Source organism: Zalophus californianus, chromosome 9, assembly GCF_009762305.2.
Source record: "Zalophus californianus isolate mZalCal1 chromosome 9, mZalCal1.pri.v2, whole genome shotgun sequence".
Classification (NCBI taxonomy): Eukaryota; Metazoa; Chordata; class Mammalia; order Carnivora; family Otariidae; genus Zalophus; species Zalophus californianus.
The window spans coordinates 102,794,399-103,858,116 of record NC_045603.1 but is presented as its reverse complement, the minus strand read 5'-3'; the positions used below and the strand labels follow the sequence as shown (position 1 = coordinate 103,858,116).

Below are 1,063,718 nucleotides of genomic sequence, written 5' to 3'. Positions count from 1 at the left end.
TGACTTTCCCCCAAAAGATTACAAAGGGAAATCAGCGGGTGCCTGGGTGGCTCAGTTGGTTAAGCGACTGCCTTCGGCTCAGGTCATGATCCTGGAGTCCCTGGATCGAGTCCCTCGTCGGGCTCCCTGCTCGGCAGGGAGTCTGCTTCTCCGTCTGACCCTTCCACCCCTCATGTGCTTTCTCTCTCTCTCATTCTCTCTCTCTCAAATAAATAAATAAAAATCTTTGAAGAAAAAAAAAAAAAAAAAAACAAAGGGAAATCAGCTTCATTACTACAACATACTTAAAGGCCCCTAAACTCTTCTTTTCTCTGCCAATATCTATAAGCTTTTGAGGGGCGCCTGGGTGGCTCAGTTGTTAAGCATCAGCCTTCAGATTATGAAGGTCATGATCCCAGGGTCCTGGGATCAAGCCCCGTGTCGAGCCCCACATCAGGCTCCCTGATCAGCGGGGAGCCTGCTCTCCCTCTACTGTTCCACCTACTTGTGCTCCTCTCTCATTGTCAAATAAATAAAATCTTAAAAAAAAAAACGTTTGAAATATAAACATTAGAACTGAAGGAAAAATCTGGACAATATAGAAGTCGGACCATAAAAAAAGATAAAGCAAAAGAAAAAGCAAGGAATCTTTCTCATATATATGTTGTAGGAGAGGAGAAACTCTTATCCCCGTATGTTCCATGGCTGGCCTATGAATTAAACTGACAGAAGACAGATTAAGAGGAGAAAAGCATGCAAATGTATTTAATATTTTTATGTGTATTCAAGTATCTTCAGAAAGAAAATGAAGACCTGAGGAAGACTTTATTGTTTTTTGAAGATTTTATTTATTTATTTGTCAGAGAGAGAGAGAGAGTGCAAGCAAGGGGAGCAGCAGGAGAGAGGGAGAAGCAGACTCCCCGCTGACCAAGGACCCATACATGGACTCAGTCACAGGATCCCGGGATCATGACCTGAGCTGAAGGCAGATGCTTGACTGACTGAGCCACCCAGGGGTCCCTGAGGAAGACTGTAGACAGAAAAGCTTATAAACTTTTTATACAAAAAATGAAAAACTGTAGTTATGTGACAAGACAAAGGGACTTCTGCTAAGAACAGTAAATTGTGGGGCAATGACTAGGAACTATACTGGGGAAACTAAGAGTTACTTTAGTAGGTTTGTTTGTACATGTCTATTTTAGCATTGAATCCCAATCTCTGATAATATGAATGTTCATCTCAAGGGATGGATGTCAACTAAACTTATTGTGGTGATCATTTAGCAACATATACATATATCCCATCATTATGTTGTACACCTTAAACTCATACAATATTAAATGTCAATTATATCACAATAAAACTGGGAGGGAAAAAAAAATAATGTTCTCTTCCTGGCACAGAAAGGGTACCTTTCTCATGGGAAATTTTATGACCTGTTTTTAGATAGAAAGGGGAAGGGTAGAGAGCCCTTCATGCATCTGCTGTTTCTCAAGTGCTCTCAGTTCAAAATAATCAACATGCGAAAGTGTCATATTTTGGGATGGCACGTTCTGAACCCCTTCAATGTAAAACAGTCAAATGCAGCCAGCTAACTGGATTTTGAAGCATAGGGATTCAAAGGTATTAGTTGCTTTAAAAATAATCTAGTAATCTATATAGCACAGTGAAAAACATAAATATCTCTATTCTGGCTTAATTGCAATTACAATGATATCAAATATATATTGATAGATATCACATTAGTCTTAGATTTGAAAGTTTTCGAGGAGGCCATTTTAAACACTTAGAGAGAGGGGCCTGGGTGCTTCAGTCGTTAAGCATCTGCCTTCAGCTCAGGTCCTGATCCCGTGGTCCTGGGACCCAGCCCCACATCGAGCCCCACATTGAGCCCCACATTGGGCTCCCTGCTCAGTGGGAAGCCTGCTTCTCCCTCTCCCGTTCCCCCTGCTTGTGTTCCCTCTCTTGCTGTGTCTCTCTGTCAAATAAATAAATAAAATCTTAAAAAAAAAAACCACTTAGAGAAACATCATGACACACTAAATTTCCATTTGGTCCACATTTCAGTAATGTTTAAAACTGAGGATGGGGCACCTGGGTGGCTCAGTCGGTTAAGTGTCTGCCTTAGGCGCAGGTAATTATCTCAGGGTCCTGGGATCGAGTTCCACATCTGACTCCCTCCTCAACAAGGAGCCTGTTTCTCCCTCTCCTCCATGCTCTTGCTCTCTCTTACTATCTCTGTCTCTCTCTCTCTCAAATAAATGGATGGAATCTTTGAAAAATAAATAAAACTGAGGATAAAGAACAGTATAAACATTCTCATAATTGCATAAATTAGAATACCAGTTCCACAAACACAGGTTAAGTAACATAGCCCTGGGGAATGAGCAGAAGACAAACATCCTGGCTGTGCTGCTAACGGACTCACTGTACAACTGTGACCGATGCACAGTTCCTGTAAAGCTTTGGTATCTTCATCAATGAAATGAAGATGTCTATTAATACATTTTTTTGAAAGGACAGAGAAAAGAAACACATAACGTTATGAATGTACTTGAAGTGGGAAGGGGTGGAAAATAGGTCTGGGAACTAAGAATTCACCTTCATTGGTAATAGTTCATTTCCACTCTATGAAGACAGATAAAGCAAATGACAAATGCTTGACATTTATTAATCCTGGGTGATGTGTACATGGATGTGTGTTAGAGTCTTCTCCAAACATTTTTTTTAAACACACTTTTGAGTTAAGAGGCATTTTATTTTATTTTATTTTATTTTATTTTATTTTATTTTATTTTATTTTATCTTTTTAGACAGGGGATGGGGTAGGGAAGGGCAGAGGGAAAGAAAGAACCTTAAGAATCTTAAGCAGGCTCCACGCCCAGCGCAAAGCCTGATGCAGGGCCCAATCTCACGACTCTGACCTGAGCCAAAGTCAAGAATCAGACACTTAATGGACTGAGCCACCTAGGGGTCCGTTCTCTAAACATTTTTTTTTTTTTTTTGTGGTTTGTAAAAATCAACTTCATTGAAGTACACGATTTTTTGTGCACAGTTCAAATAACAGGTTTTTCTCAGCTATATTGATGTATAACAAACAAAATTGTAAGACATTTAAAGTTTACAACATGAAGATTTGATATACATGTACATTGTGAAAGGATTGCCTCCACCAGAAAGTTAATTAATACATATGTCACCTCACATATTTACTTTTGTGTGTGTTGGTGAAAACATTTAAGTCCTACTCTTTTAGCAAGTTTCAATGATAAAATACAGTGTTATCAAACATGGTCACCATTTTATAACTTAGATCCTCAGAGCTTACTCATCATATAACTGAAAGTTTGTACCCTTTTACCAACTTCTCCCTCTTTCCCCTACCCTGTAGTCCTTGGCAACCTCTTTTCCACACTATGGTTCTACAAGTTCAACTTTTTTTTTTTTTAGATTGCACATGTAAGTGATACCATGCAGTAGTATTTGTATTTCTCTGTCTAGCTTATTTCATTTAGCATAATGAACGCCAGCTTCGTCCATGTTGTAGCAAATAAAAAGATCTTCTTCTTCGTTTTTTAAAATATTTTTATTTATTTATTTGTCAGAGAGAGAGAGTACAAGCACGGGGAGTGGCAGGCAGAGGGAGAAGCAGGCTCCTCACTGAGCAGGGAGCCTGGTGGGTAACTCGATCCCAGGACTCCAGGATCATGACCTGAGCTGAAGTCAGATGCTTAACACACCAAGCCACCCAGGAATCCCAAGATTTTCTTCTTTTTAAGGATGATAATATTCCATTATATATATATGGCACATTTCCTTGATCCATTCAGGCATTGATGGACACTTAAGCTGTTTCTACACCTTGGCTGTTGTGAATAATTCTTCAGTGAACACAGGAGTGTAAATATCTCTTCAAAACAATGGTTTTGTTTCCTTTGGATACATATCCAGAAGTGGGATAGCTGGATCATATGGTAGTTCTACTTTTTTTTTTTAAAGTAAACTTTACACCCAGTGTGGGGCTCAAACTCATGACCCTAAGATTAAGAGATACATGCTCTACCAACTAGGCCAGCCAGGTGCCCCAGTAGTTCTACTTTTAATTTCTTGATGAACATCTATCCTGATTTATATTGCTACCAGCAGCATATACGGGTTCCCTTTTCTCCACCTTCTCTCTCTCTTTTTTTTTTCAGCGTGGAGCCCGGTGCCTAGTGTGGAACCCAAACCGGGGTTTGAACTCACGACCCTGAGATCAAGACCCAAGGTGAGATCAAGTTGGACACTTAACCAATTGCCTCCTTTTCTCCACATTCTTTTTTTTTTTTTAAGACTTTATTTATTTGACGGAGAGAGCAAGAAAGCACAAGCAGGGAGAACAGGAGAGGGAGAGGGAGAAGTAGGCTCCCCGCCAAGCAGGGAGCCCGATGTGGAGCTCGATACCAGGACCCTGGGATCATGACCCGAGCCGAAGACAGATGCTTAACGATCTGAGCCACACGGGCACCCCTTTTCTCCACATTCTTGATAAAATTTGTTAGCTCCTGTATTTTTTATAATAACCATCCTAACAGGTGTGAGGTTAAATAAGTTTTTATTTACATTTCCCTGAAGATTAGTGATGTTGAGATTTTTATGTATTTGTTGGATATTTGTATGTTTTCTTTGGAAAAATGTATATTTGGGTCCTTTGGCCATTTTGAAATTGAGTTACTTTTTTTTAGGAGTTCCTTCTATATTTTGGATATTAACCACTTATCAGATATGTGGTTTCCAATATTTTATGCCATTTCATAGGTTTCCTTTTCATTTTGTTGTTGATGGTTTCATTTGCTGAGCAGAAGCTTTTTAATTTGAGGTAGTGGACTTGCTTATTTTTGCTTTTGGTGTCAAATCCAAACATTCATTGCCAAGACCAATGTCAAGGAGCTTATTCTCTATGTTTTCTTCCTAGGAATTCTATGATTTCAGGTCTTATGGTCAAGTCTTTAATACATTTGGAGTTGATTTTTGTATATCATATGAGATAATGGTCCAGTTTCCTTCCTTTGCATATTGATATCCAATTTTTCCAACACCATTTATTAAAGAGACTATCCTTTTCTCATTGTATATTCTTGGCTTCTTTGTCAAAAATTAATTTACCATATGCATGGGGTTTTTTCTCTGCTTTCTATTCTGTTCTTTTGATTATTGTGTCTCTTTTTATGCCAAAACTATACAATACTGTATAGCTTTATAATATAGTTTGAAATCAGGAAGCATGATCCCTCCAGCTTTGTTTTTCTTCCTCAAGGTTGTTTGGCTATTCAGTGTCTTTTGTGATTTCTTATAAACTTTAAGATTGTTTTTCTAATCCTGTGAAAAATGTCATTGAAAATTTGATAGAGGGGTGCCTGGGTGGCTCAGTCGATTAAGCGTCTGCCTTCAGCTCAGTTGATGATCCCAGGGTCCTGGGTTTGAGCTCCACATCGGGCTCCTTGCTCATTGGGGAGCCTGTTTCTCCCTCTCCCTCTGCCTCTCCCTCTGCCTCTCCTTCTCTCTCAAATAAATAAATAAAATCTTAAAAAATTTTTGATAGAGATTACATTTAATCTGCCGATCACTTTGGATAGTATGCACATTTTAACAATATTAATTCTTCCAATCCATAAACATGAAACATCTTTCCATTTATTTGTGTCTTCTTCCATTTTTTTCAGCAATGACATAGTTTTCAACATACAGAACTTTTACCTCCTTAGTTAAATTTATTCCTAAGTGGGGATGCCTGGGTGGCTCAGTTCGTTAAGCATCTGCCTTTGGCTCGGGTCATGATCCCGGGGTCCTAGGATCAAGTCTCATGTCAGCTCCTTGCTCAGTGGGGAGCCTGCTTCTTCCTCTCCCTCTGCCTGCCACTCCCCTTGCTTGTGTTGTCTCTCTCCTTCTCTTTCTGACAAGTAAATAAATAAAATCTTTTAAAAAATTTATTCCTAAGTATTTTATTATTTTTGATGCTATAGTAAATGAGATTTTTTTTTAAAGATTTTATTTATTTATTTGAGAGAGAGAATGAGATAGAGAGAGAGAGAGTATGAGACGGGGGAGGGTCAGAGGGAGAAGCAGACTCCCCGCTGAGCAGGGAGCCCGATGTGGGACTCGATCCCAGGACTCCAGGATCACCACCCGAGCCGAAGGCAGTCGCCCAACCAACTGAACCACCCAGGCGCCGTAAATGAGATTTTTTTATTCCTCTCCCAGATAGTTTATCATTAATGTATAAAAATGCAATTGATTTTTGTATACTGATTTTTTTATCCTGTAAATTTGCTGAATTCATTAATTAGTTCTAGCAGATTTTGTCTGATCTTAGAGGAAAAGCTTTCAGCTTTTTTACCATTGAGTGTGATGTTAGCTGTGGGCTTGATACAATGGTCTTTATTATGATGAAGTACATACCTTCTATACCAAGTTTATTGAGAGTTTTGTCAAATGTTTTTCCTGCATCTATTGAGATGATCATATGATTTTTATCCTTCCTTTTATTAATGTAGTATATCACATTGATTGATTTATGGATGTTGAACCATTCTTGTATCTCTAGAATAAATCCCACTTGATCATGGAGTTTGATCCTTTCAATGTACTGTCAAATTTGGTTTGCTAGTATTTGTTCAGGATTTTTGCATCTATGTTCTTTAGTGATATTGGCCTCTAATTTTCTTTTCTTTCTTTTTTTTTAAGGACTTTATTTATTTATTTGACAGAGAAAGAGAGAGAGAACAAGTAGGCAGAGTGGCAGGCAGAGGGAGGAGAACCAGGCTCCCCACCGAGCAGGGAGCCCAATGCAGGGCTCAGTCTCAGGACCCTGGGATCATGACCTGAGCCTAAGGCAGACGCTTAACCAACTTAGCCACCCGGGTGCCCCATGCCTCTAATTTTCTTTTCATGCAGTGCCCTTGTCTGGTTTTGGTATCAAAGTAATGCTAGCTGCCTCAAATGAGGGAAGTGTTTCCTCCTGTATTTTTTGGAAGACTTTGAGAAGGATTGGTATTATTCTTCTTTAAATGTTTGGTAGAATGCACCAGTAAAGCCATTTCACCCTGGACTTTTGTTTATTGTCAGGTATTTGGTTTTTTTTATTTTTTTTAAGATTTTTTATCTTTATTTATTTATTTGAGAGAGAGAGAGAAACAGCATGAGAGGGGAGAGGGCCAGAGGGAGAAGCAGGCTCCCCGCTGAGCCGGGAGCCCGATGCGGGACTCGATCCCAGGACTCCGGGATCATGACCTGAGCTGAAGGCAGTCGCCCAACCAACTGAGCCACCCAGGTACCCCAGGTATTTGATTACAGATTCGATCTCCTTACTAATAATTGATCTCTTCAGATTTTTCTATTTCTTTATGATTCAGTCTCGGTAGGTTGTATATTTCTAGGAATTTATCCATTTCTTCTAGGTTGTCTAATTTGTTGACATATAATTGTTCATACCAGTCTTTTATGATCCTTCATATTTGTTTGGTATCAGTTGTAACTTCTCCACTTTTATTTGTAATTTTATTTGTTTGCATTCTCTTTCTGGTTTTTTTTGGTAAATCTAGCTAAAAGTTTGTGTATCTTGGGGCGCCTGGGTGCTTCAGTTGGTTAAGCGACTGCCTTCGGCTCAAGTCATGATCCCAGGGTCCTGGGATCAAGCCCCACATTGGGCTCCCTGCTCAGCAGGAAGCCTGCTTCTCCCTCTCCCACTCCCCCCGCTTGTGTTCCCTCTCTCTCTGTCTCTCTCTCTCTCTCTGTGTCAATTAAATAAAATCTTTAAAAAATAAAAATAAAAAAATAAAAGTTTGTGTATCTTGTTTATCTTTTCCAAAAAAAAAAAACGCTCTCAGTTTCATTTACATTTTCTATTGTCTTTTCAGTCTCTATTTATTTTCACTGTGATCTTTATTGTTTTCTTCCTTCTACTAGCTTTGATCTTCATTTGTGCTTCCTTTTCTAATGCCTTAAAGTGTAAAGTTAGATTGTTTAATTGAGACCTTTCTTTTTCTTAATGTAGGCATTTATCACTATGAACTTCCTTCTTTTTTTTTTTTTAAAGATTTTATTTATTTATTTGAGAGAGAAAGAGAGAATGAGAGATAGAGAGCACGAGTGGGAAGAGGGTCAGAGGGAGAAGCAGACTCCCTGCCGAGCAGGGAGCCTGATGTGGGACTCGATCCCGGGACTCCAGGATCATGACCTGAGCCGAAGGCAGTTGCTTAACCAACTGAGCCACCCAGGCGCCCCTATGAACTTCCTTCTTAGAACTGCTTTTGCTGCATCCCATAAGTTTTAGTAAGTTTATTTCCATTTTCATTTGTCTCAAGATATTTTTTTCTCTTTGGGTTTATTTGACCCATGGATTATTCAGTAGCATATAGTTTAATCTCCACATATTAGGTTAATTATTCAGTTTTCTTCTTGTAATTGATTTGCAGTTTTATACCATTATTATCAAAAAAGATGTTTGACATCATTTAAATCTTCTTGAAGTTATTAAGGCTTTTTTTGTGGGGGCACCTGGGTGGCTCAGTTGTTAGTCATCTGCCTTTGGTTCAGGTCATGATCCCAGGGTCCTGGGATTGAGCCCCACATCGGGCTCCCTGCTCGGCAGGGAGCCTGCTTCTCCCTCTCCCACTCCCCCTGCTTGTATTCCTTCTCTTGCTGTCTCTCTCTGTCAAATAAGTAAATAAAATCTTTAAAAAAATAAAAAAATAAATACTTGTTTTGTGGCCTAAAACAAAATCTATCCTGGAGAATGTTCCATGTGTGCTGGAGAAGACTGTATATTCCGCTGCTATTCAATGGAATGTTTTATAAAATGCCTGTTAGATCCATCTGATCAAATATGTAGTTTAAATCCAATGTTTCCATATTGATTTTCTGTCTGGATGCTCTATCCATTGTTAAAAATGGGGTTTTGAAGTTCCCTACTATTATTGTATTGCTGTCTATTTTTCCCTATCAATCTGTTAACATTTGCTTTATATATTTAAGTTCTCCTATGTTGGGAGCATAAATATTCCTTATGTTATATCATCTTGATGAATTGACTCCTTTATATAATGGCTTTTGTCTCTTGTTACTGTCTTTGCCTTAAAGTCTGTTTTCTGTCGTAAGTATAGTTAACTCTGCTTTCTTTAGGTTTTCATTTGCATGGACTATCTTTTTCCATCTCTTCACTTTCAGGCTGTGTGTCTTTAAAGCTGAAATGAGGGGCACCTGGGTGGCTAAGTTGGTTGAGCATCCAACTCTTGATTTCTGCTCAGGTCATGATCTCAAGGTCCTGAAATCAAGCACTTAGTTGGGCTCTGCACTCGGCAGGGAGTCTGCTTGAGATTCTCTCTCTCTCTCTCTTGCTCTGCCCCTCCTCCTGCTCCTGTTCTCTCTCTCTCTTTCAAATAAATAAATAAACAAATAAAATCTTTTTTTCTTTAAAGTTGAAATGAGTCTCTTGTAGGCAGGACATAGCTGGGTCTTGTTTTTATCCATTCAGCCATTCTGTCTTTTGATTGGAGAATCTAATCCATTTACATTTAAAGTAACTGTTGAAAGATATGAACTTACTATTACCATTTTGTCCATTGTTTTCTGGTTGTTTTGTATTTCTTTTATTTTGTTTGTCCCTTCCTTCATGTTTTAATGAATTTCTTTTTTTCTTTTTTTATTGAAATATAGTTGACACACAATGTTATGTGAGTTTTCAGGTGTACATGTGGTATAATTATTTTCTATGGTAGTATGCTCTGAGTCATTTCTCTTTATCTTTTGTGTATTTACTGTAGGTTTTTGCTTTGTGGTTATCATGTGGCTTACATAAAACTCTTATCTTTATAAAAGTCTATTTTATAGCTGATAACAACTTCAAACACATGCAAAAGCTCTACATTATTATACACTCCCCCCATTTTGTGAAACCCATGCTGTGTCACAATTTACATCTTTATCCATTTGCAAATTATTGTAGTACAGTTATTTTTAATACTTTTGTCTTTTAATAATCCAACTAGAGTATAAGAAATTTATCCACAACAATTATAACATTAGAGTATTCTGAATTTAACTCTACAGTTGATCTTTGAACAACATGGGAGTTAGAGGCACCAAGTCCTCATGCAGGAAAATATCCATGTATAATTTTTGACTCCAACAAATGAACTACTAATAGCATACTATTAACTGAAAGCCTTTCCAGTAACATAGTCAATTAACACATGTATTTGTATGTTATATGTATTATATAATCTATTATAATAACTAAGCTAGAGAAAGGAAATGCTTTTAAGAAAATCATGAGGAACAGAAAATACATTTATGGTACTGTACTGTATTTATTGAAAAAATCCACTTATAAGTGGATCTGTACAATTCAACCCATGTTGTTCAAGGGTCAACTGTATATTTACTTTTACCAGTGAGTGTTATACTTTTGTATGTTTTCCTGTTAGTAGTTAGGGTCCTTTTAATTCAGCTTAAAGAGCTCCTTTTAACATTTCTTATAAGGCTGGCCTAGTGGTGATGAACTCCTTCAGTTTTTCTTTGTCTGGAAAACTTTATAACTACTTTGATTCTGAAGGACAACTTTGCTAGGTAAAGTATCCTTGGTTGGCAGTTTTTTTCTTTCAGCCCTTTGAATGTATCATGCCACTGTCTTCTGACTTGCAAAGTTTCTGCTGAAAAATCTACTGATAGTCACATGGGGGCTCCATTGTTCCTAAAAACTTGTTTTTCTCTTGCTGTCTTTAAGATTCTCTCCTTGTCTTTAACTTTAGACAGTTTCCTTACAATGTCAGTTGGTGTGGGTCTCTTTGGTTTATCTTTTTGGAATGCTCTGGATCTGGATGTCTGTGTCTTTCTCCAGATTAAAGAAGTTTTTAGCCATTATTTCTTTGAATAAGCTTTCTGCCTTTTTCTGTGTCTCTTCTCCTGGGAGACCTATAATGTATATATAGATCTGCTTGATGCTATCTATTAAGTTCTTTAAAGAATATTTACTTTTTTTCATTCCTTTTTCTTTTTGCTTTTCTGACTGGATGAATTCCACTGCCCTGCCTTCTAGTTTGCTGATACTTTTCTTCTGTTCGATGTAGTCTTCTGTCAAACCCCTCCACTGAAATTTCCAGTTCAGTTATTGTATTCTTCAGCTCTATATTTTTTTAAGTTTATTTTTTTAGTAATCTCTACACCCATCATGGGGCTTGAACTCATGACCCCAAGATCAAGAATCACATGCTCTTCTGACTAAGCCAGCCAGGCACCCATGTTTGGTACTTTTTAATATTTTCAAACTCTTTGTTAAAATTCTCACTTTGATCATGCATTACTCTCCTGACCTTGACGAGCATCTTTATCACCATTATTTTGAACTCTCAACCAGATAAAACACTTATCTCTGTGCCATTTACATATTTTTCTGGAAATTTGTCTCTTTTTTAAAACAAATTTCTTTGTTTCTTCATTTTCCTTGACTCTGTGTTGGTTTCTGCATCTTAGATAAAACAGCGACCTCTTCCAGTTTTGACAGAGTGGTCCCATGTAGGACGTCAAACTTGTCAATCAGCCCAGCCTGAGCTCCTGGTTGTCTCCCAAACCTTTGTGATTATTCAAGCCACCTTCTTTGTTCTTAGTGGCTTCCAGTAGTTGAGAGTGTGCCAAGACCCATCAGTGTCCCAAAGGGAAGGATCTCATTCAGCACCTAGATAAGGGCTGATTGGAAGCCAGACCCTCAGGCAGCAGTTAGAAATGTATGCAGTTAATCCCCTTCCAGGAAGAAACTAGGAGATGGATGTTTTTGTTTGCTCCTTCTGCCCTGGGCCCAGGTCTAAAGTTACAAGGACATGCTCTTGTACCCATTAAGAACTACTTCTTGTTTGCTGTAGTCCTATGGGACTCATGAATGGAAGTCCCATTGTCTAAGAGAGACAGGTGATCCAGAAACCTTTCCTTTGGGCAACAGCTGCAAAAGCTGGAGCACAGTGTGTACACAGTCACTCAAAGGAGATACTGGCAACTTGGAGTAATCTGGAGAGAGATAGTGGGGGAGGCGTCCACCAGTTTCCTTTGTCCCTAAGGAAGTCACAGCCAGCCCCTAGATGTGTGCTAAATTAGAAGCCTGACCCTCAGGAAGAGGCTTTCAAAGTAAACAAATGGACCCCTTTCAGGGAAAGATTGATATATGAACATTTCTGCCAACTCTCTCTGCTCTGAGCCTAGGGGGATAGCCATTTTGTGAGTACTGAATGCCAGTTAACAACTGCTTCTTTGTTTGCTATACTCTTGTGGGTCTTGTGGATGCAAACCTCATTCGCTTTCAGAGCTACGTGTTTTGGGATCCCATCCCTTAGGTGGGAATCTTAAAAGTTGGGGTACTAAATGTGAAGTCCAAATCCTTTGCTCCTCATGGAGAGGCTGGGAGTTGGGAGTTCCCTCCCAATTGTATGATGCCCTGCTGGGGGTGGGATTTATGGTGAGTGTGTTTCACCCTTTCCTACACATTCTAATATGGATATATTCTCATTTATCCAATGTGTAGGTAGTCTCTGGATTTCTTTCTGAGGTATTGCTCTGTGTGTAGCTATGTATTTAGTGTGTCCATGAGAGGAGGGGAGTTCAGGAGCCTTCCAGTTCAAATGAGTTTTGACAAAGGTATACACTCATGGAAGCATCACTTCAATCAAAATATAGAATGTTTCCAGGGGCGCCTGAATGGCTCAGTTGGTTAAGCATCTGCCTTCAGCTTAGGTCATAATGCCAGCGTCCTGGGATTGAGCCCCATATTGGGCTCCCTGCTCAGCAGGAAGCTTGCTTCTCCCTCTCCCTACTGCTCATGCTCTCTCTCTCTCTCTCTCTCAAATAATTAAATAAATAAAAATTTAAAAAATATTTAAAAAAATTTTTTTAAATATTGAAAGTTCCCAACACCCCCCCCAAAATTCCCTCATGCCCTTTTGGAGTTCAATAGCCCCCTCCCAAGCCTGGCCCCAGGCAAGCACTGATCTTCTGTCACTGCAGATTAGTTTTGCCTCTTCTAGAATCCAAATCAATGGAATTATTGCAATATGTATTACTTTGAGTCTGGCTTCTTTCTCTCAGCATAATGTTTCTGTTTTGTTTTGTTTAATTTAAAGATTTTATTTATTTATTTGACAAAGAGACAGAGAGAGAGCCCAAGCAAGGGGGAGCGGCAGGTAGAGGGAGATCTGGGATCATGATCTGAACCAAAGGTAGACACTTAACTGACTGAGCCACCCAGATGCCCCTCAGCATAATATTTTTCAGATTCATTCATGTTACTGCACATATCAGTAGTTCATTCCTTTCTATTGCTAAGTAGTGTGCATATATCACAGTTTCATCTATTCACTCATTGATGAATTTATGGGTAATTTCCAATTCTTGATTGCTGTGAATAAAGCTGCTATGAACATTCATGTATAAATCTTTGAGAAGACATATATTTTCATTTCTTTTGGGTTAATACCTAGGAATGAAATAGTTGGGTTATATGGTAACTTTATATTTAAACTCATGTTTATGAGAAACTGCCAAATTGTTTCTCAACATAACTGAATCATTTTACACTCTCACCAGCAATGTATGAGATTCCTAGTTGCTCCACATCCTTGACAACACTTGGTTTGGTCAGATATTTTTATTTTAGCTGTTCTAGTGGCTATGTTAGTATTAGCTTATTGTAATTTGCCTTTCTCTGATGACAAATGACATTGAAACTTTTTCATGTGCTTCTTGGCCATTCTTATATTTTCTTTTTTTTTAAATTTTTTTATAAACATATAATGTATTATTTGTTTCAAGGGTACAGGTCTATGATTCATCAGTCTTACACAATTCACAGTGCTCACCATAGTACTTACCCTCCGCAATATCCATCATCCAGCCACCCCATCCCTCTCACCCCCCTCCACTCCAGCAACCCTCAATTTGTTTCCTGAGATGAAGAGTCTCTTATGGTTTGTCTCCCTCTCTGGTTTTATCTTGTTTCATTTTTCCCTCCCTTCCCCTAAGAGCCTCTGTCTTGTTTCTCAAATTCCTCATATCAGTGAGATCACATGATACTGTCTTTCTCTGATTGACTTATTTTGCTCAGCATAATACCTTCTAGTTCCATCCATGTTGTTGCAAATGGCAAGATTTCATTTTTTTGATGGCTGCATAATATCCCATTGTATATATATACCACATCTTCTTTATCCATTCATCTGTTGATGGACATCTTGGTTCTTTCCACAGTTTGACTATCGTGGACATTGCTGCTATAAACACTGGGGTGCATATGCCCCTTCAGATCACTATATTTGTATCCTTGGGGTAAATACCCAGTAGTGCAATTGCTGGGTCATACAGTAGCTCTATTTTCAACTTTTTGAGGAACCTCCATACTGTTTTCCAGAGTGGCTGCACCAGCGTGCATTCCCACCAACAGTGTGGGAGGGTTCCCTTTTCTCTGCACCCCCACCAACATCTGTCGTTTCCTGACTTGTTAATTTTAGCCATTCTAACTGGTGTGAGGTGGTATCTCATTGAGGTTTTGATTTGGATTTCCCTGATGCCGAGCGATGTTGAGCACTTTTTCGTGTGTCTGTTGGCCATTTGGATGTCTTCTTTGCAGAAATGTCTGTTCATGTCTTCTGCCCATTTCTTGATTGGATCATTTGTTCTTTGGGTGTTGAGTTTGACAAGTTCTTATAGATTTTGGATACTAGCCCTTTATCTGATATGTCATTTGCAAATATCTTCTCCCATTTTGTCAGTTGTCTTTTGGTTTTGTGGACTGTTTCCTTTGCTGTGCAAAAGCCTTTTATATTGATGAAGTACCAATAGTTCATTTTTGCCCTTGCTTCCCCTGCCTTCACCGATGTTTCTAGGAAGAAGTTGCTGCAGCTGAGGTTGAAGAGATTGCTGCCTGTGTTCTCCTCAAGGATTTTGATGGATTCCTGTCTCACCTTTAGGTCTTTCATCCATTTTGAGTCTATTTTTATGTGTGGTGTAAGGAAATGGTCCAGTTTCGTTCTTCTGCATGTGGCTGTCCAATTTTCCCAACATCATTTGTTGAAGAGACTGTCTTTTTTCCATTGGACATTCTTTTCCTGCTTTGTCAAAGATTAGTTGACCATAGAGCTCAGAGTCCATTTCTGGGTTCTCTATTCTGTTCCATTGATCTATATGTCTGTTTTTGTGCCAGTACCATACTGTCTTGATGATTACAACTTTGTAATAGAGCTTGAAGTCCGGAATTGTGATGCCACCAGCTTTGCTTTTCTTTTTCAACATTCCTCTGGCTATTCGGGGTCTCTTCTGGTTCCATACAAATTTTAGGATTATTTGTTCCATTTCTTTGAAAAAAGTGGATGGTATTTGGATAGGGATTGCATTAAATGTGTAGATTGCCCTAGGTAGCATAGACATTTTCACAATATTTGTTCTTCCAATCCATGAGCATGGAACGTGTTTCCATTTCTTTGTGTCTTCCTCAATTTCTTTCATGAGTATTCTATAGTTTTCTGAGTACAGATCTTTTGCCTTTTTGGTTAGATTTATTCCTAGGTATCTTATGGTTTTGGGTGCAATTGTAAATGGGATCAATCCCTTAATTTCTCTTTCTTCTGTCTTGTTATTGATGTACAGCATTCTTATATTTTCTTTTGTAATATGTCTATTCCAATTTTTTGCCTATTTTTTAAAGTGAATTGTTTCCCTTCTTATTGATTTGTAAGAGTTCTTTACATATTCTTGCATAGAAGTCCTTTGTGAGAATAAAAAACAAGCAGGAAATATTTTTTAAGAACTTCAGTGTTATAGGGGGAACCTGGATGGCTCAGTCGGTTAAGTGTCTGACTCTTGGTTTTGGCTTAGGTCATGATCTCGTGGGTCATGAGATCAAGCCCCAATTCGGGCTCCACATTCAGTGGGATCTGCTTGAGATTCTCTCCCTTTGCCCCTTCTCCCACTCATGTGTGCTTGCTCTCTCTCTCTCTCTCTCTAAAATAAATAATCTTTAAAAAAAGAACATCAGGGTTACATAATATTTCAAAGTTATGAAGAGTTGTTTTCTTTAATATTTTTTTTAAAGATTTTATTTATTTATTTGAGAGAGAGAGGCAATGAGATATAGAAAGCACGAGAGGGAAGAGGGTCAGAGGGAGAAGCAGACTCCCCACCGAGCAGGAAGCCCGATGCGGGACTCGATCCCGGGACTCCAGGATCATGACCTGAGCCGAAGGCAGTCGCTTAACCAACTGAGCCACCCAGGCGCCCCATGAAGAGTTGTTTTCATTTAGTCTCTCATTTGCTTTGAGAATAGAAATAGAAACACAAAAGTTTACATTACTTTAAAAACGGAGAGTAATAAAGCTCTGTGTTAAAAAACTACAAGTGTTAAGAAAAAAACAGGAAATAGAGGTGAAAATCAATAAAGAAGAAAGTATTTTCAAAAGGACTTTAGAAGCACCTGTTAGTAAAAATCTGTCAGCTTTTTATTAAGCAAAAATTCAAGACAGCATCTGTTCTGCTTAGTGACTACTTAAGCAGTCACCCACACAGAGAAAACTGTGAGCCAAAAAGAAAAAAAAAGAGCATTTGTTGTGCTAAACATTGAGGTCCATAATATAAAGAGGTTTATTAAACTTGAGTTATTCTGATGATGTACAGTTAAACTCAGAACTTAAAACAAAGTATTCAAGATAATTTGATAAGAATTCTCTCATGAAGTTACCCAGGATGAATTCCTGAGCCCTTGGGGTTACAATTTAGTGAAGAGACAGTTTGTAGAAATAAATTCCAAGAACTGACAGGCATTTACTGTGGAGCAAATGGACTGATCTCAAATCGAACTACAATGAATGTGACCAAATAGGGAGGGGGGTGTGGGAATGGGGTGCTCTCACATTGTTTCTCTGATTTTTTCCCTTTTCTGTTTTTTTTAGAAATAAAAGCAAACTTGGCTCTGGCAAAAACAAAATAAAACACACCATAATCCCTACAGAAAAAGTGCCTAGACCACTGAAAGTCTTATCACCTCCTCTCAAATTTTCTTTGTTTAATATTTTCGTATGCCTTGGGTGTCATCAGCCAACTTTAGCCAAGTCTGGCATACTACTGACAGGTCACAAACAAATGTAGACTAGAAGAGGAAAGGGAAGAAAAAGAATAAAGAAAGAAAGAAAGAAAAAAGAAAAGCTGAATGTGGTACAAGGTAGCTGCCTCAGGTAGCTATCAAGGGAGGCAAGCCACACACTTTTAAAAGATAGAATTGCATTTTCTGGGCACCTGGGTGGCTCAGTCATTAAGCATCTGCCTTCGGCTCAGGTCATGATCCCAGCGTCCTGGGATCGAATCCCACATCAGGCTCCTTGCTCAGCGGGAAGCCTGCTTCTCCCTCTCCCACTCCCCCTGCTTGTGTTCCCACTCTCGCTCTCTCGCTCTCTCTCTCTCTGTCAAATAAATAAAATCTTTTTTAAAAAATTGCTTTTTCTTCCCAAGCAAATGAAAGAAATAGGTGAGAGGTTATCAACTGTACAAAATTAACATTGGAGAGCTTGTTAAGAATAATGATTCACAAACACTATCTCCAGAGATTCTAATTCATTAACTCTCTGGAAGTCCCCAGATACAGATTTACCAGTCAGATTCCACACACGCTTGGCCTCATGGACCTAAGTCCTGTGCCTTGACACAGGGCTGTGTGCTCAAAAGGACTCTTCACTTGGGTTTAATGCTCTCTTGCAGCTGTTGAAATTCTTACCTTTTGAACAAGAGACCCTCCTCCCAGCAGTGTTCATTTTATGATATGTCTTGAAAATTATGTAACTGGTCCTGTCCCCATGGACCACACTTTGGAAAACAATACAATAGGGGTTAGATCTTAGGCTTCAAGCTTTCACTACTGAAACTATCCAGGCAATTATCTATAGATATATTAGATTTTACATATGATAGATACCCAGCATCTGAATAAAACCACTTTACACAATTTCTACTTGGCAGTTTTGGATCCAGGGTTCCTAAGCGGGATTGTTTCAAGAGGTAGAGCCCAGGGAGAGAAGGAGCCATCATGACAGGAAGCAAATTCTTGGGGGCAGTTTTTTTTTTTTAAAGATTTTATTTATTTATTTGAGAGAGAGAGAATGAGAGATAGAGAGCACGAGAGGGAAGAGGGTCAGAGGGAGAAGCAGACTTCCCGCTGAGCAGGGAGCCCGATGCGGGACTCGATTCCGGGACTCCAGGACCATGACCTGAGCCGAAGGCAGTTGCCCAACCAACTGAGCCACCCAGGCGCCCTCTTGGGGGCAGTTGTTAGGAATTGGAAATTATTTGTGCAAGGAAGGGAGAAAAAAATAGAGACCTCAAAAACAATACACGGGGAAAAAATCACTCTCAGGCATTTGAAGGGAGACAAAATTGACTCAACAAAGGTAAAAAGATAACCCTGAAATTCAATTATTTAAAGAAAACTTTGGTCATTATAAGCTAGAAATAGTTGAAGACCTAATTTGACTAACCCTTTCAGCAGTAGAGGTCAGTGGGTGGAGATGGGGACTTCAAGAAAATGTTTGCCAGTTTGTAACAGTATTTTGTGGGAGAACTGGGACCAAAAAGCTTTAGGACAGCTACTCAAAGGTTCCCATTTCCCTATGCATTGTTTGTCATTGGTAAAGCATCACCATTGCACATTCCATGGGGTAAAACACAGAACCATAGCAATGAGTCAGTTCCATCCCAAGCTAAAAAATAGAATCAGTATAGGGGCGCCTGGGTGGCTCAGTCGGTTAAGCATCTGCCTTTAGTTCAGGTCATGAACCCAGGGTCCTGGAATCGATCCCTGTGTGAAGGCTCCACGCTCAGCAGGGAGCCTGCTTCTCCCTCTTTTCTGCCCCTCTCCCCAAATAAATAAATAAAATCTTAAAAAAAAAAAAAAGAACCAGTATACATGCTGGTTAAATCTAAGAGGCAAACTGCTTTTGCCACTGTAATTCAACTTGAATATACTCATCTCAACATTTGAAACAGATTACCCAGGCTTAAGAGGCTGGCTATCCTTACAGTAGAACAAGAAGAGAAAAGCTGTTCTTAGCTTTACCCAGAATGGCAGCTGGTTATGCAACATTTCTTATGATTGCTTATTTTCATTCACTCTTAAGTGGTTTCGGGAAGGTATAAGTCATCATGATTTTCACCATCATTATCACCAATGCCACATCTATGTAATAATTATAATAATAGTAGCTAATATATATAGAATATATACTATGTGCTAAACATTTTTGAGTTATTTATACATATATTAACTTATGACATAGTACTATCGTTATCTCCGCTTTACTGATGAGGAAACTGATGCACAAAGAGGTTAAGTGACTTGTCTGTGGTCACACAGCTATTACGTAACAGAGCGAAGATTCAAACACAGAGACTATGACTACATTACCCAAGCACTTAACCTCTAGACAATGTAGAAAAGAGAGCGTAATGAAGCAAGGTAAACAGAAATGCTCTTAACATTTTTGGGGTTATGAAGTCCTCTGAGAATCTATATCCCTCAGAAAAATAAATATATACACCACATCTTTACAAACTGCCACAGGACTGCCTTTGTTCCTCCAAGACCATACGTTTACCTTTATGACTCAATCTCAGGCTACAAATGCCTACTCCAGACACTAATCACTTAAAATTGTAAAATAGTTGTCATTACCAAAGACAAAAAAAATTTTTAAATCTAATGGCTCTGTGAAGTGAAGACCCAGAACAATAGTAAAACTGTAAGCCTTACACTTGTACCTGTACCATGTCATCAAATCCAAGAACTGGCTATTTTTAAATAACAAACTTTTTTTTTCAAAGATTTTATTTATTTTTAATAGTTTTTTTTTAAGATTTTATTTATATATTTGACAGAGAGATACACAGCAAGAGAGGGAACAAAGCAAGGGGAGTGGGAGAGGGAGAAGGAGGCTTCCCGCTGAACAGGGAGCCTGATGCAGGGCTTGATCCCAGGACCTGGGATCATGACCTGAGCCGAAGGCAGACGTTTAACAACTGAGCCACCCAGGCGCCCGATTTTATTTATTTATTTGTCAGAGAGAGAGAGGGAGAAAAAAAACACAAGCAGGGGGGAGGGGCAGAGAGAGAGAAGCAGACTACTCGCCGATCAAGAACCCCGACCTGGGACTCAGTCTCAGGACCCCGGGATCATGACCCGAGCCGAAGGCAGACGCTTAACCGACTGAGTCACCCAGATGCCCCTTTAAATAACAAACTTTAAAGCTTTTCATCAACTGCCAAACTATTTCAAGATGAAAGAACAAATCACTGTAATTTCCAGCATGTAACATGGTGCTTACCTGTACTGAGTGCTCAACAAATGTTGATAGAAGTTCAAAAGGCAGAAAAGGAATGTAAAGGTATCCTGATGTTCTTTAGTAGTGTAGTAACTGTGATTCCAAAATATCATTCAACTTCTGTTTTTTAATTTTTTTTAATTTTTTTATCTTTTAAGTACTCTCTACACCCAGTGTGGGGCTGGAACTCACAACCCAGAGATCGAGAGTCACATGCTCTACCAGCTGAGCGAACCAAGTGCCCCTCAACTTCTTTTTAATAGCATTCACCCATTCAATCATTTATATAACAAGATTTGTTGAATATTTGTTATGTAATAAAACCATGGTAGGCATCAAGGGCATGAATTCAAAAGGCACTGTGGAACAAACACACCAAAACGTGAAATACGTGAAATGCAAGTTGTCACATGATGAAAAAAAACTAGCAATTAGAGAAACACATAAAGGAATATATAAAGGTTGAAAGCAAAATCTATATAGATGTTGCAAATTTGGTGAGGGAGCATCAATATTTGCCTTTACTTCCCAGGTTCTTTCTTTCCTCTGTCCACACCCACACCTTAACAACTCATTCTCAAAATTAAGTTATTTGAGTTCCTCTCCAATAAACTTCTTAGCTTCATAATTTTATTGCTTTTCATCAGTTTATTCATTCATTAAATATTAAATGTGGCATTTCTAAATAGCTGGTGTTCATTAAAATTTAGCCAATTAAGAAACAAGTTAGAAAACAACCCACAACAGTTTGGGAAAGTGAGACTCCCACTCAGGACATATAAGAAAATCACCTTAGAACATACCAGAGTAATAAGAAAACAAGCTCAGGGGCGCCTGGGTGGCTCAGTTGGTTAAGCGACTGTCTTCGGCTCAGGTCATGATCCCAGAGTCATGGGATCGAGTCCCACATTGGGCTCCCTGCTCAACTGGGAGTCTGCTTCTCCCTATGACCCTACCCCCTCTTGTGCTCTCTCTCTCTCTCTCAAGTAAATAAAATAAAACCTTTATTTAAAAAAAAAAGAAAACAAGCTCAAATGAAGACAGTTTGGGTTGCCATCATGCCAACTGGACATATGTCCCAGTAGAAACAGGTGATCAATTTGGCCTGTTAAGACATTTGGTGATAGAAAGTCCAGATCAATGATTTCAGAAGATCTTGTTAACACCAGAAGCAAACAATGAGAGACCACTTATAACTCTTACTGATGATGCTAAGAACAGTTGTTTATACTATGTAGAGCTATGGATCATTCTGTTTTACTTGACACTCCCTGTCTTAAAACCATTTTTAAAACTATACTGATGCATGCTTTTCAAGCCTGGGTTCAATCACAGGAAAGCCCTAACTAGCACAACAGACTAATGAGCAGACATTTTATAAATAGCATCTCTAAGAGTTCATAATGCTACTCCATTCAGAAGCAACTTAGCTCTAGAGAATGCTGTCATATGGCTATATCAGTATCTTTTCTCTACCCCAATTTGGTTAATAACTACAATTATGCTTTGGTCATTTCAACAACTCTGAGCCTTTGTCAGGCCTTACCCTATTATGTGTCTTCATAACTTCTTGGGCTACTGCAATAAGTTCCTAATTGGTCTCTGACATCAATCTCACCACCCTCTAAATCATTCTATATACTGCTACCAACACTAACCTTCAAATTGAACTAAGTTCGAGGGGTGCCTGGGTGGCTCAGTCAGTTAAGCGCTTAACTTTTTATTTTGGCTCAGGTCATGATCTCAGAGTCATGAGATTGAGCCCAGTGTCGGGCTCTGTGCTCCACACGGAGTCTGCTTGTCCCTCTCCCTCTTCTCTGCCCCCTGGTCTCCTCTCTCTCTCTCAAATAAATAAGTAAATAAAATCTTAAAAAAAAAACAACTAATTTTGAAAACTTCAGAATTTCAAAGTCCAAATTCCCTTAAGCAGAAAGCCAAGGCCCTCCACAGTCTGTCCCTAATTTACTATTCCAGAAAATTGTTCACATCATTCCAGATACCATATACTACCACCCAGCCAAACCAATTATTTACCATTCCCAGAATATGTCCTCCAATCTCTGCCTCTCTGTCTCTCATGCCCTTGGAAAACCTTCACTTCCTACTAATGTACTAAGAAGTCCTTTCTAATACTGCAACTAAAAATGGGGATTCTTTTTGCAGTTTTATTCACCCTATTAAAAGCTAATTAATAAATTGTATGGTCTGTGTTTTACCACAATTTAAAAATCCTTTAAATTAAAACACATACACACACACACAAAGTTAATTAATAACCTTCAAGTTTGGCAAGTTGACAGACCAGATAACCTGAAAATTCTCTTGTGATAAACACCTAGAACTGCTGAATAAATTCAAAAGCTTTGTTTTAAATGTAAAGCTGAATACTCAAGAAAGAAAGTTAAATTGTCAGGTTTCAGAAATACAAAGGGAATGAAAACCACTGTAGGGGCGCCTGAGTGGCTCAGTTGTTAAGCGTCTGCCTTGGGCTCAGGTTATGATCCCAGGGTCCTGGGATCAAGTACCACGTCAGGCTCCCTGCTCAACATGGGGTCTGCTTCTCCCTCTCCCTCTGCCACTCCCCCTGATTGTGCTCTCTCTCTCTCTCTCTCTCTCTCTCAAATAAATAAATAAATAATTTAGAAATCTTAAAAAAAGACAGAGAGAGAAAGAAAGAAAGAAAAAGAAAACCACTGTAGTAAATGTGAATTAAAGCTTCATTTGCCCCTGAAGATAGGGAAGAGGGGAAAGAAAAAAGCAGTCACTGAAGAATTAATAACCTTGCAATAACCCTATAAGCCTAGGATTTAAATGTAGAACAATATTATTGAGGTGAAAAAATAGGTATTTTAAAATTATAAACTCTTGGGGTGCCTGGGTGGCTCAGTTGGTTAAGCAACTGCCTTCAGCTCCGGTCATGGTCTCAGGGTCCTGGGATCGAGCCCCGCATCGGGCTCCCTGCTCGGCGGGAAGCCTGCTTCTCCCTCTCCCACTCCCCCTGCTTGTGTTCCTTCTCTCTCTGTCTCTCTCTGTCAATTAAATAAATAAAATCTTTAAAAAAAATTAAAAAAAATTTCATTAAAATTATAAACTCTCTAAAAGAACAAGAATAAATGAAACAAGAACAAGTAGAAATGCAAAACAAAATTCTAAAAATTATAAATAAAAATTTAATGAATAAATTGAACAGTAGATTAGCTATAACTAAAGAGAAAAATCAAGAGACCGACTGGATTAACCCAGAAGGCATCACAGAATGAAAGAGAAAAAATAGAGATTTAGAGAAAAGAGGAAAATATGTTCACTCTAACTCTAATAATAGGTGATCTAGGAGAAAAGGGAGAAGGGAAGATAGGAGTAGAGTAGGAGGATCCCAGGCTCACCTCATCCCATGAATACAACTAGATAACTACCAAGTCATCTTAAGTACTCCAGAAATTGACCTGCAGACAGGCAGAACAAAATCCACAACTAAAGGTAGTTAAGAGATGGAATATTACTCAGCCATTAAAAAGAATGAAATCTTGCCATGTGCAATGATGTGGATGGAACTAGAGGGTATTATGCTAAACAAAATAAGTCAGTCAGAGGAAGACAAATACCATATGATTTCACTTATATGTGGAATTTAAGAAACACAACAGATGAACATAGGGGAAGGGAAGGAAAAATAAAATAAGATGAAAATAGAGGGAGGCAAACCATAAGAGACACTGAACTCCAAGAAACAGAGGGTTGCTGGAGGGGAGGTAGGTGGTGGGGGGTAGGGGTAATTGGGTGATGGGGCATTAAGGAGGGCATTTGATGTAATGAGAACTGGGTGTTATATGCAACTGATGAATCACTAAATTCTAATAATACAGAATATGTTAACTAAATTGAATTTAAATAAAGAACTAAGGGGTGCCTGAGTGGCTCAGTCGTTTAAGCATCTGCCTTCGGCTTGGGCCATGATCCCGGGGTCCTGAGATTGAGTCCCACATCAGGTTCCCTGCTCGGCGGGGATCCTGCTTCTCCCTCTCCCTCTACCCCACCTCCTTGCTTGTGGTCTCTCTCTCTCACTCTCTCTCTCAAATAAATAAAGTATTTTTTTAAAAATAAAGAAAGAGGGGCGCCTGGGTGGCTCAGTTGTTAAGCATCTACCTTCGGCTCAGGTCATGATCCCAGAGTCCTGGGATCGAGCCCCACATTGGACTCCCTGCTCCGCAGGAAGCTTGCTTCTCGCTCTCCCACTCCCCCTGCTTGTGTTCCCTCTCTCACTGTGTCTCTCTCTGTCAAATAAATAAATAAGATCTTTTTAAAATTTTTAAAAAAGAAAGAAAGAACTAAAAAATAAATAAATAAAGGTAATGAAGAGGCCACATTGAAGAAGGTAGGAAGTGCAGAGACATGATTTGGGAGAGAAACAGATTGTGGCCACTGCAGTAGGGAGGGGGCTGTGGCCTCAGAAAACGGTGAGAAACAAACTAGCATACAGGGGAGCACATGGGAAAACAAATCCCCATAGCAATTGTCTTGTAAAATAAAAGGGCCCAAATGTTGTGAGTCCTTACAGCCAGTGGGACTTAAAGCCTGGAGTTTTAAAGGTCAGTATGCTTGATTCTAGGAGAGCTCAGAGGCCATTGGGACTGCTCTTGGAGAGAAGACAAGCAAACAACTCATGGACATACAGCATGGAAACTGATCTGAAGAATGCCTGGGGCACACAGTAATGAGGTTAGTTGCTCATCTTGGAGCATGTCCCAGAGAGGCATCATACATGGAGAGACCTCTTCAGAAACAAAGGAGCTAGCTGGTGCCATTTCCCTCCCCCACCACTCAGCATAAGCACAGAACCACCTGTGGGAACCAGCACAGCGCCCACATTCACCATCTAACTTGCTTACCCCAAACCCCACCCCACACACACACACTTCAGAAGAACCACCCTTCTCAGTCACACTTACCTCAGTCACAATGCAGTGGGCCCCTCCCCCAGAAGACCAGCCTAGACCGTTCCCAACACCGTGTATCCTGACCCAAGAGTTATTTGAGGCCTTGGTTCTGGTGGTGGTGGTGATGGGTCTCATTTCACAAGCAGACCAGAGCACACATAGTTAAAACTCACCACATGCAGGCCAGGGACCAAACACTGCCCACAACAGGCAAAGAGAGCCTCGGCAGACAACTGGCCTAAAGGTTAAAGTGACCAAGACACAACAGCAGAGCACATGCAGCACACATTGGAGACATTCCTGGAAGTGCCAGGCCCTGGAGAACAAAGGACACTATGCTGCAGGCACTACAGGACCGCTTCTTCATAAAGCCATTACCCTCAAGAACAGGAAACATAGCTGACTTTCCTAACACAGAGAAACAGGCACAGAGACTTAGACAAAAAGAGAAGACAGAAGAATTTGTCCACAAAGAAAGAACAAGACAAGGCCATGGCCAGACATCTAGGCAAAACAGATATAAAGAACATGCCTGATGGAAAATTTAAAGCAATCATCCCAAGGATACTCACTGGAATTGAGAAGATTGGAGGACATGAGTGAGACCTTTAACACAGAAATAAGGAATAACATAGCAGACACAAAGGACTCAATAAATGAAATGAGAAACACACTTGATGGAATGAACTACAGGCTGGAAGAAGCAGAGGAACAAATTAATGACTTAGAAGACAGAGTGGAGGAAAGTAATCAAGTGGACAAAAGAGAAAAAAAGGAATTATGCAAAACGAAATTAGACTTATCTAATAACATTTGTATTACAGGAGTCCCAGAAGAAGAGAGAGAAAAGCAGTCAGAGAATTTATTTGAAGAAATAATAGCTGTAAACTTTCCTAATCTGGAGTAAGAAATAGATATCCAGATCAAAGAGTCACAGAGGACCCCCAACAAAATCAACCAAAACAGATCCACACCCACATATATTGTAATTAAAATGGCAAAATATGATTTTTAAAAGTATTAAAAGCTACAATAAAAAGAAAGTTACATACAAAGGAAACCCCATGAGGCTATCAGTGGATTTTTCAGCAGAAACTTTCCAAGCCAGAAAGGACTGGCCCGATATATTCAAAGTGCTGAAAGGGAAAAACCTGCAGCCAAGAATACTCTATCCAGCAAGGCTATCATTCAGAAAAGGAGAGATAAAGAATTTCCCAGACAAACAAAAACTAAAGGAGTTTATGAACACTAAACTAGCCTTGCAAGAAATACCAACGGGGGGTTGGGGGAGGTGTGCGCCTGGGTGGCTCAGTCATTAAGCATCTGCCTTCAGCTCAGGTCATGAGGGATCGAGCCCCGCATCAGGAAAGCCTGCTTCTCCCTCTCCCACTCCCCCTACTTGTGTTCTCTCTCTCACTGTGAAATGAATGAATAAAATCTTAAAAAAAAAAAAAAAGACCTTCCTCTTAAAGAAAAGAAAAAAGAAATACTAACGGGGATTCTTGAGTGTAAAGGAAAGACCAAAAATGACCATATGAAGATAAGAAACACAAAAGCAGTAAAAATTAATATTTCTGTGAAAAATCAGTCAAAGAAATCACAAAATAAAAGGATGTACAATATGACACCATATACCTAAAACATGGGGAGGAGAGGAGTAAAGAATGACCATCAACTTGGGCGCCTGGGTGGCTCAGTCGTTAACCGTCTGCCTTTGGCTCAGGTCATGATCCCATGGTCCTAGGATTGAGCCCTGCATCAGGCTTCCTGCTCAGTGGGGGAGCCTGCCTCTCCCTCTCCCACTCCCCCTGCTTGTGTTCCCTCTCTCTCTGTGTATCTCTCTGTCAAATAAATAAATAAAATCTTTAAAAAAATGACCATCAACTTAATATAGACTGCTATATGCAGAAGATGTTATATACAAACTAAATTGTAACCACAAATCAAAAACCACTAATAAATATGCAAAGAATAAAGAGAAAAAATCCAAATATATCACTAAAGAAAACCGGCAAACCATGAAGAAAAGACAAGAAAGGATCAGGGAAAACCTTGAGAAACAACCACAAAACAAGGAATAAAACAGCAATAAATACATATTTATCATCACTTTGAATGTAAATGGACTAGATGCTCTGATCAAAAGACGTAAGATGACAGAATGGCTAAAAAACAAGACCCATCTATATGCTACCTACTAAAGACACCTGCAGATTGAAAGGGAGGGAATAGAGAAAATTGATCATGCAAATGGATGTCACAAGAAAGCCAGAATAGCAATACTTTTATCAAGATAGACTTTAAAACAAAAGCTGTAACAAGAGACAAAGAAGGACACTATATAATAATAAAGGGGACAATCCAACAAGATATAACAATTGTAAATATTTATGCACCCAACATAGGAGCACCCAAATACATAAAACAGTTAATAACAAACTAATCAATAACAATATAATAGTAGTAGGAGTCATTAACGCCCCACCTATAGATCATCCAAACAGAAAATCAACAAGGAAACAATGGTTTTGAATGACGCAGTAGACCAGATGGATTTAACAGATACATTCAGAACATTCTATCCTAAAACAGCAGAATACACATTCTTTTCAAGTGCACGTGGAACATTCTCCAGAAGAGATCCCATATAAGGCCACAAGATAAGCCTCAACAAATTTATTTATTTATTTATTTATTTATTTATTTATTTATTTATTTATCAATCAGAGAGAGAAAGAGCAAACAAGCACAAGCAGGGAGAGTGGTAGGCAGAGGAAGAAGCAGGCTCCTTGCTGAGCAAGAAGTCTGATGTGGGGCTCTATCCCAGGATGCTGGAATCATTACCTGAGCTGAAGGCAGATGCTTAACTGAATGAGCCACCCAGGTGTCCCAAGCCTCAACAAATTTAAAGAGATTAAAGTCATACCATGCATCTTTTCTGACCACAGTGCTATGAAACTAGAAATCAACCATAAGAAAATATCTAGAAACGTTAAATAACATGCTACTAAACAACGAATGAGTCAACCAGGAAATAAAAGAAGAAATGAAAAAATACATGGAAACAAATGAAAATGAAAACACAACAGTTTGAAACCTTTGGGATGCAGCAAAAGTGGTTCTAACAGGGAAGATTATAACAATGTAGGCCTACCTTAAGAAGCAAGAAAAATTTCAAATAAAAAATCTAAACTTACACCTAAAGGAGTTAGAACAACAAACAAAACCCAAAACCAGCAGAAGGAAGGAAATAATAAAGACTAGAGCAAAAATGAATGATATAGAAACTAAAAACACAATAGAACAGATCAATGAAACCAGGAGCTGGTTCTTTAAAAAAAAAAAAAAGTGAATAAAATTGATAAACCACTAGCCAGACTTATCAAGAAAAAAAGAGGGCCCTGGGTGGCTCAGTCGTTGAGTGTCTGCCTTCGGCTCAGGTCATGATCCCAGGGTCCTGGGATCGAGTCCTGCATCGGGCTCCCTGCTCTGCAGGAAGCCTGCTTCTCCCTCTCCCACTCCCCCTGCTTGTGTTCCTGCTCTCGCTATGTCTCTCTCTGTCAAATAAATAAATAAAATCTTTAAAAAAAAAAAAAAGAGAGAAAAGACCCAAGTAAATAAAATCACAAATGAGAGAGGAGAGAAAACAACCAACACCACAGAAATACAAACAATTGTAAGAGAATATTATGAAAAACTGTATGCTAACAAATTGGACAACCTAGAAGAAATGGATAAATTCCTTGAAACATATACACTATCAAAATGAAAAGGAATAAATAAAAATTTTGAACAGACCAATTACTAGCAAAGAAATTAAGAAATCAGTAATTTAAAAATTCCCAACAAACAAAAGTCTAGGATCAGATGACTTCACAGGTGAATTCTACCAAACATGTAAAGAAGAGTTAATCCTTATTCTTCTCAAACTATTCCAAAAAAAATAGATTAAAAAAAAAAAAGGAAAACTTCCAAATTCATTCTGAGTCCAGCATTACCCTGATACCAAAGCCAGATAAAGACACCACAAAAAAAGAACAATACAGGCCAATATCTCTGATGAACATAGATGCAAAATTCCTCAACAAAATGCTAGCAAACCAAATCCAACAATACATTAAAAAAATCATTCATCACAGTCAAGTGGATTTATCCCTGGATTGCAAGGGTGGTTCAATATTTGCAAATCAAACAATGTGATACATCACATCAATAAGAGAAAGGATAAGAATCATATGAATGTTTCAATAGATGCAGGAAAAACATTTGACAAAATACAATATCCATTCATGGTAAAAACCCTCAATAAAGTAGGTTTAGAGGTAACACACCTCAACATAATAAAGACCATCTAGGAAAAACCCACAGCTAACATCATCCTCAGTGGGGAAAAACTGAGAGCCTTTCCCCTAAAGTCAGGAACAAGACAAGGATGTCCACTCTCACCACAGTTACTCCACACAGTACCAGAAGCCACAGCAATCAGACAACAAAAAAGAAATAAAAGGCATCCAAATTGGTAAGGAAGAAGTAAAAGTTTCACTATTTGCAAATGGCATGATACTATATATAGAAAACCCCAGGGTGCCTGGGTGGCTCAGTCGTTAAGCGTCTGCCTTCGGCTCAGGTCATGATCACAGGGTCCTGGGATTGAGCCCCACATCGGGCTCCCTGCTCCGTGGGGAAGCCTGCTTCTCCCTCTCCTACTCCCCCTACTTGTGTTTCTTCTCTCACTATGTCTCTCTCTGTCAAACAAATAAATAAAATCTTAAAGAAAAGAAAAAAGAAAGTAAACCCCAAAGACTCCACCAAACTGCTAGAACTGATAAACAAATTCGGTAAATTCACAGGGTACAAAATCAATCTACAGAAATCTGTTGCATTTCTATACACCAGTAATGAAGAAGTAGAAAGAGAAATTAAGAAAACAATCCCAAGAGGCAACTGGGTGGCTCAGTTGGTTAAGTGTCCGACTCTTGGCTCAGATCATATCTCGGGATCATGAGCTCAAGCTCAATGTGCAGTCGGCTTGAGATTCTTTCTCCCTCTTCCTCTGCCCTTTCCCCTGCTCACACTCTCTAAATAAATAAATAAATCTTTTCTAAAATCGCCTTTATAAAAAAAAAATAGAAAGAAAACAATCCCATTTATAATTGCACCAAAAAAATAATAAGATATCTAGGAATAAGCCTAACCAAAGGCCTGACCTCTGAAAACTATAAAGCACTGATGAAAGAAATTGAAGATGGCACAAAGAAATGGAAAGACATTGCATGTTCATGGAATGGAAGAACAAATATTGTTAAAATGTCTGTATTACCCAAAGCAATCTACACATTTAATGCAATCCCTATCAAAATATCAACAGCATTTTTCACAGAACTAGAACAAACAATCCTAAACTTTATATGGAACCATAAAAGGCCCTGAATAGCCAAAGCAATCTTGGAAAAGAAAAACAAAGCTGAAGGCATCACAATTCTGAATTTCAAGTTATATTACAAAGCAGAAGTAATCAAAATATTATGGTACTGGCACAAACACAGACACATAGCTTAATGGAACAGAATAGAAAACCCAGAAATGAAGCCACAATTATATGGTCAATTAATCTTCAACAAGGCAGGAAAGAATATCCAATGGGAAAAAGAATGTCTCTTCAACAAATGGTATTGGGAAAACTGGACAGCAACATGCAAAAGAATGAAACTGAACCATTTTCTTATACCATACACAAAAAGAAATTCAAAATGGATTAAACACCTCAATGTGAAGACCTGAAACCACAAAAATCCTCGAAGAGAGCACAGACTGTGCTGGCCTTAGCAACTTTTTTCTAGATAGGTCCCCTGAGGCAAAGGAAACAAAAGCAGTAACAAACTATTGAGATGATAGCAAAACTATAAAGCTTCTGCACAGGGAAGGAAACAATCAACAAAACTAAAAGACAACCTTTTAAACGGGAGAAGATACTTGCAAATGACATATCCAAAAAAGGGTTAGTATCCAAAATATATAAAGAATATGTAAAATGCAACACCCAAAAAACAAATAATCCAATTAAAAAATGAGCAGAAGACGTGAATAGACATTTCTCCAAAGAAGACATACAAATGGCCAACAGACACATGAAAAGATGCTCATCATCACTTATGATCAGGGAAATGCAAATCAAAACTATAATGAGGAGCTGCCTGGTTGGCTCAGTTGGGGGAGCATGTGACTCTTGGTCTCAGGGTTGTGAGTTTGAGGCCCACCTTGGGTGTAGAGACTACTTAAAAATAAAACCTTAAAAAAAAAACTTCAGTGAGATATCACCACACACCTGTTAGAATGGCTAAAATTCAACAACACCAAACAACAGGTGTTGACAAGGATGTTGTACTGTTGGTGGGAATGCAAACTGGTACAGCCATTGTGGAAAACAGTATGGAGTTTCCACAAAAAGTTAAGAATAGAACTACCTTATGATCCCGCAATCACATACTGGGTATGTATCCAAAAAATACAAAAACACTAATTCAAAGGGATACATGCACCCTTATGTTTATTGCAGTGTTATGTACAATAGCCAAACTATAGAAGCAGCCCAGGTATCTATGGATAGATGAATAGATGAAGATGTGGTATAGATACAATGGAATATTATTCAGCCATAAAAAAGAATGAAATCTTGGGGCGCCTGGGTGGCTCAGTTGGTTAAGCGACTGCTTTCGGCTCAGGTCATGATCCTGGAGTCCCGGGATCGGGTCCCGCATCGGGCTCCCTGCTCGGCAGGGAGTCTGCTTCTCCCTCTGACCCTCTCCCCTCTCATGCTCTCTCTCTATCTCATTCTCTCTCTCAAATAAATAAATAAAATCTTAAAAAAAAAAAAAAGAATGAAATCTTGCCATTTGCAGTGACATGGATGGAGATAGAGAGTATAAAGCTAAGAGAAATAAGTCAGTCAGAGAAGCACAAATACCATATGATTTCACTCATATGTGAAATTTAAGAAAGAAAACAGGGGTCCCTCTCTCTCTCTCTCTCCCACTCTCCCAGCTCGTGCTCTCTCTCTCAAATAAATAAATAAATTCTTAAAAAAAAAAAGAAAGAAAATAAAAGATCATAGGGGAAAAAAAGAGAGAGACAAATCAAGAAACAGACTCTTAACTATACAGAACAAACTGATAGTTACCAGAGGGGAAGTAGGTGGGTTTGGGTGAAATCCGGAATGTGGATTAAGGAGAGCACTTGTTGTGATGAGCCCTGGTAAATTAAAATTAAAACTTTTAGAAAATAAATAAAATAAGATTAAAATTTAAATTTAAAAAAAAGGAGAAAAGGGAGAAAATGGGGGAGCGTCAAAACTCAAAGAGATAACCACTGATAATTTCTCAGAACTGATGAAAGCTATGAATCCTCTGATTCAGGGATCAAAATAAGTGCCAAGTAGAATAAACAAACAAGAAATGCACACCTAGACACATCATGGCAAAACTGTAGGTAGCACAAAGATCTTAAAATCTACCAGAGACAGAAGACAGGAATTGCAAATAGATGGAACAACAAAGGCCCAAAGATGATGAGCAAAAAACAAAAACCATTGTCTATATAGAATTTTATGTTCAGATAAATTCTCATTCAACAGTGCAGATAAAACAGAAACATTTTCAATAAAATAAATACCAGGAGAGCTTAACATTTGCAGAATTTCTATTAGAAAAAACACAAACAACTGGGCGCCTGGGTGGCTCAGTTGGTTAAGCAACTGCCTTCTGCTCAGGTCATGATCCTGGAGTCCCGGGATCGAGTCCCACGTCGGGCTCCCTGCTCAGCAGTGAGTCTGCTTCTCCCTCTGACCCTCTTCCCTCTCGTGCTCTCTCTCTCTCTCTCTCTATCTCATTCTCTCTCTCAAATAAATAAATAAAATCTTAAAAAAAAAAGAAAAAACACAAACAACTAAAATGTATTCTTCAAGGAGAAGGATACTGAACCCAGAGGGAAGGAATAAAATGTAAAAGACAGTGGTGAGAATTCTCACCTACTTCAGGTGACAGTGTCAAGTTGTATAACCACTTTGGAGAACTGCTTGGATTACTAAGTAAAGTTTAATATTCAAATATCCTATGACCCAGAAATTCCATTGCTAGGTATAGTAACACTTAATACGTGTGTACTAGAAGACATACAGGAATATATAGCATCATGTGTTATTATAACAAAAACATGGGAACAACCCAAATGGATAAATAAGGTCCTGTATATTTGCATAATAGAACAAACTGTGAAAAATTAATTAATAAACAAGAGCTACAAGAAGGAGGCAGTTCAAGATGGTGGGCTAGGAAGATCCTGAACTTAATTCTTCACCTGGACACAGAAATCTACAGCTACATATAAAATAACTCCCTCTGATAAAGACCTGAAAGATAGCTGAGCACCTCCTCCACAACAGACAAAAAGGCCACATGGAGATAGGTAGGAGGGGCAGAGATATGGTCTCTGCAGTGACCCACAATCAGGAGGGATCTCACAAATACAGAGTTTCTCCCTGAGGAGTGAGGAGTTTATGCACCACGTCAGGCACCTCATGCCTTGGGATCTGCATGGAGAGATGAGCCCCCAAAATGTCTGGCTTTGAAAACCAACAGGGCTGGGCGCCTGGGTGGCTCACCTGGTTAAGTGACTGCCTTCAGCTCAGATCATGATCCTGGAGTCCTGGGATCGAGTCCCACATTGGGCTCCCTGCTCAGTGGAGAGTCTGCTTCTCCCTCTGACCCTCTTCCCTCTTGTGCTCCCTCTCTCTCATTCTCTCTCTCTCAAATAAATAAATAAATAAAATCTTTAAAAAAAAAAAAAGAAAAGAAAACCAACAGGGCTTATATCCAAGAGAAGCATAGGGCTATAGGGAACAGAGCTACTCTTAAAAGGCTTGTATGCAGACTCACTCACCTTGGGACCCAGCACAAAAGTAGCAGTTCGAAAAGTTCCAAGATATGTGTACTAGATTTATTTGCTCATCTTCAAGCATATGTTGGATGGACCGGAGCCTCTTAGGACTCTCTCTGCAGGGATGCAGGCACAGGCAGGCAACATCTTTGCACTGTCCCTCTAACCAGCTAGTACTGGTGGGTACACCCCACCCCACACCACCTGTGTGGCCTTGCCAGAGCAGGGTTGCTGAGTGCTGCGCACTGGCTCTACCAGAGCCAGCAGATGTGTTCAGCCTCATAGGGGAAGCCCCTTGATTGCCTGGCTCTGGTGGCCAGGGAGGACTGTGTTTCTGAGCCTCACAGGCCTGAAATAATTGAAGACACAGTTCTTAGCAGGCTACCACACCCAGGGCACTTCACAGACATCAGACCAAAACACATCTCCAGTCTTTCTGTGAAAAAGGCCTATTTACTTGTACTGGAGCTTCAACCTGAGGGGCACATTTTGGGTTTACTACATCCAGAGGCTACAGAGATGCTCTCAGGAAATGAATATAGCCTAGGGGATGGCAACTTTGTACTTTCCCTTGGCCTTGCTAAAACTTTCTGTGCCTCGCAGAAAGGACTTATCTGGAGCCCCAATTTTTGCAACTGTCTCCAAGGAGACACCTCCAGATTGCCTGGTCTGGAGGCCAGCAGGGTTTACAATTATGGTACCACAGGACTGTACATACCTTAAAAGCTGCTGCCTGAGGGTCTACTTTCCAATCAGCCTGAATCTAGGGGCTGAGACCCTTCCCTCTGGAACTGGACGTCTCTCAATAACTGGGACCTATCAGGAATAAATCAGGTTACTTAGACAATCACTAAAGTTTGAGAAACAACCAAGAGCTAAGGCAAGGTTAAATGATAAGCTCTCTCTCCTACAGAAGGCCACTCCTTCAAGACTGGAGGAGATAGCTATTTCACTTAATGTGTAGAAACAGAGAGTCAAGCAAAATAAGGAGATGGGGTATGTCACAAACAAAAGAACAAGATAAAACCCAAGGGAGGAAAAACTTTAATGAAACAAAGATAAGGGGGCACCTGGGTGGCTAAGTTGGTTAAGCGTCTGCCTTCAGCTCAGGTCATGATCCAAGGGTCCTGGGATCAAGCCCTGCATCAGGATCCTTGCTCAGCGGGGAGTCTGCTTCTCCCTCTGCCTGCTGCTCCCCCTGCTTGTGCTCTCTCTATATATATATCACATAAATAAAAATAAAATCTTAAAAAAAAAGAAAGAAAGAAAAGAAACAAAGATAAGAGATACACCTGATAAAGAGTTCAGGATAATGGTCATAAAGATGCTCACTGAACTCGGGAGAAGAATGGAGGAACACAGCGAGAACTTCAACACAGAGATAGAAAATATAAAAAGTACTAAACAGAAGTTAAAGAACTAAAGAATACAATAATTGCACTGAAAAAATACCTTAGTGGGGTTCAACAGCAGACTCAATGAAGCAGAAGAAAGAATCAGTGAGCTGGAAAAGAGGGAAGTGGAGCTCACCCAATCAGAGCAGCAAAAAGAAAAAATAATTTTTAAAAGTGAGATAACATCACACAGAATAACATCTACATTAGAGGGGTCCCAAAAGGAGAAGAGAGAGATGAAAGGAGCAGAAAATTTATTTGAGAAAATAATGGCTGAAAACTACCCTAATGTGGGAAAGGAAACAGACATTCAGATTCAGGAAGGCCAAAGAATTCTGAAAAAAATAAACCCAGAGAGACCCACACCAAGACACATTATAATTAAAATATCAAGAGTTAAAGATGAAGAGAAAGTCTTAAAAGCAGCAAGAGTAAAACAAATCATTATGTAAAAGAGAAACATTTCAGACCAGAATAAAGTGTCATGATATATTCAAAGTGCTGAAGAGGAAAAATTTCCAACCTGGAGCACTCTATTTGTCAAGGTTATCATTCAGAATTAAAGAAGAGATAAAGAGATTTCCAGACAAACAAAACCTAAAGGATTAGTTCGTCACCACTAAATTGGCCCTACAAGAAATGTTAAAGGAATTTCTTTAAGCTAAAAAAAAAAAAAAGAAAAGAAAAGGAGGGCACAAATTAGTAAGAAGAAAACATATGGAGAGTAAAAATCTCAATGGTAAACATATAGTAAATGTAGTGGGTTAATCATTTGTAAAGCTAGTATGAAGGTTAAAAGGCAAAAGTAGCAAAAATAACTATAACCACAATGATTAGTTAAGGGATGTACAAAATAAAAAGATGTAAATTGTGACATCAAATGCAGTCTATTTTAAGTTGATAACAAATTTGAATGCATTCTAACACTCTACATTTTTACACCTCCCCATAACTTTTCACATTTCGCATCTGATATAAAAGAAATACAAGGTATCATAAGAGACTACTATGAACAATTATATGCCAACAAATTTGACAGCCTAGAAAAAAATAGGTAAGTTGCTAGAAACATATAGTCTTCCAATACTGATCCATGCAGGAAAAAAAAAATCTGAATATACCAATTACTGCAAAAGATTTTTTGGCAGATGGTAACTAGACATTGTGGCGATCATTTTGCAATGTACACAAATTTCAAATCATGTTGTACACCTGAAAACTAATATGCTGTCGTGTGTCAACTATACTTCAATTTTAAAAAGCTACATTAGCATAAGTGAATTGCAAAACATAATGTATTTTGAAATAAGCAAGTCACAGTAAAGTACATACAATATGATTTCACTTATACAAAAGTTTAAAAATAGGCAAAACTAACTAATGTACTGTTTTGGGATAGATAAACAGTCCGCTCTAAAAAAAAAAGAGACAGCAAAGAAATGATGAGAAAATTTGATCAAGGAGTGGCATACAAGTGGCTTTTGAAGTATAATAATGTTCTATATCATGGCTTAGGTACACTTTATAGCTTTCTTTTTTTTGAAGATTTGTATTTATTGGGGCGCCTGGGTGGCTCAGTCATTAAGCATCTGCCTTTGCTCAGGTTGTGATCCCTGGGTCCTGGAATCGAGCCCTACATTGGGCTCCCTGCTCAGCAGGAAGCCTGCTTCTCTCTCTCCCACTCCCCCTGCTTGTGTTCCCTCTCTCGCTGTGTCTCTCCCTGTCAAATAAATAAATAAAATCTTTTTAAAAAATGGTGAATTGCAAAAATGAACTATTGGGACTTCATCAAGATAAAAAGCTTTTGCATAGCAAAGGAAACAGTCAACAAAACCAAAAGACAACCGACAGAATGGGAGAAGGTATTTGCAAATGACATATCAGATAAAGGGCTAGTATCCAAAATCTATAAAGAACTTATCCAACTCAACACCCAAAGAACAAATAATCCAATCAAGAAATAGGTAGAAGACATGAACAGACATTTTTCCAAAGAAGACATCCAAATGGCCAACAGACACACGAAAAAGTGTTCAACATCGCTCGGCATCAGGGAAATCCAAATCAAAACCTCAATGAGATACCACCTCACACCAATCAGAATGGGTAAAATTAACAAGTCAGGAAACAACAGATGTTGGCGGGGATGCAGAGAAAGGGGAACCCTCCTACACTGTTGGTGGGAATGCAAGCTGGTGCAGCCACTCTGGAAAACAGTATGGAGGTTCCTCAAACAGTTGAAAATAGATCCAGCCATTGCACTACTGGGTATTTACCCCAAAGATACAAATGTAGGGACCCGAAGGGGTACGTGCACCCCAATATTTATAGCAGCAATGTCCACAATAGCCAAACTGTGGAAAGAGCCAAGATGTCCATCGACAGATGAATGGATAAAGCAGATGAGGTATATATATACCATGGAATATTATGCAGCCATCAAAAAGAATGACATCTTGCCATTTGCAATGACGTGGATGGAACTAGAGGGTATTATGCTGAGCTAAATAAGTCAATCCCAGAGAAAGACATGTATCATATGATCTCACTGATAGAGGAATTATTAATCTCAGGAAACAAACTGAGGGTTGCTGGAGTGGGGGGGGCTGGGAGGGATGCAGTGGCTGGGTGATAGACATTGGGGAGGGTGTGCGGTATGGTGAGCGCTGTGAATTGTGTAAGACTATTGAATCACAGACCTGTACCTCTGAAACAAATAATACATTGTATGTTAAAAAAAAAAAAAGAAGAAGAAGAAGAAGAGGAAGATAGCAGGAAGGGAAAAGTAAAGGGGGGGAATCGGAGGGGGAGATGAACCATAAGAGACTGTGGACTCTGAGAAACAAACTGAGGGTTCTAGAGGAGAGGAGGGTAGGGAGATGGGTTAGCCTGGTGATGGGTATTAAGGAGGGCACGTATTGAATGGAGCACTGGGTGTTAGATGCAAACAATGAATCATGGAACACTACATCAAAAAAAAAATGTTTTTAATGGTGAATTGTATGGTATGGGAATTATATCTCAATAAAAATACAAAAAATAGCAAAATGAAAAAGATTTATGGTGTCTTTTACCATATCCAAGCAGGAAGGGATTTTAAATATCATCTGGTTTAACTCTTATTTTAGAAAGAAGAAACTTGAGGCCCAGAGGAGGGAAGGGAATTATAAAAAGTGACACAGCTAGTCAGCTGCAGAATGAGTTTGGGAGCCCAGGACCTTTGCTGCCAGCATAGTGCTTTTTCTATTTTCTAAATGCTTTAACATAGGGGTGCCTGGGTGGCTCAGTCGTTAAGCATCTGCCTTCGGCTCAGGTCATGATCCCAGGGTCCTGGGATTGAGCCCCGCGTCGGGCTCCCTGCCCAGCGGGAAACTTGCTTCTCCCTCTCCCACTCCCCCTGCTTGTGCTCTCTCTCTCGCTGTGTCTCTCTGTCAAACAAATAAATAAAATCTTAAAAAAAAATTTTTAGCTCTTTAACATATATGAAAATTTTCAGTTATACACAAAAATAGAGCAAATAGCATAATCTCCCTATATCCATAACCCAACTTTAATAATCTTCAGTACACAACCAATCTTACTTCATCTACAGCATCACCAACTTTCTCCCCTCCCAGGTTATTTTGAAGGGTATCTCACATATATTATTCATACATAAAGGCTGTAGTACTTGCACATTTTTGTATAGTTTTATTTGCATGATCTATTTCTCACACACATACATATGCATACAAAAGAAAAAATAAATGACCTCTCCAAAGGAAAAAAAATGGTGAGCAAAGAAACTGATAAAGCTTTAGATAAATCTAAATATGCATTCATTGTCTAAGTGTATATTATACTGATGATGAATATATAAAGAAAGTGGAACTAAAGTGCCTCAAAAAATGGCATGTAAGATAGGACAGTGCTGTGGGCACCTGGGTGGCTCAGTTGGTTAAGCATCTGCCTTCAACTCAGGTCATGATCCCAGAGTCCTGGGATCGAGTCCCACATCGGGCTCCCTGCTCAGCAGAGAGCCTGCTTCTCCCTCTCCCACTCCACCTGCTTGTGCTCTCTCTCTCTGTCAAATAAATAAATAAAATCTTTTTTAAAGAAAGATAGGATGGTGCTGTATAGAATTAAAGGGTGCTAAGGTTCTCGTATTTTTCAAAAGGGGGTGGGAGATCCTGAGTAACATGCTCAACTCCTATGGGGTGCACTAGAAAACATGTACAGGAATGGTTTTGGAACATTCTCTGGAATAACAAGAGAACTGGAAACAAACTAAATACACATCAGTAGATGAATGGATATAAATATGGCATATGCATACAGTGTAATACAGTGGTGTCATTAAAAGGAATAAACTAGATACATGCAGTTCAGTAGTGTGTAGAGATCTCAAAAATGCATGGACTAAAGACAAGTTTGTAAAACAACTTGAACGGTAAATGGCATTGATTTGAAAAAAAGAACTTATATGTTCATGGGATGGGGAGGGAGAGGGAAAAGAACTAAGATGGTAAAGAGATTTTTATCTACATTCATAATTTTATTTCTTCAGAAGAAAAAAGATAAAGCACATAGGACAAAAGTATAACAGTTACAAATCTTAGATTGTGAGAAGAGAGGGGTTTGTTGTATTATTTGTGTTTTCTATATTGTTATCCGTGCTTAAATTTTAAAAATATCTTACAAATGTCTGAAAATTATATACATTTTTTGAAAGAAGAATTAAGGAGTCCAAAAGCAATCTGAAATTTTGGCCTAATGTCATCTATGCTGTTTAAATAATCCCTGCTAAGATGTGGATTTTCTTGGAGCTAGGCACCTGCTCCATGGAAGGATATCCACCAGTTTTGCTCTCCATCCACCCGTTTCTAGATCATGACAAAGTTGATCTACATTTTCAGATTTCCTCTCCTCACGAACTTAACTCCAGAATAGAATTTAGGGTAAGTTAGGAAAAAACATTCTATTTGCAATACAAAGATAATACCATGAATTAAGGAGAAATGTTTATCTTGCATTTATTTTTTATGTTTTTTTTTTTAAAGATTTTTTATTTATTTATTAGAGCGAGAGCAGGAACAGAAGCAGGGGGAGTGAGAGAGGGAGAAGCAGGCTTCCCGCTGAGCAGGGAGCCCGATGCGGGGCTCGATCCCAGGACGCTGGGACCATGACCTGAGCCGAAGGCAGACGCTTAACGACTGAGCCACCCAGATGCCCCTTATTTTTTATGTTTACCATATTTACACTGTCATAGTAAAACTAGATTTTGTTTCAGATATGTAGGTTTGTGGGCAAGGGTACAGTGCAATGCTAAGGAGACCGAAGGAACAGAAAAAACAGACCCAGCAGCAGAAGCTGGGTCTAAAAAGGGCAGCATCCGAGGATTAGGACCAGTTCAGCTATAGTGCGGGCAGGTATCAGCCCTAAGGATAAGAGACAGCTGATTATTTGGCAACCGGGATACAGTCGCCCTGTTCAAAGTGTTGGATGTTGGGTGAGATTAAAGGTCAGGCTGTGGCAAAAGTGCAATTGCTGTGCTCATCTGACCACTTATGTCAAGATCCCAGCAGATATACAGAACCAATATTCTGGGAAAGGGATTTGGTAATGACTGGTCAAGATTATAAGACTACATTGTAGGAGTTTAAGAAGGGTTTTTGCATCGGTTCAGACCTGTTTAGTTCCTAATAATAGAAACTCAACTCACATAATTGGATGGCATTGACTTCAGATACAATGTGATCAGATATACTCAGAACTCTTTTTCACTGGCCATCTACGTTAGTCACGTTTAGTATAATCATGCTTTGTAGCAAGTAGCCTCAAATCTCAAATGCTACATAACAATTAACATCAAAATTTCAATGGCCTACAACAGCAAACGTTTATTTATTTCATGCTCACAGGTCTGCAGATTGGCTATATGTAAGCTAATAGTGGCTGGGCATGGCTGGGCTCAGGTGGACTCCAGGCTTCAGGTTGGCTACAGATCTGCTCCTTGTCTTCATCCTGGGACCAAAGCGGAAGGATGAACAGCTATCTGTTCTTTTCATGGGAGAGAGCAAAAGATCCAAAATTGTTGGTGGAAACTCTTAAGGCCTCAGCTTAGGATGGGCACACATGATTTTCATCCATAGTCTACTGGTCAAAGCAAGTCATATGGCCAAGTCCAAAGTCAATGAGCACAGATGTAAATTCCATTTACTCTAGAGGGAGGCACTGCAAAGTCAAATTGCAAAAGATTAGACAGAGATTGAGAGAGAGAGAGAGATGAATAGATAGATGATAGATGATAGATTGATAGATAAATCTCTCTATTTGGATAATGTCAAATTAAGCATAAAGAGTTGGAAGCAATAACCCAAACTTCCACACTATTTCTAAACTTTCCTTGCCCCTGCTTGTCTTCCCCTGCCTGTAGCTCTGCTGCCAAAGGCAAGACAGCTGTTAGCTGCTCCTGTCTCACTTTCCCAAGCTTGGCAGTCCTCATGGATAGAGAACATCTTTCCAGGTAACTTTAGTTGAGAAAAAACAAAAAAGTATAATAAGGGCTCTGTTTGGGCTGGCGTGGGTTCTACCTATTCCTGAACCAACCACTACAGCCAAGGAAGATAGACTCCTCTGACTGGCCAGCATAGGCCATACACCCACACTTTATTGTCTGGGGATTAGGAGGGAGACGGTGTCAGCCTTCATAGCTTCACCAGAATCACATAAACTTTAGAGGGGTGCCTAAAAGAACCAATACTGGGAAGACATAGACACTTCGGTCTTTGATCTCAATAGGAAACTAGAAGCCTACACAGGGAAACCAAGTACAAACAGAGCCCTGTGGCATCAATGTGAAAAAACTAGGTAGGGAACAGCAGAGCCCTGGGCTGTAACCAGAGTTACAATAATGGGACTGAGGCCGAAGCTTCTGTGTACTTCCCATCCCTATGGTGGATGGGGAATGGGCCTGGGAGAGACATGAAGCTCCAGGAACATCCAGCTTTAGGAGCTAATGGGAGGAAAAACAATACGTGTTTAGCTGTATTGGTGAACTTAAAATGCTGGTTTTTAAATTTTTATTTATTTATTTATTTTAAAGATTTTATTTTTGTATTTATTTGAGAGAGAGAGAGAACAAGCAGGGAGAGGGATAGAGGCAGAGGGAGAAGCAGGCTCCCCGCGGAGCAGGGTGCCCGACGTGGGGCTCGGTCCCAGGACCCTGGGATCATGACCTGAGCCGAAGGCAGACGCTTAACGACTGAGCCATGCAGGTGCCCCAAAATGCTGGGGTTTTTTTAAAGGTGAAAAAGTAAGTACCTCTGAATCTTAGGGGAAAGTTCTACTGCTCCAGCTTCAAGATTAAGACATTGGTACTAGTGAGAACCACAGGGTAAAATGAGCACTGTAATTACAGGTGTAAATACACTGGCAGACCTTTGACCAGATGTCAGGTGTGTAGACACGTGACTCACAACATTGCACTGGACGGCGTCTGGTAACACCCCCACAACTTCATATTGAAAAAATATATATAACTTAGTTGAAGTGAGAAATGTAACAAGTTTCAAATGAGTTGTAAATCATCTCATTTCTTTTTTTTTTAAATTAGCTTCTTTTTTTTTAAGATTTATTTATTTATTTTGAGAGAGTGAGAATGAGAGAGAGAGAGAGAGCACATGAGATGGGGGAGGGCCAGAGGGAGAAGCAGGCTCCTCGCTGAGCAGGGAGCCTGATGCGGGACTCGATCCCCGGACTCCAGGATCATGACCTGAGCCGAAGGCAGTCACCTAACCAACTGAGCCACCCAGGCGCCCCAACTTCTTTTTTTTTAAGATTTTATTTATTTATTTGAGAGAGAGAATGAGATAGAGAGAGAGCACATGAGAGGGGGGAGGGTCAGAGGGAGAAGCAGACTCCCTGCTGAGCAGAGAGCCGGATGTGGGACTCGATCCCGGGACTCCAGGATCATGACCTGAGCCGAAGGCAGTCGCTCACCAACTGAGCCACCCAGGCGCCCAAATCATCTCATTTCTTAAATTAACAGAATGAAGTCTAAACCTTTAGTGCTTTGTAAATTGTGTGCTCAGTAAATGAAAGGTGAATGAAGGAACAAACCATTGGGATTTCCTCTGTTAACCAGTTTTGTGGCAGACCTGTACCACCAGTGTGAAAAAGGTGGGGATAAAATGTGAAAAAGTTGGGGATACAAACAGAGAAGAGTAAGGGGGGAGAGAGTGGCCGCCTGAAGGGCACTGTAGAGAATTGCACACAGTGGAAACATAAAGGCAGGCAGTTAATATTAAAGTTGAAAGTGAGTGAAGAGAGGGTGACAGCATGAAGAAGCTTTTGTCTCCAGGCAAGATCTTCAAGGAAAGCTTTAAAGGGCCCAAGCAGTCCCATGCACCCCCTTCCTGGTTTGGTTTATTCTCCCTCCTTCAGGAGCTGATCCTCCTCCGCCCTCAAATGCTCAGCCCTCATAAAAGGATGTGGTATTAGCACTTGCCTCTCCATGTTTTTCCAGAAAGAGAGTCAGATTGGAGTGTGGAAGAAGCCAAGTATCACCTGCGGCCTGAGTGTTTGGAAGTATGTGAGACTGAAGAATGAGCCCTGTTTTTTCTCACACCAGAAAAAATAAGATATACTGAGGGGTTCTTCAGTCTGTGAGAGCAAAAGCTTGTGATGTTTCTGACAATTAATTAGAGATTATTTGAGCATGGTACAAACAAAACTAATGTGTCAGGGTTTCAAATTGCACCCAGTTGCTGTAATCATCTATTTCTCCCCAATCCTGCTCCCTGTGCCAGAGCTCCTATTTGCCAGACAAATAAATTCCAACTGAAATAAAAGTTCTTAAAGTTCTTTTTAGGTAAGGGTCAAGGCAGATTAGGAATATTTTCGCTAGATTTAGCTAGATTTGCCAATCAACGATGGATGGTTCAACTTCTCCCTGGTCTGAGTCTCGGTTATGGTGGTTATGTTTTCATGCACTGATCGCGTGGTGCTGAGTGGGAGGTTCAGGGTCCAGAGCACAGGCCTGTGCTGGGCACACTGGATGGGTCCCCTCTATAGGGTGACATGCCACCAGACACCCTGTTTCTCCTCGGGCTGTTATTTCAAAAGCAGAATAAAGTGGGTTTTAGGGTAAATAAAGATTGGGTCATGGCTGCACAAAGTTACAAAACCAGCATTTGGCTAGCATAAGTGGACAGCAATATCTCTTCCAGAAACCAGACTCCCTCTGCCCTAGTTCTTTTCAAAGTCCAGAGACCAGGACTCTCCCTAAAGCCGAGAGCTGGAGATATGCTGGCTCACTCAGATTATGACACTGTCTTTGGAAAGAAATTCAGTTAGGACACTGGTGAAAAAGTCAAAAAGCCGTGAAATCTCATCCACCTGAACATTAGCAAGGGGTGGCTTTGTGTGGAAGGAGTGGGGCGGGGGTGGGGGGTGCTCTCACAATTGCAACTTTTCTCCTCTCTTGGCCATCACAGAAAACAGAAATGGATTTATTGGATGTTTCCTCCTTATGTGAAGGAAATCTAAGTAAGCCTCAACTGCCTTCATCACTTAAGAGCTGTTTGTTTAGTTTGGTTTTGCTCTTGGCGGTGGTTATATATACATTGTTATGTTAGTAGCGCACGCGTGTTTATGTATGAGTGTCAAAGTTGTATCTCACACCCTCGTCAGAAAATTTATAGGGAAAAAATAAAGGAGGGTTTGGTTAAAGATCACGAGGCAATAATAAGACTGGTTAAGCATTGCACCTTTAAATGAGTAGTTAAAGGTTTTAGGCTTGTCAGGATTGTCAGTCAGCTGGGTAGGCAACTTTTTTTTCTTAATTGTGGTAAAATAGGCACTGACACTAAAATTTATCATTTTATTTATTTTTAAGCATACAGTTCAGTGCAGTAAGCACATTCACATTGCAGTGCCTCCATCACCACCAACCACATCCAGAACTTTTTCATCTCCAGCTGAAACTCTGTGTCCATTAAATGTGAATTCCCCATCCCCCACCCCCAACCCAACCCTGGCCACCCCCACTCTACTCTCTGTCTCTCCGAATCCGGCTACTCTAGGTCCCTCATAGCAGTGGAATCACACAGTGTCTGTCCTTTCGTGACTGGTCTATTTCACTTAGCATAATGGCTTCAAGCTTCATCAACATTTGTCATTAGATTTGTATGGCTTGTTTTCTATCGATTGGACTCTTTGTTTTTGTTTTCTTGCTTTGGACTCTGACTTGAAAACAGGATAACCATCTGAAAGTTTGCCTGGCCACAGGGCTTCCTTCTCACCACCCTAAAATATACTTATCTTTGCCATATTGGACATTTTTCAGTGTGTTTTGCCTGCCTTGTCCACTACATAACTGCTGTGTTAACGGCAGCCCCCAGCTTCAGCGTGGCTCTGCAGGGAGGTAAGAGGGTGTGCACCTCTGGCTCTCTCCTCTGTCCCCTCAGGCAAAGACTTCAGAGAACCCAGAGAAGCCCTTCCTTCCCTTGGTAATGCAAGGTGACTCTAGACCTGGAGGGCAGGCCGTACTTATCTTCCTAAGTACAGCTGGTTCTTAACACATGCTTTTTGTTTGTTTGCTCTTTATAATTATTAAGTAGGACATTCACGTGGTTAAATACATACACAGTCGGAATGTGCCATGAAAAATAAATCTCCCTCCCACCCCAGAAGGGCTTCCTCGTTCCCCTTGCCTGCGGTCAACCACCCTCACCTTGTCCAGCTTGTCTTTTTCCAGAGACAATTCCATGTAAACAAGCCACTGGCGCCTCTTTTACACAAAAGATATCACCTTCTACCCACTACTCTGTATCCTGCCTCATGGAAAAACACAGAAAAGTAAAAGTATAATACACAAAGTTTCAGAGCTGATGAGAATGTTTAGACATAACTTTTTTTCTTACATAAATGAAATAAAATGTTACAGACAAAATTCAAATAGTTTATGACCAAAAAAAAAAAAAAAAATTCTATGACCTTCACAGCCAATCCTGGCCCGCTTGTCTCTATCCCCAGGGGTAAGCACTATCATGAATTTGTTATATCCTTTCAATAAGCTTGTATGTTTTCTTTTTTTTTTTTAAGATTTTATTTATTTATTTGAGAGAGAGAGAATGAGCAGTGGGAAGGGTCAGAAGGAGAGAGAGAGAAAAGCAGACTCCCCCGCTGAGCAGGGAGCCCAACACGGGGCTCAATCCCAGGACCCAGAGACCACGACCTGAGCCAAAGGCAGATGCCAAACCGACAGAACCACCCAGGCGCCCTGAGCTTGTATATTTTCACATGCATACATATATATGTCTATGAACCATTTTGTGTAAGTTTTCAATTTACATAACAGCCATGTGTAATATTCATTCCCTCTACAGACAGGCATTTAAGTTCTTTCAGACTTTTCCTCCCCAAATAATGATGCAGGAAGGATTTTGTGCATACATCTTTGTACACACATGTAAGGATATGCTTAGGATAATTCTGTAGAGGTGGGTTCTCTGGAGCAAAGGATATGTGCATTTTTAATTTTGATAGATTGTTCCAAAGAAGTGGGACCAATTTTTACCCCCCCCAACAACACATGGAGTACCTGTTTCTCCACACCCTCTCTCACACAGTCATTTATCAAAATCATTCATCTTTACTCATCTATTAGGCGAAAAATTATCTCTTCTAATTCAAATTTACATTTCTTTTGCTGAAAATGAGGCTGATGACTTTTTCATGGTTTGAAAGCCACGCATATTTCTTCTTTTATGATTTTTTTAAGGTCCTTTGCCCACTTTTCTTTTGGGTTAAATGGTCTTACTGATTTCCAAGTGTTCTTTGCATGTACAAATGAAAATTAGCTCTTTCTCATGATGTACACTATCAAGATTTTCCCAGTCTACTGCTAATGTTCTGATTTGCCTTATTATTTTTGCCCCACGGGAATTTTGTATGCGGTCAACTTTATCCATCTTTATGAATGCTTTGAAGCAATGATACATTTATTGCTTTCTCTTCCTTCTCTTTCTCTCTCCTCTCTTCCCGTTTTCTCCAAATACCAAAATTAATCATACCTCATATTCCTGGGTCTAGGCTGAGATCAACAGCTGAAGTCACCCAGAGATAATCAGGGTGAACTCTGGAATTTTGACATAAGCACAGAGGCTCCAGCTGGCTTTGACTCAACTCTGCCCTGGTGTGTATTTATAGAGGGTATTTATAGGGTGTCCTAAATCAGTCCAAGGCACTGACACTTTTGGGACTTCTTACAATCTGGGGGTGCCCCACAGCCAAGCTGGTCTTCTTACACTGCCTCTGACCTCCACCCTTGGAGGTGTTGCAAGGAGGCTGGCACGTGGGAACCTAAGATCATGGTGACCTATTGCTTCTTTTTTCTTCTTTTCAGCTCCTTAAAAGACTCCTCCTTGGAGCCAGGTTTCTCACTGTCAGAGAAAATAAGAATGAGCTTTATGGTGTCCACTGGAGTTGGAAATCTGGTTATCAGTGTGAAGTCATGATTTCCAGTCCCTAGAGAAAGTTATAGAGATAAATACAGATGTATAGCTGTGTGCACAGTTGTGAATTTCCTTTTGTGTATTCTTCACAGGTTTCACACACACAGACTTTTCATCTTCTTGAATCTTTCTCCCCTTGTTTGTGAAGACAGGGGTATGGTCGGCCCTTTCCTGTGCTCTCCCATATCTCTTCTATTACAAATAGAAACTGCTGCACAAAATGGCATTATTTAAGCATTGGGGGATTTAAAAATAAGACTGAAGGAAAAAAAACAAAACAGGGTGGAGGGATGGAGTAATGGAGTGACGGGCATTAAGGAGGGCACCTGATGGAATGAGCACGGGGTGTTGTATGCAACTGATGAATCACTGAACTCTACCTCAGAAATACACTATATACTAATTCCTTGAATTTAAATAAAATTTAATTTAGTTTAAAACTAAATAAATAAGGGGCGCCTGGGTGGCTCAGTCGGTTAAGCGTCTGCCCTCCGCTCAGGTCATGATTTCAGGGTCCTGGGACTGAGCCCAAATCAGGCTCCCTGCTCAGCGGGCGGCTGCTTCTCCCTCTCCCTCTGCTCCTCCCCCCTGCTTGGGCTCGCTCTTTCTCTTAAATACATAAATAAAATCCTAAATAAATAAATAAACAAATAATTAAATGTAAAAAAACCAAAAACCTAAAAAGCTCATTAGTTGTTCTGGACTGAGTGGTGCATTCCTTCAGCCTTTTGGCTTTCCACGGCCCTTCTCAGGCAGTTGACCTTCTGCACCTTCTGCACCTTCTACCGGCCCTTAGCGTGGCTGCGTCCTCCCTAGAAGCATTTATCCCTAAGTTCTTTCCTCCCTCCCTTCCACAAATGTTTACAGAGCTCTTAACATGTGTCAGTCACACGTGCCCGGTACAGGCAATCGGGCAGCGAACGGGTGCTGTATCCGGGGACACAGGTGCTGCCTTCAGCAAGTGTACGACCAAAGAACATAATAATGAATCACTAAATAAACCAGGGCCCTTCCTTCCAGAAGCTGACCCTCACCGGAAAGGTGGCTATTAGCAGGTCCTCCCTGTAGCCTCAAGAAAAGCGCTTTTCTCTCTCCCACTGGAGGAGAGAGCTTTGAAGTACTCTGATCCCCTTCCTTCCAGAAGATTAATAAAAACGGAGATTTTGCGGTTTCGCACGCTGGCTCGCTGGCTCGCTGTCTCCTCACAGGGGCAGAGGGAAGACCTCCGGATCTGCGTCGTATAGATGAGAAGCGGGCTCTGGCCCAAGGGCACCGAGCAGGGGGCGCCAACCTGGTGCTGGGAGGTGGGGGGAAGCGCATCAGGGCGTGCCGACTTTAAAGGCCGCCGGGTCCAGCCCCGCGTTCGCCGCCTCACTTCCTTCCCCAGGAATCCAGACTCCTGTTCTGCTCTCCTAGACGAGACAGCAGGCTGGGGGTGCCCCTGCTTCCACGGAGGGTCCTGCTCATATGTACGGCATTCATTGCTTTAGCCCCGCAATCCTCTTCTGTATTTTGCTCTCTTAACTTCAGCAGGTCCTTCCCGTTCTTTATCTTCATCACTAGGCTCGTAGGCCCGCGAACCTACGGGGCCACCGCCACAGGCCAGGTCGCGGACCAGGCACAGTAAGACACAGTCCCTACCCTTAGAGAGTTCGTGATTGAAGAGGGGAAACAGATATGCAGACAACCGCTCTGCCTGTGACGAGGGCATCTCGCGGGTGTACGAGCAAAACCACAGGGGGAACTTCCTCGAACTCTCTCTCTCCACGATGAAGGCTGTCGGGATGGAAGCGTGAAGTTACGAACAAGTTTGGAGGGAGAGGGGGAGAGAAGCGGCAGAAATTCATGACACTTCTAGTCTCTAAGCGGGGGCGGAGCAGGGTCAGCGGGGGAGGACCCCCGTGCGTGCGGGGGGGGGGGGGTCTGTCTAAGCGCGAACTGGCCCAGTTTTCTTCAGCAAACTCCACAGCAGGAGAAATGAACAGAGAGAAATTAGACAGTGGTAGGGCAAGGTGGAGAAGGTCATGCCCAGGGAAGCGCTTTGAATATATGAAAGCTACATGTATACAGATGCCAGAGATTCTCATTACCCTGCGGGGGTCAGGAATCAGATTGCTTAATGGCTCTGAGAAGGCTCTTTCCCCCAGTGGGAGAGAAAGTGAAGTGTATTTCCTCCGTGGCTGGATGCCGCCTGACTCACCCTTGCAACTCATGCTGTTGAGCGCGGCTCTCAACAAGGCGGCCGGTGCGGGCGCCTGGGTGGCTCAGATGGTTAAGCGTCTGCCTTCGGCTCAGGTCATGATCCCAGAATCCTGGGATCGAGTCCCGCATCGGGCTCCCTGCTCCTTGGGAGCCTGCTTCTCCCTCTGCCATTCTTTCTCTCTCTCTGTCTGTCTCTCATGAATAAATAAATAAATAAAAAAAAAAAAAAAAAAAAAAAAAAAACCAAGGCGGCCGGTGCAAGATGGAAGCTGGTGGGAAGGCCGGGTCCCAAGAGGAGAAAATATGAAAGCAGGGGAGGGCAGACACCCCGGGAAGTGTAGTAATGAGAGCACAGGGCAGGTTTGGAAACCCTGAGGGCCTGGCAGGGGAGAGCCTGGGAATGGGGTTTGGGAAGGGGATCTAGACTTTGGAGCTAACAATACAGGGAAGGAGGGAAGGAGTTCCACAGCTGTGGCCAGCTTGCTGTCAGAGACTGTCAGGAGGAAGGGGTAGCCCTGTGCCCCAATCCCACTGCCTTTGCAGGGGAGCCCCCACATGGGCAGAGGGGAAGTTCTGGCCGCAAGGTTTGCTGAGCAAGCTCTGTAACAGTGGAGTGTGCAGGCAGCAACCCCTGCCCCTTCAAGACCACAGCATGGGGACATAGAAGGAAGAGCCTTTACCCCAGAGAGTTTTTCAACTTTTCAACAGAAGATATTGTCAGGGGAAATCCAGAATTCAGTTAAGGCAAGAGGGAGCGAGAATGTAATTAATTTAAGGCTCTGTAAGATTTTCATGGAATCTTCTGGATACTTTTCCTAGAACCAGATTTGACTTTTACATAAGGTGAATGAAGATTAAGCTTCAGGGCCTCTCTTTTGCTTTGTAAGGTTCTATTCATTATTTTGTATTCATATTTTTTTATTGCCCCCCCCCCCCCCCATTGTATAGCCTTTAAGCTCCACAAAATCTTCATCTACCTCCACCTAGAACTCTACAAATTGTGGGTTTGGAAGAAGTCTGGTTTCTATAAATAAGTACTGGGGATGTAATGTACAGTGTGATGACTACGGTTAACATTGCTCTATGGTACTTTTGATAGTTGTTAATGATGTAGATTTGGAATGGTGGTGAGGTCTGGTGGGGTGAGGTCCAGAGCTGATGGCCAAGAAAGAATTCTTGAGATGACTTTGGTGTAAAGTGGTGGTTTTATTAAAGCACGGGTGAAGAGGGAAATTACCCAGAGCAGGCCCAGGCGAGCAAGCCCCAGAAGATGGAAAGTTACTAGCTCAGTCAGTAGAGAAGAGAAAACTCGCTGTTTCTGCCTCTACAGGCTTCTCCCCACAAGCTCCCTGTCTGCCCTAACCGCTGCCCTAATCGCTGTTCCCGCCTAAAGCACCCCCCCCCCAGTGTAAACCCACCTACCAGCCGTCAGCACAGCCCGTGGAACCTGACCACCTGCACTCTTCTATGAAAAGCTCTATAACCCCTCTGCCCAGGGCCCAGAATTTCATGTGCGAGCTCGTCTGGGTCCGCCGGCGTAAGATAAACCTGAGTTCTCCTGCTTCTCCAAGAGCCACTTGGTTTCTCGCCTGTCTGATTCTTTTCCACAACACGGGGACAGGGAGCCATGGGCTGCTGCCCCAGGGTTGTGAGGAGTGGCCGGTTGTATACTTGGGAGTTGGGGTTGGTAAGGAAAAAGGGAGGTGTCCAAAAGCACTTTGATATGCTAAAGAAGACCCTCAGGATACCGGAGGACTTGCTATTATTAAGCTAAGGATGTCTTTTCCCTCTAGCAAAGCATTAACATTAAGATAGTTCTAAGTTTCTTGGAGGAATGTCACACCTATCCCACCCAGGAGTGTGTGTGTGTGTGGGGGGGTGCTTTGTCCTCAGCTTGCCTTCTGATCCCTCATCAATAAAAGGGTAGATCCTAAAAGTTCTCAGGAAGAAAAAAGCTTTTTTTGGGGGGGTTCTATCTGAGATGGTGGGTGTTAACTAAACTTACTATGGCAATTATTATGTAATATATGTAAGCCAGGTCATTATACTGTACACCTTAAACTTGTACAGTATTTATGTCAATGATATCTCAAAAAAACTGAAATAGAAATAAATATAACTATGCAATGCAAAAAAAAAACCCAAAACCAAAAAACAAACAAACAAAAAAAACCCCAACAACCAGAAAACCAAAAACAACCTCAGTGTTTTGATTTCCAAATAATTTCTCTAGTCCCCTATTGTTAAAAGATAGGCAGGAAAGGGGCACCTGGTGGGCTCCATCGGTGAGCATGTGACTCTTGATCTTGGGGTCCTGAGTTCCAGGCCCACACTGGGCATAGAGATGACTTAAAAATAAAATCTTAAAAAAGAAAAAAAGATAAGCAGGAAAAATGAGAAGCGTGCTACCTGGGAGTTCCTTTCTTCTTAGCATTGTTGCCCTGGATCATACCCGAGGGTGTGTTACTTTGCCCTCAGTGGAAGTCACAATCACCCCATATTCTTCAGCTCTGAGTAAAGGTTAGGTGACATGCTGTTAGGACCTTGTGACTGTCACATGCACAGGGTGTGATTGTCTGGGCAAGTTTGGACCCATCACCTCAGTGTGCTTCTGTGTCCCTAACAAACACTGGGAGTTGAGTTTCTAAGCACACCCTAGTCTTGTACGGGTAACACCCTCCCCACCTCCCTCTCCTGAGAACTGTGACCGATGACCAGCAATTGTTTGCACAGAATGTCCCCGACTCATGAATGGGCATTGTTCTCAGAAAGGGAATTTGTAAATCTATTGTTTAGAACTGGAAGGCATTTCCCCTGGATAAACAAGGCTATGTGTAATCTTTATTATTCAGGGCAGCCCAAAAGAACTCCGTGGTGTGTCCCTGAAATCCTAGTCTGGACAATGGTAACAGAAACCCCACCCTATGTAAACATGTATCCTTCAGAAAATGCCTTCCGATTTCTAACCCAAGATCCTGGGAATCTTTTTCCCTTTCACAGACTTTTTGGGGGACTGAGCGGGACTTCCCCAATTCTCAGCCCTCGGTGTGACTGCCCTGGCGTGGTGTGGAAGCCGGAGAGGAAAGAGAGCTATGAGCAGGGTAGCCAGACTCGGAGGAAGGCAGAGCAAATTCCAGAATTCCTTTGAGCCTCTGGCTCCTCATCCACATCTTCTGAGGGCCCCGGGATAAGCCTAATTCCGTTCTGCCTCTAGTCCAGGTTCCTTGGCCCTTTTGAAGTTTCCTAAGGTCTTGGACCCCAGAAACAATGGTAAATAGACTGCAGCTCTAAAAAGTGGCTCCCTTTTAAAAAGGAGTGGAATTTTTCACTGAATTTTTAATTTTCACTTTTTTGAAAACTTTAATTTATAAATTTTCACTTATTTTTCAGTTAAGGACCCTCTCAGGAAAGACCACAGCTGACATAGGAAAGAATGGTGGATTTCGAGGTATACCAAAGACCAAACTAGATCCAGGTTAAATTCCTTGCATTTGTAGTTGGCTTCAACTAAGAGATGATTCCTGTACTTTTTAAAAAATCATGTTTTCTTTGCTCTTGCCTTGATACAGGCTCAACACATCTTCTTTTTTTTTTAAATTTTATTCTATTTATTTATTTGACAGAGAGAGCAGCAGAGGGAGAGGGAGAAGCAGACTCCCTGCTGAGCAGGGAGCCTGATGTGGGGCCCAATCCCAGAACCCTGTGATCATGACCTGAGCCAAAGGCAGACACTTAACCGACTGAGCCACCCAGATGTCCCAAGGCTCAACACATTTATACCAGTATCTCACTCTTTCAAAGGATTATAGGGCACTTGGGTAGCTCAGTGGGCTAAGCGTCTGTCTTCGGCTCAGGTCATGATCCCAGGGTCATTGGATCGAGTCCCACATCGGGCTCCCTGTTCAGCGGGGAGCCTGCTTCTCCCTCTCCCTCTGCCCCTCTCCCCTGCGCTCTCTCTCTCTCTCAAATAAATAAAATCTTTAAAAAGGGGACTGTATTTTGCAAAAAACTTTCACATCCATTATCTTATTTGAGGTTAAAGATATTATTATCCCTGTTTTATTGCTAGGGAAACTGCGAGAGATCACTTAGCTTTTTGCTTGGGAAGCCAGGTCTTGGGCACCATATCTGTGTCCTTGATAATGTTTTTTAGAGGTTGGTTAATTCCCCAAGGGAGGCAGGACTCACAGAGTCCTGTACCTGAACTGAGTCTCTGGAGTATGTCCGGTTTTCTCCCTGTCCCCAGACTTTACTAAATTCTCCCAAAACATCTAAATGCCTCTTCTAAAATTTCTCTAGGGAATGAAATCTATAATTCTCAGTTACCTGTCCTGGTGAACAAAAAGCCTCTGTCTGGTTAGAGAGACATCCTTGATACCCACTTTGATTGTTTTTGTTACCAAAAAAAAAAAAAAGTTTGGCCGAGAAAGTGTTTTTTACTACTTTGTTGGGAAAACACAATAGGGGGCTGAGAAAACACGGGACTGGCCTGAGATGATTGGGTCTGTTCACCACTGTCGACAGCACAACTGAAATGATAACTAACACAAGAATGGACTGTGTACCTTTTCTTTTTTTTTTTTAAAGATTTTATTTATTTATTTGGCAGAGAGATACAGAGAGAGAACAAGTAGGCAGAGAGGCAGGCAGAGGGAGAGGGAGAAGCAGGCTCCCTGCCAAGTAGGGAGCCGGATGCGGGGCTCGATCCCAGGACCCTGGGATTATGACCTGAGCCGAAGGCAGCTGCTTAACCGACTGAGCCACCCAGGCGCCCCCTGGACTGTGTACATTTTCAACTGTGTACATTTTCCATGTTACTTCCTCACCTTCTGTGGCAGCTAAGCCTTACAGAACCCCCAGGGGTGGGTAGAGCTGGCCAGGAGCCTGGAAGCAAGCTCCCAGCTGGAAGCCTGATGTATTCTTGTTGAAGCTTCCAATACCAATCCACCACAGAGCTGACTAGAATACTGGTCTCTGGCCCTAAGACTAAAACGCCAGGTCTCCGTGCCCATCAAAAAGTCATACTGACTTTCCAGGTTACCCGGGTTTTTATGGGGGTGAGTTCTTAATTTAGTGCCAAGCCCAAATTCAGAACTGCGGAAGGCAGAAACAGAGATGCTCCCTGGGGACTTTAGTTAGAGAACATGAAGCCCCAGTTGGCTTCTGCCCGCGGGTCCTGGAGCAAATCCAGCGACTGTGTGCAATGGGGCAACTGCAGGCTTTGCCCTGCTCTGGCCTGCGTGGGAACCGGCAGCGTTCAGAGGCTTGTCCTGAGCCATTCTCTCTCAGGCCTGCCCAGATCCCCACAGAAGCCGCAGGGGCTGGGGCAAGGCTGCTGGAAGCACGCTGTGTCTTGTGCATCTCTCCAATGCCAGAGGAGCTGGCTGACCGCAGTAGAGATTAGAAATGGGTTCAGGAGGTTACACTCGCACATCTTATTATGTAGGAGGATTTGGGGACAGACTGTACCATTCTTAGTCTCTTGGGAGATTCTAATCCAGGATGGTTTGCCAGTCCCTCTCCCAGTTTGCTCTTGAGTGTGTAGACATTGATGATTTACTCCAGATTCCCAACCTCAGACCTCTAACACCCTGAGGACTTGGTCACACTTCTAAGCCCACCTGTTCCTGCAAACAGCCATCTCACTGCATGGACCGCTTGGTGTAGTTGGACACAGTAACCTATCAGCAATTCTCAAACCTTACTGCGGAACAAAATCACCTAAGGTGTCTTTTTAAAACACAGGTTCCCACCTCCTACACTGTTGGTGGGAATGCAAGCTGGGGCAACCACTCTGGAAAACAGTATGGATGTTCCTCAAACAGTTGAAAATAGAGCTATCATACGGTCCAGCAATTGCACTACTGGGTATTTACCCCAAAGATACAAATGTAGGGATCCGAAGGGGTACGTGCACCCCAATGTTTATAGCAGCAATGTCCACAATAGCCAAACTGTGGAAAGAGCCAAGATGTCCATCGACAGATGAATGGCTAAAGAAGAGGTGGTATATATACACAATGGAATATTATGCAGCCATCAAAAGGAATGAGATCTTGCCGTTTGCAATGACGTGGATGGAACTGGAGGGTGTTATGCTGAGTGAAATAAGTCAATCAGAGAAAGACATGTATCATATGACCTCACTGATACGAGGAATTCTTTTTTTTTTTTTAAAGATTTTATTTATCCATTCATGAGAGACAGAGGGAGAGAGAGAGAGAGAAGCAGAGGGAGAAGCAGGCTCCCAAGGAGCAGGGAGCCTGATGCGGGACTCGATCCCAGGACCCTGGGATAATGACCTGAGCCGAAGGCAGACGCTTAACCATCTGAGCCACCCAGGCGCCCACGAGGAATTCTTAATCTCAGAAAATAAACTGAGGGTTGCTGGAGTGGTGGGGGGTGGGAGGGGTGGGGTGGCTGGGTGATAGACATTGGGGAGGGTATGTGCTATGGTGAGCGCTATGAATTTTGCAAGACTGTTGAATCACAGATCTGTACTTCTGAAGAATGAAGGAGAGTAAGTCGGAGGGGGAGACGAACCATGAGAGATGATGGACTCTGAAAAACAAACTGAGGGTTCTAGAGAGGAGGGGGGTGGGGGGATGGGTTAGCCTGGTGATGGGTATTAAAGAGGGCACGTTCTACGTGGAGCACTGGGTGTTATGCACAAACAATGGATCATGGAACACTACATCAAAAACTAATGATGTAATGTATGGTGATTAACATAACAATAAAAAATAAAATAAATAAAATAAAACACAGGTTCCCAGACCCCACCCCAGATTCACTCAGAAGCATCTCTAGGTCTGGGTCCTGAGAGTCCGAATTTTCAATTCCGTCAGATTGAGGGCAAGCAAGCAATGAGGAAGTAGTGCCTAGCATGCCCTCCTTAGCAGCACCACCGAAAGGGGAACACAACCACTCATGTCACCAATTCCATACCCTAGATAGAGAGCGCGTTGCCTCACCCCGGACTCAAAGTAACCAGCTGTATTCCAAGCTCTGCTCAATGTCCACTTCAAGCTCCCTCCCCCGCCTTGCTCTGACCTGGGCTCCTGTCTCTCAGCAGCTGGAGGATGGCTAGTCCCAAGGGCTGCTCCCTCCACAGCACTCCCCCACTCTTGCTCTGAGCCCAGAACTCCAGGGGGGCCTCTCCCCAGGGCACACCTGGGAAGTGTGAGTGAGAAGAGCTCCATGTTCTCACTTGGCATCAAAACACCAGACCGCGCGTCCTGCTCTCTGTCCCCATAGTGTGTCTGACCCCATGCAGGCGCCACGCCTTGACTGGTCTGGCTGTACCAGCCACACAGCCAAGTGCCAAGGCTGTACTGAGTTTGGGGAGGGGGCCTTCCAGTAGCTGAATATGTCGTGTAATTCAAAAGTATTCTTAAAAAAGGGGGGGGTGGCTAGGTGGCTCAGTTGGTTAAGCATCTGCCTTCAGCTCAGGTCATGATCCCGGGGTCCTGGGATTGAGCTCCGCCTCAGGCTCCCTGCTCGGCAGGAAGCCTGCTTCTCCCTCTCCCTCTGCTGCTCCCCCTGCTTGTGCTCTCTCTCTCTCTGTCAAATAAACAAATAAAATCTTAAAGAAAAAAAGTATTTTAGGTTGTCTCTTCTTGCAGTAGAAATTATTTTTTGTGATGAAGATTTAAGTCCTGGTGCGGAGACTAACGGGCTGGAAGAGCACATTAGGAGAGGAAGTTCAGAAGCTCAGTTCATGGTTTTGTCTGTTCGCTAGCAGACATTTCCAGAGCACTTGTGAATTATGAAGAGCACTATTATTCAAAACCTCAGACTCCTAATACCTAGGAGAGGCGATAGAAAGGGAGTTCGCCTGTGTGTAAATTCAGGGGAAGCAGCACAGTAGAGAGTGACCATTCTCTGCGCTGAGCCTGGGGCAGGGGGGCCTTCCTGAGGGCTGGCCAGATTTCCACCCTCCTGGTACAGAAAGGACATTTCTGCCAGGAGACTTGGCCGCTTATTGACTGGAAAGGAAATTCCTGGAGAGAGACTTCACTGCTTCAAGGCTTTTGAGACACAAGGGAATCCCAATAACGAAGGATCCTGGGGAAGGCTTGAAAGCTGATGTTCCCAGTCCCGCTAGCTCAAGCCATCTCCTCAGAAGGAAGAGATGTTGCTCTGGCCCTGAGGGATGAAGGCCAAGCCCGGGGTTTGATTCATCAACCCAGGGAACTGTGGGACTCCCCTTTCCCACTCTTGGTCTCCCACCAACCCAATCCCATTGTTTCCTCTGCTCACAGATGCTGTAGGTCCAGGGAGGGGCAAGCCATGAGCAACTTGCCCCCTTCCCCTCAGACCTCTCCCTGATAATTGAAAGGAAGGGTATTTTTTCTTTTTAAGCGCCACATTAAGGCTGGGACAGTTCATCCTCTCCCTCTTAGGGCTTGGGCCTTGATACCTGAAACTTACTCATCATTCATCTGTGCGGCTCATCCCTTTTCCATGTGGCATCCATCTTACTGCGTCCTGCTAGCTTGGTGCTTTCTCCAAGGGCCATAATGTCTTGCCTAGCATGAGGGCTTAGTTACATTGCCAGAACAAATTAAGATTTTCAGAGGGAAAAAAAAAAAAAAAAAAAAGCCAGGGCACCTTGGCTGGCTCAGTTGGTAGAGCATGCCACTCTTGATCTCAGAGTCATAAGTTCAAGCCCCACGTTGGGTGTGGAGTTTACTTTAAAAAAAAAGAAAAGAAAAAGCCAACTCTTGTGTATAATGACCCCACCAGGAGGCAGCTCTATAATTCATACCAACTGTGAGCTGCCTAGTTGGTTGCATTGTCCTAGGCATGTAACTTCCCAAGTCAGCAATACACAGTTTTCTCTTTGCTTCAACATGTATGTCAATATACTAGGGTCATTTTGTGCCTGATTTTCTGTCATTAGCCCTGTGTGCCTTGTCCTTTTACTTTATTTTTCTTTTTCAGATTTTATTTATGGGGTGCCTGGGTGGCTCAGTCATTAAGCGTCTGCCTTCGGCTCAGATCATGATCCCAGGGTCCTGGGATCGAGCCCCGCATCGGGCTCCCTGCTCGGCGGGGAGCCTGCTTCTCCCTCTCCCACTCCCCCTGCTTGTGTTCCCTTTCTCGCTGTGTCTTTCTCTGTCAAATAAATAAATAAAATCTTAAAAAAAAGATTTTATTTTTTAACTAAACTCTACATCCAGCGTGGGGCTCGAACTCACAACCCCAAGATCAACAGTCACACGCTCCACCTGCAGAGCCAGCCAGGCGCCCCTGTCCTGTTACTTTAGATTCGCGATCACGAAGTTCCCTCCACCATGTGCCCCATCAAAAGAAATTTCCTCAGTCGCTCTTCTCATTTAAAATTCATGGTGGCCAGATGGGGAAGATTACTGAAAACACCTTGAGACTTGGAAGGAAATGGGCAGGGGCGCCTGGGTGGCTCAGTCCTTAAGCGTCTGCCTTCGGCTAGGGTCGTGATCCCAGGGTCCTGGGATCAAGCCCCACATCGGGCTCCCTGCTCCGCGGGAGGCCTGCTTCTCCCTCTGCCACTCCCCCTGCTTGTGTTCCCTCTCTCGCCGTGTCTTTCTCTGTCAAGTAAATAAATAAAATCTTTAAAAAAAAAAAAAGAAGGAAATGGGCACCTCTTGATTCAGGTGAGTAGATGCTATAATTACCTAGAATTCCACTGAGGAACCGGAAAGAGCTCTGGTGTCAGCATCAATTATTAGCTGTGTGAGTCAAATGATGATACTTAACCTCTCTGAGTCTTGGTTTTCCCATCTGTCACGTGTGGATAAGAATGCCTAGCCTACAGAGGTCCTGAGAGGATTGTATACAATGTATGTAAAGCAGCTGGTATAAAACAAGCATTCGATAATTGGTAGCTATAGTTATTCCCCACCTCTATGATGATAACCTTCAAGCATGCAAAGTATTTGGCCGCATGGAAACTAGTTAGGATCAGGGAATAAACCACGGCTAAACACATGCCCGGGATGCAGCCACTTCCCTGGCCCACACTCCATTGTCATCGGTCATGTTCAGTGGCCCAGCCGAGCAAGACTAGCCACCATTCTCACGGTTTCCTTTTGTTCTCCCGCACCCCCCTGGCCCCCCATGGTTGCTTGATTTTTGTAATCTCATGGTTTCCTTGACTGCATTACCTTCCACACTCCATCTTTAAAAAAATAAGTAAAACAACACCTAACCCTTCCCAAATCCGTCCAAACGAAAACTCTACAACTCAGCTTTGCTGCTGTTCAGATTTTGTTTCTGTCATCTGCACCAGGACCCCATGGCCCAAATGTTTTTTTTTTTAAAGATTTTATTTATTTATTTGAGAGATAGAGAGCACGAGAGGGAAGAGGGTCAGAGGGAGAGGCAGACTCCCCGCAGAGCGGGGAGCCCGACATGGGACTCGATCCTGGGACTCGATTCTGGGACTCGATTCTGGGACTCCAGGATCATGACCCCAGCCGAAGGCAGCCGCTCAACCAACTGAGCCACCCAGGCGCCCCCCAAGGCCCAAATGTTGAGCGAAGGTGTGAGCCCCGAAGACGTGTGGCCAGAACTGATAGAACAGCGACACCGTGTGGCCGGCAGGACGGCAGCGCAGCCCGGCGCGGGGGAGCCCTTCCATCAGCCAGTTAGAGCCCAAAACAAGGAAGGAAACACAGCACCTTGCAAGTGTGAGAGAGGAACTGCTTCCTACCTTACAAATGTGTCCTCCCTGCCCACAGCTTAAGATCTGAAGGCTGGATGGCTCGTGCTCTCGGAGCAAAAAGGACAAGACAAGGCTGGCCATATGTGGGACCCGTGTCCAGTTTCAGACGTTTGCTGTGTCACTCCTCTCGGGAGCTGTGGAAGATTTACAGAAAAATCTTGTAGTCCTTATCCCTCTCGGGTATTTCTTTTTGGCGTGTACTCAGACCTCGAAGAACTGGGAAAAGGATGAAGGAAGCGATTGACATTGTAGATTTACCCCGTCAAAGGGAAGATATCTCTAAATCATGAACAGGAATGAGAGTATAAAATAACAGTATACAAAATTGCTACATCTGGGGCATGGCATGTCAGCCAGGGGTCGTCACTGAGTCTAGTCTAGTTCGTCTGCTTCTTAGCAACTTCACTCCCTCAACTCCATCAGACACGGCAGTGGGTGTCCTCCCGGAAGTGATTTGGGGAACAGGAGCCTTCCCCTTCACACCGTTGGGCTCATGTTTTTGTCTCTTTGAGAAGAGTTTCAGGACTTGTCCCATAATTAGGCATTTCCACAATAAAAGACTCTTCATGAGCATTTCCAGGGTAAAAACTTAGGTATTTGCATGCACAACAGCAAGCTAGATTACGTGTTGTCTGATCTAACCATCAGCACAGAAACTGATGAGGACGGAGCAGCTTCTCCTGTTTCGATGAATTTTTAAACCCTTCCACTTCATTGACTTGAACCCCCATAAGGCCACGGGATGGTGGAGGGAAGCCCTGGCCCAGGAGCCCCTTGCCCGGAAATTTGGCACAAGGGTCAGAAGAGATTTGGAATCAATTTCCCGTGGCTGGAGCCAGAGCCTGTTATTTCGGATGCTGTTGGCTGCCATGTTTCCTGCCATGAGGAGCAGAGGAAGCTGGTCTGCAGAGGCACAGAGGGAAGCGGACTGCAGAGAAGAAGGAGGAGGAGGGAGAGAGGGCCAGGGGTGTCTGCCTTCAGCTCCCGAAGACCCTGGAGTCACTAAGACTTTCCTGAACCCTTATACTGCCTCCCTCCCTTGAAGCTGATTCAAGTTGGTTTCTGTTGCTTACAGCTTTGAGAGAACAAACTACACAGTGGCCTGGGCAGTTAATCTTATCCCTGAATTTCCTCTTCTGTTTAGTAAAAATCATCTTTTATTCGTTCATTCAGCAAGTGTTTCTTGAATGCTTTCTCTGTGCGAGGCAATTTTTAAGGTTCTAGGAGACACAGCTGGAAACAAAAGAGATTTTATTTTATTATTTTTTTTAAAGATTTATTTATTTGAGAGAACGAGAATGAGAGAGAGAGAGAGTACATGAGAGGGGAGAGGGTCAGAGGGAGAAGCAGGCTCCTCGCCGAGCAGGAAGCCGGATGCGGGACTCGATCCCAGGACTCCAGGATCATGACCTGAGCCAAAGGCAGTCATTTAACCAACTGAGCCACCCAGGCGCCCAACAAAAGTGATTTTTAAAAATCCTTTATGGGGGCGCCTGGGTGGCTCAGTTGTTAAGCATCTGCCTTCGGCTCAGGTCATGATCTCAAGGTCCTGGGATCGAGCCCCACATCAGGCTCCCTGCTCAATTGGTGAGTCTTCTTCTCCCTCTCCCACTCCCCCTGCTTGTGCTCCCTCTCTCGCTGTCTCTCTCTGTCAAATAAATAAATAAAATCTTTTTAAAAAATCCTCTATGAAACTTCCTTTCTACTCAAACGGTCTCTGGAAATAATGTAAGTACATGAGAAAAGGACATAAACTTCTAATCGAGTATCAGCCGAAGGGCTGGTTGACCGGACACCCCAAGTCTTAGAAGATTTACTGGAGGTACAGGGCCACTTAAAACAATACCTCTTCCTTTTGACTTTATAATAAAATTGGATTAAAAAGGTTTACCCTGGGGCACCTGGGTGGCTCAGTCAGTTGGACCTCGGACTCTTGGTTTCTGCTCAGATCTCAGGGTCACAGGATCGAGCCCCACCCCCCCAACTGGGCTCCCTCCTCAGCCAGGGAGTCGGCTTCCCCTCTTTCTCTCTCTCTGCCCCTCCCCTTGTTTGTGCTCTCTCTCTTTCTCTAAGGTAGATAAATAAATCTTAAAAAAAAAAAATTCACCCTTCCTATAGCGTATTTCTTTTGCAGGCCCCTTCTGATGCTTTGTTGATAGGCCCCACACGGAGGCAAACTGTCTTCACAGACACGGTGGTTTCCTACCTACTTTGGCTGCAGACAGCTGCCGTCTATTTTCAGTTATCACGGGGAGCAGTAGATAATACACGTAAGTGACATATTGAATTCACAGATAATTTTAAAATCTAATTTTAGCCCCTCCTTTTCCCACTCAGTTATTTATCAAAACTACTTAGGAGGCCCAAATGAACTGATTTGGTTCTATCTTCTGTCGCTGCCTCTGGTAGAGTTGCAAATGAACAGATTGAAGACCAAAAGGCAGACAGCAGGAGGGAGAAAGCAAAGAATGTGGATAATCTATAGGATGAATGCCCAAAGAATCTAGAAAATTAGCTGTGCGAGAGAGCTGAGAGCTCAGTCTTGCTGTTGCTTAAGGTCTGACCCTCACATCTATGCAAAACCTTCCTCCTTATGGACAAATTACCCACAAATCTTCTGTAAAACCGGAATTAAAGCATCCTTTACTTATTGTTTTGGTATAAATACAGTGCAGGGATTCCAGAATAATAAAGGACTACCAAGAATATTTAGCAAGCGAGAGTGGCTCAGGTGGCCTTTCTCAGCTTCCCAACATTCCTTCCAGAGTTAGGAAGCTTGTCATCATTCGCCAATCAGAGCTCAAGGACTTCCAGTAATGACGGACCATCCATATTCCGCAGCATTTCGGCCAGAAGGGGTGACAGTGATTTTTACTTTTTTCTTACAGCTTCCTTGCCTCAAGTGCCTCCCCATCTCCCCTCCAAAACTGATGAGAAACATCCATTCCTGCGTGCATGGGTGTGCATGAGCACATGGGTGCATGCACACCCCCACACACCCACCCACAGACACACATGTACACACTGAAGTTCTCCCGAGATACATGTGACCAGTGTCAGTGGGGTCTGGTTATGCGTCAGAGCCCGTTTTAAGATGGAAATGACTATTTTCTTCCACCTTCTTGGGATCGTGTGGCTCTCTGCCCAAGCAGTAGATTTCTTTTTTGATGAACGACTGCAGCTGGGAGAGCGATGTGTCGTGGAGCCCTCTGAGCCACAGATGACAAAGCGAGGCAGCAAGCAAGGAGGAGTAAACGTAGCAAGTTTTGTTTCTCACCTCCTGGGATAGAGAGCAGCCGACCAGGAACTGAGTTCTCCAAATTAGGGTTTCGAATCCAAATTCTTGAGCCACTAATCAGAATGCCTTTGTGAACAGAGGCCTGCCCTCACCTTAAGCCTAGCTGTGACTGCCTTCTGACCCTCCTGTCGACTTTTAAATGGAGGCAGGCAGACATACCACTCTCCTAATTTTATCTCAAAGACAAGATGGATACATGCAAACAAATAGCTAAGCGAGTATTACCTTACTATATTTATAATAGATCTGTAGGCTTCCCCCTACCGCTCCTAGGCAGAGGAGGGAGGTAAAACATCCCAGGGCAAACCAGTTCTGCTCTGTGCCGGAACGCTTTTTCCCCTCAATAGAAAGGATCCTTGGGACGGCTAGGACTTCTTTGCATCCAGGCGTTACATCCATGATCCATCACATCCGTGATCCTTCAGTCAGACTACGTGTTAATCATAATACATTTCAGGTGCTAGAAAAATCCTACACAGGGTAGCCGAGAGGACCTAGATGCCTCTCTCCCTGCGGATCGTGGGCCAGCTCATCCTGACCATAGGTCCAGGGCAGGCTCTGGACCACCAGCAGAGGAGCCCTCAGGGCCTTGTTAAAGATTCAGACAGTTGTCCCAGCTCTATCCCAGACGAACTGGATACAAATCTCTGAGGCTGGAGGCCTGGGACTCTGCATTTTTACAGCACACTGACGTTTGGGACCTGCTCAAGATTTGGAGGTCCTCATCTGGAAGAGCAGGAGCTCTGACTGCCACATTCTGTCCATGCTCTAACAGTGTGTGGTTTCTTCTTTCTAAGATTTTATGTATTTGTTTGTCAGAGACAGAGAGAGAACACAAGCTGGGGGATAAGCAAGCAGAGGGGAAGCAGGCTCCCTGCTGAGCAAGAAACCCGATGCGGGGACTCGATCCCAGGATCATCACCTGAGCTGAAGGCAGCCACTTAACCAACTGAGCCACCCAGGCGTCCCCAGTGTGTGGTTTCTGAGCAGAAGCTCACGGTCTTAGGTTGGTTTTCAGATTTTCCAGCCACATTGCTACAGATTTCTGGTCACATCACAGAAAACTGCCAGCTCATCAGGGCTTAACACATATGCAATCATAACTTCATCACGATCTATTTGGACAATTCAATCTTTCCTAACCTTGGTGGTCAGTGGCTGCAACAATCGCATTGGTATTTGAACATATGACTTGCTCCCTAGGTCAGAAAGAAAATATTTAATATTTACTCAATCCCCTTGCCATGACTCTGCGAGAAGACCTCAAAAGAATACAGGGATGATGCCTCTCCTTTCGTGAACATGGAAGTCACTTTCTCTGGACTAGTCTCTCACGGCTAATTTCCTGAAGTTTCTAAAGATAAACTGGATTTCAGCTCTTAAACACTTGGAGCACCTGACATAAGGTAACCCTCCAGGAGTTACGATGGTGATGTAGGGAAGAGCCATAGTGCCAGCCTGCGTCCCAAACCCTTATTATCATGGTTGATCTGTGTGACCAAGTTCGTTTGGCTAAATGCCAGCTAATGAAGCCAAGGACATGGTTTGGATCTTTTGTAGGCCAGTCAACTTCAATCACTTTCTTTCATGGACTATTCGTCTTGAAAATGTCAACCAAAGGAACCTGAGTAATAGCTTGAGGAATAGGGTGAAATAACCCGAGGTCTAATGTTCTTTGATGACAAGTCAGGAGGTTCTTCTTTAGGCCCTAAAGACACAAGTTGTATACATGGCCATGATTCTGATTCTGACAGAATCTCTTCTAGATTGTTTTGCAATATAATTTGCTCATTATAACCCAGGTGGACTCCCTAATTCCACTATTTCCCCAGAAGTAAACTTTTCTAGAATAAAACCGGTGTCTTTATGGGGTGGCTTACTGGGTCACTTGCAGGCTGGTCACTCCAGTGCACCTGGATCAGTGTGTCCCAGGAACTACTGCCTCCCTTTCTAGAATATAACATCTCCCTTCGTGGATCATCCCTGAGCTCTGCCTTCCTCTCTCTCTCCTGGCTCCAGATCCTGGAGTCCAAGACTGGACATGGCAACATAGAGAAGCCTGGAGAGAGTGTCCCCATCACCTGTGCTTTACCAAGAACCCAGTGAATAAACCAGAGGTGACCGGGTGGGCTGTAGGATGGGAGAAGAAGGGAAGGTCAACATGAGTTTTAAACTGAAATCTCTGAATTTTTTTGTTCCTAATAGTAAGAGTAATAGCTAGCATTTACGAGATTTAACTTTGTGTTGGCCCTTGGGGAGAGTGCTTAAATGCTTTACCTTATTCAGTTCTCATAATATTCTGTCTCTGTCTCCAACCACCAGACTAGAGCCCTAAAAAGTGTCCATTTCCTTACCCTCTCCCACACGCACACGCCTCGTAGCAGGGTTCTAAGGATCAGATCAAAAAGAAAAGGAGACTCATGAAAGATAATCATGTGTCCAAAGAAGGAAAGGGAGAGAGACTCCAGTGAAGGGTATTTAATGTCAGAGAGACACTGTACATCCGGGGCAGAGATGGAAAGAGTGTGCCAGGCCAGCCGAGCCTGAGCTGGTCGCACATCCTGTCGCTCAGGGGGGCCCGGTGGTGGAGGAAGTGACAGCAGCAGCACCCTGTTTCCTCTCCCTGTGGGAGCACAGTGCAACGTTCACTCGCTCCAGGGATGCTCGTGGCTCTCGACGACGGCTCTGGCACAAACATTCAGTTCATCTCTCTCCTAACATGTCAGGCCAGTTGACCCCCTTTCCCCTCGGGGCAGGGAACCGTTGGCAGGACCTAGTGAACTGTGGAGGGACAGTAATTCTCGCTGGACAGACAGGCCTGGGAGTCTGGGGAGGCGCGGGTCCCTCTGTGGTCACCTGTCAGAGATGACACCGGGCCTCTGCTCATTCCTGTAACTGTGGGTTCTGCCGGGATGCACACGAGTGAAAGGGGAAGAAAGCACCGGGCCTCTTCCGGAACCAATCCGTATTCTGGACAAGACCCTGAAGACGGGATGGTGTAAGCGCAGTTTCTGCCACCTTGCACAGGGCCTCCTGGCCTAATGACGGGGGTCACAGGGCGGTCTTCCAGCCGGCAGACTCCAGACTTCCAGACAAAATCATCTTCTCCATCTACCCGCCACTTGTCTCCTCAAGGCCACGGTGGATAGACAGCGACTAGCCCCAAGTCCCGACGTCCTGAAGGAGGGGGGGTAAAGCCCCTGCCCCCCCCCCCTCCGGGGAGCAGAGAACGAGCACAGTGCAATCCTCAAACATCTCCAGCAGCGTCTCTTAAATAAGCTTTTCCTTTCCATTCTTCTTTTAATTATTTATCATCCATCCCTTTATTTATACAAATATAAAATAGATTTATATAGATTTATATAATATAAACTTTGTGAGGCAGTGGAGAAGCGGCCGGAAGAGCGCCCCCCGCTGGCTATTTACAGACGTACTGGTCGACGATCTCCGTGCACTTTCTGCACTTGACGTAGCAGCACCAGTGGAACTTGCAGTGGCAGCGCTCCACCTGCACGCTCTTGAACTGGTCGTAGCCGCGGCCGCAGCACATGAGCTCGCAGCCATCCATGCCCTCCGACGTCTTGTTGCACAGGCGGCCCTGCGTGCCCAGCGAGCCCGTGGTCTCGTTGCGCAGGCAGTAGTCCGGGCTGGGGTCCACGTAGACCAGGTCCTCCGGGGTGGGCTGGTTGAAGCGGCTGTTGACCAGCTCCAGCTTGCCCTTGCGGGTGATGCGCATGGCGGCCGCACTGTCGTACTTCTCCTTCAGCTGGTCCCCCACCTTGCGGAACTCGGCCAGCTGCAGCCAGCACGTCTTGAGGCTGCAGGACCCCGAGACGCCGTGGCATTTGCAGGCCACGTCCGCCATCTTGTACACAGCCTGAGGGGAGGAGAAAGAAGGCGGTCAGAAGGAGGACCCCCGGGGGAAGATGTCAGGAGGGGGCCTGGGGGGCGCCAGGAGCCAAATACGGAAGAGGGCTGGCGGGAGGGTGGTGGGGGGGGAGAGTGGTCTTCAAATGTACAGAAAGATCTTTCCAGGAAGCTCGGTTACCCAGATTGAAAGCAGATAAAAGAAAGGAGCACCACGTAGAAAAACACTGGGGAGGCAATGCTCCAGGGATGATGGCATTTGGTGCCCTTGCCCTTCCTACTTTGTCCATTTCTTATTGCTTCAAACTTGTTATGATACATGTATCATATTTACGATCAGGGGGAAAAAAGGATATTTCTACCTTGACCAAAGTCTCAAACAAACAAATACAAACCCAACAAACCGCGTCTGGCTTTTGCATGAGATGGAGTACAGTCGGAAAAAAAAATCCAGCCATATTACCAGCCTGCGACAGAAACTGCAGGCATGGCGGGAGTTTGCAAAAGCTCTCCATGACTTTCCGCCAAATCCCCTAAGAACTCAACAGTCCCTTTTTCTGTGTTATAACACATTTGGTCATTAACTCCACGGAGTCATAGGGGCCTCACCACAAATCACGCTGTACTTGTGAACAAGACCATTTTCTTGCACCCCGGCACGGGCAGACACCCCCTGAAGAGGCCGAGTGGGGAGGTAGAGGGTGGGGCCCTGGGCCAGGCAAGAGCGGGTCGCTGGGCCCACCAACAGGGGTGATTCATCTAAAAACAAATCCATCCCAAAGCCACTGAACCACAACAATGTGGAGTGGATTTGAACTTGGGTTATCCCAAATCAAAATTTTAAAAAGCAAGAGTCGACCAGAATGCTGCTTACAAAGTGCTTTTCAATGAAAGCATCCTGATGCATTGTGTCCAACGGCCCTGGCAGCAGGCCCGGGCGTACAGATGGCAGGATAAAAATGCAAGCCCGCTGCAGAACATTTTCTTATGCCACAGCCATTGTCATCAAATGAGTCGGGACTCATTTTTCAAGGATTTCTCTCAGATTTCTTTTCAAGAGTCCCCAGATTGTGTCTTTATTCAGCGCTGTGCCGACACCCCTGCAGGTGCAAGAAATAGCTTCAGCATCATCAGCTCATATTACTATTGTCAAAACTCTTCCTGATTTTTTTCTTTTCTGGTGTGGAATTATTCCTACTATTTTGTGTTGGAGAAACTGAAGCTCTAGAGAGGCTCAGTAATCTGTTCAGGGCCACCCAGAAGGGAGTCAGAATGCCTAGCTCTATTGCACTCCAATCTTGGGGCTTAAAAACGGCTTAGGGTGGAGAAGGAAGGAGGCTCCTCCCCAAGGTTAAAGGCACCAGCACTGGGCTAGCAGCTCCAGGCTCAGGGCATAAAGAAACCCAACACCCCATTCCAACAGGCACTTCAAAGATGGGGTCTGCAATTACTCTCTTCTGGCACATATTCCCCCCCACCCCCACCCCGGTCTGAGCTGGGGCCTGACATTCCTCCGGAAGTGGCCCTTGGTTTAGAGAAGGAGGTCAGGCATCTGGCGCTGCTGGAAGCAGGAAACATTAAGGGCCTGAAACTGTGTACCCTGCCACTAAGTGACCGAGGGGATGGGATAAGCATCTCTACTGGAAGCCAACACTTAGGGAGATTGGAGGAAGGAGAGTTGAAGGAGACTCCACAGAGTAAGACCGGGAGCTTTCGTAAAACAAATCCCGGAGGAAAGTGTCACTGATCTTCACTAAGGAGACATTCATTCCAGCCCTCCTCTATGAAGAAAGACACTGTAATACAATAGTTGTATTCTTAAGTATTTCACTATTGATAATACATAGAAGCTCCTCCGACAGGAGAAGGCCAAAAAAAAAAAAAAAAAACAAACCCAATTTTTAGCCTTTCCTGCTAACTGAAAAAGCAATAAAAGCTGATTTTTAAAACATTTCCTTAGTTCTACATCTTGCCTCCTGGCAAAGCCCTAAGTCCCTCTTCTGCACTGTCTAATGGTATGACTGAGCTTGGTAACTAACTGATAGTAATGTCATGAGGATTAGGCAGCTTTTATCTGGAAAGTGCTTAAGCCCTTGAGTGACAAGGCAGTATCAACCCACCGCTCTGGCCATCAATGTCTAAAATGGGGTTACTAGAGACTCTCAAAGGCCAAGAGAAATTTCCTGCAAAGTATGCCCCAGATCTACTCTGTGGCCAAGATGTCAGATCCTAGATAGTCCATTAAAAAAAAATTTTGGGTTGAGATGCCTGGCTGGCTCATTCGGTGGAGCCTGCGACTCTTGATCTTGGGGTTGGGAGTTAGAGCCTCATGTTGGGTGTAGAGATGACTTAAAAAAAATAAAATTAACTGGTTGTAAAATACAATCCAGGGAATTTTCCATTCCTGCCACCATTTTAGTCTTTCCTACGGAATTTTTTTGTGTAGGTGTGAGGAGGTGGGAGGTGAATACCTTTGGCCTCAGATGGTGATTGATGGCGGAGGCCTGCTCCTGGGAGAGAGGATAAAAAATAGAGAGGGACAGGAATTCCCAACCTGGTGCAGACAGAAGCAAAGGGAGAGATAAAGACTGTGGAAGAGGTGTGGAGACTGGGGGAAGGGGGCCCAAAGGCAGGGAGACAGACAGAGGAAGACGGGGAAGGTGTGTAAGTGAGAAACAAGGCAGATGGAAGGAAGGTTGGCCAAGATAAGGGCCAGAACAAACAAACAAACAATTAAGGGCAATAAAACGAGGAGCCAGCAGAAGTGGGGTCAAGACTGTGACTGCAGTGGAGCCCAGATTAGGATGAATGCCGTCACCTCGGCATCTGCCGCAACGCCCCAAGGATAGCTCAGAGTAGAGACAGGAAACAGCCCTCCATGAATTTGACCTCTTCCTAGGCGGCAATATGGGAACTTTGCTCGGATTCACATGCGCCCACCCACCCGTGTAAAGCACGGGGAGCTATGGACAGAATCCCTGGGCTGAGAAAGTTCCAGCCAGAGGGAGGAGGTGAAGTAGGCCAGACCTCAAAAATGTAGCACATGACCTACCGCAGTTCAGAGGCAGAGAGCCTACTAATGATGGAGGATGGGAAAGATTTTTAGGAATAGGTGGTACCTGAACTGAGATCTTTTTTTTTTTTTTTAAAGATTTTATTTATTTATTAGAGAGAGAGAATGAGAGATAGAGAGCACAAGAGGGAAGAGGGTCAGAGGGAGAAGCAGACTCCCCGCCAAGCAGGGAGCCCGATGTGGGACTCGATCCCGGGACTCCAGGATCATGACCTGAGCCGAAGGCAGTCGCTTAACCAACTGAGCCACCCAGGCGCCCCTGAACTGAGATCTTAAAAAATGGATAGAATTTGGGCATTCGGGAGATAAAGTGAAGATCTTAACCTTTTTTCCCAGTCCTCTCGTGGTTAGAGCCCCAAAGACTGACAAGCAGAGTGCCAGAGAGGAAGTTGTGGGGGACAGAGGTGGCCCCACAGATGCCCTCAGAGTGGATAGTCATCTAAGACCGTGCTGTTCTCTGTGCCCTGGTTTGAACCAGAGCAACAGCCAGAACTCCTAATATTGCCCCGGATTAACACAACCCCTCACACCCACATCTAGCCTCGGATAGGGGCTCCGAAAGGAAGACACGGGGCAAATGACCAACACTGATTTCAACTTGACATCACACTACTGACGGGACTAAGTTTACACAAGCCTACCTCATTCTACCAAGCCAACATCACAGGTCCCGATTCACAGAAAAGCCATTTCAGTTCTATTTATTTGATACGTGCTCCTATGAAACATGAGTCGATCTTTTAAACTGGTAATTACTTTTAGAAATATATCCACATCCTGTTCCTGAATCACCAATGAACCAACATAAACTTTCTGAATTGATTTCTCCTCAGGAAACTGCTAGTCTCATTGTTTCATTACTTCATCTTTGGTCTCACGACAGTACCTTGCCTGGGCCCGAGCCAGGGGCTCTACACAGACCTGAATGCAGAAAACACGCCCAGAAAGAAGTCTGTGTAGTTTCCTGAGAGGTCTGTGGTCCGCCCTGGCCCTGTGCCGGGAGCGACTCCTACCACCCAGCCCTCAGATCTCACGCCTCTCTATAAGGGAGACCCTGATGCACCCCCACCCTCCCCTCCACACGGGATAACTCCGAACCAGCGGCAAGCAGAGCTGCTGCCTGCGCGAGCCCTCCGGGATCCTGCGGCGGAGGCGGACCATGTCAGGAGCAGCAAAGGGAAGTAGAGACCGAGCATGTGCCCAGGGGTGAGGTCCTCACGAGCGAGGTGCAGGCAGAGAAGGCGCATGCCCTCCGCCTGGCCATCAGGGAAGCCTAGAGCCGATGCCCAGCTATGCTCCACACGTGCGGGAAACCACGCTCGCCTCAAAGCCCACATTTGAGTTTCTACTGAAACTGAGACTCAAAAACAGTCACGTCTCACATGTGATTGGTGAGACAGCCTTCAAAAGATGGTTCTGTCTCCCACTCGGCTCCCGCAAGGCACTCTGGGTGTAGAAGTGTGTCTGCCATTAGCGCCGACCCCGGCTTTTGGATCGGGCCTCCGGATGTGCGTGATAGCAGCTCTTAAAAGTCAGCTGTGCTTCCGCCTGCACCTCTCACAAATCATAAACCCTAGGCTGGGTCTAACGGCCTTAACTGGCGGCTGTCCTATCTGCTCCCATTGCAGAGGAGGGGCAGTGAAGACAAGAACTCTACTTCGAGGGCCTGGAATCCTGATGACGAGGCTGCTCCTAAGTGCTCTAGGGACAGCTGTCCTGGGGAGAAATAAACAAGGTTCATAAAAATGACAATTGCACGTGCCCTGCTGGGGAATGGAGCCTTGTGAAATGGATCAGGTCGGCAACGCGGGCATCTATGTCGGCGGCTGCAGGTCAGCATCACCGCAGTCAGCACGACCCCCTTCCTCACGGCCAGGCTACGGCTCCCAGCTCCGCCCAGGAGCAGCTGGTTAGCCGGCGGCGCGCGCGTGCGTGGAGGTGGGGGAGCTCCGCTTACCCTCCGCCCCGCCTCGTTGTTCTGCAGGTTCATGAGCACTCGGCCCTGCTCCTCCGACCCCTTGGCGAAGTTCTTCTCCCGCTCGCGGGCATCCACGAACTCCTTGGCAAAGCGGTAGCCGTACTCCACGTTGTCCCCGCAGCCGCCCCACAGCCAGTCCCGGGGAAGGTCCTTGGGCCGCGCTGTCCGGCTGCAGCCGCACGTGGAGAGCTCACCCTCCCTGCAGGCCCGGCTGATGGCGTTCACCACCCCCGCGGCGCTCACTGCGTACGTGAAGGCTGTCTCCCGGCTCCCTGCAAGAGAAGGCGGGAGACGGGGGAGGGATGCCAGTCTCCTACGGAGGCCCTTTCCTTCTTTCTGCCTCTCCTGGACACAACACCATCGCCTGGCCGGTAACACTCCCAGGAGGCGAAACGATGTCAGGAGAAGCGTCTTTCACTTCCCATGGCTCTAAGGGTTGGAAACTGCTCTTCATAACGAGCAGAAATTTGCCTCCCCTACCCTGTGAACACACAGACTAGAATGAATCCCTCCAGCCCTGGCCCACGCTAACATCCATTCCAGGGAAGGGTACATGGCCAGTAGATTCCGAGGAGGCAGACCTAAATGGAGGGAAGGGTGGGCATTAAGGAATTTATGGGACATGTGGGATGAACAGAATGAGCCAGAGTAGAAATCATGGGACCAATAGTAGGACTCTGTATCCTAGCAAAAACCTCTCCCTCACAGCTGCCAATTTCTCACTCCTCGATGGGCCGCACATCTGTCTTTTTTATTGTTGCCATTAGCTAGACAGTGGCAGAGACGAGAAGGAGAAGTGAGCCAGAATTACAATGTCCAGAATCATCCATGCTGTTTCCCTCTGTCTTGCACGGGATCCACGCTGCCTCCCAACTTGAGAGCACTGGGGAACCACATCCACAGGATACTCAGCACCATCTCACCAAATGTCCAGATCGCTTCCGGTAGAAACTCTGAACTGTGCTCCTCTCTATTGCTGCAGTGAACCACTTAAAAACTCCTATGATGCACGTTCCACTTCAATAAAAATGTTTATAATTAATAATACTCAGCCACCAGGGAAATGCAAATCAAAATCACCATGAGGGGATGCCTGGGTGGCTCAGTCAGTTAAGCGTCTGCCTTCGGCTCAGGTCATGATCCTAGGGTCCTGGGATCGAGTCCCGCATTGGGCTCCTTGCTCAGTGGAGAGCCTGCTTCTCCCTCTGCCTGGTGCTCCCCCTGCTTGTGCTCCCTTTCTCTCTCTGACAAATAAATAAAATCTTAAAAAAATCACCATGAGATACCACTGTACACTCACGAGGATGGCTAGAATCAAAAAGGCAGGTAGTAGGGCGCTTGGCTGCTTCAGTCGGTAGAGCATGTGACTCCTGATCTTGGGGTGGTAAATTCAAGCCCCACGATGGGTATAGAGATTACATAAAAAACAAAATCTTAAAGATAAAATAAAATAGGGGCGCCTGGGTGGCTCAGTCAGTTAAGCATTTGCCTTTGGCTCAGGTCATGATCCCAGGGTCCTGGGTCCCACATCAGGCTCCTTGCTCAGCAGGGAGTTTGCTCCTCCCTCTACCCCTCCCCCCTACTTGTGCACTCTCTCTCTCAAATAAATAAATAAAATCTTAAAAAAGAAAAAGTAGACCTCCCATAATCCTGTCTTGGCAGGTCGAGACAGAAGCAGTCTACAATCCTCAACTGGTCTCTCACTTTGCCCTCCTTCTTGATTGTCTAGGTAGGACACAGTCAAGCTTGCAACCAGACCAGACTGGCCAAGTCAGTTTTTCTCAAGGAACCAGGGGTCAGCTTCTGGTCAGACGTAGACTAGGAGCAGGACAAGAAAAACCCAGATGAGGTGGGAAGTCACACTCATGATTCAGCCATCAGGACTGACATCTGAGTCAGTGCTAATCCACTGCCAGAGACCAGGGCTCTATCTAATCTAGGGTAGTCAGACTAGGAGAATGAGCAACCAGGATGCTAGGGTGACCGACTGGCTTGTCGGGAGGAGGGCCTATTCCCCCTCGGTGGGGGAGCCATGCCTGAGAAGTCTTCCTGAGATGGAGTCGCAAGCCCCTGACCTGGCATCCTGGGACAGGGAGGAGCCCCGATCTGCAGCCCGACCGACATCCCTCCCACTGCGACTCTTCCTTTTCACAGCATTCCTCAGGGAAGCGGGCTGGGTTTTCAAGACAACCCAGCCCGTCATCTCTTAATGACTTTAATCACCAGAACATTCTTTCTTATAGTCATTTGAAAAATGCCTCCCTGTAACTTCCGCCCGCTGGAGCTACGCTGTCTAATCCCTTCCCATTTGACAACCTTTCAGCATTTGAAAAGAACTGATAGGCCTTTTATGTTTTGTCGTTTCCAGCTACATAAGTCTGATTTCTTCCTCAGTTCTTTAGCAAACATGATTTTCCGAGCTGAATCATGCCTCTCAGAATTGCCTTTCAAAATAATGTGCCCGCATCTGAACATAATACTGCAGACACTCTGTGCTCTGACCGTCCTGGCCTATCCTGATGGGTTCGGATCCCCCTCTGTCCTCAGGTGGATTAGCTGTCCTTGCAGGTGCTCTGCCTCTTTTGGTTGGAGCACCTAGGATGGGCAGCTCTGCATTCCTGGAGAGAAACTGGGTCCTCTGCTAAGTGCAGACTACTAGTGTTGCTCTCAGCCAGCAAGACATAATGCAGGGCTTCAGAATGGACAAGCAAGCTGGGGGGCTTCTCTATACGTGCAACAACTCAGAGTGGAAACAAACCATCTCAAGGATAAAGACTAATAAACCCGCAGCCATGATGCTGCTAGAGAGACATGGCATCTTCCCCCTACAAGGAGACAGCAGGACAGGAGCACGCCCTCCCACTCTGTCCCTCAGTAGTGCCACCCAACTACCAGGAAGGTGCCCCCCATGCGCCCCTGACCAAGGCTGAGCCATGCACCACGGCTCCCTCCAAGGTGCTCTGCTGCCCTCTGGTGGTGGACTCTGGCAGCAGCTTCAAAGAAGGGAGGACTTTCTTGGAAGTCATATATATATACGAGAGAGAGAGAGAGAGAGAGAGAGAGAGAGAGAGAGAGAGAGAGAGAGAGGATTCCCCAGGAGCCACCCTGGGATCAAGGGCATGAATGGAGGATAGCTCCCCAGGTAGCATAAGTCTGCAGGGAAGCTACAAAAAGAAACTGTGAAAATAAGGCAAGCAGGGGGTTCCGTTCGTAACAGAACAGGGTCCGGGGAGAATGGGAGGTCCGGCTGGCACAAGTCATTCCCCCAAGCCAGTCCGCACCCAGTGGCGTTTCCATTCCTGCTAACTCCTTCTTTTCCTCAAGTAAAGCTCACTTTTTGGCTGTCACTCAAACAAAATTACACATGAAAAGGATCTAGGGGATGTCAGGCATGCATTAGGTCCCTGAAAGTGATTTGTGGATGCCTCTCCCTACACCTGGGGTCCTCCTGCTCTCCTGCTCTCCTCATCCAGAACCCAGCGCAGGGAGTGCTGCTAAGACTTCACCAGATACTAAGTGTATTTGAGGAGAATCAATAAATTATGAACAAGTCCCACTTAGGGGGCTTTTCTTTTAGGAAAGCTGCCCAGTAAGACTGTGGCAGGAACACGTGAGCCCTCCTTGTCTAGACCTTGAGTTGATACTCAAGGAAGGACGAAGGCAGCAAGGTTCAAAGCATCCTTTCCCCTGGTCCTCACTTGTCAACATGGGTAGGGGAGAGAGGTCAGGAGGGAGGGGCCTTCCTCATACCCTGCTTGCTGCTAAAATCGTTCTTTGGGAAAAACTCAGCCTCAGGTAACTCCCAAATGCCCTCCTTCCTTGGAGGGGAAACTCTTTTGGAGAATGTGAGACAGGAGAATACAGTGCCCTGACACCTTCCTTCTATGGCCCTGCCGATCAGACCCAGTAGAATAGGGCCGGATTTCTCAATTTCTTGCCAGGGAGGGGAGGATTGCATTTCAAAAGGACCTCAAACAATTAGACCCCAAATCACACCTCCATCTAAGCAATAGGGCAGACGGAGAGTGGGGGGGGGGGGGGGGGAGGGACAGGAATCCAGGAAGAGGTGGCCTCTCATCTTTCTTCTGGGTCTGTCCCCTTCCCCCACATTCACACACATCCCTTTGGAATGAAAAAGCCAGGACTGGATCTGGGTCAGGTTAATGATGGCTATCACCAATTTGGCCCAAAGTTTCTATCTCTCTCTCAGGGTCCAAGTGGCAGAGGTAAAAGTCATCTAGACTTTCAGAGCTGCAATTTTCAGTTCTCTACCCAATGCTGTCAAAGCATGCCCCCCCCCCCAGCCCCCGTCCCCTGTGCTGAGACAAAGAGCAGTGCTAATCCACTCTGACTCAACTCCGCTGTTCTGCCACCCTCCCAGAGCGAGCGGCCGCTGACCGCTGCAGACAGGGTGAAGCTGGGAGCGGAGGGCTCGCCGGAGCGCTCGCTGGGTGGCCAACACGGCATCTGAGACTCCGCTTCCTGTGTGCGTCTCCCTCTCCCCTTGCACACCACTTCCAAACCTTGAAGAACTCATTTAGACACTGGTGAGGGCTCCCTGTGCCAGGCCTGGGGGGTGAGCCCGGCTCCTCTAGCCAGCCATGTGTCAGTGGCTCTTACCTGTCTGCATGACTCTGCCAAAGACGGATGCGTTGTCCACCGTGCTACAGTTCCACCGCCGCTGGCGAAACTGGTACTGGCACTCCTTGATGCCCGTCTTGGCTCCCTCCCCGATGTAGGCCATGTGTTCCTGGTACAGCTGGCACAGCTTCCTCTGGCCAGGGGAAAGCCCAGGAAGCTGGCTGCACACGGGCTGGGCACCGATGATAAACATCTCGGGTCTCTGCACCGGGCTCATAGCTAAGGACCTACAGTGGAGAGCCAGAGAGAGGACAGAAGGCCAAGGGGTGAGAGTGTGCCGTGTGCAGCATGAAGTCATTCATTCGACACATGTAGCAAGGGCTTTCCTTCTGTGTGCAAGGCCCTGTACAAAGGGTTTGGAAAGGAAGCTTCCTCAAACAGAGGCCCTGCCTTCAAAGGGCACTGTAGGAAACTGAAGCACAAAAACAGATGACACGGGAGGTGTCAAGGGCCAAAGCCAGCCTTGAGCTTCTCGATCCACAGCGATCAGACAGAGAAAGAGCTCTTACAGCCAGAGAAAAGATTTTATAAGGCAATGGCCAGAGTGTGAAGTGGGTCTTAAGGGATGGGGGCAGGCAGAGAAGGGCAACAGAGAGGGCAGAGGACATTCATTCCAGGCGGAGGACAGAAACAGCCAAACCTTAACAGGAGAGCACATGACTCATTCAGGGGCTGCAGATGATTCGTTCACTTTAGCCTGTACGCAGGGTATGTGATGGAAAGCAATAAATTCCTTCAAATAGCACTGCCCTTATGCCTTGCAGACAGAAGCCAATTTACATACATCACAACACAGTCTAAAGGTTTTCACTTCCATATCCCACCCACAAATCCCCTAACCCACTCTATCTGTTCAGGGGCTCTCGCTTTGGCTCCTCCTCTACCAGACAGAGTAAAGTGTTCAGTTAGGTGAGAGGACTGGAGATGTGCCATCTGAGTACAAATGTGAGCAGGGCCCAGACCAGGCAAGATAGGAGGGGAGGGCCGGCCATTTCCAGGTTGACTTGGCCATGACAATAGTCTTGAAAACACAAAAGAAGGCCACACAAGGGTCCTGCAAATCTCTCAACCTCTCATCTGGTCTTCAGACTTATGAAATAGGAATTCTCCTCTCCTTGCCCCCACCGGAATAAAAGAAATCAGTGTTCTCATTGATCCAATAGCAACGCAAGAGCTATTTCTAACAACCCATGGGGACGGAGGAAGGTCCCCAGAAAGGGGAAAACAGACAGGATCAGAGGAAAAGCCCAAATGAACTAATCCTTTATCCTCGCTGACCCTTTACCTCTGGGGCTTGTGCGAGAAGAGGGTGTCCTAGTTTTCTTAGGATGAAAGCGGTCCTTAGGGTTCCTACCAATAAAGGAATGATCACAACACACGGTGACCCTTCTCCACATTTAATTACCAAAGGAGGTGTAGGTTGTAGAGAAGGGCCTCAGCCGCTCTCACTCACCACCAGGAGCTGGCTTCGGCCGGAAGCTGGGCCCAGCTGGACAGCAGAGCGGCGGCTAGCAGCAGGAGGCTGGCCATGGTGGGCCTCGGCCTCGGCCCCCCCCAGTGCCCTGGGAAGACCCCGGGGGCGGTCGGCTTCCGAAATGGGGCTCCCTGGAGAAGACAGAATGGAGGGAGCATCAATGTGGAGATGCAGCCGATGAGGCAGGACCTGGGAACAGGAGGTGGGGGGCGGGTAGCACCAAGGATGAGGTGCTGGGGGGCGGCTAATGTCAAGTTCTGCTCCCCCCACAAAGAGATTCAGCCTCTTTCCACCCTCCATCTCCTACTGCTACTCTTCTCCCCAGGGGACCGCTTTTGTGTCTCTTACCCCAAACTGTGGGAACCCTACCCAGGACCAAATTCCAAAGGAAACAATGAGCTGAGAAACTAGAAAAGAGAAATGAAAACAAGTCATTTCCAGAACAGAATGTGCTCCAGGTAGCATCAAGGAAGATGCTGTGGTTGCTGCAGCTCACACCTGCCCTTCTTCCAGAACCTCCAAAGAAGCCAGGGCACCATCCACTCCTCCCTGTACGTCTCACTCCGGTCAGAGCGCTCCTTCCTGGGCTAAGAACAGCTGGTGAGTTGGATTTGCCTGCAGCCAAATAGGAGTCTTCCCTCCCAATCTGTACCCTTCTCACTCCAAGGAAGTTTCCACATCCCAGCTCTTGTTTACCAGGAATAGAGCAGACAGAAGGGCGAGGACTTTGCACTTTCTCAGGGCAGCTTCTCTGAGAAATGCCATGTGCCCCTAAAGCTCCCTTGGGTGAAGTGGTCTCTTCCTAGGTGGCCTCCTCCCCCTCCTCTGCGCTGTGGCCCTCGAGGGGCGGCCAGGAGCGGAGCACTGACGGCAACAGCGAGCTCTTGGTCTGCAACGCCGGCCTCAACGGTCTGCGCTGAGGACGCATCTTCCAGAAGCAAAGACCCCTTCCCTTGTAGCTCAAGAGCTTCCCACATCTTTGCCTATGCTTTTTGTAACTCACGCCTGTGCCTGTATCCCCTGAAAGAGCACCCTTCCTCCAGCCCTTGGAAACAAGTGGAAAATCCTTGCTTCTGGATCCTAGAGCAAGTCTATAAAAACACGCCCCCCTCCCACTCACCCCCACCTCGTTTCCCCCTTAGGTTTCATCCAGGGCGTGACCCCACATCTCCAATGAGTCTTCTTCCCAGGACCCCTTAACACCTCCAACTCTACACACGCACACACACACTGGCGCGCGCGCTCCCAGCCGCCCCCACCCCATCTCACCGCGCGGCTCCCGCGGCCCTGGGTCTCCAGGCTCTCCGGGAGGGGGCGGCAGGTGCTTCGGGTCATCAGCCTAGGAGATATTTTTGTCCTGGGGCCACCAAGAGAGGAAGGTGGCCTGAACAGGATCCAGGGAAACTGGGCTACAGCCTGGTCCCCACCCCCTTTTGGTTTTTCTTCTTGAGGTCTCAGCTGGGGCGGGAGCACCAACAGGCAGGTGTGTGGGGCCGGCAGGGGGCAGATCAAAGAAGAAACTTGCTCTTTCCCCTTTGTCATGCAGAGCCCGCTCGGAAATGATCCGGCCTCTAGCGCCGCCAACTAACAGCTCCCCACACCCTACTTTCCTAACAGACCTCGCCTCCTCTAAAGGATGCCCCCTCCCCCTCTACCTTCTACCCCCCATAAATCCTCCCCGTCCCTCAGGGCAGGAGGTCTGTGAATGCACCGACTGGAACCAAGAGAGATGGAGCAGAGATAGGGCCGGCACCAGAAGCTAATGGCTTTATGGAGGGGAGGGAACCAGGTCCAGAGAGGGGAGGACGAGAGAAGAGCTTCAAAGGGTTTCCTTGTGCAAACATCCTCAACTCCACCTACCAGTCCTTCTTGGGGACCGAGGAGTCTGAGCTGCCCCCATTCCCCTGTGGTCCTCCTCCCTCCCCCACAGCTACCCTCCCGCCACCGCGCCTCCCGCCGGCCCCACACATCCTCACACGTTCCTACCGCCCGAGAGCTGAGTTCTGTCTCCCAACGGGTGACACGTCTTATCCCCAGGGATGGCCCCCTCACACCAGCGTCTCTCACTTCTGCCACACCTTTTCGTCAAGCTCCTGTGAAATCTTTCTGGCTCTGCAACTCCTTGGTTCAACCGAGGCCACATTGTGGGAGGGGGGGGCACCGTTTCTGAGCCAAGGACAGGAGTCCGTGCCTGCTAACGGTCACTGTGGCTTTGACTTCCCAGCGACAGGCCAGCTAGGGCCAAACTTCCCAAGAGCTGCTAATCCCACCCCTCGGTGCCTCACGAGCATAAACAGAGACAGGGCTCACGGCCCAGCTGTTCCTACCATGCTGTGCTTTCCATCAAACTGGCCGTGCATTAAAAATATATATATTTTAAAAACTTTCAAAAGAAAAAACAGACTGCCGCACGTGTGGTGACTTCTTTCTCTGCCTTCCAGATGTGTGGCACCCGAAATTGCACGCCATCCCCCCACCACCACCTCCACGACAACCCCTCAGGATGTTCTCTGTCAGGATGTAGGCAGATGTGAGCCACCCTCAGCATGTCACAGAGCCCGACGGCCCAGCTCTCGGCCCTGGCTTACATTCTTGGCTTTCCTGGTGCCGAGCTGGGAGGAGGAAAGTGAAGACTGGTGATTGGTTTCCTCAGCATGGGCAGCATGGAAACATTTCTGGCCTCAGCCCAGCCGGGGTGGAGGGAGGCTGGGTGGAGCCGGATAGTTTGGGCTTTGATGGGTGGGACACATGGAAAGCCCTGTTTGTGCTCACAGGTGAGGTTTACAGCAGGACTCAACCAGGGGAGGCTCTTCTTTGCATAGGAAGAAAGATCTAGTAAATACGGAAAAGACAGGGGAGGGAATTCCTTGTTCTGCCTTTTGTCATAACCACGGATTTCCTCAGAGAACGAAAGCCTCTCCCCTTGCTGGGGGGTGAATGCCACTAGCAAACACAGCAAACGCAGTGAAACACGGGGGTCTCCAGGGTCTCTGTCCTTTAGTGGTAGAGGGCCAGGGAAGGGGAAGATGCCTCCAGAGGGCCAGAAGGAGCTGGTCAGACCATCTGCTCTGCCCTACTTCTTCAGTCAGTTATTTGTTTATTCATTAAAGTCATTAATCAAAGGTGCACTGGGGGCCTCGTCTGTGCCAGTTACTGCTCTAAGGGCCAGAGACACGGCAGTGAGCAAGTAAACGCCTCCTGGGTTAGGTCCAGTGAATACTGCAAGGAGAAGGAAAGCCGGGACGAGAATCAAGAACGGTAAAGGGTGATAGTGTACATTCTTCGGGGTCATGTAGGGAAAGCCAGACTCTGAAATATCTGCCCAGCCCACCTCTCTTCAAACTGCTGTGGAGATAGGGAGGTGGCTGGGCTGTGACCCCACATCCCGGACCCCACTGTGCCATGTCCCTTACTGAGACTGCGATGCCCGGCTTTACCATCACAACCAAAGGGGTGCATATCTGAAGACAGGGCTCCAGGTCCTCTTGCTTTTTTGGATTCGGTCATCATTTTTCATTCCGTTAAGTAGTTAGCCCAGAGGTAGGAGCCCAAGGAGAAAGACGCGGACAAGCGGGGCTGACCTGTGCTTCCACACACACCTCAGAGCAGTGCCACCATGAAACACAACCCCCCACCCCCCACCCCCACGGCAAGGGCTTTGACAAGGTCATTAGCTGTTCACAAAAGCCACCCCTGGGTGCTCAGGACTGACCTCCGCCAGAGCCCAAGAACTCAAGTAAGGTATGAGTCACATATGAAATGGTGTCACATCCCACACCTGCCCCGTTGTCCCAGACAGGCACCCTCACACCTAAAAACCTACCCAGAAATAACCAACAGCCTTCATGGGAGCCTTTTCCTGGTTGCCACTGACTAATTCTTTCTGTGTGACCCAAGGAGGAGCTATGGAACGTGTGATTAAAAAATACATCTGCAGTCCACCTGGCTGGCTCAGTCGGTAGAGCACACGACTCCTGATCTTGGGGTTGTGAGTTCGAACTGGGATGTGGGACCTCCTTAAAAAAAATACCTTTGCAATTTTGTCAGCGTTCCTGACAGACACTCTTAGCAGTCTTTGGGAAGGGAGTGTCTCCCTTTGTGAACTCCGGCCACACTCCCAGTGCCTCCAGTGATTCCATGATTTCTGTGGGGGCAGGTAGGGCAGGAGCAGTCTGATGGAGACCTCTCCCCTCTGCCACTTCATTTCCACCATTGTAGAGAAAGATTCTTTTTTTTTTTTTTTTTTTTTAGTAGGCTCCACACCCTGCATGGAGTCCAACGCGGGGCTTGAACTCACGACCCCGAGATCAAGACTCAGACACTTAACTGACTGAACCACCAAGGTGCCCCAAGAAATATTCTTTACAGATCTCAAAAACACTTGACAAACACCTCCTAAAATGCACTCAGGTTCAGTAATCTCCTTCTCTATTTTCAGGTAAATACACCTGAATACCAAAGCAGTCCTCTGTGGTCTAACCCAATGGCGCCCACACCAGTTTTCCTGAAACACAAATCTTGCATCATAATATTCCCATTTGAAGACTTATAGTGGTTCCCAGCTCTTCAACCATTCTAAACTTCCCAGCCTGGCCCATTTTACATCTCATTCTTCTCCGGAAGTTCCCGCTTTGGGGTCTCTTTTCCAATCTCCCCCTGCTCCTATAACAAGCCCTGCCCCTCCCGCCCCCTGCAAGCCCCCATTCTGCTCCTCTTCCCAGGGATGCTTTCTCATCTCCAATAATACTTCCAAGTCCATGCTCAAGATTCATCTCCTCCGTAAAATTGTCTTTGATTAATTCCACGCCATGGAAATCTTTCCATTGACTTGGGATTTCCTTAGCACTGTGAAGACACCATTCCATACAGGCTGCCTTGGAACTGTGCATATTTCTTCCAGTAGATGCAAAGTTTCCCGAACGTACAAACTTACCTCCCCTACTTCCTCTGTATGCACCACTGTGCCTAGTATAGTTTTACTAGACAATAGTAAATGGCTCTTGGTTGATAACTGGTGACAATACTTGATACTAGAGGACACTTATTGAGCACCTTCTACATGCACTGAGACAAATATTTTATATCCAGTTTTCTCATTTAAGCTTCGCTAAAATTCTATGTGATCTATGTCATTATTATCCTCGCTTTGAATATAGGGAAAAAAATCCTTTATGGGGACTCCTGGGTGGCTCAGTCGGTTAAGTATCTGCCTTCGGCTTGGATCAGGGTGCTGGGATCGAGGCCCGCTGGGCTCCCTGCTCAGTGGGGAGTCTGCTTCTCCCTCTCCTTCTGCCCCTCTCCCCAGCTCAGGCTTAGCTCGGGCTCTCTCTCTCAAAAAAATAAATACAATCTTTAAGAAAAAAAAAAGAGAGAGAGAGAAAATAGAAGGCAGGCTATGGAGGCCAGTCTCATGGAGACAAAGGAGTCCTTTTAGCTTCCATATGGCCCAGCCCACAGAAAAAGCTGCTTCTACTAATGTATCCCTATTTGGGAATCTACTGTTAGCTGCTAATTGAGATTCTGGAGATTCCAGGTCTCAGCTTTGTTTCTGCCTTTTCCTCAAAGATATGAGTAGCAGGCAGCCTCTAAAGCTGTTTATTATAAGATAACCTGAAAAAGTCTAAGACGGTGCTCTTTGCAGTGCTTTGTCTAGCTGTGGGAAACATGAAAAACCTACTCTGAAAGGCAGGACACACGAAGTGCCTGAAGAGTCCAAGGGATGCTTCATAGTCAGGATGTGGGAATGGAGTAGGACCTTGAAGAATGTGCCAGCTTTAAGTAGGAGAAAAGGGGAAGAAGGATTTCCCATAAAGATGGGGTTTGGTCAGACAGAAAATTTCAAGGTGCTTTGGGAAAGGTAGGAGAGAGATTGCAATAAAGAAGGACTTCAATAATTTCCAATGTCCTCAGATTCATTCTTGTTCATTAAATTTATGGAGTCCCTCTGAACCCCGATACTGAATTCCCATCGAGCATTCAGCCATCTGTCGCCCAGGTAAACTTGCGTGATCTGCAGTAACGGGACCTGAAATGGTGGCTGGGTAAATCTTCCCAGAGAGCTGAGTACAGGAGTTGAGATACTGATTGGTCACACTCTCCCTCACAATCTTGCTTGTTCTTTGTCCTCCAAGTCTCTTCCTGGATCCAGGCCTAAAATCTTGCTGCTCATCTTGACTCCTCCCTCTCCTTTACCCTCCACGCCCAACCAATTGTCAAGTCCTCTTGACTGGGCCTCCGTAGTATTTACAAAGCATATTCCCCTCCCTCTGCTCCCGCGGCCCCACCCCGAGCTACAAGAGCCTGAGAATGGCCTCCTTTGCCTCCGACAATTTGTAAGTGTCTTTTGTCTAATTCTTATCTTTGGAATGATTGAATGAATTCCTTCCACGCTCAGTTCTCTGATTTCCAAGGTAATAGCCAGCTACCAGGTTGCTCAAAGTACCGTCCCCAGACTCACAGTATCAGTATGGCTTGGAAGCTGATTAGATATACAAATTCTCGAGCCCCACCCAGACCTGCTGAATCTGAACTCTGCAGATGGTGCCGAGCAATCTGTTTACACAAGCCTTCCAGGTGCTTCTGGTGCACACCCAAATCTGAGAACCTCTGCCATAAAGCAGCTGATAGGAATTAATGCGCTAAATCTTTCAGGGAACATGTATCTATGTTAATGGCAAATTTCTACCTGTCAGTGCCTTAAACCAGTGGCTCCTTACCTGGGGGCCCCCAAACCAAAGAACATATGCAAGCCAAGCACTGTCTCTGGAAGGAATACATATGCGTACCTACTTCCACTGTGATGATCTCCATGTACGTAGACCCTGATAATTAATAAAACCCTAATCCATTTGGAAGTGTTACTGATGATTGTAGTGGTGGTGGTTGCACAACCCCAGGAATAGATTAAAAACCACTGAATTGTACACTTTATTTATTTTTTAAGATTTTTTTTTAATTCATTTGAGAGAGAGAGCACAAGCAGGAGAGAGGCAGAGGCAGAGGGAGAAGCAGACTCCCTGCTGAGCAGAGAGCCCGACGTGGGGCTCGATCTCAGGACCTGGAGATCATGACCTGAGCAGAAGGCAGATGCTCAACCATCTGAGCCACCCAGGCACCCCAGAACTGTGCACTTTAAACAGGCGAATTGTATGGTATTGGAGTTATGTCTCAACAAAGCTGTTACTTTTTTTTTTTTTAAGTGTTCCTGATAATGCAGCAATTCCATTTTCCTGGAGACGTCTGCCCACGTGCACACCAGGATGCATGTCAAGAATAGCAGTGCTATTAAAAGTCTTAAACTGGAGGGGCTTCTGGGTGGCTCAGTTGGTTAGTTGTCTGACTCTTGGTTTCGGCTCGGGTCATGATCTCAGGGTCGTGGGATCGAGCCCCATGTGGGGCTCAGCGCAGAGTCTGCCCCTTCCTCTCCCTCTGTTCGTCCCTCTGCTCTTTCTCTCTCATAAATAAATACAATCTTAAAAAAAAAAAAAAGATTCTCTCTCCCTCTCCCTCTGCTCCTCTCTGCCCGGCTTGCATACTCACACTCTCTCTCTCTCTCAAAAAAAAAAAAAAAAAAAAAAAGAGCCTCAAACTAGAAACAACACACATATCCATCAACAATGGATGGACCAGTTAATTGTGATATATTAATGCAATGAAATATTAGGCAGTGATGAAAGTGAATGAAGTACAGTTACACGCAACAACACGCGTGCATCTTACAAACATGACGTTGAGAAGAAGCAAGTCACAAAAGAATATATAAACTATGATTCCATAGGGATCCATACACAGTACATGGGGAAGGCAGGGAAACAATGACTGTGTCCATCAGGAGAGTGGTTTCCTCAGGGGTGGAAAGGGGACTGTGACGAGGATAGGACATAAGAGAATTAATTTGTGGAGTGCCAGCAATGTTCTATTTCCCAACCTCAGTAATGGGTACGTGGCGGTCCCCTTTATAACAATGTATTAAGTTGTGTATATATGCTCTATGCATTGTTCTATATATGTTATATCACACAACAAAAAAACATTTTTTAAAAGATTTTATTTATTTACTTGACAGAGAGAGAGAGAGCACAAGCGGGGAAGCAGGGAGAGGGAGAAGCAGACTCCCCGCTGAGCAAGGAGCCCGATGTGGGACTGGATCCCAGGACCCCAGGATCATGACCTGAGCCGAAGGCAGACGCCCAAACGACTGAGCCACCCAGATGCTCCCAAAAAATTTTTTTTTAAAAAAGATTTTATTTATTTACTTGAGAGAGAGAGCACAAGCTGGGGGAAGGAGAGGGTGAGGGAGAAGCAGACGCCCTACTGAGCAGGGAGCTGAAAGGAGGGAGCAGGGAGGATGCTTGGATCATGACCTGAGCCGAAGGCAGACGCTTAACCCGCTGAGCCACGCAGGTGCCCCTCAAAAAACATTTTAAAATGAGGACAAGTCCGGACATCTGGCTGGCTCAGTCAGCAGAGCACATGACTTGATTTCAGGGTCGTGAGTTCAAGCCCCATGTTGGGCCTAGAGCTTTTTTTTTTTAAATAAATGAATAAATAAAATGAGAAAAAGTCTCATTAACACCCAGTGGTTTGAGAGGATCTTCATATATTTCCTCAGTGGAAAGTACAACTATAGTCTCGGGGGCACGTGACCTTCTGTGGGGAGGAGCTTAAAAAAGGGTCCTCATACTCAAAAAGAAACCTATGCCTTAAATGCAGATTGAAAAACTTAGGCACAGAGACAACCACTTGGGATAACTATTTGAGGGCGGGCGGGTGGGCTTGCTGGGGAGGGAGGGTGGTCAGCGCAAACCACATGGGTACCATTCGTGGAGTGCAAGGTCTGCATTGACTATACACGTAGGACCAGCTGCCATGACCACGCCAGGGGCCAGCTCAGCATTTTGTTTCCTCTCTTCTCACTCCAGGAAATGAGGATCTGACCAAAACCGCCTTCTGGCAAAACCACCTCTGCCGGCCGCAAACCCCCCTCCTTTTTTTTTTCCCCAATCTTTACCATTTAGTCCTATAGCTAGTTGTTTTCTTAGATGGATTTTTTTGTATACTTTTCTCCCTTAAAAAATATTTTTAAAGTAGTGACCAAAGATGAATGCAATTATGTACCCAAGACTTGATCAGAAAATCCCGTAACCTCTTGAAAGAATCCCCAGATGCTCATCTTTCTTCGCAGCTCAATTAACATAGCCTTTCCCTGCCAGCCTTAATTATTTCTCCCAAGGGCCTCTCTGTCTCTAGGTCTCTCTAGCTGTTCCTTCTAAGCTTTTCTCAATGAATCCTCTCAGCCCTAAGGCAGAGCATTCTTTTGTGTGATCTACTTTCCCGATGGTTGGTGGAAATAAAATTAAAGTTTTTTTTGGAGCAGGTATTCCCAGCTAGAATATTACTCATCTCCCATATAGTGTCTTTTCTCTTTGTTTCTCTCATTTGCAGGAGAAATAATGCTCTGGGGATGGGCGTGGGGGCGAAGGGATTAGACGGGGTAAGAGCAGTGAGATTTTAATCTGGCCCCTCAAGAAAAACGCAAAACTGCCCTTCTTCGACAAACTGTTTACCATTCACTATGAAAAATTTCTCACAATCTGGGAAGTATGGGAGCAAAATGGACATAATCACAGCACAGGGTGACAGGCACACAGAAATAGATCCTGATGCCTCCACACTAAAATCTAGTTCTTGGTGTTTCAGAGAAAAGCGATTCCCAGGTCTCCAGCTCCTAGTGCCTGGAGAAGTGTGAAAGTGGCCACTCACACCTGGCCAGAATGATCCCACACACCAGGCAGAGCAAATCCCTGAGACTCCAGGCCCTGCACAGTTCCCAAAAGTGGTACATCCCAGCTGACCCCTCCTTGTCTGTCACACTTGAGGGGGGAAAAAAAGCAGTCCCCCCCAGAAGTCTTATTCTTTTATTTTTTTAAAGATTTATTTATTTATTTATTTGAGAGAGCCAGAGACAGAGAGAGCATGAGGGAGGGGGGCAGAAGGAGAAGCAGGCTTCTCCTTCCTGAGCAGAGTGCCCGATGAGGGGCTTGATCCCAGGACCCTGAGATCATGACTCAAGCTGAAGGCAGACATTTAACCCACTGAGCCACCCAGGTGGCCCGGAAGTCTCATTCCATGCAGAAGGTAAGAAAGGAATTTTTCCTTCTCCTAAATCCTGATAAATTAATTTCAAAAGATGCTCTAGCCAAGAAAACAGAGAGGTATGGCCACCGACCAGTGTGGTATAGGAAATTGTTTTAGAAGCATGCAGCCGTGGTTTTGGACGTTGTTTCAAGAGAGTTGAGGAGTTGACGGGAAAGCGGTCTCATCTTTCTCCAAGTAACCTTATTTCCACTGAGTCTGGTTCTATGGGAAAAAATATTTTCCTGGGAAACTGCCACCCACTTCTGCAAATTCCCTGGCTTGGATAGGGTGAATGAAGCAAAGAAATGGAATTCTGGATCCCCATTCTGGGCAGGGGGATGACCTCTCTCTGTCACGGGCTAATTAGAATAAAAATGTATCTTGTGCGATCAAGGAAATGTGTTCCTGTTTTTGCCAACTGAAGCATATTGTAAAAAGACCTGGGGAAATCTTTTTTTTTTTTAAGATTTTATTTATTTATTTGACAGAGAGAGACACAGCGAGAGAAGGAACACAAGCAGGGGGAGTGGGAGAGGGAGAAGCAGGCTTTCTGAGGAGCAGGGAGCCCAATGCAGGGCTCCATCCCAGGACCCTGGGACCATGACCTGAGCCGAAGGCAGATGCTTAACAACTGAGCCACCCAGGCCCCCTGGGGAAATCTTACTATTTTAAAAAAGCAGGCTCACCAACTGGCAGACAATGAAATAAATCTCTTTGGTTGGATTAGGAATGTCTTGGTGAGTGGGAGAGGGGTGCACAGGCTCCCTAATTCCACCAAATCCCACTCTTCTCCATTGCATTTCTCCTGGCTGCTTCACACATTCATTTTGCTTGTCAGGTGCCCAAAGGCTTTTAAGTATGCCACTGTTATTTAAAGGAACCATAATATGTGTATTATATATGTTACATATACACTAGCCATTTTACTATATGAATAATCACTCTGAACTATTTATAAATCTGGATTTGCACATACGGAATTTTCTCAACACAGTTATGCTAACGCTTCTTTTTTTTCTAAACAATTCTGTCATTCCATCCCAGGAACTCAGTTTGGGTGAGAATTTATTGCCTCCCCTTTTCTAGTCTTCTTGCTGTCTTGGAATCTTACTGAAGCTGCCAACCTTAGGCTTCAAACATTGGCAATTTCCACTTGGAAAAACAGGATGGTTGTTTCGTTTTTATCAACAAGTGCGAGGTGAATGTTGCCGTGGAAAGAGTAGCAGAAACAGCCGCTCTGGACCCAGAGGCCTTGAGTGGTGGGTGCAGCGACCGTCCCCCAGCTGTCACCCAGCTGTCCCCCAGCAGGGACAAGGGCAGAGGAAAAGTCTGGCTGGCTGGGCTCCAGCGGCAGTGTGGGAAAGGACAGACTGCCAGCGAACCCCCCCCACAGCCGACTGCTCATGCAGAAATGACACTTGGCTTTTTATGTGGGGGGAAACCAGTCCCTCTAAGTTACGTTACTCCCCCGAGCTGTTGCCCCTATGTTTCAAGCTGACCCTTAGATGGGGCTATGGAAGAGCTCCTAAATCCTCATGGGGAAGAAGTGCCAAGCAGCTTTCTAATGAAAAGCATCAACAGAAAGCGTTCGGCGCCTCCCTTCCTTCCTCGCGGGTGAGAAGCCAAGCTGGCCGCCTTGCTCGTCTCCCCCCAGGGCTAAGACCCCCATCACCACGGGGCTCACTGCCAGCCGGCTTCAGACCTGGTCTGTGGGTCTCACAGGTTCTGATTTGGGGAATTCAATACAATTGAACTCTGTGGCTGCTTCAGGAAAAAGCAAGATCACCAAATTCAGGCAGGCCGGGGCACGTTAAAGGGGTTTCTGGTTCACCGCTGAGATTCTTTCCTTGCTTTGATGGCTCTGCTGGGCCTCCTTCACAGAGCTCCAGCCCTCTTGCTCAGTTGCTCCCGTGGCTACCTGCTCGCTTCCCCGGTGAAGGCTGCAGTGATGGAGGCCAGGCTCGTGGTCTGCGCTGCCTCAGCGAGGGGCTCTGTGCAAAATGAAGACAACAAACAAACAAGCCCTGGCAAGCACCTAGCATTTGGCAGCCATTCGATGAATGTCAAATGTTCATCATTGAAGGGCACCTGGGTGGCTCAGTCATTAGGCGTCTGCCTTCGGCTCAGGTCATGGTCCCGGCATCCTGGTATCGAGTCCCGCATTGGGCTCCTTGCTCAGTGGGGAGCCTGCTTCTCCCTCTGCCCCGACCCCGCTTATTCTCTCTTAAATAAATAAATAAATAAATAAATAAATAAATAAATAAATAAAATCTTTAAAAATGTTCATCATTTAACAAATATCTGTCTGGGCCTATCGACCACCTAGCACTATATGGGAGATTATAATAAAGTAATAAGATGTTACTCTCCCAGGAACTCGGTATCACTGCCCTGTCCCGTATGATACCTACTGGTCACATGAAAATGCCAGAAAGTAATATAAATGGAATTCTTTCTGTGACTCCAGTTCGAATCAATAAATATTATTGAGCATCTACTAGGTCTTACTCAAAGAGTAAGAGAAATTCTTATAATCTTATAGGGGTGAGGCAAACATGCACAAGATTACAATATTTAGCAGAGTGACATGCTATAATGGAGGTACCAACTGCTTTCTGATTGTTATCCTTTAAATCCAAGTCCTAAGATAGCGTAATTAATTCCAAAGGAGGACATGCTTCATTACAGAGTGGTATTTGAACTTGTCCCTAAAAGGACAGGCAGAATTCCCACAAGTGGAGATGGGAGAGTGAGACCCTCCCACTGGGCAAAAGTGCAGAGGCCTGCAAACACAGGACACATTCTGAGAATAAGAACATCACACAACAATATCATGCCTCAAATCCAACTATAAAAAACAGAGAGGGGCACCTGGGTGGCTCAGTCGGTTGAGCGTCCGACTGTTGATCTCAACTCAGGTCTTAATCTCAGGGTCATGGGTTTGGGCCCCGAGTTGGGCTCTGCCCTGGGAGTGGAGCTTACTTAAAAATAAATTAAAAAATAGGGGCACCTGGGTGGCTCAGTTGGTTAAGTGTCTGCCTTCTGCTCAGGTCATGATCTCAGGGTCCTGGGATCGAGCCTTGCATCGGGCTCCCTGCTCAGCAGACAGCCTGCTTCTCCCTCTGCCACTGCCCCTACCCCCTCCTAGTCTCATGTGTGCGCTCTCTCTCTCAAATAAATAAATAAATCTAAATAAATAAATAAATAAATTATAAATACATAAAAACAGACGGGTGCCTGGGTGGTTCAGTGGGTTGGGCGTCAGACTCTTGGTTTCGGCTCAGGTGGTGATCTCATGGGTCGTGTGACTGGGCCCTGCACTAGTCTCCCTGCTCCAAGGGGAGGTCTCCCTGAAGATTCTCTCCCTCTGTCCCTCTCCCCCTTGTGCTCGTGAGCACATGCTCTTTCTCTCTCAAAGAAATAAATGACTCTTTAAAGAATAAAATAAAAACAGAGAGAGAACCAAAGCCAAAATTCAAAGTGAAACGAGTCATCAATTGTTGATGAAGCAGGACCTTCGTACTGGGACTTGCCCATGGAAGACCTGAGTCCCCACGCCTAAGTGTGGGCTTCATTCTGTAATCTGTAGAAACTATCCAAAGCATTTAAAACCTATTTTATTTAAAGATTTTATTTATTTATTCATGAGAGACACAGAGAGAGAGAGAGAGAGAGAGAGAGAGAGGCAGAGGGAGAAGCAGGCTCCCAAGGAGCAGGGAGCCTGATGCGGGACTCGATCCCAGGACCCCGGGATCATGACCTGAGCCGAAGGCAGACGCTCAACCATCTGAGCCACCCAGGTGCCCACTCTCCAAAGCATTTAAATAGGAGAGAGGCATCATTGGGTCTGTATTTGGGAAAACTGCTGATAGTTTGCCAGCAATCACGATTGATGGAGTATAGAGAGTCAGAGTCTAGGGGCCAGGAGCCCAGCTGGGAGGACTAATCCAGCAGAAACACGATAAGGGGCAGAAAAAGAGCACTGGCAGCCTGAGTGGAAGGAGGGGGAGGAGGTGTGTTCTGTGCATTATGCAGCCATGAGAACGACAAATGTCAGTGATGGGAACCAACCACCAGCATGGGCCCTCAGATCACTCGCCTTTGATCACTACTGAATTGAAATAAAGAATACTGATGATAGTATATCTTCGTGTAGCTTTGGGGAGAGCCCACACTATTTTTATGCTCATCTCCAAGGTTCCGTTAGGTGCTTGGAACAGGTTTGATATCCGTGGGATCCAGCCATCTTGCAAATACATGTCATTGATCAAAAAGAGTCACCACTATTGAAGAAACAAAGAGCTTGAAGTACATTTACCACCTAGAATGAGTCAGTAGAAATACATGCATTAAAATTATCAAAAAATATATAGTTAATAGTAGAAATAGGAGCGCCTGGCTGGCTCAGTCAGTGGAACATGTGACTCTTGATCTCAGGGTTGTAAGTTTGAGCCCCACGTTCGGTATAGAGATTACTTAAAAATAAAATCTTTAAAAAAGAGTAGAAATAATTAGCAATAACTTCTGCATTCCTGGGTTTGTATGTATGTACACATATATACATATGTTTGCCCATGAAGTAACTTCACCCCCATATGCTGTCTTTCCACTTTGGACCCTCAGAGCTATTCGTGGTGGAGCTCACTTGATAGTCGCTGAAACCACACACAGCTTGACTATGTCCTCCAGCCTCCACTGCACTAAGATATCATCATGTGACTGAGTTCTTTCTAATGGAATGTTAGAAGAAATGATGTCTACCACTTCCATGCCTGACCCATAAAATCCACCAACAAGCAGTCCTCCATGCTCACTTTCCTTCTTTCACCTTGATGCAGATAAGCATGGTGGCTTTCAAAGTGAAGGCTGAGGACAGAGTCATTAAGACAGAAAACACCCAGGTCCCAAAATTACCCCTTGGAGAACTGCCTGCCAATAAGGAACATGCATTTTGCCTTCTACTTGGGCTAGAAACAAACTTTGATGGCTTTAGAGCCAGCCCACATTTGGGTGTGTGCTCATTACAGAAGCTAACATTAGCTTAACTAACACAAACTCTTACAATCCTCTCATTCTACCTTGTATTATGTACTTTTAAAGAAAATCCCCTTTGCGGCGGCACCTGGGTGGCTCAGTTGGTTAAGCATCCAACTCTTGGTTTCAGTTCAGGTCGTGATCTCAGGGTTGTGGGATTGAGCCCAGCATCAGGCTCTACGCCCATCAGAAAGAAAATCCCCTTTTTGGACTGTAAACATCCCATTTTTATTTATAGTTGCTCAAGTGGTTTCTAAGACTATCAAAGAGACTTCAGTTGTAGGGGTGCCTGGGTAGCTCAGTCGGTTAAGCATCTGCCTTTGGCTCAGGTCATAATCCCAGAGTCCTGGGATCGAGTCCCATATCGGGCTTCCTGCTCAGTGGGGAGTCTGCTTCTCCCTCTCCATTTGCCTCTCCCCCTCCTGGTGCTCTCTCTCTCTCAAATAAATAAATAAAATCTTTTTTAAAAAAGGACTTCAATTGTAGATAAATTGCTATTCTTTTTTTTAAATTGCTATTCTAATTAAAAATATATAGAGGTATCCAGCCACTCAGTCATATGAGGACAGATTGAGCGAGGGTAACAATGCCTGAATTCCTGTTCTTTGAGGTCTAAGACATTTTGTCTGTCTAGAAAGACGGTAAAGCACAACATCCTTGAGGTATTAAAAAAGGAAAAAAGTTTAATCCTATGTTAAGCTATTTTACCTACAAGAAGATCTAAATAACAACCCACCATATTTTACTAATGCAGTCCCAGCTCTTCCTAACTGTGTGACTCTAGACAGGTCACACAGCTGCTCTGGGTCCTTGATTTCTCAATGATGTAATGAAAGGCTGAACTATGTAGTCCCTAACGTCTTGTGCTGCCCTAACATCTCTGACGTCTACTGACCAGTCAACCAACCCAGTGAAATTGGCTCATTAAGTAGTACATTGGGCAATTGATTGCTCTTTCAAAATACATTATTTTTAAGAAAGTAAAGCCTAATAAAACATTACACTAGGTTTTAATTTTAAGTGACAAAAGTTAAGATATTTGGATAGTGCCACTTAAAAGAATCTTTTCTCATAATAGGTAAAAATGGGCATCCGATTTTAAACTACATTTCTTTGATTATTAGTGAGGGTACACTTGTATTTCCTCTTTCATCAGTCATTTAGTTTTAAGATTAGAACACTTGCAGGAGGATCACGTTATTGCCCGCATCTCTCCACCAGTGGGCAACTAAAGGGGCCTAAATTATCTTCCCCACAACCGTCACCAGCTCAACGGACTGAATTGGAGGACTCTTAGCACTGGTTCGTTTCTGTGCCTCCCCGAGTCAGCCTGCCTTTCATTATGTGTTCAATTCAATGGAAGAAAAGTGGTTGCAAGCATAGCATTGTGGGGTTTCATATTTATTCTCTTTCTGTGACAGCCGCATCCAATTTTCTCAGTTGAGAAGTCAAAGGGGTTACAAATTCCGCTCAGGACCTGGAAATCCAGCTGGGCTGTTTGAGCTTCTTTCTGCTTCTCCGTGAATTAAAGATTCTACGGAGAGGCCCTACACCAACAATGCTGCTAATGACATAAGAGGCAGATGGGTCTTCAAACCCAACTGGCCAAGGAGACCCTGGGCTTTGCCTGGCTAACTCTCACGCAAAAATTTGTTTTTGTCAAAAGAAACCCGGTAACGTGATATGTGCTGAAGTGACACAGAGAACGAAGCGTTGAATCAGAAGGCATGTTTTGGCTCTGCTGCTTCTCCGAACCTCACCACGCTCTGTGGCCCGGCACCGTCCCCACATCAGCCTTCTAGTGATCTGCGTCCAAGTGACGCAGTGCGTGTGCCCGAATGACCGAAGAAACCAACTCTCTCCCGCCATCTGGGTTCTAGCAGCAAAATAGAACAAGACTGTTGGTTTCAAAAGCATTTAGAAATTCCGTTTCAATAAAATAGTTTAAAAAACTGACAGAGAGGGAAATTCCTTTTTTTTTTTTTGAAGGTTTTACTTATTTATTTGTCAGAGAGAGAGAGCTCCAGAGATCGCACAAGCAGGGGGAGTGGCAGAGGGAGAGGGAGAAGCAGGCTCCCCGCTAAGCAGGGAGCCCGATGCAGGGCTCGATCCCAGTACCCTGGGATCATGACCTGAGCCAAAGGCAGACACTTAACAGACTGAGCCACCCAGGCGCCCCTGGAGAAGGAAATTCTAATGAGGATTCTCTGTAAAAACTGCCCAGTAGCCAGTGCGCTGAGTTGAAAGCAAGGAAACATTATCAGCAGGAGGGCTGTTGGATCGCTGCCCTGGAGCACAAATAAGGGAGGCGTGTCCTTGCTCTTCTGCGCAAAGGGCCTTGCCATTGCGGATGTCCCTGTCTGGGATGGCAGTAACAGGCAGACAGCCGGGTCTGAAGCTCGGCTAGGCCACAGACAAATGTGCGTTAATGGCACATGGCATCACCATGGTTTGCGTGACTTCCTGGCCGCATCAGAGAGGCTGCATTTTTCTACTCCTATGTAGCACATCCACCATACCATGGAAAGCCACGGGAGGGCACCCATGGATGGAAGCAAAACAGGAATGTAAAAACGCATCCCAAGGACAACATCCAGCTGAAGATGACCAGGCCCCTAGGAATGTTTCGGTGGTAAACATGTTCATGTTTGCATCAAGAGATACCACACACCCAACCCTAAAAGGCCAATATCAACCACCAAAAAGTCAATGGAAAACAGCACAGTGTAACATAGCAAGTATAATGTGACCTGATTTGGTTCAGTAGGGAACAGCATGGAACGGCGCGCAGCAAATGATAGAACTCTTGCATTTTTCCAGCATTAAGAAAACAATTCTCGAACACTGAGGCAAACCCAGAAATGTCTGTGTGCTCTCTATTCCCGCTCCTTCCTTGCCCCCAGGTTGTTTCCCCCAACACGGATTCATTCACTGATCCATTCTTTAGAGAAACAGTTTCCTCTGCCCCTCTCTCTCCCACTCTACCCCCCACCCCCAACATATATTAGCCAAAGACAAATGGTCAGACTTAGAGGCAATCTCTGTTGAATGCTGACTGCATCCACTGTACCAGGGGCTGCAGGACAGGCAGGAGTGGAGGCTTGCAGGTGAGGCGTAACAAAACGGACACAATCCTCGTCCTTGTTCTGCACTGAGAGCAGCCGGGCAGGGAAGGTCCAGGGACTGAGTGACAGTTACAAGCAAGACAGCGCTGTGCAGTTGAGGGGTAGCGCCAAATTCCCATCCCTGTTAAATTCTAGGCAGCAGCTGCTGCAGAATCTCTACCTGTTTGGTTAGCCTGGTGAACAAACAGAACTTGTGATAATTTGTATGCAGAGAAGTAAACTTTCCTTGACCCATTAAACCCCCTCTGACTTAAACAAACAGCTTTTTTTAAATTGAAACAAAACATAGAGAAAAATGCACAAATCTTAAATATACAGCTTGATGAATTTTTACATCCGTATACACCCACGAAACCATCACCCAGATCAAGAACCATTTAGTCATGAAGCACATCAAATTGATATGCTACAGAAAAATGCAGGAATAGAATCCAGTTGGATCTCTAATGTATCTTTTATTTTTTTTTTAAGATTTTTTTATTTATTTGCGAGAGAGAGAATGAGAGACAGGGAGCATGAGAGGGAGGAGGGTCAGAGGGAGAAGCAGACTCCCTGCCGAGCAGGGAGCCCGATGTGGGACTCGATCCCGGGACTCCAGGATCATGACCTGAGCCAAAGGCAGTTGCTTAACCAACTGAGCCACCCAGGCGCCCCTCTAATGTATCTTTTAAAAGCTGTGTTGTTGTTGGTTTTATTTCGATGTTTAGAGAGAGTTTATTCTTTTTTTGTGAGCAGGAGGGGGGCAAAAGGAGGTCCACTCAAGCAGGAGCTAGGCACACAGACACTCATTCAGAATAGAATTTTCTACTTGTTTCGGAGTCTTTCAGGATCCCTAACATTTATGAAAAGTTTAAGAAAACATTCAGGCTCCCACCTACTGCGACACATATTTGCATCCCCTATGTTTAGGAACAGGGTGTGAAAGCAGTTTAACTTTTATTTGTAATCTGGGTGCCTTCTCTTGCATAACACCACAAACTTAATTCCCGCCAACTTTCTTTTTTTGCAAGTCATTTCTTTTCCATGGTAGAACAGCAACGGCAGACAGTGTTATTTTCAGGTCTTCAATGCTCCCTTTCCAGTTTTGTCTTAGAATTCATTTCTTTTTTTTTAAAGATTTTATTTATTTATTTGTCAGAGAGAGAGACAGCACAAGCAGGGAGAGTGGCAGGCAGAGGGAGAAGCAGGCTTCCCGTTGGGCAGGGAGCCAGACGGGGGACTCGATCCCAGGACCCTGGGATCATGACCTGAGCTGTAGGCACACGCTTAACCGACTGAGCCACCTAGGTGTCCCTAGTCTTAGAATTCAAATGAACAGAATAAAAAATAAAACTTGAGGGGTGCCTGGCTGGCTGAGTCGGAGGAGCATACGACTCTTGATCTTGTCATGAGTTCCAGCCCTGCGACGGGTGTAGAGATTAGATAAATGAATAAAACTTAAAAAAAAAAAAAAAGTATGGGATGCCTGGGTGGCTCAGTCGGTTAAGCGTCTGCCTTCTGCTCAGGTCATGATCCCAGGGTCCTGGGATTGAGCTCCACATCTGCTTCCCCTCTGTCCTTCTCCCTGCTCATTCTCTCTCCCTTTCTCTCAAATAAATAAGTAAAATCTTAAAAAAAAGTAAAAACTTAAAAAAATAAAAATAAAACTTGATTTTTTAAAAGGTTTTATTTATTTATTTGACAGAGAGACAGCGCGAGAGAGGGAACACAAGTACGGGGAGGGGCAGAGGGAGAGGGAGAAGCAGGCTCCCCGCTGAAGAGGGAGCATGATGTGGGGCTCGATCCCAGGACCCCAGGATCATGACCTGAGCCCAAGGAGACGCTTAACGACTGAGCCACCCAGGCGCCCTAAAACTTGATATTTTTAAAAAAGCAAAACCAACCAACCAACCAACCAACCAAACAAACAAACAAAACCCTCAGTTTGGAACATGATTCCCACATCAGACCTGAACAGCCAGCCTTCTCCCAAAGCTGTGGATAATTTAAGATGATTTAATGTTAACCATATGATTCTTTACATTGATCAAGGATTAAGAAGTGCTCAAATTTTAAGCATTTAGAATCTTACGCTATAGAACACAGAAAAACTTTAGTTAGCATATTAATCATGTAGTAGCTACAACTTTTTGCCAGTTTAGGACACCTTACAGACTTTTTTTTTTAAGTTTATTTATTTATTTATTTAAGATTTTACTTATTTGTCAGAGAGACAGAGAGTGCGCATGCACACAAGCAGGGGGCGCGGCAGGCAGAGGGAGAAGTAGGCTCGCTGCTGAGCAAGGAATCATGACCTGAGCAGGGGGCTGAAGCTTAACCTACTGAGCCACCCAGGTGTCCCTATTTATTTATTTACTTACTTATTTTTAATAATCTCTACACCTAACATGGGACTTGAACTCACGACCCCAAGATCAAGAGTTGCATGCTCTTCCGACTGAGCCGCCAGGCACCCCCAGAATGTGGTTAATAAATGCTACGCTTGTATTGAAAATTATGATAATCAGGATATTAAATGTAGCATACTAAAGCAAATATGCAGTCTCTATAGTGATGCATTACAGACTAAGACCTGTTGATGATGAAATCATAATGCAAGCTAATTCAATTTTAGCTCTGTCAGCTACATTTCTTAGTTTATACATTTTTTTCGAACTGTGCCAAACTTTTAAAATTTATAGGTTTAAAATCAGAAAAATGGAGGACTAGGCTGAAAAAGGATCCCAAAGACTGTTTTCCATTTTCCCATAGAACTTTGTCACTAACATGCTTGGGTGACACACATAATCACTCTATCTAAAATAAAATGTTCTCTAGTCCTCCCTTATTGCAGTTAAACCAATTAGCAATCCTAACCACTTAGTAGCATAAGTGATCAAATTTCTACGTACTTCTGCCAATGTCTAATTATCCTTCCCACTGTACACATCGAGTACAAAGGCAATCCTGAGCATGCACCTGAGTGGAGAATTCAAAGATGCTCTGCAGGTCCTAGGAAAGATGCACTCAACCTCAATTGTCCCCGGGACCCTGAGAAAATCATTTTTTTTTTAAGATTTTATTTATGTATTTGACAGAGAGAGACACAGCGAGAGAGGGAACACAAGTGGGGGGCGGGGAGAGGGAGAAGCAGGCTTCCCGCGGAGCAGGGAGCCCGACGATGTGGGGCTCAATCCCAGGACCCTGGGATCATGACCTGAGCCAAAGGCAGACGCTTAACAACTGAGCCGTCCAGACGCCCTGAGAAAATCATTTCTTTATTTTACGCTTTATTTTCTCCATTTGCAAAACAAACAAACAAGTGCTGCCATGAAATGTCCACACAGTGCTCTCAGAGCTGTAAAGTGAAGGTGTCATCTAATTACTAAGTTTTGTCATTGTGCCAAAATGTTGACAACTCCAATTTCAGTTTGTGCCCTCACCCAGCTAAATCAAAGAATTCTCAATAGTTACAACAGTAGCCACTGATTATTTGAGTTAAGTTACTTCAACACTTTGGCCTTAAATGGTAAGTGAAATTTAAAAATAAAAAGTAAACAACAAATAAAAAACCTCACTGAATTCTAGGCCTGGAAACTGAGAGTTGTTCCAAATTTAGAAAAATTTGGACAAGGTTTTTGTGCTGTTTTCATGTCCCTCCCAGAAGAGGGAAAAGCAGTGCTTGGTATTACTGACATCTTTAGGAATGACTGGTATTCAGGAAAACAGCAGTATCACATGATGTAAAGATCTGATTTTTATCTCCTAACCATCTTTCTTCTAGGGTGTGAAGAGTTAATTCTGGCTATTTTCTAAACCTTTAACCCTACCGTCTTGGCAGAAAAGGGAACTGTGAGCTCTGCAACAGGGCCAGGGCCGGTCCCTCAGACTCCACTGGGTCTGGCATTATGTAAGAAATGTAAATGCTCTGGTTCATCCACATAGAATTTTCCAGAAAAGCCTGGCCCCAGTACCTTTTCAAAATAGGAATCACTTTCAAACTCCGGGTCAATAAGGCTTTAGACAGCAGAGTCCCAGGCCCAATGTGGAGTAACAAACCAGTTCTGAGTGAGATTGATGTTGATCCCTCCTTGCCTTTTGAAATATTTATCAAGATATGACAAACCTATGAGGATGACCTTCACCAGCAGAAAGAACCACAGCCTCAGGCTATGGAGAGGCAGGAAAGTTAGCCTTCCATTCCAGGGTGGTGAAAGCCTGGAATGTAGCCAGCCTTTGTTAGCCCCACCGTCTGTGCTTACTTCCCTTGGAAAAGAGAATTGAAACTGGCCAAGAATATTCCTTCTCCACTCCCACTTCAGCCCTCAGTCCTGAAGCTCTGGAAAGAGCTCTAGATGCGGTAACTGTCCCGTCCCACAAATACAAAATAGTACTTGATGAAAACTGGTATGTAGGAGGCTCACTTGAAAGCAACAACCTTCCATCCTCCCTTCTGTCTGAATGTTCGGCTTTTCCTGCCTCCCCTTCCTCCCAGCCAGGAGCAGACTAGTCGTTATTTCTGGTAGCGCGTTTTCCTTCCTCCACACCCTCCCACTCTCTTCTTGCCCTGGGCCATGCCCCTCTTCTCTCAGCCCTGCCCCTCCGTGCCCAAGTCTTCCCCGGGTTCTGCTCCCTTGAGTCTCATTTGGAAGAAGCACTGAGTGGGCTGTTCCATGGAGAAAGGGATAATGGGGAAGTAGCCACTAGAGGGTGACATAATTACACACAAGTGCATTCCTTGGGGACCATAGGAGGCTAGAGCCAGCCAGGCGTCCACCTCTGGGCCTGGAGGTGTAAAATGGATGGTCAGTGTGTCTACCCAAAGCATGCACACTCACACATGCTCTTGCTCTCTCTCCCTCTCACACACACACATGCATGATCACAAATACTGACCTACCTTGGCTAGCAAATCAACCAGGGTCTTCCAGTGTTTTGCATGAAAGTCACACCTAGTGACAGTCCAGTCACTATCTCACTCACGACTAACCATTGTTTTCCCGGACCCCTCCTTCTTTGGTGTCATATAGAAACTGCATCCTAGCAAGGTAGAACAATTAACATACACTGTGAAGGCAGCAAAGCACAGTGATTTAGAATGTGGTCTCCAGATCTAGACTAAGTTCAAATTCCAGTTCCGCTAGCTGTTTGGTCTTGAGCAAGTCACTTCTCTGTGCCATAGTTTCTTCGTCTGTAAAATGGAACTTTCTTCATAGGGGGTACAGGTTAGCTGTTGTGAAGGACAGATAAGTCCGTATATGTAAAGACCTTAAAAGAAAGTCTAATGCACAATAAATGCTCCATAAATATTAGATATTTTCATTATGGTCAGGAAGTGTACTAGGAGGTTACATGCATTATTCCATTCAACTCTCCCCAAACTCCCAAGACACAAAAATCACTAGTCCTATTGCACAGACAAAAAAACCAAGGCTCCAACTGGTTAAATAACTTGTCCAAAGTCACAGAGCTTTTAAGTAATAGAGTCAAGATTTTAAACCAGAACCTGTCTGACTACAAAACCTATGTTTTTTTCACGGTATCACTGGGGGAAAAACGCAGTCATCATGAGCTTATGATCTAAAAGATAAAAGATGAGTGGGGGAAACATAGCTTTTTTTCCTATATTTTTTTATTCTACTAAAAAGGGAGAGCCTTTAGGAAGTATAACTTAATAGAAGTTTTATTTATTTTTTAAAGATTTTATTTATTCATTTGAGAGAGAGACAGAGAAAGTGCAAGCAGGGGGAGAGGGAGAGGGAGAGGGAGAAGCAGGCTCCCCGCTGAGTGGGGAGCCCAACGTGGGGCTCCATCCCAGGACCTGGAGATCATGACCTGAACTGAAGGCAGATGCTTAACTGACTGAGCTACCCAGGTGCCCCCTAATAGAAGTTTTAAAGCAGGAGAAAGAGAACTGGGTAGTAGGAAGTTGCTCACCAGGGGTTGTGGGTGCAGTGATCCGGGGTCAGCAGCATCAACATCACCTGGGAACTTGTTAGAAATGCCAGTTCTCGGCCCCACCCCAGACCTTCTGACTGAGAAGGCTTCAAAGGCCTTCGATGCATGCTCAGGTTTGAGAACCACTGCTCTAAGCAAAAGGGTGAGAGTTGGTCGTGAAAACACGTTGAAGGCAACAAGTTGGACGTTCCTCCGGCAGAAGAAGAGTGTGGGACTACTGGTGACTGAAGGAAAGGTGCTTCTCTCCCTGACTTTTGGAGGAGGCAATGAGTGCAGAGGGATGGATGGTTTGCTCTAACTGAAAGATCATTTTATTATGCACTGGCACTTTTGCTGTTTCCGCTCCTTTAACCTGCACATTTCTTAAAAACAGGAAATAACATTAAAAAAAATGTTTTAACTGTTAGCAAACGTATATCTATACAATTTGGGGGCACACCTGTGTGGGTTTTTTTTTTTCCCCCGCAGTGCATTTATCAAAGAAAAACCAAAATAGCATTCATTAGATCCCTCCTATGTGCCAGGTTCTACACTAGGCCCTTCCTTTCCTGTGGATTCCACCCCCCCTCAGGGAATTTGCACAACGTTTCTGTAAACAGGAATTACTTTCATTTTATAGATGAGGAAATTGAAGCTCAAAGAATCTCAGTCACTTTGCCAGAGGCCATGTGTCTATAATGTCAGAGCTAGGATTCCAATGCCCAACTTCAGACTCCGAGTCTGGTGGAGATTGAGCTCATGGGAACAGAGGTGATCTAAGGAGCCCCCATGTCCCAGGCATTCAAGGGAGACACACGGGGAAGCCACCCTCGCCCCTGGGCCTTTTTTCTGGGGCCAGACAGAACATTGACTGGCTCCTCTTCTCCATCCCTGACTGGATGTGTGCCATCAGCCTCTACTGTCTGAGAGCAGAGAATTGGGCAAATGAGGAGAAAGACTGCCAATTAAGAACATTTTTTTTTCCGTTTTCTTTTCTTTTTTTTTTAAGCATTTATTTATTTATTTATTTGAGAAAGAGAGAAAATGAGCGGCGGGGAGGGGCAGAGAGAGAGAGAGAGGGAGAGAGAGAAACAAACTCCCTACTGAGCAGGAAACCTAATGCGGGGCTCCATCCCAGGACCTGGAGATCATGACCAGAGCCAAAGGCAGGCGCTTAACGACTGAGCCACCCAGGCGCCCAAGAACATTTTTGTTCAAGGCAATCTGGTTTGTAAAAACAGTAGCAAACTCCAAGCCATGAACTTAAATTTCCTGACTTCAGATACTGAATTCCAATTCCAGATAAATAAGAGTTAAAGTTTCCTTGTTCTTGAAGAGAAAAAAAAAGCCAAAAATTCTTTGAAAAGGTGATTTTTAAAATTAACCTAACTGATGCCTCAAGATGAAAGAACCATAACAAAGTATGACAATGCAAAGTATTACTGCTAGTAATGTTTTTATTTTTTTCTAAACAAGCAAGGAAAAACTTCAGCCTGTTCTCTGAATAAGTTTCCACCCTATGTAATGACCTTCCTCCATCAACACCTGCTCATCAATTCTAGGCTTCCCTATGGTGACCCTCTAAATTGAAACATTTTATTTCCATCACTCTGGTGGCACTGGAACACCAGCAAAGAGCCACTAGGAGCAGGTGACCTGGAGCTCATTGCCTGGTCCTCAATCCTTAAAGGCAGAAACACCACTTCCACATCTTTGTCTACTTCAAAGCACAGAGCCAAGCACAAAAATTGTTTTAACGTTTCCTAAACTACTGACTGACTGAAAATCTACCTTGTTAGGTGTTCCCTGCCCTGGAAACAGCTGTATTTACAACACAACTTATTATTATTATGTTTTTAGAGTTGTTATATCTATCTGCTTTATAACAAGTACCTAAAGTTTGGTTTTTTTTTTTAACAAGTACCTAAGGTTTTTGTTAATATTAACAAACGACAGCTGATATTTGAGATTATTCTATCAAAGTATTTCTAATCCTTTGGTTAGGTGCCTGAAAATATGAAAACATACATTAGAGTTAATGCTCGGGGTGCCTGGGTGGCTCAGTGGGTTAAGTGTCTGCCTTTGGCTCAGGTCATGATCCCAGAGTCCTGGGATCAAGTCCAGCGTCTGGCTCCCTGCTCAGTGGGGAGTCTGCTTCTCCCTCTCCCTCTGCTACTTCCCCTGCTTGTGCTCTCTCTGTCAAACCTTTTTTAAGGATTTTACTTATTTATTTGAGACACAGAGAGAGAGAACACAAGCAGGAGGAGAGGCAGAGGGAGAGGGAGAAGCAGACTCCCCACTGAGCAGGGAGCCCCATGCAGGGGGCACCCTCTCTGGGTCAAATCTTTAAAAAATAAAATAACTAGAGTTAATGCTCAGAAGTTGCAAATTACAAATGGCAACTCGTTTCCAGAGAGGGAGGGAGTGACCATTCATGCGGGCGGGGGTGTAATCATTAGTAGCACCCCTTTCGCTCTCATGAGTTTTTCCAGTTTGGACAACAAATTGCACAGTCGCCTTTCGTGGGTGACGGCGAGAGCAGGGACGGCACCCTGAAGGCCTGGGCGCGCTGCCTGCCCACCCCAGACGCCGCACTGCGCCCCTCTATCGCGTGCGAATCTTTGCACTTCGTCATGGGGTCGCCAAGTCCCCCTTCTGGTGCTTCGTGTCTCAGCGGAAGAAGACGAAAAAGTCTTCAGGGTAGGGGCGGCTCAGTCGTTAAGCGTCTGCCTTCGGCTCAGGTCATGATCCCAGGGTCCTGGGATCGAGCCCCACATCGGGTTCCCCGGTCTTTGGGAAGCCTGCTTCTCCCTCTCTCCCACTCCCCCTGCTTGCGTTCCCTCTCTCGCTGTGTCTCTGTCAAATAAACGAAAATCTGAAAGAAAAAAGGAGTCTTCAGGGGAACTGTCCAGTGTGGACAGATGTTGGAGAAATCCCCCCTGGCGGGTTTGGAACTTCGGGGCCTGGCTGCGCTGCGACTTCCAGAGCGGCGCCCGCACACGGCCTGTACCGGGAGTCCCGGCACCTGACCACTGGGGGCGCTGTCACCAGGGCTACCCGGACATGGGCGCCCACTGGCTCCCCCATCATGAAGGTGGAGGAGCCTGCAGCCAGCAAGTGCCCCCATCATGAAGGTGGAGGAGCCTGCAGCCAGATCAAGTCCCCGCTGCCCCACCGGGGCCTGTGGCGCCAGCACAAGCCACACTTCACCACCAAGAGGCCCAACACCTTCTTTTAGATGCAGAGCCTCCCTGTCCCCAGGTCAGCCCAAATAAATTCCTTGGGAAGCCCCCTCCCCCCCAAATAATAAAAATAAAAAATAAAGTGCACAGTCACCCTAATGAGAGGGCTCTAGCTACCCAGACCCCAAGCCCTGATTTTTATTGTGGTGGTTAAAGCCCATGTTTATAGAATATAGCAAACTAATAATTTGGGAAGAGTAAACAAATAGTTCAGGGTATTCCTTGCAGTTTGTTGACAGAACAATTTTCACCTATTTTTTCCCTTTTATTTACATCTTTATTTCAAAATGTTCTATTTAAATATTTTTTTAAAAAGATTTTATTTATTTATTTGAGAGAGAGAGAATGAGAGATAGAGAGCACCAGAGGGAAGAGGGTCAGAGCGAGAAGTCGACTCCCCGCTGAGCAGGGAGCCCGATGTGGGACTCGATCCCGGGACTCCAGGATCATGACCTGAGCCAAAGGCAGTTGCTTAACCAACTGAGCCACCCACGCACCCTATTTAAACATTTTTAAAAAAGATTTTATTTATTTATTTGACGGAGACACAGCGAGAGAGGGAAAACAAGCAGGGAGAGTGGGAGAGGGAGAGGGAGAAGCAGGCTTCCCGCTGAGCAGGGAGCCTGAAGCGAGACTTGATTCCCGGACCCTGGGATCATGACCTGAGCCGAAGGCAGACGCTTAACGACTGAGCCACCCAGGCGCCCCTATTTAAACATTTATAATTACAGTGAAATACATATAATGTAAAATTCACCATCTTCACTGTTTTTGAGTATATAATTCAGTAGTGTTAAGTATATTCACGTTGCGCAACAAATCTCTGGAACTTTCCATCTTGCAAAAATGAAACCCTATATCCAATAAACAATTCCCCATTTCTTCCTCCTCCAAGCCTCTGGCAAACACCATTCTACTTTCTGTTTCTTTGATTATTCTACATACCTCATATAAGTGAAATCATACAGTATTTGTCTTTTTGTGACTGGCTTATTTCACTCAGCATTATGTCCTCAAGATTCCTCCACGATGTAGCTGTGCCAGAATTTCCCTCCTTTTTAAAGCTGCATGTAGATACCACATTTTGCTTATCCAGTCATCATGATGGACACTTGCGTTGCTTCCACATTTTGGCTATTGTAAATAATGCTATGAAGATGGGTGTACAAATATCTCTTTCAGACCCTGCTTTCATTTTGGGCGTTATAAACCCAGAAGTGGAATTGCTGGATCATACCTATGGTAGTTCTGTTCTTAAGTTTTTGAAGACCCATCATACTGTTTTCCACAGGGGCTCATCCTACATTCCCACCAACAGTATGTCAGGGTTCCAATTTCTCTACGTTGTCACCAACACTTGTTTATTTTCTGTTTTATTAATAGCAGCTATCCTCATAGGTGTGAGGTGCTATCTTATTGTGCTTTTAATTTGCATTTCCCTAACAATTACTGGTGTTTAGCATCTTTCCATATGCTCGTTGTCCATTTATATATCTTCTTTGAAGAAATGTCTATTCAAGTCCTTTGCCCATTTTAAAATCAGACTATTTGGGGCGCCTGGGTGGCTCGGTCGTTAAGCATCTGCCTTTGGCTCAGGTCATGATCCCAGGGTCCTGGGATAGAGCCCCGCATCCGGCTCCTTGCTCCGCAGAGAGCCTGCTTCTCCCTCTCCCTCTGTCTGCTGCTCTGCCTGCTTGTGCTCTCTCTGTCAAATAAATGAATAAAATATTTAAAAAATAAAAATAAAAAAATAAAACCAGGCTATTTGTTCCTTTGCTGCTGCTTAAATCTTTTATTTGCAATCAGTGAATCAAGTCCTCGCCCTCTATTATCTTTAATATTCTCTAACCAAGAGGTGCCCCAAGGTATTCTCTTGTTTAGTAATACTAGAAATGAAAAGAATGTTGCTGTCAAGAAATCTTGAAGTTGGAAAGTAGTTGGAAAGGTACCATTTTATAAATCTCAGATATCCATTGCTATTGGTTGTCCAGACTCTTGGAGAAGTTTTGATATGCCTGAAGTCTTTCATAAAGATATTATGTTATTACTGCTCTCATTCATTTCAGCTCAACAAATTTACAGGGTGCCCGCTACTACGCTACTACGTAATGGACATTGTGCCATGGATACTTTAGAGTTAATATAAAACACACACAAGGGGTGCTAGGGTGGCTCAGATGGATAAAGGACTGACTTGATTTCAGCTCAGGTCATGATCTCGGGGCCCTGCGATCAAGGCCCAAGTTGGGCTCACCATTCACTGGGAGTCTGCGTCTCTCCCTCTTCCTCTGGGCCGCCCCCCCACCCCCCACCCCCCTCTCACACACTCTCTTTCAAATAAATAAATAAATCTTTAAAAAAACAAATAAAGCACACACAAAATATTTTAACTCCTTTGGTCTAATAATACCTACCAGCTAGATTCTGGGTCACTAGTTTTGGATCTACATTTTTTTGAATGAGTTTAAAAAGCTACAGATCTCTTCTGATCTTTCCTGCCAGATCTTCCCTCTCTGAATGAGGAAGTATACACGCCCTTAAGTAAGCTTGATATTTGGGTTGGGCCTCTCAGTTTTCCCAGGCCTCACCCAGGTGAAAAACACACCCTATCTGAAAATCTAGTTCCTTAAAAATATCTTGGTAAAGTTTTGGAGAGACTTCCTATATAAGGCTGTCATTTCTGCTTCTATACAGAAGCACATTCAGAAAAAACTTCTTTCCGGTTGCAACTTGTTGAAAGATCTCAACAAGTCCTTAAAACATGAACAGCCATCCAGCGCTGCCAGTACTTGAGCTGCCTGCCCCTCCTTGCCTCCCCTCTCCCCGGAGAAGCCCAGGGAACTAGGGCAAGAAGGAGGGACCATGTTCCAAGGCAGGCTGATGGCCCTCGACTACCATAACCCTGCTGGCTTCAACTGCAAAGATGAACCAGAATTTAGAAACTTTATTGTTTGGCTTGAAGACCAGAAAATCAGACACTACAAGATTGAAGGCAGAGGTAATTTAGGAAACATCCACAGTAGTGACCAGCCCAAGTTCTTTGAAAAGTATCTCAGAGATGTTAACTGTCCTTTCAGGATTCAAGACGGGCAAGAAACAATTGACTGGCTTCTTGGTTTAGCTGTAGGACTTGAGTCTGGAGATAATGCTGAAAAAATTCAAGGACTTGGTACATGATAATACAAAAATTGCCAGCAATGTAGAGGCATTGATCCATCTGGATGTAAATAATCCTGATTTTTAAGGCTGGTGTAATGGCTTTGGCTAACCTTCTTCAGATTCAGCTGTCAGGATGACTACCTGGTAATGCTTAAGGTAATTCGCATTTTGGTCCAGGATGCAGCTGCTACAGCAAATCAAACAAAACAGGGCTTGCCTGTTACTTTAGGCAAACAACTCTTGGGTTTTTTTTTTTTTTAATTTTTATTTATTGATTTTGTCAGAGAGAGAGAGAGAGAGAGAGCACAAGCAGGGGGAGCAGCAGAGGGAGAGGGAGAAGCAGGCTCCTCACTGAGCAAGGAGCCCGATGTGGGACTCGATCCCAGGACCCCGGGATCATGACCTGAGCCGAAGGCAGACGCTTAACGACTGAGCCACCCAGGCATCCCCAACTCTTGGTTTTAACACAAGATATGTGGTTCTTAATGAAGCTGCTCAAATTCTGTGATTGCTGCACATAGAAGAGCTCGGAGAGCTACAGACAAAAATTCATGAAGCCACACATAGTAGCTGTTCAGGCAATTACTGCCAATCCAAAGACAGACCACAGACTGGGGAACAGTTTAGGATTTTAGCTTCTCACCTACTTAGTACAATTGGGAACCATGTACACTCTGGCATGTGTTTGGAAATCCAATGTCACATTTTCAAGGGAAGATGCCCAGAAAATCGACTACACTCTAGAGATTTACCATCATTGCTTTTTCTTTAATAAAATTCAGGAAAGTGGGGGAAAAAATGAACAGCTATCCAGAGGATTTTCTACATTGGTATCCATCTTTTTCAGATTATCAGGGTCTCTGCTCCACGATACCCTCCATCCACTTTTGTGCCCCAAATCTGAACCGAAACCAAAATCCCCAAGAAGCTACTGCATGTGAAAATATTCTTAATCTTGGCCTGCCTTAGGCACAATCCATAAATTCTAGGGTTGAGAAGACAACAGGACTAATGTAGGCTCATGGTCTCCTAGAGTGTTACTACTGGAAAGGCCTCTGAAGGTTATCCAGTCAAATCACCCTCGTGTCACATGAGGAAACTGAGAGCCAAAAAGGGACACATTTTCTCAAAGCCATACAAAGTCACTATGTCTCCAGACAGCATAGGGCTCTTTGATGCCACACCTCTTTTTGTTCACTAATGTTCATTTCCTGAGATGCCTCTTGATGTTTATTTTCCTATTTATTGAACATGAAAACAATTGTATTACTGAAAATCCTTGAAATATGTTTGAATGTATTAAACAAAATGCTCTGTATTAATAAAATTCCAGAGTTCCCCTCAAGAAAAAGTTTTGCTAAAATTAGGATCAGGTGGCCAACTTCTAGAGAAAGTGCTCTGGGCACCTCTGAATGACTCTTCAGACTTGAGAACAATGGCCTGTCTAGAGGAGAACCACTAAGCTCCTTTTCTTCAGGTCATGCTCCCAGTCTACAAATACACTCCCCTGGACCCATGTGTGGTCTAGCACTTTGTTTTGTGTACAGTAGGATTAAGGTGTTTGGGATTCATACTTTGACATCAATACAAACACATCTACATCCTCAGCACAACAACAAAAAAGTGACTTTCATGTAGAGTTTAAGGTAAAAATTTAGGCATAAGTGACTGAGACAAATATAAGGCCAGATATACTCTAGGAGAAGAGTATTAGCTCGGGTATGGCGCAGAATCGTGACATCTTATTGTCACAGTGCATCTGGATCATCTAGGTGACTAACAGTACAGTCTATTATTTCAGAAAGGTTATAAAAATCTATGGGCCTCACACCATGTGTAACGTGGGTGAGGAAGCAAACTTGTAATCTGCATTTCCTGATTTAGGAACAGGGGAGGTGGGGGGTGGGTGTCTAAAATATCTTCTATTAGTGAATCTGTATGTACTTGGTCTAGTATTGGTCTCCCCGGCAAAGAGAGGTGGCCAAAAGTTAATCTCACATACTGAATAGGGAACCCATTCAATATCTTGTTTGGGCCCTCAAAGAATCAATGAAACCATTTTCCTTTTCCGATAAATATACCAGGTTGTCCTGTATGAGGTTGTATGGACCCATGAGTTCATTAAAAGTACAGAGGGTCATTTTCTCTGATCCAAAGATTCTTGGTTTGGGGATAGTTAGTTGGGAACGCTGAAATCCTATCGTCTGTGCCGGCATTTAAGACCCAAGAGCCACATTCCAAAAGAGAGCACTGCCCTGGTTCCATAAAACCCAATTTCTAAACCAGCAGACATTTGCTTGCAGCACCTTAAACGAAGTTCAATAGTCGCTGTGTTTTATTTAAAAAGTATCTTTGTGTTAGTACATACAAATATACTCTCAGCACAACTGTCCGTACAATTTATATTTAGTCCAAGAGGCTGGTGAGAAGGAAAAAGATCATAAAGCAAGGCTTAGGGACGGCTGCTCTCTTCTAAGTGCAAAGCAGGCTGGCGCGATGCGAGGGCATCCGTGGCGCTCCCGGCAGTCCACAGTTCAGCAACAAAGTGCGGAAGTGGAAGGAAGTTTTTATGTATAAAGTACCACAGCGGTGTCCAGAAACAAACAGAAGATGCTAGAAGGCAGCAGGAATGGGTAATGCTAGAATGAGGGCTGCGGAGGGTCAGGGTCAAGCTAAGGTGGTCATGAATAAAGCCGAATTTCTCCGTAATTTGAGGCACAAGACCGGAGAGAAAGGAATCGTAGGAAGCAGCCCCGTTGGGGAAGACTGGGGGTGTGATAACAGGGACATGTTAAGAGGCATTAGGAACAGTAAAAAAAGGAAGGAGAGTTGGAGTGATAATTATTGAGTACTACCACTGGGAGGAGGGTCTTGCAGGGATAATAAAGGGAGAAGGGTGTAAAGGAAGGGTCAGGAATGGTAGGGGTAAACTATGGGAAAAGACTGCGCAGACGTCAGCAGCAAAGAAAAAGAGAAGGAATGGGGTTGGGGCGTGGCCCAGAAAGGGAATGGCTCAATAGCGGGCTACGGGGTGAAAAGGAGAAGGGTGGGGAAGAGCCCGGCTGACAGCTGCTCTCAAATGGCGCCTACAGGGTTAAAAATCAGGGCAACCAGACTAGGAAGAACTCGGTTTCCAGGGTAACGGCCCCGACAGTTCCGGCAGCGCAGGCTCGTACCATTGCGCGGGCGCGCGCGGGGGGAGCACGGCGGGAGGGGACGCGCGAAGGAGCAGTCGGGCAGAGGGGTCCGGCCCGGACTCTACCAAACGCGCGGCCCGCCTGCTCGCCCCGGGCCCGGCGCCGAGCCGCGCTCCGGCCGCGCCGGCCGCGGCGTCCTCCGTGCCCGGGCCCGCAGCTCCCAACTGGCCGCGGACGGCGGGGGGTGGGGGTGAAGGAACGTGCGCCCGGTGGCCCGGATTGGCCTCCAGGTCCCCCCGCCTGGGCGGCGGAGTGCGGGCGGCCCGGGCTGGGAGGTTTGAAAAGCGGGCGAGAGACAAAGGCAGCAGGAAGCCTCCTCGGCGCCCGGAGCCCGTGCTCTCAGCCCCCGGGACCCCCCGGCCGGCCCGCCGGCCCGGAGCAGCAGCGTCGGCGGCCGGCGGCGGCAGTGGCAAGAGGCAGAGGATGCGGCAGGGGGCGTGGGAGCGGCGGCGGAGCGGGCGGAGCGGGCGGAGCGGCGCGGCCCGAGCGCGGCGTGGTTAGACCCGAGGCGGCGGAGGCGGCGGAGGCGGCGGCCCGGCCGGGCTCGGGAGTGAGTGAGAGGGCGCTTTCCCCGCCCGGGATGTGAACACCGAGCGGAGCCCGGGGCGGGGGGAGGGAAGGGAAGGGAGGAGAAGCCGGCAGGAAGGAAGGAAGGACGGACGGACCAGGAGGAGGAGCGGCGGCGGCGGCCGGAGCCGGAAGGCGGGGAGGGGCCGTCCGTTGGGCCCGAGGCGGCGGCGGTAGCGGCCGGGGCGAACCGCTCTTGTCGCCTCTCGGGACAGGAGCGGCGGGGCCCGCGCCTCCTCCCCCCGGCGCCGCGGAGGGGGGAGGAGGAAGATGGAGACCCACATCTCGTGCTTGTTCCCCGAGCTGCTGGCCATGATCTTCGGCTACCTGGACGTCCGGGATAAGGGGCGCGCGGCGCAGGTGTGCACGGCCTGGCGGGACGCCGCCTACCACAAGTCGGTGTGGCGGGGGGTGGAGGCCAAGCTGCACCTGCGCCGGGCCAACCCGTCGCTGTTCCCCAGCCTGCAGGCCCGGGGTATCCGCCGTGTGCAGATCCTGAGCCTCCGCCGCAGCCTCAGCTACGTGATCCAGGGCATGGCCAACATCGAGAGCCTCAACCTAAGCGGCTGCTACAACCTCACTGACAACGGGCTGGGCCACGCGTTTGTGCAGGAGATCGGCTCCCTGCGTGCCCTCAACCTGAGCCTCTGCAAGCAGATCACCGACAGCAGCCTGGGCCGCATAGCGCAGTACCTCAAGGGCCTGGAGGTGCTGGAGCTGGGGGGTTGCAGCAACATCACCAACACCGGCCTCCTGCTCATCGCCTGGGGCCTGCAGCGCCTCAAGAGCCTTAATCTCCGCAGCTGCCGCCACCTCTCGGACGTGGGCATCGGGCACCTGGCCGGCATGACGCGCAGCGCGGCCGAAGGCTGCCTGGGCCTGGAGCAGCTCACGCTGCAGGACTGCCAGAAGCTCACTGACCTTTCTCTAAAGCACATCTCCCGGGGGCTGACGGGCCTGAGGCTCCTCAACCTCAGCTTCTGCGGGGGCATCTCGGACGCGGGCCTCCTGCACCTGTCGCACATGGGCAGCCTACGCAGCCTTAACCTGCGCTCCTGCGATAACATCAGTGACACGGGCATCATGCACCTGGCCATGGGCAGTCTGCGCCTCTCAGGGCTGGATGTGTCGTTCTGTGACAAGGTGGGGGACCAGAGTCTGGCTTACATAGCCCAGGGCCTGGACGGCCTCAAATCCCTCTCCCTCTGCTCCTGCCACATCAGCGATGATGGCATCAACCGCATGGTGCGGCAGATGCACGGGCTGCGCACGCTCAACATCGGACAGTGTGTGCGCATCACAGACAAGGGCCTGGAGCTGATCGCTGAGCACCTGAGTCAGCTCACTGGCATAGACCTGTACGGCTGTACCCGAATCACCAAGCGCGGCCTGGAGCGCATCACGCAGCTGCCCTGCCTCAAGGTACTCAACCTGGGACTCTGGCAGATGACGGACAGTGAGAAGGTCAGGTGAGGGCAGCAGCACCTGCTCCCCTTGTCCCGCCCTGTTCTTCCTCCGGTCACCACCACGCCCCCGCCCCCCGCCCCCCACTCGACATGCACACTTACACATAGATCATTGTAGCGGATGAGATGGGGGCAGTGACACGAAGCCTCAGGCTCATTTTCTCCCTCCTCCAGCACCTCGGCCCACTACACACCCATTCCCATTGCATCTGGGGTTCCTCTGCTACCCCTACCTTACTCACCTCTCGTTTCCCCTGACGATGGAGAGCCGGATTCAGCTACTTACCCACCCACTCCTCTCTGCAGGGGGATGGAGGACTGTTTGAGCTACTGTATCCCCACTGCTTTACATTTGGAAATGGGGGAGGGGTGGGGATGGCCTAGTCCTTAAAACCCTGGGGGAGTTGAGGAAAATGTCTGCCTTCCTTAAGCTTTTATTTGAATACTGTGATCTGGTTTTTATTTTGAAATGTATAAAGAGCAAACCCAACTACCACGGCCTTTTCACCCTCCTTCCTTCCAGATTGTAACTAATCCCAGGCTCTTCTCATCACTTCTCCTACAGTACTCTGCTGTTCACGCTCATTTCCTTTTAATTGTCTTTCTTTTTCATGTTTTTATTTTTTGAAGAAATTCGAAATCACGGTCCTTTTTTTTTCTGCTGAATATAGTCTATATATTATATATATATAAATTATATATATATACATATATATATGTCTGGCTACCTCGTTTTAGTTTACTTTTTTCTCTGAAGCCCTGGAATTCTACAAGAGAGATATTTTGAGACAAACATTTTTGTGCCTAGACTGGAAAGATGCCCATTGGGTTTGTACGTCTTTTTTGTTTTGGCTTCTTCCCAAACTCCATCCATCCAGTGTGTCCCACTTCCACATTCTGGCTATAATTTTTTTTTTCCCTTGCGCATTGGGATTTGAGGGCCCAACGGTGTTCGTAAATCTTGACTTAATTTATAGCACAAATGTGTGGAAGAAATGAGAGTTGAACTTTTGTTTGTTTGAGATGCAGATTGTGTCTTGAAAATGATTATTATATATGCAAATTTTGCCCTACCCTCACCCTCTTCCAAGTGTCCCCACAAAAAAGGTCACATGGTGAGGCTTCCTGTTGGAAGCAGAGGAGCAGAGTTGGCCTACGGAGCCCCTGGGGCTGTAACGTGAAGGGGAGGAGACTAAAACTCACGTCTTATCTATGTTCTGTTAATAAAATGGGAATTTGTGGGTTTTAACAAAAATCTGTTTCTAAATGGAGGCATAGATGGCTTTCTTTATTTTGGTGGGGGTTGGAACTTGTGGCTTTAAAAAAAATCGCTTTTGAGTAGGATGTATATTTTTGTTGGAGTTTTTGTTTATTTTTTTAGAATCCTCCACAGCAACATGCGAGACCATGGAGTTAAAGAAACCCAGAGACCTTTATCAATTAATTGTACTGTTTGTGAATTTGTATAAATAATAACAAAGATCCTCTTAAAACATTTATATTCTTACAGTAAAAGGTTAAACTGATATTTATATAATAAAAGAGGAAATATGAAGTATGTTTTTGAAAAAAAAAAAAACAAAACAAAAACAAAAAACCTTGTATCTGTGAATTATTTTGAAGGCAGTGTGTGTTTGGGTACATGCCAAAGTAGGAGGTGCTGTTTGTGTACTTACTCTAGGAGGATTTAAGGTATAGAGTTCGGTGCATCCTATGTGGTGTGAGTAAGCTCATGGTTACACATTTATTCTGTATAAGGTTTACTACTGACATCTAAATGTTTTGTTGCTAGAAATGTGACTGGACTGGAGATTTATATAATTTTTGGTTTTAAACTGTCAACAACATGGAAATTGAAAGAAACTGAACAAAATGGAACTTTTTAAAAACTAGATCTGTAAGAGTCACAATTTCCCCGGGGTGGAAATGAGATCCAGGGGTCCTGTTGAAAAATGGGTCATGAGATGTGGAAGTGGGGAAGAAAAGACGGGCTTCTTTCCACTTTGAGTGGGTGTGGGGAGGATGTGAAATGGTGAAGGGTGGAGGGAACTGAAGCCATTGTTCAGAAAAGTTAAAAGAGCGCTGTCCTTGCTTGCTCGCTCACTTGCTCAGTCATGCATGCTGAATCTCACAGTGTGAGTGAGGGTCCTGGTGGAAAGGAGGAAGGCAGTTCAGCCCCTCTTTTTAACATTCTCCTCCAGGCCCCACTGTATTTAAGCACTTTCCTGGGGGATGGGGAGGTTGGCCAGGAGTTCTTGCACATTTGCATTTTAAGCACTTCCAGCGCTGAAGCTCGCCACTCCACTCGGATCCACTGTGGTGAGGGCTCTTAGGCTGAATTTGGGGCAGATCAATGAATACCAACAATCTAGCAAAGAGTTCCCTCTGGTAGACAGTAACTAATCAACACCCCTGTGGCTGGGCTGCGGAAGTGGCAGGGTATAAATGTTCCCAACAGCGGAGTAATTCACATTCCTGGTTTCACATAGGTCTTAGTTGTTTCTGAGATTTTTTTTTTAAACAACAAAAAAAATACAGATCCCAGCAAGAGCTAATAAGAGCGGTATAAAACTTTCCTGCAAAGACACCTCTTTCCAGGAAGAGAGCTAGAACCCAAGTTTCTCTTGGGGTGAGATTGTTTTGTAAAATTTCCAAGCTTTCTGCTTGAGCATATCACAAAAGCGGCATTGTTCCTTTTTGGAGAGCCATCACAATTGGGTCTAATTGAGCCTGACACTAGATCCATCTTCCTTTTCTTTGGGGAAGGTGTGGATCTCTTCCTTCCCTCTTAGGTTACAGTGCTTATTGCCTGGAAAAAAAAATGTGTGAACCCTAGTAAGAAGTCGGGACGTGGATTTAGGGTCAACTTTCTAATTTAGCATTTGGCACTATACCGCATGAAGGTTCCACAAGCTGTAAGTTCTCGGGCTGTTTTTCTTTCAAGAGACTGCATGACTGTATGGATTCAGTCAAAAATTTGGGCACCTCCTAAGTCTTAGACTCTGTGCTCACATTCTTCATTTTAATACACAAGATAATCCTACCAACTAACGGGAAGGGTTTTCCACTTTTCTGTTTGGTTTTGTTTTTTACTTGAAAGGCTAAAGATAAGCCTGACTAAAGGTCGGTAAATTAATGTTTGAAAGTTAAGATCATGGACCTGCTGTCCTCAACCTGAACTGGGTATACTTACGAATATATCTGGAGTGTCTCTGGAAACGATGAATAAACCATTTACTTTCATCAGCCAAGGTTAACTGTTTATCTCTCAACCTTCGTGGATGGAAAGAAATGAATATGTGTTGAGAACCGGGGGTATGCTTTGCATGGTCCCTGTAAATTTCTCCTTTCAGTCCTCAAAGCAACCTGTTGAAACAGGTATCCTGATTTCCAGATAGGGCGTAGTACTCGCCTGAAGTCACCCAGCCACTAACGGAGGGAAACCGGGACGCACACCAGGGCCAGCTCCAAAGTCTAGCTCCCTTCTGTCCTCTGAGAAGGTTCAGTTACTGATCATACCTTGAGTTCCAGTGAGGTGACCTCACAGAAATGAGTGGTAGCTGTCTGATCACCGTGTGGACAAGCCCAGGCCCCAGGGCACAACTTAAAAGGGGATATGGGTGGATCCAATCTCCACCATAACTACTGGAATGGAAAGAAATGCTTTTAAAGACCAAAGCACTAAAGAAAAGGACATGATGATATTTTGCGGGTGCTACAAAAGTTAAAAGGCACATCAGGGCAGTTTTTAGAATAGCAGAAAAAAACCTGGTTTGGGTATTTGCTGCAACTTCAGAAGTGAAAAACCAAAATGGGAACTTCGTGCAAACTTTATCACCTAGAAGTAATAAACCTCATAGAAACTGGGTGGTGGTGGGGAAAGGGCTCCGTATACCTTTCTTTGGGTAGTAGCCCTTGAAGTCTGGAAGAGATGATAAATGCAACAGTGGGGTTCGGTTTCTGCAGTCCCTAAGGGCCGTGATAGGCCTCCAGCTAGAAGTGTGGTGCTGCATGATGCTCCCTGCTGTGGACTCCCTCCTGCGGGATTCCCCAGTCCTAAGGCAGGGGAGGGCCCGCCCGATTTATCCCACATTTGGCAACAGGGAAAGGGATGCTTGCCTAACTTATAGTATGTCTTTAGTTAAGAAAATTCACAAATTGATCATACTCTTTAATGATTCACATCAACAACAAAGATCTGAAAAAGCAAATGTTTCCTTTTATTGGAGTTTCCTTTTAAAGGTAAGAACTTTCTCTGAAAAAAGGACACTTGATATGTAAATTGAAGCATGGCCTCCCCCCTAAATCCTGGTGCTTTCCTGCCGCGCCTACTAGAGAGACGCTGGTCTTGACATAAGCAAAACCTTTTTCCGCTTCTGAGTTAGAAAATGTGAACTCAAGTTCTCAAAGGGGAACGGTAGTGGCCCCCAGGAACCACTGTGTTTCCAGAGAACAAGAACCTCTGGAATAAAGGATCGGATTTGTAAAACAAAACCGAGGCCTCCTTGCAGATTCTGGCAACCGTCTCTTGCTGGTGCCCTGCAAGGGAGGGCCCCTGGTCTCCGCTCCGCGCTGCCCTGCTGGACAGAGGGCCGCTCCAGTAAGACACACGGGCAGGGTCCTCTCGGCTCCCTTGTCTTCCCTGCAGCTCACCTCACTCCCTCTTCAGGTTGTTCTGTCCATTTCGTAGAGGGCAAGACCTAAATTTCGTGCCCCTCGGAACCCCTTGGGAGGCCGAGGTGAGGCTTTCTGATGAACTACTGCAGAGCACAGGATCAGACACCGGAAAGCTATATTCGGACGCAGGCCTATGCTTAGGCCACATCTCTCATTTTTGTTCAAACGTGATGTAGCAAGTTAAAATATTGTGCAAAGTGAATGGTATCAAGCAGATAAGACATTCATATTTGGATCACTGCCAACTATTAATAATTGAGAACTTAGCAAAGGTAAGTGCACAGCCAGAATAAAATTATGTACTCTCAGGGCTCGGAGAGAAAGTGAATCATTTCTAGACAATGAGTACATTTAAATGTCCACAAATGATCAGTTCCAGTCTTTTTCTCTTTTCCAGGGATTGCTCTGACTTTGCCAGGTGGAGTTGCCTGTACCAACCCAGAACATTCGGTACCATGTAAAGTCGAATCTTTCAGTTAAGGTGCCAGAGAAAGTAAGCTTGAGATCTTAACTGTGCAGCACAGCAGACTGTGCGTGGGCTATCCTGAGCAGCCCCGCAAATAAAACAAAATAGAAGTGGAATTCCTCTGCTTGCTGTTTGTTAATCCAGAAAAGGGCACATCATTTTCTTAAAAAAAAAAAAGACTTAATGTTTTTATTTTCTCATTCCTCTTCGACTTTAATTGTTTAAAGGACAAATGCCACATATCCTTGTAAGTTCGCTTTTATTTGTGATGGTGGAAAATAGTGTCTGTTACAAAGAAGAGAAGAATGAGGTCCTTCTGCAGACTGTGTTAGGGACGTGAATGCAATCTACTGGAAGAACTGAGTCACGACGTAGTGTTCAATTTCTGTCTCAAAATGTTTGTTTTCACAAATCTGGTTGATAGTGTACATTTAATTTTATAAATGGGGAAAAAGGCTTGACAAGGCTGGAAAGGTTTTGCCTCCTGAGGTGAGGCGCGCATATCAGAAAGAGGACTGCTTCAGCCTTTAAGGACCACATCAGAGGGGGATAAACACGCAGGTAGCTCTTTGATCTTTCCCAGACCCTGCAAAACATCACCCTGACCCCTTGGCTTTAGAAGGGTGCTAAACCGGAGCCTATTTTCACTAGGAGCAACCCCCCCCCCACCGCCGACAAAAACAAAACAAACCCAAGTGCTGAAAGTTACTACTACTTAATATGCATTACATTATGCAAACTTAGATATGTTTTGCAAGCATTATGTATAGGGTTATTCAAGAAGCAATTTGGTAAATGGGCGATAGGGTACTGAAGTAGCTAGCTGTGTCAGACCTGTCACCTGTTGTCCTCAGAGAACTTGAGCCAGTTTCCCAGGCACTGCTTTGTCACAAGTAGCGATACGAAGTACGAATGCTGTTAAGTCTGTGCTTGCAGTAGTCTTGAAGCTAAGGACTTAAGTGTGTTTAGCGCACTGCAAATATCTGTCACCCAATCCTCATAAAGTAGAACTGAGTTGCAGGATCACCAGCTATTCCTCTCCATTCAAAGGTAAAAAGGCTTGACTGAACAGATGTTTTAGTTACAAATCCCTCTTGTCCAGAAAGAGTACAAGGGTCTAATTTGTTAATATCAGGCATGCTGTTAATGTTTATTACTCCTCAGTTTATGTAATCCACACTCCAGAAGGATGGGGCCTACCAGACAGCTGTCTGTTCAATAATTACTACTGCTATCATGGATTCAAGTCCCTGGAATTGGACTGTGGGAAAATCATTCTTTGAGACCAGATTAGCTTTTTATAAATAGCACGGGATAACTCAACATGGCTTGGAAAGAACTGTCTTCTTCATTTGAAAAGAATATGAAAATATTTACAAACACCCATAAAAATATTTCTCCTTAGGAAATCCTTACCCTAAACTGGCAATTTTATGTACACATTTGTGTAGGAATAAGCTACCTGCTACCATTTTGCTTTTGAGAAATGGTCTCTAAATAGGGAGGAACCGTAAAAATGAGTCATAATACTCCTAGAATCTTTAGCAAAATCACCGAGCCTAAAATTGGACAGATGGATAAAATAAGGGAGGAATCACAACAGTTCAGCCCTCAAACTCTTAATGTTCTCAGATGGAAGACAACTAATTTGTACCTTCCATTTTTACTTCAGTGTTTTAAACCTTAGCTTCATAGCTCAAAAGCTCATAGCCGTGAACCAAAAAAAAAAAAAAAAAAAGGACAAGTAGGTGTTTCCTAAACAATACAGAAATGACAAAGTGACAGTTTCTAGCTCTTCTACATCATTTCAAATGCACACAATTTAGTGAGTTTCAGGAATCTGCAAAGAGGGTAGGGACAGGTTCTGGGTCCTCCAAAGCTTTATCGGGCTCACAGCTTGCCATTGTAGGAAGCAGGGAAGGTCTCCACATTCTCTTGAGTCTGGAACAGATAGACGACTGGCTCTTCCCACCCCCGCTGACGTCTGTGCACTTGAGCCAGATGCTCTGCCATTGTGCTCAGAGTCAACTGGCGACAGAACAGTGTGGTCCAAAGGAAGACAGCTGCCCTATCTTTTTCCCACACACAAGGGTCTAAATTTCAGTGGAATCACAAGAAGAACTGCAGAAATTCACTGGAGTAAGCACCACACAGTGATTTAGCAGCAAAGAGCCTCATTGCTGCTTACTTTAGAAATAAAATTGTGTAGGGGTGCCTGGCTGGCTTAGTTGGTAGAGCATGCAACTTTTGATCTCAGGGTCGTGAGTTCATGCCCCATACTGGGTGTGGGGATTAGTTAAATAAAACTTAAAAGAAATAAAAATGTATATATACAAGTTAGGAGACAGAAGTCGAGCACTACACTTTATCGAAAAGCAGGAGTGGAAAATCAATTTTGACTTCTTCTAGATTGTTCCTTGACCTTTTCCATCCCCACTCCACAAAAACCAAAAACAACAAACCTTTCCCACTCACGCAAGATCGACCCTCCCTACTGTGAGGCAGCTATGAATCAGGTCTAGCTGGGAGTCCAACCTTGTGTTTTTCTTTCCCCCAAGCTTACTGAGATGATTTTTAAGATCCACTATAAGACAGAAAAACAAAGTATGGTTAATGCAAACGAATGGAAATTTGTTTTCCAGTGTGGAAGATGGAAAGTGGAAAGATGAAATTTATTCTTCCACAAAGTCTGCAAGCCCTGTGTTTTGTCAGCAGGCGGCAGCATTGTCTGCGAATTGGAGGCTATTTCCAGTGGGGCGCCCAGACCTCCTCCCCTCAGACAAATGCCCTCTGGTCACCTCCCTCACCACCTTCTGCCGAACCAAAGAATTTCCCCGGGGTCTAAGAGTTGACAAAGGAGGAATCTTGTGTTGCCAAAAAGATGAAATTGATTTTTAAAACATCAGAGAAGCTGTTTGAAGGAGCGCAGGTGAGCAGCACTTTGTTTTCCAAGCAAGATGACAGATGTAACCTCATAAAGGTTCCCTGATTTTAGTTCACAGTGAGTGCTTTGCTTTTGGAGGCTGTGGGAATCAAACATCAATTTCTAATTTTTTTTTTGGAATTGTTATTTATTTATTCGACAGCAAGAGAGAGAGCACAAGCCAGAGTAGCAGGTAGAGGGAGAGGGAGAAGCAGTCTCCCCGTGAGCAAGGAGCCAGACGTGGGGCTCGATCCCAGGACCCCGGGATCATGACCTGAGCTGAAGGCAGTAACTTAACCAACTGAGCCACCCAGGCCCCCAATTACTAACTTTTCTTAAAGACCATCTCGTACAAATCCTGTTACATTGCCATACTTGGGAAGTTTGGGAGAACAAATGGGGTGAAATTTTACAATCCTACATGGAGATAATTTTAACAGCAAGAGTAAAAGTGCTGGCTTTTTTTTTATTGCAAAAAAATAGAAAGCATATCATCTGTAATGAAAAATTCTAGAGAGCCTTTCAGGAAAAACTAAAATATTTTTAAAATTTTAGGAGTACCTATTTTTATTAAGTTATTATAAAATTAGCATCTTTATTGCCCAGATGAAGACATCTTCATAAAATCTATGACATTGAAAATATTTAAGAGCCTGATAGAGAAGTAAGGTTGCTCACATGTCTAAATTCCTCTTATGGAAAACAGGCATTAGGAAAAGGTAGGGGAAATTAAAACAAAGCGAAAGAACTTCTAAGCCAACTTGGCCAGATTCCATAAAATGACACAATCAGGGACGGGCTGAGGACTGGCCAGGTGAGGCCTCGGGGCTCTTGCCCTCTTGGTGCTCAGCAGCCTGGCCTTGGGGAATCCATGCCTGGATCTGAGGAGCAGTGGTGCCGGCGCGGAATAAAAATGCAGAAGGTAGAAGGTGGATATCCCCTATGGCTACTTCTACTAAGCTGTCGTCACTGGACGGGGCACTGCTTTATTAGCTCAGTAATACAAAGGTCATTTTGGGTTAGAGAACGAGAGAAAAGAAAGGAAAACCTTCTGGAACTCAGGGCCCAGCCGGGAAGCAAATCACCATTCGCAGCACCATTCATGAAGGTCTTATAAAAGCAGAAAATCTTCCCAGGCAGCTTTATGGGCATCGTAGCTCAAATATGCCACTATTAGTGACCATACCAAATGCAGATTCAGGGACGGCAACCCAAGTAAGGAAAAGAGATCGCAGCAGCAGGAATAGAGAGCCTGTATCCCTCCAAACGGAGCCAAGGAGGAGAAAACGCAGGGCAGGCGGAGGAGCCAGATCAAGGCAGGTGACATCACATCGAGGGCAAGCATAAACTATATAACGACCAACAGCTCCAACAGATGGTGGTTAGAAGGAACGACTGGCAGCCTCCAAGACCAGCTCTCCTGAACCAGCACATATCTCCAAGAAGACAGGCCCTCTTTCTCTGGTTGTTGGAGTCTGACCTGAGACAAAACTTCCAACTCACAGGCCACCGGGCTGGCCTGTGGTGAACTGTGACTGAGGACGTGATGGAAGGTGACAGCACCGGATGCCTGACCCCGTCCTGCTCAGACAGGTCGCTGTTTGGCTGCCCCACCCCTCACAGCCATCCTCCTCTCCAGCCATATGCTTCTGCTGTATGTATGCTCCAGCTGTATGCTCCTGCTATATGTATGCTCCAGCTTCATGCTCCTGCTGTACGCTCCAGCTGTATGCTCCTGCTGTATGTATGCTCCAGCTGTATGCTCCCGCTATGTGTTTGCTCCAGCTGCATACTCCTGCTGTATGCTCCTGCTGTTATGTATGCTCCAGCTGTATGCTCCCGCTATATGTATGCTCCAGCTGCATGCTCCTGCTGTATGCTCCTGCTGTATGTACGCTCCAGCTGTATGCTCCCGCTATATGTATGCTCCAGCTGTATGCTCCTGCTGTATGTATGCTCCAGCTGTATGCTCCCGCTATATGTATGCTCTAGCTGCATGCTCCTGCTGTATGTATGCTCCAGCTGTATGCTCCCGCTATATGTATGCTCCAGCTTTATGCTCCTGCTGTATGCTCCAGCTGTATGCTCCTGCTGTATGTATGCTCCAGCTGTATGCTCCTGCTGTATGTATGCTCCAGCTGTATGCTCCCGCTATATGTATGCTCTAGCTGCATGCTCCTGCTGTATGTATGCTCCAGCTGTATGCTCCCGCTATATGTATGCTCCAGCTGCATGCTCCTGGCACCATCCTGGTTGCACAGGGAAAACAAGCTAGGACGACAATGCACCCTGGGAGACACACAAAACAGGCGTTTCCAGGGCCGCTGGGGGGGTGACATCCCTCACACAGGCCCTTGAGACAGCAGTTGGCTCCAGTGGCCAATGCCCACCAGCTGCACTCGGTTCAGCCTTCTGGGCTCCATTTTGGCAAAGAAGGTGTAGCCCACAGCTCTAGTGATCCCCAGAAGGCACTTTTAGAGAACCCCCGAAACCCTGCCTGTAGAGGGCTTCCGGGGCAGAGCTCACCGGCCCACACAGCCTGGCGACTCATCTGCCCACAGGACAGCCACGGCTGCTGCTTTCCTTACGTCCCCTCAGTCCCAGCCCCACAAAAGTAGAGGTGTCCACGCAGACATCCAAGTTAATCCAGCACAGACATGTCCCGGTTCTCGAGTTCCGAGAGCAGAGGGGCACAGGGAGTGCAATCCTCCTGGATTTGGGGTGCCTTGCACTTGATGCCCCATGGACCCCTCCAAGCCCCCCTATGGACAATTCCCAAGCCTATGAGCTCCCACTCCTGTACCCGTTCCTGCCTCTGCACCTGCCAGGAACTCGCAGAGAAACTACAGCCCTTGTGTGCAGGGATGCAAACACCTTCCCACCCTTTCCACCAGTGGCCCAAAACAAGCCTGCTAATGCTAATCTACCCCCTCACTTGCAGCTCAACAGCTTTTCTTCTTAAGCCCCTGATAATGGTTTTACTAAAATCCCCTTTTGATGGAAAAAAATCCCAGCTGGACATTTCAGGCCTCAGCACAATGTACAAGGCTGCAGGTCCCTTTCCCTACCTCACAAAGGCCTCTAATCAAGTGGAAAATGTGCTGGAGGCCAGAGGTTTGGGTCTGCAATTATTTTTTAAGGGATTACTAGAGAAGAATAGGGGGCAGCAAGGATCCCCCCCCCGGCTTTGTTTTCCATTGGGTCCTGCTTTTAGACATATGGAACCGGTAGCAGTGTCCAGTTCCCCAAGCATGAGAGCCTCACATCTCCCTTCCCTGGTGGAAGGGTGTCATCTCTGAACACCATCACTTCAAAAAGATTTAGAGAGCTTGGAAGCAATATGCAGGTCCTATTCTGACCCCATTTAAGCCCTTATTTATAAAACCACCATCGAACAGGATCTCGTGTGTGAGGAGAGCACTCATTCATTAACCTCTAACCCCCACTCTGTATGCAGAGGGGAGAGTTCACACCATGTCCATACACTGCTAAGATTGGGAGCATTCACTAGGGCTTCCCAGGCTTTGGAGGGCAAGAGGTCATGTTCCCAATCTTGCCAGATATCCTTCTTCTTATTTATATACATTGACCCTTCCCCTCAACACAGAGCCCTAATGCAAACCATGGATAAAAATATAAAACTCTAACCATTCTTATTAGCCTATTTGAAAATGTACACTATGGAAGGGAATTTGTCTTCTCTGCACATTGTCATTTACACATAAATGCTCATTAAGGACTAACTGATAAATGAACATTTCAGGTTGGCCCTAAATTCTCATCATTCTATTTCAGCACAGAGGAACTGCTCATCCTTCTCAACCGAGCTGGTTAGTGATGTATGCAAATACCCAGTAAAAAGGAAATGATTACAAATTCCTAAACTCATTCTGGGATGATCAAGGATTAGGCTGTTCAGCTCTGAAAGCTAGAAGTCAGCACATATTGTTTTTTTTTAAAGATTTTATTTATTTATTTGACAGAGAGAGACACAGCAAGAGAGGGAACACAAGCAGGGGGAGTGGGAGAGGGAGAAGCGGGCTTATTGCATGCAGAGCAGGGAGCCCGATGCGGGGTTTGATCCCAGGACCTGGGATCATGACCTGAGCCGAAGGCAGGCGCTTGATGACTGAGCCATCCAGGCGCCCCGAAGTCAGCACATATTGTAAAATAAATGCCAGGCTGAGTAACAATTTTTAGGTCCTTTCTTCAAAGTCCCTAAAACACCTTTGGTCAAAAACAAACAAACAAAAAAACCCAAAAAACCACTCTGGTCTGTTTTTGTCAGTATAAATCCCTTTTTTTTTTTTAAGGTTTTATTTATTTATTTGACAGAGAGAGACAGCAAGAGAGGGAACACAAGTAGGGGGAGTGGAGGAGGGAGAAGCAGACTCCCCATTGAGCTGGAAGCCTGACGTGGGACTCGATCCCAAGACCCTGGGATCATGACCTGAGCCGAACGCAGATGCTTAACGACTGAGCCACCCAGGTGCCCCAGTATAAATGCCTTCTTGATTTATTTTGCCTTACTGATTTTTCAGTTTTCCAGTAGAAAAACCCTAAACAAGTGAGAACCGGATGGATAAAAGCACAATTATTACACTGAATACATTAGATACTTCATACTAACACCATCCTAGTATTCTACGTTGGCCTTCACACTTTTTTTGGTGGGTAATTGCAGGAGGAGGGGGCCATACAGTTTCCCTAAAGACAGCAAGTAAGGGTGGCCCCTCTGGGGTCCTCTCCCCAAATAATGACAGACAGGCTTGCAGAATTACTTCTGCTGGATATCAAAATATTGTGACAGCTTTCTCCAGGAGTGAATAATTTTCAGCCTACTTTAGATGAAGATGAACTTGTTTTAGCAAGGTGAAGTGGTACATTCAAGCACGTCAGCGGGGACAGTGGACTCGCTCTAAAAAGTCTAAGGGGGCCTGACTCCTTAAATAAGGAGCAAACCATGACATAAGTCTGACTCAAAGGGAGAGTTGTTCCAAATCTTCCTCTCCCGGATACACTTCCTGAATCATTACCCAGAATGTCTGTTTGCTTCTTTCCTCGGCTTATCAGCATTATTTTATTTTGTTTTATTTTTATTTTATTTTTTTGAGAGAGGGAGGAGGGAGGGGCAGAGAAAGAATCTTAAGCAGGTTCTTGCCCAGCGCAGAGCCCGACGTGGGGCTCGATCCCACGACCCTGAGATCATGACCTGAGCCGAAATCAAGAGCCGGACGCTTAATCGACTGAGCCACCCAGGCGCCCCAACATTAGTTTAATACTCATCATTATTCTTATACTTCTCCACTCTTTTAACATACTGTATCCAACAAAGTATCGGTTGTTTTATTAGAAGTCGCTCTTCCTACCAAAGCCAGTTTGGGGAAGAGTAAAACAGCAATTTTAAAACAATAATTTGATAAAACAGTGACAACACATCTCAATTTTTCAGGGCGGTTGAAGATTTTAGTACATTGGGATGTGAACATCTTTCAGACTCTCATTAGATCAGAAAGGTATGGGGCGCCTGGGTGGCTCAGTCGTTAAACGTCTGCCTTTGGCTCAGGTCATGATCCCAGGCTCCTGGGACCGAGCCCCGCATCAGGCTCCCTGCTCCGCAGGAAGTCTGCTTCTCCCTCTCCCACTCAGCCTGCTTATGTTCCCTCTCTCGCTGTGTCTCTCTCTGTCAAATAAATAAAATCTTAAAAAATAATAGATCAGAAAGGTATGTAAAAAACAACGTTAAGACCAACTTTCTTAATTTTCCACTCAAAAAACAAGATTACCATAATTAGAATTAAGAAGTACAAAGTATGGGCTTTCAAATTAACGAAAAGAAAATTTTGTTTAAGGCCTAAAGAGAGAAGGAAATTACATCTTGAGGTTGAAATGCTATTGGTCCAAAGTTCATTATGTCTAGCTGGCATTCCTAAAATCATTGGGAAGTGCTCTTGAATCCATGGAGAAGAGAAGAAATATTCCCCAGATCGCACCAGGCAGGGTAACCTACAGGGAGAAATGGAGCCTTCCTTCTCTACGGTGTCTTCTCTAGCTCCTTCTCTCATGCTCTTAATAACTGAAGTCTACACCTGACTCCTGCTCAGCTCACCTGGGTTGTGTTGCTTCATATTTCTAAAATTCTCCCTCTTCACTCATTTTCCATTATTATGGGCACACTTATCATCTGGCTCACCCAACTCCCTAAATCACCACTTCCCTGCCTAACAATCTTGACTCGGCAATCACAGACCCTGACTGGGATCGCTGTGCACCTGACTCTGGCTTCCCCTGCTTGCCCTGCTCTGTCTGCCCCGGCACCTCTCAACAGCTATGGAACTTACCAGAATCGTCTAGACTGGTGGTGGCAATCTCTACACCACAGTTTTAAGTATTATTTTAACTAAAGTATGCCTGCCTACTTAAGGCTGTTCTTCAAAGGGATACATAAATCCTTATCTCAAAAAATCCTTACAAAAAATCATCCAGAATAGAAACATTTGGATGACAAGTCAAAATCAGCCTTCGGTCCCTCATCTAATGCCATTTCCCTCTCCTGAGACATCCCAGGGGACAGAGTGGGCTGTATTCTTCTGGACCCAACTCCAGCTTTCAGAGTTGCCAACAGCAGTGAGGTGACAAATGCCCCAAATTTGAATCTGATACAGAATCTTATCCTGGATTTGTGTAAGATCTTGAAATTAACCTTATGCCAGCATATGTTGGTGATCTGGCAACATTAAGAGTATCTCTCCCCTGGTCTCCCGCTTAAGAATCTCTTAAGTTCCTCTCTGGGAACTATTATGAGTTTATCTACATGGTGCTGAAAGGCAAGTGGCAGGACTGATAAAGCTTGTGCTTGGTTTTATCAGTTGTATAGCTAAAACTACTTTAAGAGCCTATAAAAATGCTAACAAATATTCCTTCTGACCAACCCACATAACAGTTGTTCACAATCACAAGATCCTGCTGGTTTATTGGGATTAACTTAATTGGGATTAATTCCTAATAGTTAAAATGCTAGAATTTATGAATGACTTTTCAAAAATACAAATTAGTGTGGATTCAAGGCTATCTTTCACTTAGTAAATATTTATTTGGCAGCTACTATTGGCCAGAATCCTGCACCCAGGGCTCAGGACACAGAGTAACGTCTTACATTCACTTGTATGGAGGTCTGCTTTGTTGAGTGGGAGAAAAAGAAGCGGAGTTTCACTGGGAACCGCTCCCAACCCACAGCCTGATTTATCTGTGCCGCGGCCTGTAATCTGGATATGCCCATGGGAGTGCGCCTCATGTGTGTTTTAGGAAGAAGAAAAAAAAAGAAAGAAAGTTGGTGGTTGTGGCTCTAAGAGTCAGCCAGTGGCAGATAAGGAGGCCAAAATGAGGTTTGTGAACAGATGACACCGAATTCCTTCCAACTTCCCCCAGAGAGTGACCGCCAGGAACTGCTCTCCTCCTGGTCTCCCCCCACCTCCCGGAGGAAGCCCTCCATGTCAGTTTCAGCTTGATTTCACTGGGACAAAAATACTGAGGGAGGGGCTACAGGAGCCCCAATGGCCTACACTCCTCCTCCCCCGCCCCCCCAAGTCTCTGGGACTGCCTCCCACCTTCCGCTCAGGTCAGCTTAGCCTGCCTGGCCTTTATTAGCACAAGCTAAAAAGTCTCCAAGGGAGGCCAAGCCAAACCAGGTCCTTGATTTAAATGACTATTTGAATTATTCTCTGCTTCATCTCCAGTAATTTTGTTTTATTAGAGAAAGCGTTTGTGAGAAGAAAGGAAATATTTAAGGTTTCCTCCTGCTGTTCAAAGCTAGTTAAATGTAAACAGAAAAAACCTGTTGGGCTGTGCTGAGGCACTGTGTGCAGTTTGTCATGTGCGTCTCGGTGTGGACACAAATACACACACCCGTGGGCTCCACAAGCAAGGGGATATTCCCCTGAGCTGCTTTCTTAGGATGGGACCTTCTCTCCAGAAGACCCTAAGAAGGGAGGAAGTCCAGAGTTCCTGCCCAACCTGCAGATCACTTTATTTACTTATTTATTATTAAAAAAAATTTTTTTAAGATTTCATTTATTTATTTGAGAGAGAGTGCACAAGCACAAGGAGGGGGAGTGGCAGAGGGAGAGGGAGAAGCAGGCTCCCCGCTGAGCAGGGAGCCTGATGCGGGGCTTAATCCCAGGACCCTGGGATCGTGACCTGAGACGAAGGCAGACGCTTAATGACAGAGCCACCCAGGTGCCCCTATTTATTTATTTTAAGATTTATTTATTTGAGAGAGAGTGAGATCACGAGCGGGGGGAGGGGCAGAGGGAGAGGGAGAGAGAATCCTAAAGAGAGTCCCCACTGAGGGCAGAGCCTAACCCAGGGCTTGATCCTACAACCCTGAGATCATGACCTGAGCTGAAACCAAGAGTTGGATGCTCAACTGACTGAGCCACCCAGGCACCCCTCTTACTACTTTTTATTAAAAAAAAATTTTTTTTTAAGGTAATCTCCATGCCCAACGTGGGGCTCGAACTCACAACCTGGAGATCAAGAGTCACATGCTCTATTGACTGAGCCTGTCAGGCACCCCGCCCACCTGCATACCACTTCATAATAATTCCCCAGGATCGAAGCACAGTTCCCAGAGATACTGCCACAGAGACAGTAACCCTGTCTGTGCTCTTCCTCCAATATGCACGTAAAAACTGACCGCACTCTCCACTCACTGTGTTCCTGCTGACCAACGCCAGGTGCCTCCGCAGGCTCCCACGACTGTCAGCTCCAGATGCTGACACAGAGCATGGACAGCAGCCAAAAGCAACTCCAGGAGCAAGGATCACAGTGTGCCAGGCGGCGTGTGTGTATGTGTGTGTGTGTGTGTGTGTGTGTGTGTGTGTGAGAGAGAGAGAGAGAGAGAGAGAGAGAGAGAGATTCGGATCCCAGAGAGCCTTCCATGAGCTTCAGATAGGGGCTTTTCAATGGGGTAGAAGCCCTGAGCACAGTATTCTCACTGACCAGAGAGGAGGAGGGCTTTCTCCCCAGGGATCCCGAGCAGTAGTGTTAGTGTTTACTCAAAGTACCATAACCCCAGCCACGCAGAAAGGTCTACGCTTATGGCTGGAAGATTCAGGGCCAGAGATAGGTAAGTAGGAAGGTAGACAGATAGAGATATGTAGAGAGATTAAAATACTTTTTGTTCCACTCATAATCAGCATCTCCTGAGAAACTGAAGTACTTTTATCTCAAAATGGAAGAAAGAAACCCCAGTGAGCAAAGGATAAAGCTGTGGGGGATCTTTATTTTTATTTTAATAGAAGTTTTTTCTCCCGTGAGGTTTTGCTTATCTGTCCATATATATCCACAGAAAATATTATTCTTAGAGTCCAGAGTCTGTTCATATTTCTTTGAACAGATTTTTAAGGGCAAATAAAGACAAGCAGAGATACTTTTGACACTTGTGCTTAGAGGATGTGTTTAGATCGTTCCCATCTAGTTCAGAAGCAATTTGTTTGTCATTACTGGCCAAAAAGTACTTTTGAAATACACTATTAAGTTAATCAAAGATGACTTGTAAAGAAGGCCCCTGGTTTTTCCAATGAATTCCTACCAAAACCTTTCCAATAGGCATAATAATGCTCACGTTAGGACTAAAATGGTCATCAGGACACCAGGGGTGATCAGATTACATCTGAAGTAAGGTAGGATCCTGCTGGCCATGTCCCCAAAGTTTTCTGCCCACATCCAACCACAAAAGCATCCATGTGGCTGGACTGCAAAGCTTCATGTGGCTTATTATCACTGATGCTCTAGGGCCTCTGAGGTTATGAGTTTTGGATGCCTCAGAAGAGGGTTCTTTTTTTTTTTCTTTTTTTAAAGATTTTATTTATTTGCGAGAGAGAGAGAGAGAGAGCAAGCACACAAGTGGGGAGGAGGCGCAGAGAGAGAGGGAGACAAGCAAACTGCCTGCTCAGCAGGGAGCCCAACACCGGGTTCGATTCCAAGACCCTGAAATCATGACCTGAGCCGAAGGCAGATGCCCAACAGACTGAGCCCCCCAGATGCTCTGCAGAAGAAGGTTCTGAAGACTCCTTTGTCTGACTAGCTGGGATGGCCTCATTAGCTCCCAGTGGACCCGCTGTGCCTCCCTGCCAAGGCACCTCTTCTACCACCAGCCTTAACTTGCTCCAGCTTCTCTTTCACGCCACTGTTTCTTCAGGTGTGGTCTCAGGATGACCTGTGGAAGAATTACCTGGGCGCTTGCCAAAAATGCATTTTTCAGGGGGAGGAGTTCTTTTTTTTTTTTTTTTTTAAAGATTTTATTTATTTATTTGAGAGAGCGAGAATGAGAGAGAGAGAGCACATGAGAGGGGGGAGGGTCAGAGGGAGAAGCAAACTCCCTGCTGAGCAGGGAGCCCAATGTGGGACTCGATCCCGGGACTCCAGGATCATGACCTGAGCTGAAGGCAGTCGCTTAACCAACTGAGCCACCCAGGCACCCCAGGGGGAGGAGTTCTTAATCTCTCTACTCTATCCCAGAGATTTCTCCCTAAAGCTGTAATCTGACCATAGTGTTATCCTGCTTAGAAACCTCCACTAGCTTCCTGTTGCTTAAAGAGTCGAGTCCCAACTCCTTGCTATAGAACCATAAGCCTTCAGGGTCTCCAGTGACTCTTCAAGACCCATCACCTGCCAGTCCTCACCCTTCCAAGTCCCAGCCTCTTATGCTGGTCACATGCAAACTTTCCACTCCTTTTGTGCCCTTACATATTTTATACCCGCAGGCCGAGAATGTGCTTCCCACCCAGCTTGATTGGAGGACCCTTCCTCACCCTTCAAGGCCTGGCTCAAATGAACTTTGTAGAGCCTTCCATTACTTTCTCCTGTGTGTCCCCACAACATGTTGTACGAGGCTCCAGTCTTAGCACTTCTGGCTCTGTCTTGCCTTGCTCCCTCTCCCTAGAAGGATCTCCTAGTCGTGGGTGGTTGGGGTGGCATTCAATTGACAGGCATGAAAGTATGTGTTGAGTTTCTACTAGCTGCCCAGCTCTGTAAGAGGTGCTGAGGACACAGCAAAGAAACAAGCTTGGTGCCAGTCTCACAAGCTTACAGCCTTGTGGGGAAAAGAAACAATTAGTAAGTACCACGATGGGGGAAGAATGTTCTGATAGGAAAAGTACTTAGTACAGGTTGGGGGGTGAGGGACCCAAATCAAAAGGACGTAACCTGGCCTAGGAGTCAGAGACTGTCTCCCAAACAAAGCCAGGGCTTACCCTTGCTATCTTAGCTATTGCCTGCACACTGGGATGTTCCAAACACATTTTCTTTTTTTTTTTTAAGATTTTATTTATTTATTTGACAGAGAGAGACACAGCCAGAGAGGGAACACAAGCAGGGGGAGTGGCAGAGGGAGAAGCAGGCTTCCCGCCAAGCGGGGAGCCCGATGTGGGGCTCGATCCCAGGACCCCGGGACCGTGACCTGAGCTGAAGGCAGACGCTTAAGGACTGAGCCACCCAGGCGCCCCCCAAACACATTTTCTTAAGTGTCGCTTGAATGAGGATGATCCTGAAATAGTCAGCCCAGACCTCTGGACCCACAGGCCCGACTATTAGACATCTCTACTTAGCAGAAATCTCAACCCAGCACATCTAAAACTAAACATCTTTCCAAACCTACTCTACCTGCCCAAATAATCTAGTTTCCCTAAAAGGTAACCCCTGGTTGGCCAAACAATAAGCCTGGGAGTTATGTATGATTCTTCTCGCTCTCTTATTGAACGCTATGCCCAACCGGAGCCTCCCAGCCTGTCAGTCCGGCTTTCTAGATTCCACGTGTTTGCCCCTCTCTCCTCCCACCACCTCCGCCTTAAAACTGTCCTTCGTATTTGTAACTTTGACCCAGTTTCCAAGAGTGATTTTTCTAATGCACAAATCTGATTCTATCACTTCCTCAGTCACAATTCTCCAGTGACTCTTGCCTATAGGTTAAAATCTAAACTGTGCCACACACCATCCGTGGCCCTTAGTGATCTGGCCCCCACCTTTCCTCTCCGCTGCCGCCTGTCCCCAACCTTTATATGCCAGCATCCCTGCGCCCCTGAGGTGGAGGTTCTTCTAACCTCTCGCACCCTGGCACCTTCGTCTGGATTTGGTGGTCCAGTGCAAGGGACTTTTTGAAGTACCAGATGGGCTGAGGCTTAAGGACAGTGCACAGGGCCTGGTGCCAGAAAAGCCAAAAGTATAATAAATACTCTTTTGATCAGATGAAAGTGTTCCTGAATTTTAAAAGGCACATTATTCGCATTAAAACGTTCCCTGTGTCCAATTGCAAAGGTGCAGGAGGAAACTTTTTGGGATGAAGAAAAGCTCTGTATCTTGACTGTGGTGGTGATTTCGTGGGATATACATCTGTCAAAACTCACCATATTGTATACTTTAAATGAGTGCAATTTGTTCTACATTAATTACATTTCAGTATAGTTGTTATAAAAAATGTCCCCTCCACCAAAACTAACTTTTGCCGACGTGGGTGTCATTTCCCTTGTCCCCTACAGTTTGGGTCATCCCTCCCCATCCTTGACGGTGAGGTCTCTGAAATCCCCTTGGTAGAAGAATGTCCAGCTCTGGAACTTAAGACTCTGTAGAAATACCAGGCTCAGGGTGGTGAGGCCTCAAGTGACCACAGTACAGGAACTGTCTTCACGTTGGTGACCCCTACACTCAGGGAAGCACCTGGTGTGTAGCAGGGGTTCAGTAAATGTCTGAGAAACAAGTGCAGTAGAAGGTACATACTTTGCACACTAGGCTCAAGTGAATCTGACTTGAAGGAGACAGACGAAGCTCTTAGTAATGACGACAAACGGAATAGGGACAATCTTGCACGAACCTTGCTAGTGAGAAATCTATGAAAAGCCCAGATTTATTAATAAGTCACTCTTTGATAACTGCTGTGTCCCTACTCCAAGGTAACCCTTTCAAAGTCAAAGCAACAGCACAATGATTAGAATATCTCAGGTGTCTTTTTTATTTTTTTTAAAATGCTAGTCTTTTTTTTTTTTAAGGTTTTATTTATTTATTTGACAGAGAGAGACACAGCGAGAGAGGGAACACAAGCAGGGGGAGTGAGCGGGAGAAGCAGGCTTCCCGCTGAGCAGGGAGCCCGATGTGGGGCTCGGTCTCAGGACCCTGGGATCATGACCTGAGCTGAAGGCAGATGCTCAATGACTGAGCCACCCAGGCGCCCCTCAAGTATCTTTTTTAAAGCATTATTTCGGTTTATGCAATTGAGGGGCTACGTTGTTAAGCTTTGCTGATTAAAAAAGCAAGTGTTTCACAACTACTGCCATACAAAAACATGCTTGTGGAGATATACACAAGTATGTCTAAAATCTAAGACAGTCACAAGATTCAAAAACAGTGACTGAAGGACTGCCCAGTCAAATGGCCATCACAATGACTGATTATTAGTCATAAACGAACGCCACGTGGAACGAGGACTGTTGACAATAATGGCACATTTAATTTGCCACTGTCTCTCAGGGACCTCTCTCTGGAGACTCGGCAGATGGGACAAGGCGCCGCTGTGACGACGCTGCGTCTGTACTTGGCCGTGGCGCCACCCCCACCCGCATTACCACAACTGCTCGGGAGACCGCCCAAGTAAACATCAAGAGAGACGGCGGAGAATTAATACCATTTGGTCTCCATGATCATATCATCAAAGATTGATCGAATATTTAGTGTATGCTCCGACCAAAACAGGCAAAATAATAAAGAACCTCCTATTCCACTTTGCTCATTTAGTCCCTGGCTTAGCTTGATTGACCTTCCCTTGCCTCATCTTTTTCACTTGTTAAATCAGACAAAATAGTGTACGTAATCCTTGCCATTAGATCCAGGAAAGACCACAGGGAATCACCAAGAGTGAAATACAGTGCAATTCAGCAAAGACGCATTGCACGGGCGCCTGGGTGGCTCAGTAATTTAAGCATCTGCCTTCGGCTCAAGTCATGATCTCATGGTCCTGGGATCAAGCCCCGCGTTGGGCTCCCTGCTCAGCAGGAAGTCTGCTTCTCCCTCTCCCTCTGCTCCTCCCTCCCCTCATGCTCACGCTCTCTCTCTCAAATAAATAAATAAAATCTTAAAAAAAAAAAAAAAGACGCATTGCAGGTCTAGATCATGCAGCCCGCGCCACCCCCCCCCCCCAACGCCCCTCCGCTTCACCACTTCAGGACAGAGGAGCCCACCTTTTCCAGTTAAAAGAGGGCAAAGCCCTCTTTGCCCATCCTGTTAGGAATTAAGCACTGGGAAGTAAGGCTCCCTGGGACGGCTCTCAGCCAGTGACTGACAGCAATTGGTGCATAACCATTCCAGCCCCCCATGCCGCTGCCTACTCCAGAGGGCTCAGGCTCAAAGGCCCCCAGTGGTAACCAGTCATCAGCCCACCTGTTACTGGCCGCCTTCCCTTCCCTGCCTCATTCTCCCACTCCCTGACCGGTGGCTCCCTCACCACGCAAATAATCTACACAAACCACCACTACCTTTCCTCAACTTAGAAAGAAAAATGAAAAGGAGGGCGCCTGGGTGGCTCAGATGGTTAAACGTCTGCCTTCAGCTCAGGTCGTGATCCCAGGGCCCTGGGATCGAGCCCCGCATCGGGCTCCCTGCTCCGTGGGGAACCTGCTTCTCCCTCTCCCTCTACTGTTCCCCCTGCTTGTGCTCTCTCGCTCTATCAAATAAATAAATAAAATCTTTAAAAAAAAAGAAAAAGAAAAATGAAAAGGAGAAAAATGATAAGGCAAGACAAAGAGACAGGATGAGTTCAGGCTATTTCATTGCTTCAACTTACAGACACGTTCTTCATAAATACATACACATAGGCACATAAAGATGATATTGATTCTGTTACCACATATAAAGATGCACCCGTCTTTTCCTTTTCTCTTCCATAGTTCTGTAAGAATTTTACTGTGTTCTTTACTCTTCACCCTTATGAAGATATTTTTAAGATTATTATGATTATAGTATTAAAGGTAATTATTCTAGGTCATTCTTTTTTTAAGATTTTATTTATTTATTAGAGAGAGAGAGCGCGCGCACAGAGGGAGAGTGAGAGGGAGAAGCAGGCTTCCCACTGAGCAGGGAGCCCGACTCAGGGCTTGATCCCAGGACCCTGAGATCATGACCTGAGCCGAAGGCCGATGCTTAACTGACTGACCCACCCAGGCATCGCTACTCTAGGTTATTCTTAATGTCTTGGGACTATACTTTGCATTGCCCAGCCCCAAGAGACCTCAAAGAAGCACACTTGAATTATATATACATGTATATGTTTATATATACTTGCGTATGTATATGTGTGTATGTGTGTGTGTGTGTGTGTGTGTGTGTGTGTATAAAATGATATATATAATGATTGCGTATAGTTCTGAGAGAACAAACTAAGGTTCTACAGTGATGGCCGGACACACAAGGAATTCACAACCCCCCAAAGTAAAGGCATCTGGATGGCCTGCCTAGCAATTCCCCACTGAGATATAAGAATGTCTCCATTTTTCCTTCCCTGTTCCTTCCCTGAAACACTTTCAGTCACTTGACAAATCATTATCATTCATTAATAATGTTTCCTGAATGCCCATATGTGAAAGAAATCCACTGCACATCTCACAGTTGCAATTCCCTTCCCCATGGGGCTTTTGTTTTAATGGAAACTATAGAATATGTATGTCTTCCTCTCACATATTCCATTTGGGTTTGTTGTGTTTCCTGTTTTTCTCTCTTCTCTCTGGTCCAGAGGAATAATTTCCTGGTTTACAATCTAAGCGGGATCATTTCACTTCCATGAGTTGGGAAATCTTTCATGAACATTTAAGAGGACTGGGCATAAGGGCTGGAAGGAAGCAGAGTGGAGGCAAATGGAACCAGCAGAGCAGTGATGGCTGCCCCTCCTCAGCATGGAGGAAGTTTCCCAGTGGCTGGTCATCATAAGCAGGGGTCAAGAAAGAATGACTGGGGGCAGAAAGAGCATATGTCAAGAGGAGGCCAAGCTGATAACAAGAAACAATTGTCCCATCATCACACCTCCCATTGCCTTTTCTCAAATTACCTTGTCAATTTGATGGGACCCAATTCTCCTGGTCCCCATTTCAGAGCCACAGAGATTGACTTCTGTACTATGCAGCTTAAGAAGTCCAGAGAGGTGGAATCTCATTTTCTCTTCCGAAGTTCTATACTAGGTCTGCCTCAGTCCAGCCAGGATGGTCGAGGTGTTAGAGAACTTTGTCTCTTCTGATTGTTCTAGAGACTGCTGCCTGTGCCCTGTCCAAAGACACTGATAAGAACCCTCTCTCTGCTGCCCAAAAGGACCTTCTGGCTTGGACTCTACTAGAAGGGTCCCAAAGCATGAGCTTGCCTACATGCTGAACCTGACTGACTCACGCTTTTGATGTAGAGACCCTTCCTAAAAACATGAGAGTACCATCCAGAGGTGTAGACAATTTGACAGGGAGACCTTATAGTGAATCACAAAGATATAGAGATGGTGATGATCTAGTCCAGTGGTTTTAAACTTTTTTTTTAAGAGCTAGAACTCTGCTTTTCTACTAAAATCACATGTTGAAGTATAAGAAATAAAGGCATTTATGCAGGTGAAACTTGGAGAGGGAAAGGATCTTCACACTAGCTCCTCAGTAAGAACTGTCTCAAAAACCACCTGTCCAGCCCGGCCCATCCATCTTATAGGCAACAGAATGGGTACACAGAGAAGTTAGGTAAACTGCCCTGGGTTGCAGAACTAGGGGCCAATCTACTTTCTGGATGCTTAATCTCTTGCTCTTTCTACTACAGCACCGGTCTCGGAGAATCTATTCTGAGCCTACGGAACTACATGTGGTAATATTAAACCACAAAAATTACTGACTCAATGCTTTCATTAAAGACTCACTCCTGTTCACATCCTGAGAATGAGAAGTTTGGGGTTCTTTGTACCACATTAACTCAGAATTCCCTCTTGGCAGAAGTAATATAGGTCAGATTCCATTAAACACATATCACTACAATAAAAAAAAAAAAACTGGAATTCAGCTCATGGTCTACAAACTCCAGTAAGACTTAATCAGCCAAAGTTTAGAGCTATACTACCAAGGAATTTGGACGGTGTTTTCGATTTTACTGTAAAAAGACTGCCTATGGGGCGCCCGGGTGGCTCAGTCCGTTAAGCATCTGACTCTTGATTTCTGCTCAGGTCACGATCTCAGGGTCGTGAGACTGAGCCCCACATCAGGCTCTGAGCGGAGCGTGGAGCCTGCTTGGGGTTCTCCCTCCCTCTCCTTTTGCCCATCTCCCTGCTTGCTTGCTCGCTCTCTCTCTCTCTCGAAATAAATAAAATCTTTCAAAAAAAAAGATTTTGTCTATAGTATATATGTGTGTGTGTATATATATATATATATATATATATATATATATATATATATATATATATTGGCCTTGTGGTGGTAGATCCGATAATGCAGACAGGCGATGGCTTCCAAGCCCTGACTCACCATAAGTGTGGCTGCATATTAACACAACCCGACACTGAAACACTACTCCCCGGGACCCCCTCACTTTATTCGGTTTCCTCAGGTAGTCAGGAAATTTACTACCCTAGAGCAAAGAACTGTCAGGACTCCCCAGGCCCACCCATGACTTCATGGCACCCCTCTGGGCGTGGGCTCACCATCCCAGCTTCCTCCTTGGTTATTTACAAGACCAGAGTCCTTAAAGTAATTATGTTGGAGGCCCTTTAAAAGGCAGGAGGATAAGTAAGAATTTGAAACAAATGTATGTACATGTTTGAAAAATTCAGGGACAGGGTGGAAGCCTGCTTGGAAGTAGGAGGAGGTAGGAGGCTATCACAGTGGGAGGCTGGCCCCTCCTCGAAAGACCCTACCAGTGCACCACCCCTCCTCACTCACCCCTGGGCCCCTGAGGCTGGGTGGGGGATGGGTGACCTTACAGTCCCAGAAAGGACTGGTCTCAGAAGCAATGAAAAGGAGGCCACAAGGAACGAGGAAATTGTCGACATGGAGAATAGATTCAAGGCCGAGATCCAAGTAAAACATCATCAAATTGGAAAGAGAAAAAATAACAGAAACATTTCAGATGACAAAACTGAAACTCTGTCTCTGGGATGTGGCTACTTAGAGAGGTTTTCCTCTCATGCCTGACAGCTCGGATCAGAGCCCTGCCATTTCTAGACACGTAGTCTCTGACACGTGATGCCTCTGGTACAGAGGAAACCCGCTCACCGTGCAAGTGATCTGGGCGGGGGACTGGGTGGGGGACTGGGTGGGTGGGGCCCGCTTGCACCCCCTACTCTGGTTTCCCAGTCATCAGCTCCTATTTGAAACCTGGTATTAGAATAGTTCATGCTGGGACACTCTCTGAACTCTGCTTGCCCTGATCCTGTCACTTCTGCCCTACAAAGGGAGGGGGATCCTAAAAGCGTTTTTAGAAAAGCAAGGGAAAGAGGAAGAAACACTTGTAAAAGCTTCTGATAGCGCTGAGTCACACTCATAGAAGCACACAAATGGTCAGGTACTGTATGTTCTGTGACATTCACAATAAAACTCTCGGTGGACCGACCTTTCCTATTACCTCATGGGGCAGCGAGGCTGAGTTAGAGCTGAGAACCAAGCTGAGCTTTCTAAATATCTGGGGGCTTTTAAATACTTTTGCACTAGATATTGTTTGGGGGTGACTTACAGCTTCTGAAGAGAGCTGAGCACTGAAGACAGAGCTGGGGTTTAAAACTCAGTTATGTCAATTATTGGCTGCACGACCCTGAATAAGTTATTCAAATTCTGGCCCTCAGTTTTCTCGTCTGTAAAATGGGAATATTAAAACCCACTTCACAGGGTCATAGTTGAGATCAGTGAAATGAGATGACGTATGCAAAGCATTTACTACAGTGCCTGGTACGTGGTAGATGCTTTGTGCATCCAACCAGTATTAACTGAGCACCTTCCTATTTGCCAGGCACTATGCCAGGTAAGCAAAGACAGATCTCGTAGCTGTCCTCTTAGAGCTTCTGGTATGACCACTAGTCTGTGACTTAGTAAGAGCACTTACTTTGAATTGCTGGTCTGGACTGATGTACGGTGATGGTAGCACACAGGTTACAAAGATAAGAGAGATACAGACTCTGTTCCTCAGCTGCTTCAACCTGACTGGGAAGGTAAGAGAACCATACCACTGGATGACTCTGGTACTAATTACATGACCTTGGGCCAGTCATACAACAATTTTGGAGCTCGTTTCCCTGTAAGTATAAGGAGGTTGGATTGGATTAGTGGTTCTCATACTTGACTGGGTACCAGAATCTCCGGGAGGAGCTTTTGGAACTATAGATTCCAGGCCCCCACCTACACCTGCTGGTCAGAATCTCAAAGTGTGGGGCTCGGGGATCTGTCATGGTTTTTAAGATGCCCCCAAGTGGTCAAATGCAGACATCCTGGTCTTGGCCCCTCTGTAAGATGGCTTCTAACAAGAGTAAAGTTCTGTGATACATCACTGTCACACGAAGCTGAAGCTAACGGTGCCACGGAGGAGGCACCGGCAGAGCACTACCAGGGTGAGGAGAAGGCAGACATCAGTGGGTCATGGCAGCATGGGCCTTAGCTTGAGATGGGCCTTAGCCGAGGGCTAGAATCTGAACTTGAGGGGGCTGGGAAAGGAAATAGCATGGAGAACAGAAGCCAAACACTGGACCAGAGGACAAAGTGCTTGGATGGGAATGATGGCACAGAGGTTGGAAAGGCAGATTGAGACCAACTCATTCATTCATTCATTCACTTAACCATCCATCCATTCATTCATTCATGTGACCTTATTTGGAAATATGGTCCTTACAGAGGTAATCAAGTTAAAGTGAGGTCATTAGGGTGGGCCCTAATCCAATACGACCAGTATGCTTATAAAAACGGGGAAACTCAGGGGTGTCTGGGTGGCTCAGTCAGTTAAGCGTCTGCCTTCGGCTCAGGTCATGATCCCAGGGTCCTGGGATTGAGCCCCGCATCGGGCTCCCTGCTCAGCGGGAAGCCCGCTTCTCCCTTTCCCTCTGCCCCTCTCCCGCTTGTGCACATGCTCTCCGGCTCACTCTCTGTCTCAAATAAATAAATAAATAAAATCTTTAAAAAACGGGGGGGAAATCCAGATCGGGTGACATGCACGGAGAGAAGGCTGTGTGCAGAGACACAGGGATACTGCCATGTGAAGGTGGAGGACTGGAGCGTGTCTAAAGGCCGAGGAAGCCAAAGATGGATGCTAAGCCACCAGCAGCCGGGACAGAGGCACAGAACAGAGTCTCCATGGGAGGCCTCAGAAGGACTAATGCTGCTGATGCCTTGATTTCAGACTTGTGGCCTCGAGAACCATGAGACAATGTATGTCTGCAGTTTTAAGCCACCTACTTTGTGGAGCTTTGTCCCCTCAGCCCTAGGAAATGAATAGGTGCTGGAACAGCAAAGGAAACAGAAGCCAGAGAACTGTTAGAGACTGTGGATTAGAGGCTTGGTGATTCACTTTCTGAATTGTTGGACGAACCCGCTAATTATGTGCTGAGAATGGTGCCTGGCACCTGTCATTCAGTATCATCCAGCAGCAAAAGAGATTTGCTGGGTAATTAATGAGATGTTCAGGGTCAAGGAGGAAGAAAGATGGATTCGTGGGGAGGATGGTGGCATGTGGGAAGAAATGTAGGTTTCGCGTCAGACACATGAACTTCTCCAGATAGAAATATCTAGATGCAGTTGGAGCGCAGAAGTGAAGCTCAGGAGAGAAGTCTGGGCAGAGATTAAGTTTTGGGAATCACCCTGATAGTGACAATAGGTTAGATGCAGTGAGAAAAAAAATCATCTAGGAAAAGAAAAGAGAGAAGAAGGCAGACTCGACATAAGTTGGGGTCTCAGAAAAGGATGCAGTGAGAGGAGAGGTCTTGGGCGAGTCTGGGGGCCCAGGAGCCAGGAGAGGAGATGTCGTGGGGGAAGCCCTGGCTACAACAGAAATGGAAAGAAAGACATGGGTTTGGGCATATTTCAAGCTATTTTCTTTTCATATAACAATAATTTTTTTAAACATAAATCCATGGCAAGTTTTGAATGGTTTTAAATGGAGCCACTTTTGAATTTCTTAAATTCAAGAAGAGTTCTGGGGGGAAAAAAGCATTAGCGTTAATTTCCTGAGCGTTTCAATAGCAACTTTAACCTGAAAAGCTCAGAGTGCTGGATCAGGCAAATGATCGAGTAGCGAGTCTGACGTCCCAATGTCATAGATACGAAGGTTCCGAGAAGTAAAGATCTGTAGCTCCCTTTATCCAGAACATCAGGTTCAAGGGCAGAGCTGGTTCTGATTCTTGGGCAAACATTCAAATCCAAGCCCCAGCCAGCTCACCCGTTTATTCACTCATTCAGCACATTACTGACCAATGCACTGCACCAGGAGCACAAAGATGAATAAAATCACCAAGGAGCTTACAGTGCAATAGGGAAGAGAAACACTATCAGGTGTTAAGAACCTTAACTAGAGAAACTTTAAAAAACAATAATGTTCAACGATGGGTGACTGGATAAACAAAATGTGGTACGTGCTTGAGATGACACGTAGATGAACTCTGAAGACATGATGCTAAGTGAAATAAGCCAGACACAAAACGACAATTATTGTAGAATTCTACTTAAGTGAAGCACCCAGCATAGTCAAATTCACAGAGGCAGACAGCAAAATGGTGGTTGCCAGGGGTTGGAGCGAGGCGGGGAGACCGGAGAGGTAGTGTTGAATGGGTAGAGTTTCAGTTGGGGAAGACAAAAGAGTTCCGGGGGTGGATGGTGGTGATGTTTGCACAACACCAAGAGTATACTTAAAGCCACAGAACCGTACACTTAACAGTGGTAAATTTTATGTTGCATACATTAACAATTTCGTTATTGTGTTTAAAAAAGAAAACAACAACACAGTAACGTCTGTGAACCTGTCAGGTAATTGAAGAAATTAAAGGTCTTTTTCCACGAGTCCCTATCAGAATATACAGCTTCTTCAGCTCAGTGAATGGCCAAGTTCTGCCCCCGGATACGAAGCGAGGTTGAAAGGAGAGTGTCCCCCTTTCTGTTGCCCCATTTCATAGCTAGCAGCACCCCTTGGGTCAAAAGACACACGGAGGCCTTTTTGACTGCGACCTCACATGTAACGCATTCTTACCCTGCACCATTAGGGGACCCTCAGAACTGATACAACGTTCCAGGGAGGTCAGGCAACACTGCCCATCGTTGGGGAGAAATAAGGACTCTCCCAACTGGCTCCCTCCTTCCCACCGCCACAGAAGTGAGACTTCCACCACGGCCCTCTGAGACAGAGACCAAACGCACACGGCAACCAGGGGTACTGTCGCGTAATTTCATTGGCAAAGTACCACTGGCATGAACTATAAATATTTGTCTTAACAGCTGGCATTCCTTTTTTTTTTTTTTTTAAAGATTTATTTATTTGAGAGAGAGAAAGAGCGTGCACGTACACGTGCATGAGCAGGGGAGGAGCAGAGGAAGAGGGAGAGGGGATGCAGACTCCCCACCCAGGGCTCAAGCCTACGACCCCGAGATCACGACCCAAGCTGAAACCAAGAGTCAGACGCTCAAGCTCAACCGACGGAGACACCTAGGAGCCCCAATAGCTGGCATTCTAAATTTCTTTTAATACAGAGAAAAAGTATGGACAAGTTAAGTGACTGCCAAATACTAAGTCAATGTCAAAGTCAAGTAAAAACCAGGTCTTAGCTGCTATTCCAGTACATACTACATGTTTTAAGGGTTCTTTTTTTATTACAATTAATTAGCATTTGCCTATTTAAAGGTAATTTTGGGTTTTAGTTTATATTACCTGTTTACTTTCAGAAATGTTAGAAAATAAGAAATGGGAAGAAATAACACTTAAAACCCTATCACCTAGAGAGAACTACTATTAACACTCTGGTGTAGCATCTTTTAGCTGGGAGATATCCTCTATTCATTTTTTCAGTTCAGTCCTTTGTATGGGCCTTTGCTATTCTCCCTCGGTACAAATGGCAAAGTGTGATCGAGAAGAAAGGATCAGGTGACTTTCCCAGAACCTCACAGTCTGTCAGGAGGGAGGTCAGAATTAGAATTCAAATCTGCCTCGGCCATCCAAGCCTCTCTGCCACTGCAGTAACTATCTGGATGATTAGAGTCATCACCTACCACAGCCAGAGCCCCTGGCTAAAAATATACCCTCCTCTGAGATGGTTTCCGTTATTTGGATGTTCGCTCAGTGCCTGGCCTGGGCACCGAACGAACATCTGGGTGAGGCACTGGCCAGAGAACCACCCTGCTGCTGGAGGCCAGAGGGGCACGGAGCCTCCCCCGCTGGCAAAGCCCCCCTCTGCCTCCCTCCACCTCCTCGCACAGCACGTTGGGCCATCAGAGCCCTCCACCCTCTCTTTTGCCAAATCACAGCTCTTCTTTGCTCCTCTGCCCTACCTCACTTCCCCGCTCTGTCCAGGAGAATAATTTCTTCTGCCTTCTTTGCTCCTTTTCCCTGCCACACCTCCACCGTCTTCCTTTTCCACTCTCCCCTGCACCTCTCTTGCTTGCCAACTGGATGGTTTCCTCCGAGTGCTTCCTCCAAAGCCATTTGTCTCTGAAAGGCTCCCTTGGATCTCCCATGCTGGTGGCTTTCCTGCCACTTCCTCTGACCGGTGAGCCTCACCAGAGGAGGATCATTCATTTAACCAAATTCACCAAGATCTACTCTGGGTCAGGCACGGTGAGCTGCTACGGGCACAGCAGTGAATGGGAAGGGATCTCTGCCCTCAAGGGCCCCGGTCTGGTGAAGGAACAAATGAAAATCAAATCATTAAAGGAATGTGCTAAATTGCGTGTTAGACTTTGGGGGTTAGGATTTCGGTAGCTCTGAGGAGAAAGCAACATTGCCCAGGGAGGTCAGGGAGGCATGAAAAGAAGGCCCCTCTGAAGGAATCTAGTGGTAAACGTGGTCATCTGAGAGGCTTGCAGGGTGCAAAAGAGCACTGCCAACAGTGGGGAAGGAATGTGCAAAGGCCCACGGGCAGGAAGGGCTTGGAACTCCACACTCAGGAGTGAGGGTCCAGCTGCTCCTGGGTCCCTAGTAAAAGGGCTTACGCTGGCTAGGAGCTCACCAGATTCTGTAGCTGAATCTCATTTTCAGCTGCGAAAGTTCAGAACAGTTTTCTGCAGGCACCACGGCAGTGGTCGAACCCTTGCTGAATGCACTGTTCATAAACATCCCCCAGGGTGGCCACGATGCAGTCACTGGAGTCCGCTGAAGACGAATAACCTCAGTGACGTCACGTGCTTAGTCCGTGTGAGTTTGCTCATCTACTAAATATGGCAATGGACTAGGGCAGTGACGTGCTCGGACAAGAGGGTTTCACAGTCATATAAGCATGGGAAACACTCCCCCGCCTGAGGGATTCACAGTGCATATGAACACATTAAAGTTATGTGGTGGTGGTGGTGGTGGTGGTGGGGAAACAAAAGTGTTTAATTTGGTCAAAACCAGCATTTCCCAAACTCATTTAATCACACAATTCTTTTTTTTCCCCCACCAAGTATCTCTTAGCCTCTAGGGAGGAACACATGTGGAAAAGTGCTGGATGAGACGGTTTCCAGCCTGCCTTTCAGCCATTAAAACCCACCACTGTGTGGATTGAGAATAAGTCACTGGGCTGGAACTGGAGTAATTGAAATATAATCGGGTTTTATACACACTAACAGTTATTCTAAGAGGATAATGATTTGGGATGCGGGGTGAGATGCTAAAGGGAAGGGGTCACGCGGGAGGCCCAGAGTGAGGACAGAAATGATGCAGAAAGCCTGAAAAAGTCCGAAGGGGAAAACAAACTGGTGGAAAGCTAAAGCCAGGAAAACCTCCACCAGAAGGGAAAAAGGACCCAATCAGTTCGGAAAGTTTGGAAACGTCTGAGGGTCCCACAGAGATTCTTTGGGTGCCAAAAAAGGCTGAGAGAGGGCTCAGGGGGCCTTCAAGAGAACACTCTGCCCCAAAGTAAGAGAAGTCATGTCCTTGGGGACCACGGGCCTTTGAGACAGAAGCCAAGTAAGTCACTGCCCGTGACTACGCAGGTGGCAAGTCTCATCAAATCTGCCTCTGTGCCACCCTGTGGAGTCTCACTGTGCCACCTGACCCCTATTATAGCGGCCTCCTAAATGTTCTCCATCCTCAAACTCTGGGAGATCACACACAGGCCCCTCTTTTCTGACCTAGCCCAGGCGCCAATCAGAACACATCAGTAATGGATCAGGGCACTCTTTCCCGCCGAACCCACACTTGGCCTCATGATCCTTCTTAACAAAGTATACAAGCCAAGGGAGCCAGCATCGGTCAATGAAAGTCGGACACTCAAGATGACACTGAAGCATACATTTTATCACAGTTGAACAACCCTGAAATCTGAGTGCAAATGTCAATGCTGCCAGCCAAACACATTTCACTGCTGCAATTATGCAGTCGTGACATAATCGTGGCTGCCTCTGGGCAGAACTCGGTCATAGTGTTTATACTGTTGTCATCTCGTCTGAGTAATGTGCACCGTTGGTACTACCCACACTGAGTTTAACTGCCGTTTTAAATGTCTGCAAAACGATGACGCCGTGATTCAGCACTGAAACCCAAAGTCATTGGTACATAGAAAGGCATGGAAACAGGACAGAATATAAATTTTACATTACATTTTTGCCACTGGAGGAATGACCAAAGTTCCAAATTTTATTGCAAAACAATAAAGCTTTGTGGGACCTAAGAAAGATACACACAGGTAGGAAAAGTTAAGTTACTTCCTACAAAGATATGCTGATTACAGGCCAAACAATGCACCTGGAGGCAAGAGAAATGGACGAATCCCTCGGATCATATGGAAGATAGGAAAGAAACCACAAAGCAAGTGAGCCTGGCATCAGTTCCTGTGTTCCCCAGGATTATCTCAGAGGCATTGTATCATAGGTTATTGGCAGTGTTTGTCTTTCTTTGCGACACAGAAATAAAAGTAGCACGTAAAACCAAAGACATCTTAGAGTCGATAAGCCCTTGGTTCATGTCAAGCTTAGCATCCCAATACGTTTTCATGGAGTGCCCGGGCCAAAAGAAATACCCAATAGCAGGGATCATCTGGGTGTCTCAGTCAGTTTAGCAGCTGCCTTCAGCTCAGGTCATGATCTCGGGGTCCTAGGATCCAGTCCCCGAGCCCCACGTTGGGCTCCCAGCTCAGCAGAGGGTCTGCTTGAGATTCTCTCTCTCTCCCTCCACCCCTCCTCCTGCTCATGCTTGCACTCTCTCTCTCAAATAAATAAAATCTTTTTTTAAAAAAAGAAAAGAAATACCTAATAGACATGGGGCGCCTGGGTGGCTCAGTTGTTAAGCGTCTGCCTTCGGCTCAGGTCATGGTCTCAGGGTCCTGGGATCGAGCCCCGCATCGGGCTCCCTGCTCAGTGGGGAGCCTGCTTCTCCCTCTCCCCCTGCTTGTGTTCCCTCCCTCTCTCTCTCTCTCTCTCTCTCTGTCAAATAAATAAAATCTTTAAAAAAAAAGAAAGAAATACGTAATAGATCAATTTCTTCAGTAGTTAAGTCCAAAGAACTTAATGAGCCTTTAATATTCCAAAAACTTAGTAGCCATTTGAAAAGATGATACACATAAATTGAAAGAATACTTTCTTTCATTCTTAAATTACTTCACAATAATTCCTGGAGGTGAAATCTCATAACCCCCTTTAGAGATGGGGAAGCTGAAGCTGAGTTGGGTGACTTTCCCAAGGTCTCAGAGTTAAGAGATGGTTCTGACTTGTAATACAGTAATTTGTGCCTTTAAAAAAAAAAAAAAGTCTTCCTTTAGAACATAAGCTCCTTAGGGGCGCCTGGGTGACTCAGTCGGTTAAGTGTCTGCCTTGGCTCATGTCATGATCTCAGGGTCTTGGGATCAGGCCCCACGTCGGACTCCCTGCCCAATGGGGAGTCTGCTTCTCCCTCTGCCTCTCCCCCCTCCCCCAGCTTGTGTTCTCTCTCTCCCTCTCAAATAAATAAAAAAATAAAATCTTAAAAAAAAAAAAGAACATAAGCTCCTTAGAGACAAGGAGCATGTCTCAGTCATGTTTGTAGTCGGCAGAAGTTAGCACAGCATCACGCCACAAATAGACAGTGAATAAACAGTTCTTGGACTAAATAATCTTCATCAAAAGAGCCCCTCTTGTTTGGCATTTTTAGCAGCCAACTGTGCTTGCCACGTCAGAGAGGATGGTGAGAAAAAGGTACCAAAGGACACAGAAAGAAGAAAGAAGGGTTGATTGTATGGCCTACACAGAGGTGGCCAAGAGTTACCCAAGTGGCGCCCCTCCTGGCCGGCAGCAGGTTGTGGGGAAATCAGAAGCCGCGAGAGGGCTGGTCGGCCTGCTCAGACTGACCTGCGGGGCCCGCTCGGCTCTGGGCGCCAGCATGGACGGCACTGAACAGCCGCTGGTGCCCAGCCACCCCGGCACCAACACTTGTGAAACGAAGGCCATGTGACCACCAAGGGGTTAATCGTGTGTGTGTGTGTGTGTGTGTGTGTGTGTGTGTGTGTGTGTGTGTGTGTGTGTGTACCAAAACCAACGACAGGAGGGGGCCTGGGGTGGAGCGCCGGAGGCAGGTGAGCGCCCGGGCAGGCGGTGGCTCTCTGCGGCCTGCCGGAGCCCAGGTCTGACGCCGGCCTCTCCGCGGCGCCCGTGGGTCCATGGGGCCTGGTGACTCCTCTGCGGAACCTGGAGCCCCCATCCCCACTCTCAGCTCCTCTGCGCCTTTACGGCGGGAGCCCTTCCCCAGCTGTGCGGTGAGCAGCTCCAGCTGTGCTTCAGGAGGCCGACTGGCCTTCTGCAACCGAGCACCGTATACACGTAGCCTAACGTAAGGGTGTGAGCCACATTTCCCAGTTATCTGTCCCAAGAAGGGTTTTTATTTCCCCTGTGGAGAAAGAGCTCCTCTGAAGAAAGTGCAGAGTATGTCGGAGGGAAACCGGCTGCCCGCAGGAATTCATTTAATTCACTTCACCTCATGTACCCTCCTAAATCCTGAGCCTGAGGCATGTATGTATGTTTAATATGGGGTGGCTGACAGAAAATGTGTCCCCGGGGAAGAGCCGAGGAGAAAGTCCGTAAGGATTAAATGGATCTGCCATGCCGAAACGCTGACAAGCCCCTGCAGCGAAGATGACAGCAAGCTAAGAACACAGGATTCATAGACCTCCCGAGACCACAGAAACCATCGGGTGGAAGTCACACGTGAGACAGAGAGCTTAGTAAACAGGGCTGTACAGAAACAATCTGCGACCACGTAGTCAATCAGTGTGGAGACCTCGTGGAAGCCCCGAAGCGGGAAGTTCCCACATTCCTTCTCCTGGGCCTCCTGGTTCTCGAACCGCCCATTCTTGCGTGGGCCATCTGCGCGACAAGGGGGCTGCCCCCCACCCCCCAGAACAAGCCCTGACAGCACCCCCTATGATCCTCCACATCTGGGGACTCGAGGGCCGGTTTCAAGGTCCACTCACACATATCCCTTCATCGATCCTCACGACACCTCAGGGAAGTGGGGGGCACACGAGGGCGCCTCAGGCAACCGTTATTCAGGAAAGGCAAGAATTGGCCTGGGGTCAGATGGGGAGTTCTCACATCCAGACCTCTCCGAGTCAGGACCTGTCTACCTCATCTTTAATCCAAACACCTCAAAGCATTCTTACTACCACACAAGTGGGCCAATGGCAGAGTGAAATGATTTGCCTGAGGTCACACACACATGTGAAGCATCAGCACATTATCACCTGCTCTGGGAAGATGATTCCCATGAACTACAAGCGTGCTCGCGGACGGAAAGAACAGGCTGGTGTGGGAGACTTGACTCATCCCCAGTGACGGACATGCCATTGAAATATGACTCCTGGAAATGCTTTTCAGAGTAGTTAACAAGATGATAATAATTAGAATTTTGTGTTGTCTTGAATTAGCTCTAATTATCATTTCTTTTTAAAGATTTTGTTTATTTATTTGACAGAGAGAGACACAGCGAGAGAGGGAACACAAGCAGGGGGAGTGGGAGAGGGAGAAGCAGGCTTCCCGCGGAGCAGGGAGCCCGATGCAGGGCTCGATCCCAGGACCCCGGGACCATGACCCGAGCCGAAGGCAGACGCTTAACGACTGAGCCACCCAGGCGCCCCTAGCTCTAATTATCTTAAGATAATTATCTTAAGAGTTGTCATGAAACACAAAACTCAATTTCAATTCACATTTAAAAGACACACAGCATGTAGTATTTTGGGAGAAGCGAGGGAAGAATTCTCACAACACGTAATGACACATGCTTCCATTCCAAAAAGTTTGCTTTTATTTTCAGGGGACTTTCACTCGCCTATAAGCTTCTAAAATTATGAAAAGACGCTAAGGATATAAAAGCTCAAGTTACTGTGGAATTTGGACATTCCTAAGATCCCTGAGCTCTAACCACTAGGTGCCTCACTCAGCCAACACTCCCCTTCAACAAGGCAACTGTCAGATAGGCCTTTCACGCACAAGTCATCTGTTCCAAAGCAAAGTCCCTAGGCTTCTGAGCTCCTGGAACCCTAACAATATCAGTTAGTGACAATTACAGGATTTTCTACTTATTATACAAGAAAACAACATTAAATACTCTCTCTACATAAGAGATTCATCTTTTGGCAATTTATCACAGCTTGACTGGCTTCTCTAAAGACTTTCAGGTCACTTCCTCTCTTGATAACTAATGCAGGATGCCTCAGAGGTCTGTTTTAGCTACTTAATATGTTTCAGTTTCATCCTTAGTGGTGCAAACAATGCACCCAAGAGTAAGTAACCCACAAAACAGGAGAAAGTATTTGCAAATATAAAATCTGGTAAGCTATGAGGTACTAAGAACACTCACAACTCAATAATTAAAAGACAAATAACCCAGTTTTTTAAATGGGCAAAGGATGAATAGACATTTCTCCAAAGAAGATTAGCAAATGGCCAACAATGCAAATTAAAACCATAATGAAATATCACTATGAAGTGACATGTCTTAGTCTTACTGTAGACTAGGTAGCTTCAACCACAGAAATTGATTTTCTCACAGTTCTGGAGCCTGCTCAAGATGAAGGTGCAAGCGTGGTCAAGTTCTGGCGAAGGCTCCCTTCCTATCTTGCAGACAGCCGCCTTCTCACTGTGTCCTCAACAAGGCAAACAGAGACTGTGTGTACTCTCGTGTCTCTTCTGACCTCATCTAGCCCTAATTACTTCCCAAAAGCCCCATAGCCATCACATTGGGAGTTATGGCTTCAACATGGGAATCTCAGGGGAACATAAACCAGTCTATACCAATACCTACGAGGATGGCTATAATAAAAAAGTCAGATAATAACGGGTGCTGATGAGGATGTGGAGAAACTGGAACACTTATCCACTGCTGGTGGCACTGCAGAATGGTAGAGCCACTTTGAAAAGTAGTCTGCCAGTTCCTCAAAATGTTAAACACGGAGTTGCCAAATGACCCAGCGATTCCACTGCTAGGTATCTGCCTGAGAGACTTGAAAACTTGTGCACAAATATTGGTAACAACATTATCCATTATAGCTAAAATGTAAAAACAACCCTAATGGCCATCAACTGATGAAAGAAGAGAGGTGGAAAATGTGTACAATGGACTAGTGTTCACCACATGAAGAAATGAAGTACCAATACATGCTGCAACATTGACGAACCTTGGAATCATTATGCTAACCAACAGAATCTAGTACAAAACACCACATATTGCGTGATTCCATTTTTATGAAATGTCCAGAACAGACAAATCTATAGAGACCAAAAGCAGACTGGTGGCAGCCTGGGACCAGTAGTGGGGCACGGGAAAAACAGAGTGACTGCTAATGGTTATGGGGTTTCTTTTGGGTGACATGAAAATGTTCTACAACTGATTGTGGTGATGGTTGCACAACTCTGTGAATATAATAAAAACCACTGAATTGTACACTTTAAATCGTTGAATTGTATGGCATGTGAATTATATCTTAATAAAACTTTATATATATATATATGTTTTATATATAAAATGTGTGTATATATATGTATATATAAAGTAGGTGGTAGTTAACACCCCTGGAATCCAGCTGGCACATGCCTTAGGAGTAAGGGCCATGCCCTACAGGGAGGCCTTCTCTAGACCCAATCTAATAAAGTCTAAAACTGAGCCCTAACAAGATCTGCACAAAAGATGAAGCTAGGGTATGAGTCCTGCTAAGTTAAAGTTTATTCTTTCTTCAGATCTGCGCTAACGAAGTGTTAAACCAAACCTACACAAGCACAAAGTGCTCACCCAGCAATTTAACCGTCTGCCAAAACAAGAATCAACACACTTCAGAGAATGCTAACAAAATCCAGAGTCTTTAAAACATATGATCACCCAATATTCAACCAAAAATCACTAGACAAAAAAAAAACAGGAAAAAGTTGAGACAAAATAGTCAAAATAAATCAAATTTGAGGGGCACCTGAGTGGCTCAGTCAGTTAAGCGTCTGCCTTTGGCTCAGGTCATGAGCTCAGGGTCCTGCTCAGTGAGGAGTCTGCTTCTCCCTCTCCTTCTGCCCCTCCTCACCCCCGCTCTTTCGCTCTCTCTCAAATAAATAAATAAAATCTTTTTAAAAAATCAAATTTGACATGCCTAGATGTTGAACTTAGCTGACAAAGACTGAGGTAGCTATTATAATTATATTTAAATAATTAAAGGAAAATATGTTCAAAGAACTTAATAAAAATATGGGTTTCATATGGAAATAAGGGAATCTCAGCAGAGAAATGGAAACTATAAAAAGAACCAAATGAAAATTTAAGGACTAATAACTAAAATGAAAAATTCACTGGGTAATCTTAACATCAAATTGGAAATGGCAGAAGAAAGAGTCAGTGAACATTAAGACACATCAGTAGAAACTACTTAATCTAAAGAACAGAGCGATTAAAGAGAAATGAACTAAATTTTAGGAACCTGAGTGATAGTATCAATCAGTCTAATACAAGTGTAATTAAAATATCACCATAAAAGTATGATAATGGGGCACACACACACAAAAAAAACACTGGAAGAAAGAATGACCAAAAATTTCCCAAATTTGATGAAAACCACTAACTGATAGCAATAAGAAGCTCCCTAGACTGCAAGAAGGATAAACTGCAAGAACTATGCCTAGGCACATCATCATCAAAATTCTTTAAGATACAGATAAAATCTTGAAAGTAGTGGGGAATGGGGGTGGGGGAGACACATTATGTACAGGAACAAAACATTTTAAAAAGACAGCCAACTTCTCATCAAAAACTACAGAGGACAGAACACAAAGAAACAACATCTTTGAGGTGCTAAAAGAAAAAAAATTATATTCAGCAAAACTAGCCTTCAAAAACAAATATGAATGAAATAAAGGCATTTTCAGATAAATGAAAGCTGAGAGAATTCACTTTCAAAAGACCTGCACTATAAAAAAAAATGCTAAAGGATATCCATCAGGCTGGAAATGTGGGTCTGCAGGAAAGAATGAAGAGCACCTGAAATGATAAATAAGAGTATAAGTATAAAAAACTTGTTTTCCTTCTTCCCACAATTTACCCAAAAGACAACTATGTAAAGCAAAAGTACTAACTCCGTAAATAGGAGTCTGTAACACATATTGAGGGAAAAGATACGACAGTATCCAGGGATGGGAGCAGGTAAATGGAATTACACTGTTGTAACTTTATCACGTCTGTAAAGTGTGGACGGTGAAGAGGTGTGACGTGGATTCTATATAGACCCTGATAAGTTAAGGATGCTTGTAGCCAGCCTTAGAGGCCCACCAAAAACAAACAACAACAACAAAATGGGAGGGAATGAGCGGAAAGCAAATAGCAACATGGTAGACTTTGCCAAACCATATCAAAAATTATGTTATATGATCAAAAGTTAACATCGCCAGTAGTAAGAAATACCAACATTATGTACCCTGTGATATGATGCACTTGAGAAGGACACAACATCGAGTCTGTAGTATTCCTGCCAGAAATGTGTAACCACTATCTAATCTTTTTGTTTTTAAAGATTTTATTTATTAGAGAAAATGAGAGAGAGAGAGAGCATGAGAGCGGGGAGGGTCAGAAGGAGAAGCAGACTCCCCGCTGAGCAGGGAGCCTGATGTGGGACTCGATCCTGAGACTCCAGGATCATGACCTGAGCCGAAGGCAGTCGCTGAACCAACTGAGCCACCAAGGCGCCCCACCACTATCTAATCTTGAGAAAACATCAGACAAGCCCAAACCCAAACCAAGGGAGGAACATTCTATAAATGTGCACATCGGAAATGTCAAGGTCATGAAAGACATAAGAGACATTGAGGAAGTGTCACTGACTGGAGGTGAGAACTGGGTTAGACTTGGGAACAGAGAAAGACAAGAGGAAAAAATAGACAATACTGGAATAAGATCTGTGAATGACTTAATAATAGTGCAATGTGACTTTCTTATTGCTGGTCATCGTTCTATGGTTGTCTAAATTGTTATCACTAGGGGAAATTAAGGGAGGGGCATAGAGGTATTCTCTGAACCACCACTGCAGCATTTCTGTAAGTCTAAAATGATTTCAAAATAAAAAGTTAAAAGATGGTACTAAATGTAAACAGACTAAATATCTCAATTAAAAGACAAACTGTTGGGGCGCCTGGGTGATGCAGTCGGTTAAGTGGCCTGTTCTTGGTTTAGGCTCAGGTTATGAGCTGGGGTCCTGGGATCGAGCCCCACATCGGGCTCTGCGCTCAGTCGGGAGACTGTTTGAGATTCTCTCTCTTTCTCCCTCTGCCCCTCCTGCTCGTGCTCTCTCTCTCTAAAATAAATAAATAAATCTTTAAAAAAATAAATAAAAGATTATTATATTAACCAAATATCTAGAATAACCCAAATATCCATCAAAAGGGAATAAACAAATTGTCTCATATTCATTTGATGGAATACTATTCACCAATAAAAAGGAACAAAATACTAATACCTTGATAACATGGACACATTTCACAGATACTATGCTGAGCAAAAGAAGCCGGACAACAAAGAGCTAAAAAACTGAGAATTCTGATACAATTCTATGTATGTGAAATTCTAGAACAGGTAAAAGTAACCTAGAATGACATAAATCAGATCAGTGTTTACCTGAGGTGGGGGGGGGGGTTGGCCTGTGGAGACTGTGAGGGGGTCCAGGGGACTTTCTCAGGAAGTAGAAACAGAATTGGGGTGGTGGTTGCATGGGTGTCCACATTTACTGAGGTGTGCACTTACAACTAGTGGATTTTACTGTATGCAAATTATACTTCAATACAGTTGATTAAAAAGGAAAAGTATGAAGCATCCCCACTGCTCAGCTATGGCAATACAGGGCAGCGTGGGAAGAAACAGAGGACACAATGTATAAAGTGTATGAGTCTGAGCCCTGAGACTTAGCCTAACCCCCAGATACAGACTGTAGAAGTAAGTTCACGACATTTTCTCAGAAGTGTGTGCTCCCTTCTGGCCCGAGGTAGCCGTGGCACACCATCTCCCCACAGCTCACTCTGAGGACAGCCAGAGCGAGTTTTTAAGGATGAAAGGAGGATACTCCTGAAGATGAGTCCTCAGCACATGGATGGTGAACAGTACACTTCAAGAATCTCACTGGAGGGGCGCCTGGGTGGCTCAGTCGTTAAGCATCTGCCTTCAGCTTGGGTCATGATCCCAGGGTCCTGGGATCAAGCCCTGCATCGGGCTCCCTGTTCCGTGGGAAGCCTGCTTCTCCCTCTCCCACTCCCCCTGCTTGTGTTCCCTCTCTCGCTGTGTCTCTCTCTGTCAAATAAATATGTAAAATCTTTAAAGAAAAAAAAAAAGAATCTCACTGGAAAGAAAGTATTTAAAACCTGTCTGGTAAACTTTGGACCAGGATTCCCTGGATTCAGTTACAGTATAATAAACTGTATGTATCCAATAATGCAATGGTATTGAGGTCCAATGACTGCGGAATTGACATGCTTGGGTAGCTTATTAAAGCCATGTCTAACTATGAAAATAACACCAACTCCATCCCTTCTTTCCAGACACAACCAAGCTTTTGATGATGTCAGCAGAATAAGTCACTGGCGATTGCACAATAGCATTTTTCCTGCTGGTTTAGGAACATAATTAGAGCAAACAGCTACAGAGTGATTTCTGTGCGCAAGGCCCTGCGAAATGCTTTCCATGCACTCTGTGTAATCCTCACCAGGGCCTCTTAAGGGTTTTAACAGACAAGAAAACTGAGGTCAAGGGGGTTTGGGGGTAACTGCTCAAGGACACCTCTGCGGGCTACTCACACTGCTGGTGAGTTTCGGGGCTGAGACTGAAGCACCTATTGGGCCGCAGAACCTGATTGATTTCTTCAGCACTGTACACAAGAGATTAGACCCACTCTTTCATGAGAAAGATATTTGTGTTGTTTTTTTTTAAATATTTTATTTATTTATTTTTGTGAGAGAGAGAGAGAAGCGCGTGCACGCAAGGGGGATGAGGGGCAGAGGGAGAAGCAGACTCCCCGCTGAGCAGGGAGCCCAATGTGGGACTTGATCCCAGGACCCTGGGATCATGACCTGAGACGAGGGACGCCTGGGTGTCTCAGTCGGTTAAGCGTCTGCCTTCGGCTCAGGTCGTGATCCGGATTGAGTCCCACATCGGGCTCCCTGCTCAGCAGGAGGCCTGCTTCTCCCTCTGCCTGACGCATCCCCTGCTTGTGCTCTCACTCTCTCTCTCTCTCTCTCTGGCAAATAAATAAATAAAATCTTAAAAAAAAAAAAAAAAAAAGAACTGCATGACCTGAAGACGAAGGCAGACACTTAACCGACTGAGCCACCCAGGGGCCCCATATTTGTGTTAATGTTAATGATACTGTATCTGACGAAGTTTCCAATGCCGAGGCGGGGAAACAGGAAAACACAAAACAGGAATAAAAGGAAAAAAGCGTGTACTCTAGTTATAGGATATAACTTGTCTTTCATCCTTTGGGATACTATTTCACCTCACCAGACAGGCTTCTACAAAGTTTCAAAGACTCTTTCCTAGAAATAAAGCAATAAGACAAGTGCCAGCTATGAATCACTGTTGAGTCACCCGGGGCTGCGTCTTGTCAGTGGATTTAAAAAGTCTCTGTCTGGGTCACATTTCCACTCTGCACATTTCCACTTCTACAGGTAGGAACAGTGCCTTACACTGGTTATAAACCACTTTCATACACACCGGCTCAATCCTAACAACTACTCTGTGAGCTAGGCAAGGTGGGGCTACGTTGTGAACCCATTAACGAAGGAGGACAGGGAGACTTGTCCAAGGTATCTTCTGCCCAAGCTCCCTGGTAACACAGGGGCACAAAGCACAGACTTTGGATTCCCCGATGACTGCTGGGAGGCTGAGCAGCCTGGAGCACCAGGGGCCAGGCCCCATGGGACATCTGCTCTCTGCCCGGTATTTCCTATCTCAATTTCAACTCTTAGTGGGGAGATATTCAACATGAAGGTGACACTTGAACTATCCTATTTGGCAAAATAACAGAAGCACATTTCCAAGGGAACACTAAGGCAGCACCAAGAAATGACAATGGGTCATCTTGGTAAATAGTGATCAGTGACGCTACCTGACTTATTAGAGGCTACAGATTCTAAAGTGCACCATTATTTCGTACCACTAAGAAAGAAAAGTTCTCACAATTAAACTATGGCACCCATTGATTTTAAGATGCAACCTAATCTCAGATCTATGAAAATGCATCTTAGTATTGATGAAATATGATGATTCAAGACCAGCTTTCTCAAACTGGGGATGATAAGCTCTGTGGAAGCCACCAGCTCATTAATTTATCAGCATTATTAAGCAGTAACAATGCCGAGTGCTGGGCCCATCAGTGGGAAGAGAGGAGCAAAGAGGAGTAAAGACATCATCACCATTCAGAACCCACCTCTCAGATTGGGTCCTCAAGGAGGATTCCAAGAGCCAGGAGCTGCAGAGCTTGGAACAGTGTTTTTCAGGTCTCCTTTGTCCCCTCACGGTCGAGACCAATCAAATTACGAAACACTCAGTTCTTCTGGACCAAATTCTGAGCAGGTATTTGGAGCATCTCAGTGACAATTTCTTGACACCCATTTTTCTTTTTCAGTGACGAATTAAAGAAAGGCGCTAACACCGAGTACATCCTAAGTGCTAGGAGTTGCCCTCATTCACATACATTATCACACCGAATTCTCAAAATAACCTTATGAGTTGGGCATTATTAACCCTTTAATAATGTTTAAAGGATGAAGAACGGGGAGTTCAGAAAAGCTAAATAGCCAGCATGAGGTTGGTCAGGGTTCAAACTGGAGTCCATTTTGCCCCCCAAAGGCCATGTGCTTTCTACTGGACAGGGGACAGAAAGCAGGGAGGATGAAGGCTTTCCAACATTTGAAATTCACTGCTCCACTAACCTGAAGTCTAGAAGGCTGATGTTCTATCTAAACGACGACACAGAAAACAACAAAACCCCTTCCACTATGGGACAACTCACCCAATCTGGGGACCCGTTTGATCAGCAGGACGGCTGTTCACCTTTTGCAGGTGATTTGGACACCGTCCTAGCTGCATGTGGGAAGACAGCTTAGCCAACCACACAACTCGTGGTGAAAAAAGGCGTGAGCACAAGGAATTTCAACGTAGGGCAAAGTGTGGAAAGGGCCCTTGTCACGAATGTCCCCTGAACTGTAAGAGCTCTTCGGGGAGCTAGCTCCCAGCCACAGAGAGATCACTGCTGGCAGAGGCGACCAGGGAGGCGGCATCTGAGCTGGACCGTGAAGAACAGGTAGGTATGACTAGGAAGAGAAGGAAGGGGAAGGGATCTGAGAGGAGCCAGTGGTGTGAGCAAACACTAAGAAGCCGGACTTCTAGTCTGGCAGCAGTGCAGGGGAGTAGCAGGAGAGAGATCTGGAAAGGTAGGTCAGGGTGAGATTTTGAAGGGCACTGAATAGCAGAGTAAAGATCTCTCTTCGGCAGGGAAATGCGGGGTCACCCGTGAATTTTGAGCAGGAGAGGGACCGAGAGCAACAGCATGATTTGTGTGGGAGCAGGGTGAGAGGTGTCCTTGTGGGGCGTGGACCAGGGGCAAACAGCCGGCGGGAAAGCTGGGGCCATAATTCCCGTGGGATGCATAAAACCTTGCACTCGGGCAGTGGCACAGGCGAATATCATTTCCAAAGGATTTAGGGAACACGCAAACAAGGGGAACAGGAGAGACACTTTAGAACAAAGGTGCTTAACCAGAGGAGACTTGGCCCCCACGGGACCCTTTTCCTTACCACCCCTGGGAGGGGGGGGTGCCCCTGGCATCTAATGGGGAGAGGTGAGGGATGCTGCTAAACATCCTACCATGCACAGGACAGCCCTTCTCAACCAAGAATGATCAGGTGCAAAATAATCAATAGGGGTGAGGTTCAGAAACACCGTTTTAGAACCACAAGGAAACAGAAGTGGTAAAGGTGGGGTGCTGGGCCTGCTGCTCATGAGACGAAAAGGCAAAGAAACCAACAAAAAAAAAAAAAGAAAGAAAGAAAGAAAGAAAAGGCAAAGAAACCCCGGGGCTGGCTCGGCACAGACCACGCACCTGTTCATCATTCCTCTCATCGCCCAGTTTGTGCACCTGCTACAGGCCAGGCCCTGAGAGGCACTGAAGATGGGAACGGGCACGGGAAGGGAGAAAGCACGACAGAAACACACACACATCTAGGAACACAGATGTGCCTGTCCATGTGTGCGCAGAAAAGACTGAGAAGGAATGTTCCGAAATATTATCAGTGATTGTCTCTAACTTGGAATTCATATTTTTATTTTTCTCCGTGTTTTTCCATGAAAATAAGGACGAATTGAAAAAATGAAAACAATTCTGTGTTTTCCAGTGAGCACGTCTTAATCTCATCAGTTAGAACAAAGAGAGGTATGTCCTGGGGCCACAGATTCCTCCCCGAGTGCCCTGCCTCTGGGATCTGGTGAGGGACGAGGGAAGAAAAATGGGGAGGCGCAGAGCAGAGGAAGGACCCCCTCTTCCACTTGCAGACTCTTCCAAGTCAGTGTGGGAGACCCCTGTGGCTCCTTCAATCCCCTCACCCGCCATGTGGCGGGTGCTGTTTTACGGGCTCAAGATACAGCACTGAACAAAACAGACAAAACCCCTGCTCTTGGGGTGTTGATATTCCAGTAAGAGGAAGCAGCCAAGAGAACAAATACGTAAAAGAGATAAAAATATGTACGTTCGGTGGTGATAAGTACTATGGAGAAAAATAAGGCGGAGAAGGGGGTCAAAAACAGGTATGCGGGTTCTAGTTTACACAGAGAAGCCAAGGAAGACCCTGCTGAGGGGACAATCGTTGATGGAAGTCCAGAGGAGGGAGCAGCGGGAGGAGGGGCGAGGAGGAAGGGGGGAGGAGGTAGGGGCAGTGCCGCCGAAGAAGAGCAAAGCCCCCAGGCAGGAGGCAGGAGCGTGCCTGCGGGGCTCACAGACCAGCAAGAAGGCCACTGTGCTGGAGCGAAGGGAGAGAACAGACAAGGTCGTAGAGGGAAGCAAGGGTCAGGCCGCCCAGGCTAGTGAGCCATTGTAAGGACTTTGCCTTTTCCCTGGGCCAGACGGAAGGCCATCGGTGGGCTCTGACGGGGGAGAGTGGCAGGATCTGAGGTGGGTCAACAGGGAGACCAGTCAGGAGTCCATCCCTGTGAGCCCAGAGAGAGCTGCTGGTGGAATGAGCCAGGAGAGGGGTCTCCTCTATGACACATGGTCTCCAAGTTTCCCTCTCTCTCTGGCCTGGACGGTTTCCTCCGACTTCCCGTTCTTTCTGTATTTCCACCCTCTACTGCATGTCCAAACCGCCTGTGATGTGCACGATCATAAGAGGGGTCTGAAGCACAGGATATGGGAGGATAAAAGACTTGAGAGGTTTGGGAACACTGCATATTTGCTACTTGCATGTTGTAGAAGTTACCAGAAGGAAAGCTACTGAAGTTCAGAAGCTGTATCTTGCGTCTCCAGCACCTGGGGCATACCCGGATCAATATTTGTTATATGAATAATCCAATCATCATCAGAAAATCAGTAAAGGATGGCATACTTATTAGGCAAAATGGACCAATTTCTAGCAAAGAACATGCTCTACAATTCCAACGTTCATTGCCCTTAGATCAACAATAACAAGTATACACTGGACATCTTTTAAGCTCAGACACTGTTCAGCCGCTGTTTTAGCTCTGAGGATGCGGTGCAGAGCCAGACAAACATGGGGCAGGGACAGACTTTTAACAAGAACTAACAGATGAACAGGAGACTTACAGAGGGCAGGAAGGGCTCCAGAGGAAACAGAGAGTGCCGCAGGCAGGTGGCAATTCTGCTTGGCAGGCCCTGCCTGAGAAGCGGAGACCTGAATGGGTGAGGAGGAGCCATCGGGCCCAGAGAGAGGCCGGAGCCATGCAGGCAGAGAGAGCAGCAGGTGCAGAGGCCCCAGACGAGCTTGGGGTGTTTGAGCTGCATCATGCACACCCATGTGTGGCAGGAACTGGGTGTGGCAGAGAGCAGTGCAAGATGAGGCCGGAGAGGCAGGAGCCAGGCTGTGGAGGGCTGGGAAGACCTTCATGCAGGACTGGGTTGTCTTTTTCTTAATTTATTTTTATAAATTTTTTTTTTGAGAGAGAAAGAGAACGACAACATGTGCACGTGCAGGAGCTGAGGAGGGGCCAAGGGAGAGGGAGAGAGAATCTCAAGCAGACTCCATGCTCAGCACAGAGCCTGACACGAGGGGTATCCGTCAGAGACTCAGATCATGACCTGAGCCGAAATCAAGAGTCAGATGCTTAACTGACTGAGCCACCCAGGTGCCCCGGGGCTGGGTTGTATTTTAAGTTGCAATGGAGGGAAGGAGGGTAAGGAAGTGTGAAAGCTCCCTGTGAATTTCAGGAATGATACACAAACTCTGTAAGAAACCCTGTTTGTAGTGGCTCTGTTTCTGACACCTCTGAAAGAGATGCCTTTCTCTTAGAGAATCCGGCAGATTAGGTAAGGAGCAACTACTTTAGGATTGACGATGGGTAACCTCTGGGTTTTGACAAACTAAAGGACCCAATCCAACCCCTTAGGGGCTGCCTCACCTCCATTCTGGAGAAGGGCTCTTAGCTAGGAAAGCGATTCGGTCTCTGCAAGGGCAAAGGTGTTTGGGAGGGTGGACAGTGAATTTTAAATGTCTGAACTGGAATGCCTGTAAATGGGAAGGCACTCTCAAGTCTGCCACAGGGAACTCTGCTTTACCCACTACTGTGTTATAAACCCTCACCTCCTCCCTCACTCAGTCTAGCTACCTGCCTGACACCCGGGGACGTGTGAGCGGGAGACCCTGAAGTGTTTCCATCCGCGTATATACTGTACTGCTCTGTCTCACAGTGGGAACCAGACCCGGCCCAGGAGAGAAAGGAAAACTCTCAACTCTCATCTCCCCCTTTATATTTAAAACTTATTTTAGATTTGATACCATAGAGGTTACCCTCTTAAGAATAGAATAAGAAAATACAACATGTCAAGAATTTGAGTGGTTTCCAAACACAGGGATTATATCAGCATCTGCTTAGTTAAAACAATGGACTTGTTTGAGATGGGGTCAGCAAGACCCCTTCCTTCCCAGCCAGGAACTTGCTCCTATCTCAACCCTACAGGACCGCATCTGCTCTCCTGAAACTGTTCCACTTTTCCCTCCCTTCATCACAGCCAGCCCTAAAATCTGTGCCCTCCTGTCTTGGGTCATTCCACAAACCGGGACCCTCAATTCCCATTGATGTAATGATCAAAACATCTATGCTTGGGGCGCCTAGGAGGCTCAGTCGGTTAAGCATCTGCCTTTGGGGCGCCTGGGTGGCTCAGTTGGTTAAGCGACTGCCTTCAGCTCAGGTCATGATCCTGGAGTCCCGGGATCGAGTCCCACATCGGGCTCCCTGCTCAGCAGGGAGTCTGCTTCTCCCTCTGACCCTCTTCCCTCTCGTGCTCTCTATCTCTCAGTCTCTCTCAAATAAATAAATAAAATCTTTAAAAAAAAAAAAAAAAAAAAAAAAAAAAAAAAAGCATCTGCCTTTGGCTCAGGTCATGATCCCAGGGTCCTAGGATCGAGCCCTGCATCAGGCTCCCTGCTCAGTGGGGAGTCTGCTTCTCCCTCTCCCTCTGCTCCTTACCCACCTGCTCGTGCTCACTTTCTCTCTCTCAAATAAATAAAATCTTTAAGACAAAATATCTAGCTTGATTGGACTCCATCAGTGTTCATGAGAGTCCTTCGAGAACTGGCCAGCACATGCTGACTTAAGCAACAGGTATGCTGCTGGCGTCCCACACAAAACAGCTTCCATCTTTAAATGCAGAGCGAGCAGGGGTCAGGGACCGGGGCGGACTTCTCACTGCACTGCCAACAGGCCTTCATCAATAGCACCGTTAACCGTCCTGCAAGGTCCTGGGCACAGCTGCCGTGCTTTATATACACTGAGCTTACTACAGCCTATCTCACAGCAATCACATAAGTACAAAGTTACTGTTCCTACTTTACAAGGGAGGAAACTGAGGCACGGAGAAGTCAGGTAATGTGCGTTGCCCAAGGCTAAACAGCTGCTATGGAGCGCTGGGATTCACGCCCAGGCAGCCTGACTCCCACGCCCTGGTCTCTATTGTATTAGCTCTCTACAGCCCCTTGTATCATGGGCATATCCTGATAATACAAGCCAGACCTCCTCCCTGGCCTCTTCTCCCCTCCCCCTGCCCGTGCCCCATTCACCAGCTCCTGCTCCTGAATGTCACCTGGAATGTTCTAGTTCTAACCTTATGTGCAAAATCTCTTTAAAGGTTTAATTACCGGGATTGCAGCTCTTGCACCCCAAACAAAATTTGTGTGAAGTTTTTAGTAATTCATTATTGAAATTTTCCCAAGAGAAATTTCTCGGTGAAGTATATAATCTTAGAGATGATCTATGAAGGGACTCCTCTGAGCTGCGGCGTCCCGCCGCGATAGGAGCCTCCTACCATTGCGGGGTTATTTGCTGGGAAGAGAAATGCCGGCTGGGGCCGGAGTCCTGGTTCTGACCCAGGAGATGTCCCACGGGCAGGCACAAGAGCTTAGGCTGCTGTGCAGCTTCTCCCCTTAAAGTCCTGACTCCCTCTCCGTGGAAGGAGGGCAGAGGGGAGACGCAGCAGTACACTGGATTACCCCCAGCTCGTGTCAGAAAAGCTTTGCTGCCGTATTTTTCACTCCCCCCAGCAGGAATCAGAGCAAACCTACCGACTGAACATTCTAGATAACTCTAAAGTGACCTTTCGGGGCTAAAGTTTGCAAACCAAAAACTTCTAATCCACTGCCTTTTCTAACTAAGCCCAGCTATCGGTTTCCAGGCCTGGGGAAATCCACTCCTGACCTTTTATCAATTAGTCAGACAAGAGCAACCTTTGCGGAGTTAGCATTTCTGGGGCTCAAGGGGGCTGTAGAGGAGAAAGGACTGGAAACCCTTTTAAGAATGGACTCCGGGGGCCTCCCCCCAGGAACTCAGGCACCAGCCCCAAGTCACCCGAAGCTAGAGAAAGAGCCTGGCCATAATCCTCCTCGGGAGGCCGATTAACCACAGAGGCCCCTGCCAGGCTTGAGCCCAAAGCCAGGAGCACAACCAGAGCCTCCTGCTCCACCACAAACCCTGCCTGCAAGACCTGGATTTGTGAAACAGTAACTCTGTGAAGGCAGCCGGCCCAGCCCGCCCCTCCGGTGGGAACGCACCTCCTTTGATTGGCTGCTTCCCCTCCCCAGGCCTGGGCCCAAGCAGACGGATTTCCAACACAGAACCAGCTAAAGCTGTTGAAAACGACAGAATGCTAGCCCTGGGAGGGGTCTCCAACGCCCTCACTCTATGGAAGCGACAACTGACACCCCAAAGGCAGAGGCTACAATGCATCCCGCTCCCGACCCCCTAGCAAACACTCCCCCCCCAATATAACCTTCACAGCAACATCTCAGGGAAAGAGGCTATGCCAAGAACTGAACAGACAGACAGGTTGGGATTTGGGAGGTTTGGAGGTTTGGGGGTGCAAAAAGAAAGTCTGAGAAAACCCCCCTGTGCCTTTAAGAACTGCACTGCTGCCAGCACGGTCCTTGCTATTACGGGGGTCCCAGAGCCGGGCAGGCTGGCGGGCCTGGGTAGTGACCAGTCAGCATGGGCCCTGGGGACCTTTGGCGGCACCCTGAGTCTAGGTGTCCTGAAACCTCCGTGCATGGCACTTTGAGGGTCTCCCCCTAGTACCAAACCAGGTGCCAAGTCACCCAGGAGGAAAAGAGTTGGGAAGAAAGCCACATGGGTGGAGAAGCAGGGAGGAGAGAGACCGACTTTAGAAAGTCTAGAAGAGGATTCATGCAGCACAAAAAGACCCAACTGCAACCGCAGGGGCAAAGGAGTCAGGAAATGCTTTTGGAGCAGCCAGCCCAGCGGCCAGCCTGCCAGCCAGTGGGTTGAACTGGGATGGAGGGGGGTGGAGGGTTAAATTTAGCCAGGTAAACAGGGCCTCTGCGGGGGGAGAGGGCCTGGTAGCAGCAAAGCAGTCACCTGCTCCGCGGAGCTGGGCACCTCTCTCTGCAGGGAGGGTGTGGCAGGAACGGCCCCAAACAGCAGGCCCGCTCCCAGGCCGGCTCCCGGGGCTCCGCCAACAAGGGGGTCACGCTGCTCCTCAGCACTGGGGAGAAGGTTATTTTTACTTTAAAAGGTGGCTCAGATTGGAAACTATCAGATCTTCTCGTCTCTATCACAGTCTCTATTCCCAACCCCTCTGCTGGATTTTTCTGGACTCAGGCACACAATTTGACGATGCTCAGTAGAAACCAGCCAAGAGGGGCGCCTGGGTGGCTCAGTAGTTAAGCGTCTGCCTTCAGCTCAGGTCAAGCTCCCAGGGTAGTGGGATCAAGCCCCGCATCGGGCTCCCTGCTCAGCGGGAAGCCTGCTTCTCCCTCTCCTACTCCCCCTGCTTGTGTGGCCGTCTCTCTGTCAAATAAATAAATAAAATCTTAAAAAAAAAGAAAAAGAAAGACAGAAACCAGCCAAGGATGCCCAGATGAGGCTGGGGAGCCCCCATATTCTCTCCCTGCTAGGGGATCTTTCTATCAGTGCTGTTGTGGGTCCTGAGCAACCTGAGGAATCACAAAACCCACCAGCACAGCTGAGGACTGCATTCAGGTGTGGGGCTGGAACACAGGTGGAGTCTGAGAGGAGGCGTGTGTAGAAGACTAAGGAGATAAATGACAGTTTGAAAAGGAGCTAGGGAGAACAAAATCAGAAGAGCGAACAGGAACGCCTTTGTGGACCTGTTGGTTGTTATTTCAGAGAAGGCAAGGACTACCACCTCATATAAAAATTTCCTCCCCTGCTGGAGAAGCCAGGTGGGGCAGTCCAGAAACCAGCAGAACTATCCTAGAAGTAAAAATTAGAACTAGTCCTCTGCCCTTCTTGAAGAAGAGCAAACAAAAAAATCTTTCAGCTGCCGCTAGAGTCGGGGGTGGGGGTGCAGTGGGGGAGGCGTGAAATACGCAGGTGAATAACAATCCCAGATTTCTGCTTTTCACAGCATATGGCGCCCAGCAATTTGGCAATAGCCTTTTCACTTATGCTTTGGGGTTAGAAAAAATTTCAGGAAACAGTTTTTTCAAGTCAGTAAGACACCCTTCGAGATACTACAACTGCCAAATGGACTAAAGACGAGACTGGTTTTCAGGCACCCTGAACAAACCCCTAACACACACACGCCCTCGTACATTCATACTCAAATATATAAGAAACCAGAGCCTAGGAAAGTAGGAAATCCACAGATGGAAGAGGGTCAGCCAGCTCCTCCAAGGCCGGCTTCTGCCCCCCGGCAGTCAGACCCCCCCCCCCCACTGCCGCCACACACACAGCCCCTTCCCCGCCAGGCCCTCAGTGTGCCACACGCCCTTGGTCTGATTTTCTTTAGGAAAGGAGAGGGAGCTGTGGCTGCCCTTAGGTATTTATCCACAAATTGTCTCTTTAGGTCCTTTTATTCTATTCAGCTCCTACCCTGGTGTCAGCTCCACCTGCACATTTTAGTGCTGAGACCTGGTGTTAAGTCTGCCTCTTCCCTTGGGCTCGTGGACTTGGCATCACCATGAAGAGCCCAGCTACATCACTCCTCACAATTGTGCAAAAGAGGTCTCTCATCATTGCCTTCCCTTCCCAGGAGACACACCTCCTTCTTGCCATTTATAACCACAAATCTTCTGTGTCAAAGAGAGAACAGACACTATTTTGAAATGGAGGAAAACCACCACTCAGCCTTTCATAGGTCGGTATGTTTGCCAGGACTTGTGTGTGTGTGAGCCTGGACAGGCGTGTGGGCACAAGCTTGGGGCCTGGCATCCACTCATCCATGCCTGAGATTGGGAGTCTTGCCTTTGATAAGTCAAGCCCACATGTGAATCAGACAGCAGGAGTGGCTGGGTCCAGGAAAGGGTCCCCAGGTTTTTCTGAGGGTGGGTCCGCTGCTCCCCCCACCCCCTGTTGCCTTAGGGGCCAGCCACAGAAGGGGGCACCCTAAGGTTCCACCCATGTGTGTGCATAAGTGCTGGTATTGGGCCCTGCCCCACTGACCCAGAGCTTTCTGCACCCACATCGATGGCATGGCACACATGTCCCATCACAGCTCTGTCAAGTGGGCACGTTCCTGGGTGACTGTAGCAGTTCAGAGGACTGGTAACATGATCCTGAGCCTTTCTCCTCCAGGTACCAGGCTGACACTCTGCCCGGGGTGGCAGTAACTGAAAGCTTTTGCCAATGTGGTCAGGTGGCAAAAGCAGGGAAGGAGGGGCTGGGCAGAGTGGAGAGCAGATGCCTCCGTTCCCAGAAGGGTAACCAACCCCCCGCCTGAGCCACCTCGGTTTCCCTCTTGCAAAACGGAAGCAGTCATGCTCCATGCACATTGAATCATCTGCAGGATGGAACTATCTAGGACATTTGGCTCTGACTGGAGTGCATGGCCAAATAGCCACGGAGGCTCCACGAGAAGATGGAGAAAGAGGTCACTGCTCACTTCTCCCAGGGCAGGGATGGATGAGGCAGAGGAGCGGAAAAGCAATGAAAGAAAACAGGAAGGTCGCAATTCCATTCAGGGCTTTACCTGCTCTGAGGCTTAGGCAGGAATTCGGGCGCCAAACTAACCCTGCTCGTGGGGGTTAAAATAATCCAGATGTAGTCCTCGCTCCAGTCTGCTGATGCGGGACGCAGACGTCAAGCACAGGAGTCCAGCTGGGCCGACGAAGCCCGGAAAAGTGAGCGAGAAGGTCCGAGGGGCTCGCACCGGTCCCGGCGCACGCCCGGCGCCCTCCCCGGCCGCCTTCCCCTGGGGACGCAGAGCCGCGGGCGCCGGGGCTGCAGCGGGGAGGGCGAGCAAGCCCCAGCCTACCTGCCCGCGGCCGGGAGCGCGCCCTGGGCGCCCAGCCCCGCACGCTCGCTGGAGGCAGCCGCGCGCCGAGAGCCCACAGCCCCCAGCTTTGTTCGCGGCGGGGGGCGGGGGACTGCGCTTCCCTCGGCGCTCCCTGCCCCCCACCTGACCCGCGGCCGCCCGCTCGGCCCGAGCACCGCGCGGTCCCCCGCCGAGCGCAGGGCCCCGCTCTCCGGAGCCGCCGCGCCGCCCCTCGGCCCTCCCCGCTGCCGGCAGCCGCGCGCCGCCGAGCGCCCAGGGCGCCGCGAAGCCGGGGCGCTCCGGGAAGTTTTGGCCGCCGAACCCGGGACGGGGACGCCTCCCGGGCGGCGACGGCCGAGGGCCGGGCGCGGCGGCGGGGGCCCGCCGGCTCCCTTTCCCACAGCTGGCAGTCGGGCGCTTACCTGCATGTCCCGCCGCCCGGCAGGCCCGCGGGCTCCGGCTCGCCGCTCGGCTCGGCCCGGCTCTTCCAGCGCCCGGCTGCGCTGGGTCGGCCGGGCGCGGTGGCGCGCGGTCTGGGGGCCCCTACCCCTCCGGGCGCGCCCGGGGCAGACCCTGCCTACTCCTCTCAGCTAGCGAGCCGCTCGGGCCGCCGCACTGGACTCTTCATCCGCCGCCCGGCGCGGGGCTGGCGGCGCGGACCGGCGCGCTCCCCTCCGGGGGTCCCGCCGGCGCGTCTGCTCGGTACCCCCAGATACGGGGGCAGCCTTCGCGGGCCCCGCGGAACGCCCCTCCTCCCGGGGCGGTCCTGAGTCTCGGAGTCCGCGCACCCTGCTGTCGCCGGCTGTGGGAGGGAGGGTGCTCCCTGCTCGGCGCCCGGGACCCCCGAGCTCAGCGGGCGGGGGCAGTCGGGGAGCGGAGCCCGCGGCCGAGCCGGAGGGAGGCCCTGGGCCCAGGGCGCCCGGCTCGGGGCGCCGCCGTCGGTCGTCGCAGGGCTGCGCGCTCTTCTCCGGAGCGCGGGACCCGAAGAAGTTTCGGCCCCAAGTTGGCTGCGGGGCGGGTGGCGGCCGCGGCTCGGAGTGCAGGGGCCGGCGCTGGGCGAGTGGATCCCCGGGGCTCCGCCGCCTCCGCCCCGCCTCCCGCGCCTCCTCCCCGCCCCCCGGCAGCCGCGCCGGCCCCCGGCTAGCTCCTTCCCACCGGCCGAGCCCGCGACACCCCTCCTCAGGGCTCCTCCCAGGCGCTGGGACCGTGACCTCCGCACCTGCCTCCCGCCGCCCGGGCGTTCTCGCCCGCCCCCTCGGCCCCTCGGCAGAACCTCCCCGGGCCTCGACGCGGGGGTGCCAGTGCCCCCCCCGCCCCGGAGGCCCGCCGCCCGCCCCCTTCCTCCCGCCCAGCACACCCGCCGCCTCCTTCTCCAGGACTCGACCTGGTCCCCCGAGAGGACCTGCGGGACTCACCCCGTCCAGCAGCCCCCTCGGGGCACCCAGCCCTCCTGCCAGGAGCACCGAACTCGGGGCGCTGCGGAGCTGGAGGTTCTGAGAGCCGAGAGGGATAGAACAACAGCTCTTCCATTTCCATCAGCCGCTCGCATGCGTTCATCCTCCTTTGAATGCCCCACAAAGAAGTAGAGTGATCTGTTATTTCCGCTTTACAGACACAAGTCATCCTCTCCTGGTCCTGGACCCCCCACCCTTCTCCTACAGCGCCCAGCAGAGATCTCAGGGATAAGGAAATCTGGTGGAGGAGGGGGCTCACCAAGTGAAATGTTTCCTAACGGGGAATGCATCCTCTGATCGCTGGTGCGACAGGCTGAAATACTGGCCTGCCTTTTTATGGAGAAACTGAGGCATAGAAAATTGGCACTACCAGTCCATAATTACTAAAGGGAATTAGTAGTCTGAAAAGTCCCTAGAGCCCAGTTTTTAGCCTGAGCCCAGACCGATGTTTAAATACTTTTACTGAGGTTCCCAAGTCCTGTTGGTAAGTTAGCTCACAGCATCCCTGGGTGAGCTGTCCATGGAGTTCAAGGCTTCACAGAAGACAGAAGCTCAAGCTCCAGCTGCTGGACCCTGTTCCAGACCCCAGTAACAACAGGGCACCAACCGAGAGCAGCCAGCAAGGATCCAGGGTGCCTTCCAAATGCCTTTTTTTTTTTTTTTTTTACATTCTGAAACCCCTTCTCTTCCCTGAGTGAGTAGGAGGTCACCCTGCCAAAGAAATTGCCTTTGAATGCAGTACAGTGAGGAAAAAAACAAAACAATAGTAATAATCGAAGGCTTTGCCTTTTCTTAATTAGTAACCAAACAAGGTGACAGCTTCCCCCTTTCATGGGGGAAGGGGGCCACAGGGAGCGTGAGGGAGTGAGGGACCAGGAACCCACCACATTGGCTTGGCAATAAGGAGCTATTGTCCTCGGGCTTTTACAATAAGGAAAGTAAGAGCTGTTTTAGCAAATACCTGACTAATTAGAGGGAAAGGCTTCCTTGGAATTGTGCTGCCTTGGGCCGGAGGTTCTCTACGACTTTTCTCACCTCACAGTGAATGGGGTTTATGAGACCAGGTCCAGCAACCTTAAATGAATGGCCTATAATTGCCATGGTGGTGGTGGGGGCCTGCCTTCACTGAGGGGAGCTAGTTCAAGGCTTTTTCTTTGGGGACAGATGGGACTGGGGGCAGAGCTGGTCTAAAGCAGCCATAAAAGCTTTGAATCCACTTTGTCAAATTACAAATAGGCTCAGTTCCTCTCCTCCTCGGAGGAAAGCATCAGTCCTGGGGTTAGGGTCTTTGTGGGAAGTCAAGGGAACGTCTTGTCCAGGAGGCCCCTATCATTCCGGAATGCAACCTGGGGGATTTTGGGGGGTCCACTTCATACAACTGTTTATTGAGCCCTCAACATACAGAGATGACTGAGACCGGTTCCCAGCTCAGGAAGTTTAAAGTCTAAAGGAGTGGGGTGGAGTTGGGGACACACTTCTCATTCGGGGCCTAGAATGAGCACAAGAGGGGGTACCTTTGCTTGGTGTCCCGCTGACGACCCAGGAGAAGAGCAGGTGACAGATGACAGCACCCCCAGCTGAACGCGTGCACGTAATCCTTCCCCTCCTGCCACAGTCTCTGTCCAGGATGAGTCAAAACTTGTGGCCCACGGAGGAAAGCGGCGGTGCCCCCAGGAAAGGAGCTCGTGGCCCAGTAACTGGGAAAACATTCGAATGAGGAGCGGACAGAGTCCTGGGCGAGATTCCCAAGGGAAGTGGTGAGCGCCCCATCGCTTGAGTCAGCGAGCTGCTGGGGAGTCTAGAGCCAGCCCTGGAGGCCAGCCCCGATGGGAATGTGGACTGCTCTCACCCATGTTTTGTCTGTGATTGCTGGGTGGGGTCTCTTGCCTTCTCCCCCAAATAAAACATATCCTGACTTGGCATTTGTGGTTTAAACAAAGAAAGAAAAACAAATATTTGGGCCTATGACAACATGTACTGATTCCTGCTCCGTTTGGTGGAGGGAGACATGGTTCCCCCTTCCTGGCCATGCCCTCACAGGCCACCAACCACCCCCTGGGGTCGGCTCACAAAACCTTGTCGGAAAGAGAGAGGAGCCAGCCTCCTCCATTTCCTTAGCTCTCTGTGGCTTTCCCATGGGGGGCAGATCTGGGGCTGACCTCTGGCCCCTGGACTGTGCCTTCTTAGGGCAATTGTCCCCTTAGCCACCCCGGCCCCAGCAGGAAGGGCTTCAGGTAATGCTTCTGCTCCCGCCCCTGGTGGCCCCTGTTGCTGAGTAGCCCTCCCAGTCCACCCCAGCCTGCTTCTCTGGTGGCTTTCAAAGCATGTATTTAGGATGCACAGAAAATGTCCCGATGAGCCTCTGAAGCCCCTAACGATCGGAGAGGCAAAGCGAGTGACCTTTTATCCTGACAGGCGCTTGGCAGGTGGTTTACCTCTGCTGTCTGGGCTCTTCAAGGCTCCTCTGGTATTGTTATCTGGATGTTTTCCTAAGAACTAGGGCTTGAAAAACTGGTAGATTCTGACCCAAATATCCGGACATCATGCATAGAATACCCCCACAGACTCACAAGACAATTTGGGACATCTGGGTCGGGGAAAATTCTAAGAGCTGAAGGCAGCGGGCTTGGTGAGAAGAAAACTCTGCTCTCGTGAGTTCGAATCTGACTCTGCCTTTTACTTTTGGGAAAAAGCTCACGTGAAGATACCAGCAGGTGAAGGCATTTATATAAAGCCAGAAGGGCCGATGAAAGTTTTGATAGTCTTAACACCTGTTCTGTGTAGAGAACTTACGAGTTTAGAAATGGCCTTTCCATTTTTATGTTAACAGAGATCCATCAAATGAGAAGAGTCCCGCTCACCACGCTTGGAGAGTTCTCCCCAAAAGAGAGGTGAATGCCCTCCAGGGACAGGGTCTAGCTTGGCTACTGGGCAGGTGGCTCCTAGTTGGCCCACGCGGGGAAACCTCTACTGGCCTCACACTACCTGTGTGATCTTGGGTCTTGGGTCTTGGTGTCGAAGCCTCAGTGTCCTCATCTGAAAGGGAGCGGTGGCAAGATTGTCTACCTTATGGGAATACGAGAACTAAATTGAATGATACACATAAAAAAAACAAGAACCATGCCTTTTGTGGTATATACTAGATGAATATTAACAATAGTACTATTACTATTAGGTAGACGTGACCTGGATTTTCCTTTTGGACAGGCTAATGTTGCTTAGTCCTTGAACTCCTAGATTTTAATCCCCGTTTTTTCCTCTCAAGAGAACAGAGTCCTGAATTATCCCTTGAATGAATTCCTGCTTTACAAATATCTAGAATGAAACAGGTGAAGGTGTCACTAAGAATTGGCAAAACCCAGAGCCCCCAGCTGACTGGGGAAGCAAGAGTTTCAAGTGGGTGCCACCTATCAGGTCCCATACAGAGAAAATCAGGGGCGCACAGTAGGTAGAGCGTGTGCCTCTTGATCTCGGGGTTGTGAGTTTGAGCCCCATGTTGGGTGTAGAAATTACTTAAAAAGAAAATCTTTAAAAAAACAAAGAGAAAATCAGAAGTGCTAACGAATGTAGTCCTATTAATAAGCTACTCCCACGCTTGACCAAAATATGAGGCACTATTTGGAATTGTAATCAACATGAAATGCTATGTTCCCTTTTGAGAGTCTCACATGGCCTCGGTCCATCCTGTGTCTCCCCTTCTCAGCTTTGACTGAAGTCCTTTCTGTGCTGACACCTACTGAGGGAAGGGAGACAGGGCACCTGCCCTCAAGGAGCTCTGCTCTCGTGGTGGGGACAGGGTGCAGGCAAAGGGAAACCAAACGAAGGACAAAGACGGATGCCCACGGTCGACACCCACAGGGGCTGAAGCCCGGCAGCTGCAGCCATCCGTCAGGACGAAGGGTAGAGGCCTGGGCTGTCCCCGCTTCCTTCCTCGAGCGGCTCCTTTACCCTGGACATTTCTGGACCTCAGTGTCCTCACCTGTAAAGAGCATGGGTCTCTAAATAATCTAAATAAACTAAATAATCCCTAAGGTTTCTTCCAGAATTAAAGGAATCTATGGTTGAGTCAGAGGGGAAATTGAGAAAGACGGAAGCGCGGGTGGAAGACAATGAATTTGACTGCACTGTTGTGTTTGGAGTGCCAACGGGGACGGCCAGGGTTGACAGCCAGAACAGAGAAGCGGGAGGAGGGCTAAGGGTCAGGGTGGCTGGAGATGCGGTGGCCACCTCGTGAAGGGAGCTGGGAAAGAGCGGCTGTGAGGGCCAAGGTGGGGAACTTGCACATAAGTGCAGATAATCCCGGCAAGTGTAGCTAAGGAGGGCGGGGGAGGGCCCTGACAGTGCCGCAAGGGGCGGTGGGTTCAAGTGATGCGGTTTTCACAATAAGGGAGCCCTGGACACGCTTGAAAGCAGAGGGAAGAAAAGTGGGGAGGGTGGGACATCCCTGCTGTTAGAAAGGGATGGGACAGCGCTGGAGCAAGATGTGACTCCCCGCCAGGAGGGAGGCCAGGAACTCAGCTGGGGGGTAGCATTCCAGAGCGTGAGGGGCCCCTTCTTCCTTCCTCTCTGGAGGCTGTTAGGATGCCAGGAAAGCCCGGAAAGGCAGTACCCAGAGCACTAGGGAGGAAGAAAGCAGGCTGCGTTTGCAGCCAGGAGCCCTGAAGTGGCCCCAAGCAGGAGAGACACCTATGCCTGTGACCAGAGGCTGTCCCAAGGTCATTGGCTCTAAGGGAGCTACCTGGGAGGCTTCCCAGGGCACTGATGGGTTGAACTGCCGGTTTATCAGAATTTCCCAGCAAAGAATGAATGTTAGAAACAGATTCTCAGGCCGCACGTCAGGCCGCCTACGCATGTGTGGCTGCAGTCTGTAACTCTGAAGGCCCCACAGGTGATTCTGCCCTTGAGCCGGTGTGAGGCTCAGTCACGGGGTCGCAGCGGCCCCGCACCCAGCCAGCCGCCTGGGGTGGAGAGGCACTTGCTGAAATGTGCCGGTGTAAAGCTGGAGAAGGCTGTGGCCACCCCTGAGCCCCAGGAAATTACCAGTCCAGTTGTCTCAGGCCACACTGCAGTGGAGGTGGAAGGGAAGGGAGTGGGGTAGAGCTCTAATCCACCTGGTTTTCCACCAGCCTGGTTCCTTCCTGCGTTGGCCTGGGCAAGGCCTAGGTGGGGTGCGCTCAGCCTGAGTGAGACTGGATTCCAGATGCTGCCATCACCACCGTGTTTGAGTTAACTTTTGCTAAATGGTACTAATAAGGATGATAAAGGAAATCCACAGGTAATCCAAACATCTCAAGGTAAGTGACAGTTTGTCTCCTGACCTATAATTATCCTCAAAAGCATTTATAAACTCCCGAATTCCACTCTACGGGCTGGGATGCTTTGCTAGGCAGTTTCCTATGTGAAGTGTGTGTTTGGCTTGAGGAAACGTGGTTGTACCACAAGCAGCATGGGAAAATGTATCATTGTAATGGACGATTGTTAACGTTCAGAATGTTAACTTGAAAGCATTTGGCCTCGGTGGCTGGGTGGCTCAGTCTGTTGGGCGTCTGCCTTCAGCTTGGGTCATGATCTCAGGGTCTGGGATCAAGCCTGTGAGAGGCTCCCTGCTCAGCGGGGAGTCTGCTTCTCCCTCTCCGTCTGCCCTCCTCCCTCGGCTTGTGCTCTCTCTCTCTCTCTGTCTCTCTCAAATAAATAAAATCTCAAAAAACAAAAATAAAGCATTTGGCTCAACTCTCTCCCTTGTTGTCTGTTTTCTCACTATGTAGTTGTGCAGGCATCTGGGTCCTACTGCCGAACTAACGGGAGAGTCCTGCATTAATCCTTGAGGTTCTTCAGTAGGTTGATCAATAAAAATGACTCCTATAAAACAGTGATCAGCTCCATTGTGAATTAGACTTGGACATTTCTCCCGTCCTAGAAGTCTTTCTCGAGACTTCGTGCGTCGCCATCAAGACACCAAGATCAAGAACGATGATCAGCAGAGACTGACAGTTGCAGTCAATACTTCCTTTCCTGCCAAGGTTCAGATACAGGCCTTGAACACCTTCGAATCTAAGAGGGGAACGGACAGATAAATACCACTGGTTTTATAGGCTTAGTAATGTGCTGGAGGAGCTGACTTGCTTTTCCCCGAGCCCGAGGAGGAAGGAGGAGGAAGGAGGGAACCAGATAAGGAGAGAACAGGGCAAGAGGCGACCGGCCCGGGGAGGGGTAGCGCTGGCTAGTAACCTCACCCTCATGCGGATGCTGTGGTCCTATTTCATGCCCGGCCTCCTACCTCCCCTTTTAAGTTCCTTTTTGCCTTTCTTGTAGCCTGGTAACCATACCTGTATCCCCACCTGCCTGTCTCATGCTTGGGCTGCCATCTGTGGTGGGCTTTAAGCAGAAAATTCTGGAAACAGAAGAGCTACCAGATCCCCAGCAGATGATTCTCTGGTGCTGGAATTTCAGGCACTGAGGCCTCTGAGCTAAGGGGCTATTTTAGGGCCCCAGAGGAGGTGGGGGAGTCCACGGGGAACCTCCCCGGTGTCTTTGGGTCTTACCACCCAGGCAGCTGCCGCCTCCGTCCGCTCCCTAAGGCACTCTGCTCAGGGCTACCCACCGCCCAAGCTGGTGGCAGGCAGCCAGGAGCCGCTTGCTTGCCTTCCTTAATTTAAATGCCCATCTGGCTTTGCAGTAAGTTACAGGGACAGGGTCTCCAGAAACTGGCAGGGAAGGCCCAGGTCATTGAAACCTATGCCAGGCAATCCACAGTCCTCAGGACTTTTCCTCCCTGGGAGGGTTTTCAGTGCGTGTTTCAAAGACGCCTTCCTTCTACCAATTAAAAGATCAGACCAAATCTGGTCACAACCCGTATTTTAAAAACCTTGTCTCTTTGCACTTAGAGAATCCTCAGTCTGGCCCTGCTTGCCATGATGGCCGACGACAGTGACCCAGACAGACACAGGACGCTCATTTGCTCCCAGTATCAAACACAGAAATATTGACTTCAGTCCAAGCCAGGCCCGTGTGCCTTTCATGTGGTGGGAAGGAGGAATGAACCAGGCAGGTTGGCAGTTGCGCCAGGATGGGGAGAGAAGGGGAGTTTCTTCTCTGGGAGCAGCCGTCTACGAGCTGCCAGGAGTTAGAGAGGGCGGCCTGGAGCCAGCAGCACTTGGGCACAGGGGGTCCCCAGACGGCACAAGAAAGGAGAGCCCGCGGGCATGCCGTGGGGACTGAGCCCCGCCTGAGAGGGCCTTGGGTCCTCCTCACCAGCAGGTGCCAGGGCCTGAGGGGCCCCTCCGGAGTTCTCACCCCTGTTTGAAACAGAGTGTGATCTCAGCCTTGTCTTCCGAGGGCCAAAGACGAGAGGAGGGAACGGAGTAACACCTAGTGAGGGAGGGCTGCCCTGCTCTGGACTGGACTCCGGGATCCATGCTGCCAAGCAGCACACCAACACCCATTCACACCACAGCCCCCAGGCCGAGACCCACAGCACCTCACTACAACTTGATTTCCGATCTCAGTGGGGTCAGGGAGGGGCTGGCTGACTGGTAGCAATAAAGGGTGTTTGGAGCCGCTGACCCCACAGATATCAACCGGGCTCCTGGAGCCCCAGGACGAGATGGGGCAGCCTCAGGACGCCATCCCCTCCTGTCAGCTAACTCCTCATCCCTCAGGCTGCAGCAACAAGGGGGACCACTGAACCCCGGGCTGTTTCTGGGACTTCCCACCTGACCCCTGCTCTGCTCCAGAGGGCGGCCGGGAGAGACAGAAGGAAGGAGGTGTAAGTAACTCCACTCGGCCCTTGTTTCTAACTGCAGGAGATGTCCGTCTTCTCCAGGACCGGGCCCAGTAGCTCCTCTCTGGTTTCACCCCAGCGGCCCAGGCGCAGTGGCTGGGGGGCGGGGGCGGGGTGGGGGGGTGGGGTTGATGATCCGCAGTGGGTTGGGGAGGGACCGCCCTCTCCAGCAGAACCCAGCCTTAGAAGCATAGTCTCAGTAGCATAGATCCTGGAGCTCAGTCCCCGGGGAAAATCTTTTGGACTCGGATAGCTTCCATGACTGCTAATGAGGGAGTCAATCGCACCGCACAGGTATGTACAGGTGTTCGTTTTTATTTTTATTTTTATTTTTAAAGATTTTATTTATTTAATTGAGAGAGAGAGAGAGAGAGAGAATGAACAGGGTGAAGGGCAGAGGGAGAAGGAGACTCCCCACTGAGCAGGGAGCCCGATGCAGGGCTCAATCCCAGGACCCTGGGATCATGACCTGAGCCGAAGGCAGACGCCTAACGACTGAGCCCCCCAGTCGCCCTAGGTATTTGTTTTCATGTACATTCTATTGACCTGTGGTGTGAGAAAGTATGCGGATGGACACCTGCCTTCGTCCAGGACTCACTTCTGCAGGAGAATTATAATAACAGCAGGACAACAATCATAATAACCAGTTCTAACTGAGTGCTTACGGCGCGCTGAGGGATTTAATCCTCACAACACTATGAGGTTGGCGCTATTATTATCCCATTTTACAGATGAGAAAACCAAGAGGTCAAGTTCCCTACCCATGACTCTGTTGCCAGCAGGCATGGGGTCAGCTGCACAGCCGTTGGGGAAGAGCCTGTGGGCAGAGAGAACGGGGAGGCCCCTTGCCACTGTTTAGGTCAAAGTCTCTGCCCGAGGCCACCACAGACCAACCGGGAGGTAGCGCTCCATTCGCACAGCCTGCAGTCATTCAGGGGCAGGAGATCCACTCTGGTCCTAATTCTCTAAGTAGTGGGAGAGGAAGTGTGGGGCTGGAGACAAATGTGGAAGATAAAGTGCTTTTTATATACAATCTGTTCAAGTTCACAATAAGGCAGGAGACCAATTTTCCCCAGACTAAGGACTGAGGAAAGGCCAGTTCTTTGATTCCTCAATCTCTCATGCCCTGGGACACAGATGTGTTCTTTTTAATAAAGCATGTTTGAGGGTGTGCTTAGAACGCCAGGGCGCAGAATCCCCGAAGTCTGCTCTGGCTGTAACTGGGTCAAACCCATGAGAAACGGCCTCTGAGTGTGAGGGAGGGCTGCCCTTTCCTCCATCGTGGTGTCACGGTGTCCTTTCTCACTTCCATCAAGCTGCAAAGCAAGCAAAGACCCCACCAAATCCCAGGGTGGGGAGCTCCCCCTAGTGGCCCAATGGACCCACTTGCTGATGGTCCCTGGGGTCTTGACAAAAGAGAAGGAAGCAGATGTTTGAACAAAGTCCCGAGTCTGGCATAAGAGGGGATGGCCCTTTGTAGGTATATGCCCGAAGGAATTGAAAGCAGGGACCCAAAAGACATATTTGTACATGGATGTTTATAGCAGCATTATTCACAACAGCCAAAAGGTGGAAACAACATAAATGTTCATTGACTGATGAATGGGTAAATAATGGAACGTTATCCAGTCTTCTTTTTTTTTAAAGATTTATTTATTTGTTTTAGAGAGAGGGAGAGGAAGAGAGAGAATCTTAAGCAGGCTCCATGCCCACCCAGTGCAGAGACCTACGCGGGGCTTGATCTCACAACTCTGAGACCGTAACCTGAGCCAAAACTGAGAGTCAGACACTTAACCAATTGAACCACCCAGGCGGCCCAGAACATTATTCAGTCTTAAAAAAGAAGGAAATTCTGACACGTGCTACAATATGGATGACATTTGAAGACATGATGCTAAGTGAAATAAGCCAGACACAAAAGGACAAATATTGTGTAATTCCATTTATAGAAAGTACCTAGTTAAACTCATAAAGACAGAAAGTAGACTTATAGTTGCCAGAGGCTTGCGGGGAGAGAGAGCAGGTTTTTAATTATTTGATGGGCACAGAATTTCAGCTGGAGATGATGGAAAAGTTCTGGAGATGGATGGGTGCATAACAATGTAAATACACTTAATGGCACTGAATTGCACACTTAAAAATGGCTAAAATGGGAAATTTTATGTTGTGTATATTTTACCATAATAAGAAAAACAAACAGGAAAAGAGAATTGGTTCACTCATTTTTTGTGGAAAAAAAAACACCTTTTAACAGGTTCCTAAAATTTTTTTTCAAATCACCCAATTTATGTTGAAATTTCCTGTTTAATATGAAATCTAGTTGAATATTGTCTTAAAACCAACTCCGTTTAGAAGAATAAAATGGGAGGAATTGCTCTACCTGATGTGAAAACTTACTACGTAGTTAGAGCAATCGAGGCAATATGGTCTCTGTGGAAGGACAGACAGATCAATGGAACAGATTAGAGAACTCAGAAACCCAGAGACCCACGCAAATGTGCCCAACTGACTTTTGGTAAAGATACAACAGCAATCCAGTGGAGGAAGACTAGCCTTTCAACAGTCAGTGCTGGGGCTATTGGACATCCGTAGATTAAAAAATATGAACCTCAACCTAAATCTCACACTTTATACAAAATCAACGTGTTTCTCATGAACTATTAGGGAAATGCAAATTAAAGCCACCGTGAGCTATCATTACACATGTATTAATGAATAGCTAAAATACAAATAAGTCACAACATCAAATGCTGGCAGAATATGGAGAAACTGGATTTCTCATACACTGCCAGTGAATATATAAAATGGTACAGATGCTCTGGAAAATGTGTTGGCAGTTTCTTAAAAAAAAAAAAACTAAGCGTACACTGACCATACAATGCAGTAATTGGGCACCTGGGCATTTATCCCAGAGAAACGAGAACAGATGCTCACACAAGCACTGTGAAAGTTCACAGCAGGTCTATTGGTAATAACCCCAACTTGGAAACAGTCCAGATATCCTGCAAGAGGTGACTGTTTACCCATGCCACAGAATACTACTCAGCAATGAAAAGGAACCCACTACTGACACATGCAACAATTTGGATGGATCTCAGAGGCATTATGCCGAGAAAAGACAAACTCAAAATGTTACCTAAGTACGACTCCGTTGATATAAAAGTCTCAAACTGACAAAATTATAAAAATGGGCATGTGTTAGTGGTGTCGGGGGTTAAGGACGAGGTGGGCAGGAGGAGGGAGTATTTAGATAGCATAAGGGAGCGGCGATGGAACAATTCTGTATCCTGACTGACAAGAATCTACATGTGATAATGTTGCATAGAAACACACACATGCAAATGAGCAACCTGGTGAACTCTGAATGTCCGTAGCTTATACCATGTCAGTTTCCTGGTTTTGATATTGTTAGGTAAGATGTGGCCATTGGCAGAAACTAGATGAAGGGCACACAGGGGACCTCTCTGTACTACTTTTGTAACTTCCTGTGAATCTATAATCACCAAAAAAAAAAAAAAAAAAAAAAAGACTGGAAGAAATGCGCTCAGCGCTTCAAGAGACAAGGAAGACAAGGGAAGTGAGCGTTATGGAACATTTATCTTTTGCCCGGACCTGAGCCAGGCATTCTCCAAAGATCATCATTTGACGTCCTCATGGCAGTTTGAAGTATGTATTATTATCTCATTTTATAGACAAGGAGACCAAGGCCTGAAGTGGTGGAATTGTGTTTCAAACCAAGTCTGCCTGATCTTAAAGCCTGTCCTCCTTTAGGGAGTTGAAGTGCACATGAGTTTTTGAGGTTGAGTGCATGAGGAGGATGGCGTGGTCAAGTTTTGGCTTTGCCTGCCCAAATTACCAGCACTCAGAAATGAGCCCTGTGTGCACTTATTTTAATCCTTGTTGATTGAATGGCTCACTCCTCAGGTTATCCTGTTTGATGGCAACCACATAAGCTAATCAGAACGCATCCTTGCCTTCTGAAAGCTTATGTCCTTTAACAGCACTTTGCTCTCCTGTGACTCTCCTGTGTATAAGTCTAGAGCCAATCCTCGGTTTGGTACTTGGGCACTCGAGGCCCCGACCAACTGCCTCCTTCAGAAATGTCCAGTGTTGGGGTGCCTGGGTGGCTCAGTCAGTTAAGCGTCTGACTTTTGATCTCAGCTCAGGTTTCGATCTCAGCTCGGGTTTCGATCTCAGGGTCATGAGTTTGAGCCCCATGTTGGGCTCCACGCTGGGCGCGGAGCCTACTTTAAAAAAACAATGTCCAGTGCTTCGCATGAACTGTCTCCTCCAAATGAAATATTTTATGGCCCCAGACTGACTTGCACACATCATTACTTGCAGAGATCCTTACATTGTTCTTAGGCCATCTAGATTCTATCCATCTTCACGGTCTTCACTGTCCGTGAAGCCCACTCTGCCTACCCCCACACTCAAGAACTCAGGTCTCTGCCTAGTACACAGTAGGCACTCAGCAGAGGCCTCCTGAATAAGTGAATTATGAACTTATCACATATGGCCTTGTATTGACATTAAATGTCTACTTACATCTTCGTTTTGCCTTTCTAACAAGATGGCAAGTTCCTTAGCTTAGCCCACTTTGTATTCTCAATAGCCCTTTGCCCAATTCGTTAACTGATTTTAAAATAGCCACTAATCATGAGAGCTTATTCTCACACCCACAGCTGGATATCCACCTTCGCCTCCGGTCAGCTATTTGGATGATCCTGCCTCAGACACAGTCACTGCTGAGGGTGCTGGTGGCTTGAGGTCCAGCCACCAATGACGTTCTAATTCTTGCTTCTTCTCTTCTTTCCTGGAGAAGCCCAAGTTGCAAAAGTCTCAGATGTCCAATGTCTTCACCATAACCCATCCCCCACCCGTCGCCTCATGATTATTTCCTTTAGCAATTATAACCTTCCTTAGGGGGCCGACTTGGCTCCTTCAGTTTCAAGACGTGAGTCTGGAATGAACTCAGACACCAGCACTTAGCCGCAGTCATCCATCTCTCGGGATGAGCACATTAGGAGGGAGCTATAGAAAGTGTAACTGAAGAAGAATTAGTGGCTGGGGAAAGGGCTGGGCTGTTGCTGACTGGGCCTGATCTCATCGCCTTTCATAACATCAGTCAGGGCCGAGGCTCTGAGGGAGACAGCCAGTGGGAGGAGGGTGTTTGTGAAACTCAGATGCCTGGAGACGGAGCTTGTGTCAAAGGCACTTGAGTGGGAAAGGCCGCCTCCCCTTTCTGTCTCCATGCGCTTCTCGGAGGGCTCTTGAGCCAGTGAGCGGTAGTGGGCATCTGCTCAGGGGTGCCTTTGAAAGGGAAGTTCTGGGTGTTCCTGAGCCTTGATGCTCTGGGGTCAGACTGGGGCCCGGCCATCCGCCATTGCTCCCCAGAGAAACACATAGGTAAGAGGCTGCGGGAAGGATTCAGCACATATGTCGACACCGAGGTCTCTAGTGTCCCTCCTGTTCTCTGGTCCGGCAGAGGAAGATGAGCTGACATCACAACTCAGTGTCTTCGTAGGGGGAGGAGAGGAAGGGAGCGGCGGCTGAATCTCCATTTCTACTTTCACTGGGTGGGCCAGATCCAGGGTGTCAGAGGGGATAGGTGGGAAGGTGTTGCCAAAAGGTCCATTTTGCTCCTCTCCACCATGGTGCAGACACGCATTGCTCTTAACTGATAACATCCCATTCCTGTCCCCAGTATGGCGGCACACTAGCATGGCCTGTGTAAATTCCCAGGAATCTGAACCAACATCCAGAATTTAAACAAGAGGAAAATTATGGTCTCCCCAGATTTTTCTCTAGACTAGGGGTCAGCCAACTACACCAGGGGCGGAATCCGGACGACAACCTACTTTTGCACAGCAAGCTAAGAATGGCTTTTACATATTTAAATGGTTGGAGAAAAGTATTTTTGAGGACCGATATTTTGTGACATGTGAAAATTCTATGAAATTCCAATTTCAGTGTCTACAAATAAAGTTTTATTGGAACACATGCATTTGTTTCCCTATTGCCTATGGCTGCAGCACGGCTGAACTGTTGTATTAGACACTGTATGGGCCTGTGAGCAAGACTGGCTACAAAATTTGCAGTACAAAATGAACATGTGGGGCCCCTTGTTACAAAAGAATATTAAAAATTCCATGACAGCAACAATAGAGCATTAAAACAAGTATGGTGGGGCGCCTGGGTGGCTCAGTCGTTAAGCGTCTGCCTTCGACTCAGGTCATGATCCCAGGGTCCTGGGATCGAGTCCCGCATCGGGCTCCCTGCTCTGCGGGGAGCCTGCTTCTCCCTCTCCCACTCCCCCTGCTTGTGTTCCTGCTCTCGCTATCTCTCTGTCAAATAAATAAATAAAATATTAAAAAAAAAATAAAACAAGTATGGTGGCCTCTCTAATCAGGGTCCAGGGTCCTGTGTGCCTGCCCAGGAAGCCAGCACTGATGAACATATTTACTCTCGTGCTCCTTACAGAAAACGTTTGCTGGAGCACCTGGCTGGCTCAGTCGGTGGAGCGTGTGACCCTTGATCTCAGGGTTGTGAGTTCGAGCCCCATGCTGGGTGTAAAGACTATAAATAAATAGACTTTAAAAACATTTTTTTAAAGATTTAATTTATTTATTTGAAAGAGAGAAAGCGTGACTGAGAGAGAGCGAGTGCAATTGGGAGAGAGAGCAGCAGTAGCAGGCAGAGGGAGAGGGAGAAGCAGGCTCCCCGCTGAGCAGGGAGCCCGACGTGGGGCTCAATCCCAGGACCCCGGAATCATGACCTGAGCTGAAGACAGACGCTTAGCTGATGGGGCCACCCAGGCGCCCCGAGAATATAAATAAATAAACTTAAAAAAACAGTTTTGCACTCTCTGCTCTAGGGATTCAAACACACACACACACACACACACACACACACACACACTTAATGATTAATGTTAGTCTCCAGCAAAAATTTAGAGAAAATTATTAAATTGTTTCTGGACACTTTGAAAAGAAATTATTACATATTAGGACTCAATTTGGAGTCATTAAAAATCACTGCAAATTAGACTCATTTTCTTTTTGATAGGACTGTCTATTGGGGCAGGAGGGAGCAGAAGGCGGTGTAGACCAGTGTTGTGGCTGTGTGTGCCTGTCCTTCAGCTCAGACAGTCCTCCCACACTGACACCAAAATATCAGGGAAAATATGGGATATTCTCTTCACACATGAAGTTAAAGTTTAAAAGCATAAATTTTTTCAGTTTTCTTGTTTCTTGGCTACCACGAGAACTCATATGAAAGTCTACTCCCTATACTTTTATAAGGTTGAAAAGTTATTTTTTAAGTTATTTCAAAGTTATTTGGGCTTCATTTCCTCAAGCCATTTCAAGAGGCCGTGTATGAAGCTGAATATATTCACATTTTTGTCAGACACAGTGATTGAATTTGGGGCAAACCTAGGCAGCAGATATATAGTTTCTGGCTCCAAAGTGGGGAACGGGTGACTCCCCATGTAATCCCCAAAGGCTCACATCTACACTTCGTAGTTGCTGGCAATTTTGGAATCTAAGTGAACATTATAGTTTGCAAGCAGCACACGGTGTTCTGCTGTTTCCACGAGATAACATCAGCTTGTTAAATAAACGCGAGAAGCACTTTTCATAGGCGGTCCCAGCGGAGTATCCATTTCTAGTTGCAGCAAATAATATTGATCTCTGCTATTTCTGGTGGAACAGATTTATTCTTGTTGAGGTAGAAAGGACTGGGGGATGGGTATCCAGGCCCAGCCCGTGCCTCGCCTCTAGTTGACTAGCTCTTGGGTTAACTTTGGGGAAGGCATGCTCTTCATTGCTGCTGGCCAGGGAGGCTCCCTGACTGAGCAGGGGAGCATGTTGCTGGGGCTGCAGCAGGAGGAAGAACAGGCTGTAGGAGGAAGATTCTAGCCGGTGTCCGATGTAGCTAGGGCTGGGTCACCCCAACTCAGAGGTCTTACGTGCCATGCTGGAGGGAGCCTGAGGCTCAAGAGCAGTGGGGTCTGGGTGCTGCCAAAGGTGGGATCTTGACCACGTTGCTTAATATTTCTAGATTCCCTTCTGTTGAAAATGAAGAGTGGACAGGATTATTTCTAAGATCCTTTCTAGCTCTCATTATCTATGAGCCTATAAGGAAGAGTTTTCTAACATAAAAATCTGTTCAAAAATGGAACCGGCTGCTTTAGAGAGTGAGAGGGGTGCCGCCGTAAGAGGGAAGTTAGGGGGACCCCCGCTGCCCTCTTATGACGCCCTTAATCAAAAGCAGCCTTTCTTTAATATAAAGTGAATTCCTCAGGAGCATTCTGCTCTAAACCGAACAAATCTAATAAAAGGTAGTTTACTCAACCTCTTTGTGCCCTATTCCCCATTTAGAAAATGGAAGAAGCCCTCAGGTATATTTTATTTTTTTAAAAAAAGATTTTATTTATTTATTTGAGAGAGAGAGAGACAAGCACAGGCAGGCAGAGGGAGAAGCAGACCCCCCGCTGAGCAGGGAGCCCGATGCGACTGAGACTCGATCGTGACCTGAGCCGAAGGCAGACGCCCAACCAACTGAGCCACCCAGGCGCCCCCATAACAGAGAATTTATAATTTTAACCATTCGTAGGTATAGAGTGCGGTGGGATGGAGTTTCACAATGCTAGCTAACCATCCCCACCGTCCACACACAGAACTTTTTCATTGTTCTCAAGAAAAACTCTATTCTACTTTCTGTTCGTATTTATTACTTTTAATTAACTTTTTATTGGGATACCATTTAGATCACATAAAAATGACCATTTGGACCATCTGTACGTGTACAGTTCGGCAGCATGAGGCACATCCACGTTGCACCACCTTCGCCATCCCTCTCCGGAGCACGGTTCGTCTTCCCAAATGGTAACTCTGCCATTAAACACGGACCTGCCCCCTTCCTCCAGCCCGTGTTGCCCTCTAATCGGCTTTCCGTCTCTACGAATTGCCTGCTCTTGGCCCCTCACATAAGAGGAATCCCACCGTATTTGTCCTTTTGCACCTGCCTTAAGCACTCAGCGTAATGTCTCCAGGTCCAGCCCTGTGTGGTCTGTGTCAGAGCTTCTTCCTTTCTAAAGCAGAGTAATACTCCACTGACGGCTATTTTGTTTTATGCGTTCATCCCCTGTCGGCCACTTGTGTTGCTTCCACCTTTCGGCTGTTGTGCATAATGCGGCTACGAACACAAGTGTACGCACGTCTCTTTGAGACCCCGCCCTCCATTCTATGCCCAGAAGAGGGGTTGCGGGATCATACGGTAGTTCTCTGTTTAATTTTTTGAGGAAACACCGTGCTGTTTGGGTCACACACCAGCCTTTGTGAGAGCCCGGGGGCTACATCCAGAGAAGATGAGGGAGACCCGTGGGAGGGGGAGGGAAAGAGCCCGGGCTGAGGGCCAGGCAGGCCTCTGGCGCCATCCATCTGGTCATGGTCAGGCTGCGGGACTCCATGTCAGCGGCATCCCGCGCTGAACCTCTGCTTCCTTTCCATTCGTTTATGGAACACGTTTTTACTGATCGCCTAGAAAGCTCCAGCCACCCTTCTAAGCACAAGGATATACGGATGACAAAACAGATGTGCGCTGTGTTCGCGTTCCACATCTGTCTAAAACGTGGACAGTGATCCCAGCCACACAGGAGAGGGCTGGCTCGGGGTCTGACTCATCAGAAGCACTTAATAAAGGGTTCTTTCCGTCCCTCCAACTCAGCAGCTGGATGATCAAGGATACTGTATGTTCTCATATAAATAACCTCCTGTGGAGGTATTCGTATAAATAACTCTTCTAATGCTCATTTTTAAAATTCACAGAGGGCCACTGTGAAAATAACGGCGAACCCAGGGGTGGGTGGTGTGGACGGAGAGCAGTGTGCGTGAAGGGGAGGCCGAGGTGGGGGTGACCCGGCGGCCGCTGGGGTGGGAGGCCTCGGAGGCACCGTGGGGAGCTGGCCGGGCCCAGGTTTGCCCTGGTAACGAAAGTTACCCACAGTCAACAGTGACTGACGCAAACCTGGAAACAAACACATATAGCAAACCTCAAAAGGCATCCCAGGAAAAGCTGGGGAGAGGCAGGGGACATAAATGATGGAGTTTCTCCACCAACCTGGCCCCGCCGGCAGCTGGGATCGTGTGTGTCCCGGAGACGCAGGACACATTCCTTCCCACGCTTGCTGGGAACGGAGCAGAATTTGAACCCATCCGCGGCCCGCATCTGCATAGAGTGACCTCCGGCCTCGTAGACCAGTGCATTTTCCAGCCCCTGTGGTTTCTTGATCTGGTGGCTACATATGGAGGAAGAGAAGAAGACTTGTTTTGTTTTTTATTTTTGTGGTGGGATCTTTTTAGGCAAAGGGAGAAAATGGAAGAGAAAGAAAGAACAGCTGCTGGGAAAGCCTGGGCAGGTTTGGGGAGGAGAAGCTGTCCCCCTGGGGCCGCTTAGTGGCAGGTGTGGGCGAGGAGGTGGAGGGACGGCAGGCCCGGGTCTTCTTGGATCCTGGGTGTCTCCTGGCTGTCAAGGGCAAGTGTGACCAGCCACACAGCCTGCGTGAGCCACCTCCGGGCCCTCACTTCTCAGGCGAGGCTCGAAGCACACACCTCTCCGCTCTTCCTCTCTCTCTCTCTCTCTCTCTCTCTCTCTCTCAGGAGGGAGAATTCAAAGAACTCCAGGAGGAAGTAATTACATTTAATAGAAGCCCTGGTTTGCAGACACAGATATCCAGGCAAGAATATTTAATTGCTATTTACAGAGACACCTACAAACACACGTATATGGGAAATTGTTCCAAGGGGATTAGATAAGTCCTGCCAGACCCGCCCCCACGCTCCAGATCTTTGAAGGTTGCAGAGATTCTGGGCAAAGGCCCTCGGTACTCCCAGGAGATTACACGGAGGAGATTTGGAAGAATGCTGTGGCCAGTCCCAAGCTGTGCTGATGATTTAAAAAAAAATGCATTTTATTTTATTATTATACTAACCTCTTACCCAGCGTGGGCTCAAACTCACGACCCCATCAAGAGTCTTGTGCTCTATCAGCTGAGCCAGCCAGGCACCCGATGATGTTTAACACCTTATGATAAAACCAATACTTTGTTAAGACAGGTGGGTCTCCTGAAGCCATACAGCCCGTGAAGTCTAACTGGTTGGAAAAAGACCAGCAGGGTCCCGGTGTCCGTTAACCGAGGCTGCCTCCCTTCCTCCTGGCCTCATTGTTGTCTGTGGGTCCTCACTGGCCCCCTCAGGGCCGGGAGCCCCCTGGGGCCAGCTCAGGGGTGGAGGGCTTCTGTCTTGTGTGGAATAGGATGGCTGCTATCCCAGGGGCCACAGGGCGCTGCAGAGACGGGCTCTCGTCCTGGGCCAGCTTGGGTCAGAGAGCGGAGATGAGACTCTTCAAGTTCAATGACACAACATCCCGAGCGACTCTAGTGGTGCCGAAGTGTCCTCAGGAGGTGAGACAGATGGGGAACAGGAGCCGGGCTGAGGGTTAGTGAAGAGCTTGAGTCTGGCAGAGCCATTTTGGGAAGACATCTTGGAGCCAAATTTGGGCTGGAGGTCAGAGTGGTTCCGTCTGCCCAGGGAAAGTTCCTCCGCTTGGCCCCCTCCGCTCTGATCCTGTCCTGAACCACAGTGCTTACTGTTGATTCGTGTCTTTGTTCTGATTCCCTAACTGGATTTAGAACTCCTCGCAAGCCGTGATCTCATTCCTCTTTCTGTGTCTTGCGGCCGTAGTCCCTGCCCCTGGTAAAGAGGCAACTCATCTTTGGAGGAGGAAAGCTGCCTCAGGTCGGGTGGGGACGAGCCTGGTCGGGGAGCAGCTGGGGCGTTCCTCTCCTGCTCGTCGCTCAAACGCTACTCACCCAGCCACTTTGGCCAGTTCTGAGACTGGCTGGAGTACGTGCTCCCCTGCCTTGCCAGGAGTCCTTCAGGTATAAAGAGGCTCCATTTGTTACGGGAATAGAAGGAGGAAAGTTAGAAAACACGATTCAATACTTTGAAGGCCTTACCTGGGCTCCTGCCCCATCTTCCTCCACTTGATTCCTTCTGGATTAGCTCAGTGCAGCTTTACCCCAAAGACTCTGTCCGAGTTGGCAAGAGTCACACACTGGGCTGTTTGGCTTTTAATAAAGTTTATGATTTAAATCTTGTGCTCTTAACACCTTCTTTGCAAGCCTCAGAGGGAAACAGAAATGTTGAGTTTGTTTACTTATTCCCTTCATAACATGGAGACCCTCACACTTGGCCAAAGCCTGCGCGCGCGCGCGTGTGTGTGTGAGTGTGAATGTGTGTGTATCACACGGAGTTCGGGTGTACGGCTGTTATGTATGCACACACTCACAGGGACAGGAGGAAACTTTAGAAAGACTGGCAAGCTCCCAAGACATCAACTGAGCCCTTCGGCATGAAGATTTTCCTGTGAAGAGCTCCTACCGGCCCTTACCGCACAGGGAAGCCCGTGAAGAGGTCAGCACAGGCGGAATGGAGAAGTAAGCCCCTCAAACAGGACCCCGAGGCTCCAGGGAGGGTCAAACCCCAGCTGCTGCCCTCCCAGCTGTGTGTCCCCGAGCGGCAATCGCGGGGACCCTGCTGCTCTGCGGCCTGGTCTGAAATGGAGGAGGCAGCAAGCTGGGACTCCCCGTGACACCAAGTAGCTCTGGCACGGGCTGGTTGTGACCCGTCCTGCCCACGGGGGAAGCTGGGCTCCTGACAGATGTCTGCGGGAATATTTCAGGGACTGATACGTTTCCAGTGACATGGGCTAGCCCCGGGCCAGCTGTGGAAGAGAGAATCCCAGGATACAGAGCTCCAGGGAAGCCGACAAGGGAGCACACCCACTGGAAGCACTTGGTAAGCCCTAGAGTGTGTGCTGGGGGCCTGCAGGGGACCCAGGAGGGAGGCAGCCACGCTTCCTGCCCTCAGGGGCCTTCCGGGCAGAGGGGATGGGGAGGTGAGGAGGCCATGGGGCCCCGGTGGGAAGGCAGGGAGGTCAAAGTGTGTGCTCACGGGTGGGGTTGAGTGGGGACGCCTCGGGGGCCTTCTGCTGGGCCCAGCGCGTGCAGGAGAGCTCAGAGGTCCTGGAACCGGGCTTTGCTTGCACGCTGCGGCCTGGCCTCCACGACCTGACGTTCTGGCCAAAGAATCCCACGTCGGGCTCCAGTCTCCCCGGGTCTCTTTTGTCACAGTGACTAACAGGCAGGCCAGACAAAGCTCGCATTCAGGAGCCCATCCCTGCAGGAGGATAACACGGCCCCAGCTGATGAGGCAGGCACATTGGCATCTGGAGTTTTTTCCTCCTAAAGCAGAAGCAATATGATTGTTGGCATCGGATTCCCCTGGGGGAGGGCACCGCAGCCTCAGCCCGGAGCGGGCTCCCAGAAGGCAGGCCCAGAGCTGTCCCGTGTGCTCTCCCGAGTTCATGCCTGGCGGCAGGGAGCCTGGGACGGGGGCGGAGGGAAGAGGTGGGTGGCAATTCCCCTACATGAGACTCCCCATTCCGGGCCTCAGCTTTCCCATCTGTAGGATTTCAGACAGGGGGAAATAGCCCTTACAGGCCCCGGTCAGAGTGGGATGACCTTTTAGGCAGGTGATGGTCCCCTTGGCAAGTCTTTAGGCAAAACTGCGTGTGGATTTACTCGTAGGCCATGGGGATAATTCTACCCTGCGGATGGTGGGTGCGACCCAGCAAGGGTTTCCCAGGCAAAGGATGGCTCACCTGAGCATCATGATTAATGCAACAAACAGCTGCTGGGGCTCCCGTGTGCCTTCCCATGCATTAGCTCACCTAACTGCACTGTACAACTGTGAAGGGGGCACTTTATTTCTTTATTTTTATTTTTTAAAGACTTATTTATTTGAGGGGCACCTGGGTGGCTCAGTCAGTTGGGCGTCTGCCTTCGGCTCAGGTCATGATCTCAGGGTCCTAGGATCGAGCCCCGCATCGGGCTCCCTGCTCAGCGGGAAGCCTGCTTCTCCCTCTCCCACTCCCCCTGCTTGTGTTCCCTCTCTCGCTGTGTCTCTCTCTGTCAAATAAATAAATAAAATCTTTTTTTAAAAAAGATTTTATTTATTTGACAGAGAGAGAGTGGGGGGAGGGTCAGAGGGAGAGGGAAAGAGAGAATCTCAAGCAGACTCCCCAATGAACTTGGAGCCTAACACGGGGCGGATCCCACGACCCTGAGATCATGACCTGAGCCGAAACCAAGAGTCGGACGCTCAACCGACTGAGCCAGCCAGGCGCCCCTGGGCACTCTTATTTCTTTTTTAAAAATGAGAAAACTGAAGGTCAAAGGGGCCAAGTGAATTCTCCAAGGCCACACACCTAATAAGCAGTGAAGAGAAGAGGAGAACCTGGGTCCTCCTTCATCTTCTGGGCCAGGGCTCGCACGCGCCAAGCCCTCCGTTGCTTCTGCTCTCCGCGCAGTCGGCGGGATAAGCATCCCGTCCCCCACAGCCCTGCGGGCCCCACAGAGGCTGTGCAGGGCAAGGAGCCGCTGTGGCCGGGGGACAGCCGCCCGAGGTGGCACGGCCCCTTGCTGGACGGGGATCCTCTGGGGCAGCTGGCGCCGCGGGGATGGCCAGCGAGGAGCCCGACGGCCTCGGAGGGCTGACAGGCTTCTTGACTTTTCTTTTTCCCTGGAGTCAGATGATGCCTCAAAGCTGCGGGATCTTCCTGACGTCAACGCTCATGATAACGATCAAAGGAAAACTGGATACAAGAACCTCCAGTCACCCACTCCCCCTGGAGCCTGCCGTGCGTTTCCGAGGCCGTGGCGCGCGTCCCCTCGGTTGACCACGTTCGGCCGCCGCGGGAGGGGCAGCCGTGGCTGCGGGCCTCGCACAGAAGTGCTCGGCGCTGGGCTTCGCTCCAGCACCTTTCGGCCGCACACGCACAGGGCGAGAGTCCGGGAGGCTGCCCCAACCGATGCGCACGCCCCTCCAAGTGAAGATTGCCAGCAGACTCGCCCCAAAGCCTCATTTCCGACAATCCTTAAGAATAAAATCGTAATAAAAAAAAATTCAAGCCTGAGACGAACCCAACAGGAACCACGTCTTGAGTGTGAATGCCGCCAGGGCCGGAGGCGGCGGAAACTCTGCAGAGACACTTGATGGACGTTTTTCCCTCACACGCCCGGCTCTCCCTCTTAAGTGAAGGCGGGTGGAGTTCTTCACCCTCAGGAGCAAGGCTGGAGTGCTGGGGGGCGGGGAAGGGGGGGCCCTGAGGCCGAGAGAGACAAGGGAGACTGGAAGGAGTGCTAACTCAGGGCGGGAAAGCCAGCTTGCTGTCGCTGCACAGCTGGAAGCAAGGGAGGGACCAGCGCCAGTCCCCTGTGAGCGCCGCTTCCGGGGGGGGGGGGGGCATCAATCTTCCCCGCTCGCCGTGGCGGGGGCATGGTCTCGGGGGACGCGGAGGGCTGACGTGGCATTACCGACTCTTCCAACCTCATTCCAGTCTCACCGAGGGCCTGGGGGAGACAGCACTCACCACGCGGCACTGCCTGAGCCTTGGCGAGTACACGGCGCCCAGAGCCGGGCGGCGCCAGCTCCCGCGTGCCTCGGGCCTCCGGCTGCGGGACAAGCAAGGCACGTGGTTTCCAGCGAGCTTGGAGCCGCCCCGCCGCTCCCAGGCCTGCTGTCTGGCCTCAGGCTCAGGCGGTGCCCGGGGCCGGGCGAAAGGAACTGCGGAGAGACACTGGCGCACAGACCGCCCCAGCTTTGACCAGAGGCCCATCACTTCCCGGCCTTGTAGGGCTGGGCGCGTTCCCCGCACGGCTCCGGCCGCAGGCTGCTCCTCGCTAACCCCAACAGCCCCTACGGTCGCTGGGCCTGGACACTTTCCAGAGTGGACACGCCCAGGTGCTTTTCTTTTTCTTTCTTTTTTTTCTTGATCGACCTCTCGTGGTGGCTGTAGTGCCGTCACCGGTGTGGCTAAGGTTTCCCAAGCTGCCGTCCTTTCCAGAGCACTAGAGATCTCTCACAGTATGGGCCCACCCAACCTCCTTTGAAGCTATGTTTGCGGCCACCATGTCTTCTTCTCTATGGTCTTTTTTTTTTTTTTAAGATTTTATTTTTTTATTTGAGAGAAAGAGGCACGAGCTGGGAGAGGGGAGGAGTGGGGACGGGCAGAGGGAGAAGCAGACGCCCGATGAGCAGGGAGCCCGATGAGGGACTCGATCCCAGGACCCCAGGGATCCCGACAGCAGCCGAAGGCAGACACCTAATGGACTGAGTCACCCAGGAGCCCCATTCTCCTCCATGGTCTTAAGCCAAGCAGTATTTGATCTTGACATTAGACGGCTTGCTATCCCCAAATACCCTGTGTCCCTTCCCACATCCCTATTTTTGCTCAGGCCCTCTTTTCTGCCTCCTTCATCCTTGAACTCCTCTGCTGGCCAAATTCAGTTTACCTTTCAAGGTCAAACTTGAAGGTCTGTGAAGAGCATTGCCTGCTCTTCTGCGCTCCCACATTTTATTGGGATTCCTTTCCTCCGCTGGACCCAGGTCCCCAAGAGAAGCGGCCACAGTAGTGGGTTGAAGAGCACAGGCCTTGGAGCCAGAGCCGTATTGAACCTCTAGCCCCACCAGGTCCGAGCTGCAGGACCTAGGGAAGGTGGTCCCACTGCCCCGTGCCTCATCTGTACAATGGGGATGGCAGCACCCGCCTCACAGGATGGCTACGGAGATGAAAGGAGAGAAAACAGGTGAAGTGCGGAGAGCTGAAGCTGGCTCCTGGGAGACATGCCCCAGGCTCTTATTGGCATGACTGGTGCCCAGAACACAGCAGAACATGAATACTGAACTGAGGGCTCTGGTGGCAATCTGTGAAGGCGGATTACTTGGATCCTGGGGGAAAAGGTCCACGTGTGGTGACTGGGAAGCACAATCGAAGGACGTGAGTATTTAACTCGGGGAAATTTCAACTATACATGGTAATAGAATGGGATAACGAACCCCGGGCATCCGATCCCCAGCTCCAGCAGTTACTGACCCACTGCCATCTTTCTGTATGGGTGACCTGCTCCTTGCCACCTCCCCAACACACATGCTGGATTAGCTTAAAGCAAATTGCAGACGTGAAAAAAGCAATTTTATGCTTTACACTCTTAAAAGAGCTTTCAAAAAGGGAACACATAATATATATTATTTCTCATGGCTTATGGCTTTGTGACCTAGATGAAGGCGGCCTTATTTTCAATGGGAAGGTGGAAGAGAGGCTGGGAGGTCAGGGGGCAGGCTCTGGGCTGGGAGTCTAGGGCTCTTTCCAGGACATCTGGGAAAGCTCGTGGATCTCAAACACTCCCTCACTCCAGACTCTAAGTAGTTTTTTTTTTTTTTTTTTTTTTGAGAGAGAGCGCACAAGAGAGGGTAGGGGGTTGGGAGGGGCAGAGGGAGAGGGAGACAGAGAATCTTGAGCAGGCACCACATCCAGCATGAAGCCTGACGTGGGGGCTCAATCTCAACCACCCTGAGATCACGACCTGAGCAATCCAGAGTTGGGCGCTTAACCGACTGAGCCACCTAGTGCCCCAAGACTGGCTAGTTCTTAATCATCTTTGAGCCAGCCTGAGATATTCCACCTCAAAAAATCAAATAATAGCAGTCTTTTTCTAATTCAGAGAGAAAACCAAGTTAATGGATGGAATTCTCAATTGCAAGTTCTTTCATATTTTCCTTGAACCTTGTGGTCTCTGCGTCCATTTGTCTGCAATGGAGTGCTGGTAGACCACAGAGTGAATAAACAAATAGTGAAAGAAGATGAATGGAAAACCCTGGAAAGAGCTGACCAGTGTAAACTGACAGCTTTCTGTGGACACATCTGCTTGTGGTTGTGATCTTATATTTTGCAGTATGATACATGTTCTGCAAGGGAAATTGCTCCTGCTTCATGATGACATGACGAGCAACATCAGGTTCCCAGTCCTGTAAATAGCGCAGTCTCCCAGGTGTTCCTCCACCTGGTGGGACTTCTCAGCAGCTGTTCCAGCTGGAGGTGGGCAGGGCCAGAGCCCAGGTGCAGGGAGAACCTGCCAGGAGGGGTGATGTCTGACTCTCCCGTCCAATTCCCAAGTGCCAGTGCACAGCAGGCAGGAATTTCCACGGGGGGGGGGCGGTGAGGGCAGAGCGCAGCAAGCAGGGTGATCCCCTCTGGGGGTAGATGGGGAAATGGAGCTAAGCAGAAAACTAATTCTCATACAAGAAGTAGCCCCCCCCCCCGAATAATTTCTTACTGAGCATAATAGGGCCAAAGACAAATACCAAAACTGGGGAATATTCAAGCACAGGTTCTTTGGTTCCTTTATTCTTGGTATTTGCACTTTCTGTTGGCTGCTGCAGCTCCCACATCCCTGAGCTAATACATCGGATACACCGAAAAGAAGCCTGAGTCCCAGGCCTGAGTGAAACCCCCTCTGCCATGCCCTGGCTGCTCCCTAACCTGAGCACCAGCTCCAGAAACGCAGCTCAATGAGAAATGGGGAAACTGGCTCGGGGCCTAGGGCCTAAGGAAGGAGAAAGGGAGGTGGAAACTGACTTCAAAAAGCAATTAAGGGGGCTGCCAGTCCAGCGTTCAGGTGCGGACTTAAAGGAGGCCAACTCCTCTCTCCGAGAACATCACCCCGCCAGGCCCGTCACAGCTGAGCCCAGCCTTGGCTTCCCCGTCCCCGCCTTAACCCCGGGCACAGTGGGTTCCTGGCTCACCTACCACGGCGTTAATCTCTTGGAGGCCGCTGGCTTCTCCCTGCTTTTCTGGCATTTGAGGACTCATCTCACTTGGCTTATCAGACTAGTTGAGACTCAAAGAAAGACACAGCACACGATTTTTAAATAACTTTATAATTTCCTGATGGATTTAGTTTGTGAATAAAAAAGAAAAAAATGGACAAAGTGTTTACAATAATTATCAAGGCAAAGTTGACTCTAACACAATTTCTTTGTAATGTCATTATCCTGTCAGTAACACGACTCCGGCCGTCACACACACACACACACACACACACACACACACGCACGCACACGCACGCACGCACGCGGTTGAAGGCAGCGGGTGCATTTGCATCACAGACACCATCATAGCGGCTGCTACTGTCAGCACAAGGAACTCAAGCTAGAAGGAGTCGGCGCCCAGGGCCCCTCAGCTCCTCTCACTAGAGCGCAGCACTTGTCTTCTGGGGCAGAGGGGAGCAGATCCCGGGGAGACGTCGGGTCTCCATCCTGGACAGCCCGAGGTGCTTGGCAGGGTCCCAGGCCAGTGGGCTAGGCCCGCGTGGGCAGCCCGGCCAGAACGGGGGGGAGGCGGGGGGGTGGCCCTCGGGTAGGTCTGGCTGCGTCAGGGCATGAATGCAATACTGGTGTGGCGTGCAAACAAAGGCTGGGCCCGGAGCGCTTGTGCGGGGCCCAGGGGGGAATTTCTCTGGCTTCAGCAAGGGATCCCGTCCTTTCCTGACCATGGCATCTCTGGGGCCTAGAGAGACAGCCTGGGCCTGGGAGATGTAGGCGCTAATAAGCTTAAAGGGAAAGAACCTGGGGCCTGAAGCCAGAAGGAACCGAGATCTGAGTACAATTCATTGGCCTGGATTGCGGGCTCCAGGCTGGCCGGCGCTTGGCCGTGCTGGATGGGTCACTGGATGATATAGCACCAAGTGGGCAGGAGAGAGGGTCTGCGGCCCGCACAGGGCTGCCGCCGGCTGTGAGGCTTCAGAGCCAAGCCCGGGTTACCACACAGTATTAGGCACACTGAGCTGGGACCAAGGTGGGTTTGAGGGTGGTTATGGGGTCACAAACTTTGAAACCTCTACCCAGAGGTCCTGAGGATGTAGAGGAGATCTCTGGCACAAGTGGGGACCCTCTGAGCCCCGGATTCCAATTCCTTTGACTCAGCAGTTGTCTCTTTCACTACCTGGAGGGTGGCCACTGGTGCTTCCCAAGGGGCTAGCCCAGCTGCCACCTTGGCCAACTTGGGGGAGGTGGGGGAGGAGTTCGGCTGCCCCGTAGCTTGAATTCCTTTATTAACATGATATCGTTTTGCATTTCTTAAAACACAGCTCTTTAACTTTTCAGTTCTACAAACTACTTTTTAATATCTTAATAATCTCAACAATGGCCACAATGTAACTGCCCCAATGCTCTGAACCACACAGACAATATCGACAAGCGGAGAAACAAAAGAGGACGTGGGATGGGACAAAAACCCGCTCCCCCCAAATCAATCCCTAAAACCACCTTTCCCCCAAAAGAGTCAGGAGGAGAAATACCTACAAGAGGGTCACAGCACTCGCCAAACACATTGGAGAAAATCAGGAGACACTTGGTTACAGTTTTGACACTAAAAAGTTTGGAAACAGTTTTTGCTTACAAAGAGTAAGTAAAGACAGCCATTTTGTTCAGAAGGATGTCCCTGTAATGCGTGTGTGTTTTTTCTTGCCCAAACATTCCCTTAGTCCACGTGGGGAAAACTCCAGATTCTTTTTAAAACATTTCTTTGACCAGTTCAAGTCGCTGTCCTGAGAGGCCCAGGGACTGGCAGTGATGGATGGGTTGGCCTTGCAGGCTTGGCAAAGAGCAGCAGGCTCTGCTGCGTCTACTCCGCCCTCGTCTGCTTTTCCACAGCTCTGGACTCTTGCGGGTGGCAGGTGAGGCTGGGGAGGCAGACATGGAAGTTACTGACATTACGGCCACAGGGCCCACTGTGACTCAGGAACGGCCGTGGGAGGGTCACATTCTATGTGGCACCATATTCCTTGATTTGCTCTTTCCTCAGAACCCCCCGAGGGCAGCCAGTGGGTCTGTGCCTCACGACTGGGGTCAAAGGGGTGGGCAGGATGGTTCTGGGATCAGCAGGACTCTCTAGCAGCAAATCCAAATGCCAATCCTGAACGTCATAGGGGAGGGATTAGCTCACCAGTTGACTAAAACTTTGTGATGACTTCCTCCTCCTCTTCTCTCTGAGGAGTGGGTTAGCCAACGAACTCCTCGTGGAAAACCAAGCAGACTTTTATTGACAAAAGGTGCCAAGTCACACTGCCACTATGGACCCTGAAGGCAGTCTTGGGTCCCATCTGCTTTACTAGCATTTCTAAAGATCAAGTGTGAGGAAGAGAGAGAAGCATTTAGCTCTTCATTAGACTATAAGGTACCAGGTTAAAGGTTAGAGCTGAGATGGATTTGGGGATTCCCGTTCATATTTCTTAACATATTAAAGCCCATTTAAAATCTTTTCCATTTCAAATGGTATCCAAGTCCTTGTAAATCTCAATTCAGATACTTCACCAAGAACTCAATGAGTACCTGGGATAGAGGTATATGAGAAGATGAGAAAAATCACATTGTGTTTCATCAGTCATGAGCCCCACATTAGATTCCACACACTCTTCTTCTTCCTGTCCCCTTTTATGATGACCTTGATTTGGGGTACAGATCTTTAGGTGCTAAGGGGAAACTAGACCTGCCAATGGAATGGATGAATTTGGTGAATCTAATAGGCAACTGCAGTGAGTTTTCAAGGCTATAGACCTTCCCCAGCAGCTGAGTCACCTTGTGAAAATGAACACCAGAAGAGGGTCATGCAGTGGTAAGTCTTTGTGTGATGGGAATTGCGCATTTAGTAAAAGTTGGCTCGATGAATGATCCCAACTCGATAAGATACTCTAAGTGCTAGACGTTGTATTAATTTTGCCCTTGTAATATAAAGTCAGGTCATGTTTGCTATTAAAGTTTAGCCAAAACCTACTTTCATCTAGAACCAAAGAGTCCTCAGAACCATTTGAGGTGCTAGGATGACTACCCAAGAGGAATCAAGGAGATTCACAGAGACCGGACAGATGATGTTTGCCCAGAAATTTTTCTTCTCAGAAGCACCTGTCCAGAGGACTTCCAGGGGAACCAACAGGAGGGGTTGAAATGAAAAGGGGAAGAAAGGAGGTGCAGTGAGAGTCACACACCCAGGGGGGCGAGCATGGCAGGTACCATATTTGAGAGCAGAGACAGAATGAGCAGGACCCGGGGAGACCTGCTTGCTGCCCCCCTCCCCCCCCCACCTGCTAGAGGGTAGCAGCCAGGGCCAGGCCACCCGTCTGGGCACGGCCTCTGCTCCTGCCTGCTCTGCGCGGGTCCTGTAAGGGTGTCCTCATCCCTCAGGTCTCTGGTTATGGTAGATAAAGTGAGATTCTAATACTCCAGGCCTAAGATACGGGGGGCTTTCTACATCACTAACAGGCAGTGCAAGAAATACATGGAATTGAGGTGACTGACCACAAACCACCATGACTAACTGTGTAACCCCTCCAGCTCCCAGCTCGCCCACTTCTGGCCGGCCAGGCTATCAGGAAGCATCTCAGTAAGAAGTTTATGAGCAGAACCCATTTAAACCTTCGACACAAAACATTCTACAGCTTCTCACAGGAGAGGCTGTTTTACAATAGCAGGGAATCCGGGCAGCTGCAGATATGACCCTGTAAGTTAATGGGACAGTCAAGAGTTGCCGGTGGGAAGATACCAGACTGACAGCCGTGGTGACTTTCCAGGCAGCATCAGATTCTCTGGGTGAGTAACTGGGGAGGGGGAAAGAGGAAAATGCAAGACAAAAACATTTAGCCCAGCAACTCTTATCAGAAGACGTGAGTGTCTGGTGGGCGTCTGGCCGGAGAGGTGGTCAAAGGGCTAGATTTGGGTGAAGTGGTCTCTTTCTTGGTGCCTGATTATTCATGACTGCCACTGTCTAAGCTTGGGAAGAATGCCGTTCAAAATGCCAATACCTTCAACTGGATTTGCAACTTTAGGGTCCATTTTCTGATCTGCGACACACGGAGCTGGCCAAGTTCCACGTGATGTGCATGGATGTGTTAAGAAAACACCATCCGCGGCTGTAGCCCCCCTAAACACTACACCCTTGCAGGGTAACAACCACCACAAAAATCCTGAACCACCAAATAAGATCCTGCAGGCAAGTAACTGACTGAGCCCCCCTCAAGGGGGATAAGCCCCCCTCATCAATTCCATTATAAGGAGAAATGAGAAAGGCTCATTTGTGAAAGATTCATCTGGAAAAGAAAACTTCTACTAAGAGAAGGAGTGGGGAGGGGAAGGGTATGCCTTTGACTGCTTTGACTCAACCAGGTTATGTCTCAGAGAGTCCTTCACATTTCTCCCTCACTGAAAAGAGACTTTTGTCAAGGATGGGTACCCAACAGTGACTTGCACACAGTAGGCATTTGATAAATATTCTCTGAATGAAAGGATGGAGGAAGGAATGTGTGTGGGATGAGAGACATTCATTTGTGCCAGAAGGTTTCAGACAATGCTCGAGGCTATGGTTCTGGGAGTGCACATCAAGAGTAAAGCTAAAAGGGAGGGAGGTGGGTGGAACATGGACGGTGGGAAGGCAGAATCATTCTTTTGGGGCTCAGGGGCCTAGAATGCCAATGAAGGAGATGTGTAGGAGAAACCAGCCTGGCCCCAGGGAACTTCTACAGAAGCAGAGCTCTAGGCGGTGACAGCACGGCCTCACGTCAAACCCTTCTTCTCCTTCAGATCCAGATGTATGATCTGACAACCTAAGTATAAGGTCAAAGGTCTTAAGCAAGAGGGACCCGGGGGAGAACTGTCCACACCATCCTCTTGTTAACTGGTTGAGAAGAACAAGGATGAGTGAGACAGAGAGGGCTGGGTAAAGACTCCAAACTTGGGGTATTAGTGTTCACCAAGCCATCATGAGGCCTGCTTGCAGCTCCCCTGCATAAAACATTACACATGAAAGTAAGCAAAAGGGACAGTAAAAAGAAGAGTCAATTTCTTTTGTCCCTGTTCTCTCTTTTCCCCCCTTAAGATTTTTTTTTTTTACCCTTTTAGGAGAAAGCACCTGTTGTGATATTAGAACACTCAGCTCTCTAGTCCACTGGGAAGTTTCTTTCAATATGCTGAACTCCAAGGAGATTCCAGGTTTAGTTCTCATGTCAAGGGCAGAAGGAAAAAGGGCTCTCCACTCCATGTCCCTCTGTAAGGGCAGAACCACCAGCTTCCACAGTTCTCCACTGCTGATGACTGGATGGCAGTTCTTCATGGAAACCTGGCCACTTACCCACCCTGGACATCAGGAAAATTAGTGTAGAGACAATATCCAAAGTTGAAAGGCAGAGTCAAGATGTCCAGCTGTAGAAAGGGTGCTGGAATCACACTCAAAGGACCAACCAAGATAGGATAGAGTTTGTAGTGTTTGTTGGGTGCCAGGAAGTTTCTGGGTGCCCGTTCCTTACAGTTCTTCTTTCTTGACTCCTGGATTTATTCCAGCAGGCTGCTGGGCTGGCCGCTCCCACAAAGCAGGGTCAGGACGACTCTTCCAATGCATTGACCACTTGCTCCAGGATGTCGGGACAGTGATCTGCTATCTGCTGGAGAATGGCATTGGCAAACTCCTGTAGCTCTGCATTGTCCCGTTCACCTTTTTCTAACTCATCCTGAAGCTGAAAGGGAAAGGAAAGATGGACTTCAGATAAGATAAAATGATGCTGTTCGCACTGGGTTAACTGTTATTGCTCATGAGTAAGGAAATGGCATTTCCAACAACATGGCTGAACCTGGAGGGCATTATGCTAAGTGAAGTAAACCAGAAAGACAAATACTGCATGGTATCACTTCTAAGTGGAATGGGGGGTGGGAGGGAAAAGACACACTCACAGAAACACAAAGTAGAATAGTAGCTACCAAGGGCTGGGGGAGTGGGGGAAATGGGAACAGGTTGGTAAAGGGGTACAAGCTTTCAGTTATAACATAAATAACGTCTGAAGATCTAATGTACAATATGATGACTGCAGTTGATAACATTGTACTGTATAATTAAATATGCTAAGAGAGCCTGGGTGGCTCAGTTGGTTGAGCGTCTGACTCTTGGTTTCAGCTCAGGTCATGATCTCAGGGTCGTGGGATCGAGTCCTGCATCGGGCTCTGTGCTGCTGACCATGGAGCCTGTTTGGGATTCTCTCTCTCCCTCTGCCCCTCTCCCCACCTAAAAAAATAAATATGCTAAGAGAGTAAAATTGAAATGTTCTCAAAAGGGAAAAAAAAAGAGCTATGTGAGAGGACAGATGTATTACCTCGACTATGGGGATCTTCACAATGTGTACCAAACCATCATGTTGTACACTTATGTCAGTTTTATTTGTCAATTAAACCTTAATAAAGCTGGAATGAAAAAAGAAATGACCAAAAAAAGGAGAGGCACTTTCTATGGGAAGTCTTCCTGCATCAAAGTTCCCAATCAGGAATGGGTCCAAGTTAACATCGAGTGTTTGCTCGTGAAGAGGTGACTAGTCCAAGTCCCAAAGGGGGTAAGCCAGCACCAGTGTTCTCACGCCAGGGAGAATGTTCTCTCCACTGTGTCACAATATTACACCCATGCCCAGCAGGGGAGAGGGGCACACCCATGATCTCAGATGGATCTTAATCTTGCATAATGGTCCTCTGTCCCAGGGAAACTTATATCTAATAGACCTTTCCCCGTTTGCTATAAACCACTTTTTTTTAAAGATTTTATTTATTTATTTGCGAGAGAGAGAATGAGAGACAGAGAGCACGAGAGGGAAGAGGGTCAGAGGGAGAAGCAGACTCCCCGCTGAGCAGGGAACCCGATGTGGGACTCGATCCCAGGACTCCAGGATCATGACCTGAGCCGAAGGCAGTCGCTTAACCAACTGAGCCACCCAGGCGCCCTGCTATAAACCACTTTTATTCAGTATGTTAGACTACCTGCTAATTTAGGCCTGCTAATTTAGTTAAAAGAGATTACTCTGAGAAACACATAAGATAGTCCTCTGTTTAGGAGTAAGTATAATTCTAACTTCCTATTGTTTCAAACGCTCTCTTGGACATTCCTTCAAGCATTAAGCCAGCATTTATCGAGGGCCTCCTGTGTGCTCGGTGCTGAAAGATGAATGCATTTGGTCCTTGCCCCGAGATCCATGAAGGTTAATGGAAGAGAAAAACACATGCACAGATAATTAGTTACCACAAGCGAGGCCTGAACGCGTGCTACAGGGGAAGACCCAAGAATGACAGCTGCATCCTGGAGGGGTCTGGGCAGATGTTACTGCAGGCGGTATGTGATGTGGATCCTGAGAGCTGCAGAGGAGTTTGTGGGGAGATCAAAGAAGAGGCTTTCAAGCAGAGGAAAGAAATGCAGATGCGCAGAGCTATGAAGGGGCTTGGCACAGACCTTGGGAAGACGGAACCTTTCAGTGCGGTGGGAGCGTAAGGTAAAGGGACTGTGTAGAGAATGACAGGAAATGAAGCTGAAGAGGCAGACGGGGGCCAGACTGTGGATGGAGAGCTAAGCAGTTCAGATTTAATCTGGTTAAAAAACAAACAAACAAAAAAGGAACTCTAAGAGCTCTTAAACAGTGCAGTGACATGATCAGCTTCATGCTCTCGGAAGAGAACTGTGAAGATAAAAACAAGTTAGACTGAGTGAAAGGAAGAATCAGCCAAGCGAGGTTACTGTGTCAAGCCCGGGGCCATGGGGCAGGGCCAGGGGACAGGGAGGGCGACAGATGGGTGTGAGACTTCCTCAAGGTAGGACTGACTGGTAGGAGGTGAAGTTCAAGGAGAGAGGTGGAGGATCATTTTGACAGCTCTAGCTGCGGACATTAGGCAAATAAGACTGAAAGTGCAGGAGGCAGAGCAGGTTTTTAGGGAAGCAGAAGGATTAAAAACTGAGTTCCAAGTGTATTAAGGATGCAGGTTCTGGAGTTAGGCTGCCTGGGTTTCAATGTCACCTGTGGCACTTACTAGTCTGTATGACCTGGATCTCTCTGAGCCTCAGTTTTCTCATTTATAAAATGGAACAATACATTTATAGGGCTGTTTTAAGGATCTAATGAGATATTCATATCAAGTGCAGTACAATGCTTGACACACAGAAAATGTTTGATAAATGTTAGATGTTGTTATAATTATTGCTAAATTGGTAAGATTACCTTGACAGACCATGTCGATTAAAAAGCAAACAGAACCAAGTTTTAATCACACCGCTGACAGAATCTACATGCTGTGAGCCAAGAATGAGCATGCTGCTGCTTCAAATATATCAAAGCGTTGGGAACAGATTTTGCAATCTTCTTTCTGTTAAATGTTGACTAAAACCTCAGGACATGCAAGGACCAGATTTAGACTACACTAAGTCTTGACGCATTTCAAGGCCTGGCTGTGTCGTATGAAAGTGAATCTCTGAAATGGGGAAACCAAAGAAACTGTGCCTTTTAAATCCAGCTGCAGAGAATATAGCCCGGAAAGATTGCTAGGTGAGGAGGCTCACGTCTCTTGAACGGAACTGAAGTCAACCACACAAAGTAAGAGAGGAGGCTGTACAGCTGTACTGCCTCCGTTTCCCCATCTCAGTCCTTCCCAGGAACATTCCAGACATCTTTGGTTTATATTCTGAGCCAGGTGTCTGCACTTCACTCTCTACAACTCACATATTTATTTCCTGTGGAACATTTTTTATTCCCATTTGGCTTCTGTTTGTTAAGTAGATAATCATGAAGTTACTAATGGATACATTTTAGTTTAGTATTTTTTTAGTATCTTTTTTTACTAATTTAAAAAGTATTACACACACGTTGTAGAAAATTTGGAAAACAAAAACCAGGAAAAAAAATCAACTATAATATTAGCATCAGGAGATAACCACTGTTACATATTTTTTTGTATATTCTTTGAGATGTTGTTTTATTATATATACATGTAATTTTAGAAACAAAATGGCAATGACAGTATATAGGGTATTTGTGAACTGATTTTGTTTTCACCTAAAAATATACCACAAATACGTTTCCAAACCAAATCCCAAAGGCTCTTTCAGAGCTTGATAATTAATTCTAAATTTATCCATATATATAACAGGAGCCAAGAAAATATTTGAAAGGAAGAAAAATGATGTGTGGACTAGCTTAGCAGATTATAAAACATACTGCAAAAAGACACTAATAATTAGAAGAGTATTGTGCTGATAAAATTAGATCACTGGATTTAGAATATGATCAGGAGGCATTTGAAATCAATGAATTGTATTAGGTCAACTGGGCCTAGTTGTGGTTGGATTCCTGCTCATACCATATATAAACATAAATTTAAAATTACCTAAAGGTCTAGATTTAAAAATTATACTGCAAGTACATGTTCTTCTCATGCATACACAAAAAACATTCTCCAGGACAGATCATATGTAAGGCCTTAAAATGAATCTTAATAAATTTAAGATTGAAATCACATCAAGCATGTTTTCCAACCACAATGGTATAAAACTAGAAATCAGTTATAAAAAGAACAGAAAAATTCACAAATATTTGGAGATTAAACAACATGTGACTGAAAAATCAATGGGTCAAGAAAAAAATCAAAAGAGAGATCAAAAAATGCCTTGGGACAAATAAAAATGTAAATACAATATACCAAATCTATGGGATACAGTAAAAGCATTTTTAAGAAAGATTTATTTATTTATTTGAGAGAGAGGGGAAAGAGGGGCAGAGGTAGAGGGAGAGAGAGAATCTCAAGCATACTCCCCACTGAGCATGGAGCCCAACACAGGGCTTGATTCCACAACCCTGAGATCATGACCTGAGCCAAAGCCAAGAGTCGGATGCTTAAACAACTGAGCCACCCAGGCACCCCTAACGGCAGCTCATAGTGGTAGATGCCTACATTAAGAAGCAAGAAAGAGCTCAACCTAACTTTATACCTCAAGGAACTAGGAACAAAAGCCCAAAGTTAGTAGAAGGAACAAAATAACAAAGATGAGAGTGGAAATGAATGAGAGACTAAAAAGACAACAGAAAAGATCAATGAAACTAAGAGCTGGTTTTTTGAAAAGATAAACAAAATAGACAAAACTTTAGCTAGACTTACCAAGAAAAAAAGCAAAAGAATGCAAATACATAAAATCAGAAGTGAAAGAAGAGCTGTTACAACTTATACCAGAGAAATACAAAGAATCAAAAAAGACTACTATGAAAAACTCTATGCCAACAAATTGGACAACCTAGTAGAAATGGATAAATTCCTAGACACACACAACCTACCAAAACTGCATCATGAAGAAACAAAAAGTCTGAATGGATTCTTAGCCAGGGAACTGAATCATTAATCATTAATCAACCTTCCAACAAACAGAAGTCCAAGACCAGATAACTTCATCACTGGTGAATTCTACTGAACATTTAAAGAAGAATTAATACCAATCCTTCTCAAACTCTTCCAAAAAACAGAAGAGGAGGGATACTCCCAGACTCATTTTATAAGCCTAGCATTGCTCTGATACCAAAACTAGGAAAGGACAACACAAAGAAAGAAAATAATCAGGTCAATATCCCTGATTAACATAGATGCAAAGATCCGAATGAAATATTAGCAAACTGAATTTAATACTTCATTAAAAGGATCATATGCCATGATCAAGTGGGATTTATTCCAATGATGCAAGGATGCTTCAACATCTGTAAATCAATAAATATGATACACCACAGTAACAAAATGAATAATAAAAATCATATGATCATCTCAACAGATGTAGGAAAAGCATTTGACAAAATTCAACATCCATTTATGATAACAACTGTCAACAAAGAGGGCAGAGTGAATATACCCTGGCATAAACTAAAGGGAAAAAAGACAAAAGGACAAGTATTGGTATCAACGTATTATGAAAGTGGTACTACAAGCCTAATAACAGAGAAATGGGCAGAGGATACGAATAAAGAATTCACTGAAGAAATACAAATGGCTAATAAGCACATAAAAATTTCAATTTGTAATTGTAATTGCTCAATTTCATTTGTAATTAAAGGAATACAGATTAAACAAGATAGGGTTTTGTTCCCCCTATCACATTGCCAAAAGTTTCCAAAAGACTGCTACAAAATCACTGTTGGGGAAGTGGGTACTCTTATACTATGTGGGAATACAGTGAGCAATTTGGTCTCATCAACCAAATTTATTTATTTATTTATTTATTTATTTATAAAGATTTTATTTATTTATGTGACAGAGACACAGCGAGAGAGGGAACACAAGCAAGGGGAGTGTGAGAGGGAGAAGCAGGCTCCCTGCTGAGCAGAGAACCTGATGCAGGGCTCGATCCCAGGACCCTAGGATCACGACCTGAGCTGAAGGCAGATGCTTAATGACTGAGCCACCCAGGCACCTCTCATCAACCAAATTTAAACACAAATATCCTCTGACCAAATAATTCCACTTTTAAGAGTATATTCTATAAAAATACCAGTAAGAAATTCAAGAATGTATACACAAGTTTATCAAGACAATCTGTAAGAACAAAAATTTACTAACAACCTCAGGGTCGAACAAGAAGTGAGAGAGATTGATATGTTCGGAGATCCATCCATCCATCCATCCATCCATCCATCCATCCATCCAAAGTATATATAAAGAGAAATCCAAAACTATTAAAGAATGGCTAGTTTGAACGGATGAAAGGGCTTTCAATTTTACTGTTCTTTTTAAATTTTTTTTAAAGATTTTACTTATTATTTGGGGGAGACAGAGAGAGAATACAAGCAGGGGGAGCAGCAGGCAGGGGGAGAGGGAGAAGCAGGCTTCCTGCCGAGCAGGGAGCCCAATGCAGGGCTCGATCCCAGGACCCTGGGATCATGACCTGAGCCGGAGGCAGATGTTTAACCGACTGAGCCACCCAGGTGCCCTTGTTTTTTTTTAAACTGAAGTATAGTTGACACACAATATTACATTAGTTTCAGGTGTACAATATAGTGATTTAACAAACCTATATGTTATACCATGCTCACCACAAGTGTAGCTCCCATCTGTCACCATACAACACTATTACAATACCATTAACTATATTCTCTATGCTGTACCTTTTATCTTCACGACTTACTCATTCCATAACTGGAAGCCTGTATTTCCCGCTTCCCTTCATCCATTTTGCCCAGCCGCTTACCCCGTTCCCCTCTGGCAACCACCAGCTCATGGTCTGTATTTATGGGTCTGTTTCTGCTTTTTGTTTATTCATTTGTTTTGTTTTTTAGATTACACATGTAAGTGAAATCATATGGTACTTGTCTTTCTCTGTCTGACTTACTTCACTTTGCATAATACCTTCTAGGTCCATCCATATTGTTGCAAGTGGCAAGATCTCATTCCTTTTTTATGGCTGAGTAATATTCTACAATATATACGTATGTGTATAGATACACCTGTCTGTCTGTCTGTCTCTCTCACATATAACATCTTCTTTATCCATTCCTCTACTGATAGTCACCTGGGTTGGCTTCCATAATTTGGCTAGTGTAAATAATGCTGCAATAAAGATAGGAGTACATGTATCTTTTCTAATTAGTATTATTTTCATTTTCTTTGGGTAAATGGCCAGTAGTGAAATTGCTGGACCATGCATTAGTCTATCTTTAATGTTTTGAGGAACTTCCGGTATTGTTTTCCACAGTGGCTGCATGGATTTACATTCCTGCCAAGAGTGCACAAGGGTTCCCTTTCCCCACATCCTCACCAACACTGTTACCTCTTATCTTTTTTATTCTAGCCATTCTGACAGGTGTGAGGTGATATCTCATGTCATCAGAGTTTTGATTTGCATTTCTCTAATGATCAGTGATGTTGAGCATCTTTTTATGTGTCTGGTGGCCATCTGTATGTCTTCTTTGGAAAAATACCCGTTCAAGTCCTCTGCCCATTTTTATTTTTTTTTTAAAGATTTTATTTATTTGACAGAGAGAGACACAGCAAGAGAGGGAACACAAGCAGGGGGAGCGGCAGGCAGGGGGAGAAGCAGGCTTCCCACTGAGCAGGGAGCCCGATGTGGGGCTCAATCCCAGGACCCTGTGATCATGACCTAAGCCGAAGGCAGATGCTTAACGACTGAGCCACCCAGGCGCCCCCCTCTGCCCATTTTTAATTGTATTATTTGGAGGGTTTTTTTTGCTGTTGAGTGGTTTAAGTTCTTTATATATTTTGGATATTAACTTCTTACTGCATGTATTGCTTGCAAATATTTTCTCCCATTCAGTAGGTTACCTTTTTGTTTTCCTGATGGTTTCCTTCACTGTGCAAAAGCTTTTTATTGTAGTGTAATCCCAATAGTTCATTTTTGTTTTTGTTTCCCCTGCCCGAGGAGACAGATCTAGAAAAATGTGGCCAAGGTAAATGGCAAAAGACATTATTGCCTATGTTTTCTCCTAGGATTTTTATGGTTTCAGGTCTCGCATTCAGCTCTTAATTTATTTAGTTTTTAAAAGATTTTATTTATTTATTTGAGAGAGTGAGAGAGAGTACGAGCCGGGTTGCGGGGGGCAGAGGAAGAGGAAAAAGCAGACTCCCCACTGAGAGCAGTGAGCCCAATGCAGGGCTCCATCCCAGGACCCTGGGATCATGACCTGAGCTGAAGGCAGACGCTTAACGGACTGAGCCACCCAGGTGCCCCTCCCACATTCAGGTCTTTAATTCATTTTGTTTACTCTATATACTTCTGTATTGTTTGATTTCATACCACAAGCAGCACTGATATGATAAGGAATATGGATAAAAATATATAAATATTCAAAGCTGCATGTATTTGAAAATAGTATTTCAAATAGCATGTATTTGAAATAGTATGAGCTCACAAGGCACGGAGGAGGACATGCACTTGGCTGTTCGCTGAAGTTGAGGAATACAGGATCTTGGGTCTTGACAGAAGCAGTACCAGTCTCTGAGGGTGACAAAAGGCCTTTGGACTGGCTAGGCTTGGGCACTATCCTTCAGAGGATCCTTGTTCTGTTCAGTGGTTTCAGGGAAACCACACCTAGGGCACTGCGTTCCCTTTCAGGCACCTTGTTACCCAAAAAATGGAGGCAAACTGAAGTAAGTTCAAAGGAAAATGGCAGGCATGACTAAGAAGCTGAAAGGATCATTTTATGAGGCAGGATTAGAAGAACTAAGTGGCAGACCTGAACTAACTGAACACTAAGGGGAGGGAACATGATTATGACCTACAAATGTCAGGAGGGTGTACAAGAGAAGCGGGAGGGGTGATTTAGCACTGGAGGAAGAAGGGCAACTAGAAGTGATAGAAAAAGATTAGGGGGAAAAAACCAGAGGCGGACTGTAAGACTATGCTTTTTCCAAGGGCTAATGAATGATTTGCCTGGGAGAAGGTGTTTAAAAAGAGAAGGATCAGAACAACCACAAAGTTTAGAGAAGGAAGTGTTCCTTCATTAGCTGGAGTTGCTTTCCATCTGGTGGGGCTTTCTCTGTTCTCCAGGGATTATGAGTGGTTTGCGTTTTATCTGCAAGCAATATTAGATGTGGGCATGGCTGAGCAGGGAGAGAGTTCATTGGCACTTGATCCATTATATGCTAACATTTCCTGTCTTGAAAAAAAATCTCAGGGGCACCTGGGTGGCTCAGTCACTAAGCGTCTGCCTTCAGCTCAGGTCATGATCCCAGGGTCCTGGGATCGAGCCCCGCATTGGGCTCCCTGCTCCATAGGAAGCCTGATCCTCCCTCTCCCTCTCCCCCCGCTTGTGTTCCCTCTCTCACTGTCTCTCTCTCTCTTTCAAATAAATAAATAAAATCTTAAAAAAAAAACAAAAACCTCAACTTTTCTTGTGAGACTGGAATTACATTTAAAATGAGGATTTTTATTTTGACTTTGAAACGCAAAGCTTTAGTCATTCTGAAGTCAGAGGAGTACAGGAATGTGTGAAAGAAAAAAAGCACTTAGGAAAGAAAGGCAATGTGAAGTAATCAAACTAAAAACATAGACAGATGTGCTATACAGCACAGGTGTGAAAACAAATCTTGAAATGTATTAGTACCTTGTTATTTTAAAATATTTTTTTAGCATGTGCGTCACATGTTAAAAAAGGGAAGTTTTTGTATGGTAAAAAGGGAAGGGTCCTATGGTTAAATTGGGAAAAGTGTGTTCTAGCTTCTGAAGTGTAATTTAACAGATCTCAATCAAGACATTCCTGTTCCCTCTACCCCCTGCCCACTGCCCATGCTCTGCCCCCATGCCTGCCTACTCAACTCTCACCTCCTCCTCAAAGAAAGGCCATTTTAGACTTAACATCAGAAAAGAACCTCCCCAAAAGTACAAACATGTAATATTTGGGACTCAATGAAAATGCTTATTATATCCTAGTGCAATAAATTAAATCCTTTTCTCTCCTTCTTTCCCTTCCTTGTTAAAGCTACATATCCAAACTTAGTATATAAGACTGAGTAATCCAACAAGATCTTCCACTTCCTCTTCTCTCCCTTCTAATATTGGCAGGCTAATTCCACCACTATAAGTACTACAGTGAAAAATACTGTCCTCTTGGTTTACTTTCTTAAAAACACCATAATTACATATAGCACGTAAGTTTGCACAATGCCCTCTCTAGATAAGGAAGATGCAATTCTCTGTGTATGTATTGAAAGCTCTGTATCTAAAGCAAACAACAACAAATGTAAAAACACTTGCACAGTAAAATATTTCCACTAAACTAAGCTTTTTCTAGAACTTAAGCATTAAATCCCTTATCTCAGCACCCTCGTTTCCTCCATATATAAAATCTCTACTACACAATCTTCCTCAAGTCTCTCGGGCACCTCAAGATTTAGTGGAAAAGCCCCTATCTACTAAGCCTTCATTTAACTAAGATACTCTGGAAGAAGGGATTATCAGAATAATAGATGAATAGGTATGCACAGTAGAGAAAATAGAAAGTAATATGCTTTGCTTAAAGAAATAGGGATTTGAACATGTGGATTAGGGATGACCGTGAGGGCAGCAAGTTTTGCTGCTCCAAACATCCTGCATGCGGGTTCTGTGCCATTAGTGACAAAGGGCACAGCACTCGTATGCCTCAGTACTGTTCACTGTGTAAGTAACCAGTGAGTCTGAGGAAATTGTGACTAAGGTAATGCAGACGTGAAACACACTACCTCACAATAACCTCACAACACTCCTTGCTCCTAATTTCTTCTCCAGGCTAACTTGAGCCACAGGTCCCTGACCCTTTAATTAACTCTCTGCTTCCAACCTCTCCTCTCCCTGGGTGTTTCACCATGGCTTCCAAGGGCACTCTCATCCCGAAACGACCTTTCGAATCTCACAAGCTAACACCAATTTTCCTCTTTCTTTCACCATCAAACATCTCAAAGGAATGGTTTACATTTGCTACCTCTGTTTCCCATTTCCCTCCTTAGCACCAAAGAATTTACTTTCTGCTATTCACTGGAACTGCTCTCTCAAAAGGTTACTAAGCCAAGACCTCTCCACTGAAAATTATAAAACATTTAGAGAAATAAAAGATATCTTAAATGGAGGAATGCAAGATGACCATGGATCATCAGACTCAATAGCATAAAGTGTTAATTCTGCCCAAACTAATCTACAGATTCAATACAGGCCAAATAAAAACTCTGGCAGGTGCGTGCACACGTGCGTGTAAAATGACAAGCTAATTCAAGGCATAAGTAGAAATGTAAAGAGCCAAGAATAGCCAAGGCAATCTCAAAGAACAAAGTTATAAGAACGTGAAGAACAATCATGAAGAAAAGTATTACTATAAAGCTATAGTTATGAACATAGCTTGTTAACTGGCACAAGAACAGGCATATAAACCAATGGAAGCCAGAAAAATAGTCCAAACCTGGGAATAACTCAAATGTCCGTCAACAACTAGGTGATAAACTGTGGTATATTCATTCATACAATGGAGTGACATACAGCAATGAGAACGAATGAACTATACCTATGTATATCATAATAGACACATTTCATAAACATGATGTTGAATGAAAGAAGCAAGATGCAAAAGAGTTCACACTGTATGATTCCAGGTATAAACAGTTAAAAAACAGGTAAAACTGATCTCCAGTGTTAGAAGTCAGGTTACCCATGGAGGGTGGAGTAGTGGCATGACAAGAGGCTTCCGAGGTGCTGGGAACTTTCTGCTTCTTGTCCCAGATGTTCATTACATGAGTGTGTAAAAACTCATTGAACTGCATCTTATCACCTGTGTATTTTTTTGCATGCATGTTATAAAGGAACACAAAAACCAGAACTGAACCTCAAGGATTCCCTAACAGCATAATTCAATGGCTTTAAGTGTCTTCAACCTGCTTGAGCTCCTCTGGGCTGTTTGTTCTGATAACACCTCCTTCTAAAATCTCTCTTCTTGACTTTCTTGTTCTCCTCTCCCTGTTCTTTCTTCTCTGTCCTACTGCTGTTCTTCCTTCTGCTTCCTCCCACACATGCAGGGGTTTCCTGGGCTCAAGGGGGGGGCATTCTTCCATTCTTCCTCTTTTGTCCTCTGCTGGGGTAACACTGTCTATCTTTAGCTTTATAATAAAAACAACAAGTAACTTATGGGACATTTATTATGGGTCAGGTATTATTCTAAGTCCCTTAGTGCATTAACACGTTTAATCTACTTTTTTTGCCAATTTATTTTTTTTGAGATGGGTTTTTGTGGGTTTTGTGTGGTCTGAATAACTTTTAGCATAGAAAGTTTCACACACATTCAAAAGGAAATAGTAAAATAACCCATACGTGACCTAAACTTAAGGATTATCAAGGTATGTCAATATAATTACATCTCTAACTCCCTTCTCTCTCCGGAGTTTGACCCACATTTTTCAAATGCTTAATAAACACTTCTTTGTGAATGTTCCACTTACACGTCAACTCATACTGTTCATACTGTTTAATAAACTGTTGTTTTCACTTAATTACTACAAATAGTTTTTCATGTGATTAAATATTCTTCTAAAACAAAGGTTTTATTTTATTTATTTATTTATTTATTTTTTAAAAGATTTTATTTATTTGAGAGAGAGAGAATGAGAGATAGCACGAGAGGGAAGAGGATCAGAGGGAGAAGCAGACTCCCTGCTGAGCAGGGAGCCCGACATGGGACTCGATCCCAGGACTCCAGGATCATGACCTGAGCTGAAGGCAGTCGCTTAACCAACTGAGCCACCCAGGCGCCCTAAAACACAGTTTTTAAATGGGTCATATTGTAATCCATTTTATGGATGTATTATAATTTAAATAATTCCATTATTAGAAATTTAGTTTGTTTTCAATTTTTCATTACTACAAACAGTAACAATGTTGCTTGCTAGTACATAAATCTTTGCATATTTATGATCATTTTCTTAAAATTCCGGGGTCAAAGGGTATATACCTCTTTAAGCTTCTGACATGTTACCAAACTATTCCAGAAGAGCTGTACTAATTTTCAGACTCTAGGCAATGAATAAGGGTGCTCATTACCCCACCTACTCAATATACTGGGGCAACACACACACACACACACACACACCCCAACCTTGCTGATATGACAGGGCTATTTTCATTTGCAGTTCTTTGTAATTCTTTTCATTTGTAGTGAAGCCAAAAATTGAGGCCAAACATTTATGAATATATTTATTGGCCATTTCTTCTTCTGGGAAATTCCTGTTAACACCCTTTCCAGGCTATGTTTCTTTTGGTTTAGTTTCTTCCCTGCTGATCTCCTGGTCACAGCCGTAACATAAGCTCTCTTATTCTAGTATCTTTCGCTTATTGTAATAGCTTCACAAGTACATCAACCTTGGTTTGTAAGAGCACTCTTTCTAAAAACAGGTTGGATTAGGTTCCCTCCTTCTCTTCCAATATCTTAAATGATTTCCTACTTACAAAAGAGAGCCCAATCTGACTTCATCCTACTTTCCCAATTTCATCTCCTGGGACAGCCTTGCCATATGCATCTAGCCTCCCGGTATATGCCCTCATCTTTGCTTTTATTCTGTTGTATTTCCCTTGTCCTAGAATGCAGACAATCTTCCCTCCTACACACCTCTCTTCCCTATGTTACTTATCCTTCATGACTGAGCACAATGGGCTCTTCTCTCTGTGAAGCCTTCTCTGTTCAGAGGTAAATATTGCTAAAGTATTAATTTGGTCTCGTGTTTCAAGAGTTGGCGATCTGTTTAATTCCCCAACTCTTCTTCAAATTCCTTGACGGGTTCTTTTTTACATACCAGTGCTGCCTAGCAAAATACCTTGTCCAAAGCTGGCGATCGAGAAGTGACTGGAGTATAAAGCGAAGGAACATGTTAATTCTGGAGGGAAAACACTGATAACTTTCCAAAGAGCTTTTTAAGATAAAATGTGAAGCATCTCAAAATCAAGACAGTGTGATGATGCAGACCTTACAGCAGGGCACATAAACTGTATACTGTGGCATCTCACTTGGTTTAAAGTTCTCAAAAAATGGAATATGGGCCAAGTAAAGGATACTAAGGTGGTCTCTGGCAGGAATTTTCTGGCTTTGTCTGCTGAATGTTATTATAATGTATTCTGTTTTTAGTAGCTATTCCAGCCCTCCCTGAACTCAGAGTAGTAATATGATTTCTAGAGGGACATGAGCCAAGAATCACAAATGCAAAAGCAACTCAATCTGAATGCTCGAAGCAACACACACTAGAAGTGTGTGAACACAAGGGAAGAAGAGAATGCTTCAGCTTCAACCACTGGTCAGGGGACAGGCAGACAGGGGAAGCTGAGAAAGAAACGAGGTATTTCAGAGATGATGTTCTACAACCTCACACCCATCCAAAATATTGTTGTAAGAGGCCAGCTGTAAGGGAAGCCAATCGAGTTCTCTTCCTGCTTTCAACGTTAGGATGGTTCTCTGTCAGAGAACAGAGCTAATGGTGTGAAGAATAATAAGGAATGTAGCTAGGCTGGATGGAGGAACAGAAGTACAGCTGAGGGGGGTAAAAAAAAGAAGAAGTACAGCTGAGGGATGTGCCGACTGGTTCAGGGAAATTGCCCCAGAACATTTATGGCTCAACACAGGTCATGATTTCAGAATACCTACCATATCTCTTCATAGCCAAGTAAAGGCATAGGGAGAGTGAACAGAAATTCACAAAATTAGTCTTAAAGGAGAGAAAATAGCTTTATTTCAAGGTAAAGAGCTCTTTTCGCAGTCACAGGGGGGCGAGGTGAAAGAAGACAATGTATGGACGGATACGGAGAAAGGATATGGTTACAAGAGATGGAACTGAATGAATTCAGTTGTGGTTGGCAGTGACTCAGATTAATTCCTTTCTGAGGATGGTTTTGCAGTGGGCAGGAAATTACACAGAGATGCTTAGTTTGGTCGAAGCAGACAAGAATCTGAACTTGAGGTTTTTAACAGCTAGGTGTCAGGATGCATAGGCCATGAGGTCTGGGGTAGTAACTGGCATGGTAACTGGAGCCTTTTGGAGGTGATGGATCAAGCTGAAATGGTTCTCTGTGCTGGCCAGATCTGGGCCGGAGCCCCCCAGCCCCAATTAGCAGGCTGTGCAACCACATCTGCTTAGGAGGTATGAAGACATGAAAGAACTTCTGAGTTTGGATTTTTGAAAAACTAGAAAAAACTAGAATAAAATGAAATGCCTTTTGCCACAGTATCTGTTGATAAAACATAAAATGCATGTGGTCAGAGGGAGCACATGGTGGGTATTTCTTGTCTAGTCATTTACTTTTCAGCAGGTATTTGGCCACTTTTTCACTCTGTAGAGTCCCTCTAGCATTTAGTACCAGGGAAAACTAAAGTTGCTCTTGAAGTATTTGTCCTATGATTATTTCCCACAGATTAACTGCAAAATCCTTTCTTCCTTGGTATTTCAAGTCAGCTTGCAGCTTGAATCTCCTAGTTTTCTTCCTGAAGTCTCCATCTGCCCCAGTTGCTTGGCATGTTGGGCCTGAAGCAAAGCCACCACGGCCCTAGGCTCTGTGCAATGCTGAGTGGAAGTGGTCAAGATCACGAGGTTGCTACGGGCCTTCTCTTCCCTAACTTGTAATGAACTCCTTTGTCAGGCAATGTCTGATTTTGTTCTCATAAGAAGGAGAGGCTAGGGGTGCCTGGGTGACTCGGTCTGATGGTGGCCAACTCTTGATTTCGGCTGGGGTCCATGGGATTGAGCCCTGGAGTGCGCTCCACGCTCAGCACAAGTCTGCTTGTCCCTTTGCCTCCTCCACCGCCCCCGTCTTCCCCCTAATGCCTTGCGCTCTCTGGTGTTTTCTCTAATAAATAAATAAATAAAATCTTAAAAAAAAAAAAAAAAGGAAGGAAAGGCTATTTGTTGTCTTAGGCCAAAAAGTAAATAAGATGTTGCTGCTCTTCCAAGACGAATCTTAAACAAAATGCCATAATAAAAACAAGAGTTTAGCTCCACTCCACCAAGGGAACCTGTATATACATGACCCACACTCAAAATTCCACTGCTGAACAGTATGATAGTCCAGTCATCTTCCCAAGAATCATTTGGTTTTATATTGCCAAAGGAACTTCCTCCTTTCATTCCCTCATGACAGAAGCATTAAGGTAGGAGGGAACCCCAGGTACTTAAGCCTCTCAAAGCAAGAAAATCATAAATTACTTTCTAGTATTTTCTAGTACTTTCAAGAGCATGTTATGCCTGGCACATAGTAGGTGCTCCCCAAATATTTGTTGAATGAATGCATGCCATATGCCTTGGGGTAGCTAGATTTCTTTATGTAATTTTTACCTTTAGCTTTCAAAGGTTAAAAAGAAAACAAAAGCAACTCAGGAGCTGCTCTCTTTCTTAGTTGTGGCTCTGAAAATCCTGCAGTGCCCCACAGGCAGCTCCCTAGCTCTGACGGAAATAAGTAGTTAAGATTTTTAGTGAACCCTGTATTAACACAAAGCCTGTAACTTAGTTTTCTACACTAACACCCTCCCTGACAAAATATCAAACAGTGGAACTACTGATTCTGAACTTGAGAATCATAAACCTGGAAGGGAGCTAAGAACTACCAGTTCAATTCTCTAGCCCTGGAAGTCAGACAACCGAGGCCTAAGGAGGTACAGTGGCCAGTAGAGTTAAGACTGACAGAAGTGTTTGCCTCAGGAACACTTGTGTGTTATCCTTCAAGCCCAACCACTGAGTAGCTAGGGGCTCAAACTCTACTGTCTCCAGATGCAAAAGGTCTCTATAGAAAAGAGGAAGTCTCCCCTGCCTCAGAGGAAAGTTCTACAAGAAATCTGGTCTTGCTAGCGAACTATCAGACCGCTTACAAGTTGTCATATTGGGGTGCCTGGGTGGCGCAGTTTGTTAGGCATCTACTTTTGGTTTCGGCTAAGGTCATAGTCTCAGGGTTGTGGGATCGAGCCCTGCATTGGGCTCCACGCTCGGCGCGAAGTCTACTTCAGATTTTCTCTCCCTCTGCCCCTCCTGCTCATGCTCTCTCTCTCTCTAAGGTAAATAATTTTTTAAAAAATGTCATATTGTTCATTGTTGCTTACTATTCTTTTCAAAGTTAGAGTCAGTCATGATTTTGTGAAAGGCAACAACTGAGAGGTCAAGTAACCCAGGTATAAGTGGTAAAAATGAATTGGGGTCCCACAGATTTATGGGACCAAAACACATGTTGCTAACACCCGCCACTCTAAATTAATCTCCTTACATATAGCAGAGCTGGAACCAGGCAAGTACAATGATGTGACAATCCAGACTTAGACACTTATCTGTACATAAACCAGCACAAATTGTTGCTTTCTGAGAACTCTATTTTTTATTTGCAGATGTCACCAACATTTTAATTTCTAAGCTACTTATGTCTAGACGCCTCAAAAATGCTGGCTGCTGCTTTCCTGGCTAAAGCATTCTTCCCTTGCTGAGACAATCTGAGTGTTTTCTGTGTGGTATTCTGTACCTCTGAGAACCTCTCAGGTTACCATCTTTCCTAAAAGACTGTATCTTGATATAGGTGTTATACCTTCTCTGAGCAAGTGAAGGAAGGGAGTGAACAGAGGAGTATGGCAAGAAAGCAGAAGACATGTCTGCAAAAGTTAAAAGTGGGAATAGAAAATCCCCATAAAACCCAAGATTTACGTTGGTCTGTCTGGTCCCTGATACAAGAGAATGGGGAATCATCTTTAGTGTAAGAAAGTTCCTGGAACATCAAGGGAACTGTGATGTATCATCCCACTCAGAAAACAAGCCTGTAGTTGATAACACTGTATTGTATAATTGAAATTTGCTAAGAGAGTAGAACTTAAAAAAAAAAAAGGTAAATATGTGAGGTGATGGATGTGTTAATTAACTTAACGGCGGGGCAGGGGGGATCCTTCCACAATGTATATCAAGTCATCACATTGTACACTTTAAACATCTTACCATTTTATTTGTCAATTTTATTTCAGTAAAGCTGAAAAGAACCAGCTAGTTACCCATCTGGGTGGGGTGCTCACATGAAGCACATACCTGAGGCAGAGAGATGGATGGCATGGTCTCCACAAGGCTTTACCAGTCCAAAGACTTGCCGAGGTAGTACTTGAGACTTGAGAAAGTGTAGAGTGTTATAAACAAAGAACCGTATTTTCCAGTTAGGCAGAATTTTAATATGGTTGCCTAAGTTGATTGGTAGTATCTCACATTATCTCTTAGAAATCTGTTAACTTACGTAAATAGAGACATTACAATGAAGGGCCTGTCATTATCAAAATGGAGAAAAATTTCCCTCCTTGCCAAAGGGATCCATCAGAACAGCAGCAGAGTTCTGGGAATCGCAGACACAGACAGGCTAGCTAGCCAGCCCAGTGTATTTGGTTTGGCTCTCAGAAAAGAAAAGTGTCAAAAGGGAGAGGGTGAAAAAAACAAAACAAAACAAAACCCAAACAACTAATAAGAAATCTAAAGCTGAAACTGTCAGGGCGTTAAGAACAAGGCTTTGCTGCAGCTGAGACTTTAGTGCTAAACCAGCACAAAGCCTGATCCAGTTCCAGCTCATCTCTCTGGCCACGCAGGAAGAGAGAAGGAAATTTCCTTTACCACGGTGGCATGTGTTCAATGCACACTCATGTCCAGGACTGCTGTGTGCTGTTTCCAGCACCTGGATCTGATTCTGGGGTGAGTGTGGCAGGGATAGACTGGAAAGCCTCCCACAGGAAACTATGGATATTGCTTGAGTTTTTCTTTTTTTTTTTTACTGCCAACCTGATACATTCCCTGGGTGGTGTCTCCTGACTCCTCGGTGAGATGACAAAATGACCCTTGAGTGTGGTACGAGTTGCTGGCCCAGTAATTTACAAGGGTCTTGGAAGGGGTGCCATTGCTGACCAAGGCTCTGGAGTCATGTGGGCTGTTCTGAGTGATTCCCCTGGGTACACATGGCCATCTTATGGAGGACCATGAGCAGCTGTGAGGGGCAGGCATAATGCAGTGATATAGTAAATCGGGTCTCATGTGACATGGAGAAGGTTGGGGATGAGGTAGGGATCTGGAGTTGTATGTAACTAATTTTGGATTGCTAAAGGGAAGAAAATACGTGATGTGATTCGAAAGTTCTTGGGGATGGTTGAGGTTGGAGGAAAAATAGTCCCATAGCCTCCTAATGCTCAGAAAATTTTGCCGTCAGTGCTTATTTAGGTGAAGAAGGGTGAGAATGAGAGACTCCAGGGACATTTCCAGTCTAACCTGGCTCAGTGAACGGTGAGGCTCACCACACTCATGAGCATAGTTCCCCCAGAAAGTGTAGGCAAGGCCACAGCAGTCCAGAGCTCAAGTGGCTTCACCCAGCTTCATTTCCACATGGAAGGAATGACCAAGCCTGAGAAGGAAAGTCCACACCAAAGCAAGTACTTCTGGGAGGTTTCACCTAGCTTATTAAAAGGAAGGATCACCAGATCTTTTCTCTCTACCTCTCTTCCTGAGGAAGCAGCTGGAGAGGGAGGTGAGCTCAACCTTCAGAAGCAGCCAAGTGAGAAAATGAGCTCTTCAAGAGAAGATGGAGAAGTCATGGAATCATCCCACCACACAGAACCCAAGGAGGCCAAATAAACACCCCAGCAAGTCCTGCATGGGGCTCTTTCCAGTAATCTCCAGTGCTGACAGGACTGCTGCCTGTGGACTGCACTACCCTAGCTGGTACATAAGAGCTGAACGCTAAGGGTTCAACTGAGTGAGCAGGGAGGAAGAGGGGTGTTGGCAAAGCTGCAGCTCTGAGGGATGTTACAGAAAGTTCTTAACAGATATTTTAAGTGGTCTACCCCACACTTTTCTCCCCCAAAGAAAGTCACAGTGCTTGGTCTGTGCACAATGCAGGAGCAGATGTGCATCTCTCTGCTGTGATCCGTTATGGACACATACTCTGCTTGGGCTAGAAGGCAAAAATGGCCTTGCAGCATCACGAAGATGGTTTCCCATCACTGTAGGATAGTACCGTTACTACTAGGGCCTCTGACCAGCTAAGAGGATTTTCTTCCAAAGGGGGCTTCAAGGTGCAATAGCGGGAAAAGGTCTGAAATGGAAGGAAATGTCCAGTCCCTATTGGGCCACTTAGCTTTATCATCTTGGGCAGGTCACTTTACCTCTCTGGCCTCAGCCTTCTTGTGTGCAAAAGAAAAAAAAAGGGGGGGGGGAGGAGATTTGAAGATCTCTAAATTCTCTCCAGCTTTATCTATGAATAAATATAGCTCATTTCTGATAAAACACGGTAAGAACAGTAATCCCCAACTGAAAGCCTGCAGGCTATTTCTAGATAGAGGAGTTTTTCAAATCTCACGAATACTTCCACTGCGTCTCATCATAGGATGTTAGAGAAAACCCAGTACTTTTATCTTTTTGATGATTCCTTACCTTCCTGCTAGGTGCATCCTAACATCCATCTGTGGTAAACGGACTTTTAGGTTCAAATTTAGGCTAAACACTCGCAAAAGGTTGGTGTGATTTCCCATATATTCTGGATGTATCAAACAGCCTAAAATCAGAGAATCTGTAGTATAATGATGGTTTATCACCAGGCTTGGGTTACCCTGAGAAGGAGTTTAATCTAGTTTTTAATCTGGCAATTTGGTTCTTTTTTTGAACTTTCCCCAGTTACTCACTGTTTTTATCATTCTGGTGTTTGGGTACCTCAGGCATGCAAAGGTGATGATGTCTACATCCTAGCCTTCCTAGAAATATCTGCATTTAAAGAGGTAATACCTTGGAGGGATAATTGATTCAAAGGAATAAACTGAACAGTGAGATTTCAGGCACATAGGCAGGAGCTTTACTAAACATCCCATCCTACTACTTTTAAGCCACTATCATATCATTCTTCTCTGTTAAACTGGCAACAGGATGTTAGCGCCTGACCTCTGGCTTAGGGATTACATTAGAAAAGGGTAGGATTAGGGCCACCTAGGTGGTTCAGTCGGTTAAGTGTCTGCCTTCCACTTAGGTCATGATCCCGGAGTCCTGGGATTGAATCCCACACCAGGCCCCCTGCTCAGCGGGAAGCCTGCTTCTCCCTCTCCCTCTGCCACTCCCTGAGCTCCCTCCATCCCCGGCTGATGCTCTATCTCTCTCTCTCTTGCTCACATTCTCAAATAAATAAATAAATAAAATCTTAAAAAAAAAGGGTAAGATTGGAGGTGCCTGGCTGGCTCAGTCAGTGGAGCATGTGACTCTTGATCTTGGGGTTGTGAGTTTGAGCCCCACATTGGGTGCTGAGATTACCTAAAAATAAAATCTTAAAAAAAAAAAAAAGAAAACAGTAAGATGTTTTTTTTTTTAGTCTGATAATGTTAAAACCTAATCCATCAATCAAAACCTGATCTTTAGGGCTATTGAGCATCGTTGCAATTTACAGCAAGATCTGTTAAGTGTTAAAATTAAAGGCTCACTTTCACCAGGAGGGCATATACCAGGTAGAGAGATTCTCTTTTGTGCCTAGGTGGTCTCTTGTATAAAAATTAGTAGACAAAGCAGTAAGATAACATTCATACCATGTAGAATACCTCCAGAAAGTTCCTGATTTAATTCATTCACTAAACAAGTATCTGCTTCATGCTTTATGTGCCTTTATGTCGATTACACAGCTTTTTAAGAAAGGTCCAATTACTAAGTTCTTTTCATACAGCATTCTGGATTGAAGTCACCAGCACGCCCTGCAACTCCCCTGAGGGAGTACTCTGTAATTAGGGGATGTGAGTAACCGATTGTGCAGGACCCCCCTACCTTTTAATAGGCAGGGCCCCATGATTTATTTGGAACGCCGTTTCCAGAGTTTGTTTGAAAGTCAGTTGTCTGAAACCCAGAAACAATTACCTAAGTGGTAGTTACGTTCCCAAGTAGTCCCCATGAGACTACTGACCCATAATGCTTGTTATGGGCTGCATTACGCTCCCTCCCCCAGCTCACATGTTGAAGCTCTAATCCCATATCCTCAGAATGTGACTGCAGGTGGAGACTTGAGGTGTATTTAAAGAGGTAACCAAGCTCAGATGAGGCTGTTAGGGGGCATCCTGTTGCAACGACTGGTGTCCTTGTGAAGAAGGGGAGGAAATGTGGACACAGACAAACCAGGGATGCATGCACATGAAGGAAAGGCCATGTGAGGATACAGCGAGGAGGCGGCCATCTGCAAGCCAAGGACAGAGTCCTCAGGAGGAAGCAACCCTGCCAACACCTTGATCTTGGACTGTTAGCTTCCAGAACTGTGAGAAATAAATTACTGTTGTTCAAGCCACCCAGTCTGTGGTATTTTGTTCTGGCAGCCTTGCAAACTAATACAATATTGTTGGTGTATGGTGCCGCAGAACTTAACCACCATTCATAACATTTTACATACTGGTAGATGCCTTCCGGGTTCTAACTCCAGACATCAGAAATACATCTTCTCTTGGGCCAGTGTTAAGTGAGTGTGGCCCAGTCCCATCTTTCCTTGGCAGAAAACCTCACTTCTATGGTGGTGGCTCCAGCAGCAGGATGTTCTTATAAGGGGTGCAGGAGGTTCTCTTAGGGGCTTGGGGAGTGACAGCAACAATAGCTAGAACAGTAGGTAGTGGCTACTGCAAAGGGCCAGCTCATTCAAGGAGCAGGGCCTCTTCAGACTACTGAATAATACAGGAAGGGAGGTTGGGGCAGCATTGCCCCCCATTCTCCGGAAGCAGGGCGTTAAGTTATGGGGCACAGGGGAGCCAAGTCAGGAATGACAGTCACTGCCTGCGTGTAGACTGAAGACTGCTTATATTTCAGGGTACCCTTTTGATTTTACACCTAAGAGCTCATGCCCCACTGGGAGAGGGGTGCAGTCCCACACCTTTGTTTTTTCTTAAGTTTAAATAGGTTTCCCTTAGAGAATTACTGTTGCACCTAGCCACTGTTACTATAGGAGCTTTGTATCCTTCTGGTGTGTTGGCGCAGAAACATGGTTGAGAGCCCCTGGCACATAACACAGGAGATACTGTCCATAAAAAATTTAAGTTACTTCTATTTCTAGACTGTCCCACCAAACCACTGGTAAAGAATTAAACAGTTTGGAAGAAAGCTAAGGGCCATTTATTTCAAATGCTCTTGACTAGACCAAAAAACTGTCATTTCCAAAGTTTCTAAGTTCCGCAGGCTTTAAGTTTGCAGTGCCTATACTGGTCATGTTTTGTTTTTGTTTTTGTTTTTGTTATCCACAGGATTACTTTTCTTCTTTGCTTAGTTGGGGGAGCATTATCTCTGTAAGATGACATTGGAGACGACAGACCCGTGTTTAATGTACTGGACTGTAGTAACTGTCAAGACTCATTAAAATTCCAAGATGGTAAATAATTGCTCCTGCAGGAGCTCTAGGGAATCAGGAGTGTTAACCTCTTCCCCCATGGGAATACTTGAAACACAAAGGGAAAAATGCAATTAGGGCAGCTAGAAAACATTAAGATCTCTACAAATACAGAGCTTTGTAATTAATAAAATATTCCATATTCATATTTTAGAACTCTAAAGAGTCCAGTGCAAGGCCAAGCTAATAAAAACTAGGCTAAAAAAAGGTTCTTGCATTTTTCACTGCAGAGCCAAGGACACATGAGACCTGAATTCAGAGTAGGTGTTTTATGTTCACTTTTATTTAGCGCAGGCTAGTTGGGGGTAGGCACCAGTAATGAGGACCAAGAGCTATCCTAGTCAAGAAGTGGAGGGAAAGACCTGCAGACAAAACAGAAACAGAAGTCCCCTTCTCTGAGACAAGGTAAGAAAGGAAATGGTTGGAGGGATCTTTTCTTTCAAAAAAAGTTTTGGTCTAGCTAGGTCTCTTAATATTCTCTGTCTCTCCACAAGCAAGATTATTCTACACTCTGCACAAAGCCTGTAGTTCTGTCCCCACTGAAGTGCACCCTTTCCTGTGCACACCATAAGGCTACTCTCTCACACCGAGCGTGAGCTGCAGATAAAGCTTAGTAACTGTGTAATTTCAACTATGTAAGAGGTCCTTATCGCCTCTATATCCAAATCCTCATTTCCTCTTCCTTTCCCCAACTCAGCTTTGGGGGGTTTTGTCCAGAACTAAGGCAACAGTGTTGTGTCCTATGGTCCAGCTTAGCGCCCTGTCAGCACCTGTCCTCTCCTGTGGTACCTGCCTAGCTCTTCCCTATCTTCCTCCCCCTTTTTTTGAACAAGCTTTTCTCTGCCAGATTTTCAACATCCAACTGGCAAGATACTCTGCTCTTTGCAGAAAAAGGTTAATGGCAGCTGTCAGAGGGAGGAGAAAGTGCCAGACTGTGTGAGAGCAGAGGGAGAGAAGCAGTGAGGCTACTCCACAGGGTTTTTCTCATAAATTTGTTAAGACACACACACACCCCCATTCTCAAGCCCAGTTCCGATACAGACACACATTTATCTTCACAGCTCTGCAGTTATTTTTGCTGGATTGCTGGTCTTGCCTCTCTCAGCCTCTCACACTCTGCTGCTCTTAGTTTTTTGGACAAGAGTTCAACACTGGAGCTGAGGAAACAAGTTCAAACATCACAAAAAGAAGAAAACCAGATCAGAAACAGTCAGGCTGGGAACCAGAACAAAGTTTGTTGCCCCACAGAGAACCATTCTTTTTCTTTCTCTCTTTCTTATTTTCTCTTCCTGCTGCCTATCCCCTGCCCCCCAAGAGCTCATAAGTCCACTTGGCTCACTTGTATGGCACAACAATCTGTGCAAATGCATTCAAGAGAGAAGAATGAAACGTCCTGTTGTGACGGATGATTGATGCCTTCCCCAAATGAGGGAGATGACTTCTAGGTTCTGTGCCCAATACTGCCCCAGCATTAAACCCCCCTGATTCACCACCTTGAAAAGAGAGGGATATAAGCCAAAGAGTGATTGATCATAATCAAGAAAACAAATGGAAGAAGGAATCCAAGAAGAGGACAAGGTCTGAGCCAAGTTTTGGAACAATACTTCCCTGGAAATTAAAAAATGGGACAGAGTGCTGGGAAAGGGAGCGGAATCCAAAGCTCCATGACCCACAGAGCAGGCTGGCTGATACAAGTTCATTCCAGTGTGGTCAGGCCCCTGATGGGAGGCTGGCATTCACAGTGGAAAAAAAGAATTTGTACTCTAAGGAGAAATTCCATTTTTAGCTTTTTAGCAGATGCTGCCTATCAGTCAAACTGCTTCAAAAAATTAAAAAGAGACTGGTAGTGGGGTATGATTTTCCTGTTTTCACTTTTTATTAAAGTTTTTTTTTAAGTTTATTTATTTTTTAAAAGTAGGCTCCACACCCAATGTGGGGCTCAAATTCACGACCCCGAGGAGCCAAGAGTCACATGCTCTTCCGACTGAGCCAGCCAGGCACCCCTCTGTTTTCATTTTAACTATCACAGACATATTGTGAAACACACGGATTAAGTGTACAATTTGATGAATTTTGATAAATCCATACACATAAACCGTCTCCTCAACCAAATTACCGAACATTTCCAACATCCCAGAAAGTCTCTTGTACTCTTTTTCAGTCAATTCCTTTGGTAACCAGTGTTCTAATTTTTACTACCATAGACTAGTTTATCCTGTTCATAAACTGTCATATAAATGAAATATATGAAATGAAATATATAAATTTCATATAAATGAAATCATACACGAATTACATTTTATTTTGTATCTGGCTTCTTTTGCTTGATACTGTTTTTGCGGTTCATTGGTAAAGTTGCTTGTACTAGTTCACTGTTGTTTACTGCTTAGTAGTATTCCATTACATGATACATAATAATTAAAAGTATCTACTTTGTTAATGAACATGTGGACTGTTTCCAGTTTTGCCCTTTTACAAATAAAGTTGTTATGAACACTCCTGTACACATCTTTCTGTGGGCATTTCTCTTGAGTTACAGGGCAGGAATATATATAATTTAGTAAGAAACCGCCTAATGGTTTCCCAAAGTCTTGTACTAGTTTAAATTCTCACCAGCAATGTGTCAGAGTTCCAGTTACTCCACGTCCTCACTAAATAACCGGTATTGCCAGTTTTGTTAATTTCAACCATTTTTGTGGGATTGTGGTACAATCTCATTGTGGCTTTCATTTGTGTGAGCATTTTCTCATGTGTCTAATTTGTGTATCTCCTTCTTGTGAAGTGTCTTTTCAAGTCTTCTGTCTGCTTAAAAATTGTATTGTTTTGTCTTTTTGTTATGGACTTTTAAATTATCTTCTCAGTGGAAGTCCTCTGCTCAACACATACACACACCACACACACACACGCACGGTGAATATTTTCTCCCAGCATTTTGATGAACACAAGTTTAAAGTTCTGATAAAGTCCAATTTTTTTTCATTTTTTTTCTCTTATGTGTAGTGTTTTATGTTTCTGTGCTTGCTAAAGTGGGGGTACTTTTAGCTACATATGTGCCATTGGGCTAACATCTGAAATTAAAACACATTTATTAAGGCCTAAAAACAACTACCTATTGCTAATCCTTGTTTACAAAGGCACAATCTTAGAACCAAAAACACTGGCTTTAACTAAAATACCAGGGCTTTTAATTAAAGTTTTAGAAATGAAAGTTGCACTTTCAAAAATACTCAATCATTCAACATATAGGCCATATATATATTTACTGATAGCATGAGATGATCTGTATCAAATGGGCACAATATTGACAAGTATGATGGGGTTAGGGCGGGGGCACTAAATGTCTGGGACTCAACGTTAGTTTTTAAATCTCTCTGAAAGGAAATTTTACCACATCCCTTTGGAATTTATTCCATGTTCACAGATCCTTCCCCGTTTAACTGAAATATTTCTTTTTGTAATTTAATATACTCTTTCATTTTGCCCTCAGAAGAAATAGAAAAAAGGAGAAACATGGGCCTCCTCACCATTTAGACAAAAGCCTTCACCCTGTAATTGAATTCTGTAACTTTAATTTTTCTATGTCAGCTTCTCTTCTGAAACAATTGTTTATTTTAAAATATTTCTATCTTCCTCTTTTTAAGCCTTCTACTTATTTTTTTTTGTTTGACCTACAATGTCACATTCAAATACAGTCCTAAAATTTTGGGAGGCTGTTTACATTAGAATAATAGACAACCAGGGTTGGGGGGGGGAAAAACCAACCTTAGATATAATCTGACTCAAATCATCTCCCAATGCTGAATTCCTCCTACAACCCAACTGAGCAGCTTCTCCTCCAATGAAAAACTGATTTCATATATGGCTGTCCATTTTTTTTGCTGACAGATCTAGTAAGTTTTTCTTTCTGTTGAACTAAAAAAACACCTTCTTAAAATGTCTACCCCACTGGTGATGGGGTAACATTGAATCAGTCAATATACAAAAAGTTCATTCTGTAACTGATTGTATCATCTTGTTGCTGCCTAAAGGTAGTATTTTAGAGTTGTCTAGGCTAGCTAATACACTTCTTAATATTTTCAATACTCTTAGGCATCTCCATTTTCACAAGATGATGAAAATCTGAACCCCATATTTACTGACCTAAATTAAAAAAATTTTTTTTGTTGTTTTTTTATTACTTTTTTCAACATTTTTGTTTATTTGTTGGAGAGCGAGAGCACAAGCAGGGGCAGCAGCAATCAGAGGGAAAAGCAGGCTCCCTGGCGAGCAAGGAGCCTGATGTGGGACTTGATCCCAGGACCCTGGGACCATGACCTGGGCCGAAGGCAGACGCCCAACCGAGCCACCCAGGTGTCCCCCAATTTTTTTTATTTCAAAATAATTTCAAACTTACAGAAAAATTGCAAGAATACAAAGAACTGTTCAACCCTTAGCCCAGATTACTTAATTGCTAACATTTACTATCTTTGCCTTATCATTCAGTATATCTATATGTAACTTCGTATGTTTCCTAATTGTTAAATTTAGATTACATATTATTTGGCAGAAATATACCTGTGTTCTTCTCAGTGCATATTATCAGAAGACATATAATGTTGATTTGTCCCACTAACAGTGATGTTAACTTTAGTCATTTGGTTTAAATGGTATTTATTAGGTTTTTCCAATGTAAATTAACTAAAAGAGTTTTGTGCTAATTAAGTGAAATACTTTGTGAAAGAGATACTTTCAGACTATGCAAATACAAACTTTTACCTACTGGTTTTCACATTCTTGATGATTCTTGCCCAAAGCAGTTATTACTATGATGGTTGCCAAATAGTGATTCTCTAATTCCATCATTCCTTCCACCTTTGTCAGCTCACATTCTCCTATATGATATGGCTTTCCTTTCTCTCCCATTTGTTTATTCATTCATTTCTTTATACCAGTACAGATTCACAGACTTCTATTCTATTCAATGGGTTATAATCTATTATCAATATTGATTTTGCTGTTCAAATTCTTCAAAATTTTGCCATTGAAAGCCCCGTGTCCTTTTGACATATTCTACCACTCTTGGAACACTTACTTACTTTCTGGTATAGTAAGATGTTCTAGATTTATGTTGTACTATACCACACACAGCGTTAGACTCAGACATGTCTCCAAGGAGTCCTGAATATCTGAGTACTTGGGCAGCAATATTTAAGATCTCCTTAAAATCATTTCTATTTAAATGAACTCTGATGTTATTATATTGTTGAGGTGTTTTTAAAAAGCCTATAAAACTCATTTTTGTATATACTGGAAGGATGCTGAAGATGTGGCTTATAATCTGATCCTAGGTCAGGACCCATGGGGACTCCTGATTTGTTTTAATCTTGTAAGACACTACAAACTGCAAAACCACACTACAAACTGCAAAACCAATCAAGTTTCTCTCTTGACAGTGCCTGAGAGCTCACTTCTGGATTCACCTTATTTTTCTCTAATCTCATTCCCTTTTGATTATTAGAATCATGAAGATGGGAATGCAGAATAGAGGACAGTTCTTCAGGAGATTCTAATATTCTCTGTTCCTTCAGAGAAGCACTGTTCAGTAACTACTCACTAAATTTAGAGTATTTTAAGATTTAGAACTGAGTTTCTGATTATTCATTCCATCCTTTTGGAACATGCTTCCCTTTAACCTCAAAGCTGAATGAATATAATATTGTGAATATAACTTCTTAATTTTATGATAAGAAGTAAAAATAATATAATGTGAGCTACAAAAAATTATCTCAAAGATAAAATAATGGTTCTTTCGTGTATACAAGATATTTAAAAATAAGCTTTCTTTGGCCATAAACTATCTCAAATGTGACCTGTTCCAAATTTACTTGGTTGCCAGACCTTGACAAGATCACAGCTAGAGATGAAGTAGCCTTAAATTCACTATTTGAACAATGTATGTCTGGTAAAGCGTAGAGATAGAAAACCAAAGGAATAGGACCCAAATACTAAGTCTTCAAAATATAATCTGCATATATCCACTTGAAAGTGTATACAATTAACTATAGGTATTCCCAAACGAATCTATTTAGTCTTTGGTGACTATATTGACTCTGGCCAGTGTGTGTAAATCACAATGCATACAATTTCTTCAAATCAGGGTACTTTGACCCATGAACAATATTATGCTCCAATCTGGTTACCACATTCACTTTCTACGAGCCATTGTGCTGGTGACAAGTTGAAAAGTTGTTCATTGTTGCAGGGAAATCATGTTATACAACACAGAAGTGTATGAATAGGAGAGCCACTGGAGACTTATAAATGTTTCTTCACCTCATTGTAAAGTTGAACACAATCACTTGCAGCTATGAGAAAGGTTACACATAGGGGTATGGTCTTTCTAGTATCTGCACCTGCAAATATCTGGAGTGTCCTACCTTGTATCTTTCTGAAACCAAGGAGATGGTATGTAGCATATGTTTGATATAACCTTTTAAAGACATACATAACACTTAGGTTAAACTCATTGTTATCCCTCCCAAATACATCAAGACCCAAATTCTTGAGCTCAATGAAAATAAGTAAGTCTGAAAACTTAAAGCCGCTAATTGTCTCCATAGACTGACAAGTTTTAGTTGACAATTCCCCACAATTTTCACGGTTCTATATTACTTGCCCCAAGAACCAACTCCTTGAGTAGATATTAGTCGTATGTTAGCTAGTGTCAATGCTGGATTCAGGGAGACACTAACAAGATTTCCTGCCCAAGAGCTGGCAAGAGGGCTTGACAAAGAAATGGCACCTTATGCAGAAGTGGGTAGAAGTGTAGTGGGGAAACACAGACCTGGAATTGTCATTATGAGTTGTGATTCTGGAAGATAACAGACAGTGGTCAAATACGGGACTAAAATAGACACAGAAGATGTTCAAATCTAAAACTGAACTTAATAAAACTTTTTCTTAGTGCTAGCCACTTTGTACCATAATAGCATTCTACTTTGACACTACCTCAATCTATTTTTTCAAAGAAAGCTTCTTTATGGCTCCAGAACTGTATGTAAAATGGTGTAAGATTTATACTTATTTGAAAAAATTTCAACAATGTCTCTTTTTCCAATACTAAGTGACTACAGGGCCTGGGTTCAGTAAACAATAATGAACAGAAAGATAGCCTAAGTGGTTTGATACCATTTATTTCAAATTTATATCACATTAAACAATATTGCATATTGTTTATGGAAACAGATAAGTGCTTTTTATTAAAAAGGTAAAAACATGGAATGCAAAAATGCACACCAGTTTTGGATAGCGATTGCCACTATAGATGAAAAAGGAAAAATGCAATTGAGAAGGGGTATGAAGACTTTATTATATTTAGCATTAAAAAAAACCCTGAAGCAGATATAACAAACTAATATTTGTTAATTCTGAGTATAAAGCTGATGTTATATTAATCTCTATAGTTTTTCTGAATGCTTAAAATATTTGATTAAAAATAATGTGATACACTCACACACAGAGAAGAACATATGGACCAAAACAGCAACTAAATATATATATAATATAAAAAAATGGCAACTATAGGTTTTCTCAATCTTCTGCAAAAAAATTTTATGATTCCTAAAATATATATACTTAAGACTACTCTCTAAGATAACAACATGGATATAGAATGATAGGAAGCCTGAAATTAAGAAAGCCCAGTATGCCTAGAGATAGAGGGTCAGAAATTTTCATGTTCAAGATTTTAGCACAAGTGAAAATTCCAAGGTTGATGGGGGCTCATCGGGCAGAGTCTTAGTAAAATAATAACTGAAAATAGTGAGGAACTATCATCTACCATTTATTATCTCCCATGAGACTGACACCAGTAGTACTAATGTATATATGCCTGCCTGTTATCCGTGTACCCATCTATCAAGTTTGATCCAATCAAAACTAATATTATCACACCCAAAGCCAGCTTCAGAGAGTATAAAATTTGGGGGCAGACTTACAAAACTCAGAAATTAAAAGTCACTGCTATGAACAGTTTCAAGGCAGAGCGTAGAAAGAATTCATCACATTCTGCCTTCTAGCTATCCTATAATTATCATTAAGCTACCAACCTATTAAGTCTGATAGGTTGAAAAAAAAAACCTTAATAGTTCTTTGGGTCTACATAATCTTCTACCTTTCAAAAAAGGGATGCTTTTATTAGAGTAAGCCACCCAGGGGTCCCTCAAAAACATATTTGAAGAGATAATGACCAAGAGTTTTCTAAAATTAATAAAAGACAACAAAACACAGATCCAAGAGACTCAGAGATCCAAAAGAGGATTTTAGTCCAAACAGGAAATATAAAGAAAAACACAAGTAGGCACATTATTTTCAAATGGCTGAAAACAAAAGATAAAAAGAAAATCTTGAAAGCAGTCAGGTAAAAAAGGAACATGACCAAGAAAAAATATATACATGAATATAAAAGATTTTTCATTTGAAACTATGGAAGCCAGATGAAAATGTAACAGCCTCTTTAAAGTATTAAAAAACAAAACAGTCAACCTAGAATTCTATATCCAGAGAAGAGTATCTTTCAAAAAGAAGGCATATTAGTTTGCAAGGCTGCTAGACAAAGTACCACAGATTGGGTGGCTCAACAACAAAAATGTTATTTTCTTACAGTTCTGGAAGTAAGAAGTTCAAGATCAAGGTGTTGGCAGGGTTGGTTTCTTTTTTTTTTTATTTTAAAGATTTTATTTATTTATTTGACAGAGAGAGAAAGAGCACAAACAGGCGGAGTGGCAGGCAGAGGCAGAGGGAGAAGCAGGCTCACCGGAGAGCAGGGGGAGCCCGATGCAGAGCTCCATCCCAGGACCCTGGGATCATGACCTGAGCTGAAGGCGGTCGCTTAACCAACTAAAGCCACCCAGGCGCCCAGCAGCGTTGGTTTCTTCGGAGGTCTCACTCCTTGGCTTTCAGATGACTGCCTTCTTTCTGTGTCTTTACATTTTTGTTTTTTCTTTGTGATTACATACTCCTAGCATCTCTCTGTAAGTTCTGATCTCTTCTTATATGGATACCAGTTAGATTGGATTAGGGCCCACCCCATCAGCCTCATTTTAACTTAATTGCCTCATCGAACTTTCTCTCTCCAAATGTAGTCACATTCTGGGAGTTAGGGCTTCAATATACAAATTTGGGGGGACATAATTCAGCTCATAATACCTCATCTCCATACCCCCCCCAAATTCATGTGCTTCTCACATGCAAAACACATTAACCCTCCTCCCAACAGCCCAAAAGTCTTAACTCATTTCAGCCTCAATTCTAAATCCCGAATCTCATCTAAATCAAATGTGGATAAGACTCAAGGCATGATTCATTCTGAGGCAAAAATTCCTCTCTAGATGTGAACCTGCTGAAACCAGATAAATTATCTGCTTCTAAAATACAATGGTAGAACAGGCATATAGGTTAGACATTCCTATTTCAGAAGGGGTCATGGGTCCCAACCCAAGTTCAAAACTTTGCAGGGTAAACTATTAGATTTTAAGGCTCAAGAATAATCCTCTTTGGCTGGATGCTCTGTCCCCCAGGCAACTCCACCCCTCTGGCCCTGGGTGATAGCCTGGTCTGTTGAAACTTAGGAGGTAGCCCTGCCCTCTGGAACCAAGGAGGAACCTTGTCTCCTAGACCTGAGCCTGGTGCTGGTGGAATATATGCTATCTTCAAGAAACTCTTTTTATATATAAAGACCCAGATAGCTTAAAAGCAAATATATGGAAAAAGATATACCATGCACACACTAACCTAAAGAAAGCTGGAATGGTTATGTTGCTGTCACATAATAATAAAAAAATCAATTCATCAAGAAGACATAATAATCATTAATGTGTATGCACTCAATAACAGAGCTTCAGGATACATAAAACAAAAACCAGTAAGTAAGAAAAATAAGCAAATCTGTAAGTTTAGTTGGTACGGTAGCCAGCTTCCAAAAATGGCAATGGCAATAAAACAATTCTGGTAAATCTTCAGATATAAGGTTCTGTGTCTATAGGCTGGGCACTTGCAGATAATAGTGTTACGACTCAGGATGAGTCTGAATGGTTCCTGACATCAATAGTAAGCTTATCCAAAGCTACTGAATGGCACTGAGGAAACTGTCTTGGGTTGCCCAATAGAGAAATAATCAGCTAAATATATACTAAACATTCCCTATGCACATAATACTATGCTAGGCACTTTAGAAATATAAGACATGGTTCTGGCAGTGAAGAAACTTTCCTAGTTGGAGAAATAAGAATCTCAAATATGAAATACAAACTAATAAGCTATGCAGAACTCACGAGAATTCACTTACTCATTTAAGTTACTGAGCAAGTGGTACTTGTTGATGTGGTGCTAATTTTAAGATGAAAATTATATAGTTCATGTCTTTAACAGACAGAAAGGCTAGAATGGGAAGACAGATAAGAAAACAAGTAAGTATACGTGTTGTAGGTACTACAGAAACCTTAAAGAGGAAGTGACACAATCTGCCTAGGGTTTCAGGAATGGATACATAGAAGAAATGATGTCTGAGCTGAGCTTAAAAACTCAGATTCCTATTTAGGTATTGCCCAGGAGACAAGGTAGGGAAGGGCATATTAGGCAGAAGGATCAATATGAGCAAAAGGTCAGAAGTATAAAAACTTCAAGTAGTTTAAAACTAAGTGGTTGGGTATGCTTCAAGGCTAGGATGAGAAGAGATGCGCATTTAATAAACAGGCCAATGAAAGAAAGTCTTGTAGGATGTGATAAGGAGTATGGAATTTATCCAGTCTGTCTTCTTCTGTCTCTTATTTATTCAACAAATATTTATTAAGCAGATACTATATGCTAGGCATTATTCTTGGGATAGACAAGGCTCCTGTCCTGTCCTCATGAGGGTGTTATTGGGGGGGGTGGCATGGTGGCAGTGAAAGGCACAGGACACACACAGTTGGATAACACAAATGTCAGTTGCAGAGGGCTCTACATCCCCCAAAACAAAAATGTAAACACAACACACCATACACACACAAAATAAACCGATGTGCATATTTGTCAATGATTCAGGTCTTAATGTTTCTTGGGCTTCAAAAACTAAAGTAAACCTTGATCATGGACCAATCATTTTATAGTACTAGGGGTCAAGTTTCTCAATAGCCTGCACTGTCCCGTTAAATTCTTACTTGTGGTGAGCTGGCAGAAAATTGGTTGGTTTCTCCACCAACCTTTAGCAGCAGAAGGTGGTGTTAGTTGCTGTATTCCTTTACAGATGACCTAAGTCCCCTGTTTCTCAGGGTTCCCAGGGAATCCTGCTAAAGATACAACTTCACACACCTCAAGCAATAACTTCAGTGACTGAAGAACATTCTCAGTCAAGAAGAAACATATTAACACAATTCATGTATGTGAGCAAAACTCTTTTGATGATTACCCGTAGCTTGATCGTAACATAATATATAATGGCAAGCCGATTAATGAATTCTTGGTTTCATTTATTTAAAACTTTCTGAAAAATTCTTAGTTTGAAATTTCCTATTTTGGTCTCACTCTGGAGATATTTTTTTTCCCTTAGAAAATCTGAGTTAAGTCCATTCAAGCATATTTGAAAACAGAACTAAGCAGAAATATTTTTTTCATTTCAAAGACAATCTGTTATACAAAGAAATAATTTAATGCCAGTTCAATTTTGATATATCACTATGTCAGTGCTTTAAGAAGCACTGTTCTTTTTTTTTCTTTTTTAAAGATTTTATTTATTTATTTGACAGAGAGAGAGAGCGCACAAGCAGGGGGAGCGGCAGGCAGAGGGAGAAGCAAGTTCCCCGCTGAGCTGGGAGCCCTGATAGGGGACTTGATCCCAGGACCCTGGGGGATTATGATCTGAGCTGAAAGCAGACGCTTAACTGACTGAGCACCCAGGCGCCCTAAGAAGCACTGTTCTTCTGTAAAATTTTGAAGTAAAAGTTTTTGAAATTAACTAGGCATGCATTCCGCTTCCAGTGGGCTTTCAGTTGCATTTTCACTACATGGTTACTAATGTCCTTTAGCTATTAGGAATCCAATTTCATTCTGTCCTTTACATTCTTCCTCCCTCTTTCAAGAAGAGAGAATTTAAAATTTCTATGGCAACATGCTAAATTTGAGAGGTAGGCTTTATCTTTACTCATCAAATAAGTAAAGTAGATAAGTAATTAGGCTGTTGAATGTGTCTACTAAGGCAATATCCATACCATGGAGAAGTAAGCACAGCTCTAAGACTCCAGCCTGCATTTCTTGATCTGTGGGTTGACATTGCTGTCATACCATGGAAGTGTCTGTATTTAACACAATCTTCCTTCACACATTATGAGTAAACAAACAGTGTTAAATAGCAAGGATTTAGCTGGAAAATAGCATATGGCTCCAAAATTCCAGAGAATTTTAGTAAATTTACAGCACGAATGCAATTAAGTCTCTCAGTTGGTACAATCGTGGCCTAGTAGGGATATCATCAACCCCTCTGTAAACGAGGAACTAAAGGGGCTTAGGAGTTAAGGTTTTAGAAACTGTTCTATTTCTCTTTTTCTGTGTTTATTCAGTCTTTCTTCCCTTCACTCTCCATGTCTGCTCTTTATAGCTAGCCTTATCCATTTTTATCTTTCTTTCTTTCCTTTTTTTTTTTTTAAAGATTTTATTTATTTGAGAGAGAGAGCACGCTCGCAAGCATGAGTGGGGGGAAGAGGGAAAACGGGAGAGAGAGAAGCAGATTCCCTACTGAGCAGGGAGCCCAACTCAGGGCTCGATCCCAGGACCCTGAGATCATGACCTCAGCCAAAATCAAGAGTTGGACACTCAACTGACTGAGCCACCCAGGAGCCCCTATCTCTTTCTTTTACCCCCAGTTTTTGTCTCCAGACTAGCCTTTCTTTATTGAACTAAAAAAAAAAAAAAATCACAATATGAACAAAAGAGAATCATTGGATTTTTATAGGCCGAAAATGTTATCATGGGGAGCACCTAAACTAATTCATCTAATAGTTCTTTCACTTAAAAAATAGTTGTAACCCACTATTGCCTAAAGACAACTGTAGATACTTGCTACTGACTTGTCAAGAATCCTTTATCCAGGGGCACCTGGGTGGCTCAGTGGGTTAAGCATCTGCCTTCGGCACAGGTCATGATCCCAGAGTCCTAGGATTGAGCCCCGCAACCGGCTCCCTGCTCAGTGGGGAGTCTGTTTCTCCCTCTCCCTCTGACCCTCCTCCCTGCTTGTGCTCTGGCTCTCTCTCTCTCTCTCAGATGAATAAATAAAAAATCTTAAAAGAAAAAAAATCCATTATCCAAGTATCCTTAACTCAGATTTTCCTTCAGTGGCTATAATTATTAGTGGTCATCACTTGTATGAAATAAAGTATGGCATGTTAGCAGATAAGCCTCTCCTTTTTTTCTCGAAGATTTATTTATTTTAGAGAGAGAGAGAGAGAGAGAGACCATGAGCGGGGGAGGGGCAGAGCGAGAGGGAGAGAGAGAGAGTCTCAAGCAGACTCTGCACTGAGCTTGGAGCCCAACTAGGGGTTCGATCTCAAGACCCTGAGATCATGACCTGAGCAGAAACCAAGAATTGGACGCTTAAGTGACTGAGCCACCCAGGCACCCCAACCCTCTCCTTTCTAAGCAGCCCTTTCTGATACTTGAGCAAGTTACACTGAGGGAAGAATAAAGTGGTACTTCTTGCAAATGGTAATTCCTATTATCTATTGAGGAACTGCCAGTTGCTAAGAATCTTGAATCTGAACACTGAACATCCCAAGGGAGCTCCTATTGCCCTAACCTAAGGAGTAGCTGAATTTTATCAGGGTCTTGTCAAAGTTCAAGTGAGAGACTTACCTGTTCCTGGGTCATCTTCTGCAGCTCATTCTCCCAAGCTGCCTGGTCATCGTCCAAGTTATAGGAAGCTGGTGGAGTGAGTCCACGAAGGATCAGGGGGTCTCGGTCATGGCAGAGGGCTGTCAGGTGTCCAATATACAACTTTAATTTGCTTCTATTTTGGTCAAGTTCTAAGAGGGGCTGGATGATCTGAAGTGAAAACATTGAGGAAAGTCAAGGTCATTCTGAAACAAGAAGTTCAAATATCTTCATGCCTCCCAAGTCAAAGAAAACTGACCAAAGACTAAAGCTCCTCTAAGCACCACTGAAATCTTCAGGATTATAAAAAGATACAGTTCCACACACTTGCACATTTACACTTGTCACACCCATCCATTTCTGGGAGACAGGTAGGGAATGTTGGCTTAGTCTATCAACATGAAACTGAGAGTTCCGTATTTAGGCGGGGGATTAAACACAGGACTAACTTGTTTTTACAGAGATGACATTCCTGATACAGAAAGACTCCAGTTACCTCACAATTTCTCTTCCCATTTATTTATGAGTGGTTATAAAAAACTGCTAGTGAAATTTGCTCACTGAAAGCCTGGACAACATATACTTCATGTGTTCCTTCACCTCCTGGAATGGAAGAAAAATTCGGTCTCTGGAGAAGGTGTATGTTTTTCTTGGCCATGAGATGTGATGAGTGAACTCATTACTAAATCTCCCTCATCCTGCCTTAAGCTCCCCTCATTCATTTCACAGAGCTATCCGATATTCTTTTTAAACAGTGATTGATAAATCCTTACATAACACCAAACACCTGACTCACAGCCAAGGACTCTGAAATTCTCTCAGTTGTAACACTGGTTTGATGTTTTTCTTGAGAAAGAGTCCTGCATTAAAAAAAAAAAGAATTTTTTTTTTTTTTTTTTTTGCTATTTCCTTTACCCTGGGTGAATAACTATCCCTTGACTCCCTTTGGAAGCATGTTAAATGACAGATGGCTTCTGCCCCAGAATTTCATCTGACAGCCCTCATGACAATTCTCTGGTCAGGTACTTGGTAGTTGGTCAAAGCCTGGTGTGCTGAGGAAGAGCTGGGTCCGATCTCACATCTCAGAATATGCTGGAATGTTAGAGCAGCATCTGCTTGATCCACAGCAGCTGTGAGAGCTGCAAAGCCCCACCAAAATGCTGGCAATTCTCAAAATGTTCCCAGGGCTTACAAGGCAGAGGTCTGCACCTGTTGCATGTCACTGGGCTGGCATTTTCCACGCACAGGACACCTCTGACCCACCTCATGAATAAGGAGCTCAATAATCTTCATTTTCAGAAACAAGGACTGGTATTACTTTCAAAAGTGACACCGATTTCTCCCTGGCCTCCTTAGAGGCCTGCTCCTGCTGCTTTCCTTCATTTCTCTTTCAGAGTTTTTAAATGAACACAGTTTTATATTTTTTATTATGAAATCAACACATATTTTACTCTGAAAAATATGGGGAAAAAGTGTAAAAGAAATAATAAAATAGGCATAAGTGTTCCAACAAGACTACCATTTGCAACACTGATTTTCTTCTAAGTCTTTTTATAAACTTTTATAAATCAGCTTTTAATAGTATCACACTTCATATTTCCCTTGATACATATTGCTTATCCATTTAATGTTATGAGTACTATTCAAACATCACGTATTCCTGGAAAACATGGTTTTTAGTGGTTGCTTTATAAATACATCACATTTCTTCTGTTTCTGATGTTATTTCCATGAAATAATTGAGAGCTTAGTTGCTAAAATAATCTTTAGCTTATTAAAAAGAACAGAGTTCAGAGTTTAGGCCTATCGAGTATTACACATTATAGAAATTCAAATACAAACCAGAGAAAGTAAATCAACTTAGCATTATTTTATTTTTTAAACTCACATACACAATTCTTTAAGGATAAAAGTTCAACACTTAGGTGCTGGTGTGGAAGTTTCTTGGACTCTGTAAGAGACCCCTAGCAGCAGGCTCATGGTACCAGTTCTGTGCTGGCCTTTCCTACCTATGACAGACATATCGACAGTGCCAATCACAGAAGGAAGGAACTGTTTCTTTCTTTCTTTCTTTTTTTTTTTTAAGATTTTATTTATTTATTCATGAGCAAGACAGAGAGGGAGAGGCAGAGGGAGAAGCAGGCTTCCCGCAGAGCAGGCAACCCGATGAGGGACTCAATCCCAGGACTCTGGGACCATGACCTGAGCCAAAGGCAGATGCTTAACTGACTGAGCCACCCAGGCACCCAGGAAGGGATTGTTTCAATAAAGCAGAGGATTTGGAGAGCGAGGAAGTTGGATAACTTTTCACAAACATCATCAATCTCTCAAAAAGAATTGTATTTTATTTCTGATCACAAATGCATACTCACTGCAGAAAATTTTATAAAGAATTCTAAAGCATAATCTTAAAAGCAATTTAAAAGCAGTATTCCTTTAAATGAATGTACACTTTGCACTTTAGTAACTAAACTGCCTAGTCATGGTTCTATTACCACACACCATATCCCTGAGGCCTTCAAGCAATGCAGCCCTATTTCACTTTACATTTTTTTTTTTTTTTTTTTTTAGATTGGCCTTGTCTTCTTTCACATACACATTGATAACAACTTTGGGGGGTGTTCACTTTTGGGATTTCCACTTATTCCCATTCTGTGTGTGTGTGTGTGTCTATAGTTGTTATCACACCTGGGCTGCAAGGCTGAAAAAGCTGGTATCTTAGGTAATGAATGTTTGAATGGGCAAACTGGCATAAAAAGGTATGACCATAGAGGAAAGGGGACAATGTGATAAATGGTAGTAGTGGAGAAGTCAAATTTCTTCTAAGTAAATGGAATTTAGAAAGATACTACCTCACCACTATATAACTTGAGATGGAAAAATTTGTTTTAGGTCCTTGTTCTTAATCAAAGATAAATTTCAAGCTGATTTAAATGCATTTCATGTTGAAGTGCTGATTAAAAAACATAAGAATCTTTTGCACTCTAGAATTTTTCAAAGTCCAAGTTGAAAAGTTAAAATATGATGGAATTTGACATTTTTTTCCAGGACAAAGATTTATTCCATGTAATAACCCCGATGTCTATCCTTTCTTTCCATGCCAAAGGGAACTGCTTTAAAAAAACAAAATAAAACAAAACAAAACCCACTGAGTTTACTATGTGAAAGCATAGGAAACAGCCCAAATAGCACAGTTTCCAAATCTACCCACTAAAAAAAAAATCACTTTGGCCTCTCTGGGACACATTTAACCATGTCCATCATGTGGGAAATGCCTTTATCTCTTCCTTTTCCTCTCTATCTGACTTGGACAGGCCACTTAGAAAAGAAACTGCATTTCCCACAAGGTAGAACTGCCCCTGCCTAATCTCAAGAGGGAAGAGGGACACTTGCAGAGTAGAATGAGGATGCCTTACAGGATCCATAAGTTATGTCTTCTGTCCACATACAACCTCGGTCCATTGGCAAGAAGTCCTACCAAAAACTATGAGAAATGTGGTCAGGCCACATTAGCTCTATAGCTATACAGAACAATGGTTATACACCTTTTTTGGCAAAAAGAAGTTAAAAAATGAACTTGTCAAGACAACTTCTGTTTGTATCAAATATGATGCCAAATGGCAATATTCCCCCAATCCTATATTTACCAAATTGTTAAGGAAAAGAATTTAAATTGTAAAAAGGGATGAAGAGACTTTTTGGTTGATGTACTGATAGCTTTGTTTCTTCTTGCAAGGATTTATTTGCTAATGTACTAGGTTCTCAAACTGACTTCACAGGCCAGTGTTTGATGATGTATGGTGACAGAGGACAGTGATCCTCTGAGGTGTTTATTTTAACCTCCTTTCCACTTAAGTGAGATTAGATGGGTAAAGGTCTTTTGGAAGACAGATGAGTTGCTCCTGTATTGTTCGATGTAGATTGTAACTGAAAATTCCACAGTATTCCATTTCTGCAACCCATTTATCTATGATATCTGAACACACTTTCTTAGACCATTTGACTCTTCAATATGAGGATGGAATGTGCAGAGTGAAAGACTCCAAACCAGTCCATTATACAGCCTGCTTTTCTCTTCCCATTCTACTGTTTCCGTGTCAGACATTTACTCTAAGTATAGGTTAGTTGGTTGTAACACATTCTAGGAACTCATTTTGAAAGGAATGGTATATCTACATCATAAAGACTGAATGGATAGGTACTGAATATTATTTGGGACTTAAGGTATTTGCTCTTGGGGTAACTAATATTTTGTTGTTTGGAAGATACCATTTTTTAAAAAGCTAACATTTATTGATCATTTACTGTGTTCCTTGTAAATTATTTTTAAATTTACTATGATTCTTCTGTGGCTAGCTGACCGCCTTAATTGGCTACAAAATCTTTTTGTTCTTCTTTCTCTCTGCTGCTGAAGCCTTCAGAGGCAGGTTCAACTGTCCGTATGTAATCGCATCAATGCTAGTGGTAGTTCTGATTTCTTATTGGGTTACCATTATACTTCTGTCATGTAGGTACATCAAAAAAGTCCCAGAACAACATATTAACTTCCCAGAGACATTACTCTTAATTGCATTCTTGTCCAGAGGCCCCAGCGGAGAGCTAACTCCGAAAAGTAAAAAAGGAAACAAGAAAATAAAATATATCAATCTAGTCTCAAAGTCTTTTTCCTCCTCAATAACTAAGTTTATCTTCTTGACCAATAACATACCCAAGGATCAGAAAGATGAAGGACGGTGTTAAGTCTCTTCACAAAGGTTTAGAGCGTTGTGTTATGTTCTCACTTAAATACAGCTATTTGGTGAAAGAATAGAGTTATTTGAAAAATATAGTAACCCTCATAATACTTTGCCTACATTGATTAGATATACTGCTTATCAAATGACATATATTGAAAACTAAAGTTATCTAATTCACTTAACAAACATTTAGTGAATGTCTCTGTGCCATGCCATGTCTGGTTTTAGCTGATGAGAATATTAAGAATAAGGTGTGGTTCTGGTCTACATTTAAAAAAAATCATGAAATAGTGGAATGAATGTGTTGAGTGTATATAAGAATTAAAATGCATAAATTCATGATTTATCTTTGTTTACTTTTTTTTAAAGATTTTATTTATTTGAGAGAGAGAATGAGAGAGAGAGAGAGAGAACATGAGAGGGGGTTGGGTCAGAGGGAGAAGCAGACTCCCCGCCGAGCAGGGACCCCGATGCGGGACTCGATCCCGGGACTCCAGGATCATGACCTGAGCCGAAGGCAGTCGCTTAACCAACTGAGCCACCCAGGTGCCCTTTATGTTTACTTTTGAAGTTTACTTCAGGCAAACACTTAAATTGCTAAATAAACCTCTTTGCCTTGATGTGAAGCTTAGCTTAATTTAGTCTTCATACATAAGGTCATAAAATTCAAGTTTTTTATTCTTAATGGTCTCTGAGATTCAACTTTTTTTTTTTTTAGAGAGGAGGGGAGGGGCAGAAGGAAAGGGACAGAGAGAATCTTTTTGTTTGTTTGTTTGTTTTAAAGATTTTATTTATTTGACAGAGAGAGACACAGTGAGAGAGGGAACACAAGCAGGAGGAGTGAGAGGGGGAGAAACAGGCTTCCCGCCGAGCAGGGAGCCGATGCAGGGCTCGATCCCAGGACCCCGGGATCATGACCTGAGCTGAAGGCAGACGCTTAACCATCTGAGCCACCCAGGCGCCCCGGGACAGAGAGAATCTTAAGCAGGTTCCACGCTAGGCGTGGAGCCTGTCTTATGACCTGAGCCAAAATCGAGTCGGATGCTTAACCGACTGAGCTACCCAGGCACCCCTGAGATCCAACCTCTTAATTAGCCTTCTCATTTGAAGCCCAAAGAGAAGGACAGTTAATGGACTCTCTAAATATTTTTGGTGTTACAGTCCTTACCCATTTTTTAACCCTACGAAATAGAAAAAAATACATATATTTGAGAAGGCCTTCATTTCATATTTCTCTGGCAAGAGATACTTTGGACAAAAATATGCCTAGCATGTCTGCACCCTGATAATAACCTATAAAAAAGTCAAAACTTCAGAACAGTTTGTAAGATATACCTATATAACCGCCATCAAAAACCAAACCTTATTGTTAGCATTGAGAATCTGGAAAATTTTAATAGCTTTAGACTTAGTTTCTGCTTAGAGGACTAGTCACTGAAAAACAATTCTATAATAGCATAGCTGCCTTCCTTTTAGGGGTAAAGTCAATAAACTTCCAAAATTTCAGGAAAAATTAACAGATAACCTAAAGTTAAAGGCAAGAAACTTAAGGGCTCCAAATCCTGACCCTCACTTCATTACTATTTTTCATGTATATCTATTTGACTCCCCATATTTTATAGAATGTGACTGTCCTACACTTACCTTCCAAACCAAAAATAAAAATCATGACAAAAGCAAAATAATTCAGAATATTACTTGTGTTATAAATATTTACTAAGTACCTCAAATATGAGTTCTCTAGCAAGCAGAATCCCTTTCTCACCCTCCCTTATGGATGACCTGCTATTATTATGACAGTTAATAAAAAATTTGAACTGGCTCTATTAACATTCTCATGACCTTATCTATATACTGGTGACAAAGATTCTCTCTTTAACCTAACTTTAGTTAGGCTCCCCTGAACTCTCTTCTCAACTGGGCCCTAAATTTGGAGCTTCTGTGTTCATCTCTACATTGTCCAGCTCTAGCAAGAATTCTGCTAAATTGGTTTATCAAGAATCTCCCATCCTTGATATTTGATCACCCTCAACATCTGGTCAGGTTCCTCATCCTCCACCATTCTCCAGATGATGTCTGATCACTCTGGCCTGCCTTCAGCAAGGCTCCTGTTAGAAGGGCTTAGCCAGGATGTGTCCTTCTCCCTGATGTCTCTCCTCTTAGTAAGCCTCCATCCACTGACCCCCACCCTGCTCCTTGGCTCTAAATTTCCACTTTTCCTTGTTGTTGTATTCAATTCAAAGATTGTTAAGCACAATCTTTCTCCCCACTGAAAAACTCCATTGCAGTGGTCCCTATACCTATCATAATGGTCCTGAATGAAGTCTGTCTTGCTGTTTTAAAAAGTGAACGGATAATTTTTTTTTTCTTTAACACTGGGTAAAGGAGAGGAATAGTAAATACTTGGTTATCACTAGCAGTTCAGGTCCAGGGACCACTGGATCACTGAGATGAATAAATGTTAATCAGAAATCTTACCACAAATAGAGATATCTGGTTCTTAAAGTAAAAACTCTCTTCAAGGGCTTCAGATTTAAAGGGCTTTATGGTTTGTTAAAGTTTAAATGTGTCTATGAAAACTGAAAAAGGCTATGGGTTTTGAAGTACAAACTAAAGTGGGAATAATTTTTTAAAATAACATGTGATCATTTCCTCTTAGTCTTACAGCTCAGAAGTCTGTTGTCATTTTTCTTTAAGCATAGATTACCACTTCAGCAAGACAAAACAAATCATCCCCTACTTGTTGATCCAGACGGAGAGAAAAAATTCTGTACTCAAAGTCATAAGGAGATAGGAAACAGGGTACAGAATAAAATGAATCCTGAAATCTGAACTACAGAGCTGCTAACTATATTTTGCCTATTTATTCTCCATTTTGTTAAAACCTATCCTATTTTATGCAGTATAATAAATGCTACTCAAATATAGCAGAGTGTTGGGGGCCTGCCCACTAGTGAGGGAAGGAAATCTGCTGAGCCCCTTTATTTATACGCTCATGGAGGATGTTAAGGCTGTAGGTATTTCAAGTACCTACTTTAATATTTGGAAACTTGTAAGATACATGAAAATAAGGTCATTTACCAATAAGGGGGCAGACAAATATGTGCAGATGAAGAAGTGCAGATAAATGGACATTAAGAGGAGAGAATACAATTATGAGGCACAGAAACTACTACATAAGCTAACCAATCAAGAGGACACATAGTAGGCTCCCAGAAGATCTGGTCAGATGAGAGAGTAAGATAACTAGAATTAATAAAGCCATCCACTCGGGAAGCCTGGATGGCTTAGTCGGATAAACGTCTGCCTTTGGCTCAGGTCATGATCCCAGGGTCCTGGGATGGAGCCCCACATCAGGCTCCCTGCTCAGCGGGGAGCCTGCTTCTCCCTCCCCAACCCCTCTACCCTGGCTCAAATAAATAAATAAGATCTTAAAAAAAAAAAAAGCCATCCACTCTGCTAGATTAAGAAATGCTAAGAGCAGGTGTGTGTTCCAAAATTCTTCCTTGCTCTTAAGAGCTAATAAAGATGGGAAAGCATCTTCGATTCAGTTCTTGGCTGCGGCTTGCCTCTTCACAATAAATCATTTACTGGATTTTAGTGAACAATGTAGAGTTTAAATATTTGTGTGTGTGCACCTAAAAGTGTGCACACGATAAAACAGATGAACGACTTCCCCGTTCTATAGTAAAGCTCCACAGCTATACACTCATGAATGAGAAATTATGTGGAAAAAATTCTAGGTATGGGGGAGAAAAATGAGGCAGAAGAGGGAGAAGAGAGGCTCACATTCTTTGAGCAGGCAAGCCAAACGAATGCTGATGCTGCATTTAAAAGGAAAAAAACTAGACAGTTGGCCACAGGCAAAAATGGCGGCTTCAACTCCTCGCATGCCTGTGCACATCCCTGAGTGCTGGAATTGTAACTCACACTCCATTCTGATCCTTTGAGGGCTGGTGCCTAAGGTACCCCTGCTATAATTGTTTGCTGCAGTCAAGCACAACAACACTTCTTGGAATTATTACTTGTCTGCTAGATAGATGGATCTGACAAATTGCAACACGCTTGTTGCCTGCCGGGCAAACCACAATAACAACCTATCACAACATCTCATTTTCTTCTCTTTCTAATGCAATGTACCATTGCACCGGAAGTGGAAGAGAAGGCCAAGTGGAGGTGCCCAGGTTAAACAAAAGGAACCTTCCGACCTTGACATATGGCAATAAACAAGGAAGGACATAACAAAGGATGTGAATCTACATTACAGGGAACATATCCACTGACTCCTTCTCACAGTCTACAGGAATACAGAGAAAAAAAGAGCCAAGTATGATTATCTAGTAACTATGAGATTGGATAGCTTATCTCTATAAGGGCTCCCAAACAGAGGCCAGTCTCTGGAGGAGACTGTTCTGTGATTAGCTTATTTCAAGTTCAGGTTAAAGGTGTGTGTGTGTGTGTGTGTGTGTGTGTGTGTGTGTGTGTGTGTGTGTGTGTGTGTAAACCTAAAAGAGTTGGGAGGAGTAGAATGGGATAGTTTGCCATTAGTCAAGTTATTATTTCAACTCTAGTGTCAAATCAAACACAAGAGGAGAATGGAGGTATTTAGAAGTTCACTGCAGAATGCTCACAGACAGGCTGTGGCCACTGAGGGGCTCGTTCTGTGTCTGAAGCCTTTAGTAGACATGGCTCCTCATTAAACATGGCCTAGGAGGGTACAGGTGGGAGAGAAGGAGAGTCTACTTATCACTTGAAATGCAGGGGAAAATATAAATGTATCCGCAGCTGTGTATAAATATCAGAAATGGGTATCTGTGCTTTTTAAAGAAAGACTAATTACGTACAGGAATTTGATCTCTTAAAGTCAGAAATAACCAGGAAACAAACAGGTTAGGGCCACGCGATCTGGTGTGTATGAGAAGGCACATGTATGTGCTTGTAGTGGCAGGAGGGTGACAAGAGCAAAATGGAAGGAAAGATCGGAGTAAGATGGCCCTTAGCCATTATTTTCAGCTTGAGCACAGCTTCGAACTCTGCCAACTGAGAGGATGGGTATGTTTCCGAACTTCAAGAACTGAAAACAGTACCAGAGAGGAGGCACAAAAGGTGACTCCTTAACTTCTCTCTCTCATTACTATAAACTGAAATAAAGCTAGGATCCTAGTGAGCTCACAGTGAATTCCAGGAGAGGTCAGGGTGTGCGGCCCCTACTTTCACCCCAGGAGCATCACTGTTCTCCCCTTTCCCCTTTGCCTCTCTCTCCTCCTGACCTACCCGCACGGAGAATCTTTATTTCCACTCCACACATACACACCAAAAAATGCGGGAGGGATCTTGGCTGCTCCGACAGAGCTGTCCTTCCTGGATTTATGTCTGCCATAGTCAATCAGGAAATCATATTTAAAAAGCAAATTCTTTCTGAAAATTTTATACACCATGAACAAATCCCACGGATTAACGATTTCCAGACATTACTCCTTTTACCTTGGGAGTAATCCAGGCTTTGGGTGGAGAAAAAAAAAAGATTTGGGAAAAACAAAAATTAGGAAGATGGTTTTCTCTACCCATTTTCTTTATCTGAGAATAAACGTCCCATATAGTCATTGAATTAATCTCCCCCTCCCCCCTCTCTGAAAGTGAAAATTTCTTAGCAAAACACAAACTCTGACAGATATCACCATTTCATTATTACTAGTAGTTGATGCTTTAGCAAAGCCTTATTATTATTGGAGGATAAAAGTGTTACTATGACAAAATAGGCTCAGCATAGAAATACCAGAAATTCTACAAGTTGTGACTGATGTTCCATGTTGTAAGTTAACAGCCAGGGGATTTCAGGATTAAGTAATGTGGGGCAAGACAAGCTTTTCTGTGTGTATATATATATGACCCAATTTTTGGAAGAAGGATCCCTGTGCCCTGATTCTCTCTGATCCAATACAGGGCTCATTAAGTGCCAACTGAAGATCAACTCTGAAGTCTGATGGCAGAGCACAACAGTCCCAGTGGAATGTGAGGAACAGAGTGGTCAGAAAGCAACACAAGGACTCTGACCGAGCTGACAGATCCTGAGAGAAAAACAGCAGAGTACTACCAAGTAAAAAAAGGCAGTGCCAGCAGACCAAGGGAGAAAGCTCCGAGGACCCAGAAATGGGAGCACATCTAGACTGAAGCAGGTGAAGCAACGTGATACAACAGAGTAGGAAGGCTCCTGGTAGAGATGTAAAGGGACTTGATAGTGGGGGAAAAAGTTATGTTTGTGCAGAATCTTCATATTTGCTTTATCTCCCAGGCTCCAGCCCCAGCTTTTAGTCCTCATGAAAAAGCTACCATACATATGGACCTACATCCAAATTCTGTAACAGTTTCAGTGAGGAAATACGAAGGACAGAGACCACGTTCCTAATATAATCAGAATACGTAACACATTATGGGTGTTTAGAAAATAGGAAACAGAACGAAAGAGTGAAGTAGAAACTCCAACTCTAAAGATCAAGCAAAGAGGAAAAGGGACAAGAGAATGCAGAATACACCTTTGTGTCACCGTGTCAATCTGTTCATGTCATTAAGTGCTCTTCCTTGGTCTCTTTCCAGGGAGTATACTTTCAGTGTCACAGACTTTCACAGCAACTAACAGGAGGAACAACCCTCTCCATGCTTTAAGCAATCTGTTCAAATACAATTTGGGGGATTCTTCATACTCTGTTGCTTTGTAGGCCTCAGCAGCTATAATCTTATATTTGAGATGTTACTGCTGGCCAGAAATCGAAAGCCCTAGATCATCCACAGGAAGCAAAGTCTCTGCCATCTTCATCTGAACTATAAGGTCTCATTTGGTTTGGTGTACTTCTGTATCTGTCTACCTAATAAACCATCCACACATCGTTTCCCAGATGTACCATTTCAAAGAATACTGCAAAGCCATCCTAAGGCTGACATTTGTGTCTCAGACTATCTTGTGAGTTCAATGCCGTACATTCTACGTACTGGGATATTTTCAGCTTTCCCTGATTTCATTAACATGCTCATCTAAACAATCATATTTTTCTGTGCACGAGAATAAAGCATCAGGTTCACATGTTACTTAACACCCCTCAACCCCAGGCACTATATGGTTTGATCGGCAGGGGCCAGGCTCCTCTGATCTGGAACTCCTGCATCGCAGTGTCTCTTGGAAGCAATTACAACTTGTACCTTATAGGAAAGCACAGTTGTTTGCCTGGCTACTTGCCTTATCTACCCTCATATTAGTTACTTCTGAAATTTTTTGCTAGTTAGGTATGGAATTAAAGTAATGTAGGTGGCCCTCTGTATCTTATGATTTTAGTAAGAATCTTATCGACTTGAATATTTCTCTGGCAAAAGCTGCTGTGGCATCTCACGCCTTATAGCACTACATTCTGAGCAGACACAGTAGCCTCCATTCTTCTGTGCCAGGGAAGGCAATGTGGCTGGCTGTCGCCATAAACATGACTCACTCAAATACTGTAGCCAGAGCATGTAGGCCCTTGGCTGGTAATCATGTTAATTATGGGGCATCCAGTTTCAAAGACTAGTGAAGAAAGGCTTTTTTACCCAGAGGCTGCCCTCACTAGAGACAGATTTGTATCGCTTACATTATCTGCTATAAAATGTTTGCACTCTATTGATAACTCTGTGAGGAAGTGAAGAACTATAGAGCAATACTGTGCAGTAGTTAAGAGCATGGGCTCTGAAGACTGGTTTAACTCCAGGCTCTTCAACATTCTCGCTATGAGACCTAGGACAAGTTACTTTGGGGATAGTAAATTTTATGGGGTTTTAATAACCCAGGTGTCTACCACATAGTAAGCTCTTTCAGTAATTATTAACAATTATTATTTTCAAGAATCTGTTTCATCATCAATAAAATGCATTTGAGTCCATGTAAAATACAAGTTATTCTTGATAACTTTAGCTGACATTCTGACCCTGAGGACATTTTAACCCTATCATCTGTGCTTAGCTTCACCAGCAACTGTGGACGGCAAGATAACAGCAGGGGAAGTGATGAGAACAACAAAGAAGAACTGGATAAGCAACAGACCAGAGATTGGTAAATTATACTCCGTGGACCAAATTTAACACCACTGCCTGTTTTTCTATAATCCATCATCTAAGAATGGTTTTTACATTTTCAAATGGTTGAAAAAGAGAAAACGAGAACATGTGGTGACATGTAGAAAGTATACAAAAATCAAATTTTAGCACCTAAATAAAGTTATATTAGGTCACAGTCATGCTTGCTATTTACACATTGCCTATGGTTGTTTTCATACTGCAGCAGCAGAGCTGAATAGTGGTGACAGAGCACAGGGTTCATAAAGTACAAAATATTTACTCTATGATGTCTACAAAAATTTACAAAAAATTTTGCCAATCCCTATGATAGATCAATTCCAGACAATGGGGTAACCGTAATATTAGGAAATTCTTAAAATTTTCTCACAGAGTAGTTAAGAAATAAATAATAATTACCATTAAAAGATTCAATTCATGACTACGAGGTATCACCTCACTCCTGTCAGAAGACAAACCAAAAACCAGACTCTTACCTCCAGAGAACACACTGATGGTCACCAGAGGGGAGGTGGGTGGGGCGATGGGGGAAACAGAGGACGAGGAATAAGGAGAATATACACTTATCATGATGAAAAGAATAAAATGATAGAAAAATCAATTCACAATGAATATTATTTGCATCAACAGTAATATCAAAACAAAACACTGGCAAAATAGACAACTGAATTTGGCAACAGGCATAGAAAGAAAATTCACAGTTGCAGAAAGTTTTAATTAGTAAAATTTGATATGGGCAAAGCTCTGAATGACAAAATCATTATACAATTTATATATTCATTTTTAAAGATTTTATTTATTCATTTGAAAGAGAGAGAGACAGAAAGAGCACAAGCGAGGGGAAAGGCAGAGGGAAAGGGAGAAGCAGACTGTCCGCTGAACTGGGAGCCTGACGTGGCGCTCGATCCCAGGACCTGGAGATCATGACCTGAGCCAAAGGCAGACGCTTAACCATCTGAGCCACCCAGGTGCTCCAATCATAATATAATTTAAATATGGAAAAAAACTGATACTAAAATGATTCAGTAAAATAAGAATATTGAAAAAGTTGGATATTTTCAATTATATGTATGGTGGCTCAGTTGGTTAAGAGGCCAGCTTTTGGGGGCGCCTGGGTGGCTCAGTCGTTAGGTGTCTGCCTTTGGCTCGGGTCACGATCCCAGTGTCCTGGGATCGAGCCCCACGTCCGGCTCCCTGCTCAGCGGAGAGCCTGCTTCTCCCTCTCCCACTCCCCCTGCTTATGCTCCCTCTCTCTTTGTGTCTCTCTCTGTCAAATAAATAAATAAAATCTTAAAAAATAAAAAAAGAGGCCAGCTCTTGATTCTGGCTCAGGTCGTGGTCTCGGGGTCCTGGGATGGAGCCTTGCATCGGGCTTCATGCTCAGCGGGGAGTCTGCTTGAGATTCTCTCTTTCCCTCTCCCTCTGCCCCTCCCCCTGCTCACACACACACACACACACACACACACACACACACACACACGCTCTCTCTCAAATAAATTAATCTTTAAACAAAGAAAAAAAAGAAATTAAATAGAGTTTAATAAGTTAAATAAATTAAACTAATTAACTTAGATTCAGCTATGGCAAATATTCAGTGAAAATTCCCTGACACTGGTCTATCCTGATTTAAATGTTTGTGAAGGGCGCCTGGGTGGCTCAGTTGGTTAAGCGACTGCCTTCGGCTCAGGTCATGATCCTGGAGTCCCGGGATCGAGTCCCACATTGGGCTCCCTGCTCAGCAGGGAGTCTGCTTCTCCCTCTGACCCTCTTCCCTCTGGTGCTCTCTATCTCTCATTCTCTCTCTCTCTCAAAAAAAAATAAATGTTTGTGAATAGGTCAAATATTTTTATTCAGTCAAACATTCTCAAGGTCAAAAATTAAACACTAATTGGATCAAAACAGTATCCTGTACTCATTTTGAGTACAAAACATAAGAGATGAGAGGAATCTTAGAGATCATGTAGGTCATCTACTTCCCTTCTCCTTGCCCTACTTTCTAAATGAAAAGTTCAAGGCCTGGAGAGGTAACCTGACCTGTAAATATGGTTAGGAGCTATGTTGCTCAGCAGGTGGCCGCGCATCACAGCTTGATGCTTCTCATCTTGAACAATTATATCTCATGCAGGCTTTATTCACTGCTTTTTATCTGAATAGTTCCTGTGGACACGTTAACTTTCTGAACTGTAACTGGGCTTTCAGACTGTGTTCTCGATTTTCTAAACCAAGGAAGATTGGAAACAACTTGGGACATTTCTTAGAAGAACCAATGTTTCTTGATAATGAACACATTCCCACTTTACTAACTCTTCCACCATTGCATCCATTAAGGCCTTCAGCATTGCTCTCCAGGACAAAATAAGAAGTGAATCTTAACTGACCTTCTTATTTCCAGTGTTCTCCCCTTGTTGTCCATCCTGTACAGACTGCAGTGGCACACTAAGGTCTTCATGATCGACCTGTTGACTGCATCACCCTCATGGTCTGTCATCCCCCTACCCTGACACTCTGTGGTGTTTTTTTTTAAATAAGTTCATGAATTCTAAGGCATGCCTCTCTTCAAAAAGTAGAGCCCAAGATACTCTGCACCATTAAATGTGGGATGGTCTTAGTGACGTGCTGCTAAGGAACAGAATATGGTAAGAGTGATGGTATCTAACTTTTGATTCTAGGTCACAGAAGGCACTTGTGGCTTCATCCTTGTTCTCTTCTCCTGAATCATTTATTTTGGGTGAAGTTGGCCACCTTGTGGAGAGATCCATATGGCGAAGAACTGAAGGTTCTTAACCAACAACCAGCATGAACTGTGCATGAGCCATCTTGAAACTGGATGCTCCATTCCCAGCCAAGTTTTTGGATAACTGCAGTCCCAACTGACATCTTGACTGTAACCCCATAACAGACTCTAACCAGCTAAGTGGTTCCTGAATTCCTGACCCACAGACACCACCACTGAGATAACAAAGGCTTATTATTTTTTTTTATGCTGCCAAGTTTGGGGGTAATAGGTTATATACAAATAATTAATATACATCCTAAGCACTATCCCTCATAAACTACTAAGAGTACACCAAATATGTTATACTGTTTATGCGTCTATGTCCTTGTCTAAAATTACACGTGCCTGGCAAATGCCAACAGCTCCTTTAAGAGGCAGCTCAAGCATCACCTTCTCTGTGAGACCTTGAGTCTCTTGTGGAGGCCTGGGTTCTCCTATTGTGCCTTGTATAATTGTCACTGTTGGAGAATACATGCTTTACTAGTTGTTTTACAGTGTTGAAACATATATTTTAATCCATATACCTAGTGCAGTATATGGATTGGGAGTAGTCTCCCAATAAATATTTCTTGAGTTAATTTTCTCATTTCAGTCCGTTTTAAACCAAACAATAAAAATCTCAAACCACACTTATGGAATTATTCTATGTGAACTTAGGACCCAGATGTCAATGATAAAGAATTGTGAATGGGCTTTTCAGTTTGTTAAAACATGAAGTGAGGGATAAACATCCTGGTTCAATTTCTGGAAGATACAACCACATGAATGCTAGATTTTAAATAGTGACCCATCAACAAAATGACTATGAAAATTTAAACGTTTAAGATGTTTTCATTTAATACCCAAAATGTCAAAAGCAAAATTTGAATAACTTATTTTATATTTACATAAAAAGGAACCCAGATAGTCCAAGCGCTTTCTAGGCCAAATCCATCCTCACGCAAAAAGTTTGTGATTCTAGTCTTGAAACTGAGGAAGAAAGAGTGGTATATGTTCAGTGTTCATTGTTGACTATTCTTTCAATGAGAAGAAATGAAGTCTTCCTAACAAGTGGTCTGCCTTAAAACCTGAATTTTCACCAAAAAGAACCAGCCATCTGTTTCAAATATTTTAAAGACTAAGCCCCATTTTGTGCTCTGCTTTGATCTCCCAGGATAATAGGAAGACAGTGATACAGTCCAGCTACACCTCAATCAAGTGTGCTCATTTAATTTATCCCAGAAATGCTGACTGCCAGATCCAGCTGGAAACTTTAGCCTCGTCATCCTCGGATCAGGAAGGAGGAGGAAGACACATCAATGGAGAATAACTCTTTTGTTTTGGTTTGATGATGCATTTTTGTATCCAAGAAAATATTCCTTTAACCCAAAACAGATAGTAATCTTAAAGACAGAGAGAATGTATAGAAAATAACAAATTAGTGAGAAGCTGAGGACAAGTTAATGAAAGGAATACTGTAGAACCCTATTGTAACAAGATTGTTGTTTAATAGTTCAGATAAAATGTGATTCAAATCATATCCTCCAAAACATAACTCTATAAAATAAAAATATGATATAATAGGCAACTGCTAGGCCTGTCTTCCAAAACTATTAAAAGGGGGTCCTATCATATATTAACTGGTAGGTGTGGGGGGTGAACTGAATGATATATTCTAGAAGATGCACTAGATATTGACTGGAGCTAAGATCAGTTTGGGAAACTGATACACATGAATGGTGTCAAATTATAGGATAAATAACTTGTTAAGGTACAGAGGAAATTAAAAGATTAAAAATATCTACTACTAATGCATAAAACCTTAAATAAAATACATGCAACTTTATGGGGTGCCTGGCTAGCTCAGTCAGTACAGCATGTAACTCTTGATCTTGGGGTGGTGGGTTCAAGTCCCACATTGGGCGTGGAGCCTACTTGAAAAAAAAATGTTAACTTTCCATTAGGGTAAAAACTCACCAGCTTTTTCATTCAATAAATATGTATTGAATTCTGCAGGGCCCCCACATTTTCAGATGACTGTGAAAATCAAGTAAGGTGTGAAGAATTTTATTTTGCACAAAGTGGAAGGATATTTTAAAGATTTATTTATTTATTTGAGAGAGAGAGAGCGCATGTGTGTGCAAGCTAGTGGGGGGAGGGGCCGAGGGAGAGGGAATCCTCAAGCAGATTCCCTGCTGAACGGGGAGCCCCACATGAGGCTTGACCCCAGGACCCTTGGGATCATAACCTGAGCCGAAATCAAGAGTTGACTGCTTAACTGAGCCACCCAGGTGCCCCTAAAGCGCAAGGATATTTTTATTGTCCAGGAAGAATGTCTCAATCACAAATTACATCGCAAAGAGGAAAAAGATAGCTTTTCCTCATTAGTCAAAGGCTCATAATCATTAAGATAAGGACCAATGAATCTGGGAGCACATGTTCCAGAGACATTTAAAACACTGTAATTTTGAGTCTGAGAGATAAATCATGTGAGTCACAGGGCAATGTCACCTTACATTATTCAGCAGAAACTACAAAAATGTAGGATGTACGTGTATAAATGATGTCTTAAGAATACTTAAGAGAAAGGTCTCCCCCTCAAATTATTTACAACTTTCTCATGTAGTCTAAGAGGTCTCCGCCTCCACTGCGCTCATGTAATCAGCAAGCCTGTACAGAATTACTTTAGAACCATAGTGTAGAGATGGTGGCTTCTGCTTCTTACTATTGCCTGAAAATCACCCTCAGGTCAGAAAACTCCAGAAGAAAAAGTCATGTGCCACCACGGGGTGCTTCTGAAAGGTAATTAGGTCTGACAACATGTGTGGCTAACTCCCATGCCTGGAGGCCCTGGAGAGGTACCTATGTTGTTGCTCAGGCAGTACCTGTGAACTTGAACAATTCAATTAGAGATTCACGAAAGATTAATTTCTTTTGCTGCAGGAAAAATTAATTATTAGGATTGTGGGTTACTTGTGCAATTACAGTAGTGTTAGGAGAGAGAAGAAATCTATAAAATAAACAGTAGCATCAGTGGGTCTCGCAAATATTCTAGGGTTGTATCACAACCACTATAAATGTCATTGCTACTATCATTTATTGAGCACCTCCTATATGCCAGGCAAAGGGCTAAGTGCACTAAATACCTGATTATATTTAATCTGCACAATAGCCTTTGCTGCAGTTTTATTATTGCCATTTAACGAATGAGGGACCTGACACTGAGAGAAGAGGGTAAAGTGATTTGTGGGAAATTACACAGCTACCAAGGAACATTTAAATTAGGTCTAAAGACAAAACATGCTATTTACCACCAAGCTAAAAGGCCATAAAAAGAATACAATGGACTTATAAAGGACACAAAAGAAAATATATTTTGTCAGTTTTATAGGTGGGAGGTAATATTACATTTTTAAGAAAGTAGAAGCTTGTAAGTGCACTAATGTGCATGTATCACAACTATGACAAGAGCGCATATCAGAAAGACAGTAACAGTGGACTGTGAGACAACAAAATATTCACTGAGATTGCATCAGGGTGGTGGGATTATGGGTAATTCTTTTTCTTTTCTATTTTCCAAGCTAAGTGGTTAGTGTTGACTACAAATCCTCCTCTTCTCAATCTGCCTTCCTCATGTAAAAACTCAGATATGCATCAAGACACCTAGGTTTCACACAAAGGAAGTCCTCACATAGTCATTTATGCAGTATGTGCGTATTCTGACAGGTAGAAAGAAGAGAGTATATATAAATCTAAGAGCTACAGTGAGGCCTACTCCTTTCCTGCCTGTGGAAGGGGAAAATGGAACTGGGTATGACTCTATCTTGATGGTAATCCAGTTCTGGAAGACTCTATCTAGGCTTAAGAAAAAAAAGTAGTGAAAGGGGGTTTGAGGTATTTCTAGGCCAGTTATCAGTTATTTCTGACCAGTTATCAGAGAAATCCTAGGTGGGAATAAGATATGTAAATTCATCTGGAGTACCAGTGTGTTGTGGCTCCTGGGGGCCTAAATGTCCTAGTGGGCTATTAGGAGGGCACAGGAAGCCATCTTGAAGGAATCCCAACACTTAATAATAATATCTCTACAGCAGAAATTTTTTTTTTTTTAAGAAAAAGTGGAGCTCTTGGGTGCTTGCTTCCAGTATGGCCAAGAAAAGAAGGAACAATTATCATGAAGAAAAGTGCTGCCACCCGTGTGCAGCTTATTCATTGCACCAACTGTGCCTGATGTGTACCCAAGGAGTAGGCCATTAAGACGTTCATTGTTTGAAATACAGTAGAGGATGAAGCCATCAGGACATTTCTGAAGCAAGGGTCTTTGACACCTTCATGCTTCTCAAGCTGTAAGTGAAATTACATTACTGCAGGAATTACATTACTGCAGGAATTACATTACTGCCATTCACAGCAAGGTAGTCAGGAATGATATTCGTGAAGCCTGGACTGGAAGGACCAAACACCCCCATCCTGATTTAGACCTGCAGGTGCTGCCCTATCATCTCTGCCAAAGCCAATGTAAGGAGCTGAGATTTTAAGTCTGAAGAAAAGCTATCCTCTGGAAAAAAATAAAATGGAAATTATACTTAAAAAAAAAGGGAAAGAAAAAGAAAAAAGTTAAAGATAAAATCTGGCCACAGACCATCCTAAATTATGAAGGAAAAGAGAATGGTAGGTTGAATTTAGAATTATAAAGGTAGATAAAACATGGTGAAAAAAATTGGGGCATGATTATCATTAGGAAATAAAAGCAGTATTCTATTTCTATGATAATGTTGATAGAGCTTTCAAATCTCACTAGCATGCACTACTTTATCTTACTATATCAACTATTATAGCCCACAAAGTATATAACATAGTTGTAGTTTGAATTTGGCAAAAACTGTAGCCTACAGCAAAGGTCCTAGAATTCGGAGAATATCTGTAAGCTATCACAAAGCATGTGGGCTTCAGAAAATGTTGATTTTTAGGAATAGTGACTAACCTTAAAAATACATAAAATTGGTGTTAAAAATACAGAGATTTGGTTTCAAACAATTATATCCTGCTCCCATCAGCATTCCTTTGATGTATCCATTAAAAATGTTCTAAAACTAAAAATGAAGGCTGACTGTATTATACTTCAAGGACCATGCAGAAGCCATAGAGAAGTGAGTGCTGGCTCTGTGTATGTCACCAAATAACACTTAACTGTTTGTATGGCAAATTATGGATTCACAAACAACATTCACACTCATTATACTGCCCTAAGAGAAATAGGATAGTTATCATCACACTTGTTTAGGAGATGAATAATTCAACTGAGGTTCTAAGAGGTTAATGAATCACTTGAAATCTCTGACCTTCATTCAATGCTTTTTTAATTATATCAAACAGCTGTCTACATTTTTCTTGGATAGTTCATGTGAAACAGAAAAACGGACATATTTGAACTTTGAGGAATTTAATTTCTCAGTGCATTAGGGCCAGAAAAATGATAGTTGATCCTAATAGTAAGTCTGTTAGAGAAAAACAACTTTGGCAGTTGAAAGATTGTGCTAAAAGTTCTGTCCAAGTCATGTAAACAGATCAACATTGTCCCATAGTTATTCTGGAAAGGCCAAAACACATCAAGGAGGAATGATATGCATGAGACCTTTGTTTACGGAGGAATAATTATTTGTGTAACCAATTTTTTCTCTGTCTCACTCCTTGCTGTGAGATAAGGCTGAATAGGTACAGATGACTGGCACCTCTCTTAGCTGAGTAAGTTTGGGATCTGGTGAGGCTGGTGAGAATGCTGGTGCACAATGCTTGTTTCTCTGCTCTGTTCATCAGGACTGTTATGTTTGGGGGGAAAGAGGAAAGCAGAAAGGAGAAAACATCCACTGTTGCAAGAAAATATTACTATCCCCACAGGAAATGCAGCAAAACCACATACCAAAAAGTATTCTCACTCCCAACTACTACACACAATCCAGCAAAGTGCCTTAACAAAATTACACATGTACCTTTACATAACAGAACTACGAATGTGAAAGAAATACTTCCTGGCAGCAAAGAATCCTAGCTCTCTTCTAGTCTAAGCAGCAAAGTGCTATTCCAAAGCTAAAAAGATTAACAACCAGTTGAACAGAAAGAAAAGAAAAGAAAAGTTTCTTAGGTTTTAAAGATTCAAATAAAAGCTTCTTGAGGTCCCAAGCCATCCTGTTGTTTTCCCTGGCTATGAGTTAGTGAGTTACTACTGACCTGCGGAGTATATATATCATCAGCTCTTCTCAAGATATAATGTTTCAGCAGATGGCCCGTAAAGAAAATCACAGGGGACTACTTCAGTGTTTACTTTATTTCTCTTTAAAATGTCAAGATCTAAGAGGGAAGTTCATAGTGATAAATGCCTACCTTAAAAAACAAGAAAAGTCTCAAATAAACAATCTAACTTTACACCTCAAGGAACTAGAGAAAGGACAAATAAAGTCCAAAGTTAGTAGAAGGAGGATACCAAAGATTTGAGCAGAAATAAATGAAACAGAAACTAAAAAGACAATAGAAAAAAAAATCAACGAAACTAAAAGCGGTTTTTTTGAAAAGATAAACAAAATTGACAAACAATAGCTAGACTCTCCAAGAAAGAAAGGAGAGAGGATTCAAATAAAATCAGAAATAAAAGAGATGTTACAACTGATACCACAGAAATACTGGGCACAATTATATGCCAAAAAATTAGACAATCCAGAAGAAAATGATAAATTTCTATAAACATACAAACTACCAAGTTTAAATCATGAAGAAATAGAAAATCTAAAATATTGGGAAGGAGATTGAATCAGTAATCAAAACCCTCCCCAAAGAGAAAAGCCCAGGACCAGATGGTTTCACTGGTGAATTCTACCAAACATTTAAAGAATTAACAGCAATTCTTCTCAAACTCTTCAAAAAAAAAAAAAAAAAAAAAAAAGAAGAGTGGGAACTCTTCCAAACTCATTTTATGATAAAACCAGAAACAAAAAATGCCACAAGAAAAAATAATTACAGGCCAATATCCCTGATGAATATAGACATTAAAATACTCAAGAAAATATTAGCAAACTAATTTCAACAATACATTAAAAGGATCATACCCCTGGATCATACCCAACTGGGATTTATTCTAATGATGCAAGGATGTGTCAACATTTGCAAAATTAGTCAACACATCACACTAACAAAATGAAGGATAAAAATCATATGATCATCTCAATAGAGGCAGAAAAAGCATTTGACAAAATTAAACATTCATTTATGATAAAAACTCTCAACTAAGCAGGCATAGATGGAACATACCTCAACATAATAAAGGCCATATATGACAAGCCCACAGTTAACAATTCAGCGACAAAAAAAATGGGAGTGCTTCCTCTAAGATCAGTACAAAACAAGAATGTATTATTAATAACACTTTTCCAGCACAGTATTGGAAGTCCTAGCCAGAGCAATCGAACAAGAGAAAGATATAAAAGCCATCCAAATCAGAAAGGAAGATGTAAACCTGTCACTATTTGCAGATGACATAACATATACAGAGAACCTTAAAGACTATACCAAAAACTTTACAACTAATAAATGAATTTTATAAAGTTGTAGGATACAAAATCAATACACAAAAACCTTTTGTGTCTCTATACACTAATAATAAACTATCAGAAAGAGAAATTAAGGTAACCATCCTATTTACAATTACATCAAAAAGAATAAAATACCTAGGAACAAATTTAACCAAGGAGATAAAAGACCTGTCTACTGAATACCATAAGACATTAATGAAAGAAATCAAAGAAGACACAAATAAATGGAAATATATCCCACGCTCATGGATTGGAAGAACTGATATTGTGAAAATGTCCGTATTACAAAAAGTAATCTAATCTAGGATTCAATGCAATCCTTATCGATTTTCCAATGACATTTTTTCACAGAAAGAAATAATCTTAAAATATGTATGGAACCATGAAAGACCATGAATAGTTAAAGGTAATCTTGAGAAAAACTAAAGCTGGAGAAAGTCAATATTCAAGAAGGATTCACTGAATGCCTATTACTTGCCAGACAACACTTAAGTGACCTCTACTGTCACTTTATATTGCTCCTTGTTGATTTAAGACTAATAAAATAATTTCAAGACAGAGAGCATTCCTAGAAATAAAGATATTTAATAATAACAAGAAGAACAGTTTAGCAAGAGTACAAAGCACGCATAAATGGGTGTGCAAATAACAATAATAATAGTTTCCAAATACACAAAGCAAAAATTGAAGAATTCCAAGGACGAACAGAAAAATTCTGATTATACTCAAGGATCTTAATATTTCTTTCTCAACAACTAATAGACTGGACTCTCCCACCCTATAAGTTTTTTTTAGTAAAGTCATGGAATATCTGAACAACTTTATCAACTACCTGGACCTACCTGATATTTATAGAACACTATATGTAATAACCAAAGGATACCATTCCTTTCGGGAACACACAGTATGTTCACCAAAGTGGACCATATTCTGGGCCATAAAACAAAAGTCTCAGAAAATGTAGAATATTAAAATAATATAAAGTATATTCTCTGATCACAGTGGTATTAACCTAGAAATCAATAAAAATATGACCTAGGAAAAAACTCCCAAATTTGAAACTAGACACTTTTGCAAATCTACAGGAAAAAGAGAAGATATTTTTATTTATTTATTTTTTTAAAAAAGATTTTATTTATTTATTTGACAGAGAAAGAACACAAGCAGGGGGAGCAGGAGAAACAGACTCCCCTCTGAGGAGAGAGCCCAATGCAGGACTCGATCCCAGGACCCTGGGATCATGACCTGAGCCAAAGGCAGACACTTAACCAACTGAGCCACACAGGCACCCCAAAGAAGATCTAATTAAATGGAAAAATAGTATATTCATGATTTGAAAGACTTAATAATGTTAAGATGTAAACTGTCCCCAAATTGGTTTACAGAATCAATGCAATCTCAATATCCCTCCTGCAGGATTTGTCATAGAAAATGACAAACTGGGTTGCCTGGGAGGCTCAGTCAGTTAAGCGTCTACCTTCAGCTCAGGTCATGATCCCAGAGTCCTGGGATTGAGTCTTGTATCAGGATCCTTGCTCAGTGGGGAGCCTGTTTCTCCCTCTGCCTGCCGTTCCCCCTGCTGTGCTCTCTATTTCTCTCTCTAACAAATAAATCTTAAAAAAAAAAAAAACAACAAACAAATTTATATGAACCTTGACCCCTATCTTAATATACACCAAAATTAACTTGAGATAGATTATAGAACTAAACATGGAAGCAAAACAATAAAGGGTCTGGAAAAAGGAAAAAAAAAGAGGGGAATATTTTAGCTCTATGTGTTATGCAAAAGTTTCGTAGAACTCAGAAAACAATAACCTTTAAAAACTGATAAATAAGACTTCAATAAATTAAAGACTTCTGATAATGAAAAGACACCATTAAAAAACTGAATAAACAAGCCACAGACTAGGAGAAAATATCTGCAAAATATTTATCTCAAAAAGGACTGGTATCTAGGCCATATGAAGAATGCCTACAACTTAATAAGATAAAATCCAATTAAAAATACACATTTGAGCAGATACTTCAGAAAGGACTATATACAAATAGCCAGTCAACACATGACAAAGTGTTCATCACTAACCAGTGGCAGAATTAAAATGAAGACCACAATGAAATACCTCTACACAGCCATAAAAATGGTCAAAATTAAAAAGATGGAAAGTATCAAATGTTTAGAAGGATATGGAGCAACCAGAAATCTTATTATGATGTTGCTGGTGGGAGCATAAAATGATATAACCACTTTGAAAAAGTAGCAGTTTCTTATAAAACTCAATATATAACTATTACATAATGAAGGCAAGTCCATTTGTAGGTAGTTACCTAAAGAAATAAAAGCATATGTCCACCAAAAGATATGTATAAGAATGCTCATGGTAGCTTTACCCATAACTGTCTCAAACTGGAAACAAGCCAGGTTATTCAAGAGATCCAAATGAACTGCGCTCAGTCATCACACAACGGAATACTACTCAGCAATAAAAATGAACAAACTACTTCTACAATTAAGAAAATGAATGAGTTTATTTTATTTTAATTCAAGTGTAGTTAACATACACTGTTGTAAAAGTTTCAGTGATTCAACAATTCTATACACTACTCAGTGCTCATCATGATAAGTGTACTCTTACTCTCCTTCACCTATTTCACCCATCCTCCATCTCCCCCCCCTCTGGTGACATCAGTGTGTTCTCTACAGTTAAGAATCTGGTTTTTGGTTTCTCTCTCTCTCTCTCTTCCTTAATCATTTGTTTTGTTTCTTAAATTACACATATGAGTGAAATCATATGGTATCTGTCTTTCTCTGGCTTATTTGGCTTAGCATTATACTCTGTCGTTCCATCCATTTTGTTGCAAATGGTAAGATTTCATTCTTTTTATGACTAATATTCCATTACACACACACAGACACACACAGACACACACACACTATCTTCTTTGTCCATTCATCTATTGATGGACACTTGGGCTGCTTCCATAATTTGGCCATTGTAAATAATGCTGCAATAAACACAAGGGTGCATATATCCCTTCAAATTAGTGTTTTTGGCTAAATACCCAGTAGTGTGATTACTGGATCATAGGGTAGTTCCATTTTTTTTCCATGCCCAGTATGGAGCCTAAGGTGGGGCTTGAACTCAAAATCCTGAGATTAAGACCTTGAGCTGAGATCAGGAGTCGGATGCTCAATTGACTGAGCCTTTCAGGAGCCCCATGGTAGTTCTATTTTTAATTTTTGAGGAATCTCCAATACTGTCTTCCACACTGGCTGCACAAGTCTGCATTCCCACCAATGGTGCACCAGGTTTCCTTTTTTTCCCACATCCTCATCAGCACTTGTTATTTCCTCAGCTTTTGATTTTGGCCATTCTGACAGGTGTGAGGTGATATCTCATTGTGGTTTTGATTTGCATTTTCCTGATAATGAGTGATATTGAACATCTTTTCATGTGTCTGTGGGCCATCTGGATGTCTTCTTTGGAGAAATGTCTATTCATGTCTTCTGCCCATTTTTAATTGGATTATTTGTGGTTTTTTTGGTGTTGAGTTATGTATAAGTTCTTTACATATTTTGGATACTAACACTTTCTCAGATATGTTATTTGCAAATATCTTCTCCCATTCAGTAGGTTGTTTTTTAGTTTTGTTGGTTGTTTCCTTTGCTGTGCAGAAGATTTCAATTTTGATGTAGTCCCAATAGTTTATTTTTGCTTTTGTTTCCTTTGCTTCAGGAGACATGTCTAGAAAGATGTTGGTATATCCGATGTCAGAGAAATTACCACCTGTGCTCTCTTTAAGGATTTTTATGGTTTCGGGTCTCACATTTAGGTCTTTAAATCCAAAAAAATGAATGAATTTTAAATGTATTATGCTGAATAAAAGAAGTCTTACACAAGAGTACAGACTGTAAGATTCCATTTATATGGGGTTCTAGAACAGGAAAACTAAGTTACATCAAATAAATGCACAAACATTAACTGTGTTTGCCTCTAGGTGTGAGAGTAGATACAGACTGGGAAAAGGCAAGAGAAAATTTTCTTGGGAGATGTTAATGTTCTGCATCAGGGGTTGGCAAACTCCAGTGGTCAAATGGTCTACATCCAGGAAGCTGTCATTTTTGTATGCCTATTGGCAAAGAATAGTTTTTGCATTGGTTGGAAAATGGTTTTTTTTTTAATGGTTGGAAAAAATTATTTCATGATGTATGAAAATTTTATGACATTCAAATTGCAGTGACTATAAATAAAGCTTTATTGGAACAGAGCCATTCTTATTTAATTACTTATTGTCCACTGATGCTTTTTCACTATAGTGGCAGACTTCAGTAGTTGCTACAGAGACCTAAATATTTACTATGTGACTTTTTTTTTAACTAGGCTCCATGCCCAGCATGGAGCCCAATGCAGGGCTTGAACTCACAACTGTGAGATCAAGACCTGAACCAAGATCAAGAGTCAGACACTCAACCAACTGAGCCACCCAGGTGTCCTTACTGTGTGACTCTGAAAAAGTTTGGTAACCCCTTTCTATATCTCAACAGGGGTTTAGGTTACACAATATGCATATACATTAGTCAAAACTCATAGAATAGTGTAACTTAAGATTTGTGCATTTCACTAACAAAAAAAAGAAACCCATAAACTGATTTTGAATTTTAATTAATATGCATGGGGTGATGTATACAAGTGTCTCTTAACTTACTTTAAAATACATGAAAAAATGAGATTGATTGATGTACAGATGGAAAGATATGATAAAGTAAATACAACAAAATAATTAGAAACTCTGGGTTTAAGATACAATTTTTTTCAACTTTCCTATGCTTTGGAAAATTTTCATAATAAAATGTTGAAAAAAAAAAAAGCAAAGACCCCAGTTCACTGAAGCTGATAAAATTACTTTAAAAACCCTTGTTCAGAGTGTTTTTGTAAATGCTAATTTCTAAAAGGTGGTTCCTAAACTTAGTGTGTCAACTCACTTAAAAACTACTCCTATGGGGTCCTTGGGTGGCTCAGTCAGTTAAGCATCTATCTGCATTCGGCTTGGGTCGTGATCCCAGGGTCCTGGGGTAGAGCCCTGCATCGGGCTCCCTGCTCAGCGGAGAGCCTGCTTCTCCCTCTCCCTGCTGCTCTGCTGACTTGTGCTCTCTATCTCTTTGTCAAATAAATAAATAAGGGGCGCCTGGATGGCTTAGTCATTAAGCGTCTGCCTTTGGCTCAGGTCATGATCCCAGGGTCCTGGGATAGAGCCCCCCATCAGGCTCCCTGCTCTGCGGGAAGCCTGCTTCTCCCTCTCCCACTCCCCCTGCTTGTGTTCCCTCTCCTGCTGTGTGTCTCTCTCTGTCAAATAAATAAACAAAATCTTTAAAATCAATCAATCAGGGCGCCTGGGTGGCTCAGATGGTTGGGCGTCTGCCTTCAGCTCAGGTCATGATCCCAGGGTCCTGGGATCGAGTCCCACATCGGGCTCCCTGGAGTCCCACATCGGGCTCCCTGCTTGGCGGGGAACCTGCTTCTCCCTCTGCCTCTGCCTCTCTCTCTCTGACTCTCATGAATAAATAAATAAAACATTAAAAAAATCAAATCAAATCAATCAATCAATCAAATCAAATCAAATCTTGGGGTGCCTGGGTGGCTCATTTGGTTGAGCGACTGCCTTCGGCTCAGGTCATGACCCTGGAGTCCCAGGATGGAGTCCTGCAACAGGCTCCCTGGCAGCAGGGAGTCTGCTTCTCCCTCTGACCCTCCCGCCTCTCACGTGCTCTCTCTCAAATAAATAAATAAAATCTTAAAAAAAAAATTAAAATCTTTAAAAAAACCCACAAAACTACTCCTGTAGCTGCTAGGCTGCCTAAATAAAGCCTTGGTAATAAGTTGTGGACCTTTGTTAAAATAAGCCCCAATGTGAGCATATTTAAAAATAATATATTATGTAAATGACCCTTTTGAAGGGGCTTCCTATCCTAAGCAGTTCAACTCAAGGAAGCCCAGCAAACAGCACAAATTCTTTAATATGCTAATAGATAAACTACTAAAATAAACAAATAAATAGCCCTGTTCCCAAGCAGAGAACAAAAGGCTAAACAAGCTCAATCGTTTTTCAAAACTTTGAGATATTTATCTGGGAAAGAAGGATGTCTCTCTTTCTTACTTCACTAAGATGTAAAATGTTTTAAATAATATTCAGTGCGTATTTTGAATATATTTTGCCAGAAGATACTATCAGCTGGTTTTTACATTTTCTAAAAACTTTTTTTAAATTGTGGTAAAAAAACTGTAGTAAAACACACATAAGTTTCCATTTAACCATTTTTAAGTGTACAGTTCAGTAGTGTTAAATACGTTCACATTGTTGTGCAACCAACCTCTATTTTTCATCTTGCAAAACTGAAGCTCTATTCCCATTAAACAACTCCCCACTTCCTTCAATGATTCTGTTTTCAATATTTTTTTGCCTTGAATAAAATCTGATTAAAAACATAGCTTCCATTTTGATTTGGAAAATTAATTGAAAAAAAAGAATTTCAATTCAGAAATTTATTTTATAGAAAACAATTTATTTTCCCCAAGAATAGGACTCTTCCTTAAACATGGAGAGACTTACTAAACAGAATAACAGGATGTGAGTGCCAGGTTTAAAAAGAGCATATAAGCTTGGAGTTATATGGAGTTTCTATACTATATGTTATTGATATTTGAAGCAAGGAAGGCATATTATAGCTACATAAAGAAATATATCTAGGATTTATAATTTTTTTGGAAAATGCATTTGTAGCCTACTAATTTAAGATGCATTACCACAAAGATTAAGATTAACACCTAGGAAAGTAGTTACACCAGAGGGGTTAACTGATAAATTTTATGAAACCTTTAAGGAAGATATTGTACCTATTCTCTACAATCTCTTTCAGAGGATAGAAGCACATGGAATACTTACTAACTCATTCTATGAGGCCAGCTTTACCAAAACCAGGCAAAGACATTACAAGAACAGAAAACTACAGACCAGTATCTCTCATTCACACAGATGTAAAAGCCCTCAACAAAATATTTGCAAATTGAATCCACCCATGCATAAAAAGAATTATACACCAAGTGAGATTTATCCCAGGTATGCAAGGCTGGTTCAACATTTGAAAATCAAGTAACTGTAACCCATCACATTAACCCAGGCAAAAGACGAAAAATCACATAATTATATTAATAGATGCAGAAGAAGCACCTGACAAAATTCAACACACATTCATGATAAAAGCTCTCAGTAAACTGGGAATAGAGGGGAACTTCCTCAACTTGATAAAGAATATCTACCAAAATAAATAAATAAATAAAAAGATAGTTAACATCGTACTTAATGGTGAGAAACTTGGGGCTTTCCCACTAAGATCATGTACATTTAAGGCTAGTCCCTGCACAACTTCTTTTCAATACTATACTAGGAGTTCTAGTTAATGCAATAAGACAAGAACGGGAAATAAAATATACATGGACTGGGAAGGAAAAAATAAAATTATTTTTGTTCAGAGATGACATTACCGTCTAGTAGAAAATCCAAATGAATGAAGAGCAGCAACAACAAAAACTCCTGGAACTGATAAGCAATTACAATAACAAGGTTGCAGGGTACACGGTTTATATAAAAAAGTCAACTGCTTTCCAATATACCAACAATGAGTAGGTGGTATTGGAAATAAAAAACACAATACCATTTACATAGCATCGCCCAAAATGAAATACCTAGGTATAAATCTGACAAAATATGTATAAGATCTATATGAGGAAAACTATAAAACTCTGATGAATGAAATCAATGAAAAACTAAACAAACGGAGAGATAGTCCATGTTCATGGATAAGAAGAATCAATATTGTCAAGATGTCAGTTCTTCCCAACTTGATTTCTAGATTCAGTGCAATCCCAATTAAAATCCCAGCAAATTATTTTGTGGATACTGGAAAACTGACTATAAAGTTCATATGGAGGGGCCAAAGACAGAAAATAGTCAACATAATTTTGAAGGAGAAGATGAAGTTGGAAGACTGACACTACCTGACTTCAAGCCTTACTATAAAGCTACAGTAACCAAGATAGTGTGGTACTGACAAAAGAACAGACAAATAAAGCAGCCCAGAAAGAGACCCACATACATAGAGTCAACTGATCTTTGGCAAAGCAGCATAAGCAATACAACTAAACAAAGACAGTCTTTCAACAAATGAACCTGGAACAACTGGACAGCCACATGAAAAGAGATCAATCTAGGCACAAACCTTACACTTTTTACAAAAACCAACTCAAAATGGATCACAGACCTAAACATAAAAGGTAAAGCTATAACATTTCTGGAAAATAATACAGGAGAAAACCTAGGTGATTTTTGGTATGGCAATGACTTTTTAGACATGACAGGCATGATCCATAAAAGAAATAACTGATAAGCTCAACTTCATTAAAATAAAAAACTTCTCTGTGAAAGACAATCTCAAGATTGAAGACAAGCCACACACTGGGAGAAAATATTTACAAAAGACATATTTGATAAAGAACTATTATCCAAAATATACAAATAACTCTTGAAACCCAGCAATAAGAAAACAACGGATTTAAAAAATGGGTCAAAGACCAACACCTTAACAGACACCTCACCAAAGAAGATACAGAGCAAATAAGCATGTGAAAAGATGGTCTACAACATATGTCATCAGAGAAATAAAAATAAAAAATAAAGAGATACCACTACACACCTATTAGAATGGCCCAAATCCAGAACATTGATAACACCAAATGCTGCCAAGAATAACAGGGACTTTCATTCATTGTTGGTGGGGATGCAAATGATAATAGTCACTTTAGAAGACAGTGGCAGTTTCTTGCTTACAAAACTAAACTCACTCTTACTATAAAATCCAGCAATCATGGTCCTTGGTATTTATCTAAAGGAGTTGAAAACTTACATCCACCCAAAACGTGCACACAGATGTTTATAGCAGTTTTGCTCATAATTGCAAAAACTTGGAAGCAACCAAGATGTCCTTTAGTAGGTGAATGGATAAAGTGTGGTACATCCAGACAATGGAATATTACTCAGTTACAAATTAGTCTAATAATACATACTAAATGGGATGAGTATGCCACCCCAAAATATGCCCCTTTGGCATTAAGGGTTGTTTTGAGCTAAAAGCACATAGCTCTCTGCCAATCTTCCTTTTTGTCATAAGGCAGGACATATATTTCCCTTTGTAAAGGTCTCTCTCTCCTCTACCAGGAAAAGAACAACTTCAAAGATAACTCTTATTACTTGAGACTCTTACTTGCAACAAACCTTACTAAATAACCCTTATTTACCATATATTCCCAAGTCACCTTCCTATAGTTTACCCTCTCCCCAGAAGCCTTGAATTTGTTTAGCTTCTTCTCCACAATTTATCTCCCTTTGTTATAATGATATATAAACCCCAAATTCTAACTGCCTCCTTGGGTTACAATTGTTGTAAGCTCCTGGGCATTCAAGCAAAATTGAATCTGGTTTTTTTTTTTTTCTTTTCTGTTAATCAGTCTTTTATCAGTTTGATTCACAGGTGCCAGTCACTGAATGTAAGAAAGCAGAGGAGAAAGCTTTTCCTTCTCTACGTTACTATGGGGTCTTTCTACTTGTTAAGCTAGGTTTTTACAAGGGGTTTCTTTTTGATATTCTTCATTAATTTTTTTTCTTAAATTGTAATTTAATATTCTTACTCTCTTTTCTCTTATAATTAGTATGAATAAAAAAGCATAATAACCTTTAAAAAAAAACTGTCCTATGTTTCCTTACTGGAAGTGGGTCAAATTTTGGCTTAGTCAGACTTACCTGGGTTCATATCTGGCCTCTACTACCTACAGGCAATGTGAACTTGGATAAGTTTGCTAAATTCTTTCTCTGAAGTTCAGTTTCTTCAGCAGTAAAATCATGAGAATGGTGTCTATTTTCTAGGCTTGTTGTATTGTATTCTCTCTGTGTCAAATAAAAAAATCTTTAAAAAAAATAAAAAAAACCAAAGAATACCTACTAAATCCCAAATACTCAGCTTAAACTTATAAGCATATTCTTATTCAATAATAAGAATATTCTTATTCAATAATATGCTTATAAGCTTAAGCTAAGTATTCGGGATTTAGTAGGTATTCTTTATTTTTTTTAAAGATTTTATTTATTTATTTGACAGAGAGAGAGAGAGACAGTGAGAGAGGGAACACAAGCAGGGGAGTGGGAGAGGGGGAGAAGCAGGCTTCCCGCTGAGCAGGGAGCCCAATGCAGGGCTCGATTCCAGGACCTGGGGATCATGACCTGAGCCAAAGGCAGATTCTTAATGACTGAGCCACTGAGGCGCCCCAGTAGGTGTTCTTTAAATGGTAACTATTAGCGTCAGCATCTTTTAGTCTCTATTCCCCAATGCTCTTGTTGAAAAGCTCTATTTTCCAAAATCTTTTTGGATTTGACGTAGGTTTAAGCTGCTTTAGACCAGGAAAAAAAATGACACAGCATCTAAATATATATATATATATATATATATATAATAGTTATATACTAATGATAAGAAGAGATAGCGGCTTAAACAATGAGGGGCCTGTAGAAGGGACTTGCTGAGTATGGTATGCAGACAGAGATGGTAGAGAGCTTGGCATGATAATGGCAGAGGACAGAGTTTTGAGACAGCTAGAGAGAACGTAGGATGGAAAGATTAGGAGTAGAACCCTCTGGCAAATCATGAAAAGCAGAAAAAACTGAGAATTCTAAATTTAATTTTCGGAAGCGGAAAGGAAGGAGGAGGAGAATATGAAAAGCACAAAGAAGGCTGTGTACCTAGGACAAAGAAGAAACCACTTAAGACATTTCTTAGGAGAGTATACAGGAAATGCTGTAAAACTAGAGTTTAGGTGGTATAAGAACACTTTGAATCCAAAGGACTGTTAATGAATTCTCACCCAATCCTCCTATTAAAAGAACAAGAGAACCAAGAGGAAGAAAAAGAGAGGGAGGCAGAAAGGGAAGGGAGGTGGGCATCAGGCTATAAATTGTCAGTGTGTGTCCTCAGGTTGCAGACATTAATAAGTAACATTAATCAAGCAACTGTGACAGTTTTAAAGGCTTTATATTATATAATTTAGTCATCCAACAACCCTATGAGGTAGGTATATTACTATTTCCATTTTACAGATGAATAAAGTAGGTACACAGAGGTTTGGACCAGGCAATCTGCTCCCAAAGCCCACATTCTGACTAGGACCCAAGAGCATCAGAACTAGATGAGGAGGCAATCAACTCAGAACACAGGAATTCAGACTATGTTCAAAGGAAGCTGACTGCTATTTTAATCTTTTGTAGAGTTCAATATATAACTGTTCTTGTGAGATACTCATATTTGTAGTTTTTCTATTTGAATTATGGGTACCCTATATTAAAACAGAAATGTGGTTGGGACATAACAATGAAAAAATAAAAGGACAATGACATCCTTTGTTCTAGCAAGGCTGGTTTCTGCACTGGCCGCTATTCCTTCTTAGGGTCTTCCTTCAAGGTAGTTCCCATCTAAAATTCTTTTTCTTTCTCCTTCCATCCACCCAAACTTTATTCAACCTCCAAGACCCACTTCTTGTCCCTTCCTAATCTCTACAGTTCCAAATTTGTCACCAGATTCCTGGGTAGTTATATTAAAAAAAAAAATCAGTGAAGTGAGGTCAGAAATCCACTTAGGTACCTTTCATAAGGGAAATCCCTTACTGGCAAAGGCAGTTTTGTTATTTTCCTACACAGGAATGCAATTCAATTCAACATACTTCTGCCATGCATCTCATTATATCCAAGGAACTGTAAAGTGGAATATTCCTTCTCTTTTAATTATGGTATAGTGGAAAGAGCATGGGAATCTGATGTCAGTATTGGGTTTAAATGTCTGCTGCTTGTTACCTGTGTCATCTTGGAAAATTACTTAACTTCTATGAACTCTGTTTCCTCATTGATAAACATGTTCTTAGAGTGGTTGTGAAAATTAAATATGGGATAAGAGATATGAAAGTGTCTGGCCCATAGTGTTTAACAAATGTTACCTTTTCCTGCAACTAGGATCCTCCCTCTTCCTTAATTCTACAGGCCTACCAAGCTTTTTAGGAAAGAAGCATCTTGCTAAAATCTCTGATCCACTTCTGAAAATACAAGGTCAAATTCTTTCTTGCCTGTTACGTCAAAAACTGATCCTGGTGTTGGTTCAAACTGTTTAAACAGTTGGTCCAATAAATAATTTGGACTATACTGACAAAATATTCTAATTCACTATCCCAATCAATTCTGTAACATCTTAATCTAATACCTCCCTTCTAGAGATATATTCTCTACAGATTTAAGAGATTTCCATTGTAGTACTAACCAAGAGACTACTTTCAGGATGTTTCAAACTGATTAAGAAGATTTTGTGGACAACTCAACTAGGACAGACAATAAGGAAAAGGAAATGCCAAAAGAAAGAGACACTTGTTTTAATCTGTCTTAAACGCTTGTCTTAACACTGATATCATCTCTAATTAAAAAAGAAGTTTCATAACATACTGGTTCAAATCATGTTTTGAGATGCTATAGTGCTGATTTAATAGTCATGCAACTCATTTCCAGATTTTAGTCAGTGGAATGGTTTTATAACAAGACCAACTGCTAAGCTTCTTGACAAGTACATCCTTTACTTGAGGGGTTTGGTGCTAGTTTACACAAAGTGCCTCTCCAGAATGAGGTCCACAAAGAGCACATGGCCATGAAAGCTATTATGCTCCAGGCTCTTCTTGATGGCTATGAACCACAGGTTACTAGGAGAAAAGTTTCCACCTGAAAGATGTTCAGTTTTCAAGTAGAAAAGATTTCTGAATTATACTCAACTCTTTTTTATTTAGTATAAAACTACAGGAGCCAGATTCTAACTTAATTATGACTTTACTTTAAAGTCTTAACATTTCTCTCTACAGGTCTTTTGTTTCTAGACACTTTTCCTATCTTCCCTTTCAAAATTTCCCTTTCTTGTACTAGTAATGCTGATATTAAAGGTAACAGCTAATTCTATGCTCTTGGTTTCAATGTTAACTTTACTTTATCTTCTCTGGACTTCATGAATTCAGAAGTTAATTAATTCAATATATACTTACTGAGCCTCTAGTATATTAGGCATTATTTTAGATGGTAGAAATATAAAAGCAAACATGTTAAAGTCCCCGTTCCCATGGGGCCTACACTCTACTGTCAGGGAACAACAAGAAAGAAAACACCAAGTAAAAGGACAGACAGTAGCAGGGACACATTCCACATGGGTTTGCTATAGGTTGAGGGGAGAGAGAAGGGACTCTCATGCTTTCTAACTGGAAGTAACACTTGCTTTATTCTGTGTGTCTCAGGAGGGTTATGACAGCAAATTTAAAGAAAGTTTCAATGAATAAATTCCTTTTATAGAAAAATTCAAGGTGTGTTCTCAAGGGAAAAAATTCCTCAGCATATAAGAGATTAAATTTTTGGTGATGAAAGGGAGATATAATCACCAGTATGTCTTAGATTATCTCTTTCACTGTCAGCTACTAGTTCCTCCTTCCAGATCACAGAAATGCCTGGGGGCCTTAACATCACATCTAAATCCTTTTATTTATTTATTTTTTTGCACTCTTACCTACAGAATGAGGGCACTGGACTAGATATTAATAAAAATAGTAACTAACACTTACTGAACACTGACTACTTTCTGGAGATGGATTCAAGTTAATGATGACAACAGCAACAACAAATAATAGAAGCAGAGTACATGGTAGAAGCACTGTTTAATTCATTTTACATACATTAACTTAATAACCTGTCCAACAACCCTATAAAGTAGGCCATTAATAAAACCATTTTTACAGGGGCGCCTGGGTGGCTCAGTTGCTTAAGTGTCTGACTCCTGATTTCAGCTCAGGCCAGGATCTCCAGGTTGTGAGACTGAGCTTTATGTTAGGGCACTGCGCTGGGCGCAGAGCCTGTTAAGAGTCTCTCTCTCCCTCTGATCCTCCCTCTCCCTGCACTCTCTCTCAAAAATAAATAAATAAATAAACAAACAAACCCATTTTTACAGAAAAATTGGGATTCAAAGATGAGTTAATTTCCCGAGGCCACAGAGAAGGTGGAGAAGTCTGGATGCAAAGCTGTGCAGTTTGGCTCCAGAGTTTATGCCTGTAATACCTCACCTGCTTCTCACAACAACCTCCATTTGAAAGATGAAGAAACTGAAGTACAGGGAGATTAAATACCTTGTCCAAAGTCACAGGCTAATACATGGTGGTGTTATGATCTGACCCAGAGGCATTCTGCTCCAAAGCCTCGACTCTTAAACATTATGTTCTACTACTTCTTGTGAAATTGCCTAGACCCCTTTTGGCTCTCTACTTCTATGATTCTCTTCCTGTCTGAGTATTGATTACATCCAGTAAGACTCATGCTTTGTTGACATACATACCGTGTTTTATAAAATGTTTTAGGCGTAAAGCATTATTTACATTCTTAAGTTTGATAAGGTAAATAATCAATTTCAAAAGTTTGAAATTTTGTTAAGAAAATCTGTTCTCTAGAATTAGCGAGAAAAAAAAGTGAAGAAAACTAGAGATCAAGTCAAGACTTCTGCAATGTTCTAGGGGTCACTCATGCATTTCTTTAGGTAAAATCCTTATGATATTATGACATTTATAGCACATTTTCAAAAATTTGAAGTATTGTATCATAAAAACTCTAGTTATGGCCAGCTAAGTGCAACTGCACTGTGTTAAACCAATGGCAGTTAATATTTTAGTGCAATAAGCTCAACAGTGCAACCATTAAAAAAAACAAAATTAATAGCATTTAAACTCTTACTAGGGGCTATTCTATTAGGGAAGAAGAGAAAATAAAATGGAGACTTTAGGAACAAGTCTGTGTAGGTTTAACATTTTTCTGTCTCCTGGTGAGGTTATCTAGGGCCTTCTTTCCTGTAACACTAACTTGTCTTTTCTGATTGGCTAGAAAAAGGGTATACAACCAATACAATCCTATTCATATATGTCAGGGACATGTTTCCTGCTAAGCATGCCAAGAGGCTCCTATGTTCTGCCAAAATAGACAAGTCAGGTTCATTTAGAAGGAGGGGACTGGTATTCTATGTTCAACTACTGTATGGCCCCCACATCCTTCATGATGACAAATAATTACCCTTGCAGGGGGCAGTGTAGATAAAGAGAATTAGCAAATGAATTTTCTCAGCTTTAGCTTTGTCTGGCATGCAACACCCTAATCCAAATAGCTTTTTGGCTGGTATACATTTTGCCTTGTACACCCGCAGGATAAAGTCATTTGGAAAGGTTCCCATCTTCACAGTATGTGCCCCTTTCCACAACTTACCTCATCATCCTTCTTGGCTGTGTTTGCTAGTGAGAGGTCTACACATGTTCTCATCATTTTAAGAAGTATAACACCAAGACACAGACTTTTCAGCCAGAACTGACTCCAAAAGAGTGAGATCACCAATAAGCAAGGGCAGTGAATCCAGGGAGTGCAAGGCCACCAATATGTGTGAACTTATTAATTGTAATTATTATTTTTTCTAAGAAAAGGATTTCCTTAGTCAAACCTCCAGGGCATCAGATCAAAGGGAGATACTGCCACAGCTGGACTATATTTTCCAGCCAATTGGCCTGGAAAGGAGAATCTAGACAGTGTCCTGGCAACTGTTTAACACAGCAGCAATCCATAAAAGAGAGGAAAAAGAATTCTTCAGACCGATTTTTTAAAAGGTCTTCCTTTACTTCTCTTTATTTTTCAGGACAGTTTGAGAGTAATGTCAAAGCTCTAGGGGATGTCCTTGGTAGACACTCTATAAGATCCACTGACCCTGAGAATTCAGAGCATCCTTTTACAGATAGAACCAAAAGGTTTTAGTTCACAGTACAATTTTTTTAAAGACATATATTTATAATTAATTATCATAAAAAGTATATCCCAAACCTACTGGCAGAGTATTTGATCAATTTTCTAGTTCCAGTTTGATAAAGTCACTATAAACCTTACCAGGACACTGTAAAATCACACTAGATAAGGTAGTTTATTAATAAAATCACAATAGGAGAAATTTAATTATATGCCCTGGAAGTTCTCCCAAAAATGTATAAAAAGAAATTATAAAAGTGACTATTAACACACAAAAAGAAAAAAAACCCCACAAAACCCAACCCCACTATGTCAGAAGCATAGCAATACACACAGGAATCATGTGAAAATGATAAAACAGAGGCACACCAAACAATTTCATGAATTACAGAGAAACAAGATGTGAGAATGATTGTGTAAAAAAAAAAACTGAAAGCAAACAAACAAAAAACATTTCTATAGTTAAGGAAAGGTGTTTCTCACCGTTCTGAACAAAATGGCTGAACTAAGAGCATCTGATTGGCTATGCCCATATACCCTCCTCCTCATCCTAGGGGAGAGAGATGACAAAGGGAACAATGCCCCAGAGCAGCATGGGAATGAAAAAGAGCTGGTTAGTATTTAAAACAAAGACATAAGCATAATGTAGAAGAAAATGGTCTCTAATTGCTTGACCCTTTTTTATATTAGATTCTAACTCTTTAAATTCCCTAACCTACCCAAATTAGTAATTAGTTTGTCATTACACTTCTACTTTCCTACCCTTCCAAGACACTGTCTCTGTCCCAGGGCTGGATCTGGGCAAAATTATCAGGTTGGAGGCTTTTCTTTATTTTTGCCTTTTTTAAAAACTTTCCTCATTTCTGTTTGCTTCCCACTACTCCCAGGCATCCACTTTCTCATATTTATTCATTATCAAAACCTGTTTCAAGGAAAAGATCTAATACTCATCTTATATACACTGGCATAAATTTAATTCTGGGTATCAAGAACAGGCAGAGATAGCAAAATCATTTCTTGGCAAAGAAAGACGGCTGACATCAGGCAAACAGTTCTGCATTCTGCCTACATTAAGATTGGTATTGTTTTCCCTCTAAAATATAAGGCTTGCCTCAACTGGCTTAGTAAATGTCATCATACTGTGACTATACCTTCTGAATCTTAGAAAAAATTGCAATTTGGATATTACTGCTGTTTTCATCTGCAATATTTCTTCTTCTAAGATAATATCACGGCTATCATTCAGTGGAGATATTTAGTGGGGGAGTTTCCCTTGGCTCTTTAGTCATATGGATGTAATTACTTAACTATTATTTTTTTTTCCTTCTGCTATATATTTTAAGATTGAGTGTGATATAGATGTTGAAATCTAATTTTTGGCACTGGGATATGAGGTAATCTGTTCACCACTCTCCCCCATCCATCATTTTCAAGATCTTGGGAGAGCTCCCTTCTTCCAAAAGACTGGAGTTGAATATGGTTCCCTTCAGACTCATCAATGCCTCTTTTGCACTGCTGAGAAGTTGAAGGCAACAATTTTCCTTGAGAATAACATATACTGGAGGGATTAACCAAGGAAATGGGAGAGAAGAAATTTTCACTCTTAATAATAGGTGATGATGAGAGATTTAAAGATTTGTAATTAAACAACAGTTATCTCTAAACAGAATTGTGTTTTATTGAGCTCACAAGGAACAAGTCTTTTTTTTTTAATAAGGCATTGTTTTAATAAGAAAAGTAGGACACTTACAAATTAGTATGTATCTCTGAGATTAATTTTTTTCTCAACCAATTCAAGGATTCCTTATAGTCCTCAAATCTTTTGAGTATCTCCTCTTAAAATATTCAGAATCATCTATCACCACCTTCCTGTACAGAAATTGAATCTATGTTTAAAAACATGAGTGAAGGAGATTTCAGAAATTAATTATTTATTTTTATTTTTCTAACTTATACTCTGGAATTTGTAACATGCTAGTATAAGATACATGAAAATAAAAGCACATTTGTTTTTATAAAACATTCAAGAACAGTCTTACCTGGTCTGGGGAGGGTTTATGATTGGTTTGATTGGAATGGGAGGATTTGAAGTGGTCATCCTCATAGTTGTCGGCCATTAGCTTCATTCGATTTTGTGTCTAAGAAGAAATGATTCATGAAGTTAAACTGAGATAAAATTTCTATGATACACTGTAAAGTAACAAGTCTTTTAAAAATGTCATTAGAAATAATAAAACTAATTCTGTCTGAAATAAAATTAAACATAGGACTTCTGAAGATATCAGGGAAAGAAAATTAGGCACTGCTCTGAACTGAATTGTGCACCCCTTCCCCACCCCACCCCACATTCATGTTGAAGCCCTAACCCTCAATGTAACTATATCCGGCTAGAGTCTTTAGGAGGTAATTAAGGTTAAATGAAGTCCTAAGGGTGGGGCCCTAATCTGATAGGACTGTGGCCTTGTAAGAAGAGAAAGAGATCATTCTCATTCTCATTCTCATTCTCAGTCACTTACACTCTTTCTCTCTCTCCCTTTTTTCTCTTTCCCTCCCTCCCCACCATGGGAGGAGACAGTAAGAAGCTGGCTTCTGCAAGCCAGGAAGAGAGCTTGCACCAGGAACTGAATCAGCTGGCACACTGATCTTGGACTTCCTAGCCTCCGGACTGGGCTTTAAGCCATCAAGTCTATGGTATTTTGTTATGGCAGCCCAAGCAAACTAAGACAGGCACCTAAATTAGTACAGAAATTTTGAGGGAATGAGTAATCTTCTCAAATCAAGCCCTTTATGCAGTGCTTGCTTTATTTTTTAAAATAAAGACTGGATTAAACCATACCTAGGATAGGACTCTGTAACTGTTTTTTCACTTCATGATATGTAGGACTCACATTTCCATGTTACAATAAGAACTACTCATTTTTTAAACAACTGTTCCATTTTAGGGGATGTTACATAACACACAGACCATAAATATTGGGGAAAAAAGTTATCATTATCCATAAATGAAATGATTATATGCCTAGAAAATCTAAGAGAATCAACTGAAAAACTATTACAACTTATAATAAAGTTCAGTAAGATGATCAGACAGAAGCTACATACATAAAATTCAATAGCTTTTCTTAACACCATCAATAAACATTCGGGTTTTCAAAATAAGTCAGAGATTCTGAAATTCTTCTCTTCAACACTAGGCTAGAAGATTATTATCCCATTGTCTTTTATCCATGTTTACCAAAAAGGGCTGGATTGGTGATTCTGTGTGACTGGTTAATACAAGACCTGAATAAATGAATGAATACATAAAAAAAAATATATATATATATATATACACACACACACATAAATGTATTATATAAATATAAGCATAAGGATAAATGGAAATATAAATGTAGAGGCTGCTTTTAGGCAACAGGCTTGAGCAATGGAACTTGAGTAAGATGAAAGGGCCCACAGCGACCACCAAGCTGATGCAAACAGGCTCATTAAGCGACCCATGTTGAAACAGCCACAGGCCATAACTAACCCATGCGCTACATACAACCAGGCACGGTTAACCAAAAAAGGGAAAATTCAATACGTTCCCATAACTCCTCACTCTGCCCTATAACTGGTCCCTCACCACTGCCTTGTTGCAAACAGTCTCTCCTTCTCTGTCCTGCCCGCTGCTCCCTTGCAGTGTATTCAATAAACGTCTATCCTCTTTGTTTTGCCTTGGGTGAAATCTTTCACTGCCTGGCTGCTGGCCCCCCCATCTGATCGGGGTGACCCACAATATACGTGTATATATACACATACACACACACTTTGTACACCAAACAATTCAGAAAATGCAGGGTCGACTATGTATAAAACTAAATAGCAATATATTGCACTAACAAAATATAGTTAAAACCTAAAGTTTTAAAGCATTGAAATAAACTTCCTAATATTATGTGATTTAAAAATGTTCACTGTAGATAATCTGAAAAATTAAAAAAAATGACCTGTAAATCCATCTCTGATAAGTAATAATCAGTCTTACTATTTAAGTGTATCCATTCAGCCTCTTCCCTATAAACATAAAAAGTGGCATACTCTTCTGATTTTTTTCCCTATTTTTTCCCTATTTCTACTATAATATGGTATTTTTTTAAAAGATTTTTATTTATTTATTTGACAGAAAGAGAGAGAGAACAAGCAGGGGGAGCAGTAGAGGGAGAGGGAGAAGCAGGTTCCCCACTGAGCAAGGAGGTGGGGCTCAATCTCAGGAGCATGGGATCACGACCTGAGCTGAAGGCAGAGACTTAACCGAATGAGCCACCCAGGTGCCCCTAAAATAGGTATTAAAAAAAAAAAAAAAAGACTTCTTTATTTATTTTAGAGACAGAGCATGCGTGCAAGAGAGCAGGGTCGGGGGGAGGGGCAGAGAGAGAGAGAGAGTCTTAAGCAGACTCCACACACTGAGCATGGAGCCCTATGCAGGGCTTGATCTCATGATCCTGGATCACAACCTGAGCCAAAACCAAGAGTCGGATGCTTAACTGACTGTGCGACCTAGGTGCCCCCAATATAGTATTTTAAAAATTACTATTATCTTATAGTATATTTTTATAGCGGGTACGATAAGTCCTTCCCCTCTACCAATTCTCTTTTGTCAAAATTTGATTGGGTATCTTGAACACATTTTCTTTCCTAGATTAAAAGCACTTTGATTAGTTCCATGAGAAAGTTTATAGCGATTTTTCCTTGGTATTTTTTCATGTGATAATGCCTGAGTAAGGGCTTTAGAGGCACACTGCCTGGGTCTGAATTCTAGTTCTGCTCTGTCTGCTATATCTAAGTTTGGGGAAGCTACTTAAATGCTCTGAGCCTGAGTTTATTCACCTTTAAAATGAGGATAACAATACTTTCTCCTTATAAGACTGTGATGAGGATCAACTGAGTTAATACAAGCACTTAGAAAGGTGCCTGGCATAAAATACACACCCAATATATTTTAGCTATCACCATCACTATGAACATAATTTATCATGCCATTAAATATTATTCTACAGTCTGTTGAAGATGGCAGCAGAACCCCTCAGCAAAACACAGAACCACCTGTGGGAAGCAGCACAAGGCCTACACTGGTTGCCTAACTTGCTTACACAAAGCTCCACCCCCCTGTGCTTAGGCAGGTCTGCCCTTCTCAGTCAAGCCTGTCTCAGTCCCAGTGCAGTGGGCCCCTCCCCCAAAAGTCCAGTACAAACCCCTACCCATACCACATCTCTTGACCAGAGAGTTCTGCAGGGCCTCCGTTCCAGTGGAGTTGTTGTCAGGTCTCTTTTCACAAGTGGATCAGAGTACACCTGGTTAAAACTTGCCAAACAATGAATCATGGAGCACTACATCAAAAACTAATCTTGTAATGTATGGTGATTAACATAACAACAACAACAAAAAAGAATAAACTAAAAAACAAAACAAAACAAAAACTTGCCATATTCAGGCCAGGAGAGCCTTTACAGACCACTGGCCTGAAGGATAGAGCAGCCAAAACACAAGAGCAGGCGGAGCAAGATGGCAGAGGAGCAGGAGACCTGGATTTTGTCTGGTCTCAGGAATTCATCTGAATAGGGATCAAACCATTCTGAACACCTACGAACTCAACAGGAGATCGAAGAGGAGAGTAGCAACAACTCTCTGAACAGAGAAGCGACCACTTACTGGAAGGTAGGACGTGGGGAGAAGTGAATCCGAGGCGATATTCGGGAGGATAGACGGCGGGGGAGGGGCCTCCGCCGGCCGCTTCTGGCAAGTGATAGAGCCGCGGAACACAAAATCGGACCTTTTAGAAGTTGGCTCCGCTGAGGGACGTCGCTCCAGTGGCTAAGCGGGGGGGTGGAATCCTCCCGGGACAGTGTGGTCTCAGGACCCTTGAGGTCACAGAAAGACCGGGGGTGCCTGAGAGCGGCAGAGCTCCCAGGTATCGGAGCAGGGAAGCCGGCTGCAGAGACGGAGCCGAGGCGCGGGCTCTCAGCTCGGGGTTGCCATAAACTGATTCGTGGCCCAGTCGGGCCACTGCTCCTCCAGCAGGGACCCAACAAGCGGCAGAGCCGGGGAGACTCCCCTTCCTCCCCCGGGAGGAGCAGCGCGGGAGCGCACCGCAGGGATCTGCTGGGTTTGGAGACTCCACACGGGGTCGGGTGCCAGAGATAGAAACGCTCGGTCACAGGCCGGGTGAGCACAAAGTGCAGCTGGAGACCAGGGAGACGGGAGTGACTGCTTTTCTCTGGGGGCGCACTGAGGAGCGGGGCCCCGAGTTCTCAGCTCCTCCGGGTGGAGATAGGGAGGCCACCATTTTCACCCTGGTTCTCCAAAGCTGTACCGAGAGCTTGCAGGGAACAAAAGCTCCTGAGAGCAAACCCGAGCAGCTTGCTTAGCCCAGGCTGACAAGGGCGGGGTAAAGACATTTAGAAACCACGGCAACAGGCCCCTCACCCAGAAGATCAGCACCAACAGCCAGCAAACCAAGACCAAGTTTACCGATCAAGGAGAACCGGAGAACTCCAGCGCTAGGGGAATACTGCACATAGAATTCATGGCTTTTTGTTACCATGATTCATTAGTTCATCAAAATTAATTTTTTTAACTGTTTTTTAATTTTTCTTTTTCCCTTTTTCAACCAACATCTTATCAATCTCTTTTTAAAAAAAAAAACATTTTTTATTTTTCATTTTTAGAATCATATTTTATCCCTTCATAGTAGTTACCCTTATTTTTGGCATATATGTATAATTTGTTCTCTCTTTAAAATTTTGAGATACAGTTTCTTCTAACAGATCAAAATATACCCTAAATCACTAGTGTATGGCTTTGTTCTAGTCTCCTGCCTGATCACATTCTCTCCCTTTTTTCTTTCTTTTTTTTTAAATCTTTCTTTTTTCAAACAACTTCTTTTCAATTCCTTTTATACAATCTCTTATAATTTTCATCTTTACAGTCATCTTCCATCCCTTCATTGTATCAACCCTTATTTTGTACATATATGTCTTTCTTCCTTTAAAATTTTAGGAGGCACATTTTTCTAACAGACCAAAATACGCCCAAAATCTAGTGTGTGGCACTGATCTATGCACTAGCCTGATCATATCTGATCATATTCTGCTTTTTTTGTATTGTTCTGTTTTTGTTTTTATCTTTTTTTTTCTCTTTCTTTTTTCTTTCTTTCCCTTTCTTGTCCCCTGGTTTCAGGTCTTTTCTGATTTGTATACAGTATATTTGCTGGGGAGGTTGTTAACCTGTTAGCATTTTGTTCTCTCATTCATCTATTCTCTGGACAAAATGACAAGACGAAAAAAAAATCACCTCAGCAAAAAGAACAAGAGGTAGTACTGTCAGCCAGGGACCTACTCAATACGGACATTAGTACGATGTCGGACCTAGAGTTCAGAATCATGACTTTAAAGATACTAGCTGGGCTTGAAAAAAGCGTGGAAGGTATTAGAGAAACCGTTTCTGGAGAAATAAAAGAACTAAAATCTAACCAAGTCGAAATCAAAAAGACTATTGATGAGGTGCAATAAAAAATGGGGGCACTAGCTGCTAGGATAAATGAGGCAGAAGAGAGAATCAGTGATATAGAAGACCAAATGATGGAAAATAAAGAAGCTGAGAAAAAGAGAGATAAACAACTACAGGATCATGAGGGCAGAATTCGAGAGATAAGTGATACGATACGAGGAAATAACATTAGAATAACTGGGATCCAAGAAAAAGAAGAAAGAGAGAGAGGGGCAGAAGGTATACTGGAGCAAATAATAGAGAACTTACCTAATGTGGGGAAGGAAACAGGCATCAAAATCCAGGAGGCACAGAGAACTCCTCTCAAAATCAATAAAAATAGGTCAACACCCCAACATCTAAAAGTAAAACTTACGAGTCTCAGAGACAAAGAAAAAATCCTGAAAGCAGCTCGGGAGAAGAGATATGTAACCTACAATGGTAGAAATACTTGACTGGCAACAGATCTATCCACAGAGACCTGGCAGGCCAGAAAGGACTGGCAAGATATCTTCAGAGCACTAAACGAGAAAAATATGCAGCCAAGAATACTATATCCAGCTACGCTCTCACTGAAAATTGAAGGAGAGATAAAAAGCTTCCAGGAGAAACAAAAACTAAAGGAATTTGCAAACACGAAACCAGCCCTCCAAAAAATATTGAAAGGGGTCCTCTAAGCAAAGAGAGAGCCTAAAAGCAGCATAGATCAGAAAGGAACAGAGACAATACACAGTAACAATCACCTTACAGGCAATACAATGGCACTAAATTCATACCTTTCAATAGCTACCCTGAATGTAAATGGGCTCAATGCCCCAATCAAAAGACACAGGCTATCAGATTGGATTAAAAAACAAGACCCATCCATATGCTGTCTGCAAGAGACTCATTTTAGACCCAAAGACACCCCCAGATTGAAAGTGAGGGGGTAGAAAAACATTTACCATGCTAATGGACACCAAAAGAAAGCTGGGGTGGCAATCCTTATATCAGACAAATTAGATTTTAAAACAAGGACTGTAATAAGAGATGAAGAAGGACACTATATCCTACTTAAAGGGTCTATCCAACAAGAAGATCTAACAATTGTAAATATCTATGCCCTGAACGTGGGAGCAGCCAATTATATAAGGCAATTAATAACAAAAGCGAAGAAACACATTGACAACAATACAATAATAATGGAGGACTTTAACACCCCCCTTACTGAAATGGACAGATCATCTAAGCAAAAGATCAACAAGGAAATAAAGACTTTAAATGACACACTGGACCAAATGGACTTCACAGACATATTCAGAACATTCCATCCCAAAGCAATGGAATACACATTCTTCTCTAGTGCCCATGGAACATTCTCCAGAATTGATCACATCCTAGGTCACAAATCAGGTGACAACTGGTACCAAAAGATTGGGATCAATCCCTGCATATTTTCAGACCACAATGCTTTGAAACTAGAACTCAATCACAAGAGGAAAGTCGGAAAGAACTCAAATACATGGAGGCTAAAGAGCATCCTACTAAAGAATGAATGGGTCAACCAGGAAATTAAAGAAGAATTAAAAAAATTCATGAAAACAAATGAAAATGAAAACACAACTGTTCAAAATCTTTGGGATACAGCAAAGGCAGTCCTAAGAGGAAAGTATATAGCAATACATGCCTTTCTCAAGAAACAAGAAAGGTCTCAAATACACAGCCTAACCCTACACCTAAAGGAGCTAGGGAAAGAACAGCAAATAAAGCCTAAACCCAGCAGGAGAAGAGAAATAATAAAGATCAGTGCAGAAATCAATGAACTAGAGACCAAAAGAACAGTAGAACAGATCAATGAAACTAGGAGCTGGTTCTTTGAAAGAACTAACAAGATTGATAAACCCCTGGCCAGACTTATCAAAAAGAAAAGAGAAATGACCCAAATCAACAAAATCATGAATGAAAGAGGAGAGATCAGAACCAACACCAGAGAAATACAAACAATTATAAGAACATATTATGAGCAACTCTATGCCAGCAAATTAGATAACCTGGAAGAAATGGGTGCATTCCTAGAGATGTATCAACTACCAAAATCGAACCAGGAAGAAAGAGAAAACCTGAACAGACCTATAACCACTAAGGAAATTGAAGCAGTCGTCAAAAATCTCCCAAGAAACAAAAGCCCAGGGCCAGATGGCTTCCCAGGGGAATTCTATCAGACATTTAAAGAAGAATGAATACCTATTCTCCCGAAACTGTTCCAAAAAATAGAAATGGAAGGAAAACTTCCAAACTCATTTTATGAGGCCACCATTACCTTGATCCCAAAACCAGACAAAGACCCCATCAAAAAGGAGAACTACAGACCAATATCCTTGATGAACATGGATGCAAAAATTCTCACCAAAATACTAGCCAATAGGACCCAACAGTACATTAAAAGGATTATTCACCACGACCAAGTGGATTTTATCCCTGGGCTGCAAGGTTGGTTCAACATCCGCAAATCAATCAACGTGATACAATACATTAACAAAAGAAAGAACAAGAATCATATGATCCTCTCAATAGATGCAGAAAAAGCATTTGACAAAGTACAGGATCCTTTCTTGATCAAAAGTCTTCAGAGTATAGGGATAGAGGGTACATACCTCAATATCATAAAAGCCATCTATGAAAAACCTACAGTGAATATCATTCTCAACAGCTTTTCCCCTAAGGTCAGGAACGCGGCAGGGATGTCCACTCTCACCACTGCTATTCAACATAGTATGAGAAGTCCTAGCCACAGCAATCAGACAACAAAAAGAAATCAAAGGCATCCAAATTGGCAAAGAGGAAATCAAACTCTCACTCTTTGCAGATGATATGATACTGTATGTGGAAAACCCAAAAGACTCCACCCCAAAACTGCTAGAACTCATACAGGAATTCAGTCAAGTAGCAGGCTATAAAATCAATGCACAGAAATCAGTGGCATTCCTATACACCAACAACAAGACAGAAGAGAGACAAATCAAGGAGTCGATCCCATTTACAATTGCACCCAAAACCATAAGATACCTACGAATAAATTTAACCAAAGAGGCAAAGGATCTGTACTCAGAAAACGATGAAATACTCATGAAAGAAACTGAAGAAGACCCAAAGAAATGGCAACACGTTCCATGCTCATGGATTGGAAAAAGAAACCTTGTGAAGATGTCAATGCTACCTAGAGCAATCTACACATTCAATGGAATCCCCATCAAAATACCATCCACTTTTTTCAAAGAAATGGAACAAAGAATCCTAAAATTTGTATGGAACCAGAAGAGACCCCGAATAGCCAGAGGAATATTGAAAAAGAAAAGCAAAGCTGGCGGCATCACAATTCCGGACTTCCAGCTCTATTACAAAGCTGTCATCATCAAGACAGTATGGTACTGGCACAAAAACAGACACATAGATCAATGGAACAGAATCGAGAGCCCAGAAATGGACCCTCAACTCTATGGTCAACTCATCTTTGACAAAGCAGGAAAGAATGTCCAATGGAAAAAAGACAGTCTCTTCAACAAGTGGTGTTGGGAAAATTGGACAGCCACATGCAGAAGAATGAAACTGGACCATTTCCTTACACCACACACAAAAGTAGACTCCAAATGGTTGAAAGATCCAAAGGTGAGACAGGAGTCCATCCAAATCCTAAAGGAGCACACAGGTAGCAACCTCTTCGACCTCAGCCACAACAACTTCTTCCTAGAAACATCGCCAAAGGCAAGGGAAGCAAGGGCAAAAATAAACTATTGGGATCTCATCAAGATAAAAAGCTTTTGCACAGCAAAAGAAACAGTCCACAAAACCAAAAGACAACCGACAGAATGGGCAAAAATATTTGCAAATGACATATCAGATAAAGGGCTGGTATCCAAAATCTATAAAGAACTTATCAAACTCAACACCCAAAGAACAAATAATCCAATCAAGAAATGGGCAAAGACATGAACAGACATTTTTCCAAAGAAGACATCCAAATGGCCAACAGACACATGAAAACGTGCTCAACATCGCTCAGCATCAGGGAAATCCAAATCAAAACCTCCATGAGATACCACCTCACACCCGTCAGAATGGCTAAAATTAACAAGTCAGGAAACGACAGATGTTGGCGGGGATGTGGAGAAAGGGGAACCCTCCTACACTGTTGGTGGGAATGCAAGCTGGGTGCAGCCACTCTGGAAAACAGTATGGAGGTTCCTCAAAAAGTTGAAAACAGAGCTACCATATGATCCAGCAATTGCACCACTGGGTAGTTACCCCAAAGATAAAAATGTAGGGATCCAAAGGGGTACGTGCACCCCAGTGTTTATAGCAGCAATGTCCACAATAGCCAAACTGTGGAAAGAGCCAAGATGTCCATCGACAGATGAATGGATAAAGAAGACGTGGTATATATACACAATGGAATAGTATGCAGCCATCAAAAGGAACAAGATCTTGCCATTTGCAACGACGTGGATGGAACTGGAGGGTGTTATGCTGAGTGAAATAAGTCAATCAGAGAAAGACATGTATCATAGGACCTCACTGATATGAGGAATTCTTAATCTCAGGAAACAAACTGAGGGTTGCTGGAGTGGTGGGGAGTGGGAGGGATGGGGTGGCTGGGTGATAGATATTGGGTAGGGTATGTGCTATGGTGAGCGCTGTGAATTGTGCAAGACTGTTGAATCACAGATCTGTACTTATGAAACAACGCAACATATTTTAAGAAAAAAAACAAATCCACTTTTAAGGCAGAAGGCATTTCAAATATTTCTTAGGAGGGAGTATGAAATCCTCCCAAAGGCACTGATCACAGTAGACAGATAAGACCAAAGATTACTGATTTGATGCATGTAAGTGAATGAAGAAATAGTCATAAGAACTTAGTTCACCATTTCCAGAAGACATGGAGATGATTAAAGTTTAGTGTTTCTACATCTAGTGTTCAGAAATTTGAAGTCTGTTCCCTGCATCGTCATGAGGTTGAGCTCTAAAATACTGACCGCTCACGGAGCATTAGAAATTATACAGATTGTAGAACTCTGTGCTCCTAAGGAGCTCTTGTACTATGCTCTTCTGAAGATAAGACCAATAAGCAAAGGAGTAAGTCCTTCATGTTTTACTGACATGAAAGATACTTTACATCCAGATATTTTCTCTCTTGAACCATGCCACGTGCATGTGCAGATTGTTGAATTCCCCTGATTTGATCCAATGACATAGTAAGACTGAAGAAAAGAAGGGAAAGAAAAAGGAAGAAATTTACTAAAATAAACTTCTTTAGTTGTAAATGCCTATCTATGTATACAGACATACACACCCTCTCAGAGGAAAAGGAGTTCATTGTTTATTCCGTAATCCTTTCTCTAAGATGTCAGTGCTCAAACAAGGTGTTAGAAAAAACGTATCAGAGAAAACCTAACCATGTTAGAGAAAAATACTTAGGGTAAGAAATGGTGTATGTTAGTTATCCAAACCCAGGTATTTAAAGAAAAGGTTTGAATTCCAGTCTTTAAGATTTTCTCTAGTTCCCTAATCTTTCCTTTTCAGTTTGTGCTATTGTTATTAAGCTATCTAATTAGTTTCAGAAATAATAATAGTTGGAAATATTCTGAGATATTTTAGCAAACATATTGTGAATAAATTTTACCCTTACTAATTTAGGTTGTTCCAATTATAATTATCTTAAGAAAATATTAAAATTACTTCTGCATATATTTGTTAAACCTTGGAAATACTTTTATCACAGTGAATTGTAATTAAGCTTTAGTTATATTGGTATTTGATATACAAAATGAAAAAAGCATAATCCCTAAGACGTTCAGAAGTTCAATCCCTAAGAAGTTCACTGTGTCAGGTTCAGTGCTTGTTATACATTTATTTATTTATTTATTTATTTAAAGGTTTTATTTATTTATTTGTCAGAGAGAAGGAGAGACAGAGAGCACGCACAAGCATGGGGAGTGGCAGGCAGAGGGAGAAGCCGGCTCCCCACTGAGCAAGGAGCCCAACTCGGGACCCGATTCCCAGCCGAAGGCAGACGCTCAACTGACGGAGCCACCCAGGTGTCCCGCTCATTATACATTTAACACAATCTCGATAAATTACCTTTGAGCTTTGTTTCAAACTTCATATCATGAAAAAATATAAATTAATCATTAATATTCTTTTTAAAAAATATTTTATTTATTTTTTTAGTAATGTCTATATCCAATGTGGGGCTGAAACCTACAACCCTGAGATCAAGAGTTGCATGCTCTACTGACTTAAGCCAGCCAGGGGCCCCGGTCATTAATTATTCTTGAGTTGTGCTATATATTTGTCTCTTTATACACAAATGACTGAAGATTATCTTTGTAGCCAGGACAGTTTGTTTTCCACCTGTTGAACAGCTTTGAGAAGAACAATGTGAGGCAGTGCAGTATGAGGAGGAAGGCAGTAAGATTAGAAGGAATGTCTGTACTGAATTTAGCTCAACAGCTGTCATAGTCAGATTACCTTTGCATTTTATTTTCTCAACTGGTGTTCAAGTTCTATAACAGGAAAATGTATCTTCCACTGATTTTGTTTTGATTCTTAAATCAGTTTGGTAGTTTAACTTTGGTGGTCTTGATTAGTATTTTCAGTTTACTGATGGAATCTTGAAGTTTATTATCCTGCAAACACTATTATACATCAAGAAAAATGAAACCATAAAGAATCTCAGCTGCAGTGACCTGAACTGACCAATTCTCCCCATCACTGCCATGCTGTTTTTAAAAATTTAATTATTCTTTTGAATATTTTTGTACATTTATGTGTACAAGAGTTTTTAACAGTAAAAGGCAGTCTATCTCCTACGCCTGACAGTTCCTTTTCAAGTTTCTTATGTGTACCGCCAAAGATTTCCTGACATTCCGTGGCTATGTAATGGCACAGCCATGTGCGCGCGCACACACGTTTCCCTAGTCTAACAAATGGGAGCATATTCTATTCATTGTCCTGAACTATTTTTTTTCCATCTAACTCCATCTTGAAGAGCCTTCCGTATCAGTACATAAAGAGCTGCCTCGTTCTCTTTGCTGACTTGTTGATGCAGATTTAGATTACTTCTAATATTTTGCTGTTATAAATGATGTTGCAAAGAATAATCTTCTACATGTGAAAACTGACAAATTTGAACTGATTAAACTAAGTATCATTAGGTTTTATACCACTCTTCCTCCAAATAACAGCTTTCTCCCTAAGGTGAAAAGCCTAAATCTGTCTGGTCATATGAATGGAATGTTAGAAAGTCCAGGTTCCTAAGATACATACCTGGTTTCACCCAAAGGTAAGGAAGGGTGAGAGAATGGATAAAAACACCCATATATCTAATGGACTTTTACTTAAATTAAATAAAGATTAATGAAGAAGGATGGCATAAAAAATGTATACACCTATTAGAAAAATGTATTCCTATTTGATATGGAAAGGTCAATATATTCAAGTATCTTATTTGCACCCATTTTATTATTTCTGAGGTTTATGGAAATAATGATATAAGCATATATTATGTTCTCATTATTGATAAAACATCTAAGAGTTATAGTTGCAGGCTCTGTTGGCCAGCCTAAAAAAGGTTTCTCAATCCTTCAACAGAGATGGAAAGGGACAGCAGATTAAATCACAGTTAAGGCTATTACACTTGTGACAAATACAAGCAGGATAGAGGTAGTTTGTGAGGCTCCTTATGAATCAAAAATTGTTCTTCCAAACTGTTATGTTATTTTCTTTACCCTGTTTCTTCATATCAGTGTGGCAGCTTCATGAAGACACATAAAGGACAGCATATGTCAAACATATCACCGTGCAGGACTACTGCGAGCTCCCCGCTCCTTCCCCACCACTCCACGTGTAACTCTCCACTTGCTGTTTCTTAGCTCCATGAATGTAGGCATCATTCACTGAGTTGCTCAATCTAAAAATCTCAGAATCACTCCTCCTTTTCCACAAATGTCTATATCCGATTAAGCCACAAAGCCCTGGTGATCCTGCTTCCAAATATTTCCCCAGTAATTAACTGTCCAGTTTCATCTATATTACCACTGGTGTACTCTTTTATTGCTTCTTCTAAATTGCTGTCACAGTTATCTTCCAATAGACCATTTGATCCTAATACTATCCTACTTAAAAAAAAAAAAAAATCTATCCACTGGCCCTCACAGTGAACACACCAAAGGCCTTCACTGTCTGACCACATCATAGCACTCCAGCCTCATTTTCCTAAGGCTTCTTCATAATATATTGAGATTATCCCTTTTTCCCATTTGCTCTGAATCTAAATATTAAACCTTCCCCAAATTCCTAAGATAAACTGTACTTTGCAATTGTGTAATATTTTTACACATTGTTGAATTTGCTCATATTTTATTTAGAATTTTTGTATCTACATTCATAGGTAATATTGGCTTATGATTTTTTTCTATTTGTCTGCATTTTTAGCATTAAAGTTATGCTAAACTCATGAAATGAATCAGGGAACTTTCCTTTTTTTGTATTCTTTGGAATGGTTGTTTTAAGGTAATAACTATTTGCTGTTTGCTGTCTGGTGGAAGTTACCTCTAAAAACAGCCAGGCTTTGTATCTACTACTAGGAAGATTTTAAGTTGATTTAAATTTGTTAGTTTCAAGAACTGCTCAGAGCAAAGGAAAGAGAAAGAGAGAGAGAGAGAGAGAGAGAAACCAAGAAACAGATTCTTACTACAAGAGAACAAACTGCCAGAGGGGAGATGGTCGGGGGATGGGGGAAATAGGTGATGGGGATTAAAGAGCACACTTATCATAATGAGCACTGGTGTGGTATGAAGTGTTGAGTCACTATATTGTACACCTGAAACTGATATAACACTGTTTTAACTATACTGGAATTAAAACAAAAAACTTCAAAAAAACCAAAACTCAAGTTTGGTGAGTTACAGGTTGTCCTACCATTCATCCTATTTTCCTATGATTTTAAAAGTCTCTTTTGTAGCTGTAGATGTGTCTCCTTTGCCTTTCCCAAATATTGTTTATCTATATCTGGTCTTTTTCTTGAACAATCTGTCCTCCTTTCATTTCCAAGTAAGTCATTAAATTCTATTTTGTAAGTCTTCTCCAAGAACTGGCTTTTGTTTTCATTAACCTTCTCTAAGGTTTGTTTTGTTTCATTAATTTGTTTTTATTTCCTTTCTTGTTTTGTTTTTTTGTTTTGTTGTGTGTGGGGGGAGATTTACTCTTATATCTTTTTAAATTTGAGTGATGCTAGCTATTAATTTTTAATCTTTTAATTTATGCATTTAAGGGTATAAATTTTCCAAGAACTACTTTAGCAGCACCGCACAAATTTTGTTATGTAGTATTTTCATTGTTGCTCTAAATATTTTGCAATTTCCCTTAGGATTTATACTTCGACTCATGATTAAAATGAGCTTTAAAATTTCCAAATGTGTGGTATTTATTGTTATTGATTTTTAACTATACTGCATTACATGCAGAGAACTTGATCAGAATAGTATAAACTCATAAGCATTTGTTGGTCTTGTTCTAAGATTTAGTATGAGATCACTTTTTATAAATGTTTCATGTGTGCTTCTAAAGAATGTATGTTTTCTAATTGTTGGGTCCAGGATTCTATATGTACACACAGATAAAGACTGTTAACTGTGTTTTTTATGTCCTTCTTAGTTTTTTCATGTTTGATCTGTTAAATTTCTCAACATGATTGTAAACTTGGGAATTTCTCTTTTTAGGTGACAGTGTTCTTAGGTCCATAGAGCTTCATGTCTGTTATATCTTTCTGGTGAATTATTCCATTTGTAATTATAATATTTTTATACCTAATTTTGCTTTTCTGCTTTAAAACCTGTTTTGTCCAATAATCATAGAGCTCTACTGGCTTTCTTTTGGTCAGTATATGCCCAGCATATTTTATTTTATTTTTTAAAGATTTTATTTATTTATTTGACAGAGAGAGACACAGCGAGAGAGGGAACACAAGCAGGGGGAGTGGGAGAGGGAGAAACAGGCTTCCCGCCGAGCAGGGAGCCCGATGTGGGGCTCCATCCCAGGACCCTGGGATCATGACCTGAGCCCAAGGCAGATGCCCAATGACTGAGCCACCCAGGTGCCCCTGCCCAGCATATTTTAAAAAAATCATTGAACTCTCCTTCATTCTGTATCATTTTGTTTTAGATATGTTTCTCAAAAACAGCATCTTCATTCATTCATTCATTCAACAAATACTAGATGTCTGACATTGTTCTAGGTGCTGTGATAAAGCCACTTCCCTCATGGAGTTTACATTTTAAAGAATATTGGCTGAAGTTAAAAATAGCCTACAGCTAGATTTTGTATTTTTTCATCTTTCTTCAATAAAATTTAACCTATTTACCTTTACTGTATTACTGATACATTTAGATTTATTTTACCAGAATTTTTGATAACATATAGGTATTTTTCCTACTACCTCTTTCTTGACTTAAGGTGAAAGGATGAAGAAAATTTTTATTTAGTGTTTTCCTTCATTATTTTGAAATTTTACACTCTATTTCTTTTACTTTACTGCTTATTTACAATACCAGCACGTGTGCTTGACAAGTATCACAAAGTTATTGCATCTTTATTCTCCTTCCTTAATAATATGAACACTTGGGGCAATCTGTCATTGTTACTAAATTAACATTTTATGTTCAACGCTTATTGAGATTTGCCTACACATTCATTCTCCACCCCCCCACCCCCCCCACCCCGCACTGCTTCTGGCATCTCATCTAATTTCTTCTTTACTGAAGTAGTTCATTTTTAAATGAGGGAGCATGAGTGATAAACTCTCTCAGCATCTGTCTGAAAATATTATTTCATCCATACTTTTGGGTGCAGAATTCTAGATTTGCAATTACTTTTCCTCAACACTTTGAAGATATTTATCAACTCACTCCTCTTATGCCTTTTATTGATTCTATTGAATCTATTGACAAATTCTTGTATCCTTGTAGGTAATCTGCCTGTTCTTCCTGGTTGCTTGTAACAGGTCTTTCTCTTTGACATTCTGCAGTTTCACTAAGATTTGTATGTGTGCTTATTGGTCTTTCTCAAGACTTGTAGTGCTTCTGGGTGCCTGGGTGGCTCAGTTATTAAGCGTCTGCCTTCGGCTCAGGTCATGATCCCAGGGTCCTGGGATGGAGCCCTCCATTGGGCTCCCTGCTCAGCAGGAAGCCTGCTTCTCCCTCTTCTACTCCCCCTGCTGTGTTCTCTCTCTCGCTGTGTCTCTCTGTCAAATAAATAAAATCTTAAAAAAAAAAAAAAAAAGACTTGTAGTGCTTCTTCAGTCTGAGGATTCATGATTTTCATCAATAATAAAAATATGTTTTTATCCATTCTAATATTGCCTCTTCTGAATTTTCTCTATCATTTTTCTCAAAACTCCTATTGGATGAATGTTGTACCTTTTCAGTCTATCTCTCGTGTCTGTTAATCTCTCTAATTTTCTTTCCCATTTTATCTGTTTTGTATTTTGGGTAATTTTTGCAGTGTTACCTTTCACAACATTAATTTTCTTTTTAGATGTGTTAATTTGCCCAATAAGTTTTTAATTAAATAATCAGATTTTTTGTTTCATTTCATATTGATTATTTGGCAAATCTATATATACTTTTTTAATAGTCCCTCCTCCCTAACCCAATGCTTATTATGTGCCAAGCACTATTCTAAGAGCTTTAGGTAACTTAATTAATTTAATCCTCATAGCAACGATATGAAGTAGGTACTTATCATCCCAATTTATATATGAAGCAACAGGTACATAGAGCCTAGGTAATATGATAAAGTTCATATGATGAATTAATTCACACGGCTAGAATCTAATACCAACAGTCTAGCTTCTAGACTAGAAGAACCTCTACTCTTTTTTATAACTAAAAAAAAAAACATTTTATATTGAGAACTTCAAACTACACAAAAGGAGAAAAAAGAAAGAAATCATTATATTGCTCTACTTGTTTCCTTTATTCCCCCTTCTCTTCATTTGCTACCATATTTCTTTTAACTTAATTCTGAGATAATTATAGATTCAATGCAGTTATAAAAAATAACATAAAAATAGCCAAAACAATTTTGAAATAGGAGAACAAAGCTGGAGTCATATTGCCTGATTTCAAAGTTACGACAAAGCTTACAGAAGCCAGTGTGATATCAGCATAGGGAAAGAAATACAGATCAATGAAACTGAATTGAGAGTACAGAAATAAACTTTCAACTTTTATGGTCAATTTTTGACAAGGGTACCAAGAAAATTCAGTGGAGAAAGAACATCTTTTCAACAAATGGTGTTGGAACAAATCAACACCTATATGCAAAAAAATGATTGGCCCTCTACCTCACACGAAAGAATGAACTTAAAATGGATCACAAACCTAAATGTAGGAGCTAAAACTATAAAACTCTTATAAAAAAACACAGGAGTAACTGTATTTCATGATCTTGAGTTAGGCAATAATATTTGAGAGATGACATCAAAAGAGTATGAATATCAAAAGAAAAAGCCACGGGTGCCTCAGTGGCTCAGTTGGTTAAGCCTCTGACTCTTGATTTTGGCTGAGGTCATGATTTCAGGGGTTGCTGAGATCGAGACCCGTATCAGGTTCTGTGCAGGGTATAGAGCCTGCTTAAGATTCTTTCTCTCCCTTTCCCTCTGCCCCAGCCCCCCACCCCCGCTCAAGAAAAAGAAAAAAAGAAAGAAAAAGGAAAAAAAAAAAGAAAAAAAACACATAAATTAGGCTACATCAAAATTTAAAAATTTTATGCTGCAAATAATACTATCAAAAAGTGAAAAGACAATCCACAGAGTGGGAGAAAATATTTACAAATCATGTATTTGATAAAGGACTTATATCCAGAACTCTTACAACTCAGTAAGAAAAAAAAAATCCCAATTAAAAAATGGGTAAAAAATTTGAATTAATGTTTCTCCAAAGAAAATATACAAATAAACAATAAGTACATGGGAAGATGTTCAACATCATTAGTCATTAGGGAAATGTAAATGAAAACCATGATGAAATAACACAGACCAGGATGGCTATAATCAGAAACAATAACAAGTGCTGGTGAGAATGTGGAGGAATGCTAGTATAATGATAGTTGGATTATAAAATGGTATAACTCCTTGGAAAACACTTTCACAGTTCCTCAAGAGGTGAAACATAGACTTACCATATGAACCTGACAACTCCACTCATAGGTGTATACTCAAGATAACTGAAAATATATTTAACAAAAAAAACTGTATACAAATGTTCACAGCTGATTGTAGTAAAAAAGGAGAAATAACCCAATGATCCAGCAACTTATGAAAGGGTAAATAAAATGAGGTTTACCCATAATGGACTATTACTCAGCCACAAAAAGGAATGGAGTACTGATACATGCAACGAGTGTGGATGGAACTTGAAAATACTGTGCTAAGTAAAATAAGCCACAAAGAAGGGCACATGTTATAGGATTCCATTTATATGAAATGCCTAGAATAGGCAAAGTCATCTGCGTTTCTTCCCTATGATCTTTTAACCATTTCCCCTCCATTAAATTATTTTCTGAATTTTTAGCAGTTCTTTTTACTGGGATAGTAGGTGTTTGTGACAATTTCTTTTCTGTAGTTTCACATTTGTCTTAATTTTAAGAGCCCATACTCTTTACTACACTATACTGTATCCCTCGTTTTTTCCTTATACTTTATCTCTTATTTTAAAATCATTTAAAAATATTGCTCCTGGGTCACGTTGGTTAAGTGTCTGACTCTTGGTTTCAGCTCAGGTTGTGATCTCATGGATTCTGGGACTGAGCCCCAAGTCAGGCTCCAAGCTCAGCATGGAGTCTCCTCGAGACTTTCTCTCCTTCCCCCCTCTGCACCTCCCCCGTGCATGGGTATGCTCTCTCTCTCAAATAAATAAATCTTTAAAAAAATAAAAATATTGCTCCTCTATAATCTCAAGTCTTTAAAGAGGTGATCTTCCTGTTTCTTACATCTTCCTCATGATGGATTGATTGTGAACTCATCTTAGGGGCACCTTTCATTCCATGGGAATACTGTGAAGTTTGGGTTGTTGAAGTGATCCTATAATTGCTTTAAAGGGGTATATAAGTCTGGGATAAATTTTTATACTAATATTTCAGGTGGGAACTTCCACACAAAGTGTAAATTTGCACTCTGAATCTGTAGGAGGTACAGACTTTAGAATTCTGACACCCAGGGGACGTTGGGTTTCCTTCCAGAGGCATGGCAGAGAAAAAGCTTCTTTGTCACCCACCAGTTGTAAAAATTTGACTGAATTAGTCTTTCTTTTCCTTTTATTACATTCCTCTGGCTGTCCTATCCTACAGTAGAAGTTCAGTTCTCACTCTCCACCTCATGTAATCCTAATGTCTCTCCCCCTTTCCTTAGGCAGGCACTGAAATCCAAGCTCCTGGTTGTAACTGGGTCATAACCAATCATGACTCCCAGGGCTGCTGTTGCATTCGTTCATACACCTCCATCTCTGTGTTCTAAGCCCCTCTTTGCTTCTGACACCTGGAGACTTTCCTTTCTCTCAATGAGCTCAATCACGCATCACAAATTTTGAGAGGTAGTTAAAGCTTGCATCTTTAGGTTTGGAACAAAAGCATTTCAGTGTTATCTGGAACCTCTGTCAGATTGTAATAATCTGTTTACATATATTTTCTTCCAAAAGATTATGAGTTTATGAGAGCTGGGACAAAGACTCACTCACCTTTGTATCGACTCAGTTCCTAGTAAAATTGCCAGCATTTATAAGATCCTCAATATGTTTGCCAATTCCAGAGTCTATTTCTCATGGTTGATACAAAATGAAGATAATTTAGTAGTTTCCACCTTTTCCACCCTTTGGGACTATATTTTGTTATTTTTCCAGCAATAAGCTTCATATTTTGAAAGCTTTTTCTATCAAATTACTTTCATTTAATAATATACTTTTCCATTTATATTAATTAAAAATAGATTTACCAAGTAGAATTTCTCATGATGACAAAAAATTCAGCATTACCACAATGAGTTATCTCAGCAAAAAGGAAAGAAAATAGACATTTTAACTAACTAGAGTTTTATCCCCCCAAAACCCACAGTTGCTATTACTTTTACTAGCTTCAAAAAAAGCTCCAGACTCTGGGGACTCTGGTTTATAAGTATTTATTAAGTCTTTTTTCTTTGATTTTCTCATATACAAATGGATTTATTTATGAAAAGGAAAACTTTTGACTACAGATATTCATGTATTTATTTTAGTACTCTGTGGGTTATTTATTTATTTATTTATTTACTTTTTTTTAAAGGCTTCACGTAGAGATGCCTGGGTGGCTTAGTCAGTTAAGTATCTGCCTTCAGCTCAGGTCATGATCCCAGGGTCCTGGGATCGAGTCCCACCACATTGGGCTCCTTGCTCAGCAGGGAGCCTGTTCCTCCCTCTGCCTGCCGCTACCCCTGCTTGTGCGCTCTCTGACAAATAAATAAAATCTTAAAAAAATTTTTTCTGGAAAAAAAATAAAGGCTTCATGTAATTTTCCTCTCTTAATCTCAAGAGTATTCTCTTGGGGGAAAAAAGAGCTCTCTTGGGTCCATCACCATTTATGGCATTAAGCTCATAGGATGTCTGTTCTTTCAATGTTCTGTATTTCCTACGAAATCTTACTTTCTTTATTCTCTCGGTAGAAAGAAAAACAAACAAAACACAAAAAAACCCAAAACAACAACAACAAATGCTCACAAAACTATCTATCTACTTGTTTGTAGGAGCCTAACCTCTTCCATCTCATTACGATCATTCCTTAATTCTTAGAGAGGCTTGTATGTAATACTTTGCTTCTATAACACAGAGACACAAAATATAGCCGGGAGAATTTTTAAACAGTTAATAGATTTCACTGAACTGAAGAGAACCCATCTTAGCTGTCAGGGAGACTATATTAATGGTTAATCCTGATTATTGTGTATAGCTAACAGTTTCCTATATGCCACGCAGACATTAACTGTGGATGACAGCAGCCTATATTTTCTTTGTCCAAAAAAATTAACATGATGATAAAGAGATATTCAGCATTTTTAAATTAAAATTTTTAAAAGATTTTATCTATTTATTTGACACAGAGAGAAAGCACGAGCGGGGTGAGGGGCAGAGGGAGAAGGAGAGGCAGGGTCCCCACTGAGCAGGGAGCCCGACGTATTGCACACTAGGCCACATCACAGCTGTCAAAATTAAGAGTAGAATAGAAACTTTTATTTAAAAATTTTTAATTTGGGGCTCCTGGGTGGCTCAGTTGGTTAAGCGTCTGCCTTCAGCTCAGGTCATGATCTCAGGGTCCTGGGATTGAGTCCCGCATCGGGACTCAACTGAAATTTTCTTCCTGACCACAGCCTTACTTTCTAGCACATAGTTCCTCATCCTTGCAAGAAGTCTAAAGTAACCCTGTTCCAGTTTTAATATCATTAGGATAATTTCTGCCAGCTGTATCCATTCTCTAAGAAATGGACACCCTACATTCTGGAAAGCAACCAGAATGTTTAAGGGGAATATTAGCTGGATCCAGTGAGAATCACCATCATACCTAATGAAAGAAGAAAATGTAGGCAGGTGTTTTCTGTTATTCTAGAAATCGACAAACAAAGGTCAGGATTTGAGAACATTTACCACAGAGTTTTGTCTATGGCCAAGGCTATCTGGGTGGCTGAGTATACAGTTAAAATTTTACCAATACAGAAGGCCAGGAAAAAAGAGGTGACGCTAAATTTCTTCACATGTAATGGAAAAGATACTTAAAAAATAAAATCTTGGATGGTGTTAAACACAAGTGAAAAAAATCATTTTCTCTAGACTGTAGCACAAACCACAGGTATCAGTTATAATACACCTTCCACCCAACAATTTAGTGTTGCAAAGCAGAAAAGTTTAGTATTCTCCCTTCAAATAAAAAGCCTTTTCCTTCCTAAATACATTGAAATCAACTTGAAATTATTTAATGCTTTCGATAAAAAAATTTTTATCCTGTTTAAAAAAATTTTTTTTATCCTGTTTGAGAATAACTAGGCAGGCAGAGAAGTGACCTTTAAGAATTCTGACCATTTTAAATACACACGCATAAAGAAAAAAAAAAGCACTTTAGATGACATGAATCAAAAATCCTTAAAGTAAGAAGTTTTGAGGAAATTTTATCTTTCCTTTTCACAAAATCATGGTGCATGTGTGGGAAAGGAAAGAATGAAATTGACTCAAAATATAAGTTAACTACAAACCGAACGCTCCAGCACATGTACCCTGCAGTATCTTTAAATAAACCGGGGGATATGAAAGCATTCAGATTTTTATTGAAAATCATTCATACTGAAAGAACTGACATAAGGCCAAACTCTGCAATCCCACCTTTTCTTCCGATTCTGTGAGAATTCACTGTAAAAGGATTTCTCTGTACCTATGTGATTGTACAAACTTTTATATGTGGATAAATTGTTAGAACTGGCATACCACGACCAGTACATTCTTGGTGTTTTCTCCATTCCCCAAAGTTACTTCTTAAAGAGTACTTTAAATGATCTCTTATAGTTATGGCTGTTGAAATAATTCACTTATCATTTGATAAACTCAAGTACCTTAAAATTCAGCCTATTGATTACTTAGATATTCTAAACCCAAGACACACTTTTTGTTTTCCTAAATAGAAAAGGTAGTTTTGCCCATCTTCCTTCAAGAATAAATGTTAGCTTTATTTTATTTATTTATTTATAGATTTTATTTATTTATTTATTCGAGAGAGTGAGTGAGAGAGAGCGGGAGAGGGAGAAGCAGACTCCCATGCTGAGCAGGGAGCCCAAAGCAGGTCTCCATTCCAGGACTCTGGAATCATGACCTGAGCCAAAGGCAGATGCTTAAGCAACTGAGCCACCTAGGTGCCCCTAAATGTTAGCTTTAACTTCCACTTCTAGAAGATGGAGCAGACATACTTTTCCCTAACCCTTCCAATAAGTACAAAAGTACAACTAAAAAAAAAAGTAAAACTAAAAACTGTCTATAAGCTATGTATATATACATATAAAACTACATCTGGGGCATCTGGGTGGCACAGTCAGTTAAGCATTTGACTCTTGGTTTTGGCTCAGTTCTGATCTTGGGGTTGTGAGATCGAGTCTCATATCTGGCTCTACACTCAGTGGGGAGTCTGCTTGAGTTCCTCTCTCCCTCTTCCACCTTCGCTCTCTTTCTCTCACTGAAATAAATAGATCTTTAACTGCTCCCCCCCCCCAAAACTACATCCACATACAAACCCACACCCACACTAACATAAAAAGGGTAGTGAAAAGACAGGAAATTGATTAGGGAAACTGTGGCCCAAAGAATGATACAAATGGTAAATTCCCTGGATTTCCTTTTTGCCCCATATATCCAGACTTGGAGTTGTAGAACCCAGCAACTTACGGTCACAAACCGCAAAAGCCTCTGTTCTCTAGCCACAGAAAGGGCCAGAGTAGCAAGACAGAAAAACTAGATAATAATCACTTGACTCCAAAGGCCACAGAAAGACTGTGGTCCTAGTGCTGCAACTGGGTTTATCTAATCACCCAGAAATTATGTTTGACATTAGATTCATTTTGGAAGTAATTAAGTGCCCTCCACACCCTTCCAGAAGAACTGACAATACCTCTGGACTTCCTAAGCATGTTCAGGTAGGGACTTCTAATTTTCCTTCCTGTTTTAGGTTAAAAAAAATTCCTTCTTTGTCACACATGTAGCTCCTTCCGATTTAGATTAACAACAATAAATACTAATTTTATTAAATCAGTAATTTATCAATACATTAATACTTACTTTTATCAACTTGAAAAATTACTTTATTAATTTTTAAAGTTGATTTATTAATCAGTATTAATGGACATTTGGTATTTATTATATAATTGATTTTTAAAAACTCTTAATTTATGTTACAGGGGATTATACTGTTCTACAAATACATAGAAATTTACTGGCTAAGGATCAATTCTAATGCTATCAAAAGATAGGTTCATCACCGAACAGGCTGGTTTATTTCTGTTAAAATGTTTTTTATAAGCTAATTACTAGTCATAATGTAGAATTTTCGTTACTATGATTAGAAGGAAATAACCAAAATTAAAAAAAAATCAAACTTCTACTTGTATTTTGAAGTTCAACTGAATACCCAAATATATGAAAGAACTAAATGGCACTTAAAATGAATAGGTTAACCTACCCAAGAGCATAAACAAACAAACAAAATGATACTAGATAGTTTTGCTAAGGAATTGAAAGCATAAAGATTGAAAACTTCGGATGCTTTAAGGGAAATAGAGAAAATAACCTGCAATTGATAGGATTTGGACTGAACTATTTTCTTTAAGGAATTTTTTTTGGCCTGCATTTATTTTACCTCTTTGAAATGTTGGCATAGCATTTATACACCCATCCTCCTTGTTTCCAGGAACACATTTAAATTTATAATGTCAAAACAGTAAAATGGCTATGGGGTACATAATATATCACAACAACCGCCTGTGATATATTGTGCCATCAATGCTTAAAGCATTTTTAAGACCTACAAAATGGAAAAAAGATCTTAAAAGCCCTGAAACCTCATTTAAAAACTTGTTCAGTTCATATCCAATAAAGCAAATTCTGAAACTAGTTAACAATAAGTTGTATAGAGGGCATATACTCATTATATTATGTAAGGCTGAAAAGAATGGCATGTGTTAATTTTTTTTAAGGATTTTATTTATTTGACAGAGAGAGAGAGAGAGAGCACGTGCGAGCGTGTTCACACAAGCAGAGGGAGTGGCAGACAGAGGGAGAGGGAGAGGCAGGGTCCCAACTGAGCAGGGAGCCTGATGCGGGGCTCAATCCCCGGACCCCGTGATCATGACCCGAGCCAAAGGCAGACGCTTAACTGACGCTGAGCCACCCAGGCGCCCCCAATTAATGTTTTAATATGAGTCTCAGAAAAGAGTAAAAAGTAAACAAAACTTACTTATATTTTCTCTTACGGTAATCTATTTTTGTGGTTTTAACTATAGGCACTTCTGTTTGATGACTCCAAAAATCACTATTTCTAGCTCTCACTTTTATCTGAAACATCGTATTTATCTGTCTAATAGCCTTCTTGATATCTCTACCTGGGTATATCCTACAGATAAGTTAAATTCAACTTTAATAAAAAGGAATGTTCTATCTTCTCCTCCACATAGGGTCTTTCTTCTGGAATAATTGTCTCAACTAGTGAAACTACCTCCACTCACCCAAAACAGATATTTGACTGGCCAATGGTCTGTGGGTAGAAGTGACCTTGGGCCCAAGCATAGAAAAAACTGTACTGAACCCTCCGGCTGTCTCGTCTTAATTAGACCTATAACTAGTAAGAAGATTGAATCAATAATCAAAATCAAAAATCTCCCAACAAAGGAAAGCTCTGGTCCTGAGGGCTTCTCTGTTGAATTCTACCAGACATTTAAAGAACTAATGACTATCCTTCTCAAACTTTTCCAGAAATGTGAGGTCCAGGAAATACTCCCTAACTCATTCTGTGGGGCCAGCATTACCCTGATACCAAAGCCAGAGACTACAAGAAAACTACAGACCACTATCATGAACACTGATGCAAAGATCCTCAGCAAAATATTAGAATACAAAATTCAGCAGTATAGTAAAACAATTATACACCATGTCCAAGAGAGATTTATTCCTGGGATGCAAGAATGATTCAATACAAAAATCTATCAGTGTAATGCACCACATCAACAGAAAGAAGGGGGGGGAACCACATGATCATCGCAATTGATGAAGAACAAGGACTTGGCAAAATTTAACACATTTGCATTATAAAAACACTCAACAAACTAGGAATAGAAGGAAGCTACCTTCACATAATAAAAGGCATATATGAAAAACCTGCAGCAAACATCATACTCAGTGGTGAAAGACTGAAATGAAAGCTTTCCTCTCAGATGAGGAACAAGGAAAGAATGCCCACTTTCACCATTTCTATTCAGTATAGTACTGGGAGTTCTAGCTAGAGCAATTAGACAAAAAAAGAAGTAACAGATCCACATTGGAAAGGAAGAAGATTATATCTTTGTGCAGATGATACGATCTTCTATGCAGAAAACCCTAAAGATCCACACAAAAGAAGCCTGTTAGAACTAATGAATTCAGCAGAGTAGCAGGATGCAAAAAGTCAACATAGAAAAATCAGTGTATTTCTATATACCAACAATGAACAATCTGAAAAGGAAATTATGAAAGCAGTTCCATTTACAATAGCATCAAAAAGAATATTTACCCAAAGAAAACAGAAACACTAATTAGAAAAGATATATGCACCCCTATGTTTACTGCAGCATTATTTACAACAGCCAAATTATGGAAGCAACCCAAGTGTCTGTCAACAGATGAATGGATGTAGAGAAGGTGGTATATAAAAACAACGGAATATTACTCAGCTATAGAAAAGAATGAGATCTTGCCATTTGCAACAACATGGATGGGAGAGGATATTATGCTAAGTGAGATAAGTCAGAGAAAGACAAATACCATATGATTTCACTTATGTGGAATCTAAAAAATAAATAAATAAGTATATTCTTAAATATAGAGAACAAAGTGATGGTTGCCAGAGGGGAAGTAAGTGGGGGTATTGGTATAACAGATAAAGGGAACTAAGAGGTACAAACTTCCAGTTATAAAACAAATAACTTATGGAGATGAAAAGTATAACATAGGGAATATAGTTAATAATATTGTAATAATGTTGTTTGGTGACAGATGGTGACTATACTTATGGTGAGCACTGAGTAATGTATGGAATTGTTGAATGAATGTTGTATACCTGAAAATAGTATAACAGTGTATGTTAATTATACTTCAATTTTAAACAAGGAGAAAAATGAATATAATTTTAGGAAGAATAAAATATTAGGAATTAACCAGGGAGACTTACAAAATGAAAACTACAAACAACATTCCTGAACAAAATTAAAGAAAGCGTAAATAAATGGAAACACATCCCATATTCATGGATTCGAAGACTTACTATTTAGGGCACCTGGGTGGCTAAGTCCGTTCAGTGGCCAATCTTCGATTTCGGCTCAGGTCATGATCTCATAGTCCTGGGATCAAGCCCCATATCAGGCTCCCCACTCAGCAGGGAGTTTGCTGTCTCCCTCTCCCTCTGCTCCTCCCCCACCCTTTGCCACTTGCTCTCTCTCTCTCTAAATAAATAAATCTTTTTAAAAAAAGACTTAATAGTGTTAAAAAGTAATATCCAAAGCAATCTACAGATTCAGTGTGATGTCATATAAATTCCAGTGATGCCTTTGCAGAACTAGAAAAATCTGTTCTAAAATTCATCTGGAATCTCAAGGGACCTCAAATAACCAAAACAATCTTGAAAAAGAACAAAACAAAATTTCTGATTTCAAAACTTATTACAAAGCTATAGTCATCAAAACCGTATGCTAATTGGCATAAAGACAGACATATAGACCAATGGGATATAGAGCCCTGAAATAAACCTTCATATATATGATCAAATTATTTTTAACAAGGGTGCCAGGATCATTCAATGAGAAAAGAACCATCTTTTCAACAAATGATACTGGGAATACCGGATATCCACATGCAAAAGAATGAAGTTGGACCCTTACCTAGCATTATATACTAAAATTTAATTTAAAATAGATCAAGGACCTAAGTGTAAGACCTAAAACAATAAAACTCCTATAACAGCTTTATGAAATTGGATTTGGCAATGATTTCCTGGATATGACACCAAAGGCACAGATAACAAAAGGAAAAAATAGATTAGACTTAATGAAAATGTTTAAATTTGTACATCAAAAGTTACTATCCAAAGAGTAAAATGGCAACTAACAGAATGGAAGAAAACATTTGCAAATCATATGTCTGATAAGGAATTAATATCCAGGATATATAAAGAATTCCTAAAAACAACAATAAACAATCCAATTAAAAAATTGGCAAAAGATTTAAGTAGAAATTTCTCCAAAGTTATACAAATGGCCAATAAAAACATGAAAAGATGTCAATATTACTAATTATTAGGGAAATGCAAATTTAAAAGTACAGTGAGGTATCATGTCACACCAATCAGGATGACCACTATCAAAAAAATAGAAAACAAATGTTCCCAAGGATGTGGATAAATTGGACCCCTTGTGCCATACTGGTGGGAATATGAAATGGTATAGCTGCTGTGGGAAACAATATGGCAGTCCCTCACAAAGTTAAAAATAGAATTATCGTATGATCCAGAAGTTCCACCTTTGGGTATATACCCAAAAGAATTGAAAGCAGGGTCTCAAAGAGACATTTTTACACCCATGTTCATAACAGCATTATTCATAATAGCTAAAATGTGGAAGTAACCCTAATGTCTATCAAGGGATGAATGTATAAGTAAAATGTGATATATACTGATGACTCTTCAACAACACAGGTTTGAACTGCATGGGTCTACTTATACGTGGACTTTTTTTTCAATAAATATGGCACTATGAATATATTTTCCTTATGATTTTCTTAATATCGTTTTTTTTAGCTTCCTTTATTGTAAGACTACAGTATATGATACATGTAACATAAGATATGGGTTAATTGACTGTTTATGTTATCAGTATGGCTTTAAATCAGCAGTAGGTTATGAGTAGTTAAGTTTTGGGGGAGTCAAAAGTTATATGCAGATTTTCAACGGCATGGTAGCTTAGTGCCTATAACCACCATGTTGTTCAAGGGTCAACTGTACATACAGTGAAATATTACTTAGCCTTAAAATGGAAGGAAATTCTGCAATATCCTGCAACATGTATGAAACTTGAGGACGTTATGCCAAATAAAAATAGCCAGTCACAAAAAATCAAATACCGTATGATTGCACTTATACGGAGTGCTTAGAGTAATCAAAATAATAAAGACAAAATATAATGGTGGTTGTCAGGCGCTAGGGAGAGGGCAGATTGGGGACTGACTGTTTAATAAGTATAGAATGTCCAAGTCACAAGATAAAGGGAGTTATGAAATTAGATGGTAGTGGTGGTTGCACAACAGTGTGAATGTATTTAATACCACTGAACTGTACATGTAAAAATCGTTAAAATGGCAAATTTTACATATGTTTTACCACAATAAAAAAAAGAAAAAGGTTTTAAGTTAAATTTTTTTTTAAATATAAGGCAGTTGAGATGAAGAGACAGTATATTTCGTAGGCTGTAATGTGATAGCAAACACCACATAATCTGAGTGGTTTAACACTGTAAAAGATAATTTCTCCATTACACAGAATCCGCTACATGTCTTGCTGACTCTGTGAGGTGTTACTCTTCGTGCAGCAATGCAATGATCTCGACCTGTTTACATTTTTATAGCTTAATTCTGTCACTCTGAAGTCTCCTTAGTAATGACTAATTCCACGTAAGTGAAATCATATGGTATTTGTCTTTCTCTGACTTATCTCACTTAGCATAATATCCTCTCCCATCCATGTTGTTGCAAATGGCAAGATCTCATTCTTTTCTATAGCTGAGTAATATTCCGTTGTTTTTATATACCACCTTCTCTACATCCATTCATCTGTTGACAGACACTTGGGTTGCTTCCATAATTTGGCTGTTGTAAATAATGCTGCAGTAAACATAGGGGTGCATATATCTTTTCTAATTAGTGTTTCTGTTTTCTTTGGGTAAATATTCTTTTTGATGCTATTGTAAATGGAACTGCTTTCATAATTTCCTTTTCAGATTGTTCATTGTTGGTATATAGAAATACACTGATTTTTCTATGTTGACTTTTTGCATCCTGCTACTCTGCTGAATTCATTAGTTCTAACAGGCTTCTTTTGTGTGGATCTTTAGGGTTTTCTGCATAGAAGATCGTATCATCTGCACAAAGATATAATCTTCTTCCTTTCCAATGTGGATCTGTTACTTCTTTTTTTGTCTAATTGCTCTAGCTAGAACTCCCAGTACTATACTGAATAGAAATGGTGAAAGTGGGCATTCTTTCCTTGTTCCTCATCTGAGAGGAAAGCTTTCATTTCAGTCTTTCACCACTGAGTATGATGTTTGCTGCAGGTTTTTCATATATGCCTTTTATTATGTGAAGGTAGCTTCCTTCTATTCCTAGTTTGTTGAGTGTTTTTATAATGCAAATGTGTTAAATTTTGCCAAGTCCTTGTTCTTCATCAATTGCGATGATCATGTGGTTCCCCCCCCTTCTTTCTGTTGATGTGGTGCATTACACTGATAGATTTTTGTATTGAATCATTCTTGCATCCCAGGAATAAATCTCTCTTGGACATGGTGTATAATTGTTTTACTATACTGCTGAATTTTGTATTCTAATATTTTGCTGAGGATCTTTGCATCAGTGTTCATGATAGTGGTCTGTAGTTTTCTTGTAGTCTCTGGCTTTGGTATCAGGGTAATGCTGGCCCCACAGAATGAGTTAGGGAGTATTTCCTGGACCTCACATTTCTGGAAAAGTTTGAGAAGGATAGTCATTAGTTCTTTAAATGTCTGGTAGAATTCAACAGAGAAGCCCTCAGGACCAGAGCTTTCCTTTGTTGGGAGATTTTTGATTACTGATTCAATCTTCTTACTAGTTATAGGTCTAATCAGATTTTCTATTTCTTGTGATTTAGTCTTGGTAGGTTTTGTGTTTTTAGGAATTTGTCCATTTCATGCATGTTATCCAATTTTTTTGGCATACAAGTTTTTGCCATACTCTCTTATAATCCTTTTTATTTCTGTAGAATCAGTAGTAATGTCTGCACTTACATTTCTGATTTTAGTAACCTGAGATTTCTCTCTTTATTCTTAGTCCCTCTAGCTAAAGGTTTACCAATTTTGTCAACTTTTTCAAAGAACCAACTTTTAGTTTCATTGATTTTTTTTCTACTGTTTTTCTATTCTCTATTTCATTTATCTCTATTCTAATCTTTATTATTTCCTTTCTTCTGCTTGCTTTGGTTAGTTTGTTCTTCTACTTCTGTTAAGTTGGGAAGGTAGGCTGTTGACTTGAGATCTTGCTTTTTAACATAAGCATTCACAGCTACAAATTTCCCTCTTAGCATTGCTTTCACTTTATCCCATAAGTTTTAGTATGTTCTATCTACATTTTCATTTATCTCTAAGTCTTTTCTAATTTCACCCATCATTTCCTGTTTGATCTATTATTTAAATGTATATTGTTTAATTTTCATAATTATTTTAAATTTTTGTTTTACTTTTGTTATTGATTTCTACCTTCATTGTGTTGTGGTCAGAGAAGATACTTTATACGATATCTTTAAAAATCTATAGAGACTGATTTTGTGATCTAATATATAGTCTGTCTGGGAAAATGTCCCATGTTCACATGAGAAGAATGCGTTTGCTGTTGTTGTTGGGTAGAGTGCTCTTTATGTTTGTGTGGGCTGGTTGGTTCACTGCATTGTTTAAATCCTCTATTTCTTTACTTATATTAGGTCTGGTTGTTATATCCATTATTGTGAGTGGGGTATTGAAGTCTCCAACTATTACTGTAGAACTGTCTATTTCTCCCATCAGTTTTGTCCGGTTTTGCTTCATGTATTTTGAAGTCAATAGGCATGTAAATGCTTAATTTGTTATATATTTTCTTGCTGTGTTGAACCTTTTATTAACATATAATATCCTTGTCTTTTGTAAATTTTTGATTTAAAGTCTATTTGTCTGATATTAGTACAGCCACCCCTCTTTCTGATTACTATTTGCATGTAAAATCATTTTCCATCCTTTCATTTTAAACTGTTTTTGTCTTTAGATCTCAAGTGAGTCTCTTGCAGACAGCATATAGTTGGATCCTATGTTTTGCATCCATTCTGCCAATCTGTCTTTTGGAGAGTTTAATCCATTTACATTTTAAGTAATTGCTGAGGGACTTATTTTTGTCATTGTGCTATTTGTTTTTTATATGCTTTATAGCTTTTTTATCACTCAATTCTTGCATTACTATCTTATTTTGTATTTATTTTTTGTTTTGTAGTGAAATGTTTAAATTCCTTCCTCATTTCCTTTTGTGTATATTCTATAGCTATTTTGTTCATGGTTACTATAGGGATTACATTTAACAACCTAAAGTTCTAACACTCTAATTTGAATTTATACCAGCTTAACTGCAGTAATATATGAAAACTCTGCTCCTTTTCAGTTGTATCAACCTTTTCAGTTTTTAATGTACAAAATTGTATCTTTATACATTGTGTACCTGAAAACATAAATTACTCATCTCCTAAATTATACAGAAAATGAGATGTGGAGTTATAAACCAAAGTTAGAGTAATACGAGCTTTTACGTTAATAACTGCTTGTTGAAAGTGTATTAGCCTCTTAAATCATATAGAAAACAAAAAGTCACAAACAATTGTTACAGAAATACTAGATTTTAAAAGTCTCTATTTCTTTACCTACATTGAAATCTTTATTTCTGCAGGGTTTCAAGTTACTGTCTAGTGTCCTCTCATTTCACTGCAGGACTGACTCCCTTTAATTGGGAATGTCTTAATTTTGAAGGTCAGTTTTACCAGATAGAGGATTCTTTTTGTTTTTTCTTTTAGTGCTCTGAGTATTAGCCTATTGTCTTCTGGCTTCAAAGTTTCTGATGAGAAATCTGCTGAAAATCATATCAAAACCCCCACTGTATGTGACAATTCACTTCTCTTTTGCTGCTTTTCAAGTTCACTCTTTATCTTTTGAAATTATAATATGTCTAGGTGTGGATCTCTTTGAATTTATCCTACTTGGAGTTTGTTGAGATTCTTGCATGTTATGTTCATGTCTTTCATCAAATTTGGGATGTTTTAAGCCATTATTTCTTCAATTATTCTAACCCTTTCTCTTCTCCTTTGGGAACTCCTATGATGCATATATGTTCATCCACTTGTTAATATCTCTTAGCCTATGCTCACTTTTCTGTAATCTTTTTTCTTTCTGCTCCTCAGCCTTGACAATTTCCATTGTCTTATCCTCAAGTGCACTGATTCTTCTGCTTTAACTGTACTTATTATACTTCAAAAGTTATTGTACTTTTCATCTCTAGAAATTTTTTGGTTTCTTATCACATTTTCTATTTATTGATTGATATTTCCATTTTATTCACACATTTTTTTCTTGACTTTACCCACATCTTCTGTTAGTTCTTTGAGCATCTTTAAGACTGCTGTTTTAATGTCGTTGTTTAATATATTTGCCATTAAATCTTTTTCGGGGACAGTTTCTGTTGATTTATTCTTTCCTTTGAATACCACAAACTTTTACCTATTTCTTTGTATGCCTTATGATTTTTTTGTTGAATACTGGACATCTGAATTTGCTAATGTGGTAACTCTGGAAATCAAATTCTCTTTCTTCACTAGGGTTTTGAACTTAAAAATATTTTTTAAATTTAATTGAGTTAATTTATTTTAATTGATTGATTTATTGTTGTAGGTTCTCTGCTGAGGATCAGCCTGAGGTGTAAAGTTAAGGTCTTTTCAGACCTCTGAGCCTTTCCCTTAGCATGCATGGTCATTTTCTAATTTTCCCTGTATATTCAATTGTTTTTGAATGTCCTGGTCTTTAAAGTTTGGCTCCCAATTGCAGAAAATGCAAAGAATGAAAGGGGGGGAAATGGTGCTAGCCCTTTAAGTCCCCTGGAAGTCATTTCAGCCAGAGGAGGAGGGCCTTACAATAATGGGGGGGGGCAGAGGGAGGAACAACAACAATGACTATCTGCCTCTTTCTCTGCACCTCGGTGATCAGAAGCAGAAATCAGTGATCAGATCACAGATATCCAGAATTTGCAGGATGGGGCCGTTTTTGCTAATTCTGCCTCCTGCAAGCTGTGCGCAAGCTGCTACAGGAACACATGAACAGCTGCCTGCCACATGGCTGGTGGTGGAGGATGGGTAGCTATTACTTTGCTAAGAGCTGAAATTGACTGTAATTAACCATAATTTACCCACCAAGTCTTCCCCCTGGAAACTGCAAGCCTTCAACAGACTCCAGAGTTCCAAAAAAGTTACAATGGACAGATTTTGCCAGGACAACAGTTTTGGTGGGGATTCCTGGTGCTTCCTACTATGCCATCTTACCAGAATCTTCTTGATTCTGCCCTGTATTCTCAGCTTCATCCTTTCATATCTAGATAATTGGAATAGACTCTCCATCTTCTTGTCTTTAACCTTACTACCCTCTTATTACTCCAGGACCCCTCAAACTCCTATTAACTCCCAGAGTTATTAGCAGCCTGGCATTACCTACACAATCAATTCTAAACTAACCTCAGCATTGTGAATACAAGGCTTTCTATGATAGCATTCTTTCCCAGCTCCAGAGTCTCATTTTATGTCACTCCCATGAGCAGTATATACTTGGTAATAATGAATGTCTTATAGTCCTCTGATCTCATGATGCTTCATGCTTTTAGCATGTCTGTTCATTTGATGCCTCTGCCTAAAAAGGATTCTTTACCAGTTTTTTTCATGAAGCTACCTCTTATTAGTCTTTCAGGATTCTCCTTTCTCAGAAAATATTATTTGACCTCGGCTGCTTCCTGGCTGTCTCAACAATGTCTGTTGATAGAATGCATACATCTCATCTGTATCAATGAATGCTAATCATTACATAGAAATGATTTATATTTCTCTTTCAAATAAAGAGCAAACCTAACACATTCAAAGACAACAAATTTGTCCCATTTGTCTTTGTATTCCTACACCCAGAAAAATACTTGGCACAAATTAAAAGGTTAAACTGAATTCCTACCCCACATCCCAGAGTAAACTTTAGACAAAATAAAATTCAGAATATAAGTGTAAAAAGTTATATATTTTTATAACCACTTCTATTTATATATTATGGACCCTGAATATAGGAGAATGAAATGGTTAGTATGAAGGACTCAAGAAGTTGTACCATCTACACCCATGTATTAGTTTCCTAAAGCTATTATAACCAATTACCACAAACTTAGTGTCTTAAAACAACATAAATACATTTTCTTATAGTTCTAGAGGCAAGAAATCCAAAAGTTGGTAGGGCATACTCCCTCAGAAGGCTCTAGGGGAGAATTCTTCCTTACCTCTTTCAGCTTCTGGTGGCTGTTGGTATTCCTTGGCTCATGGCCACATCACTCCAGTTTCTGCCACTACCTTCTCCTCTGTGTCTTACAAGGGCTTATTATTGGATTTGGGATCAACTGAGATAATCCAGAATGATCTAATTTTGAGATCTTTATCTTAATTCATCTGCAAAGACTGCTTTTCCAATTATTTGGGAATTATTTGGACCTTATGGTCATTTACAGATTCTAGAGATTTGGACATGTACATCCACTTCTAGAGAGCACCATTCAGCCCACCGTAGCGTGTTCTCTAGCCCCCCAAATTCATATCCTTCTCATATTCAAAATACATTCACTCTAACCCACATCCCCCAATGTCTTAACCTACTATAGCATCAACTCTAAATTTAAATTCTCATCTAAATACTGTCAGCTCAAAAGTCTCAAATCTCATCATCAAAATTGGGTCAAGAATACTCTGGGTATGATCCAGCCTGGGGAAAATTCCTCTCCATTGACATGTCAGTTTCTCAACTATAATGCTGGGACAGGTATAGACAGGATAGACATTTCTATTCCAAAAGAGAAAAACTGGAAGTAATAAAGGGGTCATCAGTCCCAAGTAAGTTTGAAATCCAGCAGAACAAATTCTATTAAGTTTCAAGACCTGTGACTAAGCCTGTGTGGCTCATAGCTCTGCCCTCTAGGCATGTGCTGGCTCCACTGGCCTCTGCCTCTGGGCCCCCCTACCCCCAGCAGCTTCAGTAATATAATATCTTTAGTCTTGATTTTAAGGTAAAACTAACCAATATTGTTAGAAGTCAAGGAGAACAGTTACTCTTGCAAGCCTGGGTAGAGTACAGTGCCTGAAACGGAGCATGAATGCTACTTTTTGGGGTGTTGGTAACTAATCATCTGCTTTTTAGATGTGCATGTTGGTTACATGAATAAGTTCTTTTGTGAAAATTCACTGATATGTATACTTATGACGTGACTTTTCTATGTGTAAGTTGTATTTCAATAAAAAAGATTTTTTCAAAAGGTTGTATCACAAGAAGCTTTAAGCAATAGCAGAAATGATCTTTGATGGAAAGTCATTTCCTTCAATTATAGCTCATGTTTTGTCTTTTCTATAATTATAATGTTATGGTAATGAAAGATGTTAAGTTATGAGTGTCCTCACCAGCTGACATAAAAGTGAGAAACCTATCTTAGTCTCAGATTAAAAGATATAATTTAGCTATCTTTCCTATTACACATTAAGAGAAGTATTTATTTCACTGTGCAGCCATAGGAACAGCTGCAAGCCAGTAGCTAGTAATATCATTATCATTCAAGACAATAATCCAGGATTAGGAAATATTGCTGTGACCATTGTTTCGATGTCTAAATACAAATAGAGTCAATGATGGCAATCAGCTGAAGTAGAACCAGCACTGAAAACTGGTTTCCTGTGCCATATAATTCTGCTTGGCTATTTTGTTTTCCCCCTAAATAATAAGGCAAATAGAGAGGCAGTTGTGGGAAAACCATTACAAAGACAACTTGATGTTAAGAATCTTCCATTTAACAATGACTGATACTAACAAATGTTGAACACAGACTACAGGGATAAGATATAACCATGTTCTTTCACTGGTTTCAGGCCAGTGACAGAGCCAATGAAGAGTCAGCTAGGCTTCTAAGTATGTTCACTTTGAGTCTTAATAGACAGTTTGGTATTGGTTTCAGGTATGTAATTTGGCTATACTTTTAAAGAGAACATACAGACATTTAAACATCAATTGAATCTCTTTGTGTACTTCTGGTAAGTTGGCTAGTTAAAAGCTAGGGCATGTTCAAAATTGTTTTCAGAGATTTCATAATTTAAGATTTGGCCATTAGTAGGCTGCAATTTTACACAAGTCTAGGGAAAACATCATATCCAATTCAGAATGCCCTATTCGGGAACATGACTGGTGATACCATAAACTTTATTTTAAGCATTGTCTACCTTGAAAACCAATTATCACAATACTATTTTTGTACTAAAGCTCAACAATTTAGTTAATTAAATTCTTATATTTTATAAAACTTTTGGGAATATGAGGGGAAAAAAACTTTGAGCTCAGGTATAATCAAAGTTCATTCTTTGACAGTCATTAATTTGGGGAGGCTTTCCAATAACAGCTTTTCAATCTCTCATTCCTATGAGCTCTTCCTGAGAATGCAAATTTACTGATTCTTTATTTTTTAAGATTTTATTTATTTATTTCAGAGAGAGAGTGAGAGATCAAGAGATCCTGGATTATTGTCTTGCATGGTAATGATATAAGTGGGGAGGACACAGGCAGAGGGAGAGGGAGAAGCAGACTCCCCGCTGAGCAGGGAGCCTGATGTGGGGCTCGATCCCAGGACCCTGAGATCATGACCTGAGCCAAAGGCAGATGCTTAACCCACTGAGCCACCCAGGTGCCCTGCAAATTTACTGATTCTTAAAACTAGAAAATGTTGGTGTCCTAAAGCTATCTTAATAAATGCCATGTCATACCTTGGGGCCAGATTTCAATATATATGTATATATGACTATTTTCATACCAGAATTATTTGTGATGGTAATTTAGGGTTACCAGCACACAGGTTTTCAAACTTGGCTGATTAAAAATCAGTCTATCTGATTTCAGATATTCTTTGAATCAGAACTCTCTGATCTCTAACTTTCATTAACCCAGTCAATAATTTCTAAGACTACCCTGAAATGAGAAGACATCTTTTGATATAAGATAGGGAAGAGTCTTGACCTGTCAAGATTCTGAACAAAGGGTGCCTGGGTGTCACAGTTGGTTGAGCGTTGGACTCTTGGTTTCAGCTCAGGTTGTAACCTCAGGATCATGGGATCAAGCCCCACATCAGGCTCTGTGCTAAACATGGAGCTGGCTTGGGACTGTCCCTCCTCCTCTCTCTGCCTTTCACCCCCCCCCCCCACTGCGATCTTTCACTCTCTCTAAAATCAGTAAATACATCTTAAAAAAGAGATTCTGAATAATTTTTCAATATTGAGAGCAGTCTTTTATGATAATTTATATATTTTTAGTATAATTTAAAATAAGAGATGATTACTGCAAACAAACAAAAGTCCAGAACCAGAGGGCTCCACAGGTGAATTCTAAACATTTAAAGAAGAGTTAATACCTATTCTTCTCAAACTAATTCCAAAAAATACAATAGGAAGGAAAGTGTTCGAATTTATTCTATGAGGCCAGCATTACCCTGATCCCCAAGCCAGATAAAGACACTATAAAAAAAAAAGGAGAGAGAGAGAGAGAACTATAGGCCAATATCTCTGATGAACACAGATGCAAAAATTCTCAACAAAATATTAGCAAAACAAATCCAATGATACATTAAAAAAATCATTTACCACAATTAAGTGAGATTTATTCCTGGGATGCAAGGGGTGGTTTGATACTTGCAAATCAATCAATATGATGCATCACATCAATAAGAGAAAGGATAAAAACCATATGATCATTTCAATAGAAATAGAATTTCAATACCCATTCATGATAAAAACCCTCAACAAAATAGCTTTAGAGGGAACATACCTCAACATAATAAAGGCCATATAGGAAAAACCCACAGCTAACATATTCAATGGTGAAAAACTGAGAGCTATTCTCTATGGTGAGAAATAAGACAGGGATGTCCACTCCCACCACTTTTATTCAACATAGTACTGGAAATCCTAGCCACAGCAATCAGACAAGAAAAAAATAAAAGGCATCCAAATTGGTAAGAAAGAAGTAAAATTTGCACTCTTTGCAGATGACATGATACTATATACAGAAAACCCTAAAGATTCCACCAGAAAGGGGCGCCTGGGCAGCTCAGTTGTTAAGCATCTGACTTTGGCTCAGGTCATGATCCCAGGGTCCTGGGATCGAGCCCCACATCGGGCTCCCTGCTCCACGGAAAGCCTGCTTCTCCCTCTCCCACTTCCCCTGCTTGTGTTCCTTCTCTCACTGTCTCTCTCTGTCAAATAAATAAATAAAATCTTAAAAAAAAAAGATTCGACCAGAAAACTACATGAACTAATAAACGAATTCAGTAAAGTCACAAGGTACAAAGTCAATACACAGAAATCTGTTGCATTTCTATACACTAATAACAAAGTAGCAGAAAGAGAAATTAAGAAAATAATCCTATTTCTTTTTTTTTAAAAGATTTTATTTATTTATTTGAGAGAGAGAGAATGAGAGATAGAGAGCACGAGAGGGAAGAGGGTCAGAGGGAGAAGCAGACTCCCTGCTGAGCAGGGAGCCCGATGTGGGACTCGATCCCGGGACTCCAGGATCATGACTTGAGCCGAAGGCAGTCGCTTAACCAACTGAGCCGCCCAGGCACCCGAAAACAATCCTATTTCAATTACACCAAAAATAATAAAATACCTAGGAATAAACTTAACCAAGGGGTGAAAGACATATACTCTGAAAACTATAAAACGCTGATGAAAGAAACTGAAGATGACACAAACAAATGGAAAGACATTCCATGATCATGGATTGGAAGAACAAATATTGTTAAAATGTTCGTATTACCCAAATATTGTTAAAATGTCCGTATTACCCAAATCAATCTACAGATTCAATGCAATCCCTATCAAAATACCAACAGTATTTTTCACAGAACTAGAACAAACAATCCTAAAATTTGTATGGAATCACACAAGACCCTAAATAGCCAAAACAATCTTGAAAAAACGCAAAACTGGAGGTATCACAGTCCTGGAGATCAAGATATACTACAAAGCCATAGTAAACAACATAGTATGGTACTGGCACAAAAACAGACACATAGATCAATGGAACAGAATAGAGAGCCCAAACATAAACCTTATATGGTCAATTAATCTTTAACAAAGCAGGAAAGAATATGCAATGAGAAAAAGTCTCCCCAACAAATGGTGTTGGGAAAACTGGAGAGTTACATGCAAAAGAATGAAACAGGACCACTTTCTTACACCATACCCAAAATAAATTCAAAATAGATTTAAGAGTTAAATGTGGGGCACCTAGGTGCCTCAGTTGCTAAGCGTCTGCCTTCGGCTCAGGTCATGATCCCAGGGTCCTGGGATCGAGTCCCACATCTGGCTCCCTGCTCGGCAGGAAGCCTGCTTCTCCCTCTCCCACTCCCCCTGCTTGTGTTCCCTCTCTCGCTGTCTCTCTCTATCAAATAAATAAAATCTTTAAATAAAAAAAAGAGTTAAATGTAAGACCTGAAACCATAAAAATCCTAGAAGAGAGCACAGGCAGTACTTTTTCTGACATCAGCCTTAGCAACATTTTTCTAGATGTTTCCTAAGACACGGGAAACAAGCAAAAATAAACTATGTGGGGCCACATCAAAATTAAAAGCTTCTGTACAGCCAAGGAAACAAAACTAAAAGACAACCTATGGAAATGGAGAAGATAATTGCAAGTGACATATCCAATAAAGGGTTAGTATCCAAAATATATAAAGAACTTATACAACCAAACACCAAAAAACCAAATAACCCTATTAAAAAAATGGGCAGAAGGCATGAACAGACATTTCTTCAAGGAATACATACAGATGGTCAATAGATACATGAAAAGATGCTTACCATCACTCATCATCAGGGAAATGCAAATCAAAACCACAATGAGATATCACTTCACACCTGTCAGAATGTCTAAAATCAACAACATAAGAAACAACACATGTTGGCAAGGATGTGGAGAAAAAGGAACCTTTGTGCATGTTGGTGGGAATGCAAACTGGTACAGCCACTGTGGAAAATAGTATGGAGGTTCCTCAAAAAGTAAAAATAGAATTACCACAACATCCAGTAATCACACTATGGGGTATCTACCCAAGGAATACAAAAACACTAATTTGAAGGGATATATGCACTCCTAGGTTTACTGCAGCATTATTTACAATAGCCAAATTATGGAAAGAGCCCAAATGTCCATCAACTGATGAATGGATAAAGAAGGTGTGGTGTGTGTGTGTATATATATATACACACACACACACACACACACACACACACACACACACACAACTCAGCCATAAAAAAGAATGAAATCTTGTCATCTGCGACAACATGGATGGATCTAGAGGGTATACTGCTAAGTGAAATAAGTCAATCAGAGAAAGACAGACATCATATGATTTCACTCATATGTGAAATTTAAGAAACAAAACAAATGAACAAAGAAACAAAACAGACTCTTTGATATAGAAAACAAACTGGTGGGTGCCAGGAGGAAGGGGATTGGGGGTGGGGAACAGGTAAAATGAATTAAGAGTACACTTATCATGATGAGCACTGAGAAATGTACAGAGCTGTTGAATCACTATACTGTACACCTGAAACTAATGTACCACTGTATGTTAATTATACTGGAATATAAACAAACAAATAAGAGATTATTAAAGTACTATTTATCACGAGCCAGAATTATGAGGTCATTAATAATGGCTGAAGACTACTGAAATCGCTAACCAAAAGCACAGAGTGACGGCAACACCTTTTGGTGTAGTGATTAGTAGGTCAGCACTGGAGTGACAGGATCTGTTAGGATTCCTAGGCTCAGTCACTGACTGGCCATGTGACCTGGGGCAAATTACTTAACTTCTCTCTCCCAGCATCTCCTCAGTAAAATGAGGATTACTACTTCACAGGGTTGTTGTAGAGATTAGTTAATTCATGTGAAGCACTCAAAATAAGGCTTAGCTCAATAAATGTTAGATATTATTATCTGTGAGATGACTAATGGCATGAATACTATTTTCATCTGTAGTAGTATGTATGATTTAATTTGGTTATGTAAACTGCCCATGTAAAGGGCACTCTGTGATAGCAAATGTTGTAGCTTATCTAATATCCAATATTACTCTTCTTGTTCTTCAATGTAAGTATCATTTAATTCCATATTCACTTTTAATAAGTATCCACATTAGTTCAAAAGAGACAAAAAGAGGCAGTAGAAATATACTGTGTGGAATATACTGGTCTGACTGATTCCTACCAAGACAAGTTTAGAGGGGGAAAGGGGAAACACCCTCAAACCAATCTTTCTAGTTTTACTTATGCTTAATGAGTTCCTCAGACCAAGGTCAATGAGCACAAGAAACACAGTTGTAGATCATGCCACCTGACAGACATAGAAGAAGCAGGAATAGGAGGGGTACAAGCATGGGGGCAGGAAACCTAGGTTGATTTATTTGCATTGAGACAATTCAAGAGGGATCAGGAAATTCAGAAGATTTATAAATTCCCTGTTGCATCATAAAAGGCAGCAGCCTGACAATAGGAAGGGCAAGTTAGATTTGATGCTAGAAAAGAAGGGAAGAAAAAGTCTTATCAAATTTTTGTGAAGAATTTTCCTACATCTGGAATTGATGACAAAAATGATGGAACAGATGGATGAAAGGAGACTGGGAGGAATCCAGATTTCCCCACATCTCCCAACCTCTGGACTTCGCTTAACTCCAAACAAGCAAAACTCATCAAAAGATGATCTATTTCTTTGTAGAATATAAAAAAGGTTTTCAAGGGATACTAAGTAACTAGGATTTTTTTTCAACTTCAAAATGCAATACTTTCATAAAATAAAGCAAATTTCTATAGACAGATTTAAACAATCCTTACATCCATATGTTTTCTTATGCTTTATAATTGCTTCTTTTATTTTTTTTTAAGATTTTATTTATTTATTTGACAGAGAGAGACACAGCGAGAGAGGGAACACAAGCAGGGGGAGTGGGAGAGGGAGAAGCTGGTTTCGTGCTGAGCAGGGAGCCCGATGCAGGGCTCGATCCCAGGACCCTGGGACCATGACTTGAGCCGAAGGCAGACGCTCAATGACTGAGCCACCCAGGCGCCCCTATAACTGCTTCTTTTAAAAATATTCCTAATGTCAGCAATTAGCAGATACTATAGCTATAAGAAAATACATTAATTTGTCAAAACATGGAAAATAAAGAACTTTAGATTCAAAATTCCTTTTATCTATCCATCCAATATTATAGATGAGGAAGATAAAACCCAGAGAGGTAAAAGTTGGGCAACTTGTGGCCTGGCTTCATATAAATAACAAACAAAAAATAAATTAGATGCCAACATTTAGGTATCAAGAGATTTAAAGGTGAAGAGGGTCAAAAAAGACCAACTTCCAGTTACAGGATACATAAGTCCCGGGGATGTAATGTACAGCACAGTGGCCATCGTTAACAAAACTGTACTGTATATTTGGAAGTCATGGATAGTAGATCTTAAAATTCTCATCATAAGAAAAATGTGTAACCATGTGTGTGATGGATGTTAACTACACTGATTGTGGTAATTATTTCACAGTACATATATATATCAAATTATGCTATACACCTAAAACTAATACAGTGTTACATGTCAATTATATCTCAATTAAGAAAAGAGATTTATTACATAAAATTGTGGATTCTATGAAGAAAAAATGGATGCTTGCATAACATGAGGGTCACATCGTGCATGGTCCCATGTTGGAATTAAAACTGGCTGCTTTTATAGAAAAAGCACGTGGCCTCTAGTTAATCACTGTCTCTCTCTCTTACTGTTTACACACTTCACTCACTTCTTTAACCTCCCATGTATGCCTGGCTCATTCAGGCACAGGGTTAGGTGCCATAAGGTATTTGAAAGCGCTTTGTAAACTGTGAACTGTGCATTTTAGTTGATAGTGTTATTACTGCTTAAGATTATACACTTAGTTATCAACAGAGTTGGAGCTAGAGCTCAGGTCTCTTGACACTCAGTTTCGTGCTATTTCTACTGTACCATTACAGAATGGGAATTCCTATATCTGAAGAAACAGCCATGCCCCATGAAAATAATTTGGCTTGGAATAAATAAAATTAATAGCTGTAGTACTATCAGTGAATAATTTCTCTTTTTCTTTCTTCCCTGACTCTCATGTTTCAACTTCTACCCAAAGGAGGATGAATGTGTAAATGAAAAAAGGCATAGAATGACTTTGCTAAGGAAAACAAAACAAAACAAACAAAAAAACAACAATGCAAACCAGATTTCATGGTTAGGAAATTCCAACTACAAAGATGAGTCTTGAAGTGAAGATTAAAGTAGAAATTAAGATGAGGAAGCAGGAGGCAATTCCAGAGGTGAGGACAGTGAATGGGAAATGCTTTGCATCCAGTTCCTTTCAAATAAATCTGGATACTATCAGCGGGAAAAATCTAGCTGATCTTAATATTTGTAGTGGTTTAGAGAAAGAAATATGTATACTGAATACTTAATACATTAAAATCTAGACTTGGAGGGAGATAGGATAATTAAAAAGAGATTAACATTTTTTTAAAGATTTTATTTATTTATTTGAGAGAGAGCAGAGTGAGAGAGAGAGAGCACATGAGTGGGGAGGAGGGGCAGAGGGAGAGAGAGAAGCAGGCTCTCCACTGAGCGGGGTGAGGGGGTGCGGGTGGAGGGCCCCACAGGGCTTGATCCCAGGACCCCAGGATCATGACCTAAGCTGCTTAACCAACTGAGCCACTGAGATTAACATTTTTATATGACCAAGTCAATAAGGGCTGTTGAATCATTAAATACTGATTGAACTGCAATCTTCTATTCTGGCAACTTCTGAATATTATGTGTTTAGCTAGACAGATGGTTTTCACTTTCTGTGATCACAAAATAACAGTCACTCGCAGGAGACAATGGCAGACTGGAGAGCTGAGAGGTGGACATGTATATACAGCAAATAAAGGAGAAAGCAGGCAGAGTCAAGTGCAACATCAAGGGGTGTGCCTGCACACATGTCCTCTTGAAGAATGTCTGCCCCGTCAAGCAAAAGATACCTGGCACTATATATTTGTGGTGGACAAATGGATACTTGAATGCTCTCCATTATCAAACTGCCTAGTGAGATGGACAGATGATTACTAAATTTTACTTTCCACCAACAGCTTCTGTAGTACTCAAGCTACTTCAACACTTGCTATGGCTATTTTCCCCTTTGTTCATTAACAACTCAGGAGCTCTTTGTAGCTTTACCTTACTAATATTCTCTTTCTAAAGAATGTAACATAGTTTTACTGTTTTCTCTCCAATTTTAGAGGTCCCTTTTTAAACTAGTGTTAATACTATAATGAATGGGTTTTTTCCAGTGGTTCCAGAATTAGCGACTAGGGACTAAAGCTGGGGACAAAGAAGAGCTAAACAAGCCATATTTTAAAGAAAGCTTACTAAGAAGTGGCAGAAAAGGGACAACTGTCCACCTGTCCAACATGTGAGCACATGCCTTTTTTGCTTAAGACTGCTGTGGGGGTGATGTTAGGACTGGGAAAGTAATCCTGATGGCACAGGGATATATATTCAATCACATGAGGGTCCCGTGTCTGAGCTGAGAGGGCTCAAACAGAAGTCAATCCTAAATCCTAGTGTATTCAATCCTAAACACTGGGTCAGAGTAAAAGGAAAGGAAATTGGCATCTCATTCCTGTGTTTGGTGCCTACTTAGGCATCAGACTTGTTGTTGATTTGCCTTGTGCTTATCTGAGAAGGCAAAAAGACCACTGGAGACAGATGAAGGCTGGACAGAGAACTACCAAATCTGTAGGCTTATAGATGCTCACTTTTTAACAGGCATGGCAAAGATGCGTAAGTTCCCTACGAGGCAAGTGACATTAGAGAAAGCAGCCAGGTTTGTGTCTTTCGGTTACTGCTCTTCCCCAAAGAACTGGGGGTCAGTGTTGGTCAGAGAACTGCATGAGAGGACTGCAACAACATCTGAGGCCCCCGACACCAAAGGAAGAAATAAACAGGAATGAGAGAGAACAGAACCTGCCCCTTTCCCACTGTAGGCCCTGCTTGTGAGCTGAGGTAGGGAAGAGAAGATGAAACCAGTTCTGCCTTGTTGTCTGATCGGCTTTCTGAGGTCATAAATTTAAACAGTCTTTTCTAGAGTTTAATATAAATATGGAATATTCTTCTGTCTGGATTCTTTTGCTTGGTGTGTTTTTGAGATTCATCCACATTGTCATGTGTGTTTGTAGTTCATTCCTATTTAATGCCAAGCAGTATTTCATTGCATGTATGCACCACAATTTGTTTATTCATTCACTTGTGATAGCCAGCCTTCAACGATCCCTGTCTTAAGTTATTCACACAATTGTGTTGTTCCCTCCCATATCATAGGGGTTGGTTTATGTGCTCAACAGAATAAAGTTGAAGTGATGGTATGTCACTTCTGAGATTATGATTATTTATGTCACTATAAAAGACATTGTGGCTTCCGTCTTCCTTGCTCTCTGGGATCACATGCTCAGGGGAAGCAAGCTGTCATGTACTAAGTAACCTTACAGAGAAGCCTTGATGGTGTATACAATGAGTGAATTTGGAAGTGAATCTTGTAGCTCCAGGCAAGCATTCCGATAACTGTAGACCTAGCCAATAGCCTGACTACAAACTCATAGGGGACCCTGAGTCAGAACAATCAGCTAAGCTGCTCCCAGATTCCTGACACTCAGAAATTATGTGACATAATGTTTGTTTGTTTTTAAAGATTTTAATTTTAAGTGATCTCTATACCCATTGTGGGGCTTGAACCTACAACCCTGAGATCAAGAGTCACACGCTCCATCAGCTGAGCCAGCCAGGAGCCCCTAAATGTTTGTTGTTTTAAGATACTAAAGTACAGGTAATTTTTACGCAGTAATAGATAATAATTGTAGTAACTGCCATGACAAAAACCTAAAATGTGGGAGTGGCTTTGGAATTGGGCAGTGGTGTGGAAGCTGGAAGAGCTGGAAAGATTTTGAGAACAGTGTTAGTGAAAATGTAATGTGCCTTGAATAGACTGATAGTAGAGACGTAGGTTTTGAGGAGGCTACGAATGGGGCCCTCAAGAGAAGTGAGCAACATGTGAAGGGGATCCTTGTTTAGTAGTAGCAGAAAGTTCAGCAACAACATTACCAGCTGTAATGTGGAAGGGCAAAAACTGCACTTGATGAACTGAGTGATTTAGTTAAGGAGACCTCCAGCTAGAGGCCTGAAGGTGTGTCCTGGCTCCTTCTTGCTTCTTATATGACAGGAAAGAAAAACACTAGTGTGTCCACCCCAAGGACAGCTTAGCTTGTCCTTTTATGTTTATGAGAACTTAACAAATATATATATATACATATATTTTTTAAAGATTTATTTATTTGACAGAGGGAGACACAGTGAGAGAGGGAACACAAGCAGGGGGAGTGGGAGAGGGAGAAGCAGGCTTCCTGGTGAGCAGGGAGCCCGATGCGGGGCTCGACCCCAGGACCCTGGGATCATGACCTGAGCCGAAGGCAGACGCTTAACGACTGAGCCACCCAGGCGCCCCGGAACTTAACAAATATTAAACTTACTGGCAAAACACTTCCATGAAGAATTTCATTCACAAGGAAAAAGCTTTAAATGAATAAGCAGCCTTTGAAATGTCTATTTTCTTGGCTAGTTAAAAGGACTTTTCGTAAAATTTTTTCCGTTTAGGAAAAAAAATGATAAATCCAAAGTCGTGACCTTCACTAAACTGGGTTCATACTGGTATATTATTAGTATGCCCTCACACTATTTTAGCTCTGTTCAGAAAAAACCTATGCACACTACGGAGAATCAACAATAAGTATGGCAAGTAAGAATCCAATTATTTACCATGCTCCAACTTGGTAGTTCTAAATGTTACTTCAATAAGTGGGTCAGGGCCTGGGGCTAAGAATATGAAAACCAAATGTGAGTTGTTGTGTTTGTTCTAATATATTTGACTTATACTTTCATTTTTCAGAATAAAGTTTAGCCAGTTCTTCCCAAGACTTAGTAAATCTAAGAAACAATCACATTTTTACATACAAAACAACAGATTTACATTCTTTACTCAAAACTATGAGATAGGCAGAGAAAAAGATACTTCAAACAAAATAAAATGATTTGAGCTTGGCTTACTTAGAATCAATATTGAAACAGCATTTTCTTTCATCGAAACTGTGATAAGAAAAACATATGCACCAAAGTTGGAGTTGGAACAAATGATATTTTGTTGCGCCCTCTCAGTACCAAACAAAAGGAATTTATGAACTTTCAAATATTTATTCTCCTTTGGACCATGAATAACCATGAGAAATTTTAGTCCAAAGGATAATTTATTTGGAAAGTTCCAAGTGCCTGGAGTGGTTATAAGTGCCTTTTCAACTATAACTTCATAGTTAGCATATCATGCTAGTATAATAGTAGCCTTCACTGCTATGAGGAGGAAAAGAGAGATGATGGATTTCTCTTTAAAGGTGGGCCAATGGTCAGCCCTATAACATGTGAGAAAAGGGGTCTAAAGTCAAAATAAGAAGGGTGTTAACCTATACACACATTCTGCTCACTATTAACAAGGGTGTAAAATAACCCGAAATAAAGGAAGCAAAAGAGAACAAGTCCATATTATAGAATAGGTTGTTTCTGAGTGAGGTATGTGGACAGCACATTGTATACTGTCATTCTCGGTAACCAGGGACGAGGAAGTCTGAGAGAATATATAGATGTGGGTTTATGGATGAGTGAAGGTATGCTAAGCTGGACTGTAGTTAAGTGCCAACTCAAAGCATAGGCCAGTTTCCTGGACCTAATCAGAGGCTGTCAAAGTCCTTAGCTCTACCTGATAAAGCAATAAATAACAGTATCATACAAGGTATCATATATATCATACATAGTTCCTTGCAAGAGACTAAAAAACTTAACTAGAGAGTGGGCAGAACTTAATAAAAGACAAAGTATAATTCACTTCAGATGTTTTTCATACTGTACTTATTAAAAATACTTGGAGCAAGACTGAAGCAACTCATTTCCATTAAGAACTTATAGAGATTAGGGAAATAAAGTAGTCTTATGAGGGTTAAACAAATAAAATACACATAATACAAGAGAAAACTAAGAAAGTAGATGGTGACACTTGACTGAACAGTATAGGATCACCTCCACTACCAATCAGGATCACCTGGGTGTAACTGCAAAGAAACAGAACTGGTACAACTGGGAAAGACTGTGAACAGAAAGGTGACATTCAGGCTGAACAGTAAAAAGACTGGTTAGCTGAGAAATGTGCAGATGAACCTGGGCATTAGTATCTGACAGTCAGCTAGCTTCCCCATGTGACAAACACCTTTCTGCAGAATATATACCAGGAGATCCTGATACATCACACAGCTCTGTACTTATATACTATATACAGATCTTCTTCTCCAGGAGATCTTGGTTTTGGGTCTTTTTTTTTTTTTTTAAGAATTTATTTATTTAGAGAGAGAGTGGGAGCGAGTGGGGGGAGGGGCAGAGGGAGAGAGAGAATCTCAAGCAGACTCGTCATTGGGCATGGAGCCCGACACAGGGCTTCATCCTACAACGCCAAGATCATGACCCAAGCCAAAATCAAGAGTTGGATGCTCAACTGACTGAGCCACCCAGATGCCCCAAGAAGATTTTGGTTCTAATTGATCTTCAAACTTCCTGAACAGAAAGAGGACAGAGATAATACTCATTTTGTTTGGGAGAAATGAAGCACGGATACATAGCAACTTATCCAAGGTTTTTCTGTATCCACCAAACTATATATATGCGTTATTTATGATTCTTCAGGCCCACTCAGCTAGTACACTTAGCTATCCTTAATCTATTTATAATTCTTGTATTTGAGCATTTTGGAAACTGACAATTTGTTCAGAATATATAAAATAAGGACAAATTAAAATTAGTTTAGAGTTCTTACAATGAGAAATTGTGTGACAAATCATTAATAAGTATTTTTGCTCAATTTTCTTGTGTAGTATGAAAGAAGTACAACTTCTATGCCAAACTAGATGACCTGAAAATTCTTATGTGACAAAATACCTAGGTATGCTAAAGTAGTTGAATGTGCAATAAAGAGAAGTCTCCAAGAGCCATATTTATTTGCTTACCCTTCTATCACCAACACCTAGGGGAGGGCTTGGTATATAGTAAGCACTAAATAATAATTGGTGAATGTTGCTAAATTAGTTTAGATGAGAGTCTGGAAGGGTTTGTTAACAGTAAAGGGTGTGGGTCAAGGAAGAAGAGATTCCTGGACAGCAGGGGAAATGCTAAGGTTGTCTTGTATTACGGCCCCAGAATTCCAAGTAGGAACACCAACAGGATGGTGTATGCTATCTGTGCTAAAGTATGACCTACTCTTTGATACCTATAGCTGATTTGTGCTGTTAGCTGATCAGTGGCCTTGATTTTACTTTCTGTGAAATGGAACTACATTATTAATAACGTGTTTTCCTCACAGGAGATATTAGAAAATGATGATAGAATTTTGCAAACACAACAACGGGGAGCAAGACAAATACTCAGCATTACAGAGAGCCAAACGTGTGTGTGTGCAATAAAAGATGTGAGGCTATCCTGACTTTATAAAGATCTTTTTAAAACTCAACTGATTTTTGATGTCAGTATCCCCACAGAGGAGAGTTCCTGATAGTTGTCTTAACATATCATCAATGAGAGTAGTTCCAGTCCTGCAGGAGAAGGGGAATACAGAAGGTATAAAGAATCACAGGCTTAATGCTGACAGTAATTTTCATAAAAAATTATGAATACAAGAAATTAATATTTGATAAGAAAAGGTTAAAGCCTAAAACATTTTCGTGATATAACTCAAAAGCAGTGATTGATAAAAAAAAAAAGCAACCAATCAAAATTTGGGGCTTCTCATTATGAGTGAATTGCCTTATCTACTTATTTTACTTAGATCTAATTTAGCATTATCTTATTACAGAAAGTAGAGCATTTGCCTATGGAACTCAAGAGCTTAAAGTTCACAGTGAATAACATCATCGAGAACTAAGTTTCCAAGGTAATCTGTGATTGTGAAAAATTAGTATTTTAGAGGTGGTTACTTCAGATTATTTTTTAAAAGCATAATGATTTTCTAATTTTTGTTTTGTTTTTGTATTTTTAAAAGATTTTATTTAATTATTTGACAGAGAGCTAGACAGAGAGTACAAGTAGGCAGAGTGGCAGGCAGAGGGAGAAGGAGAAGCAGGCTCCCTGCTGAGCAGGGAGCCGGATGTGGGGGCTCTTGGGATCATTACCTGAGCTGAAGGCAGATGCTTAACCGACTGAGCCACCCAGGCGCCCCTTTTGTTTTTTTTAAAAAGAAACTCATCCTGAAAAGCAATTAAATTAATTCAGTCTAAATCTCAAGTGGGTGGTCAGCTAAATATTCTTTAAGAACAATAGTTTTAAACCTCTAGGACCCTGAAACGACTACTCTGACTGCCTGCTCTCGGAAGGAGATTGTAATTGCTCTTTAATTCATGCACGTCACGTTCATAGGTGATAAAGGTTCAGGGGGAATTGCTTAGGTGGGCAATTTTCTTAACCCCATGTAAAGGCCAAACAGACTGGCCACACAGGATACCTGCTGGATAGCTACAGAGTTAGAATATTCCTCACTATCGATATATAGGCTGGGGACCCAGGGGACCAAACACTCCTCTATAATCGCTCTGAAGTTGAAGTCTCCATATACTCAGGATGGTCAAAGTCTCTGGGAGGCTGGCTCCCAGCTGGTGCTTTTAGGAGTTGTTTGCAGATGGTTCAAAGAAGGCAGAACGTGAAGGCGCCCTGTGAGAACAATAGCATGTTTAGTTCTGCTATAGGACTGCCATCTCCAAAGATATAAAAGAAGCTAAATTATACTTCACTGTAATTCTGTAGCTTCAAGTTCATATCACTCCTTTCAGTAATTTGAAGAACAGGGACAAATCCACCATTTCCTTTTTGTTTCAAGTTCTTCGGAGGCAGAGAGGGGAGGGTTTGGAATATAAATAAATACCCTTTCCTATCTCTCCGGGGAACAAATGAGTGCCATAAAGACTTGAAATAGCATTGTTTGTATTATTTTTTTAATTAAAAAAAAGATTTTATTTATTTGACAGACAGAGTGCAAGGGAGTACAAGCAGAGGGAGTGGCAGAGGCAGAACTACAGAACAGGGAGGCTGTTCTACAGAACAGGGAGCCTGACTCGGGGCTTGATCCCGAGGACCCTGGAATCATGACCTGAGCCTAAGGCAGATGCTTAACCGATTGGGCCACCCAGGTGCCCCTGCACTGTTTGTATTATTCTAATTCCACTACAACTTTTCTAATTACCAACTGTCTGGAATTGCCACATAAGATGGTAGGAGTAAGAAGAGAACCAGTTCTCGTCCCACCACTTAGTCCTTGTGGAAGTTTACCCAAGAAATTTAATGTTTTGGGGTCTCAGGTGGTTCATCCACATAATAAAGACATATATGTCCAGAACTGTGGTGAGGATTAGATATGATGTATAAAAAGCAACTCTGCCCAGCATATTATAGTCAACTCATAAGTGGTAGCCATTTTTGTAGTTATTCTATTTTCACATATTTCTGCAAAGTCGTATGAGTCAGGGATAGAAGAGGCATGTATGCAAGTGGAAAGTCACAGAACTAGAGAATGAGTGAGACAGAACGCATGCTTGGAGTTATAATGTTCCTAGTGCTGACAATTTCAGGCAGGTGGGCATTTTAATAATGCTCTTTGATGATGACAATGTAAGACTTAAGAAAAACATATTAAAATTATTTTTGAAAACAGCTATCTTATAGTTGTATCATTAAAAAAAAACAGGTAGAAAAAAGGAAGGATAAAGTGTACCACTTATTCTGATAACTGCTCTGAGAAATATGTTCTTCCTCACAGGAGTAGAACACAATGTGCTAGTTGTAGAATTCTAAATACTACAGTCATATTGAGGGCCGCCTGACTGGCTCAATCGGTAGCATGTGACTCTTGATCTCAGGGTTGTAAGTTCAAGCCCCACCCTGGGTGTAGAGATCACTTAAAAATAAAATCTTAAGAAAAATACTATACTCCTATTGAAAATTCAATAGTTATTATAGATGATTGAATGAGAACCATAGCTGTTGAAGTCCCCCCTTTTCTCAATGTAGCCTGTAATACCCATAGCACAGTGCTCACTTTGAAACAGAGATCTCTGAGAGGGAACAGAAGTGGGAGCTTAAGTGCTATGGGTGTGCACACCAACCCTGTGAGGTAGGTAACATTATGCAAATGTTATAGATGAGGCCCATGAATCTCAGAGAAATAATGTGTCAAACTGGTAAAAGAGACAGCTAGAGGTACAACCTAGGTCTGATTAGCTGCCAGGCTGTTAACTAGGAAGAGAGACATTCATTTTCCACGAATACAATATTTGACACAGCAGATACTCAAAGAATCTGAAATGAATGGGCAAATAAATCATGTAATGCAGGGATGATTTGCTGAGGCTGTCAGCAGGAAAAGATGGTAAGGCTCCCTTCTACAGAATGGTTTTGCCAAATGTTTAGAACAACTAGTATTTTAAGCACTATACTGTGAGCTTCTTTTTTAAGGCAAGTACTGTCTCTTTCTATCCCTCACGCCCAGACCATGGGAACAAAGGAATATATTATCTGACATTTCATCCTAATGCAGAGGATTCTATAATCATAGCTGTAAATGAGATTGTCTAGATTCGAACCAAATCAGTTTAAGTTTGTAGCCTTTCCTCTTCTAATGTTATAGTTGACCTTTAAAAAACAGGAAAAAAACCAAACCAAACCAAACCAAACCATGCAGCTTGTTTTGAAAAGCCCAATCTGCCCATGACACATTCTGTATAGAGCACACAGGGGCAGAGCCAGACTTTACACTAACAGCAAATACAATATGTAGGTTGTAAAATTCCAGCGGCGAAAAGAAGAAAATAATGCTGAGAGAAAGGCCATCTTGTGACAGCTGCTGTGGCTAAACAGACTGTGTTCAAGCTTTCCAGGGTTCCATGTGAGTTTACATTAAATCCAGCGTGGGTGCTTGACAATCACAGCGGGGGCTTCTTCATGACTTATAATCTGAACACACTGGTTGGCACCCACCACAGCACATCTGGAGTTTGTTAGACAACCTTTATTTTTTAGTTTTTTCATTGGCTCTGGCCCCTTCCTCTGATGCAGCCTCTCCAAGTGCTGCTTTGCCATGAATGAGTCAAGGAGACAAGGTACCCTGGGGTGGGTATGCAAATTGGGCCCATTTAAGCGGGTGACCCCCAAATCTGTAAACCCCTTGTTGCTTCACCTCTTTCGAACACTAGGAACTGCACGCGAATGCCAAGAGCCCATCAGGCAGTGGCAGCTCTGCTTACTGGAAAGCCTGGTCAACGCTGACTGCCTCCTTGGTAGGAAATGGCCTTTGGATTGAGGCACATTCCAGCAATTCAAGGACTAGAAGCTTTAAATTAAAACAATATTGATGCCATATCCTCTTTCCAAAAGGCCTCTCCCTTGTCTAAAAGTTAGTACACACACTTAGAAAAAATTAAAGAATCAAATATCTTTGGCAAGACCAGTTCCTTCTTGCTCACAGCATCCTAGACACTCCGAGAGGGCAGGAATGTGAAACTTTACATGGAAAGCAGACAAAAAACACTGTTGGAAGGACTCCCAAGAACTACATTTATCTTTCTCCTTACATAGATCACATCACTACAGAATATTCAGGGCATATAGTGAGATGGAAAGACATTAAGCTGCTCTTTTTTAAGATTATGAGTTCATAGATTAATGAATATCCTTAACTTTCACCTACTGAAAACATATAGCCTTGAGAATGAAGTAATCAAAAGCCACTATGAATGAAATACAGTACTCTAGTCTGCTAGACATTTTATTCTGTTTGGTGTCTGAAAGTAGAGGGACCAGGAACCACTTAAATCTTATGTCTATATATTTAGGCCTAACTACTTAGGAGAACCGATATTGCTAAATATACACACTCACAAACTAGTGAACGCCTTTCGTCAACAATATCCTCCTTTTTCATATATCAGCACCCCCCCACAGCAGTTATACAACTGACAAATATAAACTGTATTTATTTAAGGTATACAATGTGATGTTTTAATACATGTATACATCATGAAATCACTATCACAATAAAGCTAATTGACATTTCTATTACTTCACAGTTACCTTTTTAAAGAACACTTAAAATCTACTCTTCGCAAATTTCAAATATACAATAGGATATTATTAACTATAGTCACCATGATGTGTATTAGATCCCCAGAACTTATTCATCTTGCATAACTGAAACTTTGTACTCTTTGACCAACACCTCCCCATCTTCCCCACCTTCCTAGGCCACTGAAACCACTATTCAACTCATATTATCAGCTTCGATAAGCCAAATTTCAGTTTTGAACTACTGGACAGATGTCTTTAATATTAAGCACATTCTTCCTGTTTTACTTAATAGGTATCCAAATACTAGATGATGTCTTCTTCCTGTGGCAAAATATTTTAGGACACTGGAAAAGATTCTTCTGCTCATAAATGGGCAAAGAATTATTTTTTTTGCTGGTCATTGACCTATCCTATAGAAAAGGGAGATCTTTTGGTATTTATGTGGTTGGCCACATAAAACATAAAATCTATTTCTAAGCAGTTTTAATATTGGTCTACAAACAGAAATATCTTTATTGTTTAAATACTGATTCTTGTTAATTGGAACATTAAATATTATGTTAAAAATGCTATCAATTGATGACTGATCCCCCAGAGTAGAAAAGAAGAAATTCCTTCACTTGAAAAACTCTTTCCCAGTCTTACTACTTCAGGTAGAAGAGCAAGTCCAGGCAGACACAATGCACAGAAAATGTTACTGAGAATGCAGATGGTACCGGAAGACAGGACTTGCGGACACGGCAAGAGTGGCCAGCGAAGAGCATTAAGATAAAAAAGGGGATTTAGATTTTAAAATTCAGCTTTCTCTTCATTCTCAAAGACTTTTTTCCCCCAAGTTTTAAAATTATCATAAGATATATATAACATAAAATTTATCCTTTTAACCATTTTTAAGTGTCCATTAAGTACATTTACACCGTTGTCCAACCATTAACAAAGGGGAAATGTTTAGCTTTTATTTTCACAGGTCTTACATAAATATGAAGCATTAAATCTGGGGAGGGATTAGGTCGGAAAAGAAAAGGGCAAAACTTTGCTCTTACCTTCAAAGCTTACTCAGCTCTGAGTAGCTAGAAATTGTTTAAGTAAAAATATACTTAGTGCCTTCTATAGTAGGACTTTGGTTGGATGTAAAAAATAAGCCTTTTTCATTTTAAGCAGGCAGAAATTTGCTAATTTCATCCAGCTATATTAAAAAAACCCTCTCATAGAAGTCTTGTAACATCTTCTAAACCAGTGCTCTTACCAAGAACACTCTCTAATTCCTAGGTATAGCCAGAAGATTTGTGAAGAAGATTAAAGTCCCTGCTTATGAAAACTAACTAGAGGCGCGCCTGGGTGCCTCAGTTGGTTAAGCAATGGAACTCTTGATTTTTGGCTCAGGTCGTGATTGCAGGGTTGTGAGACTGAGCCCTGCAAAGACCTCTGTGCTGGGCGTGGAGCCTGCTTAGGATTCTGTCTGTCCCTTCCCTCCCCTCTCTCCCTCTGGGGGAAAAAAACAAACAAACAACCTAGCTAGATAAAAAGATCAGACGTCTAATATGAGACGCGAGACCTTAAAATATAAGCTGGCAAAGACAAAGGTAGAGAATGACGTGAGAGCTGGTCTTACTGCCCCTCCACCATGGGCCTTCCCTGGCATTTCATTATACCTGCTGCTTGAGCTGCTGCACCAGACGATCCTTCTCCCGCTTCAGGGCAGCCACTTCCTCTTGGGTCTTTTTCTTAGAGGATGAAAGCTCCAAAAGAGCTATGTTGGCATCTTTTTCACTAATGGCAGCCAGAAGAGCTTCTTGCCTACAAAATAAAGAAAATTCCAGGACTTTCATTTAACCTCAAAACAATCCTTTGAAGTTACTATTATCACCCCCATTTTATGGGTGATGAAACCAAGGCTCAGAGAGTTTATATAGCTTGCCCAAGCTCACATTTGAAGTAAATGGTGCAGCTAGGAATCCCACTCAGGTTTCTCCGACTCTAAATGTCTTTATCATGTGTTATACTGACATCTTAATAAAGAGTTCCTATTTATAGTTAGACTTAAAAAGTAAATAAAATTAATAACTTTTTAAAACTAAGAATAAAACTATCACCCATACATTTTACCCATTTAATTCATTCTTTTGATAAGCATTCTGTACCTGCCAGACAAATTGAGGCATTACTGAAACTGAAAACATTCTTATGTATAGAGTGTGTAACAAATTGTAAACATTAGGAAACAGGATTTAGAAAATCAGCCATCTGTTCTTGGGACATTCTAAACATCTACAATTCTCTTTCTCTCATCAATGCAAATAAGTTTCCAGTCGTGGCTTTATTTGGCAATGATTTGTGCACTTTGAAACAATAACTTGAACCTTACAGATTCCTTGTGGTTTAGCTAACTACTTTTTGGTTCACATCCAGAAGGAAAAGAAGGTGGGATTTAGAAGAGGGGTGAACATGAGAAATTTACAAAATAATCTGAACGAAGTTGGTGAACAATTATTCTCCTTGGCAAAAATGCATTCCTCAATAGCTCATCTATTATTTAAATCATCTGTAAGAACGCAGATTTGATTTACAGGAACTATTTAAGTGGCCTGAGCTTTTGACCTGAGGAAATGCTGAATCTGAGAATGAAGTGCCCAAGTTTAACCTTGCTTCTGTCTTTTGTTAAGATAATTATGCTTCAATAGTAGTCATCTGGAAGAGTTTTAGTTTAGCCACAAACTGGAAGACTATCTTTTGCATATTCTGACAAGGATTTTCTGTTTTCTGGTTGGGTAGGGTCTGGAGAACTCTGAACAAGCAGTACTAACAAATGGAGGAGATAGATCAGCTTACATCATGGAAATGAAGATTTGTTTAACCAGTCTTTGTTGTTGGAAGGGAAAAAGATTCTCATTGACCCCAGTGTAATTTTCCACTGTCCCCACACTCTATATAATTCTAAAAAACAGCAGACGGCTTATCCCATGAAGCTTTAGTCAACAGCAAAGGGATAACAATAGTCTAAATATATCCACTGACCACTTGAAAAAAATATGTTAAATGGTGAAATAAGCTTAAAGGTGAAGGAGTTCAAGTTGGTCTCACTATGCACAATTTCCTGCTCATTGCTGTCATCTGTTCCCTTTGGGGAAGCTCAAACACTGACAAAGCTGTAATGAGAAATGTGTTTTCTCAATAAGGGTGCTGCAGTATTTCTGTGCACCAATAGTCAGAAGTACACATTTAGCAGCAGGCAAATAACAGAAGATGAAAGATAAATTACTCTATCCAATCAGATGAAGTAAAGTGCACCCTTGCAAAATGGAATATACAAAGGTGATGGGATCTGAGTTCCATTCTGTGCTTAAGAAAAGCATCACAATGTGAAATAGTAAAAATTATTCTGTGTTGGTGAAGCATCTTGACTGAATTCCAAATTCTTTTATAAATGATATGCTTGACCAGCTAGGGTGGGTGGTACAGTTAATCTCTGGGGTAAAATGTCACATTCCCAAACTGCAATATGATATAACAGGTGACAATTCAGATTCTAAATTTTAAAATAAAGGATGTAGTACTAGACTCTGAGCCACTGGAATAATGCCTTTTTTACTAAGATACATAATTCAAGTCTTTCGTTCTTTTTATATAAAATCCAAATAGAAATTTTATTGTCATTTATGTTTTTTATTGAGCATTGATAATATACTACAAATTGCACAGAATCAAACTTTCTCTCCCATACCCATTGCTCTCAACCAAAAATTCCCTAACAGCTTAACATACCACTGTCTTTTCCATCTTAAAAGTATACTCCTAATAGTGATTTCTACATGTGTATGTGCCTAAAAAGGTCAATTGATAGTTAGGAGAATAAAATGTGTTGATTACATACTGCAATATAAGCATATAAACTTTGGGTAATGTCAGTATTTTTTATGGATATATTAGCTTTTATGTTTTTCTTTTGTTTTTGGAAAGAGAATATTGTTCTCTTGTCTACAATTTTGGTAAATTTGAAATAGACAACTACAGGGGAGAGCAATCTCTTAAAAATTTGCAAGATAGGCAAGAATATTAAAGCTAATAAATAGTAACAGCCATCTAATTTTTGGGAATAAGAAAAACTGCTGTTCCCTCAATACATCTGATAGAAAAGACCGTATGGTATGGTTGAACTTATGTGGTTAAGTTTTACAGAGAGCACTCAAAAGTGTTGAAACTAGAAAAATTTAAAGAACATCCTGCTTTTCAGAGGGAATGGAATTCAGAGTGGGAAAAAAAAAAAGCAAATTACAAAAAGAATCTTATTTTTGTAGCCACTTAACTCTTAATATAATTGGTTCTTTGAAAAAAGAAAGGTATTTTCTGACAAAAGTAATATGCATTCCTGGAATAAAAACTGGAAGATCCAGAAAACTAAAAAGAAGAAGATAAAAATACCAGAAATAGTTCCTTTTAAATCAGAATCAATTGCTTGAGATGTGGAAGTCACCTATTCTAAGTCTAACATGGCTATTTTAAAGAAAATGAACCTTGATGTGGATTAATAATTGACTTCAAGAGCTTTACTAACTAAAGTCTATCTACAGAAAAGGAAGACTTGCTAGTGAAGCACATTCTGACTTCATTTCCCATGAGCCCCTAGGGAGTGATACAAGCACGTATAATGTGAAAGGTAATATATGTATGCCACAAGCCCAGAGCAAAATAAGAACTGCAATGCTCGTCCTGCTAAATTACTCTCCTTGTTCTGTTAATGTCTTTTCCTCAGTTAAAAAAAAGAAAAAGAAAATGTATACACAGAACCTTTCAAAGTGATTAGTGGCCCCCTACTGCTTGACTAACATGCCATATTACTTGCATAATGAGTAGGTAGTAGCAGAAATCCAACTTTAAGTCATTAAAGAGGTCTTGTCAATCCATCCCTGGTGCTTTAAACTACATAACAGTTGAACCTGCCCTTTGACCTGAAAATTCTAATAGAATCAAGATGTCCCTAAAAGTACTCTACTGTGTCATTTGAGCTTTAAGAAATAGTAAGACCACCTCCTCTGTCCCCTTCTCCCTTCTGAGAACATTTAGAAATAGGATGCAAATATCCAAGGCAAATAAATGGAGCGCAAAATCTTTTTGATAATGCCTGAATCTTTGATAACAACACAATATTAGCCTGCTATCACAAGTAAAAAAGAAATATAATCAGTGTTGGAATGATGGTGGTAAACAATTTAAGAGTGAGTTCTGAATATGTGAGTGTTTTTAATAGAAATGACAGACAGAAAAGGGGTATGGATGAAGGGATGCCACCAAGGTTTATTTTTCCCTCTTCCTCCAACTGGGTATTTCAAATTGAATGATTACACAATCATGTTTCATAAATTCCATAATCCTGAAAACATCAGGAGAGAGATCAGAGGAAAGTAAGAATAAGGTCGGTTGCTTTAGATCTATTACTGTCATGGACATGTAAGCATAGTAATCTACTTCAATTTTAAAATAAACCTGAAATCTAGATTCTCTTATTGATGCCTCCTTGATTCTGATGCCTCCTTTACTTATTATTTAACCATTTAACTATCCAGAGTGAGTAGTAAACTACTGGGATATCTCTTCCACTCTTCCATATCATTTCCTGAAAAAATCCTTTTGATTATTATTTTCTCTAACTTCACTTACAGAGGGGACTCAGAGAGTAAGGTGGACACTCTACCTTAATTAAGCTCAGTGAAAACCAGCCTGTAGGTGAGCCTACTTGGGCAATCCTGACTGAAATGTCAGATCTTTCAAGCTCTGGTCACCGACTGTCTTATTATCTCTGTTCTAGGTACCCCAAAATATCTTTAATGTAGAATGTCAACACTAAATAAAACTTTTCACCTACCATAATAAATTTTTTTCCATGTTAATTAAAGCACTATATTCCTAGATCCAAAGGCTGACAACATCTAAGTAATTTGATTTCTTTGCTCTCCCTAACCAACATTCACATTTTGTTTGTTCTTCCTAATAGTTTTTAATAAGCCCATGACTTTGTATCTGCAAGTTCACTATCATAGTCACTACCATCTTTTTATCATGGGTCTACATCATTTTTTTAAGATTTTATTGATTTGAAGAGAGAGAGAGAGAGCACAAGCAGGGGGAGTGGCAGGCAGAGGGAGAGGGAGAAGCAGACTCCCCACTGAGCAAGGAGCCCCATGCAGGGCTCAATCCCAGGACCCTGGGATTATGACCAGAGCCGAAGGCAGGCACTTAGCCAACTGAGACACCCAGACACCCTGGGTCTATGCAATTCTTAAGCCCATTCTGATTTCACCATCCTTCTACAATGTCCTACTCTCCCAATTCACTTTCATCTGGTTTCTTACCACATTAAGTGCTTTGGCTTAATATCTGACCAGCTATAATTTTCAACCAACTTCTTCATTGTCCTCCAAGGACCCTGTATCACTGAGTTACTACTTGTTTTCACTTAGGTTTATGCTAGGCTCTCTACCTGAAATGCCTGTAGCTTTCTCTCCTTTAAAACCTAACTCCTCACCTGACTGCTAATTTTTGTCTATTCAGCATTTCCTTTCAGTAAATTCAGTTTCAGTGATACTAACAGGCATGTGCTCTGTAAATGTCCTTCAATTCTTCTACACATGCAGGGCGCCTGGGTGGCTCAGTTGGTTAAGCGACTGCCTTCGGCTCACGTCATGATCCTGGAGTCCCGGGATCAAGTCCCACATTGGTCTCCCTGCTCGGCGGGGAGTCTGCTTCTCCCTCTGACCCTCTTCCTTCTCGTGCTCTCTATCTCTCATTCTCTCTCTCTCAAATAAATAAAATCTTTTTAAAAAAAATTCTTCTACACATGCAAGGGTCTGCTTCCTCAACTATATTATGTTTAGGTTTATGTCTTTAAAATTTTCTTTTAATGTTTCTATGAGTTTATTGGTTTTTCAATTTATTAACTCTAATTTAAAAATATTTTTAAATTTTTTATTTTTTATTGTGGTAAAATACATATAACATAAAGTTGACCATTTTAACCATTTTTAAGTGTACATTCAGTAGCGTTAAGTACATTCACACTGTTGTGCAACCAATCTCCAGAACTCTATCTTGCAAAACTCAAACTGTACCTATTAAAGAACTCCCCATTCTTCCTCCCCCTCCAACCCTTGGCAACCACCATTTACTTTCTGTCTTTATGAATCTGATTACTCTAGGAACCTCACATAAAGGGAATCACGCAGTATTTGTCTTATTGTGTCTGGCTTATGTCACTTAACATAATGTCTTCAGGGTTCATCTGTGTGGTAGCATGTGTCAGAATTTCCTTCTTTCTCAAGGCTGAATAATTTCCACTGTATGTATACGCCACACTGTTTATCCATTCATCAGTTGATGGACATTTGGGTTGCTTCCACCTCTGCCTATTGTAAATAATATCCCATCTTTAATTTTAAAAATATATAATTTTCCTTCTAGAGTCTTAATTTATGGCTTTGCACACCAGAAGCTTACAAATATTAATTTTCTGCATTGCATGTGCCTAAACCATTTACAATTTTTTCTTTTATTTGGTATGAGTTACTCTCTGCATTCTATATACTCTGATATTACTGTTTGTCTTCTTTTGGCCTAAAGCCTTTGCTTCAAAATAACTGGAATATAAGCTCCATGAAAGCAGGATCTTCATCTGTTTTGTTCACTAATGTATCCCAAGTGCCAAGAATAGTTCCTGGAATGGAGTAGGCACTTCACAAATTTATCTTGAACCAACAGCTCCTCCAATACTGACTCCATTTCTATCCAATGTGGTGGTTTGCTTTCCCAACTTATTGAAGCTATTCCCTTATTTCATTTTAAGTTTTTTTTTTTTATTTTTTGTTTTTTCCCCAATAGCATGGAAGGCTAGAGAGCACAGAGAGTGGGGAAAAATGTGAAAACATGAAGAAAACCAAGACTGGAAAAGAGACCACTAACTTTAGCTAATTTATATTTCACTTAAAGAGTTTTGTTTTTCTCTAAGTAGACAGATGACAACTGGAGTCATAGGCTCAATTCTAGATGCTGTAATTTAAGAGACAGTGTCAAAGTAGAGCATATCCAAAGGAAGGTGACAGGATGGGGTTATAAAAGGGCATGTTAATCCAAAGAGATTTATCCATATAATATGATAATTGCTGTCAGAATAGCAGAAAAAGACATTTAATCTGTGTTCCTCTAGAGGGCACAAATGGCATTAAAGGGAGGAAAATCACAAAGAGATTTCAGTTTATATAATGAACATCTAATGTATTAACTCTTGTTAACAAGTAGAATTGGAAGCCTAAAAACTGGTAGAGCTTTCCATGACTGGGTGTTTAAAGAGATTATCAGAGACACTGTATAAATGGTTTTGTTTCTGAGTTAGTCTATCCTCTTTAACTGTAGTATTTCAACAAAATGAATGAGACAATAAATGATAAGTGCCAATAAATCGCATGGACAGCAGATGTTCAAGTAATACAGTAGACAAACAAATCATCTTGGGTTGAGAATGTGGGACTTGAGAGGGACCTTATTTTGACAGGGACAGTGAGAAAGAGAAAGTGGCAAGTGTAAAAGCACAGGCATATGTGAAGACACACTGCATAACTGGATTCAAGGGTTTCTATGGGGAAAGAGAGACTGAAAAGGTGGCTTTGGATCAGAGTGGAGATGGTCCGGGAATAGCAGTAAGGAATAAACATAGATTATGAAATCCTTGAGGATTCTGACTTAACCTTGACAAATAGGGCTTACTCAAAATGCTGAATAAATGATTTGATTTTGATAATATGGTAGCATTAAAAGTTCCACAAAAGTAAAGGATTTAGAAAAGACTGATTTAGAGGCATACACGGGAGACTGGATGCTTCTCAAAGCAGAAAGGTCAGAATGTTACTGCTGGAGATGTATTATGAACAGAATTCTCATATTACAAAAATTATTTTTAAGGAATGAAGAATAAAATGATGCTGTCTGAATTGTGGATTCGAGTCACAGGTGGGACTATGACAAATCACTATATAATTCAATGAATATGAAATATAAAAATATATCACATTTATGTATTGATGCTGGAAAGTAACTTTCTTTCTTTTTTAAGATTTTATTTATTTATGAAAGAGAGAGAGAGATAAGAGAGAGCGTGTGCACGTGAGCCTGGGGAGGAGCAGAGGCCCGATGCAGTACCTGATCTCAGGACCCTGAGATCATGACAAGAGCAGAAACCAAGAGTCAGACACTTAACACACTGAGCCACCCAGGCACCCCTGGAAAATAACTTTCAAATGTCCCAAATACAGACTATCTCAGGGCATTTGGTCCAATAATGCATGCTGGGGTCCTCCCTCATATAACCTTCTTGCAGCATAGTAGCAAGGCCTTTGCCCAGAATAATTTGGAATCTTCTCAATCTTCTCCTGCTTTAGTCTATTTCCTGAAATACGGGAAGAAAGCCAATTTATATTAAGAAATACAGTGATGTAAGAATGGGTAGAAAACTTATCCCAATACAGACTGACTTATTTTTCAGAAGTCCTTGAAAAGAATCAAAGTTAACACAATACATGTTCCTCTGGACAGACGCACGGACACCTGCAGGGACCCATGGGGAGCCAAGTGAACTTTGGAATACTCTGTGACATCTCAGATCTCCCTTGAGAGGACCCAGGAGATGGAAGAAAATAGCAGGAATCCTATGAGCAGAAAAGCAACCACTTTCTGGAAGGTAAGACAGGCAGAGAAGTGAATCTGAGGCAATATTCGGGAAGATAGACGGAGGAGGGGAGGGAGCCTCCATCAGCCACTACCGGCAAGTGATAGAGTCCCGGAGCACAAAATCGGAACTTTTAGAAGTCTGCTCCACTGAGGAACGTTGCTCCAGTGGCTACGTGGGGGGCGGGGTGTGGGGGGTGTGGAACCCTCACTGGGACAGTGTAGTCACAGGACCCTCGGGGTCACAGAAAGACTGGGGGTGCCTGACTGGCAGAGCTCCCAGGTATTGGAGTGGGGAATCCAGCTGCAAAGATGGAGATAAAAAGTGGGCTTTCAGCTCGGGGTGGCCATAAACCCTGATCCGTGGCACAGTCGGGCCACTACTCCTCCAGCAGGGACCCAACAAGTGGCAGATCTGGGAAGACTCCCCTTCCTCCCCTGGGAGGAGCGGAGCGGGAACACACTGCAGGAATCTGCTGGGTTTGGAGACTCCAAACGGGGTTGTGTGCCAGAGATAGAAACCATGGGTCACAGGCCGGGTGAGCACGGAGTGTGGCCAGAGACTGGGGAGAGAGGAGTGATTGACTGCTTTTCTATGAGGGCTGACTGAGGAGTGGGGCACTGAGCTCTCGGATCCTCTGGGTCCAGAGATAGGAAGGCCACCATTTTCACTCTCAGAAAGCATTCAGGGAACAAAAGCTCCCGAGAGCAAACCCGAGCAGATTACTAAGCCTGGCCCCTGGCAAGGGCGGGGCAATTCCACCTCCCGCAAAGACATTTGAGAATCACTGCAACAGGCCCCTCCCCCAGAAGATCAGGAAGAACATCCAGCCAAGAACGGCAAAACCCCAGTGCTAGGGGAATACAGCACATAGAATTCATGGCTTTTTTCCCATGATTCTTTAGTGTTTCAAAGTTAATTTTTTAAAATTTTCTTTATTTTTTTCTTTTTCTATTTTTTTTTTGCTGAATTTATCTTCTTTCCTTTTTCAACCAACATCTTATCAATTCCTTTTTTAAAATCTCTAATTTTCATTTTTACAGTCATATTCTATCCCTTCATTGTATTTAACCTTATTTTTTGTACATATAAGTTTTTCTTTCTTTAAAATTATGGGATACAGTTTCTTCTAACAGACCAAAATATACCCTAAATATAGTGTATGATGTTTTCCCAGTCTCCTGCCTGATTACATTCTTTTTAAAATTTTTTTTCATTCTTTTTTCAAACAACTTCTTACCAATTCCTCATTTAAAATATTTTTTATTTGATTTATTTTTTTAAAGATTTCATTTATTTATTTGACAGAGAGAGAGATAGCGAGAGCAGGAACACAAGCAGGGGGAGTGGGAGAGGGAGAAGCAGGCTTCCCACCGAGCAGGGAGCCCGATGTGGGACTCGATCCCAGGGCCCTGGGATCATGAATTGAGCTGAAGGCAAGATGCTCAAAGACTGAGCCACCCAGGCACAACTTAAAATCTTTTAAAATTTTCAGCTTTTCAGTCCTATTCCATCCCTTCATTGTATTTACCCTCATTTTTGTATATAAGTTTTTCTTTTTTAAAAATTTTGGGACGTAATTTCTTCTAACAGACCAAAATACACCCAAAATCTAGTGTGTGGCCCTGTCCTATTCACCAGCCTGATCATATTCTTTTCTCTCCCCCCTTCTTTCCCCCATGGTTTCGGGTCTCTTCTGATTTTTTTAGTGTATATTTTTCTGGGGTCTTTGTTGCCCTATTAGCATTTTGTTCTCTCACTCATCTATTCTCCTCTACACAAAATGACAAGACAGAAAAACTCACCTCAAAAAAGAGAACAAGAGGCAGTACCGACTGCCAGGGACCTAATCAATACAGACATATTTGTAAGATGTTGGAACTAGAGTTCAGAATGATGATTATAAAGATACTAGCTGGGCTGGAAAAAAACATAGAAGATAACAGAGAATCCTTTTCTGGAGAAATAAAAGAACTAAAATCTAACCAAGTTGGAATCAAAAAGGCTATTACTGAGGTGCAATCAAAAATGGAGGCTCTAACTGCTAGGATAAATGAGGCAGAAGAGAGAATTAGTGATACAGAAGACCAAATGATGGAAAATGAAGAAGCTGAGAAAAAGAGACATAAGCAACTACCAGATCATGAGGAGAGAATTCGAGAGATAAGTGATACCATAAAGCGAAACAACATTAGAATAATTGGGATCCCAGAAGAAGAAGAAAGAGAAAGAGGGTCAGAAGGTATACTGGAGCAAATTATAGCAGAGAACTTCCCTAATTTGGGGAAGGAAACAGGCATCAAAATCCAGGAGGCACAGAGAACCTCCCTCAAAATCAATAAAAATAGGTCAACACCCTGACATCTAATAGTAAAACTCACAAGTCTCAGAGACAAAGAGAAAATCCTGAAAGCAGCTTGGACAAGAGGTCCATAACCTACAACAGTAGAAACAATAGATTGGCAGCAGACCTAGCCACAGAGACCTGGCAGGCCAGAAAGGACTGGCATGATATACTCAGGGCACTAAATGAGAAAAATACGCAGCCAAGAATAAATAATACTATATCCAGCTAGGCTGCCATTGAAAATAGAAGGAGAGATAAAAAGCGTCCAGGACAAACAAAAGCTAAAAGAATTTGCAAACACCAAACCAGCCCTACAAGAATTATTGAAAGGGGTCCTCTAAGCAAAGAAAGAGCCTAAAAGTAACATAGACCAGAAAGGAACACAGACAATATACAGTAACAGTAACCTTACAGGCAATACAGTGGCACTAAATTCGTATCTTTCAATAGTTACCCTGAATGTAAATGGGCTAAATGCCCCAATCAAAAGACACAGGGTAACAGACTGGATAAAAAAACAAGACCCATCAATATGCTTTCTGTAAGAGACTCATTTTAGACCCAAAGACACCTCCAGATTTAAAGTGAGGGGGTGGAAAACCATTTCCCATGCTAATGGACATCAAAAGAAAGCTGGGGTGGCAATCCTTATATCAGACAAACTAGATTTTAAACCAAAGACTAAAATAAGACATGAGGTAGGATACTACATCATATTTAAAGGGTCTATCCAACAAGAAGATCTAACAATTTTAAATATCTATGCCCCTAACATGGGAACAGCCAATTATATAAGCCAATTAATAACAAAATGAAAGAAATACATTAATAATAATACAATAATAATAGGGGACTTTAACAGCCCCCCTCACTGAAATGGACAGATCTAAGCGAAAGATCAACAAGGAAATAAAGGCTTCAAATGACACACTGGAACAGATGGACCTCACAGATATATTCAGAACATTCCATCCCAAAGCAACAGAATACACATTCTTCTCTAGTGCACATGGAACATTCTCCAGAATAGATCACATCCTGGGTCACAAATCAGGTCTCAACTGGTACCAAAAGATGGGGATCATTCCCTGCATATTTTTAGACCACAATGCTTTGAAACGAGAACTCAATCACAAGAGGAAAGTTGGAATGAACTCAAATACATGGAGGCTAACAGGCATCTTCCTCAAGAATGAATGGGAAATTAAATTAAATTAGAATTAAAGAAACTAAATTAAATTCAAAAAGAATTAAAAATTTCATGGAAACAAATGAAACTGAAAATATAACTGTTCAAAATCTTTGAGATACAGTAAAGGCGGTCCTAAGAGGAAAGTATATAGTAATACAAGCTTTTCTCAAAAAACAAGGAAGGTTTCTGGGGCGCCTGGGTGGCTCAGTCTTTAAGGGTCTGTCTTTGGCTCAGGACAATGATCCCAGAGGCCTGGGATTGAGCCCCACATCAGGCTCCTGTTCAGCGGGAAGCCTGCTTCTCCCTCTCCCAGTTCCCCTGCTTGTATTCCCTCTCTCACTATCTCTGTCAAATAAATAAATCTTAAAAAAAAAAAAAAAAAAGAAACAAGAAAGGTCTCAAATACACAACCTAACCCTACACCTCAAGGAGCTGGAGAAAGAACAGCAAATAAAGCCTAAACCCAGCAGGAGAAGAGAAATAATAAAGATCAGAGCAGAAATCAATGAAATAGAAACGAAAAGAACAGGAGAACAGATCAATGAAACTAGGGGCTGGTTCTTTGAAAGAATAAGACTGATAAACCCCTGGCCAGACTTATCAAAAAGAAAAAAGAAAGGACCCAAATAAATAAAATCATGAATGAAAGAGGAGAGATCACAACCAACACCAAAGAAATACAATTATAAGAACATATTATGAGCAAATATATGCCAGCAAATTACATAATCTGGAAGAAATGGATGCATTCCTAGAGATGTATCAAATACCAAAACTGAACCAGGAAGAAATAGAAAACCTGAATAGACCCATAACCACTAAGGAAATTGAAGCAGTCATCAAAAATCTCCCAACAAAGAAAAGCCCAGGGCCAGATGGCTTCCCAGGGGAATTCTACCAAACATTTAAAGAAGAATTAATAGCTATTCTTCTGAAACTGTTTCAAAAAAATAGAAATGGAAGGAAAACTTCCAAACGCATTTTATGAGGCCAGCATTACCTGATCTCCAAACCAAAGACCCCATCAAAAAGGAGAACTACAGACCAATATCCCTGATGAACATGGATGCAAAAATTCTCACCAAAATACTAGCTAATAGAATCCAACAGTACATCAAAAGGATTATTCACCACAACCAAGTGGGATTTATTCCTAGGCTGCAAGGGTGGTTCAACATCTGCAAATCAATCAATGTGATACAATACATTAATAAAAGAAAGAACAAGAACCATATGATCCTCTCAATAGATGCAGAAAAAGCGTTTGACAAAGTACAGCATCCCTTCTTGATTAAAACTATTCACAGTGTAGGGATAAAGGGTACATACCTTAATATCATAAAAACCATCTATGAAAAACCCACAGTGAATATCATTCTCAATGGGGAAAATCTGAGAGCTTTTCCCCTAAGGTCAGGAACGTGGCAGGGATGTCCACTATCACCACTGCTATTCAACATAGTACTAGAAGTCCTAGCCACAGCAATCAGACAACAAAAAGAAATAAAAGGCATCCGAATCGGCAAAGAAAACATCAAACTCTCTTTGCAGATGATATGATAGTTTATGTGGAAAACCCAAAAGACTCCACCCCAAAACTGCTAGAACTCCTACAGGAATTCAGTAAAGTGGCAGGATATAAAATCAATGCACAGAAATCAGTTGCATTCCTATACACCACCACCAACACAGAAGAAAGAGAAATTAAGGAGTCGATCCCATTTACAATTGCACCCAAAAACCATAAGATACCTAGGAATAAATCTAACCAAAGAGACAAAGAATCTGTACTCAGAAAACTATAGAATACTCATGAAAGAAATTGAGGAAGACAAAAAGAAATGGAAAAACATTCCATGCTCATGGATTGGAAGAACAAATATTGTGAAAATATCTATGCTTCCTAAAGCCATCTACACAGTTAATGCAATCCCTATCAAAATACCATCCACTTTTTTCAAAGAAATGGAACAAATAATTCTAAAATTTGTATGGAACCAGAAAAGACCCCAAATAACCAGAGGAATGTTGAAAAAGAAAAGCAAAACTGGTGGCATCGCAATTCTGGACTTTAAGCTCTATTACAAAGCTGTCATCATCAACACAGTATGGTACTGGCACAAAAACAGACACATAGATCAACGGACTAGAGAACCCAGAAATGGACCCTCAACTCTACGGTCAACTAATCTTCGACAAAGCAGGAAAGAATGTCCAGTGGAAAAAAGACAGTCTCTTCAACAAATGGTGTTGGGAAAATTGGACAGCCACACGCAGAAGAATGAAACTGGACCGTTTCCTTACACCACACACAAAAACAGACTCAAAATGGATGAAAGACCTAAATGTGAGACAGGAATCCAACAAAATCCTTGAGGAGAACACAGGCAGCAATCTCTTCAACCATAGCTGCAGCGACTTCTTAGAAACATCGCTGAAGGCAAGGGAAGCAAGGGCAAAAATGAACTATTGGGACTTCATCAAGATAAAAAGCTTTTGCACAGCAAAGGAAACAGTTGACAAAATCAAAAGACAACCAACAAAATGGGAGAAGATATTTGTAAATGATGTATCAGATAAAGGGCTAGTATCCAAAATCTATAAAGAACTTATCAAACTCAACACCCAAATAACAAACAATCCAATCAAGAAACAGGCAAAAGACATGAATAGACATTTCTGCAAAGACATCCAAATGGCCAACAGACACATGAAAAAGTACTCAGCATCACTTGGCATCAGGGAAATCCAAATCAAAACCTCAGTGAGATACCACCTCACACCAGTCAGAATGGCTAAAATTAACAAGTCAGGAAATGACAGATGTTGGTGGGGATGTGGAGAAAGGGGAACCCTCCTACACTGTTGGTGGGAACGCAAGCTGGTGCAACCACTCTGGAAAACAGTATGGAGGTTCCTCAAACAGTTGCAAACAGAGCTACCCTACGATCCAGCAATTGCACTACTGGGTATTTACCCCAAAGATACAAATGTAGGGATCCGAAGGGGTACATGCACCCCGATGTTTATAGCAGCAATGGGTCCAGAAGCATGAACTACTTTATTTACTTACTAACCTATGACCTGACACTTAGAATCCCATTACCACAAACAAAATAAAATGTAAGTTACTAATTGCCAAATATTTGGAGTGCCTACTATGTGCCAGGTCCATGCTAAGTACAACTGATATACTGAAATGATGACTTCACAGAACTTAGTCTATTACAGAAACTAGACACTGAGCAAAATTAGGCACATGACTAAATAATTACGAGTTTCTCTCTGCTCTTTAATGTTAGACATCATGCAAACTTTAATAAGCTCTTTTTAGTTCTACTGATAACACCCATGTGTCAAAATGTTGGAAAGTTCCTTCCGTGTTAAAAAACAAACTAGAAAATCTTTAGCCTAGGTTTCTTTTAACAAAGCTTGGGCACCCATTTTAAATTTTCCATGTGGACAAGAGTAAGACTGATTTTGGTAAGACTGCAGAAATGATGAGGCACTTGCAGACTACAGTTGTCCACCGGGGCATAATCTACGTTCAGTGATTAAATGGGCTTCTCCCAAAGTCAATGGCCTCAATTCCAGTGCTTCCTTAGGACTGCTGCAAATTCAACATTAGTAAGATATAAAGACGTTCCTTCTTATCCTATACTTCCTTAAAATACAGCAAAAGTTATCCAGTTGCTTCCTTCATGAAATACACCTGTACTTACATTTCAAATGAAAGCTTTCAAAGAATTCATTTGTTAGAAAACATTTATTCTAATGATGCTGCCAATTTTCTTTAAAACTGGCTTCAAAATTATTGCATTATTTAAGTATTTGAAATTATGACAAATATCCTTTTTATTAAGCTGAATTTTAGTTTTGACGTCAAGTCTGGGGCACTGAAGTCAGACAGCGAATTAGGATGATATGTTTTTTACACCACAATGAGTAAGCATATATTTATGTTGGGGGCATCTTACAATCTGGCTCTGAAAGCACCTCTTAAGAAAAGGATTACAAATACATTTTTAGCAATGACAGCACCAATGGAATCAGTGTAAAATTATCCAGATAATAATATTTTGACACTCAGCTGGATGTTCCAATGTTCTTATTTAAAAAAAAATATTCTTACCAATTCTTAGACAAACCTCATATTCTTTAGGAGTAGATCAGGAAAACACAATCTCTTCTACACAATGTTATATCTGAAATTTCCTTCTGATGAATATGACATACAAACTCTTGCTTTTGATATTCTAAGTTTCTTTACTTTTGGAATTATACTTGAAGTAGTTTATTGCTCATTTAGCTCAGTGTGCCCTTTCCTTCTCCCTTACCTGTTGGCTGGAATGCAATGTGGTAGTGAGCCATCTTGGATCACGTGGTAACACCTCAGCGATGGGCAAAGCAAAAGAGAGGAGTTCAGACTCTGAACCCCTGAAAACTTCAAGGAGCAGAATTATAATACCACAGTTTGGGCTATTACATGAAAGAGACACAGATTTATATACAGTTTACCCTGTTATTTTTGTCAAAGCAGGAGAACATCTATTCTAACTGGTTTTAATAAAGTGTTTTAAATCTCCTTAGCATTTTGCATATATGAAGTAAAATATATGAAAAGTCTTAGGAAAACAGACAATATAACTGGAATCTAAAAATTAGAAGAGAAATTTCAGAATTAGTCTCAGAATCCATTTTTTAAAAAGATTTTATCCATTTATTTAAGAGAGAGAGAGAGGAAAAAGAGCATGAGTGAAGAGGGGCAGAGAGAGAGGGGAGAAGCAGGCTCCCCGCTGAGTGCAAAGCCCGATGCAGGGTTCGATCCTGGGACTCCAGGATCATGACCTAAGCCTAAAGCCGATGCTTAACCAACTGAGCCACCCAGGCGCTCTTAAAACATTTTTTTTTTTTTTAAGAGAGGGAGAGAGAGAAGGAGGGGGAGGGGCAGAAGAAGAGAGTGAGAGAGAATCTTAAGCAGGCTCCACGCCCAGTGGACCTGGGGCTCCCTCTCACAACTCTGGATCATATCTTGACCTCAGCCGAAATCAAGAGCTGGACGCTTAACTGAATCACCCAGGAGCCCCCCAGAATACATTAAAAAAAAAAGTTATAAAGAAAGGATTACTTTAAGGTAGTATCTACTCATTTGATGTGTCACTTTACTTACTGATTAGAATAAGATCCACTAAAAATTTATAGGATCCACATTAATTTGTAACATAATAGTATACAGTACCTATCTTTAAAAGAAATCTAGAACTATAAATTAGTTAACTACCAAATCGTATATAAATGCATCTACACATTCTAGAGGATTCTAATTAGATGAAGAATTCATCATTCTAATGATGTATTTTTTGTGATACCCAAATATGTAGACACCAAAAGTCCCTTCAATGTATTATGCAGGGAACTACAATTTATAATGAAACATTATATCAGAAAGGAAAGCAGTATCATTTAGGTAAGAGCTTTGGACTGTTCTCTATATAGTCACAGTTCATTAGAGTAAGTTGTCTCTATCTCTGGTTCAGTATAAAAGTGATTTCTGATTCTATCTAATGCCTAGCTATTTCCAGAGAGAACTCATAAAAAATAAAAATGTGCATTTTATTTGATCTAAAATGACTGATTGTTCAGGCTCTCCCCATGCTACAATTATCTTATTCTTAAAAGAAAAAAAAAGCCTCCATTGGCCTTACTTTTCCCTAAACTGCTATGCTTTCCCTTTTGCCCTCCTGGTCAAAATTTATTTTATTTATTTTAATATATTTTTAAATTTAAATTCAATTAATCAACATGTAATATATTATTAGTTTCAGAGGCAGAGGTCAGTGATTCATCAGTCTTATATAATATCCAGTGCTCATTATATCATGTGCTCTCCTTAATGTTCATCATTCAGCCACTCCATCCCCATACCCCCCTCCCCTCCAGCAACCCTCAGTTTGTTTCCTATGAGTCTCTTACGGCTTGTCTCCCTTCCGATTTCATCTTGTTTTATTTTTTCCTCTCTTCCCCTATGATCCTATTTTGTTTCTTAATTCCACATATGAGTGACTCTGATTGACTTATTTCGCTTAGCATAATGCCCTCTAGTTCCATCCACATCATTACAAATGGCAAGATTTCATTCCTTTTGATGGCTGATTAGTATTCCATTGTGTATATATATATATCTTCTTTATCATATATATGATATATATTTATATATATTATATAATATATTATTATGAACATCACATAATGCATTCATAGGTAAATTTCCTTTCTTTATGGCAAGGGCCATCACAAGACAGACAGGTGAACTTAGGATCTTCTGCTTTCTAAATCTCTGCCTTAACAATAGCTGGCAGCCAAGGGAGTTTTTGTTGGGCATTATTCAAATCCTATCAAATCCCTAGTGAATTATGTTCTTAAACCCACTGATTTCTGTTGGAGATGAGGGGTGGAGAGACAGCTTTAGCATGAGTCTCAAGAGATGAAGCTAAGTGGTGGGTTCACAGTAACATCTGGGGATGATGTATACAAAAAGATTTATACTGGCCTTTTCTTTCATTTTGTCTTACTATTTCATAATAGTATGTCTGTTTTGCCTCAAGTTTAATGGTATAATATGAACAGAAAATTTCAGAATACAAACCCCCCTTATAAAGACATAGTCCCTTCAAAATAAGGCACACCTGTTGTTCTTTAACTCACACTTTCAGGCTATACCATTTATTGTGTCTTCTTAAGGAAGTCTCTATTTCCAAAGGAAAATAAAGTCTTACATTGTTTCTCAGAATTCAAACTCCAGAATAGCTCCATTTATTTAGTTGTCTGTTTTAAGAATTACTGAATGCTTTAAGCAATTAATCCCTGCACTTTGTCACTGTCCCACTGTTTAGTTAACCTTTCCCAGTCATAGATGGATAACATGTCCGTACCAGCTGTCCACACTGTGCTACCGTGGAGGCCGGCTTGCCTCTGTTTTTAAAGCTTCCATTGCATTCCAAGTCTGTTTGCTATGACATTTGTTAGAAGAATGCCTGTGGTATCATGGTACTCATTTCTCCACCTTGCAGCATAATCAACAGCTCAGTGTGTCTTGATTTGAAAAAAATCCAACATTATACAGAACATGTAATGTTTGAATTGGTTGGTACACTGCATGAAAAAAAGTGGGTAAAGTTCCAATGACTAAATATCTACAATATTCTTTAGGCTATATATGAAACATATAAAATCTACAGGGATATACATGAGTAACTATGGGGTGTGCTGAGAGGGGACTAGAGACAGTGGGGTTGCTGAGATCTTGAAGGTCACCAAAAGCACTTGGTGGCCAAAACAGATGAAAACAAATTCAGTAATTTATTACCTTCCTCTATTAATGATTCAACAATTCTATCGTCCATCTGCTATCAATTTGTTGGCAAAAATTATAAGAACAACTCCTCTCCTACACAGCTTTGGAATGAAACATCTGGTGGGGAAATTCTATAGGAATGGGCAAGGAACTGTGCTTGCATTTGGCAGATGAATTATTATTGTTGCCAGCTTGGATGATCCCACCTTCTCTGCATCTTTTCTTAGGATTTAGCTACTTGTAAAATGCCAAACATAATTTGGGAAGCATGGTTATTACACCTATTTTTTCTTATGCATATAAGGGGCACATGGTTACAGTAGGCATAAAACAATGGGAAATGCAGAATCTTCTGATAAGTGTGGATTTTTTTTTTTATTTGAAGTTTCTCTCCATAGCAGTGGTATTATTTTTAATAGGGAAAATAATATTTTTAATATGTTCAAAAGTAGTAAAGCATAATAACCATCACAGCCTACTAAGTCACACGTTTACTTCTCAAAGATATAGGAAAATGACAACTGAAAATATTATTTCAAAACAAGTTCTAGAATTTTACTATATGTAAATTAAAATTTAAAAAAATCTTTTAGGGGTGCCTGGCTGGCTCAGTTGGTGCAGTGTGTGACTTTTGATGTCAGGGTTGTAAGTTCAAGCCCCACATTGGGTATAGAGATTACTTAAAAAGAAAAACTCTGTAACTTTGCTTATTACTTTAAAAATAGTAAATAGTTTAAAACTAGAGAAAATGATAACTATTACTGATTATATTTTGTTTATGGCCTCTGGATGTCTTCCTCCTCAACTGAATATTTTATCTCTCTTAGAGCAGCTCCATTTTTAAATTTTATTTATTTATTTATTTGCAAGAGTGAGAATGGAGAGAGAGCACATGAGAGGGGGGAGGGTCAGAGGGAGAAACAGACTCCCTGCTGAGCAGGGAGCCCGATGTGGGACTCGATCCCGGGACTCCAGGATCATGACCTGAGCCGAAGGCAGTTGCTCAACCAACTGAGCCACCCAGGCGCCCTCCATTTTGTTTCATGTTATAGCAATGTACATGTTTTCCCTATTTCTAAAAGCTGACTGATGGCATGAATGTTATCAAGTCTACCTGCAACTCAGCCAATCTGACTCAGCTGTAGTGTCTAACTGGTACCTTTCTTACAGGGGTCATTCAATTTTCCAAAGTGCATTCTCTCTATGACTAGTTAGCTTACCTGATCAGAGGTAATAAGGGCAAGATACTTTCCTTTACTTCCAGTCTGTTCCACAGCTCAAAATTTCACCTCTAGCACATACAGTTATTCTCTAGGTCAACATTTCTCAAAAGTTTATTCCACAGAAGTATGGAAAGAGATATTAACAAATGTCCCGTGAAAAAAAGATTTCCATGGTCAAATAAATAGGAGGAACACTGGGCCTAATAGCCTGCCGGTACAGAACTCACAAGAGCTTTTTATGGTGTAGATTACATATCTTTAATAGGACGCTATATTTTAAAGCAGGGGTAGCCAAACTACTGCCTATAGGCCACTGAATAACCACCTGTTGATGTAGAGCCTATAGGCAAGGAATGGTTCTTACATTTTTAAGTGGTTGAAAAAAACAAAAAGAAAAATATTTTTGTGACATAATATAACATATATAAAATATATAATTTATATTCTAATATATAAAAATATAGTTTATGACAATGATTTGAAATATAAATTTCAATGTCTATAAACAAAATATGAATGAGGCAAAACACACTCATTTGTTTATGTATTTTCTATGACTACTTTAGCATGGCAACAGAAAATCTTAGTGCTTATGACAGACACCAAATTGTCCCCAAACTCAACATATTTACTATCTGGCTCTTCAGAGAAAAAGTCTACCAACCCTTTTATAAACTATTTCCCAAAGTTAGTTGACCATAGAACCCTACTTCCTCAGTTTTCTGGGGAACACCAATTAACACCTGGAAGCATACTAATATTCCAAGAACACAGTTTGGAAAGTGATGACTTAACAATAAACTAATGGATCTCAAAAGAATGAATAAAAGAATATGAATGTGCTGGGAAAAAATTCACCATGATCAATACCGCCAACATGATTACTACAGACCCTGCTACTCTGTTAAGCATTTTACGTGGATTAAGTAATTTAATCCTTATAAAGACTCCATGAATTTGAGAAAGAAGGTATGTAGTAGGAAGTTGTACTGATGGGCCTGGAGCCAGGCCCTGAATTAAAGATAGATGTGGAAATGATCAACATAGGAGGTCGATGAAATAATAGGAGTGCATGAAAGCACCAAGATCAGAAGCGAGGCACATAGCATTGGTGGAATAAAAGTCTGTAAAGAACTGAGGGGGGGGCAGTCTCAGCAACAGAAGAAAACAAGGAGACAGTGGTATCCTGAAAGCTAAAGAAAGTAAGTTTCAAGAAATAAATGATCAAATACTTTAAAGTGTTTATAGACAAGTCAAAACTATGACTGCAAAACTGCCATTTGATTTAGCTTTTAGAATGTTTCTAGGTACTGTGGAAAGCAGTTTCAGGGCCGGTAGCAGAAGCCATATTGAAAAAGGTTGAGTAGTAAACACACACAGACACATTGAAATACTACTCAGCCATGAAAACAGAATGAAATCTTGTATTCTGCAACAACATAGATGTACTTTGAAGATATTATGCTAAGTGCAATAAGTCACACAGAGAAAGACCACTGTAAGATTTTCACCCATATGTGGAATCTAAAAAATCAAAACAAATGAACCAACAAAACAAAATATAGAAAAACTCATATATAGAGAGAACAGATTGGTGGTTACCAGAGGGGAAGGAGGCTGAAAGGCGGGCAAAATGAGTGAAGGGATCAATTATATGTGTATATGTGTGTGCCTGTGTTTGTGTGTACATGGACACACACATACACAATATTTTCTTTATCCATTAATCCATCAAGGAACATTTAGGTTGTTACCATTTCTTGGCTACTGTAAGTAATGCTACAATAAAGATATCTCTTTTTGGTATATATTTTCAAATCAGCATTTATGAATTCTTTGAATAAGTACCCAGAGAAGGAAGAACTGGTTCATATGGTAGTTCTATTCTTAATATTTTGATTAATCTCCATAGTCTTTTCCTTAATGGCTGTACCAATTTTACATTCCCACCAAGAGCATATGAGAGATTCCTTTTCTCCACATCCTCTTCAATGCTTGTTATTTCTAGTCTTTTTCATAGCTGTGGTAACAGCCATTCTAACTGGTATGAGGTAATACTGCATTACAGCTTTAATTTGCATTCCCCTAATCATTAGTGATGTTGAACAACTTTTCATGTCCCTGTTGGTCATCTCTATGTCTTCTTTTGGGAAAAATGTCTTTTCAGAACCTCTGTCCATTTTTAAGTGGGTTGGTTTTTTTGCTGTTGTTGTGATGTGTTGCATGAGTTCTTTATGTATTTTGGATTTTAATCCCTTGTTGGATATATGATTTGCAAAAATCTTTTCCCAATCAGTTTGTTTTGATGATGGTTTCTTTCACCGTGCAGCTTTTTAGTTTGATATAATCCCATTTATTTGTTTTTGTTTGTTTCCCTTGCCTCTGGAGTCAGAGCCACAGAAATAGTGCTGAGACCAATATCAATATTTATCACCTATGTTTTATTCCAGGCATTTTATGCTTTCAGGTCTAACATTTAAGCCTTTAATCTATTTTGAGTTAATTTTTGTGTACGGTGTAAGACAGTGGTCTAGTTTCACTCTTTTGCATGTGGCTGTCCAGTTTTCCCAACGTCGTTTATTGAAAAGACTGTCCTTTCTCCATTGCATGTTCTTGGCTCCTTTCTTGTAAATTAGTTGTCTGTATATGTGTGAGTTTAGTTCTGGGACCTCAATTCTATTCCATTGATTTATTTGTTTTTATGCCCAATATCACATTGTTTTGATTACTATAGCTTTGTAGTATAGTTTGAAACCAGGAAGTATGATTTCTTCAGCTTTGTTATTCTTTTTCAAAATTGCTTTGGTTATTCAGGTTCTTTGTGTTTCTATACAAATTTTAGAATTATTTATTTGTTCTTATTCTGTGAAAAATGCCATTGGAATTTAGATAGGGATTGCATTGAATCCATAGATTCCTTTGGGTTATATGGACGTTTTAACAATATTAATTCCTGAAATCCATGAGCGTGGAATATCTTTCCATTATTTGTGTCCTCTTCAATGTCTTTCATCAGTGTTTTATAGTTTTCATTGTATAAATCTTTCACCTCCTTGGTTAAATTTTTCCTTGGGTATTATATTCTTGATGTAACTGTAAATGGGATTTTTTTCCTAATTTATCTTTCTGACAATTCTTTATTAGTGTATAGAGATACCACTGATTTCTGTATGATGATTTTGCATACTGCTACTTTGCTGAGTTCATCTATTGGTTTTAACAGTTTTTTTGGTGGAGTCTTTTTAATATATATCATGTCATCTGCAAATAGTTTTCTTCCTTTCAGATTTGGATGCTTTCTTTTTTTTATTTTTTAAAAGATTTTACTTATTTATTTGAGGGAGGCAGTGTGAGCAAGAGAGAGAAGGAATGGGGGAAGGACAGAGGGAGAAGCAGACTCCCTGCTGAGTGGGGAGCCCGATGCAGGGCTTGATTCCAGGACTCCAGGATCATGACCTGAGCCGAAGGCAGATGCTTAACCGACTGAGCCATTCAGGCATCCCACCTTTTATTTATTTATTTTTGCTTAATTGATAATGGCTAGGACTTCCAATACTATGTTGAATAAAAGTGGTAAAAGTGGATATTGTTATCTTGTTCCAGATCTGAGAAGAAAAGCTTTCAGCTATTCACCAGAGTATGGTGTTAGCTGTGGGTCACATATGGCCTTCATTATGTTGATGTAAGTTCACTCTCTACACAGTTTGTTGAGTTTTTACCATAAATGGATGTTGAGTTTTGTCATGTTTTTTCTGCATCTACTGAGATGATCACATGATATTTTCCTTTCATTTTGTTATTGTGGTGTATCACGCTGATTGACTTGTGGCTGCTGAACCATCCTTACATCCCTGGAATAAATCCCACTTGATTATGGTGTTTGGTCCTCTTAACATATTACTGAATTCAGTTGCTAATATTCTGTTGAGAATTTTTCCATCAGTGTTCATCAATGATATCAGCCTGTAATTGTGTGTATGTGTGTGCTTGTGTGTGTGGTATCCTTGCCTGGTTTTGATATAATGGTAATGCTGGCCTCATAAAATGAGTTGGGAAGTGTTCCCTCCTCTTCAACTTTTTGGAACAGTTTGAGAAGAATAAGTATTAAATCTTCAAATGTTTGGTAGAATTCACCAGTAAAGCTGTCTGATCCTGGACTCTGTTGGGTTTTTTTGATTACTGATTCAATCTCCTCACTCATATACAGATTTTCTATTTCTTCATGATTCAGGCTTGGAAGATTGTATGTTTGTAGGAATTTATCAATTTCTTTAAGGTTGTCCAATTTTTTGGCATACAGTTGTTCATAATAGTCTCTTATGATTCTTTGCATTTCTGTGGTGTCAGTTTAACTTTTCCTCTTTCATTTCTGATTTTATTAAAGCTTGTTCTCTTTTTTGCTTGATTAGTCAAGCCAAAGGCGTGTCAATTATGTTTGTCTTTTCAAAGAACCACCTCATAGTTTCATAGATCTCTTTGTTTGTTTACTTTGGTCTCTATTTCATGCATTTCTCCTCTGATCTTTATTATTTCCTTCCTTCGACTGACTTTGGACTTCATTTGTTCTTTTTTTTCTAGGTGTAAAGTTAGACTGTTTGAGATTTTTCCTGTTTCTTGTTAGACCTGTATTACTATGATCTTCTTTCTAAGAACCACTTTTGCTGCATTTCAAAGATTTCTGTATGTTGTATTTATATTTTCATTTGTCTCTAGGTATTTTTTATTTCTCTGATGAACTACTGGTTGTTCAGTAGAATGTTGTTTAATCTCCACATTTCTGTGTTTTTTCCACTTTTCTTCTTGTAATTGATTCCTAGATTCATACCACTGTGTTCAGAAAAGATGCTTGATATAATTTTAATCTTTTGGAATTTATCGAGACTTGTTTTGTGGCCTAACATGTGATCTATCCTGGAGAATGTTCCATGTGCACTTGAGAAGAATGTGCATTCTATTGTTTTTGGATAGAATATTCTGTATACACCTATTAAGTCCACTTGGTCTAATGTGTCATTTAAAGTCAGTAATTCCTTTTAATTAAATTTCTGTTTGAATGATCTAACCATTGATGTAAGGGAGTGTTAAAGTCCTCTACTATTGTATTGCTGTCAATTTCTCCCTTTAGGTCCCTTAATATTTGCTTTATATATCTTGGTGCTCCTATGTTGGGTGTGTATATATTTATAAATGTTATGTTCTCTTGTTGGACTGACCCCTTTATCATTATATAATGTACGTTTTTGTCCATTAGTCTTTTTTTTTAAGATTTTACTTATTTATTTGACAGAGAGAGACACAGAGAGAGAGAGAACACAAGAGAGAGACACAGAGGGAGAGGAGGAAGCAGACTTCCCGCAGAGCAGGGAGCCCGATGTGGGGCTCGATCCCAGGACCCTGGGATCATGACCTGAGCTGAAGGCAGACGCTTAACGACTGAACCACTCAGGCACTGCTACAGTCTTGTTTTAAAACCTGTTTAGTATACTACGAGTATAGCTACACCAACTTTCTTTTTGTTTCCATTTGCATGGTTTCTATATCCCTTCACTTTCAGTCTCTATGTATCCTGACTTCTGAACTGAGTCTCTTCTAGGCAGCACATAGATGGGTCTTGTTTTAATTTATCCATTGAACACTCAATTTCTTGATTGGAGTTTAGTCTCTTTACATTTAAAGTAATCATGTACTTATTGCCATTTTGTTAATTGCTTTCTGTCTGCCCTTTCTCATGCTTTCTGGTATTTATTCATAAGTTTTTGTTTTGTGGTTACCGAGAGGTTCACATACAGCTTCTTATGTATAGAATGAGCTATTTTGAGTTGACAGCAACTTAAATTTGAATACACTTCAAAATTTTACATTCCTGCCCAAGTAATTTATTTTTTTATTATGTCCAGTTAGCCAGTATATAGTACATCATTAGTTTTTGATGTAGTGTTCATAGCAGCAACATCCACAATAGCCAAACTGTGGAAGGAGCTGAGATGCCTTTCAACAGATGAATGGATAAAGATGTGGTTCATATATACGATGGAATATTATTCAGTCATCAGAATGGATGAATACCCACCATTTGCATCGACATGGATGGAACTGGAGGGGATTATGCTAAGTGAAATAAGTCAAGCAGTGGGAAAACTGAACGCCAAGTAATCTATTTTTGAGGTCACATTTTACATCTTTTCATTTTAAACATCCTTTACTGTCTAAACTAATTATTGTAGTTTTAGTTAATTTTTCTTGTCTTTTAACCTTCATGCTTGATTTATAAGTGATTGGTCCACTACTTCTACTACATATTTACCTTTTCCAGTGAGATTTTTACTTCTGTATCTTTTCTTGTGATTAATTAGTGCTTTCCCCTCCAGTTTAGAGAGGTGCCTTTATCATTTCTTGCTAAGGTCAGTTTAGTAGTGATGAACTCCTTTAACTTTTGCTTGTCTGGAAAACTTTGTTTTCAATTTTGTTTATTTAATAGGTAGTAATAGTCTTGAAAATCTTTTTCTTCATCAGATATTTGATCCCCTTGCAAAACTTTTGGCCTTTGAGCTTGAATGTGGAGCTTTACTCCATCAGTAATATGATATTCTTGTTGCAGTGCATCCTGAAGTTCTTCTGAAGAAAACTGAATCCAATCCATATTTCTGTGAAATCCAGTATCTTTGTCAGAAGGTACAGTGTACTTTCGTACATGGCCAAACTGTGCAAAGTGTTTGCTCAACTCACTTGAGGCCATGGTCCAGGGAATTTTTCTGACAAAAGCCATGGGCTGGCTAGTACTCATGTACAGCACCACAGAGTCCCTCACTGCCAAAGCCACCATCTTTAGATCTGTCTGGAAAACTCTTAATCTCTCCAAGTCTGAATGATAGTCTTGCCATGTTGAGAATTGTTTATTGAAAGTTTTTTTTTCCTGTTGGCACTTTGAATATGTTGTGCCACTCTCTCCTGGTTTGCAAAGTCTCTGCTGAAAAATTTGCTGATGGCCTTATTGAGTTTCCTTTGTATGCATTAAGTTGTTTTTATCTTGCTGCTTTTAAGATTCACTCTTTAACTTTTACTATTTTAATTATAATGTGTCTGGTGTGGATCTCTTTGTGTTCATCTGTTTTGGAACTCTCTGGGTTTACTGGACCTGTATGTCTGTTTCCTTTCCCAGATTAGTGAAGTTTTCAGCCATTATTTCTTCAAATAAGTTCTCTGGCCTTTACTCTCTCTCTTCTTCTGGGAGCCCTATTATGCAAATATTATTCCACTAGACATTATCCCCAAAGTGAATTTATCTTCATTTTTAAAAATTCTTTTGTTGTTTTGTTACTTTGGGTAAGTTCTATTGCTTTGTCTTCTAGTTTGTTTATCTGATCTTCGGGTTCATCCAGTCTGCTATTAAACTCCTCTAGTGTATTTTTCAGTTCAGTTATATTCTTCAGCTCTGTAACTTCTCTTGGAAACCTTATGTTTTCTCTCTTTGTTAAGGATCTCACTGTGTTCCTTCATTCTTCTGTTGAGTTTGGTGAGCATCTTTATGACCACTGCTTTGAATACTTTACAAAGTGGGCTGCTTATCTCCATTTCATTAATGTCTTTCTTTGATGTTTTGTCTTGTTCTTTCATTTGGGACATTATTCTCTGTCTCCTCATTTTGCCTGACTCTGTTTCTGTGTATTAGGCAAAAGAACTACCTCTCCCACTCTTAAAGGAGTCAGTCACCTTTTTAAGGAGATGGTACATGGATCTCAGAAGTGCAATCCCCTCTGACCACCAGAGCTAGGCACTCAAGGGGTGTCCCCTGTGTGGACTGTGGGTTCCCATGTTATGATGGGGCATATTTGTTGTGAGGGGGTTGGCAGGGCTCTCGCCCAGCCCAGCTGCAACATGTGACTGACATTGGAGAGTACATGTGGGCTAGGCTGTCGCCCAACCTGGCTGTGACACACACTTGCACTGAAGATGTGGGGCACTGACAATGGCAAGGTAGAATGAAATGGCAAATATGGCATTTGCCAATGTCTCCATCCATGGAGAAAGTCCCAACAGTTTCCTACCTCTCCAATAGGCACTTTAAGATTAGTAAGTGGAACTCTTTCACATCTGGTCTATGTGCTTTTCAAATTGGTGTTTTTGCATTAGGTCCCAAAGAGAATGAGTCTGTGAGTGAGCCCTTTAAGGGCGGAGGGTGGGTGTTGGGTGGTTCTCTATTCCCTACAGATCTATGGCTTTCCTGGACATAGTCCTTGTTGTTTTTCAAAACCTGGCATTTAGGGGTCTTATTTCTTTTGCAGGATCCAAGGGTTGGCATGCCTGATGTGGAGGAAAACCTGCTCATTTATCAGGGAATAGTTAAGTATTTTTGAGATCTCTCATAATGGTGAACTGCAGCAAATGGGGTAGGTCTTTTTTGGCAAGACAGTGTCTCTCCCTCTCCTACCCATCTTGATGCCTTTTTTTGTGTGTGTGGAGGCTCTGCTCATCCAATTTTCTAGTCTTTTTCTAGGAAATTATTTCATATATGGTTGTATATTCATTGTATCCAGGGAAGGGAGTGAATTTATTAACTTCATATGCCACCATCTTCAACTCAAACCCCAATATTTTATTTAAAGCAATCTGTAAGTTGTCCATGAGTAAAGTCTATTCTTACAATCTCAGTTAAACAGTTAATTGATGTTGGAACTCCTGCCTTGATTATTTTGGAGAACAAAGTAAGGCTTAAGAAATTACTATAAAGAGTACAAACAACAAATGTGCATCTTCCATGGTTTGTTCATGATTAGAGTGATACTACTAAATTTTATAGGGATTAAAATATAACATTATCACGGAATGTTCTTGCTTGAGTCAGATGAGGCAAAATGAAATGACTTCCTGTGAATTATATCACAGATGACAAGGGGCTTATTTTTTTTTTTAAGATTTTATTTATTTATTTGAAAGAGAGTGAGAGAGAAAGAGAGAGAGAGAGAGTGCACAAGTGGGGGGGGAGGGGCAGAGAGAGAGGGAGAAGCAGATCCCCCACTGAGCTGGGACCCTGATGAGGGACTCGATCCCAGGACTCTGGGATCGTGACCTGAGCTGAAGGCAGACACTTAACCGACTGAGCCACTTAGGCCCCTAACAAAGGGGCTTATTATCTACTGATTGGGAGTTCTGTCAACTTTCCTGTGGTAGTTTCTATGACACTCTCCGCAGAACAGCAATTCTTAAGACACCTTATCTCTGCTACTAGTCTAACAAAAAAATTAAAAGCTTTTTGTGAAGGTAAAAACAACACAACATAACATTATGTATTAATTTATAAAGTTGATTATTTGATTTGTCCAAACACATGTCTGGGTAAGAAGACTTGATTGCTTCTCATACCTGAGAATTTTATCACAATGAAAACTAAGAGACTGACTGAGTACACATACTGAATTGGCATTTAATATTACAGTCTTTTTGTAAATACACATTGTCTTACAGAGGGGATCATGAATATAAGAAGTTGTATTTGGATGTACTTTGAAAGAAATAAAGAGAGAGAAAGCAACAGAAAGAATAAAAGCAAGTGTTATAATCTCAAAAAACACCCCAGATAATTTCTAATTATGTGTGTTATTTTAGTTTTTGCAAATTTCTCTGAATTCTGTTTGCATGTGCCAGTACTTGAGGATACTTGCTTTAAGACTGAAGGTAGAGGAGAAAGAGAAATTATTTGAGGATCTACTGACAGATCTCAATTTGATGTTTTTTGGATTAAGAATATAAATTCTAAATACCTTTTAGCTATAAAAATTCACCATTCTATGTAAAAGATAAGTATATCAATTTACAAACTACAAGACATTCAAACCATTCAGTTTGGCTCCAACCCAAATTTTCCAGCCTGATGCTTTAGTCATTTGAAAATTTTCACATTTCAAATCTATACTTTCTTAGTGCCTTTTAAATCCTTTTCACTTAAAATTCAGTCTTCTAATCCCGCTTGCTCCAGCTGGTTCAGCTCAGTTCAGTACACATTCATTAAATGTCTTGTATGTGATAAACATCACACTAAGCATTGAGCCAAGATAAGGCCTCAATCTTAAAATGTTATCCTGAGAAATCTAGGTGACTAGAACAAGGGTACATTATGAAGTCTGGTGGTAGACTGAGCTTGGAGTGCCCTTAGAGGCAATAAGGCAGGTGAAGACTTAGGCCTTTTGAAGCTGTGGGGAGAATAGTATGTTGTGCTGGGTAGCAACTGGTGGCCTAATGGATTTGGGGGCTTTTTGAAGCAGTATATACTAAGTAGTAATTTATTTATCAATTGTTTAATATTATTCAAAAAAGGAACTGGTTGTTTCCTTCTAAAAAATTATTTGTAAGTGACACTTATAAACCTGGAAAATAATCCCTCTCCTATTTGGTTAACAAGTATATCTAAAAATTATTTCCCCTACATTTCATTAATAATGTCTCAACATTAAAACAAACACTTTTAAATTACTTAATTTAAGCATACAAGTCTTTGTACTCTGGATACGTCTGTTGTAAAACAAACATACACTGTTATTTCATAAAACGTGCTTAAAAATTTCAGATCTCAAGAGACTGAGAAGACAAACCTTAAAATGGGAGAAAATATATGCAAAAGATACAACTGATAAAGGACTGTTATCCAAAATATAAAAAAACTCTCAAAACTCAACAATAATAAAATGAATAACCTGATTTTAAAGATGGCCAAAAGACCTAGACATCTCACCAAAGAAGATACATATGAAAAAAAGTTCAACATCGTATGTCATTAGAGAACTGCAAATTAAAACAACAATGAGATATCACTACACACCTATTAGAATGGCCAAAATCCAAAACACAGACAGTATCAAATGCTGGTGAGAATAAATGACTCTCATCACTGCTGGTGGGAATACAAAACTGTACAGCCACTTTGTGAGACAGTTTGGCAGTTTCTGCTCAAAAACCTAACCCTTACTCTTACAATATAATCTAGCAATCATGCTCCTTGGTATTTACCCAAATGAACTGAAAACTTACATCCAAAAACCTGGACAGGGAAGTTTATAGCAGTCTTATTCATAATTGCCAAAATTTGGAATCAATCAAGATGTCCTTCAGTAGATGAGTGGATAAACTGTGATACATCAAGACAATGGAATATTGTTTGGCACTAAAAAGAAATGAGTTATAGAAGCCATAAAAAGATGTAAAAGAAACTCAAATACATATTACTAAGTGAAAGAGCCATTTTGAAAAGCCTACATAGTATAAAATTCCAACTATGCAACATTTTGGAAAAGGCAAAATTATGGAGACAGTAAAAAGATAGGTGGTTTCCAGGAGGTAGGGAGAGGAAGAGATAAATGAGCACAAAGGATTTTTAGGGCAGTAAAACTTCTATATGATACTACAGTGGTTGATACATGACATACATTTTTCAAAATCCACAGAATGTACAAAACAATGAGTGAACTCCAATATAAACTACGGACTTTGGGTAACAATGACATAATGTAGGTTCATTGATTGTAATAAATATACCACCCTGGTATTCATAGTTGATAGTGGGAGAAATTATGTATATATGGGGGAGATTGTGTATATATGGAGATGGCAGTGTATGGGGACTCTCTGTAATTTCCACTTGATTTTGCTGTTAACCTAAATGTGTCCTCAAAAATAAAATTAATTTCAAAGATATACTGAATTATTAAAGTCACAGTTATGAGTCTGTTTAGAGGATGAAAAGATAAGATACAGTCTGGGGGAAATATCTGCAAACCACATGTTTGATAAAAGACTTGTACAGAATAAAGAATTCTCAAAACTCAACAATAAACACTCTAATTAGAAAATGGAAAGAAGACATGAAGAGATATTTCACTGAAAATAATATACAGGAGACAAGCATATGAAAAGATAGTCAACATCATTCTCCCTCAGAGAAATGCAAAGTAAAAACCACAATGAGATATCATTATACAACTATGAGAACTGCTAAAATAAAAATAGAGACAATACCAGATGCTAGCAAGGATGTGGGAAAGATAGGATCACTTACACACTGTAAAAATGTAATATGGTGCCACCAGTCTGGAAAGCAGTTTGGCAGTTTCTTTTTTCTTTTTAAGATTTATTTATTTGAGAGAGAGAGAGTGTGTGTGCGAGACAGCACGAGTTGGAGGAGGGACAGAGGGAGAGAATCTTGAAGGAGACTTTCTACCGAGTGCAGAGCCGAGGTGGGGCTAGATCTCATGACCCATGAGATCATGACCTGAGCGGAAACCAAGAGTTGTATCCTTAACTGACTGAGCACCCAATTAGACAGTTTCTTAAAATATTAAATATGCAACTACCATATGATCCAGCAACTGTACATCTGGGCATTAATTCCAGAAAAGTGGAAACTTAAGTTACAAAAAAAACTATACACAAATGTTTATAACAGGGTTTTTCCATAATAGACAAAAACTGGAAAGAACTCCGATATCCTACAGGGTCCTGGTTAAACAAATGGTAGTATATCCAGACCATGGAATATCACTCAGTAATAAAAAGGAATGAACTACTGATAAATGGATTAATCTGGATTAATCTCCAGATAACTGTGCAGCATGAAAACAATCTGGAAAGATTATATACTGTATGATTCCATTTATATAGCATTCTTAAAATGACAAAATTATAAGAACAGATTAGAGAACAGATTAGACGTGGCCAAGAGATAAGGAAGGTGGGATGAGAGTGGAGTAGGCGGGAGTATAAAAGGGGATCTCTGTGGTGACAGAAATGTTCTGTATCTTGACCATATCAATGTCCATATCCTGGTTGTGCTACTGTATACAATATCACATCTTGGTTTTGCAAGATGTTACCACTGGGGAAGCTGCCTGAAGAGTACAATGGGATCTCTCTGTATTGTTTCTCACAACTACATGTGAATCTACAAAATCTACAATTATCTCAAAATAAAAAGTTTAATTAAAATAACATTATTTCATTCAGATTAAAATGAAAAATTAATTATCTTGTCCATTTTGGCTCAGTATTTGACTAGTCTAAGACTAGCCTAAATCCTAAGAGCAATTCTAAGAGAATCTCTTTATTAGTGCTGGGAATCAAACGAAGTTCAAACACGAGGTAAAATTCTAATCTTACTGCAATACTGGCAATCACAAGCTTAGATACAAAAGATGATGTAAGTAATGAATCTAAGACTGGGTAGACTAAAACATAGTACACAAAAAGGCCATGGACACATTCCAAGAAGAATGTTAAATTTAACCAGTTCTAAAACTATACATCCTATAAAATAGGACGAGATCTCTTGGACATGACATGAGCTGTGGCTGGATCTGCCCTATCTCACTTTATGGATTTATGGCAGTTTTCCTGTTAAGGAAGCATCTCAGAAACCATGTGTGCCTTACATATTTGCCATTCCTACTATGGTATGACATACATAAATCATGGGGCTTGGGTCAGTACAGCCAGCCTGTAAAGTGATTCATGAGGCCAGCAGTACCATCCCCTAGGACTATGCACTTTATTACAGTAAACCTCCGAACAAGATACAATTTCCTGACTCAAGAAGCAGCCTTTAAATCAGGACACCTGGACAGCCCTGGAATCACTTAAAAAATACAATAGGTCTCAATCCACCATTGTTACTTAGTGCTGGCCTGCACTTGCCCCAGCTCTGTTCCTTTTAACACTAAATCCTAAATTCAAAATGAATCCCTTTTGAGTGAAATATTATGGAAACAGAACTACAGAATAAATTTGTGCATCCCATCCCTTTTTATCTCCTTTGTTCCCCGCTTTTCCCTAACTTTATTTACCCACTCAAAAAATAATATTCCGTGTCAAATTTCCCAGTCTTTAAAACTCATAAGCCAAGAAGAGCACTTTTTGGTGCCCAAAATAAAAAAGCAAATGACTAGGAACCTGGTTTTCCTCTAGGTAACTCAGTAAGGAGCACCAGTTAGAGCAATCCTAGAGACAAAGTCAACAGGACATTCTTTGGGCTTGGAGACCTAATACTGGAATCAGTGCGACTTATGCAGGTATCAGATATAATTTAAACCAGGACTGGTAATAGTTCCATACTGTTGTTTGGGAAAACTGGAAATCTAACCAGTTGTAAAAGTTAAGTTTGTTGAATTCCTAACGGCTTTTTACATTAAGATCTAAGTATAATCATCAAGTTATCTTTTCATGTCAACTTTTTGAATAAAATGCTTAAAGCCACTAAAACAAACAAAACCACATTCCTGGTTATCAAAAAGAACTACTTTTAAGCCAAGATGTCAGTTTTAGCTAGACAATCAATATCACTTTATGAATTTACTGAAGCCTCCAGGTCAAAGGCCCATCACATACGAATATTATTTTATACTTCTTGAGGAAACCCTGGAGAAAAAGTGTTGGGACTCTCTATTATGATCACAGAACTGATCCCAATGCCCTGATCTTTTGGGATACAACAGAGGCAAATTTACTTTTATTCAATAAAGACCTACTTGACTGAATAGGTTTTGGGCACATGCGATCAATAGATACAAAAAGCTGCAGTGCTTTACTACATTCCTTTGCAATAAGAAACAGGTCAAGAGAAAAGATCTAGCTCCTTAGCCTCTTCACACCTTCCCAAGTCATTAACGTGACTGGACTGTACATATGCATGAGGTGTTCAAAAAATCTGAGCAAGGCGACTGGAGATCAAGGCAAACTACAATAATTGAATCATAGGCCTATCAAGGCAAAAGCTTTCCAGTGAATCAAAAACAGAAAAGAAACGACTATGGGAATTCTCAGCAACTACAAACAAACTACATGTTGATGACAATGGGATTGATCGCTCATAAATCTCAAAGGACACAGGTTTTTGTAAATCTTGTCATCATATTATGTTTAAGACATTACACTTTTTTTTTCTTAAAAGCTGCTTCTTTACCATTGACCATACAATCCAAAAGTTTCCTAAAAAGAATTCAGTAACAAAAGTTCTTTAATTAATAAATATTAAAGCTTCTGTAAACAAGAGGGGCAGATATGTTCCTTCTTAATGACCTCTGGCTCACTTCTTGCATCTGTGTCTTACTAGAAAAGATACCCAAATCATGAAGAGGCAGTTAGCAATCATTTACATTGGTCCTGGAGTTGTTTTTCACTAGGAAATGCCACAAGCCTTCACAGCCTGCCAGAGAGTGTAAATAAACACTGCAGCTAAGCTTTAAAATGGATCACACTCTAGAGAATCAACAAATTGGAAAGATATATGAAAAACTGGCACTAAAAAAAAAAAAAAAAAAAGCCCTCTTTTCTAGAGAAGCCTTCAATTCTCAACCTGACAGGAGAAGAATACTTTTTGGCTTATGTGAAAACTGATAAAAATCACAAAATTTATTTAGTATTTTGTAGGAAATACAGCTTAAGGACCATCAAAATAGACCATCAAAATTTCTCTACACAGGGGTGCCTGGGTGGCTCAGTTGGTTAAGCGACTGCCTTTGGCTCAGGTCACGATTCTGGAGTCCCGGGATCAAGTCCCACATCGGGCTCCCTCCTCAGTGGGGAGCCTGCTTCTCCCTCTGACCCTCTTCCCTCTTGTGCTATCTCTCATTCTCTCTCTCTCAAATAAATAAATAAAATCTTTAAAAAAAAATTTCTCTACATAGTAACTACTATATTGTTTCAATTTTCCCCTTCAAGGTAGTTAATTTTGTTTTGGGTGCATTTTAAAATGACTAAGAAATTAAGCACAGATTGAAAAACTAAACTGTGCCACTAGTACTGGCACTAAAATATATATCCTAGTATTTCAATGACATATTTCAAGAAGATACAATTGAAAACAGCTAAGATTCTTGATTCAATTCTACTTAAACAATGAACTAAAAAATACCATCCTCAATTGATTCTGACCCCAAGTCTAAAAAAAAAAACCAAACAAACTGCACAACAAAAAAACCAAAAAGCAAAAAACTCCAAAATCATCTATTAAGTAAACAAATGTCACAACATACTCTAGTTCTTATATACTACAGTGGCTGACTGATAATATCTACTTATTCTGTTAGGGTCAATCAATCAGTGATTCTCCTAGAAATGAAAGGAAGGTTGTCAACTTTTTGAGTTGGGCCATAGCTGACTAAGGTTCTTAATTGAAACATGAAGATTCTTCCTGTCATTAAGAACTATGATCCCCTTTGAAGTTTACCAAGCTTTACCCTCTCGGTTTCCTCCTTTGTAAAGAGGGACCTATATTAAAAAAAAATGAACATTAATAAATATTTGTAAATAGCCCTGAAAAAACATAAATGATATAAATGTAATGTGAAAAAGGTACAGGTTTTCTTCTAGGAAAAGCCCTTTGGATGTTCTCTCCACCACTAGTGATTTCTAAAGACCAACATGAAGCTTCACAGGAAGACAAAGCTACTCTTGTCAGTCAGGTCCACTTCTCACCCAGACCACTTATTGTCACAGATTCTACCATGAAGATAAGCCAGTTACTTGTGCAAAATCTAAGGCTGTTACATGTACAAAGAGAAAACATAAACATTTTATTTTTATATGAGCTCATTAAAATTGATATTTTTCAAAATTGTATGGAGAAGATTAAAGTCATTTAATGTTTAATGACAAAAATATATTTTCTTTTTCCTCCTGTGATCTTTAGACATCAGAGTAAATGTGTTCAATTTGCAATAAAAAACTTAAGTACTAAATAAACATTAAACAGACTATGAAAATAAATATACAAGTAAAAAAGAAAGACCCAAATTCTTAATTTCATTTGGCTATGTTGAGCTTCTGTACATCTTTAATAAAACAGCTGTGCTAGATGCTAAGGATTTAAGTTCAAAGAAACACAGTCTCTGCACTCAAAGAGTTTCTAGTCCAGGGACTGGTAAACTATAACCCAGGAGCCAAACTTACCCTTCTATTTTATCATTATTGTTGTTGTTGTTAATTGTAGTAAAATATACATAAAATTTACCATTTTAACCATTAAGTGCACAATTCAGCGGCATTAAGTACATCACAGTGTTGTGCAACTACCACCACAATCCACTTCTGGAACTTGTTCATATTTTTAAACAGAAACTTTGTACCCACGAAACAATAACTCCCCATTCTCCACTTGCCCAGCCCTTGATAACCTCTAGTCTACTTTCTGTCTATATGAATTTGGCCTATTCTATGTACCTCAGATAAGTGGAACCATGTAATATTTGTCCTTCTGTGTCCGGCTTCTTTCACTCATCATAATGATTTCAAGGTTCATCATGTGGTAGCATATGTCAGAATTTCATTTCTTTTCAAGACTGAATAATATTCCATTGTGTATATACATATACACACCACATTTTGTTTATCCACTTATTTGTCAATGAATACTTAGGTTACGGGGCGCCTGGGTGGCTCAGTCGTTAAGCATCTGCCTTCAGCTCAGGTCATGATCCCAGGGTCCTGGGATTGAGCCCTGAATCGGGCTCCCTGCTCAGTGGGGAGCCTGATTCTCCCTCTGCCTGCCGCTCCCCCTGCTTGTGCTCTCTTGCTCTCTCTCTGTCAAATAAATAAATAAAATCTTTAAAAAAAAATACTTAGGTTGCTTCCACCTTTTCGCTATTGTAAATGCTGCTATGAACAATGGTGTACAAGTATCTGTTTGAGTTCCTGCTTTCAATTATTTTGGGTAGGTACCTAGAAGTAAAACTGCTGTCCCACTTGTTTTTGTAAATAAAACTGTACTGTTACACAGCCACACGTATTTATTTACATAATGTCTAGGATTGCTCTTACACTACAGTGACACAGCCGAGTAATCGTAAAAGAGACCGTATGACCCACAAAGACTAACATCTTTTCTATCTGGCCCTTTATGGAAAAAAGTTTGCTGTCCACTACAGTAAGATGTGGAAGGGGTGGAGAAGCAGCTAATTTTGTCTTATAAAGTCATGTGGGCTCTGTGTGTGTGGGAGGGTGGATGCACATGTGCATGCATGTACGTGTGTGTGTGTGTGTGTTTGTTCTGGAGGGGGTAATGGAAAGGGGATCATTAAATCCTACTATCTTGGAAAAAATTATATTTTGTTTTCACACTGAGGTTAGGGTCACCATACCAACTAAATTAAAGCATTTAGTTAAGGCTTTTCAAACTATACTTAAGAGCTTCACTGAGCTTTACATTTTAATGATTATAGGTTAGCTATACTTCCTTATTTTCTCAACACAGGGTTCCCTCTTGGCTTTTATAAAAATCACACTTTGCTGGTTTACTATCTAGCTCCTAACAATTCTTCTTCATCTCCTTTGCAGGATCATTCCCCCCTCATCCATGCGTTGAATGCCCTAGTGATACACTGTAGGCCCTCTTCTCACTTTATACTATTATTCCTTCTGTTTGAACTTCAAACCTACAGATACCCAAATGTCTATTGGATAGGTCTATTTTACTGTCCTACATCTCAGTGGACCACATCAATATCCACTTAGTTTCTCAACCCAGACACCTAATAGTCATCCTTAACTCCTCTACTTCCTAACTCACCATATCCAATCACCAACCAATAAATTATGCTTTTTCTGTCTTTTAAGTGTTTCTCAAAAATCTCTTAAACCTCTTAAGTGCTACTTTATTTCAGGGTCTCAAAAACTTTAGATTACTACAGTGTTTTCATGACTTTAATTTTGTCCCTACACCTCATTTTCCATAGCAGAATCATGTATCTGAAATGAAAATATAAATGTCACTTCTACACTTAAAATATTTAGTAGCTCTTTATTGCTTCCAGGATAGGATAGCCAGCCTCCAACATGGCCCCCATTGGTCCCCACAACCTGGTATTCATACCATTTATAGACTCTTTCTATATCATACCAGTGGTGATCTGTGTCACCAATATAAGATAAGATGCTTGAAGTGATGTAAATTGCTTCCAAGCTCATGTTATAAAAAATATTGTGGCTTCTGTCTTCAGTGTCCTCTCACCCTGGGATCACTCACTCTATGGGAAGCTAGCTGCCATGCTATGAGCAGCCTACAGAGAGGCTCATTCTGTGAGGAAGTAAAGGCTCCTGCAAATAGCCAATGAAAAAATGAGAACTCTTCTCAATAGCTATGTGAGTTAGCCATCTGGGTCATAGCTCTTGAAGCCACATTCAAGCTTCAGATGGCTGCAGCCTAAGCTGACATCTTAACTGCAGTCTCATAAGAGGTCAGGGGTCAGAAACACACAGCTAAAGGATTCCCAAATTTCTGACCGTTGGAAGCTGAGACAAAAACTTTTGTTTTAGGCAACTAAATCTGGGATAACTTGTTATGTGGAAATATGTAAGTAATATAGGATAAAGGCTAAATTCCTCACCATGGCATATGAGCTATGATTATGGCTTTCTCACTCCCATTATCTATTTTAATTTATGCTTTAATATTACTCAATTACTTACAATTCTCCATGTCTTATCAACCGCTAGCCAGCTTTTCTGATATCAAAACTTCCTCGAAGCCATCCTGCTCATCAATTCCTTTGTGTCTCATATAATTTGACCACTGCCAGAATTCTGTGCTACTTTTATACATGGCCAACTGCCTAGCACAACTTGAGTTGTAGTCAATATGTGAATGATACAGGGTGGCAACACACATGGCTGTAGGTATACACTCCCATTTTTTATTTTGATCATGCTTTCATATATTTGTTTATACATCCCCCTCCTTAGCATCTAAAATAGGTATTCAATAAACACTTACTGAATGAACAAACTTGTATTAAATTTTCAATATAACCAGATTACATAAACACTTAAAATATGTAATTTTACTGATAAGGGGTTAATATTCAAAATATATAAAGAATTCATGAAACTAAATTAAAAAAAATCTGATTAAAAAATGGGACACAAGAGCAAAAAAATGGGCACAAGAAAAGATGCTCAACATCACTAACCATCAAGAAAATGCAAATCAAAACCACAGTAAGGTATCACCTCACATCGGTCAAAACGGCTATTATCAAAAAGACTAGAAATAGTAAGTGTTGGTGAGGATGTAGAGAAAAATGTTAGTGTGAATGTAAATTTGGTGCAGCCGTTATGGAAAATAGTAATGGAGGGGTGCCTGGGTGGCTCAGTCAGTTAAGTGTCTGACTCATGGTTTCGGCTCAGGTCATGATCTCAGGGTCAGGGGATCAGGCCCACATTGGGCTCTGCGCTCAGCACAGAGTCTCCTTGAGATTCCCTTTGCCTCTCTCTCTGTCCCTCCCTCCACTCATGCTCTCTTTCTCAAAATTAATAAATAAAATCTTAAAAAAAAAGAGAAGATACCAGTAATGGAAATTCCCCCCCAAAATTAAAAATAGAACTACCATATGATCGAGCAATCCAATTTTAGGTATTTAACCAAAGAAAATGAAAAACTAATTTGAAAAGACACATGCACTCCTATGTTCCTCACAGCATTATTTACAATAGTCACGATATGGAAGCAACCTATGAATAGATGAATGGCTAAAAAAATGTACACAATGGGAAATGTACACAATATGATACTACTCAGCCATTAAACAAAAAAGAAAAGAAATCTTGCCATTTGCAACAACATGGATGGATTAAAGGGACCTATGCTAAGTGAAATAAGTCAGATGGAGAAGAACAAATAACGAATGACTTCACTTACATGTGGAATCTGAAAAACAAAACAAATGAACAAACAAAACAGAAACAGACTCATAAATATAGAGAACAAACTGATGGTTGCAGAGGTGGGTGGGTGGTGGATGAAACAGGAAGAGGGAATTAAGAGGTACAATATTCTAGTTTTAAAATAAATAAGACACAGAGGGCGCCTGGGTGGCTCAGTTGGTTAAGCGACTGCCTTCGGCTCAGGTCATGATCCTGGAGTCCTGGGATCGAGTCCTGCATCGGGCTTCCTGCTCAGCAGGGAGTCTGCTTCTCCCTCTGACCCTCTTCCCTCTCGTGCTTTCTATCTCTCATTCTCTCTCTCTCAAATAAATAAATAAAATCTTAAAAAAAATAAAATAAATAAGACACAGAGATATAACGTACAGCATATACTCAACAATACTGTAACAGTTATGTGTGGTAACATACAGTAATGACTTAGTGTGGTGACCATTTCATAATGTATACAAATATTCAGTCACTATGTTGTACCTCTGAAACTAATACAATATTGTGTATCAATTATTCTTCAATAAAAAATATACAACTTCAGGGATGCCTGGGTGGCTCAGTCAGTTAAGTGTCTGCCTTTGGCTCAGGTCATGATCCCAGGGTCCTGGGATCGAGCCCAGCTTTGGGTTCCCTGCTCAGAGGGGAGCCTGCTCCTCCCTCTCCCACTTCCCCTGCTTGTGCTCTCTCTCTGACAAATCAATAAAATCTTACAAAAAAATACAACTTTAAAAAACAAGAAATTTAATTACAGTTCTCATCTGCTATTTTTAATTATTCTAATTACAAACCAAAACTTTTTATGCCTAGGAAAGGAATAGCCTATAGAGACATAGAGAATGTATCCTAGGTAATCCACATCCAAAACAAAACAAAACAAAATTTGTTGTTAAAAGAACAAAACATGTGGATTTCAGGTTCTGGAGTTTAGATCAGTGTTTCCCAATCCTTTCCAGATCACAGAGCACAAGGAAGTGATATTTGTTCAGAAAACTGAGATAAGATGAGGCTGTTCTTGGCCCACACCTGACACAGCAGTCTGTTGTAGCACCCTGCTTAAATTGTATTCTCTTTTTAAAAACATTTTTATTATTATAGTTGACATACTATGTTATATTAGCTTCAGGTGTAAAACATTGATTTTGACAATTTTATACATTACTCAATGCTCACCAAGATAAGTGTAGTCACCACCTGTCACCATACAATGTTATTGCAGTATTATCGACTATATTCCCTATGCCGGACTTTTCATCTCCATGATTTATTTTGTAATGGGAAGTCTGTACCTCTTAATCTCCTTTACCTATTTTGCCCTTCTTCCCACCAACCCACCCCTCTGGCAACCATCAGTTTGTTCTCTGTATTTATGAGTCTATTTGTTTGTTCATTTTTTCTTTAGACTCCACATTAAGTGAAATCATATAGATTGCCTTTTAAAATTAAATATGGCAATTTTGCCCAAAAGTGACAGATTTCAGAATGTCTTCTCCAATATTTAGAAGAAATAAATAAAACCCTGCAAATATTCACTTGCAGGAACCAAACAAGACAAAGGACACAACCTTATTTTGAGCTACAGATAAGGAAATGAAACAAAAATGCTGGTGGGGAATGGGGAGTTCTTAACTGTGTTCTAAGGCCACAAACAGTATCAAAGTCAGAAACGAGGCAACAAAATGGTGAGGATTCTGAGTAATAACCCCAACCTTGGAGAAAATAAGATTGAAGGGTGAATTGACAGCTTACAAAATGACAATCAGGAGAAATACTTACCTACAGAAGCCTGAGTACAGGCAAGAAAACTACCAGGATAGGTCATTATCCCGGGATCACTAAGGAATTTCACAAGTGATCTGAATCCTACTCACTCCTACCAGGATGACCATGTGACATTTTATCAAATTAGAGAACACAAAAAAACTGAGCCCAGGTGGTACAACAAAGACTATGCATGGCTCTAGCTGAGTACTGTCCCATCTCCTTACCTCCCTCAGGCTATGGAAAAGCAGACCAAAGTCATTTCAGCACTACACTACTGTGAAGCAACCAGGTTTCAGATAAGGTGGGGGTAGGAAAGTTATCAGAGAATATTCACCCACTCCACATTAACAGAAACACATCCAAGAATTTTATAACCAGCTAAGTAGTTCTTCAAGTATAATGTCAAAATAAACATCAGGCATGCAAAAACAAACAAAAAAAGAAATTAAAAGAGGAATTCAATATCCATAAATCTTTCCTGAAAAAGCCAATTAAAGATAAAATTCATGGGGCACCTGGGTGGCCTTTGGATTAGATCATGATCACAGGGTCCTGGGATCGAGCCCCATGTTGGGCTCCCTGCTCAGCAGGGAGTCTGTTTCTCCCTCTCCCTCTGACCTACCCCCCCCACTCATCCTTACGGGCGTTCTCTCAAATAAAGAAATAAAATCTTAAAAAAAATTTAAAAATTATTAAAAAAGATAACATTCAATAAACAAACAAAAAAAAAGTAAAAAGTAAAGTAAAAACAAAGTGAAGAGAAAATGTGATAAAGGATAGTGATAACCACTGAATTTAAATGTAGAACGTAGACTAAGTAAATCTGGGAATTACAGTTACAATAAAATGTAAATGATACAAACCTCGGCAAAGCTGAGATGAGAAAAATGTATTTAAATATTGGTGAGAAGTGTTAATTTCCTAATTTTTTAGAGCATGGGGTGAATTAATACTGATTAAGTGTTATTGAAAAACATGACCCTAATCTCTTAATCTTTTTTTCTTATCCTTGAGAGGAAGTCTTGGAAATTCTCCTGTACAGTAAAGAAATATTCAGTTGAAATTCCATTTGTTCATTCTGTTTAAGTCAAGTAAAATTAAATTCAATTTTTATTCAAAATGGCATGTTGTTATGATGCCATTATTTCCCTATTTTCCCTTTTGTATATGTGCATAGAAATATGACAGGAATCAATACTCACTCCAAATGATGATTATTTCCTAAGCACTTAACTTTTAAGCTTTTTTTGCTTTATTTTTTCTACTTCTGCTATTGATTAAATTTTTTAAAAGATTTATTTATTTTAGAGAGAAAGAGAGCACATGCATGAGTTGGGGGGGGAGGAGAGAGAGAATCTCGAGAAGACTTCCTGCTGAGCGTGGAGCCTGATGTGGAGCTTGATCCCAGGGCCCTGAGATGATCTGAGCCGAAACCAAGAGATGGATGCTTAACCGACTGAACCACCCAGGTGCCCCTGCTATTGTTTAAATTTTTAAAAAGAGCAGAATAACAAATAGATAAATAAAAACCTCTGACTTGAGGTGCACTATCAGACATAAGAACATGTGCTTTGGACTTCAATGTTGCCATATACTACCTGTGTGACTTGAGACAAGTGACTTCCTGAACTTATCTATAAAATGGTAGTACAAATTCTTAAACTTCCCAAAGTAGTTGTTAAGATCGAGACACTTACAAATAATAAACCTCATTATAGCTGTGAATCTGGCACATGGAAGGCACTTAACAAATACTAATTTTCCTTCAAGGTCAGGTTGTGAGAACAGAAATAGAAAGAAGAAACCCAATTATACCCTCGGTTTTATATTTCTCTCCAATTATATCTTTTAACATCTAGTCAAGAATCCTTTAGTCATAAGTCTTATTTCCCTAGATTCGTGTGGCTAAGGACTGTTTGCTTTGTTACAACATGATGACCAAAATGCACTGTAAAAGGGGTTTCACAATATAAACTATTGTGTGGTTCCAGAGTCTTTCCTCCTGCTGAGAAATCAGTATCTTCTTGACTCAACGCAAACAAAATACTATATTTAAAGTGTATTAAAAGTCTCTTTTCCCCATTGAGATGCTGCCAGGATCCATTGCATCCTGAAAGTAAGGTCACGATTAGCAAAGAAAAACAACACAAGAGTGGATCAGTGATCTTAAAAAACGAAAAAAAAAAAAAAAAGAAAAAGAAAGAAGAAAAAAAGACCCTCCCCCGAAGTGGACACTCCCCTGACTTCAGTTCTATGAATGCACAGTTACATGTTTTGTTTATGAACAAGGAAGAAAATGTTTTTACACATGAAATTCATGATTTAAAAGATAAGCCTCAGAATACAGTTTATTTAAATTAGCATGTAGTTTAGAAGCACTTTCTAAAGGAAAGCCCAGCACTACCAGGAAGTATATATGTGCTGATCTTTCCCAGTCCTGCAGAGGATGAAGTAAAAGCATCAGAGAAGTGAGTTAGAAGGGAGAGAGTGAAGAAGACACATGACACAGATGTTCTGAGAGCATAGGAAGGGTAGTTAAGTGACTGGCTGATGAAAGTGATGAGCTGACAGTAACCACATAACTTCCTAGAAAATGACTCAATATCAGTATCAACAGAACTAAACTCTAAAGTTACAGTCTGCTTGAAGGAAGAAGAGACGTGTAGTTTTTATGCTAGGTACAGTATTCCTGATGTAGCTTATAGCAACCTTTTAAAATATGATGACTGAATGGGATATTTTCATGCCAAAATGATGAGAAACAGAGTTCTGAAACTGTAAAATACAAAGGCTGATATCAAAGCTGCTATAATTTAAATATCCCATGAAATATTTTAAAATCAGAGATACAGGTAAAAGGGGAAATACTAGTTGTAACAAGTGGTACTTTCTTTGGAGTGATGGAATTTATAATGGAAAAAATGGTCATTTGCTTATAAAGCTTATTTGCACAGGGCTCTGTTGATCTCATGTTGCCTACATGAGAAATCCCTGGAGAAGCTGTAAAGTCTGCTCTAAGTCCAGGTGCTTCTACTCTACTCTGTCAAAACAGGGACATTTTCTTAAACATTTCAAAGCTGCCTAGCACCAGGACTGGCTAGTTTAGGGGCTGGGAAGAGGTGCAGACAGCGTGAGCGACAGGCAAAAAAGACAGATTACATATATACTGATATTTATTTCATTCTTAAATTTAGAGAGTATTCCCTTCTGGATCTATATAATGGATTCCTTACTGGTCTTCTGGTCTAGTCTCTCCATTGTTAACAGAGCCAGCATTATCTTCCTGAAATATGGATTGGATCATGTCATTTTCCTGCTCCCTATGCATACAGAATAAAAATTTTAATTAGTGGCATAGCACCCAAGACCTACCAGCTTTATCCTTCAGAATTCACCTTGAATATTATTTGTTCCAACAATACTAAATCTCTGATAGTTTCTCAAATATACCTTAATATTTCACAACTTTATGACTTTTCATATTCTATTTTTTCTATTAAGAATACTTCCAATGCTTTCTTCTCTTAGTTCTCCATAAGAAAAAAGGTAGTCTGTGAAGCCTATCTTAATTCCAGGTAGACTTGGGCGCCTCTCACTCTTCAAGCTCCCATTGAACCCTGTTCATATCTCCATTATATCTATCATCACAATATATGATTTCCTGTATTCCCAAAAGACCAGTAACTGGTACAAACTGCTTAACATTTTGTGAAATATAAGAAGTTCTTATAAATATTTTTCCAAAGTTCAAAGTTTTGAATATCCATTCTGTGATTCAGAAATAAACTTGTCAACAGAATTACCTAAAGTATGGCAAGCTAATTTCAAAGTCTCAAATTTCTGGCCTATTAAAAAATATAGATGCTGCTATATGCTACAACATGGATAAATCTTGAGGACATTATGCTAAGAGATAAAAGCCAATCACAAAAAGACAAATACTGAATGATTCCACTTACACCTACCTAACATAGTCAAATTCATAGAAACAGAAAGTAGAATGGTGGTTACCAGGGGCAGAGGGGAGGGGGGAAAGAAGAGGTGGTTAATGCAAGGTAAAAAAGATCTGGAGATAGGTTTTACAGCAGTGTAAAATACATAACACTAGGGAACTGCACATTTAAAAATTGTTGAAATGGTGAATATAATGTTTTGTGTTTTTTATCTCCATAAAGAAAACCCTGAATTAAAAAGACAACTGCAAGCTAAAACATAAATATAATGACTATGAAAGTCTGCTTTAGAGCAATGCTTGATATATGGTAGACACTCAATAGTTTTAATGATTCAATATTTAGTTAAATTTAGTTAAATAACTAAATTTAGTTAAATAACTAAATTTCTCTAGCAGATAATGTATATTTCTGGGATATAGTTTATGTCTCTGCAAGTCTTCATTCAGTCTCTAAATTCTGTCACGTATTTTGTATAGTATAGAATGAATAGAATTTCAAAGGAAAATAGGAATGTTAGTATCTAATGCTTTAAACCAATATGTATTTGTTCCTCTAGAAGAACAGTAAACACAGAGGTGGAGTAAAGTGACAGCATACCACTTATGGTTAAGATAACAGGAAATGGAAAACACCATATCCTTAACAAAAGGGGGCCAGAAAAATAATTTATGGTATATCATTCACAAGAATATTATGTTACCATTGAAAATAATGATAAAGATCAACATTAGTTGATTTTAAAAGATTTTCATATTTATTGTTAAACTGGAAAATTCTTTTCCTGAAGACACAGAGAATGAAGTCTGAACAGTTATATAATGACTAATTAGTTAGCTCTAGGTAGGATTACAAGTGATTTTCATTCCCTCTTAAAATATTTATCACTGAATTTAAATATATCAGTATTCACTCTTTTATAAAGAGAAAAAATTAACAGCATTATAGTCATCCGGCTGTACACATATATCCCCAGTACTTATTAATCTTATAACTGGAAGTTTGTACCTTTTGAACATCTTAGCCCAACCCAATTTCCCCCTTCCCCACCTTTGGAAACCACATATTTTATCTCTTTTCTATGAGCTTGGTCTTTTTAGATTCTACATATAAGGGAGATAACAGAGTATCTGTCTTGCTCTGACTTAGTATAATGCTCTCAGGGTCCATTTATTTTGTTGCAAATGGCAGAATTTCCTTATTTTCTTATGGCTGAATAATATTCCACTGTATATATCTACCACATTTTCTTCATCTGTTCACCTGTCGGACACTTAGGTTGTTTCCATGTCTTGGCTATAGTAAATAATGCTACAATGAACATGGGGGTACAGATATCTTTTTGAGATAGTGATTTTTTTCCTGGATACATACCCAGACATTAAGTTGCTAGATCATATGGTAGGTTCTATTTTTAATTTTTTGAGGAACTCCATACTGTTTTCCATAGTGACTGCACGGATTTACATTCCTAACGACAGTGCACAAACCTTTCCTTTGCTCTACATCGTCCCCATCACTTGCTATTTATTGTCCTTTTGATGAACGCCATTCTCTCAGGTATGAGGTGATTGATATTTTATTGTGGTCTTGATGTGCATTTCTCTGATGATTAGTGATGTTGAGCACCTTCTCATATAGCTGTTGACCGTTTGGGTATCTTCTCTGGAACAATGGCTATTCAGGTCCTGTGCCCATTTTTTTTTTAAGATTTTATTTATTTTTATTTGAGAGTGAGCTGGCATGCACAGGTGAGGAGGGGGTTAGGAGAGGAGGGGCAGAAGGAGAGGGAGAAGCAAATTCCCTGCTGAGCAGGGAGCCAGACATGGGGCTTGGTCCCAGGATCTAGGATCATGACCTGAGCCAAAGGCAGATGCTTAACCAACTGAGCCACCCAGGCACCCCAGGTGCCCATTTTTAATTGGATATCTGGAGGGTTACTTTGCAATTAAACTGTATTAGTTCTTTATATATTTTAGAAATTAACCCCTTATCAGATATGTGATTTGCAGATATTTTCTCTCATTCCATAGGTGGCTCTTCATTTTATTTATGGTTTCCGCTGCTGTACAGAGGCTTTTAAAAGTTTGATATAGTCCCACTCACTGATTTTTGTTTCTGTTTCCTTTGCTTTTGGTGTTAAATTCAAAAAATCATCTTGAAGACCAATGTTAAGGAGCTTATTCCTATGTTTTCTTCTAGGAGTTTTACGGTTCCAGATCTTACACATTTAAGTTGTTAATCTATTTTGAGCTGACTTTTGCATATGGTACATGATAGTGACCAGTTTTCCCAAAATCATTTATTAAGAGACTGTGCTTTTCCCATTGAGTATTTTTGGCTCTTGTGTCATAAATTAATTGAGTGTATATGTGTAGGTTTATATATGGACTCTCAATTCCGTTCCACTGATATATATGTCTTTTTGTATGCCTATACCATACTGTTTTGATTATTATAGTTTTGTAATGTCATTTGAAATCAGAGAGTGTGATATTTCCAGCTCTGTTCTTTCTCAGGATTGCTTTGGCTATTCATGGTCTTTTGTGGTTCCATACAAATTTTAGGATTTTTTCTACTTCTGTAAAAAATGCCATCAAAATACTGGTAGGGATTACACTGAATGTATAGATGGCTTTGGATAGTATGGACATTTAACAATATTAATTCTTCCAATCCATGAACACAGGATATCTTTTCATTTACTTGTATCTTCTTCAATTTCTTTAATCAATGTCTGGTAGTTTACACTGTAAAGATCTTTCACCTCCATTGTTAACTTTATCCTTAACTATTTTATTGTTTTGATGCTATTGCAAATGTGATTGTTTCTTTTTCAGATAACTCACTGTTAGTGATAAAAACGCAACTGATTTTTATATGTTGATTTTGCATCTTGCAACTTTACTGAATTCACTGATTAGATCTAACAGTTTTTTGGTAGTGTCTTTAGGATTTTCTTTTTAAAGATTTTATTTATTTATTTGTCAGAGAGAGAGAGAGAGCAAGAGCATAAGCAGGGGTGGGGAGCAGTAGGCAGAGGAAGAAGGAGGCTCCCCGCTGAGCACAGAGCCTGATGTGGGATTTGATGCAAGGACTTTGGGATCATGACCTGGGCCAAAGGCAGATGCTTAACTGACTGAGCCACCCAGGCATCCCTAGGATTTTCTATTATAAAACTATGTTATCTATAAATAAAGACAACTTTACTTCATCCTTTCTAATTCTGATGCCTTTAATTTCTATTTCTTGTCTAATTGTTCACACTAGGATTTTCAGTACTATGTTGAATAAAAAGGGGAGGATTTCTTCTTCTTTTTTTTTTAAGATTTTATGTATTTATTGGACAGAGAGAGAGAGAGAGAGAGCAGCAGAGGGAGAAGCAGACTTCCTGCCGAGTAGGAAGTCTGATGCGGGTCTCAATCCCAGGGCCCTGGGATCATGACCTGAGCCGAAGGCAGAAGCTTAACTGACTGAGCCATTAGGCACCCCAGGAGAGGATCTCTTTAAGTTGATTTTGTTTGGTGATTTACATGCTTCATGAACTTGGATATCCAAATCTCTCCCCAAATTTGGGACATTCTGTTTTTATTTCTTTACATAAACTTTCTGCCCCCTTCTCATTCTCTTTTCCTTCTAGAACTTCAATAATTCACAAATTGGTCCTTTTGATGGTATCATTTAGATCATGTAGACTTCCTTCATTCTTTTTGCTGTGTCTTCCTCTGACTGGATAATTTCAAAGTTCCTGTCTTAATTCTCACTGATTCCTTCTTCTGCTTGATCAAGCCTGCTACTGGGCATTTTTTATTTAATTCATTGAATTCTTCAGTACCAGAGTTTCTGTTTGGTTCCATTTCACAGTTTCTATCTCATTGTTAAACTTTTGTTTATACATTGTTTTCACAGTTTTGTTGAATTGTCTTTCTGTGATTTTTTTTTTCTTTCTGTGTTTTCTTGAATCTTTCTTGTAGTTCAATGAATTTCCTCACAATAGCTATTTGGAACTCTTTAGAAGTTGTGGATCTCCATGTTTTGGGGTTTGGTAATGGGAAGATTATCATGATCCTGTGGTGGTGTCATGTTTCTTTGATTACTGGTGTTTCTTTGAATTTTGTGTTGTCTTCACATTTGAAGTGGGAGCCTCAACCCACTCCAGGATGTCCAAATTCGCATTTTGTTTGCTCCAGTAGAGTGCTGCATCCTCTGTGCACTTAGACTTTCAAAAAGGCTTTCTTTTTTGTTAGTGATTGTCTGAGTTAGTGTTTTCCAGGGGCTCCCAGACTTCGGTCAAGACCTGATACATGGATCACTTCAGCGTCCACAGACAGGAACAAGGTCTGTCTGCCTATTCTATATTGTATGGGTGGGCAAGATTCTTTCCAGGTTCCTTGTTGTCCAGTGGGAAATCCCATAGCTCCCACAAAGACACTCTTGTTTGTATATGGATGCCAAGTATTTATTGTTGGGGGTGTGTGGGAAGGACTAAAATGAGAAGCATCTTATATAGCCACAAAGCTGACATCACTTCTCTGCCTTTCCACTCCACCCCTACCCCCCACATCAAGAACAAACAAAATTGTAGAGAGTTATCAGAAATTGGTTCCTGTGGTATAAATATGGTCAGCTACAGTTTTATTTATCTGCATGGCATTTGTAATGAAGTTGAGTGCCTCAGAATGTCCCACTTCAATCATTATATTATGTCCCATTTCAACAATTTATATTACCTGTTTGGTCACTGAGTACATCTGAATTTGCTTCTATAGGCAAACAAGATTGAAAAACTGGAGCAAACAGCCAAGGCAGAATCTTCTTACTTATGTGAGCTTAACAGTGCACTCCTCACATTCATGTAGCTTCTTAAAAATTTAGAGTTGTCTCATAAATTCAAAAACATGACATCTTGATGGGAGAAGACTAGTTCCAGCACAGCATATTGCTAGGCTCATAAGTCTTTCTGATTTTACCCACCCTGGATATGCCAAATAAATGTCTGAGCATGAGTGTAAATTAGAAATCTTGGAACCTAAGTACAGGTCACCATGGTGGCTGCTGCAGAAATCAGCCACCCATCTGAGCCACCCAAGACACAGCACCACAGCAAAATAGGAGTATCCCTAGAACTAAGCAGGATCAATTATTCAAGCCAAAAACAAATGAGCCATTCTTAATCCCTTTGTTTCCTTAACCCCCAATATTCAATCCATGAGAATGCCAAAGGCTCAACCTACAAAATATATGATAGGTCTATAAGTCTCAAAGACATACCTTGGACCATGCCAACACCCTCTTTAAAATACTTCAATGGTTTCCTACTTCATTTAGAATAAAACTCAAACTCCTTTAAAGTCTTAAATGACCTGGGTCTTTCCAACTGTTTGGGGCACATTTCCTATGAATCTCCTCTTTTATTAAACTCAAAGGTCTCTTTTTTTTTCTGTTTTTCTATTTTTTCTTCTTTCTTTCCTTCTTTTCTTTCTTTTTCTTTCTCCTTCCTTCCTCCCTCCCCCCCTCCCTCCCTCCCTCCCTTCCTTCCTTCCCTCTCTCTCTCTCTCTCTCTCTTTCCCTTCCTTCCTTCCTTCCTTTCTTCCTTCCTTCCTTTTTGTTTTTTGCCTTATAAACAACAGAAATTTATTTCTCACAGTTCTGGCGGCTAGTTGATCCAAGATCAATGTGTTAGCAGATTCAGTGTCTGGTGAGAGCTTGGTTCCTGGTTCAGAGATGGTTATCTTTTTACTTTGTCCTCATATAGGCAGAAGAGGGGAAGTGGTTTCTTTTATAAGGGCACTTATCCCACTCATGAGGATTCCACCCTCATGACCTAATCACCTCCCCAAGGGCCTGCCATCAAATACTATCACCTTGGGGATTAAATTTCAACATATGAATTTTGTAGGATCCAGATATTTGGTCTATGGCGGGACGGTATGTGCTATGGTGAGCACTGTGAATTGTGTAAGACTACTGAATCTCAGACCTGTCCCTCTGAAACACATAATACATTGTATGTTAAAAAAAAAAAAAAAGAAGATAGTAGGAAGGGAAAAATATTTTTTCTATTTTCTAAGCTCAATTCTGCCTCAGTTACTTTATATTTGCACCATCTTCTGCCGGGAATGCTCTTACCCTAGATATTCACATGGTTAATTTCTTTTCAATATTGAGGAGATAAATTCAAGAAAGACCTAAAAGATGGTTCAATATTTGCAAATCAATCAAAGTGATATATCACATTAATAAAAAGAAGGATAAGAACCATATGATCATTTCAATAGAGGCAGAAAAAGCATTTTACAAAGTACAACATCCATTCATGATAAAAACCCTCAACAAAGTAGCTTTAGAGGGAACATCAACATAATAAAGGTCATATATGAAAAACCCACAACTAATATCCTCAATGGGGATAAATTGAGTTTTTCTTCTATGGTCAGGAACAAGATAAGGATGTCCACTCTCACCACTGTTATTTAACAATACTGATAGTCCTAGCCACAGCAATCAGACAACAAAAAGAAATAAAAGGTATCCAAATTGGCAAGGAAGTCAAACTTTCACTATTTGCAGATGACATAACACTGCATACAGAAAACCCAAAAGAAACCACCAAAAAATTGCTAGAACCGATCAACGAATTCAGTAAAGTTGCAAGATACTAAATCAATGTACAGAAATCTGTTGAATTTCTATATACCAATAATGAAGCAGTAGAAAGAGAAATTACGGAATCAATCCCATTTACAATTGCACCAAAACCAGTAAAATACCTAGGAATAAACCTAACCAAAGGGGTGAAGACCTGTACTCTGAAAAACTATAAAACACTGATGAAAGAAATTGTAGATGACATAAAGAAATGAAAAGACAGTCCATGCTCATGGACTGGAGGAACAAATATTATTAAAATGTCTATACTACCCAAAGCAATTGATACATTTAATGCAATCCCTATCAAAATACCAAGAGCATTTTTCACAGAGCTAGGAGGAACAATCCTAAAATTTGTATGGAACCACAAAAGACCCTGAATAGCCAAAGCAAATCAATGAAAAAGAAAAGCAAAGCTGGAGGCATCACAATTCCGGACTTCAAGTTATATTACAAAGCTGTAGTAATCAAAACAGTATGGTACTGGCACAAATCAATGGGACTATGAAACCCAGACATAATCCCATGATTATATGGTCAGTTAATCTTCGACAAAGCAGGAAAGAATATGCAATGGGGAAAAGACTATATCTTCAACAAACGGTATTGGGAAAACTGGACAGCAACATGCAAAAGAATGAAACTGGACCACTTTCTTATACCATACACAAAAATGAATTCCAAAATGGATTAAAGGGACGTCTGGGTGGCTCAGTGAGTTAAGCATCTACCTTCGGCTCCAGTCATGATCCCAGTGTCCTAGGATCAAGCTCTGCATCGGGCTCCTTGCTCAAATGGGAGCCTGCTTCTCCCTCTGCTTGCCTCTCTTGTGCTCTCTTCTGTCTCTCTGACAAATAAATAAAACCCTAAAAAAAAAAAACCAAACAAAAACCAAAATGGATTAAAGACCTCAATGTGAGATCTGAAACTACAGACATCCTCGAAGAGAGCGCAGGCAGCAACTTCTTTCTAGATATGTCTCCTGAGGCAAGGGAAACAAAATAAAAAATAAACTATTGGAATTACATCAAAATAAAAAGCTTCTACACAGTGAAGGAAACAATCAACAAAACTAAAAGGCAACCTATGGAATGGGAAAAGATATTTGCTAATGACATATCAGATAAAGGGTTAGTTAGTATCCAAAATATATAAAGAACCTATAAAACTCAACACACACAAAAAGAATAATCTAATTTAAAAATGGACAGAAGAACTGGATAGACATTTTTCCAAAGAAGACATACAGATGACCAAGAGACACATGAAAACATGCTCAACATCAGTTACCATTAAAAAATAAAATGCAAATCAAAACTATAATGAAATATCAACTCACATCTCCCAGAATGGCTAAAATCAGCACATGAAACAGGCCTTGGAAAGGATGTGGAGAAAGGGGAACCCTCTTGCACTGCTGGTGGGAATGCAAACTGGTGCAGTCATTCTAGAAAATAGTATGGAGGTTCCTCAAAAAGTTAAAAATAGAACTCCTAATGATCCAGCAATTGCACTACTAGGTATTTATACAAAGAATACAAAAATGTTAATTCAAAGGGATACATGTACCCTGATGTTTATACCAGCACTGTCTGCAATAGCAAAATTATAGAAACAGCCTAAGTGTCCATTAACTGATGAATGAATAAAGAATATGTGGTATACATACACACACACACACACACACACACACACACACACACACAGAGGAATATTATTCAAGCATAAAAAAGAATGAAATCTTGCCATTTGCAACGACATGGATAGAGCTAGAGAGTATTATGCTGAGCAAAATGTCAGTCAGAGAAAGACAAATACCATATGATTTCACTCATATGTGGAATTTAAGAAACAAAAACAAACGAGTAGGGGCGCCTCGGTGGCTCAGTCATTAAGCATCTGCCTTCGGCTCAGGTCATGATCGCAGGGTCCTGGGATCGAGCCCCGCATCGGGCGGGAAGTCTGCTTCTCCCTCTCCCACTCCCCCTGCTTGTGTTCTCTCTCGCTGTGTCTCTCTCTGTCAAATCTTAGAAATAAAATCTTAAAAAAAAAAAAAAACACAAATGAGTAAGGGGATAAAAAAAAGAGAAGCAAGCCAACTGAGAGAACTACAGAGAACAAACTGATGGTTACCAGAGGGGAGGTAGGTGGGGGGATGGGATAAATAGGTGATGGGGATTAAGGAGTCCACTTGTTGTGATGAGCACCAGGTAATGTATGGAAGTTCTGAATCACTATATTGTACATCTGAAACTAATATTACACATTATGTTAACTAACTGGAATTTAAATTAAAAAAAAAAGAATGACTAAAAGCATTTCTTGACCTCTTTATTTAAAGTTTTTCCCAGTATACCATCAAACTCCTCTAGCTGTCTACGTTTCTGAAAAGAACTCTTATAGTTTCTTCCTGTTACTTATTCATTGTCTAAAACTATTTTATTTACCATTTTACTTCCATTTCCCCCACTAAAATGTAAAGTCCATAAAGGCAGGGACCTTGTCTGTCTTAATCACTTTTGTATCTCTTGATATTAGAATACCTTCTAGCACACAAGGGCTATTTAATAGGTGGCACATGAACTAATTGATGTTAAATAACTATATCATTCGTCAGTAGTGAAATGAATTTTCCAATTATCCCTTTCAGCTTGGTGTCTGAAAGCTCTCCTAGTCTAATGGAGACCCCATGGAAATAATACTAAAGAAATACAAGGGGGATATAACTTCTCTTTTAGGGGTTTATTTTCTACTTGTATTTCTTTGGTATTAATATCAGATGGGGGAATTCAACACATTTCTGGAAGAAATAACATGAAAACAAGTAGGCTGACAGAGGAACAGAAATACAGGGAACTACAGTCCAGGATTTATGCAGTAGAGGACTAATGCTGAAATGGGAGATCTTCTAGAAAACTCTGAAGAAATTCAGGACTAAAAATCAACATGTGTGAGGAATAGAAATGAGAAGCCAAAAATAAGGGATTTCACATTAAAGGTCTATCTTTTGAACAGTGTAATGCTCCTCCTCACTTTCCTGTCTTCTTATATACAACAAGCAGCTTGTTATTTTCCCCAACTATAAAAGGCAATTAAAGAACTCTGAAGGGATCTTCTCTATGACACTAACTAAACTAGCTGGGGAGATATAAGGGCTGTTTATGTCAGGGTTGGTGGCTCTGAATAAATTTTTAATTCTTGAATTTGGGGATAGCCTCCAACCTAACAGCTGAATCTATGCCCATCCATCCTAAAGAGATCTCTGCCAGTTGACAAGTTCTGCTTATGTATATAAAACTACTTGTCAGCTACACCATTCAGAGGAGAGGCTAGCAGAGAAGTAAACCTACAAACACCAACAAAGGAATCTCAATTCAGCCACCTCCTACAATCAACTCAGTTCTTAAATATAAATGACAATTATGGATCATCAGATATATATGATAAACCTCTAAAATGAGAGAGGGGCAACTAAGTGGCTCAGTAGATTAAGCATCCAACTCTCAGTTTTGGCTCAGGTCATGATCTCATGGATTGTGGGACTGAGCCCTGTGTGGGGCTCCACCCTCAGTAGGGAGTCTGCTTGAGATTCTCTCCTTCTCCCCCCACCCCCACTGGCATGTGCACACTTGCTCTCGCTCAAATAAGTTTTTAAAAAAATAAAATGAGAGAGACATTTTTAAATCTTAATAATTGAGGTAGAAGGAAAAACAATTCAGGAAACAAAACTTTTAAAAAAGACTTAATTCCTTTTCTCAGAGAAATTCATGAAGATATTAAAGCTACAAAACAAGATTTAGGAGGGCATGAAAAAGAACATTCAAATTATGAGAAAGTTAGAATCTCATTACCAAAATAAAAAAATTCAAAAGCAGTGAAGATAAAGTCAAGAGAATACCCCTAGAACAGAAGGAAGAAAACAAGTTAGAAATGTAAAAGAAAGTGAGGATTAATCTAGTGAGATCTCAAATCCAAATATTAGAGATTTTAGAAGACTAGTAAAAATAGAGAAAAGAAAATGATCAAAGAACTAATACTAGAACTTTTCTGAGCTTAAAGCAAAGGGGGAAAAACAGACATGGATATATTCCTAAACCCCGGAGTCTTCAAAGAAAGACTTCTGGTCAAGATGTTTTAGTAAATTCATGCTTTTGGGCATAAAATATATAGCAGTGACAGATAAAACAGAGAGCACTCTAAAAAGCTGTAGCTGGGATTAAATATAATCTAAACATATTTGTGGATCAGAATGGAACAGAAGTAGAAAGTGAGATGCAGGGCTGGATACACAGCCTGCCTGTAATCTGGATCAGTAAGTAGGCTGGAGTGGTTCGAATTTGACTCCCATAGGATGATGGGACTAAAAGCAGTTTATAGGGGATATAAGCTCATTACTTAAAACTAGAAGCCAAAATTCCTTACCCCTCATCCTTCCCAATAATTAATTGCTCTCTAGGATTAGGGCACAGAGAATCAGGAAGACAGCCTCAAGAATAGAAACAGAACCAGGACATTTACTGGCTCTGTGAGTTGATCTCTGTAAAAGCTTCAACATCAGGAACCACCATTATACTGAAAATGTTCATGGTACCACTATTTTTAAGTGCTCTTAACTAAATAATCTATGTCTCCATCAACATTACAGAAATTATTAGATGGATAAGTGCTAGATAAATAGGTGATACAGTCACGTGATATAATATAAATAGCACAAGACTGAAAGAACTATTAACTACATGTAACAAGTGGAATAAAAATGTAAAGTGAAAGAACTTAGACACAGTATTTACTTTATAATTCCATTTTAGATAATACAAAAAGAGGTAAAATCAATATATGCTTTTAGAAGTCAGAATGCTGGTTACTGAAGGGAGGGGAACACAAAGATGGCTTCTGAAGACGGTAATACTGTGTTCCCTGAACTGGGACCAATTTACATGTTTTTCGACTTGTAAAAATGTAGTCCTATAAGTGTAGTGTATTTCAAAAACGAATTTAACAAATAAGTTACTGAAATTAAAAACAAAAACTAAATTAAGTGTGAGACTTATCACTGAACATAGTTGAAGACAGAATACATGAATTGGAAGATAGTATTAGGAATTCACTCAGAACACAGAAAAGAGAGACAAGGAGATAAAAATAGACAAGAGAAATTAAGAGACATGGAAGAAAACTGAGAGACTCTAGTATAAAGTCCACTAGGAGTTGCAGAAGAAAAGAACTCTAGAGAGACTGGGGAAAGAATATTTGAACAGGTAATTGTTGCTAATTTCCCAGAATAGGAAAAAAAATGAGTTTTCAATTTTAAAGCATTGCTGTGTGTCTTGTATAAAAATGAATAAAAATAAAAGTTCTGTCAACATTTAGGAGCTGGAGGCTAGAGGGGAAAAGAAGTAGAGAGAAGAGTAGAGATACTGACGAACTTATTTTGCATAGTAGCTCATCAGAGAGCCTATGAGGCATTGACAGAACAGCAATTACAGTTTAAGTGCATGATTCAAAGTCACACAGGTAACAAACAGGAGTACTGGGACAGTGAGGGAAGGCAAGCAGAAGTGTAAGTGAGCTAAATCTTAACATTTGTAGCAAGGAGTCAGTAAGAAAAAACAGTATTGAAACTAGAGTAATGAAAAAACTTCAAAAAGAAAAAATAATGTACTCTAGGAGATCGAACGGAGGCAGAAAAGGTAGTACTGTTGCTTTCCCTTTTAAGTCCTTTTGTACTATGATTTTGCACCATAGTCATGTAGTATGTTAATTATATATCTCACAAAAGAAGATAATAGAAAATGTTGGTCCTCTAAAAAGTGAAATTGCTGTTCCTAGTTACATAATAGAGGATGTTGATTCTCAGTCACAAAACAAAAGATATTACTTAAAATTTCAGCATTGAGTCCACTGCTGCTGGCTCTAGGATTCAAATATCCCCATCTCAGATACGTGCACCCCTATGTTTCTAACAGCATTATTTACAGTAGCCAAATTATGGAAGCAGCCTAAGTGTCTATCGAAAGATGAATGGATAAAGGAGATACACACACACACACTCTCTTCTCTCTTTATTATTCAGCCATAAAAAAAAATGAAATCTTGCTATTTGCAATGACGTAGATGGAGCTAGAGACTACAATGCTAAGTGAAACAAGTCATTCAGAGAATGACAAATACCATGTGATTTCACTTATATATGGAATTTAAGAAGCAAAACAAATAGCTAGGTAAAACAAGGAAGGGCACATTACACATTTAGAAAAGGAGAGAAACATACGTAATGACACAGGGAAAAGAGAGCTTAATATATACCCAAGAACAGCACTATCCATTAGAACTTTTACATAATGTTAGAAATGTTCTTTATCTGTGCTGTCCAATATAGGAGTCGAGGAACAGATCTTAAAATTTTATTTAATTAAAAAAAAAGATTTTATTTATTTATTTGACAGAGAGACACAGAGAGAGAGAGGGAACACAAGCAGGGAGAGGGGGAGAGGGAGAAGCAGGCTTCCCGCTGAGCAGGAAGCCTGATGCGGGGCTCGATCCCAGGACCCTGGGGCCATGACTTGAGTCGAAGGCAGATGCTTAACGACTGAGCCACCTAGGCTCCCCAAAATTTTATTTAATTTTAATTAATTCAATTTGGCGGGGAGAGGCAACAAGAGAGGGGGAGAGAAAATCCCAAGCAGGCCCCATGCCCAGTGAGGAGCCCAACGTGGGGCTCGATCCCAAGACCCTGAGGTCATCACCTGAGCAGAAAACAAGTCAAACACTTAACTGACTAAGCCACCTGGCACCCCTAGTTTTAACTAATTTAAATTTAAACAGCCAAGTCTAGAGGCACCTGGCTGGCTCAGTTGGGAGAGCGTGTAACTCTTGGTTGTGAGTTCAAGCCCCATGTTAGGCATAGAGCTTACTTAAAAATAAATAAGTAAATAAAAAAGATAAATAAGTAAATAAATGAAATGTGAGGATATTTAAAAATAGATAAATAAATGACCAACCATGTCTAGAAATTGAAAAAGTATGGCAAAAATAAGGAATGTGATGTGAAGAAAGGACAATGTGAAAGGCTGGGGAGATGAGCACAAGAGAGATACTGAAGTGCCCAGGACACGTTGCCACATAGTTAATTTTTATCTTGAAAGTCAGAATGAGCAATGTGAGGCCTTTAAGTAGTCAAGAGACCGTATTAGCTTTACGCTGAGAAAGAGCACTCAAGCGGCAAGTGGCATAGAACTAAGTGGGAAAAGAATAAAGACACATGGGTAGAAAACTTGCAGAAACACAGCAGAGAAAGAACAATACGTAAGTTTATGCAGAAGTTGACCTAAGAGAAGAGGATGGCTTTGAGTGATATAATACAATTAAGTGGAAATAATGATTAAATGGAGACATAGCTTCATGATTTTGAGGTGAGAATGAGAAGAATACAGATTTCTGGCTTGAGAAACTGAATAAATAAACATTCACTGAGACAGAAAAAAATAAATAAATAAGTAGCTCTGTCTCAGCTTTTATAATTTGCTTCCAGTGGGAATTGTTAAACTATTCTCCAGTCTCTTTAAAGGAGAAACCAAGCATACCAGAAAATAGAGGTCAAAAGTCTTGGGAGCTTTTAGCTTAAATCATTGTTGACTCCTCCCTTTCCTTCAGAGTCCACATATCCCTTTGTCATTAAACCTTCTTTCATTCTACCTCCTCAAGTTTTCTTCATTGTCTACCTCTAACATAACCCTAATTCATTATTTCTTCCTTGGATTACTTTAACATCTCCTTTTTTAGTATCTTAATTATTCACATTTTCCCCATTCCTCAAGCAGGTAAGATTTATAAGAGTAGCATTAGGTGGCAAAAAGAAACCAAGATCTGTTCCTTCCCATTTATTAGTATAACTTGCAAAATTACTCTCACTTTATTAGAGCCTCAGTCTCCTCAATTATATGAGTACACTGAAGGCAGCTTTCTCACAGGCTGATGAGGCTTCTTCCATAAATTAACTTAACACAGTATGCACTCAGAAAATGTGAAACAATCTAATAATATTATTATTATTAGTGGTGGTGGTGGTGGTGTATTTACTGCATCTTTTTGCATACCAAATAGGATTTCATTCATAGAAGGCTATCATTAAATATTTGTGTGATATGTAGTTGATTTGGTTTAGACTGCTACAAAATTATTTTTGAGATATTAGAGATATATATAGAAATTGACAAAAAATACAACTTTTTCTAAGATTTAAAAAAAGCTACCTTTTAAACAGACATCTATTCATTTATCAAATGAACTCTTTAGGAGTTCCAAGAATGAAAAAGGTGAGAACCCTCCCTTCCTCCCTGAGAACAGAGACTGTGTCTTATTCACAGTTATACTGCCGGGATGTAAAAGAGATCCTAACACTGCTTCAAGACGCTTATAATTTAATAGAAAAGAAAACATGCACACAGTTAATTTCAGTTGGTGGTAGAAAATGACAAGCAGTAAGAGAGGTTCAGATCAAACTCAGAGAAAGTGGTGACTACTCCCTGCTGTGGTACCAAATTGACAGAGAAGGGTGGGGGAAGGGAAAGAGAAAAAAGAAAAACAGAGGGAGGAGTTAGGGAGGAAGAAACAAGATGAAAGTGAGGTACTAAGGGCCAGGGAATGGTCAACAGAAGGAAAGGACCAGAGAAAGAACTGAGAGAGCCTGAATTTTATCATGAAAGCAATGAATAGCCTTTGGAAAATTTTAAGGGGAAATGACATGACCATATATGTGTTTTAAAAAGTAGTTATCTGGAAGAAACAGAAGAAAAGTACTAGCAAAGGACAAAACTGTCAGAGTTTTGTTTATTTAAGATGATGTTGCAAAATTATTTAAGATGGTGTTGCAAAAACTAAAGCAATAAAACATGAGAACAACTGCTACAGGGAGAAATACAATATGCTGTGGACATATAATTCTGAAGATCAGTAAGACATGACTGAAAAAGCTGTGGGGGGCAAAAGAAAGTCAGTCATTAGTAATTATTTACGGGTTTTTGCCTTGAACAACCGAGTGAATGGCTCACATTTATTATTATTGGATATACTGGAGTAAGAGTGGTTTTGTTTGTTTTTGATTTTTAAGTAATCTCTATACCCAACATGGGGCTCAAACTCACAACCCCGAGATCAAGAGTCACATGATCCACTGACTGAGCAAGCCAGGCTCCCCAAGAGTGTTTTCATAAAAGAAAATGCTGAGCATAATTTTAGCCATGTTGAGATTGTTGGAATGTTTAGGAGGTCATTTACAGTTGGTTGCTGATACAAATGTTCAAAGCTTGGAAGAGAGACGGGCTGGATGGAGTAAACAATGTATGTGTGTGTGTCAATTTGTACTTGGAAGTCATCAGCACATATACATGGTAGAAGCCATTAAATAGTTAAAATTACTTGGGGAGATAATATCAGGAGCGGAAGTAGAGGAGAAGAGAAGAGAACTGAAAATGGACTCATGGGGAGCATAAACCTTAAGGCAAAGAAAGAAAAAGGAGCCCTTTAAAAAATGGCCAAAGAGGTAGGAGGAAAACCAGGATAAGTAATTAAAAGAACCAAAGATCAATCTCCAAACAATGTGAAGAACTTTCTATAGAAGAATTTATTCCAGCTAGATTCATTTAAAAATCAAATCTGAAAAGCAAACATAATGAAGAAAGTTAAAATTATAACATTCTTTTTACTGAATTGCCTTCTCCTTCTAATGTTAAATTTACAGGATTCTGTGAAACATGCCCTCATTTATATGCTTAACAATAAAATCAGTTGTCTTGGCTTCTGAGGGTTGTTTTCCTATAGCAGAAAATGCTAGTTAAAAAGAACAAGAAACAATGCCAAACTCAGGGGTTACCAGACAAGATCAGCAACGTTGACCAAACAAACCTCCAGACATAATCAGTTGGCAACTTTTTTTATCCTCTAATCTAGTTTAAAACAGTACACTGTAGGTTCCTTGAAATTTATCAGTGGAAGCTAAACAAGAAAAGACCTTGACATTTTGGAAATGTGCATCAGTACAGACTCCAAGAACACTGATGCAAAGTGCTTTTATTCATATTTTCTTTTTAAAAATGTAGTTTTCTGTTTCTTCCTTATCAATCTCCTAAACTACTACAGATAAAGAAAAAATGGAAACCTGGATGGGTATTAATAAGATAATTTGTTAAAACTTTCCAAATTTCATGTTCTGCCTAAAGCTGAAAAGGGAAAGCCAAAGAGCTTCTTTATGAATACCAAAACGACAAGTTTTTCATTACATATTAGGATACTGTTCTATCAAATATTTCTTGAAATCAGTGGACTACTTTCAAGCCATCAATCAATCTTTTCATTAGTATGATCATAAATGCCACAACCACAACCAATAATGATAATAATTTAATTTTCACAACAACCCAAAAAGGTAGATGTGATTATCTTCATTTGAGATAGGAAAGACACAGATAAATTAACTTGTTCAAATTTACATAGCCAAAAAAGTGGCAGAGATTTTATCTCTAATTTTGACCTGCGTCTTTAAATACCACTACTACCAGCAAAAGTATGATTACTAAAAATGACAATTTAATGTGATAGACCTGTAAATCTAAGAATCAATGTACAGAAATACTATTAATGGAGGAATTTGTTAAATATCTCCACAGTGATGCAATCAGCAAAATCTAATATGCAGAGCTAAGAATTTGTTCTGTTTTTTTTTTTCAACAAACACACTGAAAGAGGTAGAAAAGACGGACGGGTAACTTAAAAGAGAGTTAAGAGACTTGTAAGCTAACTGCAATATGTACACTGATTTGGATGCCAAGCTCCGTAAGCTATAAATAATCAAAATGACAAACCATTTAAGAAAGAACCTGGGAAATATTAACATTAACTTTGGTGACATTAATATTTTCAGTTGTGATAATGGTACTGTTGCTATGTTTTTTAAAAAGAATTCTCACCTTTTAGAACTATATACTGAAAGATTTAGGATAAAATCATATGATGTCTATAATTTGCTTCAAAATAAAACAGAATGGGAGAAGTGAGGATATAGATAAAATAAAATTAGCCACAAGTTGACCACTGTTACAGATGAATGATAGGTAAATACAGAGATTCACTGTTCTATTTGGTCAACTTTTGAATATGTTTAAAATTTTCCACAGTAAAAAAACAGCCCATGTCTTAAACACTGGAATCACGTTATTATTTGAATTACAGACCAAGTATCAGAAATTTTAAAACCATCTTATACTTTCATTTGAGTGGCTTAATTAAAAAATAGTTACAAAAAACAAAAAGTTAGTTGCCAAAGCAAAGGAAGAAACATAACTCTTCTTGTCTAGTAGAAGGTGACATTTCTGGAACACACACATGGCTCAGCTGGTTAAGTGTCTGCCTTTGGCTCAGGTCATGATCCCAGGGTCCTGGAATTGAGCCCTGCATCAGGCTCCCTGCTCAGTGGGGAGCCTGCTTCTCCCTCTGCCTCTGCCTCTGCCTGCAGCTCCCCCTGCTTGTGCTCACTCTCTGACAAATAAATAAATTAATTAAAAAAAAAAAGAAGGTGACATTTCAACTCATCATAGAAAGTTTTCCTGCTGTGAAGAGTTTTGGTTACAAGAATGTTTATAAAAGGAACATTGAGAAATACAGAGTATCATATATTACCAAAATAATATTTAAGTTTTACTACATATAATTATTTTTCAATTTTAGAGACTTTCAAAGCCCACCAATATTCTGTGTTTAGTACACATCCAGTAATCAACTTTAAAAATTTTTGTACATTTACATCAAGTTGCCTACTGTGCAGGACAAAGCGTATGTGTATGAGGGGCTGTTACCAGTGGAGGCAGAGTATGTAAAGGGGGGACAGATGCATAAGCTATTAAATACTTCACTGTTGTGAAACCTGGAAAAAAAAAAGGGTTAATGGAAGTATAAAGTGAATTTAGGGTTATAAGAGATTCACTAGCATTCATAATGAAAACAAAACTGAAAGACTTAAACTTTAAATATGGACACTGCTTTTAATTGATTTTGAGATTGTTAGAAAACGTTTTCAGAAATCAAATAGGAGTAGCTGGGGGTGCCTGGGTGGCACAGTAGGTTAAGCATCGGACTCTTGGTTTCTGCTCAGGTCATGATCTCAGGGTCATGAGATCGAGCCCCACGTTGGGCTCTGCGCTCAGCACTGAGTCTGCTTAAGACTCTCCCCTCTGTCCCTCCTCCCTGCACACACCAGTTCTCTCTCTCAAATAAATAAATAATCTTTAAAATAAGAAAAAAATCAAATAGGAGTAGGTAATAATTCTGATGTCTAACATAGCATACAATATGTATCAGATAATTTTTTAATGGAAGGAAAAGACATATATAGAGATTTTTATATGTGATAATACCTTTTAAAGATATGCACAAGTTACTGTATGGAAGCTTCAAAGGAAGAGTCAGCTCATTAGGAATCTGAAGAAGGGGAGATCACCAAGGAGATGATATACATATTTATCCCAATCACCTTGTAAAAGGTGGCCATAGTTAATTCTCTGCAACTAATTCTCTCTCTCTCTCTCTCTCTCTCTCTCTCTCTCTCTCACACACACACACACACACACACACACACACACACACACACACACGCACATGGACTTTGCATTCAAATCCTACTTCCAATGCTTTCTCTATGATTGGATTATCCCCAGTGACTGTGACTAAGACTTCTGACTTGCTACATCCAGAGTAAGATAACATACATTCCTCTTTGGTACCCATGAATGACATGTTACACTTCTGACAAGTATCCAGGAAAGTCTACCTGTTAACCTCGAAATGTATTCTACTAAAAAGTAAAAATCTTGGCAGGCTCCAGAGTGAGGCATGCCTACTGTCTGAGTTCCTTTCCCACTCAGGCACTGGTCAGACTTTTGAGTTCATTATTACCTCATCAGTATGTCTTTCAGTTCCAATGGTGAGAGAAGACTAAACCACTCACTAACAGCCAGACTTTCTGACTTCTCTAAAGCAAAAGCAAATCCATAACAGACGGATACTTTTTAAGCCTACTATGCCCATTTATTCATTTTAATTTACTGGATCAATTAACTCAACCCAGAATAGGAAACAATTAACACTAGATATGTGATTAAACAGGCACCGCTCAAATACTCTATTGCCAGAATTAAGAGTAAGAAAGTCAAGAAGTAAGCTGGGGGAGATAAAAGCACTAACCTACTTTTGATATAATGCTAATACTTGGGTTCAAGTCCGACAGAGATTCAGAAAAGAGATTCAGAAGGTAAAACAGCAGAAGTGAAATCCTGGTAAAAGCAATGAAGTATCCTAGGAAGTAGAAAAGCTATAGGCCTCAAGATAAGAAGTAGTTACATGTTGCACATTTAAAATGAGGAATATGTGTGGTTTTTTGGTTTGTTTGTTTTCAGAGAAGAAAACAAAAGTAATCAATCCTTCTAAGCAAAAATATTTTCCCAGTGCCTTTTCTATTTTGGAATGTGGGTTCAAGTCTTCAATTTTTCTCTGGGTAAAATGTAGCCATAGTTAAATCTCTAACCAATCTTAATTGCTAACTAATTTACCTTTTCTGTCCATACTCAGAGAGAAAACTTCTAAGAATACTGAGAAAACAGGGGCGCCTGGGTGGTTCAGTCGTTAAGCGTCTGCCTAAGGCTCAGCTCATGATCCCAGAATCCTGGGATGGAGGCCTGCATCGAGCTCCCTGCTCCACGGGAAGCCTGCTTCTCCCTCTCCCACTCCCCCTGCTTGTGTTCCCTCTCTCGCTGTGTCTCTGTCAAATAAATAAATAAAATCTTTTAACAACAACAACAACAAAAGAATACTGAGAAAACAGATTTTAGACATCAACTTAAGAGAATGTATTCTAGATATGACTGTGCTTTCCTTAGACAAATACAGCATTTGATTTCCTACTTACAGTTTACAGTATACATGGAACAATAAGCTTTGAAGTCTTTTCCAAATGGTGTGACAGTAAAAGAATCATAAACATTGACCATTTTTTACACTGAAATATAATTTTATTTATTTACATATACATATTAGAATATAAAAGTGCTTTCAAAAGTTATAATATGTAAGTGTAAGTAGTTTTTATCTTCAAAGTTAATAGCTTACCTTGGCAGGAAGGAAAGCTAATACTCAAAGTGAAGGCAGAACACATTGCAAGTAACTATAAATGTGGTATCTTAGGTTGTAAGCTTTCATTTTTCTATCACCAGCCTCATAATTCAAGTCATCAAGCGTGCTGACATTAAAATCAGAATTATCCTACACTACATACTTATGTCCAAAATTATCTGTCAAAGTTAACTATTCATATCAGTTTGGGCCCTCTTTTTTTTTTTTTTTGAAGATTTTATTTATTTATTCATGAGAGAGAGAGAGAGAGAGGCAGAGGGAGAAGCAGGCTCCCAAGGAGCAGGGAGCCCGATGCGGGACTTGATCCCAGGACTCTGGGATCATGACCTGAGCCAAAGGCAGACGCTTAACCATCTGAGCCACCCAGGCGTTCTGGGCCCTCTTTTTTAAGATACAAAATCACTTTACAAATGTAATTTTTCCTATTGTGATGCTGAAGAAGGCTAGCAATAAGAAGAGAGATGCAAGAGAGAGTAGGTTTCTCAATTCCTAGAGTTTTCTTTTTATCAATCTACTATTAAGGCATACAAACTCATTAATTTTTAGTCAGCAAGACTAAAACCAGACATGAAAAATGAAGTCAGGGATAATGGAATTAATCTAGCAAAATCTGGGATAATCTGGCTGTTCTAAAATGGGAAAACTGGGGTGCCTGGGTGGCTCAGTTGGTTAAGTGTCTGACTGCTAGGTTTTGGCTCAGGTCATGATCTCAGGGTCATGGGATCCAGCCCCACATCAGGCTCCATGCTCAGCAGGGAGTCTGCTTGAGGATTCTCTCTCCCCCTCTCACTCTGCCCCTCACCTCTAAAATAAGTAAATAAATCTTAATAAACTAAAGTAGAATAAAATAAAATAGGTAAACATGTTTGGCAAACTGGAAAACCAAGTTAGAAATGAAAATTTAGAAAATATAAACATACCCCAAATGGAAAAATGCTACTGAGGCAAGCTACAGCAGCTTTCACTAAGGATAAAAATTCAGATATGGAAAATTTTATCAGTTGAGAAGAGGTGAACTTAAAAACAACTGCTGATAATTATGGAAATATCATTAGTGAAGATGATTATACTGGAACTCAACACCCATCTTTCTGGAATGGGGTTAGTATAATGAGTGTTTAATTCTTAGGAATTTCTTTAAGTACTAGATCTTATAAAGAGGGGGGAAAAAAGATAAACCAGTTTTGTTTATTCTCACTGAAAACTGTATACTTGAGAATAAATGAATGTGGATGTTGCTTGATATGGTGGAAAGAATCCAGGGGCAATCCAAGTTGCAGATCTAGTCCCAGTTCTGTCACTAAATTGGCCTTCTGACTGTGCAGAAATTACTTAGCCATTCTGAATGCCTCTTTCCTTAAATGTAAACTAAGAAAATGGAAAGGAAGAGAGGAAACCAACCTGCGCTGAGAGCCCACTATGTACACCATGAATTCTTAGTTATTTTCACATGTTGATAATACTCCTGTTATGCTTACAACAACTTTGTGAATTAGTATTCTTATTTTCATTAAGTGATGAAAATTGATTCAAGGAGACTAATTTGCCCAAAGTCACACCTACAGAATAGACAACAGAACCAGAATGTGTGCCTAGCTCTATTTGACTCTGAAGTCCATGATTAAAAAAAATATTGCACTGCCTCTTAACAGCCTCAAAAGGTGTCAGTAACTTTAATTCTCTATGGATTTCTAATTAGAAACAGGCCATCCCTTTTGCCATTTTCTTATTAAAGACCTTTCTTCTAGCATACTGACCTAGCTCCCTGACAGGTTCTTTCTGCCCCAATCTCTATTCCCCCTCATCTACTTCCCATTTTGTGACCAGAGTGATCTGCCAAAGAGATACAAACTTATTTTTATATTCTTGCATAAAGGCTCAAAATATAGGAAAAAATGCCAAAATCTTTGGAAATACATATGAATGTTTTCATAGCGTTGCTTCCAACTTTCCCTCCTAACCTCGTCATTCCAGTCATAAGCTACTCGCTATTGCCCATTATCAAAAGATTAAAAGGACTAGTAGAAGACAAATAAAAAGCATGGAGCACTGGGTGTTATACACAAACAATCATGGAACACTGCATCAGAAACTAATGATGTAGTGTATGGTGACTAACATAACATAACATAATATATATAAATAAATAAATAAAAAGAAGTACAAGAGTGAAGTATCATACAGCCAAAGGGAGGAGACAGCTTTAAGGAAAAGAATGGGGTGGTGGTAATTAGTAGGGTATAGCAAATACTACAGAACATCCACATAGAATGAGGACCAAAAAGATAACAGTTTGCTCCTTAACTTTTGTTAAGTAAACAAATTCTGCAATTTCATATTGAAAAGGGTATGTCTCCAGTTAGGTATTTTGCCCCAAATGTAGGTTAGAAATTCCCATAATTCCAAACACTGCATATGACAAATTCAGACCTAGGTCCCCCACTGCATCAAGTAGGTAGATATCAATTCAAGTATATAATCCTATATGAGCACAGGGACATTATTTCACTCTCCTGTAACAAACTTGCAAGAAGAGAACTGACTACTTCTCAAAGCATTAAAATACAGAAACTGCTCCGATCATTGGCTCTAAAAGGATTAGCACCTGCTGAACATGATATGGAAAGAAATAATCCCTTATTTATAGGAATATGCTATTAATGTGGGAGTGATTCTTAGTCTTTCATTTTATTAGCAAAAAAGGAGAGAAGTGCTTAATACCATAAAGTTGGGGGCAGTGAATTCAATAAACTTATGGAAGAGAAGTAGGAAATGTTAAAGGAAGATAAATATTTACTATACAAATACCCAAGTGTTATTTATAAAGGCTTCTAAAGCAACTGCATGCTTTCCCAGTGTATCACCTAAAACCACGGGTAAAAGATATTCTATTTTAAGTGCCCCTAGAGAACATTCATGAGGAATAGAGCATGCTTTAGAGGTCTCAAGTTTCTAGGAATGAAGCTACCTCGCCTTTAAATTATACTCTGAAGTGAAACTGATAATTCAAAGCAGAAGTGGCATTTTCTACACTGACAATTCAATGAATAATTGATTAAATAAAAACCATCATTGACAATCAGGATCCACTGGGTTACGTGCACCAGGCAACTGCTACTTTTACAAGAGAAACCTGTCTCACATGAGAATATGTAGCAAAAGAAATTTAAGTCTGAGATAAAGTTACATATATTTATAGCAAAGTGAAGGTCAATTGTTTCGTGTTAAGTGCTGGAGGAAAAAAGACTCAGAAAATAGGAATAAATTTAGCTTGATAACAGCAGGAGTAGAAGGCAATCAAGTACAGTCAATGCTTCTTATTCATGGTAGTTATAATGTATAAAGCAGCTGCAAACACTGAATTAGCGAATACTGAACTTTTGTTCCTAAGGAAAATACAGTGTTAAGTTTGGATAAGCCTCTGGCTACAATAGTTTCATCAACCAATCAATACATAACTGTATTTTATGTGTGTTCTTGTTCACAGGTATCTTACTAAATATATGTTATTGTTTCATTAACAATGAACTCATCACCAACAGCACTGTATCTCATGCCTGAATGGAGGTTCACGAACACGTATTTTCTCCATAAGATCCATCACAGCTTTTGTGTCTTAGGAACACTAAATGGTACTTCATGCTAAAATGTGAAATGTGGCCGAAGCAGAACATGAAAAGGACAACTGTTTGGCTTGGGAGCTAAAAGAAGAAGGCAAAACACCACCTTGTTCAATCTCAGGTGGTGATGGGCATGTAGGGGGAGTCAAAAAGTTTTGCCATTCTGTCCATGTCCACAAATGATTCTGAAAGTGTCATGAGTGTTGATTTTAGAGTTACAAGTAAATTTTAGCAGGTAGGTGAATTTGCAGAATTTATGACTAATGAGGGTTGATTGTACTTGTTTCTCAAATTTATTAAATGAAAACAAACCTTAATTTTCTACCCAGTCAATCCTGATTCCTCTTAGAGTGACTGTGATCTGAAAGGGTCTACCTTTTCACTTTTAGTGAAGTTTTCACACTTTTAGTTTAGGAAATAAGCAGGGTAGCTGCACATCAAGAAACTAAATGGACAACAAAATACCTATTCACTATGCTTCAATCACATCATCATAAATTCCTGAGTAAGAACATGTAAATAAAATTGTGGGTAAAATCAGTAAAGACTGAGTTTACGAATGGATCTGAAAAAGAAAGTGGAATTTGTAATTCTTTACATCCTCGGATTATAATCCATGATAAGGATACTCTTTTGTCAACTCTAAGGTGGATTCATTCCTAGTGGATTCTTGAGATGGAAAGGCTCAGAAAGATACAGGTTTGATTCCTGGTCATGTGTATTCTTCCAGCAACTGTAACAGCTTGACTGTATATATGAATATTCTACCCCTGATTTCATGTAGACAAGTTTGTCTCTTAGAGAAATAAAAATGTGCTCAATAGTCAGGAAAGGAGTGGAAGAATTTACTAAGTAGAGATATGGAGAAGTGGTATCTTAATAAATCCCTAAAGTTTTGAAAAGAGATACTGAGAGTTTGCTTTTCCATTACAAAGGCCTATGAGTGAACACAGCTGCAGTAAGGAGCCTAAGAAATACAGGGCAGATTTTTTTTTTTTTAAATTACCATTCTAAGAAAGGCAATGGGTATTGTCTGTTCTAACAGTAGCATAACCTTCCTGCCCCCTCTCTCCATTCTTTCAAAAACATTTATACGCCATGCAATGTTCTAGCAATGTGCTGGAAATTACAAGATAAAAACAATATATGGCCTTGATAAATTCAGGACCTATATGGAAGAGACTATAGGGAAAGAAGCAAATAAAATATAATATGTTTTATCTGTAATATCTCCAAACTGGAAATAACTCAAATTTCTATCTATGGTTGAATTGACAAATTGTTGTATAGTCATGGACTTGGAACACTACAGAGCAATGAGAATAAATGAACTCAAACTACATGTAGGTGTGGCAGAAAGCAAGAAAGTGATTCTGAAGATCTAAACATACCATATTAAGAAAAATATTTTTGTGTGGGAGGAATATGAGGAGAGGAAATAGAGACAATGAAGAATTTTACGTCAAAGATTCACCGTCTCCAAACTATACGCCAAGCATTATGGCAGGCAATATGAAGCATGCAGTACAATGAGACAAGATCACTTAGGAGGCAATTAAGGAAATTCAAGCAAAAATCATCATGAAGGTACAAATCACAGTAGTGACAGTTGTGCTAAAAAGAGGACAAGAGAAATCAAGTATTTTAGAGGCAAAAGGACTAGGTGCTAAAATGGTTGTGAGCAATGGAAGAGTCAAAGACAAGTCCCAGAATCATTCTGGAAGGAGTAGGAGGTATTATTGTTTTCTTTGCAGTATTTTTGTCCCATTAAAAGATTCTTAAAGAAAACAAGACAAACCACCTCTTTAGTGTTAGCCAAGCCTTGCAGCCACAAAAAAATTTCTGAAATAGAAATTGTAAAAGTTACCCCCAAATATTTTTGAATGTTCTATAAATTGGATAGTTCTTCCATATCATATAGGTAGAATGGGATACAAACAGAACGCTACAGACCTACTGCATAATTGTATATGTTGGAGTCTACGTGTAGAAACTATGTTTATAGATAAGGCAGCTAACAGGCAGGCTGACCTTATAAGGAAAATACTTGAAAACCACTGAGGTGTTAAAACATCTTCAAAGGGTTAGAAATGCTGGTCACCAGAACAAGAACACAGTAATATATCCATTAATTTAGTGCTGCTCTAACTATAGTAAAACAAGTGAAACAATATAAAATATCAGAATGTTCTGCATTTGAAAATGAAAGTATTATTATAAATGAAACTTTTCAGTAAGATAGAATGCAATGTGTGTGTGTGTGTGTGTGTGTGTGTGTGTTACATGTTTAGATATTTCACTGAATTGAGCAAAGGTCATCCTAAGACTTATGAGAAAAATAGGCAGCAAGTTAACTCTAGAATAAGTTACAGTGCTTGAGTATGCTTCTGACTATGAATTCTTGTAACATTTCAAAGAAAAGTCTAGAGAATAATTAGATTAATATCCTACCAAGTCAATTCAAATCACCTGAAGTCATGTTCTATTCTTTTAGTCAGTAAATATAAAAAGAGGGACTTTCACAGCTACACATTTAGTTGTGTTAGTAATTTATCTTTTATAATTGCTGGCCATCCAAAGAGGCAGAGAGTGGACTAGGTAATCTGAAGCACTCCCAAGCAAACTGATACGGAGAAAAAAGATGAATATTGTGTACAGGATACAAAATTTTAGGAAGAGAAAAAAAAGAATTGCATTTAGGACCTCTTCAATTCTTTGGAGTTGGAAACCTATGCCCAAGGCACAGAAATTTCTAGGGATAAACTTGTCAGCAGTCTTTTCTAATTTGACACCTTTGATAAGCAAAGTTTTATCAAGTCTTTGAGGTACAAATGATTTAGAAGGAAAACCTAGTAAAGTGAATATGGAAGGAACACAAGACATTTAAATATACTGTAGTGATGTACTTGTTATTTTATTTATTTATTTTCTAATATTTTATTTTTTAAAGTAATCGCTACACCCAACATTGGGCTTGAACTCACAACCCTGAGATCAAGAGTCGCATGCTCTACCAATTGAGCCAGCTAGGCACTCCTGTACTTGTTATTTTAAAAAGTGGATATTATTTTGTGTACATACACATCACTAACTCAAAATTTCTTTACAGAACTTCCCAGAAGCTATCACTAGCTAAATTTTAGTGGCTTTTAAATACATCCCATTTACAAACAACACACACACACACACACACCAATCAATGCAAGACTGCAACATACATGCCTGATAACATATGAACCTGGCTTAAGGACTGCTTGTATCAGTCATAGATTCTGAATAAGTGTTTTACTCAATGAAGCACTGTAACTGCTCTTATATGTGTGTGATGTGTGTATACAGATATATATTAGTTTCCAACTCATGATCATTTTTTCACCGTCTGGTAATATAAGAGAAGTCACTGTTACAAAAATCAGGCCAGGGTAAAGGACTCCTTCCTGCTAAACCAAATGGTTCACCCTGCCTCTATATTCACATTTACAAAGAGTGGAATAGATAACAGACATTCTGTGACTAAGTTTCATCCCTCTAAACATTACCTCTCAGGATTTCATCTTACAGGAATAAAGCCGGCAGAAAGAATGAAAGAACTCTAAAGGAACTTGCTATTTACTTACATGTGTCAAATGCTGGCCGGTGTGTATATGCTTTCCCCATACAATTTCTTATTTCAGTCTCCTAACTCTACGAGACAGCATTTACCAGTTTCATATACATACATGAGGAAACTGAAATCCAGAGTAAAATAAATGCCAAAGGTCACACAGTGAACATTACATTTAGTTTTAACTTGAAAGCTCAGGCTTTTATCACAACATTAAGGAAATACTTAAAATATCACATAGGTAATACATTCTCATGGTTAAAATTTTTAAAAATTATGTAAAATTATGTGTATGTATGTAGAGTGAAAAATACCCCTCTAACTCTTGTCCAACGTTTTGTCCTCCACTGATCCAGAAAATAGTAAGTGTGTGTGTGTCCGTATATGTATATTCTTATGCCTCCCTCTTTTCAACCAATGACAGCATTCTACGCACACTGTTTTCCATTTTGCTTTTTTCATTTAATAATAACTAGAATTTCAGATGCATATGCCATCTAACCCTACAATTCTACTTCTGGGGCTATTATCCTACAGATATATCTGCATACATGCAAAATACCTTTTGTACAGGGTTATTTCTATCTTTATACAAATTTTGTATTATTACAAATTTATTACTATTTTGTAGTACTGTATGTAAAAGAGCTAAGTATTAGAAGTGACTTCAATGCCCAAATGAAGAACTAATTGAATATAGTACCATGGAATACTATAGTACTGGAGGAGAAAGAGTAATGATATGGAGATATCCCAAATATAAAAATAGGTCAGCAAAAGTTTAAAAGATAGATAATGTACAGCAGGCCTGACAGTATGACGAAATACACACTCTCATGCACAGCTGATGAGAGCCTATGTGGTAGAGCCTTTGTTGAGAACAATTTAACAACAGGTACCAAAATAAAATATGCATTATGATTTGACTCAACAATTCCATTAAAAAATCTATTCTAGAGAGATATGCTTACATGTGAAAAGATGTAAGTATAATAACGTGCTCTGCAGTTTGGATGCAATACTGCAAAACTGGAAATAATCTAAATGGCCTTCAGCAGAGAAATAATCTTAAAAATATAGTATAACATCTATATAATGGAACACTAACAAGTTGTTAAACAGAATAGAGAAGATCTTTATGTTGACATTGAAAAATAACCATGACATACTCTTCAGTTAAAATACAAATTGCAGAACAATGTATTTAACATTTCATTTACATACATAAAATCAGAAAAACAAATGTAAAATAAAATGAAACAAGAACTCTACCCCCATCACAAACACATAAACAGACACACAAGTATCCTATATGCTTTCCCATTTCTACTAAATAAAGATTTGCTACTCTGAAAATGAAAACTTATTATAGTTAAGTAAAGACATACAGAATTTAAACACACCAAGAACATCTTTGTGTTGGCCAAAAGTTTAAACACAAGAATCACATTATTAAAATTCCAAGTCCTTTATTTTCCAATGATAAAACTCAATTTGTGATGTTTCAGTGGCGATATGAAAATGTCATATGTAGGAACATAAATGAAGACAAAACCTGAAATAATACCTTGTTACAGTAAATGCTTGGGATAAAATCCAAGTGATACTTTTAGTAACATAAGTTTATGGAACTAACCTGCTGTAAGTATGCATGGATGCTAATTGGTAAATTATTTGAGAGGAAAGAACAGGTATCCCATACAGCACCTAAGACTGTTTTGCATACACAAAGGGCTCAGAACATAAATGGCAAAAAATAATGTTAAGAAACAGAAACTCTGTAATACAGAAACTCAATCTGAGTCACGTAATAACAGGCAATCATGTTTTGGGGCTTTTGAACCAGTAACCAGATCAGAGATGGGATAAATGATTTAAATTTTTTCTATTCCGGATGTAAAGCACAGCAGAAAGCAAACCAATAAAGACTCAATGCTATTCTTAAAGCACACATGCAAAACTTATTACCCATATATAATATAAACAATATGGGATAAATTAAACATCAAAATTGTTTTTAAGTTATAATCTTCACATAACTGGATAATATTACTGTTGACTTTTAAAAATAGGCAAAATGGACATTGACTTGACACTAAGGGATGAAAAATGAAGAAAATAATCACTGTGGAATAGAAAATAGCAGAAATAATAAGACAGCAATCATAAAGCCAGCATCAGTAAGTCCAAAAGTCAGGAACACAGAAGAAATATGGGCTTAAAATTCTCTTCTTTGGGAATTTTCCTCCTTTTGGTTGGGAATGACATATTCTGACAATTACTTCCACGAAGGAAATGCTTTTCTATAAATTCTTTTTCAAAATTACAAAGAGCTGAGAATTACACAGTAAATTTTTGGCAGTTAACCTTGGAGAGACTGTTGCTTGGAGCTGCTACACCCAAACACTAAGCTTCTCAGCAAACAGGGCCTGCTGCGGCCCATAAACTAATCTCTGTGGAGGGCCCCACTGAGAGACCCGCATGTTCTATGGCTAGTGCCAACACCCTTTTCAATACTCCAAAGGTTCCCTTGCAACTCTGCATAAATTGCCAGTTTCTCTTGGCTCCAGAGACAGCTTCACCTGCAGGGTTTCATTTTTCTGTTTGACACCTTAATGTTGATTTTCCTATATACTACAAAAGAGCCCTCTCCAGTGCTTCTCACACAATTACACAATCACTCCATTGTAACTTGGGAGAGGATTAATGATTGGGTTTTATTTGATTGTAGTTTTGATTAATCCCGACTTTGTTTAATTTGTGACCTCTGCTGGAATCCCAAGGGCTGGGAATTAGAAAATGCACACTGTACCACTGTACTCTGAGTAGTTTGAGCTTGCCAATTTATTTCATGCCTCATTAGCCACAAAAGCTATGAAATTTTAGTCCAAAACAGCTTCACATTTTTTCAGGGTATGGGTACAAAATTCTGTAAGCTTTTCATTCTGATTTAAATATAGTAAGCCAATAATTAAATCTATCCTGATTATACCCATAGGGTCTTAATTCCAATTGGCAGGTATCTCAGTAAAATAGCAAACCTAGGCAAGTCATATCATGAGGCAGCTGTCCTGACTTCCCAAGGATTAGAATTAGTTTTTGTGAGGGTTGAAAAAAAATTACTTTTTAGAATGTAAAACCTAAAATATCTGTTGATTAACTTGTCCTTGGAATTCAAAACAAATCTATACGAAAAAATTTAACCCAGTTTGTATTAAATCTTAAAGGTATTACATCATAGAAAAGGTGCTGTAGGTTTTAGTTACTTATCATTTGAGAATCAGGTATTTGTAACATTTTATTAAAATAAATTTATACTATACAACTCTATATAAATAAAAACGTTTTCTTTTGAGGTTCCCAGAATCAACAGATTATTTATAAGAAATTATAAAAGATGCCCTTTTTATGACACTCAATTCTGCTAGTTGATTAACTTAAAAAAGTTGACTACAGAATGGAAAAATTACACATATAAATGTACACTGTTTCACCAATTCTTATTGCAGGTGAGGTCCAAAGCTCACCATATTATCCATTGACTTAAACTGTGCATTGTCTTTTTTGTATCCTGTCCAGTTCATTTTGTTAAAGTAGGACTAGAATTTAAAGATTTTTGAAAGCAATTTCAGTCTAAAACACCTTTAGATTTTAAAAATTCCCCCCAAATTTAATAATTATCTTTTCACCTCATTCAACAATGATTTTTAAAGGACTTCCCTATATCCTCTTCCCACAACATTCAGCTTCAGTTTCATAAAAATATTTGGTCTTACAAATGTCATTGGTTTCATTAATCATAAAAATACTTATTTCACTTATTCTTGATATTATAATTGACAATATAATTATATTCTTGACATATATGAAAACAAACATGACTAACATAGCAATCATACAACTCAAGAGGTTAACTGAGATGGGCAGGGTATATTTGAGAGTAGTCTACTATCTGTTCTACCATTCTATTAGGATCTTTAACAATAAAATGAAATTAAAGTGAAAATAAAGCCTCAATTAATCTAACAAGTATGTTAAGGATTAAGGAGAAATTGATCAGAAGGGCTTCTTATATAGCCTCAAAGTGCCCATAAGTGTAAAAAAGATGTTTACCATTTAAACTGTGGATCTGTGCTTCTAGAGATAATATAATTATTATCAATTTTATCAAGTGATGAGAGGTAGGAGCCATGACTCCCTTTCCTGTCTTTCTGTAAATTCCATTACACCATCTGTCTCTTATCTTTGTCTGTCTCTCAATGTACCAAGTCTAGAATGTAAATGAATAGAATATTGTACAGATAGAACAGCACTAGGAAAGGAAAAATCCTATCTTATTTTATATATACATATATAGTCTTACTGTAATGGGGTATTATCTCTGCTGTATGTTTGAGAAAGGCATCTTTTAAATTAAATTTTCTTTTGGGGCACCTGGGTGGCTCAGTTGGTTGGGCGACTGCCCTCGGCTCAGGTCATGATCCTGGAGTCCCGGGATCGAGTCCCACATCAGGCTCCCTGCTCGGTGGGGAGTCTGCTTCTCCCTCTGACCCTAACCCCTCTCATGCTCTCTCTCTATTTCATTCTCTCTCTCAAATAAATAAATAAAATCTTAAAAAAAAAAAACTAGCTTTAAAAAAAATAAATTTTCTTTTGTCATAAATGAGGCTTAATATTTTTTTAAAATAGTTTTACTGGCCAAATGCATTTCCACTTTTGTGAGCTGCTTATTTATATTTTTTGCCTCCTTTTCTATTAGGACCAATGTTGCCATTTCATAGATGAAGAAAACAGAGGCCCTGACAGGTTAACTTCCTTAAGGCTCTATCCCTGAAGTGAGAATCTGGGTATCTTTCTAATACAATAGGTGTATAGAAATACTGTGGAAATACTGATCGGCAGTTTATTAGCATGTAGGCTCAGAACACCCTCTAGCCCACAACCACCACCACAAACAAGGAAACAAAAAGGTTTTTAAAATAACATTTGTTGGGGCACCTGGGTGGCTCAGTCGTTAAGTGTCTGCCTTTGGCTCAGGTCATGATCCCAGGGTCCTGGGATCCAGCCCCGCATTGGGCTCCCTGTTTGGCAGGAAGCCTGCTTCTCCCTCTCCCTCTCCCCCTGCTTGTGTTCCTTCTCTCGCTATCTCTCTCTGTTGAATAAATAAATAAAATCTTAAAAAATATAACATTTGTTATTTTTTGAAAAAATACTGAAACAGTAATGGGATACATCAGAACATTTTTGATCCTCTTTATACATATTTTGTTCAATTGGTAATAAAGTTTGAATTACATATTGGAGGGGACTAGCTTATTTTCACTGAGTGGTTAGTGACTCTAAATGCCTGACTCTGGTCTTATCATTCTAACTCAGCTGAAGATTCTAATATGCCAGGCAAAATAGTGTTATTTTTCTGAACAAGAGACTCTGGTGGACACTGTTAGTTGCCTATTCAATACCTATTCCATTGTCCTTGCTTTCTTTTACTTTTTCTTTTTTAAAAAAGATTTTATGTATTATTTGAGAGAGAGAGGGAGAGAGCGAGATACCAGCAGGGAGAGGCAGATGGGGGAGGAAGAAAGAATCTGAAACAGATTCCACACTGAGTGGTGAGGCTGGTGTGGGGTTTGATCCCACAACCTAGAGATCATGACCTGAGCTGAAACCAAGAGGTGGACGCTTAACTGACAGTCACCCAGGCCCTCCATTTTCCTTGTTTTCTAATGGAATCTAGATCTTGAATCACAGAGTCCCTGCCCAACTAAAACATGATTTTCTAAGCTCCTTTGTCAGTAAGAAATAAAAGGAAATCTAGTGGGTGGGTCTTTAAGAGCTAGACTCATTTGGAAAACACCTTTTGCCCCTTGTATGTGTCTTTGTCTGTAATATGCCTGCAAAGCTGCAGTACCCAGCCATTTTGCAAACATGCAGTACCCAGCCATTTTGCAAGCATGAGGAGAAAAGCCATGTACTAAAGAATAGTGGGAAAAAAAGAATGAGCCCAGACCCTTTCGGTATCATGGAACCACGAAAGTTGTACTGGACTGCCTTCCTCCATACTTCTTGTTAGGTGAGAAAAATAAAACCTTGTCCTATTACTATTTTCTTATACTTTTATTGGAATAGGGACATCATTTGGATTTTAATTAAAAATGAAAACAATACTAAATTATATTAAAGTAACCTATCAAAAGTATTATTGAGAAAAGTCAATCTAGCATTTACATGTCAGATAGTTTAGAGTTGAGAAAAGCGTTAGGAAGACAGGTTGCAGTTATTCAGGGATAACACACTAAATGCTAAAATGCAAGTGGCTGCAGAAACAGAAAGGATATGAAATCTAAGCGACTTTGCAAGTAAAATATCTCAAAACAAATTCAATTCATGTGAAAGGATGGACCAATTCATAAATATGGTAGAGGATTCAAGCCTAAAAATAAATGTAATTTAAGAGAGAGAAGTAATTATTTTAGGAGTGAGGAAAGAATCAACCAAAGTCAATATATAAATGTTCGTGGGTTACAAGCAAACATACACTCCCCCAACTGTTTTTTTTTCCTATCACCTTTCATGCTTAAGGCCAGGGGTCAAGCTCAAGGTACTAAAGCGTATTCAGCAGTCTACTAAAATTTTAACAAAAACTCTATATGGGGTATGTGGTCATACTCCTGATTACAAATAAAGAGCCCCACTTATTCCTGTTATTGATGAAATAATACAAACTGTAGCCACAGACAGGAGAAAATGCACTGCTAAGAGAAGAAAATACACTATCCAACCCCTGAACTGAGATGAAAAAACAAAATTATGTTCTTGGGGAAAAAAAGGGTATACAGTTTTCAAACAATGCAATTATATATTTTGGGAAGCATAAATAATACTTGGCTTAATTTTCCATAGTACAGATTCAATCATTATAAGCCAATGGAAAAGTTTTTAAATTACTCAGGCCTAATCAAATACCATTCCATTCAGCTGTTGAAAACACTTACTTTTGGCTATATATCTCCATAGGAAAAAGGAAAGCATGGCTGGTTCAAGTGAAACAGCCAGAAGGATAATTGATAACCCTGTACAAGAAAATAATTGCTCTTTTTTGAGTAAAAAAAAAAAAAAATACAATAGTGCTTATAAATTTTCTGCCATGGATAACAACCATTTCTAGGAATTTCTAGTCTAAAATAAGATCATCTACAAATCAATAACCATCATCACATTAGACTTACAATAACAATAATCAATCTACTACTCAGTATGTAGCTGAAAGCAGTAACTTCAAGGATCTAATTCATTCCAAATAAAACCAAAGACTTTTCATTGTGTTTCTTAAAGAACAAAGTCTCAATGGGAAAATGGGAAAGGAAATAAGAAACCATTCAAAAATAGTACATCTGTGTAGGTCAACACATTATATTAAATCAAAATTATGAAATTCAACATTAAAGATGAAGCAGAAAATTAAAATTAAGCAAATTATCTTAGGATTTATGTGTAAAATCCTTGACCTCGCTAAAAGATCTTAAATCCTGCCATCTTCACATATCTTGGATACTTTTACCCCATTTTCTACACTTAACAACACTAGTTTCTTTCAGGTCTTTGAATAAACTAAGCTTTTTACCACCATTGGACCTCTGCTATGTGGATTCCTCTGACTGGAATATTCTTCTCCTCTTCTAATTCCTTACTGGCCTCCCTAGTCATATGGCACTCCTACTCATCCCTCAAGTCTTTTTTATCTAAATCTTTAGAAATGTAAATATTTTCTTCAGCTTACTGAGATACTGGTATATAACATATGTAAGTTTAAGGTGTACTACAATGATGATCTGATACAGGTATATACTGTAAAATGATTACCACAATAAGATTAGCTAATATCTTCATCCCATCACATAATTATGATTTTTATTTTTGGTGATAACATTTAAGACATATTCTCTTCAACAACTTTCAAGTGTATAACACAGCACTATAAATTACACTCACCATGCTGTGTCTTTAGATTCTCAAAACTTAGTCATTTTATAGCTGGAAGGTTATACCCCTGTACCAACGCCTCTTCATTTCAAAAAGCCCAAGCCCCTGGCAAACCTGATTCTACTCTCATTTCTCTGAGTTCAGCTTTTTTAAGATTCCACAAAAAAGTGAGAACATACAGTATTTGCCTTTCTCTGTCTGACTCATTTCCTCAAGGTCCATCCACACAGTCATAAAAGAATTTCCTTTTTTATGGCTGAATATTTTACTGTATATACCTACACCACATTTTCTATATCTGTTCATCTACTGATGGACAGATTAGTTGTTTTCCATGTCTTGGCTACTGTAAATAACACTGCAGTGAATATGAGGGTACAGATATCTCTTTGAGATAATGTCATTTCCTTCTGATACAAACAAAGAAGTGAGACTGATGGATGATATGGCAGTTCTATTTTTAATATTTTGGGGAATCTTTATATTGGCTTTCTCTAGTGGCTGTACCAATTTACATCCCTATCCATAGTACAAAAAGGTTCGCTTTTCTCCACAGACTTGCGAACACTTATGTCTTAGCTTTTTGTTAACAGCCACTTTAGCAAATGTGAGGTGATATCTCATTGTGGTTTTTATTTGCATTTTCCAGATGATTAGTGAGGTTGAACATGTTTTCATGTACCTGTTGGCTATCTGTACACCTTTGGAAAATGTTTACTTCAACTCCTTTGCCATTTAAAAAATCAATTCTTTGTTTTGTTGTTGTTTTGCTGTTCAATTATATGAATTCCTATATATTCTAGATATTAAGACCTCAATAAATAGAGGGTTTGCAATATTTTCTCCCATTTTGTAGGTTGACTTTTCATTTTGCTGTCTCTTTAGCCATGAAGAAGTTTTTTAGGTTGATGTAGTCCCAATTGTTTATTTTTGCTTTTGTTGCCTGAGCTTTTGCTATCACATTAAAAAAAAAATCATTGCCAAGACTAATGCCAAGGATTCCTCCCCACCCCACCCCATTTCCTACTAGAAGTTTTACACTTTGCAGTCTTACATTTAAGTCTTTAATTCATTTTGAATTAATTTTTGTGTATGGTGTAGGACAGATATCCAATTTCATTCTTTTGCATGAGATTATCTGGTTTTCCCAACCATATTTACTGAAGTAACTACCCTTCTCCATTGAGTATTCCTGGATCCCTTGTCAAATACTAGTTGACTGTATGTGCAGAGGTTTATTTCTGGGCTCTCAATTCTGTTCCACTGTTCTATGTGTCTGCTTTTATGCAAATACCATAGTGTTTTGATTACTATAGCTTTACATGATGTTTGAAGGCAGAGTTGTGATGCATGCAGTGTTGTTTTTCTTTCTTGGGAGCTTTGGCTATCTGGGAACTTTTGCAGTTTCATAGGAATTTCGGGATTGTTTTTTCTATTTCTGTGAAAAATGCTCTTCTAATCTTAACAGGGATTGCACTGAACCTATAGATGGCTTTGGGTAATACGACCTTCTAACAATATTAATTCTTCCAATCCAGGAAAATGGAAAACCTTTCCACTTTTTTGTTTTCTTCAAATTCTTTCATCAATGACATAATTTTTAGTGTAGAGATCTTTCACTTCCTTGGTTAAATTTATTTCCAGGTATTTCATTATTTTTGATGCTATTATTAATGGGATTGTTTTATTTTTTTTCAGAGAGTACACTGTTAGCATATGGAAACAGAACTGACTTGTACGTTGATTTTTTATCCTGAAATTTTATGGAATTTATTTTATAGTTCTTTTTTTAATAAAGACTTTATTTATTTGAGAGAGAGAGAGAGAGAGAGAGAGAGAGAGAGCGCCTGAGGGGGGTAGGTTTAGAGGGAGAAGCAGACTCCCCACTGAGCAGGGAGCCTGATGCAGGACTCGATTCTGGGACTCCAGGATCATGACCAGAGCTGAAGGCGGTCGCTTAACCGACTGAGCCACCCAGGCACCCTGTTTTATAGTTCTAACAGAGTTTTAGGGTAATCTTTAGGGTTTTCTATATATAAGATCATATCATCTGCAAACAGAGACAAGGTAACTTCTCACTTTCTGATTCAGATACCTTTAATTTTTTATTCTTGCCTAATTATTCTGGCTGGGACTTCCAGAACTATGTTGACTATGAGTGGTATGAGTGGGCACACTTGTCTTTTTCCCAATTCAACTGGGAAATCTTTCAACTTTTCACCATTCAACATGATGTTGACTGTGGGTTTGGCATATATAGTCTTTACTATGTTGTGGTAGATTCTTTCTATACCCAATATGTTGAGAAGTTTTATCATAAAAGGATGTTGAAGTTTGTCAAATGCTTTTTCTGCATCTATTGAGATGATATAATGATTTTTATTACAAATGTGGTAGATGACATTGATTTGCATATGTTATTAAACTTGATTTTTGTTGAGGATTTTTATATCTAAGTTCACCAGGGATACTGGAGTGTAATTTTTTCTTTTTTTTTCTTTCTTTTTTGGACTGTAATTTTCTTTTCCCGTGGTGTCCTTATCTGACTTTGGTACCAGGAAATACTGGCTTTATAAAGTGAGTTTGTGAGTGTTCTTCCACTTCACTTTTTTTTGAAGTTTCAGAAAGATTGGTGTTAATTCTTTAACTGTTTTTCAGGTCAGTGAAATGATCTGGGTCCTTGGCTTTACTTCTTTGAAAGGTTTGTGATTGCTGATTCAATCCCCTTACTCGTTATTGGTCTGTTCAAATTTTCTGTTTCTTCATGATTCAGTTTGGTAGGATGTCTGTTTGTAGGAATTTATCCATCCTAGGTTATCAAATTTATTGGTAAAGAATTGTTCACAGCAGTCTCTTATGATCCTCCGTATTTCTGTAGTGTCAGTTGTAATCTCTCTGCTTTCATTTCTGATTTTAAGTCTTCTTTTTTCTAGCTAGTCAAGATTTTTTAATTTTATCTTTTCAAAAAATACCGAGCTCTTAGTTTTGATGATCTTTTCTATAATTTTCTCACCTCTATTTTGTATATTTCTGCTCTGATCTTTGTTGTTTCCTTAGTCCTGATAAATCTGGGCTTAGTTTGCTCTTCTTTTTCTAATTCCTTAAGGTGTAAAGTTAGGTTGCTTATTTGTAACCTTTGTTTTTTTCTTAATGTAGACATTTATTACTATAAATTTCCCTCTTAGAACTGCTTCTGCTGTGTCCTGTAAGTTGTGGTACGTTGTTTCCATTTCAGATTGCTTCAAGATACTGTTTTATTTCTTTTTTTGACCTATTGGTTGTTCAGGAGTGTACCATTTAATTTCCACACATGTGGGGATTTTGCAGTCTTTCTCCTGTTGTTGATTTTTAGTTCCATACCACTGTGGTTGGGAAAGATGCATGATAGGATTTCAATCTTCTTAAATTTATTAAGAACTGTTTTGTGGCCTAAAATATGATCCTGGGTAATGTTCCATTTGCACTTGAGAAAAATGTGTTTTCTGCCGCTGCTGGATGTAACTATCTGCAAATGTCTTTTAGGTCCATCTGAACTAATGTGTCATTTAAGTGTAATGTTTCCTTATTGATTTTCTGTCTGATCTATCCATTTTGAGGTACTGAAGTCCCCTATCATTATTGTATTGCTGTCTATTTCTTCCTTCAGATATGTTAATAACTACCTTGTAAATTTAAGTGTCCCTATGTTGGGTATGCAAATCTTTATTAATGTTATATCCTCTTGATGAAGTGACCCATTTATCAGTATATAATCACCTTCTTTCTCTCACGTTACAGTTTATGACTTAAAATCTATTTTGTCTGATATAACTATGCCTACTCTCTTTTGTTTTCCAGTTGCATGAAATATCTTTTTCCATCCCTTCATTTTGAGCCTATGTGTGTCCTTAAAGCTGAAGTGAGTCTCTTGCAGTTAGCGTAGTTGGGTCTTCTTTTTCAATACGTGGGCCACTCTAGGCCTTTAGATTATAGTATTTAATCTGTTTACATATAAAGTAATTACTGATGGGTAAGGACTTACTAATGCCATCTTATAAATTGTTATCTGGCTGTTTTGTAGCTCCTTTTTTACTTTCTTACTATTTTGTTATCTGTCTTCATGAATTGTAGCACTATGCTTTGATTCCCTTCTCTTTATCTTTTGTGTATCTATGTAGGTTTTTGCTTTGTGGTTATCACAGCTTACATAAAACATCTTAAAAGATATAATGGTCTGAAATCAACAAAATCATGAATGAAAGAGGAGAGATTACAACCAACACCAAAGAAATACTAACAATTATAAGAACATATTATAAGCAACTCTATGCCAGCAAATTAGATAATCTGGAAGAAACGGATGCATTCCTAGAGATGTATCAAATACCAAAATTGAACCAGGAGGATATAGAAAACCTGAACAGACTTATAACCACTAAGGAAATTGAAGCAGTCATCAAAAATCTCCAAACAAACAAAAGCCCAGGGCCAGATGGCTTCCCAGGGGAATTCTACCAAACATTTAAAGAAGAATTAATACCTATTCTCCTGAAACTGTTCCAAAAAATAGAAATGGAAGGAAAACTTCCAAACTCATTTTATGAGGCCACCATTACCTTGATCCCCAAACCAGACAAAGACCCCATCAAAAAAAGGTGAATTACAGACCAATATCCTTGATGAACATGGATGCAAAAATTCTCACCAAAATACTAGCCAATAGGATCCAACAGTACATTAAAAGGATTATTCACCATGACCAAGTGGGATTTATCCCTGGGCTTCAAGGTTGGTTCAACATCCGCAAATCAATCAACGTGATACAATACATTAACAAAAGAAAGAACAAGAATCATATGATCCTCTCAATAGATGCAGAAAAAACATTGATAAAGTACAGCATCCTTTTTGATCAAAACTCTTCAGAGTATAGGGATAGAGGGTACATACCTCAATATCATAAAAGCCATCTATGAAAAACCTACAGCAAATATCATTCTCAATGGGGAAAAGCTGAGCGCTTTTCCCCTAAGGTCAGGAACGCGGCAGGGATGTCCACTCTCACCGCTGCTATTCAACATAGTATGAGAAGTCCTAGCCACAGCAATCAGACAACAAAAAGAAATCAAAGGCATCCAAATCGGCAAAGAGGAAGTCAAACTTTCACTCTTTTCAGGTGATATGATACTGTATGTGGAAAACCCAAAAGACTCCACCCCAAAACTGCTAGAACTCTTACAGGAATTCAGTCAAGTAGCAGGATATAAAATCAATGCACAGAAATCAGTGGCATTCCTATACACCACCACCAACAAGACAGAAGAGAGACAAATCAAGGAGTCAATCCCATTTACAACTGCACCCAAAACCATAAGATACCTAGGAACAAATTTAACCAAAGAGGCAAAGGATCTGTACTCAGAAAACTACAAAATACTCAGGAAAGAAATTGAAGAAGACACAAAGAAATGGAAAAACGTTCCACACTCATGGATTGCAAGAACAAACATTGTGAAGATGTCAATGCTACCTAGAGCAATCTATACACACACTCAATGCAATCCCCATCAAACTACCATCCACCTTTTTCAAAGAAATGGAACAAAGAACCCTAAAATTTGTATGGAACCAGAAGAGACCCCGAATAGCCAGAGGAATATTGAAAAAGAAAAGCAAAGCTGGCGGCATCACAATTCCGGACTTCCAGCTCTATTACAAAGCTGTCATCATCAAGACAGTATGGTACTGGCACAAAAACAGACACACAGATCAATGGAACAGAATTGAGAGCCCAGAAATGGACCCTCAACTCTATGGTCAACTCATCTTTGACAAAGCAGGAAAGAATGTCCAATGGAAAAAAGACAGTCTCTTCAACAAATGGTGTTGGGAAAATTGGACAGCCACATGCAGAAGAATGAAACTGGACCATTTCCTTAAACCACACACAAAAATAGACTCCAAATGGTTGAAAGACCTAAACGTGAGACAGGAGTCCATCCAAATCCTAAAGGAGAACACAGGTAGCAACCTCTTCGATCTCAGCCGCAGCAACTTCTTCCTAGAAACATCACCAAAGGCAAGGGAAGCAAGGGCAAAAATGAACTATTGGGATCTCATCAAGATAAAAAGCTTTTGCACAGCAAAGGAAACAGTCCACAAAACCAAACGACAACCGACAGAATGGGAGAAGATATTTGCAAACGACATATCAGATAAAGGGCTAGTATCCAAAATCTATAAAGAACTTATCAAACTCAACACCCAAAGAACAAATAATCCAATCAAGAAATGGGCAGAAGACATGAACAGACATTTTTCCAAAGAAGACATCCAAATGGCCAGGAGACACACGAAAAAGTGCTCAACGTCGCTCGGCATCAGGGAAATCCAAATCAAAACCTCCATGAGATACCACCTCACACCAGTCAGAATGGCTAAAATCAACAAGTCAGGAAACAACAGATGTTGGCAGGGATGCGGAGAAAGGGGAACCCTCCTACACTGTTGGTGGGAATGCAAGCTGGTGAAACCACTCTGGAAAATAGTATGGAGGTTCCTCAAACAGTTGAAAATAGAGCTACCATATGACCCAGCAATTGCACTACTGGGTATTTACCCCAAAGATACAAATGTAGGGACCCGAAGGGGTACATGCACCCCAATGTTTCTAGCAGCAATGTCCACAATAGCCAAACTGTGGAAAGAGCCAAGATGTCCATCGACAGATGAATGGATAAAGAAGATGGTATATATACACAATGGAATAGTATGCAGCCATCAAAAGGAATGACATCTTGCCATTTGCAACAACGTGGGTGGAACTGGAGGGTGTTATGCCGACTGAAATAAGTCAATCAGAGAAAGACATGTATCATATGACCTCACTGATATGAGGAATTCTTAATCTCAGGAAACAAACTGAGGGTTGCTGGAGTGGTGGGGGGTGGGAGGGATGGGGTGGCTGGGTGACAGACATTGGGGAGGGTATGTGCTATGGTGAGTCATGTGAAATGTGCAAGACTGTTGAATCACAGATCTGTACTTCTGAAACAAATAATGCAATATATGTTAAGAAAAAAAAAGAAGAAGATAGCAGGAGGGGAAGAATGAAGGGGAGTAAGTTGGAGGGGGAGATGAACCATGAGAGACGATGGACTCTGAAAAACAAACTGAGGGTTCTAGAGGGGAGGGGGGTGGGGGGATGGGTTAGCCTGGTGATGGGTATTAAAGAGGGCACATTCTGCATGGAGCACTGGGTGTTATACACAAACAATGAATCATGGAATGCTACATCAAAAACTAATGATGTAAAGTATGGTGATTAACATAACAATAAAAAATTAAAAAAAAAGATATAATGGTCTGTTTCAACTGGTAACAAGTTAGCTTCGATTATATAGAAAAACCCTATCCTTTTCTACCCTCCCCTTATTTTATGTTTTTGATCTCACAATTTATCTTTTTATATTGTGCATTCACTGAAAAATTATTGTAGCTCTCTGTATATGGATTATACATACATTATATAGTTATATAATTATATTTATGTTATATAGTTTAATATTTTTGTTCTTTAAACCTTTAATCTCGAGTTAATTGATTAATGCACCACCATATTACTGGATTTGTATATTCTGAGGTTGATTATATACTTAGCACTTACCAATACGTTTTATAGTTTCATATGTTTTCAATATTACTAATTAGCATCTTTGTTTCAGCTTGAAAAACTTTCAGCATTTCGTGTAAGGCAGGTCAAGTGGTGATGAACTCCCTCAGCTTTTGTTTGTTTGGGTAAGTCTATACCTCCTTCATTCCTGAAAGATCACTTTGCCAGAGAAAGTAAGGTATCCTTGGTTGGCAGTTTTCTCCTTTATCCTTTTATCCTTTATCCTCTTCCAGGGCAGTTTGGATGTATCATCCTACTCTTTCCTGGCCTGAAAGTATCTGCTAAGAAATTCACTGATAATCCTATGAGGGTTTATCTGAGAAATTTCCTCTTCCTATTTTTAAAATTCTTTGTCTTGATTTTAGACAGTTTTATTATAAAATGTCTTGGACAAAATTGTTTGGGCTTGAAGTTTTTTGGTGACCTATTAGATTCATGAACATGGATGTGTACAGACCTCCCCAGTTTTGGGAAGTTTTCAGCCATTATATCTCTAAATAAGCTATCTGCACCTTTCTCTTTTCTCCTTGTGGGACTCCAATAATGCATAAATTGTTTCTTTGAATAGTATCCTATAATTGATGTAAGGTTTTTTAACTCCTCTTCATTATTTTCTTTTTCCTTCTCTGACTGGATGATTTCTAATTACCTGTATTCTAGTTAAATAATTCTTTCTTCTACTGGGTCTAGTCTGCTATCAAAGCTCTATTGAGTTCTTCAGTTCAGCCAATATATGCTTGAACTCTAGGATTTCCGTTTGGTTTTTGGAAATGGTTTCTACTTCTTCATTGAGCTTCTCATTTGTTCATGTACTGTTACTAATTTTATTTAGTTGTCTGTGTTTTCTTGTATTTCACTTTATTTCTTTGAGGGAATTGATTGTTTTGAATTCTTTCTCAGACAATTCACAGATCTACTTTTCTTTAGGGTTAGTCATTAGAGTTTTATTAGTTTCTTTTGGTGGAGTCATGTTTCCTTGATTATTCATGATCCTTTTGGTCCTTGCATGGTGTCTGTGCATTTGAGGAAGAAGTCATCTCTTCCAGTCTTTGCTGACTGGCTTTGACAGAGAAAACCCTTCACCAGACAGCCCATCCGGAGATTCCAGGTGTACCGTCAGGTGGTGTCTAAGAGTGAGCTGGCTGCTGGAGTCCTTCGATTAGCAGGTCTCATGCCTGGGTCTGTGGAGGTAGGCCTGGTACTTGAGTTGGTGGTGATGAGCTTGGGACCTGGGTCTGCATGGGAAGACCTCAATCCTGGATCCACTGGGGCCAAGTGGGCACCAAGAACCACTGGGTTGGACTCAGTGTCTTTATTTGTGGGTGCTGGTCCAGGCCTGGGAAAGGCCAGAAGACTGGTTTTGCAGAAGTTAACCTGGGAGTTTGGATCTGGGGAAGGTGGGGCTGTGGGGATGTCAAAGAGCTAGAGTGAGTTTGAATCCTGAATCTACAGGAGCTGGTCTGGAGTCTAGGTCTGTAGGGATTAGCCTGATGCCAGAGTAGGCCGGTAAGGATTAGCCTGATGCTGGAGTGACTGGGGGGTCTGGTATCATGGGAGTTGGCCTCATCCCAGGATGGATCAAAAGCATTGGTCTGTGATAGTTGGCATGGTGCTGGGCCCAGCTGGGAGCCTGGGTTCATAAGTATCCACCTGGAACTGGGTTCAGAGAAGTTGATGGAAAGTTTGGGCCACAGGAGCCACCCAGTGCTAGAATGTGCTGGGACCCTCAGTTCAGAGGAGCCCATCAGGAGCCTGAGGCCACAGGAGTTTCCTGGGGCTGCAGAAGCCAGCCCATAAGGAACCACCTATGGTTGCAGTTCACCTATTGCTGGGGTAAACCAACTCTGAGAACCATGGTGAAGTTGGGTGCTCACTTTTCAATCTCCTTTTTCCATAGGGATGGTAACTCTCTCTGCACTATGTTGCTTGTGCTTGGAGAAAGGACTAGTGTTGAATCTATCTTTCTTACCCTCCTCAATATGTCTTTTATTTCTGTACTTCATGCAGATGCTATAATTGCTCAGATGGATCCTTGGTTCCTGTGAAGGTATTTTGCATAGAGACAATTGTTCAAATTGATGTTTCTGGCAGGAGCAAGAGTGCAGAAATTACTATGCCACCATTCTGGATATCACTCTCATTCCTTAGGTTTTAAATGCCACTTCACAGGGAAAAATCACTGCAGGTTAGTTCAGACTCTGATTATTAAATTTTCATTTAATACTATATTTTTTGTTAGACATCACAATTATAAATTAAATTATTTGTGTAATGTGTCCTCTCCTTACTAGGGAGAAAGGGACTGAATACATCTTGTTCAAAATTATATCATTATTGTCCAGTATGGTTCCTGAGACACAAGTGCTATTATAGATGTTTATTAAAAGATAGGGGAAAAAAAGAAACAAAGAAACAAGAGGAAGAAGATGAAGAGTAAAGGATGAGAAGTAGGAGGCAATCAAAACTCTTACCAGGAAAACTTTTTCACCGTAAGTATGTCTATAAAAAATAAGCCAAGATAATTATCATTTTTTGTAATGAAAAAGATGAATTCTATATATTCCTAACATAGTACAACCTTATAACCGGGACTAGGAATTATGTACTACTCTACCAGCTACAACCTCATGGAAATATCAACTACAATTAATATAGGGACAGAGTGATAGAACTGTTCTATTAGAAATAACTACTGATCAACTAAGGCTGGTCTCATGACTCAAACATTACTGTAGATCAATAAAAAGCAAACATTAATAAACTTAATAGTGTAGGAATGGAACAGGAAAGAGAAGTATCTCGTCAATTTTTCTGACAGAGCAGTTGGGTCTTTTTTAGGGCTTCTAGAAATTCTAGTTTGCCCAAACCAGTACAATTAAATGAGATAGGCAAGATTCAAATCCCGATGTGTCTATCCTTAAGTTCATACCAAAAAAGGATACCTAACTACTAAAAATTAAGAAACACAAACTTGATTATGGGCCTCCTATATTCCTGTAAGATGTTCCCATTGTTAGCATAACATTTTATTTACTCATTCTCCACATTCCTATGCCTCTTTTCCCAGTCTCAGTCCCTTGAGAGCTGACTGGCAAGTCTTGGAAGAAAGAGATGCACTTGCTTGTTTCAGCCTCCTGTGTTCTCCTTTCTTTTGATTTGTCTATTTAGAAAGTACATCGTGTTCTGCTCTCTGCCATGTAGTAAAATGTCTGCAGTTACTTGGTTGTGCTAGTTGGTAGATCTAATTCAGGAATAAAATATTAGAAAGGCCACTTGGCTACAAATATAAAGTCATGTATTCTCATTAGCTTTATCAGTATAAAGATAACATTTCATCTCCCTTGTTCTGACTTCTCTATCTCTCAAATGGATCCAAATTCAGAAGCGTAAATGCAGAAAATCTTTGGCGAGGGATACAAAATTTATCTGCCCAGGAGTAAAAATCCAGAAAAAAATTCAGCCCTTTAACTATATATATATATATATATATATATATATATATATATATATATAACCATTTTTAGAGGTTGAAACTATTGGTTTTTTCCCCAATTCCCAAAAGTCCTAACCTCATTAAGATATTTGGGGATTATTCACTGAGATTCAATTAAGATTCTAATAATAAATAATACAGCAATAGTTAAAAGCCAAAGTCTACTTTTAAGTGTTTCACAGGTATTAGTTTATTTAATCCCCTCAACACTGTATATTATTAATTCCCATTTTATAAATGAGGAAACTCATTGTTAAATGCATGTTTCACTTAGGTGTGCATGTATGAGAGTGAAAGAGAGAGAGAAGAGAGAGGAGGGGAGGAGAGGGAAAGGAGAGAGAATGGAAAGGGGAGAAGATGTAAAATGTTTTTCTTACTGGGGTCCAAGTCAAAGGAGTTTGAAAGCCATTGTTTTTTTTTAAATTAATTAATTATTTTTTTATGTAGCGTTCCACGATTCATTGTTTGCATATTACACCCAATGCTCCATGGAATACATGCCCTCCTTAATACCCATCACCGGGCTAACCCATCCCCTCGCCCCCTCCCCTCTAAAACCCTCAGTTTGTTTCTCAGAGTGCACAGTCTCTCATGGTTCAGCTCCTCCTCCGATTGCCCCCCCTTCATTAGCGCTCACCATAGCACATACCCTCCCCAATGTCTATCACCCAGCCACCCCATCCTTCCCACCCCCCACCACTCCAGCAACCCTCAGTTTATTTCCTGAGATTAAGAATTCCTCATATCAGTGAGATCATATGATACTTGTCTTTCTCTGACTGACTTATTTCGGAAAGCCATTGTTCTTAATTAATATGTCATGCTATCTCCCCATAGGTAGATGAAGAGTCAGTTAATTGCTTGCTATACAATTTACCCACTTCCCCTTTGGTTTGGCAGGGCAATAATTATTCTTGAATTAAGATGCTACCAATACTTATTATTAGCTAATTTTAATCTCTACAAACTACCACAGTTCCCAAATCACCCAGCAAACTCACAAGGGCACTGCAGAACATTTTAAATTCATGGAGGAAACTTAGTGACATCTGTCAGATGTGAAAATTACTAGTTCAAAGTAGTTTATAGCTTCACCACTAGATCATGCTATGTTCCACTTCATGACAATCTATCTCTGTGAAACTGAGTTTTCAATGCTTGTTATGATTTAAAGCATAGCACAGTAATGCACAGAAATGTAGAATAAGAAATCAGGTGGCAGTGTTCAATTTGTTTCTAAGATCTGAAAAACTGCAGTATCCAACAAGCACACATCCCATTAGTAAGCTGTAGTGGTGACTTAAGAATGAAATTAAAATATTTTTTTCATTCAAATTATCAATATTATTTTTTGAGTAATCAGTAAGTTGTCAGAACACAAATATTTAAATTGTATGAACTTAATCACCATCAGGAACTGTTGGGTATTTATTTTGGCCTAGAGGTCATGAAAAATTTACTGACTGCACTGGAACCAAGGAAGTTTGGGAATCTCTGCCCTACTATAAATGGATTTCCTCTAAGGAAGTTATTAAGATAATGTCTAGCATGTAAGTTTGAAGAAATTTCAAGTACTCCTTCATTTTGTCCATGTGGAACAACATAAACGGTTTTTGTTTTTCATTAAAAATTCCTCATTTTAGGGGCGCCTGGGTGGCTCAGTCGTTAAGTGTCTGCCTTCGCTCAGGTCATGATCCCAGGGTCCTGGGATGGAGTCCTGCATCAGGATCCCTGCTCCGCGGGAAGCCTGCTTCTCCCTCTCCCACTCCCCCTGCTTGTGTTCCCTCTCTCGCTGTGTCTCTCTCTGTCAAATAAATAAAATATTTTTTAAAAAAAAATCTCATTTTAATATAATTGAAAGTAAGCTCTTTTTTTAATCTCAGGTCTTTACCTGCTTCTAATCTGCTGCAATACTCTGGGATCCAAGGGAAAATTGCCTATGAAGTGATCACTACTATTCATGCAAAAAAGCTTATAGCTAAAACAGAAAAAGAATCTCAACTGCACAAGTATCGTAATTCAGCAGCCACTCACCTCTCATGTTACCTCTCTCCCTGTCACAGCCCATGATATTGCCTTACCTTACGAGCAATACTGCTGTTTTTTAAATAATGAAGTAAAGTCTTACATATGTACAATGAGCATTCCCACAAATGTGACCTGTGGGATTTATCTCCTGATATTTTTAACCATGTTGTCAGTATTCAGATGGGATTTACAATGAATCAAAGCTCCTACTGTTCACACTACATTACACCTACAATAGAATGCAATCAGATACCATAATATTTTCATTTGGTACTTTTTATTAGCCTACAGTTCAGTTTAGTTCTAGTCAATGAAATCCACAGTGCTTTCTAAGTTGAAAGCCTCTATTTATAGCACTTCTTTAAGAAGCTGAGATGAAAAAGGAATACCACAGAGGATATGATTCCTCTGACGTAAAAAGCAAGTAAAAAATGCTCAATTTTAAATAAAAAATCTTGGGTAGCATAAAGGAGTCACCAACTTACCCAAACAGTAATTGATGACTAGAAGTACTCCGGTATTAGTTTAAAATAAAGACAAAATACAGCTCTGGAACTATCTTATGCTTTAAAATGGAAAACAAAGATGTAATTATTAGAAAAATGCAACAGGTAAGCACCAAAGCTAAAAAGCAGTGGGATGAGAAGACACTCCTTCAAACTGATGACACCCAGAGTTAACTTCAAAGGGAAGAAGTTCTACTCAATCCCAAGTACTAAAATGTGACAAACATGATTCCTGGGCCTGTGGACCCACTAAAGCAATCTGTTCAAAACCACAAAGTGGGGGATGGGGGATGGGGGATGGAAGGATTTTGGAGGTTGAAAAAAAGAAAGAAAATACCTCAACTCAGAGTCAAATCACAAAGAACTTATTTTATGCAACCCTTCTTAAACTTGACTATTCCTTCTGTATTTATTGGCTCAAAATTAAGTGACCTGATTAACTATCTGCAGAACAAAAACAGAATTTATTTTCAACCCAAAGAAACTGACAACAGCTGCCATTTGTTAAAATAGCTCTCAACTCAGTGATAAAAGAGATGGGTTATAAATGGTCTCTAGAGCTGTTCTTGCTCTGGAGTCCTTCAGTACTTTGCAGGACGGTGACTGGGAAGAAGAGGGTATTTATCCACAGTATCCCCATATGAAATCTCCCCAAAACAACAGTGTCAAAATATTTCTATTGTTTGCATGTGATAGATGCATAAAAGTTTGTGTGTTTAGTGCAATTATTTGGATATTTTCTAACAAATGGAGTAATGACAAAATGAGAGGAAAACACTCTTTTAATTAGCACACAGACCCAACTAGAAAATGTGTATTAGTTTTGGTGAAGAAATACTCTGCTTAGGCTCTCTTCCACATCTGGAAATTATTGACATCTTTGAACAATACTACTTCATCAGTGTAGGGCTTTATCCTTAGCAAGAAGAGTTGTAGAGTCTATTTAATAATACAACAATTTAATCTACCTCCTGTTGTCTTAGAATTTTAGTACTGAGGTTTTTAATTACATTAAGCCTGACAATAAAATAAAAATAAAATGAATAAAAAATCAGACCTAGAAATAGCAGGAGGAGTCCTGAAACAATTTTACATGGAGAGATGGAAATACACAAGTACAGTGTGACTGTCTTATCTCTTCAGGAAATTAGTAGCCAAAAAGGTTCACTCCTCCAGTTTCTACTTCAATATTACCACATGGAACAAGCCCCTTTAATACCACCTGGTCTACTTCCCAGCAGTAAATTCCACTCCCAGGCTTGTCATGGCTCATTTAGATAGTACAGTAAGTTTCCTCTATAAGTCTGCTCCTAGAGCTTACAGAGTTTAAGATATAATGAGATACGAAGGTGTTTATCATGAGGTAGAATGGAACTCTGAGCCAAAGCAACAGGAGCTGGATATCATGAGCAGGCTGGAACAGAAAGGTTTTTTTCCTCTAAAGTATATTGGAAAAATAAACCATTCCACAAGACACACAAAGTTTGGGTAAAGATGAAAGTTTTTAAGCAGAAGTAAATCTCTACCTTACAAAAACTTAACGAGAACTAATATTTCAGAAATACAGATGAAGGGGGGCAAGCACATATTTTATCACTGCTTCTGGCTACCTTTCCCTATAAAATTTTGGTTCAAGAGAGTTGTAATTTACCCCTTCCCTTAAGAAATAGCAAAATTTTTGAAACACATACTCTGTCTATAAAGTAGCAATCAAAACCCTTGTTACGGATTTTGAAGACTTCAGGAATGAAAAGTACATATACAAAAATAAAGGCCACCAAAAATTAGAAGAGAAGGAGAAAAAAACCTAACATACTGCAAATGTTTGGTTTAAATGGAACTTATAATTTTGATAAATATTATGAACTATGCCAGTATAAAAAGACCCTCCCCTCCTGCTCGAAACTCGTGAAAATACTGCATAAAATAGAAAATTACAATTAGGTATCAAGCATGAGCTAAATCAGAAGTGCCAGTAATGAAGATAGAACTCAAAGTCGGAGAACTGATGAGAGCTTAAGTGGAAATGGCTTATGAGAGGTAAAAAACTGGGTTATAGGCCTTAATAGCTAAGGACTAGGGAGGAGATTGCAGGATTCAAGCTTAGGGAGAGATGGAAATGATGTATGTGTATAAAGCTAAAGAAAGTCACAAAGTTTGGCTCCTTTTGTAAAATGGGGACCAGAAGTACTTTTCCTACCAGGCCAATGGAGCGGCAAAGTGTCTATATTTACAGTGGAGAAAACAATCATCCATAAGAAATCATTAGGTTCATGAGATACACAGAATTCTAAGCACAGAGATTCATATAAAAATTGATCCAGAAACTGAATGTATTTGGTCCTTGCACAAACTCAAAGTTGATGTGAATGAGACTCCCAAGAAAAGTCCCACAGAAGATGAGCTCATTATCAAAAATTATAAACCATGTAAGAAAAATCCTCATGAGAAAAAGTTAAAAGTTAGAGCAAACTGGAGAATTCACACTGTAAAAACTGGAAATAACTGAACTGTGTTAAAGGGCAATTAACAGAAATAACAGAAGTTCTCCTAACAGAATGCCACATATCAGACTTCTCCAGATGAATCAACATCCTCTTTCTCCCTTCTGATAAATTCACTGATGCTCAAGGCATACTGAGATATGGCAACTGTAGAAGACTATACCGGGCTGTCTAACCAACATCCACATTCCTACCTTCTACCTTCTTCCTTCTACCATTTTTCATGTAACCATCTCTTCCACATTGTGACTCAAAGATAAAGAACTTATCTCCAGACCTCAGAGGTAGATAGTAATTAAAATAAGGCAAAAATGGCAATCCCATTTTCCCTTCCCAATCACTTGGCATGTGACTCAGGCTGGCCACATGGATGTTGAAAGGAAGCCTACTATGGGAGGAGGCAGGAGAAGACTTTTGAGAAAGTTGTTCTTTTATTTAAGGAAGAGTCTCAGGAACACCTGGAAATGGGGTCATCATCTTGATAACAGCCTGAGGATACAATCAAAATATAGTCTAAGGCCAGTAACTCGGTCAATGGATAATTTTAAATATTTCTACATTAAACTGTAGCTATATTTACACCTCTTTGGCTTACCTTTTATAGACTGTTTTCTCACTACAATGCAATACTGTGAAGTCAACACTGAGTACTTTCCTGCCAATTTCATGAAATGAAACCACTGCACCCTGGATAACACACAGATTAAGGAGAAAAGCTCAGGAAACCAAAAGACTTTATAATACACAAGGAGAAATTTTTATATATCAAAATTTGGATATAGCTAATGGGAGTCTTAGAAAAAAATTTATAGCATTCAATAATAACTATAAATATTCAATTCAAGTAACTTGGAAAAAAACAAACATTGAAAATATAAGGAAAATAGAAGGAAGTCATTAATAGAAGAGAAACTAGTATGTAAGAACAGAGATTAAACAACATCCAAATCTGGCTCCTTAAAAAGAAATATAAAGTGGACAAACTTCTAGTGACACTGAACATGTCAAAAAAAAAAAAGTCACAAAGTATATGAGTGAAAACAGGGCATAAATACAATATAGATTTTGAAAGGACCCACCAATCAGACATAATAGCACTGGACTGTTAGGTAAGTGAGAAATAAACTTTTATCTTGTTTAAGCCACAGAAAGTTTAGGGTGAGTTTTTCACAACAGTTTGTGCTACTCTAATAAAACTAATAAAGGGGTAATAGGGTATACAATAGCAATATTTTCTTAGAAAACAGCCTTTCTGCACAGAGCAATAAAAACCAGAGCATTTAACAGAAAAAAATGTCACTCATATGAAAAGAGTAAGGGTTCCAGATGATTCAGACAAAGAACACTGAATAGAGATTTGTTCCAACATAAACCAGAATTTAAAAGTAAAACAGTAAATAAAATAGTAATAAATTAACATAACAATAACAAATAGGTGAATAGAAAACTGTACAGAGCCCAGAAACAGACTCAAGCACATACAGGAACTTACTATATGTGTGGTTTTCCATAGGGGAAAAACTAAAAAGACTTTTCTCACACTAAACAATACAAATATATTAAAGGCTTATATGTAAAAACAAAACTTTAACACATATAAAACCAATTCTATTGAAATATATTATCTCTTCCAGGATGTTTTATCAAAGGATGTACCCCACTCATACTGGCCATTTATTTTTATTTTCACTCACAGAACCCTATGTTTCATTTTACAAAAAATTGTGTTTAAGTCTATGAGCTCTGTGAAGTTAAGAAACACATATCATCTCAATGAATATTTCATCCACCATGTTTCACATAGTTTCAGAAATGTAGTAAGTCTAGAAACAAGGCATAAATACTGTAAAATGCGCTAAAGAAATAAAACAAAGAACCAAGTTTAGGGGGATTAGTGCGGGACCCGCAAGATTTAGGCAGGTTTCTCTATAGCCAAAGTGATTTGGAGTGAGCCATGAGAAAAAAGTGGAACCATAAAAGGCAGAATTATGAAGAAAGCACTTAAGACAGAAGAATGCTTTTAGCAAAAGCATTGGGAAGGAGAATATAAGGTAAGTCTGAATAGTTATATGTTTCTGGAGAATGAAGATAAAAAGTATAAAGAGATATAAAACCAGAAATTTATCTAGGGACAAAATTACAGAGGTTTAATTGAAATATGGGCCTTCTAAAGGTTTGTAAACTTAAGTAAAACATAATCAGATTTATGTTACCAATGAAAGTAGGGATTGGTTATAAATAAATGTTTCAAAGAGAAGCCTGGATATTAGAAAGGTCATGATAGTACTTTTATCCAGTCCATATTTAATTCAGTGATATGGATTACACTGCTCACTCCTGAAGATGAAAAAAAGAAAATGAAAGCAGTAACATGAGACTTCATTATATTTCATATTATGGGAAAGGGAACCATGATACGAAATTAATATTTTTAACATTTGCCTTTCAACAAAAGGAAAAAAGTAACAGTGACTAGAGATCTTGATTATTTTTAAAATAATAAATAATATCCATAAGCATATCTGAATTGATCACATTTTTGTGAGAGAAGAGAATCAACTTATTTTCACTGTCTTGCTCTTTTTACGATTTTAAACCCCAACTCCAGATTTAACCATTTGATAATTCTGAGGACTGCTAATGTTTTATAATTGAGTTAAGAAAATACAAACTCAAAGAATAAGAAACAAGAAAGAGAGCAAAAGACTCCAAAAACCCAAAAAAACAAAAAGCACCCCCGCCTAAAACCAAACCCACGAAATAATGGAAGAAAAGGAAAGTTATATGAGGTAGATGTACCCAAAGACAAAGGAATACCAAAAAGAGTGCTATATTAGTTTTGGGCACTTTAATCTTGAAAGGTAACACCAAACATGATGCCAGAGCCCTGAAGAGGGAGATATATTCTGGTAAGTCCACTCCAGATGTGTACACTACCACCTGTGAAACTCAAGCTCAATTTCAAGACCAAAAGTATTTGCTATCTTTAGTAGCTAATAACCAACCACCTTGCTCTAAAAAGCAACAGTATCTCTAACCAGAAAATGCATGACCACAAATACAATGAGAAGGAGTAACTTCATTCTGGGTGGAAAATTATACCAGTGTTGACGGGGTGTTATAAGAATGTCACTATGTGGAAGAAAAGACAAAGAAGAAAAAGAATGAATCCAGCCACAATTGCTTTCACATGCACAGCAAAGACAGCCTCTGTTAAAATGAAAGGTTCATCTGTTTTCCCTCTGAGAATGACCTATGTGTAAAATTGATGTGTATACCACAAATATTTTTCATAGCAACAATTCCTAACCAAATAAGCATCTTTTATTTAATTTCCTAGATTATTAAACCAGAGAGAAAAGATGAACTCTGGGCCTAAACAATATTTAATGTGTCTTGAAGATCTAAATTGTAGAGAAGACAAATACAAAGGCTATTTTAAAAAGTTATTTGGCTTTATATTCTCTTAGAATACTTACTTTCACTTTGAAGATAAAAATACAATTCAAAAAATATTTACTGAGTGCCAATTATATGTTGGGTACTAGGCTTATTTCCAGAGATTCAAGATGAGCGACACTTCTAAATGTCAGGTGTCTGGAGGAAGATAATAAAGCCTGCAAATAAATGACTGTTACACAATGGGGTAAATCCTATAGAAACACACATGAAATAAATATTTAACTATCATTTGAAAGTTCTGTACAGGGGCGCCTGGGCAGCTCAGTCAGTTAAGTAACCACTTAACTGTGTGCCTTTGGCTCACATCATGATCTCAGGGTCCTGAGATCGAGCCCCATGTTGGGCTCCCTGCTCAGTGGGGAATCTACTTCTCTCTTTCCCCCCAACCCTCCCCTCTGCTCCTGAGTTCTATCTCTCTCTCTCTCAAATAAATAAAATCTTAAAAAAAAAAAAAGTTCTGTACAAAATACTTTTCACATAAATACCTTTTATCTTTAATATTTAATGATTTTCATTTTCTTAATGGTGTCTTTTGAAGAATAGTTTTTAATTTTGGTCAAATCCAGTTAATTTTTTCTTTCATGGTTAGTATATTTTGTATACTAAGAAATCTTTGCCTACTCCAAAGTTTCCTGTTTTCCTCCAGAAGATTATGGTTTTACCTTTTACGTCTTATGTTTAGGTTTATGATTAAGAACAGAGAGGTAAAAGTGGACATCTTTATATCCTTTGCAATCTCATAGGGAAAGTGTTAAATTTGCATCATTAGGCGTGACATCTGTGTGACATCTGTCACATGTGCCCTTTATTGAGTTGAAGAAACTTTCTATTCCTAGACAGCTAAGAGTTTTTATCATGAATGGATGTTACCTTTCGTCAAAAGGTTTTACTCAATGTACTGATAGTTATTTGATTCTCAACGTAGTAAACTTAATTAATTCATTTTCAAATACTGAACAAACCTTACATTCCAGAAATAAGCCTAACTTGGTTGTTAATACATTAGCTTTCTCCTTATGTTAGATTCAATTTGCTAAGACTCTGTTGGGGATGTTTATGCCAATGTTCATGAGGTAGATTAGCCTGTAATATTCTCCTTTCGTATGTCTTTGCCAGATTTAGGTGTGAGGCTAATTCTGATCTCATAAGATGAATTAAGTATTTCTTTCTCTATTTCCTGAAAGAGATTCTATAAGATTGTTACTATTTCTTACTCCAATGTTTAGTATAATTCACCAGTGAAGCCATCTGGGCCTGGAGTTTTCTTTGTGGCAATGTTTTTGATTACAAATTCAGTATCCTTAATAGATATAGGCTGGTGAATTTTATATTCCTGATTTTGAGCCAGTTTTAATAAACTGTATTTGTCAATGAATTTGTCTATTACATCTAAGTTATCAAATTTATTAGTATAAACTTATTCAAAATATTATTATTTTTTCAAATGCCCTTAGAATCTTGAGTGATATCCCCTCCTCTGCTCTTTCATTCCAGAAATTGTTAATTCACATGGCCTCCTTCTTCCTTGGATCAATCCTGCTAGGGGGCCTATCAATTTTATTAATTCTCTGACAAACCATGGTTGCGTTTGTGAATTTTCAATGCTGTTTTCTATTTCCTTGATTTTTGCTCTTCTCTTTATCATTTGCTTCTTTCTATTTACTTTTGTTTACTTTGCTCTTTCTTTTTCTAGTTTCATAGTGTACAACTCAGATAACTGAATTTAAACTTTCTTTTTTTCTAATATAGGCATTCAAAGATATAAGCACTAGTTGAACTGTATAACACAAAATTTAACATTTGTATTTCCATTTCCATTCAGTTCAAAATGACTTCTCATATTCCTTATGACTTCTCTGAGTCACAGTATTTAGAATTGTATGATTTAATTTCTACACATTTGGGGGCATTTCCAGATACCTTATTAACTTCTAATTTAATTCCATTGTGGTCAGAGAACAATTCTGACATATTTAATCTTATGAAATTTATTAAGATTTATTTTTATAGCCCAGCATATGGTCTACATTGGTGAACATTCCATACATATTCAGAAAACATATATATCCTTCAGTTGTCAGGTGTACTAACTCTATAAATATTAAATAGGTCAAGTTGATAGTCTCAAATATTCTATATTTTTACTGCTTCTTTTTTGGTCTCCTATTCTATCAATTTCTGAGAAACAGGGGTTATAATCTCCAGTGATGACTGATGACTATGGATTTGTCTGCTTTCCACTTTAGTTCTTTCAGTTTGCCCTTCAGGAATTTTGAAGCTCTGTTTTTGGGTACATACATTACAAAGAACTATTATATCTTTCTGATGAACTGTCTCCTCTATCATTATGATATATCCTTCTGTAATTCAGAAAGACTTTTTGGAAGTCTCTTTCGTCTGATATTAATATAGCCATACCAGGTTTCTTATGATTATTGTTTACAAGGACCATTTTTTCCATTCTTTAATTTCCACATATTTGTGTTTATTACAAGTCTGTGTGTTTTAGACGACATTGCTTCTTTTAAAAAATCCATTCTGATAATCTCTGTGCTTTAATTGAAGTGTTCTGGTCCATTTTATTTCATGTAAGTATTGATATGCTGAATTTCTATCATCCATTTATCCCTTCCATTCTTTGTTCCTCTGTTGTTCCTTTTCCTGCCCTTTTTTTCCCGATTAAATGAAATAATTTTTAGTATTATGTTTTATTTCCTCTACTGGATTTTCAGGGGGGTTGTTTTCTATTTTTGTTTTTGTGGTTAACTTTTTGAAGTTGCTCTACAACTAACAATATGCATCCTTAACTTACCACAGTCCATTAAGATTAGAAATTATAGGGGGGCGGAGCAAGATGGCGAGGAGTAGGAGACCTGGATTTCGTCTGGTCTCAGGAATTCAGCTGAATAGGAATCAAACCATTCTCAACACCTACGAACTCAAAAGGAGATAGAAGATAAGAAGAGTAACAACACTCTGAACAGAAAAGCGACCACTTTCTGGAAGGTAGGACCTGCGGAGAAGTGAATCCGAGGCGATATTTGGTAGGGGGAGGGGGAGGGGGCCTCCGTTGGCCGCTTCTGGCACGTGATAGAGCCGCGGAGCACAAAATTGGAACTTTTAGAAGTCGGCTCCGCTGAGGGACGTCGCTCCAGTGGCTAAGCGGGGCGGTGGACCCCTCGCGGAACAGTGTGGTCTCAGGACCCTCGGGGTCACAGAAAGACCGGGGGTGCCTGAGTGTGGCAGAGCTCCCAGGTATTGGAACAGGGAAGCCGGCTGCAGAGACAGAGCCGAGGTGCGGGCTCTCAGCTCGGGGTTGCCATAAACTGTGATCCGCGGCCCAGTTGGGCCACTGCTCCTCCAGCAGGGACCCAACAGGCGGCAGATCCGGGGAGACTCCCCTCCCTCCCCCGGGAGGAGTGGCACGGCAGCGCACCGCAGGGATCTGCTGGGTTTGGAGACTCCACGCGGGGTCGGGTGCCAGAGATAGAAACGCTCGATCACAGGCAGGGTGAGCACGGAGTGCGGCCGGAGACCGCGGTGACGGGAGTGACTGCTTTTCTCTGGGGGCGCACTGAGGAGCGGGGCCCCGAGTTCTCAGCTCCTCCGGGTGCAGACTGGGAGGCCACCATTTTCACCCTGGTCCTCCAAAGCTGTACCAAGAGCTTGCAGGGAACAAAAGCTCCTGAGAGCAAACCCGAGCAGCTTGCTTAGCCCAGACTCACAAAGGCGGGCAATTCCGCCTCTGACAAAGACATTTGGGAACCACGGCAACAGGACCCTCCGCCAGAAGATCAGCAGGAACAGCCAGCAAGCCAAGACCAAGTTTACCCATCAGGGAGAACAGGAGAACTCCAGCGCTGGGGGAATACTGCACATAGAATTCATGGCTTTTTTACCATAATTCATTAGTTTTTCAAAGTTAATTTTTTTTTAATTTTTCTTTTTCCCTTTCTCAAACATCTTATCAATCCCTTTTAAAAAAAAAACATTTTTTATTTTTCATTTTTAGAGTCATATTTTTATCCCTTCATAGTAGTTACCCTTATTTTTGGCATATATATATAAGTTGTTATCTCCTTAAATTTTGAGATACAATTTCTTCTAACAGATCAAAATATACCCTAAATCACTAGTGTATGGCTTTGTTCTATTCTCCTGCCTGATCACATTCTCTCCCTTTTTTTCTTTTTTCTTTTTCTTTTTAAATTTTCTTCTTTCTTTTTAAAAACAACTTCTTATATTATCAACTCCTTTTATAAAATCTTTTATAATTTTCATCTTTACAGTCATCTGCCATCCCTTCATTGTACCAACCCTTATTTTGTACATATATATCTTTCTTCCTTTAAAATTTTAGCAGGCACTTTCTTCTAACAGACCAAAATATGCCCAAAAGCTAGTGTATGGCACTGATCTATGCACCTGCCTGATCACATTTGATTATATTCTCTTTTTTGTTCTGTTTTTGTTTTTATCTTTTTCTTTTTCCTTTTTTTTTTTTCTCTTCTTTCTTTCCCTTTCTTGTCCCCTGGTTTCAGGTCTTTTCTTATTTGTATAGAGTGTATTTGCTGGAGACGTTGTTAACCTGTTAGCATTCTGTTCTCTCATTCATCTGTTCTCCTCTGGACAAAATGACAAGACGAAAAATATCACCTCAGCAAAAAGAACAAGAGGTAGTACCGTCTGCCAGGGACCTACTCAATACGGACATTAGTACGATGTCGACCTAGAGTTCAGAATCATGACTTTAAAGATACTAGCTGGGCTTGAAAAAAGAGTGGAAGTTATTAGAGAAATCCTTTCTGGAGAAATAAAAGAACTAAAATCTAACCAAGTTGAAATCAAAAAGGCTATTAATGAGGTGCAATCAAAAATGGGGGCACTAACTGCTAGGATAAATGAGGCAGAAGAGAGAATCAGCGATATAGAAGACCAAATGATGGAAAACAAAGAGGCTGAGAAAAAGAGAGATAAACAACGACAGGATCACGAGGGCAGAATTCGAGAGATAAGTGATATGATAAGACGAAACAACATTTGAATAATTGGGATCCCAGAAGAAGAAGAAAGAGAGAGAGGGGCAGAAGGTATACTGGAGCAAATAATAGCAGAGAACTTCCCTAATGTGGGGAAGAAACAGGCATCAAAATCCAGGAGGCACAGAGAACCCCTCTCAAAATCAATAAAAATAGGTCAACACCCCGACATCTAATAGTAAAACTTACAAGCCTCAGAGACAAAGAGAAAATCCTGAAAGCAGCTCGGGAGAAGAGATATGTAACCTACAATGGTAGAGACATTAGATTGGCAACAGGCCTATCCACAGAGACCTGGCAGGCCAGAAAGGACTGGCAAGATATCTTCAGAGCACTAAACGAGAAAATATGCAGCCAAGAATACTATATCCAGCTAGGCTGTCATTGAAAATTGAAGGAGAGATAAAAAGCTTCCAGGACAAACAAAAACTAAAGGAATTTGCAAACACGAAACCAGCCCTCCAAGAAATATTGAAAGGGGTCCTCTAAGCAAGGAGAGAGACTAAAAGCAGCACAGATCAGAAAGGAACAGAGACAATATACAGTAACAGTCACCTTACAGGCAATACAATGGCACTAAATTCATACCTTTCAATAGTTACCCTGAATGTAAATGGGCTCAATGCCCCAATCAAAAGACACAGGCTATCAGATTGGATTAGAAAACAAGACCCATCCATATGCTGTCTGCAAGAGACTCAATTAGACCCAAAGACACCTCCAGATTGAAAGTGAGGGGGTGGAAAACCATTTACCATGCTAATGGACACCAAAAGAAAGCTGGGGTGGCAGTCCTTACATCAGACAAATTAGATTTTAAACCAAAGACTGTAATAAGAGATGAGGAAGGACACTATATCCTACTTAAAGGGTCTATCCAACAAGAAGATCTAACAATTGTAAATATCTATGCCCTGAACATGGGAGCAGCCAATTATATAAGGCAATTAATAACAAAAGCAGAGAAACACATTGACAGCAATACAATAATAGTGGGGGACTTTAACACCCCCCTGACTGAAATGAACAGATCATCTAAGCAAAAGATCAACAAGGAAATAAAGACTTTAAATGACACACTGGACCAAATGGACTTCACAGACATATTCAGAACATTGCATCCCAAAGCAATGGAATACACATTCTTCTCTAGTGCCCATGGAACATTCTCCAGAATTGATCACATCCTAGGTCACAAATCAGGTCTCAACCAGTACCAAAAGAATGGGATCATTCCCTGCATATTTTCAGACCACAATGCTTTGAAACTAGAACTCAATCACAAGAGGAAAGTTGGAAAGAACTCAAATGCATGGAGGCTAAAGAGCATCCTACTAAAGAATGAATGGGTCAACCAGGAAATTAAAGAAGAATTTAAAAAGTTCATGGAAACAAATGAAAATGAAAACACAACTGTTCAAAATCTTTGGGATACAGCAAAGGCAGTCCTGAGAGGAAGGTATATAGCAATACAAGCCTTTCTCAAGAAACAAGAAAGGTCTCAAATACACAACCTAACCCTACACCTAAAGGAGCTGGAGAAAGAACAGCAAAGAAAGCCTAAACCCAGCAGGAGAAGAGAAATCATAAAGATCAGAGCAGAAATCAATGAAATAGAAACCAAAGAACAGTAGAACAGATCAACGAAACTAGGAGCTGGTTCTTTGAAAGAATTAACAAGATTGATAAACCCCTGGCCAGACTGATCAAAAAGAAAAGAGAAATGACCCAAATCAACAAAATCATGAATGAAAGAGGAGAGATCACAACCAACACCAAAGAAATACAAACAATTATAAGAACATATTATGACTAACTCTATGGAAGCAAATTAGATAACCTGGAAGAAATGGGTGCATTCCTAGGATGTATCAACTACCAAAATTGAACCAGGAAGAAATAGAAAACCTGAACAGACCTATAACCACTAAGGAAATTGAAGCAGTCGTCAAAAATCTCCCAACAAACAAAAGCCCAGGGCCAGATGGCTTCCCAGGGGAATTCTATCAGACATTTAAAGAAGAATTAATACCTATTCTCCTGAAACTGTTCCAAAAAATAGAAATGGAAGGAAAACTTCCAAACTCATTTTATGAGGCCACCATTACCTTGATCCCAAAACCAGACAAAGACCCCATCAAAAAGGAGAATTACAGACCAATATCCTTGATGAACATGGATGCAAAAATTCTCACCAAAATACTAGCCAATAGGATCCAACAGTACATTAAAAGGATTATTCACCACGACCAAGTGGGATTTATCCCTGGGCTGCAAGGCTGGTTCAACATCCGCAAATCAATCAACGTGATTCAATACATTAACAAAAGAAAGAACAAGAATCATATGATCCTCTCAATAGATGCAGAAAAAGCATTTGACAAAGTACAGGATCCTTTCTTGATCAAAACTCTTCAGAGTATAGTGATAGAGGGTACATACCTCAATATCATAAAAGCCATCTATGAAAAACCTACAGCGAATATCATTCTCAATGGGGAAAGGCTGAGAGCTTTTCCCCTAAGGTCAGGAACGCGGCAGGGATGTCCACTCTCACCCCTGCTATTCAACATAGTATGAGAAGTCCTAGCCACAGCAATCAGACAACAAAAAGAAATGAAAGGCATCCAAATCGGCAAAGAGGAAGTCAAACTCTCACTCTTTGCAGGTGATATGATACTGTATGTGGAAAACCCAAAAGACTCCACCCCAAAACTGCTAGAACTCATACACGAATTCAGTCAAGTAGCAGGATATAAAATCAATGCACAGAAATCAGTGGCATTCCTATACACCAACAAGACAGAAGAGACACAAATCAAGGAGTCGATCCCATTTACAATTGCACCCAAAACCATAAGATACCTAGGAATAAATTTAACCAAAGAGGCAAAGGATTTGTACTCAGAAAATTATAAAATACTCAGGAAAGAAATAGAAGAAGACACAAAGAAATGGAAAAACGTTCCATGCTCATGGATTGGAAGAACAAACATTGTGAAGATGTCAGTGCTACCTAGAGCAATCTACACATTCAATGCAATCCCCATCAAACTACCATCCACCTTTTTCAAAGAAATGGAACAAAGAACCCTAAAATTTGTTTGGAACCAGAAGAGAACCCGAATAGCCAGAGGAATATTGAAAAAGAAAGCAAAGCTGGCGGTATCACAATTCCGGACTTCCAGCTCTATTACAAAGCTGTCATCATCAAGACAGTATGGTACTGGCACAAAAACAGACACACAGATCAATGGAACAGAATCGAGAGCCCAGAAATGGACCCTCAACTCTATGGTCAACTCATCTTTGACAAAGCAGCAAAGAATGTCCAATGGAAAAAAGACAGTCTCTTCAACAAATGGTGTTTGGAAAATTGGACAGCCAAATGTAGAAGAATGAAACTGGACCATTTCCTTAAACCACACACAAAAATAGACTCCAAATGGTTGAAGGACCTAAACGTGAGACAGGAGTCCATCAAAATCCTAAAGGAGAACACAGGCAGCAATCTCTTCCACGTCAGCCATAGCAACTTCTTCCTAGAAACATCGCCAAACGCAAGGGAAGCCAGGGCAAAAATGAACTATTGGGATTTCATCAAGATAAAAGTTTTTGCACAGCAAAAGAAACAGTCCACAAAACCAAAAGACAACCGACAGAATGGGAGAAGATATTTGCAAATGATGTATCAGATAAAGGGCTAGTATCCAGAATCTATAAAGAACTTATCAAACTCAACACCCAAAGAACAAATAATCCAATCAAGAAATGGGCAGAAGACATGAACAGACATTTTTCCAAAGACATCCAAATGGCCAAGAGACACATGAAAAACGTCACTTGGCATCAGGGAAATCCAAATCAAAACCTCCATGAGATACCACCTCACACTCGTCAGAATGGCTAAAATTAACAAGTCAGGAAATGACAGATGTTGGCGGGGATGTGGAGAAAGGGGAACCCTCCTACACTGCTGGTGGGAATGCAAGCTGGTGCAACCACTCTGGAAAACAGTATGGAGGTTCCTCAAAAAGTTGAAAATAGAGCTACCATATGATTCAGCAATTGCACTACTGAGTATTTACCCCAAAGATACAAATGTAGGGACCCGAAGGGGTACGTGCACCCCAATATTCATAGCAGCAATGTCCACAATAGCCAAACTGTGGAAAGAGCCAAGATGTCCATCGACAGATGAATGGATAAAGAAGATGTGGTATATATACACAATGGAATACTATGCAGCCATCAAAAGGAATGACATCTTGCCATTTGCAACGACGTGGATGGAACTGGAGGGTGTTATGCCGAGTGAAATAAGTCAATCAGAGAAAGACATGTATCATATGACCTCACTGATATGAGGAATTCTTAATCTCAGGAAACAAACTGAGGGTTGCTGGAGTGGTGGGGGGTGGGAGGGATGGGGTGGCTGGGTGATAGACATTGGGGAGGGTATGTGCTATGGTGAGCACTGTGAATTGTACAAGGCTGATGAATCACGGATCTGTACTTCTGAAACAAATAATGCAATATATGTTAAGAAAAAAAAAGAAGAAGAAGATAGTAGGAGGGAAGAATGAAGGGGAGTAAGTCGGAGGGGGAGACGAAACATTAGAGACGATGGACTCTGAAAAACAAACTGAGGGTTCTAGAGGGGAAGGGGGTGGGGGGATGGGTTAGCTTGGTGATGGGTATTAAAGAGGGCACATTCTGCATGGAGCAGTGGGTGTTATGCACAAACAATGAATCATGGAACACTACATCAAAAACTAATGATGTAATGTATGGTGATTAACATAACAATAAAAAATTATTAAAAAAAAGATTAGAAATTATAAAAGTTCCTGACTCCTCCTACTTTCTATTTCACAAAGATAACAACCTTAAAACAATATAGAGCTACACCCCCACCTCTTGCGCTATTGTTGGCATATTCACTTTTATATACATTATAAACTCTACCAAGCAATGCTGTTATTTTTGCTTTAAATAGTCAGTTGTCTTTTAAGGAGAGTATGTGAAGAAAAAAAACAAGTTTTCTATATATGTCAACTAATTTGCCAGGTCTGATATTCTTTATTCTCTCCTATAGATTCATACTCCCATCTGGTTTCATTTCCTCTCAAGTAGAAGAACATCCATTCACATTTCTTACAGAGAAGTTTTCCTAGAAATGAAGGCTTTTCATGTTTGTTTAACTGAAAATGTCCATATTTAACCCTAGTTTTTTAACAGTCTTTTATTTGGTCATAGAATTCTAGTCTAACAATTTTTTCCCCAGTACTTTAAAAAAAGTTCCATTTTCTTCTGATCTCCAATGTGTTTTTTTTTTATTTTTTTATTAACATATAATGTATTATTTGTTTCAGGGGTACAGGTCTGTGATTCGTCAGTCTTACACAATTCACAGCGCTCACCATAGCACATACCCTCCCCAGTGTCCAACTCCCAGCCACCGCATCCCTCCCACCCCTCTCCACTCCAGCAACCCTCAGTTTGTTTCCTGAGATAAGAGTCTCTTATGGTTTGTCTCCCTCTCTGGTTTCATCTTCTTTCATTTTCCCTCCCTTCCCCTATGATCCTCTGTCTTGTTTCTCAAATTCCTCATATCAGTGTGATCTCCAATATTTTTAATAAGAACTCAGCTATCATATTTTCCCTTTATGTAGTGTGTCTTTTTTTCCCTTGCTGCTTTTGTTTTTCTCCCTATGTTTTGTTTCCAGCAATTGAATTACAATGTCAACCCATGTGGTTTTCTTTGTATTTATCCTGCTAGGTTTCACTAAGTTTCTGGGATCTGTAAATACATGTGTGTTGTTTTTTTTTTTTTTTTAAGATTTTTTTTTAGAGCAATTTTAGGTTTACAAAAAAACTGAAAAGGAGATACACAGATTTCCTATAGACCTCCTTAAATCTATGTATTTGGAATCAAATTAGAGAAATATTTCAGCCATTATTTAAAAAAAATTTATTTTACTGCCCCTTTCTTACTCTTTTAATCTTTTTATGGTTCAGTTACCTGTATGTTAGTCTATTTGCTATTATCCAACATATCACTAAGGCTCCATTCACTTTGTAATACCCCTCAGTCTCCCTGTTCTTCAAATTGGGTGTCTATTGATCTCTTTTAAAATTTATGGACTCTTTCTTTTGACAGCTCTAATCTGTTATTAAGACCATTCAGTGAACTTTTCATTAAATCTCAGTTTCCAAATTTCTATTTCTTAATAGTTTTCCTTAGTTGGCTAAGATTTCCTATATCATCAATATGGCATTTTCCTTTAAGTCCCTGAAGCATATTTATAAGAGTGACTTTAAAGTGTTTATCTGTTAAATATGATATATAGGACTTCTTGGAGTTGATTTCTACTGCATGTTTTTCCTCATTATGGGTCATATGTTACTGTTTCTTGGCACGTCTGGCAAATTTTAAAACCCAATACAGGATACTGTAGTTGATACACTGCAAAGAGTCTGGATTCTGTTATGTTCTTTTGAGGAGCAATACTTTTTATTCTAGTATGTAATTTAGTTAATAGTTGACCTCCTTGTACTTCTGTAAGCTTGAATTTATCCTTTGTTAGGCTAATCTGAAAGCTCAGGGTATTTCCCAGACCTCTCTATCTTGGTAAGACTCATCTTCCAAATTCAACCTTCCTTGCAGACTTTCTTGGAACTTTAAGTTTTGTTGGTCTGGGTCTACAGTAGGCTTTATTATAGTTCATGATCCCTATTCTTAAAACCTAGCTTTCTGTTACTTCAGCAAGATGCCAGAAGTTTTAACAAGCATTTTGCCACTCTGGACTGGACTGGAACTCCAAATTCCTCAGCACTGCTCTACCTTTAGTATCACAATTCCACTTTCATCCCTGTAGTGCTTAATCTCTGGTAAACCCTGGGTACTCTCATCCATCCAATGAATGTGCAGCCTAGTCCTCAGTTAAGAATTCATGAACATCTGACCCCCAACTTCTTTTCAGTATACTGTTTATATATGTTACTTCCCAGGTTTACTCAGAGCATTTACAACTATAGAATCAAGGGACCTCAGAAGGTCACTTAAAGAACTATTTTAAATGATAGGGATCTTAGAGACTTAAGAAACCCTTTCATTTCAGAATAAGAAAACTGCAAACCTAAGAAGTTAAGTGCAGACTGGATCTTCAATTCTGAATATCTTGCTTTGCAAATATTCAGCTTCACTAATTTCAAAGTGTTTCCATTACTTTACCTCATTTGATCCTCACAACAATATCATGAGGTGGGTCTAAATATTATTATACTTATTTTATATGTAAGCAAATTGGCTTAAATGTAAACACATTCTTTGCTGCAGGGAGCATCTTTGATGCTTATAATACTCATAAATGGATCTTCTGATAGGAAAATCTTATGATTAAATGGATGGATTACTACCATCTACATCCAAAGCTCGATGGAAGTTTTACCCATTTACAGAATGAGTAATTACCTAAAAGGCACCTTCTGAAGGCACTGTAAAGAAAGGTCCTGAAAAAACACCCTCATACTGGTATATTGTTTAACAGATTTTCTCAAAATGGGTATTGCAATTAGGTTAAGGCTTACCTACCTGCAACAGTTAGTCCTTTAACTGATGCATTATATTTAACAGAAGGGACCAGAATTGACCCCACATCTCCAGTAGAGGAGAAAATGAAAAGAAGTAGGAAAATAATCTTACTCCTTTCTCCTTTGGGAGAAAGAAGATGACCTATATTCTTTTTTAATTTTTTTAAGATTTTTATTTATTTATTTTAGAGAGAGAGAATGAGAGATAGAGAGCACGAGAGGGAAGAGGGTCAGAGGGAAAAGCAGACTCCCTGCTGAGCAGGGAGCCCGATGCGGCACTTGATCCCGGGATTCCAGGATCATGACCTGAGCTGAAGGCAGTCACTTAACCAACTGAGCCACCCAGGCGCCCTGACCTATATTCTTAACTTCGTCCTTGCACACAAACCATATATATTAATGGGGCAGAGAAAGCACTGTAAATGCTGAAAAAGAAAGGTACTCTGGGGGCCCTTATCTGAAAAGCTCAATGCTTTACTTGCTACTTTAGAGATTATTCCAGCCATTTGAGGCTCTTTACATGAAAGATTATTAAGATGATTAAGAAGCATGATTTTTTGAAGAATATGGTTTCTTCTATTTGGAAGAAGATGTGGCTTTAAATACCTAAAAAGTGGATTAAGGTTTTAAGGGAGGAGAAAGGCATGGGATATTTGGGGTTATTTGTAATTGATTCCAATTCAGGTCACAAGAAAATAAAAAGATTTGAAAAAAACATTTATCATACACATGCCTTATCTTGTGAAAAGCTGAGCATCGTGGTCAAAGTTCAGGAGCAGAAAGAGGTAGAAAATTCTAACAATTACTATATTTAACTAAGCCATTTCTTCCACTGTTCTATAATAACTTGGAGCCTCAAGTAAACTATCAGTCTAATGAGGAAAGATGCTAGGAACAGTTAAGATTATACATCCTGTAAGGTGGATACATAAGTGAGCTGGAGATAAGGGTAGAAAAAAGGGGGTAGAATTAAGGAGTTAATCAAGACTAGAGAGGAAGACCCAAAGTTCCAAGGGATAGTTGATTATAGACACAAACTCTGCTTTATCATTTTAACAAGGACCAGTCCCAGCACTGTTACTTGTTTATAGTTACACTATACAGCATACTTTTTCTTTTTCAAGTACAGGAAATTTTTATATTAATTTATGTGATTTCTTACAGAATATTTAAATTTCAGTATTTCAAGTCAATGTGAAAAATGCTTCCAACTTCACAAGTCCTTTACCATATGTCCACTGCCTCCAATAAAGGCATTTGATGGAGGTATAAATAAATGTGGCTTTGCAAAAAGTATACATGTTCTTATGTAACTTAGAAAACACTTCAATTTGTTACTAGGGTATAACTGTTCCTATGATACATTTGCATAACTTTTCAACTTTGTGGTTAATTTGGAAGATTGTCATAAATCCCCCAATTGGGATTTCTTTTAATGCCAGCAACTTTACAATAAATTTGAAAATGAAACAGGATATCAGAAGATAAAATAATTTAAAATACAAACTCTCAGGCATGTGGGTGGCTCGGTCAGTTCACCATCTGCCTTCGTCTCAGGTTGTAATCCCAGGACCCTGAGATCCATCCCAGCATTGGGCTCCCTGCTCAGCCAAGAGCCTACTTCTCCCTCTCCCTTTGCCCCTCCCCCCAATTGTGCTTGCTCTCTCTCGTGTTTTCTCTCTCTCAAATAAATAAATCTTAAAAAAAATACAGACTCATTTTATTCAAAGAGTAATAGATTGACACCTAACCTATACTATCCCCAAATAGCCTGAACTTTTTCAAGTAACCATTTTCAAAAGCTTTCTTAAATCTATTTTTCTCCCTTAAAAGATTCTTTAAATGTCAGAATTCAGATTATATTATTAGACTCTTCTTAGGTACATATGAAAACTTACTTTCTGTTGTGGGAAGTTAGAACTTTCTTTAGCCAAAAGGCATCTCAAGAGTATATAATTTAGCCCACAGAGGTTTGAATTTCTCTGCCAACTTTACTAATGGAAAACTACTTATCAAACAGCTCTGGAATCTCAAAGAAATAAAAGAGCTCTTCTACCCCCTCCCCAAACAAACCTGTTCTCAGGGTAGTCAAATTCATAGTTTCATAAAAATTTTTATTAAACACGGAAAATGAGTCTTTTTTTCATAGTGCCAACATAGGGTGAGACGGCAGTAGGAGTGTGAATGCAAGGCACTGGAGAATGAACCAGTTCATCTAGAAACCATACTACTCAAACTCATGACCTGAACTGATACTTAAAATTTATTATGATTACTATAATTGTTATTTTATTATTTTGTCCCCTTCTCCAATTCAATCTTTTCTTTCTTAGGGAAAGAGACTAACATAAAAGTGGAATAAAAAAATAATGGCTAACAAAACCACAGCATAAGGAAAAGAAGAACCAACATGGGATCTGCCAATAAAAATGTTCCGTCAAGGCTGGCTAACCAATTCAAATGTTTCTACTGACTCACTAGCATGCTACCAAGTGAACAGTTTCACATGTCTTCAAACTCAGGGCCACCATTTGTTTGTAACAGATGCTCAGAAATTACAATCATAAATGCTAGGGTTGGAGAAGAATGATTAGGTCATTCCTTTTGGTCTGACATGGTCAGGATTACTGCAGAAAACTACACTATTCTGGTGCTTTGCTAAAAAATTTCTATGTTTTTTAGATCTATAGGTCAGCTCTGCCTTTTCCTCAGAAGAGACTTTTCTTATTCTAGATTCTGAGTCACACATATACATGTTTCAGTCTCTTTCTTGCACACTGCATTCCTCTCATGTTTCTTCTACATTTCAAGTTCTGGGGTTATAATGAACAACTCCTTTTACTTATTCAATTATCCATAATTAAACAATGTAAACATTTAAAATATGGTGGGTCCTGCCATGAAACAATGAAACAATTTCATGAAAATTCTATGAAGCCAGAACAATTATTATTGCTATTCTAAAAATGAGCAGACTGAGGCAGAGAAAGGTTAAAGAACTTACTTAAGTCATAGATCTGGTAAGTTCAGATTCAGGCTCTTTTATACTAGGAAGTATGTTCTTACTAGTTGCCGTAAGTAATTAGAGGCAGATATCATGTAGAATTAGGTGGAGGGAGTAAACTCCTTACAAATTAACAAAAGAATGAAGTAAATTCTGAGCAAAATTGTAGAAACTGAGACACTCCCAACTGAGGACAGATGATTAGCAGAACTTGCTCAACCATATGGAGAGGAGTCCAGACTATAGCAGAAGAAAGGCTATTCTCTTGCTCAGCTTCACAGTGAAAAGGAATTGAAAGCTCACTGTATTAGAACCCACAATATGTCATTCATAGTGTTTTGTATGTATTTACGCTTAGGTTATAGTCTTCAACTGAGGTTTTATGAATCATTACTTTTTATTTTTATGCCATATACTGGAAATCCTCATTTAAAAAAAATACGGAATTCAATTCACTATTCTAAGAGGAAACAACAGAATACCTGTTGCTTCACAGACTTGGCAGCACAATGCGGGTTGACCTACAGGGCAGTGCAAACAGAGCGGGCCAGTTAAAGAACCACCACACTCTCAACAGAATATCTGGATAGAGGATTATGTCTAAAGTGCTGAGATAACTTATTAAAAGGAAGGTATTAAATGACCATTTTACTAAGATATGAAACTGAAAGACAGCAACAAGGGGAAATTTAAGTGGAAATTAAAGCAAGGACTACTTTTAAAATGTTACGCTGGGAACACCATATCAAAAACAAATGATGTACTATATGTTGGCTAACTGAACATAATAAAAAAAAAATAGACCAAAACAACAACAACAACAACAACAAGAACTTTATGTTGGTAAATCCGCACGATACAAACTCGTGAAAAATCTAAGAACATCATGGTGCCTCAGAATATATTCTGAGCGACTGAAGAAGGTGATTTAAGAGACAGGTCATCTATCAGAGCCAGGTTTTAGAACTTTATTTCCAGAACTTTCATTTAATGTTTGTTTTACTAAATTTCTATACTACTTAAAAATTTCTCTACATACTTTATTCATTTATTCCATGCCTTATTGTGTGAGTGCTTGATGTTACCAAAAATAGTTTTGCTCATCATAGTAGTTTTCAGAAATGTAATCTCTGACCAGTTTGGAAAGGGAAGTCCACAATAGAGTGTAGCACTGTGGTACCGAAAAAGGAAAAAAAAAAATTACACACAACTCCCTTTTCATGGCTTGAAGTGAAGCATTCCTTTAAAACTTCTTCCATATATTTTCAAAGTCCTGATGATAAAAGAAAATTCCCACACAAATACACAGCTATTTTGCTATAAGCAGGTATCTGTACTTAGTAGGAAAGATCTGACAGGTAAAAATCAAGAAACTGGTGCATGGAGCAAACAAAACAAAACTTTTCTACTGTTACTTTAGTGAGGCCTGTTTCTGCTTCAGAACATCACATGAGATACTTTGTTTTCCACAACATTATATCCATCCTTCTTCCATTTTCTTAAATCCTTTGGGCTCTGATTTAATTTGCTTCTCAACTCTACCCCCTACCATGTTTTAGGAATGGTTCCCAGACCTCTTTCATTCAAATAATTTTACGCTTTATTATTCAAAAGATACCTCTACTATTCCATCTCCAAAATATCAAGCTTTAAATTTCAGCTACCAGTGACAACAAACTTGTTTTACACTAACTGGTCCCGAAGCAGCATATTAACAAACTTTATCCTCTTGATGATAGTCAGAACACTAACCTCTCCCTATTCTCCAGGTGTACAAATTTATTTCTGGCTTCAAGTACTCATCACTTCCAAGGGTAGATCATCTGTAATGCTTTCATAAAAGATTAGAATCTTTTAACTTTGCACTGTGGCCTAATAACCTATACATATATGCAGGTGACACCCCAACAACTGCTTCCTCAACTCTTAGGTTGCTGTCAGGATATTGTATGTGCCATGAAAACCCACACCAAGGTATCATGGCAAGATCCTCTTCTGGTCTGTAATTTGGGTATTTAACATTTATTGACAGTTCAAAGCAGCAGAAAAGAAGAGGTGATGTTCACTCGGCATCAGGGAAATCCAAATCAAAACCTCAATGAGATATCACCTCTCACCAATCAGAATGGCTAAAATTAACAAGTCAGGAAACAACAGATGTTGGCGGGGATGCGGAGAAAGGGGAATCCTCCTACACTGTTGGTGGGAATGCAAGCTGGTGCAACCACTCTGGAAAACAGTATGGAGGTTCCTCAAAAAGTTGAAAATAGAGCTACCATACAATCCAGCAATTGCACTACTGAGTATTTACCCCAAAGATACAAATGTAGGGACCCAAAGGGGTACGTGCACCCCAATGTTCATAGCAGCAATGTCCACAATAGCCAAACTGTGGAAAGAGCCAAGATGTCCATCGACAGATGAATGGATAAAGAAGATGTGGTATATATACACAACGGAATACTATGCAGCCATCAAAAGGAATGACATCTTGCCATTTGCAACGACGTGCATGGAACTGGAGGGTGTTATGCCGAGTGAAATAAGTCAATCAGAGAAAGACATGTATCATATGACCTCACTGATATGAGGGATTCTTAATCTCAGGAAACAAACTGAGGGTTGCTGGAGTAGGGGTGGGGTGGGAGGGATGCGGTGGCTGGGAGTTAGACACTGGGGAGGGTATGTGCTATGGTGAGCGCTGTGAATTGTGCAAGACTGTTGGATCACAGATCTGTGCTTCTGAAACAAATAATGCAATATATGTTAAGAAAAAAAAAGAAGAAGAAGATAACAGGAGGGGAAAAATGAAGGGGGTAAATCTGAGGGGGAGATGAACCATGAGAGATGATGGACTCTGAAAAACAAACTGAGGGTTCTAGAGGGGAGAGGGGTGGGGAGATGGGTTAGCCTGGTGATGGGTATTAAAGAGGGCACATTCTGTGTGGAGCACTGGGTGTTATGCACAAACAATGAATCATGGAACACTATATCAAAAACTAATGATGTAATGTATGGTGATTAACATAACAATAAAAATAAAAATAAATAAATAAAATCTTTTAAAAAGAAAACACAAAACTTAAAAAAAAAAAAAGAAGAGGTGATGTTAGCCTAAAGTACTTGCTGAGCTGAGAAGTCTGTTTATTTTAGGTCAGGGAGACTCAGTATTTATGCAGAGAAGAAGAAACTAATAGAAAGTGAGCACAGATGATGTGAGAGAAAACTAACAGATGAAGACTGCAGAGGAGGGGAAGTGTGCTTAAAATCTGCGATAGAGATCAGAAGCTAGCCTTATGATGGAGAGAGTATCTTTTCTGAAACAGAAGAAAAGACAACAAAAATACAGACAACTGCTGAGGTAAAAAAGGTCGCTAAGCTATCCCAGGATAAATCTGTCTTCATAAAACCTAGAAGCAGGGCAATTATGAAGGGGTGAGGGTTGGGCATAGTGCCACAATGAAGAAAAAGAAGCATCTATTATGGACTAGCAGACATGACATGTCTTACAACAAATTATCTCAGGAAGTCACAAGACGTGGGACTAGTAGGAAAATGATGTACGGCAAGGTTCTACTAAAATTGACAATTTTGTAAAAACTGACTGGAAAGTGTAGCAAAACATTAATGGTTAAATATGGGGGCTATGTATATACGGGCTCATTATACTATTTTCTCTACTTTTGCATATCTTTGGAAGTGTTTATAATAAAAAAAAATGTTTTTAAAAAAGTACCTGGCTATCATAGGACCTCAAGACCAACAGCCATGTTCCTCAGTAAGCTCAGCAACATGGCTAAACTTTCCATAAGATTTCAGAAATTTCAGAGATGCAACTGGATAAGGTTATATACACATACATACACACACACACACACACACACACACACACACATTCTCTCTCTCTCTCGGACTTTAAAATTCAATGAAGAGGCAAAAATAATTCTATTTGACCAGAATTCGTTCCAAATTTGTTCTAGAGAAATACAAGTTTGCATTAAAATGAAGTTAAATGTGTTAGCGGTAATAAATTGGGCCAGATGATAAAAGCAATGAGAAAAAGGTTTTCTACTGAAAAATAAGATTATAAACACTTACTTCATCTCCAGAACTTCCTCTAAGTGTTTCCTTCTTTCTGCACGAAGATTGGTCAAATGAGTTTCCTTTTCTGCCAGAGACTGTTGAGTAGAGGACAGCTTTGCTTTCATGGACTCCAGTTCCTGCTTCACTTTCTCCATGGCCATCAGTAATTCCTCCACCTATGATAAGTATGGAAAAGAAAAACTGAGCATTTTGATCAATTAAAGACAGAGGAGCTAAGCAACGGGCAATTCCTGGGTCCACAAGATTAAAAACACACGCATATAGCAAAAACCCTGTACTCTTGCTGATTCAAACAAATATATCAAGACAATATACCAAATAAATAAATCTCTGGTCTTCCCTCCACTATAATTCTTCTCAAGTTACCTCAAAAAGAACTTCATTTTCTTTTTGATAAACATAACTGCATCAGTTCAATAAGTCACACTTTGCCATAGTCAGTCCCTTTTAGAGAATTTATTTGGAAATGGCCCACAAATGTCCATGGAAATCACAATATAACACAGATAAAAATATAAGGAACAAAATCATAGTAAATTTCTCTTGAAGGATTTTAGGAAATAAAAGACATAAACTTGACTAACAACACTCAGTATAAACAAAGTAAGTCATTTTTATTCATCCAAAGATTTTTCTGTTTACACCGCTAAAAATAATTTCTTTTGGAGAAAACAGCTAGAATTCAATCAGACAGCTTCTTGCTCTAAAGTAGAGTTTTCTCAAGGAAGGCAGGAAGAAAAAAGAAAAACACATGACCACATAGAGAGGAGAGAGAATGCTTTAAAAAAAGACTTGAAAAAAGTCCTGAGGGAAAGAAGACAAAACTCTACAACACAAGGAACTAAGAAAACACAGTATGTACTTCATCAGTCATTTCCACTCACTCTGGGTGGTGTCCAAATCAGAATTACTTAAATAAACATGTTCATTTTAATTCCGAAGCAAGATATATGTTGGCAAAAATGTGTTAATACCAAAACCAATCTGAATCAGGTAATCAACCAGCCAACTGCACCAATCACAAGAGTTTATATTGGCTGCTGCTTGCCAAGAAATAATTTTGATGACAAGCCTTTTCAGAGGAAGAGGTGGGGGAATTGCCATTCATTGACTTCTACATAAAACCAATTTCTGTGATACTAAAACTGAGAACAGTTTAGAGACAAAACTGCAATATAACAAATCAGAGTTGTTAACAGACCCCAGGATGTTAGCGCCTCAGACCTAACCAAAGTTTCCATGTTGATTGGTAACAGCTGCTAAACACTGATAATAAACAGATACATTTAGTGTTTTGGCACCTGAATCATCTTACTTTGTGTATCTTTTCAGAAGTGATCAAGTTAATGTTCTCAGCTAATAGCTGTGAGAACACTGCTGTGAGAATATATATTATTATGCAGCTCTTCTTGGATATGTATCCACATATTTACAAGCTTTATGTTAACATGTATCACTATCTACCCTTTGAAAACTGCAAATAAGGACGACTCCATTTTAATAAGTTTAATTCATGTAAAATCTTATTTAAACTGAACTGAAATGAGTTATAGAACATACCGAGTTATGTTCTTATAACACAAAATCAATGGACAGCACCATTTACAGAAGCTCTAATAAAGTGTGGGATATTTCCATCTTTGATGAACTTATCTTAAACAAATAAAAAAATCTCCCTCCCAACCTGTCTTTCACTACCCCAAGCAAGGTATGGTATCAGTTTCTTATATAACTTAGATATATTACATATACATAAGCAAGCTTGTATAAACAACTTATTCCTCTTTTCTATATTAAAAAAAGGAAGCTCACTTTATATATACCCTTATGCATCTAAAATTTTTGGTAAATGTTTACAGAAATACAACGTAGAGAAAAAAAAACACAAATGTTAAATGTGCAACCTGAAGAATTTTCTCTAAGTTGGACACACCTGTGTAAAGAGAACACAGACCAATGAACAAAACATTAACAGTCCCCCAGAAACACATCTGAAAACCTCTTCCCAGATGAAGAGTAACCATTATTCCAGCATTTTACGTTAGTTTTGCCTACTTAACTTTCTACAAATGGAATTACATAGTATTTAATTTTAAGTAAAGATTTTCTTCTTTTTTTTTTAAGATTTTATTTATTTGACAGAGAGAGACACAGCGAGAGAGGGAACACAAGCAGGGGGAGTGGGAGAGGGAGAAGCAGGCTTCCCGCTGAGCAGGGAGCCCGATGCGGGGCTCGATCCCAGGACCCTGGAATCATGACCTGAGCCGAAGGCAGACGCTTAACGACTGAGCTACCCAGGTGCCCCCTAAGTACAGATTTTCTTCACTCAGTGTTATGTCTGTGAGATCCATCCATGTTACTGGGTATAATTACAGTTCTGTAATTCTCTTAACTGTATGGAATTCCACTGTGTGAAAATAGCAAAATTTACTGAAGGCACTTTTGATAAAAAGAATTTAAAAAAAATTTTTTTCCAGTTTTACTGAGAAATAACTGACATACATCACTGTGTAATTTTAAAGTGTACAGCATAATGGTTAGATTTACATATATTGTGAAATGATTACCATGATAGGGTCAGCTAACATCCATTCTCTCATACAAATACAATAAAAAGAATGAAGAAAAACCAACTGCCTCCTTTTCATGGCAAATCTTAGGATTTGCTCTCTTAATAACATTCCTATATATCACAGAGCACTGTTAGTTACAGTCATCATGCTGTGCACATTATATCCCTACTACTTATCTTATAGGAAGTTTGTACTTTTTGACCACCTTTCTCCAAGTCCTATTTGACCTACTCCCTACCTCTGGTAACAAGACTGATCGCTTTTTCTATGAGTTTGTATTTATTTTGTTTTGTTTTAGATTCCACATATAAGATCATACAGTATTTGTCTTTCTCTAACTTACTTTACATTTAGATCTACAATATAGATGCAACTGAATAAATACAGTGTAATGGTCAAAATTCATTTTTATCAATACGGGTATTCAACTAACTCAGCAGTATAAATAGTAAGAAGAACTTTAATAGCCACAGTAAGAAGGCACTTTTGGTCTACTTGGCAAAAGATCAGAAATTATTTATTTTTTTAAACATTTATTTATTTATTTTTAGAGGGAAGGGAAGAGAGAGAGAGCATGCACAAAGAGGGGAGACGCAGAGGGAGCAGAGCATGGAGCCCGATGCAGGGCTTGATCTCACGACCCTGAGATCATGGCCTGAGCCAAAACCAAGAGCCGGATACTCAACCAAGCCACCCAGGTGCCCCAAGATCACAAATTATTTAAAGACTACTTACAAATTATAGGAAAGATAATTTCACAATGCTTCATATTGTACATAAACACCCTTAAATTTCATAAATAAGCAATGTGAAATACAGATATATTAAAAAGGAATACACATATATTCCAGAACCAAGAACAATACACACATCTATAAAGTCACTATCCAGAGCTTTAAAAGTGAAATTATCCAACTGTATGCCCAAAGTCCCCCATGATAGGTCATCACCATTTTAAATTTGTTACTTAATCCCTTCCATTTCTTTGTTTTTGCCTTTGATATATTTATTCCAAAATGGTTCAGTTTATGAACATTGTATAAATGGAATCTTCTGACTTTCTTATTTCATCCAACATTATGTTTTTTCATGTATATAAAAAAAGGGGGCCTACCCTTATATATATATTCCAGAACCAAAAGGAAAACATACCCTACATACTTACCATTTTAGGAGTTAAAAGCAATGAGGGCCAACAACTTTAAGCACCACAACACCCAGATTATAGTTTCCCACTAAACTGAAAGAGCTCCTTAAAAACACAGCTGATTCCAGATTTGGGGGAAGAAATGTATGAAAGATGAACGTTGCACAACTTTTTCCAGAAAGCAAGAGAAATGCGAATCATGGCAAACAGGGATCATGACACAGAAACCCTGATAACAAAACCAGAAAAATATATCACAAGCAAGAAAAACAAAGGAAATTACACAAGAATATTCCTTCTGAATACAGAGGCAAAAAAAAAATACCAAAAAGTCAAACCCAGGAAGATAAAAAAATTGAGATTTATCCTAAGAATTCAAGGTTGGTTTAACACATAAAAATAAATGTAATAAACCATATCAGTAGAATATAGGCCAAAAAACCCCACATGATCATCTAAGTAGATGCAGAAAAGCATTTAACAATTTCCAACAACCTTTCATGATAGAAACAGTCAAGAAAATAGGGAAAAAGAAAAACTATCTCAACCTGATAAAGGGCACTTATGAAAAACTCACAGCTAATATAAACTTCAATGATTAAAGACGGAATGCTTTTCCTCTAGGAACAGCACCAAGAACAAGACTAGAATGTCCTTTCTCACCGTATCTATTTAATACTGTACTAGAAGTGATAGCCAGGAAAATTAGGATACACAGATAATTAAAAGGCACCCACACTGAAAAGGAAGACAAAATTTTCTCTAGTTGAAAATGACATGACCTTATATAGTGAAAAACACCAATAATCCACTAAAATAAATTATAATCAACAAGTATACAAAGGTTGCAGAATACAAGATCAATATACAGAAATCAATTGTCTGTCCATACACGAGCAATGAACGTTCTGAAATGAAATTAAAAACAATTCCATTTAAAATAGCACCAAAAAGAAGGAAATAGCTAGGTATAAATTTAACTTAAAAATGCATAACATATATACTGGAAATTATAAGATTATTGAAAGAAATTGAAGAAAATTTAAATAAATGGCAAAACTTATGACTTTAGATATAACTGTCATTTTATAGGAAGCATGAAGATAAGAGGAGCCATGTAAACAGCACCATTAAAAAATAATCCACTGAATCCAAAATGTGGGACACTTGTATTGGGCACGTGACTCAAATTTGTTTATTTCTCAACTCTCAGTTCTTTTCCATTGATCTCTTTTTCTATCCTTATGCCAACACTACCCTGAAGTTTTGTAGTAAGTTTTGAAGTCAAGAAGTATGAGATTTTCAACTTTATTATTTTCTTTCAAGATAACTTTTCTTATTCTGGCTCCCCTCTCATTTTCATATCAATTTTAGGATCAGCTTGTCAATTCCTACAAAAAAAAGACAGCTAGGGTCTTTATATGGATTACACTGAACCTGTGGATCACTTTGGGGATACTGTCATCTTAACAATATTAAAGACTTTTGATCTGTGAACATGATGTTTGACCCATGTCAAGCAAGTCTATCTGTTGCCCTATTTCCAATAGCATTTGCTCACTTCATGTCTGTGACATTGTTAATTCTCCCAATATTGCAAACTTTTTCATTTTTATTGTATTTGTTCTAGTGATATATGACTAGTGATTTTTGATTTTACTACTCTAATTCTTTTGGGGGCACCATAAACTGCACCCATATAAGATAGCAAACTTATTTGCCAAATGTAGTATGTGCTCTGCTCCACCAACTGGCTGTTCCCCTGTCACTCTCTCTCTCCTTGGGCCGTTCTATTCCCTGAGATACAACAGTCCTGAAATTAGGTCAATTAATAATGCTACAATGGTATCTAAATGTTCAAGTGAAAGAGAGTCGTATATCTCTCACTTTAAATCAAAAGCTAGAAATGATTAAACTTAGTGAGGAAGACAGGTACAAAGTTGACAGAGGCTGTACCAAACAGCCAAACTGTGAATGCAAAGGAAAAGTTCTTGAAGGAAATTAAAAGTGCTATTCCAGTGAACACACAAACGATAAGAAAGCTAAACAACCTTATTACTCATATGGAGAACGTTTTACTAACCCTCCATTCTATGGAATGACCAAACCAGCCACAACATTCCTCAAGGCAAGGCCTAATCCAGAGCAAGGCCAAACTCTCTTCAATTCTGTGAAGGCAAGGAGAGGTGAGGAAGCTGCAGAAGAAAAGTCTGAAGCTTAGCAGAGGTTGGTTCATGAAGTTTAAGGGAAGAAGTCATCTCCGTAACATAAAAGTACAAGATGAAGCAGCAAGTGCTGATGCAGAAACTGCAACAAGTTATCCAGAAGATCTAGCTAAGATCATTAATGAAGGTGGCCACACTAAACAAGAGATTTTCAATGTAGATGAAATAGCTTTCTACTGGAAGAAGACATCTTAAGACTTTCATAGCGAGAGAGGAGAGGACAATGCTTGTCTTCAAAATATACGTGGATTCTCTTGTTAGGGGCTAACACAGCTAATGACTGTAAGTTGAAGCCAATGCTCATTTACCATCCTGAAAATCCTAAGGTCCTTTAGAATCATGCTAAGTCTACTTTACCTGTGCTCTATAAATGTAACAACAAAGCCTAGATAACAGCACATCTATTTACAACATAGTCTATTAAATATTTTAAGTCCACTGTTGAGACCTACTGCTCAGAAAAAAAAGATTACTTTCGAAATATGATTGTTCACTGACAATTCACCTGTTCACTGGAAGAGCTCTGATGGAGATGTACAGTAAGATTATTGTTTTCATGCCTAACACAACATTCATTCTGTAGCCCATGGAGCAAGAAGAAGTCATTTCAGATTTTAAGTCTTATTATTTAAGAAATACATTTAAGAAAGGCTACAGCTGCCAGAGACCGGGATTCCTCTGATAGATCTGGGCCAAGTAAACTAAAAACCTTCTGGAAAAAATTCACCATTCTAGATGCCAGTAAGAACATTTGTGATTCATGGGAAGAGGTAAAAATATCGACCTGAACAGGAGTTTGGAAGAAGTTGGTTCTAAGGAGGGCATGTATTGCATGGAGCACTGGGTGTTATACGAAAACAATTAATCATGGAACACTATGTCAAAAACTAATGATGTACTGTATAGTGACTAACATAACATAATAAAATTAAATTAAAAAAAAGAAAATGGTTTCTTGAGATGGAATCTACTCCTCCTGAAGATGCCGTGAAGACAGCTGAAATGACAACAAAGGATTTAGAATATTATGTAAACTTATTGGATAAAGCAGTAACAGATTTGAGAAGATTGACTCCAACTCCGAAAGAAGTTCTACTGTGGATACAATGCTATCAAACAGCATCACATGCTACAGAGAAATTGTGAAAGAAACAGTTGATGTGGCAAACTTCATTTTTTTCTTTTTTTTTTAAGATTTTATTTATTCATTTGAGAGAGAGAGAGAGAGAGAGCAAGCATGAGTGGGGGATGGGGGACAGAGAAAGAGTGAAGAAGATTCCCCACTGAGCCAGGAGCCCAACATAGGGCTAGACCCCAGGACCCTGGGATCATGACCTGAGCCGAAGGCAGATGCTTAACTGAATGAGCCACCCAGGCGCCCCCATTGTTCTGGTATTTGAAGAAATTCCAACAGGTAGTGGGCATGGAGAGCAGACCTCAAAAAGCCCTGAGCATCCCCACCAACTCTGGTCTAGTTATCATCACACCCCAAGAGGAGCTGCAGCTGCCTAAACCAGCCCCATCACTGTCACTGCAACCATGAGCAGTGAAGTGGAGACCTTCCAGTCACCCAACCCCAGCCCCTGTCCTAGCACTGCTGACACCAAGCCTGACCCCACATTTGGGGGTGGTGGCCTCACATTAGGGTGCTTGCCAGCAAGTATAAGAAGATTTGGGGAACAGCAGAATGGTTCAGTGTGAGATACAGATATGGTTTCATATCTGTATTTCAGCAGTAATACACCAAGGAAGATGTATTTGTACACGTGTCAAAAAGAGGAATAACTCCAAGAAGTACCTTCACAGTGTGGGAGATGGAGGGACTGTGGAGTATGATGTTGTTGAAGGGGAAAGGGTGAGGAGGTAGCAAATGGTATAGGTGCTGGTGGAGCTCCAGTACAAGGCAGTAAATATGCAGCAGACCATAACCATGGTAGGCACTATCAATGGCACATGGGTCCTCCATGCCATTACTAGCAGAACTGCAAAATAGTGAGAGTGAGGAAACGAATGAGGGATTAGGCACTGTTTCCAAGGCCAGACCCAACAGCTCCGGACCTACTGCAGGCAACAATTCCCATCTTACTACATGTGGAGACCCTGGGAGCATCAACCATAGTCTTCCAACCCGCTTGGGCAGGGAGAAGTGCTGGAAGGTGCTGACTACCAGAATTCAGGAGGACAAGGTAGACCAGTGAGACAGAATATGTATCAGGGTCACAGACAACAATTCTGCAGGGGCCTCCTTACCAGAGACCGCACAGAGAAGACAGCAATAAAGAAGTTTAGGAAAATCAAAGGAGATGGGACCCAAGGTAAGCAGCCACCTCAACCGAGGTACTTCCACAAGTTCAATTACTGACACACGTGTCTGGAAAACCCCAAACAACAAAGTGGCACAGAGACAAGAGCAGCTGATCCACCAGCAAAGAATTCATCTGCCCCAACCCCCCAACTTCTGACTAGGGCAGGGCTGAGTAAATACTGGTTTACCAATTCTCTACCATCATCTGGTTTAGTCATCCAATAAGAAGAAATGAGTATGATATTCCAGGAATAAGAAATTAACAAAAGACTGGAGCTGAAGATCTTAAGTGCTTGTTTTTTGCCCATTAACCAAATAATTAGAACGATCTGCATTATCTATGGAGCATAGGGTTTTTATTATTTTTGCCTAAAGACATCTCTTTTTAGTAATGACAAAAAAGGTTTTTTATAAAGCCGGGTTTTTTGTAATACACCTTTAACGGTTTTCAAATTGTTTCATATCTGGTCAAGATGAGATTTTTAAAAGCCTCATTTTTATTTGTAATAAAAATTTACAACTTGATTTTTTCAAAAAACTCAACAAACGGCAAGCACCTCTTACTAAAGGTCCTAAATGCTTGTCAAAAAAAAAAAAAAAAAAAAAATCCCAAAGAAACAAAAACAGAGAAATTGCTACAGCCACCTTCAGCAACCACCACCCAGATCAGTCACAGCCATCAACACTGAAGTAAGAACCTTCACCAGCAAAAATATTACAACTTGCTGTAAGCGCGGATGCTAGTTAGCATTTTCAGCAATAAAGTATTTTTTAATTAAGGCATGTACATTGTTTTTTTAGACAATACTATTGCACACCTAATAAACTACAATATAGTGTAAACATAACTTTTATATATATATACTGGGAAACCAAAAAATTCATTTGACTCACTTTATTGCCATATACGCTTTATTGTAGTGGTCTGGAACTAAACTGGCAATGTCTCCAAGGCATGCCTCTATATGCATGCATACGCAAACACACACATAAACACACACACTGTATTCAATATATATCCTATTAGTTTTGTTTCTCTGGGGAAGCCTAACCAATAAATAAATAAATAATATTGTTAAATTAATATAATTAGTTATATTAATATAACATAACATCATATAGCAATTACACTAACATATAAAATACATTACATATATTATATATTAAAATGTATATTTTATAATAAATTATACACAATATATAATGTATAACATATATTAGAAGATTTATATATATAAGTAACTGGCTCATGTGATTATGGAATCTGACAAGTGCCAAGATTTGCAAACTGAATGGGCAAGCTTGAGACCCAAGAGAGGCAACTGTGAAGTTCTGGTCCAAAGACTTGCAGACTGAAGACTCAAGACTCAGTGTTTCAATTAGGGTCCAAAAGCAGGCAAAAGCCAACATCCCAGTTCAAACACAACCAGGCAGGATTTACTCTTAGGGGAGGGGAATCAACTGATTGGATAGTACAGGATGAGGGCCACTCACATTACAGAGGGCAATCTGATTTACTCAAGTGTATCAATTTAAATGTTAATTTCATCCAAAACACCCTCACAAAAACACCTGAAATTAAAGTTTGACTAAATATCTGGGTACCCAGTGGCCCAAGCAAGTTGACACATAAAATTAACCATCACAACTTGTGTTATTTTGTGGTTGCTATACAATACCTGACTGAGAAGTTACCCAAGAGTGTTAAGTATTGTTTGACATCTAGTCTTTAAACTACCTGGAATTGCTTTTTTGTGTATGGTGTGAGGTAGGGAACCAATCTCATTTTTCCCCATAGGGACATCCAATGTCTCAGCCCAATGTGGGGCTCAATCCCAGGACCCTGGGATCCTGACCTGAGCTGTAGGAACTTAACCAACTGAGCCACCCAGGTGTCCCAGTTCAGTTGTTTTAAGTATCCAGCTCTTGATCTCAGCTCAGGGCTTGATCTCAAGGTCATGACTTCAGGCCCTGTGTTGAGCTCCATGCTGGGCATGGAGCCTACTTAAAAAAATAAAAAATAAAAAGGGTGGAGAAGTTGGTTGGCTATTAGACTCTCCATTTTGGGCTGCCATGGACCTTTTTTCTTCCAAGATGTTCAAGTTTAACAGCTTATCAAGTATTTCTATTTTAATTCCCTGTCTATTCACCTCCTGAGATTTCCTTACTTTCTTTCCAACGTATGATACATATTTTATCAAACATCTTCAATTGTTTCTGTGGAAGTTATTTTCCCAGCATCTAGTCTGTTATGTTTACAGACATGTTTTAACTTTCATTCCATACTTCTACTTACAGAATTCTGCTTGTTAGTAAAATGTAATTTTCTTAGATTGTTTCATTTTCCCATCCATTTTAGTGCCAGACCCTCAAGGTATTCCTACGTCAGATTATACATACAACCAAGTAAGTTTTAAAGCATTTTTGTATTTAAGGCTAGAAATGGTACCACACGCCAGGATTTCCAAATAATTATCTCATTTGTGCTTGGGCTCCAGCCAGGGAAACAGTTTCAAGGTTAAACTGAAATACTCTGTTACTTTTCCACAACCCCAGAGAACACATCCAACTATCTCCATTTGGATATCTGTTCCATTACATGCCTACCGCACAGCAGTTATACAGTTTTAGGTATAGTCACTGAGAGTTGAAGGTAATGAAAGCTGAGTAGAAGAAATGAAGAGATATATACCACACTAAACAATGAAGAAATTCTCCATCATTTAAAAATGTGCTCCAGGTCACAGTATGATCTTCAAAAACATATGTTTCAAGACACAAAAAAAGCCCAGGCCAGAGCTGGGATTCAAGTATGCAACTTAACTGCCTCCAGTAACATATTAAGAGAAAGCACAGGGCTTGATAGTGTGCAGTGCCAGCACGACCAGATGGTTTGCTTAAATCACAAGCTAATAAACTTTTACTCAGAATAAGAAGAAACAAATTATGACTTTACCACAGTCCCATTTTCCTTAAGAAAGCAAAACAATTAGGTGCTTCAGGTGCTGGCAAAGACTGCATCTTCAAGTTTCCCACCTTCTTCTGTTCCCCAACAGAGAGCAAAATACTTTGTCGTTTCCAAGATGCTTATGGAAATCTTGTTATAATTTCTTAGGAGGGTAAGAAACATAAGTCTCCAAAGGAATGAAACGATTAAAAGAAAAAAGGAGTGTACAAAGGAAGATTACCTGGAGGTTAAGCATTCATCATAGAAGCCAGATTTTCATTTGAGAAGTCCACCGGTTCTCTTGATTTCAAAGAAATTCTAGATTAAGACCCACTCTGGCCTGGTGATGGGTATTAAAGAGGGCACGTTCTGCGTGGAGCACTGGGCGTTATGCACAAACAATGAATCATGGAACACTACATCAAAAACTAATGATGTAATGTATGGTGATTAACATAACAATAAAAATTTAAAGAAAAAAAAAAGACCCACTCTGTTATACAATTACCAAAAAAGTTTTTAAATTAAAAAAAGGTGTTTTTTTTTAATTTAAAAAGCTCCTGAGTTGAGCATTTCTCAAGTATCAGTGACAGCTTACACACATATATACATATATACCTTCTACCATCCTCTCCCAACAAACTCGTTTAGGTATCATACAATCACTACTACAGCGAATTTAAATTTACAGAATTTCTAAAACAGATGTACGCTAGTATTTATACTAGAAATATTCTCTTTCCCCATTATGTTCTTTTTGTCAATGCATGGTAATTCTTTGACAAGATATACACCAACAGTACAGTATTTTATGACTAGGGAGTAGCTTAACAACAACAGCAGCAGCAACTTACCTCGTTTGAATACTCTGAAGTGTTCAAAGCACTTTACAGATATCATTTCATTAAATGCTCACAATGATCCTCTGAGGCTAGATATTAGGTATTATTATTATTCTCACTTTTATAGAAGACTATACAGGTTTGGAGAGTTTAAGTGCCTTATTCAAGGTTATAAAAGCTAGAGGGGAAAGAACCAAGATTCCAACCTAGGCAGTCACACCTCACTGTATTCAGAGTTAATGCTGCTTTGCTGCAGTGTATCAGTGTTCCACAAAAGCTTTCCACAATTATATCTAATAAATCACTCTGCAGAGTGTTCCCATGCCTGGTTTTGCATCTTTCCCTCCTTCCTTTCTCCCCCTTCTCCCCTACCCCCTAAATATTTAATTCCTACCTTGTGCCGGGTACTATGTATTAGGCATTGAAGATATAAAAGAAAACAAAACAGATATATTTCTCTATAGCTCTTGAGCTTTGAGTCCATATATAGTCAATAATTAATAAAATTCATCAATATTTAATTTTAAACTGTGTATAGTGCGTAACATGAGGCTTTGACCTATGTTTTGGGGCCCTAGAGAGTTTGCCCAAGAAAGTAAGGAGTAGATGGGGAGGAAAATGGCCTTCCAGCTTGTATAGTGGCCCTAAAGTGGGAAAGCAGGGAGAGAAGAGAAAAGATACAAGCCCCGAGAACAAGGAGAAGGGTGCAAATGTGGTAGGAGAGGGAGAAAGGGGCTAGATGTAGAAGGATCTTGTAGGCCATGAGGGATTTGGGCTTTTATCCTAAATACAACACAGAGGTACTAAAGGGATCTGACTAAATAGAGGAGCAAGAGGATTCAGAAGGTGAAAATCAGAATTACTAAAATGATGGAACAAGGTTTCTAAGCTGAATACAGAGAGAAGCCAAGACAGGGAATACAGAGGGAAGGAAAGACAGGGCTAATGGATTAGGATGAAGCAAAAAGAGAAAAAGAAGTTCAAATGATAATGGAAAGATAGTACAAATGAACAAGAATGCTAAAATAATAGGCAATTGTGTTTAGACAGAAAGATACTGTAATGAGTGAATTTGGAGGTAGGCTAGATTACAAGGTTTAGAATGCCAAATATGGGGTGAAGAAAATCAATAGAGACAAAGGTCAAGAAACTGAAAGGATAAGGCAAATGAATTATCCACACAGATTCTGAAAACCTTCAATGCTATATCAGAATGGCATGAGACTTGAAGAAGCAGGCGTTCTCATAAGAATGTAATGGAATAAAGGTCTGAAGATGTAACAGGAAACAAGAAGGGTCCTACCTCTAACCCTACGGTTCAGAAGAAACACGTATTTATCACCAGAAAAGAGTTGCTGGAAGTTGTCAAAGGAGATGCCAAATTATACCTCAGGCAAAGAAAGTGAAAGCTGGTTCAAGAAGAAAAAGAGAAAATCAAATATAGCATGATTTCATTCATATGTGGAATTCAAGAAACAAAAGAAAAAAAATGAATAAACACACAAAAGAGACAAAGAAACAAACTTTTAAATACAGAGCACAAACTGCTGGTTACCAGAGGAGAGGTGAGTGGGCATATGAGTAGAATAAAGGGGATTACGGGTATGCTTAAAATGATGAGCACTGAGTAATGTATATAACTGTTGAATCATTATATTGTATAACTAAAAGTAATATAACACCGTGTATTAATTACATAAGGAGGAGGAAGAAGGGGAAGAGGAGTGGGAAGAAATTAAGAATGTATGTGTCAGGGCCTGGCACAGAATAAAAACTCAATAACTATTTGGCGAATTGGTGAATGAATGAAGACAAATGAATCTGTGAATTTTGGTGACACAGTGGGAAGATGTAGAAGGAGTAAGAAGAGTTGAAGAATATGTTGATTCAAGAAAGTACTGAACAGATAGGGATAATGATAAAGTACAGATGACTGGAGGGTTATTTTTTGGACAATGTCTAATGAAATCTAGGATGAAAGGTACAGTAAAATTAACTCTATTAGGTTCTTCCGAAAGGGTGGGCACTGGTCCCACTGTACCATAACTTCAAAACAAAGCAGATGATACCAAAGTAAGAATTAAGAATTATTTTCTTAGCCTTTTCCTTACCTCCCCCCACTCCCACCTGTCACAACCCCGGGGCAGCAGCTCCTTCTGCCCACGGTCCCGTCCCCAGGCTTTAATAAAACCACCTTTTTGCACCAGAAAAAAAAAAAAATTATTTTCTTAATGCGTATGACTTATATGATAGCACTGATTTAATTTTCTGTTCTGTTTATTGAAAATAAGGTACTGTGATTACTGAAGTAACTTAATGGTAACAGGTAACACTGAATTCAGCTATATATTAAACTTAGGAATTTGCAAGGTACTACTGTTGTCTTTTACTCCTGACCTTATGAAGAACCCAAATATGAGTAGGAGTCACATATATAGCACTGAAAAAGACACTAAAGAAAATACATTTCTCCAATTCAACTTTGGGAGTCACTAGATCGCTTGACTTTTTAAATAGTGTTGCATTTCTCTAATAGGTCAACACTGTCAAAGGTTTGTGAGTGTGAATAAAATGAGCAAATGACACTTTGAATAATTAATGTGCACCACTGGTGAGGAATTTACAAAATGTTTTTACCATCTCTCAAAATATGCCTCCCATTCCCATAGGACACTTAATGATGCTGGGTATTTCTACAAAAGCATATGGTTTATAAGAATCCACAGTTAAGACTGACTTGTAGAAGAGATAAATGCACATTGACTGGCTGTGTTACTTCATCAGCAACTGCCTTTAAGTTTCCAGTAATATTGTGTTGTGGTAACAAATCTTTAGCTGAAGATAAATTTTTTTATTGAAGCATAATTGACATACAATAGCCTTTAAGTTTCAGGTGTATATCCTGGTGATTCAATATCTTTATACATTATTGAAATGAACCCCACACAATCTGTCTAGTTACCGTATGTCACCATACAAATATAAAGTAATTATATTATTGACTATCTTCCATATGCTGTATATTACATCCCCATGACTAATTTATTTTATAACTGGACGCCTGTACCTCTTAATCCCCTTCACCTAGTTCCTCCACCCCCCAATTCCTCCCTATTCTAATAACCAATAGTTTGTCCTCTGTATCTAGGAGTCTCTTTCTGTTTTATTTGATTTGTTTCTTTTTTTATATTCCACATGTAAGTGAAATCATACAGAATTTGTCTTTTTCTGACTTATTTCACATAGCATAATACCCTCTAGGTCCATCCATGGAAATGCAAATGTAAATCTTGCAAATGGCAAGATTTCATTGTTTTTAAAAATTTTAAAAGAGTAGAAACACAACGATGTGAAAGAAATGCTTTCCCCGCCCCCCAAACCATCTCAATTTTTCTTTTTTATCAACCCAGAGGGCTTGGGTAGATAAATCTTATAATAAGCCCTCATCATTCCTAAGTGAAGCTTTAAAAATCCCACATCAATAAACGTGGGTGCACATTTTCAAAGCAAAGCAAATGTCCCCCTGCTGCTATGAATCTCATCATTTGTGTCACTGAGGTTGGAAAGCGGCTTTAAGAAGGGCAAATGTTTATCTCACTGTTGATTCCATTTAGGTGATTTTTTTGGTAACAAAACATCAAAACTAAAAACTAAAAATCTGAATTAAAGCACTCAAAACTACTTTTTTTTTTCCAGAAGACTGTTACTTGATTAATGTCTCCTATAATTTGCTTACTTAAGCAACCAAGAGTTCATACCAGAATCAAGTAAAACAAATATTAACAATTGCCTGGGTTCACATAGACTCTATGGCTCTTCTCTACTCCTGGAAGAAAAAAGGATAGAAATAATCTAAGTAACATCACATTTTCTTTCTCCAGCAGCAGTAACAAGACGTGGCAACCATCATTTTACACTCTTCTGCATCTGGGTCTGAGACCTCCTTATATCTCATTAGAGTTTGTGACAAATGAGTAATTCAGGGAAATATAAATAGAGGTGGAAAGGCAAGACTTTCCCTTGAACTTCGAGCTCTAGTAAATTCTCTTAAAAAAAAAATTTTTTTTTCTGCATTACTAGGAAGTCAAGACAACAGGCTAAAGTAGATGCTAGGAGGGCTGAACAAGCTGTCCAGCTTTTGAAAAGAAATTTCCTTCATAATTGAAATCATTTGGCCATTTCACATGGAGAAAACATTAATTCCTTTTCATCACAGAAAACAGCAATCCCCTCACTAGCATAAAGTCACCAACAGAGACCAGAGCATTTAGGGCTTAAGCCCTCTAAGATCAAATAAACAATTTGAATAAAATAGCTTCATACTCTTTCCTTAAGTTTTCAACAATAAAAGTTTACTGACACTTTAATGGAAAATTTTAATCCTCATTTGCATTGCTGGAAAAAAGTCAAACAGCTACCTAGAAGTAAAGAGATTGATATTTCATCAATTGCAGATACCTTTTGTGGAGAAAACATATTATTTCATTATAACCCCTGGAAAATGGTTTTTAAAAAAATACTGACGGGGCGCCTGGGTGGCTCAGTCGTTAGGCGTCTGCCTTGGGCTCAGGTCATGATCCCGGGGTCCTGGGATCGAGCTCCGCATCAGGCTCCCTGCTCCGTGGGAGGCCTGCTTCTCCCTCTCCCGCTCCCCCTGCTTGTGTTCCCTCTCTTGCTGTGTCTCTCTCTGTCAAATAAATAAACAAAATCTTAAAAAAAAAAAAAACTGACAAATGAAAATAAAAAGTTTATCAAAATTTTACTATTAATTTACTATCATAAAAATATACATAAAAATGTACTTTCCCCATGTTTACCAATAGAACATTAATTTACTATTAATTTACTATCAATAGTAAAATAAAAAATAAAAATTTTATTTATTACAAATTTACTATTAGTCAAAGAAGAAAAAAGGTGGGATTTAATGTCTGGCAACCCAAGGATACCAAGAGAGAACTCAAAAGCATCACATAAATGTGTACGTACAGACACATACACACAATTATTCTGGCCATAACAATAATGCTCAACATTTGTATACTGTCTTTATAGGCTACCAAAACACTTGTGGGGCTAATAAATTACTTCATTCCACTACAGAGGCTTAGAAAGATTATGAGCCTTACCCTAAATCACAGCTAGTAAACAGAAGAGCTAGAATCCCCATCACTTGACTTCTGGTTCACTGCACTTTACACTAGCCCTTATTACCTCTTTATTCATTCATTAAAGAGGGTGGAGATAAGAGGAGGGGACAAATGAGTGCCAAACTAGAGCATGGGTCTGCCACACACAAAAACTATCTGTTGTGTAGGGTAAGTCCTGCTGTGTATATTTCCCTAGGAAAATATGTTTTATTGAAAACATCCAAGAAGGTGCAGCCAAGGAGAACATAAACTGCATATAAAAATCAGTGGGAAGCCATCTGGCTCTCATGACTTCAACTTCAGCGATATCTTGGATGACTGCCTCTATCGTCAATAATTTGGTTTATCAAACTTCTCAGTAGGAGATAACAGAATAAGGGCCAAACACCCCAAGAACTCATTACAAGCAAACTCAATATCATCTGTTACAGATCTGCCACATAGATTCCAAAAGTGCTTCCCAGCGCAGTAGTGGTTATAGAGTTTAGTCAGAAGTATAAAAACATGTCTACTTTGAAAACCAATATCTATAGACTCTGGCACTCATTTCTGTGGTTCAATTTTGGGGTGTGCCAAGGTTTTATTTCTTTTCCACTGCAGTTAATTTTTCATTTGATTATAACTTTGGAAAACACAGATGTGGTCCTTTTGTTGAATGAAAAGGAAAAATCAAGCCAAAATTTAGAAACATAGGTATTTCCTGAACTTCCAGAATAATATAATCATGTACTATTTTATCAGAAATTTTCAAGAACAAAAAACTATAATAAAAAAGGCAAACCCAAATGCATCACTTTAAGAACTACTGTTACAAACCACTCATGTGTAAAAAGTTTTTTTTTTTTTTCAGTCATACCATCCCATGTGGTTATTTCCTGGGAGCTCCAGTTTCCTTTCAGAATTTCTTTACTTGTTGTCTACTGACCCCATCTGGCAAAATTATAGAGGAAGTTATTATAGTGCCTAAAACTTCTGCTAAGTCAACCTTTTTATTATATGTAAGTAGAAGTTTTAAGAGAAAAAAAGAAAATAAGATCAGGGCAAAATAATCTAAGGATTCTTAGCTTTATCCTTCTATAATACAGAGGATGAGAGAGAAAACACTGCAATTTAAAAAAGGTCATGCTATTGACTTGTAATAATTTTAAACTCCAGGCCCAAGCCCTACTCTCACTTCATACTACATATAAAATCTCTATATTTTTACTGCCCTGTTATTTATAAAGTTTCCTTTCTTCTTTTTCAAGTATACTACACATAACTCCATCAAATGAGTATCTTTCAGGGCCATCAGTATTCTAAATGAAAGAATTCATGTTGCTGCCTTTTCATTGTTATTCTTCAAGATGCTTGTTAGTATTTTGATCTTTTATTGGAAGACTTTTACTAAAACTCTGAGATCCTTCCTTTGTTGAATATAATGATGAGGTAATTATTTCAAGATCGTATCCAGCATAACTTGATGAATAACATTTCAAACAGTACAAGGTAGTTTAAAATTTCAAGTACAGAGTTACTGAAAGGGGAGAAAGAGAAATGTCTGTTTAAACCATGCAAATTGGATTGAGACTACAGGTTTTAGTTGTCTGCCATTTCTACTATCAATATTCAGAACACGATTCTACTAAAGGAAATAAAAATTACCAGGAGAAATTGAAGGAGAGTTTTAAAAACACACTGAGAGCTCCATTTTATTCACCATATGACTTATTCCACATTTGTGAAAGTAATACGAAGTTTCAATTCTTCTGAACACTCATCTGCTGAGACATTTGAGTTTTTAGGCCTACTGTTATTTGAACATATTTTGGTAATTTCCATTAATAAGTGGATTGAAATGCAGAATAATATTGGGTTGCCATTGCTACAGACTATATCATTCCTTTAACTTAAAGCCCATTTCATACATCTTTCTAAGATCAAAAGAAGAAGTCTAAACATGGAGATTTCTGCTATGGCAGGGTATAGCCATTTAACTTCTTCTTTCAACAAGCCAGAGATGGCAGAATTCTCTTTGAAGTGGCAGCCCTGTTGGCCTTTGAAGTCCCTTGTCAATTGCAGAATGGCTCTGGTGGGGTTTGTTTTGTAGCCAGCTGTCACCATGAAGGCAGACATGACGTATTTCCAGCAGTCTCACTTCAGGGTCTGTCAAGTGACTGATTTCATAACCAGTCACCATAACAAAGGAGATTCAAACTCATTGACATTAGAGCAAGAGTCTACAATGAAACTTACTAAGTTCCTCTTGACAGAGCTTGATTTAAATACTTAAATGATTACACAATGGCAAAGAGAAAATGATAGTGAATTTAACTGTCACCATCTCAGATTCTTAGAATATTAAAAATGTACTTTCCTCATGTTTACCAATAGAATGTTTCATAATAACATCTTTTTTAAAATGAAGTATCTTTCCACAAAGTACCTTCAATCTTTGCACGGACCAAAAATGGTACTTCTGCAGAAATCGGTAATCTCTTTTAAAAGCACAGTTTATACCGCTATTTTACAACTAAATTTTCTTCTAAGACTGAAAGTTTCCACATAGTTCTGAGAAACATGTTTGTATTTATAATACTTTTAGACCACTCAGCTACTCACCTCAAAAATTCCATCACTACCAACAGAGAAATCAGTTTTTAAGGCATAAAGGATAAACAGTGAAAAAAATATGTTAAGAAACTTCTACAAAATATAAATATAGCCCATTAAAATATTGTATACAAGGAAACAATCTTAATATTATAAATCTATCTTTAAGGTAGGAGAGATGAGACAAATCTTTCAAAACCTAATGTCAGATTCACCAATGATGATCAGAAGTATTAGTCCCACCAGAAGGAAATAAAGTAAGATCAAAAACATTTTCATCCTAATTTGATCAGAGTTTACATCTGTTCTGTAGAATGTTTTGAATTTTTACATGTTTTTATGACATGGCTTACTGCTATCTCAGTGCTGAAGACTAGGCAGTACACAACACCACTTTTTGCTAGTTCCCACTGTTTGAAAGATCAGCCATGGTGGGACAGAGTGTTGCGCATTCGCTGCATGAGACACAATAAGTCCCCTTACTTCCCACTGTAAGGATAAGTCAGGGATGATGAGGATTTCTAAATTTTATTTTTCCATTGGAGCTACCACGCTTTAAAACCAAATACTCTTTACCACAAAAAATAAGCTTTCAAATAATAATATCTAAATCTTTAAATCTACAAGTGTGAAATCTTTTTTGAGTTTTTCTGGCAGATGACAAAGTGCTTCATCAAATCCCATCCCATGGAGGGACACCTGGGTGGCTCAGTTGGTTGGGCGTCTGCCTTCGGCTCAGGTCATGATCGTAAAGTCTTGAGATCGAGTCCCACATCGGGCTCCTTGCTCAGCAGGGAGCCTGCTGCTCCCCCTGCTTGTGCTCTCTATCTGACAAATAAATAAAATCTTGAAAAAAAATAATCCCATGGAGAGGAATTGCAAGAAAGAATAAAAACAATTGAAAATAGTTTTGTAATAATTCAACATATTTTTGTAATAATTCAAAATGTTTTTTGGTAACTAATGTAAAACTCATAAAATTACCATTGAACTTTATGTTGTTTAGTAAATAAAGTGATGCTTCTGTTACCAGGAGGGCAAACAGTCAGGAGGTCAGAATAAAATTTCATTCATTCACTCATTATTAATTCATTTGCTCAACAAATATTCACTGAATGCCACTATGTACCAGACATGATGGTAGGTCCTAAGGATACAACAATAAACAAAACACAACTCCTGCCCTCAAGGAGCTTTCATTCTAATAGAGAAGATGGAGATACTCTCTTAAAGTGACAGCAAATAAGTAATAATAACAGTGTTGTCAAATAGTACAGAGTGCTGCTGAAAAACGTGGGAGAGACATATAACTCAGACTTGGGGGGAAGAGAAGGTTTTATGGAAGGAGAAGTAGGATTTATCCAGACAAGAGGATGGAATAAAGATGAAGACACTGCTTCATTCAGAGGGAACATGTAGTTCAATAAATGCAAACCAATCTTCGTTCTTCTGAAAAAGGATCCAATGAGCCCCCATGTTCTTTCTCTCTCCAGGAAACACTAATATATCTAAGAATTTAAGTGGTTAAATACTATGAAGTATTTATCATGATGACAAGCAGTTAATAGGTAATCAATAAATGTCAGTACCTCAAACCTTGTAATTATATTAAGAGTAAGATGCTATGTACTTTCAGTGTGTCACATTTTCTAGTAATAATACTTTCTCAATTTATGTGCATTTGAGAGTAACTGGAGATAAGTTTCTATTTTAGCTCACAGCACACCTCTGAGCTAAAGCCATATACCCAAGTCCCTAGTTGACAACTCCTTCATGAGAAAGAGGGCACAAGTATCTCAAATTTAATATACACATAGCTGAATGTCTACCCTAAACTGCTCCTCCTTCAGTTTTCCCCACAGTTCGATAAACACCACCACCACCGACTTAAGCTTTCATGGCAGAAAACATGGCCATCAGCCCTGCCACCTCCCACTCCCCAATCTTCCACATGCAAAACATCAGCAAATCCTATTGCATCTATCTCCAAATAAATCTCTCCATCTCCACTGCCAACACCCTATTATGTTCCTGGATTATGCACTATCTTCCTAACAGGTACTCTGCCTTTTGCCCTTGTTTATTTTTTTCCCTACTTATCCCTGATTTATTTTTCATATAACTGCCGGAATAATCTTTTAAAACATAAAATGGATTTTTGTCATTCTTCTGCTTACAATGATTTAAAGGCTAACCATTATGATTAATATAAAATCTAAAATCATTGACATGACATCCTATATCTTCCTCTCTAGTTTCTTGTCATAGCATCTGTTCTTTCATTCCTTTACTTACTCATTCACTCACCTACCTATCCACCCAGCCACCAACTCACTTCTACTCAGCATTCTCCACTAACTGGTGGTTTTCTTTTACTTCTATAGCATAACTATACCATGCTCTTCCCATTATTACGGTGTCCACACAGGTGGTTTCCACTGACGTAAATTTCTTGAAATTCTAAATCTCCCCAATTCCTATTTACTTTTCATGTGTCGAGTTAAGTATCAATGTCTTAGAGATGCCTTCCCTGACCATTCATTCTAAATAAGTTCCCCTTGTTATACTCTTTTTATAATTCTATACTTTATTTGCCTGTATCACAATCTTAAAGAATATGTTTATGTCTGTGATCATGTGATCAACCTCCCTAACATATAAACACCAGGAGGAAAGGAACCATATTTGTTTTGTTCACTAATGTATTCCCAGTTTCTAGCACATAGTAAACTCTCAATAAGCATTATTGGAATGAATAACAGAGTAATGGAATAAGTGGTATCTATGAAGCCATTAAACTCTTAACACTAGGGTGGCATATTCTCTCTATGGACAGACACCTCTTTCTCGCTTCTATAACTTTTGTATTTCTTTTTCCTATACTAATTCCATCATGCATGCTATAAATTGAAGTGTCTAATATTACATGAACATGGGGTAATACACACATACACATAATTATGGTATCTCTTGAAAGTGACCTAGTCCTCTACGAACCTAGTCTTTCACCATTATTTCTTAACGTAATAATTACTTTTGACAAATAGGCTTTTAGACCACAGGTGTTTTTCCAAAAACAAAACAAAAAAAGGATCAACATCAGGAAAGTGTTTTTCCTTATATCTATATCTATATCTATATCAGTACTATAACTCTGTCAGGCTCGGGAGGAAAAACTAAATAGTAGTTGCTAAGTACGTATGTGTATATATAAGTATCCATCCGTCCAACACACTGTCCAGTACAGTAACCACTAGCCAGATGTGGCCATTTAAATTTAATTAAAATTAAATAGATGTAAAAATTCGGTTCTTCAGGGGTTCTAGCGACATTTTAAGTGTTCAACAGCAATGTGTGGCTAGGAGCTGCCATACTGAAGAGATATAAAACATTTCCATTGTGCCCAAGTTCTATTGAAGAGTGCTGCTATAAAGACTATAGAGGCTTTGATCACAAATAAGCACTTGTGAAGAAAAATAGAATTCACTTTATGTCAAAAGAAAAAAGTAACTTCTATTTGGAACTCAAATCCTTTTAATACAGAATGGTATTTGGATACCATACCTGGGCATTACAAGGGTGCACTGCAAATGAAATAATATTTTTGAGGTATTTTCAGTACACAGGAAATGTGTGTGTATGTGCCCGTGCGTGCACGCATCTTAGTGTTGAAGAGGAAAAAGTCATGAATATTCAAACAGATATTTCCAATTTAAGATTATAAGGATCAAACACAGAATTTTTTTAATCTTAAATTTTCTCCATCTTCCTACTCCCATGAATAAGGTCTAAGCATAATGTTCTCAAATTCTCATTTTGTTTTAAATAGTGCTAAAGAAAGTATTATTTTTCTTTCCCTCCCTACTTTCCTTCCTAAAGGAAGTCATAGAATAATACATACTTTGTAAAACTGAGGGACAGCATTAGGACTGGATTTTACAGCACAGGTTTGTAGCCATTTACTAAAGCTACTAAAACTATTTCTATGAGGGAAACCTAAAAGAAAATTGGAAAATAATGGACAGACTAAGATCCTGCATTGACTTAAGACAGACTCACAGAAAATGAATAACCCAATGATAAGAAGGATACCCATTTGACCAACCTATTAGTTGGCTGTGGCATTCCCAGCTGATGCAGATATTATACATTCCAGGCTGGCAAGTGGCAGGGAAGAGTCACAAGGATTAAAACTTGATATATGAAAATGGGAACTTTTAACAAAAAGAAGGTTAAAATACTGAACTGACCAGGTGGGGTCTGTAGATTCTAAGTTTCTCTCGGGCCTTTTGCTGATCAGAACAACCCCTTCCCTTGGAGCTATCAAGAGCCACGGTACTAACAACAGAAGCTCAGTCGTAGCTAAGGTTTACTGGGTGCTTACTATATGCCAACTCTGTTAAAAGTACTTTGTACAAAAACCTCTCTTTAGTGTGGCAGTTATGGTAAGTATCTTTGATAGCTCAGGGAACTGACAGAGAAATTACAATTTTTAAGTGATGGAACCATAATTCCAACAAGGATTCTAACCCAGAACGCACTCTCTTAGCTACTAGAGAACCAGAGTTTACAATCTCTGTACCTGACCTATCACTTCGGCCTTTCTCGGACTTGCTTCTCCTAACACTTGCTATGACTAATTTCAGCTTTGTAGGATAAGAGTATTTTCTCTCCATGAGATGGAAAAATTGGTCTCAGGCAAGGAATCCAGAGTTCTGGATTTGGATGGTTTCAGGTTGAGATGTCGATGAAATATCTGAAAAAAGGTATGAAGTAGACATGAAGTAGGTTACTGTCTACTTCATTGATTTGGACCTCAGAAGAGAAAACTGGGTTGATATATACATTTGATGTAACAATTCTACTACTAATAATAATGTAGCTAGCATTGTTTTGGAACAATTTTTTAGTTCTTATCCTCAAACAAGTTTACCCCTCAGGATTTCTCATCTCAGAAAATGGAACCAACATCTGCCCAGTTGTCCAGCCAGAAATTGGAGAATCATCTTTGTTTTCTCCTTCAGCCTTATCCATACATGCAATTCATCAAGTCTTTTTAGCTCTATTTCCAAAGACATTCTAAATCCGTCCACCTGTCTCCATCCCCACTGCCCCTATTCAATTTACCCACCTATTTCCTAATTTAGTTTCTTGCCTAGACCAGGAGCCTACATGATTTTCCTTGTATGCCTCCTAAATAGTTTACATAACTATGATTTTAACTTGCTATCTATTTTTTGAACATCGTAAGTTTAAAGAGTTGCAAGGAATGTGATTTCTTTGGTATTTTAAAATTTGTTTTTAGGGGTGCCGGGTGGCTCAGTCGTTAAGCATCTGCCTTCGGCTCAGGTCATGATCTCAGGGTCCTGGGATCAAGTCCCACATTGGGCTCCCTGCTCGGCGGGAAGTCTGCTTCTCCCTCTCCCACTCCCCCTGCTTGTGTTCCTGCTCTTGCTATCTCTCTCTCTCTGTCAAATAAATAAATAAAAAATCTTAAAAAAAAAATAATAAAATTTGTTTTTAAAAAATAAAGCATCACTCTTTTTTTAAAAAAGTATCAATTAAATATAAATACTATGGTGATTTGATATCTACTTTTATCTATTTAAAAATTGTAAAGACAAACTGTTCTTAAGTAATTAAAAATTTTACATGTTCCTTTTTCTCTTTGACCTGGTGTTTCTGTTCCATTTCTTCCTAAAATTTTATACTGATGTAATTTATTTTATGCTAGACTGTTTATATAGATCCTCTCTCATACTTTTCTGTATCAAAGATATGTATGTAAGTGTAAATCTCATATTTACAAAATTTCCTGTGGTCATAAATCTATTAAAAAATTTTCAAGTTGATCATTACAATTATTAATAACATACAATCAATCGAAACTAATATACATGTGATATTTTGAAAGAATACTATTAATGTGAAAAGTAAAACTTTATTAAAAATGTATCTTACCATTAAAATATTTATCTTAATGAAATGGAATTTTTATTTTATTAGTTTAGATATTCCTTGATGAATATTACTTATTCAGGGTTTGTATCAATTCTATTGTGTGCTTCCTTTTCATAGGTGTACGTACTAAGAAACCTTTATACAAATAAATAGATAGGAATGGAAGGAGCTTTTTTATAGCAATATATCTTAATTTTTTGCACTCCTTCAGAATTATATGCCCCCAATCACACAGTAGCCTATTATTAAAAATTATTTATAACTATCTATCAGCTGGCAACTTAATTAGGTTATCCTTCAATTCTATTGAAAACAAAGAATAGTAAACAATCTGACTTTTCTGATCCATCTTCTTAACACCAATATTTGGAATTATCTGTTTGTAACTGTTCCAGAGGCGTTTATTTTCTCCTTAGAGGAACAGAAAATATTAAGATTCAGGAGATGTGTGCCTATTGTAAAGTGAGGGATGCACACTGTGAAAAGGGAAGTAAAAAAAGAGAATCTGCTCCTCTTAGGTGCCTTCTGAGGCAGATCAATTTGAAGGAAAAGTATGTTTAGAAGCTGAGGACCTGTACCTTTTGGAAAGTGTTCGTGCCATCTCCAAGTGTATGTGTACCTCAATTTGAAGACCTCTGGCCTAGGCTGCTCTAATAACTCATCTGATCTTCTTGCTTCCACTCTTAGCCTTGTGGAATCCATTTTTCAACTAGTGGCCAGACAGTCTTTTAAAAACACAATCAGCGGATGTCATGCACTGATTAAACTCTTAATGGTTTCCACCATTCTTAAAAAAACACAAACTTTGGGCATCTGGGTGGCTTAGTTGTTAAGCGTCTGCCTTCGGCTCAGGTCATGATCCCAGGGTCCTGGGATCGAGTCCCACATCAGGCTCCCTGCTCACAGGAGACCTGCTTCTCCCTCTCCCACTCCCCCTGCTTGTGTTCCTGCTCTTGCTGTCTCTCTCTCTGTCAAAGAGATAAATAAATCTTAAAAAAGAATAAAATAAAATTAAAAAACACAAACTTCTGGCCACCCCTTATGTAAGGTCCTGCATGCCTTGCACTGCTCCCATCCCTCAAGTCACACCAGTCGTCCTCATACATGTCCAGTGCTTTCCACCTTACTGCTGTCACAAACATTGATTCCTCCCCACTCTTCACATGGCAGGCTTCTCACCCTTCAAGACCCAGGTTAAATGTTACTTTCTCAGAGGACCCTCTCTGAGCACTCCATCAAAAATAGGTTCTAACCTCTCCAAATTCCACCAAATTATTGTCTATTACAGAAAACCCATTCCTATGTTTTATAGCACTTTGTGATGACTTGTAATTAAATGGGTTTTTTGTTGGATTAGTGTCTGTGTCCCTCTGCAGACTGTAAGCTCTCTTAGGGGAGAGACCATAGCTGCTTTATTCATCACAATATATTACCCCAGACTACCATAGCACCACTCAATAAAGATCTGTTGAATGAATGAATGAATGAGCAAGCAAACTCATGAAAAAATATTGTGATTTGCTTAAAATGCTTCAATAGTTCTCCACTGCCTTGAACATAAAATTAAATGCTGGAGCACAACATGAGACTAAACATGCTTCAGCATGATCAGATTGTATGCACTTTCCCCTCCCTCCCATAGATCATGCCATACACATTTATCCTGAACTATAGCTACTAAACACTATTTAAAGTTTCCTGATGCTTCCAGCTTTCACATATGCTGATCCCTCTACACAAAATATGGTGAATAACCTACCACCTTCTTTTTGCTTAATTCTTTCTTTTTAAGACTCAGCTCATGCATTAGTCATCTCCTCCAGGAAGCCTTCTGTGCATCGCTCCAATCTGGATCACATGCCTGCCCCTCCTCTTCTACTCTTAAAGCTCTCTATTCAGATCATTACCATGGCACTTAATGAAACTGAACCATAATTATAGGTTCATTCTTCAGTCTTTCCAAATAAACAATGAACTTCTTGAGGCAGAGGCTACCTTTATTATCTTTCTATTTCCAGTGCCTAGTGTAATATCTGGAAAACTACAAGGTATTCAATAAATGTTTGCAGAAAGGGTAGCATTAGTAAAAGGGTAGCATTAGTAAAAGGGTAATTATTTTATTTTCTGAGCATTACTGCCATTTAATTTAAAAAATGAGAAATATCATTTACTATAAATGTTCAGACCAGTACAGGACTACGTTTATATGGCCAAAGAATAAACTGTCAACTCTGGGAACAGCTAAAAGAAAGAAGGCCATGGGAAGGACTGGAGAGTACAATTACGGTTTTATTAGCACAAGTCTTCTACGGGCTACTCAGTTACAAGTGATGCTTCAGTAGTGGTGACTTGTTCTGTTTGAGAAAGTATTTGGGTATCATGGTGATAAATGCTGTATCTCTTGGCTGGGTAGATTCGCAGCCAAGAGAGAATTTAATAAATCTTTAAGAAGGTAAAAAGATGGGACACTTGGCAGATGCCAAATGCAGTCTGGACCCCAGTCACTCATGCACCTCGCTCCATTTCCTTCACGACTGTGTGTGACAAACCAGACGTGGCTGAGGATAAGAAATTTGATTAAGCTGAAATTGAAGAAGGCAGAAACACAAGAAAAAATCCACTGCCTTCAAAAGTAACAATGGAACAGGAGAAGCAAACAAGCGAATCATAATGAAGCATGTACCACCAATGTGCACTGTACATTCCATAAGCACTGTCTTCTTATTTTACTTTTTTTAAGCTATTTAACTTTGTAAGACGCAGAGGCTGGATCAAATTTAAATGACTCTACTGTCCATTTTCACAATAAAGAATCAAGAACTACTGACAGTGAAGGCCAACCCTGGCTCTCCCACCTGCCTGTCTGGCTGGCAGCGAAGGAAAAGAACTTGAATGTTGAAGGAAGAAGCTGGGTACTCTATGAGATCCAGAGTAAAAACCAAGCAGGTCCAACGTGTCCTGTTAGGCTATAAAATACCATTTAATCAGAGTTCCATTTTTTGTTGTTGTTCAAGTGATTTTAATTATGAGAATGCACAATATTTAATATGCAAATATCTGGGGAAAAATTTTTAGGATATAACCCTAAAAAATGCCCATTGAGGGCGCCTGGGTGGCTCAGATGGTTAAGCGTCTGCCTTCGGCGCAGGTCATGATCCCAGGGTCCTGGGATCGAGTCCCGCATTGGGCTCCCTGCTCAGCGGGGAGCCTCCTTCTCCCTCTGCCTTTCTCTCTCTCTCTCTCTGTCTCTTATGAATAAATAAATATAATCTTTAAAAAAATGCTCATTGATCTATAACTACCTGCAAATCATAGGTAAAACCTTATGATCTTCTAGGTCAAAATTTATACTTAACATACAAGCCAAAACATCAAAATGGCAATTAAAAAAAAAAAAGAGTACCACTATTAAAAATGAGCTTTTAAAAATAAAAGTCAGAACTGATGTGCAAATTTTAGTTACATTGAGAGGATATATCTTTATCAATGCTCAAAACATTAAGAAATACTCTTTAGGAACAGATATAAATCCAGCTTACTGAGCTACAAGAAAATGTCTTATTACTTTAGAGGCATTTTTTAAAACTTTAGTTAGCAATGTAGTTGCAAAAGCCTTCTTCAAAAAATAAACTTACTTAGTGAAGATATTTAAAACATTCTTTTCAAGTAAAAAAAAAAAAAGCATTTCAAAAAATTTAAGTTTATAGCCGCACTGCTGAACTAAAGACATTGCTCCCTACCACCCCACAATTCTGAGACTTAAGAGAACAGATTTTACTCTAGTCTCATTTTAAGAAAATGTGGACTCTCACATTCAACAAAACCTGCTTAAACTTGAGCAGAGGCAAGTTTCAGAAGAAGAAAATCCATGCAAAAAAGCACAAAGCAAAAGTAAAAGGAGCCCTTGGGTTTCCCCCCATGGGATTATTCACTTTCATTTCTCCATTTGACAACACAGGTTATAGGACATCTTCCTTCATGGGATCACTATACAACTTCTTCATGTATTGGGCATGGGTTCGATATGGAGCAGCATGTATTGGGAATAAAGAAACTATAAGGGGATCCTATAAGAAGAAAATTTTTCCTTTTTGAGTTTTCCCCTCTTAAACTTTAAAAGGCTCTGTATTTTATTTAAGAGAGATTATTCCCAAATAATTTTGCTCTGAAGCAATCAAGAGATACAGATATCCTCCTTCTATTTTTTAAAATTTTATGATGTTATGTTAATCGCCATACATTACATCATTAGTTTTTGATGTAGTGTTCCATGATTCATTGTTTGCATATAACACCCCGTGCTCCATTCAATGTATGCCCTCTTTAATACCCACCACCAGGCTAACCCATCCCCCCACCCCTTCCCCTCTAAAACCCTCAGTTTGTTTCTCAGAGTCCATAGTCTCTCATGGTTCGTCTCCCCCTCTGATTCCCCCCCTTCACTTTTCCCTTCCTACTATCTTCTCTCTCTTTTTTTTTATTAACATATAATGTATTATTTGTTTCAGGGGTACAGGTCTGTGATTCATCAGTCTTACAAAATTCACAGCACTCACCATAGCACATACCCTCCCCAATGTCTATCACCCAGCCACCCCATCCCTCCCACCCCCCACCACTCCAGCAACCCTCAGTTTGTTTCCTGAGATTAAGAAATATCCTCCTTCTAACAGAGGGAGTTATTTCTTCTAAGAGGCTAAATTTAGATAAGAGATAGGTAATTTTTGGACCTGAGTAAGATAATAAGAATAATGTCCCTTGCCAAAAAAAGCTTTACCCTTTTAAGATATTTCAAGTGAATATTTATAGATTACCTTGGTATATACAATTAATACATATAAGTAAAATTAACAGTGGAGTTAGAAGACAGAAAAAGATAAAAATAAGAACAGAAGATGACAGCAGGAAGGGACAGTGGATGAAGGTTACATGGCCTCAGAAATATAAACACAAAAGCGGCTTCTTCATACCTTAAACCACTTAGAGCCCAAATGACTGGTCTCATGCAATATTTCACTCAACAGCTTCAGATAGGCAGTGAGTAGCAGAATGGTGGAAAAAAAGATAAACAGGAAAGAGAGAGAGAAAAAAGCATGCAATTAAAAGCAAATTATATATAGCCACTTTGGAAGACAGTTTTCACAGTTTCTTACAAAGCTAAATATAGTCTTACCATAAAATCCAGCAATTCCCAGGTATTTACCTAAATGAGTTGATAATTTATGTCCATACAAAAACCTACACATAAATGTTCACAGAAGCTTTATCCATAACTGCCAAACATTGGAAGTAATCAAGATGTTCTTCAACTGGAATAAACAAATTGTGGCACATCTATACAATGGAATATTATTCAAAAGTAAAACAAAATTATCAGGCCACAAAAAGACACGGCAGAACCTAAAATGCAAGGCTAAATGGAAAAACTCAGTCAGAAGAGGATACATACTGTGTGATTCCACCTACATGACATTCTAGAAAAGGAAAAACTATGGAGACAGGAAAAAGATCAAGGATTGGGGAGATGGAGGAAGGATGAATAGGTAGAGTATAGAGGCTCTCTGGGCAGTGAAACTATTCTGTATGATACTGTAATAGTGAATACATGACATGATACATTTGGCAAAACTCACAGAACTGTATGAGATGAAGAGCGAACCAAAATGTAAGCTATGGACCAGTTAATAATGTATCAATACTGGCTCATCAATTCTAATAAATATATCACACCAATGCAAGATGTTAACAATAGGGAAAACTGAGGTGGAGGAAGGAAAATATGGGAATTCCATGGACTTTCTGCTCAACTTTTCTATAAACTAAAAAATAAAACAAAACAAACCCCAAAAAACTGATCTAAAATAAGCCTATTATAAATAATACATAAACACATAAATATATAAAAATCCACCCCCAAAAAAGCAAATTGTAACTAGTTCACACAATAAGACATTTAAAAAAAAACATACTAGCAATTTATATGCCATAATGACGTGATGTTTATTAATTGCCGACATTTCTACATGATCCCCAGTATGTAAGATTTGTCACTAAATAATGACCCCAAGCAGAAAAAAAATCTTCAAAGAAAGAAAAAATGGGGACATTTTGAAAATAAAGGTAAAAACATAAAAAAGGTAAAATCAAGATAAAAGAAAATCCCTCTTCACCTGCATCAATCGCTGTCACCATCCCTTCTCTGAAGCTCTCTACTACCCAAGCTCTATTTAACTGTGTACCAGGAAATATTCAGATTAGAAGTGGACAAGGCATTTATGTAGGAACAGGGCACTGAAAGACACTGAAAGACTGTGAAGAGTTCCATTTTTCTTCAGTATGGCTAAAAACTGTGTGTCTTTCTTTCTATATTTAGCACTAAAGAAACCACAGCCTCATACTAACACAGTTATGAAGGGACTCCCTATGGCACACACTACATCATGTCCGCTTCCTTGCTAAGCAACTACCTTAACTCACAAGACCACAGTGGTCTCATCATGGAGGTTCCCCAAAGATTCAGGTTACCCTCTCACTGAATTTTTTACCTTTTTAGCAGGTATAATTCTCCAACAAAGAAATGGAAAGGAAACAATAACTGAAAAAATGAAATGTCATGAATCTCTGTGTGAGGGAGATTCAAAACCTCAAATCACACTCATACTAGGAATTGAGATTAGAGCCTTCGCTTGTTAGAACCATTTTTTCCATTCACATTTTCCAATGTTAGTTATCCTTCCTAACAAAAAGTCAAAAGCAAGTGTATGGGGATCTAAAAGACAGAAGAATATATAGAGCAACCACCACACAAGGCAGCAGTAGAATCCTTTAACAAGTCACTTCAGGGCTGAGGCATGCTGCTCCGGGGCTCTCAGGTGTCACGGTAACGATGTCCTTCATACTTGCTATTAACCTTGTTAATACCTTGTTATAACTTTAACTGCTCTTTTGAACAAGGCAGGGTATAAAATAAATAAACTGTTTTTTCAATTTAACATTTTAACTCAGAAATGTTTGTGTTTTCCCATTCAATTTAAAAGCAGGATTGTGACCAGTCTTGGAACAAACAGACAAGTTCCATTTCATCTCACCAGATCCATGAGCATATACCACAGCCATGTATGTGAAATAAATTCCAAATTACTAATGCAGAGACTCTTAACAGGAGTCATTCTCATTCAACCTTATTTCAATTCTTTTTTAGGTTTAAATACTTACACTTGATGAAGTGCTTTTGAAACCCTATAAACGTATGTACAGTTTACCTAAACTATACTGGTTGGGTTTTACCTTTTGTTTAACCAGCAGCATTGCCAGTAACTGTTTAAAATTGCAGACCTGTTTTTCAGCACTGGTCCTGGCTGACTCCTCTTGTGCTAGCACCATTTCTCGCTCTGCAGTTATCTGTACACTTTCTCTTAGTGCTTCTTCCAGCTCTTCAATCCTGTCATCCTTCTTACGGAGACTGTCCTGGAAAACGATGGAAGACTAGGTGAAGTAGACTAATTAGTTAACGCAAGGAGAGACTATTTATCAAGAAAGGACTATTTGCTTATGAAATATTCTTCCTTTCAGAAGTAAATCCAAGCCAGAAAGATATCTTCACAGAGGAAAGAACAAGGAAAGAAAAGAAGTATAAGAGGAGTTTGGAGAAGTAGATTATTAAGAGCAAAAGGTCAAGTTAGTTAAGCAAGACAAATTAGTGATGGATTTGTTCTCTGTAACAGAGAGAATAAAACCGTATTAAGCAGCACAGGCAGCAAGGGCTTTGATTACTTAAAAACACAAAGCTGTTTTTTGAATTACTTTCTAAACTGGGCTTTAAGCCAGGTTTGATGAAGCCTAAGTAATAAGACTCAGTACCAAAACAGTCTCTCCCTGCAAAGTTCAGCCCTGATGAAAAGTTAGATAAATAGCATGATATTTCAGATTATATTCTTTATATAGACAATTGTTAGCAAACTAATTTAGAAAAAAAAGTAAATGAAAAAGAAAGTGGTTTCCTAATGATTTTAAGACATCAGTTTTCTCTTAAACTCATATGAGAAAACTAAAAATGGTAACTGGATTTAAGTGATCGGGCTAAGGATGAGTAAATTAGTTAGCCAACCAATTCCTACTAACCTTGATATTCTAAATAAGCTTAAGAATTCACTCCTGGGAAGGTAAATATGAATTTCTATCAGAAAGACAAAATCCAACAGAACTTTAAGAACATTTAAGAAAGGAAAGATCTTAAAATAAGATGGATAAATGAAGCAGAGTTCAAGCAGTATATTTTTTATTTATTTATTTGACAGAGAGAGAGCACAAGCAGACAGAGCGGCAGGCAGAGGGAGAGGGAGAAGCAGGCTCTCTGCCGACCAGGGAGCCCGATGCGGGGCTCAATCCCAGGACCCTGGGATCATGACCCGAGCCGAAGGCAGCCGCTTAACCGACTGAGCCACCCAGGCGCCCCGAGTTCAAGCAGTATTAAGAATTAGATTCATCAGGTTATTATTAAGCATTTCCTCTTTGAATTCTTCTAGAACCAAAAGATTAAAAAGAAAGAGCTGCCTTTTATTAATACAATTAAATTAAAAACAAAAGAACAAGAGTTACTGAAACATTCTCCAACTTTCAGAATACTTGTACCAGTAAAAGATATCAAAGGATTTTATCATTCATCTATGCAACTCTCATTTAATTAGACTGTAGTTCACTTTTATAAGTGCAAGGCACAGAAAGTCCTTTCTAACAACTTTGTCTTCAGAAATCCAGAACTCGAAATCTGTCAAAGGTAAGTCAGATTCTTCTCCCAGCACTGAAAGAATATCTTACTATTTAACATCTTTCATAATAAAAAGTTGACAAATTTTTGGGCGCCTGGGTGGCTCAGTCAGTTAAGCGACTGCCTTCGGCTCAGGTCATGATCCTGGAGTCCCGGGATCGAGTCCCGCATCAGGCTCCCTGCTCAGTGGGGAGTCTGCTTCTCCCTCCAACCCTCTCCCCTCTCATGTGCTCTCTCTCTCTCTCATTCTCGCTCTCTCAAGTAAATAAAAATCTTTAAAAAAAAAAGTTGACAAATTTTTTCTCTCATTTTTCTCAACTAAAAAAATGAGATTAAAAAAAGAATATTCACATTTCAGTAATGTATGTCACGTTCATTTTTTTTAAGTGTTCATTCTTCAGGAGAAAATGTTATAAGATACCCTGATTTAGCCCCATAAGTAAGGTTCTGTCTTCTACAGGGAAGTTTAGCTATATCAAAAAATGTTCTTTCTTGAAATCTTAATGCTTCCAGGTGGCCGCCCATGAGCAGCAGAGTGCAGCTTCCAAAACTGCTGAAGTTACTGTTGAAGGTTTCTAAAACAATGCCAAGCAGAGAGGGACAGGAAATGATGCCAAGAGAAACAAAGGCCAAGGTAGGGCGCCTGGGTGGCTCAATTGGTTAAGCAACTACCCTCGACTCAGGTCATGATCCCAGCGTCCTGGGATCGAGTCCTGCATCGGGCTCCCCCTGCTCAGCGGGGAGTCTGCATCTCCCTCTGTCTCTGCCTGCCACTCCCCCTGCTTGTGCGTTCTCTTTCTCTCTGTCAAATAAATAAATAAAATTTTAAAAAAAGGCTAAGGTAGTTTCTTTTGATTCAAAGAATATGAAATCCAACAGAAGGATTATGTGGAAAGAGACAGATGCAATTGTCAGTGAGTTCAGTCCTCTCAAAACCTCCAATGAATAACTTTATTTGTAGTAACAAGGGATTCTGAATTACAGATCGCTGTAAACAAAAAGAAACATGAATATTTCCCATTATCAACTGGTTCTAAATAACTCGTTATTATGTTTTTGTCCAATCTGTGATATTCTTTACTCTTACACTGTCTTCGGGAGATCTCCTGAGAGGCTTCTGTTATTCTAACCTAGACTGAGGCTGAAAAACTTATCCCAGATAAGTTCCCAGAACCTATTTCAAACAAACAGGATTATCTGCTTTTCGGCATGGGCTGAAAAATAGCTTTGTGGCTTTATCAGTAAAACTTTATTTTAGAGAGAGGACACTTAGTAATATGTCATAATGCAGATAATCAGGGCAGGTTTTCATATTGAAAGTTTCATCAAAACCAGTACTAAAATCAGAGTCTACCAGATGAGCTCTGTGTACAAGGCCATTTATTTAAGAAAAGTTTTCTGGACTTAATGGTAAAGGCTGGCTCAAAACGTATGTCCATAATAAGGACAAAGAACAAAAGTCAAGAAATACCACAAATAAAAAGCAGAAAACTGTTAAATAATATTTATGAAATACTATAAATTATGTAACTTATAATTACAATACAATTTAAAATCAATGTAAAATGGGGGGCGCCTGGGTGGCTCAGTCGGTTAAGTGGCTGCCTTCGGCTCAGGTCATGATCCCAGGGTCCTGGGATAGAGCCCCACATCAGGCTCCCTGCTCAGCGGGGAGTCTGCTTCTCCCTCTCCCACTCCCCCTGCTTGTGTTCCCTCTCTCACTGTGTCTTTCTCTGTCAAATAAATAAATAAATCTTAAAAAAAAAAATCAATGTAAAATGGTGGCAACAAAAGAATGAAGACAGCGAATATTCTCATCACCTTCAACACCAAAACCAACAAAGTCCATAACTACTTAAACCATCTACTGAGTAAAATGTGGCTCCAATCTTATTTTCGGAATCTTAATAGATATTTGCTAAGGTAAACCAAGGAAGTTTCCTTTGTACTGAATTACACATCTTGAATCTGTTTCATTTAATAAAATATTGAGCCAATGCCAGAAATGAATAGAATCTTTTAGTTCTACAAATACTGGAGTCCTAAGCACACTGCTAGATCATATTTATAATTATCCTTCCTTGTTCTTATACTTTCAGTGAAAATTAAATAAATTTTCTATACTTAGACTATAATATGGGTATTCTACCTTTCTTTTAAGTTTAGAATACTAAAGAAAATATTTTTAAGTTTTAGAAAGGCCAAAAATGATTGCCCACAAAGCATAAAAATTTGGAAGGCACTGGAATTTTTTATGTAAACACAGAGAATCAGAAGACAACTTCAAAACTCTGAAGGAAAGATGCTTTCTGATCTAGAATTTTATATACAAACTATCAATCAAATGTAAAGGAAGAATGCAAAGTCTTAAAAAATCTACCTCACATCACAGACTCTCTCAGAAAGCTACTAGAGATGTGCTCCATCAAACTTAAGAAGTCAACCTAGAAAGAGGAAGACATGGGACCCAGAAAAAAGAGGATCTACCACAAATGAGTAGTGAAAGGAACCACAAGGGTAACCGTAAGCCTCGAGAAGAAAGAGAATTCAGAGGATAGGACAGAAACTCAAGGAAAGATGTTTCCAAGAAAAAAGGTGGATGAATAGATTACGAGGTTAATAAATAAGGGATGATGTATAATAGTACCAACATCAAGAGGAATGTTATAGTAGGAGAAAGGAATTTGGGAATAAACTGGTGATATGTATACAAATAAATAATAAAACAAATTAAAAAAAAACCCAAAGCTATTATCACCACCAGAAAAAACCACAAGTACAGTAAAGGAAATGTAATCATAATATACTATGTGCCCGAGACATAATAATGTAAAACTTATATTGGAAAGGCAGAAATAACAAAGTGTGTGTGGTGATTTGCTTATTAGAAAGGCTAATTCCTAATCATTCATAAGAAGTCAGTAGAAACTAATGTCCAAATAAGAAAAATAAGAAAACAACAGTATAAGAATGTCATTGGGAGAGGTGGAAGTAAACAGCAGAAGAAACAAGCAAAAAAGTTGAAAGCATGCTTGTTGTCTCAGGGGAGCAGGAATCCAGGCTAGACAAAAATGAGGTAGAGGACTATCACTATTATAAGCCATGTAGTATTATGTCACTTTGTAAATGATATAAATAAGCATTGTTCAAACAAAAATTGAAAATCAAATTTAAAAATGTTGCCAAGGAAAGCACATACTGCAAATAAATTCATAACAACACATGACTTTCTGGAAATCGTTATAAATGTGGTAACTATTTCAGGTATGGATACTCTAAACATATGGGTTAACTATTTACTGGAAAGAGAACAGACTGGGCAAATATATCTCAAGACAGTGACAATGGTGAAAAAAACATGAATTTCAAGTCACTCTCTTCCTCGGTTTTTTATTCAAAAGTTGAATTTCTTCACGCAAATAATTTGCATAGCAGGTCAAAATTATGAGAAATTCTTTTCCAGTCTTTGGGTAACCATGGACTATTCTAATGAGAACATTTTTTTAAAGAGATAAACTATTGCAATAAGTTCTGCTATTATTCTGAAAATACCTAAAGCTTAAATATCCCAATAGCATACGTATAAGACACAGCACCAAGCCAAGAGCTTTGAAAATTGTCCCCTATCTCCCTTTCTGTGCAAATAGTTTCCTTTTTTTTTGTTTTTTAAATACCTATCAAAATAGGTGTGAGTAGATTTTGGGGATAGAGTTTGACACAAAATGTCTAAACTTCAAGTAGAAGAAGTGACAGCACCCACTTCTCTGAATATGTGGGAGCCAATAAAATGTCAGTAAAGTATAGATCTGCAGAAACTGCAAAACACAAAGGAGTTCGTATACTTCTGCTCTTGGTAAACACAGGCTGGAGGAAGTAAGGGGATGTGCTGAAACTCCTGGGAAGTGCTTCTCGGTGACTCAAATAGTGACAGTGATTACACCAGGTACATCGTAAGGTTTCAACTATATGCTATACAAATTTAATTCTACTTTCTCTTTTAAAAAGTCCACATTCACCAGTCTTCAAGATAAATCATGAGGCAGTCCTGCTATTCTAAGACTGTCATCATAGAGAAAAGAAAAGTACATAGAACCTCCAATATCTCTAATCCCTTCTATTCCAGAGGTTTGAAGGATCTGAGGTATTCAGAAAGTAGAGGGTGACTTACTGGAAACTAAATATAGACAGAGATTAAAGTTAAGGTATGACATGGCACAATTTAGTTTGAGAAAATCATTCCTGTTGTTTATATGCATTACTGACTTGCTGCTTTAGCTTACAATTAAATCCTAACTTCTTCAGCTAAATACATTATGTGTGCTGTCCAATACAATAGCCACATGTGGCTACTGAGCACTTAAAATGTGGTTAGGCTAGACTGAGATGTGCTAAAAATACACACTAAATTTTGAAGAAGTACAAAAAGAGTGAAACAATAATCTTCACATTGATTATATGTTGAAATGATAGTATTTTGGATATACTGAATTAAATAAAGTACAGTATTAAAATTATTATGTTTCCTTTTAAAATGGTTTTTTAAATGAAGCTATTAGAAAATTCAAAATTATACACAGGCCCACATTTCTATTTCTGCCGGACAACACAGCAATAACTAGAACGCATGTTATAAATTCATCTCTTGGGATGCTCACTCAGTTAAGCATCTGCCTTTGGCTCAGGTCATGATCCTGGGATCCTGGGCCTAAGCTGTGCATTGGGCTCCCTGCTCAGCAGGGAGCCTGCTTCTCCCTCTCCCACTCTCCCTGCTTGTGCTCTCTCACTCTGTCAAATAAATAAATAAAGTCTTTAAAAGAAAATAAATTCATCTCTTTTCTTAGCTCACAACCTATTAACATACAAATATGAGTTACATAGGTGAGAATCCTTATGGCAAACTGCCTAAAGTTCTAACAATCTAAAGCACTGAAAATTATTGCAGTGATAACATTAATAAAACAAATTCAAACAGCATTAACTTTCTGCAAACAGAGAAAACCAAACTGGATTTGAAGGGAAAAAAATTTAATATATGGCATATCACTTTAATACCTAGGATATAAAGTGCCTGTATTAGTTGTTTACTGTTATATAACAAGTTGCCTCAAAACATAGCAGCTTAAAACAACAGTGAACATTTTTTATCTTGCACAGCATCTGTGGGTCCAGAACTCAAAAACAGCTTAGCTAAACAGTTCTGGTTCCAGGGTCTCTCGTGGGGTTACAGTCAAGACGTCAGTCAGGATTCAGTCCTCTGCTTCCACTTACATGGTTGGCAAGTTGGTGATAGCTATTGGCAAGGGGCCTCTGTTCCTCTCCACAGGGCTACTTGAGTGTCATTATGATATGGCGCCTGGCTTTCCTCATAGCAAGTGATCCAAGAGAACAAGGCAGACACATCAATATCTTTTATGATCTAGCTTCAGAAGTCACATACCACCACTTCTGACATTTTCTATTGTTCACACAGACTAATCCTGATACAATGTGGGAGAGGACTACACAAGGGCTCAAACACCAGGAGGTAAGGATGATCTGGGGCCATCTTGGAAGATGATTATCATAGTATGCCAGAGTATACTTCCAGCCTAAGAAAACTGAATTATCAACAAAGCAATGAGACATGAAAACAGTGACTATCAAAACTGCTTCTGAGAGAAAAATACCTGTTAGGATATAGGTAAAGACTAGAAAGACAGAGCTTTTTTTATGAGGTTATATTAAAATGGAACCAAATGACACAGATTACCTAATATGTAAAAGGCAGAGATTAAAGATACTACACAAAATTAGGATATCCATTGGATATGACATCAACAAAATATGCATTTTGTCCAAAATTATTCAGAATAAAACCTGTAACTGGACTGAGTTCTAATGAAATATTTTCTTATGATTATGGTAAAAATGAAGAGGATTCCAACTTAATTTGCTGGTAGTTCAGTAGTAAGAATACTTGATGATATGCCAATCAATCAAAGGTCAACTGAAAAAAATTACTGGGTGGTTGTTTAAAGAGCTATATATAACAGAAGTTATTACTAAGTTCAGTCCTCACATTTTAGTAAAGTTCCTTTCTTTGGGGAATAAACCCATTTTTTAGGAAATTATGATAATGAAGTATTCCTGGTCTTGTTGGCCCCCACTGACTAAAGACCCTCCTTAAATCCTGTTCCCTTATGAATTTTCATTATAATTGGTTTTACTCTTAAGAGGCAAAAAAATCACAGAATTTAGCAAAAAACCACAGTCTAATCTAAAATTACAAAGAGGGGAATTATTTGTACTGTTTGGAGTTACCCAATTTTCTAGCCCTCATTATTTAGAAAAATATCAAATTGGCTGCATGGGGGAGGAAAACTACATAGAGAAAGAAACTACAATTTCATTCACCTGCTCTAACTTAGAATTTCATTCTATTTAATCAATTTAGGAAACCCAAAATTTAGACATGTACTGTGTGCCACAGACAACTCACTTAAAAGCTATCCGGCGACAGGAAAGGAACATGCTTCACCATTTTAAATAGTTCGTATCATTAAAAATGAAAGCACTATCTTTAGAATTTTACTTCAACTGCTATAAATTATGTTTGCACTCATCAAAACTAACACAGACCAGTTTTCCTACCACGAGATTAGGTGCTGAAACCTACTTACTATGCCAACTACACTTATCAAATAAGGTTAAATAAGACCACTTCATTTACAGAGTATAGGGTTCAAAGCAGGGGGTTTGTGTGACTAGTTTTGGGGAGATGGTAGAGGGAGAGAGGAAGTGGGAAGCTACCAAAATATTCTTCATATCCTTAAATAAGAAGACTCCTATAGTCAAATGAGATAAGGGCAAAAGCTGTGACAGCTGTAACTTTAGGCACATGAACAAGAAGGCTGGATTCTAGCAAATCCCATACAACTACTAACTCTCCTAATACACACTCATCTGAATTTTGCTTCTTGACATCAGCTCTGTCACTGCACCTAAGACTCTAGTCTCCAATGCCTTTCCTTCAAATCAAACATTCAAGAAGGACAGTGAGGGCAAAACAAACATTATAAAATAATTTTTTGCTCTCTTCACACATCGCCCTCAAAATTAAAAGGAAAAAAGGTTCAAAACTACAGTAACATAAAAAGAAATCACTTGATAATGACAGATCTTATTAAGCTTTTCCCTTTGTCAGCAGCAGAGGGAAAGTCACTGCAGATCTCACGTAGATTATCCAAGGTAACCCAGCCTCCCCTGTTACCCCGTCCCTTTCCCAATTTGGACTCTGCCTTGATTACGGAGGTCATTTCTTTGGGTAAATATATTAAGAGCTGCTTCCTTTGGAGTAAACACCACTTACCAAAAAGGTTTTAACGCGTTCTGAAAGATATTAATGTTAGCTGCTATCCATTATCCTTAACATAAAGAGACAGTAATTCTTTATTACCCACCCCACCCCACCCCCCCGCTTATTCTTCCTCCCTTTTCCCCATCCCCCAAGCAAACACACACAGAAGATTGCATTAAAATCATTCAACATGTCAGAATTCAATTACCAACTACTCATACGCCTACTGGGGGAAAAAACTGAAGCCAGATGCATTGATGAAGTCAATTTTAAGAAAAGAAAGCTAGCCTAACACAGAGACAGAATCTGGTTACACACCAACTACTTTTTATTTTAAGGAAATGCTTTGGCTTAAAATTTAAAGATATTTTCTTCCCCCTCCTGTCCAAAGTCCCTTAAATATCTCCCCTGTTTATAGAGAACTCTGTTACAACCTTAATTGTTAAAAATCAAAGTCAAACAAGAGAAGAAGGATTTCATTAAAGTGGAAATGTATACATATAAAATGATGCTTTTACATAAATAACTTTTACAGAGCATATAGTACCAATACCCCATGTAGATGAGCCAGGTTCTTATCCTAAAAATTCTGCGAGCTGGGTATCAGAAACTTGAGCAAGAACATAGGCTTTTCCTAATCTTACTATACATCTTCTCTGATCAATAATGCTTATAAAAAGAACAAGCATAAATTTTCAAAGTCTTTACCAAAAATCCCAAAGATAATCTTTTACTTAAAATAATAAACAACCGATGTGGTCTGTAAGGGGATGACTTTTGCTTTTGAGGTCTTGGCAAAGGGGATACATAGTGCCTGCTTCTGCTCTTTTTTAAAAGGAATCTTCTCGGAGACTTCACTTTCCAAATATAAAGGAAGAATTTCCACAACACAAAGGAAAGTATTAAACCACTTATTTCACTGAGGTGAGGACACAGTACTTGTAAGAATTTTAGTGCCAGATGTAACTTTAACCACTCATTATTTTATGGAGAGCATTCTTGTAATAAGCTAAAAGGATGTGGCTAAAAGTTTCCATAGAATAGGTCTAACCTAACAGGAGGAAGCAGCTTAGTAGGCCACCTACACACGAATATTACCAAGAAACATTCCTTCAGTACATTCCACTGGCTATCAAATAGAACTGAATTTTGGCCAGAGAGAAAAGTATCTATAGAGTCCATTTCAACACTGTAGAGTTCCTTAAAATGATTTTATGACTTGTTTTGCTTTTTTCTAAATGGTAAAAAGCAGCACAGTTTGGGCAAAAATCTTTAAAAAATCACACACATGTCAACAATTTGAGTAGGGGCTTCACCTGCAGGAAAACCAAATTTTCAAGTTAATTCCAGCAACTATGCAAAAAGGTTGTTAAAATGAATGCTAATTTTATGTATACTTTTCCAGTGTAATCCCTAACTCTATTTAATATTTGCCGAGAACACCATAAAAACCCACCTATGCCCATATTCTAGACAGGAAAAAAAACCTGTCTTGCCAAGAAAAAAATTTAATTAAAGAGGAAGAAATGATATAGGATTACATCTTTAAATAGGTAGAGAATATCTGTTAAGAAACCAAAATCGATTTTTATAAGAACATCATTAATATATCAGTGGTATCTAATCAGGTGACACATCACATACTATTTCTAAAAAGGTATCAGACAATCTTAAGTTTTTTAAAGGTTTTCTTAAATAATTATCCACATGGCCAATGTGAAAACCAAAGATAAGTAGTCTTTGTTTCAGAAAGGAAAAAAAAATCTCTTACAAAATGGAAGAATTTTCATTGATAGAGCAAATCCAATCAAATTTTAAAGAAAAACGTAAAGGTTTCACTGATAATGCATCTAAAAAGAGAATATACCTACATATATGTAAAGTTTCCCTATCTCTATTTCTATTGTTTTCACTTTCTTTGAACTTTATTCTTAATATTCATTGGTCTCAGGAGAGTTAACTCACAAGAGCCACAGTGTTCTTTCAGCAGCGCCATTAATCTCTGTGACAGTACCCTCTCTCAAGGTTAAATTCAAATACTTTGTTATAAATAAAAACAAAACACTAAACCACTACTGATATGAGCTTCCTCCCCTTTCAGTCTACTTTGTCTTATTAGAATATGACTAAAACTTGTAGTTTGGTCAAAAGACAAAGTGAGTGTTACTGCTTAAAGAATAAAAATATTTAAGGTAAATATACTCAACTAACCAAAAACCCGACAGTTCCTTTGTTAAAATATGCAAAGTCCTTAAAGGGTAACCTATGAAATTTTAGAGAATATTAGGAAGCTAAATGTTGTAGCATCATACAAAGATTTTTTTTAATTTGTAACTAAACCTTTTTTATTTTATTATTTATAACAATGATTATAGCTGTACTTAATGAACAATATTTCAAAATTTCTGAAAAGAAATGTTTAAAACAGCCCTTAACCTAAGGCAGATATATACTAGTTGAGAAGAGAAAGTGATTAAATCACACAGGAACAATTATAAAATAGTAAAAAGTAGAAAACAATGAAGTATAATTAAACACACAGGCTGAGGAACAAGGAATAAGACAATAACAAAACAGGGTGTAGAGATCATTAACAAAGGTTCATTTAAGCCAGAATCTTTAGGTGGTAAAACTGGATATCCAAAGAGAAAGGATTCTGTGTAGAAAAAGAGCAGAGATTAGAAAATCAAATAAATTATATTTAAGAAACATACACACTATCAGCTTCTCTAGGATACAGTAGCTATGCTAGTAAGTATCTCACCTAAAAATGAGGTCAGAAATACTTAAAGGTTTAGTTGATGGGACACTCCAAAGGCCAGGCTAAGATGTTTGTGAACAAGGAGGGTTCTGGACATCTATCGATGCCACTGAAATCAATAAACACTTTGAGAAAACCGACTATGTACAAATGTACCAAAACCTGGTTCCCAAGCAAAAATAAGCTCTGAAATCAAAGCAGAAACAAAGTCTAATGGAATTACAACAGAGGGCCTGATTAATTCCAACTGTGAGGATTTAGGCAGTCTGCACAAAAGGGAGGGAGCATTTATCTCAACCTTAGAAGATGGGCAGGCTTTCAGCAGAGAGCTTTTCTAATCGCAACATCACCATCCGTCAAATCAGCTAAGATTATGCTTTCATATAATGTTAATTTAGGAAGGAAGCCCTTGTTGTTGGGATTTGCCTAGTTTCAGTTTTTTATACAGCAATTACTTAGGAACTGTATGATAACACACCTTTTGACATATCCAGCATATCACAGCACAGTGACAGTTCCATAACAGGTACTCAATAAATGTTTACTGAGGACAACTACAGATTATCCTGAAATCTTATTTAGCCAATTAAAGTAAAATATGGCTTACAAAAAATATTAATGAAACAACTTAGAACTAAATTTAATACAGAGCTAAGTTCTTGAGTAAGGAAAACAAAATTTGGCAAAATTAAATGCTGAGTATCAAGAAAGAGGCACTATAATTAAAAACATGATAATAAGAAAGGCTCATTGCCAATATGTGCCGCATTGTTTTTACCATTCATGTCCTATATTGGTGAATTTCAACTGGAATTGTAAAATAGTTTAGATGTATGGATGGATCATACTAGAAACACTTTTTTAAAATTTTTTTTAGATTTTTATTTATTTATTTGACAGAGACAGAGAGAGACACAGCGAGAGAGGCAACACAAGCAGGGGGAGTGGGAGAGGGTGAAGCAGGCTTCCCGCCGAGCAGGGAGCCTGATGTGGGACTAGATCCCAGGACCCCGGGATCATGACCTGAGCCGAAGGCAGACACTTAATGACTGAACCACCCAGGCACCCTAGAAACACTTTAAATAACCATTGTATAATCAAGTCTTAATATTAGTCACATATATACCTAAGAAAGACATTACAAAGACCTTGTGAGGGACAGTGAATTTTGGCGAGGGTGTGACAGAAAAACTGTCCAAGGCAAGTGTCTGCATCAATATAGGACTATCTATCTCCAAGGTCAATAAGGTATAATGGAAGACATCTATCTACCTTAACCCAGGGAGATCACTACTCTTGGCCATTCTGAATACATTGGACACCACTCAACCATGCTGTCCTCTGTCTCTCAGCACCATTAACATGAAGTACTTACTCCCTCTCTGGAGACAATCTTCTCTCTTGCCTTCTATAATGCCATACTCTCCTTTTCTCTCCCACCTCAACTGGTCTTTTCATTTATTTCCTGTCAAACACCACCTTCTCCTACCCAACCCCATCTCAGCCTACTGAGGACCTTAAGGGCTCAACTCTAACTCCCATTTTCTTCTATTAATATTTTACCTCTAGATGATATCACTGATTCTTATGGAGTTCAGTATGATTTTTAAACTCAAGTCCCCCAAATTAATTTACCATAATTTCTATTTATTACTTGCTTAGTTTTATCATTATGGTATGTTTTCTTCCCCATATGACAATATGCTCCAGAAAGGCAGGAACTATGCCTTTTCACTACTGTAACCAACTCTAGCAACAGACCTTTACACTTAGAAAGCATTTGATAAATTTATATTGAATAAATGAAAGACATCAAGGAAAATGAGTAAAAATTAAGCCTAATATCTTAGAGGGATACAGACTAGTCAAGGTCCATCAACTCTAACAAAAGAGCCATATTATCATGTCATGGCTTTACAATTTGGGTCGAATTTCCAGAATAATCAACTCGTTCAACTAAATTCTACATTAAATTAAGCCTTTAGGATATCAAACAATATGGGGAACACAATAACATCTGCATTGCAAACTTAGAAATGGCATTTGGAAAAAAAGCCCAAAATATCTATCCTGTATCATTAAGCTTGCAGGTAAGAGATTTCTGAAATTTATAGCTCACTTATTTCAAGGGGATTGGAAAGTGAAGTAGGTAATTAAAAGTGCTGAGAAAAGAGAGTCACTGACAATTTTAAATATTTTATTCTGAACTAATTATAAACAGAGAAGTTGCAAAATTAGTACACAGATCCCATATACCCCTCCACCCAACCTCCTCTCATGTTAAGAGTTTACATAACCACAGTAACAAGGATCAAAATTATGAAACTGACATTGGTACAATACTTTTTACCAAACTAAAGACCTTATTCTAATTTCAACAGTTTTTCCCTAATGTCCTGTATCTGTTTCAGGATTCAATCCAGGGTCTCACGTTTCATTTAGTTAACACTTTTTCTAAATTACCACCAATTCTCCTATAACAGTGTTGAGTCTTTGTCTTTCATGATCTTGATACTTTTAAAGTATACTGAACAGTTATTTTATAAAATGTCCCAGAATTTGGATTTGTCTGGTATTTTCTCATGACTGGAATAAGATACATTTTGGAGAAAGAACAACATAGAAATGATATTGTCTCCTTCTCAGTATATCTGACTACTGATAATGTTAACCTTGATCATTTTGTTAAGATGGTGTCTGCTAGGTCTGTTAACTGAACAGTTACAGTCTTCTCTTTATAATTAATAAACATCTCAGGAATATATTTTGAGACTATGCCAGTCTTATTATTCTTTAAATTTTCACCCACTAATTTTCACAATCATCAGTGGATCTTGTCTGCAACAATTATTACTGAGGTGTTTGCCTCACTGAGGTGATTATTTAAAATCTATTTCCTTCTACACTTATTAATTAGAAATCTTCTTTAGGAAAGAGTTGTCCTTACTCCTGCACTTACTTATGCATTTGATTATTTATATCAATAAGGACTCATGAATATTTCATTCTATGGATTAAAATATTATCATTATTTATTTTTTTACTCAAATTGTTTTAGCATGAGATATCAGGTCCTCCTTTAGGTTGGCTCCTATGTTCTTTCCATAAGCCCCCATTCTTCTGTTGAGCACTTTTCCTATTTTCTGGAACCACAAAGTTATCCAAGCTCACTGTTTATTTTCCCTACCCCAGCCCTGGAATCAACCACTTCTCCAAGATGCCTTGGTCCATTTCACTGGAGAAAGGTATATAGCAATCAAAATCTGGGTGTCAGGTATGCTTATTGCTTCTAAGCCCTTTTAATGGACAGTCAGGAAATACAAGCATGTATAATAACCCCATACATATACACATATCAGTATTTCTATCTGCATATAAATTAAGTACCACGACTTCATACTAATATCTCTGATTCCAGTCCAACACCACAGGGCTCATTTAAGCCTTCCCACTTTACTTATTTATAAATTCTTTCTTGAACAATGAAAACCTCAGTCTTCATTATCAATATTTATTGGAATTCTAGTACACATATCAAGTGCTTTCAGAATGGCTAGCCTATCCTTTGTGAGAAACACATTTATTACTAGATTACAACATTTATATACAGTTCTTTTTGTCTTTAGCTTAATAGCATTCAGTCAAGAAAATGTTTTCCAAAGCTACTTAGGTTAGTTCCCCGCCCCTTCCCCGCCCCTTTGAGGGTGTTTGTATTATTTCTTTATAAAACAGGTTCACTTGTTAGTGTTTGTATTCTCTTTTGGTTTCCCCCAATGCATCTTGATTGGTTTTGTTTACTTAGGTTTTAGAGTATGTGAAATATTACTATGGTTTGGAGAGCCAAAGCTATTCTCTAAAGAGATATGCTAAGGGAAGGTTCTCCTTAAATCTACCGCCCCAATCCCATTTCCCCATTCTTTCCACTCTTCTCCCCACCACTCCCATAGATAACTGGCCTCTTTATTTTCTAGTTTACCCTTCCTGTTTTCTTTTGTAAAAAGATCAGATATGTGTGTATTTTCTTATACCAAGATTAGCATACTATAGATAATTTTTGTGCTTTTTTTCTCCCCACTTAATGGGATGTCCAGGAAATCACTCCCGTATCAGTTCATTAGAGATCTTCCTCTCTTTTTTAAAGCTGCCAAGTCTCCAATGTGTGGATGTACCATAGTAGATTCAAGCACTCTCCTATCTATGGGCAATTAGGTTGTCCAATAGTTCACACTTACTAACAACACTGCAAATAACTTTTTATATAAGTATTTTTATATTGCTGGAGATGTATCTTCAGATACAACGAGATGATGGATACCCAGGTCAATAAGTTAACGGCATATGTATATGATAATTAAAACTCACTTTAAAAAATCTTGTTTGAGACTTTACTAATTTTTAAGAGTATAAAGGGACTTCTAAAACCAAAAAATTTGAGACTAGTTAATATACATCAGCTATAACTGTCCAAAACACAAAGGTACAAACAGAATACAATGGTATGGCAATGTCATATCTCAAGAAAGGACACTCATAACTAAGGCCATGATAAACAATGACCATGTTTATAGTTTGCAGGATTCCTAGGTTCCCTCCATTTTCAGGTATCATTTTCATTTCATATGTAAGGAATTTGTTTAATCTTTTTAGAACATTTTTAATGTGTTGACCCAAGAACAATGAGTAAAGTAACAACTTATTTTCAAACCCATGTTCTGCCAAAAAGGAGTACTTTTAGTTCCATCTGAATATTCAAAAAATGGAAAATTGGGAAGAAATGAAGTTATCTTTTCAAAACACTTTCAAGATAAAACATGGAATTTTGAATTAAAAAAAAACAGTAAGGACAACAAATATGCAAATGTTACACACAACTATCAAAAACAAACCTCACACATGATGTTGAACAAAAGAAGTCACAAAAGAATAAATATGGTGACTCCATTTATATAAAATAAAATTATGCAAAACTAACCTATACTTTTTATTTAATATATACACAGGTTGCAAAGAACAATAAAAGTCGAAATAATAATTTCCTCTGGAGGAAGGGAGGAAATAATGATCAGGAAGGAATATCCATGTGATTTCTGGGATGCCGGTAATCTTCCCATTTCTTGAGATGATCACTTTGTATGTATTATTTACATTCTGCGTATACATGTGTTTTATTATGTATTTTTTTAAATATATTTACGTTTCAGAAAAAAGAAAGGTAAATTTAAAAAGCAGTACTACTGCTTTCCCGCAAATTGTAACTTCTGCTACGAAGAGAGAAGCCACAGTAAACTCCCACAGCTGGCAATCAGTCACTGAATAACAAAACGTGAAAATGAACTTTCTTATTTTAAAGCGGGTTCGAATCTTCACAAAAAATAAACCATACTATATATTTATTAACATGATCAACAGAATTAATCTTTGGAAGGCAGGTGGCATCTGATAAAGATTAAATATTCATTAGTCATCAAAACTGAAAACATTAAATATAAAGTATTTTTTAACAAGATAGAGAATATATTATAATCATAGAATTATTATGTCTACAATGGAATACTAAAATAATTCCTGGGACGCCTGGGTGGCTCAGTCGGTTAAGGGTCGGCCTTCGGCTCAGGTCATGATCCCAGGGTCCTGGGATCGAGTCCTGCATTGGGCTCCCTGCTCTGCAGGGAGCCTGCTTCTCCCTCTGCCTCTGCCTCTCTCTCTCTCTGTCTCTCATGAATAAATAAATAAAATTTTAAAATAATAATAATTCTTTCCATTTGCATTTCCTATTTCATAAAAAAAAAATCAACAGATGAGCCCAAATATATATTCAGAAATTTAAAACACTAAACCACTCAGGTAGTAAGACCTGTTGTTAATACAAAACCTAAATCAATTGCTTTTCTACTATTCAACTCCCATGAATTCTATGATTAGCCATTTCTCCAAGAATCTCTAGCTTCTTTTAGTGGGAAATCCTATTTAGAGATCATAATCTTAGTGCTAGGGATATTGACTACCACTAGGTTGTCATTTGTAATAACATGCTTAAGAAGTAAGTGGCAGAGTTAGTAAAAGAGCTGAGATCAGATGCAAAGTATCCTATTTGTAATCCTATGCAGTTTTCATCCATGTGTATCTTGCATATGGCCATGAACTATCACTTGTCATAACTTTTATATCTATCACTTACTGAGACATCTTGGAAAAATCATTCATCTACTCTAAATTAGTTTTCTATGTAATATATAAATAAATAATCTGACTTACTTCTTCAATTATACAAAGAGGAAACAGGAGATTACATGTGAAGGCTCTTTTGATGTTAACATAAAAACTGACAGAAGATTAAAAGGGTATCTTTCAGTTTACACAGACTAGTAACCAAAAATATTAAAGGGACAGAGGGCACAAGACAAATGAAACAGTTAAGGAGGTAACATAAATAAGGGCTTGTCTTATAAAATAAATATTTTCTGTAATTACAAACAATGTGATCCTAGTTCAACAAAGGAGGTTGAATGAAATCCTAGAAATAGCCTGTTATATAATTTCAGATATAAAGGTGCCAACTGAAACTTGTGAGCAATTAAATAATTTCCTATCAACAACCTAGTGAAATCGTTAGCAATGAAGAAAAATAAGACCCTCACAATACAAAATACCCCAAAATAATTTAAATTAAAAAGTAAAGGTAAGAGGCACCTGGGTGGCTCAGTTGGTTAAGCATCTGCCTTCGGCTCAGTTCATAATACCAGGGTCCTGGGATCAAGTCTCACATCAGGCTCGGTGCTGAGCAGGGAATCTGCTCTCCTTCTCTCTCTGCCCCTTCCCCCAGCTGTGTGCACTCTGTCTGTCTCTCTCTCTCAAATAAATAAAATCTTTAAAAAAATATATAAGTAAAAAATGAAAGCCCAGAACAACTTAAAAATATTTGTAGATATATATTTATGTGTTACCAAAACAGGAATAAATGAACCAAAAAATGCTTGGGGAAAAGGCCAACATGGAGGAGACATAACATTTGATTTACATTAACAAATGAAAATTTAAGACATGAATAAATACTTAGCCTCACTGGTAATCAGAGGAATATAAATTAAAACAAAACCTAAATATTTTCCATCCATCAGATTAGCATTTAAAAAAAAAGGAGGAAGAGAAAATTGACAGTATTGACAGTTGTTGGCAAGAGGGAGGGAAAATTGGTATGCTGCTTTATCAAAAGGTGCTGCATTTGAGAAAATGTATACTATTCCCATAAGGACTATGCATTTTATAATCAATAAAATTTATATAAAAGATGAATGAAAAAAGAAATTAAAAACATGTCTGAAATGGATTTGTTATAAAGCCTAAAAATGGCTTCCACAGTACTAATTCCTCCAAATCTCTCCAGTAAAGATTTCATGATAATGCAACTGTGACACACTCTCTCATACCCAATTCGAAGTTGTAACGAGAGAAAAATGAAGCGGCAATGGCTTAGCAGCCTTAGCAGAAGTTTCAAAGGTTTCTAGCAAAGTTTACGATATTCTTCTCTAAAATTTAAACCTTCATTCTGACAGGTTAGAGATCCAGAAAGTCTCAGTTAAAATCGTGGCTGAGCCACTCTGAAAACTGTGTGCATTGAGTCAGATAATTCAATTTCTCTGAGTCGGTTTCCTTATCTATAAGATATGTACAAAACCATCTGTCCCACAGGATCACTGTAAAGGTTAGAAATAATGAATGACCAGGGCCTAGGGCCAACTACTGGGCCCATATGGGCACTTCTCATATCATCACTACTATTATTATGGACTCTAATTATACCCTAATTTGTGAATAATTAGGTTTACACATCAATTATCACTCCACTGAAGTGAAAAAGTATAGTTTCTACATCCCGTATGACTGTGAAATATGTTCTCTAATTTGAATGCTTAAAAAGGATGAAAAGAAAGAGAGGGCAAAATGGAAAACACAGGGGAAAAGGGAAAAGAAGAATGAAAAACAAGGAAGTTAAACAGACATGGACCAGGTTTAGCAATGCGCTTTAATGAAGGAAAACGGCAAACAGTAACACTGACCACCCTAAAGCTTCAGAGAACCAACTCATTAAACTGACATTGAACTTACCAATTAAATGCCATCAACTTGAAGCAAGGTGAACTTTCTCCTATGCTGAGGTGTCCTCACAAAGCTGTGGAATAAAACTTGCCTTTTCTATTTAAAGCCATTCCTTTATTGCTAAAGTGTCGGTCTCAGAGGAAGGCAGCAAGCAGGGTTAGAAAGAGAAAAAAGAGGAGGATAAAGATGAAGAGGAAAACAACATGCAATTATGGATCAAATCTCTCCTTTCAGATTGTCCACGTGTTCTAACCTGTAGTTGTTGGGAGCTGTCGTTGAGATTGTCCTCCCTTCGTCGAGCCTCCTCAAGCATCTGTGCACTCTTCTTCTTTTCCACCTGTTCCTTATGCTTCAGATTTGCTACCTTCTTATTCTGGTCTTTCACTTGCCTATTGATAAAGGGGAGAAAAGCCAAGCTTTTCATATATATGCAGAGAGAAGAGTATTTTCATTTACAAATCTATACCACCTGACACGAAGTAACAGGTGGAAACCAACAAAGAATTCTTCCTGCAAGATTTTTCTAACAATTCAAAATTCTTTCCTACCAAAGGTAGCAAATTGGTAACAATGATGTTTCAGAAATTAAGTTTAAGCATATACTTTATGAAGCACAAGACCATAAAACAAAAGAAATGTATGAGATAGTCTGAAGAAATCAATTCAGATATTTATGTTGGAAATAGGGAAAGGCTACCAACATCAATGCTATGAAACAGTAAAGTGACCAATTAAGGTTTGGTAATCTAAACACTAATTTTACTGTTATTAAATATTTCAAACTTTCAAAAGACTATATATAATATATATGAATCTGAAAATAATGATGTAATAATCTGGGAACCAAACTTAAGCAACAAAAGAGTATACGTACTTCTGAAGTTCCCAAACCTATTCCACTACCTCCACTGTAAAATAAGAATGACTTATGGGGGAGGAGCAAGATGCCGGAGGAGTAGGAGACCTAAATTTAGTCTGGTCCCAGGAATTCAGCTAGGTAAGGATCAAACCATTCTGAAAACCTACAAACTCAACAGGAGATTGAAGAAAAGAATAGCACCAACTCTCTGAACAGAAAAGTGACCACTTTCTGGAAGGTAGGACGTGTAGAGAAGTGAATCCGAGGCGATATTTGGGAAGATAGACGGTGGGGCAGGGGGCCTCTGTCTGCCACTTCCGGCAAGTGCTAGAGCCACGGAGCACAAAATCAGAAATTTTAGAAGTCAGCTCCGCTGGGGGACGTCGCTCAAGGAGCTAAGCAGGGGGTGGAACCCTCGTGGGGACAGTGTGGTCTCAGGACCCTCGGGGTCACAGAAAGACCGGGGGTGCCTGAGTGCGGCAGAGCTCCCAAGTAGCTGAGCAGGGAAGCCGGCTCTCAGCTCGACTGCCATAAAGCATGATCCACGGCACAGTCGGGCCACTGCTCCTCCAGCAGGGACCCAACAGGCAGCAGATTCGGGGAGACTCCCCTTCCTCCCCCAGGAGCAGTGGCACGGGAGCGCCACAGGGATCTGCTGAGTTTGGAGACTCCACACGAGATCGGGTGCCAGAGACAGAAACGCTCCGTCACAGGCTGGGTGAGCACAGACTGCGGCCGGAGACCGGGGAGACGGGAGTGATTGACTATTTTTCTCTGGGGGCGAACTGAGGAGTGGGGCCCTGAAGACTCGGCTCCTCCGGGGCGGAGATCGGGAGGCCGCCATTTTCACTCTCATCCTCCAAAGCTGTACCTTGCAGGACTGCAGGGAACAAAAGCTCCCCAGAGAAAACCCGATCAGATTACTTAGCACGGACCAGGCAGGGCGGGGCAATTCTGCCTCCGGCAAAGACATTTGGCAACCACAGCAACAGGCCCCTCCCCCAGAGGATCAACAAGAACAGCCAGCCAAGACCAAGTTTACCGATCAATGAGAACAGCAGAACTCCAGCGCTAGGAGAATACTGCACATAGAATTCATGGCTTTTTTACCATGATTCTTTAGTCTTTCAAAGTTAATTTTTTAAATTTTTTATTGTTATGTTAATCACCATATATTACATTATTTGTTTTGGTGTAGTGTTCCATGATTCATTGTTTGATCCTAACACCCAGTGCTCCATGCAGAATGTGCCCTCCTTAATACCCATCACCAGGCCAACCCATCCCCCACCCTCCTCCCCTCTAGAAACCTCAGTTTGTTTTTCAGAGTCCATCATCTCTCATGATTCGTCTCCCCCTCTGACTTATTCCCCTTCATTCTTCCCCTCCTGCTATCTTCTTCTTTTTCTTTTTTCTTAAAATATGTTGCGTTATTTGTTTCAGAAGTACAGATCTGTGATTCAACAGTCTTACACAATTCACAGCACTCACCGTAGCACATACCCTCCCCAATGTCTATCACCCAGCCACCCCATACCTCCCACCCCCGACCACTCGAGCAACCCTCAGTTTGTTCCTGAGATTAAGAATTCCTCATATCAGTGAGGTCATATGATACATGTCTTTCTCTGATTGACTTATTTCACTCAGCATAACACCCTCCAGTTCCATCCACGTCGTTGCAAATGGCAAGATCTCATTCCTTTTGATGGCTGCATAATATTCCATTGTGTATATATACCACCTCTTCTTTATCCATTCATCTGTCGATGGACATCTTGGCTCTTTCCACAGTTTGGCTATTGTGGACATTGCTGCTATAAACATTGGGGTGCACGTACCCCTTCGGGTCCCTACATTTGTATCTTTGGGGTAAATACCCAGTAGTGCAATTGCTGGATCGAATGGTAGCTCTAATTTCAACTGTTTGAGGAACCTCCATACTGTTTTCCAGAGGGGTTGCACCAGCTTGCATTCCCACCAACAGTGTAGGAGGGTTCCCCTTTCTCCACATCCCCGCCAACATCTGTCGTTCCCTGACTTGTTAATTTTAGCCATTCTGACGGGTATGAGGTGGTATCTCATTGAGGTTTTGATTTGGATTTTCCTGATGCCGAGCGATGTAGAGCACTTTTTCATGTGCCTGTGGGCCATTTGGATGTCTTCTTTGGAAAAATGTCTGTTCATGTCTTCTGCCCATTTCTTGATTGGATTATTTGTTCTTTGGGTGTTGAGTTTGATAAGTTCTTTATAGATTTTGGATACTAGCCCTTTATCTGATATGTCATTTGCAAATATTTTCTCCCATTCTGTCGGTTGTCTTTTGGTTTTGTGGACTGTTTCTTTTGCTGTGCAAAAGCTTTTTATCTTGATGAAATCCCAATAGTTCATGTTTGCCCTGGCTTCCTGTGCCTTTGGTGATGTTTCTAGAAGAAGTTCCTGCGGCTGAGGTCGAAGAGGTTGCTACCTGTGTTCTCCTTTAGGATTTGGATGGACTCCTGTCTCACGTTTAGGTCTTTCAACCATTTGGAGTCTATTTTTGTGTGTGGTTTAAGGAAATGGTCCAGTTTCATTCTTCTGCATGTGGCTATCCAATTTTCCCAACACCATTTGTTGAAGAGACTGTCTTTTTTCCACTGGACATTCTTTCCTGCTTTGTCAAATATAAGTTGACCATAGAGTGGAGGGTCCATTTCTGGGCTCTCGATTCTGTTCCATTGATCTATGTGTCTGTTTTTGTGCCAGTACCATACTGTCTTGATGATGACAGCTTTGTAATAGAGCTGGAGGTCCGGAATTGTGATGCCGCCAGCTTTGCTTTTCTTTTTCAATATTCCTCTGGCTATTCGGGGTCTCTTCTGGTTCCATACAAATTTTAGGATTATTTGTTCTATTTCTTTGAAAAAAGTGGATGGTATTTTGATGGGGATTGCATTGAATGTGTAGATTGCTCTAGGGAGCATTGACACCTTCACAATGTTGGTTCTCCCAATCCATGAGCATGGAACGTTTTTCCATTTCTTTGTGTCTTCTTCAATTTCTTTCCTGAGTATTTTATAGTTTTCTGAGTACAGATCCTTTGCCTCTTTGGTTAAATTTATTCCTCGGTATCTTACGGTTTTGGGTGCAATTGTGAATGGGATCGACTCCTTGATTTGTCTCTCTTCTGTCTTGTTGTTGCTGTATAGGAATGCCACTGATTTCTGTGCATTGATTTTATAGCCTGCTACTTGACTGAATTCGTGTATGAGTTCTAGCAGTTTTGGGGTGGAGTCTTTTGAGTTTTCCACATAAAGTATCATATCATCTGCAAAGAGTGAGAGTTTGACTTCCTCTTTGCCGATTTGGATGCCTTTCATTTCTTTTTGTTGTCTGATTGCTGTGGCTAGGACTTTTAATACTATGTTGAATAGCAGGGGTGAGAGTGGACATCCCTACCGCGTTCCTGACCTTAGGGGAAAAGCTCTCAGCCTTTCCCCATTGAGAATGATATTCGCTGTAGGTTTTTCGTAGATGGCTTTTATGATATTGAGGTATGTACCCTCTATCCCTATACTCTGAAGAGTTTTGATCAAGAAAGGATCCTGTACTTTGTCAAATGCTTTTTTTGCATCTATTGAGAGGATCATATGATTCTTGTTCTTTTTTGGTTAATGTACTGTATCACGTTGATTGATTTGCGGATGTTGAACCAGCCTTGCAGCCCAGGGATAAATCCCACTTGGTCGTGGTGAATAATCCTTTTAATGTACTGTTGGATCCTATTGGCTAGTATTTTGGTGAGAATTTTTGCATCCATGTTCATCAAGGATATTGGTCTGTAATTCTCCCTTTTGATGGGATCTTTGTCTTGTTTTGAGATCAAGGTAATGGTGGCCTCATAAAATGAATTTGGAAGTTTTCCTTCCATTTCTAGTTTTTGGAACAGTTTCATGAGAATAGGTATTAATTCTTCTTTAAATGTTTGGTAGAATTCCCCTGGGAAGCCATCTGGCCCTGGGCTTTTGTTTGTTGGGAGATTTTTGATGACTGCTTCAATTTCCTTAGTGGTTATAGGTCTGTTCAGGTTTTCTATTTCTTCCTGGTTCAGTTTTGGTAGTTGATACATCTCTAGGAATGCACCCATTTCTTCCAGGTTATCTAATTTGCTGGCATAGAGTTGCTCATAATATGTTCTTATAATTGTTTGTATTTCTCTGGTGTTGGTTCTGATCTCTCCTCTTTCATTCATGATTTTGTTGATTTGGGTCATTTCTCTTTTCTTTTTGATCAGTCTGGCCAGGGGTTTATCAATCTTGTTAATTCTTTCAAAGAACCAGCTCCTAGTTTCGTTGATCTGTTCTACTGTTCTTTGGTTTCTATTTCATTGATTTCTGCTCTGATCTTTATTATTTCTCTTCTCCTGCTGGGTTTACGCTTTATTTGCTGTTCTTTCTCCAGCTCCTTTAGGTGTAGGGTTAGATTGTGTATTTGAGACCTTTCTTGTTTCTTGAGAAAGGCTTGTATTGGTTTATACTTTCCTCTCAGGACTGCCTTTGCTGTATCCCAAAGATTTTGGACAGTTGTGTTTTCATTTTCATTGGTTTCCATGAATTTTTTAAATTCTTCTTTAATTTCCTGGTTGACCCATTCATTCTTTAGTAGGATGCTCTTTAGCCTCCATGTATTTGAGTTCTTTCTGACTTTCCTCTTGTGATTGAGTTCTAGTTTCAAAGCATTGTGGTCTGAAAATATGCAGGGAATGATCCCAATCTTTTGATACCAGTTGAGACCTGATTTGTGACCTAGGATGTGATCAATTCTGGAGAATGTTCCATGGGCACTAGAGAAGAATGTGTATTCCGTTGCTTTGGGATGCAATGTTCTGAATATGTCTGTGAAGTCCATTTGGTCCAGTGTGTCATTTAAAGTCTTTATTTCCTTGTTGATCTTTTGCTTAGATGATCTGTCCATTTCAGTCAGGGGGGTGTTAAAGTCCCCCACTATTATTGTATTGTCGTCAATGTGTTTCTTTGCTTTTGTTATTAATTGCCTTATATAATTGGCTGCTCCCATGTTCGGGGCATAGATATTTACAATTGTTAGATCTTCTTGTTGGATAGACCCTTTAAGTAGGATATAGTGTCCTTCCTCATCTCTTATTACAGTCTTTGTTTTAAAAGCTAGTTTCTCTGATATAAGGACTGCCACCCCAGCTTTCCTTTGGTGTCCATTAGCATGATAAATGGTTTTCCACCCCCTCACTTTCAATCTGGGGGTGTCTTTGGGTCTAAAATGAGTCTCTTGCAGACAGCATATGGATGGGTCTTGTTTTTTAATCCAATCTGATAGCCTGTGTCTTTTGATTGGGGCATTGAGCCCATTTACATTCAGGGTAACTACTGAAAGGTATGAATTTAGTGCCATTGTACTGCCTGTAAGGTGACTGTTACTGTATGTTGTCTGTGTTCCTTTCTGATCTTTGCTGCTTTTAGGCTCTCTCTTTGCTTAGAGGACCCCTTTCAATATTTCTTGGAGGGCTGGTTTCGTGTTTGCAAATTCCTTTAGTTTTTGTTTGTCCTGGAAGCTTTTTATCTCTCCTTCTATTTTCAATGACAGCCTAGCTGGATATAGTATTCTTGGCTGCATATTTTTCTCGTTTAGTGCTCTGAAGATATCTTGCCAGTCCTTTCTGGCCTGCCAGGTCTCTGTGGATAGGTCTGTTGCCAATCTAATATTTTTAACATTGTAGGTTACATATCTCTTCTCCCGAGCTGCTTTCAGGATTTTCTCTTTGTCTCTGAGACTTGTAAGTTCTACTATTAGATGTCGGGGTGTTGACCTATTATTATCGATTTTGAGAGGGGTTCTCTGTGCCTCCTGGATTTTGATGCCTGTTTCCTTCCTCACATTAGGGAAGTTCTCTGCTATTATTTGTTCCAATATACCTTCTGCCCCTCTCTCTCTTTCTTCTTCTTCTGGGATCCCAATTATTCTAATGTTGTTTCGTCTTATTGAATCACTTATCTCTCGAATTCTGCCCTCGTGATCCTGTAGTTGTTTCTCCCTCTTTTTCTCACCCTCTTTATTTTCCATCATTTGGTCTTCTATATCACTGATTCTGTCTTCTGCCTCATTTATCCTAGCAGTTAGTGCCTCCATTTTTGATTGCACCTCATCAATAGCCTTTTTGATTTCGACTTGGTTAGATTTTAGTTCTTTTATTTCTCCAGAAAGGGTCTCTCTAATACCTTCCACGCTTTTTTCAAGCCCAGCTAGTATCTTTAAAGTCATGATTCTGAACTCTAGGTCCGACATCGTACTAATGTCCGTATTGAGTAGGTCCCTGGCTGACAGTACTACCTCTTGTTCTTTTTGCTGAGGTGATTTTTTTCGTCTTCTCATTTTGTCCAGAGGAGAATAGATGAATGAGAGAACAAAATGCTAACAGGTTTACAACGTCCCCAGCAAATATACTGTATACAAATCAGAAAAGACCTGAAACCAGGGGAAAAGAAAGGGAAAGAAAGAAAAAAGAAAGAGAAAAAAAAAAGAAAAGAAAAAAAGATAAAAACAAAAACAACAATACAAAAAAAGCAGAATGTGATCAAATATGATCAGGCTAGTGCATAGATCAGTGCCACACACTAGATTTTGGGCGTATTTTGGTCTGTTAGAAAAAAGTGCCTCCTAAAATTTTAAAGGAAGAAAGACATATATGTACAAAATAAGGTTGATACAATTAAGGGATAGAAGATGGCAGTAAAGATGAAAATTATTAAAGATTTTATAAAAGGACTTGATAAGATAAGTTGTTTGAAAAAAGAAAGAAGATTTAAAAAAAAAAAAAGAAAAAAGGGAGAGAATGTGATCAGGCAGGAGACTAGAACAGAACCATACACTAGTGATTTAGGGTATATTTTTATCTGTTAGAAGAAACTGTATCTCAAAATTTTAAGAGAACAACTTATATATATATGCCAAAAATAAGAGTAACTACTATGAAGGGATAAAATGACTTTAAAAATGAAAAATTAAAAATGTTTTTTTTTTTAAAAAAGAGATTGATAAGATGTTGGCTGGAAAAGGGAAAAAGAAAAAGAAAAAAAAAACCTTAACAAAAATTAACTTTGATGAACTAATGAATCATGGTAACAAAAAGCCATGAATTCTATGTGCAGTATTCCCCTAGCGCTGGAGTTCTCCCGTTCTCCTTGATCGGTAAACTTGGTCTTGGCTTGCTGGCTGTTCATGCTGATCTTCTGGGGGAGGGGCCTGTTGCTGTGGTTTCCAAATGTCTTTGCCGGAGGCGGAATTGCCCCGCCCTTGTCGGTCCGGGCTAAGCAAGCTGCTCGGGCTTGATCTCAGGAGCTTTTGTTCCCTGCAAGCTCTCCGTACAGCCTTGGAGGACCAGGGCAAAAATGGTGGCCTCCCAATCTCCACCCGGAGGAGCTGAGAACTCGGGGCCCCGCTCCTCAGTGCGCCCCCAGAGAAAAGCAGTCACTCCCTTGTCCCCTGTCTCTGGCCGCTCTCTGTGCTCACCCGGCCTGTGACCGAGCGTTTGTATCTCTGGCACCCGACCCCGTGTGGAGTCTCCAAACCCAGCAGATCCCTGCGGTGCGTTCCCGCGCCGCTCCTCCCCGGGAAGGAAGGGGAGTCTCCCCGGATTTGCCGCTTGTTGGGTCCCTGCTGCAGGAGCAGTGGCCCGACTGGGCCGCGGATCACAGTTTATGGCAACCCCAAGGTGAGAGCCCGCGCCTCCGCTCCGTCTCCGCAGCCGGCTTCCCTGCTCCGATACCTGGGAGCTCTGGCGCACTCAGGCTCCCCCGGTCTTTCTGTGACCCCAAGGGTCCTGAGACCCCACTGTCCCGCGAGGGTTCGACCCCCGCTTAGCCACTGGAGCGACGTCCCTCCGGGAGCCGACTTCTAAAAGGTCCGATTTTGTGGTCCGCGGCTCTATCACTTGCCAGAAGCGGCCGGCGGAGGCCCCTCCCCCGCCGTCTATCCTCCCGAATATCGCCTCGGATTCACTTCTCCACACGTCCTACCTTCCAGTAAGTGGTCGCTTCTCTGTTCAGAAAGTTGTTGCTACTCTCCTCTTCGATTTCCTGTTGAGTTCGTAGGTGTTCAGAATGGTTTGATCCCCATTCAGCTGAATTCCTGAGACCAGACGAAATCTAGGTCTCCTACTCCTCTGCCATCTTGCTCCACCCAAAGTTAATTTTTTTTAAATTTTTTTCCCTTTTTCAACCAACATCTTATCAATCCCTTTTTAAAAAAATATTTTTTATTTTTCATTTTTAGAGTCATATTCTATCCATTCATACTAGTTACCCTTTTTTTGGTATATATTTTTATAAGCTGTTCTCTCTTTAAAATTTTGAGAAACAGTTTTTTCTAAGAGACCAAAATATACCCTAAAACACTAGTATATGGCTTTGTTCTAGTCTCCTGCCTGATCACATTCTCTCCCCTTTTTTTTTTTAAATCCTCTTCTTTCTTTTTTCAACCAACTTCTTATCAATTCCTTTCATAAAATCTTTTATACTTTTCATCGTTACAGTCATATTCCATCCCTTCATCTATCTACCCTTATTTTTGTACATATATAAGTTTTTCTTTCTTTAAAATTTTGGGAGGCACTTTCTTCTTACAAACCAAAATATGCCCAATATCTAGTCTGTGGCAGTGATCTATGCACCAGCTTGATCATATTTCATCATATTCTGTTTTTTGTTTTTATCTTTTTTCTTTCTTTCCCTTTCTTTTCCCCCGGTTTCAGGTCTCTTCTGATTTGTTTGGTGTATATTTTTCTGGGGTCGTTGTTACCCTGTTAGCATTTTGTTCTCTCATTCATTTATTCTCCTCTGTACAGAATGACAGGACAGAAAAAATCACCTCAACAAAAGGAACAAGAGGTACTACCAACTGCCAGGGACCTACTCAATATGGACATTAGTACGATGTCAGACCTAGAGTTCGGAATCATGATTTTAAAGATACTAGCTGGGCTTGAAAAAAGCATAGAAATTATTAGAGAAACCCTTCCTGGAGAAATAAAAGAGCAAAATCTAACCAAGTCAAAAACAAAAAGGCTATTAATGAGGTACAATCAAAAATGGAGGCTCTAACTGCTAGGATAAATAAGGCAGAAGAGAGAATTAGTGATACAGAAGACCAAATGATGGAAAATAAAGAAGCAGAGAAAAAGAGAGATAAACAACTACTGAATTGTGAGGGCAGAATTCAAGAGATAAGTGATACCATAAAGCGAAACAACAATAGAATAATTGGGATCCCAGAAGAAGAAGAAAGAGAGGGTCAGAAGGTATATTGGAGCAAATTATAGCAGAGAACTTCCCTAATTTGGGGAAGGAAACAGGCATCAAAATCCAGGAGGCACAGAGAACCTCCCTCAAAAATCGATAAAAATAGGTCAACACCCCAACATCTAATACTAAACCTCACAAGTCTCAGAGACAAAGAGAAAAGCCTGAAAGCAGCTCAGACAAGAGGTCTGTAACCTGCAGCAGTAGAAATATTAGATTGGCAGCAGACCTAACCACAGAGATCTGGCAGGCCAGAAAGGACTGTCATGATATATTCAGGGCACTAAATAAGAAAAATATGCAACCAAGAATAAATACCACTATATCCAGCTAGGCTGTCATTGAAAATAGAAGGAGAGATAAAAAGCTTCCAGGACAAGCAAAAACTAAAAGAATTTCCAAACACCAAACCAGCCCTACAAGAAATATTGAAAGGGGTCCTGTAAGCAAAGGGAGAGCTGAAAGTAACATAGACCAGAAAGGAACACAGACAATATACAGTAACAGTCACCTTGAAGGCAATACAATGGCACTAAATTCATATCCTTCAATAGTTACCCTGAATGTAAATGGGCTAAATGCCCCAATCAAAAGACACAGCGTAACAGACTGGATAAAAAAACAAGACTCATCGATATGCTGTCTGCAAGAGACTCATTTTAGACCCAAAGACAACTCCAGACTGAAAGTGAGGGGGTGGAAAACCATTTACCATGCTAATGGACACCAAAGGAAAGCTGGGGTGACAATCCTTATATCAGACAAATTAGATTTTAAACCGAAGGCAATAATAAGAGATGAGGAAGGACAGTATATCCTACTTAAAGGGTCTATCCAACAAGAAGATCTATCAATTTTAAATACCTATGCCCCTAACATGGTAGCAGCCAATTATATAAGCCAGTTAATAGCAAAAGCAAAGAAACACATCAACAAAAATAAGTAATACTGGGGGAATTTAACACCCTCCTCACTGAAATGGACAGATCATCTAAGCAAAGGATCAACAAGGAAATAAAGGCTTCAAATGACACACCGGACCAAATGGACTTCACAGATATATTCAGAACATTCCATCCCAAAGCAACAGAATACACATTCTTCTCTAGTGCCTATGGAACATTCTCCAGAATAGATCACATCCTAGGTCAAAAATCAGGTGACAACTGGTATCAAAAGATTGGGATCATTCCCTGTATATTTTCAGACCACAAAGCTTTGAAACTATAACTCAGTCACAAGAGGAAAGTCAGAAAAAACTCAAATACATGTAAGCTAAAGAGCATCCTACTAAAGAATGAATGGGTCAACCAGGAAATTAAAGAAGAATTAAAAAAAGTTCATGGAAACAAATGAAAATGAAAACACAACTGTTCTAAATCTTTGGGATGCAGCAAAGGTGGTCCTAAGAGGAAAGTATACAGCAATACGAGCCTTTCTCAAGAAACAAGAAAGTTCTCAAATATACAACGTAACCCTACACCTAAAGGAGCTGGAGAAAGAACAGCAAATAAAGCCTAAACCCAGCAGGAGAAGAGAAATATAAAGATCAGAGCAGAAATCAATGAAATACAAAAGAACAGCAGAACAGATCAACAAAACTAGGAGCGGGTTCTTTGAAAGAATTAGTAAGATTGATAAACACCTGGCCAGACTTATCAAAAAGAAAAGAGAAATGACCCAAACAAACAAAATCATGAATGAAAGAGGAGAGATCACAACCAACACCAAAGAAATAGAAACAATTATAAGAACATATTATGAGCAACTATATGCCAGTAAATTAGATAATCTGGAAGAAATGGAAGCATTCCTAGAGATGTGCAAACTCCCAAAACTGAACCAGGAAGAAAAAGAAAACCTGAACAGACCTATAACCACTAAGGAAATTGAAGCAGTCATCAAAAATCTCCCAACAAACAAAAGCCCAGGGCCAGATGGCTTCCCAGGAAATTCTACCAAACATTTAAAGAAGAATTAATACCCATTCTTCTGAAACTGTTCCAAAAACTAGAAATGGAAAGAAAACTTCCAAACCTGTTTTATGAGGCCACCATTACCTTGTCCTCAAACCAAAGACCCCATCAAAAAGGAGAATTACAGACCAATATCCTTGATGAACATGGATGCAAAAATTCTCACCAAAATACTAGCGAGTAGGATCCAACAGTACATCAAAAGGATTATTCACCACAACCAAGTGGGATTTATCCCTGGGCTGCAAGGTTGCTTCAACATCTGCAAATCAATCAATGTGATACAATACATTAATAAAAGAAAGAACAAGAACCATATGATCCTCTCAATAGATGCAGAAAAAGCATTTGACAAAGTACAGCATCCTTTCTTGATCAAAACTCTTCAGAGTATAGGGATAGAAGGTACATACCTCAATATCATAAAAGCCATCTATGAAAAACCCACAGCGAATATCTTTCTCAATGGGGAAAAACTGAAAGCTTATCCCCCTAAGGTCAGGAACACGGCAGGGATGTCCACTCTCACCACTGCTATTCAACATAGTATTAGAAGTCCTAGCCACAGCAATCAGACAACAAAAAGAAATCAAAAGCATCCAAATCGGCAAACTCTCACTCTTTGCAGATGATATGATACTTTATGTGGAAAACCCAAAAGACTCCACCCCAAAACTGCTAGAACTCATACAGGAATTCAGTGAAGTGGCACGATATAAAATCAATGCACAGAAATCAGTGGCATTCCTATACAACAACAAGACAGAAGAAAGAAAAATTAAGGAATCAATCCCATTTACAATTGCACCCAAAAGCTTAAGGTACCTAGGAATAAATCTAACCAAAGAGGCAAAGAATCTGTATCCAGAAAACTATAAAATACTCATGAAAGAAATTGAGGAAGACACAAAGAAATGGAAACACGTTCGATGCTCATGGATTGGAAGAATATTGTGAAGATGTCAATGCTACCTAAAGCAATCTACACATTCAATGCAATCCCCATCAAAATGCCATCAACTTTTTTCAAAGAAATGGAACAAATAATCCTAAAATTTGTATGGAACCAGGAAAGACCCCAAATAGGCAGAGGAATGTTGAAAAACAAAAGCAAAGTTGGCGGCATCACAATTCCGGACTTTAAGCTTTATTACAAAGCTGTCATCAACACAGTATGGTACTGGCACAAAAACAGACACATAGATCAATGGAACAGAATAGAGAGCCCAGAAATGGACCCTCAACTCCATGGGCAACTAATCTTCGACAAAGCAGGAAAGAATGTCCAATGGCAAAAAGACAGTCTCTTCAACAAATGGTGTTGGGAAAATTGGACAGCCACATGCAGAAGAATAAAACTGGACCATTTCCTTACACCACACACAAAAATAGAATCAAAATGGTTGAAAGACCTAAATGTGAGAGAGGAGTCCATTAAAATCCTAAAGGAGAACACAGGCAGCAACCTCTTCGACCGCAGCAGCAGCAACTTCTTCCTAGAAACATTGCCAAAGGCAAGGGAAGCAAGGGCAAAAATGAACTACTGGGACTTCATCAAGATAAAAAGCTTTTGCAGAGCAAAAGAAACAGTTCACAAAACCAAAAGACAACTGACAAAATGGGAGAAGATATTTGCAAATGTTATATCAGATAAAGGGCTAGTACCCAAAATCTATAAAGAACTTATTAAACTCAACACTCAAAGAACAAATGATCCAATCAAGAAATGGGCAGAAGACATGGACAGACATTTTTCCAAAGAAGACATCCAAGTGGCCAACAGACACATTAAAAAGTGCTCCAGATCGCTCGGCATCAGGGAAATCCAAATCAAAACCTAAATGAGACACCACCTCACACCAGTCAGAATGGCTAAAATTAACAAGTCAGGAAACGACAGATGTTGGCGGGGATGCGGAGAAAGGGGAACCCTCCTACACTGTTGGTGGGAATGCAAGCTGTTGCAGCCACTCTGGAAAACAGTATGGAGGTTCCTCAAAAAGGTGAAAATAGAGCTACCATACAACACAGCAATTGCCCTACTGGGTCTTTACCCCAAAGATACAAATGTAGTGATCCGAAGGGGTACGTGCACCCTGATGTTTATAGCAGCACTGTCCACAACAGCCAAACTATGGAAAGAGCAAAGATGTCCATCGACAGATGAATAGATAAAGAAGATGTGGTGTGTGTGTGTGTATAGACACACAATGGAATATTATGCAGCCATCAAAAGGAATGAAATCTTGCCGTTTGCAACAACACGGATGGAACTGGAGGGTATTATGCTGAACAAAATAAGTCAATCATAGAAAGACATGTATGATATGACCTCACTGATAGGAGGAATTCTTAATCTCAGGAAACAAACTGAGGGTTGCTGGAGTGGTGGGGGGTGGGACGGATGGGGTGACTGGGTGATAGACATTGGGGAGGGTATGTGCTATGGTGAGTGCTGTGAATTGTGTAAGACTGTTGAATCACAGATCTGTACCTCTGAAACAAATAATACATTATATGTTTAAAAAAAAGAAGAAGATAGCAGGAAGGGAAAAATGAAGGGGGGGAATCGGAGGGGGAGACGAACTATGAGAGACTATAGACTCTGAGAAACAAACTGAGGGTTCTAGAGGGGAGGGGGTTGGGGGATGGGTTAGCCTGGTGATGGGTATTAAAGAGGACACATTGAATGGAGCACTGGGTGTTATATGCAAACAATGAAACATGGAACACTACATCAAAAACTAATGATGTAATGTATGGTGATTAACATAAAAAAAGAATGACTTATATTCTAAATGTTGTGTTTAAAATCCCTTTGCTTTTATTATAGTTTGTTACATATAGGGATACTTTATTTTGCACCCATTTGAAATTCATATTCGGTTTACTAATAAATGATTTTTTCAATACATCTTTGAGACCCATACTAAACAATGAATGTTAATGCAGTTTTTTTCAATCCCTTCAATTTTCACTACAGTATAAATATGAAGCAATTGTTTCAACCCATTCCCAAAGTGATGAACATTGCAGTTGTTTTGTTTTTCTTACTATTACGAACAATGCTGCTAGTTAGACTCTGATATACCTATGCAAGAGTTTCTCCAAGGCATGGGCCTGGAAACTGAAATGTTAGGGCATACAATAGGTATACTTTCAAATTCACAAATTACTTTCCAAGAAATTGTATTAACTTGTATTTTCACTAGTAGTACACAGCAATACCTGTTACACCTCTAGATCATTAACACTTAGTACTAACTGATTTTCTAAATATTAACAATCTGATAGATATAAATAACATCTCATCATATGATGTTTTAAAAAGTTGAACATTTCTCTATTTTTTTAAAATTTTAATTCCAGTGTAGTTAACATGCAGTGTTATATTAGTTTCAGGTGTACAATATCATGATTCAACAATTCTATACATTACTCAGTGTTCTTCATGATAAGTGCACTCTTAATCCCCTTCACCTATTTTACCCATCCCCCAACTCACCTCCCCTCTGGCAAGCAGCACTTTGTTCTCTATAGTTTACGAGTCTGTTTTTTGGTTTGCCTTTTTCTTTGTTCATTTCTCTGTTTCTTAAATTCCACATATGAGAGAAATCATATGGCATTCGTCTTTCTCTGACTGACTTATTTCACTCAGCATAATTCTCTCTAGCTCCAACTACATTGCGGCAAATGGCAAGATTTCATTAGTCTTATGGCTGAATAATATTCCTGTGTGTGTGTGTGTGTGTGTGTGTGTGTGCGCGCACGCGCGTATCACACCTTCTTTATCCATTCATCTCTCCATAGACACTTGGGCTGCTTCCATAATTTGGCTATTTAATGCTGCATTAAACATGGAACAGCATATATCTTTTTGAACTAGTATTTTCATATTCTTTGAGTAAATAGTTGAAAAACTAAATTACTGAATCATTTGGCAGTTCTATTTTTTGAGGAACCACCACACTGTTTTCCACAGTAGCTGTACCAGTTTGCTTTCCCACCAACAGTGCACAAGGGTTCCTTTCTCTCTCTACAACCTCACGAACACCTGTCATGTCGTGTTTTTGATTGTAGCCATTCTAACAGGTGTGAGGTGGTGTTTCATTTGTGTTTCCCTGATGATGAGTGGGGTTGTCCATCTTTTATGTGTCTTTTGGCGATCCATATGTCTTCCATGGAGAAATGTGTTTATGTCTCTTGCCCTTTTTAAAATTAGATTATTTGGTTTTTTCATTTTGAGTTGTAGAAGTTCTTTATATATTTTGGATACAAACCCTTTATCATATATGTCATTTGCAAATATCTTCTCCCATTCACTAGGTTCTCTTCTTGTTTTGTTGATTGCTTCCTACACTGTGCAGAAGTTTTTTATTTTAATGTGGTCCCAACAGTTTATTTTTGCTTTTGTTTACCTTGCCTCAGGAGACATATCTAGCAAAATGTTGTTACAGCTGATGTCAGAGAAATTACTGCTGTGCTCTCTTCTCAGGATTTTTAAGGTTTCAGGTCTCACATTTAGGTCTTAAGTCACATGTCCACTGTTAGCAAGTTAGGTAGCAAGTATGGGCACTGTGCTTATTCCCACAGGTGGCCATGTGTTTATGCTTGTGGGTTGGGTAGGGAAATGGTGCCCAACAGCTTCTTTGTTCCTGGAGAAATCTCATAAGGATGCTTCTCCTTCCAGCACACACTCTGAGACTAGTAAACAAATCTCCCTCCAGTATACCCCAGGAGTTTTTCAAACTGCTGCTTCTATGCTATGTCTCTAGGGGGCTCTTTGTTGTGCTCTCTTTAAAAGTGGGGACTCAGTTTCCTCTCACTCTACTGGCTTTCCCATGAGACTGCTGATTTTTCAAATTTCCAGGTTTTAAGCCCCACTAAGAATGCATGAAATTCAGCACCTTTTGTTTTTCAAATACAAATATTATGGGAATTCCCCTTCCCTATGCAGGCTCCCTAGTGTGAGAGTATGTTTCTTTGACCTCTGCAAGTCTGAGGCATCCCTCCCTCCCACAGAAAATCCTGTGGGTCCATTTAGCTCCTAACCACTTTTCACCCTTCCTACCCTCTTCGATGTGGCCTCTTTTCTACATTTAGCTATGGAGAGTCTGTTCTGCCAGTCTTCAGGTCATTTTCTGGGTTATTTACAGTTATGTGGCTGTTATCTAGTTGAATCCATTGGATGAGGTGAGGTTAGGGTCCTCCTACTCTGCCATCTTCCCCAGTACTTCTGAACATCTTTTCATATGGTATTTGGTCATTCCTGTTTCCACATCTGTGAAATAGCTATTTATGTATTTTGCCCATTTTTAAATTAGGTATCTTTTTCTTAATGACTTGTAAGTCTTCTTTATATATTCTGTATAATAATCCCTTATCTGTATATATCTGTTATACAAATATATTCTCCCAATCTATGAATTACTTAATAGCTTTATGGTATGTTTTCAATTGTAAAATTTAAATTTTTTATTGTATCAAATGTACCAATTTTCTTTATGGTTTTCAATTTTGTGACTTTTTCACAATATCTTCCCTATCCCAAGCTCATAAAGATATTCTCTTAAAAATTTTGTGACTTTGTCTTTCACACTGAACTCATTAATCCATTTGACACTGATGTTGTATATGGTATGAGCTAAAGATATAATTTCATCTTTTGGGTATGATTTGAGGTAAGAATAAAATTTCATTTTTTACATATATGGATAACTCACTGTCCCAACAGCACTAACAGGCATTGTCACAAATGTCATATATAAAGTTTCTGAAAATATGCGTGCCTATTTTGTGGCTCTCTAGTATCTTTGTGTATTTCTGTGCCAAATCTATGCTTCCTTAATTATTATGTCTTTATAAGAAATCTCAATAGTTATTTCAGGCAAGGCTGCCTACCTTGTTCTCATTCAGGACCATCTTGGTGCTTCCTGGCCCTTTAGACTTCTCATTTAAATCTCAGAACCAGTCTGTCAAGCTCCTCAAAACCAGCCAATCAACCAATCAATCAACCAATCAACAACAGCAATCAAAACTCAGCAAGAGCCTTTTGGGATTTTTATTGAAACTGCACTGAATCTATATATCAATTTGGGAAGAACAGATACTTTCAGGTTCTTGAACCTTCCAATTCACTGACATGGTATGTCTCTCTAGTTATTTAGTTATCCTTAAAAGGTTTTCAACAAAGTGTTTTAATTTCTTCAATAAAAGAGTTCCATGTATTTCATTCCTAGGTACCTTATATGTTTTGCTGTCATTTTAAATTCCAGCACCATGTCATTACACACAGTTCCTTATACAAAGTACTCCCAAAAAAGTATTCAACAATGTAAGTATTGACAATATTAACAATTCACTGTTATCTAATGTCCAGTCCATATTCAATGTTCCCCAGTTGTCTCAAAAGAAGTATTTTCACAGTTGGCTTGTTTGAATCAGAATTCATAAAAGGTCCACAGCATTGTGTTTAAATTCTTCAAAGCTCTATTAATCTATAGAAAAGTCCCTTACTTCTTCCTCTGCCCCCTTTTTAAATGCCACTGACTTCTTAAAGAAACAGATTCCCGTTTTTTCTTGTAAAATGACTTACATTTTGGGTGATTTGTCTGTTTCTTCATGGAGTCATTTAACTCATTTCCTGCCTTTTGCTTTTTGCTTTTTTAGATACTGAGAGTTAGCGTGAAAAACTTGACCAGATTCAGTTTTAACTTTGTAAGTCATAATACTAAATAATAACATTGTATACTTCATATGGCCTCACATAAGAAAGCATATAATGTCTGGTTTTCTCGTTCTTTTTTTTTTTTAAGATTTTATTTATTTGTTTGAGAGAGAGAGAATGAGAGATAGAGAGCACGAGAGGGAAGAGAGTCAGAGGGAGAAGCTGACTCCCCGCTGAGCAGGGAGCCCGATGTGGGACTCGATCCGGGGACTCCAGGATCATGACCTGAGCCGAAGGCAGTCACCCAACCAACTGAGCCACGCAGGTGCCCTGGTTTTCCTATTCTTAATGAAGCTAGGATTCATCAGTGTATTAAGGTAGTAACAGCCTTCTCTTCTGTCTATAAAATTCACCTTTCACCAACTTTTCATCTAATAGTCCCAAACACAGATGAACCTTTCCTGAATAAATTATTCCATTGATGTATTTTATTAAATTAATTTTATTCTAATTTTTTCTTGCTGGCATGTAGACATGCACTTGATTTCTATATGTGGGTTTATATGGAACTAACTCAGTAAATGTTTCTGTTAATAATTTTTCTGCATATTCTTTTCAGTATTTCAGGGAAACACATATAATATATGAGGATTTTTTTCAATCTTTACATTCTTTTTATCTTTTCTTATTGAACTTTTTGTTAAATTTTCTGTGGAAACTTTTTATCTTTCCTTGTCTAACAAAAGTTGTTTTAGTTGTGACTATGTGAATGCTTATTTTATTGACATGCTTTTGAGATTTTCCAATGTTAAACCAATTTTGTCACAAGACAAACCCTATCTTATATTTTGTATATTTACCTCTATAAATTTCTTTACTTTCCTCCAGCTTAACATTTATAAAATTAATGAAAAAATTCTGATATTTTTGTTGCTTTCTGTAACGAAGGTTTCTCAGAGAATATAGTTAATAAAACTGTCAACAAAACTGTGGAATCCTCTTTACAAGATTTTGAAAACACACATTCTCTTTTAGGTTGATTTGAATGTGATTCTACCTATAGGCAACAAAATTATTTAAAAATAATTTCTAAATGCTTCTTCAGCACAGAATTTTATCTATAAAAATTATTCAAAATAAAACAGTAAATTAATGACATAGATGGCAGGATAAAAAGTCATTCTCTAATGGAAGTGCACACTAATAAGCTATGCCAAGGCCACATTTCAGATCTGTACCTTCTGCCATCTTGAATATTCACAGAAAGATTCAACCACAGAGAATATAATAAAAAGTTACCCATAGAAGAAATAGAAATGTGGGGCACCTGGGTGGCTCAGTAGGTTAAGCATCTGCCTTCAGCTCAGGTCATGATCCCAGGGTCCTGGGATCGAGTCCCGTGTTGGGCTCCCTGCTCAGCAGGGAGTATGTTTCTCCCTCTCCCTCTGCCCCTCCCCCCCTGCTCATGCTCTCTTTCTCTTTCAAATAAATAAAATCTTTAATAAAACAAAACAAAAAAAAAGAAGAAATAGAAATGTAAGTCATGTTTATATTTGATTCTTCTCATTACAAAATTGTTCTGTGCTAATAATTCCATTTTATTAATCTGAAGTCAATTATATCATGTAATGGAAAAAAAAGAGATTAGGACCTTTGCATTAGAAAAGACCAAAAAATGAAGCAAGACTTTGTTTTCATGAATCAAGTTGCTCTTTCTCAAGATTAAATTCCTCGTAACATTGCTTTTACTAGGTACAAACATTTTGCTGTTTTAAAAGAGAAAAAAATTTCACATGGTGTATAATTCTTCTCACTCTGTACCTGTGGATTATTCCAGATGGTGCTAGCAACCACTACGCCTGTAGCAGTAACCTGGTTACTCGGAGCATTATGACACATGGAGTAATAAACCTAATTAAAATCACCTGCATATTTTTTTCATTAGAGGGCCAACTTTATAGGCTTAACTTTTGATCCAATCAAAACCCATTTCATTCTTCAGCACTTTTTATCATAATTATTATCTGAGAGTTAGTGATTTTTTTAAATTTCTAACTTTACCCCTCAAGTCAACAGAACTAGGTCAGGGTGTTTTTAGTTGTATTTCAGAAAAAAAAAAAAAAAAAATCCACTGCCCCTATCTATCCCAACAAACCATTCCAATCCAACTTATAGTGTGTGTTTTAAAAACCAAAAAATGTTTATTTTGGTTTTCAAATATTGGTTATACGATTTTAATGATTACCTGCATCAACTCCAAAACCACATGATAAAATGCTAAGTAACAAATATAGAATAGGCAAGGTAACCTTCAAAGCATGATCCTAACACTTATGTGTGTGCACACGCACACACACATAACCAAAAAAATTAAAAATTAAATATTGAAAAGAAAAATACTTAAGATGTTTTTAATTTTTTTCTAATGGTTTTCTGTAGTTTCTAAATTTTCTAAAATAGACAAAATATTTTATATATATTTATTTATTTGAGAGGGAGACAGCACATACACAAGTTGGGTGGAGGGAAGGAGGGAAAAGGAATGGTAAGGGAAAGAATCCCAAGCAAACTCCAAGCTGAGTGTGGAGCCCGACTCAGGGCTCGAACTCACAACCATGAGAACATGACCTGAGCCACCCAGATGCCCCAACAGACAAAATATTTTTTTAAAACATTTTAAAGTTATGTTTTTAAAAAATGAGACATGGGGGTACCTGGGTGGCTTAGTCAGTTAATTGGCGGACTCTTGATTTCAGTTCAGGTCATGATCTCAGGGTCATGAGATCAAGCCCTCCATGGGTTCCATGTTGAGCACAGAGTCTACTCGAGATTCTCTCTCCCTCTCCCTCTTCCCCTTCCCCTGCTCACACACACACACATACACATTCTCTCTAAAATAAAAAAATACTTAAAAAAAAAGAGATATGGTTTTATCTCAAAATAGGGTCTTCATCTGTATCACACTAACAGAAAGTAGTCCAGTATGGCACATTTAAGTTTCCCTTTTTTTTTGGTCTTTAATTTTCCACTTGCTAACATTTTCTTTTTATATTTTAAATTTCTTTTCTTTATCTTAGTTTTCTGGCTATTACCTTTACATTTTCACTCTACAGAATAAAGGATAATTAAATAGAAAATAAAATGATTTTATCTAATAAGTCAGGCAACCAAGTATAGAAAAATGTAAGAAGATTAAATTAATCTCTCTCCTATTGTCTTTCCTACCTCACCTCCTTGTATTTTGTGTGTGCACACATAAGCATGAGTGCATGTAGAGTTCTGAATTCACAAATTAACTAGAGTGGATGAATACACCCAACTTTCTTGCCTCATTAATATCCTTTTCAATACTGTTTCTTAGGTAAAGAACACAAAGGGCAGTATCATCAAAACATACGTTAAGAGTAAAAACGGAAGATGTTACTATAATGTATATTCAGAAATAAATATTCTGAGACCTAATAGGATCTGTGAAACATGAAATTACCTTCTCTTTACTTATAAATAGATCAACATGTAATTTGATTTAAATCCATTGACAAGAAAACCCAAAGATGCTAGTAAATCCATACAAAGGGCAAACAGAAAGAAAAGGATTTAAATGGCTTAGTATAGATTTTTTTAACTCTCTCAGACTGACTGCTATTATGCCTGAATGAGTTAACTTAATTAATTTAACTGGAGTTAAATTCTAAGTGAACTTATATTTTTATTTTTATTATTCTTCATGAAGGAAAAGGAGAAAAGAGAGATTCATTAATGAATTAATCCTTTAAAATCTGATTCTCAGTTGATGAGTTCCCAACTATTGTAACAATGAAATGATGAATAATAGATTGAACACTCTCTACTCTCACACAGACATGAATGTATAAGAAGAGAGAAAAGCAAAAATGGAAAAGAAGACAGTGTGATCTCTGCAGGTCTCTGTCACAAGAAGTTTTATAAAATGTGGTCCACCACCTTGCTATTCAAAGTGTGATCCATGAACACACATCATGAGCATCACTTGGTACCTTGCTGAAAATACAGAATTCTCAGGATCACATGAGATCTACTAAATCTTCCCCTACTTTGTCATTGTTCCCTCAGCCTCTGCCTCTTAAAATTCAAACTCAAACTTAGGTAAATCTGTTAGGTCATAACTACTACTGACCCCCCTCAGCTCCCATACCCACTTTAAATGTATCTTATGAGATGTTAATTTGTTCCTCATATTAGTTTGAACCACATTTATATCTCATTATACCTATGAAAATGCCTTCATAGGGGCACTTGGCTGGCTCAGTCAGTGAAGTCTATGACTCTTGATCTCGGGATTTTAAGTCCGAGCCCCACACTGGATGTGGAGATTACTTTAAAAAAAAAATTAAATCTTTAAAAAAAAAAAGGAAATGCCTTCCTAGAGTTCAAGGTACATGTTTGCTACATTTTCAAAATTCACAACACCTAGCATACTTCCTCCTAGTGCAAAGATGCTCATTAAATATCTGTTGAACACATGCCTAAAAAGGAAACTAAGTACATCCCCTCTACAGACAAATCTACCCAAAACATGTTACTAAGGGAAAATACAGTTTAACATTTCAAAACAATAAATAAGCAACGAAAAAATGAACACTTTCCTTATCTTTAAACACCTAAAAAATTTATCTGGAAAGGAATAATTCTTGTTCTCCTTCAAAACTTACATTCTATTAAGAAGCCATCAATACTTTTTTCAGAAACTACATTTCTAGTGCCTTTTTCTTTGTCAAAAAGACATACATAACGCTAGTGTAATAGGTTACCCTATCATAAAAAATCTCCCCTGAAAATTTAAGGAAAAAAATAGAACGCTACTATCGTCAGGTTTAAAGAAATACCAAAACTCAGATCTGACTCAGCTATTTGTGTTTTCATTGGAAAAAAGAAGTTTAAGCTAGAAAAAGAGCTTAAAAGGGGCACCTGGGTGGCTCAGTCAGTTGAGCATCTGACTCTTTGTTTCAGCTCACGACATGATCTAAGGGTCCTGAGACTGAGCCCTACATCGGGCTCTGCGCTCAGTGCAGAGTCTACTTGAGATTTTCTCTCTCTCCCTATACCCCTCTCCCTGCTTGTCTCATTCACTTTCTAAAATAAATAAAGAAATCTTTAAAAAAAAGAAAAAGAGCTTAAAAATATGCTACTTAGAAGCAAAATGATATTGCTAAAGTATTACATATTAAACATCTATATTATGCATAAAATGCTACAGAGAGAATATACAGATATTGCATGTATGCACACACACAGACACTCCCTCTCCTTCTACCTTCCCAAGAACAGCTCCATTCACACTCAATATACAAACTAAGATGTGAAATTTCATAATACTACCCAAACACCTACACTTGGCTTAAAAATACCAATTTCATATGATATCATTCCCAAAAGTATACAAGAAACTAAAAATAATAAGAGTTTTACATGTTTTATGTCTAATTACAATGTTTTTGGATTATTTAAGAGATGCTTTGAAGAAGGATTTTTATTTTTATGGCACTGTATCCATAACAATCTACAGATAATAAGCCATAATAAAAAAGAAAGATTTCGACATAGAATATAAAATCATTAACAATGTGGAGCTGTATATAAACACGGTTAAGTTCTACCAAAAAATGCTTTAAATGAACAACAGTTTTTGTTTTGTTTTAAAAATGGAACACGTCACGAATTTGCCTGTCGCCCTTTTGCAGGGGCCATGCTAATCTCTGTATTGTTCCAAGTTTAGTAACTGTGCTGCGGAAGCGAGCACCAGTTCAACAGCTTTTAATCAGCAAGGGAAGAGCATGATAATTAGTCCCATCTTACATTTAATTTCACGTATTTCCATGTTTGTTCTCACTATCACACTGGTCACCTTGTAGGCAAGGATCTTACATCTGAGGCAAGGCCTAGCTCATAGCAGTTACTCAAAGTTAACTGAATTGAAGTTTTTGACAGAAAGCTTTTTTTTTTTATTTTTTATTCTTATGTTAATCACCATATCATCATTAATCATCATTTGTTTTGGTGTAGTGTTCCATGATTCATTGTTTGTTCATAACACCCAGTGCTCCATGCAGAATGTGCCCTCTTTAATACCCATCACCAGGCTAACCCAACCCCCTACCCTCCTCCCCTCTAAAAACCTCAGTTTCTTTTTCAGAGTCCATCATCTCTCCTGGTTCGTCTCCCCCTCTGACTTACTGCCCTTCATTCTTCCTCTCCTGCTATCTTCTTCTTTTCTTTTTTCTTAAAATATGTTGCGTTATTTGTTTCAGAGGTACGGATCTGTGATTCAACAGTCTTGCACAATTCAGAGCGCTCACTGTAGCACATACCCTCCCCAATGTCTATCACCCAGCCACCCCACCCCCCCCCCCCCCCACCACTCCAGTAACACTCAGTTTCTTTCTTGAGATTAAGAATTCCTCATATCAGTGAGGTCATGTGATACATGTCTTTCTCTGATTGACTTATTTCACTCAGCATAACACCCTCCAGTTCCATCCACGTCGTTGCAAATGGCAAGATCTCATTCTTTTTGATGGCTGCATAATATTCCATTATGTATATATACCACCTCTTCTTTATCCATTCATCTGTCGATGGACATCTTGGCTCTTTCCACAGTTTGGCTATTGTGGACATTGCTGCTATAAACATTGGGGTGCACGTACCCCTTCGGGTCCCTACATTTGTATCTTTGGGGTAAATACACAGTAGTGCAATTGCTGGATCAAATGGTAGCTCTAATTTCATCTGTTTGAGGAACCTCCATACTGTTTTCCAGAGGGGTTGCACCAGCTTGCATTCCCACCAACAGTGTAGGAGGGTTCCCCTTTCTCCACATCCCTGCCAACATCTGTCGTTCCCTGACTTGTTAATTTTAGCCATTCTGACGGGTGTGAGGTGGTATCTCATGGAGGTTTTGATTTGGATTTCCCTGATGCCGAGCGATGTTGAGCACTTTTTCATGTGCCTGTGGCCATTTGGATGTCTTCTTTGGAAAAATGTCTGTTCATGTCTTCTGCCCATTTCTTGATTGGATTATTTGTTCTTTGGGTGTTGAGTTTGATAAGTTCTTTATACATTTTGGATACTAGCCCTTTATCTGATATGTCATTTGCAAATATTTTCTCCCATTCTGTCGGTTGTCTTTTGGTTTTGTGGACTGTTTCTTTTGCTGTGCAAAAGCTTTTTATCTTGATGAAATCCCAATAGTTCATGTTTGCCCTGGCTTCCCATGCCTTTGGTGATGTTTCTAGGAAGAAGTTGCTGCAGCTGAGGTCGAAGAGGTTGCTACCTGTGTTCTCCTTTAGGATTTTGATGGACTCCTGTCTCACGTTTAGTCTTTCAACCATTTGGGGTCTATTTTTGTGTGTGGTGTAAGGAAATGGTCCAGTTTCATTCTTCTGCATGTGGCTGTCCAATTTTCCCAAAACCATTTGTTGAAGAGACTGTCTTTTTTCCATTGGACATTCTTTCCTGCTTTGTCAAAGATAAGTTGACCATAGACTTGAGGGTCCATTTCTGGGCTCTCGATTCTGTTCCATTGATCTATGTGTCTGTTTTTGTGCCAGTACCATACTGTCTTGATGATGACAGCTTTGTAATAGAGCTGGAGGTCCGGAATTGTGATGCCGCCAGCTTTGCTTTTCTTTTTCAATATTCCTCTGGCTATTCGGGGTCTCTTCTAGTTCCATACAAATTTTAGGATTCTTTGTTCCATTTCTTTGAAAAAGTGGATGGTATTTTGATGGGGATTGCATTGAATGTGTAGATTGCTCTAGGGAGCATTGACAGCTTCACAATGTTGGTTCTCCCAATCCATGAGCACGGAACATTTTTCCATTTCTTTGTGTCTTCTTCAATTTCTTTCATGAGTATTTTATAGTTTTCTGAGTACAGATCCTTTGCCTCTTTGGTTAAATTTATTCCTAGGTATCTTATGGTTTTGGGTGCAATTGTGAATGGGATCGACTCCTTGATTTGTCTCTCTTCTGTCTTGTTGTTGCTGTATAGGAATGCCACTGATTTCTGTGCATTGATTTTATAGCCTGCTACTTGACTGAATTCGTGTATGAGTTCTAGCAGTTTTGGGGTGGAGTCTTTTGGGTTTTCCACATACAGTATCATATCACCTGCAAAGAGTGAGAGTTTGACTTCCTCTTTGCCGATTTGGATGCCTTTCATTTCTTTTTGTTGTCTGCTTGCTGTGGCTAGGACTTCTCATACTATGTTGAATAGCAGTGGTGAGAGTGGACATCCCTGCCGTGTTCCTAACCTTAGGGGAAAAGCTCTCAGCCTTTCCCCATTGAGAATGATATTCGCTGTAGGTTTTTCATAGATGGCTTTTATGATATTGAGGTATGTACCCTCTATCCCTATACTCTGAAGAGTTTTGATCAAGAAAGGATCCTGTACTTTGTCAAATGCTTTTTCTGCATCTATTGAGAGGATCATATGATTCTTGTTCTTTCTTTTGTTAATGTATTGTATCACGTTGATTGATTTGCGGATGTTGAACCAGCCTTGCAGCCCAGGGATAAATCCCACTTGGTCGTGGTGAATAATCCTTTTAATGTACTGTTGGATCCTATTGGCTAGTATTTTGGTGAGAATTTTTGCATCCATGTTCATCAAGGATATTGGTCTGTAATTCTCCTTTTTGATGGGGTCTTTGTCTGGTTTTGGGATCAAGGTAATGGTGGCCTCATAAAATGAATTTGGAAGTTTTCCTTCCATTTCTAGTTTTTGGAACAGTTTCAGGAGAATAGGTATTAATTCTTCTTTAAATGTCTTATAGAATTCCCCTGGGAAGCCATCTGGCCCTGGGCTTTTGTTTCTTGGGAGATTTTTGATGACTGCTTCAATTTCCTTAGTGGTTATAGGTCTGTTCAGGTTTTCTATTTCTTCCTGGTTCAGTTTTGGTAGTTGATACATCTCTAGGAATGCACCCATTTCTTCCAGGTTATCTAATTTGCTTGGAATAGAGTTGGTCATAATATGTTCTTATAATTGTTTGTATTTCTTTGGTGTTGGTTGTGATCTCTCCTCTTTCATTCATGATTTTGTTGATTTGGATCATTTCTCTTTTCTTTTTGATCAGTCTGGCCAGGGGTTTATCAATCTTGTTAATTCTTTCAAAGAACCAGCTCCTAGTTTTGTTGATCTGTTCTACTGTTCTTTGGTTTCTATTTCATTGATTTCTGCTCTCATCTTTATTATTTCTCTTCTCCTGCTGGGTTTAGGCTTTATTTGCTGTTCTTTCTCGAGCTCCTTTAGGTGTAGGGTTAGGCTGTGTATTTGAGACCTTTCTTGTTTCTTGAGAAAGGCTTCTATTGCTATAATTTCCACGCAGGACGGCCTTGGCTGTATCCCAAAGATGTTGGACAGTTGTGTTTTCATTTTCATTGGTTTCCATGAATTTTTTAAATTCTTCTTTAATTTCCTGGTTGACCCATTCATTCTTTAGTAGGATGCTCTTTAGCCTCCATGTATTTGAGTTCTCTCCGACTTTCCTCTTGTGATTGAGTTCTAGTTTCAAAGCACTGTGGTCTGAAAATATGCAGGGAATGATCCCAATCTTTTGGTACCAGTTGAGACCTGATTTGTGACCTAGGATGTGATCAATTCTGGAGAATGTTCCATGGGCACTAGAGAAGAATGTGTATTCCGTTGCTTTGGGATGCAATGTTCTGAATATGTCTGTGAAGTCCATTTGGTCCAGTGTGTCATTTAAAGTCTTTATTTCCTTGTTGATCTTTTGCTTAGATGATCTGTCCATTTCAGTCAGGGGGGTGTTAAAGTCCCCCACTATTATTGTATTGTCGTCAATGTGTTTCTTTGCTTTTGTTATTAATTGCCGTATATAATTGGCGCTTCCATGTTTGGGGCATAGATATTTACAACTGTTAGATCTTCTTGTTGGATAGACCCTTTAAGTAGCATATAGTATCCTTCCTCATCTCTTATTACAGTCTTTGTTTTAAAATCTAGTTTGTCTGATATAAGGATTGCCACCCCAGCTTTCCTTTGGTGTCCATTAGCATGGTAAATGGTTTTCCACCCCCTCACTTTCAATCTGGGGGTGTCTTTGGGTCTAAAATGAGTCTCTTGCAGACAGCATATGGATGGGTCTTGTTTTTTAATCCAATCTGATAGCCTGTGTCTTTTGATTGGGGCATTGAGCCCATTTACATTCAGGGTAACTATTGAAAGGTATGAATTTAGTGCCATTGTATTACCTGTAAGGTGACTGTTACTGTATGTTGTCTGTGTTCCTTTCTGATCTTTGCTGCTTTTAGGCTCTCTCTTTGCTTAGAGGACCCCTTTCAATATTTCTTGGAGGGCTGGTTTCGTGTTTGCAAATTCCTTTAGTTTTTGTTTGTCCTGGAAGCTTTTTATCTCTCCTTCTATTTTCAATGACAGCCTAGCTGGATATAGTATTCTTGGCTGCATATTTTTATCGTTTAGTGCTCTGAAGATATCTTGCCAGTCCTTTCTGGCCTGCCAGGTCTCTGTGGATAGGTCTGTTGCCAATCTAATATTTTTAACATTGTAGGTTACATATCTCTTCTCCCGAGCTGCTTTCAGGATTTTCTCTTTGTCTCTGAGACTCGTAAGTTTTACTATTAGATGTCGGGGTGTTGACCTATTATTATCGATTTTGAGAGGGGTTCTCTGTGCCTCCTGGATTTTGATGCCTGTTTCCTTCCTCACATTAGGGAAGTTCTCTGCTATTATTTGCTCCAATATATCTTCTGCCCCTCTCTCTCTTTCTTCTTCTTCTGGGATCCCAATTATTCTAATGTTGTTTCGTCTTATCGTATCACTTATCTCTTGAATTCTGCCCTCGTGATCCTGTAGTTGTTTCTCCCTCTTTTTCTCACCCTCTTTATTTTCCATCATTTGGTCTTCTATATCACTGATTCTGTCTTCTGCCTCATTTATCCTAGCAGTTAGTGCCCCCATTTTTGATTGCACCTCATCAATAGCCTTTTTGATTTCGACTTGGTTAGATTTTAGTTCTTTTATTTCTCCAGAAAGGGTTCTCTAATAACTTCCACGCTTTTTTCAAGCCCAGCTAGTATCTTTAAAGTCATGATTCTGAACTCTAGGTCCGACATCGTACTAATGTCCGTATTGAGTAGGTCCCTGGCTGACGGTACTACCTCTTGTTCTTTTTGCTGAGGTGATTTTTTTCGTGTTGTCATTTTGTCCAGAGGAGAACAGATGAACTAGAGAACAAAATGCTAACAGGTTTACAACGTCCCCAGCAAATATACTGTATACAAATCAGAAAAGACCTGAAACCAGGGGAAAAGAAAGGGAAAGAAAGAAAAAAGAAAGAGAAAAAAAAAAAGATAAAAACAAAAACAGAACAATACAAAAAAAGCAGAATGTGATCAAATATGATCAGGCTAGTGCATAGATCAGTGCCACACACTAGATTTTGGGCATATTTTGGTGTGTTAGAAAAAAGTGCCTCCTAAAATTTTAAAGGAAGAAAGACTTATATATGTACAAAATAAGGGTTGAAGGGATAGAAGATGGCAGTAAAGATGAAAATTATAAAAGATTTTATAAAAGGACTTGATAAGATAAGAAGTTGTTTGAAAAAAGAAAGAAGATTTAAAAAAAAAAAAAGAAAAAAGGGAGAGAATGTGATCAGGCAGGAGACTAGAACAGAGCCATACACTAGTGATTTAGGGTATATTTTGATCTGTTAGAAGAAACTGTATCTCAAAATTTTAAAGAGAGAACTTACATATATATGCCAAAAATAAGGGTAACTAGTATGAAGGGATAAAATATGACTCTAAAAATGAAAAATAAAAAAAATTTTTTTTTTAAAAAAGAGATTGATAAGATGTTGGTTGAAAAAGGGAAAAAGAAAAAAAAACAGTTAACAGAAATTAACTTTGATGAACTAATGAATCATGGTAACAAAAAGCCATGAATTCTATGTGCAGTATTCCCCTAGCGCTGGAGTTCTCCCATTCTCCTTGATTGGTAAACTTGGTCTTGGCTTGCTGGCTGTTTGTGTTGATCTTCTGGGGGAGGGGCCTGTTGCTGTGGTTTCCAAATGTCTTTGCCGGAGGCGGAATTGCCCCGCCCTTGTCGGTCCGGGCTAATCAAGCTGCTCGGGTTTGCTCTCACGAGCTTTTGTTCCCTGCAAGCTCTCCGTACAGCCTTGGAGGACCAGGACAAAAATGGCGGCCTCCCAATCTCCACCCGGAGGAGCCGAGAACTCGGGGCCCCGCTCCTCAGTGCGCCCACAGAGAAAAGCAGTCACTCCCTTGTCCCCGGTCCGGCCGCTCTCCATGCTCACCCGGCCTGTGACCGAGCGTTACTATCTCTGGCACCCGACCCCGTGTGGAGTCTCCAAACCCAGCAGATCCCTGTGGTGCGCTCCCGTGCCGCTCCTCCCCGGGAAGGAAGGGGAGTCTCCGCGGATCTGCCGCCTGTTGGGTCCCTGCTGGAGGAGCAGTGCCCCGACTGGGCTGCGGATCACAGTTTATAGCCACCCCGAGCTGAGAGCCCGTGCCTCAGCTCCGTCTCTGCAGCCGGCTTCCCCGCTCCGATACCTGGGAGCTCTGGCGCACTCAGGCTCCCCCGGTCTTTCTGTGACCCCAAGGGTCCTGAGACCACACTGTCCCGGGAGGATTCCACCCCTGCTTAGCCACTGCAGCGACGTCCCTCAGCGGAGCCGACTTCTAAAAGGTCCAATTTTGTGTTCTGCGGCTCTATCACTTGCCAGAAGCGGCCGGCGGAGGCCCCTCCCCCGCCATCTATCCTCCCGAATATCGCCTCGGATTCACTTCTCTGCACGTCCTACCTTCCAGTAAGTGGTCGCTTCTCTGTTCAGAGAGTTGTTGCTACTCTCCTCTTTGATCTCCTGTTGAGTTCGTAGGTGTTCAGAATGGTTTGATCCCTATTCAGCTGAATTCCTGAGACCAGACGAAATCTAGGTCTCCTACTCCTCCATCTTGCTCCGCCCCCCCCCAGAAAGCTTTTTTTAATGTTGGTTCTCAGAATAACTCTAATCCATTACCATTAATTCAATGAATATTTCATGAAAGCTTCTATGTGCTAGGTATTATCTTGGGAATATGGCAGTAAAAAATAAAAAGACAAAAATCTCAGCCCTCATTGAGTTTATAGTCAATGGGAAGAGAGAGAATATAAGTAAAATACACTGTATGTTACTGGTAATAAATCCAATGGAAAAAAAAAAGGAGGAAAAGAAGAGGGGTATGGGAATGGAGGTGAGACTGCAATTTTAAATTGAGTGCTCGGGAAAAGCCACACTGTGAATGTAACATTTAAGTAAAGATGTAAAGGAAAAGGGGAAATAAGCCACAGCTATGCACATATTGAGGCGAGAGTGTTTCACACAGAGGAAACAGCAGATGCAAAGGTCCTGATGTAAGAGTGTGCCCGGCTGCCGTGATCAAAGTAGATGGAGACACAGCATACTGACAGATGAGGTCACACAGGGAATGAAAGGCCAGACCCCCCAGCAAGGGTGAGCAAACTTTTTGTTTTTTAAATCCAGACAATAAATATTTTACACTTTGTAAGCCATTTATAATCCGTGTCACATATTCTTCTCTGTTGTTTTTAACCATTTTAAATACGCGAAAACCATTCTTAGCTTGCAGGCTATATAAAAGGTACAGGGCCTGTAGTTTGCTAATCCTTGCTGCAGAGCTTTGTAGGTCCCTGAAAAGCCTTTTGCTTTTTTTTTTTTTTAAGATTTTATTTATTTATTTGGAAGCGGGCAGAGGGAGAGGGAGTAAGAATCTCAAGCAGACTTACAGCTGAGCAGGGCTTGATCCCATGATTCTAAGATCATGACCTGAGCTGAAACTGAGAGTTGGACACTTAACCAAACTAAACCACCAGGTACCCCTGTCTTTTGCTTTAGGAAGCAACTCCTTGGTATCATAAAGTACAGAAGAATATCTCATAAAAACTAATTAAAAATAACCTAATAAAAATTCAAGTTTCTATCAACTAAGGTAAAGCTACACATTTGTCTATAACTTAAAACCAGTATGCATTCTGGAACACCTGGGTGGCTCCGTTGGTTGAGCATCCGAATGGTGATTTTGGCTCAGGTCATGATCTCATGGGTGGTGGGATGAAGCCCCAAGTTGGGCTCCGGCTCAGCAGGGAGTCTGCTTGAGATTCTCTCTGTCCCTCTCCCTCTGCCCCTCCACAACTCGTGTTCTCTCTCTCTCAAATAAATCTTAAAAAAAAAAAAAAATTCTAAAAGAATTCAGTTAGCTTTCATATCTAACCACAACTGCCAAATTTTCTAAACCCAACTGCCAAATTTTTCAGAAGAGTTAGCTTTCACATATCTATTTACCAAATACCAAGGGCTGCACAGTTTTAAGGAAGAGAACTCAATATGACCTCACTGCCCACATGGAACTTATTTTTGAAAGAGGCAGAACAACATAAACTAACAAAGAAGCATCTCATAGCACAGTGGCATATGCTATGGGAAAAATAAAACTGAACCATATAATAGAGATACTGAATACATGAATAGAGATACAGTTTATTAGGCTACAATGGTAAGGGCAGACATCACTAAGGAACTGTCATGGAGGATGTGAAAAGTGAGCCATGAAAAGAACTGGGGGAAGAGGTAGAGAGGACCTAAGTACAAATGCTTTGAGGACAGCAAAAGCTTGGTTCATTTTTTTTTTAAGTTGATGTGATGGTGTATAGCGAAAGGTAAGTAGTAAGTGGTGGGGTCACAGAGGCGGCAAAAAGTCAGATGATGCAGAGCCTTAAAAACCATGGTAAGGAGTTTGGGTTTTATTCTGAGCATAAAGGGAGAGCACAGCGAGGTCTTAAGCAAGGAGTGACAGCATTTACTGTAAGCTTTAAGAGTTCAGTGTAGCTGCTATGGAGAAGAGACTAGTAGAGGAGCAGAATGCAGAAGCAAAGGCACCAGTGAGAAAGCTACTCTGGGTAGTTTGAGCAAGAGATAATGCTTCATAAGAGAGCGTGGAGAGAAATGGCTGAATTTCAGTTATATTTGTGATGTGTGATAGGACTTACTTATAGATTTAATGTAGGGAGTGAGAGAAGAGAAGAATTAGGAATTAGTTGGTGATTTATTGCCTGAGCAATGGGTGAATGGTGATACCATTTACTGAACTGGGAAACACTGGGGAAGAAGTTTTGAAAAGTATGTGCAAAATGAAGAGATCTGTTCTGGGCAAAGTGAAGTCTGATACCTAATTAAAGACATCATGGAGAAATTATCTCCACAGTATATTATTCTGGAGCTGCTTACGTGCGCGCTCACACACGACAGATATGTCACATAGACACAATGGTTGGGAGCCATATATATATCATTAATATTGAAAGTCATGAAGTCATGAATCTTGAAGGCATCTTCTGAGAAATGTATATGTAAAAAAGATAAGAGGGTTGAAAATGGAGCCCTTTGAGTTCTAGGGGAATATGGGGGAGCCAGAAATGACAACACAGAAGAAATGACAAGTGAACGACAGAGAAAATAAGGAGAATCTGCTGTCAGAAATGCCACAAGAAAATAGCGTTTCAAGGAAGGGAGTGTGTAGAATGATGCTGAAAGGAAAAGTAAGGTGACAGAACGTGACTTCTGGACCTGCCACCTGGAACTACACCACCAAAAAACCCTGGAAAAAGCAGTTTTAGGGAAGTGATAAAAATAGATTTAAAAATAGATAAAAGAGAAGCCTGACTTCATGAATTTGAAGAAAGGTGAGAAAATGCAGATGGCAATTATATATAGTCAATTTTTAAACAAGATTTACTGAGCAGGAAAAGAGAAAAAGGGTGTGCCAGCTAGAAAGGACTATCATGTCAAGGGAAGGACTTTCAAAGATGGAGGGTGGAAATGTTAAAGCATCCTTATGATGATGTACTAGGAGAGCAAATTTTTTAAAATAAAGGAAAGCACTATCCTTAAACTGGGGAACTAGACAGAATTAAGAGAAAATATAGAGTTGACCTTAGAACAGTGACACCACTGCAAAACACACCCGTACAGATGCACATAAGCTGACAGATCTAACGCTGGGCAGATGCAGTAGGTAGCATCTGATTCGGATTTTCTCGATGTAATATGAAGTGAAGTCAGCAGCTTTGAGGTGGGAAGGGAGGAGGGATTTTGTGGATTTGACAAGAGAAGACAGAGTGGGATATAATCATCTCTGAAAGTGTAAAATCAAATTTAACAGGCATTTGCATTAGAATTACCTGTATAATTGGGAGCACATTTGAAATATGTGGCCATAAATCTGAGGCGAGACCTGTCAGGACAGTTGTATGACTTTTTTTCCCAAGTACGATGCAGCATCTCAGCACAGAGGCAGCCGGGGATAGGAAGGGGTGGTCAGAGCTACAATGTATTTTGCAGCAGCACTCAGCTAACGTGTAGAATTCCAAAAGATAACCATCAACTCCAAATACTTAAATACACAGGAAAGGAAAGGGGGACGTTTTATGCTGGCCAGAACAGGCACACAATCCCCCAAATCTAAGAAAGACACTCCTCAGAATGGCACCAGAACAGAGGAAAAGAAAAGGAGAGAATCCAGTCTCACATTTCTTAGTATAACTTGTGGAGATGTTTTACTACAACGGTTGATGTCTGTTATCCAAACTCTATAAAGGCAAGATGTTGGTATATTCAAAATCAATTTATAAAGTCCGAAAAACAACAGACCAAGGATATGACATAATGCTATGGTTGTATTGTGTCAAGAAATCTGAATATGTGCTAGAGAAACGGAGAACCAAAGAAAATTCCTCCCTTAAAATAATGACTTGACTTTTTGGATTTGTGGCAGAATAAATGTACTGTCATTTGTTTTCATTCTTTAAAGAAAGCTGGTCTGTGTTGCTCACTCTGGATTTCTCCTTGATTTATTGATAATGACACAGGAAAGCACAAGCATTTTATGGAGAGCATCCATTTATTTTATGCATTACCTTGATTTCTATCATTGTCTAAAACAAGACATATAAATTTGGTACTAAGAAATAAACATATATATCCTCAAGCCTCACCTCTATTTTTTCTTTTCAATTTTATTCTTCTTCCCCAACACTCCTACTTTATTTAATTTATTTAATTTTCTTCTCCCTTTCATATTTTTCTGTTTCTATGCCTCACAGAATCAACCAGAGAGCTAACCCTTCTTGGTGGAATTCAGACCTAGGAGGTTACTGGCCCTATGACCTAGGAAAAGTAACATTCTAGCATGAACAGAACAATGAAACACATATAGCTTTTTACTTCCTGCTCTCTTGTTTCCCTCTTATCATCTGAAAAGTGCTTTGTAGATATTAAGGCATTTACTTTCATCGCCCCAAGGCTCTGTCAATGATGAGCACTGTGGATGCTACAGTTTAATCATACCACACAACAGTATACCAAGATGGGTGTGCAGAAAGAGCACACCATTCATACTTTTTTACGTGGTGGTTTCACAGGGCTCAGCTTAAAAACTGATTTAACTTGGACATCTCTGTAACATGCACATGGAGAGGTAATAGCTGGAGGCTACTATGGGAATCAAGGCATTAATATAGCATTAATAAAAAGCCGATATATTGAGTAGATAATGGTAACAGTTTTTCTCTGGTGCAAATAAAAGCTAGGGACCAGCAAACTCTGTAAGTGGTTTTCTTCATAAATTTTGGGTAAAATAAAATGAAAATTATTAAATCAACTGAGTAGAAGACTATTAATCACTAAAGCATTCCACTGAAATGGAAGGGAAGAATCAAGTTTAAAGTTTCTGATTTCATTAATAAAAGATGGGCCTAGAGGAAGAAAGGGAGGCCAAAAAATAAATAAAAATTCTAACTGATGAATTTGAAAATTTACATTGTATTTTCATTACAAAAACAATTAAATTCCTCTTCCAAGGGGTCTTTAGCCAACAGAGTTCTGACTGTACACAAAACATGACTTAATTTATAAAAATTCAGTATGCTACAAGTGAATTATAAAAATTAGTTTACATTCCCCTGCTTTTTGCTTTTGTTAGAGACATAGTGACCTCATAATAAAATCCAAACTCCCTTAATTAGCACCAAAGGCCCTTAACAATCATCTTTATTCCCATTCCATATGTCTATATTTCTACTCCATCCTGCAGTAAGTTTTTTGTTTTGGAGTGTTTTTGTTTTGGGCTTTTCAGATGTTTTATGTCATTACCCTATCTCTGCCTAGCATACAAGTACTCATCCTTCAAGATGAAGTTCAAATGGCAGCATCCTGGCAAAGCTTTCCAGCACCCCCCTCCCCGAGCAGAACTGCTTCATCCCTATGACTGAAGGGTCTGCACCTGAACTACAATATGGTATATTATGGCATACATTTAAAGGAAAATATAGAAAATATATTTCTATAATCTAGAAATTATAATACTTAAATTATAATAATCATAGATTATAATTATAGATTATAATACTTAAAATATACAAATATTAACTCTAGAGTTAGAGATTAAATATTATATTATATATATTATACATTATATTATATATATAAAATATATATTATATATTAAATTATAATAATAATCATAAATTATAATACTTAAAATACACAAATATTAACTCTAGAGTTAGAGATTAAATATAAGAAAAACTAAAATATACAGTAAAATGCAAATCACTGCTCACAGTGCATATATGGTACTTACCACTATGGTCCAAGTGCTTTTGAGTCATTAAAAGATTAAATTGTCCCAAAACTTTTCTTTGTCAAAGTGGTAAAGACAAGTTTGCTTCCTACAGTGCACCATAACATCATTTGAATTTTGCTTGAAATAAAAGCCACCTTCTTTTCTCATTGGTCCATAGCAATTACAGCAGTAATACTTGATAACAATGAGATCATAACCACAAAATGAATGAATATGGATAAATATGCTAGTTATAGGATTTCACCCAGATGATCCAAAATATGTACACAAATTGTGTTACAATTGTGTTAAACTGCTTTTAACAAAGCAAATTTGCTTTTAACAAAGCAAAGCTTTTAACAGTTGGAGAGCTCTGGATTAAATATTGGTTTACCATTCATTACCTATGTGATCAAAGGCTCTTTAAGTTTCAGGGTCTTTTGTTTTTGTTTTTTAGCTTTTAATTTGTGATATAGAGTTGTTATGTGGAATAAATAAGATAATGTATGAAAAATGCAAAGCATAGGATTTGGCACATGGCAAAAAGCTAGTGACACTCATTGTCACACACGCACATGCACACAAACACACATATCTACCTTATTATATTTTAATACATAAATTTTAAATACCTAAATTCCCCATACATTAACCTGCAGAGAATCACAGAATATGCTTTTTCTACTTTGCAGGTGGGGGGAAGGGTGTGTGTGTGTGACTGAATGTTCTATGTTTGAATGTTAAGTCTAGCACTACATTAGATAAAATACTATAATAACCACCTTTATAAGTTTTTCATCATATACTAAGCACCTTAATGTTTATCATCACATTATCTCTTTTGTCACCTTATTCAAAACACTTTTATGAGGTTTTATTAATTCCACTTTATAGATAAAAGCCCAAACCTTCAATAAAATTTAGTAATTAGCCCAAATTACAGTCTTACACATCATGGAAATGGTACTCAACTCCAGAGCAGTCTGACTGCAACTACCATACACTTAATCTCTCTGCTATAGTAATTATAAGTGAAATTGCTTATTTTGTAACATCTCTGAAATCAAATATTGACTGAATATAGCTTACATGACACATACAAAATAAATGAAAAGGTGGAAAGCTATTGCTTTATAGAGCTGTTACATTCCACGGTTTCCTTCGTTTTCAAGAAATTTCATCCTTCAGTCTTTTTTTTTCTGTTTCCAGAAGAACAGCATATCCTTGGCATTCTCATATTGACTCATTTCATTTTTCTTAACTGAACTCTTCAGAAAGTGAGCTTCAGCCCTAAGGCTGGGGGCATTTTTACACAGGTCTGCCTTTTAAAAACAACACTTGCCCTCCACTTGAAATGATGAGTGTAAAAAAAAAAAAAAAGGCCTTTAGTTCTTTCACAGATTTGTGTCTTCGTTTACATTGGATGGTAGATGTGAAAGTGTACTGCAAACTATTAGAAACTAAATAAACGTAAGATATTTTAACTTTTATGTGGACAGCCCAAAACGGAGCCAAAGGCTTCAGGGAGAAAGAGTCAGAGAATAATTCTACATCTGTAAGAAATTACCTCGGGGCACTTGGTCAGCCTTGGGGATACCTTTGGCTCAGGTCGTAATCCTAGGGTCCCTAGCCTAGCATCAGGCTCCCTGCTCAGCAAGAAGCTGCTTCTCCCTCTCATGTTCTTATTTGCTGCCCCACTCATGTTCTTATTTGCTCTACTCTCAAATAAATAAATAAATAATCTTTAAAAAAAAAAGAGAAAGAAAGTAAAAGTAATTACCTCAAGGCCATATGGTTGCCGAAAAACTAAACCAAATTCTAGGTCACAGATAAAGACTAATCTCACCAAAGGGTAGAACCCAAATTACCGATGAATTAAAAAAATATGTCCAAGGCATTGCCCGGGAGAAAATGGGCTGTGAAATGGTAAATGATCTATGTTTCTCTAAGCTTTAATAGTCTGCTAAGTTCTTGACATTTTCCTTACTCATTAAATCAACAAATACTTAGTTAAACAACACTATCAGCTGTCAAACACTAGGGATATAAGTCCATGAATAAAAATAATACCTGTTCTCAAAATACCTCCCAGGCATCCAAGCAAATACAGTAGTATATACTGTATATGTAAGTGCTACAAGAGTACACAAGAAAAGGACCTAACCTAATCTGGAAGTAGGCATGATGGTGATAATCAGGAAAAACTTTCTGAAAAGTCATACAGGAACTTTTTTTTTTAAGATTTTATTTATTTGAGAGAGAGAGCACAAGCAGGGGGAGCTGCAGAGGGGGAGGGGGAAGCAGGCTCCCCACTGAGCAGGGAGCCCAATGTGGGGCTCAATCCCAGGACCCCAGGATCACAACCCAAGCTGAAGGCAAATGCTTAACTGACTGAGCCACCCAGGTGCCCCCATACAGGAACTTTCTTAAGGGATCACTCCAGGTTACTCAGCAGAGGATAGAATACTAGGCAAAGAGAACTGTACGAATAAAGCCCTGATGAAAAGGAAAATGTGTCATGTTGGGGGAAAACCACATTCAGTATGACTACAGCTTAAAATTGGTGGAGGGTAGAGAAAAAGGAAGGTAAAATAAACAAAAATCAAATAATTATATTATACTAAGCAAGGAATTGGTAGTTTATCCCAAATGGGTAAGACTTTATGTAAGGAAGTGATATAATCACATTTCCAAAATTTAGGAAAACACACTGAAGGGCAATCCTAATTTGGGGGATGGGGACAATTAGATAGCTTTTACAGTAATGCAAAAAAGAATCATTTGACTTTGCCCTGAAGTTGCATCGATAAACTGAACTAGTAATGAGAACAGACAAGCTAATATACTTTATACTAACCAACCTCCTTTAAATCAGGTAATGATAGCCTGTTCTGACTTTTCCTCTCACAACACATTCTATAAAAGTTTTTTTTTGATTATTGCCAAACTAAGTCATCATGACCACTCCTCCAAACCCATTTATTCCTTGCTTTTAGCTCTCTTAGAAAGTCATCTGCAAAGAACTCTCCTTTATACATCTCAATTAAAAGATCATATATGAAGGGAATCAATTTTTGCTACCACTTTCAAAATACGAAAGTTTAACAAACTTAAGTGATTTTTAATTTAGAAACCCATAACTAACACTGAAATGCTCAATACCTAGACCAAATAGCTAGCTACAGCATCTTAACAATGTCTTTTGTGGCCAGCGGGTGCAAATATCCCAAGCACAACAAAAACAAAATAATCCCACCTTAAGAAAAACAAGTAAAGAAAGTTTAAACAGATACATGTCTTCCTGTCTATGACAAAGGTCAAGTTCTTCCATTTCATTAGACTTGTATCATCTTCACTGACAAAGACCAACATAAACAACCAAACACCAACAATGGAGAAATACCACAGCTTAATTTTTTTTTAAAGAGAGTATAATATCAACATGTATGCAAATAAACCAAATCACCTTACAGCTGCCCATTAAGACCCCTGATTTCCTCATCTTTATCTCCCAGTCTACAATCTCAAATTCTGAGACCCTGAAGTCATATAGATAATAGAAACTGGAGGCTGGAAGGAAGGCTTTTGCAAAAGTGTAACCCATACTACCCAAGCAAGCCAACTATCTTGAAGTTTTGTGACCCACTCCTTTCCCCTTGCTCCACTCTCAATTCTCTGTTACTCCATTATACTGCTCAACATGTTTTTATACATATAAGTAACAAGGTAACAGGTGTCAATGAAAACAATTCTTTTGCTCTAGTATCCTGAAGAGTATCACTTGTCTCTGTACCCATGCCAATATGACACCCCAGACGGTGTTTAACAGAGGCAAAGGGTGGCACTGCTATCTTGAAATCAATGGAAAATGGATTTTTATAAGTTCAAATATGAGCTGATATACAGAAATCAACAGGGATAATGCTAAATGTGAACATTTTTTAAAAAGGATAAAGATCAATTCCAAAACTGTTCATTCGCAGCCAGTGCTCTGAAGCCTTGCCAGTCAAAGCATGCTCTGCAGATCAGCACCACTGGCACTGCCTAAGAGCTGTTAGAAAGGTAAAAAAGCCCAGGCCCTAACCAAACCCGCATCAGAACGACATTTTAACAAACTCCAATACAATCTGTATGCCATCAAAATTTGAGAAGCACAGTTCTAAATTACCTTACCAAATAAATCCCACTATCTAAAATATAAGTTGTTGTGGAGTTTTTCTTGAGCAAGGCTGTAACTGTTGTATGAATCACCAGGGCAACACCTGGAAATAATGCCATCACTACTGAAGGAATATCTCATACAGCAGGCTAGAAATAGTTAAAAAAAAAAAAAAAGTGGCAATTCTTACCAAAGGATAACACAATTAATCCAACTTCTGACCCCCATACTCCGAGGAGGTAAAAACATACATTTAAAAATGTATTATAATCTACATATTGTGTATGGACCTCACAAGGACATACAAAACAAGAAACAGAAGAAAGTTAAGATATGCGGTAAACATGAAATCAGAGAAACTGAATTTGTACTAAAGACTGCCATATCGTAGCAATGACCCTGAGTGAGTCAACTGAATCCTCTGAATCTCAATTTTCTCACCTGTAAAACAGGAAAATACCATCCACTTCATATCATTGTTATGATCTGAAGTGAGATAAAGAGAGATTGGGACGGACGAGGTTTGTCAGATAAAATATTGGAAGTCCATTCAAATTTGTATTTCAGATATGTGACAATGTTTTAGTTTAAATATGTCCCAGTATGTACAACACACTAATACTAAAAATGTAGTCACTGTTTATCTGAAATACAAATTTAACTGATATCTCATATGTGTATTTGCTAAATCTGGAAACCATATACAAATTCAAATTTTAACTAAATTTAGCCTTTCCTCCCTTTTCTACAGAATTTGCCATCTTTAGCTCATGTACAGAATGCCAGGTAATTGTCTACAGCTGCTACTAAGAAAAACTACATTTACCACTTCTCAATGCGTGATGGCACAAAACTCAATACTTTTCAGTAGACAGGTAGATCAGTACAAGTATGTATTCATACATTTTTTTCTACCAATGAATCCTTCAAAATAATAACACTATATTTCAGGAGAACTTAGGTAATGGAGGTGTGCCTACACTGTGCTCGCGTGACCCATTACAAAAAGACTAGGCAACAGTATTGCTTGAAAGGAAAGAAAATAAGGAAAAACACTCTTGAACAATAATGCTATTTAAGAAAGGCAAAAGAATGACAAGTAGAAGCAAAAAATGCAATTAAAAACAGATAATTCTCCTAGATTATAAACTCTTGTCTGTGAATCAAACTCCTTATAAATAGATCACACAGGGTCAGAAATGCTCTTGGGCCTATAAAATCCTGAACACTTCAGCTAAAGACAAAAAAGAAAAGAATGAAGACTTCAAAATATAGTTATACCTCTTTTTGTAAATGTTATCTTCAAAATATAGTTATACCTCTTTTTGTAAATGTTATCTTATGAGGTTTTAGTGCCTCGTATCAGACAATAATGAAAAAAAACCTCTAAGATGTGCAATCAGAGAAATGGCTCGTTGACTAAGTTAGATTTTAGAAATCAATGTAGAACTCTTTGTTGTTCTACAACTCTTTCATCAAATTAAAGAGACTGCAACAACAGGAATGAATGTGAGCAAGACATAAAGTATTTAACTTTTATTACATAACAATATAGGGAGACTCTGGTCTAAATGCAGTTGACAGAAAGTATCCCAAAGATTTGCTTTGAAGACAAGTCTGCAACAGGCATGCTAAACAAAATAGGGGTAATAATAATATTGAGCTCAAATTGTGTAGACCAGAGAGTGAGTAAAAGAGATGACATTTATAGGCTTCACCTAGTAAATGTCTTGTCTTTAGCCAATGCTGCTAAATAAAAAGTAACAATGATTCTGAATCAAATCATATATTTTCATCTATTCAAGGAATCATTTCTTTGCATTCCTTCTGTGGGGATAATGTCATTGAATAGTAACTAAAGACATGTATATATGTTTAAGGATAGAGAATGAATCTTCAGTCATCATCACTCTAAATAAAAATCTCTCTGCTTTGTACTAAACGGAAACAGGGACAGAGGAAAGCAGGAGAGAACAAGAGAGGAAGAGAGAAAACAAATCTGTCCAAACCAGAAATGCTTAAAAAACAAATATTACACTTAAGTGTCACTATTAACACAAAACAGGTGGTTAAAACAAACACTTAAGAGTTAAGTATCTTGCCCAAGGTCCCATAATGAAGTTATCCAAATATCCAATCCAATCTTAAACCATCAATACTCTCTGGATGGTCCACTCAACTGGACTTAGCAAACCATAATTAAAATGGTGAAATGCTTCTGTATAGAAAAAATACTGCACTAAATTCCAACCTGAAACAAAGAATGACTTTTTTTACACACCATAACCAAAATGATTTTTGCCACTGGAAAAACAAAACTTGTTTTATTTTGTATTCCTTGGAAAATAAACTTATTTAGAAGTAAGTATAGTTTAATGGCATTTACTGCTAGAGTAAAAACTACTAAAATGAACCAGCTAACAATATTATAATTAACATAACTTGTAACTCCGAGAATTATGCATACAACAATGACTTCCAAAGACAAATTCTCCTGGGGCAGGGTTTTGTTTAGAGATATTTAGATCAAAACCTGTCTTACAAAAGACAAAAGTAGTAAAACCTCCCTGAAAAATATGTCCACTTGATGTTTAAGTTAGAGATCAAAGTTCTCCAAACACAAGGCTCCACAAGTCTCAGAGACAAAGAGAAAATCCTGAAAGCAGCTCAGGACAAGAGGTCTGTAACCTACAACAGTAGAAACATTAGATTGGCAGACCTATCCACAGAGACCTGGCAGGCCAGAAAGGGCTGGCATGATATATTCAGGGCACTAAATGAGAAAAATATGCAGCCAAGAATACTATATCCAGCTAGGCTGTCATTGAAAATAGAAGGAGAGATAAAAAGCTTCCAGGACAAACAAAAACTAAAAGAATTTCCAAACACCAAACCAGCCCTACAAGAAATATTGAAAGGGGTCCTCTAAACAAAGGGAGAGCCTAAAAGTAACATAGACCAGAAAGGAACACAGACAATATACAGTAACAGTCACCTTACAGGCAATACAATGGCACTAAATTCATATCTTTCAATAGTTACCCTGAATGTAAATGGGCTAAATGCCCCAATCAAAAGACAGAGTATCAGATTGTATAAAAAAACAAGACCCATCGATATGCTGTCTGCAAGAGACTCATTTTAGACCCAAAGACAACTCCAGATTTAAAGTGAGGGGGTAGAAACCACTTAGCGTGCTAATGGACATAAAAAGAAAGCTAGGGTGCCAATCCTTATATCAGACAAATTAGATTTTAAATCAAAGACTAAAATAAGAGATGAGGAAGGACACTACATCATACTTAAAGGGTCTATCCAACAAGAAGATCTAACAATTGTAAATATCTATGCCCTGAACATGGGAGCAGCCAATTATATAAGGCAATTAATAACAAAATCAAAGAAACACATCAATAATAATACAATAATAGTAGGGGACTTTAACACCCCCCTCACTGAAATGGACAGATCTAAGCAAAAGATCAACAAGGAAATAAAGGCTTCAAATGACACACTGGACCAGCTGGACTTCACAGATTATTCAGAACATTCCATCCCAAAGCAACGGAATACACATTCTTCTCTAGTGCCCATGGAACATTCTCCAGAACTGATCACATCCTGGGTCACAAATCAGGTCTCAACCAGTACCAAAAGATTGGGATCATTCCCTGCATATTTTTGGACCACAATGCTTTGAAACGAGAACTCAATCACAAGAGGACAGTTGAAAAGAACTCAAGTACATGGAGGCTAAAGACCATCCTACTAAAGAATGAATGGGTCAACCAGGAAATTAAAGAAGAATTTAAAAAAATTCATGGAAACAAATGAAAATGAAAACACAACTGTTCAAAATCTCTGGGATGCAGCAAAGGCGGTCCTGAGAGGAAAGTATATAGCAATACAAGCCTTTCTCAAGAAACAAGAAAGGTCTCAAATACACAACCTAACCCTACACCTAAAGGAGCTGGAGAAAGAACAGCAAAGAAAGCCTAAACCAGCAGGAGACGAGAAATAACAAAGATCAGAGCAGAAATCAATGAAATAGAAACCAAAAGAATAGTAGAACACATCAACGAAACTAGGAGCTGGTTCTTTGAAAGAATTAATAAGATTGATAAACCCCTGGCCAGACTGATCAAAAAGAAAAGAAAAAGGACCCAAATCAACAAAATCATGAATGAAAGAGGAGAGATCACAACCAACACCAAAGAAAAGAGAATAGGAAAATTAGGCCTCGGAAAAAGAGTTGGAACATGAGTTCCACCGAAAACAAAAGGAAGGTTAACACGAGTGAAAACCTAAACCCAGGACTGTGGGTACCCTAAAGCTCTACTTACCAGGCAAAGGAGGGGAGGTCATCTGCTGAGAGAGAAGGAAGAGGACAGTGTAAATCTGACTGAAGATGCCTCTTCATAAATTAGATCGGTATAAGTATGAAAAGAAGGGCTAATTTTGCTTTTTACTGTATTTTACACCCAAATTGCTTTATTCTTAAATGAGTAAAAGTAAGGGGCCTTTTTCAGAAATATCATTTAGGTCATCAATTTAAACAATGAGAAGAAATACCAGGAAATAGAAATGGGAAAGAGAACCTTTTTCCTAAAATGCCTCACCACCTTATCTTTCTACTTATAATAGAATATTAGCACCTGAAAAGTGGAGTCTTAAAATATCATTACAGAAGAAATATGTCCACTTTTCACATTTTCTACACATACACAGCTTTTCCACTGGGATTCTACTTTGGCACTTTCTATTAACAGTGGTAAGAATCAATAAGAACTGTATATTATTTTAAAGAACCTGAAATATATCACATCATGCTATCATTTGCCGGATCAAACAGGACTCCATGAAAAAGGCAAAAAGTATCATAATAGCTCTATATATTGATTGTTTACCCTGTACCAGATACTGTTCTAAGTGCTATTTATATGAACTCATTCAGTGTTTACAACAACCCTTTAGATCAGATAATTACCCCAATTTTACAGATGAAAACACCACAGATGAAAAATCTACCTAAAAAATTCAAGCCATCTGGGACTCTAGAGCTCATACTCTAAATCTGATGATAGAGTACAGAGAATACATAAAGTCCTGAGGTTGAAATGAGAAGATCTACCTTCAAATCTAAGTTCCACCACTTACTAGTTGGTTGACCCTAGAGAAATCATGTTCCCTAATCTTTGTTCCTCATCAGAATGATAATCTGTCCTGTGTAACCCATACACCAACTGTGAGACTCAAAGAAGACAGGTGCTTTTATAAACAGTAATATATATCATGCCATTACTATTAGAAAACAGCAGCGAAGGTAAAGTGCATAGGGTGTTAACCGTATCATTTTCGGAACCGTATCAGAAATTCTCATGCCTTCATTTACATTTCCATGCTCACATGCAAAAGAAATAACTTCTAAAATTCAGGTTTCAGGGGTGCCTGGGTGGCTCAGCCAGTTAGGTGTGTGACTCTTGATTTCGACTCTTGATTTCAACTCAGGTCACGATCTCAGGGTTGTGAGACTGAAACCCACATTGGGCTCCACACTGAGTGTGGAACCTCCTTGGGATTCTCTCTCTCTCTCCCTCTGCCCCTCCCCCTCCCTCTTTAAAAAAAAATTTAGGTTTCCAATTGTGCTCTGTTAGTTTCTCTTCCCAATAAAGATGGACAAATTACTTAATGGGCTCAGAACTTGTGTTATTCACCTAAAGAGTGGAAATAATACATCTCTCTACATACTGCTGGGACGATCAACTGAAATAAAAGATGTAAAGGTTCTACCATAGAGCCTCGGGCACTGATAAATCCAAGTAGCGCTGGCTGTTTTGGTTATCACTTGTTGTACCATTCAGCAGAATCACAAAACAAAACCAAAATTTCAAGGGTGTATAGGTTTGTACATGTAAAATAATTTCAAGATTCTTCTAAAAATCCACAGACTACAGCAAATTTCCCTCCAACGTTCATGCTGCATTTTCTATGTCTCTGATGAAATTTTAATTAAATTAAAACAATTTTTCTTCTCATTCCCCTGGTGACTCCTTTCATCTTCATTTCGCTCTCAGTCAAAACCTGCTCGGTCTGATTCTTGCTTTCTGACTACTTTATCTTTTGAAGCATAGAACTTTGAATCCACTCTTCTGGTAAACCTAAAACTTCTGACATTTTATGCACTCATAACTAGATTTCTACACATATCTCTCCTGGAGTAAGGGCTATCATTTCAGTTCCTCATTAGAGTTCAAGATAATGTTAGTACACCACCATGCTCTTCTCTTTGTTTTAGTACAAGCATACTGACCTTGAGGTGAGACTGAAGACAACAGCAAATCCAGGAAGAAAATGTGAAAGAGAAAGTCAGAAAGAATTAGTAAGGACAATATTCAGGAAACAATGTTATTCATAGACACAGACAAAACATAAAAGCACAGGATTAGAGAAGGGAAAGGGGTAACACAGATTTTGCACAGGCACTAAAAATTAGTAATTTCAGATTTTCAACTCTCAACAAGTGTATTTTCATATTAGATTACACCATTGTACCTTAATGTAAGTTTCAAGGAAAATTTTTGTCTAAAATTTACCATTTCTTGAAGCAGGGGGAAAAAACATTTATTAAACACAAAGGAAAAGAGAAGAAGGTCAGCACCTCCCCCTTTTCATTTAAGTAGCTGTGATTTCACAACTTAAATCACCTTAATTTTATATATACCCACCTTATAACTGACTAGTCCTTTACCCATCCCCCACACTCCATTTCTTAGATCCAAGTTATGCATAACAAAAGCAGAAAAACATCGAGAGCTTCAAACATTCTCTGGAATACAGAATTCTAATTGATGAGGAAGAACTTGAAATAATGGCCCCAAATGTGAAAACAATAACTTTTTCCTATTTAGAACCTCATTTTTTTCTCATTCCAAATCTACCAAAATCTACCTCAAATGGTGCAATCTAAAAGCAATAATGAACAAGAATATACAGCTCTATAAACATCACTCCATTTCTAATACTGCTCAGCAGTTAGAGATGCAAAGATTTGCCATGCTCAGTATTCCTATATAGCATGAAGCCCCAGTAGTTCATTATTGCTTTTTATAACAACAGGCAGTTTTTCCTTTTTAAAAATTAATCAATTTCACTGAAGTTAGTATTATCCCCAAATACTTAAGACTTCTAATGGCCAGTGCCATCCAGATCATCTTCAGGATCTAAATTTTACTTGCAGAATCTAAAACAAAAGGTTTATTTCTTGAATGCAAGCACCATTTCAATTTGTATTTTAATGTTTTTTAATGTTCCAGTATTTAAAACCAGGGTTTTTAAAAGTCATTGTGAAAATAATGAAAGGTAAGGATGACAAAATTTATCATTCCCACTCTATAAGATAAAGAGAAATGAAAAACAGAGAATAAAAGTGACTTCCTCACAATCACACAGTGTGTAAGTGGCAGATACAGGATAAAAATGTGGGTCTGTTGACATCTCCCTGGGCATATTTTATATGTTCTGTGATGCTTAGAGATTCCTAAAGGGAATGTATAAAATAAATCCATGCATCTTTGGCATATTTAACACAGTAGAGAATGCAGACAATGTTCAAATGCAAAAATAGGCCAATCTCTAAATGACTGTTCCCAATTTTCTATCTTTGTTGGTTATGACACAATAAATCAGAAAAATTTTAGGTCAACAATGACACTAACTGAAATTTCTTATGGTTGCATGGCTTTAAATAAGACCTAGGTAAGGTAAATCTGTGGGGAAAAAAATTAAGCTTACTCCTATCAACAGTGAGCAACTTTTTACCTATTTCATGGTTCATGAGTCATATTTCACTTTGGCATCAAACTATAGTTCTTGGGAAATTAATATGGAAGAAAAAAGTCTGCATATAGAAAAATTCTACAGAATTCTAATGTTTGCCCCTCTATGTAAAAACTTAAGGTAACAACTAAACAAAAATTCCTATAAAGACTGTACTAGTAAATTACAAGGTGCTGTGCCCACAAGAAATTTTGGCAAGATGACCTAACAGAATTGATTACGCAAAGCTGTTTAATTTCTTTTTTTTAAATGAAATCAGTGAAATTCATCAAGGAGGAAGAAAGAAACAAGCAGCTTCCCCAGAAAGCAAGCTGAAGCAAGCAGGATCAGATAAAGAACCAGTCATCTTCAGTTATCATACTCTTAGTATCTTTCCTTTTTTTTTTCCAAACACAGCCCATTCTTAACACGCAACCCCTGCAGCAGTAGTCACTTCTCTTCTACTCAAACTACATGAAGACCACATTTTCCGACACTGAACTTCATGGGTCAAAGATACATAACCATGAATTTAAAAGTAAGGAAATTCTTCTCAAAGGAACCATTTTCCTCATGAATTGTATACTAGTTTATGCCAAAGCTATATATAGCTTAATACTAATTTTTAGACAGAAGGTATCGTAAGACCTTAAATTGAGTATCAATTTGGCATTTCTTTAAAAAAAATTATAAATATGAAGACTAAATATGTAGGTTTACATTTTTAGCTTATACTGTGTAGATGGCTAAATATACTGTGATACCAATATGAAGCAATCATGAACATAAAGCCAATTTTCCCAATAAAATGGTCCAAAAAAATTTTTTTAGGTCTACCTACATAAAAAACAGGAAGTAGGTAAAACAGTCAAATATCTAATTATAATAGTAAATATATTCATTTGGTTACACACACATTTAAAATGGGGTACATTAGAAAATAAAGTTAATTTGGAAATACTTTCTTCCACTTCCACATTCTCTGAAACAATTTTATGCACTCTCTTTGCATGCATCTTTAATATCTATTCACCAAGGACAGAAGATGCACCATTACTTTATGTATCACTAAGATAAAAAAAAATACTAATTAAACTAAGCCATGCCATTATTTACACATGTATCCTAGATTCAGAGATGTTAAAATGTAAAAATAAAAGTTATAATTGGTATTTCATTGTGACAAAAGAGGTAGGAGGTTATCTATACTTCTATCTAACCTACAGATCAAAAAATCCCACGGGATTATATTAATTATATAAAAATATTTTATAGATATGTTTTACTTATACTTTTACAGAAGGAAAAGTATAGGCACAACTGTAAACACATTACGAACATATAGAAGAAATGAATAAAAAATATTTGCAATATCACTAATTAAGTATAATAAGGGACTAAAATAAAATCTCCATCTGTTTGATTGATGAAAGGGCTGAATATACAGGTAATGGAAAGATAAAAATGGAAGAAATGTGGGATGATTAGACAGTGAAACGAGGAAGGAGCTCTGTCTCTTTGTATTAATATATACACTGATTAGGCCCTCAATAATGTGGAGTCACACAACAGAACATGATAGACACTATAAGAATAGCACAAATAAACAAAAGAGAAATTACTACCTCAGGGAAGTCAGTAAAGCTGGCTTTCTTTTCCAAAAAGGTAACAGTTAAAAGGGGTCAGATTCCCAAAAACAAATACAGAAAAAGAAAATTTTAGTCAAAGAGAAAAGAGTAAGAAAAAGCAGATAAGAAAAAAGGATTCATCTTTTAATTTTGAGGTCCATTTTTTTACAAAAACAGAGGTAATTCTACTAAGATTATCAAAACACAAATTTAAAATATCATCCTGTAAACTAGTTCACATTTCCCAAAACATTTTAGGAGATTTATGAAAAATAAAGACAACTCCATTTTCATTACATAAAATTTCAGACACTAATAATCTTTAAAAGCAAATCAAAAACAAAAGGCCAATCCTTGACCCATGGGATTTAAGCGAAGCAACTATCTTCCCTAATTTCTTCCAATACCACCAGAAAAATTCTTTCTCTTACGCATACATACATGCAAATAACACACCAGATTATATCTCACTCCTGAGAGGATAGGAAAACAACCCCAATATTCGTGTCCAAGATCAGTTCAGTACCTTGATCTTGATGCACAGAAGTACAGATTTATCTCACTTATCAAAATGAGATTAAGTTACTACTTTAGAAGCTCAGTTAATTCAGGGGCTAACTACCTTGAGCCTAAATTCTGAGCAAAGTGAGAACACTCTTGCTTTAAAAAAAAAAAAAAAATCGGGGCGGTGGGGAGGAGACAAAATCAACTAAAGAGGCTCTAAATCACATGACTAGATATACTCTACTTTTTAAATAAAGCCAGTTGTTTATAAATCAGAATGTAATTCCCTTAGAAATAATATTATACATGCAGTTTAGGTTTTCTTACTAGCCCACAAAATTTAAGTTTAGTCATGATGCAAGAGCCCAGGACTAATAGTTCAAGATGAGGTCTAAAAAAGATGGTTAGCAAAGAAAATAAAGTTAACCATCAAAAAGTGAAAAAACTAAGTTTCCTCCATTATAAGTACTCATAGGACTGGCCTAATAATGTGTGTGTATATACGTGCATGTGAATGAATAAGTAACAAAACTTGTCTCCGACTCTCTTGCTTCCTCAGAATGGTAGCAGTACCAGTATCCTGGCTTCCCCTCTCTATTTCACGTCTCTATGCCAGAGTTCCAGGACCTGTAATTAAAAGTCTAGGGTCCAAAATTACCTACTAGTGTTCCAACCAAACAATCTTTCAAGTCATTGTGATTTCATATTGGTCTTAAAAATTAAAAGACCACACTCAGGGGCCTAGGTGGCTCAGTCGGTTAAGCGTCTGCCTTTGGCTCAGGTCATGATCCCGGGGGTCCTGGGATCGAGTCCCACATTGGGCTCCCTGCTCGGCGGGAAGCCTGCTTCTCCCTCTCCCACTCCCCCTGCTTCTGTTCCCTCTCTCGCTGTGTCTCTCTCTGTCAAATAAATAAATAAAATCTTTAAAATAAATAATTAAATAAAAGACCACACTGAAGAGTACAAAGTTCAAGAAGTCCCTTCTCTATGAAAATCCTATATCCAGGGGCACATATTAATTGGGTATATTGAGTATTACTTCTCAGGAGAGCTCAACCAAACCTTAAACTGAAACCTCATCGCTGAAATGTCCAGCTAGCACACAAGTCATGGAAAGATGCCTGTGCTAGCACCATCACAAAGGAAAACACAACAGCTGCTCTTTGTTGAAGTTCTGGTCTTCTGGGGCCAGAAATACCTCTTTACTGAGTCAAGACTGACAGAAAGGCTAGAAGTCAGACATGGAAAGACTGATACCTGGCGACAAAGCAACCCACACGCCAGTTCCAAAGTACCTGTCCTCTAAGACAGCATTCCAGCATGTGGGAAAAGCCTTGGACCTCAGCAAGATCTTCAAGTGAACAACCTCTGAATCATCCAGATGTCTCCATCTTCCCTTTCTAGATGGTAAGTTCATTAATAAAAAATTGAACACAGGAGGTTAGGGGGGAAAAAAAAAGGAAGGGAAAGACTCTGGAATTGTTAGGCACAACTCTATTACCACCTACTTACTTATGTGATAGAGGACCAGACAATTATAATCTCTCTGTGCCTCAGCCTCCTTATCTGTATTTTAAAAACTCTATATAAGAACCTTTTCCAAAAACAAAAAAGTCATGATACAAGAAGGGGCAGCTAAAATTAACAAATAGAACTATTAAACAAAGTACATTAAAATTTTAGGGGCATCTTTCTAAGAAAAACAAGATCTACCTGATAAACACCCCAAAAGGAAGACATGGAAGGCTTACAGAGTTCCTACAGGAAATCTCCACCCAAAATATGTGCCAGTTTGCTTTTTAATGTTTCCACTAAAGGACAGAGAAAGAATCGATTGTTGAATACAAATGAGTTAAGAGTAATGCCCACTTCAAAGTGAAATAAGGCCATTTCTGCCACAATAAAAACTTGTTTACAATTAAAAGGTCAAATATATCCCTCTTTAAAATAGTTGCCTGATTGAGGGCAAAAATCTCCTGTATAATGAAGGCCCTTTCAAAAAGTAAAGGGACAAGATTTGTTCCAGGCATTTGGCTGGGGATGAAGTAAGAGAAGAGACAAAGAGAGGACTGAAACAAAGGTAAAGAAGCACTGACACCTGTGTGGACGTATCTGAAAATATCAGCACAGCACAATCTGTGTAACTGCTTTAACTGGTATCCTCAAATTACTGCTTTATTTAAAAGAACCAAAGTTGTAATGACAAGGGAATCACTCCTGATTTAAGGCAGTAATTAAAACAGGAGGAAGTTAATTTTAGATTCATAAAGTATCTGGTAGACAAAGATAGCCCAACCTTGGTTAAGGCCTCTAAGCTGCTTCTGTTCTAGCACCTTCAATCCTTGTTTAACTTCTCAAAATTTTAAATCTTTTCAAAATGGTTGCTTCTACTATAGAAACACTTTAAAAAGGAAACAAAAAAGGGGGAAGTAAGTTTGTAAACTGTAACCGTCTGAATGTTTTGGGTGGCAAATTACAGAAAATCTTGTTTCAAAATAGTTTAAACTTTAAGAAAATGTACTATATCACATAACAGGAAGTGCAATTTCAGAAATACTCCTAAAATGAGTTCAAGGACACTCCCAAACTGAAGATGACACAAACAAATGAAAAGATATATTATGCTCATGGGCTGGAAGAATTAATATTGTTAAAATGTCCATGCTATCCAAAGCAATCTATATTCAATGCGATCCCTATCAAAATACCAATGTATTTTGCACAGAACTAGAATAATTCTAAAATTTGTATGAAAACACAAAAGACCCTCAATAGCAAAAGCAATCTTGAGAAAAAACAACAAAGCTGGAGGTATCACAAGCCCAGATTTTGAACTATACTACAAAGCTATAGTAATCAAAACAGTACGGCACTGGAACAAAAACAGACGCACAGATCAATGAAAGAGGATAAAGAGCCATGAAATAAGCCCACACTTACACAGTCAATTAATCTACAACAAAGGAGGCAAGAATATGCAATGGGCAAAAGACATTCTCTTCAGTAAATGGTGTCGGGAACACTAAAGAGCTACATACAAAAGAATCAAACCAGACTACTTTCTATCACTGTATTAAAAAAAAACAAAAACAAAACAAGAACCTCAAAACAGATAAAAAACCTAAATGGTAAGACCTAAAACCATAAAACTCCTAAAAGAAACCATAAGTAGTAAATACTTAGATATCAGTTTTAGCAATAGTTTTTTTGGATCTGTCTCCTCTGAAAAGGGTAACAAAAGCAAAAATAAACTATTGGAACTATATCAAATCAAAGAGCTTTTGCATAGCAAAGGAAACCATCAACAAAATGAAAAGGCAACCTACTGAATAAGAGAAGATACATGCAAAAGATATATCTGATAAGGGGCTAATATCTAGAATATATAAAGAATTCAAACAATTCAACAACAACAAAAAACTAATTTAAAAAATGGGCAGAAGATGGAATAGGCATGTTTCCAAAGAAGACATAAAGATGGCCAACTGACAAAAGATGCTCAATACCATGAATCATCAGGGAAATGCAAATCAAAACCACAGTGAGATATCACCTCACATCAGCCAGAATGGCTAATACCAAAAAAGACAAGAAATAACTAGTGTTGGTGAAGATGTGGAGAAAAGAGAACCCTGGTGCACTGTTGTTGGGAATGCAAACCAGTGCAGTCACTGTGGAAAACAATATGGAGGTTCCTTAAAAAATTAAAATACTATGAGACCCAGTAATCCACTTCTGGATATTCACCCAAAGAAAACAAAAACACAAAATCAGAAGATGTATGTACCCCTATGTTTACTGCAGCATTACTTACCAGAACCAAGATATGGAAGCAAGCTAACTGCCCATCGACACATGGATAAAGAAGATGTGGTATATATATTTATAATGGAATATCATTCATTCATAAAAAAATAAAACCTTGCCATCTGGCACAAATGGATGGACCTAGATGGTATTATGCCAAGTGAAATAAGTCAAACAGAAAAAGAAAAATGCTACAATAAAAAACAAAACAAATACCAAAAACAAAAAAAAACAAAAACAGAAATAGACTCATAAATCCAGAAAACTAACTGGTCGTTGTCAAAAGGGAGGGGGAAGGTAGAATGGGTGAAATAGGTGAAAGGGGAAAAAAAGGTACAAACTTCCAGCATAAAAGAATTTAAGTTATGGGGATGAAAATATAGCACAGGGAATACAGTCAGTAATATAATAACTTTGAATGGTGACAGATGGTCACTACACTTAACCGTGGTGAGCATTTCATAATGTATATAAATGTCAAGTCATTATGTTGTCTACCTGAAACTAATATAATATTGTATGTCAACTCTACTTCAATTAAAATATATATAACAAAAAAACCCCAAAATGAACTCACAGGTAGAGAGAACAGCTAAGTGGTTGCCAGAGGTATGGGTTGGGGGGTGGGGGTGGCGAAATGGTTAGAGGTTGTCAAAGGTATAAACTTCCTGGGGATCTAACGTACAGCATGGTGACTACAGTTAACAATACTGTAGGGTGTATTTGAAAGTTGCTAAGAAAACAGATCTTAAAAGTTCTCATCATATGAAAAAAAACTTTCTGTAACTGTGTACCATAACAGATGTTAACTGCAGTTATTGTGGTGATTATTTTGCAATCTACACAAATACTGAATCATTACACTGTATGCCTGAAATTAATATAATGTCATATGCCAATTATACTTCAATAAAAACAATTTCTTTAATTAAAAAAATTTTAAACAATTATTGCAGAAGTCTGAAAAGATATTAAATCAGAATTCTATCAGCCTACACTACTCTTCTTTCAATATTTTAAACATTATCCAAAGATAAGCCTCTCTATTATAAATCTAAAAAGAAACTCTAATATGATCACTTTAGAAGAGAAATTCATAACTACATTCAGGGTTCCTGAGGCTAATCTAAATTGATCTACTTATATAAGGACAGGTAAAGCTCTAGGGTTTTTTTATTTTTGTTTTTGTTCTTCTTTAAATTGATTTGTTAAGACTATCCAAAATCACCTGATGATAACTTTTTAAAATGTCAACTTGGCTAGGGTAAAGCACTCAGACACTTAACTAAACACTAATTTAGATGTTGCTATGAAGGTATTTTGCAGGTATAATTAAATCCTCTAATCCATTTAAGTAAAGGAGATTATCCCAGATAATCAGAGTAGGTATAACTGAATCCTTTGGAAGGCGTCTAAAAACAGGTGAGAAAAAAAAATTCTGCCTATGGACTTGGCAGAATTTTTGCTTGTGCCCATGGGATTTCTATCCTGCTGGTGATCTTCTCTTCCCGTCAGCTAGCCATCCAGATTTCAGACTTCCTTTGCCAGTCCCTCACAATCATGCAAGACAACTCCTTGTAATAAATTTCCAGACATTATATATATATATATATCTCCTACTACTTCTGCCTCTCTGGTTGCACTCCCAACTTACATACACCACAGTATAAAATATGAATTTAGAAGTAATACTTCTTACATTTAATTGGGAAAATATTTTGTATGTGCAGACCTATGGTGGGCTTACATAATCCTTTTAAAAACTGCAGTAAGTGGGCGCCTGGGTGGCTCAGTTGGTTAAGCGACTGCCTTCGGCTCAGGTCATGATCCCAGGCTCCTGGGATGAGTCCCGCATCGGGCTCCCTGCTCAGCAGGGAGTCTGCTTCTCCCTCTGACCCCTACCCCCTCTCATGCTCTATCTCATTCTCTCTCTCAAATAAATAAATAAAATCTTTAAAAAATAAAAAAATAAAAACTACAGTAAGTCAGGGTGCCTAGGTGGCTCAGTCGTTAAGCGTCTGCCTTTGGCTCAGGTCATGATCCCGGGGGTCCTGGGATCGAGCCCCGCATCGGGCTCCCTGCTCCATAGTAAGCCTGCTTCTCCCTCTCCCACCCCCCCTGCTTGTGTTCCTGCTCTCGCTATCTCTCTCTCTGTGTCAAATAAATAAATAAAATCTTTAAAAAAAAAAAAACTGCAGTAAGTCAGTGCTACAACACTGAATCATCTTCTAACAGGAGCTACTATTGTTCTACAAGGGCAATGTAAGGGACTATTCATTTTTATCTAGATCACAAAGAACAGGACTGGGAATTCTTTATGAATTCTTTAATCTAAACCTTTTAACATTGGAGATCCTTATATAAGAAGCACTAGGAAATATGCAAAGGTTACTAAGAATTTTCTCTAGTTCGATGATCATAACAGTCTACTTTTTGCATTTAGAAGGCTGCTGAACACCCTTGGAAATGAATTCTACATCCTGAGTTACAGTGTGGCACTACCGTCACACTAGTAAGGGGACACTACTTAAAGGGAATTCCAGCATTAGAACAACCACATACAAGATTGGCTAGAAACAAAGACGAAGACAATCATAAGCAACAATATCAGAATCGTACCAGACAGAACACATACTTTTTCCACAAAACAAAGTACCCAAGAGGTACAGTTCAACTTGACACATACCGGCTGTTCTTTAATTCTGATCAAGCAAAATTCCCAGCAAGCCTCAGCAGTAGCAGGAGCGGCAGGAGCAATTCAGTCTAGTACAGAACTGTAGCCTTACATAACACTCACTTTCCCAGGAAGGCCCAAACAAACCCCCCTGACGGTGCAGGGACAGAAACCTGGCGTGGAAGGTACAAACTGCGGGAGACTGGCTTTCTGAGAAACAGCATGGCCAAGAGGGGACACACACAGAGACACACAGAGACCAAAACCCCAATGGATTAGGACCATGATAAGACAAATCAAAAGAAAGGTGAAGAAATTCAAATGATAAATTATGGGGAGACAGACACCCACACATAGGAAATAGTGGAATGGCAACACAAGAAGCAAATGGTTAGTAAGAAACACAGCAGCCACACACATGCACCTCAGTACTAAATATGGGAACAAAAGGCATAATATAATCCTAACTGTCTCTATCATTCATATCTTAAACTATATAGCTGGGCAACAAATTATAAAGCCAGTAGCAAAAACTGAGTTTTAAAAACTTTCTTTTTTTTGATAGCCAAGAAACTTTGTGTCAAATCCTAAAACAAAATTACAATGGTACCTGGCTAGAGGCTAAAACTGTGTGGTGCTTTCCAACCTTTTAAGTTATATTCTGTGGAAAGAGTAGATAATTTACAACTTTCTCAAAATGTGAGAAATACAGTGGTTAATGAAAGCTATTTGTTGTGCTTTGGGTATCAAATATAGATTTAATCCTATTTCTTACTATCTTCCAAGTCACACCCAACTCCAAAAATCAGTATTAGGTCCAAAAATGAATCAAAAAGTTTTTCAAGCAAGCAGCCTGGAATAACAAGCAATAATTTCAATGTAGATTTCTAATACAAGAAAACAAACCGAAAAATGAAACTTGATCAGGAATTTTTCTTCTGAAACATTAAAATATTTGGTGGGAAGTCACTAATCCATCAAAAGTATTATATTTTAAAACCTATGCAGCACTGCTGATTTCAGGCCAACACAAAAGCAGAGAGGCATGTGTTCACGTGAGTATGTAAGTGTGTGTGTGTGCTGGGGGACAAACTGTAATGCAAACATGAAAAGGGGCATATAAAAATACAATAATCTCATCTGGAGACCAGTAATTTTTAATTCTAATCTAAAGAATTCTATCCATTCGTCTTATCCAGAACCAGAAAATATGAATAGAGTTAATATCAAAGTAAGAAGAATCTCATGAGTATGCAATCAGTATAGTGAAGAAAAATTGTGAGGGTTAGACTTTATTGTTTTAGTTTCTTGAAAATCAAAATTCTATGGGTACAGAACAGGAAAAAAATCAATTCCAGGGGGGAATCTCAAGTCTCCCAGTCTCCCAAAAATTTTAAACTTAATAAACAACTTACGAAAGTCATCTCATATTTCCCAATCTTGAAGAACATGAAAATAAAATATTCCTAAGAATCAGCTCCAAGGAGCCACATAGGTTAATGACTTCATTCTGTCACTGTTGTTTCTATTTAGAAGAATATGAGTGATGAATGAAGTTCTACTAGAAGAATTACTTCAAAGTACTTGTAAATTTATGTTAAATACATGCTGTAAAAGAAGAGGTCGGAAGACATATACTTAATCTTTAGTATAAAACACTCTAATTACAAAAAAAAAAAGAAAACTCCAAGAGAGCTGTCAGGCTAGACCTGTAAACACAGCTCATTTTGAAGAATTCAAAGTCAAAGACCCATAAAAATCATATCCAAGCCTCTTAAATTATCCTCAAAATGTTGCTTCTTCTAAATCTGACCTATGCACTGATGTAACAGCCTTCTTCTCCACAATACAAATTGCGTAAAGTCTAAAAATTCAAAGCCGAAAGGAGCATCGGGCTCAATAAAAAAAGGTCTAAGCCAATGAAAAAATATTACCTCCTTGAACTTGAGGTTTATTTGCTCTGTAGATAATGAAGTAATTAAAAAGCAAGTAGCTATGTGTACCCTCATGATTAGCTAGTGAAAAGTTTAATTTCTTCATTGATGAATACTTTCTCACTTTCCAATCAATGATGCCGGTGTCCACAGCTTCCTAATATATCCCCATTTGATGTTGCCTTTCAGATGTTGCAGCAATGAATTTACAATGACTCAGAATAAAAAGTAGATTAAAAAAAATAATACAAACACTCAAGAACCTAAATTCCGAGAGGCAGATATACTGAACAAGTATGCCCCCCAAAGTATACAGTTTTAAAACCATACTTTAAACCTTTCTAACACAGTAAGTCCACCATTCAGCTTTCCTATCCTTACCTTTCCAACTCTGCGATCTTCTTATCTTTGTCATTCTTCTCATTTTCCACTTCCTTCAATATTTCCAAGAGGCGGTCAACTTCTGCCTGGGCCTTGCTAGATTCATCTTTGAACCTAGCAATCTCTCTCTCCAATTGCTGTATTCGGTCACTCATCTCTGGACTGGCTCTGGCTTCCAATGTTGCCTCATGTGCCTACAAAGCAAAGTGTTCAAATTCTATCAGACATATATATAGTGGCAGTGGGCAAACCATGTCCCAAAGGACCATCTATATTTCAATTTAAATAGAGCATTATCAAATATCTAATAGCGGGTCTTCAATTTATGAAGCTTTTCTCTGCTTAAATATTACAAAGACAAAACAGTAGTAATAAATTGAGAAATAATTATCATGGATTTCAAATGGATTTGTGTTTAGATGTACTACAGTACATATCTGAATATTAGGCCAAAAATCATATGACAAGACATGTTTTTCTGAGTGTGAGACATACAAACAAGCCATTAGACTACTACTGATCGACTATTGATCTCTCCAAGATAATCTCTCCAATCTCTCAAAAAGGCATCACTAGAGATTCACTGCTGATGTTACTATAACCAATGCCAATGCTGAGATCTAATTCCCACTTGACCCTTACTTCCCTTCTCTTTTCCTATATACTGCTTTACCAAGCATGTATGAATCACATGGCCTGGAGCATACACAATCATATAGACACTACTAATGTGATGCCATAAAACTGAAGCTAGGTTACAGGGCACCTGGGTGGCTCAGTTGGTTAAGCGTCTGATCCTTGGTTTCAGCTCAGGTCATGATCCCAGGATCATGAGATGGAGCCTCACATTTGGCTCCGTGCTCAGCATGGAGTCTGCTTAAGATTCTCTCCCTCTCCCTCTGCCCCTCCCCCCACACTCTCTCAATCTCTCTCTAATAAATAAATATTTAAAAAAAAAATGAAGTTAGGTTAAGAAAATGGCTATCCACACGCAGGTATCTTCCTAAGATAGGATTCAGGATTTTACAAGATAACATGGAACAAGCAAAGTCGGAAATCAACAGTCCCATGTAGAACCAAGAAAAAATTTTCAGATTCCTGTTGCAAATATAACTAGTACCTTCAGTGCATTTTGGAATGCAAAGCAACTTCAATAATTAAAAACTAATTATCAAGTCTTTAATTTTTCTCCCGAAACTCTAAAGCCATGCATGTATAATGTATTTAAAGAGAAGGTAGAGGTGAAGATGTTTTATTTTCCCTTATTTAATAGACAATAAAACATAATTAGTTCTTTAAAATGGTTTGAAAAAATATTAAAGGGGTAAATATATATTATTAGGAAATACTTCGGAAAGCTCTGATGCAAAATACCTTGAGTAAAAGAGAAATGTTCCTATAAATTGGGCTAAATACTTTGTCAAAGCAAAAGCTGTACTTCTAAGATCAAGACCTTTACCAACATCTTTTGTTTCAGGTTTAATCAGTTAGGAAAATCCAGTTACTAACAGTGGCCTTTAAAAAAGATTCCCCTGGCAGCCATGTATTTTCATGTGTTAGCAAAATTCTAATCTAAACTGGTGTGGTTAAAAGCCACAACAAAGTAAAATCAAGAAGAAAGAGAGGCAGCCCTGAATGAATTAACTCATTAAGAATAAAACAAGGCAAAAGCAGCAGAAATGCAAACACTTCCCAATGCCTGGAGGGAAATTTTGATCTTACAGAAACTTTTCCACTTTGTATTCATCCCAATATACTTTAGAAAGGAGTTATTTTTTAAGTCTAGAGTTCCTACTTGAGGAAGGGAGAGAGAAGGTCAAGTGCATTCTTTTTCTACAGAGTAGTAAAAAACCACTCATAAAAAATACAGAAAAAACATCAACCAGGGCTTTATGGCACTACTCTGTCACATCACTCACTGGTCGGAATGGGTGGCTTAATACTATTTCAGGATCCTAAAGGGAGAAAAGTCAGTAAGAAAAGGAGAAAAAAAGGTAGAAGGAAATGGTATAAGAAAAGAATAAGCAAGAGAAAGAAAGTAAAAGATCAAAAATAGAATTTTTAAAAACTTGTGATAAAAAAAATTCTCCAGAAAGAGATGTCTCTTCCCAGAGGGAAAAAAAAAGAATTCAGCACTTTTTACAGTTCTCGTAATTCAGAAGTTGAATTTCAATGCTTTCCTTAATAATTCTGAGGTCATTGTCTCACGCAGAAGACATAAAATATGGAAATTCACCTACAGGGCATAAATTCCTAAGCTAGAAGTGTTTCTGTTCCATTTCCACTCTGTTCTATTTTTGTGTTAGTACCGTACTGTCTTGATCACTACAGCTTTTTAATATAACTTGAAGTCCAGAATTGTGATGCCTCCAGTTTTGCTTTTCTTTTTCAAGATTGCTTTGGCTATTCAGGGTCTTCCGTAGTTCCATACAAATTTTAGGACTATTTGTTCTAACTCTAACTCTAAAAATGCTAGTGGTATTTTTTTTTTTAATATTTTATTTCTTTACTTGAGAGAGAGAGAGCATGCACAAAGGAGGGGGCAGAGGGAGAGGGAGAAGCAGGCTCCCTGCTGAGCAGAGAGCCCGATGTAGGGCTCAATACCAGGACCTGAGCTGAAGGCGGATGCTTAACCAACTGAGCCACCCAGGCAACCCTGCTGGTGGTATTTTGATGGGCATTACATTAAATGTGTAGATTGCTTTGGGTAATATAGACATTCTAACAATATTTGTTCTTCCTATCCATAAGCATGGAATGTCTTTCCATTTCTTTGTGTCATCTACAATTTCTTTCATCAGTGTTTTATAGTTCTCAGAGTACAGTCTTTCACCTCTTTGGTTAGGTTCATTCTTAGGGATCTTAACTGTTACAACTGTAAATGGGATTGATTCCTTAATTTCTCTTTCTGTTGCTTCATTATTGGTGTAGAGAAATACAACAGCTTTCTCAACGTTATTTTGTATACTTGTGACTTTACTGAATTCATTGATCAGTTCTAGCAGTTTTTTCGTGGAGTCTTTCAAAGGTTTTCTATATAAACTATCACGTGATCTGCAAATAGTCAAAGTTTGACTTCTTCCTTACCAATTTGGATGCCTTTTATTTCTTTTTGTTGTCTGATTGCTGTGGCTAGGACTTCCAGTACTATGTTAAGTAACTGTAGTGAGAGTAGACATCCCTATCTTGTTCCTGACCATAGAGGCACTGAGGATGATATTAGCTGTGGGTTTTTTGTATATGTCTTTATTATGTTGAGGTATGTTCCCTCTAGACCTACTTTGTTGAGGGTTTTTACCATGAATGGATGTTATACTTTGTCAAATGCCAAATAATAAAGGCAAAAAAATCCATCTACTGAAATGATCATATGGTTCTTTTATTATTGTGGTGTATCACACTGATTGATTTGTGAATATACAACCACCCCTGCAAACCAGGAATAAATGCTACTTGACTGTGGTGAATGACTTCTTTTAAATGTATTGTTGTGTTTGGTTTGCTAGTATTTTATTAAGAATTTCTGCATCCATGTTCATCAGGGATACTGGCCTGTAGTGGAGTCTTAATCTGGTTTTGGTATCAGGGTAATGCTGGCTTCACAGAATGAATTTGGAAGTTTTCCTTCCTTGTCTGTTTTTTGGAATAGTTTGAGAAGAAAAAAAAAGAAATAAGTATGGTGGGGATGTACAGAAAAGAGAACCCTTTTACACTGTTGGTGGGAATGTAATTCAATACAGTCACTATGGAAAACAGTATGAAGCTTCCTCAAAAAGTTACAAACAGAACTACCATATGATCCAGGAATTCTGCTTCAGGGTATATATCCAAAGGAAACAAAATCACTATCTCGAAAAGATTATCCATACCCCCATATTCATTGCAGCATTATTTATAGTAGCCGAGACAGGAATCAGCCTAAATGTGCACTGATGGATGAATGGATAAAGCAGTCATGGTACATATACAGAATGTAATACTATTTACCCATTAAAAAAAGGAAGGAATTCCTTCCATTTGTAACAACATGGATGGAGCTTGAAGGCATTATGCAAAATGAAGTATGTCAGACAGAAAAAGAGAAATATTACATGATCTCGCTTATATGTGGAATCTAAACAACTGAACTCAGACAAACAGAGAACAGATGGTTGGTTACCAGGGGCAGGGAGAGGAGTGTGTGAAATGCGTGAAAGCGGTCAAAGAGTACAAACTTCCAATTATAAGACAGTAAAGTTCTCAGGATGTACTACACAGCATGGTGACTATGGTTAACAACACCGTTTTATTTGAAAATTATTGAGAGAGTAAATTTTAAAAGTTCCTACAAAAAATAAAATAAATTTTATCTATATAAAAAAATAAACAAAAATAAACCTACAAATAAGCTATAAAACAAAACAAAATGCTAATGTAGAAAACAAAGACAACAAAATCCTAGGCCTAATAAGCTCCGTAAGAATTAAAATTGTAGGGACGCCTGGGTGACTCAGTCAGTTAAGCATCTGCCTTCGGCTCAGGTCACTGATCCCGGGGTCCTGGGATTGTGCCCCACATCAGGCTCCCTGCTCAGTGGGGAATCTGCTTCTTCCTCTGCCTGCCACTCCCCCTGCTTGTGCTTGCTCTCTCTCTGACAAATAAATAAAATCTTTAAAAGGAATTAAAATTGTAGCAAATAAAAAAACCAAAAAATCATCTGACGGTATTTGGCTCTATTTTTTTTTTAGATAGAATGGACATATAACATTATATTAGTTATAGGTGTACACCATAATGATTTGACATATGTATAGTATACTGTGAAATGATCACAATATATCTAATTAACATCTATTACTACAAAGTTACAAATAATTTCCTTCTTGTGATGAGAACTTTTAAGATCTACTCCCTTAGCAACTTTCAAATATACATAAAGTATTATTAACTATAATCACCATGCTGTACGTTATATCCCAGGACTTATTTTATAACTGGAAGTTTTTACCTTCTGACCCGCTTCACCCATTTCACCCACATGCCACCACTCCCCGCCCCCCACCCTCCTGGCAACCACCAATCTTCTATGGGTTCAGGTTATTTTTGTTTTTACATTCCACACATAAGTGAGATCATATGGTATTTGTCTTTCTCTATTTCACTGCCCTGCTTTTAAAATGTAATAGTGCTAGGGAAGTATTTATCTACTAGAATGAGATAAAATCTGAAGCACAATATTTAACAATTGTTCTGAGTCTTATTACATCTTATTGCTTAATTCTTATCTCAATCTTACATTAGGAAATACACTCTCATTTATTCTAAGCCATATTTTAGAGTCAAAGGTTTTTCTCTTCTTTCTTGAGAAGTAGTTTCCAATATAAATTAATGAGTTTAGAAACACTTTAATATAAAAAAAGTTCATTTGACATCTAGTAGAACTAAAATAGCTATATAAGACATGTATATTGGGGGCGCCTGGGTGGCTCAGTCACTTGAGCTTCCAACTCTTGATTTCAGCTCAGGTCGTGATGTCAGGGCCCTGGGTCGAGCTCTGTATCAGGCTCCCCGCTCAGCGGGGAATCTGCTTATCTCCCTCTCCCTCAACCCCTCCCCCCACTCATGCACGCACATCCCCACCCTCTGAAATAAATAAATAAATAACCATGTATATTATTAATTCAGACCTCTGTGATATACTCTCAAATGCCTTGGGATAGGTAATCTATTAATTCCATAAATATTTAATGTGTTAATTAATAAAACTAAAGCTGATTCCCAAACATAGGCAATAACTGTATTTTTATTTTAGGTTTTAGATGTTATTCAAAATAGCAAAATTCACATATATATCTTCACAAAACAAGAATGCGTAGGTCTGTCCCATATGGAAAACTGCTATAACTTCAGCCCCAACATGTAACAAGTCTGGAAGTCATCACTACCATTCTTAAAACAAGAAAAAGTTAAAAAACTGAAAACCAATTACTTTTCTTGGACCTATCAGAGAACTGAGGTCAAAGGGCAAACTACAACTCCAAAATCAAGAGACACAGGCAAATCCAGAGAGTCAAGTTGAGATCTACCCACCTGGAGCAAAGCTGTTGGTAGAAACACTTCAATGGTGACTTTGAGGAATTACTAGAGGCTGAGCGTGGATGAGCATGACGGTGAAAAAGTCCTAGAAGCAGCAGTTTTAGGGCAAACTCCTCTTATTTTAATGAACTTTACATCCAGGAACCCCACCAGGTTCTCATAGTGAAGAACTGACAAAAATCCCTTTGTGGTTCTGGTAAGGGTGTGGGGGGCAATAATTGTGAAATATGCCTGTACTCTACCCAAAGGCAGACTCTCCAGGAGTAAAGATTTTAACAGAGTTTTATCCCACCTGGCAGATGGGCATTTCTCCCATTCTAGCCCCCTCTAGCTAAGGGGGAAAACCTTTGTGAAGGTCATAGCCAGGGACACAGGCTCATAAAAGCCCAAGACTTAATCATTAGACTATAGAAAGTTTATCTTCCCTCACACCTTACCATCACACCAACAGGGTTCCAGTATAATAACAAAGGATAACAGTTGAAAGGGCTACAAGATGCAGACTCTCTCTGAAGACAGAAACCCAAAGTCAACAGAGATGAGAACACTAGAAGAATTTGAAGCCTCTGGCACCTACAGCCACAGCAAACATTAAATACAGCTCAACTTCTAGCCAGACTAAAACCTTACACATATGCCTATTTACCCAGTATCGGATACAACATATCTGGCTTTCAACAAAAAAATTACAAGGTACGCTAAAAGGCAAGAAAAGACATAGTCTGAAGAGACAGAGCAAGCATCAGAACCAGACTCAGATATTTTACACTGATGCTGGAATTAACCAGACAGGGAATTTAAAATAACTGATTAACAGTTAAGGTCTCTAATGGGAAAAGTAGGCAATATCCAAGAAAAGATGGGTAATATAATCAGAGAGGTGGACACTCTAAGAAAGAATCGAAAGGAAATTCAGGTATAAAAAACACATAAGAAAAACGAATGCCTTTGATGGACTAATTAGTAGACCAGATATGGTTGAAGAAAGAATCAGTAAGCTTAAAGACCGGTCAATAGAAACTTCCCAAAATGACCTCCTGAGCGGTCACTCAGTTGAGTGTCTGCCTTCAGCTCAGGTCATGATCTCAAGGTTCTGGGACTGAGCCCCACATTGGGCTCCCTGCTTGGCAGGGAGTCTGCTTCTCCCTCTCCCTCTGCCCCTTCCCCCTCTGCTTGTGCTCTCTCTCAAATAAATACTCATGTACTCTCTCTCTCTCATTCTCACTCTCTCAAAATAAATAAATAAATCTTTAAAAAAAAAATCTTTAAAAAAAAAAAAAAGAAAAGAAACTTCCCCAAATAAAATGAAGAGAGGAAAAAAACAGTAATAAAAAGAACATACAGAACATTCAGGAACTATGGAGCAATTTCAAAAGGTGTAACATATACATAACTGGAATATGAAAAGGAAAAGAAACGAGAAGAAATATTATAAGTAATAATGGCTGAGAATTTTCCAAAGTTAAGGATACACACCAAATCAGGAAGCTCAGAACACCAGGCAATATAAATTCTAAACACCTATACATAGGCACATCTTATTAAAACTGTAGAAAATGAAAGACAAAGGAAAAAGCTTAAAAGAAGTCAGGGGGGGGGAAAAACACCTTACCTATAGAACAACAATGTTAAGAACTACAGTAGACTTCTCATCAGAAATCACATAAAAAGATATCAGAGTGAAACCTTTAAAGTGTTACAGAGAAAAAAACCCCACCAATCTAGAAACCATATTCAGTGTTACTATCTCTCAAAAGTGAACGAGAAATAAAGACTTTCTTAAACTAATAAAAACTGAGAAATTCATAGCCAGGAGACCTACCCTGCAAAAATATATTAAAAGAAGTTCTTCAGGGCACACCTGGGTGGCTCAGTCAGTTAAGTGTCCGACTCTTGATTTCAGGTCAGGTCATGATCTCAAGGTCATGAGATGGAGCCACACATTGGGAGTGGAGCCTGCTTAAGATTCTCTCTCTCCCTCTGCCCCTCCCCCACCACACTCATGCTCTCTCACTCAGAAAGAAAAAAACAGTTCTCAGGCAGAAGAAAATTATATAGGTCAGAAACTCACATATACATAAAGAGAAATGGAGAAGGAATAAAGCTAAAACTACATCTTTTATTATTCTTCTTCATCTAAAAGGTAATGCTTTAAAGTAATAATACTAATGTATTATGTGATTATCATATATGGATAAATGAAATGAATGATAACAACATCATCAGGGAAGGGAGGAAGGAATTGGGAGTATTCTGTTGTCTGTACCTTCATGACACATAAAGTGGGATAACATTTTTTTGAAAGTGAATTTACATTAAAAATGTTTACTGCCTGATTTTTTGATATGACACCAAAAGCACAGGCAACAAAAGCAAAAACAGGTGGACTCCATCAAACTAAACAGCTTCTATACAGTAAAGAAAACTATCAACAAAATGAAAAGGCAACCTACGGAATGGGAGAAAATATTTGTAAACCTTATAGCTGACAAGGGGTTAATATTCAAAATATATAAGGAACTCATACACCTTAACAGCACAAACACAAATAATCCCATTAAAACGGGTGAAGGACCTGAACAGATATTCTTCCAAAGAAGACAGACCAATGGCCAACAGGTACATGAAAAGTAGCTCAACATCACTAACCATCAAGGAAATGCAAATCAAAACCACAGTGAGATAACAACTAACATCTGTTAGAATGACTATCATCAAAAAGACTAGAAATAAGAGTTGGCAAGAGTATGAAGAAAAGGAACCCTCGTACCCTGTTGGTGTGAATGCAAATTCATACAGCCATTATGGAAAACAGTACGAAGATTCCTCAGAAATTCTTAAATGGAGCTAGTATATGATCCAGCAATCCCACTCCTGGATATATGTAAGAAATGAAATCAGTATCTCAAAGAGGTATCTGTAGTTTCATGTTCATTGCAGCATTACTCACAAGAGCCAAGATATTGAAAGACTCTAAGCGTCCATCAACAGATGAATGGATAAAGGAAATACGATGTGTGTGTATACTGAAATATTATTTAATCATAAAAAGAAAGTAAGTCTTGTCATTTGTGACTAAATGGATGAACATGGAGGACATTATGCTAAGTGAAATTAAGCTGGACACAGAAAGACAAATACTGTATGATCTCATATGTAGAATCTAAAAAAGCTGAACTCATTGAAGCAAACTAGAATAATGGCTGTCAGAGGCTGGAGGGTGGAAAAATGAGGAGATGGTGATCAAAGGAAGGGTATAAATTTTCAGTTGTAAGATCAATAAGCTCTGGGAATCTAATGTACAGGATGGTGACCATACTTAATAATACTGTATCGTATACTTGAAATTTGCTAAGAGTATTAAAAAGTGCTCTCACCACAAAAAAATAAAATAGTATTATGTGAGGTAATGAATGTGTTAACTAGTTTGTGATAATCATTTCATAATGTATACACAAATCATCAGGTTGTACACCTTAAATATATACAATTTTTATTTGTTAATTATATCTCAGTAAAGTTGGGGGGTTAAGTCAAAAATGTATATGGCAAACTTTAGGGTAATCACTTGAAAAAATTTAAGAAATATAACTGATAGGCTAAAAGGAACAAGAAAATGGAATTATATAAAATGCTCAATTAAAAGAGGGGAGAAAAAGCAAAAAAACAAATGAAACATACAGAAAACTACAGTAACAACCTCCTTGTTGGAGTTGGGCATTGTGGAAGCAGTATAATAGGAAAACATCAGTAATGAATTAAAATGAAAGAAACAATCATCCAGAATGAAACAAGGGAAAATATGAAAGGAAAACTGGCCATTAGTAAAACAGGTAATAAACCAAAGTAGGGGGAAGCCATCAACCTCCTCCACCCAAAGATAACTTTATTTTTTCTCATAAACCTAAATATAAAGTCCAAGATATGAGACTATGGTAACAAAGAGGTTAAAAATAAACAAACAGAAAGAAAATGTGGGATTGTCACAAACAGGGGAGTTTGGAATATTAATGAATAATATTACTCTTGATAGTTACCACTCTGTTTTATAACCCTAAATACATATAAGGAGCTTCATCTTCGATAGTCAGGTATTATATAGAAAACTGCCTCCACCTTTTCAGTGAGGAAAAAAAAGCCAGCTAAAATGTGAATTGGTCATAATCAGAATCCGTAATCTCATAAACAGAATTCTCCTACTTATTCACAAGTAACTTTAAGATACTAGATTTTCTTTCTTTCTTTAGCCTAAAAACATGACTTTACTTTTGACATACCCTAGAGGAAGGTTCACTATAAGGGTATCATGTTGAATACACCCAATATATGGAAAGAGAACAAGACTTAAAGTGTTGAGACTAGGCTGCACCCTTTCTTATTAGTCATCAATATCAACTGGCCTCAGTTAACGTAACTGCTCAAAAGTCTAGCTCCAATTCTCACAGAGTTGGTAGCTCAGAGATTAGAAATATGAAAGTGTTCTGAAAACTACAAACTGCCATATAAATCTTAGAGGGAAATAAATCAAAGAAATGGAAAATAAATATCTGTACCACATCCTAATACTCACCAGTATGGGTGACTATCATTGCTAAATTAATCTCCTTCTAGGAAGCTCAATGCTAATGGAAGGAATATATCAGAAAATGAAGATTTTTACATTGTGGTCTTATACTTTGTCCATCAAGGAGCTGCATTTTTTAATCTTTCTCTAAACTGTCAATTTTCTAAGAGTTTGAGGATGCTCAGTAGTAAAATAAAAGAGGACAAGAACATTAAGAGAACTAATGAAGGTATAAATGATATTTTGAACTGTGGGGGATTATTACATCATTGGTAATTTATTACACATTGAACACTGCAGAGCTCTCTACTATGTTCTTATTTAAAGCAAAGTAAGAAAAGTGGAAAAATTTTCTTTAACCTTTTTCAGTTGTGATTCCATTTTCAGACACTCCTCCTTCTTCTGTTCCAAAGCAATCTCCAGTGTCTTAAGCCGTGAGTCCTTTTTCAGTCCTGAGGAAGCCAGGGAAGAAGCATGCTCTTTCAGATCCAAGAGTGAAGCCTGAAAGAAGCAACACACATCTAGAATAAATACTAAGTACAAACAAAATGGAAATGTAAATTTTAAAATTTATTATCTTGGTGGCTTGTAGTTTCTATTTATTACTATATACTGACAATTCCATTTCAAGAACATTCATGAAATATAAAACAATGTCAGCTTCAGCTTTCAAGTCCTAACTAAATTAAGTCGAATTCCCAAGAAATACCAACGGAATTGTGACTTAAAAGAGTTCTATCAATACATATCCATTCCCATAAAATAAATGGAAGTAGATCAAGCTTCATGAATGAAACTAGTCACTAGCAGTAGTACTCACTACTAGTTACTGTAGTAGCTACACTGACGTAAATATAAAATACTTTTCCCTTTTAGAAGGAAAGTTCCACCAGAAACTTAAATTCCCATAAATTGCCTTAAAGATACTAGAAAGAAAATCCGAGAGTGTCCCTAAAGCCCTGGCATTATTACATGATCACAAGGCAGTATTTTTACTATTTGCGTCACATTAACAGGATCTTTCAAAAGCAAGACCAAAATATACTAAGTCACCTAATTGGTCAGCAATCACTTAAGATTTCTCTGCCAATACTGAGATGCATTTTAAGAGATACTGTAAATAAGCAGCCCTCCATCTGCATATTCTTTTATCTATCACCTTTCTTACCATTAGCACAGTATTTTTCCATGTATAATGCTTCAGTTATTTTAGGATCTATAAAAATGTCATTAACAAGTAAGAAACCAACTCGTAACATATTGAAAAAGCTAAAGACTTGGGAAATGAATGATCCAATATCTATTATGTCTCTGCAAAGCTTCCCAAAATACCCCTTAACATCTTCTGAAAAGGCCTGCTATAAGAATATTAAGAAAATCTTCCATCAAATATATTTTTATATGCATTATGTAAACACCAACAACATATACATACAATGCACTAAGCAAACCAAATCATTCTATTTTGGTGATCTTAACCTCTTTTTCTGAGAGGTCGCCTTGCAGTAAGCTGACTTTTTCTTTCAAGTCTTTAAGATCTTTTTTGTAGTTATCAATTTCCTCTTGCTTCTCTCGTTCATCTCTGTCCCGCTGCTCCTTTAAGCGTTCAATTGTCCGCTCCTGATGAGAGAATACATCAATATGTAAGAAAATTCCTTTCATACTTATGATCATATGACTCTAATTCAGCTTTTAACTGATAAATTTCACACTTTCATGCTCCATTCAAAAGACAGTGATAAGTTGTTAATAATCTACTTTTCAAGGAATTCATTCTTCCTACCTCTCTTGCAATAACAAAGATGTGGCTTTGTTCTTTTGATTCCCCTAGGTTTCTTTTCCTATAATCTCAAATAGTATTAGAAGTCCTTAAAGTATTCTTTTGGAATAATCCCCTTTATTCAATTCCCAAGTATCCAAAAACTTTACACACATACAGCCCTAAGGGTGATAAGTAACAAATATTTCTTTTTTATATGTAATTCACATGTTGCCCACAAGGCAATGGAAACAACTCAAAATTCACATACAAAAAAGGAAGGGATCTGGGAGATTAGGATATGTTGAGCTTAGAGCATAAAAAAGTGGCGGGAAAAGAGAGAATCCATTAAAACTTCTGTCAACAGATACTCAGGAAGTCTAAAAGTTGAAGCAATTTAAGTATATTTCTGGTTATTATTTCTGACTGAATTCAGGCATCAGGCCTTGATCCCTGGCACATAGCCTGAAGCATTATGAGTCCAAGAGGCTTAAGGAACAGGGACCCTATTCCTTTAAAAAAAAAAAAAATCTTATTAAGGGGAACCTGGGTGGCTCAGTCAAGCGGCTGCCTTCAGCTCAGATCATGATCCCAGGGTCCTGGGATCGAGCCCCACTTCAGGCGGGAGCCTGCTTCTCCTTCTCCTTCTGCCTGCCTCTCTGCCTACTTGTGCTTTCTATCTCTCTGTCAAATAAATAAATAAAATCTTTTTTAAAAACCCTATGAAAATGCCCCACCAAGATTCCTTAAACCTCCTTCCAAGACATTGGGTGGGCCACTTCTTTATTTAGTCAACCACTCCTGAAAAATTAGGTTTGCTCATAAACAAAAATGAAGTAGCAAGGCCAAGATTAGAAAAACAACAAGAATGCTGCATTAATAACTAAAATCCAAGACTATATTAGGTATCAACATTGTACAGTAAAGGAGAACTAATTATATGTTGCTTCCTAATGGTCAATGTCTGATATTCCCACATCCCCAAAATCTAGTTGATGAGATAAATAAAAAGAACTTCTCTTTTTCTTCAGAAGAGAGTAAATGGGAATGTAGAGCTTAGTCTTTAGAAATTTCAGCCACTGGGGGCGCCTAGGTGGCGCAGGTGGTTAAGCGTCTGACTCTTGGTTTTGGCTCAGGTCATGATCTCAGGGTGGTGAAATCAAGTCCCACATCAGGCTCCTAGCTCAGTGAGGAGTCTGCTTGAGTTTATCTCTCCCTCTCCCTCTGCCCCTACCCCCCCCCCTCTAAAATGAATATATCAATGAAAGGAGAGGGGAGGGGAGGAGAAGAAAGGGGAAGGGAGGGGGAAAACTTTCAGCCACTACCCTCTAGTGTGAAATCCATCTTGCCTAGCAACAGATGCTTAAGTTGACAAAAACAAAATGGATTTTCTATCCCTTTATACTATCTACAACAGCAGCAGTACAGAAAGCTCTTTTCTCTTTTGCCCTAAGGGATTTCTTCTTTTATATCCAAGTCTCATTACTAGAGAAAATTTTAGATTAATGAGGAAGCAGAGCAAACGTGTCTAAAGAGAGTCCAAACCAGTCACTCACTTTCTCTGCAAGGGCCTCCTCCAAAGTTGTCAAGGCTGTGTCGGTGTTGGTAGTGTCAGCCTGCAAGGATTTGACTCGTTCTTTCAAGCTGCTCATTTGCTTCTCCTTATCTCTAAGTTGCTCTTGAAGATTTTCAATCTAAGTGTGGGAGAAAAAAAGGAAGTTAAGAGAAGTATAAATAGTCACAATAAAAATCATTTTAAGTTGGAAACAGGTAGACTAGGGTTGTCTCTGAGTGTCTGTTCCATAAAAATAATTTAATACTAAGGGTTTCAGAACTGCATGCAAAATTTTCAAGACAGAACTTACAGGTAGAACACAGAAAAGACACACATGTAGCTAAGGACATATATGCATACACATAAATGTCTAAAAAAATAAGGGAAGTAGCTAGAGAGAAAAGAGCCAACATATAGAGATGGGATTGAGAGAGGAATATAGGGAAGACACAAGAAATGGGATTACTTCAATAATGACACTGTAAATCACTTCACAGTGAATTGAGGATTAGAACAAGACAGCAAGAAAGACAAATCAGCTGTATAAAGAAAAACTGTTCTTAAATGCTAGTGTTAAAATATATTTTTATATCACCTTTTATCTAAATATGAAGCATTTTCAATGAAATTCCTTATTGTAGTTATTCATTCCTTCATACACATCTGTAATGCGTTCATTTACTCAAAGAAATATTTATTCAATTCTTTACGTTACCAGGCACTAGTTGTACAAAGAATAATGAATAGACCGATTTTTATTATGTTGTAAGATGGTAAGAGAACTCACCATTATGTAGCTGAGCACAAATTTTATTCTAGAGAGATGGCAACCATTAGGTATTTTTAAGCAAAGAAATGGTCTGGTCAGTTCTGCATTTTAGATAGATAATTCTGATGGCTGTGGAGAAAAAATTTAAGGGGACTTGCATAGAGACATGGAAAATAGAGTTTATCAATTCAGGTAAGAGATACTGAAGATTAAAAAGCTAAGAGAGATGGAAAAGAGGGGGTGGGTTTGAGAAACATTATAGAGATAGCATGTTATCATGGGAGATTAAAATACATATATGAAAAACACTGAGAAAAAAATATGAAGGAATTGTAGAGAGATAGTCTTAATAAACTAAAAGAAAATAAGGCAATTACTGTAGAACTCACAAACTCCATTCATTCATTCAACACATACTTGAGCTCTTGCTACGTGCCAGAAACTTTTCTAGGTGTTGAGAATATAGAAATAATCAAAACAGACAAAAATCCCTATCCTCAAAAAGATAACATCCTAATACAGCAGACAATAAATCAATGAAATAAACACAGTATGTAAGATGGTGATAAGTTCTATAGAAAAAATTAAGCAGGAGAATATAAATGAGTCCCCTCTTGAACTAATACTAGAGCTAGCTGGTCTATTTTACATGGCTTTCCAAAAGCAACATAAATGTTATCTCCTTTGAAAAGATTTCCTTGCTCTTACCTCTATGAGAAGAAAATGCTCTTTGTACTCTATCACACATGTAAGTGTTATATATACATACACACACTCCATTCTTTCATCTATCTATATGTTTACCACCTTTATCTTTATTTATCCCATCTATATGTACATTATAACACTAATCCCTGACCATATTGTAATTCTTCGTCTGATACATGTCTCCGTAAGACTGAATCCTGCCCCTCTACCCCAGTTTTCTATCTTCATATCTGGCACACACTAAGTGTATAATAAATATCAGTTCATTAATCAGTAAATGAATAATAGATAAGCTTGGACTTTTAGAAACTGTATTTAGGCATACACATAAACTCCTGCCAAGAATGGAACTACAAAAGAATCCTAGATACTGGCTAAAAGACACATGAAAAATGCTCAATATCACTCATCATCAGGGAAATACAAATCAAAACCACAATGAGATACCAACTTACACCTGTGAGAATGGCTAAAATTAACAACAAAAGAAACAACAGATGTTGGTGAGGATGCAGAGAAAGAGAACCCTCTTAACACTACTGGTGGGAATGCAAACTGGTGCAGTCACTCTGGAGAACAGTATGGAGGTTCGTTAAAAATAGAACGACCCTGTGACCTAGCGATTGCACTACTAGGTATTTACTCAAAGGATACAAAAATATTGATTCGAAGGGGCACATGCATCCCAATGTTTATGGCAGCATTATCTACAATAGCCAAATTATGGAAAGACCCCAAATGTCCATCATCTGATGAATGGATAAAGAAGATGTGGTATATATGTTCAATGGAATATTACTCAGCCATCAAAAAGAATGAAACCTTGCCATTTGCAGTGATGTGGATGGAGCCAGAGTGTTTTATGCTAAGAGAAATTAGTCAGTCAGAGAAAGACAAATACCATATGATTTCACTCCTATGTGAAATTTAAGAAATAAAACAGATGGTCATAGGGGAAAGGAAAACAAAGAGAGAGAGAGAAAGGCAAACCAAAAAAGAGTTTTTAACTATAGAAAACAAACTGATGGTTACCAGAGGAGAGGTGGGTGGGGGGATGGGCTAAATGGGTGATGGGTATTAAGGAGGGCAGTTATCATGATGAGCACTGCATATTGCATGTAAATGATGAATTACTAAATTCTACTCCTGAAAATATTACACTATATGTTAACTAACCAGAATTTAATAAAAACTTGAAACAAAACAAAAATGAAAACAAAAGTCTAGATACAACATTCAGATAACTTCTGCATTAATCAATTAAATATAAGCTCATTTAGGAACTCCCTCATTCTACAGGGAAAGAGAAAAAGTCTCTCTCTAGAGTCAATAAGAATTCCACAAGAACAAATAAGCTCTGCAAAAAGATCTGGTAAATTTAGAATAAGATACCATAAATACTGCGTAATGCTTAGATTTTTATTCTTTAACAATGAAATAATCAGACAGGTAAACCACTAAAATGCCTGAAATGGGCTCCAGTCTTTTCAATGCCATTAAAAGTTTAAAAGCTACTGTCAGAGAAAAGACCATCACAGATGAAAATCATTAGTCTTCCTTTAATCAGACACTACTATTAGAATCTCATATGGATCAATACTTACGTAAACTCACAACCACTAAAGAGACTTTTGCCACTCAAAAATCTAATACTCCATATACAGAGAATGTAATGCCCTGGTTTTTACAGGTTTAACCAGCTACGCATGTCACTCCAGTTGCTAACATATAAGCCTTATTAAGCAAAGAAAAGATAAAATCACACTGCCAATTAGACTTTCTTGTCAAGAAAGGAAAGTACAAGAGCCATTTTTTAAAATGAAATTTCACAGAACCAACCAAGTTTGACATACAAGAAAACATTTGTTTTAGGAGCCCACCTAATATACAAATAGCCCTTACACGCATCATAAGGATAAAACCCTTCTTTCCGCCCCCCCAGTCATCAGCATCTAAGAAGGAAATTAAGTTAAACTGCTAACAATACCACTCATATAATTTATATGTAGTCACATTATTAAAGGAATCCATTCTTCTTGGCGGGCAAAAACTTTTCATAATATACTCAGGTGCAGAAGCTGCTAAACTTGGTAAAATCCCCATTAACAAGTTCTCCCTAAGCTACCTTCTTTTTCAATTACCCAGCTGTCTAAACAGATTGTTGAGTTGGAGGGGAAGAAAAGGATGGCTATTCACTTCTAAAGAGGAGGAATAAACATTCCATAGTGAAAAGAACTGACAAAATGAAGGACAGTGGACAGTAAAATTGCCTCTTTTGGGCAAGTTGCCATCAGCAAGGAAGACCTGAAATAGACACATATGTGCAAACTAGCCACGTAAGCACTGAATAAACCCTAAAGATGCTGTGTGTGGTATGTGGGGAGGAGGAGTGTGTACAAAACTACTTGTCTTTTAGTTTACCCAGCAACATGATGGATAACATGAGCCCTACTGAGAGCTGCTGTTACACATCCTCACTATGGTTGTGATTCAAAATCATGCTCTTAACTAATGTTGACAATGTAAAAGCTTATCATCCAGATAGTGTCATATCATGGCATTTCAGTACTTATTATGCAATTTCTATAAAATATACAGTTTCCTATTTCTATACTAAATTCAATTATCCACAGGATCTAAAATAAATGATTTACAAAAAGCTTTGACTACAATACCCAAGAACAAAACTGGATCAGTTGTGCACAAACTTGAATGTGAACAATAAAAATGATTTAGAATGTTAAGTGGAAAGATACTCCTTTAAAGATGCTTGGGCTATCTGCAAAAAATAAAACCAAAAAACAAAACAAAAAAACAGAACAACAACAAAAAACCCCCAAAAACCCCTCTCCATTTTGTAGGAACAGAAACCACAGAATCCCTAAAATAACAATATAAGAATAATAATAATGGTGGTGGTGGTGAGGAGGAGGTGGTGATAACAGGTGATAACTAACACTTAAAAAGAATATTGTATTCTCACGGGGCACCTGGGTGGCTCAATGGGTTAAGTATCTGCCTTCGGCTCAGGTCATGATCTCAGGGTCCTGGGATCAAGTCCCGCATCCGGCTCTCTGCTGAGCAGGGAGTCTGTTTCTCCCTCTCACTCATTCTCTCTTCCCCACCTCCTCCTCTCTCAAATAAATATATAAAATCTTAAAAAAAAAAAAAAAAGAACATAGTATTCTTTTTAAGTCAGGCATTGTTATAAGAACTTTATATATAACAACTATTTAAGCATCACCAGAAGACTATGAAATAATTACTAGGCAATCTACCTCTAGAATCCTACTCTTAATCACTATGCTATAAATATGTTCTGTAATGAAAAAAAAACTAGAAAAGACAATCATACCAATGACTCAAGCATCTTTACATAAACTATCTCCTATTTTTAAATACTGTTTGCCTAATAAACATAGTACATTTTACTATGGTCACTTATACTAAAATAGTATCCCCTACTGAAGCAAAGAATGAAGGGTGAAGGTACCAAATCACTGCAAATGCAAAAGTGAATCTTCCATGGAAGGAACATATATCCAAACTCAATACACTCAAGCTAGTGGGCAGAGCCAAACGCACTTGATAATCAGGATTTCAGTATCATGATATTATTAAAACTGTGTAACCTGACTTCCAAGGGCTAGAAAGAACCTAGTTTGGACTAGAAAGCACTTGACAATGAAACAGTTAAAAAGATTTAAAAAGACTTTCCCTCTCTTGTTTTTGATCATATTGAAAATCAGTGACTGTTACAGAAAATGACATATTTTATAATTCTATGGGCTTTTTTCCTACTTTCCACAAACCCTATCTGATACAGAAAGAGATCATGAAGTACCTATTAGTGTATACTCAATTTCTGCATGAGTATAATTTTGTAGAGATCAAAGGAATTGGTGCTTATTCTCTATGTCTATGTCCTTGATGACAAACAGGGAGGAGGGGAATCAACCAGGTGTACACCAGTTTATTACCACAGAGAAGAACTAAGAACTCAAGATTTTTTAAAAATAACTATTTATAGAAAGATGACATTTCCTTCTCTAATCACAGTACAGTTCTGTTAACTGGGTTGTTAAAAAACAAAACAAAACAAAAATAACATAATTATTATATTATATAGAACCTTTATCTCCTCATACAATTTTTATTTTCCAGAGAGAAAAATGTATGAAACCAGAAGAAGACTAATGCCAAATGCATGCTACATGTGAATTCATCAAAGCTGCATACCAATTCCACATTGGCACAGATTTCTTGACATCTTTTGTTTTGGTTTTTATCAGGCTTGCCAGTTGTCAGGAACTATCATGTTTCAACGTGGGTGATTTATTACTAGTCAAGTGGAACTGACTACTCCGCCTTTGAGGTTCTAATCACTGAGTAAAGGTAAAAGAGACTTCCTCTAGGATATAGTTCTAAGGACAAGGAATCCCAAACACTTCTTGCAATCACCTACCTACTTTAAACATCATTTAAAGAATATTTTTTGATGATGTCTCCACAGTTGTTCTAAGCAGTCATCAGCATCAATTTACTGTGTGAAGCAAGTTACTCAGAGAGGCTCTGATCTTTACCTGCTTTGTTAATAGTACCTTCCAGTATCAATGGCAGAAGTACAGTCTGCATGAACAGTCATAACCGGGGGCAAAAAGGGGTCTACAGTAATAAAATATAAAAAGGAAAAATTTCCTAAGTCCCCTAATTTCTAGGTAACTGTTTATCTACTACCCTATGCTCTGGCAAAAAATACCAACTAGGCACAATTATTAATTTACCAAAATGAGTTTTTGCCCAGACTATTTATACTGGCCTTTAAATTTTATTTGTCCAGGGATGCCTTGGTGGCTCAGTCGGTTTAAGCATCTGCCTTCAGCTCAGGTCATGATCCCAGGGTCCTGGGATTGAGTCCCGCCTCAGGGTCCCTGCTCAGCAGGGAGCCTACTTCTCCCTCTTCCTCTGCTGCTCCCCCTGCCTACATGAGCTCTCGCTCTCTCTCTCTCTGTCAAATAAATAAATAAATATCTTTAAAAAAAAAAGAAAGAAAGAAAGAAAGAAAGAAAACAATGTTATTTGTCCAACCATGTGTTTCCAGTGATTAGAAGACACAAGAACAACAAATCGTGAGAAACTCTAAGCAGTGTTTTAAATCAGTTTACGGTGTGAAAAGCTTCCATATCTATATTGGCAATTACTGTTTGTGGTCTTTAATAAGCCCAGCAAAGATTTTGGTTGGTAACTAATTATTTCTTTGGTTGAGTTTCCTTCTCAACTGTGTTCTCTCATCATGTAAGTCATGGAGCGGATTACTGTAATGAAAAACTAGCTGGCTATGCGGTCTTGGGCAAGTTACTTATCTTTCTAATTATTTATCATAAAACAAAAGAACACTAATATCCCTTTCAATTCTAAAATACAACTGTATCCTTACAGGGAAGCTTAGAACATTTAAAAAGTAATAAACTTCATCAGAGCACCACTGTATTTTATCTTAAAAACTGTTCAATTTGAACTATACAGAAAGTGTAGGTAAGACCTTTAGGAAAAGACACTCAGAGTCTACTGCTTCTGACAGATTTTATTAATTGCTGAGAGGGAAAGTAAGTTCCTTGATAACCTTGCTTATGGGACAGATAATGGAATTAGGGACCACTTGCTTAAAATAACTGGATAATATGAAGCAAAACCTGGGGAGACCAAAGGTCTCTGCCAGTCAAGATCTGCTTGGTAGGCAATTCTATAAATGTCTCAAATACTTTTTTATCTGGCAGGCATATATAAAAATTTGCCTGACCTTCTGATGCTAAAATCAAAGAAGATCCACAAATTCACAATGGCAATCCTTCGGAGGTGGTGACAATGGTGACACTGCACTTAGGAACTCAACTTACATCATCTATGTGAGTGGTATCCCTTTAAGTCGCAAAATAACAATGGCTATCAAGATATAATGGTCTTACATCTAATGGTTCAGTACATTTTAGTGATGGAAGAACCCAGTATTTTTAAATAACTAATTAAAGCAGACATACTAGGCTTAGTTTCAAAGAAAAAGCAGCCATGATTCTTGTTATTTATTAACAATAACAAAGTTGAGAAAAATCAAAGACATAACAGGTGGCTAGCTAAGTTACAGATGGTCTACCCACTGGATGGAATATTATGCAACCACATACAGTTTATTAACTGAGGATATGGAAACCTGTTTATCATATAATACTACGTGAAAAAGAAAAGTTATCAAAAAGTATGTACAATATTATCCCAATTTGAAGGAAGGAAAAGTTTAGTTTCACATAGAATTGTCCTTGTTACAAGGTTTTTTCCATCTTTTTTCAAATATTTAGAATAGACCTATACATCATTTCAATAATAATGACAAAAGCAAGAATTTTCTAAATGCTAAGAAAGAAATCTTAGGATTTGTGATAAGTAATATGATTAGGATTATGACAAGAGGAGTTCTCTTATCATATGTACTTATCAACATGGGAAATCTCTAGGGATTTCTGGAGGACATCTAAGTAACTCTTCATTTAACACACACCTTTCAGGGACCAAACAAATCAAGCTGTCAGAGACTTTGTTGGGGGGGGGGGGCGGTTTGCAAAGCTAAAATAAGACTGGGAAACCACTAATGAATGCAGAAAAACCCAGACTTCCAAAAACCAATGGAAATATAAGATCTGATCTGAAGGGAATACTAATGAGATGCTTCACATATTTTGAGTCTAAATTCAAGTTCATCTCACTAAACTTTTATTTCAGCCAAGCCTACTTTTATGGCTAACTTGTACTAATACTCAACCCTAGTGTGACAAGGCTGGGTTTCCCAGGAAGCAGACCTTGAGACAGATTTTACTATGCAAGAAGTTTATTAAAGGGTACTCCTGGGATCACTACCAGTGGAAAGGAAGGGGGTCAGGGGAGAACAGGATTGTGCACAGAGAGAATTCAGGGGCCACAAAGTTCCAAGGGATGCAGACAACCCCATGAGGAGCTCTGAATCCAGGATGATCTTTTAAGAGTTGTCTCAAGTCAGGGCAATGGATTCAATCCCTTGTATCCTACAGAGATCAATCATTGGGATTTCAATGGAAAATGGTATGCCCTTATGCAAGGGAGTTCTCTCACCAAGGCAATCTCCATAGGGGCTAACAACTAAGGACTATGTCAACAGCACTTCCAGCATCTGGGCGAATACAACCTCAACCCTGGAGGGGTGGGGGGAGGCGCTCTGGGTCACTCATCACAGTATCCATTATACCCAGCAGCTATACTCTTTCTAGTTAAATTACAGTTAACATGAAATTGTTTGTATTTGAACAACTTATCTTGTATTTGAACCACACACATAGTTTAATGGCTTTGTAAAACCCAGAGACCCTTCTTCCCAAACTTGTTTCTTTCATAGATGGTGGACATTTTTTTTTTTTTTTTTTTTTTTTTTAATATTTCAGCACCTATTATGTGCACGGTACTTTATTTTTTTTTTTTTTAAAGATTTTATTTATTTATTAGAGAGAGAGAATGAGAGATAGAGAGCATGAGAGGGAAGAGGGTCAGAGGGAGAAGCAGACTCCCCGCCGAGCAGGAAGCCCGATGTGGGACTCGATCCCGGGACTCCAGGATCATGACCCGAGCCGAAGGCAGTCGCTTAACCAACTGAGCCACCCAGGCGCCCGATGGTGGACATTTTTAATCAGGAGTTCACGGATGGCAGGGATGTATGATGTCAGAATCCACATAAATGAGTTATGTACATTTTTATATGGAGAGAGCCCACAGCTTTCATCAGATTGTCAAAAGGATAGGGGAAGTTAAAAATCATTCATCAGTGGCATTCTTTTCAAATACCCAGAATGTTGTTTAAAATGAACAGCCACTTCACTTAAAATTGCTCACTTAGCTACTTTATAAATATACTGTGTTACCAAATTTGCTGTGTGTAAAATAAGAGTCTGGCCTGGGTGAGACACAGGGAGAATGGATCAAAACAATAATTCCTTTTCTATATACAATGGAAACCTAAGGATCTTACCAAATTTAGTAAATTTTCCTTGATAGATTTGGATGAATTTTTTTTTAAGATGTTATTTATTCATTTGACAGAGAGCGGGAGAATGCGCACAAGCAGGGGGAGGAGCAGAGGAAGAGTGAGCAGCAGGCTCCCCGCTGAGCAGGGAGCCCAACATGGGGCTCAATCCCAGGAACCCTGGGACCATGACCTGAGCCGAAGGCAGATACTTAACCGATTCAGCCACCCAGGCACCCCTGAATTTTCTAATCCAAAAAAAATTCCTCTAGAGAAAAAAGGGTTAGGAGAAAAAAGCAAGCAGGTCTGGCAATTACAGGAAGATGAAACAGATAAAGAACAAAATACATGTCTGATACTTGAAGCTATTTTCTGGTTAGGGTGCACATACTGGTGTAACAGAAAGAAGAAACAGCACGAAAAGCTGCTTCATGGAAGTCTGATTTAATAACTTCTTCAAGGTGGTTAATTATTTCAACTTCTTAACCAGAGTTGACAGGTACCTGGGCATTTATCCAAACGGCCATTCCCACAGGTGAGAATGCAATGCAAGTTAATTCATGTCAAATTAGAAGCAGTTTTTAAGCAGAAGAAAATATTGACTGTGCTTCAAAACTTTGATCAGTTTTTTTTTAATCCTTTGTCCCTTTCTAGATACTTATCTATATATTTATTACTCTGACAAGTTCCTGCTATGAGGTATCCTGAGAGACCTCTAAGAACAACCTTCATCACAACAGGGATCTGACCCTTTCATATGTGCTTGCTATTTACCATTTTCAAGTTTAAAATGTGTGCTCAATCAAAATAGAAATCAGGGCACTCTGAACTAGAGCTTGCAAGACTCTGAGAATATTTATATGGCATTCTATCAATAGAAAATGGACCCAGATAAACATAAATCCTCAAGTTATTCACTAATTATTCAAACACAGTTAAAAATCCAAGGAAATGATGTTTTAATAAGGGTCATAATTACTTCTATATTGTATAAAGCATTACAATGTAAGCCTCTGAATGGTTCTTATTTATATTATACCTTAGCACTTAAAAATAAGGAAAGGAAGAAGTACAACTATCTCTTTGCAGATGGCATGATCTTATATACTGAAATTACTAAAAAATCCACTCAAACACTATTAGAGCTAATAAACAAGTTTATCAAAGTTGCAAAATACAAAATCAATATACAAAAATCAGTTGTATATCTGTATAAAAATTAATAATATGAAAATGAAATGAAGAAAATTCCATTTACAATGGCATCAAAAAGAATAAAATATTCAGGAATAAATGTAAAGAAGTTCAAGACTTATAAAGTGAAAACTACAAAACAATGATAAAGGAAATTAATGACGACCTAAGAAAGGTGAAAGACACCCCATGTTCATCAACTGAAAAACTTGGTATTTTTAATATGGCAATACTCCCCAAACTGATGAACAGATTCAACACAATCCCTATCAAAGTTCCAAATGCCTTTTTCACAGCAATGGACACACTGATCTCAAAATTCATATGGAATTACAAGAGACACCCCCCCAAAAAAACAATCCTGAAAAGGAACAAAGGTAGAGGATTCACAATTCCCAATATCTAAACCTACAAAACTCTACAGTAATCAAGACAGGGTCATATGACACGTGGAGAGGCATATACATCGATGGAACAGAATTAAGAGTCCAGAAATGAACACACGTGTCCATAAACACCTGAGTTTTAGCAAGAGTCCTAAGACCATTCAATGAGAAAAGATTTGTCTTTTCAACAAATGGTGCTGGGACAACTGGATACCCACATACAAAATAATGAAGTTGACCCCTACCTTACACCAAAAATTAACTTGGAATGGATCAAAGATCTAAATACAAAATCTAAAACTACAAAATCATAGGAGAAAATGTAGGAAGAAATCTTTGTGACCTTCAATTAGGCAATTGGTTTATTTGACATGACACCAAAAGCAAAAGCAATCAAGAAAAAAAAATAAACTGGCCCTGATCAAAATTTAAAACTCTTGTGCGCCAAAGGATGCTATCAAGTAAGTGAAAAGATAACCCAGAGACTGGGAGAAATATTTGCAAATTCCTTATCAATATGGGTGGAGTCTCCAATATATAAAGACTTTCCAGAATTCAATTACAAAAAGACAAATAATTGAAAAATAATCAAAAAAATATGAATAGGCATTTCTCCAAAGAAGATATACAAATGGCCAAGTACATGAAAAGATGTTCAACATCATTAGTCATTATGGAAATGCAAATGAAAACCACAAAAAGATACCACTGCATACCCATCAGAATGACTATTTTAAAAAGAAAAATAACACATGTTGACAGGAACGTCATAGAGCAGCTTTAGAAACAGTTTGGCAGTTCCTCAAAAAGTTAAATATGAAGTTAACATCGATTCCATTCTTAGATATATACACAAGAGAAATGAAAACATAAGTTCATACAAAAACTTATACATCAATGTTCACAGAATCATTATTCATAATAGGCAAAAACTATAAACAACCCAAACGTCCATAAACTAATGAATGGATACATAAAATATGCTATATTCACCCTAATGGATATTATTCAGACATAAAAAGGAATGAAGTACTGATACTTGAGTGAAGAATTACAATGAGTTAACCTTAAAAACATTATGTTAAAAAACAGCCAGACACAAAAAGTTGCATATTATACAATTATGTTTATAGGAAATGTCAGAACAAGCGAATGCATAGAGATAAAAAGATTAGGGGTTGCCAGAGGATAAGGGGTTGTGATGCTAACAGGTATGGGTTTCTTCTTGAAAATGTTCTGGAACTAAATAGTGGTGATGGTTGCACAAAGTTGTAAGTATACACAAAACAATGAATTCTATAGCTTAAAATGGTAAATTCTATGATATATGAATTACAGCTCAATTAGGGAAAAAAATTATTTAATTAGCCCCTAGTGCTAGCTTAAAAATCCTAAGCCTAAGATTTATCCTGTTTTATTCCCCCAAATAACACAAAACAATTTAGCCAAGTTTCTCTGTTCTTTAAAGACTTTAGGGAGCCTGGGTGGCTCAGCTGGTTAAGTGACTGCCTCGGCTCAGGTCAAGATCCTGGGATCCTGGGATCGAGTCCCACATCGAGCTTCCCCTGCTCAGTGGGGAGCCTGCTTCTCTCTCTGCCTCTGCCTGCCACTCCCCCTGCTCGTGCTCTCTCTCTCTCTTTCAAATAAAAAAAAAATCTTAAAAAAAAAAAAGACTTTAAAATTCTTTTGAATCTATGCACATACTCAGTCATCTTCTAAATGGCAGTCTCTTCCCTATGAGAGCACTAATATACAAAGTCTTCATCTAGACAGTTGCACTTCTCACCTAAGGTGAAGCTCTAAAATAAATACGTAGCATTAATTCACCTTCTGCTGTTAGTACATCCTTTGTATCCTTTCTTTACACCTTATTCCTTTGTACTCTTTTTTTATGTTTTTATACCCTGTGATAATTCCTGAATTGGGTAAAACAATTATAGACTGTTTAGAATTCCTTCTGATTTGAAGTGACTTCTGTTGGGAATGGTGGATGACAGTAGAAGCTCTATGAATAACAGATTAAGACACTGAGTAACACGGAAACAGAAAAATTCCTCTAAGGGGCGCCTGGGTGGCTCAGTCGTTAAGCGTCTGCCTTCGGCTCAGGTCATGATCCCAGGGTCCTGGAATCAAGCCCCACATTGGGCTCCCTGCTCAGCAGGGAGCTTGCTTCTCTCTCTCCCACTCCCTCTGCTTGTGTTCCCTCTCTTGCTGTGTCTCTGTCAAATAAATAAATAAAATCTTTAAAAAAAAAAAAGAAAAGAAAAATTCCTCTTCCATTCTGATTAATAAGTCTGCAACATTGTAAGACACTAAAAAAGGGACTAAGAGCTTTATCACCGTAGCACACACAAAAAAATCTTAACCTCATATTCTCAATCCTTTATTCAACATTTTTATTGAACTGGAGCAGATATTTTTTCCAAAGATGGCCACAATAATACCTCCCACCTTACAGGCTCCTCTGCAATGTGGCTTTGCCACAGCTCCGTTAAGAAGTGAAGTGTATTTCTTGACCCCCCCGAATCAAGGTAAGTCCTGTGACTATGACAAACAGAACACAGCAGAAGGAATCCTCTGCCACTTCTAAACCCATTCATAGCACAATCCTTAACTGGTCAGGCAGCTTCTGCTTCTAACATCTATGACTGTGGAGTCAGGTGCCACATAAGAAGTGTGATGACTCTCATCATGCTGTGGGATACCCAGGACATATGCAGAAGCCCTGAGGCAAAAGAGACCATGTAGCCATGTAGCCATGCAGCCAGAGGCCATGGAGTACATAGACAGAATGTATGCAAGTGAAAAACAGCTTGGCAGTGGATCGTCCAACTGCTCACACCCCCAGCTGTCACGAAACATATCAGGGACAAACTACCCAAGAGAGCCCTTCCTGAATTCATGACTCACAAATAAGTGAGCATTCAAAAATGGTTGTTTAAGCTACCAAGCTTTAGAAATAGTTCATTATTCAGATGAAGGTTTTTCTCCATCTATTATAAAGCAGTGCTATTGCTATTGTTGCTTTAATCACTTATAACTGAACTTTATTGTTTCTAGATTATCAGAAGGTAGAGATGAGGGGTATTGTGTTTGTTTTATTGTTTTTATTTTTGGAGAGAAATGTTCTGGAAGTAGAAAGGATGGTGAGCAGGAATATATCATAATTAATTTATAACAAGGTAAACTTTTCTTAGGGACTAACTCATCACTCATTACAAAATGTCACTTGTATAATACCAACATCATTTAAAAAGTTATCTATTGACAAACTAGAAGTTAAATAGACTGCCCAAGTTCAGCTATCAACCTCCTTAAGGTTTTCTTGAAAAAAAGGGGGTGGAGGGAATGGAACAAGGAAGGTTATATGAAGCAAAGTAAATCCATACGGAGTATATTCCCCAACAAAAATATCATCATCAATCAGACTTCATCTACTAAACATTCTGGTTTTTGATAAAACATTTTAAGAATTTAGCTGTACATATTCTCCATAAACAAAAAAATTTAAACTGTGTTCTATTAAAAAAAATAAGTGAAAGAATGAAAAAAGAAAATTCTAAAGCCTAAATATATTAAGTTTCCAACTTAATATTTGATTAGAGACTGACTTGGTTCTCTCTTTCGCTTCATTAACAGCTGGGTTGTGACTTAAAAATAATAACACTTAGAAAACATTGCAATTAATCCTTATTAAAAATAAAATATGACAATTTTTAAAAATATTAATTTTCTGAGTAAAATTACCAAACACTGTTTTTTAGTGATAAAACATATTCTCCTTTCCATCTTATGATATGGAAAAAGTGAAGAAAGTAACACTATCTTAACCAAGACTCCACAGAAAACAAATAGAATATATAAAATACCTATTCTTTCTGATTTCCTACCAAAAACAAAATAACAAAAGAGACTTAAAGAACCAATCTAGGACCAAACTAACAAACCAACTGCAACGTTCTAATTATATATATCAATCAGCTTTCTGCTACTGTTAAATCTAAACTCTAAATACCCAAACCTAGGAAACTGGAGAAGCAAAGCAAAATCAACGTAAGTTATAGAAGCATAGAAGGCAATGATGGTAACATCTGCGTCAGCAAATTAAACTCCAAGCTACATTATCATTTATAATCAATCAAGCAAGAAGCTGTACAATTTTAACACAGATTTCTGAATGCAGCTCAGATTCAAATGCTCAATTACATTTTCCAGGTCAGTGACTTGTTATAAAGATAAGAAATTTACTGTAACACAAAACTACTTAAAACCATAGGGGAGAACCCTGGGAAGGAGGAGCCCAATGCTAATCCCATTGTACAGCATGCTTGGCCATCTGCTATTGTCCCATTCTGTTTTCTGAGCACAGGGTTATCCCAGTGCATACAAACATGTCCACTGCCTAGAGAGTCAGGAGATTGTGGGTGGGCAGTGGTGGCCAAAAGAGAGCCACAAACAGTGCAGAGTATGTGACTCACAATCAAGCCATCATCACAGCTGCTACTGTTCTCAAAAAACAATGATTTTTTTAAAAAGGCATATCTAATATACCCAAAGTAATGTCAAAGTAATGTTTCCTGGTATTCCTCCTTAAATATTAAAGTATTTAAACATTACTTAAACATACAATAATAAATATTTGTTAAAAAAATGATTATAGAAAACTGATGCCGGAAAAAAAAGGATGAAAACAGAATTAACCTATCCCTCTTCCTTATGAAGTAAGTCTCTGAATCAAGAAGTAAAGTAGGTTAACTGTGCAAAATTAAGCCATCTGTCCAGGAATAGCTTAAGTTCTACCTGAAAGGTTATCTCAATACCCCACTGCAGATAAATTTTCAGTTTTTGACAGAAAACCTTCAAGGCCAGAGAAAAGAAAAGCTGAATGTTCTTTATTAGTTTCCTAATTAAACTAAAAGGAAAATAAAGATGAGTATATTCACTGAAAACTTCCTCATTATGTAAGAACTGGGAATAATTTTCCCAAAGACCAGGTAATGAGAATTCATAATAAGAAAGAAAAGGCATCCATAGACAGAGCTCCACCAGACACTTTTAAGAATTCCTGTTACAAAAAAAAAAAAAAAAAAAAGAATTCCTGTTACAAAAATGTTCAAAAAGCAAAGGCAGAATTCCAAGGCATGACACTGTGGAAAGGAACACTATTCCAAGTTTTCATTCACACTGCTCTCTGGGCTTGGGATTTCTTACTCCTTCCCCATTTGCTCAGCAAACGTTCATTCAATTTCAAGACTTAGTTCCGTTCACACAAGTTCAAATCGAAAAATTCTTGCTTTGTATCCCACTACACACCATGTATATCACCACTTCTTTAAAACTTTGAGAGCAGAAACCACATCTTATTTGTCTATGTACTTAGCTCAGTGCCTACTAGATAGCAGAAGGCACTACACCAAATGGATGAATGAAGGCAGTTTTCCAGGGAAGCCACAAAACACAATTTGACTATGCAACTATAAATGTACTCAGTAAGGGAGAAAAGGGAGAAAGAGCAAACAATTCTCCAGTGTATATAAATATATACATTGCTCCAGTGTATATAAATATATCCATTGGTTAGAAAGCTAGGAAAATGTGTGGGTAGTGGTCCTGAAAAAGCCAAAAACAGGGGCGCCTAGGTGGCTCAGATGGTTAGGCGTCTGCCTTCGGCTCAGGTCATGATCCCAGGGTCCCGGGATCGAGTCCCGCATCGGGCTCCCTGCTCCTTGGGAGCCTGCTTCTCCCTCTGCCTCTCTCTCTCTCTCTCTCTCTGTCTCTCATGAATAAATAAATAAAATCTTTAAAAAAAAAAAAAGCCAAAAACAGCTGAGTATATCGCTGGCTCACAACCCAGGCATCACTGTAAGAAAGAATTATATAGTGATCTCTCCAACTGACTCAGATTTTTAAGCCAGGTTTACAAGGGTCTGAATGAAGAACACAGAGAAATAAGAATTTTAAAAAAGGCTAGACCTGAAAACAAACTGAGCTTACAAGAAAAAAAATTCTACAGACAACAAAAAGAGCTTTGAGAATTGTTTCGATAATCAATCTGAAAGAGGTACAATATATCACAAAAGCCTTTTCTGGTCTATTCAACATTTTATCACTTATATGAAAGTATAAAGAATATGCTCATAAATGGGTAGAAAGCATAAAGCTGAAGTAAAACTTAGTAAGAATAAACAATATTAAGGGGCGCCGGGTGGCTTGCAGTCAGTTAAGTGTCTGCCTTCAGCTCAGGTTATGATCTCAGAATTCCAGGATCAAGACTGGCATCATTCAATGATGCTCCCTGCTCAGTGAGGAGTCTGCTTGTCCCTCTCCCTCTGCCCCTCCCCCAACTCATGTGCACATGCTCTCTCTCTCTCAATTAAATAAAAATCTTAAAAGAAAAAGAATAAACAATATTAACACCTTATATCCACAGTATGCAACACTTTACAGGTTCCAAAGTACTTTCCAACACATTACATCATTTAACAAAAACCTCCTGAGGTAACTATTATACCCTGTCTATAGTTGAAAAAACTGGAGGTTAGTCAGTTTCAGTGAGTTGCCCAATATCACATACCAGTGAGGGCCAAGAATATTAATAATGTTCTAATCATCTCTCTTGCAATTAAATCCAAAGTTCCAACGGGAAAAGTAAAGTACAGGAGAAAAATGAGTTCAGACAAATAACTGCCATCAGAAAAATTAACCAGGGCAAAGGAGAACACTGGGAGGAACAGAAATATATCATCTAGAAAAACAAGATTTGAGGGCTGTCAAATGATCTCAATATCTAAAAAGTCATTCTGCAAGAGGAGGGTTATACTTGTTCGATACAGCCCCAAGTTAATCTCAATCAGCAAATACTGTAAATAGCCAAATTCTGGTTCAATGAAAGAGGGTCAAACTGTCCAAGTCATCAATTCATCATAATTGGACATATTTGACCATAAGCTGAATAAACCCTTTTGCCTGAGAATTTATATGAAAAATTTTAATCAGACAGTTAAATTTTATCAAGTAGGACCCTACATTGGTATCAGACATTGTTCCAAAATGTACCAATGATTCTAGGGATAGGGTGATTCTAATTTTAGAATTATAAAATTAGAAATAAATTTAAAGTGAAATATATGAAAAGTTCTTTTTCAAAGAAAATACTAATATGTATATATACAGAGGCTTTTTTTCTAAGCATTTTTCAAATTAATATTTAAACAGTGGAAAACAAAAGATATTATATCTTTTATACCAATGTACCATGCAAATTTAACAAAACTTAATCTGCCTCCAGTTATTTTAAATTATGTTAATATTTAATATATACATATTATGAAGTATAATAAATTAAATACATACAAACTCATTACCCATTTTAAGATACTTATATATCCCTCTTTATGTCATCTCTCTACCTTCCCTACCTCTAGAAGAAATGACTTTGCTGAATTTTTATCCTAAACATTCCTTTCCCTTAAAATAACAGGTTCCATTGTGTGACTATACCAAATTTACCTACTCACTCTTCTCTTAATGAACTTTTGTATAATGTTTCCTCAGTTTTGTTTTGTTTTGTTTATAGCCAAACAAGGCCACTATGAACATTCCAACACATGTCCTGGAGTTCATCTAAAGTATCTGTATCAAGGAAGATATGCTTACGTTTAATTTTATAACTACTTTCCAAAGTAGTTGTACCAACTTAAAAATCCAATAGCACTGTTCAAAAAATCCAGTTGCCATATTTATCAACACTTGATACTGTCACAGACTTCTTAATTTTTGCCAACATAGCAAAAAAGAATAGGTATAAAATTGTTTCTTAATCTGGTTTTATTTTACATTCCCCTGATTACATTCAGGGTAAATACTTCTCATATTTATTTGTAAGGTATACTTCCTCATATTACATATGTTTCATTGATAGTTACATAGGTTATAAAAGTATAAAACCATGTATCCTGATCTAATATATGGGGCATGCATAAACACCAAAATTAAATTTTCAACTCTAGGACAAAACTGAGGACAATACTATCAAGTAAAGATATGCCAAGGGACATCAACTGTATTTGAAATTTTACTTCTTAAGCTGAATAATTACCATTACTTATTATATTATTCTCTATATTCTTCGTATCTCTGAAACAGTTAAAAAATATAAAAAGATAATATAATAAATAAACAAGAACTTAGGAAACATAGCACCTATGACTTTTCTTGAAAATTTTTCAAAGGAATTCTAGAGCAACCATGAATTAAATAAAAATTTAAACCTTGGGGTATGAAGCAGGAAGATGGCAGCAGAAGAGGAGGACCCTAGGCTCACCATGTCTCACAAACACAACTAGACAACTATCAAGTCATCCTAAATACCCCAGAAATCAACCTCATGACTGACAGAACAAAGTCTACAACTAAAGGGAGAGAAGAGGCCACATGGAAGAAGATAGGAAGTACGGAGACATGGTTTGGGGGAGACACAGATCCTGGGTGCTGCGGAGGGAGGGAAGCCATGGTGAGAAAAGGGCGAGAGACAGAAAGAGGAGCACACAGGGGAAAGCACAAGGAGAACACTTCCCCAAAGCCACTGACTTGGAAAATGAGAGGAGCCACATTTCATGAGTTCTTGTAAGCAGTAGGGATTAAAGCCTGGAGTTTTAAAGGTCAGCCGGCTTGGTTGGGATAGAGTCTGGAGGGCACTGTGCTGCTCCTGGAGAGATGGCAGGCAAACAACCTGGGGGCAGACAGTGCAGAAACAACGATCTGAAGAGCATCTGGGGCACACAGTGGGGAGATCACACACTTTTCTCAGAGCACTTCCCTGAGAGGCAACATTCACAGAGACACATCTCTGGGAACAATGGAGCTTGACAACACCATTTCCTTCCCCTGCCCCTCAGCATAAATACAGAGCCAACTGCGGAAAGCAGCACAGCACCCACATTGGCTGCTTAACTTGCTTACACTAAGCCCTACCCTCCCTGGGCTCTAGGGGAACTACCCCCCTCAGTCACGTTTGCCTCAGTCCCAGTGCTGCAGGACCCTGCCCCAGAAGACCAGGACAAATCCCTGTCCATACCATGTCTCCAGACCCGAGAGTTTTGCAGGGCCTCAGTTATGGTGGAGATGGTGACAGGTCTCATTTCACAAGTAGACCAGAGCACACTTAGCTAAAACCTGCCATATTCAGGCCAGGGAACAAACACTGCCCACAGCAGGAAAGGAGAGCCTCTATATATGACTGGCCTAAAGGGCAGAACAGCCAGAACACAAAAGCAGAGCTCATGCAGCACACATAGGAGACACTCCTTGACACGTCCCTCCCTGGGAACTACATGGCCTCTTCTTCATAAGGCCATAACTTTCAGGAGGATATATAACTGGCTTTTCTAACACTCAGAAGAAGGCAGAGACTTAGACAAAATGTGAAGACAGAGGAATTTGACAGAGGAATTTATCCCAAATGAAAGAACAAGATAAGGCCATGGCCAGAGATCTTTGTGAAATAGACATAAGGAACATACCTGATGAAGAATTTAAAGCAAAGATCATAAGGATACTCACTGGCCTTGAGAAAAGAAGATATCAGTGAGACCCTTACCACAGAGATAAAAGAGCTAAAAAAGAATCAAAAGAGATGAAGAGTGTAATAAATGAAATTAGAACCATGCTTGATGCAAGGAACAGCAGGCTGGAAGATGCAGAGAAACAAATTAATGACCTAGGAGACAAAGTAATGATAAGCAATGAAGTTGAACAAAAGAGAGAAAAGAATTATGCCACACAAGAATAGATTTAGGGAACTCAGTGACTTCATCAAACATAATTAACATTCATATTATAGAAGTCCCAAAAGAAGAAGAGAAAGGGGGCAGAAAATTCATTTCAAGAAATAATAGCTGAGGGGCGTTTGGGTGGCTCAGTCAGTTTAGCATCTGCCTTCAGCTCAGGTCATGATCTCAGGATCCTAGGATTGAGCTCCACGTCGGGCTCTCTGCTCAGTGGGGAGCCTGCTTCTCCCTCTTCCCCTGCCTGCTTCTCCCCCTGTTTGTGCATGCACTCTCTCTCTCTCTCTGTCAAATAAATAAATTAAAATCTTAAAAAAAAAAAAAAAAAAAGGAAATAATAGCTGAAAATTTCCCTCATCTGGGGAAGGAAACAGACATCCAGCTCCAGGAGGCAAAGAGAACTCCCCTCAAAATCATTAACAGCAGGCCAACACCAAGACATATTGTAATTACATTTGCAAAATACAGTGATAAAGAAAAGATCTTAAAAGCAGCAAGACAAAAGAAGTCATAACTTACAAGGGAAAACCCATAAGGCTAGCTGGAGATTTCTCAATAGAAACTTGGCAAGCCAGAAGGGCATGACATGATCTATTCAAAGTGCTGAATGGGAAAAATCTGCAGCCAAGAATACTCTATCCAGCAAGGCTATCATTCAGAATACAAGGAGAGATAGAGTTTCCCAGGCAAACAAAAACTAAAGGAGTTTGTGACCACTAAACCAGTCCTGCAAGAAATATTAAAGGGGACTCTTTGAATGGAAAGGAGAGACCAAAAATGACAATAAAAGGTAGGAAAAACAAAAGCAGTATAAATGAATACTTCTCTAAAAATCAGTCAAGGAACTCACACACAAAAAAGGATATAAATATAATAACAAATACCTAAAACATAGGGAGGACAGGAAGAAAGAATGGGTTCAAACTTGAATGAACATCACCTTAATATAGAGCGATATTTGGGGGTGTCTGGGTGGCTCAGTCAGTTAAGCTTCCAATTCCTGATTTCAGCTCAGGTCATGATCTCAGAGTCGTGAGATGGAGCCCTGCATCAGGCTCCATGCTCAGCAGGGAGTCTGCTTGAGATTCTCTCTCTCCCTGTCTCTCTGCCCCTCCCTCTCATGCTCACACTCTCTCTCTAAAATAAATAAATACATCTTTTAAATATATATATACACACACATATATATATAGACCGATATTTGCAGAAGAGGTTATATACAAACCTAATGGTAACCATATCAAAAAACACTAACATGCAAAGAACAAAGAGAAAGAAATCCAAATATATCACTACAGAAAATCAGCAAAAGATGAAAAAGACAAGAAAGGATCAGAGAAAATCTCTAGAAACAACCACAAAACAAGTAATAAAATGGCAATAAATACATATCAATAATTACTCTGAATGTGAATAGATTATATGCTCCAATCAAAAGACACAGGGTGTCAGAATGGATTAAAAAAAAAAATACCCATCTATATGCTGCCTACAAGAGACTCATTTTAGACCTAAAAACATCTCCAGATTGAAAGTGAGGGGATGGAGAAACAATTACTACACAAATGGATGTCAAAAAAAAAAGCTGAATACCAATACTTATATCAGACAAACTAGCCTTCAAAGACTGTTAAGAGACAAAGAAGAGCACTATATAATAATAAAGGGGAGAATTCAACAAGAAGATACAACAATTGTAAATGTTCATGCACCCAACATGGGAGCACCCAAATATATAAAACAATAATAAACATAAAGGAACTAATTGCTAATAACAAAATAATAGGGGATTTTAACACCCCACTTACATCAACGGACAGGTCATCTTAGCAGAAAGTCAACAAGGAGACAATGGCTTTGAATGACACACTGGACCAGATGGGCTTAACAGATTTATTCAGAACATTCCATCCTAAGACAGCAGAACACATTCTTTTCAAGTGCACATAGAACATTCTCCAGAATAGAACACCTATTAGGTCACAAACAGGCCTCAATAAATACAAAATGACTGAAGTCATACTATGCACCTTTTCTAACCCCACACTATGAAACTAAAAGTCAACCACAAGAAAGTCTTGGAAAGAGTACAAATACATGGGCGTTAAACAACATGCTACTAAACAATGAATGGGTCAACTAAGAAATCAAAGAAGAAATTAAAAAGTACATGGAAACAAATGAAAATGAAAACACAATGGTCCAAAACCTCTGGGATGCAGCAAAAACAGTTCTAACAGGAAAGTTTATAGCAATACAGGCCTATCTCAAGAAGCAAGAGAAACTTCAAATAAACAACCCAAACTTACACCTAAAGGAGCTAGAAAAAGACCAACAAACAAAGCCTAGGACCAACAGAAGGAAGGAAATAATAAATATTAGAGGAGAAATAAAATGATACAGAAACTTTAAAAAGAAAAAGAAAAAGAACAGGTCAGTGAAACCAGAAGAGCTGGTTCTTTGAAAAAATTAATAAAATTGATAAACCCCTTGCCAGACTTATTAAAAAGAAAAGAGAAAGGACCCAAATAAATTAAATCACAAATGAGAGAGGAGAAATAACCAACATCAGAAAAATACAAACAATTGTACAGGAATATTATCAAAAACTATATGCCAACAAACTGGACAACCTAGAAGAAATGAATAAATTCCAGGATATATAAACTATCAAAACTGAAACAGGAAGAAATAAGAAACTTGAACAGACCAACTACCAGCAAAGAAACTGAATCAGTAATCAAAAATCTCCCAACAGGCTCTCGCTCGCTCTCTTTCTGCCGCCATCTTGGTTCCACGTTCCCCTCACAAAATGCCTGGTGAAGCCACAGAAACCGTCCCTGCTACAGAGCAGGAGTTGCCACAGCCCCAGGCTGAGACAGGGTCTGGAACAGAATCTGACAGTGATGAATCAGTACCAGAGCTTGAGGAACAGGATTCCACACAGGCAACCACACAACAGGCCCAGCTGGCAGCAGCTGCTGAAATCGATTTAGAACCAGTCAGTAAAGCAAAACAGAGCCGGAGTGAAAAGAAGGCACAGAAGGCTATGTCCAAACTGGGTCTTCGACAGGTTACAGGGGTTACAAGAGTCACTATCCGGAAATCTAAGAATATCCCCTTTGTCATCACAAAACCAGATGTCTACAAGAGTCCAGCTTCAGATACCTACATAGTTTTTGGGGAAGCCAAGATGAAGGATTTATCTCAGCAAGCACAACTAGCAGCTGCTGAGAAATTCAAAGTTCAAGGTGAAGCTGTCTCAAACATTCAAGAAAACACACAGACTCCAACTGTACAAGAAGAAAGTGAAGAAGAAGAGGGTGATGAAACCGGTGTAGAGGTTAAGGATATAGAAATGGTCATGTCACAAGGAAATGTGTCAAGAGCAAAGGCAGTCCGAGCCCCGAAGAACAACAGTAATGATATTGTAAATGCTATTATGGAATTAAGAATGTAACCAGCTGAAAACGAGGACTTTTTTTGGTGTTTCAAAAGAATAACTGCAGCTTGGTTTGAAATTTGTACTGTTTCTATCATTAATAAAGTTATGGCTTCTTGTTGGATGAAAAAAAAAAATCTCCCAACAAACAAAAGTCCAGGACCAGATGGCTTCACAGGCGAATTCTACCAAATATTTAAAGAAGTGTTAATATGTATTCTTCTCCAACTATTCCAAAAAATAAAAAAGGAAAGGGCGCCTGGGTGGCTCAGTCATTAAGCGTCTGCCTTCGGTCAGGTCATGATCCCAGGGTCCTGGGATCGAGTCCCCATCGGGCTCCCTGCTCAGTGGGAAGCCTGCTTCTTCTCCCTCTCCCACTCCCCCTGCTTGTGTTCCTGCTCTTGCTCTATCAAAGAAATAAATAAAATCTTTAAAAAAATAATAATAAAATAAAATAAAAAAGGAAGGAAAACTTCCAAATTCATTCTATGAGGCCAACATTACCCTGATACCAAAACCAAATAGAGACTCTGCAATAAAAGAGAACTACAGAGTCGTCTGGGTTGGCTCAGTAGGTTAAGCATCTGACTCTTGATCTCAGCTCAGGTCTTGATCTCAGGGTCATGAGTTCAAGCCCACATCAGGCTCCATACTGGGCATGGAGCCTACTCAAAAAAAAAAAGAGAGAGAGAACTATAGGCCAATGTCCCTGATGAGTAGAGTATACTTAATGATAAGCACTAAGTATGTACAGAATTCCTGAATCACTATATTGCACATCTGAAACTAATATAACACTATATATGTTAACTATACTGGAATTAAGGGCGCCTGGGTGGCTCAGTTGGTTAAGCGACTGCCTTCGGCTCAGGTCATGATCCTGGAGTCCCGCGATCGAGTCCTGCGTTGGGCTCCCTGCTCAGCAGGGAGTCTGCTTCTCCCTCTGACCCTCTTCCCTCTTGTGCTCTCTCTCTCTCTCATTCTCTCTCTCTCTCAAATAAATAAAATCTTTAAAAAAAAAACTATACTGGAATTAAAATTTAAAAATAAAAGAAAAATAAAAAATAAAAAAAATTTTTAAGTGAGCATTTCAGAGGAAAGGGTGAGAAGGATATCAATATATATACATATATATGCACATATACACACACACACATACATGGTAGGAATGAGGATATATGCCAGATGTAGGAAACTAAACTCAGAACACGTGCACCTTACCTTCTTCTGAAGAACATTAACCTTCCTCTCTTTCACATCCAGCATGTCCTTGAGGTCATGTATCTCTCCAGCTTGTGTCCCCTTCTCCTCAGCCATATCCTGAATTTGTTTTGTCTTCTTATTCAACATGGTTTCCTTCTCTTCCAAACGCAATCGGAGAGCATCCACCTAAAAATGTGACATTTTTACAAATGATTAAATGAAAAGAAAGGAATGTAATCCCTTCCAAATACATGTGTATAGTTGCCCAAATGATAGGTATATAGTAAACTTTCATTAGAATCAAATAAAATATCACTCTAAATATAATTATAACTATTTAGAAATTAAACCCTAAAACCTTATGAGCACTTTTGTAACAAAAATAAAATTTACATCAGTTAAATATACAATGATACCAGGATAAATGATCTGAATCAAGGGATAAAATGGAGAACTGTTATAAGAGACTGAGTTTTGCCACTTCTTTGGAGGGTTTGAACAGATTCCCAGGCCCAGCCACCAGAGTTCTGATTCAATGGGTTTGGGGCACAAGAATTAGTTTTTCTAACAAGTTCCCAAGTGATGCTACACTGCTTTAGAAAATCTAAAATTAGAAAGAAAACCATAAGCATCATCAGGCATGAAACTTGCTGTATCACATAATAGAAATTAGAGATAGAATATGATGCTTTTTAGACCAACAATCCCATAATGCATTGAGACATTGTACAAAGGAAAGCAAAGGTCCACTTTCATGCCCAAAGACCAGTCAGCTAAAGTCTGGCATCCAGTTACCTTTATCTCCCATGTTTAGTAACAGCTTTCACTAAATATAACTTTCAAATAACTAGAAATCTAATGAAATCAAAGAAATCTAATGATAGTACATATTTTTAAATCCATTCAAAGCAAATTTCATTAAGCATACTCACACATCAAATTTATTTTGGGGTTTTTTGTTTTTGTTTTTGTTTTTTGCTTTTCCACTAAGGATTTACAATTCAGCAAATAGTTACACATTTATTATAGCAAAACAGGGGGGCGCCTGGGTGGCTCAGTTGTTAAGTGTCTGCCTTCGGCTCAGGTCATGATCCCAGGCTCCTGGGATTGAGCCCCACATTGGGCTCCCTGCTCGGCGGGAAGCCTGTTTCTCCCTCTCCCACTCCCCCTGCTTATGTTCCTTCTCTCACCATGTCTCTCTCTGTCAAATAAATAAATAAAATCTTTCAAAATATATATGTATATATTGCAAAATAGGGACGTGGATTTCTTTCCACTTAAGACAGTGTTGTTCTACAGAAATATAACGTGAGTCATATGCAAACCACATATGAAATTTGAAATTTTCTAGGAGCTATATTAAAAAATAAAGTAACAAAATTAATTTTAATATTATAACTTGTTTAATCTACCTATAAAACTGTCATTCCAAATATGTAATCCATATTAAAAACTATCAATGAACTATTTTATTTTACATTCTTTGTTTCATACTAAGTCTTAAAAGTCCAATGCATATTGTAATTTTTATATTTACAACATATCTCAATTTGGATTACCCTATTTCTAGTGCTCAATAGCCACATATAGCTGGTGGCTACAACACTGAAAGTGCAAATCTAAGATACAAGTATATTTCTATAAAACATCCTTAATCTTGAACTTGTCCTATATTATTTTTCCTGGCTGTCTATGGATTAACCAACCCACAAAGAAAAAACAGGTAACATGGGTAATGACTCACATTTAGAGTACACCAAAACTCTCAGGGAAAATCTAATATTACATCTAAGCTATAAGGTATCTGAGAACCAATACTGTGTGTATGGTAGTACTTACTGCTAAGTACTATGGAAAATTTTCCTACAAGACTAGTCTCATTTGAGACTCTGTAGTTAAGTCATTATGTACTTACAAATTATCTTGGACTATGCTGGAAAGGAAAAACATGTAAATAAACCAGATTTCACTCTGCTAAACTACACTTGTACCAACCACTTCAATGCCATTTATCCCACCAAGCCAGAAATTGGGGAAGTAATCTTTGTAGGTTCCATTTATAATTCTTCACCACAAGTTCTACCATGCCCCCTCAATAAATACTTTTCACTTCTGATTTTCCCCTATTCTAATAATGATATATGGTAACCTTGTTATATTCTGGAAAGGTCCACCTAAAAACTTCCAAATACTTCAATTCTTATTTCTGAAACAACCGTTTTCTTTCCTCTCAACTTACTAAATCTACTCTTGGTGCATAGCACAACCCATCATCTATCATCTCTTTTTCGTCATTCATCCCTATTCTGGTTTGTCTTGTTTTTCTCCCAGCCTGAGCAATCCTTTCAAACACAGCCTCTTATCATCTCCTTTTTATTTTAGTCACTTATTTTACAAATCTTTACTTCTAAATTAAGTGGTTTTCTTCATTCTATCCTCAGATTTCTGAACCTTTCTCCATTTGGTCATGTACATGCTTGCCAACCCTATATACAGTATATTAAAAATCCCCCCAATTCTATCCTCAAGCATCGTATCTTCTTCATTTGCATTCTCCCTGTGGAAAAGTTCACTTTCCCATGGCAACCTGGGAAACTGAGACTTAGAAAAGATAGTTATAAATAAGCAATAGAGCAGGACTTTAAGATTAACTGGTCTGTCTCCAGATCCTACAATCTTAACCACTAATTATATATTACCCCACTAAGAGCAGACAAAAAAGTATATACTATATGATTTCATATATATATATAAAATTCTAGAAAATGTACACTAGTTACAGTAATGGAAAAGAATAGTAATAGATCAAGGGTTGCCTGGGAAGAGGGAGAAAGGGAAAGCAGTGAAGAATATCAGGGAAAGGCAAAAGAAAGGGATTACAAAGAGGTACAGGAAAATATGGGGGGGCATGTTCATTATCTTAACGGTGGTAATGGAAGGAAATACAGGAAAATACTTTTAAGACACTGAGGCATGGAAGGTTTCATGTTTAAAGACACAGAAAGGGGGGTTCCTGGGTGGCTCAGTGTTAAGCGTCTGCCTTCGGCTCAGGTCATGATCCCAGGGTCCTGGGATCGAGCCCCACATGGGGCTCCCTGCTCGGCGGGAAGCCTGCTTCTCCCTCTCTCACTCCCCCTGCTTGTATTCCCTCTCTCGCTGTGTCTCTCTCTGTCAAATAAATAAAATCTTTAAAAAAATAAAAATAAATAAAGACACAGAAAGGATATATCGTAAGAAAAAATACTGGTAAATCCAACTCTGTTAAAATTTTTAAAACTTCACATCATGATACCATTTTATAGTGTTTGTTTTATTTTTTCATCTGTATTTCATATGCCTGAAACAGGTCTTAATAAAGTAATATTAAAGAAAACAGATGAATATTTATACTTGCTTTAAAAATGTAGATGTTTTATAAACTGAACAAAATTAAATATGATCCAATATTGAACTTCAATTTTTAAAATTTATGACCATTTACAATCCCTCAAAAAAATTTAAATATCTAGGTATAAATCTAACAAAACATGTGAAAAATCTATATGCTGAAAATTATAACTAATAAACGAAATCAAAGAAGACCTAAATATGTTCTTCCCTTAAATACCTTATGAAATGTAATGTGTCAAGATAGCCAGCCTACTTAAAATTTTCCTCAGAGACATGGAAAAAGAAAAGATTACTTAAAGTAATAAAAAAAAATGTTTTGCTGACAAACAGTAGCACTACAGTAATGTAGTGAATCCAAGAGATATTACCACTAAGAATGTCCAGTTTTGGTGCGTAAATTCAGCACTAAAGATCTCAGAGCAAGAATTAAAATCCAATGCAAAACAAAGATGAATTGTGTGATTTCCACAGAGTTCCCCAATAGTCCTTTCTGAAGTGCAAGATGACAAAAGTCTTTACATTTCCTTGGTTTTTCTTCACCAACCTATTAAAATCAGAAACACTCTACCATGCAAAGAAACAAAAAGGTCCACAAGACAAATGTCAGAACTGAATATTGATTCAATTTGGAGAAAAGGACTGCCACCACAGAGCAAGGACCTTCGTGGAATATGAAATTCAACAACCAGCCTGCTTAAGATGCCCAACAAGCCCAGTCACCCTTATCCACGTGGCATTCAGGCACTGCTCAAGCCGGCCTGCGTGGCTACTAATCCTATTTGACAGTATCAGATTTGGTTCCTATTAGCTGAATCCATTACAGGGCATCAGTCATGGTGATTCAAGAGGGTGCTTATTGAACCCACTGACTTTTCTGCACAGTTAAAGAGGTCAAAGTCTTAGAAACGTATATATGTCAGAAATTTTAAAAAATAAATAAATCATATACTAAATCATTTGTACCTAACTTCTGCATTCTAATTTGTATTCTGTATACTATATATTCTACTTCTAACACATATACCACATATCCCAATAACCACAAGCAAAAAACAAACTCACCTAAAAAACATTTCACACAATATTCCCAAAATGCATTATTAAATTCTTTTTATAAAGGCAAAAAACCCAGACATTTAAACTTGTACGTAAATCTTAACTGCCTAATTTCCTTATCTCTTAGTTCTTCTCTGCATTACTTTCAAAAAAATGAAATGTTTTCCATCTGTGGGTAAGGAATCAGAATACAGCAGGAATACATCCCTCAGCATTTCTAAATGTTTCTCATTCTGATAGTACTAAAGTCCCATAGAACAATAAATGTAAGACCTCATGCTGTTTCTTCTTTACCAAGAGTAGCTAGATGTCCTAGCTGCATGCTTACATTAGAGCCCTCACTCAGTTAAGTGACCCGTAAATGTGCCAGTGCTAACCAGTCATAAATACCTGCATGCCATTTTGAGGGAATGTCAGGTATGAGACCCACAGGAATTGGTGACTGGAAAAGGTAAAAAATGAAGACTCTTGTAATAAACACAAACCTTCGGTGTAAGAGTAGCTGGAAATTCAGGCTTTCCTATAAAAAATATCTCATATCACAAATATTAGGTAAAGTAAGTTACTCAAGTCCATACTCTAATTACTAAGTGATCTTTTCTTTACTAAGTATTCAATTCATACACTTTTTCTTGGTGTGCTTTTCTCATGCAATACAGAATTTAAAATGTGCTGGTATGGAGATCTAAGATAAAAATTACCACAAAAACCACTCTGCTACTACTAGATTAATTGCTCTGAATTCTACACTGATCATTTTGGTTAGTAGTGAGCTAAGCCCATAGTACAATATTGCGTGAGGTCCGTATTTTGCAAACCACAAAAAACATATTCAGGAAAGCCCCTCAGAGACTAGCAGGACACATAGTTATCACCCTAATGCCATGCCTGGCAAGAGGAATAAGACCTTGTTTATTCACATAAAATGCACTGGAGGAACAGCATCCACCTAGCTTGCCAAGAGTCAAGGTCTGTGGCAAACAAGTTATGCCAACTTCAACAAAAACAGAAGGTTTTTCTCTACAAGATTTTTCTACCAATGGACATGAACAGAAAAATGGCTACCTTGCTCTTTTGGCCACTCACTTCTTTCTTTTCTTTCCTTTTCCTTCCTTTTCCTTCCTTCCTTTCTTTCAGAGAGAGAGAGAAAGCACAAGCAGGGGGAGTGGCAGGCAGAGGGAGAAGCAGGCTCCTCACTGAGCAGGGAGCCCGATGTGGGACTCGATCCCAGCCTGAGCCGAAGGCAGACGCTTAACTGACTGAGCCACGCAGGTGTCCCAGCTACTCACTTCTCATCACAAAACTAAATTATCTTAAGTTATCTTAATCTTCTTTCATTTTACATCAATAAATACATCTATCTAAATACATACGAGCAGTAAGAATTGCATGGAAACAATTTCCTATAACATCTAAGTTGTCTTTGCCAATATGATTCACTCCTCTTTAACTCTCTGACCCCATCTCTTCAGTTTTCTTTACTGGATCCTCTATCATTTTCCCTTCCTCATATCTCACTTTATACAACTTCCTCTGGAGAAATCAATTCAATCCTAGGCTTTAACCACCACCTCCATAATAACAACTTCCAAATCTTTATTCCTAACTCCAAGAGTTCGAAAACTCTGAGATTCTAACAAAATATTCTTAACCCAGATCTTCCACTGAATATTTAGTTTAGAGTAAGATTTTTTAAGAACCTTTTCTTTTAAAGAACCTTTAATTATCACCTAATGGGGCCCAACATAAATGTAAGTTAAATCTTATGGTGTTTATTATATTACTTTCTGCATTTTTTTCCTGTATTTGGCAATATTTCATAAACTTTTTAAAAATTAATAATCTAAACTCCTAATTTTAAAGCTGATGAAAACAAAGCCCAAACTAAGTGATTTGTCCAAGATCACTAAGTATAATTTCCTATCACATTTCTAAATTTCTAAAGGCATCACAATTCCAGATTTCAAGCTATATTACAAAGCTATAATCATCAAGACAGTATGGTCATGGCACAAAAACAGACACATAGATCAATGGAACAGAAGAGAAAACCCAGAAATGGACCCACAACCATATGGTCAACTAATTGACAAAGCAGTAAAGAATATTCAGTGGAAAAAAGACAGTCTCTTCAACAAATGGTGTTGGAAAAACTGGACACAACATGCAGAAGAATGAAACTGGACCACTTTCTCAGACCATACACAAAAATAAATTCAAAACAGATGAAAGACCTAAATGTGAGACAAAAACCATCAAAATCCTAGAGGAAAATATAGGCAGAACCTCTCTGACCTCAGCCATAGCAATTTCTTACTAGACAGACACATCACCAGAGGCAAGGGAAACAAAAACAAAAATGAACTACTGGGACTTCAATGAGATGAAAAGCTTCTGCACAGGGAAGGAAACTTCAATCAACAAAACCAAAAGGCAGCCTACAGAATCGGAAAAGGTATTTGCAAATGTTGTTATCTGATAAATAGTACCCAAAATCTAAAAGGAATTTATCATGCTCAACCCCCAAAAACCAAATAATCCAGTTAAGAAATGGGCATAAGACATGAACAGTCACTTTTCCAAAGAAGACATCCAGATGGCTAACAGACACATGAAGAGATGCTGCACATCACTCAGCATCAGGGAAATACCAATCAAAAAGACAATGAGGGGGGTGCCTGGGTGGCTCATTCGTTAAGTGTCTGCCTTCGGCTCAGGTCATGATCCCAGGGTCCTGGGATCAAGCCCCATGTTGTGCTTTCTGCTCAGCGGGAAGCCTCCTTCTCCCTCTCCCTCTGCTGTTCCCCCTGCTTGTGCTCACTCTCTCTCTTTCTCTCTGTCAAATAAATAAATATAAAAAAAAAAGACATGAGGTATCACCTCACACCTGTCAGAATGGGTAAAATTAATACAAGAAACAACAGATGCTGGCAAGGATGCAGAGAAAGGGGAACCCTCCTACACTGTTGGTGAAATGCAAACTGGTGCAGCCACTCTGGAGAACAGTATGGAGGTTCTTCAAAAAGTTAAAAATAGAACTACCCTACAGTCCAGCAACTGTACTACTAGATATTTACCCAAAGGATACAAAGATACAGCTTCAAAGGAGCACAGTCACCCTGATGTTTATAGCAGCAATTACCAAAAATAGCCAAGCTATGGACAGAGCCCAAATGTCCACTGAACTGATGAATGGATAAAGAAGATGTGGCATACACATACACACACACACACACACACACACACACACACACACACACACACACACAAATGGAATATTAGTCAGCCATTAAAAAGAATGAAATCTTGCCATTTGCAACGACGTGGATGGAGCTAGCATGTATTATGCTAAGTGAAATAAGTCAGAGAAAGACAAATACCATACGATCCCACTCAGATGTGGAATTTAAGAAACAAAACAGATGAACATATAGGAAGGGGGAAGAAAGAAAAAAGAAAAAAAAAAAGAGGAGACAGAAACCATAAGAGACTCTTAATGATAGAGAACAAACTGAAGGTTGATGGAGGGATGTGGGTGGGGGATGGGCTAGTTGGGTGATGGGTAGGTAATGAGGAGGGCACTTGTTGTGATGAGCACTGCGTGTTGTATGTAACTGATGAATCACTGACTTCTACTCCTGAAACCATTAATGCACTGGACCTTAACTAACAAGAATTTAAATAAAAATTAAGAAAAAAAAAAATTTTGTGTTTCCAAGTTCTTAAGTGAGCGGAGGCCACTGGTTTTTGAATCACACTTTGGATAGATCTCTTGGATGCTTTCTTATAATTTCTCTTTTCACTCATCTTAGGTCCTCACTTTCATTTCCCCGCTATTAAAATATACAACCTACTCTTTTTACTCCTATGATAGAGAAGACAACAACAGAATGCAGATGCAGAATTTCACCCGCTGTATCATTTAACAACATTATACCAATGACTAGAAGCAACTGACAAGCTCTACCTTTCATGATCTTTCTCTATAAGTAAGTATAGAGGGGAGGAGGGTGGGGGGATGGGTTAGCCTGGTGATGGGTATTAAAGAGGGCACATTCTGCATGGAATAAATAAATAAATAAATAAATAAATAAATAAATAAATAAATAAATAAATAAATAAATATATAAAAGTAAGTAAGTAAGTATAAACTTATATAACAATTAAGTGGCAAAGCCAAGACTAAAAGACACTAAACAACTATAGATAGTGCTATCTTTATTACACTGCCTCAGGTTTTACTCTCAACAGTCCTAAAACAACAGCCCAAGAAGTTATATCTTCTTCTCCATTCCAAAGAGTGCTCCTATGCTAACTACTCCATCCTTCATTTTAATCTTTCATTTGTGGTCTCATTCTATTACCCAATGTTCCTAAGGGCCTAATCACTCTATTTGTTCTTACTTCTGATATATGGGGGGGGGGGGGAACAGGTTAAATTCCACAGGTTTAAGTAATTTGGAATTGTAAATTCATTCTAAGCAGAGCTCTCATCTGTGGGATTCTGTGTGGACTAGGCTAAAATCAGTGTTAACAGCAGCTGTGCATATTTCAAATTCAAAGCTCATGAGAAGACACCTTACCTCCAACTCTAAGACCAGGTAAGTCAGTTTCTCATACTGTCAATGAATACTGTAGGAGGAATTTTTTCTAGTCCACTTTTTCCCAGGAAAGTCCTGGATTTACACCCGAGTATCGGTTTCAAATCCCTACCCTATTTAGGGCCAAGGTCTGCTATCCACGTGTCACCATTAAAATCCAAGTCCCTTAGTTACCAAAAAGAATAACCCTTCAGAAAAACCCTAGTTAGAGTCCTTGCTGACAGATACGTAATGTTGGAAGGGATGAGGAAAAACAGGGACATCTGCCCTGCCAGAGAGATCAGCCACAACAACTCTGAGAATCAATGTGGTAAATACACCATATCCAACATACTTCACAATAGTTACACAGTCAGAATTAATGCTTTCAAACGCCTATCAACTTGAAGAACTAAATTACTCATAATCCCCAATTCACTTAAAACTATCCATGCAAAGTTGTCTTATTATTTTTCCATCCACATCCAATATACATTCCTCATTCAATACACAGCCATTCTAATGTGTGTGATGTTACTGCTTGTAACTTAGAAATACAGAGGCTTATTTTTATATACATATTTTTTAATTTATATGAATGCTATATACCTCATTCTGTCTCTTACTTTTAAAAAATATGTATGTATGGCCCTATGAATACTTCTAGATCATTGCTTTTGACTTTTACATAGTATTACATGGTATACATCCACTGTATTTTACTTATCTAACCCCTCTAGTAAAAAACATTTGGGCTGCTTTCAATTCCTTATACATGTCCTCCTGTGGACCAGTGGGAAATTTTCTCTAGGGAACATATCCAGGAGTGGGATTCTGGAGCCAACTATGCCATCTATGTTCCTGTTAGCCCAAATTCTTACAAGCACTGAATATTAACTCATTTTCTAATTTTTACCAATTTGATCAATGAAATGTAGCTTTTGTCTCTGAAATTTGCATTCCTTTTTTACTAATGAGACTGAGGATCCCATGCTATATTTATTTGTTAACCACTTAGGTTTCCTTGTCTGTTAATTGCCTATTTAAATCCTTCTCTCCCTCCCTATAGTCTCTTTTTCTTATAGATTTCCAAGCATCCTTTATTTATTCTATATCTCAATCTCTGTTATTTTGGGAGGCGGTGAAAATACCTTCTCCCAATCAGTCACATATTTGTTAACTTTGTTAGTAGTGTTCTTTCTTGAACAGAAATACTTAAATTTGATGGTGTCACTTAAGATATCTTACCTAAGATACATTTTCATTGATTAGCTTTATTGTTTTCTCTTTTACACTGAGGTCTTTAATCAATATGAAGTCCACTGTTTTATCTGGCACCAGGTAGGTAGCCAATTTTATTCTCCATATAGTATGTCAGTTTTCTAACACGCACTTAATTAGCACTAGTTTATGATGCTCCCCTCTACATACATGTCTAAACTCTATTTTTTTTTCACTGCTCTATCTGCCCATTCCTGTGCCAGTACTATACCATTCTGCGGTGCACTGATTGGTTTGGTTAGGCTCTGGAGTACATCTTCAGATCTATTAGGGCAGATCTCCCACCTTTTCCTCTTTTTCTTCACATTACTGTTAGAATAGCTTTATTTGTCCATATAATTTTTAAAATTTTTCAATTGTTGTAAAATACACAAAACATAAAATTTGCCATGTTAACCATTTTTAAGTGTACAGTTCAGTGGTGTTCAGTACATTCACATTGCTGTATATCCAATCTCCAGAACTCCCTTCATCTTGCAAAACAAAAACTGTACAATTAAAAACAAACAAACAAAAAAACAAAACAAAACCTCTTCATTCCCCCAACTCATAGCAACCACCATTGTACGTCTATCTTTATGAGTTTCTAAAAAATTACTGCTGTGAATTTTCATTGGAATTGACGTATATACTAACTTAGGCAAATTAATATCCTTACGGTATTAAATTATACCATCTACTGATATCACTAGATCTCTGAATTTCTTTTTCGTCATATCTCCCTATAGAGTCTTGGGCTTTCTTGCTTTTTCTACTTTTTGGAAAAACTTAAATATAAAAATGATCATTTATTTTTGAATTTTTGATAAAGAGCCATCTGAGCCACAGGATTTAGGAAGAGATAGGGTTGAAGGGTTGAGACTGATTAGCAATTTAATTTTCATAATGATTTTTGTTCGTGTTTTCTATTATCTCTTGAACCTACTTTGTCACATTTTCCAGAAATGTATTTGTTCTATCTTTTCAAGCTTATTAGAATATAATTATTTATAAATGTCTTATTATTTTTAAATTGTATGGTACTAGTAGTACTTCTTTATCATTCTGTAAGAGATGATCCTGTCTGATTAGCCCTTTTAAAACAACTAACAGCTTATTTTATCCTCTACTCTACTGATTGCTGACTTAGTTTCTATTACCCTCCAACCTACCGTTTCTTTGGTTTTGATTGTTGTTTTTTTCCTAGTCTCCTGATTTGTACACTTAGCTTATTTGCTTTCATTCTTTATTGCTTTCTGACAAATATAACAACAAGACATTTCCCTCTAAAAACTAGAGGATTAGTTCTATCCCACAGATTTTCTTTTGCTTTCTATTCTAGTCTTTTTTCTTTTTTTTAAAGTAGGCTCCACGCCCAGCATGGGGCTTGAACTCATGATCCTGAGATCAAGACCTGGGAAGAGATGGACGGTTAACCAAGTGAGCCACCCAGGCACTGCTATTCTAGTCTCCCTTAACCCAACAACTATTAAGTAGTACATTTTCAATACTAATCCAAAAGATATGTGCACCCCTATATTTACTGCAGCAGTATTTCCAACAGCCAAGATATGGAAATAATATGTGTCCATCAATAGACAAAGAGATAAGGAAAACATGGTACATATACAATGAAATATTACACAGCCATAAAAAAGGATGAGATCATGCCCTTTGAAACATTGATGGCCCTAGATAGTACTATACTTAGTGAAATAAGTCAGACTAAGACAAATACCATATGATTCCACTCATAAATGGCATCTAAAACAATGAATAAACAAAAAAAATACAGAATTAGACCTATAAATACAGTGAACAAACCGATGGTTGCCAAAGGACAGGGGAGTGGGGGGGTTAGGCAAATGGGGTGAAGGGGAGTGGGAGGTACAGGTTTCCAGTTATGGAATAAATAGGTCACGGGAATAAATGCACAGCATTAGGAATACAATGATATTGTAACAGCAATATAATGGGACAGATGGTAGCTAACCTTGTGGTGAACATAGCATAATGTATAAACTTGATAAATCACTAAGCTGTATACCTGAAACTAATATAACACTGTGTGTCAACTATACCCCCCCCAGAAAAAGTACATTTTCAGATTCAAGATTTATTTTAGTTTTATGTTGCAATTCTTCATTACTGATTGCTAATTTTGCTGTATTAGGGGTCAAAGAAAACAGTCCATGTGACTTTAATTCTTGAGAATTTTGACATTTCCTCTGTGGCCAAAAATTTGATTTTTATGACTATTCAGTAAGTTCTTAAAAATCACTGCATATTCTCTGTTAGTGCAATATTCTACAGAATACCTATTTGAGCTTATTGATGTTACTGAAATTTTCTAAATTATTTTTTTTGTTTCTTTGATCAAGTTCTAAAAGGAACATGTACTAATGACCAACTGCAATTGTTGATTCATCTGTTTCTCCCCACTGTTGTTTTATACACTTAAAGGCAACGTTGTTAGATGCATAAATGTTCACAATCACTGTTCTTTTTATCGGTATGTAACACTGCCCTCTGTGCTTTATGACTTCTTTCCTCAGTCAGTTAAGCATATGACTCTTGATTTCAGCTCAGGTCACAATCTCAGAGTCATGAGATCGAGCCCCATGTGGGGCTCCACGCTCAGCATGGAGTCTGTTTGTCCCTCCTCCTCTACTCCACACCTCCCCACCCACTCACACTCACTCTTAAAAAAAAAAAAAAAAAAAAAAAACACCAAAAAAGATAATTTAATTAGTGGCACCTAGGTGGCTCAGTCGGTTAAATGTTCAACTCTTGATCTCAGTTCAGGTCTTGCTCTCTGGGTCATGATTTCAAGCCCCTCCTTGTAGTCCACACTGGGCATGGAGTCTACTTTTAAATTAATTAATTAATTAATTAACTAATGTTAAAATAAATCAGATTGGGAAGACATATTTTCTTGATATACCTTTTATTTTTAAAATTTTTTTTCTATTATTTTTAATTCTGCTATTTTTTGTCTTATGCTTAACTCTTATTGACAATATATTCTGTTATCTTGTTTTTTAATCCAGTTGAGGTTTGTATTTTAATCTAAGTTTAACTTATTTGCATATGTTGCCTTTCCCATTATTCATACCATTTTGGCCAACATTTTTCATGGTGTCTACATACCTCTTATTTTTCCCCACCCCCTCCCCTAATTTTTTCTATTCTCCAATAGATAAATTGAGTTTTATACTCAAGATTTGAAACTTATACATTGTTTTATTCCCCTAGCATATTATCAGCCATACTTACAGTTATATTTTCCTGTCATTTTCTTAAGCTCATCATTATCTGCATCTCCTCAAATAAGACACTGCCCCATCCACCACTATGAACAGTGCCAACTCACCATTCGGAGCTGGGGGAATGGTGGTGGTGGGCAGGAAGCCCCCAAATCTGAGAGCCTCTAGTGTAATAATATATATCTCTACTCTGCCAACACTCTTTTTCTGAGGTGATCTTCTACTCAGGTATAGGTAATGTGGAGGAGAAGGGGGCACTCAGAAGCTAATCAGGCTACCTTCACAAGCTGGCTTGAACACCACACCAATGTTACACTACAGCACCTGCCCTCACCACTACCCCATGACTCGTAACAGGCTAAGCACTGCTCAGAGTGGTGATGGAGCAATGATCCACCTAGAACAATAAGAGAGAAACAGTATTTGAAAAATAACCCAAACCACCTCATGACGCCAAATCCTCTTTTATTCTGAGAAGTTGTTTCATATATACACATATATTCAGATTCCTCACAGGGAAGCATTATAGCATTATGTCCAAGAACATAAGCTTTGGAGTTTCAACTGATCAAATTCTGAATCCCAGGTAATCACTCAACAACTCATGTAACTTCAATCTCTCCAAGCTTCAGTGTGCCCATCTTTAAAATGTTATGACAATTCTTATTTCTTAGAAGATTACTGCAAGGATTAACTGAGAAAATGAAAGAAAGTACACATCCCTGCATGACACACAGAAAGCATCCAATATCAGGTATTATCGATTATGTTTTATGAATTATGGAAAGACTAGTCTCTAAAATGCACTTTGGTCCAAAGGATGTATTGCTAACTCTTAACTGTGCTGAGGAAGTCAAAGCTCCAGCTTGAAGAGCACAGCATACTGGGGCATTGGGTTGAGAATGCAAGTAAAAGGTGCATGCTCCAGTGCACCTACAGCCAAGCTCTAGTGCCTAAATATCCTAGATCCATGGCAGTTCTTTACTTTGTGCTGGATCAGCTATGAAAGAAGAACCACTTCCTACAAACTGTTCGTAAGATATAGATGATAGTATTCACCTATAATAAAACAGAATTCTAAAATTCAATGTCCTGGAGAAGAAAAAATTGTACTACTTTGAGGCAGTAAGGTGTCCATTATTTTAATTTATTGACAATATCAGCTCTGCACATTGAGAACTCAAACAAAAAATAAATTCATTGGTAGGTCCACAGTATGTCATCAAGACTTAGAAACAAGAAAATGGGCATAAAATAGAAAATTTCCTGAAAATACTGTAACCAATACTGAAAGTTCTGGGGTACCAGTGAGATTGGCCCTAAGTGCCAACCAAAAGTCATATGCTAATTAAAAGCTTCACCACAAGGAAAGCAAAAAAAAACCAAAACAAAATACTTATCTTGCCTAATCCATACTATTAATCTGAGGATCACATAAAACAGCAGAGATCAAATAAAATACAAGTGCTTATAAACTGTAAGGTAAGTAAAAGAATTTGAAACCCATTGATATTTAATATTTCCCTCTAAATTCAGATAAGAGCTACATAATTAAACATCTGTTCTAACCACAACAACCATAGGAAGTTTGGTACTTACAAATGAAGAAATGAAGGATTAAAGAGGTAAAGTAATTCATCCAAGGTCACATAACTAATAAACATAGATAACTGCATTCAAATTTAGGTCTGACTCCAAAGCCCATGCTTTTAACCACTATGGTACTAATCCAGACCACCTCTGTGAAGATCAACAGATTAAAAGAGATGTTCATAAAATAGGAGCAATTCCAGAAATACTATATATTGTACACTGCCCAATACAAAAGGGCCTCATTCCCTGGACCACGAACAAGAAGAAAATCAGGTCTTTTCCCACATCCCATTTTTCCTTAAAGGATTTTTAAAAACTCCTTGATCCATGTTCTTTTTCATACATGCTTGATTTAGCGATGTGAGAGTTAGATCAAAGTCTAGGAGAGCTGGAGAGATGAGGACAATATCAGTTACGAGCAAATTATAAAAATACGTGAGAATTTTCATAGAGCTGGTTCAAACTGCCTTTCATTGGGCTCTAACATGAGAAAGATGTTTTGGAAAAAGTGACCCCAGTCAAATGTCACCAGAGTAATTTGAGGGGAAAAAAGCACATACTAATAAATCACCATATCACATTCATATAATTATCCTATACTCAAAAGATTGTTGGCTTTTACAGTATTACCTTTTTAGGATGAGATGGTCATATTTGAGCAGTTGTCCTAGTGACTTATAGGGGTAATCACTGAAACTCAGTTACTCCCACGTGGCTAAAAACAAATAAGAACCATTCAAGAATGACCACAAATACAGTCTTTACTCTCTTTGGTACAAGAAATCAATCACAAGCCCATCTGTGTGAGACCTAGCGAATAAGAACACTATTTGAGAGGGGTACAAAGAAAAGGATGGATTGCCAAGAGGAAAAAAGTTGTTTATTAGACTGTGACAAGCTTTTAAATGTTTGCATTATCATTAACCAACTGCCTGATTCTCTGAGTCACACACCTGCCACCTCTAGCCAACGCCATCAGTCCTAAACTTGGAAGTAGGCTCACCTCCAAAACACTGGCACCCTCTTCTGACCCTTCTGTAGTACTGCATGCACACCAGCGACTGGGGCAAAAAACTCTAATAAAGGCATAAGTTAGTAACTTTGCAGGTAACAGTTTCCAGATAATTTTATATTTGCAATTCCCTGGATGAACATAAAACTAGCTGAATAAAAATATGAAAGAGCAGATCTTCTAAATAAAATATATGCCAATGAAAAGAAAACCAACTGTGTTCTCTTAATACTTTCAGTTTATATACATCAATAGCTACAGTGATGACAATAACAAAAGCTTTATTGTGTCCAATAAGCCAGTTTAATCCTAACAACAACCCGATGAGGCAGACACTCCTACTCTCTTCATCTTACAGACGGAGGGAAAGTGAGGCACAGTGAAGTTAAATAACATGCCCAGGATCACATAACCTGGTAGTAAGTGGTAAAGCTGAATTTCAAATTCAGTCTATGACCCCAGAGCCAAAACCTAAGTTTTATCTAAAATATTCCTGTGAGGTAGAATGAGATTGCTATCCTGATAATGGATTGACAGAAAAAGTCTGAGTTGTAAGGAAAATTACCAATACATCATCCAAATCTCTCATTTTCAACAAAGTCCCAAACTGTACAAAAATAAAATATTACATGAAAGAGTTTTGGTCATTTCCCCATTCTTCCTCACTTGAAGATTCTCATCTTCTGGGTCTATAATGTTTTTATGCATTCTTTTTACTTCTCATTCCTCTTTTCCATCCAAGCATGCCCTTACTTACCCACCTGGTTCTTTAAAAGAAAAAGATTAAAAAAAAAAAAAACTAATCCACGTTGTATGCTGTATGTTTTCTTCTATAAAGCAGAACTGTTTACCTATTTCTACCTAAGTTCCCTATTTCACTAGACCTTTAAAAAAATATTTAAGGCAATAAATCCAAATAGCATCATCAATTCCTTCTCTTTGATCATTACAAATATGATAGGTTCTCAACTATATGGAATTATTTAGGGTATTCCTACCTATAATCAGGGCTGACAGGCTATTTCTAAAAATACTAACTTCATTTTCAAACAGGATATGAAGGCACACTGTCTCATGATCTGTAGTTCAAAACAAGATCTACTTAGAAAATTTCTAGATTCTGCAGTTTGCCTACATAAAGCTAGACATAATATCAAAAATTAAGAACACTTAATAATCTAAACACAAGGTAACCAAGCTCACTGCCATTCATGACTAGAAGATTCATCATGGGTGAGAACAAAAGATTCATTTGGATTTCTTTTTTATAACTATCTTTACAACATTTCATAATGTCAAAGTATACTTAGAAGTACAAACTTAGGGAACGTTCAAAGAATTAAAAGCATACATAAACTGCACCAGATTTGTTAGATCTAAGAACTGAACCAAGACAGTTATAGTTTTAGTATAGTATGATCACACTGCTAAAGAATTATTCATTACATTATTCATATCTCCTGAATCCAAGTATAACAAAAACAGCACAGGCAATACACGTGAAAAGGTGCAAGGAAGTGACTCCCTGCCAATACCAGAATTCTTCTCACCTCGGTCTGCAGGATGGCAGCCCGTTGTTCTTTAGCAGTCAAGGACTCCTTCAGCACTTCAATGTGTTGCTTACTGTCGGAGAACTGGTTTGTGAGTGTTTCTAGCTTTGTCTGTAGGGCTAGTAGTTCTGTGTCCTTTCTGGACAGCTCCTGCTTCACCTGACCAATCTAGAGAAGAAAATAAAACACTGTAAGGAAAAAAGAAATGAAACAATCACCTCTGATCTGGATCTTTGACAGATCCGAGTCACAAAACATGAAACTAAATATAGCATTAGTTTTATGACAAAACATAATTCATCTTATTCCATCATCAAATCTTGGATGACCACCCAGCCTCCCCCCGCCAATAGGGAAATTCCAGGTTTCATGTACTGTGTCTCCTAAACACTCTTCAAAATCCCTTAGAAAAAGAATAGAGGGAGAAAAATCCCAATTCAATTAGATTACTGTGAGATGACAGGAAGCATCTGAATACCACTGTGCTGATCAAACAGTTTTCATTTTATTAAGTCAGACCTCTTAAAACATAAAGCAGGATTAGTGTAGATGTAAAACAGAAGGGAAAAAGAAAACCTCCTAGCATTGCTATTTAAAGTTAAATTCAAAAGCTGCTGCTGGTATACTGTTTATTTTTTCATTCACAAACAAAAGTTTACATAAAATCCTTATCTTAAAAAGCTACCTTTTTTGTTATGAGGCATTATAAACCTGTGCCTCTTAGAAATCATATAATTTTGATGAGTTAGGGATACTGACCTTAAAAAAAATTCCACCTACAAAGTTATATCATCTACAACATCATACCAACTAAATGGATAAAAAAGTATATGACTTAAATGCATAAAGGCTCATTCTGTAAGAATCGACATGTGTAATTTGAATCTGAATTACTGACAGAGTAATCCATAAGTCAAGAAGTGCCATTCATTCTCCCATAAATTTCTATCATCTTAACTTAAAAAAAATTTTTATTTCAAACATCTCATTTACATTTCTACTGTTGTTTCTAAGCATTTTCTAAATAGTCTCTTATTCTAAATGTGCACCAAATAAAAATCAGATTTGCTTTTACATTCTATTCTGTATCCTGCCTAGCGAGGCAGCTGTGCACTAACAGATTAATTATTGGAAGTATAAATCTGACCGACAAGTCAGTAATTTCAGTATTACTGATGAAAGTTCTTTGTATTCTTTTCATTGAATAGTATTTTTACTATAATATATATAGTATTTTTACTATAATAATCTTAGGTATAAGGGACAATTTAAGAACAATTTCCCATGAGGAAGTATGAAATAAATATTACTTTAATTAAAATTAGACTTTTAAGGAGTGCTAAAAATAAATGTCTCATTTACTCTTCTTGTTAGCAAGAAGACAAGCATTTTCCTCATATGCATGAAAATTCTATTTGCAGATTTAGTTATTCACTCATTCCACAAATATTTCTATATGCATACTGTATGCAAACTACTTGAGGATACTTAGAACATCAATGGAAGATGACTGTAAATGGCAGCTATCTTCATCCTGTAATATAAATATATACCCTGGAGTTACCACATACTGTAATGTTGTGGCATCTTTCATGACATCCCTTTTCCAATAAAAAATACATATTTACATTATTCCATCCTTAACATACAGGTTGCTCTAAAATCTGTTGTATGAATGAATATTCAGGAGAAATGTTTAAAATGTTATCACTTCCTCAACTAAAGAACTACTACGGTTTAAAGATTACCTCCAATCACATGGTTAAAAATAAGTATAAAATCCCTGTTTCCTCATCATCTACTTTATTAAAGAATCATCAAATACTAGTATATTGACCATAAAGACGGAGAAAGGGACAAAAATATTCTAAATGGAAAGCAGAGTTTAGAAGCACACATTTTCCATAAAAGTTAGGAGCACGAGGCTTTGCAGTCACTCACACCTGAGGATAAGTGTGTCTTTGAGTATTTACTTCTCTAAGCCTTGGTTTCCTAATCAGTAAAATGGAGAAAGTAAACAGTCGCTACTGTAATATTTGGAGATTAAATAAAATAATGTATGGAATGTGCTTAGCCTGTTGTCTGACACAACAAAGAAATATTTATAATAGCTAAGAAAAAAAAAGTAAAGTTATACATCAACTACTCCTCTAGAAAATACAGTTACCATAAACCAAATCAGTCCCTTTTAGAAAAAATATTTCACTTTACTACCTGTACTATAAAGGGGTCCATAAATAGCAAAAACATCAAATTAGCACAAGTTTGTGGTTTTTTTTAATGCTGCGTTCCTGTCTTATCCCACAATCATGTTCAGAAGCAGTTTTTCCTGACACTGGTGTGACATACGTACACATGGCGGAGTACAGGGCAGAAGACAGAAGGGCTCACCGGCACGGGCTCTGGAACCAGACTGCTTGTGTAAAAATCAAGCTCTGCCTCTTACCAGATACATCACCTGAGCACCACTTGGCTACCTCAGTTTCCACATCTATAAATTGGGGTTGGGTGATATACCAACCTTAGCAGGTTATAAGTGCTTGAGTGTTAGCTATTTTATTATTTTTGTATTACACTTTGAAATGGAATCTTAAGTTCTTTAGACAGAAGATTAAACTAGATTTAGAGACTTTATGTTTCAGGCTAATTCTAATTTACTAGATAACTCTAAATAAGCAAATCACTTTCTAAACATCTGTTCTAAAAAAAGGAACATTTGTTGGAAAATCACCTAATGGAGACTTAAAGATAATACATATGAAGTTAAAGCTCTTTACTCAAGAATTTCAAATTCTAAGAGAGTCCATCTTAAAAGTTTTCATCAAAAGAAGAAAAAAAATTTTGTAACTATGGTGATGGACGTTAACTAGACTTACTGTGAAGATCATTTTAATATATATATATCTCAAATCATTATGTTGCAAATCTGAAACTAATACATAGTTATAAATCAATTATACCTTACTTTAAAAAGAAAAAGAATTTCAAATTCAAATAATCACTAGAACAGAGAACATTTGCATATTCTTATACCAAAGAAGAAACAGAGATCACCATTCATATAAATCAACAAGTATCTACAAAAGGAAAGGAAAAAAAACACTCTTGGAAGTACCATCCATACAGTGACAAAAGCAACAATAAAGAACCAGAACAAGTGAGGGCTCACTGCACACAAAGTGACATATGGGTCAAACTGGTGAACAGGAGTCGGTTAAAGAGCAGAGCAGGCTGGTTAGTGCTAGTATTGGGCAAAGCTGCCAACCGGAAAACGAAAGTATAAGCCACCCAGAAGCCAGAGCTAGCAGGGTCCCACTGTGGGATCGCTGCACACAAAGAGTAAATCTTACGGCAAAGACCTCAGCCTGAAGACCAGCCGCTCTCTTTTTCAGCTCCTCCCCTTGAGCCTCTTTCGAACTTAGTTCCTCCTTCAGTTGCTCTACCTGTCACGACATTGTTATTCTTTTTCACTTATGTGTCAATTTAGGTCTTATTATTTGCTTTTCAGCCAGAGCAGTAACTGGAAATAACAATAACCTATATAACACAATCAAATCTGTTCCCTTAATTCCCTCTTCAAAGCACCCTAGATAGTTTCTCTACTTTCACAGGGGTTTCTTAATGGACTTAAATGTGCCAATCAACAAATGGAAAGCAAAGATTGTATTATAGTGTATTTTCCTCTCAAATTAGGGTGAAAAATACAAACTAATAGAAACTTGAATATGTGAATTTTTAAGTTCTAAAACTGACAAATTTTCAGTAGTCACTGATAACAGATGCTTAAAATAATAAAGGAATATTCTACTGACTTTTATGCCAGGTATGAGTCCACAGCAGGAAGACAGAAACTGGAGAGGGAGTTAGAAAAATTGTGTATCATTCCTCTACAGTTTTCTGTTCTGAGAAACTGGGAAACTAATACAATTGGGATACGAGGGGTACTTATTTTCTAGCAATATTTTATAATCACAATTATGATTTTTAATTAAACCAAAACAAACTTGGCAAATTGATAACTATAATAAACTAGATCCTCCAATTTGCCTAAATAGTTTATAGAATCAAACTAGATGGCTGTGGACCTAAGGAAAAAATATTGTGACTGAGTTTCTAAATATGGACTGACATGCCGTGCTGATACGAATCTTGAAGTGCACACGGGAAACAATAAACCTGATACAAATGCATCTTCTCCAAGGGATAGAGCAAAGGGTTTTTCTTTATGGAACTGTATTTGAAGGGAAAATAGGATATTATTTAAGCCATTTCAGAAAAAAAAAAAAGTGGGGGAACTGGGTTCAGCCTCTTAGGGTTTTGACTTTTACAATACTACACAAGAGTTAAAGAACTTGGTGTCTCATGGAGTGAGAAAAACTCAATTTGGATATAATTCTACTAAATCACCTCAGAAGTACTGATAGATATAAATCTTAAACTGTGACAACACATATCAGCTTTTCTTTTAAAAGTAAAAACTTGAAATAACGATACATGGGTAATTCTGACTTTAGTTCTCAGAAAGTTGCATTTGAAAGAATTCTAAGTATCCTTCCTGAAGTCTGATAAAACAATGTGAAGTTCTTCATCATCACTAAGGAAATAGAAATATGCATCAATTTCTCAAAACTCTTTTAAAAATTACAGTATCACACACCATTACCTTATTTTTCATAAATTTAGAATGACTCCGATAGACCTCCATTTGTTTCATTTCTTCTTCCCGTTCTTCAGTACTCAAGGCCCCATTTGATTTCAGCATCTGAATTTCCTCTTCCAAGTCTCGGAGCCCACGCTCCATAGAGGAAATTTTTGAATCCTGAAGATAATGGTAGATAAAGACATTAAAGTATTCACAAAGAATCAGAGAAGTTGAAAAACTCAGTCTTTACAGATGGTGAATTTAATAAAGATAAATATGCAGGAAAACTGCTGTCTAGCATTTGGTGCCTTGCTTCTAAATTATATCCTTTATGGCCACTTGGGTGAAAGGAGGACAGTTCATATCTAGAATATGATTTTTCCTCTGTCTCTTCCTCCAGTCCGTACCCTCTCATTTAAAGTTGAGAGAATTATCTTTAAAAAATAGTAGAAGAGGGGCGCCTGGGTGGCTCAGTCGTTAAGTGCCTGCCTTCGGCTCAGGTTATGATCCCAAAGTCCTGGGATCGAGCCCTGCATCAGGCTCCCGGCTCCATGGGAAGCCTGCTTCTCCCTCTCCCACTCTGCCAGCTTGTGTTCCCTCTCTCGCTGTGTCTCCCTCTGTCAAATAAAATCTTAAAAAAAAAAAAAAGTAGAAGCAATAGAAAGCTAGTTAAAGTTTCTTTGTACTTCATGGTCAACAAATTTCTAGGGAAAAATTTTGTAATATTAACAAAGAAACCGTTCCTAGTTACTCTATCATTCTACTGTGATCCCTAAAAGGTTTATTTCTGCTCCCAAAGGAGGGAGAAAAAGAGTAAAAGTGTTTCAAAGACTTATGCAATAATGTGTGTAACTATATTTGCAATAATAAAGATTTTATAGCATCCCATTGTAAAAATAACAAAGGGATGAATAATTATGCTAACAATTACAGTTTATCATATTACTTATTTTCTAGTTCTCTACATTTTAAGTATTTTGTAATAATTTTTTTTAAAAAATCACTGCCCTTATAAATCATCATCTCCACAAATATCACCTCCCAGTAGAACATTCCTCTATGTTCAATTTCTTGGTTTTGCTTGTCACAGTATCTAATTTATCCCCTAGTTTACTTTAGATGTTATCAATTGCAGAAAGATCACTTTAGATGTCAATTACAGAAAAATTCCTACATGAAATGAAAATTTTATATCTAAAGTTGTATATGTTTATTCACCTAAGAAATAAAGTAGAAGCATAAATTAAGTATAGTTTTATTTTATTTGGAACTTCAGAGAAACCAGCCCTTTAGAAAGTAATTTTGAAATTACTTCCCTTTGCACTTCATCTCAAAGATTTCTTGATTGACATTCCTTGCTATCATAATTCTTAGAGCATGCAGATAAAAGTTAAAGGATTTATCATGAGACAAATACCACTAGCAATTTTTAGGTTCAGGGGAGAGAAGGGGGATGTACTCCTTGTCCTGCACTGTTACCTTTAAAAATATAACAACAAAAACTTTTTTTAGAAATCTACTCAAATTAAACTTATATTTAGTTCAAAATTAAATGCACTGAAGTAATGCAATCAAGAGATACACTAAACCTAAATTCTGAAATTGGTGGGTGCGTCCCATTTCTACCACAGCCTAAAAAAAAAAAAAAAATAGCGAGCCACAATTAATCTCCTGGCCCATAAAAAATAAATACAAGCATAACTTGAAGGTATTGTGGGCTCACCTGCAGACCACTGCATTTAAATAAATACCACAATAAAGCAAGTCAAATACATTTTTTGGTTTTCCACTGCACATAAAAGTTATGTTTATATGGTCTATTAAGTATATAATAACATTATGGAAAAAATGTACATACCTTAATTTAAAAAATAACTTATTGCTAAAAAATACTATCATCTGAGCTTTCAGCAAATCATAATCTTTTTGCTGGTGGAGGGACTTGCCTACATGCTGATAGGTACTGACTGGTAAAGGTGGTGGCTGCTGAATTTAGAGTTACTGTGGCAATTACTTTCTTTCTTTTTTTTTTTTAAGATTTTATTTATTTACTTGACAGAGAGACATAGCGAGAGAGGAACACAACAGGGGGGAGTTGGAGAGGGAGAAGCAGGCGCCCCGCCTGAGCAGGGAGCCCAATGCGGGGCTCGATCCCAGGTCCCCAGGACCACGACCTGAACCGAAGGCAGACGCCTAACGACTGAGACACCCAGGCGCCCCGACTGTAGCAATTTCTTAAAATAAGTCAACAAAGGTTTGCTGCATCGATTAACTTTTCCTTTCATGAACAATTTCTCTATAGCATGTGATACTGTCTGACAGCATTTTACCCACAGAACTTCTTTCAAAATTAGAATCAATCCTCTCAAACCCTGCTGCTGCTTTATCAACTAAGATTACATAATATTCTAAATCCTTGGTTGTCATTTCAACAACTTTCATGGCATCTTCACCAGGAGTAGATTCCATCTTAAAAAAAAACACTTTTTTTTGCTCACCCATAAGAAACTCCTCATCTGTTCAAGTTTTAGCATAAGATTCAAGAAATTCAGTCACACCTTCAGGCTCCACTTCTAATTCTAGTTTTCTTGCTATTTCTGCCACGTCTGCAGCTCTTCCCCTACTGAAGTCCTGAACCCCTCAAAGTCATCCAGGAGGGCTGGAGTCAACTTCTTCCAAACTCCTATTCAGATTGATATTTTTACCCCTTCCCATGAATCACAAATGTTCTTACTGGCATCTGGAATGGTGAATCCCTTCCAGAAGGTCCAAATCCTTTAGGAGAATCACTATCTATGGCAGCTATAGCCTTACGAATGCATTTCTTAAACAATAATACCTGGAAATCAAAATGACTCCCTGATCCATGGGTTGCCGAATGAATGTTTTGTTAGTAGGCATGAAAACAACAATAATCTCTTTGTCCATCTCCATCAGAGCTCTTCAGTGAGCAGGTGCATTGTCAATAAACAGTCATATTTTGAAAAGAACCTCTTTTTCTCTGTAGTAGGTCCCAACAGTGGGCTTAAAATATTCAGTAATGTTGTGAACAGATGCGCTGCCATCTAGGCTTTGTTTACAGAGCACAGGCAGAGCAGACTCAGCATAATTCTTAAGGCCCCAGGATTTTTGGAATGGTAAATGAGCACTGGCTTCAACTTAAAGTCACTAGCTGCATTAGCCTCTAACAAGAAGCTCTGAAGCCAGGCACTGACTTCTCCTCTAGCTATGAAAGTCCTAGATGGCATCTTCTTCCAACAGAAAACTGTTTCATCTACATTGAAAATCTGTTCTTTAGTGGCGCCAGCTTCATCAGTGATCTTACTAGGTCTTCTGGGTAACTTGCTGCAGCTTCTCCCTCCATACCTGCTGTTTTACCTTGCACTTTTATGTCATAGAGATGGCTTCTTTCCTTAAACCTCATGAACAAATCTCTGCTGGCTTCAAACTTTTCTTCTGCAGCTTCCTCGCCTCTTTCAGCCATCACAGAATTGAGAGACTTACAGCCTCCCTCTGGATTAGGCTTTGGCTTAAGGGAACATTGTGGCTAGTCTGATCTTCTATCCAGACCCCTGTAACTTTCTTCATATGAGCAATAAGGCTGTTTCACTGTCTTATCATTCATTTGTTCACTAGAGTAGCCATTTTTAATTTCCTTCAAGTACTCTTCCTTTGCATTTATAATTCAGCTGTTTGGTCTAAGAGGCCTGGCTTTGAGCCTGTCTCAGCTTTGGACCTGTCTTCCTCACTAAGCTTAATCATTTCTAGCTTTTGATTTAAAGTGAGAGACATGTGACTCTTTTCACTTAAATATGTAGAGACCACTGTAGGGTTATTAATTGGCCTAGAGTAACATCGAAGATCACTGATCACAGATCACCATAACAAATATAATAATGATGAAAAAGTTTGAAATACTGGGAGAATTTCTAACATGTGACAGAGAGACATGAAGTGAACAAATGCTGTTGGAAAAACAGCACCAAAAGACCTGCTTGATGCAAGGTTGCCACAAACCTTCAATTTGTAAAAAATACAGTATCTGCAAAACACAATAAAGTGAGGCACAATAAACCAAGGTATACCTGTAAACTATTTTCATTGTACTATCTGAAAATTCACCTTTAAGATTACTATACATCTTCCTGGAAAAATCAGGATGTAGTCCCTTAAGAATAACTAAAATACTACGCATATGCATGGGACTAACCTGCAAATGAAAGGTGGTTGACCTCTGACATTAGTGGGGCGGGGGGTGGGGGGTGATGAAAAAGGGCCAATGGAAAAAGGGACTGTATTTCTAGTACCATTGGTACTCCACACAAGACAAAATTGCTTCCAGCTATGAACTCAAGCTCCACACATCACATAGACAACCTCTAACTGTACAAAGCCCCCACAATGCCCCAAGAAACATTATCCATCTTCTCCCCTAACTCCAACACAAATACAGAGGCAGCTCTTGACCAAATCAGCACCCTCACTACCAAATCATGTCCCATAAAAGCTTCTCCCCAAAAGGGACCAAACTATAACTGTGAAAGTCAAGAGGCTGCCACTGACCGCCCAGATAAGAGACCTGCCAGGCTACTCACTGAAATCAAGCCAGAAAAGCAATGTCTGATATGCTCAACTTGTCCTAGCACCAACTCAACCAGACTGAGTTTAAGTGAGGATAGTCCTTCCAACAAGGTTTGTTATTCCTAGAATGTATAATAATAAGTAAATAAATTCCTTATCATCTTACTACTCTGTACTTCCCCAGCCCTGGGTTTCCCATCATTAATCACCCAATTCCAGTGAGCCTCCTGGAATCCCCTGTTCCTTATTAAATTTCTCAAATCCTCACCTTTTTTCCCCCCAAATTGTCTCCTTATCCCAAGGTAAACTGACTTCCCCAAAGGACAGACTTTCCCTGCACTCTCTCCAATGAAGGTCACTAATGCCCCAGTACCAGAAAAGAGCAGGGGAAAAGTGCTCCCTCCCTTTATTTACAGCTCACACTCCTTTTTACTTTACCCTCCTCGCTGCTGCCATCTAGGGACTTCCCAATCACTCCCCGCCATTTGAAAACATCTTTGGCACCTGGCTCACAATCAATCTTCCCTTCAAATGCCACTCCTGCCATCATCCTGGGATTTCAATGTCCTAAATTCCAATGACCTCATCCACCACTCCATTTCAGCTATCCACTTGATAGGACTACCCTCTGGATCCTAAAATCACCCAGGACTCTCTCCCCAGGCCTGCTGCACCATCATTTTCTATTTGCTGTTCTTAAACCCCACAGAGATCTCCACTTCCCTGTCACATTTTCTCCCAACCTATCAGTCCACTCTGAATTCTCTTCCTTCCTATCCACACTACATTCTTGTACTGATCATGCAAACTACTCTCTCACCATGATGCTCAATTCATCTGCATCCCAATAGTTCTGCCATTATCTACCAGGCAAAACTCTCACCTAGAGCAGTACAGTTAATTCTTCCCTGTTCCTCCACTACTAAAGAAAAAAGGAAAAAAATTAGAGAAGAAGGAAGGGGAAGTGGAGTGGAGAGGGAGAAGATGGGAGGGGGAAGAAGGCAAGAGAAGGGAGGAAGAGGAGGAAGAAAAGGCAGAGGGAAGAGAAAAGAAAATTACATCACCTTGAAGACAGGTAGGCTCTTTAATGGTCTATCAATCATCTTCCTTTCCTCTTCCCCCCAAGACTACTCTAGACCTTCAAAATTCTCTCAAGCTCATGCCACATTCTCAGCAACTCAACTATTTCAGCTGTGATTTCAGCAAAGCATCCACCGGACCCAACTGGGCCACCAGAATCTCAGAATCTCTTGCTTCTTAACCAAATGGCTGAAGGTTAACACAACTTAACACAGATCCACTACCAATTAATACTATTATACTTCCCTACTCTATCCAAAGGCGAGTAACATGATTTTGGAAACACAGGTACATTCATGTGTTTTATTCTTAGGTTTAAACAGGGCTCAGGAAATAAAATGTACAAATAGATTTGTGGGAAATGGGAACTAAAATGGAACCTTTTTAAGGCTCTTTACAGAATTATGTTCAAGATTGCTAACTGTCTAACTACAAAGAACCCAGAATTCTTCTAATTTAGAATTTGTTTGGTAAATCCTTTCCCCATTGGAAATAAAGATATACACAAACAAAATTTTAAGAGGAAATCATTTAAATTCAGAGAAAAGTTCTTAAAACTGTACTTGAGAAGCCTCTATTTAGATAAAACTATATACCAATAACTCAATATTCTTGTTGTCATAACCAAATATTAAATAAAGACCCAAAAGCAGAAAATGTCAAACTTTTTAGGGAATATGAAGAAGCTAAAAAACAGAAAGAAAGAGAGAGAGGTCCTTATCTGTAAGAGTCTTTCAGCTTTTGTAAGAAAGACTATGATGTTCATCAAAATAATAATAGCAGTAGCAGCTAACAGTTTACGATATGCCAGATACTATTCAAAGTTGGGAGGGGGAAGAAGGCAAGAGAAGGGAGAAAGAGGAGGAAGAAACTAATTTAAACCTCAAAACAACCTACAGGATAGCAATATTATTACCGCCTCCTATCGATAAAGAAATTGAGGTATAGGGAGGTTAAGTAACTTACTCTGTGTCATATAACTGATTCAAGTAAAGCCAAATTTTGGACCCAAGGAATTTAGAGGCAAGCTCTTAACATAACATGGCGCCCAAAGATTTCTAACTATTCATTAACTTAAGGCAGCGTTTTTCAAAAGTATGGTCCATGTTCTATGTCCTGGATCCCCCCAGACCTTTTCAAGAAGTCTGCATAGTCAAAACTATTTTCGTAATAATACTATGACTTTATTTGCCTTGTCCACTGTGTTAACATTTGCACTAAAGGTATATAAGCAATAGTGGGGAAAAACTGCTAGTGTCTTAGGACAACAGGCAGTGGCACCAAACCATACCAGCAGTCACTGTACTCTTCAGTGTCAGGCACTCACAGAAAAAAAGAAAGAAATATCAGAAATTAAAAAAAAAAAATTAGGAGAGCTTTCTCGGCCCAATGTGGGTCTTGAACTCATGACCCCGAAGTCAAGAGTCACATGCTCTGCCAATTGAGCTAGCCAGGCGCCCCTAGAAATAAAATTTTTGGAAGACTGCTTCCCTGGAGAATGCCCCTAACGAGGCAGTAAAATTTATTACTTTTAATTAGTCACAACCCTTAGGAACATATCTTTTTAATATTCTGTGTGATGAATGGGAAGGAGCTAGGCATATCCGCCCACTGAAGTACGACAGTTGTTCCTTCAGAATAGCACTTGTGTGCCTCTTTGAGTTGCAAGCTGCATTAGGTAGTTTTTTCATGGAACATCATTTTTACTTGGAAGAACAATTGACAAACTATGGCTACTAAACTTAGTATTAGGCAGGCATTTTCTAAAAATGAATGAATGAGCCTGTCATTTTAAGAGAATACAGGGGTCCTGAGATCAAAAGGTTTAAGCATAGCTCATTTAAAGAAATTCTGGACAAGCCTTTTTGGTCCCATTTGAGTTATGATCTATAACTAAAAGGGAATAAAACTGAAGTTCTTTTAAAATGTCCTTTTAATCATCTTACTATGTCTTCTCAATCTACAAAATAAGTGAAATATTATTACATACCACTTTCTAAAACTCACACAGGAAAGTCTGTAATCACTTCAAAGTATAAAGTGACTCCCAAGATTCTTGTAGATTCTTACTTACCTTCATTTCAATAACAGTTTGCAGAGCTTTTGTTTTGGCAGAATCAGGAGCATTCTCAAATCTCCGATGCATCTCCTATACAAGAGAAGCAAAAAAGAGAGTAAGTGTCCTCCTTTTCACTCGTTTTTTCTTAAAGGGAGGGTAGAGAAGGACGGGGAGAGGGAGTAATTGTGTAAAAAAGATGATTACCCCAGCCTTACAAGACACTCTGATCCCTGTCCACCAGACCTTCCCCAGTGGGTCAGAAAACCCACAGGCTGCATTCAGGCTAAGGAAGTATAAGAGTCAAACATACAGGCATAAAAAGTCCCTGTCAGTGAACATCTATTTAAAATTAGTCACACAGATGAAATCGGTACAACAGATGGAAACTACAACGCAACCCCAGACTGGTGTGTCAATTTTCCACATAACTCTAAGACATATAAATCAGAACTCCAAACAGTCCAAAAGGGAGATCAGAAATACTCCCTTTTTAAAAGGAGATATAAAAGCAGTCACAATCAGTCTGCACTGCACAGAGCTACTGAAAGCATTTGTGTTAACCACATCCTTTCTATAGCATCTACCCCAGAGTAACAACTGGCTACCTGTGATGAAAATCTCTCTCTAGTGGGGTGACAAGTAGAAAGAAAAAAGAAGATAAGGTTGTTCACGTCTACAAAATGTCATAAAAACATAACTATTCTTTTTCATCTAAATTTTAGTGAGTTCAGAATCAGGAAGAAAGGAAGCTATGGTAGTAATATCACAATTAGGGTCTTCAAGGGTCACAGTAAAGGTATCAGACCACGTCAGGCTATTTCCTGTCAGATTGTGTGAATGTCTCTGACTTAATCAGTCAACATTTCCAAAGTACCCTGGCATAGCTTCTAGTGATCCCGGAGAATACACAGATGAATACTTTCCATCTGAACTATACTTAACCATAATAAAAGGAATGTGTAATACTTTAATTATACCTTTCACTTAAATCATTCATTCTTGCCTGGCCAGGAAGAATGGTTTGAGAGAAAACAGAAAACAGAATTGCACACTTCACTGAGTTACCTCTTCCTCAAAGAGTAGTGCCAATAACTGACAAAAGTTCTAAATTATAAAGTCAACGGTTTAAAAACCAGTAACTTTTGAACATCCACATTTACCAGTTGGCTGCTGAAACTACAGTGCAAACCACTATTAATATATACCACCTTTTCTGCTACTTTTCTCCCTAACTCCAGCCTTAAATATTCAACAAGTTATCCCATCCGTACGTTTAACAAATACCTCAAACTCTTCAAGCCCAAGAGTAAACTCTTGGTGGTGCTCTAAAGCCTGCTCCATCCTTCCAGTCACTCAGGTGAAACATCTGAGTCTTAATGCCTTCCTTTTGCTTTCAAGCCACAGTCAATCAGGAAATCCAGTTAACTCTACTTTCAAAATATATCCAAAATGTAAGCACTCCTTGCCATCTCCACTGTTACCACTTGGAGTAAGCTACAAACAAAAATATATCTTTTAAGGGTGCCTGGGTGGTACAGCTGGTTAAGCATTCGACTCCTGGTTTTGGCTCAGGTCGTGATCTCAGCTCTTGTTTGGTTGAATAATGTGCACACCAACCATACAAGGTAGCCCTTCCCCAATCCCACAGATTCAACTACAGTTGACTCTTAAACAACATGGGTTTGAACTGTACTGGTCCACTTATACGTGTATTATTTTTTCTTTTTTTTAAAGATTTTATTATTATATTTATTAGAGAGAGAGAGAGAGAGAGAGAGCACAAGCGGGGGGAGGGGCAGAGAGAGAGAGAAGCAGACTCCCCGCTGAGCAGGGAGCCCAATGCGGGCCTCCATCCCAGGACCCCAGGACCATGACCTGAGCCAAAGGCAGATGCTTAACTGACTGAGCCACCTAGGCGCCCTTATATATATTATTTTTTTAAATAAATATAGTACAGTACTGTAAATGTGTTTTCTCTTATGATTTTTAATACCTTTTCTTTTCTCTAGCTCACCTAGAGAATACAGTAAATAATATATATAATATACAAATTATGTGTAAATCAACCATTTATGTTATCAGGAAGGCTTGCAGTCAATAGTAGGTTATTAGTAGTTAAGTTTTGGGAGAGTCAGACATTCTATGCAGATTTTCGACTATAGAGGGGTCAGCTCCCAACCCCCTCATTGTTCAAAAGTCAACTGTCTTACCTTTCCATGGATAACCTGCAAAATCTATTTATCTAACCTTGTAGTGGACATCTATCACTCTTTCTTGACATGATATCTAATCTCCCTTTTATGTTTGGGGATTCCACATTTTAAGACAGTCTTCCTTCCACAATAAAAGCTAAAAATGCCACATATTTTTTCCCCAGCCTTTCTTGCAGTTAAAGTCCAGACACAAGACCTCATCTCCACCAGAATCTTTTAACAGAAGACTTGGGGACGTGAATAGTGACAATTCTGGCAATGAGTGGCAGAGGCAGCAGCTACCTCAAGCTCCCAGTCTCAGGAATGGCAGAGGTTCCAAAGGTAGTGAGCAGTGTCAGTAGTGTCAGCCAAACAAGCTGCTGTGTCTGTGCCCTGCACCAAGAGCAGGACTGTCTTCCCCAAACCGATAAAGGAGCATGATGGACTAGAGACTGGTTTTGGCCGTATAACTTCTGTACCCAGTCTCTCCAGCCCTCCTAGAGATTCTGCCCGGATTATAGCAACAGTCTCCCAAAGTTGATCTCCCCAGTAACACAATGGAAGACTGTTGCTTTAATTTAATTATTTTAAGTTATTTCTTTCTCTACCTCTCCATTCAAACAATTCATCCACAACACCAATGAATGCCAGGGTGCCAAATCTAGTGGACACCTTTCTGTTGTCATCTTCCTAGAACTCTCAGAGGCATTCAAAGCAGTGGGCCACTCCCTCCTATACACACATTTTCTCTTGACTATTACAAACACCACACTCTCCTATTCTTCTTTCTCTCCAAGTGCTTCTTCTGTTTCTTTTGCAGGTTCTTCCTTCTAAATTAGACCCCTAAATACTACAGTGACCAGGTGACAAGTCCTAAACCCTCTTCTCTTTGCCATCTAAACTCTCTAATCCATAACATTGCTTAAACTTCATCTGAAACACAAGTGAACTCCTAGGCCCTCTGCTCTGATTTCAGACTCATTTATCCAACTGCCCATTTGATATCTCTATTTAGATGTCTAATAGGTAATTTATATTGTCCATAACAAAACTCTTGATTTTTCTCTTCCTTAATCTAGCCCCTCATCTGATGAGTGTGATGAGAGATGAGTCTTCTCCATCTCATTAAATGGCACCACCCTCCCAGTGGTTCAGCCAAACACCAGTGTCTCATTCTTCCCAGATTTTCATTTCCCACAACCAATTCAAACAGGAGGCAGGGATTGCTCCATCTTCAAAATATGTCTTGAATTATTCCACTTCACTCCATTTCCAGTTCAGCTGAACCCTAGATTACTATGACAGCTGTTAGTTTCCTTCCACTTCCTCTGTCCATTCTCAAGAGAGCACCAGGGTAATCTTCACAGAGGATCAACAAATTATGACAGTTTAGTCTGCTTTGAATCCTTCAATGAGTTTCCCATTTACTTCTCACTCTCTACAAAATCAACATGATCTGACCATAATGGATAGAAGACTGGCCCTCCTGTTGTAAACTATTTTAAAATTAGATAAAATGCACGAAGTAACTGTTTTCATACACTGGAAAACAAGGGCATAGGTCTATGATCCTTTGAAAGAAGAGAAACAAACACTGATGGCCCAGACTGCTATTCAGTATGTGAAGCAAGGAGAGGAAGCCCAAACAGAAGATAGCCGTCATGCAGAACTCAGAAGAAGGATTAATGGGTAAGATTCCTAAGACAGCAGAAATGTGCAGAGCAGAATATCACAGAGAAGGAAGGTTATCCATAAAAGCAGCAGTGCCTAATCTGACACAGGTCCCTTTGAGTCTTTGGCCAAACCCTAAGTGTGCATGCACTGGGCAAGACTCCACATGAAACAATTACTAGCGACAGAACAAGTATCAGAGAGCTATGAGTTGAGCAACTACCTGAACTCACATGGGGCTGGGAAAAATCCTAGTTCCAAATAGCCAAAGCAAGGAGAACATCAGAGGCATTTAGTAGAGACACCAGAAAAGCCAAGTCTTAGAAGTAAAGTTAATTTAGCCCTGAAAGAGGAAAGGCTATCTTTGTCAACCCTAACAGCGTTTAAAAGCAAGTCTTCTAAAGATCAAGTTAATCCACAATTAAATTAATTTTCACAAGGCAAAACACTTCATTAAGGAAGAGAGTCAAATCCAGAACACACTAATCCAGGACAAAATCCCAACACATTAGTTCAGGCCATAACAATCTCTCACCTACATTAAAACAACAAACTCTTCAGCTTCCTCTGAGCCTCCAGTTTGTCCACATTTAATCTATTCTCCACACTGTAAGCAAGATAATCAATTGGCCACACAGCAGATATTTAATATTTACTCAATAAAATGAGTGTAAAACATTTAAAAGTATAAGCAAAAATAAAATGAATCCTACTAATTGTAAATTATCTTCATCTATTAATAAAATTCTATAACCTATACTTTATATTTTTCATTTGGTATTTCTGTATCAACCTGAAAACATTAAAACTGCATTTCTTTGAAATACGTCACAATTCAGATAGTGAACTAATTTTATCTGACTTCTTTCCAAATAAGGTAGATTTCCAAATGTCTTAAGGTTAAATGGTAATAATTTTAAATGCTAGCAAGCATGTAAGCAAAACATAAAGAAAACAAACCCATTTGAACAAAAAAATCCTCCTTTGCTAGGGAACTAGGATGCATTTTAAACCATTCACAGGCAGAAGTTTTCCTATTAAGACATTTCCAAGCCTATCACTTGTAACAAATTTCCATTCAGAGGCCTACACATTAAAACTCATTATGAATACATCTTGCAGTCAGTGAGCTGATAAACTCCCCTCTCCCACTGAGTAAATCAAGCCTCTGACTCATGCATGCACTGAGAGAGGAGACAGGAAATAGAAATGAATGTACTATTCAAATAAAAATAAGAACTAGAATATTCCACTTGCTCGCTCTATTTCACTCCTTTGGCCTGAAATGAAACAATTAAAATACAGGTAGGATTATCTGTATCTTGTTAGGCTGTCAACTGTGGTAGACAACAGAAAAAGTGTTCATTTCCTCTCATTAATTTACCAGAGAATAATGACTAATCTAGAGTTAGAAACCAAGCAAGTTAGGAATTTTGCTATTTTTCTCTTTTAAGTAGTTTCTTTTAAAAAGTCAACTTTTACTTACATAACTGAGAAAAAGGAGTATTTGTGACTGCAAAGTAGTACTTATGTCTGAAATTTCTTTCTTTCGAGTTTCAGGTTTTAGCCCCAGCACCCCTGGTTCAAGGGTAGAAGCTCCAGGTTGCTTGTGAGACCCCTTCACAGATTCAATCCTCTACACAAGTTCTGGGTTTACTGTACTCAAAACACAGAGGAGACAGGAATAAAGAAGACGGGGAGAATAAGCAGAAAGAATCTTCCTGGTTCTCTGTGTCAGAAACCATTATATTTTAACCCTTTACCATCTCTAGTAATGGCATTACTCTGAGAAAACGTGATCTTGTCAAAATGGAAATGGGCACACATGATACAAGGAAAAGGGAAAGAATAACCTGAATATGGTATGCAACTGTCCGTATTTTCCAAAATCACTCACAAAGCAGCAAACTTGGGACCCCCTCCTTTCTTAAAATTCTTCCTATGCTTTGTCTGCTTCTATTTTTTCTCTTATTTCTTTCTTTCCCTCCTATCTTCTCTGCTTCTACCTTAAAACTGCCAAGGACAAAAATAGGCACTCCTCAGATATACTAGTTAGATTCAGAATTCCTAGCCTAGAACCTAGTCAAATATTAGTACTTTTAACCTCAAACATTTCTGTAAACCCCTAGATGATAGCAGTTATGCTCACAAGGTTTGTTGATTGAAATATTATAGACACAAAAACTAGCATGAATGTAATGTTTCAAAACAAATTTATATTTTATTTACCACAACAGCATCTACATTTCTAAAATTCAGAGCATATATAGGTATGAAATATATTATTTATTTGGCCTACAGATAATGTTTGGTATGCATATAGAATGCAGATCCAACCATAGCCAACTTTAGGTATGTTCTGCCAACAGAAGGAGAACCCAAACTTGGGTCTCAAACTCTGGCGTATAACAGAATTACCTATAAAGCTTATTAAAACTCTATATGCCCAAGCCCCAGGCACTGACCAAGACAAGTCTTGACTGCGGTTCAATATTTGTCCAATAAATGTCTTCACTTTTCTATCAGTCAAAGGAAAAGTACTACAGGAAACAATATAAGATCTAACAATAAGTAATCCCATAAAACTATAATTTCAGTACAAACAAAATATGATGCTTAATTTAAATTTATTTTTTTCTTCTTTGGCTTTTATTTGGGAGAATATTTACCTTTCACTACAGAATCATTTTCAAAAAACAAAATGGAAAACTAATCACAAATGCTCCTGGATATGAATGCCATTTTAATGTTATAGTACTTCATCAAATCCAAGATGCCATTGATTGTAGTACATACCACTGTTTTATGTAGTGGAAAGAAAGGGAGGAAATGCCTCCAAATAAATTATGACACAAAACTTTATCATTCAAAATTTTTATTTTATACTGACTGTAAGAGTTCTCTTTTACTTATTTAACCAAAGTTTAACTATGTATCATTTGAACTGTTTTTATAACTTTCCCTATGCCAGGAACTTTGGTTTCAATGCCAATTCACTACATGATTATTACTGATGACATACTGATCAACAATTAAAGTTAACATGAGAAATACCAACAATGCTCACACTCTAAAGTGGTAACAAAAGGAATAGGTATATGACTGTGAATGCACAGGCAAACAAATCCAGCATGACTGCCTCGCTGACAGACTGTAAGATGCCACCAAAGGTAAGATTTAACTCAATTCCATATTGTTAAAATAAGAAAAACTGTGAGTCTTAGAACTGATGAAATACTGATTTTTTTTTTAAGATGGACAAAGTCCAATAAATAAAACCTATGGATATCTTGGTGTTGCCAACTCACAATTCCTCTTGACTTTACTGATCCACTAGTAATACAATGTGCAGTGGTCATTTCAAGTCGCCACTCACCTAACCTAGATTAGAGCTGTTAAGTTCTTTATTAGACTTCCCTGTTCACTCTTGACTCTCCCTCCCCCATTCATTCTCAACACAGCCAGAGTAAATTGTAAAAGGCAAACCAGATCTTAACATTCCCTTGATTAAACACTGGAAAGGACTCTTCTTGCACTTTGAATTAACAATTGCATTACCTGCAAGGATCATGAAGGCAAGTGCTTTGTCTCCTAGAGGGCATGTTTTGTTCACTGCTATTTCCCTACTGCTTTGCACATGGTTAGTGCCCAGTAAATATCTGATGAATGAAAGGAATGTATTTGGCCCTGGCTACCTCTTCAACCTGTCATCTGATGCCAGCCTTCACCTTATACAATTTACTTTTGCCCTCTAGCCATCTTGCTGTTTCTTCAAAATTCCTTCCCATGAGGCCTTTTGAAACTGTTACCCTTTCTTCAGGAAAGTATTTTATCCATGCTCAGCAAGATGTTCTCCTTGTATTTCTTCAGATCTCCCTTAAGGGGCACCTCCTCAAAGATGCTTATCCAGTTTACAGAAATCCCTTCCCCCAACATAACAGACTCCACCCAATCATGTAGCTCATCTCATAATTATCAATTTACTGTCTCCCACCAGATTTTTAAATTCTAGGAGGGCAGAGACCACGTGTGTTGACATGAAAAATGTATACCCCATGATTATCCCAGGATCAAATACATATCAGAGGCTCAAAAGATATTTGTTGAATAAATGAGAAAGGAAAGGTGGTACCAAGGGCCTCTAGCCTCTTATTGTTTTAGAAACAATATTTATGTATTAGTCTAGCCATATATCAGAAGGCTTTATCCCAAATTATCATTTTAACTTTTATTAACTGTATTTTCTAACATACACAAATTTAATTCTTTGAGGTTCTTGTTATATCAATGAAAGATTCTTTCCTATCTCAACATTATATTAAAAGCGAGCGCCTGGGTGGCTCAGTCATTAAGCATCTGCCTTCGGCTCAGGTCATGATCCCAGGGTCCTGGGATCGAGCCCCACATCGGGCTCCCTGCTCGGCGGGAAGCCTGCTTCTCCCTCTCCCACTCCCCCTGCTTGTGTTCCTGCTCTCACTGTCTCTCTCTGTCAAATAAATAAATAAAATCTTAAAAAAAAAAAAAGATTATATTAAAAGCTTTTTACTGGGGCGCCTGGGTGGCTCAGTCGGTTAAGCGCCTAACTTCGGCTCAGGTCATGATCTCCAGGTCCTGGGATGGAGCCTCACATCGGGCTCCCTGATCAGCAAGCAGTCTGCTTCTCCCTCTTCCTCTGCACCCTCTTCCTCTCCCCACTGCTCCTGCTCTCTGTTTCTCTCTGTATCTCTCTATCTCAAATGAATAAATAAAAAATTCTTTTAAAAATAAAAAAATAGGGCGGAGCAAGATGGCGGAGGAGTAGGAGACCTGGATTTCGTCTGGTCTCAGGAATTCAGCTGAATAGGGATCAAAACATTCTCAACACCTACGAACTCAACAGGAGATCGAAGAGGAGAGTAGCAACAACTCTCTGAACAGAAAAGCGACCACTTTCTGGAAGGTAGGACTTTGTGGAGAAGTGAATCTGAGGCGATATTCGAGAGGATAGACGGAGGGGGAGGGGGCCCCCGTTGGCCGCTTCTGGCAAGTGATAAAAGCCCCTGAGCACAAAATCGGAACTTTTAGAAGCCAGCTCCGCGGAGGGACGTAGCTCCAGTGGCTAAGCGGGAGGTGGAACCCTCACAGGACAGTGTGGTCTCAGGACCCTCAGGGCCACAGAAAGACCGGGGGTGCCTGGTGCGGCAGAGCTCCCAGGTATCCGAGCAGGGAAGCCGGCTGCAGAGACGGAGCCGAGGGGCGGGCTCTCAGCTCGGGGTTGCCAAAAACTGTGATCTGTGGCCCAGTCGGGCCACTGCTCCTCCAGCAGGGACCCAACAAACGGCAGAGCTGGGGAGACTCCCCTTCCTTCCCCAGGAGGAGCGGCGTGGGAGCGCACCGCAGAGATCTGCTGGGTTTGGAGACTCCACACGGGGTCGGGTGCCAGAGATAGAAACGATCGGTCACAGGCCGGATGAGCACGGAATGCGGCCAGAGACCGGGGACACAGGAGTGACTGACTGCTTTTCTCTGGGGGCGCACTGAGAAGCGGAGCCCCGAGTTCTTGCCTCCTCTGGGGCGGAGATTGGGAGGCCGCCATTTTCACCCTGGTCCTCCAAAGCTGTACAGAAAGCTTGCAGGGAACTAAAGCTCCTGAGAGCAAACCCGAGCAGCTTACTTAGCTGGGACCGACAAGGGCGGGGCAATTCCACCTCCGGCAAAGACATTTGGGAACCACGGCAACAGTCCCCTCCCCCAGAAGATCGGCACGAACAGCCAGCAAGCCAAGACCAAGCTTACCCATCAGGGAGAACGGGAGAACTCAAGCGCTAGGAAAATACTGCACATGGAATTCATGGCTTTTTTTACCATGATTCATTAGTTTTTCAAAGTTAATTTTTTTAACTGCTTTTTTTAATTTCTCTTTTTCCCTTTTTCAAATCCATTTTTTTTAAAAAAACATTATTTTTCATTTTTAGAGTCATATTTTATCCCTTCATAGTAGTTACCCTTATTTTTGGCATATATATATATATATATATATAAGTTGTTCTCTCTTTAAAAGTTTGAGATACAGTTTCTTCTAACAGATCAAAATATACCCTAAATCACTAGTGTATGGCTTTGTTCTAGTCTCCTGCCTGATCACATTCTCTCCCTTTTTTTTTTTAAATCTTCTTCTTTCTTTTCTCAAACTTCTTATCGTATCAATTCCTTTTATAAAATCTTTTATAATTTTCATCTTTACAGTCATCTTCTATCCCTTCATTGTATCAACCCTTATTTTGTACATATATAAGTCTTTCTTCCTTTAAAATTTTAGGAGGCACTTTTTTCTAAAAGACCAAAATACGCCCAAAATCTAGTCTGTGGCACTGATCTATGCACTAGCCTGATCACATCTGATCATATTCGGGTTTTTTTGTATTGTTCTGTTTTTGTTTTTAATCTTTTTCTTTTTGGTTTTCTTTTCTTTCTTTCTTTTCTCTTTCTTTTTTCTTTCTTTCCCTTTCTTTTCCCCTGGTTTTAGGTCTTTTCTGATTTGTATACAGTATATTTGCTGGGGACGTTCTTAACCTGTTGGCATTTTGTTCTCTCATTCATCTATTCTCCTCTGGACAAAATGACAAGACGAAAAAAATCACCTCAGCAACAAGAACAAGAGATAGTACCGTCAGCCAGGGACCTACTCAATACGGACATTAGTACGATGTCGGACCTAGAGTTCAGAATCATGACTTTAAAGATACTAGCTGGGCTTGAAAAAAACATGGAAGTTATTAGAGAAACCCTTTCTGGAGAAATAAAAGAACTAAAATCTAACCAAGTCGAAATCAAAAAGGCTATTAATGAGATGCAATCAAAAATGGGGGCACTAACTGCTAGGATAAATGAGGCAGAAGAGAGAATCAGCGATATAGAAGACCAAAAGATGGAAAATAAAGAGGCTGAGAAAAAGAGAGAGAAACAACTACAGGATCACGAGGGCAGAATTCGAGAGATAAGTGATACGATAAGACGAAACAACATTAGAATAATTGGGATCCCAGAAGAAGAAGAAAGAGAGAGAGGGGCAGAAGGTATACTGGAGCAAATAATAGCAGAGGACTTCCCTAATGTGAGGAAGGAAACAGGCATCAAAATCCAGGAGGCACAGAGAACCCCTCTCAAAATCAATAATAATAGGTCAACACCCTGACATCTAATAGTAAAACTTACGAGTCTCAGAGACAAAGAGAAAATCCTGAAAGCAGCTCGGGAGAAGAGATATGTAACCTACAATGGTAAAAATATTAGACTGGCAACAGACCTATCCACAGAGACCTGGCAGGCCAGAAAGGACTGGAATGATATCTTCAGAGCACTAAACGAGAAAAATATGCAGCCAAGAATACTATATCCAGCTAGGCTCTCACTGAAAATTGAAGGAGAGATAAAAAGCTTCCAGGACAAACAAAAACTAAAGGAATTTGCGAACACGAAACCAGCCATCCAAAAAATATTGAAAGGGGTCCTCTAAGCAAGGAGAGAGACTAAAAGCAGCACAGATCAGAAAGGAACAGAGACAATACACAGTAACAATCACCTTACAGGCAATACAATGGCACTAAATTCATACCTTTCAATAGTTACCCTGAATGTAAATGGGCTCAATGCCCCAATCAAAAGACACAGGCTATCAGATTGGATTAGAAAACAAGACCCATCCATATGCTGTCTGCAAGAGACTCATTTTAGACCCAAAGACACCCCCAGATTGAAAGTGAGGGGGTGGAAAACCATTTACCATGCTAATGGACACCAAAAGAAAGCTGGGGTGGCAATCCTTATATCAGACAAATTAGATTTTAAACCAAAGACTGTAATAAGAGATGAGGAAGGACACTATATCCTAGTTAAAGGGTCTATCCAACAAGAAGATCTAACAATTGTAAATACTTATGCCCTGAACATGGGAGCAGCCAATTATATAAGGCAATTAATAACAAAAGCAGAGAAACACATTGACAGCAATACAATAATAGTGGGGGACTTTAACACCCCCCTGACTGAAATGAACAGATCAACTAAGCAAAAGATCAACAAGGAAATAAAGACTTTAAATGACACACTGGACCAAATGGACTTCACAGACATATTCAGAACATTCCATCCCAAAGCAACGGAATACACATTCTTCTCTAGTGCCCATGGAACATTCTCCAGAATTGATCACATCCTAGGTCACAAATCAGGTCTCAACCAGTACCAAAAGAATGGGATTATTCCCTGCATATTTTCAGACCACAATGCTTTGAAACTAGAACTCAATCACAAGAGGAAAGTCGGAAAGAACTCAAATGCATGGAGGCTAAAGAGCATCCTACTAAAGAATGAATGGGTCAACCAGGAAATTAAAGAAGAATTAAAAAAATTCATGGAAACCAATGAAAATGAAAACACAACTGTTCAAAATCTTTGGGATACAGCAAAGGCAGTCCTGAGAGGAAGGTATATAGCAATACAAGCCTTTCTCAAGAAACAAGAAAGGTCTCAAATACACAACCTAACCCTACACCTAAAGGAGCTCGAGAAAGAACAGCAAATAAAGCCTAAACCCAGCAGGAGAAGAGAAATCATAAAGATCAGAGCAGAAATCAATGAAATAGAAACCAAAAGAACAGTAGAACAGATCAACAAAACTAGGAGCTGGTTCTCTGAAAGAATTATCAAGATTGATAAACCCCTGGCCCGACTTATCAAAAAGAAAAGAGAAATGACCCAAATCAACAAAATCATGAATGAAAGAGGAGAGATCACAACCAACACCAAAGAAATACAAACAATTATAAGAACATATCATGAGCAACTCTATGCCAGCAAATTAGATAACCTGGAAGAAATGGGTGCATTCCTAGAGATGTATCAACTACCAAAATTGAACCAGGAAGAAATAGAAAACCTGAACAGACCTATAACCACTAAGGAAATTGAAGCAGTCATCAAAAATCTCCAAACAAACAAAAGCCCAGGGCCAGATGGCTTCCCAGGGGAATTCTATCAGACATTTAAAGAAGAATTAATACCTATTCTCCTGAAACTGTTCCAAAAAATAGAAATGGAAGGAAAACTTCCAAACTCATTTTATGAGGCCACCATTACCTTGATCCCAAAACCAGACAAAGACCCCATCAAAAAGGAGAATTACAGACCAAAATCCTTGATGAACATGGATGCAAAAATTCTCACCAAAATACTAGCCAATAGGATCCAACAGTACATTAAAAGGATTATTCACCACGACCAAGTGGGATTTATCCCTAGGCTGCAAGGCTGGTTCAACATCCGCAAATCAATCAACGTGATTCAATACATTAACAAAAGAAAGAACAAGAATCATATGATCCTCTCAATAGATGCAGAAAAAGCATTTGAGAAAGTACAGCATCCTTTCTTGATCAAAACTTTTCAGAGTATAGGGATAGAGGGTACATACCTCAATATCATAAAAGCCATCTACGAAAAACCTACAGCGAATATCATTCTCAATGGGGAAAGGCTGAGAGCTTTTCCCCTAAGGTCAGGAACGCGGCAGGGATGTCCACTCTCACCACTGCTATTCAACATAGTATTAGAAGTCCTAGCCACAGCAATCAGACAACAAAAAGAAATCAAAGGCATCCAAATCGGCAAAGAGGAAGTCAAACTCTCACTCTTTGCAGGTGATATGATACTGTATGTGGAAAACCCAAAAGACTCCACCCCAAAACTGCTAGAACTCATACAGGAATTCAGTCAAGTAGCAGGATATAAAATCAATGCAGAGAAATCAGTGGCATTCCTATACAGCAACAACAAGACAGAAGAGAGACAAATCAAGGAGTCGATCCCATTTACAATCGCACCCAAAACCATAAAATACCTAGGAATAAATTTAACCAAAGAGGCAAAGGATCTGTACTCAGAAAACTATAAAATACTCATGAAAGAAATTGAAGAAGACACAAAGAAATGGAAAAACGTTCCATGCTCATGGATTGGAAGAACAAACATTGTGAAGATGTCAGTGCTACCTAGAGCAATCTACACATTCAATGCAATCCCTGTCAAAATACCATCCACTTTTTTCAAAGAAATGGAACAAAGAATCCTAAAATTTGTACGGAACCAGAAGAGACCCCGAATAGCCAGAGGAATATTGAAAAAGAAAAGCAAAGCTGGCGGCATCACAATTCCAGACTTCCAGCTCTATTACAAAGCTGTCATCATCAAGACAGTATGGTACTGGCACAAAAACAGACACATAGATCAATGGAACAGAATCGAGAGCCCAGAAATGGACCCTCAACTCTATGGTCAACTCATCTTCGACAAAGCAGGAAAGAATGTCCAATGGAAAAAAGACAGTCTCTTCAACAAATGGTGTTGGGAAAATTGGACAGCCACCTGCAGAAGAATGAAACTGGACCATTTCCTTACACCACACACAAAAATAGACTCCAAATGGTTGAAAGACCTAAACGTGAGACAGGAGTCCATCAAAATCCTAAAGGAGAACACGGGCAGCAACCTCTTCGACCTCAGCCGCAGCAACTTCTTCCTAGAAACATTGCCAAAAGCAAGGGAAGCAAGGGCAAAAATGAACTATTGGGATTTCATCAAGATAAAAAGCTTTTGCACAGCAAAAGAAACAGTCCACAAAACCAAAAGACAACCGACAGAATGGGAGAAAATATTTGCAAATGACATATCAGATAAAGGGCTAGTATCCAAAATCTATAAAGAACTTATCAAACTCAATACCCAAAGAACAAATAATCCAATCAAGAAATGGGCAGAAGACATGAACAGACATTTTTCCAAAGAAGACATCCAAATGGCCAACAGACACATGAAAAAGTGCTCAACATCGCTCGGCAGCAGGGAAATCCAAATCAAAACCTCCATGAGATACCACCTCACACCAGTCAGAATAGCTAAAATTAACAAGTCAGGAAACAACAGATGCTGGCAGGGATGTGGAGAAAGGGGAACCCTCCTACACTGTTGGTGGGAATGCAAGCTGGTGCAGCCACTCTGGAAAACAGTATGGAGGTTCCTCAAACAGTTGAAAATAGAGCTACCATATGATCCAGCAATTGCACTACTGGGTATTTACCCCAAAGATACAAATGTAGGGATCCGAAGGGATACGCGCACCCCAATGTTTATAGCAGCAATGTCCACAATAGCCAAACTGTGGAAAGAGCCAAGATGTCCAGCGACAGATGAATGGATAAAGAAGATGTGGTATATATACACAATGGAATAGTATGCAGCCATCAAAAGGAATGACATCTTGCCATTTGCAACGACGTGGATGGACCTGGAGGGTGTTATGCTGAGTGATCTGTTCGATCAGAGAAAGACATGTATCATATGACCTCACTGATATGAGGAATTCTTAATCTCAGGAAACAAACTGGGTGTTATGGAGTGTTGGGGGGTGGGAGGGATGGGGTGGCTGGGTGATAGACATTGGGTAGGGTATGTGCTATGGTGAGCGCTGTGAATTGTGTAAGACTCCTGAATCACAGATCTGTACTTCTGAAACAAATAATGCAAGATATGTTAGGAAAAAAGAAAAAGAAGATAGCAGGAGGGGAAGAATGAAGGGGAGTAAGTCGGAGGGGGAGACGAACCATGAGAGACGATGGACTCTGAAAAACAAACTGAGGGTTCTAGAGGGGAGGGGGGTGGGGGGATGGGTTAGCCTGGTGATGGGTATTAAGGAGGGCACGTTCTGCGTGGAGCACTGGGTGTTATGCACAAACAACGAATCATGGAACACTACATCAAGAAAATAAAAAAAAAATAAAAAAATAAAAGCTTTTTGCTTACATTTTCTAGTGTTTTTATTTTTTTAAAAAGTAGCTCTTTATTTCATCCAGAATTTAATTTGATATAATGATATAACTGTTTTCCAAATGGATGGCCACTATTTTAAAACATCCATCATATACTGAAAACTATATTATTTCTGGATCCTATTCTGTTTCATTGATCTAGCTATCTATTGCTGTGCCAGTACCACACATTTTAATAACACTGGATTTCAAATACGTGCATCATGATCTGTTTACACAAGTGTTCCTACACTGTTCTTCTTGCCAATAAACTACAACGTCATTAGGGCATGTTTCAAAATCATTCCTATTGTGATTACATTAAATTTACAGATTTGGGGTGAAGTGACATCTTTATATTAATATTCCCATCTACACTGTGATGACAATTTAGCCATATCCTTTCCATTACTATTACTGATATTATTTATGCCATTTCTTTATCTAATGGCACTACCTAACACTTCCAAAATAATGTTAAATACTGATGAACACAACCATCTCTGACCTCTTTCTAACTTCAATGGGCATTTCTAGTATGTCACAGTAAGCTTGATGCTGGCTATTAGTTTGAAATATGTTTATAAAATACATTTATTATGTTATTATTTATTTAAGTCTTACCATAAAAGTAACATTCCTTATTTTTAGTTCATTTTGTTTCATTTTCAATGAAAATATCTGTAACATTTTATCTAATATCTTTGAGACAGCCATCAAATACCACAAGGTTCTCTTTTCCTTTTACCTAATACAAATTATAACTATGTATGATATACTGAGCCATTCTGGCATTCCTGGAATAAACACCTTTTGATCGGAGTATTATCATTTTACCATAATGCTGATTCTATCTGCTAATATTTTATTTATAATATGTATAAGTGAACTCATAAGCAAATCTAGCTTTGGGGTTTAACTTGTTTTCAAATCTTCATCAGGTTTTAGTACCCAGTGGTCACACTAGGGAAAAAAAACTCAAAACTCTATCCTTTGTATAAGTTCCAGGTTTAAATTTTTTGCCTGCATTTCAACTTATTCAACTAACATTTCTCAAGTACCCACTGTGTATTTGTTAGGCACTGGCAAAATATTTTTTTAAAAAACATGTATCTTTGGTGGGGCACCTCGTTGGCTCAGTCGGTTAAGCTTCCAACTCTTGATTTTGGCTCAAGTCATGATCTCAGGGTTGTGAGATCAAGCCCCAGGTTGGGCTCCCGGCTCAGCAGGAAGTCTGCTTAAGGATTCTCTCCCTCTTCTCCTCCCGCTATACGTGTGCACATGCACATGCACGCCCCTCTTTCTCAAATACATAAATCTTCAAAGTAAACTTTTAAAAAAAATGTATCTTTGGGGGCACCTGGATGGCTCTGTAAGAGGAGCATGGTCAGGGTTGTGGATTCAACCCCCACGTTGGGTATAGAGATTACTTAAAAATAAGATCTTTAGGGGCGCCTGGGTGGCTTAATTGGTTAAGTGACCAACTAACTCTTGATTTCAGTTAGGTCATGATCTTGAGGTCATGAGATTGAGCCCTCTGTTAGGCTCTGTGCTGGGCATGGAACTTAAGATTCTCTCTCTCTCCCTCTGCCCCTCCACCCCATCCCCACCCCCCAGCTCGCAGTCTATCTCTCTCAAAAAAAATAAAAATAAAATAAATAAAATAAAATCTTTTTTTAAAAATGTTATCTTTGAGGGGTGCCTGGGTGGCTCAGTTGGTTAAGCGACTGCCTTTGGCTCAGGTCATGATCCTGGAGTCCTGGGATCAAGTCCCTCTGACCCTCCCCCCTCTCATGCTCTCTCTCTCTCATTCTCTCTCTCAAATAAATAAAATCTTTAAAAAAAATGTATCTTTGATGCAAAAAATTAAGTGAATAATGAAGAAACATACATGTAAATATAAATATACTATAATATGATTGATTCATCTACACATATGTACAAAGCTACACAAGGGGAAAACTTCAAAGAAGAACTGAAATTTGGTCTAAGTCTTGATGGTAAATAGGAGAAACTGAAAAGAGAACAAGAATTCTAAAGATTTCTTTTTTTTTTTTTTACATTTAGTTCCAAGGGTACCTGGGTGGCTCATCCAGTTAAGCATCTGACTCTTGATTTCATTCAGGTCATGATCTCAGGGTTGTGAGATAAAGCCCCACTTAGGGCTTCTCACTCAGCAGGGAGTCTGCTTTTCTTCCTTTCCCTCTGCCCCCCCCACTTGTGCTTGCTCTCTCTCTCTAAAATAAGTAAATAAATCTTTTAAAAAAAAGAACATTTGTCTCTGAAGCAATCATTTCCACTTGCTCTTAAAGATTTTACTTCGTATTATTTTGTCTCCTATAAAATGATGCTATATTACTAACAGCAACTGGAATTGTGTGTTGGTATGATTGACAAGGCCTATATTTCTTTCCACATTATGTACATGAGTGGGACTTGATATTTGTAGAGCTTGTTATTTGAAAATCAGTCTTAAATTCATGTTTTTGTCCTACTGGTTTTTCAAATTCACCATATTTCTGCTTATTCTCTGCCAGAATAACAATGTGGCTTTTCACAATCCTTAACTATTCACCACTTAGTAACTCTAAAACTCAAAATCAAATAGGCATAATAAAAAAAGAATGAGATCTGGGGCACCTAGGTGGCTCAATCATTAAGCGTCTGCCTTAGGCTCAGGTCATGATTCCAGGTCCTGGGATCGAGCCCCACAACGGGCTCCCTGCTCGGCGGGAAGCCTGCTTCTCCCTCTCCCACTCCCACCGCTAGTGTTCCCTCTCTCGCTGTGTCTCTCTCTGTCAAATAAATAAAAAAATCTTTAAAAAAAAAAATGAGATCTTGCCACTTATGACAACATGGATGGACCCAGAGGGTATTATGCTAAGTGAAAAAAGTGAGACAAAGACAAATATATGATTTTACTTATTTGTGGAATCTAAAAAACAAAATAAAAGAAAAAACAAAAAGCAGAAACAGTCCAAAAATACAGAGAACTGATGGTTCCAAGAGGGGAGATGGGTTGGGGGGATGGACAAAATGGGTAAAGGAGAGTGGGAGATACAGGCTTCCAGTTATGGAATGAGTAAGTGACAAGGATAAAAGGTACAGCAGAGGAAATATAGTCAATGGTATTGTAATAGCACTGTATGGTGACAGGTGGTAGCAAATACTGTTGGGAGCACAGCGCATTATGTACGGACTTGTCAAATCACCATATTGTACACCTGGAAATAACATAACATTTTATGTCAACTCTACTTCAATTTAAATTTTTTTAAAATAAATAAATGGGCATAGGTCGAAATATTCAGAACAGAAGCACTAAAAACCTAACATTCGAAATTCATGATGTTGGTACAGATTTCATGTTGCATGCTGTGTAAGATTATCACAACTTCTCTAACAGTGTTCTATGGCCAGGTCATAAAGTAAAGTAAATTCAAAGTAAACTGAAACAAACTCAGAATGTTCCTTGACATAGCAGTTGATTAACAATTTTCTAAAATATTACAGTCTGATAATTTGAAGAACATAACATGTACATAGCTGCAGATTAATCATAAGAACACATTATGTGCTGCTAGGAACATAAACTGGTCCAATCACTCTGGAAGGTAAGATTATTCAGTTTCAAAAATGTACACACACTTTGAGCAAATTCATTTCTAGGAATTTATCCTAAATACAAAAATTAATGTACAGAGATACATGGTTAAGGATATTCAGTGCAGCACAGTTTTATAATACTGAAAAATTAATATGAAAATAAAATTTTCAACAGCAAAAGGTATTCAAATAAATGCAATGGAACTTTATAAGTTCATCAGAAATTACAAAACCCTACCTGTACCCGACAAAAGAAAGGTGGTCAAAACAAATTATTAAGAAAAGCAGGTGACATTGCATTATGCATACCTGCATTAATACAGTAGCCACTAGCTGCATGTAGACACTTTAAATTTGACTAACTAAATTTAATTCTGGATTAATTATATTTAAATAGAATTTAAAATTCAGTTCCTCAGTCATACTAGCCACATTACAAGGGCTCAATAGGCACATGTAACTAGTGGCTACCATAATGAACAGAGCAGATACAGAACATTTCCATCATCACAGAAAGTTATATTAGACAATACTAATGGATAGCATTCTTTTTTAAGATTTATTTATTTGAGAGAGAAAGAGAGAGAGAGAGCGCAGGGGTGAAGGGGTAGAGAGAATCCCAAGCAGACTCCCCACTGAGTGCAGAGCCCGAGGTCACAGGGCTCGATCCCTCGATTGCACAACCCTAAGATCATGACCTGAGCCAAAATCAAGAGTCAGATACTCAACCGACTAAGCCACCCAGTGCCCTGAATATTCTACCTTCTTAAGAGAAAGAAATATAGAAAGAATGTATACATAATAAAAATGACTGGAAACATATACATAACAGTTATTGCTAGGTAATGATACCTGGGGTTTTGATTTTTTGCTAATCTATTTCCTAATCTTACTACAATAACCTACAGTGACTTTACTATGTAATAAAATCATGTTATTTAAAAAACACTGAATTTCCCCTTTATCAAAAATAAAATATCCTCACTGTAAAATATTTCAGAATTTTTACAAAAGGAGAAGTTATAGAACATCAAATATATAAGTATTCTTTTAGAGTTGCTATTTTGGGGCAACTGGGTGGCTCAGTTGGTTAAGCGACTGCCTTCGGCTCAGGTCATGATCCTGGAGTCCCGGGATCGAGTCCCACATCGGGCTCCCTGCTCAGCGGGGAGTCGGCTTCTCCCTCTGACCCTCTTCCCTCTCGTGCTCTCTGTCTCTCACTCTCTCTCTCTCAAATAAATAAATAAAATCTTAAAAAAAAAATAAAGTTGCTATTTTGCTGTTTGGGGAATATTCCACTTTTTTTTAATTTCTTTCCTCATATTTCATTCAGACTGACTCTAACACAGTTCTGAGATTTTTTTCCCCATCCAAATGGCTAAAGTCCCTGGCCACATAGAGAATATTATATGTCAATTTTTTAAATTCAATGTAAGATGAATTTTTCATTTATACTTTCTTAAAATGAATCATTACCTAGAAAAGCAAAAAATTATCAACAGTCACAGTGGTCAGCTAAAGTCTGAGTTTCCTCTATAAAAAGTAACTGCAGTGTGCCTCTATATCATTCTTTCTCACTGTGCCTCCATGGCAGCAAATGATTTTTATTACCTATCTTTTACAGCAAGGCAAGTTTCCATGGAAACCACAGGGCAAACATCCATTACTACTGCCAAGGACTATAAAAACACACCTAAACTGAGGTAACCACTTACTTTCTCTTAGTAATATTCTAAAATTAAATAATAGTTAGGTACTCTGATTCTGGTTTTGTTGTGTGTGTCTCTATGAACAAATTAAGAGATGAGTAACAAAGAAAATTCTCTGCCCCTCTAGCAACAAAATGAGTCTACAGAAACCAAATGGAGGGGGAAAAAAGACACAGAAAGTTATCAAGCCAGTATACACACCAGTCAATGCCATCTCATGCAACAGAGCCAATCAAAACAGCAATCAGTAAAGCACTTAAATACCAAAGAAGAAATTACTTTCCACCAACTCAGTAGAACATATAAATTTATCTAAGCTAAGATGCTGACTACTCAAGGGGGGAAAAAAGACCATCAGTAAGTCTTAAGGGAAAAAGCAGTCACTCACCTCTCTCAACATACTGTTCTCTTTTTCCTTCTGCTCCAAAAGGCTTTCTAGGTGGTGGACATGCATCTCTGCCTCTGCCAGTCGTCTTGTTCTCTCATGGTCTTCTTCAGTAGCCTTAGCAGAAAGTCCTTTGCTCTGCAACATCTCCAGAAGTTTCTTGATGGATTCATCCCGAGCATTTAGGGTTTGCTTCTGAGTCTCAATACGCAGCTCCATTTCCTCCAAAGTCTTTCGAAGAAGGAACAGCTCTTTGGCCTGCCGCTCATGCTCAGCATGTAGCCTCTGAAAGTTCTCCTCCGTCAGCTCTGTCACACAGGGTTCACCAGTCCTACTGCTACTATCTTGCTGAAACAGCTGGTTCAGGTCCCTTTGGATCCGCAATTCATCCTGGAGAGCCTGGATTGTCATCTGCATGTGCTAGAATCAAGACAAAAAAGAAAACCCCAAATCAGCTTTCCTCCTCAAGTAGAAAAAACGAAGCAGATTGGGGAAGTCAGTCAGAGAGTAGCTACCACGGCTCTCAGAACCCTGAATTCAATAAATTAGGATTCACATTATTCTGTTTTACATTATCTTAAAAAAATGATTGAGATAATCTATAAAATCTCAGTTATTTAACTTGTGTTTATTCCCAACAGTAAACAAGGTAAGTATGACAGAGCCTCACTCTGCATGAACCATGACAAAATAAAGATATTGTTCAAAATCAGAAGGTATTACATAGAACTAAAGAGTAGGGGAGGAAAATGGGGATATCTATAGGATTACAAAAACATCATACAAAAGTTTCACCAAAATGGGTGCCTAAATGGCTCTGTCAGGTGACTGTCCAACTCTTGATTTTGGCTCAGGTCATGATCTCAGGGTTGTGAGACAGAGCCCTACACACTGGGCTCCCCGCTCAGCAGGGAGTCTGCTTGAAATTCTCTCTCTCCCTCTGCCCCTCCCCCCACACTCATGCACACTCTCTCTCAAATAAATTAATTAAAAAAAAGTTTCACAAAAAAATACAAAGGATATCAAAATACAAAATGACTTTCAAGGATTTAAATTCACATATTAAATAATAACTAACATTTAATGAGTAGTATCTACCAAATTGTGCCAAGCACTTTTTATGTGTTAATCCACTTAATCTCCATGACACACATACTATTATTTTGATTTTATGGATGATGACCCTAGCCTTACAGAGATTTAAGTAACTCGCCCAAGATCACACAGCAAATAATGGAGTTGTCACTGAAACCAAAGCCCACTGAAACTAGTACTACCCAGAGAAAATAACATGACTTAAAGCTTTCAGAAGAGGGGAAAAAAAACAGACTATGAGAGCTTTTCATACAGGGAAAGATAACAATATAGGTGACTAATTAAATGAAGATATTAATGCAGATAAACTACAAAATGTTTGAGAGGGCACATCTTGAGCCTGTACCCCTAATGAAGGTATATGGACCTTTAATCTGAATGGATAAATTGCAGCACATTATACAAAGAATCTAAAAGTATGTCACAAGAATCATATTTTTAGAAATGAAAAAGCAACAACAAAATCACCCCTTGTACTGAAGATATTTAAGGACTGGCAGTATGCCACCGTGGAAAGAACACTAACACACAATCAGAAGACATGAGTTTTAGCGCCATCTCTCACACTAACTGCTATGCAATTTTGGATACAATGCCACTTTCTGCATTTCAGATTCCTCATATTTAAAAATAAATAAGGATTTTAATACCTGCACCATCTTTTTAAAGAGATAATAATATCATGGAAATCTTTGTGTAATTTATATTTTAAAACATATGTTGTTAAAAAATTCTGGTGGACTACAAAATAGCAGTGTAGTAAATATCTCAAGAAATGACCTGGCAAGGGTACAAAGGTGTATGTACAAAGATACTGTTTGTATATAGTGTTTATATATTGTTTATAATAGTGACAAAATTAGAAACAACCTAAATAGATATTAATAGGTGATGAGCTACAGTAAGTGAGAAATGTCCACACAATTTAATACTATGCATCCATAAAAAAAAAAACAATGAAGATTATATTTATTGATTAAAAACTATGATCACAATATATTGCTTTAAGCATTAAAAAGCTGACTACACAATACCAAGTATAGGATGATCTCAATTCTAATTTTTATTTTTTTTAAGATTTTATTTATTTGAGAGTGAGAGAGAGAGAAAGAGCACAAGCAGGGGGAAAGGCAGATGGAGAGGGAGAAGCAGACTCCCCACCCATCAGAGAGTCCAATGCGGGGCCCAATTCCAGGTCCCTTGGGATCAGGACCCGAAGCAAAGGCAGACACCCAACCGACTGAGCCACCCAGGCGCCCTTCAATTCTTATTTTTAAAAGAGTATATATACATGGAGATAAAAGTCTAAAAGGATATACAAACAATTACCAATGACTATCCCTGGGTATGGTTAGCTTTTACATTTTGCCTCATACTTTTCTATACTTATCTAACCATGTAATCCTTTGGTGATTTATTTTTTTTCCTTTTGTAATTAAAAAAAAAAAACAAAACCTTTTTACCTAAAACTAAGAAAAACAGACCTCAGAGATGTCTGCTTGGTGTAGAACACCATGTTCAATTTACTACCACTTTTGTTAAAAGTGGGGGAGTAATATTTACCATTTACTATAAATAAAATATTCATAAGAAATAAAAATATTTCTGGAAAGTCACACAAATAATTTTTTTTTAAAGTAAAACAAGAGGGCATCTGGGTGACTGAGTTGGTTGGGCGTCCACTCTTGATTTCGGCTTGGGTCATGCTCTCAGGGTCATGAGATCGAGCCCTGTAACCAGCTCTGTGCTGACTGTGGGGCCTGCTTGGGATTCTCTCTCTCTCCCTCTGTCCTTCCCTCTCTATCTCTTGCTCTCTCTAATAAAAAAAAAAAAAAAGGAAAACTAGAATAGTTGAGGGACAACTTCTAAGAACACTTTATTAGAAATTTATTGTATTCCTCTTGAAAATTTTACCTGAAGTATAATTGACATTGAAATTTTTTTACTAACAGCTTTACTGAAATGCAATTCACATACCATAAAGTTCACCTGTTTTAGTGTATAATTCAGTGGTTTTTAGCATATTAAAAGTTGTACATCGAATAGTACCAATTCTAGAACACTTCCATCACCCCTTGGAGAAATTCCATGCCAATCAGCAATCGCTTCCCATCTTCCCTCCTCCCAACCTTCCTCTTGAATTTGAACAGATGTTCTACCCATTCAAAAATTAAATTTTAAAAATGCCTATATTTTAAACTTAAAAAGGAATGAAATTCTGACACAGGCTACAACATGGATGAAATTTTAGGACATTACGCTAAATAAATCAATCACAAAACAAATTTTTTTTTTTTTGGTAAAGATTTTATTTATTTGAGAGGGAGAAAATGAGAGAGAGCACAAGAGGGGGGCGGGTCAGAGGGAGAAGCAGGTTCCCCGCTGAGCAGGGAGCCCAATGTGGGACTCGATCCCGGGACTCCAGGATCATGACCTGAGTCGAAGGCAGTCGCTTAACCAACTGAGCCACCCAGGTGCCCCACAAAAGACAAATGTTATATGATTCCATTTACACGAGGTATCTAGAGTAGTCAAATTTATAGATGCGGAAAGTAGAAGAGTGGCTGCCAGGGCCTGGAAAAAGTGGGGGTTGGGGAGGGATGGGGAGCCACTGTTGAACGGGTATGGAGATTCAATTTTACAGGATGAAAAGAGTTCTGGAGATGGATGGTGGTAATGTTTGCACAACAATGTACTTTATGTCGTTGAACTGTACACCTGAAAAATAGTTAAGATGGCAAATGTAAGGGGCGCCTGGGTGGCTCAGTAGGTTAAGCGACTGCCTTGGGCTCAGGTCATGATCCCAGGGTCCAGGATGAGTCCAGCATCAGGTTCCCTGCTCGGTGGGGAGTCTGCTCCTCCCTCTGCCTGCTGCACTCCCTGCTTGTGCACTCCCTCTCTCTCTCTGTCAAATAAATAAATAAAATCTTAAAAAAAAAAGATGGTAAATGTAAGGTGTATTTTACAATAAAGAAAATGAGGAAAAAATGATGCCTGCCATAAAATTCCAATGTATGGATATTAAATAATTTATTTATGACTACTGATAAATATTTAGGTTGGTTCTCAGTTTTCACTATTACAACAGGCGCCTTCATATGTCTATGTTTGTACGTGTATCCAAATTTTTCCTGGGGATAAATTGTCAAAGGTGGAATTGCTGAATTGGAGAATATGCAATTATAATTTGATATATATTAAAATTACCTCTAAAAGGTCTGTACACATTTAAACTTAACACCAAAGCATATCTGGGAGTGGCCATTTCCCACACATTTGAAAACTCTGGGTATTTTCTTTCTTTTGCTGGCATTTCTTCAATTATAAGCATGGCTGAGTATCTATCCACATATCTACTGGCACCGTGTATTCCTTCCTTTGTGACTCATCTGTTCTTGTTCTTTGCCCATGTTGTTATTTTCCTAAGTGGATTAAATAACCTTTGCCTGCTATCTATGTTACAAGTATGTTTCCAAGTCTGTCATTTTTCTTTTAACAAAATTTATGGTGACCATTATAGAGATTTTTTTTTTTTAGTGCAAACATACCAAATGTTTCTTTCATAGTTTCTGGTTTTGCTATTATGCTTAGCAAGTAGTGAATTTTCAATTCTGGTAATCTTCAACCTTCTGAAAAGCACTGCTTTTTTCTTAACAAGGATAAAAGTATCAAATATTTTAATTCAGAAATAGGATTTTTTAAATGCATTTAACTGTCAGCATCACCCTGTAAAGATTCTTAACAGGTGTTAGAGTTCAAAATCCTTAATAAAAAAATGTGTCAAAATGCTCATAATTCTCTGAAACCTATGATCAATTCTGGTTTCCTTCTTCACCTCTGGAAGTCAAAAAACCCAGATAAAGTCTGAGTGAATTTATCCCAAAGGGAAATATCAGAAGTTAGACGCAACGATGAAACTGATTTCTAAGTACAACTGTTCCTCCTTTTTTGAACATTCATCACTATTCAAGTCAGGAGAAACAGATGTTGACTATAGCTAATAGTTTCACATAGTACTTATAATTAAATCTAGTATGGCAATTATCATTTTGGTGAAGAAATAAATTACACTACTAATGTGTCTACTTCTTCAGCTCTGCTTGCACCCATTTTACTATGAAATAGAAATAAAATGATAGTTTGGTAGCCTAGAAAGCTACAGCAATCTTCTCCATTGAAATAGGAATCAACATCCCTACTTTAAGCTACATTCAAGTGGGAAGGATGGGGTGGCTGGGTGATGGACCTTGGGGAGGGTACGTGATATGGTGAGCACTGTGAATTGTGTAAGACTGACAAATCACAGATCTGTACCCCTGAAACAAATAATACATTATATGTTAATTTAAAAAAGTAAAAAATAAAGAAAAAAAAATTCTTCCCAATTCCCTTGGGAGAAGAAAGCAGCAGCAGGCTAGAAGCCAGACTACTCCTTCTCCAGCATACTCATACAGATAATAAAATGAGCAAACCTGCACATCTCACAAACATTTATAATGATCAACCAAAAACAGATACATTGAATTTAAAAGGGAAGATCTCAGTTGTAAGACATTAGGAGAATTTCTATTTGGGAATTCTGCTCATGACACTCTCCAAAACGATCTCACACTTCTTACATTCCAAATGTTATACCAATACTTACTAGTCTACCACTTTTCACCCTGACATTCAGTTGATCTGGAAAGACTGGAAAGTAACAGCTTAAAATTTATTCCAAGGATTGTGCTGTTATTATGCCAAGCTGTATCTCAATGAAATGATAGGATACTGTGAACAACAGTAATGGAAATTCTTAAATCTCTGACAAGGACTATGACTTTTATTAGAAAAATAATACATCTATCTGCAAAAACTACAGAAGATCACAGCAACCCTTCATACAATATGTTTTAGATAAATATCAGAAGCTCCTGTGAGGCAGAACTTCCCAAATATAATCATTAGTTTCTTGAAACAACAGAACACTTTGATCCAGTTTATCCTGATTTCTAAAATGACAGAACTGTGGGGCGCCTGGGTGGCTCAGTTGGTTAAGCGACTGCCTTCGGCTCAGGTCATGATCCTGGAGTCCCGGGATCGAGTCCCGCATCGGGCTCCCGGCTCAGCGGGGAGCCTGCTTCTCCCTCTGACCTTCTCCCCTCTCATGCTGTTTCTCTCTCTCTCTCTCTCTCTCTCTCTCTCTCTCAAATAAATAAATAAAATCTTTAAAAAATAAAATAAAATAAAATAAAATGACAGAACTGTGTAGTCTAGAGCTATTTTTAGTTAGGAAAAAAAAAAGAATACAGTATCCCCCCTTTTCCATGGGAATATGTTCCAAGACCCCCAGTGGATGCCTAAAACTATGGATAGTACCAAATCCAATATACCCTATGTTTTTTCCAATACACACATACCTATGGTAAAAATTTAATTTGTAAATTAGGCATAGTAAGAGATTAACAAAAAAAGCTAAAATAAAATAGAACAATTACAACAATATGCTCTAATAATAGTTATGTGAATGTGGTCTCTCTCTCTCTCTCAAAATAGTTCATTGTACTGTCCTCAACCTTCTTCTGATGATGATGTGAGATAATAAAATGCCTACGTGACAAACTGAAGGTGAATGACGCAGGCATTGTGGGGTAGTGTTAGGCTATTAGTGACCTTCTAACAGTAAATCAGAAGGAAAAATGAGGTCTGCTTCCAGACCGCAAGTGACCACCAGTAACTGAAACCACAGAAAGTAAAATCATGCCAAGAGGGGGACTACTGTATTATGGATACAAGAAAATGGTCATCATTACAAAGAATACATCAGGGAGAACTCAATGCACTATTTGTTAAGATGACCCATTAGAAAAAGTACCAGTATTGCACCATTTTATGTTAAATTAAGAAAAATTTTTTTCTGAAACATATAAATGTATACATTAAGGAACTTTATTCATGTAAGATGCAAAAGAGCTTATAATAATTCTTACTGAAGTCATCTGAGTCAAGCTTACAGCTTCCTCAACATATCTGATGTTCTGATCTGTACTGCCACATTACTATATCCCTAAACAATAGCACTTGCCAGACTAATCTGAAATGTATTTCTTTCTTTCTGTCTTCAATAAAAACTTTCTAGGACTTGGGGCTGTCATCTCTTTACTCTGGGGCACAGCACAGTGCTTGGTATAGTAAGTGCTCAATAAATTTTTGATGAAAGACTGACCAAAACAAATTTTGAGAATTATTTTGAAAGTAAACAGCTAGTAGATAGTACATGCAAATTTCCCTGGAAAGCTGTATCTTTCCCCTATAATACAATGAATTATTCATCTTCCGTAACAATTAGTTCGTTACCAACCTATCACAAAAAAATTCTATCTTAAATACAAACTATCCAAAATACAAAAGACAATCCTAACAAAAACTGTTAACTATATACTCTGGATTTATTCATGTTGTATTTTATTTAAAGTAATCTCTACACCCAATATGACATTCAAACCCACAACCCGGAGAGCAAGAGTCACATGCTCCACTGACTGAGCCAGCAGGCGTCCCTGAATTTGTTCATGTTTGATCCAAAGCAAAGAGAAGCATTTTCAGATCATCAACAGTCAACAAGAATCTTTCATACTTTTAGTACTATACAAAGCACATAGAGTTCTTGTCCAAAAATAAAACTTAGAAATTGATAAAACACAGTTACACAGATACACTCACCCACCAGCACTATACCCTATCACAAATATTTTTTTTGAAGATTTTATTTATTTGACAGACAAATTTTAAAGATTTATTTATTTATTTATTTATTTGACAGAGAGAGAGAGACAGCAAGAGAGGGAACACAGCAGGGGGAGTGGGAGAGGCAGGCTTCCCGCCAAGCAGGGAGCCTGATACGGGTTTGATCCCAGGACCCCAAGATCATGACCCGAGCCGAAGGCAGTCGCTTAACCAACTGAGCCACCCAGGCGCCCCGACAGAGAGACAAATTTTTTAAAAATCTTAAAAAAAAAAAAAAACAGTACAGTACTTTAACTGTAAACGCATTTTCTCTTCCTCATGATTTTCTTTTTTTTCTTAAAGATTTTATTTATTTACTTGACAGAGAGAGATTGCGAGAGAGCACAAGCAGGGGGAGCAGCAGAGGGAGAGAGAGAAGCAGGCTCCACTGAGGCGGGAGCCCAACATGGGGCTCAATCCCAGGACCCTGGGATCATGACCTGAGCCGAAGGCAGACACTTAACGACTTAGCCACCTAGGCGCCCCCTCATGATTTTCTTAATAACATTTTTTCTCTAGCTTGCTTTATTATAAGAATACAGTATATAATACATATAACATACAAAATCTGTGTTATGTTATCAGTAAGACTTCTAGTCAACAGTAGGCTATTAATAGTTAATTTTGGCAGGAGTAAAAAGTTATACACAGATTTTCAACTGTGCAGGGAACGGTGCCCCTAACCTCCACGTTCCTCAAGGGTACATTTTATATTTTATGGCCTCAAAGAGATAATCAACAATTCAAGTAACAATAAACCATTTTTACCACGTCCTAGAAATTCCAAATTACTTTTCGTTACCCAAATCGCCATACTATCTTTTACACCTTCACCTCTACTTATGTGGTCTCTGCCCTTTCCCCTCTCACTCCCCTTTAAATCCTACTTGTCCTTTCATTCTTAGCTTAGGCATTATGTCCTCTAGAAAGCCTGTTTTGACTTGCCAAACTGAAAGAAAGAGAAAAAGGGAAGAAGGAACTGGTAAAGGAAGTATAGAAAGGATAGTACTCCAAACCAGAAACTAAAATAGTAAAAATGTCATGCTAAGCAATATCAGGACTGAAGAGATCCATTTCATTATAAATAACATCCAAATAACTTAAAAACACCACCAGCAGCAAAGAGATCCTATAACAACCACTTTCATAAATGTTTAACCTGAGAACACTCAGCAGTAACAATTGCAATGGCAGCAGTAACAATTGCAACTACAAGCTACCAAAAAGATACTGTTCATTCCAGCAGCATTTCAAGTATCAAATTCACTTCTTTCTTCATTCTCTGCAACACAAAAGTTGCAAACACCTGCAACAAAGGTAAATGAGTTAACAAAATTCCCAAACTTAGTCACTGAAATACTGCTATGTGAATCAAAAAGAAATAAAAACAAAGAACAAAGAGGTGATATCCAACAGCTATGAAAGTGATTAACAGCTAATCTTGGCAATGCTGCTTTGGGGAGTAGATTTTGCTGAATGAGTACACACAGGAAGCAAGAAACTTAGCAATCTGAAGGGAGTCCCTGCTGACATTCAGCTGCAGAACACAACATAAAGCTGACAGGGGCTGATGTCTGTGTCCCACAGAGCTGTGTCAACACTGAAGTCACTGTGTGCCCACAGCTTATCAGAAACTAGAATTTCTTTCTTCTTCCCTTATCTTCTTCTCCAGAGAAAGAGAAGAAGCAAGGAAGACTGATACTGAGAGTACAAAGAGATCATGACCTTACAGTCTTAGAAAAAAGAATTCATGTACACTGCTATTGCTTAAGATGCTTTCACATACACTATCAGCAAAAAAAATTTAAACTGAGATGAAGCCCAACAAAATTACTTACATAATTAATTCTCTCTGGAGAAAACAACATAAAACATATACAAAGAACATCCGTAAGCCAGAATAAACCACCAAAATTATTCACATCTTATTTCAATACTTATATCTTTTACTAAATGAGCTTTCCTATAAAAAATCAAATCTAACTATTAAGCAAATCAGAATGAAATTGACTACACTAGGCAAGTAACAGACTGCTGAAATACTAAGAACAAGTGTAGTCAGAAATGAAAGGTATAAGAATCAGAAAAGAAGAAACAGTCATTATACGGGATTATATGATGAAAACTCAGAAAAAATTATAGACAAGACAACTGTATCATTAAGAGTTCAGCAACCTGATAAATGTAAGATCAACACGTAAAATTTAACATTTCTCTACACAAAAACAAATCTTTCAAAAGTGTAATTAAAACGGGAGAGAAAGAGAAGCTTGATAAGAACAAAAAGGCACCTGGGGATAAAATTATGAACCACCACCACAGAAATAAAAAGCTCTTACAGATAAAATCATAAATCTTTCTGGAAAGTAACTGAGATACAAATATTTATTGTACACAATCCTTTAATATTCTCCACTGGCAATCATCAAATAAGGTATGACTAAGACTCTCACACATGCTTCTGTAAAAACAGAAAAAAATGGAAGAGGTAAAAGAAAGCTTTAAAAATTAACAAGGGGTGCCTGGGTGGCTCAGTTATTAAGCGTCTGCCTTCGGCTCAGGTCATGATCCCAGGGTCCTGGGACTGAACCCCGCATCAGGCTCCCTGCTCAGCGGGAAGCCTGCTTCTACCTCTCTCACTCCCCCTGCTTGTGTTCCCTCTCTTGCTGTGTCTCTGTCAAAATAAATAAATAAAATCTTTAAAAAAATGAAAATTTTTTGAAAAGTTAATGAAGAAACAGAAAAGAAATTAATTTAGGTAGTAAACAGACGGTATAAAAGATTGCTTCATGATTTAGCAGCACTGTTAAGCACAAATAAGAACAACAGACGGAATCTTCATGGGGTATAAAAAGAGAAAATAATTTGCTTTCCTGACTCTCACCAATTCTATCATATAAACCCCAATAAATACATTTGTTACCATAATTTTCAAATATTTAATTCCTGCACCCATATTTGCAGAAAGTTTACTTACCACATCATATTTGCAATTCAAATACCTAGGCCTATGTCCACAAAATCTTTCACCATCACTTCACCTGACTGAATACTTTTTCTTAAGTAAAATATATTTAGACATCTATGCTGTGTCTCTCTCTCTGTCAAATAAATAAATAAAATCTTTAAAAAAAAATAGACATCTATGTTAGAAAGCACACTTGATAAAATGAAAACTGACACACTGGATTTAATCAAAATTAAAATTTTATCAAAACTTTTATCAAAGTGACCATTATAAAAATAAATTGGTAAGCGACATACTGGGGGAAATAGTAACTGTCAAAGGACTTGTATCCTGAATATATGAACAACTCCTGTAACACAAATAAAAACAAACATGCTAATGCTTTAAAAATGAAAGACTTATAGGGGCGCCTGGGTGGCTCAGTTGGTTGGGCGACTGCCTTCAGCTCAGGTCATGATTCTGGAGTCCTGGGATCGAGTCCCGCATCGGGCTCCCTGCTCAGCGGAGTCTGCTTCTCCCTCTGACCTTCCCCCCCTCTCCTGCTCTCTCTCTCTCATTGTCTCTCACAAATAAATAAATAAATAAAATCTTTAAAAAAAAAAAAAAATGAAAGACTTATATACTTTGAAAAGGAAGATATAGAACTAGCCAATGTGCAAGCGAAAAAGTGACCAATATCATTACTAATTACGGAAATGAAAATTAAAACCAAAATTGAGATACCACCACATATCCACTAGAATAGCTAAAATGTAAACACCAATACCAATGTTAGCAAGGATGTGAAGCTACCAGAATGTGAAAGTATACCAATACTCTGGAAATTAGTCTGCCAGTTTCTCATAAAGTTTTCTTCTTTTTCTTTTTTTTTTTTAAGATTTATTTGAGAAAGAGCACGCGCACAAGTGAGCATGAGTCAGGGGGAGTGGCAGAGGGTGAAGGAGAAGCAGACTTCCCACTGAGCTGGGAGCCCAATGCGGAACTCGATCCCAGGACTCTGGGATCATGACCTGAGCCGAAAGCAGATGCTTAACCAACTGAGCCTCCCAAGTGCCCCAGCCAGTTTCTCATAAAGTTAAAAATGTATCTATGCTATGACCCAACAATTATACTCCTAGATTCTCCCTAAGAGAAGTGAAAACATGTCCACAAGCACATGTGTATAAAAAATATTTACAGGGCCCCTGGGTGGCAGAGTCAGATAAGCATCCAACTCTTGGTTTCAGCTCAGGTCATGATCTCAGGGTCATGAGATGCAGCATTGCATCAGGCTCCAAGCTCAACAAGGAGTCAGTTAAAGTTTCTCTCTCCCTCCCTCCTCTGTCCCTCCCTGTACTCACACCCTCTCTCTTCCTAAAATAAATAAATCTTTAAAAATAAAAAAATAAATAAAAACATTTACAACAGGGGCACCTGGGTGGTGCAGTCGGTTAAGTGACTGACTCTTGATTTTGGCTCAGGTCTGAACTCAGGGTCGTGAGATCCACCCCCACGTCAGGATCTGAGTTCACAACACAGAGTCCATTTGAGTTTCTCTCTCCCTCTTCCTCTGCCCCTCCCACCCCCTAAAATAAATAAATCTTAAAAAAAAGAAATGTTTACAACAGCTTCATTCATAACGGCCAAAAACTGGAAACAACCCCAACAACATGAGAATGGATAAACTGATTATGCAATGCCCATACAAATAAAACTATTCAATATAAAAAGGATAACTACAGATACATGCAAAAACATGAATAAATGTAAAAAACAATATGCTGAGCAAAAGAAGCCAAACACAATAGAGTACAGACTGGTAATTCCATTTATGAAGTTCTAGAACAGGCAAAATTAATCTAAGATGAAAGGAATTCGAACACTATTTTTTGGAGGGCAAGGAATATAGGAACTGGGAAAGGGTACAGGAAACTATGGGATGATGAAAATGTGGTATCTTGATAAGACTGCAGATTATATCGGTATTGGCATTTGTCAAAATTCATAGAACTATGATGCTTAAGATCTATCTATGCATTTCACTGCATGTAAACTACATCTCAACAAAAAAATCAAGAGTTAAAGGTGTAAGTTTGAAAAGAACTAAATATTCATGATAATTTAACTAGTAATGACTTCACTTAAAAGAAAGGACAATAATTTAGTAAATTTAAGAACTCTTCCAGTTCTAACATGCTCTGTAGGATGTTCTATCACCTAATTCAGTGGTAACTTTACATTCTTAAACAGGTAAGAGAGAAAAAGGCAGAAGCTTAGGGTTTTAAAGACTCATTCAAGGGGCTCCTGGGTGGCTCAGTCAGTTGAGCATCCAACTCTTGGTTTTGGCTCAGGTCAAGTTCATGGGGACATGAGTCAAGCTCTTCACTGGGCTCTGAGCTCAACAGGGAGTCTGTGTGAGATTCTCTCCCTTCTTCTCCCTCTGCCACTACCCCAGCTCACAAGTATGCACACTCTCTCTAAAACTGGTGAATAAATCTTTAAAAAAAAAAAAAAACCTCAAACATGCAACAAAGGAAATCACCATCAACAATGTGCCTTATTTTCTTCAGATCTCTCTCTCTCTCTCTCACACACACACACACATACACACTCACACATTATTACTGGTTTATAATTCACATAAATGATGTCATTTGTACATGCTTCTCCTTGCAACTTGCTTTTGTTACTCAACCTAATGTGTCTGAGAATGAAAATTGGTGTAGCCACTATGGAAACAGTAGGGAGCTCCTCAAAAACCTAAAAACAAAACTATGGCAGCGCCTAGTTGGCTCAGTCAGTTAAGCGTCTACCTCCTGATTTTGGCTTGGGTCATGATCTCAAGGTGGTGGGATCGAGCCCTGAGTTGGGCTCCATGCTGAGCATGGAGCCTGGTTGGGATTCTCTCTCAACGTCTCCCTCTGACTTTCCACCCCCACCCCCACTCGCTCTTTCTAAAAAACTAAAATAAAATTAAAATAGAACTACTATATGATCCAACAAGTCCTCAACTGCTGAGGGTGTTTACCATCTCTTTATCCCATTTAATGTGAATACACCCAAGTTACACTACAGACACATTGGTATGCTTGATTACTCAGGGCTGCCAAACACAAAATACTACATATATATATATACACACACACACACACACACACACACACACACACACACACACACACACACACATACATAAACACACACTGGGTTGCCTTTCAAAATCTGAATCTAAATTCCAAAATACATCTGCCTTAAGTATCTTGGGAGGAAGGGATTTTGTACCTATATTCTATTTTATGAGTTTTTCACTATTGAGTATAATGTTCACTGTGGGTTTTTCCTAAATGGCCTTTATTATGTTGAGGTATGGTCCCTCTAAACCTACTTTGTTGAGGGTTTTTACATGAACGGATGTGGTACTTTCTCAAATGCTTTTTCTGCATCTATTGAAATAATATGGTTTTTATCCTCTTATTGATGTGATACACACTGACTGATTTCCAAATACTGAACCACCCTTGCATCCCAGGAATAAATCCCACTTGATCATGGTGAATGGTTTTTTAATGTAGTGTTGAATTTGTTTGCTAGTATTTTGTTGAGAATTTTTGCATCTATGTTCATCAGAGCTACTGGCCTGTGGTCCTCTTTTTCAGTGGTGTCTTTTTTTTTTAAAGATTTTATTTATTTATTTGACAGAGAGAGACACAGTGAGAGAGGGAACACAAGCAGGGGGAGTGGGAGAGGGAGAAGTAGGCTTCCCGCAGAGTGGGGAGCCCGATGCAGGGCTCAATCCCAGGACCCCGGGATCATGACCTGAGCCAAAGGGAGATGCTCAACTACTGAGCCACCCAGGCACCCCTTTCAGTGGTGTCCTCTATCTGGTTTTGGTATTGGGCTGGTACTGGTCTCATAGAATGAATTTGGAAGTTTTCCCTCCTCTTCTATTTTTTGGAACAGTTTGAGAAGAATAGGTACCAACTCTTTTTTAAATGTTTAGTAGAATTCACCTGTGAATACATCTGGTCCTGGACTTTAGGTTGTTGGGAGTTTTTTGATTACTGATTCAATCTCACTTTTGGTAATCGGTCTATTCAAATTTTCTATTTCTTCCTGATTCAGTTTTGGGAGGTTATGTTTCTAGGAATTTATCCATTTCTCCTAGGTTGCCCAATTTGTTGGCATATAATTTTTCACAATATTCTCCTATAATTGTATCTCTGGTTTCAGTTGTTATTTTTCCTCTTTCATTTCTGATTTTGTTTGAGTCCTTTTTTATTTTTTTAAATGAATCTGGTTAGAGGTTTATCAATTTTGTCAATCTTTTCAAAGAACCAGCTCCTGGTTTCACTGATCTGTTCCACTGTTTTGTTTTAATTTCTATACCATTTATTTCTGCTCTAATCTTTTATTTTTCCCTCCTTCTGCTGGTTTGGGATTTTGTTTGTTGTTCTTGTTCTAGCTCCTTTAGGTGTAAGCTTAAATTGTTTATTTAAGATTTTCCTGCTTCTTGAGATAGGCCTGTATTGCTATAAACTTCCCTCTTAGAACTGCTTTTGCTGCATCCCAAAAGGTTTTGGACCACTGTGTTTCATTTTCATTTGTTTCCATGTAATTTTTAATTTCTTTGGTTTCTTGGTTGACCCATTCATTGTTTGCTAGCATATTATTTAGTCTCAATGTATTTGTGCTCTTTCCAGATTTTTTCTTCCAGTTGATTTCTGGTTTCATAGCATTGTGGTCAGAAAAGATGCATGGTATGACTCTAAACTTTTAAAATTTGTTTAGACTTATTTTGTGGCCTAACATATGCTCTCTTTTGGAGAAGGTTCCATGTGCGCTTGAAAAGAATGTGTATTCTGCTGTTTTAGGATGGAATGTTCTAAATACAGCTGTTAGATCTATCTGATCCAGTGTGTCATTCAAAGCCACCATTTCCTTGTTGATTTTTATATTTATTTTTTTAGTAATCTCTACAACCAACATAGGGCTTGAAGTCACAACCCCAAGATCAAGAGTCGCATGCTCCCCCTACTGTGCCAGCCAAGTGCCCCCACCTTGTTGATTTTGTTTGGATGTTCTGTCCACTGATGTAACTGGAGTGTTAAAAGTTCCTTACTATTATTGTATTACTGTTGATTAGTTCTTTTATGTTTATTAACTGTTTTATGTATTTGCTCCCATGTGGGATGCATATTTAAAATTGTTATATCTTCTTGGCCCCTTTATTATTATTAAGTGTCCTTCTTAGTCTCTTGTTAGAGCCTTAGTTTTAAGGTCTATTTTGTCCAATATAAGTATTGCTATCCCAGCTTTCTTTGGACATCTATTTGCATGATAAATGTTTCTCCAACCCCTCACTTTCAATCTGCAGGTGTCTTCAGGTCTAAAATGAGTCTCTTGTAAACAGCATATAGATGAATCTTAATTTCTTACCCACCCTGTCACCTTATGTGTTTTGATTGGAGCAGTCAGTCCATTCCTATCCAAAGTAATTGTTGATAGATGTGTATTTATTGCCATTTTGTTATTTGTTTTGTGGTTGTTTTTGTAGTTTTCCTCTGATCCTTTCTTCTCTTGCTCCTTTCACGGTTTCTTGGCTTTCTTTAGTAATTTACTTGGATTTCTTTCTCCTTATTCTTTGCATATTTATTACTGGGTTTTGATTTGTGGTTACCATTAGGTTTGCATATAATATTTTCTGCATGTAGCAGTCTATATTAACTTGATGGTCACTTAAGTTTGAACCCATTCTTTATTCCTCTCCCAACCCATGTTTTAAGTATATGGTGCCATATTTTATATACTTTTGTGAATCCACTAACTGATTTTTACAGATATCTTATTTTTACTGTTTTTGTGTTTCCTACTTTTCATACTTCCACTTATGGTCTTTCTACTCAGAGTCCCCTTTAATAATTCTTTTAGGGCTGGTTTAGTGGTCATGAATTCCTTTAGTTTTTATCTGACAAACTCTTTATATCTCCTTCTATTCTAAATGATAGCCTTGCTGGACAGAGTATTCTTGGATGCAGATTTTTTCCTCTCAGCACTTTGAATAGATCATACCATTTCTGCCCCTTTCTCTCTTCTTCTCCTGAGATCCCTATTATGCAAATATTATTATGCTTGATGGAGTCACTGAGTTCTCTAAGTCTGTTCTCATTTTGCATAGTTTTTTCCCTCATTTCCTCAGCTTCATTACTTCCATTACTCCGTCTTCCAGGTCATTAATTTGTTCCTCTGCTTCTTCTAGCCTGCTATTTATTCCATCAAATGTATTTTTAATTTCAATTATTCATCTCTGATTGGTTCTTTTTTTTCTCTCTGTTATAAGAGTCTCACCGATGTCCTCTACTCTTTTCTCAAGTCCAGTGAATATCTTTATAATCGTTACTTAAAATTTACTTATCTGTTTCACTTAGGTCTCTTGCTGTGATTTTGTCCTGTTCTTTCATTTAGGACATATTACTTTGTCTCCTCATTTTGCCTAACTCTGTCTGTTTCTATGTGTTAGGAAAGTCAGCTACATCTCTTGCTCTTTAACAAGGTGGTGCTGATCCTCTCCCACAGGGGACACACAGCTGCTACTGAGACTGGGCCAGACGGGGCTGCTCCCCTAAGGGCATACACAAACGGCGGTACAGCTTTAACAAAGTATGAGCATCCTGTGGAGGAGGTCAAGAGAGGTAGTGTTGGCAAGGTTTGCACAGGTCTTCTCTGGGAGTGGACCCATAGCACCAGGACTGACACAGGCCTGGCTGGAGGGGGCAGGGTGTAGTGTAAGCAAGTTAGGTAGTGAATGCCAGCACTGTACTAGTTTTAGCAGGTGGCTGTGCGATTATGCTGGGGGCAGAGGAAGGAAACTGTGCCTGTCAGTTCCTCTCTTCTTAGAGAAGTCCCTCAGCAAACTGAGTTTAGTAACCAACTCTCCCTCCCTCCCATACACCCCAAGCATTTTTCAAACGCTGCTTCTAAGCAGTATCTCTAAGGGCTGTTTGTAGTGCTGCCTCTTTAAGAGTGGGGACACAGGGGCACCTGGGTGGCTCAGTCGATTAAGCGGCAGACTCATGATTTCGGCTCAGGTCATGATCTCAGAGTCATAAGAACAAGCCCAGCATCAGGCTCCACACTCAGCATGCTTAAGATTCTCTCTCTCCCTCTCCCTCTGTCCCTCCCTCCCACCCTGCTTGTACGGACCTTCCTCTCTATCTCTCTCTCTCTCAACAAAAAAAAAAAAAAAAAAAAAGAGGGGGGACTCAGCTTCGTATTGCCCTTGGGGCTCTCCTGGAGGCGAGCCTGCTAATTTTTTAAAGTTCCAGGCTTAAAGTCCCACTTGTTGCAATAACTCATGAAATTTCCCCCTCTGACTGTCAAAGCCAAATGCTTTGGGGATTCACCTTCCCCATGCAGTCTCCCCAGTGTGCTAGTCTGTTTCTTGCCCCTCTCCGCATCCACAGCTCCCTCCCTCCAGAGGACAGACCCACAAGTTTAGGTTTCCACTGAGTCCTCAGCCTTCCTACCCTCTTCAATGTGGCCTGTTCTCTACATTTAGTTGTGGAGTTTGTTTGGCCAGTCTTCAGGTTGCTTTCTGGATTATTTGCACTGATGTATTACCTTGTTGTATGCATGGGACGAGGCGAGTTTAGGGTCCTCGTACTCTGCTATCTTCCCCAGAAGTCAAAAACAAGAACATTTAAATGAGATGTTTATAAAGGAATAATAAGAATAGTTAAGAACTTCAGTAAACCTAAAATATTTCATATTTGTTTCTAATAGAGACTTAAGCAAAAGAAAATTTGAATTCCAAACTATAGACCAGCGCCACAAAAAAATGAAACCCCCAGCAATTCAAGACCAGCACTTTATCCTAGGAGGAAAAACTAACTCCTAACCTATTTCAATACCAAAAGAGTAACACAGATTCTGAGAGGAAAAACTCTGGCCACCCTGGTAGATCTCCCTATCAATAACAAAAGCTAGTAATTAACTACTGTCTACTTCAGACAGCTTTAAAGATAAGGAGGCAGCAGTGTTGAAAAATAAACTTAACCAAATATTGAAGAATAAACAAAAAAATACTAGTATAATCCCTCACTAAAGGAAAAAATATTTTTAGTAGCTCCTATATACCAGGCATTACGTTCCTTGCTAAAGACACAGTGGTAGGTAGGCATAATAAACACAGTCTGTGTCCACATAAAAATACGTAAGACAGTCATTAATCAAAATACACACACACACACACACACACACACACACACACAGGCGCCTGTGTAGCTCAGTCGTTAAGCGTCTGCCTTCGGCTCAGGTCATGATCCCAGGGTCCTGGGATCGAGCCCCGCATCGGGCTCCCTGCTCCGCGGGAAGCCTGCTTCTCCCTCTCCCACTCCCGCTGCTTGTGTTCCTGCTCTCGCTGTCTCTCTCTCTGTGGAATAAATAAAATCTTGAAAAACACACACACGTGTGCGCGCACACACACACAATAATATCTGCAAACAGGGATTAAAGCTACAAATTCAAGGAAGAGAATACAATCTTAAGCGAACAAACAACAAAGTGCTGATTATAAGGCTATGATGCTCTGATGGCAGTAATGGCACTGACTCCAGTGCAATTAACACTTTATTCTCAAACACAAAGATTATAAGAAATATCAATAAACACCAAACTGCAGGCGTAATAGAAACTCAGCTACCTCTAAGCATTTGAGTGAAGAAACTTATTAGGGTTAGGCACAAAATCAGCAATTAAAACAAAACATTTAGGAGGATGAGAAGTCCAAAAAAAAGAAAAGCCCACGATATGCTAAAGAACTGAGTTAATAAAATATAGAACAGTATTTCCTTACTTAAGCAATGTTAAATCCTTAGGTTCTTTCATTATACCCACACTACAAAAAAAAAAGAAAAAGCATATAAATATATGTGTTAGTAAGGGGACACTGTGCATTAGGGCGGAAATAATACCTCAGCTTTATAATATTTAAAACTCACTGTGTTAGCAATTTTAAGCTCAAAATTTTGTTTTTGTTGATAAAACAAACTTTACAGTTTGTGGTATAACATTCAGACATCCTGGGGAGAGGGCCTCAGCAGAGATGGGACACTGTCGCATATAGACTGATAAAATATGTAAATATATTAAGGTTAATGGCAGCCAAGTTCTTCACTGTAAGAAAGGGATTTACAAATACAGAAATTAAAAAAAAAAGTAACTAGAATGAATCCTGTGGTGTGGGACTGGAACTCATGTTTTTCAGTATACAGAGACAAATCCATTGATGTGCACACACATACAGATATGCCTTAGCTCTGTCCACTGAGATGGGCTGGGAGCAGTAAAATTTCAACAGCAATGAGCACACCTAAAGTTCAGACCTTGGCTTCTAAATATTTTCCACTAAGAAGAACCAAGGCTCCTTAAAGAAATGGCTGATTAAGTACAAGGGGAGTCTGGAATCTCCTGTTATGCCAGAAAGATAGTGCTCAAAGAATAATGGAAACATGTCAAATAGATAGATACAGGAACCAGCCTGAATGGACTACAACTGTCCAATTCTGGGACAAACTGAGCAACAAAATAAATAATGAAGGCTGTATACAACCTACATGATGAGGAAGGGCTATTTACAGAAAGTCTCAAAGTATCTCCTCCAAAATATTTATTACAAAAGGAAAGAGTCACTGCACAGCAGAGAAGCCTGACAGACATGACCTTGATGAGTGGTGACCACATTACCATCAGTAATGGGACAAATCAAAAATCATGTGTCACCCGAAAGGATGCAATGACAGGAAGAAAACATAACTTCTGTGCCATTCTTTCCAATAATATACAACCTGAATATATCATGAGGAAACCATGAGACAAATCTAAACTGAGTCTGTAAAATTATGCGTCTATAATCTTTAGGTGTCAAGGTCATAAAAGACAAAGACTAAGGAATGGCCCTAAACTGAAAGAGACATGCAACCTGTGGTTCTAAACTGAATCTTTTCCTATAAAGACCATCATTAGGAATACTGGTGAAATCTAAGTGGGGTCTGAGGAGGAGATGGTAGCCTGCTTCTCCCTCTCCCACTCCCCCTGCTTGTGTTCCCTCTCTCGCTGTGTCTCTCTGTCAAATAAATAAATAAAATCTTAAAGAAATTAAAAATAAAATAATGTTTCTGAAGAATATTTACCAACATAGGGGAAATGCTCAACTCAAATTTTTTTTTAGAGAGAGAAAGTCTTTTTTTTTTTTTAAAGATTTTACTTATTTGACAGAAAGGGCGAGAGAGCACAAGTAGGGGGAACAGCAGAGGGACAGGGAGAAGCAGGCTCTCTGCCAAGCAGGGAGCCCAAGGTGGGGCTCGATCCCAGGACCCTGGGATCATGACCTGAGCCGAAGGCAGACGCTTAACCAGCTGAGCCACCCAGGCGGCCCCTCAACTCATATTAAATTCTGAAACGTAATACAGAGTGTATGTGTATACACACATATAGACAAATAGATACATTAAGTATACTCCCAACTGGATATGTCATTGAAAATTCCTACTAGTAGCAAATACAAATTTCAATTACAAGAGAGTTTTCTTTCCTACATACATTTACATATTAAGATGTTTTACCATATGTATTTACTACTTTGTAATGAGAAATAAATGTTATAAAAATGACTACAAATTACATTATCTACCCTACTCAGAAAAGCAAAGTTGCTAAAATACGATGCCTGTTTCCTGAAGATGACAAAATTGTGCTTTATAAAAGAAACTGAACACAATATTCTTCTTGAAGAATATACAAGTCAATTTTTTTTTTTAAGATTTTATTTATTTGACAGAGAGAAAGACAGCAAGAGAGGAAACATAAGCAGGGGGAGTGGGAGAGGGAGAAGAAGGCTTCCCGCTGAGCAGGGAGCCAGATGCCGGACTCGATCCCAGGATCCTGGGATCATGACCTTAGCTGAAGGCAGACGTTTAATGACTGAGCCACCCAGGAGCCCCCAAATCAATATTCTTAATAGTACTATTCTGATAATATGCCTTTCCACATATTCCAAAGTCAGTCTCTTGGGAATAAACTTAGTCTCCAGTCAAAAAACTTTAATTACAACCACATGAACATTTATTTTTTTTTAAAGATTTTTATTTATTTATTGAGAGAGAGAATGGTAGAGAGAGAGCATGAGATGGAGGAAGGTCAGAGGGAGAAGCAGACTCCCTGCTGAGCAGGGAGCCCGATGCGGGACTCGATCCCGGGACCCCAGGATCATGACCTGAGCCGAAGGCAGTCGCTTAACCAACTGAGCCACCCAGGCACCCAACCACATGAACATTTAGTAAGCTAAATGTTTACTACAGTTAGTACACTACAACTAAAAAATTTGCTGACCCTTCAAATATACACTAATGAGGGACATTTAAAAGCTATATTAACTGGGCCGCCTGGCTGGCTCAGTTGGAGGAGCATGTGACTCTTGATCTTGAGGTTGTGAGTTCAAGCCCCATGTTGGGTATAGAGATTACTTACTTACATACATACATACAACTGTAAAAAAATAAAAATAAAAAATAAATAAAAAGGCTATATTAAGCAATACTTTTCCTTGAGATTTGGCCTATATGTAAAATCTCCTTGCTATGAAAATCCCTTCCCCACCTAGTGTCATCAAGTTTCTAACCAAGTTCAAAATTCACATAAGTGTGAAACTTAGCAAATAACCTGAAGTCAATATATAAATTTCATTAGGCAATCTAAATGTAATCTCTAGACTCAAGTAAAACTCTCATTTAAGTCATACACATAGAGTTTACAGACACAGAGAGTAACAAAGAAACTGTAAAATCATCTTATGCTCTAACAAAGCACTAGTAAGAGTTTATGCCTATCATTCAGAAACTCTGAAGTCACTGCTTGACATTTCAAACAAAACTATAATAAGATCTTTGAAATCAAAATGTCAAGCTAACACAGCCAGCTATGGCAATTACTCTAAAAAGCAGTGGCTAAAATGGAATACAGTCAAAGTGGCAAACTCCAAAGGACACACATGCAGGCTGTTTTGCTATAAAGTATGTTTTTATATTATGTATTAGTTCATACATAATCATGATAAATAGAGAACTATCATCACATCAAAGCATAAGTAATTTCTACTAGGCAAAGAAACAACAAAGGGCAGAAACAGAATTACAGCCTTCAGCAGAAAGGAAAATGCTCTCAGCTTGGCTGTTGCATAAACAGGAATCCTTTCAGCTCTATTTTAGGAAAATTAAAAATGAGCACCTGCAGCCAGGGCACTCCCTTCCTACAGTAGCACAACGCTGAGCACTCACAGCTCTCTGTTCAAGGCAGGCTGCATTTCCTCTTGGGCTCAAAAATCCACTTCCATCTGCATTGTCTCAGCTCTGCAAGCAAGCATTTCTACTCTATTATTTTTATGAATTTTCAGCATCTGCTGGAGCAGCCTCCAGCCAAAATGACCTGCCATCCTGGAGCTATCCAAGTTATCTCCTGAGGTAACATTTATTATTTCTGTTAACTGTCATAGTTATAAAGTTGCATATATATATATATATATATACATACATACATATTTTTTTAAGATTTATTCATTTTGAGAGAGAGACAGAAAGAGCATAAGCGGAGGGAGAGGCAGAGAGAGAGGGAGAAGCAGACTCCCTGCTGAGCTGGAAGCCAGATGCGGGACTCAATTCCAGGACCTGAAGATCATGACCTGAGCAGAAAGCAGACTCTTAACCATCAGGTGCCCCCAAAGTTGCATATATTTTGAGTAGTCTCCCCCAACCCTAACCTTCCTATAGTGAAATCTTACAGAACCTGATGGTGTTCATGTGATAAAAGAAACACACTAGCGAGTTTCAAGCTGACTTGTTATAAAATTAGTTGTATTTAAATGTATAAAATTTAGTAGTTGACTACCAACATTATTTTCTCAGAAAAAAATAAAATTTAAAATATCTAAGTACAACTCCCATAAAGAGCAAATGTTTTATCATGAAACTTATATTTTGATTACTTGGGCATACATATTATATGACATATTTCTACAAATTATGATCAAAAAGCATTGTGTATGCCAAATTAAAATACATATTGCTAAAATAATTCAAAATTTTAGATGTCACTAAATGGCTTAAAAAGAAAGGTCACTGGGGCGCCTGGGTGGCTCAGTTGGTTAAGCGACGGCCGTCAGCTCAGGTCATGATCTCAGGGTCCTAGGATCGAGCCCCGCATCGGGATCCCTGCTCCGCGGGAAGCCTGCTTCTCCCTCTGACCCTCCCCCTGCTTGTGTTCCCTCTCTCGCTGTCTCTCTCCCTCTCTCTCCGTCAATTAAATAAATAAATAAAATCTTTAAAAAAAAAAAAAGAAAGGTCACTAAAATTTTTTGTAAAAAAATGACCACCAGGAGGCGCCCAGCTGGCTCAGTCCGTAGAGCATTTAACTCAATCTCGCGGTCCTGAGTTCAAGCGCCTATTGTTCGTAGAGCTTACTTTAAAAAATAATAATAATAATAATAAACATGAAAAAATGACTACCACTTTTTAAATTGAGGGTGCTACTGAAGGAGGCAAACCTTCCTTCATATAATGTTCTCAATGGACCAGTCATGCCTAAAACATCAATATCTGGCAAACCCAAAAAAGTGTATTTAAACAGGATTTAGAACTAGGTACAAAAAACAAAAAAACTGGGGCACCTGTGTGGCTCAGTCAGTTAAGCGTCTGCATTCGGTCCAGGTCATGATCCCAGGATCCTGAGATTGAGCCCTGTGTCGGGCTCCCTGCTCAGCGGGGAGCCTGCTTCTCCCTCTCCCACTCCCCCTGCTTGTGTTCCCTCTCTCGCTGTGTGTCTCTCTGTGTCAATTAAATAAATAAAATCTAAAAAAAAAAAAAATTTTTTTTTAATTTAAAGCAAACAAAAAAGGAAACTATCAAAAGGGAAATTCCTTTCCTAGTTTAAAAAAAAAGAAATTAATTTACTGTTTCTTTTAAACAAATCACCCATATTTCTTTTCAACAAATCATACAACACATATATTTTTACTGTTTATAATTTTCATAGTTTCTTTTAAATAAAGAATATCACACTTCAAATGCATGAGGTTGCAAATACACCTTTTCAATGGAAAAAAAAAACAGCTTTTCAACTACAATACTGAAAACTGAATTCAAAGAACTACAAGTTCATAATCAGATGCTTCCAGCTGTCAATTTCCAAAGTATCAAATTCATACAACAAATCTAAATTTATGACATAAGATGCTCTAGACATAATCAGAGCAAGGTTAAGTCACAAGAGTGCTCCCTACTGGCCAGTCTTTGGTAAGATTTCAAAAGTTCACTCTAAATCTGATAGATTCAAAGTCAGTATTTTAAACTGTAAAGATTTTTTTTAACCCACTAATATAGTTCTTTGTTTTCTTGTCCCTAATACCTATCTTGCAATGCTGCCATAAGCATTAGAATCAATGTAAATAAATCATCATCTTCATAGTGAACATTTTATTTATGGCTGTTCATAAACTTTTTAAAAAATAATTGATATATGAAATTTACATAACATAAAATCAACCATTTTAAAGTGAACAACTCAGGGGCATTTAGTATATGCACAATGGTGTGCATCCACCACCTTTATCTAGTTCCAAAATACTTCCATCCCTCCCAAATAAAACTCCTTATTCATTAAGCAGTTTCCATCCACTTCTCCCTCCCACAGACCAACCACCAACTGGTGTTCTAGCTCTACAGATCTATTATAGATATTCCATACAAATGGGATCCTACAATATGTGACCTTTTTTTATCTGCCTTCTTTCACTTAATATAATGTTTGGGAGGTACTCCCGCATACTAGTATGTATCAGAATTTTATGCCTGAATAATATTCTATTGTATGTAGATACCACAATTTGTTCATCCATTTATTCACTGATGGATATGTGGAATGTTTCCAAACTTTGCTTATCATGAATTATGCTGCTATAAAAACATGTATATATGTGTACTTGTTAGAGTGTCAGTTCTCATTTCTTGAGGGCATATACCCAGGAGTGAAACTGCACAGTCATATGGTAATCCTACATTTAACTTTTTCAGGACCTGCCAAACTGATTTCCACAGCAGCTGAACCACTGTACCGTCCCACCGGCAATGTAAAACTGTTCCCATTTCTCTATATCCTCACCCAAACTTGTTATTTCCTTTTGTCACTATTATTATTATAGCCATCCTAGTGGATGGTTTTGATCTGCATTTCCCTAATGACCAACAATGTTGAACATCTTTTCACGTGCTTGTGCTCATAATCTTTTAAGTAGCCTTTCTACATATGAAGCAATCCCCTTGTTATGCCTCCTGCTTCCCCAAGATAGGAATAAAAACTCAAATCCCCACACCCCAGGGACGTGTCCCAGACTGAGTCAATCAGATGTATGCATAGATTGCCTTGCAGTTGAGTGACAAAAAGAAAAGAGGCCCTATTTCCATTTTTACTGGTGCAGATGGTGACAGATGAATCCCGCTCTGGGAGATATTCTGGAATAGCAGCAGTTTTCCAGTCATCACAAGGTCAATTCTTGGCCAATAAGTGGCATCAAAGCATCAACTGCAGAATTTCCCCCGGAATCCACTGAAGCAATGGCAGTAGTGAAGGTTTCTTCATCACCACAGTAGGGAACATTGTAGAAGCTAAGCCTCACCAGCCTACCAGCAATTCTTTAAGTTACTCAATATCCACTTGATAAACTCCTTTTCTATTATATCATTATCCTGGAAGAAGCATTACACAAAGGCAGGTCTACTTCAATCTAAGAAAATTTCCTAACATTTAGATGTCTATCAAAAAAACCCTTTTTAGGGGCACCTGGGTGGCTCAGTCGTTAAGCATCTGCCTTCGGCTCAGGTCATGATCCCAGGGTCCTGGGATTGAGCCCCTCATGGGGCTCCCTGCTCACTGCGAAGCCTTCTTCTCCCTCTCCCACTTCCCTTGCTTGTGCTCCTGCTCTCGCTCTCTGTCAAATAAATAAATAAAATCTTTAAAAAAAAAACAAAAACAAAACCCTTTTTAGGTTGAATAAATTACCTCATAACAACCAGTCACTGCAAATTTAATGTTGATACTGCATCTGTCAGGGACACTCTGAAAGAGGTGGGTGGAGAGTTGAACAAGACCGCCTCTAGAATTTCTCCCCCCCCTGTATTCCTACCATGTTTCCTATACTAAATTGTGAACTTTAAAAGATAAAATCATACCTTCGTAGCCTATTCAGTACCATTCAAATATTTACTAATTTACTAGCAATTAATTCTAGCTTTTGTCATGTAACAATTCATATAAACATTCAGACTAAATCTTATTCATTTACTTCATTATATAAGAAAAGCATGTCCATAAGAGGAAAAAAGGAATTACAGATAAAAAGAAAAAATCCATAATCCTACTCATCTGAGAAAATCACTGAAAATATTCTGGTGAGTATCCTTCAAAACATTTTTTCCTATGCTGAATTTCACCCTTTAAAAAAAGATAATAAAAATAAAACAGCTAACATTTAATTAGTGCCAGTCCATATTTTAAATGCTCTATGTATTTTTAACTCATATAAACCTAACATATCTCCCATGATGCATTATTATTATTTTCTTTTTACAAATAAGGAAACCAAGACACAAAGAAGAAAACTAACCAGCCCTAGGTCACCTTCCTAAAAATCACCCAGCAGCCTGACTCCATTTTGTGTGTTTTTAACACAATGTTATAACTTTATACTTCTTCCAAAAACTTGATCATATATACTATGATATATGAGTATCTTTCCATTTCAGTAACTTTTTTAAATCCTGAAACTATGGGAAATACACTATATATTTTAAGATAATGATTTTTAAAAACCTATAAATACCAAATTTAAGGAAATTCTTAACATTAAATATTCCACTTACATGAACAAGTTGCACCTTAGTAAGGAAACAGCTTACTCTTACAAATAATTCAAATCTTGAAGCTAGTCTATAAGTCAAAATACTCTAGAATTCTACCATTCCTAAAATTCATCTTTATGAAACCACAGAGCATATATAAGTTCATGACAACATGGTTTTAAACTCCTCACAAGCATGTCTGCTTCTCTTTCTCCCCCTCCCCTTTTCTTAAAGAATCACTCAAAGCACCCAGCATACTACTGGGTATTCACAGTAGGCACTCAATAAATATTTATTGATAGACTGGTTAGACAATGCTATGTTGAAGTAGAAAATATGCAGAAACAAAGGTCGTCTTGTGAGAGTGAATGCAGCTGGACCAGCTCTCTCATCAGGAAACCACAGGACACTCACAAAGCATTCCATCCCAGATAATGCATGGTGACATACCAGAGAAAAACACTGCCACCCACTTTGCCTAAATGCTGAACTTTGCACCATCTAAGGTCAGGTAAATATACAAACAGGCAAGGTACAAACTAAGTGAACTATTTTTAAAAGGAGGCAAGAATCCCAGGGACATGTGAATGACCGGCAAAAACGAAAATCCTAAAAGGCTTACAACATGCTGTCCTTAACCAACTGCAATTGTTTTGTGATGTTCATCATACCATGTGCCCAGGTCCTAGAAAATCATCTGGCTTTAGAGAAGCCCTCTACAAGGAAGGCAGTCAGCTAATCACTGGCCTTAGATTTCAAAATTTGGCTAATTCTCATGAACTCAAAGTTGTGATAGTTCAAACTTTGAATACCTGATTTTTACAGCATATAATATGTAAAATAATTTCCTCTTTGTTAATTTTCGGATCCTTATCCATGAATAGGAGATATTCAGTTAAAAAAAACAATAACCTATTTTTCTCTGACTCTAGAAGACCCAGACATCAGAAATAACATAGGTAGTGTGCTTTGACATGTTGGTTCTAATTACTGCAAACACTTGAAAGATGATCAAATACTACCTAGAAAGTCAAGACTGGTTTTAAGACCACGCTCCCATTTGCCAAGAAAAAAAAAAAGGTACGGGGGTGGGGGGCAGAAAAAGAGGCAGTTTTCAGAGAGAAGAGAAAAAATCCCCAGATTGTATGAAAACTGCAGCAAACATCTCAGTAATTTGTATGGTCTCTGCTTTTATCTATCTTCTACTACCTGCAGGTTCTTACTATGTGAGCTGCAAATATAAACTGGCCCCCTGTTAAAAGAAAAAAAAGGAAAGGATTATTTTCCTAAGGTCTACTTGTGACTGATGATAAAGAATTCTAGGCAAGAGGGAACAAATAATCCAAGAAAGAAAGCAAACAGGAAAAGAGTCTGGAAAGAAAGAAACATGTCAAGAAGATAATTATAGGAAATACTGTGATATGAAGAATGAATGGAGAGATGGTGTATGAATGGGAGGGAGGGAAGAGCAGAGGAAGGAGGAAAGGATGGAAAGAGGAAGACAAACTGAAGGTATACAAGGATTTTCAACAGGCAGTAAGTTTATACTTTACAAAGCCACGCACTAATCTTCATTTCAAAAAGTGATGAGGGGCGCTTGGGTGGCTCAGTCAGTTAAGCATCTGACTCTTGGTTTCGGCTCAAGTCATGATTCAGGGTCCTGGGACTGGGCCCCACATCAGGCTCCATGCTCAGCAAGGAGTCTGCTTGAGATTCTCTTTCTCCCTCTCCTCTCTCTCCCTCTACCCCTCCCCTCCCATGGTCGCTCTCTCTCTCAAATAAATCTTTAAAAAAAAGAAAGTGGTGAGGAAGGGGTGCCTGGGTGGCTTAGTCAGTTGAGCATCCACCCCTTGGATGCTCCAGCTCAGGTCATGATTTAGTGGTCATGAGATCAAGCCCCACGTCGGGCTCAGGGCTGAGCGTGGAGCCTGCCTGAGATTCTCTCTCTCTCTCTCTGCCCTAGCCCCACCCTCTAAAAAAAATTTAAATTTAAATTTAAAAAATGGTGAGGAAAAATCACAGAGGCTAGCAAGTTCAGGGAATCCTGACATTAGCTCCAAGATTAAGAAAAAAATACACAGAGGTGATTAATAATGTCCTTCAGAAGAATATAAAAACAGCATCATGGCTATCTCACAAAATTAACTTGGCTAGAGAGATCTGTACCAAAATGAAGCATCTATTTAAAGCATGACGAAAAGCTAAAGAATCAAAACTACCTTAACTGTTGCAGAATCAAGTCGATGGCACTGATTATGAATTCAGTTTTTATTAAATAAATAATACCCATCAATACTCTTTCCATGTTTGTGCAGAATGTCAGTTATCCATACAGAGAACATGCTGTTTTAGAACTGAACAAATGATACAGTTATTCCTTCAGATTCTGACTTCCTATGTTTTCACAACACTGTCAAACTGTTTATACCACCCTATATAATAGCTTAAGGGTAAGCTTCTTACCCTTCTTAAGGGTAAGCTTCTCTTCCCGGGTTTCTAGACACGCAAATAAATACAGCTTATCAATTCTGTGAACTATTCAAAAAAAGGAACTATTTAAGTAGAAAAATATAAACTAAAGAGCACTGATCCTAAACCCACAAAAGTTGCCATATTTTATTCCTTGTACTCAAAAATGTGAAATAAGATACCTACTGCCTATTATAACCCAAAAGGGAATATTAATTCATAATGAGTATTTCTCCACACACCATTAACATTTGCTAATTCTAAGTTATGGAAACATGGGTTTATGTTTATCATTTTTTAAGTTTTCTGGATATATAGAGAGAAAAATAAATCTAAGTCTAATGTTCTAGGTTTCTAGCCCGACGGACCAGCAGCATAAGCATCACCTGGGAAACTGTTGGTACAAATTCTTGGGCCCCACCCCAGGCCTACTCAATCAGAAGCTGTGAGGGCAGGGCCCAATAATCTGTGCTTTAACAAACCCTCCCCATGTATTCTGATGTACCCTCAAGTTTGAGGACCATCTGACTAGATTAAAAAATCTTAACCATTCATCAAGAACAGAAAACAAGAGAAGCAGGTTGAGACAGAGATAATGAGGGTAGAGTATCGGTGCTTTACCAATTCACCTTCTTTGACCTTCCTGACAGACCCCTACCTGGCCACTCTTCCTTATTTCTAATTCTACCCAGATAATATTCATTTAGCACTCATGAATGTATGCTTCTTAGTCTATTTACATTGTACTTTTTTTTAAATCTCTAAATTCTCAGCCCAAAATATACATTACAATTCGATTACCTAAGAGAATGTTTTTGGTTTTTGTTTTTTTTAAGATTTTATTTATTTGACAGAGACACAGCGAGAGAGGGAACACAAGCAGGGGGAGTGGGAGAGGGAGAAGCAGGCTTCCCGCCGAGCAGGGAGCCCGATGCGAGGCTCAATCCCAGGACCCTGGGATCATGACCTGAGCCAAAGGCAGATGCTTAACAACTGAGCCACCCAGGCACCCCAAGAGAATGTTTTTAAAATACTGATGCCCAAATAGCCAAACTGTGGAAAAGAGCCAAGATGTCCATCGACAGATGAATGGATAAAGAAGATGTGGTATATATACACAATGGATTATGAAGCCATCAAAAGGAATGAGATCTTGCCATTTGCAATGACGTGGATGGAACTGGAGGGTGTTATGGTGAGTGAAATAAGTCAATCAGAGAAAGACATGTATCGGGCACCTGGGTGGCTCAGATGGTTAGGCGACTGCCTTCGTTCGGCTCAGGTTATGATCCTGGAGTCCCAGGATCGAGTCCTGCATCAGGCTCCCTGCTCGGCAGGGAGTCTGCTTCTCCCTCTGACCCTCCCCACTCTCATGCTCTATCTCATTCTCTCTCTCAAATAAATAAATAAAATCTTTTTAAAAAAAAAGAAAGAAAGACACGTATCATATGACCTCACTGATATGAGGAATCCTTAATCTCAGGAAACAAACTGAGTGTTGCTGGAGTGGTGGGGGGTGGGAGGGATGGGGTGGCTGGGTGATAGACATTGGGGAGGGTATGTGCTACGGTGAGCGCTGTGAATTGTGCAAGACTGTTGAACCACAGATCTGTACTTCTGAAACAAATAATGCAACATATGTTAAGAAAAAAGAAAAAGAAGAAGATAGCAGGAGGGGAAGAATGAAGGGGAGTAAGTCCGAGGGGGAGACGAAACATGAGAGACGATGGACTCTGAAAAACAAACTGAGGGCTCTAGAGGGGAGGAGGGTAGGGGGATGGGTTAGCCTGGTGATGGGTATTAAAGAGGGCACATTCTGCGTGGAACACTGGGTGTTATGCACAAACAATGAATCATGGAACACTACATCAAAAACTAATGATGTAATATATGGTGATTAACATAATAAAAAAATTTTTTAAAAAAGAAATGCAAAAAATAAACACAATTGATTTTACAAAAAAATAAATAAATAAATAAAATACTGATGCCCAGCTCCTACCCCAAACCAATTAAATCACATTTTCTGGGGATGGGGACTGGCCAAAAGTATCTTGAAAGCAGCACCCCAGACAACTGTAGTGTGCAACCAGAGCTGAAACCCACTCGGTCTAAATGATAGTTGTCTCCATTTGATATATTTCCAAGTATGATAAGACTACTTATATCAGAATCAGCAGGCAGATATTCAAAATTATAGTCAAGATAATTTTAAGTGATAACATACATATATGAAACTTTAAATAGCTATGTATTTTCTTTTACAGTTTTTTGTTAATTGCAAGTGATATGTTTTCCAGGTGTGTCAGTAACGATTTCCTAATAGGATTCCATTTTTTAAAAGTGAGTCAATTTTTTTAAAAAAATTAAGAATAGTACAAGAAATGAAGCAAACATTGTGAAGACGTGTAAGCAAACAAAAAAGTCTGGCTAACTTTGACCAAGGTGTTTATTAAAAATACAGATTTTGAGCCCTACCCCAGCAGTCCTAAACCATGAAGGCTAGAAGCAGCAACCAGCGCCCATAAATGTAAAGGTGATTCTTATTCACTAAAGCTTGAGAAATGCTCTAATAGAGGTTGTTCGGCCTTTTGCCACCGGGCACAGAACAAGTTTGGATGTAAAAGGGAGCCCTCTCATTCCATTCATTTCACTACCATCAAGTCCTGGTCTCTCAGAAGGGTGAGCCCCAGCTACACCTGCCCGGTGAGGAGGAAGTACAGTTTCTACAACCAGACTTAGATCCCATCCTGACTTCCCAGTCCATCCCCTTTTTACAAGACCCCAGAAGACAGAGCTCATTCTGACTTTACTCCCTTCCTTTCACCCTTCTCATCTTCCTTACAAGAGCCCCATGCCCTGAGTATTCCCACTCCGACACAACCACCTCTTGTTCCACACTCATTCACCTTTCCAGCTACCCTGTGAAGCTAATTCTTTTAAAATATCACAAAATACCAGCGAAGTTAATCATCCCCAGGTTATATCTGTACTCTCAATTCCCAACGATAAACATTCTCTGTATCCATTTAGATTGAAAATTGTTTTTAAATGTTCGTAGATCATGCCATGTTTATAAACCACCTCACTAGGCAGAGAACTGAAAAACAGCTTTCAGTTCAAGTACCAATTCTTATCCATTAGTAGTAACCAGAGGTTCTCAACCTTAACCGAACATTGGAATTATCCAGGGAGCTTTTAAAAATCTCCACATGGAGGCCAGGCTCCAGCCCCAATTAAATCAGAATCTCTGGAGGCAGGGATGAGACTAGGCATTTTTTTTTTCTTCAAGCTCCTCAAGTCATGCCAACATGCAACCAAGATTGAGAATCACTGAACTAGGTTCAGCTAAAAAGATTAACCAAGATACATTTACGTGGCTATCTGCCATGGGTGGGCCATACTTTTGCCATTACTACACTAGATTCACTTAGCCAAATACAGGAGACTTTTGAGAGAACAGTGACTTCTGAGGACAGAAATTCCAAATTCCAATACTAATGAGGGTAATATGCAAGTATTTGTTTATAGTTTTTTGTCAAGAAATACTCTATATTTGTTTACTCTGACCTAGCAAGTGTTTTTAAAGTCAAACACACCTCCAAATATGAATAGAATTTTTATAGAATTAAACTAGCTCAGAGTTAGACTTATAATTTTCCTCAGTGCCAATGATGATATCATTTATATCCATCAATGGACAAGAGAGATACTGAGCAGGAAAGTTAAAATTAACAGATACTAGTGCCCATTTGTACCACAAAGCATATTCAAATACACCATACATCACAATTTCAATTGTTCTTGGAGTCTCTCTGATATAAATCCCTTTCAAGATTATATTTACTATACTCAGTAAAATTAAATCTATTCAGTATTTTGTACAGACTGCCATCTAATACACCATAAATCTCTGAGTATGTGAAATTCAGGTTTAAAAACCCATTTTTTAATAAATATGCCACCAAAAAATATTTACTATGTATCAAGTAAAAAGTGATATTCTAAAAAAAGTAATAAAATTCACTTCACTCTTCTTTTCCACTTTACTCTTGGTAGGACAAAGAAATAATGTTTAATTTTAGGAAGCTACAATTTTTCTCATAAATGGACACCTGGCAAAGAGAGTCACAATTGTATCCACTTCCTGCCATAAATGCCAGCAGCAAGTACATCCAATTTCAAGTTCCTCTGAAGCCAATGAGTGGGCAGAAGACAATCACAGCCAAAATGGAGAACACATGGTATTCATTCTTTGAAAAAAATCAGCAGTGGATTACAACCAGGAGGGGAAGCCATCTGTCCTAAGAAAAAGAGGTGGCAGGAGCTGTCAAGGACTGTAACATGCCACCTTAACCTGGGCACAGTCAAGTTTTAGGTTTTAATTCCAGCTAACTCTTTTAACATTTTTTCAAACTTATCAGTGTCAAATTATGAATGGAATGGATAAGAGGAAGAAAAACCACCAACACATCTTCCAACACTGTGATTCTTATCTCACTACCAGTAAGAGCAACAACATAATAGGCAGAAACGCCACACATGCAAAAATTCAGAAACAAGTCACAACACTTGGACAAATTCAATTCCCTCTATAGAAAGCACGGCAGTTTTATCTGCATTACATTTCCAGCCTATGCATTTACCTAAAAATTAAAAAAAAAAAAAAGCAACTTCCCAAATATGAAGGTAAAGTGAACTACAAGTCAAAAATCATCCTTTACCACTGCCCCAACCTCCAACCACCCCAATCACTCCCAATGCCTGCAGAACACTGTAATGCTACATTTTTGAGGTCAGTCGAATAAATAATGTGAGCAAAGCATCCTTTTTAGCGACATTTATGTGAAATTTCAGCTAAAACACACACACACACACACACAGCACAGAAATTAATAGTTTAAAATAAACATAATGGGGGCGCCTGGGTGGCTCAGTCGTTAAGCATCTGCCTTCAGCTCAGGTCATGATCCCAGGGTCCTGGGATCGAGCCCCATGTCAGGCTCCCTGTTCAGGGGGCAGCCTGCTTCTCCCTCTGCCTCTGCAGTTCCTCCTGCTTGAGCACGTGCATGCGGGGGCTTTCTCTCTCTCTCAAATAAAATCTTTAAAAAATAAAATAAACATAATGAATAAATATAAGCATTCTGTGTTGCCTATTTTCAAGAAATCTCCACTGTGCGGGGCGCCTGGGTGGCTCAGTTGGTTAAGTGGCTGCCTTCAGCTCAGGTCATGATCCCAGGGTCCTGGGATCGAGCCCCGCATTGGGCTCCCTGCTCGCCAGAGAGCCTGCTTCTCCCTCTCCCTCTGTCTGCCGCTCTGCCTACTTGTGCTCTCTATCTCTGTTAAATAAATAAATAAAAATCATAAAAAAAAAAGAAAGAAAAATCTCCACTGTGCTGTGGAGGTTAAGTCTCCTTCATACAAAGGCACATAGTTTAAATTATTTGCGGAAAGTTTTGGGTCCAACTAACCAGCCAGGAACTCCTTGCCACAGAAAGAAAATAGAGCAGTAAAAAAATTATTTCCAGCAATATTACATTCCTTTTGGGAAAGCACTCTATAATTCCATGGGTGAGTCATTGTAGAAATGAAAATGTTAAATAATGGATATGACTGTAACTGAAAATTCTGAGGCCTAATTACCCTACTCAAAGTTCCTGGTAACTCCTTCAGGAATATTAAGGCTACACTGGTAGTGATTAGTTATCCAAATGAAACTTATTATCCATTGTGACCCACTTTCCAGAAAACCTCTACAGATCCCTGCTACTGTTTCCCTTCTCAGAGCAGACTGTAAGGTACATTACATACTTCAAAAAATGTTATACAATATTATTTGTATTTATGAAATATTTGACTTATTCAATTAACATCTACTGCAGTGCATATCTATTATGTCAGGTAGGCTTGTCCATAATTTTACACTTTTATTATTACACGTGTAATATCTCCTTTAATTTCATTTACTATCACAACAACCATAAAAGCATCTTTTCCAGTTGACAACTGATGAAACTTACATGAACGCTCTCTGCTCTTTATATATAAGCATTGATTTTATGCTGCCTACCTTGGAAAGAACACCAATAGTCAAGTATTTCTCATTCCCAGAAGTGCTAACTTGGTTATATGAATCAGTCTTGAATTAGGGCATTATAATCAAGGTGAAGAGACTACTAGAGAACTGCATTAGAATAACAGACAAAATGAAAATCAGATCATTCTAGAAGAAGGAACCTCTACAGACCATCTTGTCCAACTCTCTGGGTTTTACAGATGAAAAACCTGGGTCCAAAAAGATTGAACAATGTGCCCATGGTCTCACACACCTAGTTACTGATTAGCAAGGCCAGGACCAAAACGAGAATGCAAGTCTCCCTTTTTAAAATTCAGTATCCACTACACCAGTGATTCTCAAGCTCATCAGACCCAAAACCACCCCTCCCCTTTTTATAACAAGTATTTTCTAATGTGCCCTTTACTATTCTGAAATGAAGTTTATAGATAAGCCCACTCTCACATACAATCAAAAAACTAATGTAATGCTCTATGGAAAAAAGGATTTTATAATAAAATGTGTTAATATGTAAATGCTAAATATGCGTGTGTATGCGTAAATGTTGTGGCACGGCTACACCCAGACACATGCACTCCCAAGTAGGAGCTGAATAAGTGGTTGCATCCAACAAGACAATGCTGTTGTTAAAGCGATTTTCCAGTCAGAAAAACTCTAGGTAAGGTTCCAAACAAAACACAATCTTCCATCAACTTACACAGTACTCCCACTGCTAGAAAATTCAGCATATATTGAAGCCATTCAAAAATGCTAATGTATTTATGTACATTTATGTAGTTAGGATCTTATAAACAGGTATTGCATCTACACAAATTTCTGGCAAGACATTTGAAAATCACAGAATGTGGAAGAGCTTTTAAATATGCAGGGCCATCCTAAGCATTGCAGGATATCTAGCAACCCTAAACCCTCTCTAACCTTAATCCAAAAAACACCTTTGGCCTCCAAGCTATTCTAGCAGCCAATGTTAGCACAACTTTCCAATAAATGAGAACCAATACACCTCATCTCAAAAACTAGTATCTATCATCAGAAATACTAAGAGAAAATCAGGAATTTTTCTACCATCATTTAAATAGATTTTCTTTTATCTGCTTTATCTATTGAAAACGCTCTGTACCATGGGTAACAGGCTTCCATAGAGAAACAAGAAATAAAACCCCAGGAAATCACAGGAAAGACTGGAAACACTCATTAAAGCACGCTTCTCTCCTAAGAACCTGGCACCTATTCTAAGGTTCTATGCCCATGAAGAAGAGCCATGTGGCAAGAATAAGTTACTAATTGTTCAGGTTATCAAATCTATGAAAGATAATCAAAATTAAGAATGTTTTCTGAATATATTCTTCCAACTTCTCAGATTTTCAATACTATACAACAGTCTTTTCACTTTGTTCCCAGTAAGTTTATATAATGCAAACACACAGGATGCAACTGTGTAAAAAAATATTTTTAGAGGCGCCTGGGTGGTTCAGTCAGTTAAGCATCTGCCTTCAGCTCAAGTCATGATCCCAGGGTCCTGGGTTCAAGCGTCGCATCGGGAGTCCCTGCTCAGTGGGGAGCCTGCTTCTCCCTCGCCCTCCACCTCTCCCTCTGCTTGTGTTCTCTGTTTCAAATAAATAAATAAAATCTTTAAAAATGTATTTTTTAATACAATGCTTAGACAAATATTTATATGTAAACAATTAATCAAAGCAGTTTTGCTTTCATTTTAATACTTTCATTGGTCTGAGATAGACCAATGACAGCAATGACACTGGTGTACACTGGTGTACAAAGAAAAAAAATACATAGATGCCTGTCCAAAATTCTTTACTCCAGATAATCTGTAACATACCATTATTTATAATTTTTGACAATGAAAACACCTGAATTACAGACAGACATCTCCTCCTAGATTTCACAAAATGTGTAATAAAAAGTCAGTACAGGGACGCCTGGTGGCTCAGTTGGTTAAGCGTCTGACTTCAGCTCAGGTCATAATCTCGGGGTCCTGGAATTGAGCCCCTTGTTGGGCTCTGTGCTCAGTGAAGAGTCGGCTTGTCCCTTTCCCTCTGCCCCTCCCCTTGCTCGTGCTCTCTAATAAATAAATAAAATCTAAAAAAAAAAACTCAATATAAACAATGAAAAAATATTTCCTTCAGTTATGCTTTTAAGATACTATGAAAATGAAAAACAAAGTTCCTTCATCACAAAATTTTACAGCATGAAGGAAAACTTACAAGTTATCTTGTCCAAATCCCTGCTTCAGGGCCAAAAAAAAAAAAAAATGTATTGTGTAATAAAACACTGACAACCTCTCTTCAGATCTTATGCTAGCAGTATCAAAAATAAAAATACGTAATTTTTTTTTTACCATGAAGAGAATTTAAAAACCAAATCAAAATAAACATACATAATTAATAGGCCTTTAACACAATGTAACTTCAGCAGAAGGCAGCACAATCATGGGCTCACCATTCTAAATTAATCCCTATTTTAAGCTTAATGAGATGGAGGGGGACAGATATCGTACTCCTCAAGTACAAACTAGGTAATAAAAAGTTACATTAAAAAAAAAAGAGAGGGGTACCTGGGTGGCTCAGTTGGTTAAGCCTCAGACTCTTGGTTTTTGGCTCAGGTCATGATCTCATGGTCTTGAGACTGAAGCACACAGTTCCAGGCTTGGTGCTGAGTGGGAGCCTGCTTGGGATTCTCTCTCTCTCTGCCCCCCACCCCTGGTCCCACCCTCTCCCCCATGCTTGCGCACGTGCACGCACACACTCTCTCTCTCTCTCTAAAAAAAAAAAGAGAGAGAGAGAGAGAGAGAGAGAGAGAGAGAGACAAAGAAACGGACTCTTAACTCTAGAGAACAAACTGATGATTACCAGAGAGGAGGTGTGCGTGGGGGGACGGGTGAACTAGGTGAAGGGGATACAGAGTACACTTCTTCTGATGAGCACTGAGTAATGTGGAACTCTTGGATTACTATATTGTACATCTGAAACTGAGGTAACATTGCATGGGGGTTTTTTGGGGTTTTTTTTTTTTTAAAGATTTTATTTATTAGAAAGAGAATGAGATAGAGAGAGAGAGAGAGAGAGAGCATGAGAGTGGGGAGGGTCAGAGGGAGAAGCAGACTCACTGCTGAGCAGGGAGCCCGATGCGGGACTCGATCCCGGGACTCCAGGATCATGACCTGAGCCGAAGACAGTTGTCCAACCAACTGAGCCACTCAGGCACCCAACACTGCATGTTAAATACACTGGAATTAAAATTTTTTTAAATATTTAACTAAAAAATAGTTACATAAAATTTTCCATGAGAATGGCTTAATATGCATTGCCTGCCAATATTTTTAGGCTTTAAAACTGAGCTGACAGAACGCCTGGGTGGCTCAGTTGTTAAGCGTGTGCTTTTGGTTCAGGTCATGATCCCAGGGTCCTGCATCGGGCTCCCTGCTCCGCAGGAAGCCTGCTTCTCCCTCTCCCACTCCCACTCCCCCTGCTTGTGTTTCCTCACTGTCTCTCTCTCTGTCAAATAAATAAAATCTTTAAAAAAATAAAATAAAACTGAGCTCTCTCAGAATTTTACAATGCTTTCTAATGTTAAGCAATGATAATAGATTCCTAATGTCAAGAAATTCGAGATGATTTGCTCTCTTCTTTTTCAAGGCAATGAATTATAATGTTCAAGCACTGCTAACAAGATAATTTTGGGGACTTGTCTATGGTTTTGCCATAGCTTGCCAGTCCTGGATTGCAATTCTCTGCTATTCCCAAACAAACCCATCTCTCGCTGGTTTAAAAAAAAGGATAATTTTTAAAGCATACAGTGATTCTTAAAGAATTTAGGTCCTCCTTCTTTTGGGGCTATGGATATGGTTATATTAAACAGCTTCCAGAGAGTGGGAGAACAAAATTAAGTATTAGTGTGAACACCATTCCAACCAAAAATAGATCAATATAGCCTTTCCCTTTTTTAATTTCTTCACAGTAAAAACTGGGTAACTGATGAGACAAAAAGGAATCCCTACCACAAAACATTCAATAAGGAGAATATTTACTAGTTATCCAACTGTAACTACTGGCTATTTAAGAGCCTCCCAAGGAAACTCAAAGGGCAGAAATATATGCTATCAACAAACAAGAAAAAAAGCACTGGTTCTTTTGGCCTTTTTCACCTTGTTGCTCTTGCTTTCACTGATGCTTCTTCTAAGGGTTACTACATATTTCTAAAATCTACTATCTTCATATCCATATTACCCTACAAAATAAGACAATGTTCGAAAAATCCAAGAGCAAATGTATGTATTCTTTGCACTTATCCTCTAAATCATTAAATTACTTCAATTTTAATGTTAATTCAGGAGTCTAAAAACTCAAAACAAGTTGCCACCTTGTAGTCTTCACATTGCTTTCAGCTTTATTTCTACTTAGGGCAGTTCAGAAAAATATAATGATAAAAAGAAGGTACTCAATATTTGTTAAATCAAAAATAATAAATACTAAACATTAAAACTAGCAATTAATAACAGATGAACACTTTCATAGCTTGTCAGGAAAAGGGTGACCTCTTTAATCAGTTATTATCTGAGAATGCACAACGAAAAAACATTATCAAGGATCTCAAAGCAGAATTTTTTATTCAATATGCATGGATGAACTCACTCCAAAATTTTGAATAACTACTTTTCAGGTGCCTGGGTGGCTCAGTTAGTTGAGCAACCAGCTCTGGATTTCAGTTCCGGTTATGATCTCAGGGTCATGAGACTGAGCTCTGCCTCGGGCTCCGTGCTCACCCCAGGCTCCGCTTGAGATTCTCCCTCTACTGCTGCCCCTCTCCCCACTAGTGCTGTTTATAAATAAATAAATAAATAAATAAATAAATAAATAAATAAATAAATAAATAAAATCTTTTTTAAAAAAAGAAAAGAAGTACTTTTTTGGCTTTCTAGAACAGTGAAGCTTTCTCCTTTTATTTAATATTGCGTGGGCTAAATTTTGGCCTATTAGGTTTTAGCCAGTCTTTTCCCATTATTCATTATCATTGAAGAAACAGTGTACCTTCCTAAACCATAGCAAAGAAGCAAAAGCCTTGCTGATGTCAAAGACTATAACATCTTATTACAACACTGAACAGATAGGAGAAGAGGAACATTATTAGCTAAAGAATAATCTAGTTAAGACCCTTAGTGGCAACCTCTTATCAGAGTCAAAAGATCCTAAGGCCTTGGGACGGTTAGTTCCTTTGCCTGGAATATCTTTACCCCAGTCACATCATCAGGTCTCTCTTTGCTCAAGTTAACATCTTCAAAGAGGCATAAAACACTTGCTGCATGTTGAAATACAATGGTTACCTCAATGAACAACATCTTAATTTAATAGACTGAACTGATAACCTACGATTTATTCAGTCTCATATAGGACAATTTTTCTCAAAAATTAACAAAACAAACATCACTTCAAAGACAATAATGGACAATATTTCTTGCCAGTGATAAAATTTGAAGTTTCAAGCAAAAATTAGAATTTTGGAAAACCTGTATCTCCCATCTGGTGAGCTTGACAGCCGACCAAAACTTAAAAAGACTTTTCTAATGAGATACGAATATTAATGAATGCAAATTTTTAAATTCGTGTAATGAAATACGGCAACGTTTGGAAGATCTGCATAATTCAATGAACCTATACTTTCCTTTTTTTTTTTTAAAGATTTTATTTATTTATTTGACAGAGAGAGAGAGATAGCGAGAGCAGGAACACAAGCAGGGGGAGTGGGAGAGGGAGAAGCAGGCTCCCCGCTGAGCAGGGAGCCCGATGTGGGGCTCGGTCCCAGAACCCTGGGATCATGACCTAAACCGAAGGCAACCGCTTAACCGACTGAGCCACCCAGGCGCCCCGAACCTATACTTTCCAAATGACCACTCCACAATGTTACAAATGTTGGAGAAAGCATACGTATTCATGTACATCCTCTACATGTACAAGATCTGCTCAAAGTACAAGACAGACCGATTCATTTTAACATAACAAATTAGGGAAAACTCATTGATGAGAGTTTGGATTCCACACTGCAACTACCACTTGCTGATGAAAATGTTCTAACTCGATTATGGTTATGGCTGCATACCTCAGCAAATTTACTAAAAAAAAAAGTCACTGAACTGCACGTACACTTAAAATCAGTGAGTTTTATGGCATATAAAACATACTTCAATGAAGTGTCAAAAAATAAGTTTTGGTGTGGTTTCAAAATATATCCATGATTATCTAAAAAGGATTTAAAAAAAAAAAAGATTTTATTTATTTATTTAGAGAGAGAGAGAGAGTGCACATGAGAGCAGGGTGGAAGGGCAGAGAGAGAGAGAATCTCAAGCAGACTCCCTGCTGAGCATGGAGCCTGACGCGAGGCTTGATCTCACGACCCTGAGATCATGACCTGAACTGAAATCAAGAGTCAGGTGCTCAACCGACTGAGCCATCCAGGTGCCCCCTAAAAAGGCTTTTAAAGCACTTCTGCTTTTTCCAACCACATATTTACGTGAGGCCTGATTTTCTTCAAATACTTCAACCAAAACAAAAAAATGCAATAAACCATTGAAAGCAGCAGTTATGACAATCAGCTGTCTTCTATTAAGCCAGACGTGAGACCTACAAAACTATTTTCCATTAAAAATGTTATTTTTGTTAACATTTAATGTGTTTATTATTTTTAAATATGTTAATAAATTGTTTTAAATTTCTATCTTAGGGGCGCCTGGGTGGCTGAGTCGGTTAAGTGTCTGCCTTCAGCTCAGGTCATGGTCCCAGTGTCCTGGGATTGAGCCCCGCATCAGGCTCCCTGCTCAGCCTGCTTCTCCCTCTCCCACTCCCCCTGCTTGTGTTCCCTCTCTTGCTGTGTCTCTCTGCCAAATAAATAAAATCCTTAAAAAGATAAAATAAATAAAATAAAATAAATTTCTATTTTAGTCTCTAATATAGCAAATATCAAAAGCTACTTGCGGCTCAATAATTTCTACAAGTGTACAACATCCTGAGGCCAAAAAATTTGAGAATTGCTGCTAATGGGGACCATACAAGTGCCTTAGAGCTCATCCAAGACTGGAAGAGTTATCCCAGGGTGATTTCAAAGTGCAATAGGTCTCTGCATATCACAAACTGAAAGTACAAAAGCCACCAGCTGCTGTTAAAGAATGGTACAGTGTGCACATCAAAGTTGAACTATTTCTCACCTTCTCAGCCCACAAGGTCTCCACAGATTAAATTAAGCGAGACAGGTATCATTTCAACCCCCATATTCCCCACCAATTGTCAAAACGTAACAGAACTTACCATGAGCCTATTAGGTAGGAAAGACTGCCAAACAAAGAGAAAGGAGGTAGTTTCAATAAGCATTATTACTAATAGTAAGAAAAAATTAAAAGAAGAGATCTTTGTTAAAAACTTCCCAACTCCAGGAGGAAAAATATTTTCAGAGATACATATGGCAACACAGAAAAAGGAAAATACAGTTCAAAAAAGCATTTGTAATCTTGTCCATAGGGAAGAACAGAACATTTCCAATACGGAGTTAATCACTTCCTCAGTGAAAGCACATTTTCTGCAATATTTCTGTTTTTGACAAATTCACTCCAAATTCATCATGCAAAGGTACATGATCTTCAATGAACTTGCTAACTAAAATAAAGACATCTATTATCGAAGTTCGTTTATCACCAGAACACAAACCATTATTATCCTTTTCTAATGAATAGTGACTTTGAGGAATTGAGAGACTCTCTCAAGCTGTCTGCCTTCAAAGAAATATACCACAACAAAGAAGACAAACACAAAAACAGCTCGGTGAGAAAATACATATAAAAGATGTACCATTTAATGGTTTCTCCCTCCCTCTCCACTCCTTACTCCCATAAGCGGAGACACGTAGTAACTAGAGCAGTAAATTTTCCAACATTAACAAGCATACATATAACAACATCTATGTACATGTACCAAGGTCACAGTCATTAGTCCCTTATTTGTAAATGCTTATGCTTTATAGTTCCACTTTCTAATCTCTATCCACTTTCCATCAATGGCCAAAACACTTCCCCTATTTCAATACCATGGTTCATCACAGTCTTCTCTCTTGCCATCATTGTCTATATCCAAATATTTCTTTGAAAATATATCACGATTGTGCACCTTCCTCTCCATTCCTATTACCCACATTAATCCAGGCCTTCTGCAACGAAGTCAATTGCTTTCCCGGCCTTCCTTGCTTCAATCCATTCTGCTGACAGCAATAAAAGCTGCTCCTAAGTAGTATTTTTTTGTTAATGTCATTCATTTCCTTGCTCAAGAAATCCCTAGGGCAACTTCCTATTAACTTTCTTCAAATTCTTCTTCAAATAAATCCCAGATTAAGAAAAAATTATATACTTTTAAAGGATGAATTGAATTATATCTCAATAAAGCTGTCAAGAAGGAAGAGAGGGAGGAAGCAAGGGACGGGAGGATACAAGGGGGTGGGAGGATGGGGAGGACGACTCCCCAAATGGTTCTACACAAAGTACCACTTTACTCCCCACCACTTCCGACATTCTGAAAAGCTGGAAGACTTAGAACACCCACACCCGTTGTCAGAGGCATTCTGGCCTCCCCATAACAAACTCTAGTGATGGTCAAGCATGACTTTCTGAGACTGACTCTTCTATCAAATAGATATACCTTTATTAGAAAATGGCAGTATCTTCCCTCATGGAGCCAAATCCATAATCCTATTATCTGCACTCATTTTTCTAATGTTGGCCTTCCCCACCCAACCCCACCAAAAAAAGAGAGAAAAAACTTCCTTCTATATAGCTGCCCATTAAATACAGAGTATAACTAAAATGTCACAAGTTTCTTCTTTAGTTCCCTCAACCATGTCTTATAAAGCATGCTTTCTAGAGGCCCCCACCCTGGGCAAATAGGGCACCCATAACATGATGTCAAGTTCTACAAGCAATATGATTTTAAAAAGTGAAATGGAACTTTGTCCTCCCTTAATTAACTAAAAACTAAGTTCATTCTCTGGTTTCCTCTGTGCAACAAAATAAAAAGTGGGTTTCCCAACTCATATTTAAGCTACTATCTGCAAAGTTGCTATAAATTAACAAATCCCTAAAAAGTATTGTCACGGAGATGAAATCACACACTAGACTGCACTGTGAAATCCAAGAAGGGGGAGTGGAGGGAAGAAGCTGCAATATTCTGGCAAATTCTTAGTTCCTCACAAATAAGCCCTGTCAGATACTTGCACATTTTTTATTAGATTCAATGAATCATTTTTCATAGCACTCCACTATATTCCAGGTAAAGCAAACTTACCAACTCTGCAAGCAGCCAATTTCTCATACCCACCTACATTACCTTTGTATGTGACAAGATCCAAAGGATAGGTAGCTTAAATTTGTAGAAGCCAAACGTGAACAAATTTTGCTTCTCAAAATGATTGTTAACTCCCCAAAAGGAACATACCTATTTTACATCTGATTTAATATTTTAGGGCATTCTGCATAGTTCCTTTAACACATCTCATTTCTGAAACACCTAAAAAGATCACATCTATCTAGAAAATGCTTTCTCATTCATAATTCCTGTCTAGGTTAAAACAGAATTATCAAAAAGTTAAATAGTCCAAGACATAGATTCCAGATTTTAAGATCAACTTAAATGACAGTGAAACAATTAGGAACCTCATGAAAAAGCTTATTTAAATTCAAATAATAATAGCTTTCACCATGTGACAAATGAAGGTACAACCTAAAACTGTAAAAATATTAATAGCCACCAATGTGCTAACAGAACAAATGACAAAACAAAGATTTATATAGGGTAAGTTTATCTTTTTGTATTTCTGAACTTGGAAATTCTCTTGATCCCTAAACAAATAAAATAAAAAGCCGAAAATCAAAATCCTGAATAAAATCAGACTCCAAAAACAAACAGTACATAAAACAAACTCACTCACCACACTGTAATACTGAATAGAATGTACTCTGACCAAACAAAATCCCAATGAAAGTGTTTTAAAACAATTATTTTTTAAAATTAAACTTCAACTAAGCTCAACATATAGAAATATTACAAGGCATAATATCAAAAAAAATAAGTATGACAATAACTTGTTAAATGTTGGTTAGAATAAAACAAAACAAAATATCCAAAGCCTTAGCTTTGCAATTCAACCAAGCTCATAGCTGGACTTTTATTCTTCAGCAAACATAAACTAAAAACCTTCCTCGTTCTCAATTTAAGAAAAAGAAAAGGTCTTTCCTGTTAACACATGTATTGTTCCATATCTCCAACCACCAGTATTTGAAAGTTCAGTAACTACAAAAGGAGTGTGAGACGTAAAAACAGCTGGGTATTTATTTTAGAAACAATTTTCTAAAAGGACTTTGTAATAATGAACCATACACATTAGGCAATTCTAAGCAAATGTGTTTTTACATTTGATAGGATTCTAGAACAAACCTCTGTGGCCCAATCAGATCAAACATTTAGAATGCATCTAAATCCCCAGTCTCAAACTGGAATGGGGAAATTTGTTTAATTACTGTAAATCCTATTAAACCAATCTTCTTTGTAAAGTGGAAAATGTCTGACCTCTGAGGGCTCTGAAGGGTATAATGAATGCAGAGTTTAATTAGGGCCCACTGTTGGCTCACTATAATCTATTAATTAGCATTCTCAGTTCTCTGCAGTGTCTCACTTTACTTTAAAATTGCACCCTTTGCTTTTTGGACCAAAGTTATACAATTTTAGGATTGCGTGGTAATTATAGTGGGTGCAGGAAGAATATATTCCTGCCAGCATTGCTGCTTAATTAGGGCAAGGGGTGGAATCTAGTAAGGCTGTGTTCACCCTCCTTCAGTGCATATGGTTTTTTTGGCATCATAGTCCTGTGGACTGTTTCACTTCCACTGGACTGAAGTGCTGAGTCCCCACTACACTCTTTGCAGAAGAGTCAAACACTTTGCTTTTGAATGTAGTTTAATAACTACAAAGGATACTGTCATTGCTTTTTATCCACACAGCTTTCAAAGAATAGGCATAATTAGCTGCCTCAATTATTCGAAAATAAAGACATATACCAGTAATTTTCTTCCTTGTTAAAATGGGCATTTCCAAGTTGCTTGATGATAAAAAACATCTTGGTGAAAGGCACATTTTTAGTATCATCAGAAAGGTATACTGGAGGCTAGATAATTCAATGATAAATCTAGTAATCTGAATTCAACTTCTACCAAAATCCACTTTAAATTATATATACACTTATATTGATACACATTACATTTATACACACACATACTGTCAATATACTCTTGAAAGGTAGGAACTTTAAAGGGAATTGTTTATTCATGTGTAATTTTTACACAATATTTATAACAAGAAGTTACAGCTCAACCACTTTTCAGGTAAACGTAAGTAAACTGATTTTTATTAATAAAGTATTTGAGATTGAATAATATTCAAGTATGATATACTATGATGCCTAACTGTCTAAATACATACAAAGTACCTCATATTTGAGCACGGAAACACTATCAGTACATACTCCAAATTTATCAATCTGATTTTTACAAACTAAAAAACCTAATATCTACCCTTGAAATACAGATACCGTTTTTAAGACCTATGCTACATTGGTACCTTCCTATAAGATTAAATAAAGCAAACTCCTTTTTTCTCTCTTGATATTTACAATTCAACACCAAATTATAAAAACTTTCAGAATGTATCTGCTATTATTTCATATTTAGGAATGCTAAACTTTTGGTGTTGTACTTACCTTCTGAGAACATAAACGTGAACTGAAGAAAACCTATTCCCCCCTCCTACTGTCATATGTCATTTAAATATTTTATCTTGTACATCAGTGATTCTCAAGGTGAGGAGATATCAAAATCACCAGGATGTTTTTTAAATAAATATATCTAAGATTTTAAACACTTTTTTCTCTACACACATTCCTTCTACTAAGGGTCACTGACAAAGTTAATGATCATTATGTGCAGGAAGGAGCCTGTCACTACCCTGAAGTGTAGTAGGCCGATAAAAGGTTGAGAAGCCCTTAGCCAATGGTCCCTTGTTTATTTTCCCTTCTGTCACAACTGAGCTCAAAGGTGACAAGAGAATAATCATGAATTCCCTATGGCAAATGAGCAACACATTGGCTTAAGAATTAGATGTACTACATTCTAAAGATCCCAAAATTGGTTTATCTCAGAACTACCAGAGAAGGTTGTTTAAAATATAGGCTCCTGGACTCCATCTCCAGAGATATTTATGAAGCAAAAGGCCTGGAAATCTATATTTTAAATAAATAAATGTATCAGAATAAACATTTAGGAACCTTGTCCTTACTTTTAAGATCTAACACTGCGGTCTATTTCAATTCTTCTCCTTCTTTTCACATTTTTGTTTTTAAAGTCTTGAAGACTCAAACTCAAGAAACTTCCTAAGGAATACTTTTTAAAGGACATTTCCTCTTTTTTAAAAAGAGGCTGGGTCTCTAAGAGACTTAAAATTTAAGTATACTAATAAAACATCCAGATTTTGTATAATGACAAATTACATTTAATCACTGGTTAAAAACTAAATGCAAAGTAGTTTGAGGTTATAATATACCTAAGAAAAGAAAATTATCATAATTTCTAATTATTTTGAAATCTCTGATTCAAATGAATTCAAGGTTTAGTTTTTTGGGTTTTTTTTTTTTAAGATTTATTTGAGAGAGACAGAGGAGGGGCAGAGAGAAAGGCAGAAAGAATCTTAAGCAGACTCTGCACTGAGTGGAGCCTGATGCGGGACTATCTCACAACCCTTGGATCACCTGAGCTGAAACCAAGAGTCGGATGCTTAACCGACTGAGCCACCCAGAGGTGCCCCAATGTTTAGTTTTTAATTCACATTGTACTATCAAATAAATTTGAAGATTTTTAACTCTGTGATGTTAAATTAACTAGTACAGACACAATAGTATATAGGCATTAAAATAATGATTCAGACACATAGGGCTTTAATATACAGCAGATGTGTTGGCTAAAAAAGGTCACAATGTAACACCTATAATATTCCATTTGTATAAATTTTATGTGTGTATGCACAGAGATGTTCATTATGGAGAAGCAACAAAATGTTAACAATGGAATAGCAAAGATTTCAGAGATGGGAGGATTTGGGATAAATTTTGATTTCGTATCTATCTTCTTCAGTATTATTTTTATGATCAGAGAAAAGAAGCTATTTTTATTACTGAAAAAGTAAGTCTGTGGCTTTAACATACAAAACAATATAACTAGCAATCTTCTTCAAATAACCAAAAGAGTAGATAGGAATGTCTGAACTGAGTATTAGTAATAGAATGGTAAAACAATCAAAAGAAATCTTAGATTTACTTCATCAAAGACAGATTACTTCTAATTCCTTCTTTCTTAGCATCATTCAAGAACGCTGAAGAAATCCAAATAAGTTTATTACTTTCTTCATAATTTTTATTAACCTAACCCCAAAACAAAGTATAACATCAACAATAAGATGGCTACTTTAAAATTCTCCTTTAAGAGTAACAGAATTTATTAAGGTGGCAAATAATTCAAACACACATTTAAGAAAAGTTCTAAAAGTCCAAAAAAAAAGTATGATTAAGATTTTAATTGCTGAGGGTGCCTGGGTGGCTCAGTCATTAAGCGTCGCTCAGGTTATGATCCCGGGGTCCTGGGATAGAGCCCCGCATCGGGCTCCCTGCTCAGCGGGAAGCCTGCTTCTCCCTCTCCCACTCCCCCTGCTTGTGTTCCCTCTCTCGTTGTCTCTCTGTCAAATAAATAAATAAAATCTTAAAAAAAAAAAAAAGATTTTAATTGCTGGAAGCGTGAATATGATTTGTTCACATCTTTGGAGTCATATGTCACTCAGCAATGTGACATGACAGTGGCCAAAACATCAACTATAACCTGGAAGAGTAGGAAAAAAAAAAATGTTTCATATATCTAATAGGATAGCATTTAGCTCTCGAACTGCAAAGCCCTAATTTTAATGCCTAGTTATCTCATTTATTTTCTAGAAGCAACCAACCACACCAAATTGCCTTTCTTCCACCTTATACCTGAAGAACTAAAAAAGAAAAAAATTTTTTTGACTTTTAAAAATCTACATAAACATCCTCAAGTTAAACTTTCATGAATGCCAAGAGAAAAAACTGCATCCCATTGTTGGTACTTAATATTTACATTATCAATACTAACTTCTTAAAACTAATTGTCATTCTGTGCTATCAACATACTGATTTGCCTTGCAGTAGTTTTTCTGGTTTTTTCAAGACTGATTTTTTTACACCTATTATGGTAAATTTTTTTTCTTTCTTTTTCTCTGTGTGGACAGCCTCTTGCCTCAAGTCCGTTCCTGGCAGACTGGTGAGATGTCACAGGTGTGCAGCAGCCACTAACACTTATCTCTTCCCTCCCTTTCTCCACCCCCTCCCTCAAACTCTGCAGGCCATGGAGATTCAGATACTTTGCATACAAACAAACAGACCAATACAATCTGACAACCTGAATTCATTTTGTCTGAGCCCTCATTTTACAGCTAGGCCTGGTGATGACTAACTTAACATCACACAGGTGGCAGTGCACAGGACTAAAATCGGGGTCAGTTGAAATGAGTGTCAGCACACCAGTCGGCCAGATAATAATGTGAGCCATAAGTTGTGCGAGGTGCATGATGCTTGAATGCCAAGTTCAACCAGCAAAAATATGGAACTCTTCACAAATTTGCGTGTCATGCTTGCGCAGGGGCCATGATAATCTTCTGTATTATTTTGATTATTAGTTTATGGGCTGCCGAAGCGAGCACTACAATAAATCTTACTGCTACACCTGACACTTAAGGTACGTAGCCTGAATAATTTTGATAACGCATCTTAGAGCAGATGACAAAATTAAACTCTCGCAAGAACTGGAGAAAGGTAATAACAGGCTTAAAGAAAAGACAGGAAGAGAAAGAGAAGCAGGGAAATGCAAGTGGGAAAAGCAAGCAAGAATAGTGAGCAAGCAGACCCGGCAACCAGAGAAAAACAAAGGTACAGGACCAAATCCGGAAAAGGTTAAGAAATGGAGGATAGAAAAATACTCAGATAAATAGGAAAAAGAAAGATAAATGAACCAAGAGGAAAACCTAAGAAAAGAAAGAGAATAGCTCATTTCACTTACACACATGAATTCAGTCAGTAAAGGTAAACATACATATAAAACTAACCTGGTTTTCTTCCTGCACAACTCTATACTGTTCCTTCCAAATAGTGATTTTGGAAGCTTCATCTTTTCTCAGGGCTCGTTCTTTCTTCAGCTCTGGGCTCCAAAAAGTCTTAATGCTGTTCATTGAAGAACTTAATTTGCTCTCCTTTACTTCCACATCCTTCCGCAAGAGATCATTTTCTCTTAATACTTCTTTCAGCTGTGTCTGCAAATCCATGATTGTATTATCTCTTGCCTGACGAAGAGAGTGAGGAACAGTGGAAGCCATACTCACAGGAGGGAGGTGATGCTCTCCAAATGCTATGGTGTCACTAGCAACACCACTGCTAGCTATATTGGGGCTACTGCCCATAGCAGTCATCCTGACACCATACGGCAGACGTCCCCCAGAACGGCCAAGCGTCATAGTGCTTTTAGGTGTTTCTGAACCCACATTTTCATGGTCACTTAGGTACATAGGGCCAGATGTGGCATAGGCAGCATTTAAGGATTGGATATTCTCCATTGAAAGGGTTTTCCCACTGCCACCTCCAACACTGCTTCCAGAACTCCCTCCTGTACTGTTGGTTCGACGATGACCCAAACGAGGGGAACGTGGAAGCCTAGGTGAACGCCCAGGGCTTTGGTTGCTTGGTTCCACCTTCCCAACTGAGCGAGCACTTCCATACATGGTTGCAAGATGAACGTGGGTGCCAAGAAAGGTGTAAAGCAGAAAGCAAAATATGAAATTCCGTGAGGTTTCTCGATGGCTATAAGTCTGCTTAAGGCTAATCAGGAGTAACAGGTCTTCGGCTGTCCAGTCTTGAAGAAATACCTTATACCATATCTGTAATGAAAAGATCACACATTAAATCCCCCAATAATAAATATTTGCCTCTCAGAAACTTTTCATTACCCCCACATAAGAAAGATCTCCCTTCCTATCATCTGTTTATTCACGCATTCAAAATTTGTCTACAGCACATTTTACTGTAAACATCATTTTAACAGTATTTTGCATGTCTCAAAACTGAATACTGAAACCATGCCATGCAAATGGAAAAGAAAAAGAAATGAGGCATAAATACTAGCAATGAAAAGATAAAACTCAAGTTTGAACGTATGATTTTCTAACTAGAAAACCCAAGATTATCAACTAACAAGTTAATAGAACTCTACAAATCAGATACAAGATCAATATATAAATATCACTACTTTCCTATACATTAGTAGTAACAATTAGAAAATGCAATTTTTTTTTAAATCCCACTCACAATAGCAACAAAACCATAAAAACACTGGTATAAAAAGGTACAAGCATGAAATACTTCAAATCCTAATGAAAATCTCTACAGGATTCTCCAAATAACTCAACAAGCTGACTCTAAAATTCAAATAGAAGAGTAAAGGTGTAAGAATAACCTAAACGATTTGCAATAGAAGAACAAAGAAGATGTTCCTTAGCAAGATAAATTACAGGTCCATGATCCTTCACTTGCAATGCAAAAATCGTAAAACCTCTAAAAGTAATTTTTTTTTCTTCTTCTTTAGCAGCAAAACCTGACTTGATCTGGTATGAGGTCACTTATTGTTTATAGGTATTATTCATACAGTCGTTGAGAAAACAATGTATATGATTACAGGACACTGCATAATGTCCACTGGGTAGCAGGGGGAAAAATCTGGACTCCAAACCACAACTGACCCCCAGGATTTCTCATAAGGACTCATAGCCTTTTAAAGCTACAGTATTTAGGGCGCCTGGGTGGCTCAGTCATTAAGCTTCTGCCTTCGGCTCAGATCATGATCCCAGGGTCCTGGGATCGAGTCCCACATCTGGCTCCCTGCTCGGCAGGAAGCCTGCTTCTCCCTCTCCCACTTCCCCTGCTTGTGTTCCTCCTCTCGCTCTCTCACTCTCTGTCAAATAAATAAAATCTTTAAAAAAAAAAAAAAGCTACAGTATTTAAAATTGTATGGCACAGGTTCAGGAACAATTAACTGGATATGTAAGTTTAGTATATGCTAAAAGTAACATTTCAAAAGAGTGAGGAAAAGACAAATCATTCAATGGGGTTTGAACAACTGGTGCTCTTGGAAAAATAAATTACATCCCTACTTCACACAGTACACAGAAATAAATCTGATGTACATTAAAGGTATAAATTTTATTTTATTTATGTTTTTGAGAGAGTGTATGTGCATGTGCACCGTGAACAGGAGGGGGAGGTGGCGCAGAGGGAGAAGGAGAGAAAGAATGACAAGCAGGCTCCATTCCCAACATGAAGCCCGATGCAGAGCTCAGTCTCACCACCCTGAGATCATGACCTGAGTCGAAATCAAGAGTTGGATGCTTAGAATGGCTAAAATTAACAAGTCAGGAAATGACAGATGTTGGCGGGGATGCGGAGAAAGGGGAACCCTCCTACACTGTTGGTGGGAATGCAAGCTGGTGCGACCCCTCTGGAAAACAGTATGGAGGTTCCTCAAACAGTTGAAAATAGAGCTACCATACGACCCAGCAATTGCACTACTGGGTATTTACCCCAAAGATACAAATGTAGGGACCCGAAGGGGTACATGCACCCCGATGTTTATAGCAGCAATGTCCACAATAGCCAAACTGTGGAAAGAGCCAAGATGTCCAGCGACAGATGAATGGATAAAGAAGATGTGGTATATATACACAATGGAATAGTATGCAGCCATCAAAAGGAATGACATCTTGCCATTTGCAACGATGTGGATGGAACTGGAGGGTGTTATGCTGAGTGAAATAAGTCAATCAGAGAAAGACATGTATCATATGACCTCACTGATATGAGGAATCCTTAATCTCAGGAAACAAACTGAGGGTTGCTGGAGTGGTGGGGGGTGGGAGGGATGGGGTGGCTGGGTGATAGACATTGGGGAGGGTATGTGCTATGGTAAGTTCTGTGAATTGTGTAAGACTGCTGAATCACAGACCTGTACCTCTGAAACAAATAATACATTATATGTTAAAAAAAAAAAGAAGAAGAAGAAGAAGATAGCAGGAGGGGAAGAATGAAGGGGGGAAATCGGAGGGGGAGACAAACCATGAGAGACGATGGACTCTGAAAAACAAACTGAGGGTTCTGGAGGGGAGGGGGGTGGGGGGATGGGTTAGCCTGGTGATGGGTATGAAAGAGGGCACGTTCTGCGTGAGCACTGGGTGTTATGCACAAACAATGAATCATGGAACACTACATCAAAAACTAATGATGTACAGTGATTAACATAATAATAATTTAAAAAAAGAGCTGGATGCTTAACTCACTGAGCCACCCAGACACCCCAAAGATACAAATTTTAAAACTACCAAAAGTACTAGAAGAAAACTTAGAAGAACACCCTTGTGAACCTGAGTTAAGGTAGGGCTTCTTAAGTAAGAAACAAAAAGTAAAAACCATAAAGAAAAACAAATAATATATTTAATTATGTCAAAATGGTGAAGTATTATACCAAAAAATACTATAAGCAAAATTAAAAAAGAAACCAAAAACTAGGTGAAAAATGTGTATATATACATATGTATAAAGATCTCTACAACATGTATAAAGAATTCCTACAAGGAAATGCCAAATTTGAAAGAGCAACAGTATGAAGGAAGGGAACTTGTATTGTAAGAGGAGGTTGGGGGCAAAACGTTTATGGAGGCTTTAGATTCACTTTATATTCATACTACAATAAAACTTGAATTTTTTAAAAGGAAAATATGTTCATATTCTATAAGTATAATTAAAACCAATTTTAAAAACACATACACAACTATTTACTTTCCACACTTCTCTCAAAAATAAATCAACTAGATCTCCACAGCTTCCAAATATAGTACCAAAGAACTGGCTTAGGTCAAGTAAGAGGTATCAGCACATTAAAAATTATTTTCCAAAAATCCACTATTACATAGAATTCTTAAAAGTGTTTCTTCACCGGGGCACATGGATAGCTCAGTCAGTTAAGTGTCAGACTCTTGATTTCGGCGCTTGATTTCCGCTTGGGTCACGATATCAGGGTGTGAGAATGAGCCCCCAAGTTGGCTCCACACTCAGTGGAGTGTCTGCTTGTTCCTCCCTCTCCCCTTTTGCCCCCCCAACTCGCATGCGCGCTCTCTCTCTCTCTCTCTCTCTCAAATAAAATTTTTTAAAAAGTGTTTCTTCACTGAACACTCTACCCAAGTAACTCACGTGGTCAAAAATAGGATTTTAAAGAATCCGTATACTTTAGTCAAACTCAAACAGGTTACTCTTCAGAAATATGAATACACTGGCAGTCTCACCTTATCATTAGTAAAAATAGCCCCAAGGTAACAGCAAGCAGAACAGAAAATACATAGAGTCTGAATCTTCAAGGTTCCATCTCAGAAAGAGCAATAGTATACCAAGTTCGGAAATTGCAATATTCTACTAGTAGTGTTAGGAAATTCCTCTCCAGGAATAACCTAGTTTAAGAAGTAAAAATTTCTTCTTATGATTTTTTTTAAGTAAGCTCTATGCCCAACATGGGGCTTAAATTCACAGGCCCGAGATCAAGAGTCACGTGTTCTATTGCCTGGGCCAGCCAGGCACCCCTCCTTTTCACGATTAATCTGAACTGTGAGGTAGGTGACAAGTAATAACCTACATATTACTGTTTGAATGAATTCTATTTCAAGATGAAAGAGAGATGCAAAGCTTTTTCTTTTAATTAATCTGAATATTGTTTAAAATAAGAGAGCCATTCATTATCCAGAATCCCTTAAATAATAACAAAAGCTAACACTGAATATTTACCATATGTCAGGCATTGTGTTAAAATTTTATAAGACCTAATTTAATATTTAAAAGCCTCCCATAACATAGGTACTGCCATTATCTCCATTTTAGAGATGATGCAAATAAGGCTTATAGGTGTTAAGTGACATCTAAAGTCACATAGCCATTAAGTGGTAGGGTCAAGAGTGGAATTAGGGCACCTAATTCCACAGCCCTGGAGGCTCTTAACTACTGTGCTTAATCACGATCATCTGCTGATAAGAACATCTCAAATGTTCATAGGATATTAAAGGCTTCCACAGTTTTAAGGCAGTGTGTCCTGCTGATCTAGTACTCATTAAGGTAATTTTAGGCTTTCCAGGTATAAAGCTTAAATAATCACATTTCTCTTTCTATTAAGGAGAAAGTCTTTCTTCAAAGATGGTGGGCAAAAGAACAAAGTAAGTGAAAGTAACAAAATAATGAGTAATAATTCAGAGTCTCAGGAATCATGCCATCAGAACATTCAACTGCCACATTCAAGAAAAAAATTCCCAACTGTGCTTTTGTGCAGAATTTTATTTTCATGTAGTCAAGTAACTGAATCACACTGAATAGGCTAAGATCCAATAACAAAAACTCCCATCAAGTTTTCAACATTAGCAGGTGCACTCTAATGTTCAAGTCACTTTCAGATCCAAAATGGCATTTGCATGTGGAGTCTTTGCTATTATCAGAACCATATTCATTTACACAACAAAAGGAAGAAATTTACTAGCTCTGAATTCCTCATACTGGCTTTTTAATCTCATGAGCTTCAGGGAAGATAGTGTTCAAAAAAATTTGTTTCTTTTAAAAAGATGCCAGACATACAACAAAAATAATAATTCTTGCACTTTAAACAACTGACAAAAAAGAATTAATTCTGACCAAAAAAAAGTTAGTATGATTCCATGTATGCAGAATTCTAGAACTAATTTATTATGACAGAAAGCAAATCAGTGTGTGCCTGGGGATGGGGTTGGGGGAGGCATGGATCAAAAAGGAGGAGGAAACTTTCGGGGTGATGCAAACGTTCATTATCTTGACTTGAGTAATGGTTTCACAGGCATATACATAACAAAACTCTTCAAATTATGTATATATTTTTTAAGATTTTATTTTTTTAAGTAATCTTCACACCCAACATGGGGCTTGAACTTACAGTTGCAATATCAAGAGTCACATGCTTTACTGATTGAGCCAGCCAGGCAACCCTCACCAAACTATATACTTCAAATACATTCAGTTTAGTGTACATTAATTATACCACAAAAGTTTGGGGGAAAAAATTTCACACTCCTAACTCCCTTGTCCTTAATTAATCCAAAAGAAACACCTTCACTAATTATACAACTGGAATCCTGATTGCTGCTGGATAAAATCATAAAGCTGTACAGTTTGAGCCCATAATGTTGCTCCCAGGGTCCTTTAGTTAGCTTCCTATCCATATTTTGTTAGCTCCCTATCTACTATCTATTGTGGTGGTTATTTCAAATCTTCTCCCTCTCCCTATCAGACAGAACATGTGAGTCTCCTGGGTGAGAGACCAAAAACTTTATCATTCACTGCACAGCAAACAGTATGAGAATGTCTGCATTGGTTCCCTGTTACCCCCAAGTCCAACAGATTACAAGAGGGGCCCAGATAGATGCTACACATGCAGTGGGTTTGCACTGCAGCTGAGGATACTTAGTTTAGGGAATCCACCACTTTTAAAACGAGCAGTAAGCCTGCTCTGTCCCAATGGGAAACATTACCTCAAGGTAGCCTGCTGCATACACAATCCTGAGAAATGGCCCAGGTTAAGAGCACTCAGGGCCTTGTATTCTTAGCATACCCACAAAGGCATGCAGAAAAGACCCATGGATGACTCACTCTCCTGACAAGCATTTTGGTAGTTTTAAGGTATCTCCATAAATTCATTGATACTGCTCCCTTCAAGAGGGAAAGCAAAATTCCTCTCTCTCGGAATGTGAACTGGACTTAGTGATTTGCTTCCGATGATGTTTCACTTCCAAGACAACTCATAAAGGAAAATGGGCCTTCTGTCTTGGTCATTCTTTTGGATCCCTCATTTTGTAAGGACCTAGCTGCCATTTGTAAGGATGTTCAAGCTACCCTATAGACAGCCACATAGTGAGAAACTGAAGCCTCCTTCCAACAGTCATGTGAGAGCTTCAAAAAAGCTCTTCCAACTCCAAACAAGCCTTCAGATGACTGCAACCTCACAAAATATCTTGAGCCAGAACCTTGAGCCAGACATGCTCTACATAACTATGAGATGGGGACGCCTGGGTGGCTCAGTCAGTAAAGCGGCTGCCTTTGGCTCGGGTCCTGATCCGAGGTTCTAGGATCGAGTCCCACATCCGGCTCCTTGCTCGGTGGGGAGCCTGCTTCTCCCTCTGCCTGCCACTCCCCTGCTTGTGCTCTCTCTTTCTCTGACAAATAAACAAAATCTTAAAAAAAAAAAAACTGTGAGATGTTTGGGTTTTTTTAATCCAGTAATTTTTTTATTTTTATTTTTTTTAAAGATTTTATTTATTTATTCATGAGAGACAGAGAGAGAGAGAGAGAGAGAGAGAGAGAGAGAGGCAGAGGGAGAAGCAGGCTCCCAAGGTGCAGGGAGCCCGATGCGGGACTCGATCCCAGGACCCTGGGATCATGACCTGAGCCTGAGCCGAAGACAGACGCTTAACCATCTGAGCCACCCAGGCGCCCATCCAGTAATTTTTTTAATACCACGAAAAAATAATAGATTTGTTCCTGAAATCTTTGTTTCGAGGGGGCATACCATACTGTATCACAATTAAAAGTGTGTTTCTTTTTGTAGGCTCTAAACAATTCTCAACACCATTGCCAGAATGATCTTTTTTTTTTTTTTAAGATTTTATTTATTTGTCAGAGAGACATAGCAAGAGAGAGAACACAAGCAGGGGGAACGGGAGAGGGAGAAGCAAGCTCTCCGCTGAGCAGAGAGCCAGACTCAGGGCTTGATCCCAGGACCCTCGGTGGGATCATCACCTGAGCTGAAGGCAGACGCTCAACAAATGAGCCACCCAGGCGCCCCACCAGAATGATCTTCTAATACGATTCCCCAAGTGGGTCAGGAACCCCTAAGACTCCCTAAGATCCTTTCAGGAGGTCCATGAGAACAAAACTACTTTCATAATACTATATTATTTGCCTTTTTCACTGTACACTCTTACAAATGTATAGTATTGTCTTTCAGAGGCTACATGATATGTGGTATATCCCACTGACAACTAATGGAATGTATACTTGTATACTCTTATGCTTTAAATTTTTCTCAATTTTACTTTTTTTTCAGTTTTACTTTCTAAAACAGTACATAGTAATAGATATAGCCTCCATAAACAAAAGCTATTTATAGTCCTGATTTTCAAGAGTGTATAGAGATGGTGGAACAAAAAGTTTAAGAACCACTGCTCTAAAATTTAAATATGACATGAGCACACCTACATACTTCCTTTGATGGCTTCCCAAAATAAGTATCTAAATTCCTTGGCAATGCATATAAGATTTTTCATGATTTCGGTCTTGCCTACCTCCCTAAGGCAGTTTACTTCTTAACCACTCTCCTTTTCCATGTGACAGCCATGATCAAGTACCTGCAATTTCCTGAAATACCATGCCCTCTTTTTATTTCTATGACCTTCCTCTTCCCCCTCAAGTGACTAACTACTTACCGCTCATTTTTCCAAACTAAATTTAATAGTCACAGTCCTACACAAACCCTTAAATCCCTCAGTCTAATTTAGGTGCACCTCTCATGGAACCAAGAGCTTTCAAAATACAATGTACTATGTTTTAATTAATTGCTTCCTTAAAGGAATACCTTATCTCCAAAACCTAGCATAGTGCCTAATACAAATCAAATATGCAATGTTTGCTGAATCCACAAGTCAACCTAAATCTGAATATAATTCAGTAAAATAGTTCTTATATTCACAAGGTGGTAGTAAGCTTGAAATTAGTTTAAGGAAACTGCAACTAAATGCAATGTAAGACAAATATAATGTAAGCCCTTTTATCATGTTAATAAATCCTTTATGTTAATAAACTTTATTTTTAAATTGTAACCAAGTTCCATAAATTGACATCCTCCTTCTCTATGTTTCGCTATGTATTTTTGTCCTCTAAAATTATGCCCTGAAAGTCATAAAGAAATGTACTAAACAGTCAAGATTTCAATATTTTAAAAAACAAACTGTTCTTCTTAGATGAATAAAAATAGGAAATTCTGTAGCTACATTTTAATTCCAAAAAAAGACACCATAAGCTCAATAAGAACAGATTAATGCCTCTCATTTTGTAAGAAAATTAAAAATTCTCTCTCTCTCTCTCCCACACACACACACACACACACACACACACACACACACACAGCAATCACATGTAGAAAATATGCCTATGGATATAACATTGCTCTTAATACTTAAAAATCTCTATTAAATTATCTGTCAAGTTAATATTATAGCCTGAGACCTATTAAGTACTTCAAATGAGTTTTCTTATCCTATATTTTGAGTTTTAAAAAATACTAAAAAATATCAGCAGTGTTTAAATCTCTGCAAGTTTACCCGATTTATGTTTAGAAAAATTTCCTAAAATCTAATTTTGACAAGAACATTACTAGAAATCTGGTTTATCTTAGATTTGGTGTTTATTAATAACATAGTTTCACCATCTAATATTTCCATGTTCCCATGAAAAATTACAATTTTTTAGTTTTTATTTTCACCTAACAAGCATTCTTAACTCAAAAACAGCCTAAAAGCCTCAAAATAGTGGGTTTCCCTACCAAGAGAAGGTTCAATTTGTTCTCAGAAAATAAAGTCAAGAAACCTAAAATTAATTCAGTTTTGGTGGTATACACTTATAAGCAAAGAATTTTTTAATTTATTTGACAGAGAGAGAGAGAGAGCACAAGTAGGCAGAGCGGCAGGCAGAGGGAGAGGGAGAAGCAGACTCCCCACTGAGCAGGGAGCCTGACGTGGGGCTCATCTGAGCCGAAGGCAACCGCTTAACCAACTGAGCCACCCAGGTGCCCCTAATCAGATTTATTTTTAAAACAATAGTCATTTTTTATTTATTTTTTTAAAGTCATTTTTTAAAGTTCCCCAAATGAAGTGGAATGGCAAAAATTAAAAATACAATTCCAAATCATCAAGCAATAGTGCTCAGAATACATGGACACAGCTTTTTTATCACCCTCCTTAACACTGTTGCTCTTCATATTGAAGCATATTAATAACACCATGCTCAAGTATGAAACCAAAAATCTGACCTGAAATCTTTTCTGGGGAGTGAGTGTAAAATGTACAGTAACAAAAATGTAATGCATAGACCTTATATACATTTCACCCCTAACAAGCTCCCTGTTAAATAATTCTTACTGTATTCCTGAGGCTTAGTCAAGTAGTATCTAGTAGGAAAGGCTTGGGCTGGTTGGTTCAGCTCCATGATTTAAATGTGTAACATTAAACAAAATATATCTGTCAGAGCCTCAGTATCCTCATCTATAAAATGGACATAGTGTTCTCCTCAAAAGATGGCTAAAAGGACCAAATCAGTGAGTAAGTATAAATATCTATCTAGTTCTTAGTAGGTTTTCAATAAATGTTAGTCATTACATTTCTAGGAATTCATCTTATACATATTTTCACATAAGTGGGAAAACAGTAAGAATAAACTGAAAATAAAATAAGATGACTCTGGTATAGTCTAAAATTATGGTAATACTCTACAGATATTAAAAATAATACCGTAAGTCTGGGGCGCCTGGTGGCTTAGTTGGTTAAGCATCTGACTCTTGATTTCAGCTCAGGTCATGATCTCAGGGTTGTGAGATCGAGCCCTCCATCGGGCTCCGCGCTGGGTGCTGGAGCCTGCTTAAGATTCTCCCTCTCCTTCTCACCCTCCCCCCGCCACTCCAAAAAAAAAAAAAAAAGTAAGTCAGTATGTAAATTATGTAAATTAATTTTTTTTAATTTATAAGAATAATACAAGAAGTCATGAGCAAAAGTGGGTTTTTACACTCTTCTATACTGATTGAGGTTTTAACATGAATATGAGTTACTTTCATAATTTAAAAAGTAATACAGACCCACACACATACGGACAACTCATTTTTGACAAAAGTACAAAGGCAGTAACGGTACAGAAAGTGAGGCAATTCTGCTCCCCACAACAGGAGATCTGAACAGTACATCTGTGTGGCTGCCACAGTCCACCCCTTGCACTGCAGAATTACTTCTCCACATGGGAACAGGAAGCCGCTTCTCCGTGATTCTCACAGGTCTCTGTTCTTGAGGGGAATCACAGAAGAGGAAGGTTACTGAAACAAACTACAGATGCTGTCAGTCTCTCAAGAACACAAATGGTACTCTTCTTCTCCCTCCTCCACTAATTTCATCCTATTTACAGGTCTTAGTGGCTTACCTGATGGCAACCCAAACTTTCACTCCCAAGGGGCCTAACCCCTTGATGATCATATTCATCTCAGGCCAGGATTGCTGGACACGTCCATCCAGTTAAGATGGGACAAGGGAGTACCAAAAGGTGCCCAGCTGGATCACCTACTACATATATTATTCCCTGTCTCCATTATGTTCATACTAGGAAAAAATTACAATCTAAATGTCCAGCAATGGGGAACTGGCTATATAAGTTAAGGCAAAACTATAAAATGAAATACCATCTGCAATAGGTTGAATAGTGTCACCCCTAAATTCAAGTCAATTAGGAACCTCTGGACGTGACCTTATTTGGAAATACGGTCTTTGGAGATGTAACCAACTTAGGATAAGTTCTACTAGATTATGGCAGGCCTTCAAGCTAATGACTGGTGTCTTTCTATGAGAAAAGACAGAGAGATTCAGTCCCAGAGACACACACAGGAGATGGCGGTGGAGACTGGAATGGTACAGCTACAAGCCACAGAACGCCAAGATGGCCAAGAGCCAGGATGAGGCAACCAGGGACTCTCCCTTAAGCCTTCAGAGGGAGCAAGGCCTGCCTACACTGATTTTGGACTTCCAGCCTCCAAAACCGAGGGAATAAATTTGTGGATTTTTACATCAACAAGTCTGTGGTAATTTGTTATAGCAGACCTAGAAAACTAATATACCACCTCATTATAACTGATGATGTAGCTCTATACTTAATGACAAAGAAAGATGTTTGTTATCCACTGTCAAACCAAAGACAAAAAAGAAAAAGTTACAAACACAGACTCCAACTGAGTTTGGCTAGCTGGGTTTTTTTTGAAGTTTCAGCAGGATGTACAACTCTGAGAAGTAAGATATCTGGTGGTGATCTCACTTTCTTGCCAAACCACAGATTTTTTTCGAGTGTATACTATTTTTTATAATCAGGCCCAAAATATAAAACTTTTTCAGGAACGGGTGGTATAAAGATATCCAACAGAAATGGTATATTGGCATAAGATGAAGCCCTAGGCACTAAAAACTTCCACTACCACTTCTAGAATAAAGCCTGGTTTCCTTATAGCCAAAATCAATGGATTCTCTTTACTTTCACTGCATTTGACACTACTGACCACTTCGATCTTGAAAGCCTTACCTGGGTCTCTTTAGTACTACTCTTCTGATTCTACTATCTCTCCAAGACAATCCCTCTTTCATACATTTTACTGGCTCCTCTTCCTCTACCTATCCTTAAAACACTGGTACATACCTTACAGCTCTATCCCCAAACATGTTGTCTCCTGCAGTTTTACTTTCCCTGGGCAATCTTACCCACAGCGACTGTTGGAGCTCGCTTCAACTATCACCTATTTTAGGCAGGTACTTATTTTAGTTTAGGTTTTTTCTCAATCAATATTCCCAACTCTGGCTTCCCCCTTGGCCTGCAGACTTACATGACCAACTACTTACTATACATATCTGCCAAGATTTCCCACAGACAACTCAGCAGTTCTAACTAAACATACATTTTCCCTACAACATGCACTTCTCCTATGTTCTCTACTTTGATGGAATTCATTTTGACGCCTCCTTTTTCACTCCTCTATTCAACTCTCATTAACTAAACAATCACTGTGTACCATCAATTCTTACCTTTCTAATATATTTCCTTTCCATCCCTACAGCTACAACCTCATCCTGTTTGGCCAGTACTACTGCAACAATCTCCTTAACAGCCTACAATAATCAATTGTAGTTCATTTTGATAGACATCAAATTGAGGGTGGGAGATATATTAAAAATGCCAGGCAGTCATTTTTCATTTGATGAAAGCGCCATATTCTAATACCCTGTGTTTTCTCCCTCCAAGCCCCACTGAGAATCAATACACTTTCTTTTGTATGCCTTTTCATTTTTGCTTCACCATTTTCTAATTGAGTTATAATTCATATATCATAAGTTTCACCATTTTAATGTGTATAATTCAGTGATTTTTTTTTGTATATTCACAAGGTTGCACAGTTATACCACTATCTAATTGCAAAATACTTTCATCACTGCAAAAAGAAATCCCACAAACCCATAAGCAGCCACTCCCCATTTCTCATTCCCCAGGCCCTGGTAACCATTGTCTCCATATATTTACCTACTGTGGACATTTCATATAAATGGAAACATAAAATAAGAGGGCTTCTGTGTCTGGTTTCTTTCATTTAACATAATGTTTTCAAGATTCATTCATATGTAGTATTATATCAGTATTTCATTCCATATAATGGATAATATTTTGTTGTATGGAAATTCTACATTTTGCTCATCCATTCATCAGCTGATGGACATTTGGGTTCCTATTATAAATAATCCTACTATGAACATTCATGTACAAGTTTTTGTGTAGACATATGTTTGTAATTCTCTTAGGTATCTACCTCAGAGTAAAAGTATTTGAGCAATATGAAAAGTCTATGTAACATGTGAAGGAAATGTCAAACTGTTTTCCAAAGTATCTGCAACAATTCTCAGTGGCAATGTATAAGGGTTCTAATCTCTCCACGTCTTCATGGACGCTTGTTACTGTCCATCTAGCCATCCTCAGTGGCAATGTATGAGGGTTCTAATCTCTCCATGTCTTCATGGACGCTTGTTACTGTCCATCTAGCCATCCTCGCTAGTGTGAAGTGTTAACTTACTGTGATCTTGATGTTACTTTTTATTTAAATAATAATCTTCAAAAAATTATAAGCATATTTGGACTCAAAAATATTTGGTGTCCATTTTGGTAATATATGTTACTAATATGTTTATTTTTTTTATTTTTTTTAAAGATTTTATTTATTTGACAGAGCAAGACACAGCAAGAGACAGAACACAAGCAGGGGGAATGGGAGGAGAAGCAGGCTTCCCGCCTAGCAGGGAGCCCAATGTGGGGCTCGATCCCAGGACCCTGGGATCATGACCTGAGCTGAAGGCAGACACTTAACGACTGAGCCACCCAGGCGCCCCTACTAATATGTTTATACCTATGGCATTAAATATTACTATTGAATAATACATGCATATAGAAATAAAAATTCAAATAATAAAAATTAAAGTCTCGTCCTCTGTCCTTCTCATTACAGATAACCACTTTTGACCATTCTGCTTTTAAGTCTAGTCTAACTCTAGATAAATAATTTAAATAACTCTAAATTATTTAATTTTTCTTCATACCTTTTATTACCATATAATATGCAATTTGTTTCATTTCTCCATTTTGATATTGCCAGCTTCCTTCACTAGAATGAAAGCTTCATGAGAACAGTAAATTTTCCCTTTTCTGTCCACTGCTGTACCTCAACACTTAGAATGGGGCCTACCACATAAAAGGTAGGTGATAAATATATTAAACAAATAAACATTAATTTTTTAAAAGATTCTACTTATTTATCTGACACAGAGAGAGAGAACGTGCCCACACTCAAGCAGGGGGAGATGCAGACGGAGAGGGAGAAGCAGGCTCCCTGTTGAGCAGGGAGCCCAATGTGGGGCTCGATCCCAAGATCCTGGGATCATGACCTGAGCCGAAGGCAGACGCTTAACCGACTGAGCACCCCAAATTTAAACTCTTAACCTCCTACCACCTATCTCAGTATAAGATAAGCAATCTGGGTTCCCAGTACACCCAACTACCTGACATGAATCACTTTTTTTTTTAAGTAAGCTCCACACCCAGCATGGAGCCCAATGCAGGGCTTGAACTCACAACCAAGACCTGAGCTGAAATCAAGAGTCAGCTGCTTAACCAACTGAGCCACCCAGGTGCCCCTCACATGAATCACCTTTCTGTTATTTTTACATTGTACAAGTGCGTTACATTTATTTTCTGATCTATAACTGTCTTCTTTTGTCTACCATCAACTCTAAAAACAGAAAGCCAATAAATAGTTTAAAATATGATGACAATGTAAACATTATTCACTGAGAACCAGGTAGTAATGTTCTACAGAGAACATGTAATTCTGCCTGCTCCCTTCCTAGGATGTACTAGAATTTATGAATACTTTCTTTACATGTTTTGTCTGTATTTCTTACTACACCATACACTCTATGAAAATAGGATTTTAATACACACATACACCTTACTCATTAGTGCATCAGAGTATGCATTCAGTCACCATATGTTTATAAACAGATGGACAGAGTTGTGGAAGGAAGAAGAGGGGAGAAAAGAAGTGGGAAGATCAGGCCATCAAGAATGTGAAAGCCAATCTACTACAGACATTCTGTACCTTTATATAATATCCATTCATAAGCATCAAAATGAGACAGAATTAAGGTGAAAAAAAATGAGTCTACATATCCTATAAGCTCTATCAACTAAAGGTTAAGTTAGAATAAGAAAGTAGTATCCTGTCTCTGTAATTTCACAATTTTTACCATAAACATGTATTGCTTTTAATATCCAATTCTCTTACTTTTAAAACCCTTCTAATATATGTGGGGGGCGGGTGAGATTTGGGGTTTTCTACTCTTAGGTCTTTAGTAAAGTTCCTTCTGGAAAACTTCAATTTTCACTCCTACCAAGAAAAGTGTTTTTTTGTATCCCTTAGCCAGAATATACAGATGGCCATACCGAAGTAGTAATTATGAGAATAATCTACTTCAAAGCCTCCAAAATGAACCAAAATGCTGCTGAGACAAAACCTCAAGGAAAGTGAAAGAGGCATAGCTTGTAGAGGTCAATTCTTTGTGATCTAGGGTTTTTCTTAACATCCTAAAACCTACTTCCCATATTCATTACCAAATCTCCATGAGGTCTTAAAGTAAAACAACAAAACTCAGTTCAGACCTGGCCACTACTACATATTCACCCCACAGAACTTGTCAACTAGGTCAGGAAAACCATAAAGAGAAGATTACCAGAAAATTCCAGAATCATTTTTCCCTGTAAGAAGAGCATTGGTACCAATACCTATACACATACTGAGGGAAACACACCAGCGGGCCCCACCCCACAGATACCCATACACAGCCTCTCAGAATCCTGGAGTACACCCAGAAAAGCTTAAAATTAAAAAGGCTTCCACACACAATGATTGTATGTCAGCCTTTAATTCTCACTCTTCCCACAAATAGCTACAAGCATAACATGCAACTGCAAACAGTAGTCTCAACTCTTTCCTCACAGATTAGAAGGATAATAGCTCTCTACAACCTGAATCTCCAAAGGAACACCAAATATTCATAAATCTAAGGAAAGCAGAAAACCCTTCAACAGCAACATAGTAACCTACCTCAAATTAATTACAACTGCCACAGATGTACTCTTGAGATGTTTTCAAGGTGAACTAGAAAATATATCACCCATTAGCTATTTAAAGCATTGTATGCGGGAGCGCCTGGGTGGCTCAGTCGTTAACCTTCGGCTCGGGTCATGATCCCAGGATCCTGGGATCAAGCCCCGCATCGGCTCCCGGCTCAGTGGAAAGCCTGCTCCTCCCTCTCCTACTCCCCCTGTTTGTGTTCCCTCTCTCGCTCTCTCGCTCTCTGTCAAAAAAAATAAATAAAATCTTTAATAAAAATAAAAATAAAGCATTGTATGTGAAATTGTGACTAAATCTCAAAATTACTAGTCCAACCTGCTGTGATGGGTTGTACTCATGAGTAATTAGCATTTATTATCAGAAAATGAATTGAATATTTTAAATACTGTATTTCAACATTTGTAAGATTCTGTTCATTTTGTTAAAGGGTCATAAATGTCACTAGGGGCAAGAAGTACGCTGCTATCTTAAGCACTTCATGCAAAGATTAACAGATAAAATTTTAAAATCCCATTCAAGTACAATTTGGCAGAATCAATCAAATCCATTTCAAGTGTGCATGCCCTCTGACCTAGAAGTCTCACTTTTAAAATATCACAGGTTTAAGGATATATGTGCAAGGGTATTCAATTATTGTATGATTTGTACAGCAAATAGAGAAAACTTAAATTTCTACCAAGAGATTAAAAAATGCTATCTACAAACTATAAAATAAAATACTATTAAAAAAAAAATTCCTGGGGCGCCTGGGTGGCTCAGTCATTAGGCGTCTGCCTTCGGCTCGCGTCATGATCCCAGGGTCCTGGGATCAAGTCCCATGTCAGGCTCCCTGCTTGGCCAGAAGCCTGCTTCTCCCTCTCCCAGCGCCCCTGCTTGTGTTCTTGCTCTATCTCTCTGTCAAATAAATAAAATCTTTTTTAAAGATTAAAAAAAATAAAAATAATTCCTTAAATCTATATCTGATAACCTCTATAAAGACATCTCTAATATGTTTTGAAGGAGAAAAGAAAGTTACAGAAGAATTGTATAATACAATCCCATCAGTATACAAAAGGTTGCATACATGTATGTTTGTACACACAAAGAAATGATCTGGATAGTAAGAAGCTATTTCTGAAAGGTCAGATGGAATCAGTTTTTCCCTTGCATATATACTTTAATAGTGAGCATGTATTACTTTTACACACACATACACACACACACACACTTCTCACTGTAAACTAAAGGCTTAAGTAAGGACCTCAACCATTCAGCACTATTATATGGTAATTAATGGGCTAGGCTCCTGGCTGATAAAGTCCCTGTGAGTAGTAGGTTAAACACACACACACACACACACACACACACACACACACACACACACACACACACACACACAATCTAGATATATATACACACACACCCTACCAGTTAAAGCACATATGTCTCTGCTTCCACCTTCAGTATACAGCTTCTCAGGTTTGCTAAAACCGTGCATCAGTTTGTATGACCTTAATCTGATTCTCATAGAATCCAAAAATTACAGAATTATGTGGCTACAGTAGCAATGTTTTGGTGACATTCCTACCAGAAAAAGCCCCTCTGCTAGGAGCAGCAATAACACTTAACACATCATGGCTGCCATTCCATTCTTCTTTATGGGAGGATGAGAAGGTGATTAACTCAGTTATAGTCAAGGTAATTATGGTTTTTAGTAATTCTTATCAATCAGTTAATCAAGTTAATTGTAAGGTCTATCAAAGTTCTCACCATGACAAACATCTTGTCAAGCAGTTACTTAGAAGCAAATACAAGGTTATTAATCATAGTGTTCTCTACTTACAAAACAACCTGTGCCACTTAGTTCAAGAGAGTCCAGCTGGAGGTGATAGCCTTTCCCAACCACTCCAGTCCTCAATGATATCCTGATATCTTAAAATCCTAAAATATTAAATTGTCTGAATTCCAGCTATATTACCTTTCATTTTACACATCTCATACTACACTATGATCAGTCTGACAAAAAGATGAACAAATCCTACCAGATTGATTAAACTGAACACAGTGAATAGATAGATATACATGTTCACAAGCCATTATCCACAAATCTGAATTCCAAAAATCTCTGAAAACCAAAAACTTTTGTAACCAATTTGGTGGCAAAACCACACCTGAAGTGATGCAGAAATACTTCTGTATTTGATGAAGGAATTGGAAGATGCCCCTCAATCCTGCTTGGAAAGTTAGATACATATAGTATATGCATCATATCACCTTTCTAAAATCTGAGAATTTCTGAATTCTTGCCCAAAAAATCTTGGACTTAGGCCTGTATAATTGGAGAAGATTAAATATCGACATCATTGTTTGTCAAGACATTTATAATCAGGGAAAGTTCCACAAGGAGCTTTTAACTCTACAATATTTTATTTCTTAAGCTGGGTGGTGGGTACACAGGTATTAATTATACAATTCTATCCTTTTGCATGTCTGAAACATTTCATAAACTTTAGAAGTTTAAGTGACAAATTGCAGGCACCCAATGTTTGATTTTCTTCCCTAAAACAATAAAGGCATCTGTATTCAAAGTATTTGTTTCCTTCCTTAAAATATAAGAGCATTTGGGAAGCAGCAAGTTTGAAAATGGTTATGCTTAAGAGTCTTAAAAACATTCATATCTTTTGCAATAATTCCATATGCAAGAAGCCTATCTACTTAAATGATCTAAAATGTACATAAATCCATTAATTATGAATTATGTATCAGCTTTATTATTAACTCATTCATTTGGGAAATGTTTAAGTAAAACCTTTATGATTTAATATGCCACCTACAAAAATACATTTACAACTAATGTCTGACAAAAAATATTTACAACACAGTACATGAAAATGGATATACATTTAACATATAGTATACTCTCGAGTTTGCAAATATCCATATAAGCAAAATAAAAAGAATGGGAGGAAATCTGTTTACTTTGTCTTAGTAGTTGTCAAAATTTTCCAAATGGGTATATAATACTTGTTAAAAAAAGAAAAAAATGTTTAAACAGAAACAAGAGGGAAAAAGCACTATAATTTAAGGTGAACATTTCTTCCTTTTGAACCTGGTCTCAAAATCCTTCCCAACACACGAATATAGTATCAAACCTATCTGCTGGCCCTAACGGCATCATAACTTTTTTTCATTATTTGCAATAATACAGATGCAAGATGTCTAATACTATTTTAGACCTGAGTATATGGGAACTACTGTGAAGAAGACAGCCAACATTTCTCAGCATGTATGAGGTATTCAACATATGGGGTAAGCATTATAAAAATGTTTGTCTTTTCTAGTACACTTGAAAAATGGCACACCGCCAGATATATAATGGGCAAGATGGGACTTAAAAAGACTTGAAAAAAAGAATTGCAGAGCCAGTAAAAATCAGAATTCTTTTCTCTTTGAGAGTCCATTTTTCTCCTGTCACCACAGTTCTCTGAATAAACTCCACCAAGGGTATTTTTTTAAGCCATAATTCTTTATACATACATACACAAATATAGAATTACACTCTTAAATTCTATAGATTTAGCTTAGAGTACTACAAAATCATAAATTTAAGAGATCCAAAGAGATTCAAGCAGAATTCAATGGTTCCTGGACTAACTCAAAAAAGACTTAGACCATAATACACTTCAAAGTTCCAGAATTAAAACAGATTTTCTATTACAAAATCTGGTTATGTGAAACTTTACAATAGAAATATGCTACACTGCACTTTAAAAAAAAAAACCTTTCACATCATGTAAAGCATTCGACATAGTATGTGGATCATAATGAGCACTCATCAGTATGAACAATAAGTATATTTCCTCTAGTTTTGTTTTTTTTAAAGATTTTATTTATTTGACAGAGACAAAAGAGAGAGAGCACAAGCAGGGGGAGCAACAGGCAGAGGGAGAAGCAGGCTCCCTGCTGAGCAGAGAGCCCGATGTGGGGCTCAATCCCAGACCCTGGGATCATGACCTGAGTTGAAGGCAGACACTTAACTAAGCCACCCAGGCGCCCCAATTTCCTCTATTTTAAGATAAACATTCTTTCATAATTTAAAGTTTCTGAAATTAGGATTCAGCTTATATCAACATGTATAACTTTTTAAAAACAAATTATTAAGGGGCGCCTGGGTGGCGTAGTCAGTTGGGCATCTGACTTGGTTTCAGTTCAGGTGGTGATCTTGGGGTTGTGGGATCGGGCCCCCCATCAGGCTCTGTGCTCAGTGCAGAGTCTGAGTTTCTCTCTCCATCTCCCTCTGCCCCTCCCCCACACACACTCTTGAGATCTCTCTCTCAAATGGATAAATCTTTAAAAAATAAACTATTAAATTTATGGTACAGTCCACAAGAAAGAAATGGAAACTTAGAAATGAGACAAGGTATTATACATGGTAAATACTCGCCATGGATTCTTCCTATAACCCTTCCAGCGAACCTTTCAGGGAGAAAGATTTTATTATCCCATTTCTAGATGAGGAAACTAAGGCTTAAAAAGGCTCAGTAAATTGCCCATGATCACACATCTGACTCTAAAGTCAGGCTCTTAACCACTACAATATGCTCATATCGAGCATGAGCTTGTAGCATACTCATCTACCATTTTAAATCACACCAGGTGCATTTACAGGTTTTTTCAATGAAGCACAAAAGTTAATATTGATTTGTCCTAAATCACAAATTTATTTATCTCCCTGTTCCTCACAGTCCCTGCCATCTAGCTGTCTGTTTCTACACCTCTTTCCTGAGCTCCAGACCTGAATTTCCAACTATCAAGTGAATGCACTTGGTTATTCCAGAACTGTACTGCCCAATGTGGTAGTCAGCCACATGTAGCTGTTGGGCACTTAAAATGTGGCTAGTGAAACTGAAGAACTGAATTTTTAATTTTATGTCACTGTAATTAAAAGTTAAATTTAGGGGTACCTGGGTGGCTCAGTCAGTTATATGCTTGCCTTTGGCTCGGGTCCTGATGCCAGGGTGCTGGGATAGAGCCCCCACCCCCGTCATGTTGAGCCCCATGTCAGGTTCCCTGCTCAGCAGGGAGTCTGCTTCTTCCCTCCCTCCATCTCCCTCCCTCACCCCCAACCCCCTTGCTTGCTCTCTCTCAAATAAAATTTTTGAAAAAATAAATAAAAATAAAATAAAAGTTAAATTTAAAAACTGATAATTCAGTTACTAGAAAATTTTTAAGCATGTTTGGGAAAAGTTGGGTATGTGAGGCCACTTTTTCAACTGCAAATTTTATGAAATCTAAATGTAGATTAAGTATTTCTGGTTAAAAACTTAGCATGTGAATTAAGATATGCTGTAAAAGAGGCACCTGGTTGGCTCAGTCGGAAGAGCACACAGCTCTTGATCAGGGTTAAGAGTTCAGGCCCCAGACTGGGTGTAGAGATTACTAAAAAAATAAATTTTAAAAACAAAAACAGATACGCTATTTAAAAAGTATACAAATGATTTCAAAAGGTATGAAAAAATAATGTAAAATTGCTCATTAATAGTTTTTTAAATATATATTTTAACATGTTGAAAATCGTATTTTGGATATATTGAGTTAAATAAAATGTTTTAAAAAATTATAAGATCTAATAGTTTCTCTTTACTCTATAATGTGAATACTACAATTTTAATTAATATGTGGTTCACATCATATTTCTATTGGACAGTACCTTCCAGAGGTTCCTATTGCCCTCACCACAGCAATAAATAGTTCAGTGAATGGCATGACTATCCCTCTAGCTCAGTGCTCCAACACAACCATCTCTGATTATAGAAGTGTTCTAGATCTGATGATGACTGGTGCTGGTGGTGATGGTGATAACTATGTGAGACTCACAGAATCCCTTAAAATATTGTGGAGCCAGAATTCTTAGGAGACTTAGGCAAATACCACCTATTATTTTTACTTTCCTCTGGGGAAAAGGTAGTAGGTACAAAAACTTCAGACCAGCGCTGTACAACAGAACTTTCTGTCACAATGAAAATGTTCTTTATCTGCACTTTCTAACACAGAGGCCACTAGTCCCATTTGGCTAATAAGCACATGAAACATGGCTAGTACAACTGAAGAACTGAATTTTAAATCTTATTTCATTTAAATTACTTTAAATTTAAGCAGCCCTATGTGAGTAGTGGCTACAAAACCGGACAGGACTGTTCTACCTGCTCTATCTGAAAGTCTGTAAGTCACCTTAGTCTCCTCCCTCCCCTCAACTGTCCTTTCCCCCACAAAAGCACATGTAAACACACACACACACACACACACACACACACACACACACACACACACACACACACACACACACACACACACACACACACACACACATTCTGAATTACCCAGTCCTGTGTTTTATTTTTTGGGGCGGAGTGGTTCCTTTTTTTAATTTAAATTCAATTAATTAACATATAGTGTATTATTAGTTTCCGAGGTAGAGTTAAGTGATTCATCAGTTGCATACAAGACCCAGTGCTCATTCCATCACGTGCCCTCCTTCATGCCCATCACCCAGTTACCCCATCCCCCCTCCTCCCCTCCAGCAACCCTCAGTTTCTTTCCTATGCTTAAGAGTCTCCTATGGTTTGTCTTCCTCTCTGATTTCATCTTGTTTTATTCTTCTCAGGTTTGTTTTTTTTTTTACTAACCAGAATCATGCTATATGTATTGTTTTTTGATGTGCTTGTTGATGTTCTCAGCCTAGCACACTCCTTTTATCCATTCCATATTCCACAGAAACAGGGTCACTGTTTGGGTTGCTTCATTCTGCTGTTATAATTATGCCCACTTTTGTGCACAAAGTTGAGCACTGGGGCTGGCATTTGAGGGGAAGAGTGCCAGTTTGAGCCCTTGGCAATCTGAGGTGAAGGCGTGTTGACTTGGCATTGAGCAGGTGGCAGGCCGTGCATGCTAACTTGGGCAGGAGGGTGGCTGGACTGTGAATTTGGGACCCACAGGCTGATGCATTGTGTGTGACAGGGACGTGGCTAGTTCTGCTTTTTAACTTTTGTTTTTCTGGGAAACTCAATCTCTCCTTCTATTCTAAATGAAAGCCTTGCTGGATAGAGTATTGGCTGTAGATTTTTTCCTTTTAGCAGTTGGAATTGATCATGCCACTCCCTTCTGGCCTGCAGAGTTTCTGCTGAAACACCCAATGATAGCTGTATGGGGTTTCCCTTGTATGTCACTGCTTTCCTTTCTCTTGCTGCTTTTAAAATCCTTTCTCACTATTTTTTGTCATCTTATTTACTTTGTGTCTTGGTGCAGACCTCTTTGGGTTGGTTGTGTTGGGGGCTCTCTGTGCCTCCTGGATCTGGATTTCTCTTTCCTTCCCCAGATTCAGGAAGTTTTCAGCTATTATTTCTTCACACAAAGCTTTTGCCCCCTTCTCTCGCTCTTCTTCTGGGATCCCTGTCATGCAACTGTTATGCTTGGCAGTGTCACTGAGTTCCCTGGGTCTATTCTCATTTTGCATATTTTTCCTCCTCTCATCTGCTCAGCTTGATTACTTTCCATAACTCTGTCCTCCAGGTGGCTGATCCATTCTTCTACTTCCTCTTGTTTGCTATTTATTCCAGGTGGTCTATTTTTATTTCCATTTAGTGAGTCCAATAACTCTAACTGGTTCTTTTTTATGTCTCCTATCTCTTGGTGGAGGGTCTCATGGAGGTCCTGCACTCCTTTCTCAATTCTAGTGAGTATCTTTATGAGCATTACTTTAAATTCGCTATCAGACATATTACTTATATCTGTTTCACTTAGATCTCCTGCTCTGGTTTTGTTCTGTTCTTTCATTTGAGACATATTCCTCTGCCTCCTCATTCTGTCTATTGCTGTGTCTGTTTCTCTGTGTTAGGAAAGTCAGCTATGTCTCCCGCACTTGAAAGTAGTGGCTTTATGAAGAAGAGGTCCTGGAGCACAATGTCTCCTTTTCACCAGAAAATGGTGCTTCAGGGGGTGTCTCCTATGTGTGTTGCTCCAGGGGTGTCCTACCGTTGTGGCTGGGATGTGTTTGCCTTCAGCCCAGCCTGCGATGGCCTCTGCCTGTTGTGGGCAGAGTCTGGTGCCTGTGGTGTAAGTGGGCTGGCCCGGAGCTGCCTTAGGCTTGAGTTGAATCAGACCAAGTATTTGCCAGAGATGCAGTAGCACCAAACTGCAGGCACTTTCCCTGTGTTGTCCCCTGAGAAGCTTTTTTGGTGGGTGGGGCCTGCAGTCAGACCAGCTGCCTGCCCCAGCCCACTGCTGGGGTCACAGTCAGACTGGTGTGTCGTTATCTTCCCCTCTCCCTGGGGCAGGACTCACTTTAGAGTGGTGCTGGCCCTTGTCTGGGCTGCGTGCACACTGTCAGGCTTGTGGCACCGCTTCGGATGGACTCCTGCCAAGAGCGATCAGAGGGGGTGGACCTGCTTCGCTGTGGCCTCTTGTCTATGCTGGGCTGTAGAGAGTCTGTTCTGCCAGTTTTCGGGCAGCTTTCTGGGTTATTAATGTGGGTGTTCTCTAGGCGGCCACGCAGCAAGAGGTGAGCCCAGGGTTGTCCTACTCCGCCATCTTCCCAGCAGCCTCCAGTCCTGCGTTCTTTAAAGCTTTCAATTCTGTCTGCATCCCTATTCCCACTTCTACTACCTCGGTTTTCAGGCTTTGATGGATTAAGGCCACAGCCTCCTAGTTGGCCTCCTCACTTCGCTTCCTCCTACCTACTCATTATAAAATGTAAATATCAACATTTCCTTTATTCGTCTCCAAAGTCTTGCCATTGCCCCAAGGTAAAATTCCAGACTCTAACATGATTTACAAAGCCCTTCATGATCCAAACCCAATCTCCAGCCTCATCTTTCACCACTCCCTTCCACTCCAGTTCTTGTTCGTATCATTAACGCTTATCACAGTCCACTAACACTGCCTACTTGTCTTCCTTCCCAGGCACTAGCACCCTGAGGGCAGAGACAATGTTTCAAACATTATATTGCTAAGACAGACACAATACACAGTCATAGTACACGAACAAAGTACACTAGATTTTCCATAAAGCTTTTTTGAATGAGGGAAGAAACAGGAAAAAAAAGGGGGAATAGATATGTACTACTCTTGAACAACTATGAAAATAAAAATTGGTAGATATTTTTGTTATACTATTCAAAAGAATTTTAACATGAATTTGTTAAGAACCAACCCACTTTTGAATTTTTCAAGAAAATCTTGCTACTTTTAAAAACTACACATATACTTGCTATGTAGAAATAAGTATTTATGTACTTACCTACATTTGTGAATATAAACCTAAAGAATTTACATCCATTTTCCACTAACTTATTTTTTTAATTGAAGTATAATTAACCTCAGTGTTATATTAGTTTCAGATGTACCACACATTGATTCAACAATTCTATACTTTACTCAGTGCTCACCGCGATAAATACAGTCACCATCTGGCACCAAACATTATTACGATATTATTGCCTGTATTCCCTTCCCTGTACTTTTCATCTCCATGAGTTATTTATCTTATAACTAGAAGTTTTTACTTCTTAATCCCCATTATCTATTTCACCCATCCCTCCACCCACCTCCCCCCTAGCAACTAGCAGTCTGTTCTCCCCATTTAAAAGTCTGTTTTCAGGGCGCCTGGGTGGCTCAGTCATTAAGCGTCTGCCTTTGGCTCAGGTCATGATCCCAGGATCCTGGGATCGAGCCCCACATCGGGCTCCCTGCTTGGCCGGAAGTCTGCTTCTCCCTCTGCCTGCCGCTCCCCCTGCTTGTGCTCTCTCTCTGTCAAATAAATAAATAAAATCTTAAAAAAAAAATAAAATAAAAATAAAAAGTCTGTTTTCAGTTAACTTGTTATTAACAATGAGGAAAACAGATAAAAACTGCTGCTCTATTAAAATTTAAAAAATAATATGCCTTAAGCATAACCAAATTATTTCAAAATGGGTTCAGAAACTTGGCAATACTATAAAATTAACTACCAGCAGACCATTAGAAAAGTCACCAGAACAAATCAAGTGAAATGGTCAATAACTCTATACTTTCAATCATCCTTTCTACTTAATAACTTTCTACTTATTCAGGGGAGAAAAACATCAAGCAAAGGTTCAGCCTAAATTTAATAGACCAGTTTAGAAAAGGAATGAAAAACTACTTGAAATACTCAAAATTATCTGCCACTAATGAAAATGAAGTCAATATTACCATGAAGGTAGAAAGGTCACCTGTGTGGCATCTGAAGGGATGTACCCTAAAAAACCTGAAGGGACATACTCAGAAAGATGTAAAACATAGCTACTTCTTGTTTCATAAGAATTCTATCAGATCTCTAATAACTTACTGACCAATTTTAAGTTCAAATCAGTCTCTTCCTTGAAAAGGTGAGCAACAGTAAATTCTATATGTACAAGGACAAAATTATACATATACTCAAGGGAGAAAAAAGGCAAGCAGTCCGAGAAAAGAAAGTCTCTGTCAATAATTTTTTTCCTATATAAGTGAAAGCCTTATAAAGGGTAACAAATGTTAGGAAACTCTTTACCCAGTAGAAATTCTATATCAAAAATCCATGTAGTAGGGGCGCCTGGGTGGCTCAGTAGTTAAGCGTCTGCCTTCGGCTGGGGTCCTGGGATCGAGTCCCACCTCGGGCTCCCTGCTCGGCGGGAAGCCTGCTTCTCCCTCTCCCACTCCCCCTGCTTGTGTTCCTTCTCTCACTGTGTCTCTCTCTGTCAAATAAATAAATAAAATCTTAAAAAAAAAAAAAACTTACATTAGGAATAGAAGAAAACTTTCTTAATCTACTAAAGGACATGGGCAAAAGCAAGTAACAAGTATCTGTTGAGGAACCACTCTGCTGTTCCATATTTGGCAACTTGTAGCTTCCTTGAGTCTTGGCAGAATGCCTTGTAATCTCCCCAGAAAGGAAAGGATGGGAGGCCCATAAGGAGCTGCTACTAGGTCATCTCCCATCGCTTTTCTATCTCCCTTGGAGGATGACATGAGACAGTTTCTCATCACTGGATTCTGATGAGGCACATGACTTTCAGCCTGCCCATCTCAGAACAGAGCTATAGACCACAAAACTGCTGTGTAGCAAATCTGAATGGCCTCTTCCATCAATAGAGTGCCCCACTGTAGTCACTGGCAAGGTTTTTGTTCTGGTGTTGACTTTTGTGATGTGTGGAACAAGGGTCATAGGGAGCTGGCACCTTTGGCTTATTCACCTTTCCACTGCCCATGTAATAAACTGCTTAAGTCTAAAGCGTTCATTGTTAACTATACCAGTCAAATCAGTCAGGCCTTGTCTTGCCTTACATGTATATGCTTGACAATATCATACTTAATAGTGAAAAATTAAACAATTTCCCTTTGAGATGGGAAAATAACAAGGATCTCTCCTATCACCACTCCACTCAACAACATGCCACAGATCCTAAGCCAAAAGTAAGACAAGAAAAAAGTATAAGAATTGCAAGGAAAGACACAAAACAGTAATTTTTCACAAATGACATAATTATATAAGTGGGAAACCCAAGAAAATCTACAGATAAAATTATTAGAATTCATCAGATTTGGTCAAAACCTGGCAAAATAGAGCCAATATTCAAATTCAATTTTATTCCATATGTCAACAACAAATAGAAAATAAAATTTATTTTAAAATCCCATTTAGGGGCACCTGGGGGGCTCAGTCGTTATGCGTCTGCCTTCAGCTCAGGGTCCTGGGATCGAGCCCCGCATCGGGCTCCCTGCTCAGCGGGAAGCCTGTTTCTCCCTCTCCCACTCCCCCTGCTTGTGTTCCCTCTCTCACTGTCAAATAAATAAAATCTTAAAAAAAAAAAAAGATTAAAAATAAATAAATAAATAAAATCCCATTTAAAAAAGCCTGGGTGGCTCAGTCGGTTAAGCATCTGCCTCCAGCTCAGGTCATGATCCCAGGGTCCTGGGATTGAGCCCCACATTGGGCTCCCTGCTCAGCGGAGGGCCTGCTTCTCTCCCTCTCCCTCTGCCTGCCATTCCCCCTATTTGTGTACTCTCTGTCAAATAAATAAATAAAATCTTTTTTAAAAATCCCCCTTATAGGGGCGCCTGGGTGGTTCAGTCGGTTAAGCATCTGCCTTTGGCTCAGGTCATGATCCTGGGGTCCTGGGATCGAGCCTCGAGTTGGGCTCCTTGCTCAATTGTGAGTCTGCTTGTCCCTCTCCCTCTGCCCCTCCCCCCGCACGCGCTCTCTCTCTCAAATAAAAATTTTTAAAAATAAAATAAAATCCCTTTTATAATACCATCATAAACCTAAGGTTAATCTACAAAAGATGTGTAAGAATACTGCACAGAGAACTATAAAACATTATCGAGACGTGAAAAACAAAAAATAAAAATACCATATTCAGTGATTCAAAGACTCCACATTATGAGGAAGTAATTCTACCCAAATTAATCTATAAATGCAATGTAATTTAAATCAGGATACCAATGTTTCTTTCCCTTTCTTTCTTTTTCACCAACATTTCTTCTTAACTTGACAACCTGACTCTAAAATTTATATGGAAATACAGTAGACCAATACAATAACCAAAACATTTTTTTAAAAAACAGCTTAAGTCAAAACTTAACCATAACACTCATCCATTTTAAGTATCTAGTTTGATGAGTTTTAGTAAATTTATGCAGTTGTGCAACCATCACCACAATCCAGTTTTACAAATTTCATCACCTCAGTAAGTTCCCTTACACACACTTGTAGCTAAATCTTCACTCTCACCCCTGGCCTCAGCAATACAGGCTTTTCTAGAAATTGCATGTAAATAAAATTATAAACTGGTAGTTTTTTCACTCAGCAAAACATTTTTTGAGGTTCGTTTATTTGGTTAAGCTAGTAGTTTCTTTTTATTGCTCAGTAGTATTCCATTATATGAATATACTGTATTTTATCAACTTACCAGCTGATGGACATGTGGATGGCTTCCAGTTTTTACTACTATGAATAAGGCTGTTATGAATATGTGTACACAAAGTGTTTGTGTGAATATATGTTTTCATTTCCCTTGGGTAGATACCTAAGAGTTGAATGGTTGAAGATACACAGTAAATGTATGTTCAACTTAAGAACCTACCAAACTATTTTCCAAAATACCTGTGACATTTAACATTCCCACCAACAATGCACAAAAATCCCAGTTTCTCTACATCCCTGCTACCACTTGGTACTTCAGTTTTTTTTATTTTAGGCATTCTAGTGGGTATGCAGTAGTAACACACTGTAATTTTAATTTGCATTTCACTAATGACTAATGATAATCAGTATCTTTTTCAAGTGCTTACCATCAGTAGATTTTCACTGATGAAGTGTCTATACAAATCTTTTGCCCATTTTGGGGAGAGTTGTCTTACTATTTAGTTATAAGAGTTCTTTAGATATTCTGGATGCAAGTCCTTTATCAGATATAGTATTTGCAAATATTTTCTCCCATTCCATCGTTTGTCTTTTTTATTTTCTTAGTGGGTTCTTTTGAAAAGCAAAACTTTAATTTTGATAAAGGCCAATTTATCAATATTTTTCTGAATCACGCTTTTGGTATTGTATCTGAGAAATCCTCTCCTAACCCAAGGTCTCAAACATTTTCTCCTATGAGGTAAGGTTTGAGTTTCATTTTTTTTTTTTTTTTTTTGGCATGTTGATATTCAATTGTTGTAGTACTTTCTGTTAAAAAGATTATACTTGGGGCACTGGGGTGGCTCAGTTGTTAAGGGTCTGCCTTCGACTCTGGTCACGATCCTAGGGTCCTGGGATCGAGCCCTGCAACAGGCTCTCTGCTCAGCAGAAAGCTTGCTTCTCCCTCTCCCACTCCCCCTGCTTGTGTTCCCTTTCTCGCTGTGTCAAATAAATAAATAAAATCTTCAAAAAAAATTATCAGTTCCTCCACTGAATTACCTTGGTACCTTTATTGAAAATCAATTAATCATAAATGTGTGGGTTCATTTCTGGACTCTCTCTTCTGTTCCACTGTTGCATATCGCTATCCCTATGCTGATACCACACTGTCTTGATTACTGATCATGACAGTCACTAATAAACATTCAATGTGAAGAAGACAGTCTTGGGGGTGCCTGGCATGCAACTCTTGATCTCAGGGTCATGAGTTCAAGACCCTCATTTGGCCTAGAGTTTACTTGGGGAAAAAAAAGGAAGAAGACGACATTCTTGAAAAATAGAACAGGGTGGGAGCACTTACTCTACCAGATATTAAGACTTACTATAAAGCCACAGTAACTAAAACAGTCTAGCACTGGACCAAGATAGAAAAACCAATGGAACAGAATAGAGAGACAATCTATTACAGAGCAGTTTTTTTGTTTTGGTTTGGTTTGAATTTTATTTATTTGAGAGAGAGAGCAAGAGAGATAACAAAAGCACACAAGTTGTGGGGGGAAGGGGGGGAGGGGTAAGAAGCCCAAGCAGACTCCACGCTGAGCAGAGCTCGATCCCAGGACCCTGAGATCATGACCTAACATGAAACCAACAGTCCAACAGTCAGATGCTTAACTGACTGAGCAACGCAGGCGCCCCTACAAAGCAATTTTGAAAAGGAAAGAACTGTCAGTAAATGGTGCTGAGAAAATCAGCTAACCATACAGGAAAAAAATAAACCACAACTCCTACCTCACAGCATACACACAAAAAATCAATTACAGGCAGACCATAGTGCTATATAAGAAAGGTATAACAAGGACACTTCCAGAAAATAGAAGAGAATAACTTCATGACCTTGGGGTAGGGAATGATTCCTAATGTAGACATAAAAAGCACCAACCATAAAGGAAAATATTAATTGGACTACACTAAAATTAAGAATCTTGTTCTTCAAGGGACACCTTGATGGTTCAGTCAATTAAGCGTCTGCCTTCAGCTCAGGTCGTGATCCCAGGGTCCTGGGATTGAGCCCCATGTCAGGCTCCCTGCTCAGTGGGGAGTCTGCTTCCCCCTCTCCCTCTACCCCTCCCCCCAGCTTGTGCTCTCTCTCTCTCTCTCCCTCACTCCCTCAAATAAATAAAATCTTTTCTTTTTAAGATTTTATTTATTTATTTGACAGAGAGAGACACAGCAAGAGAGGGAACACAAGCAGGGGGAGTGGGAGAAGGACACTCCCCACGGAGCAGGGAGCCCGATGCGGGGCTTGATCCCAGGACTCTGGGATCATGACCGGAGCCGAAAGCAGACGCTTAACGACTGAGCCACCCAGGCACCCCATAAAATTTTTTTTTTTTTTAAGATTTTTATTTACTTATTTGAGAGAGAGAATGAGATAGAGAGAGCATGAGACAGGGGAGGGTCAAAGGAAGAAGCAGACTCCCTGCTGAGCAGGGAGCCCGATGCGGGACTGGATCCTGGGACTCCAGGATCATGACCTGAGCCAAAGGCAGTCGCTTAACCAACTGAGCCACCCAGGCGCCATAAAATCTTTAATAAGAAAAAAAAAAAGAAAGAATCTTGTTCTTCAAAAGACACCACTGAGAGCAAAATACCAAGTAACAGATTAGAGGAGATTATTTGCAACATAAATAACCAACAAAGGGTTCATACGCAAAATATATAACCCCTATAAATTAATCAGAACAGAAAAGACAAACAGAAAATTGAGCAAAATATTTGAATAAGCACTTCACAGTTTTCAAATTACCAAAAGACATAGTTATTGAACTTCGCTAGTAATCAGTAAAATGCAAATTAAACCATGAGATATCACCATAAATCTACCAGACAGCTGAAATCAGTAACACTGACAATACCAAATACTGACAAAGATATAGAACAAAAGGAATTCTCAAATATTGCTTTGGGGCATATAAGTTTGTAGAACTACACAGGAATATTGTTTGGCAATTATCTACTAAAATTCCACTTACGCATACTCTATGACCCAGACTTTCCACTCCAGGCTCTTACAGTCATCGGAAATATATGCACCATAAGACCTGTACAAGAATGGCCATGGTGGCATATTCATAATGACCCAAAACTGGAAACAACCTAAATATCCATCATTGATATATGGATAAATTGTGGTGTATTTTATACAATGGACGATATTTATCAATGAAAATGAACAAACTACAGCTATAGACAACAAATCTAAATCTCACAAAATGTTGAGTGAAAGCAACCAAGCATAAAATTATACAGTATGATCCCATGAATATAAAATTGAAAAACAGACAAAACTAAATATAGGTTTACATAAAGAAAAGCAAAAAATGACTCCCATAAAACTCAAGACAACAGTAACTTTTATGGGCGCCTGGGTGGCTCAGTCGGTTAAGCGACTGCCTTCGGCTCAGGTCATGATCCTGGAGTCCTGGGATCGAGCCCCACATTGGGATCCCTGCTCAGCGGGGAGTCTGCTTCTCCCTCTGACCCTCCCCCCTCTCATGCTATCTCATTCTCTTTCTCAAATAAATAAATAAAATCTTTAAAAAAAAAAAAACAGTAACTTTTATGTGACTGGGAAGAGGCAAAGAAAGTTTCTGGAATGTATAACCTAGATGTTGGTTATACAAGTGTTTGTTTCATAAGTTAAGCTATACATTTGTTTTATATACTCTCCTTTATGTGTGTTACATTCAAGAAGAGCTTCAAGGAGAAATTAATTCCTTTATTTAATAAACTATACTACTCTAATAAAATTATGCTTAAGGTCCAAACTTATTTCTTGAAATATTTTCACAATTTCAGAGATGTTTAACTGAAGTTCAGACAATTTTTTCCAGTTACCTAATTTCCATACAAAGGTCTTCCAAACAAAAAAGTAAAAAAATAAAATAAGGGAAAATGTAAATAATAAATACATACAAAGGACTGTCTGATGAAAACCATTGTCTATGCATCACACAGCACACCATAATAAAGAAAATCAAAAGGAATACAAAGTTTAGTTTCATTCTTGGTCAACCACTAAAAATAAGAGTTCATATGGACTTTGGGTGATAATGATGTGTTGATCAAGGCTCAACTGTAATAAATGTACCGCTCTGGTGGGAGATGATAATGGAGAAAGCTCTGCATGTGTGGGGCAGGAGTGGGGATCTATGGGAAATCTCTGTACCTTCCACTCAATTTTGCTGTGCACCTAAAACTGCCCTAAAAAATAGTTTGTTTTTTTTTTAATGAATTCAAGAGTTGCTACATCTACAAAGCACAGCTCGATCATGTGTCTCCTAATCAAAAATCTTCACTAGTTACCAACAGGGTAACTCAAAATGGGAAGGAAACTTAAAAATCACCTAGCAAACATTCATTCAATGCCTGGAATCTGACAGGGGATGCACTACCTCATAAAAACATTTACACCATCACTGAAGAGCAATGACTTTTATAAAATCAATACGAACAATAAAATGGAAGGTGGGAGGAATGAGAGAAATCAAGAATACTACACATATCTCTGGCTTGAGCAACTGGAAGTGTCATTTAATTAATTAAGGAACACCAGAGAAGAGCAGGAATAATACATTCAGTTTTGGAAATGCTGAGTTTAAGGGGCATCGAAATGGAAATACTGAGTAACAATGACCCTTACACTCAGCAAAGAGGTAAAACCTGAAGTCAGAAAAATGAATACTCAACATGTAGATGAAAAAATGAAACAGGAGATGAGATCACTCATAGAAATTCACACATTTAATGAATGGCTAGAGAAGGATTCAACAAAGGTGAGAGAAAGCCCAAAAACCAGGAAGAAATACAGAAGCATGATCTAAAACAGTGAAAGAAATGAGCTTTACAAAGTAAGGAGAAATCAGCTGGATCAAATGCTGCTGTGGTAGGCAATCTTGACAATGGCTCTGAATGATCTCTGCCTCCTAGTATTTATGTTTTTGTGGAACCCCCACCCCCTTGCATGTGTAGGACCTTAGAGATTCCATTCTAAAGAACAGAACAGAGCAAGTGAGAGAATGGCACTACCAAGAATAGGTTACAAAAAACTGGCTAATATCTCTGCTCCTCCTCCACAGAGCTCTCAATCTAGAAGCAAGGTGCCATGTTGCAAGTACTCGTATGCAGAGATACAAATGGCAAGGAGACCGATTTCTCCAGCAACCAACCAACAAGGACCTCAGGCCTGCCAACAGCCCCATGCTTGAGCTTGGAAACAGACCCTCCCCCAGTGGAGCTTTCGGATGACTGCAGTCTTAGTCAACATTTGACTGCAGCCTTATGAGTGACCCTGAATCAGACATACCACATCCAGATGCCTGACCCACAGAAACCGTGAAACAACAAATGTTTGTTGTTTTAAGTTAAGTTGGGGGTAATCTGTTGCATAGCAATAGACAACTAGTACAGCTAAAAGGTTAAATAAGAGGATAGAAAAGTAGCCACTGGCTTTAAATACATTAGTAACCCAGCAAAACAGTTTAGATGAAATTGTGAAGACAGAAACAATAGGGTGAGAAGAGAATCACAGGCAAAGAAATGGAGACATATGACAAATGTAGACAAGTCTTTCAAAAAGTGTGACTGTAAAGCAGACAGCAACTTAGAGAAAGTATGAAGTTGGGAGAAGAGTTTTTTGTGAAGATGAGAGACATTTTAAAGCTTAAATAATGGGCACCTGGCTGGCTCAGTCTAAAGAACATGGGACTCTTGATCTCCAGGTCCTGAGTTCAAGCCCCATGTTGGGTGCAGAGATTATAGACATACGTTTTAAAAATAAATAAAGTTTAAGTGATGAGGAGTGCCTGGCTAGCTCAATCAGTAGTAAAGCCTATTTTAAATAAATAGATAGATAGATAGATAGATAGATAGATAGATAGATAGATAGATAGAAAGAAAGAAAGAAAGATAGGGGCTCCTGGGTGGCTCAGTCGTTAAGCGTCTGCCTTCAGCTCAGGTCATGATCCCAGGTTCTGGGATCGAGCCCCGCATCAGGCTCCCTGCTCCCAGCCCCACATCAGGCTCCCAGGAAGCCTGCTTCTTCCTCTCCCACTCCCCCTGCTTGTGTTCTCTCTCTCACTGTGTCTCTGTCACATAAATAAAATCTTTAAAAAAAAAAAAAATAGGGGCGCCTGAGTGGCTCAGTCGTTAAGCGTCTGCCTTCGGCTCAGGTCATGATCCCAGGGTCCTGGGATTGAGTCCCACATCAGGCTCCCTCCTCAGCGGGAGGCCTGCTCTCCCTCTCCCACTCCTGCTGCTTGTGTTCCTGCTCTCTCTGTCTCTGTCAAATAAATAAATAAAATCTTTAAAAAAATAAAAATAAAAAATAAATAAAAACAAATAAATTAATAAATAAATAATAAATAAGTAAAGTTTAAGTGATGATAAGAAGCCAGCAGGGTGGAAAAATACTCTCAAGGAACTTTGTTCCATTATGAAGAAACTCTTCTGAAAGCTTTCACTGCCTCTCTGCCTTAACTGAAAACTGATTTTCCCATGACCCTCTTCCCAAGCAGCCCTTTCAAGTGGAGGCTATTAAGTCTCTCACACTCCACACCCAATGTTGGGAATTGAGACTGGTACCCTTCTTTCTTCCCATGCCACCTCCAGACCACGTAAAATCCTGAACCCCCATGTAAAATCTTTGTTACTCTGATTCCCATGCTTTTCAGCAACACAGTCTTCTACCTCTGCCTTTTCACTATCAGCTAATGACCACCTGGACATCCTCCACACTCAGTGAGGAGATGCTGGCAACTAGTTCACACTGCCACTGTCTTTTATACCACCGCTCCTGGGTTATTTCAATACATACATGGATGAGTCATCTAATACTAGTTCCTCAAACCCATCATCCTCAGTAAGCAACTCTATTCTCTGGGTATATCCATTCACAGCCAGTTGGGAATTCACTTAATTGTCTTACCATCCATTCATTCATCAAATATTTAGTAAGTATCTACTATTTGCTCAGTAGAGAACAAATGACAGTCCCTGTTCTCATAAAATATCTCATATTTTCCACAAAGACAGCATGAAAAGATCCAGGTTAAGTCTAGATACATTACAACTACTACATTTCCTTATCAGCTTAGGAACCATGTCAACTCTAGGAAACTGAAATTATTATCTGAAGTGACCTCATGAATCCACGCTATATCCCAGTGATCACTGTATCCCTTAACAAGGCTTCTAAAACTACCTTTTATTTTTTTTTAAGATTTTATTTATTTGAGAGAGAGTGCAGAGGGGTGGGGGATCTCAAGTGACTCAGCTGAGCTCAGAGCCCAATGTAGGGCTCCATCCCATGACCCCAAGATAATGACCTGAGTTGAAATCGTGAGTTGAATGTTTAACCAACTGAGCCCCCCAGGCGCCCTCTAAAACTACCTTTTAAATAATGTATGCTAAAATACTGCCAGTTTAGTATCAGATTCATCAATCTATAAACATATTGCCGTGCTGCCCAATACACTAATCACTAGTTACAGTGGCAATTTAATTTTAACAAAATTAACAATTTTAATTATTTCTCAACAATTATACTAGCCACATTTGAAGTGTTCAGTAAGCACATGAGACTAGTAGCTACTGTATCGAATGGTATATAAAACACTTCTATCATCACAGAAAGTTCTATTGGACAGTGCCGGCCTAAAGTTCTTAGTATTCACTTCATTCCTCCCAGAAAAAATGTTAAAAAGACAGGTATCATTTTCCAGTCTCCTGAGAACTCCCTGGGGTTCCACAATATCCTAAGGGAATTCCACAAATCAGGCATCATTACCACCATCACCACACTGTATCATCACCATCAGGGTGTTGATTTTTACTGAGTACTTACTATATTCCAAGCACTTTATTAAAAGCTTTATGAGTTTCATTTCATTTATTCTTCACAACAATCATATGAAGTAGGACTATTTTTCCCATTTTATGGATGAGAAAATTAACATTATGGATGAGTTTTAGACAGTAAAGTAATTCACCCAAAGTTATACAGCTACAAAGTGACAGCAATCCATAGAGTTTAAGCAAATTAAAAATATAATGATTTTGCCTTCTTTTTTTTTTAAGATTTTATTAATTTGACAGAGAGAGAGACAGTGAGAGAGGGAACACCAGCAGTGGGGAGTGGGAGAAGGAGAAGCAGGCCCCCAGCTGAGCAAGGAGCCCGACGTGAGGCTCAATCCCAGGACCCTGGGATCATGACCTGAGCCAAAGGCAGACGCTTAAAGATTGAGCCACCCAGGCGCCCCATGATTTTGCCTTTTTAAGACAACACACTATTTAACATAAAGAAGGGGTGATACCAACAGCTCACACTAGCACTCAACATTCCAGCAGACCAAACTATTTTCAGATCACTCAATTTGCCCTACAGCTTTCTAGCCTTTGGGCTCTGCAAACCCTGTTCCCTCTACTTGCATCCTTTTCATTTAGCCAAATCCTACTTATCCTTAAGATCTCATCTCAGATTTTCCAACAGTCCAGTTTAGGAATCCATCCTATGAGCTGAAGCACAGCCGCCCACAAACCCCTATTAATTTTTCCTCTTCTCTCACTAGAATTAAACTCCTTAAGAATAAGGGACCCTGTCCATTATTCATCCTGGATTCCACCTGGCCCAGCCAAGGCCTTAGAACACAAAAGGTACTCAATAAATATATGATAAATGTAGGAATAATGAAAAGATACTTAAGTAATCAAATCATTTCACAAGCATGTACTCAACCAAATAAAATGTTATCTAAGTTGACTTTTACACAAATCTATGCTTTTACACTAAACGGCTTAATTGTCATTTAGTTGGTAAGCAAGTATTTCACATTTTTTCCCACATAATATACAAAAGAATACCTAACTTAAAAACTAAAGGTCAGAAAAGTAACTGCTAACGGATTCAGGGCTTCTCTTGAGGGTGAAGAAAATGTTCTAAAATTGATTGTGGTGATACACACACCAAAAAAATTGAATTATACACTTTAAGTGAGTGAATTGTCTGGTATATGAATTATCTCTTGATAAAGCTGTTATAAAATAAAAACAAAAGGCCTGCAGGGAGCTAGACTTAAATTAGGAAAACAAATACTAAGCCTGCAAAAAAAAAAAAAAACCTAGAAGATAAAATAGGTTATATTTATGCAATTTTAAAATAACTAAACCATATTATTGCACAAAATTTTACTGGTTAGGAAAAACAAGAACCTGAAAACAGTGACTGCCTTCAGGAACAACATGATGGGACAGGAGACTTACTTTTCCCTATGTACTCTTGCATACCTTCTGATTTGGTATGTGTATTACCTATTTTTTAAATGAGTATAATAGTTATTAGTATATTAAAAAATAACAAAATAAGAAAAATGTCATTATCTGTCCTTAATATAGTATACACTCACAGATTGCCTATTTTGTTCTGAAAAGGATAAAAACTGAAATATATGTTTTTGTTTGTTCAATTTTATTTATTTGACAGAGAGAGAGAGACAGCGAGAGAGGTAACACAAGCAGGGGGAGTGGGAGAGGGAGAAGCAGGCTTCCCGCAGAGCAGGGAGCCCGATGCGGGGCTCGATCCCAGGACCCTGGGATCATGACCTGAGCCAAAGGCAGTCGCTTAACCAACTGAGCCACCCAGGCGCCACTGAAATATATGTTTTTAAAAAATCAATCCAGGGAAGTAAAAAACTGACAAATTCTTTTATCTATTTCATCCCACACTAAAAAGCATTTACTCATATTTCTCTTATTAGACATTATAATCGTGCAAATTATCCCTTACCCAACACTCTGACACATCTTTAAACAATGACACACTTGATCATTCCCTCCTCCTCAAACTTCCTTTCCTTCACTGCTAGTACATCACACTCTCCTGGTTTTCCTAACCCAATGACCTTTTATTAATTTCCTTTGCCACGTTTCTCTTCATCTCCCCAAAAGGTATCTGGAAGGTAAGTTCCATGAAGGCAGGGATTTTTGTCAGTTTTGTTCACTACTGTATCCCCAATCGCTAAAAAAATACCCAGAACCACACTCAATAAATAACCATTGAATAGCTCTTTTCCTCCCCGGCTGCTTGAAGCCTCGCCGCCATCATGAACGACACAGTAACTATCCGGACCAGGAAGTTCATGACTAACCGACTACTTCAGCAGAAACAGATGGTCATTGATGTTCTTCACCCTGGAAAGGCAACGGTACCTAAGACAGAAATTCGGGAAAAACTAGCCAAAATGTACAAGACCACACCAGATGTCATATTTGTGTTTGGATTCAGAACCCATTTTGGTGGTGGCAAGACAACCGGCTTTGGCATGATTTATGATTCCTTGGATTACGCAAAGAAAAATGAACTCAAACACAGACTTGCAAGATATGGCCTGCATGAGAAGAAAAAGACATCAAGAAAACAGCGAAAGGAATGCAAGAACAGAATGAAGAAAGTCAGGGGGACTGCAAAAGCCAACGTTGGTGCTGGCAAAAAGAAGTGAGCTGGAGATTGGACAACAGAAGGAGTAAAGATGCTGCAGTGGCTTTATCTGTGGTGGTTGTGCAGATTTTTCATGAGAGGATCAATAAACTAAGAATGTTAATAAAAAAAATAACCATTGAATGATTCAGTGCCCCCAAGGCTCAGATGTTGAAGAGCTATAAAAATAAATATTTTATATAACTTGTATGCTGTTTACTTCATTACATTATATTTATCTGAAAATTGATAATGAATGTACTAATTATTTAGTTAACCAAAATACTACATTCCCTGGTGTTCTTCCATTGATGTTTTGATATGGTATGTATCAAATGCACATTTAACAGCTCTTCTACTACTTCAAAAGCATAAACTTAGAGCAGAAGAGCAGTTGTTGCTATAAGAATCTTCACTTTTATCTTGCTTCCAGTACTAATGTTCAATTAACAGACTGACATACCTGACTTTAGTAATGGGTGGGGGTGGGAGGAGAGAGCTCAGTAAATTCAACAAGAACAACACAGTAATGACTAGCAAGTGACATTTCTTGAAAAATAAAATGTAGTATTTTTTTCTAGGCATAAGAAATTCTAAAGAGAGGGCGCCTGGATGGCTCAGTTGGTTAAGCAACTGCCTTCGGCTCAGGTCATGATCCTGGAGTCCCGGGATCGAGTCCCGTATCGGGCTCCCTGCTCAGCAGAGAGTCTGCTTCTCCCTCTGACCCTCTTCCCTCTCGTGCTCTCTCTCTCTCTCATTCTCTCTCAAATAAATAAATAAAATCTTTAAAAAAAAAAAAAGAAATTCTAAAAAGAAACAGACCACTTCTACCTTATACTTTCCCCCCAACCCCACGATTTCATTCCCACAAAGAATGCCACTGTCAGCCATGCAAATGTAATTTTAGCAATATACATACAAAGTTTCACCTGATATCTTAGTTCACATTTGTACTCATTCATACCCAATTAAATCAATGTATAATTTAAAAGCCAAAACTAGATATATGATTTTAATTTTTCCTTCGAAGTAACTAATCCAAATCAAAAGTATTCATTTACCAACTACTAATTTGATCTATTTGAATACATTTAATTGAATCTTTTAGAATTACAAATTGGACACACCCTTTCTCTATAGCTATTGTATCATCTGTTGCCTGTAAGTATTTTCTAGAAGATAATAGTCTGCTCATTAATTAGGCATGTTAGAAAAGGCAATGATCTGCAACTACTGACACTCACATCTGTATATTTCTCTCTTGGGTTACAGGAAAGCATTTCTCTGGCTATGTTCCCAAATAAATTGAGTAAGCCTTGGGAAAGTCACTGCTTAAATTCCATTTCATGACGGTTTCTCTTCCTCCACAAATGAATTATTGAGAGTCATGCCTACTTCCATCCATTACATAATACATGTCCATCACAGGACCTGTTTTCTGAGCAAGAAACAGCTTAAATGACACTAACTGATAGGTAAGGTCAGTGAATACTGACAGTAATCTAATAGGGAGCAGGAATCGAGAATAGATTGATTTAATGTATAAAGTTGTGAAACACTGATGTGAAGAACACTGAACACTGTTTACTCTTAGTAACATTATCTCCCTATGAAGTGAGATACATGCCCCCAAAATGTTATTAAAGAGCATTTTAAAAGCACTTGACTCCAAGAACATTTCTCAGAAACTGAGGGACCTACCGAAAAAAACATTATTCCACTTCATTTTTAGAGTGTCTAATAACATCTGCAATTGAGAAATAAAAATAATCCCCAATAACTGTGTTGAACACAAAATGTCTAAATGTCAAGGTCTGTTGAAAAACGAGCTGTAAAAGACAGCTGTGCTTTAAAACATTTAAGCATTTTTCATATAATTAGCTCCAAGAGAACTGTTCAAATTATCCATCCAAAGCAGTCAACCACAACCACCTGCAACTATTACTCAGAAACGTGTCTTCCGAAGCAACTACCTGATTTTCAGGCCTTCTGACAACAGAATAAAGATTATAAGTCAGATGTATAAAGAGATCTTTTAGGCACACAAAAAAGACTGGAAGATAACACCTTTAGGGAACTAGATGTAATGGGACCTATTCCCTTATGCTGCTGCCAAAATGAAGTTGTCTTAATCGAAGATCTCACTCTTCCTGAAGGGTGTAAAACTTTAAACCCAGCCACCCTCACAATGTACCCACCTGCGCCAAAAGCAGAGGGATTTTCTTCCCTCCCGACTCACCCCGCGAGGAGGAAAAATAATAACCAAACCCCGAAGTAGAAATGTGAGACCTAGTGCAACAGCTTCTCCGACTGCCTCAAAGGCAACATCTACAGCTCATCTTCCTTTTGAAATACACCCTTCATCTATCTTACCATTTCACAGAAGAAAAAAAAAATCATCTTTCAACATTTTACATCGGTCGCCTAAACACACAGACCCACCCTGACCGCACCCCAACCTCCTCATAGCTCCCCAATTTCTCCATCTCGCCACTACCTCGCCCGCAACATCACGCCTCAAACCCTCCGCTCACCAAGCGCCCAGAACCCCTATCTCCCATCTCCCATCTCGGGCTCCCCACATCTACCGCCTCAGCTCCCGCCCAATCCTGGAGCTCGGTGGGGTGGAGCCCGCGGGGGGCTGGGGTGGGGTGGGGTGGGGTGGGGTGGGGTGGGGTCCGCCCCTCCCCGGACTTTCCCATCCCCCCGGTGGGGAGAGGAGGGGGAGGGGGGTCCTGAAGCCTCACCTACAGCTCCGCCCCTCCCCGGGGGCGCGCTGCCCAGCCCTAGCCAGGGCCGTGAGGAAGAAGCAAGCTAAGAAAAGGCAAAAAAAGCCTCAGCGCCAGCGGCAGGCGGGAAGCTCTCGGTCCCGCCCGACTTCCGAGCTGCCGCCACGACGGCCGTCTCACCCTCCTCAGGGCTGCTGCTGTTGCTGTTGCTGCCGCCCGGACGCCGCCACCACCGCCGCCGCCACTACCGCCGCCACCGCCGCCGCCGCCACCACAGCCACAGTACTGCCCTAACGCCCGCCGACGTCACTGCGCCCCGCCCCCTGCGCGAGACACCTAGCCCCACCCCCGCCGGGGCCGCGAGACACCGCGAGCTCCGCCTACTCCCGGCCAGGCCACCTAGCCTTCCCGCACCCTCCTGAGAATGCGACTTGGCAGCCCGCAGGCCTCCGGCGCCTTCCAGAGGAAGGCGGGTCAGGGACTGGGAGTGGGGTGACTCAAGGTTCCCGCAGCGATTGCGCGCCCAAGCAGAGCAACGGGCGCGGGGTGTCCACAACCCCCACGCGCGGCCCCTGCGGCCACGGGAAGGGAGAGCTGGAGTCCGCTCCGGGAAGAGGCGGTAGGTGGGAGCGAGGCAAGGCGGCGTTTGTCTCCTTCTGCTTGCCGTAGGAAGTGGACCGGCCAGGCCCGAAGAGCGGAATTGTCGCTTTCCCAAACCTTAGAGTAGCCCCACCCCCTCTTTGGCGGGACCCGTTACACAAGCCCCAGCACCGCCACCGCTGTCTAGAGTAGGTCTAGAATCGGCATACATTCCGGGCTGCGCTTCCAAGGCCGCAGTGGGAACCCTTTGTCCGAGGGAAATTGGATTTTTCCCCCACCCTTAGCTTTTGCGAATGTGGCCGCGGGGCTGTCCACTCGACCTTAGGGAAAGAACTTAGGCGTCGCAGAAGACCCACGCCAGTGTACGTGGATTTTCTGTAGGAGCTCGGCGGGAGAGGAGAGCGTGGGCGGAATTTAAGGTGCACAGTCAGCTCCCGCGATGTGCCGGATGCGGTGCTACGCTGTCGTAGTTGGTCCTCAGAACAGCTAGGCTAGTCTATTAGGCAAATGGTACCTTATTTCAGGAAATCCAATTTTCTTGTACTGAGTTGCAGTCGGTTTTTCTTTCGTCGGAGTCATGCAAAGAGGGCTGCTGCATCCATTAATTTACAAATGTAGGTAAACTATCCCTAACCAAGAAAGTAGGAGTGATATGAATATTTGCCCCAGTGTTTTAGGTTGAATCGAATCATTTAAAATGCCCTTAAAAGGGGTCGAGTCATCATTTTACCCCTACTTATTCTCCACTACAATTAACCAACTTACACTCCTTCATAATCCCACTAACATTTTCCCATCTCTCCTCAGTATTCGCATTCATTCATTCATTCACCAAATTCTACTGTCACATCCTGCCCAGACTCTGTTACTTCCCAGACCACGCACTTGGATTATTGCAGTTCCCGGTCCTGCTGTACAGTCGCCCCCTTCAGTACATTCAACATATGCCTACCAATTGTTAGACTGTGCTGTCAAAGAAGATAGTATAGCTGCCAAATAAGCATCCTAAAATACTTCATTTTTTTAGACATCTGGCTTTTTACCCCAAAAAAAGCCATCCTTTTTCGACTGTTTTTCAAGATCTTTTTCATCTAACTGCTGATCTGCTCATCCTGTTACTCCCCAGCAGTGTGGGGAGGTAAAAAAAAAAAAAAAAGTGGGAGTCATATCCTAGTTTCCATTCTGCTACTCTCTACTTGAATGACCTTGGGGAAATCACTTTATTTCTGGGTTTTACTTTTCTTAACTGTAAAATGGGGTGTGAACTCCATGTCTGAGATCCGCTATGTCGCTAAAATGTGTGGATCTGGAGAGTTACTATGTTAAGCAGTAAGTTATACATACAGAGGGTACTATCAATATCACAGACTGAGAATTGTGATAGTTTGGTTTTTTGTGTGTGTTTGGGGGAGGGTTGTTTTTTGGTTTTTTGCCCTAACACTGGTCGTTTTTTCTTATTTCCTACTCTGCCCCAGATGTTTTTGTTTGTTTTTTTAACTTACGTTTAGTATTTTTTTATTAAAACCGGTTGAGTGCACCCTTGGGCAGCACATATACTAAGCACATATACTAAAATTGGAATGATAGAAGATCAGCATAGCTCCTGTGCAAGGATGACACACCAATTAATGAAGCATTCCATAATTTTAAAATAATGTAACATGGGTTGTCAACCATATTTCAATTACAAAAAAAAAAAGCTGGGGGGCACCTGGATGGTTCAGTAGGTTAAGCATCTGCCTTCAGCTCAGATCATGATCTCACAGTCCTGGGATCGAGCCCGTATCAGCCTCCCTGCTCAGCAGGAAGTCTGCTTCTCCCTCCCCCGGCTCTTGCACGTGCTCTCTCTCTCTCTCTCTCAAATAAATAAAATCTTTAAAAAATAATAAAAATAAATTAAAAATAAATTTTTAAAAAGCTGGCTAAGCACATGCATTCATTACCTCTTCTTCCTGAGACCCCAATTAAAATGCTAATAAAGGAATTTTAAAAATGATACAAAACCCATATGTAATAGAAAATGGGAAGGAGACCACCAAAACATATATATTTTTTTAATTTACACACAAAGTGAGTGCAGCCTGACTAAACAAAATGAAAGAAACCATAATGTGGAGTAGGTGCAGAAGGAGGCTGCAGCCAATAGGAAGGTGAAATAAAGATCTCCATATAGAACAGAAGAACCCTTCCTTATCTCGGATACAGTCAGTAGGCATTTATCCCAGGCTAAAAATCAAGAGTTCTCATAATCTCTGGGGAGGAGTTGGGCAGCTATTTGAGCACTTATTTTTTTTTTAAAGATTTTATTTATTTGACAGAGAGGGAACACAAGCAAGGGGAACTGCAGGCAGAGGGAGAAGCTGGCTCCCCGCAGAGCAGGGAGCCCGATGCGGGACTCCATCCCAGGACCCTGGGATCATGACGTGAGCCAAAGGCAGATGCTTGACCAACTGAGCCACCCAGGCGCCCCCATTTGAGCATTTAATGACTAAGAGTGAAGCAGTCTTCATTCTGGCACAATAGCTGGTTTTCTACCCACTCACCCTTCCTTGAGTGAAGTGCAAGTTGGCAAGACCCTCCCAAGTTCACAAGATTCCTAATCAGCATTCCAATTACTTCATCTTAAACATGAACAGACAACCAAGGATTAGATTAATAGATTTTTAAAAGAAGTCTCCAATTTAGGGGGAGGGGAGAAAGATAAACAAAATGTGACCATAGAGGAAATAAAGAAACTTCAGAGAACTTAAAAAATAAGAGTTAGTATGCTCATGGACTTTTAGTACACCTATGAAATAAGAATAATATACTCAGTATACTCAGATGAAGTAACAATCCAAGAATAAAAAGTAAGTCTTGAAATCATAAGAAATTGCCAAAATTAGGGGCGCCTGGGTGGTTCAGTCGGTTAAGCGTCTGCCTGTGGCTCAGGTCAAGATCCCAGGGTCCTGGGATGGAGCCCCGCATTGGGCTCCGTGCTCAGAGGGGAGTCTGTTTCTCCCTTTGTCTCTCCCCACCTCCAGGTTGTGCACACTCTTTCTCTCTCAAAGAAATAAATAAAATCTTTAAAAAAAATTGCCAAAATTATAAATTCACTAGAAGTGTTAAAAGATAAAGTGAATGAAATTTACAAATAGAAGAAATATGGGGCACCTAGCTAGCTCAGTGAGAAGAGCACATGACTCTTGATCTCCCAGTCATAAGTTTGAGCCCCATGTTGGGTGTAGAGATTACATAAATAAATAAATAAACTTTAAAAAAAGAAGACATACTCAGAGGCGGAAATTGCGAGAGAAAATATAAGAGAAAGAATAAATCCAAGAGAACTAATATTACAAGAGAAAGAGAAAAAAAGGTAAAGAATGGAAAATTACTCAAAAATAATGGAAGAAAATTTCCCAGAGCTTGAAGTGTCTACTAGCACAGAGAAAAACGTAGAAAAAACAACCTTGTAAAATGTTAGAACTGCAAAAACAGAGATCTTAAATTTCCCAAAGAAAAGAAAATAAGTGACCCAAGAATCAAGCTGACATTGGAATTTTTACCAGCAACTCTAAATATAACAAGATAACAAAGAATTCCAAGTTTCTGAGGGAAATATTTCTTGAACCTCAAAACCTAAGAAAAAAATTACTTTTCAGAAAAGTTCCACTCCTAGCTGAAATATCATTAAGTAAAAGATCAGAACGGGGGCACCTGGGTGGCTCAGTTGGTTAAGCGATTGCTTTCAGCTCAGGTCATGATCCTGGAGTTCTGAGATCAAGTCCCACAATGGGCTTCCGGCTCAGCGGGGATCCTGCTTCCCCCTCTGACCCTCTCCCCTCTCATACTGTTTCTCACTCTCTTTCGCTCTCTCTCAAATAAATAAATAAATAAAACCTTAAAAAAGGCAGAATTAAAACATTTTTAGATCTGCAGGGATTCAAAAAGGATTTTAGATCAAGCAGGGGGAGTGGGAGAGGGAGAAGCAGGCTTCACATGGAGCAGGGAGCCCGATGCGGGGCTCAATACCAGGACCCGGGGATCATGACCTGAGCCAAAGGCAGATGCTTAACCGACTGAGCCACCCAGGCGCCCCTCCCACATACGCTTTATTTTTTTTTAAGATTTTATTTATTTATTTGACAGAGAGGGACAGAGAGAGAGAGCACAAGAAGGGGGAGCAGCAGAGGGAGAGGGAGAAGCAGCCTCCCCACTGAGCAAGAGCCTGGCGGCCGATGGGGGGTGGGGGGCTCAATCCCAGTACCCTGAGATCATGATCTGAGCCAAAACCAGATGTTTGACTGAGCTACACAGGCACCCCTCAAATACCATTTTTTAAATAGAGTTACTTGAAGATTTGCTCAAGCAAAATGAGTTAAAAAATAGGGTAGTTGACAATATCAGATCTAATTCAGGAGAACAGGGAAGATCTAATTCAGTGAAGTCCCAAGAGCTCTAGGCTAGATTGGAATGGAAAGATAGGAGCTCCGGGAGAGAAATCTGAAAAAGAGAGAATTCAACTGAATAACTAATTACTATGATAGAAAGCTTAGAAAGTGCTGTTTTCTGGTGTTCAACTTTTAGACCCAACATATTAATAAATTATGAATAATCTTGCTATCATTAAAGCATAGTTTGTAAATGTAATACCATTGTTAACAATATAAAGGTAAAAATGCAGTGGACAGTTTAAGATGTGGAGCATAGGGAGGAAAGGTAGAAGTAAAGGTAAAAGTACTCAAGAGATTATGTTTAGGGCGCCTGAGTGGCTCAGTCGTTACGCATCTGCCTTCGGCTCAGGTCATGATCCCGGGGTCCTGGGATGGAGCCCCGCATCGGGCTCCCTGCTCAGCAGGAAGCCTGCTTCTCCCTCTCCCACTCCCCCTGCTTGTGTTCCCTCTCTCGCTATCTCTCTCTCTCTCTGTCAAATAAATAAATAAAATCTTTAAAAAAAAAAGTGTAGGAAAAGTAACTAATGGAAGAGCAAGTAATTGTTAGTCTATACTGAGAGGGTAGGAAGACACAAGATACAGAGTTTATAAGTTAGCTAAATCATCATCAGTCTAGGTAGTTCATCAAGAAATGGTAGCAGAAGACTTAATAGTATTATAATGGCAATACTCCCCTATTTTTCTGCAGATTCTATGCAATCCTATTAAAATCTCAGCTGCCTTTTTTTTTTCAAAAATTGACAAGCTGCATCTCTCACATGGAAATGTAAGGGACGCAGGATAGCCAAAATAATCCTTAAAAAAAAAAAAGGAAAACATTCATTCTTCCTGATTTCAAAACTGACTACAAAGCTACAGTGATCTAGACAGTGTAGTACTGGAAAGTAATAGACATATATATCACTGAAATGGACTTAAGTGTTCAGAAATAACCCATACATTTATGGACAATTTTCAACAAGAACATCAAGGTAATTGAATGGGAAAAGAATAGTCTTTCTAAAAAAGGGTGCTGTAGGGCGCCTGGGTGACTCAGTTGGTTAAGCGACTGCCTTCGGCTCAGGTCATGATCCTTGAGTCCCGGGATCGAGTCCCACATCGGGCTCCCTGCTCAGCGGGGAGTCTGCTTCTCCCTCTGACGCTCTTCCCTCTCATGCTCTCTATCTCTCATTCTCTCTCTCTCAAATAAATAAAATCTTTAAAAAAATAAAAATAAAATAAATAAAAATAAAAATAAAAAAGGGTGCTGTAATGATTGTATATCCAAATGCAAAAGAATGAAACTGGACCCCTACCTCACATTTACAAAAATTAATTCAAAATGGACCATAGACCTAAATATAAATGTTAAATCTATAATACTCTTAGAGAAAACATAGGTATAAATCTGTATGACCTTGGATCAGGCAATAGTTTTTTAGCGATGAAACCAAACATACAAGTGACAAAAGAAAAAAAATAGGAAAATTGGACTTCACCAAAATGGAAAACTTTTATATTACTCAGCCTTAAAAAGAAAGGAAATCCTGACACATGTTACAACATGAGTGAATCTTGGAGATATGATGCCAAGTGAAATAACCCAATCACAGAAGGACTGTATATTGTATGATTCCATCTATATGAGATACCTAGAGTAGTCAAATTCATAGAGTCAGAAAGTAAAAGGGTGGTTGCCAGGGGCTTGGGGAAGGGAGAATACGGAGTTAGTGTTTAGGAATTAGAGTACTTCCCAAACCTCAGTTTGGGAAGATGAAGTTCTGGAGATGATGGTGGTGATGATTGCATATCAATATGAATGCACTTAATGTCATACAACTGTACATTTAAAAATGGTTAAAATGGTAACTTTTATGTTGTATATATTTTACCACAATAAAAAAAAATTATCTCTTGTGCTTCAAGTACACTCTTTTGGACTGAATTGTGTTCCAAGTTTCCTCACCCTTTCCCAAACCTTCAACATACTTGGAGAGAGGCCTTCAAAAAGGTAATTAAATTTAAATGAGGTTGTAAGAGTGAAACCCTAATCCAATAGGACTGGTGTCCTTGTAAGAAGAGGAAGAGACACTTGAGGAATATGCACAGAGAAAAGGCCGCGTGAGGACACAACACGAAGATGGCCATCTACAAGCTGGCCAAACCTGCTGACAACTTGATCTTGGATACCCAGTCTCCAGAACTGTGAGAAACAAATTTTTGTTGTTTAAGCCATGATATTTTGTTAATGTATCCCTACCAGACTAATACAGATTCTGATACTGAGAAGTGAGATGTTGCTGCAACAAATATCTAAAAAATGTAGCTTTATGATTAGAGGCTGCAAGAGTTTTGAGGCCCATGTTAGAAAAAGCCTAGCATGCCTTGAAGAGAGACTGTTGGTACAAAAATGGATATCAAAGGTGATTCTGGTGAGCTCTGGGACAGAAATGAGCATGTTGCTGAAAACTGGAGGAAAGGTGACCCTTATCAAATGGCAAAGAAATTGGCCAAATTGTGTTCTCATATTTTGTGGAAAGTAGAATTTTTTTTAAAAGATTTTATTTATTTGAGAGAGAGAGAGAGAGAACACGAGCAAAGTCAGGGACAGAGGGAGAGGGAGAAGCAGGCTCCCTGCTGAGCATGGAGCCTGATGCGGGGACTCAATCCCAGGATCCTGGATCGTGACCTGAGCTGAAGGCAGACACTTAACTGAGTGAGCCACCCAAGCGCCCCTGGAAAGTAGAATTTAAAAATAATAAAGTTGAATATTTCTAAGCAAAGTGCTGAAGGTACAGCCTGATTTCTTCTTACTGCTTATAGTAAAATGCAGGAGAGGACAGATAAATTGAAGGAATTATTAAGCAAAAAGGAATGAGGACTTGAAGATTTAGAAAATTCTTAGCCTACCTACGGTATTATGATTTATATTTGGTCACTCAGATGACCAAAATATATTTCTCAAATATATTTGGTCTTTGTCCACTGTTCCTGGCTCACAGCTCTCAAAACCCTTGGAATTTCCTGAGCAATAAAAGCAATGGGAACAACTTTTGTCAAGATATTTGGTGACATGGGTGAAATAGATGTAACAAGCCCCTTTTCACAACTGGGCTTATGTTAGTAAAGTGACTTTTTGAAGCACCTAAGGATGGGGGCTGGTTGCCAGGGGAACCAAAAAGGAATAGAGGTTTGGAACTTTTGGTCCCGATCCCACCCCCAACTCTTGGGAAGGGAGAGGGGCAAGAGTTTAAATCAATTACCAATGGCCGGTGATTTAATCAATCTTGTCTATGTAATCAAGCCTCCATCAAAAACCCAAAAAGATGGGATTTGGAGAGCTTCTGGGATGGTGAACATGTGGAGGTATGGGTTATGTGATGCACCTGGAGAGGGCATGGAAGCTCTGCATCCTTTCACCATACCTTACCCAATGCCTCTCTTCCATCTGGCTGTTCCTGAGTTATATCCTTTTATAATAAGCCAGTAGGAAAGAAAGAACCACTAAGAAAGATGTGGCTCTGAGTTCTGTGAGCCACTCTAGGAAGTTAATCAATCCTAAGGAGGGGGTCATGGAACCTCTAATTTATAGCCAACTGGTCAGAAGTACAGGTAACAATCTGAACTTGCAGACAGCATCCTGAGTTGGAGGGGATCACTAGAACCTTCAGTTTGTAGCCAGTTGGCCAGGGACACAGGTAATAACATAGACTTGCATCTGGCATATGAAGGAGCAGGAAAGACAGTGGGGTGACAGCACTCCTGTGGGACTGAGCCCTTACCTGTGGGATCTGGTACTATTTCTCCGTAGATACTGTCAGAATTGAGTTGAATTATAAGATACCCATCTGGTGTCTGGAGAACTGCTTCTTGGTAATGTGGGGAAATCCACTACCCTCCCACATGTTGGAATTGGGGGCAGTACCCAATTACTGTCCATATTACAGAAAAAGAAAAGGTAAATTCTACAAAGCACATCAAAGGTGTAGCTGGAAAATCATTTGATAAAGAGATCATAGGTGCTGTAGGGTCCAAGGGCAGGCTGCCCCAAGATGGGCCACTTCAGCATGAACATTATTTTGAATTAAAAACAATTAAAACCCAGCAGATTCAGAAAAAGCTTTTTACATCCCCCCTCAACTGCCTCTGTACCAAGAAGAGAGCTATTAATAGAGATTCCCCTTTACCTAAGAAACTTATCTACATAATAAGATAACCTTGGTTTCTAAACATCTTTCATCTTCCTGCTAATGATCTTTCTCCCCTTTGTATCCTCAGATACCCTCTCTTTAGCTCATACAAGCATCACGTTGCCTGACTGTCTTTGGAATTTCCATGTCTGTGTGGATTCCCTGTATATATGCTATTAAATTTGATTTTCTCTTGTTACTCTGCCCCCATCAATTTGATTCCTAGTCCAGCTAGAAGGGCCTTGAAGGTAGAGAAAATTCTTCCCCCTGGCAGTGTGACTCATGGATTTAATCAGCCATCTCAGAAGTATCCAAGAATAGAGATGGGATTATACCAGCAGAAACACTGCCAGCTTGCAAGAATAGGGAGGGAGTCACCAAAATAAAGGAGTCCTGTTGGACTTCTGGGATTCTACAGGATAAAAAAGTAGAGCTATCTGGCTGCCAGTCCTCATTATCCTTCAAGAAAAGGGAGGAATAGCCCAAAAACTATTCAGAGATGAGCAGAACTGTCACTCCTACCATGAGCCCAGAGGTTACAGGTCTGGGAAGGGTGGGGCAAGGCTGTATCCTCAGTTTTAGTGGGTCAAGCTGCTACCAACCAGTCCCTCAGGAACAAAGCTACTGCCCAGAACCAAGAGGATGATGCTGCCACCCCCGTAGCCCCAGAGGGCAAAGTATTGAGCCAGAAAATCTAATGGAATTTGCTTTGCTAAGTTTTGGACTTCCTTTGGATCCACCCCCCCTTTTTCTTTCTGATTTCCCTCTTTTAAAATGGGAATGTCTATCCATGCCTGTCTCACCATGGTATCTTAGAAGCACAGAATTTCTCTGCTTCATAGGCTCACAGCTGGAAGAAGAATATACCTCAGGATCAATCATATTTCAAGTCTCGTCCATACCTGATTTAGATGATATTTAGTTGAGGCTTTGGACATAGAGTTGATTCTGGAACGGGTTAAGAATTTAGGATTGGGGTGAATGTATTTTGCACATGAGAAGGATATAAACTTTGGGTACCCAGAAGGCAGAGTATTTTGGACTGAACTGTGTTCTCCTAATATTTATATGTGGAAGCCTTAATTCACAATGTGGCTGTATTTGGCGACAGGGCCTTTTAAAAGGTGATAAAGGTCAAATGAGGTCATATCCAGTCTGTGGTATTTTGTTATGGCAGCCCTGGGAGACTAACTCAGACACTGTCAGGGAAGTGAAAAGACAGTGCATAGAATGGGAAAAAATTTTGCAAACCATATATTTGATATTATATTTAGAATATATAAATAACTCAAAATTCAACAATAAAAAGGACAACCCCATTTTTAAAAACGGGTACAAAATGTGAATAGATATTTCTCCAAACAAGATATACAAATAGCCAAAAAGAAAACTTCCTAAAATTGTGCACACCACCCCTGCTTATATCCCATGGCAAAATCTCACTACATGGTCATTCTTTGCTCAAGGGCAAAGCTTTTACTATGGATGGTCATGGACCCATCAAAATTAAGTTCTATTACTAAAATAAAGAGAAAATAGCTAATGAGTGACAACTATCAATTGCTGCCACACATCTCTACCTAGAAAGCAGCACAGAGATTCAAGGAGATGAAAATATGACAGGCTAAGGACATGAAGATAGAAAAGACAGTTTCCTAATTTAAATTTACTTAGAGTCCCAGAAGGAGAATCAAGAGAATGGAAATGAGCTTATAGCCATATAATGAGTGCTATTGTTCCATATTGATAAAAAACATAAATCCACACATCAGAAGTCACTAAGAAGACTAAGTAAAAAGAAATCCAACCTGGAAAATTCCAGTGAAACTGACAACATAAAAGAATTTTTTTTTTTTTTTGGACAACATACCTTAAAATCAGTTGCATTAAATCCTAAAGACTGGGCACCTGGGTGGCTCAGTTGGTTAAGCAACTGCCTTTGGCTCAGGTCATGATCCTGGAGTCCCGGGATCGAGTCCCACATCAGGCTCCCTGCTCAGCAGGGAGTCTGCTTCTCCCTCTGACCCTCTTCCCTCTCGTGCTCTCTATCTCTCATTCTCTCTCTCTCAAATAAATAAAATCTTTAAAAAATAAATAAATAAATTCTAAAGACTGCTATAACATAGTGCCACAAACTGGGTGGATTAATATAACAGAAATTTATTGTCTCATTGTTCTGGAGTCTAGAAGTCCAAAAGCCAGGTGTCAGCAAGGTCACACTTCCTCTGAACTGGTAGGAGAAAATCCTTCCTTGCCTCTTCCTTGTTTCTGATGATTTGCTAGCAATCCTTGTCATTGCTTGGCTCACAACTGCAAAACCTCACTCTCCGCCTCCATCAGCATCTGTTATATCTTCATATACCTATGTCTCTGTGTCTCTTTTCTTCTCCTAAAAGGACACCAGTCATATTAGATCAATGGGCCACCCTTCTCCAATATGACCTTAACTAATTATATGTGCAATTACTCTATTTCAAAATAAGGTCACATTCTTTTTTTTTTTAAAGATTTTATCTACTTATTTGAGAGAGAGATAGAATGAGAGAGAGCACGAGAGGGAAGAGGGTCAGAGGGAGAAGCAGACTGCCCGCTGAGCAGGGAGCCCGATGTGGGACTCGATCCCGGGACTCCAGGATCATGACCTGAGCCGAAGGCAGTTGTTTAACCAACTGAGCCACCCAGGCGCCCTCTTTTTTTTTTTTTTTTTGAGGTTTTATTTATTTATTTGACAGAGAGAGAGCGAGAGAGGGAACACAAGCGGGGGGAGTGGGGAGAGGGAGAAGCAGGCTTCCCGCGGAGCAGGGAGCCCGATGTGGGGCTCGATCCCAGGATCTTGGGATCATGACCTGAGCTGAAGGCAGATGCTTAACGACTGAGCCACACAGGTGCCTCATAAGGTCACATTCTTAGGTACTGGGGCTTAGGGCTTTAACATATCTTTTTGAGTGATACAATTCAACCCATAACATCGGGCCAGGAAAAAAAAAATCAGCTTACTTACAAAGGCACAGTAATTGGACTGACAGCAGACTTGTTAACACAAAAGGGAAGCCAGAAGACAGAATAATATCTTCAAGTACTTAGAGAAAATAACTGTCATCTTGGAATTATGTACCCAGTAACACTATTTTATAAGACCAAGGACAAAATAAAGACATTTCACATAAACAAAAGCACAGAGTTTATTACCAATTGATCTTTGCCAAAGGAAAATATAAATGACACTTCAGAAAAAAAAAATCCTAGAAAAATTTCTGAAAGACAGGAATATGGTAATCAAAGAAATTAGTGAACATATGGAGATATGTAAATACACATACTTTATAACTTTCCAAAACTGATTGAAGAAGAGATAGTAAGCCTGAATATTTTTATAACAAAGAAATTTGATTGGTAGTAAAAACTCTCTCATTAAAAAAAAAAAGTCCAGAAGTTTATACATATCAGTTCTACAAAATATTTAAGGAACAGATAATTTTAAACTTATTTTTAACTCTTCCAGAAAATTTATAAAAAATAGAGTTAGAAAATGCCCCAGTCCAACTCATTTACTGAAGTTAATAAAATATTAATACCAAAACCAGACAAGAACATTAAATTATAAAACAATACTCATGGAAGAAAGTTACAAAAATAATAAGTAGCAAACCAAGTACAACAATATATTTAAAAGATAGTGTGTTATAACCAGGTTGGGTTTACCCAGGCATACAAATGTAATTTAATACTAGAAAATCAATGTAATTTACCACATTAAGGTATTAAAGAAAAAAAGTATATCAATAGATACACAAAAAATATTTGATAAAATCCAAAATTCTAGCAAGCTATGTCCTGTCCTAGCGATGCACCTCACTGCTAGGGGCAGAGGCACAGGAGGCTTGGAGTGTGGTAGCTGTGGATGCCCTCCACTCTTCGCCCCACCGGCCTCAGCTCCATGCCCGGCCAGCCTGCTGTAATCACAGAGATTAGCAAGTGGCTGCCTGAACTATTTTCCAAAGGATAAACATTACAAGGCATTGAATACAGAAGCTCACCAAGAAAATCCTATTTTTTAAAAAAGGTTTTCTTATTTTTAAGTAATCTCTACACCCAGACTCACAATCCTGAGATCAAGAGTCGCATGCTCTCCCAAATGAGCCAGCCAGACACCCCAAGAAAATCAATCCCATTGGTCTGGGGGGACACAACTTCCAACAGCCACAGGGATGCTGCTCCTCAGGTACCACCTGAAAAGCTTTCTCAGAAGGTTTTGTGTAGATTCTGTGCAGTGATGGGGAAACTGCAAAGCAAACTCAGACATAACATTTTTAAATACATCAGGCCCAGTAGAATTACAGAAGAGAGGATTTGAACTAAAGCTCATCAGGAGTAGGGGCACCTGGGTGGCTCAGTCGTTGAGCGTCTGCCTTCGGCTCAGGTCATGATCCCGGGGTCCTGGGATCGAGCCCCGCATCTTACCGGGCTCCCTGCTCAACGGGAAGCCTGCTTCTCCCTCTCCCACTCCCCCTGCTTGTGTTCCCTCTCTCGCTGTCTCTCTCTGTGTCAAAAAAATAAATTAAAAAATTTAGAAAAAAAAAAAAAGCTTGTCAGGAGTATAGCCCAGCCCCCGTGGACACCGTCTCTGTTGTTTCTGCTCTGAACTCAGACCTGTGTATCTCCACAGGAAAAGATAAGACAGGAAAACTGGAAATGTGGTGAAAGGTTCAGAGGACAGGAATGAGAAATCAGTAAGGTAGCCTGTATTCACAAATCAAGCCAGTTCTTCAGTGTCTGTCCTGGAAGGACGATCATCATGTGGCACTTGCATGGTCCCTCACAACCAAGGCCGAAGTCCCTTGGCCACGCCCTGGTGGTCACTGCATTGGCTGTGAGTCTGGACGTGTCACAGCTGTGCCCTGGCTCTCAGGACAACACTCTGCCTCGTGGGATGTTGGGACCCGTGTACAGAGAGAGCCTCTGTCTCTAGGAACCTGGTCACTTACCAGTTGCTGGGTCCCCCAAGAACCACATACACTACAGACATCTGAAGATAAAACCATCAGATTATGGGGCAGTCGGGGCTGCAGGTACCTCATACGTTTCCTGCAAAGCAGCATGTTCAGACTTACTGCGAGGTCAGTGAGGACAGACACAAGTCTGTCTCCTGCAGCAATGGCAGGGGAAGGCTGTGAAGCCACATAGTGCAACCTAAGGCAGACACGGAACAGAATATGAGAATATAAGGGGCATTTCCAGACTATTGCATCTTGTGTCTTTCTACCAAGCACACTGGCCTCAATGCCTATAATTGCTACTTTATCACATGACTACAAAATGACATTTTGGGGGACACCTGGGTGGCTCAGTCCTTAAGCATCTGCCTTTGGCTCAAGTCATGATCCCAGAGTACTGGGATTGAGCCCCGCATCGGGCTCTGTGATCTGAGGGAAGCCTGCTTCTCCCTCCCCCACTCCCCCTGCTTGTGTTCCTGCTCTCACTGTCTCTCTCTCTCTTCAAATAAATAAAATCTTTAGAAAACAAAAACCAAAACAAAAAAACAAAGTGACATTTTGGAACCAGTATACTGGAGCCTGCCCGTTCACCTTGTCCCTGGATAGATTAGGATCTTTGACTTCCCTGGCTGTTGGCGACACTGTCTCCTTACAGTATGCAAGTTTCAGCAGAAGAATTCACCTGCTCAGAGGGGACCACGGTGGAGGGCTGGAACTATGGGAAGTGGCAGCTTTCTGAGACCAAGTCATTTCACTGGACAATATCAAACCATGGCCAGTCAAAAATGAAAACAAAAACAAAAACAAAACTTCTTAGCAAAACAATTATGGAGGAGAAATTTAATCTAATGGAAAGCTATTTTCGGGGTGCCTGAGCGGCTCAGTTAGTTAAACATCCAACTCATCAGGTTGTGAGTTCAAGCCCCACGCTGGGTTCCACTTAGAAAAAAAAACAACTGTTTTTAAAAATGCTTATAGTAAAAAATAATAATTAAAAGTAAATAAAAATGTTTATAGCAAACATTACCTTTAGTGGAAAACCATTAAAATCATTCTCTTTAAAATAAGGAATAAAACAAAGCCACTATTTTCTCTTCCATTCAACATCGTATCATTGTCCTAACTAGCATACTAACACAAGAACAGAAATTTATAAGGATCAAAGAGGAAGAGACAAAAATATTATTAAATGATGATTGTCACCTTTAGAGTTTTTTACATAAAAGAATTGATAGACTAACCACTAGACTTAATAAAATAATTTAGTAATGTATCTAGATAGAAAATAAATATACAAAAATCAAGCATATGCTATACCCTGGATAAGAAATGTAATTTTTTTCCTTTTATTTTTTTAGAAAATGTAACTTTAAAAAAGATAACCAGAGAAAAAGATATACACATGACCCATAAAAATATGACAAAAGATTCAACTCCACTTATGATAAAAAAAGTAAATTAAAATACAATGAAATATCATCTCTCATTATTAGATTGGCAAAAATTCAAGTTTGACAACACTGTTGGTGAGGCAGTAAAGAAAAAGTCACTCTCGTGCATTGCCAGAGAGAATATAGAATAGTGTAACCCCTCTAAAGGATTATTAGGCATTATCTAACAAAAATACATATACATGTACCCTTTGATTCAGCTATCCATTTCCTAGGTATTTACCCTAAACAGGCACTTCCACAAACATTAAACAACATATATATGAGGTAATTCATTCAGGCATTTTTGTAGTAGTAAAATATTGCATATACAGTTGGATAAACTATGCTTAACACATACAATAAAGAAATGGAATTGTAAAAAAGAATGATTTCTACAGACTGATATAGAGTGATTTATAGGTATATTGTTAAGTGCAAAAGAGTATATAATATGCTACTTTTTGTATAAGAAACTGTAAATATTTGCTTATTTTCTCAAAAAAAAAAAAAAACCAAAAACAGAAAAACAAAGAAGAAGGGCACCTGAATGGCTCTGTTGGTTCAGCATCCAACTCTTGATTTCAGGTCAGGTCATGATCTTGGGGTTTTGAGATAGAGCCCTACTTCGGGCTCTGTGCTGGGTGTGGAGCTGCTTAAGATTCTCTTTCTCTCTCTCTCTCTCTCTCTCTCTCTCTCTCTCTCTCGCGTTCTGCCCCTCCCCCATCTCTAAAAAAAAGAGAAACAAAGAAGAATAAATCAAATCCTAATTAATAGTTACTGTATAAATCTGCTAGGGCTATCACAAAATACCACAGCCTGGGTGGCATAAACAACAGAAATGTATATTCTCACAGTTCTAGAGGTTAAAAGTTCAAGATCAAGGTGCCAGAAAATTTGGTCTCTGTTGATACATCAACTCTGTTGGCATCTCTTCCTGGTTTGCAAATGGCTGCTTCCTCTCTGTGTCCTCACATGGCCTTTTCCCTCTGCATGTGCATAGGGAGAAAGAGGGTGCTCTAATGTCTCATTTTCTTCGTATAAGAACCCCAGTCTTATCTGATAAGGGCCTCACCCTTATGCTCTCATTTACCTTTTATTACCTCTTTAAAAGCCCTATCTCGGGGTGCTTGGGTGGCTCAGTCATTAAGCATCTGCCTTCGGCTTCAGTCATGATCCCAGGGTCCTGGGATGGAGCCCCACATCGGGCTCCCTGCTCCGCGGGAAGCCTGCTTCTCCCTCTCCCTCTCCGCCTGCTTGTGTTCCCTCTCTCTCTGTGTCTCTCTCTGTCAAGTAAATAAATAAAATCTTTAAAACAAAATAAAATCCCTATCTCCTAAAGCAGTAACATTGGGGGTTAGATCTTCAACACACAAATTTTGGGGGAACACAATTCGGTCCATAACAGTTAACCTCTAGGGAGTAAATGGAATGGATAGGGATTCTTTTTTTTTTCCAAATATTTTTTATTTTATTTATTTGAGAGAGAGAATGAGAGATAGAAAGCATGAGAGGGGGGAGGGTCAGAGGGAGAAGCAGACTCCCCGCTGAGCAGGGAGCCGGATGCGGGACTCGATCCTGGGACTCCAGGATCATGACCTGAGCCGAAAGCAGTCGCTTAACCAACTGAGCCACCCAGGCACCCGGAATGGATAGGGATTCTAATGAGATTTCTCCAAGCATACCTTTTTGTAAAGTTTAAAATTTTCTTTGTAAAGTTTAAATTTTTAATCACATAAATGGTTTATTTATTTTTAAGAAATTAATGCAAAAATAATGAAATGGAGCCTGGGTGCCTCAGTCGGTTAAGCGTCTGCCTTCGGCTCAAGTCATGATCCCAGGGTCCCGGGATCAAGTGCAGCCTTGGGCTTCTTGCTCAGCAGCTGCTTCTCCCCCTGCCTGCCACATCCCTTGCTTGTGCGCGCTCTCTCTCTGACAAATAAATAAATAAATATATAAAAGAACGCAAGCAGGGGGCACAGCAGGCAGAGGGAGAGGGAGAAGCAGGCTCCCAGCTGAACGAGGAGCCCAACGCGGGACTGGATCCCAGGACCCCAGGATCATGCCCTGAGCCGAAGGCAGACACTGAACAAAACGAGCCACCCAGGCACCCCTAAATAAATAAAATCTTAAAAAAAACCACAAAAATAATGAAGCAAATGAACTTGATCATATCAAATTCGTACATAACCACACTGACGAAAATTTCACTTGTTTTTGAACATAGTATTCTGACTATAATCCTTAATAATACATCGTCTAATAACTACAAAGAAATTTTGAAAGTTACTTAGATTTGTTGTTGGTGGCATCAATGGAATAGTAATTCTGGAACTATTTTGTCTTTGTTGTAGGATAAAGCAAACCAGTAAATATATTGAGGTTATTATGAGAAATAGTGCTTTATACTGTTGGATTGCAGGAACAGCAATCAGAGTCATTATTTTCTTGTGCCAGTTTCCCAAGCCCCAGTCAGGATGATACAAGAGCTAGGTGATACCCACACATAATGTGTGTTGAGTTACGGGAGAGCAATCCTAAGCTTAGGGAGCCCCAGTTTTTTTAACATGCCTGACTTTTGCCTTAGAGAGATATTACCTTTATTACACTGGGTAAGAACAAACAAGCCTGTCTTGATGGGAGACTTCAGCTTCCAAAGCTGTTCACTATCCAAATACCTTTGGAAAGGTAATCCAAAGCAAAAGGACAGTTAGTGCTTCTGCTCACAAGCCATGAAGAAATGTGAGACCATGGAGAACTATCCCCAGTAGCCAGTGTGTAGAACATTCTACAAAACAATTGTTCCGGAGGGACGCTTGGCTGACTCAGCCAGTGGAGCAGGCAACTCTTGATCTCGAGGTTGTAAATTTGAGCCCCACATTTGGCGTAGAGATTACTTAAAAATAAAATCTTTAAACAATAAGGACAACAAAACAAACAATTGTCCTGGAATCATTAAAATGTCAATGTCCTAGCAAATGCTGTCAGAGTCCAGCTCAGATTTCCTCAACTTTCCCACTTTAATCTGCTCCCCACCCCCAGGGTTTTCATTTCCTTGCCTGAGGGCTAAGCAGACCAGTGGGGAATTAGCTTCCCCAGGAGCCGCCCTCAACCAATGACTCAACAAGTTAGCATGTAAGTGTTCCGGTTCCCGTGCCCTCTGAGTGTGAAAACTGTGAGGTACAGGTTTGACATGAATTCTCCAAGTTTCCCAACAGTATGGAGCAGTTTTCTTCAGTGATAACTGGCTTAATAACACACCCATTATTGTCTGCTTTCTTTCTCTGTCTCACTTCCCCATTACTCTGCTGGTGTTTCTTGAGATCACCTCCCAAGTAAGCTACTTGCACTTGAATCCTTGTCTCGGAGTCTGCTTCTGGGAGAACCCAAAATAAGACACGTCCAAGTGGAAATGTCAGATATGCAATTAAATATGAATGTCGAATTCAGGTGAGAGGTTCGGGCAATATGTGGGTCATCAGCAAAGAGATGGTTTTTTGTTCTGGTTATCTATTGCAACAAGAGAGATTAACCTAAAATTTAGTGTCTGAAACAGCGGTTTTGTTTGTTTGTTTGTTTGTTTTGTTTTTTAGCCCACAATTTTGTGGATGGGAAATTTGAGCCTGTCTCAGCTGGGCAATTATTCTCTTTCACATGGCATCACCTGAGGTCACTCACTGCATGGTATTCAGCTGCCAGATGAACTTTAATCCACCACAGCATGTAAAACTGAGCCAAGATGAGAACACCAAAGGCATCAGGAGAGGCAACTCCATCCTTCCAGCTACTCAACCCAAAGTCTGGAGTCCTCCTTAATTCCTCTCTCTTATCCCTCACATTCAATCTACTTTCAGAGTATGTCCAGAATCCAGCCACATTCATCACCCCATTATTACCACCATGACCCAACCCACTGTGGTTTCTCATCTGGATTATTTCAATAGTTCCCTAACTGGTCTCTGTGCTTTCTTTCCCTCTCCCACCATCCTTTTATTTTATTTTTTTAAAAGATTTTATTTATTTATTTATTTGAGAGAGAGAATGAAATAGAGAGAGAGAGCATGACGGGGGGAGGATCTGAGGGAGAAGCAGGCTCCCTGCTGAGCAGGGAGCCCGATGTGGGACTCGATCCCGGGACTCCAGGATCATGACCTGAGCCGAAGGCAGTCGCTTGACCAACTGAGCCACCCAGGCGCCCCCCCACCATCCTTTTAAAAGCTAGATCACATTATATCACCTTTGTGCTCAGAATACTCTTTGGTCCTCTCTGACTCTTTGACTTCAATCTGCTACTCTCCTTCTAGTTCATTCTGCCCCAGTTGCACTGAGTTCCTTGCTATTTCTCAACAATGCCAAGCATGCTCTTGGCTCAAGACTTGCTCCTTCTGATGGACACATCTTCTGCCACATAGCTTCAAGCCTTGTTTCCTCACTTCCTTCGGGTCTCAGATGTCACCATCCCTGAAGCCTTCCCAACTCCCTATACAGAACAGCCAGCTCTCTACCCTCAGGGGCAAAAAAACCCAGCAAACAAAGAACAGCCATCTTTCTATGTACTCCCTATCCCCCTTACCCTCTTACCGTTTCATTTTTCTCCATCTGACATACTATGTGTGTGTGTGTATGTGTGTGTGTGTGTAGTATATGTATTATGCTTGTTTATTTTCATTTTTTAAGATTTTTATTTTATTTATTTGAGAGAGAGTGAGTGAGCATAAGCAGGGGGAGCAACAGAGGGAGACTCCCCACTGAGAAGGGAGCCCAAAGCAGGGCTTGATCTCAGGACCCTGAGATCATGACCTGAGCTGAAGGCAGATGCTTAAGTGACTGAGCCATCCAGGTACCCCTTGTTTGTTTATTTTCTATCTCCTCCTCTAAAATGTAAGTTCTGTGAGGGAAGGAACTTTCTTTTATTCCCTATTTTACTCCTAGTGCTTGGAACATAGCTGGTGCTTAGGAAAAAAATTGCTTAATGAATAAATGAATGACCAAATAATACTAGACATTTGGGTTGCTTCAAGCTTTGTGTGTACCAAGTTTTATGCATATTACTTCCATATTTTATGATTAATTCCTTTGTATATATTTCCAAAATGAGACTATGAAAAAAACAGTTTTTGGCTTTTAATAAAAGTTATCAAATTGCTTTCCAAAATAATTAATACAATTAGGTAGAGGGTACTAGTTATAAGAGGCTCCTGCTAGGCATTATACTTTAAAACTTTTCCACAAATTTTATAGGAAAGACTAGGAGATTTGATTATTTTCCATTTTTTTTTAAAGTTTATTTATTTATTTATTTTTTAGTAATTCCTACATCCAATGTGAGGCTCAAACCCACGACCTCGAGATCAAGAGTCACATGCTTTACTAACTGAACCAGCCAGACTGGTTATATTTATTTATAACCATCAATAGTGTGTTTAAATAAATAAATATAATATAAATAAAAATAGTACTTAAAAAAATTAAAACCTCATCCACAGATTTTCTCAGGTTTATTCACCTTTGTAGCTCTGACCTGCCCTTGGCTAACTATAATTAAAGGTGAACTTAATAACCTATTCTAAACACTGCTTCCTATTTTCCTCCATTAAGTGTCATACTGGCCCCCAAGTGCAGGATTCTAAGTCCTACTCATTAGATTTTATCTTAGTTACAGAATCTAGAGGGAGAGGCAGTTTATCTGCCTTCATGATTATGCCTTTAAAAAAAAGTACCATGCCCTTCCCCACAATGTCTTCTGCACCCTGTAATTTATGAATGTATACATATGGATTTTATGTCTCTGCTTGAGTAACTTCATACCATTATATTTTCATAGAATGAGAGTAGTTATATACAGTCATATATATATATATATATATGAATTTTCCAAAGTCTCAGCAAGGGATATGCCTGGCTTTGATTATTGATGAGAAAAGCAGTTAATATAACATTAAAATTGCTATGATACCCTATCCAACATAACTCAGTTGCTAGTTCACTTTTTTCAGATACCACCTTGTCTCATGAGCCACCTACTCCCAAATGTTATTCTAAATTACCATTTGCAATCACTTCCTCCTAATGCCCACTCCCAACTGCCTTTCTAAATCAACGTTTCACAGTTCCTACTTTGTTGCTATTCTTTGCCATTTTTTTTTAAGATTTTATTTTTTTTAAGTAATCTCTACACCTAACGTGGGGCTTGAACTTACAACCTCGAATTCAACCCCACCCCTCCAGTTGTCATTTTAACCTAACAGCTAGTTTTCTTTGTCAACCACCATTCCTAATAGGCCAACCTTTCAAACTACAAGGATTTCAAGAAGAATTTTGGTTAAAAGAAATGTTCCTTCATTTTTCGTTATAAATATCTTGCTTTTTATTTTAATCTGTGGATAGCTTCCTGACTGTATTCGATTGTGCTACATAAGAATCCAATGCCCACACTAATCAGCAAAATGAGAGAAGAAATCAACACCAGAAAGAATGTGACTCTGGAGACAAAGACTAAATTAAGATTAAATCACTGGAGGTGTAGGTGTGATATATGAAGAAGACATTTCTCAGTGCTCATTGAGAGACCCAAGCTCCCATTTTTCCACTTTGCCATCTTTAGCTCATGGTTGCTAGTCTCAAGATCCCCTCCGGGTCCAAGATAGACACAAGTCCTTTCATTATCATATCCAATAGTAAAAAGGTAGAAGAAAAGAAGGACACATCCTCCCATATTAAGGAGCTTTCCAGAAATTCCATACAACACTCCTACTTACATCTTATTGGCAGGGAATTATTTGCCTGTTCACATCTAGATATAAGGAAAGTTAAGAAATAGAAGTGTTTTATCTGAGTGGCTAAAATTTGGAATTCTGTTCATGAGAAAGGAGACAATAGATTTGGTAGGCAACTAGCAATCTCTGCCAGAAGGACAATTTAATCAGGAAGCAAAAAGACTAACCTGTATATGTCAAGAGATTTTGAACACAGCATAGCCATAATATATAACAATTTATACTAATAATAGGTGTTAATGATGCAGATCCAGAGACATCAAGAAAATGTTAAATTATGTGTACCAATCTTCTGTAAAGAAAGCAAAGTTGTGTATGATACATTTTCTGTAGATGTCTATCCAAAATATCAAATGTTAGAAATTGGGGCATATAGGTAAAAACTAGTAACCTATGTAGTTCACATTGTGCTTACAATGTGCTAACATTTTTTTTCTTTTTTCTTTTTTTTAAGTAGGCTCTATGCCCAACATGGGGCTTGAACTCACGACCCCAAGATCAAGAGCCACACGCTCTGCCAAGTGAGCCAGCCAGGAACCCCTAATGTGCTAATATCTTTAAAAAAAAGATTGATCAGAAACTTTCACTCAGAATCTGCTCAAATTCAACTTTTCAAAGCAGCTATATTTAATCCTTCCAGGAATAATTTCTAAGAAAAAATGGAAAAGATGGGAAAATCTGGTTTTGCCCCAAACGAGGTCAACTTAACATAGCAGCAATATGAAAATTAATTTAATAAAAAAATAAATTTAGTTTACCCACTTTATTTAGACTGATTTGAACATTTCTCGCAAAGGCCAATAATTCAGTACAGTTTGTAGAACAGATAGCATATTCCTTAGTGAATCCTTGTGCTTATTAATGAAAAAAGCCTTTTGGCTTTTTTAAAAAAGATTATTTATTTATTTGAGGGAGAGAGAGAGCACGCACACAATTGGGTGGAGGGGCAGAGGGAGAGAATCTTCAAGCAGACTCCCTGCCAAGCACCGAGTCCAATGTGGAGCTCTGTCTATATCATGACTGGTGAGATCACAACCTGAGCCAAAACCAAGAGCTGGACACTCAACCAGCCTAGCCACGCAGGTGCCCCAACTCTTTGGCTTTATAAACAGTAAACGCAAACATAATTTCAGGAGCTCAGGAGTAGAAACCCAATTGACTTGGATTGTGCTAGTACCTATGTAATAAGTTTGACTACATTGCTTTAATTCTAATAGCTGAATAACCCGCTCAACAGTTAAAAGTAATATTTATGAAGAAAACAAAGTCACTCTGAAAATTTTATAAGGTTAAAGAAAAATTCTTTTCTCTTCTCTTTGGTTCCCAGACTGTATCCAATTCATCAGCAAATCTTTGAGTTATACCTTAGGAAGGAATATTTCTGTCCAATTCTTCCATTTCCAGCTCAGGTCACTATCATCTCTCATCCAGATTATTGAAATAGACTTCTAACTAGTTTCCTTATATAACATCATCGCCCCCTTTAGTTTGAACATAGCAGCTAGTAAGAACCTTTTAAAACTTACGTAGGTAACATCACTCTTCTGCTCAAAATCCTTCAGTGGCTTTCCTTCTTACGAGGAATAAATAGAACTACCATATGATACAGCAATTCCCATTTCTGGGTATTTATCAAAAGGAAGCGATAATACTAACTTGAAAAGATATATATGCACCCCTGTGCTCACTGCAGTATTATTTCCTCCAGCCAAGATATGGAATCAACCAGGGGTTACTGACAGCTTCTGTGGCCTCCCCATGTGCCCAGAGGGCAGCAGGCCTGACCTCTATGCCAGTCACCTATAATTTGGTCCTTTTGGAGGCAGTTGTAAATAAATGCCTCATGGCTTTTGCTCTCCAGTCTTAAAAAAAAAAAAAAAAAAAGAATCCAAGGGCGCGTGGGTGGCTCAGTTGGTTAAGTGTCTGCCTTCGGCTCAGGTCATGATCCCAGGGTCCTGGGTTCGAGCCCCATGTCAGGCTCCCTGCTCGGCGGTGAGCCTGCTTCTCCCTCTCCCTCTGCCTGCCGCTCCCCCTGCTTGTGCTCGCTCTCTGTCTCTCTGTCAAATAAAATCTTTAAAAAAAGAAAGAATCCAAATGAAAATAAGTGAAGCTCTGCAGTTCAAACCCGTGTTATTTAAGGGTCAACTGTATAAATAAAATGGAATATTATTCAGCCACTAAAAAGGAAATCCTGCGATTTGTGACAACACAGATGGACCTTGAGGCCATTATGCTAAATGAAATAAGTCAAACAGAGAAAGACAAATATTCTATCATCAGATTTATATGTGGAATGTAAAAAGAAGAAAAACCCCAACAAACTAAACTCATGGAAACAGAGTAGATTGCTGGCAGGGGGCAAAGGGGGAAGGATGGTTGAGGGTGGTCAAAGGGTACAAACTTCTAGCTATAAGATGAATATGTTCTAAAGGTGTAATATATAGCAAGGTGATTCTACTTAATACTGTATTGTATACTTGAAAATTGCTAAGTGAGTACATCTTAAAAATTCTCATCATACACACACAAAAGATAATTGTGTGAGATGATGAACACGTTAACCAACCTTTCGGTGGTGCTCACTTCACAGTACATATGTATAACACATTATCACGTTATACACCTTAAACTTGAACAATGGCATAAAGCTAGAGAAAAAAAGAAAGAAAAAACCATAAATATATATTGGTTTCTGTCCTCGGTTCCCAGCACAGAACTCCTAAAACCCTTGTATTTTCCTAAGTGATAAGAGTGCTAGCAGTATCTTTTGTTCTAATATTTGGTCTTTGACTCTGGGTTCCTGAGACAGAGGTTTAGAAAACATGGTATTTCCTGGGTAATAGGAGTGTTTTGTGTTTTTTTTTTTAAGATTTTATTTTTAAGTAATCTCTACATCCAGCATGGGGCTCGAACTTACAACACTGAGATCAAGAGTCGAATACTCTACCAACTAAGCCAGCCAGGCACCCCTGGAGTGTCTTTTGTTTTAACCAGGTAACTTTTGGTGGGCTTCTGAATAGCTTCAGGATGGGAGCTAGTCACCAGAAAGATCTTTCATTCCACCCCTCATTCTCTGGGAAGGGGAGAGGGACTGGAGATCGAGTTAAGGATCCATCATACCTACATGAGGAGGCCTCCATAAAAAGCTCAAAAGTGGAGTTTGGAGAGCTTCTGGGTCGCTGAACACATCCATGTGTTGGGATGGTGGTGCATCCCAAGTTAATGAGGACATAAGCTCCCGTGCTCGGGACCCTTCCAAACATCTTTGTATGTAACTGTTCATTTAACTGTTCATCAATATCCTTTATCATATCCTTTTTTATTTAATAAATTGGTAAACATACGTGTTTCCCTGACTTCCACGGAGCTGTTCTAGAAAATGACTTAATCCAAAGGGGGGCGGTAATGGGAACCTCTACTTTTGTAGCCAACTTGGCAAAAATGGTGGGTAACCTGGGAACCTCCTACTTGCAATCAGAGTTTAAAGTGAGGGGCAGTCTCGTGGGACTGAGCCAAGACATGGAATCAACCACTCTGTGGAGTCTGCCTAACATAGATTAGTGTCAGAAATGATTTGAATTGTAGAACCCCCAGCTGGTGTTGCAGGGAATTGCATGTGTGGAAAACCCACACATCTGTTATCAGAAGTGTGTTACAGTATTATGAGAATAAAGGAGACACACAACAGGAGGAAGAGTTTTGTTTTCCCATAGCCTCTCACTCATTTCATTTAGTACTTTGCAATGTCACCTTCTAAGATGCCTTTCCCAAGTAATCACTCCATCTAAAAAAGTACCATTTCTTGGGGTGCCTGGGTGGCTCCATTGGTTAAGCATCAGCCTTTAGTTCAGGTCATGATCCCAGGGCCCTGGGATCAAACCCCTCATCGGGCTCCTTCCTCAGTGGGGAGCCTGCTTCTCCCTCTTCCTCTGCTTGCCGCTTTGCCTACTTGTGCTCCTTCTCTCTCTCTCTGTCAAATAAATAAAATAAATAAAATCTTAAAAAAAATACCATTTCAGGGCACCTGACTGGCTCAGTTGGTGGAGCATGGGACTCTCGATCTCAAGGTTGTGGGTTTGAGCCCCACATTGGGTGCAGAGATTACTTAAAAAAGAAAATCTTTTAAAAATAAATAAATAAAATGGTACCATTTATGTCATCACTCTCTAGCTTCTGCCTCATTTTTTTTTTTAATAGCACTTACTTCTACCAGCCATACTACATATTTGTTTACTTGTAGGTTATGTTTCTGCCTTCTAGAATACAAGCTCCACGAGAGCCCGGACTTTTTTGTTCTTTATTCTATCCTCAGTGCCTAGATTAGTGCCTTTCACAAAGGAGTATCTTAATAAATATTTATTTAATGGAAGATGAATAAAAGAATGAATGAGATATATTAACTATTACAATATACTACACACTGTAGGAGCCCTTAGCTGGTAAAAATATTTGGAAGGGCATTTTCTGCAGTACTCTCTGCAAAACCGAAAGAACCCACACATTTCACATGGAAGCATATGATGATTTAAACTAAATAAATGAAATCTTTTCTTTAAAAAAAAATGTGCTCCTCTATTTTTGTTCCAATCTCATTCATGCTCCTTAAATCCAGTAAGAATAAGCCCAGCCAAACATGCTTAAGTAACTGTCTTAAATAATGTCTTCCTTGACTCCACATTTCCCTCCATCTACACCCATTTCTCTGATCACTTTCATGACCCTTCTTGAGAGTGTGGCCTCTAGGGGCCATTTCTACTTCCTCATTTCCTATTCTCTCAATTCCACTCAGCCTTCCACAGAACTGCTCCTTGCAGAGTCATCAAGGTATTTTCTTGATCATTTTTTTAAATATATTTTTTAAGATTTTATTTACTTGTCAGAGAGCGCGAGAGCGAGAGAGAGAGAGAGTACAAGCAGGGGGAGGGGCAGAGGGAGAGGGAGAAGCAGACTCCCCATTGAGCAGGGAGCCCGATGCAGGGCTTGATCCCAGGATTCTGGGAACATGACCTGAGCTGAAAGCAGATGCTTAACTGACTGAGCCCCCCAGGCACCCCAAAAGTATGTATTTAAACATAATAGTATAGTGGAGTTAGGAGTTCCTATTCTGATACTCCCTAACCTTGCCAATTACCTCGTCTCTCTAAAGTGCACTTCCTGTAACTATGAAATAGCAACAGTAATAGTGTCTAGTTCTTAGAGAAGTTTTGACAATTAAATGAGATATTGCATCTTGTACACTTAGCAATCTGTTGACTAAATAATTTTTTTAAAAGATTTTATTTATTTATTTGAGAGAGAGAGAATGAGAGATAGAGAGCATGAGAGGGAAGAGGGTCAGAGGGAGAAGCAGACTCCCTGCTGAGCAGGGAGCCCGATGCGGGACTCGATCCCGGGACTCCAGGATCATGACCTGAGCCGAAGGCAGTTGCTTAACCAACTGAGCCACCCAGGCGCCCTGTTGATTAAATAATTAATGTTAACATTTTTATTTCTTCAGCATTTCTTTCAGAAGAGGCGTAAGGACATCTCTCTTTGGTGAAGAGGGCGGCAGTGCCTTGATAAGCAGCCCAGCTTCCATCATACAATGGAGAAGGACAGGAAACAAAAAGAATACTCCATCCCCTGGGGATCGTAGCGAATTCAAAGAAACAGTATGTTATTACTAGATTTGGAATCTGGCCAAGTTGCTAATACCCACATAGTGATGTTTGAGGAAAATGCCACCCAGTCTTGCGAAGCCAGACTTGATCCTATCACTGAAGGACCCCACCCACCTCCATTTTATATAGAATAAAAGGACTTCCGAATCACCGCATCAATTCCATACGGCCCAGGGCCTTCCAATTTCAGCTTTACCAACCATTTCATGTTTTGGCCCAAATTGTTGGTATTCTGTGGCAGACAGTATTTGCCAAAAATGGAGTAACTTCCATTTCTCATATTCTTCTTACACTGTGACTTTGCCACTCTCTCCTGGAGAGGTGAGGCTATATCTTCTCCCCTTGAATCTGGGTGTACTTATGGTTTTCAGGTGGATGTTATATGACTGCTAAAGCTAGGTCTTAAAAAGCAATACACCTTTCTGCTGTTCTGGAATGCTTGCTCTGACAGTCCAGTCATAGGCTGTGAGAAATCCCCAGCAGTCTGTGGAAAGGCCCATATGGGGAAGAACCTAGGCCCCCAGTCCCCATCTACAACAGAAACCTGAGCTGAGCGTCAGCACTTAACCTGCCAGCTGTGTGGATGAGCCATCTTGAAAAGCATTCCTACAGCCCCAGTCAAGCCACCCCAGCTGATGCACAAAGCAGAGTTGAAGCTGCCTTGCCAAGCACTGCCCAAAAGGAGAGTCGTGAGCAGAATAAATGATGGATCCTTCTCCAAACAAATATTATTTACAATGGGAGAAAATGAATGTGGATAAAGCTCATTTTTGCCAGTGTCTATACCAAAATGGTAATTCTTAATAAGTAAAAATTGTATTTCACTCTTCATAGTCTTTTAATTCTTCAATTTAAACAACGTTATCTACTTATTAATCTCTTATATGTTTATTTGTTTTTTATTATTATTATTATTTACTGAGATCTGAAGGTAATTTGCCCAAGCAAGGACTTTGATCTGCATGGAATTCTTATGCTTCTCTCCTTTTATCAGGTGGGCTTATTGCAAGGTGTAGAATTAAGAACGACTGAACAAACATTTCTGGAACATCTATTAAATATCAGCTATTAAGCTGTATGCTTTATACGTTAACTCATTTAATCCTGCAATTCTGATTAAAGTTAGCTATTCCCATTTTAAGTAAAAGAAAACTGATGTTCAGAGGCTTAAAGCAAAATGCTCAAGTTGTAGAGCTGTCTGAAACCAAAATTCATGCTCTTTACATAATTTTAGTCTTTATCTATCTGAGATGAGAATCCAGTGATTTCTTTTCTTTAAAAAAAATTGGGGGGTGGGGCAGTAAAGAAAAACAAAATTTTTTAAAAGTAAGTGCTACCCCCAACGTGGCGCTCAAACTCACAACCAGGAGATCAAGAGTGGCATGCTCTACCGACTGAGCCAGCCAGGCACCCCAGAGAATCCAGTGACTTTATAGGAAACATTGTTATAGGTTAATCTTATCTCAAGTCTCAAGTTTATGTATTGTATTAGAATATATTTAGCTACAAGTAACAGAAAACCCCAAAACAGTGTGCCCACCCAGAAGAATACTTATTGTTAACAAGAAGTTTGGAAATAGAAGATTCCAGAATTTATATTGCCACTCTAATCAGGACTTGCTACGTAATTTATGAGGCCCGATGCAAAATGGTAATGCAAGGTCCTTCTTAAAAATTATTCCTAATTTTAGGACAGCGACAGCAGAGTGTTAAACCAAGTGTAAGATTACTCTAAGTGCTGAGGCCCATATGACTAGTCCCATGAAGCTGAACCAGGTTCTGATGATGTCAGGACTCTGGGTTTGCATGTGCAATTTTCCTGTCCTTTCCCATTTGGACACAAGATACCAAATAGAAGAGAATGGACAGAGAAGGACCCAAAATGCAAAATCCACTTGAGTTTTGTTGGCCAGAATGGAGTCACGTGGCTACCTCTAGTTCAAGGGAGTCTAGGAAAGTGAATATCAGGCAAAGGGGAACTGAATTGCCACTGCAGACTTACATCAATCAAGATCCATTGCTATTCCAAATCAGGGTTCTGTTAGCAAAGATGAAGGGTTGGGGTAAATGCCATTGGGCAATTTGTCCACTACAAATACCTTTCCTGAGTGTCAGAACACATTAAAATTTTTTGTGTCCAATGGTCCAGAGAAATTTGGCACATTTGTCCAATTCGGACACAATCTTAATTTCCTGCCCTTGAATCTTTATTATGCTTTTTTCTCTACTGGAAAGTCACTACACATGTAATTGCTTATGTGTCTAAATCTTACCCATACTTAGTCTATTGAAAATGTCATTTCTGGGGGCGCCTGCCTGGCTTAGTTGGTTGAGCATCTGCCTTTGGCTCAGGTCCTGATCCCGGGGTCCTGGGATTAAGCCCTATGTCAGACTTTCTGCTCAGCGGGGAGTCTGCTTCTCCTTCTCCTTCTCCCTCTGCCCCTTTCCCCTCTTTGTGCTTGCTCTCTCTCTAATAAATAAATAAAATCTTTTTTTAAAGATTTTATTTATTTATTTGAGGGAGAGAATGAGATAGAGAGAAAGAACGAGAGGGGGGAGTCAGAGGGAGAAGCAGACTCCCTGCTGAGCAGGGAGCCCGATGTGGGACTCGATCCTGGGACTCCAGGATCATGACCTGAGCCGAAGGCAGTTGCTTAACCAACTGAGCCACCCAGGCTCCCTAAATAAATAAAATCTTAAAGAAAAAAAGAAAATGTCATTTCTGTCATGAAAAATTACCTGGTTCCCCTAATAGGGTGCAATTGTTCTTAACATCTGAAGTCTTAGGAACTTTTAACTTTAAATTCTAATTAATAGGTATATTTATCTTATCACTTTTTTTTAAGATTTATTTATTTATTTTAGAGAGCGAGAGAGCGTGAGCAGGGGGAGGGGCAGAGGGAGAGAGAGAGAATCCTCAAGCAGACTCCCCACTGAGCACAGAGCATGGATCCTCAAGCCTTTCGTGGGGCCAGATCCTAGGACCCTGAGATCATGATCTGAGCCAAAATCAAGAATCAGCCACTTAACCAACTGAGCCACCCAGGCGCCCCTATCTTATTACTTCTGTAGTGACTATTGTTTGTCTGCCCAGCACTTGGTAAGGCATCTTGCTAATTAGGCCATAATAATGGGTATGTGACTCAAGCTAGTCAATCAGTCTTTCTCTACAATTTTTCAAATTGGATCTAGAAAAAAGAATCCCTTGCCCTATTGGTGACAGAATTAAGAAGCTGTAAATCTGGAATGCTTCAGTCACATCCCTCATGGACCCCTAACCAATACCACATTTAAAGGGAAATTCTAGATTAAAGACCAAATATAAAAGATTACATTATTAATATTTAATTTATAATTTTAATGGAGATGTAAGATAATGATAGCCAGGAAGGGATTTTTAGATATAATTTTAAACTATAAATCAATAAGGAAAAATATCTATGAATGTTATTACATAAAATTTAAGGATTTTTGTTCAAGAAAAGGCATCATGGACAAAGTTAATAGGTAGCTAACAGAATAAAAGCAGATATTTACACAGTCAAAATCTACCAAGAGATTAACATTCAGAATTTCAATAATACCCTCAAATCAACAAGAAAAAAGTCATGACCATGTAGGAAAAAAAAGCATATCCATAGAAGAATGGTATGAACAGCCAATTTAAAGAATAAAAAACCAAAAAACTTATGTAAAGCATGCATAGGAAGAAATGCTTAAAATCATTAGTGATTAGAAATGTAATTTTAGGGCACCTGGGTGGCTCAGGTGGTTAAGCGACTGCCTTCGACTCAGGTCATGATCCTGGAGTCCCGGGATCAAGTCCCACATCGGGCTCCCTGCTCAGCAGGGAGTCTGCTTCTCCCTCTGACCCTCTTCCCTCTTGTGCTCTCTATCTCTCATTCTCTCTCTCTCAAATAAATAAATAAAATCTTTAAAAAAAAAGAAATGTAATTTTAAACAACAATAAAGTATCTTTTTACACCTATTAGGCTGCCAAAAGTTAGAAATCTACATAATGTCAAGTATATAAATGTGAAGGGATAGAAAAATATAGAAACCCTCTCCTGCACTGCAGCTATTGTGGAGCACAATCTGTCATTACTTAGGCAAATAAAACATATGTCTATGACCCAAAATTCCACTCTTGTATGTATATTCCCAAGAAATACCCACACAGGTGTATACAGGAACATGTATGAATATATTCACTATAGTATTATTTATGGTGATGGGGAGTTGGAAGAAACCTGGACGTCCATAGTGGGGAAAGTAAATAGGTGAAATGTGGTGCAGGTTACACCATGGAAAATTCTATGGCAGTTAGACACAATGAATTAGATATAACAGTGTATTAGTTTCCTAGAGCCACCATAATAAATTACCACAAACAGAATGGCTTAAAACAAAGAGATTTAGTCTCTGACAGTCAGGAGGCAAGAAATCAAAAATAAAGGTATTAACAGGGCCACACTTTCTCCAAAGAGTCTAGGGGAAAGGATCCTTCTTTGCCTCTTTCACCTTCTGGTAGTATTAGGTGTTCCTTGGCTTGTGACATCGTAATTCCAATGTCTGCCTCTGTCGTCTTCTTTTTCTTCTTCATTTTGTTAAAGTGGGCTCCACACCCAGAGTGGAGTCCAATGCAGGGCCTGAATTCATGACCCTGAGATCAAGACCTGAGCTGAGATCAGGAGTCAGACGTTTAACCAACTGAGCCACCCAGGTGCCCCTCTGCGTCTGTCTTCATATGCCTGTCTTCCCTCTTTGTCTCTGTTTTCTCTTCTTGTAAGTATACAAATTATATTGGATTAGGTTCCATCATTAATTGGTTATGACTTCATATTAGCTTGATTACATCTGCAAAGACCCTATTTCTAATTAAGGTCACATTCACAGGTAGTAGGGGTTAGGACTTCAACATATCTTTTTAGGGGACACAATTCAACCCTCAACAAACATCAACAGGAACAACCTTAAAAACATGATGCTTTGCAAAAAAGAGAAATAGAATGATATTCTATTTAATAACATTTAGATAAATTTAAAAATACATAAACGCAAAAAATTATATATCAAAATTTGTGGAATACAGCTAAAGTATTTCTTAGAAGGAAATATGTAGCTTTAAATGCTTATACTAGAAAAAAAGTATGAGTGGCTGGGTGGCTCAGTCAGGTGACCGTCTGCCTTCAGCTCAGGTCATGATCCCAGGGTACTGGGATTGAGTCCTGCTTTGGGGGTCCTTGCTTGGCAGGGATCCTGTTTCTCCTTCTGCCTGCCATTCCCCCTGCTTGTGCTCTCTCTCTCTCTTTCTGACAAATAAATAAATAAAATCTTAAAAAAAAAAGAGCTATTAAAAAATCAAAGGTTTAGTGTCCACTATAGGAACTAGAAAAAAGGAAAAGTAAATTAAAACTAAAGTAAGCAGAAGAAAGGAAATGATGAAGACTGAAAAAAAAATCAATAAAATTTAAAAATAAAAAATAATTATAGCAATTAATAAAATCATGAGCTGTTTCTGGGAAAAGATCAATAAAATTGACAAACCTCCAGCTCCAGACTAACTGAGAAAAAAGGAAAAGACACAAGTTACCAAAATCAGGAATCAAAGCAGACATCACTACAGATGTTACAGACATTAGAAGGATAATTAGTAAATACTATGAACAACTTTATGTCAACAAATTCAACAACTTAGATAAAATGAAAAAATTCCTTGAAAGGCAAGCCTACCAAAGCTCACTCAAAAATAAATAGATAAAGCAAATATTTCTACATGTCTAAAAGAAATTGAATCTGCAGTAAAAACTTTCCCAGGGGCCCCTGGCTGGCTCAGTCAGTAGAGCATGGGACTCTTGATCTCAGGGTTGTGAGTTCAAGCCCCACATTGGGTGTAGAGATTACTTAAAAATAATATCCTAAAAAACAAACGAACAAACAACAAACCTTCCCAGAAAGGCAACCTATCAAATGGAAGAAAATATTTGCTAAACATATATCTGATAAGGGATCAATATCCAAAAGAGTTTTTAAAATATCATATGACTCAACAGCAACAAAACAAACCAAACCAAAATAAAACAATACCCAAAAATTAAAAAATGGACAGAGGAACCGAACTTTTTTTCCAAAAAAGACATACAGATGGCCAATATACACGTGAAAAGATGCTTGACATCACTAATCGACAAGGAAATGCATGATGAGATATTACCTCATACGTGTTAGAATGACTATTATTAAAAAGACAAGGGGCGCCTGGGTGGCTCAGTCATTAAGCGTCTGCCTTTGGCTCGGGTCATGATCCCAGGGTCTTGGGATTGGGCCCTGCTAGGGCTCCCTGCTCTGTGATAGATCTGCTTCTCCCACTCCCCCTGCTCATGTTCCCTCTCTCGCTGTGTCTCTCTCTGTCAAATAAATAAATAAATTAAATTTTAAAAAAAAGACAAGAAATAAGTGTTGGCGAGACTATGGAGAAAAAGGAACCCCTGGCCTCTGTTGGTGGGAATGAAAATTGGTGCAGCCATGATAGAAAACAATATGGAATGTCCTTCAAAAATTTAAAGTAGAACACCATATGATCCAGCAATTCTGCTTATGAGTATATATCCAAGAAGGTAAGGGACATCTGGCTGGCTCAGTCAGTAGAGCATGTGACATTTGATCATGGGGTCATGAGTTTGAACCCCATGCCGGGCTCCCTGCTCAGCAAGGAGTCTGCTTCTCCCTCTCCCCCTCCCCCTGCTCCTTCTCTCTCTCTCACTCAGTGTCTCTCAAATAAATAACATCTTAATTTTTTAAAATATTTATATTTATTTTTATTCTTTAAAAGATTTTATTTATTTGAGAGAGGGAGAGAGTGCGAGTGCGAGAGAGCATGAGCAGCAGAGAGGGGCAGAGAGAGAGAGGGAAAAGCAGACTACCTGCTGAGCAGGCAGCCTGATGTGGAGCTCAATCCCAGGACCCTGGGATCATTGCCTAAGCTGAAGGCCAATGCTTAACCGACTGAACCACCCAGGTGCCCCTAAATAAATAAAATCTTTAAAAAATAATAATAATAATAAATAATAAATAAATAAATAAATAAAATCTTTTAAAAAAAGGCTCAAACAATTAAAAATTAATAATGCTTCATCAAAATTAAAAACTATTTTTCTTGGGTGCCTGGGTGGCTCAGTCAATTAAGCATCTGCCTTCAGCTCAGGTCAGGATCTCGGGGTTCTGGGATTGAGTCCCACATCAGCTCCCAGCTGGGCATGGAGCCTGTTTAAGATTCTCTCTCTCCCCCTCTACATCTCCCCCACACTCTCTCTTTCTTAAAAAAGAAAAAAACAAAAACAATTTTTCTCTAAAAGATACTGTTAAAGAATAAAAGGCAAAGCATAGTCTAGGAGAAAATATTTACAAAACATATATCTGATTGAGGAGTTATAAGAGAATATATAAAGAACTCTTACACTTCAATAATAAGAAGACAATCTGATTTCTTTAAAATGGACTAGTAATTTTATGGATACCTCACCACAGAATATATAAAAGTAGGAAATAAACATATGAAAAGCTTATCACTATCAGTAATCATTAGGGAAAAACAAGTTAAAATCAGTTAGATACAGCCAACTGCATACCTACTAGAATGGCTAAACTTTTTATATTTGTTATTTTTTAGAGAGAGAGAGAGAAAGAGCAGGGGGGAAGGGAAGAGAGAATCTGAGGCAGTCTATGCCCAATGAGGAGCCCTACTCAGGGCTCTACTTGAGGCTCGATCCCACGACCCTGAGATCATGACCTGAGCCTAAATCAAAAGTCAGACACTTAACCGACTGAGCCACCCAGGTGCCCCAAGAATAGCTAAACTTAAAAAGATTGGTAATACCTAGTGTTTATGAGGGTGTGGAACAAGAACAAGACTAACTTCCATCCATTGCTACTAGTACAACCACTCTGGAAAATAGTTTGACAGTTTCTTACAAAGTTGTAAAGTTATAATAGTTGTATCATTTCTTTCTTTTTTAAATATTTTTTATTTATTTATTTGAGAGACAGAGAGCATGAGCAGGAGGAGGGGCAAAAGGAGAGGGAGAAGCAGACTCCCCGCTGAGTGGGGAGTCCTCCATGGGGCTTGATCCAAGGACCCTGGGACCATGACCTGAGCCAAAGGCAGACACTTAACCAATTGAGCCACCCAGGCGCAACTCCTCTGCTCATTTTCTAATTGAATTTTTTTTCTGGTGAGTTGTATAAATTCTTTATAATTTTGGATATTAATCCCTTATCAGACGTATGATGTGCAAATATTTTCTCCCACTCTATAGGTTGCCTTTTCACTTTGTTTCTTTTGCTGTTCAGAAGCTTTTAAGTTTGATGTAGTTCCATTTGTCTATTTTGCTTTTATTGCTTGTGTTTTGGGAAGTTGATTCTTTTAAATGAAACATAACAACGAAGGCATCAGAGGGACAATTTATGAGGGCGCTTTAAGATTCTGGACTGAGAGATAAAAATAGTTACATTAAGGGGCGCCTGGGTGGCTCAGTCATTAAGCGTCTGCCTTAGGCTCAGGTCATGGTCCCAGGGTCCTGGGATGGAGCCCCGCATCAGGCTCCCTGCTCAGCGGGAAGTCTTCTTCTCCCTCTCCCACTCCCCCTGCTTGGGTTCCCTCTCTCGCTGTGTCTCTCTCTATCAAATAAATAAATAAAATCTTAAAAAAAAATAGTTACATTAAGTCATCTAGCCCAACCCCCCCATTCCCACCCCCTACAATAGCCATTTATGGGTCACCTGCTCTGTGCCTAGCACCATACAAGATTCCTATCAGGAATTCACAGTCTTAAGGAGGATACATACAAGTAAACAGATAAATTACAGTAACAACACAGTGAAAGCCTTATATAGATAAGAAACTTGTCAACAAGAAAGACTGAAATGATACCAGGCAGAGAGCCCAGATTCTTGCAGAAGATTTCTTTCAGAATTTAAACAGTGGTGCCTGTTTTTATTTCTGCCATTGATATGCAAATTATTTCCTCCCAGACCTTTCATTAGCTTAAGAACAATTGCATACAAACCAACTTCTGATTTTACTTGGCAACAAAGGAAACTGATATTTCATGAACCACTAAAATCTACAGGAATTCCCAGGTTACATTGAAGGCAATAATCTCAACCTAATTTACCTAATGTTTTACCAGAACAGCCATAGCAATATAGGTTGCAGTTCTCTGCCCACTGTTTGGTAGCTGTATTAATGAGCTGTGAAAGGATCAAACTATAGTCATTCAGAGGGGAAGGGAAGCAAGCCACCTAAATAACCCAACACTACATATCTATTAATGCCAGAATAAACAAATAAGGAACACCTCCTAATATATATGTAATAGATCAGCTCAACCATAAGTTTAAACATAAGAAATTGCTGATATTCAACCTTTTTGGATCTGTAAAAATGTCTATTTCTTATGGTTCTAACTATATGTCAAGCAACAGAAGAAATTCATCAGAAATAGGGAAGAATGGGGTGCCCAGGTGGCTCAGTCGTTAAGCGTCTGCCTTCGGCTCAGGTCATGATCCCAGGATCCTGGGATCGAGCCCCATGTCGGGCTCCCTGCTCAGCGGAGAGTCTGCTTCTCCCTCTCCCACTCCCCCTGCTTGTGTTCCCTCTCTCGCTGTGTCTCTCTCTCTCTGTCAAATAAATAAAATCTTTAAAAACAAAACAAAACAAAAGAAATAGGGAAGAAAAATGGGCTAGACCAATGCAGAAGTCCTTCACTCTGCCTTCTAGGGTTCTTTTATATAGTATTGAGCACCTACTATGTGCCAGCCTATCAGAGCTCAGTCAATTAGCACATAGCGTCAAAGAAGACAGCATCATGGCTCAGCCGTGAAATGATACAGGGACAAGAAGCATCAGTCTTCCCATAACTTTTCTAAATAGCTTCTGTTAAATCATGAAATTCCAGTGTTGGAAAGGGACTTTGGAGGACATTTAGTCTCAGGCAGTAAATACAGAAAAGAGACAATTTCTCAGGATATAGATTTTTTTGTAATAAATGAGGTAATAAAGTTACTGTTGATTGCTGACCCCTTAAAACATTGAAACCAAAGGGCAACCTTTTTTGACTATAAAAAGCCTTCTCTCAAAGGAGCAATAATTGAGTTAATGGATACAGAACTAGACTTATTCTCTGTAGAAGCTATAAATATGCAGTAAAAATAATTGTTTTACATTTGTAGAGAGCCCTATAGCTTATAAAACTCTTTGCAGTAGCAATAATTATGTTTTACATTTGTAGGGAGACACAGTTTACAAAGCTCTCTCACTCACAAGATTTTATTTGATCTTTCCCCAAATTATATGAAGTGTATAAGCAGGTTATCATCTCTGTTGTAAAACATTTCATTTTAACATAATTTCAGTCTTAAAGAAAAGTTGCCATAGCACAAAGAATTTGCATATACCCCACTCAGATTTTCCCACTGTTGACATTTAACCACATTTGCTTTATATCTGTTTGGTTGGTTTGAAAGTTGTCGTGGTCCTTTATCTCTAAATATTTCTATTTCTGTTTTCTAGAAACAAGCATACTCTTTTAGATGACCATCACATAACTTCCAAAATCAGGAAATTCACATCAATATAATTCTATTAGCTAGTTTACAGATATTACTCCAATTTTGACAATTGTCCTCATACTGCCATTTATAGAAAAAAGGAAATTAGAAATCACAGATTTTATTCAGTTTTCATTGTCTCCTTAGTCTTCAAGTCCTCAGTTTTTCTTATCTTTCATGACCCTGACATTTTTAGGAGTACAGTCTAGTGATTTCATACAATATCCCTCCATCTGAGTTTTCCTGTTTCGTTTCCGTTTTTCAGGTGAGGAAAACAAGACTCAAAGTTTGAAATAAATGGAAAGGGTAACTCAAATTTTGGTCTTTTGACTTCAATATAATTGCCCTATACCTCCAAAATAATAACTTAATTCACTTATATGTATGTATAAGTTACTTTTTCATATATTCTAATAATCTGTCAAGACGAGTGGTCAAACACCAGCTGCTTGACTATTTGCCATTTAAATTGAACCTTTGAATGGGGAGTGGGTAGTGATTTTCAAACTTTTCTGTAGACGTGCTTCAAGGCAGAGAGGGTAAGCCTTCATAGCCCTACACCAATTTCTTTTTTTTTTTTAAAGATTTTATTTATTTATTTAACAGAGAGAAACACAGCAAGAGAGGGAACACAAGCAGGGGGAGTGGGAGAGGGAGAAGCAAGCTTCCTGCTGAGCAGGGAGCCCGATGCGGGGCTCGATCCCAGGACCCTGGGATCATGACTTGAGCTGAAGGCAGATGTTTTAACAACTGAGCCACCCAGGCGCCCCAGTCCTACACCAATTTCATTAGGACAGAACCACTGCATTTTCTCTGTTGGTTATATCTACAATTTCATTTTTTCAAAAAGGATACTTTTTCTAAGATTTTGGAAAATACTAAATGAGATGACCCTTAAGCTTATTTCAAGTAGTGCTGAATAGAAGAGCAGAAGAAGAGGTAAGAGAAGTAGAGGTAGAGACCTATACAAGTAAGAGGAAGAAAAAGAAGGAAAAAAAACCTCAAATTACTAATATTACTTCAGAAAAAGCAATTTCTAAAAATTCAGCAAACTTTAAAATAATATTCCTAAGCTATTACATTAGGTACAGTGTCTAGCCTTCTACAGCCTAAGTTCTGATATCAGTTCAGACAGATACTAAATCCCAGTTCACATGCCGCTTCCTCCATGAAGTCTTCCTGCTGACTCTTTAGAAGTAACATCTTCATTCACCTCAAATTCCATTATCTGGAGTTTATATCATATACCATTTTTAGACATTTTAGACCCTTCGGTAGGCTCAAGCAATGGGGGAAGGGCCGTAGGAGCAGGGGAAGGAGTTGAGAGGCTAGAGAGATTCTGCCATCTCTCTTACTCCAGGATACCAGTGAGCTACAGAAATGAAGGATCAGTAAACACTGAAAATGTATTAGATTGCTGTTCTGTCTGGTTTAAGTGTGTACTTGGAGGCAGAGTCGCAGAAACAATCAGCAGTACGGGAAGAGAGTAGAACACATGGTATTTTGCACATAATAAATGCTCAAGAAATACTTGTTGCATGACTGCAATACAACCAGTCCCCTCATTATTTGGGGAAATAAAATGAAAATACTGTCATATGAAAGAGGCATTCGACTTATTCACTGTGGTCTCAAAGGATGAATCAAGAGGGCAGAAGTTTAGTATAGCAGCACTTTCTTCCAATTAGAGTTGTCCAAAAATAGCTTTGCTGACTTGTGAGGTGAGGCTTCTTATCTTGCAGAGTTTCTACCAGCAGAAATAGGATGATTACTGAAGGCGCATAGAGTGTAATCTTATTCAGCTCTGAAAGTCTGAAGGTCTCTTGGTGGCCAGAGCATTAACTCTGAAGCCAGACCACATGAATTCAAAGTTGGGCTGAGCCACTTACTACATGGGTGGTTTTTGGCAAACCACTAAATCTCTGTGCCCTAGTTTCTGTGTCTGTAAAATGGGGATAATTTCTTTGATTCTAAGATACGATTATTTTAACATTTCTGAAATCAGGGGGCTTATTACAATTAATGTCACCCAGATGGCAGTTGTGACTTAATTGTCGGTTCATATTGTTCATAGTTGAAATGAGCTATATGCAATCTTAGTAAAACACATGTATTTAAAAATATCTTTCAAAAAATTACCGTGTAGGGACACCTGGGTGGCTCAGTCAATTAAGCATCAGACTTTTGATTTTGGCTCAGGTCATGGTCTTAGGGTCATGAGATTGAGCCTTGTGACCGGCTCTGTGCTGAGTGTGGAGCCTGCTTGGGATTCTGTCTCTCCCTCTCCCTCCTTAGCTCCTCCTCTCCCACTCATGCATGCTCTCTCTCCCTCTAAAAAAAAAAAAGAAAAGGGCGCCTGGGTGGCTCAGATGGTTGGGCATCTGCCTTCGGCTCAGGTCGTGATCCCGGGGTCCTGGGATCGAGTCCCGCATCGGGCTCCCTGCTCGGTGGGGAAGCCTGCTTCTCCCTCTGCTTCTCTCTCTCTCTCTCTCTCTCTCATGAATAAATAAATAAAATCTTTAAAATAAGTAAGTAAATAAATAAATAAAAAAGAAAGAAAGAAAAGGAAAAAAGACAGTATAAATTGACATTGAAACAACATTTTTGTATATGCAAAAAGGCAAGGAAACAGAGCAATAGGGTGTAAATTTCAGATTAGTGAACAAGTATTTATCATTAATTGGAAGTTTTTTCTTTTCTTTCTTGATGGTAAATAAAATAATGGTAAGTCTTAAACTTGACATCTTAGATCCAGTGAATCTGGTATCTTATTGGTTATTTCACGAAGTTATAAAGATTGTAAGATTAAACATGTTAAATCATGTAAACTGCTTAGAACAGGGCCTGGCACAAAGTTATAAAGTTCTATTGTAATTATATTTTTATATAATTAGTCACCATTAATGTCAAGAGTTGCTCTCTCTAATCCAGGAGTGACATGAACAGTAATGTCACGGGGATTGCCAAAGGAAAACTAGAGGTTTCTCCAAGGTGAAAACATAGTCTTGGAAATTAGGAATTAATACCATCAAATTAGAGGAGAGCCTCTGATAATACGGTAAGTTCTTGAAGAACTTTTCTCAATGAAAAGGAACGCAATAGTTAGCCAGTCATCTGTTAAACTTTCACTGGTGTTATTCCAAGGATTAGGTTCATTTCTGCCATCCCTTCAGTAGGGTCAAGCAATGGGGGAAGGGCCGTAGGAGCAGGGGAAGGAGTTGAGGGATTCTGCCATCTCTCTTACTCCAGGATACCAGTGGGCTACAGAAATAAAGGATCAGTAAACTCTGAAAATGTATTAGATTGCTGTTCTGTCTGTTCTACATCCCTCCTTTCTGGCTCTAGAACCATAAAGATTCAGCTCTTACACTGCCGTGACAACTCAGGTAGGAGAGATAGATTTTTAATATGCCTGGTTTAAGTGTGTACTTGGAGGCAGAGTCGCAGAAACAATCTGCGGTACGGGAAGAGAGTAGAACACACAACTCACAGCAGGGTGCTCTAAGGTTATGGAATAATGTCCTTGTTATGAGATAGGACTCCACCCATCCTGTCTCTACCTCAAAGAATTATGCTCAGGGGAGGGGTAAAAAAAAAATAAATAAAAAGAATTATGCTCAGGATAAAGTAGAATTTTAAAATCCCAGGGGTGCCTGGGTGGCTCAGTCAGTTAAACATCTGCCTTTGGCTCAAGTCATGATCCCGGGGTCCTGGGATCGAGTCCCACCCTACTCCCTGCTCAGAGGGAGCCTGCTTCTTCCTCTGCCTGCTGCCTGCCACTCCATCTTGTGCTCCTTCTCTCTCTGTCAAATAAATAAAATAAAATAAAATAAAATAAAATAAAATAAAATAAAATAAAATAAAATAAAATAAAATAAATCTTTAAAAAAATAAAATAAAATCCTGGAGCATGTTAGAAGGAGCTTGTTTGGTTAACACCGGGTGTTTTAATTAGTTAGTTAATGAATTTAAAGTGGGCTCTGTGCCCAACGTGGGGCTTCAGCTCACAACCCTGAGATCAAGAGTTGCATGCTGTACGGACTGAGACAGCCAGGGCCCCAACAGCAGGTGTTTTATTATGAATAATTTGATTGTGGAGAGGCAACTTGAGGAAGTATCAGAATGCCAATCTGCTGTGCAGTTGTGTAGGTGGGACGGAAGGCATACACCAAGAGAAACAAAGAATGCCTCAGCTGCCATTTAAGCAATGTATTTTTTCTATTTGTGGGGGCTGGGGGAAAGAGAAATGTGTAAGTTTATAAAAAAGATAAAATCAGGGCGCCTGGGTGGCTCAGTCGTTAAGCGTCCGCCTTTGGCTCAGGTCATGGTCCCAGGGTCCTGGGACCGAGTCCCACATCGGGCTCCCTGCTCCGCAGGAAGCCTGCTTCTCCCTCTCCCTCTGCCCCTCCCACTGCTTGTGCTCTCCTGCTCTCTCTCTGTTAAATACATAAATAAAATCTTTTTATAAATAAATAAATAAAAGTAAAAAAGATAAAATCACCTATATTCCCATTGCCCAGGAAAATCTGTTGTTTCTTTTTGTCTTTTTAAGAAAACAAATACTTATATAAATTAGTATCATATTGCATTTACAGTATTTTAAAACTTTTTAATTTGGAAATCGTTCCAAACTTACAAAAAGTTGCAGAAATACAAAGAGCACACAGAATACCTATCGACCCTTTATCCAGATATGTTTTCTAGTTAACATTTTACTCCATCTGCTTTATCATTTGTTTTCTTTGTCATCTGTCTCTATCTATAATCTACATCGATATAAGATGTAAGGGAGAGTCACATATATCATGACTCTGTCACCCCTGAATACTTCAGGGTGTATTTCCTAAGACGAAGGATTTTTCTCCTGTGTAATCACAATTGTCAGCTTTATACATTTATAAATTTACATTGATTTAAGAATTTTATCTAATCTACCATCCATATTCCAATGTTATCGACTGAGCCAAAAATGTTCTTTCCAAGCATTTCCCCTGTCCAGCATACGCTAGGGTCAGGCATTACACGTGGTTGTCAAATCTCTTTAGCCTCCTTTTTTTCTGGGACATTTTCACAGTCTGTCTTTTCTGACATTGATGTTTTGAAGAATAAAGTGCCTCATGCTCCAGCCCCTAACACATACCCTTTTTCTTGTAATTGAACGCTCCTCATTTTGTTTGTCTGATGTTGCTCTGTGATTACATCGAGGTCATGCATTCTCTCTGGGACACCGCACAGGTGACGCTGTGTCTTTCTCAGGATAGCACATCTGGAGATAATGTCCTGTTACCCTTCATTGGTAATGTTAATTTTGATCACCTAGTCAAAGTTTGCCCACTATACTCTTACGGTTTTTTCCCTCCTTTGCAACTTATAAGTTCATGGGGAGACAATTTCGGGTCATGCAAATATTCCACTCTTCTCAGGGGAGTGGAATGCAAATATTCCCCCTCTCAGGGGAAATCAAAATTTCCCCTGAGATTTAGCATCCATTGGTGATGTTTGCCTGCTTCCATCTTTACTGATGGTTGCCAAATGATAATTTTTCAACGCTGGCATTTCCTTGACATTTGCCAGTTAGCCTTTCTCATTCTGCTAAGACAAGAGACCTCCCTTTTATTATTATTTTTTAATTCAGAAGGACTCATTAATTATTCTCGATTCAGTTTTTCCACATGTCAAAAAAGCCAGGTTATCTATTATCACCACCCCCCCCCCGCCCCTCCCTGCACACATTCCATCTGGAGCTTGTCATCCTTTTCTCCACTCTGTACTGATAGGCCTTTGGCCTGCTGCTTAGCTGCCTTCCTGAGATTTTTACTTTCATACCATCTCAGAAATTTCATGGCCTTTCTTCTGTGTTGGATCCTATTTCCTAAATCCTGTGCTTTTGTCTTTGTTTTTTAAAAAGTAGGCTCCATCCCAATGCGGGGCTTGAACTCATGACCCAGAGATCAAGACCTGAGCTGAGCTGGAAGCTCAACTGCCTGAACCACCCAGGTGTCCCCTCTTCCTAAGTTTTGTTTTACATTTTGATACATTCTCACCTTCTGAGAGAAGGTGGGCAACAAGTGAGTTTTTTTCTGAGGACATGTCTGTCCAAAAATATCTTTACTTTTACTCTCACTTTATTGATAGTTTGGGTATTGAATTCTAGGTTGGAAATTGTTTTCCCCCAGAATTCTGAAGGCTTTGCTTTAGTGTCTTTTAGCTTCTATTGCTGTGCAAGGGAAGCCCAAGGCCATTCTGATTCCTGATCCTTTTGGTGCTGGATACTTGTATGTAAAATGATACTTTTTTGGTATTCATTTTGGATATTTTCATCTAAGATATTTCCTCCACCTCTAATGATGTAAAATTTGTCAGCGTAATTATACCAAGCTCTACTGTGGGTCCCTTCAATATGAAAATCTATAGACATGTAGACATCTTTTCAGTTCTGAAAAGTTCTTTTGTGTTTTTTCTTTGTTAATTTCTTTTCTTTTTTTTTTTAAGATTTTATTTATTTGACAGAGAGAGAGGCAGCGAGAGAGGGAACATAAGCAGGGGGAGAGGGAGAGGGAGAAGCAGGCTTTCTGCGGAGCAGGGAGACCAATGCAGGGCTCGATCCCAGGACTCTGGGATCATGACCTGAGCCAAAGGCAGACGCTTATCGACTGAGCCACCCAGGCGCCCCTTCTTTGTTAATTTCTTTCTCGTGTTTTGTTACTCTCTTTTTCCAGAATAGCTATTTGTCAGATATTGGATTTCCTTGACTGATACTTTAATTTCCTTACTATTTCTCTTTTATTATCCATTGTTTTGATCAACTCTCTGGGAGATTTTCTTGACCATCTTCCAAACTTAACAGCGAGATGTTTACATTAGCTATCATATTTTTAATTTCTAAAGGCTTTCTAAAAATGTATTTTTCTTTTTCTTAGAACACACTATTCCATTCATGAATAGAATACAATATCTTGTTATCCGAGAATATTATTTATGTTTTCTTTGAAAAAAATGTATTTCCGTCTGCCTTGTCTCTTGGTTTTACTTTTTCTTTCTTTCTTCCTTTTTTTTTTTTTGATAGCTTTTATGTCAAAGTTATTCCTTGGATCTTTTACTGCCCTCACACTTAAGAATGAGCTATTAATCAGTTCATTTGAGACTTTGAGGGTATGGAAGCTCTTTGATTTATTTCATTGTAGGTAAGCTTTTAAAACTTAGTTTATTCTAATTTAAAAATGTTCAGGGGTGCCTGGGTGGCTCAGCTGGTTAAACCTCTGCCTTCGGCTCAGGTCATGATCACAGGGTCCTGGGATGGGGCCCTGCGGTGGGCCCCCTGCTCAGCGGGAAGCCTGATTTTCCCTCTCCTTCTGCTGTTCTCCCTGCTTGTCCTCTCTCTCTCTGTCAAATCAATAAATACAATCTTTAAAAAATAAAAAATGTTTAATTGTGGTAAAATACACATAATATAAAATTTACCAACTTAGTGATTTTTAAGTGTACAGCTCAATAGTATTAAGTACATTCACATTGTTGTGCAACCAATCTCCAGAACTCTTTTCCTCTTGCAAAACGGAAATTCAATGTCCATTAAATAACAACTGTGTATTTCCCCCTTACCCTAGCCCCTGTAACACACTTACACTTTTCGTCTTTATGAATTTGACTACTTTAGGTATCTCCCATAAGCAGAATTGTACAGTATTTGTCTTTTTGTGACAGGCTTAATTCACTTAGCATAATGTCCTTAAATTTCATCCATGTTGTACCAGGTGTCAGAATTTACTTCCTTTTTAAGGCTGAATCATATTCCACTGTATGTATTTACTACATTTGCTTATCCATTCATCTGTCAGTGGACACTGGGGTTGCTTTCTCCTTTCTGCTATTGTGCATAATGCTGCTATGAACATGGGTGTACAAATATCTCTTTAAGACTATGCCTTCAATTTTTTTTTTTAAAGATTTTATTTATTTACCTGACAGAAAGAGACATAGTGAGAGCAGGAACACAAGCAGGGGGAGTGGGAGAGAGAGAAGCAGGCCTCCCGCAGAGCAGGGAGCCCGATGCGGGACTCGATCCCAGGATCCCGGGATCATGACCTGAGCCGAAGGCAGACACCTAACGACTGAGCCACCAGGCGCCCCTAATACTGTATTATTGAACAGATCCTATAATGTGGTATTTTAATTTGTTTCCAGTAACTTTTAGGGTATAAATCTTTGTGTACATCCCTGATATTTTCTTTAGTTGATAAGGTCCTGGAGGTTGAATTCCTGGGTCACAGTTTATATATATATGTATATATATATGTATATATATTTAAGATTTTATTTATTTACTTGAGAGAGAGAGAACAAGCGGAGGGGAGAGGCACAGAGGGAGAAGCAGACTCCTTGCTGAGCAGGGAGCCAGATGCAGGGCTTGATCCCAGGGATCCGGGATCATGACCCCAGCCGAAGAAAGAAGCTCAACCAACTGAGCCACTCAGGAGCCCCTGGAGGGTATATATTTTTGTCATATATATATTGTTTGATTGCTTTCCTGAGAGGTTGCATCAGTATATATTCCTACCAGCAGTGCAAAAGTATCATCTACACGGAATATTATCAGAAATTAATTAATTATTTTTATTATTTTTTTAGATTTTATTTATTTATTTGACAGACAGAGACACAGCGAGAGAGGGAACACAAGCAGGGGGAGTGGGAGAGGGAGAAGCAGGCTTCCCGCTGAGAGCCGGAGGTGGGCTGATCCCAGGACCCTGGGATCATGATCTGAGCTGAAGGCAGACGCTTAACAACTGAGCCACCCAGGTGCCCCTAATTAATTAATTAATTATTTTAAAGTGAGCTCTTCACCCAATGTGGGGCTTTAACTTATGACCCTGAGATCAAGAGACCCACGCTCCACCAACTGAACCAGTCAGGCGCCCCTCATACATTATTTTAATGTGTGATCATAAATACAAGGTCAGCAAGAATATACATCAACTGATAACAATGGTTAACTTTGAGAATATGATGGGTTTTGATGTATGAGTGGTCAAATAAAATGTTGGATTTATTTTTATTGTTTGTATTTTTCAATAAGAATGTAATCCTGTAATATTTGTATAAAATATTTTAATTTCCTAATTTAAAACAGAAATGAGTGAAATGATACACTTATTTTAGTATGCATGTCTTTTTTACTTTTATTAATTTTTTAAAAATTTTATTTATTTATTTATTTGAGAGAGAGAATGAAAGAGAGAGAGCATGAGAGGGGGGAGGGTCAGAGGGAGAAGCAGACTCCCTGCTCAGCAGGGAGCCCGATGTGGGGCTCGACCCCAGGACTCCAGGATCACCTGAGCCGAAGGCAGTGGCTTAACCAACTGAGCCACCCAGGCGCCCCTTTACTTTTATTAAACTTAAACCTTTTTTCATATTTATTATATTTACCCTTTTGTGAAATACCTACTTATTTCATTTGCCTGTTATTCTTATTAGAACTTTTTATACATAAACTCTCTACCATTCATGATATTTCCCCTTTTTCTTGTTTACTTCTAAAGTTTATTTTATTTTCAACTGCAGAAGTTTAAAAAGTTTTATGTAGGTAATTACATTTGTCCCTCTTTTACTTTACGATTTTTGTCTCGTTTTTATACTTAGAAAGTCCTCCATTCTGAGGTCGGATACTCATGTGTGTCTTTTACTTTGTTTTATGTGTATCTTTGTGTTTAACATTTCACTCTTGAATTCAATTGTAATTTATTTTAGTGTATGTTTTGATAAGGAATCTAACCCAAACGGTTAACTAATCGTCCCAGCACCATTTTAAAAGTAAACCATTCCTTTCTTGGTTCATTTGAAATGCCACCTTTACCAAATAAATTGTTCATGCATTGGGTCTGATTCTAGGCTTTTTACTCAGCTTCCGATGGTGTCACTGGGAAGAGTGAGTAGTCATCCAGGAAATGACTTGCTCTGGTGTATTGCTGCTCAGATAATGAACCTTCTGGTTAAAAGGGGTGTGTTGAAACAGCCAATTTGGAAACGTAAGAGAATGATTTTGTTGGAGTTCTTAAATACTTAAGACGGGGTTGTAATGACTAAACATTTTAGTCTTGTTTTTGAACACTGCTAATAGGATGTGCAGTCATCACCCAGTTTCAAGGCACAGTTCCAAGGACCATTCTAAAGAACTCCCTTCTTCCTTGTCGCCACACTCTCATTTCCCTCCGGTCCCAGCTAATTTAAGAAGCCATCAGGTGATGAGTGTGTGTGTGTGCGCGGGGCAGTGGCAGGAGAGGAAGAAGGCTTAGTGAGCAAACATGTCCACACTGCCTCGGTTTGCTGTGCCTGCCTGGTGTGGAATCTATAAAGGCCTCTGATGACCATTCTTAAGAAGACTTAAAAGCATGTTTTCTTTTCCTGCAGTATCCCTCGCGTGCACAGACGGATTCTGAGAAGTTCCTAACCCGCCGCACAGCCGCATTCTATCTGGGGATTGGGTTTGCGCGGTCTCTCAGTAAGGCGAGGGAATGCCCCTCGTGAGCCCGCCGAGTCCGCCAGGGGGCAGCAGAGACCTGGGCGGCCGCAAAAGTAGAGGGCGTGCGGGGGGAGATGGAGGCAGAGGGAGTGACGCGGGGAGATCAGCTTTGGCACGTCGAGGTCAGCGTCGCGCTGCCAGCTTGCTTTACGGCTTTCGGCAGATTGCCTTGCGGCTCTTCTCCCCTTCTGACTTGATTTTCGGCTCCTCCTCCTCCTGTCCTTCCCGCCCACCCCGGGCTCGCGCTCGATTTGGACCTTCTTCCCAGGGTTCTCTTGCAGTTCCTTCCCAGTCTCCTCTGCGCGGCTCTATCTAAACTCCCTTCTCTGCATTTAACCTAGACCGAGCTCCCTGCGTGCATCGCGCGCTGCCAGAGGCACGTAAGTGGGGGCGGCGGGGCGGGAGGACGGCCCATTTGGGGTGGTTCCGGCCCGGGGCCTGTGGAGCGTGAGCTGCGAAGGTTCTGAGTAGATGGGTTGGGGCGGCGGTTGAGCTCGTCCTGCGGGCTCCAAAAGAGTGATCCTGAGTCCAGGGCCTGTACTAGTTAGTACAGTAGGGGTTCAGGATCAGGACCTACCGAAAGTTTGGTTAGGAGGGACAGGAGTACAGGAGACTTGGACCAACACCCCGAGACCCCACGACGGGGTGCGGGCGGCGTATTGTTAATTGTGACCGTCCGGTGCACGGGCGCGAGACCTCCCAAACGCTGCTTGTTGACAGGAGTGAAGGGTGCTGAAGTTTGTGTCTGTAGCTAGGCGGAGTTGGGAGGAGGGGTTGCAGTTGGGAAAGTATTACCCATTTCAAAGGAATTTGACATTCAAGTTTAGCCACATATTTAGCCTTCATAGTTTTTTTTTTTTATTGAGATACAATTCATATATGATTAAATTCATCCATTTAAACCGTTCGGTGGGTTTAGTATATTCACAGGGTTGTGCAACCATCACCATTATCTATTTTTTTTTTTAAAGATTTTATTTATTTATTTGAGAGAGAGAGAATGAGAGATAGCACGAGAGGGAAGAGGGTCAGAGGGAGAAGCAGACTCCCTGCCGAGCAGGGAGCCCGATGTGGGACTCGATCCCGGGACTCCAGGATCATGACCTGAGCTGAAGGCAGTCGCTTAACCAACTGAGCCACCCAGGCGCCCAACCATCACCATTATCTAGTCCCATAACATTTGTATCACCCCGAAAAGAAACCCACAACTCGTTAGCCGGCACTTCTCATCTGTCCCTATCCCCCCCCCCCCCCCCCCCCCCGCCACTAATCTACTTTTTGTCTCTGAATTTGCCAGTTCTAGATAAGTGGAATCCTACGGTTTGTTTTTGTGTGTTGGGCTTATTTCATCTAACATAATGTTTTCAAGGTTCATGCATGTTGTAGCATTGTCAATACTGCACTCCTTTTTATGGCTGAATAATAATAATAATCCTTGGTAGGGGTATGCCACATTTTGTTGCTCCATTAGTTGATGAGCGTTTGGGTTGTTTCTACTTTTGGCTTCCTAGACCTTTTAAGGTCTATTCCTCCGCAGAACTCCCAGTCTGAGACACATTTTTATTTTTATTTGTTCTTTATTTATTTTATTGTTATTTTAAAGATTTTATTCATTCATTTGAGACACAGAGATACAGAGAGAGAGAGAATGAGCAGGGGGAGAGGCAGAGGGAGAGAGAGAAGCAGGCTCCCCGCCGAGCCAGGAGCCCGATGTGGGGCTCTGTCCCAGGACCCTGGGATCATGACCTGAGCCGAAGGCAGACGCTTAACCATCTGAGCCACCCAGGTGCCCCTGAGCCACATTTTTAAACGAAATTCTCATAAGCCAGCATTTAACGCTGAGACTGGCTCAGGTTTTTTAGTGGCCTCAGTTCTGGTATCTTTTAGGGAAAGTTGTCTTTTTAAAGTCGTTTCTTAGACCATTAATTGTAGTAGCTAGCAGAGAAATATTTGTGTTGCTGCGTGATGTGTGCCATGACCTGTTAACCTTGTGATATGAACTGGGTGCAGTTGGAGATGAGTGTATGAAAAATGTAGCTGATAATAGCTGTGGGAGAGAGGTTTTATCTCAAAACCAAACAAAAAAACCTGTAGTTGATCCTCATTATTCATGGACTCTTTATTTGGGAATGTACCTACCCATAAATTTCTTTGTAACCCCTAAATCAACACTCATGGTGCTTTGAGGTATATTTAGTGTCACATTTTTCTCATTTTTTTACTTTTTGGTAGTGATTTCGCAATTTGGAATGGCCTCTAAGCATATTGCTGAAGTATTGTCTAGCATTACAAGTGCAAGAAGGCTGTGATGTCTCTTACAAAGAAAAGAAAGCTTCTTTTAGATAGCATTGTTCAGGTATGAGTTACATGCTTATGGCTATGAGGTTGTTGTTAATGAGCTAATATATATGGAGTGAGGTGTCTTTCAGTAGAAACACACATAAAACGAGATTATGTATTGACTAAGAAAATGTTGTGACCAGAGGCTCACAAGAACCTAACCCCGTGTTTCTCCTGGGAGCAAATGTTTCGGTATTTGATAATTCAGTGTTCATGATGACTTTATAGAGCTACCATGAATGAGAATTGACTGCATAACCAATGTAATTATTCAAGGGCAGAAAGCCTAGTGTGGATATTCTTCTATCTCTGTAACTTTTAAAATTTTTCCACTCAAAGCATTCATTTTTAATACCATACTGGCAGTTTTAGAGTGAAGAGAAGCTAAAATAAAAATAAAGTGTTCTCTATACTAGGGCTAGGTCAGGACTATGTTAAGTGCTGGAGATTCAGTAGTTAGTATATGGGCCTTTCTGTTCTTGAATGGCTGAGTGTGGATTTTGAGTGTAATATGTGCTTTGATGTGTGTCTAAAATGTTAGGGAACAAAGGATTGATTCTATTTAGAGTGTAACCTGCATAAGGCTTCAAAGAGAAGATGACATTTGAAGTTTCACAAAATGTTACAGCAGCATGTGCATAAGTGAAAATAAAAGAAAAAAACCTGATCTCCAATCCTGCTGTTCTTGATCTTTGCGATCAGATCCTCTCCTGTCACTGAGTTCTGTCGGTTCTGCCCCCTTGTAATACATATCCAGAGTCCGTCCTTTCTCCGCATGGCCATGATCTTCCTTTATCATTTTCTCTCTGGAGGGTTCTAACAGACTCCTAACTGATCCCTCCCTTAATTATTCACTGTTGACAGCCTTCTGACACCTGAATATAATCTCATCATTCTCAGCTTAAAATTTCCATTGCTCTCCCAAAGTTTATAAACTAATGTTTCAAGCTTTTTAAGGTGGCTTATATTACCCTTCATGATCATGCCCTGCCTATCCTGTCTTTTTTTTTTTTAATTTAAAGATTTTATTTATTTATTTGACAGAGAGAGAACATAAACAGGGGGAGCAGGAGAGAGAGAAGCAGGCTCTCCACTGAGCAGAGGGTTGGATGCTGGGCTCGATCCCAGGACTCTGGGATCATGACATGAGCTGAAGGCAGATACTTAACTGATTGAGCCACCCAGGTGTCTCCTGTCCTGTCTTTAGTAAATATGAGAAAAGATCAGACAAAAGAGGAAAATTCCCGTATGTAACATGCCTCATTCCCTCTTACTCTTTCTTCCCTCCACTTATAATTAGATAAGAATAAAAACATTTTTACAAATCTTGTTGACCTTCTTAATAGCTCTCAAATTCATCCATTTGTTGTTCATAGCCCCTGCCCTGGTTCAAGCTCTTTCCCTTTCCATCCAACAAATTTTTTTTTTTTTTTTTTTGAGAGGATGGTGGAGGGGCAAGGGAGAGAGAATCTTAAGCAGGCTCCATGCCCAGCACAGAGCCCAATGTGGAGCCCAATGGGGGGCTCAATCTCACAACCCTGAGCCAAAATCCAGAATTGGAGCTTAACTGACTGAGCCACCTGGGTGCCTCTGCCCCACAAATCTTTTCTTGGTCCTATGATTTTATTTCTCTGAGAAAATACCTATCAGAAGAATTCTTGGGTCATATGGCAGATGCATGTTTAATTTCTAAAGAAATTATCAGTTCTTTTCCAAAATGACAAAACATAAGACTCCTAGAAGAAAATAAAAAATATCTTCATGACCTGGGCGTGTGCAGAGGTTTCTTAGACAAGACTTAGAAAGCAGTACCCAACTTTAAAAAAATGTGATAACATCAGATTTAAAGCTTCTCCTCAAAGACAACTCTAAGAAAATGAATAGGCAAACATCAACACCTACCGAACAAAAGACTGATCTCCAGGGTATATAAAGAGCCATTAGGGTTCAAGGCCTGGGGATAATCCTCTGTGGCCTGCTGTTCTACCCTCTGAACCTAAGTCGTGATTCTTTTTTCATGGAGGGTGGCATGTGCTTACAGCTGAATAGTTTTATCATTCTTTTTCCAGCCAGCGGTGTATGAGAATTCCAGTTGCTTCACATCCTTGCCAACTTTTGGTGCTGTAGTCTTTATTTTTAGCCATTCTGGAGTGTATAGAGGGGTATGTTGTTACGGTTTTAATTTTAGTCCTTGATCACTAATGATGTTGAACACTTTCTGGGCTTGTTGACATTTGGGTATCTTCCTTTAAGTGCCTGCCCGGATTTTTGACCACCTAAAATTGGGTTATTTGTTTTTATTATTGAGTTGCAGGAGTTGTATCTTTTTTATATCCTGGATATCAGTCTTTTGTGGTTGCCTATCCATTTTCATAGAGTGCTCTTTGATAAGCAAAGTATTACATTTTGGTGTAGTCATATTTATCTTTTCTTTTTTTTATTGTCACTGCTTTCTGAGTCTTGTCTAAGAAATCTTGAGCATCGGGGCGCCTGGGTGGCTCAGTCGGTTAAGCGACTGCCTTCGGCTCAGGTCATGATCCCAGGGTCCTGGGATCGAGCCCCGCATCGGGCTCCCCGCTCTGCAGGAAGCCTGCTTCTCCCTTTCCCACTCCCCCTGCTTGTGTTCCCTCTCTCGCTGTCTCTCTCTCTCTGTCAAATAAATAAATAAAATCTTTAAAAAAAAAAAGAAATCTTGACCATCTCTAGGATGTGAAGATATAGTTCTATATTTTCTTCTAGAAATTTTATGGTTGTAGCTTTTATATTTAGGCCTATGATCCATCTCTAGTTTTTGTGAATTGCGTGAAAAATACTTTCTGGAAAATATAAAATTTTTTCCCCATATGGATATCCAGTTGTCCCAGCATCATTTGTTGAAAATGCCATTGCATTACATTTGTACCTTTGCAATTCCGATTGCCATTCAGATGACTGTATAAATGGTGGTTAGTTTCTGGGCTTTTTTTTCCTGTTCCACTGATCCTTTTTTTTTTTTTATTAAAGATTTATTTATCTTAGAGTGCATGCAAGAGGAGGGGGAGGGGCAGACAGAGAGGGAGAGGGAGAGAAGCTCCAGTAGACTCCCCGCTGAGCACGGAGCTCAATGCAGGGCTTGATCCCACAACCCCAAGACCTTGACCCTGAGACCTGATCTGAGCCAAAACCAAGAGTTGGTCACCTAACCAACTGAGCCACTCAGGTGCCCCACCACTGATCAATTCTTATGTCAGTTTTAGTTACTTTTTTATTTATTTATTTTTTAAATTATTAACATATAATGTATTATTTGTTTCAGGGGTAGTTTTTTTTTTTTTCAAAGATTTTATTTATTTATTTGAGAGAGAGAGAATGAGAGATAGAGAGCACGAGAGGGAAAAGGGTCAGAGGGAGAAGCAGACTCCCTGCTGAGCAGGGAGCCCGATGTGGGACTCGATCCCGGGACTCCAGGATCATGACCTGAGCCGAAGGCAGTCGCTTAACCAACTGAGCCACCCAGGCGCCCTCAGGGGTAGTTTTAATTCTATTTTAATTACTGTAGCTTTATTTTAAGTCATGAAGTCACATAATGTAGGTCCTTCAACTTTGTTGTTTTTCAAGATTGATTTGGACAGTCTAGTTCCTTTGCATTTCCATATCAGTATTAGAGTCATTTTTATCAATTTCTTTTTTTTTTTTTAAGATTTTATTTATTTATTAGAGAGAGAGAGACAGCGAGAGAGGGAACACAAGCAGGGGGAGTTGGGGAGGGAGAAGCAGGCTTCCTGCTGAGCGGGGAGCCCGATGCGGGGCTCTATCCCAGGACCCTGGGATCATGACCTGAGCTGAAGGCAGACGCTTAACGATTGAGCCACTCAGGCCCCCCCATTTTATCAATTTCTATGAAAAAGTCTGTTATGGTTATGACTGGGATGACATTTAATCTTTACATCAATTTGGGAAAAATTAACATTTCAATGGTATTGACTCTTAAAATCTATGAGCATGGTATATCTCCCTTTTTACTAGGTCTTAGTTGCTCTTAGTACTGTTTGTAGTTTTCAGTGGGGAGGCCTTATACATCTTTCATTAAATTTATTCCTAAGTACGCCTTTTTAACTCTATTGTAAGATGGAGTCATCATTTTTATTGTTATTTTGTATATAATATGCCATTTTTCTTTGTTTCCCAGATGTTCTCTTTATTTTTGTTTTCAGCAGTTTGCCTACAATGTGTCTAGGTGTGATTTTCTTTGTATTTATCCTACTTGAGGTTTTCTGACCTTAAATCTAAAAAATTTATGCCTGTCACCCAATTTAGGAAATTTCAGGTCATTAAATTTTTTTGTTGTTGTTTTTGTTTTCCATTCTCTTTAACCTCTTCTTCTGGGACTTCAATTATATTTGTGTTAGCTGTTTTTATATTATTCCACAGGACCCTGAGACTCTTTCATTATTTTCAGTCTGTTTCTCCTCTTCGGATTACATAATTTCTATTGCACTATCTTCAAGTTCACTGACTCTTTTTTATCTTTAATTTTGTATTTTGTGAACAGGATTGATAGATGATTTATGAGATTTCATGGTCAAGAACGGTTCCTATTCTTTTGTAAGTGTAGTGAGTATGGTTTCTCTATTAGAAGGCAAAAAGCCAAAAAAGGGGACATGGTTATATGTCCTTTGACTTTTAAATTTTCTCTTGTCTTATAGGATCTATACTCTGCCCTCTCTGCCCTTCACAGCACAGTTTCAAAGGACACCTCATTCCTTTTTGCCATCTTCTGCCCAGAAACATGGGCTTTCCAATACTGCCTCCTTGAGTTGTGTATACACTTTTTTTCCTGGACTACTCTGACCTACCAGAACTCTGTCAGTATCTGCATACTTAGTGTGGGTTCTTTTTCCTGGGAGCAATTTTAGCTCCATCTTAGGCTGTCCATCTACTCCTCTCTCCTATGCGTTTCTCTTCCCATCTATGTCTCACCTTACTCTCCTTGAAGACTCAGAATGTGCGTTTGAGAAATATCTCCACCAGAAGTTGATGTTTATTTTTTCTAATTCCAGGCAGTTTGACGCTTGCAGTATTTTCAGTCTTTTTTTTTTTTAAGATTTTATTTATTTATTAGAGAGAGAGAATGAGAGAGAGAGAGCACGAGAGGGAAGAGGGTCAGAGGGAGGAGCAGACTCCCTGCTGAGCAGGGAGCCCGATGTGGGACTCGATCCCGGGACTCCAGGATCATGACCTGAGCCGAAGGCAGTTGCTCAACCAACTGAGCCACCCAGGCGCCCTTCAGTCTTCTAATTATATTACAAGATATGGGATATTTGTGGTTTTATTTGTTTCTCTTTTTGGTCTGCATTGGATGTATTGGGATATTTGGATTTACGTAGCTGCTATAACTGGCTATGCAGGAAGTCTTTCCTAATATTTTATTTTGAAACATTTGAAGCCTTCGGAAAAGTCATACAAGGGATGCCTGCATATCCTTCACCTAGATTCATAAATTTGTTACTTTGCTTTATCTTCCTCTCCTCCTCTTTGCACACACACACATTTTATTAGTTGAATGATTTGAGAGTAAGTTGCAGAAAACATGACAATTCACTCATACTACTTCCTCATGTATAAGAAAGAGATCATTCTCCTACATAACTGTGACGCAAGTTTAACAACAATACAATACCATTGAATAGTATGCAGTCCATCGTCAGAATCACATCTGTCCCCAGACTATCCTTTACAGCTTTTTTTTTCCTGATCTAAAATCCTCTCAAGGACCACACTGTAGTTGTTGTTGTGCGTTGTGTGTCTTTAGTCTCTTGATCTAGAAGAGTTCACTTGTTTTGTTTTATTTTTTGAGACATTGACATTGTTTGAGTCCAAGCCTTGTAGATTTCAACTTGTTTAATTATTTCTTCTTGATTAGAGTCATTATTAAATTAGTAGGAATACTCCCTGAGTGATGTTTTGACCTTTTCAGTGTATCCATCAGGAAGCTTATGATGGGACTATTACTGGTGACATTATGTTTGATTACCTGATTAAGGTAGTATCTGTTAGATTTCTCCATTGTAAATGTATCTTTTGCTCCCCCTACATTTTTCTTCAAATGTAAGTAGCTTATCTGAGAGAAGAGCCCAGGATATACTGGTAGAAGAGAGGGGAGTGAGACAGGAAGGAAAAGGCAGTCATCAGAGGGTGAGGGTGCATGGTCAAGCCAGTTACCACCAGTGGGCAACCAAACCTAATTTCACTGGGGAACTCAAGCCAATGTAGAACTCACAGCTCAGTGCTATTTCACAAAATGCGTAAGAGATCTAGGGTCTCCCATCAGTCAGTGTTGGAGAGCTGCTCCCAAGGGCATCGGTTCTCTGGCGCTTCCAACTTACCATGAACAGGTACAAAATGGGCCCTGGATGCCAAAAAAGGCCCTCAGATAAAGAGATACATATGTTGGCATTCGGCAGTTAGGCCAGGGTGCACGATTGTGGTAAGAGCTGAAGGGATAGTTGGCAGAGCATCCATGGTATCTCTATATCTGGGGACCCCAGAACCTAGACTTGAGGCAAAACCTTATGTGCTATGATTTCTTCAGGAAGCAGAAGTAAGGGAAAGGGAGATTGAGGAGAGAAGGAAGAGTAAGTCAGTTCAAGGGTACATTTCCAAGCTGGCCACCCCTTGGTAACAAGTACAACTGACCGCTTGATCTCCTAACGCTGTCTCTCAGGAGCGTGAATGAAGTTCTGTATCCCAGGACAACCCCCCCAAAGAAAGGAGGGAGAAGAATTTACCTCTCAGTTTCTGTATCTCATTGGTAAAAGGTTTGCCGCATGGTATATTCCCTCCCTCAGACTTCCAGGTTGTGCATGTGTGGGCATCAGGTGGGTCCCACAGGTTCTTACACCTTCAAGGTGAGAGGGAAGCCAGGGGTGGGAGTGAGAGGCATCCGGCACGAGCAGGAAGTAAGGGACCACTGGTGGTGCCTCTGTGCATTCAGATAGAACTCATGCATATTTGGTCTACCTCATGGCAACTGGGGTAGAAAAAGTGGTCAGGGGCCTCAGAGACAGGCAAGGCCAAGAAGATTTGAGCTGCTGCGTAAGATACACCTGATAAATTTGGATTCTACTTTGTTTAGCAAATATGCACATACATACACACATAAAATATACACACATAAACTCAATCACATATAAAAAAAGACAGTTATCTGTTACTGGTGGTGATCCCATCAAATTTTACTTCCTTCCATATTTTTTTGATATATGTGTAAAGCTTTCTGCAATAAAGATATTTTAATTTAATTTAATTTAATTTTTTAAAAAAGATTTTATTTATTTATTCATGAGAGACAGAGAGAGAGAAGCAGAGGGAGAAGCAGGCTCCCAAGGAGCAGGGAGCCCGATGCGGGACTTGATCCCAGGACCCTGGGATCATGACCTGAGCCGAAGGCAGACGCTTAACCATCTGAGCCACCCAGGCGCCCAAGATATTTTATTTTTATAATAGGAAAATGGTTGTAGACAGTTTTAGAAAGGAAGGCAGTCAACTTTTTCTCAAAGTAGTAACTGGCAGGGGAAAAAAAAGAATGATTCCATGTTTTACTTTATGGGCAGAGATGAAGTTGGCCTTTTCTGTGATAAAAGGTTGACTTTTCTAAGATATTGTTTAGAAAAGTAGCAAGTTGCTTTTTAAGTGTGAGAAGTGTAACTCTTGCCTTGTAAAATCATTTTCTAAAGAATTAAAAAATATGCTTTGTCTATCCTACACTATGTACTTCATCCTCCATCCATTTATTCATTTAATCACTCACCAAACACTCCCCTCCCTGATCCCTTACTAGGAGCAAGGTACCATGCTACTCACTGGGGGGCCAAGAAGAATCCAAGAATCTCCTGCCTTCTAGGGGCTCACACTGGAGGGGGAAAACGGATGCAGAAGAGACAGTACTCACCAAATACTTTCTTACACTTCCTAGCCTCCATTGCAATTAAGTTGGAGCCTTGTGACAAGTTCTGTCCGGTGAACTGTGACCAGAAGTGATGCATATCACTTCTGGTCTAAGGCAGCTATGAACTGGTGTGACTTGAACAACTTTCTCCCCTTGCAGTGATGACCTTGGAGGTCACATGTGCTTAGATGACACAGCCATGGGATGGGCAGGGCCCCAGACTGGGTTAGATCCTGCCTGAAGGAGAATAACTATTCTCCTTCCTTTTTTTTATTGTGGCAAAATATACATAACTTAAATTTTTAACCATTTTAACCATTTTTAAGTGTGCAACTCAGTGGCATTAGGTACAGTCCCAGTGTATACCCCTTTATTTTTAACAAATAAGTGAACAAGTGCTCATTTGAAACTTTGTGAGTCTCCCCCACAACTTTTTAGTACCCAATGATGATTTTTGCTGGATACTGTTATCATCACATAATTTTATTTTATTTTTTAAAGATTTTATTTATTTGAGGGCACCTGGGTGGCTCAGTTGGTTAAGCGACTGCCTTCGGCTCAAGTCATGATCCTGGAGTCCCGGGATCGAGTCCCACATCGGGCTCCCTGCTCGGCAGGGAGTCTGCTTCTCCCTCTGACCCTCTTCCCTCTCGTGCTCTCTATCTCTCATTCTCTCTCTCTCAAATAAATAAGTAAAATCTTTAAAAAAAAAAAGATTTTATTTATTTGAGAGAGTGAGAGAGAGCATGAGTGGGGGGAGGAGCAGACTTCCCGCCGACCAGGGAGCCGGATGTAGGGCTCTATCCCAGGACTCCCAAGTTCATGACCTGAGCCTAAGGCAGACGCCCAACCAACTGACCCACCCAGTGCCCCTTATCACATCATTTTAATATGATACATTTATGAGGTTGATTTTACTAATATTCCCCTTTACAGATGAGGAAATTGGAGCACAGAAAGTTTAAGTAATTGCCCAACTTAAATAATGTATTGGGTGGGGCGGGATATTGAACCACCTTTGACTGTAACGTTCAAAACATGCTTTATAGCAGGGGTTGGCACACTATGGCCTGTGGACCAAATCTGCCACCTCTTTTTGTGATAAAGTTTTATTGGGACACAACCACACTCACTTGTTTACATATTATCTGTGGCTCAGAGGCCCAAGTTGCATAGTTGTGACAGAGACCATGTAGCCTGCAAAACCTAAGATATTTACTATCTGGCACTTTAAAGAAAAGGTTTGCTGACCTCTGTTTTATATAACAGGTCTTTAAATTTTTTATTCTAATTTTTATTAAAATAATACATGTACATATTGGAAAGTGAAATAGTGCTAAAAGTTTTATTTGCAAAAAGATCCCTGCTACACTATTCTCCACCCCAGTCCCACCCCTCGGAGACAGATCCGCTGCATTCTTTTCTTTCTTTTTAAGTAGGGACTCGAACTCACAACTCTGAGTTCAAGACCTGAGCTGAGATCAAGAGTCGGACACAACCAACTGAGCCACCTGGGGGGAGAGGGAAAGGTAGAGGAGAAGCAGACTCCTCGATGAGCAGGGAGTCTGATTGTGGGACTTGGTATCAGGACCTGAGTTGAGGCAGGCGCTTAACTGACTGAGCCACCCAGGCACCCTCCCCACTTTGTTCTTTTAACTATTTTTTCTGGCATTTACAGTTGCATTCTAAATATGATCCTTATTCCACTATTTCCTGTTGTAACAATTTTAAATTGTTGGGTTTTTTTTTTTTAAAGATTTTATTTATTTATTTGACAGAGACACAGCGAGAAAGGAACACAAGCAGGGGGAGTGGGAGAGGGAGAAGCAGGCTCCCGTGGAGCAGGGAGCCCGATGCAGGGCTCCATCCCAGGACCTGGGATCATGACCTGAGCCGAAGGCAGACGCTTAACGACTGAGCCACCCAGGCGCCCCTGTTGATTTTTTTTTTTTTTAAAGTAATCTCTGTGCCCAATGTGGGACTTGAACTCACAACCTGAGATCAAGAGTTTAGTGCTCTATCAGCTGAGCCAGCCAGGCACCCAACCTGTTTCAATAGATTGTGTGTGTGTGTGTGTGTGTTCGTTCCAATTTCTCCACATCCTCAACTAACGTTGGTTATTCTCTTTTTTATTGTAGCTATCCCAGCATATGTGAAGTGTTTCTTTTTTTTAAGTTTTTATTCAAATTCCAATTAGTTAACATACAGTGTAATATTAGTTTCAGGTATATAATATATTGATTCTGTTTTAACAATTTTTTGTTTTATTTTTTTAAGTTTACTTATTTAAATATTCTCTACCCCCAACATGGGGCTTGAACTCACGACCCCAAGATCAAGAGTGGCATGCTGACTGACTGAGCCAGCCAGGTGCCCCTGTTATAACCATTTTAGACACTAATTATTAATTAACCTAGTGTAAGCCACCCTTCTACTTTTTCAGTGCCAGATTAGAAATAATTTATCATTCTTAGTTGAAATGTAGTGTTTTATGATCATTTAAATAATCTTTTGCATTTTCATCATACTGTACATAAGAAAGTTGAGATGTACTTAGCAATAGCTAACCTTTTAGTACTTTGTGTGTGCTACTCTAATGCAGTTTTCATGCAGTATCATGTTAGTCTCAACAGAACCCGCAGGAAATGCAAGTTGCATTACTTTGTCCATTTTCTAGATGAGAGAACATCCTTCAGTGAGATTGTATGATTTTTCCCTTAGTCAAGCACCTAGTGGGTGTATAGCCAGAAACTGACATTTAGAACTTGAGCCCCTAAACGCTGTATTGTGGCGCCATGGGAGTGTCCTGCCACCTAACATTCCTAGATTTGTAGTTCTACTGTCAGCAAATAACCTGAAGACTACAGCATGCAAGTTTGCTGAGGCACAACTTTTTTTTTTTGCAAAGTACTGTTTATCTTTTTTTTTTTAAAGATTTTATTTATTTATTTGAGAGAGAGAGAATGAGAGACAGAGAGCATGAGAGGGAAGAGGGTCAGAGGGAGAAGCAGACCCCCCGCTGAGCAGGGAGCCTGATGCGGGACTTGATCCCGGGACTCCAGGATCATGACCTGAGCCGAAGGCAGTCGCTTAACCAACTGAGCCACCCAGGCGCCCTGTTTATCTTTATTTTGCATACACTCACAGCCAGTTTGCGACGAGTGATTTCATTTTACAAAAGGAGGAAAGGGTTGGGTGGTGTCAAGAAAAGTGACCTGTAGAAAAGAACAGGAAGACAAACATTGGGAGCACATAATTAAAAAATTTTTTTGAACACACCAAAGAATCCTGCAGTGCTGCCCGCAGCGTCTGCAATCCTGGGCCACACGTGTGCGCACTCCTTTGCAACTGGTCCTGTGACTGCAGCACCTTTCATTTCGCCTTTACTGTTCACTGTGACCCCCACGTTACCTTCAAAACAGAGACACACACCAGCTTTTCTCCAGTAGGACTTGCGTTGTCCAGTTACCTGCTGGATGTATCTTCTTTCTGAACTCTGGTTTGCCTTTCTTCACTCTGGCCGTCACCCCCAGCAGCAGCAGGAAGCCAGTTCCGTCCCTGATCCCCTTCGCTGAGATCATCTACAGATTTTTGGCTCCTGTGCTGTCAGCACAGTTGATCACGGCTCCTATGGGAAGACCCAGGGAAATCCAGAATTTCGCACCGGAGGACCCACCATGTCCTCGCTTCCACATCTTGAATGCTGGAAAGGGACGGAAAGGCTGGGGCACAGCATTGAATCCATCTGCTCTGAGACAGGTGTAGGGGTGGTCAGGTAGTGGGTCAGCCAGTTGCAGGTGCTTCTGAGGGTAATTCTGTTTTCTAATGGACTATACATTTGCATAGTCTCAGTCTAATGCATTGGCTCCCCAACTTGAGCTTGTGTCAGAATCACCTGGTGGGCTTCGGCAAGCACTAACTCCTGGGCCTCCGCTCTAGTTTCTCATCCAGGAGGTCTAGGGTAGGACCTGAGGATTTGCATTTCTACTAAGTTCCCAGGTAATGCTGATGCTGCAACAGACCTAACTGGTCTAACGCTTTATTCTTCCTGAATGTTAGGGCCGTCCTCACTGTTCTCTCTTGCTCTTTAACTTCCCTGTTAGTCTTCCCCTACCAGCCAGCTTGTTAGCTCCTGGAAAGTAGGTCAGTTATTATGGCTTTTACCTTTTTTTTAAAAAATATATTTTATTTATTTATTTGAGAGAGAAAGAGAGCATGAGCAGGGGTAGAGGCAGAGGGAGAGGGGAAAAGCAGACTCTGCACTGAGCAGAGAGCCCGATATGGGGCTTGATCTCAGGGTCCCGAGATCATGACCTGGGCTGAAGATAGACACTTAACTGACTGAGCCACCGAGGTGCCCCTGGCTTATACTTCCCTTTTTGACCCCACTGAGGCCAGGATCATGTTCATATAGTAGGTAGTAATCAGTTGCTTGGTTACTCTCCCTTGGGGTGTCTTTGTAATTTTGACTCTTTCAATGATAAATATTGCAGTTACAATACATTCTAATTATAAAAATCACCTTTAATAACACCATCACCCTAGCAAACATTTCATGGTTTGTTTTTTCAAGTAGGCGCCATGCCCAACGTGGGGCTTGAACTCATGACCCTGAGGTCAAGGTTCGCATGCTCTACCAACTCAGCCAGCCAGGCGCCCCCACCCTAGCAAGAATTTTAACAGAAGGGTAGAAGTGGACCCTAAAGGATGTTCAGTGCCATGTTGGAGGGTAGCTAAGCACTGAGGAGCTTAATCCTTGATTGGGGCAGTGCTTACAAATAAAGTGTTAAGTAAATAAAGCGACTTGTAGGATACTACATATGGATGATTTAATCTGATTTTGAGTAGAGGCTCTTGTTTTTTTTTCTTTTAGCATTCTTTGAGATCTTTTTAAATCTCTGTTTTTACAGAGGTCACGCGGAATCAACATGTCTGGGACTGAGGAAGCAGTTCTTGGAGGCCGTGGCAGCCATCCTTCCTCTGCTGGTGGCAACTCTGTATTATGCTTTGGACAGGTAACTGTGTGTTTTTCATACCTGGGAAGACTGAGGTTAAGTGAAAAGGTAGGAGAAAGTAATTTGTAGAGCATCGTCATATATTTGGAAGCTATTTATTGTCAGTGGGTTTTCCTGTTAGGTGCATTATTTGGGAGTCTGATGAACTCTCAGGGCATTGTGGAACTTTAGCATTACTACTGGGGATTATATTTAGATTTACATTTTGTTTATTTTTTTGGATAGATTACATATTCACGTGGTAAGACATTCAAAATGAAACATAGACTATATGTGAATGAGAAGTCTTACTCTTTCCCCATCACTCCTATCCACATTTCACCCAGTTCCAAAGATTCTGGTGTCATACTCTTTGTGGAGATATTCTGTGCATATAAAAGAGATTCTTGCTTTGTCCGCTCGATTCCATCTTTGTCTTTACCAGAGATCTGTTGGTTCAAAGGTATTTCATTTAAATAGGGCAAGGGGAAAACTACCAAGGGGACAAAAGTCAAAACAAGTAGTAGTATATTTATGTACGTATAGGATGGAAAATTGTTGAATTGGAGAAGAGGTATTTCCCCTACTCCCTTGCAGGCATAAACATCATATATACAGGCTCTGAGGTGGGACGTTTCAGTTTACCAGTTCTGGCTTGAGAAAGTTTTGTCAGGAGGGTGGTGACACCTAGGGCAATGCCTCTCAAAATGTGGCCCAGTGACCCCCGGAGGTCCACCAGACCTCTTCCAAGTCCATGAGGTCAAGAAGAGTTCCTTAATAATAATAAAATACTTCTTGCCTTTTCCTTTCATTCTCTTATGAGTGAACAGTGGGGCTCTCCAGAGCACGCACAGCCTGGGGGGATACTGCCTTGATGGCGGATGGAAGGTGTGCCTTAGAAGTTTCTCAGTTTTAATTCCTAGTATTGGTAGACATAACCCCGTAAACAAGAGCTCCTAGGATCCTCAGTAGTTTTTAAGAGTGTAAAGGGTCTGGAGACCAAAAAGTTGAAGACTTGCTGACGTAGGAATGGGGGAAATGTCTATTTAATTTTCCTTTCTGGATTGCAGTATCAGTACACAGCAGAAGAGTACCAGGCCATCCAGAATGCTCTGAGGCAGAGGCTGGGCCCGGAATACATCAGTAGCCGCATGGCTGGAGGAGGCCAGAGGGTAGGAGAGTTGATATGCTTGAAAAGTGGGTGCCCCTCTAGCTGGCTACTCAGAGGATCTCGCTCCCTCTCTGGGTCTTCATGGATTCAGAAGGTCTCCTGCTCACTGTTGCTAGATGTTTCCTAGTGTCTTTGGGAGGGGATGGGTTCCAGCCGTCATTGTCATCTGAAGGGACCCAAGTGTTGTCTTGAGACTTCCATACCTGCCATCTTGGGATTTTTACACCATCTTTTAAAAATGTTTCTTTTGCCCTTTGCTTCTAATTTTAACTTCTGTGTATATTTTTGGTCTTCAATAATATATGTCAGCCTGAGGCTTGTACTTTTTTGGAAACTGTGAGTTTTGGAAACTGCTAGGTGAGTGGATATCTTTCCCCTCTGAGTCTAGTCCCTCCTTCCAGACAAAACATTAGTTCTAACTGCTTCCTTCTGGAAGATCTTTGAAATAAGTTCACTGAGAATTTCCTTGGAATGTTAAGGGCAGTTTTGCCAAAAAAGCTGGTAAGGAGTAAATTAAGTAAATTTTGATTCTCATTTAAGTATGGCAGGGAATTTTAACAAGCTTTTTTTTTCCCCCCCTTTAATTTCTTTTCCCAGGTATGTTACATTGAAGGTCACAGGGTAATTAATCTGGCCAATGAGATGTTTGGTTACAATGGCTGGGCACACTCTGTCACACAGCAGAATGTGGGTATGTTTCCTGGCAACGGTGACTTCTTCATTTCCCTTACTTTGGTACTAATTTCTGATGAGAGCGTTTTGTGGGTGAGGATGTAGGGTAGGTGTATTTTGTTGCCAGTAGGAGGAATATGGGTGAGGCACAGGGATCAGTATCTTCTTCAACTGGTTCTCTTTCCCACTCCTAGATTTTGTTGACCTTAACAATGGCAAGTTCTACGTGGGAGTCTGTGCATTTGTGAGAGTCCAGTTGAAGGTGAGGGTGATGGAATAGACCCGCTGCCTCCAAGGACCGGGTGGGTGGTGAGAGAGAAGGAGCAGGTAGAGAATTCTCTGGACTGGGCCTAGAGAGCTAGGTTTTAGAGCTGGGGCTCAGCCAGTGTTCCTTAGGATGGTGGTACCCAAACATTCTTACTCAGGTGCCCCCTAAATGAATTCTGAACAACTTGTTTTTTCCTGCACATTTTAAGCTGACACCTAAAGTTTTCACCCAAAGTATAAGTGCAGGTCCTCTGCGTTCACAACTTTGTGTTACACCACTTTGCTCTCATGAGAGACCCATGTTGGCACCTGTTTTCGCTTAACTGAAGGAAACCCAGAGAGGATTTTCGCGTTTATGAAAAAAGGCACACCCTGGTGGCAAGAGTGGCCCTGTGAGTCCATCCCCGGGGAACCACACTCAGCATCTCGGCAGAGCTTTGAACGCTCTCTGAGCGTCTGTGCTTTATCTCCATTTACTTTGTGCATCCGTTAGCAGAATGTGTCCTAAGGTATCAGAAAAACTTAAGAGAGGTTATTTTTTGCATCTGGGAATGCTCAGAAATTATTTCCATGTAAATTAATGGTAATTCTCTGCTTTATGCCATTTTGGCTTACGAAAGTTTTCATGAGGACATTCTACTTTTGGATAACGGGGCAAACCTGTAGTTGCAACGGTATGTTTTTTAGCATATTGTAAAATCTGACATTCTAAAATAAATCTGTTACATTTTTATCTTCCTTTTTTAATTCAAGTGTAATTAACATACGGTGGTATATCAGTATCAGGTGTACAAGATAGTGCTTCAGCACTTCCCTACATTTCTCACGGCTCATCAGGATAAGTGTATCCTTAGTCCCCTTTATTTCACGTGTATTTTGTTACATCTTTTTTAAATGTACCAGTGGATTTTAAATATCATAAACGATTAAATACTGTCATCCACTTAAAAAAATACACGAGCAAGCTATTCTTTAGTCATGAGAAATTTTACATTGTTTCTTCTCAAACTCATATTTCCATTCTATCTCCCCATTGGCTTTTGTCAGTATATGTGTGTGTGTGTGTATATGTATGTATATGTATATATGTATAAATATATGTTTAGAATATATATATGTTTGGAATATATATTATATATATATTATATGTGTTCAAAACCTTTTATTAATAACCTTAGCCTATTCCTCTGTGTGTGTGTATGTATGTGTATATAAAAGTAATTTTTTGGGGTAAATTTTCAGTGACCTTACAGCTCTAAATTATAAAAAATTTCTTCTGGATTGAGTTACTATTACAGGTATTATTAACACAAAATTGATCAATTGGGTCTATGAGGGGGACAAAATAACTACATCAAAATTTATATACTTAATAAAAATAAATTTTTATGGAAAATGCATTTCTTTTTTTTTTTTTAAAAGATTGTATTTATTTATTTGTCAGAGAGAGAGCACAAGTAGGGGAGTGGCAGGCAGAGGGAGAGGCAGACTCCCCACTGAGCAGGGAGCCCGACGCAGGGCTTGATCCCAGGACCGTGGGATCATGCCCTGAGCTGAAGGTAGACGCTTAACTGACTGAGCCACCCAGGCGCCCCAAGAAAATGCATTTTTTTTTAAAGATTTTATTTATTCATTTAATTGACAGGGAGAGAGAGAGAGAGAGAGAGAGAGAGAGAGAGAGAGAGAGAGAGAGAGACAGCGTGAGAGGGAACACGAGCAGGGGGAGTGGGAGAGGGAGAAGCAGGCCTCCGGCCGAGCAGGGAGCCCGATGTGGGGCTCGATCCCAGGACCCTGGGATCATGACCTGAGCTGAAGGCAGTCGCCCAACCAACTGAGCCACCCAGGTGCCCCAGGAAAATGCATTTCTTAATGAGATGGATGAAGCTTTTTTTCTTTTTAGATAGTTTATATGTCCATAGTTTAATACTACTTTTTCCTAGATAGAACATTCAGCATTAATTCTATTCTAACTTCTCATTTTTGTAAACAGTACTGAAAAACCTTACATAAATAAACTGGGAATGAAGAGAGTGTTGTTACAGTGTCACTCATTTCTTTGAATAAGCTTTCTGAGTTATATTTCAAAAATCAGAGTCCTGTCATCCAAAATTATATTCGGTTCTCTATCAGCTAATAACTTGATCAGGTGTACCTTCATTTTTGGTGAAAGCCAAGAAAGGGATACCCACCGAACCCATGAAAAGATTTGCTATCCAGTCGTTAAGAGTCTGTTAAATATAGTATTTCACATTTTCCTTTTGTTTAGTGTCCCAGAGGTTTTTATACCTTGGGGTAATGCACCTTAGTAAGACTTAGGGTGGGTTAGCTATGTGCCTTTTTTATTTTATTTTATTTATTTATATTTTTTATTTTTTAAAGATTTTATTTATTTATTTGTCAGAGAGAGAGTACAAGCAGGGGTTGCGGCAGGCAGAGGGAGAGGGAGAAGCAGACTCCCTGCTGAGCAGGGAGCCCAATGTAGGGCTCGATCCCAGGACCCTGAGATCATGACCTGAGCCAAAGGCAGATGCTTAACAGACTGAGCCATCCAGGTGCCCCAGATATGTGCCTTTTTTATGTGAAAGAGGAAGTGGGAAGGGAGAATTGTCTTGCACATTTACGCGGAGATCAGGTCTAGAACGTAGTGCTGGAAATTAGTTCTCTTCCAACTCTCTGTGCCCGTGTGCCCTTTAGCAGGGCGCCTGGGTTCTGTGCACCTGGTGCGAATGCCCCTGAAGGCGAGAAAAGCTGTGGAACCAGGGACGCGACTGCAGCTTTTCATGTTGGAGTCTGAACTCCTTTTCTACCCGCAGGATGGCTCATATCATGAAGATGTGGGCTATGGTGTCAGTGAGGGCCTCAAGTCAAAAGCCTTGTCTTTGGAGAAGGCCAGGAAGGAGGCCGTGACCGACGGGCTGAAGCGAGCGCTGAGGTGAGCACAAGGGCTGGGGTGAGCACCAGGGCTGGGGTCTAACCTGCATCAATTTTATTTCCTGTTTGTTTGTTTAAAACGTAATTTGTTCATGTGGTATGAAAGTTAAAATAACCCAGTCTCACTGCCCCTTGTCCCTGTCGGCCCTGTTTCCTACACTTTGTATTTTCCCCATGCTTCTTTATGCTTAGGTCCGCCTTCTTTGGGATCAAGTGGTAGAATACTATATTCTCTACTCTGTACTTGATTTTGCATACCCCCGTCTCAGTCGTGTGTCTTGGAGGCCCTTCCACACAAGGACAGAGATAGCTTCCCCATTCTCTTTAAAACACCTAAACAGTGTTTCCTTGGGTATGTACAACTTAGGTGCATAGAACAAGGTTTTTTGTTTTTTTTTTTTAACCTTTTTTGGGGTCATACGTGGCCTTTGAGAATTGAAGTGAATTGGATCACACATGTATGAACCTACACTAAAAACTTGCTGTGCCATAACCCATACAGGAGGCCAGATGTCCCAAGTAAAGAACTTCAGTCATGAAGGAAGATGTGCCCTAAGTGTGTGTTGCCCACTATTATTGGGGAATTGGAACTGTCCTTGGAAAAAGAATTCTCTGCTCTGGAGTTGGTGCTCCATGGCTGGAGGTAGCTAATGGGGTTTTGTGAGTGGTTTCTTAGTCTTTTCGTCCTCCCTGCCTCTTGTTGAGGGCAGAGACTGGTGACTGTTATGCCCTGTGCTATATTCTGAGAGCCTCATACAGAGTGCGTGAACATGGCAGGTGCCCAGGAAATGTTACTGCATGTATATTAGGTTCCATCTCCTCTGCCACAGTTGAGAAGCACCTTGCCACAAAGGTTGTATCTGGTCTCTGATATTTACACCTAATCATTCTCAACCTGTTTCTCGCTCTTTTTTTTTTTTTTTTCTTACCCTTAGAAGTTTCGGGAATGCACTTGGAAATTGTGTTCTGGACAAAGACTATCTGAGGTCACTAAATAAGCTTCCCCGCCAGGTATGTTAGAAATGGATGAATGGAATGCATCGCAGTAGAGATAGGACTACTTTCCAGGTGGCATGGGTTGAGTATTCCGGGAGGGAGAGAGAAGGGGAGACTCAGCTCTTTCGAGGGTCTGGAATGTGTATTTCAGACTTGTTTGATGACCAGAGCCAGCAGGAACCAGTTACCTTATTTTCCAGCTGAAGGAATTGAAGCCTCGAGAATCCGTGCCACTTGTTTTCTTCCACACGAGAGCTGTCTTCGGGAACGGTCTGTGAAACCTCAAAAGGAGCACAGAGCCCCCGGCAGCGCCCTTGTGGTTCCTTAGCAATACTCAGGAAGAACCTCACCTCTTCGGCCTTCTTGCTGCTCCTGTGCTCTAGGAGCCACGGCGTAGATCCCCATGTCTCTGCCGGAGCCTATCACATGAGCAGGGCCCTGGCCTCGCTCTTGGCCGGGGCTGAGGCGGGGGGCGGAGCGTGCCTGTGGCCGGTGGAGTGGCTGCCCTCTCGGGGCGGGGCTGGGGCGTTCTCGATGGCCGCCCCCCCGCAGTGCCGCCGCCCACGGCATCACTCCCGGGCGTGTGTCCTCGAAGGCTGCTGCGTGGGGACACCTGACAGATGGGCGTGGCACTTGGCAGCTGTCAAAACACCACACTTTCTCTTGTTAAAATCCTTTTTATGCGCTATTGGCCCCCGCTTGCTTATATTTTGTTAAGAATTTTTGCGTCTGTGTTTATGAGGGATATTAGATTTTTTTTTATTGTAAAAAAATAACATAAAATTGACCATTTTAGCCATTTTTAAGTGTACAGTTCACTGATGAAACAAATCTCCAGAACTTTTAATCTTGGGATACTGCAACTTTATACCCATAGGACAACTCCCCATTTCCCCTTCTCACAGCCCCTGGTTACCAGCATTCTACTTCCGGTTCCTGTGAATTTGACCACTTTAGACGCCACATGCAAGTGGAATCATACTGTTTTGTTTTTCTGTGACTTATTTCACTTAGCATAATGGCCTCAAGTTTCATCTATGTTGTAGCCTGTGTCAGAAGTACCTTCCTTTTTTTTCGGCATGCCTGGCTGGCTCAGTCGGTAGAGTGTGGGACCCTTGATCTCAGGTTTTAAGTTCAAGCCCCATGTTGGGTGTAGAGATCTCTTAAAATTAAGTCCTTAAAAAAAAAAAAGAATTACCTTCCATTTTAAGGCTGAATAATATTCCAATGATGCATACACCACATTTTCTTTTAATTTTTCCATCAATGGACATCTCGGTGGCTTTCATCTCTTGACTTGGGAATAGTGCTGTTATGAACATGGTTTTGCAAATACCTCCTCAAGACCCTGCTTTCAGTTATTTTGGATATATCCACAGGTGGGGTTGCTGGATCATATGGTAGTGTTTTTTTTTGTTTTTGTTTTTTTTTTTTAACACAGAGCTTGAGCTCACCACCCTGAGGTCAAGCCCTGAGCTCAGATCAAGAGTTGGACACTTTAACTGACTGAGCCACCCAGGCGCCCCCATATGGTAGTTTTTTGAGGAACTTCCACACTGTTTTCTATAGTGTCCATCACATTTTATAGTTCAACCAATAGTGCACAAGTGCTCCAATTTCTCTACATCCTTGCCAACACTTGTTTTCTGCTTTTTTGATAGCAGCCATCCTAGTGGGCGTGAGGTGCCATCTTATTGTGGGTTTGATTTGCATTTCTCTGATGATGAGTTTCGATCTTGAACATTTTTTCATATGCTTTTTGGCAATTTATCATCTTTGGAGAAATGTCTATTAAGATTCCTTGCCCATTTTTTAATTGGGGATTTTAATTTTTTGTTGTTGGGTTGTAGGAATTCTGTATATATTTTGAATATTAACCCCTTATCAGAGACATGATTGCAAAATTTATTTTCCTATTTCATAGGTTGCCTTTAAAATGTTTAAGTTTGATTGTCCCATTTGTATATTTTTGCTTTGTGTTTTTAGTGTCATATGCAAGAAATCACTGTCAAATCCAATGTCATCAAGCTTTTCCCCTATATTTTCATCTATGAGTTTTATGGATTTGGTCTTATGTTTAGGTCTTTAATCTATCTTGAATTTATTTTTGTTTATGATGTAAGATACAGGTCTAACTTCATTCTTCTGCATGTGGATATCCAGTTTTCCCAGCATCATTTGTTGAAGAGACTCTCCTTTCCCCATTGAGTGGTCTTGGCACGCTTGTTGATATTCATTTGATCATTTATGCAAGGGTTTATTTCTGGGCTCTCTATTCCATTGGACTGTGTGTCTGTATTTATGGCAGTATCGTACCATTTTGATCACTGTAGCTTTGCAGTGTGTTTTGAAATCAGAAGGTATGAGGAGTCCTTCAACTTTGTTCTTCTTTTTCAATATTGTTTTCACTATTTGAAGTCCTTTGAGATTCTGTATGAATTTTAGGATGATTTTTTTTTAATGCAAATAATACTATGGGAATTTGGATAGGGCTTGTGTCGAATCAGTAGATCACTTTGGTAATATGGGCATCTTAACCATATTAAGTCTTCCAATTTGTGAACATGGGATGTCTTTCCATTTTTTTGTGGCTTCTTTAATTACTTTTAGCAATGTTTTGCAGTTTTCAGTGTATAAGTCTTTCACATTCTTGGTTAGGTTTATTACTAAGTATTTTATTCTTTTGATGCTTTTGTAGATGGATTGTTTTTTTCATTTTCTTTTTGGATTGTTCATTACTAGTGTATAGACAAAAAACAACTGATTTTTGTGTGTTGATTTTGTATTCTGCAACTTTGTTGAATTTGTTTATTAGTTCTAATAATTTTTTTTTTGTAGTCTGTAGGGTTTTCTGCATATGAGATCATGTCATCTGCATCTAGAGATAATTTTATTTCTTTTCCATTTTGGATTCCTTTTATTTCTTTTTCTTTGCTAACTGCTCTGGCTAGGATTTCCGGTATGCTGAGTATGAGTAATGAGAGTGGGCATCCTTGCCTTGTTCCTGATATTATAGGAAAAGCTTTCAGTCTTTCACCATTGAGTATGATGTTAGCTGTGGGCTTTTCATATAAGGCCTTCATTATGTTGAGGTATATTTCTTCTATTCCTAGTTTGTTGAATATTTTTATCACGAAAAGGTATTGAGTCTTATCAAATGCTTTTTCTGCATTAGTTGAGATTAGCATGTGCTTTTGTCCCTTCTTTTGTTACTGTGGTGTGTATCACACTAATTGATTTGTGGAGTTGACCCATCCTTGCATCCTATGAATAAATCCCCCTTGGTCATGGTGTATAATTCTTTTAATGTGCTATTGAATTTGGTGTGCTAGAATTTGGAGGATCTTTTTTTTTTAATAAAGAATATTTAATTAATTAATTTATTTGAGGGAGAGAGAGTGCATGCATGCATGCATGAGCCAGGGGAGGGGCAGAGGGAGAGGGAGAGAAGCAGACTCCTCACTGAGCATGGAGCCCAACATGGGGCTCAGTACCGTGACCCTGAGATCATGACCTGAGCTGAAATCAAGAGTCAGCTGCTTATCTGAGCCATCCAGGCGCCCTGGAGGATCTGTGTATCAATATTTATCAAGGATATTTTTCTATAGTTTTCTCACAGTGTTGTTTTTCTTCTTGTAGTGTCATTGGCTTTTCTGTTTTGTTTTTATTAAGTTTTTTATTTTAATTCCAGTCTAGTTAACATATAGTGCTATATTAGTTTCAGGTGTACAATATAGTGATTCAACAATTCTATATATTACTCAGTGTTCATCGTGATAAGTGTATATAGTGTCATTGTTTGACTTTGGTATCAGAGTAATGCTGGCCTTATAGAGTGAGCTTGGAAGTGTTCCCTCCACTTTAGCTTTTGGAAGAGTTTGAGGAGGATTGGTGTTAAATTTTTAAATGTTTGGTAGAATTGTCCCATGAAGCCATTTAGTTCGGGGTTTTGTTGTTGGTGGTGGTGGTGGTAAGTTTTAGATTACTGATTTAATCTTCTAACTAGTAACTGGTCTATTTGGATTGTCTGTTTCTTCATGATTCAGTCTTTGTAGGTTGTATGTGTCTAGGAATTTGTCCATTTCTTCTAGGTTTTTTGATTTGTTGGTATATAATTGTTCAGAGTATTCTAATAATCTTTTTTATTTCTGTGGCATCGGTTGTAATGTCCCTATTTTTGGATTTTAGTTATTTGAGTCTTCTCTTTTTTCTTAGTTAATCTAAGGGTTTATCAATTTTGTTGATCTTTTCAAAAAACTAACTCTTCGTTTTGTCAATTTTTTTTCCCTATTGCATTTCTGTTCTCTATGTCATGTATCTCTGCTCCAAGCTTTATTTCATTTTTTTGCTAGCTTGTGTCAGCAATAAACCTTCCTGTTAGCACTGCTTTTGCTGCATACCATAGGTTTTGGTATGTTGTGTTTTCATTTTCATTTGTCTCAAGATACTTTCTAATTTCCCTTGTGACTTGTTCTTTGACCCATTAGTTGTTTAAGAGTGTACTGTTTAATTTCCACATGTTTGTGGATTTTCCGCTATTTCCTTCTGCTATTGATTTCTGGTTTTATTCCACTGTGATCAGTAAGCATACTTTATATGATTTCTGTATTCTTCAGTTGGTTAAGACTTGTTTTGTAGCCTAACATGTGGTCTCTCCTGGAGAATATTTCATGTGTACTTGAGAAGAATTTATAATCTGTTGTTGGGTGGAGTATTCTGTATATGTCTGTTAGGTCCAGTTGGCCTATAATGTTCAAATCCTCTATTTCCTTATTGATCTTCTGTCTGGTTATTCTCTCGATTATTGGAGGTAGAATATTGAAGTTTCCTACTATTATTGTATTGTGTTGCTGTCTATTTCTCTATCCAGTTCTGACAAAGTTTCCTTTATATATAGGAGCTCTGGTGTTTGGTACACAAATATTTATAATTGTTGTACCTATTGAGTGAATTGACCCTTTTATCATTATATAATGTCCTCCTTTGTCTCTTGTAACAATTTTTGACTTAAAGTCTGTTTTGTCTGGTATTAGTATAGCTTGCCCTGATCTCTTTTGGTACCAGTTCCATGGAATATCTTTTCTCATCCTTTCACTGTGTTCTTAGATCTAAAGTGAGTCTCTTATAAAAAGCATATAGTTGTATCTTGTTTTTTAAATCTGCACAGCTGATCTATGTCATTTGATTGGGGTATTTAGTCCATTTATGTTTAAAATATTAGTGAATGACTTACTGTTGCCATTTTGTTGTTTTCTGTATGTCTTGTAGCTTTTTTGTCCCTACTTTCCTCTCTTACTGCCTTCCTTTGTGTTTTGTTTTACTTTTGGGTAGTGACATGATTGGATTCCTTTCTTATTTTCTTTTGTGTATATTCTAGAGATATTTTCCTTGTGGTTATTATTGCAATTATAAAACATCTTAATGTTGCAGCATTCATTCTATTTTAAACTGATAACTTAAGTTCAGTTGCATACAAAAACTCTTCCTTTTTTTTTTAAGATTTTATTTATTTGAGAGAGAGTGAGAGAGAGAGCATGAGCAGGAGGGTAGGGGCAGAGAAAGAGGGAGAAGCAGACTCCCCAATGAGCAGGGAGACTGACGCAGGGCTTGATCCCCAGGCCCCAGGATCATGACCTGAGCTGAAGGCAGATGCTTAACTAGCTGAGCCACCCAGTTGCCCCCCGAAACTCTATTCCTTTACAACTCCACCCCTGTTCCACTTTATCTCATTGATGTTACAAATTACATCTTTATATAATGTATACCCAGTAACAGAGATTTACAGTTATAAAAACCGTAGTTGTTTTTAAAACTTCTGTATTCATTATATAGTTTTAATATTTTTTTTTCATTTAAATTCTGTGCACCAAAAGGATAATAATACAGGCTATTATATTTATCGATGTATTTACTTTTACTGGAGAACTTCTTATTTTCCTGTAGCTTTGTGTTGGTGTCTAGCATCTTTTTGTTTCACTTTGAAGAACTCCTTTTAGCATTTCTTGTGGAACAGGTCTAGTGGAAATGAACTCCCCCTGCTTTTGTTTTTATGAGAAAGTCTTAATTTCTCTATTTTTGAAGGATAGTTTTGCTGGATGCAGTATTCTTGGCTGAGCTTTTTTCTTTCAGCACTTTCAATATATCATCCCATTCTGTTCTGGCCTGTAAGAAGAAATCTAATAATCCTATGGAGGCTCTCTTGTATGTGATGATTTGTTTTTCTCTTGCTGCTTTCAAGATTTCTGTCTTTGACTTTTTAAAAATTGAGATATAATTGACATGGCACATTATTTTAGTTTCAGGTATGTAGCATAATGATTTGATATTTGTATATATTATGAAATGACCAGCATAATAAGTCTAGTTAACATCCATCACCAAAGCTAGTTACAAATTTTTTTATAACTTAAGATTTACTCTTTTAGCAATTTTCAAATATACAATATTATTAGCTGTCATCACTATGCTGTACATTACATTCCCGTGACTTATTTTATAACTGTCAGTTTGTACTTTTCCACACACCCTCTCCCCATTTTGCCTGCCACCTGCCTCTCCCTGGCAACCACCAGTCTATTCTCTGTACCTATGAGCTCTTTTTTTCCCCCCAGATTCCACATATAAGTGAGACGATATGGTGTTTGTCTTTCTCTGATTTATTTCACTTAGCATAATACCCTCAGGGTGCATCCATGTGTGAGAAATACAAGATTTTCTTCTTTATGGCAGAATAATATTCCATTGTATATTCACTACATTTTCTTTAACCATTCAGCCATGGATGGACACTTAGGTTATTTCTATACCTTGGCTATTGTAAATAATGCTGCAGTGGACATGGAGTGCAGATAGCTTTTTGAGATAGTGTTTTTGTTTTCTTTGGATAAATACCCAGAAGTGGAATTGATGGATCACATTTTAATTTTTTGAGGAACTCCATACTGTTTTCCACAGTGGCTGCACCAACGCTGCACAAGGGTTCATCTTTCTCCACATCCTCTCCAACACGTATTTCTTATCTTTTTGATAATAGCCACTCTGACAGGTATGAGGTGGCATCTCATTTTGGTTTTGATTTGCACTTTCCTGATGATGAATGATGTTGAGCATCCTTTCATGTGTCTGTTGACCATCTGTGTGTCTTCTTTGGAAGAATGTCTGTGTAGATCCTGTGCCCATTTTTAATCGGATTATTTGTTGTTGTTGTTTTTGCTATTGAGTTGTATTTCTTTACATATTTTGGATATTAACCCCCTATCAGTTATATCGTTTACAAATATTTTGTCCCATTCAATAGGTTACCTTTTCATGTTGACAGTTTCTTTTATTTTTTTATTAAAGATTTTTATTTATTTATTTGAGAGAGAATGAAGAGAAAGAGAGCATGAGAGGGGAGGGTGAGAGGGAGAAGCAGACTTCCCACTGAGGAGGGAGCCCGATGCGGGACTTGATCCCGGGACTCCAGGATCATGACCTGAGCTGAATGCAGTCACTTAACCAACTGAGCCACCCAGGCACCCTCATGTTGACAGTTTCTTTTGCTGTGCAGAAGCATTTTAGTTTGATGTAGTAGTGCTTATTTTTGCTTTTGTTGGCTTTGCTTTGGTGTCAGATCCAAAAAGTCATCACTGAAACCAATGTTAAGGAGCTCATCTCCTGTGTTTTCTTCTAGGAGTTTTATGGTTTCAGGTCTTACACTCAAGTCTGTACTTCATTTTGAGTATATTTGTGTATTGTGTCAGATAGTGGTCTAGTTTCATTCTTTTGCATGTGCTGTCCAGTTTCCCAACACCATTTATTGAAGAGACTGTCCTTTCTACATTGTACATTCTTGGCTTCTTTGTCATAAATTTGTTGATCGTGTAAACATGGGTTTCTTTCTGAGCTCTCTATTTTGTTCCATTGTTTTAGGTATCGTATTTATGTCAGTACCACGCCGTTTTGATTACCATAGCTTTATAATATAGTTTGAAATCAGGTAGCATGATGCCTTCAGCTTTGTTCTCAAGTTTGCTTTGGCTATTTGGAGTCTTTTGTGGTTCCATACAAATCTTAGGATTGTTTGTTCTATTTCTGTGGAAAATGTCATTGGAATTTTGATAGGGATTGCACTGAATCTGGAGATTGTTTTGGTTTGTTGGGCATTCTAACAATATTCTTCCAATCCACAGCATGGAATATGTTTCCATTTATTCTTCAGTTTCTTTCATCAATGTCTTATAGTTTTCACTCTACAGGTCTTTTACCTCCTTGATTCATTTATTGCTGAGTATTTTATTCTTTTTGTTGTAATTATAAATGGGTTTGTTTTCTTAATTTTTCTTTCTGGTAGTTTGTTATTAGGGTACTGTCTTTGGCTTTCTGGCAGTTTGATTATAATGTGCCTTGGTGTGAGGCTTTTGCATTTGTCCTAGATGTAGTTTTTTGAGCTTCTTGAATTTGTATGTCTTCTCTTTCCTTAGATTTTGGAAGTTTTAAGCCATTAATTCCTCAGATAATCTCTCTGCCCCTTTCTCTTTCTCTTCTTCTGAGACTCTTAATATATAGCGAGACGAGTGTCCTATAGGCCCCTTAGGCTCTGTCATGTTTCTTCATTCTTTCTTCTTTTTGCTTCTCTGATGAGGAGATTTCAAATGACCTGTCTTCATGCTGCTGATTCTTTCTTCTGTCAGTTCAAGTCTGCTATAAAACCCCTCTAGTGAACTTTTCAGCTGTTACTATATTTTTCAGTTCCAGAACTTGTTAGCTGCTTTTTTATAGTTTGTTGATATTCTTCTCATTTCATTCATGCATCATTTTCCTGATTTCATTTAGTTGTGTGTGTTCTCTCTTAGCCGACTGAACATCTTTATGACCATTATTTTAAATTCATTGTTAGGTAGCACATAGATTGCATTTTTTGGGGGGGGGTGTCAGTTTTTGGAGATGATTTTGTTCCTTTGTTTGGGCCACATTTCCCTGTTTCTTTCTATGCCTTGTGATCTTTTGTTGAGATGTGGCATTTGAGAAAACAACCACCTTTCCCAGTCTTTATGTACTGGTTTTGTGCAGGGGAAGACCTTCACCAGTCAGCCCAGCTAGAGGTCCTAGGACCTCCCAAAACTTTTAGGATCTCCTTCTGCTCCTGGCATCTGACTGCACCCGTAGGTCCAATGTGTTCTGGTGCTTATCTCTGTTTTTAGTGACTTTCAAACTCTGCTGGTCCCATCAGTGTGCTGAGTCAGGTGAGACAGAAACCAATACCTTGGGCAGCCCCCAGACCAGCCACAGCATCGGAGGTACAATCTACTCTTTTGTTTCCATCCCAGGGGCACAGCCCAGGATGGGAAGTTTCCTCCTGGTTGTACTGCTCTATGCTGGATGGGGGCAGGGGCAGGGGCCTGAGTGGGCATGCAAAATGCCCCCCATGAATTTTCCTACCCCTTTCGCTGGAATTTTGTTTTGGTTTTATGCTGGCCTGAGGCCTGAAGCTTCTTAGCTGGTCACTGGAGTTCTCACAAAGGTATTCTAGTCTGTATATTGTTAACCCAGTGTCTCTAGGAGGAGGGGGCGCCTGGAGCTTCCGAGTGTACTATTCTGATAACATCCTTCTCCTTTTCTTTTTTACTCTTTTATTTTTTTAAAGATTTTTAAAAATGAAGTGCAACATATACGTAGAAAACTATGTAATTTGTAATGGCACAGCCTGATGAATTTTTAGAAGTGAACAGAGTTATTTATCTCCCAGATAAGAAACTAAAACCTTACCAGCACCCCAGGGTACCATTTGCCCCCTCCCATTCACTACCTTGCCTTCTCTTTTGAAAAGTAACTATTGTCCTGACTTCTGTATTCTGACTTTCAGCCTCATAGATTTTTTTCTTTCTTTTTTTAAAAAGTAATCTCTAGAGCCAACATGGGGTTTGAACTTGCAACCCCGAGATCAAGAGTTGGATGCTCTAACGACTGAGCCAGCCAGGTGCCCCAGCCTTGTAGATTTTTTTTCTTGCTTTTGAACTTTATATAAATGAAATTGTTCTTTATAAAAATTCACTGAAGTATTAAAGGGTACATATAAACATGTAGAAAAGTCCACTAATCATAAACATTCAGTGTGATGAACACATCCACTTAACCAACATCAGAATCAAGGTAAAACATTACCAGTGTCCCAGAAGTCTCAATAGTGTCCCTTGAAGTCACTGCCAAGGCCTCTCCTTCTCATCACTACTAAGGGAAACCACTTTTAGCAACATAGATTAGTTTGGACTTTTTGTACTTTTGGGAACCAAACATATGGACTGTTTTGTTGTCTGGCATTCATTCGACATGTTTGCGAGATGCATTGAAGTTGCCTGTAGCATTTTCCTTGTACACTCTTCTGTTGCATGAGCACAGCACAACTCATTTTTCCATTCTGACTTCATAGTAGACAGTGGAGTCTTTTGGTAGTTCTTGGTTGTTTGGAATCGGGCTGCTGTACACGTCTTCTGGTGCCATACACACCCATTTATCTTGGGAATTACTGGGTCAGGTCAGAGGATAGGCATGTTTCATTTTAGCAGATTCTTCCAGTTTTCCAGTGTGGTTGTACAACTTCATACACAGTTTCAGCTGTTCCATATCCTCGACAGCACTCAGCATTGTGCGTCTTTTAAGCTTTTTTCACAGCTCACTTTTTCCCCATTTTTTTCTACTTGCAGTAAAATATACAGAACAAAATTTACCATCTTGAGGTGCCTGGGTGGCTCAGTCGTTAAGCGTCTGCCTTCGGCTCAGGTCATAATCCTGGGATCGAGCCCCGCATTGGGCTCCCTGCTCAGCGGGGAGCGTGCCACTCCCCCTGCTTGTGCTCTCTTTCTCTCTGCCAAATAGATAGATAGATAGATAGATAGATAGATAGATAGATAGATAAGTAAATTAACAAAAGCAACAAAATAACAACAAAAAACCTGAAATTTACCATCTTAACTATTTTAGGTGAACAGATAGTGGTATTAAATACCTTCGTTATGTTGTACAACCATCAGCACCATCCATCTCTATAACTCTTTTCTTATAAAACTGAAACTATAACAACAGTTCCCTGCTTCCTCTTCCCCTACAGCCCCTGGCAACTGCCATTCTTCTGTCTTGCTTTTTGACTCTAAGTACATACCTCATATAAACAGAACCATACATATTTGCCCTTTTGTGACTGCCCTAACTTCACTTAGCATAATGTCCTCAGTGGTCATCCTTGTAGCATAAGCTCAGTTATTTTTATTTCAAATAAAAAAATTTATTATTATTATTTTCTAAGTAATCTCTTCCCCCAACATGGGGGCTCGAACTCACAGCCCCAAAGTCAAGAGTCACATACCCTACCGACTAAGCCAGCCAGGTGCCCCAGGCTTATTTATTTTATTTTAATTTAATTTAATTTTTTTTTAGATTTTATTTATTTGACAGAGAGAGAGAGGGAACACAAGCAGGGGGAGTGGGAGAGGGAGAAGCCGGCTTCCCGCTGAGCAGGGAGCCCGATGCGGGGCTCGATCCCAGGACCCTGGGATCATGACCTGAGCCGAAAGCAGACGCTTAACCGACTGAGCCACCCAGGCGCCCCGCAAGCTCATTTATTTTTAACCTACTTATTTACCTTCCAATGTAGATAAGAAATTTCATAATACAATTTTCATTTTCAGGTTATCTTTATCAAAATGGTGGTCATCTCAATTTCTCCTATTCAGTTATTCTATTGATATGAATTGAGAGAGAAGTTCTCCCAAGTGAAAAGCTCTGGGTTTCTGCAGTGTTTAGGGCCTGGAAGTAAAACATTGTGCCAAATGCCATGAAGTATCGTTAATTCTCACATTTGGTGAGATGCAGGAACGACCCCAAACTGGGAGATTGCTAGCAGCCTACACCTTGTGCTTTGCAAGTTTTCCTCTTCCTGTCATTGGAAGGACACTTAGTTGTGCCACAGCAACCGGAGGCTTCTTCAGTGATGAGTGTTGTATTTAGGGGGAAGCCCTGGGAGAAAGGGCAGAGAAAGGGTAGGCCTCGACAAAGAGTCCGTGTGATCATTTCCATGAAAAAGAGAGAAAAAGTAGACAGCATCAGACAGATCCGGCTGACAACGAGAGATTGAAATTAGGGTTTACAGACCATTTGTCCTGAATCATAAAAAGTAAGATTCCTTTTTATCAAAACGTGATTAATACAGAATGGTATAAAGTAGAACACGAAATTGTTTTACTTCTCCCCCTGTAATTAAAAATACAAGGTGAAGTGTGGATCCGTTGTCTCAGCTTCTCAGGACCTAGAGGGAATGATGGATGGAGGACTGTCAGATACCATTTTCCAGGAACCTAGATCGTGAAGGCAGGGACAAAAGAGGGCAAGTGCAGTTGGAAGAAGGTATTTAGCCCCTTTCTTCCCTTCTTAGTTGCCTCTTGAAGTGGATCTAACGAGAGCAAAGAGACAAGATTTTGAACCATCTGTGGAACAAGCAAGATACAGCAGCTGCCAGCGGAACGTGGCTCTGGCAGCCCCCGAACCACCGGAGGTGACCTCGCCTTGCAGACCGAGCCGCTCAGATGATCCGCCCACTGTGGTGCAGGAGGAGAAGGCCAGCAGCTGCCGGTGCGGCCCTGGTTCCCTTGCCGTCCTCCCCTCCTCCATTTTCACGGGCTGAGCCAGCGCGGTGGTTTGTGTGCCCCCCGCGGACCGGCCCGCGGCTCCCTGCACTCGCTTGGGACTCACCCGCCTTGTTCTCTTGGGATGCAGCCTTCGGCCGCCTGCCGCCGCGAGCGATGCCACGAATGAGCGGAAGCTCCGCCAGAAACGGTTGCAGCAGCAGTTCCGGCAGCAAATGGAGGAGCAGCGGCAGGCGCAGTTGTCCGCTCTGGCGGCGGAGCAGAAGACTCCGGGTGTGTGAGAAGGGTGGGAGCAGGGGTGCGCCCCCAACCAGCCCTCGTAGGACTTCTCTCAGGTTCCACGCATGGTAGAGGAGTCTAAGCACTTAGGACCATGAAGTCCGGCCCTGCATTTCCCCATTTTTAAAGACGCTCCTTTTTTTAGGGAAGGAAAGGGCCCTTGACATAATCTAGAACTAGACCTTTCAGGGTAGAGAACGGTTTTTTTCCTTTCAGGTACTTTGGCCGCGTTTGCTAGAAAGCCTTTCTCAGTAGTCCGCGAGTAGAAGGCAGAATTGTTTGACAATAATGGGGGCTTTGGGCTGTCCTTCATCCATGAACTTCAGTTTACTTGATCCAGGCCCAGTGGTAGTAGCAGACTTTTTTTTTTTTTTGTCTTTCCCAGAGAGCAGAAACAAAGAAAGGGCTTATCCCAGACCAGCTGAATTTTTGCCCAGCTTCTCCCTAAGAAAGATTCAGAGGACTTTCTTCGTGTTTAGTTCATTAATATTCCGCTCAGCACTGACAGGCTTAATGTGGGAAGCTTACTGTGTTGGGGATGTTCTTAATAGTAACTATTATTCTGGATCTTGAGCTTCCAAACCATTGCACAAACTCCTGGCGGGGAGGCTGCTTCCCACCCCGGATCCCACAGCCAGAGCCGCGGTTTATATTGGTTTTACATTTTGAATTTCTGCTTAAGATTTTTGGAACAAAGCTTATAGCTTTAAAAAGTAAAAAGTGGACCAGATAGCTTCTAATAACCCCTCTATTTTTGCTGCTTAAGGAGAAATGAACTCCCCCCCCCACCCCCCAATTTGGTGAGAAGGAAAAAAGAACAGTCTTTTTAGCCTCTTGTAGATCTGTAGGTAGGGACGGGGATCAGGAATTGCGAATCTCCTCCTGGCTGCGCGAGGAACTGGTGGAACTCTAGGCAGCTTTGCACTTCTGAGGCGCTCGCTCCAACAGTTAAGTGACCCTGTGGTTTTGTCCTTCCTCTCGCTCTCGCTCGCTGTCGCTCTCTGAACTCCAGCAGCACTGTCAGCACCTCCTCCCAAGCACAGCACTCCCGTAACTGCCGTTTCCGAACCACTCACAGAGGACTTCCTTACAGGTCAGTAAGAGCTCTGGGCATGCCCTAAGCATTGATCAGTAAGTACCTAGGACATGCACTTTAGGTAGTCACTAACACATTTTAAAAGAGGCATAAAAACCCTCATTTTTATCTGTTGGATAGCCCCGTGAAGTTTTGGGGAAAAAGAGGACCCCTAATGGACTGATGGCAGTTCTGAGAGCACACACCCAACTCCTCTGTTGTCCTAAGAGAAGCTTCACTGTACTTTTAGGGGTAGGGGCAAGAGAAATCTCAGGTGCTGTCCTAGGCCACGCACGACGTGGAATTTCTCATGACCAGTTCTCCCCAGTGCTTTATGTGAGAACACTGGTTGATGCTGCATTTTCTCATCTCGGTCCTCGCCTCGCAGACAGTCTTGGAATGTGGGATATGGATCCAGGTGCAAACGACAGTGATGTCAAGTCCTTGTCTAAAGCAGAACTGCTCCAGACCTCTGCTACACCAGTCCTGAAGAACCAGGTGGTAACCTGGGACAGGACCCCACAGAACCTCTGTCACCAGAATCCACAAGCAAAATCTGGACTCTCGCACCTCCAAACTCACAACAGCAACCGAGATGTAACAGGTAGCGAAGTGTTTAGGAACAAAAATTGAAGGGAGAACTTGGGTTTAATTCTCTGCATTTTAAAGGAAGCATGACATTCCATTTGAAGAAGGTGGGTGCTATCGTGCCAGAGGAACAGCAGTCCAAGAAAATGACAACTGGTTTATGAGCCACAGCTTTTCCTTTGAGGTCCTGACTAGAGGTGTAACCCCTTGTAACCCTTGATAGTAGTAGGAAGCTTAACCACGAAATGAATGAAGAGCTTTTCCTTATTAAATCAGGCCCATCGTGTTTGGTTATTGCAACTGGATCTAGCGTTAACAGAGGGATCTGCCCTCGTAACAGTTTTCATTCTTGGCTTTTTAGTTTGTTAGGATTGTTAACACAGTTCAGACATTATTAGCTGTTAGTTTATTCTTTATTTGAAAAATCACAGCAGCCACATTTAAATTATTTTTTCTCCCACAGGAAACTGTGGTATCTATGGGAAGAACCAGGACTTGAAGAAAAGGAAATTGGATCCATCCTAATGGAGGCTCAGGTCACATCCTTGGACTTTGTCACTAAGGGACTTTCGAAGACTACTTTTAGGTCATAAAACTGTTCATCATTCCTAGGGAATGAACTTTATTTCCAAGGATTTACCTTGCTTCGTTCTGAACTTTACCAGAGGATTTGACTATTGGAGCCTTCTGCAGGTAAAGCTGAGCAGTCAGAAAACAAGCGCTCTAAGAAAGCTTGTAACACTCTGCAGCGGGGAGGCTCTGAGATTAAATACCTTTTCTTTGGCTCTTGAGGTTCTTCACTATTTATTCCTAAACTACTATGTTAGTATGTATGGAAATTTTAGGAATCCCCAGTGCCTACCTGCCTTCAAGCAATATTACTAAACACCAACTTTTACAGCTGCCTATGTGAAATTATTGTAATATCTGCCTTTCACCTTGGCGCTCAGTGTTTAATGTTGTCCACGCCATACTGTGTATCCTTCCAAGAACAAAAGCTACCATGGTGTTTAACTACCTTGCATCAATACAGGCTGCAGTCTTCATCTATGATAATCTCTTGTTTAAAGGTTTATGGTGTCACTATCCTGCAGTTTTTTACCTAATCAAGGAAATAGATTCTAAGACCAAAGAAAAGGCATTTTAAGAAAGCAAAATAAATTTTCCTTTGTAACAAAAAATAAAAGTGGGTGTTTGTATTTCTCCATTTCAGATGTGAGATATAACCCATCTTAACATAAATGGGTTTTTTTCAGTTTCAAATGTTTCATAATCCCCCCCACCCCAGCCATAATGAGTGAGTTTGCAGGTTCTTTTTAAGATGCATCTTGGGCTGTGCCTTTTCTCTCATCTTCAAGCTGTGGCTTTTATTAATTTTTAGATCACAGATCCATTTGTGGGAAGCTATGAACCCGATGCAAGGAACTCTTAAAGTACAGGGAGGTAGCCAGACATTTTTATTCCTATGGAAGATGAAGAGGCGCTAGCTTACCCTGATTTCCCCTTTATCTTAGGTCTCATTACATGGATTTGGTCATATGTTCATCTTTTGGTTTTGACATCCTTACCATTTTTTTTTCCAGAAAAAAAATCTCTCCCTTGTCTTGAAGAATAATCTTAGTTTAGTTCAGAACTGCTGCTTTAAAAAAGTTCCTGGAGTCAGGAATCCAGTTATAAGTTGCACACAACTCAAAACTGAGCTAATGAGATCATGAAAAAGGCATTTGCTGGAAAGAAAACCCCACGGCTCAACAAAAGCAAGTTTGGTTTATTTGAATGGTTTCATTAAATAAGTCTACAAAGGTAACAAACTGAAGCACAAAGCGCAATCTTACAAGAAGCGCAACACCCAGAGTTAGTGCAAAATGTACAATTAACGGCTGCTGAGAAACCCCCAAGGTTTGAATTGTTTATTTGCTTTTTTAAACAGTGTACATTGTTAAATAATGTAAGGAGAACATTTATAATTCAGAAAGATTTTTGTAATGTGGAAAAAGATACTCAAAGTGTACTATTAACACAAAAATAATTTAAACAGTTCAGTAGCACTAGTTCATTCCTCTAGGCTTCAGTTACTTCATCCACAGGAGGGGAAAAAGAAATCAACAGTAAATAAAACCAGTTCTTACTTTTTGTGTGTAAGTGATCTCAAAATTAAACCAAAATAACAAAACATTATGTGCTGCATTTGGCTCCCTCGTCCTCTGGTAGAAAGTACGGTTTCATTCATCTTAGGTGGTCTGTTTCTCATTTACTTGGCACCTTCTTCGTTCTATCCTGACTCTCACCATCTCCTCAAGAATCTTAAGCAGAGAATAAATAAGTAAACAACTTCGAAGCAGGGCTTGGAACCCCTGTCCTTTTCATTTCTACTTCTCTAAACCTTCAGCTTTCACTTGCATCTTTGGGACCTAGGCTAACTTACTAAAGAAAAGAAGGCCCATGAAGGACCAACAGGAAAGGCAGCCAACCAGGCTCCCCTACTGTGGTGATTCCTGGGGTGTGCCGCTGAGGTGGGTAAGAGGCTGGAAATGTGTCCATTTCCCAACTCCAGAGTCAAGAGAAGAAGCACCCAAAAAATTAGGAGTCCTAGCTTCTTTCCCCATCTTCGGAGATAATAGAGATCCCAAACATAGCCAATTAGAGTATTTCCTGAAAGCTCTGAAAATAATAGAACTGCCCATTACAACTAGGCGTAGCACTACATAATACTGATTGGTTGCAGTTATTACTTAAGGGCATTATTTGTTTATATGAGAATGTGAGAATATCAGTTGCATTTCTAGAAAAAGAGGTGGCACAACAGATTTATGATCCTGCAACCATTTGGACATCACACAGGAAACGAGTAGGAATAAGCATTCTTTCTTACAATGCTTAATTCAGATGTGGGTCCACTTTCCACAAAATACAGTACCCCAAGCTGAGAAATGCATGATACATTTGCAACAAGAGGAAAGCAATCCAAAGTTTTTCTTAGAGCATCTTTCTCCATCTGTAACTTTTCACTATCAACGTTTCCCAACTTAAAAACTAGCCCCCACCCCCTTCCCTTTATATTCAGCCATTTCCACTAGGTCTTGTCTGTCAAGCCTGGCTTAAGTAAGGCTCATGGCACCCTGTGGGCCAGGCAGCACACATCTTCCTGACAAGTCTGTTCTCCCGTTCTTAGTCTTTCTTTTTCTTTCATTTATCACACACCACCCTTAAGCTTTTAAATTGCTCAATTTTGTTACTACACCCCTCCTTACTGTTCCTGAAACAGAACTTTCTGCTTTCAACCACTGATGTCAACTTAACTTCTCACCCTGCTCATCTTACACCTGCTCTAGACAAAATTGAATGACTTAAAGAAAAAGAAAAAAAAAACTCTTTCAGTTTCCCTTTGGCATAATCCTCTGCTGGGGTCACATGGACCTAATATCCTTTCATTCGCCCTCTGCTGATCTGGGGTCTGATGAGAAGTTGGTGCTAATGGCAGAAGCAGTAGAAGTCCAAGGCACTAAAATATCCAGCAAGCAATACTGGGAGAACAGAAGTATTCAAGTACAGTAATTTATACAATCTTACATTCACATTTATTTACCTACTACAATGGAAATACAAAGGAAAAAGCTAAAGTGTCTCAATAAGTAAAGGACAGAGCTTGTTTTTTCAACTTTTTAAACCTTTCATATTTTACTCTTAAAACTACTGTTGTCCAACAACATTTATATATCACAGTGTTTCCACATCAAAACTGATGGCAAAGTTACATGTCCGCAGGGGACTTAATTTTTTTTTTTTCCTAATTGCTAATGCTGCAGTCAAAGCTGCTAATATCATTTGCTTAAAGCACTAATGACCTATCATAAGAAAGGGTTGAAACCTCAGTCCCCTGGTGTTTTTCACTGGGTTCTAAAGCAAAAAAAAAAAAAAAAGAAACAAAAAAGAAACAAAAAAAAAAAAAAAAGGGAGGGGGGAACAGGGTAGGAGAGAGCCCAAAAGTTTTTTTGTTTTGTTTTGTTTTGTTTTTGTCTTGTGGTTTAGATTCTTGAGGGAATAAGGGATTTGGGGTGGGTACCAAAATTAAGAGCTCCACCCATTTGAAAATACAGATGGGGTTTGGTTTTCCACTGAGCTCTCTCGTAGCTTTCTGATAAATGATTCTCTTTTCTAGCCCTCACTATTGGGTGTAGAGAAACAGGAAAGCATGGTTTGAAGCCGCCCCATCACAAGAAAGCTGCTCTTTTCTTCTTGTTCCACTCCAATAAATGGTGAAGGGGGAGGGAGATTCTCAATTCTGAGGGCTCTAAGCGGTATTAAAAACATTCCTTTCTGGCAAGAAATAACCAGTTAAATGCAGCACTAGTAGTTAGTATATAGGCTACTTTCCCGTCCCCCCCACCCACCCACCCTTCCGCATTCCATCTCCTGCCCCCAAATCTACTCAAGTTAATGTCTCTAGGTCTAAGTGGTCCGCAGGTTGGAACCTGGGGGGTTGCTGATGGATTTCTGCAAATTGCTGATGCCGAAATTCTGTAAGGAGGCAGTTCCCACAGGCTGGAACTGGCCAAGTGGCTGTGGTGCTGGGCCACCTGTCCCACTCCACTGAGTGCCAAAGGGGGGAGCTGGAAAACCGTACTGCTGTGGGGGGCACATAGACTTGGTGAAATGACCTAGAGAGGTAGCTGATGCTGCAGAGATGGGGGCAGAACCACCCAGATTTGAGGTCATGGAGATGCACAGCTGACCAGGTGCAGAGAACTTCCTTGCCATTCCAGGACCCTGAAAACAAGACAACTACATGTCAAGTTTGGTGTGGGTATAACCCAGAGGTGAAATGGGTGGTACTGAAATCTAATTCTAGAACTGGGGCTGTTCGAGCCTTACAGGGTATAGTAAAACCAAAACCAAACCTTTCATAATTATTGGCTCTTTACACTTGCCAAGTAAGGGTGCGCTTGGAAGTGGGCAGAGTCACGTACATGTGTATATACGTGTATGCAATTCAGGGCGTTAAGAGAAAAGGGGAGAAAAAACTGAGTTGACAAAGAGGGAGCTAGGGATTCAAAGACAAGGGTAACTGGGTTGCTACAGAAGGCTACAGCATGAAAGGCTAAGCACTAGCTAGGTAGTTGATACCACTTCTGCTTCAGATGTGTGCTAAGCGATACTCTGCTAGATTAGGAAAATGACAAAAAGGGAAGACTTGCCTCGTAATTCATGTGTCCTTTGCTTCCTCTCCTGCCGGAAAGATTCATGGCATCTCGGGCCCAATTGTCTACCAGCTTGTGCAGGTCATCTGTGAACGTGCCCTTCCTGCTGGACGTCATGGCAGGAGGCTGAGCTTGGGCGGCTTGGCTGTTCACTGCTCCCCCAACGGTGTTTGTGCTACTGGTCCCTAGAATTAGAGGAAGCAACAGAATACAACCATTAAAAGAAGCTTGGGTTAGAACGTCAGGAAGAGGGAAAACTTCACAGGATGATGAATGGCAAGCCACTGAATGAGGAGAGGATAAGCTGGGAAGGCATGCGAGAGGGGAAAGGTCCAAGGGTTTGTTTAGCCACATGTTCTGGCATAACATAACAGGGTAATGAAAACAGACTCTCTTCAGGAGTTGTGGCAGATGAGGCTAAATAACTCTGGATGATAGTAGGCACAAACAGGCAGGGACCTCTTTCAGCCCATTCACATGGTATCTTAGAGTACTGAAACTTACTTTTAGTACCCTACTCCCAGGACCACATTGATGAGGGAGGTGCGCTAAGGTCAGTGAGGCTCTAGAATGCTGCAGAATGCAGGGCAAAAGAAGAGGATTTCTTGAGCCCTGAAGCAGGGTTAAAAGCAGGAGTTAAAGGAATGCAAAGGTAGATTGCTTGGCCCAGGAAAAGATGGGGTTCCCAAACCATGTGGATGCTATGCCACAGTCTTCAGCCATTCTTTAACAGAAAGAGGCAAGAGGAGAGATAGCATGCTCTGTTCAAAAACCTTTTTCACCTGGACTCATACACACAAATTCATAAACATAAACTCGGGAGGAATGAAGGCTTTGACCTCTCCCAATTGCCTGAGTTAAGAACCAAGATTACTCCTGAGGAAGGTTCTCTGTGGTGTGCCTGAACCGTTCAACTCCAGGAATACATGGTTTTCCTGAAGATGACCTCAGTTTCAATTGGTTCGTGAATTCTCACCCCTCCCCTTCCTTCCCAGAAGAGCAAGCACTCGCACGTGGAAGCAACAGGAACATTCAGCAGAGGTAGGAGTGCAAAGGGAAGGAGGAAGCTTTGAGGTTATGATGAAGGAATTCTATTTCTATGGTTTGATGAGAAAGGAAGAAGGGGTCCTGCCTGATTTCGGCTCTGCTGGAGGGCACACTGAAGATTATTCGAAGAGGCAAGTTTTAGGGAAGAGGGAAAGAAAAGTCATGATCTTGTTTTTCTTCCTCACCCCCCACTTTCTTACCAGATCTCACATTTGCTGCAGAATAAATAAAAGCTACTAAGGTAAGTTGTGAGCCACTAGGCCTTCAGATATCCAAGTAATGCTGGGGGCTAAAAAAAATGCATACATATTCCTGCTTTCCAGGCCCAAGCAGCACCAGAGCACAGCAGCATGCCCGAAGCAACTCTGCCATTTACAAGCCCTTGATAATCCATTGCTGGTCTCAAGTCAAGTTTAAACCCCACTGCCCCGGGAACGGCACACACAAACATGTTTGTATTAGAGTAATAGCTAATTCTGAGGTGAAGCTGCACAGTGAGGAAGGTCACATGCTTCTTACCACCAAGGCAAGACATGGATCTACTGCAGTGTGTGTATTAGCTCACTTCCTAGTGCCCACTGGAGCCGCAAGGGGATAGCTACTGCACATACAGCGTAAAGGGAAGAGTAAGTTCCCCTACGGTACAGGAAACCCAAGTGGAAAAAGATAAAGGCACAGGAACAGCCTGCCTTGAAAAGCAAGAGAGACGGTGGGGAAGCACAAGCAATGAGGGTGGCAGTCGTGACAGTGATAAAATCTAGAAAGCAAGCATATCACATGCATGAGGACTATTTTCCTGTTTGAATAATAATTGCTTGGTAAGCTTGATGATGAGTGAGACAATCAAAATGAAAACCGGAAACAATCACAAGTGAGCAGAACTATTAAAAGCCAAATACAAGAAGCTCAGTAGAGGTGAACAGTGCTTATTCACAAAGAGCTCATGCTCAGAGTCACACCTCTCTAGTCGCCTCTGATGCCGTGAAGCTCCTTTTTAACCAAATTTAATTTTTCATTTTAATCCGTCTTACACACTACTGGATTCTGAAGTGGGGTTTATACACCATGATGGGGGGAGGGGTCAACCATACAGTTACCCTTCTCATTCTGGCTTCTGAAAACAGGCTTTCCCATTAAAGGAAATAAACACATCCCACTCTGGCCAGAAATTAACGCCTGGCAAAAGCTGACTTGACTATGAAAGCTAGGAGAATGGATAGTGCATTTAGTCCATCTTAGTGGTAAATGGTTTAAGAACACTACCTGTAATGCAGATATTTCTGAGAATGCTACTTGCCTTCCAGAGAATATAATGAGTAACCTTGAAACCGTTCTCAGTTCTGCTGCAAAGCTCTAAGAAGTAGTGTATGTTTTACCACCCAAAATCCATTTTTAAATTTCCTCCTGCCATAATACATTTCCCACACACCACACCACCAGATCCTAGTAACAATAACTTACTCTGAGTCACAGCTCATTGCCTAGTATCCCAAATACTAGTCAGTTTTCTGACTGACCCTCTAGGTGGCCGGTTGGGTAGTTGAACAGTCTGCACTTTAATGAGAAGCCACCAGTCTAAGAAGCCAACTCTATAAAGTAGTGCTTCTCTCTTCACCAATCCAGCAGATGTCTCCCACTATGATGCGTGGATATGGACTTTTCTATGTTTGGATCAGTGCCGATTTTCCAGTGGGCGGAACAGTGGCTGGCACATTATCTGCTGACTAAAGGACTCTCTTTCCCAAAAGAGCCAGGCATCCTTGATCTCTCTATATATTATGGGCATTATCAATCCATAATTGTCACAAAGCCAGCTCACAGGGGGTCATCACATGAGAGCAGACTATGAGGTGATTTCTTAATCCGCCAGTGGTCAGCAATTAAGCATGTTAAAAAACCTTAGAAAAGGGTGCAGAACTAGATGAAAATTGGGAATGAGGATGTTGTGAAGCTTCAGGGTTCCAAGAACTCATGGATAACAGGCTTTGCAATCAAGGACCAAAAGTAAGAGAAAGAAAAGATAATTACTACAGAGCTGGTTGCAAGGACAGACTTTTTTCACCATCTTCCCTGAAGCACAAAGAGAGAGCAACGTGTTAAAGATAAAGAAACATCAGTGTAAAATATTTAGAATCTCCAAACAGCACACAAAGTCCCAGCAAGAGAAAGCAGAAAGAGAGACAGACTGGTGGGACCCGGGAGCCCCTGCCATAGGTAAAGTTCTATGGGACGTATCTTACTTAGCCTTAACATGGGTGTCTGATGGATGGAGGTACCTGGCTGACAGCGGAGCTTCCACACCCAATCTTTGTATCTAAGAATAATGCTCTGCACTACGGTTCTGGGATCGGGGAGGAACTCCAGTCTCTCAGGTCTTACTGCTTGAATTTCAAATACCCAAGCAGTCTTTCCACTGACCCTGTCCCACTTTCTGTTTCTCCTGCTGGGTTGTTAAAAAGCACTCCATTAAATGCATTAGCAATTCTACCCCAGTAGACTGACAGTACCACATTACAGTTCTGAGTCAATTTAAATTGGCTTCTATATTTCCAAATCCTAGACATACACACTAACCCCTTCCCCTCCAGAAGTCTTTAAAAGTATGTGGAAAACGAGCAACTTTTGAACATAAATAAAGCATTAAGCCAAGCCGTGCTTCCAAACCATAATCTATTTTGAGGACACAGAATAATGCATCCAAAACTAGAAAGACCCCACGTCTGTTAAGTACCTGTTTTCCCTTCCATATTTGCTTTAAATCTGCCTCTTGCAATTTGTTCACCAAGGCTTATATGATATATACTCAAGTGCCTTCAACAGATGTAGGGCCTTTCTTTTTAGACCCAAAAGGAAGTGATAAGATTTAATATTTCTAACCACTTTCATTTGATGTTACAAGTGTGCCACCACCTACCTTTAAGAGTGTGTGAGAATTTAATTAATTAATTAATCTGAAGTGTATCTCTCACATTATGCTTCCCAAAAAAGCCTTGGTTCTCTTTCTTCCCTCTTACACATCTCAGGCTGTAATAATATAGGCCTGACATGTTACATCCCCTACTTTACAACACTTGCCTCTTACTATTAAATGTCTTTTCATCTTACCAGCTGGACACAGAAATTAAATGCTTATTTAAAAGTGTCAAGGTGCTAACATGCCTGGTCCAGCCTGGTCTAACCAGAAAAGTTATCGATCTGAGTACCCAAAAACCATACATACTTTGGAAAGCTACCAAATTGGATAACACCTTCCACGTCTTTTGTTCAGTAGTCCGGGACTGGTGATACGTGAGGCCCAAGGACCTCTGGACCACACTCAGAAACAGTGATGACCTTTTTGCACATGCATTTAAAAAGCACTTCAATAACCACATCAGAAGTTTGAGGCCTCAACAGAGAAGATCTTTAACCAAACTGTAACAAAGGTTTTCTACCTGAGCCTTGTTTTTGCTTTTTAAATTTTTATTTCAGTATACATTTACTGACTACCTACTAATGTGCCAGGCTGATTTAGAAGGAAATGACGTGTGCTTCCCAAGTGCTGCCCACGTCTGTGCACATGATCTCATTTGATTTGTGCAACAGCCCTAGGAAACAGGCATCATCTTCATTTTACCTTTGGGGAGGACAGGCTGAGAAAGTTGGGTGATTTGCTATTGTACCTTGCTTTTAAGAAGAGAGCTAGGAAATCCTAGCAATCATGTTAAAAAGACCATTTTCATTGGCAGGTGCTGGGCTTTGGTCCTTAAAAGAATAAATGCTTAATCAGAGTAACTATATGGAAACCCTTTTTGAACTACCGATTTTATGGAGTTAGAGGGTGGGGGTGGGGGAGTGAAAGGATCCAATGAAGAGATTCTAGCACCATTTCAACTGAGAGATGGTTAGGCTTAATTGAGAAGGAAAAAAGATTTCAACCTACTCGGAAAAAGAATAAAAAAATAGGGTGTAATACTGCCAGGATCTAAGTATATCAGTGGTCAAGATGCTCTCTGTCACTTCTAATGCCAGAGCAAGGGGCAGATGTGACTATGGACTTCAGTCTTCATTTATTCTAAATGACCCAGCAGTCTCTACAGAATTACCACCTTTTCTACTCTGTCACGGATCTATGAAGAAGCACTTCTACCAGAAAGTTTTTTTTTAAGCTTATAGAAACCTATTATTATCTCTATATCTTTTATCATAATTAACATAGAGACCCAAACTTCTGAGGGTAGTGTAATTCAGCCAAGCCACTGAGGAGATGATATACAAAGAGACAAATGAAAATGGACTGCATGAAACATCAGATCCAAGCAGCAGAAAAACAAGGACGAGGAAGGAGTAAAGGTGTTACACACAAAGAGCCAAGCAGGGCGTACTCAGAAATCGGGTCCTCCTGCCACCAGGTTTGAATGTCACCTGCTCAGATGCACAGTTAAACTTCGCACAGCCTGTGAGAGGGGGGAAAACAGGGAAGAACAGAGAGAGAAGAGACAGAACACAACTACAAGATGTTAGAAACTCGAGGCTGGAGTGGTGAAATGCGCTAAGATGGCACACAGAAGAACAAGCTTCCAGGGAAAGGCCAGATATCTAGGACAGGAAATATCAGGTCTCAATTCCCTCCCTCTGTCATATGCTGAAGCTCCTCCCATTGGGAATAATGCCAGCTAGTCTGCACTCCTAGCAAGCAAGTACATTCACCTTGTGAAGAGATGATCTAATCTTTGATTTCTGTGATATTGTGGCAAAAGCCCCTAAGCGAGTTACCTATATCTTCTCCTACTCTTTTTCACCCAGATACCTAAATCCTTCCAAATGTCGTTCTACTATTGCTAGCAGCTCCCCCCTCAACAGGAAAGTTTCGAATGATCATTAGTAAATAAAACTGTATTTAGGAAGCAGATACAGATAAATAATGGAGTTGTAGGGCTATTTATCTTAGTATGCTGCTCCCATACTTAAAAGTTTAAAAAGTCTGCACTGGCTAAGAAAATGTATTAGCGTTCAGAAACTGCTAAAACTCCTTTGATTTTGGTTCAGGAAATCTCAGTCTAGTATTAAAGTGTATGTTCCAAATCCCAAATGAGTCATTAATTTGGTTAAAGTCCTCCCATAAGTCATAAATGCAACTTTTTGCTGTAATCCTTTGAAAAAAGCGATTTCATCTGATAAGAGCAATGAGTTCACCTAATCTAATCATTACCCAACCTCCCCTGCCAGCTCAAGATCTGTAAGGGTACAACAGACAGGCTATGTTCTGGTCAGCTGGTTTTCCAACTGACCTTAACAACAGTTAGTCTTCAGGCTTCTGCCACAGATATTACAGTTTTTAGAAGATGATGGTTGCTTTGATTGCTTACCTTGACCTGGAGCAGAAAGGCTTGGTACTGAAATGGCACCATCACTGGTAAAGGCTGAATAGAGGTTGTCACTGGAGGGAGATGGCTTAAGGGGCTGTAATAGCTGATTCTGCCCAGTCTCTGGGATGCTGCCAGGAGGGTGGAGGGTCTGCTGGGGGTGCAAAACTGAAGCGGCACTCTGACCAGACAGGTTACCTGCCAAAAGATAAAACGGCATGAGGAATGCCGTTGCCCTTAATAGGCACTATTCTCATTCCTCCAATGTGTCCCACTAAGTCAGAAGCTATAACTGATGAAAGAACAAAGGCCTCTCTCACGGGAGGGGAAGTGAGGAATGACAAGAGAATCGACAGGCACTAGGGCTATAGGTAGCTTTAGATGACCTAGAAGGTTCATAACTCTCAGCTGAGCAGAACATTCAGTGGGTATGAGAGAATTCCATGATCGCTTTCCTAAACATTATTATAAAACACTGAGTTGGAGCACGACATCAACAGGTTTGGTGGGGGGCAGTCTCTGCTTAGTCTTTTTTCCAAGCATGTGTCAGATCAAATACAGAAGTGTTGTCAAAACCGACACAAGTGACTACAGAGTAACGCATATTTAAAATTATTTGTGGCAGATGGCTTTTATTTCCTAGTCGTCTGTCTTGAAATTGACAAACGTGTCTGTTCCCTACTAATTGGTGGAATAGAAGGTCACTCAAAAAGTATGTCAAAGTTGGGATCAGAATCTAAATTAGCTGATATCCCTTATAATCACATTGCCACTCCTGAATTGGTTCTAATGTGCTAGAGAAGAGGTTTGGGTTTCTGAAAGCTTCCAGGAAAATGCAAAGCTGCTAAGAAGTTTACAACTGCTTTCCAACATATTTATATTAGACCTGGAGAGCAAAGAGAGGTACAAACTTATTTCAGGCTTTTTCACTTTTCAACTAATTATCTGTTAACATCATAATTTCACTGAAGGGTAGACAAACTGTAGTTTTGTTACAAGATAGTTACAAGATATTATGACTTAACTTTTTTTTTTATTACAACCACTAGCAAGTTCTTTACTTCAATATACATAAATGAAGTAACTTTAATCAAGAAAATTACCACCTAAGACATATATGAAATTTACATTCATCCTAACCGCAATTATGAGTAATTCATTCATTGAAAGGAAAAATCTACCTAAACTTTACTAAACAAAGAACAGTGTATTTTCTTTCATATGCCTGTGATTTTGGTGAAATGTGAGTTATATGAGTAACCAGGTAATGCTAAATTGTTTATCTTTAAGGACAACCATAAATGGCTACCAGTAGACAGTAATATGGATCACAATGGAATGAGCCACTGTACTCATCCAGTCTACTTTCACAGACGCAACAAAAAGAGATACTATAAACAGGGGGAGTGTAAAAGTCAAGGAAGCAAGAATATTAGGAAAGTCAAACTCCTCTGAAATTTAACAAAAACAACAAATATTTAATAGGTTACATAAAGAGTTGGAGACAGAAACAAAAGCTGGGACAGCCAAGGCTGACCTGGTCCATGGCTTTTTACCTGAAAGCTGGGGGCTTTTATTCCCCAAGGAACTGCTGCGACTCGATTTGCTGCCTTTGCTTTTAGTGGGTCGCCTTCTTCTCCCTGAAAGGGGGGCAGCTGGGGGAATAATGACAGCGGGGGGAACCTTTCCCAGTTTGGTATACAAAGATTCAATTTCATGCTTCTGGCGACTCTGCAAGTCTTGAATTTCTTTAAGATGCCTATGAAAGATAACCAAACATAATTCAAAAACATTATAACCACTTTTGTTCACATAAGATTTAATAACATATTCTTTAACCCCCATTCAAGTAATTACTTACTCATGAATTCCACCCCCCAATATACTTAACCTAATTTCTACTGCCTTGAAATTCTAGTTTGTCATCTCATATTGTTGGCCTCCATTACCCAAGCCAAATTCCAACAAGTTCCTAAACAACAACAAATAAGTTGACAATGTGTTAGGAGAAAAGGTTTCCTGACTTTGGAGGCTATACACAGGAGTACTGAATTGCTACTTTGATCCAGTTTATCAAATATGACCTATTAAACCTGCCAACATAATCTACATCCCAGTGCCATTACTGGATCCATTTGGTAGACTAGTAAATAAATTAGATTAGGTTAATAATGATAAAAAGTGCTATTAACAAAAACAACAATAACAAAAGGTAAAGAAGTTCTAGAAGTAGAAATGCTATGGGTCCTTATAAATATAAGAGACCAAATGACTACATTCAGATAACTAGCTTTTGCATATCACCCTCTCTTTAAAAGCAATGAGATACAAGCATATTGTAGTGAAGAGAAAACTAATCTAGGCACCAGGAGCTAGGTCTTAACACAGTTCTGCCATTATTTTTTTTTTTTTTTTAAGATTTTATTTATTTATTTGAGAGAGAGAGAATGAGAGATAGAGAGCATGAGAGGGAAGAGGGTCAGAGGGAGAAGCAGACTCCCTGCTGAGCAGGGAGCCTGATATGGGACTCGATCCCAGGACCCTGGGATCATGACCTGAGCCGAAGGCAGTCGCTTAACCAACTGAGCCACCCAGGCGCCCTGCCATTATTCTTTTACAGAAGAAAATATACTTACTTTTCTCGTAGTCTTCGCAGCTCTAATTTTAAATCTTCATCTTCAATATCTGACTCATTGTCACTACTCATGTAAGAGGAGTTGAATGAATTACTAAGGCTTTGACTTAGATTCTGGATAGGCAGGCTCTTCGAGCTCAGCTGATGTGGGGAATGTGGACTACCTGAACCATCATCCACATCCCTGCTAAGGAAGGCGGCCTCCAAGTCAGAAGATGGCCCATTCAGATGTGAAGGCTCTGACAGTTCAGGCTTTTCTTTCTTTGGTATCATAGCAGGGAGAACACCTTGTTCCAAATCCATAAAAGGGGGAGATGCTGTTGGTCCCTCTTTCTTTGCCTCAGTGATCTTGTCTTCAGTTCTTGATACAGAGAAACGACTTACTTTGTCTGCTGTAGTTGTCACCTGAAAACGTCCTACCTTGGTAGGCTGCCCAGTTTCTGACTTTGCTTCTGATGCAGGAGTTTTGCGGGCACTATCTGGCATATCTGATGAGATGTCATGGATGGTTATCCCATTAGGCTCTGTCTTCACCAGGGTACTTTCTGGACTACTACTTGACAGCACTGAGGACTCTGAAGTACTGGATTCAAAATGAACAGACTTTGTATCTTCTGACTTATTTTTACCCTCTTTTTGGACATCATCCATTGCAACTGAAACCTGATAGAGACCAAACTGAGATGAAAAAACAAAGTCTCCAATACTCAATTTTTTAAAATGGCCCTTAAAAAAAATTGAGGGGTATCTAGCTGGCTTAGTCAGTAGAGCATGTGACTCCTGATCTCGGGGTTCTGAGTTCAAGCCCCACACTGGGTGTAGAGATTACCTAAAAAAATAAAAGCTTAAAAAAGTAAATTACTTTATTTTCCAGTGAATAGGCTGGGATGTCTTTACATAAGTCTTTACGTATGGAAAGTATGTCTTTACATAAGTCCCTCCATCTTCACTGTGAAAATAAATGGAATAGCATTATAGAAAACAACAAATCTGTACTGAGATGTACAGATTAGATATACAGTTTCTCAGTGGCTGGCTCAGCTCACTAAATGATTTACTTCCATATCTCATGTTATACACAGGACTTAGATTTACATCTTTGTGGAAATATAAACAACAACAGGGAATAGAATCTTGAAAGTTGCCTGTGAATATGAAAACTACAAATGCCAACTAAGCTTCAAGAATCAACACACCAAATGGGACTATAAGGAGGATCCACTACTATCCCCAACTCCCAGTGCTATCCTGAGAATAACTGGAAAGCAGTTGTGAAAGCAATTAAAAAAAAAAAAAATTTCACTAGTTGGACCAGCTGGGAAAATATAATGATATGGTGTCGCCTGATGCTCAGTCAGTACTTTCACTTCAGAAATTAATCCTGAAAAATTATCCTAACCATGGAAAGTGTTTTTATATACAAAAATGTTTCCTGTTACTTTACTATGTTGGAAAAATCAGAAACAACCTGATGACTAACAAAAGATGGAGGGAAAAGCCACAAAATATCATTCAGAGAAGAAGCAGGGTCAACTGCAGATACACACATGTGCACAGAAAAAGGAATGGAAGGAAACACACACCCTAAAAAGTAATCCTGGCTGGGGAAGGGAGGTGGGGGGATGGGGAGATAATTTCCTGTTTCTCTACTATACTAAGTATTCTATGTTTTCTTTAATTGGCATATATTATTATTTTTTAAAGTTTACTTATTTACTTATTTTTAGTAATCTCTTCCCCAAACATGGGGCTCGAACTCATGACCCCGAGACTGAGGCACACGCTCTTCCAACTGAGCCAGGCAAGGACCCCAGCATGTATTTTTTTTTTTTTGCATGTATTATTTTTAAGAGGGGAAAATGATAAAGAGCTATACAAAAGAGATATATCATTAAATTGGCAATTATGTCCCAAAGTTAAGTAATAATTTTATTATATACCTATTCACCCAAAGAGGAAATCAAGGCAAGGAAAAGTGGTTGTCTTACCTGAAATCGTCCCATCTTGAAAACACCAGTTCCTGAACTAGTTGCTAGGACAACACCTTCTACGATATGAGAAACTGAAACAAGTACATGGAGGAGAAAAAGAACTTAAATTAGTATCTCTTTTTAGTTAGCTTCTTTTCTCTTTGGCTAGAAATACAGCAAAATAAAACTATGTATCAGGTGAGGAAAACTGAGGCAAGGACAACAGAAGAGATACTACAAAAACTATGGTTAACAGGCATAAGAATTCAATTACTCATTCTTTAACTCAAAGATAGATATAAGTAAACGAAGAGAAAGGATGAGATTTTACCTAGAATACTAAAGACCCATTTTTAAATGAAAATCACTATGACCAATTGGTTTAGGCAATACTTAGGCAAAATCCTAGAACAAGTACAGGTGTCAGAATCACTGATACGTAGTTTTGAGCAACTTTAAAGTCACCTAGGTACTCCTCTCTAGGGACAACCGTTTGAGGTTTTTTTCCTGGACATAATGTAGATATATGCCAGCATTTTATTTTACACAACTAGTAAGTTGTGTTTTATACAACACTGATTTTGATATTTTAACAATATATCTTGGACAGAATTCCACATCGTTGTCTCATTCTTTTAAATGGCTGCATAGTGTTTTAGGTTTGTCTGCCTACTGTATGTATGCAAATGTACCATATTTTAAGCAGACTTCTGCTGATGGACATTTAAGTTTTCAGAACTTGCTATTACAAAAGTGCTCTAACAAATACTTTCTTATAGATCTGTGGAATAAATACCTAAAAACGGACATGCTGAATCTTACCCATTTAAAACTTTGATAGACATTACTAAATTGATCTCCAAAGAGGTTGTATCAAGTCACTAGTGGCTATTAAACTTCTGAATTTACCAGTGAGAGGTAAGAAATACTATCACTTACTAGTCTTTTTTGTGATATGAATACACCCCCCCAACCCAGTTTTTTATTATCTTTGGACCTGATGGCATTTTTTCCATGCAGAAAATTTTGAATCTATTACTGCTTCTGGGCTGAGTATTAAATGTAGTAATAATACCATTCTCTGCATCAGGGATCAGCAAATTATGATCATGGACCAAATTCAGCCCATAGCTTGTTTCTGTAAATAAATATTGTTAGACTACAGAGCAAAACTCATTCATTCATGTATCGTCTATGCTGCTTTTGGGCTACAATAGGAGATTCGAGTAATTGCGACAGAGACTATATAGCCAACAAAGCCTGAAACATATACTTAGCCTTTTATAGAAAGTTTGTTGACCCTGCTCTAGACAGTTAAAAAAAAGAAAAAGGAGAAGAAAAAGAAAAAGATTCCTTCTTTGTTTTGTTACAGTACTGTTTTACAGTATCATTTTCTATCTTTGATCCATTTGGAATTTATTTTGGTTGAAAGCCCACCTTTTTCATATTCTACATTCTCTTACAGTTTGTCCGTTTCTAGACTTTTTTGGTCTGTTCCACTGATGATTTCAAGTCACTTCTTTTAAAATGAGAGAGCTAATTCAGAATATAATTGTCTTGAAAATAATTTAGAGACGTTTGAAGTGAAATTTAGAATTTAAGGAAGAAAGAAAGCTGAGCATTCCAGGTAAATCTTACTAACAGTTACACAGGGAAATATATCTATGTAGGTGATAGTGAGGAGAATGAATAAACTATATAAAAAGGAAAAATATTAAGCAAGTGCTCTACAAAATTACACTGAATAAGTACAGCTCCCACTGAATTATTTCCACTTTTGAATATAAATGGTTCCAAGGGAAAAGGTGACAGAAAATAAAAGCTTTAAATTTCCTAGTTTCTGGGGGACTGGCGATGTCACGAAAAGAGATTCACAATAAAACTTTAGAAAAGAAGTCACTGATATGAGCTTATGACCTAGTGCATGCTCATGAAAATTTTAAATTGTTGGTATGGGTTATTTTTACAAAATTAAGCTGGAAATATGCCTAAAGAGAATATACATATGAACATGCCAATTCTAAAGACTCCAGAAATAGATAAAAATGCTTAAACTGATTAAATTTTACATTTGTATTTCTACCATCCACGTTATTTAAGATTATCTCTATCTCTACCTAGTGTCACAAAGCCAAGAGGTTAAGGTAAATTAACTTTTTTAAGTATGCCTGCCTCAATTTCCTATCTCTCTTAGCAAGGATCTGGCCCAGCTAATAACAAAGGGTCTTATTCCAAGAAACTATCATTACCCTTTGCATGCCCCCCTTGAAAACAAACAAACAAAAACAATATAAAAGATTCATTAATTTGCTAGTATGACATGGTCTAGATATTGATGCTCCTCAGTTACGAAATAATATAAAAATGTTTTTTAAAACTATCTCAAAACCACCTACATTCTTAAGAAAGTCTTTGAAATAGTAATCCCTATGATTGATTATAGAGAGGACTGGAAATGGAAACATAAGAAGAAGGATGCTTCTCACCGTCCTTCTGAGGCTGTGCTCCTGCTTCTGTAACTGCTGTTGGAGCCACCACGGACACAGGCTGCAAAACATACACAGATAACATAAAATCTTTAGCTTCAGTCACTCTTTAAACTTTTGCCATGCTGCCTTTCCTCTGGTCTTTATAAAGGGCAAAAGAAATATAGTATATGTGAAGAAACACTTAAGTCCAAGGGAGTTTTCTTTTTTTTCTTTTCAGCCTAAAAAGAAGTCTCATGTAAAAAAAAGATTTTTTTTTTAATTAAAGATTTTATTTATTTATTTGATGGAGAGAGCAAGAGAGCACAAGCAGGGGGAACAGTAGAGGGAGAGGGAGAAGGAGGCTCCCCACCAAACAGGGAACTTGACGCGGGGCTCGATCCCAGGACCCTGGGATCATGACCTGAGCCGAAGGCAGACGCTTAACCATGTGAGCCACCCAGGCGCCCCTAAAAAAAGATTTTTAAAAGGAAGAAATTCAGAGTTGTTTCTATATTGTTTTCTTTTTTCTCATGGGATACTTAGTGTTTAACTTGGATATTCATAGAAAAAAATATATATATATTTAAGATTTTATTTATTTATTTGACAGAGAGAGAGACACAGCGAGAGAGGGAACACAAGCAGGGGGAGCGGCAGGCAGAGGGAGAAGCAGGCTCCCCGCTGAGCAGGGAGCCCGATGCGGGGCTCGATCCCAGGACCCTGGGATCATGACCTGAACTAAAGGCGGGCCCTTAACGACTGAGCCACCCAGGCGCCCCCAAAGAAAAACAGTTTTAATCAGAACATTGTGTCACAAGCTTAAAAGGAAGAAGTTAAAACTTTTAACTTAAAGTACAGCTTCCAGGGTGCCTGGGTGGCTCAATTGTTAAAAGCATCTGCCTTCGGCTCGGGTCATGATCCCAGGGTCCTGGGATTGAACGCTGCATCGGGCTCCCTGCTCAGCGGGGAGCCTGCTTCTCCCTCTCCCACTCCCCCTGCTTGTGTTCCCTCTCTCACTGTATCTCTGTCAAATAAATGAAATCTTAAAAAAAAAAAAAAAAAGATAGAAAAAAGAAAAAGTACAGCTCCTCCAAAGCATAAATGCAAAATCCATAGGATTGATCTATGGTATAATTCTAGCCAGAGGTAAGACAAGAAAAGTATCTTTCAAATAAATAAAATCTTTTCCACAATCACACCACTGGGTCAGTTGTTAATCTTACATTCATCTGCCTCATTTCTGTTTGCTGGAACAAGCAAAGACTCTGAATTAATACTTTTTTTTTTAATACTTTTAACTCTGTAAGTGGTTAATGGTATTAATAGGTTACAGTATGCTCTAGAAATATAATATATTAGGATTATGCAAAGATGTCGTCAAGATTTTCAAAACTTACACCAACTGTGGGTGTCAGCGTAATAGTCTCTGGACTAAGTGTTCTTCTCAATTGAGCATCAAGATCTTCCAGAGGCTGCTGGGACTGAATGAAAACAAGCACAATAAATACAGGTCTTTGGCACAGTCAGAGCCACTATATATAGCCAATCTATATACAAATACTGTTTGATGCTTTAGACTGACACAACATATTATCTAGTCACTGAATAGAAAACTCAATATGGTAATTTAACTTATATTGCTTAAATGATTTATGTCAGTTTCCCAAGCCTAAGAGAAATTCAGTTACATTTATGTTTTTATAGTTTTGAAGTCTTCTTACCTTCTATGTTTGATGTTACTTAAACTGGTAAGAAAAGTTTCTATTTGTCCTCTCTTTAAAAACATTCTGATAGGGATGCCTGGGTGGCTCAGTCAGTTAGGCATCTGCCTTTGGCTCAGGTCATGATCCCAGGGTCCAGGGATGGAGCCCCATGTCAGCTCCCTGCTTAGCAGGCAGTCTGCTTCTCCCTCTCCTCCCTGTTTGTGTTCTCTCTTGCTATTTCTGTCACTCTCTCTGTCTCCCTCTCTCAAATAAATCTTAAAAAAAAAATTCTGATAAATGTATCAAGATCTATCAATAGATTAATTCTATCACATGTTCCCCTATTTTCCTTTCAGTTTGGTACATCTTTCTGAGAACGTCTTTATGAATGGCATTAATATATCCTGTCACTATCAAGGGATATTTAAGTCTTTTAATTTAATTTAATTTATTTATTTGACAGAGAGACACCGTGAGAGAGGGAACACAAGCCAGGGGAGTGGGAGAGGGAGAAGCAGACTCCCCGCTGAGCAGGGAGCCCGATGTGGGGCTCGATCCCAGGACCCTGGGGCCATGACCTGAGCTGAAGGCAGACGTTTAACGACTGAGCCACCTAGGCACCCTGTATTTCTTTAAGTCTTAATAATCTATACTTCTTACACCCTATAGATTGCAGCAAGAAGGAACTGGAGGTTTGGACATTCCATCCTGTTAACCACGTCTTACTACCATCCACCCCAAGGCCGTGAACTTTTTACCTTTGACACAGACTGTAATTCCACATCTATCTTGGCTTCTATCACTCTATTCTTCTGCAGCTTTATCTTCCTCCCCCTATATGCAGGCATTATCCACTTACCCTCACCACCCCCTCCCCATCTTATTTGCTCTTTTGTGTCACATTTGAGCCCCCTCAGGAGTCTCAATGTATGTTTTTAATGAGAAAATAGGTGTAAAACCCCTAATTTACAGAATTTCACAATGTATTTTTTCCAAAATTTAGTGGCTGATGGTTTGAGTTCTCTTTGGAGTTACTACTTTATTCTGGCAAGTTCTTTAAGTTTGTTCTACTGTACATCTAGGATTACATAAGGAGGGATAAAGTCAGACTTCTCAAGTTAGAAATTTATCATGTTTTCCTTAGATACAATTTTAAAATAAATCACTGATTTAGTTTCAATGTTTACTACTCTGTCTCAGGGCAGAAGCTTTTTCAGCGTTACAATGAATTCATAGTACGTACTTTCCTTATGGGAATTCAACTAAATGTGTGGGGTGGTGGAGTAGGGTGGGAAAGGGAAATGATAATTTAAATATTGCAGGCAGTTCTACCCAATGATCAGAACTGAGTATGAGATAGGAAATTAATATTCATGTCACTGGTCTCAGTTCCTGTATGAGTAATCTCATGTTAATTGAGCTGTGTGGGTTTTGTACTGAAAAATATAGTATGTATTTTTCATGAAGCATGACCCTTATATCCACCTATACATAAGCCAATTACTTTATTAGGTTGTCAATGAAAGAAATGTCAAACATTCAAGAAAAAACTGGTTGAACTCACAGAAAAGGGGCATTATCAGTTATCAGTGTGGTATCTTTTCTTAAGGGACTTTCAAAGTTAATTTTGATTACTTGTAAGTTTTTATTTCCAGAGTAGTCTAGAACCTAATCTCAGTCCTTAGATGCAATTTCACTCCACAAAACTGTGAATGAGAAGAATTATATTTGTCTGGTAAAATGTAAACCTTGCCATTTTCTTCCTTCATAAAATATGAAAAAGTATTAATATCAAATGTTTTCTAGATGACTTGAAGCAATATTATAAACAAAAGAACTATGAAGCTTCTTACTTTAAATAGGGCCTGGATAATTACCTATACTCTTTTAAAAGAAAGTTGTTACTAAGTCAAAACCAAAGAGGAGCCAGAAGCCAAGATCATGCAATGGAGAATTTAAATAAGCTTTGTGAAAGAAAAGTAGGGGTACAAAAAGAAATCTGCCAAGTCTTGGGGCAGGGCACCTGAGTTAGTGAAGGTCCTGGAAAAGGTGGCAGCTGCTCGCTGGGTGGAGTACCAGCTGGAAGTTCAGTACCCACTGGCAGCACCTACAGACAATGAAGGGAAATTCAAGTCCATGAGACACTAAGAGTAAAGACTGCATACTGGAGAGCAAATCAATTAATTCCAATGTAGAAACGTAAGAGTAAAATATATCTATAGTTAAGACATGCTTGTCACCTAGCTTATATTCTGGTATCTATCTTAAATAAAGGACAATATAACCATGATGGTGTTGTAGGGGTTACTACTGCATACCAATAAAATGAATAGTAAAATTTAGTAAAAGGTTATTCCCTAGGGAAAAGAGAATCAAAGGCTTTAAGGACATTGAAAGGCATAGTCCAGTATTCTTGAGCCACTGTTTTGGCATAGTATCATCATGCTTTTCCTAAAACAAACACTTTTCTGAGAAAACAATACAGTTCAGAAATAACCAAAGGTCAAGTCTGATAACAAAAGTCATCAGGATACTATTACTAGTAAACAATTTGTACACAGCCTCTATTATTACCCTACTATAAAAAGAATTTTACAGTCAGTGGCAAAGCAGAAAGATGAGTGAAGCACAGAATATAGTAGAAAAAACACAATCTTGTTATTTGGAGCAGATCAGGGAGACTGAAGATGGCAGAATGAGAGGAAATCCACCACAGCAGAATAAGAAAACATATTTTAGTTATTTTATTCCTAGGATTAGATTTTTTCCTCTGTATGAAATTCATCGCCAACTTCCAATTTTTTATAAACCCCAAATTGTGTATCTGTGGAATCTAAGCAAAGCAGAAAATTTGCTTCTGCTCCATTCTCACTGAAACAAAGGCTGTGAACTGCTATCACTATGTATAATTGCTAGCAGAAGCATTCAGCTTCTTTTTGAGAGACAGATTTCTTTAGCTGGTACCAGTTAGGAAGAAATGTCTGTATTTTTTTTTTTTTTTTTTAAGAAATGTCTGTATTGTACCTATTATACATCCTTAGAAAACCAGGCAGTATAATTAATCCCCAAATCCTACCATATTTCAAAAAAAAAAAAAGTATCTTGTGTTCAATGTACATATATCCTAAAATCATTTTCAATTTATTTAATAAATACTGAATGTCTAATACAGGCCAGGCTGTCTTTATAACTACATTTCTAATTTGCAAGGTTGAGTTGAAAAAATGCACTTATGGGTGTAGGGGGAAGAATGATCATATTTATCAAATTATTTCAAAACAAGAATCTTACTGGAGCTTTAGTTAAAGGTGGCTTCGATGGAGCAGTTCCAGCTTTCACTCCTGGTGTCACACTGACTGGGGCTGACACATAGCTGACTGGGGTAGAAACCTGCCCAGGTGGGACCACTGGCATAACTGACAAACCAGTTGTACCCAATGGCAAACTGGTTGGTGGTAAGCATGTACTTGTAGTGGAAGTCATGAGCTTGCTTGGTGCAACAGCAGTGGTTGGGATGCCTGGTGTGACAGTGGTCTCTACTACCAGTGAAGTCTCCAGTGAGACAGATGCATGTTGGGCTCCAGATGAGCTGTGTTCACTAAAGAGAGACCGCAGCTTTTCCTCTAGAGTCTTTATGTCATCAATTCCAGGAGCTTTGGGCTGTGAGTCGGCATCTATTTCAGGGCAGTGAGTGTGGGGCTGGTTGGGAAGTAAAGCTGGCTGAGGCTGACTATGAATTAGTGTCTGCTGCACGGCAGGCACACTGGCAACAGGCTGTACCAAGGGTAGGACACTAGGTACTTGGGGTAATAAAGGTGTAGAAGTAGGTCCTACTGCTTGAGGAAGGGCAGGAGTAGAAGCTATAGCTGATGGGGTGATCAAAGGATGTATCCCACCAGGCTGAGAAATGGAACTAGATAATCCTGCTCCAGGGGAGGAAGACGATGATGCAGAGAGGGACAAAGCCAATCCAGTTGTACTACTATGAGATGTTTTATCTAGTGAGTGTGCACTAACCACCACTGTTTCAGCTAGAGTCGGAGCAGAGGTGCTACTGCTAAGCTGAAGAGACGGCTGTGAAGCTAAGCTTGGGAACGGAGTGGTGACAGGAACAGAGGCTAACGTGGCTGCGCTGGCAGTACTGCCTGCCACCTGCTGCGACAGTACAGGTGGGGGCTTAGCACCCGGGGCAGTGGCACTGCCCACTGCAGGGGCTAAAGTTGTTGCAACTGGTATAGAGGGCAAAGTGCCTATGCTAGAAACAGCACTCCCAGATGTGGGAGCCTGAACTGGCTGGGATGTTGCTGATATCGAGACAACTGTAGGTACTGTGATGCTCGAAACCACAGTGGGAAATATTGGTGATTCAGATACAGGTGGGACAGGGAGACCACTTGAGGGCATCACACCTGTGCAGGTGGCAACTCCACCAATCCCTGTTTCAGTGGGCACTGGAATCTCAGACTGAATTACTGATGTGGAAATGTCAGTAAGAGGGCTGCTAGTTGCCGGGACTGATACTGAAGGTGTGGCTGCTGCTGTGGTTGGGACTCCAACAATGCTACTCATGGAAGGAGGGACTACTGGAAATGTTGGTCCTGTATGACTGAAGTTGGGAGGTGCCGTGTTGGGCCCTTCTGTCATTTGGGCATGTCTAAGTTCAGAAAATGCCTGCTGTAGGCTAAGGGATGAAGCAGAGTGAGACAAGTTCATTCCAGCGCCGTGAGAAGTAGAGGCAGCAACTGCAAAGGAAAACACAAAATTCAGAACCGTCCATTTTAAAAGGGTGGATTCAAAACTGTCCTAACAATCTATATTGCGATTACCAACATTGCCACATACCAACAAGGTTTAAAACTTCTAAGGAAATGACAGGCTCTAAAACAGCAAAGTAAAAGAGCAGTTTGATCAAAGTAAGTTAGCTTGTATGAAGATCTATTTCTAGGGGCAAAAAAATTTAATAAAGAGGAAAAAAGGAAAAACAAGTCACCACAAAGCATCTACAATAATCCTAAATGGAGAAACAAACACATACTACTGTATGGACACAGTATCTATTACACAGGCTGCATCTAGTACATTCTCCTCTCTGGCTCTTGTCTTTTAATCCTCTCTATTCATCATCTATTTTCCTCCCCCATATGTTTGTCTATTGTTTATAATCTTAACTTTCTACTCTTCTTTATTGTCTATGTCATCATTTGAACTACTGCTTGATAACCAACCTTCCAAGGTAGCAGAGATACTGTAGGATTAATAGAAGTTTGTGGTAGAAGCAATTCCTTACCTGTATCTGATATTTCACTAGTGAAAACTTTTGATTCTCGTAATCGACTTTCTGGCACAGGACTCACTATAAACCGTCTTCCAGCAGAATGAACAACTTGAGTTAAAGAACTGGTAGGAATGCCTGGTTAAAAAGAAACCACTTAATTACATTATTTATATATTGTCACCAACATGAGGTTTCAAGATTTCATTATTAGTATACATACAACTTCTTAGGTCAAAGGTAAAAGCAAACATGGGAAGAAAAGAAATTCACCTATTTGCTGTGGCATGGAAGATGCAGGAATTGGTTGTTTGAACTCTCCTTCCAATTTCTACAACAAACAAAAGTGATCAAATTCATTCTCAAACACAATCTTAAAGATTGGGCAAAGCAAATGGCCACATGCAGAGAGAACATAAATGTTTGATAATCTTAGTCATAGATATAATGTAGTATCACTGACCATTGTGCATGGCAGATTTAACACCACAGCATTATTTTAAATAAACAAAGCTTCTCTATGGGAATGGTGAACTTACTTGAGAACCTGCAAAGCCATAGTCATCCTTTCCCTGCAGACTCTCCAATCCCTGGTCACCCTCTGGTTCCACACTGACATCCTCACTGAGCATTTCATCAGCTTTTTCAATAATTTCTCGTACTTGATCCACAAATGACTCTCTCTCCATTGCTAGAATAAAGTCATTGTTCACCTGCAGAAGAAATGTGATGTCAGTCTGATTAGTACAGTGTTACTCATGTTTTATGTCATTCCAGTTGCCACTTATTCATGACTTTTGTCCTATCTGCATACCACCTGTATCATTATTTACTTGCTATGTAAGTTAGTTCTTCAATACCTAGAGTTAGACATGTCCTAGACAAAAATATCTCTAAATCACATGTTTGGTGTGCTAATTATATTCACGTTGAAATAAATACATAACTGTCAAAAGAGATTACAAAATACTGCACATTTTCTTAGGGCAGTGGATACTGAAAAAGTACTAAAGCAAAATCTGGAGCTTCAAATGCAGACATACCATAATTGTTGCTATCTCCTCAGGATTGTCACCATCTAAATCGAATTTGAATGTAACCATTTTCCGATTATGAGTCTCTAACTGACATTCTACTACCCGGTCTCCTTTATTTGAAACCTAAAAAGAAAAAGAAAAGGTACTTAATATTGCAGAAGCCATATTCAATGCTGTTACTGAATGTGAGAAAAGAATGCAGATTATCACTTGAACTTAAGCCTGATGTTACCACTTAAAGACTTGTTGGTACTTTACCTCTTAAACTGGTACAAGAAAACATTAAGAAAATACCAGCCCTTGTGCTACTTCCTCATCTTCCACTGAAGGGTCTGGAAGGAATGTAAAGTCTCTGTTCTACAAATTAAAACTCTTTTTCTAAAAGGTAAATAATGCCTTACTATAAAAATATGGAATTTACCAATATTATTGGGTGATTAGAAAATTTCAAACTTCCATCAATACACCTGAAACTTAGAAATATTTAAATGATATTAAGTAACAATATGAAACCCAGAAATTAGTAAAACTTACATTCAAAATTCTTAATTTTGGACGCGAAGTCTTTTCATGACGAGAGCGACTTCTTACAGATTTTCGATAATGCCGTTTTGCAGTTCTTCCTTCATGCCTTCCACTGGACGATGGGACATTCTCATTGCCATCACTCATTCCTGAAGCAACATCTGAATGTGCACTTTGAAAAAAAAAAAAAGTTAAGTGTTTAAAGGTTTAATATTTTGAAGTTTTAGATCATCCTACCTCCCAGGCAAGGAAGGAGAATTTTACTTTTACATACCTATCTATAGAAGAGACCAAAGTGGTAGGCTGTGCCTGTGCCACTGGAACTGGCTCTGGAGGGGCAACTTGAGAGACTCCCTGAGTACTCTGTAAAGAGAAAGAATAATGCAAATCTTGGCAGTAATACATTTTATTTATTATTCATTACCTCCAATAAGCTACTCTTTTTTTTTTTTCCTTATCCCCCCGTCTAAGTCCTAGAAGCACTAAATTTACTAGTAATTCTCAGTATTCAGCATCTAGAGACAGTGGTCTTAAAATTCCAAAGGAAGTTTCTAAAACTAAGTCTCTGGTACAGACTGCATGGTGTGACATTAGCCGACATAGCTGCTAGGTAGTGAGAAAGTACAACTTGCATGCAGCCAGCATCTTCCTAGAAGTGTGCAACAGGGCAGGCAGAGCAAAGTGCAAAGATGATTCAGATCTTTCTCCTAGTAGGGCAAAAATGATTACTGGGAGCACAGCAGGATAAAATACTTTTATGACTGCCAATGGCAAGACTTTGTGAAAGGACAAGAATAATGGCTAAAGTACTAGCTAGAGAAGTGAAGTGCTAATAGGGTTAATCTTCTCCAAGGCACACTCACTTCCCAACAGAACAGCCAGTGGCAACAAGGCCCCCACATTGGCATTTCATTCTGCTGGAAGAAAAAGTCATTTAGAAGTTAGTTTGAAAATAGTCCAACTGAGTTCTAAAACAGGGGAACCTATGTTTTTTCTTAGTCAAATTATCCCATGTGTATATATGTTTTATATATAAACATGCAGTTATTCCATTTACCTCCAGAGCTGCTTGCTGGGAGGATGTAGTGGGGGCTTGTGCTAAACTCACTGCTGGCTGGGACACTTGAACCTGTCCTCCTATACTGCCCACAGAAACCAAAAGGTTTGATTCCACAAAAGGCTGCACCACTGTAGGAAAGTAACCCGGTGTAGCCAGTGCTTCTGTCGGCATGGGAGGGGATAGGACTGTAGAAGGGATGCAAATAGAAGCCACGCTGGAAGAGGGAGCAATATTTGAATCTCCTGGGTATTGTGGTGGCAGTCGAGGTGGAAAGCCCTGTGACAGAAATGAGGAAGGTGAGTTAGTGCAGGTTGGGTCATCAAATTAGCAAAACAGTAAGACATGCATAAAAAAACCCAACAAACAAACCAAACAAACAAAACACCAAAAAAAAAAAAAAAAACCCCAAAACCCCAACAAAAAAAGAAAGCACACAGCAAAGAATAGTAGTAGCCCAATCTCTAATAATTTAAAGAAGATTTAAACATGATTCTTGGAATGGTAGACTGGTTTCAATTTAGGGGACAGTACTCTACAACTATAAATTGCTGGGTTTTCTCCTCCTGGAGATTAAACAGGAGGAACAAACATAGTTTTTTTTTTTTTTCTTAAAGATTTTATTTATTTATTTGACAGAGAGAGACACAGTGAGAGAGGGAACACAAGCAGGGGGAGGGGCAGAGGGAGCGGGGAGCCTGATGTGGGGCATGACCTGAGCCAAAGGCAGACGCTTAATGACTGAGCCACCCAGGCGTCCCCAAACATAATTCTTTTTAGAAAAATATCAACTTTCTAGGTAATCTTAAGTGGGAGAATGCAAAAACTCTTCAAGGTATCAGTTATTCTAGTCATATAACAGGATAATCTGAAGCTTTTTATTGGTACCACGTTGGCTACTGTATTTACTCTACCTATAAAAAAGAGTACCCTGATATATTATTAGCCATAGCTACCATTCAGTCAGCTTACATCAAATAGAGAGAACAGAACCATCTTTCTCTAAGAACTGTCTTGAGAGAAATGGAAATGAATCATCAAACATCATTTCCCTATCTTTTCTCTGAATTTTACTCTATTAGCTTCTCTAGTTAATATCAGCTACACCTTTGTTATTGCTAGTTATTCTGATATTCAACTGTTAGGTTTCAAGTCCTTGATGGTCTACTATTAGAACCAAACCCTCTGGCGCCCTCCTTTTTGCTAGCCAACACAATACCTGGTATAGAACATCTCCAGAGGGAAGTGGAACCTCAGCAGCTTGTCCAAGGTTAGCTGGTATTCCCATGGACTGAACTGCTGGTTGCAGAAGTTGTGGGTGAACCTGACTTGGCAGCTGAGTCACAGGCTGCAGAAGGGTTGGAAGCTGACTAGGAACCACAGTTGGTCCCCCTGGGATCCCAGCTGCTGTAGCAGATGAAGCCAAGGTGAGCAGAGGCTGATTAATGCCAGCTGCCATCGTAATGGGAAGGGATGAGAAACCTGTCTGAGCCGCAGACACATGAGGAGTTGATATGGGAATCTGAGAGACAGGGTACTGAGGGAGTAAGGAAGTAGAGAGTGGCTGTCCCATAGGGAGGAAATGAGCACCAGAGTGGACTGGAACAACTGAGGGTTGTGTCGCAACTGGGATCTGAGGTTCGCCTTGGATAGTTGGTACTGGCTGAGAAACTGGAAGCTGGGAAGGTAAAGAAAAACAAAACAGACAGACTTTAAAAAAAAAAAAGCAAGGCTGCCAAAAGCAAGATTTATGTATTAGCCAAAAAGAAGGAAAAAAAAAAACCCCCAAAACCCTGCATACATTAGTGTAAGTTAATTTGCCACACAAGAAAAGGGAAAGGATAATAGGAGACAAAGAGGCTGACAGACTGGCTGTTTCAAATCTGTTGTAGAAAATTTTGCTCATACTTCATCATTTAACAATAAAAAGAGGACACTTCCATAGGCAAAGGGTTTTTTTTTGTTTTTTACAGATTTATTTAGATATAGTTCACATACCCTAATCCTTTGGCATGTTTGTTGTCACTAAATCTATGACTGCTATTATAATAGTTACTGGAATTCAAATGAATTCCTTCTCCCTGGAATTAGATTCCAATCCATGTTGCTTCTACAATTCTGAAGCCTAACACTGGCCATGAAAGTAGGTATGAAAGTATTGTATTTCACTGATTCTAGGATGCAATCATCCCTCTCTACCACCTGGTCATTTTAACATTTGTGAAACTGAGATATTATCTTGCAATTAATGGTGTGTCAGTACTTGGCTACATAAAATAATGGTGCATTTTACAATTACAGTATCTGTCTGAAATATGACAGAAACAATACACTGTGCCAAAATACAAGGACAAGTCCCAATGTTAAAGTTAAAAAAAGGTCATTCAATAGAATATACCTTCAAAGGGCACTTTCCAAGTGATTAGAAGGACAACTTATAACAAACACCATTCCATATAAGGGGTTTTTATGACTTACTGTCAGTGGGCAATGGAGGAGGAAACAATGCATAAGTCTACACGAAAAATACAGCATAGCTGTAAACCTAGAATGTTAGATATAGTTGATGCAGTTCTAGAAAATGTTCAGGTTCAGTTACCAAAGCACTGTTATTTAAACCACCAGTTCACATACCTGTCAAACGGACTTTAGACTAATAAACCTAAAAGTTAAACATTTTTGGATTGTGAATGCTGTCAGTACGTACCTATTTATATTAACCAATGCATGTGCAACAAAAGGAACAACTGTCAATTCATTTCTGGGGTGAATATAACCAAATTTGGTATTTCACCATTAGAGAAGATAGAAACCTATCCATGAAAAAAGTTATATGGGGATTCGTTTTTAGCATCTATTTAGAAATTGAGAGTTTACCTGTTTTCCAGCTGATACTTGAGGCAAGACCTGTGGAGCTTGAGACTGACTGACTGGTTGTGCAGTAGTGGCCTCACCGGAGGCTGATGTCTGTGGAAGTGAATACTGCACTGTCTGTTGAGGAGGGGCTGTCTGCTGTACTCCCTGCTGCTGAAAATAAAATAGAATTATTCAGTTTTATTTCAAGTCATTAATGGCATGGGTCAAAGGAAATATGTTTGCCTAAGGTCTTCTGTATCTGTAAATGACAATATTAGTAATCAAGACATGCATAAACCCAAATTCATCAATTCCCCGTTATATTTATTTCTCTTTTTCCTCTGGTATTCTTTGTTTGTGATGGTACAACCAAGAGCAATTAACCAATGTTTCATAATTTGAGTCACCGTTGGTTCTTCACCTATCATCCCTCTTGCCTCAATAGCAGGTCATTCACAAAGACCTTTAGATAACATATCCAAAGAGATCCTCTCTCCTCGAACCCCCGTTCCCCATTTTTTTCACCCTATTTCTTGGTATCACCTCTCACACTCTGGTCCTATGTTAAACAAATCCAATCTCCTACTTTAATCTTTCTTACTGTATTTTATCAACTGTGTAGCTAATTTGAATAACTCTGATTACAGCTATTGAGAATACTGAGAAAAGCACTGAATGTGGAAATTCAGCTTTACCAACTGTAGTACCTTAGAGACTGCTCATTTTACTGCCAAAAGGTATTTCCTTCTTTGAAAATAACACTATCACTCAAAGTAGGACAAAGGGAGTAAGTGACATTTAGGAATCAACCATGTGCTAGGCATTCTAGTATAATACACTTAAACTTAACGCATGGCACATAATTGTAAATTTTGTAATAAATTAATGGCTCTCACTAGCCCAGCAAAAATCTGAACTTCATAGCTGACTTTCAAGACTCTCTTACACCTACAAGTAATTTAAAATTGTTATTAATACAAAAACAACAGCTGTTTGTAATAAAAAATTTACCTAACCTATCAGACAGATTATCAAGTTAAACGAAATACCCTAGCCCCATATCTCCAGAAGCAAACTATTAGTGGTTTGGTCATCACCTTTATGGATTTTTCTCTACATGTAAGTGATCATTTTTAAAAAAAGATTTTTTTGACAGAGGAGAAGAGTGCACATGCACAAGCAGGGGGAGTGGGAGGCAGAAGGAGAGGGAGAAGCAGGCTCTCCGCTGAGCTAGGAGCCCAACATGGGGCGATCCCAGGATTTTGGGATCATGACCTGAGTTGGGCAGACGCGTAACCGACTAAGCCACCCAGGCACCCTGTAAGTGGTCATTTACACATAATGACATTTTTGTTTTCTGAAACAAAAGTATGCCCATTCTATAAATACTGTTGTTCTCTAACATGCTATTTTCATTTATCAATGGCATCAATATCCTAAAAATGAACATTTTGGTTAATTTTTTTCTTTTGTTACTTAAAATAATGCTGCAACCAGTAGCCTTTTACATATATCCTGGTCTATACAACTAATTGGCTACTGCTGGTAAAAAGATAAGCTATTTATTTATATAAAAATAAATTTAATTGACATATAATGATTCAATATATACATATATTGTGAAATGATCACCTAGTTAACCTAGTTAACATCTATCACCACACAGTTACAATTTTTTTCTTGCAATGAGAATGTTTAAGATCTACTCTCTTAGTAACTTTCAAATATACACTACTATAGCAACTATAGTCACTATGCTATACATTGCATCCCCAGGACTTATTTTTATTTGTTTTATATGTATATTATGAATCTGGCCACCTTCAAGAACATCCTAGATTTTGTTAGATGATAATGTGCAAATAAGATTTTTGCTCCCCTGATATTTCTTACTTTGTTCTTATTGTATCAATTAAAATCACCCCCCAAAATGCTGAAACACGATGGTGACAGCAGTCATATGTTTGTTTTATTCTTTAATTTTTTTCTGACAACGTATTCTTATTTTAACTTAAATCAGGAGCAAATGGCTACCAAATTACGTAACATTTATCTTCAGCAACTAAGATATATCATATATATCCAAATATAAGGCAACTCTGAATATAAAATAATTTTCCATATTTCCACTAAGAAAGAAACTAGAAAATCTTTTTGGTCAACCTGAATATATTTTAACTTTAAGGAATTTACACTGCAACACTACCATTATGTAAGTCATTAATTTACACACCTAAATAAGATGGCACATTACATAAATGCATTAACTTAGAACTATTGCTCCACCTCTCTCAAATTCTTCCCACACAATACACCAGTCTCTTTATCTTCATTGCAGCTATACTGTGAAGCCTCTAGTTTTCTGGAGCATAGCAAAATACTTTCCCTGTAACTTGTGTCTTGAGGTAAAATTTGCAGTGACAAGCATCATGAATAATATTAGGACGGCTGTTGGGGCACTTGGATGGCTCAGTCAGTTGAGTGTCCGACTCTTTTTAAAGATTTTTTTGTTTTGTTTTTCAACAGAGAGAGAGAGACAGCAAGAGAGGGAATACAAGCAGGGGGAGTGGGAGAGGGAGAAGCAGGCTTCCCGCGGAGCAGGGAGCCCGCGGGAGCCTGATGTGGGACTTGATCCCAGGATCCTGGGATCATGACCCGAGCCGAAGGCAGACGCCCAACGACTGAGCCACCCAGGCACCCGAGTGTCTGACTCTTGATTTCAGCTCAGGTCATGTATGATCTCAGGGTCATGGGACTGAGCCCCACAGTAGGCTCTGCACTCGGTGGGGAGTCTACTTGAGATTCTCTCCCTATCCCTCTGCCGCTCCCTGCCCCTGCTCTCTCTAAAATAAATAAATAAATCTTAAAAAAAATACTAGGACAGCTGTATTTTTTTTTTTTTGCTTTTGTCTTACAGGTTTATATTCATGTAATCTTTGTATTAACTCCTTAAAATGATCTTTAAGCAAGTTGTTTACAATGACATATAGAACCTGGAATAGTCAAGTTGTTCTCCTAAGAATAAGGACCAAATCTATGTTTAACTTCTTGGCTTTTATTTTAAAACCAATTCTGTCAGATACTGTCTATAAACATTTCCAACTACATATACGATTTTAAGGTCCTTACAGGCACATGTGTTTTCACGTTTTATTTTATTCCATTAAGTTTTTTTTTTGGTTATTGTTCAAAATAAAGGACAATGAAAGTCTGTAATATGGAAATATGATAAAGGTTTAAATATATGCTGATCCCCTTCCTTATTAAGGGAAAGGGGAAAATTTGAGGAAAAAATTCCCACGTTATATATGGGCATATGATTACCTCTCTCACCCCTATTAATGCAAAACCATGCTTACATCAATATTTGGACTCAATCAGCTCTTCTATGAACCTTATATTCACTTATTAATGTTCTAGCTAAACTGAACTAAAAGGTTTGTTTCTGTCTTTTTTCTACCTTTGTGCTTTTTCTCTTGCTTACACTGTTCCCCCCTTCCCTTTTGGTCTAGAATATTCTTTATTCTTACATCTGAGTTTAACTGATAATCAGAGTCCAGTTTAAATGCTATCTCTTGGGGTGCGTGGGTGGCTCAGTCGTTAAGTGTCTGCCTTTGGCTCAGGTCACGATCCCAGGCTCCTGGGACTGAGCCCTGCATCAGGCTCCCTGCTCGGCGGGAAGCCTGTTTTTCCCTCTCCCACTCCCCCTGCTTGTGTTCCCTCTCTCACTGTGTCTTTCTCTATCAAATAAATAAAATCTTTAAAAAAAATGCTATCACTTTCATAAAGCCTTCTTGATATCCTCCCTCCCTGCATGAAAGTGATGTAATTTATCTCCTTTTATGTCATAAATGGGATGTAGTTAACCGGTGAGTTGTGGAGTTAGGCAACTTGGATTTAAATTATTTCTACCTCTTATAAGTTGTGTAAGCTTGGATAAATTACTCTTTTCCAGATCTTATCTCAGGCTTCCCATCTGCACAATGAAAATAACAACAGTACACTTATAGGGTTCATATAAGAATTAAATAAAAATATAGGCAAAGTGCTTTGCACATTGAGTATAATCTTACCTACTACACTTATTTGGTTTCTTTATTTTTAAAGATTTTATTTATTTATTTGACAGAGACACAGCGAGAGAGGGAACACAGCAGGAGGAGTAGGAGAGGGAAAAGCAGGCTTCCCACTGAGCAGGGAGCAGGATGAGGGGCTTGATCCCAGGTCCCTGGGATTATGACCTGAGCCGAAGGCAGACACTTAACGACTGAGTCACTCAGGCGCCCCACACTTATTTGTTTTGTAGCAGTTGACAGATATGTTTACTAGATTATTTAGGCTCCTTTGAAAGTAGTGATATCTGATCGATCGGTCCATCTTGATAGACCCTTTGGAAGAAATTATTAAGTAAGCTGGGTTACGGCCTATATGGTGTATGGCAAAGAAATACTAAGTTTTCTAGTAGGAGGAAGCTATTTTTTGGTACCTCATTAAGATATAGCATAGCACTAGAAAGGACTCTTGATAAAAACATGAAAAAAGCAATCCCTTATTGGTTACATTTCAGAAACCCATGAAATAAAATAAATTTTAGCTAAAGTACTTTTCTTTCCTCACTCTAATAAAACTAGAGATATGGTTTTGTAAGATGGGGTTGGAAACTGATAGTATGTAAAGTGAAACTCACCTCTAAAAATAAACACCTGGGGTGCCTGGGTGGCCCAGTCGGTTAAGTGTCTGCCTTTCGCTCAGGTCATGATCCCAGGGTTCTGGGATCGAGCCCCAAGCTGGGCTCCCTGCTCAGTGGGGAGCCTGCTTCTCCCTCTCCCTCTGCCTACCCATATAGTACAAAGGGCTTACAACCTTTTAAAAAATATACATGAAACCTCAGTAGCTGAAACAAATAAATGCAGCTTCTTGAGCACCTTTGCAGAATCAGAAGTCCCTGTAGAACTTTAATACAGAAAAAAGCCTAACTATTCTAGAAATGTTGAATTCTGACTTGTAGTTTTTAGTTCTATCCACTTACTATGTAATCAAAAAGTGAAGTATTCTAGACTGCATATATTTATGTAAATTGAGGGCTCAGTTTTATGGTCCTACTCAAACACCATCCTATATTTAAAATAATTCACAAAATAAAACTATCTTAAAAAAGCATCACTGACACATAAATTTTGTATTATAGCAATAGCCATATTTACATTTTTTTCCAGAAGTCAACTAATTCTTTTAGCCTGACATTTATGGAATTGCCCTCCTTTACCACCACATTGCCCTCCTTTACCCCCACATATTTTTCTTACCAATGAACTGATATCATTTGCTAGTAAGTATACATATATATGCCCACATATAAGATATATAAGAAATTCCTTTGGAAAAGGAAAAACACAGCACACACTTAAATTTGCTCAGTTTATTAGTGTTGGCCTGTGTCCAAAGATACAAACGAGGACAGTGGTATCCATGATGGTGCTTCTGTCCTCAAACATCTTTATGTAACTTTTAATTTGTATTTTATTTTTTAAAGTTGGCTTCATGTCTACCATGGAGTCAATGCAGGGCTTGAACTTACGGCCCTGAGATCAAGACCTGAGCTGAGATCAAGAGTCAGATGCTTAACTGACTGAGCCACCCAGAGGACCCTTAGTTTGTATTCTTATTAGGGATTATTAATACAATTAAAATAGAATTTGTTAAGGTTGTCAAAAATATGACTACTCAAATTTAACTATAATTATATACAGATTCTGCTACTTGCCTGAAATAACAAAAGCAAGACAAAGCAAATTCTAGAAGACAGGGCTGTTGGTCACTAAATAAATGAACATATAACCAAACTAATCCTGTACAAGGAACATTTAATCTTAAACTAGTATCAAATGACTGTATGATCACATGCTGGACTAGAAGGAGACTATTTTGTAGTAAGAATTAAAAGCATTGTTTAAAAAAATTAATAGAGAAACCAATTTATGATTTGGTGGTTGGAAAACACACTTCGTAGGGAACTATCAATGAAATAGTTCATCAGGAAGTTTTTATGACACATGTAGTGACTATAAATTTTATTTGAAACAGTTAATATTCAGTAGTGCCAAAAAAGTATTATGCCCATGCAAATAATTACTATTAATTAATATAAGTACTGAACTACAGATGTTTAATTTTAGAATTAGTAGTTTTGCTGTTGAATACATCAGCACTGTACTAATTTTCTGAGCTCCTTGAACCCTGGGGATTATATTCCCCAAATCAAAAGTTTAAACAATGTTTAAAAAGTTCTTAGAGTAGTTGTTCAGTTTCTCTTAGCATAAAATCTTATACCCCATCCCAGATTAGAAATAATTAAATAGGAGTTTAGCATTAATAGAGTCAAATACAATGAAAGCAATGGCAAAATGCTCATAAAGGGGTAAGTCACAAATATAAAAACAAAATTGATATTCTTTGTATTGTTAAATTATGTGTAGAATCATCTATTTCAGATGGCAGATGAATAATATATCAGTTAACAATGATTCCTTTGAATTTCAATGCTATGTCTAATTTAGTAATTTAAAAATACATTAAACAAAAGAAAAGATTTTCTAAAATCTTTTTAGAAACACAAGAACACAAGAAATGTTATGCCTCTTGATTTTTCTTTCAAAAACATAGCAAGCCTTTATTTACATCAGGAATCTAATTTATGAAAAGATTAGTTAAACAGTGTTTTGGCTACTGTTAATCCATAAAATGTAGCAATGAGTTGTTCTCACCTGCTGAGAATGTTGTATGGGTAGGGAAGATGGAACCCCTGTTAAGCTACTTGAGGATGGTTGACCCTGGCTTTGCCCCTGTGCCTGAAGGAAAGAAGTGAATACAACAAATTAGCAAAGCCCTACGTAAGTATATAGAGAGGTCAGGCTTTTGCAATAAATATTTAAACTCCTGAGAGTTTGCTTGAGCAAAATAAAATATTAGCTTGATAAATATGTATGGGAGAGACCACTGGGGCATCTTTTCTAAGAAAAGGTTAGAGAAGGATTACATCACAGAGCATATCCTGATCCCACACAAAAACCACTGATGGTTAAAACCTACTACTGCTGTGCTCCGGCTATAATTTTACCTGGCCAAAATACTAAGATTCATAATAAAATTCTTACTGAAAATATATTAATTAAGAAAAAAGTAGTATGACTACCGATGTGAAAAAATTCCGTATCTGAACAATTGAAGACAAAAGGGTATTTGATAATGCTAATTTGGTTCCTTTTGCTACTTCTTGTAGGGCCATGGTGACTTTTACCAAAAATGTAAAAAACCTGGCTACTTCTTGTAGGGCCATAGTGACTTCTACCAAAAATGTAAAAAACCTGTTATTTGCCCTCCCCCAGGGATGATTTGGTTGTCACAACTGAGGGAGGTGACTGCTACAGACATCTAATGATTAGAAGTCAAGGATGCTGCTAAACATCCTGCAACACACAGAACCACAACCCACAACAAAGAATTATCCAACCTAAAACATCAGTAGTGATGAATTTGAGAAACCCTGACCTAGAAGTTGTCTAAGTTAAGATAAATGAGAAAGTGAGAAATGAATACAGGATTTTATATAGTAAGTTAAGGAAATGAAAAGGCCCACCTGTGGTGTTCCATTTCAGTCTAGAGGGGTTTCTCTGAAGCTTACTTGGATCTGACATCACATTCTACTGCATCTTAACCACTACTTAGTATGCATTCTTCCTGCAGTAGGTTTGTAAATTAACCACCTGATATTTCACTTTGGAATGTTTAAAGAAGAATGGCTGGCAGTGCATTAAGATTTATAGTACAGGCTAACAACTAGTGCATTAATGTGAGTACACTGCATGCAGTGTAATTTTATACCATGCAGCATAATTTTCAAGTTTCTGGATCTTTTTGCTTCTTAGAACTATTCTAAATGATGGATACTTTATGTACACTTTTGGGGTTGTTTGTGCCCCTTATGAGAGAAGAACATAGAAGAAAGTATCAAGAACATATAATACTTTGTAAGAGTGGAAAATTTAGAAATCCAAATGATGCTTTGAATATATAATTGGAACAACTCCTATATAGATTTTGTAAGACTTATATATTTGATAAAATATATGGAATATTATGAAATAGTTAATACTGACTCCACTTGTTGAATTCTATTATGACCATTACTTTGTCTTTATTCGCAAGAGTGCATACACCCATAAAAAAAAAAAACTCATATATATAAATAACAAAATTTAATTTGTTGAGGAAGGAACCAAGGCCTGAGATATGTTTCTTAGCTTGCAACATATACCACAAATTCTTAAAGAAACAAAACAAAAACCCACCACCCATACTAGATTGTAACTTTGTTGCTAAAAATTAGAATCAGTCAATTTTATGGATTAACATTTTATTTGGACATATACAGTGACTTGTTCAAATGATGCCATTTTAAAAGGCATTTTCATTTGTTCCTAAATTCTTAAGATGTTTCCTTTCTGTCTTTCAAGATTCTTCCACACCTATGAAAATTTTGTGTATTCTGAACACTCTTAAAAAAATTTCCCTATTTTCCATTCTTTTTGTTTTACAGAAAAAAGAGGTTATCCTTTCTATTTTAAAAAAAACTAGTCATGTTTGTTCTAGGGAGAAAGAAATACTTCACATTAGCATTTATAAATAATCAATGTGGAGTTAACTTTACAGCCATTTACATTTTCACTACAAGTTGAAATTATTCTATGTACAAATAGAACTGATTTTGACGAGTGATTAAAATTCTAGTTTTTGTGTTCTCTTTTTCAAGGATTTGCGCATATTATAGGTAAACGAAGCAGCTTCTCTCTTATATTTTGTTCTTATATACAAGTAGTTTATAATCCCCCCAAAAGGAGAAATTCTACTAATAAAATTAAAAATAATCCTTATAAATGGAAAGGAGGGATAGAAAACTTAAATGTAATGATGCATAGTAGGGTAGTTTAAAAGAACTGTGGAAGTTTTCCTATAACCTGTGGATGGAGTGCAGATCCTCCTGAAGAAAATGAGGCAGATAAAACCTGCTGAGATGTGGTTCCTTGGGGGAAACAGAAGAAAAGTGGGGATTCTTGGAACATTGTCTGAGGCAGACGGATAAAGGGTAACGAGACGTCAGAGCCAAAAGGTGCAGCTGCTCCCCCTGTAGGGGGAGGTGACTGAAAATCACTGGGGTCTGATGAAGTAATTTGTGAGGAATCACTGGAATATTCTGGGCTTCCTATTGGCCAGTTCTGTCCGATAGGCTCTACCACAGAAACGGTCAATTCTGGGGCATGGTAATTACGCTGTTCTTCAGTCACAGGCTGTAGGCGGCCATGTAATCCAACTGATTGAGGAGGTGGTTCTTCCTGATTCAAGTCCACTGCAACCTGTCGATTTCGGTAAACACGCTGAGGTAAAACTCCTCCTCCTTCTCCTGAAGAGGAGCTTGGAGTGTGAACATGAAACTCAAATACACAATTGCTTCTCTCATTGTTACGAGTCAACACAGCGGGTGCAGAATGAGGAACAAAGACAGGGTGAACTTTCAAACGTGTAGCATCTGTACTGATAGGTGCAGAAATACTAGAGAGGGGAGATCCTGGACTCAATCCAGAATCTAATCTTAAATTCTGAAGGTGTCCTACCAGGAAAGCCTGTCCAGATGGAAATTCAAAGACAGAACTTGAGGTAGGGCCCCCTTGTACTGGCTTCTGTTCAGGTATCTGTTTCAAAGGACTTGACAGTACTGGTGAGTTGTATGGAATACCCTCATACTGTTCTGTCACCTGGGCCTGGTAAGCTAGATACAGTGCTTCCTGAGGAATACAATAGTGAGCTTCTTCTGGAAGTACTAGTCCAGGTCTATAGTCACCGTGAACTTGAGTTGGTTCAAACATAGGATGGACCTGTATCTCACATGGCTCTCCAGTTATCCTACTGGCTGTAGTGCCCAACATAACTACAGCCTCTGGTGTCCAGTTAGTTGGGCTGCCACCAGGTGGAAGAAGATTTTGGCCAACAGTCCTCAGCAGGGGTTGGAACTGGCGAGTTTGGGCTTCCAAGAAGGAGGTGCTCTTACGCCGCTGGGAAATGGCCACCTTCGGTGGACAGGTGGGAGGTGGTGAAAAAGAAACTGGACGTTCATGAATAGTTGGGAAAAATATCTGTGATTCTGGGTATGTTGGGGTCCCCCCACACGGATGCGCCATGGACTGAGGCTGTATCAACATGAATAAGACAAGTAATTCATACAGTCATATGTGAAATTACAGTAGTCATGCAAAACTGGGTCGCTCTGTGTAACCCTATGAAATGGTTACACCAAATTTATAATTAATAAAGAAATAACAATGTTTTTGGAAATTATGTGCATAGTAAAAATCCATTAAATACATCCAGGGTCAATAAAATTATTCTGTGGGACTCTTTGCGTTAAATAAGAGCTGCTTTTCCACAACATCCTCTCTCAAAGGAAATGGAAGAACTTTCTAAGTGTTTATTCTGTTTTTACCCCCAATTAATATGCTCACTCTTAAGATTTAATGTAAATTACACGAGTGGAAACAGAGTTAAAATAGTAAGAGTTAAGGGAAGACAATAAGACAATATAATCCCAACATTTTTAGAATGGAAGATACTTCAATTTAACCTACAATACAAAGTTTTCCTATACTCTATCTTCTTATTATCCGGTGCTGTGTTAGAGGCTCCAGTATTATTTTTTTATCAACTAATAGTATGCCTTCTAACTAGAAATCAAAAGAGGTACTTTTGGTGGACAGCAAAAAACACACTACTGACTTCTGACAGTAATGCCCCTTTCCCATCTATCCCAAACTAGATGCAGTTAATTTTACTACATGAAACATGTTGCAGATGCCAAATCACTGAATGTCCACTTTTCTGATCCTAGTTAAGGGCTGCATAATTTGGTGTTCCAATCAAGTGAAAAGGGTAATATAATTAACACTGATTCAACAGCACTTTTTATTTACAAAGGCAGTTCTAGACATAAGACTCTAAATTTGGAATCCTACCTTCCCAAATGCAAACAGTGTACTTTCATGGACTCTTTTTTAAAAAGAGTAGGTTGGTTTCATTCTTTTAGTAGGGATGGTCCCTATCAAATTAGTAAAATAGCTTAACTCTTACTTTTTCACAACAGCTAAAAGAGGGCCTCTATTTCAAACCAGAATGTTCCATTTTACTGTTTATTCAAGGAGAATCCCAAAGCCATAAAATACTATATAGTTACTCACTCTCTTAAGTAAAAATCTGAAGATTTTGGTATTACTAAATCAGAATATTAACTATATTCTCTATCTGGAAAAGCAGCAGCAAGGTTCCACAGTGTTTAATAAAACTTTAAAAGACAGATCTTTTATAGATATAAAAAGGGCCAAAGAAAATTTTATGTACTACATGTGTATCCAATGTACTCATTAGGGTCAAGATCCCACCTTATTCAGTCTAAGAGAAAAATTTCCACAAGGGAACATATGGCCTTTTAGTTTGCCAACACATCATTTTAAACAGCTAACAAATTAAAAACCAACTTTCACTCTTTAATTACTCTTCACTATGGGGAAAAAATGGTCTCATCCAGCTTCATGAATGTCTCTTTAGAATAAAGTGAAGAGAAAATGTATTTGGGTTAATTTCTGATAAAGAGAAAATTTGCTTTTAAGTCAACAAATTTAAAATGAAGTAATACATATTCTTCACTAATGTATGAAAATGCAAGGATTTGTATAGGTCAGTTGGGGATAGGAGAATATAATGAAAGCTAAATTTTATTGTGTACATATTCATATGTGCCCAGGGTGTTATTAGCATTCTCTCTCATTACCTCCTTGTTTTTTTCCCCTCCTTAAAGCCTTGTAACAAGAAAGTTTCCTATAGGAAGAACAGGTATCCTAAAAGCATAATATATTACTAAGTGTAGTCCTTTTATTTATTTAATTTTTATTAAAATTCTTGATGCCTGGATGTATTCATTGGCAATAAATTTTCATTTGTCAGGAAGTTTATGGTTACATACAGTACTGACAAAGAGGGAAGGCAGGCTGGAGCGTCGGTGCTTGCGCTGAGAGGCAGAGTGCATAGGCAGGACACTCTCCAATGCTTTAGAAAGCTTTTCGGCAAAAGTTTCCTCAGGGGCAATCCGAAGGAGGGAGGGAGAAAGAGGTGCAGACAGCACTGGTGGTGGGGTGGAAGGAGCACTGGGAGAGATGCGGGACAGAGGGGGAACAGCAGAAAGATGGGGAACACAAACCGACATGCTACGGCCACGATGAGGCTAAACAGAAAACAAACACATACATGAAAAACACAGTACTTTGAAAACAAAATAACCAAATGTACAATGAAAATAGGGCATAGCTGACATAAAGAAGTGTTCCATCCTCTCCCAATCCCACAAATCCAATTTTTTTGAGGAGAGGTATAATTCCACAAAGCAGATCACAACTATTCTCTCTATACTGTTGGTCAAGTACAGGTTATCAACAACCATGATTATGATCAATTCTCTTCCTAAATATTCTGAAATAACATCAATTGTTATGAATGTATGAATAAGAATGGCTGACTGACTGAGGTAGTAGAACAGGGAAAACAATGAACATTGGCTTGCAGTTTTCTGTGAACTTATTATTATAAGGTGTAGAAGACTTTAAGACTGGATTACTTTGCAGGAACTCTGGAAAACCTCAGAAAATCTTTTTCAATTCTATTTTGGAAGGCATCAGACTAAAAAAAGTTGTTGGCTCAGAGTATTTTATTTATTCCACTTCCTATTTTTATCTGCAAAGGGTAGAAAGTCATTTTCTAGTAGGAAAAGCATTAGTTTTCTAGAAGTAATGTGCGATAGATATAGACACATTCTGTAGTTTTACTAAAGTAGTGAATGGAAAATTATCTTGAATGTGAATCTCTAAAGAGTAACTTTAACATTTCGGCATATCAGAGATTCAACTTAGGTTTATAAAGTCTGAGGCACCTTAACATAAAAATTTTAATATAGCTATGAAAAAGCAGTATACCTAATACTGTAAGGTTGTCCTGAGCAAACTCGTTATTTTCCTTTAGGTATTGTGAACTGTGTCACTAATCATGTTTTCTTTTCCAAAATTGGCTGCATAGAATGCTTTGAGCCAAATTTGTGGCTCAAATACCAGTAGCAAGTATGAAAGTATCATTATACTTATCATACTTAATTCATTCCTGGTTCTATTTTTCTCCACCCTTGTTTCTTTTTTACTCTAATTTTTCTAAATTCCACATTGATATATTATTGTAAGCCACAATAAATTCCTTCTGGAATAAGAAAGAAATGGAATCATAAGATTAAAAAAATCCTCAATATTTGATAACTCTTCTCATGCTACCTCCACAGAAATTAAAAGGCAAGGCTGTCATTAAGTCTTTCAGAGCATCAATAAATACAGGATGTTTGTGGCTCAAATATTTAAAATCTTCACAAATGATCATTCTATTTCCTTTTCTAAAATACAGACACCAGTGATGAGGGAAGCAAGAGATTAGTTTTTTAAAAATCTAGTTATTATGATCCACAAAAAATCAATTAGAACAAGAGTAGAACCGGACATGAATGCTTGACCAATTAGATGTCAGAACAAAGAAATACATCTACATAGTCTTTATAAGTTCTTCTACCCTACCTAATTATTTTAAAGGTCAGAAAAGTAGATTGTTAAAACAGTGTATTAGTAGTTTGTATTACTGTGGCCATTCATCTCAAGACTGATGAACGGACTCTGAAACATAAAAACATCTTTTATTTCAAGCTGTGGGTTAAAAGAACAGAGCAAGCAGAAATTTTTTCTTGAGAAAGACTTTCATTTAATGAAGAGCAGAAGTTCCATAACATTCAGATTTAAAAGCTTTCTGAGAAAGAAAAAAATCTACCTGCTTAAAGATCTCACTAAACAAGTGCTATACAGTGACCGGTTGTTCTCCAATTCTTTCCTGAGGCAGATGATGTACTTTATGTACCTCTGAAGACTTCACGGAGGGTCAACAAAAGAAACGGGGTATTACCCGAGATAATTTTAACATTTTCTATATGAGAAGCAAAAGTGGCTAATGTAAAAGATGGGGCTATGTGTGTGTGTGTTTATGTATATATAAATGCTTAAAATATTTCAAGAAATAATCTCCATAAGTTGATTCTGAAAATAAATCTGTAATAAAACAATACCAAATAAAGAGAAAAAGCAAATGAATGTATACTGGGGAAGGAATTTGTGTCCAACACAGACTTTAAGGCAGGAACACGCATAGCAACTGATGGTTAACTAAACACAAGCGCTAAATTAAACGGTCATACAAATAAAGGATTCCTTCACTCTGAAGTACTCACATGCAGCATTCTATAATGGTTTGAACATCTTACCTTTGTTCTATACAGTAAGAAATCTTACAAAAAATGCTCAGTAATTCTTTTAGTAAGTAAGCTTTTGAAAAGTCTCCTTGTGCCCACCTCCAAATCATCTGTATGTCCAACTAATGCTGTTTTGAACAGTTTCAACTCTAAAGTGCTAAAGAGAGCATTATCTTTAATCAAATGCATATTAGTCTAAATCGTGTACATAGTTTCTTCACATGTGAATTTTAGCTAATTCTCACACAGTAACATTTATGTTTATGTCCTAGCCTGCCAGAACTACTCTAATTATACTATTTCCTTCAGAAATATACCATTTACACTTTCTACTTCAGACTCATGCTATTACTTGGATAGTAGAAAGAATATGAATTTAACATATATCTATTCTCATTATAGGCTTACACTCTCTTATGCAGTTACTTACCACACTTGAGGGTGGATAGACCCCATGGGGCTGAGACTGTGCTTGGACAACAGAAGCTGTATGCCCTGGGAGTGTGCCAGTAGAATGTGTCTGTTCATGCTGGGACCCATATGAAATTGTCTGTTGGCTGCTCACTCGAGATTCTGTGAAGACAGAAGATCCTTGACCACTGTCAACCGTTCCGTCAGCTGAAGGAGAAATAAATTGTCAAAAAACAGAGAGACAAATCACAAAAGGGAGGTTTATATTTTCCCATCACAAACCCATGACTTTAGGGTTAATTAGTTTTTTCTTCGCAAAGACCTGACCTAAATAAAAAATGAATACTAGTTTTTAACTAAGTAGATTTCTATGCTTAAAAACATGAAGGATCCAAATGGAAAAAAAGGATGTCTTTAAAAAAAAAACAAAAACCTTCATGGCTATCATAGAATCTTATTACCTGAAGAATAAGGGAAATAAAATGGAATGCTGTAAGCCATCAGTCTTAACTTTGGAGACCAGTGCATTCTTTGTATTAAGCAGATAGTTCAATAAAAAACTAACAACCTCATTCATTTCTAGTCTACATGTTATTCAGTGTTGCTAAAAAAAGATGAACCAGACTAATGGGTTCAATTACAAATAACTAAGATAAACTTGTTCATTTTTCATTATTACATTTCATTGTATTTATTTTTGTAGATTTTAAGTTTTTAAAAAAGTTTGTATTTAAATCCCAGTTAGTTAACATACAGTGTAATACTAATTTCATAATTACATTTTATTTTAAGGAATTGTGAAAAGTAAAAATCTACAAATTGGAACTTCCAAGATGTTGGAACCTGTAAAATTATTTTATATTCTAATCACATTTCCTTACTATTCTGTCCTTCTAGTCTACTAGTGATGGATGTTAGAATAGAAACAAAAAGTAGATGATGATCATTTCAATTTTTTTTTTTAAGATTTTATTTATTTGACAGAGAGAGACACAGCAAGAGAGGAAACACAAGCAGGGGGAGTGGACGAGGGAGAAGGAAGCTTCCCGCGGCGCAGGGAACCTGATGTGGGGCTCAATCCCAGGACCCCGGGATCATGACCTGAGCAGAAGGCAGATGCTTAACCATCTGAGCCACCCAGGTGCCCCTCAAATTTCTTATTATATGGTGAATTCATGATTCAAACCAAGAGGCCAGTGCAAAATGATGAACAAGAAGATGAAAAGTCAATCAGGAGTATCCTTAGCATACTTATGCACTTCCCAAAATACTTACACAACACAGATATACTAGTTTGTTGGTACTGTAGTTGTTGATGTTGATCTGCCTCAGGTTCTTCAGGTTCTACTTGCGTAGAAACTGAAGCTGAAGTGGTAGAAGCAGTAGGCATGCCAGTGCTGGCAGACGGGATCTGTTTGACTCCTGCCTGGGAAGTACTTGATTGTTGTTCTACCTGCTGTTTGAGACTGCTCTCTTCCTGCTTTCTTTTTTCTTGCTCCTCCCGCACCAACTGCCGCTGTTCTCGTTTCCTCTTAATTAATGACACTCTATCTTTGATGGCTTTTGCCATGGTCTTGTGATCACCTTCACAGACATACCCAGACTCTACCTACAGGATAAAAGAGTGCATTAGGAAGCAGTATGATATCAAAAGAAAACAAACCAAATATAAAACAAAAAAAGGCACCTTTGGGGAAAAAGTAGGAAGAAGGGGGAAGAGAAAGACCTCTCCAATGACTGGTCTTAACCAAACTGTGAAATTACTTGTCTGTATTATGCATTTCTCAACCGTTTTTGTAGATACTCACGGGATGGGCGCCATCATCTTTGTAGAAACTTTGTAGGAACTCAAGGTAGTTATACCTTCACTTCTTACAACAATAAAACAATGAGGTTCCTTTTATTCTAGTCACTCTATTTCCTGCTCACATGTAACTATTAATATTAACCTGTGTTGTTTTTACTTCTTTTCCCTAGCCAACAACTTAACCAGATAAAACAATTGTGATCAATACATGAAAGTTAAAAAAACATACACACACAAATCTCTAAAGGTATAAAAAACTAACAATTAAAATAAGTATCTCTTTCATACCTGACCCCTTCTCAGAGGCAACTTCTATTGAATAGTTCTTATAAATTCTAGTAGAGATATTCTATGAGTATCTCTGCATATTAACTGGCTATTTTAAGCACTATCGCCAGCATAAAATTGGTGAAGTCTTTCTTTTCTGAAAAGTCACCTTCTGGATATACTTCATAAAGTGATTAATCAAAGGCTGCCTACTAATAATTGATCTTGAAAACTCCCTCAAAGTAAAAACAATTCATTATCTATTTATAGAGTTTATCCAAATGACTGATCAAATGTATCAATATTTAGAAAATATAACTTGTCATTCTAACTCAATAGGTTTATATAAATTAAGAGTCATTCAACCTCATAGACTTTCACATTACTTCAGGATGCATTCTAGATTTACCCAGCCATCCATCTATCCATCCTTACATATCTACATGTATATCTCTTTTCCTCAATTAAAAATAACTTAGGGCCATTAATCAACACAATTTTCTATCATTGAGATCTGCCATCCACACTGCTTCATAAACTTTTTAGCTCAACAATATAAATGTTTATAAATATACATCAATTTTTAAATGATGGATCAATGCTAATTTATCGTTTTTTAAATTTAAATTCAACTTAATTAACATATAGTGTATTATTAGTTTCAGAGGTAGAATTCAGAGATTCATCAGTTGCATATAACACTCACTGCTCATTCCAACAAATGCCTTCCTTAATGTACATCACCCAGTTACCCCATCCCTCCACCCACCTCCCCTCCAGCAACCCTGTTTGTTTTCTATAGTTGAGTCTCTTATGGTTTGTCTCCGTTTCCATCTTATTTTTCCTTCCCTTCCCCTATGTTCATCAGTTTTGTTTCTTAAATTCCACATAAGAGTGAATCTTTGTGATGTATGTCCTTCTCTGACTGACTTATTTTGCTTAGCATAATACCCTCTAGTTCCATCCATGTTAATTTACCATTTCTTGAGCAACATCTTCTGGCACATCTCTTTCCAAGTCAAAGGAAAACTCAATAGCTTCATTGTCTTTGTATTTTCCCTTTAATTTCTTAATATCTTCAATACGTAGCCATAATTTAATAGCTATCTTTTCTCCATCATCTTCTTCTGCCAATTCTACCCGTACCCCTGTTTCCTCCTGGAAGAAGGCATGGTTCAAAAGGTCTTTGATAGAATATCTTCCAAAGAGAGGGAAATGAAACAAAAACAAAACAAAATGACATTAGATTGAAAACATAATTTTCAAGTGTGGCTGATTACTGTTATGCTTGGAATAATAAAGACTGTAAAAAAAAAAACAAAGGAAAGTTTAGAACTCATTTCTACATTGTTCCATGTGAACAGTGATTATAGTTTTACTCTCAAGTTATACAACATCATTTATAAGTAAGAGCTAAAAGCGATACTTTTTAATCTAAGTTATCTAATCTCATATTAGTTAACAATGTACTAACAATGGCAAGTAATATACAGAATGTCATAGCTTCAAAATACCACATAATTTATGTAAAATTTATAGTTAACAAATACTCTTATTTATGATCCCATCTGATCCTTGACCAACATCCAATGAAATATTATTTCCTGATTACTAGGAAACAAAGGCTCAGAGAGGGTGAAAATCTTGCTCATGGTTATAACCCTCAAATGGTTGAATCAAAATTTGAAAATAAGTTTTTTGATTTCTAGTTCTTTACCTTCTACTACAACTTTATTTACCACAATAAATTCTCTCAATTCCTTTTTCAACAATTTGTGTATTAGGCAAGAAGTCTGATTGTGGAATAATCTTCTTTAGATAAATGGTTTCAAAATACCAGTAATCTAGTAAACTGTACCATCCAAAAAGAAATAGAGTAATATGTTCTAAGACTGGAAACAAATACTCCTTTGTTTATAGTAAAAAAAGTTCTTAGATAAAGGACTCTCCTTTCCAAACACTGTATATAAAATTAGAAACCCAAACTAAATTTCTACTAAACAGCCTTAAAGATCATGATGTTAAGCTCTTCCAAATAACAAAGTTATGAAAAGAGCAGGAGACCAGAGATGTGAGATACAGAATTCTTTAATTTGGTTGATATACCTGATTGCTCACATTCTTCAGGAGGTAGATTATGCTCAACTTACAATTTATATTTATACTGGCTGGTCTACTTTTTCTTTTTTGGAGGGTGAGGGGGGATGGTGTGGGTAGATTATTTTTCAAAAACAGACACTGGATCTTTGCCATGCCTAACGGGTGATGAATCAGCTATATGACATATCAGATACTTGCCACGCCTCTGAGAAAAGTCCTATTAGTACAAATGACTAAGCCAAATCTCCTCCTAAGCTTTGGGCAAAGTTGTCTCTTTTTACTGAAAGGAATGCTGATGTTTTGCTCTTCAAAATTATGGCACAATGACAGCAAATCAAGATGTGTAGTTGAGCTTATTTTAAAGAGCCAAGATTTTATTCCACCTTTTGGAATTCAATGGATAAAGAATTAAGGGACAGATCTGTTGGTCAGAGAGAGATTGAACCCTACTGAGTTTTATAAATCATGCTGATGCTTTATAAGTAGTTTATGTTTTAGAAGTAGTTCTCACTGAATGCAGCAGCTATGTTTAAGGTGGTTCTGGTTCAGTTGAACTCTACCATACCACATTTTTTACAACATTTCACTCTATCAAATCTCAATACTATCTTAAATGGACAGAACTCTACTTTTTTTTTTTTTAAGATTTTTAAAAAAATTTTATTTTATTTTTTAAGTAATCTCTACACCCAACATGGGGCTTGAATTCACCACCCCAACATCAAGAGTAGCATGCTCTACTGACTGAGCTAGCCAGGCACTCCCAGAACTCTACTTTTAAAGATATTACATGACATAAATAGAGAAATTAATCACAAGTAAAGTACTGAATACACTTCAGATTGAGTATTGTATTTAGCACATATCATTACATTTTAGGTTTTTAAGCAACACCTAAGTCAAAAGTGGCAACTTACCTTTCATCTTTGTTTTGCCGTATGCATCCTTCAATAATTTCCTTCACTTCAGGAATTGCTACTTTGTCAAAGCTGGCTGGCTTCACTCCCTGAGAAACATAAAAACAGGAACAAAAACACATTAATAAAGGCAGGTTCTTTGAACTTTGATTTTGAATTGCCTCTTAAGGTTCTATGAGATTGGCTTCTCACCATCCTGGCTTTTTTCTGATTTGCCTACAGGAGCTGGTCCATTGCAGGGTCAGAGTTGGGTAGTAGCAATTTAGCTCCCACAAGAAAACAACAAGAAATAGGGCAGTCACTTACTTCCATGGCCTCCATAGGTAGGTAAGGAAAAATTGAGGCTGTTGTCAATATCTTCTGCTGTGTTTCAGGTAAAGGAAGTTACTGGCTAAAGAGAAGGGCCAAATGTTCTAAAAGGTTATATCTTTTGTGCAGCCTTGTTCCCTAACACATTAATCAACACAGTATTTAACAGTGAATCCATGAATGGGCATGAATTCATATGCTTAGTTTGGCAGGTATTCTATTATCATAGTACTCTAACAACCTCAACAAGTATAGGAGTTAAGGATTTGGATTGGTTTGGCTTGATAAGAGAAGAACAAATTGTCTTGTACATATGAAACATAAAATGAAAAGTGATATATCAGATCCATATAAAAGACAAGATTTCTAATTAATTTCAGAAGAAATCTCAATACCACTATTATATGTAATACTATGTAGTATCCTAGTAGTATTTTAGAATCTTCATAACGTGTAAATTTTTTGCAAATAAAAATTTCAGCAATGTGTGGAATATATATGTAAGATGTAACAAAATACTCCTAAAAGGTGATATGGAGAAAACATCTCATTTTCTCTTCCCACCTTGTCTAAGTAACCACATGGATTGATGCAGCTGCACTAATATACTGCCCAAGTGGCACTGTAAGTCTCTAAACACATAAAACACAGGGAATGGAAAATAAGGGAGAGGGACTAGAAAAGTTAGAATATAGTACATAAAGTTTAATCATCTATAGTCTCAGTGACAAAACAGATTAAAACAGAATTAATGATAATAATTTGATAAATCACAGGAATGCATGTAACTTCTCATAGACTGAAATGAAATGCGTCAAATGATTAGCACTAAAAAGTCTTTAAATATTGGAGTTGTGATGGGATAATTCTCATCAATTACTCAACTGCATTATTCAAAACTCCTGATTTGGAGGAGTCTACCTCTACCTCTGGGGCTAACTTTCTACACCAAGGAAGTGTCAGTAGGGCTGACCCTAAAGTTAAATCCATGCATTTAAAAAGGTTAGTTTCTAAGTCCTGACTAAAAGGTCACAATCTTCCTCAATCTTCTTATTTTTCAAATCCAGTTAAGTTTTCCCAACTGGTCTTTGTCTTCATATAGTAATTCTAATGAGAACAAGAAAATAATGCTGCTGAAGCAAAAAGCTGCTTTAATTGAGCAAGCTGGTATGGTATTTCAAACTAAGGCTTTAGAAAACAGGAACTGTTTTAAGAAAAAAAATGGATGACGTACTCTGAAAGTTCTCTGGTAGTAGAAACACTGGAGATTTTTTGTTTGTTTTTAATATTCTACAATAAACATGTAAAACTGTATAAAAGAAACTTTAAAGATGCTATTTATAAACATAATGTGAAGAACAACCTAAAATACTTTATATTAAGTTTGTAGAACATTCACTATTGACAGAAAATAATCTAAAAGAATGTTCTTTGGTAAAATTAGACACTTAATATTTATTTGGCCTTTGCATGTAAAGACAATTCAAATATTACAGGAAAATGGCTAAAGAAAATATAGAATATGATTAGGAGAAATGCTTCTTCTATAAACATATATATTTTAGGGGTATGTAGTTTGGTCTTCGGGCAGTAAAACTACACATTAATAAGACACACATGCACTGATTATATTAGAAGACTCTTCTGTTCCAATTTAGCACAGGCATCTTGGAAAGATGATTTCAGATTCCTTGTCTAGCAAATAGGGATAATATCTGTACAACTTACCATCCTATACTCACAGCAGCTAGAATCAGATGTAGTATCTAGATTGAAAGCTCTTTGAATTAAGTTTGCTGACCCAAGGTCACTTTTGAATTCAGAGGCAATTACCAAAGATAATAAAGTTTAGGGTTAAAAGGAAGCAAAGAATTCTCTTGAAAAATAATCAACTAAGATCTATAGTGAACCTACTTTCATCATTGGTTACCCTTAAAAATAAGTAATACTCATGTTAATCCTACCCATGCAAACATATTCACATTCACTACTCTACAAACAGGAATTCCTACTTACAAACAGAAATAACTAGCTGAATAAATGAGCTATATACTATCATAATAGCAAAACCAGCAACTGTGAATCATGTAACACCTTGAATCTACTAGGTTAAGCTGCTTTCTCAACCTATTCAAGATTCAAATATAGAAAATTCCACACCAATGCTATATAACATTGTGATGCCACTGCCAACTTAAAAAACGTATTACAGGTGCCAAGGCAGCCAATAAAACTGAGACATAACTTACCAGCAGCTGGTATTAAAAGATTAGTGCAGCTTACTGTTACCCACTTAGATAATGAAAAAGGTAGAAGAAATTTCAGCTACCAGTCAGCTACCCTCAAGAAGCCAGGATTATCAAAATACCTAGCAGAAGTATTCTGAATCATGTGAGAAGAATATATGGGGACTGTATACTGTAAATGACCCCCAAAATGTAAAAATGAGCATGAAACCTCCCTAACCCTGAAAGTGACCTACAGAAAAGTCATCTGGGACATATAATAAAAAGCTGCTTAATAAAAAACAGAGGCGCCTGGGTGGCTCACTCATTAGGCGGCTGCCTTCGGCTCAGGTCATGATCCCAGGGTCCTGGGATCGAGCCCCACATCAGGCTCCCTGCTCCGCAGGAAGCCTGCTTCTCCCTCTCCCACTCTCCCTGCTTGTGTTCCCTCTCTCGCTGTGTCTCTGTCAGATAAATAAAATCTTTAAAAAAATTAAAAATAAAAATAAAATAAACAAGTACAGGTTTTGACACATTCATCATACTTATATAGGCTTCTTAAGAAATGAAAGAACTCAATATATTTAAAAGTATTTTTGGTAACTGGTAATTTTTGAAGTTAAAAAATGATCTAGATTACTCTAAAACATGATTTTAAGTACCAGACAGAACAAAGTAATGATGAGAAAGTATTTTGGTAATATAAATTTTTGTCTTCATCTGTTTCCCTTTTAGTTCATATACTTCAACAAAGACAATCAACTTAGAGCCTTTAAAATCCTAATGTCACCTCTTTCCTTTACTTCCTGATTTGACCCCACTAAGTACTATTCTAGTCCAGTTTTGACCAGTAAAGGCAGTTTTGCTCACTTGTTCTAAATGAGATTTAAAAACACAAAACAGAAGAAAAGAGTACTAAGGTAGGTAAATTGGGCTAATATTTTACACATAAGAAAAATCTGGTTAGAGACATACCCTCTTACTCCATTCTTCTAGAGCCAGCAACTCACTGACTGGCTCTAGAAATATTCTTGCTTACTTTTGTAATTCACAAGACCTCTCTAGGCAAATACTGCTATGTTGTGTTTTTTTTGACATGGGAGAGTAGCATGTTTCCCTGCATTAAACAAAAGTACTTCTTGAGCATCTAATGTATATCCATTTACTTCAGTTTATACAAAATTATGTATTGTTTTAAAACAAAAACAAAGGCCACTTATGTATAATTTTAGAGTAGAAAGAAAGAAAGGAAGGAAGGAAGGAAGGAAGGAAACAATTGTGGTTTCCCCCAAAGTCACACTAAGAGTTGATATAAATATTTATAAAATGTTGATTTGAACTAAGAAAAATGAAAAAGACATACATGCATTTTATAGACTTACTTTTTCTTTTAATTCTATATACTTACAGCTTGCCAACTAATCTGCTGGAAAAATAAAAGTGAGTCATAATATAATATTCTCTGGTTCAATATTCTAGCTCTTAAAACTGTCAGCACTTGCTTCTTAAAAGCTCAGGTTTCAAATGTGTCAGGGTAACATTTATCTATACTTTCATAAAAGTGAAATCTTTCCTCACCATTTAGAATTGAGAAAAGCCTCCTTCTTCCTCATACAAAATGTAGTGGAATTAACCACAAAAATTCAAGTATTTTGAAAAACATTCTAAAGTAAACAATTTAATATTGCTACATATATTACCAAATGGCTACAATATACCTTTTGTATATATCAGAAATTCTTACCTACCTCGATTACACAATCCTTCTGAGGGCAGCAGCAGCAATGAGAATTTATGATGACAAACACTGAGCAAAAGTCTTTCTTTGTAAAATCCATCACAAAAGGCAAAATAGACTTGTTACAGTTAGAGGAAAAGGGAGGAAATTGGTAAGATGGAAATTAACAGTAAATTAGCCTACAGCATAAGCAAGGCAGACATCAAAGTCAGACTGAAGCATAGCTTCTTGTTTAACACTAGCCATGCTTCTCCAACTCTCAGACATGAGTTTAACTCTGCTCAGCCAATAATCTACTTATGCTAGATTGGCCCTTTAAACAAGCCTACATGCTGAACAGCAGGGAAATTGTTCTGTTACTGCTCCTCCTGTCTTTCCTCCAAAAGCAACAGATCCCCGAACAAGCAAAATGAGATTTTTACTTGGTCAAAGCTCCACCCATTATGTCCACAGGTTCTGCCGCCTTGACATCAAAACCCACACTAGAAATCTCTTTATCTAAACACTCCCTCACCCCTATCATGTTGGAACTATGCTTTTAAAAGAAAATGGCTCAACAACCAAAATGTAAACTCTGAATATGCAGCCAAAAGAACACTGTCCAAAGAAATCACAATACCAGATTTGGGTTCTCAGGTCTACTTCTCATATACCAAGTGTGTGTGTGCAACCTGGGCCACATCCCTTAAACTCGCTTGAAAACTGTGCGTAACAGCTTACCTAAATTACCTAATTTAAATATTTACCTACTTTAAAAAGGTGATATTAAAGCCTTACTACTCTCTCATAGTACATCAAAAAAATAAACAGCTGTGAATTAGTACATAGAATTGGTAAGAATCGACTCTTCTCCCTTCCCTTCTATTAAAAGCCTCAATATGCATTTATTTTTTTTTAAAGATTTTATTTATTTATTTGACAGAGAGAGAGAGACCGTCAGAGAGGGAATACAAGCAGGGGAAGTGGGAGAGGGAGAAGCAGGCTTCCTGCAGAGCAGGAAGCCCCATCCGGGGCTCGATCCCAGGACCCTGGGATCATGACCTGAGCCAAAGGCAGACACTTAACCAACTGAGCCACCCAGGCGCCCCTCAATATGCATTTATAACTAAAGATATTTGCATTTGCCAGGAAGATCTCATGGACCCAAATAACTATTACTTTAGTGATTAAGGAAAGGTTTTTCTTCATGGCATTAACAAAGATTGCAAAAAAAAGCACTTTTCAATGCACTGTCATTATGGGTAACAGAATAAAGTCTATCCCTTGTAATGTGGTAAGCTGGAGTTCCCATCAAGACAGTGGGTATTAAGGCTTTAATTATTCAATAACAGTAACATAAGATAAGGGCTTGGAAGCTATTTGGTAGGAATACTTCTACTCTAAAGGATAGAAATGACTATTTTTAAAAAAATGACTATAAATTCTAACAAGCTATCTCAAGGTAGCCACTGATCTCTGGTTCAACACAATTCATCACTACTAAGTAGGTAGTCTAGAATGTCAGGTATTGGTCAGAAATACAATAATGTGGTCCGGCCTTACCTTTAACTTAAATGTTTGAGTAAGCCTGCTTAGGACTATGCTTTGCTAAATGAAAATGAAAGAGCTAGAAAACAGGTGATTTGTGGCTTGGCTTTTAAAACTGCTGGGCAACACACAAAACCACAGTGAGATAGGTGTTTTTGGACAAATGTATAACGTAGGCACAAATATCTAGATCTATAAAGACCAGTCTTTTCTATATATCAAAATAAGAATTTTCAACATATACAATAAAAATACCATTCACATATGGACAACAGTTTACACATCTAAGCTCTAATTCCTCGTAAAGTCAGTGCTTTTCTCTACATTTCCTCATTTCTTTCAATGGTATCATCCCTATTTCCATGATTCAGAATAGAAAAGTCATTTTTAGATGCTTCTTCTCCCAAAATATTTAAGTACTATTATTCTCTATGAGCTCTTTAAACAAAGATTAAAAAAAGCAACTAGTAAACACTTCTGCTACTAGCACTCCTAACTGTCCCTCCAATAGTCAAAAATCTCTGGCCAAGCAAAATTAGAATTTTACTGATTTCTTTGTTACTTCTCAAAATCATTGCTTCTTTTGCATAAAAATTGTGACCACCAAAGTCCAGATTATCAATACCTCACCCCTTTAAACTTAACCAATTTAAGATGGGTTTCACTGTTTCCATTCTCTCTATCTCCAATGTGTATTTTATATTATGGCCCGCTCAATCATCTGGCCTCACTTAATCATCTAACATTTAGCCATTTCCAGTCACCTGACATCATTTAACTCACATCACACTACTCAAAACTGGTTAAAAGTTCTCCATATCTAAAGACGGCCATGGGATCACAGATCTAGAAACAATCTGAGTGAGAGTCCCTCCTTGTTCAAATGAGACAATTTCGGCCCAGAGAGATTAATGTCATGTCAAAGCGAGAATTAATTAATTAATTCAACTGGCATCTATGGAGTATCTCGTCTAGCCTACCCTAGTCATTATTAGATACCCGCCGGATACACTGTATTATCTTCAGCACCCAGAATAAAATAGTAAGGGCCTTGTCAATGGTAAAGCAAAATCTAGAAACCAGATTCCACAATGCCAGTTCAATGCTACTTCTAGTCCATGTTACAGTCCTTTTTAATTTCCTTAATCTAGTGTGAAAAACCCTCACAACCCAACTTCCACCTTCTTCTCTACTCTTATCTCCCCAAAACCAAGTCCAAACTGGTTACTTGTTCACCAAATAGTGCGCATTTTCACTGACAAGATACTCTTTCTACTCCCCCCTTTTTTAGCCAACTGAGTTCTACACTTCTTTCAAAATATACCACAAATCATATATAATGAAAAGGCAGCAGCTACAAACCATCTATATATGAATCTTTTGGCATGTTAGTTATTTATAAGATACCAGGAAACTCATCGTTGCTATAATGTACTTAAATACAGAAACTATCTCTCTATATCCCACTGGTTTTTAAGTCTACAGTCTAATGCCTTATGAATTATAGATCAACATTCAGTGAGTATAAAAAACCCCAGCTTTTTGAGAAATTCTGAAATAAGGATTTTACAATTGTTCTTTAGTATCTAAAACATTAAGAATGATACCCAGAACTGTTTGGTTTAATATTAACAGTCTGATTAAGAATCTTTAATATTAATCAAATCACAGTATAATGGAATGCCTCTGAAAATCATGCAAAATGCTCCCAAGATAGAGCCCATGATACACAAAGTTTTCTTTTACATGTAGAATCCAAATTTATTGGATGATAACAGGAATAAAATTTATAAAGGAACCATTTTCAGCTAATCCCAGTGGATTCAGATTTCTGGGATAGCATAAAAAATTCTAGCTGCTAAAGAAAAAAATACAAAGTTTTCCTCAATTTTTCAAACAGTATCTAATCAGGAATCAGCCTCACTTGTTTCTGTAAAAAAAAAAAGTGGGCTAAACTCTAATCTGTTATATAAAAAACTAAAAGGAATTTCACCCTAACTGCTTTAATTCTGTTTTTCCCAGACAGAATGTTCAAACCTTGCAATCGAATGGCTAACAGAATCAGTGACAAAGTCAAATTACACAAACAAAGTAATTAAAAATCCCCATTATTTCTAACTTGGTTGTTATGAGGCTGGATTCAGCCAGATTCTTATTGGTATGAACCATTAGTTTACAGGAATTTGAACATACCTTATGATCCCATTGGAAACAAACCTCTTCAAACTCTACCAAATCTAGCTAGTTCTATCAAAGGAAATTAGTTTACCTCATGATTCCCCAAGGCTCATTACTCTCTGGATACATGAAAGCTTGTGTGTGGCTCCAACCTCAAGTGCACTATCCTTCATATAAAAAATTGATGCCAATGCTTACTGTAGTTTCTATTCTTTTAATAGCAGACAAAAATTGTGCTAACGACATTACTACTCTTATTTGGATTTTCTCGTTACCAATGGCAGATTTTCAAGATAACTGAAGCTTTTCTCCTTTAAACATGGATCATGAACCCTCTATACTGGGCTCAAACCTGTAATACCAGTCTTATACTGTCAGTGTACCTTAATTTTTTTTATGCTCAGATTTTTTTTCCCTTTGAGGTCAAAAAAAAGTTAAAAAAGCAAAAACAGGGGCACCTGGGTGACTCAGTTAGTTAAGCATCTGACTTCAGCTCAGGTCATGATCCTGGGGTCCTGGGATCGAGCCCCGCATTGGGCTCCCTGCTCAGGGGGGAGTCTGTCCTTTTCCCCCAGCTCATGCTTTCTCTGTCTCTCTCCCTTAAATAAAATAAAAGCTTAAAAAAAAAAAAGGCAGCAAAAACAAAGAAAATTTTTAAGGTTTGTATTAATGTCATGTTAAGATGCTTGATTTCTGACACCACCATCACCACCACTACTACTATTATTATTATTACTACTAGTATTTCTCCTTCATGTCCTTGGGACAAAATGCTTAACCTCTGATTCTATTTTCTTATCTGTGAAATGAAGATATTATCTACTTACCAGGATAAAATTAAGATAGTACATGTAAAGCACTTTCCAAGGTTATTGGCAAGAAGCAAGATTATAAATGTTAGCTCATTCACTCTCCTCTAAAACTTGACTTTAAGTTCATTAAACACATTTTAATAACTGCAAATGACTGAATGTCACTGGATAAAGAATGGAAGAAGAGACAACTTATTACACTACTAAGCATGTCATAATGATGTTAATGATAACAATGGCAATACCTACTAAGTACTGACTGATAACTATATGCCAGGCACTTGGCTATGTTCTACGTGCATTTCTCATTTAATCCTCAAAAACCCCTTAGGTTCAGAGAAGTTAAATAACTTGACCAAGGTACCACAGCTAGGAAATGACATTACTAAGGATTTAAACTTAAGCAGACCCAACTCCAGAGCCCAGTTCCTCCACAGCAACGGAAAATTGGCTTTTATTCTCTGCAGTTCTGTATTCATTTCACAAAAACTGAGTGCCTGTGACTTATCAACCTCTAAACACTAGGAATAGAGCAAAGAACAAGTCAAACAAAACCCCCAGCCCATAGAATTTGTATACTAATTGGGGCTTTAGATAAATGCTGTAAGGCTGCAATAAAAGCCATGAAGAAAAGAATAGAAGGAATAGCAGTAAAGTGTGTGCACAATGAAAAATATTTTAGAGAGGGTGGGCGGGAAAAGCCTCTCTGAGCAAGTAACATTTCAAGTACAGGCCTGAATAAATTGCATGTACAATGATATATAACAATTTATTATCAATGCACTGTAGAACGTAATTTTTAAACCACAGTCTACATTTACCCCCTCTACATCAGCACTTACACAGACAGGTTTAAATACCCTTAGGTTACGGACTGATACTGTAATTGACAGTTATGGATTCGGTATAGTATTTTGATAATGAGCACAGAATCTGGGATCAGATAATAACAGAAATAAGAGAATGCTCTGTTATCTTCTAGGTATGTAATCTTGGGTTAGCCTTCCTGGGCTTGAGACCTTTATTTACAAAATGCTGATAAGAGTAGCAATTACTCACTTCCCACTCCAGGCTGTTGGAAGAATTAAATTATGTAATATATGCAAAGTGTTTAATGCAATGTCTGGCACAAAGAATGTATATTTATTAATATTTACACGACTATTACCCACTATCTGTATGACAGTGCACCACTGCAGGGTCAGACATGTAGTAGTGAACTGACCTACAAAGGAAACAAGAAACCTGTCTTTGAAGGGCTCAGTTCTAATGGGGGGACAATAGTTAATATCAATATAATAATCATTATATTAATAAAACAGAGGTAGCATATGATGGGAACACAGAAGAGGGAATGATACTGTCATGACTTTCTTCTAAGAATCCTAAAATATTTTTGGTAAAAAGTGCCAGGGGCTGAAGTTACTGATAATTACTTCATATAAAATTTGTCTCACCACCTCTGTGACGGGGGCCAATAAAATTCTCAACTTAAACATACTTTTTCAGGAATACTGTCTTTGACCCTCTGAAGGAGATCAAATCCCCTACTTCTTTATGTCTATAAAATCCATCTACTTTAGTGCAATTACTACTTCATTGTTTACTGATTACTAATAGGGTATACATGGTAGATCTGGGATGGAAACCAGAAATACGGAGTGCTAAGGGCACTGGCTGGTGCTGGTGGTGATAAGGGAATGGCAGGGTGAGGAGAATTTGCATTAGGGAGCCCTATGATCTCTCAATAGATAACCAAGCATGCTTCCTTAATAAATGTGAAATAGTTAGGCACTGATGCTAACATTTACTTTAAAAAAATTAGTTAAATTAATATCCAAGGCAGACTCAAGGTGTATTTCATCACAACAGTCATCACTAACTGCTTATATAATTATATAAATCATTGTATAATCTAGGGAATTACTTTAATCCCCCACATTTATCTTAGCACCCAAAACATGAGAAAAACCTTTTAGAAAACTAAAAAAGGACACAGCCATTTTTATTCTTCACTGGAAGCCAGAAGATGGGGATGGAGGTTGGTGAAATCAAGACATTTCCCAGGTAAGAAATTTAATGATTGACAGAACAGAATAATGAACTATAGATAATATAGAACTAAATTTTCACAGCTAGAGGAAAAATAAAGCACAAGTGAATGCCTGCAGTATCCTTAGAAACTAAGGATTCTTTTTTTTTTTTTGAGAGTGAGATTTTTTTTGAGAGTGAGAGAGAGCACGTGTGTGTGCTAGAGTGGGAGATAGGAAGAGGGAAAGAGCGAGACAGAATCTTAAGTGGGCTCCACCCTAGAGCTCAATCCCACGACCCTGAAATCATGACCTGAGCCAAAATCAAGAGTCACATGCTTAACCAAGAGAGCCATGCAGGAGCCCCTAGAAACTAAGGATTCTAACGTAGTTCCAACTGACTTAAAGAACTCCTCAAGCTTTTTATTCCATCTTTTCTACAGCTTGACTTATTATTTTGCTTTTAAAAAAAAGCAATTCCTAAATAAGTCAGAAAAAAATGCAATGAAATAGGGTAAAATTTCTAAATCAGTCTGGATACTTATAATGCTAGTAAAAAAGTTTCATGAATGATGGACTAGTACTTTTCAATTAATGTCTTGGTATTATATTATTTAGTCTATGGCACACAGAACTAGAAAGGACCTCAGGTGATCACTATTCCCACTCACACTTCTCAAATTTTAATGTACACATGAATCATCTTTGGATATTGTAAAATGCAGGTTTTGATTTGATCTGTCTGGGATGGGGTCAAAATTTTACATTTTCAACAAGTTCCCTAGGATACTGCTGGTCTGGGGACTATACTTTGCATAGCAAAGATCTAATTAGAGACTCTCAACATGTAGTATTCAAAACTCTATCAGGGGACCTACAAGGTACTTCTTTTCCAATGACATATCTGTGTGAGGCCAGATTTTCTTTATACATTTCAACCAAATAAAAAATATTGCAACTGATTTCATACAGAAGCAGATACGAGAACTCAACGGTCTTCTTTCTGACCAGACATTAAAGAGAGTTGCGAAAATATAAATGCTAAATATAAAATATAATATATTATAAATATAAAATATAAAAATGCTGCTCTTTTCACTAAATCTTTAAAATTAGTTTTGGAAAAAATAATATTTTGCAAAAATGTTATGGAGGTCAACATATATTGGGCTTATTATACATTATAAATATATATATATATTATATATATACACATTATAAAATCTAGTGATAATTTCTAATATGGTAAAATAGGCATAACACAAATAAACAAAAGCTCTTTGAGGTCCTCAATAATTTTTATGAGTATAAAAGGGTCCTGATAAAAAGATTCTGACAGCCACTGAACTAAATCATTCAAGTCTGGTAGCTGCTATGTTAATCTCAAAAGATCTTAATGGATGAATCTTAAACCTCTACCAGGCCTTTGCAATGTTGTATAACCTTACCAAGTTCTTTATCGCCAATTATGATTTTTCTTCTTTTTTATTTAGTCTCCTCTAGGTCAAGAAAACAACTGCTGAGCATATGCATATTAACTCTCTTCTTCCAATTATGCATATTAAGTCCCTTCACTCAAGAAATCTAAAGGAATAGTTATCCTCGCTTTTCGGAAGTTTGCATTACGCCACTTTGCTTTTATGAAAGACCTACATTAGTACCTGTTTTCACTAACCAAAAGAAAACCAAAGAGGGCTTTTGCTTTTACGAAAAAGGGCAAAAAGTGAAAATAGGATTCAGGGCTTGTTTTGCAGTGAGCCAGTACAGACACAGTACATACCCTGACCAGCAAGAATGGCAATGCCAAACTCCTTCCCCTGGGAGCTATATCCAGCAACAAGATAACACAGCTTTGAAATGTGCCTATGAACATCTGTGCTTTATCTTGACTTATTTTATGCATCTGTTAGCAAGGTATGTCCTAAGGTATTAGAAAATTCTGAGAGTGGTTATTTTTGGGGTTTGCGAGTACTCAAAATATTCTGATATAAATGTAAGTTAATTATTCCTTCACTTTATGCCTTTTTCAACTTATAAAAGATTTCACAGGAATGCTCTGCTTGTGGATAGCGAAGGAAACCTATAGCTCTAAAAACTGAAAATGATGGGTCTCAATGAGAAGGACTCATGAATCAGGAATTGTCCTGAAACATTTGAGGTATTTTTTTTTAAAGATTTTATTCATTTATTTGAGAGAGAGAGTGTAAGAGAGCACAAACAGTGGAGAGGGAGAAGCAGGCTGCCCATGGAGTAGGGAGCCCAAAGCGGGGCTTGATCCTAGGACCCTGGGATCATGACCTTAGCCAAAGGCTAACTGACTGAGCCACCCAGGGACCCCGAAACATTTGAGGTATTAACAAGTGAAATTATGATCTTGTACACACACAATCTCAGAGAAGGAAGTGCAAGTGATCATAAGGTAAAAATTATGGTGAAACACTTCAACAAAATACAAACCTAGCCCCATAATGGAAAGGGTTACTTATAAAATAGTTGTTTAGAAATTACAACCATGAGGGGCACTTAGATGGCACAGTCGGTTAGCATCCAACTCTTGATTTCAGCTCAGGTCCATGATCTGATGGTCCTGGAATGAGCCCTGCGTTGGGCTCCACACTCAGCACAGAGTCTGCCTGAGATTCTCTCTCCCTCTCCCTCTGCCTCTGCCCCTCCTGCTCGTGCTCTCTCTCTAAAATAAATAATCTTAAAAAGAAATTACAAGTATGAGATTTGAGAATTGATGGAAAAGTACGTGTATAGGTGACTTTCTTGAATGTACTTCATATCCTGGAAGTTTGACTTTTTCTAACTATTAAAGTCATTGTTTCCAGCTCTATTTGTACCAAATAGTTTTACTCATCCTATAAAATGTATTGCTTTTATATGTGTATCAGTTTCTACTTGCTACGATTCAATTTCACTTTAGGATAATTTTGTTAATACTTCAAAGGTGGCCTTAAGTTTCATTCCTCTTTTGCAAGGTAAATTCAAATTTCCAAACTTACATAGTGTCTAACTGACTATATTTGGGATTCCTTTAATCAAAAATCATTTATTCTTCAAAATATTACTAAGGGCCTACAATGTTCCATATGCTATACTATCAATACAGTATGTATAAACAAAGACTTGATAAAACCAGGCTCTGGGACAGTATCTTTTAAGACATTATATACTTCATCCTTTCTGTTCCCAGTCCATCTCCAGAAGGGAGGGTGGCTATCAGTTCAAACAGTTTAACAATGAGAAAAGGAGGAAGAAACAAAATTTGTTGAACATAACAAATGTGGTATAGCCATACAATGGAATATTATTCAGCCATAAAAAAGAATGAAATGCAGATACATGCTACAACATGGATAAACCCTGAAAACATTTATCCATAAGTCAAAGTGTAATACGAAAGGCATAACAGAAAAACAAAGTGTAACACAAAAGGTCATATATCATATGATTCCATTTGTAAGAAATGTCCACAACAGGCAAATCAAATCCAGAGACATAAAGTGGATTAGTGGTTGACAGGGGCTCAGTGGAAGGGGGAATGGAGAGTGGCTGCCAATGGGTATCAGATTTCTTTTTGGGGCTGATGGAAAGGTTCAATATGAATATATTAAAAAACTGAATTGTACACCTTAAAGTATTTAAATGATAAATTTTATGGTTTGTAAATTTTATCTTTAAAAAATGGTGAAAAACTGAAAACAGGGTAGATACTATAGTAAGAATATGGAAAAGTGATACTGGTCTTTCTCAGTTCTATTAAATTAACGTGAAAAACTCAATCATTTAAGAAGGGGATTTTGAGCTTGAGTCTGTATCTACAAATAAAGATACATTTGTTTATTAGTGTAGTGTCTCAAATGCCTTTTCTTAAAAATCAAATTAATTTTTTATTTTATCAAGTAATTGCTTATATAAATTTTTATCTGATCTGATGGCAGTGCTGTGTCATCTGAAGCCAAAGAACTCTGAAACACTGGTTTTAGTCCTGAGCCTCTAGTGAGCAACTTTTGAATCAAGTGTGGCTATGGGGTGCCTGGGTGGCTCAGTCGTTATACGTCTGCCTTCAGCCTGAGTCGTGGTCCCGGGGTCCTGGGATCAAGCCCCACATCGGGCTCTCTGCTCGGCAGGAAGCCTGCTTCTCCCTTTCCCACTCCCCCTGCTTGTGTTCCCTCTCTCGCCATCTCTATCAAATAAATAAATCAATCTTAAAAAAAAAATAAAAATATAAAAAAAACCTAACAGTGTTTGGCTATGTTTTCCACCTACTCATCCTATAGTCATTATTTTTAATCAGTTAATCATATTTGTTGGATTAGATATAGAACAAACAAAATTTAGTATCAGTCACCTATACAACTTGCATTTAAAAAAAACTGTTACTACCATATAATTTATAACTTGATTTCTATAAATAGCAGTTATTTTTATACTTCATTTTATATAAAGAAACCTAAAATTCCATGATCCCTTGAGATATTTTCAATACCAACCTTGATTTAGAAAAATAGTAAGTGAATTTGCAAGATTAATCAGAGACACTTATCACTAAATAACAGAGACAGTGCAGTCAATACCTATTCAGTGTCTCTAACAACAGCCTACAAAACAGCAGAGCCATTGTCTGCCGGTACATAACAAAATTTACTCCCATTTCAAAATAGAAATATTATAAGACCAACAAAGGAGGCTGGTATGGCTGAGAGTGCTTAAATATATGGCTATCTAATGTGTATTTCATCTATCCAGTCTGTTTGATATAAAAAAACATTCAGGGACGCCTGGGTGGCTCAGTTGGTTAAGCGTCTGCCTTCGGTTCTGGTAATGATCTCAGGGTACTGGGATCGAGTCCTGCATCGGGCTCCTTGCTCAGCGGGGAGCCTGCTTCTCCCTCTGCCTGCTGCCCCCCCATTGTTTACTCTCTCTCTGACAAATAAATAAACAAAATATTAAAAAAAATTTAGTACTGTTGTCAAGTAAGTAAGATATTGGTTCATAAACCTTTGTGTTTAAAGTCCAGAATGATGACCTCAAGCAGTAAAATTGGGTTTAAGAGGTTATTTCTAAGACCAATACCAGTAATAAGTATGGCCACTGAAAAAATGCTTTTATGTTAAAACCTCTTATGTTTTCATCACAGAATTAAAGTGAAATTTCTCTTCTGACACAGAGAAAAGAGTGCCCACAAATTTTCAGAGGTAATAATTTAAGTAGCTACTTGATTGCACAGAGATTCTCACATCTACTGTAAGTACAGAGGTGAACAGCATTCTAATAGAGGAACATTATCACCACTTTTACAGATTAGTAATTACTTACAGAACTCTTCCGTGGAGAATTTTTTTTAAGAAGTTCTGGTGACATGTGTTTAGAATAGCAGTCAACAACTTTTTCTGTTAAGAGCACAAACAGTACGTATTTTAAGCTTTTGGAACCACACAGTCTGTTCCAGTTAGTCACTCCGCCATTGTAATGTGTGAAAACAAAGATAATACAGAACAAATCAGTGTGGCTGTGCTTTATTACCTTAGTTATGGACACTGAAGTGCTCACATGACATGAAATATTTTTCTTTTGATTTTTTTTCCCCCAATCACTTAAAATGTAGAAACCGTTCTTAGTCATGAGTTGTACCAAAATGGCCAGCCTGATCTGGCCCATAGGTCATAATTCACTAATGCCTGGTTTAGAGTATGATGGAATGAAGAAAAGTAATAGATTGTTTAAGTTAGTAAATAAAATACACAAACCATTCCATATAAAAATTTATAATTTTATAGTCTTAAAGTTATACATTTAACCTTATAATCAAGTTTAATGATCAAGATCCATCTTATCTTCTTAATAGGATATGTATTTACAATGGGTATTTATTCTGTATTATTTATTTTCATAAATGGTAAGTGAAAAAGAACTTAGCTTAATTGAATTCTAATTTATAAAGAAAATAGAGCTCTCATCCTTTCACTCTGGCTATCTCTACTATAAATCCTTATTTCAGTCTATCAGTCATTCCTTTGGATTATTCCCACAGCCTCTTAACTGAGTTTTCAGTTTTTAGTCCTTCATAAATCCATTCTCCACTCTGGAGCCAGAATAATTTTTTATTTATTTTATTTTTTTAAAAGATTTTATTTATTTATTTGACAGAGAAAGACACAGTGAGAGAGGGAACACAAGCAGGGGGAGTGGGAGAGGGAGAAGCAGGCTTCCCGCTGAGCAAGGAGCCCGATGCGGGGCTCGATCCCAGGACCCTGGGATCATGACCTGAGCTGAAGGCAGACGTTTAACGACTGAGCCACCCAGGTGCCCCCAGAATAATTTTTCTAAAAATTTAAAATTTAAGTTTGATCTTATGACACCTACCACCCAGTCTTAACGTACTGCAATCGTTCCCCCAATGCTCGAGTATAGTTTAAGCTTTCCTTTCCTCTCTTATCCTGTTTCTTTCTTTTCCCACTTCCAAACACTACAGACATACAAATAATAGATTTCTCACATGCAACACTATTAACTTAGTCTCTCCCTATTTAACATCATTTTCCCAACCTGTTCAAACTCAATTAGGCACCACTCTTTAATGCTTCCATTAAGTAGCTATCCCAAGAATAACTGGTTTTATACCATATGGTAACTATATGGCTTGTCTTTTCTCCCTCACCTAATAAGTTCTTGAAAGACAAGGATGTGGGTTTTACTTACCAAGAATATTCAATACCTAGTATCTAGAAAAAAATCTGGAAGAGAGTAGCCTTAAATATTTGTTGGATGAACCCATGGACTATTATGGGTTGAATTGTTGCCCTCCCAAAAGATATGTTAAAATTCTAACCCTCAGTATCTCAGAATCTGACCTTATTTGAAAACAGGATCATTGCAATTATAATCAGTTAAGGTGAGGTCATCCTGGAGTGGGGTGGGCCCTTAACACAATCTAACTGGTGTCCTTCTAAGAAGAGGAGACACAAACAGATGAGGGGGGACCACCATGTGAGATAAGACACTGAAGTGCTGCAGATGCAAGCCAAGAAATGCCAAGGATTGCTAGCAAACCATCAGAAGGTAAGAGGCAACAAAAAGTTCTCCCCTCTGTGTATCAGAGAGCATGACCTTGCTATAACCTTGATTTTGGACTTCTGGCCTCAGAATTGTGAGACAATAAATTTCTGCTTGTTTAAATCACCCAGCTTGTGGCTCTTTGTTACAACAGCCCCTGAAAACTATGCCCAAATACTTGGTGAACCAATTTACACTTTAGGTGTATACAGTTTCCTGTGTCTCCCTATACCCCAAACCTCAACTCTTCCTTGAAAGTTAGGTTAAAAAAAATTAATCAATATGTGTGGAGGTGGTAAGGTAACAATGTAATAGGATAGAATAGAATAAATGATTAAATTCACATATTTGAATTCAAATAAGGATTTGTACAGGACCTATCAAAACAACTGGGTGGTTCAGATTTGTTTTAATTCAGTACTTTAATTTGTCAACTATTCTGTCATTTCTAGCAAAATCAGGGGAGTTAATGAAAGGAAATAAAATCCAAGGCAACTTTAAAAAAATGGCAAATTACCCTTAGGAAAAGTAAAAAAAATGAAAGTAATTCATTTATAAAATTTTACTTATTATTCCTATAGTTAATTTTTTAAAAAAAAACCTCTTTTTGGTTATTTCAGTGAAAGAGTTGAGAATTACATGTTTATCTTCTCTTACATAGACCGTATAATTACCATGGGAGAGAAATCTGACATATCAAGAGACAGGTCTCTTTTTTCTCATTAGAAAATTCCTAGAAGCCAACCACTACTCAGTCTTTTGTTTTTTCAACTTTATCCCTAAATTCTGTTCATTAAACTGAGTCAGACTTTTTTTTCCCCAATTCTTTCTCACAAGTAAAGCATATACCCACACTTGCCAAGCCTTATGTTTCTTTAAGAACTATATTTGCAGATTAAATTATCTTGTATATAGAAAATCCTAAGAATCTACTAAAAAACTATTAGAATAAATTCAGTAAGTTTATTAGATTCAAAATCAGTATGCAAACACCAACAGTATTTGTAATTAACAATCAAAAAATGAAATGAAAAATTCAATTCCATTTATAATAGAATCCCCCCAAAAATACATTACTCAGGAATAAACTTAATTAAAAAAGTCTGAGATTTATACTCTGAAAACTGTAAGAAATTACAAAAGATCTAAGTAAATGGAAAAATAGCCCATGTTTTAAGATGGCAAACCTCCAAACTGATTTATGGATTCAATGCCATATGTACCAGGATTCCAGCTGAATTGCAAAAATTGACAAGCTGATTCTAAAACTTATACAGAGTTGCAAAGGACCAAGAAGAGCCAAAACTTGAAGAATAGGAGGACTCAAACTTCCCAACTCAGAACTTACTACAAAGCAAGATATATAGATCCATGGAACAGAATTGAGGGTTCAGGAATAAATTCATGTGCCTATGGTCAACTGATTTTCAGCAAGGGTGAAATCATTCAATAGAGAAATAATAGTCTTTTCAACAAATGGTACTGGGACAGTTGGATAGTTGTCACAAGCAAAAGAATCAAGTTAAAACCCTTACCTCACACCACATACAAAAATTATCTCAAAATGAATCAAAGAACTAATTCTAAGACCTAAAACTATAAAACTCATAGAAGAAAACACATAGGGGTAAATGTTCATGACTTGAGGTTTGGAAATGGATTCTTAGATATGACAACAAAAGCATGAGAAAAACAAAAGATAAAATATATAAACTCGGCCTCATCAAAATGAAAAACTTTTATCTCCTAAAGGGCACTAGTAATATAGTGACAGTATTAAGAAAAGACAACTGGGGTGACTTAGTCACAGTTAAGTGTCTGACTCTTGATTTCAGCTCAGGTCATTATCTCAGGGTCGAGCGATTGAGCCCCCCGTCTGTCTCCGAACTCAGGGTGGAGTGTATTTGAGATTCTCTGACTCTCTCTCTGCCCTTCCCCCTGGCTCTCTCTCTCTGAAATAAATAAACAAATTAAAAAAAAAAAATACAACTGACAGAATGGGAGAAAATAATTGGAAATCCTCTAGCTCATAAAGGATTTCTATCTAGAATATATAAAGAACCCATAAAACTCAATAATAAAAAGACAAATAACCCAATTAAAAGCCGAGCAAAGGATCTGAATAGGCATTTTTCCAAAGGAGAAAAGACAAAAAGTTAATAAGCTCTTATCATCATACTGTAATTACAAGGTTTGCTTACACACTTATCTTCTATATTGGAGCTAGTTTTCTGAAGACAGGGAATATATATGTTATTCATCTTTAATTACCTGTTGTCAGGTTCTGGACTTGGCATGTAGCAGGGATTCAGAAAATGTTACATGTATTTGCATTTGAGACTTATTTTATATTTGGGATAGTGCTAAAGATAAGGATAGAATTAAACAGAAATACTTTGTAGAGATAAGATTACAAATCTTAAAGAAGAATATAAAGCAATAAAAATAAACAGCAAGCACCTATGTATAGTGCTTATTATATGCTAAGCACCATTTTAAATGCTTTAGATTAATTCAAGTTTTGAACTCCTAAGTAAAATAATCAATTACAAATAAAATGCTATGATTCAGATCAGTTGAGAAGCTCAGACAAGGCAAAAATCATTATGCAGTGAAGCCCATCAGATAAAATTTTGTGGGGGAAGTCTGTTAAATCCAGTATATAAAAACTGACTGGATAGTAGAAGAGCACGCATAGAAAGTAAATAGCATGTACAAGTGAAGAGGAAAAAAGGAAAGGATGTGGCATATGCGCAAGATAATAAAGAGGACCGGCTTCACTAAAAAAAAGGTGTTTAGATAAAGATGAGGAACAGCAAAGATTATAATAAGAATTTGTACATGCTTTCATAAGCAATCTGGTATCATGTAAGTTCCTTACACCGAAAAGAAATAGCAAGGAAATTCAACTAGTTCAAGTGAAGCAGAAAAACAAATTCGTACTGTTAACTACTTCAGGATGACAGTGTTAAGGTGTGAATTAAGTTAAGATGTGGAAGCAGAGTTCTGACAATGGGAATGAAGAAGGCCTATACCTAAGAGTTATTCTGAACCAAGAACCTGATAAATAGGATATGGTGAATAGAAAAACAAGGAATCAAATGTACTCCTTGAGGTTTCAAGAATTCTAAAAACACAGGGAGGAACCATCCAGTGAATACCCCATCCTACCCCCAAAGAAAAAAGTGATAATGTAAATTATTAGGCATTGGGGGAAGAACAGGGAATACTGAACTTGGAATATAGATATAGAACTCTATCTAAGAAGCAAAGCAGATGAACTTTCTAAGGGCAAAAGAGAATAGTGATTAAGATACTTATCAGAATTATCTGAAGGCTAAACAAACTACATTTACTACATTTCTCCTGCTCTCACCCAGCCTGAGAAAAAGAAAGGAGGGGGCAACAGTTGTAAATTAAGAGACATAACAATAAAGTATCTTCTGTGGACCCTGATGGGTCCTTATTTTGAACACTGACTGTAACAGACATCTCTGAAACAACAGGGGATATATCTTAATAGATTAGGATACTCAGATGATCCAGAAATTACTGTTATGCTTTAAACCCTGTGGTACTTATGATTTAATAAATTCATAAATCAATTTTAAACTATTTAGGGAAAGGTCTGTGAACAAAGCAACTTGAGTTAAGAGCATTATTTTTAACTCAGAAATTCGTTTTATGGTTGGAGGGAATGAGAACCTAGATGAATAAGTTAGGGCTTGAAAAGTAGTAATGAGAGTATTTTTAAACATAATATATCTCAAAATAAAGTTTTAAATGTATGCAAGGAGAATCCAGAATATACTGGTACTTCTTTGATCTTTATTTTTGCTCTCACTAAATCAGAAGCAATAAAACCCCTTAACTCCCTCTTCCCCCAACAACTGAGTGTGCTTTCAACTATTGTTCTCTTTTGCATGGTTCGATGACATCCAGCTCGGCATTCCTTTTTTGGTGTGACTTAAGCTCACTAATCAGGCTAAGACTTACACTGGTCACTCGACGGTAGATCTGAGCAGCATTTTGGCATTCTGAGTAAGGGTATTCAGATGTGGCCATCTCAAGCATGCACATCCCAAAAGCATAAACGTCAACAGATTCATCGTATTTTTCCTCATACATCTCGGGGGCCATGAACTCTGGGGTACCTTAAATTAAAAGAACAATTCAGACTCAATGTGAGCAGAGGCTACAGGTATTACTCACCTGGGGAAGAAGCAGAGGGGTTGACCTGTGAGATAGAAGCAAGTGGAAAGGGGGAAGAGAAGAGGGAAGAGTGGTGGGGGCAGGGAAGAGGAAGAAAATCTTAGTCTCTTTGCTGCATGGCCTTCATAAAAGAAACTAGAACAGGGTCAAGTGTCTATTTGTTTACTGTTTCAAATGGATTACTGTCATACAATGTTAAAATAGAGACTTGGATAAGAGAAAAACTGATATAACTCATAATGAAAACAAATGGAAGGAAAAGTAAGAGGCTAGCAAGAAATAAAGAGGATATAATGGCATCTACCAATAAAACAAGGTGGGTTAAAAAAGATCAAAATACTTGTCTGCCCCCTACTGTATGGTAGCTGTAAGGTTAATATTTATAGCTAGTCTTTGGCCATTAACATTCCACCTGATCAGTTTCACTTTTAAGGAGGCCTTGCAGTGAAAAATCCAACATTCAATATGTTTTTTAAAAGAAAAAAATAAAGTGTAATTGTCTATAAAGGAAACTCACCAGAGTCCCTTTCTTCACCTACTTACCATACCACCTGCAGTACACAAATAAGTCTACTGCAGATAACAAGAAAAATAGTGAAGGACATCTTAACAGATCTTACAGACAAAAAATAAATACACACAAATGGAGAACTCAAATACAGAGTGGGTTATGAGCATATTGTGGTCCCACAGACCAGGTTTTCCAATGTTTCCAAAGAAATTAAGTCTGGATACCTCAAACTATAGGACATTTCCAAGAATAGGCTTACATACTATGATTTAAACAAAAAAAGAGGGGGAAAACTCTCTTGGGTTAGAGATTTTTAAGGAGCCAAAGACAAAGAAATGTTTCCTTTTCCTGTAAGGAAGGCAAAAAGGAAATTCAGCTTTAAATAACTCTTTTCCAATTCTTCTTGTTAATCTATTTTAAGAAAATTTAAAAATAGCATTACAAATCCAAGTCACATAATATTCCATGGAGGACACTATTTTATAAGAACGTACAAATTACTGGTGTTCTGTGGTTTTCTTTTAATACATAAAATTCTAGCCCACTTAAAAATTAATGGTTTCCTTGCTGTCACCACCTTTGGGGGGAGAACAGAGTATTTGTAAAGATTTCAAGTTTTCAAAGTGTCATATCCTCTTCAGAGAGTGAAAGCTTATCAAAATAATAAGCAGTAAATTATTTTTCCAGCTGCAACTCTCTAACATTTAGTTGAAAGTCTGAAAGGACAGCCTCATTCTTTACATCAGTGATTCTCAACAAGGGGGCGGGCAATTTTGTTACCCAGGAACATTCAGTTCAAAGACATTTTTGGTTGTAACAACTGTGGGGGAGCTGGAAAGGGGATGTGCTCCTGGCATCTAAATAATCTTATAATGCACAAGAAAGCCCTTACAAACAACAAAGAACTATCCAACCCCAAATGTCAAATAATATTGGGTTGAAAAGCTGTTTCAGATATATCTTCTGAAGAGTAGGAGTAAGAAAAGTTAAAACCAAGTTCTTGTAATAAACTCATTTTCACATTTTGAAACAAAGTCTTAACAGATAGAAACTTTTAATACATCTAACATTTTTTCAGAAAGTAAACTACATATAAATTCAATTTCTTTTATAAGAAAGTAACTCTATTAAGTACATAATACTAGGCATCAACAGAATGACCCAATAAGATTGATAGTTACATAAGGTTTTGTCAACAAAGTTCACCTTACTTCTCTTCACGTAACTTTGTAACTTTACAAAACATTGTTAGTCTTCCAGATGATTCTAGAAGCATATAGAGAACTCCACATCTCAAAAGTAAAATTGATCACTTCCTGAGTTCAAGCTAGGAATTTTTGAAGGCTTATTTCACATAATAAAAGCTCTGACAGTGTCAGGTTTCTAAATAAAACGAGTATCAGAAAACCAGTTACGATGCAAGGTACACCTGAAACATACCTATCACACTCTTGGCAAAAGAAGCCCGCTTCAGGGTTGCCAGACCTAGGTCTCCAATCTTGACTGAGCCTGTAGGGCCAGTGATAAAGATGTTGTCACACTTAAGATCTCGGTGAATAATAGGTGGAGTTCGAGTATGAAGAAACTGAAGTCCTTTAAGGATCTGACGGCACCAGCTTCTTAGAACTTTGATCTTCATCACCTTAAACCTTTTCAGGTACCTAGAAAAGGCAAAGCACACCAAACAGGTTATCAATGATATGAGTTTACTGCTTTGAAGAATTCCATTAATTCTAGCATATCTGAGATGGGAATATCAAATTTACACTATTAAGATTCAGTAACCTTAAAAGTTAGTGATACTTTTAGCAAGGTTAAAGGGGAAAGGATAACAAGTGGTTGGCAAATGAATTCTCACAACAAAGCACAAAAAGCGAATTCCTTAAAACTGGGTAACTAATAAAATAACTTAGAAGAGATAGAAAAATAAACAACAACAATAAAAAAAATAAAAGTTAAGGGGTGGAATTTGACTTCTGGAAATGGTGGAGTAATTCTTACTGGACACAGAACCGTAGTAAAAAATATAAAAATAACTACTTCAAGACTCTTGAGAGCAATCAAAATTAGGCCTAAATTGGAAGGGAGTTCACATGAGGGGAAAAAAGAAAGCATTGCTTCAGCTTCCTATTTTCTAAATCTTTTCACAGTTGAGGGAAGCGCCAGCCTGAATGTGCAGATCAGCTCAATTCTAAATAGAAGCCTGTAGTCTTATTAGCTGAGAAATAGGAAGACAGAGTTCAAGATGACCACAGCAGCTAAAACAGTGCTGTCAAAAAAATTTTCTATAATGACAGTCTGTTCAATATAGTATTCACTAGACAAATATAAATTAAAATTTAAAATTCCATTTTTCAGCTGCACTAGCCATATTTTAAGTGTTCAAGAGCCACATGTATCAAGTGGCTACCATTTTGGATAGTACAGATTATAAAATATTTCCATCAGCACAGAGAGTTCCAGTGGACAGCAGAGATCTAGAAAGTAAAAGAGGGAAATCCCAGGGGCGCCTGGGTGGCTCAGTCGGTTAAGCGTCTGCCTTCAGCTCAGGTCATGATCCCAGGGTCCTGGGATCTAGCCCCACATCAGGCTCCCGGCTCAGCAAGAAGCCTGCTTCTCCCTCTCTCACTCCCTCTGCTTGTGTTCCCTCTCTTGCTGTGTGTCTCTGTCAAATAAATAAAATCTTTTTTTTTTTTTTAAAAGGAGGGAAATCCCAGAAGTGTGGTATAGAAGGGAGCCCCAAATCCTGAATATTCATTCTGCCCAAATCTCTGGTTGACCTCTGAAATACATATTATGTGGAGCAGATTCCAAGCAGCCCAGCTAATGCTAAAAGAATGGAACAGAGATTTCTGATGCTACCCACTGCTGGAAAGATAAAGTTTGTGGATTGGCTTCAGACATCTGAAAACATTCAGAATAATCAAGATACAAAAAATTACATTTGCCTCTTAGTATCTTTAAAACACACATGCCTAACTAAAGAACAATTTATAACACTGTATTATAGGGTCTACAGAATACATAAATGTAACATATATAAAAATTATAGCACAAAGAAAAAGTATCAGGGACAACTGAAACTTTATCTGTAGCAAGGTTCCTTTACATGAAATTGTACAATATAAACCCAAAGGTTATTGTGAAAAGTTAAAGATATAAACACAATCTCAAAAGCAATTGCTTTTTTAAAAAAACAACAAAACAGCACAAGAAGGTTTTGACTAAAAAGCTAATACAGGAACTAAAATGAAATTCTACTTCACTTGGATGAGGTAATTAAAAGAAAACTAATGGTGAAAATTGGTTTTATAGTTTAAAAAAATATTGAAACATATTACCTCTGTAGAGCGAGGGAAGGGCTGCCTAGGAGCCATAGGGCATTTACTAAGATAATAAAAATGTTCTATACCTTAATAGGATTTTGATTACATAAGTGAATATGCCTTTGTCAAAATTCATAGAATGATACCATTATGATTGATTACACTTTTCATCGTATTTAAATTTTACTGTAAGGAAAAACAAAGCATATAAATATTATTAGAACTTTAATGAAATGAGCACTTAAGTGTTTACATGTGAAGCATACTGATGTCTACAACTTACACTGGAATAAATAAAATTAATAAAATGATCAAGTATATAAAATATAACAGATAACTATATATTAACCTTGTATCTTATAATTTCATTAAATTTATTTAGAAACATTGGAATTTTCTATGTGAACAATTACCTAACCTGCAAACAAGGGCAGTGGTATTTCTTCCTTTCCAATCTTTATGCCTTTTACTAGTTTTCCCTGTGTTTATGCCTTATTGCAATGGGTGGCCCTCTGAAACAATAGTGAATATAAGTGGTTAAAACAAGCATTCTTGCTTTGTTCCTAATCTCAGAGGCAATGGTTAAGTTTGACATATTAGTTATAGGCTAACTATTCCTAGTTTGGCTAAGAGTTTTTAGCCATGAATAGATAGATAATGAATTGTCAAACACTTTTTGACATATTTTGAAAATATGGCTTTTCTCCTTTATTCTGTTAGTGCTGAATAACATTGATTCAGTCAATGTTAAACCAACTTTGTGATCCTGGGATAAACCCTCTCTGGTATTGATGTATTGTGATTGCTGGATCCAATCTGCTAGTATTTTGTAAAGGATTTTTGCATCAGTATTCATGAAGGACATTGTTCTTTAAAAATTTTTTTCCATAATATCTTAGGTTCTGGTATTAGTGTTATGCTGGCTTCATAAAATGAGTTAGACACTAATTGTTCCACCTCTATTTTTTGAGAAAATTCAACACAGTGGATTTTCCCATTTTTTATTAAGATATACATAAAATTTACCATTTTAAAGTGATACTAATTAATTCATACTGTTATGAAATCATCACCACCAACTATCTCCAGAACTCTTTTCATCTTGAAAACTAAAACTTCATACCCATTAAACAATAACTCCCCAAAACCAAGCCCCCTTGGGTTCTGGCAACCACCATTCTACTTCCTGTTTCTATGAATCAACTACTCTAGGTACCTCAGAGAAAGTGACATCAAACCGTATTGGTATGTGACTTTTTGTGACTGGCTTATTTCACGTTGCATAATGTCTTCAAGGTTCACTCATATTACAGCACATGTTAGAATTTCCTTGCCATCCTTAAGGATGAAAACTATTCCACTGTGTGTGTAGACAGACAGACAGACACACACACACACACACATTTTGCTTATCCATTCTTTCCTTGATGGACACTTGGGCTGCTTCTACCTTTTAGCTATTGTAAATAATGCAACTATAAATATGGGTATACAAGTATCTCTTCAAGACCCTGCTTCCAATTCTTTTGGGTATGAACCCATTAAGTGGAAGTGTTCGGTCATATGGTAATTAAGTTGAGATATAATCAAGATACAACATTATATTTGTCTCAGATGTACAACGTAATGATTCAAAAATGATCTCTATATATTGCAAAACGATCACCACAATAAGTCTAGTTAATATGTATCAACACACAGTCACAGGTTTTTTCTTCTTGTGATGAGAACTTTTAAGATCTACTCTTTGCAACTTTAAAACATGTAATACAGCATTAACTGTAGTCACCATGCTGTACATTACATCCCCAGGACTTATTTTATAACTAAAAGTTTGTACCTTTTCACCACTGTCACCCATTACATACACTCTGCCCCCATGCCCCCAACTACAGCAATCACCAATCTGTTCTCTGTATTTATGAGTTCAGTTTTTTCTTGTTTTGGGTATTTTTAAATTTTTTTAGATGTCACATATCAGTGAGATCATACAGTATTTGTCTTTCTCTATCTGACTTAACCTAGCATAATGCCTTCAAAGTCCATCCACATTGTTACAAATGGCAAAATTTCATTCTTTTTATGGATGAACAGTATTAATAATCCATCACATATATATATATATATACCACATCTTCTTTATCCATTCATGTTGTAAATAAAGCTGTAATGAACAGGTGGTACATATATCCTTTAAAATTACGGTACTTCTAATTTTAATTTTTTGAGGAACCTCCATATAGTTTCCCACAATGGCTGCACCAATTTACATGTCCACCACCAGCACACAAGGGCTCTTTTTTCTCCACATCCTTGCCAACACTTGTTTTCCTTGTCTTTTTGATAATAGCCATTCTGACAGATATGAGGTGGTACCTCATTGTGATTTTGACTTATGTTTCCATAATGACCAGTATTTGTTGGCCATTTGTATATCTTTTTGGAGAAATGTCTATCCAGGTCCTTTGTCCGTTTCTAATAGGGTTTTTAATGTTGAGTTTTGGGAGTTCTCTATATATTCCAGATATTAATCCCTTTTGAGTTAAATGATTTGCAAATATTTTCTCCCATTCTGTGAGTTGCTTTTTTACTCTATTAATAATATCTTTCAATGGACAGAAGTTTTTAATTTTTACAAAGTCCAATTTTAAACACACTGGATTTTAAAACCTTTGATATATGGCATACATTTCAGACAATGCTAATAACAAAGTCACTTCTACTTTCTGGTAGAGAGTAGTGAGTTTTCTTTTTATCAATGAAGACAGTGAGCCCAAAGTTATACAACTATTACGAGAGAGACGGCAAGTGAATTCTTAAGCTTGAACTCCTGCTACTGCCTGACTGGCTACTCAATCTCTAATGCATACATTTAATTAAAAAATAAAACAAACATTTAAAATTATATATTTTGAATCACATTTCATTTTTAGAAACCTATTTCTACAGAAATAGATAAGGACATAGGTATATACATGATTACTGTAGCATTGTTTTAAAGAGGAGAATGTGGACAAGACAATTTGCCCATACAACTACAAATGGGACATTTACAAACCCAGAAAAGCTAAATATGGTGAGAATGAAAAGTGGTGGTAAAGATAGGGATATTAGTTAAGAACCACCATAATCAAATAAGAAAAGTACCATCAGGGCAGAAGACTAAATAAATAAATAAATAAATAAATAAATAAAGGGTCTCTCTAATATAGCATCTCTAAGTCCTTCATTATGGCTGACTCATGCCCAATCACCTTGAAGAAAAGCCTAGTAGTTGAAAAGTCCTGCCCTCATAACCATAGCTCCTAATCAGCTTTTCAATGCTGAATTATTTAATATAAACTGACAACCAACTCATGGTTAAAGAGGGTTAATTATAGTACTCATCCCACAAAATTGGAGGACTACATGCTAAGAACAATGGCTGCCAAAAACTAGAGCACAGGAAATTTTAGCTCAAGAAACAGAGAATATCAATTAAAAATTATTAAAAAGACACTAACAGAAGTTCTGTCACTGAAAAATAAAATAACTAAAATGAAAAATACACTAAAAAGTTTGAACAGCAGATGGAGCAAGCAGAAGAAGCTGCAAACCTGAAAACACATGAACTGAAATTATGTAGTCTGAACAGCAGAAAGGAAAAAAAAATAAAGAAAACTCAATAGAGCCTTACAGTCCTGGGGTGCCTGGGTGGCTCAGTTGTTGCACATCTGCCTTCGGCTCAGGTCATGATCCCAGGGTCCTGGGATCGAGTCCTGCATCGGGCTCCGTGCTCCACGGGAAGCCTGCTTCTCCCTCTCCCACTCCCCCTATTTGTGTTCCCTCTCTCACTGTGTCTCTCTCTGTCAAATAAATAAATACAATCTTAAAAAAAAAAAAAAAAGAGCCTAACAGTCCTGTGGGATACCACCAAGCTGATCAACATATGTATAATGGGAGCCCCAAATAAGAAGGAACAGAAAGAGTATTTGATAAAATAATGGTCAAACTTTAAATTTGATAAAAGACATGAATCTACATATCTGAGAAGCTCAACAAACTCCAAGACATGCAAAGAGATTCACGTTTATATATTACATTCAAACTATTAAAAACCAAAGACGAGAGAATGTTGAAAGCAAGAGAGAAGCAACTAATCATAATCAAGAGATCCTCAATAAGATTATCAGCCAACTTCTCAGCAGAAACCATAGAAGGTAGAAGGCAGAGGAAAGTGCTGAAAGGCTGGAGGGAAACCTGTCAATCAAGAATTTTATATCTAGCAAAAAATATCCTTCCAAAATGAAGGCAGAATTAAGACATGGTCAGATAAACAAAAGCTGAGGGAGTGTTGTTAGTACACCTGCCCTACAGGAAATGCTAAAGCAAGTCCTTCAGGCTGAAATGAAAGGACACTGGACAAAAATTTGAAGCCATAGGAAAAAATAAAATCTCTGGTAAAGATAACTATTTAGCTAAATATAAAAACCAGTATTAACGTATTTTTGGCTTGTAACTTCTCTGTTCATTTCCTACATGATTTAAAAGGCAAACACGTAAATCAATAATTATAAATCTGTATTAATGGGAACACAACGTATAAAGATGGAATTTGCATCTTTGCAAAATCTACAAAAACACAAAACAGGTGCAAAGTTATATAGGAGCAAAGATTTTAAAGCTACTGAAACTAAGTTGGTAACATTTCAAACTAGACTGTTAGAAATTTATGGTGTTAATTGTAATCCCTAAGGTAGCCACTAAGAAAATATCTATAAAATATATACAAGGGAAACAAGAAGGGTATTAAAATAGTACACTACAAAGAAAAACTTTTTTAAAAAGCAGTAATGAAGACAAGGAACAAAAAAGGTGTCAAAATATACAAAAAACAAATAGCAAAAAGTGCTTCCTTATCACCAATTACTTCAAGTATAAATGGATTAAATTTTCTAATCAAAGACAGAGATGGCTGAATGGAGATATGTAAGATCCAACTACATGCTGTCTACAAGAGACTCACTTTAGATTCAAAGACCCACACACAATGAAAGGACAGAAAAATATATTCCATGCAAACAGTAACCAAGAGAATGAGGTGGCTATATTAATATCAGACAAAATAGACTAAATCAAAAACTGATACAAACACGATCATGCTGAGCTAGTGCCCACGCCTGGAATTGGGCCGCAACCTCAGCCACACCTGCCACCTGCCACCCCCTCTGGACCATGGACCCCTGCAAAGTGAGCGAGCTTTGGGCCTTCGTGAAAATGTGGAAGCAGGATCTGAGTATTCTGCACACTGAGGAAATGCGCTTCCTGTGGAGTGCGTGGAGAGCATGGAGGGTAAAATACCACCTGTCACTCATAGAACTAAATCAGAAGACAATATCAAGGAAGAAAAAACAGTAAGAAGGTGGAGGAAAACATAAAGACAGACAAACCATCAAGTGGGGAAAGTGATCTAGAAATTGACAATGAAGGTGTGATTGAACCAGATACTGATGCCCTTCAAGAAATGGGAGATGAAAATGTAGAGATAACTGAGGAAATGATGGATCAGGCAAATGATAAAAAAGTGGCTGTCACTGATGCCCTAAATGATGGTGAACTACAGAAAGCCATTGACTTGTTCACAGATGCCATCAAACTGAATCCTCGCTTGGCCATTCTGTATGCCAAGAGAGCCAGTGTTTTCATCAAATTACAGAAGCCAAATGCTGCCATTCGAGACTGTGACAGAGCAATTGAAATAAATCCTGATTCAGCTCAGCCTTATAAGTGGCAAGGGAAAGCACACAGACTTCTGGGCCGTTGGGAAGAAGCAGCACATGATCTTGCCCTTGCTTGTAAACTGGATTATGATGAAGATGCTAGTGCAACGCTGAAAGGAGCTCAACTGAGGGCCCAGAAAATTGCTTAACATCGGAGAAGGTATGAGCAAAAACATGAAGAGCGAGAGATCAAAGAAAGAAAGGGTTAAGAAGGCTCAGGAAGTACATGAGAGAGCCCAGAGGGAGGAAGAAGCCAGAAGACAATCAGGAGCTCAGTATGGCTCTTTCCCAGGTGACTTTCCTGGGAGAATGCCTGGTAATTTTCCTGGAGGAATGCCTGGAATGGCAGGGGGGATGTCTGGAATGGCAGGAATGCCTGGGCTCAGTGAAATTCTTAGTGATCCAGAGGTTCTTGTAGCCATGCAGGATCCAGAAGTTATGGTGGCCTTCCAGGATGTGGCCCAGAACCCAGCGAATATGTCAAAATATCAGAGCAACCCAAAGGTTATGAATCTCATCAGTAAATTGTCAGCCAAATTTGGAGGTCAAGCATAATGCCCTTCTGACAAATAAAGCCCTTGCTAAAGGAAAAGCAACTTCGACCACCTAATGGATGTTGCAATAATACAAACCAGTGTACCTCTGACCTCATGAAGAAAGCTAGGGTGCTGTGAAGAAACCCCCTACCTCTCTGCCCCACGTGCAACTGAAACATTTCTACAGTGGTTTGCCATTTAGGGTACTCATTCAGATAATGTCTTCCTACTAGGAATTACAAACTTTAAACATTTTTTAAGCCTTTAAATAAAAATATTTAAAAACACATTAAAAGGGTATGTTAGTCCCTACATTTTTCTTTACTAATCATTTCAGTTTTTTTTCCTTTGGATTAATTGGGCAAGGAAGACACTTCAGTGTGGAAGATTTATTGCTCCAGTTGAGTGAAATAAAGGTTTATTAGTGGGAGGCAAATATAACATTTAAATAGATGAATTCTGAGTTGGAGATAAGGTTTCTGAGGCATTTTGACTTGTCTTTCTAAATGCTCTATTTCTTAAACACAATTTATTTGGATAAAACCATTGGGACCACCAGTATTGCAGTAGGACCTGGGTAGGAACCAGAAGTGCTTGGCAGGGCAGCAGCAACTTTATTCCTTTTATATAGTGTGCACCCTTGTGCAGATGCATCTAAATCTTACACTGTGGTGAAGGGATGATTTTTATAATGCTGCAGTAGAATTGGATTACTTAGCTGTGTTGTCTGATATAGAAAATAGATGTTTTGCATTATTTCAACATAAGGGAAAAAAACTGATACAAGAGATAAAGAATATGTATTGATAAAAGGGTCAGTTTATCAAGACTATAACAATTATAAATATAATACACATCAGAGTTCCTAAATACATGAAGCAAATATTGACAGAATTGAGAGGAGGAGTACACAGTTCAGTAAAAGTTGGAGAATTAATAGCCCACTTTCAAAAATGGATAAACCATTTAGACAGAAGATCATTAAGGCAGTAGAGGATTTGAACAATACTATAAACCACCTAAGCATAAGAGAAATATGTGGAAATGACACCCAACAACAGATGAATACATATTCTTAAGAACATATGGAACACTCCAAGAAACCTCCCAACAAAGAAAAGTCCAGGACTACATGGTTTCACTGTTGAGTTCTACCAAATATTTAAAGGAAAACCACTAATCCTTCTCAAACTCTTCCAAAAAGTAGAAAAGGAGGAAATGCTTCCAAAAAGTAGAAAAGTAGAAAATGACTTCATAAGTCACTCATCTGCCCTGTCAGCAAAGACACAAGAAAACTACATACCTCTTATGAATATAGATGCAAAATATCTCTTATGAATATAGATGCAAAAATCATCAAGAAAACATTAGCCAACTGAATCCAACAGCACAGTAAAAGGAGTATACACCAAGTATAAATTATCCATAAAATGGAAGTATCCCTCAACATTAGAAAATCAGTCAACATAATACACATTAGAACAAAGGTTAAAAAAAAAAAAACCAACTTCATGATCATCTCGATACAGAAAAAGCAGTAAATTCCAATACCTTTCCATGAAAAAAATACTCAAACTATGAATAGCAGAGAATATGATAAAGAACATTATGAAAAAACCAAACTTTACATCATACTCAATAATGAAACACTGAAAGCTTTCTCTAAGATTAGAAATAAGACAAGGATAACCAGTGTTATTCAATATTGTACTAGAAATTCTAGCCAGAGCAACTAAGCAAGAAAAAGAAATAAAAGTATACAAATTGAAAAGGAAGTAAAACTATATTTGTAGATGCCAAGATCCTATATAAAGAAAATACCAAAGAACACACACACACTCACAACTAGAGTTAATAAAACAATTCATGTTTTATTGCAAGACTGCAAGATCAACATACACAAATTAGTTGTGTTCCATACACCAACAATTAACAACCTGAAAAGGAAATTAAGAAAACAATTCCATTTTGCAAAAGCATCCCAAAGAATAAAATGCATTGGAATAAATTTAACCAAGGAGGTGAAAGGTCTATACATTAGAAACTAGAAAACTGTTGAAAAATTAAATAAAATGTAAAAACATCTTGTCACATGGATTGGAAAACTTAATATAGTTAGTTAGATGGCAGTACTACCCAAAGTGACCTACAGATTCAATGCATATATAAATATATTTGATTCTATCTGCAGATACTATCAAAATTCTATCAGCCTTCTTGCAGAAATGGAAAACTAATTCTCAAATTCACATGGAATTGCAGGGACCTCAAATAGCCAAAACAGTATTTTTTTTAAAAGATTTTATTTATTCATTTGACAGAGAGAGAGAAAGCACAAGCAGGGGAGTAGCAGAGGGAGAGGGAGAAGCAGGCTCTTAGTTGAGCAAGGAGCCCGAAGCAGGACTTGATCCCAGGACCCTGGGATCATGACCTGAGCTGAAGGCAGACCCTTAACTGACTGAGCCACCCAGGCACCCCTAGCCAAAACAATATTGAAAAGGAAGAACAAAATTGGAGAACACGCACTTCCCAACTTGAAAACATATTACAAAGCTACAGTAATCAAAACAGTGTGGTACTGGCTAGGGACAGATATACAGACTAACAGCATAGTATCAAGAGTCCAGAAATAAACCCATACGTCTATGGTTAAATGATTTTTGACAAGAGTACCAAGACCATTCAATAGGGATAGAACAGGCCCTTCAACAAACAATGCTGGATAACTGGACATCCCTATGCAATAGAATGAAGTTGGGTCCCACACCTCACACACACACACACACACAAGTTTACTCAAACTGAAACAAATGTAAATATAAGGGACAAACCTGTAGAAGTTTTAGAAGAAAACTTAGGGGTAAATCTGTGCAATCTTGGTTTTGGCAATAGATTCTTAGATACAACACCAAAAGTACTAGCAATAAGAAAAAACAAGTAAATTGGACTTCATCACCATTAAAAACTTTATACATCACAGGACATTATTAAGGAAGTAAAAAGACAACCTACAGAATGGGAGACAATATTTGCAAATCATGTATTTAAGAAAGGCTTACAGAATATATAAAAAACTCTTACAACTCAACAATAATACAAAAAATTAAAAATGGGCAAAGAACTTGAACAGAGATTTGTCCAAAGACATGATGGAATAGACATTTCTCCAAAGATAGATAAATGACCAACACGCACATGACAAGATGCTCAACATCATTAGACACTAGGAAAATGCAAATCAAAACTCACAATGAGATGCTATGTCACACTTGGTAGGATGGCTATGAAAATAATAAACAACTGTTGGCAAGGATGTGGAGAAATTGAAACTCATAGATTGTTGGTGGAAATGTAAAATGGTTCAGTCACTGCGGAAAACAGTTTGGTGGTTCCTCAAAGAGTTAAACATAGAATTACCATGACTTAGCAATTCCACTTGTAGGCATACATCCAAAAGAAATGAAAGTATATACTCAAAAACTTATACACAAATACTTACAGCAGGACTACTAATGATAGCCAAAAGGTGGAAACAAATCAAATGTCTATAAACAAAGGAATGGTTGTGGTATATCCATGAAACAAAACATTATGTAGTCATAAAAAGGAATGAAGTACTAATATGTGCAACATCGTGAACCTTGAAAACATTATGCTAAGTGAAAGCCAAACACAAAAGGCCCCATTATTCTATGACTCCATTTATATGAAATATCTTGATCAGATAAAACCAGAGACAAAAAGCAGTTAGTGGTTGCCAAGGGCTGGGATAAGGGGGAAATGGGGAGTTGTTTAATGTGTTTCAGTTTGTAGGACTGAAGAGTGCTGAAAAATGGTTGCACAGCAATGTGAATATACTTAACATTACTGAGCTGCACACTTAAAAATGATTAAGATGGCAAATTTTATGCTGTATGTTTTTCTTTTTAAGATTCTATTTGAGAGAGAGGGAGAGAGTGAGAGAGACAGCACAAGTTGGGGGAGGGGCAGAGGGGCGGAGGTAGAGGGAGAAAGAAGTAGCCTCCCCGCTGAGCAGGAAGCCTGACAGGGATCCCAGGACCCTGAAATCATGACCTGAGCCGAAGGCAGACACTTAACTGGCTGAGCCACCCAGATGCCCTGCTATGTTTTTTTTATCACAGAAAAAATTCCTATCCATAAATCCTAGAGTTCAGTACAATTCCTCATCTTGCACATGGAGAACTGAGGCCGACATGGGGAGCTACTTGCCCCAAATCACAGTTGGGCAGAAACAGAGCTAGGAGTAGAACTCATCACTCCTACTCTGTCTAGTGCTCTATTTTTGTTTTTTTTTTTGAAGATTTTATTTATTTTTGACAGAGAGAGTGTGTACAAGTAGGGGAAGCAGCGGGCAGAGGGAGAGGGTGAAGCAGGCTCTGTGCTGAGCTTGGAGCCCGATGTGGGACTTGATCCCAGGACCCTGGGATCATGACCTGAGCCGAAGGCAGACGCTTAACCATCTGAGCCACCCAGGTGCCCTAGTGCTCTTTCTATTAACTCTCCTGTTCCCTTAACTCTGAGGCTCAGAAACAGAAATGATGGGAAAAGAGAACTTTAAGCTTAGAAAGAAAAATGCCAAGAACTTAGATGGTGGGCAATTAAAGAGTAAATACACCGCATGGGAAGGAAAATAGAGAATAACTACTTAATGAGTACAGTGTTCCTTTGAGGTGAGGAAAATGTTTAAGAACTTGAGAGATTACATAGTGGTTATATACAACATTGTCTAGGTACAAAATGCCACTGAATTGTACACTTTAAAAATGTTAATTTTAGGGCGCCTGGGTGGCTCAGTCGTTAGGCATCTGCCTTCGGCTCAGGTCATGATCCCAGGGTCCTGGGATCGAGTCCCACATTGGGCTCCCTGCTCCGCGGGAAGCCTGCTTCTCCCTCTCCCACTCGCCCTGCTTGTTGTGTTCCTGCTCTCACTCTCTCTCTCTGTCAAATAAATAAATAAAATCTTTAAAAAAATAAAAATAAATAAAAATGTTAATTTTATGTTCTGTACATTTCGTCTCAATTAAAAAAAAATCTAGCTTTATTTATATTTCCTGAATCAAATTTTCTAACCCATATTATTTTTCAGGTATGTGTGTTTGTTTCAATTTAAGTATTAATAAATATGTGGAACAAAGGTAGAAACTTAAAAAGTCCAAAAAGCATGTATGTTGGAACCAATTCCCATCCCTTTCGCTCCATTTGCCTCTCTAAATGCTACAAATATTCCTAATTATTCTGTATTCTTCCAGGTATGAATATGGATTTGGTTCTTCGTTTGTTACAGTCTTTATCAAGTACTGTGAAGAAAACCAACTTAATGTCCTGCTACTCATTTGAATTGCTAACAAAGTATTAACAAGAAGCAGCTTATAGGACTTGCTTTAATGGCTGTATAAAAGTCATATTTAACTATACAAGAATATGGATTTGTTTTAAATCTATTTGCTGGGGGGGGGGTGCGTGCCTTGGGTGACTCAGTCGGTTAAGCATCTGCTTTCGGCTCAGGTCATGATCCTGGGGTCCTGGGATCCAGGGCATCGGGCTCCCTGCTCAGCAGGGAGCCTGCTTCTCTCTCTGCCTGCCACTCCCCCTGCTTGTGCTCTCTGTCAAATAAATTTTAAAAGTCTTTTTTTTAAATAAATCTATTTGCTTAGAACTATATACACATCAAGTCTTTCATCATTCTCTTGATTCTTTCCTCCTAGAATGATAATTAAATCTAATGTCTTCTCACTCCATGTCTCGCGTTCTTTTTGCTTTCTGATCTTCATATTTATTCTTTTCAGTTCAATCTAGTTTGCTGTTTAACCTAATCAATGAAGTTTTAAAGTATTTATTCTTATTTCTAAAAATTCTTTGGATCTTTTCTAATTACACCTGAACTTTTTTTTTAAAGTAATCCCTACACCCAACATGGAGCTAGAACTCATGATCCTGAGGATCAAGAGTTGTGTGCTCCACCAACTAAGGGACAATTCCACAGAGGCTTAGCCTACTATGTTACCAAAAGTCCCTCAATAAACTTTTTAAAATGAATAAACTGTCATAGGGTACTCTTGTAGGGTGTACCTGACAGATTATTGACAGCCCACTAAAGTATCCAAACTGGTGAAAAGAATCTCAAGGTACAGATATACACACAACTACTACTGCACAATTTTCCTTAATTTATTCAAATACTAAATTTCGGGCATAGTGCTAGCGATCACAATCTAATGGAAGAAACAGACATATAGCAATCAGCTTGGATGACTAGGATAAAGGTGTTGCCATAAATATTGGAGAAGCTAGGTGGGGAAACTAGAATTTGCAGGAGGGAAATAATCCGTTGGCTTTCCAATGTGTTCATCTTGAGCATCCAAGAGCACATGTAAGTCATTATATCCAGGAGATACAAAACTGTTTCAAAGATTTGGGATGAATTAGCTCAGTAGTATTAATTAAAGAAAGTAGTAAGGAATGAATACATACTAATGAGACAATTTTTAAAAGTCCAATTCCTCCACAACAGAAAATTTAAACCATATAATTTATACTACATTTGACCCTTGAACAACACAGGTTTGAACTGTCTGGGTTTACTTACATGCAGACTTTTTACAGTATAGTACTGTAAATGTATTTTCTCCTAATTTTATTTTCTCTAGCTTACTTTATTATAAGAATACAGTATATAATACATATAATATACAAATACATGTTAATCAACCATTTATGTTATCAGTAAGGCTTCCAGTCAACAGTAGGCTAATAAGTAATTAAGTCTGAGGAATTCAAAAGTTATACTTGGATTTTCAACAAGATGGAGGGTCAATTGCCCCTAACCCCCACGTTGTTCAAGGGTCAACTGTAGTTTCCTCTCTGAGTATAGGTAATCTGAGAGACCTGGGATTTCAAAAGCAAACTCCCATTCTTACTTTAAAACTCTTTTAGGGAAAGGGAATTCCTTGTTGGGAATTGTTCAAATGGAGAACAAGAAATTTCTGCATTTGACCTGTTCTCCTGAAAGAAACGACGAGTCTAGCTATTTCGGCTTTAATTTCTGATACTATGGCAAACGGATTTATGTAGTAATAACTGTCACAGTACAATTTCAATGTGACATAACAGTTGCATAGATGTGGCAAAAACTGTCCAATACACGGCGATAAAGTAAGTGGAGAAAGCCTCTCAATAAGCTTCAACCTCATTTTAACCACTAGAGGGCTACATTGTCATATGATTTCGTGATCCCTCAGCCACTCAATTTTAGAACTGCAAAGCAACATGATTTAAAAGAACTAGGTTTATTCTGTAATAACTTATTTTAATATTACCATTAAATAATTATCAAATCATTTTATAAACCAGAGGACTTAGTGGGCAGGAAAATGTGCTACCAAGAATTGGAGGAATTGTTCCCTCCTTGGTATGCTGGGCAACAAAAGCAGGACTGATAAAATACGACATGAGACAATTCAAGTTCTTTCATACTTCTTGGTCAACTTTTATAACATTGACAGACTTACGTTTTAAGTGTTCCAGATGTCATAAGTTCAGTCACCAAAACAATGCACTTCTTTCCTTTTACTGTGGACTCCCAGGAATCATAGAATCGAACAATATTGGGATGCTGAAGGCCCTTTAACATTTCAGCCTCTTCTTTAAATCTCTGCCTCTCAGACTTTGTTAATTTTCGATCCTAAAGTCAAGAACCAAAACAGAATGTGGTTTAAAATAACAGAACACCAAGTCACACAAATTTAAATGCTGTTAAGATCATACTGCACACCTGAAACTAATATAGCACTATCTGCTAATTATATTTAAATAAAATAGTTCAAATAGAAAAACCCACAAAAATAAATTCAAATGCCAAACATATACTAAATTATAATGATCAATAAACCAGGAATACTGTAACATTAAAGTTACTAATTTCTTCAGCCTTTCATGAGTGTGAGAACAGGCTAAAGTATATTTAAGAAAACTGGATTATAATGTCATGCTTGAGATTATTTCAATGTCTTTATGTTAACATATGCCTCAGATACAGTATCATTTTGTGGGTACAGTTAACTTACCACTTCTAAAATATGTCATTTATTGCTATGCAATATATGCAATTTAACAATATGGAACAAGTATGAGATTTTGGAGGCAAAAAGATCTAAATACAAATTCTAGTTCTGTCTTTGATTAGAATTTTCTTTATGAATATATTAAATAATCCTCTAGGTATGCTTTCATCATGTTTAAAGTGCCTGCCAATTCTTAGGTTAATTCACTTCTCTGAGATGAACTGGGGGAAAGCACTTAATTTGCTGATCTTCCCTTGACAAGGTCCCATATACACAAGCTCCAAATTATTCTGTATATTAAAACTGAAACTGTCTCTGTCTTATTAATATTCTGTCAAATCATGCAATACATATTTTAACAAAAGATTCCAGTCATACAATGTGTCCATCACACAGTTAAATAAACATTATAGACATAATTAAAAGCCCCCTAATGTAACAAGATTGTCCTTCCCATCACTACTCCTTATCCTTGAGTAACTACTAGACTGAATTTGGACATACCACTGTCATATAGGTTTTTACACTTTGGTATGTTTTCTTTGAAAGCTTGTTTTTTTTCACTCAGAAAGCTTGTTTTTTTCACTCGATATTGTTTGAGATCGCCTGTGATGATATATAAGGAGACACTGTAAGGTACCTACCATATTATTGTAACTTGGTTTTATTCATAGTCACTGTTACACAGTTACCTGTTACCTAAATATATCACAATTTATATCATCTCCTATTGATTAATCCTTAGGCTATTCCCCATTTTTTGCTACTACAATACTGCAGTGGTGTTACACTATTAATCTCCTTGGATATACATTTAAATGTGTCTCTAGGACACAGGTTCTTGTTACAAAGCTACAGTAATCAAAACACTGTGGTACTGGCACGAGGATAGATATTTAGATCAAAGGAATAGCATTGGAAATCTAGAAATAAGCCCATACATCAATTATGAATATATATACCTGAGAGTATTCAGTAACCCTTGTGATTTTTGTCACCAACAGCCCTAGATATTTTGATATCACGTAACAGTGGTTATAGATTGTCTCAAAATATCATTTACATTAATCATTACTTTGAAATTGAGTTATTAGATCTTTCAGTTGATCTGATTATATACACTAACAATGCATACTATATCATAAATTTTAAAATTTTTGTAACTATTTTAGTATATTTAGTTTCCATTATAATCCTATATATTTTACTGTATAGACTTAAAACACTACTGTAGCCTTCAAAAGAGATATGAGGCACAAAAAAATACTAAGAACATCTATTAGGATCATGTTGAGAATTACTGAATCATAAGAAAAAGGCACCTTCAATTTTTCTTAAGATTTTATTTATTTGACAGAGAGAGAGCACAAGCAGGAGGAATGGGAGAGGGAGAAGCAGGCTCCCCGTTGAGCAGGGAGCCCAATGCGGGGCTCAATCCCAGGACCCTGAGATCATGACCTGAGCTGAAGGCAGACGCTTGACCAACTGAGCCACCCAGGCGCCCCACACATTCAATTTTCATAGCTATCAACAAACTTGCTTTTCAAGGGGACTATACCAATGTACTCTCTTACTAGCATTGTATGAAGGTTTCCACTGCTACACAGGGTCACCAGTAATTGGTATTATCAGACACTAACTTTTTATCAATATGATGGGTGTAAACTCATATCTTGTTGTTTAATTTACATTTTTAGAGGCAAGAATGAAAAAAAGTTTTTGTTTTCTTTGCAGGCTACTTGAGATTCTTCTTCAGTGAGATGCCTAATCTTATCATTTGTTTCCCTTTTTTGTAGAAGTTCTCAATATATTCTGGATACAAATCCTTTATTAATGTTATGTTACAAATGTTTTCTCAATTTGTGGTTTGTGTCTTCACCACCTTGCTTATGATGTCTTTTGATTTTGGTATTTTTATTTCACTGTAGTTCAATTAATCTTTTACTTTATGGTAGGTGGGCTTTATCTATTCAGTAATTCTTCCAGACACTGAGGCCATACCTTTTCTTTTCCTTTTTAAAATATAAACGTTTTGTTTGCCATACTTGGGAATTTATCCGTTGAGGAATTTATTTGGTTGGATAAAAGAAGGATTGGCTGTTTTTTTCTATATCAACTAATAACCTAATACCATTTGATGAACAATCCACCCTTCCCGTATAAGTGTAATTCTATTTCTGGATTCTATATTCTATTCCAATGGTCTGTCTATTCTGCACTAATACCACACTTTCTTAATTGTTATACTTTTAGAATATTCATTCTTGGTAGAACCACTTCCTATAACACCTTCCTCAACTTATTTTCTAAATTATCTTGGTTATTTGTTTTTCCAATAAGAAGACTTTTATTTTTATAACGTAGAAATACAGCACAAGCCAACTAAAACTATCAGAATATTATCAAGAATTTTAATTAAAGGCATATAATTTGTAATGATATGGAGACTGTACAATCTGTTCAACAACTTTTTCCTAAACTGCATATATTAATTTTTAAAAGATTTATTGTAAATTTACATACCACTAAAAAACAGTATTCTCATCATCCCTCCCCATCTTATACATTATTTCCCTAATACTTTAGCTCCCTCTTATCCTACTGCTCCTTAAGATAACATTATAATTGTTATTTAACAGTATATGCTTACTTATATATACCCACGTATCTTTTTGTTCACCTTTCCATTTTGCTCCTTATTCTCTTTATCTGGGTTCATTTTTCTTCTGTGAAATATATTTTTCAAAATTCTTTCAGTAAACATTCTTTTAGTGGTATAATCCTAGGTTGTTTGAAATATTTACTTCATCATCACTCTTGAATGATAGTTTAGATGGACGTAGAATTCCAGGCTGGCTTATTTTTCTTCCAGCATTTTCAAGATACTGTTTTGTGGTGTTCTGGTGTCCACTGCAGCTGTCAGTATAAATGTTCTCCTTTGTAAATTTATCTGTATTTTCTCTCTAGTTGTTCCAAAGACTTTTTTTTTAATTGTGTTCTGCACTTTCAGTACCATGCACCTAGTTTTATGTATATATAATGGGGCTGTGTTTCTAAGCCAAAAGTTTCAAGTATTTGTCTTCAAGTCAGAGAATTCTCAATTATTATCTCTTTGAAAATTGCCTCCTCCTATTTCCCTTTCTCTTCTTTATAAGATTTATGTGTTATGTGTGTATGTGTGTGTGTGCACATACACAACCTTACTCTATCCTTCCTATCTTAACTTCTCTCCCATTTTCCATTTCTTATACCTTCTGGGCAATGTTCTCAGATCTACCTTCTTGTTCACTAAGTCTCTCTTGAGTCATTATATCTGAACTGCTTATTACCTCTTTTAAATTTTTTTTTAATTAATCAAACTTTAACATCCAAAAGATGGGGCACCTGAGTGGCTCAGCTGTTAAGCGTCTGCCTTCGGCTCAGGTCATGATCCCAGGGTCATGGGATCCAGCCCTCCATCGGGCTCCCTGCTCCGCGGGAAGCCTGTTTCTCCCTCTCCCACTCCCCCTGCTTGTGTTCCCTCTCTTGCTGTGTCTCTCTCTCTGTCAAACAAACAAACAAACAAATAGTCCAAAGGAGGAAGGGATGCAAAAGACATGTGGCCAGGTCTCCCTCCCTGCTCCAGAAGTAAGAGATGAATGAACACAAACCAGATGAACACTTCCAACTGAACATACAAGTCTTGGAGGGCTAGGTATATAGGTAAGAGGGGCAAATATTTGGACATCCACAAAGAAAATAAAACAAAATTGTCAGTCTGTCACCAAAAGTACCCACCAAAGCGTGTGATAAAAGGAACTCAAAGTCACCACTCCAGCCCCTACTCTCCTCACTAATATCATAAACAAAGCAAGGAGGGAAAAAAGAACAAAAAGGCTCGGCACCTAACTGCTTCAGTGGGGAAGGAATTCTGCTGCCATTTCACCAGGCCCAATGCCTGGAGAAAGGAATGTCCCTCCCCATTCAGTGGCAACCCTAACACATGGGTTTTGAATGAGACATGATAACTATCAGCTCAATTTGCAAAGAACCCCTCCAGCCTCCCCCCATTCCCTGCTTCATGAACATATAAGTTTTCCCAGCACCTTCCTTGGAATTTCCTCTATTCCGGAGTTCTGCTCCATCTCCAAATTATCACTGCAAGCTTGGCTTCTCTCAAAGTTCCATAAAAGCCCCCCTTTCACAGCCCTTAATCACTTCTATTCCCACTCTCAACTAGGGGCTACAGTCATCCACAAGTCATATAACCTGTCCACTGACACTCAGATCTATGGCAGCAGAGCTTTTTTGTCCTGGATTATCCTCCTAAAATGTTCCTGTTCTGGAGAGAACAGATAAAGTCAAACTATCTAAAGGCAGATAACTGAGGAAAGTAGCACTCGTCATTTAGTTTTTAATCGCAATGCATTTTCATTTCTTGAATCTCTTTTCAGGTCTTTATTAAATCAGTCATTCAGGGCGCCTGGGTGGCTCAGTTGGTTCAGCGACTGCCTTCGGCTCAGGTCATGATCCTGGAGTCCCGGGATCAAGTCCCGCATCGGGCTCCCTGCTCAGCGGGGAGTCTGCTTCTCCCTCTGACCCAACCCCCTCTCATGCTCTCTCTCTCAAATAAATAAATAAAATCTTTAAAAGAAAAAAAAAAATCATCATTCACTACCCCCCTCCAACACTAACATGATGTTTTTAGTCCTTTAACTTTTTTAAAATAACTTACCTTAAAGGCTCAATTCAATCTTTTATCTGAGTTACTGGGGCTTTAATTTTACCTACTGTTTTGATTCACTTGTGGTGGTTTGTTTCTTCATGTGATTTACAATACTGAATAAAACGATTATCTTAAACTGTGATTTGTCTGTTGGAATATCCTCAGTTACAGGTGTATCCCTGTAGACGGTATGGAGTTTGTTTAGGTCTAGTGCCCTAGGGGCATTACTAGCCTTGGCCATTAACTCCATGCAGTCAGTTCAAATTCCATGCAATCAGTTCAAAATCAAAATCACCTGTGTGAATACAGGTCCTTGTTTATAAATTTCAAGGGTTAACTTTTCTTTCACCTGACCTGAAGAAGCTTGTCTTTTCCTGCCTTAGAAAGGGAATTTGGGGCACCTGAGTGGCTCACATGGTTGAGCGTTTGCCTTCAGCTCAGGTCATGATCTCCAGGTTCTGGGATTGAGCCGCATCTCCCTCAGCCTCAGCCTCAGCCTCAGCCTCTGCTTCTGCCTCTGCCTCTGCCTCTCCCCCTGTTTGTGCCCTCTCTCTCTCTCTCTCAAATAAATAAATAAAATCTTAAAAAAAAAAGGGAATTTTTCTCTAGTCTGTATTTTCATTAAAGGTGTAGCTCTCTTCAAGGAACAACTTCATTGCATCTCAATTCCAGTAACTGCTTGGGCTTAAGACTTCATCTATCATTAGACAGATGGTAAAACCATGCCTCTTAGTTATTAACAAGATTGGCAACTGTCCCAGAAAAGTCCTCATGTCAGTTCACACTTCTCCCACTCTGGTTTTTTGTTTTTTCTTAGTTTTTAGACCTTGGAGATTATCCTTAAATTCCCACAAGCTTAGTTATGCTTAAAAGGGTAGGTTTTTATTGTTCTTTTAATAAAAATTTTCCACAAAGTATCTGGTGTTTTACAGTGGGAAGAGTTTTCAGCTTGTTTGGTTTTCCATTTACTGACCTACGATAGGGTTTCCCAATACATTTTTTTTTAAAGATTTATTTATTTATTCTAGGGGGGAGGGAGAGAGAGTCTTAAACAGACTCCACCCTGAGCGTGGAGCCTGACAAGAGTCAGGACCTTGAGATCACAATCTGAGGAGAAACCAAGAGTCAGAAGCTTAACCAGCTGCACTGCCCAGGCACCCCTCCCAATATACTTTTAAAAAAAATCTTATTTACCATACATTCATTCCTAAATGTTCCTCATTTAAGGAAAATTTATATAGAAAACAGAAGAAAAATCTAGATCACTTGTTGACTCCCTTATACATTACTAAACCTTACTATAGTTGAATTAAGAAAACTTATTTTAAAGAAATTGTGAAGCTAATCCAGCTCAAAACAATTAGAAGACAGTAATCACAGGAGGCAAATGATTTATGTTCTACCTAAAATTAACTGACGTTTATTTTTTATATTTTAATGTATAGTCTGCCTTTCTTGATTTTCTTGGTAAGTATTTTTTTTTTAAGATTTATTTAAAGAGAGCAAGCAGGGTACTGGGGGGGGACGGGGGAGAGAAACTCCAAGCAGACTCCGTGCTGAGCGCAGGAGCCCCCTGGGGGCTCGATCTCACAACCATCAGATCATCACCAGAGCTGAAACCGAGTCGCTCAACTGCACCACCCAGGAGCCCCCTTGATGAGTGTTCTTATCTTCTGTACCATGCAATATCCATTTTAGTTTTTAGCCATTATTGTACATCTTCATAAATGTTTGCTTAATTTTAATAAATATTTGGGTACCCTGTCTCAGACAACAGGATATAATGAACATCAGAGACAAAGTTCCTGCTATCCTAGACTTTACAGTGTAAGAGGCAGAGGCATGAATTTTATTAAGTATGATGAAGAGGAAAAAACTCGGTACTCTGAGAGCATATCACAAAAGACCCAATTCTGCGTACATGATTGTGTACGAGCTAGAGTTAACCATATAAGAAAAGAAGAACCCATATCAGCAGGATACTCTAAGGATTAAATGAGATCACGGGCATGAAATACCCACACTTCTGGTCACATAATACTTGAAATGCTTAAGACCACAAGAATCTGTAAAAAGTGCTAAAGGTAAACTTGGAAATGCAGGATATAGAACAGAGTTGAGGAGATTCAAACTTTAATAACAGTGAGCTTTGAAACTTGAACTTATTTTATTTAAATTTTATTCACCCATAGTTTAGAACTGCTGGGAAATATATCACTTACAGTAGACCACTGTAGCTGAAACTTGGAATAAGGATAAGGGAGAATACTGTTCAAGAGTAATAGCTTAAATATAAGTTATATAAATATAATCACTGTTGTACAAATAGGAAGTTAATTTTAAGTCTGAATAATTCTCTGTATAGGGCTTTCACAAAATCTTTATAGACAGTTTAAAAGAAAAAAACCTTTACATCTGAACCTTCAATTGTGAAGTGTTTTCTCTCAACTGATAATTTTAAACAGAAATTGTTACTAGATATGAAATATGACACTAACACAAATCATTCTATGTTGTTACTTAAAATTTAATTGTATTTAAAATCTAAAGACTGAGGCGCCTGAGTGGCTCAGTCAGTTAAGTGTCTGCCTTCGACTCAGGTCATGATCCCAGGGTCCTGGGATCGAGCCCTGCGTCAGGCTCCCTGCTCAGCAGGAAGGCTGCTTCTCCCTCTTCCACTCCCCCTGCTGTGTTCCTTCTCTTGCTGTGTCTCTCTCTGTCAAATAAATAAATAAAATCTTAAAAAAAAAATCTACAATTCAGAGTTTTCAATAATGTTTTAAAGTACACAAAGCTTGGGATGCCTGGGTGGCTCAGTTGGTTAAGCATCTGCCTTCGGCTCAGGTCATGATCCCAGGGTCCTGGAATCAAGTCCTGTACCAGGATCCTTACTCAGTGGGGAGCCTGCTTCTCCCTCTGCCTGCCACTCCCCCTGCTTGTGTTCTCTCTCCCTCTCTCTCTGACAAATAAATAAAATCTTAAAAAAAAAAAAAAGTACACATGGCTTGGTAAATTTTCTGCTGAAACTCTAAGTAATTTACTTATATCTTTCTCTAGTGTCACCTTATTTCAAGCCATCATGATCTCTTCTGAAACCTACTAAGTCGTTTCCCAAATCTAATCTTACCCTTATGTAATCTGTTTTCCATTTTGTCCATATATAGCCAGAATGTTTTAAGTGCCAATTTAATTAATTCTAAAGAATGTCTACATAATTTTTAGAAATACCATTTTTCACATTTTTCTTATATCTGAAATTAGAATGTGTCACACTACTGGAGTTTTAGATTCAAAGAAATACTGTATGTCATGATACTGTTTAATAACTTTCTACAGCCTTTAGGACAAATGGGAAAATCACTGTGACCTATGAGGTCCCACATAATATGGTCCTTGCCCACTCTTCAAGCCTAATTTATCACTCTAACCTTTTCCATTCTTAAGCATGTTATGCTTCTTCCCATACAGGTCTTTCATACATTCTGTTTCCTCTATATCTAGGACACCCTTCTATCAACCTGTTTTGCCTAGTTAATGCCCAGTCATCCTTCAAAGATCAATTCAAGTCATTTCCTCAGAGACACCTCCCCTAACTGTCCTTTACTCTAGGTCATCATACCCCCTACACACACACCCCTTTTTATAAACTATGTATATGCCTCTTTTATAGCACTTAATTACAAGTCATATTACACTGAGACTTATTCTAAAAGCAGTGACAAAATGCTTTCTCAGTGTTTTATCTTTAATATCTGACAACCTAGCATAATGACTTATTCAACAGCCAGGTACTGAATGAATCCATGAAAGTGCTTTCCAAGGAAAAAAAAAAAAGTATGTGTATATTCTTAATGTGCAGTTAGCATTTCCCCAGGAATAAAAGAAATTTCTATGACTTAAAAAAAAAGGTGAGAATTAAAATTGGGCCGCTGAGTCTCTGTAAGTCTAATACAATGAACAACTTGTAAAAGTCACAGCCATTTTGATTTTTAAAAATAATTTGTAAAAAGCTCATTGTAAAAAAGCTGCCAACTATTATTTATAGCAAAGCACAAAAAAAGAAGGGGAAAAAGGCTCATCAAACAGGGACTTCTTCCTCACCAAAAAACTACAACCTGTTTCCTTGTAAACACAGTAAATGGCAGTCTTAAAATTCTATCAAAATATTAACTTTTATCTAATTTTGCCTATAATACATCTATACTGTAAGAGGCTATTTTAAATATTTATTGTGCAGATTTTTATCCTTCTTGAAAATTACTGATGATTACGATCTTTAAAATTAGAAATCTGTAATTACATGAGTACAGATTATCAACCAAGTGGGGGAAAAAATCCAAACAAGTAACTTGGTGCTTTTTTCAATAATTTGTCAACTTGCTCTACCTATAACTAAGTCTCCTATTTTTTATCTAAGAGCATTTCATAAAATACCTCAGAATGACATTTTAGCATCCCCCCAATTTTTTAAGACAACAGTAAAACAGATCAAAACCAACAAGCACACAGACCTGTAAGAACAGGTGGGGTTTCAAAAATATTTGCTAAGTGTTTGCTACTTAGTAGCTGGTTGTTTAATTCTGTTCTCATTAATCCTCAGGAAAAACCTGTGAGATATTAGATAGTATGACTCTATTTTAACAGATAAGCAAACTCAGAAAAAAAATTTAATATATCCCTTCAGTTCACAGGAAAAGAACCAAGAATTAAATGAGGACTTGATTCAAAGCTCATGTTCCATTTACTTATACTAGAACAAACATTTTAACATTTTGTGAAGCTTCTAAAACAATGTTCTCAGAAAAGCCATGTTGATATTTCTATTAACTAGGGATCACTGAAAAGGACTAACCACTTTACTAAATTACAACTGAAGACAGAGTAAGAGGAATATATATTATTTAAATTTTAACCAACTGTCAATCAAATTATCAGGAAGACGATAAAATTTTAAAATAATCAAATGAGATTTTGAACAGATTAGCCACTGTTGCTTTTTAGTACCTTCTCCCCAACATTATCAAGCTGGATATTCCTGGGGGCTTGATACACTATCATTCTTTTACTTCAGTGTAAACTAGAGCTGATGCAGCTAACCCACTCTATTCATTTCATTCATTTCTTTCCACCTACATAAAATTGTTTTGACAGGCTAAATGAACAAAACCAAGGATCACTGTCACATGGCCTCCCATAATATACACAGTTCCAGGCTGCTGAGGGGTGGAGGTGGGGAGCTGGGCAACAACTAAAACAATTGTTCATCTCAGTACCATCCAAATAACAGTGCTCAGTAGATTATTTGCTGATGCAATTTCTTCTTGGGTGAAAATCACAATGTTACTATTTGGTTATGATGGCCTCATAGCAATTCGCACATCTTCATTTGCTTGCTTTTAAGAAGTTATTTTAAACATCCTCTAGAGGCATTTTCTCTTTTTCCCCAAATTTCACTATTTCCTAAAGTAGCAATCCTATCCCTAACTAATGTTTATTTTGTTAGCCCCAGAAGCAAATCTTCCAAACTGTGCAGCGAAACAGTGAGATTGGTTTTCATTAATTAATTTCACTGGCTAACATCTGTACCCCCAAAATATCTGGCTCTCAAGTCTTATTAGCATTTAAGCTTCTGCAGCATTTTATTTTTAGCAATATTCAAAGTTTTACTGCTAAATTAAGACCTCAGATGATAAGTTTACATATCAAAATATGGGTGGAGAGAAGTGCCTGGAATTCTGTGATTAAAATATTTTAGGTCAATATTGGAGTCCTCCCTCCTTATCACTTTTTGCACCACTCTGACTTAGCAAAGACCTGGGCATCTATTACATCTTTTAAAGTGACGCTTAATTGTGGGTGTTGGGATATAGAAATAAAAACTTGTCTTCAGGGGGAAAGCAGTTTGAAATACTGCTTTCCAGCGCAGCATGGGTTTCAGTTACCAGTTAGTAAAGAAGTAATTTTTTTAAAAGAATTACTCGCTATTTTGAAAGAAAGGAATCACATAAGTAACTATTTAAGTCTGGTGTTATCTATCTCTCCTAGGGCTATGTGGTCTAATAACAATTTCAAGATGATAGAAGTATTCTGTACTTCTAAATACTTCTATCTACTAAATACCTAGCTTTTTAAACTTTATAGGTGGGGCTCCTGGGTGGCTCAGGTCATGATCCCAGGGTCCTTGGATCGAGCCCCGCATCGGGCTCCCTGCTCCTGGGGAAGCCTGCTTCTCCCTCTCCCACTCCCCTGCTTGTGTTCCCTCTCTCGCTCTCTCTCTATAAATAAATAAAATCTTAAAAAAAAACAAAACTAGGTAACTTGTATTCTTTGTCTTGAAAATTTCAGAAAAGAGATTGGAGGCCTGGGGAAAGATGGGAAAATAAATGATAGAAGCAAAATAATGATTCTCATGCAAAAACTCTTAAATGTTAACAACAACAAAAAAATTATTAACAGGGCTATTAAGGTGTTTTGAAATACAATATGAAAATTAAACCTGGATTTTAAGTGGCCAAATCTACAGAGTAAATTTCTACTACAAATTTCTTTATAGAGAGGAACTGGATCTATCCCATAGAGAAGAGTCTACATTAGCTTAATTTTACTCAATAGGTCAACAGATATAATTATGGGGGTGGGGGAGAATAGAAGGATATTTTAAAAATGACATTGTATCACCTGCTTCTCCATGGAGTCTTTTATTCTGAAAGAGTGAGTACCAGTTTCAGAGACAAAAAAAGGTCATCGAAATAACAGTAAAAACCAAACCAAACCAACCAACCAACAACCAAACAAAAAAACCCTGGTTGTTCTAACTCCCAATCAATCCCTTCTTCCCAATCTGGTTCATCTTTATTTGTATTTTATTTACAAAAAGGTAATTTGTTTCAAAACAGCAAGAAAAAATGATCTACTTACACAAAAAAGTCAAGAGTGTTTTCTCAAACCAGACTAACTTACAGAATTCTATCATTAAGCATCCTCCAATCCATCCCCAAATCTGGGCCACAAATATGTAAATTTGGAGCCTAAGAGATTCTCTCTGCCTATCTCCTTGTGGGGGTAGGGGGCACAAAAGCCAAATAATTCAAACATATCTAGAACCTGGCACAGATAGAAAGCTTTATGTTAATGCTACAAATATAGAGGATACTTAGATGAACCACACAAAAAGTAAACAGTCCTATTAAAAAATAGCAGACTATTTTCACTAAATCACTTAAAATATCCATTGTAATAGCAAAACTCAGAACACTACTAAGCCATCCACATAAATTCAAAAGTTTTTATTGAAATAGGTTAATGTGAATGTGAAGGCAATTAATGGAGAGCGCTAAACTCCAATTGTTACAGGTAGGACCTTAGACTAAAACTTTCTAAAGAAAGCAAAAGGACTGAGAAGAGGACAAGAAGGGAAGTTGAATGTGGACTGAAAGATTAAAAAAATTCTTGCTCACTATAGGAAGGAAATTTTACACTTCAGAGATAAATGATACCCTGCAGTGGGTATGACAAAGTTCCCAGTTTTCTGAATGGGGAATGGAGGGTTTCCAAAGCGGAGACCAACAAAACGTAACTGAAACTCAAATGGAGTTCTTAGCACTGAAACTTAGTGGATCTTCCTGTTAAGAATCCACCACCACAGGAAAGCAAATGCTATAGGTGCACACTGCAAAGCAAGAATCTCAAAGAATTTACTGAGCTTGATATCCAAAACTTGTCTCATTTGTCCAGAAAAGAAATCAATAAAATTAAGTCCAGTACATAAGAACACAATGCGTTAGCTTTTCAAAAGGCATGACCTAAGGAAATAAGACCAAAGCACAATTTTAAAAAATCTTTTAAAGGACACACACACACACACACACACACACACACACACACACCCCACACACATACACATGGAGAGGGCTCCTGAGTATAATATACCCATTCATACTAAATTTAAATACTTCTATATCACTTTTTCTTCTAGGATCCTCTCCCTATCAGCTCAATCTTAACCTCTCCCTTCTTTTCAAATCCACTTTGGGGGGCAGGGAATAAATATTTCCACTTTACAGGGAGACCCAGAAATGCAGAAAGAAGTAAGACTAGAAGAGTAAAGAAAACAAAAACAAAAAGCCCCATTTGCATAAGCGCACCTGCCTTAATGAAGTTTTATGTTCATGTTTGGTAGGGTCTATTTTAATGTAACGCTTTACTAATTCTGGAATTCGAATTAGCATTTACAAAGGTCTAATGAACATTTTATGACCCAAGACTCAATATATCTCCAACCCTACAAAGTTTCTTTCACAAATTAGCTTATTAACAATTTCAGTTTCCCAGTTTCTCTTTGTTTTCCTAAGCAATAAGACTGGAACTTTTTCAATCCTTATAATTCCATAATTCCATCATTCTCCATATCTCATTTCCACTGATACATACTAGTAAAACATACAACTATCTCATATCAAAACAACTATTACACTTTTCCTACGTCAATCTATCCTTTTGAAGGCCGATGTCCTGCAAAACACTATTTTTATCATGCCAAGTCCCTTGCTCAGAAAGAGTGAGTGTAAAATTAGCCAACTGTGCCTAATTATAAGAATCTTCTGGGGCAACTGTCAACTAAGGATTCCAGGAGCATTACCCTAGCCCCAGTGAAGCAATCACCAGGGGAAGTACTTCTTATGACCAGTATATTTGAAAAGTACTCTATTACATTAAATCCAAATTCAAAAGCCACTCAGATTCACCTTTTTTCCCCCAACACTTTCCAAAATAACCCACCAGGTAGGAGGGATTCCTATATTTTCATATGCCATGTTTATGTCTTCTTTTGCACTCCTATAGCTGAAGTAACTGACATGAGTCTTAGTTTTCTTGCCTGTAAAATGGAAACATCATCTTTCTTAAGAATTATTTTGAGGGGCGCCTGGGTGGCTCAGTCGTTAAGTGTCTGCCTTCGGCTCAGGTCATGATCCCAGAGTCCTGGGATCAAGCCCCGCATCGGGCTCCCTGCTCCGTAGGGAGTCTGCTTCTCCCTCTCCCACTCCCCCTGCTTGTGTTCCCTCTCTCGCTCGCTCTCTCTGTCAAATAAATAAATAAAATCTTAAAAAAAAAAAGAATTATTTTGAGAATTTAACATACTGTATGTAAGCTTTTAAAACTATCAAAATACTTACATAAAGAACATTTTTAAAAAGACTTAGTTATTGGAGAAACAGAGCATAAACATGCACACGGGGAGGGTCAGAGGGAGAGAATCTTTCAGGCAGACTCCTGCTGAGCCCGGAGTCCAATGCCTGGCTCAATCTCACCACCCATGAGATCATGACCTGAGCGGAAACTAAGAGTCAGACATTTAACGGACTGAGCCACCCAGGCATCCCTAAGAACATTATTTTTATGGCAGCTACTCCATTCATAGGGATTTATTATCTCATACGTATTCCTGAATATAATTCACATTTGGCCATTTTTACACTGCAGTGAAAGAGACTACTGAGAAAGTCATCAGAAGTAGCATTTCCTTAATTTTTCAATTAATGTTATGTATATCTCCTTAATTTGGAACTACAGACATATCAGGAATAAGTAAAAGATTTCTGTGCTCTTAAGACAAATACAAATTTATGTGTATATTCTGACTCAACTAGTTGACTGAAAGATTTCACGAGGCAGTTTATTTTACAAATTACATTAGCAACCAAATGATAAGCTAAGGGGCAATTTATAAATTCCATGTATTGTTAATTTTGCTAAAAAATTAACTTTGGCTGCAGACAGACTGGCGTGTCCTAATGTCAGCAAATTCCCCCAATTATTTACTCTGAATTCTTTTACTATTTAAAGATAAAATTGCTGGGGCACATGGGTGGCTCAGTTGGTTAAGCAACTGCCTTCGGCTCAGGTCTTGATCCCAGAGTCCTGGGATCGAGCCCCGCATTGGGCTCCCTGCTCAGCGGGAAGCCTGCTTCTCCCTGTCCCACTCCCCCCTGCTTGTGTGCCCTCTCTCGTCTCTCTCTATGAAAGAAGGGAAGGGGAAAGAAAGGAAGAAAATTGCTGAGGCACCTGGGTGGCTCAGTCAGTAAGCGTCTGCCTTCAGCTCAGGTCATGAGCCCCATATCCGGCTCCTTGCTCAGCAGGGAGTCTGCCACTCCCCCCTGCTTCTGTGTGTGCACACAGGCTCACTCTCTCCCTATCTCTCTCTGTCAAGTAAATAAAATCTTTTAAAAAAATGTTTAAAAAATAGACAAAACTGCTACAGTTATAATTTGTAACTGAAAAAGACATTCTCATAAGACTAAGCTATTTATAAAGGAAGACTTACTTCAACAGTTTGATTCAGACTACGAAGCACTAATTTGATTTTAGGTGATTAGTTGATTTTAATTTGCATTTAAATCAAAAGTGTGTTTTGACTTTATAGTTGTGTATAACCTATAGAACACAAGAACTGTGTATTTTGTTGTCTATTTACACATGTAACATTTTAATAATTTAAGTCACATTAAGGGTCCCCTAATTGTTTTTTCCTTTAAAACATGCCTAACAATGATATACCACTTTGAACCCATTAGAACAACTATTATTTAAAAGAATAAAACAACTTAGAAACTAACAAATGTTACCAAGAATGCAGAGTAATTTGCACCCTGTGCATTACTGGTAGGAATGTAAAATGATATAGCCACTGTGGAAAATAGTATGGCGTTTCCTCAAAAAAGTAATCATAGAACTACATATGATCCAGTAAGTTCATTCCTTGGTATATAGCCAAGGGCATTAAAAGCAGGGACTCTGATACTGGTACACCAGTATCCTAAAAGCATTCACAACAGCAATAGGTGAAAACAATGCAAGTATCCATCAACAGATGAATGGAAAACAAAATGTGGTAAATATGTACAGCAGAATATTATTCAGCCTTAAAAGGAAATTCTGACACATGCTATGACATGGATGAACCATGAGGACATTATAATAAGTGAAATAATCCAAATGCAAAAGGACAAATACTGTATGATTCCATTTCTATGAGGTACCTAGAATAGACAAATTCACAGGGACACGAAGTAGAAAAGAGGTTACCAGAGGTTGCAGGGAGGTAGAATGGCAAGTAAATTTTTAATGAGCTCAGATTTTCAGTTTGGGATGATGAAAAAATTCTGGATATGGATGGTAGTGATGATTGCACATCACTGAGAATGTCTTAATGCCACTGAAATTATATACACTCACAAAGTAGTACAGTTTTTTCAATTAATGTTATGTATATTTTACCACCAAAAAAAAAAGTCTATAGTTGATTTTGAGGAACCCTGCTCTTGACACTTAAGAAAATGAAATGCGGGCGCCTGGTTGGCTCAGATGGTTGGGCGTCTGCCTTCGGCTTGGGTCATGATCCCGGGGTCCTGGGATCGAGTCCTGCGTAGGGCTCCCAGCTCAGCAGGGAGCCTGCTTCTCCCTCTGCCTGTCTGTCTCTCATGAATAAATAAACAAAATCTTTAAAAAAAAAAAAAAAAAGGAAGAAAATGAAATGCAAAATTCAGGACAGGGTAGGCAAGGGGATGCTACTGGTAAGAAGCACACTGAAAACTTCAAAGTGATAGATAATGTTCTATTTCCTATATTAGGTAAGTACTTGATGTTTACCTTGAAATATATATGAGATATTGTATATAATTCTTTTACACTTAAGAGAAAAATAATATCTACTAATCTTATCAACTCCCTAAATAAGAGAAAAAATAAGCTGCAAATCTCACATTTTCTTATTTCCAAGACAAGTAAATAATTCTACCTCAATACTGACCTCTCAATAAGTTTAACTAGGAACTAGACTAGTTCTCATTATTATTAAAACCTAAACCAATTGTCATTTCACCCCATGAATTGGTTTTAATGTATCTTTTAAAAAAAATCAGTTACAATATGATCAGTGGGTATATGGGGAATTTAAATACTTTGAAATTTTACATGAACTTTTTCAGCAAAGAGAAATGTAGAATATATATATGTATGCACCTTCTGTATCTGTCACATCTTAATGTTTTGCCATATTTGTTTTAGGTTATTTTATATAAAATAAAATGTCATTCCTTTCTCTCCCTCCCCATACCTAGCCACTGTCTGGAATACAGCATTTATCACCCTAATGTATATTTTTAAAGTTTTTACAACATATGTACACATTCATGAATAATACTGCTTTATATATTTTGATTTTTAAATAAATGCTATTTCTGAACTTTTTCTAAATCTGGTTTTGCTTATGATCTTTTTTTAATGTTCCTATCCGAACAGAGAAGGCCATTCTTCAAGTATACGTAGCTAAATAATATCCTTGTCAAATCAGCAGCAATATCCTGGTCAAATTAGCAACAATAATTACGGATTTTCAAAGCAACCGTTATTTACCTATTATAATTTGCAATACATAAAACTAATCCTTGAGTTAGAATACTTTTAGAAGCTGCTTGTCAATTAGAAAAAAAAAGAACATGCACATTTTCTTTTAGCTAAATCATTTTCAAACTATGGATACTGTAAAGGAAAGTTCTTATTTATTGAACATATCCACCTAATTTAACAAAATTAGATCTAACTGTATTTTATATATGGCCTCAGGTTGGCTGGAAAGTTTTTCTGACAAGGAAAACAATTGCAGCTTCAAAAGTATCTTGTTTACTACCCATCTCAACAATGAACTTTCAGTTTATGGAGAATCATGTAATAGTTTCATTTAGAAATAAACAATTCCCCAGTTTCGGCCTTTAAACTCTGTCATAGATATCAGTTCCAATCCCCTATACTTCCATACTTCTCTCCAAAGAGTAACTAAAAATTAAGAGTTTTTTCCATTGCCTTTTTTTATTTCTAGAAGGGGGAAAAAAGAAATGAAAGGAAATCAGATATGGTTAGTATTATGGTTTCAGCAGTAAGTCAAAGGTATCTCATAATCAATCATAATGAAACTATCAAAAAAGTATGTTATTTATCCTAAGGTCAGTTCTGCAAAACCAAATTCTTATTGAAATTATATACAAGGTTATTAAGGACAATGCTAAAACAATCAATTCAAAGTATAAGAAGGGTGTGGCACTTGCACTTGAGAAACTCAAAGGGGTGGGGGTTTCAGGATTTTTTAAAAACGCAGAAATATAATTAACCATATTATAAAGTTGAACCAAATAAAACTGTCTTTTTGTCAGTCATCATGGTTGAATACAGGCTACATCATATAATTCAACCTAACATATGATGGAATTACTTTCATTTTTTCTCCCAGTGGTTTGGAAGATACCTTATTTAATTCTATTAGTGCTAACTTTTAAGTTGTCCAACAACATTTTTTTTTTTTTTTAAGATTTTATTTATTTAGTTGCCAGAGAGACGCAGCGAGAGAGGGAACACAAGCAGGGGGGAATGGGAGAGGGAGAAGTAGGCTTCCCACCGAGCAGGGAGCCCGAGGCGGGGCTGGATCCCAGAACCCCAGGATCATGACCTGAGCTGAAGGCAGACACTTAACAACTGAGCCACTCAGGCACCCCCTCCAACAACATTCTTTAACTTATATCTAGGATCAGGTTCTTTGGAGTGCCTTACATTGGAATTCAAAACATGTTTACCACCTTCCTTACCTACTTCTTAGTTGTTAAAGTAATCTAAATATTGATTATTGCTTCCTTTTTGATGCCACAGACTATTGGTCACATGGCATTTACATTCCCTTTATAGCCATGTTTATAATTCTAACCATTTCATTATAAAAAGACTTCAATCTTTGATACCCTAATTCTTGTTTCAATACTCTAGTCCCTCTTTTTTTTTTATAAAGATTTTTATTTATTTATTTGACGGTGAGAGAGGGAACACAAGCAGAGGGAGTGGGAGAGGGAGAAGCAGGCTCCCTGCTGAGCAGGGAGCCCTATGCGGAGCTAGATCCCAGGACCCTGGGATCATGACCTGTCCGAAGGCAGACGCTTAACAACTGAGCGACCCAGGCGCCCCTATACTCTAGAGTCCCTTTAAAAACAGTAGATGCCATGGTCTTCTAGCATCTAATATTGGAGTGAAGAATCTGATTTTAAAAGATCTTTAAAAAATAATAGCACTTCTATACAAGGATATTTGTAATTTTCCCTTTCCCCAAACTTTTTTTTAAGATTTTATTTATTTATTTGACAGAGAGAGAGAGAGGACAAGTAGGCAGAGTAGCAGGCAGAGGGAGAGGGAGAAGCAGGCTCTCCGCTGAGCAGGGAGCCGGATGTGGGACTCGATCCCAGGACCCTCCTGGGATCATGACCCAAACCGAAGGCAGCCGCCCAACTGACTGAGCCACCCAGGCGCCCCTCCCCAAACTTTTAAGTTCAATTATTTTGCTAGAACATATCTAAGATGTGGGCCTCTTTCCTTGGTTTTTGATTAGAACAAAGTGAGTTCTTTGTGTCTGTGTACAAAGAACTTTATTTTCAAACTCAGAAAAATTTTCTTCTAGTCTATCAATTATTGGACCTTTAGAAATGATTAAGCCATGGGAATCAAGCGGACACCACAGATCTTTCATGGTTTATGGCCTGTCAAACATGTGGAAGTCAAATTCCCTTATCATATTTATATTGTGATATACATAAATAGCAATACTAGTGCCAGTTCCCAGTAAGCTTTTATCTAGTGGAGATGTTTCTCAAAGTTCTGTCACTCGCCTATCACTTTCACAATTTTTTTCCAAAACCAATACCAGCTATAATAATATTTACTTGATTATTTTATTTATGACATCACTTTATTTAGTATATAATCTGGCATCCTCTTAACCAATTAGTATTGCCGGCGATTAAAACAAATTTATAAGTGGGGAGCCTGGGTGGCTCAGTCGGTTAAGCATCTGACTCTTCATTTTGGCTCAGGTCATGATCTCTGGGTTGTGCAACTGAGCCCCAACACAAGCCCCACGTTGGACTCTGCACTGGGCATGGAGCCTGCTTAAGATTCTCTCTCTCCCCCTCTGCCTCTCTCCCCCTTAAAAAATTTGTAACTATTCAAATGTTCTTTCATATATCACCTAAAAATATCCTTTATCTCTAGAAGTATATATACCATATTTGGATAACAATCCCAAGTACACTACATGTACAACAGAATTACCAGCTATGCATTCCTCCTCCCCAGCCCCACCGCATTTACTGATATGCTTACATACAGAAAATTTGCGAGGGGCACATACTAGAGGCATGGAAAAAGGACACTCAGTTCATCTCATGTAAGAGTGAGTAAAGTTGATGGCTGATCAACTTTCTGGTTAGCTCAGGCTCCGGGTCAGACTTCTGAACAAATAATGAAGATAGATATGGATTTTTTTTTCCTGCTGGTGATCTTCATTTCAAAAAACAGTCAATATAAACTCCATGTGCTAAAATCTACGTAGTATTCCTCTATCTGGCTGAATCTGCCTCATCATTAGTAACACTTATTCCCAGTTCTGTCTTTATGTCTATCAGTTTTCATTCCTAGTAATATTTGTTTTCATTCATTCCTGATTTCATGATTATTTTAGTGAGAAAAATAAGAAATGCTGTATTTGCAACTGTTAGTCAGCCACCATCTTAAAACCTCCCCACCCCCATACATCAGTTTTTAAGCTCTGCTAAGCAAATAACACCAAAGAACAAGCCTGTCAACTCCATACAGAAAGGCGATTCAACATCATTAACATCACCTGAGAAGTTTGCAGGAGTTTCCAACTAAAATTATAAACACCTTATCTTACTTTCCCTCCAGACCCCATTAACAAAGTAACCCAAGAAAGTTTGAGAAATAAATACTAAATGCAAAAACAGTAAAAGGATGGAGAGGAGCCTTCTGTAAAAGATGTCTGGCAAATGCTGACATTCTGACCCAAAAAGTAACAGCCTAGAATACAGAGGGTATCTAAGAAGGGAGCCAATCCTTTCCTCAAAAACATTAAGGCTCAGTAAAGCAGAAATGGGACATCAAATTAAAAAAAGGAAAGAGTCTGTAGGGCATACTAATCAATGCCCATTCCCTTCCTTGTACATGAGAAAATGCTCAGTCAAGAGTTTATCTTTGGGTGGTAGGGGGAAAATTAAGGTTTATTCTAAAGAAATCAATGCAAATAGTGGGGCAATTAAAGCAGAAGTTACCCCTAAACAAAACCCCTTACCAGTAGTTCTGTCAACTCTTGAAAACGTGCTAAGGGAAAGAAGCCAGTCACAAAAGACCATATACTGTATTATTTCATTTATATAAAATGTCCAGAATAGGCAAATTTATGGAGACAGAAAATAAGTTAGTGGTTTCCCATATCTAGAAGGGTTAGATAGAAATGGGGGAAATGGGGTTTCTTTGGCAGGTGATGAAAAGTTCTAAAACTGACTTATAATGGCTACACCAACTCTGTGACTATATTAAAAATCACTGAACTGTATACTTTAATGGGTGAATTGTAATATATGTGAATTATCTCAATAAAGCTGTTTTTAAAAATACAAACATCAAGTTAATAAAATAATACAAACCATCACCAAACGATTTCAGAATTGCCGTATTTAATCCATGTTCTCAGTGCTAGAAAATAACATATATACTGTACAATGAGAAGAAATGGTCTGTTTCCTTCAGAAAGATTTGTGGAGGGAGTCCTAAAACAATACTATCACTCAATATGAATCTCTATTATCTAAATCCTTTCAAAACTGTTATCACCCTCTCTTTTTACTTAAAATAATTAGTTCCAATGTTTACTACCCATTGAATAGAAAAATATAATCCTTATTTTTGTCCTAAATTTACTATTTAGCCTTTTGTGGGTGTGTCCTTATTTTAATATATGACAATTAGGAAGACCAATATGTTTTCTCCTTTATCATTTTATAGACTTTTCAGGTCATCAAACTTTGGTAAGCTCTGCTTTATAAAGTTCTTCCATAAACAGCTAATAATTTGGTATCTTGATGGTTCTAAAAACCACAGAGAAAGGTCTGATTTGTTCTTCATGAAACAGCCCTTTAATCATTCGGTAACAGTCATCACTGCCATCACTGGTAGGCCCCATAAAGATTTTATTCTCTAGATTTAGAGGGTAGGCTGATTGAGCTTTATTGCCACAAGTTCATTTCTTTTTTTTTTTTTTAAGTTTTTATTTATTTGACAGAGACACAGCGGGAGAGGGAACACAAGCAGGGGGAGTGGGAGAGGGAGAAGCAGGCTTCCCGCGGAGCAGGGAGCCTGATGTGGGGCTCGATCCCAGAACTCTGGGATCATGACCTGAGCTGAAGGCAGCCGCTTAATGACTGAGCCACCCAGGCGCCCCAGTTAGCGGTATTTGAATCCAAATGATGTCTCTTTTCCTCAGAGTTCTACAGGACCTGATAAGATCGCCAGGAATTAGAGTTAAAGGAAAGAAAAAGCACGTCAAAGAACAATATTTACAAGTTTTTTGGTTTTGTTTTTTAATGGGAACATACATTGATACAAATGTATGGAGAACTGGAAGCACACACAAATATATGATTGCCTCTGGGCAAAGCGAAAGCAGTAAGGGGCAAGAAGGAACTTTTAGCTTCTGCTGTAAACATGTACACGCAGCTTTAATATTAAACAATGTAAACCCTTTCCTATTTGTATGGTTTTTCTCTTACAAGAATAACAATATTACAAAAATGGAAAAAATAGTTTTATTAATCAGAATTAATACATATATTACTATAGTTCTGTGCCAAGTTCTCTACTTTTAGACTTCTGTTCTTCCTCAGCCTACAACACACATATTTCCCTCCACCACTTCTATGTAGCTAATTTCTCCCTCCAGAAAACTTTAATGAACTCTCTCATCTCTCACTTTTGAGAACCTGGGGATACAGGAGTAGCAGTGTTTAGGTCTAGGTGGGGAAAAAGGCAGACAGTCAGTTTGATGTAATGAATCCCCTAATTTCCCTCCTCCATTGGTCTAGCTACAGGTCCTGAGTAAAATAAAACTATTCACTAAGGGGGTCTGGAGGTAAGAGTGTATTATGAAATGTTTTAAACCTGGACTAATAAATGTTTCTTGTATCACCATATGTATTTTAGATTTAAAAAGCAAACACCTTCCCCCAATTTAAGATTAGAAATAGAAAATTATCAGAAAAGGCATCAATCATATCAATTGTTATAAATTTCAAGTACAACACCCTGTGCTAAGTAAGCTGTAAACACAGACAATTTTATCTGGCCTCCTCAGGATCTTTCACAAAACAAATCATTAATAAATACCTGATGAACTAAAATAAAATGGCTTACCATGTTAGGGTGGCAGGTTACCTATGAAATATAATCTTTTTTTTTAAAAGAAGCTCTCGGGGCGCCTGTCGTTAAGCGACTACCTTCAGCTCAGGTCATGATCCCAGGGTCCTGGGATCGAGCCCCACATCGGGCTCCCTGCTCCGTGGGAAGCCTGCTTCTCCCTCTCTCACTCCCCCTGCTTGTGTTCCCTCTCTCGCTGTGTCTCTCTCTGTGCAATAATAAAATCTTAAAATAAATAAATAAAAATAAAAAAGAAGCTCTCCTAGCAAAGTATCTCTTCTTGGGACAAGTGTTAACTTAAGCCAGGAATAGAAAAACACAGATCTAGGTTTTAGGTAAGTTAAGGACCATGTTGTACAAAAAGTTCTTATCACATAAGTGTTACAAAGAACCAAAATTTATAATAGCATTCTGGTATCACTAAAATTTTATGTATGCACATTAAAATTTCCAAAAGAGCCTCATTATTCATGTAATTATCTATTTTTCTCATAGGTTCATAATTTAAAAATAGTAAAATTCTGTTCCTGACATTTCTAGATTTCTAAGGGTGCTACTTAATTACTATATACTGTGGTACTATGACATCCACAAAATTATACTAACCCACCAACCCTAGCAAAAACAGTTTTATACCCCTTTTTAGAGTATCAGGCTCTTTTGGGGTAAAAAAGATTATAAGACAATTGTCTCTAGAATCTTAACATAGCATATTTCCCCTAGTTTTCCACTACAGCTGCATTTCATTTCCCTAAACAACATGACTTCTAAACCTAGCTCTACTAGTCAAATGATCTCAAACAAATCATTTAATCTTTTTGGATTCTACATTTTCACCTCTAAAATTAGGACAAGATCAGGCAGAGAGAACCAAAAGATGTACTCAAGTTCCATTTCAAAAAGAATTCTCTTAAGGAAGAGAAGGGAAAAGAAGGGAAAGAGGGAAGGAAGGTAGGAAGGAAGAGAGACGGAATAAACACTAAACAAAATGACACTCAGGCTGTAAATTCTTAGTATCTTCCAAAGTTTAAAAAAAAAAAGTTAACATTAACGTGTGAGACATCAATAGATTTTTTTGTCATTTTAAAATAATGATTAGTTTTCCTATAAAGCCTTTATCCTACAGAACATATTTCATTCAACTGAACCAGTTGCTCATGTTCCTTTTAAATAAGTAAATGATACAGCTTTTACACACATATACATAGAAGGTCAAGATACATTCCTAGAGAAATATGTTAAACATGTTTGCTATTCTTAAAAAAGAAAATACAAGCAATAATAAAGGTGGCTTAGAAGGATAAGGAAAGGTCTCTCTTTTGATCTCCTCTTGTCCACAAAACTCAGCTTAAAATCACTTTGGAAAAAGTTGTTTCTTTTTATTCTACTTCCTCCTCATTCATTAAGACTGAGTTAAGTAGCAGGCATTAGCAATTGTCTACCAGCCATTCCCAAGCCCCCTTCTTCTTGTTAACCATAATCACTTATCTGGTTCAAGTACCTATCCTGTGCTAAAAGAAGGGTAGGCTCCACCTCCAGTGCAAGAGGAATGTGGGCATGTGACCTCAACTCTGGCCAGTGAGGCATGAGACAATCCAAAAGAAACTGTTACATCTGCTGTTGAATGCTGTCCAGGATGCATGAGACACTTGGGAATGGGACCATAACGAGCACTGGTCTGAGATACATGCTGAGAATGGCAAAGAGATCTTTAATAACATAACTGAATCAAATTATATGGAAATGCCTTCTCTCTTATGAAAACTTGTAAATCTTTATTTATTAAAGTTAGATTTTCTGCTACTTGTAGCCAAAAACATCCTGAAAGTTCTTTGTCCTTTCAGAAGACACTTTATCACAGAAAATGCTACCACAGGACTTTTTACAAAGACTATCTGCAACTTGAGGACAAAGAATGGCTTCTTGATCTTTGCAGTGCCTTGAGAGTATATCCTCAATATTCGTTCCTTGAATAACTCTATCTGTATAAGATAGAAAAGAGATAAAGCTAAAAATGTTGGTTGGAGCAAGACTAAAAACCTGACCAAGCTAAGGAATTTAGACTTTATCTTCCCCAAAATGGGAACACTGTTCTAGAATATTAAAAGACACACAAGATTATGCATGTGGAAAATGTTGGTAGAACTAAGTTAAACTGGTTTCTTCAACGTAGGACTTCCTGTGAACCTACAATATGCATTCTCAATTTCCAAATTTTAGTCAGGAAAGTTAAATTTTAGGCAAAAGAAAGTAACATGAAACATGAAGTTTTGTCTCATATAAATGAGTCTGATGGCAGTACAGGAAATGAAAGATCTGTATGTTTGAGTGGGTTCGGTAGTGTGGGTACTTGCACAGGGGTGATGCAGCTGGACGCTGAACAGTTGGACTACCAAAACAGATGACATAATGGCCTAAATTAAGGCAATGGAGATGGAAGGAGAGGCATTTCTGAGACAGAATAGGTAAGGTTTAATGAAGAATTGAGATGTAATCACACAGTTTCTATCTCAGAAAAATGAAGGTGAAAGTAATACATTTAACCTGAGCACTGGAGAGAGAAAGAAGGACTAATATAGATAGACTTGGGAACAGAATATAAATGTTATGACTAGTATGTACATCATTTACCACAACATACTACACTTTGCTTAAAAGTTATGCTTTAATTTTAAAAACAAAATATTCTGTGGCTTTATGTTATTCTTCAATGTTATTTGTCTATACATAGTACACTGTCATACTTCTCAATAACTAGAATGGAAAACCACTGGATTTTTGCACTACAGCTTTTCCCCTAATCTTGACTCTTACCATAAATTAGTAGCTCTACAAGGTGCCTGGGGCTCAGTCAAGTTAAGCTACCGACTTGATTTCAGCTCAGGTAATGACAGAGCTCCACTTTGGCTCCACACTGGGGGTGGAGTCTGCTTAAGATTCTCTCTCCCTCTCCCTCTGCCCCTCCTCCATTCTCTCATGCTTATACAATGAATGGGGTTTGGAGAGCTTCAGGTTTGGTGAACATGCGGAGATTTGGGGCTAGTGGTGCACCTGGAGAGGACATGGAGGCTCCATGCCCCTTCCCACATACCTTGTCCTATACATCTCTTCCATCTGGCTATTTCTGAGTCATATCCTTCTATAAATAAACCAGTAATATAGTTAACTAAAATGTTTGCCTGAGTTTTGTGAGCTGCCCTGGCAAATTATTTGAACCAGAGAAGGGAGTTGTTGGAACCTCTGATCTAGAGCCAGACAGTCAAAAGCACAGGGAATAACCTGGACTTGTGATTAGTGTCCAAAGTGGGAGCAGAGGCAGTTTCATAGTTGAACTGTAGGGTACCCAACACCCAGCTGGTGTCAAAGAATTGATTGGTGGTATGGAAAAAACACACATATAATAAATATCTCCTACAGGGATGCCTGGGTGGTTCAGTCGTTAAGCGTTTGCCTTCGGCTCAGGTCATGATCCCAGGGTCCTAGGATCGAGTCCCACACCGGGCTCCTTGCTCAGTGAGGAGCCTGCTTCTCCCTCTCCCTCTGCTGCTTCCCCTGCTTGTGCTCTCTCTCTCTCTGACAAATAAATAAAAATCTTTATAAATAAATAGATAGATAAATACACACACACACATATATAATCTCTTACCAGTTCTGTTTTTCTGGAGAACCCTGACTGACAAACTATCTCTCACACCCAAATTACACACACACAAATACACAGAATGTGTAATTAGAGGGACACCTGGGCGGCTCAGTTGGTTGAATGTGGGATTCTAGGTTTCAGCTCACGTTGTGATCTTATGGGTCATGGGATCTAGCCCTGGGTGGGGCTCAGCGCTCAGCAGGGAGTCTGCTTGAAGATTCTCTCCCTCTGCCCCTCCCCCCACTTGTGCCCACACTCTCTCTCAAATGGAAAAATAAATCTTAAAAAAAAAAAAGTGTAATTAAAGCATTCGGATACCCCTGACACCTTCAGAGATGTTAACATTTTTTGGCTGAACCTGTCCAGAAGGTGGAGGAGGATACGGAAGGAAAAAGGGAATACATAAAGGTCAAAATAAAAGAAGTAAAAGTAGAAAGCTCAGCTGAACAGAGACAGACTTGAGTCTTTACTACAGAACAGCCCACACACATTACACAATAATGAAAACAGAATTGTAAAAAGGATACAGATGAGCTTTTTAAAACATACAGAAAGAAACCTGGGTTCAGAACCAGGAAAGTAATACTGGGACCCACAAGAAATATACTAATTAACATAGTTTCAAGCTTTTGTTAATAACTGACACCTAATACTGAATATAACATTTATTGAGTCCTTACTACATGCCAGGCCCTATTCTAGTGCTACGTGTATTAACACACTTAAACCTAACAACACCCCTGAGAGGTAGGTAGTTATTATTGTCTCTTTAGAGATGGAAAAATGAGGGACACCTGGGTGGCTCAGTCAGTTAAATGTCTGCCTTCTGGCCGGGCAGAAGGGGTCCTAGGATCCAGCCTGGTGTTGGTGGTCAGCAGGAAGCCTGCCTCTCCCCCTGCTTGTGCTGCCCCCCTTCTCCAACAAACAAATAAATAAAATCTTAAAAAAAAAAACAAAAAACTAGCAAAGCCAGATCCAAACACAAACCTGTCTTGATCTAGAGCCTGTGCTCTTTTCATTATACAAGAAATGAGAAATAATAATATTTTTAAAAATTAACAATCTAGGGGCACTTGGGTGGCTCAGTCGGTTAGGAGCCTGTCTCAGCTCAGGTCATGATCCCAGGGACCTGGAATCAAGCCCCACATCGGACTCCCTGCTCAGCAGGGAGTCTGCTTCTCTCTCTTTGTCTGCCCTTCCCACCCTGTTTGTGGGTTGAACAACTCTCTCTCAAAATAAATAAAATCTTTTTTAAAAAAAATTAATAAAATCTCTCAAAATAAATAAATAAAATCTTTTAAAAAATTAATAATCTAGTACTAAAATGTCAGATTTCAACACAAATTTTAGGGTAGTCACATGAATAATAAAAAATATAGAACATACAGACCACTAGAGATAAAAATGCATCTTCTAAAGAAAATCAGGCCAAAAACAGAGAGGCAGATATAAAACAACAGAAGGCAGGAAGAAATCCAACTCCAAATATATAAATTATCACTATACATGTGAATAGGTTAAAGTTCTCTATTAAAAGAGACCTTTGGAACAAACTTTTTTTTAAATCTAGCTAAGTTATATAAGAAATATATCTAAACTAGAATGATTCAGAAAGAAGAAAGATACAAGGAGAAACTGATAAATTCACAATTATCTTACAGGACTAATATGTGTTTCTCAATAATCAAATGGTCTAGGGAGGGGGGTAGAAGGATGGGTTAGCCTGGTGATGGGTATTAAAGAGGGCACGTATTGAATGGAGCACTGGGTGTTATATGCAAACAATGAATCATAGAACACTACAACAAGGGGCGCCTGGGTGGCTCAGTCATTAAGTGTCTGCCTTCAGCTCAGGTCCTGATCCCAGGGTCCTGGGATCGAGCCTCACATCGGGCTCCCTGCTCTGCAGGGAAGCCTGCTTCTCCCTCTCCAACTCCCCCTGCTTGTGTTCCCTCTCTCGCTATGTCTCTCTCTGTCAAATAAATAAATAAGATCTTTAAAAAAAAAAAACTACAACAAAAACTAATGATGTAATGTATGGTGATTAACATAATAAAATAAAAAAATAATCAAATGGTATAACAAGGCAAGAATATATGCATTTTAAGCAATACAATGAACAAATGTAGAATATTTTCTCCTAATAGAAAAAACTTATTCGAATGATCACAGAACTTCAATTTTTGAAACACCCACATATTAGGCTATAAGTAGTTTCAATAAAATCCCTGAAGTAGATGTCACATAAACCATAAGCTGTTCTTTGGCCATATGCAATAAAACTAGGAATCTGACTAGTAAATGGAAAGATCTAAAAATTCTAACATCCAGGTTCCAAAAGATTCCCCAACAGGTTCCTCAACAGCTGAGTCAAATCACAGTGAGCCCACAGTAAAGAAGCCCAGCCATTAAAATTGTTATCAGTTTTCCAGGGCGCCTGGGTGGCTCAGTTGGTTAAGCGACTGCCTTCAGCTCAGGTCATGATCCTGGAGTCCCGGGATCGAGTCCCACATCAGGCTCCCTGCTCAGCGAGGAACCTGCTTCTCCCTCTGGCCCTCCCCCCTTTCATGTGCTCTCTCTCTCTCTCTCTCTCTCTCATTCTCACTCTCTCAAAATAAATAAATCTTTAAAAACAAATAAATAAAATAAAATTGTTATCAGTTTTCCAATGCCCAACTCAAATATCAGCATATAACCAAGACTTACCAGATACTTGCAGAAACCGTTTAATACCAAAGAGCTACTAAAGGGGCACTTGGGTGGCTCAGTGAAGCGTCTGTCTTAGGCTCAGATCTTGATCCCAGGGTCCTGGCACCAAGCCCTGCCTCGGGCTTCCTACTCAGCAGGGAGCCTGCTTTTGCTTCTCCCTCTCCCCCTGTTGTGCCTCTCTTTCTCTCTCTCTCAAATAAATAAATAAATCTTAAAAAAAAAAGGAGCAACTAAAATCAGTAAAGAAATGGAAAAAGCGGAAGCTATAAAAGAAATAAAAAACTTTAGGAAAAGAAAAAGATTCTAAAATGAGAAAATCTTGTATAGATCAAACAAGATGGTGCTTTTTTTAAAGATTTCTTGGAAGTTAAAAAATATGATAGTACAAAAAAAAAAAAAAAAACCCTCAACAGCATGGTCAAGATCTTCCAAGAAGAAATCTGGAGAACAGAACTAAAAAACAAAGATATGAAAAACAAGAGAAACAAGAAAAGGAAGTTAGACAACTGGTTTAAGAGAAACAACATATATATATCAGAAGCACCAGATGAAGCAACAGAGAAAACAGAGTAAGAAATAAAGCAACAGAAGGAAAATTATCTGAGTTAATGACCAATGAATTGCCCGACACAAAGAGCCACAATGGAAAAAAAAGACCCACACCAAGGCATATCACTGAAGTTTTAAAAAATAAGTCATGTAGAGAAATCTAAAAACTTCCAAAAGGAAAAAAAAAAGGTTACAGGGGACAGAGAATCCTATTAGCATCAAACTTTAACAATAACACTAGAAGTTAGAGAAGAAAACAGAGCAATGCCTTTAAAATTCTGAAGGAAAATTAGTTCTTATCTAGAATTCAGCATCCAAACTCCCAATTAAGGAGTGGAGTAAAAGAAAGGTGAAGGAAGATATTTTCAGAAATGCAAGGTCTTAAAAAAATCTCTCTCTCCCAAATGCCTTTTCTCAAACAACTATTAAGGTATACCTTCAAAAATGAGGGAAGAGACCAAGAAAGAGATGGGATTCTAGAAACAAGATCCAACATCAGCCAGAAATAAAAGGACTTCCTGAAATGAATGATACAAGATGACTAACCTGGGCATCAACTAGAAAGCAGTCAGTATAAACTGGTGAAGGTCAGAAGTCCTTAAAAGAGGCATCTTTAAAGAAGAATATCTAAAAGTTTCCATGTATTGACACGAAATTTAAACAACTAGGAGAAGAATTTAGGGAAAAATGTAACAAATACAAAGGAAACTAAGCAAAAACTCAACATTAACTCCAGAGAAAGCAAAAGGTTGTACAATAAAGTAATCATATTTATTACTAGGCTCAGCTTTGTACAGCACTTACAGAATCATAATGATACAAACACTAAATATTTCAACTTCATTAGGGAAATGACAGGTAAAGTACACATGAAAGATGTGAGATTAATCCACAGGGAGAATTAAAAACTAATGTTGAAAACTGAAAAACCAAGAACTGTAGTATGTTACACAGATATTATATGGAAATAAATACCAAAGGAAATAGCTAAAAAAATTGCAAGTAGGTACTTCTGCGGACTAGAAAATAGGAAAAAGATGGTGGAAAGAGAACAGAGGCACTGCTATTTTCTGTGGTGAGCTTCACAGAACTATTTACCTATTCAAATTATGTAAGCATAGAACCTATTATAAAATTAAAAACTTAAGTAATAAATGTACATATCTAGTTCCCTATCAATTCAAATGGGGATCCATCCTACACAAACATGTTTGTACTAAGCAAGGATACTTCATAGATTTATACTGCTATGAAGGTATAAATCTGAATATATAGCCTAAATGTCCCCTCAAAAATTAAGTACTTTATGATATAGTCATACTACAAAAGATACAAAACTGTCAGAGACTACTATCAGTGTGATACAAAATATTATCAAAGTTTAAAATTTGGGCACGGAGGGGCAGGGGCAGTAACAACATTTCACCTTTTGCAAAAAAGTTATTTATGTAAAAGTTCATTAGTGAGTGGTAACATGCACACAGTTTCTTTGGGGGGTGATAAAAATTGTGGTAACGGTTGCACAACTCAGTGAGTATACTAAAAGCCAACGACTTACACATTTTTTAATGGGGGAATTTTATGGTACATGAATATCTCAATAAAGCTGACCAAAAAATGAATGAGGGACGGGGCGTCGGGGTGGCTCAGTTGGTTAAACAGCTGACTCTTGATCTCAGCTCAGGTCATGATCTCAGCGTGAGATCAAGCCCCAATAGGGCTCCATGCTGGGCAAGTCGGCTTTAAGATTCTCTCTCTCTCCCTCTCCCTCTGCCCCTCCCCGCTCATTCTCTTTCTCTTTAAATTAAAAAAAAAAAAAAAAAGAAAGGAAGGAAGGAAGAGGGGTGCCTCGATGGTTCAGTTGGTTAAATGTTTGCCTTCAGCTCAGGTCATAATCCCAGGGTCCAGGGATTGAGCCCCACGTTGGGGGGGGGGTCCCTGCTCAGCTGGGAGCCTGCTTCTCCCTCTCCCTCCCCCCCCACCCCTCTGCTTGTGCGCGTGCACACGCACTCTCTCTCTCCCTCTCTCTCTCTCCCAAATAAATAAATAAAATCTTTGGAAGGAAGGAGGGGGGGGAAGGAAGGGAAGGGGAAGGGGAGGGAAGGGAAGAGAAGGGAGGGAGGGAAGGAAGGAAGAAAGAAACGAATGAGGGACAACTGATTTTCAACAGAGGTACAAAAACAACTCAGTGAAGGGACAGTCTTTTCAACAAACAGTGCCGTAACAATTAGATACTCATATGTGAAAATAATGAACTTCAATCTATACTTCATACCATACAACAAATATTAACTCCTAGACCTACATGCAAACCTAAAACTACAAAACTTTTAGATAATCTCTGTGACATTGGGTTAGGCGAAGCTTTTTTAGATATGTCATCAAAAGGATAATCTATAAAAGAACAAATTGTTAGACTGCATCAGAGTTATTTCACTTAATACTCTCAAATCCATCCATGTTGTTACAAGCAGCAAGATTTCCTTTTTTTTTAAATGGTTGGATAATATTCCACTGTATATAAGAAAAACTGGTAGTTTTTCCTTTCTATTTCTAGATCTTCCAAAATATGCATAATGAGCCAGGATTAATACTCTAATCATGAAGGGGCTCCTGGGTGGCTCAGTCGGTTGAGCATCCGGCTCTTGATTTTGGCTCAGGTCATGATCTGGGGTCCTGGGAATGGCCCCATATAGGGCTCCGCGCTGAGCATGGAGCCTGTTTGAGATGATCTCTCTCCCTCTGCTTTGCCCCTCCCCCCCAGAATCATGCTCTCTAAAATAAATAAATCTTTTTAAAAAATACTAATAATGAAAACCTTTAAAATAAATATTTTCTTAAACTTGAAACTGAGGAGAACTCAGCCACTCATATTTCAACGGCATAATTTAAAACTATCACCAACTTCCTGGGGCACCTGGGTGGCTCAGTTGTTAAGCGTCTGCCTTCGGCTCGGGTCATGATTCCAGGTCCTGGGATCGAGCCCCGCATCGGGCTCCCTGCTCAGCGGGAAGCCTGCTTCTCCCTCTCCCACTCCCACTGCTTGTATTCCCTCTCTTGCTGTGTCTCTGTCAAATAAATGGGATCTTTAAAAAAAAAAAAAAAACTATCACCAACTTCGTAAGATGATAAGAAAATGTTACTCGAGTAATTTAATGAGGTTCTTAGCATTCAGAGCTAAAAAAAAAAAATGGAAACCTCAGAACTGAGTTATCCAGTAATGGTAGTTACTAACCAAATATGGCTATTGAATACTTCACTGAAATTCGCTGGTGTGAATTCAGTTATGTTAAGTGTAAAAGGGTAAAATATGCACTGAATTTTGAAGATTTAATAGAAAAAAGGAATATAAAACATCTTTATAATTTTTATACTAATCACATGTTAAAATGCTATTTAGGGATTTTGGGCTATATAAAATGTTTAATTCTACTTTTTAATGTGAAAATTTACAGAAAATATAAACTACCTCTGTGGTACACATTATATTTCTATTTAGGACAGTGCTGATTTAAGACTTTTTTTTTAAAGGTTTTATTTTATTTACTTGTGAGAGAGAGAGAGAATAAGCAGGGGGAGTGTCAGGCAAAAGGAGAAACAGGCACCCCGCTGAGCAAGGAGCCCTATGTGGGACTCAATCCCAGGACCCTGGGATCATGACCTGAGCTGAAGGCAGATGCTTAACCGACTGAGCCACCCAGGCATCCCAGGACATTTATTTTTTAATCTATTTAACTTGTCATGGATAAATAGAGTTAAGATAAAGTCTCTCACCACTATTTTATTTCCATTTTGTTTTCCTTGGATTTAGATTTCTAAATTCTAATTAATGTCATAGACTTAGGAACTCTAAAGTAATATATTCAGTTATACACAACTAAGGCCCATGGGAGGATCCCTTATTTTACAAACATTATTCCACCAAATAGTTCCCTTGGCTTTCTCATCTATAAAATAGGGATGACAACATACTACGTATGGTCTACTGAGAGACTTGAATGAGATGAGGTACTACAGAAGAACTAACCAGTATTGTTCTAGAGTTGCTAGATTAAATAGTCAGCTATGTAATTACTTCTAAAGTATTTTCTCTCAGAATTCTGGCTTCAAATTCAATCTCCAGTGAAATGATAATGAGCTCATGAACTTTCAGGGTCACTTCAAGTCAAATAACTCAGAAGTTAGTTTCCAAAGTCAAGTCTATGATAATGACTTACAACTGTATAAATTTTCACACTGTATTGTGAATGTACTACATTTTTTGGTTATTTGTTATTTAAAATAATCCAGTCAGGTACACAAAATTATCACTTTCAAATAAGGAAAAGGCTCTGAATTTAAGGGAGTGGGATTGTTCAGGGTCATACAAATAGTAAGTAATATTCCTAGAAAACTTTTTTTTTTTAAGATTTTATTCATTTATTTGACAGAGACACAGCAAGAGAGGGAACACAAGCAGGGGGAGTGGGAGAGGGTGAGGCAGGCTTCCCGCCGAGCAGGGAGCCTGATGCGGGGCTCTATCCCAGGAGGCTGGGATCATGACTTGAGCCGAAGGCAGACGCTTAACGACTGAGCCACCCAGGCGCCCCCCTAGAAAACTTTATTTTAATCCTTAGATTAGAAAAAGTAAGCTACAAATCCCGTAAGGGGGTAGGGGAAAGAGATAAAGGAATGTGACAGAACTAGGAGATTGGCAAATTTAAGATTAAAAAAAAGTATCTTTTTTTTTTTTTTAAGATTTTATTTATTTATTTACGAGAGACAGAGAGAGAGAGAGAGAGAGAAGCAGAGGGAGAAGCAGGCTCCCCGCCGAGCAGGGAGCCCGATGCAGAACTCGATCCCAGGACCCCGGGATCAAGACCTGAGCCAAAGGCAGACGCTTAACTATCTGAGCCACCCAGGCGCCCCCCCCCCCAAAAAAAGTATCTTGATGATTAAAACACAAGAGCAAAAAACTCACTTAAAATAACAGCACAAGTATGCCTGAAAATTAAATGTGTTCTCCACAAAATACCTTCCAAAAACTCAAATCCAAAAAGGTGCTAAAGATTTTTAGTGCCATGGTTTGTGTTACAGCCAATGCTAGTATTGTGCCTATTGATAAGGGACTAAAGAAGTTAAATAAAACTAACAGCTCGTTAAATTATCTGTATCGAAGACAAGCAACTTTTGAATTTTACATGTGCCTAACTTCAGCTGTTACCCCAAATCATCATCAGTGTTCCTTCTTAGGAAGGAACAAATATGTTCAAAGCTTGTGTTATGATTAACAAAGCAGGAGCTAAAATTCATATAGCCTCTGTATCTTCATTTTGTGGCAAGTACTTAACAACAACTTATTGCTTGATTTAACTTAAAAAAGATCTGACTTCAAGTTTATACTCTAAATAAATAATTTTTCAAAGAGTGATTATAGGGGTGCCTGGGTGGCTCAGTCAGTTAAGTGTCTGTCTTCAGCTCAGGTCACAATCCCAGGGTCCTGGGATGGAGCCCCGCATCAGCTCCCTGCTCTGCAGGGAGCCTGCTTCTCCTTCTCCTTCTGCCTGCCATTCCCCCTGCTTGTGCGCACTCTCTGTGTCAAATAAATAAATAAAATCTTTCAAAAAACAAACAAGAGTGGATTATAAAGAACCCCCACAGCCCTTCCCTTGCTTTTGGGGTGCCTGGGTGGCTAAGTTGGTTAAACGGCTGACTCTTGATTTCGGCTCAGGTCATGATCTGAGGATCTGGGATCGAGCCCCAGGAGAAATCCACTTGGGATTCTCTCTCCCTCTGCCCCTCCCCCACTCCCCACTCACTCTCTCTCTAAAATAAATAAATAATCTTTTTAAAAAAAGCCCCCCCCTTAATGAAATAGAACAGAAAACGTAACTCATCACTACTAAGTATTTGGTGAAACTTGTCTTTTTGTCTGTGAATGTGCTGGATCATAATGTAAAATGTATTTCCTAGAATGGGTCTCAGTCAAAAAGGTTTGAAAGACACTGCATAGCCTGCCTACAGCAAATCTACTACACATTTACTAATTGGAGGACTGTTGGGAGAAATAAAACTGAATCAAACTAAAAACCCTCGTTTTTGATTGTTCAAGAGGATATGAGGCACATTTAAGGCAATTGCTTAAAGCTGAAAGGATCCTCAGCAATTCTACCACTCAATTCACTAATAAGACAACATACTTACCCTAGGTCATTCTTCTATACAGTAGTAAGCATTAAAACCAAGTCTTCCATTCTAATTTTCAATGCACTAAATTAGGCTGCAAAAAGCCACTTTAAAAAAAAAAGTTATCAGCATTTAAATGCTAATTCTGAATTTCCTATTTTGGTTCCTAATAACCAAAAGAAATTGCAGCTTAACACATGCAACTATTTCCTCAAATACTATTCTAACAGATTAATGACCTCGCCAGCTTTCCCATTAAAAGCTTTTTCCAGCTAGTTACTTGGTACTTAGCTTTTTATGGCACTTTTCTTTTCCCATTATGTTCAACAGTGCATGCAATACACTGGTTAGGAATGCAACACACTGCTTTTGGAAAATGCATGACCAGGAGGACCATAACATAACTGAAATTTTTGTAAATTTCTATATTCTGCCCAAATTTCAGAAGCAACGTACTACAAATCTAACTAAATCAGACCATATTTTTTGTGATTTATATACCCTACTCTATGTAAAACATTATAAACATTTTACAAGATCTCAGAGTGAGAAGCATATGCAAAATATTTCATTCCCATCCCCTGACAAATAAATATTCACGAACAACAAAGTCAGTAAGAAAAGAAACATTTAAGGATTGAAGTCTAAACATAAGTGGTATCTCTGCAAAGAGCTAAAAAGATTAAACACTAAAATAGGAAGCAGATTATCAACATTTCATACTACAAGCAATCTACATCTCTACATCATCTCTACAATCTACATCCTCTCTCCCAATATCCATAACTCATAACACTTGCAAAGAATGGCCCCCAATGCCTCAAATTACTTCTATAAAGAACAATCATGGGCGCCTGGGTGGCTCAGTTGTTAAGCATCTGCCTTCCGCTCAGGTCATGATCCCAGGGTCCTGGGATGGAGTCCCACATATGGCTCCCTGCTCAGCGGGAAGACTGCTTCTCCCTCTCCCACTCCCCCTGCTTGTGTTCCTGCTCTCACTGTCTCTCTCTGTCAAATAAATAAATAAAATCTTAAAAAAAAAACAATCATTGTTTACACTTGAACAATTCTGTTAATTACCAACAAAATGCAGATTTTAAAAATTGCTAAACATTGGGAATAGCAGAGCTATAAAGTTATTTCTTCTGACTTCTGAGCTGTATAGATGTACATAGAAATTTCAAACAAAAACAGGGAAGGGGAAAGGGAAACTGACTGAGGCACACTGTCCTTCACACCCAAAGAGAAATGTCCTATTTTTTATTTTTTAAACCTGTACTATATGTACAGGTTTAAATGTACTAGAGAAAATCCAAAATTTTTAATCTATAGTCCAGCCAATTCACAAGATTGAATGTGAATTTTTCTCTTAGAAGATTAAGGGAAGGGGAATTTATAAACATGTGTGTATGTGTATATGCTTAAATTATACTCACAGCAACATAACCGAGATTGTTTCCCAGCGAGTACCACTCACATGCCAAATGTAAGAGCTCCCCAAAGTCCATTCACTCATTTTTCTAAAATATAATGAAAATAAGGCGATGCCCTAAAGACACAATGCGGGGTGGGGCAGGGCTATGGGCGCCCAGCCCGGGGTATGGAGTGGAGGGAAGATGATGTAGATGGCGGAGCTCAGGGTATTATGTGTTGGAGGTGGGGGAGGGCGGGGGCAGGGAGTAAAATAAGCTTTAAAAAATCATACTCACAGGTATGAAAAATCTAGACGTGAAATACTATTAGACAATAGCCCTGTTCTGGTTTCCCACAGCTCAACTAAACAGTTTAAACAAAATTTAACCCTCATTTATAAGCAATGACATGAAATCACTTAGGCTGGAATGTAATTCCTCTTAGATGAAAATATAATTTAAATCACTAGGAAACCAGAAGCCAGCTACTAGTTACTGATTTCTAGCTAGGGCACTAAATAAATAAATTTTTAAGTCCTTCTAAATCAACTAACAAGGCATCCATCACCAAAACTTCTGAAATGTCTGAGCCATATTTACCTGTGGCTACAACTCAAAATTAAATACTACTAAAAGGTTAAGTGTCATAGTACAATCCTGCCATATATCTCAACAAGACACAAAGAAAAAAATACAGTAAATTTTTGGAAGCCAAACATTCTAAAGTTTCCTGAGTCTGTAGTAAACTGTTTTTAAAATAGCTACATGTAATATTAATATTTGTTTCCTTGAGTAACTACAAGGAACTCTGATACTAAATATTTACCATTTATCATTTCAAAAGAAATACCATACTTATAAGCAAGCTTTGCTTTCACTGTTTCTCTTCAAATGCTTCCTAGCTCAGAATAATGAGAAATTATATAGCTGGTAATAGTTCCATGGTAGACCTTCTCTAGCTGTACCTCAAAATTCTAGCAGATTATGTTTGGCTCCAAGTAACAGAAGCATCTACCTCTATGATAAAATCTTGTCTTTCACAAAGAAGCCAATCTAACCCTTTAGCTATTTAAAAACTGCACATGAGGGGTGCCTGGGTGGCTCAGTAGGTTAAGCATCTGCCTTTGCTCAGGTCATGGTCCTGGGGTCCTGGGATCGAGCCCCACATGAGGCTTCCTGTTGGGAATGGTCTACTTCTTCATCTCCCTCTACCCCTCCCCCATGCTCCTGCTCACTCTCTCTCACTCACTTGCTCTCTCAAATAATTAAATAAAATCTTAAAAAAAATAAAATAAAAAATAAATAAAACTGCAAATGAAAAATCAGATGCTGACTGATTTTTATCCATTGAGAATAACTAAAAGTCACACTGTACATCATGGAATGAGTTTAACATATGCACATAATTCTCAATTAATTCACAGAATAGTAGTAATAAAAGGTCATCTGTCCAATCCTTTGTCTTCAACACTTTTGAATAGGCACCCACTTCTGCGAGGCATTTGTAAACATTCTGGTCAACAATTAGGATTCCAGCACGGGTTTATTGGTCAATTTCCTTCAGTTCATATTCTTACCTAGATCCTTATTTTATTTTACTGCCTCTTGGAAGTCATTGGAAAACCCATACAATTTCTTTCTCAAAGCACCAGACCAGTTACAAATGCCATACACAGGAGGAACACATTGACATCCAATTTTAATTTTATATACTTCAAACACCAGACTAAACTGAAAAATTATCAATTTGGTCTTTAGGTCTTGAACTTGAACTATTCCTTTTAGTGTGCACTACAATTACAAAGTCTGAAGAAAAGCATGCTAGCTTTTAAAACACAAATGAACAAGAAAACAAAGAAACAAGAAAGATCCATGCTCAACGTCCACTTCTACCATTTACTAGTTGTGATCCTGGCAAATTATTTAACTTTTATAGCCTCTTCACCTATAAAATTATTGAATTCTTCATGTCACAAAAATTAAATTAGAATATATGTAAAACACAGGACCCCCATAAATAGTTCCAAATTCTCACCCCTTTCCCAAGTCCTTTAAACACAAATGCACATACACTTCAAATTTCTCATCAAACCTCATATTAGACCCTAGAAGCAATTAGTAATAAAAACAGAATTTGTCACTGGGATGCCTGGCTGGCTCAGCTGGATGCTCATGATCCTTTTGATCTCTGAGTTGTGAGTTTGAGCCCCTCGCTGGGTGTAGATATTACTGAAATAAATAAACTTAAAAAAAAAAATCTAACCACCATTAAAAAAAAAAAGCCACAATCTGTCACAATAAGACAGAAATTTAAAAGACAACTAAATTGGGCGCCTGGGTGGCTCAGTTGGTTAAGAGACTGCCTTCGGCTCAGGTCATGATCCTGGAGTCCTGGGATCGAGTCCCGCATAGGTCTCCCTGCTCGGCAGGGAGTCTGCTTCTCCCTCTGACCCTCTTCCCTCTCGTGCTCTCTATCTCATTCTCTCTCTCTTAAATAAAGTCTTTAGAAAAAATAAATAAATAGATAAATAAATAAAAGACAACTAAATTAAAAACTGTTCTGTGTCACAAGAAGCCAACTTACTCAATGTGCCATTTACCTCAAGTAAATGGTAAGTAATCTGTTAATTTACTCTCTAAATACTAATAAAAAACATAGGAATGAGAGAGTAACCACTAATGTAACTGTAAAATTTTAAACACTGATGAATTGGGAAAAATAAAAGGAAAAATAAACATTAAAATAATCTACTTCTGTGTTAAATTAAAATTTGGATAATACTCTAGCATAAATCTGCTCAAAAAGACAAACCAATTTTTTAATACCAAGATTGGGAAGATGAGAAATGAGAAATTCATTTATGAACTTTAGAGTGCAGACTCACCATAATTAAAAGTAATGAAGAAAACAGAATCTATTATAATACAAAAGAACTGGAAGACATGCCACAGACAAATTATTTGCAAAAGATACATCTGGATAAAGGCCTATTATCTAAAATACATAAAGAACTTTTTTTTAAAGATTTTATTTATTTATTTGTGAGAGCGAGAGAGAGCACATGAGGGGGGGAGGGTCAGAGGGAGAAGCAGACTCCCCGCTGAGCAGCAGGGAGCCAGATGCAGGACTTGATCCTGGGACTCCAGGATCATGACCTGAGCCTAAGGCAGTCGCTTAACCAACTGAGCCACCCAGGCGCCCTACATAAAGAACTCTTAAAACTCAACAATAAGAGGGGCACCTGGGTGGTTCAGTCAGTTAAGTGTCTGCCTTCGGCTCAGGTCATGATCCCGGGGTCCTGGGATCGAACCCCAGGTCAGGCTCCCTGCTTCTCCCTCTCCCTCTGCCCCAACCCCCCCATTTGTGCTCGCTCACTCGCTCTCTCTCTCAAATAAAATCTTAACGAAAAACAACAACTCAACAATAAGAAAACAACCTGATTAAAAAATGGTCCAAAGACTTAACAAACACCTCACCAAAGAAGATAGATGGCAAATAAGCATATGAAATGATATTCTACATATGTCACCAGGAAAATGCAAATTAAAACATCAGTGAGATACCACTACACACCTATTAGAATGACCAAAATCTGGATCATCAATAATACCAAATGCTGTCCAGCATGTAGAGCAACAGGAACGCTCATTCATTGCTAGTGGGAATGCAAAATGATACAGCCACTTTGGAAAACTTTGGCAGTTTCTTCCAAAACTAAACGTAATTCTACCATCCGGTCCAGCAATCATGCTCCTTGGCATTTACCCAAAGGAGCTGAAAACTTAAGTCAAAACAAAAACCTGCAACACAGATGTTTATAGCAGTTCTATCCATAACTGCCAAAACTTGGAAGCAACCGAGATGTCCCTTAGTAGATGAATGGATAAACTGGTATATACATGCAATGAAATATTATCCAGCACTAAAAAGAAATGAGCTATCAAGTCATGAAAAGGTTCCATGGAATAACCATAAATGCATATTACTAAGGAGAAGAAGCCAATCTGAAAAGACTACTACTACTACTGTATGATTCCAGGTACGTGACATTCAGGAAAAAACAAAACTGTAGACAGTAAAATGATTTGTAGTTTCTAAGACTAAGGGTGAGAAAAAGATGAATAGGGAAAGCACCAAGGATTTTTTTTGAGCAGTGAAAATAATCTGAATGATATAACAATGGATATATGTAATTATACATTTGTCCAAACCCACAGAATGTATAACATCCTAAGAAAAAAAGTCCTAAGGAAAACCATGAATGTTAGCTGGTTATGATGTGTCAGTGTAGGTTAAAAAAAGAAAAAAGTACCACTCTGGTCACTGATGTTGATATGGGGGGAAGCTATGAATGTGTGGGAGCAGAGAGATGTATGGAAAAATCTCTGTACTTCTCTCTCAATTTTGTTATAAACCTAAAACTGCTCTAAAAAAATTAAGTCTAGTGAAGGAAAAAAGAGAATATTGTAGTACTGACACTTGATTCCCAGCACAGAAAAAGATTTTCCAAAAATATAAAGGATTATTAATTTTGCTTTGAAGAATTTATGGAATTGATTACAGGAGTAAAGCACCTGAAAGTAGGCAAAATGTCAAAAGCCAAAAGAGAATATATAATTTATTATTAACTATATGGGGAAAGTTCTTAAGAAATAAATATAAAGCAATGAGAAATTTTTAAAATAATAGTACTGATAAATAAAATAGCTCTCACTTGGGGCACTGAAAATATACATGAGCATCTCTCTTTTGGAAACAATCTGATTGTAGAAAATATTTAAGTGTTCATAGCCTTAGAAACCAATAATCACATTCTGAAATTTAATCTTAAAAAAATTAGGTCTAAATAGTGAAATCCAAGGTATTGTGTTTTATTCACAAGGCAATAGGTAGATTCCTTTCCCCCACTCCAAAGCCATTGTCTCAAGGTCTTTTGTGTTATTTTAGAACCAACAGTTAGAAGACAAGCCCCAGGCCCAAAGAGAGAAGTTCAGTTGGACTGTACTAGAGAGGGACGGGATGGAAAGAATGAAGAGTTGAAGAGGTAAAAAATGGGGGAAAACAAGGGGCATAAAGGATTCACCCAGATCAAGATCAATACCCCTGCCCCCAAGCCCACTGGGAGTGGCATATGGAAGAAGAGGATGGTGGTGCAGTGGGGGTAAGAGAGAGACAATGACGGTTAAGAACTTTGTTTTAGAAAATTCTGTGAAAGATCCTACTACTCAAGGTTCTCTGTAAGTTGGCCTTCAAAAGAACCTTCCAGGCTTATATAAATAGCATGTCACTGATAAACAGTGTAGATGGAAAACTGGAAAGCCTTTTCCTGATAGTGTTCTAGAATGTATGAAGCTATCCAAAGACTGGGGGAAGGAGGAGCTGTACAGGGGAATAATGACCAACAAAATTAGGTGAGGTCACGACAAAACATATTAAATTTTAGTAAAATGGGAATATATTTCACAGTTACAACCTTACAGATAAGACTCAGGCCTACTGTATATATAAGAGAAAACATAACTTAAAACAACAATTGGGGGTAAATCGTGGTGTTTCTGCATAAGGAATTGCTGTTAAACACAGCTGTTAAAAATGTTTATGCTGATTCCTATGTTCCACTGAATTATAAAATGGCACATACGAGGAAAATATTCTAAACTGATACACTGGCATTGTCTTTTAGTGACAGAACTTTAGCGGAGTTATTTTGGTTTCTATTTTTCCCTGTCTTCTAAGATGTCTCTGACTATATATTACTTCCATAACAGAAAAAAAAAATTAGGAAGTAATTCCCTTTAAATGCATTAAGAATTTCCTATATTTTCAAAACATCTTTGGTATGCTCTAGAACAGACAAATGAAAATTTAAATAAAGGAAGAAGATTTAAGTTATCTTGAGTGGGTAGAAAGTAAAAAAGCACACTAAAGCTGTTTCTCCTATAGTTTAGTCAAAATTCAAAGAACTTTCAATGTACTAATACTAGGCTCTTAAAAACTGTATCAGCACAGGGGCGCCTGGGTGCTCAGTCGTTAAGTGTCTGCCTTCAGCTCAGGTCATGATCCCAGAGTCCTGAGATGGAGCCCCACATCAGGCTCCCTGCTCCGAAGGAAGCCCGCTTCTCCCTCTCCCACTCCCCCCGCTTGTGTTCCCTCTCTTGCTCTCTCTGTCAAATAAATAAATAAAATCTTAAAAAAAAAAACAAAAAACTGTATCAGCACAGTAACACTGTTCTAAAATAACACTGTTCTAAAAACAAACTACTGATTTAAATATTCTGACCATGCCCAAAATCATGAGAGGAGTGAATGAACTTTCTTCAAATCTCTGAACAAAGCCTGAGAGTGAAAAAATTAATCAGCTTTGCAATATATCAACCATGACTTTTAAACTTCTGTTCAGAGTGATCAAATGCATCAATGACCAATTTCCTAAACACACTTGTAACTAAATGTTAGCATTTGTGGGCCAAACAGTCTAATTGATTCTCTCTTGAGAATTAAAAAGAAATACACAGTCAAGTAGGAATTCAAGTGTTACACACTCTAAGATCAAAATGTTAGTTCTGAAACTGATATCACAATTGCATGTGCAGCAGTAGTACAAAGTCTCAAAAACAATTATGACAGTGTACAAATAATACATATTTTTATCTAAAATTTCTAACTTTTAACATAAGAAATGAGTTTTTCTCTGAGGTAAATCAGGCAAATTACGCCACTATACAAAACAATCACAACTATGGGAACATACACCCCAATTAGGATTACAGTATATAAACAGTATTTGTTGTTTTGATCTAAACACTTAAAATTTTTAAATGGGAAAATGCTTTTGCTATGCAATAAAACAGGCAAACTACCACCATACAGTATGATCACACTGTAAAAACAAAAATCAAACACACAGAAATTAGACTGTTAGAAATGGTAACAAGACTTATCTCTGGATGAAGGGATTCACTGCAGGTCATTTTTATTTCATTTTTTCCTCTAATTTCCTAATTTTTATATCGAGAATATGTTACTTCTATAAATTTTTTTCTTAAAAATCTTTTTTGGGGCGCCTGGGTGGCTTAGTTGGTTAAGCGACTGCCTTCGGCTCAGGTCATGATCCTGGAGTCCCGGGATCGAGTCCCGCATCGGGCTCCCTGCTCAGCAGGGAGTCTGCTTCTCCCTCTGACCCTCTTCCTTCTCGTGCTTTCTATCTCTCATTCTCTCTCTCAAATAAATAAATAAAATCTTTAAAAAAAAAATTAAAAAAAAATAAAATAAAAATCTTTTTTGTGTGTGATTTAAGGATGATCACAAAACCTAAGCTAGAAACAAGTGAAGTTGTAACAAAATCAAATTAGCATTTTCTAAACAATGACTATCAAAAGGACTTTACAGGGGCGCCTGGGTGGCTCAGTTGTTAAGCGTCTGCCTTCAGCTCAGGTCATGATCCCAGGGTCCTGGGACCGAGCCCCGCATCGGGCTCCTTGCTCAGCGGGAAGCCTGCTTCTCCCTCTCCCATTCCCCCTGCTCGTGTTCCCTCTATAGCTGTATCTCTCTCTATCAAATAAATAAAAAATCTTAAAAAAAAATTTTAAAAAAAAAGGACCTTATAACAAAAGGGAAGTAGGCTTCTGTGGTTATTAAATTACCATCTAGATTTGGAAAGCATTACCTTGGCATCTCAGATATTTTACCATTTTATTAAAATAAAGCACTTAGAGGTATTTTCACTAATCTTTTCACCCTTACTTACTGTACAGGAAGAACTAGCCACAAATTCACTATTTTGGAAAAAGTTAACATAAATAAATAAACTACAAGTATTATCGATATCAAAAATCAACTTAACCTTTTCCTCAATATCACTAAAATATGAATATGGGCACTAAATTGGTTAACAAGTTTAAGGAGACACAATGGCCAGAAATAATTAAAGAATATAAATAAAGCAGCAAATTTACACATTTAGTATATATCCAAACATGTATTAGCAGTTCATGTAAAATAAAAGCATTCACCAAATATTTCAAGATATTTGCAATAAAAACTGACTTCTAATATTCTTAGCAACAAATAAAATACCCAAAGAACAAGACCGTAAGAAATATCATTTCTGATACAGCTATGCTGGTAAATAACAAAATACAAGATAAAATTTTAAAGGACTAAATGCCAATTTTCATAAAATAATCAGATATTAAAAGCACCACAAACCAAATAGAAAAGACTTCAAAAACCCAAATTTCTCTCTTCAGCAACGGCAGAAGAATTATGGTTTGTAAAGGGTGCTAATAAAAGAAACCACAGAAAGGAAGGTGCTAACATTTTTTGAAAGGAAGTAGTATACTTAATTTACTGTAGCACTAGCTCTTTTACAGCATTTTATTTTAACAGAATAGTCTAGGTCAGAGGTAGCCAGAGAAACCATGTGAACCATACACGCAATGTTAAATTTTCAAGCAGCCACATTTAAAAAAGTAAAAAGAATCAGATGAAATTAATAATATATTTACCCAGTATATCCAAACATGATCATTTCAACCTGTAATCAATTTTTTTAATTGGAATATTTTAACTTTGTTTTTTACTAAGTCTTCAAAATCCAGTGTGTAATTTACACCCACACATCTCAATTTGTATGCTAAATATTCTGAAAGTTTTATTTACTTATTTGAGAGAGAGAGCAAGAGAGAATGCGCACACAAGCATGGGCAAGTGGGGGCAGAGGGAGAGAGAGAATCCCAAGCAGATTCCCTGCTGAGTGCAGAGTCTGAATTGGTGGCACAATCCCACAACCCATGAGCTCATGACCATAACTGGAATCACCAGTCGGACACTTAACAGACTGAAGCCCCTGGATGCTAAATTTTTATTAGAAAAACCACAGAAAACAAATACTGAATTTGATACTAAGACTCATAAAATTTATCTGCCTTTATCAGGAACGATTTTGAATGTGAGTGAAGTGATTACTGCTACCTTCTCCTACAACTTCAAAATAAAATCAGGACAGTTTATATCACTTGTTTTCCTTTAAGGCTAAAAAGTACATCATATCCCCAAAGCAACAGCAGAAAGAATGTCAAAGTAAAAACAGTAAATTAATTTTAAAAGAGTACTGCTGCCAGACAGGAAGATATTAGAGGAAAGGAAGGCAGCCCTGTGCAGTAAGAAGGGTCCCAGAGAGGACTTCAGTCCAGGGGAGCTAAGAGATTATATTCATATTCATATTTTTACTCTCAACACTTCTGACATCAAATGTGTGGTGTTTCTCATACCACCAACAAATTTTTCAATTCTCTGGAAGTCATTCCTGACACTACCTGAAGTTAGTGCAAAGCATACAGATTAAGGGCTCAGTCCCACAAAAGTGCCCCCACTTGAGATGATAGCTGGAAGTCCCAGTATAGCTGCCACCTATACTTCTGACCAACATGCTATAGATCGGGAGTTCCCACGACCCCCTCCTCACATTTGATAATTCGCCTGAATGGCTCAAAGAACTCTAACGGTTTACTCACCAGTTAATGCTTAAGAATGCAATCTAAGGCCAGCCAGATGGGAGATACATAGGGCAAGATATCACTGTGGAAATTCCAAGAAGTTTAGGAGCTCTGGATCAGGAGCTGGGGCAAAAATCGAATATATATTTATTATGCCACTTCTACATGAACAGAACTATGCAAATTTGTCCATATATTTAGCAAGATGAGAACCAAGTTTCTCACTACTGGAGAAGGGAAGCATACACGTAGGAAAAGGGGAAAGCTATAATGCACTCTATGTTGAATTGGAATTAGATCTATCAATGTGAACTTGCAGCTTCCAATATATACAGAGAGATGCAAATATATACACATATGGGGCGCCTGCGTGGCTCAGGTCATGATCCTAGGGTCCTGGGATGGAGCCCGGAGTCGGGTTCCCTGCACATAGGGGGAGCCTGCTTCTCCCTCTCCTTCTGCCCCTCCCCCCTGCTTGTGTGTGCTCTTTCTCTTGCTCTGCTCTCTCAAATAAATAAAATTTTAAAAAAAGTATACACACACACACATATATATACACAGACGCACAAACATTCATGCATACATATATAAATACTTCCTAACTCTTCACTAAAAAATCTGGAAACAGTGATGCCCCAGTAGCCATGAGTACACATTGCTTTCTGAATATTGTTCTATACTCTAAGGAACCTGTTTCCTTGGGAGAAATGGCTGGTCTAGGGCCAGGGAAGGGAAAGAACATCTTGTGCAGAAAATAAGGATATCATCAAAAAATGATAGGGACATGTTAATAAAAAGGACACAGAAGGCAGCCTCTGGCCCAATCTGGGACAACTGTTAAGTATTTCATAGTAAAAAGGTTTTCTGAGGTTATTAGTGTATCTATCACATAAAGACAAGAGGAAAAAAAATTCTGTCGTGTAATAGTTAGCTAAGTACTGGTTGTTAAAGAGGTCATCTTGTGAAAATGGTTAAGGATGACAGATGCTTAAAATATTAAACTAAGATACTTAAGCAGAGTACATAGTCAGTAAGATCTGTGAAAGCCTGTAATAGTGGCATTTACGGCAAATATGGAAGCTTCCCTTCTATCCTTGTAAGAGGGACAAAAAATGGTCAAGATTCTCCGTGGAAGAATATCACTATGCCCCACCCCCTCCACTTATGTTGGGGGGACAGGGGGGAAATCTAGACAAAGAAGCTGGTACAAATGCAACACAGACAATTTGTCCACCAACAGTAGTATCTAAACTAGCACCTCCATGTAATAGGGTGCCTGGTCAGGCAGAACAAATATTTGAGAGTCTACCATTTTAAAATTGCTGGTGGCTTTTTTTGTCTAAGCAGAAAAGAACAATGCACCTGAGTGTCACCTTCTTTGTTCTGGGAAGAACCACTTGAGTGGCCCTTCTCAGTAATGTAATTGAAGCAAATAGGTATCTTTTGCCCTACAGAAGGTACATACCAGGCTCTATTTTTGACTTTGATAAAAGCATCCCTACCAATAATATTAAATGGTACCAAGTTAAGAGAAAGTGTGTACAAATACACACACACACAAAAGGCTCTTGGTAACAAGCATGCAGACTCCAAGGCCTTCCCTTTTAAGTTTACTGTTACTAGAAATGGCCCTGAATGAAGTCCACTGGCTGGAAAGTTTCCCCCATCCTCAACATCCACAATAATGCAACTTACCTTGAAGGAAGAGAGAATGAAAGCCTAAGCCTATGCCTAGGATGAAAGAGGGAAACTGAAAACCTCTACAGACCCAGTTACTCTAAACAAAACAAGAACATTTTGAACAATTTCCATACTGTGAAGCGAGATCTTATGTGCCCAAGTATGGATTACCCCTGGTATAACAGGGTAAGGAATTGTCTGACCTCAAAAAACCATTTTAGTCTAAAGAACATCCAGGAATCCAGGCCTATGGGATGATATGCTTATTAGTCTGTCCTGGTGTATACATAGGCCAGTAATATCAACTGATACACTTTAAGTGTCTTACTAAATTAATACGAAGTCTTTTTTTTTTTAAGACAGTCTTTTTTTTTTTTTTTTAAAGATTTTATTTATTTATTTGAGAGAGAGAATGAGAGACAGAGAGCATGAGAGGGAGGATGGTGAGAAGGAGAAGCAGACTCTCTGCTGAGCAGGGAGCCCGATGTGGGACTCGATCCCGGGACTCCAGGATCATGACCTGAGCCGAAGGCAGTCGCTTAACCAACTGAGCCACCCAGGCGCCCAATACGAAGTCTTGATACTTCAAGAAGAAAATCTCATTTATCTGGAAATCTTACTTGAGGTAACATCTTATTCCCATAACAATGATGAATAAATTAAACGTTCCAAAGGATTTCAAAACATAATTATGTAATTTAAATGAGATTTCTACTTGGAGCTCAAACAAACAAGAAAGCCAAGTCCTTCTCGATAGCATATGTAATATGTCAAAGTACACAGTGAAAAAAAAAAAAGAAGATTTTTTTAAAAATCAAGGAAAAAAGTCAATTTATACCATCAGCATCAAGAGCTAAACTAACAAACTTTAATTTCAATCTCCAAAGTAAGTAAAACTAAGTCCTACGGAAGTTATACAATAACAATTAACATGTTGATCTATTTGTTAAGTACTCCAATATCCTTAATTCTGCTTTCCTGGTTGAGTAAAAAATAGCATTGGTACCTAACAATTTTAGGAATTTAGGAATTTAATTTTTACTAACAATGTAATACTTGAAAATGAACAATCTTTACAGAAGTTGCTAAAGATCACTGACAAAAATCCTACTAATGCTACTGCCTTTCAATTTGTCTCTATTAGATGGAAATTTGATACACACAGACGACAGAAATACCGCTTTACCTTAAATAAGTCTAAACAGAACATCCTGTGATAACCAATGAATGTAAATAGCATCTAAAAAAACTCTGAATACACCAATAAGTTAATTAAAAAGACCCTACCATCTCCCTCCTTAAAGAATCTACATATAAATACTGGCTAAAAGAACATTTAAATAGAGATTCATATCATGAAGTGAAATATAAAGGTGTAAGATGTTCAACGACGAATTATAATTGCTAAATAGAGCAAAAGGACTTAGAATTCCACAAAAATTCAAACTCTTCTTCCTGGTTTAACTGAAGTAATCTGCAGTGGAAAGAACAAGATACACCATGATCTTAAATAAGTTATTAAACCTGAGTTAGTTTCTTCAAATATAAAATTAAGAAAATATCTGCCTTGTACTGTGCCTGTTGCAAAAAAAGGCTCTCATTAGATAGGTATTAGTAACTGTTAATACCTTTCCAGATTAATTAGCAAGGAACACTTTGCAAAAAAAGGCCTGAAGAAAGGTATGCAGTATTTAGGGCTTTTGTTATAGAAAAGTCCATTTTTACCACATTCTAGAAACAGTATAGTAATTCAGAATCTTTCTTGTAACAAAATTTTATTTGAAATCTTGCTGTTTCCTCAAGTGACACACAAAGATGGGTCATTTCAGAGAGATGCTCACTTTTGAAGTATATATCACCATGCTATTATGTAAATGAAACATGAAGGCCAGAGATTATAGGAGAGAAACGAACTGTCTTTAACCAGAACATTACTTCCAATGAGTATTCTGGTAAGTATTCTGGACACTAGTTGATAAATAGCATGAAGTATGAAAACTTATTTGGACTAAATCTAACTATCCACAAAAATAACCAAAACTAAAATAATTAGCTTAGAACAGACCCTTAAGATAGATACTGAGGCGGAGAAAGCAGAGAAAATACTTTTTCAATGCTTCAAGTTTTTAAAGCCCTTTCCTTGCTTATCTATCCATCTCATCTTTGATCATGCCTTCTACTTAGCCAATCTTTCTTGCCCCATACTCATTTAAACTTGTCTAAAAAATAAAAGAAATAATTAACCTTCCTCAGCCATTCCCTTAAAACCACTACAAATTTTCCACTATTCTCAAACTGTAAGATCACCAAATACCTGGAACAAATGTGACATAATGTTAATCTGTTAATTCTGCATGTACATGTGAGTTTGTGATAACATCCTTTGTATAGCTTTTCCAAAAAAGGAACTTTATTAATACAGAATAATTTTTAAAATATGTAACAAGTTATAAAAGCAATACACTGTGTGTGTGTGTGTGTGTGTGTGTGTGTGTATTTTAAGAGGTGGGGGGAGCATGGTGGAGGCACAGAGGGAGAGAGAGAATCTTAAGCAGGGTCCACACCCACTGCACAACAGACCTCACAATCCTGAGCCAAAATCAAGAGTCAGATACTTAACTGACTGAGCCACCCCGGTGCCCCCACACTGTATGTTCTTTATGGTGTGTAAACTGTATTTAAATCAAGCTGTTAAAAAAACACACACACACAAGTCAACCCAAGATCTAGATACATGTTCGAATAGAATTTCCCCCAATGATGGAAATGCTCTTTATCTGTGCCATCCAATACGATAGGCACACATGGCTTTTGAGCACATGAAATGTGGCTAGTTTAACTAAAGAACTGAGTTTTTAAATTTTATTCCATTTTAATTAAGTTAAATAGCCACAGGAGGCTAGTGAACAATACATAAATCTAGGATGTTACCAGTGACTTCCATCCACCCTTGCTCACATCCCCTCTTAGATAATCCTGAATTTTGTTAATGACTTAATAGCCAAATACAATAAATTTCCAAAGCCTAACTAATCTCTACAACTCTTTTCTAGTCCTTCTAACATCTATTCTCCAAAATTACTACTATGCAAATTGGACTTCTCTACTATATTCCTTTCTTAAAATTTTATTCCCTTGATATTGCCATTCTTCTAGCATTCTATTTAGTCTAACCCCTGGGCTCTTTTTTTCCACTGCCCACCCATTAATTATTCCTATTCTGCCCCAGGAAAATTATCCTTCCCTGGCTCTTCCTCTATATTTATATATATCCTCTCCCTCGATGATTTCATGTACTTGCATTATTTCAGCTATGACTAACACAGACATTTGGGAATCTTGGACCTATTCTTCGAGCTTCAATAATATATCCAACTGCCTACTGAACTTCTTCCTGGAGGTTTCACAAGTACCTCAGGCTTAACATGTCAAATTGAATGTATCTCCATAGCCTTTCCCCTCCCCCAAAAAAACAAAACCCCTAATTCTTTCTTATTCCTTCCCTCAGTTGACAGCACAATCACCTATCCCTACCTTTTATCTGTGCTTCATTTTTCCTCCAAATGCCAATTCATCACCAAACACTGAATATTTTATCTCCGAAATATTTAAAGATTCCTTTTCTCTACTACTGCCCTCATTTCAGGGTGTAGAAATCGCATACTCATACCCCAGCTAAACTCTACACAGACCTTGTACTCCTTAAATCCATTGTCCACAATTACTACTATGCAAATCTACTTACCTTCTTTGTTTATAATTCTTTAGTTACTCTCCACTGCCTATAGCTGAGTATTTGTGTGGGAGGGGTGTGCGCAATGTTCAAAGAGCATGTAAATATAAATATGATAATGATGTCTAGGAATTCTTCAACATGTTAAAGAGATGACCTGTGCATTTTCCAAATTTATCTTAACCCACAATGACATGCCAGTCCAAGTAAGGAGAGTATCCACGTAGAGATGGATATATAAGGTTATTTAGCACAAAACTACTGGCCATTAAGATGATCTTGTCAGGGACACCGGTTGGCTCAGTCAGTTAACCGTCTGCCTTGGGCTCAGGTCATGATCCCAGGGTCCTGGGATTGAGTTCTGCATCAGGCTCCTTGCTCAGCAAGGAGCCTGCTTCTCCCTCTCTCTGCTCCCCGCCCCCCCAAGCGTTCTCTCGCTCACTGTCTCTCTCTCAAATAAATAAAATCTTAAAAAATAATAAGATGATCCTGTCATTATCCCAAGCAAGCTGTTTACTTCTATTAATAGAGAAAATGTGCACATCAATAATGATTTGATTTACTAATTTCACCTCTGTTTGGTTTATATATTAGTTTGTGTTTAATTAACACAAGACCATCCATCATGCACATACTGACCAAAAAAAAATCATCTGTCTCCAAGAAACTGAACCTTGGCTGCATAAAAAATAATTATTTCTACAGAAATACTGTGGTTTTTCTTAACTAACCTGAATATGATGATTACACCAACTAGATTCTAAACACTTTTTAAAATTATTCCTAAATTCTTAAATTTCTTAAGTATTCTTGAATTTGGGGCACCTGGCTGGCTCAGTCGGTTAAGCAACTGCCTTCGGCTCTGGTCATGATCCTGGGATCGAGCCCTACATCGGGCTCCCTGCTCCACAGGGAGCCTGCTTCTCCCTCTCCCTCTGCCGGCTACTCCCCTTGCTTGTACTCTTTGTCAAATAAATAAATAAAATCTTTTAAAAAAAAGAATTCCTGAATTCCTAGAAAAACTGTATTTGCTTTTGTGATGACAATTTACCTGAGGATTCCTTTCTAAAAATCATGAAACACATTCTTTTAGTATAGCGCACTTAATTAATATGTCAATCTTGCAATGCCAAGATTCAAGTCACGATGTCAAAAAGCAAATTCATTATGAAAGCCCATTTGAGGGGCGCTTAGGTGGCTCAGCCAGTTAAGCGTCCAACTGGTAATTTTGGCTCAGGTCATGATCTCAGGATTGTGAGCTAAGTTGAGCACTGGGCACGGACTCTGCTTAAGATTATCTCCCTCCCTCTGCTCCCTACTCTAAAAAAAAAAAAAAAGAGCCCATCTGAAAAATCTAAATTAATATAAATTAAGGTGGAGATATGATCACGTCAATCACAAAACCAAGCAAATTACTGACATCACTCCTCTCATGCAGAATATCAATAACCAACCTTTTAAAAAGTACACACAATATTAAGCCTACCACCTGATAAAGACACCATCCTCTCCCAAATAAAAACTTTTTTAAAATTTTTTTTTAATTTTTAAAGATTTTTATTTATTGAGAGGGAGAGAGAATGATAGAGAGCATGAGAGGGAAGAGGGTCCGAGGGAGAAGCAGACTCCCTGCTGAGCAGGGAGCCCGATGCGGGACTCGATCCTGGGACTCCAGGATCATGACCTGAGCCGAAGGCAGTTGCTTAACCAACTGAGCCACCCAGGCGCCCCCAAATAAAAACACCTTAAGAAGAGCTTCTGGCAACTTCCTTCAGTCTGAAAAGCTGCTCCCCTTTGTCTTAAGATTTGATAAAATTCCTAAAATTGAAAAACCAAAAAGCTCCTAAAACCCAACTTTATTTTTTCTAATTAGAAAAAATATTTTATTTTACTTTTATTTTATTTTTTACTAATTTTTATTTGGATTAATCCAGTTGAGGTCAATTAGGAAAGGGTGGGGATAGAGGAGAGAATCTGTGTCAATATTAGAATCTGGATGAGTGCTATTCTCTTCCAGATTTTTAAAATTTTGCTTTTTAACTTCTACAGAGCTAAACAAAGTAGTGAACAAAGCAATTATATCATTGTTCCAATGTAGCTTATTAACTCAAACATTTTAATTCCAGTGCCTTTTCCCTAATTTTCTATTACATGTCCTAAAGCCCAATTTTAAGAAGTTCAAAATATCCAACCAATTTTTAACAAGTGACAACATAAGGCCTTTAAAAAATGGATTTTTTTAGGGGCACCTGGGTGGCTCAGTGGGAAGCCTGCTTCTCTCTCTCCCATTCCCCCTGCTTGTGTTCCCTCTCTCGCGGTCTCTCTCTGTCAAATAAATAAATAAATAGTCTTTAAAAAAAAAAAGGATTTTTTTTAAAGCACTATTATCCTTTTATTATCTATAACACTTTACAAAGTATCTTCACATAGTTTTTCAGTTATCTTCAACAATCCAGCTAAGTCATACTACTAATAAATCAGCATTACAGATGTAAGTTCCTTACTCAGGGTCAGATAATTGAGTAACAGAGAACCCAAATGTGCTGCCTTAGAGGTCTTTTCCATCATAGAGCATTGTGTTATACTATAGTGAACTCTCCAAATACAAGATTAGAGAATCTGCTGTGGACCAAAGAGAGGCAAGGAGTATGGATAAAACAACCCTGAGATTTACAACTATTTCTAACTTAGAAAAGAACATAGTATTTATCAAAGTAATTTGAGAATCTATTTATATCTTCAAAGAGCTCAAGGACTAGTTAAGGAGACAAAGAATATAAACAATTTCGAATCATTCCAAAGAATGCCATAAGAATGATCCCAAAAAGAAAAAGATCTCAGCAAATTCTGGAAGGTAATAATTCAAAAAGGCTGGCACTTGAGAAAGTGACAGGTCATTAAATTACAAAGTTAGGCAGAAGACAGGTAAAGCTAAAGAATTTCAAAGCACTGATGACAATATGTTCAATTCCAAAGTTCCCCCCATAAGGACAGCAACAATAAGAGTTTTGCTACATGAATTTTCAAGTATAGACAAATCAAACAAAATATTCAAAAATATCCTCAAAGAGACAGCCTAAAAAGATGCTGTATCATCACTGTTAATACTTACGTGGCAGGCCCTGTCCCAAATATTTTATATTTACATAATTCATTTAGCTGTCACAACAACTCTATAAAGTAGGTACTCTTATTACATCCCATTTTATCAATAGGAAACTAGCACAGAAGTTGCCCAAAGTGACACATCATTAGCAGGGTCAGGATTTGAATTCAGTTATGTTCTTAATGACTATGTTATACTGCAGAAAACAATGCCCTCTTCAAATCTAAATTTAGGTCATGCATGGTAAGTCTCACCTATTCCTGCACACAACAGTGGTCCTGTTAAGAAAAAAAAAACAAAAAAACAAAAAAATTCCTCAAATAAAATGCAAGATGCTAAAAATAAATACAAAGAACTGGTACAGCAAAACCTAGTAACTTATGAGTTTTTTCATGTTATACTAACATTTTCAGAAATTATAATTTGAGCATAACCACTCTTGCTACTTTTACAGCTTCATCTAAAAAAGCTAAAAGCTACTAGAAAACCCAAATAAAAACTCCTATTCCCATTTTTACCAAACTTAATTTCTGGTTTTTGGTTTATCCATTCAAATTTACAATACCTCTAATTTTAATGCCAACAAAATTGGTTGTAATCAAATTTTAAAATAATAATATAATTTGGTCCCCCCTTTAAAAAAATAAAAATAATTTCTGAAAATGAGAGCTCAGTTTTAGTTGAATGTTTCCATACAGATTAAGCAGAATGACTTTCAAATGACCAGGATCTTGCACTAAAACCTAAATATCAAGAAATGAACTCAATCACCATACAATAGATTCCTCATTTGTTTTACACAGAAACAACCTTACACTAGGAACAACTGTGATACTTAAGATACTTAAGATGAGAAAAAAGGTAAATAGAAAAGGAAAACATTTAAACCCTTAACGCTAAGAAAAATCACTGAATCAACTTAAATATAATTCTTAATTCCTGTACCACAAAGATTACTTCCTACAGCAATAAATTTACATATATTTTAAATCATACCGAACCAAAATTATGCTATCTTTAATCCCATTCTGTCTTGTTAGGAGGGAAAAAGGATTACTTTAAACAAGTTACCAATCATTCTTTAATTTGCACAGCAGCAACACTTGAGTTATCTCAATGTTGCCCATACTCTTCAGTGACTGAGACTTTAAAATAAACAAACAAAAAAAACCTCCGAAGATTATTCCCTGAAATCTTGTTCCTGGGATTGAAAATTATGGAAGATTCGCATCCTGAAAAACAAGGAATTTGGCACAAATGTAAAAAATAAAGGCAAAAAACCCATCAATATTCAAATGGAAGATTCAGTTCAGGAGTTATTTTAAGAACTAAAGCAAAGAAATAAGTTATGGTTTCTTAATCACAGAACCACATCACATTTCTGCAGCACTGCTAAACTTTTTATGAAATACTAATAAAAACCTGTACACCTGAAACTAATGTAACATTGTGTCAACTATACTACAATTTAAAAAAAGAAAACTAAGTCCAAAAAAAATTATCATATACTCATGATGAGACATGACCCTTAATTAAAAAAAAAGAAGAAGAAGAAAAAGAAGCCAGAGCAAAGCAAGCACTAATAACATTGGAGCTTAAACAAAATTTGACTTCCCCTTCCAAGTTGATCTGGAAACAATCTCATCAATATACAAAGTGAATGTATCAAGTTATCAAGTGAAGGCTAGAAGCAATTTGGGGAGAAAAGTACTTAAAGTAAGTAATATCATTTACAAATCTGTGTATAAATACATTTTCTTTAAAAAATTATGCTACATTTCTGGGGCACCTGGGTGGCTCAGTTGGTTAAGCTACTGCCTTCAGCCCAGGTCATGATTCCAGAGTCCTGGGATTGAGCCCCTCCTTAGGCTCCTTGCTCTGTGGGGAGCCTGCTTCTCCCTCTCCCTCTGCCTGCGGCTCCCCCTGCTTGTGATCTCTCTCTCTCCATCTTTCACTCTGTGTCAAATAAATAAATAAAATCTTAAAAAAATAAAAATAAAAAAATAAATAAAAAATTATGCTACATTTCTTAAAAAACTAAGATCCTTCCATAGAAAAGCAATGTAAACTCTGCAAAGTCCAGCAATAACATTTTCTGACCAAGGCAAACTGAGTATTAAAATTTAAGGCATGTCATTTGCCTAATAAAATCAAGTAAAGAAATCTGCATCTTAAAAGATCAAAGTTAGTAATTAAGATCCTGTGGTATCAAAGTATTACCTAATATTATTTATTAGGAATTGATACTTGTTTTAATAGCTATGCATACAGTGATTCTAAAAATTAGTTTGATGGAAACAAATTTGATTTGTATACCACCTTCACTCATTCTCCAACCCAAAAAGCCTACTTATACATTTGAATTGATAAAATCAATACCCAAACCAAAGTATTGAATTTGCTATGGTTATAGAATTCTGAAGAAATCTGATAGTGACTTCCACACCAAAATACAATTTCCTCATTTGAGATGTACTAATTAGCCATTTACTAGACTACAAATGTTTTAACATTTCCCAAATCATTAGATCCTAACCAGTTTTTTTTTTAAGATTCTATTTATTCACTTGAGAAAGAGAGAGAGCACTGAGGAAGAGAGAAGCAGACTCCCTGCTGAGCAGAGAGCCCAAAGAGGGTCTCAATCCCAGGACCCCGAGATCTGGACCTGAGCTGAAGGCAGACACCCAACCCACTGAGCCACCCAGGTACCCTGATCCTAACCACTTTAAAATTTGTTCTTTACCAATCTAAGCAAGTCATTTACCTGCTCCATGATTTCAGGTTCTTTATTAAGTAGTTGGGCAGAATAACCTAAGATTTCTTCCAATTTTAATACACTAAGATTTTTAACTCAACAACTGAATACAATATTTCTCCTATCTTCCTACAAAAAATATGTATGTTAGAAGTATACTTTCATGAAAAAGCTTTGCTTTCTTCCCAATGCTTTAACAATCCCTTGACTTGTCCTTTAATTTGTATCCAAAGATAAGAACTCAAACACTCACCTAATGAATAGGTTATTAGGAAAATGTCCTGGTCAAGAAACCAAAAATACTGCCCAACTACTGGTATAAAGGATCCTGGGTCTGGGAAAATCACATTTTAAAAAACAAAACAAAAAAATTGTATAAAGAGGGCCAAATGACATATGAAAGTTTCTAAACCAGGGTACCACTCAATGAGCTAGGATTTATTTGGTTCTGCAGCCAAATCCTCAACTCACTTAAAAATAATATGGTGATATTATGTATAAAGCATCAGATATTCTTTAATTTGACCATGCCCGTGTCTAGACAGAGAACAAATATCCAAAAAGCAATGAGTTCAAAGAAAAACTGAGCTTAGACAAAATCATTACATTAGACAAATTGATTTTTCCCACTGTATCATTAGTTCCAAGATAAATAAACTATTAAAAAATGCCAAGTGAGGGGCGCCTGGATGGCTCAGGTGATGATCCCAGAATCCTGGGATCCAACCCCGCAACAGGCTCCCTGCTGGGGTCGGGGGGGGGGGGGTGTCTGCTTGTCCCTCTCCCTCTGCCCCTCCCCCTCCACTCACGCTTGCTCAAATAAATTAAAAAAAATTCCAGGTGATTAAGGAAAACACACACATTACATTCTGATAAGTCCTCAAAGTTAAATTCAAATTGAAACTAACAAAATTAATCCATAAAGTGCTCAACATTTACTTGGGTCCAGTCTTTTTTTTTTTTTTTAAAGATTTTATTTATTTATTTGAGAGAGAGAATGAGAGAGAAGAGAGAGCATGAGAGGGGGGAGGGTCAGAGGGAGAAGCAGACTCCCCGCTGAGCAGGGAGCCCGATGTGGGACTCGATGCCGGGATTCCAGGATCATGACCTGAGCCGAAGGCAGTCGCTTAACCAACTGAGCCACCCAGGCGCCCTACTTGGGTCCAGTCTTAAGAAAGTAAGGTAACCAACTAAAAAAATATATCTATAGAGCACCTATTCAAATGTAAAACCTTAACAAAAGAATAAAATCCAGGATCAGCAGCAATACGCACCCCTGGTACAAAAGCAAAAAAAAAAAAGTGTCCTCGTGTAAACAGAATTTTTGCCTGTAAACCAAAAGGATTCAGACCTAAGTTTTTGAGTATGACTGATCAATAGGAAAAAATTATAGTTTGACAAGATTTTTTCAAAAAGGTCTGCACCCTTTTCAATATAAACCACCATAAAATTGAGCTTTTATTTCACAATGCCTTAGTTCTACATCATTTACTGTAAAACTTAAGAAATTATTACGTTCCTAAAGAACTTGTCAGTTTTTAAGTTCACTTCCTTCCACATGTTGAGTTAACTTCCCTTCACATCTGATATGGCCTTGGTCATTTGGAAGGTGACATTCAAATGGTTAAGTGCTAGCGTATTCATTCATGGATAAAATAGATTATTTACTTTCATATCCTATTTTGATCCATTCAGTCCATTTTCTTGACAAGAAGAAAATGGATAATGGCATTTTTCCTGTATACTGTAACTGACTTTTTCATTCAGTGGAACTCTGCTTCTTCAAACAACCTCCGTTCACTTCCGGATGAGAGCAACGTTCAATGAAGCTACTACAGGTCAAGCAACAAGTTGCCCAAACCTAGCTATTTAAACGTAGAATATACTTGTCAACCAGAATGACACACCATTATGTACACCATGAAAACCTCCCTGAGAGGTTAAAAGCAAAGCACTCTGAGTCCTTTGGACTCCTGGAAAAGTCTGGCTTAAAAACCTTTCTTAACAAGTTTAAAATAACCATAGTGACATTACAACTCTCAAAGCACACAGTTTTACATGGGCTCTTGTACTAGTCACTGTATAGTGAATGGGGTGAAGTCTTACTAGTTTTAATCTACCCTGTCAGGTAACTTCTAGCTACCAAAAGGCTTAAGCGTCATCAAGTGGGACAGTATCACTTATTGTACCTTTCTAGTCCGAAGTCAATTATCCAGAGAAGAAAGTCTTTTTTGTAGTTTATATTAAATGCCTGTGCAATCACCAACTAAGATATATCCCAAGTAAGGTCATTTGGGAACAAGGTCGTTCTTATTTTAAAAGTACAGCCTGATCTCGGGGATGGAAACTCGCATGTAACACACCAGCAGCTAAACAGTGCAGAGCCTCTGCTGAGATTGAAATGCACAAGGCAAGAAGACTCTGTACTTTCCTAACTCAGAAACTTTCCCACCAACTCCGAGTTTCCTGCCAGACACTAAAACAATAACAAGTAGGTAATGCGTTTGTACTAAGATGATTTTCACCACTCCCCCCAGTAGCAAACCTCTTTGGCTACCAATAATTCTTATCCTACGTAGGTCATGTACCAAGTTCTAGTTTCAATCTCTTTCAAAAGTTGGCCTCCCACTCCCCCACCCCACGCCCCGCCAGAGCGAACAGTTAAGAGAACGACTTGTAAAGGAGGAATCGATAAACTGGCTTCACCGAGCCAAATGCAGATCCAAGCCACCGTAAAATAAAGAAGTGGGGCTATACCTGCAGTTCACACCAGGCGACCTCCACTGTAGTTTCAGTGTCCAGACCTTTGTAGACGGTCTTAAAGGAGCCTCTGCCAATTTCGATGTCAAACTTGAGAAAGCGGCCATCATTGGACATTCCCACGGCCTTGGTCTCCAGCTCTTCAATATCATCCTGTTGCTGGCTCCGTTCCTCCTGTAGCTCCTTGGCGCTGCCGCCGCCGCTGCCGCTTCTGGCCGACGGAGGCTCCTCTTTGCTCCCCACATGGTTGGGCTGGGACACTTGGCGATCTCTGCTGGTACTGGCGGGGGCAGTCGCGGCGGCAGGGCCCGCGCCGGCTGGCTCCCCAGGGGCGGCAGAGGCGGGAGGTAGCTGGGCTACCTGGGCAGCGGCGGTGGCGGTCAAGGTTTCCTCGCGGTGCGGCTCCGGCGGAGTACTCTGCGGCGCGACCGCGGAGACGGTGGGCTGGGGGAGAGAAAGGGGAAGGCCGGGCAGTTCCAGCGCAGTGGCGTTGGAGTCGCAGATGACGCTGCGGCGGAAGAAGCGGTGCTCGGTGGTGGTCGTGGTCGCGGCCGCGCCACGGCTGTCCTTGTCCATAGTGTGGCGGCGACGCCGGTACTCCTCTGTCCGGCCGGTCCCAGCGTCCGGCGCCGCGCTGCCCAGTTTCTCCCCCACCGAGGAATCGGAGCTGGAGCCATTCTTGGGGGAAGGCGCCGGCGGCGAGAGGAACAGGGAGCTGGGAGTGCTGCTCTGCTTCTCTGCGGCGCCGCCTGACATGGTCGGTCCGCAGAAGCGAGGCGAGCGGGCTCGAACTTGTGAATGAAGAGAGGGCGAGGGGCCGAGCCCGAAGAGCGGCGGAGGTGAGCGGGTCCCGCTACTAAGGCTCCCGCTCCCGGCGGGTACGAATGCACCCGGACGGCTCCTCACTCAGCACTGACAAGCCGCCCCGAAGGAGACGCGGGCCACTGGGCCCAGTTGCGGCGGCTGCTGCGGCTCACGAGGGGGGCTCGTCGGCGGGCGGTCGAGGAGCTGAGCCACGGGGGTTAGCGCCTCACGGTCCGCATCCATCCTGCGGCGAGCGGCGGCCGGGAAGGCTGGAGCAGCAGAGGCGCCGCAGTCATGAGGGGCAGGGTAAGGAGCCGGCACCGAGTCGAAGCGGATGCGGCGGCGGCTTCAACTCCCCGCCGCCGCCGCTTCCCGAGCTGGGCGGGCTAGGCCCCGGGGGCGGCGGCAACGCGAGGAACGGACGAGCACGGACTCCCGAGCGGTGGCAATCCCAGAGCCGAAGAGGGTGGGAGGGGCCGAGGAAGGCGAGGGAGGGCCGGCCCGGGGGCTCCCGGTCAGTCAGTCAGTCGCCTCCTCCCACACGCACCCCCAGCTAGGGGGACCAGTCTCACAGGGCGCCCATCGCCCTGACGGGAAGAGCCGAAGCCTCGAAGCCTCGGTGCCTGAGGAGCGGGCCCCCCCTTCCCCGAGGCCTCCCCGCCCGCCCCGGGCCTGGCAAACCCCCGTCTCCTCCCGGGCCGGTGCCGGGGGCTGACAGAGGGAGGGAACGGTGGGGAGGGGAGGGCCGCTCACCGCGGGGCCCGAGCTCCGCGGCTTCTCTGGGCCGAGAGTAGAGGAGACCGAGAGGACTGGGTGAAGGGAGTTAGGGAGAGGAAAGAGTAGTCACCCCCACCAGGCTCCTTCTGTCACCGAAGATGGGGGTGCAGAGTGGCCGAGCGTGGAGAGCCGCGTCCGCCGGGGAAACTCTCCGCGCTAAATGGCGCCGGGCGTCTGAAGCCTCCACACAGCCCGCTCGGACCCCGCCCCCCGCCGCCCGGGGCGCCCCACCCCCACCCGGCTCTCGGGACTCTCGCGCAGGCGCGCTAGTACCGAGGCTCCCTGGGATTTGTAGTTCCCGCCTGTGAAGCATGAAAGGGATTGGGGAGGAGGGAGCCTACGACTTCCGTGATGCTCTGTGGTCGCTTTAGCCTGATGCCTCATGGGAGTTGTAGTTTTCTTCGGAAACCGCCCCTTCTGGAAGGCTGACGGGAGCGTCACCGTGGGTCGCTAAACCCCATCCTTAAGTCAACGCTAGCTAGGAAAATCATTATTTAGGGTTTAATTGTGGAAAAAGGGCCGGAAGAAAAAAAAGAAGAGGGAGGCAGGACGAGAGGAGAGACTCCCGTCATGCACTGCCGAGGCGAGAGAGCGCTAAGAGGTTGCCATGCAATGAAAGATGATCTGTTGTTCATCTTTAATGGAGAGAGCCGCAGTAGTGTTGAGTGTAGGGGTGTGGGAGTGGAGAAGGAAAGCAAAGCAAAGAGAACCAGAACCTGAGCTCAGAGAGCCAGAGGGGCTGAAGACTCCTTCCTAGGGTAAAAGAAATTTTGTGAAAATTGTGCATGGAATTAATAGTGATGAAATGGGTTGCGGGAGGAGACAGGGAGTGCTCTCCTCTTCCCTTCCATAACAAATAAGGCCACACTCTCAGCTGCAGCCCCACGATAGATATTCTGGCTTTCAAAGATTGGCTGCCCTCCTGAAATCCAGGAGCATATTGAATCTTTTGCTATGCCAGAAAAAAATTAACGGTGCGGTGAGCGAAGATTCGAGAAAAAAGAAGGTCCACGTATCTTTGCGTCTTTTACCACAAACTTGAGAGAGCCGAGTTGACTTTTGCTGTGTAGTCGATTGAGCTTAATTTCCATCTTTCATTTGCCTGAGGGCTTAGTAAAACAACATCCCCTTTCCCTAGAGGTACGTGAATGTACACATGTAATTCATACCATGGCTTTGGACTTAGAGGAAATCTGGATCCATGTAGTTCACAGTAACGGAATGCTTTCCTTGAAAGCATCCTTAGGCTCTCTGGACCCCTTTGCTCCTCGCAACTACTCAAGATTGTGCAGGTGATGAGCACCAGGGGGCACCAGACAGAGTGGGAAGCCAGACCAGTCAGATGGCAGTTAAAAGTTTTAGCCCACCGGGTAAGAGCGGGAAGATCTTAAACGTATGCAACCGCATCAGAGCGTCCATAGACTTCTGCCTCTCATCAGCGCCCGCTATAGAACGAACTCAGAAGCACACTTCCTAACCGAGCGCCCCACTAAGAGTATGAGTAGTTTGGAAGCAACTTGACGGAAGATTCGTTAGCACCAGTTTCCTAGAAAATGCCCACAACTTAACGGGATGAACTCCACCTAGAGAAGATTTGCTATATAATTTATATGATATGTAAAAGAGTTACACTGTTTTCAATTTTTCCTCAAAAGCTACACTTTCAGGTTTACAAAAAAGTTGGTTTTAAAAACAAAGGTTGTTAGGTTTCAAAAAGCTAACAGATTATGAACACTTTAAAATATGACTTCAGGGGCGCCTGGGTGGCTCAGTCGTTAAGCGTCCGCCTTTCAGCTCAGGTCGTGTTCCCAGGGTCCTGGGATCTAGCCCCGCGTCGGGCTCCCTGATCCGGGGGAAGCCTGCTTCCCCTCTCACACTCCCTTTGCTTGTATTCCCTCTCTCGCTGTCTCTCTCTCTGTCAAATAAATAAATAAAATCTTTAAAAAAAATAAAGTAAAATATGAATTCAGTGAGGGCAACTAGAGTACACACTACCAAGGCCCTTGACAATCATGCCTTATCAACATGTTTTTTTTCAACAACAAACAATTAAGTTCATTGTAAATAATTAACTGTTGAGGTAAAGCCACTCTTGCCCACCTGACAGCTTTTCCTACCGGTGTAACATTAGCTTCACTATGAAAACAGGTACAACTTTATATTGAATATAACCATATTGTGTACAATGGTTGGATTTAAAGGTTAAACTGTTTATTTGCCAAGTTCCCTTTTTAATGCTTGCCAACTTCCAATTAACATGATATTTTCTGTTACTCATTACTATAATATCTCTAATAATACTTTTCCTTTCTCTGTCATTTCAATTATCAAATAAAGAATTGATCCCCCTATAATCCATATGAAACATCAAGTGGCGTAAATAGAAGCAGCAGGAAAAACTCAAGATACCATAGACACGCTAAGCTTAGAGATTTTAGTTCCCGACAGGTGGATCCGTAAGAATAATACCAGTATTTTATTGGCTCTCATCATGTTCTTTGTTCACTTTAGTCCTTGTTCATTTTCTCAAACTGAGTCATGTTTCTATTTCCCATCAATTCACATTTTACGTATACATGGTCCCTGCCATTGGTGACTGGCTAGTAATGAAACCAGAAACAACTTTGATTTAGACAGTGACTGAACATACAAAATCTACCTTATTTTGTATGTGGCATAATTCATAGTGTAGCTTCTTGAAGTATAGGGGGAAAAAACACCATCTTGAGAACATTTCTTTTTTTGTCTCCTTTCTTTCTTTTCCCATGCCTATGGATATTTTTAATTTTACCTCCTTGTCATGTGGAACTCAAGGAAGAAGGGAAAGTCAGGCAGTTAAACAATGAAGAAGAGAGTTTTTTTTAAACCTTTTTTAGCATAAATGAAATAATGGGGAAGGTGGAACTTGCCCTATATCAAAGCATATCATAAAACCATAGACTAAATGTATGACATTGAGATAAGCATAGATAATGAAACAGAAAAGATAATACAGAAACAGTCTTATGTATATATGGGAATTTTGCATATGAGGAAGATGACATTTCAAGTCAGTGGAGAAAGGTTAAATAAACAGTGTTTAGACAACTAGTTATTCATTTGAAAAACAAATTAGGTTCCATGTCTACCCCCCTACCCTTCACAAAATTAATGTCCACATAGTTTAAAGACTAAATTTTCAAAATAAGCTCTAAGAATATTTAGAACCTAGGAAAATATGGGATAGGAAGGGACATCAAAGAACAACCCAAGAGCCATAAAGAAAAATATTTGACTATTTCAAAATTGACAATTCTGTTCAATAGAACACAAATGATGAGCTGACAGAAAAATTTTGAAACCTGTATAGCAAAAGACTAATATTCAAAATATATATAAATAACACCTTAAATCACAAAGGATAATACAATCCTATAGAAACAGGGGACAATTGAGACAGGAGGAAATCCAAGTAACAAAAATAAACTTTAAAAAAATGGTGGAACTCAGTAACTAAGGAAGTGCAAATTAAAATAAGATATATACTTTTCCCTTATAGAACTGGCAAAAATTTTAAGCATTTATAATATCAAATGTAGGCAAGGGTTTGGAGAACTCATGTGCTATTAATGATAGCATAAATTAGAAAAACATTTTTTTGAGGGTAATTTGTTAGTACTTACTGAAATGTACAACATGCACAGCCTTTGAGCTAGCAGTTTCCCTTCTTGGTATCTGCCTTCTAGAAACAGTGGCATGTATGCACTAACAAATATGTATAAGAAGATCCACTACAGTTTTGCCTATAACAAGAAATTGAAACAATCTGCATGTAGTTAAACTATAGTACATCTAATTTTGGGAACATCATGCAACAGGAGAAGAGAAGGAGGTAGATATATATGTAGTGGCATTAAAATAGTAAGTGAAAAACTCAAGTTGCTGAATTATGTGTACTAGATCATATGTTGTATTTTTAAATTTTTGTTTCTATATGTATTTCAATGCACACAGTAAAAGTATGGGCAGTATACACCAAAATGAAAAGTGGGAGGCTACTTCTGGGGAGTACTCTTATCTATATTGTATGAATTTCTTAATATAGTCTCACTTACTGCAGACAACTTGAAAAATACAATAGAATATGAAAGTACAAATCCCCAGCAACTCTACTAGCCTTTGAGATATCAGCTTTTGCATTTGACAAAATACAGCATTGGACATTATATTGGACAGCATTATATTGCATACAATACAGCATTACATTACACAAAATCCATTTTGAAAAAAACCCTCAACAGAGTAGGGATAGAGGGAACATACCTCAACATCATAAAGGCCATGTACAAAAGGCCCACAGCTAACATCATCCTCAATGGGGAAAAACAGAACAAGAACAAGACAGGGATGTCCACTCTCACCATTGTTATTTAATATAGTACTGGAAGCTGAAGCCTCAGCAATCAGGCAACAAAAAGAAAAAAGGCATCCATATCAGCAAGGAAGAAGTCAAATTTTTCATTTGAAGAAGAAGTCTCTTCTTCATTGTTTAACTGCCTGACTCACCCTATTCACAGATGACGTGATACTTTATGCAGAAAACCTGAAAAACTCCAGCAAAAAATTGTTAGATCTAGTACATGAATTCAGGAAAGTCACGCAGGATATAAAAATTAATGTACAGAAATCTGTTGCATTTCTATATACCAATAAGGAAGCAGCAGAAAGAGAAATTAAGGAACTCATCCCATTTACAATTGCACCAAAAACCAGAAGATACCTGGGAAGAAACCTAACCAAAGAGGTAAAAGATCTGTGAAAACTTATGAAAGAAATTGAAGATGACACAAAGAAATGGAAAAACATTCCATGCTCATGGTTTGGAAGAACAAATATTGTTAAAACGTCTATGCTACCTAAAGCAATCTACACATTTAATACAATCCCTATCAAAATACAACCAGCATTTTTCACAGAACTATAACAAACAATCCTAAATCACAAAAGATCCCACATAGACAAAGCAATCTTGAAAAACAAAAAGCTGAAGGCATCACAATTCTGGACTTCAGGCTATATTACAAAGCTGTAGTCATCAAGACAGTATGCTACTGGTACAAAAACAGACACATAGATCAATGGAACAGAATAGAAAACCCAGAAATGGATCCACAACTGTATGGTCAGCTAATCTTCAACAAATGAGGCAAACTATGCAATGGAAAAAAAGACCGTGTCTTCCACAAATGGTGTTGGGAAAACTGAACAGCAACATGCAGAAGAATGAAACTGAACCACTTTCTAACACCATACACAAAAATAAATTCAAAATGGATTAAAGGGGCGCCTGGGTGGCTCAGTCGCTGAGCATCTGCCTTCGGCTCAGGTCATGATCCCAGGGTCCTGGGATCGAGCCCCCCTCCCCAGTCTGGCTCCCTGCTCTGCGGGCTGCTCCCTCTTCTACTCCCCCTGTTTGTGTTCCCTCTCACTGTGTCTCTCTCTGTCAAATAAATAAATAAAATATTTGAAAAAAAATGGATTAAAGGCCTCGGTGTGAAACAGGAATCCATCAAAATCCTAGAGGAGAACACAGGCAGCAACCTCTTTGACATTGGCCATAGCCAACTTCTTACTAGACACATCTCCAGAGATAAGGGAAACAAAAGCAAAAATGAACTATTGGGACTTCATCAAGATAAAAAGCTTCTACACAGAGAAGGAAACTTCGATCAACAAAACTAAAAGGTAGCCTACAGAATGGGAGAAGATATTTGCAAATGACATATCTGATAAAGGGTTAATATTCAAAATCTATAAAGAACTTACCAAACTCAACACCCAAAAAGCAAATAATCAAGTTTAGAAATGGGCAGAAGACACAAATAGTTGTCCAAAGAAGACATCCAGATGACTAACAGTCACATGAAAAGATGCTCAACATCACTCATCATCAGGGAAATAGAAATCAAAATCACAACGAGATACCACCTCACACCTTTCAGAATGGCTAAAATTAACAACTCAGGAACAACAGATATTGTCAGGGATGCAGAGAAAAGGAATCCTTTTACACTGTTGGTGGGAATGCAAACAGGTGCAGCCATTCTGGAAAACTGTATGGATGTTCCTCAAAAAGTTAAAAATAGGGCGCCTGGGTGGCTCAGTTGGTTGAGCGACTGCCTTTGGCTCGGGTCATGATCCTGGAGTCCCGGGATCGAGTCCCACATCAGGCTCCCTGCTAAGCAGGGAGTCTGCTTCTCCCTCTGACCCTTCCCCCTCTCATGTGCTCTCTCTCTCTCTCATTCTCGCTCTCTCAAATAAATAAATTAAAAAATCTTAAAAAAAAAAAAGAAAATGGCAGGATTAAAAAAAAAAAAAGTTAAAAATAGAATACCCAGGATCCAGCAATTGCACTACTAGGTATTTACCCAAAAGATACAAAAATACAAATTCAAAGGGGCACGAGCACTCTGATGTTTATAGCAGCACTATCAACAATAGCCAAACTATGGAGAGAAAGAGCCCAAATATCCATCAACTTGAATGGATAAAGATGTGGCACACACAGACACACATACACACAGGAATATTACTCAGCCATCAAAAAGAATGAAATCTTGCCATTTGCAAGGATGTGGATGGAACTAGAGAGTATTATGCTAAGCAAAATCATAAGTCAGTCAGAGAAAGACAAACACCATATGATTTCACTCATATGTAGAATTTAAGAAACAAAACAGATGAACATAGAGGAAGGGGGAAAAAAGAGGGAGGGAGCCAAACCGTAAAAGACTTTTAACTGTAGAGAACACAATGAGGGTTGCTGGAGGGGAAACGGGTGGGGGATGGGTTAAATGGGTGATGGGCATTAAGGAGGGCACTTGTTGTGATGAGCACTGTGTGTTATATATAAGTGATGAATCACTAAATTCTACTCCTGAAACCAATATTACACTAATATGTTAACTAACTAGAATTTACATAAAAATTTTAAACAAAAAAAGCTGAATATAAGAAACCAGACATAAAAGAATATATACTGCATTATTAAATTATTAAATTTTCAAAAATTGCTAATAATAAAATTATGGCATGACTATGAAATGGGATATTATACAGCTATTAAAACATTTAAATATATTGGAAAATGTTCATAATTTAATAAAGGACAGTGATATTTAAAAAAAAAAAGAGATACCAGCTTTTGATATTTAGGTATCATTCTTTACAGAATGATAAAAAAAATTTATAATTATAAGCATTTCCAATATCATTAAATATTCTTTAGAAACATTATTTTTAATGGCTGCATAGGATTCCATCATATGACATTACCAAGTGTAAGTTTATTACATCATCTAGAAAGAACATAAAGGAAAATATTTATAAAAATAAGAATCCCTATCATGTTCTAGGCCTTCACAAGCTCTCATAGGAAGAGATTTATCAGAATCACCTAGGAAGCTATTACAAAATACACCTGGTTGGAGTGTTTTACCACCACTACCCCACCCAACTCAGGTGTATATTTGGTGAGAGAAGCCATTGCAAGTAGACATGCACTATAAGAACTGGGATTTTTAAGTCTTCAGGAAAAGAAAATATTAGCAGATGAATTAGTAAATTAGGATTTATTTTTTTAAAGATTTTATTCATTATTTTTTTTTAAGATTTTATTTACTTATTTATTTGAGAGAGTGAGAATGAGAGAGAGAGAGCACATGAGAGGGGGGAGGGTCAGAGGGAGAAGCAGACTCCCTGCTGAGCAGTGAGCCTGATGCAGGACTCCATCCCGGAACTCCAGAATCATGACCTGAGCTGAAGGCAGTCGCTTAACCAACTGAGCCACTCAGCCGTCCTATTCATTTATTTTTGAGAGAGAGAGAGAGAGAGCACAATCAGGGAGGAGGAGCAAAGGGAGAGAGAGAAGCAGAATCCCCGCTGAGCAGGGAGCCTGATGTGGGGCTCGATCCCAGGATGCTGGGATCATGACCTGAGCCAAAGGCAGACGCTTAACCAACTAAGTCACCCAGGGACCCCATAAATTAGGATTTAAACAAGGAATGAGAAATGTTGGAAAAATTAATGTGTTGGGAAACAGAAAAGACATTTTATAGTTACATCTTAATAGATGTAGAAAAATCATGCAACAAAACTCAACAAATATTCATTAAAAAAAAAAAACCCAGAACTTCAGCTGACCATAGATAAAAGGGAAGTTTCTCAACATGATTGAGTACATCTACAAAAAATAACTAAAGTGGGGGACACCTGGGTGGCTCAGTTGGTTGGGCGGCTGCCCTTGGCTCAGGTCATGATCCCAGGGTCCTGGGATCAAGTCCCACATCGGGCTCCTTGCTCAGCAGGGAGTCCGCTTCTCCCTCTGCCTGCCACTCCCCCTCCTTGTGCTCTTTCTCTCTGACAAATAAATAAAATAAAATCTTAAAAAAAAAAAAAGAAGGTTTAAAAAAATAACTAAAGTGGGCATCTGGGTGGCTCAGTCAGTTAAGCGTCTGCCTTCAGCTCAGGTCATGCAAGTCTCACGTCTGGCTCTCTGGGAGTCTGCTTCTCCTTCTCCCTCTGCCCTTCACCCCTGCTCATGCTCTCTCCCGCTCTCTCAAATACATAAATAAAATCTTTAAAAAAAAAAACTAGTATAACATCATACTTAAAAGGTAAAAGAACAAATGCTTTCTAAAATGGCAGATGTGGTAAGAATATTCACTCTTGGGGCGCCTGGGTGGTGCAGTTGGTTAAGAGTCACCTCTCAGTTTCAGCTCAGGTCTGATCTCAGGGTCATGAAATCAAGCCCCCTATCAGTCTCGGTGCTCAGCAAGGAGTCTGCTTGAGTTTCTCTCTCCATCTTCCTCTGCCCCTCTGCATGTTCTCTCTCTCTCTCTCTCTCTCTCTCTCTCACTAAAATAAATAGATAAATCTTAAAAAAATAAAAAGAATATTCACTCTTGCCATTTTTCATAATATGGTACTGGCTGTCTTACTTGATGCAATAAGAGAAGGAAGAAGATGAGTGACATGCAGGCTATGAAGAAAGAAGTAAAACTGCCTTTATTCATAGACCTCATGATGATATATATATAGGATATCCTAAGGAAGCTAAAAAACAAACCCTACTAAAACTAATAAGTGATTTAAGAATGACACTGGATACAGGTTAATATACAAAAATCAATTGCATTTCTATATACAAGCAATGGATAATTTAAAATTTAAAAATATATCATTTGGCTTTCAGACATCAGCAGGTTTCCAGTGGTTGACCCCTCACAGAAATATCAGTTTGAACAAAAATCTACACATGAAAATACCTTCACAAGAGCTAAGGATTCCAGGTGGGAATTATGGCACCTGGGTAGAGCAAAGAAATAAGAAAAGATGCATTGAGAGGGTAGGAAAGACAGTTTCACATTACTCCTGTCACTCCTTCCTAGAGACCAGGCAGTCCAGTACAGAGAGATATACCCTCCCAATGGGAGAAGGTAAGTGAAGCAAATACTCATCCTCACTGTAGACCCCAGGACTGGGCCCAACCCAGTGATAAGTGGCCCCATACTCCAGGCTGGTTCCTCTGGCCCCAGCCCCCAGACACACCCCAGTGCAAGAGGGACCCCTGAGGCCCCAGGTCCAGCAGAATCAGGGCCCAGGCCTGCCTTAGTAGACCTTGGCACTGGGCCAACCCCGTGGACCCGGCTCTAGGACTGCCCCCCTAGGATCAGGCTCCAGGCCCATCTCCCCAGTGACTTAGACACCAGACTGGTCCCTTTGGACCAAAGCACAGAGCCTGCCCAGCTGCTGACCCAAGCACCAGATCTGCCTGGCTAAGGATTCCAGCAGCAAACCCACCCATGGACATCACCAGACACCCCACCCAGGATCTCTGGATGGGCTGACTGGTGAAGGGCTTCCCCTGCTTAAGCCAACCTGCACTTTTTCAAAGGTCCAGACACCAACATAAGGCCACAATGATCACAAATAAGGAAACAGTATACCACAAAAGTAAACTAATAAAGCTCTAATAACTGACCCTAAAAAAATGGAGATCTATGAACTATCTGACAAAGAATTGAGAATAATCCTCTGAAAGAAATTCAGTGAACAACAAGAAAACACAAATAGGAGTGCCTGGGTGGCTCAGTTGGTTAAGAATCCATCTCTTGGTTTTAGCTCAGGTCATGATCTCATGGGTTATGAGATCAAGCCCTTCGTGGAGATCCCTGCTCAGTGGGGAGTCTGATTGAAGATTTTCTCCCTCTGCCCCTCCCCACACTCATGTGCATGCTCTCACTCTCTCTCTCTCTCTCTCTCAAATAAATAAATAAATCTTAAAACACACACACACACACACAAATAGACAACAAAATTAGTGATTTCCTGGATATAACACCAAAAGCACAAGCACCAAAAGCAAAAATACATAAGTGGGACTTAATATCAAACTAAAAAGCTTCTGCACAGCAAAGAAAATAATTAGCAAAATGAAAAGGCAACTTACAGAAAGGAGAAAATACCTGCAAACCATATAGCTGATAAAGAGTTACTATCCCAAATATGTAAGCAACTCATACAACTCAGTAGCAAAGAAAAAAGAAAAAGAAAAAATTTAAATTTAAATTTAAAAAGTGGGCAAAGGATCTGAATAGATATTTTTCAAAAGAAGACATCCAAATGGCACACAGGTATTATGAAAATATGCCCAACATCCCTAATCATCAGGGAAATGCAAGTAAATACCTCAATGAGATAATACCTCACACACGTTAGAATGGCTATAATCAAAAAGACAAATGATAACATGTTGTTGAGATGTGGAGAAAAGAGAATCCTTATATACCGTTGATGGGAATGTAAATTGGTACAGCCATTATGAAAATAGTATGGAGATTTCTCAAAAAATTTAAAAATAAACCATATGATCTAGCAATCCCAATTCAGGAAAGGAAATGAAATCCAAAGGAAATAAAAATAGGATCTTGAAGAGATATTTGCACGCCCACGTTTATTGCAGTATTATTCACAATAGCCAAGGTATGGAAACAATCTAAGTGTCCACTGACAAAATGCATGGATAAAGATGTGGTATAAATATACAATGAAATATTATTCAGCCATGAGATAGAAGGAAATCCTGCCATTTGTGACAACATGGATGAAACTTGAAAACATGCTAAGTGAAACAAGGCACATAGAGAAAGACAAATACTACATCATCTAAGTTATATGGGGAATCTAAAAAAAAGAAAGAAAAAAGTCACTCATAGAACTAGAGAGTAGTGGTGTTTACTAGAGGCTGGGGGAGGTGGCAATGGGGAAATGAGGAGATGTTGGTCAAAGGGTATCAAGTTGCAGTTATGTAGTAGGATGTGTTGGACTAGAGAGCTAATATATAGGCATGATGACCAGCCTTAATAATACGGTATTGAACACTGGGAATGTGCTAAGAGAGTAGATTTCAGGTGCACTCATCACACACAAAAAATGGTAATTATGTGAGGTGATGATATGTCCATTAGCTTGCCTGTGCTCATCATTTCACTATGGATATGTATATTGAATCATCATGTTGTACACCTTAGATATATACAACTTTTATTTTTTTAATGTAAATAAAGAATTTTAAGTATTTAAGATCGTGTCAAAAAACATGCTTCAGGAAAAACTTAACAAACTATGTACAAGATTTATATGTTAAAAGCCACAAAATATTGCTGAGAGAAATTAAAGACCTAAATAAATCCAGAGATATGCCCTGTTATGGATCAGAACACTCAGTATTATTAAGATGTCAGCTCTCCCCAAACTGATCTATAGATTCAACACAATATCAATCAAAACCCCAGCAATCTTTTTTAAAAATGGAAATTGACAAACTGGTTCTAAATTTACATAGAAATACAAAGAACCTGGTTTAGCCAAAACAATTTGCAAAAAGAAGAAAGTTGAAAGACTTTACCTGATTTTAAGACTTAACTAGAAAGCTGCAGTCATCAAGTCATCTGTGTGATGCAGACGTAAAGATTAACAAATGATTATTGGATCAGAACAGAGAGTGCCAAGACACATAGACAAATGTGCTAAGGCAATTGAATGGGGAAAGCAAATAACTTTAAAACAAATAATGCTGAAACAATTGGATGGCCATATAGAAAAAAATAAACCTTGATCCTTTCCTCGTACTATCCACAAAAATTAACTCAAGATGGATCATATGCTTAAATATAAAAGTTAAGACTGTAAAACTTCCAGAAGAAAACATAGGAGAAAATCATTGTGACTTTGGGTTAAATAATTTTTATTTTTTTAAAGATTTTATTTATTTATTTGAGAAAGAGAGAGCATGAGCACGAGTGGGGGGAAGGGTAGAGGGAGAGGGAGAAGCAGGCTCCCTGCTGAGCAAGGAGCCCGATGAGGGGCTCAATCCCAGGACCCTGGGATCATGACCTGAGCCGAAGGCTTAACTGACTGAGTTACCCGGGCATCCCTGGGCAATTTTTATTGTACCTAAGTTTACCTCAGTACACTAGATTTTTAAAGTGGCATGTAATTCTGCCAAGATTATTGAAACATAAATACTCTACAAAGCATTCTATTCTGTTTATAATTAAACATAATACTTAAAAGTCTACATGAACTTTATGGGTAAAAATGAAAAAATGAGATTACTAGTTCAGTTAGATAAACCCCTGGGCAGTGGTATTGTTCATCCATCTCCACTGGTTGGAGGGACAGGGATAACTATGAGGAAAAATACTGAAAAGAATTATGAACATAATCACTGCTCATCTTCTGAGTACCTTTTTACCAATAAATCGGAAGATAAGTTTTCCAATTACATATGATCTCTCTTAAGAGTTTGCTTGCATTGCATAGCCATCTATGATCAAGGGAAATCCTATGTATTACTTCAATATCCATAAATTAACATTCAGTGATAATTTTCTGAATCTAAAGATAATGATTTTACTGAACATATTTTGCTTAATAACCTTCACAGTCAGGTTCATTCTGAAACTAAAAAGAGTATTCAGTAAATCTAATAATAGCAATAATATTATCGTCTTCCAAATATATGTGTTGAGGCCAGTTGAAGATATCGTAAATGTGCTTTCCTCGAACAGCTGAGAATTAGGAAAAGCGCTCCAGCTTCTACATGGAGTAATACTCTACAGTAGACAGAAGTATACGTTCTAAAACACTAATAATTGTCCTTAAATAGCAGTCTCATTTTTCTTCAACTTAATCACAAAGCTCATAAAATTATACACAATACAAGGAAACAATAGAGGAAAAAGATGAAGAGAAAGGAACCTGGGCCATTCAGGTTAGTAATGGATGAGACCTTAGCAAATTTCCTTTTGCAGAGCTGGACCTTTCATTGAATTGAATTAATAATAATGCTATTCCATCGTCAAGAGTGGCAGGTGACCTCAACCTACTCCCTTTGGGACCTCCTGTGAAGTTCCTTTATACCTTCTCTATGAAAATTCTAAAATGATTATTTCTTTTCCCCTCTACTGCTTTCCCTCCCTCCTCTCTCTCGCCTAAGATAGTTCTATATTTTTTGTGTGTGCGTATCTAGATTAGGTTCCCTCTGGAGAGGAAGTACGCTGAACTTCACATTTTGTGTGTGGTGTAATTTTAATTCTTTGATAAGGGTGCTAAGCAATAATAACAGTCATGATGATAAATAGGGGGCCAGTTTAGATAAGCATGTGAAATCTAAATTTGGAATATAGGGGTTTCCTAGAGAAAGACAAGATGTTGCCTTATAGCTTAGTACATGTTGGGAGTAGCTTCTCAAAGTAGACATTTGCAACTGCCAGACTAATTTTAGCTCTCTATCTGAGCATCTTTACAGCTCTTAGCACTGAGCTTTGACAGAGGTATTAAGCTATGACAGAATAGATTTGGAGAATCTTACCACTTGTCTCTGCCTATAACAAACCAGGACAGGTTGAAGTGTTGAGCTAGCTACCCAAAAGAATCAAAACACAAATGCTAAGTCTTGATAAGAAAAAATAAAGTCAAGGGTGCTAATTGGAAGGAGGCCCAAAAGGCTGAACCCTGGCCCGAAGGGAAATTTAAAATCCTGTAAAGATTTAGCCCCTATTTTATGCTGAATCAATTTTGATTCAGTTTTTTAAATGGAAAAAAAAGTCCTGCCTCTTCAGATTCCTGTGGTACATGGTTATTACCTAGAGATAGATAATATTCCAAAAAAAGATTGGCTAAGATGTTTTCAAGTGTACAGGTCCTCTCCAGAGGCATCTTCTGGTCATCAGGTTACATGAATGAAACGTCATGTAATGACTCGTGGAAAAACACATCAGCTAGTCATGGGGATTATTATTGATATTTCTGCTAGCTTAAGCCTTGTTTCAACAATCAGATGTAAGCCTTCTGTAAACAAGATCTGTGCCTCATAATGATTCTGTCCTCTACAGTATCTGTGAGGGGGCCCTGGTCATAGCAGATGTTAACTGTTGATTAATTCAAAATGTTAAATTTAATTTTGTGTATACAAACCACTCCCACCATACATTCATACAACAAACTAGGTTTTTAATAAATATTCTGTTCATTATAACACCAAAAGCCATACTTTAAAAAATTACATTATTTTATCTCTTTAAAGGCAAGAAAGCTTTTTATTTATTGCAGTATTTAAAAAATGTTGTTTTATTAGTCCAACAGTATACATGTTCTTTTTTGAAAATTTAGAAAATAAAAATAAAAAAAGTAAAAACCACTCATAATTCTACCACAGAGAGAATAACCAAATTATCTGATATTTTCCAAAAATATTTTCCAGTATTTTTTCTATGCTTTTATTTTTATGCTTTTTACATGGTACTTTTTTTTAACCTAAGAATATAATCGTATTTGCATATTACCATCGAAATTATCACTAATTTTTATTTACAATGTTATTTTAAATAACAGCATAGTCTAGGGGCGCCTGGGTGGCTCAGTTGGTTAAGCGTCTGCCTTTGGTTTGGGTCATGACCCCGGAGTCCTGGGATTGAGCCCTGTGTCAGGCTCCCTGCTCAATGGGGATCCTGCTTTTCCCTCTCCCTCTGCCACTCCCCCTCTGTTCCTCTCCCTGCTTGTGCTCTCTCTCTCTCTCTCAAATAAATAAATAAAATCTTTGAAAAAAAAATAACAACATAGTCTAACCAAGACTTATTAAACTCTACTTCATTACTGGACTTTTAAGTTGTTACTAATATTTCACGATTATATATAATATGCTTTTGGAAGATCTGTTTCTAAAATGGAAGCTGTGAGCAGTGGGAAATAGAAATCGAATAAAATGTGAACCAACCTCACTCCTCCAGAGGCCTTCTTCCTTTCTCCCAAGCCTGGCCCATCAACAGACCTTCTTTAAGAAAGATTTTTTAAAATTACTATTTAAATACCAAATATAAGATCTAGAGCTTCATTTGCTTTCCCTCTCCATTCCTGTTGGACTCACCCAGTCATCTGTTTTACCCTAACTCATCGTTTTACTCATTCCTCCTTCCCAAAATTTGATTTCTCTCTTCACACTAATACAATGAGTTTACTTCATAAGAAGACGACTTCAAAGTCTATGCAATCTAATAATCCTATGGCATTTTAATCACATGTAGAAGATATACAATTGGACTGGATATTATCACTAGAACATTCTCTTGAGGAGTTAGGGGGAAGACCAAAATGAACATCTTGATGAGATTCTGTTTGTTGGTACAAGCTTTGTGTTAAAAGCTTTATTCTTACTGATAGAAGCTCTGTAATGAGCTCAAATGAAATACTTCAGTAAATGTTCTGTTAACTAGACTTGTTATGGTGATCATTCTGCAATATATACAAATATAGAATCATCATGTTATACATCTGAAACTAATATAATGTATGTCAATTACACCTTAAAAAAAATAGTTCAGTAAGGAGGAGAGATGACCTGTCAGTCTGTGTTGTTTTGGTCACATTAAGGCTCTCAAACGAATATATTTTTTCCATGACCATTGAGAATAACAAGAGTTGACAATGGGGAAAAGGTGGGGAAGGAAATAAGTAGGAAATTGTGACAAATAGACATGAGAGCCAAGCTCCATTTTAAAGGTCAACAAATCCATTTAGATATTATGATACCTTGTCAGCTCCTAACACACTATAAGCTTTTGGTATTTATTTAATATTAACTGGGATTTTAAAAACACCTTCCCACTCAGTTTTTATATATAGTTTTTCACGTAAAAATAAAGGCACAGAAAGAAACAGTCCATGTTGTGTCAAATAAGGTCTGACCTACCTAATTCTGACAACAGTCTATTCCACAGTTAAAATCCCTCATCAACAATAATCCCTAAACTAGCAGCTGGCAATTTATGTCGCTCTCAATTTAAATGAAGCCAGCAGTCCTAATCCTCACCTTTAATTTAGGATTAAATAGTTTTCTAAGTGGGGGGTGCCTCTCCATGTTTTTAAAAGGGGATGATGCAATGGCGTACTCAAACTGGTTATGATAATTGGTCTTTAAAGGGTTATTGTTCGGGGCAGATCAATTTTAACAGCATCTTGTATTTTCCTGGTATCTTTCAAACTCAAAGCTCTTCTCATAGTCATACTCTTATTTCCATTTTCCCACAGTCCCTCCGAGGAAAGAGAAGAATGGAATAAAGCAGACGGGAAAACTGCAACACAGAAAGGGAAGAATTTAGCCACCCAGCCAGTGGTTAAACTGGCCTAGTATGTTCTTTGGTGTCCACATTAGAGCCTCCATGTAGACCACATCACTGGACCTTACTGAATCTTAGCATGTTTCCTCCTTGTATTTACTGGTTAGAAAGAAACTTGCCTATTTTAAAGCCTACTTTTCGAGAGGCCTGGTTGGCTCAGTTGGTTAAAGTGTCTGCCTTTAGCTCAGGTCATGATCTCAGGGTCTGGGATCGAGTTCCACGCCGGGCTCCTTGCTCAGCAGGGAAGCAGGGAGCCCGCTTCCCTGTATGCCTACCTCTCTCTCTCTCTCTCTGACAAATAAAAGTCTTCAAAAAAAAAATTTTTTTTTAAAAGCCCCTACTTTTCTGGGCAAAGAGCAAGTGTTAAGGGTGCTCTATTCATTCTCTTTGACTCATATGAGCTGTGGAAGCGGGGTAGAAATCATGAGAGAGGAAACTAAATTCACAGGTGAATTCTCAAAACAAAAACAGAAACCTATCTGGGTTCAAACCCTGTCACTTAATAGCAATTTAACTGTACAAGTTCCTGAGCCTCCCTCAGCCTTCTTCCCTTATCTATAAGATGGGGAGGACAACAGTACCCACCTCAGAGGTTGTTAGGTCAAATAAATAAGTAAGTAGATACAAACAAATTCAGAACAGTCCCAGGCTGTTAGTTGTTATTGATATACAATTTGCATAAATCTTCTTAGGAGGGCCACAGCTGCATAAAATGGTAAATATGTATCAACCCTAAAATTAACTCCTTGTGATAATCCTCATTTCATTTTCTTTTTTTTTTTTAAGATTTTATTTTTAAGTAATCTCTACACCCAATGTGGGGTTCAAACTTACAACCCTGAGATCTGGAGTTACACACTCCACCAACTGAACCAGCAGGCCCCCCATCCCATTTCCTTTTCTGATAAGAGTACTATCCTGGTAAGTTTTTTTTTTTAAATGCCATAAGACATAGTGTCATTTTATTTTTATCAAGGCTTATTACAAAATCCCTTAGGTTATTTTTTTTGGACAGGATGGAGAAATGTGAACTGAAAGGTATCAAAAGAATATCGGTGACATACTGAAAGGAGGTCTTCAGGAACATGCCACACAACTCTGTTCTTTGCCTGTATTTTTTTTTTTTTAAGATTTTATTTATTTATTTGAGAGAGAGAGAGCACGAGAGGGAAGAGGTTCAGAGGGAGAAGCAGACCCCCTGCTGAGCAAGGAGCCCAATGTGGGACTCGATCCCGGGACTCCAGGATCATGACCTGAGCCGAAGGCAGTCGCTTAACCAACTGAGCCACCCAGGCGCCCTGTTCTTTGCCTGTATTATTCAACAATTTAATCAGTGACTTCTACAAACACTAAAAGAAACAGGAACTAAATTTTCAGATGACATGAGGCTTGAAGAGACTGCCGATTAATACTGTATCAAACCAATATTTTAAAAGATCTCAGTATTTTAAAAGGCATGGACAATGAGTCAAAATGATCAAAATAAAAGTTTACAGAGATAAATACAAAAGATCTAAACTTACATTTAAATAATCATCTGTACCAGCAAGCTTTGGCGATATTTCATTAACAACAACAAAAAAGAAAAGGAAGGAAAGAAGGAAGGTAGGAAGGAATGAAGTCCACTATTTGCCAAAATTGATAAGCTGATTGTTCATTTTTTAAAGAATATTTTATTTATTTATTTATTTGAGAGAGAGAGAGAGCACGGGTGGGGTGAGGGGCAGAGGGAGAAGCAGACTTCCCGCTGAGCAGGGAGCCCGATGCAGGGCTCAACCCAGGGACTCCAGGATCATGACCTGAGCCGAGGGCAGACCCAACTGACTGAGTCACCCAGGCGCCCTAACAAGCTGAATATTCAAATGAACAAACATGAGATAAAAGAAACCTTAGAATTTATCAAATATTAAGTTCAGGAAGGTGATAGACCTATTATATTTTGTAAATACGTTTAATAACTGGGGTGTACAGATACAGGTTTTAGGCAATTCTCAAACTCCCTGAGCAGCCTATGCAAATGATGAGTTTTTTTGTCTACATTTTTTTTTGAGTGTGTGTAGTTTTCACTGGAGCCCCACAGGTGTGTCTTTGACGTCTCCCCCATCAAAGAAAAAGAGCTTAAGAACCACTAATCTATAATATGGTGTTCAGTTGAGTGCTATTTTTAAAGAAACTGATAAAATAAGTCCCAGTTAATAGAGCCCAGGATGGCAAAAGGTTTGGAAATCATGTCTTATAAAAACAGTGGAAACCTAGGAAACATAGCATGGATAAGAGAATTTTGGGGGGTATGTGATAACATTCTTCAAATGTCTGAAAGGACTTGTGTGTGTAAAATGGATTAGATTTATTCTGTGTGGCTCCAAAGGGCAGAAGGGTAGAAGTTACTAGGAGACAGATTTCAGCTTAACATAAGCAAGAATTTGGTAATGATTAAAGCTGCCCTAAATTAGAATCAACTGTCCTGTGAGCCAGTGAACTCCTTGTTACAGGAAATGTTCAGGCAGAAACTGGATGACTGATCTTCAGTCAGTGATATTGAAGGGAATTTCCACATTGAACAGTAGGTTAGTCTCGAAGACCACTAAGGACTCTTTCAACTCTAAGATTCTTTGATTCCCTGATCCTGGTCAATGTTAGACAAATTCCCTAGACAAATTCCTCTCCCCACCATCTCCAAATAAAAAGAAGTGTTTTTATCTACATTGTGGTTTTTTGGTTATATTTAATGAAGCATATAGAATATTATCTTCCTAGAAGAAAAAAAATTGACTTAAGTAGAATCATAAAACAGATAAATAAACTATGACCTAAGGAAACTAAGTTATTTGTCCCAAGATTCTGACATTCTTTTACTAGCTAGGCATGTTAAATCTACAATATTCTTTTTAAGCTAGCAAATTCTTGTTGAATACAGAAGGCTCCCCAGTCCCAACAGGGAGTTAATTTTCCTGATCATTTCCTTATAAAACTGGAGTATTATATACCAACTCCTTTTCATAATTCAGGTTCAAATTAGAAAATTTGAGGAGCCTTTCTCCTCTCTTGGCCTGCCTATCTTTTAGGATACTTATATATGTGATAAAGGAGACAAAAGGATAAAGAAGCTTAGGGGGAAAAGTGTGGGGAGGGATGTTGGGATAAAAATTACTGTCTAAAATTTGAATTTTGAATTATCTTTGGATTTTGTTTTTCCATGTTATTCCTTCTCCCCTTATCAGTCCACCTGCAACAATACATCACATATTTATTGAGAACCTACTACGCACAAGGCATTTTGATTATCCAAATAGCCATTAAAGGGATTATAAAAACTGTGCTATGCCTCCACCATATTTGCATTAAGCTTAATAGAGCCTTGAAGAAGGTTAATGTTATGGTCAAAATATCTTTTGCTGTTGTTGTTACTGCCAGCACAAAATGGAAATAAACTGGTAGCTGGGTTCAAGTGCTTGTACAACACATACTGGGAATAAAACTAGCTCTATTCATTATAAATATTCAACAGGTGATTGAGAGATTAGTAAATTTCACCACTATGTGTAAAATATTGGCGAATGACCAGGATGAATTTAGCAAGATGCTTAATTAGAAAAAAATAAACATAATGCAGACCCGTAGCTAACATCATACTTAATGGTGAGAGACTAAATGCTTTCCTCTAAGATCTGGAACAAAACAAAAATGTCTGCTCTTGCCAGTTCTGTTCAACATTGTCCTGGATGTTCAAGCCAGGGCAATTATACAAGAATGGATTGGAAAGGAAAACTATGTCTATTTGTAGATGATGTGAACTTATATATAAAAAATCCTAAGGAATCTACTAAAAAGCTTAGAACTAATATCAAGTTAGGAAGTTTACAAGATATAAGATCAATGTAGAAAAATTAAAAAAAAAAAGACTATCGATTTTTGCATTCTCCCCCTGGAATTGTCCTAATCAGGGTTCAGGTCTAGCTGCAGATTGGTCTTCAATCCAAGAATTGTAATAATTTTTTAGAAAGTTAAGTCTTGGCAAGAGCTAAAATAGTTTGGGTTATCTGCCCTTGACTTTATAGACATTTTCTGTGGGGATGCAGAGGGAAAGGAGGGTCTAGGTGGAACTATGGCCTGCTTCCAAATAATGTCTGGGAAACAGGCTGAACGTAAAGTCATGATCCACTCTTCCTTCAGCGAAGGAGTTCTGATTGTGACATTTGTTTCCTTTCTGATCTTTCTCTTGGTTAGAGGAGGAAGAAGTGGAAAGTAATTTTGAATGATGGTTGGTTCATATTACCTCCCTCTTACTTATTGTTTTTGTTTTTTACCCTCCCATTATTAGGGCAATAGCCCTTGGCCTGTCCTGAATGGGTATGAGGGCGGCTAGGTCCAACAGGTGCCCTGAGGGAATAAACTAATTCCTTTCTTTGCTGGGGTGCGAACGCTCCCTACCATATAGTTGACATGGTTAGGAATTCTCCCTTTCCCTACCTATCTTCCCTCCAACAGCAGAATTGCTATCCTTCCTTCCTTCCTCAATTAAATATGTTGATCACCCTGTAATTCTATTATGTCAGAGTATGTGTGTGTATGGGGGGAAGGGGTCCTTTACACATTTTTGTGGTTTGTGGCTTTTTCTTCCATACATTAGTTCCCACCACCTCCTGTCCTGGGGCATTGGGATCATTGGGGAAGTGTAGTGAAGCTCACCACTGTCCTTTGTTTTGGAGATTATTATTTTTGCCTAAGTAGTCCATCCTATACAGACTGCCAACTAACTGTGTATTCCCTTTGCCCTTATGGCTGCTGGTATAAATAAACTGCATCTCTCCATTGGTAAACAGTACTAATTAAAATTTTTAAATGATTTTATTTTTTTTATCTCCAGTTTTTATTTAACTTTCTGTTAGTTAACATATAGTGTAATATTAGTTTCAGGAGTAGAATTTAGTGATTCATCCTTACACACAACACCTAGTGCTCATCACAAGTGCCCTCCTTAATACCCATCACCCATTTAACCCATCCCCCCCACCCACCTCCCCTCCAGCAACCCTGTTTGTTCTCTATAGTTAAGATTCTGTCTTATAGTTTGCCTCCCTCTTTTTATTTTTATTTTTTTATATTTTATTTATTTATTTGACAGAGAGAGAGAGACAACAAGAGAGGAACACAAGCAGGGGAAGTGTGAAAAGGAGAAGCAGGCTCCCCGCCGAGCAGAGAGCCCAGCTCGGGGCTCAATCTCAGGACCCTGGGATCAGGACCTGAGCTTAAAGCAGACACTTAATGACTGAGCCACCCAGGTGTCCCTGCCTCCCTCTTTTTATTTTTTTTATTTTTTTTAAAGATTTTATTTATTTATTTGACAGAAAGAGACACAGCGAGAGAGGGAACACAAGCAGAGGGAGAGGGAGAAGCAGGCTTCCCGCTGAACAGGAGCCTGATGTGGGACTCGATCCCAGGACCCCGGGATCATGACCTGAGCCAAAGACAGACACTTAACGACTGAGCCACCCAGGCACCCCACTGCCTCCCTCTTTTTAAAGAATTATTCACTGGGCACCTGGGTGGCTTAATTGGTTAAGTGTCTGCTTTCGGCTCAGGTCCTGATCCCAGGGTCCTGGATGGAGCCCCAGGTCAGGGTCCCCACTCGGTGGGGAGACTGCTTCTGCTTCTCCTGCTTGTGTTTTCTGCTTCTCCTCTCTCTTCTGCTTCTCCTGCTTGTGCTCTCTCAAGTAAATAAAATCTTAAAAAAATAAAATAAATACAGAATTATTTATTTATTTATTTTTAGAGAGAAAGAATGTATGTGCAGGTGAGTGGGCTGGGCAGAATCTTCACAAGCAGATTCCCTGCTGAACTTGATCCCACAACCCATGAGATCATGACCTGAGCCGAAATCAAGATTTGGACACTTCACTGCCCGACCACCCAGGTGCCCCTGCCTCCCTCTTTTTTTTTTAAATGACTTAAAAAAAAAAAAAAGATCAATATAGAAAAATCAATTGTATTTCTGTACAATAACAATGAACAAATTGAGAAAACAGTTTCATTTACAACAGCATCAAAAATAATAAAATAATTAGGAATAAATTTAGCAAAAGAAGTGCAAAATTTTCACACTAAAACTTTTGAAACATTGTGAAAAGAAATCAAGGAAGACCTAAAAAAATAGAAAGACATCCCATGTTCACTGATTGGAAGAGTTAATATTGTTAAATACAATACTCTCCAATTAAACTACAGGTTCACCAGGGGCGCCTGGGTGGCTCAGTTGGTTAAGCGACTGCCTTTGGCTCAGGTCATGATCCAGGAGTCCCTGGATCGAGTCCTGTATCGGGCTCCCTGCTCGGCAGAGAGTCTGCTTCTCCCTCTGACCCTCCCCCCCTCATGTGCTCTCTCTCTCTCTCTCTCATTCTCTCTGTCTCAAATAAATAAATAATCTTTAAATAAAAAAACAAACAAAACAAACAAAAAAAAACCTACAGGTTCACCATCATCCTTACCAAAATCTCAGCTGGCTTCTTTGCAAAAATTGACAAGCTGATCTTAAAATTTTATGGAATCTCAAGGGAATAGCAAACGATCTTGAAGAGCCAAGTTAAAGCACTTGCTCTTCCTGATTTCAAAAACATACTCCACAGCTACAGTAATCAACACAGGGTAGAATTGGCATACAGATAAACATATGGATCAATGGAATAGAATTGAGAGTCCAAAAAATAATCTCTCATATTTATGATTAGTTGATCTTTATTTATTTATTTTTTTATTTTATTGTTATGTTAATCACCATACATTATATCATTAGTTTTTGATGTAGTTGATTTTCAACAAGAATGCCAAGACCAGAGTGCCTGGGTGGCTCAGTCAGTTAAGAGCCAACTCTTGGGGTGCCTGGGTGGCTCAGTTGGTTAAGCAACTGCCTTCAGCTCAGGCCATGATCCTGGAGCCCCGGGATCGAGTTCTGCATTGGGCTCCCTGCTCAGCAGGGAGTCTGCTTCTCCCTCTGACCCTCTTCCCTCTCGTGCTCTCTCTCTCTCATTCTCTCTCTCTCAAATAAATAAATAAAATCTTTAAAAAAAAAAAAGAGCCAACTCTTGATTTCAGCTCAGGTCATGATCTCAGGGCCCTGAGATTGAACCCCATATCAGGCTCCATGCTGGGCGTGGAGCCTGCTTAAGATTCTCCATCTACCTCGGCTCCCCTCCCCCACCACATGCACTCTCTCTCTCTCTCTCTTTCTCAAAAAAAAGAATGCCAAGACCACTCAATGGGAAAGAATAGTCTTTTCAACAAACGGTCCTGGAACAATTGGATAGCCACAGGCAAAAGAATGAAATTGAATATCTACTTCACACCACACACACAAATTAAATCACAATGGAATATCATACACATAAACCCAAATGGAAGAACTAAATCTATAAAACACTTACTAGAAGAAAACATAGGAGTGAATCTTTGTGACCTTTAGTTAGGCAAAGATTTCTTATATATGACACCAAAAGCACAAGCAACAACAAAAATAGGTATATTGGACTTCACTGTTGGTAGGAATGTAAAGTAGGGGAGCTGCTTTGGAAAACTGTCACTTCCTCAAAAAGTTACACACAGAGTTATGATGCAATTCCTGCAATTCCAGGTGCAATTAGGCTATTTATATATTTGATAAATGGAGATCAGAAGGATAAAAAAGTTTATAAAAATTCCACATCAAGGTGCATAGCCAAGAGAAATAAAACCTATATCCACACAAAAACTTGTACATGAATGTTCATAGCTGCATTATTCACAATAGCCAACAAGTAGAAACTATTCAAATATCCATCAACTAATGAATGGATAAATGAAATGTTGCCTATCCACACAATGAAATCTTATGTGGGCATAAAAAAAGGATGAAGCACTAATACATGTACAATATGGATGAACTTTGAAAACATTATGGGTAATATACCATTAATTCCAGCCAGTATAGTAATCATTCTCATACATTATAGTTTTCATTTCTAGAAGTTTAATTTGGACCTTTAAAAATATCTTTCATGTCTCTATTTGATATACCTGATTTTTCCTCTAGCCTTTTGAACCTATGGAGTAGAATTATAACTATTGTAATGTTCCTGTCAATTCTTTTTTTCTTTCAGACTTTATGTATTTATTTTTATTTTAGAGAGAGCGCCAGTGGGGGTAGGGGCAGAGGGGGAGGGCGAAGGAGAGGGAGGGAATCTCTAGCAGACTCAGTGCTGAGTGCTGAGTCTGTCGCCAGGCCCAATCCCATGACCCTGAGATCACAACCTGAGCTAAAACCAAGGGTCAGGCACTCAACTGACTGAGCCACCCAGGCACCCCATTGCCTGTCAATCCTAACATCTGCATCACTTCTGGGTCAGTTCAATTAATTACTTTCCTCATTATGGTTCATATTTTCCTGCTTCTTTGGATGTCCAGTAATTTTTTATTAATGCCATTCTTTGTGAATTTACCTTGTGGAGTGCTGGATATTTTTGTAGTTCCATAAATATTCTTGAGTTTGTTTTGGAGCACAGTTATTTAGGAACAGTTTGATCCTTTCAAGTCTTGCTTTTAAAATTTGTTAGGCAGGACCAGAGCAGCATTTAGTCTAGGGCCAATTTTGCTCTACAACTGAGGTAAGGTCCTTCTGAGTACTTTACTTAATGCCCTGTGAATGATGAGATTTCCAATCTGGCTGGCGGGAACAGGCACTATTCTGTCCCTGATGAGTTCTAGTTACTGTTCCCACAATACTTTCAGGTGGTTCCTTACCTGGCCTAAAACAATCTCCTCACATTCATGTGCTGGTAAGTATTCTGTTGAATACTTGAAAGGGACCTTCTGAAGATCTCTAGATTTTTGTTGTTGTTGTTAGTCATTTTTCTCTCTGTGCATAGCTGTCTCCTATCTGGTATTCTACCTTACAAACTCCAGCTGTCTTGATTTCCCTAGACTCTCTGCTCCATCTCCTCACTCCAGGGAATTTGCCAGGCTCTACCTAGATTCCACTTTTCTGTGCCACCATCTGGAAATTTTCTCAAGGCCATAAGCTGGGCAATCATAGAGGCTTAACCTCATTTAATATTTCCCATCTCTCAGGGCTCATTGTTCTTTATGGCCTGATGTGCAATGTCCTGAAAATAGTTATTTAAAAAAAACATTTTGTCTAGGTTTTTAGTTGTTTTGGGTAAAAGGATAAATTTGGACCTTATTATTCCATCTTCATAGGAAGTGGAAGTCCACGCTCATGTGAATTTAGCAAAACCATAGAATTAATTGGCTCACGTAATATAACCACAGAAACGAAGAATCTATACTAGCCTTAGGGTTGACTGGATCTATTGACTCAAATTACACCAGAATACCTTTTCTTTCTCTCTCCCTCCATCTTTCAATCTCATTTCTACTTCTATACATTGACCACATTCTAGTGGAGGACATGCTCACTGTTAGCTCTAGAGCTGACCCCGACAGCCAACATGCCTAGGACTAAAAGGAAACTCCTTTTCTATATCCAACTTGGATAATTCTGTGGAAGGAGTGACCTGACTAAGTTACATCCTATGTCTAAGTACCAACCACTAAGACTTGGAGGGTACATTATAAAGAATTACCCAACAAACAACAAAAAATACGTATCATCTACCTTACCATTGTATACATAGGTATAGGCATTTCAAAGAATTCTCTTAGAACAACTTCCTAGAAATTGCTGTGTCAAATAAATAAATAAAATCTTTTAAAAAGGGTGGGGAGTGCCTGGGTAGCTCAGTTGGTTAAGCCTCCAACTCTTGGTTTCATCTCAGGTCATGATCTTGCTGTCATGGGATCCAGCCAGCCCCATGGGCTCTGTACTCAGCAGGAAGTCTGCTTCAGATTCTCTCTCCCTCTCCCTCCTGCCCTTTTGCTCTCACTCTTGCTCTCACTCTCAAATAAATAAATAAAATCAAAGAAATTGCTGTGTCAAAGGTTCAGAAAAAGCTTTTTTTCATAATTGTCAACTTTCCCAGCAAAATGTTTATACCATTCTACCCTCCCATCAACACTGGATATTAGTTTTCATTGTGGCAAAGCTGACAGGTAAAAATGGTATTTCACTGTGCTTTTAATTTGCAGTTCTTTGCTTAGTCCTGGAATCAAATATTTTTTAACAGACATTCATTTGGGGCTCCTGGGTGGCTCAGTCGTTAAGCGTCTGCCTTCGGCTTAGGTCATGATCCCAGGGTCCTGGGATCGAGCCCCGCATCGGGCTCCCTGCTCCGCGGGAAGCCTGCTTCTCCCTCTCCCACTCCCCCGGCTTGTGTTCCCTCTCTCGCTGTGTCTCTCTCTGTCAGAAAAATAAAATCTTAAAAAAATAAATAAATAAAAGAAAAGAAAATTTAAGTCATCTGTCTTTAATTTTGTTTTTTACAAGTTTTTGATGTACAGCTTTTTAATATATTTGCATCAGATCCTTTATGGTTTCTGCCTTTGATGATGAAACAGTCTCATTTTTTAGCTGGTTACATCTCGCATGTTAGCCAGTTTCTGTTCGAGATTCACCAAATGGTATGTAAAAATCAGCTTTGGGTACAGATCTCTTCTAGAGCTTAATCTTAGCCTGCTTTGTATAAGACTCCCAGGGCTGCAGGCAGCAATTCCAAACATGGTTTCTCCCAAAAGGCTAATTAAGAGAGGGAGTACATCTGCTGTGTTCACCAAATTCATCACAGACTTGGGTTATAAACTGATGTTCTGGTTGATGATGTTCTCTGATTATTAATTTAGAAAAATCTATAAATAATGATATTAGTAAGTCAGGTAGCAACACATTCACTTTTCATCTAGAACCTTTTAAATTTTGGCTTGCTCTGATCTGATAGCTACTTTATTTCCTGGTAGTTTCAGGAGAAAAGCAAGAACAACTGCACCCACAAGTGTAGATTGCAAAAGCTGCTTCTCTTATATAAACTCATTTAGCTAAAACAGAGATCCTCCTACCTTTTAATCAAAATTAACTTGCATATTCAGTAATAATAATAGCTGGAACATGAAGACTATGGCTTCTTGGCTGTGTTAAAAGAGGCCAGCTGGGGTGTGCTGGCAGTTTTCCAGCCCCAAATATTTTTTTTATAACCTATGAAATACACAAAACTTTCCTTCTGTCTTTTGTTTTGCAAAAGTGGAGTTCAATCGAACTTTCTGCAATGATGAAATGTTCTGTATCTATGCAGTTCAAAATGGTAACCATTAGCCACATTCGTGGCTATTGAGCTCTTGAAATGTGGCTAGTAAGACTGAGAAATTAAATTTTAAAATTTTTATTAAAGTTTAATTAATTTAAACTTAGATAGCCAAATGTTCAGTGTTATAGAGTTAGCAAGTAAGAATATAGGATGCCCAGTTAATTATTTTTTTAAAGATTTATTTATTCATTTATTCTAGGGAGAGAAAGCCAGCACAAGCAAGGGGAGAGGCAGAGGGAAAGAGAGAGGGAGAAGGAGAGAAGCAGACTCCCTGCTGAGTGTAGAGCCCAACAGAGGGCCCAACCCCACGACCCTGAGATCATGACCTGAGCCGAAATCAAGAGTCAGATGCCCAACCATCTGAGCCACCCAGACACCCCAGGATGTCCAGTTAATTGTTAATTTCAGATTAGCAACAGATAATTTTATAGTTTGAGTATATCACAAATAATGCATGAGACACACATTAAAAAAATTTTCTGTATTTATCTAAAATTCAAATTTAACTGGGTGTCCTATATTTTATGACTAGTGGCTACCATATTGGACAATGCAGGTATGGATGGATTGTCCTGTTTCTTGAAAAGTTCTTCAAAACTACTCAGAAACTCCTATAGGATTAAATCAAGGAGGAAAAATGGTTATGGTTGTGTTTTAGCAAGAAAAGATAGCCTGACATTTTTAGTTAATTGAAGTATAATTGACATACAGATTACATTCGTTTCATGTATACAAAATAATGATCTGACATTTGTATACATTGTGAAATGATCACCACAATAGGTCTAGTTACCATACAAAGTTACAAAAAAATGTTTTTCGTCTGTTGAGAACTTTTAAGATTTACTTTCCTAGCAACTTTTTAAAAAAAATATTTTATTTTGTTGAGAGAGAGAATGAGCACAAGCCAGGGGAGGAACAGAGGGAGAGGAAGAAGCAGACTCCCCATTGAGCAGGGAGCGCAATGAGGGGCTCAATCCCAGGACTCCAGAATCATGACCTGAGCCAAAGCAAATGCTTAACCGACTGAGCCACCCAAGTGCCCCTTTTTAGCAACTTTCAAATTTGCAATACCACATTAACTGAAGTCACCATGGTGTGCATTACATCCCCATGACTTATTTATTTTATAACTGGAAGTTTGTGTCTCTTGATCCCTTTCACCCATTTTGCCTATTACCTTATCCCCCTCCCCTCTGGCAACCAATCTGTTCTCCAGATCTGTGAATTTTTTTGTTTGTTTTTAGATTCCACATATAAGTGAAATCATATGGTATTTGTCTTTCTCTGACTTATTTCACTTAGCATAATGCCCTCAAGGTCCATGTCCATATGTTGTTGCAAATGGCAAGGTATCATTCTCTTTTATGGCTGAGTACTATATATATATATATATATATATGGTATATATAATATGGCATATCTAAAAAAGATAGGCCCTATCACACATACACACACATATATATTAATCACATTTTCTTTATCCATTCTTCTATCAATGAACATTTAGGTTGTTTCCATAACTTGGTAAATAATGCTACAACGAACATGGGGATTTATCTGTCTTTTCCCCCAATTAATGTCTTCATTTTCTTTGAATACCCAGAAGTGGAGTTGCTGAATCAAATGGTAGTTCTATTTTTAATTTTTTGTTTATTTTTAATTTAATTCCATACTGTTTTCCACAGTGGCTGCACCAATTTACATTCCCACCAACAGTGCACAAGAGTTCCCTTTTCACCGCATCCTCACCAACACTTGTTATTTGTTGTCTTTTTGATAACAGCCATTCTGACAGATGTGAGGTGATATCTCACTGTGGTTTTGGTTAGTAATGTTCAGCATCTTTTCATGTGCCTGTTGGCCATTCGTATATCTTCTTTGGAAAAATGTTTATTCAGATACTCTGCCCATTTTTAAATCAAATTTTTTGTTCCTTTGTTATTGCATATATGAGTTCTTTATACCTTTTGGATATTAACCCCTTAATGGGTATTGATGTGCAAATATGTACTCCCATTCAGTGGGTTGCCTTTTCAATTCGTTGGTGGTTTCCTTTGCTATGCAGAATCTTTTCAGTTTGCTGCAGTCCCAATTGTTTATTTTTGCTTTTGTTGCCACTGCCTTTGGAGTCAGACCCAAAAATATATATCACTCAGAGTGATGTCAAGGAACTTACTGTCTGTTTTCTTCTAGGAGTTTTATGGTTTATGATCTTACATACACTTTTATATCTATTTTGAGTTAATTTTTTGTGTTTGGTGTAAGATGGTGGTCCAATATTCTTTTGCATGTGGTCTCCAGTTTTCCCAATACCATTTATTGATGAAGCTGTCCTTTCCCCATTGTATATTCTTGCTTCCTGTGTCATAAATTAATTGATCATATATGCTGGGTTTATTTCTGGGCTCTCTATTCTGCTCCTATGTGTCTGTTTTTATGCCAATTCTATACTATTTTGATTACTAAAGGTTTATAATACAGTTTGAAATCAGGGAGATGACACCTTTGTTTTTCTTCCTCAAGATTACTTTGGCTATTTGGGATTTTGTGTGGTTTCATACAAATTTTAGAATTGTTTGTTTTATTTCTGTGAAAAATGCTGTTGGAATTTTTTTTTAATTTTTTATTGTTATGTTAATCACCATATATTACTTCATTTGTTTTGGTGTAGTGTTCCATGATTCATTGTTTGTTCATAACACCCAGTGCTCCATGCAGAATGTGCCCTCTTTAATACCCATCACCAGGCTAACCCATCCCCCTACCCTCCTCCCCTCTAGAAACCTGTTTGTTTTTCAGAGTCCATCATCTCTCCTGGTTCGTCTCCCCCTCTGACTTACTCCCCTTCATTCTTCCTCTCCTGCTATCTTCTTCTTTTTCTTTTTTCTTAAAATATGTTGCGTTATTTGTTTCAGAAGTACAGATCTGTGATTCAATAGTCTTACACAATTCACAGCGCTCACCGTAGCACATACCCTCCCCAATGTCTATCACCCAGCCACCCCATCCCTCCCACCCCCCACCACTCCAGCAACCCTCAGTTTGTTCCTGAGATTAAGAATTCCTCATATCAGTGAGGTCATATGATACATGTCTTTCTCTGATTGACTTATTTCACTAAGCATAACACCCTCCAGATCCATCCACGTCGTTGCAAATGGCAAGATCTCATTCCTTTTGATGGCTGCATAATATTCCATTGTGTATATATACCACATCTTCTTTATCCATTCATCTGTCGATGGACATCTTGGCTCTTTCCACAGTTTGGCTATTGTGGACATTGCTGTTATAAACATTGGGGTGCATGTACCCCTTCGGGTCCCTACATTTGTATCTTTCGGGTAAATACCCAGTAGTGCAATTGCTGGATCGAATGGTAGCTCTAATTTCAACTGTTTGAGGAACCTCCATACTGTTTTCCAGAGGGGTTGCACCAGCTTGTATTCCCACCAACAGTGTAGGAGGGTTCCCCTTTCTCCACATCCCCGCCAACATCTGTCGTTCCCTGACTTGTTAATTTTAGCCATTCTGACGGGAGTGAGGTGGTATCTCATTGAGGTTTTGATTTGGATTTCCCTGATGCCGAGCGATTTTGAGCACTTTTTCATGTGCCTGTTGGCCATTTGGATATCTTCTTTGGAAAAATGTCTGTTCATGTCTTCTGCCCATTTCTTGATTGGATTATTTGTTCTTTGGGTGTTGAGTTTGATAAGTTCTTTATAGATTTTGGATACTAGCCCTTTATCTGATATGTCATTTGCAAATATTTTCTCCCATTCTGTCGGTTGTCTTTTGGTTTTGTGGACTGTTTCTTTTGCTGTGCAAAAGCTTTTTATCTTGATGAAATCCCAATAGTTCATTTTTGCCCTGGCTTCCCATGCCTTTGGTGATGTTTCTAGGAAGAAGTTGCTGCGGCTGAGGTCGAAGAGGTTGCTACCTGTGTTCTCCTTTAGGATTTGGATGGACTCCTGTCTCACGTTTAGGTCTTTCAACCATTTGGAGTCTATTTTTGTGTGTGGTGTAAGGAAATGGTCCAGTTTCATTCTTCTGCATGTGGCTGTCCAATTTTCCCAACACCATTTGTTGAAGAGACTGTCTTTTTTCCATTGGACATTCTTTCCTGCTTTGTCAAAGATAAGTTGACCATAGAGTTGAGGGTCCATTTCTGGGCTCTCGATTCTGTTCCATTGATCTATGTGTCTGTTTTTGTGCCAGTACCATACTGTCTTGATGATGACAGCTTTGTAATAGAGCTGGAAGTCCAGAATTGTGATGCCGCCAGCTTTGCTTTTCTTTTTCAGGGCTACTTTAGGTAATATGGACACTTTTACAAAATTAAGTCTTTTAATCCATGAGCGTAAGATACCTTTCCATATATTTGTGTCTTCTTTAAATTCTCTCCTCAACGTCTTATAGTTTGCAATGTATATCTTTCACCTCCTTGGTTAAATTTATGCCTAGGTATTTTATTCTTTTTGATGTAATTGTAAATGGGATTGTTTTCTGATTTTCTCTTTCTACTAGCTTATTGTTAGTGTATAAAAATGCAACTGATTTTGCATATTGATTTTGTACCCTGCAGGTTTACTAAATTTATAGTTCTAACAATTTTGGGGGGAGTCTTAAAGGTTTTCTACATATAAAATCATGTCACCTGCAAAGAGTGATCCTTTTACTTCTTCCTTTCCAATTTGGATGACTTTTGTTTATTTTTCCTGCCTAATTGCTCTAGCTAGGACTTCCAATACTATGTTGAATAAAAGTGACAAGAGTGGGCATCTTTGCCTTGTTCCTAACCTTAAGGGGAAAACTGTCAGCTTTTTGCTGTTGGATATAACATTAGCTGTGGACTTGTCACATATGGTCTTCATTATGTTGAGATACATTCCATCTATATACACTTTGTTAAGAGTTTTTATCATAAATGTATGTTGAATATTGTCAAATGCTTTTTCTGCATTAACTGAAATGATTTTTATCCTTTGTTTTGTTAATGTGGTATGTCATGTTGATTAAGATTTGTGGATGTTCAATCATCTTTGCATCCCTGGAATAAGTCCCATTTGATCATCGTGTTTGAACCTTTGAATTTATTGTTGAATTCAGTTTACTAATATTTTGTTGAAGGCTTTTTCATTTATGTTGATCAGTGATATTGGCCTGTAATTCTTTCTTTCTTTCTTTCTTTCTTTCTTTCTTTCTTTCTTTCTTTCTTTCTTTCTTTTCTTTCTTTCTTTCTTTCCTTCCTTCCTTCCTTCCTTCCTTCCTTCCTTCCTTCCTTCCTTCCTTCCTTCCTTCCTTCCTTCTTTCTTTCTTTCTTTCTTTCTTTCTTTCTTTCTTTCTTTCTTTCTTTCTTTCTTTCTTTCTTTCTTTCTTTCTTTCTTTCTTTCTTTCTTTCTTTCTTTCTTTCTTTCTTTCTTTCTTTCTTTTTTCTTTCTTCTTTCTCCTGTGGTATCCTTGTCTGATTTTAGTATCAGGGTGATGTTGCCCTCAAAAAATGAGTTCAAAAGCATTCCTTCTCTTCAGTTTTTTGGGAGAGTTTTTTTTTTTAAAAGGCTAGGTATTAAATCTTCTTAGAATGTTTTGTAGAATTCACCAGGGAAGCCTCCTGATCCTGGACTTTTGTTTATTGGAAGGTTTTTGATTACTGATTGAACCTCCTCACTAGTAATTGATCTATTCAGATTTTTTACATCTATCTTTATGATTCAGTCTTGGAAGACTGTATGTTTCTAGGAATTTATCCACTTCTTCTAGGTTGTTCAGTTTATTGGCATACAATTGTTTGTAGTAGTCTCTTGTGATCCCTTGTATTTCTTCGGTATCAGTTGTAATTTCTCCTCTTTTAATCTGTTTCTGGGGAGGCTTACTGAAGATGTAGGTTGCTGAAATATCTCTTAAGTAATCTTCCAGATTTTTAGGACAAACTTCTAGCTTTGTTGAGATTGGCTTTTTCTGTTGCGTGGGAAAAATGTGGCCTGAACTGCCTTTTTCCAGACAGATGGGGCAAACTTCATCAAAGCAGCAGACTGAGCAGTTTCTGGAATGTGAGAGGACTTCCTGGGCTTGGTTGCATTAAGTGGGATGACCAGACTGGCAGGTGCCTGCAATTAATCTTCCTATTCCTCAGTAAAATGCAGATGACCCAATGAGATACATAGATCTCTAAATACCCTTGGGCTAATCCAATCCTGGCCAACAAAATAGTCACTCATTATTGTGAAGGAATACCAAGAACCAATTTCACCTCTGCTAGGAAAAATTACTTCCTCTTTCTTCCAGCAGGCCTCTCACTTATCCCTCTCCTCACCGACTTTTCTTGTAAGACTAAAAGTTGCTCTTTGGAATCTTGGGAGTGGACCTTGACACCTCTGATTCACAGCCATTTAATCCTGTGGAATTTGACTAACATCTCTCTTATGGCCAGCTGTCATCCATTCATCTCTCCTTTGGCTTTGTGCCTTCTTTCAGCTTAGCTGCAAAGTGGGAAACAAGAGCAGAACAGAAGGTAGAGCTTGTATGTGTGGAGTTCTATGTACTAAGCACTATATTGGGTACTTCACATTATCTCATTAAACCTCACAGTAATGGTAGAAGATGATAGATAAATAGATAGATAGATAGATAGATAGATAGATAGATAGATAGATAGATAGCTGGATCTTGTAAGCCAGTGAGTACTATCTGAAGTTTAAAATAATACCAAATAGCAGACTCCTGGTGCAGAGTCCTAGAATATAGCATTATGAGGCTGGGCGCCCATTGAGCGTGATAATGTGTCTAGAAGATCAGTATAGGATAATACATATCTAACGCACAGATTCTGTTTTTCAGATGGATCCTCAAGAATCATTGTGACCCAGGCAAGACTTATTCTGCCTACGTGACTTTAATCAAGACTAGTTCTGGAAAAGACTCCATATTAATGACTATCAGCCACAGTTTAAGTGTCTATCATGAGCCCTAAAATATAGGTATGGGAAAAGATTTAAAAAAATGAGTCCCTCTTTCAGAGAATTTATATAGTCTAGTTAGGAAGATAAGGTTAACATACAATACACTTTTATGGACATTTATTATTCTTTCTCCTGTTATAAAAGCAATACAAGTTCACTATATAAAATATAAAAAAATTAAATAGAATAAAATAAAAATCATCCCAAATCTCACTACCCAAATTAACCATAGTTAAAATTCCAAATTATAAATCTTTACACACATACATCCCCTTCACCGGCCCTCCACAAACAGGCATACTACCTCTACTCTTGCCTCACACTTAGTCATAGGAGGAGGTTCTTATGCAAGTGGGTCATAAATTCTGCCATTTCCTCTTTCCCTTCTAGAGATGTCTGCCTGGGAATGTGATTTGGCTTAAAGTACAGAGAGAGTTTTTTTTTAAAGCTACTTTATGTTCTCAGTGTATCCATCAGTCAACTGTCAGCTCTGTAAAGTCTCCTGTTTCTTGTGCAGGTAGGCCTCTTGGGCTTATATTACCATTTAAGGTGAGGGGGGAAAGGAAGTGACTGACATAGTTCTGCACCAACAACATAAAGCTATTCCCATTTGGGCAGAGAAGGTCAGTAAATACTATGTTGCATATGGGGAAATGGTTTTCTTCCATAAAGTAGCTACAAACTACATTTGAGAGTTAATATTAGTCAGGTATGCATGCATGCATGTGTGTAAGGCAGAGAGAGAGATTCTGGATGACTAAGAAGAAATCCTCATTCTGTATTTCTCAATGGCGGTGAGATCTTTAAAAAATCTCACAACCTGCTTTAGACTCATCTGCTGAAGGGAAGGTCCCCTGTGGTGGTAATCTAGGCTAGAGGTCCTAAACTAGGAGCCCCATACAGTGTTGGCCTGTACAGTGTTTAAAGTTTAAATTCGTAGTCAGTGTGAAACCACCAGGAGATATCACATAAAATGTAGGATTTCCAGCTTTTTTTGAAAGAAAGAGAAGTAAATAAATAAAAAAAGATCTGGCAATCCTGGGCTTTTTTTTTTTTTTTTTTTAATTAAGGAGATTAGCCCTTCTGGGTATCGTACTTTTCCCCCAGATTATTGTCTTTTTAATTTGTTTTTGTTTTTTTTTTTTAAGATTTTATTTATTTCTTTGACACAGAGAGATAGTACAAGCAGGGGGAGCGGCAGAGGGAGAGGGAGAAGCAGACTCCCCTCTGAGCAGAGAGCCCGATGTGGGGCTTCATCCCAGGACCCTGGGATCATGACCTGAGCCCAAGGCAGATGCTTAACTGACTGAGCCACCCAGGTGTTCCTTGGGGGGTTTTTAAATTGTTACATGTTTTTATTTCTGTGCAGAAATTTTAAATGGTTATGTAGTCAAAGTAACCAATCATTTCTTTTATGGCTTCTGAATTTCGTATCTTGATGAGAAAGAATTTAATTTCTTGTATTTATTGCTAGGGCTGTCGTAACAAAGCACCACATAGACCGTGTGGCTTAAACAACAGAAATTTATTTCCTCACAAGTCTGGAGGCCAGAAATCTAAGATCAAGGGGTCAGCAGGGTTGGTTTCTTCTGAGGCCTCTCTCCTTGGCTTGTAGATGGCGGCCCCTTCCCTGTGTCTTCACATAGTCTTTCTTGTCTCTGGGTCCTAACCTCCTTTCTTCTATGGACAGCAGTCAGATTGGATTAGGGCCCACTACAACGACCTTATTTTAACTTCATTACCTTTATGAAAACCCTACCCCCCAAAATAGGATCTGATTTTATTTTATTTTCTAGATAGTAACTTAATGTCCCAACTCTATTTATTAATCATATTTTCCCCCAAATTTTGAAATTCTTTTCTCTTACAGTCAATTTGTGTGTATACTTGGGTCTATTTCTGGATACTATTTTATACCACCAATCTGTCTATTCCTGTGCCACTACCAAACTTTTAATTACAGTAATTTTATAATCTATTTTAATTTCCTAGGGCAAATTTTACCCTGTTATTTTTCTCTTTCAGAATTTTCATCACTATTTTTGCATATTTGCTTTCAACATTTACTTTAGCATTGCTTTGCCTTGTAAAAAAAAATCTAACGGCATTTTTATTGTGATATGGTCAAAGATATAGATGAATTTAGGAAAGACCTTACATGTTCAGATTATTGAGACTTTACATGTCTATATTATTTCTTAGCATTGTATACTTTTTTGTACTGCTTAAATTTTTAACCATGTACATGTATTCCTTTTTATAACCAGAAAAAAGTTCATTTCCATTCTAAAAAAAAATTAAAAAATAAAAGAATACAACAGGGGTAAACAATGATTAGCAGAGATAAATTTATCTAGAGAAGCATTTGGGAGCTCTTTAAATCCTAAACCCCACAATTCTATCTTCCTTTCTGTTTATGGACGTCTTGCTTTCTCACGGTTGGAACAGAATAGATTCAGCAACACAATTGACATAGTCGGCTTGTTATACCCTAATGAGAAATGTTAGTTCTCCCTTCTGCTCTCATTTCTGCAAATTCAAAAGATATGCTACTCTCTCCAATGTTGTCTAGGCTGAGAGAGGCAGACCGTAAACTTGGCAGGCATCCCTAACATTCCCCAGCCAAGGCCGTCATTGTCTGACTAAACTGAAAAGTGTCAGGTTTCTAGTGACAAAGGGGCAGCTTTGGGTCCTGCTCCGGCCTCACCGGCAACCAGCTGCTTTTCTCTGGTGAGCTCAAGTGTCTTCCCCGCCCCTCCTGAAGACATGCACGCCCAAGGAGAGACCTGTGGCGAGCAATCAAGCACCTTAAGTGGGTCATTATGCCTTTTTAATGTAGTGAGAAAGTGATCAGGTGTTACACTTCTTTTTAAGAGATCGTTTCTAGCGTTGTTTCTTGGTTTCCCAGTTAAGTGAAGGCCTCCTAGTTCTATTTTCTTTCTTGCCCCGTTTTCTTTCATTCATTCATTCATTCACTCATTTCAGCACATAGTGAGAGTAATCATTCTAAAATATGTCAGAACCGTGTCACAACTCTGCTCATAACCCTCCGCTGACTTTGTACCTCACCTGGAGTAAAAACCGAAGTCCTTACAGTGGCCTACTTTGGGCTCTCGCAGATCTAGTCACTGATTGCCAACATCTAGGACCTCATCACCACCTTTTCTCCCTATCATTCACTCTACTCCAGTCACACTGATCTCCTTGCTGTTCCCTTAATGCTGGAACTCTCTTATCTCAGCTGGCTACCTGGGTCACTCCCTTACCTCTAGTGCTTTATGCAAATGTTACCATATGGGTGAGGCATTGTCTGGTCACCCCACCTAAAATTGTAAGCACTGTACTCCCAGCCCCCCTCCTGGCTTAATTTTCCTTCCTCGACCTTACCACTATCTAACATAGTATAAACTCAGTTTTTATTTACTATCTATCTCCTAAATATAATACTAAATATAATACTAGAATATAAGCTCCATGAAGACAGGATTTTTTGCCTGTTAGTTTTATTGTATCCCCAGAGCCTGGAACAATGCCTGCTACAAAGGCATTCACAAACATTCGCAGAATGAGTGAACAAATTAGTAATCACTCTAGGTTGGGATCAGGGCATTCATCCACCTTCCAGCTGCCTTTCCCCAAAGCCACAGAGGTTTTGGAGTCTCTGGTTCTGTCTCATAGAGCAAGAGTTTAACTTTCATGGAGCCATTATATTAAGATGTGGGGATTCCCAGAGGCACCACTGACCTTAGAATTTTTTTCAGCGAAATTGCTTTATTTGCAGAGTAAATAATTAAGATCTCTTCAAAAAAGAAAGATAGGGGCGCCTGGGTAGCTCAGTCGTTAAGCGTCTGCCTTTGGCTCAGGTCATGATCCCGGAGTCCTGGGATCGAGCCCCGCATCGGGCTCCCTGCTCTGCCAGAGGCCTGCTTCTCCCTCTCCCCCTCCCCCTGCTTGTGTTCCCTCTCTCACTGTGTCTCTCTGTGTCAAAAAAAATTAATAAAACATTAAAAAAAAGAAAGAAAGATAATAAACAACTGTGCCTACATTCGAAACTTTCTTTGGTTAATAGGAAGAATCTCTTCTAGCATCTAGTATTTATTTATCATGCATTCATTGTCATTCGATACACAGCACTACCGAAATCAATTTGCTTCTTAGTTCCCTTAGTGAGGGTGTGGGGGACGGTGCTCAGATACTCTTTATTCAACAAATATTTATTGAGTGTCAACTAGAGCAGAATCAGTCTACAGTGCTGGAGATAATTCTTTCCTTCATAAAATTTACAGTCTAATAGGGAAGATAGACAGTAAACTGATTAATAAATATATAATCACAAACTGAAGAAAGCACACTGAAGGTAACAAGCAGAGTACTGTGCTAAATGATAACTAGGTGGACCTTCTCAGATACAGGTAGGGAAGGCTTGTCTGAGGAGATACTATTTGCGTGGCAATTTGAGGATAAGGAGCCAGCCATAGACGTCCATGGAGACCGAGAGCTGGTGTGTTCTCAGAACTGAAAGGAAGCCAAGGCGGCCGAAGCAAAACCAACAAAAAGAAAAAGGACCCCAAAGATGTTGAAGGGATATGGCTAGATCACGCTGAGGAGCTTAGATTTTTTTTTTTAAGATTTTATTTCTTTATTTGTCAGAATGAGAGAGAGCACGCACAAGCAGGGCGAGCAGCAGGCAGAGGCAGAGGGAGAAGCAGGCTCCCCGCTGAGCAGGGAGCCCGATGTGGGGCTCGATCCCAGGACCCCGGGACCCCGGGACCATGACCTGAGCCGAAGGCAGATGCTTAACCGACTGAGCCACCCAGGCGCCCCTGAAGGGCTTAGATTTTATTCCAAGTGCATTGTGAAGCCATTGAGGAGTTATTAAGCAGGTGATGACCTAACCCAACTTACTTTAAAAAGATCGCTCTTGGGGCACCTGGGTGGCTCAGCCGGTTAAGCGTCTGCCTTCTGCTGAGGTCATGATCTCAGGGTCCTGGGATCAAGCCCCTTGTAGGCCTCCCTGCTCAGCAGGGACCCTGCTTCTCCCTCTCCCTCTGCTGCTCCCCCTGCTTGTGCTCTCTCTTTCTCTGTCAAATAAATAAATAAAATCTAAAAAAAAAAAAAAAGTCACTCTGGCTCCTTGGAGTATGATAGCCACTAACCACATGGGGCTATTGAGCACTTGAATTATGGTGAGTCCAAATTGAAATAGACTATAAGTGCAGAATATATGTTATTTTGTGTACTTGAAATTTTTCATTTAAAATCACATTAAAATGTAAAATATTTCACTAATATTTATATTGATTACATGTTGATATATTTGAATACTTTGGCTAATTGTCGAAATTAATTTCACCTGTTTCTTTTTAATTTAATGTGGCTACTAGAAAATTTGAAATTACATATGTGGTCACATTATATTTCTATGAGACAGTGTTGCTCTGGTTATTTATGAAAAACAGGTTGGAGGGAGAGCAACAGAGGAAGCGGGAAGACCAGGGCTGAGGCTATTGTCATTTAGAACTGATGGACTAGTTGGATTAGGGTGTTATCGTGGGAAATGCGGAGAAGTAAATACATCTGAGATATGGTGGGGGTTTCCATAGAATTTACTGATGGATCGAGGATGATTTCCACATTTCTGAATTGAGCAACAGGTTACATGATGGTGCTAAATACTGAGATGAGGAAAACGAGGGAAGGACTGGATTTGGGGTGGCAAAGTCATGCCAAGCCCAGTTTTGGACCTACTAAGTTTGAGCTACCTGTGAGCCATTCCAGTGGAGATGCCACGCTGGCAAATAGTCATCTGGGACTGGAGCTCAAAGGAGAGGTTTGGACAGGACTAAAGAGAAAATTCTGAGTTCTCAGCACATACATGGTATGGCGGGTTAGGAAGATAGTGTCAACAGAGAAGAGAAGAGGGCCCAAGGACTGAGCCCTGTGTGGCTTACTTAGCTCATGTGCCCCACAGTGACTGTTGGGGGGTGAGTAGGAGACAAGGGGCCTGCAAAGGAGAACAAAAGAAACACAGACCTAAGATCAACACAAGGAAGAGATGGTGTCCTTGAACCAAGAGAGGAGCTTGAAGAAAGAAGAGTTCCCTGCTATGGCAAATGTTGCTAAGAGGTCAGAGAGATAAGCACTGAGCAGTACTCACAGGTTCAAGCCACAAGGAAGCCATATACTAGGAATAAGCACGACAAAAGCCATTCCTCCCTGGCAGGTGGGAAAGGAAGCAAGGTAGTAAATGGAAGGTGAAGTAGCAGTGTGTCAAGTCTTCACTCTTTAAAGAAATTTGGCTCTGAAGAGAGAAGAGACAAGGAAGTCACCCAGAGAGAGATGAGGAATCAAAGGGGAGACAGGAGTGTGGGAATGGTAACAGATGGAGTGAGTTTAATGACGAAGGACAAGAAAGGTATAACCAGAGGAGCAAAGTCCTTGAGAGCTGAGAGGAGTTGAGAGCTGGGACAGGGGTGCAGGGAGAGAAGGATTTACCCCAGAGCTAATGAAGCTGAAGCCTCAGGGCTCCTTACTTGCATGGTCCTCTTTCAAGACCTAGTTTGTATTTGTAATTTTGTATTTTATTTTCTTACAAAGGGGCTTCAGAACCCCGCTACCCCCAATCTGGTTTTGCTCTGGCAAGGAAGGAGTGACTTTGGTTAGGAGGAGAGATGGCCCCCAGTGTTTCCCAAACTTGAGTGATGACAGTAAAGTAGAACAATGAAACAAAGTCTCAACACACCAAAAGATTTATCAGAGGAACCACAGGAACTTATGTTCCCAGCTTGAGAATCACTGATCCACTTGAGACATTCACATAGGAAAATAAGAATCTGAGTTCTGTGTCTGGCTTCATCTATGCCATGTGTGGGGCTGGCTTCATGGGTATGTGACCTATACGGTCACATTGGGCCACATGCTTAGAAGGACCCTGTGCTTGGGTTAATGTTCTGCTGTCACCATCTTGAAATTCCTCATAGTATTTGAATAAGAAGTCCCACATTTTCCTTTTGTATTGGGCCCTGCAAATTATGTAACTGCTTCTGGCCAAAGGTTGACATTTGACTTTTTCTAAAAATTGAGATATAATTCACATACCATAAGTACTTGACTTATTTGTGCCTTGGTTTCCTCATCTTCAAGTAACCATAATAATTCTCACTTAGGTAGGTGTTATGACAATGAATGCAAAGTTCTGTGAGTTCCTCCAATGAGGTGAATCTTTCCGTTAGGTAAACTATCATACTTGTTTTGCATTCTACTACTTACCATGCCTTGGTTTCTTGCAGCTGCAGCTGAGACTTTCTATCCTTAACCCATACCGATAGGATTTTTTTTCTTCCATTTCACACCAACGACCTTTTCCAAATGAGATTTAAATACATTGATCACAGCATCTTCTTTCTGAAGCTCTCTCTGCTTGGTGGGGTTTGGATCTATCAGTGATTGTCCTCTGTGGAAGGTATAAGCAGATACAAATGCAAGAGTTGGTTAGGCAAAGTCAATGCTTTTATCCCCATCTTACGAGAGTGCTCAAGATAGCAGATCAGCAAAATTAATGAGAAAAGGGAAAAAGAGAGGCTGGTCTGTTTCTGACATTTGCTGGGCCCGAGGCACAAATACAGACAAGGAAACACACTATAGATTTAATATTTAAAATTTATAATTTATGGTAACAAACTTAAAAGTCGTATACCCTTCTACCTTGACAAATATATTTTTATAATGTTGGTTTGGTTTAAATAGAAAATTTGGACTCCTTGGATTTCTTGCTGGAACACAACAGTGTGAGGTGAGCCAGCTTCCAGTCCTCCCCATGTTTTCTTCCTATTTCTGGCTCAGAAAGTTTTAGGGGCTGATGGAGCAGTAGCTACAGAGGGACTGGAGGCAGAGGACATAGAGAACTTCCCGATCTCGTCCTTGAGCTGAGTTGAGCATGTGAGGAGATCCTAGTTTTTATTATCATTAGGGATTCATTTCTCAGAATTGGAAAAGATGTAGGAATGCTGGGGTCAACTGAGGACAGAGCTCAGGTTGTGTGTCCTAGCCAATGCCCTGCACACTATTGGGTTTAACCTCACCTACCACTTGAGGTCCTCTCCCACGAATGGCTGTCCAGCAGTACCAGGCCCCTTTCCATTGGGCTTGACAAGATCAAATCAAAGGTACAAATGGAGATAGAAATGCATGGCAAGGAGTTGTAAAGAATGGGTCCTGAGACACTGTATTTTCTAATCATCCTACAGCATATGTTCCTTTACAAGCACAGGATCAGGTACTTGCAGTCTGAACATGCAGTGCAGGTTGGTGCACCAAGAATTTCTAGAGGAAGTGGTGGTGGGGAGAAGTAGTGGCAACTATCCCTTTTTTTTTTTTAAGATTTTATTTATTTATTTGAGAGAGAGAGAATGAGAGAGAGAGAGCACATGAGAAGGGGGAGGGTCAGAGGGAGAAGCAGACTCCCTGGCAGAGCAGGGAGCCTGATGCGGGACTCGATCCGGGGACTCCAGGATCATGACCTGAGCCGAAGGCAGTCGCTTAACCAACTGAGCCACCCAGGCGCCCCAGTGGCAACTATCCCAATAGGTGGATATCTGGACTCTGAGAGTATCTCCAGAGTTTCCATCCAGATAAGAAAATAAGCTTCAGCCTGATGTTAGGCTCCTTTGTCACCAGTAGGATGGTAAATTGAATTTATCCAATCCTGGTAGCTGCCTTGCTTTCTAGTATTTATGTCAAAGAAATAATGAGAAGCAAAGGGAGCTGCCAGGGGACATGGTACTGCCAGGTAGAAAGAGTCTTTCTGAAAATAGAGTCAAAACATGGGGCGCCTGGGTGGCTCAGTCAGTTGAGTGTCTGCCTTTGACTCAGGTCGTGGTCTCGGGGTCCTGGGATGGAGCCCCACGTCAGGCTCTCTGCTCAGCAGGGAGTGTGCTTCTCCCTCTCACCTCCTCTGTGTTCTCTCTCTCTCTCTCTCTCAAATAAATAAATAAAATCTTAAAAAAAAGAAAAGAAAAGAAAGTCAAAACATAAAACAGAGCCAACAGACTCAGGAAGACAGTGAGCATGAGCAAACAATGTGATGACCATGGACCCAGCCTTGCCCAAAGCTTAGGAACTAACATTTACAGCTGACAAATTCCTCCTCCTTTTTCCTTTCCTTTCCTCTTCTTTTCTTTCTTTTTTCCCTTTTTCTTTTTTTTGCATGAGTTACTTTAAATTGGCTTTCTGTCATTCACAACTGGAAGAGTCCTGACTAACCCCCAGAGTAAGGCCCTATATTCATGAATGGAGAGTTGAGATGAGTTGATTAGTACAGGGAAAATATTTCCAAATTGTTGCCAGCCCATAAGTATGGTTTAAATTGGATACATTACTTTGAGTAAGAACTGATAAACATTCTCTGGGAATCTGTATAAGCACTTGACCAGAAGGATTGGGTAAGCCATTCTCTGTAATCCCACTCCTTACATACAATAACAGTTGCCTGAATTTTTCCAGAGTGGAAAGCAAAGAAAGCAAAAAAGCCAGATATATCTGTAAATATCCACCAACCAGCTACAATAAGACTGTGTTTGCTACTGACTCCCATGATTAAGTCCATATTGTCTTAATTATGTGATCACACACAAATACTTGAGTTCCTACTAGGTGCAGAGCATTAGGATCAATATGGTGGCAGATATAAGGAAGTAGAAAACATTGGTCCTTCTTTCAAGGAGTTCATGAAGTTAATTGGGAGATACAACCTAAATAGTGTACATATAAAGTTGAAAAAATATGAGTGTTTGGAAAAGAGTTTGGCAGTTCCTCAAAAAGTTAAACATGGAGTTACCATTTGATTCAGCAGTTCAATTTCTAGGTATTTACCCAAAGAGAAAGAAAACACATGTCCACACAAAAATTGTACATGAATGTTCGCCACAGTACTATTCATAATAGCCAGAGGTGGGAACAACCCAAATGTCCATCAATAGAGGAATAGATAAACATAAGTGGTATACCCATAAACTGGAATATTTATTCAGTCATAAAAAGGAATAAAGTATTATGGTACAAAAAGAAATGTAGATATGGTTTTTTTTCCTGGTTCCTGGCACAGAGCTCCTAATACCCTTGGATTTTCCTATGTGATGGGGTGATAGGAGAGTCTTTTGTTATTCATAATAAACGCCTTTCAACTAACCATACCTGAGTTCATACTAATGGGGTGACTCTTGGTGGGCCCCTAGATAGCTTCATGATGGGAGCTGGTTGCAAGCAAGATTAGCCATGATTAAAGTTGGAAGTTTCAGTCCCACTCCCAACATCCAGGGAAGAAAAAGAGACAGAAGCTTGAGTTCAATCACCAATCGCTAATGGTTTAATCAATTAGTAATGAAATGTCCATAAAAGAACCCTAAACAGCGGGGTTCAGAGGGCTTCCAAGTTAGTGAACACATCAAAGTGCTGGCATGGAAATTCTGTACCTCCTCTCACGATACTTTCCCCATGTATCTCTTCCATTTGGCTGTTCCTGAGTTGTATCTTTTATAATAAACTGGTAACAATAAGTAAAGTGCTCTTGTGAGTTGGGGTTATTCTAGTGAATTATCAAACCTAAGATGTGGGTTCATCTTAGTTGGCTAGGCAGAAATATGGATAGCCTGGGCACCCCATTTGCAGGTGGTGTCTGAAGTGGTGTTTAGTCCCACAGGACTGACACCTTAACCTTGTAAAGTCTGATAACTCCAGGGGTTAGAGTCAGAGTTGAGCTGAATTGTAGGACACCCAGCTGGTAGCAAGGAACTGGTCCATGTCAAGAAGAAAGGAACTCAGGAGCACTGACGCATGCTACAACATGGATGAACCTTGAAAACATTATAGTAAGTAAAAGAATCCAGACAGAAAAGGCCACATACTGGGGCGCCTGGATGGCTCAGTTGTTAACCGTCTGCCTTCGGCTCAGGTCATGATCCCAGGGTCCTGGAATCGAGCCCTGCATCGGGCTCCCTGCTCAGTGGGGAGCCTGCTTCTCCCTCTCCCACTCCCCCTGCTTGTGTTCCCTCTCTCACTGTGTCGCTCTCTGTCAGATAAATAAATAAAATCTTAAAAAAAAAAGAAAAGAAAAGGCTACATATTCTATGATTTCATTAATATTAAATGTCAAGAATAGACCAGTTATATAATCAGAAAGTAGATTCATGGCCGGCAGGGACTTGAAGGAAAGGGAGAACTGGAAGTGGCTGTTAATCAATATGGGCTTCTGTTTGGAATGAAAAAAAATGTTTGGGAATTAGATAGTGGTGATGATAGCATAACTTGGTGGATATACTGAAAACCACCATATTGTATGCTTTAAAAATAAACAAATAAATAAACTTTTTGTTTAAAAGAGCAAGGGGAAGGAGTGTGACACGGTTATACGTGAGAACTTATCACACCAGTTCTCCCTGCATAGAGCAATGCATTGTGAAGGAGGCACTATAATGACACACAGGACAAATAATAGTTTCCAGTCAACCGACAGTGACTTCAAAATAGCTGATTCCATAATGGCTATTTTCAGGCTATTACCTTAGCTTAACCTAATACAGAAACCAAGAGTTTCTATCTTAATCACATAGCCAAATCTTTGCTGACTCCCAACATCTACTTTCTTCTTAGTCTTTTTTAACTGGTTATAAGAAATCATTTGTTATTTTCAGCTAAAAATAGATACAAGAGATCTCAAAAGACTAAGGTTGATGTATTAGCGCATGTTCTTCCTGGAAAGCAAGGATTGAGACCAAGCCTCGAGTAAAAGTATTTGGGGGTCGGGGACAGTAATCCCATAGAGGTAGGGAGAGTAAAACAGGAAAGGAGAGAAAACCAATAGGTGTAATCTCAAAATGGTTGTTATCGGAAGCTGCATTTCTATCTCTTTCGGGCTTTTTGAGGAACTATGTGGAATGGCCTCAGAATTATCCACCTTAGAGCAGGAGGGATTGGTCCTTGATCACATTGTCAAGGTTTGCTTTGTGGGGCACAGATTCCCCTGCACTTCTAGGTTGTGTATGCATGAGTGCCTGGTGGATTTTGTAGGAATTCCCTCACCTCAGACTGAGTTCTGGGGCAGAACATAAGAATTAGGCCAGAGAGGAGTTGGTTGCTCCTCCATGGGACTTACACCATTGGTTTTCCTGGTTTTTAGGCCTTTAGATTTGGACTGAACCTATACCACCAACTTTCCTGGGCCCCCATCCTGCACACAGTAGATCATGAGACTTCTCAGCCTCCATAATCATATACTCCCTTTGATGATACTGTACTAGAGGACATCAAATGCATGTGACATCATGCCTAACATGGATCCTTAACTTGAAGTTAAGAGAGTAACAGTAAGCTGTCCAGCTACTGAGAGATCGTAGGAACCTCTTTCTTGGTCTCTTAGATTACTCTCTCTCAGGATAGCTGACCACCATATTGTGAGGATATTCAAGCAGCCCTATGGGGTAAAGAAGACCCTATGGGGAAGAGCTGATGCTTCCTGCGAACAACCAGCATCAATCTGTTAGCTATGGATAAGGTGCAGTCTAGGAAGCAGGCCCTCACTGAACACTGAAAATGCTGGCACCATGATCTTGAACTTTGCAGCCTCCAAAACTGTGAAAAATAAGTTTCTATTGTTTATAAGCCAAAAAAAAAAAAAAATTGGGGCTAAAGTAAGAGGTGAACCAATTAATAATTTTAAAAATATTACAACACCTTAAATTTACACAATGTTAATGCCAAATATATTTCTGTAAAAGAATTGATGCAAAATTTAAAAAATATTATAGACAATGAAGGCTAAGAGATCAATAAAAGAAAGAATCTTTTCAGGTTGCTGACATATGGATTATAACAGGTGAAACTTGGATTTGTAACATTAACATAGTTCTGTATCATAGTTATCGGGTTTTATTACCATATACTTAAATATAATATATTTTACTTATATATTGCCTACAATTTAAGTAGTTCTCACTTTCTTTACCATGCGGGGAGTCTAAAATCGTGTAAACATAAAAGAAAATAAGATGGGGAAGGAAGTCTTTTAAACAAATGGTGCTGGAAAAACTAAATATACACAAGCAAAAGAATGAAGTTGGACCTTTACCTTACACCGTATATAAAAACTAAAAAAAATGGATCAAAGACCTACCTATAAGTGCTAAAACAAAAAGTGCTTACAAAAGACTTTTGAGAAATTTCCATGACATTGGATTTAGCAATGTTTTCTTACATTTGACACCAAAAGCACAGATAGCAAAAGAAAAAGCAAATAAATGTACTTCATCGAAATTAAAACATCTAGGGGTGCCTGGGTGGCTCAGTCGTTAAGCGTCTGCCTTTGGCTCAGGTCATGATCCCAGGGTCCTGCGATCGAGCCCCGCATCGGGCTCCCTGCTCCGCGGGAGAAGCCTGCTTCGCCCTCTCCCACTCCCCCTGCTTGTGTTCCCTCTCTCGCTGTGTCTCTCTGTCAAATAAATATATAATCTTTTAAAAAAATTAAAACATCTATGCATCAAAAAACACAATCAAGAGAGTGAAAAGACAGCCCACAGAATGGAAGAGAATATTTGCAAATCATTTTTCTAAAAGGGTTTAGTATCCAGAATATACAAAGAACTCCTACAATTCAGCAACAACAAAAGACACTACCCAATACAAAAATGGTCAAAAGACTTGAATAGATATTACTCCAAGACGGATAACTAGATGGCCAGTAAGCACATGAAAAAATGATCAATATCACTAGTCATTACAAAAATACAAACCATATTAAGATACCACTTCATACCCATTAGGAAAGCTACTATTTAAAAAAACCAAAACAGCTGAGAATAACAAAAGTTGGTAAGGATGTAGAAAAATTGGAACCATTGTACTTTGCTGATGTGAATGTAAAATAGTGCAGCCGCTATGAAAAACAGTTTGAAACAAAACAAAACAAAACACATTTTGGCAGTTCCTCAAAAGCTAAACATAGAATTACCGTATGATCCAGTAATTCCACTTCTGGGTATACACGCAAAGAATGGAAAGCAACAACTCAAATAGATACTTTACATCCATGTTATAGCAGAATTATGCACAATAGCCAAAAAATAGAAAGAACCATGTGTTCAAAATATGAATGGACAAACAAAATATGATATACCTATGATGCAATATTATTCAGCCTTATAAAGAAAGGAAGTCCGTACAAAAAGAATGAACCTTAAAGACATATTATGTGAGGACAGATATTGTATGAATTCACTTTTATGGTGTACCTACAGTAGGCAAATTCATGGAGACAGAAAATAGATAAGAGGTTACCAAAGTCTGAGGAGGGAGGTATGTGGAGTTATTGTTTAACAGGTGCAGAGATTCTGTGTGGGGTCACAAAAACATTTTGGAAATAGATACCAGTAATAGTTGCACAACACTGTGAATGTAATTAGTGTCACTGAATTGCATACTTTAAAATGATGAATTTTATATTACATGTACTTTGCCATAATAAAAAAGTACAGTAAGGAAGGAAGGAGGGAAGGGAGGAGGGAGGGAAAGGAGGAAGGGAGGATGGGAGGAAAGGAAGGAAGGAAGGAGGGAAGGAAGGAAGGAGGGAGGGAAGGAAATAATACAAAAATTTCTTCAAAGGGACCCCTTCGGTAACATCCAGGGCAAATCTGTACCATCTTAAATTAATAAGACCATTTTCAGGGGTCTCTGGGAAAGACAAGCAGGTGGATTTGAGCAGGACAGGTAATTCTCACCTGCGTGTCAAATAAGGCACCTACCGCTGCAGAGCCGGATAGCAACAATGCTTTGAGAAAAGTAGTTTCAGCCTGGGCAGTTGGCTAGCGTTACTCAGAAATCGAAGCCCTACAAGGTTTAGCTTTCCTTTCCACCTGTTTGTTTGGCTCCTCTTTCTTTGTGATGAGCCAAGGTCATGAGCCAAGTCCAGATAACCACCTGGCACCCAAGGATTCAAGGGAGACTTTGATGCGCTATCACAGCGTCTCTTCCGCTCCTGACATGGGCTGCCAGAATCCTCCGTCTGATACCCTATCTGTCCTGCACTGCCATCTTTGCTTTTAAAATGTCAGTCTTTGAATCCTTCCAGGCATTTATCCCCAGAGTTGCTGAATGGGGCTCAAGAACCGTTTTTCTGGTTCTTCCTGTTTAGCACCTGCCATTATGATTGTCTTCTGAGATGCACAACAAAAGGTTCTTCCTAGCAGTTTCCTCTGGCTGTGGTATGCAACCAGCTCCAGCTGGTTTGGAGCCATGAACCCCGGCCCTCTCTCCACTCTCTTCCTTATTCTGCCTTCAGATCTTTGTGGGACCCAAGAAGTGCCTGTCCCTGCAGCCACCACGTGTCAAAGCTTGTGGCAGGCACTCCTGTATTTGGCACCATTTCCCCTGAGAACTTCCTGCTTGTTCTTTTCCAGGATTCTTCAAGGCTTTGTCTTTCTCTGCTTGACTATACTTTCAGGGATCATTTCTACGGTTTGTCTTTCTCTGCTTGTATCCTATGGGGAAAATTTACCTCTCTGCCTCAAAGGCTTACACTGGGCAGGATCTCAGATCTATGATCATTTTCAGAGAACTGTGTACACAGGAAAAGTTTGAGCAATGTTCTCTTCAATGCTGCTCTGCCAAAACTTAATTTTGACATCTTACCACATAAAAATTTTCTTTAACTGACATAAAATTTACCATAAAAATTACCATCTTTGGGGCGCCTGGGGGGCACAGTCAGTTAAGCGTCCAACTCTTCGTTTTGGCTCAGGTCATGATCTCAGGGGTGTGCGATCAAGCCCCATAGCCACTCCGCACTCAGCACAGAGTCTGCTTAAGATTCTCTCTCCCTGGGCACCTGGGTGGCTCAGTCGGTTAAGCGTCTGCCTTTGGCGGCACGAGTCATGATCCCAGGGTCCTGGGATGAGTCCTGCCTCCGGCTCCCTGCTCAATGGGGAGTCTGCTTCTCCCTCTACCCTCCCCCCCGACTCGTGATATCTCTCTCTCTCTCTCACTCTCTGTCTCTCAAATAAATAAAATCTTAAAAAAAAAAAGAATATTCTCCCTCTCCCTCTGCCCCTCCCCTTCCTCTCTTTAAAATAAATAAATAAATCTTTTTAAAAAATTACCATCTTAGCCATTTTTTAGGGTACAGTTCAGTAGTGTTGAGTACATTCACATTGTTGTGCAATCTCCAGAACTCATTTCATTTTGTAAAACTGAAACTCTACCCATTAAACAGCAACTCCCCTGTGTCCTCCCCACCCCCAGCCCCTGGCAGCCACTGGTCTACTTTCAGTCTTTATGAATTTGACTACCCTAGGTACCTCACATAACTGGAGTCACACAATAGTTGTCTTTTTGTCATTGGTCTCTTTTGCTTAGTGTAATGTTTTCAGGTTTCATCCTTTTTCTAGCATGTGTCAGAATTTCCTTCCTTTCTAAGGCTGAATAATATTCCACTGTATGCGTGTATTTCATTTTGTTTATTTATTCATCCACCAGTTTTGGATCTTGTGAATAATACTGCTATGAACATGGGTGTATAAATCCTCTTTGGGACCCCGTTTTCACTTCTTTTGGATATATACCCAGAAGCTGGATTGCTGGATCATATGGTAATTCCACTTTTTAATTTTTTAAGGAATTGCCATATTGTTACATAAAAGTTTTAGAGGATAACAAAATCTCTCAGAAATGATGAATGGAAACTTGGACTAAAGTGATGCAAGATGAGGAGCGCCTGGATGGCTCACTCAATTAAGTGTCTGACTCTTGATTTCAGTTCAGGTCATGATCTCAGGGTTGTGGGCTCAAGCCCCACATCGGGCTCCCCTCTAGGCATGGTGCCTGCTTGGGATTCTCCCTCTCCCTCTGCCCCTCCCCCCTGACTTGCATGCACATGTGCTCTCTCTCTGTGTCTCTCAAAAAAAAAAAAAATTCATGCAAGATGATAAGTCTGGAATCTTTAAAATTTATCATCAATATTTTCTTTGTTCTTAGATTTTCCATAAGTCTGCCTCTTTCCTTTCATTTCAGTCTACAGAGTGAAGATTATGTTCTTTTTCATGTGCCTGAAGCCTATGGTAATGATCTCAGTTTATTAGAGAGTGTCTTTGGGATCAACAACTGAGGACGAAAGGGGAAGGAGGTAAAATTGAGTAGAAGGAGAAGCTGAGTTGCCATGCGGGCCTGATGACAGCCACTTCCCAATCTACACGGAAGTGTAGAACTAAGATGGCTCATCAAGTAATTCGATGTTTGACCAAAACAGCAGTCTTAATACCTTTCTTGGTCATTGGATAGGGGCTGCCTGAGAAGAACATGACCTTGAGCTAGGCTCAAGAGAGTTAGGCTCTCTGCAGTTGAGATAATCTCCGAAACCTGTAGCTGTCGGTCACATTTCCAATAGCTGGGGCCATTAATCCATCTTCGAAGGGAGGTCTGAGCAGCATACCACCACATCCATCACAGTAGTTTTTGTGAAAGCCTGCTGAGGGAAGTTTCAGAAGCACAGAAAATCATGGGCCACAGGCACCAGTGAGAATGTGGCCGTGCAGTGCTAATAGAAGCTGTGTCATTCACTGTAAGAGAGTCTACGTGTGGTGGCAAAGAGGATGGACTCTAGAGCCAGAATAGCTGGTTTGAATCCTTGGTCCTATACTTCCCAGAGAGGTGAACTTGGTCAGGTTACTTGTCCTCCCTGTGCTTTAGTTTCCTCCTGGGACTAGGGGTCTACTAGAATCTATCTCATATACGTATTATAAGAATTAAATGAGTTAATGTGTATAAAGTGCTTAGGATAATGTCATGCCCAGAACAACTGTTATTATAACATATTATAGATATATAAAGTTTTATAAAAAGCTTTGAGTGACCACAAGGGTTTTAGAACCAAGAGAAACAGTGGGAAGGGAAGTTGAGAGATTCAGAGGGCTGGTAAAAAGAGTAACAAAAACGAGCAAGGAAGAACAAGAGGTTGAGAAAGGAGACACACCAAGAAAATAATAAAAATGGGAAAAAAATTGTCCAATTGAATATTAAATCAAAGGGCAACAAAATAAACAGTTTGAGAACATGACGGGGGAGTTGGTTCTCTGAATACTCTGAATATTTAAAGGATCTTACTTTCAGCAAAATTGCTTCTGATTCCCACTCCCTCTTTCCAATCATCCCACCATACTTTACCTTCCTCCTAGTCACTTTAAAGTCCCAACCCCCTCCTGACCAGTTATGAGGAACAGTCATTGTAGGAATATTTCTAATGCAAACATAGTGCACTCTATTAATAGAATGTGAATGTTGCCATGAAGCAGGTCAAGCAAAAGATGAGACAAGATCAACACACGAAAGATGAGTATAAGCACATCATTCCATCACGTGGTGGCTAAAGGCAAAACAAATGTACTGTAAGAGAGAATGAAATTTGAACCCATGATCCTAGGGGCACCTGGCTGGCTCACTCAGTGGAGCATGCAACACATGATCTCAGGGTTGTGAGTTTGAGCCCCATGTTGGGTATAGAGATTACTCAAAAATAAAATCTTAATGGGTGCCTGAGTGGCTCAGTCGGTTAAGTGTCTGCCTTTGGCTCAGGTCATGATCCCAGGATCCTGGGATCGAGTCCCACGTCGGACTCCCTGCTTGGCAGAGAGCCTGCTTCTCCCTCTCCCTCTGCTCATCCTGCTTGTGTTCTCTATGTCTCTCTCTTTCCCTCTCTCTCTCTCTCAAATAAATAAATAAAATTAAAAAATAATAATAAAATAAAATCTTAAAATAAAAATAAACCCACAAGCATAATGTTAGGGAAATAGACATTCCAATCCCTTTCACACCATGCCATCAAGTAACCCAGAGGAGAAGCTGTACCTAGTTGGAGCATAATAGAACTGCCAATAGCACACAGAATCTCTCTTGATTCTGTGACAAACTGGAGACTGATGAAGTATATAAAAATCACACATTTTTCAAGCTAGAACATATAAAAAAAGAGTACCTTGTATACTTAACTGAAAATGATCTTTAATTGTTCTGACTCAGTGACAGTCCTGTCACTGTCTCATCCATGTGGCTGGAAGTCTCTTCCCCAAACATTTCAGTCCTACTATGCTTATGCAGAGGACTGTGGGATTACATAGAGCTAACCCCACCCAAACCTCTGAGAAGAGAGTTCTCTTTGTTAAGTATGGTCTGAGTTTTAGGCCAATTATTTGCACTTTTCGTGTGTGTATGATTCTGTGTTGTATTGGATACTAGCTTTCTCTCCTGACTTCCCAGCATAACAGCACATCTTTGAAAAGTGGCCAAGCTCCTGAGAAAACTCAGAATCAAAAGACAGGAGCAGGAACGGATCCCCAAGTTCAGAGCTCCATCTTCAGCTGCTCTACCAACAATGGAAGTATTATTCTCATCTCTCCATCAGCAGGATCCATTGTTCTCTGGTTACAACAGGAGTGAGATAAATAGCAGCTGTAAGCCCCTGCCCTTCCTCCTCCAGGTCTGGGTACTGAATGTGAGAAGCCTGGCATTAGTGCAAAGGGTTCTGACAGTTCTCGAAAGACAGAGCTGATGAAGATGTGGGCATAAAATTCACTCTTTAAACACCATATATTATCTGCAAGGAGACAGTAGGAGAAGGCTGAGATGTTACAAAACTATCATCACTAATATTTTCCTATATGCTGCACATGAAATAACTAGAGAAACAACATAGTTTTGTCTGTAATTCATATACATATATTTGCATTTGCCAAGCCTTACATAGTCTTCGAGCCAATTTTCAAGCTTTTCTCCTTCTTTTCTTGCCTTGATTTTTATGGTTCCTTCCTGCACCTTACCACCTCAGATTCCTTACAATACACACTCAATTCTCAGTTTTCATGGTACTTATGTTCTATGAAGTCATTGTGAATGCTGAATTAGTGAATACTGAACCATTGCTCCTAGGGGAAATACAGGGTTCGGTTCCTACAAGTCTCTAGTCACAACATTTGCACTAACTGATCATTCATGTGTGTTTCTGTTTAAAGACATCTTATCTAATATATATTATTGATTCATTAACATTGAGCTTACAGCCAACAGCCACTATAATTCATGCCTGAATAAAGCTTATCTAACACATTTTTTCTCTGTAAGGCAAGTCATATTCTTCTTGCACTTAAAAACACTAGACAGCACTTCAGCACTATACTTGCAGGTCTTTTAAAACAACAAAATCACCAACAAAGGGTACAGAACTGCGAAAAACATGGCACTACATGGACCTTGAATAGGACATTTATTTACAGAATGAGAGCTGAAACAAGAAGGCAGAACTTCACATCGTTTGACCTCAGTTGGGAACACGCATGTGCTTCAGGCAGCTCACATTTTTCACAGCTCTACATATGTGTACATATGAACTCAAAAGCATTGCTAGAGGGGCACCTGGCTGGCTCAGTCGGTAGAGCATGTGACTCTTGATTGCAAGGTCATGAGTTCAAGCCCCATGTTGGGTGTGGAGCCTATTAAAAAAAAAAAGCATTGCTAGATTGATTTGGGGGATTACAGATCAATTTTAGCAGATAGACAAATTCACAAGCACAAAATCCTGTAACTGTACATATTAGTGAATGAGAATGTTTTGTTGGTGAAATCTTGCCATGGAATCAGATATCAAGAAAACATGGTTCTTTAAGCTTTCCGACTATGGAGAATTCTAAGTCCACTTTGGGATGTGTCAGCCTTCCTATAGAAGAATGACACTGGCACATGCCCTAACTCCTGTCATGAAAACATATACTGGGAGATGTTTTTCCACTATTGGACATGTATTAACTCTAAGCCAATGATTCTCAAGTACTGCCCGGGATGGACTGGCAGCAACAGCATCTCCTGGGAGTTGGTTAGAAATGAAAATTCTTGGGCCCCACTCCAGATGTGCAAAATTGGCATCTCTGGGGGAGAGGTCTAGCAATCAGGGTTTTGAAAGTCCCTCCAGAAGACTCAGCTGCACCCTCAAGTTTGAGAGCGCTGCTCTAAGTCTTGCAGTTTATATGGTCTGCCCCCCCACCCCCACCCCCACCCCTCCACAAGGTAATGGCCCATTGTCCTTTGGTATAGCAAGAGCCAGGGCTTGATAGTCAGAAGGACTGGGGTCAAATACCACCTCTGCCTTTTATTGTGGGGGAACCTGAAGTTACTTAAATACTCTGCCCTCTAGTTTCCTCATCTGTAAAAATGTGGAGATTAAAAGAAACAGTAGTAGATGAAAAATGCTTAGCACACAAAAGGCCCTCAGTAGACATCAGCATTCTTTTATTTCACTCCCTTTATTATTCATTCCTGAATAAGACAAGAATGGTGAAGAAAAAAAAAATCCCAGAGAGACAGTTTTCTTTCTTTAGAATAGAGTAGAGCTTGGGGTTTTATCTCAGAGAAAACAATGATCATTTTCACCATGCTCTGTCCTCCATCTCTCCCCCCTCCCTCCCCACCAAAAGCTGGTACTCTGGTCTCAGTGTAGCCACAGTGGGGGAAACTCACTAAAGTCCTTCAAAGAGAACCCGGACGATTTCACTGAGTTCCTGTACCTTGATATACATTTAAAAAGTAAGTCGTCTGGACTCATTCCATTCTATTTTACTTCTATCTTCTACTTCCATCCGAAGACTTTTTGTTCTACTCTTCCTTTAGCCTAAGACACAAAGATTTCCACTCAGTTGGCTTGGTAGGATCCTTTGAAGACTTTCTTTGAAAAACAGATGAGTATGGGCTACTGCCAACTAGACTCCCGACTCTCCCCAGATACAGCTGAGGGACCACTCGTGGTTCAACCTGCCAGCCCTTCATCTTGAATCATGCAGTCATTAAAATCAAAACAGAGCCCAGCAAATTGTTGTGTTCAGAGATTGTAATTCTGCATATTGTAAGAATTTTTTCTTTGAAATTGCCTGTTTCGCTTCCTCCCTAGAATTTTAGTTCATCTTCTTTGGTTGCCGGCAGTGACATTATCTTCCTGTTGTTAAGGTCTACTGGAGTCATCTTGTAGACCTGCAGTTGTTGCCAATGCATAAAAGAGTTGTCCCAATCTTGAATCCCTTCCCCTGAGCAATTGGTAATGTTCAATGGGTTCATCAACATTTACGATGAGGAAGAGAGACCACCAATCCTGGAATTTTAATGGGAAAAACCAAGGAGAATTTAATGGGAAAAACCAATTGCTCTGTTCTATGTCAGGGAAATTCCTTAATATGGGTTTCAAAACACCTCATCAGCCTTCCTCCACTCCAACCCACCTTAACTTTTTTAATACTCAACTCAGACTCTTGTTTCAGCTAGACAAACCCGAATGCCATTTCCTTCCCTGTAAAATTTTCTTCTTTGAAAAACAGCTGGAAGAAGTTGAGACCCAGAAAAGAGAAATGATTTATCCAGATCATAGTTGGTCCAGGGCTTTTTATCCAGGATTTTACTTCCCTCCCTACTCCTAAGCCATTATCCTAGTCATTCCTTGTTACCCCAAACCTTGCTTTTTCCTTTCTACCAAAACCTGTGTTCAAACTTTTCAACTCTTTCTGAAAATTTATCTTCTCTAAGAACCTAAATCTTTCTGGTCTTCATCTGGCTCTAGTCACACCATTTCCTCCAAGAATTTTTTTCTCCTCCAGGGATAGGATTATAGACTGTAGGGCCATAGAAATTTCTGACTTAGATGGCCATCCTAGTTTTTATAGATAAGGACCCAAACTAGCTCAGTCATTAGTCTGAGATTACTAAGCTAAAGAACAAAGCCAAGTCTTTGAGTCCTAAGTTCAAAAGTCTTCTTTACTACATGATAATATCAATTTATGCTTCTTCTCTCTATCCATATTCTTATGTCTTTTCATGAGGTTCATACTTCTGATTTCTTTTTTTTTTTTAAGATTTTATTTATTTATTTGAGAGAGAGAGAATGAGAGATAGAGGGCATGAGAGGGAGGAGGGTCAGAGGGAGAAGCAGACTCCCCGCCGAGCAGGGAGCCCGATGTGGGGCTCGATCCCGGGACTCCAGGATCATGACCCGAGCCGAAGGCAGTCGCTTAACCAACTGAGCCACCCAGGCGCCCCCATACTTCTGATTTCTTTTGTCACCATTACTATCACCATAATCATAATCGTCATCACTCAACAGGCCCCCAGAACTCCTCGCACAGTGCCAGTGGGTACTCTATACCAAGTACTGATTGTCCACCTCCTTAACTCTTTTTCCTTATATCCCAGATGATCACAGCTTTATCACCTTGTGAGTGTCCATCACCCACAAGCCTCAAGGAAACCAGAGTTGGTACAATGAAAGAAACATTGCTACTGATGCAGGAAATCCACTTGTTTCTTAGAAACACCAAGTATCAAAATAGAACTAGCTGAACTAAAAGAGCGGCAAAGATGGGGGCCACAGGAAATATAATTTCATGGATGTTGACCCAAGTCTTGTCTATTAGAATTCACAGGACCCGATGCCAAGTAGTGCAGAGATGCTGGATTTCAGAAGAGCCCCTGATACCTTGGCAGCAATGAATACACTGGACACAGTGGATGACAATGAATTCCTGATTCAAGCTGAGCTGACCCGATTCTCTTATGGCAATTTATTAAAAATTTTATTCATTTGTTGACAGATAGAGATACAGTGAGAGAGGGAACACAAGCAGGGGAGGTGGGAGAGAGAGAAGCAGGCTTCCCGTGGAGCAGGGAGCCCGATGTGGGGCTCGATCCCAGGACCCTGGGATCATGACCTGAGCCAAAGACAGACGCTTAATGACTGAGCCACCCAGGCGCCCCATTATGGCAATCTTTTTTAAAGATTTTATTTATTTATTTGAGAGAGAGAGAAAAGTGAAAGAGATCACAGAGGGAGAAGGAGAAGCAGACTCACCACTGAGCAGAGAGTCCGATGCAGGGCTCAATTCCAGGACCCTGAGATCATGATCTGAGCCAAAGGTAGACACTTAACCGACTGAGCCACCCAGGTGCCCTTCTTGTGGTAATTTATAATTAAGACCTAGAATTACTGGTACTTGTCCTTTAGGAGCAGAATTGTGAAGGATATAAGGCTAGAGCCCAGATGGTCATGAATGATGATGCTCTCAAAGAGAGAGGATGAAGCAGAATCTCAGGGAAGCAGAGATGAGACCCTCACAGAGACAGACAGCAGTCTTGGGTCCTGATCATCACTCCTGCTTCCATTTCTTTGTGGTCTCTAAGAAACCCAGTCAATCCACCAAACCCCTCTGCTTATACTTCTTCCTCTTTTTCCCCTTGGCTTGAACCATTTGAGTGGGTTTCTTTTGCAACCAAGAAGTGTTAACTAAAGGCTTCTTCATAGAGACAACTGCACATAGTTGGGAGACCTGCCAGGCACCTGCACGTAGTTGGGAGGTCAGGGAGAGGGTTGCCAAGGATTCGAAGGCATTGTTTCCTTCTCTGTAGGAGGCAGTACTTGTCAGTGTGTGATTTTCTGTGATTCAGATCGCACAGTCATAGATATTTTCCTTGACCCCACCCCCACCCCCACCCAGGTAAACACAGCAACCATCGCCATCCTTCAGCATTCACAGAACATCATTCCCTGGCTTGCACTTCCTTCTGAAGAACCTCCAGGACACTTTTGTTTGGGTGGAGACAGAAACAAGCTCAAAGCCCTGTTGCAGTGAATCCCACTGATTTTTGGCTTTTTGCCTCTAATGTCTCTGTTGGGAGGTAGAAGGGGATATTGCAGAGATTCTCCAACATCAGTCAGTAGAACACTACCCTTATGATTTCTGACATTTCCACATACCACCTATCATATTAATATTTTTTAAAATATACACTTTTTAAACTTTTTTGCTTATCCTCACCTATAATATTCATTCAAGATACCATGGGTTTGCTATGCATATTGTATTTTTCTAATATACATTAAAATGCAAAACTATTGCAATAAAAAATATCTTTTAGTACCCAAGATCATCTCATGTGTGCCACTTAAGGAGACATGAGTGGAGCATGGGCTCTGGAGTCAGACAGGCCTGTGTCAGTTCTTAGCTGGGCCGCTCAATACTTGTATGACCTTGGACAAGTCACTTAATCTTTCTAAACTTCAATTTTGTCATAATGAATATGTCATCATTGGGATTTTGGTATGGATTAAATAGGATAAGTTTAAATATAGTTGGTTTCAACTGCGTAGCACAATACCTAGCACGTGGTTAAGTACTCAACAGATGTTAATCTTCTTGCTGTTGCCATACCCTCTATTTCTTGACTTTATCTACCCCCCCTTTACTTCCCCCTTCTTCTCTTCTCCATATATGTTTGAAACAGGCACCAGCATGAAATGGGTTTGCTTGCTAAAGTGTATGGAATTTCTATAAATCCTTTCAGAGACCAGGGTGGAAAGCTAAGTGTGAAGCATCTGCTAGGTCCAGATTTGTTGTAGCTAATGATCTGACTTATTATCCTATTGTGCTGATGTGGCTGAGATAATGGCATTGTTTCTATAGAACCTGGTTTCCAGGGTGTTCAAAGCCTTCATGGACATTATCTAACTTTTCCCTGTTAAATGTGGACAAGTGTTATCTTCCTCAGTTTTCAGGTGGTGGACTCAAAACCCCAACAGGCCTGGCCCGGTTACTCAGCAACACAGACAGACCACACAGCAGAGGCCAAGCTATTGCCTTAATGCAGCATTCCCCATCTGACATGGAAGAGGTAAGTGCAGAAAGTGTTCCATTCTCAAATAAGATTTGTACAATGAATCCGGTGTTGAACAAATAAAACCACTTTCTTTTCTGCAAGACTTGTCAACCTTTAATGCCCTAATATGTATTATGATTCTCCACCAGAGATGCAGAGAGGATGTACTTTTCCAGATTGACCACTATGTATATGTACTTAGCAATTCTTAAGATCGTTTTCTTCAGAGGACTAGTTTGGAAACAGGGCCTTCGTTGATCCTATTGGCATGAATTCTACTCCACTAATTCCTTTCCGTTATAAAATCAAGCTGCTCTTGGAATGCTGAAAAATAACCGTTTCTGAAATTATTCTGCCCCCACATCACCCTTGTCCCACCCTGGAGACTGAGATTTCTTTCCTGTATCACAAGCCATTACATGCCTGAGGAACCAATTTCCTCCACAGCCTGTCTTCGATCACGTGCTTGCTCATGTGTCATATTTTAACTCTTTATTTGGTTCCTTGGTTCTATCTGAAATGTGTATCATTTTTTAAATTTTGAGACCTTAAAATAATATAAGAAAATAATTATTTCTAATTTTTTAAAATAAGATCCTGAGAGAAAGTAAGAGTTAGAATTATACAGGAATGAAGCCAAATCCTACCGCAGCCAAGTCACACAGCAAAAGCATCGCAGTCCTAGAAATAGAAGTGAGTTACCCCGTTTCCTGACACTAGGCTGTTTTTCACTACTGATGTGATTCCTTTGCTTACAATGACGGGTTAGGTGTCTTACTGAGCCCTTCGAATTATCTTGATTCTGTGTTTCCCATTTGAATGTTTAGTATAAACTACTGTGTGGGAAGGAGAGGAAGAGATTTAAAAATATGAAGTAGACCCAAAAATATCTACCCACAGAGAGAACCTCCCAAGTGGGAGATCAGAACTAATCCCAGGTGATAGACTCATCTTGGTTATACTGGGCTTTTACTTAGCATAGTAGTTGTGTAAGGATTGATGAGGACACTTCTCCTGGGGTTCCCTGGGTTGGGGTTCCCTTGCTGTGGGAGAAATAAAGCACAGTCAACAGAAAGAGCCCGAAAAGGAAGAAATCTGACAAAGAGAAGATTCATGCTTTAATCACTTTTGTTTTCTGAAGAGGTTTGAGATAGCTTAAACAAAGGATATGCATACAATAAAGTTAGTATCAGGATTGTTTAAAGTAAAAGGAAGGTTTACTTCAAAAAACCAGGAAGGCGACCATGCATACTGAGGACACATTTGTCCCTGAGCTTCCTGGCAACCATAACCAAAAGGGAAACAAGTTACAAAGAAAGGTGGATGCCTACCAATTATCCATAATAGAAAAAGATTTTCCTGGGGGCGCCTGGGTGGCTCAGATGGTTAAGCATCTGCCTCCGGCTCAGGTCATAATCCCAGAGTCCTAGGATCCAGTCCTGCATCGGGCTCCCTGCTCCTTGGGAGCCTGCTTCTCCCTCTGCCTCTCTCTCTCTCTCTCTCTCTGTCTTTCATGAATAAACAAATAAAATCTTTAAAAAAAAAAGAAAAGAAAAAGATTTTCCTGGAACCAAATTTTAAAAATTATTTTTCTCATATAGGACCTTATTTTAGGGGCTATTACACAATCTAATGGGTGATGTCTTGGATGCAGAAAATCTTCATAGGACTATTTCCTGTAATAAGCTTGGATTGGAGTCAAGATTATTATAGCAAGACCTAATGGCTATGGCATTAGATTGGTCTTTTTTTTTATTTTTTTAAAGATTTTATTTATTTGACAGAGAGAGAGACAGCGAGAGAGGGAACACAAGCGGGGGGAGTGGGAGAGGGAGAAGCAGACTCCCCGCTGAGCAGGGAGCCCGATGTGGGACTCGATCCCGGGACCCTCGGATCATGACCTGAGCCGAAGGCTGTTGCTTAACCAACTGAGCCACCCAGGCGCCCCGGTCTTTTTTTTTTAATTTCAAGTTTTTTGTTTAAATTCCAGTTAACATAGAGTGTAATCTTAGTTTCAGGTATAGGATTTAGTGATTCAACACTTACAACACCCAGTGCTCATCAAAGTGCACTCCTTAATCCTCATCACCCATTTAACCCATGTCCCCCCCCAACCCCTCAGTAACCATGAGTTGTGTTCTCTATAGTTAAGTACTTCTTTCCCTCTGCTCCCCCATGTTCATCTGTTTTGTTTCTTAAATTACACAAATGAGTGAAATCATATGGTATTTGTCTTTCTCTGACTGACTAATTTTGCTTAGCATAATACTCTCTAGCTCCATCCATGTCATTTCCAAATAGCAAGATTTCATTCTTTTTGATGGCTGAGTAATATTCCATTGTGTATATATGTGTATTTTCTTTATCTATTCATCAAACCATGGACATTTGGGCTCTTTCCATAATTTGGCTATTGTTGATAACACTGTGAAGAGCAAGATACTTATTATTTCTAGGCCTCAGTTTCCCCTTCTATAAAAGGGAGGAACAGCCTTATACATCAGAGAATAGGTTAGGGAAGCATTATCAAATTCATCCGGAGTTTTTTCTTTTCTCTTTTTTTGAAGATTTTATTCATGGGTCACCCGAGTGGCTTAGTTGGTTAAGCATCTGCTTTCAGCTCATTGTCCCAGAGTCCTGGGATGGAACCCCACGGAGGGCTCCCTGGTTGGCAGGGAGTCTGCTCCTCCCTCTCCCTCTGCCATACCCCTATTTGTGCTCTCTCACTCTTCCATGCTCTCTCTCTCAAATAGATAAATATAATATTTTAAATATTTTATTCATCCATTTGAGAGAGAGTGAGCACACAAGCTGCACACACTCATACTCAAAGTGAAGAGCTGTTAACATTTAGTTACATGTTCTTTAGACCTTCAAAGTAAAAAGAAGAAATAAAACATTACAGGTAAAGATGAAGCCCCTGTACCAGTTAGGATGGGCTAAGCTATATTGCAGTAACATACAATCCCACCCTTTTAGTGACTGAAAACAACGAAGCTTTATTCCTCAATTGTGCCTCTTGTTCACTGTGGGTCATTTGAGAACTCTGCTATGCATTGTCCTCACTCCAGGATCCCGGCTGAGGAAGTAGCCTGAAACAATGAAATCTGAAACATCGCTGGTCATTTTAGCAAAAGGAAAAAGAACAAAGCAAATTCTACAATTGATTCTTAAATCTTCCACATCCAAGTAACACTACTCACATTTTATTGGTCGTGCCCAACTTCAAAGAATGTAAGGAAGTACATCCTACCATGAGCATAGTAGGAAAGCCAGAACATTCATGAACAAACCCAATGACTATTATAGTTCCCTACGCTTCTCTCCCCAGATGGATTACCCTCTCTACTCAGAGGTGGCCGCTACCATGAGTTTGGTGCATATCTAGACCTTATTTTGTATTTTTACTATGAAACGAGCACTTATAAATAATATATAGTATGAGTTTGTGCATTTTATAAAATATTTGTTAATGAAATTATCCTTTTATAATGTCCTACAATTTTTTAAATCAACTTTTTGTTTCCAAGATTTAGCTATGCTGAATCATATCCCCGGTTCATTTATTTGAACTGCTGCATAGAACTCCATACTATAAATATGCTGTGATTTATTTATCCATTCCTTTACACATAAACAAACTATTTCCAATTTTTTATTATTACTGGTAGTGTGGTATTGTAGATGTTTGAGAGATTCCTTGTCAATCTTTCTCAATTGGATTTAACAAGATAAATTCCAATGTC

At 39.4% G+C, this 1,063,718-nt stretch overlaps 6 protein-coding genes, 2 long non-coding RNA genes, 3 other non-coding genes and 6 pseudogenes across 55 annotated transcripts; 10 read left to right on the top strand and 7 right to left on the bottom strand.

Moving 5' to 3' along the window:
• Window positions 1–66,356: 66,356 nt before the first annotated feature.
• Window positions 66,357–171,614, bottom strand: WNT5B (Wnt family member 5B). 3 transcript variants are annotated; one of them, XM_027594436.2, is made up of 5 exons: window positions 171,264–171,614; window positions 79,328–79,479; window positions 77,854–78,101; window positions 73,213–73,505; window positions 66,357–68,192 (listed from the first exon to the last, which is right to left on the bottom strand). In XM_027594436.2, exons 1-5 carry the CDS (start codon window positions 171,267–171,269, stop codon window positions 67,734–67,736), a joined length of 1,158 nt encoding a protein of 385 aa, XP_027450237.1. In that variant the 5' UTR covers window positions 171,270–171,614; the 3' UTR covers window positions 66,357–67,733. The 3 variants fall into 3 exon arrangements, with proteins under 3 accessions (XP_027450237.1, XP_027450238.1, XP_027450239.1); XM_027594437.2 differs by lacking the exon at window positions 171,264–171,614 and adding an exon at window positions 170,557–170,673; XM_027594438.2 differs by lacking the exon at window positions 79,328–79,479.
• Window positions 92,081–106,798, top strand: LOC113921598 (annotated as a pseudogene).
• Window positions 109,665–110,596, top strand: LOC113921599 (annotated as a pseudogene).
• Window positions 112,591–118,416, top strand: FBXL14 (F-box and leucine rich repeat protein 14). Its single transcript, XM_027594435.2, has one exon. The coding sequence runs from the start codon at window positions 113,996–113,998 to the stop codon at window positions 115,196–115,198; it is 1,203 nt and encodes a 400-aa protein (XP_027450236.1). The 5' UTR covers window positions 112,591–113,995; the 3' UTR covers window positions 115,199–118,416.
• Window positions 171,615–200,075: 28,461 nt separating the features above from the next.
• ERC1 (ELKS/RAB6-interacting/CAST family member 1) lies at window positions 200,076–760,671 on the bottom strand. 16 transcript variants are annotated; one of them, XR_003519825.2, is made up of 21 exons: window positions 760,391–760,650; window positions 717,716–718,540; window positions 666,164–666,580; window positions 644,773–644,847; window positions 637,059–637,214; window positions 635,746–635,838; window positions 632,396–632,563; window positions 614,707–614,874; window positions 589,162–589,299; window positions 587,326–587,466; window positions 586,207–586,347; window positions 575,208–575,401; window positions 562,775–562,786; window positions 515,024–515,159; window positions 495,145–495,276; window positions 462,062–462,222; window positions 340,070–340,214; window positions 282,716–282,814; window positions 241,555–241,743; window positions 200,986–204,541; window positions 200,076–200,722 (listed from the first exon to the last, which is right to left on the bottom strand). XR_003519825.2 is itself a non-coding variant. In XM_027593114.1 (20 exons), exons 2-20 carry the CDS (start codon window positions 718,382–718,384, stop codon window positions 204,404–204,406), a joined length of 3,372 nt encoding a protein of 1,123 aa, XP_027448915.1. In that variant the 5' UTR covers window positions 718,385–718,540; window positions 760,553–760,671; the 3' UTR covers window positions 200,076–204,403. The 16 variants fall into 16 exon arrangements, 13 of the variants coding, with proteins under 13 accessions (XP_027448915.1, XP_027448914.1, XP_027448916.1 ...); XR_003519824.2 differs by having other exon boundaries at window positions 200,076–201,159; window positions 203,941–204,541; XR_003519826.2 differs by having other exon boundaries at window positions 203,941–204,541.
• Window positions 347,967–407,034, top strand: LOC113921827. Its single transcript, XR_003519827.1, has 3 exons — window positions 347,967–348,138; window positions 368,525–368,581; window positions 406,913–407,034. It is a non-coding gene; the product is annotated as an uncharacterized LOC113921827 (long non-coding RNA).
• LOC113923223 lies at window positions 539,256–539,359 on the bottom strand. The gene has a single exon (XR_003520228.1). It is a non-coding gene; the product is annotated as a U6 spliceosomal RNA (small nuclear RNA).
• On the top strand, window positions 612,805–613,503 carry LOC113921825 (nascent polypeptide-associated complex subunit alpha-like). The gene has a single exon (XM_035729217.1). It carries the CDS (start codon window positions 612,856–612,858, stop codon window positions 613,501–613,503), a length of 648 nt encoding a protein of 215 aa, XP_035585110.1. The 5' UTR covers window positions 612,805–612,855.
• Window positions 717,208–717,313, bottom strand: LOC113923230. Its single transcript, XR_003520234.1, has one exon. It is a non-coding gene; the product is annotated as a U6 spliceosomal RNA (small nuclear RNA).
• A 1,848-nt stretch (window positions 760,672–762,519) lies between the features above and the next one.
• On the top strand, window positions 762,520–762,620 carry LOC113923231 (annotated as a pseudogene).
• Window positions 762,621–767,524: 4,904 nt separating this feature from the next.
• On the top strand, window positions 767,525–775,307 carry LOC113922257 (annotated as a pseudogene).
• An 11,489-nt stretch (window positions 775,308–786,796) lies between these two features.
• TRNAE-CUC lies at window positions 786,797–786,869 on the top strand. The gene has a single exon. It is a non-coding gene; the product is annotated as a tRNA-Glu (tRNA).
• A 22,781-nt stretch (window positions 786,870–809,650) lies between these two features.
• Window positions 809,651–846,989, top strand: RAD52 (RAD52 homolog, DNA repair protein). 9 transcript variants are annotated; one of them, XM_027593623.1, is made up of 12 exons: window positions 809,651–809,937; window positions 824,739–824,843; window positions 825,893–825,994; window positions 826,591–826,684; window positions 826,860–826,927; window positions 829,746–829,864; window positions 830,799–830,874; window positions 843,266–843,462; window positions 843,607–843,749; window positions 844,768–844,848; window positions 845,219–845,434; window positions 845,882–846,989. In XM_027593623.1, exons 2-12 carry the CDS (start codon window positions 824,757–824,759, stop codon window positions 845,941–845,943), a joined length of 1,245 nt encoding a protein of 414 aa, XP_027449424.1. In that variant the 5' UTR covers window positions 809,651–809,937; window positions 824,739–824,756; the 3' UTR covers window positions 845,944–846,989. The 9 variants fall into 9 exon arrangements, with proteins under 9 accessions (XP_027449424.1, XP_027449423.1, XP_027449421.1 ...); XM_027593622.1 differs by having other exon boundaries at window positions 809,652–809,941; XM_027593620.1 differs by lacking the exon at window positions 809,651–809,937 and adding an exon at window positions 811,800–811,917 and having other exon boundaries at window positions 830,802–830,874.
• On the bottom strand, window positions 823,085–823,523 carry LOC113921600 (annotated as a pseudogene).
• Window positions 846,990–847,166: 177 nt separating the features above from the next.
• Window positions 847,167–998,579, bottom strand: WNK1 (WNK lysine deficient protein kinase 1). 19 transcript variants are annotated; one of them, XM_027593599.2, is made up of 31 exons: window positions 997,774–998,579; window positions 936,213–936,385; window positions 920,503–920,723; window positions 918,336–918,493; window positions 896,462–896,550; window positions 894,423–894,642; window positions 892,646–892,979; window positions 891,390–891,577; window positions 883,296–883,379; window positions 876,553–876,702; window positions 874,895–875,353; window positions 873,676–873,954; window positions 872,893–872,981; window positions 872,628–872,790; window positions 872,100–872,216; window positions 871,596–871,769; window positions 871,330–871,387; window positions 871,072–871,194; window positions 869,076–870,526; window positions 867,808–867,891; window positions 865,479–865,562; window positions 864,100–864,160; window positions 861,632–861,705; window positions 859,645–860,321; window positions 858,565–858,767; window positions 857,012–857,206; window positions 856,007–856,099; window positions 853,692–853,733; window positions 851,749–851,775; window positions 850,614–850,801; window positions 847,167–850,185 (listed from the first exon to the last, which is right to left on the bottom strand). In XM_027593599.2, exons 1-31 carry the CDS (start codon window positions 998,530–998,532, stop codon window positions 849,868–849,870), a joined length of 7,335 nt encoding a protein of 2,444 aa, XP_027449400.2. In that variant the 5' UTR covers window positions 998,533–998,579; the 3' UTR covers window positions 847,167–849,867. The 19 variants fall into 19 exon arrangements, with proteins under 19 accessions (XP_027449400.2, XP_027449403.2, XP_027449402.2 ...); XM_027593602.2 differs by having other exon boundaries at window positions 856,028–856,099; window positions 997,774–998,532; XM_027593601.2 differs by having other exon boundaries at window positions 859,645–860,306; window positions 997,774–998,532.
• On the top strand, window positions 927,603–928,702 carry LOC113921991 (annotated as a pseudogene).
• A 34,525-nt stretch (window positions 998,580–1,033,104) lies between the features above and the next one.
• Window positions 1,033,105–1,054,687, bottom strand: LOC113923104. Of its 2 annotated transcripts, none has more exons than XR_003520171.1 (3): window positions 1,054,643–1,054,687; window positions 1,041,529–1,041,712; window positions 1,033,105–1,033,779 (listed from the first exon to the last, which is right to left on the bottom strand). It is a non-coding gene; the product is annotated as an uncharacterized LOC113923104 (long non-coding RNA). The 2 variants fall into 2 exon arrangements; XR_003520172.1 differs by lacking the exon at window positions 1,054,643–1,054,687 and adding an exon at window positions 1,053,269–1,053,354.
• Window positions 1,054,688–1,063,718: the final 9,031 nt, after the last annotated feature.

Coding starts and splice junctions, on each gene's coding strand:
- ERC1 (XM_027593114.1), bottom strand. CDS start 718,384: ATGTATGGAAGTGCTCGCTCAGTTGGGAAGGTGGAACCAAGCAACCAA. Junction 589,300..614,706: donor TTAATGTTCTTCAGAAGAAG/GTAAGGTGCACG, acceptor TCCCACACTTAG/ATTGAAAATCTTCAAGAGCA. Junction 340,215..462,061: donor GAGGAAGTTCTGGAGATGAA/GTAAGTGTTTAT, acceptor TTTATTTTGTAG/GCAAGAAGCTCTTCTGGCTG.
- LOC113921825 (XM_035729217.1), top strand. CDS start 612,856: ATGCCTGGTGAAGCCACAGAAACCGTCCCTGCTACAGAGCAGGAGTTG.
- WNK1 (XM_027593617.2), bottom strand. CDS start 998,532: ATGTCAGGCGGCGCCGCAGAGAAGCAGAGCAGCACTCCCAGCTCCCTG. Junction 883,380..885,545: donor GATCTGCACTCCATCCACAG/GTTATAGGAAAA, acceptor TCTTTCCTTCAG/GCACAGGGGCAAAGCCAGGG. Junction 857,207..858,564: donor TAAAAGCCCCCAGCTTTCAG/GTAAAAAGCCAT, acceptor ATCTTTTGGCAG/GTAACCTGTCTGGTCAGAGT.
- RAD52 (XM_027593618.1), top strand. CDS start 811,870: ATGTCTCTTACAAAGAAAAGAAAGCTTCTTTTAGATAGCATTGTTCAG. Junction 826,928..829,745: donor TTGTGAGAGTCCAGTTGAAG/GTGAGGGTGATG, acceptor TTCTACCCGCAG/GATGGCTCATATCATGAAGA. Junction 829,865..830,798: donor GGGCTGAAGCGAGCGCTGAG/GTGAGCACAAGG, acceptor TCTTACCCTTAG/AAGTTTCGGGAATGCACTTG.
- FBXL14 (XM_027594435.2), top strand. CDS start 113,996: ATGGAGACCCACATCTCGTGCTTGTTCCCCGAGCTGCTGGCCATGATC.
- WNT5B (XM_027594436.2), bottom strand. Junction 78,102..79,327: donor GCCGAAGCCAGCTCCTGGTG/GTGAGTGAGAGC, acceptor TCTCCACTGTAG/GTCCTTAGCTATGAGCCCGG. Junction 73,506..77,853: donor TGGCAGAGTCATGCAGACAG/GTAAGAGCCACT, acceptor CTTCTCTTGCAG/GGAGCCGGGAGACAGCCTTC.